Source organism: Orcinus orca, chromosome 13 (genome assembly GCF_937001465.1).
Source record: "Orcinus orca chromosome 13, mOrcOrc1.1, whole genome shotgun sequence".
NCBI lineage: Eukaryota > Metazoa > Chordata > Mammalia > Artiodactyla > Delphinidae > Orcinus > Orcinus orca.
This window is the reverse complement of record NC_064571.1, coordinates 69,606,104-70,735,636: the sequence shown is the minus strand read 5'-3', so window position 1 is coordinate 70,735,636 and position 1,129,533 is coordinate 69,606,104. Positions and strand designations below refer to the sequence as shown.

The window sequence follows — 1,129,533 nt, the reverse complement described above, 5'->3', positions numbered from 1 at the left end:
TTCACTTTCTAGGATAAGAAGTGTGCTCTTGACCATGCCAACTAAAACACACAGCCTGAGATAAGTGCCAGAATGCCAATTTATAAATTTACCCTAGGGACTTCCCTGGTGGTCCAGTGGTTAAGAATCCGCCTTCCAATGCAGGGGACTCGGGTTCCATCCCTGGTCGGGGAACTAATATCCCACATGCCGCGGGGCAACTAAGCCCGTGTGCCACAACTACTGAGCCCGTGCACTGCAACTAGAGAGCCCGCGCACCACAGCTAGAGAGTCTGCACGCCACGGCTAGAGAGAAGCCTGTGCACTGCAACGAAAAGCCTGTGTGCAGCAACTAAGACCCGATGCAGCCAAATAAATAAATATTTAAATATATATATATATTAAAAAAATAAATTTACCCTAAAAATGTAGCTCACACGGATAGGAAATAATTAGCATATTCTCTGTATATAGTCTGTTTGGGAAGTCAAAATGTAATCAGAATCCACAAAATTGATTTACCATGAGAAATCATAGTTGCAGGGATTGACTCACTGCTTTCAACATCAGCAATATTCTCAAATCATGTAGACAGAACTGGCTGGGGGTCAGAAATGCTTGTTTCAGAACAAGGAAAGTTGGGCAAACTAATAAATTGATTGCCTGATAGCACGAAGCTAAGAGGTTAGTTTCACGCATCTCAATAGAAATACTCAAAGCCTGCTAGGTAAGGCTCTATCTTTTCTGACCAATGCTGGGAGGAGTATTATCAGGTTTGTCTCTGTGACTCTTCTTACTCTTCCAAAGTTGATGGACACATTCTCTCAAACTAGCTACTATGAAAACTTGCTAGATGGGAATTGAAATGTGCACACCTGTGTTCTGACCCACTGTGAGTTGCTTTTGCAGTTCAGCAGTGCAATTTGCCTTATCCTCGAGTGCTTGTTTGTATCTAAATATAGTCCTTAAGTACTTACCACATAAAATTTCCCACATTACTCTTACTTCCTACTTTGTAAATGAGTTTTCAAAGGAATTATAATAATCCCCATGTATATTGATTTCATCAAGGTTTTGATAGAGTGTTGTGGTGGAAAAATGTGAGCCAGCCAGTTGAACCATTATTGCTTTTTTGCCTTTTAACTCTTCTTGTTCTTTGAAGTATACAAATAATGCACAAATAAATTCATTATACAAAATCCTAACAATACATACGTATACAGAGTAAAATTTAAAAGTTGTCCTTGACACTCTTCCTATTTTTACTCTCTCCAGGGATGTCCACTGTTTGTCCTCTACTTTTGTATATATATAATATTTGAGTTTATTAATTATAATTCAGTATCTCTGCTTATGTATCTCTGTTTAATCTATCAGTTTCTGAAAGAGGTGTGTTAAAATCAACTATTAATTGTTGATTTATATATTTCTTCTCGCATTTCTGTTAGCTGTTGGTTGATGGATTTTTGAGGCTGTGTTAATAGGTGCAAAATTATATTTATAATGATTAAGTCTTCTTGTTCTGCTGTTCCTCTTATCATTTAGCAAATCACACAACCCAGCTTTCTTCTCCAGAAGTTGGAAAATGAACATTAGGGCAAAATTGAAGAAATGAGAAGGAAGAAAATAAAAATGATAAGGCTAAAAATTAGTGAAATGGAGACTTTAAAAGAATAGGGATTCACACTCACTAGGATGGCAATTATAAAACAAAAACAAGACAGAAAACGATAAGTGTTGCAGAGGATGAGGAGAAATTGGAACTCTTGTACACTGCTGGTCGTAATGTAAAGTGGTATAGTTACTATGAAAAACAGTATAGCAGTTCCTTGAAAAATTAAAAATAGAATTATCGTATGATCCAGCAAATTCATTTCTGGGTATATACCTGAAAAAATCAAAAGCAGGACCTCAGAGAGATATTTGTACAACTAATGTTCATAGCAGCATTATTCACAGTAGCCCAAAGGTGGAAATTACCCAAATAACCAATCGACTGATGAATGGATAAACCAAATGTGATAAATACATACAATGGAATATTGTTTCACAAAAATGACAAATACCGTATGATTCTACTCATATGAGGTACTTAGAATAGCCAAATTCTTAGAGACAGAAAGTTCAGGGGTGCTGGGGTAGGGGAAATAGGGAGTTATTGTTTAACAAGTATGGAATTTCGGTTTTGCAATATGAAAAATGTTCTGTGGATGGATGGCAGTGATGTTTGCACAACAGTGTGAATATACTTAATGCCACTGAACTGTATACTTAAAAATGGTACATTTTAATCATAATTTTTAATAAATAAATAATTTTTAAAGACGCAGAATATTAAAAAAAACAAAGGCTAATAATCTAGGCATATTTCTGGCAACACTGATCAAGGACAAAAAAACAGGTGGGTGCAAATAAAATACAGAACAAAAAAGGGGAAAATATCTAGAGACATAATGGAGATTGAAAAATAATAAAAGGGGGCTTCCATCTGGGGCTGGAAGTAGTGACACTTCCAGGGCATTCCTATAGCACTTGAGGCACTAGGAGAAAGGAGAAGCATGAGTGACTGTTCCAAAAGGAGAGGGAGAAGCCTGCTCTTCTTGTCCCCTCCCACTGGCCCCATGGTCACTCAGATGGATCCTGAGCTTACCAAGTACTTCTTTTTCAAATGGACCTCAAACAGTATCCAAGAGGTCATTGTTCCAGATGTAGATGACAACTCCTGGGAGATGGAGCTCAAGTTCTAGGTTTAGGATGATCCTACCCTACATCCACTTCCTCTCCACATCTCTGTGGACAGAGCCAATACCCATGGAACCATGCAGGGGCTTCTTCTTTCACCTGAAATAGTGGGGGCTGATGGTGCACTGAAACAAAACCCAGGAGGAAGAGAATTTGTCATTAGTACTAGAGGCCAAGGAGCCACGAGGCCCAACTTCCATTAGTTAGACCAGTTCCTGGGACCCTACCTATGTCCTACTCAAGAAATAGATGTCCCAGACCAACTTCAAAGGAGAACGCATGACAGAAACTCTGTCTTCACCCATCTGCTGCCTGTGTTCTCCATGAAGCCCACTTGGACTAATGTGGCAGAACCTGCCCTGCTATATCCATGGCCTGGCTGCCGGGGATGAAGCCCAAGACTGGGACAAAGTTGTACTTCACATGGCTGTCCACACACATGCATGCAGGTGGTCCCATAGCAGCAGAGGTAGCCAGGCACAGCATGAACCTTTGCTGTGCCCTATAGATGAGTCTCAGCACTCAGAACCGTAGCTGCCTTCAAGATAAGGTTGCTGAGGCCCAGTCTGCCTGCTCTGCTGCCTGGTAGGAAACTTGTGCAAGATGTTAGGGCACTAGAAATGGCCCCTGTACCCTTTGGCCTGGGAAGCACCACCCCTGTACATCAGTCTTACCCTGTCTGGGTTCACCACCTGGGGCTTTGTGGGCACTGTCTTTCACTGTGTAAGTTTTCCTTTCTACTCTAGCATCCCTGCTGAGGATGCCACCCTGAGGTGAAAGTCCGAGAAGTCCCAGGTTAAACTGGCCATGACTTTGCACTCCTGAGGACTGAGTATGTAGGTAGAGGAGCTCCCTGAGGGTGTCCAGGTCACCTAACTCTGGGAATGCCCTTGGGCACAAGAAGATCTCTTTCCACGTGGCTGCAAGTGTGGATTTATCTTTTTCTTCCTTCCTACTCTGTGTCCTGGCTCAGAAAAGTTGGAGCCAGATTGCCCTCCTTCCCTGATAGGTAAGTTCCTACAGAAGGAAAACGATCATACCCATTTACCATCTGGCAAGGGCTCATGGGTTCCCCTAGAAGTCTGGCTTTGGCATTGACCTGATTACATTTCAGATGGGCTCTGAATGGAAGCTTCCGGAGAGGCCTACCTTAACAAAAACTGAATGCATTCTGAGAAAGACAATATTGAACTGAAAGCCTAAAAATACTTGCCACTCATTCTATGAGCCACTTCTCATCTCACAGATGGTTAGAATGCAAGAAACTCTGGAATGCCCAATTTGTCCCCTCACGGTAGTGTTTTCTGTGGGTGACTTTTCAAAACTGGTCTGAGGGTCTTGGGATGGAAGACTCTTAGCTCATCACTTGACTCTTAGCTCATCACTTGAAGTTGGCATCTGATAACTTCGGAGTAGCTACATGTATATGGGAATAACAAAAGACAGTTCTGTTATGTCTGAAAAGTATGCAGTTTTTGCTCTTTCCATCCAAATGCCATTCTTCTCTCTTGAGGGCATGGTGAACAAGTCTGTCAAGATTAGAATGATCTTTGACCCCCAAGAGGATTGCCACAATAGTTTCTTATGATTCTGAATTTCAACAGCAGAAAAGTTCAAGTACAAGGCAGGGTTCTTATGCCCCTTAGAAGGTGTGGCTCTCTCAGGCAGAGCTTGGAGATGTTTCTTGTCAGTCTCATCCTGCGAGTCCTGCCACAGAATGGTTGGCCTGTTGGAGTCATTTGAAATTTGGGTTTTCCCAGAGGCCCAAGGCCTTGTCCATTTTGAGCCAAGTGTTGCTCTTAGACAGGAGAACTGCCTGGCCATTCTCGGAGCTCTGCACTGTTCTCTTCCAAGAGAACTGCCCAGATTTTTGAAAGAAAATTCTTGCTGTATAGGATTTTTGGTTTTTCTCGTTTCCTTGATGACCTATTTCTAAGAGCATTCTGTACATTAAAGTGTTGGAATTCCTAGATGAAATGGATAAATTCATAGAAAAATATAAAATACCAGATATTTATAAGAAGAAATAAGGAACTAAAATTGAGATGAAAGTTAAAATTTCTTCACCTCTTTACCAAAGAAAACACCCAGGCCCAGTAGCTTTACAAGTAAGTTTTACCAGACTTTCAAGGAAAAGTTAATTTACATCTTATATAAAAAGTTGTTTTAGAAAATAGAAAAAGAAATATAGCCAATATTTTATAATAACTATAAATGGAGTATAAGCTATAAAAATTTTAAATCACTATGTTGTACATGTGAATAATTTATATTATAAATTATTGAATAATTTATATTTGATATAAATATTAATTTAAATATTATAAATATTTATAATATATTATTATATTATAAACAATAATATATTGTAAATCAACTATGTCTCAATTTTTAAAATTAAAAAAATGAAAATAGAAAAAGTGAGGTTGTATGAGGTTGCATTGTATGAGTTTAGTGTAACCTTGACTCTAAATGCAAATAATGATAATTAAAGAAAAGAAAATTATAATCTCATTTCACTTATGAAGTAGTTGTAAAAATTCTAAGTAATGTATTTACTAAATGAGTCAGACAGTGTATTTTTAAAAAATGAATCACATGCAGGTGGGATTTTTTCACAGGAAATCAAGGAAGATTTATCATCAGAAAATCTAATGACATCATTTAGCATATTAATAAGCTGAGGGAGAAAAATCACGATTAATTCATGATTATGCAGGAAAAGGATTTGATAAAGACTTACACTTACTGATGATTTTAAAAACCTCTTAGCAAACGAGGAATAGGGGAGTACTTCCCTAACTTGGTAAATGTCATATGTCAAAAACCTACAGCAAATATTACGTCTAATGAAGAAATATAGATACATTCTACTTAAGATTAGGAGAAGAAAAGGGTGTCCACTATCACTATTTTTTAAAATTTATTTCTTTTTTATTTTTGGCTGTGTTGGGTCTTCCTTGCTGCACGCGGGCTTTCTCTAGTCGCGGTGAGCAAGGGCTACTCTTTGTTGCGGTGCGCGGGCTTCTCATTGTGGTGACTTCTCTTGTTGCGGAGCAAGGGCTCTAGGTGCGTGGGGTTCAGTAGTTGTGGCTCACGGGCTTAGTTGCTCTGCAGCATGTGGGATCTTCCCTGACCTGGGCTCAAACCTGTGTCCCCTGCATTGGCAGGCAGATTCTTAACCGCTGCACCACCAGGAAAGTCCCACTATCACTATTTCTGGTTAACAGTATTGGAAGCACTAGTCGATCCTCTAAGGAATGATGAAAAAACAAGTATAAAGATTGGAAAGGAAGAGATAAAATTGTCATTATTTTATCTGCTTAGAAAAACCAATGGAATCAACAGAGTATTAAGACAAATAAGAAAGCCCAGCAAGGTTGCTGGATTCAGGATAAACTTTTAAAATGTAATAATATTTCTGTATAGCAGCCATAATCAGCTAGAAAATATAATAAGAATAAGAGCATTCTCAAGAGCAACAAAAACTATGAACTACTTAGTTGAACAAAACTATTTCACTTAAGCAAGAATACACAGATGATCATACTAAGTGAAGTAAGTCAGAGAAAAACAAATATCACATGATATCACTTATATGTGGAATCTAAAAAATGATACAGATGAACGTATTTACAAAACAGAAATTGATTCACAGACATAGAAAACAATCTTATGTACCAGAGCAGAAAAAGGAGGGAGAGATAAATTAGGAGTTTGGGAATAACGGATACACACTGCTATATGTAAAATAGATAAACAACAAGGACATACTGTATAGCACAGGGAACTGTATTCAATATCTTGTAATAACTTATAATGGAAAAGAATCTGAAAAAGAATAGTTATATATATATATATATATATATATATATGTATGTATAACTGAATCACTTTGCTGTACAACCCAAACTAACACAACATTGTAACTCAACAATGAATCAATTGTTATTGAATCAATACATCAATAAAATTAAAGAAAAAAAGAATACACAGACATTTGTGGAGTAAACTACAAAATTAATAAAGGATATAGAAGATGTTTGAAATAAAATGAGAGGTATTTCATGTTTTTGGAAGGATTGACTTCAAAGTATAAAGATGGCAATCCTCCACAAATTAACCCATAGATTCAATGAAATCCCAATCAGAATTTCAGTTGAATGTTTTAGAAACTCAGCAAACCTTCTCTAAAATCTATATAGAAAAATAAGGGTCCAGAAATAACTAAGTCAACCTTGGAAAAATAAAGCATTAAGAGAGGAGTTTTATCTCACCAAGTATTAAGACATGCTACAGAGTCATAATAATAAAGCAGTGTGATGTTGGCCCAAACACAGACAAAAAGATCAGTAGAACAGAGCAGAGAGCTCAGAAAATGACCTATATATAAATACGGGAACTTAGTATGTGGTAAAGTGGGAGCTGCAACAAAACAGGGAGAGGAGGCACTGTTTCATAGATGACGTTGGGGAAACAGTATCCCAATATGGAGAAAACAACAGAATCTCTACCAAGCTCCGTACACAAGGGATGCTCGAATTCATCAGCTGTCAGATAAGGACAATTTAAAACAGCCCTCATAAATAAGATGGCCCTTGACAGCTATTCAACTGTAACACTAGGAATCTGGTTAACACTAGGTAGTGGTGAAGATGTGGGGCTCTAGGGCACATGCAGTGCTGCTGGACGTGCAGACACTGTGGCCATTCTGGATGGCACTCTGGGAGTACCCAGCATTCTGCTCCTGGACATGTGTTTTTAAAAATCTGACATGAGTCCATAAGGAGATATGCGATGGTATTCACGACAGCATTGTTTGGGGCGATAAGGAGTTGGAAACAATCTGGATGTCCATCCCTGGGGCTCTGGGTGGTCAAAATGTGACGGGTGCACACTGTGGAGTATCCTGCAGCAAATTAGAAGCAAAGGACTTAAAAACATAGGATGGAATGGAAGAAGTAACAATGTGATCTGAGACATAAGTAGTATTGTATTATATATTTGCAATATAAATGCATTATCATTTTAATGATTTTTAAATCCATTCACTCAGCAATGCACATGGTTCAACGACATGCATTGCATTAGTTATCTATGGCTGCTTACCAGATTACCCCCAAACTTAAACAGCAATCAGCATGTATTATCTCACATGGCTTCTGTGGGTCAGGAATTCTACAGGTTAGAGCAGCTTAGCTGGGTGACTCTGGCTCAGGGCCTCTCATGGGTTGCACGCAAACTGTTGGTCAGGACTGCAGTCATCTAAAGGCTGAACTGCTGCTGGAAGGTCCGTTTTTGAGGTGGTACACATACACACATGGTTGCTAGTTAGTGCTGGTGTGGTTGATAAGCTTGAGTTCCTCACCACTTGGGCCTCTCCTCAGGGCTACTTGAGTATCTTCATGACTTAACAGCTGGCTTCCCCCAGAGGGAGAGATCCCAGAGAGAGCAAGGAGGAAGCTGCAGTGTCTTTTATAACCTAGTTTCTCAAGTAACGCACTGACATTTCTGCCACATGCTACCTGTTAGAAGCAAGTCCCTACGTCCAGCCCACACTCACGGGGAGGAGGATTATGCGCCACCTTTTTTTTTTTTTAGTTTTTATTGGGGGTATAATTGCTTTACAATGGTGTTAGTTTCTGCTTTATAACAAAGTGAATCAGCTATACATATACATATATCCCCATATCTCCTCCCTCTTGCGTCTCCCTCCCACCCTCCCTATCCCACCCATCAAGGTGGTCACAAAGCACTGAGCTGATCTCCCTGTGCTATGCAGCTGCTTCCCACTAGCTATCTATTTTACATGTGGTAGTGTATATATGTCCATGCCACTCTCTCACTTCGTCCCAGCTTACCCTTCCCCCTCCCTGTGCCCTCAAATCCATTCTCTACGTCTGCGTCTTTATTCCTGTCCTGCCCCTAGGTTCTTCATTTTTTTCTTTTTTTTAGATTCCATATATATGTGTTAGCATACTGTATTTGTTTTTCTCTTTCTGACCTACTTCATTCTGCATGACAGACTCTAGGTCCACCCACCTGACTACAAATAACTCAATTTCGTTTCTTTTTATGGCTGAGTAATATGCCATTGTATATATGTGCCACATCTTCTTTATCCATTCATCTATCGATGGACACTTAGGTTGCTTCCATGTCCTGGCTATTGTAAATAGAGCTGCAGTGAACATTGTGGTACATGACTCTTTTTGAATTATGGTTTTCTCAGGATATATGCCCAGTAGTGGGATTGCTGGGTCATAGGGTAGTTCTATTTTTAGTTTTTTAAGGAACCTCCATACTGTTCTCCATAGTGGCTCTATCAATTTACATTCCCACCAACAGTGCAAGACTGTTCCCTTTTCTCCACACCCTCTCCAGCATTCATTGTTTGTAAATTTTTTGATGATGGCCATTCTGACAGGTGTGAGGTGATACCTCATTGTAATTTTGATTTGCATTTCTCTAATGATTAGTGATGTTGAGCATCCCTTCATGTGTTTGTTGGCAATCTGTATATCTTCTTTGGAGAAATGTCTATTTAGGTCTTCTGCCCATTTTTGGATTGGGTTGTTCGTTTTTTTTGATATTGAGCTGCATGAGCTGCTTCTAAGTTTTGGAGATTAATTCTTTGTCAGTTGCTTCATTTGCAAATATTTTCTCCAATTCTGAGGGTTGTCTTTTCATCTTGTTTATGGTTTCCTTTGCTGGGCAAAAGCTTTTAAGTTTCATTAGGTCCCATTTGTTTATTTTTGTTTTTATTTCCATTTCTCTAGGAGGTGGGTCAAAAAGGATCTTGCTGTGATTTATGTCATAGAGTGTTCTGTCTATGTTTTCCTCTAAGAGTTTTATAGTGTCTGGCCTCACATTTAGGTCTTTAATCCATTTTGAGTTTATTTTTGTGTATGGTATTAGGGAGTGTTCTAATTTCATTCTTTTACATGTAACTGTCCAGTTTTCCCAGCACCACTTATTGAAGAGGCTGTCTTTTTCTCCATTGTATATTCTTGCCTCCTTATCAAAAATAAGGTGACCATATGTGTGTGGGTTTATCTCTGGGCTTTCTATCCTGTTCCATTGGTCTATAATTCTGTTTTTGTGCCAGTACCATTCTGTCTTGATTACTGTAGCTTTGTAGTATAGTCTGAAGTCTGGAGCCTGATTCCTCCTGCTCTGATTTTTTCCCTCAAAACTGCTTTGGCTATTCGGGGTCTTTTGTATTTCCATACAAATTGTGAACTTTTTTGTTCTAGTTCTGTGAAAAATGCCATTAGTAGTTTGATAGGGATTGCACTGAATCTGTAGATTGCTTTGGGTAGCATAGTCATTTTCACAATGTTGATTCTTCCAATCCAAGAGCATGGTATATCTCTCCATCTGTTTGTATCATCTTTAATTTCTTTCATCTGTGTATAGTTTTCTGCATACAGGTCTTTTGTCTCCTTAGGTAGGTTCATTCCTAGGTATTTTATTCTTTTTGTTGCAATGGTAAATGGAAGTGTTTCCTTAATTTCTCTTTCAGATTTTTCATCATTAGTGTATAAGAATGCAAGAGATTTCTGTGCATTAATTTTGTATCCTGCTACTTTACCAAATTCATTGATTAGCTCTAGTAGTTTTCTGGTAGCATCTTTAGGATTCTCTATGTAGAGTATCATGTCATCTGCAAACAGTGACAGCTTTACTACTTCTTTTCCGATTTGGATTCATTTTATTTCTTTTTCTTCTCTGACTGCTGTGGCTAAAACTTCCAAAACCATGTTGAATAATAGTGGTGAGAGTGGACAACCTTGTCTTGTTCCTGATCTTAGAGAAAATGGTTTCAGTTTTCCACCATTGAGAACGATGTTGGCTGTGGGTTTGTCATATATGGCCTTTATTATGTTGAGGTAAGTTCCCTCTGTGCCTACTTTCTGCAGGGTTTTTATCATAAATGGGTGTTGAATTTTGTTGAAAGGTTTCTCTGCATCTATTGAGATGATCGTATGGTTTTTCTCCTTCAGTTTGTTGATATGGTTTATCACATTGATTGATTTGCGTATATTGAAGAGTCCTTGCATTCCTGGGATAAACCCCATTGATCATGGTGTATGATCCTTTTAATGTGCTGTTAGATTCTGTTTGCTAGTATTTTGTTGAGTATTTTTGCATCTATGTTCGTCAGAGATATTGGCCTGTAGTTTTCTTTCTTTGTGACATCCTTGTCTGGTTTTGCTATCAGGGTGATGGTGGCCTCATAGAATGAGTTTTGGAGTGTTCCTCCCTCTGCTATATTTTGGAAGAGTTTGAGAAGGATAGGTGTTAACTCTTCTCTAAATGTTTGATAGAATTTGCCTGCGAAGCCATCTGGTATGCTCCACCTTTTGAAGTGAGGAGTGTCAAAGAATTTGTGTACATAGTTTAAAACCACCACAAAAAGTAGACATTAAACGAAAGAATATACATTAAACAGTTTGGAATGGCTGCCTATGATAGGGAATAGGATAAAAGGGAACAGATGGAAGGGAGGGAGGGGGGGAAGGAGGGAGAGAGGGAGGCTAACAAGAGGCCCTGCGTGGACCAAAAATGACAGTGTGCACCGAATTCTCTGCATCTGGAGTTAAAAAAAAAAAAAAAAGTAATTCAGTGTGCATCTTTTCAGTCTCCTTTCTATATATTCACATAAGCACAAAAACCTTTATTCTTTTTTTTTTTTTTTTTTTTTTTGGCCACGCCATGAGGCATGCGGGATTTTCGTTCCCCAGCCAGGGATCAAACCTGTGCCCCTGCAGTCAATGGCAGCGTCCTAAACTGGAAGGGAGGACTGGCAGAAGGGAGTCCGCCAGGGAAGTCCCTAACCCTTGATACTGACAGCTTTTGTTTCTTAGCGTCCTCTTTTAAAATCCTGGCTGGGATCTTGTTATACATAGTGGCCTACAACTAGGTGTTTTCACTTCGCTGTGCACCTTGGAGAGCTTCCCATGCCACTATATAGATGTCTGCTTCTTCTTATTACTGCATATCATTCCACAGAATGGATATAGCAAAATCTATTTAATCACTTCCTTACCGATGGACATTCAAGTGAATTTTACTTCTCTTCTGTTTTCCTTTCTCTCTGGTTGGCTGAATGTCTGTCTCTGTACATCCACCTTTGTTCCTCTGTCCTCTCTGCACTTTCCCTTTACTTATTTTGTCTCCTCTGGAGTTCAGGATTGGGGGATAAGGGACGTGCAATGACTCTGCTGCAGGCAGGGGTGGTAACCTGAGGGCAGGCAGGGCCGACTGTGGCAGGCTTGCTATTCCTTCGGCCTGCCTCCTCCTAACTAGCGGAATGGAGGCTCTCATGCAGCTCAGTAAACATCCTGGTCCTTGCCTTCAAAGACCTCGCGCCTAGCAGGGGAACAGACATGTGAGTAACCCACCCAAGGCAGAACGGTGTAGGGTGAGGAGCAGCCTTCCATGTCTCCCTGACTGCCTGGGCTTTCGTCCACCACCATCACTTACTAGATGTTTGGCACCGGGCAAGTTATTTCACTTCCTGATACCTCAGCATTCCCATCTGCAAAATGATGATGTGAGAGTCTTTTTTTCTTAAGACGTTGATCTGAGAAATAAGATAATACATGTAAAGTACTTAGCACAGTGCTTGGCATGTACTGATCTAGAACACTGAACTCTTAGGAAGCTAGCCAGGGTGTGGTTGTGCATAGAATGGGGTACCAATAAAACAGGGAGACGTGGGCTCTGGGTTCTGTGGGGTTGGAAGAAATCCTCACAAATCCTTTGGACATAACCCAAAGGATGGGCAGCTTTTCCCGGGGCACAGCTGGAGGGAGGTATTCCAGGCGGACAAAAAGGGAAAAGTAAAAGCACTGAGGTGGAAATAAGAGGCACGTTTGGGGTACGGGGAGTAGCGCCCTCTGGCTGGAAGGTCGTTTTCACTGGCAAGGGGAGGAAAGGTCCTTTCAGGGATGAGCACAGCCAGGTTTCTGGCACAGGGAAGGGAGTTCAGGGCCCTTCCATGGACTTAAGCCCCAAAGCGGAAGCTGCAGGTCTATCCCAGGACCACAGTCAGGGTCAGGCCGGGATCCGGGAAAGGAGCTCCCTTCCCACCGTCCTCCTGCCCTCTACAGCAGGGGCCTCCTCCCAGGGCCTGGCCACTCCCCGCATCCAGCACCCCCGCCCTCAGCCGGTTGGGAGGCAGTCAGGAGGCTTTTCGCGGGGGCTGTGCCGGGTGGGCGGTTTTCCCAGAGCAAGGAGTGGAGCAGGACTGAGTTGGCGCTCGCTTCCTCAGATGTAGCCGTCGCTGTCTGGATGACCAGCCTGCCCCGCTAGCGTGAGCCTAAGGGCTGCCTCAGGCCCTGTGTTCCGGTCCTGGGGGCTGCAGCATCATACCTCAGGGGTGTGGCATGTCACAGAGAGAGGCCAGAGCGGCACTGGCCATGCCAGGAGTAGGGAAGAGCCCGGCCAAGGCCACACCGAGGTCGCTGGCAGGCACTGACAGGAAGAGGAGCCGCCTGAGCAGGACAGGGCAGGACCTGTGGGAAGAGACTAGCTGGAGCAACCCAAGATGGAGCAGAGCTGCCCCAAGCCCTCGAGGGTCCGGCGCCAGGAGGCTGGCTCGTGGCCGGGTAAGAAAGCCAGGACCTGAAGAGGTAGCTGGGAGAGGCAGGCATGGGAGGGGCTGCGACGTCACCTGTGATGGCAGAGCCTCACTCATGGTTACTGTCCTGCCCAAGAGAGGGGACATTGGCCAACTTCCGCTCCAAGGCTCCATGCTTGGGCGGTTGGGGAAATCAGAGCCGGTCTTAACCAGAGCGTGGCTCAGAGAGCTGGCCCAACTCACTTGTCTCAAGGAAACTGAGGCCCGGAGAAGTGACATGTTTCCCAAGGTCCCAGAGCAGCAGTCAGCGACAGGGCCAGCACGCTTTGGTGTCCCTTCCTCTTTACCACAGTTGCCTCTACGTCTCAGGACCTGGCTGGGCCTAGGGTCAGCCCTACAGAGCAGGGCAGGACTGTGTGCTCCCTGTGGGCCCAGGGCATCCTGGTAAGCAGGATTCAGACTTAGGTGTGGATGCGGCAAGGGCCAGGGGGAGGCACAGTGGAGGGTGGGAAAGAGTACAGGACTCAGTTCTGAGCCCAGATGAGGTCTTCTCTCCATTTCCTCTGCCGTAAAGCGGGGCCGGGCTGAGAGCAGACAAAGAGGGGACGAGGCCCTGGGGTCCCTGTCGTTTGGCATGCTACTACTCTGGCAGGAGACCTTGCCCTAGGATGCTCTTAGCAACCAGGGGCAATGGGCGTCCGGTCAGCCCCACTCACCTGGGGTCCTCTGTGCAGAGTGAGGCCAGCCCTGAGAACGCCGCTCGGGAGCGGAGCCGGGTGAGGACCCTGCGCCAGGCCTTCCTGGCCCTGCAGGCCGCTCTGCCTGCCGTGCCGCCCGACACCAAGCTGTCCAAGCTGGACGTGCTGGTGCTGGCCACCAGCTACATAGCCCACCTCACCCGCACACTTGGCCATGAGACGCCCGGCCCCGCCTGGCCGCCCTTCCTGCGTGGACTCCGCTACTTGCACCCTCTCAAGGTAGGTCACGGGCCCGGGGCCTTGGGGAAGGGGGTTTGGGATGGGGGATACTGGACTTGTCCCCCTGCCCTCGGCAGAGCTGACGCTGGGGCCGGCTGCTTCCTGCTCTCTCATGGGAAGAGGAGCTGAGGCTGGCTCTTGGGACTGGAATGACAATGTTTCTCATGGGATGCAGTGGGAGTGATGATTGGAAATGACTTCATGAGAATATGGTTCCTCCAAGGGGAGGGAAATTCTGAGAGGCCCCAAGACTCCGGGGCGCTTAGTGGTAGAGGAGAAAAGGGAGTAGTTTCCAGGGCTGGGGTCTGGGAAAGAAGACACACCTAGGAGATTCCTAGATTCCGAGGGGCACTATGCCACTGTACAGTGCCTTGGTGTCCTTTGGACTTCTGTCTCAGGAGGGAGCCCCCTTTGGAGAACAAAGCTCTAAGAAAGCATCACTCTAGAAGTAACCAAGCTGGGTGGGGGCGTGGCAGGGGCTGGGAAAGGGGGAAGGAGGGCTTCCTGCCTGCATCACTTACCACACTGTCACCTACCTTTCCTGAACCTCAGTTTATTATACGGAAAGGGAAGATAACATGAGTCTGACTTTGCTTCCAGCGTATGAAATGAGATCATGAAGGAGAAGTATGATTAACAGTAATCATCATCGCAATAACAGCTAACATTATCTGGGGGCTAAAGTTATGCCCAGAGCTAGACTAAATGCTTTAGTGCATTTTTATCTTTTAATCCGCACAAGAACCAAATGAGGATTAAAAAAAAGAAAATTAAAAAAAAAAAAGAAAAAGAACCACATGAAGATTACTCTACAGATGAGGAAACTGAAGCTTAGGTAGGTTAAGTGGCTGAATGCAGTTCAGGCCCCGGGCTCATAGTCACTAAGCAGGCCCCGGGGGTGGGGTAGAGCACACTGTAAGTTGCTGACTGGGAGTGTAGCTGTTATAAAGGGTCGTCTTTGCCCTCTGAGGACAGCAACTTTATTTCTATGGAGGATAATTTTCACCATCTCTCTTCCTTCAACATCCTAGTTCTGAAATGTCTTGAAACTTAAGATATTCTTCTTTCATATAAATACAACTAAAATGCAAGAATTTGAGACATTTCAGATGGGGCAACTCTGAAATGTCAATGGTGGCCCCTGGTGCAGTGTCCCTGGGTGGCACAGTTGCTTACTTAGCTGTAAGACGGCGGCCAAGGTGAGACCCTCGCAGGAAGCAGGAGATGCATAAATATGTTGAAGAATGAACAGATGAGAGCCCGGCTAGGTCTAGCACTCTGGCAGCTGCGTGGGGTGGGTTAGCTAGCCAGCAGCAGTGGCCCTCAGCCCCCAAGTGGGGGGCTGTCAGGTGGAGGGCAGACCTCAGAGCCAAGTCAACCTGGCCTTTTCTGGGACTGGCCGCGTTCCTGCTGGAAGGATGGACAATCCTGGGAGGTCCCCTGCTTAGGGGGAGGGGGCAGCACTGACATCTCGGGCCACAGGCACTTGGGCCCGGCCGGGACTGGGCAAGAGAAAGGGTCAGGACTGTTCAGTGTCAGGAGGAGCCTGTCCTTGCCCCACGCTGCTGCCCTCCCCACTGCCCAGGCCCTGGCTGCTGTCAGCTCTGCCGCCCGCCTCCCTCCCCACCATCCGGGGCTCCTCTCGGGGCCCTTGCTTTTCTCAGACGGCTCCTCCTGTGCCTCTCGGCCAGGCTCAGGTGGTCAGGAGAATTTGTGAGGCCATGAGTGGTGGTGAGCCTGGGACCGCTGTCGTCGGAGCAGTCGGGGGGACGGGTCTCGAGGAGGGAGGCTAGGGAAGGCCCGGTCTGGGGTGCCGAGGGCTACGAGGGCTGTGCTAGTGAGCATGACCTTCATCCCTTCCCCATGTCTTGCAGAAGTGGCCGATGCGATCGCGTCTCTACGCCGGAGGGCTGGGGTGCTCTGGCCTTGACTCCACCACAGCCATCACCTCGGGCCAAAGAACAAAGGAGGCAGAGACCAGGACCCAAGTCTCTGGAGAGGCAGACGCTCTTCTTCTCGCCAGGCCGCTCTCACCGGCACCTGGTGACAAGTGATCATCACAGTCGCCCTTTTCTCCCGGACTGTGACTCAAGCTTAGGGACCTGGATTCTCTGCCAGGCCCTGCCTGTCTTCATTCTGCCTCTCACCCATCGATCTGGTTCAGGCTCCACTCCCAGGTTCCAGCACACAGACCAGGCAGAGCAGTGGGCAGCTCTGTGACAGAGAGTACTCAGGAGGACCGGGGAGCAGATCCTCATCTCGTCCCCCACGGGTGATGCCCCAGTGGCTCCCTTGTGGCAGTTACAGGGAAGTGGGCAAGGAAAGGGTCTGACTGAGTTGGAAGTTGAGTTAGGGCTCCGTCCCTTGCTTTTCTCCCCTAAGGTTCCCACAAACCCTCTGGAGATTGCAAGAAGACAGACACTGCTGCACACGCACAGAGGTAGCGGCTGAGGCTGGCAGCAGCTTCAGGTGCTGATGGGAAAGCCAGGGGCCAGACAGGCTCTCGGCAGCTGTGAGTGTGAACAGAGCTGGGCCGGGGTCACATAGGCAGAGAGGAAACTGAAGAAGGGAACGTACTTTGTTATTGCACTGCAAGATGCTTACCCAACATCAGGAATTCAGGAATTTTGTATCTGCATTACGGTCTCTCCAGCTGCCCCTCATCACTACATTTTCTCCCTCTCTGGGCCCTGCACCCTTCCACTCTTCTCTTGTTATGAGTTATATTTACAGGTTAAACCATAAAGCTTACATTGCTTACATTCCAGTATCCAGAGAAACTTTTACATAGTCCTAGCTGCCTAGTTTGAGATTTTATCCCAGAGGCAGCTCTACCTTAACTGAACCAGGCAGCACCTTAAGCCCTTGCGTTTGAAGGTTTTGCTAGACTCAGTTACATCCTTGAAGGACCTGAGAAGGAGAACGTGTATCTTTTCCAGGGGATAATAATTAAAATCTTCCATTATATTAGAAACCTAATCTCCAGGACAAACAAGATAGGCCTGGGTTCACTGGGTTCCTTGTATGATTTTGGCCGAAGGCCCCACTGGCTCAGGAGTTATTTCTACAATCTGCCTACAATGAGCTCCCTCCGGCCAGCTCCTCCCCACAGGCACTGCCCTCCCAGGCTCTCCCTTAGTCCTGCCGTGGGTGCCAGAAATCAGATAGTGCTCTAATGGAATTCATCTCTGGCCTTGTAGAAATAGTTTGAGGAAAAATCAGTGTCTATACATACAGAAAGTAACTTTCCAGATCAGGTGTGGCTTCAGATCAGGTACCTAAAGTCCAGACAGAGAAGGAATCATCTTTTTGTTAAACCTCAGTGCCTCAGAGTGGGAAGGCACGGGTCAGGCCAACTAGAGTCCCAGCAGGGGTAGCCTTAGACGGACGCCACCACTGCCATCGTGAGAACGAATGAGATTCTGACCGACTGGGCGTGGCCGGGGGTCTGAGCTCTGGTGTGAGGAACTGCTATTCCTCCACAGGGCTGACCAGGGCAGCCGGGGAAAGGGGGCTGAGGGGGTGACTCAGCAAATTGGTGTGGAGGCACAAAAGCAGACACAGAACGTCCCAGCCGCGGCAGCATGAGATGTGGGAGAGCAGCTGGACCGTGGCTGGGAGCCATGGCGAGAAGGCCTCAGCCAAGGCCAAACTCATAAATCTACCAAGTCTCTGCTGAGGAGCCCGGAGAGCTTGTGCAGAGCTGCTTCTGGGCAGCTGGACGGGGCCAGGCAAGGCAGAGACCAGGTGTGGGTGGGCACTAGCACAGTGTTCTTCGCAAGACCATAAAAGTCCAGCGCGAATGTTCTATGTCTAAAGCCAAAAAGCAGTATCTTCCTTGTTGAATTTGAATGTGGTCAGAAGAGGAACACATGAGTTCCCTCGCAAGCTGGTAGCACACAGTCTCTCTCTGGGGACGAAGCCGGGAAAGCTGGCTTTGGGTGCGCATTGGGGCCCCCCCACAGCACGGAGCGTCTCCTGATAAATCAGGTTTGGGAGCGTGCTCCGTCCGCCCCACTCAGACTCCAGCCTCTGTCTAGTAATGCCAGACCCTTCGGGAGAGGGGAGACCACATTACCCCGGTAGAAAAGACAAGGAGAGCCAAAGAAGGATGCAGCTGGTGGGGGGCTGGGGGAGGGCAAGTACCATCATTACAAGTATCTAAGTCTGTCTCGGGACCTTTCCAGGCATTTTCTTAGTGTTCTGGACCGTCCCCAAGGGGTCCAGAGACCGTCTCCTCCAGCCGGACAGCACCCAGCACAGTCAGGTCAGGAAGCGAAAGGACTGCCGGGGGCAGGCAGAGCCGAGGAAAGGACCAGGGGATGAATGGGAATAACCAGAGGAAATGTCAGGTTGGAGACTTCGACCCACAAATGAACCAGAATCAGGAGTAACGCCCTTTTCCTCTGTAGCGGAGGAAGAAAAATACCCTCTCACTGGGAGACCCTGGGAACAGGGGTATGTAGGAAAGAAGCTCCAAAAGGAAACAGGAGCCTGGATGACAAAATGACGCTCAGGTGGCCTGGCTCGGGAGTGAGAGGGCTGATTGGTCCCCTTGAGCGTCTTGTACCACCTGCCCCATCCCCAGGTACCTGTGACTCTAGGTGGGGATGGGGCAGTGATGGCCGGGACAAGCTCCCCGGGGCTGGATATGCGCGTGCTTTCTGAGAGGCAGCAGAATTACAGGGGAGAGGCTTCGATGCACTTTGGGAGAAGCAGAGCTGGCCAAGGGATATCTAAGTATTAAGGTGGAGACTGCAGATTTCACTAAATCGAGAACTAGCGTCATTAGAAATAGAAAAATCTGGCCTTGTCTGAGAAATTCCCTTTCGCTTCCTCTGGAAGGAGCCTGGCTAGGATGAGTCAGATGGCACTGTCCTCTCCCCTTTGTGGCCTAAGCCCTAAACCCAGGGTCCCTGCAATCTTGGTATTCGAGATCAGGGGTTGGCAAACTATAGCCAGTGGGCCAAATCCAGCCCCCGATTTTTTAAATAAGTTTTTATGGGAAAAGAGTCACACCTGTTTGTTTACATATGATCTATGGCTACTTTCCTGATACAAGGCAGAGTCGAATAGCTGCGACAGACAGTAAAGCACAAAATATTTACAGAGTTCCTGTGGAGGAACTCTGGCCCTTTACAGGAAACGTTTTGCTCTTGATCAGAGATATGCAAAGTGTGGTCCGGGAACCCTGGGGGTCCCTGAGACCCATTCAGTGCCCTAAGTAGCCAAAATTATTTTCATAATACAAGATGCGATTTGCCTTTTTTTCACTCCTATTCTCTCATGAGTGTAATGGAATTTTCCAGAAGCCATATGACATGTGATATTGCAACAACAGATAGAATGTAGAAGCAGATAGGAGAATCCAGCTCTCGATTACAACAGACATTTGCAAAAATGTAAACCAATGCCACTCTTCTCACTAAATATTTTCCAATATGGAAAATAATTATTTTTCATAAAAATGGTATCTATATTCACATATAGTGGGTTAATTAATGTTATTTTTAAATAAATATTTTTAAGTCTATTTTAATTTCTAATATGGTAAATATCAATAACAATTACCCACAGAAGCAAAAGCTTTTCAGAGCCCTACTTTTTTAAGAACGTAAAGGAATCTTGAGACCAAAAATTCTTAGAATCTCTGCCCTAGAATAGATTGGCGAAGGTCAAGAAAAGCTCTTACCCCATCCCCGTGACCCTGTACGTGACAGCTGTACCCTCTGCCTGGGGCAGACACAGTGATTTGGTCTTGGCCTTCGAGAGACAAGGGGCTTATGGTGAGGGAGCGGGCGCGTGCCTGGCAGAATGTGGACAGACTGTCCCGAGTGCAGATCACAGTGAGGTCTCCTGAACAATGAAGGTGGGGCTGATCCCCTGGTGGGCTGGGCCTTCCTCAGGCACATCCACGGCCTCCTTGTCTCTGCTGCCCCTCAGCATCCCGTTGCTCACCTTCTCCGGAAACACAGCCGTGTCCACAGAGAGATCCTGGGGAACACAGAGCAAAGGGAGTGGGTGGGGTGAACGTGAGGCAAAGGGAGGTGAAGGAACCTCCCCTTTCTCTTGCAGGAAAGGTGACCCTGCTTTGATCCTGGCTAGAAAGGAGGCCAACGAGGAGCAGGCCCGGGGATGAGCACGGGGCTGGGAGGACGGAGACGAAAGGCCAGCAGCTGCGGCCTCTCGGGGCCGAGACCCTTCTGCCCACCAAGCCCCCGCTCCCCTGTGGGAAGGAGCCAGGCAGCTGCTGCGGGACAGTCCAGCTCAGGCCGATCAGCAGAGAAAGGGGGGCTGGGAGGAGAAAGAAAAGGGAGGCACAGGAACCCAGGAGGCCCGGCAGTAGCCTGAGAGGGAAGGGAGGGGCGATCTGACAACAGACGTGCTACCTGGCTGTGGGTTCTGCAGTGAAGTCGCTTCTGACAGGACATGGGCAGGAGGGCAACGAGTTTCGGCAACACTGGGTAAATGGTCCGAGGGTTCAGGGTCCGGCCCCGCATTCCGCCTGAAGACAAAGCGCTCCTGAGGCTCCTACTGTGTAACCAGGGCACACCCGCAGCCCCCTGCTCGCCCCCTGCTCTCAGGACTCTAAACCCCCAGTCCCCGCCCACCTCCTTGAGCTCCACCAAGAAGCGTGACTGTTCCAGGCACCCAGGAGCCCAGGATTCCCTGTACCCCCATGCCACACCCTGTCACCACTGTGCAGACTGCCTGCCCGCCCCCCCCCTCCCATCCCACTAGACTTGCAGCCAAGCATAGGTCCCATGACCTGGCTGGCAAGTGGCTTCCAAAAGAACCACCACGGTTCTTGCTTTGATGATGAGAAACCCCAGGAGTGAAGATCTATCTCCTCTTGGTTGAGCCTGGATTTCCTACTCCCCCACCCCCAGACTGGCTGCTGGGAGCACTTCCCCTCTTTGGGGCTCTGCCTCCCCAGCCTCAGGTTTGGAGAGGAGCCCCCTCCCCCAACACAGCTAGGGGCCAGCTGCTGAGCAGGAAAATAAAGCACAGGGACCACCTCAGCTGCCCAGGGCAGAAGCAGCAGGATTAAGTGCAACCTACAGGAGATGCTGGAAAGACGGAGTAGCCAACCATCAGCCACTGGGGAGATCATGCGGACCGAGCGGGAACTAAGGACCGTTGAATTAGCTGAGAAGTTATGAAGGGGCAAAGACGATTGGGCGTTTTTTAACCTGAAAAGAAATTGACAAATTATCAAATTATCAGATTACGAACACTCCTCCACAGTAAAAGTTGAGTAAATCAGGCTGGCCTAACAGCAGGTCTATCAAGGTTTCAGGGGTCAAGAACGTCTGGGTTGGGTCCAAGTGGTGTGAAAATAAGTTCTGTGTCACACATCCCAGAAACCACAGTTAACTGCACAGTGGCTGGCAGAGTCCTGGTGAAAACACAGGTACACTCTCTCTACAGACGCAAACTTTGAATAGGGCTTGGAGAGGGGTCCAGGTGAATATAAAACTATCAAGATGTGATACGCTCTGAGAGGAAGTACAGTAGCATGAAGCAGAAGTTGAAGCAAAGCTCAGTTCTAACTGAAGTGGGAGTATATGCCACGCCAGCTGGGAAGGGCTACATCTCATCACAAGAGGCCATTGGCCCTGACATTGGCAGGGCTGCCAGACATGGGAAGTGTCGGTCAGGGCTGGTTTAATGTGCCTCAAACACAGTGGTAATACTCCACCAACTGGCCAAGGAGTTTCTCTTTTGGCCAGTCTTACCCGGTGCCTATTGGCAACAACATGCTGCCGCCATCATTTCCCTGGACAGAAGGGCAAACCAAGGCAGACCTATTTTGCTTTTGGAAGGTTGTCATAAAATATGCCATTGACCCAGACAGGCAGGCCTCTCACACATTACTACAAAATGAACAGTTACCTTTGCCTTTGAAAGTGGAACTCTACGTGGGGAAAAAATGGTGTTACTGAAAAATTATGAAATCCTAGGTTGCAGTTTGATGACTACAGGACCCAGAGTTAACAGAGTTTCGTGGGGCTCCTGTTATATGTGAGCCATGGGAGCATTGGACGAGAAGACTGGATAGCCCTTTTTGAAAGGCAGTGACACTTTGTAGAAGAGATCCTGGTATTATAAATCCTCCCAAGAAACCAACTGTTAAAAACACTACCAGTGGGGCTTCCCTGGTGGTGCAGTGGTTGAGAGTCCGCCTGCCAATGCAGGGGGCACGGGTTCGTGACCCGATCCGGGAAGATCCCACATGCCGCGGAGTGGCTGGGCCCGTGAGCCATGGCCGCTGAGCCTGCGCGTCCGGAGCCTGTGCTCTGCAACGGGAGAGGCCACAACAGTGAGAGGCCCGCGTACCGCAAAAAAAAAAAAAAAAACCCACTACCAGTGAAGTGATGAAGTGTGTCATTAACACCAAGCTTATTTAAGACCTAGATTGGAAAGGGGCTGGTCTCCTGCATATTAAAAGAAGCCAGAGCCATCAGTATCCTCCCAGGAACAGTGAAAATCCTAAGTTGGTCCTCCTGAGGCCTTTTATGAAGGAGAAAAGTGTCTTTTCTGGCTTAAGAAGACACAGATATTGGCTGGGCTTTCTGCCCACCACCTGTGCTGGAGGATTTTTTCCTTTTCCTTTTCTTTTTTCTTTTAAAAAAAAAATTTTTTTTTTTAATTTTTTGGCTGCGCCGCACAGCATGTGGGATCTTAGTTCACTGACCATGGAATGAACCTGCGTCCCCTGCATTGGAAGCGCAGAGTCTTAACCACTGGACCACCAGGGAATTCCTGTATTTTTTTTCTTTAAAGCATTTCCAGGATGATCTTTGTACAAAGTCAGAGCTGGAATTGTTCAGAAGACCCCCTCTGGTTTCTTTACCAGAACTGCTCCACTTAAACTTACATCCCAAGACATGGAGCTCATCTATTTTAAACAACTCCTAGCTCTTCCTAAATTGCAAAATTGTGACAGAAGATGGCTCTGATCTTGACAGAAAGGCATCATTTGGGTTAATCACTTCTCCCATAGCTTTTATTTTTTCCCAACTTAATATGGTCCTGGATGGTCATCTCATTACCTGGTGCAATAATTGCTATTTTTAGGGAGTTTTCATTCAATTTGCTCTCACTTATGGCAACTACACATTTATAGAAGGAATTTCTCCTGAGACACCCTAAACAAACATGAAGAAACACAGTAGGAAAGAGAAAACTTGGGTTTGTAAAAAGTCTTTGACCGACTGCTGAAGAAGAAACTATATGCCTTATGCGGCTCCTGCATGAGTATCATATTTTCTAAGAAAGATTATTGGACTTCCATTTCTGACAATATGGTAGACTCATGTGCAGGAAAACTCTCCTGGTACAGAACACTCAAAATGATGGATAAAAAGTTTTAAAGGTTTTAAAATTCATTGCTGGGCTGGCAGAAAAGTGAGGGAAAGGAATAAGAAAGTATAAAACCAAAATTGTTAAGCCAGGGCTTCCCTGGTGGCTCAGTGGTTAAGAATCTGCCTGCCAATGCAGGGGACACGGGTGAGAGCCCTGGTCCGGGAAGAACCCACATGCCGCGGAGCAACTAAGCCTGTGAGCCACAACTACTGAGCCTGCGCTCTAGAGCCCATGAGCCACAACTACTGAAGCCTGCACGCCTAGAGTCCGTACTCTGCAACAAGAGAAGCCACTGCAATAAGAAACCCGCACACCGCTCGCCGCAACTAGAGAAAGCCTGTGCGCAGCAACGAAGACCCAATGCAGCCAAAAAAAATTGGTAAGCTAGCACTGAAGCCAGTGTAGCCCTGGTGGTATCTGCAGGTTCCTGGTGCCCAAGGCCAGGGTTTTAAGAAGCCAAATCTGGGGACAAGAGACAAAAAGCCCGGGCCCATACAAAATGCAAAGTTGGATCAAAGACTCTGTAATAAACTTGGGATCCCCAAACGCCAACACCCTCAGTGAGTAAAGGAGAGATGAGAATATTTGCCCAAATAGATCTTGGCTTGGGGTGGAAGGTGGGGGAGGGAGTCTCCCACATATTTCCAAGCCCTTAAAGTTCGGGGGTCCAAAAATGCCCCAAATTTTAAGTGATCTCAATTTAGTAATGATTCTAAGCACAAGAAATTACAATTCTTCTCTGGAAGAACATACTTTAAATCAGGCATTGAAGGATTCCCGTGGATAAAATTCTGACAGACTTGAGCTCATAGCAAACAGTTCTAAAAATCAGAAGGAAACATGCTACCATAAGCAATGAGAGTGGAAACATTGAACTTGGGAGTGATAGGATCACACTTGCAATGACTGCAGATACTGTAATTTTTAGGTACAGAATATACATTAAATATGTTTAATATGTTTAAAGAAATAAAGAGTATTTTGAAAAGACAACACAGGAACAAGAGGCTGTCAAACATGACCAGGCAGAATTGAGGGAAAATGTAGAATTTTTAGGCATTAAAAATATAATATTTTAGTTAGAAATCCAGTAGATGATTAGAAACTGCTGAAAACAGAACAAATTAGAAAACAGGTCTGAAAAAAATCACTAGAATTCAGTTCATATGGACAAAGAGATGGAAAATAGAAAAAAAAAAGAATATAAGAGAGTATCTTCATGACCCTGGAATAAGGAGATATTCCTTTAAAAAGATACAAACAGCACTAACCCTAAAGGAAAAAAATTGATACATTATACTACATAAAATTAGGAACATCTATTTATCACAAGATGCTGTTGAGAGAGTGAAAAAAGGCAAGTTCACAGACTGGGAGAGAATATTTGTAATACATGTAATCAAAGGGCTTATATCAGGAATATACTTAAAAACCCCATAGAACAATAAGAAAAAGACTGACCACCCACTTATAAATGGGCTAGAACCCTGGCTGGAAACCTTTCTAAAGAGGATATCCAAGTGATCAAAGATAGTCAGCTTCAATAGAAATTAGAAATATGCACATTGAAATCCCGAGATACCACTACACATTCTCCAGAATGGTTACTACCTGTATCTATTAAATCCAGCAAGTACACACCTAGGTATATACCCCCCAAATATGAGTGCACAAATGGCATCAAAAGATACACACAAGAATGCCCATAGCAGCGTTGTCTGTGACAGCCCCAAACTGGAAACTTGTTTTTGTTTCCTATGGCTGCTCGGGGCTGGACTTCAGCAAACCAGCTGGCACCTTGTTGGACTCCACCCGTAGGGGAAACCTGCAAGGCTGGAGGAGAGAGAAGGGACTGGCTTCTTGTGGTTTGCGCCCAGCAACAGCTCTTTAGGGCAGTTCAAGTTTCCAGCTTTTCCCCGTCTCAGAACCAATCTTACTGTGTGCATCAAAGATACCTGCACCAACTGTCCAGTACTCCTTCCTCTGAGGCCTGAGTTGCACCTCTTCCAAGCTTCTGGATTCCTGTTGCCTTTTTTCACCACTACCCATCCAGGGGCTTCCTTCTGTTGCCCCGTCTATGTTTCCTGGGCCCTTTCCTTTGGCCTTTGCAGTCCTTATAATAAATTCCCTCTGTTAAAAATAACTGGTACGGTTTTTATGTTCCTGACCGGACCCTGAATGATATTACAGCCGTATCAATTCTTTTTGGCAGGTTTCATTCCTGACCTGCCTCCTGACCAAGAATGCATTGAACATCACTCCTCTTTCAAACAGGGAACCTGAGGGCTGCGACAAGTTTCACAGATCCTCCCAGCCTCGCTTGGTTGATTGTCAATGGCATCTTGACGTGGTCACAGGAATCCCTCAGAGCTGGAGAGGAGAGCATCTTGGGCGTCTACAGCTGTGACTGCCTGCCAGGAGGACAAGGAAGGTCACACCAACCCTTATGAACATTCTCTGGCTGCGTGTTTTTCTCTCCTGTGAATGTGCATGGGAAAATGGCCTCTTTCCTAAAGGCTCACAACCCTCCTCAGATGTTGCTGAGGAAACTGGATTTGAGAGCATCCAACTCCAGAGGCTCCCTGCTGTTACCATGGCCACCACTGTGTATGTTTGTGTTTAATAACGTCATTGTAAAGGCTGATTCTTTAACCAGATTGTAAACATGTGTGCAGAGCTTGCCCAGCAAATGAACAAGAAGGTTGTGTAATTTGTGAGAAAAATAACGTGAGTTGAGACCTTGATGGGCCGTGATCTTTCAGCGTTCTTCCCCTAGCAGGCTTGTACCAACTGTTATGAATTATTATAAAGCCACTCCACCCTCCATCCCCCCAAAAACAAATAACCTCATGGTATACAATTTCCTAACCCACTTAAGTACACATCTCCCTAGTTCCCACCATTTAAATCTGTGTCTAAATAAAACAGAACACAAGCTGCTTATTCAACAATCTATTTTTATCTACACTTTCAGCCAGAATATTCTCAGAAGATTTCCCTATTGTATACATTCTAGATTCAATCCTTTGGTTCTGCCCAGGGGCGTTATCCAGCATCTTGGGAACTCAGCTCCTGACCTGCTCAAAGGCAAGTTCCTATTCCCTCACTGCAGCCACTCACTCCTACGGTCATACCCTTTCACCAGTAACTGCACCATCTCCAAAATCTCTGTTTCAAGCATTCTGATTTGATATTTTGATCCCTATTTCCCATCCTTCCATCTCACCCAGGCTAGTGCTTGCGTCCCATATTTCTTCTATCTTATTGAGGCCTCTGATTGTTTTAACACCTTCTGTTTTACTAACCATCTTCCCCCATATCCTTACTTCCTCTTCATTCATCTCCAATTCCACGTTCATTATCATAATCGCTCCCTTGCTGTTACCCTTCTCACTTGCCCCTCCCCCTCCATTGTTTTTGCTCTACAGCTTCCTGACCTGATACTATCTTCCCAATCCAGGCCTGAGCAGGGCTGGAGATGAAACCACAACTGTGGCCCCTGGCTTCCCTTGACATTTTCACCATAAATCTCAAATGGGACTCAACATTGCAGCAACCTTCCCTCGTATGTTTCCTTTCCCACATTCTAACACATTGATTTCCCACTTCTTTTTTTCCACTAGAGTCCTCTCAGCTTGTCTTCATCACGTACTTCATGAGAAAACAAGAGCAGTCAGGCAGGAACTCCTCCATCAGCATACCATCAACCACACCTACCACTTTCCCAGCTGTGTCCACGCTCACGATGGATGAAGCTTGTCCTCTGTGTGGGCCTGAATCCCACCGGCTCTTGCCCTTCTGAAGGGCCTCACTCTTAAAAGTATTCCCTCTGCCTCCTTCTGCATCCTTGGCTTTTTTCTTACCACTAGATAGTTTCTCCCACTTTTATCAGCCTACAGATATTCTCTAGCATAGCATCTCCCACTAAAAAACCCTTCCTTGACCCTGTTTCTCCACCTGCCACCACATTTCTCTGCCCCACCACAGAGCAACACTTTTTCAAAGTTCTCTCCATCACCTTTCCTCACTCACTTGCTCCAACAAGGTGTTTATCTCCACCATTAAAACTGCCCCCCTTCTGCCGAATTTGATGTTCATTTCTATGGCCTTGTCTTAGTTTCTGTTTTGTTTTGCATCATTGGACCCTTTAGACAACTCTGTCCTTCTTGAAATACTTTTCTTCTCCAGATTCTTTAACCAGCTGTTCCTTCTCTGTCTTCTTCCTGGCTCCTCCTCCTCTGTTCTCCTTATAAATATAAAAGTAGCATGGAGAAAATTAGCAAGGCAAAAGTCACTATAAGTAAAGTTAGAAGGCAAATGACAAACTTGACAAAGAGTATTTACAGTTCAGGTCATAGACATAGTGATAACATCAGTCATGTTCAAAAAGCTCCTAGAAATTATTAAGAAAAAGACCAACAACCCAACAGAAAAATGGAGAAAGAATATGAACAGACAGATCTCAGGAAAGCGAATCAAATGCCCTTTAACATACAAAGAGATAGACACACTCATTAATAATAAAGAGAAATAAAGATTGAAACGACAATGAAATACCATTTTCAACCATCATACTAATAAAAATCCAAAAGTTTGACAACATGCTCTATGGAAAAGCAGATCTCATATATTTCTGTAACATTAGTGTGAAAAGACCTTTGAGATAGAAATAAATGAAGACAAATACAAAACAGCATGTATTTTACTCTCCCAGAATATATATGATTTGTTTGTATTTGCATAAGGAAACACACACACACACACACACACACACACAAAACAATGAAAAGCAGTTACTTGTTGGAGGGGGAATTGAAGTGGATGGGGAATAAGGTGAGAGTGAGTCTTTTAAGGCTACTCCTTTTTAGGTTGTTTGGCTTTTGAACTATATGAATGTATTATTTAATTTTTAAAAAGAGAAACAAAGAACAGTGGTCCAAAGAGTGTCTCAGTGAAATTTTTCTATGCATTGGCTTAAGGAACACAAACAAACGTGTTTCATCTTCAGAGGGAGTTAGGGCATTATTATAAGCATGCTGTGTGGATCCTGAGTTGTACTTAAGTCCTGTACCATTCAGAGATGGTCATAACGGCCTGAAATGACATTTATGATGACAGGCAAGAGCATCATCAGGCATATGTTAATCGATTTGAATACTCTGCACTGGCTCCATGACTTGGCTATGTACAGACTCAAATTTTTACCAGAGCACCATCTAAACACTTATCTGCTTCAATTACCACCTTCACCAGAAGCACTGGCATTCATTGGGTGATTTAGTTGCTAGAAAGAAAGTGTTCAAACCAAATACCCAAACAATAACTAACATCATTAGTCATTAGGGAAATGCAAATCAATACCACTTCACACCACTTAGGCTGCCCATAATTAGAAAAAAAGACAAAACAGAAAATAACAAACGTTAATGAGGAAGTAGGGAACACTTGTATATTGCTGGTGGGAATGTAAAATGGTGCAGTCACTGTGAAAAACAGTGTGGTGGTTCCTCAAAAAGTTAAACAGAATTACAATATAACCCAACAATTCCACTCCCTGGTATGTACCCAAAAGAATTAGAAACATGTGTTTAAATAAAAACTTATGGGGCTTCCCTGGTGGTGCAGTGGTTGAGAGTCTGCCTGCCGATGCAGGGGACGTGGGTTCGTGCCCCGGTCCGCGAAGATCCCACATGCCACGGAGCGGCTGGGCCCGTGAGCCATGGCCGCTGAGCCTGCGCGTCCGGAGCCTGTGCTCCGCAACGGGAGAGGCCACAACAGTGAGAGGCCCGCGTACCGCAAAAAATAAAAAACTTATGAATGAACATCCATAGCAGCCCTATTCAAAATAGCCCCAAAGTGGAAACGACCCATATGTCCATCAAATGACGAATGGATAAACACAATGTGGTATATCTACACAACAGAATGTTATTTGTCAATAAAAAAGAATGAAGTATTGGTACATGCTACAACACAAACGAACCTTGAAAACATGATACAAAGTGAAAGAAGGCAGACACAGAGGCCACATATTGTATGATACCATTTATATGCTCCCAGCATTAATCACTGTGCAGTCCTACAGAAAGTACAGACCACTTCATCACCCCAGAAGTTATGTTGACTATATATCTAGCCAGGGTGAACTGTGCAGACCTACATTCAGGAAAGAGATTCTGTTGTGAAATTTTTACCTGTTTACCTGTTCAATATCTTCTTTCTTCTTGTTCTTTTTGTGTAATCATAAAAATGTCTTTCACTGTTACTGATAAGAACTTTCTTGTAGACATTAGGCATCCAAAAATTTCATATTATCCCTTATAGAGTGCAACTATCAATCTCCTAGACTTGCTAATGAGTTATCTTGTAAAATACCAGTCAGTGTTGGATCTGTACCTCAGCTACTTAAGTTTCTGGATTTTGCTGTTTGCCAGAAAGTTTTTTAGTTTTATTTTGCTGGCTTCTTCTTCCTTTTGCCAAAGAATTATTGATATAATCACTAATATAGCATATTTGTTGTCGTAGAATGGTGTGTTAAGAAGTTTTTTGTCTATTCTAGTATAAAGAGATGCATGGGAAGAAGCACTGCATTTTCCTTTTTGCTGGATGAAATCATGTCTTCCTGCATTGTCTGCAGTTGCTGCAGCCATCTTGAAACCCCAAGTGGAAGCATCTCCAACATGCTGAGGATGGCAAGGCAGAAAGATGGACTTGTTGGTCTATTGGGATCTGCAATGACCTTATCAAGCCCCCAGACACCTTGCTATGGACCACCTAGCCCCCAGACATCTTGCTTTGTGAGAAAAATGACTGTCCTTATGGCTGGTCTGTATTTTGGTTGGTTTGTTTTTTGTTTTATCTTTTTGGCCACACCACACAGGCTGTGGGATTTTAGTTCCCTGACCAGGGATCGAACCCGCACCCGCTGCAGTGGAAGCGTGGAGTCTTAACCACTGGACCCCCAGGGAAGTCCTGGTCTGTAGTTTTATTTTCTTGTGATGTATTTGTTTGAAGGGGACTCACAGACAAACTCTAGACAGGGAAACACTTCCATATTTATTTCTGTTGCCCCAAGTCGCAGAAGTATGAAATTAAAGGTGGTAAGAATGTGATCAAGGATTCTTATTTGAACGTTGGATACGGCACCAAAGGTCAGTTTTGACACCTTAAAAGACCCTGTGCTTTTAACCACTGCTCAGTTTGGGAAGCTGAACCAAGCAAAGATAGTCATGAAATGGAGCAGCATTAGATACGACAAAAGGCAAATTATTATTTATGATAAAGAGAGAAACTTTTTTTAAAAAAGTATCCAAAAGTTTTGAAATGCACCCTTATGGCTACTGAGTCCTATAGGTCCAACTGCAAAAATATTTTCTGTCTGTATCCTGTCATGACTTCCTATTTTAGAGAAAAACTTATTGGCAGATAATTTTTTTTTACATCAAAAGGGTCATTGAAGAGTCTCTAAAGTGCCAGAAAAAATCATATGGTGCAATGGTTGTTCGGCAGCCCTTGTATAGGAGGTTACAACACGTTTCCCAAACATTCTGTTGATGGGAGTCCTCCTGACAACACAGAATGACAGTGAGTTTATTTCGTGCGAAATGTGTGAACACAGTGGTTATGGATGACCTGAGAGGCAGAGCACGGGGTGAAGATTAAAGTGAAATGCTGTCACTAAACATTTATAGCAGCAGAATTTGTCATCCTTCACAATAAACTATGACAGGGCAAGAGAAGCCACACGATCAATTGATTTGTGATACGGAAATCCCTCGTAAGAGAGAGCTGGAGAAGGGTATCTCTGATTTTGTCTATAAACTGACACAAGTCTGAGGCTCACCCCAGGCTGTTCATGTGCAAGACACACCCAAAGAAGCACACAAAGCTTTAGGTATGAAACTACAACATAAATATATCGATAAATCAACACCCAAGTCCCAGACCAACTCCAGAGTGAGACATGAAAGGGCAGATCCAAACAGTACAGCGAAGTCTTTGAAAACTGAACTGATGCGGGAACTACCTCCCAAAGAAGGTGAACCAGAACTTGCAGTCTGAAACTTGCTGGATTGGTTGCTTGTTAAAACGACAACAAAGTAATCAGCGTTATTCAGAGGATTTCCCAGGACCCAGAACGTCACTTCTAGGTATTTACCCAAGTGAAGTGAAAACCTATGTTGACAGAAAAACTGAGAAACCACTACACAAATGTTTATAGCAGAACCTGGAACCAATCCAACACATTGTGGCACATTTATAAAATGGATTGCTAGTTAGCAATTAAAAGGAAAAAAGTATTGATAGTACAACACAGATGACTTTTAAATATATTACGTTAAATGAAAGAAGCGAGGTTCCAAAGACTACATAATTCCATTTAAGAAAACCCTGGAAAAGGCAAAAATAGAGAGATGAGGAACAGACCAGTGGTTGCGCCTTTGATTCCTTACACTTTCCTGTGTTCTGCTGAGCCAACTGGCTTTCTCTTTATTGGTGCCCTCCACTGGCCCCCTCTATCTGCTGCACCCCTTTCACCAGCTCCCATCTGTTTAAGTCTCTCCATTCTTCTAAATCAGTTATCAATCTTCCATCTGCTTTCATTTTCCAATATCGTGTTGACGTCTCTTAACTCCTGTCATCATTTCTCCTTTCTCTTTAACCCTATGGGTTTATGGTCTTTTTACTTCTTTACTGTTATTATAGTGGGGATTTAGGAAGGAAAGGATAAAACATATTCAATCTTTCATGTTTACCCAAGCTCTCCTTTAATCAAGTCGACAACATATAGTCTAGGAAAATGATATTATTTTTTCACCAAAAAATATATATACATATGAAGTTTATTTCTGGCCAACCTCAGAAAACTTAGGTGTTTATCAGACATGATCCCAGTAAGTATCTTCAGGCAAGCCATTGGATTTTTGTCTCCCAGAAGGGACACTTTAAAAAGGTTGTCACACTGTTTCCAGTCTGACAGCCGGAATTTCTGAGCTGCCTGGGCTGTAGGCCAGAGTTCACAGGGGTCTGACAAACCAATGGTTTTACACAGGGCTGGGGGAGCCGGGCAGCTGCTAACAGTGTTAAGCTGGTGACTTGCAGAGGAGTTGGGGGCCCATGTTTGTCTTTGAGCAGCCTCCCAGTAGTCACTATAATCAGGACCCAGAAATGCCTTTTCATTACTGACATCATAATCATCCCCTTACATAAAAGCATAAAAATCGTGTTGAATGGGCACTGACACCCATGGGAAACATTCCTGTTCACTCTCATCATTTCTATGGCACCTTGATCTTCAATCCCAAGTGGTCTTTGAAAAGGCAGTGATACTCAAGTCTTCCACACAGAAAACTCCAGGGTCTCAGGAAGCATCTGGGCTGGTGTTTCCTTTTCTTTAGATGCACAGCAAAGCTGGTGGTGGCTTTTCAAACTTTGGCTCACACAAATGTAAATTACATGTGGTAACATGCCCTACACACATATTATTTTTAACAAATCTGTCACTCTTCATCTGACCATGCCAGCTGACCCTGAAATTTTGGATTTTGTTCTGTAATATTATAAAACTATGATCTTGGATCTCCCCCTGCCCAACCCACTCCCCCAACCCTCCAACACACACACACACACACGCACATGCACACGCACACGCACATACACGAAAACCCTGGGCTGCATAAACCAGGACTTTCTTTTTATTGATGGTACATGACAAGGTAGATCTCCCTGAGCCCCTCCCCTCCTTCAGGGAGTCTGGGATGGAAACTGTGGCATGAACAGGAGATTCACATTGTGTTGGGGGATAGGACTGGGGCAAGGACTCCCCAGCAGCTGAGACCCTCTCTCTCCCTCTTGTTCTCTCTCCACTGGTGGTCCAGGAGACTTTCACTCCTTGGATGCCATGTGGACCATAAGGTCGATCACCCTGTTGCTATAGGCAAATTCATTGTCATACCAGGAAATGAACTTGACAAAGCAGTCATTGAGGGCAATGCCAGCCCCAGCATTGAAAGTGGCTGTTGGGAATTCCCTGGCGGTCTAGTGGTTAGGACTCCTCGCTTCCACTACAGGCGGCCCAGGTTCAATCCCTGATTGGGGAACTAAGACCCCACAAACCACAGGGCGTGGCCAAAAAAGAAAAAAAGAAAAAAAAAAGTGGGTGTAACTGTTAAAGTCCAGGAGAAAACCTGGTCTTCAGCACAACCAATGGGTCACAATGACCCAATACTCCCTTTGTGTGTGCAGATCTGGATTGTGTAAACTGTTTCAAAAACTTATATAGGGGCTTCCCTGGTGGCGCAGTGGTTGAGAGTCCGCCTGCCGATGCAGAGGACACGGGTTCGTGCCCCGGTCCGGGAGGATCCCACATGCCGCGGAGCGGCTGGGCCCGTGAGCCATGGCCGCTGAGCCTGCGCGTCCAGAGCCTGTGCTCCGCAACGGGAGAGGCCACAACAGTGAGAGGCCCGCGTACTGCAAAAAACCAAAAAACAAAAAACTTATATAATTGTGCTTAGACCTCTAACGGGTGGAGCAGCCCTTAGAGCTTTCTGAAAGACCATCTCCCAGGTTATAATCCTCACACTGGCTTGAATAAAATTCTTCCATTTCTTTCTTAGATCAACTATTGATTACTTTTTTTGGTTGACATTAGCATGGCATAGTGGGCAGGATATCAGTGATACCCACCAGTGGACACCTAGAATCTACACCGAACTGGCACTCAGTACCAGCACAGGCCCATTGAGCCCCACTAGCCTCTCAGTACTCCTCAGGTGTTCTGGTGAATTCTCCTCATATCTGGATCTCATTGTTTTTAAGTGATCATCCTAAAAATGTTATTCAAGCTGTTTTTACTTAAGACTTGGAGTCTTAAGGGGTACCAGTACATGTCCTAAGTAGGGACCTAGGGGAATCTGGGCCATAGGCTTAGGAAATATACAGGTGGCTGGGTTTTTGTTAAATTTGGCTTAAGTTGAAAAAAAAAGGTCAGTGTATGATCTGAACAAACCATTTGCTAGTGAAATGAGAGACAATTATTCATCTCCTAAGAACAAGGGACATTTGCTTCTCTGGCCACAAGGGGTCCTCAGGTGACTGAGAACCCAGCAGAAGTATCTGAGGATCAATCCTCGTGACTGCGGTGGCCCTTCAGAGGAGCCCCACTACAACCGTTAAGTAAATACTGGTACATCAGTCCTTTGATATCCTTGAGGTGACCACCCAATTCTTTGAGGAATTAAAACCAGCTATTTTAATTCCTCAGTCAGCTGACAGCCCTGACTATAAGATCTCTCCCTATTCCCCAAGGAGGAGTGCACAGTTCTTGAGGCGCTAGCCTGCTATGTTAAGCCACCCTTTCTTTCTCTTCCAAAACCATGTCTCCGTATCTCATTTCAGCATCAGTGTACAGGGAGCCAATATTTTGGCATCAGTATTGTCAAAATTAGTTTGTAAAAGATCTGTATATAATCGACCTAAAGGAAATTAGGTGCTTATATAAATACTCTGAAACATAAATGAAACTAACCCAAATGAATTTCAGGATCACATGATTTAGGATTAATTTTTAATGAATGAAAACAAGTTTAAGTTTGTTGGTTTAATTAATACAGACATGTCTTTAGAGTCATCAACATTAAGTATAATACTTTTATTGTACCTAAGTTTACTAGAAGTCAAATAAGATCTTATTATTCCTGTTACAAAATTTGTCTGCAAGAAAAATAACTTGATATGATGAAATTTTTAAGTTAAATGTAAGTGAGATAAGAGGTTTTTAGGTGAACTCCTTAGGAATAATTATGTTTTACTGTGTTTCTACTCAAAAATAGTTTCCACTGAACTGGGTAAGAAATTAGAGAATTTTAATGGAAAACCTGATGGCTTCATAAAACTGTCAACAGAAGATTAAGATCAAGAATTAGTCACATAGGACTGAGTGAACTGATGGATATGGTTGTAATTTGGCAAGGGGAGGGGTGCCTGAAATATCGCTGGTTTTTAATCTGTGTTTTCCAGATATAAAGAAACCCTTCCCCTCAAGCTAAGTATGACTTACAGAAATTTAATGAATTATAACTTTGTAAGTAGAATTGAAACATTTATCTTTTCTCTACCTGCTCCTTCCAGAAACTAGAAATTCTTAGGTTCCCAAAAGCCTTATCAGGTGAATATGAAGACCACCTCCTGCTGGTTACAGGATATTTCAAGATATTTCGGGACCTTGAGAAGAGAGGAATCCACCCACATCTATAGATATCTCTGGCAGAATCTGATGGCAAGCCCTTGATGTGGCTTTCCTAGCCTTGAGAGGCCTTTTGTTGTTGGTGGTGGTGGTTTTTTTTGCGGTACACGGGCCTCTCACTGTTGTGGCCTTTCCTGTTGCGGAGCACAGGCTCCGGACGCGCAGGCTCAGCGGCCATGGCTCACGGGCCCGCCCGCTCCACGGCATGTGGGATCTTCCCAGACCGGGGCACGAACCCGTGTCCTCTGCATCGGCAGGCGGACTCTCAACCACTGCGCTACCGGGGAAGCCCCATGCTGTTCCCTTTTAAGTATATCTTTTATAATAGCGAAAGCTGGATTTCTTTCCTTATTGCCAAATGTATAAATCTATGACTTTGTTTTCCTTCCATATATTCATAAATATTGAGATGAGTGATACTTTTGGACTTATTTTTACCACGTTATTTAGCATTTTTATTTAGAAAAATCCCCTCCCCCCCTCCACCTATGCTTGGAATAATCAGGGTTTTTTTGTTCCATTTGATTTTTTGCTTTAATGGTATGGGAGTGATATATCATATTTCTTTTATTCTATTAGTTATCTTTAAATGTATAACTCATACTTTAATTTTTCTATTATCCAGTGTTGGTCTACATCCTGTTCTCTAAAAAACAGAAAAGAGAATCTTAGTTCAATTAGCTCAGAGAATCTTAGCTCTTGGATTTTAGTTCCAGATTATATTAATTGTTTGAAAAATAATCCCTGCTTATTTAGATGTAACAATAAATGTTATTGGTTAATTTGGTCATCATTCTCTCTAACAGTTGACGTCTGTTGAATTTATGTTCCCTTGTATATCTGAAAATGTCTTTATTTCATGCTCCATTTGTATTATGTTTTGATTAAGTGTAAAATTCTGGGTTGGTAAACATGTTTCTCGGACAATAAATCCAAAGAGTTTATTGCTCGGGAGCTAGAACCTCTGCCAATGGCTTAGTGAACACACAGGAATGGTTGGAAGGATTATTCTCTAACTGGCAAAAATAGTTAAATGGACCAAAGACCCCACCCACCCACCACCACCAGCCCTGCCATGAAGTCATCTGTTTTCTGCTTTGTCAGATGACGGGGAGCCAAGGCTGGCTGTTGGGACTGGAGGGTGATAGCCCTTTTGCTTCTCACAGGAAGGGGAACAGCCAGAAATGGCTTCTCAGAGGACATGACCGCTTTAGGAAAATAGAAAATGCATGGTGGCCTTGGAATTCTGGGACCATTGGTGGTGGGAAGTGGGAAAGAAACCCATTCCCTGTCTGAAAGCTGGGAAGGAAGCCTAGCACTACAGTGTTTTTAGCGGATTGCAACACATCAGTAGATCATACATGAGGTTGTGTATTTCCTACTAACAAGAACATTATCCTACATAACCACAACAGAAGCATCAAAGTCAGGAAGTTAATGTTACTTCCATCTAATACTCAGATCCTATTTAATTTTCAGCTATGGTCCCAATAATTACAAGCCAGTTATTTTATAGAATGTCTCTCAATTTTATTTTGTCTGATGTTTTCTTATGATTAGATTCAGGTTATACATTTCTGACAAGAGAATCACAGAAGTAATTACATGTTCTTCCCTTTGCATCTTATCAGGTGATGCATGACTGATTTATCCCATTACAGATGATGTTTATTTTGATCACTTAAGATGGTGTCTGCCAGGCTTCTCCACTACAGTTGTTTTTCCCTTGTAATTAAGTATTTTGTGCAGAGAGAAGTATTTGAAACTATATAAATATACCATACCTTATCTAATTTCCAACTTACTACTTTTATCAGTATGAATTCATGATTTCCTTTTTTCATTCAATAGCTTATAATCCATTACTATTATTTTAATGCTCAGAATGTTCCAGATTTGGCTAGTGAGAGTCCCTTCAAGCTAACTTCTGTGTCCTTTGATATGATCTTATCTTTCCTTGATAAGTTCTTTGCTTTCTGGTACAAGATGTTCCAGGCCTATCTTGTACTTTGGTCCCAGCCCTAGAATCAACTATTTCTCCAAGAAGCCTTGGGTTTTTGTTGTTGTTTTAGTGGAAAGTGGTATTTAGAATCCAAGATCTAGGCACAAAACACTTATTGCTATCACACTTCTGCTCCCAAACCCTCAGTGGACAGAGCTACTTCCCTCCCTGTTTATTTCTATATTTACGTAGATCTGTTGAAAACCATGAACACATGCGAATATCCCTTTCTCCGATCCACCACCACAGAGTTCATTCTTGCTTTCTCCCTTTCCATGCATGTAACACCCTTCTCCACTAGTGAGAAACGTGGCTCAGGTTATTCCTAATATACTTATTTGATTAATCTCTCAGCATGCAGTCAAAGCCCCAACACTCTCGCATATATGCCCTCCTCATCCTACTCTGGCTCTGAGACTGTAATGGGCTGGCCCCTGTGTGGACGTCTTCATCTCCCCACCACTGGCTGCCTCTATGGCAAGTGACCCCCTCACCCTACTTGGACTGCCACCTGATGACAGATCTTCCTCCTGTATAGATGCCCTCCTCACTGCACTCGCACTCTAACAGCCCAGGGTGAGCTGCTTGCATGTGTTGCTCGCACCTGTAGATGCCTTCTTCATTCTTTTTTTTTTGGCCGCACAGCATGTAGGATCTTAGTTCCCCGACTAGGGATCGAACCCGCATCCCCTGCCTTGGAAGCACGGAATCTAAACCTCTGGACTGCCAGGGAAGTCCCGCCGCCTTCACACACACACACACTGGCTCGGACAAGCCATGCTGAGCCACCTACCTTGTGGATGCACTCCTCATGCTGACACCCCACGTCAAGCTGCCCCCCCCTTAGGCTCCCACCTCACTCACTCCAGCTGACAACCCGCACGTCTTTTCTCCTGTGAGGGCTCCTTTCTCTTTCTCCAACCCCACACCAGGCTCCCGACCCCCATGGACACTCTCCTCATCCAGCTTGGGCTCTGGCATTCAAGCTGGGCCACTCCTGTGCATGGCCTCCCTCCTTTCACTTGTGCTCTGACACCTAGCCCCCAGCATGAGTGCCTACCTTGCTCTGCTCCACATAATGGCTTAAGGACTGAATTATTCAAGGAGGGAAGGAAAAAGGAGAGCTCCAGAAATATTAGCTATACCCACAGACACTTTTTCATGAAATGTTTTAGTAACACAACGCAATATATCAGTATACTGGGTCATGCTGTGAAATACATTCTTACTGTGGGTCTCAAGAAAGGTTTGAAGGCCACTGACTTAGAAAGATTCTAGAACGATGGTACAGTAGCACCCCATTTAGTACATCGTTGTTCTCTGGACTGCTATCTCAGGAGAGACCCTGTCACCTGTGTGAGCACCCTATCAAAAAGGACACTGCTTCCAGGCAAGAGATGTGACTTTGGTGGGCTAATGGGAGTCACAGACCCGGGTTCTAGCTCTGCTTCAACCCTTCACTAGGCAAGCAATCCAGTTACCTTATACATTAAATATGCAGATGATATGGAACGTACTTCTCTCCCGAAGTATAAAATTAGGTAGCACATGAAAAGTGCTTTGAAAACTACAATTATTATCACAATAACTGGCATTTAAGGAATGCATCAGTCCTTTACACACAATATAATTTTGAATCTTTAACTGTGACATTCACACCTAATAGATGAAGTAACTGAAGTCAGTATTTGAACCCAGGTCTGTCCATTGGACTCCACCCTCAATCATTAAATGGTACTTTTAAAACTCTGCATGAAGATAAAAGTTACTGCGTTAGAGACAAAGGAACATCTATGTTCTGTTACAGAGTTTGACTTATATGGAGAATGAATGTTTTTTACCATTCCCCTTAAATATAATTCTTGTAAGTTCTGAGTCCTGTAGGGTCTCCCCTTTTTCTATGTAAATATAGCCAAAATGCAAGAATTTGAGACAAAAAGGGGCAACTCAAAGGCCAACGGTGGCACCTGGTGCAGAGTCCCTGGGTGGCACAGTCATTTCCTTAGCTCTAAGATGGCAGCCAAGGTAAGGCCCTTGAATGAAGTGGGTGATGGATAAATATGTTGAAGAATGAATAAATGAGAGCCCGGCTAGGTCTACAACTCTAGCAGCTGGCTGGGGTGGGGATGTGGGCTGAGCAGTGGCCCTCAGCCCCAAGGTGGGGGGCTGTCAAGAGGAGGGCAGACCTCAGGGCAGAGTCAACCTGGCATTTTCTGGGACTGGCCATGGATGTGTGTGGGACTAAGTCTCTGCTGAGGGGCCTGGAGAGCTTTCCCAGAGCTGCTTCTGGGCAGTTGGATGGGGCCAAGCAGAGCTAGAGACCAGGTGTGGGTGGACATGAGCAAAGTGTTCTTCACAAGACCATTAAAATCCACCTCGAATGTTCTATTTTTAAAAGCCAAACAGCAGCATTCTTCCTCCTGCCCCAAAGGGAACATTCCCAGAGCAGCAGTGACTGTACTGGTCGAGGACATGGTGGGTGGGACAGGGAACAGACTGAGCCACAGGGGAAGAGAAGCAGCAGAGGGAAAGTGTGCATCTTCCACCCCATAAGCACAATGCTACCCCCTGTAGACACATCAGCCACAGAGACCAGAAACCTCACCAAGCCATCACTGGTCCCCTGTGCCTCTCTCCTCAGCAGAGGAAGACCTGTGCATGGGAAGAGGGGCTCTTTATCTTTGTCAGGGATAGCACTAAGGTGGACAAGAGCAGGTGCAGACAGTACAGAAGCCCAAATTCTAGCCCAATAGCAGTTTTTACTCCCTAGGAACAAAGAAATGTGGGGAAGAAACTCCAAAAGGAAACAGCATGAATGACCAAATGCCACTAGGGTGGCGTGGCTCAGGAGTCAGGCGGATGGCACGCTCCACAGTGGACCTGGTCATGCCCTAGTTTCTTAAATTAACACTTTCCCCATCTCCAAGTACCCATTACAGAGGTGGAGGGTGGGGCAGCGAGGAAAAGGGAAAGCTTCCCTACTCTACACAAGGGAGATGAATATACCTGTATGCTCCGAGACACCTCTCAGGGACACCAAAACCTCCCTCTCAAGAATGGAGGTAGACAGATAATGAGAGGGGCCTGGGTATCACAGACAACCTGAAAGTAGTGCCACAGGGGCCCTCTGTGGCTGACAGAACGTGTGCTCCAAGGGGACTGCGAGGGAAGCAACAGCTGGCCGACGCAGCTGAGTTTTACGGGGAGATGGTCAATCTTGACAAAGTGGGTCCAGCACTGCTATTTCTATTCACTTCAAAGGAGCCTGATGATGCGGAATTAGAAGCCATTATCCTTTTGTCAGAGGATTCACCTCTATCCCTTTCTCTGGCAAAATCCTACCCTCTGCAAGCCTGGTTCTCTAGAGAACAGACTGGCAAGGAACAAGGAAAAACCCTGTCCTACTCTCACACCTCCCGTGACATGACAGCTTCTACTGCAGCACAAACTCCCAAGAACAAGGCCCTGTGGTGCGGGCGAGGTCATCCAGTCCTTGACCACCCCTGAGGATCACCAAGGAACTCATTCCTGTGTCACAGGGTGGTCTCTGGGGCTGGGTCCCGAGTCCAGATCACAGTGAGGTCTCCTGAACGATGAAGGTGGGGCTGATCCCCTGGTGGGCTGGGCCTTCCTCAGGCACATCCACGGCCTCCTTGTCTCTGCTGCCCCTCAGCATCCCGTTGCTCACCTTCTCCGGAAACACAGCCGTGTCCACAGAGAGATCCTGGGGAACACAGAGCAAAGGGAGTGGGTGGGGTGAACGTGAGGCAAAGGGAGGTGAAGGAACCTCCCCTTTCTCTTGCAGGAAAGGTGACCCTGCTTTGATCCTGGCTAGAAAGGAGGCCAACGAGGAGCAGGCCCGGGGATGAGCACGGGGCTGGGAGGACGGAGACGAAAGGCCAGCAGCTGCGGCCTCTCGGGGCCGAGACCCTTCTGCCCACCAAGCCCCCGCTCCCCTGTGGGAAGGAGCCAGGCAGCTGCTGCGGGACAGTCCAGCTCAGGCCGATCAGCAGAGAAAGGGGGGCTGGGAGGAGAAAGAAAAGGGAGGCACAGGAACTCAGGAGGCCCGGCAGTAGCCTGAGAGGGAAGGGAGGGGCGATCTGACAACAGACGTACTACCTGGCTGTGGGTTCTGCAGTGAAGTCGCTTCTGACAGGACATGGGCAGGAGGGCAACGAGTTTCGGCAACACTGGGTAAATGGTCCGAGGGTTCAGGGTCCGGCCCCGCATTCCGCCTGAAGACAAAGCGCTCCTGAGGCTCCTACTGTGTAACCAGGTCACTCCCGCAGCCCCCTGCTCACCCCCTTCTCTCAGGACTCTAAACCCCCAGTCCCCGCCCACCTCCTTGAGCTCCACCAAGAAGCGTGACTGTTCCAGGCACCCAGGAGCCCAGGATTCCCTGAGCTCCAGATTCCAGACCCCTGAGTGCCCTCCCTCAGCTGGTCCTTGTTTCCCTGTGCCCCCATGCCACAGCCCCTCACCACTGAGCAGACTGACAGCCAGGCCCACCACAATGACCGTGGTGGAGTTGTGAGCGCTGTACCATAAATACGACAGGGAATAGAGCCGCTGTAGCCCTGTGGGTCTGGGGAGAGCAGAGGGTGAGGACAATTAGCAATTCAGTGACAGGCATTCCACAGGCACCTGGCTCCACCCTCCTACACGGTCCTAGAATCCTGGGACCCAACACCCGACAGCTGGCCCAAGTCCTCTGGTGGCCATCCCTTAGCAAGGCCCCTGGAAAACCCCTCAGAAATGAGCTGTTCTCCGCAAGGAGAAAGAGAGTGAGCTCTGACTCACTTGGAGATAGTAGTCGAGGGCATCAGTGTGGCCATGGTGACAGCAGTCAGATTGCTGGGCAGGGAAAAGCTGGACCCATTAGAGGGAGTGGGCACTCTGCCAGAGCCCAGGCTGCTCACTGTGCTCCCAATGCCGATCCAGAAGGCCATGATCAGTCCAGCCAACAGGCCCACGATGGCACCCTGCCCAGAGAAACGGCACATTCTCTTGTCTCAATGCCAGCCCCACCAAACCTTCGCGTAAGTTCCCAGCAGTCACGGCGAGAGCCCTGCCAAGTCGTTCCCCAGGTCCACCCTCGCACATGACCGTGGAGCCAGATGGGTCACTCACAGGAGGATTGGCACAAGGAAAGAACATCCCAAGGCAGAAGAGTCCGAGCAGCGGGCCCCCAACCATACCGAAGATGCTGATTGCTGCCTGCGGAGGACAGGGTTGAGACAAAGCAAAGAACACTCAGGCTCAGAGATCCCCAGTCTCACCAGCGTGGCACCGCTACCACCACTGCCTCTGAGCCCTACCTGTCAGATCTGTCCATCTGTTCTACCTGGAATCATCAGAACGCAGGATTCCAGAGGGCAGAAATGGTTAAGGGAATGTGCTCGGGGTTCTCCTGAGGCCGATCCTTAGATATCTCTCAGCCAACAATGACCCTGGGGCTTCTGGCTACTTGAGACTCTGTTCACAGCTAAAGGAAGCTCATCAAAGGGGAATCTCTGACACCTGCCCCTATGTCATTCCTTTCACAATAGCTGTCTTCTTCAATTTCTGGTTTCAATCAGCTCCTTTTCTCCCTTAAAAATTGCTTCCTTCCCTCCATAGTCATTACCTGCAGCACAGGTCCCATCTGGGAGGAAATATAGGCCATTCCCAGACAAAGCAGCCCGTAGCCAAAGGCTGGGGAAAAAGAAAGGAGGAAACAAGCAGATGTGAGTTAACACAATAAAACAGGGAAAAGCAGAGCAAAGCTCCTTCCCCAGCCCAACTACTACCTCTGTGTCCCTGGAAACAGGGCACATTACCTCAGGCCCCACCTCCAGGTCTCTCCCACCCCGTCCTCACTCTTATGTGACTCAGAGACCTCCCCAGGAAATTCCCTGACATGTAAACAAGGTTGGTGCTTCATTGGGCAAGTGCTGAGCCCAGGCTAAAACTGGTGCTTCAAAGCAGATGGACAACAGTTCTTAGGGTGTGTCTTAGAAAGAACAAGGCTGAAGAGATGAGGAAGCATAATCCCACCGATGATTCTGGAAAGCATGGTGGCCCGGACTTCAGAGAAATGAGGGAACCAGGGTCGAATCAAGTCTTCCATTGTAACAGTTGCCAGTGAATTAAAAGCAGAGGATATGGTGCTGAAAGAAGAAAGAGAAAGACAAGTCCAGAAGCTGAGAAACGCAAAACAAAGGACCCCACTGAGGGACTAGCACCCTGAAGGCAGGCAAGGACGTGTGCAGCCCAAACACCATCCTGACAGTTGGCAGAAGAGGAAGAGGCCTGGGAGGCAGGGACACCTGGCCTTCTCTGAGTGGGGTACAGGTTTGGTTCAAGTAGATCAATTCCTGGTATCATAAAAGAATCCTTCACCAAAAAGGGGACTCTCCCAGGAGAGGATACACTCTGTCCCACACAGATGAGCTGCCCCTTGTCATTCACACATGAACAAACACAATGAGAGACTCAGAGGGACCCCCGCTCCACCCATCACCTTGTACCAAGGAGGGGCCAGCTGTGTCTAGCCTGATGGAAAAGGTCAAAGAGTGTACCTTAGGGAGCCACTGAAGAGGCAGGCAACAAAGAGCCCAGGCAGGCCTGGCAGGCCTCTCAGGAGATCCATCACAAAGTACAGGACGAACTGCAGGCGGAGCAGAAATGCACAGCTCTCCTCAGAGAAGCCCATCCCCAGGGCACACCGCCCTTCCCCTGCTTATGTCAGGCAGCGTCTGGAGACTGCGTGCTTTAGGAAGGGGGGGCCAGGCACTGAGGGCAAGCCCACAGTAAGTGGTGAGAAAGCAGGCTCTGGAGAGAGAAGGACACAGCCCACAGCCCAGCTCTGCCCCAGTGAGTGGTGTGGCTTGAGCATGCTGGCCGCCCCGCTGTGCGTCCTTTTCTCCTCTGTAAAATGAGGCTGTCGGGAGGCTCCCACAGAGCAGGTGGTGCAGAGCGGTGAGTCAGTGAAGGTAGGTCCCCGCCTCAGTAGGGTGGGCACTGTGATTAGCTGGGGGCTGGGATCCTCACATGCTGGATTGCAGATTTCCAGAACAAGAAGGACCTTCCATCCATTTCCCACCCAGGGTGGGAGTCCCTCCTGCAGCCACCCAGACACTCCCCTTGGGGGGGTCCAGGAAAGGGGTCAGGGAGGCCTTCTCACCTGGTCAGGGGCTGCTTGAGTCTGCTGGGTGCTCATGGGATACTCCTGGTAGTAGGCGAACATGACCAGGCCAATGAGGCAGCCCATGCAGAGGACCACCTGCTGGCAAGGGAAGACGGCGTAGCAGGAGCTGCAAAAGAGGCCAGTGCCAAGCAGGGAGACGGTGCTAGCAGGCACGTCCCCAAGCCCCAGAAAGCAACTCCACGTCCTGCCCAATGGGTGCGCATGCGCTACAGCATCCTGTCCCATCCCAACTGCCTCAGTGGAGCCGGGGCCCACACTTCCCCCAGCCTGTGCTCCCCGGTCTTCCTGGCCCTGCACTCACAGCACTGCAGCCTTCTCCGTGCGGGAACTGAGGTAGCGCTGCACCTGAGCCTGGTTCACTCCATACAAGGAGAGCATCATGAAGACACCCCCGAAGGCCAGCGTCCAGAAAGTGTGCCGCACAAAAGGGTCCGGATCCAGCCTGCCAGAGACACCAACATGTCACTGTTGCCCCAGAGACTCAGCCTTCCCCGCCCTCCTACAACAGGGGGCAGGGCAGAGAGATGGCTGCCAGGGCGAAGCTGGACTCAAGACAGGGCAGCAGGTTGGGTGGGGAGGGGGTGGCTCCATCCCTCCAACCATAGCCTCATCCCAGGTGCTAAAAACATCCTGACACTCAACCACCGGCCAGAACGCTGTGCTCACCCATCTCCACAGTGCCAGCCTCCCACTGGCCTCAGTGCTGCACTTCAACTTCCACAGCTTGCCCTCTGCTTACTACAGCCCTAAGCGCAGGCTCTAGATGGGCTCAGCTGTCAGGCACTATAGACCCCAGCCGGGGAAGGGGTGTACTTACTCGATTCCAGAGATAAGGCCATGCTGGGAAGCCACATCCCACACGTGCCCCAAACCGCCCACCTTGGCCGACCCCACAATGATAACCACCAGCTGCCCTAGGAACATCACCAGGGTCTGGAACACATCTGTCCAGATGACTGCCTTCAGTCCACCCTGCAGGGAAAAGACAGCACACCTGCCACAGCTGTCTACGAAGCCACACCACCAGCGAGGGCACCAGACAGCCGCCAGCGGTGTATAGCTGCTGAGATTCTGCCGACGTCACTCCCAGCCCACCCCCACCTTCATCCCCCACCCCCCACCATAAGCCCATCCCATCTCCTACATCCCATTTCACAGCACCCTAGAAGGTCATGCCCTCTCCTCACCTATATTCTTATCTCATCTACCACCCACCTATTGATCTTATGCCATCTTTTCTCTTTCCTCCCATCTCCCTCCCAATTTCACCTCTTCTCCCTCCCCTAAGACTAACTGCGCTTACCAGAGCAGTGTAGACGGTACAGACAATGCCTAGGGTCAGCACTGACAGCCAGAGATCAAAGCCAGTCACTGTAAACAGATAAAAGTCACATTCCTGTCTCCCGAGGAGGGTTTCCCAGCAGAGAAGCCAGAGAAGCCTTGGTAAGATATGAAGCATTTAGTCATTAAGGATGCTATAAATCATTTACCACAACGGAAAAAAAAAGTTTGCAAAGCTCCACCAAAAGGTGTTGATTAACCAATTCAGATGGGGCCTGGTAATGTTTGATTAGCTTTCCACCTCTAGTAGAGACCAGCCAAGGGCCCAGGCAGTGAAATAATACCCTGGTCAAGGTTGGATTCTTTTCTGCACACTCTCCTCTACCTGCCCCTCCCAAAGGTTCTTCCCAGCCTGCTGTGGCTGGGAGTCAGGGGCTGTGACTCCTCACCTGCATTGAGGGCCAGTGATGGTGCATAGAGGACAACCCCCATGTAGATTACCTGTCGGGTATGGAAAAGAGAATGTGAGGGGAAGAGGAGATGAGGGTGGGCAGAGAGAGGAGGAAAGATGGACCTCAGCTCCAATATCCCAATGGCCTCCCTTCACCTAGGCTCACCCCCCTCTCCCTTCTTCCAAAGTTTGGCTTGCTGCCACCATAGTATCTGCACCGGAACTGGAAGGAATGGGAAGCAGGATGCCTCTGGGGGCTAGCAGGAATTTCAATCTTGCTAGTCTGAGAGCAAGGAAGGCTCCAGCTGCCTCAGCAAGCCTAAGTCCAGTTCCCCCTACCATGCATCAGGCTCAATTTCTATCCTCATTCCACTTACCATCTGGAAGATGAAGGTCACGGTCCCACAAACCCGCACAGCTTTATTGAACCGGAGCTCCAGGTACTAGGTAGGAGTAGATTTTTTTTTTTTATAAAAAGGTATTTCTCTCCACTCCACCCCCAACAATTCACACAAAACTTCCCTCAAGAAACCTAGGAGCAGAGGAAATATCCAACTCGTATCCACTCTGGGCCCCACTCAGCACAGCACCCTTCTTCTCCCCCAACTCCCACCCCGCCCAACTTCAACCAGACAGAACTTATAAACACACAATGTATTCCCTGTCACTCTCATCAGGCAAAGGAGATCCAGGGGCCCAGATCCCTAGGTGCCCTGTTCCTCCTCTCCACCCCTGACTCTGGGGGTCCTATGTGCTCCTCCCTACCTACCTCGTAGGCACTGGTGAGATGCAGGCGGTAGAAGATTGGGATGAAGACATGTGCTGGGATCAGCAGCCCCAGGAAATAGGAGCAGCCCAGGAACCAATACTGTGTCCCAAATCGGTAGATCTCGGACGGCACACCCAGGATGGCCACGGCTGACTGGAAGGTGGCCAGCAAGGACAGCGCCACAGGAAAGCAGCCCATTTTGCGGTCCGCCAACAGCAACTGGCCGATGGTATGTCGCCCCCAGCCACGATAGGCATGGTAGAGCCCAATGGCAAGGGAGAGGACCAGCAGCAGGACAAAGACCACATAGTCCACCAGGGAGAAGGTGGATGTGACCATGTTGGTGTCTGAGGCTGGGGGGAGGGGAGCGGAGGTGCTCACCGCCACACTCATACCCTCTCTGTGTCTGTGACCTGCAGCCACTTGCTGCTCCTGGGCTCTGGGCTGCCCCTTGGCTGGGCAGTGGCAGGCAAGTGGCTACAATCTGACTCCCAGCCAACGTCTCACCGTCCTCCTCCACCACCAAGTGACATTGTCCGGGTGAGCTGCAAAGAAAGCGGCTCTTAGTCAGGCCTACCCTGCCTTCATGGCCACCCACCCTTGGGCCTGTGCATCCCACACCCATCAGATTTGGGCCAGCCAGCTCCGTGGCAGCCCTTGAAGGTGTGGAGATACTGATATGGGTTTGGTAGGGCAGAGAGGGGAGGGAGGAAGCAGCAGACTGAGATGGCCAGGAGACAACTACTTGGCCAAGTCCTTTTTGGGTGTGCACAGCTGTGAAACTTAAGAACCTTCTTAGGTCTCCACCCTAGCAGTGAAAGAAAAATCAACTCTAGCCCATGGTTCTTCTCAGAATTCCCTGCCCCCACCTGCAGGCACAGACCCAGTCATTACAATGTACTAAGCCAGCAGAGCCCAGCCTGGCGCCACAAGCCAGCCGGGAGGAAGAAACAGAGACGAATGACAGCATGGCCTCCTCCACTCTCCCAGCCTCAGTACCTGCACCCCCGTGACCCTCAGTGTCACCGTCCGAACAGCAGCCCTTCTCAACACTGATCACCGGGGAGGCCACCTCCACGGCAGCGCCAAATTCCATTTCAGGCAACCCCAGGCCAACCACTCTGTTCTCCCAACACTACTTAATAAGGCCGGCCACCCACCTCTCAGCTCCTCCACCTATGACACCACAGTCAGTAGGAGATCCAGGAAGAGTGGTGCCTTTCAAAAGTGAGACAGGGGCCTCCCTGGTGGCGCAGTGGTTGAGAGTCCGCCTGCCGATGCAGGGGACACGGGTTCGTGCCCCGGTCCGGGAGGATCCCACGTGCCACGGAGCGGCTGGGCCTGTGAGCCATGGCCGCTGGGCCTGCGCATCCGGAGCCTGTGCTCCACAGCGGGAGGGGCGGCGGCAGTGAGAGGCCCACGTACCGCAAAACAAAACAACAACAACAACAACAACAACAACAAAAGTGAGACGGCAACATGCTGGAGCCAGGGTTTCACAGTTACAATTACAGGGGCACTTTGGAAACAAGCAAAGCAGCCAGGGAGCTGCGGGCAAGAGAAAGTCAGGGAACGTGGTCCTTCCCTCGGGCGCAGACACCCACCTCAAGAAGCAATCCCTGCTCTGAATCAAAGCTGCCTGGAGAAGCTGTGTGTCTGCAGCTGGGCAGAGGCTGAGGATCTGGTCTGTAAGTGGCTGAGGTGAGGTGAGGAACTGGGAGTAGAGGGAAGCTCAGCAGCTATTTGTTCTGGACCCTTCAGGGAACCAATCGCTGTGGACCAAATGGCCCTATCACCCTACAGCCCCCAAACTCCAGCTCGGCCCTAGAGGCTCCAGAATGGGGAGCAGGGAGCTCACATTCAATAGCATTCTTAGATGGATTAGGCTTTCACTGTAAGTCACACTTGGCACTGTGTGCAAGGGGGAACTAGAAAAGAGTTGCTGAGAGATGGGAAAGTTGCTTTTCTAACTCCTGCACAAGAAATACTAATCCTCAAAGAATATACCTACATTATCCTCAGAACAAGGACCAAATCACAGTATGTCAAAACTTAAAGGAATCTTAAGAGATCACTATTGCAACCCCCTCATTTACCAACAAACACACTGAGGCCCATGAATTTAGATAACCTAATACGATGTTAGTTAACATTTTTTGAACACCTGTCATATAATCCAGCAGTGTGTTATGTACTTTATAAACGTTAACAATAATAAATAAGTAACCATACCTACCACTTTCAAAACACCATGTCTCAGGTTCTGTACTTTATATGACACTCTATAGTTCCCTAGGGTTATACAGCATGATATAAAACAAGGGAGAAAAAACAATGCTGTCAGTAGGTATGACAGCTAATTCACCAGGAGCCCCTCCTTCACTGCTCCCAGAACAAGGGCTGGAGCAGAGTGTTAATTGCTGTCAGTCACTCCTGAAGCAAAGATTAAATTTCAACTAATCTAGAGAGAGATGAATATAAACTATGTCTTTTGTCCTTGTCCACTAGGAGAAAGATCAGCCTAGCTGTCTTCGGCTCTCCTACACTGTGTTCTTGGACAGATGTTGCCTGGCTGGCGAGATATGACCTCATGCAAACCAGTCCTGAACTCTGAACCTCCTGGAGCCAATGGAGAGGAAATCAGAGTTGGCAACTCTTGAATCACATGTTCTACTGAGTCACAAATGTTAGTCCCCAGAACAATGTTCCCAACAGGCCACTCGGGTTGAACCTAAAGAGGCCCTGGGCCTTTGTGCATTGCAACACCTTGAGTTTTCTCACTCCTCTTTGGCAAGTTTTTATTACTGTGAAAGTGGTGACGGGAACTACCAGAGACTAAGGGGAGAAAAGATGCCTGCTGTGTGCACATAACACTGTGTAGAGGTAAAGCGTTAATGATATGGCTAGGCAGGTGGTTGGAGAAAGGAAAAAGGTCCAAGTATAGACAGGAAAACAGATGTACAGAAATGGAGACCCTCTACTGCTGGGGTAAGCTGGCAGGGTTCCTGTGGATTCTATTTGCATGAGATACAGAGAACTCTCTTGGATGGCTGAAGAGAGAGCCAGGCAAGACAGGAAAAACCTGACCCAGAAACAAAGGCTTCATTAGACATGATTCTAAGAACAGGATAGTGGCCTTCTAAAACTGCTACAGTGGGGACTTCCCTGGTGGTCCAGTGGTAAGACTCTGTGCTTCCACTGCAGGGGGCATGGGTTGGATCCCAGGTCGGGGAACTAAGATCCCACATGCCGTGTGGCGTGGCCGAACAACCACAACAGCAACACAGCAACAACCGTACACTGATCTAAACCCCATGGATTTGCAGAAGAGGGGAGCCAAAAGTAAGAGGTAACTTGTTTCACTAAAACTCTAACACACAGGGCACCAACAGCGGGCTGTGGGACTCTTTTAAAAAGTCCAAGATACACACAGACAAGAAAAAGAATCGTCCTTCACCACCCTAACTCCACTCTCACTTTGGTCACAAAGTGAATTGCTTTGACTCCTGCAAAAGGCAAAGGTGCCACTGAAGGATAAACCTTCCCAAAAAGATGCCTTCAAAATCCATCTTTGTGGACTTCCCTGGCGGCGCAGTGGTTAAGAATCCGCCTGCCAATGCAAGGGATGCGGGTTCGAGTCCTAGGCCAATAAGATCCCACGTGCCACGGAGCCACGAAGCCCGTGCACCACAACTACTGAGCCTGTGCTCTAGAGCCCACGAGCCACAACTACCGAGCCCACGCGCCACAACTACTGAAGCCCGTGTGCCTACAGCCCGTGCTCCGCAATAAGAGAAGCCACTGCAATGAGAGGCCCCTGCTCTCCGCAACTAGAGAAAGCCTGCGCGCAGCAACAAAGACCCAATGCAGCCAAAAGTAAATAAAATAAAATAAATTAATTTAAAAAAATTGCATAGCTCCCAAGGAAATTACTAAAAAAAAAAAATCTGTCTTTGTGCCTGGAATTCCTCAAGCTCTGAAAGGCTTTAGGGGCTCTCATTAAAATGCTAGTAACTACTAATGCCTTAGAAAATGTGCCAGCCCTCTGAAGGTAAATCCTTTCAGGAGATTCCAGACACCTGGGGGTAGGTGGAAGGGAAGCCAGGCTACTGAAGACGAGCTTTGGTTAGCTTTGATGAGCTTCTTCTAACCCTAACCAAAGCCTACACTCAGTCCCTCCCGGCACGGGGCTCGCTTGGCGCCCTTCGGTCAGGGCGCCGGGCCACCACGGGACAGCGCTCGTCTTTCCCTTACCTCCGTGGCCCAGCCAAGGCTAAGACGGTCCCGTGGTTCTTCCCGAAATCTGCATCGCTCCCTTTTTCTGGGAAGGCAAAGAAATGAGGAGTTAGGGAAGCATCTATCCCGCCCCTACCTCCTCGCCAGAACACAGGACGCCACGTGGTTTCAGGACTGAGCTGAAGGAGACAGGGTGCTCCGGCTCGTCCCTTCCCGACAGGGTTTGCCCTTCGCCCTTCGCTCCTCCATCACCCTTACCCTCTTTATTTCCTGGCTTCTCTCCTTCCCTCCACACGCGAGGCGGCAGGACTACTACCACCTCGTCGCCGGCACCTCCGATCTTCCCGGGCCCCCACTCTAGGGGCCGGCCCATTCCGCCCCTCACCTCTCCGCTCCTCCCCTCTCCTCCCCTCCTCGTCCCTTCCCACCCTGACGCCACTCTCCCGAGCCTCTGTGCTCCGGCCCACCCCCTGTCGGCCCGCCCCAGTCCGGCCCACCTGCCGGGTCTCCACACGTGGGTCCGGCAGCCGCCTGAGAGCCGGCCCCGCAGCGCCAAACCGGGTGACAGCGGGGTCCCGCCCCCTGCCCGCCCACGTCGCCGCGCCGCCATGTTTACTGAGGGCAAATGGATTAACCCCCAGCCGCTACGGATACGCGACTCCGGCTCCAAGCGCAAGGAACACGGGGCTGAGGGAGCAGTGACGGGGAGGCCTTCGCTTAAGGGGGAAAAGGAGAAGGGGGTGGTCAGTCCCCCGCGAACGAGGACTGGGGCACATAGAGAAGAGCGCTGACCTCCGCGACTAGCAGCGTCCCCTAGCCCTCCCCGGACCGACGGGCCCAACGGACTAGCCTGGCAGACTAGGCCACGCCCCGGCGAGGGCGTGACACGGTGGGAGGCGGGGCCACACGCGCAAGTCTCGCGATCAGCCAAGAAGGACAGAGGAAGCGGAAAATGGCCCTTCGCGGGCTCGACAGTCCTTTGACCGTGGTGCCCTGGGCTGCAACCCTACTCCTCGTTCTGAGCGTGGAAAGGGCTTTGGCGCTACCCGAGGTACTGAAGCAAATTAAAGGTTGGGTTGAAACAGAGTTGCTTGCCGGCCCTCGGCTCTCCCCACTCCTCTGCTTCCGCGCAGCCCCGATTTCGTCCCTGGGGCCTCCCTAGACGTAGCCCATACAGCTCCCACTCCGAGTACTCAGGCCGCTGTCTCGCAGCGCCTTCTCCTTGCCGACGTCCAAAGACCTTCTAAATTTGACCTCCTTGCACCTTAAAATCGTTGAATAACTTTAAGTCGTTCTTTCTACAAACGAGACCTCTGGCCATTCTGCAAGCTTAACAGCGTACGAATGCCGTGTATCGTGCGTTGGCAGGACTGTACTTTCTGTAATGCTTGATGAGTTCTTTGTGTACCTGCAGTCCTTTTACACCCGCCAAATCGGGGCTGGCAGATTGAGAAGTCATTGGAGAGGGCATAATATGTATGTCTGAATAGTGATTCTCAAAGATGAGGTCCTTCCCTGGACAAGATCTGGTACAGAAATTCTCTGGTGCGCTGTTTTGGCGCCTGGTTCCAAGGGGAAGAAATGCGTCTTCTAGTAAACCTGACATAAAGGTAGGACACGTCCATGCCCTGTGTTAGAGGATTTCTGGAGAGTGTACTGGCAGTTAACTTTTGATCCTTGTTTGTTTCTTGGCTTTTCTTTCTGGAGTCCTAATAGTTTTCTTTCTTCTGCAGATATGCATCCAGTGTCCAGGGAGTGTGCAAAATTTGTCAGAAGTGGCTCTTTATTGTAAGCAGACATCAGACCTAATGCTGCACGCCCGCTGCTGCCTGAATAGGAAGGGCACCATCCTGGGGTGAGGGAGGAGAAGACATCCCTGGATACTGGAAAAGAGTTCCCAAACCAAATTCTTCAAGGCTTGCCTGATTGGCTTTTGAGATAAATATTCGTGCCTGTTTTGGAGGCATCTAAACCATGAGTCTCAGACTTTTTAATCTGTTATAGCATTTTTGGCTAAGTAAACAACCCTGTGGTTCTTCCTGGTTGAAATGCATAAAAGTCATAATTTTTAGCATTTTTTTAAGCTTGTTTCTTTTGTTTATTGTCAACTCTTTGGCTTATTTACTGTGTGTCTGCATGAAATGACTCCTTTGGCCTGAAGGACACTATGGAATATGGTTTTCTTCCCCTTCTCATTAATTCATGTTTGTCTTTGATGCAAATTTCTCTTCTTGTCCCCTTATGCAGATTAGTCTCTGCATTGTTTTCCTCTTACACTCTTGAGAATCCACCTCTTATGGCTTCAACCATTATGCAGGTGTCTCCCAAAACTAGATCTCTTTTAGTTTCCTTTGACCTCTCTCCAAGCTCCAGATACATGTGGGTACCTCTAGGTTCCTGTTAAACATTTCCTCTTTCAGAGCACCCTCACTTCAGACTCAAAATGTCTCATGTCTTGCTTCCATTCTTCTCTTTCCCTTATCTGCCTAAATACTTCTTTATATTAAACTTTATGAAAACCAATTTTTTTCCCTTATTACTCTCTGGCTTTAAAATTAGACTTATAATTGTCTGTTGTCCTAGGATAAAGTTCAAACCAGAAACTACCATAGACTGGCCCAACCCACCTTTTCAGCATTACTTTCAATTATTTGTCCACCCAAACCCTTCATGAGGGTCTGGCAGCAGCCAGACTCCTACCTCCAAAAGCATTCCGCCTTTCTTTCTTTGTTCAAACCTCTCTCTTTACCTAAAATTGCCTTCCTCCACCAAATTAAAACATATCTGTCCTTTAATTCCAACATCTTTTGTGAATGTTCCCTACTACTAAAAACCAGAGTAATTTCTTTTTATTTTTTATTTCCTCTAATTCTTAGTGTCTGTACCACTCAAATTAATTTTATATACTGTTCATATTTTAATTTAATGTTGTTTTTATTTTTGGTGATGGTCTTGTTCCCCTACTACATTGTAAGCCACTTGCAAGCTAAGATACTGAATGTTATTTTTAATTCTCCGAAATTTTGCAGTTAGTAGGCACTCAGTAAATATTTGTAGAATAAAGGAACAGACAGCAATAGATACTGAATAAAAAATAGTGTGGCATGGACCTTAATATCCAGTAGTTTACATCCATCCAATCTGTGGTAGGAAATGCACTTGGAAAAAACTTTCATTTATGTGACTTGAATTTTTTTCCCATATGATGGCCTTTTGTGGATCTGAGAATCATAATATTACAATGTGAGTGAGTTTCACTAATCCTGACAAGAAACAAATTTCTTTCAATATATGCACAGATGCATAGATATACTGATAAGAACGGTACTGTCCGGTGGAACTTTCTGCCACAATGAAAATGTTCTGTATCGGTACCTTCCAATACAGTAGCCACTAACCACCTTAGTGGTTACTGAACACTTGAAATGTGGCTAGTGCAAATGAAAGACTGAATTTTTTAAATTTAAATTAAGTAGCTGCATGTTGCTAGTGGTGACTTAATTGGACAATGCAGGATTAAAACATCTACCAGAGTACCTAGGTTGTGGCCCCGACACAGCTGTGTTCAATTAATATTAGCTGATAAGGGGGTTGTATTAGCTTACCTTGGATGAAGGGGAGAGACACACAGTTTTGCTGATTACCTATTTCCTCAGGCTGGATCTCCAGAACTGCTCTCTGAAGGACCCCGGTCCATACTTTCCTCAGGCGCGTACTGCTATCATCATGTAAGTCGTTAATTATCCTTCCCAAAAGGTGATTATGGCAAAGGGTTGATGGGAAAGTCTTTGAGGATGGACTCCTAAAAGGATGTTTAAATATTGTCTACATTTGGACAACTCAGAATGAGAACTGGATTACCAGTCCAGAAACACACTGGATTACCAGTCACACACATTCATGTGTGAATGGAAGTAAGGTGCTTTCCTAGAGCACAGTGCTAACAGTGTGTGCTTTGCAGAGACCTGCAGGCAAACTCCCTCCAGGGTGACTTGGCCAACACCTTCCGTGGCTTTACCCAGCTCCAGACTCTGTGAGTAAGAGGTGTGGGGTGTGGGAGAGAACCAAAGAGAGGCAGTGCTGTGAACTCAGCAACTTCAGGCTGCATATTATGACTGCCTGTGTTGTGTTCAGGATACTGCCACAAGATGTCAACTGTCCTGGAGGTATTAATGCTTGGAAAACTATCACTTCTTATATAAACAACCAAACCTGCCAAGAACAAAGGAACCTTTGCAACAGCACTGGGGACCCAGGTATGTTGTCTCACCTCCACCCCTCCAGAAACTGCCCTTCCTCTCTTGTATTCTCCGATTTAGATCAGAAAGACAGTAAAGTTGCTTAAGTGCCTTTTGTTTGGGTTTCTGAAGCTTTAACCCCTCGGAGAGAAAAGGTCTTAACCTTTTGTTAATATTTTTTAAATAATTTTATGATGATGATGACAATGTTCTGATTATCTGTAATCTTTCCTCGCTACCTTTGACCTAGAAACAGTTGAGAGAATCTAAGTTGAAGGAGATATTTGGGAAACATACCTAATGAAATCCAGTGATGTTCTCTGTTTTTCTCTGGCTCCCAGAAATGTGTCCTGAGAATGGATCTTGTGCACCTGATGGTCCAGGTCGCTTGCAGTGTGTTTGTGCTGAAGGCTTCCATGGCTACAAGTGTATGCGCCAGGTGAGGAATTAGGTCTTCTAATTAGGGATAAGAGAAATGCATAGAGTAAGTACCTCTCTGAAAGAAGAGCCATAAGACCAGGAGCTGATGCAAATCACCTAGAGAAGGAAACTATAAGAGAATTGCCCTGGGTGAGGGGACAGGTATGCTAGGAAAGAACTGGGTGTTAGGTTGTAAGCCCTTGGTGTAACCCTGTGTGAAGTTTTTTTGGTCTGTTATTCACAGGGCTCCTTCTCACTGCTCATGTTCTTTGGTATTCTGGGATCCACCACGTTATCCATCTCCACCCTCCTTTGGGGGACTCAACGTCGAAAAGCCAAGGCTTCATGAACCACATAGGTCTTCCTACTGACTAAAGATCATCCCTATCATAGTCCAGCCAGGGAGATTTGCTTCCTAGACATCATTGGTCAGCAGATCCTCCCTCCCAAGGCAGAGGCCGCCGTCGGAAGGAGGATGGAAATTTGCACAACCCTGGGTGTTGTAGACCCAGTCCAGGAGTGGACTAGTACCGGTTCCCATTTGTGCTGTTGACCATAATAAACAGTTTTTCTTTTTTTCTTTTTCGTCTCTTGGTTGGCGTGGTAAAGGATACTTTGGGAGAGCGGGCTTTCTCAGGTATCCCATCGCTTCGCGCAGGGTAGAGTAGAGGAGGTGACCCAACCCTTTCGCTGCCCTGGCCCCGCCCCTCACGTTCCTAGCCCCGCCCCTCACGCCGCCAGCTGCCCGCGCCGCCGCAGTTTGCCGCCGCCTAGAGCGCCTGGGCTCCTGCGCGGTCCACGCCGCCTTTGATCCAGACACCGGCGCGGCTAGCCACGTGGACCGAATCCGGGCGCGCCGTCCTCACGTGGTTCTAGCATCCGCTGGGGCTTGCTGCGTTTCCCGCTTCTCTGTAATCACCCCGGCTTCTGAGCTCCGCTCCCATGGCGGCCCTGGTGTTGGAGGACGGGTCGGTCCTGCGGGGCCAGCCCTTTGGGGCCGCTGTGTCGACTGCCGGGGAAGTGGGTAAGCAAGTCCGGGCTGGCTGCCGACCTCATCCCACTCTCTGCTGCCCCTCTCTGCCCAGCCTGCCCTGCCCAGACCCCGCCATTTTCCCGCCTGCACACCCCCTCCCCCGCCATTCCCCAGCCCGGCCCCTTTTATCCCTGACGGTCAGGGCAGCCTGCACTGGGGCATTATCCTCGCTCGGGGCAGTGCTCCGAAGAGTGCCCTGCCTAAGCCCCAGCTCTGCCTCTTTCTTGCAGTGTTTCAAACCGGTATGGTCGGCTACCCCGAGGCCCTCACTGACCCTTCCTACAAAGCACAGATCTTAGTGCTGACATATCCTCTGATTGGTAACTACGGCATTCCCCCAGATGAAGTGGATGAGTTCGGACTCAGCAAGGTAGCCACATCCAATGCTTTCTCTACATTCCTTTTCAAATCAGTAATTGTTAACTGTTAGTGAAGACACTGACATTCCGCTAGGCATTCTGGAGAAAGCAGGTACACACTAAAGTGATAGACAAGCACTCTGCAGGGTTTGTTAGGTAACACCTTGAGAAGCACAGAGTGCTGGAGGCAAAGGCGAAGAGTCTGGGCTCTAGTAAGGAACCAGTGAAAATTTTTTAGCAGCAGAGTGATGTGATGGGAGCAGTGCTTTAAGAGTGCGTAAATTAATGGGAAAGAGACTGGAAACTAGGGTCACACCCTTCTCAGTGATGGTGGGTCACAGTTCACCTACCAGACCAATGAAGTTGATTATCATCTAAACCTGCTTTCCTTACCTTGCCTCATTCTTTACCACTTTTCAGTAGAGTTCTTACAGTATGTAGATAAGAAACTCAGTTTCCTTCTCAGTGAGGTTTCTCCTATTCCTCCTCGTCTGGAATTTGGAAACTAAGTTGCCCTCTGAGAGTTCAAGTAATAAAAAAAAAAAAAAAAATCAACACAAGTTAATTTTAGAGCAGCCATAGCCTCCGGTGCAGTATTCCTCAAAACTCACTTTGTCCTAATTCTAGGGTTACTGAGCCTTTAATTCTTAATATGCTTTCCCTGTCACCCTGACACTTGGAAAAGGAAACTCTAAGAAAGAGAAGTGCTTGGTATTCCTGGAAGAACCATTCCTCATCACATAAATTCACTGCATTCTGTATAAATTCACTGCATTCTAGCTTATAATGCACTATCTTGGTTAATTGACCTAAGTCTTCAGCTTTGTCAACTCTAGATACATGTCAAAGTTGAGTTTATACACTTGCAAAATTGAGGCCCTGACAACCAAGGTGAGTAAGGCCTCCTGGAGCCACCAGCCCACCACGGATGCTTCTGCAGCACATATGCTATAAATGCACTTGTCCATGTGCAGACACCTAGCCATGGAGGGTTCTGCCAAACTAGCCTTCAGATCCCATTCATCTTTCTTTAAACCTTCCACCACTAAGCAGATGTAGTTTAAATATGCCACTTTCTCCTAGATAAACAATCTGTTTCTCTACTTAGTTATTATAAACTTATCTGTCGAGTAGCAAATTTACATTACCTTTTTTCTTTTAATTTTTTTAAAAATTTATTTTATTTTCGACTGTGTTGGGTCTTCGTTGTTGCATGCAGGCTTTCTCTAGTTGCGGCGAGCGGGGGCTACTCTTCATTGCGGTGCACAGGCTTCTCATTGTGGTGGCTTCTCTTGTTGCGGAGCACGGGCTCTAGGCGCTCGGGCTTCAGTAGTTGTGGCTCACGGGCTTAGTTGCTCCGCGACATGTGGGATCTTCCCAGACCAGGGATCGAATCCTTGTCCCCTGCATTGGCAGGCGGATTCTTAACCACTGCGCCCCCAGGGAAGCCGTACATTACCTTTTTTTTTAATGATAATCCCTTACGAAGTGGGGGGTGGGGGTGGGGTGGGGGTATAATGCCTAGTATTGCACCCTGAAGCTTTGTTTTTATTTAGTAAGGTATTGTGCCGCTGCCTATTCTACACTATGTTTTTATCACACCCTGTGATTATGATATTGTTTTATCTACGTTACTTTATTATTTTCTGGTTCCCTAGGTAGCAAATTAACATTCTGAAAACAGGACCTTGTCTTTTTTTATGCTCGTGCTCCTCCCCCAGCATCTGTTATAGTGCCTGGCACCAGGTGGGCCCTCAGTAAACGCTGACTACTATCATGTGTCAGGTACCTTGCTCTTGAGTTCATAGTTCGCTGATGAAGACATCTGGACACATTTGTAATACAATGGAAATAGCAAGTCAAGTAGAAACAAAGTGAACTTAGGTGAGCTCTAAGGAGGAGACACAAGCTGCAGTGGGTGAGAATGGGGGTGACTTCATGGAAAAGGGGATAGAAGAAAAGGAAGGGAAAAGGAAAATGTCATTTCAATTACTAATCAGGCCCACGTGTTCAGTGTTTCATGCGGGGGACAGCATTGCTGATAAAAGGCAAAAGCATGAGGTGCTTGGCATGTTAAAGGAACGACAGGTCATTGAGTGTGGCTGGAGTACAGGGTCCATGGCCCTGCAGGAAGGTGTGTGGCCCTGGGCTCCTCACAGTCTCCTCCTCCCATCGACAGTGGTTTGAATCCTCGGGGATCCACGTGGCAGGACTGGTGGTAGGAGAGTGCTGCCCCACACCCAGCCACTGGAGTGCCACCTGTACCCTGCATGAGTGGCTGCAACAGCGTGGCATACCCGGCCTACAAGGTATGGTGCAAGCACAGGGGTGTCTGAGTGGAGCACAGATACCCAGATGGAAAGAATCAAGGACTCTGTGGACTCTTGGGACTTGAGTCCAAGATTGTGATACGGTGTACCTGATTCCCAAGCTTTAGACTGGGGGCTGGAGCTGTGGGAAGGAACTGAGCTCTCACTCAGATGGAAAATTTCAAACATGCAAAAGGAGAGAATAGGATAATGAACCCCCAGCTTCATCAACTCAGGGCTAAACTTATTTCATCACCACTACTACAACTCCCAGATTATTTTGAAGCAAATCTCAGACATAATATCATTTCACCCACAGAGAGTTCAATAGCTGTGAAAAAAAAAACCCTTGTAAAAACATGATCACAGTAACATTACGGTAACCTTTTAAAAATTAACAGTAATTCCTTAATATCAAACATACAAGGAATGTTTAAAATTTCTCCAACTTTCTGATTTTTTAAAAACTTTGTTTATTTGAATCTGGGTCTACGCAAGGTCTGTACATTGCACTTGGTTGATAATCTTTACTCTTTGGGCCTTGTAACCTATTTGACACAAACCGTTGATTTTCCTTTAGAATACCCCACAGTCTGCATTTTATTGATTACATTCCTGTATTGTCATTTAGCGTGTTCTTTTGTCCCTTGGTATTATTTTCTGTAAACAGATCTGGAGTGGTGGTTCAATTCATATGTGATATTTGGGGGCAAGAGTACTTCATGGTAGGGTACTTCCAGCAGGATAGCCCGGGATTTTTGATGCCCATGGAACAGTCACAGTGTGTGACTCAGGCTCTGAAATGGAAGTCTGACGTCATGCGTGACTGCGTTGGGGGAGTGATCTCTCAGAGTCTGCTGTTTGGGCAGGAGTGGACACTCGGGAGCTGACTAAGAAGTTGCGAGAGCAAGGGTCTCTGCTGGGAAAGCTGGTCCAGGATGGGACGGAGCCTTCAACCCTGCCGTTCTTGGACCCCAATGCCCGCGCCCTGGTGCCGGAGGTCTCCATTAAGGTACAGAGGTAGAGTGGGAGAGTATCCCAGACTAAGCACAGTAGTTATATTCTGCCCATACTGAGGGGTGAACACTTGAGGGAGAACCAGAAGAGGCCTCCAAGGTAGGGATTGTTGTGTGTGCACATTATACCTACTAATCACAGCTGTCAACCATCGCCCTTTATTCCTCAGGTCCCACGGGTATTCAATTCAGGGGGCACCCCTCGGATCCTTGCTTTGGACTGTGGCCTCAAGTATAATCAGATCCGATGCTTGTGCCAGCGTGGGGCAGAGGTCACTGTGGTACCCTGGGACCACGCATTAGACAGTCAGGGTGAGTAGCTTAGGTCTGTACAAGGTGACAGACAAACAGCATGGGTGGAAGGTCTGGCCCTCGGTCCAGTTGCTGAAAGTCAACATGAGCTGCAGGGAAGAAGGTGGAGATAAGGGCTTTTGCTCTAGTGGTGTTTCTCTCTAGTTGAACCACGGGTTTTGACATCATCTTTTCTGCCCACTCCAGAGTATGAGGGTCTCTTTCTGAGTAATGGCCCTGGCGACCCCGCCTCCTATCCCAGCGTGGTATCCACACTGAGCCGTGTCTTATCTGAACCGAACCCCCAACCTGTCTTTGGGATCTGCCTGGGACACCAGCTGTTGGCCTTAGCCATTGGGGCCAAGACTTACAAGATGAGGTGGGACTTGTGGGGAGAGGAAGTGCCCACACCTCTGACATGATGAGGTGTGGGGAGTCTTGGGACTGGGAGTAGAGTTGGTGTTCATTAGTGTTGAAATAGGAGTGCGGGTTGTTGAGAATCGTGAGATCAGCAAGAGCTGGGTTTGGTACAGTAGTGAAGGGAGGGTGAAAGGGGCCTGTGACTCAGTACGTTTCCATCTCCAGATATGGGAACCGAGGCCATAACCAGCCATGCTTGCTGGTGGGCTCTGGGCGCTGCTTTCTAACATCCCAGAACCATGGGTTTGCTGTGGAAACAGACTCACTGCCAGCAGGCTGGCTTCCTCTTTTCACCAACGCCAACGATCACTCCAATGAAGGCATTGTACATGAGAGCCTGCCCTTCTTCAGGTGAGCCTGGGTGGTTCTGGCATGATGACTGGATCTGTACGGCTTTGAAGCCCACTGGGACTTGAAGATCAAAAAGTAAAGTGCAGCAGTGGCCCCCGTCACCTTTCCCACTACCTACCTCCAAGGCTGCCGATGATGCTGGCAATTTTCGTGATCCACTCTCTTCAACAGTGTCCAGTTTCACCCAGAGCACCACGCTGGCCCTTCAGATATGGAACTTCTTTTTGATGTATTTCTGGACACTGTGAAAGAAGCCACCACCAGGAACCCTGGGGGCCAGACAGGTAAGCACTTGAGTAGAACTGGGTTGTGGATCTAAGAATGGGCTCCAGGAGAGGCATAAGATGGACCTGTCTCGGGAAACTGATAGGTGTTTGGGAGGTTAGGCGGGAGGGCTGGGAGGCAGTCAGGCCAAGATGATTCATGTATGCTGCTTCTATTCAAAGGAACCCAGAATCACAAGTCCTGGCGGCTTCTGGTCCTGCCTCTGCCACTCGTTAGAGGCATGACTTGTTCTTGACTCTTCTGTAAAGTGAGGGGTTAGTCTAGATGACCTCTCGGTCTCATTCAGCTCTAACGCTCTATGACTTTCTTTGCCTCCATAGTTCGAGAGCGGCTGGCTGAGCGCCTCTGCCTCCGTGGGATTCCCACCCCAGGCTCTGGGCTTCCACCACCACGAAAGGTTCTGATTCTGGGCTCAGGGGGCCTCTCCATTGGCCAAGCCGGAGAGTTTGACTACTCAGGCTCTCAGGTAAAGCACGTGCGTCCCTGACCCTCTGGGTGTGTGGCCCTCAGGAGCAGACAGGGCTGAGGCATGAGCATTAGTTGTAGGGAGGAAGTGACCCAGGAGATCTGGGGAATGTGCAGAAAGGTGAGGTGGTGAGGAACAGAAGTGGGTTTTTAGGGACTGAGAGTCCAGGGAGGGGAGAAGAGGAAGAGAAATACTGGTCTAAGACTGAAAATCTTGCTTCTGCATTCGAGGCCGATATGCCCTTTTTGTCCCCCTAGGCGATCAAGGCCCTGAAGGAGGAGAACATCCAGACGTTGCTGATCAACCCCAACATTGCCACCGTGCAGACCTCCCAGGGGCTGGCTGACAAGGTCTATTTCCTCCCAATAACGCCTCACTACGTAACCCAGGTATGACTCGGATGAGGCTAGACTGAGGAGGAGACCCACGTGGGCAGGGGGATCCTGTGTCACTCTGGGTTTTTTCAACTTCTCTTTTTTCTTTCTTTTTTTTTTTTTTGCGGTACGCGGGCCTCTCACTGTTGTGGCCTCTCCTGTTGCGGAGCACAGGCTCCGGACGCGCAGGCTCAGCGGCCATGGCTCACGGGCCCAGCCGCTCCGCGGCATCTGGGATCTTCCCGCACCGGGGCACGAACCCGCGTCCCCTGCATCGGCAGGCGGACTCTCAACCACTGCGCCACCAGGGAAGCCCTTTCCAACTTCTTAGATCCACTCCCTAACCCCAGGGTCTTAATGACTATTATTCCTCTCTCCTCCCTCAGGTGATACGTAATGAGCGCCCAGATGGCGTGTTACTGACTTTTGGGGGCCAAACAGCTCTGAACTGTGGTGTGGAGCTGACCAAGGCTGGGGTGCTCGCTCGGTATGGGGTCCGGGTCCTGGGCACACCCGTGGAGACCATTGAGCTGACTGAGGATCGGCGCGCCTTCGCCTCCAGGATGGCCGAGATCGGAGAGCACGTGGCCCCCAGTGAGGCAGCAAACTCTCTTGAGCAGGTTCGGGGCATGGTTGGGGTGGACAGGTGTTGTTTCCTTGACATCGTATTCTCTCCGGGTCCAGGAGCCCTCCGCGCAGCGCGCAGTCAAGGCCTGATCCGTTTGTCCGTCTCTGCTCGTTGCAGGCCCAGGCAGCTGCCGAGAGACTGGGGTACCCCGTGCTGGTGCGCGCAGCCTTTGCCCTCGGGGGCCTGGGCTCTGGCTTTGCCTCTAACAAAGAGGAGCTCTCTGCTCTCGTGGCCCCAGCTTTTGCCCATACCAGCCAAGTGCTGGTAGACAAGTCCCTGAAAGGATGGAAGGAGATTGAGTATGAGGTGGTGAGAGACACCTATGGCAACTGTGTCACGGTGAGTGACGGAGGAGGGGCATAGCATCAGGCAGTATGAGCCCTTGTAAGAGCCGGGGTCCAGCTGATATCTTTGAGAGTTCGATGTCCCTCAGACCCAGGATGGGTGCGTCTCCAGAGGCAACAGGACCCTGGGATGCAGCCTTCTGCCTCTCCTGACTCCCTTTGGCAGTGACCACTCTGGGACTCTCCCTTCACAGGTGTGTAACATGGAGAACCTAGATCCACTGGGCATCCACACTGGGGAGTCCATAGTGGTGGCTCCAAGCCAGACGCTGAATGACAGGGAGTACCAGCTACTGCGGCAGACGGCCATCAAGGTGACTCAGCACCTTGGAATTGTGGGGGAGTGCAACGTGCAGTATGCCTTGAATCCTGAGTCTGAGCAGGTGAGACTCTAGGCCGTGGGGCTGATACTGTAGCTGTTGGACCGCCTTCCATAATTTTGGGGCCTCTAGGCCAAGAGGCCCTTTAACCCTACAGACCCTGGAGTAGAAGCTGGGATTATCTTCGGTAGGGTCGGAGGATGCTGCTTTATTTTCCTGCCTTTCTGAGACCTTTCCTAGGCAGGCCTTCTAAGCCAGTTATCTGGTAACTCTTTCTCTGTTCTCTCTCTTTGCAGTATTACATCATTGAAGTGAATGCCAGGCTCTCTCGCAGCTCCGCCCTGGCCAGTAAGGCCACGGGCTATCCACTGGCCTACGTGGCAGCCAAGCTGGCTTTGGGCATCCCTCTACCTGAACTCAGGTACAAGGGTTGGGGAGAGATCAGGGAGGAAAGGTGGTGGGGAGCTTAAAAAAACATGTATGGGACAGGGAACGTGGAAAGGACGTTGGCCTGGATGTGTGGGATGGAGAGAACTATCTGGAAGCTCACCATTTACATCTCCTGCTCTGTCCTCTGGCACCCTCACCCGATGGCTCCCAGGAACTCGGTGACAGGGGGAACAGCAGCCTTTGAACCCAGTCTGGATTATTGTGTGGTGAAGATTCCTCGCTGGGACCTCAGCAAGTTCCTCCGTGTCAGCACAAAGATTGGGAGCTGCATGAAGAGTGTCGGTGAGAGACACACCCCAGGAGCCCCCTCCCCAGATCACCTCATGGGGTCCCACATGTCCCAAGGATCTAGAATGTCATAGAGTCAGTTCCCTGGCATGATCTTTCAGCTCCTATATGAGCAGCTTCTTGGGAACGCGGTTTCTCAGAACTAATATTTCCAACTAAGATAGCAGTCCTCCTCAGGGGCGGGAATCAAAGACATCTGGAAATCTGTCCGAATACACATGCTACCTCCACTCCCCAGATGGCATGTCAAAAATCTTGGGATGGGGTGATAGCCATTGGACTATCTCATTTCTCTCATGTTACGCATGAGTAAGCAGGTCCCACAGAAGGAAAGTGTGTGCCTGAGTAAAGGGCGGAGCCAAGAACTGAAAACTAGATCAGTTGCTAGTTGCTTATGTTCCTCTGTTTACAGTATGTTGCCTGTCATGGGTGAGACCAGTTCCATGAAACTCCACGCACAGCACTTCATGGCATTTTGCCCATGGCCTCGTCACTAGGCTGTTAATACAGTGACAGTTTGTTCTCCACGCTTGTTTAAATACTGATTGCTTCAGGGAAACGACGACTGCTGTTTTCCTATGAACACTTCTAAGGCCAAGTCAGCGCAGTGGCAGCCACGCTGAGTGTGTCTCCTTCTCTGGGCACTTCCTGCCATGGTCACTAAATGAAATGTTGTTTAATACAATGTCTAAGATCAGAGCAGGACATCAGACACCTTTTCATAAAAACAGGGACACTTAGTAATGAATAGTGAATGGGCATGATGGTCAGCCTCCAAGCAGTGGAGAGCGTGCTGGGATTGAGTTAGTATGCTTCCTTATACTGACCCTTTAAATTGCCTTGGTTTGTCCTGCAAAGCATTTCCATTAAAACAAGCATGTGCATGTACCAAAGTGCCACCAGCTAAGGGTAAGAGCATTTTGCTGTGTTCCAGATTTTCCATTAAGAGCAATAGTAGCCTTTAAACACGTAAGTCTAAGCTCAGATATGATCTCAGAATGTTTAGAAATCTTACAGGACTGCCAAGTTGTTCCTTCTGGAGATGAATTTCTGTTAACGTAAAAATTATAATAAACATGGGAATGAAGCCATAAATTGTGGCTAAAAGAAGTGGATTGAAAATAGGACAATCAAAAATTGATTCCTAGATGAGACATTTAAGTATCTTACATCTATTTGAGTGTTCTTGGAGTGTGATCTGCCATGGTCACTTTTTGTAACTTTTATTATACAAGTAAGATACATGAATCATTGAGAAATTAGAAAAGATAGTTTAACCAAAGAAGAGTCATCACCTGTAATCTTGTCATACAGAGATTAATTTGGGGATATGTGTGATTCCAGGATTTTTCTAGGCCTGCATGTATTAGTGCATTGGGTTTTTCTTTTACCCAGAATAAAAACTTTTATAATATAACCACATTACAAAGGAATTGAGCAAAATCACTCATCCACTTACTTAACATTACTGGTACCATCTTGACGTTTTAAAAATTTTTTTAAGGAAACAAATGTTAGGATTGTAAACAGAAAAATACATTTGGTAAGGAATATTTGAAGACCCTAGGGTAAATTGTCAGAGGACATGAACAGAACTTTATAGAATGGGAAATCAATAAGCAGGGCTGGGGGATGGGGGAAGTTCCCTCTTTTTAGTAGTTATAAATCTAGTTAAAATGAGATAATAATTTTTGCTTATTAGCAAAAACTTTTAAATGATTATACACACTTCTTAGAAGATTGGTTAAATTTATACTTTGTATTGTAAAGCGCAGACTTCTATAAAGCCACTAATACTTATCAAGGGCCAGAAGATTTATCTTACCTATTGCCCATGCACTTCTGGAAATGTATCCTAAGGAGATAACCTAAAGCACGGAAAACATCACAGCCTCCCTTAGAATGATGAACACGTCAAAACTAAATGTCTTACAGTAAGTGAGCAGTTACATTATGGTAAATCATACAGGAGTTAAACGGCTGGTAATAAAGTGACATAGAATGTGGGAACAAGCTTACCATGAGGGAAAAAGCAGGATAGAAGTTGTATGTGTACTATAATCATGTATAAAACATATTTGAAAAAAGTCCAGGAGGAAGTACTCTAAAGTGATAGCTGTAAATGTGATTAGCTCTGGATGGATTTATAGAGTGATGGGATCATCTTCCTGTTACCAGACTTTTAAAAAGTTTTAAAGGGTAAGCCAGATCCCAAATGGTATCATCACAATATGAATAAAGCAAACCGAATAACTGGATAACCCAACGGGTGGGTGGGGCCTCTGTGATACAAGTGCAACATGTTCCAGTATCCACATGCCCATGGTAGGCATTTTAGTTTCATTTCACTAATAAACACAAAACATGAAAATGGTAGGGAGAAGAGGTGCAAGTGTAAGATTCTCAATGAAACACCATAAATCCCACAACCGTGGGACTTGACTGTAAACTGCAGACATTCTGGGGACTTCCCTGGCCATCCAGGGGTTAAGACTCCAAGCTTCCACTGCAGGGGGTGCAGGTTCGATCCCTGGTTGGGCAACTAAGATCCTGCAGGCCACAAGCTGAGGCCAAAAAAAAAAAACAAAACAACTACAGACATTCTGGGCAGCACGCCCCCAGCTGCCTCTGCCCTCTGGCCCTCAGTGCTCACATGGTATCCCTCCAGGTGAGGTCATGGGCATTGGGCGTTCTTTTGAGGAAGCTTTCCAGAAGGCTCTGCGCATGGTGGATGAGAACTGCGTGGGCTTTGATCACACAGTCAAGCCCGTCAGTGACATGGTAAGCGGCTCCCCTTCCCCTGGCAGTACCCTCGGGACGGACCCTGCTTCTCTCTGTCCCCGGCCCCTGAGCTTGCTGCCAGTAGTACTAGCAGCAGTCACTGGCGGACCTTTGCTGTGTTTTCACTTTGCTGAGAGTTCGGTGACTTCATTTCTCATGTTGCATTATTCTGAGGACGTATCACTAGGTTTGTTTCTACAGATGGGGAAGCGGAGGCTTAGCTTGTCTGCCCTCTCCCCGTTAGGAGCTGGAGACTCCAACAGACAAGCGCATCTTTGTGGTGGCAGCTGCCCTGTGGGCGGGCTACTCGGTGGATCGCCTGTACGGACTTACCCGCATCGACCGCTGGTTTTTGCACCGCATGAAGCGGATCGTGGCACACACCCAGCTGCTGGAGCAGCACCGTGGACAGTCTCTGCCCCTACCCCTGCTGCAGCAGGCCAAGCGCCTCGGCTTCTCAGACAAGCAGATTGCCCTCGCAGTTCTCAGGTCAGGGATGGCGGGGAGGGCCTCGGGCCGAGAAGTGCCGGGCAGAGAACCTTGGTACCAGCGAGGGGCCCTCGGAGGGGAGGGTGTGGGGAGCTTTGGAGGCCCCTGACCTTCAGCCCTGGGAATTTTCCTCTCTGATCCCTACCTGGGATCTCCGCCCTCTACTTGGTCCATACCCCACTCTCAGGGCCTACGTTTCTGACCCTTCTTCTTCAGCACAGAGCTGGCTGTTCGCAAGCTGCGTCAGGAACTGGGGATCTGCCCAGCGGTGAAGCAGATTGACACAGTTGCAGCTGAATGGCCAGCCCAGACAAATTACTTGTACCTGACATACTGGGGCACCACCCATGACCTCAGCTTTCGAATGCCTCATGTCCTGGTCCTGGGCTCTGGCGTCTACCGTATCGGCTCCAGCGTCGAGTTTGACTGGTGTGCTGTGGGCTGCATCCAGCAGCTCCGAAAGGTCCAAGAGCTAGTCTTTCCTATGGTTTTCTCTGCTGTTCTAATCAGCTTTGGCAGCTGCCTTCCACCCACACTCAACCCTGGCGCTTTCTAGTCATTGCTGCACCTTAACATCTATCACAGGGCTTTGGGTTGGGGGGGTCCCCTTAAGCCGTCCTGTGCCTCACATGTGGTTCCTCTCCAGAACTCTGTATCTGCTTTTCCGATAGCTTCATTGCTGGTCTGACTTCCCTCCCACGGCAGCCGTCCTGTACAGCAGTTTCAGAGACAGCTGAGGCGGTGCTCTCTGGAGTACTGCTTTGGCTTTACTCTCTCGGTGCTCTTCTTCCCATCTGATTGCTGAATGTCATTCCCCTCGCTGTCGCAGATGGGGTATAAAACCATCATGGTGAACTACAACCCAGAAACAGTCAGCACCGACTATGACATGTGTGACCGACTCTACTTCGATGAGATCTCTTTTGAGGTGAGACGGGTGAAGGCTGCCCGTTAGCCTGGGAGGCCAGTCAAGTAGGAGTAGCTGACGGACCTAAGACTCTTTAGAACTTGTGGGGTTTGAGGGTGAAGGCTGAAGAGCAGAGAACAAGAAGACTCAGACCCCTGACCCTGCCTGCTGCCGCCACCTGTTTCTCCTCCTGCACCGTAGGTGGTGATGGACATCTATGAGCTAGAGAACCCCGAAGGCGTGATCCTGTCCATGGGCGGGCAGCTGCCCAACAACATGGCCATGGCTTTGCATCGGCAGCAGTGCCGGGTGCTGGGCACCTCCCCTGAAGCCATCGACTCGGCTGAGAACCGTTTTAAGTTCTCCCGGCTCCTGGACACCATTGGTATCAGCCAGCCTCAGTGGAGGGAGCTCAGTGACCTAGAGGTGGGCTGGGGCCTGGTGGGGTCTGGAGGCTGGATGATGTCACGGGTGAGTGTGAGCAACCCAGCTAAGCTCCCTTTGCCCTTAGTCTGCCCGCCAGTTCTGCCAGACCGTGGGGTACCCCTGTGTCGTGCGCCCCTCCTATGTGCTAAGTGGTGCTGCTATGAACGTGGCTTACACCGATGGGGACCTGGAGCGCTTCCTGAGCAGTGCGGCAGCTGTCTCCAAGGAGCACCCCGTGGTCATCTCCAAGTTCATCCAGGAGGCCAAGGTGGGAGGCTGCAGACAGGTCTCTGCAGGCAGGCTCCCAGCCTCAGAGGCGACTCCCCTCTCTGGTCCTACAGAAGTTTGTAGGCACAGGGGGCTGGATAGGACGGGTTGTGCCAGGGCTCTTAAAGGAAGGGAAGCTTCCTGCAGGGGCGAGCGGGAGAAGAAGATGGCCCTTGCTCTACATCACATTGCCCTGCACGCCGCCCACCCCCCACCCCCCACTAGGAGATTGATGTGGACGCTGTGGCCTGTGATGGTGTGGTGGCAGCCATCGCCATCTCCGAGCACGTGGAGAACGCAGGTGTGCATTCAGGTGATGCCACACTGGTGACCCCGCCGCAGGACATCACTGCCAAAACCCTGGAGCGGATCAAAGCCATCGTGCACGCCGTGGGCCAGGAGCTGCAGGTCACAGGACCCTTCAATCTGCAGCTCATTGCCAAGGTAGTAAGAGGGGGCAAAAGGCAGGGACCAGAGGTCTGTGGCGCCTCCTTGTTCTGTGCCGGCCCTGGCGCCAGGGAGCCCTCATCGGAGGAGGAAAGCCTGAGGGGCAGGGTCACAGCTCGAGCCCACAGTATTGTCAGGGTTTCTAATAGTCACCCTGCCCCCTGTCCCGGGTTGATGACCCACAGAACGATGAGTGGGGGGAAGAGCCAAGGTCCCTGGGATGGTGTCACAAGCCCACCTGTGGAAGGCCCGACCAGTCCCTCTCTGCCCAGGACGACCAGCTGAAAGTCATCGAGTGCAACGTGCGTGTCTCCCGCTCCTTCCCCTTCGTCTCCAAGACCCTGGGTGTGGACCTAGTAGCCTTGGCCACGCGGGTCATCATGGGGGAAGAAGTGGAGCCTGTGGGGCTCATGACTGGCTCTGGAGTCGTGGGGGTAAAGGTAAGGAGGATTGAAGCCCGAGGTTATCAGTCAGCGGGGAGGCAAATAGTGGAGGGAGTTCATCTCCTGCACAAGCTATATGTCAGTCGGCATATAAACCAAGCACCTCCTGTGGGCAAGGCCTTCCTGGGCCGTCAGGGCAATAAGATGGTCTTTGTCTCTTAGGAGCTTCCACTCTAGTGATGGGAGGCAAGAGAAGTCGGGTCCAAAAACAGCTTGTTTCTAGAACAGTGTGTGATAAACCTGCATAATAGAGATAAAAACAAAATGCTAAAGGAGGTGCGACTTCCAGAGAGGGTGGTGACCCTCAAGAAGGCTCAAGAAAAGAAGTGGTATTTGGAATGAGCCTTGGAGGACGGTCAGGATGTGAGATTTGAGATTGGCCAAGCTTGTTGAGGAGGTGTTCCGAGGCCAGGGAGTAGCCTCGTGGAGACCGAGGGGAGCCCGAGCATGTTTGGGAAGCAGCTGATGATTGGTGGGTTCACGTGGAGCCGCACAGGGAAGGCTCACCCCGCTGTCTGGAGGAGGCCGAGAGAGGGGATTGAGGCCCCCCCACTGGTGCAGGATATGGGCCTATCACGCCTGGGCCTCACTCACCTCCTGCTCTCTCAGGTGCCCCAGTTCTCCTTCTCCCGCCTGGCGGGTGCTGATGTGGTGCTGGGTGTGGAGATGACCAGTACCGGGGAAGTGGCTGGCTTCGGGGAGAGCCGCTGTGAGGCCTACCTCAAGGCCATGCTAAGCACTGGCTTTAAGATCCCCAAGAAGAACATCTTGCTGACCATTGGCAGCTATAAGGTACAGAATCCGGGGGGTGCCTGAAGATGGGGGGACAGATGGCCTTGGCTCCCTGGGCCAGGGCTGACCTTGAAGTGGAAGACGGGAGAAACACAGCCTCATCCTCCTTCTTGGTTCAGAACAAAAGTGAGCTGCTCCCAACTGTGCGACTGCTGGAGAGCCTAGGCTACAGCCTCTACGCCAGCCTGGGCACTGCTGACTTCTATACAGAGCACGGTGTCAAGGTATGGGATGCTCCTGCCCTACCCCACGCTGCCCACTCTCCAAGGGTGTGAGAGCACCCAGGAATTCTCTCCCTGTTCACCTGCTTTTCTTGTCATTGTATAAATTATATATTCCACGTAGAGCAGTAGAACATACAGAGAAGCAAAGAGAAAAAAAGAATTCCCTCATGACCTCCCCACCATTGTTAACATTTTGGCATGTTTCCTTCCAGAATTTTATCTTTCTGCGTGAAGTGTGGGCTCATACCGCAGAGTCCTTGGTAACCATAGTGTAGATGCCTTTCTTGTCAAGAAAAATGCTTTGCCTGTAGCTAAGAGAGGTAGCCTGGTCCCCATCCTCCTCATGGGCTCCCGGGCCACCTCTCCTCCCTTCTGGTTGGCCTTCCTGGCCCCTGCCAGGCTCGGGTTGGCCCCGACCTTGTCTCTGGGCCACAGGTAACGGCTGTGGACTGGCACTTTGAAGAAGCAGTGGATGGAGAGTGTCCACCACAGCGAAGTATCCTGGAGCAGCTCGCTGAGAAGAACTTTGAGCTAGTGATTAACCTGTCCATGCGCGGGGCCGGGGGCCGGCGTCTCTCTTCCTTTGTCACCAAGGGCTACCGCACCCGGCGCCTGGCCGCTGACTTCTCCGTGCCCCTCATCATCGATATCAAGTGCACCAAACTGTTTGTGGAGGTAACTGACACCTGGGTGCCGGGAAGGGGGCAGCCAGCGTCAGTGGGGGAAGAGGGAGAAGTGAGCGTGCCCTGGGGCTGGGAAATCTCAGTACGAAACAGCTATGCTAGTGATCAAGTTTTGTGGCTGCAGAGAGAGAAGGTGGGTATAGAGAGGCCGAAGCCTGGTTTATGGGAAAACCCAATCCCTCTCTGCACCTCCCAGGCTGCCCTTAAGTCAAAGCTGACCGTGGTTCCCACTTTGCAGGCCCTAGGACAGATTGGGCCAGCCCCTCCTTTGAAGGTGCATGTTGACTGCATGACCTCCCAGAAGCTCGTGCGGCTACCTGGTAAGTGCATCTCTTGAGAGAACCTGGCTTCTGGACACTGGTAGAAGCTTGCATGGACCCTGGGTGCAGCACAGGATGGCCGTGGGGCCCACTCTGCCCTGGAGTGTACAGAGTGGGGAGGGCCCAGAATCTGCCTCACCCTAAGCTCTTTTACTCCTCCATCCACGATGCCCTTGACAAACCTCACCACCTCTCACTTGTATCGGTCGCTGCTTATTTTCCTGCCACCCCAGTTCACCTCCTTGATGCCCTGCGTGTCTCGGAATCTTCCTCTAATCTGCTGCCTCCGTGTTCTCCCAGGATTGATTGATGTCCACGTGCACCTGCGGGAACCAGGGGGGACACACAAGGAGGACTTCGCTTCAGGCACAGCGGCTGCCCTGGCCGGGGGCATCACCATGGTGTGCGCCATGCCTAATACCCGGCCCCCCATCATCGATGCCCCTGCTCTGGCCCTGGCACAGAAGGTGAGTCCTTGTTCTCCTGCTTCCTGGTGACCTCCATGCCCCCACCAGCCTCCCCCACCTCCCTGAACCCTGCTCCCTCTGCCCCTCCCCAGGGGCCCAGGCCATGCATGGGTGCCACGCTGGCACCGGTGCTGAGGGGCCTAATCTCAACTGTACCCTCTCCAGCTGGCAGAGGCCGGCGCCCGCTGTGACTATGCCTTATTCCTCGGAGCTTCGTCGGAAAACGCAGGGACCCTGGGTGCTGTGGCTGGGTCTGCTGCAGGGCTGAAGCTCTACCTCAACGAGACCTTCTCCGAGCTGCGGCTGGACAGTGTGGCCCAGTGGATGGAGGTAGGGGTGGGCAGGTGAGAGGAGGCAGCCAACCAGTACCTCCTGGCTTGAGGGCCCCACACAGTGGGCTGGCAGCAGTGAGTCAGGAGCTCTGTGAGGGCTTGGGCTCTGCACGGTCCCGGAATGTTCTTCCTGCCCCCAGCACTTCGAGACGTGGCCGTCCCACCTCCCCATTGTGGCCCACGCAGAGCGTCAGAGTGTGGCCGCCGTCCTCATGGTGGCCCAGCTGACCCAGCGCTCGGTACACATCTGTCACGTGGCACGGAAGGAAGAGGTGAGAGCCCAGCAGAGGTGCCCCTGTTGCTTTCCCAGTAACTCCAGGTGATCAGGGTAGTCCTTGGGGGCAGGAGAGGGGCAGGGCACGAGCAGGGGAGCCTGGAGCCCGTACCCAGCACATCTGCCCCATGACTTTCCGAGAGGGGAGGTGGGCTGCGGGGACTTTGCAGGGTGGGGCCTGGAGGGAGGCCTCCTCGAGGTCTCCCTGCTCTCCCCCAGATCCTGCTGATTAAAGCCGCAAAGGCACGGGGGCTGCCGGTGACCTGTGAGGTGGCGCCCCACCATCTGTTCCTGAGCCGCGATGACCTGGAGCGTCTGGGGCCCGGGAAGGGGGAGGTTCGGCCTGAGCTTGGCTCCCGGCAGGATGTGGAAGCCCTATGGGAGAACATGGCCGTCATCGACTGCTTTGCCTCCGACCATGGTGAGAGGGCCCAGGCCGAACCCCCTCTGCCCGGGCGGGCTCGTGCCCCATCCTCACGGGCAAGGACCTTGGGTTCCATGAAGATTGGGCCTTGATCTGGGTAGGATCCCAGCCTCTAATACAGTTCCTGGTCTGTCATAGGTGCTTGATAAATATTTACTGAAAGAACGAATGAGTAAACTGTAAATGAGAGAATGTGGGTGAAAGGGGTGGGCCCCCAAAGATGACAGCAGTCCCAGTTTCCCTACCTTCTGATTCCCAGAAAAAATTAGCATCGGGGTTGGTAGTGAGGCACCATCTTGGTGGCGTGCGTGACCTCTCGTGTGTGGAGGCGATCGGTTCCGAGGGTCATGCTCTCTTCTCCCAGCCCCCCACGCCGTGGACGAGAAGTGTGGGCCCCAGCCACCCCCCGGCTTCCCGGGGTTGGAGACCATGCTGCCCCTACTGCTGACGGCAGTGAGCGAGGGCCGGCTCAGCCTGGATGACCTGCTGCAGCGACTGCACCACAACCCCCGGCGCATCTTCCACCTGCCGCCCCAGGAGGACACCTATGTGGAGGTGTGGGGTTGAAGGCCGGGGGGCGGGGGCTCCCCAGCCCTGGGAGCCGTTCCACGCCGCAGCCCGTGCCTGGCGTAACCCATGACTCTGACAGGTGGATCTGGAGCATGAATGGACGGTCCCCAACCACATGCCCTTCTCCAAGGCCCACTGGACACCCTTTGAAGGGCAGAAGGTGAAGGGCACCATCCGCCGTGTGGTCCTGCGAGGAGAGGTTGCCTATATTGACGGGCAGGTATGTGTGTGGCCCATGCTCAGGCCGGTCGTGACCCGCTCGTGCTATATTCTCCTCCCACCCCAGCACATCTCTGTGGTCCCACTACCCGTCCAACTGCCCTGGGTGCAGGTGGGTGCAGGTCCCCAGGGCATTTTTTTCTTCTCGCTGGCTTCCACCCCTTTAGGACCCCAGTCTGGCTCACTTGCCCGCCCCTGCCTTCTGTCCGCAGGTGCTGGTGCCGCCGGGCTACGGACAGGATGTACGCAAGTGGCCACAGGGGGCTGTTCCCCAGCTCACGCCCTCGGTCCCCGCCGCCAGTGAGCTAAACACGGTATGCGCGCTGCTTCGGGCTGGGGGGCGGGGTTGGGGGTACAGTCAGGCGTCGGGCTGGCAGCATTGGTGGTTCGGGGCAGTGGAACGTTCGTCACTTAACACTTAATATCCTCACCACCTACCCCCTCTACTGCAAAACATAGAATTAACTCTCAGTTTAGGAGTCTTCCCACAGGAAACACACCCCATTATTAACCCAAGCAGAGAGACGTCTTGGAGAGGCCAGTGGGCCCGCGCCTGTTGAGGGCAGCCCAGTGGGAGGCGGGGCTGAGGGGACATGATGGAGGTAGAATCCTAGCGGACAGGGAGCAGTTTGGCTTTTCTTGAGGGATTGAATTTGAGGAGGGTCAGGTCAGTACCCAGTGTTGTCTCTCCAGACCCCAGAGAGGCCCCGCCGGGGCATCCCAGTGCTTCCCGATGGCCGCTTCCACCTGCCACCCCGAATCCACCGAGCCTCTGACCCAGGTTTGCCAGGTAAGAGGAAGGTCCTATGACGTGGAGGGTGGGGCCACCTGGACTTAGAGACGTGTCCAGATGGGCTCCTCGCCCCCGCAGTGTCCCAGGTGGGCTGAGGTTGGGGGCTTTGTGGCCTAGGAACTGTCCCAGCGCCCCCCAGCACCTCACCTCTGTCCACTTACCTTGTCCTTCCTGCTGCCCTCATCTGACCTGCTGTGCCCGCCTTTGCCTAAATCAGCCCGCCCAGCTTGAGGGAGGCATCCCACAGCTTCTTCTCACAGGCCCTTTTTTGTTGTGGGCAGCTGTGTTCCTCCGCCTGGGAGCTGGGATCCCATGGGGCAGCAGAGCGTGGGGTAAATCCAGGTTGTTGGTTGGTGTGAGCCTGGCCGTTCTCCCTGCCTAGGAGCCTTTTGCCAACTGGGAGGGTTCCGGGAGGGCACCACTGATCACACACAACAGCCCCTGTGGGAAATCACGTGTCTGTGCCCAGAGCTGCCGGTCCTTCCTGCCCTCACCTAACCTGCTGTAGCTACTGTGGTGTGAGTTGGTTTAACACAGACACTGTGGTCCGGAGTCCTGGGGAAGCGGGGGCTCTTCACACACCTCAGCCACAGGCTTACATCTGTCCTGTTGCCCTCTTTGTAGCTGAGGAGCCAAAGGAGAAGACCTCCCGGAAGGCAGCTGAGCCAGGTGAGAGACGCCCCGGAACACGCGCTCACCTTGGGGACCTCTCTGATCTGGCCTGGGTAGGAGAAACCCTCTGACCAGCCTCTTCCGCCCCGTCCCTCACTCTGCAGAGCTGATGGGAACCCTTGACGGCACCTGCTACCCTCCACCACCAATACCTAGACAGGCGTCGCCCCAGAACCTGGGGACCCCTGGCCTGCTGCACCCCCAGACCTCACCCCTGCTGCACTCATTGGTGGGCCAACATATCCTGTCTGTCCAGCAGTTCACCAAGGATCAGGTGCCTGGGGGAGGGAGGAGGGGAACACCCAGAGCTTTGAGGACCTGGAGAGTCGGGGCTAGGGCCCCTGGGGGCCACCGCCTTTCCAGCTGACTTGGGATCTTTCTTAGATGTCTCACCTGTTCAACGTGGCACACACGCTGCGCATGATGGTGCAGAAGGAGCGGAGCCTCGACATCCTCAAGGTCAGGGTCAGGGCTGTGGGCTGGGGATCCAGGCCCGTGTCAGCAGGGCTGTGCGGTGGTCAGAGGGGTCTCCCTCCCCTGCCATAGGTCCCCTCGTGTGAGTCCACACCCTCCATAGGTAAGCCCTACTCTGGGAGGTCCTGCTCCTCTAGGCCGCCCCCACGCTTGCCCTCCTCTGATCGGTATTCAGCTGACTTGCGGGGCCCTGAGCACCAGCACACAGGCCCACTGATCTGGTCACTTGATTGGTGCTGGTGTATTCGTGGGAGTGAAGTCTAGGGTATTTCCTTCTCTCCCAGAGAATGAATGTCTCGTTCAGACTCTTAACAATGGCTTTTTGGAGGCAGACCTTTAGCTCAGAGTGACACTATGGTGGAAATGTCAAGGCTACAACAGGTCATGGGAAGGTTTGGGGGACAGGGTTCTAGCACCCCTCTTGCGTAAGTTGGGGAGGCAGGCATCAGCCCACGCGCTCCCCAAGGTGAACACGTGTGTGCACACATGACTCCCGCCTCCCCCAGGGGAAGGTGATGGCCTCCATGTTCTACGAGGTGAGCACGCGGACCAGCAGCTCCTTTGCAGCGGCCATGGCCCGGCTGGGGGGCGCCGTGCTCAGCTTCTCAGAAGCCACGTCCTCCGTCCAGAAGGGTGAATCCCTGGCTGACTCGGTGCAGACCATGAGCTGCTACGCCGACGTCGTGGTGCTGCGGCACCCCCAGCCCGGAGCGGTGGAGGTGAGGCCGGCCTGTGTGCCGGGGCAGGATTGATTTGGCTGGACCCAGGGACACGAGGGCCCTCCTGCCCACACTTCCTGTGACTGCAGGTCTCAGTTGGGCCAGATGGGTGCGGGGACCCCAGGAGGAGTGGGACTGCGGCAGGGAGTAGGGGTCCCTGAGACGCAGAAGACAGGATTCTCCTTCCTCGTCCCCGTGTTCACAGCTGGCAGCCAAGCACTGCCGGAGGCCAGTGATCAATGCCGGGGATGGGGTCGGAGAGCATCCCACCCAGGCCTTGCTGGACATCTTCACCATCCGGGAGGAGCTTGGGACAGTCAACGGCATGACGGTGAGGGTGGTGGCAGGGGTTGGAGGCCTGCCTGGTGATGGTCTGGAGAGGGGGACAGTGGGGAGGTGGTTTCTGCATTTCAGCGCGTGTTGCGCGCATTCTGAGGTCTACGTTCTGGTTCTGAGGCCGAGAGCTTTAAAATGGGGGTGCGGGTGTGCTCAGTCTGGGGGCCCTCTTGGTGACCGGCTTCCTCCCCAGATCACAATGGTTGGGGACCTGAAGCACGGACGCACGGTGCATTCACTGGCCTGCCTGCTCACCCAGTATCGCGTCAGCCTGCGCTACGTGGCGCCTCCCAGCCTGCGCATGCCCCCCGACGTGCGGGCTTTCGTGGCATCCCGCGGCACCAAGCAGGTCAGGCCCTGGGAGCCCGTGGGGGACCTGGGCTGGGCGGTCAGTGCCGGCACCACACTCACCCTGGCTGGGCCTCACCCTCCAGGAGGAATTTGAGAGCATCGAGGAGGCGCTGCCCGACACCGACGTGCTCTACATGACTCGCATCCAGAAGGAGCGCTTCGGGTCTAGCCAGGAGTATGAAGCTGTGAGCACAAGGGCTGAGGAGAAGCCAGGGCTGGAGCTGCTGGGCATCCAGACTGGCAGCCGGGAAAGCTGGGTCCCTCGCTTGCGACAACTGAGTGCGAGGACGGGGGGTGGAACCCAGGCTCGTGGGCTCGTAGCCGCCCCTGCCCGGCCGTGCTCACGGGGCCCCTCTCTGCCTCGCAGTGCTTCGGCCAGTTCATCCTCACTCCCCACATCATGACGCGGGCCAAGAAGAAGATGGTGGTGATGCACCCCATGCCCCGAGTCAATGAGATAAGGTGACGTGGCGTGAAAATTGAGGATACGCTTGGGGGCGGGGTCTGGCTCTGGGAGTGCACTCAGTCCGTTCAGGCTGTCGTGGGCACATGGTAACCCTTCCTTCTCTTGCAGTGTGGAGGTGGACTCGGACCCCCGAGCAGCCTACTTCCGGCAGGCGGAGAATGGCATGTACATCCGCATGGCTCTGTTAGCCACTGTGCTCGGCCGCTTCTAGGGCCCGACCCCTCAGCCTCTTCTCAGGCCCAGCTGCTGGGCATGGAATCCGGTGCCCTCCACGGAGGCAGCACACTTAGTAGATGCTCTCGGGCATCCAGATAGGTCATGTGCTCATACGCACACACATGTGGACCACGCTTCAGACGCGGGACTGGACTGGAGCTGTCTAGCGTGGGGGCGGGGCCTCTGATGCCGGGGCCCAGTCGGCCCCGTCTCCCTTATTGCGCCTGAAATCTGTACTGTTACTTTTCCACTGACTTAGTAAAACAGCTGAGCTGCCTCTGGTTCTTGCTTCCTTGCATGTATCCTGGCTTCAGCAGAGGATGTTAAGTGTAATAGGCAGAGCTTTCTTCTAGAAAACGAGAATAGTTTCCCAAATACGAGAGCAGCCTTGCCGGGCAGGCTCATGTTCTGGCCAGGGGAGCAGCCAGTCCCCCATTTTCAGAGTGGTGGCTCTTTGGGGTTCTGGGCGGGAACATGCCATTCTACTGGTGCTCTCCATGGCCCGCACTACACTGATAGGTGTCCAGCCCTCCTTCCTCAATTCAGGTGCATGAGTCGTGGTGAAGGGAGGGCTGAGCATCTGCGTCCTGCTAGCGGTGTTCATTATCCCGTAGGCCTTTTCTCTCCTCTGGTTAATCCTCTCCTCAGTGGCTGAGGTGGCCACTGCATCCTCAAAACCTCGCTCGGAGTTCTCCGGCTGCCGGTACTGGGAGGAGCCCCTCCTACCTACTATCCCTGGGAGCCCGCCTCACTGGACTTCTCAGCCTGGACTAGGGTAAGGGGGGCTGAGGAGCACTTCCGCTTGGGAACCCTGGGCTGGGGGCTGAGGTGGAGTAGCTCAGGTATCTGCACGCTAGCGCTTCTGTGGATCCTTCAAAGTGTGTGAGCTCTTCCATTTCATGAACTTGAGCAGCGTTACATTTCTGGATCCAGCAGGCTAACTTACACCCTCTGGGTACAAAGCACCATGTGCAGGGGGAGTATAAGGATGAACAAGGTAATTCTCATCCTCAACTTGAGGCCTCTTAGGTGGTGAGACATCCAGCGACTTCTACAGATTGAATTGGCACACGATGGTCCAAACTGCTCCAACATCATTCAGGAAGAACCTGCTTTGTGCAAAGAGCTATTAGCAAGTTGCAGGGATGGGAAAAGGAGATGGAACTCGTTTTTTGAAAACTTAGCACGAGCAGGAACTTTCCACATATATTTAATCCTATGCCAAACGTCCAACCGTTTTACAGACGCGACACACTCAGAAGATTACCAGGTGGCTTAACCAAAGTCACATCGCTAGGATTCACATATCAGGACCGCTTGACTTCAAACTCACCTTTCTGTTAAAAAGGAAGAAGTTATTTCAGGCTTTAAGGGCATTCAGAATCAGTGGGAGAGACAAGCCACACAAATCTGAACCACCAGAGAACAAGTCTCAGGTGTGTGTGGGGAGCTGGTTCTCAGAAGAGACCAGCACGGGTCTCCTGGTGTCACAAGGATCCCGGGGTTGGGGTTTGGGCTGGTTCCTGAGGAAGGGGCGAGCTGTGCCAGGTGGCTGGGAGGAGGGCGCAGAATCTTGCCGTCCAGCTTGAACATAGGAGTGGTAGTTCTGTGTCTGCAGCACAGTGAGGACGTACACCTAGACCCAGCAGGACCTTTCTGCTCCATATTGTCAGGCATATTGTTAGGGTTGAGAGTCTGATGAGCCAGACCAAGAGGTTTGGATGTAGATTCCAACAGAAATAGGAGCTTATAACCGCAGGCACTGTTTGAAGAAGGGTGGGACTAGGTATAACATCGTCTGCTCGTCTGGGTCGCTGAGCTGTCTCCAATCCCCCTAATGTTAGTCCTTCCCAGGCTTTTCAAACCCCTGACCCTGACGAGTTCTCCCTCAGGTACCTGGAGGACCTGGTTGGTTGGAAAGGAGAGCATCATTTCTAGAACGCTGCTACTCCTTTCTAGGACTTCAGTTACCCCTTTTATGCTATTCGAACAAATCAGAGATTATTTTCCCAAGTACTAGGAATCTGTCACACACAGATTCCCACAGAACTCAGGGAGGCTTGTCCTCAGCGGAAGCGGCGTTTGCTGCCAAGAGGCACACACATGCCACTCAGCTGCTAAGTGGTGGGAGGTGTCCCTGCCCTGACCCTTTCTTTGGCTCTGCTAATTGTAACACAGCTCTAAGTTGAATAAACTTCTTTCTCCTACAACCAGAAAGGAGATCTTATGACACTGGGAAGTAAAAAGAGACTCAGCAAGAAATGAAAACAGACCTTTAAAGAAAACACCCATGTGTGAGACTGTCCCACATTCATTAAGAAACACCCTCCTGTGCTCCATGGGATTATCGTTAACCACATAAAGTTAATAAAGTTTCCTGGTCTCCCTTCCTCCTGAGATACTTAAGAGATGTGATCTATTTTTTTTTAAGTTAACATGGCTCTAATTATGTGCCAAGCACTGTTCTAGCACTTTACAACTATTAACATTCTTTTTTTTTTTTTTTTTTTTTGCGGTACGTGGGCCTTTCACTGCTGTGGCCTCTCCCGTTGCGGAGCACAGGCTCCGGACGCGCAGGCTCAGCGGCCATGGCTCACGGGCCCAGCCGCTCCGCGGCATGTGGGATCTTCCCGGACCGGGGCACGAACCTGCATCCCCTGCATCGGCAGGCGGACCCCCAACCACTGCGCCACCAGGGAAGCCCTTAACATTCGTTTTTACCTACTCTTGGATGAACTCTTTAAATATATTCCCCTGTGAAAAGAGGTCTGACCTAATGTATTTGCTTATTTCCTTGCAAAATAATTTCCCCCAACTCTTCACTGCCTATATCCTAGTGAAGAAGAAAATCCCTTCAAGACAGGTATTCCGCTTGGAGCTTGAGCACCCTCATCCTGTTCCTGCCACTTGTCGCAATGACCTGCAACCGTGGGCCAGTAAGTCAGTGCACCTTAGGGCTTTAAGTTGAAAGGGTAGAGTTGGAAGTTGCCAGTGTAGCATCGGTAGGCATGTGTAATTCTGTGACGATATCCTGTAGACTCTGGGGGACCTTGCTGGTGATGGTGCGGGGTCGAGAATGAGTGCCAGAAGAGCTGGGGGTAGCAGCCATCCCACCATTAGGGAAGCCAGGTAGGATGTTGTTGCACTAGAAGCGGATGATGGCTGAAGAGAAGAGACGAGAATGGATGTTATAAAACACTAAGGATAGGAGAGTGAAGGGTGGCTCTGTGGGGTGGGCTCTTGAGAACGGGGATGGGTACAGACCAGCTTGGGGTGGGAAAGGATGAATTGTTTGGGCAGGATACTGTTCAGCTGCTGTGGGACATCTCTATGGAAATGTCTCGTCGATAACAAAGCTGGGGAATTGAAACAAGTGCAACAGAGGTAAGTGCTATTTATATGTGATAACGTTAAGTGCCCTGAGAACAGGACGGTATTCACTGATGTATCCCAAGCACCTAGAAAAGTATTGAGCACAGAGTCGGTGCTTAATAAGCACCTGTTGACCGAATCATCAACGTAAAGGTAATGAAAGCTCTTTAAATTTGTGCCTCTGTATTATTCACCGAGAGAATGGGAGCAAAAGCTGTCAGCTAAAACCTGAACCTCAGGAAGGGTTGGAGAAGAGTTCAGAAGAAAGCCCTCAAAGAGGCCCAGAATCTCAGATACGTGAGATATGGGGAGAGGTGTGGACAGGATCAGATCCTGCAGGAGGCCACAGAGAATGCAGTCTGAGGCACAGACTCGGTCTGATGCTCTGTGCGTGGGAAGGTGGACACCACGTTCATGGGCTTAGTGAGGTATTGGCTGAGAAGCTGAGGGTTGTTTGCCAAGGAAAAAAGAGGTGGGATTAGAACCTGAAAGTCTAGAAAAGGCTGGGAAAGCTGTGATGGATCCTCAGGAGATTCATAAAAGGGTCACCAAGCAGGGCTCAAAGGGGAAGCTAGACGTCGTGAGTTTGTGGTAGGTTTAGGCAGGCAATGCCCAGGCAGGGCCACGGCACCTCACCCACCTTGGAGGACCCTCTCTACAAATAGCAATTACTTCCTCCTTGACAGACTCCTGATCAGCTACCACCAAAGGGTGGTGCAGGTTTGCCCTGGGGAGTTAGCCCGGAAGGCACTGGCTTGCTGGCCCATGGCTGGGGGCCTGGGGACTAAGATGGCACCTAATGGGTCTGTATTGACCCCACGCCCGTTCCTTCCCCATCTTTGCATCCGTTCATTCCTTCACCAGCGGACGTTCCTGAGAGTCTGCTAAGTGCCAGGCTGCGAGCTTGGTGCTGGGGAGGCAAACATGAGGAAAGCAGCGCCTTCCCTCAGGGGCCATAAGCAACCTGCAGGGCAACCTCACCCACCTGCTGTGCCTCCCAGAGGTCTTGTGTGACTGGGTCCTGATGTGAACCCTGCTCTGGTGCAGCAGGTGGGCGAGGTGGACCAGAGCCGGGAGGTGAGCTCTGGGCAGACTCCACGGTCAGGGAAAAGGCAAGTTTGCTGTGGTAACGTCTGAAACCTGCGTATTTTGGTAAGCTTTAGCTGTCTTTTAGTTCCTGGATTCGGTTCCCTTTTGTTTCTCCCTAGGCTTTTTGTCTACCGTCCTTTGAAAATTTATGGCCTATCTTGGTTGAGCCAAAGGGAACGAGAGAATGGAAATGGATGTTCAGACTGTTTGGGTCAGAGAGAAAGTCAGGCAGTAAACCCTGCCACCAGGTGCCATGGGCACAGCACCAAACAGGATAAGAAAACTCAAAAGGGGTGCACCCGGAGACCCTCCTACGCAGAGCTTTCCTGTTCTATTCTGGGAAGATTTTAAGAATGGAAACTATTCTGTATCAGGAGCCTGCAGCCTTCCCTAGGATCATAGCTCTAGGCTAGGATGGGGGAGGCTGTGGATGGCTGCACTTTTCTTCTCTCCAGTAATGAGGCTTCCACTTAGGAATTGACCATAAAATCTTCTAGAAATGTAATAGGGAAGAACAAATCTGACTCCACATTGGATCTAGCTTTTTTTAAATTTGTTTTGTTTTATTTGTTGTTGTTGTTTTTACTTTTAACCTTTGTAGGCTATTAGGTTTGCTACAAGTTAAGAATGTTGCCTACAGCCTGAAATATACAGGATAGCCCCAGAGCTCTGACCTTTAAAGGTATAACACTTTTCCATTCATATAGAGATTAAAAAGTTGCAGAACAGAGAATAACATTTGTCTTGTTGGAGGTTTGTAGGAACATTGTGACCAGACCTACCCAAACAGCTGCAAGAACAAAGCATTCAGGCACCAAAAAGTTTGCAGCAAACAACCACACCTCCTCTCCTTTTAGTATAAAAGAAGCCTGAGGGACTTCCCTGGTGATCCAGGGGTTAAGAATCCGCCTTCCAGTACAGAGGGTTTGATCCCTGGTCAGGGAACTAAGATCCCATATCCTGCATGCCGCGAAGTGCGGCCAAATAAGTAAGTAAAGAAAGAAAGAAGAAAGCTTGATTTCTAATTCCGTTAAGATGGTTCTTTGGGACACCAGTCCACCATCTTCTCAGTATGCTGGCTTTCCAAATAAAGTCACTATTCCTTGACCCAACAACTCATCTCTTGATTTTATTGGCCTGTTGTGCAGTGAGCAGTATCAGCTTGGTAACAGAGGGAGTGGGATTTCTGGCTCAGGAGGAGAGGCTGGGAACAGCTCATGAGCGGGCTGTGATGTGCCCTTCCCCGGGTGGCTACCACGGCCTCTGCATTGGTGCTCGGTACAGAGGGTCAGCCCAGACAGGAGGAGACCTGCCCTCTGAGTGAGCGTCGCCCAGGCCTGGGGCTGCTTCCGGGGGCTTCAGGATGCTGTAGCCAGAGAGCAGCAGAGGGAGGGTGGGGAATGGGGCGCAGGAGTGGGGTGCAGGCTCTGGCAACCTTGGGGCCCTCCTCCCCACGCTCCCCACCCACTTTCTCTCATCAGTCCTGGCAACAGGGCCTACTTTGTGGGATCATTTGTGATCGTGGCTGCACGTGCAGCCTCAGGCTCTGCCCCACAGGCACCTGGGAACTGCACAGCACCCTTTGGAAGGTGTTGACCAGGTGCTGATGGGATGGCCGGGGGGCTCAGAGCAGGGACAGGGAGGCCCAGGGAACTCAGAGTTGGGGAGGAAGAGTCCTTCTTGTATAAAAGAAACTCTAGGGAATTCCCTACCAGTCCAGTGGTGAGGACTTTCACAGCCAGGGCCCAGGCTCAATCCCTGGTAAGGGAACTAAGATCCCACAAGCCAAGTAGCGAGGCCCATCAGCCAGTCAATCAATCAATAAACTCCCTAAGTACAGTTCTCCACAGAGGTGGGGGAATCTGCCAGGAATAGGGGCAGGGGTCTTCCCAGCCTGACTCAGGGTCCTGTGATTCCCTCCAGTTTTCCAGCTGCCTGGGCTGCTACCACAGCACAGGCCTCATGGGGGCGCTGCTCCCCCTCTGATAGCATGGCTCAAGGCAGCCAAGATGGGCCCACCGCTTAGGGAAGTCCCCAAAGGGGCGGCAGAGTCACTGGAGGGAGAACACCGCTTTATCACCCTGAGCTTGCTCTTGACCACAGACAGGCTGCTACCCTGGTCTGCCGGGTCCTCAGCCCTCGCCCCTCAAACAGGAAAGCACGGCCCCCCACCCATGGCCAGCTGACCCAGCGGCCCCCCAGGTGAGCAGCTCCCTGAGGAGGGCAGGGCCTGCCCAGCTGCCCAGATTTTCCCCTTCAGCACCCACCCTGTCTCTGCAGCACGAGGCCCTCCAATCCACAGCCTCCCATTCTGGCTTTTCCGTCTGACTCCTTGGTCTCTCTCAAGCGCTCCTACAACTGCACTGAGCCCTCCCTCCTGTCCACCTCATCTTCCTCTGGCTTTCCCTTTTTTCTGGTACATCTCCACCTCGAGAGAAGCCCTCTCCCCTCTCCTCCCCTGGTTAACCAGCTGTGTAAAGAGCTGCCAGGGCTGGGCTGATGGATGGGCCCTTCCCCCGCTCTGCTCTTCCTCAGGCCTCCCCTTGTCCCCCCGCCTCCCTTCCGGCCCTTTCTCCTCACCTCTGCCTCCACCACTCATTTTTACCATCAAGGAAGGACACCAAGGGGAAAGGGCCTTCTGGATAAGCAAGTGGAGAGGTGGGTCAGGGAGATAATAGGGGTGTGCAGGCAGCTCCTGCAGATAAGGCTTTCCTGGACTCCCTGGGGAATGCCCTATGAATGGGGAAGAATGCTCCCGATTCTTCTGTACTTCCCTGTCCCTGACAGAGCAATGCCTGGAGTGGGGTGGAAAAGCAGGGTGGTGTTGAAAAGGGCTGGGGACTTAGTGCAGCCAGAACTGAATTTGGATCTCAACTCTGACGGTTATTAGCTGCATGATCTGGGGCAGGTAAGCCTCAGTTTCTCCATCTGTAAAGCACAGATAATACTGTCTGCCTCACAGCGCCTGGCACCAAGTGTAAGCTCAATAAATGTTGGTTCCTGTCCCTGCTGTCAGGGTGCTGGGTCACCCTTTTCCCTGAAATCCCTCAGATTCCACCCAAAAGGTAACCCTTTCCTACATGCCCTCTATATACCAGGCACACTTGTACCCACAACGTCATGTAACCCCTCTGTTTATAATTAGGAAAGCTGGAATGCAGAGGGGTTACCAGTGACCAGAGTATTAGCAGAAGGCCGAGGCAGAACCAAGGAGCCTGAGCGCAGAGCCCCAGGATGGGCTAGCCAGCAGCAGCAGGTTGCTGGGAAGGAGCCGAGAAGAGTTTTGCTGAGAAACTCAACTGTGCAAGAGCCTCCCAGGGCCTGGGTGGGAGTGAGAGCCCAGGCTCTGCACCTGACCCTGTCACTTGCTGGGTGACCTTGGGGAAGTCCTTTTCCCTCTCTGAGGCTCGGCTTTCTCTTCATTTTGCAGGGGTATGGGACAGAGATGGACTGCATGCGTTGTGAGGTCTCTTCCTGCCCTGAACGTTCTGTTCCCTCTCCTGCAAAGGGATCCAGCCTTGTGCGTATAGGGCAGGGCTGCAGCTTAAGGCTGTTCAGAGTAAAAATCTAGTCCTCGTTTTCCCCACTCTCTATTTCCTCTCTCTTCCCCACCCCCATCCTGTCACTTGGGGCCTGTAATCAATGAGTCGTAAAATGAGAAAGTAGCAGGAACTAGCAAAGCATGGACAGCAGCTGGGGCAGCCTTGGTGCCCAGTGTGAGGGACTGCTAGCCCTTTGCCCGCGCCCAGCCTCCCGTGCTAGACTCAGGCCAGCAGCGACTCACCCATCCTGGTCGAGGGGCCCCCAGCTGAAGATCAGAATGGGAAGGCCTATTTTCAACCGGTCCAAAGACCACACCGTAAAACAAGTAATGAAATCTACGTGTATTAACGTGGAAAGACGCACCCAGGATGTATGGCTGAATCATAAAAGCAGGTTACATGTTATCACCTATAATGTAATCCTCTTATGTTATTATGAAGAAGTCTTTGTACTTACAAGAAAATATGGGCAGAGAGACTGAATAGCAGTTCTCTCTGGGAGTAAGAGTATAGGGGAATCATTCACTTTCTACCTTATACACTTTCCTTTGATAGGTTTTTATTTATTTATTTTTATTTTTGGCCACACTGCACAGCCTGTGGGATCTTAGTTCCCCAGCCAGGGATCGAACCCATGCCCCTGGCAGTGGAAGCACAGAGTCCTAACCACTGGACTGCCAGGGAATTCCCGCCTTTGATAGGTTTTTAAAGCGAACATATATTGCCTTTATAATTTAAAAAAATCAACACAATTTAATAATAAAGATATTTCCATTTTGGGGGAGAAGCCTTGCAGAAATATGCATGAGCTAATGAAAATGCTCCGGGTCTTTGCTTCAGGCTGGAGTTATATCAACCTAGGATGGGAAGGCCGGTGGACTCCTGCACTATATCCAAAACAAAAGCACAAAGGGCTTGTTTTTTTAAGAGAAAATGAACAATCCCTTAAAGAGATTTGTAAGGTCAAATCTGTCGAAATATATGATTCAACGTATATGAGGCAAAGGGAGGATAATTGTAAAACAGGTCCTTGGTGTCCACAGCTCAAACCTGGACTTGGGGTTGGCTGCTGTGAGGCAGGGCTGGGGCAGTCGGGACGGAGGGCTGCTCCCCAGCACCTCACACAGCTTGAGAACAAAGCCAAATCAGCACCGTGGTCCAACCCCTCTCTCCCAAATGGCTGCAGCTTCCCGCCAACGAGCCCAAGGCCACCCTGGCCTGTGGGAGCCTTTCAGAATGACTCCAGTATCCCTCAGCTCTTTGCCACCCAGCTTTCTCCTATAACCAATCCCAGAATGAATGGGCATCTCCCTGAGCCAAGGACCCAGGCTCGAGCACACTGCCAAGTAGGGGAAGGCAGTAAAGGGACTGGCGGGTTTCAGCCTACATCAGAATGGATATTTGAGGGTGGAGAGGATGGACAGGGTGGGAAGGGGGTAGGGGGGCTGTGCAAGGTCACTCTGGCTGAGGGATTCTATCCGTTCCCAGGTGACCGGTTCTGTGTCCCCCTCCTGAGGAGTCAGCACAGGGGCTGAAAGGTGCAGTTAGATACAAGTTTATTGGCAGAGCTGCGGCGGAGTCCTCCCTCTCTCTGGGAGAGCCGAGGGCACAGCACCAACAGAGGGATGGCCAGACAGACCCCCAAACAGACACATGGATGATGCAGACTCATAGAGACCATAGCACAGCCACACAGGCACAGAGACACACAGGCCACAGCACCAAGACACACACACACACACACACACACAAAACCATAAGGCTAGAACACACGGACAACGTGCAGGCTTTGGGGCTCCTGCATAGACAGAGAGAGAGCCACATGGGGAGGGGGCCCCTGCTGACCTCCCCCAGGCTTAGGCACACCAACAGCACAAAGACAGGCAGATCCTCCAGCCAGCCAGCCAGCCAGCCTGCCACACAGACAAATGAACTGCACGGAAAGGAGGCTGGGGGCTCCCCCGAGCACGGGGAGCAGGGACCACAGGACTTCTACACACCCCGACTGCCCTGACTTCCCTGTTCAGCCTGACCCTGGCTCCACTCCCCACACACACTTTGGTCTTGCCCACTGGGGCTGGGGGGTTGGCAGGTGGAAGCGGGCAGAGAGGAAGGGTACGGACCCAGCTCCGTCCCTTCTCCGTGAGCAGGGAGGCAGTTGCTGAGAGTCCAGGGCTGAGCCTGGGCCTGGCAGTGGGGTGAGGGTGCGGCCGTGGCTCAGGCTTGGGGGGGCTCCCTGCAGCGCAGGCACTGGGCCATCTCAGGCTGGTACTGCTCGACCTGCAGGGTAGAGCTGGAGAATCCAAACCGGGAGCGGAGCCGGGATGTGGCTTCAGCCAGGACGGCTTCAGAGTCAGCCGTGGAGTCTGCGGGGGAGTGATAAGAGGCAGCAGGTTTCCAGGGGAATTGGGAACCAGCCAGGGGCCCAGATAAGGATGGGTGAAGGGGACCCAGGGGTTTGCATGGCATGAAAGCCAAGATTGAATGGGAAGCTTTATTTTCTCTATATATTGTATGAACAGTGTAAAACTGTCAAAAAGATCAGACAGACTCATCCCTAATCGACTAGGCTAACACACTAGACCGTCATTTTTCTATTCTCTTCTGCTCTTTGAGTATCAGTATACAGCTGTGTATTTCAGCAGCCATACCACCCGCTTTTCCACGACATTCCAGATGTTAAATATTCTGTTCTCATTATCCCTCTAGAGTTACCATCAAATATCCTACAAAGTATAATATTTTTGGCATCCAAATTGCATGTCTCTGATTGCTTCTTGCATCTGGAAGAAACTCAAAAATTCTTTGTCAGCTTGTGAGTCACCATATATATTTTAAATAGTTGAACCATAATGTAGCTAAAATTTTATATTCCGCTTTCTCTCTTAGCATTATACCATAAACATTTTCCCTAGTTGCCCTACAGTCTTCATAATCATCAATTTTTAAAAGTTACATGATACTCCACTGAGTGGAGGAGCCGTAATTTACCTAACTGTGCCCCATCACGAGACCTGTAGGTACCAGTGACCTTTTAAAGGGTTGCTGGTTCCCAGTACTACTTCAGAGAGAGTGAAACCTCCCCGAGAGAGAGAGAGAGAGAGAGAGAGAGAGAGAGAGAGAGAAGGAGAGAGAGATACAAAAGACAGAGAGATGGAAACATTCGCAGTTAATTCAGACCATCTTTCTATGTTTGGATGGTGGTACGGGAAGGGAGAAATGTTTCTGGAAAGTAACTGGCTGGGGTCAGTGTGGACTCACCAATCGCCAGGTGTGCGGAGGCAACGTGGTAAGTAAGCGTAAGGGACCACAGGTGCAGCTCGTGGGTTGCCCGAACTCCTGGCACTGACAACAGGGTATCCCGCACAGGTTCAAACCCCACACTTCGGGGGGTACCTGCAAGCAACACCCACCGTGCCTTATTGCCAGGGCCACTCCTGCCCAGAGGCCAGGACCCCACCTCCCCCGTCCTGTACCACTCACCCTGTTGATCCCCACAGTTTACCCCATCCCTGAACCCTCCTTCCACCAATAGGCCTTCTCCCCACACTTTCTCCAGAGAAAACAGAGGCGCCTAGTCCTGGGGTGAGGTCAGAGAGGGCCCCGGGGGGTGGGGAGCAGTGGCGTCTGACTCACCTTCCATGAGGACGCGGAGAACATCTCGGAGGGTGGGAGCGGTGGATCCAAGGGCACAGATGGAGAAGAGAAAGGTGCTGATGGGGTCAGCTGCCTTGTACTGAGGCTGTAGAGAAAGAGAGCTCTAAGCCTGGGAATCAGGGACCTTTCAGAGGAAGACCTAGGGGCATCCTGGACATACAGGACCTGAGAGGCCCCTGAGAACCCTGCTGGGGTGAAAGGACTATAACCCTGGGCCAGGAGTCCTGGGGAGCTGGGAGATGGAGTGGGGTGGGTGGGGGTCCAGGGAAGGAGGGGCTGGGGGTGGAATTGGGGGAGGAAGGCTGGGGCAGGCTTGCACAGATGGTACCTTGAAGTAGATGAGGATGGAGGCGGCCAGCACCCCAAGGCTCTGCAGAAGGTCCCCCAGCACGTGCACAAAGGCCGCCCGGACGCTGGTGTTCCCCAGGGGCAGGGGCTCCCCGGGCCCCTCCTCCAGCGGTGCATACTCTGCCCCCCTGGACCCGTGGCTGTGGTGGGGCCCGGCCTGGTGCAGCACAAAGGCCATTCTGAGGGGGAAGCAGAGCAGCTCAGCCCAGGTGACCTGCTTCCAGGCTCCTCTGCCCACTTCCACACCTCCTCCTCTCACCTCCCCAGGAGCCCTCTCTCCATCTATTTTCTCCCTATTTTCCCAGTCCCAGGAAAGAGACAATACGGTCCAAGAGAGACAAGTAATGCAGCCTGGGGGCAAGAATACGTGGTGCCAGAGGCGTGGATTCAGATCCTGGCCCTGCTACTAAAGTAGCTATGTGCCCTGGGCAAGTCCCCTGGTCACCTCTTGGGGTCTATCTGATTAACTGTATACCAGAAGCGATACTACCTACCTCATGGGGTGGTTGTGAGCTTTAAATGAGACAGTGCTGATGACAGCCCCCAGCAGGGTGGCCAGTACACAGCAGGCCTTTAACAAAGGTCTTTTGACTCTGAATTTTAGGTCTCTACCCCAGCCCCTTCTCAGGCATCCCTAGAGCAGAGAGATGAGAACAGCATGTGCGTGCTGCGAGTCTGTCCGGGAGAGGAGAGCCTGCTCTCCCATCCTGGAGGAGGAGCCCTCGCCCTGAATCCCACAGGTGCCTGCTCCACACTGGAACGTACAGCAGATTGGCACAGACTGCGACGCTGGCGGTCAGCAGCATGGCACCCCCCTCGATGTGGTAGTCGCTGTGCAGCAGGCGGATGAAGGCCAGGTACAGGAGGATGCCAGTGACCATCCAGAGGGAGACCACAGAGGCCAAAGCCCCCAGAGTCTCTGCAGGGGAAGACAAGCTATCAGAGGGCTGCCCAGGACCCTGAGAGGTACCTTCCGGCAAGACTGGGTGGGTCATCAGACCATGCAGGGGCCTTACCTGAGCGGTGCCAGCCAAAGGTCATGGTGCGGGTGGCTGGACGGGTAGAGAGCCAGAGGGAGAAGAGGCTGCCCATCATGCTGCCCACATCTGCCAACAGGTGGGCTGCGTCAGTCATAATGGCCAGGCTGTGCGCCAAATACCCACCTGTAAGGGTAAAGTGATATATGGTCTGGTCCATTTAGAAAATATCATGCGGTGTGTGTAGAGGCATGGAAAAGAGACGGGGGACACACACCAAAATGTGAACAGCAGTTTTTCTCTGGTAATGGGATTACACGTGGGTTTTTGGGTTTTTTTTCTTTTCACTCATTCACATTTTCACAGTTTTCACCGTTTCACAGTTTTTCTACAATAACATTTTTTTGACCACGCCGCGCAGCTTGTGGGATCTTAGTTCCCCGACCAGGGATTGAACCTGCGCCCTCAGCAGTGAAAGCGCGGAGTCCTAACCACTAGGGAATTCCCCACACTAACGTATTTTAATAAGAAGAAAATAGGGCTTTTACAAGACCAGTTCATACTGATGAGCCAGCCCTGAATTCCCTTGGTGCTGTCCCTCGCCCTCTCCCACTTCCTGAGTCCTGGGCACCCACCTCCCCTGTCCCAGCCATCCCCACCTTCTCTGCATCTCCACCCAGGAACACTCCTGGGACTCCGGGTGGTAAGTGGCTTAGGCAGGCGTCCGGAGGATGGTGTTGGAGGGACTGCTTTCCGACTTACCGACTACTTCCCCGGCCATGAAGACGCAGCATACAGCACAGGCGGCACACAGCTGCCTCTGTGCCTGCAGCCTCTCAGGGGTGAGACCTGGCTGTGGCAGAGGGTCCCTGTGGCAGTGGTGGAAGGACATCTCCACGGGTTTGGGCTCCTCGGGGAGGGGCTCAGAGGGCTCTGTGAAGAGACTGAGGCAGGCAGCCCAGTTCAAGCTGGGGCCTGGTTCAAGGGCTAACCTGCTTCTCACTCCCAGTCCTGGATCCCCCAGACTGGCTTCATCAGATGTCCCACCTCTCTATCCTTTCCCAAGGCCTTGTGGACAGAGGGCCACAGGAGAGATGGGGCTAAATGGACAACTCAGATTCCAGCCTCCCTTTTCCTTTCACGTACAGAGCCATAGAATCTCAGAGCTCACATGGAAAGCACCTTAGAGACGTCTGGTCTACCACTTATTAAAGAATTAGAAGTATGAGGTTCAAAGGGGGAAAGGACTTATGGAGGCCACACAGCTAGTTGGTGGTTGAGCTGAGATTAAACTTCAACCAAATCAATTCATTATGATAGGCACCACGAAGAATACAAGTGGGATAGGATATCCTTTCTGACCTCTGGGAGCCTCTGGTGAACAAGACAAATGTGTACCTAAATACTGTGAGATGTAGCAAAAGGTAGCTATTGCCTTAGAGCAATTAAAGCACTATCAGGGCTCCGAGTGACATACTGACTCTAATGAGGAAATCAGGGACACAACTGAAGGAGGCCCCTGAGAAGGGCCTGGAAGGATGGGAAGGATTTTGATAAAGAGGAGGTGCACGTGCCCGGCGAAGGCAATAGGAAGGGGAAGTGGTGTGAAAGTGTGGGGTGAGGCTCAGCACATGGTCCTGGCCTTAGTGCCTCCCTGCTGGACCTACCTCCCGGTGCCTCCACTCCCAGGTCCTTCACCTTCCCTCTCCAAGACATTCAGCTAGACGTGGCCCTTTAAGAGGAGAGCAGAATGCTGGGACCCAAAAAGTCTGAAGTTCCTGGCACAGAGAGCTAATGGCCAGATTCCAGAGCTGGGTTGTCATGGGGAGGAGAGAGCGCAGACTGATGTGGCTGGGATTGGTGGCAGGAGGAGTGCTGGGTTTGGAGTCTGCCACATGTTAGCTGGACCTCAGTGTGACCATAAGCACCCAGCAGAGGCCACTTTAACTGCACAGTGCAGTAAGCCTCGCTGGACAAATGAATGGGGCTGGAGGCCTCACCTGGGGATGCCACAGGCTGAGCTCAGGCTAACTGAGTTTTCCGTCCCTTCTGGCTTAATTCTCACCCCCATTACTACCCAACCTGAACCCCAGGGAGAAGAGAACCTTCCACAGCATAAAGGACCTAAATAGAAAAGTACAGTTCTAGAAATACTCGTGGAGGTGTCACAAGAATACCCTTGAGAGAAAATGAAGGCTCCAGATAGAAATGTGATCACAGCAGTAAAGTGGGGAAGGGCGCCTGGGGCCTTCTGGCTGAGGACAGCTCTGCCCAATGGGCGAATTCAGCTGTGAGGAGATGGGGGCACATTTGGTGCTTCTAGGGAAAATTCAAGTGCTGGCAGGTAGATTAACTTCTTGGAATCCCCTTCCAAGACTTAGAATCTGGGTGTGTATGATTCCAGGTGTGTTTCCAGAGGAGACGGGAGATGAGGGTGGCTTTGAGATCCATCCTCATTCCTCAATGAGACTACCAAGCAGCGTACACGTACGGAAGCTCAATCTAGTGGGAGAGACAGAAGTGTCGCAAATGACTGACTATGCAAGGAGAAGCTGAGGCCAGGAGGGTTATGAACAAAGGACTTTGGAGCACAGGGGAAGGAGTGACCAACTCTAAAGGGGATGAGGAGACCTTCACAGAGGAGGAGATGTTTAAGAGAAGACCTAGGTAGAGAAAGGAGCTCCAGACACATGGAATGACAATGACAAGATATGCAGCTTGGAGCTTAAGTGTGAGGAACCAGGGGAAGGGCTGAGGAGGAAAGTGATGGGCTCAAAGTAACATAAAGGGAGATACACTGATTGATTTAATCTTTCCTGATCTGTGAGATGGATGACCTTGACGATGGACTAGTCTGGGAGGAAGAGAAGAGAGGAGATGGAGGGGTCCAGTACAGACAAGGCCAGAGGCTCCCTGCGCAGAATCTTAGAGACAGGCAGGCAGGTAGGGAAGAGCCTCTTCCAGAAAATACTGCAGGATTTGGTGACTAATGGTCATATGAGAATGAAAACAAGCTGGGAGTCAGAGATGCGGGTCTGAAGAGTAAACAGAGGGTGAGTGGCTTTGAGGCAGTGGGCAAGATGCCTTTCCTGGCCCTGTAAGACACAGCGCGGCCAGGCATCAAGGTAGTCACCCATCAACAGGCTGCTCCCTTTTGTTTTGCATTAACTGGGCACTAAAGAAGCCTCATTGTTGGTGTGTAGGGGTGCGGGGAGCTACCTGCTGTGTGCAGAGAAGGAAAGACAACTTGCTCTCCCTGGCCCTCTGAAACCCCCGACAAACAACAAATAATATTGAGTAGGGTAGAAGGGAGACTGGCCTGAAGCAGAGTCGAAAGGTACATGAAGAGATCCCAGGGCCACATTTGCCCCCGTCTGCAGTCCTCCGCGGGAGAGATTCCGACGGAAGTCTTCCCTTCCTTCTGCTCATCCACTCCCCCATCCACCCAGGTTTACGGCCCCCATCCAGGGAAAGAGCGAGAAACCCACAGAGGCACCACACCCGAGACAAAGGGAGAGGGGTTGGGAGGGAAAAGGAAAGATAGGGAGAGATGAGGAAAGAGAAGAAGCCGGAGACCCTGTCAAATTCCCGAGATAAACGAACGGTGGGCAAACAGACAAAATGGCCAGCGGAGGTGGCCAGGGAGGGCCTGGCGCGGCCGCTCGGAGGGACAAGGCGGTCGGCGGGCGCCGGGCGCCGGGCGCGGGAGGCCGGCGGGACGCGGAGGCGGTTCTCCGGCCGCCCCCGGCCCGCTGTCCCGACCGCTCCGAGCGCCTCATTTCACACCTCGCCGCCCCCGGCCCCGTCTGTGCGTAGCCGGGAATACCCCCGCCGCCCAGACCGCACCTGCTCCTTCCTTACCGCCCCCTCGCTTCCCAGCGGCCGCCCGCCCCACAGGAGCCCGGAAGACCCGCTGCGGAGCCCTGGCCCATCGTCGGCCCGGGTGCCCACAGCTGGCCACTCTGGAGGGGACGCCCCGAGCCCGGGAGCGCGGAGAGTAGGGCCGGGGGCCTGGGCGGCGAGGGGCTCCTACGACCCCGGAGCAATGCGTACATCGGGGCACCTGGCGCGGACTCCGGCCAGACGGAGGGGCAGTCGCTCGCGGGGAAGTCAGACGCGGCGGGGGCGGCGGAGGGGTCGGGAAGCTTGGGGGGCGGGCCGAGGAGCAGTTTCCCGGGACCGGGAGAAAGAAGGTAGCCAGGAGGAGGCATGTCGGGCTGTTGAGCGGCGGGGGTCGGGGCTGGCTGGGCGGGCTGGAGGGGACAGAACGCAGCGCCACAAAGCCGAGGGGGTCGCGGTGCGCTGGGCCGGCTGGCCGAGAGAGACAACGAAGTGGACGGAAGGCGGAAGGGTGGCGCCCCCCCCCCAGCCGAGGGCCGACCCAGGTCAATCCTACCTCTTCAAACGCAGGCCGCCACCAGCGCCGCCGCGGTCTCGGGGGCTCACCAGGCGAGTGGTCTCAGAGCCCCCCGTGGCGGGAGAGGGCTCCATTTCCCCGCGGCCCCGACCGTCTAGGCCGCACCGAGGTAGGGAGAGGCGTGGCCAACCCCGCGCCAAGTCCGAGCGGCCAGTCGACCCCTAGACTCCCCGCAGGGCCTCGGGGCCACCACAGTGAAGGGAACTGCGGCGACTGTGGCGCCGGCAGTCCGAACTGCAGATCCCGCGGCTGCTGGAGCCCCGCCCCGCGTGGGGCGAGCTCCCCAAGCCCCGCCTCCAGGCTCCCCAGCCTCTCCCTCCACGCCTAAGCCCCGCACCCGGAGCCCCGTCCCCGTAGGCATAGCCCTATTTCCCGGTGCCGGAGCCAGGTGGGGCGGTGGGAGCTCTCTGCGCCCCCGCCGGGTTCTAGAGAACGCCTAATCTCCATAGCCCACCCCTAGGCAGACCAGCCCCGCCCCTACCTAAGCCCTGCCTACCAGTTTCCAGCCGAGCTCCTCAAGCCTAGGGACCTTCCAACCAATCTTCAACCAAGGGACACCGCCTCGTGCAGGGCCGCGCCAGGGCATCCCACCCCCTCTCCCCACCACCCGTCACCTCGTGGCCCCAGCCTCCCCACACGAAGGCAGAAACAGGTGTGGAGGAGAGAACCAGAAAGAGAATGTGGGGTAAGCAGTGTGACAAATCCGGGAGAACTCCAGGGACTCCGGCCAGAAACCCCTCTGTGGCGGATGTGGGGTCGGAATTCGCGAGCAAAGTCTGCTGCCAAGCACTGTACCGCTCATTATTATTTATTTTTATAGAGACATGGGGCGGACAAAAAGCTTCCAGCTCTCCTTCAATCCATTATTATCCCTATTTTTCGGACGAGTAACAGTCCCAGAGGAAGAAGTGTCCGGGGTCATGCGACCAGTGAATAAAGGACTGGGACTGGAACCCCATCCTCTCTCCCTCCCCGGTTCAGGACGCCACAAGGCGACTGGAGAGAGCACACAGCCGCAGTTTTGTCACTTAGAGGCTGGGGCAGCCGAAAGGAAGAGCGCTCCACTTCTCTGGGGTCACAAGCCCCAGGTTCATGGAGGGAGGCTGCGGTCAGCTTGTCCTTACCTCCAAACCTGTAGCACCTTCCCGGGCATTACTTCATCTTGCCTCATTTAAACTAAAGCCCAGGGGAAGGAGTGACTTACAGCAAAGTCTGTGGCTGAGCCTGGAGTCGAAGCTTCAAATGCTCAATGTTCTGTGCCCCTCACATCTGCCACCAGTGTACAATGAAAAGGGGTGGTGACTGGATTGTGCACTCCAAGCTGTGACACTCTGTGAAGAGAAGGATCCGTAGGAGGAGGGGAAAGAGTGAGCATGGATGGGGAAGGTGGAGGGTGAGAGTCGTTAGCTAGCCCAGGCAAGAAACCCATCAAACGCACCCTTCAGAATACCCTGGGCTTCAGAATACCCGTCAGAATGAATTTAGGGTTCTGGTGACAGTCATCTAACCCCAACATTGTTTTTTTCAGACAATGAGACTCCATGCGTACTTCTAAAAACAAAAAAAACTGGAGGACGTGCCAGCTAGAGTGGTTGGAAGTGATGGGGTTAACCTGGGAGAGCTTCGCGGAGGAGGTGAGGCTTGAACGGATTAGGCAAGCTGGGCGGCGGGCTGGCTGTTCCGGCGGGGAGAGTGCGGCTTGTGCCAAGGTTTGCGGGCGGCGTGTGCTAAGCGATCGTACTGCGCCGGGAGCGCTGCTGCACGGAAGAACGAAAGGGTCTGCGCGCGCCCTCGGCGCCGCCTCCACCCACGCCCTGCACGGGGCCCGCGCCAGCCTGTTCTCCACACTCTTCCCGCAAGGCCCAGCCCATAGTCCACGCGGGGCAAGGGAGCGAGGGTGGGGGTGGCTTTCGTCCCCCAACCTCCCCTAGAGGCATGGGGCCTCAGCTCCCTCCGTGGGTTATAGCAAGGCGAGAGGGGAAGCCACCAGCAAGGTCACCTTGTTGGTCCGCGTCAGAGCTGGGGTGGAATTCATGTCCCGCTCGCCTATGTCAGGGCCCCGGGCACGTCCCGCCTGGCGCCGTCGGTTTTCGAAGCTCCGTCCGCACTGGGCCTGGGGCATTGCCAATTCTGAGAGCCTTGGAGCTGGGACGTGAGGGCCACTGCTCACTCCAGGGCTCAGATGCGGTAGCCTCGCCCAAAGTGGCGCGGGGCAGGCGAGCTCGAAAATGGGCAGAAACCGCGGGACCCTATGCGGGACGGGGTGTGGGGGGCGGGCTTCTAGGAACGCCTCTGCCAATGACGACAGCAGGGGGACGTGGTAATAACAATGGCTTCCTCCGGGATTTCCTTTCCTGGGCAGCCCGTGGCGCAGGGACAGCAGCCCCGGGTGCCCGGGAGGGGGCGCAGACGCCGGCACGTGCCCGCCCCGCCACTGCCACCCGGCGGGGAGCGAGAAGGCAGGACTGGAAAGGGGCGTCGGAGCAGACAGATAACAGGGCTGCCCTTCGCCTCCCCTCCCTGGCCTTGGAACTTGCTGCCTCCAGAAGTCCAGTGCAACGGCAGGGAGAATACCAACAGTTTCTTTTGCTTGGAAATTTATGCATGAAAAGCCTGGCAGTGAAACAGACAGCTTGCACCTGTTTCTCAAAGAACCATCAAGGCCCTATGAAAATCTTTGCAAAGGGTCCTCTTGAATTCCAGGTCTGAGGAAGGCATTCTGCATCTGGACAGGAGCTAGGAAAACTGTGCAGGAGTTAGAAGGACAGCTGAGGGCTGGTGCCCTGTATGGAACTCTAGTCTTCATTCAACATTTACTGAACACTTATTCCTGCCATGTGCCCTGCTATCCTAGCTGCGGATTCCTGGTGAACAAGATAGACGTGTTCTCTCCCATCCTGGCTTTAACTTGATTGCAAGAGATTTCTATTCTGCAGACTTTGGTTACTGATTTACCCACATGCTCTTACGCCTTCCTCAGATACCAATTTTCCCTAAGGTGAGTCCTTAGTCTACTCTTAGTTGTGGAGGCAGGAAGGCCTGATGTTCCCGAGAGGACAGGTCAGTGCCAGCTTCCAGAGCAGAAGGCAACAGAGCAGCTCAGAAGGAGGCTTCAGGGAGACCCAGGCTGGAACAGTTCATATTGAGAGAGAAGCAGAGCAAAGCCCAGTGCTGAGGTCAGGATTTAGGCTGGGCCAGGGATCTCAGGCAAGATTCGGAATCCAAGGCTGTGGGCAAGGGTTAACACTTGAAAGGGCCAAGCCAAGCTGAAGGGTATGCACACAGGTGTTACCCCTAGAAAGCCTTTCCTGACCCCTCCCACCCCTGGGTGGGTTATGTGCCCTTCCCTGGTGATCTCAAGGCCCACTGTGCCTCGGTGATGTTAGCACTCACCACGTTTTAACAAAATTGTTTACTTGTCAGTCAGTTCACTAGAGTACAAGCTCTCTGAAGACAGCTGTTGTCTTTCTCAACACTGTGTCCCCAGCACACCATAGTGCCTGATACATAGTCCTCGATAAAGCCATCCCAGAAAGGAGGAGCTGATTGTCAGAGTGGAAGCAGGATGGAGGAAGCAGGATTTTAGTGGGAGATACGGAAGATGAGGGAAGGCTGCAGCTTACATGTCACATCCTCAGAGAAGCCTTCCTGACCCCCCAAATCAGCCTAGTGCATGTTATGCATTCTCATTGCACACTTCTTTTTCTGCCTTAGCACTTATCCTACTGTAATTAAATTGTTATTTGGAGATTATTTCTTTTTTCACTTGGCTTCCAGGATACCATAATCTAGTTTTCCTCCTATTTCACTGAGTGCTTATTTTCGGTCTCCTTTGCTGGTTCCTCCACATCTTCCCAACCTTTTAACGCTGGAATATTCCAGGACTTGGTCACCCTCTTCTCTTACCTTCCTACACTTAGTCCCATGGAGATATCAGATATCATCCAGTCTCAAGGCTTTAAATACTACCTAGAAACAGCAAGAAGCAACGATTGTTGAAGCTGGGTGATGGGTACATGGAGGATCATTGTACTATTCTGTTTGTATATGTGTTTGAAAGTTTCTATTAAAAAAAGAAACTTAAAAAATAAATGGCAGCTTATATGATGATTCCCAGATCTCTCACTTGAACTCTGAACTCATGTACCCAAACGTCAGCTTGACCTCTCCTCTTTAATGTCTAATAGGCATCTCAAGCTTCATCAAAAACTGAGCTCCTGATCACCACCCTTATCCCAAACCTTCTCTTCCAGCAGTCCTCCCATGTTAGAACATGCGAACTCCATCTTTCCACTTGCTCAGACCGGAAGCCTTAGAGTCATCCTTGACTTCTCTATTTTTACCCCACATCCAATCTGTCAACAAATCCTGCTCCCATCCTTGTCTAAACCACCATCGTCTGCCTTCTTGATTACTTCAGTAGCCTCCTAGGTTGTCTTCCTTTTTCTACCTTTGTTGCCCTATAGTCTATCCTCAATCCGGGCTAGGCAACTAGGCCAGATTTCATCAGTCTCTGTCTCAGTATCAGCCAAAGGCCTTCCACTGGCCTGCAAAGCCCTATGCAATCTAACCCCCTCTGATCTCATTTCATGCTACTCCCACCTCACTCCCCAGCCACTCTGGCCTTTGTGCAAGTGGGTCCTATGACATACCCGGTGTGTTCCACCCCAGGGCCTTTGCATTTACTCATCTCTTTACCTATAATACACTCTGCCAGATGTCTTCACAACTCACCTGAGCATCTGCTTCAGGTCTTGAATCAAATATCACTTTTACAGGGACTTCCCTGGTGGTCCAGTGGTTAAGAATCTGCCTTCCAATGCAGGGGACATGGGTTTGATCCCTGGTCAGGGAACTAAGATCCCACATGCCACGGGGCAACTAAGCCCGTGTTCCGCAACTACTGAGCACACGGGCCACAACTAGAAAGCCTGTGAACCACAACTAGAGAGAGAAGCCCGCGCACCGCAATGGGCGCAACTAAGACCCGATGCAGCCAAAAATAAATAAATATTACTATATATATATATCACTTGTACAGGCCCTCTCTGCTTATCCTTTTAAAAAGTGCAGTCTTCCCTCAAATTTTTTCCATCTCCATCCCTGCTTTATGTTTCTCCATAGCAACTATTACCACCTAACATACTGAATATTTTACTTATCTTGTTTACTGTCTATCTCCTCTCACCAGAATTTAAGCTACATGATGGCAGAAGTTTTTGTCTGTTCTGTATGTTGCTATATGCCCAGTACCTAGAACAGAATCTGGCAGAGGATAGCACCTAATAAATATTTGTTGAAGGTATAAATGAATGTCTATCTTCCACATTAAGCTATAATCTATGAGAGCCGATTATCACTGTATCCAAAGTACTAGGCATAGAGCAACGATTAATAGATATTTGTTGAGTAAGTGAACTGACTAATTAAAAGGACAGTTCATGAGGGGAACTGGTGTGAGGGCAATGGTATAGAGGTGAGAAAGAACAGGAATATTTAGGAGGAAAAAAAGACTGATGGTTATGGAAGGTTTACTTCAGGGCAATAGCAGACAATGCATTTGGAGGGATAACACGGTGTCAGATTGTAGATTTCATTGCCATATTTTAAGGGTTGTTTTGCACCCCATAGGCTATGAGCAAAGGAGTGGTAACGATGGTAACATTGCTTTGCTCTAGGAACACTGATCTGGTAACCAGTATCCAGGATGAGACTGGCAGTAGGGAGAACAGGTAGAAGGCTAGGACAACAGTCAGCGTGACATGGAAATCCTTTAACTGAGGCGCTTCAAAGCTGTGGGAGCTGAAAAGAAGGGGACGATGAAAGAGCAATTTTGAAAAAAGAAATTCGTAAGATTTTTTGGCCCGAATTTGGGGGAAATAATGGTCCACAGCCCGCTGATGTTTGGGTTTTGAGCAGCATTATCTTGGAAAGAGTCATAACATTAACGTAAATAGAAAAAGCAAGAGGAACAGCCAGTCTGGGGGCAAGGTCATAAGCTCAGATTTCAGAGTGTGGTTTTGAGGCAATGGGAGACTGGCATGTGGATGACACTAAGCTGAGCTAAAGCAGAGTAGTGCCCGCTGAAGCCACGCCCATAGACTGCATCTCTGAAGTAGAGAGGAGAGAGCAGAAGCAGGAGCTTAAAGACCAAGCCATATAGAATATCCACAAAGAGGAAATGAAAGAAGGGAGAGGAGCCAGCAAGGGACAGGAAACTTATCAGAGATGTAGGAGGAGACACAGAATAATGCAGAGCCCCAGAATTGAAAAGACATGAAGTTGGTGGAGCTGAACAGAAAGGAGAGGAGAGATTTAAGGCCCAAAGTCTCTTCCCAAAGCAGAGCCTGATAGTTTTCACTTCATTCAGTCATACTGCCTGAAATTCTGCCAGTTATTCCTTTTGTGTTGGTTAAGAATTAAGAGGGTGAAGTATTAATAGTTGTTCTCACTATAAGCAGAATTATAGGGTTTTAATTAGATTGCTTTCCACCTAACCCGTAGGGACGAGATAATTTTATGGAGGTAATCATTTTTATTAGAAATGTTTAAAGGAGAGGAAGTGAGAGAGGTAATGTTGGAGTTTTGACTGCTTGGGGAACACTATGGATATTTTGGAGGGCAGAGGGCACTGGGTAGAGGAATGAGAAAATAGGGTTCTAAGGGGCTGAGAAAAGAATGTAGAAAGGGGATGGAAGGATTCCAATGACAATTTCCAAATCTTCTTAGAGGGAGGACCCTGATTTACCCCCTTCCTCCCAGAGACAGAAGGAAAGCAATTTCTCTCTTCACAAAATTGGGAGGAGACAGGATAGAAAGAATGATGATGATGATGATGACAATGACATAGCACTTACCACATGCCAAGCACTGTTCAGATTAAATATTTAATCCTCTTAACAACCCTAAGAGGCAGAGACTATTATCTCCATTTTACAGGTAAGGCAGGTGTGCCCTGTTAGCCTGCCCTTAGGTCTGCAGAGTCTGGGGTTGCAGGGCAGAGAGGACAGGAGTATAAAGCAGCTTCTCTAACTGGAAGCCCTCTACCTCCCACCACGAGACGTCTGCCCTGGGGAGGACAGGCGAACAAACGGGGCCAGAGGTATTTTTAGTCACATGTAGTATGTATGCCTTCAACTGGGGGGAGGGAAAGCAGGATATTACCTGACATCACCATGAAAGAAGGTGAATATCAACTACAGATTTGGTCTGTTTCTACACTTAGATTTTAAAGTGGAAAGGGAGCTGGTGTGTATGAGGAGCAGACACAGTATGGACACTGAACTTGGAGTCAGAAGACAGGTCTGGACCTCACAGGTTGACCTTGGGCAGGTTAATCCCTTTCTCTAGGCCACACTTTTCTCAATTACAAAAGGAAGGCATTGTATGAGAGTTGTTTCTGAGGTCCCTTCCAGCTCAAAATCTGTACGATTCTAGAACCTGGGGGTTGGGTGTGACAAATTATGATCTCTCTCTCCCACTACATATGTTGGAGAGCGTGATATTTTGGGTATAAATATACCAATGTCTGTCGTCTGTATGTGTATATTCCAGCTATATGACTAAAACTTTAGTTGTTTGTGGATAAATAAGGGATGCTTCTTGGTTTTCTCCAGGAAAGACCAAATGGCTCTGTGACACAGTAAACTTCTAAGATCACTGACTCAACGTATGACGGGAGGGCAAATGATTCCAGAAAAGGTTTGAGTCTGTCATCATTCTTTAGCATGGTTTTTTCAAATTTTTTCCATTTTTTTTTTACAACCAAATTTAATTTAGTCTTGACCTCAACCCTGTGAAACAGCACAGGATTTTACAGAAGAGGGAAGAGACTCAGAGATTAAGTGACTTGTCCAAGATCACACAGCCTGTTAGAGCCAGAGCCAAAACAAGGATCTAGGGCTTCTGACTCCTGGCTTGTACGTTCTTCCTAGTTCTGTGCTGAATGTTAGAAGAGACCCTGTGCATGGAAAATGGAGTCAAAGAGGGTCTGCTTCTAGGTAAAGGCCAAGTGGAGGCCCCTGGCCAGAGGATGCCAGCTGACCTGCTTGCTCTATTCCCATCTCTGCAGCTGCTGGCTGCAGTGTCATCTCATTCAGAGCGGAGGCGCAGAAGGCTTAAAGATAATGGCTATTTCAAGAGCCACTATGATTAGAATTAATTAGAATGTCAGAGGGCAGTGATAAGAAGTAATAACATTCTGGAGCCTCTGGCAAGATGTGAAAGCTGTTTACTAACTCTTCTCAGAGCCTAATTTGCCGTCTTTCTTGGGCTCATTTCTGTAAAGCAGGGATGGGCTCATACCACCTCCCAGGGCTGTTGTGAGGATCAGAGGAGACAATGAGGTAAAAGTGCTTCAGAAAAGGTACACAAAAGCGTGCTTGTCCATTCAACTTAACCAACATTTATTGAGTACCTACAATATTCCAGATACTGTGTTAGGAACTGGAGGAAAACTAAGACAAACAAGAAACAAGGAGCCCAGAATCGCCCTTACTATCTCTCCTAGTGCCTTCTGTCTCTTCTTGTCTCAGATCATATGAGGAAAAGTGGGCTCTGCAGTCCTGTCCAATTCCCCAGCTATCTGCTTCTGTCCCAGGCAATTCTTGCTATGGCCCAAACTCTGGGCCTCCACTGGACCAGCAGAGGGCTCCCTCTGCTATAGTTCATTCAGCAAATCATTAATTCACTTATCATAAGCCAGGCATGGTTCTAGGTGCTGGGGATACAATGGTGAGCAAACATACAAGGTCCCTGCCCTCATGGAGTTCACTGTCTACCGGTGAAGGCAGACCTTAAACAAATCAACGTGAGATAAATATATATTCACAAATCAGGGTGAGGATGTTAACGAGATGGGGAGAGAGAAGTGGAACTCAATTTAGAAGGACTCTCCGAGGAGGCACAAAGCTGAGAGCCACAAAGGATGAGAAGTCAGCTACGCACGTAGCCTGGGGAGGAGCCCTCCAGGCAGAGGAGTGGGAGGGAACACTGTGTCTTCAAAGAACTGACAGAAAAGCAGTGCAGCAGAGACCAGAGCACGCAAGACAGTGGTACTCCGTAGAGCTGGAGTGAGAGGCAGGGGCCGGACCACACTGGGCCTGTAGACTGAGGTGAGACGTTCCCTGTAAATGCACTGCACTTCCAGTGCCTTCTGTTCTCTTCCCAGTGCTGGTAAAGAAATGACTCGGGCTGTTCAAGTTCTATCCTTCCATGGTGGTGATGAAAGGCTGGAGGTTAGTTAGAGAAATCTGGCATAGTACAAACCATCAAAAAATTGTTAGCTTTACCTCCTTTACTTTAGGCGACTAACCTCTAAACTCATCTAACCCAGAACCTATGAACTCAGTGAGGGATACCAAAGATTTCATCCCCACCCCTACACTGATCACGGATCTACAGAAATAAACTAATTCAGTGGTCGTTTTCCTGTTGCACATGGACTCTTTAGTTTGCTCAGATGGCTCACATCTTTGGGGTGCAGTATTTACAAATTAAAACCTAGAAGGGAAGGTAAATGTACACAGGTAACAGTAATAAAAGGAAGAGATAATAAGTCACAAGACAGGTAACAGAGAGATAGGACTGAAACAATAAAGTTCTTTCAATTCCATGTTATAGGAGCCATTGAGTGCTCCTTTGTTACGAAAACCAACATCATGAAGTGGTAAATTAAAAGGGAGGCAAACCTGTAGGAGATCACAGGAATTAAGTAGAAATAGGTGCTCTTATGCCCTGCAAGTAGCATGTCAATTAGGGAGGTAAATTGGTACTTTTGGTAACTTTCTGGAAAGAAAGTTAGCAATATGGATCAAAAGCCTCAAAAAAATTCGCTTTGACCCAATAATTCCACTTCCAGGAATCTACTCTAAAGAAAAAAAAAAGATTTATTTGTAGATTTAAAGATAAGAATTTTCATAATAAGGTCATTATACTATCAAATGATTATAAACAATTATCCAATCTGGATTATATAATTACATTATGGTACATCCTCGTGATGTAATAGTATTTAAAGAAAGTTTCTGAAGAACAGTAATGACTTTTGGAAATGTTCAAGACATCAATTTAAAGGAACATGCCATCTTAATTACAATATGATAGGATAACTGCTTTTACAGAGGAAGGTGAGAACAATTGAGGGAATGAAGGAAAGTTTCCTAGGAATACTTACATTTGATGTAAGTCTTAAAGCATGTGTAGGAGTTTCCCGTCAGAAAGGAAAAAAAGGACCAAGTGGAGACCCCTAAATTCCGTAAAAGAAGGCTGAGAAGGTAATATACCTCTTGAGAAAGGTTTGTAGCAAACATACCTCTCATACAGCCACGGTCTGCAAGCGCCGTTATCTTTCCTTAGGTGAGTTGGTGAGCCACGTCCCTGATCGAATGAGTCCCTTCCCACCCGAGAAGGGACGGCCCTGCAGGCTGCATCCGCGGGTGGGGCTGGAACCGACACTCCGCAGCCCTTGGTCGCTGGTGCCAGGCAGATCCCTACGCTCAGGCTCCCCGCGAGAGAAATAAGTCCCTCCCAGACCTACCTGCAGCGCCAAAAAGGGACCCCTAGTGTTGACGCAGTGCGCAGGCGCAGTCGGCCACTGGCCCGCTGCCGTGTGAAGTTTCACACCTTGATGGAGGTTGCGTGAGGCCTCCCCGGCTGAAGAGAGCGACTCCGAGGTAGACGCCAGGCTGGGTGGGTGGGTCCACACAGAGCCAGAGGGGACCTGGGGAACCAGAGCGTTCCCTCTGAGCTTGTTGCCTTGGTTCTCCCAAGCCGCAGCCTCCCAGGCGCTCCCCCGGCCCTCTGGGGTCCTGCTCGCTGCTACCTCTCTGGTCTGCCCCACAGCTCCTCCTTTATCCCTTGATTCACCCCTCTGTTCTCCCTGAGGGACAGAGGTGGGAGGGTTTGAGCGGGGAGGTTAGGAGGAAGAAAGCATCTGGCCTAGGTGCAAGCACTGCCTCCCGGCCTGGCTTTTGGACGCCTGACTTCTCTTAGGCAGCGCAGGGTTTCGTCTGACTTGCTTCTCCCTTGGGAATTGGGGATCTCCATGATTCCCCACCCAAGCTGTTCAGGGGCTGGGGCCCTGCTGGTCTTTCAAACCCAGTAATGAGCTTGGACAGGCTCAGGGCTGTTTACTTAAGGTACCAGTAGCTCTGGACAAAATCGATCTTTATGCAGGGTTTAGACCTCCTTTGGCTTTACCTCTGTAGAATGTGGGGTGTCTGGAGGTCTGTGCATCTGAAGGACACTGGGAAATGTGAGGAGAAGATGTTTCCTCTTTAAAATTCGAAGGTCTTGTCACCCGCACTCTCCTGCTAGTCACAGATGGCAGTCACTGTTGCCTTATACTTGTCCCATTGTAGCCACTTACCTGCCTTGCCCCTGAAGACGATGAGCTTCCTGTCACTGGAAGTTCGCTTCTCTGTGGCCTCACCTGTGGAAGTTCTCACAAATGCTGCTTCTCCTCTGACCCAGATCATGGCTCACGTGGACAAAGCAGCCCGCCCGTTGTCCAAAACTGGATCAACCCTCTATGCAGTGCTGGAACTTAAGAAGGGTGCTTCACCTGAAGACGTCAAAAAGGCCTACAGGTTCAGACATCAGCCCCTTATTGAATCCTGCAATTCTCCCCCTTGAACCCTTTTCCCTCTACCTTGCTTTCTGACCCATTTTTAAATCCCCAAGCCTTCACTTTGGGACCAGGTGGGGCCATCATCCTCTTCAGTGTGACACGAGAAGGAATGTAGACTTGGGCTGAGTGCCTCCATCCTTTGTACCACATCTCATGCATTGTTTTTTCACCATCTAGAGACCTATCCCTGTCATTCACCCTAACCCTCCCTCCCCAGCCATTCCCATCCTCTCCCCACCCTCCTTTGGGTATTGCTTGGGTAGGAGACTGGCCTTGAAGTATCATCCAGACAAGAATCCAGGGGACCCTCAAGCAGCAGAAATATTCAAGGAGATCAACACAGCCCACTCCGTACTGAGTGACCCTAAGAAGCGGCAAATTTACGACCGGCATGGCTCATTGGGAATATATATATACGACCACTTTGGCGAAGAAGGCATCACATACTATTTTACGCTGAATAGCTGTTGGTTCAAGGTACACAATTCTTCCTAGTCTCTTAAGAATAAGGAAGCAGGGGCAACCCTCCTCTATTAGGACAGCTAATCCCCCTCTCCTAGGACACGTGCTTCTGTTGTCTCATATAGCAGGTGCTGGAAGGATTGAGGGAGGGGAGCTTGAATGGAAATACACAAGAACTGCCGGATTGAAGCCATTCTTTCCCACCTTTTAGACGCTTGTCCTCCTGTGTGCTCTGCTTACCTGTTGCTGTTGCTGCTGCTGCTGCTGCTTTTGCTGTGGAACACTTAAGCCACCACCCGAGGAAGCAGCTAAGAAAAAATATGAGCCGAATGTCCAGAATCAGCCTCCAGGGCCAGGTGAGAACCACAGGCAGGGACTGGGATGAGAGCTGGAATAGGGATGCAGGAAATGGTTGGGGGTGAAACTGTGAACTCCCAACTATGGGAGTCTCAAGTCAGTACTGGGGCAAAGTGAAGAAAGAGAAGGGGATACACTTGGTTTCTGAGTTTGTTTATGCCACACACTGACAGTTTGAATGTGATGTTGGCCTCCTATGACTGTTAAGCTTAACGAATGGGGTGGAAGTTCAGGAAAAGAATGGGGTGGGGGACTGTGCCTAGAAAAGGCAGTAGTCGAAGACAAGTTAGAGGGCGCAGTTCTTTGCATTTACTCAAGAGAAAGGTAAAGTGCCTGAGATTATCCCCCTTATTCACACCAGTGCCACCTAGTGATGTGAATGCATAACTGCAAGATAACCATTTTTTCACCAGTGGACTAAAAACTTGTTACTAAATACGTGTTTTTCAAATTCCATCACAGGACACAGAGAACATTTTAGGAGAGGGGAAGATAATTCTAGTGATGATAATTATTAAAAGATGAAGAAGAGTGAGGTATGAAAACTGAAATGCAGCAATAATTAAAGGGTAAGAAAGAAAAGGTTAGACACTAACTTCAAATGAGTCATTAGTGGAAAGTTCATATCTTTATAGTATGGACTACAGGTATTTGTATCCTTACCTATAGGGGGTTGGCTTTAAATTCTGGGTGATCATTTCTTCTGGTTAATAAGATGCCATCTTCTTCTGCCCTTAGGTGCTGACCCAGTGAGGGTGCCTTCTGCTGCCCAGTCCGCTGGACTCGGTGAAGAGAAGAGCAAGTAGCCCTGTCCTGACATTGACCCTGATTTTCCCCTCTACTTGTAAGACTCACATCTTCAGAAGCATCGATGGCATCCATCCCAGTGAGGATGCCATCTTTGTACTTGATGGTATAACTGACCCTGGCCATACAGGGTCACCCAGCTATTCTTCTTTTTAGCTGCAGTCCCAATTTTAGTCTGTTAGAGAGCAGCCCTCATATCCCTACCCTTGTGAGGTCTTAGGCAGTGATGACAGTCTTTTCCTGAGCATTCTTTTTCCTGTGCTTTTCTTGGGATTTGAGCCAATGTCAGCTGGTCGGGTCAGCCACTTGCGATATCTCTATCAGGATCCCGATAGCCAAGCTGGATGGATCCTGTCCTGGAGCTGCCATAGCAGCTAACCCTTCTTTGTTGCAGTTCTGTGTACCAAGAACTCTGAGTGTCAGCCACGTTCCTAAGCGAGTACACCTTTCTGGGGGCTGGTCTCATCTTCTTCGGTGCCCATGCCTTTGGCATTGCCAGCCTCATTCCATACCACATGAGACAACTCAGGAAAAGTATCAATGCATTTGAGGCTTAGGGGTAATTATCCCACCTTTGGATTCTCCCTGGACTGCGGCTGCCAGCATAGCACCCATTAGCAGGGCGCCTGTGGGTTGACTGAAGTTCACACCTCAGTGCCTGCCTGCCTCCGTCCTTTTGACCACATCTTATGCAAGCTTATCCCTATATGTTTTGTTCTTAAAACTGGGGCATGAAACGTGTGATAGGGTAAAGATTGCACTTTTACAGACCCTTTCCCCATGTGTGCCTCATCGCACTGTCTCTTTGGTATCCTCATCACACCATTTCTCGTCTATGCAGGGTCAGAGTCTAGTAACTCCTCAAACTTCTCTCTCCTGACTGGGAGAGGGGCTAAGGGATGTCAGTGAATAAAAGAGCTTTTGTCCAATCCCAGTGCATATGTTGGGCCCCAAAAAGACAAATTGTGCCTGGGATAGAGAAGAAGTAGGAGAAAAAGATAGAGGGCCAGTGTGCACATCTGAAACCAGCCTGCCTTGGAGAGCAGGAGTCCAGGACAGCTGTGGAGCTGGGGCAGAGGCTTCCCAGAGCCTTGTGATGATGACTTTGTCAGTGCTCTAAAATTTCCCTGGAGACTGATTCCCCTGGTGCCCGAAATAGGTCCCTGGCATTCAGGTCCTTTCTGCCCTGCTCAGCTACTCTCAATTTCCTAACAAATTTAAAGTCCTTGGATGGCTCCAGTGATGTGTTCATGGACCAGAATCCCACACTTTCTCAGGGGCTTGCTCATGAGGTAGTTCCAGGCCCTGGCACACCTGCCAGCTCCAGCCTCCTGGGCTTCTTTTCCTAGGCGGATATAAGAAAGGTCTGGGCAAAACCAAAAATGGGTCCAGAAGTGTTGAACCAGAGCCTCTCTCTCATCTCTGGTGCCCTTGTTCTGAATCACAGGGTTCAGAGGAAGAGGGCCAAGGTCACTGGCTAAGCCTTAGAGGCAGAAACTTTCACTGACTGTAGGTCTGGCAGGATCTTTCCTCCCACCCTGAGCCATGGATGGTACCTCTCATACAGGCCGATTCAGATTCTGTGTCACTGCCCTGGAAGAGGGGCCCAGGCCAGAGCATGGGGGTCAGGGGCTTACAGGAGCCCCCTAAGAGCCCCTTTGCTGTCCTACCTTCCACCATAAGCGGTGAAGCTCACCCCGCCTCTTGCTCAAGGGAGTCACCGTTCCTGAGTGAGTCAGGGTCACTCGGTGACAGCTGTGGCTCGCCTTACATGAGCTAAATTGGGAGCTGGAATGTCACACACAGATGCCCCTTGTTCCCCACCCCCACGTTAAAAAATAATCTCCTCTCTGGGGAGTGAGAGACAAACAGTGCCGCCCATAGAGTGGACAAGAGTGGTTTGGGAAACAAAAGGAGAAATTCCCAGGGACAGAGCCGTTCAGGGAGGGAGGGATAGAAAAAGCTACGTGTGCCTGGCTGGGGTACAGAGCAGAGACTCAAGAGAGACACAGAAGTGTCTGAAAACAGCTATTTAAGACAAGGCAAATTGTTAGAGGAAGGGACAGAAGAGATAGCAGAGCTATTTCGGGAGTGAGGGAGCACAAGAATCCGCAGACTGTCTAAAGTAAACGAGGAAGGGTCCAGAGGCAGTGAGGGAAGGCCAGGACCAGGGTCAAGGCCAGGGCAGGCACGATTGCTGAGGGGATGAACTTCACAGTGGGTTTCAAGCCGCTGCTAGGGGATGCACACAGCATGGACAGCCTGGAGAAGCAGCTCATCTGCCCCATCTGCCTGGAGATGTTCTCCAAACCGGTGGTGATCCTGCCCTGCCAGCACAACCTGTGCCGCAAGTGTGCCAATGACGTCTTCCAGGTGGGCCGGGGCAGGGGCAGGGCCGGGTAAAGCAGTGCAGACTCGTGGGAGACTTCTCATCAGGTCAGCGCTGAGATCCCAGGAAGTGATGGGAGATGGGTTCCATGAGGTGGGTGGTGGCTGTCCTGGCTGAAGAGCAGAAGAAGAGCCAGGGGTCCTAGCAGATCCCAAAGTAAGCATGAGTCAGCAGCTGCTCTGCAGGCTGGCGAGTACAGCCTGTGCACGGACAGCCGCTGGGATGCTGGTATCTACAGAGGAAAGGAGACCCCCTTAGAAACTGGGAGGGAAATGATCCTCCACCAGGCTGTGTGACAGTCTGTGCTAGACTCTGCATTCCAGTTTGGAGTTTGAGATTTCGAGAACAATATGGAAAATCTGGAGAAAATAGCAGTGAGATAATGAAACATTAAAAAATAAACTGTGAGAAAGGTCCATGGTGACAGTGAAACTATTTGTATTTAAAGCAAAGCTGAACGCATCCATCTCTGGTGGGGGGGGGGGCAGAGTTAGACAGTGGGCAGGAGACTGGGAATCCTCCCAGCCGAAGTTCACACCTGTGTCCACCTCAGACTGGTCAGTAAAGGGACCTGCTGGTTAAAATGGATTGAGGTCACTTAAGCAGGGAAAAGGCAGAGAATAAATTGTACATCCCCAAATGTAACCAGTCTTGGCTTATGTGTGGTCATGGAGCAAAGCATAGTTAATCAAGTTCACAGATATCATTTTAGCTCATGGTTTCAAAAATAAAAGCACATATCAGAATGGTTTATATAAATGGGTTTTCTTTCTTGCCCTGTGCCCTGGTGTAGGTTCTAGTAACCTGTAAAATGAACAAAGATCAGGGAGAGTGAGGGATAAAGGCATGTACACACACACACACACACACACACACACACACACACACACACCCTTGCAAATGAAGTAGAAACTCAGAATAGACCAGAGCTGGCTGGCTTAGTAGGCATGGCAGCGATAAGGGACATCGTGAGCACTTAGTCTTCATCTGTATCAGAAATTATGAGGAAATGTGTTGAACACAGTGATTTTCAACTTAACCAGGAAAATGTTTCCCTTTTAAGTTGTTTAGGGGCAGCATGTTTGGGGAAAATAATGGGCTGGCTAATTCAGGTCATTCCACAGCTACGCCCTGTGACCCACCTTTTGCTGTCTGCCATCTTCACTGAACTCCATGGTCTCTCCTGCCATCTTCCCATCAAGGCTTGTTCCCATCTCCTGTTCCTCTACGTGTCCAAACTTGCCATTATTTGGCTCCAGAGAACCTCGGAGCCAGTGATTTTCCCTCTCTGGGATCTGCTTATCCCGGGCACTAAGTCATGTACCAGAGGCTATGCCTTGCCCACTATCTTGGGTTTTGCCTCGGTCTTAGTAACGCTGAACATCCTTCAGGCTGAAATGCCTAGGAGGGAATGACAAAAAGATTTTGCCATCCCTTCTCATGAATTTGTAGTGAAACGTCTTTTCATTAGAGCCTGAAATATGTGAAAGCAAAACAAAGTTTTGAGAGTGAAGGTAACGTGTTCTGTAAAAAATTGGTCAGAATATTAAAGTGCCTGGCACACAGTGTCATTGGGTAGAGGACCCAGGGACGGTCCTACATATGGAGGCTAGAAGCTGTTCCAGTCCCTCCTCTGTATCTAGACACACTGTTTTGGTTCCTTGAAGCTCTGGAATACTGATCTGGGCCCTGAGAGACCTGGGAATTGTTTGGTACAGAATATTTGGGAGAGAACATGATTCCCAGAGCTTTGCGATGGTTCTGTGCATCTGGACTACTGTGTATCCTTTAAAGTGCCGGGCACCCCTGGGCCCTCCAAGGAGAGAAGTTGAACAGCTCATTTCCTTGCTGCTTTATTTGGGGTGGCCTGGTGGGAGGCTGACCCAGTTCTTCAGCTGCACTATGTATACACATCTCAGTAGACCTCCCTCTGCAAGATGAGCATATTTAGTTTCTCACACATTGCCTCCACATTTTGACAACTCTAGGCATAATCAGATTGTCTGTTTTCTAAGTATGGGGACAAGAATAGGACTTGTGGTTTCTCTCTCTTAAAACTACTTAGGAAGAACACCCTTAGAACATTGCCTAGAAAGTTAATAGGACTTAGAAAAGTGATACCAGTATATTATACACCCACACACACTTTTTTTTTTTCAAACGCTATAGGAATTTATATCATGAAAAGTGAATCTTCACCTCGGGCCCTATGTAATTCCCTTCTCCATTACCAGCTTTCTTGGGTATCCTTCCATGGTCCGGTACACGTCTCTGTGTGTGTGTGTATACACACACGTTTAAACTAAATTCATCCTATACCTGCCTTTGTTCACTCTCTTGGCCATTGTTTCATATCCACAGTTTTGGGGACTTCCCCGGCGGTCCAGTGGTTAAGGCTCTGCACTTCCACTGCAGGGGGCACGGGTTCGACACCCTGGTCAGGGAACTAAGATCCTGCAGGCCTTGCGGCACAGCCAAAAAAAAAAAAAACAAAGTTAATGCACCTTCCTTTTTCATGGCTATATAGTGGTCCATTGTTGTAGCTGGGCCACAGTCTGTGTAATCTGCGCTCTGGAACATTTAGATGATGCTCAGTGTTCTGCTGTTCTAAAAACTGCTGTGATGGGCAACAAACAAGAATTTGGAGGGATTATGATCTTATAACATCAGGTTAACAAAAGAGCCAGGAAGCAAAATTTTAAAAGTTAAAATATTTCATTGAGGTAATTCCCTGGCAGTCCAGTGGTTAGGACTCCAAACTCTCACTGCTGAGGGCCCAGGTTCAATCCCTGGTCGGGGAGCTAAGATCCCACATGCCACACAACATGGCCAAAAAAGAAAAAAAAAATTTTTTTTCATTGAAAATGTTGAACCGTATTAAGGTTTGGGAGGAAGTCATCCATAATTCCCACCTCCTCCAACACAATTATTTTCATGTTTGCATATTATTTTCAAGTGCTTGTCTCATACATATTTTTACTTGGTTGCCATCACAATTTAACTAGTTTTCTTCAGAGCTGTGATACAGCTCTCTCTCTCTCTCTTTCTCTCTCTCTGAATTTAAACAGAATAAAACACCAAAACACCACATTAACCCCCTCTAATTTCTCTCTCTCTCTTTCCCTGCACTTGCACCCACTCAGCTACCAAGCATTTTGACTAGAGGAAAGCTGTCGGTGTGGGAATTTGACACAAACATCTTCCCATGTTTCTGAATTTGTAAACTCTATTCACTCCTAAACTACTTTAAAACAGCCTTCGGTTTATTTTTATACCTGCCCCCACTTCACTGTGGGCACTTGTTTATGAGCTGCAACCTGCTGTAATTTAACAGGCAACCAGAAGGGCTTGTAAGAAGGTTGATCAGAAACAGCTTTTCTGGACGGTGTCCATGTAGGGAGAGATTTACAGAGATGGGAATAGCAAGAAAGGGGCCTCCTTCTCTCATCAAGGCAGACTGGGAAGGAGATGACCTCTTTTACTTCATCCCCGAATTCCACTTCTTTACCGGCTAATTGTTAGGACCTGCTGTCATCAAGTATAGGCCAGCTGGTGAAAACCCTACACAGCCTGTCTCCTCGGCCACTTCCACCTGCTACTGAGGGCACCAAGACATCCCCTCCCCAGCCCAGCCTTGGGCAGGTCTCCTTTTTGAGAAGTTGGTTCACTGAAATTTTGTGAATTGTGTTAACCTTGTAGCAGGCTTAGGATCTTCCTTTAGGGAAGAAACTGGGTTGAGTGGGAAACAAAATCATAGAGACTCAGCATTCCTGGGCTCAAGTCCCACCAGCTTCTTCCTTAATTTGTCATGTGATGTAAAGCAGGTTATTTCACCTCTTCAAGCCTGTTTACACATGTATGGATGAAACGGAGGTTTTATTTTATTTTTTTGGTTTTTTGGCCTATGAGGCATATGGGATCTTAGCTCCCTGACCAGGAATCGAACCCACGCCCCCTGCATTGGAAGGCAAAGGCTTAACCACTGGACCACCAGGGAAGTCCCCGAAATGGAGGTTTTAAACTGATCTTTAACATCCTTGTAATTCTAACAATCTGATTTCACAAATTCAAGAAATGTCATTATGGATTTCCATTTTTTCAGGACTTTGCATTCTGTTACTAGCGTCCTACCTTGTCTCACTCTTCTGCTTACCAGCCCTCCTTTCAGCCAGCCTCCATTCACAAACCCCTGTGCCACACTCATTGCTAGCTTCTGTCGGCCAGAGCTAGCTCACCACCCAAAACCCCTTCTCCACCCACAGCTCAGCTTTTGCCGCCAACGCCTGTATTCTTCTAAAGCTCAGAGGAAGAGGGCCAAGGTCACCAGACCAAATGTCTGGTCTTCTGCCACCATTTTCCCAGTTTCTCCAGTGTATTCTGAGGGTCTGGCCCAGAGGATTTGCATGGTCCACTATTCATCATTGGCCAGGCCAACAGTTTAGGGGAGGTAGCCTCCAACAACCCCCCTTCCAGCCTGGGCCAGTATCCCCAATCAGCATCACTCTGGATATCAGGAAAGTGGGAAAACATTCTGAGATAAGAATAGATTTGATAGAGAAACTGCATTCACAGAGCATCTTTCTAGATGGAACGTTTCTATTGGATGCCATGGACCATTACAAAAGAAATAGAAGCCACCATATAGCTCTTATGCCACACAAAAGCCCTGATCATGGCCTAGAATTCCATGTATTTATTCCGTTCCATTTTATCCTTCACAGTGAAGAAAGAACAGTTATTTCATGTCCTGTGGTTCTCTGTGGTCATATATTTTTAAGGTCTAGATTAGGATTTTTAATAACCATTTGTACAGTGCTTTATAATTTATAGAGTACCTTCACATGTGTGATTCCATTTGAGTTAGAGTCAATGTTATTTCCATTTTACAGGGGAGAACACAGGAAACAGGTTACAGTCACACAAACAAAGGGACAGAGTAGGGACGTAAATCTAGGTGTTCTGTTTCCTAGAGTGATGGAATTTTCTCTACACATCACATTATTGGCCTGTGAAATTTTACTTTATGGGGCTGGCTCCCTTGTGTAAATGTAAGATTTAAGCAAAGTTATTTCTTAGTCTTGAAAGAGAAAGATAAACAGAAGCAGAAGATAGCTTATGCTAACTGGATTTTGGTCAGCTGAGAGATCTTTAGCCCAAGGTGGAGACTGTCAGCTATGGAGACGTATTAAGGAAGTTGCCATGCGCACCTCAGAGTGTAAAGTTCCTATTTGTGATGAGACCATGTGGGGACTCACGATCAGGGCAGGAAGTAATCTCTTTTTGTGCTATAGATCCCTTTTTAGTTTGTGAAGCCTATGGATCCTAAAGACAATGTATGTGTGTGTTTTTTTAAGAACAGGGTTTTTAAGTGCATAAATTATAACATATATGATTATAAAGAAAACCAATTGCATTAGAACACAGCATGCAGTCTCAGTGGGGGTGATATGCTCCAATTATATCTGTGGTATTAAAAAAATTTATTGCAATTTTACGTTTTATTTATTTTCTGCTCTTATGTAAAACTTTATTCCCCAGCTCTGTTGAGGTATAATTGACAAAATTATATATATTTAAGGTATACAACATGATAATGTGATATATCTATACATTGTAAAATGACTACCACAATCAAGGTAGTTAACACATTCATCACGGTTTCCATTTTTGTGTGTGAGGGGTCTAGACTCTCTCAGCAGATGCCAAGTACACAATATAGTGTCATTAGCTACAGTCACCAGGCTGTACATCACCTCCCGGGAACTTCATTTTATAACTGCAAGTTTGTGCCCTTTGACCAACAGCTACCCATTTCCCCACCACGAGCCTCTGGCAACTGACTTTCTAATCTCTGCTTCTATGAGTTTGACATTTTTAAGATTTGTGGTGTTAAAATTTAATTGCGGCGGATAGCAATTGGGGGGGAAATGTCTTAAAATGCTCTTAGAAGAGGCAGGAGTGAAAAAAAGCTTGAGAAACGCTGGAATATAATTACCAAAATAATTAGAACATGTTTTTTGATAGAGTAATATATGTGCTTCTCGATAAACCATTAAATAATGAGATGGGGGACTTCCCTGCCAGGCCAGTGGTTAGGACTCTGCGCTTCCACTGCACGGGGCACGGGTTCGATCCCTGGTCAGGGAACTAAGATCCCACATGCCTCGCGGTGCAGCCAAAAAAAAAAAAAGAGAGAAGGAACAGTGGGCCTAATAACTACTATAGTTTAGAAGTAGTGATAAGCATAAATTGTTCTTGGAGATTTGATCAACAACTGTGATCAATAATGTGATATGAAAATACCCGTTGGTGACAAAGTCACAGGTACTGCTAAACCTACGTGGTTTGTTGCCTACCTTCATAATTGAAGAAAGCGCTCAAGTTCTGCTCGGCACGTTAGTGAAAATGAAGATGTAATTGTTTTCCCATCGAGGCTCACAGACTCCTTAAGTTGTAGTCATGGATCTTTTGGGGGCTGTGGCCCCCAGGTTAAGTTCTCCAGCATTTATTCCCCAGCTCTGTTGAGGTATAATTGACAAAATTATACATTTTGTCACACAAAATGTATACAGCATACAGCTTCCGGTGTCTTCCCAAGCATCCAGGCTTGAAATGCCTGAAGTGTCTTCCTCCCTCCTTTCCCCACAGCCCACCCACAGCCAAGTGACTGGCCAGATTCCACCTCTGGCATCCCTAGTCTTTGCAGGAGTACTGCCACTATCTGAGGGCAAGCCTGTGACCTGCACTGACTATGGCTCTTGCTTCTGATCTGTGCCTTTAGATCAGAAGCAAAAGCCATAGTCTCCTCTCCCATGTACCCAAATCACCTCTGTTAGATTAATATTCTCTCTAATTTTCTCCTGCAGTTTAGAAACCTTGCCTATAAAGTTAAGTTCAGATCTTTACCCTTGGATTCAAAGCCCTCCATGTTTTTACCACAATTATTTTTAAAAAGCCCTTCTTGGGGGCTTCCCTGGTGGCGCAGTGGTTAAGAATCCGCCTGCCAATGCAGGGGACACGGGTGAGAGCCCTGGTCCAGGAAGATCCCACATGCCGCAGAGCAACTAAGCCCGTGTGCCACAACTACTGAGCCTGCGCTCTAGAGCCCACGAGCCACAACTACTGAGCCCACGTGCCACAACTGCTGAAGCTCACGTGCCTACAGCCCGTGCTCCACAACAAGAGAAGACACCGCAACAGAGAGTAGCCCCTGCTCGCCATAACTAGAGAAAGCCCGCGTGCAGCAACGAAGACCCAACGCAGCCAAAAAAAAAGAAAAAAAAAAAAGCCCTTCTTGGTAAAACCTACCTTTCTAGCTCCTCCCCCACCCCGCAACCCACGCCCGTCTCACGACTCCTCTGTCTGTAACCTAAACTCCTATAGTATCTCTGGTCTCCTGAAACTCTTTCCTAACGACCATCTCCTGCTTCCTGTCTACCCTGTCTTCAGATGGTATCTTCTTAAACACCTCCTCCCTCGCACTAACATAGTTCCTTACGGTCTCCTAAATAGCATTTTCACTTGTTAACTCGTCTGGCACTCTAGCGCCCCCTTTTCATTCACGGCAGGATTGAGCATTGCACTTTTTAAAAGTAAAGGTTTTTTTTCTTCCTCCAAACCCAAAGTCCTTGTACAAAATTTGGAAATTATATTAAAAAAAAAAAAGGAATCACCCACAATTCTATCACTCAATGGAAATGATTGCCAAAATGTTTAATTTTTATTTTATGTATTTTATAAAGTAATTTCATGGTCTATACAAAGATATTTGGTAACTGTAGATGACTACAAAGAAGAAATTTTAAAATCCTGTAAATCCCATCACCCATTTCAAAATTGGGATCCTACTGTCTATATAGACTTATATCCTGCTTTTTTCATGGGTCTTTCCCCATGTTAAGAACTGTTAAAGATAGTTGCATAATAATTCCTCTATAACTCATTTAATATTTACTATTAAATAACCAGCACGTTAACTATCTGAAAGAGCAATTTTACTGTTCATTCTGGTTACAAAAATAATACAGGTGTATTACATAAAATTTAAACCTCACAGATAATACAAATTGTAGAATGTATAAATCCATCTAAATACACTAGGGCTGTTTCAGAGGAGATGGGATTTCAGGAAGTGCTGGCATCAGGCAGGAAGAGGGCGATCCAGGGACAGCTAGGGACTGGCAAAAACAAGTGAGATACTGGATCACAGGAGCCAAAAGGTTAAACAGAGTGGGATATGGTGGCCTGCAAGGTGTGAGAGGAGAAGGTTGTTATGAAAACCAACAACTCCCTTCCCCCACACTGGTCAGTATTCTTACCATAAATATATCCATTAAGGCTCATTGCTCAGAAAACATCAGCCTTTGAAGGGAGCTAGTGCTAAGTACAAATCCTCTTTTTAGATCTGAGGAAATTTGAGCCCTAAGAGAAATTATTTTCCCAAGGTCATAAATGGCAAATCCCAAACCAGATCTTCAGATCAGTTACTTTCCCTACATCATCCTGCATTAAATGCCCTCTGTTAAAATATAGAGATGTTGCCAAGAATGGGTAACAATTTTATCTACATATCCAGTACAGGTGACTTTCTCAAGGTAGCCACCTAGCATTTGCAAAAGGTTTGGGACACAAGACACACAAATTTTGATAAGGGGAGTCAGAAAAGGGTTAGAGCAAACATCCCAAACTTCATTCTCGTTTCACCTTCCTGATGTTTGCCAAAGCTGTGTACCACCTATGCTATGCTTGAGTATTTCTATTTAAAAGAACTCACATTTTTTAAACTTTTTATTTTACAATATATTGGAGTATAGTTGATTAACAATGTTGTGGAAAAGAACTCTTTTTTAAAATAAATTTATTTATTTTTGGCTGCGTTGGGTCTTCGTTGCTTCACACGGGCTTTCTCTAGTTGCGGCGAGCGGGGACTACTCTTCCTTGCAGTGCGCGGGCTTCTCATTGCGGTGGCTTCTCTTGCTGCGGAGCACAGGCTCTAGGCACGCGGCCTTCAGTAGTTTTGGCACACGTGCTCAGTAGTTGTGGCTCACGGGGTCAGTAGTTGTGGCACGCGGGCTCTAGAGTGCAGGCTCAGTAGCTGTGGCGCACTGGCTTCGTTGCTCCTCGGCACATGGGATCTTCCCAGACCAGGGCTCGAACCTGTGTCCCCTGCATTGGCAGGCGGATTCTTAACCACTGCGCCACCAGGGAAGTCCCAGAACTCACTTTTAAAGCTGAAATATTTATCATTCTAAATGACAAAATCCATGAAAAATCACGTGGTTTTTTTTGCGGTACACGGGGCTCTTACTATTGTGGCCTCTCCCGTTGCGGAGCACAGGCTCCGGACGTGCAGGCTCAGCGGCCATGGCTCACGGGCCCAGCCGCTCCGCGGCATGTGGGATCTTCCCGGACCGGGGCATGAACCCGTGTCCCCTGCATCGGCAAGCGGACTCTCAACCACTGCGCCACCAGGGAAGCCCTACAAGAAATTCTTGAGGGTTAATTCAGTAATGTCTGGAAAGCCCACAGCACAGTGCTTGACACATAATAGGCCCTCAAAACATGTGTTGACTGTTAAATAGTGAGTATAGAGGAAGAGTGCAGTGAGAGAGGGAGGTTAGGAGAGGCTACTTAGCAGTTTGTTTTTGCTCTGGGTCAAGACGTTAGAACACGCCCCCTTTCCTCCCATTCAGACATTTACTGAGCACCTTTATATGCTTGCCACCAGCAAATCAAAGAGAAGGAAGATCCTTCCAGGAGTAAGTCTGCAGGCTTAGAGCTCTCCTAACACCATCTTGCTCACTTGGATTCTAAATATTGAAAGATTATTGTATTAAGCAAACAAAAGCCCAGTGATCTCACACTTTAACCCAGTCTTTAAACTAAACTCAACAATATTCATACAATTCCAGTTACTGAGAAGCACAGATGCACAAACACAGCCTTGAATAATCTCAAGCTAATCCGTTCTAGCTTCATGATGGGCTAAAGTGTTAACTTCTTATAATTTTAAAGAAATTCCCGGACTTCCCTGGTGGCGCAGTGGCTAAGAATCCACCTGCCAATGCAGGGGACACAGGTTCGAGCCCTGGTCTGGGAAGATCCGACATGCTGTGGAGCAGCTAAGCCCGTGTGCCACAACTACTGATCCTGCACTCTAGAGCCTGCGAGCCACAACTACTGAGCCCACATGCCACAGCTACTGAAGCCCGCATGCCTAGAGCCCGTGCTCTGCAACGAGAAGCCACCCCAATGAAAAGCCACGCACCGCAACGAAGAGTAGCCCCTGCTCGCCACAACTAGAGAAAGCCTGTGCACAGCAATGAAGACCCAACACAGCCCAAAATAAATAAATAAAATTAAAAAAAAAAATTCCCCCCAAATGTAATATTTATTTATTTATTTATTTATTTATTTATTTTGGTATGTTGGCCTTTCACTGTTGTGGTCTCTCCCGTTGCGGAGCACAGGCTCTGGACGCGCAGGCTCAGTGGTCGTGGCTCACTGGCCTAGCCGCTCCACGGCATGTGGGATCTTCCCGGACCAGAGCATGAACCCATGTCCCCTGCATCGGCAGGTGGACTCTCAACCACTGCGCCACCAGGGAAGCCCCAAATGTAATGTTTATGATGTGCCTGTCACTCTCCCCAAGATAAGTCACCCAGTTCACAGTGGGGCCACATTTCCTGCCTTGCCTACATCTCTTGCTACCAAAGGATCAAATAAGACTCTGGACTTGGATGCCCTCTATGTGCTGTAGGTGCTGCTGCACACGCATTAGGGTCCTGGTTGATGTAGAGCAGAAGGATTTGGAGAATTTTATGGAATCCAATTGCAGGAAATACATCTGAACATACAAAGTCACAGGTGACTGCTCTCTCCATTACTCTCTAGGAGTTCATGGTGTTCCAGCCAATTAGGATTAGGTTCGGCTGTAAAAGACAGAAAACCAAAAATAACAATGGCTTCAAGTAGGTAAAACTTTGTTTTTTCTCTCCAGTGAAAGTATGGGTAGGTAGTCCAGGACTGTCTCATAAGAGACTCACTCCTTTTATCTTGTTGCCATTCTCGACATGTGGCTACTTCATGGCTCAAGATGGCTGCTTCAACCTACGCCAGTCCATATATTTTTTTTTAATTTATTTACTTTATTTATTTATTTTTAGCTGCGTTGGGTCTTTGTTGTTGTGTGCAGGCTTTCTCTAGTTGCGGTGAGCGAGGGCTACTCTTCGTTGTGGTGCACGGGCTTCTCATTGCGGTGGCTTCTCTTGTGGAGCACAGGCTCTAGGCACAGAGGTTTCAGTTGTTGTGACACATGGGCTTCAGTAGCTGTGGCTCGCAGGCTCTAGAGCGCAGGCTCAGTCATTGTGGCACACGGGCTTAGTTGCTCCGCGGCATGTGGGATCTTCCAGGCCAGGGATTGAACCCGTGTCCCCTGCATTGGCAGGCGGATTCTTAACCCCTGCGCCACAAGGGAAGTCCTGCCAGTCCACCTTCAATCCAGCCAGCAGGAAGGAGAGAAGAGGAGGAGTAGGGCATGCCCTTCCCATTAAAGATACTTCCTAGAAATTGCACAAAACATTTCTATTTATATACCATTGGCCAGAACGCAGTCACCTGGTCACACCCAACTGGAAGGGAGGCTTGGTCACATGGTCTTTATTCCATGTGTCTTGCTAAAAACTCAGAGCCTCTATTATTGAAGAAGAAGGGGTGAATATCAAGCAACAATAAGCAGTATTTACAAGTCTTTCATCTCTGCTGCTCTCCCCAGATTGACTTTCTCTTCCTTGCAGACCAGCCTTCTCTGTTCATAGTGTCTGACCCCTCACACTGTCCACCTGCACAGATTTTGGGGTGGCCACAATGTCAGCTTTTAGCCCAACTTCACAAGTCTTTTTTCAGTTCAAAAGCTGCACATGGTCTGGTCACCTCAGCCTCTGTGACTCGATTCCAAGTTCCTAGAGAGAAAATTTGATTGGTCCTGTTGGGTCAGGTGATCACCTCCTCAATTCTGAGCCAAGCATCGGTGGCCTGGGCCATGGCAGGGCTCTCCCTTTTAGGATGGGATGGAGCAAGTTCCCTAAGAGGTGTAAGCGGGAGGAAGTGGTGAGCAGCTCTGGTAAACCCTTCTTCTGAGCTTCCTCCTGTCATAACACGCAGCCCATTGGATGTGGTTGTCAGTTTGCTCTCCTGATGGTAATGTGATGTACCTGTTCATGTTTCATCCCCAGAGCCTAGCAATTACCTGACACACTCAATGTTTATGGTAGAATGAATAATCCAATCTCGTCCTTAATTGTACAGAGGTTGAATGCTTGCCCAAATATGCATAGTAGGGCAGTGTCGGGGCAGCACAAGAACCCAGGACTACTGATTCCCAGTCCCTGGAGTGATTTTCCCGAATTACCCAGCTCGATAGGTCTGCCCCATTGTTCAGCACTTGTCTCCGTGCCCCTGACCGTGGCTGCAGAGAACGTCCCCCAGATGTGGCCTGTGAGAACCCCAGGCTGGAGGACTGCAACACTCAGAGTCCATTTCCTACTTTGGTCTTCCTGCTGAGGTCAATGTCTCCCCACAGCTCCAAGCTGGGCCCCTTTGAGGAGAGCTTGCCCTACCCAGGCTTGATCAAGCTAGGCTCTGGATGTAGGGACAGTCAAGGAGGTGGGCTGAGTAACAAGGCAAAGGTGGGAAAGTCTCCATGGCCACCCACCGGGAGCTGCTCTCAGAGGAGCGCGCAGCCATGGAAAAGAGCTGATGCTTCCTCTTCACCACTCTCCTACTCCCCAGTCCCCGTGATATCCCCCCTGCCTCCTCCCAGTTCCCCCATGACTCACTGTGCCTTTCTCTCACGCTCCCCGTCCCCACAGGCCTCAAACCCTCTGTGGCAATCCCGGGGCTCCACCACTGTGTCTTCAGGAGGCCGTTTCCGCTGCCCGTCTTGCAGGCATGAGGTTGTCCTGGACCGACATGGTGTCTACGGCCTGCAGCGGAACCTGCTAGTGGAGAACATTATCGACATTTACAAGCAGGAGTCCTCCCGGTGAGCTGTTAGGGTCTCTTGTTTCTCTAAAGTGCAGGGCCTGGGACACAGGCAGGGAACCCATCAGGGCCAGAAGAGAGGAGCTGAAACGATAAACCTGCCTCTTCAGTTTAGTGATAAGAGGACTGGACCTGAGAAGAGGAGGGACTTGCCCCCAGCTCGTCAGGTCACCCAGCTCAGGCAGCCTCTGATTCCTGGTTAGTGCTTCCCCCTCTTCACCTGGGAAGGGGCTGGCCATCCACCAGCAAGGTCCTTGCCAACCCTCCATGACGTCCCGCCCCACGGGACTTCCCTGCCCTGGAATAGAAACTACTCTTGGATCTAGGTCTCCACTGTGCCATAGCTCTATTCCTCAAAGGAAGAGCCCTGTGGAAGTCACTCGCCTGCCCAGCCACAGCACCAGCTGCAGGGGCAGAGAAGGTGGCGCTGGGTGGTGGAGAGAAGGTGTTCATGGAGCCTCACACTCTTGCCCCCCACCCAGCCTGGCCCCTGACCCTCCTGCCACCCTGCCCGCTACCCTCCAGGCCGCTGCATTCCAAGGCTGAGCAGCACCTCATGTGCGAGGAGCATGAAGATGAGAAGATCAATATCTACTGCCTGAGCTGTGAAGTGCCCACCTGCTCTCTCTGCAAGGTCTTTGGCGCCCACAAGGACTGTGAGGTGGCCCCACTGCCCACCATTTACAAACGCCAGAAGGTATCAAGCAGCAGAGGGAGCAGGCGTGTGGGGGTGGGGACATAGGACAGGGTCTCAAACTATAGCCTCTTAGTCCACTTGGTTTCAAAGGCAGGCAGATCAGGGCTGAGGTCCCAAGTCTATGCGTGACTCAGTGTGTGACCTTGGGTAAGTCACTTGTCCTCTCTGGCCCTCACGTTCCTCACTTGTAAAATGGGGATGAAAATGCTTACCCCTGAGATCTGTAAGGATAAAATGAGAAATGGATGCAGTATGGTGGACTTTCAAGGCCATCTCACTGTCACACATCTAGATTCTACATAAAACATAATTTAAAAGTTAAATTGGTAGACACGTAGGAAGCAAAGGAAAGCTCCAAGTGCCGGTGAGGTGGGGAGAGGAGGAGGGGAAGTGGGATGAGAACAGAACCCTGAGTGATAAGCACGGAAAAGGCAGGATTTCCCACAGGGCAAATTATTACTGAACTAGAGAGATGAGATTATGCCTCCAAACTCCTAAAAGGTGGGGGGCCTGCAGTGAGGACCCCCAAGGATCCCAGCTTAAACTGGAATCCCAGGAATCCCTAAAGTGGTCAGTTGTGCCACCTGGCTTTTGACAAAAGCAAATGCAAATTCTGCCTGGAGGAAAAACCCTCAATTTAGGCCTTGGGTTTTTCTTAGATTAAGAACAACAAAAGATTATCTCATGATTGAAGATACACAAAGAAATTCAGATACTGGAATTACTGAAGAATGAAAAGTCACTTTGCATAAAATACTTTAAAATGGAATTTAAAAATAAGCAATAGGGACTTCCCTGCTGGTCCAGTGGTTAAGAATCTGCCTTCCAATGTAGGGACCAGGGTTTGATCCTTGGTCAGGGAACTAGGATCCTACATGCTGTGGGGCAACTAAGCCTGCACACCACAATGAAGAGCCCGTGTGCTGCAACAAAGACCCTGCATGCCACAAGTAAGGCCCAATGCAGCCAAAAATAAATAAATAAATATTTTTAAAAAGCAATAATAGACTATCAAAAATGCAGATTTGACAAAGAACCAAATAGAGCTTTTAGAAACGAAAATATAATTGTTGACATAAAACATTCAAAGGATGAATTAAATGACAGATTTCTCTCAGGAAGAGAGGACTGGGGAATTCCCTGGCGGTCCAGTGGTTAGGACTCCACACTTTCACTGTTGAGGGCCCGTGTTCAATCCCTGGTCAGGGAACTAAGATCCCACAAGCCACGGGGCATGGCAAAAAAAATTTTTTTTAATTAAAAAAAAAAAGATGGGTAAGAGGGGACTGAAAAAACAACTTAGAATACAGCACTGGGAGATGAGGAGGTTGAGAATGAGAAGGTCTAACATATATCTAATCAGAGTCACAGAACGAGAGAATAAAGAGAATGGAAAAGAGGCAATATTATCCTAATGGCTAATCATGAAGAATTTTTCAAAATTGATGGAAGACATGAATCTACAGATAAGGCATCTAGGCCAGTGCCTGGCATTTGGTGGATATTTGGTGAATGTCTCTTCCTTTCTCATTTGGTGGTGGAGGACTTCCTCTCTCCACCTCCTTCCAGAATCCACAGAGTGTGCTTCCACACTTCTTGAATGGCTCCAAACTCTCTAGATCTCTGTCAGAGCTGCCCTGAAGATGCCCTAATGGTGGAGTGGAGGGGGCAGTCCTTTCCTGGGCAGCCTGGCCAGGGTGGGAGGGGCACAGCTCTTGACTAGGTCCTCCAGCCCTAAGTGCTGGCCTGTGTGTGTGTGGCAGAGTGAGCTCAGTGATGGCATCTCGATGCTGGTGGCAGGCAATGACCGTGTGCAAGCAGTGATCACACAGATGGAGGAGGTGTGCCAGACCATTGAGGTGAGACTGGGATGGGAGGGAGGGAAAGTTTCTGGACTCCTGGAGGTGGATCACAAGTAGTGGGATGTGCTTACCAGGCTGTTGGTTTGAATCCCAGCTCTGTCCCTGACTAGCTCTGTGACTTTGGTCCAGTAACTTAACTTCTCTGTGTTCAGTTTTTCTTGTTTTTAACTATATAAAACAGTGATGAGAGAATGATATGTTAGCTACCTCATTGGATCTTTTTGAGAATTAAATGAGATAATACAAGTAATATAGACAGCACTCATGAAGCTTCTTTAAAATATAGTGTTATCTGCTGAGAGAGTAGATCTTAAAAGTTCTCATCACAGGAAAAAAAAAATTGTAATCTATGTATGGTGCTGGATGTTAACTAGACATATTGTGGTGATCATTCCAAAATATATACAAATATTGAATCATCATGTTGTATACCTGAAGCTAATATAATATATGTCAAGTAAACCTTAACAAAATATATATCATTATTATTACTGAAAAGATCTGGGAATCAGCAGCCCTTGGCTGGAGTTCTGTCTCTGGCACTAATTTGTGGTGTAATCGACAGGTCACTTTTCTTCTTGGCTGTCTGTGACTTCAATTAAGTCGGGAGTGGGACAAGTAGCCCCGTGCTCTCCCAGTTACGAGGTCTCATCCTTGCTTCCGGTCTTTCAGGACAACAGCCGGAGGCAGAAGCAGTTGCTAAACCAGAGTTTTGAGGCCCTGTGCGCAGTTCTGGAGGAGCGTAAGGGTGAGCTGCTGCAGGCGCTGGCCCTGAAGCAGGAGGAGAAGCTGCAGCGCGTCAGGGGCCTCATCCGCCAGTACGGAGACCACCTGGAGGCCTCCTCTAAGCTGGTGGAGTCCGCCATCCAGTCCATGGAGGAACCGCAGATGGCGCTCTATCTGCAGGTGGGCTTTGGGGGATGGTGTCAGGCTGCCTAGTGGCTGCAGTGGGGGCCTTGGCACAGGGAGACGGTGTTCAAGTCCTATCTCTGGCACCTACTTGCCCCACGGCCTTGGGCAAATCACCCCCTCTGAGTCCATTATTTCCTTAACGAATTGGGACGCGCATCCCCACCGACCCCGCAGGACTGTGTTGGGCATCAGAAATGGGACTTTGCCAGAGATTGGCACAATGCTTACTCTCACCCTCTTTTCTTCCCTGCAGCAGGCCAAGGAGCTGATCAATAAGTGAGTAGGTGGAGTGGGAAGGTAAAGGAAGGGGCCGCGGGGGCTCCGCTGCCACCGGGAGGGGGTGAGGGTGCTGGGTGCTTCCAAATGAGCCGCTGCCGCTGCGGTTGCCGCAGGGTCGGGACAATGTCAAAGGTGGAGCTGGGTGGACGGCCGGAGCCGGGCTATGAAAGCATGGAGCAATTCACCGTGAGCGTGGAGCATGTGGCCGAAATGCTGAGGACCATCGACTTCCAGCCAGGTGAGGGAGCGAGGATGGGAGGGGGCGGCGGGCCGCTAGGACTAAGCGTCCAGACCCTCCAGGTTGGGGGTCGGGGGATGGGTGCAAGACAGCCAGAGAATAGGGGACTCCAGCTCACCCAGCCTTCCTTCTGCGCAGGCGCTTCTGGGGAGGAAGAGGATGAGGAGGTAGCGTTGGACGGGGAAGAGGGCAGCGCAGGGCCAGAGGAAGAGCGGCTGGAGGGGTCGGAAGGTGAGTGTGGGCATTGGCGGGGTCTGCCTGGTACCGCCCCTCCCCCGGCGATCTCCCTCTCTGCTGCATAAAGGATCGCTTGGGGCCCCTACTCCCAACCTCAACCAGGAGGGGTGCGCCCCCTAGCGCGCGTGCTGAAGTACAACTTTCTTTCCCACCATCCATTCCTCTGGGGGTTTGGGAGTCCGAGTTGGGTGGGGAAGTGGAGGAGAAACCCTCCTGGCTGGGGAAAGGGAGTGAGCTGGGCTTCGGAGTTGCCTTGTCTCTTTGGAGCGCCCGCCCACCGAGCTTTCTTTCCCGGGGACAGGCCTGCACTGACTCGCCCCTGTTGGGGAGGCTGCGCACCGACGGGCTGGCGCTCGGGTGGTGAAGGACCTGAGCAGGGACCACCCGCCACCCAGCTCGGAGCGCCGCCGCGGGGGAGGGGCTCAATAAAGGGCTAATGCGTCCCGACCCGCAGCTCCTTTCACTGCTCACTCTCTCAGCCTCGGCTTCGGCGACGATCGCATCACCATCCATCCCAACCTTCTCCTAATCTGGGACCATTTCGGGGGCGGAAGTGGAATGAACCCCTGTTGGGCACCTCCTCGATATCAGGCACGGATTCGCAAGCCCAGTGCCAAGAGGGTCGGTGGTGGTGCGGCGGCACCGGGGCTTGAGTTCCTGGGAGACTTGGGGACGATGGGGACCGCAGGACCCTGGCTGAAAGCCGTTCTCGCGGAGCCCTCCCGCAGCATCTGGTCCCCTCTCGCCGACCTGGGAGCCCCACTTTCCCACGGGTTTACACCCTGCTGTGGTTCCCCGCGCCCCGCAGCAGAGGCCAACGGCTCTTCGGCACTTTTATTAAAAACTAGTAACGCGGAGAGTGCTCAGGGTATCCCTAGGCCGCTCTAGCCCCGCGGGACTGGGTCAGTTCCTGTCGCGCACGTCTCAGCCCGGGGGTGGGGGTGGGGGTCGAGATTTTCGGGGCCCCAGACCCCGCCGATCACTTGCCCACCGAGTCGAATATGATGCGGTTCTGCTCGGCGCGCTCCCTCTGGCTCTGCGTCCGCGCCAGCTCCAGCAGGGTCCGTAGCAGGTGGAAGGTGAGGTCAATGGACAGCGGAGGGTCGTCCCGTCGCGGCCGCTCGCCTGTGATCGCGGATCCCCATCGGCCCTGTCCCGCGCGGCGCGGGAAGCGCTCCGCCAGCAGCAAGAGGAGCGCGCGGGCCCCTCCACCGTGGTTCCGTGTCCCAGGGCTCCAGCGCAGACTTGGGTCCTGGACCCCGGCCGCCGCCGCCTCCGGGCTCCACTGGCTGCTCCCCGGGCGCAGCTGTGCCAGGAGCAGCAGCGCCGCCAGCAGCGCCGCGCGTCCCGCCGGCCTCATGGTACCACCGGCCCTGGACACACAGGCGCAGCGCAGGGTGAGGCGCGCCAGGGGCAGTCGCAGGGGGAGCCACTCTCCTTCCCGCGCACTTCCAGCGCCCCTGTCGGGCCCCTGCGACTGCTGCCCGGTGCCCACAGCCTTCCCTCCAGCCCCAGCCGCTGCCCAGTCCTGTGCCACCCTTTTCTCCCTCCCTCCCTCTTGGCGGGTCGCGGTGGGTGAGCTGAGCGCAGTCCCGGTGCTGAGGGAGTCTGGGCGGACGCTGAGAGCCACTCACAGTTTGCCGGAGAGCGTCTGTACCCTGCAGGAAGGAGCTCCCGTCTCGGTCCCTCGGGGCGGGCTGAGGGCGCCTTGGGGAACACGGGGTCTGTCCCGGGACTGCTACCAGCCTTATATAGCGCCAGGACAGCTCCGGCTGACGTCAGCGAGGAACATGCACTGATTGTAGAGCAATGACGGCCGCAGCTCCGAGTCCGACCCTTGCGGCTGCGAGACCCCGTGGGGCGCGTCTCTGGAAGTGACACCTGGCTCAAGAGAGGGAGAAGCCTGTTGGGGAGTAAAGACTGCTCCAGCCATGAGAGTCCTTCACCTGTTTAGAACAGCCAGCAGTGACCAGGGGGCCTGTCCGCAGACCAGACTAGTCCAGATCTGCAGTCTTCTCTGACACTTGAAAGAAGACTGGACCGCGGGGGCTGTCCATGGTGCTGACCTTGTCCTCAGCCTCCAGAAGGGGCCAGAGGCCTCTGGAGAACGCTGTCCTGCTCAGACCCAGTCCCTTGCCCCAGCTATCAGTTCTGTAAATGGAGACAATCAGGACAGCACTGCTGGCACTCAGCTACCATCATGGTGCCCACCCAAGAGGCGTCTGAGGCAGCTTAAGCTGCCAGGATTTTTGATGTCATTCTAGCCCCAGGATCTAAATTCTAGGGCTGTCTGACTGAGGCACCATAAAAAAGAGGGCCTCTGGTCAGGGTGCTTTCAGACAACAAAAGGCTGGTCCATCTGCTTATAGGTTTGCCCCAAAGCAGGAGTTTAGCCAAGTTAATTTTTCTCCTGGGAATCACAGCAGCAGTATTACTTTATCTTTGACCTCCAGGTTAAGATCACTGGGTAGGAAGTAAGGAAACTTGGTCTTAAGTGTTTGACCTGCTATAACAACAATACCATAAACTGGGTGGCTTATAAACAACAGACATTTATTTCTCACAGTTGTGGAGGCTGGGAGTCCAAGACCAGGGTGCCAGTAGGTTTGGTGTCTGGTGAGGACCTGCTTTCTGGCTCACAGATGGCGCCTCTTGCTGTCTCATCACATGGCCTCTTTTGTGAGTGTACTGATCCCATGAGCGCTCTGCCCTCATGACCTAATCACTTCCCAAAGGCCCCACCTCCTAATACCATCACCTTGGGCATTAGGTTTTCCTCATATAAATTGGGGAGTATACAAACATTCAAACTATAGCATGTGGGTTCAAGTTTCTACTCTGCCTGTAACTCATGGTGTGGACAGGGCACCTCACCTCTGTGGACCTCAGTGTCCTCATCTGTAAAAGATTGGGCTTGGGGCTTCCCTGGTGGCGCAGTGGTTGAGAGTCCGCCTGCCGATGCAGGGGACATGGGTTCGTGCCCCGGTCTGGGAAGATCCCACATGCCGCGGAGCGGCTGGGCCCGTGAGCCATGGCCGCTGAGCCTGCGCGTCCGGAGCCTGTGCTCCGCAACGGGAGAGGCCACAACAGTGAGAGGCCCGCGTAACGCAAAAAAAAAAAAAAAAAAAAAAGATTGGGCTTAGTCATCTCCAGGCTCTCTCCAAACTCTAGAAAACGGGCCTCCGCAGTCGGTTTCTGCTGGGTCTTACTCATTGCCTCTGCAAGTTCCAGATTTTACCTATTTAGAAATATATTTATGGAGGCACCATACAAAGAGCTTGAGGGGCTCCCCCAAAATTGGAGCTAGACTAGGGCTGGGAAGGGTTAGAAAAACAGATGTGTCTATGAAGAGTGGGGATGAGTGGTACTTGCCGGGATATGAGCGTAAACTGAAGGTGACAAAATCATATGGTTCAACAAGTATTTATGGAGTGCCTACTATGTGGTGGGTATAAGACCATTATAAAGGTTTTAGTGATTTCAGTAGGAGTCAGGTTACATTTTAGAGTGAAACAGGCCACTTCAGAGTGCTAACCCCATTAAGTTCTGACCAGCCACCAAACCCTGTGAAAACCAATGTGCCCACTTTGAGGAGGCGGTTTGACCCTTCCAGGGTGAAGCTGCATCACTGCAAGCTTGAAATGATGGGGTAAGGCAGACTTAGAGCCGATGTGCCTTCCAGGACAGGTAAGAGTTCCAGATAACAGCAACACACTGGACGACAGCCAACCTAAGGAACAGGGATGGTACCGTGAAGAAGCAGCAGAACAAGGACAAGCAAGCAGGGAGAGATGGGAAAGTACAGTGGGATAAGGGGGATTATTTCCAAGAATGCCCAGATTTAGCTCTCCTTCCTTCAGCCCCCACGGAGGGATGTGTGGCTCAGACGAGAGGAAAACCAGCTCGGGTTCTGGTGCCAGCCCAGAGCTCTGTCTCCTGGACAAAAGCTCCAAAGTTAACCCCCCCTCAGCCGCCATCTCGCCATGCATGGCTCCATTATTCGTACTCCTGTCCAGGCTCCTTCTAAATACACATCTGTCCGTCTTGTACAGCTGAGATCTCATCTTCCGAAAAATGTGCTGCCTGCCATATAAAGCAGCACCTCCTTCTCTTTATTTTAAACATACCTTGCTCTGGTTCCAAAGAGCACTGCAAGGACCCTAAAGTTTCATTTAGTTCATAAGTCTATACTCCTTTTAGCTGTGCTATTCATGTCCATTTTGAGCCTGTCCCCTCTGAAGAGTTTCATGTTTTTCCCTGTTCCCAAAGCCCCCACACCTCCAATAATTTTAACCACTCATCTTGGTTGCACTATATATTTTTACTGAGATTTCAGCAACTACCTTTATTATCTAGGATAAAATAATATTTTGCAGTGGACTAACCTGACCACGTTCCTACTTGTCTCTTTGGTCTACCTTTCTGCCTAACCTAGGCTGTAGCCCTGCCCCTGCAGACATGCCATCAAAGGTAGAGAGCCCAGGTGGGATGGAGACAAGGACTGTGGAGCAAGATCCTCCCTAGGAAGATGAAAGAAGTCAGCGGGCAGACACTCTGGGATGCTCTGTAATAAAATGCTCAGGAGTCTGAGGAGCTCTGACCAGGGCAGAGTGTTCTGGGGGGTCTAAGGTAGTTCAAGGTTAAAATGAGAATCACTTTGTCTCCAACCGTTCATAATGTGTATCTTCCTTGAAGGGTGGTGTGGGGATCTGTCATACCTGTAATGAAGAGGGACCAGGTAGAAGTTGGCTAACTGCACAGCAGGCCAGAGCTACAACAGAGAGAAGGTAAAGGTTGGTGGGCTGCCTCCATCACCTGACCCCAGACTCCCTGCCTTGCCTGGTCTGACTCCAGCTTCTACAGACAAGAATACGTTGCACAACTGGGTGAGTGCTTCCCTGAGTATGGTGCCCATGTGGGAATGAGAGAGTAATCCCAACTGAGGGATTTCTGTGTCAGGAGGACCCCCAGTCCCTGGCACTTCTGGACTCAAGAAAGAAGAAGAGGCAGCTGAGGTGTCAGCTCTTACATAGTAGTTGGTGATGAGAGCATCAGGATAATCCTGAGGAGACAAGAGAAGGAACAAGTGAACATTTGCATTTCCAGGTAGCTCAGACCTCCTGATCTGAGTATCACATAGAGACTTCTGTTCAGAGAAGACACCCCTGCACCACTGCCCCTCAGCTCCTCTCCTCCAGAGTTGGGGCTCTGCCTGCACCTCCACCCTTCCCATCCCCATGAAGCCTGCCTCATTCCCCTGGGCCTGCCGCCCTGCCATCCAGAAATCATCCCCACACCTGCCCAGCTCACCTGCTGGAGTTTGGCCCAATTGTCCTGGGCTGACAGTCCATTGAGTGTCCCTACCAGTGAGAGGAAACAGCCCAGAAAACATGGGGCAAAGCCCCCCTAGGGAAGAGAAATTAAAGCACCTAAACCCCTGCCCTCCCTTGACACAGCTCACCCTCCCCAACTCCCTTTCCTTGTGCTCACCTGATCCAACAGCATCTTCTTTAGTGCATCCACCTTGGTGGTGCCAGGGATGAGCCGGTCCAAAACCTTGTACCAGCCTCCTACTACAGGGCCCTGAAAGTAACCCCCAAAGAGGGGAGCAGGGATGCAGAGGGGAGCATTAGGCCTTTACATCACAAAGCTCCTCCCCAGCATATTAGAAACCAAACCCCAGGGGGAGCAGACACTCCAGGCTGGCTTAGATGTGAGAGGGTCCAAGGGAAACTAAAGGATGACAGGGAACTGAAACCACTGTCCAATCCACCGGCAGCCCTGCTGTGGGCAGCACTTACCACAAAGCCACAGCCCAGGGAGACCATGGTCAGGGTCCGGCCAGTCTTGTGTGCCTGCAGACCTCGCCTCTCCACCAGCTGCTGTGAGATAACATCACCCAGGCCCATCAGAGACCCTGTGCAGGGTACACAGGTGTTGTCAGGACACCTCCCAGGGACAAGCTGCCATCCCAAGGAGGGAGGTAAGTCTGCTCACTGAATGAGGCTCTGGCACTCTGAGGCCAGGGGTTTCATTCTGGGGCAAATGGCCAGTCTTTCCTGCTGCTTCAAGGATGGTAACACCTCCCCAAGGGTGGTGATATTTAATATGTGTCCTGTTAGAAACTGGGATGAGCAGCCTTGAGCAGGCCAGGGCCCAAGAACACTGCACTGAGCAATGAAGGAAAGTTGGACTCAGCAACCGCAGGTAGGGGAAGGAGAATCTGAGGTGCCAGGGGCTGAGATGCACTGACTGTCGGAATTGGAAAGGCCTTCCAGATGTTTTTGTGCAAACCCCTTACTCTAGAGTTATGGATGGAAACGAAGGTCCAAGACCTCACATAACCAGTAAGTGGTAGAGCCAAGGCCAAGGACCAGGTGGCTTGATTTCCTAGACAGTGTTCTTTCCAGGATGCCTTACTATGAATAGATCATGTGCAGAACGCTAAGGGATCCTGGGGTTGTTTTTCCCCCCAGCCGAAGGCAAGGCCCTGGCCAATGTCTTCACCTTGGTTTTGGGATCTCTGTTTGTGGAGAACAGCAAGAATAACTCTAAAACATAAGTGTTCAAATGGTCCCAGGCAGGAGGATGCCTGGCTGAGCTGCTACGAGTCCCTGCAAGGAAGGATCCTGTCACCTCCCAGCACAGTCAGGTACACCCAGACTTCCCATTCACAGCCTCAGACTGAGCTGCCAACAGGTATTAAGGCCATTTCTCCCCAGGTCTTTGCACCCGCTTCCCCTCCCCTCACTTGCACAGACACCCAGCTCCAAGTAGCACTAGTAGGACACCCACACCCAGAAACCAAGACAGAAACCATCACTGTTTGGGCTTCCCTGGCTGGTGGCGCAGTGGTTAAGAATCCGCCTGCCAATGCAGGGGACACAGGTTTGAGCCCTGGTCCGGGAAGATCCCACATGCCGTGGAGCAACTAAGCCCGTGCGCCACAACTACTGAGCCTGCGCTCTAGAGCCCACGAGCCACAACTACTGAGCCTGCGCTCTAGAGCCCGCGTGCCACAACTACTGAAGCCCGCGTGCCTAGAGCCCGTGCTCCGCAACAAGAGAAGCCACTGCGATGAGAAGCCCGTGCACCGCAACGAAGAGTAGCCTCTGCTCGCCGCAACTAGAGAAAGCCCGCGTGCAGCAACGAAGACCCAACGCAGCCAAAAAAAAAAAAAAAGAAACCATCACTGTTTACAGAGCCCCCGTCAGTGATGGTGGTGTGATGGTTTCTAACAAACACACACTTCTACTAGGGCCACTTGGGAGTGACTGTATGACCTTCTGCTTGCCTGTCTATCACAGTGAGTAATGAGAGTCCCCTCCAGCCCCATAGCCACCACTGTCCCTGTGCCCTCAATTAGCACTGGGCAAACACATCCTCATCCTTGGCCCGGAGCTGGCTCTGACGTCCGTGCTGGCTGCACACTCATTGCTCTTCGCCCGCACCCCTGCACAGCCCTGCCCCTGTGCAGCCTCGTCAGAGGCAGCTGAGTAAGGCTGAGAGCTGGGGTCGGGCTGGGGCACCCACAGGTGACCTAGGCTGCTGGCCTCAGCTGCTGGGACCCCCAGCACACCCACCAAGGGAGGCCTGCCTCTCCTCTCCCTGAAACTCCCAAAGTGGTGGAGGCCCTTCCCAGAACATGGCTAGACATGGCCTCCCAGAGGGCAAGGACAGAATCCTAGACGTCTTTGTTCTCTTATCCCCCACCATACCAAGCCTGGCAGGTGCTCAGAAAATAAACTGGGAGAAATGTCAGAGGTACCACCCAGACAACAAGACTGCCCTGGGAAGGGCACAGAGGACGCCAAGTGTAGCCCAAAGGATGCACCCAGGCTCAAGGTGTGAGGAGCAGTGGGGCTGAAGGCTCGCTCCCCCTCCACAGTTGGCACTGAACACCCTATCCCCTCTCCCTAAGAACTTGGGGTCACCAGCTGCGTGCCCAGGGAGGAGAGGGAGCTGTTGTGGCCATGCATAAGGGAAGAGTGACCCTGACGAGGCCTGGGGAAGGGGGAACAGAAAGACAGTCACTGCTTAAATGAAGGGACTAACAGTTTGACATTTGGCAAGATGTTTACAGTATACAAAAGGGCTCTCATACATTTAATCCTCACAAAAGGTCTGGAAGGTAGAGGTCACACCCCCATTTAATGTCTTTGAGAGATGAGGTGACTTGCTAAGGAGTGGAGCCTAAAACCAGGCATTCTCTCAAGGGGGTACAGGAGGCCAGGGAATCCCCAGCAGAGGCTGAGACCTGGGCTCAGGGGCCAGTGGGCACCAAGAAGCTCCTGTGGCTGCTACTCATGGGGGGTTCCTGCCCAAACAAGGCCCCAAAGGCCTGCATATCAAAGACACTTCCTGGACTAACGCACTTCCTCTCTGTCTTTCACTCCCCAGAATGTGACCACCTCTGTTCCTTGTCATCTTGTGGGGAGGGCAAGCAGCAATATTCTTGGGAAGGAAACAGTCACAAAGAGAGGGGTGTTTTCACTCTTCACGGCTTACCAACAGTCACACAAGCTAAAGGCAGAGCAGGAGTGAAAAGCAAAGTCCCTGACATGCAGTCCCACAGTCCTGCAACCCTGCAGCCTTTGAGAAAGATGGATTCCAGGCCCCCAAACCATGCCCATCAGGCCTGAGAGACAACCAAGCAGCAGGAGTGAGCAGGTCGTGTGTAGCCTGTAGCCCTGCCAGTTCTGTCCATTTCAGACAGAACCATGCCCAGTTCCTCCTCTGGAGGAACACAGATCATGAGGCCCCGTGGGCCTGCAGCAGCTCCAGGGAGCTCTGAGGCTTTGGTCTAAGCACAGAGCAAGGCCTTTTTTGGTCAGAGTGATTGAGCAGGAAGGGCTGACATCCAGATTCCTCATCCCACCTTCCCCAACCCAGAGCCCAAACAGACCCCAACCGTCCTAGGCTCTGGGAGTCCTCTTGGACATATTTGGTTGACCTGGACCCTCCAGTGCTCTGGCTTCCCTTTCCTTGGACTTGTTTCCAGGGCGTTGGGACTACAGGCCTGCCGAGACATAATGCCTGAGCCCCGATGGGGCAGGACAAGGGGCTGCCGGGCGGTGATGCCCCAATGCCAGGCTGGGCGCAGAGCCCAGCGGGCAGACGCTGGCGTGGGTGTGACATCATGCCCCTGGGTAGGTGCCAGTTCTCATGCCGTCACTCGCCACCAGATTCAGCAGAGTGGGGCGGGGGGTAGGGGTTGGGGAGTGCCTGCATCTGAGCACAGATCTATTTGGGACCACCTTCTGCCCGCTAGTGGAAAAGCCCCAACTTGCATGCCCTCATCCTAGGCATGGGTGGGGGTAAGTGCTCTACTTCCCCTATTTTGTTCCTCTCCTGGCTTTTGTGTGTTGAGTCGTAGATGCAAGAAACCAAAGTATTAATGGAAGATGAGAAAACTGAGGAGCAGGAAGTTGGAATGAGGAGCAGGAAACTGTCCTTGACTATGGGAGGCCTGGGTCGGCAGGTGTAGCTGCTGGCAGGGGGCCAGGGTGCTGTCTCATTCCTCTCCAGAAGTCTCCAATAATTAAATAGCCGCCTGGGGGAGGGGCTTGGTCTGGCGGAGCGTGGAGGGAGCTGAAGCCCAGCAGTGACAGGGGAGCACCTCCTCTGGGGTCCGTGGGAGTGCTCTCCCCACTCCTGGCCTGAACCCTTCCCACTGCTAGAAAGTAAGACAAAATGGAGGGCTCTGCAGCTTGTCAGGTACCTAAGCCCAGACCAGCTGGAACTATACTCAGCATTCTGAGGTCCCAGGTGTCTCAATTGCAGGGCAGTGCATTGGGAAGTGCCCCAGGTTCTAATGCCAGCTCCACCACTGACCATGAAACCTCATGCATATCACTCCTCCCTCGTGCCTCAGTTTCCTTCTCTGTAGTATCAGGGGCTGGACTGGATGGTCTCTAATGCCTGTTGAGCTCTCACATTCAGATTGCAGGGAAACCAGTGTCTGCAGAAGCTCAGCTGCTTCCACAGCAGGACCAGAGTGGCCTAAGATGGATGGAACTGGGCCCCCTGGAGACTGGAAGGGCCCTCAGGAAAGGATGAGAGAAGGCTGACTTAGACTCTGCAGAACACACAGCAGACCTTTGCCCAGGCTGCCCTGTTCCTGACTCTGGCTTGGCCCAAAATAGGTGTACCAGACACTTCTTTTGAACCATATCAGATCTTTTTGATTCACTTATCTCTTACTGCAGCCACCACTGCAGTTCAGCTGATGGGTCCTTGTCTCAGGCCTGTGCCTTACCTGAGGCTGAGCTACTGGTGCTTTACCTGGGGATGATGCCTGTGCAACCTGGTAGAGCACAGAGCACGGGCATCAACATCCCATGTGGCAAACCTTTGACCAACGTGGGATGGAGCCGGTGGGTAAAGGTTTCTCCTTTTCTCCAGAAAAGACTATTCACCCATAAAGTCCTAAGAGGCATTTCAAAGAGCTTCTCAGTCAGTTTTAAGGGACTGAGCAGCCACGTGCCCTAAGCAGTGTCCATTTGATAACGCACCCTTCTGTTGGCTGTCCCTCTTCCCTCTCTCCCCACCATGGATTACTTCCTAACAAAGTACCTGCAAAGCAGATTCAGACTCTACTTTTTGGAGAACCAAGGCTAGATGGTTATCCATGTTCCAAATTTATGGCTAGTGGAACAAACCCAACCCAAGCACCACTATAAAAATAAGAGCTTGTTGTTCTTGGGTTGCCAACACTCATACAAAGGGCCAACTCCTGGAGCCTTTAAGTTTCTTGAGCATTTTCTGATTTCTAAAGCCTTTTCAGAGATAATCCCTACACTGACTCTGTGAGGTCATATAACTAAACTCAAATTCTAAACGAGGAAACTGAGGCTCAAAGAGGTTTATTTTCTTGTCCCGATTCACACAGCTACTAAGTACTATGGCTCTGAGATTCAAACCTTGGTCTTCTAACTCCAAGTCTGAAATCTCTATTCTGTTTTCCAGTGTGATGAGCTATGCATGGGACCTTAGGAACTACTGTGCTGGGATCTAAAAACAGCTCAGTGAGCTAAATCCACTTCCCCCCTTTATTAGTTTGATTCGAGTACACTGAGCAGCAGGGAAGGAAAAGTCTGAAAGGTCTGGGAAAGTCTGAGAAAAGTGCTACCTAGAGGTTGCTTCAGGGCTGAGATATTGGCACGGCCTCAGGAAGACTCGGGGTGTGGAGCCACAGCACTCCAGCACTGACAGGCCAGCACCCCAGTTCAGCTACGTATCTGCACTCGGACCCCTTGGAGCTCTAGCTCCTGCCTTCGTCAGCTGCAGTTCCCTTGGGTAAGGAAACACAAGGACCATCCTTCCCTCCCTATTCTTGATGGCCACAAAGGGGAGGGGGGAAACTTCCTTCTGGTAGTTAGGGTCCCTGGGGGAATCTGAGGCTGGGCAAAGGGCCCAGCGTGTCAGTTCCCATCACAGCCACCCAGTACAGCATGAGTCACCACACACGCAGCCAGGTGAGTCATGCAGGCTGACGGACACTCTGAGGACAGGATGGGGGATAGCTGGGCACAGGAGGATGGAGAGGGGCCCAGGGAGGAGCAAAAGACTCCTTGGCCAGTCACTCAATGAAGTTCCTAGTGCTGATGTGGGGCTATTCCAGTAACAGGAATTCTGTTGTATCCTGGCTTTCAGTAGCATCCCCCCACCCCACCCCTTTTTAACAGTCTTCCTCTCAGAAGCCCATGGTCCTCATTAGAATCCTGTTCCCTTCCTCTAAACATAGGCAAGACCTTATCTTAACTGGTCACTCTCGCACTGCCCCAATAGTCAATCCTTCCCCCTATAAAATTTATCTCTGTGCCATCTCCTTCCCCCTATAAAATTTATCTCTGTGCCATCTCCTTCCCCCATAAAATCCTTCCCCCTATAAAATTTATCTCTGTGCCATCTCCTCTCATATTAGCTAATCTGCAAAATGAGATGAAAATAAATACAGGTAAGTCACTGGGTTACCTTTGTGAGGTCGCTACTCAGTCACTGGATTTAGAGTAAAAATAAATCCTTGATTAGTATATTGTTTGAGGATACATCCATAGATAGTAAACTATAAGAAAAGCAAAAGAATGATATAAACAAAACTCAGGAAAGTGGTTATTTCTTAGGATGTATGAATAAGGAACAGGCATTCAAGGGGTCTCAAAGCTGGGTACTGATACAGGAGTATTCAGTTTACTTTTATTTCAATGGTACACACATATCTTAATCATTTTTTTGTGTGTATTAAGATATATTTCACAATAAGAACAATACTAAGAAAAATAAACTGGGGTAAGAGTCTGATTCCAGCACTTATTAGGTGTGTGATCTAACGTGGACCCAAGTAATCTTAGCCCACTTTGTGTCCCCACCTTTGTGGGGACCCTATGAGATAATGTGTGCTGAAAGTGTTTTGCACACTGTGAAATGTTAAAGGAGCCTTTGTTATTGTTCATTTTCTAAGTTAAGGCCTCCTCGGGGCAATGCCTTTCTTTATCCTAAGGGGATGACTCCTCAGGTTTGTGAGGACTTTCAGATCCTACTTTATAGCCAGGTCATCTATGCATAGCCCTTTCCTTAAGAACAGCCTTGGGGACCCTCCCTCCAAAACAGACTGGGTTGAGAGCCAATCCTTCAAGGGGTCTGAATAAAAGCAAATAATGATGGCGGGGGTGCAGCGAGCTTCTGCCTCCCAGATCAGCCTACGCTGGTACCACTAGGTCCCACAGGGACACTTACCAGCTGTCAGGACCTGTACTTTCCACGGGTGAGCAGTCAGAGCCCGCTGGTATGCCCGCCAAAGTGCCATGCTTTCTGTCAAGGCGAGAGGAGAGGGGGGTCACCCCCACTGCCCCTCTCCACAGTTAAAGAGACTTTTGTCCTTCCCTTGTGCCCACTCCCTCTTCCCCTCCCGCTTCTAAATGGGCAGAGGCTTCCTGGACAGCTTCCTGTCACAGGGATCCCCTTAGGCAATCGGGGACGAGAGGAAGGCTGTGGGCGGCTATGGAATATCGGTAGCCGCCACCCGCCACCCCACCCCCAGCCCTGAAGCAGGTCTATCTGGGGGCCTCTGTCCCGACCGAGGCACACAAGAGGACAGGTTTGCTCTGGCTTTCACCCAGAGCCTGGTCGGTCCCCAGATTCAGACTCTCAGTTGGAACCACCCCGCATCCTTCCTGAGCCCAACTCCACCCCAGAAAAACGGCCTCTGACTCCCTGGACCTGGAACGGTCACAAACGCTGCTGCCGCTACAGAATCGCTGCGCTTTGAGCGGGTGACCCCGGAACTCTCGCTACTCACCAGCGCGCGAGCTCAGCCCCTCCCACGTGACCTGAGCGGCGGAGGGACTTCCGCCCCAAATCCCGCCCCTTCCGCTCGGCTGACCCCTAGGCTTTCCCCTGCATCCAGGGCCGGAATGGGAGTGGATTCAGACACTAATACCGTGGAGAGGGGCTCGGCTCGGTCTGCGCTGAGTCTTGGTGCGGGGCCCGCCTGCCCACGTGGGTCCGACCTCTGTCTGCTTCTGCCCTTTCTCTCCCTGCTGCACGGGCCTCTTAACCTGGATAGACTCTCACTGTTCCCGCATCCCGGAACTGGCCAAGGTCCAGACGTCGTTCTCGGTCTCAGGAATCATAGTTTGGAAACTATTAGGCATAGTTAAATGCGTGCGTGTGTGTTACTTTTTTTAAAAAAAAGTCTGTAAGTTCTTCACTAGCCTCAACTGTGAGCTCCTGAATGGGTGGAACTGGGTCTTGTTCGTATTTGTCGTCCTCATAGCAACTAGTTCAATGCTTTGTGCACGGTAGCCTTTAGAAATGCTGCGTAAAGATGACTGTTCCATGGAAATAATTCGGATTACAGAACCTCCAGTTTAGATACTGGTTTCATAACTAGCGGGTTTGCAGCCTTGGTCATCAGTAGACTTGAAGTTCCTCATCTGTTAAATTAGGAGGTTGGACTTTGTTTTTCAAACTGGGCTCCTCAGTTTTAGAGCTTTATAGATGTTTGGGGAAGGGGTATCACAGGTTCTTCTTTACCTAAGCTTTTAAAAAATACACGTATACTTCTAGAAAAAGCCACATTTAAACAAGGGCCCACAACTAAAACTGTTAGGAAGCCAATAGATGAGGTGATTTCCTAATCCCTTTCCAGCTCTAACATTCTAAAATTTTGTGAATATACTGCAACATCCTTTCTAGGGTAGTGGAAACATTCACAAGGCTGACAGCCTTTGCTTAATCATCCCTAGGGAGCTCACACTTCAGGAGGCAACCATATCTGACTCTTTCAGGGTCTTTACCTGGCTAGCTCCAGCCCCAGTTTACTCAATTCCTATATGATTAAGGCAGGGAGAATCCTGTAACAGAAAACTGGAGAAACACAGTAAGGAGGCAAGAGAATTCGATGTCACAAACATTTCACTGAAGCTTTCTATATGCAAAACACCATGCTAGAGGAGTGAATTTACACTAGTAATAGGAGACCAAATGTGCTAAGTTGGAAAGTTGTATTCTGAAGTCAGACTGTCTACCACCACTCAGTAGTTATGTGGCCTTATTCAGACTGCTTAACCTCTCAGAATCTTATCTTTGTCAAGTAAAATGGGGCAATACCAACCTCATAGGGTTAAATTAAGTAACATATGCTAAAGTACTTGAAATAGATCAAGTGCCTAATAAACTCTCATTTAACCTCTTTTCCTTCCTTTTCTCTTGGGAGCGCATGGGAGAATAATTTTTACTGGAGAAATCTGGGAAGCCCCTTGGTGGAGGTGGAATTTGAGCGGGGGCCTTGAACAATGAATAGGACTTAGGTGGAGATGGTGGAAAAGGACACTGCAGGAGGAGGGAATAGTGTGAGCAAAGGCACAAAGGAAGAAAAGTACAGGAACCTATGGATAGTATCAAGTATATATCAGGAGGAAAGTTTGGAAGGGGAGTGGCCTGGGGCAAAAAAGGCTTATGGCAGAGAAAGAGAGCAAGGGCTGAAAGCATTTTCCTGCTTTTCTTTTGGAGGATGAGATTAGGGCAGAGACCCAGCAGCAGAAGCAGGGCTGCCAACACCAACCTACAGCCTCAATGACATGGGTCCCCAGGCCCCATCTTTTCTACCACTGAAAGTGGGATTTCCTGAGGCAGTGTCAAAGGGCTGTTGTGTAGAATGAACAAAGCTCCTCTGCAATGGAAAGCACTTCCCTACCAGTCCTCTCAAAAAGAAAACTGGCATAACCTGAGCTGGCACAATAGGATGGGGCATACTTGGCTGCTTTGCATTGACGTGAGTTGTCTCTCTGCTGCTAATGGTCTGGGTTGCCTCCAAATCTGTTTCCTCTTCTGTACAGGGGAGGAACTGAACTACTTGATTCCTTTCCTCTTAAAGATTTTCTCACATAATGCTAAATTCCCTACCCTGAAGCAGCAGAAAGCTGTTCCCAGATATTTGGCCAATCAGTCTACAGTGTCAAAGTGTTCTGTTCCAGGTAGGCACTGAACTAATCTCCACTCCCTTAAATAGGAGCTGGCTATGTGTTTTTCTCTATTTCCTGAAGTCATCTGACTACTCCCTGCCCCAAACCTCAGGTTGTACTCTTCTACATTCCAAGACTATGGTCTGCTTATTTCTCCTTGTGGGGTCTATCCTTGCTTAAGAGGCAATATTGCAGTCACCGTGAGTCTGCAACATCCCACAAGAGGATTCTAACAAAATGAGCTATAATACACTACTGTGCTTGGGTTTGAAATACCTCCTATAGTTGAAATAGTGTAGCTAAATATGTTTAATAAGTCAACAATGTGACAGTATAATGAAGGATCAAAAATCATGACGTGTAAAAGAATGGTTAAAGTAACTGAAGATATTTAATCTAGAGAAGAAAAGACTTGGGAAACACATGATAGCTATTTTTAAATACTTAGAAGGGCAATCATAGGGAAGAGTGACTAGATTTCCTAACACCCATGGTAAAATTTATAGAGGTATACTGTGTGACTTGATATAAAGGAAGATTTTTAAAAAATGACTGTCTAGGAGTGCTCAAGAAGGGTCAGATGACCAGTGATTGGGAATATTTCATAAGCAGGAGCAAGTAAGATCTGAGCCACTGTTCTGTTGGCAGGGTGTCTGTGGTGTGTTCCTCAGTTAAGTAAGTACTATAAGCAGCTTCAGTGCAATGAATTACCATCACCCCCTTGTGGGCCTGTGTGTTGGGTACTCTAAAGAGGAAGTTAGGAAGGCAGTAATATTGGATCCTGGAATATAGTCAGACAGGAGCCTTCATGCAGATACCCTTTCCAGTTCTCCAAACACCCACTCACATGTGGTCTCAAAAACACCCAGTACCTTTACTTAGTTTTACCCACTTCACAATATGCTCAATATGAGCAGTTTGACTCCCAAGCCTAGGTCAGGCCTGAGTGTTTCTCGTGAGTCATAGTTTTATGCTGAGGAGACTTGAGAGTTTGTGGAGGGAGAACCCCCTTGCCCGCGGGGGGCCATGATGACAGAAGAAGTCTGTGGAAAGAGGGATCTAAGGAGTCCTGGGGAGGCAGGTCTAAAGGTCCAGGCCTGGCAGCATCACTGTCCAGGAAAGCCCCAGTTCCTATGGCTGTGTGCATGGGGCCAGTTGTTCTCGGCAGACTTCATCCTGAGTGTTCTGTGGGGACCACGACTAGGGGCCAGGCAGAAGGCGATGGCTGGTTGGAGGGAAGCCAGGCCCTTTAGTGGGGGAGGCCGGCTGGAACATAGCATTGAAGTGGGCTCGGCTTTCAAGCTGCATACGGTGGCCCAGTGGACAGGTGAGCGCACGGACAAAATGGATCCGAACTAGCCCTGACTGCCCCCCAGAGACCAGCCATCCATAGGAGTCCAGGTTTGGGCTGAATCGTACCTGTGAAGAGAATAGAAAACAAAAGAGATGCTCACAGTTGTTGCTTTAGGGTGAGTCTTAGCTCTAAGAGCAAAAAAAAAAAAAACCACAAATCTGAAAGGATAGGAGGACCACGATGGGGTGAGAGGTAGGAATGAGAAGACGATGAATGAGGTATGTCTATCATGCTCTGGAGGATGAGAGTGCCGGAGCTGTTTCCCCCGCCTTAACCGTCTCCATTACGTTTTCATCTCCCATTTCATTGCTCACAGGCCCAGAGTTGGGAGGAAATGAGATGAAGGATGGCGAAGATGAGAGATAAGGTTCCTACCTTATGAATAGCTTCCAGCTGCAGCCGGTCCAGGCAGAGCCGTGTTTGCCCCTCTCCCTCCTGCATGCGCAGCATTGGTTCTCTGTGGGGCAGACCGTGGAATGAACTCTGGGGAGGAGGGTGTAATAGGAGAGAGAAAGAGAGCAGCTTCTTAGTTTTGCATCTTTCTGCTGGAACTCCTTAGGATTCCCTACTATACAAGGACTCAAGTTTTTTACTTTTTCTAATGCCACACCCATTCTCCTGGCCTCAGTTTACCAAATCTGTGTCTTGAAAGAGCAAGTAGTGATGGTTGACGGTTTCAGCGTAAGTTCGAGCCTTGGGAGGGTTGGGGGCCCCAGATGAAGCAGAAGAGTGGTCCTGACCTTCAGGACTGTCCTGATATGGCATCAGATCTGCTTTATATATAGGCTAGAAAGAAGAATGTTAGATTAGGTTCTATAATACTGAAGACTGAATAAAAGTAAAAGAGAAAATTGGTTTGGAGCAGGAAAGACTGTAAGTAGTATGTTTAAACATATGTTCAGATGCACGAGGGTAGGGGAGATTATGTACACCTCTATTCTAAGACTTCCAGGGAGAATATCAGGGCTGGGAGACCTAGTACTAATTTGTACTCTGCTGCTAATTGGTAGCACTAATTTGAGAGGTCATGTGGATTAGGACCCAACAGATAGTGCTGCTATTAAATATTCATATACGTACGAATCTTCGATCTACAGGTCGTTTGACATTTATTGGGTTCAGTGCCATATCAGGCAATATAGCTGCAATGAGCTCCCCAGATATATCTCCTGCAGCTATTGTCCCGAGCCAGTCGGATCCTGAAAGACTCTAATAGGAAGAGAGAGATATTTTTCATTCATTCATTCATTCACTCATATTTATTCAGTTCTGTGAACTGGTAACAACTTCACAGTCTGAGGGGGGAGAGACATATTCGCACAAACAAATATGAGTTTATCATAACCCATATCCCTGAAGATACAATTACCACACACCTATCTTCTCCTTTTATCCAAAACTACTGTCTCTGGGACTTCCCCAGTGGTCCAGTGGTAAAGAATCCGCCTTCCAATGCAGGGGACGCAGGTTCGATCTCTGGTCAGGGAACTAAGATCCCACATGGCGCGGGGCAACTAAGCCAACATGCGCCACAACTACTGAGCTCACGCGCCTCAACTAGAGCTCATGTGCCCTGGAGCCTGCGCACCACAACTAGAGAAGAGAAAACCCGCACGCCACAACTAGAGAGAAGCCCACGCGTCGCAATGAAAAAGATCCCGCGTGCCTCAGTGAAGATCCTGTGTGTCGCAACTAAGACCCTACGCAGCCAAAAAGAATAAAACAAATTAAAAAATATTAAAACAAAACAAACAAACCAACCAAAAAACCCACTACTGCCTCTTTCTGACCACCACTAGGTGAGTAAAGGGAACGTTTTCCTGTGTAATGAAGGTTTGGAAGAGAGGGGCTCACCCAGACAGTGCCTTTTCGAGGAGCAGTGAAGTAGGCCTTGAAACCAAGGTAACCAGCATCAATATAATGAATTCCACAGAGTCCATAACTGTAAGAGAAAGAGAAAAGAAAACCTTCCTTTTTCTAAGGTTAGATTCATTTCTTCCCCCACAATTCAACTCTCTCAGTGAAACAACCCTCAACCCTCCTCTCCTCACAACCATCTGGCACAGTGCACCCCAACCCTTAGGGCCTGTCCCCAGAGCTCCTCCTCTCTCCATCCTGCCGTACGAGGCATAGCAGTTGTCCTGGGCCACAGTGACACCATTGTAAGGGAGCAGCCAGGCCAGCTCTGTACTCAAGAAGCGCTTGATAGAGTTTATTGGTTCATAAGGTCGTCGAAGGTCCCAGAATTTGATTTTCCGGTCACTCCCTGCAGAGACTAGGAAATGACTGTGGAAAGATGGGAGAAGAGAGAGAGGATCAAATCTGAACAAGCCTGGAAGAGTCAGCCTGTCCCAGTCTTCACCTCCCACCTCCACAACTCTCCTATTCTATACCTGTTAGCTTTGCACCATTGAAGGGTACGCACAGCCTGGTCATGGGCTAGGAAACACTGGAAGGGGTAGAGCTTCAAGGAGCCATCAGAGAGCCGTATCCGCTGCAGAGGCGAGTTCGTGGGAAGGTTCCAGAAAACCACCATGCCTGAGGTAGGGACAGAATGCGTAGGTATTAGAGCCAGGTTCTCCCTTCTTGTTCTAATTCCTTTCTCTGGCTCCTAGGGTCTATGTCGTCTACTCTCAGACTTGATGCATTATGAAAGGCTATAGAGATCATGATTAGCTAGTCAACATTCCCTCCACGGTTTAAAGACTCAACCTGATATTTTTAGTTCCAATTCTCATCAACATAAAAGTAATAGCCTAGTCTGAGATCTGCAGTTGAAAGATAGGTTGAATGAACCCAGTGTCCTCTACTCCCTACTAAATAAAAATAAAGGGATTTTTAAAAAAGCATAAACCTTCCAGGACAAGGGCTGGCGAACTACAGCCCATGGGCCAAATACAGCTTGCTGCCTATTTCGGTAAATAAGTTTGACTGGAACACAACCACACCCATTTGCTTACCTAAGGTCTGTGGCTGCTTTCACTTTATAATGGCAGAGCTGAATAGTTCCAACAATGGCCAAACAACCCACAAGGCATAAAATACTCACTATCTGAACCTTAAGAGAAATGTTTGCCAACTCTGCTCTAAGGCAAAGAGAACAGGCAAGGAGCCAAAAGCAACAAAATGTAGAGGAATAGAAAACAAATGGACAAATAGAAACTAACTCAGCTGATCCAAAACAAGCTGACCCCTGACCAGGCTGGCAGAGGACGAAGTAATCAAAAGTATAACTTTGATAAAAGTGAAAGACAAACTAAAGAACAATAAGAATTTAATAAACAAAAGTGGGGGGAACGGGGACTTCCCTGGTGGCGCAGTGGTTAAGAATCTGCCTGCCAACGCAGGGGACACGGGTTCGAGCCCTGGTCTGGGAAGATCCCACATGCCGCGGAGCAATGAAGCCCATGCGCCACAACTACTGAGCCTGTGCTCTAGAGCCCGTGAGCCACAACTACTGAGCCCACATGCCTAGAGCCCGTGCTCCACAATAAGAGAAGCCACCACAATGAGAAGCCCGCGCACCGCAACAGAGTAGCCCCTGCTCGCCGCAACTAGAGAAAGCCCGCGCACAGCAACGAAGAGCCAACGCAGCCAATAAATAAATAAATTAATTAATTAAAAAAAAAAGTTGGGGGAAGCATGTGAAGCTAAAACCCCTTTTATACATAAACTCAGGAAATGTAGCATCTATGAGCCTTTTTGAAAAAACTTGACAGTGAATTACAGCTAAGCAATATAAGTAATTCAGCAATGGAGGGGGAGACCGAGATGAAAGGACTGGTGGAGACAGGCAATCATTTTCAATATAGAGTTAAGATTAAGTAACTCTGGGAATTAAGATAGCAAAACAGCACTGAGTATCACATACCTTGACAGTGTAAGAACAAGACCACCAAAAGAAACACAATTAGGAGATTGTGAGAAGGATGACAGGAAGCAGTGTACGAGTGCTAATTCCCTTATCACCCTAGCAGAAAGTCTACTGGTGTGTCTAAAAGTGAAACTGTCATTTAAAAACAATAACAACCTAATAACGCCAATTACTTAATGTTATTTATAATTTTTTACCTTTTTCCTTTTTAATCTTAAAAGTATCTTTATGGAACTAATCTCTCTGTGGTGAAAGAACATTTATTGGGACCTTAGCTAATTTTTCAGTTTCACTTGCCTTTTCCTTCCATAAAGTTAAAGTATAATTAAACTTAATACCTTTTAATTTAAAATAGTATCTAGAGTATGATCCCATTTTTACAGAATTCTTTATCTCTCCATCTAATCTTTTTATCTTTATACATACATAGAGAGCAGCATGAAATGATGTTTATCTACTCAATTATTTCTTTCTGAGTAGAAAAATTCTAGTGACTTTTTTTCTCTTCTTTGTATATTTTTACACTTCATGAAGAGTTACAAGTATATAATGGCGAACACTGAATCAAAAAGGAAACCACAACAGAAAAACAAGCATATATAAAAGTTTCAAGAGCGGTAGCTCCTTATGCTCTGCTTTGCTTTTCACCATTATAATATCCAGCAGCCAGGTGGTGGTGGGGCCGGGTGGGTATCCAAGCCAGGCTAAGGCACTGACCACACTCAGAGGGGTCTGATGCTTGCATAGACCCCACCTGAAGGGTTGCCACACATTGGACCTGCAGGGACAGGAGAGACAAGGCTAGGGTTAGGGATAACTACTGTTTGGAACAAAGGCTCCAATCCTTGTTTAATCCAGCAGGAGGTGGGAGATTTTTCAGGTGGAAGGAGACTCGCTGTGGAGTCAGTAAGGGAGGCTCAAGAAGATGGAGCCTTGGCTAAGGTAGCAGGTTCCTCACTCACCTTATAGATGGCAGGCTTCACTGCATCTGTGAGGGAAGAAGAGCAGTAACTGACACTCTGCACCCAGAGGACTGAGGTCCTAATTAGGCCTTGCTCTTAGGCCAGCACCCCCGGCCCTTTCAACCATGCCCTTCCCTCACACTCTTCTCTCTCTACCATCAAATGTATGAACCTGCCTCTATCTGCCCCCAGATTCTCCTTTCCTCCTGTTCTATATGATAGTGCCCTTCCTCCTATCAGAATGGCTAACCCCTCCACTCGGCTCTCTTCTCATCCCCTCCTTTTCCAGAGCGTGGCTCATTTGGTTACCCTCCCCTTCTCCTGCCCTGTCCACTTTCTCTCTCCCTATTGGGTCACTCTCATACTCACATGTAAACAGGCACTCTTGTCTTCTATCTAAATCAAATGAACAAACCAAAACCCTCCTTTACCCATTATTCTTTTTTTTTTTTTTTTTTGGCCGCGCCAGGCAGCACGTGGGATCTCAGTTCCCTGACCAGGGATTGAACCCACGCCCCTGCACTGGAAGCACGGAGTCTTAACCACTGGACTACCAGGAAAGTACACCTTTACCCCTTTTTCACCTCCAGCCACCGCCCTCATTTATATGATCCCCTTCACAGCCAAACTTCTGAAAGAATTGTCTATACATTTCTGTCTTCACTTCCTCACCTCCCACTCCCTCCTCAGCCAACTCCTAACACCAGACCACCGAACACGGGATTTCTCAGGGTTCAAACCTAGGTGCCCTCTTCTTTAATTACTCAGTGCTGTTGAAAAACAAATAAATTCAACCAAATAGGAGCTGCATTTCCTGCTCCTTCCTCTTTGTGTTCACCTTCACAAAGGTGAATATAGAGGGAGAACTCTATATTCTCTCTCTCTCTTCACAACAAAGAGAGTGTGTTTACGTGTATGTGTGGTGGTGAGGGCAGGAGAGGTGGAGGACAGGATCTGGGGAGGAAGAGGAATATGGCGGGGGAGACAAGCCCCAGGCGCAATCCTCAGCCTTCAGCAGCTCTTTACACAGCCAAGTAACTGTGGTAGCAAGAGGGGGAAGACCTGAGAGCACAGGAGAGCAAGGAAGGGAGGGAGATAAAAGGTAATGTGCTGAAAGAGGGCAGTTACAAGACTGCGAAAGAGAGGACTGCATGCAGGCTGCCAAAGAGAGAGGTCAAGAACAACACGTGTGAAGTCAGAATGGGAGGAGTGACTCGGTAAGGCTTTGTACTGGAGAGACTGGGCCTGGAGGAGTTTCAGGGGAGACAGACAGGCCCTGCTAAGCTGTGGCCACAACTCCAGCAGCCCCATTCTCCTTGCTGTGCTACTCACCTAGGGGCTGCTGAGCCAGCAGGGCCTCGGGATGGGGCAGACTGAACAGCAGCACCTTCCCATCTGAGCAGGCAAGAGCCAGGAGACCCAACCGGGGCAAGAGAGGAGCCTAGAAGGTGAGACCAGATCTGCAATGAGGCTTGCTGCCTTCAGGAACCTCTCAGAAAACTTTTCAGGTTCTGGTCCCTGAAAATATGATATGGAGTTGCTGGAAAAACTCCACCCACCACTCTCTAACCTCCCTCCCTCCCAGAGCCAGCCCCTTGGTCCTGGCTCTGAGTCCTAGGGCCATCCCACAATCAACTGGGAGGTACCTTCCGAGGGGTGCCTGGAAGTTCCCACGCTCCACTGGGGCAGAACTTGAGGTCCCAGATGCAGCCGTGGTCACAAGCAATCCCATAGACAAAGTGGGCTCTGTTGCCAGGACTGAGGAGAGAAAGCATGTGGGGAGAATGGGTGGGAAGGAGGGGCCTGGAGCTGCCAGAGCCTGCGCTCCCCTTGTCTCAACCCAATCCGAGCCTTGCCCCCTTCCCCTGCCCAGCCCCATCCTTCTCTCCTCCTCAACCACCCTCCAATGGCAGTGTCCCAGCCCCACCTCACCAGCTTTCTTGCTGCAAGGTCCCAAGGTCCCAGAGCTGGAGCAGCCCAGGGCCCGAATAAAGCTGGCTCAGTGGGTGTGTCTCATTCATGTCAGGGCTGGAGAAAAGAGCCACATACTGCGAGGCTGCTGCCCCCTCTGGCACTGGGCACCAGTCCAGAGCCCAGAGCGGTCCCCCCGTAAAGAAAGACACATCCCAGCGCTCTGGGTGTGCTGTGATAGAGCTAAATCTAGAGAAAAGTCAAAGATGGGATGGAAAAAGGAGTTAATAAAAGGTAGTAAGGACTTCGGTAGATGAATGGATAAATAAACTGTAATACACCCAGACAATGGAATATTATTTCACACTAAAAAGAAATGAGCCATCAAGCCATGAAAAGACATGGAGGAACCTTAAATGCACATTACTAAGTGAAAGAAGCCCACCTGAAAAGGCTATATACTGTATGATTCCAACTGTAAGATATTCTGGAAAAGGTAAAACTATGGAGATAGTAAAATGATCAGTGATAACCAGATGTGGGGGAGGTGGAGGATGAATAGGCAGAACTGAGTATCTTCAGGGCAGTGAAAATACTCTGCAGGATACCACATTGATGGATACATGTCATTATACATTTGCCCAAGCCCACACAATGTACAACACTAAGAGTGCACCCAAAGGTAAACTATGGACTTTGAGCTATTATGATGTGTCAGTGTAGGTTCATCAACTGTAACAAATGTGCCACTCTGGTGAGGGATGTTGATAATGGGAGAGGCTGTGCATGTGGGGGGCAGGGAGTATATGGGAAAAACCCTCTCAATTTTGCTGTGAACCTAAAACTGCTCTTAAAAAAGAAAAAAAAAAAAGTAATGCGAACAGAATGGGAGCTCCACCTGGAGCTCCTGTGAACTGACTTAAGCAAGCACCAGAACACCAGTCACAGTCTACAAGTGAAACCAGTCCTGGCCACCATCTGTATCTTCCTCCTTTCCTTCCCAAAGTCTGTCTAGTCATAGGCTTACCTTCAAAGATGACAGGCTGTGCATTCTGGTTTACTACAGTGTTCTCTCCAGGGCCAGTCTGTCTAGGTCTATCGGAGTAGATGTGACCTTGAAAGCTGGTTTTACCCTAAACCTCCCTAGGCTCCCTCAGTCTGGCCAGCAGTGATAAGCACTGCACATTCGAGGGGGCTGACCAGATCTAGCCAGCACTCCTACCCTTGGGACCAATTGGACCAGCATTAAGGGAAGAACAGGGCCAATCTATCATCCCTTTCAACATCCATTTTTCATTTTCCTGTCTCCCAGAATCAGAAAAAGAGGTGCAATCGTCACCTGTTTATTCGGTAGAGTGTGCCATCTTCAGGAAGTCCTTCACGTTGTACAGAAAACAGTGGCGACTTCTCCTCCTGGGGCAGGTAGTGAGCTGCCTCACTGGGGGAGGGCAAAGGGAATAGCCTAAGTTTGGAAGAGTTTCATCCATCCTGGGATTCCCATTATAAATCTAGAGTCCTCTGTTACCCTTCTGTCTCCAGTGGTGTCACCCCCTTCTAGATTTCAAAGATATTTCTTCAACTTACAGTTCAGATAACAATTGCCACTTCCAGGCTAAAGGAATCCATTCTGCAAACTCCCAGTATGAATGCTTCTGTTCTCGGCTGGAGAAACAGAAGCATCATGAATGAAGGAAGAGAGAAATTCTAGAGCAGCGCTGCCCAACAGAAGCAGCACTGCCCAACAGTAGCTCCCAGTGATGGGAGCGATCTATTATCTGTGCTGTGTAACACGCTAGCCGCCAGCTGCAAGTAGATACTGGGCACTTGAAATGTGCCTAGTGCAACTGAGAAACTGGACTTTTAATTATATGTAGTTAATTGAAAATGAAATTTAAATGGCTTCATGCAGCTAGTAGCTACCATATTGGACAGCACAGCTCAAGGGCTCTCGCCTTGGACTTCCTTCGTGGCGCAGTGGTTAAGAATCCACCTGCCAATGCAGGGGACATGGGTTCAATCCCTGGCCCGGGAAAATCTCACATGCCGCAAAGCAACAAAGCCCACAACTACTGAGCCTACGCTCTAGAGCCCGCGAGCCCCAACTAATGAGCCCGCATGCCCCAACTACTGAAGCCCACATGCCTAGAGCCCGTGCTCCACAAGAGGAGCCACCGCAAGAGAAGCCTGCGCACCGCAACGAAGAGTAGCCCCCGCTCGCCACAACTAGAGAAAGCCCGCACAGCAACGAAGACCCAATGCAACCAAAAAATAAAATAAAATAAAAATTAAAAAAAAAAGAGCTCTTGCCTTTGGAGCAGTGCCTTTTAGTTATGAATGTCTTCACAGTGTTCTACCCTGCAAGTGCCTTCCGCCCTTCCCACAGCCCCACTGCTAGATAGTCCTTTGCACTCCTCCACCACCCGTTCATCCTCAGCCCCGCTCCCCAAGCCTCACAGGTCCTTGGTGAGATGAAGGCACTTCCAAACAGGAGCCATGATGTGATTTGGTAAACCATTGGGAGCCACTCCCCGGCAGTGTGGCTTCTGCTTCTGAGGATCAAATTGAAGAAAGTGTAAGGGAGAGAATCTTATAAGCTGGAGAAGGTCCCCAGGAGACCGCTTTCCCAACTTTTACTTTTCTTGGCATTACTTCCTCTCCAACCTTTTACCTATCAGCATCTTAAAAGATTTGTGTCTCAACCATTACAATGACTTCTTCATCTTCTGCTCTTATTCCTCCATCAAAACCGCAAAACCTGCTCTCTGTTTTCTGTTCATCTTCCTTGGCATGTCTCCATGGCACCTGACTCAGAGGACTCCTTTTGCTTCTTGAAACTCCTGCCCTATGGGGTAGTCTCTCCTTATTCCTCCCATGTCTCTCCTTATTCCTCCCACGTCTCCTTCGCAGGCTCTCCCTCCTCTGATCCATTTGGTCAGCGACGGTATTTCCTAGAGTCCCTCTGTCTCCTCAGCCCTCAATACACGTACTCCTGGTAATTTCATCCTATGTCTCATGGCTTTGACCACCATTTTAATGCCTGATTATCAAGGCTGCATCTTAGTAAATGTAAACGTTACTCAGTCTCAACTTTTCTACAAATTCTAGACTCAGTGTGGTGCTGAGCCATATTAGAGCCTGAGGCAAAAGGGAAAATCAATTATATGGCTTCTATCTTTATTTAAATTTTTGATATTTTCTTCACCACAGATTTGTTGCATTAATTTTGATTTTTAAAATGTTGCATCGAGATATTTATCTTGATTACTGGGGGTTTTGGTGCTCCCTTAAATGTTGCATCTGGGAGAAGTAAGGCACTGGTCCCATATATCTGACTGGCAAAGAGACGTCTCCAGAAGGATGGCCCTTGATCTACCAGCACCTCCAACTCGACATGTCAGAAAGTAAACTCATCACCTCGCCTGCCCACCTTCCCCCGTCCTGGGTCCCCCACTCTTTCTGTGTGCCCAGGTTCAGTGTACGAGAGCACCATCAAAGCTGGAAACTCTTACTCCTTCAATTCCCAACTGCTATTAATTCTCTTATATATCTCTTTTATCTGCCTCCCCGTCTTCTCTTCCTTCACTGCTTAATTTAGGCCCTTACTAACTCTGGAGAACTAGAGAACTGAAGCTGTCTTCTTTATTGTCAACTGCAAATTAATCTATTTTCCTAACTGATCATGTTATTTTTCTACCTAAAAACCTCTGTTGTATAGAGTTTCTGTTTGGGATGACAAAAGTTTTGGAAATGGATAGTGGTGATGGTTACACTACATTGTGAATGCACTGAACGCCAATGAATTATACATTTTAAAATGATAAATTTTGTTTTATCTACTTTACCATAATTAAACACACACATACACACACACACACGCCCTTTGTTGGTTCCTATCAGTTTTAGTCCTTTCATCTTCTCTAGTTTAATCTTCCCCACCACTCTACCCCAGGCCCTATGCTGCAGCCACAACCAATTTCTGGGAAAACCATCCTCTCTGGCAAACTTCTATTCCTTTCAAGACCTAGCTCAAGTATCATTTCTCCATGAAGTCCAAGCAGTTAATCATCCTTCCTCTATACGCCTAAAGCAGATTGTTCACTCCTGATGCAGCACTTATTACACTGTGAGCTTTGTAAAGCAAGACCTTGTCTTATTCATGCTTGTGTTTCCTAGCATAGAGTAGATGCTCAACATATGAACGAATAATCTTGTTTAGTTACATCCGCAGCCCCTACAATCTCAACTGTGTTTGAAGTTGCTCTTTTTTCCTTTTACCTGTTTTGGCCATCCTAGTTACTAGGCCAAAGCTTCCCTTCTAGGCGTCCTGCTGACCCCCTAATAATCCTGCTATCCCCATTCACTCCGTCTATTCAGGTTACCCCTGAAGTGGATGCTCGTGCGGTGCTTCGGGGCACTGTAGGCTCGGGGTCAGACGAGCTCTCGCTTGGGGCCTCACTTTCTTCTCCATCTTCAGCCTCAACCTGGAGAACGAAGTCTTCATCCCGTGCGTTGTCATCCTCTTCTTCTCCATAATGACAGGCTGCCTGCTGCTGGTTCTTCTTGGGTTTGGTGGGGCTGCTCACCTTGGGGCTCTCAGGACAGGACACTGGAGCAGGCAGGGCTGTTGAGAGCTCTTCAGCCAGTTCCTGAAGATACAGAAGTGCCCTGTAGGATAGGGCAGAGTCAGAGCAACACTCACAGACACTTAACCGAGAGCCCACTGTGCCCAACACTTGGCTGATTCTTATCTCACTAGATCTTCCCAGTGACCATGTGAAGTGGCTATTAATTTCCCTTCCCCTTTGATAGATGTAGAAACAGAAATCCAGGAAAGTTAAGTGACTTGGCCAAGATGATTCAGATCACGTATGTGGAATCTGAACCCAGTTCTTCTGACTCCAAGTCCAAATCACTTTTCACTCTACCACCGTCAAAGACCATTGAGGGCAAAGGGAAAGAATGGAAGGGCACATATATACTGACACATATTGGGCAGTAAAATTGCAATGAAGACTTGGAGGACATTGTGAAAAATGCGATAGGATATGAGGTACAGAAAGGAACCTCCCAGATAGACAAATTTAACCACAGATAAAATTGCTGTGGTAAGAGCTAGAAGATTGCTCAAGTCCCCAGAACCCAGACACCACCCCTGCTTACCTGACACCTCATCACAGTCCACTCATCTCTCCAGCATCTGCCCCACCCTCATCCCTTCACCCAGCCCCCCTCCACCAAGCTGTGCCCCGAAATCCTTACACTTGGGCAGCCCTTCGGCGGGGTCGTTCCCCAGGAGGGGTCTCAAAGTCCTCAGGGGGCCTCTTTGGATGTGGAGACTCTGGCTGATCTAGGCCTTTTGACAACTTCAGCAGTAGCAGATCTGCCTTGGACTTTCGACCTCGTTTCTTAGGCATGGGGGTGGACAGAGGGTTGGACTGATCTAAGAGACCAGGAACCCGAGGGGCTGATGGAGAATTAGGCTGCTGGGGCCTTTTGGGGCCTTTCCGTGTCCTACCACCTCTCTTCGGGCCAGGCTTTGAGGCCCTAGGCTTTGGGACCTTTGACATCTCTGAAGAAAGATCTGTAGAGAAGAATATGGGTCTGTGAGATGGGGCCAGAGCTCAAGCCTCTTTGGAACAGATTACATCATACCCAAGTTTGTAAGGTCCTATGAGCTCAACCTGCTCTCATTCATCTTAAGCTGAGCATGGGGAGATAAAAAGCTGAAAGGTCAAGGGACATACCTTGCTGTTCCAGTCTGGAGAGGGTTTCCTGTTCTGGAGGGAGCCTCCTCTCATCAAGAGAATCCTCAAATCCAGGCAAAGGGGTAGATAATGATGTCTCTATGGAAGCCTCCACACTGGTTGTTTCTGAAGAGGCCTTGACATCAAGCTGTTTTAGCACCTCTCGTCCAGGAGAGTCTACCACAGTCATGTTCCCCACGGGGCCGGCCTCCTCCAGAGCAACACAGCCGACCCCGTAGGGATCCATCAGCACCCCCTAAAATGGCTGCGCCTGCATATAAGAGACATACAAGTGAGTAGAAGGTAAAAGCTATTTGCACTGGCTCAGATTTTTCTACTTTCCTGTCTTTCTCTTCTCACAACCATTTCTCCAACCTCCCCCCACCTTCCCCACCAACCAGAAACCCAAGCTCTCTGATCATTCATTCATTCAGCAATAATTACTAAGCATATTCTATATGTCAGACACCATTCTAGGAACTGGTAACATGACAATAAGCAAGACAGACAAGGTCCCTGACCTCACGGAACTCACATGTTAGTGGAGCTGACAATAGACAAGCAATAATAAAGCTACCATTTATTAAATGCTTACTATGTGCCAAGTATTGTACTAAGTGCTTTATTTAGATGATTTAAAGTGAGTGAACAATTATTTAACTCCTCTACCTGAAACCCAATGAAATGAATCATCCCCTCCCCCTCAAAAAAGAGAGAGAGAGAGAGAGAGAAAATCACCTGTTATGAATGTAGGAAAGGGCCGCAAGTTTCTAGAATAGACTATAACGAATAGCTGCCAGATACTATAAAGTTTACATCAAATGGAAGGAGGACAGGATGACTAGATCTGACATCCATCTTTGTGAATATTAGTCAAGGTACAGATTTATTTAAGAATAAGTAACTCTCTAGTGTCCTGCTAGCAATCTTTCAGCTGGATGGGGGAGGTGGTAGCCTATGAGACAATTAAGGAACATCCTACTACATTAAGAGACCATTTCCACACTGAAGAATAGACTAAAAAATGGTCATGAATCTTCATTTTCTTCAAACCCAGGAAACCAGCTGTGCAACCATGGACCAAAGTAAACTGACAGAGATAAACAACACTGACTACCAAACCAAAAACCTGAGCAACACAGAACTCTGCAAGGGCCCAGTTTCTGGCCAGAATAACCTACTTGTCTGTAACAAAAGGGAAGAAATAGCTCAGATCCCAGGAAGAACCCCTCCATAGGTCTATATATGTCTTAAGGATAAAGAACTCATCAGCCTCAGTGGAAAAGTGTGCTAATACAAATACCACAAGAAATATCATACAAATTAAAGTTTACAACTGTCTCTCTTGAGGAAGCTACAGTCTCTCATTATAAACCATAACAATAGCCAACTCTTTAACTCAGGTGCTAAGGATACATTATAACATCATATGCTAGGGATATAGTATAACACTATCAAGGTAAATTGAGGTCAATGAGAATCCACCTACATTGTTCTCTGGTAAACAGCAAACCCTGAGAGAACTACTCCATTCAAAATTAGTAATAAGCAAAAAGGATCCAATGGGACCTATGCATAGTTACTATGGAAAGAATATAAAGGACACAAATGAAAAAGGTGAAAAGTACCCTTTCAAAGAAAGTCTCCAGAAAACAAGAAATTTTCCAACAAAAGCTTCTATTCTTTCAAAAAAGCCAAAGAGACTGTGGAATCCAAGATTTAAGAGACCAAAGAAGAAATAAAACAATGGCAAGGCAAAAAAAAAAATGAGCTGGCAGCCATAAGGAAAGAAACTGAGTAAAAGAATAAAATCAAAGAAATGAAAACCAGAGAAGCAAAATGCTGAAACTATACATACTACTGAAAAGACAATCAGTGATATGAAAGACATGTTTGAAAAAAACCACACAGGTTGTAAAGAGATAAAAGTGATTAGTGAGAAGATGATATGGATGAAAAGAGAAAGTGGAAAGCCAACATATGAATCATTGATGTTCCTGAAGAAGAGAGAAGAAAAATGGGAACAGAAAAAAAACATGTTCAAAGACCTAACAAAAGAAAATTTCCTGAAATGAAAACTAGAAATGTGTACTTTCCTAACATAAAGGAAGATCTCAGTCTACAGATCAAAAGGGCTTATGGTGCAAAAGAAAGACAAAAATCAATAAATACTCATTAAGACCAAGAAATACAAGTGAAGATACTAAATTTCTCCTACAAAGAGAAAAAAAAAAAATCAGGTCAGCCTCAGAGTTCTCAGAAACATTTGATGCCAGAAGATAAAGAAACATTAAAAGGATCAAGAGAATTCTTTACTTAACTGTCATTCATGTAAAGGTAATGGGATGACATTCTAAATATGCAAGTTTCTAAAAAAATACACTTGAAGACCTAATTTAGCCAATGAAAGATAAATCAATATAAAGAACTTGCTAATGGAGAAGTTGTGCTATTAAAAGGCTGGCAGTAAGGATTTAACCCAGTGACACATCATTAACTGTGGTAACTACAGGTATAAAACAGATTATAAATTAAAAATTTCAATGTCCCACAATGTAAAAATACCAATATTCTGATTGTAGTAGATTGGGGCAAAAGAAGAAGTTCTTAATTTTGCTTCTAAGGCTGACAAATATAGATTTACTAATACCATTTTTTTTGGGGGGGTTGCACCGTGTGGCTTACGGGATCTCAGTTCCTGGACAAGGGATTGAACCCTAGCCACGGCAGTGAAAACCTGGAATCCTAACAACTAGGCCACCAGGGAACTCCCTACTAATACCATTTAGATGTTTAATGGAACTAAAAACAGTATGCTATATTGCTTCCAAAATACCCAATAGGGCTAAGAAACGGAAGGAATTTTTTAAAAGACCACATAATAAAAGATCATTAAAAATAATGGAAGCACACACACACACAAGAAGAAAAGGAAAAAAAAACAACACAAGGGTGACAGAAACAAGATAAATAAAAGGAATTTATTACAGGGTATTAAATGGTTCACATCAGTGGTTCTCAAAGGGTGGTCCCAAAACTAGCACATCACTTGGAAGTCAGTTAAGTGCAAACTTCCAGTCCTACCCCAGACCTACTGAATCAGAAACTCTGGGATGGGGCCAGCACTTCATGTTACAGCAAGACTTTCAGGTGATTCTGCTGCATACTCAAGTTTGAAAACCACCTGCATAGAGGATCACTGGAAGGGTTGGGGAAAAAACGTTTAGGAACAAGTACTTGTCAAATTGAGAAGTTGTTTACAGCTGCTGGTTCAAGAACCACATGGCTTCTCCTCTGCCATGGTGGGGAGCCAGAAGCTGGATCAAGAAGCCCCTGCCATAGCTGATGGCTCCATAAATAAGCTGCTTCTGCAATAATCAGAAAGTGACCAACTGAGGAAGACTCTTCTCTGGCTCCCAGATCCAGAGCCGTATCACTGCCACTATCTGCAACAGCAAAATGCATGCCTTCTGGCCTGCCTCCTCTCTAAACTCAAGTCCAAATTTGAGTTCCTCAAGAGCACATTTGATTGGCAAGGCCTAAATCATATTCAGAATCTTGGATGGAAAATTCCAGGAAATGAAATTTCTAGCTTTCCAGGCTCTCAGATGGAGGGTGCTCATTCTCTCACATCCCACTTACCCCAGGGTAGAAAGTAGGATCAGTATTTTCTCAATTCCTCTCCAGTGTCAATTCTTGACCAATAGTCCTCCCCATCTTGTAAAAACCTTGTTCCTTCCAAGCTCATAAAGTTCAGCTAAATCACTGCTAGTCACTCCACTGTCACACCTGAAACTTGTCAGCATATAAAACCTTTTAACCTCTAAAATCACTAAGACACCCAATATCTGATCACAACCTCCCATCATTACAGCTAGACTGCTCAACTACTATCACTATATCTATTCTTTAACCACATTAATTAATCCACTGATCTCTCCAATTTCTCCCTATGTCAGCCACAAACCATCTAGTTTAGACTTCTTTATTTTAATCAGACTCTTGTTGATATTACAAACTTCCTTTCTTTTTGTCTTTTTGTTCCACAGGCCCGGCAAAATTCAAGCCTGGATGAACCAATCACCCATCTTCTCCATGGGAGCATGTAAGCTAGTTGAGCACTAGCGTTCTAGTTGAGCACTAGTTGAGCACACGTTCTCTCTAATCAGCTCCCATACCCTCTCTCCTCCAACGTCTGATACCCTAGTCCTCAGCAGATAACTTAGTCTCAGATTTCTTAAACAATCAAAAACCATACTTCAATTTCTTGTCAGATAACCTAACACTCCCTGCCTCTGAGCCCCTCATCCACTTTCCAAAGCCAAACTTTCCACTTGTGTTCTAGCCCCATGCCCCCTCCTGCCCCACCGAAAGAAAATGAAGATGTTTATCCTTTTCCTTTCCATTGGCTCCTTCTAAACAGAATTTAACGGGAATTCCCTAGTGGTACAGTGGTTAGGGCTCTGCGCTTCCACGGCAGGGGACACGGGTTCAATCCCTAGTGGAGGAACTAAGAACCCGCATGCTGTATGGTGCGCCACCCCCCACTCCCGCCAAAATAAATAAAATATGTGCCTCCCCAAAATAAATAAATAATATAAAATTTAAAAAATAAACATTTAACTATTTTTTAATTTTCATCTTAACACAAATACAACTATCCTTCAAACCCAGTTCTCCAACTAATATCCTCCTGCCCCTCACAGTCAAACTTTAAGAGCTGTCTGCCCTTGATGTTTTAATCACCCTGCTGCATCCTAACTAGGAGATTGCCCTCAACTCATCACTGAAGCTAAAGTGATCCATAACTGTTGTGTCAATTAGTCCAATACTCTTCTCAGTCTCGTTTAACTTGACCTCTCAGCAGCACCAAGGCTCCTTACCACTTGTTTCTTGAAACATTCTCTTTTCTTGAGAAGTAATTCAAGTCCAGTAACCTTCCAGATGTTTACAAAATTTCCTGTCTTTTACAGGTGCCTTACACCTGTTTGGTAGCTTTTTTGCTTGTTTGCAAACTCACCACTTTTGTCTCTCCAAAGTATTCAGTTTAGTTTGCTTTCTTTTCTTTTTTAGAATTGTTTTTATAAAATCTTTAGTTGATACAAAATACTTATAAATAAGTGTAGAATATAAAGAACAATAAAACACCTGTATATCTGCCATGTTTCAACTTACTTTTAATAGAAACAGTAACTCTTACATACTCAAATTTCCTTAAAATTTAAATATATGTCACAATTATATAAACATAGTGACAAATCAACTTATATTAAAAATGTTTGAACCAATACAATGACTCTTGGCAAGCATTCAGTTCAACTACTTAGAGTGACCGGGCCTATAGGAAAAAAATCTACAGGCTTCGAGAATTCAGTGTGCTATGGGCATCAGTAAAGTATGCTTTATGCAGGAAATGGAAAATGTCAGTTAACAGAGGGAGCTAGTTAAATGGAATCAGTTCAGAGAATTTCTACATGTCTTAAAGATTTTTCCATATCATTTTTCCACATACATCTTTTTCATTCTTCTTAGTTACTATATGGTGTTCCATAGGATTATAGTTTATTTGGGTATTTCCCATTTAATGGACAATTGGATTATAATACTATTACAAATAATACTGCAGTGAATATTCTAGTATAGATCTCTTCATTAATGAGAAATTATTTTTCTAGAATAATCATCTGAAGTGGAATTACTGTACTGGGTTAAAGGGTATACACATTTCAAAATTTAATAGATACTGCCAAACAGGTCACCAAGGTGAAAAGCAATTTATACTCTTACTAACTGTAAAAATGGGTATACCCATTTTACCACCCCTTGTCAATCTTTGATTTTTGCCAGTCTGATGAGTGAAAGAATTCTTCCCTACTGTATTTATTTGCATTGTCCTGGTAATAACTGAGATTAGCAACTTTTTATATGTTGGACATCTGTCTTTTATGAATTGCCGATACACATAATTTGCCCATATTTCTACAGGACAAATTGATCATTCCTTATTTATCTGTGCAGTTATTTATGTTGCAAATATTTTCTCTCTGTATCTACCTTTTAAAAAAACTTTGCTTATGTTTCTTGCTAAACTGAAGTTAAATTTTATGAGTTAAATTTCTCAGTCTTCTCTTTTCTGGCTTCTGTTTGTGTCTTTTTTTTTTGGCCATGTTGCATGATGCGGGGATCTTAGTTCCCTGACCAGGGATCGAACCCGTACCCCCTGCCGTGGAAGTGCAGAGTCCTAACCACTGGACCACCAGGGAATTCCCGTTTGTGTCTTAAAAAGGCATTTCCTACCCCACTGATATAATATCAGAATATAAGATATCTTCTTTTATTTTCTTCTAATAATTTTTCTAGTTTTGGATTTTACATGTAGCTCTTTAGCCCATCTGGAATTTTCTTATCATAAGAGATACGGGTATTTACTTATTCCATATCTATCTTCCTTAAAAGTTTCATGAGATAGGGCTCTTGTCTATCTGACTCACTATTGTATCTAGAACCTGGTACGTGGTAAGCACAATAATTAACTTTTGTTGATTGAACAACTAACTTCTCAAGGTACAAAAATCTCTAAAAGGATTCACTTCTCATAGAAGGCATGGCATTGGTGGTTAATTTCTATTTTTGACTACACAATGCAAATCCTGGACACAAGTAAAGGATGTTTAGTAAATGTGTACCAGAGTTTATGAAATTTTGCATCGGCACCCCAACTTGTCTGGTTCCCATGCTGCTCCAAGGCTGCCAGCCTGATCTCCCCAGATGTGGAAAATGATTAGATAACACTGCTCCTCAAGTATGGAGTTACTTTACACACACTGTTTGGTCTAATACATTGTCTCCCAAAGTGTTCCTATGGTACAACTGGTGGTATGCAAGATGATTTCTGAGATACAAAAATGAACGATTTTATTTGACTGTGTTTTTATTTTAACTTGTATATATAAAAAGAAAACTATAACTAGTCCATGAAACCCATGGTTTCATCTACATTGTTTAGATCAAGACTAAAGCACTTAAATCTTAAAATTAAATCAATTTAAAGAAAATTACTAAGAAAACAATACTACAGTTGATAAGAAGGGGTGGCCAAAAGAGACGAAGGTACAGGAATGACAGATTTGTGTAACAATATGCCCCTGGGACTATAAGCCTTGGCCATACCCTGCACCCCTCTAACAAAGTGAGTTACCACGGGTGAAGCTGAAGTCACCACCTCTGCCTTCCCCAACAGAAAGCCAAGTTGCTGCGGGATAAAAGGACTAGATTGGGAAACATAACTGGCCCCTGGCTGCGCCAATGAGGTTGCAGCGCGCGGGGCACAACCCCCAGGGTTAGAAGAGCCTCACCGAGGAAGAGGCTGGAAAACAGCAGAATGAAAAGACCGACCCGCTACCTCTCTAGGGGTGACCGCCTGCCCTTTCTCAGTCCTGGGCGTCGGGTAGCTTTCACCACTAGCCTGTTCGGGAAGCGAGCCCTGAGTTTCGTAAGGCTGAGAACTACGGTAGGTTCGCAGAGTCCGAGGGTTGCAATGTAGGCAGCGCGGCGGCCGGGACACAGGACGAGGTGTTACAGACACCGCGTGGGGAAAGAAGGCGAGACCCGAGGAGAGCAGAGATGGGGGATGCACGGTTGCCACCGTGGGTTAGGGAGGTGGGGACCACGACGGTTTCCGGAGGAGTTCAGGGGCTGGAGGTCGCGATGCTGTGCAGAGGCGGAAAAGCGGAGCCGGAGTTGGTTCCCAATATCTTAGTGCTACCGAAAAAGAAGTGGGGTGGGGGGGTAGTAATCGTGGGGCCCCGCACATCCCGCTGTGGTACACTCACCCTCACCAAAGTCCTTCCGGAAGTCCAAGTTCGAAGATGGCGCCGCCTGTCTGGTCGCCGTTTTATGACGAAATCTGGTAGCTACTCTTCATTGACGTCCCCCCCCCCGTGTACAAGGTAAACACGTGGGCTTGGTTGGGAGTTTGTGCCCCAGGACGTTTTCTAGTAGACTATGTATCCCATAATGCAGTGCGGCGAGCGTCCCGAGCCCTGTCGCAGCGGGCGCAGCTCCCGGGCCTTAGCGGCGCAGGGGACGCCGCTGCACGGCCTTATGGGAATTGCAGTGTCCCGAAGGGAACTGACGCCTGCGCGGTGATAGTCGTCGCGCCCCGCCGGTTCCCACGCGGCTTCTACTCGAGCCTCGACACTGCGAGTGCCCAGGCCTGAGTGTCGCTCCCGAGCGCGGAATCCTGGCTTTCTGTCGAGACTACCGGCCTGTGGCGGGCAGGGACGGGCCGATGTGAGAATATTGACCTGCAGCCCCGCCGTCGAGCCGGAGACTGGAAGACAAAGGAATCCTTGCCTCGGGGGACGACTCCGGCTTCCCCCTCAGGGCAGCCCCCAGCAGATCCAGCCACTAGTGAAGTCATGGACCCAAGACGGAAACACAGTGAAAGGGAAGAGCAGTAGAAAAGCCTGGCATGGGGACGCTCTGCTCAAGTGATCCTCGGGCTTGGACCCACCCCTTGGTCGTAGGCCTTGCCCCGCTCCCTCCCGGGGAAGTAGGATGCTGCTGGAGAAAGAATGTAACAAACTTCCGCCCTTTCCTGAGGCATTTAAAGCTGTGTAAATCTCACAGGTCTCCATACACCGAATAGTGGAGTTCAGGATGTATAAACAAACAGGAAAGGGTGGAGTAAACCAATCTTTCTCTTCCCAGATAATCTCATCTATTAAATTACCGTGGTTACACAAAACATTTAAGAAAAGCTTGGGAGAAGCTAGCTAAGATTTAAAATCTAGAGCAAGGGGGGCTCCCGTCCCATTTGCCCTAAGTGGCCTAAAGACAGCTAAGGCTGCGCTGTGGCTTAGGACTGACTCCTTTCTGAGAGTGCAAAATCGGGTGCAGTCGAGGCTGCAGTTCCTCTAATACGGGGTATCTACAGTGCTTGTCCGATGAACAGCTCTCAACTTGATAACTTCAAGCATTTCTTTTTCTTTTTTTTTTTTTTAAGCATTTATTTTTCTATTAAAATTGTTTTCAAGCATTTATTTCTGTAATGAACAAATCTGACTCTTCTCCATTCCTGTTGCCTCAGATTAGACTATCTTTGACTTCCCCTAAAGCAAAATCTTTTTTATACTAATAATTGTATTTATTTTGGGGATAAGACATTCACATGGCTGCAAATTCAAAAGATACATAGGATATAAAGTGAAGAGTACCTTTCACCTGTCTCCAGCCTCCCAGACCACATCCACCCAGGCAGTTTTCTTGTTACAGGTCCAAGATACTTTCTGTATTTATACACATGCAAATACATATATATCTCCCCCTCACACACACACCTTTTTTTTTTTAACCTTTTGGCTGCGCTGCGCATGTGGGATCTAGTTCCCCAGCCAGGGAATCTTTCCCCTTTTTAATTCAAACAGCAACTACACACACTGTCCTGCACCTTACTTCTTTTGAGTGTACCTTGGAGACTATTCCATTTCTCTATATAAAAACCTTCCTTATTCTTTGTTATGATTGCTTAGTATGTAATTATATGAATGTAGTAATAATTAGCCCTTATTATTAATGGATATCCAGGTGGTTTCCAGTCTTTTGCTATTATAAACAATGCTGCTATAAATAACTCTGTATCTAAGCTACTTCAAATGTGCAACTATATGGCTAGCATTAAGTTCCTAGAAGCAGAATTGCTGGACCAAAGTTTAGGTGCATTTGTGATTTTGATTAATAGGCAATCTCTTTTTAATTGATCTGGTTCTCTGCCTCTCATCTCTACCAGCTACCAGCTAAAGCACAGAGCTCACCCTGTTGAACCTCTGCTTAATTTTGATGATTGAGTGGTATGCTCAATATGTAAAAAAACATGAATTCATCATAATCTTTATAGAGAGAAAGCCAAAAATGCAACAACTTCTCATTGTATGCCACTGGAAGTAACCAGTGATCAATCCTGAAAACTGGCAATTAAAAGGAAAGAATTAAACATTTATCTTGCCTTTCCAGTATGGACTGTAATTCAGAATAGTAACTGATGAGAGGGCGTTCTTTATAGAAGATTATTAGCTAGTACGTATGGAATGATGTAATTAGGAAAAAAAATTCACCATGTTGCATCCTCTAATGAAATAATTCAGGCAACAATAAAAGTGGATGAAACCACTAAATAAAAGTTTGTTGGGAAACTTTAAAACACCTAGACCCTTTCATCACTGAAAATGGACCAACCAACCTGATGGCAAGGCAGTATGAAACATATTCAACCTGGTTCCTGGCACAAGTCTATGTCATGAGAAAAGAAGGGGCGGGGTTGGAGAGACTGCTTTTGATTACAAAAAATTTAAGACAAAATAACGACATGTAATATATGGATTTGTTTGGATCCTGATTCAACAGTAAAAAGCTGGTTTTGAGACAATCAAGGAAATTTGATTATGGCTTGGACAATAAGGAAGAGTTTAATAAGTGTAATGACATGGTAAGCTTCCATATTTTTTAGAGACATAATGACGTTTGGAGGAGTAAAACGATATAATGACTGGGATTTGCTCTAATACAACTTCAGCGAGGAAAAAAAGGGAAACAAAAAAAGCATATGTGGCGAATCTTGATAATTACTACATTTGGTGATGGGGATTCTTTGTATAGTTCACTGTACTTCTATGCTGCTTGAAATTTTTCAATAAAACATACACACACACACACACACACACACACACACACACACACACAAAATGGATGACTCTAACATATTTTTTAGGCTAACCACAATGGTAAGACTCTCACAATCTGGACCCAATCCAACCTACGTTAGCAGCTGTATCACTAATTGTCCACATAAGCCGAGGTTCTAGCTTTACCACACTACTTGACACTTTGGAATTGGCCAGTCATTTTAAGCCCTATTCTGTAGTCTAAGTTATTTCCTCTGTTCACCTGCGTTCTCATTCTTTTCCAACTGGGAAACTTCTTATCCTTCAAGGACTAGGTCAGATTTTACCTGTGAAGTCTTCTCCAACCTCACTAGATCTCCTGGCAACATCCTAGGTTACTTCCAATGAACTCTGTTCATACTACTAGTAGAATGTATCTCATAGTGTAGATGTCATCTGTCTTCCTCCATCATGATGAGTACTCCTTAATGGCAGATAGCGTAAAAATTACAGGCACAGTCTCTAGATCCAGAATGCCGGAGATCACATGCCGGTTTAGTTAGTGTTACCTTGGGCAAGTAACTTAACCTCTCTGTGCCCCAGTTATCTCATCTATAAAATCACACTTCATAGAGTGGTATTAATCTTCCTAAATGGATAAAACAGGACTACAACAGTTTATGACACACAGTAAATACTCAATACTAAGGATACAAAATATTAATATATTAATGTGTAACTATTTAACATAAATATCAATATATTGGTTTAACTTAAATATTAATGTAATAATAATACTAAAATACTAAGGATAGGACTCTTATTTGTCCTTACTATACTCTTCCTCATGTCTAGCTCAGTGTCTGGCACATAGATACTCAATAAATGGTTGATGACTTGGATAGTTTATGGTCTCCATACTGACCTTCACTTTGGCCCCAAAGCACTGGCATGGAGGTTGGTAGCAGGTGCTAAGAGGGGCTGGACAGTCTGGACTCCTAACCTAAGTGGTGGCAATGCTAAAAGAGATAAAAGGCAGCAGAGTTGCTAAGTGTAGGGAGTATGTCATTTATTGACCCTGTGTTCACCCACTCACTGGTCACTACTCTTGACTCGCAGCACAACAGGTACAGAACTGCAAGGGATCATGCCCAGCTCCGTGATCACCAGATCCACCAGTTCTGGGGGGGTCACATCATAGACCAGATTCAACAACCGTAGGGACGAGTGGTTCTGCCAGTCAGCCAGGGCCACACGTTCTCCTCGCTCACACAGCAGATCGTCAGGGTCATCTGCAATGGGAGGTGTACCCTTTTATGTACTTTTAAAAAATAAGCTGTGGGGCTTCCCTGGTGGCGCAGTGGTTGAGAGTCCGCCTGCCGATGCAGGGGACACGGGTTCGTGCCCCATCTGGGAAGATCCCACATGCCGCGGAGCAGCTGGGCCCGTGAGCCATGGCCGCTGAGCCTGCGCGTCCGGAGCCTGTGCTCCGCAACGGGAGGGGCCACAACGGTGAGAGGCCCGTGCACCGCAAAAAAAAAAAAAAAAAAAAAAGCTGTGGTCTTCCCTTGTGGCACGGTGGTTAAGAATCCACCTGCCAATGCAGGGGACATAGGTTCGAGCCCTGGTCCAGGAAGATCCCACATGCTGCGGAGCAACTAAGCCCGTGCGCCACAACTACTGCGCCTGCGCTCTAAAGCTCGTGAGCCACAACTACTGAAGTCTGCACACCTAGAGCCCGTGTCCGCAGTGAGAAGCCCGCGCACTGCAATGAAGAGTGACCCCCCCACTCGCCGCAACTAGAGAAAGCTCGCGCACAGCAACTAAGACCCAACGCAGCCAAAAATAAATAAATAAAATAAATTTATAAAAAAATAAAAATAGAAAATAAGTTGTACTTCAACCTCCCCTCTCCCTCCCAAATCTTCTCAGGTCCCTGGAACCTTCTCTCCTGCCCTCCTGGGCCTCCTTACCTAGCTCATTAGAGACAAAGGCATCAGTCTGCACACGCTCACAAAACTTGTATGTTTCACAGCAGACCAGCACTGGCACATTATGGGCCCGTGCCACCAGGGCCAGCTGTGCTGTCCCTACCCGTGACATCACAGACCCGTTGGCCAGGAGTGCATGAGCTCCCAACAGCAGCTTAGAAACCTATTTTGGAGAGTAGAGAGGAGGAAAAAAAACGTCATGTGTGACCAATGCAGAATAAGGTTCCCAATTCTTACCCAGGACAGCAATATTAAGGCAATGGGTAACAAATCTTAATAAAGGCTCTTGGAAAACACCTGACCGTTGACTCACCGCACCACCCACAGGAAAACTAAACTCTTTAGTCCTGTTCCCTCTCAGCGGCTACTAGTTTTATATAAGGTTCTTGCAATAGGTAGACATGCTGTATAACGTGCTGTAGATGCTTCTCCTACTAAATATAAACACAGCTGTATAATTCTAGTACTTCTAGACAATTGCAACGTTGGGAAGGCGAGACTATGTCTATACTACTATACCCTTTTACTCCAACTTTGGAGTTCTTTTCCTCTGCCCTCACCTCTGGGAGCACATAGGAAGCTGCAGGAATCAGCAGGTAGGAGGCAGGGACCCCAGCACGGACCAGAAAACGTAGTGTGTGCTTTCCCTCCAGCCGTGGCCGGCTGTCCACCACTACCACCCGAAACCGCCGGCCCTTAGCCCAAGCCTCCTGAAGAATTCGTGATACCAGAGATGAGCTAGAGTGAATGGAGAGGAGGATTCAGTTATAGATGTCACTGACTGATGGTCAGCTCATTCCTAAAGGGCAAAGGGGCAGTTCCTTCTTCAAATCATTTCACTCCCCAATTTTCTCAGTCACAGGGTCTGGCCCATACCATCCATATACCAGGATTACATCTCCATTACTGATCTTCTCATAAGCAGAGCGTGAGATTGCCTGAGCTGCAAGCACAATCTTCTCTTGCACATATCGATCGATGGCTGCTCGAAGTTCTGACTTGGCCTAAATGGAGCAAGATACTTATGAAACAAGAAACAGACACAACCCTTTGATTATCATGCTGGATGCTTGAATATGCATATAATGACAGGCCTAAAGGGGGCCCAGGTCAGACAGACCCACCATCTCCTTAACCCTTGACCAGGCAGACCAGAGAGTTGCCCCTTCTGGGACCCCCAACATGTTTCCAGCTCTATCCCCCAGGTGCATGCCTCGCTCATTCCTCATACTCATCACCTCCTCTTCCCGCTTGGAGCTGCTCACACCCGTGATCTCCTTGTTAAGGAACTTGATGGCGTTGTACATGCTCGCTGACAGGGGACGGCACTGAGTCAGGAAGCTACAAAAACAACACCTTGCATCTGTGCAACTCTTCACAGTTCACAAAGCTTTCACATTTAAAAACATTTTTTTTAAAGAGAAGACAGAAAAATGAAAATAGAGGTAGAAGAGCAAGAAAAAGGCTCCAAGTGCAATATAAATTCAGTATTTGGCATCGTTAGTTTTCTTGGCTTTGTGCATGTTAGACCTGGTATTTCTACTGATAGAGTATTCCTATAGTTTCTCATACTGTTCAGTTTGACAGTCCTCAATAGTAACTAATACTAATTTTCTAGGGTGTCAAATTCAGAACCAGGCAGATCCATCTCCTGACCCTAAACATGGTCCTAAAGTAAATCGCTTGAGGAAATTGGATCCCAAAGATTACAGGTGGGGAATTTTGAAGTGTGTCCACATTTCACTGGAGATCAAAGAAGCCTAACTAAAAGAATTGTAGGCTGACTCACATGACAACTTCTTTTTGAAAGGGTTTTTTATCTTGAAGATTATGAGTTTGGAGGAACTAAGGTGATTGGCAGTGGAAAGAATCAGAACGTGTGAAATTCCTTGAAAATTTATTGACTTAAATAACTTTGTGTTACACATACTAAAAAAAAAAACCCTTTATGCTTTGAAAAAAAGAAAAACAAAAAGGGTCTAAGAAAAGGACTGAGCAAGGTGGGGTGGGAGTGGATGTGCAGTGGTCATCCTTACCTGAAGTAGGGCTTTAGTTTATTCACTAGGTCCCTTGACAGTTCTTCACTGGGAGGTGTGGTGTAATCCTGAATCACCTGTAGGGTACACAAGTTGATCAGCAAACTGCGCCCTAACAAAAGTCTCTGAAAGGGGGACAGGGTAAGCTTCTCTGAGGAAAGTCTTCTGAGGGTGGAGTCATTCCCTCTTCCCCCCAGAGATTACTCTGGTTGAGAGAAGCCGGGGTAGTGTTGGGGAAGGTGAGGCTGGATCATAAGAGATAACAAGATGGGACATACCTGCTGCAAGGCACGAAGCAAGGCAATGCACCGGGCATTGGAGCCACTGACCAGGCCCTGGGAGTACTGCAGGCCGAGTCGCACCATGGCTGGGTGGATCACAGAGGATGGGATGCTGATGGGATGGCGGTGTCACACACTTTGCAAGGGAACTTGAACACCTACCGCCCACCTTCCCCTGATGAAAAGGAACCTCCTTCACTCGCACAGACACCCCCATTTGAAGAAGCATGCCTTGTGTTCATGCTTCTTTCCACAGATCCAACCTCAAGTTTCCAGTCACTTTCAAAACAGAATTACTAAAACTCCTCATGCTTAAAAGTTATGACAATTTCATAAGCTCCTACCTCATAAACTGGGTTAGAGAGTTTTGTCTGCTGTACTGGGGTAGGTGGGAGAAGAGACTGACTTTGGATCCATAATCCTTTCGTGTAGGAACCTTGACAAAACAGGGGAACAGGACCAAGGGCCCAGAGTTTAAAACTGTGGGATAATGCTGGGAAGGAAGAAGATGGTGAGCCAAATACCCATCCTTTTCCAGGGTCTCACTTCGCCCCGAGCACCTTTCCTCCCTCTATTCCATCTCCCTAGGCTCTTTCTGGCCACACACTAAACCCACTTCCTACCTGCTGTCGTTCTGGTTTTTTAACAAGCCTCCTCAGAAGCGTGGGGTCATCAACCTGACTATGCTCGGGTAGACGCTTCACTCCTAGAAGATAACAATCGTGTTTTCAAGACACTGTAGGTGATAATGAGAAATCTGCTTTCAGGGCATAAGGGACATCAAGAAAGATTTAAAAGAGAGATGGAAAAAAACAGGAGAAAAGAATAGAAAAAGAAACAGGGGTAGGATGAGGTTAAGGAGAGAATTGTGAACTCTGGGAACCAAGGTGAAAATTGGGAGCTGTTTTACTGTGGGGAAGCCTGAGCTAACATAGGCATTTGAATCAACAGAGGTCTTGAAGTGAAGATACCTGAGGGGGTTTCTCCAGCTGTGCTGGGGCAGGCCTGAGGAGGTGGGCCTCCTTGGTCCCCTTTTCTTGCCTGCTTCAGGGCCCGCTCAGCCTCCTGCTTGGCCCGCCTTTCAGCTCGAAGTTCAGCCTTACTCCGACCTGCTGGAACTTTCTCCTTGGCACTGCCCAACTGACTGTCCAGTCCAGGCAGGTCTTTGGTCGGGCCTGCTGAAGGTAGAAGGAAGAGGTGCCCAAGCCCTAGGTAGGTAATAGCTATGCCCCAACTAAAGCTTCTTTTCCTGTTTATCTAAACTTTTTCCCTTTTTACTTGTTCAAACCAACTTTGTCCTGTCTCCCCCTCTTCTCTCCCACCACATCCCTTTACCAGCTCCACACCCCGGCCCTTTAAAAAAGCCCCCGCACCTTGACATTGGGCTGCAGAGACAGCAGAGCCAGTTTCTGGTTCTGCCCCCTTTTCCTCCTTCCGTTTCTTCTTCTGCTGTTTCTTTTCCTTCCGAAGCTGCAGCTTTTCTTCTTGGGTCATCTCCCTCCCCCCTGCCTAAGACACAGACATAGAACACTAACCTTCCCCAACAATTCCAAAAATGAATAAACACTACTGGATACTTACTAGTCTCCCACAGGATCCCTAATCCTTCCTAAGTCTCAGAAGCTACCTGTTACGAGCTTAGAGCCCACAGGGATCGAAGTTTCTCCTGCAGATCACAGTCACATTACCATTAGGGCTGAAAAAGCTCTGTAAAATCTCTTGGCTTTACCAAGAAATAAAGTGAAACGGGGATGAAGATTGGGTCGGAACGAAGTTGACACGGCCTCCTGCGTACCGCCTGACAGGCGGCTAGGGAGGGCACCCGCACTTACCCCAGGCCGAGGAACAAGCTCCGCCTTCATCCCAGATCCCGAGTCTGCATCAGAAAACAGGGCACAAAGTGAACCAGAGAGGCTCCGGGAGGCTTTGCGGGGACACGTATTCGGCGCTGCTGGCTGCTGGGTCTGCATGACCACGGGTCCGCCACCAGGCGGGAGGTGAGCCGGGGATCGGCGTGGGGGACGCAGTGCGCGGCAGGATCAAAGGGAAGGGGGGCGGGGGAAGGAAGAAGCACGCACACCGCCCGGAGGAACAAGCCGGTCCGCGGCACGGAGTGCGCCCGAAGCAGTGCGGACCAGAGTCCGGCGTGGCGCGGGAACCGAACGACAAGGCCCAGAGGTACTCCGGGCCCATCAGTAGCCGTCCGAGGCCCGTCCGCTCGCGTACCTGTTTGTGTGCCCGGCCCTTCACTCACCCTCGCGAACAGCCACGGCCACGGCAGCCATCATCCTCCGTCCTGGGCTCCGCCCGCCTGGGTCACAGGGACTACAAGCGCTCCCTGGGCCGACAGCCTCGGCGCGCAGCCCCAACCGGACTACAAGCCCCGAAGTGCTCTGGGGCTCTGCCCCTGGCTACGGGTCGCGATAAGGGCCTTTTCAGCTTTGGGCTCCCAATCCCGGCTGTCGGCTCTTGCCCTTTAGACTACAGTTCCCAGGATGCCGGGGGCGCTGCGCCCCAGAGCGGACTTCCCCAGCCCTTCCCACCTCTGATCGCAAGTCCCCCCCCCCCAAAATGGCGAGCGAGGCTGCGGGGACGTGCTGAGGAGCGGAGGCGAGCGTGCAAAGCCGCTGTGGCCCTCAGAGTCCGGACCCTGCCGGGCCCTGCCGCAGGGAACATGCACTTTTCCATTCCTGAAACCGAGTCCCGCAGCGGGGACAGCGGCGGCTCCGCCTACGTGGTGAGGAGCGGCCGGAGCCCGGCCGGGTAGGGGCGGGGATAACGGGCCGGAGCCCTCTCCGAGCGGCCTCCGAAGTCTGGCCGCCACCTTTCGGGCCTGGTGACAGGCCGCCGAGTCCCGACGGCCTCGATGGGAGCTTATATTACGTCTCAGATTCATCCAAAGGTCGCCCCAGCTCCTGTAGTTCCTTTGTTCGGCCGCATCGCCTCCCCCGGCTGGGCCGCGGCTATTCTGGTGGGCGTCCCTGGCCTCTTGGGGAGGAAGACTGCAGCCTGAGCGCCCGGGTTTTCCCCGACTGGTATTTCTGCTTTGGGACCTGGCTCTGGGGAAAATCGTCTGGGCACCTTTGGACGATCTCGGCGCGTTGCTCAGGCGGAGCTGTGGCAGGCAACTTCCGGCCAGGGTTCTCAAGCCCCGCCAAAATGGCGAGCGAGGCGAGCGACCCTAAACAAGACCGCGACCCTAAACTGCTTGCCTGCTTTTGTGTCCTCAGGCCTATAACATTCACGTGAATGGAGTCCTGCACTGTCGGGTGCGCTACAGCCAACTCCTGGGGCTGCACGAGCAGGTGGGACTAGCACCCCTGCCTTGAGGCAGCTTCAAGCCCTTTTCTACACCTGGGCATCAGTGTCTCCATTTCCCTCTCCGTCGCTTTCTCGTAGGCTGTAGTTCCCCTTTAATCACTGCCACAGGGAAGGATTTGGTGCTTTATCTCATCGTCTGACATTTCCGGGGAACTCCCAGGAAGCTTAATGTCTGCCCCTAACTGCTCCTCCCTATACTCACATACTCCCTCCTTTCTTCTCTGTCCCCATCTTACACAGCCTGTACACTGCCTGTGCCTGTGCATGGAGAAAACGACAACCCTCCCCCCTAAGCTGCCAAAGCACTTTCCTCCTGTCATCTGAGCTGCAACTTGAAATTCTTTTTTCCTGCTCATATTGATACAAACCATTCACCAGTTTCTGTCTGTGTTCCTTGACTCACCTGAGCGGGTGTAGCTGTTCCAGCTATCTTTATGTGTCTGTGATGTAATGTTTCTCTGTTCTCCTCACCAGATTCTGAGCTCTGTATTTAACTCGGTACAGAGTCCTGGTTTTACTGATAACTAGTTGTGCAACCCTGAGCAAGTTACCTGATTTCTTTGGGCCTCAGCTTCTGCAACTGAAAAATAGAGTCATTGATCTGCAAAGTCCCTTTAAGTCCTAAAATACTTCGTGAATATATTTAGCTATTACTTAACTGTGCACATAAACTTTCCTTACCAAGCCTTTTGCTTCCTATGAGGGTTCAATGAACACAGCTTTGCTAGATAAGCAAGGGTCTCCCTAGGCCCTGGCCCTATACAAACCCTTCCCACACTGGAGGAACAGACTTGTACACTGTAAGATTGGAAAGAACATATATCTAGGACAGAGGAACGGCTCCCTTGGGATGCTGCCCCTGCCAAAGGAATGATTTCCTGGATGACCAGGGTAGATAGGGGAGCAGGGACTAAGGAAAGGGAAGGGGAGCCCAAGAGAACATTATGAATGTGGATTGCCTCTTCTCATTTGCTATGTTTATGTGAAGAGTTGTATCTCTTTCTCCAAATAGCTTCGGAAGGAATACGGGGCCAATGTGCTTCCTGCATTTCCCCCAAAGAAGCTTTTCTCTCTGACACCCGCTGAGGTAGAACAGAGGAGAGAGCAGTTAGAGAAGTACATGCAAGCTGGTGAGTGGTTGGAGGGAACTTTAGGCTGACTCTGTTGAGGACTATGGAGAGAGACTCAAAACAGCTGCTTTTGTAGAAGGTCCTGAAGGAATCTGTACATCTGGGAAGCCTACTGTTTTATCTATTATTTAATTAGCAAAAGTAAATAGCATGCAAGGATGCTGTGGTATCTAGGTACCAGCAAAGCAATTTGGGCACTGACATCTATGAGGAATACTAATATGGCACTAACTAGTCTTAAAGCAGTTTCGATCGGTGGGGAGAACTTAACTTGTATCTGATGTGCTTTAGATGAACATTATTTTTCCCTGGTTCTATAGACTAGACTCAACTAGATGGTAGCCAAGGGTGGGGCAGGTGAAGAATTTATGCAAACAGCGAGTGAGGTGAGGCCAGTTGGGAGATGTGACAAGCCACCATCAGCCCAGGAAAGGGGACCTGGGGGGGCTGCCAAAAAGAGAACTGGGGGGATCCAAGAGGGAATCATAAGTTATTAGAACATCATTCTCTTGTCCCCACAGTTCGGCAAGACCCATTGCTTGGGAGCAGTGAGACCTTCAATAGTTTCTTGCGTCGGGCACAACAGGTAAGGCTTTGGATGGGACCAAGTTTTAAGGGAAGCACCTTCCTGCAGGGCCACATCATTTTAATGAGGTGGGTACAGAGGAGCCATCCTGGCACCTTTCTGTATGGAATGGGGCTTCTGCTGTACCAGTGAAATCAAGGAAACCCAGTCTGTAATTAAACAGCTGAGAATAAAGTCACCAGAGGGACCTACAATACAACATAGTTGGGAAGGGTCAGAGCTGGACGCTGGGCATGTTGTTAACAAGGTGCCTCCCATTCCCGTGTATGCTCACAACCAGGAGACACAGCAGGTCCCAACAGAAGAGGTCTCCTTGGAAGTGCTGCTTAGCAACGGGCAGAAAGTTCTGGTCAATGTGCTAACTTCAGATCAGACTGAGGATGTCCTGGAGGTGAGGCGCTTGTTCTGCACTGCTCCTCCTCCCCCTGCACCCCAGGTTCCCAGGCTTGGGGTGATTGGAACCATCCAGCATGATGAGCTGTATTTCCTTCCTTTTTTCTAGGCTGTGGCTGCAAAGCTGGATCTTCCAGATGACTTGATCGGATACTTTAGTCTCTTTCTAGTTCGAGAAAAAGAGGATGGAGCCTTTTCGTGTGAGTTTGTCTGGACTTTACAGCTTCCCTCTGTTTCCACTAGTGAACTCGCCTGTCTTCCCCAAGAATGTGGCATTTCCCCAGGGCTTCTCGCTTGATTTCCCTCCCCTGAGTTTCATGACATTTTCTTTTTCTTTTCTTTTTTTTTACACCCATAGTTGTACGGAAGTTGCAAGAGTTTGAGCTGCCTTATGTGTCTGTTGCCAGTCTTCGGAGTCAAGAGTATAAGATTATGCTAAGGAAGAGGTCAGGGCTGGGCTTGGAGGAGGGAGAGGGTGCTGGACTGGATTATGGGGCCACGTATCGAGACAGAATAATCTGGACAAGGGGGTAGTGCTGGGTGTTTCTACCAGGCCTCCCAAACTTCCTCCAACTGTATCACCATTAGCCCCATAGTTCCAGATTGCTCCGGTTTTGCCCCTTTTCCATTCTGCCTCTTGCCTTCCCCCAGCTTAGCCCCATTACCCCTTTCCACCCCTTGGCCTCACAGTTATTGGGACTCTGCCTATGATGACGATGTCATGGAGAACCGGGTTGGCCTGAACCTGCTTTATGCTCAGGTGAGCTTGGAGCTGCCTCAGAACCCTTCCCCTGAAAATGGCTCTGGTGTCCCTCTGCCAAGAAAACTCCTTTCGTATCTTTACTGCCAGTTCATGGGGAAGTTTCTAGAATACTCTCAGGGCATCTGGCACAACCTCTACTCTCCCTGCTTTGTAAGCTGATATGGTCAAGGACTCAACTGCGAAGAGCTTGCTCAAATGTGGGGTGAGGGGTCAGGCTGGACAGAGGTAACTGGACACTCTTTGGGTCTCTGACTGGGAGCCCCGAACACCCCACCCCTTGTCTCCGCCGCAGACAGTATCAGACATTGAGCGTGGGTGGATCCTAGTCACCAAGGAGCAGCACCGGCAGCTCAAATCACTGCAAGAGAAGGTCTCCAAGAAGGAGGTGAGCCCTGCCTCCCTGTCTCCCTCCAAGGGGTTGCTTCCTCTGGGCTGTCCCACTTCCCCTCCTGACCCGTCCCGCCTGCTGACTGGGTTTCAGTTCCTGCGGCTGGCCCAGACGCTGCGGCACTATGGCTACTTGCGCTTCGATGCCTGTGTGGCTGACTTCCCGGAGAAGGACTGTCCAGTGGTGGTGAGCGCAGGCAACAGTGAGCTCAGCCTCCAGCTCCGCCTGCCTGGCCAGCAACTCCGTGAAGGCTCCTTTCGGGTCACCCGCATGCGGTGCTGGCGGGTCACCTCCTCTGTGAGTTGGGGTAGGAGGGGGAGACCTTTGGGATGGAGGCCCGGCAAGCCTTGAGCTTCGGGAATGGGCTGGAGTGGGTCAGGGAGAGGCACATCGGTCAGAATGAGCGCAGCCTAATTCTTACCCTTCCTCTCCCAGGTGCCACTGCCCAGTGGAGGCACAAGCAGCCCAGGTCGGGGCCGGGGTGAGGTGCGCCTGGAACTGGCTTTTGAATACCTCATGAGCAAGGACCGGCTACAGTGGGTCACCATCACCAGCCCCCAGGTGTGAGCCCACCCTCAGGCCTCCTCTGGAGCCCATTGCACCGTTTCTCTTAGATACCCAAGTCTAGGGCTTCCAGGACTCCATGTGAGTGGGAGCCCTTGTCTTAGGGGTGCTGGGCTCAGGATGACCACCCAGTCAGGCTGAGCTCTCTCCTTGCCCTCAGGCTATCATGATGAGCATCTGCTTGCAGTCCATGGTGGATGAACTGATGGTGAAGAAATCCGGCGGCAGTATCAGGAAGGTAAGCAGCAAGCACAGACCCAGCAGCTGCGTGGCTGTGCTCTCCCTGCCTTTTGTCCTCGGTGTGATGCCTCTCCTGAGAGGGAGGGGAAGGGACTGGGATGCCAAAGGGGGTGATCAGCCCTTATCAGCGCCTCATGTCTCCATCCCCAGATGCTACGCCGGCGGGTGGGGGGCACCCTGAGACGCTCAGACAGCCAGCAAGCAGTGAAGTCCCCACCGCTGCTTGTAAGTACTACTCCCTGGTCAGTCCCCCAGCCCCCAGGCCTTGCATCACCTCCCCAGTGAGGTCTCTGACACCTCTGCCTCCTCCTCCCCAGGAGTCACCTGATGCCAGCCGGGAGTCCATGGTCAAACTCTCAGTGAGTTTCCCACGAGGGTTGGTGAGGTTGGCGTTTGTAGGGGACCTTAGGGAGGCTTGAGCCCTCTGACCCCGACCCTGCCTTTATTACAGAGCAAGCTGAGTGCCGTGAGCTTGCGGGGGATTGGCACTCCCAGTACAGATGCCAGTGCCAGTGATGTCCACGGCAATTTCGCCTTTGAGGGCATTGGAGATGAGGATCTGTGATCTCCAGAGCTCGGATGTCTGCTCTCTACCCTGGAGGAGTGTTCAGAAACTTGCCCTGTGCCTGTATCCCCCAAACTGGGGTATTTTTCTTCGTATTGTCCCCTTTTCTCCTCGGCCAGGGGCCTCCTAACCTGCCTTCCCTTCCCCTCCCCAGGGCTGGCTATACAAAGGATCGCTCAGAGTTGGCCTTCAATGCCAAATTAGCATTTAGTATTTTGCACAAAGTCCACGGGACCATGGCTACCTGCCTGGGGAGGAACCACAACTCCCCCCAGGCTGCTTCTGGCTTCTCGGGGCCATGAGCCAAGGGGATGGGCAGAGGTCTGTGTATGGTCTGGCCCAGCTCCCCGTCATTAAACTCAGCCTGATTGCTGCCTACCTCTGGTTCCCTCTCACTGCCCCTGCTCCCCCCATCACAGCATGGACTGCTGTGCTACGGGTGAGGCCAAGCGGTGCTTGCCACTGCCAACTCAGCATAGACGTGGCTTTGTTAGTGTTTCCTTTATTATAAAGCACTGAAATAAGTTAAATAAACAGGTGCAAGGCTGGACAGTCCCCCAGCCAGTTCATCCACCGCCCCTGGGAGCAGTGGAGGTGGATACAGGGCCCTTCTCACTGAGCTTATGAAGTCGCATCAGTCAAGGCAAGGCCCCCCTGGTCCATATGGGCCCCCGCCCATGGGGTTTGGACTGGTCCGTATAGTGCCTAGGTTAGTCTGTGTGGAGCCCCTGGCCAGCGGGGGAGGAAGGTAAAGGTGGCTTCTGGTCCATCTGTATAAAACATACAGGAGGGTCAGGGCTAATTCATAGAGCCCTAGGGGAGAAGGACCTAGTTCAGGGTGAGTCTGTGTGGAGAGCTCGGCTACCAGTGGCACCCAGGGCTGTTGGGCCCCGAGAGCTCAAAACAGAGGGGGGACTGTGAGGTGGCGCCCAGCCCTCAGAGGCAGAGAGGCCAGGCCCTCCTGCCCCACCATGGCCGTGCACCTTCTGGTGCCGTTTGTAGTTGTCCCAGTGGCCCGTGGTATAGGCGCAGGTGGCACAGCGGAAGGGCTTCTCGCCTGTGTGCCGCAGCATGTGGCGTTTGAGGTTCATGCTCTGGTTGCAGCTGTAGTTGCAAAGACTACACCGAAAAGGTTTGTCCCCAGAGTGGATTCGACCGTGACGCTTGAGGTTGGCCAGGTTGCCACAGGCATAGGGGCAGAGGGGGCACTTGTAGGGCTTCTCTCCTGTGTGGACGCGCTGGTGCCGTTTCAGGTTATCCAGATGAGCAGAGGCATAAGGACAGCGGGCACAGCGGAAGGGCTTCTCACCACTGTGCGTCTTCATGTGCCGAGCCAAGTGGTTGGGATAGTGAGTGGCAAAGGGGCAGAGGCTACAGGCAAAGCCTTTGTCACTGGGGCCCTGGGGTCCACCACTGGCACCACTTCCAGTCTCTCCTCGCATGCAGCGCCCACACGTGGCTGCTCCCAGCCGACTACCCTCCCCCTCTTCCAGCTCTTGTCCACAGTTCCGGCAGGTCCAAGGGAACAGCAGCTCTGGCAGTGGTTCTGATCCAGTCCCACATAGGCCTTCCCCTTCACTCCTCAGCTGCCCACAGTCCGGCAAGAAACTGGCACCGCCTGGTGGCACATGGAGGCTCAAATCTGGAAGCAGCAGGGCATCTGTGGAGACAGTGAGACCTGGGCTATGAATCCAAGTCCCCCTAAGGCCACCCACCCACGTCCCAGGTTCTTTGGTCCCTGGCTTTTTACCTTCAGGTCGCCGGGGCACTGCCCCCTCCTGCTCTGTGGGACTGGGAGGCCGGGCAGGACGTGGAGCACAGCAGCGGAAGCCACAGGTCGGGCAGGGAGGAGTGGGGGGCCCCGCATGGGTGCGCTGATGCCGCCTCAGGTTGCCCAGGCTGCTGCAGGCAAAGGGGCAGTGGGGACAGCGGTAGGGCTTCTCGCCAGTGTGGGTGCGAGTATGTCGCGTCAGGTTGACGAGCTGGGCTGAGGCGTAGGGGCAGCGGCCACAGCGGAACGGCTTCTCCCCGCTGTGTGTCTGCATGTGCCGCTTCAGGTGGCTCGAGTAGTGGGACACGAAGGCGCAGAGGCGGCATGAGTATAGTAGCCGTGGGGGCAGCGGGGGCCCCCCACCCGGCCCTCCTGCCCCACAACACGGCCCCTCACCTGTGGGCCCCCCACACAGCTGGCAGGCTGGGCCTGGCCTCTCACCCCTGGCCTCCCCTGGACCCCTGGCTGGCTCCTCAACTTCACTCTCCGCACTTAGTGCCCGGCCGCCCCCAGACTCGTCGTCGCTCAGCCCATAGGGAAGCCCAGGCCTGGCCCCCAGAGAGTCTCCTGGTGAGACAGACATGAGAAGAGACATCAACACAGGCTAGGAACAGACTCCAAACTCCCTTTCTCACTTGCGGTCTCCCCACTTGCTGGGCTCCACCCTTCTCTTCAATCAATGATCCTAAAAATTCAACACAAATCATCTACCTCCAAGTCTAGACTAACCTAGTGATGACAGAGTTGTGCATAGGACCAATGAATGGAAAAAGATCAAGGGCTCACAGTGGACCACATACTGAAATGAATCAATAATTAAATAATTAACTGATTCTTGGGATAAATAAAAATACACAAGGCAGAGGCCTGATATGTTTTTCTAGTGCCTCTATCAGTAAGGACTCTTAGTTTTTATTTTATAACCACCTCCATACTATCTCAAGAGGCAAAATTTGGAGGGAAGGGCTTCCCTGGTGGCGCAGTGGTTGAGAGTCCGCCTGCCGATGCAGGGTACACGGGTTCGTGCCCCAGTCCGGGAAGATCCCACATGCTGCGGAGCGGCTGGGCCCATGAGCCATGGCTGCTGAGCCTGCGCGTCTGGAGTGCTCCGCAACGGGAGAGGCCACAACAGTGAGAGGCCCGCGTACCGCAAAAAAAAAAAAAAAAAATTTTGGAGGGAAGAGGAAACAAAGTAACACATGTAATACCACTTCTAAGCCTAAAGGATGGATTCTTTTACATGGATTTCCTCAATGACTTTCAAAATCATCCTTCAGAAGTGGCATTAGTGGATAGCTGGTGCAGCAAACTAGGTTGGGGTGATGCTAAGATCAAAGGGAAGAGGAATGTGGAAGGATATTTGAGGGCAGAAACTAATACCTCCATACAAGAGGAGTTTATGCTGCAGGTGAAAGGGAGTTAGATTAGATATAAGTACTAGCTTGAATGAGGTTGCTTCCCTGAACCTCTTAAAAATAAACTCATCTAAGGAATGGGCTAGGGAGTGGGATAAAGTTATTAAAAGGGCATTTACTTTTAACCAGTTGTTTCATGTGATTCCTCTACCGTCCTATTCATACCACCTTTGAACCAGGCCTCAGAACTTGACCTCAACAAAGTGATGGACCATCAGGCAAACGAAGAAATCTAGCTCAAATCTAAACTGAACCAGCCCCAGTGGCAGGAAACGGTGTTTTGCTCACTGGCACTATACTCTAACCCGCCTCCTAAAGGCTGAGGTTCCAGCGGTCACTTCCTTAAGTCAGTCCCCCAAACCCACCTTCAGAGTCTCTCTCGAAGCCCATGAGCTGGTCGCTGTTGCCGTCACCTTCCTCCTCTTCCTCTTCTTCCTCAAACTCCAGATCCTGGCCTAGTAGTAAATCACTCTCCAATACCAGGGCCCCGGGTCCTTCGTCGAGGGAGTCTTCAGTATCCACTGAAGAGGGGAAAAGGCTTGTAGATCCTCCCTCAGGAACTGTGCCCATCATTCGCACCCGGGAAGCTAGCCCTCGCAGACCGTACTTCCCGCACTTACGAGAACTCGGGTTCCGTTAGTACCTCGATGGGAAGCTAGGAGTCCAGATCGCCCACCCCATCCCTCAAGGGTCCCCCTCCACCCAGACCTGAACCCACACCACTGACCCCACCCCCGCTCCTCCCCACCTCGCAGCCCCTGACCCCTGACCCCTGACCTTTGACCCCCTCGCATTTCACGGGCTGCGGGTGGCTTTGCTTCCTTCGGGGCATCGTGACCGGCTCCAGCCCGACGCGCCTCCGGCCTGCGGCCGCCCGGCCCCGCCCCTCCCAATTCGGCCTGCCCGCCCTTCCTCTTAGGGCCCGCGGGCCGCCCCCATGCAGCGGCGCGGGCCCCGGGCAGCCCCCGGCCCTGGCCCCGGCGCCCAGCTCAGGCCGCTCCCGCCGTCGCCGCCGCCGCCGCGTCCATTCATGGAGCCCCCTACCCCCGCCCTACGGAGACCAGCTGGTACCTCCGTACTCGCTTCCGCTTCCGCTGTCGCAGAGCCACACGGGACGCGTAGTCCGTGGAAAGCAGAAGCCCCGAAAGCGTCCACAGCGTGACCAGGAAGTGATTGTGACGGAAGCAATCGGGCGAGCCAATCAGGGATCAGATGAAACCTGGCCGGCAAGGAGGGCAGGTCAAACCGTGACCCTGGCTTTAGTCTTAAGGGTCGCCTGGCCGGTCCTGACCCCTCCGTGGAGGAACAAGGAAATCGTTCCTCACCCTAGGAGGGGGTGAGGATGAGCCGCGACGCCAGGCCAGGCTGCCAGCGGCTCACGGAGTTACCATACCCGACCCCCTCTCCCTGAGTCACACACATCACACGCAGGCAGGTAGGTGGGCAGGTGCGCGCGCGCACACACACACACACACACACACCGCACACACCACCTCACCCCCCCACACACACACACACCCCACACCACCTCACACACCCCCCACACACAGGGAAGGGCTAGGTCGATGCTACTGGTGGGGGCCAACTATGCAGCCAAGGCATCCTGGGTGGCTGGTCTGGACAGGATGGCAGCAGAGAAAAAAGGACACCATGGGCACGATTAGGTTTTGGCCTTTAGTCTGAAAAAGTGTTGACTGAAAGTGTACAACAGAGAGCGGGTACAAGCGGCTGGGGGCCATGGAGCCGCCAATAAAAAAGAATGTCCTTAAATAAAGTTCACAGAGTAAAAACCAGAACCACCAGTCCTTCCCTCCAACACAACAGAGCACAGGCACAGAACCGGTGATGAGCCCCAAGGAGCAAGGAGGCGGCTGGGGAGGACAGCAGAGGTTCCCAGGCTGCTGTGTGGAGGGAGAGCCCTCTTTGGAATGGGCTGAGCAAAGCCACCCAGCTCCCCCTGCACACCTCATAACCACTGCTAAGGCTAAAGGAAAAAGACAAAACTCAGTCTCAGTCTGGAGGGCTCAGAAAACAGTCTAGGTGGGCAGGGGTCTGGACAACCGCTAGTCCCGCTTGGCCTTCTTCTTGTTGTCACTGTTGCCATTTTCTTCAGCCTCCTCAGTAGAGAGCACCTCCTCCAGTTTCCGCTTGCCACTCTCTGGCTGAAGTGCTGCTGTGTTTCGGGGCTTGAAGCAAATGATGATGCAGGTCATGTTGTCACATCCTGTACCGTCCCCAGAAGTGTCTGGTGCCAGGCACTGATCCAGCAGCTACAAAAGGGATGGGGTAGCTCAGCTTCAGAGTTTGAAAACCTTCCTGGGAACCTAAAGTCTCAAAGGGCTGGCCTTGCTGAGACAGGGTGGCAGAAGGAGGGGAACAGGCAACAGGTGTCACAAAACAGGCCACTTGCTAGTGCATGAGGCATAAGGATAAGTCAGGGAAATGAGGGAAAGTGAAACTTTCTAGTCAGAGTTTAGTATCTGTCAGTAATTAGTGATACTCCCAGGCTCTGGTCTTAACTCAGGCCAAAAGAGAAAACCCTGGATACACAGACCAGACACCCTCTCTCCTCTACCCTGGGACTTACCTCTTCCACGATGGATGACAATAACCGAAGCTCCCCATTTTCATCACGCTGACTGATCTTCGATTGAATAAAGTCTATAACTTCCTGGCTGCTCATCACATTCCTGGGGTCAAAAACAACAGTAAGAATCTTCTTTAGTCCCAGCAAGGCAGAGTATAGAGGTCACAGATGGCTCAGGCCAACGTAAACACCCACAGAGATTTTTCTCAGCTTTGCCTTAGGCTTGGGGGTCTTGACACCAAGCTGCTGCCTATCTAGGCTCTAATTCTAGAGCAGCCTGAGAAAAGGGGCTGACTACAGCCATTAGAAGGAAGATAAAGCAGCTCAGAGCCCTAGAAGTAATGCTGCAGGGGAAAAAAGGGAATTTTAGGGTTTTCCGCCAGTGCTTACCAGATGCCATCACAGGCAATGACCATGAATTCGTGATCGTCAGTGAGAGTCAGCACCTTGATATCAGGAAGGGCCGAAATCATCTGTTCCTCAGGTGGCAAGTTCTTGTTTCTCTTGTAGAAGTGGTCTCCTGAAGTAAAGGAATGGATGGATGATGAGTAAGTAGTTTGAGCACTTCACACAGATTTGTGTTTGAGGCCAGTCAAACCCTGCCATTTATTTCCCTTCTTTACAAAGTTCCATAATCTAGTGGAATGGAGAAGTGAGTTCTAGTTTTTCTGGTTTCAGCCCTGTCTTTGGGTTGCTGAACCTTAGGTCAGTCACTAACCTGTTTTTTCATCATCTAGAAGTGATACCTATTTTACCTATTTCATAGCGATGATTAAGGGACATAGGTAGTAGATACAAAAATACTTGGAAAGATAAAAAGGCCATGAAGATTAAAGTTTGCTATAGGTAGTCTGGAACAGAGAACAAGACCCCAGAAGTTTTTCCCATAGTTTCTTGGCCCTTACCAATGGCTCTCGAGAGGTTGAGGCCACCATTGACTCGCCCATCCATGGTGACCTTGCCACCAGCATTCTTGATGCGTGCTAGCTCCACTTCATCCTCCGGTTTGTGGTCATAGGACATGTCTAAAGCTTTGCCAGCCTCAGACACCACACAGCGGGAGTCTCCTGCATTGGCAACGATCAACTGCTTCCCTCGTATCAGAGCCACCACTGCTGTTGTACCACTGTCAGAGCCAGGCTTAAAAGGAAGAAAAGGACCATAATGGGAGCTTCTGGACACCAGCTGTAATCATTCCCCTATGTCTTCTCATCTCACTAGGACCACCAAGAGCACTTTAATAGACAGGAGGAGCACAGCTTTAATCTTTCCAGATATAGCACGCTCTCCCCCTTTTCTGAGATAATTCTACCCGAAAGGCCTAACTCCCCTTGCAGAGTAAATCCTTCCATGACCATGACTTCAGTGCTAAGATAGGAAGGGACGCTTCTCCCAAAATCAAAATCAGAGAATTCACACTTGGCCTCTTGGCTTTCCAGACTCATTGCCCTCCTTTCCCCACACACCTCCTCTTTGCCTTCCATCCCAGGCACCATCATCTCCTCTTCTTCTTCCTCATCCTCTTCAGCCTCCTCAGTGTCATCCTCGTCTTCCTCATTCTCTGCCTCTTCACTGCTGTAGCCATCTTCTTCCTCACTGCATTCCTGCCAGAGGGACAATCCCAGGCTACTGAGACTGAGATGACCTCCTTGCCCCCTCCCCTCAACTCACGCTCAGAACCAAGAGGCCCTGACTGAACATAGATCCTTAAAACACTGAAAGATGCAAATATATGATCATGACAGAAAAATGTGGAGGACGGGAGAGAGGACTAGGATGGATATAACTAATATCCTGAACTAGGTTCAGCGGTCACCAGCAGGAAACCTCAGGCAAGGCCAGAGCGGCTAGCCAAAAGCACCTTCCAGGCAACATGACCAGAAAATAAGTTGCCCAGAAAAACCCAAATATCCAAAGTAACAACCACCAACTTCTTGTTCTCTCTCCAGGAGACAGACTCTGAAAGGCCAGAACTAGATCTGTTTGTTATAATGTCAACAAAGGAAGAGGTTAAGAGGGCTAATGGTACCTGTGTTGGTGGAGATAGTGAATTTTAAAAAAGCTTAGACTGTAGTTGGGGGATGATGTCAAAATAGACAGAAAAGAGTAGAAAGCTATGCACGGCGACCAACCAGGCCCTCTCTACAACTTCAACGTCTATCTGCCCCCACTGGGCCCTTACCTCGCTGTCTTCCTCCTCCTCCTCCGCCTCATCTGACTCATCCTCACTGTCCTCAAAGAACTTGGACTTAGCAACTCGAGGCAGCTTGTCGGAGGCTGAAGAGCAGGAAGGCCCAGCCTCACCAGTGGGAGTGCCAGGCTCCCCACCTTGGCCTGCCTCAGTCCCACATTCCGAGTTGGAGGAAAGGCCCGTGTGAGCCTTGGCTGTGGGGCCATTTTCCTCTGAAGAAGTTTCCCTAGATGGGTCCCCAGGTCCTGCCTCGCCATTGAGGCCCTGGGACCCTGGTTCCTCGCCTGTCCCAGCTCCAGATTTGCTGTGGGGAGCACCCTTGTGACAGTTCTGCCCGTAGCGTGTCAGCAGCTCTTCAATAGTCATGGTAGCCTCTTCATGCAGCAGTGCAGCCTCCTCATTGTCCACTGCAGGGGAGAGGCTAAATCAGCACCCCATGCCAGACTCCTCATGGAATCAGTCCCTTACTACCTCCACAGCCCTTGCAACCTGAGTTCCAACTTCCCCACCACCTCCCACTCCTAAGGCTCCTCTCACACTTATCAAATCTCAGAAGAACAGCCCTTTGCTCCCTTTTCCTCAAGTAACATCAGCCTCCAGAGACTTCCTTTGGTCTTTGTCTTGCACTCCCTTCTTAGTCAAAGGAATACTAGTTACTATATGTGTTCCCTGTCACCTCTCATTTTTTATTGGTAAGTTGGAAACCCTAATCTGGCTGAGGACCCAGGAAGTCCACAATGCTACTTACTAGTCCAGGCCTAGGGCTCAGGCTTAATGACTGGCTGCTATGGCTAAAGGCAGCTCCAGTCTTAAAAAATAGATCACATAAACATTAAAATGAACCAGAAAGACCCAATCGCAATGACAAAAGATGATGTATATAAAAATGCTTACAACTACAACACTATGAACTCAACAAAGGTTAATCCTCTCTCACCTTTTCATAACCACCTGTAGTACAGGAGATTCTTTAACATGAGGATTTCCCAGGTCCCTAGGAAGCCATCTTTCAGAACTGACACACAACTAATATGTATTAAAGAGCAGTTCTTTAATATGCCAATTTCCTTTCAAACAAAAGACGCCACACTCACCATCATCTTCATCAGCTACTTTTTCTTTTTCATCCTCATCCTCAGTGGGTCGCCCTGCAATCTGCGCCAGCTCCTTAATGACTTCCTCAGTGGTCAGTTTGGCATCGATAGCCAGGAAGGCATCTTCCAAAGCCTGAATATAATCAAACTAGTATGAGGCAAGTGTAGGAAGAAGTACGCGGGTACAAAATGAACTGCCTATACACAAGCCTGGGCACGAGGATGAGATGCAAATTAGAGTGTGATCCACCAAGCTGTGAGACACTCACAGACAAATAAAAAACAGTTTAGAGACTTAGGAATCAATAAGGTAGCTCTAAAAAGGATCAAGTGGGAATAAGCTCATTTTAGGTACAGAATTCTTTAAGAAATACAATAAGAAGAAGCTGGGTGGCAATGAAAAAGGAAAAGCCAAGGACTGGAAAAAAAGGGAAAGTCTGCAGAAATGGAGAATGAACAGTGTGGGAAGACAGACCTTCTGTAGCTTGCCTTCTTTGTAGGCCTTCTGATCTTTGATGATATCAGGAAGATATTTGGCACAGTACAAGGCAACTTCCTCCCCTAGAACAAAGGTAAAGTCACCCAGAGCATAGCTTCACACACATAGAAAGTGATATAATATCAGCACACCATTCTAGAGTGAATCCCAAGGATTGAGGAGATGAATGTCTTAGCACAACTGAAACCTATTTAAAAGACAATGTTTCGGGAAGTTCTGACCAAGAAAATGGATTTCACCATCACCTCTCTCAGGGCTATATTAATATAGCCCATGTCTTTTCTCGCCTGTATACTTAGTTTTCAGTGAAAAAGAGATAAATGCTAATGTAGGAAGAGACTTCTTGGATTGAAACAAGGCCTGGTGAGATTAAGAACCAATACACTATCCTCCTGGGAAGGACGAATGGCAGAATAGAGAAAAATAGCACTAGGCAGGAAATTATATCTGAGGACCAGAACCCTGGAAAGTAAAAGAACAAAGGACCTGGAAGTGGGGTCCTAGAATGTTACCACATGATCTGCTAAAGTTACCTCCATGTCCATCGTAGACAGAAAACATAGCTGTCTCACTGTCCAGCTCAGGAATACAGTTGTGAGCATCCTAGGAAAAAGAGCATAATCAGCATTTCTTAAGGTCAAAGGGTATTCTTCCTTGTGTACCTCAGGTCATTAAGGATTGCCTTTACACCTTAATCTCACTAACCCTTCCCTGGCTGACTTGCATGGCCTAGAAATAAGAAAGGAAGATGGGATGATAAATAAGAATAGTACACAGGAGGGAGAAAGGAAGGGAGGGGGAAAAAGGAAAGGAAGGAGGGAGGGAAGAAGGGAAAGAGATGAATCAGGTCACTACCTCTGCAGTCTAGCAGCCTCAGCCTAGGAGATCTCAGTCCAGATGGCAGAATGTTTGGCTGTTGGAACTCTAGACCTGACCCTTTTGGATTTGTGGCAACTATGGGAAGAACCAGAATAAAGGATCTTCAAAGTCACTTCCAGACCCATTCTATGAATCAGTGAACTTAAAGGAAGAAAATGTTAGGGAAGATAGCAAAAAGCAACCTGAGGGCATTACCGACCTAAAAAGTTTCTAGGAGAATCCTAAGACAGCCTGAGTGAAAACACTAGAAATTGGTAAAGCTACATACATTTAATACTCCCCACCCCCCCAAAACCACCATCTAAACAAATTACTCCCCTTTTCTCTTAAAGTTTAACTCATTTAAGAAGTTACCCCCAAGGCTAGGGGGAGGATATATTTACAAAAGGAATCTTTCCAACAAATAGTTATTAAACTACACTGTGTGTAGTACTTGTTAACTGGAATTTACAATGCCCCATTAAATCAGCCATCCCATCTCCTATCCCCAGCTGGAACTGAGATACCATTTAACTCTGAAGGCACAGCACACCTGAAGAGAAATTTGCAATGGTCCTGCTACACGAACGTTTTATTTGGGAGGCTGGGCTTGATCAAATTCTCCTATTAATAAAACTGCCACCCAAACTAATATTCCTGGCTAAGCCAAAGTTCAGGCAAGACTGTCAGACCTAGATAAAAGGGTACTGCCGCTTACCCTGCCCCATCTTGGAAAACAACCCAACCTTCCTTTCAGGTATTCTCTACAGACAAAAAGGATATAATTAGCTATTTACTTTTTTGTGTGTGTGTGTGTGTGTGTGTGTGTGGTACGCGGGCCTCTCACTGTTGTGGCCTCTCCCGTTGCGGAGCGCAGGCTCAGCGGCCATGGCTCATGGGCCCAGCCGCTCCGCGGCATGTGGGATCTTCCCGGACCGCGGCACGACCCTGTGTCCCCTGCATCGGCAGGCGGACTCTCAACCACTGCGCCACCAGGGAAGCCCCTAGCTATTTACTTTGATTAGTTAGTAAAGTTAATAGTTCTCCTTTGTCTTTCAGATATTAGTATTTAAAATTTTCTAATTATACTGATAGTCAGGAGACCTGAATGTAGTAGTTCTGTTGTCACTAAAATAAGACTATTCCTTCATTATACAAGTCTAGAATATAAAACTTAGGGGGCTTCCCTGGTGGCGCAGTAGCTGAGAATCCGCCTGCCAAGGCAGGGGACACGGGTTTGATCCCTGGGCCAGGAAGATCCCACATGCTGCGGAGCAACTAAGCCCGTGCACCACAACTATTGAGCCTGTGTCCCGCAACTATTGAAGCCCACACACCTAGAGACCGTGCTCTGCAACAAGAGGAACCACCACAATGAGAAGCCCGCGCACCGCAACTATAGAGAGCCCATGCGCAGCAAAGAAGACCCAACTCAGCCAAAAATAAATTAAAAAAAAAACAAAAAAGGGGCTTCCGTGGTGGCACAGTGGTTGAGAGTCTGCCTGCCAATGCAGGGGACACGGGTTTGAGCCCTGGTCTGGGAGAATCCCACATGCCGCAGAGCGGCTGGGCCCGTGAGCCACAACTACTGAGCCTGCGCGTCTGGAGCCTGTGCTCTGCAACAAGAGAGGCCGCGACAGTGAGAGGCCCGTGCACCGTGATGAAGAGTGGCCCCTGCTTGCCGCAACTAGAGAAAGCCCTCGCACAGAAACGAAGACCGAACACAGCCAAAAATAAATTAATTAATTAAAAAAAAAACCAAAAAAACAAAAACTTAGGGTTTTAAAGTAGGGAAGGAGAGCACTGAAAAGGAGCTACTCTTTCTTGTATTTCCCTCTGATTGTCTCCAGGAGAAAGTGCCCCAGAAGCTAATGGGCGTCCACAGAAGGCCTCTGATGGCTTATCTATGGTCATTGACACAATTGCCTCTTAGCCTCATCCCCAGGATCTAGAAGAACACCACACACCAAAGGTCATCTTCTTCCTCTCTCCCTCTTCCAACCGCTCTACCACCAGCCACACTGACCTCCCATCCCTCTAGACCAGGGTTTATCTTACTGGGCCTTCCTCTCCTATCACCAACATCTTAGCACTTTCTTGCCTTTTATGATTGTCTTTTACCACAGCATCCTCTACAGTGGTTCTCAGACTTTAATGTGCCTAAGAATTCATTTGTTCATTCATTCATTCATCAAATATCTGAATATCCATTATGTGCTAGTATGTGTTCTGGGTGCTCAGGATATATCAGTGAACAAAATAAAGACCCACACTTCATAAAACACTTATATTCTAGTGAGGGATATTAGACAACAAACACAATAAATAGGTAAATCATATAGAATGATAGCATAATTCACATGGAAAGATGGTAATGCTATGAAATAAAGAAAAAGTGAGAAGGGACGGGTTGGATGACAAAAGCAGTGAGAGAATGGGCATGGGACACAGTATAGCACAGGTATGCCAAACCCATAAGAAACTGTACCTCAGCCGTCACTACCTTGGTCATGCTGTGAGTGTCTGATTAGTTTCAGCAAAACAGTTGTGTCACATTTATGTTGATTTTAATTCTGTTGATTTTGTAGTTTGGTTTGTTGGCATGTAATTTATGTCCAGTTCTATGTTTGTACACATATGTCCAGTTCTATGTTTGTACACATATAAGTAACATTACATTAAAATCATTTTAGTGAATATTGGAGATCCACAAATATTGCTTTCCTTAAAAAAAACAAAACACAAACAAAAAAAATTCATGGAATATCTCCAAGATATTTTGTTAAATAAAACAAAGTGCATAATGATATATTTAGTAAGCTGCTTTCTGTATAGGAGGGAGCACAGGAATAGACATTTGCCTTCTCATACTTTAATACTACAAGGACACACAGAAAACTAATAAAAGTAAACTGTGGGAGGGCATGAGGGTGCAGACAGACTGATGGGAGCAAGACTTAACCATGGGAATGTTTAGCTTTTTCAAAAGTAAATGAAATGTCTTTTTAAAAAGACTCAATATACACTAAAATTTGAGAGGCTGGTCCAGCTAATTTCACTTTTTTGGTAGATGAGAGAGGAGCACTCTTCCTGTCCACTGCTTCCCAGTGGAACAAGAGAATCAACTGGTCTTTCTCTGTCCTGCAACGTACTCTAAATCACAGCTGTATCATCTTTTTTATAAAAATAGATCTTTATTGGAGTATAATTGCTTCACAATACTGTGTTAAGTTTCTGTTGCACAACAAAGTGAATCAGCCATATGCATACACATGTCCCCATATCCCCTCTCTCTTGCATCTCCCTCCCATCCTCCCTATCCCACCCCTCTAGGTCATCGCAAAGCACGGAGCCAATCCCCCTGTGCTATGCTGCTGCTTCCCACCAGCCAACTATTTTACATTCGGTAGTGTATATATGTCGATGCTACTCTCACTTTGCCCCAGCTTCCCCCTCCCACCCCATGTTCCCAAGTCCATCCTCTATGTCTACCTCTTTATTCCTGCCCTGTAAGTAGGTTCATCAGTACCGTTTTTTTGTTTTGTTTTAGATTCCATATATATGCATTAACATACAGTATTTGTTTTTCTCTTTCTGACTTACTTCACTCTGTAAGACAGACTCTAGGTCCATACACCTCACTACAAATAACTCAATTTCGTTTCTTTTTATGGCTGAGTAATATTCCATTGTAAATATGTGTCACATCTTCTTTATCCATTCATCTGTTGATGGACATTTAGGTTGGTGTACCATCTCTTTTGAACCCACACCTCTATTTAAAAAAATCTTTTTGACTTCTCATCTGTTCCTCACAAGATCATGTGACTTTGAAGCAGATCTAGCAACACTGAACACAGGAAAAAATATTTAACCTCAATAGTAATCAAAGAAATGAACATTAAAAAAACAAGGAATTATCCTTTTGTGCAAATTAGAATGATGAAAAAGATGAATAGTATCCAGTAATAATAAGAGTGAAGATAAAAACACATTCTCATGTACTCTGATCAAACAGGAATATAAATTACTAGTTTTCCTGGACGGCAATTTTGTAATATGTACCACAATGTGCATGTCTTTTGATCTAGTAATTTGACTTCTAAAAGTTTATTTTATGGGACTACTGACACAAGGAAACAAAGATAGGAAGAATGTTCATTACAGCATTACTTATAATAAGAAACAATTATAACCATCTAAATTTCCATGAATAGATTAGATTACAAACAGTACATCCCTCCAATGGAATATATGCAGCTGTCAGAAATAATCAATATGTATTCATTCAGAAATGAGTTCACAATATATTGTGATAAAAAGCAAAAAATTAGGTATCTATGTATATGTCAGAAGTCTGTAAGATCACACATCAAACTTAGTGGAGGGTGAAATCTGAGTAATAATTATATCCTACTTTTCAAGATTTTTATTTTTATTAGCCATATCGTTCCATTCTGAATAATGACCACAACAAAAGAAACCTATGATTGTCCTTAAGCTGCCAAGCTACCATATACTGTGTGATCTCTGGTCAGCTATCCATTGGTGTGCCTCAATTTTACCCTCTATAGTATGGAATAAGAATATCTACATTACTCATATCATCACAGGACTATCATGATGATGTAAAACTTCTTTGTAAACTGGAACATAATATATAAGTATATATATTCTGCTCTGAAATTCAGTACCTGGTTCACATTTGTCTTCTCTATCCTTTTTCTCAAAGAGGAATGCCCACAATAAAGACTCATCTTATGCCTTGAGGTCTCAGTTCCTAAAACCACTCCACATTACCTTCTCCTCAACTTCTTGGTGAGGTTTTGGATCTATATCACTTGGAACTGCTCTACCTTCTCTAAGCACTTCAATTTCCCCCTTACATCTTCAATCATAGCTTACATACCTTTACCTTTGTCTGTCTCTGTCCTTTTCTGAGTCAGAGCTAAGTACTGCATATTTCAACTCTGTCTCTTAGCAATCTAGAAAAACTCATCCAACCTTGTATAACCCGACCAAATGCTTTCTTCACACTTGAATCAGAGCCACTAAGTATCGCTAGTCATAAAATGTCATGAAATCATGTTGATTGTGGTGACTACTTCCATTTAGCACTTTTTTCTCTATTCTGCATTGACTCTTAAATATATTAACCACGGTCAGTCACAAACCTTTCCCACATTATTCAAGCTCTCAAAGTTATTTTCCTTTCACTCACAGCAGATGAGCTAACCTCTTACTTTACTTATATCAAGGTCTTATTTCAAGATCTACCTCATCTTCCCTATTCTAACTCAAAATTTCTCCATAGTTGTATCTAACATCTCCTTCACTTCTGCCTCAGAAGCAATATTTCTCCTCTTTTTTAAAATAAATTTAGTTATTTCTGGCTATTCGTTGCTGTGCGCAGGCTTTCTCCAATTGTGTGGAGTGGGCTTCTCACTGCAGTGGTTTCTCTTGCTGCAGAGCACTGGCTCTATGTGTGCAGGCTTCAGTAGCTGTGGCACGTGGGCTCAGTAGTTGTGGCTCACGAGCTCTAGAGTGCAGCATCAGTAGTTGTGGCACAGGGGCTTAGCTGCTCTGCGGCATGTGGGATCTTCCCAGCTCAGGGTTTGACCCTGTGTCCCCTGCATTGGCAGGTGGGTTCTTAACCACTGCACCACCAGGGAAGTCCCTCTCCTCTCTTTCTAGATTAACATTTCCTCTTAAACTCAAACCCTTCTCCTTCAAGATCATACTTCACGAAGCAGGCAGTCACTATAACAGCAATCCAAATAGCCATTTTGCAGGCTTCACTCTCCCCAACGGCTGTATGTAATTAAATAGTACAAACCATGTCAGCTTTCTCAAAAGTTCTCTTGGGTTCTGTGAAGAACTATAGTTCTATACCTCCAATTGCCTGTTTCTACAGGATATCCCTTCTCCACCTCAAGCTTAATATATGTAAACAGGAACTTAGCAGTCTCCAAAAAAATCAGAGCTTCCCCTACATGTCTTATTTCTGTCAATGGAATCTTAACTCTCCTAGCAACACCTAATATCAGTCCTCCTTGACTTCCTGGCTGTCTTCCACCAACCGTTACTGAGTCCTGCTGACTCTTCCCTCATAACTGTGATCCTGGATTACTTTATTTTTAATGGTATTTTAAGTCCTCTCCTGTCTCTACTCTCTGCCCCCTGTAATTCAGCCTACATACATCCAGCTGCCAGATTAATCTCCCTAATATAACATTTTATTGCTAGGCCCTTCAATGGACTCTACTGCATTAGATTAATTCCATACAAGTTACTGGCAATTTAAGGCACTCAGTAATCATTCCTATCCATCTCCATAACCTAACCTCTTTAACTCATACCATTCCCCAAAAGAAACTACTCTTGACACTCTTGATACTGAACACCCTACCCCAGCAAAGTAGTAAGCATGCCTGCTTCAGTCTTTCCTCCTATCCTTTCGTCTAATACTTTTCTTCTCCCACTTTCCTCCTCCCCATTTGTTACCATTTATACTCTTTCCTAAAGGTCCAGTTAGTCTCACCACCTCCAAGAGATCTTTCTTCAACACACCAATACTCTGTGATCATTCCCCACCCGAACTCTTTTAATATTTATTGCTTCTACCAATAATTTGGCATTCAGCATATGCTATCTTGTATTGTTATCCAACATTCCATAGGGGAAAAGGGAGTCCTAGGTCCAAAACAGCATGAAAACAGACTGTCTTAAATTTCTTTACAGCACTGGGGCCTAACAGTATGTTCTGTAACACAGCAGGATGTTTACTTATGATGGTGAGTTCCCAGCTGCCTCAGAACAAATATCTTAGGGATACCTCCTCTTTCATTTACTACCCAAAACCTAAAGTTGTATCATAACACAATAACCACTGAGGTGGTATGAAAGAAATGATGCAGAATACACAGATCACCTGAATGAGGGCTCTTATGTCTTGCTTTACTAAATTATATATCACACAGCCCCTTCTGACCTTCTAGACACCAGTGGATCTGCTATTAATAAAGACCTGGTTATCTTTCCTGATGTCAATTTCCTAAGGTTACAAATACACCCACAAAGGCTCCTGTGTCACTTGATCAATCATTTAGGTTTATGATACTTAAATTTATCTAAATCTTTGCAATTCAAGATAAAACTTTTGAAGGTGGTTGGAAAGGGAACTACATTTTTGGTTTTAAAAAGTCATGTATTACTGTCTGACTTTTAAAATTATATGCATGTATTACCACTGTGCTATAGACTGAATGTTTTGTGTCTCCCTAACATTCCTATGTTGTAACTTCATGGCCAAAGTGATGGTATTTGGAGGTAGGGGCTTTGGGAGGTAATTAAGTCATGAGGGAGGAGCCCTCATGAATGAAATTAGTACCCTTATAAAAGACCCCAGAGAGGTCCTCTGCCTTGTGAGGACACAGCTAGAACACAGCCACTATGAACCAAGAAGTGGGCCCTCTCCAGACACCTTGATCTTAAGCTTCCCATTAGGGTCTCAAAGAGATATTTACACACCCATGTTCATAGCAGCTTTGTTCAAAAGAGCCAAAAAGTAGAAGAACCCATGTGTTCATCAACAGATGAATGGATAAACAAAATGTGATATATACATACAAAGGAACATCATTAAGCCTTAAAAAGAAAGGAAATTCTGACACATGCTATAACATGGATGAACGTTGAGGACATTATGCTATGTGAAATAAGCCAGTCATAAAGACAAATCTGTCTTTATATGAGGTACCCAGAGTAGTCAAATTCATAGAGACAGAAAGTAGAACAGTGGTTGTCAGGGGCTGGGGGAAGGGGGAATGGGGAGGGGTTTAATGGGTATAGAGTTTCAGTTTTGAAAGATGAAAAGAATTCTGGAGACTGGTTGCACAACAATGTGAATCTACTTAACGCTACTGAACCGTACATTTTAAATGGTTAAGATGGTAAATTTTATGTTATGTGTATTTTAGCAAACAAACAAACTTCCTACAAAGAAAAGCCCAATCTCAGATGGCATCACTGGTGAGTTCTACCAAATATTTAAAGACTAATTAATAGCAATTCTTCACAAACTCTTCCAAAATACAGAAGACGGGGTGACACTTCCCAACTCATTCTATGAGGCCAGTATTATCCTGATACCAAAGCCAGACAGACATCACAAGAAAACTATAGACTTAATATCATTAAGATAGTAATACTCATCAATACATCTACAAATTCAGAACAATTCCTATCAAAATCCCAGATGCCTTTTGTACTGAAACTGACAAGCTGATCCTAAAGTTCATATGGAAATACGAGGGACCCAGAAAAGAAGAAACAAGAAAAGGAACAAAGCTGGAAGACTCGTACTTCCCAACTTCAAAACCACAAAGGTATAGTAACCAAGACAGTGTGGTACCATATATCAATGGAATGGAATTAAAAGTCCAGAAATAAACCCTCATATTTATGGTCAATTGATCTTAAACAATGATGCCAAGATAATGCAGAAAGGGCAAAGAATACGCTTCTTAACAAATGATGGGGACTTCCCTGGTGGTTCAGTGGTTACGAATCTGCCTTCCAATGAAGGGGATGCAGGTTCGATCCCTGGTCAGGGAACTAAGATCCCACATGCCGCGGGGCAACTAAGCCCTGAGCTGCAACGCCCTCGCACTCTAGAGCCCATGCACTACAACTAAAGAGAAGCCCACACGCTGCAACGAAGATCCTGCGTGCCATAACTAAGACTCGATGCAGCCAAATAAATAAATAAATACCTAAAAAAACAAAAACAAACGACACTGGGACAAACACATATCCAGATGTAAAAGTTTGAACTTGGACCCCTTCTTTACACCATACACAAAAATTAACTCAAAATGGATCACAGACCTAAATATAAGAGCCAAAACTATGAAACTCTTAACAGATAAACTGGACTTCATCAAAATTAGTAACTTTTGTGCTTCAAAGGACACCAACAGGGGCTTCCCTGGCAGTCCAGTGGTTAAGACTCTGCACGTCTACTGCAGGGTAGCACGGGTTCGATCCCTGGTTGGGGAACTAAGATCCCACATGCCCACATGCTGCTCGGCATGGCCAAAACAAACAAACAAACAAAAGGACGAAGGATCTGAACAGCCATCTCTCCAAGGATACAGAAACGGCCAATAAGCACAAGGAAAAATGCTCAAATATCATTAGCCATCACGGAAATACAAGCAAAACCACAATGAAACATCATTTCACACCCACCAGAATGGCTATAATTGGAGGAAAAAAAAAAAAGATAACAGGTGTAGGGAGGAGGTAGAGAAACTGACACCCTCATATACTGCTGGTAGAAATGCAAAATGGCGCAACCACTTTGGAAAACAGGCAGTTCCTCAAAATGTTAAACGTGGAGTTACTATATGACCCAGCAATTCTACTCCTAGGAATATACTCAAGAGAAATAAAACTTATTTCCACACAAAAATTTGAACATGAATATTCATAGCACCATTATTCATAATAGCCAAAAGGTGGAAATCCAAACCACCATCAACTGATGGAGGAATAAACAAAATGTGCATACAATGGAAGATTATTCAGCCATAAAAAGGAATGACGTACTGATTGATTCATGATACAACCTGGATGACCCTTAAAAATGTTGTTTAGGGGCTTCCCTGGTGGCGCAGTGGTTGAGAGTCCGCCTGCTGATGCAGGGGACATGGGTTCGAGCCCTGGTCCGGGAAGATCCCACATGCTGTGGAGCAACTAGGCCCGTGAGCCACAACTACTGAGCCTGCGCGTCTGGAGCCTGTGCTCCGCAACGGGAGAGGCCACAGCAGTGAGAGGCCCGCGCACCGCGATGAAGAGTGGCCCCCGCTTGCCACAACTAGAGAAAGCCCTTGTACAGAAACGAAGACCCAACACAGCCAAAAATAAATAAATAAACAAATATGGGGTTTAAAAAAAAAAAAAAATGTTGTTTAGGGGCTTCCCTGGCGGTGCAGTGGTTAAGAATCTGCCTGTCAATGCAGAGGACATGGGTTCGAGCCCTGGTCCGGGATGATCCCACATGCCACGGAGCAACTAGGCCCATGTGCCACAACTACTGAGCCTGTGCTCTAGAGCCTGCGAGCCACAACTATTGAGCTTGCACGCCACAACTACTGAAGCCCGCGTGCCTAGAGTCCGTGCTCCGCAACAAGAGAAGCCACCGCAATGAGAAGCCTGCACACTGCAGTGAAGAGTAGCCCCAGCTCACCGCAACTAGAGAAAGCCGGCACGCAGCAACGAAGACCCAACGCAGCCAAAAATTAATTAATTAATTAATTAATTTAAAATATATATATATTGTTTAGTAAAAAGCAACCAGACATAAAAGGTGACATATTTATATGAAATGTTCAGAATAAACAAATCCATAATGTAAATTAGTGGTTGCCAGGCATTAGAGGAGGGGGGATAGGGAGTGACTAATAATGGCTACAAGATTTCTTTTTCAGGTGATGAAAATGTTCTAAAATTAATAGTGGTGATGGCTGCACAACTCTGTGAGTATATTAACTATTGAAATGTACACTTTAAATGGATATGGTACCTGAATTATATCTCGATACAGTTGTTTAAAAAGGGACCTGTATATACATTTTCAAGTACTATGCATGATTAAAGTTGAAACACTCCATCTCTGAACTAGACTTAGAGGGAGACAGAAAACAACTCCACTGGAACTGGTACTCAGTTTACAGTGTCATTAAACATCAGTGATGCTTTCAGTTCTAAAGATTTGTGCTTCCAGACAGCACAATTTTAATGGCAGCTAACAGTGGCAAGAACTACTGATCAGATCTGTCAAATTTCTACACTGGAATTCAAGCCCTTACCTCTGAAAGTATAATTCCAAGATGGTAACCCAATAGAGGGTCAGGGGTTCAGAAGCAGTATTAACTGCTAGGGGACTGGGCAGCAGAAATAATGTAAAATATTCTTGAAATCTTGAGAAATAAGTTCTGACTGTAACTTACAGTTGCTTGAAAACTTATAAAGGAATAGTATAGTAGAAAACAATTTCTTTATATTAATGGACATACATTCGATATCATTTCATGCTAATTTTGAATTGTAAAGAATAGGAACTGCATGCTGATCAAAAAGAATGCCCTTTTATGAAAGTTGCTTAACTGTATCCTAGACAAAGGAATTCTGATCTGGTTCAGTAAGTAAAAAGTGCTTTAAGCTAAGATGAGACACTAATCTGAGGTACAAACAATAAATGCTCTTCAGCCTCAGATGCCCTCTCTCCAGGGGAACCCCACAGCATGCTTGTGGTATCTCATTTTATATTTCCCCTATTAATATAATGATTTAAACTGTCATGCATGTACCTTTAAGAACTTTCTGCTCAACATTATCTATATTCAATTCTAGATGACCCTCTGTGATCACTAATAAGCCAGCTTCTATATGGCAATAAACAGCTAGCCTACTCAAATTTATACTCTAGGTATTGATGCTGCCTTTAAAAGGGACAAATATAAGATATAGATATAGATATAGATATCCTAATTCCCCACAGGAAGCAATTTTGTCACTTCCAGAGAACCTCATAACCAAAAACTAAAAGTACTCTAGTCTCTTTGAGACTACATCAACTAAAACTGTTTTCAGATTGGACTTCTCATTAGACATCAGAAACTCAGAGCCTTTCCATATATATTTCTCAGGCACCCTTCCACAACCTACCTGTTAACCCCCAAAATACATACCTCAACCAGCTTGAGGGTCCCTCCAAACCATGGAGAAGGAAGAAGGGAAGGGAACATCAACTGTGGTATTTTGATTACCCCTCCTCAAAACACCCTGGTTCCACAGCAAGAGGGGCTGGAGAGAGGCAGAAAGTATAAAATGCCAGCTATTGATAGTTGCCATTCTTGCCTCAAGAGAAGGGATAAAACGGTACTCTCTAAGGCTGACTATACATCAGTCAGGATTTCAGTAACCTTTATAATGTGTATGGGTGTGATAAACTTACCTCAACTAAATCATTAGGACCAGGCAAATAAGGTCAATAGAATTAATAAACTGGTGAAATTCAGCCCTAAAGGTTAAGAGGGACAGGAGTACACTTTCTGAAAAGGTAAGATTCACTCAAGAGGCTAGAAGTCAGTTCTCTTCTTGCCATAGCAAAGAAACTATGTTACACTTCAGGGAGAAAGGAAACAAAGCCAGAAGCAAAAGTATCAATGCAGCAGAACAGGATCCCAAACAGGACTTCAAGAAGATTTGATTGGGTCTACTTAACTATTCAAACAAAGGGAAATTCAGAAATCGCATAATAAGATTTTAAAACCCTAAGTGGTTATCTCTCAGGAGGAAGATTAGGATCTAAGGAATAGTCTAGCAAGATCTCTACAAACCAAACAGCCCCTGATGAAAACAGCTATGTTCTAATTACCAGAGGAGAAACCAAAAATAAAGGGAAATGCCCTGCAGAGAAGAAGCAAACAGTACAGAATCACTGGGCAAAAGACTTGGAAAATTGATTATCCAAGCAACTCAATTCATAAAGAAAACTAGAAAGAGTAACAAAAAAGTGGAACAACCACAGCAGAGAGGAAAGTGGAAAATATGGAATAAGAAACCCAAAGGAAAAGCCTTACTGTGACATGAGATAGTCACCTCAAATCTTACAATATTAACAGAAAATGCCATAGAACTGGAACCTCCAAATTACCAGCTAACCCAAACCCCAGACTGACAATGAAGCTACATCCAGATATTTCTACCAGCCAGACAATTACATTTACCAAGCACCCAGTAAACTCAATACTGTGCACCATAGAGAAATCTGTTGACACAGATGAGAACAGTGTGTAGTATAGGTCTTGAACAATTTTCATCCTACAGATTCTTTCCACCAAGGCACAAGTAACCTAATCTCTCTGGGCGTCGGTTTTTGAGCTGTAAAATGTGGTGAGATGAACTGTATAGGATCCTCTCCATTCCTGAGATTTTAAGCAGATGATAAAGTCTGCTGTGGGTATAAAATGTGAGGCTGAGAACAAACCATTTAAGTTTATACTGTCATTCCAGAGCTAACCACAGGGAGGAGTGAGGGATTTGATGAAATTCCCAAGGGAGACTTTTGGCTGTTACCTGAAGCCCACCTAGTAAGTGGATAAACCTTCGATCCCAGACATAATTAGCGCATTTCCCTGGCTCCTCTGTCTAGACTTCACAAAACTCTTCACAAAAACACGTCTTACACATGTCTTTCTTCCTTTCCCTCCTACCATAGTTTTCTCTGTTCTCCTTTGTAGTTTCACACCCATTTGCCCAACACTACTCCTTTTTATCCAGAATTTTCCCATTTTTCCCTTTTATCGATAGTAAATTTTTCTATAAAAGAAAAATCAGTTCTCTGTAGGATAAGAAAAAAAAAGTTGATGAAATGATTGAAAATCAAGGAAACTATAAGCTACAACAAGCACAGGCAAAATGACAATTACTAAGTTTTAGAGAAATTCCGAGTGAGAAAAAAACATCAGGCATCATTTTAAAGGAAATTATAGTGACTGACACAGTTCAAGGCTTCCAAAAGCCAAGAAAGGCCCTGAAAGAATACAAATGAGTGACAATTCTTGGAGGTCAAGTCAAATCTCTGAAATTAACATGTGGTGCCCAGGGCCAGGCATCCAGGTATTAAGATTTTGAAGCGGACTATTTGCGTGGCTTCCTTTCCTGTCAAACTCCTCGTCCAAAGACGCCTCACACATCGCTTTTTTTTTTTTAAGTACAGTCATTCACATCTATCCGCCTCTCTCTAGCAAAAGTCAATGGATAAATAGTCCCTCTCTTCATCTTTACTCCCACATTAAACCTCACACCGTTTACGAGCCTGGAGGGCTAGTCTGTCACGAGAGGATGAAGCGAAGGCACGGGGAGGTCGGTCAGTGGGCGGAAGGTGCCTCTCCCCACATGGCCGAGCCCTCGCCGCCAAGCTGGCCACCGTCACACGGTCTCCTAGCACCGGCAGCTCCCTCTCGGCCCCGGCCCCGCTCTCGCTGTCGCCCCCCAATCTGCCGCTGCGGTCACAGGCTCTCGATTCGGACCCTTCCCCGGGGATGACCCCATCCCCCCCGGCTCCCTTTCTCCGTCAGGTTCCCGCCCTACAGCCGTCAGCCTATGGGCCCCTCCCGCCTCACCTCCATGGAGACGCGCCAGCCTTGCATGGCGGAGAAGCCGTAGGGCAGCGGCAGCCGCGAGGCGCCAACCCCGTCCCCAGAGCACTTCACCGTGTTGGGCTGGGAGAGGTAGGCACCCATGGCGGCGGCTGACCGGCGGCCTCAGAGAAAGGCGAACGGAGCGCGACCCGTGCCGGCGCCGGAGCCGGAGCCCCGGGTGCGCGCGTGTCAGGAGTGGGCCCGGCTGCTCGGCCGACGCAAGGTGCCGGTGAAAGGCGCGAGGCGGCCCAGGTGGCGGTAACGGGACCGGAGCAGAGAGGGAGCGGAAGCGGAAACGGCGCCGCTTCAGACCCCGCCCGGCCGGCGCGGCGCGGCGCGGCGCGGCGCTGCGGGCAGTCATTTCCTTAGCAACTCGCCCCGCCCGCGGGGACAACGGCCCGCCCAACCGCCCTCCCGCGAGATTGGCGCGGCCACGCCCACCAACGGCCGCGGCCTGCTTGGAGCACACTGGGAGGTTGTTCCTCGCCAGTATCTCTCCCCAACTGTCCCCCACTGTCCCCCGCCTCCGCTCCTCTACCCCGGCCTCTCGCGTTTTGTCTGAAGCTCTTTTGTGCGGGACCTGGTACTTCCGGTTCATCTTCCAGCGTGTCAGCTCGCTCTCCACCGCGCCCTCAGACTCCCTCAAACCCCGCCCCGTACAGTTCAATTAAAGTTGGCTCGTGTTCTGAGCGCAAGAAGTACCCTGGCCAGGCTTTGTGAGGCCTATGCGAGTAGGATGTGAGAGAGTCTTTCTGACAAAAGAAAATGAAGACCTCGATCTGTGACCCAGTCTATACTGGTCGAGAAGAAATCAAAGGAGAGTGGAAAAGCTGTTGCTTGAGGTCCTCAGGATGCCCCAGGCGTGCGTTATACCAGGGGGAGAAGGGAATAATGTTACAAGGTTGCAGGGTGAAGAATGAAAGTAAACTGCTTTGGTGAGGGTTTTTGAGGAAACTATCTGGCCTCGTTGGAAATTGATTTTAAGTGGTAATATTAGATAGGATAGAGATGGTCGCAAGCGCCAGAATGGGTGACTTGGACTTCACTGCTATCCTGGTGTAGCACTTGGGGATTGTTGGTCTAGTCTTCGTGTACAGTGTAGATTGGAGGGAGAGTCTGGAAACTAACTGGTGAAAGGGCTCTTAATCTAAGCATGGGACGAGAAGGGCAGGGACTAAGGTGGGTGGCAATGGGAATAGAGATAAAGGAACAAATTAGACGATAAGAAATGGACAGAATTTAGTAACAGATTGGATTCAGGGGGTGGAAGAGAAAGGGAAAATTCTCAAAGGATAAGCAGATTAATTCTTTTAAAATACAAAGATCATGGCTTCCTCCTACTCTTCAGATAGTCCAAATTCCTTAACATAGTTTACCAGACCCTTCATGCTTGAAAGGCTTCTTCCATGTCTCTCCCATTCCTCTCCATTTCCACTACCCAGTGCTTCAGCAGTATGTCTTTGGGTTCCTCCATGCTTTCTCTTCCTATGCTTTCACCCATGGAACAAACCTCCTCACCCACCCACCCTCATCATTACTACCTTCAGGAAGTCTTTTCTAATATCCCTACAATGGTTTGGGTCCCCACTTGCGTGTCTTTCCTGACAGACTATAAGCCTTTAGGAAGTCAGAAACTCTGTCAAACTTACTGTTGTATACCCCAGCATCCCTAGCACAATTCTTATCTGTGCTCAATAGTATTTAAATGCTTGTTGAATGAATGAATATCACCAAGGTTTTGACTCTGAATGACAAAAATTGGCAGAGCCCGTAACAGAAAATGGTGTGATGGGGGCGGGGGGCGGGGGTGAATGCTAGTTTGGTTTAAGGTGACAACTAGATATACAAACATTGCAAATATTGGCTTGAAGTTAGGCTATGAAGGTAGGAGGTGTTAATTAGGCCTGTTGGTCATCGTGAACCTGGATAAGGTCTCTTACCAAGGCAGTGTTAAAGGAGCATGAAATTACTCGGCCTCTTTTTTTTTTTTTTTAATTTATTTATGTTTTGGCTGTGTTGGGTCTTTGTTGCTGCACACGGGCTTTCTCTAGTTGCGGGGAGCGGGGGCTACTCTTCTTTGCGATGCATGGTCTTCTCATTGCGGTGGCTTCTCTTGTTGCAGAGCACGAGCTCTAGGTGCGTGGGCTTCACTGGTTGTGGTACATGGGCTCGGTAGTTGTGGCTCGCGGGCTCTAGAACGCAGGCTCCGTAGTTGTGGTGCACGGGCTTAGTTGCCCCGCAGCATGTGGGATCTTCCCGTACCAGGGCTCTCACCCGTGTCCCCTGCACTGGCAGGCGGATTCCTAACCACTGTGCCACCAGGGAAACCCGCAACCTCTTTTTTTTTTTTTTTTTTTTTTTGCGGTACACGGGCCTCTCACTGTTGTGGCCTCTCCCGTTGCGGAGCACAGGTTCCGGACGTGCAGGCTCAGCGGCCATGGCTCATGGGCCCAGCCGCTCCGCAGCATGTGGGATCTTCCCGGACCCGGGCACGAACCCGTGTCCCCAGCATCGGCAGGCGGACTCTCAACCACTGTGCCACCAGGGAAGCCCCCCTCTTTTTTTTTTTCTTCTAAGAGTGGAATGTGATGTTGTGGGGAAAAAAGCGTGAGTTTTGATATATATATTACCTATGTGGTCTTTCACAAGTTACTTATTCTCTCTCAGACTCAGTTCCTCATCTATAAAACAGACATACAGTATCTACTTTTTCGGATTGCTTTAAGGCTAAGAGGAACTGAATATAAAATGCCAAGTTTACATAAATGTTGTATTATTATTCAACCAAAAATCTACCATTCATTAGGTATACATATATACAAGCTAAATATGGAATGGAAATAACATTAAATTATGTTCACAAAAAAAAAAAATAGACGAAGGCCTGAAACAAAATGGGAGAAAAACAGATAAGGAAAAAAGTGGGAAAGAAAATATTATTCAAAAAAAAAGTGAGGCAGCGGGAGGGCAGTGGTGCCTCTGAGAGAAGAAATGGAGATACTAAGGGACTCATGGAAAGAGGTGGGAAAGAGACAAAGAATATGAAGGTTATCCTCTCCCTATTCCATCTCCATTTCCCCCAAACCACTATATTACACTTCTGAGGACACAAAGGTTTCATGCTTTGAGGAAAAAAAATTTTTTAACTAAAAATACTCTAAAACACTGTATTCGCAGATTGATTTTCATGAGTCTTTCTGTAAACTGTGAGCTTCAGAAATCTGACCTATCACACATAGTAACAGAAGCAGCTTCTGAACATGTACTTTAGGGGCTGGCCTGAATATAAAAAGGGTCTCTAAAATATATACCAAGTTCACACAACAACTAGGGATAAAGGCATGGAATTGGTTTGTTGTGGGTAGAAAATAACTAATTCTAAGCATTTGGCGATTCCTATATATATTCACAATATTGAGGTATTGCCTTTGCCTTATTTTTAAAAATAATATTTATTTATTTATTTGCTGCACCGCTTACAGGATCTTAGTTCCTGGACCAGGGATTGAACCCGGGTGTCAGCGGTGAAAGCACCAAATCCTTAATCACCGGACTACCAGGGAATTCCTGATTTTTATATTTAGAATTAGATTGCTTATATTTTCTTGTTGCTCAAATTGATCGAATATTGAAAATAAACTGACAAATACTTGTCATTTTTAAAACTACTTTTGTCTGTTTCTATTAGCCTCTCATGAGTTTCTTTCCAGTTATCTCTCATAAGAGAAAGAAGAAAAGAGAAGAAGGTAGCTTAAGCCAGTGTTTTTCAAGTGTGAGTAATTGTGTACCACTGAGACATACCTACAGATCCCAAGGGATTTAAGGGACCATCCCTCATTCCCCCCCACCCCGGCCCCCAGGGCTGGGCAACATTGCCTTAAAAGTTAAATGCTAACTTCAGAGTATAATGTGATACCAGTTAAATTGTAAACTTAAACATAAATTCAGGATCACTCAAAAATATAAAATGTTAATCCAGATGATCCAAAATATGCTAACATACTTATATTATAAAACTTAAAACACAGTGTTTTAAAATTCTCACAGAAGTGCTCATTTCGGCAGCACATATACTGATCCAGCAATCCCACCTCTGGGCATATATCCAGAGAAAACCACAATCCAAAAGGTTACATGCACCCCAGTGTTCATTGCAGCGCTGTTTAAAATAGCCAAAGATATGGAAGCAACCTAAATGTCCATTGACAGAAATGGATAAAGAAGATGTGGTACATATATACAATGGAATATTACTCCATAAAAAAAACAATGAAATAATGCTATTTGCAGCAACATGGGTGGACCTAGAGATTATCATACTAAGTGAAGTCAGAGAAAGACAAATATATGATATCTCTTATATGTGGAATCTAAAAAGAGGTACAAGTGAACTTATTTACAAAACAGAAATAGAGTCACAGATGTAGAAAACAAACTATGGTTACCCGGGGGTGGGGGGAAGGAGGGGAGGGATAAATTGGGAGATTGGGACTGACATATACACAATAGGAAACTAATAAGGGGCTTCCCTGGTGGCACAGTGGTTAATAATCTGCCTGCTAATGCAGGGGACATGGGTATGAGCCCTGGTCCGGGAAGATCCCACATGCCGTGGAGCACCTAAGCCCGTGCGCCGCAACTACTGAGCCTGCGCTCTAGAGCCACAACTACTGAGCCCATGTGCCACAGCTACTGAAGCCAACGCACCTAGAGCCCGTGCTCCACAACAAGAGAAGCCATCGCAATGAGAAGCCCGCACACTACAACGAAGAGTAGCCCCCGCTCGCTGCAACTAGAGAAAGCCCGCGAGCAGCAACAAAGACCCAACGCAGCCAAAAATAAATAATTTTTTTTAAAAAGAAAATTAATAAGGACCTATTGTATAGCACAAGGAACTCTACTCAATACTCCGTAATGATCTATATGGGAAAAGAATCTAAAAAAGAGTGGACATATGTATGTGTATAACTGATTCACTTTGCTGTACAGCAGGAACTAACACAACATTGTACATCAACTATACTCCAATAAAAAATATAAAAAAACAAACAAAAAAATAAAATTCTCATAGGAGACTCAGAGTGCCTTGGAAGTTCAAGACCCCCAGAGGGTAACAGACCACAGATTGAGAAACCTAACCTGCATGTGGAAGATGTTAAGTGAGGAGAGAATGAGAAAAAGGCAAGAAATTGAGATGTGAGTCCTCCCAAGCTAACCCCCACCCAGGCTTTTCTTGGGGTTCCTAATTCTGTTTTTGACCATATCCAGTTTCTGATGACATTGTACTATTCATAAAAGATTACCTTTGGAAGCTCAGCAGTTTTTATGCTACATTCCATTCTGTGTGTGATTAGAGGTGAAAGATTGGTTCAGGGAGGGAAAAAAAAAGTGGGGCAAGATTTAGTGCTAAGAAAGAAGGAATATAGATATTTTGAAGTTACTAGAAAAGGGAAGAAGTCCATTTCTGAGGTTCTGTTCTAGCCCCTACTCCTCTTTGTACTCATAAGTTTTAATGGGTGCCCAATAACTGAAACATTTTCTAAAGTCAGAGAAGTGTTATATTTTACAGTCACAGTTTTATATTTCTAGAAGGCAAGATGTAAATTCATTTTGAAGCAGTCTGCCTTTACTTAGGAAAATCACCAGGATGGACCCACTACACATACATAAAGCAAATACCCACCTTTATCCTAAAGAAAATCATGAAATGACCATTAACCAAAATCCAGATATTTCAGACTGAGATGCCGAGGTTAATTTATTTATTAGTGTTAAAATCTGTGTCTTTCACAGGATTGTGCCCTTGCAGGGAGAGAGAGATCCGTTTTTCTCTGTAAATAATTATATAGACTGGAATGTTTCTTAAAATCCTTATTGTTCTTAGGAGACCAATGTTTTTATTTGTTTATTTTTGGCTGCATTGGGTCTTCGTTGCTGTGCGAGGGCTTTCTCTAGTTGCAGCGAGTGGGGACTGCTCTTCGTTGTGGTGCACGGGCTTCTCACTGCAGTGGTTTCTCTTGTTGTGGAGCACGGGCTCTAGGCGCGCGGGCTTCAGTAGTTGTGGAACACGGGCTCAGTAGTTGTGGCTCATGGGCTCTAGAGCGCAGGCTCAGTAGTTGTGGTGCACGGGCTTAGTTGCTCCACGGCATGTGGGATCTTCCCGGACCAGGGCTCGAACCTGTGTCCCCTGCATTAGCAGGCGGATTCTTAACCACTGCACCACCAGGGAAGCCTCAATGTTTGTTTTTAATTCAAGTGTTTGCTCGCAGGTGATCAGAAAACTGGAGCCACCCTGAGGTGTGTGCCAGTCTTTTCTCTATACCTCACACCGGACAGACTGGTCTGAAAAACTGTATCTCACAAAGTGGAGTTAGAGCCAGATTATCTGAAGCCTGGAAAGTGTCCACAATTCCTGGGATTGCATCAACCAGGTCAAGGTGGAGGTGAGTTTTTCCCCCTAAGGAAAAGGATAGATGTTCTAGAGTGAAAATAAGCAGGCCTTGAACTGGAAAAGAAAGATTCTCTTTGGACTCATGCCTGTTGCTGGCATCAAGACTCCAAGACGTGGCACAGTCTGGAGATTCCTGTTGGGGAAACTGGGTGGGCTGAGCTGGCTCTGCCTTACCAGGAATCTGAAGAAGAGCCGCTTCTAGTGGCAGTTGTGGGCTACTCTTTGTTTTTCATGTCTATGCCTCTGTGTCTTGTTAAATAGCCTGGACTGAACTGAGCTTTGGGGAATCGAGTGAGGAGATCTATGTCCATTGGGATGGGGCCATGTGGGGAGCCTGAAGGAGGTGGTGACAAAGTTCAAGAGCCGCAGTGGTTTGGAGCAGGGACAGCTGGCAAAAGTGATAGTAATTTCCTGTGAGGATCTGTGGCACACTTAACCATTCCTTAGAGATTTCTCAGAATCCTTTAGTAAGAGAACTCCTTTGCTCTGTTGGCTGCTGAGAACTGAGGACACACAAGTTGAGTCTGACAGATTGGCCCAAGAGAACCAGAGTGTTACTTAGAAAAATTCTGCTGGTTCTTGTAGTCACCAGGAGGGCAAAAGTTCTTAACTGAGGCTCACATTCCAAGTAACAAATGACCTCACATTTGTAATCTCTTGGCTCTTTGATTTGCTAAGGAATAAAGATCAAACAGTAGTAATAGGAAACCTGCCAGCTGGAATCCTGCTACCCTGTCCACCAAAATGGCTTTCTTACCACTGGAAGATTGTGCCAACTCCTCCTCTCAAACGGTTCTTTCCTCAACCTTGATAGTTTCAGCATGAGTATGTTTAGCCGAGATCTTGAGAGGATCCTTCTGCAGAGCTCCATAGTTCTCTCTGTGTGTATCTCCATCCTTTCTGGCACTCTTCCCTGAAAATGTTAGCCACCTTGGCCTCGCTGAACTCCAAACTCTGTCTTCCCAATACAGTGAGATTGTCAGGCTCTGTTTAGTTTCCTCTTTCTACAAGGTGGCCTGAAAACACTTTCTAGGCTGTAAGCTGGGGTACTCATAGGATTCACTTCATTTGTTTACCTTCTTTCAGGGATCACTATCCTGTGCTGCCTGTTGTCCAATGTCTGAAAGTTGTTGCTTCATATATTTTGTCCAGTTTTCTAGATGATTAAGGCAGGAGGGTAAATGTGGTCCCTGTTATACCATCATGGCCAGAAATGGAAGTTTTCCTAAGCAGTTTTATAAATTGTTATTTATAACTGTTTTTCAGTGAGATTGTATGGGTGGTTTAAAAAAAATTCCTTAATTGTTTCTGGTATATCAAAATGTACTTTGCCCTCACTAATGATATTTTGGATGGGGATAAAATTCTATGTTTATAGGGAAGTCTTTTTTTTTTTCCTTTTTTTAAGAAGATGCCGGGCACAGGAGTTTACCAATCAATCCATTTATTTTTGCTGTGTTTGGGTCTTCGTTTCTGTGCGAGGGCTTTCTCTAGTTGTGGCGAGCGGGGGCCGCTCTTCATCGCGGTGCGCGGGCCTCTCATTATCACGGCCTCTCCTGTTGCAGAGCACAGGCTCCAGACGCGCAGGCTCAGCAGTTGTGGCTCACGGGCCTAGTTGCTCCAGGGCTCGAACCTGTGTCCCCTGCATTAGCAGGCAGATTCTCAACCACTGCGCCACCAGGGAAGCCCCCTATAGAGAAGTCTTTTATCAGTCTTCACTGTTGTTTCATAGGTAATCTGTTTTTTCTCTCTCATCTCTGGTAGCTTTTTACAATTTTCTCTTTATCCTTAATGTTGTGTAAATATTCCTATAACGTGCCTCAGCATGTGTTTATTTTATTAGTACTAAAGGCTTATTTTTAAAGTTTGATGTCTAATGTCTTTCATCAATATTTTAAAATTTTATCTCTTGCATTTTCAAACACTGTTTCACCATCATTCTGTTTATTTTCTTCTAGAACTCTCATTATACATGTTGGAGCTCTCCATCTATCCTCCCTCTCTCTTAACTATATATATCCTTGTGTTTCTGTGCTGCATTCTGAGTAATTTATTCTCTCTTCAGTTATACCCAGTTTAGAGCTCTTACTAACGTCTTATTTTCACTGTCCTGTTTCTCTTAGTCCCAAACAAAACAGGCAAGGAGTTCCTTTGCTTGTTTTTGGAGAGTGTTTTGTTACTTTCTTTCCAAGCTTTCTCCAGTAATAAACAAGTGTCCTTATCAGACTCTCTAGTTTTTTTCACTTGCTCTCTTAAGAATGTTTTTCCTAGAGCGTCTCTTCTCTCCCAGATGTAAAAAACTTTGTAAAAACAAAGATTTCAATTCAGGGAGTTCCCTGCTGGTCCAGTGGTTAAGAATCTGCCATCGAGTGTAGGGGGCACAGGTTCGATCCCTGGTTGGAGAACTAAGATCCCACATGCCATGGGGCAACTAAGCCCGTGCTCCACAGCTACAGAGCCCACTCGCTGCAACAAAGATCCCATGTGCCAACTAAGAACTGATGCAGCCAAGTAAATAAATAAATAAACAAGCAAATAAATTTTTTAAAATAAAATAAATTCAAACTGAAAAGCCAGAGGTGAAGTGAAGGGAAGAAAAATAACACCTATGTTGGAAATCTTCGACTCTTACTGCTAAAAAATGAGGCATATGTTACAAAACTTGGGGTACAAAATCATGTTTTAGGTCCAACTTCCTATCTTCTGAGACTGGAGAGTCAGAGAAAAGGAAGGTTCAGTCTTCTCTGGATTGTTCCTGCTTCCCTTAACATTCCTATTCATCCTTTATTTACTTATTTATTTTTATAAATTTATTTATTTATTTATTTTGGCTGCATTGGGTCTTCATTGCTGCGCGCAGGCTTTCTCTGGTTGCAGCGAGCGGGGGTTACTCTTTATTGAGGTGTGTGGGCTTCTCATTGCAGTGGCTTCTCTTGCTGCGAAGCACGGGCTCTAGGCTCACTGGCTTCAGTAGTTGCAGGACATGGGCTCATAGTTGTGTCTCGCAGGCTCTAGAGCGCAGGCTCAGTAGTTGTGGCACACGGGCTTAGTTGCTCTGCAGCATGTGGGATCTTCCCGGACCAGGGCTTGAACCCATGTCCTCTGCATTGGCAGGTGGATTCTTAACCACTGTGCCACCAGGGAAGCCCCCTATTCATCCTTTAAAACCCAGGTCAGGCAGACATCACTCTTGTTCTCTGAGAAACTTTATGTATTAGTTTCCTATGAATGCTGTAACAAGTTACCACAAACTTGGTGGATTAAAACCCCACAACTGTTTATTTTCTTACGGTTCTGGAGGCCAGATGTCTGAAACTGGTTTCACTGGTTTAAAGTTAAGGTGTCAGCAGTCCTGGTCCCTTCTAGGGGCTCTAGGGAAGAATCCATTTCCTTTCCTTTTCTAGCTACTGGAGGCTGCTTGCATTCCTGGGCATAAGGACAATCTCTTGCTTCAGTGGTTACATTTCTTTCTCTTCTGTAGTCAAATTTCCCTCTGCCTCCCTCTTTTATGTGCACTTGTGATTACATTTAGGGCCTATCCTAATAATCCAGGATAACATCTCCATCTCAAAATGTTTAATTTAATCGCATCTGTAAAATACCTTTTGCCATATGAGGTGATATTCACAAATTCCAGGGATTAGGACATGGGTATCTTTGGGACCATTATTCAGCCTATGACAGCTTCCCCTGTATCTTTCTTCTGTGAAGTCAATCAGGTCCTTCTCTATTCAGCCTATGGAACTTTATACATACTTCTGTTGTACTTGTTAAGTATTGGCACTGTTTTGTTTACACAGATATCTTCCTAAATAAATATGAGCTCTTTAAGGACAGGAACTTTGTCTTATTGATTTGTCTGCCTAGCATGGCACCTAGCATGTACTCTTACTAGCCAATAAATATTTGTTTAGTTAAGTTGAATTTTGTTCTCTGATTCCAGCCTGGCTGTGAGCTGTGAAATAATGAAATCTTAGACTACTAATGCTACAAGGGATCTCCAAAGGCCTTTCCTTAAAGTCTGAATCTATGTTTTTTCAGGAAATAATTTTAGATTTAGGAAATTTCTCTCTATTACTACAACAAAGGTAAATTCAGTAAATGAAGAGAAACAAAAGGGGTTTTAGCCCAGAAAAAGCTGTGGAATGACCTGATAATTATTTTAAACTCACAACATCCCTGTGAAATAAAATAGGTATTAACTCTATGCCAGTAAAACACAGAGCAAAATAAATAATAAATAAATTCGATTTGAACATAATTGAATACAGTTGTGGAAATCTAATAATCTAAAAATTAATAAATCTAATTCTTAATTTAGATGAGCTGCTTTTTTTCTTAATTTCCCAGTGCCCCTATTTATCTATCATGTTTATTTTAGAAGTTGACTCAATTTCTTATGACATGACGTAGAGGTGTAGGGCAAATCATGTTCCCATTTCATAACTTAAACAATGAAGCTCAGAGGCCTAAGTTATGAGGCAATGTCTGGACAGGAATAAGCATGAGCTATGATGATGGTTACCACCCTTCAGCCTAATGATGAGCCAGGCTACCTGCATCAACATCACCTGGGCAGAATTTTAGGCATACAGATAATCAAGTCCTCCCCGGCTCCCAGATTCAGATTCAGTTGATTCAGGTAGGGTCCTGGGAAGGTGTATGATTTAAAGCACCTCTCAGATGATTCACAATTATCACGAAATCTAGGTTTCTTTTAGTTTGAGGTCCTATAGAAATGTAAGTGCGAAGCTTGAGGCAAAGGAACATTTTTGTTCCTTTGATTATGTCTTCATTCGGAAAAGAGGCTCTTTTGGAAGAAAGAATCCACATCACATTCCTAGAAGAATGATCAGTTTGGAGGTGTGACTAGTGAGTCGCACACTGAGGAAGAAAAGCTTTGAGCAAAAACCCAGTTGATTTTCTAATTGCCCTGATTTATGGAAACCAAGATCTGAAAGATTTTGGACAGTTTTATTGAGGTATGATTTTCACATCATAAGATTCACTCACTGTTAATTCAATGATTTTTAGTAAATGTATAGAGTTGTACAACCAGCATGTCACAATCCAAGCTACAGTCCACTTGGGAGATGAGGTCAGCAGGTCACTTGGGAAGCTTAGAAATTAGTCATATATATATGGGTATTCTAAAAGCATTGCCTTTCTTTATTCTACAATTATTTAATAAATTGTTTCTTTGTTAAATATTGTTTCTTTTTGGAATAAAATGTATGTACATGTGGCACAAAGTACAAAAGGCATAAATGGGCATACAAATAGTTTCCCTCCCACTCTGTCACCCAGCCACCTGTCTTCTGTTCCCAATAAATTAGTTCTCGAGGTAGATTACTAACCTGAAATGAAAATCTTTAGGCAAATTAGGTTTGAAGTGAGAGTGGAGCATCCAATATTATCTTGGAGCTTGGGCAAGAAGTGCTAGAGATAAATATAACTGTCATCCTGGTGATGTATTGGAAGCTCATCAATGGACATATTTTCTAAAGGATGGTGTAGAGAGAACAAAGAATATAACTTTGGACACATTGACAGGCACATTAATAGTTAGGAGGGGGAAATTTCCTGGCCGTCCAGTGGTTAGGACTTGGCACTCTCACTGCTGGGGCCTCGCTTGGGTTTGATTACTGGTCGGGGAACTAAGATCTCACAAGCAGTGTGGTGCGACCAAAAAAAAAAAAAAAAAAAAGGAGGGAAGAACAGAACGTAAAGGAGAAAAAATTAGGAATTGAGAGAGAAATGAAATAAATTTGTATTATGAAAAGTAACAGAGGAGTTTTAAGAACGTGCTGTTCAGTGGTCCCAAATGCTAAAGAGGTCATGGAGAATGGGAAATGAGAAAGGGTTTTTGGAATAAAGGTTTATAATAAACTGAGTGTAAAGTTTCAATAGAGATAGAGATAGGATGGGATTCACAGTGTAGGAGATTGGGAAGACAATGGGATTTTCCTAATATACAAAGAGCTCTTACAAGCCAATAAGAAAAAGATGATCAACCTAGTTAAAAATATGCAAAGAACATGTACAGGCAAGAAACTGAAGAGGAAATGCAATTGGGCAGTAAACATATGAAAACAATGGTATTGGAGCAACTGGACATCCACATACAAAAAAAAAAAGAATCTAGACACAGGCTGTATACACTTCACAAAAATTAACTCACAGTGGATCATAGACCTAAATATGAAATGCAGAACTATAAAACTAGAAGATAACATAGGAGAAAATCTAGAAGACCTTGGGTATGGTGATGCCTTTTTAGATGAAACACCAAAGACATGATCCATAAAAGAAATAATTGATAGCTGAACTTCAGTAAAATTAAAAACTTCTGCTCTGTGAAAGACAATGTCAAGAGAATAAGAAGACAGCACAAACTGGGAGAAAATACTTGGTAAACAGACATATGATAAAGGACTGTTACCCAAAGTACATTAAAAAACCCTTGAAACTCAACAATAAGAAAACAACCCAACTAAAAAATGGGCCAAAGACCTTAACAGACACCTTAGCAAAGAAGATATACAGATGGCAAATAAGCATATGAAAAGATACTCCACATTATATGTCCCAGGGTAATGAAAATTAAAACAATGGGATACCACTATACACCTAGTAGAATGGCCATAAACAGGAAAAAAGACAAATGCTGGTGAGAATGTGGAGCAATAGGAACACTCATTCATTGCTGGCGGAAGTGCAAAATGGTACAACCACTTTGGAAGACTGTTCGGTGGTTTCTTATAAAACTAAACATACTCATAATGTATGATCCAGAAATTGCACTCTTTAGTATTTACCCAAGGTAGATGAAAACTTATGTCCACATGAAAACCTGCACATGGATGTATATAGGAGCTTTATTCATAATTGCCAGAACTTGGAAGCAACCAAGATGTCTTTCAATAGGTAAATGGATAAACTGTGGTACATCCAATGGAATATTATTCAGCACTAGAAAGAAATGCTCCATCAAGCCATAAAAAGACATGGAGGAAACTTAAAGGCATATTACTAAGTGAAAGAAGCAAATCTGAAAAGGCTACGTACTGTATGATTCTGACATTCTGGAAAAGGCAAAACTATGGAGACAATAACAAGATTAGCGGTTGCCAGGGATGGGTAGGCAGAGCACAGAGGAGTTTTAGGGCAGTAAAAACACTCTGTATGATATTATAATGATGGGTATATGCCATTATGCATTTGTCTAAACCCATAGAATGTACAACACAAAGAACCTTAAGGTAAACTATGGACTTGTGTGATTATGATGGGTCAATGTAAGTTCATCCTTGGTAAAACCTATACCATTCCGGTGATTTGGTAATGGGGGAGGCTGTGCAAATGTGGGGGCAGGGGTATGTGGGAAATCTCTGTACTTTCCTCTCAATTTTGTTGTAAATGTAAAACTGTTCTAAAAAAGTCTTTTAAAAAAAGGATGTTTAACTTCCCTACTAATTAAATATATGTAAATTAAAACAGTAGGATATCTTTTTTTTTCCTTAATATATCACCAAAGGTGAAAAGATTGGTAATATTCAATGTTGGTAAGGATGTTGGGAAGCAGGAACCCTAACATACTCATGGTGATATGGTTATTTGATATCTTTTTGAAGAGAGACTTGGCAATATCTACTCAAAATGTCCTTAGTCTTTGACTTAGCAATTCCACTTTTAAGAATGAGTAAAATCATTTTCACAAGTAGGCAAAGGTGTATGTAGCAGAATGTTCATTACAGCTTTATCTATAATAAATAATGTTGGAAATAACCTCAAAGTTCCCTGGTAGTTATTAAACATTGGCACATTTGGATAATGGAATACTCTACAGTAGTTAAAAAATTATAGTGCTGTATGTGCTGCTGTGGAAAAAAGTGAAAAGAGTAAATTGAAAAAGATTATGTGGTATACACTTGCCTTTATTTTAAATTATATATACATATATTAATATATACATAGAAAAAATAAATATGGAGAAATATATATCAAAGTCTTAATTATTCTGGTGAACTAAGGTAAGAGATTTTCACTTTCTACAGCAATTGTTAATTCACAATATTCATAGGATTGCTGTGAGGATTAAGTGAATTAATATGTCATAAGGCAATTAAAACAGTGGAATATAGCACATACAAGCTACTATATAAAGTTATATTATACTATGTTATTTTTGAAATAGTTTGATTTGTTACAATAAGTATGATTTTTAAAGCAGAAAAAAAATGATGTGGTGAAGATGTAGGCAGTATTTGAGCATTTTATTTTTTGGCTGCACCGCTGCAGCATGTGGGATCTTATTTCCCCCACCAGGATTCGAATACACGCCCCCTGCATTGGAAGGGCAGAGTCTTAACCACTAGACTGCCAGGGAAGCCCCCTTGAACATTTTCAACATGAATGAAAAGGGACTTCCCTGGAGATCCAGTGGTTAAGACTCCATGCTTCCAGGGCAAGGGCACGGGTTGGGGGGGCGGGGGGGAACGCGGTGCAGCCAAAAGAACAAACAAAAAACATACAAAAAAACCTCAACCAACCAACCAACCCCCCCCCCCAAAAACATGAATGAAAGGTTAAAAACAAAACGAGAACTTGAAGATGCTAATGGGTCCTCTGTGCAGATTTGAAAGGAGCTAGTTGAAAGGTAAAGGTTGATAATACTAAGAACCAGACAGAAGAGAATGGGAAACTGTAATAGTAGTATCAACGGATACTTAATGAATGTTTACCATGCGCCAGGTGTTCAGTTGCTTTGGAGTCTACCTGGTGAGATTAATCTGGACAGGAGGAGCATCCTTTCCTTGAGATTAGAACAAAGATTCTTTTTTTTTTTTTTTTTAGAACAAAGATTCTTAACCTCAACTCCCTGAAACTGTATGCTACATTTGGTGGGCAAATGCCTTTTAAAAATATCCAAATCAAGGTCCAGATTTCTGAAAGAGTGTTTGAGCACTCTCTTTCAAAGGCGAAAGAATCAAGGAACGATAAAAGTTTGATTTAAATTTTAAGGTGTAGAGATGGAAAATGAGGGAATTTTTGCCAGATAGCCTTCTATCAGTTAAACAGGATTAGAGATTCCCTTTATGGACAGAGTTGGTGATTATGACATTTCCAAGTACTGATGATTGATTCATCCTCCTCCCTCCACAATACATGTCTAGGAGTAGAGTTAACTTCTTTTGGGCTCCTGGTTTGGTTTTCGAAGATCAATGGGCTCACCCACAATCTATCATTTTTTCTTTTCACCTCCTCGCAGTCAACCTAAGTTCTTTCCAAACATCTTTTCAAGGAAGTCTTCTTTGATAAATCTTTAACTGTTTCGGATTCTAGATATAGTTCTTACCAACTTTCGGTGAATAGCTTAATGCCTCTGATTCAGTATTTTTCCATTTGGCAACTATTACTGAATGAAAATTTCAATTTATTACGAGGATCAAAAGATATCTGTGAAAACCTCTTGCAAAGTTTCGGCTAACATCAGTACTATCCAATTACGAAGCGTTAACTATTCATTTTCAGTGTTAATGTGTTCAGTAATTTTTTAAAAGTTTTCTGAAGCATTGGTGTTCTGCGCAGTCTCACCCCCAAATACTGAAAGTGGGTGGGCGCTCCTCTCAGATTGAGGCTACGTCTTTCGCTCCTTTTGTCTTTGAGTCGGACTAGAACTGTCATGGCGCCTTCAAGAAGAGGGGGAAGGCCTTCCCTTCGCCCAGCAGAATCATCGGGGGCACCAGGACCGGACAGAGGGGTGGACAGAGAGACAGGCCCCAGTTGAGACCGAAAACACCGAACCCTCCAAGAGGTCTCAGCCGGACAGGCGCTAGGGGAGGAAACCCGGTTGAAGACTACCCCTGCGAGCGACCGTCTGCCCGGGGCACCGCCCACCCTGGCCGCCCTGTCCAATGGAAACCCAACGGCACTGCGGCACCGCCCATCTGTTGGTCCGGACGCCGCGAAGGCGGGGCCCGCAGTTCGGTTGCGCCGCGGAGCGCAGCTGTGAGCGAGTCTTTCTGATCCGGGGCCCCGGAACCCGAGCTGGAGCTGAAGCGCAGGCTGCGGGGAGCGGAGTCGGGAGGTGAGCGCTGAGGGGACTGAGAGGGAGGGAAGGTTTCGGCTAAAGGACGAGAGGGTCGGCCTCCGCGGCCAGGACGGTGGGACCCCGGCAGGCGGGTGTCTGGAGGTGGCCCTGCTCACTCGACAGCCAAGGCCCGGCCCGCCGGAGCCGAGAGTACACCTCGGCCCCACAGTCCCTGCTCGGCCCTCCCCGACCGTCCCCGAGCGGCGGCGGCAGCGCCCGGAATTCTGCGGGCGCGGGGCGAGGGGCCCCGGCATTCATGTCGAACTCGGGCTGACGAGAGGCGGGGCCGGCGGCGGGGGCGGCGGTCGCGGGCCCGGCGGCCTGCGGAAGCGCAGCGTCGGGGCCGCGCCTGCTCGCGGGGTCGGCGCGCCGACTGCGCGGGGGCGTGGCCTGCGCCCCTGACTGCGCCGCGGGGCTGGCCTTTGGTGAGGTGGCTGCGGCTCGCTGCAGGGCCGGCCCCGGGGCCCGACGGTCCCTCGCTGACAGCGGGCTAGGCGACCTGTTGGAGTGTGAAATTCCTCCCCGAGCTTGCTTGTTCTGCAGGTCTCAGGCCTTCTTTGGTCCGCTGAAGGTGAGGGCGGGCGAGAGGCCTGTGAGCTGTTGCTGAGGAGTTGAAATGCTGAGAAGCTGCAGCCCCCAAAATGAAAAACTTTGCAGGAGAAAACTTTGCAACGATTTACCTACACTGCACGGAAGTGAACACTAGGCATCTCGGGGTGGCGAGGAGATTCCCTTGAGGGGCGTCAATGGCCTTTTCCATATGTGATCTCATTTAAACCTCTGAACGACCGACCCTGAGACAAAAACTCCAGTGTTGCCATCAGCAGGGGGAGTGCTGGGGGATCTTGGGCATTGCCTTCATTTTGCCTACGGTGGGGGGGGGAGAGATTGGGGAGGGAGAAGACAAGCACATTCGAAGAGCGTCTATGACTGGTGAAGGTTTGCCCTCTCTTGCGGTGCCCTGCTGTGGATTAATTGTGCCCTGGGTCCAGAAATTTCTTTAGAGCCCATTGGCTACAGGCTTCCTGTATTAGAATTCCACTGGTATTTCTTATAATGTAGCTGGAAACTTTACTTAGCTGTTCAGATTAAGGATGCATTCTATAAATAAAGTAACCCATATGAACTTTCTTACCATTTTTTTTAAGCTACTTTTCAGGTAGATTACTAAGACTGGTTGATTGAAATCTATGCTAGGCAAGGACCGAGAAAAAAACATAGGCGAAATGACATCTTGCCAGATTTTCTCTGTAGTGCTTTGTTTGCCCTCTGATATTTACTGGAATGTCATCTAATAAAATCTCCTGGCTTGGGTTAAACACAGTGTAGGTTGGGGGCAGAGATGGGTAGAAGGGGGCATCTGAGAGTTCTAAAAAGAAATGAGGGCTTTTCAGAAGGTTGGCGTTGATCAGAAGCCTGTGTGTTTTGAACTGACTTACTGGAGCAAATGTACTTTACAGGGTATCATTTTCATCCTGGCGAGCACTCCCTTGAGCCCAGCACACATCAGATTCCAACTCCTTCACGGCCTTCGTTCTTAGAGATATGGGATAACATTCAGGGATTGTCCTGTGATTCTTAAGTTAGTGACATTTAGCTTTTGAGGATTCTTTTTCTTTAAGTAGCCATGTCAATGTATAATACTATACACTAGTTAGTATAAAATGTTACACTGTATAGTGCTTTTTCCTATAATGGCTGTGTCTTGAGTTATTTGTACTTGAAAGGAATACCTATGTCAGAGGATGGAGGCTTTGAGCCATGTGAATGAAATGAAAACTGGAAGCTTAAAGTCTTAGCTCTGCCTTAAATTTGCGGCTTTATGAGTGTGGGCATCTTATTTATTTTGTTCACTATTGTATCTCAAGCACCTAGCTCAGTGCTTGGCCCGCAGTAAGTGCTTAATAAACGTTTGTTGAATGAGTGAATGAAAAAAAAAGTGTTGCTAATACCCACCCATTTGCCACACTCACATCACAGGGAGGGTGAGGTCATCAGGGATGAAGTCACTAGCCACTGCCAGTCACCTGGCCCAAGGGTAGCCTCATCATGGACTGGCAGGCTCGTTCTGTGCATAGGAGAGATGGACAGTGAATGCCAAGATGAGTTCAAGTAGAATAAATCAGCTGATTGTTTCAGCTGAATAAATCGGTTGAGAGTGCTACAGCTCTAGATCTAGAGCTGGTTCAGTGGAACATTTGGGGGTCTGGAGTCATCTGTTCCGAATAGTGCCCATGTACCTTGGTTCTTGAGCACAGTGCAAGAGGTAGGTGAGGATTCACAGAGAAGGCTATCGGGTAAGTGTTTGCTGAGAAGGAATGAGGCCCCTGATTTTGCTGTTCATTTGGACCTTACTAAACACGGGTTGTACTACCGTAAATCTTGTGCTTGCCACTCCTGGGTGAGTCATTTTTTTTTAAGTGATAAAATATGTTTATTAACATAATTAAGCATAGCAGCATATTCTTTAAGCTTAAAATATACTTCAGTTGCTCACTGACCTGGGTGAGTCATCTTCAACCAAGATAGCTCCCCTTCTCTAGACTAGGAGAGTAGTTAATGTTTAGGGTTCATACAGGACTAATTCTGATTTTGGATTTAAAGGAAACAAGGGAGGTATATGTTTTGTTTTCTTTTTAACCCCAGATTAGGTTATTAGGATGGAATCTTTATAGACTCTATCCTAACCCTCTCTGCCTTCTCCCATCACCCTTGCTCCAACCAATGCAGGCCTGAGTGTTTGTTCCAGCATGTCGGAGGGGGAGTCCCAGACAGTACTCAGCAGTGGCTCAGACCCAAAGGTAGAATCCTCATCCTCAGCTCCTGGCCTGACGTCAGTGTCACCTCCTGTGACCTCCACAACCTCAGCAGCTTCCCCAGAGGAAGAAGAGGAAAGTGAAGATGAGTCTGAGATCTTGGAAGAGTCACCCTGTGGGCGCTGGCAGAAGAGGCGAGAAGAGGTGAGGTAGTAGTAGTGTTACTCTAGAGAGTGAAACTAAGAGGTAAAAAGTGGAGGGGCAGAGTCTCAGCGGGGCAGACCAAACTTTAACAGGTCAGAGCCTGGGAGAAGATGATCGTACGGAGTATTAAAATAGAGACTTTGTGTGGTAACTTTAATTCCCTTTCATTTGAATTTCTTCTCAGGTGAATCAGCGGAATGTACCGGGTATTGACAGTGCATACCTGGCCATGGATACAGAGGAGGGTGTAGAGGTTGTGTGGAATGAGGTACAGTTCTCTGAGCGAAAGAACTACAAGCTGCAGGAGGTAAGTAATGGTGAAAGAATGCAGCCTGTGGGATGTTAGAATGCTGGTGTAAAGAGGAATTGGGGTTGGGAAGCTACTATGAGAAGAGTACATTGGGGTTAGATCATTTCTAGGGGGGATAGGGAATGGCTTTTTAGGATGATAATGCTTTCTGAACCCTGTTATCCCAATGTCTCCCCTGCTTCCAGGAAAAGGTCCGTGCTGTGTTTGATAATCTGATTCAGTTGGAACATCTCAACATTGTCAAGTTTCACAAGTATTGGGCTGACATTAAAGAGAACAAGGCCAGGGTAAGAACTTTTTCCTGAGCTTACTGCAAAGAGACTAGCTACACTTACTGTTCATTCTATATTCAGAAAAAGATAGTTTTGAAACAGAGCTGGAATCGGCTGCTGTTGAGATGAGAGTAGGGCTATGACCACCACCTGTGCCTTTTGTCTGGTTATAGTCGGGACAGAAATCAGTGAATTTTTGTTTCTTCCTTCCCGTAGCTCATATTGCTCAGTAGTTTTCATTGCCCTATTAAATCTAAGGAAGTGATGCTAAGAACGAAAGAGAGATACTTTATTAAGAAAAACACCAGGCTTCCAAATTTTATGTATATGTTGTATATGTGTTACCTAGATAAGGGATCATTTCTACTATAAGGCTTTATTTGTGTGCCTTGCCTCTCCAGGTCATTTTTATCACAGAATACATGTCATCTGGGAGTCTGAAGCAATTTCTGAAGAAGACCAAAAAGAACCACAAGACTATGAATGAAAAGGTATGGAGGGAGAGCAGAAAAAGCTTTAGGCTGGTTTGGAGGTTTAAAAAAGATTATGTTAATTATGAAGCTGATCAGGATGGGATGGAGGGAACTGGTTGGAGGGTTAAGAGAGGGGATTACTGCTGACCCTTGGATCAAACTCTGTTCCAGGCTTGGAAGCGTTGGTGCACACAAATCCTCTCTGCCCTAAGGTAAGTAGGATCTGGTTAGTGTCTTTCCCATATTTATTCCTGATTTAGTTCCTCCAAACAGATTTCAGGGCACTACTCTGCCGTTCTTTTCTGCCTCTCCCCACTTTCTTTGAGTCATATACTTCAAGATTAGGCCCCTATCGGTCTTTTAAAGGGTTCATCCTAATGCGTTGACCACGATGCTGTCTCCCACCTCTTTCTCCTAGCGCTTATCCAGCTATTTAACTCACAGGCATAATGGAGATTCAGAGTGTGGGTATTATCTTTGTGGTGACCAGCAGGAGAGCAGGCCCTTGCTCCTCTTAGCCCTTGGGATCCCCCTGCCCTAATTTCCCAGTGGCCCCTCTAACAGCCCAGTGCCCCCACAGCTACCTGCACTCCTGTGACCCCCCCATCATCCATGGGAACCTGACCTGTGACACCATCTTCATCCAGCACAACGGACTCATCAAGATTGGCTCTGGTGAGGGGAGGGAGAGGTTCTGGGCAGGGGAGCCTCGGGAATTTGGGAACCATGGGGGTAAGATGAAAGGAATGGGGGAAGACAGAGCAAAGTTCTGAGGTGTGGGCTGCTGATAAGAGAAAGGACCTTACTAGGGGTAATTTATAGAGAGAGGCCAGTCAATTAGTGGAGAAGGTGTAGGGTCTAATCTTGTACCTTTTTGGAGGGAAACTGGGGTTAATACAGAGATCTTGACAGGAGGTTGGGAAAGGGCAAGGGTTGGGTGTAAGGTATGATTTGAGCCCCTGGGGCCAGACCCTACCAAAGGAGGTTCCAGGCTGTGCCTGCTGTGAGTGCTTTCATTTGCTGTGTATACGTGTGCAGTGTTTAACATTTCTGTGTGCCGTGTCTGTGTGTTGTTTGTGTGTCCATTTGTCTGGGGCTTGGCTGCTCCATCGCTCACAACTTTTCTCTGTTTTCCTCCCTCCCGCTTACGGGCTGCTCTGTTCCCAACAGTCTTTCATAGGATTTTTGCTAATGGTGAGAGCTCCCTCTGCCCTACTTGGGGCGCTGTTTGTGCTTCCTCTGCTCCCCTTTGCGGCTGCCCAGTGCATGCAGTCGTGGGAGCAAACACCGTTCCCCTGCCTAATTATGCCTGCTTGGCTTCTGTGCTACCAGCCCTCCCCATGCTTGCTTTTCCATAACCTGCTTGCTTCCTGTGGATTCTGCCTGGCTGAATCCACGTCCAGGATTCTTAATCGCCCTCATCATCAGGCTGGTTCCCTAAGTCATACTGTGCTCCCAGACTCTCTGTGACTTGTAGTCATTGTTTATGATCCGAGTGAGTCCAAATTGGGCCTGGCCCTGGTTCCTCGTTCAGCTCTGTGGCAGGCAATGTTGAGGAATAAGAGAGTAGAGCAGGGGTCTAAAAATTTTTGTGGATTACAAGTGAAACTGATTTAAGGGTATTGGTTCAGTTTTGAGCTGTTTTTGAGTTTCAGTCAGTAAAGGTGGGTAAGAAGGAGGCTGTCTACTTGGTTGTATGTTAATCCTTCTTATCCATCTTCATCCAAGTTTCTGAGGTCTCTTAATTGCTACAGATTAGGAAGGGCTGCCTGTGTTTTTACATTGTTTGCAGGGTGGATGAAAGAACTAGACCAAACGTTTTCATGTGATCTGGGGTTAGGTGTACCTGGGCTTTGGGGAAGGTAAGCAGGTCACAAGTGGGTTTTTCCTTAGACTGTGTTTTTCCTTGCCAGCCCAAAGCCCCTGTGTACCTGTTAGTTTAGTGTGGAGCCTTTGCTGCTACTGAGTTAGGGACCTTAGATGAGAAGCAGTAGACCTGAGAAAGGGGAGATAGGTGGTGTTCATGTTTAGTCTGGAGTTCATGATGGGAAAGGGATAGGTTTGCGCCTGTTGAGGGTTAGAGACTTCAGGAGAGAATTTGTCTTTTGGGGGCCTCTCTCTGGAGTTAGGCTGTGCTTTGTTGATGGTGGTCAGATTGTGGGTATCTCCCCTACTCCCAGTGGCTCCTGACACTATCAACAATCATGTGAAGACTTGTCGGGAAGAACAGAAGAATCTCCACTTCTTTGCACCAGAATATGGAGGTGAGGCATCCCAGTTTCTCTGCCCTGTGCCCATACCCCAGGTTTTCCACTTTACAACCTGAGGGTCGGAGGTAACATAACTGAAACTTTCGTCCTTTTCTACTGGCATGCAAAAAGTTAAGACACCTCTGCCATGCCCTGCCCGGATCCTCTGATTCACCAAAGCTTCTCTGTTTTCCCTAGAAGTCACTAATGTGACAACGGCAGTAGACATCTACTCCTTTGGCATGTGTGCACTGGAGGTGAGGAGACCAGAAGGGTGGGTAGTGGAAAGGAGTCAAATTAGAAGATAGAAGGGAAATGGAGGGTTGACAAGTAAGGTACTGGTCTTGAGGGAGTGATTGTGGGAGCACTGAGGTTCTTAGGTCTCTATTTTTCCTTTTTATTACTCCTCACCGCAGATGGCAGTGCTAGAGATTCAGGGCAATGGAGAGTCCTCATATGTGCCACAGGAAGCCATCAGCAGTGCCATTCAGCTTCTAGAAGACCCATTACAGAGGGTAAGAATCTTCAGGATCACTCCTCCTTAACAGACTTTGAAATGTCTTCAGATTTTTCTTCCTTTTACCTACTGGGAATATGCTCTCTTCTAAGAGTAAGAAAACATGAAGCAGAAAGGGCACTCAAAGTAGTGAACATTTCCCTAGGTGTTTTTGGTACACACATACACACACACACACACATTCTCTCTCTCACAGGTTAGGGGTTTAAGATGGGTAATATTGGGGGGCTTCCCTGGTGGCGCAGTGGTTGGGAGTCCGCCTGCCAATGCAGGGGACGCGGGTTCGTGCCCCGGTCTGGGAGGATCCCACATGCCGCGGAGCGGCTGGGCCCGTGAGCCATGGCCGCTGAGCCTGCGTGTCCGGAGCCTGTGCTCCGCAACAGGAGAGGCCACAACAGTGAGAGGCCCGCGTACCGCAAAAATAAAAAAAAAAAAGAAAGAAGATGGGTAATATTGGGACTAAAGTTTGTGTGTTAACTTAGGTTTGTCTATGTGGAGGCAAACTACTTTGATGGTTACCTCAGGTAATTGGTATACACTCTCAGACAACCATCTTGGTATGTATTTTTCTTTCATACAGGCATGACCATTATTGGCACACACCCTTTTGTTTATTTATTTATTTATTATTTATTTATTTGGCTGTGCCGGGTCTTAGTTTCGGCACGTGGGAATCTTCATTGCTGCTTGCAGGATCTTCGTTGTGTCATGCGGGATCTTTAGTTGCGGCACGCGAACTCTTAGTTGTGGCCTGTGGGATCTAGTTCCCTGACCAGCGATCAAACCCGGGCTCCCTGCATTGGGAGCGCGGAGCCTTAGCCACTGGACCACCAGGGAAGTCCCAACCATCTTGATATTTTTGAACAAATCAATCAGTTTGAATTACTCAAACCAGTTATTTGGGGTTTTATATTTATAAGTTTTAGTTAGGGAAAGTGCCCTGAAATAAATGAGCTAAGATTTAAAGGATATAGGGCGGGACTTCCCTGGTGGCACAGTGGTTAAGATTCTGTGCTCCCAATGCAGGGGGCCCAGGTTCGATCCCTGGTCAGGGAACTAGATCCCACATGCATGCCGCAACTAGGAGTTCACATGCCGCAACTAAGACCTGGCACAACCAAATAAAGCACAAAACAAAAAATGGAAAAATTAAAAAAAAAAAAGGATATAGGGGTTATGAATCAGGAAGTAGACTATAGTAAGTAGGGTCTGGACAGGAAGGTCCAAACAAGGTTAGTTTGTAACTCATTAGATGCTTATAAAAGGGAGGAGGATAATATGTATAAAATGGATAACTAATAAGAACCTGCTGTATAAAAAAATAAAATAAAATTCAAAAATTCAATAAAAAGGGTGGGGGAAGAGAGAAGAGAAGGAAGATTAGTGGGAAGTCTTGAGGCTAGTGTGGAATAAGTTTCTGGTTCAGTGTCAGGGTGGGCTGTTCAAGTAAGAGATTAGGTATATGGCCTTGTTGGCCTTCCAGATTGAAAGGAGGAGAGCAGGTTAACTGTCATGGGACCTGTGGGGTTAGAGGGAGCATGGGGAAATCCAGTGAATTTAATAAATGATGTAGTGGACAAAGGAAATTGTGGTGGTAGGCTTGGGAAATAAAAAGATGGTAACTATTATTGACCACAGTGGGTGAGTTTGGTAAGAGAGAGGTAAATTTGGTGAGGGTTGGAGAAGGTAGGCAGTGAGTGGGCTAATAAAGCAGAGAGATAGAAAATAAGAAAAAAGAAATCATAAGTTTGAACAGTAAAGAAAAAAAGCTTGCGATTGGGGAGCAGAAAAATAATGAAAACCAGAAAGACAGTGAATGATACCTTTCATATAATACCTTACAGTTTTCGAAGTCCTTTCATAAACATTAGCAATTTGTTCCCTCAGCCAGTGCTGAGCACCTAGTATGCACACAGCCTTGTACTAGATACAATGTGAGAGAGAGAGACGAACACAGTGGAGTGCTTGCCAGATGCCTGCTCCACTCCCTTGTTCCCCTTTCTAGGAGTTCATTCAAAAGTGCCTGCAGTCTGAACCCGCTTGCAGACCAACAGCCAGAGAACTTCTGTTCCACCCAGCACTGTTTGAAGTGCCCTCGCTCAAACTCCTTGCTGCCCACTGCATTGTGGGACACCAGCGTGAGTCCTCTTGACCCTCCTAGGAATTTGTTTTTCCATTCTGGAGCCTTGTAACTCTCCCTGGCATGTTTCCTTTCCTCTTCTACTTCCAAAGGGATTCTTTCCGTTCCTCCCCCACCCTCCCCCAGGACCCCTTGTGCCTTCTGTGATATTAATCTGAACTATCCTTCCATAACTTCCCATTCCATCATGCCCTCCAGACATGATCCCAGAGAATGCTCTGGAGGAGATCACCAAAAACATGGATACCAGTGCTGTACTGGCTGAAATCCCTGCAGGACCAGGAAGAGAACCAGTTCAGACGTTGTGAGTAACTAACTGAGAGGTTCTGAAAGGGACAGATTGGTCATTCCCACCCTGAGGTTTCTGTCAACTGTCCATTCTCTGGGAGTGGTCGAATCTGCTGTTTTTGCCCGTTTCCTTCCTTCCATCTTCCTTCTCTTTTCTTCTCCAGGTACTCTCAGTCACCAGCTCTGGAACTGGATAAATTCCTTGAAGATGTCAGGTGAGAGAAGAATGAGAAAAAAAGCTTCCTTGAGGAGGCAGGGGTGGGTGTCCTAAGACATCCACGGAGCCCATGCGACCTGTCTGATCTCCACTTAGGAACGGGATCTACCCCCTGACGGCCTTTGGGCTGCCTCGGCCCCAGCAGCCACAGCAGGAGGAGGTGACATCACCTGTGGTGCCGCCTTCTGTCAAGACTCCAACACCTGAACCCGCTGAGGTGGAGACCCGCAAGGTGGGGCTGTGTGGGTGTGGCTGTGTCTGTGGTCGTGGTGGAAGGGAGAGAGGACATCTCAGATAAGGCTTTGTCCTTTAGAGAGAAGAATGTGTTTCTGCTCCCTGGCGTTCATGTCCCGTGGGCTGGAAAGGCTTCCAGCTCTTGGGGGTTTTTTGCTCACTGGTCCCTACTCTAGTGACCCTCTCTGTCCCCTCTCCCTAGGTGGTGCTGATGCAGTGCAACATCGAGTCGGTGGAGGAGGGCGTCAAACACCATGTAAGGCTCAGGGCCAGGGCTGCATAGGGCTGGGTGGCCAGAGGGTGGGGAAGGGGAGCCTCATTTTCTGACTGTCCTACTCTCCAGCTGACGCTTCTGCTGAAGCTGGAGGACAAACTGAACCGGCACCTGAGCTGTGACCTGATGCCAAGTGAGTCTCTCCTTTCCCTCAGAGGATGGAGAGTCTATGAGCCTTATCTGAGGGACATATTCAGGGGTGGGTAAGGTGACAGGGCAGTAACACATTGACTCACATAGAATGAATATCGTCGCCCCTAAAATTGAAGGGTGGATCTGACAGTTTTGCTTGTGTCATTCTTTCCCAGCCAGGGTCACCTGACTGGGGCTGTTCCAAGGGCCCTGTGCCCCTCGCTGCTGTACTGTACTCACCCTCTCCTGTTTCTCTGTCAGATGAGAACATCCCCGAGTTGGCGGCGGAGCTGGTGCAGCTGGGCTTCATTAGCGAGGTGAGGTTTCTGCCTCCAGCCGCCCCCGCCGCCCCGGCTGCCCCCGCTCTCCTCCGCCTGGTCTCACTGAGCTCCTCCCCTTTAGGCGGACCAGACGCGACTGACTTCTCTGCTGGAGGAGACCCTGAGCAAGTTCAATTTTGCCAGGAACAGCACCCTCAACTCAGCCGCTGTCACCGTCTCCTCTTAGAGCTCACTCGGGCCCAGCCCCTAATCTGAGCTGTGGCTGTGCTACGACATGTGCTACAGCCTTCCTGCCCCTTCCCCCCAGACAGTATTACCCTGTGAAGCCCCTCTCTCCTTTATTATTCAGGAGGGCTTTGGGGCTCCCCGGTTCTGAGCATCACCCTACCCACCCCTCCCCTTCTCTTCCATCCCTCTGCACTTTGTTTACTTGTTTTGCACAGACGTGGGCCTGGGCCTTCTCAGCAGCCGCCTTCTAGTCGGGGGCTAGTAGCTGATCTGCTGGCTCCCGCCCAGCCTGTGTGGAAAGGAAGCCCACGGGCGCTGGGAGCTGAATTCTACAATCCCGCTGGGGCGGACGGGGCGGGAGAGAAGGGTGGTGCTGCAGGGGTGGCCCCGGGGGGCCATTCGATTCGCCTCAGTTGCTGCTGTAATAAAAGTCTACTTTTTGCTACGCGCGTCGTGTGAGTGTGTGGGTGTGGGTGGGTGTCTGTGTGTGTGTGTGGGTGTGTGTGTGTGTGAGAATGGGTGTGGGTGTGTGTGGGCGCGCGCACCTGCCTCTCCCGCCAGGCGGCGCGGAGGTTGGGCTGCAGGTGCTCAGGGAGAGCGGAACTGGCCGGGGAGCGAGGGCGGGGCCAGGGCAGGTAGAGCTGCCCCGCGGCCGGCCAGCGCTGAGGAACCGATGAAGTGCCGCTGCCGCCTCTGCGTTTTCGGTAATTTCTGGCCCCTCTGGTCGCGTTCTCCCCTGAGCGCCCACCCTGGACCCGCCCTACGCCCCGTGGCCTACTGGGGGCGGCAGCGAGGGGCCTCCGCCGACTGGGCCGTCTCCTCTCCCGCTCAGGCCTGCCCCTCCCCCCGTGCTTTGCAGACGTGGCCAGGGGGCCCCGGCGGCTCATGCACGTGGGCCTGGCGCTGTTGCTGGTGGGCCACGTGAACCTGCTGCTGGGGGCCGTGCTGCATGGCACCGTCCTGCGGCACGTGGCCAATCCCCGCGGCGCCGTCACCTCGGAGTACACCACCGCCAATGTCATCTCCGTGGGCTCCGGGCTGCTGGTGAGCGGGGCCGGGCCGTGGGGCGGGCGGTTGGCGCTGGAGAGCGGCGCGGGCCTCAGGTTTTGTTTCTTCCAGAGCGTTTCCGTGGGACTTGTGGCCCTTTTGGCATCCAGGAACCTTCTTCGCCCACGACTGGTGAGGGGATTTCTGGAGCTTTAATGAGGAGGCCAGGAGTCAGGGAAATGGGGGCTGGCTCAGCTTCATCTCTGGTGGGAGGAGGAGCCCCAGATGGAGTAACCTAGGTGTCAGTGGGAGAGGCAGCCACCCCCAGGCTGCTCACCTTGACCTTCTGCCCCTGCCAGCACTGGGCCCTGCTGGCACTAGCTCTGGTGAACCTTCTCTTGTCTGCTGCCTGCTCCCTGGGCCTCCTCCTTGCTGTGTCATTCACTGTGGCCAACGGCGGCCGCCGTCTTATTGCTGACTGCCATCCAGGACTGCTGGATCCTTTGTTACCACTGGACCAGGGGTCTGGACACAATGACTGCCCCTTTGACCCCACAAGAATCTATGTGAGTCCATTCTCTTCCCAGCCTTTTCGTGGTCCACAAAGCCTTGGTCCTGCCCTTTAATCGCCCCTACTTGCCACTCCTGCCCTGCTTCCTCTAGCCTCCCCCCTCTTCCTTCACCTTTTAGGATACAGCCTTGGCTCTCTGGATCCCTTCTTTGCTCATGTCTGTAGCTGAGGCTGCTCTATCTGGTTACTGCTGTGTGGCTGCGCTCACCCTACGTGGGGTTGGGCCCTGTAGGAAGGAAGGGCTACAGGAGCAGGTAAGGAAGATGCACAGGAAGGGTTCATTCAACACAGAATGTGTTGTAAAGATGCTGAATTATATACAGGGCTGGAGTACTAACCCCACCCTCTTCTGTAGCTGGAGGAACTGACAGAGCTTGAACTTCCTAAATGTAAGAGGCAGGAAAATGAGCACCTACTGGATCAAACTTGAGAAATCCGGATATCACAGAAAAGTTGGGTTTAGGGACAGGTAATGGGCCAGGAGGATTGTGGCCTGGGAAAGGGTGGTGGCAGGGACCACTCTTAGAACTGGGTTGGGTCCTTTGCTATGCTGCTTGCCCTCTGACGCAGGCTCTTCCTTCTGTCAAGCAGGTGCTGATCCGGAGGCTCAGTCCACAAGGATCTTCCACTGACCCTTAGGATATGTTTATATAATAACAGTTGTAATAAAAGAACTTCTACTTGATTATGATTCCTTTTGGGGGAAAGGGGCACTGGGCTAGTGTTGGGTGTGAACTTGATCAAAGAATACAGTGGTCTCAGTTACTTACAAGACTTTAATGAGGGATGGAACCTACTAACTCTACCAGTTACTGAAAGGAGAAGCTGGTGCTGGGCAGTCCCCCGCACCACTGACTGATGAACTTCAGTACGTCTTGGCACACAGGGCTGTGGGAGGTCTGTGAGGAAACAGAGAGCATGAGGGGAACTCAGCAGCGCTGGGAAAAACATTCCTGATACAAAGAAAACTTGTTCCATCTCAGTGTGGGGAGCAGGGTTCAGGCCTGCACCTGCCCTCTTGACACCACCTCCCCTACCCTGCACGGCTGCTGGTGGGTTCTTCAGCGCTGTTCTCCCTACCCCCATCTCTCAAGCCTTCCTCTCTAACCTTGATGGCCATAAGGAACTTATTCCAGTTGTCCTTGTTAGCTGCCTTCCCTGGCCGCTTAAATTCAATTTTGTTCCTCAGAATGGGGTATCCTGGAGGGGTGGGGGGAGAAAAAAAGATGAACTGGAGTTTGCGATGGATTGAGGGGGAAGAATGAAGAGCAATTTAGGGGTAGAAAGTAGGATGTTCTTGTCTTCTGCATGCTTTACTGAATCACAGTAAAGCAGTTTCTTGATCCTGCTGTTTTTCCCTCCTTTCCACCCACCACAGAATATGGGGTGCTGTAGGGTTCTGTACCTGTAATGAGGCAGGGCAGTGCCCGAACTCCAGTGCTGGCCGCCACCAGGGAAGCCTCGTAGACACCGCGTTCATCCCGAGGTAGAACCTGCTCCAACCGCTGGTCCATTGAGATTGTGAGCACCCAGTCTCGAACCTCTTCTCTCTGAGCCTCCTGGGAAGGACAGAGCAGCTTCACGCAGGGCAGGGCAGGGCAAGTGGAAGGTGGTGGGTAGAGGGTTTGCTGAGCCGTCATCCTGTGTGCCACCTTTCACCCACAAACGATCCTCCTTGGATTGGCGGTCACAGTCACAGCCTTAGCTTTTTCCTCTGCTTCTACTTTCACTGAACGAACAGTGAGGGCTGAGGCCCTTCCAGAGACTTTGCTGACTGATGTCATTACAAAGTGTTGGGAGGACCATCCTAAAGTGGCCTCCCTTTCTAGTGCACTCACACTCCTGAGGCCTCCTGTTCTCCAATCCTGTGCCCTTACCGGGACGTGCTGCTTGGCTGGGAGTGGCACCTCAAAGGGAATGTCTGTATCCTGAAAGTCAGAGTGGTCAAGGGCATCCAGAGTCCCTTCTTCAATTGCCTGCGGCAGAGTGGGCAGCCATGAGATAGGCACAGGGAAAACCTCCCAACCTCTGGGCACAACTGCCCTACTCACATCGGTCAGATCCAAAAAGCGGTTGAGGAAGATGAAGGCCATGTTCTCCCAGCCAACTGCCTGCACCAGAGAAAAGGTGCAAGTGGGAGTGAGCAGATGGGCGTGGCTGTTTCTCCAGGATGCAGGGGGAGAACCCAGGAAGATACAGGAAAATGACCTCCTCCATAACGTCAGCCCCACGCTCAGCTCTGCTCTACCTGAGCAGCTGGGATTTCCTACTTTGCAACTTTTGATTTCCTTCTCTCCTGGGCCCCGCCCTTGCTTGGCCCCATTGCTCACCTTGGCAGCAATGCCTGCTTCATAGAAGGCCTTGTCTGCAGGTAGTAGCTGGGTGTGACGTAAGAGTGAAACAGAAAGCCTGGCAGCCACAGTTTCCTATGGATTAAAGTCAAAGCACTATGATCCTGGCACTATGTGACTGAGCTGCCAGACCAATGATCTTATAACTAAGGCAGCCATAGAACCAGAAGACCAACAGTCAATATCAAATTGCTCTGGGTCATGCAGTTCTGGGTCTTAGTTTTTGGTTTTTTTTTTTTTTGCGGTACGCGGGCCTCTCACTGTTGTGGCCTCTCCCGTTGCGGAGCACAGGCTCCGGACGCACAGGCTCAGCGGCCATGGTTCACGGGCCTAGCCGCTCCGCGGCATGTGGGATCTTCCTGGACCAGGGCACGAACCCGTGTCCCCTGCAGCGGCAAGCGGACTCTCAACCGCTGCGCCACCAGGGAAGCCCCTGGGTCTTAGTTGTTTTTTCATCTGCGCAAGAGAACTGGACCTAGGTTATTTCTAAATTTCCTCCCACCTCTAGAATTCTATTGTCCAACTCCAGGAAATAAATATACAATATACTATCATGGATAAGCCAAAGGTATGTATATATTATAAGAGGTCAATGCAGAAATCATGGAATTTGAATGTTTGAGCGTAATGAGGCTGGAGCTGTGTGGGCACAGAGCCCTAAGAAGGTCAGAGGAATACAAAGAAAACCATCTCAGCAAGGGTAAAGAGAAACTAGGAGAGCAGTGGGCCAAGCTTGAGACCGTCCAGAACTTGAATTCATTCAACTTCATACATTTGAAGATGTGTCTGTAAGACTGAGAGCTCCTCCCCACTCTGTCTCACCAGCTGTTTGATGCTCTGGGCCGCAGAGCGAGTGGCATAGTAATGAGCGATCAGCAGCATGGTCTCGAACTCCTCATGGGCTGGAGAGTTTGCCTCACTGGACTTCACCAAGTTTTCACACTAGAGCAGGGAGAGTGCACAACCTGGGTCAGGGGTCAGAGGAGTGCCAGGGCCAGAGTGGTCAACTGATGGCCACCTGGACAGAGGAAGGTAGAGTCTGAGGGTGAAGGTTTATGTGCGTGAAAGAAAAGACGAGGACAGGGACAGGCGGAGTAGCCTGTCTGAGCTGTCCACCCGACTTCCTCACCAGGTTGAAGAGGACGTCCCGAAGGTCAGCCCAGTTGTGATAGGCCTCGGCACTGTTGGTCCCAGGGGAGCTCACCATGTCAGTGAAGATCCTTCTGTAGATGTTGAAGTTCTGGAGGTGGAGGGGGAAGGAGAGCTGAGTGAGAAGAGCACAACTAGAAGAGAAAGTCAGGGGAAGTGGGGCCAAAGAGGAAAACCAGCTGTAAACGTGCGCGCATGCGGAGGAGCTATGGGACGCTGCTGAAGAAAGTGTTATTTTAAGAGAAGAGGAAGAAGAAGGGCAAGAAAAAGCGATTTCTTCCTATCTGGCGCTCTGTGGGTGTGGGCAAATGTGGGACTGTGAATGTGCAGTCACATTGTTAACGGGGTGACAGTGTCCGGAGAGCTGTGATGCTCAGATAGGAGAGCGGTGCTCGCTCTGGAGGAAGTTAGGAAGGCCCTAGAGGTGTGTGCGGGTCATCTCTGAAAGACTGTTCCCTGCGTGTTAGCTAAGAGCACGGGGAGGTTGTTGGGTGTTCCTTCCAAGGGGAAATCCTCTAGAGAGGCTGTACATTCCTGAAGAGGCTGGGTGGAGTCTCTGGGGACGATGATCTCTAATGAAAGAATCCTTTGAGAAGACAGATCCTGAGGGCGTGAGTGGTTCTTGAGGAGAAGGTAAGAATTTCCTTGAGGAAACGTTCACCCCAAGGAGCTGGCTGATACCTGTGGGTTAGCAGGGGCTCCGTGTTGCACATACAGGGCCAGTGCCTGGGCACAGCCACCCTCTCGGATCAGGTGAGTCGCATACAAAGCCACGTACTTGTGCAGAATCTTGTAGTTCTGTTCCAGGGGTGCAGGAAAAGCAAGGGGAGGTTGGGGTCAGTAAGACCAAGCAGTGAGGGTGGGGTGGTGACTTGAGGCCATGGATTTGTTTAGGCGGCCAAGGGCATATGCAAGCCAGGCCCAGCTAGGCCTCTGACCCCACTGTCAGAGTGTGAAGACTGAGCTCTCTGACGCTGATTAGGGATCTCTGGGGTTTGGGCTTTGGAGGAAGTAAGAGAGACAGCTCTGGGACAGGTGGGAAGTCAGAAAAATACACAGAAGAGCTGGGAGTGGGATGAAGAGAGGAGTACCTGCTTGGTAGCTGTTTCAATGCACTTGTCCCACTGGCCCTGCTCCACATATAGGTCCAAAGCAGCCACCACATCCACACCCACCAGCTACGGATCAGTTGAAAAGACAGAGTTACACGAGGAGAAGGAGAGAGAATCTCTTGAGCTTGCCTCCTGCTGACTCTGCCAATCTCACCGAGTCCACTTTGCCCTGGTTCTTGAGGAACTCTTTATAATGCTGGTCCACATAGTCTTCATACCTGTGAAGAATGTGCAGAGATCTTGCACTTCATGTTCCTGGGATGCACATCCTTCCCATGAGAACTTTCTCCCAATCTTTACAAAAGGAAGTAAAAGAGAATTTCTAGTGAGAAGGGGTCATGAACTTACCGGGGATCTAACTCCTTAGCCACACGCTTGGCCTTGTTCCATTCCTCACCCTCAATGAAAGCATCGATCGCTTCCTTGACTAGGTCCAGGTTCAGATAGAGCTCTGCAGCCTGCACAGTGGAAAGTCAGAGACGAGATCATCTTTCCCCTCCCTCCCCAGTCTCCCCTCTGGGAACTCTCTGGGAACTCTGGGGAAACGGAAATGCATGCCATGCCTGCCAGGAGACCCACTTCATACAGCTTTCTGAGTGCAGGTGTCACCCTTCCACCCATCCCTGTGCAATCTATTTCTATTCAGTCCCAGCACGCTACTTACTGCACTGTGCTTTCCAATTCCAATCAGCTGGGGTCCCACAGCCCGAACTACTTCCAGACTGCGTTGGGGAGGTAGAAACTTGATGGAGAGTTCAGCTGCCTGAGTGGTTGAACAGAAGATAGAAATGGGTAGGAGAGACAAATATTGCTGGGGGGTCCTCGACCTGCTCTGTTTTATTCCCTCCAGTTGCCAACTTTCTTGCACTCTCCCTCACTTTCCGCCCTCTTGGGCAAATCCTGCCTCATGGTCCATCAGAGCCTTTAAATAGAGGACCTATCTCTTCCTCTCAACTCATCCTCTTTCAGACACTCATCGCTGTCTGAGATCACTGCATTTGGTCCTGTCACCTTTGACAAACTGGTTTCTCAAGTTCTTTGTCCCAAACAGAATCTTGGTAGCATGGTACAGAGAAAGAACCCCTAAAATCGGAGCCCAGGGCATTCTGCAACTATTTGTTTTAAGCTTTTCTGAGCTTCAGTTTCTTCACCCATAAGAGTGATGGTCAGGGCTTCCCTGGTAGCACAGTGGTTAAGAATCCGCCTGCCGGGGCTTCCCTGGTGGCGCAGTGGTTGGGAGTCCGCCTGCCGATGCAGGGGACACGGGTTCGTGCCCCTGTCCGGGAAGATCCCACATGCTGTGGAGCAGACGGGCCCGTGAGCCATGGCCGCTGGGCCTTCGCCTCTGGAGCCTGTGCTCCACAGCGGGAGGGGCCGCATCAGTGAGAGGCCCGCGTACCGCAAAAAAAAAAAAAAAAAAAAGAATCCACCTGCCAATGCAGGGGACATGGGTTCGAGCCCTGGTCCGGGAAGATCCCACATGCTGCGAAGCAACTAAGCCTGTGCGCCACAACTACTGAGCCTGCGAGCCACAACTACTGAGCCCGTGAGCCACAACTACTTAAGCCTGCGTGCCTAGAGCCCACGCTCCGCAACAAGAGAAGCCACTGCAGTGAGAAGCCCACACACCACAACAAAGAGTAGCCCCCGCTCGCCGCAACTAGAGAAAGCTCGCGTGCAGCAATGAAGACTCAATGCAGCCAAAAATAAATTAAAAAAAAATAAAGTATAGAATCTTTAAAAAAAAAAAAAAGAGTGACGGTCAGTCTAGGTTTGTACTGTCCAGAACAGCAGCCACTAGTCACATGTGGCCAGTCCCAACTGCGATGTGCTGTAACCTTAAATGTTCAAAGACTTTAGTATGAAAAAAGGAATGTAGAATACCTTGATAAATTTTTATATTGATTGCATGTTGAAATAATAGTTTCGATATATTGGGTTAAACAGAATATAATTATTTTCACCTGTTTCTTTATACTTATTTGAATGTGGGGCTACTAAAAATTTTAAAATTACATGTATAACTTAAACCTTTGTGACCTGCATTATATTTCTACTGGACAGTGTTGGTCTAGATGACCTTGGAGACCTCTTCTAACCCTAAAACTCAGTAATTCTAAAAACCCAAGTGTTCCATGAGTTCACTCTGTTTGCACTGTGATGCTGACATCCTCACCAGATTTTAATTTCCACATGGTCCAGTTTAGCTATAGTCTATGCTAATCCTCCTGGTCTTCCCCCACCTATTCTTGCCTTTCTTTCTTTTTTTTTTTTAAGGTTTTGGCCACACCCCATGGCATGTGGGATCTTAGTTCCCCGACCAGGGATCGAACCCACACCTACTGCACTGGAAGGCAGAGTCTTAACCATTGGGCCGCCGGGGAAGCCCCTTGCCTCTCTTTCTTTACCTGCCAAACCCTTCAAGGCTTAAAGTGCTCCCATCCAGGAAGCCACCCTCTGACAAATCTGAAGAAGGTATAGTCATGAACAGACCCGAGTAAACAATGCCCCAGAGTAAGATACAGAAGATGCTTAATACTTGATTAAAACCTGTTAAACTCTCTTAAATAGTCCTCAGTCCTTTCTACTTCCTTCCCCTCCAACTTCTAGGGGCTATTCAATTACAAGGCCTCACAAACCTAAGGGAAATTCTGCAGGGGCATCAGCACACCAACATTGTATTCAGGGGCTGATCCATCTCACCCCTTCATAACTCCTAATAACATATTTCCCTGCATCTAAGGCACATCATTAAAATGTACATGTATCCCTATCTCAAAGACACCAAGAATCTATCGTAGAATTGATGAAACATATTAGCTTGGCTTAATCTCCTAGAGGCTTCTTTTCAGGAGCTGCTGGGTAGACGAGGGGCCTCTGCTTTTTTCATGGCCTCCATCTGGCCCAGCTCCAGGGTCTGGATTTGCCCTTCCAGCTTTGATCCCAGGCCTACCTCCTCCCTCACAAGGGCTCCCCTACCCCAGCCCACAGAGATCTCACCCTCCTCTGAACTCTACTTGAATCACACACTTCAGTCTTCACTAAGTTGCGATATTAACTAATTGAGCCACATGTTAGTCTACCTTCCCCCAATTTCTGGCTCTCCGGGTTCTATGTTATATCCCTTTTTATAGCCTTCATAGGTTCTGGATCTAGCATCTAGCAAGCACTCAGTAGATACCTGCTACCTGATTGAAAACAAAAAGACACAGGAGGAAAAAGATGAATGTCTGAGAAGGAATGCTGGATGTGAATGGGGGCCTGGAAGCATAGGGCCAGGCAGGTGTGGCAGCCTCACCTTCATCCAGCACTTCTCCACCAGGCTGCTGCTTCCTGCATCCCGCACTTTGAGGTAACAGTCGACTGCACGGCTGTATTCTCCAGCCTGCTCCCACTGTCGAGCTTGTTCCACCAGTCCCTCCATGCCCCTGTGCAGATGAGTGTGCTCGTGACCAGGAATGGGGAGGGGCAGCGTGGCCGATTCTGTGCACACCTTCTGACCGTCCACCCCCAGCCCTGCCGACATTTCCGGGTCCCCTGGCTTCATACCTGGCCCCCTTCTTGGTAGCTTCTCGCTCATACTCCTCCTGCAGTGCCTCCAGCTGGCCAGGCATGTAGTCCTTGCAGATCCGCAGGGCATCGCTCCATAGTCCAGCCTCCTGCTCAGATTTCCAGGTATCAGGATGGTTAGCGGCAGGCATGACAGCTTTCCAGTGCCACTCAGGTGCCATGGCCCACTGATCCCTAGGTCCTTGAACTTCTGTTCCCCTTCCTCTTTGTCTCCTTCCCCTCCCCAGTGTTAACCTCCTGTATCATTCTCAGTACCAGGCTCAGTGTAGTGCTCTGTGGGCTCTCACATCCTCTCACCCTGCCCTCATGGCCCTGAATCTGCTGACCCACCTTATAGTAATTGAGGGCCAGGCCTGGTCTCTGAGCCCGAAGCAGCAGCCCTTCTGCTTTCTGGAAGTCTTTCTCCTCCAAGGCCCCCCGGGCCTGCCCCACGAGCACCTCAGCGACACTGTCAGGGTCGTGGGCCTCAGCCACACGCTGAGCTGCCTCCCAATCCTGGTTATGGACAAACCTGCTCCCAGATGAGGACAGAGAGGAGGCTGAGTATAGGAATGAAGCCTCCACTATGAGAGGCAAAAAGCCATGTCACTGAGGGGGTATAAGATTTATTGGTACTAGGTTTAGATGAAGGTGAAGATGACCGTGAAAGATCCTGGGGCTGAGTCTGGGAGGACAGGATTAAGGAATTTACGGGGTAACTCACATGAGGACTGCTTCCTTGGGTTTACCAGCCCTGATGAATTCAGCTTCAGCCTCTTCAAATTTTCCCTAGACGGAGAGAAAGGCAGCCACACATGATGAGACAGAGATTGGCATCACAGGCAGCCATGAGACAGGAGGTTTGAATGCCTGGCAGCAGTGGTCTAGGGGAGGGGAAGGAGGGCTCTGTGGTCAGAGTCAAAAGCAATGGAGAAGAATCACATCCATACCTCATCCTCCAGGTACATAGCGTATCTGAGATGAATCTCAGGGGTTTTGTGCTTGAGGGCCAGCCGAGAGAGTTCAAAAGCAAATTCAAAGGAGCTGAAATGGAAGGTGCAGATAAGGTTTGCTTACTCTACACTTCCTTTTATAAGGGGAAAAGAAAAACAGAGGGCAAGGATTGAGGGGAGGAAAAGGCACAGATTAAGAAAGACAATCAATATGAAATGATAGAGAAGCACAGAGAGCACAGCACTGATAGGGAGGAAGGACTCCTGGTGCTCTGACCATCTCCTCCTGAGCCACGTCTACACTAGCAGAAAAATAATCTTCCCAAAACAAGTAAAACTATCCGTAGCAGTCTGACTCAATGCAGGATTACTACTGGTGTTCTTAACATTTACTTAAGAAAAGCTCACTTTGGGCAGAAGACCTGAATAGACATTTTTCAAAAGAGGATACACAGATGGTCAACATGAAAAGATGCTCTAATCATCTAATCATCAGAGAAATGCAAGTCAAAACCACAATGAGATAAAAACTCGCACCTGTAAGAATGTCTATCATCGAAAAAGGTCTACAAATAGCAAATGTGGGTGAGGATGTGAAGAAAACAGAACTCTTGTGCACTGTTGGTGGAAATGGAATTTGGTACAGCCAATAGGGAAAAGAGTATGGAGGTTCCTCAAAAAACTAAAAAACAGAACTACCATATGATCCAACAATTCCACTCCTGGGTATATATCTGAAGAAAACAAAAACACTAATTAGAAAAGATACATGCACCCCAATGTTCATAGCAGCACTATTTACAACAGCCAAGATATGGAAGCAACCTAAGTGTCCATCAACAGATAAATGAATAAGGAAGATGTGGTACATATATACAATGGAATACTACTCAACCATAAAAAATGAAATTTTGCCATTTCCAACAACACGGATGGACCTGGAGGGTATTATGCTTAGTGAAATAAGTCAGACAGAGAAAGACAAACACTGTATGTTGTCACTTATATGTGGAATCTAAAACAACAAATCAAACAAACGAATATAACAAAACAGAAACACACTCACAGATATAAAGAACAAACTAGTGGTTACCAGTGGCGAGAGGAAAGGGAGGAAGGTCAAGACAGGGCTAGGAGATTAAGAGGTACAGACTACTATGTATAAAGTAAATAAGCTACAACAATACGCCATACAGCACAGGGAATATAGCCAATATAATAACTTTAAATAGAGTATAATTTATAAAAATATTGAATCACCATGTTGGACACCTGAAACTAATATTATAAATCAACTACACTTCAAAAAATTAATAATTTAATTTAACTTAATTTAAAAAAAGAAAGAAAACTCATTTTGCATTTAATGGACTCACACTTCCGTTACTCAGAAGTAAGTTACTGGCTTAGTGCATTTTAGCTTTAAAAGCTGTTCTCTTTCCACCTTTCTCCTTAGAACAGCCAAAGATTAAACACCATTCTGAGCCTCCTGGGGAACAGGAGCAGAGTTACTAATTCATTCTTGCCTCTCTATCGGGTTCTTCCAAGGATCTCTCCTGACCACATTTCTTCACTCTTGCTTCAGCCTCTAGAAATGCTTTTCAGTTATACACCAATTTCCTTTCTCTATATAGAGGCTCTGTCTGGAATGGGGCCAGCAGAGAGAAGGCTTGGGGCCTCACCAGTTGTCAGCAGCATGGTCAAGAGCAGCTTCCAGGAGTCCCAGCTTACTGAGCAGTCTAACTGCAGCCTCACCTCCCAGGCTCTTTGCCCACAGATAGGCCACGTGTTTGTGGGCATTAGCTCCTCCATGAGCCTTGGCCACCTGAAAAGCAAAGCCACTTGGCAATCCTCCAATACAGGGGTACATGGCTGCTCCCCTCTCATCTCTGACCTGACCTCAGCTTGGAAAAAGATCAGGTGCCTCTCCTAGAACAGTAGGAAGAGGGCTAAGTTTCAGGGTCTATTAACCTGATTAGGGTCCCAGGATGGATTTCAGGTCGTTCACAAACCATTAAAATTGTATGTGAAATTTTGTGCGTAGGTGTGGACTTTTTTCAAAGACACCCATGACCAGTTTAGAATTAGACAGTTACTTGAGAGTGGGAAAGAGGGATGGATGAACCCTGTACATCCTTATCCAGTAAGGGTAAGAAATCCTTACCCGGTAGGCCTCTTCCCAAAGCCCATTGGACCGGTACATATTCACTGTTGCCTTCCACTCCTGGGCCTCGAGGTAGTGATATTCAGCCTCCTGTAGTCGGCCTTCAGCCTCCAGCTCCTGGGGAGAGGTGGATCAGGATGGAGAGAGGGGGAGATGGAGCCTGTTTGGGGGAGAGATGGGCAGGGGCAGGAGGAGGGCTCACCTTGCCCAGATGTAGGTGTGTGTCGCTGAGGAGATCTGGGTGGTGCTTCCCTACCAGGCGGATCATATCATCATACAACTTGTGCTTTTTGAACATGGTGATGGCAAGATCAGGCTCTTCCACTGTCACATATAGCCTGGGGACAGGAGATATACCTGCGGCCTCCTAGACCCAGATTCCTGCTGCTAGAGTCGTTCCTAAGGGCTTCTGTCACTGCCTTCTGGGCAGAGGGCACGTATCTGCAGACCCCATCCCTCCCTCTAGCCCTGAAGCCCCATCTCCTGCTACACCTCCCCTGGGGCCACGGCTCACCTTTCAGCCTCTCGGTACTTGCCCTGCTTCTCCATCTCCTGAGCCTGGGTGATGTAGAGCACCGACACATCTTCTGGTCTCATGCACTTCATTGCCAGCTGTGTGGACACACAGAGCCAGGGTAGCTTCAGGCACCAATTCCCAAGGGAAGCAGAGGGAAATGCACAGCGGACAGGGAAGTGGGGCTTCAAGGGAGCCTGTTTTCTCAGGAACTCTGAACCTTCCCAACAACCACAGGCATTTGGTTAGTGTCACTCTCCTAGTCAGTTCAGGGAATCCCAAGTCCATAATGAGCAGAGTAAGAACTACATTCTGCTAAGGCAGGAGGGTCAGAGACACCCTGTGCTGGGGGCACCTGTTCCCACTACCTTACTCCTACTGTACCCACTGGGCTCTGGGAGCAGAAGCGAGAATGGTTACCAGTGTGGCTAGAGCTTCAGCAGAGGTATTTCAGATTCCCTAGCCCCCAGGCCCATCTGCTGTGTTCAGAATCGCAGGTTTGGGAACAAGGGCCTCTCTTCATCCTTGCATTTCCCCATGGCTAGGGATCAAAGTTACCCAGACTGTATTTTGGTACTCTTCCTCAGCTTTCAGGGAACCCAGCGAAGTGGGGATATCAGAGACTAAGGAAAGTGGCAACATAACCACAAAGGTGGAATTCTCTTCTCATGAACTCCACCCATTCCCTACCTTGTGGGCTTGCTCCCAGCGGCCAGCCTGGGTGTACATGTCTATGGCATCTTTCGTCCGGTCTCCCTTAGTGTAGAGCTCCTCAGCAATCTGTGGTTGAGACAGGCAGAGGCAAAAGGTCAGAGCATCAGAGTGAAAGCAGCCTGTAGGAGGAAAGAACAAACCTCAGCTGGGATGGAGCAGAGCCTGGGATACCATTATCCTATAGTCACAGAGAAGACAAGATGACTACAGGTGTTTCAGACTTTCTACTGCTTTGAAAGAAGACCAGCCTGAAACAATATGAGGACAATACAGTGGGAGTTTAAGAGGGCCTCATGTTTCTGCAATGCAAGGCAATTCTATACTGTAACTATGTTGGAGTTCTTCTTTTTTTTTTTTAATTAATTATTTTTGGCTGCGTTAGGTCTTCATTGCTGTGCGCGGGCTTCTCATTGCAGTGGCTTTTTTTGTTGCAGAGCATGGGCTCTAGGTGCGGGGGCTTCAGTAGTTGTGGTGCACAGGCTTCGTTGCTCCATGGCACGTGGGACTTCCCAGACCAGGGATCGAACCCGTGTCCCCTGCATTGGCAGGTGGATTCTTAACCACTGCACCACCAGGGAAGTCCCTATTCTTTTTTTAAAATTTTAATTTAAAAAATTTTTTATTGAAGTATGGTTGATTTACAATGTTGTGTTAATTTCTGCTGTACAGCAAAGTGATTCAGTTATACGTGTATATATATATTCTTTTTCATATTCTTTTCCATTATGGTTTATCACAGGATATTGAATATAGTTCCCTGTGCTATACAGTAGGACCTTGCTGTTTATCCGTCCTGTATATACTAGTTTGCACCTGCTAATGTTGGAGTTATCCATGAAGCATCACTCATGCTTGCACAGGAAGAGAGCTAGAGGCTTGCTTTATATGTCTGGGAGGGGGGGTCTATGTTATGTTAGAATGAAATGGGGGAAGTAAACCTCTTTCTTCCCATTCAGGGTGGTGACATTGTTGGGTCCCAGAAAGAAGGATTTGGAACACTTCTTGCTCTGGGTTCCCTCCTCCTCATCCTGTCCTGCATTGCTTTAGGCTGCAGAAAGGGGCTCTCCCTCACCTCATACTCCTGCAGAGACGCATAGTGTTGGGCCACACGAGGATAGTATTTGGATGCAGTGTTCTGGTCCTGTAGATCTAATATATAAATTGCCTTCTTCCACTGGCGGGCACCCAGGGCAGCCTCAATTGCCTTAATGGAGCACCTGGCATAGTTGGGAAAGGTGTAAATATGTATGAGGAAAGAGGAAAATAGATGGAGGTAAAGGGAAACCTCAAGCATACTCCAACCTACATTTTGAGATCTCTCTTATTTTAGTAAGGCCCTGGCACCCTTACTTTCCCCATCACCTCTCATCTCATGCCCAAATGTCCTTTGCACCCCCAGACCACCACACCTGGCTTCAATGTAGTGATTAATGGCCGCATCAAGCTGCTTCTGCTGCACCAGGTGGTCCCCCCACGCCTCCTCTAGTCTCACCACCTCCACTGGAAATGCCAATCGAGCCAGCTCCACCGCTGCCAGAGACAGAGAGGGCACTCAGCTCAGACTTCAGGAGAAGTGAGATAGAGAAATGAGGCATGGAATACAGGTGAGAAGTGGAGGGACGGAGGAGCACTGAAGACAGTCAGCCTGAGCAGAGGCACAGAACAGGTGTGGGGGACTGTTTGGGCCGCAGTCCACAACACTGAGGGATGGGCTGTGGGTGGCTAGTACCTTTCATGAATGCGTTGCCTTTACAGTAGCACTCCAGGGCCCGCTGTGGATTTCGAATCTTCTCAAAGAGATCACCTGCCTGTTAACACATTCCATATTACTACAGAGATACCCTTACTACACAAAAGTCAAGTATCAGCCCCCAAAGGAGGTGAATCAGCCACCAGTCAGGGAGGGCTATGCGCTCCAAGACCCCTCTGGGTAGGAAAGGGGCACTGAGCCCTGGGGGTAAGGGACAGGAATAGGAAGCCATCCATACCCTTTCATACAGTTCGCTCTTGATAAGGGCGGCAGTGATGTGCTCTACCAGCTCTGTGGTGGCCAGCAGTTCCTCTCGGGTCAGCACCAGCCGAGCAGCTTTGGCGGGGAGCCCAGCTTTGAGGTAGAGGCTGATGGCTGCTAGCCCGTCCCCTTGGCTCTCCTGCAGTTCGCCTGCTCGCTCCTCTTGCTGTGTGTCCATCAGCCACTGGTAGTAACCCTGGCGCAGCTTCTCTAGGGCTGGGTGTCCCTGGACACGCAACAAAGAAGACCAGGAGTCACATCCCTCCTGCCCTGCTGCTTCCCAGGCTTCTCCAATCCCACTTTAACAACAGAAACCCTCCCAGTCACCAGTGTCCTAACTCCTCACCATATCAGGTCCCGGCCCCCGCCCTGTTGCAGTTCCTACAGTCTCCTTGACAAGAGGAGGTTTCTGATATTGGTGGGAGTGAGTTCTGAACAACTGTGGGGAAGACAGAACTGGTACCTTGGCCTCAGCCACAGCGATACATTCGTCCCAACGATGTAGCTGCTGGTACATGTCCACGGCCTCCTCAACAGCGTTCTAGGGGAACCCGGGCAGAGGAAAGAGGGACACCAGGAAGATACGAGAGTCAGAAATCAGCAGGCTCTCCTCAGCCCAGCTAAGATGCCAGCCTGTGTGGACTGAAAGCCTCATCCTTTACGTATACACAAGCAGAGGTGAATTTAGTATGAAACTAAAAGAAACTTAAGCTTCAGGGCATCTTATTTGCACAGGTTCCTTCCAAAGCAACTTTTCTTTTTTTTTATTTTTATTTTTATTATTATTTTTTTTTCCAAAGCAACTTTTCTTAAAGAGGGCTCCTCAAATTGTATAAGCTTTGGGCCTCACAAAATCTGGATCTACCTCCACGCACAAGAATTGCAGAGACAGGCTCCGGAGTATACGGGGAGACAGCAGACTTTTTATGAAAGAAAGAAGTAATTGTAAGAACTAACACAGAGGAGGGAATTATGGAGGAGTGAAATGAACTGTATAGACCTTTCTGAAAGTTCTCCCCAGACCTTTGGTAGCCCAGCTGACCAGTGCTCATTCCTCCTGAGTTTGCCTCTGTATTTTTCCCTCTCTGATCCCCTCTTCCATCCAGTTCTTCTGTTCCTGTTACCTGTTCTAAGAAGATCATTTCGGCCAGCTTGTAGTTCTTCTCCAGCATGGCTAGACGTGCTCGGACCTGATAAAAGTCTGTTCCTTCTCCACCCTGTGGGGAAAAAGGAGGTTCTGCTTATTCTGTTGGTGCCACGGGAGCCATTCTGTCTGTGTGGCCAGAGAGACATGGAGGCTAAAAGGCTTAGGAAGCTGAAAACCTTCATGGGGCTTAGAGGCTCGAGGTTTGGCAAGCAATTCCAAAATGGTCTGACTTGAAGGTAGAGGTGTGGGGGGCAGGGTAGAGGAAGTTAGCTATGGCTGGAAAGCTAAGAGTCGTGGGGCTGAGTACCAGGAGAAATCTCAGCTTGAAAGACTGAACGAATCAGGAGAATACTTGCATATTCCCGAGACACTTGATCTGCAATCTCATTGGTCTCACGTAGGAATCGAGCTTTTGCTACATGGCCCAAAGCAGAAAAGCACCTATAGTATGGAAGCAATAGCAGTAATATTATAATAGAATCATCATTAATTCATTGGTTCAGCAGATATACTGAGCATCTATTATATGCCAGAAACTGTTCTTGCCACTGGGGACACAAAAGGGATAAGACAGATGAGGGCCCAGCTCTTAGGGAACTTACTTTCTAGTGGAAACAATTAGTAAACAAATAAACAAAGATTATTTGAAAGAATGGAAAATAAAACTAAGGGGACTCCTTAAGTTGGTAGCCAGAGAAGACCTGTTTGGGGAGCTGAGCTGAGACCTTAATACAAGAAAGAGCCAATCATGACAAGATGGAGAAAAATTATTCCAGGCGGAGAGAAAAGCTAGTGTAAAGGCCCTAAGGCAGGAGTGAGCTTGGCACGCTCAAAGGGACAAAAGGATGCCAGTGCGGCTGGAGACTAATGGGCAAGTACCCGATATGAGACGAAAGCAGAGGCCAAATCTTGTGGGGCCTTAGGACATGCAAAGAGTTTGGGTTTTATACAAAGTACAATAGTAAGTTACTGGAAGGTTCTGAGCAAGAAAATGATACAATCTAATTTATGTTTTTAAAAAATTACCTCAGCTGCTATGAGGTGAATGGATCATAGGGGTTTAAGAACCGTATCAGTGAGACTAATTAAGAGGCTTTGCAACAGCATGTAGATGGTGGTGGTCTATTCCAGGGTGGACACAGTAGACTTGAACAAATAAGAGATTCAGGATACTTTTTTTTTTTTTTTACAATCACATGGATCACTTTTTATTTTTAACATATAGAATTTGACTTTGTGTTCATATATATATATGCATGTACACATGTACAAAATACTTGTATCTGTTAGCATTTTCTTTTTTTTAATCTTTATTGGAGTATAATTGCTTTACAATGCTCTGTTACTTTTTTCTGTACAACAAAGTGAATCAGCTATATGTATACATATATCCCCATATCCCCTCCCTTTTGAGCCTCCCTCCCACCCTCACTATCCCACCCCTCTAGGTAGTCACAAAGCATCAAGCTGATCTCCCTGTGCTATGCTGTGGCTTCCCACTAGCCATCCATTTTACATTTAGTGGTGTATCTATGTCAATGCTACTCTCTCACTTTGTCCCAGCTTCCCCTTCCCCAACCCCTGGGTCCTCAAGTCCATTCTCTGCGTCTTTATTCCTGCCCTGCCACTAGGTTCATCAGTATTGTTTTTTTTAGATTCCAAATATGTGCGTCAGCATATGGTGTTTGTTTTTCTCTTTCTGACTTACTTCACTCTGTATGACAGACTCTATGTCCATCCACCTCATTACAGGTAACTCAGTTTCATTCCTTTTTATGGCTGAGTAATATTCCATTGTATATATGTGCCACATCTTCTTCATCCATTCATCTGTTGATGGACATTTAGGTTGCTTCCATGTCCTGGCTATTGTAAATAGAGCTGCAATGAACATTGTGGTACATGACTCTTTTTGAATTATGGTTTTCTCAGGGTATATGCCCAGTAGTGGGATTGCTGGGTCATAGGGTAGTTCTATTTTTATTTTTTTAAGGAAACTCCATACTGTTCTCCATAGTGACTGTATCAATTTAGATTCCCACCAACAGTGCAGGAGGGTTCCCTTTTCTCCACACCTTCTCCAGCATTTATTGTTTCTAGATTTTTTGATGATAGCCATTCTGACCGGTGTGAGGTGATACCTCATTGTGGTTTTGATTTGCATTTCTCTAATGATTAGTGATGTTCAGCATCTTTTCATGTGTTTGTTGGCAATCTGTATGTCTTCCTTGGAGAAATGTCTACTTAGGACTTCCACCATTTTTGGATTGGGTTGTTTGTTTTTTTGATATTGAGCTGCATGAGCTGCTTGTATATCTTGGAGATTAATCCTTTGTCAGTTGCTTTGTTCACAAATATTTTCTCCCATTGTGAGGGTTGTCTTTTTGTCTTGTTTACGGTTTCCTCTGCTGTGCAAAAGCTTTTAAGTTTCATTAGATCCCATTTGTTTATTTTTATTTTTATTTCCATTTCTCTAGGAGGTGGGTCAAAAAGGATCTTGCTGTGATTTATGTCATAGAGTGTTCTAAGTTTTCCTCTAAGAGTTTTATAGTGTCTGGCCTTACATTTAGGTCTTTAATCTATCTTGAGTTTATTTTTGTGTATGGTGTTAGGAAGTGTTCTGATTTCATTCTTTTACATGTAGCTGTGAAGTTTTCCCAGCACCACTTATTGAAGAGACTGTCTTTTCTCCACTGTATATTCTTGCCTCCTTTGTCAAAGATAAGGTGACCATTTGTGTGTGGGTTTATCTCTGGGCTTTCTATCCTGTTCCACTGATCTATATTTCTGTTTTTGTGCCAGTACCATACTGTCTTGATTACTGTAACTTTGTAGGATAGTCTGAGGTCAGGGAGCCTGATTTCTCCAGCTCCGTTTTTCTTTCTGAAGATTGCTTTGACTATTTGAGGTCTTCTGTGTTTCCATACAAACTGTAAATTTTTTTGTTCTAGCTCTGTGAAAAATGCCATTGGTAGTTTGATATGGATTATATTGAATCTGTAGATTGCTCTGGGTAGTACAGTCATTTTCACAATGTTGATTCTTCCAATTCAAGAACATGGTATATCTCTCCATCTGTTTGTATACTCTTTGATTTCTTTCATCAGTGTCTTACAGTTTTCTGCATACAAGTCTTTCGCCTCCTTAGGTAGGTTTATTCCTAGGTATTTTATTCTTTTTGTTGCAGTGGTAAATGGGAGTGTTTCCTTAATTTCTCTTTCTGATTTTTCACTGTTAGTGTATAGGAATGCAAGAGATTTCTGTGCATTAATTTTCAGGATATGTTTTGAAGACCCTGGATCAGTGTCCCTAGGACTTGCTGAGAGTCTAGCTGTGAGGGGATGGGAAAAAAGGGACCAAGGATGACTCCTCGGCAAAATAGCAGCAACTGACCTTTAAAGAGCACTTCCAACCTGTGCTCTTCGCACAGGTCCTCTCATTTGCTCTCCACTACCACTGCCATTTTTCTTTACCATCCTGCAGGGTAAATTCTGTTATCATCCCCATTTCATAGAGCAAATGGAGAAACCAAGGCTTGGGAAGGTTAAGTTAACCTCTTTCAAGTTACACAGCTGGTAAATGGAGCCAAGATTTGAAATCAGAGAGACTGGAGTCCCATGTTTGTCCTATAAATTACACTCCTATACAACACCTGGAATATACAGATCAACACGTGGATTGTAGGGTATGAGTATTAAAAACTTTGAAGGGGCACCTAGTTACAAGATTGGGGAATGACAACAATAAAAGACACACCCTTATGTGAAGTAACTCAGAAAAACAAATATCATACAATATTGCTTATATGTGGAATCTAGAAAAATGGTAGAGATGAAATTACTTGCAAAGCAGAAATAGAGTCACAGATGTAGAGAACAAACTTATGATTACCAAGTGGGGAAGGAAGGGTGGGATGAACTGGGAGATTGGGACTGACATATATATACTACTATGTATAAAACAGATAACTAATGAGAACTTACTGCATAGCACAGGGAACTCTACTCAATGTTCTGTGGTTACCCAAAATGGGAAAGAAATGTAGAAGAGTATGTATATATATATATATATATATATATGACTGATTCACTTTGCTGTACAGCAAGAAACTAACACAACATTGTAAAGCAACTACAGTCCAATAAAAATTTAGAAAAAAATAAATAAAAGACATACTCATAATCTAGGATGGGAGGATGTTTGGAATAACTGTACCACGGAAGGGTTCTATGACATCTGTTGGCATGGGAAGGGAAGTGCTGCCTTAACACTGGGGAGGAGCAGCCCACGGGGAAGATACCTGCATGGCCATCCCTCCCTCCTAGCTGCCTGGTACCTTGGTTCTACAGCCCAACTCACCTCTCAGCAATGTGTAGCTGCCTTGCTTCCAGTGACAGCTTACTCAAGGTTTTCCACATTGCCTCTGTTTCTGGGGTCATTTCCAGAGTCTCCAAGAAGGCTGCTGCCCTGGAGAGGGAAGGAAGCAAAGCACAAGGAATGAGTCCAGGGTCAGGAAGACACCGAGGAATACTAGCGATGGGACAGGAGAGGAGGGGGGCAGGCAATTGTTTGTCCTCTTTGTCTAATCTCCTCCCAGGGCACCACGTTCTTTTTAGACATGGTCAGTTTTACTATCCATCCCAGGTCCTCAGAACCAGAATTTCCCACCACCTTGCTGGTTACCAGTCTAGCCCCTCACCTGGTGTAGTTGCCGTCATCAATAGCTGTTCCAAACTCAATAAGGCCCTCATCCAGTGTGTAGGCAACTGTAGTCACACCTTCAGTCACCATCACCTCGGTCTTTCCCCCGCCCCGCTCCAGACCTACAACATCACCCTGTAAAAATTCAACACCCCCATCCCACCAGAATTCCAAGTTAGCATTTCCACTGACTCAACTGCAGAAAAGACCCACCCTCATTCAACCCTACTGCTCGTACACTGAGGGAATTACAGTGGCCCCTGTTTTTCTAACATTTAGTTTCTCTCAGGCAGATAAAAATTCCCTATCTATGGTAATATCCTTGGGTTAAAGTACACTCATAGCTATGATGGCACTAATGGCTAGGGATAAGTTGACAAAGTGTGACATCCACTTCTGCTACTGCCAGCAGTACTGCCAGCAGTACTCTTTCTCAGTATTCTTAAAGGCCCTCCTGTTAAAATTCAACTTGAACATACTTCTTAATATATTGCTGGGTTCAACTGAAGAAACCACTAGGAATGCTTCCTACTCCCTCCCCCGTCCCCACAAAAAGAAAGCAAGGAGAAAGAGGTCAGTAAGCTAAAACCGAAAAAACATGAGCAGGAAAAAATGGAAGGTGAGCAAGTAGGAAGAATACAGTTGCCCTGAAGGCAAACACAGTATTAGGAGAATAAACTTTGGGTCCTCCAGCAGGATGGGAAGGCCAAATCTAAGGTTCCCTCATTAAACTGGGGATCCTCTCTTCCGTAAAGGGAACCAAAGGGGTACAGGTCATTAATATGCCTGATTCCTGCAGAGGCAAACACAAATCATCTCTGGAGGAAAACATGCCTATTTGAGGCCCTCAGGATTCCAAAAGATTACATTCAATGTAACATGAGTTCACAATAAAAAAGTACCAAAATATAAGTTAACAAACAGTTAACCAAAAAGTTAAATGAGTAAACAATACCTATAAATAACAGTTTTAGACCTCCATGGGTCTCAGATATCAAAAATAATAGTTATGAAAAAAGACAGTTATGATATATAAAATAATTATGTGTGAGATGTTTAAAGACCTAAAAGATGAAATGAAAAATTAAGCAAGGGACAAGAGACTATCAAAAATGGTCAGTCACGTTGGAGAAAGAACCAAATAAAACCTTATGAAAAATTTAATTTTTGAAGTAAAAAACTCAATAGATGGTTTAAATAGCAGATTAGACAATGATGAAAATGAATTAATGAACTAAAAGATGTATCTTAAGAAATTATCCAGAATGTAGCATGGAGTGAGAAGGAGAAAGGAAATATGAAAGACAGGTTAAAAAGGTACAGAAGACAGAACAAGAAATCTAACATATACCTAATTAGAGTTTCGATGGAGAGACTGGAGAATATGATAGAAGAAGCAATGTTTAAAGAGATTATGGTTGGGAAATTTCCAAGACTGATAGAAATATGTGTACTCACAATTACAGGTAGCACAATATATACCAAGTAGGATAAGTAAAAAGAAATTTATAGCTAGACACACTGTGGTAAAATTTCAACATGCCTAAAAAAAGATTTTAAAAGCAACCAGAGAGAAAAGACAGATCACCTATATAGAAAGGGCTATTAATAACCTTGTCAGAACAAAAGAAGTCAATCAATGGGACAATATTTGCAAAAGGCTAAGAAAAAATAACTGTCAATCTAGAACAGGGGGGACTTCCTGGTGGTGCAGGGGTTAAGAATCCGCCTGCCAATGCAGGGGACACGGGTTCAAGCCCTGGTCTGGGAAGATTTCACATGCCGCGGAGCAACTAAGCCCGTGCACCACAACTACTGAGCCTGCGTGCCACAACTCCTGAGCCTGCGGTCTAGAGCCCGTGAGCCACAGCTACTGAGCCCGTATGCCACAACTACTGAAGTCCACGTGCCACAACTACTGAAGCCCAAGCACCACAACTACTGCAGCCCACGCGCCTAGAGCCCATGCTCCGCAACAAAGAGAAGCCACTGCAATGAGAGGCCCGTGCACTGCAACAAAGAGTAGCTCCCACTCGCTGCAACTAGAGAAAGCCCATGTGCAGCAACGAAGACCCAACACAGTCAAATAAAAATCTAGAATTCAGTACTGAGTCCAAGTATCTTTCAAGAGCAAAGCTCTAAATAAAAACATTTTCAGATAATCAAAACCTGAACGTTTATCATCAAAAGACTTTCACTAGGGCTTTCCTGGTGGCGCGGTGGTTGAGAGTCCGCCTGCCGATGCAGGGGACACGGGTTCATGCCCCGGTCCGGGAAGATCCCACAGGCCGCGGAGCGGCTGGGCCCATGAGCCATGGCCGCTGAGCCTGTGTGTCTGTCTGGAGCCTGTGCTCCGCAGCGGGAGAGGCCACAACAGTGAGAGGCCCACGTACCGCAAAAAAAAAAAAAAAAAAAAGACTTTCACTAAAGAAACTTGTAGGATAGCCTCATCCACCAGAGGGCAGACAGTAGAAGCAAGAAGAACTACAATTCCGCAGGAAACTAAAAACCACATTCACAGAAATATAGACAGAATGAAAAGGCAGAGGACTTTGTACCAGATGAAGGAACAAGATAAAACCCCAGAAAAACAACTAAATGAAGTGGAGATAGGCAACCTTCCAGAAAAAGAATTCAGAATAATGATAGTGAAGATGATCCAGGACCTCAGAAAAAGAATGGAGGCAAAGATCGAGAAGATGAAAGAAATGTTTAAAAAAGACCTAGAAGAATTAAAGAACAAACAGAGATGAATACAATAACTGAAATGAAAAATACACTAGAAGGAATCAATAGCAGAATAACTGAGGCAGAAGAATGGATAAGTGATCTGGAAGACAGAATGGTGGAATTCACTGCCACAGAACAGAATAAAGAAAAAAAGAATGAAAAGAAATGAAGACAGCCTAAGAGACCTCTGGGATAACATTAAATGCAACAACATTTGCAGTATAGGGGGCCCAGAAGGAGAAGAGAGAGAGAAAGGACCCAAGAAAATATTTGAAGAGATTATAGTCGAAAACTTCCCTAATATGGGAAAGGAAATAGCCACCCAAGTCCAGGAAGTGCAGAGAGTCCCAGGCAGATTAAACCCCAGGAGAAACATGCCGAGACACATAGTAATCAAATTGACAAAAATTAAAGACAAAAATTATTGAAAGCAACAAGGGAAAAATGACAAATAACATACAAGGCAACTCCCATAAGGTTAACAGCTGATTTCTCAGCAGAAACTCTACAAGCCAGAAGGGAGTGGCACGATATATTTAAAGTGATGAAAGGGAAGAACCCACATCCAAGGTTACTCTACCCAGCAAGGAACTCATTCAGATTCAATGGAGAAATCAAAAGCTTTACAGACAAGCAAAAGCTAAGAGAATTCAGCACCACCAAACCAGCTCTACAACAAATGCTAAAGGAACTTCTCTAAGTGGGAAACACAAGAGAAGAAAAGGACCTACAAAAACAAACCCATAAGAATTCAGAAAATGGTAATAGGAACATACATATTGATATTACCTTAAATGTGAATGGATTAAATGCTCCAACCAAAAGAAACAGACTGGCTGAATGGATACAAAAACAAGACCCATATATAAGCTGTCTACAAGAGACCCACACTTCAGACCTAGGGACACATACAGACTGAAAGTGAGGGGATGGAAAAAGATATTCCATGCAAATGGAAATCAAAAGAAAGCTGGAGTAGCAATACTCATATCAGATAAAATAGACTTTAAAATAAAGAATGTTACAAGAGACAAGGAAGGACACTACATAATGATCAAGGGATCAATCCAAGAAGAAGATATAACAATTATAAATATATATGCACCCAACATAGGAGCACCTCAATACATAAGGCAACTAACAGCTGTAAAAGAGGAAATCAACAGTAACACAGTAACAGTGGGGGACTTTAACAGCTCACTTACAGCAATGGACAGATCATCCAGACAGAAAATTAATTAGGAAACAGAAGCTTTAAATGACACAATAGACCAGATAGATTTAATTGACATTTATAGGACATTCCATCCGAAAACAGCAGATTACACTTTCTTCTCAAGTGCACAAGGAACATTCTCCAGGATAGATCACATCTTGGGTCACGAATCAAGCCTCAGTAAATTTAAGAAAACTGAAATCATATCAAGCATCTTTTCTGACCACAACGCTATGAGATTAGAAATCAATTACAAGGAAAAAGAAGTAAAAAGCACAAACACATGGAGGCTAATCAATACATTACTAAATAACCAAGAGATCACTGAAGAAATCAGAGGAAATAAAAAAATACCTAGACACAAATTACAACGAAAACACGATGATCCAAAACCTATGGGATGCAGCAAAAGGAGTTCTAAGAGGAGAAGTTTATAGCAATACAAGCCTACCTCAAGAAACAAGAAAAATCTCAAATAAACAATCTAACCTTACATCTAAAGGAACTAGAGAAAGAACAAACAAAACCAAAGTTAGTAGAAGGAAAGAAATCATAAAGATCAGAGCAGAAATAAATGAAATAGAAACCAAGAAAACAATAGCAAAGATCAATAAAACTAAAAGCTGGTTCTTTAAGAAGGTAAACAAAATTGATAAACCTTTAGCCAGACTCGTCTAGAAAAAGAGGGAGAGGACTCAAATCAATAAAATTGAAGTGAAAAAGGAGAAGTTACAACAGACACTGCAGAAATACAAAGCATCTTAAGAGACTACTACAAGCAACTCTATGCCAATAAAATGGACAACCTGGAAGAAATGGACAAATTCTTAGAAAGGTATAACCTTACAAGACTGAACCAGGAAGAAATAGAAAATCTGAACAGACCAATCACAAGTAATGAAATTGAAACTGTGATTAAAAATCTTCCAACAAACAAAAGTCCAGGACCAGATGTCTTCACAGGTGAATTCTATCAAACATTTAGAGAAGAGCTAACACCCATCCTTCTCAAACTCTCCCAAAAAATTGCAGAGGAAGGAACACTCCCAAACTCATTCTATGAGGCCACCATCACCCTGATACCAAAACCAGACAAAGATACTACAAAAAAAGAAAATTACAGACCAATATCACTGATGAATATAGATGCAAAAATCCTCAACAAAATACTTGCAAACAGAATTCAACAACACATTAAAAGGATCATACACCATGATCAAGTGGGATTTATCCCAGGGATGCAAGGAGCCTTCAATATATGCAAATCAATCAATGTGATACACCATATTAACAAACTGAAGAATAAAAACCATATGATCATCTCAGTAGATTCAGAAAAAGCTTTTGACAAAATTCAACACCCATTTATGATAAAAACTCTCCAGAAAGTGGGCATAGAGGGAACCTACCTCAACATAATAAAGGCCATATATGACAAACCCACAGCAAACATCATTCTCAATGGTGAAAAACTGAAAGCATTTCCTCTAAGATCAGGAACGTGACAAGGATGTCCACTCTCGCCACTATTATTCAACATAGTTTTGGAAGTCCTAGCCACGGCAATCAGAGAAGAAAAAGAAATAAAAGGAATGCAAATTGGAAAAGAAGAAGTAAAACTGTCACTGTTTGCAGGTGATATGATACAGTACATAGAGAATCCTAAAGATGCCACCAGAAAACTACTAGAGCTAATCAATGAATTTGGTAAAGTTGCAGGATACAAAATTAATGCACATAAATTTCTTGCATTCCTGTACACTAACAATGAAAGATCAGAAAGAGAAATTAAGGAAACAATCCCATTCACCACTGCAACAAAAAGAATAAAATACCTAGGAATAAACCTACCTAAGGAGGTAAAAAACCTGTACTCAGAAAACTATAAGACACTGATGAAAGAAATCAAAGATGACACAAACAGATGGAGAGATATATCATGTCCTTTGATTGGAAGAATCAATATTGTGAAAATGACTATACTACCCAAAGCAATCTACAGATTCAATGCAATCCCTATCAAATTACCAGTGGCATTTTTTACAGAACTAGAACAAAAAAATCTTAAAATTTGTATGGAGACACAGAAGACCCCGAATAGCCAAAGCAGTCTTGAGGGAAAAAAACAGAGCTGGAGTAATCAGACTCCCTAACTTCAGACTATACTACAAAGCTACAGTAATCAAGACAATATGGTACTGGCACAAAAATAGAAATATAGATCAATGGAACAGGATAGAAAGCCCAGAGATGAACCCATGCACCTATGGTCAACTAATCCATGACAAAGGAGGCAAGGATATTCAATGGAGAAAAGACAGTCTCTTCAATAAGTGGTGCTGGGAAAACTGGACAGCTACATGTAAAAGAATGAAATTAAAACACTCCCTAACACCATACACAAAAATAAACTGAAAAAAAATAAATAAATAAACTGAAAATGGATTAGAGACCTAAATGTAAGATTGGACACTATAAAACTCTTAGAAGAAAACATAGGAAGAACACTCTTTGACATAAATCACAGCAAGATCTTTTATGATACATCTCCTAGAGTAATGGAAATAAAAAATAAACAAATGGGACCTAATGAAACTTAAAAGCTTTTGCACAGCAAATGAAACTACAAACAAGACGAAAAGACAACCCTCAGAATGGGAGAAAATATTTGCAAACGAATTAACGGACAAAGGATTAATCTCCAAAATATATAAACAGCTCATGCAGCTCAATATTAAAAAAAACAAACAACGCAATCAAAAAATGGGCAGAGACCTAAATAGACATTTCTCCAAAGAAGACATACAGATGGCCAAAAAGCACATGAAAAGCTGCTCAACATCACTAATTATTAGAGAAATGCAAATCAAAACTACAACGAGGTATTACCTCACACCAGTTAGAATGGGCATCATCAGAAAATCTACAAACAACAAATGCTAGAGAGGGTGTGGAGAAAAGGGAACCCTCTTGCACTGTTGGTGGGAATGTAAATTGATACAGCCACTATGGAGAACAGTATGGAGGTTCCTTAGAAAACTAAAAACAGAATTACCATATGATCCAGCAATCCCACTACTGGGCATATACCCAGAGAAAACCATAACTGAAAAAGACACATGCACCCCAGTGTTCATTGCAGCACTATTTACAATAGCATGGTCATGGAAACAACCTAAATGCCCATCGACAGACGAATGGATTAAAGAAGATGTGGTATATATATACAATGGAATATTAGCCATAAAAAGGAACAAAACTGGGTCATTTGTAGAGACGTGGATGGATCTAGAGACTGTCATACAGAGTGAAGTAAGCCAGAAAGAGAAAAACAAATATTGTATATTAACGCATATATGTGGAACCTAGAAAATTGGCACAGATGAACCGGTTTTCAGGGCAGAAAGAGAGACACAGATGTAGAGAACAAACGTATGGACACCAAGGGGGAAAAGTGGGGTGTGTGTGTGTGTGATGAATTGCGAGATTGGGATTGACATGTATACACTAATATGTATAAAATGGATGACTAATAAGAACCTGCTGTATAAAAAATAAAATAAAATTCAAAAAGAAAAAAAAAGAAACTTCTAACTGATATTCTTCAAGAAGAGGAAGAAAAGTAACTCCAGAGAGAAGATCAGCAATGAAAAAGGAAAAGTTGAACAGAGAAACTGGCACTATGACGGTAAATCTATACAAATTTTGTGTGTATAAAATAATAATGTCTAACTTTGGGGATAACAGAAGGGAACCAAAATACTAGACAACAGTGGCAAAGGGGAGGTAATCCCATTTAATCTTTTAGGGTCCTTGTATTGTTTGCAGTGCAGGGGGGGGCGGTTAGATGCTGATTAACTTTAGACTTTGTTAATTTAAATACATGGTGAACTTTTAAGGGTAACTGCTATAGAAATAGGATGTATAACCTTCTGATCTAAAGAGTACTCTAAATACTCTGAAGAGTATTTAGAAAAGGACAACCCCCCAACCCCCCCACAAAAACTCAATCTTAATCAGTCTAAAATGAGGCAAAAAAGGAGAAAAAAAGAGATATAGAAAGAACAAAAAGGAAGTATCAAGTGCTCTACCCACACCCACACCAGTCATCCTAGCCTACCATAGGGGCCTCTTTTCTCTGTTTGCATAGGCTCCTCCCGGATTTTGGAATATTACTTGTGTGTGTGACGTTGTTATGGGATAGGAGAGAGGGTCTGATCAGCAGTCTTAAAAAAATGGAACTATGAATGGCTTTTGTACCAGAGAATCAGCACACAAGGAGGTGATATGGAACTACTCCTCCTGTTGGGGATCTTCCAGCCTAAGGGAACTTCATGTTATGACTTGATGAATTCCCACTATAATAGAGACCCATACTCCAAGGGTCTAATATAATGTCAGGAATCTGAACAAGGATGGCTCTGGGGCCTGGTCCACTGTGGGAAGGAGTCTAAGCGTCACCTGCCAACTCCATTAAAGAGATTATGGGTGGTGGGCAGAGAAACCAAGCAGACTTCAGAGCCGACTCAGGTTCTAATTAATCAGCTCAACACTATGGCTGAGGTGCCCTGATGTCAACATACCCTGATAGAGGACATGGTGACTCTCTCAGGTGCCTCAATGTTGTACCACACACACAGGTTGTTTCGGTTCTGAGCTACCAGCACATCACTTCCTGGGACCCATTGCACGTAGGAGCAGAAGTTGAGGATCATTGTCTTAGAGCAGCTTTCAATATCATATAGGTGCAACTGAAGGAGGAAGAAGTAGATAGCACAATTAAAAGGAGATATGGGTGTCTTCTCATCTTGACAATTTTCCTAATGGTGAAATGTGGTGAGCTAACCCACCAGTCACGTACATGCTAAATTTCAAAGCTTACTCATCTTCAACCATAATCCCTTCAAGTTTATGCTGAGTTGACATATTCTGACTCTGGCCAAATAAGAGATGATCAAAAGAGCAAAGGTCTACACCCTAGGAATTTAAGTTAGGTGAAGGTCAGACTTTTTTTGGCTGCGCTGCAAGGCATGTGGGATCTTAGTTCCTGACCAGGGATCGAACCTGCACCCCCTGCAGTGGAAGTGTGGAGTCTTAACCAGTGGACCGCCAGGGAAGTCCCAGACTTTCATTCTTAGAATAACTCTGGGCCAGAGTTACCAGCCTGGATTACACAAGTAAGGGCACCAGTCAAATTAAATGGTCTGGAAATTTGTGATGGCTTTCGCATCACAATGAAAATGAAACAAAAAATCACCAGAGAGTCCCTTTTGCCCCTGAGGTTGAACTCTTTGGTGGTACCATATTGAGATCAGAATCAATAAGGGGCTAGGGGGAGACTGTCCTCAAGCCAGCTTCAGTGCCATCAGATAAGTGTAGCTGAAGAGCACTGGAGCAGTAGGTGTGGGTTAAGGTCAGCTAGGCGTGAGGAAGAGGAATGCAGGCGTAAGGATGTTTCATGAGGATGTTTCACAAATATGATTTGTGAATATTAAGAGAGACATCAACTCCCAAATTCCTCTCTTGACTTCGGTGCCATCATGACACAGCCTCCTGAAGGGTAAAACGGGATGGGTGGTGATAGCAGATACAAAGAATGTTGATTCTTCTGTGCCTTTTGCTATGCTAATGGCATAGCCCCAAGAAATTATGTCCTATCCTGCCTCCCACAGTCCCTGCTGGCAGCTAGTACCACATCCTTTATGGACCAGTCTATGGCTAAGGCCTTAGCAACCCTCCTCACACGAAGTTTCCGGTCCCTGAAGAGAAGCTTGTGCCCAGTCTCGTTAAGTTCCAGCCAATCCACACGGCTCTCATGGCTGATGGTGCCAATGTTGTAGCCACCAATCAGGTCCACTAGAGAGTAAAGGAAACAGGGTTAATCACATACAAGGTATGAGGTGGCCTGTGAAAGTCTGGCTTTAAGAATGTTGCATTAGTCTAGAGAATGTCACTCAGGAATGTAAATGGGCAGTACAACATAACTTTGCTAAGATGCTGTATTTCTTCTAAAATTATAGAGGTTTTGTTTAACTCTGCAGTTATTAACTCAAAAGATCCAGACTCATCAAGAAATGTGATTCTTCTCTGGGACTCTTGGAGTTGTCTCAGAGCAGGTCAGAACTATGGAGCAACTGGCTTCTGTTCTCATGATGAACCACAATTAGAGCAAACACACCAGTGAGAGAAAGCTGATGAACGAAATGACCCTGCTGATCATACGTGCTCCAAGGAGTTACCTGCATATCTGACTGGCAGTGATATAAGAACACTTAGGGACAAAGAGTGGTGAAGGCACACAGACAAAATAGGAGGAACCTCTAACTAAAGTTAGGCTGGTCAGTGCAGACGATGAATATTAGTTTGGTCTGAATTTCATAGGCAATATAAGAAACAGTCATGCTTAGAACAGACCACTCAAGGTTGGCTAGGGTGCTTTCAGGGAGTCTCTTGAACAAAGCCCATTCACAGGTCTTATTGATATACATTATCAACAAGCAATGTGCCTGCTTTTGTTACCTACGCTTAAGCTGAAGACCAAATGCCAGCAGATGTCCACTACTGGGAAGACCAACTTAAAAATGAATTTTCCTTTAATTAAAAAGCAAAATGATAAATCCACGTTTTAATGCCCCGATTATAAGTACAACCATAGAATGCTAGAGCTGTGGGGACCCTATTTCTGTGAGCACCCTGAAATTACACACAAAATTATGCATGTAGATATTTTTCTGGGAAAGGATCTATGCTTTTAATTAGACACTCAAAGGGGTCGATGACCCAAAATGGTTAAGAGAAGAACTCTGTCAATGTACATTGAAGATAAGACCTACAGAGAGAGGTGACTTGTCCAAAACCTCACAGCTCATTACTGCTGAGAGAACTTAGGCCACTGGAACTTAGAACTTAAGCCACTGGACTGTATTATTATTTCTATTATAGATACTTACATTTCTGAGCTCAGCAACTTCATGTGAAATAGAAAGTTCATGAAATGTAAAAATATCTTAAGAACAGACCCATATGTATATGGAAACCTGATTTATGAGAGATGACATTACATACTAGTGAGCGAAGAATGGACTTTCGAGCAATGGTTAAACATATGGAAAAAAAATAAAATTAGATTCCTACCCACATTATGCACAAAAATAAATTCCAGGTAAAAAGCAAAATTTTAAATGCCAAAATACAGGAGGGAGTAGGGAGGGATTTCTTAAATAAGACCTCAAAACCCACAAACTATTTATTAAAAAGTGGTATATACAACACTGTAAATTGAACTATACTTCAGTAAAAAAAAAAAGTGATAAAATGGACTACATTAAACTTAAAAATGTCTAAATACTAAGAAATGCTGAAAAGGAGAGAAAAGACAAGCCACAGGCTGAGACAATAGCTGCAATGCAAATAATCATCAAAGCCTATACACACACACACACAACTCCTTCACGTAAATAAAGAAAAGACAACCTAATTTTAAAAATAGGCAATGGATGTGAACTGGCAATTCACAGAAGAAATCCAAATGGCAATAAACAAATGAACAAAAAAATGAAAACAATGAAATATATTTTCATATACATCAGATTGAGCCAAATAATGAAGTCAGGCAATTTCAAGCACTGGAGAGGAAGTGGAACTGTTACTGCTGGTGGGAATGTAAATTGGTACAACCTCTTCAGAGAGCAATCTGGAAATATTTTAGTGAAATTGAAGATGTACCTCTTTCATGATTCAGCAATTCCATGCTGGGTATAAACCTTAGAGAACTGAAATACTGTATCAGTGAAAAACTAACAAATGTCCATCAAGAGAGAAGAGAGAAAAGATCCAAGGTAAAAATAATGAAATGTGAGGATTTGACAGAACTGGGTATGGGTACACAAGTAATAATAATATCATTATTATGAACAGCTAACATTTATTAAGCACTTATTATATACTAGGCACTAGTCTAAGTGCTTTTCATATGAAGTAGGTCCTATTTTTATCCCCATTTTGTAGATGAGGTACATTTTGTAGATGAAATTGAGATACAGAAAGGTGAAGTAATTTACCTAAGATTACACAGGTAGTAAGTAGAGAAGTGGGGAGATTTGACTCCAGAGCCCTGCTCTTAATACCTACACTACCTGGATATGTTATTCTCTAAACTTTTTAGAGAATACCATGCTATTCTTTATACTTTTTTCCTGTGCTTAAAACATTCCATGATAAAAAATTAACTATTAATATATACAGTACAATTTATAAATGTGAACATTTGTGAAATGCACATAAAGTTTGTCATCACTACTTATTAATGACAAACTATACAGAAAGTAAGGCCCCTTCCAGTTCTAAGAATCTGTGATCCTATGAAGTCTAAACAGGAAAATTCTTAAATTTGCTAATGGTTCTTTTCTACAATTCACAATTTTCCAGCCCTGAGATATATGCCTAGAGAATGTGAATAATTGTATGGGCAGGCCTATACATACCAATGCATCTGTATCTAGACTTCTAGATATAGACATATGGATTTAAACATTTCACATATCCCCTGTAAGAATGAGGTCACACATTTACCCGATGCCTCTCAGATTCCTGGATTCTCCACTGCACACAATCCTGTGACATGGAAGTGCTTTATAAACATCTATTTTGTTATTACAATTATGAGAGAGTCTTACTCACCTATAGCAATAGTCTTAATATCAACAAGATAAGCCAATTTCTTATTATCCTCCGTTCCTCGCTGGCGCCTCTCATTAATACGGACACTGAAACATGAAGGGTCAGGTGAGGCAAAATGGGCTTAGGTAGCTGGGATGTTTAATAGGAGCTCTGAAATACCATACGGGATGAAGATTTTAGATTAACCTGAGGATATAGGAGATAGAAGTCAAAAGGAATTCTTTTGGGTTTCAAAAATTTAGAGAACCTTGTGGGGTTACCTGATGAGATGGGGGTTCATGAATTCAGTACGTACAGAACCCAGGGTATCATTACTCCCATATTCCACCAGGGTTAGCTCTCCAGCATTGAAGATCATGCATACCTGGGGGTGAACGGAATTGTTATACAGTGGAAAGATTACATGAAGAAAGAGAAAAACAGTCGAGGGAGGTGTACCATGAGTTCAAAGTGACACCCACCTTTCTGTTTATTCTATTCCTCTGCCTATTTCACCCTCCCACTTTATCTGCTGTTTTCTCAACCCCTTGCCACTTGCCATCCTGCTACACAGAAGCTAGAAGGAGGCTTATCAGGACAGTGATGGTGAATCAAGCTCTACTCACATTTTCATTTTCAAAGAAATACTTCTCATTGCCACCAGATCCCTGCCAAGCTACCTGTTAAGGGGGGAAAAGACATAAGGGACAATGTGGATAACTATCCAAGACGATGCTGAAAGAACAGGGTGGGATGCAGAGTGATGGAGTTGGGGGAGGCTTTGACATTGCACAAAAGAGATGCTATGTCAGATTTTGCCCTAGTCCCTATGCTTCTGGGAGATGGTGTACAAACAGTCCAACAACGGTGATTCATATTCCGGGATTCTAAGCCTCCCGGGTCTCATCCCCTGAAGCCAGGTCCCCAACACCAGAATGTTAGAGCTTCCCATGGAGATCTTCCCCCAGGGACTCTGGCTTGCCTCAGTAGCACCTCAGGATGCCCCATCCCCACCTCTCCATTTTTGGTTCCTACCTCACTAAGGCGATTAGTGTTCAGGTCCCCCAGCAACAGTGTGTCTGACGTGTGGGCCACCAGGTAGCGTTCTTTTCCCAGGATTTTCACCTCTTCCACCTCATAGCCATAGTGTGACTTGAGTACCACTCGGGTCCCCGATGAGAGGTTCTTCACAATCACCTTGGCAGGAGACGAGTCTGAGCTCCCCAGGCTTCCCCCAATCCGAAAGAGGGGTGAACATGCTGTGCCCTTCGCCCACCTTCACAGGGCTAACTAAACAAAGTATCATCTTTTTTCCTTGCCTGGCCTAGGATATCCTTGGTAAAAGGGACACCTCACATTTACATAATGCTTTACTATTTATGAAATACTTTAATATATTATCTCTTTTGATGTTTATAATACATACGATTCTGAAAGTTCCACTGGGTTAAACCAATCACTCTCCCTATGTTCCTGTAGCTCTTTGTACAAACTTTTATGATAACTTTACCACAGTGTGCTGTATTATTTTCTGATATGTCTGTCTCCTTTGCTAAAATGATCTTCTCAAATAAGGGACAATGTATTACAGATAACTATCTTTGAATTCTCAATGCTTAACAGTGCTGACACATAAAGAATGGATAAATATTTCTGGAGAAAATGGAAGACTAAAGGAATCAATGAATAATAAATGAAGGAAAGGAGGGTGGAGGTAGAGAAAAGAGAAAAGTGGGCTCAGAAACTAAGAAATGAGCTTGCAACATCATACACAGTGAGTTCAGAGGCCTTAGAACAAAAGAATTCAGAATTATAATCCTATTTATCAACTTCCCCAGTTGCCATCCTATAGGCAGTGAAGTTTTAAACCAGGAAGGTGTAAATGGCAATCTCTGTACCCCTTAAACCTGGTGGTTAATCCTTTTCTTACAATAAGCTGTAAGAACTATAGCAGGAAAGTTGCCAGAGAGTTGCCCTGACACATTCTATTCCTCAGAACAGCTCTGCCAGAGGTTGATTTGACTCTGTGCTGAGGCCAGACCGCAGGGAAGTACTACAAGGATGAGTGAGCCATGGCAAAATCTCAGTGTGGCAGGCTCTCGGCCGCTCACCTGGCTAGGTCCCACATACGTCAGCTCAAACTTATTCTTGTAAATGCTCCTTCGGAGGCAGCAGTCAAACTGTTCCACTCCACCACAGAGTGTGCCCTGGAGGGAAAGTGACAGCATAAAGGGTAACACACACAATACGTAGGCATGTAGAGGGTATTTAGAGATACTCTCAAATCCTAGGTTCTAGAATCTACAGAAGAGTTGGCAGTAAAAGGGCTGGTAGTTTTTGGAAGTACCAGCAGGAAAGAGGTGGCAATTGCAGGACTCAAGAGCATCACATAGTGATGGGATATAAGGGAGAAATCATCCCTGCCTATAAAACTCTTGTCCCATGTGGCCTCCAATAAGGTATGCATTTCTCTTTCCCCTGTAACGTCAGAGTTTTAGGTTGTGGTCAAAAGGGAAGAGGACATTCTCTAGTGTCAGGAGAGGGTGCTTTAGGATAGGTGGGATTTTTCTTAATTTGAAAAAAGTCACCAAAGCAGAAAGGGGTTACTAGTCACACACCGCACAGAGTCGTGAGCCATCCCGCTTCCAGGCCAAGGCAGTGATGGTGTATAAGTTGGCAATCTCCTTGGGCTTTGCCTCTTCCCAGATGCTTCTTCGAGGGCTCCAGTTGAGTACCCGAAGTCTGAAATTAAGTATGTGGCTTTTAGAAGAGTTGGAGGCTGAGAAAAACTGAAAATGGGCCTGTAACGGAAGGAAATTAGTCTTGCTACATCAGAGAACAGAGGAAATAAAAGAGAACAGACAAGTTGGGAGGTGTAGTAGGAGAGGACAAAAGTGTTCAAAGGAAGTAAATTGGGAAAATCAAGTCAAAAGTAAAATGGGGTAAGAGAGATAGGAGTGGAGAAAATAAAAAGAGATTGTGGCTGGTGAGAAAAATGAGCTGTTAGCGATAGAGAAATATGGAAAAAGAAAAGAGAAATGGTAGGAGTCAGAGAAGAAAGAAAGGAAGAGACAGACACACATGAGACTGAAGGGGACAGAAAGACAGGACTGACAAAGCTGGGGTTAAAAGCGCTCCAAGGAAGAGATGGAACCCAGACTCTAGCTATTTATTCACAGTTCCATCATTCATTCATTCATTCATTCACCAAACATTTGAGCACGTATTATATACTAGATGCTAATCTAGGCCCTGGAGACTTAAAAAAAAAGAGAATAATAGGCCCTCTTCTCAAGGGCTCTTCAATTTAACCAGTTAGATACAAACACCAAACTATAATATAATGTGATAAACACTAAGCCAGTGGTCTGAAAAGGGGCAAAGGGAGCACAAAGAAAGTGGAGATGAATTCTGCTGTGGAACCCCGGGGAGAGGCAGAGACACAACAAGAGCATGGTGCACCTTGGAACTGCCGACACGCCAATGGACGGTGGGAACAGGAAGAGGAAAGTGCACGAATTAAAACCTAAGAATCACTTGATTCTGATCCAGTCTCCCACTCTGGCTGAGAAGCAAAACTGGACTAAACAAGAGTGTACACAGGGAAAGCAGGCAGAAGCTGCAACTGGAAAGGAGACCCACCTGTCATAACTTCCCAGCACAACAGACTGGCCCCCAGGACTTGCTGCAGCTGTGGTGAACTCCCGTTCCTGAGGGTCACGGCTATAGTCAAAAGTTTGTAGCACGTGGCCTTCCTTTCCATAGGCCACAATCCTCCGATCACAGCCTGCAGCCACAATGCTGTTGGTTGCCCAAGCCAAGGCATAGGGTGGGCATGGGTGGTTCACCAACTTCCCCTAAGACAGAAGTAGAGGGTTTCAATCACTCTGACTCTGAGGACTCCACCTCAGAAACTTCTCATTCCTAGCATCTGACACACTCACTCTGACAACCCTGCTCTGCAGGAATCTTTCTCCCAACACTTTCCCACCCTAACACATCTTAACCCGAAGACGTCACAAATTATCTTTCTGTCTTACACTCACGCACACATCTTTTATGACATATATACACACTTACTGATCTTGTGTTCAAGAGGGAACCTCAAAATAACGTGTGTCTGCAGATCTTTAATATTCACCTAATAAGGCCCCCCAAAGGAATCTGTCCTACACATTAACCAATACCATATAGGCCCACAGGGAGCATATGGCCCCTTTATTTCAGGAGGGATACATTTAATGATTACACAAGTAATTCTTAACATAAATGATTCAAGCAATAGAGAATTACATAGATTAAAACATGAACCTTCCTTTAATCCCCCATATTTTCCCTCTCAAGAGTAAACAACCCTTTTTTTCTATGAATTTATATACATAAATATATATTTTACATAAATGAGAATAATTTTCACTTTTCATTACCCTCGGAGTCTTTATTTCTCTTTGCCTCAAGGTCCCTTCCACCTGATTCATCCTTTCCCATAAATATTAAGCTCTGGCCTCCGAAAAACAAATCCTCTCTGTGGCCTCATCCAGGTGTCTCTCTGCCTGAGGTCTCATTCCTCTAGCCTCCTCTCCCAGCACCATGATCTAAATTCCTTAGATGTCCAACCTCATCTCGGAGAGTTCTTGGGATTTCCTTCTCCCCCATTCCAGAGCATCCTTTATTCATACCTGTGACTCTCCAGAGCCTTCATCATCAAAGAAGTACCTAACAATGGTGCCATCTGCATGACCAGAGAGAATTCCTTTCCCAGAGCAACTAAAAAAGGGGAAAAGGAGGAAAGGAGAGAAATACAGGAAGACATTAGAGCATCCTGTCTCAACAAGAAAGTCCCCTTTGTCTGTCAAACACTACCCTACCTGCGGTTCCTGCTACCAGCCCTCTCCATCTTTCATACTATGGTCCCCCAGTCCAGAGTCCCCTATAGCTTTTCCTACCATTTCCAAGCTTTTGGGATACTGCTCTTCCTTACTCACTTCGTTGTCAGGGACACCACGTAAGAATCTGTCCCATAGATGGTAGATGATTTATTAGTTTTGGTGTTTGCCAAACGAACCTGAAAATGGGAGAATGGACAAAAGTCTGGTTAGGCTACTTTCAATTTCACCCAGGTCCTAAGGAAAGAAAAAGAAAAAAACAAAAACTGTTCCCTGGGTAGTCACCCCAGTACACAACTTGACCCTAAGGGAGAAGATTAACCATATACCTCTTTCCAGAACCATTATCCCCATGCACAATATCTCCTGTATTTCTCTTCCCTCCTTTACCTTCCCTTCAGCCAGTCCAAAGACAATGATGTATTCTGCTGGCCACTGCAGACAAGTAACAGCACTCTGTAAGAAAGAAAGAATGAAAAGGATAAACCTGTCTATGTATGTTAGCACTTTGATAACAACCTGAGCCTGAACATCCCACCACATGCCACCACTCCAACCACCTGTAGGGAAGGAGAGGAGGGGACACAACTGGGCTCTAAGGAGGAAAGCACAGGGGGATGAGCAGCCAGGCAGTACCATTCACACAGTAGGAAAAGTCAGAGCCAGATGTTAACAAAGGCAACTTCTCGTTGTATTTATAAGCGGATATACTGATACAAGCTTGTTCATCCTAATCTCCCAGGGACTGGTTTGAACTTTACCGTCTGGATGAACTTGTTACAGATGACTTTCTTGTCACCCCTGTCAAATAAAAGGAGGGAAGCATATTACAAACCACTTCCACGAATAAACGGGCACAAATGATGCTGGGGGAGGGGAGGAATTGTAGATACCTTCCCTGGCCCGCTAGTGTTTCCTACCACTCCATAGAAGCCCTCAAAGGAGCCTGAGTAGCTTTGGAAGAATAACAAAGACAAAACATCACTCCAGGCTCCCCAGGATCTCACAGGGCCTCCTTGTTGATCTAAGACTGACTCTTCCAGGGATGGGATCATAGAACACGTGGTGCACGCAAAGGTAGGGAAGCTACAACAACGGACTCCAGAGGGCCTCTGCCTTCCAAGCCCCAGCTGGCTCCTCAACCTCTCTATTCCCCCCTTCCCAGTGAGGCATTTCTTCCTGCCTTTCCCTTCTTCTCTGGGACACCCCATCTCCCAATCTCTATCCTCACCAATCTTCTCCAATCTTGTAGACGTAGATGATGTTGTCAGTCTGTCCTATGGCAATCTTGGTGGAATCAGGAGAAAAAGCCATGCCCTTCACCATATAGCTCTTCCTGCCATACTAAGAGTCAAAAAGAAAAAAGGAAAGAAAAAGAAGTAATGAGTATCCTTAAAAGGGAAGAAAAGGTGGACTTCCCTGGTGGCACAGTGGTTAAGAATTTGCCTGCCAATGCAGGGGACATGGGCTCGAGCCCTGGTCCGGGAAGATCCCACATGCCGCAGAGAAACTAAGCCCGCGAGCCACAACTACTGAAGCCTGTGCGCCTAGAGCCCGTGAGCCACAACAAGAGAAGCCACCACAATGAGAAGCCCACACACTGCAACGAAGAGTATCCCCTGCTCGCCACAACTAGAGAAAGCCCTCACAGAACAACGAAGACCCAATGCAGCCACAAATAAATAAATAATAAATAAATAAATTTTTATATATAAAAAAAGAATACTGTGCTCTAATCTACAAAAAGAAAAAAAACAAAGAAAAGGTGCCTGTGTGACTGTAGTGGGCTTGAGGGCTTTATACTGAGAAAAGGAAGGGCGGGCCATTTCCTATGCCTGTGGCTAGGAAGCAGGATAGGAAGTTTTCTAGATTTATAGGGTCCCATCAACAGGTTAAGGTACACATGAACGTTCCCTTCACCTTCATGTCGGCTGGTTTGGTGGAGAATTTATCTCTTCGCTCCCCATGTTCATCATACAGCAACACCACTCGGTCCACTGCGCAGACAGCAAATTTGGCATTGTTCTGGGACCATGCCATGCAGGTGACCTTTGCAGCTCCATCCTGCAGAAGCAAAGGGGCAAAAATAAACCCAGGTGCTGGTCTAGAATGCCAAAAGCATTTCTAGTTCCATTACTTCTAGTGTGACTCTGGTCAATTTTCCTTCTAGCACAGTCCTTAAAACAAAGAGATCCCCATAATCCGTCCAGGTCTCCAAGGCCATAGAGCCCCGGATGGTGAGAACAAAGTGCTTCTAGAAACCCATAATGCAAATGCACTAAGAGGTGACATGGAAAATCAACTGTACCAATGTGTCCCTGCAGTGGCCTCCTTATTCCCTCATTCCCCAGGTCTGCTACTGAAATAAATGCAAAGTTTTGGTCTTTACCCATTCATTCAATTAATGTTTTTTGAGTACCTTAATAAAAAAGGCACGTGGCCAAGGGCTAAGAGAGAGACAAAGAGCAAAACATGGTCCCTGCCCAAGGATCTAATAAGATGGTACAAAAAATGGGAAAAGCCCCATAAGAGAGGCACATATAAAGCACTGTAATAGTTTGGAAAAGTCTGAGATAATTTTCCACTTAAATGATCAACATTAAGCTTTGAAGAATGGATACAGTTAGGTAGGGAAATTACCTGAGGTAGAAGGAATGGCATGAGCAATGGCAAGTTCTGGTCAATAAATAGTAATTTAATTTAGCTGAAACTATATTGTAAATAGCAGAATAGAGGAGGTAAGTCAGGAAAAACAGACAAGAGGCCAGTTCAACAAGGGTCTTTGAAGCTAGGCTGAGTTTGGGCTTATTTGGTAGGAAAGGGAGAGACAGTGAAAGTTCTGGAATGGGAATTAAAATAATCAGAGTTGTGACTTAGGATAAACAATGCCACTTTCGTTTTTGTCTTTTTTTTCCCTTAACAATCCACTTCACAGAAGCCCAAGTTAGAAGCGATCAACTCCCAGTGAATTATTCTTGCCATGTCTGTCCCTTCCACCACCAGCCCTGGTGGTCTGTGGTTCTGCACTAAGGATTTCCCTCCTTGAAATAAAAAATTTAATTTCTGCTCCAATTGTTTAACTACTTGGGCTCTACAGCCCTGGCTTAAAACATTGTTAATTTTTACTCCTAAACTACCCACTTCCAAAGTCAGAAGTAAAAAAGGCATTTTTCATCAAAGTCCTCAAACCGGAGTCAGAAAATAGCCACACCACCACCTTTAGCCCCCTCCAACTCTTGACTAAATTAGGTTAGGAGGGTAGAGGGCTTATCAATTATTGCCAATCATCTTCCTTAATCATTTTGCCCAATCCTGGGCATTCAGCCCTTACCTGCATCATGACATCATCTTATTTTGAAAGATTGAAGGAAGATTTCATTTCCAATTATTCCATTAGGGTAAAGGAATTTTAGAAATACAGATTCAGAGAACAGTTTACTGAGCAATGAGCACACCTCTCTTTTGTTCTAATTTCCTTCTATTCTCTTAAAGCCACATTCTCTGTGAAGCCTTCCTGATTCTCATAATCAATCAATTCTCCTTTCTCTACAATATGTACCTCACAGGACTGTAGCGAGGATTACATGAGGTAGAGAACAGAATAATAGCTAACCTTTAACAAGCATGGACTAGGCACTTTGCTAAGCGCTTGATACGCATTATCTCATTTAATCTCATAACTGAGGTAGAAGCTATTATTATGCATCTTTTACAGATGGGGAAACTGAGGCACAGAAAGGTTAAGTAATTTGCTCAAGTTTACAAACACAGTTTAAGTGGCAGAACCAAGATTTAAATCCATGTGTGTCTGACTCCATAATCCACAACACTAGCTTCTTTACTTATGCTGCCCTGGTACACCTTAAACATTCAGTTATGACAGATATTCTTATTAGCTTTCTATTATTTTGTCCTTTGCATTTTGAATGTCCTTCTCTCGTCTATCAGTTTTCACGCTGCTTTTCAGTTTACAACGTTCTCTTGTGTATACTACTTTCTTTAATTCTTCCCCCTAACCTCCTAAGGCTGCGATTATTATTACTCCCGTTTTCCAAATGTAGAAGTTTGGGTGAGTGCTCAGAGAGCCTGTGTGATAAAGGCTAAAGTCAGGGGCATCACATCATTTATTTAAAGTAGTGGGGCGCTAGGACTTGAATTCTGGCCTCCTGACTCCGAAACCCAGCCTTTCTTCACCATGTTCTAGGGCTCCTCCCTCAGTGTCCAGCCTCTTCTGAATCTGAGATCTGCACCATCAGAACGAATGGTGTGGTCGTGTGCACTCCTTTAGGTGGGGCTTACACCTAAAGCGCTCATTTGAGAGGTGTAGATTAATGTTCGTTGTTTACACGTGCGCCTCTGCCTCTAGTACGAGCCTCTTGAAGGCAGGGGCAACAGCTGAGCAAGTTCTGGATCCCCCTGGAGGCCCACCATGGGACCTGGTACACAACCGATTCGTTAATGGAACGAAGTGAAAGCTACGGTGCTCAGCACTCCATCTCACCTACTCAACACTCTATGGACGTAGGAGAGTCCGAATCACAACTATAGCCTTCGGTCTTCTGCACACAGTAGGCGCTCAACGTTTTTAAACTTCAGTCCCCCACTTTTCTTGCAACATTAAGGCGGGCGAGGGAGGGAAGAAGCACGCGACTCCTCACCTGAGGGCTTAGCAGGGTCCTCAGGTGCTTCAACTGCATGACGAACACCTGTCTCTCAGATGCCAACAGACAGCGGACAACTCCCGTGGTTACCTGGACAACCCGCCACGCAGCCGCAGCGGCAGCCGCTGACGCAGAAGCGACCTGAGCGCGACACGCGTCGCAAGGTCACCGCGTAGGTTCGCAGCGAAGCAAAACAGAACCCGCGCAGCCGCAGTGAGGTCTAGGGCGGGACGCCACGCGCGCAGAGGGCTTGATGAATTCTCTCCTCGACCAATCCCATCATGGCATGCAAACCCAAACTCCAGCCACGCCCACAAGCCTTCCGCAATCTCCGGGGTCCTACGTAATCGTAGTCTCTCTAGCTGTTCGATGTACGTAAGCGTGGCTGAGTGCCTTCTTTTTTTATTTTTTTTAATTTTTGCGGTACGCGGGCTTCTCACTGTTGTGGCCTCTCCCGTTGCGGAGCACAGGCTCCGGACGCGCAGGCTCAGCGGCCATGGCTCACGGGCCCAGCCGCTCCGCGGCATGTGGGATCTTCCCGGACCGGGGCACGAACCCGTGTCCCCTGAATCGGCAGGCGGACTCTCACCCACTGCGCCACCAGGGAAGCCCAGAGTGCCTTCTTTTAATCTACACAACCCTGGAGGAAAGCAGGGTAGTTGCTATTATAGGCCTTTTACAGTTGACGGAATTGATCCTAAATAGGTTATGTAACTTGCACAGGATCACAAGGCTGATAACGATGGGTAACAGGGAATACTCAGTATGTGTCTGCCAGGTACCGTGCAAAGTGTTGCACATGCATTGTCTCCTTTAATCTCAAAGCCACCTTTTGAAGGGGATAGCATTATTAGTCCCATTTTACATAACATGAGACTCAGGACTAGAGGGGTCACTTGCCTTAGCTAACATAGTGCGTTAAGGACGGAACTGGGATTCGACTCAGAGATGGTGCATTTAAACACCCTTTGTATTCCTTCTTAACTTCTAGCTCCCTATCTCCATCCCATGCTACTACATACCCTGTGACACTCCTATCCCCAGAAATGATGATGTATCCAGAGTCTTCGGAAGCAGTGCTTCGGAAGCAGTGGTCAGAGAGAGGTAAAACACCCTACTTTTGAAATGGAAAATGGTGAGTTTAAGACTGCTGCTTAGATCAGGATGCTTTATGGTTTAGGGCAGAGGGCAGACAAGAGCTTGGCTCACCTGACAGGTGTAGTCTTGTGAAACCCGGGGGTGGAGCTTGGTTAGGTTTAAAAGATACTGACTGACTTCTTGATCTTTGTTTCGATTGGGGTCCCTTTCAGAATTATTGGTCTAATTTCTTGTAACATACCAGAGAGATCAAGATGCAAAAAAGGACAGTTATTCATAAGCCACCTCCCGGAGGATCATACGTGGAGAAAACTGTTACCTTCCAGACAGTGTAGCATATGCTGTCCAGACAGATTCTCAGTTCTGAAGTCTTTCCCACAGAGTGCTTGCAAATGTCAACAGGTGTTTCTTTCACTGGCACCAACCTCCCCGTGGAACTTAGGAAAAAGTAGAGGACAGTCCCTATTTTCACAGGAAACAAGTAGGCCCCAGAGCCCAAATTATAATTCTTTTTTTTTTTGTTAATAGTAATGTTTTTTTAAAATTTTATTTATTTTTGGCTGCGTTTTGGGTCTTTGTTTCTGTGCGCAGGCTTTCTCTAGTTGCGGCCAGCGGGGGCTACTCTTCCTTTTCGTGCACGGGTTTCTCACTGCGGTGGCTTCTCTTGTTGCAGAACATGGGCTCTAGGCACGCGAGCTTCAGTAGTTGTGGCGCACGAGCTTAGTTGCTCCACGGCATGTGGGATCTTCCCGGACCAGGGCTCGAACCCGTGTCCCCTGCATTGGCAGGTGGATTCTTAACCACTGCGCCACCAGGGAAGTCCCCCAAATTATAATTATTTTGACAAAAGAGTTCCAACCCCAGTTTTATTTCCAGAATCCTCCTCTGGATATAATGGCCGAGAGTGAATATAAACTCATTTATTCTTCACAATTATTACTGACTTTGACCGAATGAACAGAGAGACATACAGACAAAAGGGAAAGCAAGGGCAGGGAAGAATAGGCACAGAAATGCACGGGAGAGGAACACCTGGCACCCAGGGATCCATTAGTGTAGCTGTTCTTTCATTTGTCCCAAGACCCTGTTCAATCCTTTTCTGAAAATTAGCTCAGGGTTGATGAAATCAGAGGAATAAATGGTGAGGAGCTGGGCTGCCGATGTGGGCAGTGAAGATAAAAAGGCTACTGGCCCTCTCATGTGCCATAACCTTAGTTTCCATTAGTACATGAAGAATTTATATCCTCTTTTTTTCCTGCTCCCCCTTCTCACCCAAAAAAGGAAAAGGATCTAGGGCCTTAGTTTTCTATGCCACTTTCTGGCTCTGCTCCACCCAATTCCAGGCTGGAGAATCAAAGCAAACACCTTCAAATAAGAGTCTGCTCCTGTCAAGTTGGTGGTGGTGTGAAGGGCCCTTGTAGTCAGGGGAGAGACAGTGGAGAAATGTTTTCAGCATATTAGACAGTATCCCATACAGTCAGCTCCAGTTTGTCCAAGAAACTTTATTGGAAAAATGTCCAAGGAGTGAGATCACCAGCAGCTGAAGGGGCTGCCAGGTGAGAGGGGGCGCACCTGAGGCTCCATGGAAGACATTGGAGTAGTGCAGTGCAGCATCTGTCTCCAGGCCCAGACAATTCCTTTTATTTGCTGGGGGAGGTGGCGTACCCACAGAAACACTCCTCTCTGAGACCCAGAGGCAAGATGTGGGGGCAGCTGGGGATGCCAAGGATTCTGATGCAGGTGAAATGGGGGCCCCATTTGGGACCTAATGGGATAGGGTTGAACAAGTGACTCTCTCCTGGACCTGGGGGATGGAAGGACATATCCCATCTGATATCCATTCCCCAGGTCCAGGGGCTCAGACCCTAACAGACCTACCTTCTGGCCCTGCTCACAGTGGAAAGAGAATGGATGCCAGGCCTGAGATTGTGGGAGTGTCATTACCCTCTGGGAGACTGTGGGATCCTTCAGTCTTGGGCAAATCACCATCTTGGGCTCTCCCTGACCCCATCCCCAACCCCAAGATGTTAGTGCATCTGTCTTCTGGTTCTGTTTCTTCACTCATACGTCAATGGTGTTGACGGAGGGTGAGTTTTTCTGTGAAAGAAGATGGCTTGAGTCTCATTTCAGGAAGGCGATAGCCTCCTCCATCCCAAATTTCCATTCTCCCTCTTCTCTTGCCCCTCTGTGGCCCTTCTCCCTTTCCCTTACTGCTTCTAGAGACAAAATCACCCTTCCCTCCCTCTGTGGCCGCACATCACCTGTCTCGCCCCCACTGGCCTTCCCTGAGGACTCTGTTCCGGTCCCTTCCCCTTCTCCTTGGGGTTATTGTTGGAGTCATTGTCCTTGATGATGTCATACTGACGGCAGAATAGCCCAATTACAGCTGAAACACAACAATAAAATCTGAACCTTGATCTTGACCTCCCCACTCACAGCCTCGAAAGTCAGTGAGATACCCACACAGTTTCTAGAAAATCTGAGAAGAAAATCTTTGAATTCCTGGTCCCCATGCACAGGCACCACCTTCTTCATCATCCTCTCTGGGCTCCCAAAAGCCTCCTCTCCCTCTCTTCAAACTTTTCCTGCCCATCCCTCTCAACTAAACATCTCCCCATGCCACTGCTCTCACCCCCTTTCTCCCAACAACCTTCACCAACTCCCACCTTCACTGAGCCCCACTCAATCCATGGTCCCCTGTCCAGCTGCTTACTCACCAGCCCACATGAGCAACACCACCACAATGATGACCACTTCCCCCGTCTGCAGAGGTCGCTCTCCATCTAGACCCTCCACTGTGATATCACCTGAGAAGGAAGGAGACGGACCCCAGGTTACAGGGAGCAGCTAGAGAGCTATGTCTGTGCAGACAGTTAAGGTTGGAGATGCTGGGGATTAGAGCCAAGGAAGACCCATCACGGCGTTGTCACTGGTAGCCCCTCTCTGGGAAGCTGTTGGTGGACAGGTGGTTAGAGACCAAAAAGCCGGGGGGCTGCAGGTCAGATACTCACTCATGCAGGCTGCAGCTGCTGTGAACTGAAGCTGGGTAAAAGGAAGCTTAAAAGCCCTTCCCCCAAGGAATTCATTACCAGCCTGTCTATACCCGGTCCCCTGCCAACCTGCTTTCCTTCCTTTTCTGGCAGTACAATGAATTAAATCATCCTTCTATTCATCTAAGCTAGACGGCTGCTTGCTTTGGGGAAGTAAACAGGAGACCAAAGGCCAGGTAAAGAGCCAGAGAATCAAAGCTTTAGGGAGCGAGGAATACCTGAGACCCTCACCTGGGCTCGAGCTGTTTGAGGGTAGCCGGTCAGAACCCTTGAGAGTTCGGAAGTGCACCCGCGGCCCTGGGGGGCTCTCTCCCCGAAGGCCGATGCTCCTGACCTGCACTGTGTAGTCACTGTCTTCAGCCAGGCCCCAGAGGGCACAGGCCCGAGTGGTGGTGTTCACCTCCCGGATCACACGTTGCCCCGGTCCATTCTGTCGCTGCAGGGAGTTGATGAGAGAGGAGGACAGCCTCACCCTGGTCCCAGGCCACCTCCTGAACATCCAAGCACTCCAAGGGAGTAAGGGTGAAAAGGGCAGCGTGAGCCAGGGAATCCCAGCTCCCAGATTCTCCCACAGCTGGGAGGGGAGCTGGGTTGGGGAGGGAGGTGACAGAAGGAATGTTCAGAGATCCAAGGACATGGGTTGGGGTAGCAGAAGGGTGATTCATACTTGCTGGGAAATGGAGTAGCCAATGACGATGTTGCCTTCTGGGACGTCCCAAGACACAGTGGCCGAGTTGGCTCTGAGGTGAGTGACTGTCACATTCACAGGAGAGGGAGGCCGGTCTGCGGGTGCCAGTGCGTTAACCGGTTAACAGGTTCCACCCACAGACTAACTCTGGTTACCTCCCACCCTCTCCCCCTTTACGCACCTGCTCGTACAAAGCCCAGGTCACAACTGACCAGCAGGAGGACAGTGGGGCTTAGATATGGAGAGAGGGGCATTAGCGAAGCCATGGTCCCCACCGAGTCCTCTGGGAGGCACTGGGGCATCCGTTTGACATCCAGGCGGGGGTCCTGGAGGTGGCAGGAGTTGTGGGAGGGTCAAGGACTTGCCAGAACGAGCGGGTGGGCAGCAGCTCTCCCGGTCTCCCCACGGCCCACAGCAGCTCCAGAGCCCCCCTTTTCCCCATGCCTTCCTGGCCCCCGCCACATCCCGGCGCCCCTGGTGCGCGGCTCTGCTCTGCCCACACCCACCTCCGCCGGTCCTCGCGGTCGCTCAGGCCTCGGGGGGCTGCTCGGTGCCCAGAGGGCGGCCCATCGCCCGACTCCGTGGCGCTGTCCCTACCCCATCCCGGCGCGGGCCCGGCGAGGCGGGCGGCGCTGGACCGAGCTGCGGGCAGAGGGCGGAGGCGTAGCGGGCGCGGGCCGCGGGGCTGCGAAGCCCCCCGAGCTCCGACCGGCCGCGCAGTCTGTCCGAGAGCAGGGGGCGGTGCCGGCGCGGCCCGGAGGCTGGCCTGGGTCCCCGGGGCGGGAGGCGGTGCGGCTGCCTCCGCCGGCCCCTGCAGCAGATGTGACCGTCCCGGCGAGCCAGCCGCCGCCTTCTGCAGAGCTGGCCCCCGTCGCTCCGCCGCAGCCCGGCCGGGACGTGCGGGCCCGCCCCGCCCAGCTGGGGTTCTCGCCGCCGTCATCAACGCCCCCCCAACCCGGTTCTTTCGGGACTCCTCCCACGACCCTCTCATTGGCGGCCTCTCGGGCCCCCAAAGCTCCCGATCCCGGCTCTGTGTGATACGCCCCGGCAGGGGCGTGGGGGGCGGGGGGATGTCGGGAGAGGCGCAGGTGCGAGGGTCTCAGGCACCTGGGAGGCCTCTCCCTCCCCAGATGGAATTAGCCGAGTTGGGAAGTGGAATTCCACCTCCGGTGCCGGAGGGGACAATGATGGAGATAATAATTATTTTGACAATCTCCTACTTGTAGACTGCGTCAGCTTTTAAGTATCTTCCCCATTCATAATCTGATCTTGATTCCCTTCATTCTCTCAGTCATTCTTTCATTTATTAGGCAAATATTTATTGAGCGTTCTCTATATGTCTGGCATGTTAATAGCTGGAGATACGGCGATTATTAAGGGTGCTGGGTTTATAGGGGAAATTTAAAGAGAGACGACCTGTTTCTTGTCTTAGCTCTGGGACTTACTGTGTGGCCTTAGACAAAGAGGTTAATCTAAGTCTCAGGTTTCCCACCTGTAAATCAGAGCATCCAAAACCTCACAGGGCTGTTGTGAGGATCAAATGAGACAATATTGGGGAACGATCTTTATAAAGCTTATAACACTGTGTGAATGAGAGATTATGATTAATTGCACCAATTTGTTAGTTACTTCATTTATTCAATAAACATGTAAATCCTTAAGTTATTTCATGCTTTGGTTGAGCATGAGATCTGGAGTGAGAACCTGGGTGTGGGTCCCAATTCTGTCAGCTGTGTGATCTTCAGCAACTAACTTAACTTCTCTGAGCTTCAGTTTCATCATCTGAAAAATGAGGGTGTCAATATCATCATCTTTTTAAAAAAATTGAACTGTAATTGATTTACAAAGCGTTAGTTTCAGGTGTACAATAAAGTGATACATATATACATATATTCTTTTCCAGATTTTCTTCCATTATAGGTTATTACAAGGTATTGAATACAGTTCCCTGTGCTCTACAGTAGGTCCTTGTTTATTTTATATATAGTAGTGTGTATCTGTTAATCCCAAACTCCTAATTTATCCCTCCCCCCCACCTTTCCCCTTTGATAACCATAAGTTTGTTTTCTATGTCTGTGAGCCTATTTCTGTTTTGTAAGTTCATTTGTATCATTTTTTTAGATTCCACATATAAGTGATATCATATGATATCCGTCTTTGTCTGACTTACTTCACTTAGTATGATAAATTCTAGGTGCAAATGGCATTATTTCATTCTTTTTAATATCTTCTTAATGTATCTAATGAGATACTGTATGTGAAAATGCATTGTTCAGTGTAAATAAATGTTAGCCAAACTTGTATTTAGGGCAGATACTTTGGTTTCTAATTCTCATTGCAGTATTTCTATTTCTGTGGCACTTTCCCCTGTAATATCCAGTTCAGTGCGTGCACCCCTGGGGCTCTGAAGCTTCTGTTGCCTTCCTTCTGAGAGGAGAGTGAAATGGGGCAAGTGGGACAGGGAGGACTGTGTGTGCTGAGCATGTGATCAAGCCATGGCCCAGGTCCTCTGACCTCTGCTGACCCTGACAACCCTGATCTCTGGCCTCCTGATGCATCCTGGTTCCAGAGCACTCGTGCCCAGGGATCCTTTTTGCCCTGGGCCTGGGTATTGTCCTTCCGGGCTCCAGGCCCTCCAGAGAAGAGGGCATTGTCTGAAGGGCAAGAGTAACGAAGACCCCGCATCTTCCTCTTCAGGGACAACCAGAGGCTGGGGAGTCTGGGTGCCTGTAAAGAGGGACCTGGGGAGCCCCCGTGGGGTGACTAGAGGGCTGAGGACCTAGTGACCAGGAAAGGGTGCAGGCAGAGGTGTGCAGAGAGGCCAGGGTACTTGGGTTCATCACCACTGTGGCTCAGATAAGGCCCCGCCAACTGGAAGCAGTGTCAGTGTGACAGAAGGGGCTATGTGGCTGAAGAGGGAGGCACAACAGTGTGTCCACAGTGTCGGACCATGCCAGGCACAAAACAGTTTCAACGTGTGATTGAGACCGCGGAGCCTGGCAAGTGGGAGGTGAGACCCTTTCTCCCTGTTGGCCTTCTGTGCTGATTCCTAGAATCCTGTCTCATCTGGACTTCCCTGCACCCTGGGTTTCTGCTTTCCCCGTCCTCCTTCCCATCTTCCTTCCTGATTTTCTTTCTTTGATAGGCCCAGAGTACCAAGTGCAGGCTAAATCATTTTTGTGTGTGTGTGTGTGTCCCAACACTGTGCCTGCTGCCACACCCACCTCCAGTTCGGCAGACGTGAATGAGGCTCCCTGCCATTGACCTTGTCCCCCCTTCCCTCTAGTTGTCTGGGTATGAGGCAGCCCTGCCCATCATAGAGAAGTCAAACCCACTGACCCGGGATCTGGACAAAGCAGATGCCGAGCAGATTGTTCGATTGCTGGGGCAACGTGATGCTGAGATCTTCCAGGAGGAGGGACAAATCAGGCCCACATGCCAGGTGACTCAGCCGCATACCCTGGACACTGCAAGTAACGATGCCCACTGCAGCCCCACCCCACCTCAACCTCTGCCCTCTCAGACCATGGTCTGGGAGCCCCTCCCCCGCCCCCCCAACCCACTGTCCTTTTCTTGGCTGTTGATGCCTGCCTGTTGCCTCCAGTGAGTCACCTCTGACCACCATGGTATAAGCAGCTGGAAAAGTCCAGGAAGTGCCGAAGGTACCAACTCTCCACCTGCTCCCTGCTTAAATTCGTGTTTCCCTCTACTTTTCTCTCTTCTTGGTCTCTATTTTTCCCTTTTATAAACTTCTATATCCTTATTGTCATCTTATTAATCAACAGTAATTATAGTAACTATTACTGCATAATACTACATAACTGACCACGTACTTTCACACCCATTACCTTCACAAAAACCTGTAAAGTTGGTGTTATTGTCTCCATTACTTTTCGGATGGGAAAACAAAGACTTAAGATAATCACAGTAGCTTTTGCCCAAGTACACGCAGCTAGTAATTGCCAGATAATGCTGCTTCCTATCTGTGACAAAGCTGCTTTCTGTCCTTTCTGCAATAAGTAAGGGTTTTGGGGGTTTTTTTGGCTGCGTTGGGTCTTTGTTGCTGAGCGCAAGCTTTCTCTAGTTGTGGCGAGTGGGAATTACTCTTCGTTGTGGTGTGCAGGCTTCTCATTGCAGTGGCTTCTCTTGTTGTGGAGCGTGGGCTCTATGCATGCGGGCTCAGGAGTTGTGGCTTGCGGGCTTAGTTGCCCCGCGGCATGTGTGATCTTCCTGGACCAGGGATCGAACCCGTTTTCCCCTGCACTGGGAGGTGGATTCCTAAGCACTGCCCCACCAAGGAAGTCCAGTAAGGGTTTGAATAAGTAGCTAAACCAGAGTTGGGGATCAGACTGAAGTTTCTTTCTCAAATCCAAGGTTCTTTCTGCTACACCATATTCTCTATGTTCTGTTCGCTTTGGGGATAAGAGGGGGGTTCTGTTACCAACCAAAAAGAGAATATGCTTCTCCCAACCTGGAGACCTAGGCATTTTTCTTTTCTCAGGAGCCTGAGGGGGGTGCTGGTGGGGCTGAGTGGAGGGATACCTCTGGCAGGATGGCATTCCTCATGTCGGTGAGTACCTTGATCGCTGGTTTTGCTCTCCGCCTTCTTGGAGTGAACCTCAGGACCATAAAGCTCTTCATAGCTAAGCTCCTAGGTGGACCGCCTCCAGCTCCGGCTCTCTTTCTTCTCCAAAAGCTAGATCTCAACATGGAGTCCCATTTCTTCTGAGCCCATCTGAGCCCCACCAGTCTATTGCCAATGTCTGTACATCCCACACACCCCTAATCCATCATCTCCAAGCCGCATATTTAAGAGTCAGATTCCAAGCAGTGCTGGCTTAAGCACTGACCTAAGAGAATCATTATACAGCCTCTACCCTCAAGGTGTTGAAAATCCAAGATAATTGTTCCTTCCCTGTCATTACTACTCCATGTTCTCTCCGACTTGGCAGGTCTCCTTTAACCAGCTGATGAAAGGTCTAGGACAGAAACCTCTTTACACCTACCTCGTTGCAGGAGGTGACAGGTAAGCCAGGCTGGCCTATGAATATTTTGTTTGGCCTAACTAGTGTCTTTTAGAAACTGAATTTGAATGCTTTCAGGTGGAGATGGTGTCCAGTTTGCTCTCCACTTCACGTACTTATGTTGCCTGACTAGCCCTCATAGGCATTGAAGTTTTTCAACCCTACAGAGTGTTTATCATGGTGCCCAACAAATAGTAGGTGCCCATTCAGTGACAGTTTTCTCTTCATTTCCTTCTCTCAAAGCAGCCCTAATAAACCATAGGTTTCTGCTTCCCAAGCAGTGCCACTGACCTTGAGTCTGTCCTCTTAGGTCTGTGATGGCCTCTAGGGAGGGGATGGAAGATAGTGCCCTGGATGGGATCGAGGAACTGAAGAAGTCTGTGTTTTCCACTGACACTCAACCATAGACCTCTGTCTGTTCCTTCTCTTGGGGACATCAAAGCCCCAACATCCAGCCAAAGCCCATCCCCTGCCTCCTCCCTGCCCCCCAACTCCCTTCCAGCCACCCCCCACCTCATCCTGGCCCTGACATCCCCACACAATATGTTTATACCCTAGAATCCTCTTGGTGGCACTACCTCACCCATCCTCCTCTCCTAGGTGGCTGCTGGGAAGAAGAGGGTGATTGTCATCGGCATTTCAGCGGGACTCTCTGTGAGTGTGAAGACGGGCTGGGTGGGTCAATTTTATAGGGAGGCAGGGAGTAGGAGTGGAACAGCATGGAAGATAAATCAACAAGATTTAGCTAGATTTAGCTAGAAAACAGAAAGGGCTTGTGTAAGGAATTTTGATTTTACTCTCACTGATTAGGATCCAGTTGCATGAATGTGGGACAAGGGGGGAAGGGATCTTATCCCACAATAACTGTGTACCCATCCACTCAACAACCAAAATAGATAGAGTAGTCCAGGGCTCAGCAAACTATGCTGGCAGGCCAATCCAGCTGCTCCCTGTTTTTGTCAATGACATTTTACTGGAACTCAGCCATTTGTGTTTACATATTATCCATGGCTACTTTGACGCTTCAACGGTAAGACTGAGTCATTGGACAGAGATCGTAGGGCCCACAAGCTTAAAATATTTGCTTTCTAGCTCTTTACAGAAAAAACTGACCCCAGACTAGTCCCTTGCTACTTAACGTGTGGTCCTTACACCAGCAACATCAGTATCACCTGGGATCTGTTAGAAATGCAGAATATCAGGCCCCCCCACACCAGACCTACTGAGTCTGAATCTGCATTTTAGCAAGATTCCCAGGTGGTTTGTTTGACATGCACTGGGCTAGATGACCCTGAGTTTCCGCTCAGCTGTGCAGCTCGGACTCTCTGAATTCACTGAGCAGGACCTGGACCCCAGCAGATGTGGAACGAGGCACACAAGGAGAGCAGGACACTGACCTCATGGAGCTGACAGTTTAGTTCTGTATTTTCAGACTTTACCACGCAGAAGATTTCCATGGGAGAACCTGTTAGAAATGTAGGTCTAGGGAATTCCCTGGCGGTCCAGTGGTTAGGACTCAGCGCTTCCACTGCCAGGGCCCCGGGTCCAATCCCTGGTCGGGGAACTAAGATCCCATAAGCTGCACGGTGTGGTCGATAATAATAATAGTTAATTAATTTTTTAAAAATGTAGGTCCATGGGGTCTCCCCTTCAAATTCAGATCCAGTAGATTTTAACTGGGCCCAGAATCTGCACTTAAACAAGCATGTGCGGGGCATTCTGATGTACGTGGGCCTCGGGCAGAGCTAGAGTAACCCCCCTCATCGAACCCTCCCCTCTCTCCCTACCACCAGGCTCCCTCTGTGGCAGCCCAGATGGACTACTGCATGGATAACCCAGCGGTCTTTTTGCCAGTCCTGATTGGTTTCAACCCAGTGAGCATGGCCAGGTGAGCCTTCTGTAATGAAAAGTCGTACACAGAACTTCTGTAATGAAAGGTCACGGCCAGTCCCCTGGGGGAGGCTGGGAGGGAACCTGTGAAAATCTACAGGATAGTCACAAAGGAGAGGGCAGGGCAAATATGCTCTTGTTCACCAAATCTCAGAATATTAAAGTAAATAAAGGTGCAAACGAAGCAACTGACAAAGGATTAATCTCCAAAATATACAGGCAGCTTATGCAGCTCAATATCAAAAAGACAAATAACCCAATCCAGAAATGGGCAGAAGATCTAAATAGATATTTCTCCAAAGAAGGTATACAGATTGCTAACAACCACATGAAAGAATGTTCAACATCACTAATCATTAGAGAAATGCAAATCAAAACTACAATGAGGTATCACCTCACACAGGTCAGAATGGCCATCATCCAAAAATCTACAAACAATAAATGCTGGAGAGGGTGTGGAGAAAAGGGAACCCTCTTGCACTGTTGGTGGGAATGTAAATTGATACAGCCACTATGGAGACCAGTATGGAGGTTCCTTAAAAAACTAAAAATAGAGCTACCATACAACCCAGCAATCCCACTACTGGGCATATACCCTGAGAAAACAATAATTCAAAAAGACACATGCACCCCAGTGTTCATTGCAACTCTATTTACAATAGCCAGGACATGGAAGCAACCTAAATGTCCATCGACAGATGAATGGATAAAGAAGATGTGGCACATATATACAATGGAATATTACTCAGCCATAAAAAGAAATGAAATTGAGTTATTTGTAGTGAGGTGGATGGACCTAGAGACTGTCATACAGAGTGAAGTAAGTCAGAAAGAGAAAAACAAATACCGTATGCTAACACATATATATGGAATCTAAAAAAAAAGTGATTCTGAAGAACGTACGGGCAGGACAGGAATAAAGATGCAGACATAGAGAATGGACGTGAGGACACAGGGAGGGGGAAGGGTAAGCTGGGACAAAGTGAGAGAGTGGCATGGACATATATACACTACCAAATGTAAAATAGATAGCTAGTGGGAAGCAGCTGCATAGCACAGGGAGATCAGCTCAGTGCTTTGTGTCCACCTAGAGGGGTGGGATAGGGAGGATGGGAGGGAGACGCAAGAGGGAGGAGATATGGGGATGTATGTATACGTATAGCTGATTCACTTTGTTATAAAGCAGAAACTAACACACCATTGTAAAGCAATTGTACTCCAATAAAGATGTTAAAAAAAATAAAGTAAATAAAGGGTGTTCCTAAGCTTAGGAAGTTTTTTGTTGGTTGGTTAATTTGCATATTCTCTCATTTCAGAAAGAATTGAAGGCAGCTTATAAAGGTTACATAAAATATAAGAAAGCATACATTTAAAATGGAATGAAGAGGCAAGGAAAACGTGGGTCAGAGGATAGAATGGGCTCAAGAAAATGCATACCACAAAGATCTGTGCTTTCATCTGAGGTGGGTCCCCAGCATCTTTTCAAAGAAGGAATACTGGGTGCTGACTGTCCTCCTAGTCTCCTTTGCCTAGCTCCCTTATTTTAGGCCCTTTCTCCTTCATGCCAGGAGCCCCTTTGGTCCCCTCTGGCTACTCACATCACCCACCCTGTTCCCCTTTCCTGAGATCCCTGTGCCTCCAAGTCACCTCCCTCTTATTCTCTGTCTAAATGGCCACTTCGATCTCAAAGAAGGCCAGCATATATTTTTTAAATTTTTTATTGGAGTATAGTTGATTTACAATGTTGTGTTATGAAGGCCAGCATATTAAACCAATACTGCTCAGGTGCGATTCTGTGAACGCACTGCCTTGGGAGTGTTAATAAGGAAGGTTCTTGTATGAGAGGTCTGATGTTGTAGGTTTGAGGTAAGGCCCGGAAATACCTACTTTTTGCAAGCATCCTTGGAGATTCTGATGCACAGCCAAGCTGGGGAAACTCTGCTAAATGAACCATCGGAGGGGGCCACCCAGTGAAGCTGAGGGCTTCCTGTCACCGGAGGTATTTCAGCGAAGGCTCGCTGACTACTCAAGAGCAGCTCTGTGTGTATTTAGTGCGGTCTTGGGGAGACGGACAGCTGAGTTCCGAGAGGCTTTTTCAGCTCCCAGATTCCAGGCATGTAGTGTAATTCATACGAAGGTATAAATGATCTCTTTTAATGGAGGGCTTTCCTCACCAAAAATGTATCTGCTGCAGTGGATGCTAATTTCAGGGACCGTGACTAAGTGAAATGAAGGATTTCAAACAATGTAGGCGTGGAGATCTTCCAGTTGTTCCTTAAATCAGTGGCTCCCAAACTTGGCTGGTCTTCAGAGTCATCTGGGAAGCTTTTTAAAAATACAGATTTGGGGGCTCCACTCCAGAACTACTGAAGCAGACTCTCAGGGTGGGTGTGGAAACCAGAAATGGGTAGTTATTAAAAAAAAACAAACCTCCCCAGGTGATTTTGCTGACCTGCCAAGTCTGGGGATCTCAGTTTTCAACCACACAATAAACACTGTTGCCTCTCTCTGCAGAGGAGACATGGCAATAGGACCTGTGCAAGGACCAGGACACAAGAAAGTTCTGGTCTCAGGCTGGAACTTTTTACTTGAGTGTTGGCTTTGCTCTGGGCTCAAATTGCTGAATGTTTTATTAACCCTCATCCTTGGGGTTCAGGGACACAGTGCCCCTATGAGCATCAAAGCACATCTCTCTAGGAAATTGTTGACCTCTGACCCCAATCTCAATGTGGTATTTGGTCCCAACTCTCATCTGAGGCCCTTCCTTTAGATCCTCACACATGATCCCCCCTCTGTCTCTCTTTGGGCCCCAGAAATGACCCCATTGAAGACTGGAGTTCGACATTTCGACAAATAGCAGAGCAGATGCAGAAACTGCCGGAGAAAACAGAAAGCTTTTGTGCTCAATCCTGCAACTGGGGTGAGATCTGCCCCCACCCCTACCCCTCACACCCACCTCCGGACGGCTTGCCACTTAGGGCCTCTGATTTTAGGTTTTGTTACATCATGTCTAAATTCCTGGTGTCGTGTATCTACTAAAATGTTGTAAATCAAATCCTGTTTTCTCGTTTCGGTTTTCACCTTAAGATGTTTTATTTCCATTCGGACCCTGTCTCTTAAATAAGTCATCATTAAACACCTAAATGGTCTAGGGCAGTTTCTATATAAAGAAGCTCTTTTGCATCTGTGTGTAGAAAGTATTGCTTCATGTCTCTTTTATATGTTTCAGTTTCAAATATGGGCTTTAAAGAAAAAATGGGATGTAGTTTCATTCTTCTGCCTAAGACTCTCCAAAATTGGTGTGGCCCTTCTAAGCCTCCACTGCTCCTGTTGCTTTTTTCTCTGGATTGTGGCTGCATCTCACTAACATCATCTGCCCTTCCTTTGACCTTACAAGGGCCTTAACCAAACCCCTGCCCTGCCCCACCCTGCCAGGGATGGGCACATCTGTGACATTCTCTTTGATCTTCCTTTTGCGAGATAGAAAGGCAGGAATTCCACATTACACACAAGTTCTGCATCTTTCATCTCCCAGATGCTCATCTCTCCTCCTCTCTACAATTATTTACTTTTAATCTCCTTTTCTCAGACACTGCTTTTATCATTCTTCTTGCTGTAATCTCTTTATCTTTTTGGTGTGTCATATTATATATCTGTATGGTTACAATCAATGGCTGCTTCACTGGTCTGTCCAAGGAGCATGAAATGTAGTGTTTGGATTAAAAACTGTTATTTAAAAAGTGGGGGATGGAGGAGGGAGAAAGTACTTGGCAAACAAAAACAAAAACAAAAACAAAACCTCTCTGAAAAACCCTTATCCCCAGCTAACAGGACACTCAATTATTCTGGCTTCCTCTCCAGAGTCCTGAATGTACCATAGAAATGACCATAAGTGGCCCTTTCCCCCTCCCCTCCCCTCCCCTCCCCTCCCCTCCCCTCCCCTTCCCTCCCCTTCCCTCCCCTTCCCTCCCCTTCCCTCCCCTTCCCTCCCCTTCCCTCCCCTTCCCTCCCCTTCCCTTCCCTTCCCTTCCCTTCCCTTCCCTTCCCTCCTCTCCTCTCCTCTCAGTTAAGCCCTCAACCAGCACTCCTCCTCACAGCACACTGGGGGCCACCAGTCCTACAAATGCCTGCTCAGTGGCCACTAAGCAGAGCGCATGTCCAAGAGCCACTAACCAGATTGCATGCACAGTGGTCACTAACTAGTAAACTCCAGGACCTTCCTTCCTCTCCCAGTTTCTCCTGGGTGTCATCACTCTGCAGCCTGAGGGCCTCAGTGGCTCCTCCCAGATGAAGGGTGGAAGTGCCACCAAGATCCTGCTGGAAACCCTGTTACTGGCAGCTCACAAGACTGCGGACCGGAGCATCGCAGCATCTCCGAGGTAGGGAGGATCTGGACCAGAGAGAGATCAGAGTCAGGCAGTGGGTGGGAGGGTGCAGGCAGGGGAATGGCAGGTCCAGATCTGGAGGGTGCGCTGGTAGCAGCAAGACTGCAGCCCTGCCGTTCCTTCCCTGGGAAAGGAACTGGCAGGGGGATGCCACTGTTCCCATCACACAGTCACAAAGTCTGGCTTGTTTCCAATGGACCCTGGGTTCCTCAGGTCCAGACCTGATCCCTGTGCACACCTGGGACATCCAAAGCTAACCTAGCTTCCTAGAGTCTTTGATGTGGGGATGGTCCAGGCCATGCAGGGTAGAGGTCATCCTGCTGTGGGCCTGCCTCCCTCACCAGGGTCTCTTGCCTAGCTTCCACGTCGCTCACTTACCCCCTCGTCAACTCTCTGATCCCACCCTCCTCCCAGTGCTCTGGATGCCCTATTCTTCTCTCTGCTCTTTAGTCTTCTTCCCGCTGAAGCCCACTTTGCCCCTGTTGAATGCAGTCTGGCTCTGCTTATCGCTCCCCCACGAGGGACCAGCAGAACTTAGTTTCAAGGGAATTGCACCTTCCCCAGGGTGGGAGGGACTCAGGCTTTCTGAGGGGGCACTGGGCCTGCCCTGGGAGCTGGTGGACTTTCTCCCAGATGCCTTCTGGAAATCCTGCGGACATTTGAGTGGGCTCATCAGGTGACCTAGAGTCAAAGCCCCAAGATCACCACCCTGATGAAGCAAGTCAGCACCAGGTGTGTAGATGTGTATTTGGAGGGGGGAAGCGGCCTGGATGGGGAATGTCATGAGAGCAGGGGAGACTCTACGAGACATGATAACATGAGGAGGGTAGCGGGTCTGCGTGTTGGAGGGTCAGGGTAGGCTTTTGGTTCGTTTACTCCTGTGTTCTTCTGCGTGTGTCTTTCTCTGATCTCTGGATTTTCTTCACTGTGATCTCTCATGTCCTGACCTCTGACCCATTCTCAGCCTGGAGAAAAAAGGCTGAGTATACCTGGTTGGCTGGCAGACCCTGGGCATCATTGCCATCATGGATGGAGTAGAGTGCATCCACACCTTTGGTGCTGGTGGGACCCCGGTGTTGACTTACTTCCCGATTCCTCCTGATCCAAACCAACTGGTCTGCTCTCCAAATTCTTTCCTACTCCCAACCCATGGAGGCTCCTCATTCAATGTCCATCCTGCCCTATCTAGATAGGCATTTCAGTCAAATGCTCCTTCCTTTGAACCTCACTCAGTCCTTGATCCTTCAGCTCCCAGCCCCATGCTTAGCTATGGCCTCCCAAGTGTGTTACTGCTTACCCTGCACCCTACTTGCCACTTTCCTCCCAGCCCCACTGACACCTCCCCAAACCTAGAACCCTTTGAAGCCCATCACTCCTCTCTCCCTGTCCTTAACCTTCCCAGATTTCCAAGATGTCCATGGCTTTCTCATTGGTGATCACAGTGACATGTTTAACCAGAAGGCTGAGCTCAACCAGATGGGAAGATGATGGGGCTTGGGGAAGTTGGGAAGATAACTGGTGTGCAGAGGGTGGGAGAAAAGAGGAAGGTGGAAACAGGTAGGGGAGTACAATGGGATTCCCTTCTAGAGAGGGAATATGGGTTAAAGGTCATGAGGCCTTGGGGCAGCACAGAAACAGTGTGGAAAGCTCTGGATTCACCCCCCAAACCTGGCTCTGGTCCAGTGCTCTTCCATCAGCATGCTGCATTATCTTGGGCAAAACACTTTACCTCTTTGAATCTTGGTTTTTACATCTGTAGATAAAAGCTCTGCATTAGATGTCCTCTAAGGGCCTCTTTGGTCTTCAAGTCTATATGCTGGAGTTTTCCATGGGAAGGACTCTCTCCTCTTTCTCTGCCCCAGGGTCCCCATTTCTCCTTCTCCCACGAAGACTTCTTGACTTCCATCCTGCCATCCCTTGCAGAAACTGACACCGTGGTCTTCATTTTGACCCTGGATGGTGAGAGGGATGATGGGAGTGGTGGGGTGAGGGGATGGAGGCAGCTGAGTGACTCAGAGGAACTATCACTTTTCTGGGTCTTAGGGCAACTGCTCAGAGGGAGGGACAGGAGTGTGTGTCCTGACTGGACCCCAGGGGAGGAGAAAGAACAGCTGAAGAGCCAGGCTTTCCACTCTGACGCCCTGCCCCTCTCCTAGACAACCTCAAGGAGGTGCAGATGCTGGTGGAGCAGGTGAAAGAGAAGACCTCCAACATCCAGGCCTTGGCACACAGCACTGTAGGGCAATCCCTGCCGGAGAGGGTCCAGCCTTGAGGAGGGGACCCGGGGCAGCAGTTACAGCCAGGGCTTCCTGTAACTTCCATCGCGGTTCCTGCTCCTCTCTCTCTCCAGACCCCTCTGAAGAAGCTCTTTCCCTCCATCATCAGCATCACATGGCCACTGCTTTGCTTTGAATATGATGGGAACTTCATCCAGGTATGGGGAATGAGGAGGTAATATCTGCAGTGAGGGGCACAGAGGAGGAGGGATTCCAGGAATTAGAAAACCCAGGGCTGGAGGGTAGAAAGCTTTGTCTGACTTCCACAAAGCCAGCTGGGCAAGTTCTAGTGTTACCAGGTCACTAGTCAGAGTTTCCAAGTCAATGGGCTACTGCATTCAGTTCTCTCGAGAAATATGCAAAAGTACAGGATAGGCCGCCAATCACCTGACAGATACTCATTTGTCCTTTGTCACAAGTTAATTGTCGATACTATAGTCATCCTCACTGTCCAAAAGCCTTTAAGACATATTTTTTTGCAAGTTGTCCTATGCTGAGTTCACTGCAGATAATAGTACACTGATACAGTCCCTGTTTACTAATGAAATTATGATCCAGTACAAGCATTGCTAATAACCGTAGAAGTAATGATCACTTTGGGTGCACTTTGCAGTTTAGCGTTTGGAGTGGGCAGCAGGACGTCTGGATGCCAGTTCAGTTCTGCTTCGTGGCCGAAGAAAGAAAGCAGTTTTACACATCTCTGGTCCTCAGTTTTCTCACACGACAGCCCTCCATCCTCCATGGGGCGGAACCAGGCCCATGAAGGGTTGCCCTGGAGAGATGTGGCCTCATCCATTATTCAAACTACTTCCTCCAGGAAGCTTCCCAACTTAACCAGACAACAGCTGACATGCTCCTTATCTGCCCTCAGAACTCAATGGAATTCTCTCCTCTCCCCCGGAACAGGGGATCCACACTCCTTTCAATGTGTATCTTCGTCTTTCCTTCCAAATGGTGTTCATTGGTCATACCCCTACTTCTTTTGGCATGCTTTCCACATTCATTGTCACCTTTGAGATTTCACATCTTCTAAGAAGTCTTTTCCAATGAAACCCACATCTTCTAGACCCCTCCTTTATGTTATATACCCCATCATACTTATAGGTTCCATTGTATAGTCATAATACCTAATACACAGAGGCCTTTGCACTTTACACAATATTTCAGGTATATTATCTCAGTTCTCTTAACAGTCTCCTAAGGAATGTATGTTTAGTGTCCCCATTGCCCAGATGAGGAAGATGAAATTAAGAGATTAAGGGATTATAATCATGACCACACAGATAAGACAGGAGTCAGGATTTGAACTCAGGTTTTGGGACTCTAAATCCATGGTTTATTTCACCATACAAGATAAATTTCAACCATATTCATGAATTGAGCCCGATCCATTTATTCATTCATTCAACAAATATTTTTAGAGTACCTGTCACATGCCCGATAATATCCCAGGGATAGGGGATATAGCAGAGAATGATGATCTGTGATATTTTAAAGAACTGTATTTTTAAAGAAAATTGTAATAACAATACATTTTTTAATTGTCAAAGCTTTAGAAAATACAGAAATCAAAAAAAGGAAAAAAATCATCCATAATCTACCTTCTTCCAAAAACAAAAACAAAAACCACTCAGACAAATTTTGAGACTGTCTCTCTACTTTTTTATGCATATGTAAAAATAGTTATATAAAAATAGGATCATACATGACATGCTGTTTTTAACTTGCTTCTCTTTATTTAAAATTATGAACACCTTTCTGTACTAATATATCTACATCATCATTTTTAATGTCATGTGTTCCACGGTATGTGGACTGTAATTTGTTTACTCTAGCCCCAGTTGTCAAACACTATAGTTTCAATATTATGGCTTTTTTTAAAATGCTGCACAGAATATCCTTATACACACATTTGACTCTCTCATTAGGGTAAACCTCCAAAAGTGGAATCAATGGGTCAAAGGGTGTTTAAAATTTTAAGGCTTTTGATGCTTGTGGTTACCTCCAAAGAGGTTTATAAACAAAGTGTAAAATTGGTTGTTCCCCACAACCTTAAAATACTGGGTAACATTGTTCTTTTTAATCTTCGCTAATCAGCAAAGGAAAAAAAGTGAAACAAAACGAAAGGCATTTCCGTGGTAATTTATATTTAATTACTATGGAGATTGGCTCCTTAAAGACATATATACGCCATTGAATTTTTTTCTTTATTGTACTGCTTCTTCATATCTTTTGGGCATATTCACCCAATCTTTTTTTTTTTAATTAATTTATTTATTTTTGGCTGCGTTGGGTCTTCGTTGCTGCGCGCGGGCTTTCTCTAGTTGCGGCGAGAGGGGTCTACTCTTCGTTGCAGTGCACGGGCTTCTCATCGCGGTGTCTTCTCCTGTCGCAGAGCACGGGCTCTAGGGTGTGCGGGCTTCAGTAGTTGTGGCTCACGGGCTCTAGAGCACAAGCTCAGTAGTCATGGCGCATGGGCTTAGTTGCTCCGCGGCATGTGGGATCTTCCCGGACCAGGGCTCGAACCTGTGCCCCCTGCACTGGCAGGTAGATTCTTAACCACTGCGCCACCAGAGAAGCCCCTCATTCTTTATTAGGGTATTTTTTTCTTACTAATTTATAAGAGAGAGTGTATATAGCAAGGACAGTAGCCTTCTTTTGCTGTTCCATGTTTTCCCCCAGTATGTTATTATTAATTTCTACGTTTTTGATGTAGAGACATTTAATTTACATTTTGGCATAGTCAAATCTATCAATCTTTGTGTGTTTCTTTTTTTCTTGATTCCGGTTTTTATCTTTTTAAATGTACTGAAATTGAAATACGGAGGCTTCTTTTAGAGCTTATAAATATTTCGTTGTAGAAATAGTTTGATGTAACTCAGCCCACACTTTTATTTTGAAAAATTTCAAATCTGCAGAAAACTTGCAAGAATAGTATCAATGATACTATAGTATACTACAGTATACTATACTATACTAATAATACAGCGAACACCCATATGCTTTTTGCTAGATTCACCACTTATTAACATTTTGCCACAGCTGCTTCATCTCTCTTTACCCCTGAATCATTTGAAAGGCGATTGGAGATATGATACTTGACACAAGTTACTGTGTTCCCTAAGAACAACAGGCATTTGTCTATATAATTATAATTATCACACTTGAGAAAATGACAATTAATACAACACTATTATCTCATATACAGACTATATTCAAATTTCCCCAATTATTCCTGTGTTGTTTTTATCTTCCAGATCCAGGATCTGAGCAAGGATAATGCGTTGCATTTCGTTATTGTGTTTCTTTAGTTTTCTTTAATCTGGCTGAGTTCCTCAGTCGTTTTTGATCTCTTTCATCAAAACACTGATATTTTAGAAGTCTAGACCAATTGTTTTGCAGAATGTGCCTCACTTTTGATTTGCCTGATTGTTTCTTCATTATATTCACGTTAAATTTTGGGGCAGGAGTCCTGCATAGATGAGGCTGTGCCTTTATCAGTGTATCACATGTAGAGGCTCCTAATATCAGTTTGTCCCTTTATTGGTGATGCTGCGTTTGATCATTTGGTCAAGGTGGTGTCTGTTAGATTTCTTTGTATCTTATTCCTCAGCAATCTTTCACCCACGGTTTTAGCATCCACTAATGATTCTTGGTTGAATCAATTATTACTATGATGGTTTTAAAATGGTGATTTTTCTATTTGTATCCTTCTGTCTCCATTTACTAGTTGGCATTCTTCTGTAAAGAAAATCTTTCTTCTCTCCCCCCCTTATCTACATTTGTTTGTTTAGTATTGATATGGACTCATGAATTTTTGTTGTTGTTGTTGTGTGTTTTAATCCATTCCTGTCATTATTCTTTTTTTGGTGTGGGGGTACGCGGGCCTCTCACCACTGCGGCCTCTCCCGTTGTGGAGCACAGGCTCTGGACGCACAGGCTCAGCGGCCATGGCTCACGGGCCCAGCTGCTCCACGGCATGTGGGATCCTCCTGGACCGGGACACGAACCTGTGTCCTCTGCATCGGCAGGCGGACTCTCAACCACTGCGCCACCAGGGAAACCCCATTATTCATTTTAATGCTCAAAATGAGAGCTCATTCAAGCTGGCCTTTGTGTTCTTGTGACATATCTATCCACATTAGCATTTGAACACTCTGCTGTATTTCTTTTTGCCAAAAAAATTTTTTCTTGTTCTCTTATGCAATATACTCTTGTGCCTTGCATTTTTGCTTAACAAAATATACTGAAAATCACTCCACTTCAGTTTAAAAATCTCTTCTTCATTATTTACATTTGTGTTTGTGTGTATTTGTGTGTGTGTGTGTGTGTGTGTGTGTGTGTGTGTGTGTGTGTAACCCAGTCATCTCCTATGCAGGAGCACAAAAATGTTGGGCCACATTCACCTTATACTTTCCCTGGTTCCAGCCCTGGAATCAATCATTTTCCAAGGAGCCCTGGTTGTTAGTTGAGATTGGTATTTAGAAATCTAGGTGCTAGGTATGCTCACTGCTACTGGTTTGTTTTGCCTCTAAGCCCTTTCAGTAGAAAGAACAAGGAAATATATATATATATGTGTGTGTGTATTCACACACACGTACTCTCCTCCAATATCATCAGTGTATTTACCCATTTGTTCAGTCCTACAGTAAATACCAAACAGTTTTGGAATTGCTACCCTAATATGACTGTCATCAACAAACTTACCAAGAAGTGGTTGAGATTTTTGCAGTTCTTTTTGTCCTTTGATCACATCCCACTAGATAAAGTGTTCAAAAGTCACTTTCATTAATTTTTTTCTTTCTCTCTGTGGTTATGTTATTAATGTGATATATAGTTAGGCTCATTTATTTTTATTTGTTTTAAATTTTAGAGTTTTTTTCAGTTTTTGGTCTAATTTTATCTTTTGAATATGTAAAACATAACATGATTTAAAAGTCAGAACTGTATAAAAAGATGTCCCATTTCCTTCTCTATTCCTTCCATCCCATTCCCACTCATCCCTGTAAGAAACCAATTTCATTACTGACTGACTTATCTCCTGTGTTTCTTTTTACAAAAAAAGTGTGCGTGTTCGTGTATGCTTTGCATTTCCTTCTTTCTTTCTTTTTTAAAAAATTAATTAATTAATTAGTTTATTTTTCGCTGCGTTGGGTCTTCATTGCTGTGCGCAGGCTTTCTCTAGTTGCAGAGAGCGGGGGCTACTCTCCGTTGCGGTGCACAGGCTTCTCATTGCAGTGGCTTCTCTTGTTGCGGAGCATGGGCTCTAGGCATGTGGGCTTCAGTAGTTGTGGCTTGCAGGCTCTAGAGCGCAGGCCTATGGAACTCTTCCTCATTATTTTTCACATTTGGGTGTGCTCACACATTTGCAAGGGTTATTCGGGCAGTCTCTTACGTAGGGCATTTGAACTGTGTGTTCATGTAAATACATGAAATATACTCATTTTCTAATGGTATTGTGGTCTTGATGATCCCTTGATTTTGAGTCCTTTATAAATTAGAGATATTAGTCCTTTATTTCTGCTATACAGTTGACAATTGAACAAGGCGGGGGGTTAGGGGCACTGATCCTCTGCACAGTGGAAAATGGTGTAACTTATGGTTGACCCTCTGTATCCATGGTTCCTCCCTATCCACATTCCTGGGATAGGATCATTGTAGTACTGTACTATTTACTATTGAAAAAAGTCTGCGTATAAGTGGACCCTTGCAGTTCAAACCCGTGTTGTTCAAGGGTCAACTATATATTCCATTTTCTTTGGGTTTTAACCATGCAAAAGTCTTTCCTTTAATTTTTCTGGGGTAGAACTTATCAATCTTTTATTGAATTTGGATCTTGATGAACAGAAAGCTCCCCTCACGCCACACCCACTACATCTGTGTTTTCTTTTAGTACATGTTTTCTTCTAGTGAAAGTGATCTTTCTCTTGCTCTCTTTTTTTTAAAACCATTTTTTAAATTAAAATAGTTAATTTACAATGTTCTGTTAGTTTCAGGTGTACAGCAAAGTGATTAAGTTATATATATATATTCCTTTTCAGATTCTTTTCCATTATAGGTTATTATAAGATATTGAATATAGGTCCCTGTGCTATACAGTAGGTCCCTGTTGTTTATTTTATATATAGTAATGTGTAAATGTTAATTCCAAACTATCATTAAGAGTTTATTCTTGTGTATAGGGTGAGGTATGGACCCAATTTTATATTTTTCTAAATGACTATCCAATTGTCCCAATATATATACTTAAAGTTAATCTTTTCCTGAGTGATTTGAGATGCTACCTGTATCAAATACTCAGTTCGCATGTGCACTGGTTTATTTCTGGACTTTCTTTCTGTCTATTGATGTGCTGGTACCATACTGTTTAATTATAGATGCTTTATGGTAAATTTAATGTCCGATAGAGTTAGTCCTCTCTTCAACACTCTTCTATAGAATTGCTGCCCTTTTTCCACATGAACTTTAAAATGAATGTGTCTAGCTTCAAATTATATAAAATTTAAAGTATTTTTTCGTTAATGGTAGTTAATGGTATAAATGGTTGGTGATATAAATGGTTAATGATATAACCCAGATTTGATTGATCTCTCCCCCACAGGGCAGTCTGACATGCAGCCTATAGCATCAGTACTGCATACTGGCCAGCTTCATTCTGATTGGTCAGATTTCTATTCTTATACTCAGTGTCTTTGTCGATCACTTGTTAAGTATTTTCAGTATACCCCCTGCTAGGGGTTTGTGTGACCAGCTATTTATAGAGTTGCAGAATAAGGAGGTAGAAGTAGTAGCCTGTTTCCTCAGCCTGGCTAGGACCAAATACTTAACCCCCTCAATTCCTTTACTGGACTCCTGTTGCCCTCAAAGTTTGGTAGTAGATATTATAAGTGCAAGATATGAGGGCCAAGAACAGGTGATAGTTATTCCCACAGTACCACGTGTTTGTATAACATTTCAGTTTTCATTGTGCTTTCACATCCATTATCTCATTCATCCGGGAAAAGATCGTGGCAAAGTAGGAAATGCCCTCATCACTAAATCAGGAGACCTGGATTTGGGTCCTGATTCTACGTCTCACTATCAAGTTTACTTCTGACCTCTAGTTTCCATATATGTAGAAACAGGGATAGAAAAAACCTATTCCATAGGGTTGTTATAAGGATTAAACTGAATTAATTTTTCAACAAACATGTATTGATCGGTAATCACGTGTCAGCCATTATCAAAAAGACTGGGGCTCTTGAGCAAAATAAGACACCATCTCTGCTCTCAAGGAGCCTTTAGTTTAGTGGAATGAATCCCAGGATTTCCACTTCTCCCTTGTCTGGTACCTCAGTAACAAGAGGAAGGTGCTGGTAAGAGCAAAATCCTACTGTGGAAGGACTCAGGGAAGATATCTGTCTACCAAGGGCCAAAAACACAAATATGTGGGGAATTCCCTGGTGGTCCAGTGGTTAGGACTCAGCACTTTCACTGCCATGGGCCCAGGTTCAATCCTCGGTTGGGGAGCTAAGATCCTGCAAGCTGTGCAGAACGACCGAAAAAAAAAAAAAAAAGAAAAGAAAAGAAAAAAGAAAGAAAACCCCACAAATATGTGAAGCTGCCAGGTTTGCCGGGAATGGCCCTGGCTGATGGAGCAAATTATGTCTACTTTTTTTGGGGGCGGGCCGTGCTGAGCATCATGTGGGCTCAGACCCATGCCCCCTCCATTGGAAGCATGGACCCTTAACCACTGGACTGCCAGGGAAGTCCCTATGTCTACATTTTTGATCCCTGGATTCCTGTCAGATAATAAGGCCCTGTTCACCCTGCTGCTCTAATGTCCCCTAATTTTCAATATCCCCGTGTGTCTGCCCTATTTAGAAGTTCCAGCATGAGCTAAGCACCAAGTGGGTGCTGAATACGGTGAGTACAGGAGCCCACGTGCTTCTTGGGAAGATCCTCCAAAACCACATGCTGGACCTCCACATTTGCAACTCCAGGTTCTTCTGGCGGGCTCTGGCCGTGCTGCAGCTAGGACATGATGGGATGGGGCTGGGTGGGGCCTGGCTTCAATGCCTAGGCTGCCATAGGAGGGTGTATTTCAGAGGTATGTAGATGTGAAGGGGTAAGGATTGACTTTTCTCTTGTGCCTCTCCTTGTCCTTCTATCAGGCCCAGCCTCTCCTCTAAGGAGTATATGTGCACACATGAGTGCGTGTTTGCGCAATTATAACTATTAGGCAAGATTCTTTCAGTTACACATATGTGTGACAGAAATCCAATTTGTACTGGTTTAACTAAGAAGGCAAATGATTGGTTCATGTAACTGAACAGTAGCTAGATCCAGAAACGCAAAATGACATGCTCCAGAACTTTCAGCCCTTAGCTCTGCTTTCCTCTGTGTTGCTCTCATTCTCAGGCAGGTTTTCTCCACTAGGTGGCAAATTGGCCACTAGCAGTGCCAGCCTAACATCCTACCAATTTAGCAACTCTGGCGGAAGGAGAGTTTATCTGTCCCTGCGATTCCTGCAAATACCTGGGGGAGGGTCCTCATTGGTTTGTCTTGGGTCACATGCCCATCCCTGAGCCAATCACTGTTCTCCAGGGGAAAGCAGCCCTCTGCCCAGGCCTGGGTCACCCATGCTCTCCCTTTAAGATGGCAATGGAGGAAGGGGCATGAAGTGAGCCTCAATCAAACAGTGTGGCCTGAGAATGGGGGAGCAATAATTCCCCAGAGGAGAATCAAGGTGCTGATACCAGGAGGAGGAGGCATGGATGCTGAGCAGATAGCACAACAGATGGTCCTGAAAGTAGGGTTGCTAGATATAGCAAAGAAAAATATAGGACACTGGTTAAATTTGAATTTCAGAGAAATAAAGAATATTTTTTAGTATAAGTATATCCCATGCAATATTTGAGACATACTTATACTAATTTTTAAAAATTATCCATCTGAAATTCCATTTAACTGGGTATCCAATATTTTTATTTGCTAAATCTGGCAACTCTACATGAAAGGAACCCATGAATCGGCATTTAGTGAGCAGCCATCAGGGCCCTAAAACAACCTTCTCGAATGAGTAAAACCAACCAACTGGGAAAAAAAATCCTTTATGCTTTTCTAGTTCCTGGAGTTGGGGCAGGTAGGGGGAGCCAGAGCTACATATGATCCAGTCCTTGCCATCCCAGAGTGGCCCATCTAATGGAGGAGAGACAAAACCAACACTTGAAACACAGAACAATTAAGCGTCAAATTGCATGATCCTTACTGAAGTCCAATAGAACATCAAAGAAGGTAGGACCTATGCACTATAGCAAAGCAGAAGACTTCATGGAAGAGGTAATGTTTGAGCTGGGCCTACTGGTTATGGCTTGGAGAGGTGAAGGACTGAAGGGCACTTTTGTTAGAAGGAGTATTAGCCAAGGCCCAGAGGGGGGCTAGGCATGATATGTGAGGCACACAGGTTTGGAGTCACTTTACAGAGTGGTGAGGGAGCAGGAAGGGGAGAAACTGTGGAAGATTAAAAGCCAGACAGGAATTGGGACTTGCCAACACAGCTAGATCTGTGCTGTCCAGCCACCAGTCACACGTGGCCATTGAGCACTTGAACTGAACTCCAAATTTTATTTAAAAAGTGAAGCATGTAAAGTTTTCATTAAATGCAACTCTATTCTTTTGGTAGGACTCTATTTCACTTTTGCATTGAAATTCAGCACCTGAATTGAAATGTGCTGTAATTGTAAAATACAAACTGGACTTCAAAGACATGGTACAGAAATATTGTAAAATATCTCACTAATAATTTTTAATACTGTTGACATGTTGAAATGATATTTTGGATATATTGGATGAAATAAAACATGACTAAAATTTATTTCACCTGTTTCTTTTTTAATGCTGTGCTAGAAAATTTTAAATGACATATGTGACTCATTATATTTCTATTGGACAGTGCTGAGCTAGATGGAGAGGAAAAGGGTGGTGAAAAAAATAGAAGCAGTGTTTGCAGATGAACTGTCTTACAGCAGTATAAAGGATGGATGTGGTTAGGGAGGAAACCAGAGGGAATGAGTTCAGTTTAAGATGACCAACCTTTGGGATTGCGGGGACATGGCCAAAAATATGACCAATTTGCCATTAATTCTCCAGTGTAACCCAGCCAACCAAGGCCCACCCTTTTACCCCAGTTTTCCTTTACAGCTGGGGATTGTAAGTTTGGGATTGCCTACAGGGACGAATTCTCTACAGCTGGTCTTCAAGATCCCAAACTCCCATTCTCCCTTGATCCCATTCTCAGCTCCCATGGCTTTCTAGCCCAGCATGGATGTTACCACTTCTTCCACAGCAGTTCTAGGGACAGCCCAAGTCTCGATGCATCGAGAGCCTCCTCCAGGCGATCCACGTCCCTCAACCACTGTCAGATGATATTCGAGCAGCTCCCATCTCCTTCCACGTCCAGGTTGCACAAGAGAAGGAACAGGTAACTCGCGAACTGCTAGTCATCTAGCAAACACTTACTGAGTACTTATGATGTGTCAGGAACTTGTCTTGGCACTGAGTTTACAAAGCTCAGTGACACTCTGCAAGGAACTCCCCCTGTTCATGGAGGAGACATGATTGTGACAAGTAGTCAGAGAAGTGTGAAAAAGGTACTACAGGGGTGCCGAAAAGGAGTCTTCAGTTTTGCCTAGGAGGGGAGTCAGGAAAGAGAGGGAGAACTGGGTCACGAACCAGTCTTGATGAATAGGAGTTTTCTGGGTCAGGATGAAGGCAACTCTCTGCTCTTGACCCACCGCATTCCAATTTCTGGTGTTTGAAAACTCCCTTCTATTCTTTTTTTTAATTTATTATTTTATTTATTTATTTTTGGCTGCGTTGGGTCTTCGTTGCTGAACACAGTCTTTCTCTAGTTGCGACGAGCGGGGGCTACTCTTCGTTGCGGTGCGCGGGCTTCTCATCGCGGTGGCTTCGCCTGTTGTGGAGCACGGGCTCCAGGGTGTGCGGGCTTCAGTAGCTGTGGCTCGCGGGCTCTAGAGCGCAGACTCAGTAGTTGTGGCACACGGGCTTAGCTGCTCCGTGGCATGTGGGATCTTCCGGGACCAGGGCTTGAACCCGTGTCCTCTGCATTGGCAGGCAGGTTCTTAACCACTGCGCCACCAGGGAAGCGCCTCCGTTCTATTGTTGCATCCAACCTGGTATCTTCTGACTCCCACACTGAATGCCCTAGCTCCTCCAGGGTTCTTCCTCAGATGACCTCACTTTCTCAGGCTTCAGTTCTCGCTGCCTCCTCCCCACAGGTGATCCCCATAGCCTTGCTGAGCCTCCTGTTCCGGTGCTCCATCCCTGAGGCCCAGGCATACCTGGCTGCAGCTCCCTCTGTCCGTGAGGCTGTCAGGAGCGCCCTCACCCGGCCAGGTCGGAAGCGCAACGCCGACCTCTTGGAGACCCTAGATCCTGCTGTGCCGTGAACTGGTGTTTCTGGGTGCGTGGAGGGGGCCAGCCCACCCCACGGGGACTTGTTGGGCCAGCAGCACGTGAAGTGGGAGGAGAGGGCCAGTCTCCAGGAGCACCAGCCGCCCAGGCTGGGGAGACAGCGTCTCTCTCCTTTGGGAAGATCTTGCTGTTCACCCAGTGGTATCCACTTTCCCTGGCATATTCTGATTTCAGAAATAAAACTGAATGTCTTGTTTCAAAAAGTTAGCTTTCTACTGAGATCAGAGTCAATAGATCAGAGGTGGAACAAGATGAGTGGCATGGGTCGGTCCCAATAGCAGTTTTGTTTCTTTATGTCTCCACCTGCTTCCCAACTCCATTTCAGTGGTCACTGACACAAACCTTATTCCAGCTTCTTTATATCCCCCCATCTCCAACACGTAGGTGCACACGTGCACGCACACACACATACCTCACTCCTACAAAGAATCACACAAGCAAGGAGAGGTGGGAACTTAGATAATTCCAAGGAAAGAGGGAAGAAGTTGTGTCCCCAACATAGGACACTCAGAAAATAACAATCCCAATTAGGCATGACAGGATCATCACTAGAATGAGTGCTACATCCACACACTGGGCCATAAAGTGAGAGTTGCATCCCTACCCAGTGTTTGTAAAGGGAACATAAGGAACTCTGAGGGTGCCAGAGTGGGACCCAACACACACTAGAGACCCCACTCTGAACATTTTAGACCTCAGCTGTCACCTGTTTTGACAAATCAAAGGCACCCTCGCTCATCCCAGACCCATGCCAGCTCTTCAGTGCCTATGACTGTGACCATGGTAGTAGAGAGCTGGCTCCCCCTTGTGGTCAAGAAGTACCTAGGCAATAGACACTCAGGAACTCTCTGGGGACAAAACCTGTCTGAAGCTCACTTGAACCTTTCTGCAGGAGGGTGACGGCTAAGGAACCAAATAGATTTCAGTTTTATGAAGACAGAGTATTCAATCTTTTAAAGACAGCCATAAGTTCCCTCTCTATATCTGTGGGCCTCCGGCCTCTGTCTGAACTCTTTTCCTGTTCTATTGATATATCTACGTTTACTTTGCTACCTTAGGTCTTTAACCAATGCCCCTTTCCTCAACACCATTCCCCTAGTGCCTTCTGACTGCCATCGATTTGGTTTTTATCCTCCACAAACACCTCTTCCTAACTCTACAACTCAAGAGGAGTAAAGTTAGGAAAAGATCCTGCAGAGGCTCTCAGCTTCTCTTTACCCACAACTCTCCCCCATGCACTTGAATTATGTGAATTCGTCTCTCATCCTGGCATCACGAGCAAGGTCAAGTCAGAGAAGATACCCAGCTTTCCAGGGCTGGAGGAGGCAGAGCCAACATGTGCAGTAGCCCTACTCCCACATGTGGGATGGATAGGGTGCAGGGTCAGATTTCCCCAAGGCTGGATGCAGAAGGACACTAGAAGTCCAGAGGTTCTTTCTTTCTTTCTTTTTTTTTTACTTGCCAAGTACTTGGATGGTGCAAAGATATCAAGTGAATTCAATTCGTATACAGTTGCATGTGATACTCAGGTGTTATAAACAAGGTGGTATACTTGCTCCCCTTGGGAAACTTTAGAGGCTGGGCTACACTCTGGCATTGTAGAGGAGAAAAAAATGACTAAGATCTGATCCCCACCCCCTAGGAACTCACAAGCAGATATGAGCAATTGCAATACAGGACAGAGATCATTGAGGTGGATTCCAACAGCAGGCTAGGTACAGAGAACTGCCAGAATTGTTCTGAGGATATTACAGGGTAGGCCAAGAATCAAGGACAGCTTTGGAAGAAGGAGGTTGGGGTGGAGTGAGGGAACATTCAAAGAAAACCTGGGAATGTTTGGAGGTTTGCATGGGTGTGTGGATCCAATATCAGAGAGTCAGGGCATTGTCAGTGGAACCTGAGCTCTAGGAAGAGCTAAAGAGATTCAAAGATTTTTAAAGACCTATCCAGATGCAAAAGGTAGGGTGACAACTTTTACCACTGTTTAGAGAAAGCAAATATCTGAGGGCAAGAACAGCTAGAAAGTAATCTGTATCAACACAAGACAGTAATTTCTCCTGAAATGACTAAAAGGGTCTAACCCAAAAGACTGGGTTGGATTGTGGAGGATGAAGGAAACAATTTCCTGTTATATCTATTTACTAGATCAATAATAAGAGGTGCAGAGGCAGAAGATATTTGGATATTGCATATACTTCATATTTAATGTATTTAAAGATGGAACTCATGATCTCTCCCCCAAGTCAGCTATTCTTTTTATAACTTAGGTGGTCTGGAATATTAGGGTGGAGCAAGTTCCCATGGGACAGTAAGGTTGAAGGAGGATTTGGGGACCAGGTGAGAGGTAGAGGGGCCCCAACATGGCTCTACGGATGGGCCCTAGAAGCACAGAAAACTCTCTAAGATCCAATGTAAACTCAGGTATGGTATAGAGAGGTAGGTCAAATCCTAGGGCTGACGGGACAGGCACTGCACCTAGGTCGCAAAATGCTTTCATCCTGGAAAAGAGAAGAACTGGGCTTAACTGTAAACTAGTGGCTGGGGTGCTGTGGTATGAGAGAGATAGGAAGAAGAGCCTTGAGCACCTTGTAGTGCCAGAAAGTAATGACGTCCTCATAAAAACAAAAGGATGGGGTCATGTCAAAGGGACCCAGGAGTCCACCTGAAAGAGCTCTCAGTGGCCAAAGCTGGAACAATTTGAGCAATGATATAAATAATGCCGTATTGGACTATAACACAAAGTAGAAATTAGGTGTACATGAGTTCATACTGTTATAATAAAATAATTGAATAAATAAATAAGGAGCCAAATCTCCCTAACACAAGAATTCCAAATAATATATGTAGATATACCCCACTCCAGGAAATGGAGCTTAATAACCTCTCACTCTCTACAACCCCTGTATGGGCAAAAGTAAGAGGCTTGCTTCCAAAGAACAGAGTATTGAAAGAGAAAAATAGAAACTTCACATTGGAGAAGTCTGGCAAGCACTACCTTAACCGAGTACTGGAAATTAGTGTCACCAATTGATATCATGTACCACCTGATACGATGTAACGAGAAGGGCATGTCACCTCAGTATTCTTCCCCAAACCTCGGTCTAAGCATAAGGAAAACATTAGAGAAACCCAAATTTAAGGACGTTTTACAAAAGAACTGCCTAGTACTCCTCAAAACAATAAAGGTCATAGAAAACAAAGATTGAGAATCCAAACAACAGTTGTTACTGTATAGGACCTACAGTACTCAAAGGAGAAATAAACAAATCCACAATCATAGTGAAACTTTTATACACTTGTCTTAGTAACTGGTGGAACTATATTCAGTATCCTGTAATAAACCATAATGGAAAAGAATATATATGTATAATTGAATCACTTTGCTATACAGCAGAAATTAATACAACATTGTAAATCAACTATACTTCAATAAAATAAATTTTTTTAAAAAAGAGACAAGAAAGAAAACTATCAGGAAAAAAAAAAAAAAAAAGAAAGACTGAGAAACCATCACAAGATCAGAGGAGATGAAGGAGGCATGACAACTAAATACAGGTCCTGGACAAAAAAAGGACGTTAGGGGAAAAACTGGTGAAATTCGAATGAAGTATGGAGTTTAGTTAATAGTGAATGTACCAATGTTGTTCACATAGATTTTTCAAATATAATAAAGTTAAAACGTTAGGTGAAACTGGATGAAGGACACACAGTAACTCACTGTGCTATCTTTGCAACATTTCTGTAAATCAAAAATTTCCAAGATAAAGTGTTATTTTCTTTTAAGGTCAAATTTATTGTCATAAAGTTATTCATAATACATTATTATTTTTTTCCTTGTTGGTTATCTATTTTAAATACAGCAGTGTGTATGTACATTTCAATCCCAAACTCCCAGTCTATCCCTCCCCCCAACCCTTCCACCTTGGTAACCATAAGTTTATTCTCTAAGTCTGTGAGTCTGTTTCTGTTTTGTAAATAAGTTCATTTGTATCCATGTTTTTTAGATTCCACATATAAGTGATATCATATGACATTTTTCTTTCTCTGTCTGACTTACTTCACTTAGTATGATAATCTCTGGTTGCATCCGTGTTGCTGCAAATGGCATTATTTCATTCTTCTTAATGGCTGAATAATATTCCATTGTATATATGTACCCCACTTCTTTATCCATTCCTTTGTTGATGGACATTTAGGTTGCTTCCATGTCTTGGCTATTGTAAACAGCGCTGCAATGAACATTGGGGTGCATGTATCCTTTCAAACCATGTTTTTCTCTGGATATATGCCTGGGAGTGGGATTGCTGGATCATATGGTAGCTTTCAAATAAAGTTTAAAAAAAAATAAAATTAAAATTACTACAGTAACAAGTATGTGGGAAGAGGTAAGTAGAGTTATAATATCCTAAGGCCCTTGATTTATCCATAAAAAGGATAAAGGTTTTGATTAATTTAAGAATTTGATAGGTTAAATGTGCATATTGCATTTTAAAAAGAATCCACTAAAAATGGGGTTGGCGAACTCTTTCTATAAAGGGATGGACAGGAAATATTTTCGTCTTTGCAGGCCCCCTGTAGTCTTTGTTGTAACTACTCAACTCTACTGTGGTAGCATGAAAGCAGACAGACTGTGTATAAAATGGGTGTGGCTGTGTTCCAAAACTTCTTCATTTACAAAAATAAGCAGCAAGCTAGATTTGACCCACCTGCCACCATTTGCCAACCCCAGCACTAAAAGAATAGAAACAGACAGTATAACTTCCAGTTAGTAAAGGGGAAAATAGAGAGATTAATTTAAAATACTTAGTTGTCTAAATAAAGACAAGAAGAAAGAGAAAAATATAAAACAGGAAAAAATAGGAAGTGCAAAGTAAAAGGGTAGATTTTGGTCTAATTATTTGAGCAATTACATTAAATGTAAGTGGAATACATGCTCCAGTTAAAATCTATTTATTTTAGATGTATCACTTACAAATAACATATATTTATTTTATTCAAGTATAGTTGTTTTACAATGTTGTGTTAATTTCTGCTGTACAGCAAAGTGTTTCAGTTATATAAATATTCTTTTTCATATTCCTTTCCATTATGGTTTATTATAGGATATTAAATATAGTTCCCTGCACTATACAGTAGGACTTTGTTATTTATCTATTCTATATGTAAGAGTTTGTATCTGCTATTCCCAAACTCCCAATCCATCCCTCCCACACCACACCCCCTTGGCAACCACAAGTCTGTTCTCTATATCTGTGAGTCTGTTTCTGTTTTGTAGATTAGTTCATTTGTGTCATATTTTAGATTCCACATATAAGTGATATCATAACAAATAACATATATTTAGATTTTGGTTTATTTTGTATCCTATATTACAACAAAGGGATATAGAATGGTCGAAAGTAAAAGAGTGGAAAAAGATATACCATGCAAATACCAACCAAAAGAAAACTGCTATAGCAATACTAATATTAGACACAGTAAGTTAAGGCAAAAAATATTACTAGAGATAGAAAGTCAGCATAGTGATAAAAGATTTAATTCACCAGTAATAAATTATGATTTTAAATAACAATTAAAAATACATAAAGCAAGGGGGCTTCCCTGGTGGCGCAGTGGATAAGAACCCGCCTGACAATGCAGGGGACACGGGTTCGAGCCCTGGTCCGGGAGGATCCCACATGCCACGGAGCAACTAAGCCCTTGCATCACAACTACTGAGCCTGCGCTCTAGAGCCCGTGAGCCACAACTTCTGAGCCTGCGTGCCACAACTACTGAAGCCTGCGCTCCTAGAGCCTGTGCTCCTCAACAAGAGAAGCCACCACAATGAGAAGCCCTCGCACTGCAATGAAGAGTAGCCCCCGCTTGCCACAACTAGAGAAAGCCCGCACGCAGCAACGAAGACACAACACAGCCACACACACACACAAATATATATATATATATATAGTAAAAATCTACAGTACTCAAAGGAGAAATAAACAAATGCACAATCATAGTCGGAAATTTTACACACTTGTCTTAGTATTTGGTGGAAAAGAGCAGACAAAAGCTTAGGAATAATATAGACTTGAACATCAAGATTAACAGAATTGGACTTACCTGGCGATCCAGTGGTTAAGACTGTGCAATTCCACTGCATGGGGCACAGGTTCTATCCCTGGTTGGGGAACTAAGATCCTGCACGACCAAAAAAAAGATTAGCAGAATTGACCAAATGGACTTAGACTACCATCACCACCTTCCACCCCGCCACAGGCAGCAGGGGAACCTCTGAAGAGACACTATTTTTAACACTTGCAGAATACGTCTTATCTTTAAGCACAGATAGAATTTTTTAAATTGACCATAAACTGCGAATAAAGTCTTAAAACTATTTCAAAAGATTGAAATTAAAGTATATATTCTGACCACAATGCAACTTTGGTAGACAACTAGAAAATCTTCTTATGTCTAGAAAATTTTAAATTTCTACTAAATAATCTATGGATCAAAGAAGAAATCATTGTGGAAATTAGAAAATAGTTGGAACAGAATGATAACAAAAATTCTATGTATCATAACTTGTGGAATGAAGCTAAAGTAGTAATTAGGAGGAAATTTATATCTTCAAATGCACAATTAGGGGAAAAGAGCTAAAAGTGAATGATCAAGGCATTCATCTTAAGAAGTTAGGGAAAAAAAAACCCAGCACAATAAATCCGAAGAAAGTAGAAGTAGTTATATGTCAATTATATCTCAATAAGCCTGGGGGAGGGGGAAGAAAGTAGAAGTAAGGAAATAATAAAGACAAACGTATAACTTATTGAAATAGAGTACAAATATACAGAAAAGTTCATTCTTTGAAGGGATTAATTACAATTGATAAATCTCTAGCAAGACAGATAAAGGAAAAGGAAGAGAGAGAGAGAGAGGGAGGACAGGCACAAATAACCAATATCAGAAACACAAAGGAGACAGTACTACCTTTGAATAGCTTTATGTCAATACATTTGAAAATGTAGATTAAATAGAAAACTTGCTAGAAAATATGGCTCTCCTAAGCTGACTCAAAAAAAACACAAAAACCCGAAACAAAAACAAATTGTCAATAGTATTATAACCTTCAAATAAGTTCAATCTGTAGTCAAAAATCTTCACTCAAAGAAATCTCCAGGCTTGTATGGCTTTGCCGACGAGTTGTACCAAATGCTGAAGGATCAAATAGTTCCATCTTCTATAAACTCTTTCGGAGCATAAATAAAAAAAGAGGAAACATTCCCCAACTCATAAGTCTAGTATAACCTTGATACCAAAAGCCTGAAAAGGACAGAGCAAGAGAGGAAAATTACAGGTTGGCTTCACCCATAAAAATAGGTCACAAAAATCCTAAAAAACATTAGCAACTGGAATGCAGCAATACGTTTAAAGACAAAGTGCCCAATTTATGAAGGTGTGTTCACACGTTAGTAATTACTAGTAATCAGAGAAATTTAAGTTAAAACCACAATGAAATATCATTACCACATATACCAGGTTGGCTAAAATTAAACAGCCTGACAATACCATGTTGGCATGAAAAAAGAGCAAGAAGAACTGCTATTCACTACTGGTGGAACTATTAATTGACATAACCACTTAGGAAAGACAGTTTGGCACTGTCTACTAAAGTTTGAGTTACACCTACTCTATAACCTAGCAATTCCACTCTTAGATAGGTACTTCTATCAGACATTCCCAAATTGTGATTCCTGACCAACAGTCTCAGAATCATTTGGAAACTTCCTAGAAATGCCAAATTCCTGGCCTCCAGTCCAACTTAAGCAGCAATCGGTGCCCAGCAATCTGTGTTTTAACAAGCCCTCCAGATGATTCTGATACATGTTAAAGCTTGAAAACCACTGCCATAGAGAAATAGGAATATATGTTCACCAAGACACATGGACAAGCATGTTTTTAATAGCATTGTTGATAATAGCCAAAGATGGAAACAAGACAAATGTCCAACATCATAATGGATACATTTATTATGAAATAGTTATACAATGCAATGAACTAATAAAAGTGAATGAGGGCTTCCCTGGTGGCGCAGTGGTTGAGAGTCCGCCTGCTGATGCAGGGGACATGGGTTCGTGCCCCGGTCTGGGAAGATCCCATATGCCGTGGAGCAGCTAGGCCCGTGAGCAGTGGCCGCTGAACCTGCCCGTCTGGAGCCTGTGCTCCGCAACGGGAGAGGCCCGCATAGCACACACAAAAAAAAAAAAAAAAAAAAAAAAAAAAGTGAATGAATCTCAGCTGTACAAAATAGCGTGATGACGCTCAAACAAAATGGTGAGTAAATATTTGAGGCCACCCCAAAAATACATTTTTATATACATATAGAAAAAGGCTCTTGTCGAAGCATATACATGTTTCAAGAGCCCAAAACTGTACCTCCAGCCTTAACGTTCTTTTTAGAGCTCCAGGCTGGCATATAACTAGTACCTGCCACATAATGTGTGCTCAGAATAACAGGCCTCATTTTTTATAATCTTCATAGTGACTGCAGAGTATTTTATAATATGGACATATCATATTTATTTAACCAGCACCTTGTTGATGGGCTTTTCAAGAATATTACTTTGGCTGCCCAAATAAACTGAAAATTCTATGAGGTGAAAGATCCTGTCTTCTTCTAAGACAGTGCCTGCTATTCAGTAGTTATTTAATTGAATGGACTTTCCAAATTAATTTTCCTATAAGAAAAAAATGGCCTGGCCAGTTTTATTTATCTTTGTTACAGCATAAATCAATTCCTCATAAATTTAACTCTAGAAAATTAACTCTAGAAAATCCAGTCAATTCTGGGCATGATGACAAAATAAATCGTCTACACTTGGAAAATATTCTAGACTTGGAGTAGTGTGATCCTCCAAGGTCATTTAATTTCCCTACATGATATCTCTTCTCAGTCTCAATGCAACAGCAGCTAGGAAATGTGTCAAGCATTGGAGTTAGGAAACCATATATCATACATTTTCTGAGAGTACCTACTTAAAGCGTTCTTAAATGCTCTTGACCCTGTATTCTAATGTGTGATTTGGAACATATGACACCATATCTGGACCTCTAGGGAGTGACTGGCTCCAGAGAAGATGCTTATAGGGCAAAACAGGCCATTTGGAAAGCCTGCTCCTTTGAAACCTTGCCTCCATACTCTCTGGTTTATAACAAGTGATTCTTCTTCAATCCTAGAAGAATCGTAAAGGAGCTTCCTTGAGCATTGGCTGTCAGAGCAGGGCACAAGGGCAGCTGAAGGAAAGGGCAGCAGGTGTATGGCTCAGAGAAGAGATTTAAGCAGCAAGCCCATTGGCTGGAGCCTTGGAATGCCCACTGTGATGTCATATGGAGTCATGAGGTATAAAACTGGCTGAGAGGGGCATGGGGTTGAGTAATGGCTCTGGTTTGGAGGCTAACCATCCCACTGCCACAATATGTCAGCCTTCTACTATTATTTGGTTTCCTTGTCTGGAGGCTTTGGGTTAGGTTTTCTGGGAAACACAGTAGGAAACAGGTGGCAGCCAAGACGCACTCAGAGGTATGTGATGCAACACTCTCTTGAAACTCACTGCTCCCTGTCCCTGCCCCTGTCCCTGGAGACATAGAAACTCCTAATCTTGGGCAGTGGGAGGAATTGATGGTGGGAAGAGGGGAGTTGAGGTAGTGCCTATGGATGTCATCCTGCAAGTCACTCTCAGTCCTTTTCCCTTCAATACATTTCAACAAACTTTGAGCACCTATTATATATGGCAGCATACTAGACATTGAAGAATAAAACACCACCTCCACCTTTTCGAGGTATAGTGGGGGAGAAAGTCAGACATATATACATATATATATATATATATATATACACACACACATATATATATATATATATATATATATATATATATAAAACCCAAGACATATATATATATCCCAAGGAAAGAGAAAGGGATGAGTTAATAGAGGTGTAAATATTGCTGAAGAGATGGGAGGTAAAGAGTATTCTAGGATCTATAAAATGCCTTTGCAGGGAGCTTAGGTTTGAGCTGTGCTTCAGAGGAAGTGTAGGATTTTGAAGGTGGATAGGATGGGTGGAGGAGAGTAGTGGAAGATTTTCTAGAGAGAAGGAATTGACCGGGGGAAAGCATGGGAAGCAGAAGAGCGTTGGATGTGTTCAAGGAGAGGTGAAGACACCTATCAGGAATGGAGTGTACAAGTGTAGGGAACCGGTTGGGGAAAAGTGAGAGAAAATGTCACAAAGTGGTTACAGGTCCCATTGTAGAGGGCTTCAAACACCAGACTGAATACTTTGTATAAATATTATTCTGTCTGCAATTGAAAGGCATCAAAGATTTTAAAGCCAGGTGAAAATGTGCTTAGATCTGTGCTTTAGAGCACAGAATTTAAGCTTTAAAAAGTTTAAACTCTCAACTTTTTTTTTCTCAAACACACCACTTGGGAGTCTAATTAAAAAACAGATTCTGATTCAGTAGCAGATTCTGAATCAGTAGAATTCTGATTGTAATTCAGGAAGGGATTGAGATTTTGCAATTGTAATGAGCTCCCAGGTGATCCTATTGCTATTGAACTGAGCACCATACCTTATTTCGACTTTTTTTTTTTTTTTTTTGACTGCGTCATGTGGGTTGCGGGATCTTGGTTCCCCAGCCAGGGATTGAACCTGGGGCCATGACAGTGAAAGCACCAAGTCCTAACCATTGTACCGCCAGGGAAGTCCCAAGCACCATGCTTTGAATGTGAGGCTTTAAATAACTCCAGTGAGTGCATGTGGTGGTTCTCTGGTGTAGCTAATCCAATAGGAGTCTACTTTAAAGAATTAATGGGAGGGCTTCCCTGGTGGTGCAGTGGTTGAGAGTCTGCCTGCCGATGCAGGGGACACGGGTTCGTGCCCCGGTTCGGGAAAATCCCACATGCCGCGGTGCGGCTGGGCCCGTGAGCCATGGCCGCTGAGCCTGCGCGTCTGGAGCCTGTGCTCCGCAACGGGAGAGGCCACAACAGTGAGAAGCCCACGTAAAAAGACTTAGTGGGAAGGAGGGGGAAGGAAGTGAAAGAATCAGAGCAGTAAGTTGGAAAAGAGGACATTGATTCATTCCCCCGGTGTTTATCACCCACTGCCACCACCATGTACAAGGCACTCCTCTGGGCACTATGGATGCAGCAGTAAATGGAAGGGACAAAAATCTCTGCCCTCGGGACTGTGAGAGAGGAGGAGGGTCCTGAGGTGAAAGTTCGGCTATAGGAAGTGAGGCAGAAAGAGAGTAAAGGGATTGAGTCTTTTTTTTTCCTGATTGGGCCTCAAATATAAAGAGTTAATTATAAACATTATCATTATTTTCCTATGAGGACTATATTCATCTTTGTATCCCCTATGCCTGGTATACTGCCTGGGATATAGTAAGTGTTCCACAGGTGTTTGTGAAATGAAAGGATGACTTCTCAGTTTTAACCCTGAATGATTGAAGAGATGGCATTTTAAGCAACATAAGAAACACCTGACAGAAGTTGTGAGTGTAGCAGGGGGCGGAAAATGTATGTGGACAAATTCGCCAAGCAGCTCTATGTCCTTTAATAGCGTTCTATAGTCTTCTACATGATGGTCTTCTCTCTTTTTGGTTAATACCTTGATACTTTATCATTTTTATTGCTATTGTGGAAAATATCTTTCATATTTAAAATTATATTTTTCTAGTTTTTTTGCTTCAGTAGAGAAATGCTATTGACATTTATAAGATTTTCTGGTATTCAGAAACCTTGGTGAATTCTTTCATTACCTCTGATGGATAATGTCTTTGATTATCATTTCAATTGCTTTCATGCTTATTGGTCTACTCAAATGATCTATTTCTTTTTGCCCAATTTTTATATTTTATATTTTTTCTAAGAATTTAACCATTGCATTAGGCATTTCACATTTATTAATATAGTTATTCAAACTATTTTTCTTCTCTTTCCTACTTCAATTTTCAAGATTTATATTTACTTTTGCCTTTTGCCCTAGGGGCATTATCAGCCCAGGACCACATTTATTTTCATTTTGAGGGTTCCTGACTACACAAGGAATATAAATTAGAATTTCAAACCAGTGTGAGGATAGACTCTTGGTTAAAAATTTCAGAGGTGGCTTTTTTTCCCACCCAGAGTTCAAGTTTCCTTGTCTGGTGAGCAGATTTTTTTCTAGCCACTTTTTACCAAGTGTGTAGCAATTTGACAAGCCTGGCTTTTTTTCCTGGGGTCTCATTTATATAGCCACTTCACATGGGCCTTATCTGTGTCCCCACCTTACTGTTAACCTAAGTCCCTCAGTGGCTGACACTGCAAATGACCTAAGGCATTGAAGTCTCAACTAGTTTCCACTCTTGTTTTTCATTTTTCTTCTGATTTTTGACCTGGAGATTTCCCTTACTTTCTTGTAAGGAGCTACATTCTGCATTTAAAAGATGTTTGTTGTATTTTATTCAGCATTCCCGAGTGTTTTCTAGTGGGAGATTATTTAGGTCTATGATATGTAGAGATCATTTTGAGATAAATACATAGAAAGATCATTTGTAAATACATCAACCTGTATTTCAACATCAGTTTTCCTTTTGCTTATGTTTTTAATCAACAGTCCATTATGGACATAAATTAAATAATATATGACTAAGTATAAAATCAATTTAAAACTGTCCAAAGTTCAAAACTACCACTGCAGCTAGGGTTATTCTACTACTGGCCTACTGCATTATGAGCATGTTCATGATTCCCTATTAATTGTTGTGTAGGCTCTTTTAATATACCTTCAGAGACTGATGTCCTAATATAAAGGGAAGAAATAAAAAAAGTTTTATTTGAAATTGTAACAAGTGTCATTTATGCCTTTAAAATGACCTGGAACACCCTTGCAGAAACCCCAGGAGTTTATTAACTACTGGATGGGAAATTCTGACCTGCAGGATAAAATAAAAATCCCACATAATCTGGCATAATCTGGCTTCCACCTATGTTTTTAGCTTCATCTCTCACTACTTAGCAAAAGTGCACCTAACAATCACGATGCTCTAATCTTCTCAGTGATGTTCCCACTTGCCTGGTATGCCCTTTCTTCACCTAAAAACCTTCTGTTGATTCTTCATACTCCAGTACAAATGGCAACTTCTTGAGGAATTCTTCCCTTCTCTCCCAGGCAGTTAATCACTGTTCTCTTTATTCCTTCACACTTACATTTTTTTTTTTTAATAGATTTATTTTATTTATTTATTTATTTATGGCTGCGTTGGGTCTTCGTTGCTGCACACAGGCTTTCTCTAGTTGTGGCTAGCAGGGGCTACTCTTTGTTGTGGTGTGTGGGCTTCTCATTGCGGTGGCTTCCCTTGTTGTGGAGCAGGGGCTATAGGCATGCAGGCTTCAGTAGTTGTGGTGCATGGGCTTCAGTAGTTGTGGCTCATGGGCTCAGTAGTTGTGGAGCATGGGCTTAGTTGCTCCGCAGCATGTGGGATCTTCCTTGACCATGGATTGAACCCGTGTCCCCTGCATTGGCAGGAGGATTCTTAACCACTGCGCCACCAGGGAAGCCCCACACTTATATTTCTGTTACAGCATTTACCACATGGTATTGTAATTTATCTGTTTAGACATCTATTTTCCCTACTAGTGTAAGTTCCTAGAACACAGGGATCATATTTATCTCTACAGTTCCAGCACCCTACACAATACTGAGAACTAAGTAAGTACTCAATAAATGATTCATGAATAAATGAATGACATAACTGTTGCTGTGGTTATAGATACCAACAGTATCAATATTTATGTCTATGAGATGAAGTGCGCTGTCAATAAAGTCTCTAACCTAGAGTATTACCTGATTTTATTTTTTCTTTTTGTTCCTTTCTAGACTTCAAAGCAGCATAAATTGAAAAAGATCCAGAAATTCACAGGTCAGAAAGATCCTATTCTTCAGTTCAAAGCTAACGACAAATCAACTATGGGGTCTGTTTTAAGACACTAACCTTTAATAGCAGGTGGAAGGAAAAAGGTTGAAACGACTATGTAAATGAAAGAAATAGCCCTACTCTTTCTAGCATCTCCACTTCCAAAGAAATGTAAATGGCTCCATAATTCTTTCCATGCTTCCTATCCTCATGCTTTCCTAATCTCTTTTTGTGCAAAGCTCAAAGTATCAGGAAAGAAACATGGTGAGACTGAAGAACAAAGAAGGGGTAACTACCAAGAGTTTGATGCGGGAAGCTTTGGTACCTTTTTTCTCTAGCATAGACACTGGATAATACATATCTTTTCCTCCAAAGATAAGTATTCCTCTGTTTACCCCACTCCATCTCCCTATCATGATTATTCCTGCTCTTTCCAATGGCTTACATCTACTACATGCTGAAGACAGCATCCTACAGCTTAAAAAAACAAACAAAATGAGAGCTAGGTTAAATCTGAGCTCCACCACTAATAAGCTTTATGATCTTAGGCATGGCTTTGTCTTTGTTTCCTTATTTGCAAAATGAAGGGGTTGAACTAAGGTGATGTCAATAGTCATAATGCTAATAGATTCTTTACCTCTACTCCCAGATCCACAGTGGGAAGAAAATCTCAGGATGGGTTGCGTTGAAGCTAACCTAACATGGTGAGTAAAGTCGATCTTCACTGTGTCTATTCTATCTCTCTTCAGCCTACCCTACTGATAAATTCTATAAAAGTTAGGAGTAAGATACCTGGGGCTCTGTTTTACTTCCCTCGCTATGATAGCTGTCTCCTTTCTAAGTCTCTCCTCTTATTGTTTTCCTTACCAGTACTTTAATATCACTTCAATTACACTGACATACTCTGTTGCATCCAGCTTTTCAGATCTCCCTACGGGCTGGTCCCAGGAATGCGTATGCTGGTCAACGGACAGGAGTCTTCAACAGGTCGTCCAACACCTGGAAAGTGCAAGGTCAAGTAGTTTCTTGGTTGGGGTTGAAGGTGGTAGAGCTTTTAAGAGGGAGGAAGGAAGAGAGTGAAGGAGGGAGGGAGGGAGAAGGAGAGGGAGAAGAAAGATGGTTAGTTAGTTAATTAGTTTTGGTAGTGGGGGAAGTTCTGGGTTCGAACAAAGTTTAAGAACAACTGGTCTGTGAATCATTTCTGATTGGAATGGGGACAAATGCCTCCCTTTGTCCTGGTGGAGGAATTCTTTCCATAAATAATTGATGTTGGGGAAAGCAACGTTTTTTGTTTGTTTGTTTTCCCTCAGTCCACATTATTTTGCATTTGAAATGGCCATTATCTTTCCCTTTTCCTACTTTTCCTTTTCCTCTTCCAAAACAAATAGAAACTTTTCTCTTTATTTCTTAGATCAAGTCTTATGGAATTGGGTTTGCCTGAACCACAGGATACGATTTCTTCTTCCACCTCCTCTGCTTCTGTGGCTCAGGGGCCTGTTCTACCCTGTTGTGACTGTAAGAAGGCAAAACATTCTTCTGACAGTAGCATCTCCTCTGGATCATCCTACAGCTCCAGCCTGTCTCACCTTCCTGTCTTTTCTGAAGGAACAACTTGGCGACTCCGGAGCCACAGTTTACCTATTTTACCCCCAAATCAACCTCCTGTGTTCAGGAACCAAGGCACACCCCTGCCTTCCTTTGGGCTCTCAGAGCTTTTCCGGAAATCAAAGCCTTTTCAGAATTTGGCAGCTCTTTCATCCTTAAGTCCTCAAAGCACTTTTATCAACTCTCTTTTTGAATCCCCAAATCTCTACAAACAAGAAGAGAAAACAAAGGATGAGAGAAGGAGCAAGAGTCATTTGACAACAGATCATAGGCCAAGTGCTATTTTCAAAGAGAGACCACTATTGTCAGGGTCAGCTCCAATCCAGCTCTCTCCTTTGGCTAGGCGGGAGTTAGAGGGACATATGGCTTGGAAGGTTTCTACTTTGCGGGAACAAACAGTGCCTCTGCCTGTGAGGGAATCATGGGCAATGCTGAATTATTTAACTGAGGTACAAGGAGGAGTTCCTGAACCACAGAAACCCCAAATCCACTTATCTATGCCCATTCATCAAAGCACTGAGCAGGATATCAATAATGAATCCCCAGACCTTCCAGCATTTCAGCTCCACGTGAACGTTGGAGCGGAATCTGGATTAAGCAGAACAGAAACAAAAATTTCACAGACTCTTATCCCAGGTAAGCAGTCACAACCTGGGGATGGCCCCCAAATCCTTGGATCCAGGCCCTTAATGACATCAATGGGCACTCCACCTCCCAAAAGTTTAGGAGTTGACATAGCTCAAGAGGAAACAACTTTACTGCAGAAGGACCCAAAACGTGTGTTAGAGCTTAGTGTAGAGCAGAGGGTCATAGATCTTCCAGAAAAAAGGATACAGCAGCATGAGACCCAAGTGACTAATGTGGAGCTGACCCCACAGCTACCATATCAAGTCAGAGATAGCATAAAGGTTACTCCACTGGCATTACTTCAAGTCATGGATTCAATGGGGTTAATTCCAGAATCACATTCAGAAGTGATAGAATCTGTAGGTTTGTTACCACGGCCACCAAATGAAGTCGTGAAACCAATGGAAGCCACGGAAAGAGTGAGTGTAAGCCCAAACCCATCATATCAAGTCATTAAATCAGTGGAGGTAACACCAAGATCTCAGCAGCAAGTTATGGAATCAAGGAAGATGACCTCAAGACAGCAGAATCAAGTCATAGTCAATGTGAAGGTAACTCCTATAGCATTGCTTCAAGTCATGGATTCTATGGGGATGATTAAAAAATCACATCCACCTATCATACAGTCAAAGGGAATGACCCCAAGGATGCAATATCAAGTCAAGGAGTCAGTGAAAAGGACCACATTGTTGGACCATGAAGTCATACAACCAGGAAAGATGAGTCCAAGGCTACAACATGCAGTCATGGAAACTGTGGAAATGACCCCAGGGCCACAGCATAAAGTTATGGAATCGGTGGACGTAACATCAAGGCCACAAAGTCAAGTCATAGAACCACTGAAGATTACTCCAAGGCCAATATGTCAAAATACAAAATCACCTGAAATGATCACCAGGCCATTGCATCCAGTGATGGATTACCTTGAAGTAACTCCAGTGACACTATTACAAGCTATGGATTTCATGGGGATAATTCCACCAACCCAGTCACATGTTATAGAATCTGGGGGTTTGACTCCAGACACACAGTCTCAAATTGCAAATTTGACCCCAAGGGCAACTCAATCAGATGGTTTGACTTCTTCTAGCTCTCCTACTACTATTGGTCCATGTGGAGTGGTAGAATCTGTGGGCTTACCTCCAAAGCTACCACTTAAAATCATGGAATTGGTAGGATTGATTCCAATGCCGTCACAACAATCCATACATTCTCTAAAGGTAACTCCAACAGCACTGGGGTCACCCATGGGAATGATCATAGCACCACAGTCACAAGTTGTAGAAACTCAGGATTTGACCCCAAGGCTAATATCTCAAGCCAAGGAATCTCTGGAGTCAACTCCTGAATCATGCATTCAAGTGCTAGACTCTGAGGGGATGACTCCACAACCACATCATCAAAGCACAGAATCTATATCATTAACCCCAGGACCACCTCATCAAGTCATGGAGTCTTCAAGGTTGACTCCAAGGCATCAAATTCTGGAGTATTCAGAGATGAGTCCAAGGCAAAGCCATCACATCACAGAAACTATGGGTTTGACATCTGACACCTGGCTACAAATGGAGAAATCTGTAGAGGTGACACAGTCACACCATCAAATGATGGAATCTTTAGGGACAATCCCAAGGTCACTGGGTCAAGGTACAGAATCTATGGGAATGAGCCAAAAGCCACTGCCTCAAGTCACAGAATCTACAGAAATGCTACAAGAAATGCTACAAGATTCATCACTGCTTCAAGATGTGAAGTATATGGGGATGAAGCCAATGCCACAATTTAATGTTATGGATTCTATGAAGTTATCCCCAGGATTGCAAAATTTGAAATCTGGGAAACTGATCTTGGGACCAGAGTTGCAAAATGCAAAATCTATAGACATAACCACAGGTTCAATTCCACAAATGGTAAAATATGGACAGCTGATCCCAACTGTGAGCTCTATAGAATTGGCCTCAGAACTACAACTGCAGAGTATAAAACCTGATGAGTTGGCCTCCACACCACAGCTGCAAAGTGAGAAATCTGTGCAGTCAGCCCCAGGGTCTCAGCTTCATGGTGTGAAATCTATCCAATTGACCCTGGGACCACAACAACAAAATGAAAAATCTGCTGAGTTAGTCCCAGCACCACAGTTGCAAAGTAGGGAATCTATAGACTTGGTCCCCAGTTCACAGTTGCAAGGTATGGAATATGTTCATTTGGCCCTACCATCAGAGTTTCCAGGTATAAATACTGTGGAATTGACTCTAAGACCAGTACAAGAAGATATGAAATCTGTGGAGTTTGCCCCAAAGCCATGGTTACAAGATATAAGATCTGAGGAGACAGCTCCAGTATCATTGCTTGAAGATGTGAAAACTCCTCAAATGGTAGAAAGTAGGAGGTTGATTCCTGAGACACAGGTAGAAGATATGAAATATGAGGAACTGATCCCAGGGGCACACATTCAAGCAGTAAAATCTGTAGAATTGAACCTCAAACCGAATCATCAAGTCACAGAACCTAAAGGATTGACCCCATGGCATCAAGCTTCAGAATCTTTAAGGATGATCTCAGAGCCAGGATATCCAGAAACAGAAGCAAAGTTTACCTCTGACACTTGTCACCATGCAAAAGAATCTAGGGGGTTGGTACAATCATCTTTAGGAAATACTCCAGGGCCACTGAGCCAAGCTTTAGAATTTATGCAGATGAACTCAATGTCATTCCAAGGTACTCTTGAGCCAATGTTCCAAAGTGTAAAAGCCATGGGAGATACTCCAGTGTCACAGCACACAATACAAGAATCTTTAGAGTTGGTACCAGGATCAGAGATGCAAGGTATGAAATCAAAGATGTTGACCCCAGAGTCCCAAGGTATGAAGTTTGTTCATCTGAATCTAGGACCATATTCAGAAGTTATGAACTATGAGGAGTTGATCTTGGAACCACAATTTCAAAATGTGAAATCTGTTCCATTGACCTCAGAACCACAGTCCAAAAGTATAAAACCTGAGGAGTTGACTCTAGGGCCATTAATGCATGATAATAATTTTGTGGATTTACACGTGCCACTGGAAGAATCTAGTAGGTTAATTCCTGAGACACAGTTACAGCATGTTGAATCAAGGAAAGTGACCATGGAACCACATTTACAAGGATTGAAATCTGTGGGTCTAACTTCCAGACCAAGGCATCAAGACACAGAGCCTGCAGAGTTAGCTGCTGAGATCTTCCCACAAGAAGAAGAATCTGTGAAACTGATCCCACAGCTAGTCTTGAAAACTGCTGGGGTGGTGCCTAGGCCACATTTTCAAAAATTTTCAGAGATGACTCTAGGTCAAGGCTATCAAGATACAGAAACTGTGAGGCTGACTTCTGAGGCTTTGCCCCAAGTAGCATTAACACAAAAACCAATAGGTCAAGTTAGAGAATCTACAGGAATGACTCCCCTAAGGCCACATCTTCAAGTTACAGAGTCATCAGGGATACCCCTAAGGTCAGAATATGAAAACACAGAAACTGTGGGGTTGGCAACATTTCCAGTTGAAAACATCCAGGAGGTAATACTAGTACTACCATATTCAGAAAAAGGATCTCTGGAGTTGACTTTAGGACCAGGGATGCAATGTGAGATATCAGAGCCACTACTGCAAAATTTGAAATATGTGAAGTTAACCTCTGAGTCATCCCTATTAGTGGTAGGATCTAAACAGTTTATTACAGGACCAAAACCACATGTTATGGAGTTGACCCCAGAGCCACAGCTCCAGGCAGTAAAGTCTAGGCAGTTGGAGCCAGAGCCAAAATTACAAGATGTGAAATATGTTAATTTAATTCAACAGTCAACTACTACCAGAGTGGTAGAATCAGAGAAGCCAATACAAGAGCCAGTGCTACAAAGCATGATATCAGAGGAATTGACTAAGGAGGCACAGCTCCAAGGGCCACAGCTGCATAGTGTAAGATTTTCAGAGTTATCTCCAGAGCTGCCACTTCAAGGAGAAAGACCTATAGATTTAATCTCAGGGTCTCCACATCATGGTGTGAAATCTGATGATTTGACCCCAGGTTCCCCAGTGCAAGAAATAAAATTGTCAGATTTTATCCCAGGACCAAAACATCAAAGTGTTGTATCTGTACAGTTGACTGCAGAATCACAACCTCAAAGTATGAAATTTATGGAACTAAACTCAGGACCATGCTTGCAATGTATCAGATTTTCTGATTTGACCCCAGAACCAAAGCATCAAGGTTTCAAACATGTGCAGTTTATACCAGGAACACAGCTTCAAGACATAAAGTCTGTAGGATTTGTAACAGAGTCATCTTTGCAGTCAAGTCAAGGGCTCCCAGCTGAAAATATGAAATCTGTTCTGTCTACTGAAGGATCACAGTTTCACAGCTTGAAATCTGTCAAACTGACCTCAAAACTACAATTTCAAGATGTGAAATCTGAGGAACTGAACCTAGGGCCAAGGCAGCAAGATGTCAAATTTTCTGAATTGACTTCAGGGCCAAAGCTTCAAGGTGTCAAATCTGAGGAGCAAACCCCAGGACCACTGTTTCATAGTGTGACTTCTGTGGAGACGACTCTAGAGTTAGGGCTTCAAGATTCTAAATCAGCAAAGATGTCTCCAGGGCTTCAAGGTGTGAAACAGGTGGAGCCACGGCTACAAGATGTCAAATTTTGTGAACTGACATCAGGAACTCAAACTCAAGGTGTGAAATCTTCAGAGTTAAACTCAGGGCAACAACAACAATATGTGAATTTTTTTGAGTTCACTCCAGAGCCAAAGATGCAAGGAGTAAAATCTATGAAGTTGACCCCAGGACCTGAGCAGCAAGGCGTTAAGCCTGAGATGTTAGTACCAGAGCCACTGTCTCAAGGTGTAAAATGTGTGGCAGTAGACCAAATGTCAAGCTTTGAAGGTGACACTTCATATAAATTAGTCTCAGAGCCACAGATACCAGATGCAAAATCTATGGAGTTGACTCCTAGACCGCAGTTGCCAAGTGAAATCTATTCTGAGTTGACCAGAAGACCATGGTTACAAGTTGTGAAATCTTCTGAATTGATCCAAAGACCACAGTTGCAAGATGTAAAACCTGTAGAGTGGACCCCAATCTCAAAGCTTCAAGGTTTACAGTCTGAGGCGCTAACGCCAGAGCCACAGCTGGAAGATACGAAATCTGTGGAGTTAACACCAGGGCCACATTTGGGAAGTATGAAATCTATGCAGTTAACATCAAAGCCACAACTGGGAAATGTCAAATCTACAGTGTTGACCCTTGGGCCACAGGTGCGAGATGTGAAACCGGTAGAGATGACCCCAGGCTCAAAACTTCATGATTTGAAAACTGAGTTGTTAATCTCAGAGTCAGAGTTGAAAGATCTGAACTCTGTGGCCTTAACTCCAGGACAATGTCCAAGAGGTATGAAATCTACGTTGCTAACCCCAAGTCCACAGCTGGAAGTTAAGAAATCTGTGGAGATAACATCAGGGCCACAGATAGAAGATGTCAAATTTTGTGAACTGACATCAGGAACTCAAACTCAAGGTGTGAAATCTTCAGAGTTAAACTCAGGGCAACAACAACAATATGTGAATTTTTTTGAGTTCACTCCAGAGCCAAAGATGCAAGGAGTAAAATCTATGAAGTTGACCCCAAATCTTGAGTCACAATCTCAAGGTGTCAAATCTGTAAAGTTGAAATCTTCAATACAGTTAAGAGATGTGAAGTCATCTGAATTGCCTCTGGGGCCAAAAATTCAAGGTGCAACATATATGAATTTCAACCTTGGGCCACAGTTGCAGAGTGTGGAAACTCCTGAGTTATCCCCAGGACCACAGCTGCAAGAAGGAAAATTTTTGGCATCAACCTCAGAGCCACAGCTTCAAGGTAGGAAAACTGTGGAGTTACACCAAAAGCCACAGCTTGAAAGTATGAGAGCTGTTCAGTGGATGCCTGCACTAGTGTTTCAAGGTGTGAAATCTCTGCTAAATCTTGGGTTGCAATCTCAATGTGTCAAACCAGCAGAGTTGAAACCTTTGATACAATTAAGAGATAAGAAGCCATCGGTATTGACTCCAAGGCCAAAGCTCCAAGGTATACAATCTCTGGCATCACTCCAAGAACCTCAGCCTCAAGGTCTCAATTTGAAACCTTGTCTACAGTTTAGAAGTAAGAAATCGTGTGACCTGACTTCCAAGTCAGAGCTCTGTGATGTAAAACCCATGATGTTCAAATCTAGGCCTCACTTGCATGATGGAAAATCTCCTAAGTTGATCCCAGGACCATGGTTTCAAGAAGTGAAACCATTACCGTCATCCCCAGGAACACAGCTTCAAGGTGTGAAGTCTGTATTGCTTACACAAGAGCCACAGTTTCCTGAGGTGAAGTCTGGGGTATTAAACCAAGAGTCACAATTACAAAGTGATGAAACTATAGAGTTGAACTCCCTACTACACTTGAAAAGTATGCAGTCATCTGAGTTGACTCTTCAGACAGAGCTTCAAGGTGTGAAATCTGAGGATTTCAACAGTGGGCCACAGTGGCAAGGCCCAAAATCTTCTAAGTCACCACTTGAGACAAAGTCCCAAGATAAGAAATTTACTGAGTTAATCTCTGACTCACAGTTGCAAGGTACAACATTTTCTAAATTGACTGTGGGGAAAAAGATTCAAGGTGTCAAATCTACAGATTTCAACCCTGGGTCGCTGTTACAAGGTGTGAAATATTCTGGATGGACCTCAAAGATAAAGCTTCAAGATGTAAAACATAAAGAATTCAGCCCCAGTCCTCAGTTGCAAGTTCTGAAATCTTCTGAGCTGATTCTGGGATCAAAGCTTCAGAATGTGAAATTCGTGTTCAACTGTGAGCCACAATTGCAAAGAGTGAAATCTTCTAAATTAATCTCAGACTCAAAGTTTCAAGATGTTGAATCTGTGAAGTCCAAATCTGGGCCACCATTGCAAGGTGTGAAATCTTCTGAGTTGATACTGGGGACAAAGCTTCAAAAAGTGAAATCAGTGGAATTCAAGTCGGGTCCACAGTTGGAAGATATGAAATCTTCCAAATTAATCACAGGTATAAAGCTTCAAGATGTAAAATCTATGAATTTCAGGTCTGGACCAAACTTGCAGGGTATGAAATTGTCTGGAGTTATCCCAAGGGAAAAGCTTCAAGGTGTGAAGTCTGTAGAACTGAAACCTAGTCCAAAGTTACAAGGTGAGAAATCTTCTGATTTGACTCTGGGGAGGAAGTTTCCAGGTGTGAAATCTATAGAGTTGGACTTAGGCCCACACTTACAAGATATGAAATGTTCTGAGCTGATCATGGGTATAAAGCTTCCAGATGTAAAATCTAAGCAGTTAAGTTCTAGACCACACTTTCAAGGTATGAAATCTTCTGAAGTGATCCCAGGGACAAAGCTTCAGAAAGCGAAATCAGTGTTCAACTCTGGACCACAGACACAAAGCAAAAAATTTTCTGAGTTGATTCAAGGGACAAAGCTTCAAGATGTAAAATCCTTAGAGTTTAACTGTGGACTGAAGTTACAAGGTGGGAAATCTGATTTAACACAGAGGAGGAAGCTTCAAGGTGTGAAATCAGTGGAGTTCAAGTCAGGTCCACAGTTGGAAGATATGAAATCTTCCAAATTAATCACAGGTATAAAGCTTCAAGATGTAAAATCTATGAATTTCAGGTCTGGACCAAACTTGCAGGGTATGAAATTGTCTGGAGTTATCCCAAGGGAAAAGCTTCAAGGTGTGAAGTCTGTAGAACTGAAACCTAGTCCAAAGTTACAAGGTGAGAAATCTTCTGATTTGACTCTGGGGAGGAAGTTTCCAGGTGTGAAATCTATAGAGTTGGACTTAGGCCCACACTTACAAGATATGAAATGTTCTGAGCTGATCATGGGTATAAAGCTTCCAGATGTAAAATCTAAGCAGTTAAGTTCTAGACCACACTTTCAAGGTATGAAATCTTCTGAAGTGATCCCAGGGACAAAGTTTCAGAAAGCGAAATCAGTGTTCAACTCTGGACCACAGACACAAAGCAAAAAATTTTCTGAGTTGATTCAAGGGACAAAGCTTCAAGATGTAAAATCCTTAGAGTTTAACTGTGGACTGAAGTTACAAGGTGGGAAATCTGATTTAACACAGAGGAGGAAGCTTCAAGGTGTGAAATCAGTGGAGTTCAACCCTGGACCACAGAGACAGGGTGAGAAATCTGATTTGATGCTACAGTGGAGGCTTCAAGATTTGAAATCTGTTGTTCCATGGCTGCAAGGTGTGACAGCTTCAGAGTTAACACCAGAGACAAAGCTTCAAAGTGGAGAATCTGTGGAGTTCATCACCAGGCCAGTGTGGCAAGATATGAAACCTTTTGAATTGACTCTTGGTACAAAGGTACAAGATGTGAAATCTTTGGGATTTAAGTCAGCTCCACAGTTACAAGACAGGAAATTGTCTATGTTGACACCAGAGGCACACCTTCAAGGTGTGAAATCTATGGAATTCAACCCTGAGGCAAAATTGCAAGGTGCAAAATCTTCTGAACAAAAAAAAAAAAAAAAAAAATCTTCTGAACATATAAAGCTTCAACTAATGAACTCTACTGAGGTCAACCCTGGTCTAGAATTCAAGGTTGCAAAACCCTCTGAGTTGGCCTTGGAATCAAAGATTCATAGTGGAATATTGTCTGAGATCAGTGGTAGAAAGCAGTGGCAAGATGAGAAATCTTATAAGTTGAATCCATGGCCAGAACTTCAAAGTGTAAAAGTCATGGTGTTCAATCCTGGGACACATTCGCAACATATAAAATCTTCAGAATTATGTAAAGGGACAAAGCTTCAAGATGTGAAATCTTTGGAATTCAATCCTGACCAACAGTTGCAAGATGTGAACTCTTCTGATTTTTGTCTGGGAACAAGGCTTCACGGTATTCAATATTTTGAGTTCAATCCTCAACCACAGTTGCAAGAGGTAAAACCTGAGTTGAGCACAGAAATGAAGCTTCCAGATGAGCAGTTTCTGGAATTCAAGCATAAGCCTAAATTACAAGGTGGGAAATGCTCTGAACAGAATCCAGGGCCACAGCTTCAGTGTGTAAATTATATGCCAGTCAACACTGGGTCACAGGTGCAAGGTATAAAGTCCTCTGGGTTGAATCCTAGTCCACAGCTTCAAGGTAGAAAATCTAAGGTGCTCTGCATTGGGCCTAATTTGCAAGGTGTGAATTCTTCTGCATTCATTTCAGAACCAAAACTTCAATGTGTAATTTCTACTGGATGCAACCCTGGGCCACATTTGCAAGGCACAAACACTTCTGAATTAACTTCCATTTCAAAACTTCAAGGTATGAATTCTTCTAAGTTAAATTCTGAGATCCCAGGAGTGGATGTCATATCTAACGAAAGGATTAAGAGGAAACAGGTGGAGGAGTCAGGGAGCTCACTCCGGAGCCTTTCCCACCATCCACCACAAAACTGGAGATCACTATCTAGGATCTTCCAGGCAGGATCAGGGGCTCGAAGAGGCCTTACCTGGCCTGTCCTGGGCAGGCGACAGAATGTCTGGGAAAGTCGCTCCTGGAGGCAGCGACTACCTCGAAAATACCTCTCCAGTATGCTAACGCTGGGCAATGTCTTGGGGACCAGCATGGAAAGGAAGCTTTATTCTCAAACATCTTTAACAGAAAGAGCCACTGCAGATACCTGTCAATCTATTCAGAATTTATTTGGGGTTCCAGTTGAATTGATGGCATTTTCCCAGAGTCTGCTTGAGAAGGGTCAAGGTACTATTTCTCAGCCTTCAGTTGTCAAAAACTACATTCAGAGACATACTTCATGCCATGGTCATGAGAAAAGAATGGCCTTAAGGATGTGGACACGTGTCTCCATGTCCTCCATAATACAGCACTACTCTGGCACTAGAGTGAGAATAAAGAAAACAAACTCAAAGCCCTGTGATATATCCCAGGAAGTCACTCAGCACATGCCTGTTTCATGTACAGGGAGTCAGCTTTCTGCCCCAGCAAAGTCAGAGTCTTCCTTCAACGTATTTTTTGCTAGGAGAGATTCTGTTCCAGTGGAAGAGAGTAAGAACTCACAGAGTGATTCACAGACAAGGATTTTTGAGTCCCAACACTCCCTCAAGCCAAGTTATCTTCCCCAGGCCAAGTCTGACTTCTCCGAACAGTTCCAGCTTCTACAAGATCTGCAGCTAAAAATAGCAGCAAAACTGTTAAGGAGTCAAATACCCCCCAACGTACGTCCACCTTTAGCTTCAGGTCTGGTTCTAAAATACCCTATCTGCCTACAGTGTGGCCGATGTTCAGGATTTAATTGCTGTCATAAATTACAGGCCACTTTTGGAACTTATCTTCTTATCTATCCACAGCTTCACCTTGTAAGCACTCCTGAAGGCCGTGGAGAGATCAGGTTGCGTCTTGGCTTTAGGTTGCAAACTAGGAAAAGACCCCAAGTCCCAGAGTTTCATAGAAGAGGTAGACGCATCACACCAAGGAGCCTTAGATCAACATCACTAAGGAAAGCTAAAGGCTATACTCAAGCTTCCAAGAGTCCTACTTCTACAATAGATTTCCAGTCTGGGTCTTCCCAGTGTCCTGCTCCTATACAAGTCCACATCAGGCGAAGGCAAGGCGGCAGCCCTGGCCTAGTAGAAAAGACAGAAATTAGAGAGGCTGGACACTATGGATTCACTGAAGTTCACTGTTTATCAGAGAGTGACTCTGGAAGCAATCAGGATGAAAAGTGGGCTAAAGTGAGAACAAAAAGGACCCATGATTCAAAACATCCAATGAAAAGAATCCCCAGGGAAGTCAGAACACAAAACACAAAGTTCTACACAAATAGTACAGCCATAATACAGAGGTTCTCTAAGGAATTACCAAGCCAGTTAAGAAGGAAGAGGAGTGGAGTGTCTCAGACAACTACCGCCTCTTCAAAAAGACAACCTAAGAAATCTTCCCCACCACAATTCATTCAACTCCTTTTTCGGGGCCTAAAGCAGGCATTCCAAACAGCACACATGGCTTTGGTTTGTGTTTAGTTTCTTAGGACAGGGCCGAAAGTAAGCTCATCACACGAGATGAATTGTGCCAAAGCACAGCAGTAGAGGGCTGCCGCTCTCTCAGGCAAAAGAGCGCCATCTGTCCTGCTGTGGTAACTTTCATTAAAGTATTATCTAGATTTACACCTTAAGACTTGTTTTCTTAACATTTCAGAAGTGCCAAAGCAGCAACCTATGTTTTTATTAATTATACAAGCAATAATTGGCTTTCGTGAGCACCTGCCGTGCTTCGTCCTTAAGCGCAAGAACAGCACAAAGTTCCCACCATTATTCTGATTATACTGAAGTAGCACAAGGACATTTCCTTGCGTTCCCACCACTCTGATTATACTGAGGACATCTCATGGATCAGTGCCCAAAGCACTCAATGCTTCTTTTGCAGGCCCCCGGTTTGCCGGGGGGGGCGCTCAAAGCATTTAGAACTGTTCACAACTCTGGCTGATTCGCATGCCCCCGGTTTGCCGGGGTGGGGGTGGGGGGCCTCAAAGCAATCAGGACTGTTTGCAGTTCTGGCTTATTCGCCAGCCCCCAGTTTGCTGGGGGGGGGGGCTCATGGGTCACATCTCCTTTCCATGTCCTCCGTTATCCCACTACATTTCCCCCTTTTTGTTTTACAATTTTTGTAGCATCAAGGAGAACACGGCAGCATTACTCTCAGTACTAAACTACATGGAATTATTTTGCAGCTTGTGCAGCATCAAGGAAAACACAGCAGCTTGTTGCGATGTTGCATGGCGGGTAGCTTTCACTCGTCGAACTACAGCTAAACATATGATTATTATTATAATGAGCATTAACAATCCTGCAGTAGAACCAAAGCATGTAATTTAGACATGGGATTTAGATTATTAAGTCCTTGAATAATTCCAGTCCATACTTCTTGCGAATTAAGTCGTTGTAATTTCTTCTGGAAAGTTTGTTGAATTTTCCCTTGTAAATTTACAATTTCTTCTGTCAAATTTTTGTGATGTAATAAATGCTTTTTTATTGTTGTCCCAGGGAATGCAGACTGATTATATGGAACTGAAGTGACACAAAAGGCACTTTGATTCCAGTCACAACGTAGCTTCATTTGTCTTTGTAAATTTACAAGTTGGTTCCCCAACATAACCACAGCTTGTTGTAAGTCCGCTATTTCCGAATATATTTCCGAATCAATTTGTCGTTGATAGGACCAAAGCATTCCAGCTTATACAGTCAATGGTCTGAATGCCAGTTATACAGTCAATGGTCTGAATAGATTGTTCTAAAGCAACTCCAGCAACTGCAGCAGTAGCTGTTATGGCTATAATACCCATGACAGCTGCAATCAACATTCCTACAAATCTTTTACTTCTTTTTAACGCATCAACTAAATATTGCAAAACAGCCATAGGAAGAGATTCTTGCCATTCCCTTCCAAGATTGACAGGAAGCCAAAGACCTGTCCGAGCTTGTAAGATATACAAACTTTCAGTAGATATGTTAAAAGATATACTAGAGTTAATACAGGTATACAGAGAGCCAGTTTTACACATTATAATACCTTGAGTCTCATTCCATACAGCTGGTCCCTTTAACAATATATAAGGTAATTTCACACAACTACGAGTATACCGAGTAACATCTTTATGAAAAATCAAACTATGATTTTCAGATTTATTAACCATATGTCCTACCCAGGCATTAATCTTTCTCAGAGCTGCCATAAGCTTCCACAAGTCCTTTTGGATAGGATAGCCATTTAAATGAGGACCAGGAGGAGAAAACCCTCCAGCATGCCATACTATGGTATCATTAATAGTATTGCTATAAATAGTGTTATCCTCTTTATGCCAGTATAAATCCTTCAAACCCTTTTTTCCTCGGGCGGAGCCAAAAGGGCTCCAATCAATGACGCTTCCCCAAGAAGTATTAACAAGAACCCGAGCCATTTCTCCTCGGCATCGAGTCCAATGGACCCAATCCGATAATCGATCCACAAGAGGCACCTGGCATGGAGGCAAATAAGGTGCAGAAACATTTTCATTAAGTGTGGAATTAAAACTTTTAAAACTATAAGCACTCAAAAGATATAACCCATGATATCTGCTTTCATTTTTGACAACACTTAACCATGCCTGATAATTCATTTTAAGGCAATGATCTCCCTTTCCCATACAAATAGGAGGTCCATTAACACCCACAGTGTTATTTTCTATTATCCTTCCTTCTTCTTCTGGCTTCAAAGGGCCTCTATCATCAAAAGGACCAGGCAACCATCCAGACTCATTTACATATACAAGAATTGGGGCATCCCACCAGGTAACCCCCATATTAAGAGGAGGGTTAGGAATATAAGTCCAATAAGTATGGTTAGTACAATTTATCTCATTGGCTGATATGCTTATTACCTGTGCAGACAACATTGCCAACATAGCTACAAAAAGATTGGTGCTAGTGAGGGGTTTACCCTGTGAAATGACAAGATTTTCAGCAGTGCCTGCAAACTTTTTCACTTGCCCCCAAGTCAATGGAGACGCCCTCTTTGTTTGATCCAATGGCACACGGAATGCTCTCTTGCTCAAATCCATCTCCGCACATCCCTTCGTCATTCCCGTCACATCAAGGCTATGCTTAGTTGCCAGCCCGAAGCTTTATCTTCTTAGCCGGCACCCAATAGGATTCAGCTCCTGCAGAAACAAAAGCATATCCTCGGCCCCAACGAAGAACCTCGCCAGGTTCCCAAGTGTTAGTATTTTCATTTAATATAAAAACAGGCTGTCTAAGTTCTTGTGTACTTGTTTTTGTCCAATGTCTGTCAGCTGCACTAAGATCATCTTCTCCATGATTCAAAAAATTAAGAGTAAATAAAGCAATATGTATTCTTTTCCTAGGACTTTGTACCTCATCTCCCCCTTTTTGTTTTATAAGCATGTCCTTCAAAGTGCGGTTTTGTCTTTCAATAACCGCTTGTCCCGTACTGTTTCCTGGGATACCTGTAACATGCTGTATATTATGTGTGGCAAAAAAAGTCTGACATTTTTGAGAATGATATGCAGAAGCATTATCAGCTTTTATGCTGTCGGGAATTCCCATAACAGCAAAAGCTTCTAATAAATGAGTTATTACAGCATCAGCTTTTTCAGAAGATAATGGAGTTGCCCATGAGAAATGAGAGTAGGTATCTACAGAATGATGAATATATTTTAACTTCCCAAAACCAGGATATTGAGTTACATCCATTTGCCAGATAGTATTAGCAGATAAGCCTTTAGGGTTAACTCCAATATTCAAACAAGGTTGATTAATAGCATCACATTGCGGGCATGTACGGAGAATAGTTTTTGCTTGTTTCCGTGTAAGATTAAATTTATTTTTCAATCCTCTGGCATTAGTATGATATCTATGATGTTCTGCTGTAGCTAATTGTACAGTACCCACTAAAGTATCAATAAAATCATTTCCCTCTACCAATGGACCGGGTAAATGAGTATGAGCACGAATATGAGTAATATAAAGTGGTGCAGTACGTAGTCTAATTGTATGTTGTACTTGCAAAAATAAAGAATGCAGTTCTGATCCATTATCTGGGATAAAAGCAGTTGCAATATTTTTAACTGTAAATTCCACATACTGAGAGTCTGTAATTATATTAAGAGCAATTGGATAATCTTGTAACAATAGTATTGCAGCAAATAGTTCTGCTTTTTGAACTGAAACATATGGAGATTGTAACACCTTTTGATCATGACTGTTAGTATATCCTGCTCTTCCCGTTTTATTGGCATCAGTAAAAAAAGTTGGTCCTATAACAGGATCTGATTGAACTATTTTTTTCAAAATCCAATTAGTCTTTTTCAAAAACTGTAAACGTTTATCAGAAGAATAATGATTATGTATTTTACCTATATAATGAGCACAGGCAATTTGCCAGTTATCCTCTAGTTGAAAAAGAGTTTGTATTTCTTTGTTTGAAAAAGGGACTATAAGTTCATGTGGGTCCTGACCACATAGTTGCCTTAATCGTAACCTACCTTTAATAATAATATCAGCTATTTTTTGTACATAAGATTGCAATTTCTTTTGAGCTTTATGAGCTAAAAATATCCATTCTATAAGATTATCTTGTTGTTGTAGTAAACCAGTAGGAGAATGAGGAGTATGAAATACAATAAGTCGTAAATGATCGAGAGATTCAATTCGATCCAATTGTGCATCATGTATATGTTTTTCTATCCGTTTAAGTTCTTGCTCAGCCTGGGGAGAAAGTTCACGGTAACTATTCAATGCTGGATCGCCCTCCAAGGTGTGAAATAAATTTTGTAACTTATAAGTAGGAATTCCTAAACTAGGACGTAACCAATTAATATCTCCTAATAATTTTTGAAAATCATTTAATGTTACAAGAGAATCTCGTCTAATTTGTACTTTCTGAGGAATAATCTGAGTATTGGTTACAATTTGTCCAAGATATTGCCAGGGAGCACATTTTTGAATTTTTTCAGGAGCTATCTGTAAACCCCATTCTTTAAATTTTAACTCTGCTTGTTGTAACATCTGCTGTAATGTTTGCTGATGAGGATAAGCAAATAAAATGTCATCCATGTAATGAAGAATACGTGCCTCAGGATACATGTGACGTAATTCCTCCAGAGGCTGATTAACAAAAAATTGGCACATAGTTGGACTATTTAACATCCCCTGAGGGAGAACTTTCCATTGAAATCTCTGAGCTGGATGTTCTTGATTTAAGGCTGGTACAGTAAATGCAAATCTTTCACAATCTTGAGATTGTAATGGTATAGTAAAAAAACAGTCTTTTAAATCTATAATTATAAGTTCCCAATTGCGAGGGAGCATTGCAGCAGATGGAATTCCAGGTTGCAATGCCCCATAGGTTGAATAATCTCATTAATTTTTCGTAAATCTGTCAACATTCTCCATTTACCTGATTTTTTCTTAATTACAAAAACAGGTGAATTCCAAGGGCTAGTGGATACTTCAATATGCCCTGCTATTAATTGTTCTTGTATTAATTGGTGTAATGCTTGTAATTTTTCTTGAGTTAAGGGCCACTGCTCTGTCCATATAGGGGTATCTTTCAACCATTTTAATGGTAATGCAAATTTTCGAGCAGTGGCCCCTACACTAAATTTGGATATCCAAGCCCAGTATAATCTTTCCCCGTTTTAGTTACATATTGGGGTTCAGTAGCATTTAATTGCGAACAATCACATTCCTTATTTGACATCATTTGCATTGCTTCAGGGAAAATTGTTGGTATGGAGATAGAGGTTCCCCATTGTTGTAGTATATCTCTTCCCCATAAATTAATTCCAATATTGGCCGCATATGGTTGCAACACAGCTTGTTGTCCTTCCGGGCCTTTACACCCCAATAATTCCTTACTGCGCCAAATCATATGCAATGTTCCTATTCCTGTAAAAGTAACTTCCACCTTTTCTAAAGGCCAATATGAAGGCCATTCAGACTGTTTTATTACAGACACAACAGCTCCCGTATCAACAAGGCCCGTAAATTTCACATTATTGTTAAAAGTAATCGTTAATTGAGGACGTTGGTCATTGAGAAAGGATTGCCAAAAAACATTTTTTCCCCGTGCTGCCGAACCCCCCGCCCCTCCCCGTACGCTTTACGGGGGCGGCTGCTTGTTTTACATATGGTAACAATAACAATTGAGCAATTCTTTGTCCCTTATTAAATTCTATAGATTTTGAAACAGAAATCATAATAGAAATTTCTCCAATATAATCCTCATCAATAACTCCAGTATGAACTGTTACACCCTGCAGAGTCAAACTACTTCGTCCTAATAATAGTCCCATAGTTCCTGCAGGTATAGGGCCATAAACTCCTGTAGCTAATTTGTGTACTCCACCTGCTGGCGTAAGGATACAATCTCGAGGAGCAATTAAGTCAACGGCAGCACTGCCGCTGGTAGCATGCATGAGATCAGTAACTAAGAGCCGAGGTTGAGACTGTCCTGTAATGTCTGATAAAAGCTGGCATTGCTTACTGGATACTGTTGAGAGTTTACTGTCACTTTTCCCGTATTGCTGTTGCGGCCCCGGGTTGGGCCTAGCTTCCCGTTTCCCGAGACATCATCTCGTGGAGGCAAAAGATTTCCTAATTTATCCCTTTCTGAACGGCATTTATTAGCCCAGTGTCGTCCTTTACCACACCGGCGACACATACCAGGTAGCTGCTCATTCTTAATCTGTTTTGATATCTGGCCTTGCCCTTTTCGACAATCTCGCATCACATGTCCATACTTTCCACAATTGTAACATTTAATACGATTATCTTTCAACCCTTCATTCATGGCAGCTGCAAGTAAATTGGCCTGATAAGTAGGAGATCCAATATCATGGCAAGCTTTTATATACTCCTCATGTGGAGCGTTTACAGCCCGTAAAGGCCGCGATGCCTTCTGGCATTGAGAATTTGCATTCTCAAAAGCCAAAGATTGTAATAATAAATCTTGCACGTCTATTTGTGCTACAGCTCTTTGAATGGCTGCACGCAGTCTAGACAAGAAATCAGTGTAAGGCTCACCAGGCCCTTGCGTTAACTTAGTAAAAGATTGTGCTGTTTTTCCAGGGGGTTCCACTTGTAACCATGCTCGTAAACAACACATACGTATTTGAATGATTCGTAAATCATCAAACTGAGCTTGAGCTTGTAGATTACTAAATGCACCTGCTCCTATTAATTCATCTAAAAGTGGCCCTGGAGGATTGCGGGCCGCATTAGTCCTTGCCATGGTTTCAGCTTCCTCTCTCCAAGTTTTAAACTGCATATATTGTCCAGGTTCAAGAACAGTTTTGGCAATCGCTTCCCAATCATGAGGAATTAACATGTTTTCAGTAGCATACCCAGACAAAAGTCCTTGAACATAATTAGAATGCATCCCATACGCATTAATGGCTTCTTTTAACATTTTTAAAATTTTTATATCATGATGGTTATAATCAACATTTACATATCCATTCGGAAATTGATCATTAGCAGGCATAGCTTGTCTAACAATAGGGAAAGCAAAAAAGGATTCAGAATATTGCTTTTCTTGTTTATTCATCTCTTCTTCCAACAATATTCTATTAGATTCAGGTTTTAGAGGACAGAGAAACTGACGAGAGGCTCCAACAGGATAAGTTGCTAATTCTAAAGGAGGAGCCGAAGGACTAGTAGGACATGGCTCCTGATATGAAGGAGTAGTAGTATTTATTTTCTTCCAGTTTAGTCATCAAATTTTTAAACTTTGAAAGTATATCAGAAATCTCATTCTGTTGAGAAAGTGGCATTTCATTTTGTTTGCTAACCTGCTCCCGATCTTTATTACCATCAGAAAAAGCCCCTTCATCACTGGAATCCGAAAAATCCTCTCCTATCTCAGACACAAGGGGAGGAGGGGGCGGAGGAAGGTCCTCTATAGGAGACTCACGAAACAAGGTACGAAAAGCAGCAGAATGATCGGGAGCAGAATTCGGACGCTGAGGACGCGCCCCATTGTCACTTTCCGTTTCAGATTGTAATGGTTCCAGGGCAAGGGAAATTAATTTACAAAGAGACCAAACACGGACAGATATAGGGTCTCCATGCTGATGAGATCTTCTTAAGGCTCGCATAACCTGTTTCCAAACTTTTAACTGGTTATGACCAGTAGGTTGAAACCAGTAACAATGTTTACGTACCAGCGCAAACAATTCATCAAATGATTCCTGTTTCACTTTTACTCCTCAACTCCATAATAACTGTTTCAGGAGTTTACTATATTGAAATTCTACTGAATGGGAATTCCCCATTACAGTTACTCTACTGTTGCCGAAGGTTTCTCTTACTCTGAGCAGACCAATTTCCCCTTCGGTCCCGCGATCACGCGATTACTTACCTTCAGGTCCCTGTTCGGGCGCCAAATGTTGTAGTTTCTTAGGACAGGGCCGAAAGTAAGCTCATCACACGAGATGAATTGTGCCAAAGCACAGCAGTAGAGGGCTGCTGCTCGCTCAGGCAAAACAGCGCAGTCTGTCTTGCTGTGGTAACTTTTATTAAAGCATTATCTAGATTTACACTTTAAGACTTGTTTTCTTAACATTTCAGAAGTGCCAAAGCAGCAACCTATGTTTTTATTAATTATACAAGCAATAATTGGCTTTCGTGAGCACCTGCCGTGCTTCGTCCTTGAGCACAGGAACAGCACAAAGTTCCCACCATTATTCTGATTATACTGAAGTAGCACAAGGACATTTCCTTGCGTTCCCAGCACTCTGATTATACTGAGGACATCTCATGGATCAGTGCCCAAAGCACTCAATGCTTCTTTTGCAGGCCCCCGGTTTGCCGGGGGGCACTCGAAGCATTCAGAACTGTTCACAACTCTGGCTTATTCGCATGCCCCCGGTTTCCCGGCGGGGGCTCAAAGCAATCAGGACTGTTTGCAGTTCTGGCTTATTCGCCAGCCCCTAGTTTGCTGGGGGTGGGGGGGCTCATGGGTCACGTCTCCTTTCCATGTCCTCAGTTATCCCACTACAGGTTTGGCAGAAGCCTGAGGACAGGACACGGCCAGACCATTTCTGGTTAAGCAAAAACTACCTTCCAAAACAAAAAGCCAGAGACTATTGCTTATCAAGAGATACCAAAAGACACACGATGCCAACTCTCAAGCTAAGGCCAACAGACCCAACCATTAAGGAGGAGAGCACATTGTGGGGAGAAACAGACCAATTCAGATCAGCTCAACAACCAACAGGAAATAGCTCTTTCCAACCCAGACCTATACAACTGCCAAGCCCATAGTTTCCCAAAGAAGTACCACTCTCAAAAACACCTCAAGCAGCCAGCCTTGGGTCCTGTTCAAAATGAGAGTAATAGCAGAGCTAAGAAAAACTTTAACAGAAATGAAGTCTCTAGCCAGGAGTCCAAGAACTCCAAACCAGGAACCAGAGTTCATGCTGGAGGGAGACTTTTACATGGTTCCCCTATGAACAGAACCTCACACAGTCACCTTAAAGAAAAACCCACACACAAGGAACGAAACCACCACAGCTTCTGTAGGGAAATAACCCCATGGAATTCTTCTGGAAGTAGCCAATATAGTCCCTCTGAGAGGAGCCACCACAGGGCCTCTGAGAGATGTCGCTGTCCCTCTGAGAGGAGATGTCGCAGTCCCTCTGAGAGGAGATGCCACAGTCCCTCTGAGAGATGTCACAGACTCTTTGAGAAAACCCGTCGCGGTCCCTCTGAGAGGAGAGGACACAGTGCTTCTGAGAGAAGACCGTACAGACCCTCTGAAAGGGGCAGACACAGTCATTCTGAAGAGTGGACACAGTCCCTCTGAGAGAAGCCACCGAAGTCCCCTGCAGGAGAGACTCAAGCACAGCTCACCTAGCGAGAAGCCCAGATATAGTTTAGGTAAAGATTTCAGGAGTAACTCAAACATGTTTCCTAAAGACCACACCAAAAAATACCCAAGGGAGGGCAAGTTTGGAGGCCTGACGCTAGAAGATGGGAAGAGACCCGCCCCAGTTATTCATTGCCTCACTCAAGTCTCCATCAAGCTGCCTTTTCGTGGCTTCTTTCCTGCTCAGCCACTGGCTTCCACTTTCTGCGCCCTCAGCAATAAAAGAGTTTCTACCTGAGGGGAGGGAGGGAGGGAAGGCGGGAATGGCTCTGTCATTTCCCTAAGATAAATAAACGGGTAATAATTGACCTTCCTGTGCACCTAGAAAGACCACTCGTCGTGCCCGGTGGAGCATGGGGTCGTGGAGGGGCAGGAGAGGTAGTGCAGACGGAGGGAACGAGACGGACGGACTCCGAGGCCACACAGCGGTTCAAACCACCAAGCCCCAATTTCCCGAGTCCCAAAGCGCACTCTCGGGGCGGGGTCTCAGAGGAAGTGTGTGGGGGGCGGGGGTGTCTGGGGGGGGGGGGGGGGCTGGCTGGTCACGTGACTCGCCCTGCCGCAGCCCCCTCGGAAGCTGAGAGGCGGAAGTAGACGTTAGGCACGGGGCTCGCGGCGCGCCGACTCCACATCCGGGAGCGGAGAGGAGAGCGGAAGTGGCGTTGATCTGGCCGGAGCCCTTGGGTGAATTTGTTAGGCGTGGAGAGGCAGTGATGTCTTCCAGACTCGGTGCAGTGCCCGCCGTGAGTTTCTCGGTTTGACCGTTACGGTTTAGGGGTAGCGCTGTCGAGCCCGCCACACGCGGTCCCTCGCTTTTGTCCCCTGCTCAGAGTTGGTTTTATCAGAGCCCATCGCAGGCCCCACCCTTCTAGGTCAGATATACCAGCCCCCTCGTTTTTCCCCCCACTTCTGCTGCCCGATCCCCACCCCCTTGGACTCAGTTCCTCGTCAGATTGCCGTTAGTTTCTATTCCTTTTACATCCCCAATGCCTCCCATATCCGTTGTCCTCGCTTTCTGTCTCCCTTTTAGAGCTTCTTTCTAGGACAGGGCTTTGAGAATGGGGGAGATGAAGGCTCTAGCGTTGTCACCTGCCTTGACCCTGTAGGAAGATAGGGCGGCACATTTTTCATAAAAAGTCTTGCCTTCTTCCGTTTGAGGGAGTAGCCCCGGGAGAGCTTCATTTCTTGGCACAGGGGGATTCGTCTTTTTGTGGTTAAGGTTCAGAGGCCCCTAGCATTTACTCATGTGCTTGCAATTTGCTAGACCCCGGGACCCACATCCTTTAAGCAGCAGAGGAGCACGAGGATCGTGGGAGCTAAGAAGTAAGTGAGGTTTTGTGCGATCCATTTATAATTGTGTCGCCAGCGCTGTCCAATAGAACTTCCCGTGATGATGAAAATGTTGTGTATCCGCACTGTCCAGTACTGTAGCCACTAGCCACGTATAACTGTTGAGCGCTTGAAATGTGGCTTACGTCAGTGAGGAGCTGAATTTTAAATTGTATTTTAATTAATTTAAATAGCCACCTGTGACTAGTGGCCACCTGATTGGACAGTGCAGGTCTAATCCTAGTGTGGAGGAGGAAAACTTCGCTTGCAAAAAAAAAAAGTACGAATTATAATAAAAATGGAATGTGTGACTCAGTGTAGCCCTGCATTTCTTTAGACATCAAATATGTACTCATGAATACATTGATGAACTTGGGAAGGACTGATAAAAATGACTGTAAGCTACTTGGCTTCAAGACTGGTTTATTATATTGTTTACTGAATGTGCTAAGCTTTACCATATTTGTTAATACAAAAAAGGTTCTTGTTAAGGAGATACTCATTGGAAGGGATTAATTCATTCATACAATATTTACTAAATATCTGCTTTGTGCCAGCTCTGTGGTAGGTTAGATACACAGACATGAAAAATACACAACTAAGAGTCTAACCTATTTAGGCAAGGAGATCCACACAATACAGTGTAATGAAATTTTTTTTTTTTTTTTTTGCGGTACGCGGGCCTCTCACCCCTGTGGCTTCTTCCGTTGCGGAGTACAGGCTCCGGACGCGCAGGCGCAGCGGCCACGGCTCACGGGCCCAGCCGCTCCGCGGCGTGCGGGATCCTCCCGGACCGGGGCACGAACCCGTGTTCCTCGCATCGGCAGGCGGACCCTCAACCACTGCGCCACCAGGGAAGCCCCTAATGAAATGTTTTTAAACAGGAATTTAGTATAGCCTTTGGGGAAGGGGAGTGATATTTGGAAGGGAAGGGTTGCCATAGCAAATCACTCCTAAACAGACTTGAAAGTCAAGGAATAATACAGTTAGCCAGAAGGAAAAGGGTTTTGTTTTGTTTTTTTGTTTGTTTTTGTTTTTCAGAAGAAAGAATGTGAATGGGTAAAAGGATTTAATGGAATAGCAAGTGGGTAATTGTTCAGAAATGTAAAGATTAATGGGCCCTCATCTATTAATCAGAATCAGAATCATTGGAGTTAGGGCATCAGAATCCTTATTTTTAACTGGACTCCTAGGATATTGTGAAGTTTGAGAATCCTCCATGAGAAATGAGACTAGAAGAGAGTAGAGGATGAAACCATGGAAAACATCAGTATTTAAGGATTGGGTAGAATAAAAAAAGGCTGCAAAGGATACTGAGTTGAATGTAAAATACTTTTCTAATGAAATCTAAATATTTGCACCTAGAGAGTGAACTAGGGGCTCTTAAAAATTCTTGGTAGATCAGAAAGGAGTTGAAAATAGGTTAAACTTCTCATCTTTGTGATCTGAAGCTGAGACTGAAAGTACCACACACAACAGGTTATTTTAAAGTAACTACAATTATGATAGTCAAAGCTTTTTCTTGTCATATTTATGGAAAGAGAAGTTTGAGATTAGGGTTTTTTTTTTTTTGCGGTACGCGGGCCTCTCACAGTTGTCGCCTCTCCCGTTGCGGAGCACAGGCTCCGGACGTGCAGACTCAGCGGCCCATGGCTCACAGGCCCAGCCGCTCCGTGGCATGTGGGATCTTCCCGGACCGGGGCATGAACCCATGTTCCCTGCACTGGCAGGCGGACTCTCAACCACTGCGCCACCAGGGAAGCCCAATCTGGTTTTTAACAAATAATCAAATACCCTGAGTTGATAGGTAGTGTAAAATACTTGAGAATTGTTTTTGTTGAGTCCTTTAAAAGTAAAAGAGAGCTGGAGGGAGGGATTCCCTATCCACGTTGACTTAATCCCCAAGATGTTAAAACTGTTGATTTTTTTTTTCACTATACTCGTGCTTATTCATGAGCAGGGAGGTCGGTATATCCAAGTCCTACATTGACAGCAAAGAAATTTCTTTGAGGACAGTTTCCTAAGAGGAGTCAGATGGGACTTGACTCTTAATGGCCTGTTGATACTATCAAGTCTTTCTAGTACAGATAGTTCCCATTGTTTGGGATGGTGTTTTAGCCCTCGAGGACAGCCAGTTCCCACTAAAATTTTTTTATACCTTCATTGAGGTATAATTGAAGTACAATAGACTGCATATATTTATACAATAAGTATATTGTATACATATATAGATATATGTATACAATATCTTCATCTTTGACATATGTAAGTACCCATGAAACTGTCACCACAATCAAGATAACATTTCCATCTCTCCCAAAAGTTTTTTCACGTCCCTTTGCAATTCATTCCTCCCTCCACTCCTGTCCCCAGACACCCCCTGACCTGTTTTCTGTCACTGTACAGTGGTTTGCATGTTCTAGGATTTTCTATAAATGAAATCAGACATTGTGTCCTCTTTTTGCATGAGTTGTTTCACTCAGAATAATTTTTTTTTTTTTTTTTTTTTTGGTGGTACGTGGGCCTCTCACTGTTGTGGCCTCTACCGTTGCGGAGCACAGGCTCCGGACGCGCAGGCTCAGCGGCCATGGCTCACGGGCCCAGCCGCTCCGCGACATGTGGGATCCTCCCGGACTGGGGCACGAACCTGTGTCCCCTGCATCAGCAGGCGGACTCTCAACCACTGCGCCACCAGGGAAGCCCAGAATAATGATTTTGAATGAAGAATAGTTTTTGTTGCTAAACAGAATTCGATTATGGATATAACATAGTTTGTTTAGCCATCTATCTTGAGGGACATTTGGGTTATTCTCAGTGTGGAGGTATTACAGTAAAACTGCTGTGAACATTCATGGGCAAGTCTCTGTGTGGAAAAATATTTTTGTTTCTTTTGATAAATACTTAACACAGTATTTATTTATTAAGATGGAATTTACCATCTTAGGTTGATTGGGTCTGATGTCAGGAGAATGTTTCACTTTTTAAGAAATTGTCAGTCTTCTAAATTGGCGGTATTATTTTACATTCCTACCAGCAGTGTAGGAGAGTAAGTCTCTAATTTTAGCTAATTTAATGGGTGTATAATTGTGTTTCATTGTGGTTTTAATGAGAATTTTCCTGATGAATAGTGGTGTAAAACATCTGTTCATGTGCTTATTGGCCATTCATATATCTTTTTTTGTCAAGTGTGTTGATGTCTTTTGCCACCCCCCCCAAAAAAAAAAAATTGTGTTTTCTCTCACCGTTAAATTGTATAATTTAATTTTTTAAAAATATTTTCTGAACACAGTTCTTTTGTTATATGTGTCTTGAATATTTCCTCGTCAGTGGTTTGCATTTCATTTTCTTAATGGTGTCTTTTGAAGAGCCAAAGTTTTAAATTTATCATTAAAAATAATAAAAATTTTATCATTTTTTTCCTTTTATGTTTCATGCTATTTGTATTCTATTTAAGAAAACTTTGCCATCCCTAATTGCAAAGATTTTTTCCTTTGCTTTCTTCCAGAAGTTTTATAGGTTTTACATTCAGGTCTATGGCTCATGTAGAGTTAATGTTTATGTATGGTGTGTTATAAAGGTCAATATTAATTTCTTTCCATTTGTATATCCAGTTGTTGAAAAGACGATCCTTTCCCTGTTCAGTTGCCTTGGCATCTTTGTTAAAAATCAATTGAACATGTATAGGTGTGGGTCTGTTTCTGGACTTTAATTATTCTCTTCCATTAATGTGTATGTCTATCTTTTTGCCAATACTAAACTGTTTTGGTACTGTAGCATTAGAGTAAGTCCTGAAATCAGATAAGGTAAGTCATCTAACTTTGTTGTTTTTTTCAAGATTGTTTCAGCTATTATATTTTCTTGGCCTTTTTATATAAATTCTACAATCAGTTTGTTATTTCTATAAAAGAAGCATGCTGGAGTATTGATTGGTATATGTATTGAATCTATAGGTCGATTTAGGGAGAATTGCCGTTTTAACAATATTGAATTTTCTGATTTATGAGCATGTTATATTTTTCCATTTATTTAGGTCCTCTTCAATTTCTCTCACCAGTGAGTTGTAGTTTTCATTGTAAAATTCTTGGATGGCTTTTGTTAGATTTGTTTCTAGGTTCCTAGATTTGTTCCTAGGTTCCTGTGTTTTTTGTTATTGTAAATGCTATTGTTTTTACAAGTTCATCTTCTCGTTGCTTGTTGCTAGTAGCTAGGAGTACACTTGTTAAAAAAATATTTATTTATTTGGTTGTGCTGGGTCTTAGTTGCTGCAGGCGAGCTCCTTAGTTGCGGTTCGCAGGCTCCTTAGTTGCAGCACATGGGCTCCTTAGTTGCAGCCGGTGGGCTCCTTAGTTGTGGCATGTGAACTCTTAGTTGCAGCATGCATGTGGGATCTAGTTCCCTGACCAGGGATCAAACCCGGGCCCCCTGCATTGGGAGCGTGGAGTCTTGACCACTGCGCCACCAGGGAAGTCCCACAATTGATTTTTGTATTTTAGCCTTGTATCCTGTCACTTGCTAAATTCATTTTTAAAAAATTAATTAATTAATTTTTTGGCTGTGTTGGGTCTTCGTTGCTGCGCTCAGGCTTTCTCTAGTTGTGGTGAGCGGGGGCTACTCTTCATTGTGGTGTGTGGGCTTCTCATTGTGGTGGCTTCTCTTGTTGCGGAGCCCTGGCTCTAGGGCACGCGGGCTTCAGTAGTTGTGGCTTGCGGGCTCTAGAGCACAGGCTCGGTAGTTGTAGTGCACGGGTTTAGTTGCTCCGTGGCATGTGGGATCTTCCTGCACTAGGGATCAAACCCGTGTCCCCTGCACTCTTAACCACTGCACCACCAGGGAAGTCCCTCAATTCATTTTTAATTCTAGTAATTATTTCATATATTTTCTGAGATTATCTTTGTAAACAAACTGAATAAAATCTGTTAAAAAAATCTGCAAGTAGGGGCAGTTATACTTTTTTCCTTCTGATCTTTATGCCTCCAGTTTCTTCTTATGTCAGTTTGGCAAGTTGTAGTTTTTAAGAAATTTGTTCATCTTAATTTGTCAGTTTTTTTGGCATAAAGTTTTTCGAAGTATTCTCATTATTTTAATGTCTGTATGATGTATAATAATAACCCCTCTTTCATTTCTGACATTGGTTATTTGTGGTATCTTTGGTATCTTTTTTTCTTGATCAGTCTAGCTACAGTGTTGTCAATTTTGTGATCTTTTCAAAGAACCAGATTTTCTGTAAAGTCTGTTTCCTAATTTGTGAATTTCTCCTTTTTATTATGTTCTTCCTTCTATTTCTTTGGGCTTACTTTGCTCTTCTTTTTAAGCTACCTTAAGATGAAATCTTAACTTATTGATTTTAGATCTTCTTTTCTAACATAAGCATTTACAGTTTTAAGTTTCCTTCTAAGTACTGCTTTAGTTGCATCCCACAAATTTTGATATGTATATTTTTGTTGTTATTCACTTAAAATATTTTTGAATTTCCTTTGTGATTTCATTTTTGACCCATGAATTATTTAGAATTGGATTCTTTTTTTTTTTTTTTTTTTTTTTTTTTTTTGGCGGTACACGGGCCTCTCACTGTTGTGGCCTCTCCCGTTGCGGAGCACAGGCTCCGGACGCGCAGGCTCAGCAGCCACGGCTCACGGGCCCAGCCGCTCCACGGCACGTGGGATCTTCCCGGACCGGGGCACGAACCCGCGACCCCTGCATCGGCAGGCGGACTCCCAACCACTGCGCCACCAGGGAAGCCCTAGAATTGGATTCTTTAATTGCCAGATTTATTTTTTATTTTAGATACCTTGCTATTCTTGATTTCTAATTTAATTCTGATGTGGTCAGAGAACACATGTATGATTTTCATCTTTTTAGGTTTAAAGTTTATAGCCCAGTATATGATCTATCTTGTGAATGCACAGTGTGCTCTTGAAAAGAAAGTATATCCCAGGGCTTCCCTGGTGGCGCAGTGGTTGAGAGTCCGCCTGCTGATGCAGGGCACACGGGTTCGTGCCCTGGTGTGGGAGGATCCCACAGGCCAGTGAGCCATGGCCACTGAGCCTGCACGTCCGGAGCCTGTGCTCCGCAACGGGAGAGGCCACAACAGTGAGAGGCCCGCGTATCAAAAAAAAAAAAAAGAAAGAAAGTATATCCCATAGTGTTGGATGTAGTGTTCTATAAATGTCAGCTACAGCAAGGTGGCTAATAGTGTAGTTCAGATCTTCTGTGTCTTTACTCAATTTTTGTCTAGTCTGTCAGTTCCTAAGAGGAGGAGGACTTAAAATTTCTGGCAAGATTGTAGAATTGTCTACTTTTCTTTTTCTATCAGTTTTGCTTTGTGTGCTTTGAGCCTCTATTGTTAGACACATGCAGTGAGTAATTATGTCTTCCTGATGATTTGTCATTTTAATTATTATGAAGTGTCCCTTTTTATCTCTGGTAATACTGTTTGTCTTGAAGTCTATTTTATCTGATATTAAAATGGCCACTCCAGCCTTCTTGTGTTTGCTGATGGCATGGTATAATTTTTTCATCTTTTTACTTCCAATGTACATATGTCTTTATATTTAAATAAAGTGTGCCTCTGTAGGCAGCATATACTAGGATATTGCTTTCTTATTTACTCTCTCAATCTCTGACTTCTAACTGGAGTATTTAGACCGTAAACATTTTAATTAATTATTGCATGGTTGGATTTAGGTCTACCATTTAATTATTTGTTCTCTCTACTCTGTTTTTTCCTCTGTACCTTCTTTTGGATTATTTAAATGTTTAGTGTGCCATTTTAATTTATCTATTTGATTTTGGCTCTCTCTCTGGCTCCCCCTCCCTTTTTTTTTCCTTTGAGGGGGAGGTTTGGTAGTAGTTGCTCTAGGAATTACAATATATACCTACCCTTTCATCATCTACTTAGAGTTAAAATACTACCACTTTGCTTAAATGTAGAAGCCTTAGACCATATAGATTCCTTTAACCCCCTACCTGCTGACCATTAAATTATAGCTGTCATATATATTACATCTACATTTATTGAAAACCTTACCAGATAATGCTAAAATTTTGCTTTAAAGAGTTTTTAATATTTACCTGGCTGTTTGCCATTTCTCTTGCTCTTTCTTCATTCTTAAAAATACAGATTTCTCTCTGGTGTCATTTTTCCTTCAGCTGGAATTATTTCCCTTAGCATTTTTCATAGAGCAGTCTGCTGACAACAAATTTTCTTAGTTTTTCTTCATCTGAAGAAATATTCCTAAAGGCTATTTTCACTGAATATGGAATTTTGGATTGATAAATCTTTTCTCTCAGGATTTTAAAGGTGTTGTTGTGCTGTCTTGGTTTCTGTTGAGAAATTCACAATCATTTGAATAATATGTCATTTTTTTCTAGCTGGTTTCTGGATTTTTAAAAAATCTTCAGTTTTAAACAGTTTCATTAAGATATATCTAGGTGTGTTTTTCTATTGAGTGTTTGTTGAGCTCCTTAAATCTGTAAATTTAAGTTTTTCATTAAATTTGGGGGATTTTTCCACCATTATTTTTTTCAAAAAATTTTCCTCAATCTCTCTTTCCTCTTCTTCTGGGATTACAACTATGCTTAAGTTAGATCTTTGATATTGACACCGCAGGTTGTTGGGGCTCTGTTGACTGTTTTTCAGTCTTTTGTCCTCTTTGTTCTTCAGATTGGATAATTTCTATTGATCTGTCTTCAAGTTCATAGATTCTTTCCTCTGCTGTCTCCATTCTATTACTAGCCCATCCAGTGAGTTTTTATTTTATTTGTTACTTTTCAGTTTTAAAATTAATTTGTTCTTTTTTATGATTTCTATTTTTCTGCTGATAATTCCTACATTTTCCTTCATTTCCAGTGTTTTCCTTTCTATCGTGGAGCATAATTATAATAGCTGCTTTAAAGGCTTTGATAGTTCCAACATCTGCATCATCTTCCAACATCTGTTTATCATCTGTCCTTTGAGAATTGCTCACATTTTCCTGGTTCTTTGTGAATTGCATAATTTTGGAATTTATTCTCAAGATTGTGAATGTTATTTGTGTAGACCATGGGTCTTTTTAGGATCTTCTAGGGATTGTTGCTGTTTTTATTCTAGCAGGTAACCTGTTTAGGTTCAGACCATAAATTCTGTCCTACTTTCTGAAGGCATTGGTTCAGTGGAACTGAGATTCCATTCTTTTGAGTCTTTTCTGTGATGGTTTAGAGCTCAGGGGTTAGTTTGAGACTTTTTCAGGTTTTTCAAATCTTGTTTCAGTTTTCCAAGCTTTTGATACATTGGTTTGGATCTGTCTCACAGTAGTAGCTCAGGGGTTAGGCTGAGAGTTGTGTAGTTTGTTTAAATCTTATTTCACTTTCAAAGTCTTTGCTAAGCTGGTTTGGGTGTATCCTCCGCACATACATAGCTCAAGTTAAGCTGTGATTTGTGTGGATTTGTACACAGAAATATGAGGTCACCTTCTTTGCCTGTCTCTTCTCCATGATTCCTCCACATTCTCTAGTCTATAGAGACCCCTTTTCCTGGTTTCTAAGGCCAGAAAGATGGAGTTTCTATGAGAATTTAGGCTGCCCATGCTGGTCTGTGAGTGGGGGGCCACCCTTGTTGCAAAGCTGCATGTGAGAGAAAAAAAAAACTGGGAAACATACCCCATGTGACTCACTTCTTCCAGTTTTAACTGTTCTCCACAATCCACCTGCTTTTGTTTACTTTTTGAGGTCCAGAGTTTTTAGTTGTAATCAGCAAGAGGAATGGGCCATAGTGGGTGTGTGCCACTGTGCCGGAACCAGGACATCTCTGTATTAAATTTGTAATATTGGACCTCATGTACAGAGCTGAGAATCAATTTTCCCTTTTTGTAGCATACTGACTTTGTAAGTTCCTGTTATTTTTTGTTTTCCCTATCCCCACATCCATCCCCTTCCTCCCAGAGACAACCATACTAACAAGTTTGATATTTGTCCTTAAATATTTATGAGTACTCATAAAATAGCTAGTGCCGTTTACTTGTGTAATTGTTTTTAATTTACTGAATTGACATTGTAGTGTACATCTTGTTCTGTTTTTTTTTTTTTATTGAACAGTATGCTTTTTAGTTATGTTCGTATCTCTAGATGTGAAGAAATGGTTTATTGCTTCTAACAGCTACATAATATTCCTTGGCAGGCATCTATCACATTTTACTTTTATTTATTCCTAAGAATGGTCACCTTTGTTACTTCCAACTACCTGCTACCACAAACCTCTATGTGTAATTGTTACCAACTGTACCTCTAAAGTGTTGTCTTGAATCTGTCAGTTTATCATCTCTACTACGAAACCTTAGTTCAAGTTCAAGCTTTCATCATCTCTTATCCGTACTATTGCAATAAACTGCTAACTCTTCTCCTTTCTTTCACTCATCCTCCATGGGTCATCTTTTATACAGCATCCAGAGTGTGACATTTCTAAACCATAAATCTAAGGCAGGCCTCACACAGTTAAGTTAGCTGGAAGAGGAGTGTCTCAGAGATCCGTGGACTCCACTTTGAGAACTGCTGCTCTACCACACTTTGAGCCATCTAGAAGATACTTTGTCACTACTCAGTAATGTTTGTTGACTACATACTGACTGGTCTTAGATTTAAAAGTTTGGATCCAGCCGTATACCAGACTTCTGGCCAGCTTAACTCAGACAAGATAGCACCCTTCCTTTAGCTGTGGGATCTAAGTATCAAGTTGCCTAAGCAAGACAGGGTGCCCTGACATCAAGGTGTAGTGGTTACTGTTCCTCTGCCAGAGGAATAGGGAGGCCTGGACACACCTGCTTACAGATCCAGGGCATCTTCTAAAGGGTCATGGAACACCCTATTTTACTACTTTCTTTTCATTGATGGATTTAGGAAGGAATGCCTACTTGGGCTATAGAATGATCATTTACGTGGACTGCTTATGCTTTCTGATTATAGTGAAGTATAATAATAATTATGTATATTGTACTAGGTCAACTAATTTAATTGTTAGAAAATTACAATCTAAATTGCTTTTATTATCAGGCTTCTTCGTTTTTTGCACAGGTAACCAACTTGGTTATCTTCTTATGATGTAATATAAGTAATAGAAACTTTACTCCAGACCCTCCTTTGTGGTATTTATCTTTGTGTCCTGTTAGTAGCAGGACCCAGTGCTCCATAAAGGATAATAGTTTCCAGTACACTATCCCTCATGATGACTCCTTAAGCGGCTCGTCATCTGCTTCTTCGTGTGAACTGGTGAGTGATTTTCCAGCCTCCTTCCGGAAGTCTGCCTACTGGATGAAGATGAGAAGGATCAAGCCAGCTGCTACTTCCCATGTTGAAGGTATCAGTATCAGTATCTTATTCCAAAGACAGGGAACTCTCTAAAGTTATATTTGAGGTATCTGTTGTAAATGGCTCTTAAAGTATTAAGTACCACATATGTGTTCCTTATTAGTGGTTGAATTTTTATTTTTATTTTTTTTGGCCATGCCACTTGGCTTGTGGGATCTTAGTTCCCCAACCAGGGATTGAACCTGGGCCATGGCAGTGAAAGCGCCAAGTCCTAACCAGTGGACCGCCAGAGAAGTCCCCTGAAATTTTTTTTAAGGTGTTAGGCTGTCATATACTCTTAGCTTCATGAACTGTCCCTCTGTTTTACTGAGTGAAATTCTGCTGATCTTACTCCTCTAGGTTATATGGTATAGCCTTTCCTCTTCATACGAATTGAACTTTCTTTCCCGTTGTTCTAGTTTGATCCTCTGTTGAGGGTTTAGGCGCTAGTGTAAGGATTATTCTAAGTGGAATTTATTAGTGGTTATAGTCTGAAGGGTTCTTAGTAGCCCTTTATCTTGAACAGTTAGCCTCAAATCAGGATCAAACAAATCACACTGCCTGAAGGATCTTATTTTTCATAGGGAACAGTTGATCACTTGGGATGGAGAACAGTACAAAAGGAAAAGGGGAGGTTGAGTCAGTTAATGAAAAATTATACCAACTTCCCTAAAAATGTTACAAACACTTCTCTAAGACCTGTGCTTGCTGATAATCTTTCTCTTTGGTGGTCTTGTGATTGATGATTTGAAGATGGGCGTAGATGTTCTCATATAAACCATACTGAAATTTTGTTTTGTTTTCTTATGTTATTTCAGGGTCAGGTGGAGTATCAGCCAAAGGAAAAAGGAAACCCAGGCAGGAAGAAGATGAAGACTATCGAGAATTTCCTCAGAAGAAGCATAAGCTTTATGGTAAGGGAGTAACTTTGCTAATTCTTTTTCACTGTGTGCCTGGGCTTTATTCTCTGAAGGTGAAAGGGAGAGGGACCTTAGATTTTGGCCCTTAAGCACTTTTGAGCCCTTTGAATTTTTTGGCAAGGAATGGCCTCCATCCTGCCTTTGTTTTTTTGCTTTTTTTTTAATTTTGGCTACGCTGGATCTTCGTTGCGGCGCATGGGCTTCTCTAGTTGTAGCGTGTGGGCTCTCTAGTTGTGGCGCATGGGCTTCTCTGGTTGAGGCTCACGGGCTCTAGAGCTCGCAGGCTCAGTAGTTGTAGCGTGCGGGCTCTCTAGTTGCAGCGTGTAGGCTTAGTTGCGGTATGTGGGATCTTAGTTCCCTGACCAGCGATTGAACCCAGGCCCCTTGCATTGGGAGCACGGAGTCTTAACCACTGGACCACCAGGGAAGTCCCCCCATCCTGCCTTATTTTACCGTTTTCTTCTGTCATGACTTAAGGGAGTCATTTGGTTGAGGGAGTGGGGCCTAGGGTGTTGAGAAGAAGAGGAAAGAGATTTTGGTGCTAGAGAGGGGTCAGAAAAGGTGATGTGTTGGGCTTCAAGTTTCTGTCTTGCGTCAGGGAGGAAGCAACGGCCTAAAACTCAGCCTAATCCCAAAGCCCAGGCTCGTCGTATTCGGAAGGAACCACCAGCTTATGCAGCAGGTATGCTTTCTGTTGGAAGCTTTTTGAGATCTAGTTCTCTCATTCTGTCTTTTTTGTTGTTGTTGGTAAAGGAATGATGTACCAAAGCATTTTTTTAGGGAGGCGCTTATTAAGCACATGGCTTTGGAGGTCAGTCATGTTTGTTCAAGTTTTGGCTCTTCATTAATTTTTTGACCTGCCTCTTAATTTCTGCAAACTTCAGTTTCCTTGTCTCTAAATAGGAATAATAAAGGCAGTCAGAATTGTTGTGAAAATTAAATGGGATAAAAACATTTAACAAAGTCTCAGGCACATAGGAAACACTTAGCAAACTGATTGTTATATATCTCAGTATCCCATTCTTATATGCTACTATGAAAAATATTACCCATTGACAGTTATATGTCAGTAAAACTGGGAAAAAAATTATTGCTCATTTCTTTAAGCCACTGGGCTTTGGAGTGGTTGTTGGATGGTTTTGATCGTGGGGAATTGAGTAGGAGTTTCAGAAACTCTTCACTGTCTGAAAAAAATTATTTCTAGAAGTTATATATAGCAAGAGTCTTTCCCCCAGGAAGAGGAAAAGCCACTTTATGATACTTTTCCTAAAATCTGGGATTGTGCTTTTTGTTTCTGGAGAATACTGCAAATTGTAAGTGTTCCTTTCTCTCCTTTGTAGGCAGTTTAGAGGAGCAGTGGTACTTAGAAATTGTGGATAAAGGCAGTGTCTCCTGTCCTACCTGCCAGGCAGTGGGGAGAAAGACCATAGAGGGCTTAAAGAAACACATGGAAAACTGCAAACAGGTTAGATATTTTGTGGCATTTCATAACTGTTATGACTTTTTACCCAAACTTTAAACCTCTGGCACTGTGTTGGATATGCTGATTATTGTGGAGAAGAGGCAGCATTGTGTCATAGAGAAAACATAGACTCTGGAGTCTGACAGACTTGGGTTTGAATCTTCATTCAGGTACTTACTAGTTGTGTCATTTAGCTTTTTATGTGTGGACCTCAGTTTTCTCATTTATAAAGTAGAGATAGTTACTACCTTGTGTAGTCCATGAGAGGATAAAAAAAGAAATATTACATGCTAAGTGCCTACCCCATTACTTGGCAAATACTGGCACTCAGTAAATGGTAGTTCTTATTATTTTGAAAATGAATAGCCTTTACCTCTTTGCCCTTGAGGACATGACAATGAGCTTTTGGGATTTTGAGATTCATTGACTATTATAGAATTTGGGAAATAAAGGAGATACAGACCAGAGCAGTTGAATAGGACTTTGTGACATTCTGTTTCTCTGTTGAACAGCCTGACCCTGAGCAGTGTTTTTTACTTGTAGGAAATGTTCACTTGTCATCATTGTGGGAAACAACTTCGTTCACTGGCAGGGATGAAGTATCATGTCATGGCAAATCATAATAGCTTGGTAAGAGTGTGTTCTGTGCTGTGTGAGCCTATGTGGTATTTGGATGCCTTTACTTGGATGAATGTAGATAAATCAGTGGAGATGGCTAAGGCTCTGGGACTTCATGGGATGTTAAGTAAGAATACCCTTTAGATAGAAGAGTTACACACAATGAAATGTGGATACATAGGTATTTGTGTTTAGGTTAGCCCAAAGGTTCATATCCTGGGAGGTAGAGGCTTTGAACTCTTAGTTCCTTTACATTCACTTCACTGTTTAGGAGAAGATGGAGAAAGCCAGGAGTCAGATAACTTAGATTTCATGGGCATCAGCTTAGGTACTAGTCCAGTCCTTGATTCTCCTATGATAGAATTTCTTTTCTGTATCTGTCTTGTCCATGAGTCATTTGCCTGTCTGCTTCTCTTGCTTTCTAGCCCATCTTGAAGGCTGGAGATGAAATAGATGAGCCAAGTGAGAGGGAACGTCTCCGAACAGTTCTCAAGAGACTGGGAAAGCTGAGGTGCATGCGTGAGGTAAGAGCCCAAAGACAGCAACTCCTGCCTGGAGCCTCAGGTCAATGTCTTTCTGTTACTTGCTTCCATGTCTCCTACTTCTCCCTTACAGACCTGGTTTTGTGTCATCTTCCAGCATAAGAGCGACTTCTGTTTTTCAGGGTCTCCTGAATTCATTAACAGTTCTTTATTTTCTTTCTCATCTCCAGAAATTTGTTCTCCCTTTTCCCTTTGTTTGAAGGAGTTTCTTTGTCATCCTTTCTTTAGTGTGATAAAGAGGATTGTAGTAACCTCATGTGAGGAACTTTGATATTGCTGGCTGTTTGATATTGGGGTGGAGTTGGATCATAGACCAAGGAGGAAGCTGTGACACAGACGAGGTATACAGTTCTAGTTTACTGATTGCTGACTAAGTTGATTGAATATCATACTTGGTGGTAGATAGGACAGCAGTTGGGCCAGGGACAAGGAAGAGTTGTGCGAATGGGAAATGCTGGAGAGGGTCTAGTGATATCAGAGCGTCTGTTTGTATGATGTGGCCGTTTAGAAGTTTAGAAATCATATAAAAATATGTAAGATTATAATATAGGCCTCTCTCCTTTGTTCAGAGTTGCTCTAGTAGCTTCACCAGCATCATGGGATATCTGTATCATGTCAGAAAATGTGGCAAAGGGGCTGCAGAGCTGGAGAAGATGACCCTGAAATGTCACCACTGTGGAAAGCCATATAGATCGAAGGCTGGACTTGCGTATCATCTGAGGTCAGAGCATGGGCCTGTGAGTACTGATTGCTTTCCAGACCCTGTTTGGGGATCTGTTCTGCGGTGACTGCTTGCCCCTGCATCTTTCCTACATCCTTGGTTCCTCATTTGTAGTCCCTTTTAATCTGAATGTTTTTGTTCTCTCTCTTCCTTGTTCTTTTGTGCTCTCCTGTCTGATCATTATTAGGTTAAAGAAATCAAAGTTCATTGTATAGTCTGGGCAGAAGTAAACTCATTACTATATTTTTAAAGCTTAAGGCATTCTCCCTAAGTGAGAAATTTTGTGGGATTCTATCCAGCCGATCCCTCTATTCCAGTTTTTTTGTCTTGAATTTTTCTTTTCCTGATTACATTTCTAGGCTCCCCCACCTCGTTTTTTCTTTTTTAGCGTTAAGTTTCAAGATATAACTTACATATGGTAATTAATATTCATTCTTTTTAGTATACAGTTATGAGTTTTGACAAAAACATACAGTCATGTAATTACCACCATGATCAAGATACAGAACAATTTGATCATGCCCCCCAGATTCTTCTGTGTCCCTTTGTAGTCATTTGTTCTTCCCATCCCCAGCCCCTGGCAACCACTGATCTATCTCCTGTCCCTATAGTTTTGCCTTTTCTGGAATGTCGTATAAATGGGCTCATACAGTATATACCCTCTTGAGTCTGGCTTCCTTCACTGAGCATAATGCATTTGTGATTCATCCGTGTGTTGCATGGATCATTAGTTTATTCCTTTTTGTTTCTGTCTAGGATTCCACTGTATGGATATTTCACAATTTATCCATTCACCAGTTGAAGAGCATTTGAGTCATTTCTAGTTTGGGGCAGTTTTGAATAAGCTGCTATAAACATTTACATAAAGGTTTTTGTGTGAAAATAAGTTTTGATTTCTCTTGGGTAAATACTTAGGAATAGGACTGTTAGGTCATATGATAAGTGTATGTGTAACTTTGTGAGAAACTGCCAAGCCATTTTCCTAAGTGGCTGTGCCATTTTGCATTCTCACCAGCAAAGCATGGGAATTCCAGGAGCTTTGCGTCTTTATCAGCACTTGCCCTTGTCATGTTCATTTTTAAAATCCATTCTAATAGGTATGTAGCAGTATTTTACTGCCGTTTAAATTTGCATTTCCCTAATGACTAATGATATTGACCATCTTTTCATCTGCTTATTGGCAATGTCAGTCTTTAATGAAGTTTCTTCTTTAGTGAAGTGTCTGTTGAAATCCTGTGTTCATTTTATTGTTGCAGTTTTTGTTGTCTTGCTATTACGTTTTAAATATATTTTGAGTTTTTTACATATTCTGGACACAAGTCTTTTTTTTTTTTTTGGCGGTACGCGGGCCTCTCACTGTTGTGGCCTCTCCCATCATGGAGCACAGGCTCCGGACGCACGGGCTTAGCGGCCATGGCTCACGGGCCCAGCCGCTCCGTGGCATGTGGGATCTTCCCGGACTGGGGCACAAACCCACGTCCCCTGCATCGGCAGGCGGACTCTCAACCACTGCGCCACCAGGGAAGCCCTTTTTTTTTTCACATCTTTATTAGAGTATAATTGCTTTACAGTGGTGTGTTAGTTTCTGCTTTATAACAAAGTGAATCAGTTATATATATACATGTGTTCCCATATCTTTTATTTATTTTTTTATTATTATTATTATTTTTTGCTGCACTGTGCAGAATGCAGCATCTGAATTCCCCGACTGGGGATCAAACCTGTGCCCCTTGCATTGGGAGCGCAGAGTCTTAACCACTGGACCAACAGGGAAGTCCCTGGACACGAGTGTTTTAGCAGATACATGTTTTGCAGATATTTTCTCCCAGTCTGTAGCTTGTCTTTGCATTTTTTATAGTGTTTTTCAAAGGGCAGAATTCTTAATTTTCATAAAGTTCAGTTTATCTTTTTTTTCCTTTTATGGATAATGCTTTTGTTGTTGTATCTAAGATATCTTTGCCCAATCCAGTGTATAATTTTCTTTTGCTGCATTATAACAATCACCATAAAATTAATGGCTTAAACAACACAACTGTATTATCTCACAGTTTATTAGGCCAGAAGTCCAGGTTACAGCATGGCTCAGCTGGTTCCCCTGTATAGAGCCTCACAAGACTGGAATCAAAGTGTCGGTAGGGCTGTTCCTTTCTGGAGGCTCGAAGAGACGATCTGTTTCCAGGCTCATTAAGATGGTTCAAGAATTCAGTTCCATTCAGGCATAGGACCTCATTTCCGTGTTTGCTGGGAGATGTGCTCAACTTCTAAAGGCTACCTGCAGTCCCTGGCTCATGGTCCATTTATCTTCGAGTCAGCAACAGTATTGAGTCTCTCTCATGCTTGAAATGTCTCCTGCCTCTTTTTTCTGTCACACCTCTCCTACTTAAAGTCAACTGATTATGGACATATATTAGATTTATAAGAATATCTTCACATCAGCATCTAGATTAATGTTTGGTTGATTAACTGATGACGGTAGCCTCACCAAGTTGACACATCAAAAAACCATCATGCCCAGGATCACAAAACGTTCTCCCTAGGTTTCTTCTAGAATTTTTATACTTTTATGGTTTACATTTATGGCTATGATCCATTTTGAATTAATTTTTGTATATGGGTTGATGTTTATTTCTTTGTATATGGGTATATCTTGACTTTTAACCACTTGCACTTATTCCAACACAACAGATTTTATCCTGCTAAGAAGCTTTTTACCAGTAAAATATGCATTAAGATGGTAGAGCTTTATACTAGCGGTTAGCAAGCTAGTAAGTAGCTTTCTTTTCTTCCTTTTTTTTTTTTTTTTAATAGCTCTTTCGATATGAGAGCAGGAAGGACAGCCTTTAATCACTGGATCTGATGGAAGCCATTTCTCAGGCCTGTGTTTTACTGTGTCTTATTCTTGCAGATATCCTTCTTTCCAGAGTCAGGACAGCCAGAGTGCTTGAAGGACATGAGCTTGGAGCCAAAGAGTGGGGGCCGAGTTCAGAGGCGTTCTGCCAAGATAGCTGTATACCACCTGCAGGAGCTGGCCTCTGCTGAACTGGCCAAGGAGTGGCCTAAGAGAAAGGTGCTTCAGGATCTGGTGCCTGATGATCGGAAGGTGAGGCAGAAAGTAGTATTAATTTTGAACCATTATGTCTGATACTGGGCTTACCACATACAGAAAAGTAAACACACTTGAGTGAGTACATGATAGACAATATTTTGCTCCTTTATCCTTGGAGATGGAGTATATCTGATCCAGCTTCAGTGTTTGGATTCATGTAGGTCCTAGAGTGACAGTCTTTTTCAGAAGTTCTTGAAGGAGCCCTCTTAATTTTAGGCTACTTCCATGGTGAACCTGAATTCCCAGGTCACTTTTTTGTTTGGTCTTTGCCCAGTATATTTCCACTTTGTTAGTTCATATGTAGTAGTTTAATATTTAGTTTAGGTAGGTGTTTTCAGTTTGTTTTTATAGCAGTAGAACCCCTTTCCCCACCTAGTTTTTTTTCCAAATAATAAAAGCTTATGCAAAACACCAGTATATAAAATAACTAAAAATGGAGTTGCTCTGAGTAACTAGGGGTAGTGAGCCCAAAGGCTTGTCTACTTAGCCTTCTCCTTGATACTTTTATCATTCCCCTCCACGGCCCCAAATGCACTTCTGAGGGGTGCAGAGCCCATCTTGGAAGCCTTTGGTTTAGAATAAACAGATCATAGAGGGAAGGAGCCCTATTTGGCCAAGAGGAGACAAGGAGTATATGACAGTGGAGTAGTCATGGGAAGGGGTTGGAGGGCTATACAGTAAGGACTAAGATCAGAGTTAAGGGTCTGTTACTCTCCAGGGTGTCAAGAAGAATAGTTTAGATTTGGCCTGGTGCTTTGACCCATGTGAGAGGAATGTTATGTATTATAAGAAAATAGGTCAAATCTAGAAGTTAACACTTTTTCTTATTTGGTCTAAAAATCAGTCCTACTGGTGTCCAAGAAGTTGGATCCTATTTTTCAATATCAGAACATCCTTTCTTGTTTCAGACTTATTGCCACTTTTTTCATGCCACAGGCTAAAGTACATGGTTATCTAAATTCAGTTTAGATGTGAATTTTGCACAGTGATATATATCTTGTGATATTGCAGTCCAGTTGCTTTCATTTTGCATGGTATGCGTTAGAGAATTTGTTAGCTCACTGATAAGTTTTGGTATTGTTACCTAGCAGATACTTTCTCAAAATCATCAAACAGTTTTATATTTTGACCGTGTATGGGTTTTAAGGCATAATTATTTTTTTTTAACATAAAAACTTAATTTTTTGGATTGTGGTTCAAAAGTCAAAATGATGACAAACATTGAGATATCTCACTCTCATTTGTCTTTTTCCTCTCGTGTATCTATGATTAACCATTCTTATTAGTTTCTTGTGTGTCCTTCTGGTGTTTCTTGATGCAAACACAAGCAATTTGTTTAGGAAAACCTCCTGTGTTTTCCTTTACTCTCACACTACTACACACTCACAACACTTCTGATACCAGATGTATGGGGTTTTCCCACACTGGCCAATTCTCCAACACCAGCTTGGTATCCTATAATTTAATATAGTCTGACACTATCTACTTGGAGTTAATATCAGATCATATAAGTTAAGGGCTCAATCCCACAAGACTGCTTCAACTTCAGATTCCAGTCATAACTCCCAGGTTGTCAACTTGTACTCTGCTGGATTGGCTATAAATTGGGGTTCCCATGACCCCTTGCTTGGGTTTGATAATTTGCTCAAATGATTCACAGAACTCAGGGAAACACGTTTACTGGTTTATTATAAAGGATGTAATGAAGGGTACAGATGAACAACCAGATGAAGAGATACATAAGGTGAGGTCTGGAAGAGTCCTGAGCATCAGAGCTCTTGTCCTGTGGAGTTGGGGGTGTGTCACTCTCCTGGCACATAGATATGTTCACCAACCCAGAAGTTCTCTGAACCCTGTTATTTGGGGATTTTTATGGAGGGTTCATCGCATACGCATAATTGATTATTAACTCCATTTTCATACCCTCTCTGCTTGCCAGAGAATGGGAGGTGGGCCTGAAAGTTCCAAACTTCTAATCATTGCTTTGTCTTTCTGGTGACCACCCTCCTTCTAGGAGTCCACCAAGAGTCAACTCATTAGAACAAAAGATGCTTCTGTCACCCAGGAAATTCCAAGAGATTTAGGAGCTCTGTGTCAGATATTCCTATAACTGAGGGAATTACAAATTTTAGGAGCTCTGTGTCAAGTACCAGGGTCAAAGACTAAGTATTAGCAGGATCTAGGGTGCAGAGACCAATATATATTTCTTACTATTTTACGAATATATATTCCTTTGTAAAAAACCTTTGTATTTTGAAATAATTTTAGACTTACAAAATAATTGCAAAATTAGTACAGAGTTTCCATGTGCTCTTTACCCAGCTTCCTCTAATGCCAACATCTTACATGTAAGTATAACAGGATCCCATCAACATCCCATCAGGATTCCACATTTAATTTTGTTTACTGTGTCTCCTTAGTCTCTTCTAATCTGTTACAGTTCTTTGGACATTCTTTGTCTTCTGTGCCCTTGACACTTTTGAAGAGACTATCTGGTTATTTTGTAGAATATCCCTAATGTGGGTGTGTCTGGTATTTTCTCAAGATTAGATTGAAGGTTTTATGTTTTTGGCAAAAATGCCTTCAAAGCAATGTTGGCCCTTCACAGTGTACCATATTAGGAGGTATATGTATCTTTTTACTGATGATAATAACCTTGGTCACTTGATTAGGTGTCCAGTTTTATCCATGGCAAAATTACAGTTTTCCCCTTTGTAAATTAATAAATATTTTGTGGGGAGATTGAGACATTCAACTAATCTGCCTTATTATACTTCTGCCCACTTTAGCATCCATCAGTGATTCTTGCCTGCAACAATTATTTCTATTGTGTTTTAGTCTAATGATGATTTTCTGTTTCCATCATTTCTTATTCAATGTTAATTGGAATTCTCCTGTGAGAAAGATCTTTTTCTTCTATTAATTTATTTATGTAAGTATGGAGTCATGGATACTTACTTTATTCTAGGGTTATAATCCAATGCTATTATTATTTTGCTGCTCAAATTGTCCCAGATTTGGCCATCAAGGGCTCTTTCAAGTGGGCTCCTGTGTCGTTTCAGCATGTCCCTATCACTTTTTGAGCACTTTTTAATTCTCTGACACCATGAGATACTGTAGGTGCATCTTGTATTTTTCTTGCCCCAGCCCTGGAACCAACTGTTCCTCTAAGGAATCCTCCTTTCTTTTATTGGAGAATATATTTAAAAACAAAGATTTGAGTGCTAGGTGTACTTATTCCTACTGGGATGTCATTGCTTCTGGGTCCTCTTGACGGATAGAAATATGACATTTATGTATGAATATTCATGCACACATACACATAATAGTACTTATTCTATATCTGTCTGTTTAAAGCCATGATTCATCTCCAGTCCAACACTACAAGTTTCATTCACACCTTCTTTTTTCCTTACTTGTAACTCCTTTCTCTAGTAATGAGAATCCTGGCTGTCACTGTCTACAGTATATTTATTTATTTGCTCAATCCTACTATAACATGAAGTAGTTTCAGAATTGTTAACCCATACCTCTGTAAAAAACAAATTTACTAACTAGAGACTAATATTTATATATAGTTTTTTTAATCTTTAGCCTTAGCATATATAGTCAAAGTACTGTTTTCCAAAGTTTCTTAGGTTGGTTCCCACCTCCCCCACTCCTTTCATTATGTTTCTCATTTGTAATAATTATATTTCTCGTTTGTAATAATAAGGTTCATGTGTTACTCTTATTACATTTTGGGTTCCCCCTACATCCTATTTAATTTAAACCATTCATGGAGGAGTAGCCAAAATGGTAGAGTAGTACAACTGTGAGCTCACCTCCTCCCATGGACAGACCTGTTTACAAAGCAACTATCTTTGAGGATGAGGTGAAGACTAGCAGAAAATAGCAGTTATATCCATAACTAAAGATGTAAAGAAGGAACTACAACAAGATGGGTAGGAGGGGCAGAGACATGGTAGTCAAGACCCATATCCCTGGATAGGTGACCCACAAATGGAAGAATATTCACAACTGCAGCGGTTCTCTGCAAGCTGTGAGGGGTCTGAGCCCCATATCTGACTCCTCCCCAGCCTGGGGGTCCTGCACTGGGAAGATGAGCACCCAGAATGTCTGACTTTGAAGGCCAGCAGGGCTTGCATACAGGAGAGCCAGAGGGCTGTAGGAAACAGAGACTGTCCTCTTAGATAGCACACCAAAAAACCTCACGCACTCCAAGACCCATTACAGAGACAGTAATTGGAAAGAAGCCTGAGTCAGACCCACTTGCTGGGTTTGGAGAGCCTGCCAGAGAGGCAGGAGGCAACTGTGACTCCCCCAGGGGAAACAGTCACTGGTGGCCGCCATTTTGGGGAGCTTGTTTGACTGCGAAGACACTGGTGCTGGCATGTGCCATGCTGGAGTCCTCCCTCTAGCCTGTGAGCACCAGGGGCTCACCACCCACCAGCCAGTCAGCACCAGTCCCAGGACTGGCTCAGGCTGAGCAGCTACCACACTGGGACCCAGCTCCCTCCACCACTGGGCCCAGGACCTGGCCCCACCCACCAGCAGGCCTGCACCAGCCCTGACACCCCTAGAGCCTGGCCCTGCTCACCAGTGGGCCAGCACCAGCACTAAGAGCCCCAGGCTGCACAGGCAGCTTTTCTGGGACCTGGACCTTCCCAACAGTGGGTTGGCACCAGCCCCAGGACCCCCTGGGCTATGCAGCCAGCCTTACTGGACTTGTCCCACCCACTATCAGGCCAGCATCATCCCTGGGTGCCCCCAAGCCTGGTAGCCAGCCACCCTAGGACCCAGTTCTGCTCACCAGCAGGTCACCACCAGTCCCAGCGCCCCCTGGGGACCTGCTGTCAGCCGCACTGGGACCCAGTCTTGCCCACCAGTGGGCTGGCAGCCACTGCATGAGTCAGGGCCTAGCAGCCAGCTGGGCCAGGTGCCAGCCCCGCCTACCAGTGTGCCCGCAGTAGCCAGCCCCGCCACAAAAGAAGGGCTCACATAGCCCACATAGGGGGAAATCCCTAGAGCATATTGTTCCGGTGACCAGAGGGGAGTGTGCTACTAGGTGCCACAGGATATCTCATACATAAGGCCACTTCTCCAAGATGGGGAACTGTAACTGACCTGTCTAATATATGGAAATAAACACAGAGAATTAGGCAAAATGAGAAAGAGGACTGTGTTCCAGACAAAGGAACAAGACAAAATCCTGGAAGAAGAACTAAGGAAAGAGTAGATAAGCCTTCTACCTGATAGAGTTCAAGGTGATGCTCATAAAGATACTCAGTGAAATCAGGAAAAGAATGGACGAATACAGTGAGAAGTTTAACAAAGAGTTAGAAAATATAAAGAAGAACTGAAGAACTGAAGAATACAGTAACTGAAATAAAAAATACACTAGAAGGAATCAACAGTAGATTAGATGATACAGAAGAACAGAAGAGTGAACTGGAGGACAAAATAGTAGAAATCACCCAAGCTGAGTAGAAAAAAGAAAAAGGAATTTTAAGAAATGAAGATAGTTTATGAGAACTAACATTCATATTATAGGGGTCCCAAAAGGGGAAGAGAGAGAAAAGGGGGCAGAGAATTTATTTGAAAAAATAATAGCTGAGGGCTTCCCTGGTGGTGCAGCGGTTGAGAGTCCGCCTGCTGATGCAGGGGACACGGGTTCGTGCCCCGGTCCGGGAGGATCCCACGTGCCGCGGAGCGGCTGGGCTCGTGAGCCATGGCCGCTGAGCCTGCGCGTCCGGAGCCTGTGCTCCGCAACGGGAGAGGCCACAACAGTGAGAGGCCCGCGTACCACAAATAAATAAATAAATAAAAATAATAATAATAGCTGAAAACTTCCCTAACTTGGGGAAGGAAACACATATCCAGGTCTAGGAAGCATAAAGAGTCCCAAACAAGACAAACCCAAAGAGGTCTGCACCAAGACACATTGTAATTAAAATGGCAAAAATTAAAGACAGAAGATCTTAAAAGCAGCAAAGCAACTAGATACATACAAGAGAACTCCCACAAGACTATCAACTGACTTTTCAGCTGAAACTGCAGGCCAGAAGGGGGTGGCACGATTTATTTAAAGTGATGAAAGGAAAAAACCTACAGTCAAGTACTCTTCCCAGTAAAGCTATCATTCAGATTTGAAGGAGAGTTAAAAGGTTTTACAGATAAATAAAAGCTACAAGAGCTCAGCACCACTAAACCAGCTTTATAAGAAATGTTAAAGGGACTTCTCTAATCGGAAAAGAGAAGACCACAACTAGAAATATGAAAATTACAAAAGGAAAAAAATCTCTTTGGTGAAAGCAAATATACAGTAAAAATAGGAAATCAACCACTTATAAAGCTAGAAGGAAGGTTAAAAGACAAACTAGTAAAATCATCTATGTGCATAAGGGATATACAAAACAGAAAGCTGTAAAATATGTCAAAAACATTTGAGGGAGAGAGTAAAAATGCATGGTTGTTAGAATGCCTTCAAACTTAAGAGAACATCAACTTAAAAGAAAAAATATATATATATGGGCTGCTGTATGTAAACCTTATGGTAACCACAAACCAAAAATCTGCAATAGAAAAAAGAGAAAGGAGTCCAAAACTATCACTAAAGATAGTTATCAAATTACAAGGAAAGAGAGCAAAAGAAGAAAAAGGAACAAAAAAGAGCAACAAATACCCAGAGAACAGTTACCTAAATGGCCATAAGTACATATCTATCAATAATTACTTTAGATGTAAATGGACTAAGTACTCCAATCAAAAGACATAGAGTAGCTGAATGGATACAAAAACAAAACATGTATACATGCTGTCTAAAAGAGACTCACTTCAGATCTGACTGACTGAAAGTGAGGGGGTGAAAAAAGGTATTCCATGCAAATGGAAACAAAAAGAAAGGTGGGTTATTTATATTTATATCAGATAAAATATTTATATCAGATAAAATAGGTCTTAAAGACCGTAACAAGAGACAAAGGACATTACATAATGATAAAGGGATCAATCCATATTTATATCAGATAAAATATTTATATCAGATATTTATATCTGATATTTATATTTATATCAGATAAATATATTTTTATCAGATAAAATATTTATATTTATATAAGATAAAATATATCAGATATTGATATCAGATAAAATAGGTCTTAAAGACCATAACAAAAGACAAAGGACATTACATAATGATAAAGGGATCAATCCAAAAAGAAGATATAACAGTTGTAAATATATATGCACTCAACGTAGGAGCTCCTAAATACATAAAGCAAATGTTAACAAACAAAAAGGGAGAGGGACTTCCCTGGTGGTCCAGTGGTTAAGACTCCGCGCTCCCAGTGAAGGGGATGTGGGTTCAATGCCTGGTTGGGAAACTAAGATCCCCCATGCCATGTGGTATGGCAGAAAAAAAAAAGGGAGGGGTAGAAATCGACAATAACACAATATTAGTATGGGACTTTAACACCCCATTTACATCAGTAGACAGATCATCCAGACAGAAAGTCAATAAGGAAACACTGGCATTAAATGACACATTAGACCAGATGGACTTTATATGTTTTATATATATAACATTCCATCCAAAAGCAGAATACACATTATTTTCAAGTGCACATGGAACATTCTTCAGGATAGACCACACGCTAGGCCACAGAACAAGTCTCAATTTAAGAAGATTGAAATCGTATCAAGCATCTTTTCCAACCAGAAGGGTATGACACATGGAGGCTAAGCGATATTGCTACTCAGCAACCAGTGGGTCACTAAAGAAATCAGAGGAAACTGAAAAATATCTGGAGATGAATGAAAATGGAAACACAACAATTCAAAATCTATGGGATGCAGCAAAAGCAGTTCTTAGAGGGAACTGCTAAATTCTAATGATACAAGCCTACCCCAGGAAACAAGAAAAATCCCAAATACACAACCTAACCTTATACCTAAAGGAACTAGAAAAAGAAGAACAAGCGAAACCCAAAGTTAGTAGAAGGAAAGAAAGAATAAAAATCAGAGCAGAAGTAAATGAAATAGACACTAAAAAATAAATAAAAAGGAAACATCAATGAAACTAAAAGCTGGTTCTATGAAAAGTTAAAAAAAAATTGATAAACCTTTAGCCACACTCATCAAGAAAAAAGAGAGTGACCAAATAAATAAAAGGAAAAAGGAAACGTTACCATTAACAACAGAGAAATACAAATGATCATAAGAGACTACTATGAATAATTACAGTATATGCCAATAAAAAGGACAACCTAGAAGAAATGGATAAATTCCTGGAAACATCCAATCTCCCAAGACTGAATCAGGAAGAAATAGAAAATATGAACAGACCAAATTGAATCCGTAATTTAAAAGCTCCCTACAAACAGAAGTTCAGGACCAGATGGCTTCATAGGTCAATTCTACAAAACATATAAAGAAGAGTGAACACTGGTCCTTCTCAAACTGTTTCAAAAAATTGAAGAGGAAGGAACACTTCTGAACTCATTCTATGAAGCCAGCATCACCCTGATACCAAAACCTGACAAAGACACCACAAAAAAAGAAAATTACAGGTCGGTATCACTGATGAACATAAAGCAAAATCCTCAACAACGTATTAGCAAATCTAATTCAACAATACATTAAAAGGATCATACACCATGATCATGTGGGATTTATCCCAGGGATGCAGTGATGGTTCAGTATCCACAAATCAATCAGTGTGATATATCACATTAACAAACTAAAGAATGGAAAGTATGGGGTTATCTGAATAGATACAGAAAAACTTTTGACAAAATGCAATCCATCTATGATAAAAATTCTCAACAAAGTGGTTACAGAGGGAACATACGTCAACATAATAAAGGCCATCTGTTACAAGCCTGCCAGTAACATCCTACTCAATAGTGAAAAGCTAAAAGCATTTCTTCTAAGATCAAGAAGATAAGGATGCCCACTTTTATTAAACATAGTATTGGAAGTCCTAGCAACAGCAATCAGACAAGAAAATAAAATCAATGGCATCCAAATTGGAAAGAAGTAAAATTGTCACTGTTTGCAGATGACATAATACAATATAGAGAAAATCCAAAGGATACCACAAAAAGCTATTAGAACTGATCAATGAATTCAGGAAAGTTGCAGGGTACAAAATTAATACACAGAAATCTGTTGTGTTTCTATACACTAAAAACGAGCTATCAGAAATCAGAATTAAGAAAACAATCCCATTAACAGTTGCATCAAAAAGAATGAAATACCTAGGAGTAAATCTCACAAAGGAGGTAAAAGACCTATACTTAGAAAACTAAGACACTGATGAAAGAAATTGCAGACAACAGAAACAAGTGGAAAGATATACCATGCTTATGGATTGGAAGAATTAATATTATTAAAATGACTAAGAAAGAGGAAATGCTTATAAATAAAACCAGTTTTGTACTGTGATTTACCAAAGGTTCTTTAGGTTACCTTTCTTACTTCCTCCATTAACCTCTATGGGCTTGGATCTGTTCTTCTGTCTCAGAGAATCAGTTTCCTTTCAGATGCTTCCATTTTTCAAGCAGGAGGACTGTGTATTACCAATGGTGAACTTTGCAAGAACTGTCTCTACAGGTGTTAACTCTTCTGGAAACTAGTTATAGTTGTAAGAAGAGACTAACTGGTGTCAAAGCATGAGAAAGGAAGTGCTAGGAATAATTCTACTTTTGCAGTATAAGCAAAGAATAGATGTTCTATTCCCTGAGTTTTCTCACATTCTTTCAGGTTGAACCTTAATCTTTTTGTGTTAGAATTTTTAAAATATCAAAAATTAACATGATGTCATTGAAGAAAAATGATAAATGCAGATAAGCAGGCAGAAAATCACTCAAAATTCTAGCACCCAGAGAATACCACTGTTAACGTTTTGATTTATAGCCTTTGACCCATATCCATATATTTCTACTGAATATGTAATATATATATATGTCCCTTGAGTATAATATATACATATTATATATATATTATATATAGAGAGGGAAAATTTATATTGCTTTCTCTTTTGTAACAAATATTTTAACTGTATAATGCTCTGTCACTAGCTTTTTTTTTTCAACTTTAGATGAAATGTTATATCTGAAAGTCTCCTGTCCTCTGTTAAAAATCAAACTATTTTAAGACAGAACAATAGGCAATTATACTTACATGTTTCAGGAACTTTAAAGGATCTTACATATTATCATTTTTGTGTATGAAAATATACTTCTGCAACTCTAGAATTATATGAACCTGAAGAGTTATGTAATTCTGTTACTTTTGGGGTATTTTGGTTGAAAGTTGGATTCCTCCAATAAAATGTTTGTTGTCTTGTAGTTAAAATATACTCGTCCTGGGCTACCGACCTTCAGCCAGGAAGTACTACACAAATGGAAGTCAGATATCAAGAAGTATCATCGCATTCAGTGTCCTAACCAGGTGGTTCTTTCTCATTCATTTATTCACTAAATGTTGATCAAGCATCTGCTGTTTGTTTCAGTTACTTATTCCTTTGTGACAAAACACCTGAACTTTAGAGGCTTAAAACATCAATTACTTTGTTAACGATTCTGTAAATCAACAATTCTGTCAAGACTCAGAAGGCAGTTGTATATGGCACCAGCTGGAATCATTCATGGGTTGCATTCTGCCGGAAGCTCTGATGGGGCCTGAATGTCAGGTGGCTTCTAAGCAGCTACTTCAGCTGGGAGATTGATTGTCCATATGGCCTCTCTCTCTTGCATGGTAGTTGGGTTACCAGTGGGGTACATGGTGACTGAATTCTCAGACAGAGTATTCCAAGAACATAAAAGCAACAGCTCAGATCTCTTAGGCCTAGCTTCAGAATTTGTTCAGCCTCATTACCATAGCATTCCGTTGGTCAAAAAAATAATAGGACTTATCCAGTTTCAAAGGGAGGATAAATGACTCACTTCTTGATGGGAAGAGTGGCAGAGAATTTCCAGCCATCATTAATCTACTACAGCTGTATATGCATTACTTTGGGGAGGAGTAGATATATAAGAAGTAAGAGACACATTTGCACTAAAGAAAGCTGATCTTTGGAAAAACTTGAGCATACAGTTTTTTGTATTTTTGTAAGTATCAGAAAAGTACTAGGGAACAGAGTGTTTTAAGCTTTTTTAAACAACTTTTTTACCTCTTTTTCTTTTACCTTTCCTTGGTTTTCTTTTTGTTCTTTGGCTTACATATTTTTCTGTGTGGTTTGTGGTGCGATTTATTGGGTTTCTTCCCCCCTCCCTCCCCCCGCATGGGTACAGTGGGTTAGTGCAAATGGCCAGATTGCTAAGAAAAGGATGCTGTTTGGTGTGGTCTTCACATGATTTCTTTTTCTCTTTTTCAGGGCTGTGAGGCTGTCTACAGTAGTGTATCTGGCCTTAAAGCTCACCTGGGCTCTTGTACATTGGTTTGTAACGTTCTGAACTATTTATCTTAACATGACCTCTAAAATAGTCTGACATGGAAGAGAATTCAGATTCGGTGAACAGCTAATTGTCCTGTTTGCTATTATCTTCAAAGGCTGGTTTAGTTTAGTTTTGTTTTTTTTTGTCCCAAAGATCCTCGGTCTGTTAATTGGGTGGGATGCCAGGGTATGTCCAAGATGCAGAATGGGCCAAAATAGCCATAAGTCATATCAATGAAAAAATTTGGAGAAAAATATATAGTTCTGAGTCCCTACCAGGGATTTAACTTCTTCCACCTGAGCGTCTACCACACTGCGCCTGCCCTATCTTATTGGGCCTTCAACTTCCTAGAATCAACTTACATTGTGCTTATCTGGATTGGTGAAGATCCTCAAACCCATCTGAACTATTCTGGCTTCTGGGGATGGGAGGTGCGATCCCTGGGTGTTAGGCTAACAGCCATTCACCTCACTGAATCTTTTCCATGTTGACCCCAGTGCCCTGCAACCTACCAGTCATGGGGATGGCTGCCACTTTCCATTCCCATTCAGAAGTATCTCCTCACACAAAATAAGCACCATGGAAACCCGAAGCTTCAGGAGCAGAGAGAAGTCTCAGTCAAGGCAACAAGGGAGTTGGAGACATCCAAACCAGATCTGTCCAGGAATGCTTAGGAGTTCGTCATCTTGATCCTAGTTTCTGAGTCATTCAGCTAGATCTTATGGAGGGTACTCTTCTAATTCTGGATTCCTAAGGCACTCTTTGCAGCAGTGGATTGATTCTAGTGGGAAGAATTGCGCATTGGTGCCTCATTGAACTTAAGGAGTTTGATAATTTGAGGGGAGAAGCCAAGAGAACCTGCAAGTGAAGTGGAAGACATAAGGGAAGATAGAAAAACGTGACATGTTACATAATAAAATTAGGGGAACTTCAGGTTGTGTTGGGGAGGGTCAGTGGGGTCAGTGTTTGGTATAGAACTGCATTAGGATAGATGTGTTATGGTCATAGTATGCCCAAACTTGTTTTCCTAAATATAGTGGTGTTTCGGATTTTCTTCCTTCTTCACTTTGCTGAAGTAGTATCTCCTCTTTTCATCTCTGACAGTCCCTACCCATTGCCCAGGTATGTGTTCCTGAATTTACCCTTCTCTTTCTTTCTTTCTTGAAAATAGGGAACCTTTGTGGCTGGAAAATACAAGTGTCTTCTATGTCAAAAAGAATTTGTGTCAGAGAGTGGTGTCAAGTATCACATCAACTCTGTCCACGCTGAGGTGAGGTTTCTCCTTCCCACAGTGTTTTTATAATCTTGTGGACCCCATGAATATGCCACAAGGGATCGGAATTTTGTGCCTGTTATTATAGGCTAAGACTGTCAGAGAGACTAAAGGGTCTACATTAGAGTTTAAAAACTTCCTAAAATTAGGCGTGTAATAGTTTTTTTCTGTGAAAGCATTTAAAATCACTGTGGGTGTGAGCATCCCTGACTCTTCTAATTATCTTAAGTCCGATTAAATCAGACATCTGGGAACCAGGCTGCATTTACACCTTTGGAATTCTTGTTTCACAGCCATGTCTGTGCTCCTGTTTTCTGGTATTCCAACATCTTGGAGCAACCTGTTTTGAATATTGTTGAAATACCATATAGAAACAATGTAAAAGATGTTATTGAGACAATTGAGGCAACTTGAATACTAGCTGTACTACTAAGTAATAGTAATGTGTCAATGTTAATATTCCAAAATGTGATAATTGTATTGTAGTTATGCAGGGGAATGCGCTTGTTCTTAGGCAGGTACATGATGTTTTTGGGGATGAAGTATCATGTCTGTAGCTAAATTGTGAATGGTTCAGAGGAAAGGAGGGAGGGAGGGAAGAAGGGAGAGAAGGAGGGGAAGAGAGAGTAACAATGGTCAATCTAGGTGTTCATTGAACTATTGTAACTTTTCTGGAAAGTTTGTAAATTTTCAAAATTAAAAAATTCTGTTAAAAATGCTTTAAGTTCAGAAGGTCAAGAGTTTTCTCTTGGGGAAAGTTTTTAGGCGTTCAGGTGAACAGAGAAATTCTCTACCATATAATTAAATACCCTTATTGCAAAAGCTCAAGGAGTAGAGTGTGCATTCTCTTGGCATATTTTACTGCAGATACTGTTGTTGCCTGGTGAGGAAAAATAGCAAGCGCCTGCGGCTGTCCTCTGCCCTCAGATGCAATAGTTCTTAGCAGTGTGGGCTTTAGTTAGTGTCATCCATTGTGGTTCCTGTTGCTTTACTGGTTGAAGCTTTGGGAATCCGTTTCCATATCTGAGATTTCTTCAGGAAGGCAGTCTTTTTTTTTTAATAATATTACCTTTCTATGCTTTGGGAAGTATTTGAAAGATAATTATCTCCTGACAAAATCTGGCCTTCGTATAGTTCACTTGTTTCTCCAGTTTCTGTTTCAAAAGTTGGAACCAACAAATTTCACTTAGTTTGGGACTTGCTCCCAAGTATTTGTTCAATAATTTATGCCTGTATTTATGAAATCCTTATGGTGTTAAACATGTTTACCTTGTTCCTCCCTTTCTGCCTCACTTTTTTAAAAAAATTATATTTAGTTTTTTGGCTGCATTCAGTCTTCGTTGCTGCACGCAGGCTTTCTCTTGTTGCGGAGAGCTGTGTGCGGGCTTCTCATTGCGGTGGCTTCTCTTGTTGTGGAGCATGGGCTCTAGGCTCCTGGGCTTCAGTAGTTGCAGCATGTGGGCTCAGTAGTTGTGGCACATGGGCTCAGTAGTTGTGGCTGGCGAGCTCTAGAGTGCAGTCTCAGTAGTTGTGGCGCATGGGCTTAGTTGCTCCGCGGCATGTGGGATCTTCCCGGACCAAGGCTCGAACCCATGTTCCCTGCCTTGGCAGGCGGATTCTTAACCACTGCGCCACCAGGGAAGTCCCTAACCCTTAATTTTTTAAAACTGAGACTCAGAGAGGTTAAGTTAATTTTCTGATGGTCACGTGGCTAGAAACAGAGCTAGGATTTGCACCCAGGTGGTCTGGCTGCAAAATTCATGCTCTTAACCACTACACTGTCATGAAATAAAAATCTCCTATGGCTCAGTGCTTTACATCTCATGCGAAGATTTTTAAAAGGAGAGGAGTGGGTGGGATCATGCTAAGTAATCAGTAGTACCCGAAATCATGTCTTACACAAGAAATGCTTGTAATGACTGCTCTGTACTGAATTTCTCCAGTTTAAAAGACACAGTTCTAAGCTCTGGTTCCATATCTGTTTTCTCTTTACTGTGTTCTGTCCTAATCATGCCTTTAAAAAAAAATCTTCCCATACCACTTCCTAGTGCACTATATTTTGACTGGCTAATGTTTCTGTTTTGCCTCTGTAGGATTGGTTTGTTGTAAACCCAACAACGACCAAAAGCTTTGAGAAGCTGATGAAGATAAAACAGCGACAGCAAGAAGAAGAAAAGCGGAGGCAGCAGCACAGGAGCCGAAGGTCTCTAAGAAGGCGGCAGCAGCCTGGCATTGAGCTTCCTGAGACAGAGCTGAGTCTTAGAGTAGGGAAGGATCAGAGGAGGAGTCATGAGGAACTGCTCGTGGCAACGTCCTGTAAAGAACCAGAGCAGGAGCCAGTGCCAACACAGTTCCAGAAAGTCAAGCCCCCAAAGACGAATCATAAACGAGGAAAGAAATAGGCAGTCAGTGTGAAAGCACTCCTGGGAGAGTGGATGGGATGCTGTGGTCACAGGGACCTGTGTGGAGAGGCCTGAGTCACGGGGGCCAAGTGAAGAGAAATTTACTCTTTCAGCTGTTTGTGTAAGGCTGTGGCACTCTCAGCTCCTTCCTCCTGTGTAAATTTCAGTGTTTTCCCTATTGATTCACGTGGACCCTCCACCACCCACACCCCCATCTCCTTTTTGGTAGATTTTCCTGCTATTCTCATTGGAGTCCTCCTATTTTTCTCTTATCTTGCCCAAAGAGCTCCTCCTTAAGGCCCACTATAGGCCCTTCTTGCCCCATACAAGACTGAGAAACCTGTTTGATTATCCTTTCCATACTGGGGTGTAGAATGTTCTTGGAAGCTCCATTGATTTCGTAGTCACTCCATCATCTTATAAAACAATTCCAAACTAACTCTTTAAAACCATACTGATTTATCATTTTGTATTTGTGATATAACAAGCCTAGAACCTAGAACTGTTGTCACTCCTTTAATAAGGTTCCCCCGTCTGCTTGGGTGACAGAATTTATGGAGGCTCTTTGCTGTCTCAATATGGTTTTAGGATTGAAAGTGAGAAAATAGATTTAGAATAGAAAAGCTAGACCCTCCGGACACAGGTTTTCCTAGGAAATGCTTTGTTTGTCCCAGGTGGCAGTAAGTAACTAGACCCACACACATGAAATGCAGCCTTAGGAGGAATGTGTCCCACACATAAAATGACTGGAAAGAAGAAAGTAGCAGGAAAAATAAATAGCGCCTCAACTTCCCTGGGTGTGAGGCCTCCTCTGTTGCTATGACCAGTGCCCTCCTGCAGCTTGTCTTGCTCCTGACGTTTTGAGGATTGAAAGAGAAATAAACCCTTTTGCTCCTGATGTTTGACACAGAACCCTAATATTGCTGGTACTCCTGTGAGGATTGGTAGCCAAGGTGCACATTCCTTCTCCCCTGGACTTGACCTGACTTGTTAGTCTGCACTCTGTTAAGTCCTCGTATCTCCCTTTAGCCAAAGTCTGTCTCTTTGAATTTTCTGAGAATATTGTCCTCTACCTTCTTTTTTAGATGTTGTGTTCTGTCCTTTTTATAACCTGAGACTTTGACACCAGGTGTAGATATTTATCTGGAGTTGGAAAGAAAAGTTCTTTTTCTGAACCTCATGCCTACCTGATAGTATCTGTTAGCCTGTTTCTCTTTGAGGCTGGCTTTCCCTGGAGCATTGGTTAGAGCAGCTCTGTTGTCGTATTCCTGGATTCTCTTCCCCTTTTCCATAAATATTGGTCTTCTATATTCTTGCCAATTTTTGTGGCTTATGCCACATAAAAAGCCAGGGACCCTTAACCCTAATATGGACCAATACTGCCTTTTCAAATTCTGAAAGGCTGTTACCACTTTTAACTCTGTTCTCTGTGCTCCTCCATATAGCCTTAAAATGTGGGCTTTTGTGAAGACCACTTTCAAACATGGGAGCATTGAAACCTGATTGGGATACTGCCAGAACGGGTAGTTTTGCAACAAGGGAAGGATGTGGTCTGTCCACTCGACATTGTCATTGGCAGTTGCTCCCTTAAAGCCCTTTCCGTACATGAGGATTGTCAGGGAGGAAAATGGAGAAGCTCTGTTAATTTCTGGTGAGTAAGACTTGGGGAATGTTTGGCAATGGCAAGAAAAATAAATGACTCTGTGTTAGAATGATGTTTTCCATTGTTCATTGACTCCAACGTGCTACCTGTCTCCTTGCTGACACAGTGTGTCTGGGGAAGATAACGACTAGAGATGGGAATGAGTTTGGAAGAAGTAACACGTACAGTTGTGTCAGTAGTTCTTTAGGCCCTGAAATGTGCTGGTTCAAATGAATCCACTCATACCTTGCTTTATTGCTCTTCCTCTTACAGATAGCGATTTTAATTAAAGTATGTACATTGTTGTTTTAGACATAATGGTATTGCACACTTTAAATAGACTACCATATAATATAAACATACCTTTTATATGCACTGGGAAACTGAAAAATTCATGTGACTTCCTTTATTATGAAATTTACTTTATTGTGGTGGTCTACACCCAAACCCCCAATAACAGATGTGTGCCTGTAATTGGTTTGAGATTAAACTTGTCCAGTCTCATCCAGGGCCCTTGCAGGTGATCCTTTTGTTTTTCCTGTCTGAGCCAGGGATCAGCAGGACTCACTAGAGATGATCCTAAATATATTAATTGAATCTTTAAGATTTTTAACCAAATTCATTAGAATAATATTTATTGAAGTTGAGCGGTATCAGGTTTAGCTAGATTTTGGAGCAATGTGAACTCCCTGCACTTTGGAATGGACATTGGGTACAATCAATTTAAAAACTAATTGGCAGGAGCTCTTAAAATTGAAGATATGCCCTGAGACTCAGTAATTTCACTCCTACGGCTATACAAACTACTCCTGGTCAGGTGTTCTACTAGACATCTACAAGAATGATGTTGCAGTCTAATTTCCAATATGTACTGGAAACATCCTGTACCAGAGACTACTGGCTGTGCAGCAAAATTGGCTTTACCTTGCAGAATTATAGGATTATAGGAGAATGGCTAGACTGCACTTCCAGCCCTCCAGCCAATTCCCCTGTAGTGATGGGGTAGCCAACTAACTTCTCTCTGGTGGAATGTGAGTGCGAGTGATGTGTGTCAATTCCATGCCAGGACTTTTAAGAGAGCGAATGTACCTCCATGCTTTCTTTCCCCTTCTTCTGGCTAGATGCAGTTGATACGGCAGCTCTAGGTCATGGTAGACCATAACATGGAAGATATCGATTCCCTGAATGACCCCAGGAAAGACTATTTGCCAATCAGGATGATCTATCTGTCTGAGACTATTGTATGAGCAAAAAATAAATGCCTTTTCTTTGAGTCATGATATAATCTTGGGTCTCTTCCTGAGCCTAGTCTCTTACATAAGCTACTTGTCCATTATCAGGAGAAAATGGGTAAGTTGTGGTCTTCATCCTGAGGAATACTATACAGCTGTCAGAAGAACGAGGTCTTCTTTTAAAAAAAATTAGCATTTGTTTAATAGCAGGTTTTAAAGCACTTTTTCCCTCACATCTCTTTAAAACAACTGATTCATTCAACCAAGAGACACAGAAAACCTTTACGTGACTCAGTGGGTAAGTCATTGGGGGAGAGGACCTGGGTCTCTGCATGCCACTCGAGGTAGTGGATTTCTTCCTAAGGCAACGGGGACAGCTAGGGCAGTGTCAGGTGGGGGGTGATACCACCAGATGTGAACTGAGATGATGGATGGGGCTGCCCCTCTGCAGCAGCATGCAGGACGGGCTGGATTTTCCATTTCAGTCAGGTAACCTTACCCCTTTAACACTACCCCAAGAACCAGGTCGTCTTGTATCATCATGAATACAGCTCCAAAATAAAGTCTGGGAAAAGCAAGTTATAGAATACATCAAGAGTCCCATCTGTGGAAGGTTTAAAAACATGGAAAAACAATGCTCTATTGTTTATGGATATATAGAAGTAAAAGTATATAGACTATATAAATATAGTACCTATAAATATATTTTAATAAAATACAGAAAAGATAGGAAAGCATGCACAGGCATGATAAACATCAACTTTAGATAATGCTTCTGGGATCCAGAGGGACAAGTGAATGGTAAGTTCTTATTTTTTCAAATGGATAGTGAGTTTGTTATACTTTTCTATATCTTTTGCTATGTCTGAAATGCTTCATTTTAAAAATCTGTTCAGGCACTTCTCTGGTTGTCCAGTGGTTAAGACTCTGTGCTTCCGCTGCAGGGGGCATGGGTTCAATCCCTGGTCTGGGAAGAAAGATCCTGCAAGCCGCATGTTGTGGCCGAAAAGAAAAAGTTCACACAAACAAAGAAAAAATACTCTGCCCACCTCCTTCTTCAAAAGGAACAGTTTAGGAATTTTTCTTCTGCTTCCTCTTCCCCTCACACTAAGAATCAGCTCTCCCCCATGTCTTCTGTTCACCTCCATGTTTGCCATTCCATTCCGAACAGTCATCACCTCTTGCCTTTTCAAGAGCTTCCTAACTGGATTCCATCTGCTTTTCACTGGCTTGGTACACTCCGCATACTGCTGTAGTGAGTTTTTATACTGTAAATCAACCTCGTTCACTTGCTTAAAGCCTAGTGATTTCCCAATGCACTTAGAATAAGTCATCCCCTTTACCTTGTCCTACAAGGCCTGCCTACTCTATTAACCTTTTTAGCCTCATCCGCCTCTGCTCTGTCCGTGTTCGCTGCCATTCCCCAACTACACTTAGCCACACTGACTCTTCTGTTCCTTAATCCTACTAAACTCCTTCCCATCTTAGGGCCTTTGCATTCACTGTTCCCTCTGTCTGGAATGTCTTCTTCCCCAATTTTTGTACATCAGGCTTCATGTCGTTCAAGTCTTAACCTAAATTTCACCTCACAGGTCTTTTCCATCTAAATGCACTTTCTGTAACATCACCCTCTTTCCTTTCCAGCACAGGAAAGCAGACGAAAAGTAGGCTGAGATCCTCGTTGGCCAAACCTACTGCTGGCTTGCTGACGGGAATTTCTAAGGGCCTTTATCAACAGGAGTCCCCAACCCCTGGGCTACAGACCGGTGCACGGCCTGTTAGGAACTGGGCCGCACAGCAGGGGGTGAGCAGCGGGGGAGCGAGCAAAGCTTCCTCTGCCGCTGCCCGTCGCTTCCCATCGCTCGCATTACCGCCTGAACCCTCCCCTCCCCCCCCAACCCCACCCCACCCACCCCCACCCCCCGTCCGTGGAAAAATTGTCTTCCACGAAACTGGTCCCTCGTGCCAAAAAGGTTGGTGACCGCTGCTTTATCAGATGATTCACCCTTTAAAGTCTTCAAGCCCTCAGAGTCCTCACAAAGGGACAGCCAGGAGCAGTACACCAGATCAGATCCATTATCTGGGATGAGGAATTCAAAATAAACTGAGACAGGGTGGAAGTTACTCACTCCTGAATTAATTCATCTGGACAGCACTGGCAGGAGGGGGAATTAACAGCAGATTAATAAGATTACCCATCCGTCTTTCCTTATCCTTAGTTTTATATCTTCCTATGTTTTTTGCATCGACAGAGAATAACGGTTTTGAATGTGTCTTGGATACCATAGTTTTAAACAGGCTCTCTGTATTTTCAGCTCCACTGAATAGAACTATTCAGGTTAAGGCAACTGTGTGCTACCTAACATTCTACTTTGTGCACTAAAACTGCATTTTTATTATGTGCACACTAGTATGAAGAAGACATGCAGAGTTGATAAGACATGAGAAGAGAGGTAAGTAGAAGGTACATTACATTGGAACAATAATGAAATCAGTGGGTATATTATAATCTGAGTTTATTTTCAATAACAAAATTTTAAGAACCAAGACATTACACATTTAACAGAAAAGTTGTTAAAGCTAGAAGTTAAGGCACATTGAGGCAAAATCCTTTTCTGAATCTAATTGTACAAGAATTCATTTTACATATGAATAAAACTGAAATCTGGGAAAACCATTATGAACTTTTTCATCACTGACAATTTCTTGAAAACATTAAGTTGATTCTGTTTTTCCACAAAGGAGCAACATTAAAATGAGGCTGCATTTCTGTACCAGGATTCAGCATTCAAAGAAATCCCTGATCTAACCATCAGTATGTCCTAAGTGCCAAAAATATAACTACCCTAAAAGTCTATATTAATTTAAAATACTATTCCTAGTTCTACTGAAGGGGCATAAAGAGGGTACACATGAATAACAAAACGCATTTCAAGGACTAGGAAGTGCTTATGCAGTAAAAACGTAGTAAGTGACCTAAAGCTAAAGTGCTCACTCTATCGAAACTTCAGTCATCTTTGTCATCTTAGAAATTGAGGATGTTGCCTGGGAAAGAGATGGCAAAAGACTCTTTAGAAAGTTCTCCAAATATATGAAAACTTTCTTTTGATACGTTTTCCTAAAACAGGCAGAAGCACTCAGTCACCTCATTCAGGCTAGAGGTATTTCTCCACAGAAAACTGACCAGGTATACATACCCTCTATCTTCTCTTCCCTTCACACAGTTTACACAAAGCAAAAATGGTATGGGCTGAGCATCAGACAGGTTACTCTGCCTAAGGCTTATTACACTTGCTGTTAAGAGTTTTTCAATCATGAGAAAACTAGAAGCAGCTACCTGATCACCAGCACAAACTTTACAAAGAGCTTAAAAACACTGTGTGCTAAGGTGGCCAAAGAAGTGAGGATACATGGACATTGGTTCTTTACAGAGCAGAAAGCAGAATATAACAATCTGAAATGCTATTCTTCAGGGGGCTTTTTCTATAAAGAAACCTAACTTAGCTAGGTGAAACACACCACACAACTATTTTCCTGTCACTTCCGCAAGGTGGTTTTCTTGAGGTAGTTTCACATCTGGGTTTTTGGCAAATGGTACTGGGTTATCTGGAGGTGTGAGGCACAGCCCATTTATTACCAAGAGCTAATTAAAGAAAAACCTAACTTTAAGGGAAGCCAGTCCCACACATAATCTAGCAGTACTGCTGGAGAAAAGCACCTAATCCTTCACACTAACATCAAGATGGATATTTAACCACAGCACCCTGAGATCCCAAAGCCTTCCTAACCTGGTTTATGTTACGTAGCACCTAAGAACCCTTGCTCCATTCCTGACTTCGTGTTATTTTAGGAATTACTTTGGATGCGTCCTTGATTTGGTGCCTAGGGCAGGGTTCAGTGTGGTCTTTGGAGCACCTTGTCCTTTTGGGCACGGATTACGCCTTTCTTGCAGCCGTTGCCTCCCCCGGCTTAAGCAATCTAGGTACCACTGCTCCTGCTGCAGCTGCTGCTGCTTCTTTTTTAAACGGCTGTGAGTAGCCTGCAACTTCTGGCATTTCTGAATTAGCTGTGGTAGTTCCTTCTGTAACTGCTGGTGCTGTCTGTCGATGCTACTGTGGAACTCGGAAGTGTACTGCTTTGCTGCCCTCTCCAAGGCCTTGTTCTTGCTGTTCAGCTCCTTTGTTGGTCTTTTTCCCAACTGCCTTGCATCTAGCTCACTCAGTTGTGCCTCCAGTAACGCTTTATCCTGGAAGAACTGGACCAGCATGGCCTGTTTCTTTGCAGCTGTCTCAGCGTGGGTTTTCTTTATCTCCTGCTGTAGTGTCTGAATTTCTCTCTCCTGTTTCTCCTTTACTATCGAAATGTCCCTCATTGCCTCCAACTGCTTATTCAAATTGGATAGGATCTTTTCTTTCTGCAAGAGCTCTGTTTTAAGCGCTGAATTTTTTTCCGCATATTTGGAGGTTAATTCTTGTCTCCTTTGTTCAATCTGCCCACATTGCTGTAAATAGTAGTTCCACAGCTTCTCGGTTCGCTGTCTAGACTCCTTTGTTTGCTTGGTCAGGTATTCCAGAAAGAACTGGTTTTCCTCCTCGACACGTACGTTTTCCGCCAGCAGCTGCCTGGTTTCCTCCACTAACGGTTCTAGTCGGATTTGAGTTTCTTTGATTTGCTTGTCTAGCTTCATCATTTCCACTACTGCCTTTTCTTTAAACCTCTTCTCTGCCTTTGTTAGCTTCTCTGGCTTGAGAAAATTTATGAAACTAAGATCCGGTTGAAGGGAATTACTGGAGTCCTCAGCCAACCTGAAGGGAGAACAAGAGAGACATCCCCCCATGTTTTTCACGAAAAATTAGGAAATAATTTTAAAAATGCACACGTACTTTAATTCATATCCCAACTCTTTGGGAGCACCTACGATGTTCCTCACACAAGGCACGGGGGACAGAGCTAGGGGTAAAGACGAGGGAGTGTAGTTTACAACTGACAATATGCCGTCTCTACAACCCTGCGAGGTAGTATCTTGAGGGTAAAGAGGAGAAAACAGGTTCAGAGAACTGAAGTGACTTGGCCACGATGTACACCGCCAGCGGGTGGCAGAGCCTGGGTCTAAAACCCAGATCTCACGGCTTACTGAACACTACAGCTGCTCCAAAGGGCCACCGCAGCCAACTGGGCGGTCGGGAGTAGGAGTGTATACATGGCTCGGCTCTTTCACCACCTTTCCGTGTACCGAGGGCGCCTGGGTGGAGAGAAGCGCCTCCTCAGTACCTACTTGACAAACTCGGCAACCAAACGTTCCTCCCCAAAGTCACGGTGCACCTTTGCGGAGACCGCCAGGGAAAGAGCCCTACGGTCTGGGGCTGGCGACACGCGGAAACGGCGTCCCAGTGCGGAGGGTTTTTCCAGTTTCTCCGGGCTGGTCTCTGCGGCTCTTGGCGGGGCCCAGCAACCCCGGCGCTCGCATCCCGCCCGGGTCCCGGCACGTCCAGCCCTGAGCCGCTTAACCTCCTCAGTCGCCGGACGAGCCCTAGCGGCCGGTTCTCCGGCGGCTCGGTTACCCGCTCTCGGGGGGCCGACAGGAAAAGGCACTCTCTTCACTTTCATAGTGTGGGAGCCCGGGGGTCCCTTGTCGCCCCGCCCGCCCGGGGTCCAGAGCTTTGCCCTTCCCAGGCCCTGCCCGACGACGGTGAGCGGCTCTTTAGGTGGCCTACTCCACTCGTCCTCCCAGTGTCTCCACTTCCCCGCCTCTGTCCCTAGTTGGGCCCCCATCCCGGCCTGGACGGACAGAACAAAGGCGCACGCCTGGCCCCGTGGCCCTGCCCTCTCTGGCCGGTTTGGTTCGGTTCGGTTTGGTTTGCTCTGTTCTAGTCTCATTCAGAGTTCCGAATGTCGCGGGAGCCTCTCTAGCTACATGCGTCTCTATGGTCGAGTGGGCGGAGCCAGGAGCAAGATGGCCGCGCTCGCAGCTGCAACGGAGCCGCAAGCTTCCGGGGGTCCCCGGCCCCCAGTGTGTCTGCTGGTGTTGGGAATGGCGGGGTCTGGGAAAACCACCTTTGTACAGGTGACCTGCACGGCACGGGCGTAGTAGGAGCGCGCGAGAAGTTGTCTGTGGCAGGCGTAAGGCCAGGGGAGAAAGGGAGGTCTCTCTGGGGAGTTGGAGGGTACCGGCGCCTGGCTTTCAAGGATGCCAGCAACCCCTGTTTTTTCCTCCGCGAAGCCGTCTCAGATCCTAGCCTGGGTTCATTCAGCCTCTCTTCTGCGCACCCTCAGTGCCTATTTGTGACGACCGTACTTGGTATTGGAATTGCCTTGCTAGTGCCAAGTCCTCGAAGGCAGGCTTAACAAGTAATTCTGGCTGTTAATAGAGTGCTTGCACACAGGCTTTCGGTGTAGATTCCTAAAGAATTCCTTCTGGGGTGCCTACCATGTTTCAGGCACTGGGGATTTAGCGGAAATGACAAGGTTCCCGCTTAAATGGAGCTAATGTTTTTTGTGGGGGAGATAGAAACCCCCGCTCCCCCCAACCCACCAAGTCAATAAGTGATGGAGAGTAGAGGAGGCTCTGTTGGATGTGTGATGAAGAAAGGTAGCATTTCAACTGAGAGTGAATGTTGGCGGTGGAGATTAGAAACGAATATTTAAGGTAGAGGGAAATGGAAGTGCAGAATTCTGGTAAGTTGGATTAAGGGGTGGAAGTTCTCTCTTTTTCCTTTATCATGCCTCTTGGTCTCAGTCCATCCTTCTCCCCATATGTCTGCAGAGGCTCACAGGATATCTGCATAGTCAAGGGTGTCCACCTTATGTGATCAACCTGGATCCAGCTGTGCATGAAGTTCCCTTTCCTGCCAATATTGGTGAGTAAACTGTGCCAGAACTTGTGTGAAGTTTCTCAGAGAATGGAAAGCTGTCAGCCTATCCTATGAGTCTTCAGTGCTTCCATTTTTAATGTTTTCTAAACTGCCTAATTTCGTTTCCCTTGGATTTGCTAGCATCCTGAAACAGGCTTCTTCCTGATTCCCTTTTTCTCTTTGTTTACTCCTTCCCTCTTCCTAAATTTTCTTTTTTTCCTTACCACTCCCATTCTCTCTACCTCTTTTGTATATGTGCTGCCGAAGCGAGCACTCTCTCTCTACCTCTTTTGACCCAAGGGTGTCAGACTATGGTTCTTTGGGAAAATGAAGTGACAGAAAGTCAGTCCTCTGGCTTTTAAGCAGGGTCTGTTACATAAACTTTGTATAGTTTTTTTCTTCAAGTTAAGAGCATGTGGGTTTTGTGCAGAGTTTGCTTACTGATCTGTAGGAATCTTGCAAAGTTACATGGGAAAATGTGTGTATATATGCCTGTGTGCATTGTCTTGGTGAGGGGTTCCTTCCCTCTTACCATCAGACTTGTAGAGGAGTCCCTGACTACTGTATAAAAAAAAAAAAAAAGATTAAGAATGGATGGGATCCAGTGTCCTGATTCTTGATAGGATCTAGGCTTCCTGATTTTCAGACTATTCCTTGATGTTAGTCTTTTCCCTCCTGGTCTCTTTTTAATCCTATTAAGCTTGTACTCCAAACATACTAATTAAGGAAGACCTTGTATTAAGAAGCAGAAATCATTATGGGAAGAATTTTGAAAAAAAAAAAAATTCCATCTTTTCACTTAAAGGCTGGAACTCTAATAGTTGATGGGATATAGGTCTCCTGACTGCTAGATAGGTTTAGTTAGATATTACTGGACAGACCAATTTCCTTTTTATTTAAAGTTCCATCCAAATAATTTTTTTCTAGTTTTATTGGGATATAGTTGACATACAGCATTGTATATGATTAAGTTGTATAGCATAATGATTTGATTTACAAACGCATGAAATGATTATCATGAGTAAGTTTAGTGAACATCTGTCATCTCATATAGATAGAAAATTAAAGAAATAGAAAAAAATGTTTTTCCTTGTTATGAGAACTCTCAACTTTCACATATAACATGTAGCAGTGCTCATTACATTTATAATGTTGTATATTACATCCCTAATATTTATTCACTGGAAGTTAGTACTTTTGACTACCTTCATCCAATTGTCCCTCCCTCCACACCCTCTACCGATTTGTAGATCGGTAACTACAAGTCCAATCTCTTTTTCTGTGGGTTTGTCTGTCTTGCAGTGTAATTGACCTGCCACAGTATTTAGTTCCTGGTATACAACATAGTAATTTGAAATACGTGTACATTTCAAAATGATCACTATGATGAGTCTAGTTAATATCTGTCACCATACAACGGTATTATATAATTTTTGACTGTATTCCCCACACTGTACATCTCACCCCATGACTCATTTATTTTATAACTGAAAATTTGTACCTCTTAATCTCCATCACCTATTTCTCTCCCCACCCATCCACTTCCCAAGTTAATGCCTTTATAAAAATGTTGTCTGCATTACCTTTGTTACCAGTAAGCAAGGAGTAAGAAATAAACCTTTTTTCTTTATTTAGCTCCCTTTTTCTATGTATATGGTCACTGAGAAGGTATTTAAGTTGTATAAAACTTTTCTCTTTGTCTCCGACATCCCTACCATAACTTGAGAGCTCCTAGCCTAACATTCTTCTTGGGTTACTTGCAGTTGTCCTTGGCCAGTGTGAAGCTGGAGAAGTTACTAGAAGACAGTGCTGACAATAGAAGCCTCAGAAGCTAGTTTCAGTTTCTTGCTGGGAGGGAAGGTACTTGCAGGGTACCTTTTGTCCTCCTAGTCTCTTCCTGAACTTGCTTCTTTTGCTGTTACAATTCAGTGATCTTAGCTTGAAAATTTAGAAAACAGATTGGAAAAGTATCTTGGATGCTAAGAGAGAAACTGATTGGTTTGCTCAGAGGAAGCAGAGATGACTTGAGAGGTCTGTTGGCTTAGATATTATAGGTGGGGAGTCTCAAACTGTATTGTTTCTTACGTGTTAAATTCCATTTCATTCTCTCTTTTTTTCGCTCCAGATATTCGTGACACTGTGAAGTATAAAGAAGTCATGAAACAGTATCCTTTTTCACATCTACTTTGGTTTTTGGCTCATCCCTGGCTACTTACTGTCTGTGTATTGTGTAGCTTTGAAAAAAGTGTGCCTTCCCTTGTGAAATATACTAGCAAAAGCATTCGATTGTTTTCAGGTAATTTTATGAAGAGGAGGGAAGATGAATGTGGGGAGAAGCATTGTAGGTGATTAGAAATCCTATTTCAGGTTGTGAGTTCCGTTTTCTGCCTTTGTCCTGAACTGCAGGCTGTTGTAATTAGCACAGAGAAGGAGACGCTAGCTGGTGGTGTGCCTGGGTCCCACAAGGGAGTACTGTCTTGGTGGATGCCTCCATTGATCACCATCCCCTTAGACTGGGAAGCTCAAAGATTAGTAAGATCAACTCTTAGTACATTGCTGTGTGAAATGTGTACTTTCCCTATAGGTAAGTCTAGATAGGAAGACCAGTTCTAATCCTCAGGTGACTTGATGAGTGAGGATCAGAGCTAAGAGTGGTATATAAATGATCTTCATGGCTAATGCCATCAGGCTGTCAATGCCTGATACATCTGTCTGTTCCATTTTGGCCCCATTTCACCTGGCCATTTCTAAACGATGAATGAGGTAGACATCGATAGTGAATGTTTCCCTATGAGGTTAAGATTGTGTGATACATACTAGTCAATTGAACACTAACGTTACACTGTTTTTGTGAGGGATTGTCTAGATAATAAACTTTATCATCTAAATTGATCTATAAGCAATTTAAATCCTCAACTTAGTGTCTAGGTATGGACTTGGACCCAATGGTGGCATAGTGACCTCACTCAATCTCTTTGCTACCAGATTTGATCAGGTATGTCTGTCTCTATTTACATAGACATGGCTGTGTCAGAACCTGTGACTCTTAAATGCCTTAGCTTGATCACACTGGGAAAGAAGGGCAGTCAACCTCAATGTCAATACAGAATATAAGGAGGCATTTTGGTGGACAAAGAAGTAGGCTATGAGAGGATGATCAACGTGGTGAGAGACTTCACATTGAACCTTGTGGCGGCCAATAAAGACCTAAGAGACCTGGGTTCTCTTCTTGGTCTGTTATTGGCTTGCAGTGTTACCCTGAGGATGGGGTGGAGGGATGGGGAGTGAGATGGGCTACCAGGCAGGGAATGGAACAATTACGGGGCTTTTCACTTGTGACAAATTGTTGTCATCTTGTTATGTTTTCTCTGTCACATTCCACTTCCTTAAGAGTGTTTGGCAATCACTGATTTTTTACCCCGATTTCACTCAATGATTCAGGCTGTTAACGCTTTACTGAAGCACCAAGAGAGAGACTTGGCGGTGACAGATCAAGTCTTCAGCTCCTTAGGCCTTGCCCTGTGCTCCAGGGTGTTGTGGTACGGCAGGTGTGGCTATGTTTCTTTGGTTCCATGAGCACGTTAGTTGGTGTCCTCAGACAGAGAACACAGAGATTCAATCGTTAATGGTGCCTGCAGGTGGGCCACTCTAGAGAGGGCCCTGTGATTTTTTTTGTTGAACTTGGATTCTGTTGTAATTGGCGTTTTTTTCTTTTAGGTGATGAAATTTATTGAGAAGGCCCAGAACATGTCTAAGTAAGTGATTTCAGTCTAATGCCTATTTATTACTCTGTAGTTGACATGTTTCTAGGTTTTTTGAAGAATTTTGGGTTACTATCAAGTTCTGAGAGGGTGTAGTTTGAGATGAAACCATGATAAGTGAAAAAATTGTTGGCAAGAAGACAATCATTAAGATGCTCTACTTGGTTGGGGAACTAAGATCCCACAAGCCATGGTGTGGCCCAAAATAAATAAATAAATAAAAGCGACAAGATGCTCTACAGTGTAGAGCTCAATTTAATAGTATCCCACCCCCAATCACTTTGGTATATGTTCCCAGCTTCTTAGGAGGTATTTTGAGAATTTGAGTCCACATTCACTTGTCCACTTGCCTTCTCTTGCTTGTTGGCATTAAAGTCTATGAAATACCTTTCTAATCCTTGTTTATTTTATTTTATTTTATTATTATTTTTTTATGTTTATTTTTGGCTACACTGGGTCTTCATTGCTGCACGTGGGCTTTCTCTAGTTGTGGCGAGCGGGGGCTACTCTTCGTTGCGGTGCGCAGGCTTCTCATTGTGGTGGCTTCTCTTGTTGCGGAGCACAGGCTCTAGGCACGCGGGCTTCAGTAGTTGTGGCACATGTGCTCAGTAGTTGTGGCTTGCGGGCTCTAGAGCGCAGGCTCAGTAGTTGTGGCGCACGGGGCTTAGTTGCTCCACGGCATGTGGGATCTTCCCGGACCAGGGCTTGAACCCTTGTCCCTCGCATTGGTGGGCGGATTCTTAACCACTGCGCCACCAGGGAAGCCCCTAATCCTTGTTTAAATTAATATAATTTACATGATTCAGAGGGGATATTTTTTAATTTAAAAAGCATCAAAATATAAAATAGGAGATTCTTATTATCATTACCCACAATGAACTGTTGTTAAATTTTTAATAGGTTTGCTTTTTTAAAAGAAAGGAAGATAATTTATTATTTTTGTAAAAAGGATATATAGGCTTATTACTATAAATAATTCCTACCATGCATAGTATTTAAAAGATGAAACTATCACCCTTCTTGTCACTAGAAATAGCTATCATTATTATCATTATTGCTATCAGTGACTGTCATCCCAGGCGTTTCTATTCATGTGTACATAGATAGAAGGATGGATGGATAAGGTGTTTTTACAAAAATAGGATCATACTAGAGTAGTTTTTTAAAGTAATAGCTTTATTGCAATATGAATTCACAGACCATAAAGTGCACTCTTTTAAAGTATACAGTTTAGTGGTTTTTAGTATATTCACAAAGTTGTGCATTGACCAGAGGTACCTAATTTCAGGGACTTCCCTGGTGGTCCAGTGGTAAAGAATCCGCCTTACAATGCAGGGGACGCAGGTTCGATCCCTGGTCAGGGAACTAAGATCCCATATGCCACGGGGCAACTAAGCTCGCAAGCCACAACTACTGACCTCTTGCGCCTCAACTAGAGAGCCCGCATGCCGCAAACTACAGAGCCCGCGCCACAACTAGAGAAGAGAAAACCCATTTGAGACGGCTAGAGAAAATCCCATGTGCCACAAACTACAGAGCCTGCGCCACAACTAGAGAAGAGAAAACCTGTTCGCCATGGCTAGAGAGAATCCCGCGTGCCACAACGAAAGATCCCTCATGCCTCAACGAAGATCCCACGGTGCTGCAATTAAGAGCTGGCGCAGCCAAAAATAAATAAATAAAAAATAAATCTTAAAAAAAAAAAAAGAACTACCTAATTTCAGAACATTTTCATCTCCAAAAGAAACCCCATACTCATTAGCAGTCACTCTATTCCCCATTCCTCCAAGCTCCTGCTGGCTTCACATACCATTTTACATTCTCACCAGCAATGTATGGAGGGTTCCATTTTCTGTACATTCTGGTCACTACTTGTAATTGTTTTTGCTTTTGTTTTTGTTTTAATAAATTTATTTATTTATTTTTTGGCTGCTTTGGGTCTTTGTTGCTGTGTACGGGATTTCTCTAGTTGCAGTGCTTGGGCTTCTCATTGTGGTTGCTTCTCTTTGTTGCAGAGCACAGGCTCTAGGCATGCGGGCTGCAATAGTTGTGGCATGTAGGCTCAGTAGTCGTGGCTCGCGGGCTCTGGAGCTCAGGCTCAGTAGTTGTGGTGCACGGGCTTAGTTGCTCCGCAGCATGTGGGATCTTCCCAGACCAGGGCTTGAACCCGTGTCCCCTGCATTGGCAGGCGGATTCTTAACCACTGCGCCACCAGGAAGTCCAGATGTTGAGCATCTTTTAGTGTACTTCTTGGCCATTGGTATATATTTGGAGAAACGTCTATTCAAATTTTTTGCTTTTTTAAAAATAAGTTTCAGGTACGCATTGTAATTTAACATGTGTACACTGCAAAGTGATCACCCCGCAAAAGTCCAGTTACCATCGGTCACCATACAATCGATCCCCTTCACCCTTTTTGCCCACCCACAACCCCTTTTTCCTCTGGTAACCACTGATTTGTTCTCTGTATCTGTGAGCTTGCTTTTGGTTGGTTGGTTTCCTTCCCTTACCCTTCCTTTTCCCTTCCCTTTCCCTTCCTTTTCCCTTCCCCTCCCTCTCTCCCTCCCTCCCTCCCTTCCTTCCTTCCTTCCTTCCTTCCTCCAGATTATTCCACATGTGAGTGAAATCATATGGTAGTTGTCTTTTTCCTTCTGACTTATTTTACTTAGCATAATACCCTCATGTTGTTCATCCATGTTGTCGCAAATGGCAAGATTTCATTCTTCTTTTATGGCTGAATAGTATTCCACTGTGTATATACCACATCTTCTTTATCCATTCATCCATTGGTGGACACTTAGGTTGCTTCCATGTCTTGGCTATTGTACATAATGATGCAATGAACATAAGGGTGCATATATTTTTTCTAATTAGTGTTTTTATATTCTTTGGATAAATACCCGGAAGTGGAATCACTGGATCATACGGTTAGCTCTATCCTTCATTTTTTGAGGAATCTTTCTACTGTTTTTCATAGTAGCTGCACCAGTTTATATTCCCACCAACAGTTTACGAGGGTTTCCTCTTCTGTACATCCTTTTCAGCACTTGTTATCTATTTGGTAAGAGCCATTCTAACAGGTGTGAGGTGATACTTCATTGTGGTTTTGATTTGCATTTCCCTAATAATTAGTGATGTTGAACATCTTTTCATGTGCCTTTTAGCCATCTGTGTCTTTGGAGAAATGTCTACGTAATTGGATCCTCTGCCCATTTTTGAATCGGGTTGTTTATTTGTTTTGGGGTTGTATGTGTTCTTTATATATTTTGGATACCAATCCCTAATCAGAGATACGATTTGCAATTTCTGCTGTTCAGTAGCTTGCCTTTTAGTTTTTTGGTTTGGGCAATGCCCGGCAGCTTGCGGGATCTTAGTTCCCCTACCAGGATTGAAGCTGGGCCACTGTGGTGAACGCGCTGAGTCCTAACCACTGGACCACCAGGGAATTCCCACCTTTTAGTTTTGATGATGTTTTCCTTTCCTGTGCAGAAGCTTTTTAGTTTGATGTAGTCTCATTTGTTTATTATTGCTTTTGATTTCCTTGCCTTTGGAGTCAGATCCACAGAAACTTATGTCAGTGAGGTTACTCCTTATGTTTTCCTCCAGAAATTTATTTAATGTTTTCAGGTGTTACATTCAAGTCTTTCATCCATTTTGAGTTAATTTTTGTGTATGGAGTGGTCTGGTTTCATTCTCTTGCATGTGACTGTCTGTTTTTCCCAACACCATTTCTTGAAGAGACTTTCCTTTCTCCGTTGTATGTTCTTGGCTCCTTTGTTGTCAATTAATTGTCCATGTATGTGTGGATCTTTGCTTTTTTTTTTTTTTTTTTTTTTTAAGAAGACGTTGGGGGTAGGAGTTTATTAATTCATTTATTTATTTTTGCTGTGTTGGGTCTTCTTTTTTGTGCGAGGGCTTTCTCTAGTTGTGGCAAGCGGGGACCACTCCTCATCGCGGTGCGCGGGCCTCTCACTATCGCGGCCTCTCTTGTTGCGGAGCACAGGCTCCAGACGCGCAGGCTCAGTTGTTGTGGCTCACGGGCCTAGTTGCTCCACGGCATGTGGGATCTTCCCAGACCAGGGCTTGAACCCGTGTCGCCTGCATTAGCAGGCAGATTCTCAACCACTGAGCCACCAGGGAAGCCCCAATCTTTGCTTTTTTAAAAACAGCTTTATTGAGATATAGTTCATAGGCCATACAATTTACCCATTTAAATTGTACAATTCTGTGGCTTTTAGTGTAGTTACAGAATTGTACAGCCACCATCACAATCAATTTTAGAACGTTTCATTCCCTCAATAAGAGACCCTCTTCTTTAGTTATCACTTTCTTATTCTTTTTCTCCCTCGCTCCATTTTTCTCCAACCCCACCCCTAAGTAACCAGATGGTTTCCCAAGAGATTTACACTCTGGTTTTGCTTATCTCTCATTTTTAATGCAGTGTGTTTCTAAAACTGTCAGTTTTCTCTGTGATCATTTGCAGCAGTGATGTATTGATGCTCCTGCCAATGAGCCTGAATACTGGACATTGAACAAAACCCAGGGGAATGTGGTATGCACTTTAAGGGCAATGGGAAGAAGTGAGACTTGACAGTGTGAAGAGGTTATTTCAGTCTTGAGTAACCAGATGTTAATGTTTTGTGGGATGGAATATCTTTCAGAATGCATAAATGAAAACTTCTTTAATGGTCTTTTTTGACACAGGTATGTCTTGATTGACACACCTGGACAGATTGAGGTATTCACCTGGTCAGCTTCTGGGACAATCATCACTGAGGCCCTGGTGAGTATTCTAGGACTTGTTACTCAGGGTAAGTAGAGAGCCAGACAAGAAAAGCTTCTTATTGCTTGGGATCTTATGTGGGATAGAGTCATAGAGCTCTGCACACCTGCCTAAAGTGGTTCTTCCTTGCCACGGAAGGTAGGAGAAGAATTTGGGGACAGGTCAAGAACCCTCTGACTAAAGCTTTGATTATTTTGTGGCTTTAGGCATCCTCGTTTCCAACGATTGTCATTTATGTAATGGACACATCTCGAAGTATCAACCCAGTGACCTTCATGTCCAATATGCTCTATGCCTGCAGGTAATGTGTTATTGTTGGGCATAGTATTATGTCAAGGTATGAAGTCTCCACTTCTTTTCCATCATTTTTGAGTCCTGAGTGCTTACCCCTAGGTTTTCATTCAGGCTTGCCACTCACTTTAGTGGCTCTGGGTTAGGGAGGGGCTCTGGGTTAGGGAGGGGCTCTGGGTTAGGGCGGGAAAGGAAGCACATATACTGTTGGCATTCTCTTATCAGCCACTTCTCATCTTCCTCCCTTGCTTGTTACAGAATAGGTGATGAATGAATATGAACCTTCTGGCAGTTGCCCCAAGTTGAATGAAATCCAGTTCTGAATAGAATAGAGCCCCTGGTCTAAATGCCTTTCTTCTGTGTTGTGATAGGAAGAGTGAAATTATAACATGAGGAGAGACTGAATAAAAAGATTCATCCATGATTCTAAATGCACGTGTTTTCCCAAGTGTGGTGCCATTAGGAGAGGAAGGACATGCCTCACTAGGCTTTATTAGTGCATTAGACCTAGGAGCAAGGCGGACCATTATTAATGCTGAATTTTATTTTGGGGGTATGCAAAAACAATCACCCCGATTTGTCTCTTCTGTTATGACTAGGGATGTCCCTTCCTGTTAAACACAAGAAATCTTAGTCTGGATAGAAATCTGATGTTTGATAGCATGATTTTGTCTTCATATTAATTGTTTAAAAGACAGTTAATTTGGTGAAACACACACACACACACACACACACACACACACAACCAGGATCAGTACCAAAGCATTATTACTCTCAGAAAAGGAGAGAGTGTGTATGTGTGTTGTTTGCTTGATGGTAGTGGTAGTTTCCTGCTTGGGAGGGGAGAATATGTGAGTGCTGTGTAAGAATGGATACCTGTATTTAGAGTCTGAACCCATCTCCCTATTTATTACTCAGTTCCATCAGATAACAGGCAAGCAGGTGCTTAAGTGCTTTTACTAATAATGCCTCAATGTTTGATTTTCAGCATCTTGTACAAAACCAAGCTGCCTTTTATTGTGGTCATGAATAAAGTAAGTGGATTCTTCCTGTTGTGACTGAATGTTTCGTTTTCATCAGAACCTTGTGTTTGGGTAGGTGAGAAGGATTATTTCAGATGCTGGAGAGCAGATTTAAGCTAACCTGAAGCAAAGTCATGAGCACTTCTAGGAAATGGATTCAATCAAATCGAATGAATATATATTGCTGATTCTTTTCCAAAGTTTTTTTAGGCTAGATAGAGTAGCCCCTGGTCCACAGCATATAGGTTATCCCTCAGGATTGGGACTGTGTAAATGAGGGAGGGACTGCTAGTCTATTGGAAGTGGCAGTTAAACAAAACCAAAACTTCTCTGTTGTTGGCTAGGATGCAAGAGACTATGTACTTGACTTCAGAGCCTGGAGGGTACTGGCCTCCACTGTGGCCATGGTCACTTGGCAGTGGATAGTGAAGGTCTGTTCTAACCTAGAATGTACAGATCTTCATTTAATTATTTATACTGCACAGCAGTCTTGGCTCTTTGTGACTTGTTGCAGTGGAGGAGGAAATGGGGGAAGCAGAGAAAGAAAATACATGAATTATTGCTCTCTGCTGTCATCAATTAAAAAATTTTTTTTGCCGTTGTTTGATGTCTGACCTCATCTCTGGTTGCTGATAGTTGACTTCTCTCTGGTACAGACTGACATCATTGATCACAGCTTTGCAGTGGAATGGATGCAGGATTTTGAGGCTTTCCAAGATGCCTTGAATCAAGAGACTACATACGTCAGTAACCTGACTCGTTCAATGAGCCTCGTGTTAGATGAGTTTTACAGCTCCCTCAGGGTAAACTTTCTTGCTTATGCTGTTGGTCTCTCCAGATAACCTCATAACCCAAAGGGCTGGCTTTGAACCTATTTTGGAAAGGAAGTTCATTACCTTCTGAAAAGTAATTTTTAAGGCATGGCTTATTAAAAACTGGAGACTTAAAAGATAAATATGATATGGACCCTACCCTCAGAGAGTTTATGGTCTAGTTAGGAGAGAAGGCTAAACGCAGAGTTAAAACATGATATATTGTAGTAACTTATATCGTGATATCTTAAGAAAGATTAAAAGTTGGGCCTGATAGTGGTGATGGGGTAGATCACTTTTGAAGTGAGAGATTTTTTGAGGATATAGCCAATATAGGTGTGCTTTGAAGGATGGGTAAGATTTGTGTAAGCAAAAGTGGGTGTGGGTAGCAGCAAGTATGTTAATTGCCCAAGCGAAGACATTGAGATACTAATTTTTATAGAGAACAGACTGTGGTTTGATTTGATAGGGAATAGATGAACTGCTGCTTATTTGATCCTAATTATCTTTCTCAGTTCTCTATTTTCCATAGACTTATTTCCATCACTCTTGAGTAGGTATGCCATTTTGTCTTGTTTTAGCTTCATTCTTTGCCAGAGACTTCTTTTTTTTTTATTTTTTTTAATTTTTTTAACATCTTTATTGGGGTATAATTGCTTTACAATGGTGTGTTAGTTTCTGCTTTATAACAAAGTGAATCAGTCATACATAAACATATGTTCCCATATGTCTTCCCTCTTGCGTCTCCCTCCCTCCCACCCTCCCTATCCCACCCCTCCAGGCTGTCACAAAGCACCAAGCCAGCCAGAGACTTCTTAAAGTAGCCAAAACTCTTCTGTGAAGATTTTATGAAATTTGAGCCAAATAATATATGCCATTTAAAAATATACAGTTGTTTCCTCAGTGGCATTAATGATGCTTTTGGCAGGTGGTGGGTGTGTCTGCTGTTCTGGGTACAGGCTTAGATGAACTCTTCGTGCAAGTTGCCAGTGCCACAGAAGAATATGAAAGGTGAGGATAAAGGAACATTCTAGTGACGGCACTTAGTTACCCACAGGTCTGATATGATAGCTGTTTTGCCAGGCAAAACATTTTGGTTTTCATGGTGTTTGTATTATATTTGCCATGCAGATGTGTACTGGATCTGATCACACTTAGGGTTAACAAATAGCTGTTAACTTTTTTAAAAAAGGAATAGGAGTATAAAATCTTCACTGTATTGAATGATGAAGAACAGGTGTCATCAGACATTGTTTGTAAAAAGCCAGGTGTTAAATATTTTAGGCTTTGTGGGTTGTATTATCTGTTGAAACTCCTCAACTCTCATTGTGGTGCAAAAGCAGCTATAGACAATTCCTAAACAAATGGCGTGGCTGTGTTCCAATAAAACTTTATTTATAAAAATAGGCAGTGGGCTGGATTTGTCCTGTTTGCCACATTGGTTGACCCCTGATGAAGAACATAGACTTTGGAGTCAGATAGACATGGTTTAGATTTCTTTTTCCTCCAATTAATAAGTGTGTAACCTTAGCACGTTTTCCTCATTTATAGATGAAGGGTAATAGCATTTATTGTTAAGGTCGTTGTGGGGATTATTTGAGATAATATATCTAAAGCACCTAACACAATTGCTGACATGTAGTAAGCATATTTCTTAATAAATGATTGTTATAACTATTTTCTTGGTTAATACTGGAGTTCCATTTATCTAAAGGAAAGTGGAGTCATAGCACCTATACACTTTCCTTAGGTCTGATAATTGGCTGCTTTCTAGCAAGCTTCATATTTAGCAAGAGCCTAATAGCCACATTGTGGTTTTTCAGAAACATTATTTTGATTTTTATTCATCAGATGAGGTTTGTTTTTTTGTTTTGTTTTGTTTTTTTGCATGTGTTATCAAAGCCTCAGGATAGACTCTTTTCTATATCCTTTCATGGTTGCCCAGATAAACGACATAATTATATATTGGGCTTCCTGAGCCCAGTAGGCCTAGCTTCTTTTACTCATCATTTAAACATCTTTTACTCATGTTTATCCAAGTGAATGGTGAACTCATTGGTCATGGTCTCCCCAGAGTTGATCTTCCCAGATCAGCAGTCAGTCTTTTGTCTTGTTGCTGATTTCAGGGAGGGGGCAGGCACCTTGGCTTTTAATTCCTTAGGGATAGAATCTCAGTGACTAAGACTTGTCACATCTGATGTATGGTGACATAAGATCTTTTGTTATTATCAAAGTACTAGGAAAATAGAAGTGATGTGGAGGCGGGGACAGGATAGATTATTAATCAAAGGGATTTAGAAAGTGTTTCTCTTTCCAGAGAGTATCGTCCTGAATATGAACGTCTGAAGAAATCGCTGGTAAGAAAAGAGGCTATTTGTGTATTTTAGGGCCACTAAATAAACAGTCTCAAACTATGTACTAATCCTTCTGCCATAAATGCTTTTGTTTTGGTTCTCAATGTATCCTTTAGATACTTGTTAATTTAAACTTGTAAATTTGTACGTATGCTGTCTGGATGCAGAAAGGCCCTTAATTATTTTTCTTCTCTATACTTGAAGTAATAAAAATCAGTAATTTTTCCTTTTATATATGCTGAGCCCTTCTTGTGCCATACCTCCACCCCTACTCCAAGGTCCATTTAAAGGCTACTTGTAGAATTTTGTTTAAGAGCAGAGAGTAGTTCACAACTCTTACTCCAAATGATGAAGTGTCCTATCCCCATCGGCTACATTGGACATCTTATCACTGAGCCTTCCTGCTGTGTCTGTTTGAGGGTTCTTTTGATGATTTTGTGTCTAATTTCTGAAACCTCTAATACAGTCTGCAGAGCCCTCCGGAATGAACTTCTGCTAATCTGGGCCCACACTGCTCAATGTTTCTGTCATCAGCCATCCCTTATCTGCCTCTAGTATTTGTATAATTTGTCATCTCCAGTTAGAAGTCTGGCATCTAACTTGGGCCTCCTTTTTTATATGACAACATTTTCCTCTGTGTATATAGGCCAGTGCACAGAGCCAGCAGCAGAAAGAACAACTGGAACGACTTCGGAAAGATATGGGCTCTATAGCCTTGGACACCGGGACTGCCACAGGTACTGGAGGGTCTTCTGGTGTTAGGAACTAAGAGCGGGGTACACTTACCTCCACTTAGTAGGTAGGTATTTATGTTTAAGGGAGAGAAAGAGAAAAGGATAAAGTAAATGTTGTATAGTGTATCTATCTATCTGTTCCTCAGTCAATTTAGATAAATCCTAGATCTGCATTGTGTTTAGTTGTCTCTTCGTCTCCTTTAATCGTGAATGGATCCTTTGTTTTTGTATTTCATGACATTGACATTTTTGAAGTGTACAGATGTAGATATATACCTACGGACATACCTATATCTAACATCTGGGTTAACGAGGAATCCACTGTCTGTGTCTCTCATACCACATTTATCTTATCTGTGTTTATATTTTTATACATATGTATATGATGATTCTTTCTCTTCAGGTAGTTTTTGGTTTACTTTGGCAAGATACTTGATGTCTACTTTTTTTTTTAATTACTTTTTAATCCTCCCCCTCTTTTACTGTTTATTTTGGCCTAATTTTAGATTTACAGAAGAGTTTCATGAATTGCAAAGAATTGCCATATACCCTTCAGCTAGATTCGCCAAATGTTAACATTTACCACATTTACTTTATTCTTTCTGTTATATATGTTTGGCTTTACATTTTATATAAATATATAAGTATACATATAAAATATTTGTATATTATATATAACTTTTTTCTGAATCATTTAAGAGTAAGTTGCAGACATGATGCACCTTTACCCTTGAGTTTTTCTTAAAAATAAGGGCATTATTTTATATACCCTCATTGTAGTTATCAAAAACTAGGAAATTAACATTGACACATTCCTATTATCTAATGTATAGACCTTATTTAGATGTAGCCATTTGCCCTCTATAGCAGGAGAAGGTTCTGGATCTGTGTTGCATTTAGTTGTCACGTCTCTTATTTTCCTTTAATCTGGAATGGCTCCTTAGTCTTTCTTTGCATTTCATGACATTGATATTTTTGAAGTGTATGGTACTTACATTTTTGTAGAATTTTCTTCAATTTGGGTTTGTCTGATGTTTCCTCATGGTTCAATTCAGGTGGCTCCTTTTTAGCAGAAGTTAACAGATGTGAAGTGTTTTTTCCATGTATCATATCACAAGGTACATGATGATGAGTTGTCTTTGATCACTTACTTAAAGTGGTGTCTGCCAGGTTTTTTCATCATAAAGTTATTTTTCCCTTCATAATAAGTATTTTGTGGGGTGATGCTTTGATTAGATAAATGTACTTTTAATTTTCAAATGTTCACCCATTAGTTTTAATATGCATTAATCTAGGTAGGGATAGTCTTCATTTTCCTGATACATGTTGCAGATATTTTCTCCCTGTTTGTCAGTTGCCCTTTGACTTCATTCATGGTGTTATTTTGCCATGCAAAAGTTTGTTTCGTTGTGTATAAATTTGATGTAGTCAAATTTATTTATCTTTTATTGCACCTGGTTTTGAGTCATAGTTGGGAATCCTTTATCTACACCTGTGTTAAAGAGGCATTCACTCATGTTTTACTGTAGTACTTGTATGGTTTTATTTTCTACATTTGGAACCCTGATCCATTTAGGGTTTATTCCTGGGTATGGTGTGAGGTATAGGTCTGTGTTACCTTTTTCATAAATAGTTGTACCCACATGATTTATTAAAAAGTCTACCTTTGTCCCAGTGATGAGATGCTACCTGTATCCTATACTAAAGTTTCATACGTACTTGGATGTATTTCTGGATTACCTATTTTATTCCTCTAGACTGTGTGCCTTTACTGTGTGGCTTTAATTACATATAGAGGCTTTATAGTATGTTTTAATATCTGCTAGGGCTAGTCCTCCTCAACGTTTTCTTTTTTAGTGTTTCCCTGACTATTCTTGCTTGTTTGTTTTCCCAAATGACCTTTAGTATCAACTTAATGTAGCTCGCTAAAAAACCTCTTTGATATTTTTATTGGGATTGTGTTATATTAATTAATTAATTAATTGACATCTCTTTGATGTTGCTCTTCCTGTCTAAGAACAAGGAATGTGTTTATATTTGTCAAGTCTACTTTTATGTCTTCCAGGAATGTTTTCCTCATGTAGGTTTTGTTAAATTTGTTAAATTTTTCCCAAGGATTGTATCTTCGTTAGTGTTGAAAATGGGATTTTTCTTCTAACTGGTTATGTTTGTGTTTATGAAGACTTTTCATTTCTGTATTTTAGTCTTTTTATTCTGCTACTTTACTGACATTTTTTATTGTTTGAGTTAGTTTTGTCATTAATTCTCTAGGGGTTCCTAGGTTGGTGCTCAAATTTAAATATATACACACTCACCCACCCACACTCATTGGTGGACTGGCCTTTAAAGGAGTAAAGTTCTGTTAATGATAGCTATTGCTATAGGTCTAGTAGAGAACAGCAAAGCCACTTGGTGGATTAGGTGCTGGAACCTGGCTGGGTTTACCAGTTAAGTGAGTTCCACGCTCCACACTTTTACTCTTGACTTATCAGCACACTGGATCTGCTCAAATGTCTTTAGCCTTCATAGGAAAAACCATAGCCTCTTCTAAGCTGAGAGCTAGTACAAACAAATGACATTACTATTACTATGAAGACAAGCTACTTGAGAGTTATCTTCCTCAACTTAAAAATGAGACCTCTGGGGGCTTCCCTGGTGGTGCAGTGGTTGAGAGTCTGCCTGCCGATGCTGGGGACATGGGTTCGTGCCCCGGTCCGGGAAGATCCCACATGCCGCGGAACGGCTGGGCCCGTGAGCCATGGCCGCTGAGCCTGTGCGTCCGGAGCCTGTGCTCCGCAACGGGAGAGGCCACAACAGTGAGAGGCCCGAGTACCGCAAAAAAACAAAAAACAAAAAAAATGAGACCTCTTGGGTTACTGGCCTCATGAAAGCACTTTGTGAAATACACTAGTGTAGAAATGTTAAGTGGTATTAACTGTACATTTAGAAGAGATAAGATTGTGCATTTTTTCATGATCACTTTCATCCTGCCAGTTTTTAATCATAGTTGCTTATCGATTCAAAATCACTTTTTTGAGGAGGCCTATGTTCATGACATGCTACTGATAGATGTTTTCTATGTAGGCAGCTTACCTCCTGTGATGGACCCTTCTGACTTGATCCTGACTCGGGGAACCTTGGATGAAGAGGATGAGGAAGCAGACAGTGATACTGAAGATATTGACCACAGAGGTGAGAGGTGGCTGAGGTGGCTCATGAGAACAGAACAGCTGCTTATTCTTTCATTGTTTGCCCGGGAACTTCCTGCTACTGAGGGAAGACCTTGAGCATGAAGCCAGTTACAGGGGAGAGAGGACATGCTAAAGGATGCAGCACCAGGAAGGAGTTCCATATATTCAAAGTTCCTGGCCTTCCTACTGAATGGTTAATATTGAGCTTGATTACGGCCTTTTATTAGTCTTGTGTCTTCTCATCTTTAGGTCCTAACTCAATTTTGAGGAATCCAGGATTGTTTATTGTAATCATTGTTTTAAGAATACAAAAGGAGGCCTCAGCAGACCTAAACCAGTCAGAACGGACTGTAGCATTGAAGATAGAATGGCTCTGGAAACCCAAAAGTGTTCCACTTTGCATAGTTTTATGGACTGTGGACAGAATCTGTTTCTTGAAACGACGCTTTTAGGTCCTAGCTGTGCCCAAGAGCAAACTTCTCTTTATTCCAGTGTGCTGGATACTAACATGTAAATTGCATCATTTAATAAGATTTATTGAGGTATAATTTACAAACAATAAATCCCACCCTTTTATTAAAGTGTATAGCTTGATGAATTTTAATACATATATATAGTTTTGTAATTACCATTATAATCAAGAAACAGAACACTTCCATCACCCTAAAAGTTCGCTCAGGCTCGCTTTTATTCAGTCCCTTCCCCCACACCAGTTCCTGGCAACCGCTTACCTGATTTTTATTCCTATAATTTTGCCTTTTCCAGAATGTTGTGTAAGTGGAATCACAGTATTTAACTTGCATTTGACTTTTTTCATTCAGTGTAATGCTTTTGTGATCCATCCATGTTACTGCATGTGTCAGTAATATGTTCTTTTTTATTGCTGAGTAATAGTTCTATTATGTGGATGTACCTTTGTTTATCCATTCACCAGCTGATTGACACTGGGGTTGTTGCCAGGTTTTAGCTGTCATGAATAAAGCTGCTCTAAACATTCATTAACAGGTATTTGTGGACAGAGGTTTTCATTTCTCTCAGTTAAAAATATGTAGGAGTGGGACCTCATTTTAATTACTTTATGAAGGAGGTATTCTCCCCACTTACAGGTCAAAGAAATTGTACATTTTGGGCAACATGATAAATACAGCCTGCTTCTAGGAGATATTTCCTTATTGGGAGAAGTGGACATACAGTGTCTTAGAAATATAGTTGACTCTTCAACAACTTGGAGACTAGGGGTACCCACCCTCCTCACAGTTTAAAATCCCTGTATAATTAACTTATAGTTGGCCCTCTGTATCTGTGGTTCCACATTCGTGGATTTCACCACCTGTGGATCGTGTGGTACTGTAGTATTTACGATTGAAAAAATTCGTGTATACATGGACCTATGCAGTTCAAACCCGTGTTGTTCAAGGGTCAGAGGTACTATTTCTGATGGATGGGTGACAGCAGCTCTAATCCACCTGTCTAATGGGAGAGTTTAAAAAGAATTAACCTTCTTTTTTCCTTGCAGTTACAGAGGAAAGCCGTGAAGAGCCAGCATTCCAGAATTTTATGCAAGAATCAATGGCACAGTACTGGAAGAGAAACAACAAATAGTTTCTAAAGTCCAAAATTTTGGAACTCTGTGTGAAGGGACTATCCTTATCTCTGATTGGGGGCTACTATAAAGGACAATTTTGTTCAGGATAGCAGTTTCTCTTACTAGTGAAATCTCCTGACTCAGATGAAGCCAGGGATAGAATACATTTGGACCTGGCAGGTAGATGCTGATTCCCCTTGGCATTTTCCTTGGATTTATGCAAGGAAGGATATTCTGGTTTTGGATGCTCATATCCCTTCAAGCCTAAAACTGCAAGTTTTATCATTTGAACGCACATACTTTTGCTGCTGATGGACAGAACAGAGAGAGAACTTAGTGGGCTGGATCTGTAGCCTCTACTTCTCCAGCATCTTGCCTTTGAACCTGCACCACGAGTTCCCCTCCTTTTAGCAGAAAGAGAGGGGGAAACAGGAGCTTGTCCAGAGCTTGGCACTGGAGTCTCCTTGGCAATCAATCAATCTTGGTATGAAATGTGCCTCAGACTGGGTAGCTTATTGTAGAACACCAGGTTCATTGAAGAAAGTGGGCAAAACATTGTTAACGAATAAGAATTCTACTTTAGATGGTGACTTGGATAAAGAGTTTTTAATTTTAACTTTGTTGTAAGCCTGCCTGTCATAATTTCAAATAAGAAAATTATCACAAATAGTCACTGCAGTTCAGAAGAGAGGTTTAAAGCCACATGTTGTTTACTAAAGTTCCATGTACGTACCACACCTAGTAACCAGGTACAAAGCCAGGCCCTGTTTGTACTGTACTTTAACTTAATGCAGTGTATCCTTAGTGATTTACTCAAAGTCCACAGATTTGGGTCAGTTGCACATTCCATATATAACAGCCCTGGTAAGGGTTTGCTTTGCCTTCACATTCTTCACAGTATCTTATAACATTATACATTTCTCTTAAGGAATTTTATCCCTGCCTAACCTGTATTCCAGATCAGTGGTTCTCAAAGTGTGGTCTCTGGACCAGAAGTAGCAGCATCATCTGGGAAGTTACTAAAAATGGGACATTCAAGCCCTATATCAGAAACTGGGGGGGTGTGGGGCCTAGCAGTCCGTTTTACTAAGGCCTCCAGGGGATTCTGATGCATGCTAAGTTCAGAACAATATTCTAACTCAAACAGCCTATGACGTAATTCTAGGCCAGGTGAATCTCAGATATCAATGTGCTTATCACCTGCTTTATCAGAGTACCCCAACCTTGACCATCTGGTGCCTATTCTCCAATCTAACACTCTAAAAATAAATAAAAGTGTTTTGCTTTACATGAAGTATTAATTTCAGTATTCTGTAACTAATGGAAACCACTGGTCTAAAAACTTGAACCTGTTCTTTGAGAGGAAACCATTTGCACGGCAAAACTCTGAACATACCTGATTTTTTCCCTTAGTGCCTTTGTATACTTTTTACTTAAAGAGGAACTTGTCTGGCCTATGCTATAAGCTCCATAAGGGCAGAGACAGTCTTACTCATCTGTGTATCCCTTGCAGAGGACCCAGTACATAATAGGTACTCAACAAATGTTTGCTAAGTGAATGAATTAAATACTAGGTGGCTAATTTATGGAAACTGACCACCTGATGTGTACTTTCATCAATAAATAAGCAAAAATAAAGCTAAGCCTGGAACAGGAAGGGTTTAGATAAATGTGCCAAGGATGTACAATTAGCAAACTTATAAATGATCTGGTAACAGTTTAAATTATAACCTCATTTTGTTGCTATTGCATTCAGATTTATTCTCAGTGCTGGATATTTAAGGCACTCAATGATGTGGGCCTTGATTTCTGGTCTCCACTAAAGGAGTGCTCTAACTTTCACAAGACTTGTATTCTGCACCCCCAAACCAAACTTCAGCAGTATTTAACATGCACACATTTGCTAATTACTCCTGATTATTCCAGTGCTACATCATTTACTTAATAAATACTGGTTGAGACTATCAGATGCCAAGCAGGGCAGGTACTGCTATGGATGAGTAACAGCAGTAAAGTTGTTCAAGACACGATGTAAAGCAGAAAGGTGCATACTGTTATCCTTTTGGCGGCTGCCCATCCAGTAGAAACACAATGTGCAGACGGAATTCTGGCAAAGGAATGGACTGTTCTCTGATGGCCAAGCAGATGCAACAAATGAAATAGGCACAAGCCTGTCCTTGGACAGGTCCTGTTTGCTTCATTCACAAAGGAGAAAAATGAAAGGAGCAACCAAAAAGTGTACATGGTGAAAATATAAAAAAAATCTGAATGGAAATAAAAAAATAAACATGGTGGAAATACATGGAATAAGTCTAGAGCAGAAGAAAATATGTGGCTGAGATAGTAGAGGGCTGTATGAAAAAGCAAAAAGCCTGTTTACCACAGACCACTCTGACTTCATAGGCGACCTCATGGGCAGCAAAAACAGTTTGAAAACAAGACTACTGATAGATAAGCTATGCAATGTTTAGCTATTTCCTATTAGGTATTAGCACTGGATTCCCAAGGACTTCGACCAAAAATGAAGCAAGTTAAAAAAAAATTGACATCTGATACCAGCATATATTTACTTGTGAGTCTATTCAAGCACAGCTTTGAGGCTTAACAACATCTCCATCTTCATAATATCTCTGCAAGGTAGGTAAAAGCAGTATGATTCTTCTCAGTTGTGCAAGAGAAACAGCTCTAGAGAAGCTAAGTCACTTGTCTAGTCACACAGTAGATGTCAGGGACAGTGCTTTGGTCTCTGGATTACCATCCCAGTGTCATGATGTCTGTGAAAGGTAGCTTGGTTGTTGTGGAAAACTACAAAAACTGGATGCAAAAGGAAAAAGCAGACTTATTTGGTTAAATCCAGTTCCACTGATATCAGGAAAATCCACTGTGTTTAAGAATAAAAGTCAAATCACTGTTTATGGAAACGAATTAGAATACATCAAGGTTTTCTGTTGGGTCTTGTAGGTCTGGAGAGAAACTCTCCCTCTTTGCCTTATATTTTCCTCATCCTCTTTTTACAGCGCTGGTTGAAAACAGGGGAGGACCCCATGAGGCTGTCAGTGGAGTGGGAGCCGTAGCTGCTGTCTGAGTCATCAGGGCTCTGGGGGATACCAGCTTCACTCATGCCTGACATGGGCTCCTCGAACACATCGCTGCCCAGCACGCCATGCCCAGAGACGTTGCCTTCTTCACTCTCTTGCGGCTCCATTTTCACGTGGGCCAAGTTCCAAAGAAGTGAAGCATTTACTTCTGTACCTGGGAATGGAAGAAGAATGTAGAACTAACTAGCAGTAAGAAAGGCTGGAACAGGGCTTCCCTGGTGGCACAGTGGTTAAGAATCCTCCTGCCAGGGCAGGGGACACGTGTTTGAGCCCTGGTCCGGGAAGATCCCACATGCCACGGAGCAACTGAGCCCGTGCGCCACAACTACTGAGCCTGTGCTCTAGAGCCCATGCTCTGCAACGAGAAGCCACTGCAATGAGAAGCCCACACACCACAACAAAGAGTAGCCCCCTGCTCGCCGCAACTAGAGAAAGCCTGTGCACAGCAACGAAGACCCAACGCAGCCAAAAATAAATAAATAAAAAAATAAATTTGTTTAAAAAAATCTATTAAAAAAAAGGCTGAAACAAAGTAGGAGACATGCACCACCCAGGGCCAACTGATGACCTTTGAGGTCAGTTTTCACTCTGATTCTCTACTTGGCTGGAGAATATGGTGGTTATTCTCTGCTCAAACAGTTATCAACTCTAAATATCTTCTTTTCCACTTCCTCACCCTCCTTTACCCCAGCTCATCCACCTCCATTTTCCCTAAACTAGGGAAGTAAAACTATGCTCGTGGAAAGATTCATGGTTCAAAGGCAGGCACAACCATGGGCTCTTAGTCAGGTGTTACATTGGCCTGTCCTTTTATGGGGCTGTCTTGTTTTCCTGCCTTGTGTTTGGGTCCCTGGTCCTCTCTCACATTATGAAAAGTTAATGACCAGTACGAAATGCTGGCAGCTGTTCCCAGACTGCTGAAAAGAGACATGACCCCTACATCTGCAACAATTTCTTTTTGGCTCTCCTGCCTCTGTGTCTTCTAGCAACACTGTTCTGTGGTTATTACGTCTTCCATGGTGAAAGGCTCTCTGCCCAAAACTTTAAAAAATGTGGCCTAATTCTGTTTAGGCTACACTGAAGGACTGGCTATTTGCATCATTTGTGCATTGATGACATGACAATTTATATTTGTAAAGAACTGAGCGTCTAGACTAATTTGCAATCTAACTGACTTAGGGATCAAGTCATCTGGTTCTGAAGGTAATCACAGGGTCTATCTGGAAGAAGAGGCCAGCTGCCTGTAACTGGGTTGCCCTATTTCAATTCCTTTCAGTTCCAACTTGTTGGGGGGTACTTTAGCAAGGAACCCCAACTATTCAAACATCCCTGAGCAATTAACATTACTCCATCTATCTGGAAGTTGCCTTAATCAATTCAGTACAAGCAGCAGGAAAGACCAGAATACAGAGGACAGGAGGCCATCTGCCCACCCAGCTGGGTCAGCTGAATTAACTCTGGTAATCACTTATTGCATCTACATCCTAACTAGAAATAATTTTGAAGAATGTCTGTAAAGCTCTGCTAGTCCTTTCTTCCTTAATTACAAAGAGAATGTTGGTATCTGTAGATCAGTGAAGCTATATTCGTTTTCAGACTTTCCATTCTCCTGCCCATCCCCACGTTTGTTCTTCCATCTCCAGAGTTTGAATCCAAAACGCAAGAAGTACGGAGACTGGCAGATCTCCCAGAATCAAAATGGGTAAGTTGTTTTCTCTTACTTGAAGCCTGTGGTGAAGCCTCGACCTCCAGGTTAGATGGGAAGCGTTCACTCTGAGCCCCAAGGACTCCCATGGGCAGTGACTGGTCTCCAGAAGCAAGGTCAGCCTCCAGTTCCTCACTGACAGGGAAGGTGATGTCGCTCACAGGTTCCTCCTTGATCTTTACAGGTTTAGTGTCCTCTGTGGCCTTCTCAGGATTGACAATCCTTTCGTACTCTTCAGAGAGCTGCTTACTAATCTGTTGGCAAGCAAGAGTCAATTTTCCAAGTTAAAAGCAAGTTGGATAGTCAGCTTGTGGCATCCACGGAAAAGCCAACAGAATATGAATATGCATAAAACATCACTGCCAAAGGAAGGAATGTGAGTTTGAAATTCGTAAATGACAGAGACATGTAAAGAATATCTGTTTAGCAGAGAATGTGTATGTCATTAATTAAAAGGTACATAAAGGTGAAAAATATTTAGACTATTATATCAGAACTGGGACAAAAGATCACATTTTTAGCTATAAAAATTAAGATTTGACATAGGTACCACAGGTGGATGATGAACACTGTAGGAAATCTGGGTCGCTTAGCAAAGACAACTGGGTGTTAAGAATTCCTTACCATATTTTAGATTTGGGGAAACCGAAACAGTGAACAAAATGCCTCAGGCCACAAGGGTTGAAGAGCTCAGATATTTCTGTTTCTAACCAAAAATGGTGTCTCCCCCACCACACTCCACCCTTGGGCAGCATCACCTCACTCTGTTTTGTTTCTTTCTCATAGCACTTAACGCCATCTGAAATTATTTTGATTATTATTTGTTTACTTGTTTTTGTTTCCCTCTCAACAAGAGTGCAAGCTCAAGGAACTTGTTAACTGCTGAATCTCATAGTGCCTGACTCACAATAGGCACTCAATAAATATTCGTTGAATAAAAGCATGCTAACCACATGCTATAATTTCACTGACTAAAGGACACCCCTGAGTCTGGCCACGTCAGTGATGAGGCCAGTGGAACACAGCCAGGGCCGAAGAGGAAAGCAGGGTAAGTCCACTCTGTTCCAAGACCCTGTACTCTGCACCCTAGAGCAAGTGTTAGGGATCCTGCTGGACACCCCTAGATTACACATCTTTACCCACTTCTCCTCAGGGTCCTCTCACCTGCAGCATGTAACTGTGATAGTCCTTGATGCGGTGCTGCCAGAACTTCTGGAGGGAGAGCACGCTGCCAATGCCCACTTCATGGAAAACCTGCTCCATCACGTCGGGGAAGGGAGTCTGCCCCAGCCGGGCCTCCTGATCCACAGCAAAGCGCAGCAACTTGGTGAACTTAAGACAATACTCGTGTGCCACATCAGTTAGGGTCTCCAGGACACTTTCGTTAGCACACTCAAAGCCTGCGTGGGCTAGGATTGTGGCCACTGCCTGGTAGAGGAGCTGCCGGCAGGAGTGCCAGCTGAGTTCAGTCACAGGTTCCCCTTTTCCACTGAAAGCGGAGACGTGCTTGTGTTATTAGTGCTCTTGCAAAGGGGTGACCTGTCCTGTCTCCCTAGGAAATTTACAATCCCAATCAAACCACCGGCTCAGCTTTCCAGGGGAATTCTAGGCAGGTTACATAGCCCAGTGCCATCTTGTTGCTGTCAGGGCATGTCTCAACAACCCACAGTCATATCCCTGAGCTGCTCCAATTACATAAAGTTTGAACAGGCAATAGATGCCTGTAGTAAACAGTATAAAAGGGTATCTAGTGAAAAGGAAGTTTCCTTCTCCTTATAACAACTGCTGGATTTTGATCACTTTTAGGATATGATTAATTTTAAGAGTATAGCTCAGATACTGCTCAGTGGTGCTCTATTTCACCAGAACATAGGTTCCTCACATGCTGGGCAATATATGGACTTCTAGAAATTCACAGTCCCAATTAGGAGATTCTTATTTAACTACAACAGACCATTTGTAAAGCTGGGAAAGGAACTCAATTTTATAAAAGCAATTTAAAACATATATAGCTTACAAAGCATTTTTATCCTGTTTTATGCTGTGAAGTGGGTAGGGGTCCATATTTCTTCATATTCCTATCCGGCAGGTGAAGAAAATGAAGTTCAGAGGGGCTGACTTGCCAAAAGATTTTGGGTATTATTAAGTGATAGAGCTTCTGCCTTTAGATCCCATGTTCTTAATAATACACTGTTTTGCGCCTAATCACTATGACAAAGATCCTAATCTTTCCCAAACAAAATAAAAAACCTCAAAAAACTGTCTGGTCTCCTAAAAATAACTTTTAATGAGCTCCTAACAATTTACCCGCTCTCCTGAAATTTCCTATCTTCTGCCTCCCTCTGACAAAGTAAATAGATAAAAAAAAGATAGGGTACAGAAAATTACTTTTCCCTAGTCCATACTTGGCATGCGTCACCCTGTGCTTGCTGTACAGAGTGCCTGAGGAGCTGCACACCCATGCTGCTGTTATCTGCTCAGTAGCAACTACTGTAACTCACATAATAATTGGAACATAAGAAAACCAACTGCCTAATAACTTTTCATTCACTGTCTGCATCATCGTTTCCCATGGCCAGTCTCTCTGGACCAAAAGCTAAAGGCTTCAGAAGTGCCTAATAAACAGAGCTAAATCAGTATTGCATTGCTTAATATGTGGACCCATTTCAAAGGAAAATAATTCTTCCCGTACCCCCATAGCTGATGCAAATTATTTTTGTACACCGTTTCTTAAATATGTATAAAACAAACTACGTTTAAACTTCTGATGTTCACAGAATCTTCCTAACAATTAAAATTAGAAAATTGTCACAAAAGTACAAATTCTAAATAATAGCATCAATTTAATATGAAAGACAATATTATTTTGTTAAAGGTAAATTGCTCTCAAAATGTAAACTTGGTACTGATTCCCACAGAGTAAGTGTGTTGAAGTTAGGCACATCTATACTAACACGGGGCAAGCATGTAACGACACAGTTCTCCCTCGCTTTTTCACTATTCCAATGTCTTCAGAGCCTTTGATTAGACAACACACCATGACATTTTCTGGCCTTCATCTGGCCCAACTGCAAGCCTTACTTAACAAGTCTATTTCTGTTCTTTTCTCATTAGTTTGGGACAATTAAAATAGTAGCAACTATTATCATCAATAGGCAGATGCACTAAGTGATATACAATATTACTTATGTAGTATTTTTGCCAACATTTCATTTGAATCTAATCTTGAGGAAATAATCAGCAAATCCAGTCTGATTTGGGACAGCCTACAAGTGACCTAAACTCTTAAAAAAGATTAATATCATGTATTATAAAAGGGGGAAGCTATTCTGGCTTAAAAGACACTAAAGAGGCAGAGAAAGACAAATACTGTATGATATCATTTTTATGTGGAATCTAAAACAAACTAGTGAATATAACAGAAAAGAAATAGACTCACAGATATAGAGAACAAACTAGTGGTTACCAGGGGGGGAGAGCGAAGAGGGGCAGGGCAAGATAGGAGAAGGGGATGAAGAGGTATAAACTACTATGTATCAAATAAATAAGCTACAAGGATATATTGTACAGCACAGAGAATATAGCCAATATTTTATAATAACTTTAAAAGGAGTATAATCTATAAAAATATTGAATCATGATGTTGTACACCTGAAACTAATATAGTATTGTAAATCAACTATACCTCAAAAAAAAACACTGAAGAGGTATAACAACCAAATGCAATGCGTGAATCTTTGTTAGGTCCAGGACTGGGAACAAACATACCTACAAAAGATATTTTGGAGACAACTGGAGAAATCTGAATACAGACATATTAAATGATAGTATTTAATTAGTGTTCATTTACTTTGACGTGATAATGGTTATTGGGATTGTGTAGGAAATTTCCTTATTCTTAGGATAAGTTGAAGAATTTAGGGGTGAAAGAATGCTGAAGAATTTAGGGGTGATATATTGCAATGTCTGCAACTTTAAAATATTTGGCAAAAAAGGTCTTATGTGTATATGTATATATATATGTTTGTATATTTGTGTGTAAATGTGTGTATATACACTTACACATACGTGAGAGAGAGAAAGTAAATGTGGCAAAATGTTAACAATTGGTGAATCCAGGTGAAGGGTATTTGGGTGTGTGTCATACTATTTAAACTTTTCTATAGGTCTGACAAAGTTCAAAATGAAAAGGAAACAGTAATTATTTGGCACCAAATGCAAACTTTCACACCGAAACCTAGTAGTAGCCCTAGGTTATAAGGCAGTCATTCAGAGGACCTGGAGCAGGGCTTCTCAAATTGAAATATACTTATGAACATTCTGGAGGTCTTGTTAAAATGAAAATTCTGATTCAGCAGGTCTGCATTTCTAACAAGCTCCCAGGTGATGTTGATGTTGCTGATCTTGGACCAGATTTTGAGTAGCAAGGATCAAGAACATTTTTCTATTATTATTTCTTAAAGTATGTTATCAAAATGAAAATACACAATTAAAAATTCTTGTATAGAACTTGGAGATTCCTAATAGTATGAGAATAAGTCCATGAATCTCATTTTAAGGGCACTGAGCTAAACCCATATTATACCTTTTAATGAAACAGAAGGACTAGACTCTGAGGACTATGCGACCATGGCCTATTTTACAAACTAGTGTAGCACTTACTCCTAGTAAAGTGCTTGGCACATATTAGGCACTCCATAAATATTTGCTGCATCAGAAAATAAAAAAATAACAGACTCTGGATTCGGAAGATCAGGGTTCAAGTCCTAGACTTCCCACTAATTACCTGAACAACTTTGGCCAAGGCAATTACTCTCATCCTCAGTTTCCTCCTGGAAATGTGATTACCTGCTTAACACAGTTGTTGGGAAGATTTTTTGAGAAAAGTAAGATATAGCAAAGCCTTGCCTTACCGATAAAAGTCACTCTCTGGGTCACTGTGCCGGATGTGGAATGGGGCGCTGGGATTCTTACAATCTAAAGGAAGGAGGTCATCAGGAAGAGGAGGTGACCCAGGGCAGGACGGAAGAGGCTCACTCTCTTCGGTCTTTACACCTTCCGTCTGTTGCTGGTTCTGGGCCTGAGCTGTGGCAATGAGGTTACGCAGACGTCGGTTGTGCTGGATCAGCTGAATGGTATGGATGGTGAGGCTGCATGGCTCTGAGGGGATATCCAACATAGTGGGGGGCTTGGGCTTGTTGGCTGAGGGTTGGTGCAGGGGTGGGTCATGGACTTCTACCAGTCGGAACTCCCGAGGGAGCAAGTCAAAGGAACTTCTGTTGGTCTGGCTTGATGAGATTGGTATCTCTCCCCAGTATCTCAACATTTTGGAATAAGAAAGGAAGAGCTTTCAAGTTAAATATAGATGATATCCGAAAAGCAGTGTTTTAAAATCTCTAGCAACTGCAGGTTATGGGCTTCTGTAGTGAAAAATATGAAGTCTAGCCAGTTATTTACATAAAAAGTAGGCAGTTCAAGACCACTTAGAAAAATGTCAGTGTCAGCAACACTGTAGGACCAAGGATGTTCTCCCTGAAGAAATTAAGAGAAATATAACTGTTAGATGCCAGTCATCACAATCACACACTAGGACAATTCTTACTGGACTGAACCACAAGGTAGAGTTTGGGTCATCAGTAGATTAATAGCTGCAAGAGTATCGGGGGCTATAGTGTCCATATTTTCCATCTCACCCTACTAACTCATCACGAGAACTGCCATCATACCCAGTCCTGAACGATTTGCAAGGCAAATACTTCTCAGAGTATCTTGACACATCTGTCCTGGATTAGTAGGAGAAAAGGAAATAGAGTTAAAGATAGGAAAAGGTGGTTCTTTTTTTTTTTTTGATGCAGCTTGTAGGATCTTAGTTCCCTCGACCAGGGATAGAACCCAGGCCTGGGCAGTGAAAATGCCGAGTCCTAACCATTGGACCACCAGGGAATTCCTGAGGTGGTTCTTAATTTGTGAATGCCAGGCATGGGAACCTTTAACTGGTCCTGGTGGAAAAATTTATGAACCACTAACCTAAACGGTCTTATGCATTCAACTTGACGTATACAGGGAAGAATCTGAGATATCTGCTGTCTCCTAACGAATATCCCTTCCTTCAGTCTCTCCTTATATCTAATCTACTCTCTACAGTAATGCTAGAATTAATATTTTAAACTCATTGCCTATTGGAAAAAAGTCAGTCAAAATTTTTTTGGTTTACCATTCAACAACGTTTACAGTCTGGCTTCAACTCGCCCTTCCAGATTCATTGCCCATATGTCTCTTCAAATTCAACAAACATTTACCGAATGCCAGGTATCATGTGAAGAGATAAAGACTAATGCAAGATCCTTACCCTGAAGTGAAGGAGAAAAACATAAAAAGGACATTTCAATATTAAAATGTGTGGTAAGAGCTGTTCTAGAGACACAGACCTGGTGCAGTGAGAAAACACAAAGGAGGAACTTCCTGGAGAAAATGATCACTTTAGATCTACCAGTATCAGACTACTCAGGCTGAGAATGCCATGCATTTTCACAGCTTAAAGATGTGATCTCTGCCAGAAATGCCCTGACACCCACCACATCCCTGGCAGACTTGTATTCATTCTTAAGTATGGCTTAAGTCACCACCCTCTATCACCTCCCCAGTACAACTCCCTTCATCATATTCTCACAGCACTTTGCATGTCTCCATCACAGCATTTATCCCTATATTTAAACTAGTACTTATCTCAATTTTATTCTTCCATCTAGCTCTCACAACTGTGATCTTAGTACAGTGAGTGCCTACTACATGCCGGGCTTTGCCTTTACTGTTAATTCCAATCTCCCAACTTCTCTATGAAGTAGATACTATTATTACCCCACTTTGCAGATGTGGAAGCTGAGGCCTACTGTCTTGCCTAATGTCAGAAATGGCTGAGAGGGAAAATCAACACGGCCAGGCTCCAGGGCCTGCACTCTTAACAACTACACTATGCTGCCTCATTAATTGGTTTCGGAAAGAATAAAAGAACAAACGAATAAATGAATGAACCAAGTGACAACAAAAATCGCCCTCTCCCCTAGCTTCACCGAAAGGAGCACGAAGGACAGACACCAAGCACAAGCAATGCCCAAGTCCCTAGGGGGTGCTCCTCCGTCACCGTCAGCAGGCGCAGGCGCCAATCACAGGGTCCTGGGGTCCCCTAATGCTCGGGCAGCCATGACACAGGGACATCTGGACCTGGACCGAGGCAAGGAGGCTCCACTATGGACTGCCACGTCGCAGGTGCGGGGCTGGGCGGCTGTACGATTCCGAGAGGCCCGAGACAAGGGTCGCGTCAGGCCCGGAAAGCTGGTGTGTTGATTAGTGATTCAAGGCTGCCGGAAGCGCTTCTTCTCAATCGGGCGCTGCCACAGGAAGTCGTTATAACCCAGTTGCAACCTCTAAAGATGTCCCCATTGCGACAGTACCTCGACCGCCTTTTTGCTTTCCTCTTCTTATAACTTCCCAGGATACTCACTTCTTCACAACGCTGTAGGTCGTGAAGGAGCAACTCTACCGTCGCTGCCAGAGAAGCCGCTGGGGGCTGGGGAGAGGGAGGTGTGGAGAGGAATGTAGAGACCGAGGGGGTGAGGTTTCCCTGGAACAGATTTCGACGCTGCACGCGCTTGATGATGGCTGCTGGTCCGTCTCAGTCCGAGCAGCTGGCTTCGCAGGAGCTCAATGGCGACTTCAAGAAGCCAGGCTTGCCCTTGCCCCCGGCGGTGCGGGGCAAAGCCCCGGCCACCAATCCTTCAAACCCTGAGGAGGTAAAGAAGGAAGGGCCCACAGCGCTGCCGGACTCCGATTCCGCGGAGCCTGAAGACCCGCCAGCCCTGCTGGACAGCGGGGAGACTAGGGGTCCAGCGGAGGAGCAGCCACGGCCCTCCACAGCGGCTCCTTCCCCTGGCGGCCCGGCCCGGGCTCCTCCTTACCGAGAGCCTCCGTGGGGCGGCCCCGCCACGGCCCCCTACAGCCTAGAAACACTGAAGGGCGGCACCATCCTTGGCACTCGGAGTTTGAAAGGGATGAGTTGCTGTCTTTTCGGGAGGCTCGCTAGCTGCGACGTGTGCCTGGAGCATCCTTCGGTGTCTCGCTACCACGCTGTGCTGCAGCACAGGGTGTCCGGTCCCGAGGCAGAATGCGACGGCCACGGGCCTGGCTTCTACCTCTACGATTTGGGAAGCACCCATGGCACTTTTCTTAACAAAACCCGCATCCCCCCCCGCACCTATTGTCGGGTCCACGTCGGGCATGTTCTTCGCTTTGGAGGCAGCACCCGGCTCTTTGTTTTTCAGGTAAGTAGAAAAACCTAGAATTGCAGTCTCTGGAGTGCACCCAGCTGCGTTCCTGAGCTCGTTAAGTTTTCACTAAGTTAGGAGATTGTCTCAGTCAGCGATTACAAAAGTGGAGAAATCTGGCCCCTCATCTCCAGACCTCTGTACACATTGCCATATTTCTGAAAGTGACTTTAACAATCAACTGTAAAAGAATTCTTTTGCTTGATCCATCAGGGACCAGAGGAAGACCGAGAGGCAGAATCTGAGTTGACAGTAACGCAATTGAAGGAATTGCGCAAGCAGCAACAAATGATGTTGGAAAAGAAGATGCTGGGAGAAGACTCAGATGAAGAAGAGGAAACGGATACAGCTGAAAGAAAGAGAAATACTAGTAGTCAAGATGATGAAATGGGCTGCACCTGGGGAATGGGTAAGGAATCAAAATTGCTGCCAGAGGTTAATATTTTAAATTCATTTCTACTAGTTCGCTTAAATGTTTTTTGGTGTTTTTTTATTTGGGGTTTTTTGTTTTTCTTTTTATCATACAGCTTTCATGACTCTTTGAGATTGATAGGACAAATACAGTTTGCACATTAGGTTACTCAAACTCAGATTTATTAACTTTTCTGATGCTAAAAAATTGACTTATGAGTACTATTGATTTCTTTTAATGTGTTTTACAGTGCACTCCTTTGTTCAAAAGTTCCTCAGTGTATAGTTTATTATTTTTAACCATTAAAATTTATTTAAGTACTGATTATTGCTAAAGGGGGTGAAACTACATTCAATCAAATAAAACAGAATGTTATTCAGTATAGGAGTTCTTTTGAATTTTTCATACTTTGGGTAAATACCCTGAAATGTGAAAATATCTAATCAGAGGAATAAATTGAATTTTCCATAACACCAGACATTTTAGAGGACGGGTATTCAGGAGCTAGAATTTTGAAAAGCTAGAAGATGGCCTTACTATGTTGTTGGGAAGACAGATAAATCTTATGAAATTACTTGTGGTAAGTGCCAAACAAAAGCTAGAAACCATTAGTATGCTAGGGTAAGGGTTCAGAGAAGGGAGCAGTCACTGAGGACCTAGACCTGCACTATCCAATATGGTGGTCATCAGCCGCATTGGGAACTTACAGTGTGGCTAGTCCAAATTGACATGTGCTGTAAATGTAAAATACACACTGGGTTTCAAAGACTTAGTGTGAAAAAAGAATGTAAAATATTCATAATATTTTATGTATATTCCTTGATAATAATTTCACCTGTTTCTCTTTTTTGGTGTGGCTACTAGAAAATGTAAATTGCATATATGGCTTTCATTATATTTCTGTTGGCTAGCATTAACAGATCTTTGGGACAGTTTATAAGTTTATAAACAGAAGGGTTTTGAGCTGGGACTTGAAGGAAAGGAAAAGAAGCCCTTAAGAAGCTGAGCATTGGGGTGGTATTTGGGGCAGGGATTGATGATTGTAATGGAGTACTAAGTAGACCAGTCTGTTGGTGGATATGATAAGTATTGGGAAATTATACTGAAGACAAAGTATTAGACCTGGGTGTGAGAGAGTGAGAATGCTGGGCTGAGGAACTTCATTTTTTTTTTTTTTTTTTTACATAGAGAATGTGGTAGGTAATTTTGCTTTTAAAATATCAATACATATAGTGATGGAGAACAAAAATAAGGTGCCATGAAAACAAGTTTTAACTTGTCACACAATTTAGAAAACCTGAAGATGTTCATACTGATGGTCTTGTGGTTGTCCTCCTCCCCCCCACCCCCACCTTTCTTTTCATCACTGATAACTGTATCTTCATTCAGCCTGAAGGGATAATGGGTGTCATTCAGATAGTCTCTTATGTCTGATTGTCTTTTCTTTCCCGTATCCTGTAGGAGAAGATGCTGTAGAGGATGAGGCTGAAGAGAACCCCATTGTCTTAGAGTTTCAGCAGGAAAGAGAGGCCTTTTATATAAAGGATCCAAAAAAGGCTCTCCAAGGTTTTTTTGACCGAGAAGGTATGTAAACAGATTCTGACACTGCCAGTATAATGTATCCACAACAGGGTGGTTTTCCAGATCTTCAGGTACTTAGAAATGCTGTAATTTATCTGCTCTCCTCCTTGTTCAGTTCTTGCCTGTGTGGTCAGTTGCTTCAGGTTTATTTTGAAAATAGTAAGAATTTTGTTATTTTTTCACATCTTGGAAAAAAGGAAGTACTTTTGCCTGACTTCATCCCCTTCTTCTCAGAAGATCCAGGACTGGGGTGGTGGGGAGATTGACCCAACTTCTTGTCATTTTTTTGTTTCTAATTCACCTGATCTTTTGTAATTCTTAACATAGATTTTCACTTTGTATGATTTAAAGAATGTTTCCACAGAGAATAGTTTCAGTAGAAATGCTTTGAGAGAACATCTATGTGTATGTGTGCACGTGTGTATGAGTGTAAATATATATATAAACTGCTTGCATTCTGCACTTAATATTTATGCTTCTAAAAACTAGGCAACCATGATAAATTAACACTAAGTCTACAACTTATAAGTGTGAAAGCTCCTATTTAGGGGACAAACCTGTGTATGGAGAGTTGTTTTGATTTGAGTTTGGGCTTTTCTCTGCCTCAAGCTCATTCTAATTTTATTATCAGATAATAATTTCTAGGAATTGGAAGTGAAATGCTTTGAAATTTAGTATTCAATGTGGTATGAGAACTTTATATTCTTACTTAACCTTTGCTGTCTTTTCCCTTTGTATCAACTAGTAACTTTCAGATGCTATTAAAATTGTTTTGTCTTTCTTCCTTCCACAGGAGAAGAATTAGAATATGAATTTGATGAACAGGGTCATAGCACTTGGCTTTGCAGGGTGAGGTATGTTCTTTTCTCATTAACGTCCATTTATGGAAAGTGGTCAATTTCAGGTTTAATTTATGGTTACAGACAACAACCCAAAGATCAACTTTAATCTTAATTTTAGCCTATTCCTGAATTTGGACCTTGATAGTTTAGTAACACATTGGGGTTAGGGTGGGATGAGTAAAAGGTGGAAGGAAAAGATTTGAAGTCCAACCTTGGCAAGATAGAACAAAATGAACTGAGAGATTAAAAAGCCATCTCAGGGCTCCCCTGGTGGCGCAGTGGTTGAGAGTCCGCCTGCCGATGCAGGGGTTCGTGCCCCGGTCTGGGAAGATCCCACATGCCGCGGAGCGGCTGGGCCTGTGAGCCATGGCCGCTGAGCCTGTGCGTCCGGAGCCTGTGTTGCGCAACGGGGGAGGCCACGGCAGTGAGAGGCCCGCGTACCGCAAAAAAAAAAAAAAAAAAAAAAAAAAAAAAAAAGCCATCTCAAAAAATATGACTATTATCATAAGATATTAATTTTTTTCATGAGAATTGGAGCTTAGTGCCATGCTATAATTCCCCCCAAACCAATGCAGATTACCTGTGGATGATTCAACTGGAAAACAGCTAGTGGCTGAGGCTATTCACTCAGGAAAGAAAAAAGAGGCAATGATCCAGTGCTCACTGGAAGCTTGTCGAATCCTTGATACTTTGGGATTGCTGCGTCAGGAGGCAGGTGAGTACGTGGGAACACTTTTCTTTAAAAAAAAAAAAAAAAAGGAAAGAAGGAAGGGAAATTTAATACATAAGGTTACAAAACCTCTTTTTAGGGCGAAAATGTAAATCGTACAGAATTCTATGAAGTGAAAAGAAAAAATTCCCTATCTCCATACCCAAAAGTAACCATTGTTTACTTGTATTCTCCCAGACATTTTCTATAGATGTGTGTTCAGAAGTAGATCCTTTAACAAAAAAAACCACGCATACACAAATGCATTTATGTTACTTATAGTATTCTTTGGTGACATTTTAACATAAGAATGTATCATGGACATTACCCATGTCATTGCATTAAATTTACCTTATTTTTTAAAAATCTGTCTGGGTATATAATTATTTTTTATTCTAAAATTAATTTTATTGCAAATTAACTTACATATAATTTAAAACTACCAAAGGCTTATAACTAAATATACCTGTTCTTTGTCCTGCCCCTCCCCAATCTTCATCCCTAGAAGGCTTTTAACTCTTTCAATTATTTTTTCTGGCCTTTAAAAATATCCATATTTCTAATCCAGTATCTTATAATAACGTGTAATGGAATATAACCTGCAAAAAATCAAGACAAAACAAAAATGGAATCACTGTGCTGTACACCTGAAACTAATGCAGTATTATAAATCAACTATACTTCAATAAAAAAAGAATAAATGTTAAAAAAATTCATATTTCTAAAAAACATGAATATGCTATTATATTTTGATTCATTTAAACATTATCTATTGACTTAAATTAGTATTTGATATTTACAGGGTTACATTTATGCAAATATTAGTCACCACTGAGCAGTTTTATTTTTTTGTTGTTTTTCTAAATTTAATAATTGTGTATGTGTTTCATGTGTTTGATTTTTTTGGTACCTCGTACTCATTCTTCCCACACCTTTCAGTAGCCTTTCAGTTGTCTTTCTATATGGTCAATCACATTAAGAAATTTATCAGTTCTGACTGTTTTGGAGACATTTCTCCTGAAGAAGACTCTTCTCATTCTTTTAAGGATGACCACTCTCTAGGCCTGCTGCAGAACAGTCATTTGGGACTTCATTTGCTGTCTTCCTTGAGATTTCCTTTCTCATTCTCCAGGGATGGATTTTCTGTTTTGTGATTCTCAGATTCTCATGTTTCTTGGTTTATTCCCTTGTTTTAGTGGAGCACATCTTTCTGTAGTTTTGGCAGGATAGAAAGCTGGTACAACAATAGGGGGCACAGATATAATCTTCAATGGAGTTCACATCTTCCATTTTTCCTGATCTATTGTTGTTTTGGTGGACATCCTCTAGTGGATTCCTAAGAAAGGATATATAGCAAGTCAACTTTATTAAAACCTCCACTCTGAAAATATAATTGTTCTAGCTTCACTTTTGGTTAATAATTTGGCTGGGAATAGAATTCTGAATTGGAAGTAATTTTCCTTCACAACTTTGAGGGCATTGCTCTTACCTGACATCCAGTGTTGCTATCAAAGTCCTAAACTATTCAGATTCCTGATCTCTAGTATGTCATCTTTTTTTCCCCCCTCTCACTAGAAGTTTGTAAGTTTCCCTTTGTTCTCAAGGCTCTGAAACTTAACTATGATGTACCTTTCTGTGGGTATATTTTCATCCATTTCCCTTGGGTACTTGTTGGGTCCATTTGATCTGGAAATCAGTTTAGGAACATTTCTGGAATTGTGCCATTCCATCATTTCATCCCTCTGTTTTCTCTGTTCTCTGGAATTTTGTTATTTTAGATATTGAATCTCTTGGACCAATCATCTAAGTTTCTTATCTTTTTTTCCCTTCTCTTTTCTATTTGTATTTTTTGTTCTTTCTGGGATATTTCTACAACTTTATCTTTCTATCTTCATTTTGCTATCAAGATTTTAATTTCCAAAGCTCATTTTTGTTCTTTGAATATTCATTTTTAAAACATAATATCCTGTTGTTGTTCGTGGATTATTAATGTCTCATCTCTCTGCTAATCAGTTTTCTCCAGGTTGTTTTTTTCTTTTTGTTTATTTGGTATCTATTGTGCATGGTAGAGGTTTTTCTCAGATGTCATGTATTTCTTGGTTGTAGATAGTTATATAGGGACAAAAAGTGTGGTCGGCAGCTTGGAATATATAGGTGGGGCTTGTTAAGTCTGAGGAACACTATACGATGATGTGGGTGGGCCTTTTGCTGGGGAACTCTCCATGTAAGTATCCTTAGATTTTCCTTCTTCTGCTGGCAAGATTCCCTAGAGAGTACTCTTCCAGTCTCCTGCATGAAGGGAGAGGACTGGCTGCCAGCATTCCTAGTGCTGCATGGTGGAGATGGCTGAGCGTGTTCTCAACGTTCAGCTCTTTTCAGGAGAGTACGTACCCATGTCCTCAATTGTACTAGTCAACCCATAGTTCAAAGACTTTCTGTCTTAAACTCTGTGTTTTTCCTGGGGGTGGGAAGGAGGTGAGTAGCCAGGGAGAAGGATCTGTTTCTCAATCAGCTTTTACTCAGTCCTCTTTATTTTAGCACTACTATCCAGCCCCAGTTCCAGATCCTTTTGAGGATTCTGTAGTATAATCAGTTTGGTTCTCAGCTTTCCCCATTGTTGGTTTAGGATCCATTTTTTATTTCTGCTAAGTTAGTTTCCACTTACCTGTCTGCTTTTTAATTTCCAAAAATTTGGTGTCACTGTCCCCACTACTATTCTCCCTGTCTTTGTAGATTAGTGTCTTTAAAAAAAAGATCTCTTTGCTGCAGTTTTAGTGGAGTATGGGACGAGAACAAAATTAGATATGTGTGTTCAGTGTACCATCTTAACCTGAAATTATCAGGTTTATATTAATAAGGACTGTTTTGGTTGCAAATAATAGAAACCTGATTCAAACTAGCTTAGGGGGAAAGGCTATTGGCCGCAGAAGCTGGGAAGAGTACCTCACAGGACTGAAGGAAGAACTGCGTGAACCAGGACCTCAAGTTCTGGAAGCAGAACTTAGTGCTACAGAACCGGAACTCAGTATCACCAGGACACATACAACTTATACATGTGTATCTGTGAGTGAGTCTGTCTCATGAATGCATGGTTTTATTTTGCAGACAGATTCTTACCCCACACGGAAAAGAGGGATGCTTACAGCCCTGGATTTATATCTTCTCTCTTTAATAACCTCATTGGAAAGAGAGCCTCTTTTTCCCTGTATCTAAGTGTAACTATGAGGGAAAGATTCTTATTGATCTGGCTCTGGTCACATGACTACCCCTAATCCAGATGGAATGGGGGAGGAATTTTCTAGAGGAAAGGGGGTACTTTTAACAGAACAAGGGGAGTAAGATGACATAGGGTAGACAAAAAAAGTAATAGCTACCATAGTCCCCTGTAGGTGGGCTTTCTAGATTTTCATGGTTACAATGTTTCATTGATATGTATAGGATAAATTCCTTTAAGTAGAATTGCTAGATTAATTGCATCTTTAATGTTGACAGCTGTTGTAAGATTGACCATCAGAAAGATGGTGTCAGTATGCATTCCAGCCAACTGTTTGAGAGTCCATTTCCCCATATCCTTACCAAATTAGGCATTATTAATCTTTTTATGTTTTTTCTAGTCTAATAGGTAAGAAGTGGTATCTCATTATTTTAGTTTGTGTTTTTTAATTAAAAAAAGTTTAACATCTTTTCAAATGTTTGTTGGGCGTTTGTATTTCATTTTTTGTGAACTGTTTTTATTATTTTTAAAATTTTCTTTTGGATTATTGGTCCTTTCCTCATTTATCTTTTTTCTTTTTTGCTAATTGGTTTTTGAGAGCTTTTGCTCATTAAATAAATTAGCCCTTTTTTTAACTTTTTTTTTTATTGTGGTAAAATATACATAACATAAAATTTACCATTCTAAGCATCTAAAAAAAATTTTTCTTCTTAAATTTATTTTTTGGCCGCACCACGCGGCGTGTAGGGTCTAAGTTCCCTAACCAGGGAGCGAACCCATGCCCCCTGCAGTGGCAGCATGGAGTCTTAACCACTGGACCACCAGGGAAGTTCCTAAGCATTCTTAAGTATATAGTTCAGTGGCATTAAATATATTCATGTTGTGCAACCATCACTACTGTCCATCTCAGAACTTTTTCATCATCCCATTCTGAAGCCTTGTACCCATTAAACAGTAACTTCCTATTCTTCCTCCCCCCAACCCCTGGTAACCAGTGTTCTACTTTCTGTCTCTCTGAATTTGACTATTTTATGTACCTCATGTAAGTGGAATCATGCAATATTGTGTCCTTTTGTGTCTGGCTCGTTTCACTTGTAATAATGTCTTCAAGGTTTAGCCCTTTTTTTTTTTTTTTTTTTTTTTTTTTAGCTCTTTGTTTTTATATGTAGTTTGGCAGCTTGTTGAATCCTCTCTTTTAATAACTGATGGTGATATTTTAAGCTGCTTGTCTACTTGCCTTCTTTCTTTTTCTTTTTTTTAACCTGATTCATTATCATTTATTTTATCTACCTCTAGTATCTCGGAAAAGGAAAGCCAAGAACTGGGAAGATGAAGACTTTTATGATAGTGATGATGACACGTTTCTTGATCGGACTGGCCTGGTTGAAAAGAAGCGTCTGAACCGAATGAAGAAGGCTGGGAAGATTGATGAGAAGCCAGAGACCTTCGAATCATTGGCAAGTTTTATTTATAGAAATAGCTGTGGTAGTTTAATTTTTTAAATAAAATAATGTATTATTTAGATTTGTCTTATAATTTTTAAAGCAGTAGCATTGAAATCTAGTACTGAAGTATAATTTTTGTGATCTGTAAATTTGATGGTAACAAACAACTAGTCTTATCCAAGCTGGAAAAAAGTTTGGCTTGTTGCTAGAGACTATATCTATCTCTAGGTGGGTAGTGATCCATTAATGAGCATTCTTTGGATATGATCTTACCCCCAAAAAAAGAAACGAAAAAGTTCCAAATTGGGACATTCTGAGGTGAAATTGACTCTAGGCTTTTGGCAGCCAAGAATCGTGAAAGGAATTTTGAGGAGTGTAGTTTGGTAATACAGGCACACCTTAGAGATACTGCAGGTTCAATTCCAGACCCCTGCAATAAAATGAAAATTGTAATAAAGTGAGTCACACGAACTTTTTGGTTTCCCAGTGCATATAAAAGGTATGCTATAGTCTATTAAGTGTGCAATAGCACTATCTCTAAAAAGACAATGTATATTTTCAATATACTTTATTGCTAAAAAATGTTAACCATCATTCTGTCAATGCAGGGTTGTCACAAATCTCCAATTTGTAAAAATGCAGTATCTGCAAGGTGCAAGTAAAGTAAAGCTCCATAAAATGAGCTATGCCTGTAGTTTTAAACAGTGTATCTTCCATGGAATTATCATAAGATGACCTGTATTTTCACTATATTAAGTAGTATTCAGAGCTTAAAACTTTATGTAACATCTATTGTTTTGATTCATCACTGAAAACAAATGTCTTGAGTTCTTTCTTATTTTTAAAAATATTTATTTATTTATTTATTGCCTGCGTTGGGTCTTAGTTGTGGCACGTGGGCTCTCTAGTTGTGGCTTGCAGGCTCAGTTGCCCCGAGGCATGTGGGATCTTAGTTCCCCTACCAGGGGTCGAACTGGCGTCCCCTGCATTGCAAGATCGATTCTTAACCATTGGACCACCAGGGAAGTCCCTTGAGTTCTTTCTTTTGAGTAAAATAAGGTCTGTGTTCTGTACATTCCTTCTGCTTAATTCTTGATTCTTTAATTCAGATATTTATTCAATTAGATTTAAATAAACAAATGAAAAATGTTAACTCCATGAGGAGCAGATTTAAATGGACTTCTGAATTAATCCTCTTAAAACTTGTCACAATAATTAAAATAAGAGGAGGAAGAAAAGGAAAGCTACCACATTTCGAAAGAAGAAAAACATTTGCTAACCCTGTTAATTTGGGTGTTACAGGTTGCAAAGTTAAATGATGCTGAAAAGGAACTCTCTGAAATTTCTGAGAGACTGAAAGCCTCCGGCACAGGTAAGGTAATGACTCATTAAACAAATATTTATTGAGCACCTACTGTGTGTAGTGCACTTTCCTAGGTACTAAGGCTACTTTGGTTAGTAAGATTTACAGGATATGGAGCCTTTCTAAGGAGCAGCATAGCATTTTAGAACTAGAAAGAACATTATAAATTATTTGGTTCAACCTCTTTATTTAATAGATGAGGGGAATGAAGCCCATTGAGGCAAAGTGACTTTCTAAGATCTCCCAGGTATAACCAGTTTCCTCATTCCTAATATCAGTAATGTCCTCTGTCCAGCTTTAAGTTAGTGACTTTTCTATGGAAACTTGGGCTGAATTTTAAAATATTTGGTGCCATCTTTCTAAACATGTATTATCCCTTTCTTGGACAGCTCTGTCAGAGTCACCATCTCAGGACTCTTTAGATGCGTTCATGTCAGAAATGAAATCAGGGAGTGCATTAGATGGTGTGTCCCGGAAGAAACTTCACCTGAGAACTTTTGAACTGAGAAAAGAACAGCAGAGACTTAAAGGGTTGATAAAAATTGTAAAGCCAGCAGAGATCCCAGAACTAAAAAAGTAAGTCTTAGTTATACTTGGAATTTTAAATAAGCATGTTCACAAAGATAACATTTTGAATTATATCTTTATTTTTTTAGGTAATCACTATGGACTAGAAAGAGACTATAAGAAACTCTTTAAAGCACAGAAGGCAGTGGTTTCATGGAGTAACTAAAAACCCAGTTTATTTGTGAAATTTAGACCACTACAGGATTTTTAAGGAAAACTGTATTGATTCCTGTTTCATTGGAGGGCTCTAAATTTTTACTTAATACTTTTAGTGCAGAGTAAACTTCTTTAAAGAGCAACATGCTCAAAAGGTTAATTTCCCTAATATATAAAGACCTATTCACCAGAGACAAATGGGCAAAGGATGTCAACTGAAAGGCCACTGAAAAAGAAATACAAATAACTCTTAACTATATAAACTCAACCTCACTCATAATAAGAGAAATACAAATACTACAATGTAATACCATTTTTATCTATGATTTTAAAATCACAGATGAAAAGATATGAGTACAGATAGTCATTTTAATGCCTATATCTGTCATTCTTAAGAACCAGTTGATAACTCTTCACTATATTTAAATACTTTTTAAAATTGGAATCTCTTCCTTAAAAAGGGGTAAAAGCATAATCCCCTGAAGTCGATCTTATTGTTAACTTTGATTTAGGGGAAATTATTGGAAGAGATTAACCCAAATCCATTTGCAGACATCCAGAAGATTTTTGAGTAATTTGTAAACAAGATTTTAAGAATAATTTTTCCCAGACGTGGCTAGTATTTATGAGTGAGTGAGTGAGTGAGTGAGTGTGTGTGTGTGTGTGTGTGTGTGTGTGAGAGAGAGAGAGAGAGAGAGAGAAATCCAGTCTTTCAACTTGACAATATTTTAAAATTGTCTTCTCTGTGGTGTCAACAAATTTTGAAAATGTTGAGTAGGTGGTTGTAGAAGTAAGCAGCCCTCAATAAACACAATGCAGATGGGCATCTCAAAAACTGGTATTACCTATAGGTACGTTCACTCACTTATGAAGGTAGTTCAATATAGAAGGTTTCTTGTTTTCTTTAGGTCCGTGCTGTTCAGGACAGCACCCAATAGTCACATGTGATATTAAAATTAAACAAAATTAAAAGTTCAGTTCTTCAGTCAGTTGCCACATTCCAAGTGCTCAATAGCCACATGTGGCTAGTGGCTACTGTATTGGACAGCGCAGACAGAGAACATTTCCATCATTCCAGAAAGTTCTGTTGGACGGTGCTGCTTTAGGTTGTCAGTAGCGTCTATTCAGCCCCTCACCCCCGTGTACAAAACCTGTAACTTGATTCTGGGGGCATTGCATAGATGAGTATCTATCAATTGAGAGGCACCTCTGTTTACAAAAATGTAATGGCCAACCATTTCTGGAGCTCTTGGTCATCTGCACAGAAGATGTATCCCCAAATTACTAGCAGGTTTGTTCAAAGATTTATATGTAGTTTGGATATTTAATACAGTGATGCATAGATCAGTCTACAGAAGTCTATTTGCTGCAAATGATGTTTGAGTTACGTTACAGTGAGGAGGTAGATTAGCACTAGAGTTAGACTTCCTGGGTTTCATTCTCAGCTCTGTCAATTAGTCTTTGGGAATTTTAAGGCAAGTTATGTAACTTCTTTGATCTTCACTTTCCTCATCTGTAAATTAGAATAATGATGTTGCAAAGATTAACCGAATAGCACTTAGTAAAGTGCTGGCATATGTATTATCATTGTCGTAATTTTTACTATCATTGATATACTTAGCAACTATTTGTGACATCGTTTTTGTGGAGAAAAGGTAAAAGCTCAGGAGCCATAGCCCAGGTTAGACAAATTAACAGTGAATTTTAATTCCAACTGTGTAATCCTTTAATTTGCTAAGTCAGCCCTGAGAGGTGTTCTGAGCTAGAAAACATACATCAGCTTCCTCCAGAGCCTCCCCTCCTGCTGTCTGTGTGTCTGCCTTGTTCCTCCTCCCTTTCTTGCTTTGGATACTGGCCTTCAGATGCTGTGTATCTGCTCCCTCCTCTTCTCACTTGAGGGTTGAACTTCTAAACTTCCTACCTAAGTCCACCCCTGCTCCACCCACAAGCAACTCTTGATTGTGATCCCATCTTCTACTTTTTCTTCTCCTTTGGGAGTCTTTGCATGTCCTCCAGGCCAGCCAAGCTATTTAATGGAGCTGAAAAATATCTGTGTTGCTCTTGCCTTTGCCTTTCCATGCTTCCTGACGCTTGTGGGGAAGGGATGTGAGGGATGTTTGACAGAGCGTCTTTAAGGCCAGGCAGGCAGGATTTCCTCTGATGGCCTCAGCAAGGCAGTGGGTCTGTCTCTGGTACAGAAGTGGGGTGAGGCTAGGCTCAAGAGCACCACTGAGGGGGTAAGACTTAGGTAAAAGAAGGCAGGAGTGGAAATGGGGCTTCAGGGTTGAGCAGCGTAGTCAGTTTCTTGTATGGGTCCCTGTGAGCCAGGAGGGCCAGTGCTGTCCTTATATTCCAGAACGCAGGGTTGTCCTGTAGTCAATGTGAAGAAAGCATAGGGCTTTCTCCCCTCTTTCTCCTCATGCTATCTTGTCATTGTCACCTCTGACTACTCTCTGAGTGTCTTGTCAACTCAACTGCCATCCTTTTTGTTTTGCTTTGTTCTTTTTTCCGCTGCTCTTTTCTAATTTCTACAATCTCTTCTCTTTGCTCTTCCTCAGCTTTACCCTCATGTGCTTAACTTTTATAACTATATTCAGCCACTGAGAACATTGACAAGCTCGCCAGTTGTGGGGTCTCTCATTAAGTCTTTGTTGTCACTCACTACACAGGATATCCTGCCTCCTGCACCCTTTACACATACTTTTTTTTTTTTTAAACTTCTGTGCTCAGAGCTGTTGGTGTGTGGTTATGATAAGTGTGGCCTCCAGGTAAGTAAGTAAAGCACTGAGTCCTCTTCAGAGGTTGATGGCAAATAGGGCTTTACACCATGGATCCATCTCCTGCCATTTAGTGGGGATGGGGCATGCCTGTGTATTCTCCTTTGCCAGTGACCTGTGTACTGTAGGCATCATTTTATTAATGTGAAGTCATGTAGCATGTTGTAAATTGCTAGACTAAGGTAGTATCCTTATCTTGCCCTTAATACCTCTGTGTCTGTGACAATCAGCAGTGTTGTCCATTCAAACTTTGCTGGCCTGAATACCTCTTTCTTATTCGTGTATGCATAAATGTTCACTTTGTGGAAAGTTTTGTGGTGCCAAAAATTTGTTTACCATGGTATTTTTAGATAAATCCTTGGCCTCACTGGAATAGATAATTATTCTTTCTTCCTAGAACTGAAAGTCAGGCTACAGATGGAGAAAACAAAGCTAAAAAGCTTACACTGCCTCTCTTTGGTGCCATGAAAGGAGGAAGCAAATTCAAATTAAAAACTGGAACAATAGGGGTAAGTTGTGGGTCAAGGTGTTAAAACTTTTAGCTCTTGAGTTATCCTGAGCTAATTTATCTCTTTTCTTTTCAAAACTCAGATGACTTATCCCACAGTCATGTTAAAAGGGGCTGTGGGCTTGGTATGATCACATCTTTCCCAGGACGTGGTTCTTGGATTTTTCTCTTCAGCCAAGGCTTATCAAGAATTGATGAATCGATTCATGTGAATCAACTTGCATGTAACCGATTTGTGAATTAGAATACCAGTTTATTAATTTGTGATCAATGTTGCGTTTAAGAAAGGGTCTCCTGTGGTTTCTGGGTTTGTTTGGGTTTTTTTGCTTTTTTTCCTGGTGGTTAGATGTTGTAATATTCAGAGTCAGCTAACACTTGGTAGTGACATAATCTCTATACCTGGTTCTGCCATATGGTTTTTCTTACTTTGTTTAATCCTTCCAACACCTTATGATGTGTGGGAATTATTACCGCCCACAGTTGAGGAGCAGGGTCAGAGAGGTTAAATTCAAGATCACACCATTGTTAAGTAGCTAGATGCAATCAAATCCAGGTCTTATATCTCTTGAGTTGTGATCTTTCTACTATCCTCTAATACTTCACTGATGTATGTTTTTGCTCTTTGTACATCCTTATTTATAGATTCAATTTTTAAAAGGTTTTCATCACCCCAAAGAGCATAACCTTATGTATTAATGTGCTAGGGCTGCCATAACAAAATACCACACACTAGGTGTCTTAAACAAAAGAAATCTATTCTCTCACAGTTCTGGAGGCTAGGAGTCCATGATTAACATGCCAGCAGGGTTAGTTTCCTCTGAGGGCTATTTCCTTGGCTTGCAGATGGCTGCCCTCTTGTTGCCTTGATGACCTCTTAACATGGTCATCCCTCTGTGCACTTGCAACTCTGGTGACTTTCCTTCTTCTTAGAAGGACACCAGTCATATTGGATTAGGGCCCCACCCTAACAGCCTTGTTTTAACTTAAATCAACTCTTTAAAGACCTTATCTCCAAATAAGTAACATTCTGAGGTACTGGTGGTTAGGACTTCAACATGAATTTTGGGGGGACACAGTTCAGTCCATAACACCTTGAATTAGGGTAAACTGTCCTCTGGTGGCAGAGGTCTGAAGTCCCAACCATGTGTCCTGAGTGAGAACCATGTGGTTTACCTGTGATGGAAGCTTTTCTGTGAGGTGGGGAGAGGGTATTTTAGTTAGAAGAAAAACTCTTTACTAAAAAGCTCTCCTTAGGATTACTGAGCTAAATCCTATGTTTAAAAAATGATATACCTAACATACTTTGGTACCTTCTTCCTATTCTTTAAGCTGTGATCAACTTTTTCTAATTACTTTTTTTTTTTTTAAGATGTTGGGGGTAGGAGTTTATTAATTTATTCATTTATTTTTGCTGTGTTGGGTCTTCGTTTCTGTGCGAGGGCTTTCTCTAGTTGTGGCAAGCGGGGGCCACTCTTCATCGCAGTGTGCGGGCCTCTCACTATCGCGGCCTCTCTTGCTGTGGAGCACAGGCTCCAGACGTGCAGGCTCAGTAGTTGTGGCTCACGGGCCTCGTTGCTCCGCGGCATGTGGGATCCTCCCAGACCAGGGCTCGAACCCATGTCCCCTGCATTAGCAGGCAGATTCTCAACCACTGCGCCACCAGGGAAGCCCTCTAATAATTACTTTTATTGAAAGGTGTTGATTAGAATATTTGACCTTATTCAAGAAATTTCTTTTTCTTCAGGATCTGTTTTACTGATTTACATATCTTGTTTCCTTGAAATTGTGTTAAACCTAAAATGAAAAAGCTGCACAAATGATATATTTTTTAGAAATGTGTGTCTGATTTACTCCCTAGGAGATTTTTTAATGAATAAAGATTTGTAATGAATTTAATATCATGAGGGGTAACAGGACAGAATTCCTACAGCTGGTACTCAGTAAATCATACCTGGAATAAATGTTTTTGTTCCCTACAAGATGTTTCAAGTGTTTCATACTTCATGTTCTTTTGACCCTAGAAATTAACAAACATACTTGTTAAGGATTCATAGATGGATAATATTTCACGTGAAAGTCCTCCTTCCAACAAACTTCAGCAGGGTTGATCTGCCTAGAGAAGTTAGACATTCTGCTCATTTAGCTTAACCCTCTTGAAAAGATTTGTCTCTGTCATATTGTAGAACTGCTTGTTCATGGGTTTTTTTCCCTCATAGAAGTTACCCCCCAAGCGTCCAGAACTCCCTCCAACTCTAATGAGAATGAAGGATGAGCCTGAAGTAGAAGAGGAGGAGGAGGAGGAGGAGGAGGAAGAGCAGGAGGAGAAAGAAAAGGAGGAGCATGAAAAGAAGAAAATGGAGGCGGGGAGCAGTAGGCTGCAGCAGGAGATAGAGCCAGAAGGAGCAGTGCAGGAAACAGGTCCTCCCACAGATTTCACATGTTCTAAAGAAACAAAAAATCATGGTAATGTCTTCTTTCTCCTTCCTGTGCTATTCAGTGGGCATATACATTCATTGTGGATAGGTTTGAAAAAGCAAAGCCAGTTCTTGCCTGTGCATTTTGGCTTTGTGACACTTTGTGATGTGTGATACACCTGACTCTGTGGAAACATTCTTTCCTGGTCTTTCTTTGATTGCCAGTCATTATTTATCCTCATTGTAAAATAAGGGCAAGTATTTCCAGTGTGTTCCAGAATTATGGACAGTTGAAAGCTGTGGAATCTGAAACCACAGCAGCTGTGGAACAGTCCTGAGCTGCTGCCACTCTGTGATTGGAGGGCAGTGGAACAGGGTGGATGATGGGGCCTGATTAGGTGGTCTCGGGGTAAGCCTCCCCTTATTCATTTCTCCCCTGTCCCTGAAACAGAGGCTAAACATAATTGTACCCACTGGATGTACTTCTCAGGAAGCATCATGCCTTATTCATCTTTTTGTCCGTGGTACCTAGCAGAGAACCTGACATGTCATATTCACCCACCTCAACGAAGGGCTGATGAAAAATATAAAAGAGGGAATTGATTAGTTTTTAAATATGTTTTCTTCTGATTGTAAAAGGCACATATGTTCATTTTAAAAACTTCGGATCATACATAAAAGTCCAAAGAAGAAAAGGGGAATCTCCCACGCCCAGAGATTATTGTTTATCTTTTTAGTATCCTCTTAACCCTTGTCAGCTGCAGGGGTTATTTTCCTGCAGGTTGGCCAAACTGCTTAGCAAGATTAAGACTGCACAGAAAATAGGGAGCATGAGGAAAAGCAAAAAACACTGGCATTAAATGTGTATGGGAATGTGTGCATATGGACTTCCAAAACAAACCAGGCAAGTCCATGTAAAAACACTAGGCCTGGTATGTAGACCTTCTCCTGAGTCACCTTCAGCTGTTTTAGACACAGAAAAGTTATTGTTTCCTCATCTGTGAGAAGTAAATCTTTTGTTTTTGCATTTTCCTTTGTTTTGGCACAATGCTTGGCCTTTTCAAAAAAGGAAAGCATCCTTTTTGCAGAGTCTAATCTTTGATCCACCCATTGTAAAGGTGTTACATAAACAGGTCAGTGGGGAGGCGAGCAGTAAGTACTGTATTTTTTTTGTTTAAGGGACCGAAGTAAATATGTGTGTCTAAAAATAGAAGATTTAGGGCTTCCCTGGTGGCGCAGTGGTTGGGAGTCCGCCTGCCGATGCAGGGGCCGCGGGTTCGTGCCCCGGTCCGGGAGGATCCCACATGCCGCGGAGCGGCTGGGCCCGTGAGCCATGGCCGCTGAGCCTGCGCGTCCGGAGCCTGTGTTGCGCAACGGGGGAGGCCACGGCAGTGAGAGGCACGCGTACCGCAAAATAAATAAAATAAAATAAAAATAGCAGATTTAAAAATTTGGTTTATAAGATACATTAATTAGTAAATCTGCAGCTAATTAGGGATTACTCCAGGCATTCATTAATTTATTAATAAAATAACATTGGGATTGTATTGTACATGCTATTTTATAACCTATTTTTTTCTATGTCTTAAAATAGTCTTTTAAAATGTGATTTTAATAAGGGGCAAAGTGGTCCATTACATGAATGTGCCATAATTTACTTAACTCCACATTATTATACATGTAAGTTATTTGTTAATTTTTGCTATTATAAACATACTTGTATATAATAAATCTTGGTGCTCATCTCTGATTATTTTCTTCGAATATGTTCCTTGAAGTAGAATTTCTAGGCCGAGGAATATGTACATTTTTAAGGGTTTGGTAAGTATTGCTAAAAAGTTTTACCTCAGAGTTGGCCAGTTTTTGAAGTGGAAAATTGGTGGTTCTCTGTTAGACCTCTGGAGACACATTTACTATTGAAAACCTTATTAAGGTTAGTTGAAGCTAATGATAGTAAAACTGGATGATTATGTAGGTACTTAGCTTTTCTTGCTTTTGATTTGTTTTCTTGGTTCCCCACCACGAATTAAGTAATACGATATGCTTTGGTTCTGCATTTTATAGAAAACATGTCTCAACTCAGCCAAGTGGAACAGGATAAAGGTTACCAAGAGATTAGTGAGACAGCTGCATCGTGTGAGGAACCCTCAGGCAAGTAGCACAGAGACTCCACTGCTGCTCCACACACAGGCAGCCAACTGGTGTCACAGAGGAGGGGGTGGCAGCTGACCTGAGAGGCGCAGACACTGGGTAGATGCTGCTGCCAGGGCTGTGGACAGAGTTGGAATATATGAGAGGTTCATGTTTGGTGCCATCCTGTTTGCCTTTCTTTTCCTCCTCTGTCTCCTGGGTTTCCCCCCCTGACCCCCAAAGCACCTAATGCCTTCATGTTTCCCTCTGGCCATGCAAAGCTCTCTACAATTTTACATCTCCCAGGGTTGAATATGTGCCTATCATGGGGGTGATTCCAACATTATTAAAATAAATTGGTTGAAAGGATGGGCTATTAAAAGGACTGTTTTTTTCCGGTTTTCTACTGCTTTTAACTGTAATGATTAAATTGTAAAATAGTAAAGTCAGCCCCATTTTCCTTTACCTTTTCGAAAGGTGTGATTAAATTTAGGCTTAGGATTTGAAAACTAAGGTTATTAACGAAGGGACAGTTCTCTCTATATAGTCTTTACAGTAGTAGAAGGAATTTTTGAGAATTAGATTGTGATGTTTTTTTCAATAATTATAATGCTCTTTAGGGAGGAATTTTTCTTTTCCATTTTATTTTTCTGAAATAGCTATTGCCTCTTTTATTTTTTTTCTTTTTCATAAATTAGCATCAAAGAATGAATATGAGAAAAGAAGAGATGAATTGAAGAAAAAGAAAGCTCCTGGTCTAGGCAAAGTAAGTGCTTTAGTCATAATCTTCATTTCTCTGAAAGTAAAAATGAACCCCTTTGCCATGGGCCATGTCCAGAAGAGTGAATCCAGGGATTATCTTAGCAGAATTCCCAGCTGCCTGCTACCCTCTCTTCTAGAAATCTGGGCTCTTTTATTTGTATTTTTGAATTTTTGGATTCTCTATTCTTGTCTCTATCTGCTCTGTTCTTTATAATTGCTCAGATACCTCTTTTATTAATTTCTGAATCTTTCTTCATATCCTAATATGCCATACAAAGACATTTGAATAATATATTATTTTCCTCTTTTTATTACACAAAAGGTAGAATGTAATATACTGCATGCTACACTGTGATTTTTTTTTTTTTTTTTAACCTGTGGTGGAAATCATTGTCTATCAGTGCACTGAGAGCTTCCCACTGTGTGGGTGTACTCTATCGACTTCATTTTTTTGGGGGGTGTCTATCGATGGACACTTGGGTTCTTTCTAGTCTTTTATTATAACAGTGCTATAATGAATAACCTTATGTGTATATAATTTGTATGGATACTGTAAGTTCCCAGAAGTGGAATTGGTGTCGGGAGGTCCCTAAGACCACCCTTAGGCTAGGTAATTCACAAGAAGCCTCACAGGACTTAGCATGTGGTGGAACTTACAGTTGTGATTTATTACATCACAAGAATAGTAAGCAAAACCAGCAAAGGGAAAAGGAACATGGAGTGAAGTCCGGGGAACCAGGTACAAGTTTCCAAGGGTCCTTCTCCAGTGAAGTCACATAGGATGTGCTTAATTCCCCTCACAAAGAGTGACAACTTGTGAAACCAGGAAAGCTCATTAGAGGCTTAGTACCCAGGATTTATATTGGGTACTGATCACATAGGTATACCCTGCCTGGCATCTACCCAAATTCCATTGTCCTAGGAGGAAAGCAGGTGTTCAGCATAAACCACATTGTTTTTACGAACAGTTTTGGCCCAGTGGGCCACTCTTTGTCAGTTAGGGTAGTGGGAACCCTCTTGAAATCCACGTTCCCAGATGGCCACCAACAAGCCTTTCAAACAGGCCTTTCAAAGGATAGCAGTCAGGCTTGCTTTGTTAACTCTTCTGCACCTGAGTCAAAAGGCAAATGTCAAATTGTCCTCTGTGGAGGTTATATCATTTAGAGTCACACCTGTCTTGACTGCCTCTTGTAGAAAAAACATCACTCTCACTGGCTGAAAATCAGCTTGTTGAGGCTTTGTGGAAAAAAAATCAAGATTCAGGGAGAGAATGCTCCCCCATTTTTGGTTACTTATGTCAAGATCATTAGTGGAAGCTGTTCTCTGTTAATTTTTGTTTGCTCACGGGGATAGGGACAATAATTCTTAGAGTTAAAATTCTTTTGAATAAAATAACCTATCTGTTTTTGCAGCTTCCACTGACACTTTCCTCCAACTATCCAGAAGATGATCCAGATTACTGTGTGTGGGTCCCACCTGAAGGTAGATGGTTTTTACTTTTCTTTTCCTCTAATATTTATTTATTTAGGTTTCTGAATAGGTAATATATATTTAAGGTTCAGTATAAGAACATTACAAGAGTATGTAGTGGAAAAGTCTCCCTTCTGGGTAGATTAAAGGATCTAAAAGACATATCAACCAAATATAATTTGGGTATTCTGTTTGGATCTTTATTCAAACAAACAATTATTAAAAAAAATTATAAGCCAGTCAGATAATTTTGAACACTAGCTAGATATGTGATGATACTAGGAAATTATTGTTAATTTTTTTTAAAGTGTGAGTGATACTGAGTTATGTTTTTTAGAAAAAGTCCTTGTCTTCCAGGAATATGTACAGAAGTGTTCACAGATGGAATGATACCTGGGATTTCCCTTAAAATAGTCCAGTGGTGGAGGATGAGGGAAGATAGAGGAGAGGCAAGAGATAAAGCAGGATTTGCCACATGTCAATCATGGTTAACGCTGGGTGCTGGGTACATGGAGGTTCATTATATTTTTCTCCTTACTTTTACATGTATTTTAAATTTTCTCTAAAGTGAGGGGAAAAAAAAGTCTTCTAGCTGTGCTTTAGCTACTCACTTTTTTCCTAAAGATAACCAAATATCAGTTTCTTATGACTTCTTATATATATAATGTAAAATGCCTATGTAAGCAATAAAATACATAATATTTCATCACTTTTTTTACACAAATGGAAGCATATTCTATACCTTACTGTTTTGCACTTAATAATATATGGACATCCTTCCATAGCTACTTATAGATTTCTTTTTTTCTTTTTTTTTTGTAATGGTAGCATAGTTCTTTTTTATAGTATGGAAATACCTTTATTTATTTAACCAGTTTCCTCAATGAATATTTGCTGTGTTTCCAGTCTTTTGCCATTACAAACAAGTCTGCAATAAGTAACCTCTAATATGTGTAGTTTTGCAAGTGTAAAGGTGTACTTGTAGGAAAAAATTCTTAAACGTCAACATGCTAGATCAGAGGCTACAAACATTTTTAAGAGACCTTAAATTGCATTCTATAGGGATTATACTAGTTTATGTTCCTACTGTACCCTCAAGGCAATATATGAGATGCTTGTTTTCCCATATGCTTATCACAGGTTGCTTTTTCTATGGATTGGGTTTCTAATATACTAATGATAGAAATTTAGGTACTAAAATGCTTGCTTTTTGTCTGCTTTTTACTCTGATCTAGGCCAAAGTGGAGATGGCAGGACCCATCTTAATGATAAGTATGGCTATTGATTGCTTCCGAATCCTAAAGGAAGACCTTGTGGACCATGTGACATGGGATATTTAGGATAATATATCAAGTTGAATGTCCAGAGAAGGAGTTCAGATGATCATTTGTAAAATCTGGTGACTGGCCTTTTCTTCTGTGCTCTTGGCTTCCTAAATTTATCTACCCATCTGATTCTTTTGAATTTGCTATTTATGTTTAAAAGTGTTTGTGTATGTATGTAAAAAGGAACCGTATATTTTGAGAATTAGTAAAGTGAGAGACATGACTCTGTTAAATGAGAACTTGAAGATGTCTCATGTTTATTTAAGGCTACAGTGTCTGTCTTAAGCTTTAGGGACTATGCTTTTACTGAGCAATAGGGTGCTTCTGGCAATTAGGCTTTAGGATTCACTGGTAATTGCCTCCTCAAATAAGTGTTGAAATATGAGGTCATGCCAGGGTGTAACCCTGAGTGTCTATGTCATTCTTGGAACTAAAAAGATATCTACACACTGGGGGCTTCCTACTCCCTCGCACTATAATCCTCCTGCCAGGTTTGAGAACAGACCCTGACTTATGAGGACACAGTTCAGGACCACAGCACACCTCGTGCACTCAGGCACTGATGCTGATAAAAACTCAGTTCTTTGAAAATCCTGGACTCTGACCAGTTAGGTTAGTCACTCCTCCTCTTGTGGAAAGGTGCAGATAAGGTCACAAAATTAAAAGCTGGATGTGTTCTGCCCACTGTTGGGTTTCTCACCTCTGTAGAGAGGGGAATAAACGTTCCTTCCTCCCTGGAAACATGAAGAAATGAAGAATATGTCTTATTCCCATCCCGTCCCCCACTTCCCATCATCAGTGCCTCACTTCCACAGGAAAGGAAAGCCTAAGAGTGGAAGCAAGGTGGAAAACCAGTGGATTATGCTGGAGGCAGACATAGTGAGCAGGCAGGAGAAAGGCTGTGGCCCAGCGAGAGGGAGTGGATGAGGATGATGCTTTCCCAATATGGATTATATGGGATGCATGAGGTGGGCAGGAAGCAGTAACAAGAAACTTCAGTTACCCTAACAGATGTCTGTTCTACTAAAAATAAGTCTGATTTCTCAAAAAACAATACCAGTATTGGCATTATAAGAAACTATTATTTTGGACTTCATTTAGACCAACAGGGAAGAACTTGTTGATGATGTAAGAAGTGACAGGAATTCGGGAGCAGAGTGTCTGTGCCACCTTGGATCAAAACCACGGACTGAGGTCTGAGCCAGATCAGTGGTCTTCAAAGGTGAAACTCCTGATTCAAACAGAATTGTATGTGGAACCCTAATACTTGAACAGGTAAAAAATATGCCTGCTCTGGTTGAATTGAGTTGGGGATGGATGGGGATTGGATGTACACACACATATCTGCATGCATACAATCCTCTCCTCCTCACTCTACCCTCACAGTGACCTTGAGGAATCCTAGGGACTACACAGAGCATCGTCTGCTTTAGGAAGGCAGATATCTAAATGTTGTGGGAGGGGTAGGTATGGTCCTGTGTCTTGAGAGCATGAAAGCAAGTAGGACTCCATTGGCCAAAATAAAATATAAATATGTAACTTGTACAATTAATATCAGTGGTCAGTGGACTTGTTTCAAAAGACCTGCATGTGAGTGTTAGCTTCTCTTTACTAAATAGGAGACTTTGGGGACATGACCTTTCCCTGAGCCTGAATTCTGTCATGTGTGAAGCAGGGACAGTAACGCTTTTTGCTCTTTGGACCTTGGATTTGTTCTAGGATAAAATGAGACCATGTAGATGGATATGCTTTACAGGGATTTGTAGATATTAGTAGTTGTTATTCATTACAAAAAGGAGACATATCCTGACATCTGGGCCGACTTACCTGTGAGAGGAGACTGGATTATATCAGTGATTCTCCACTGTAGCTGCATATTAGAATTACCTAGGGAAATTTTTGAAGTTTTTGATTCTAATACTAGGATCCCATGTCAGATCAATTTAATCAGAATCTCTGAGTTGATCCCTTTTAAAAGCACTCCAGGTGATTTTAATGTGCGGCCCATAATGGAGAACCTCTAGAGCAGTCAGCAAACCATTTTTATTAATGGCCAGGTATTTGAGGCTTTGCAAGCCATATAATCTGTCGCAACTACTCAGCTCTGCCATTGGAGTGCAAATGGCATAGGCAGTATACAAATGAATGAGTGTGACTGTGTTCCAATAAATATTTACTTATAAAAACAGGTGGCAGGACTTCCCTGGTGGTCCGGTGGCTAAGACTCCATGCTCCCAATGCAGGGGGCCTGGGTTCCATCCCTGGTCAGGGACCTAGATCCCACATGCCGCAACTAAAGATCCAGCACGCCACAACTAAGACCCAGCACAGTCAAATAAATAAATAAATATTTTAAAAACAAAAACAGGTGGCAGGCCAGGTTTGGCCCACTCAGCTCTAGGCAAATTCATCTTTGGGGTCTCACCTGACTCAAGATGTTCATTACAGTGTCATTAGGATATTTGAAAAGTTTCTATCCAGAAGGCTAATTACCCCCTCCTGAACTGTATGGGTTGCAGTTTTTTGGTTACCAGAAATCAAAGTGATCTAGTCTCCTTTTCACAGAAACGAAAGCAAGGTTATTAGTCATTACAAAAAAATATTGTTACAGCAAGAACGCAACAGGTTATCTGTAAGCAGGGTGTCCCTGGTCTCTCCTGGCCTCCCCAGGAATTCTGTATCATATCTGCCTCTGTATTTAAAGAACAACGGGAAGCCACTGGGATGTTAGTGATAGTGAAGTGGTCAGATTTGGGTCCTTAAAAGAACACTTAAGCTACAGGTTGGAGGAAGGATGGAAGAGGGCAAGAGGATGCAGGAAGACCAGTCAGAAGTCTGCTGCAGAGATCCAGGTGAAAGATGATGGCAGCTTGAACTAAGTGGAGATCGAGATACAGAGATAGAAAGGGGTCCCTGCAATATTTTAACAAGTAGAATGGCTGAGTCTGAGTGATGGATTGTCTGGGAGTGAAGGGGGAAGGAAGCTGGAGGGTAATTCCTAGATCACTGGCTTATATATCTGAATGGCCGATGATGTCATTTGCTGAGATGAGGGGACACTGGAGGAGGACCAGGTGGAGGTGGAGGAGATCGTGAATTCCATTTGGACAAGTTGAACTTGATGTCCCTTTAAGACATCTAAGTAAAGGTGTCCAGAAAGCAGTTGAATGTAGAGGTCTGGATCTCAAGAGAGGGCTAGAGAGCAGTTTCAGTCTTCTACCAGGTGAGCCTAAGATTCAGGTGATTTTGAAGACCAGGTGGCAGGCATGAATTTTGCAGGCAGACCCCAGCCTTGGACAACTGGTCTCCATATCTTTGGTATTGGGAACAGTTTTTCTTGGCTATAGGTACTTATTTATTTGGGGAAAAAGTAAATAAGTGGTACAGTGAACATCATTCTGGAAAGAAAGGTCAGGGGTGTGAGTGGACTTTAAAGCAAATCTCTTTGTCTGCTTTAGGACATTTCTAAGGATTTTGCATAGTGCCTGGTATATGCAATAAATGTTTGTTGAGTGCCTGCTATAAATATTTTCCCTGGAATTGTCCCAATCTAGCATAGGAAGTATGAAGTCCCATTATTTCCTTATAGCCCATTACAAGCCTTTACCCATTACTACTTCACTGTAGCTGGATGGAGTTAACTCTTTGGGAAATAATGACACAATTCCTATCAAACTTTGAAGTCGTTAGCCACAGCCTGGGGATCTGTTGCTTTACCATTGAAATGCTGCCACCTCCTGGATAGTGTGTGACAAGTGACCAGCAGCTGTGGACGGCTTCCTGAGAGTGGGAGCCAGAGGGAAGGAAGCCTGCCAGCCCTGTGGCAATCAAAAGCAGGAATGCAAACCCCTGGCATGGCTGAGTTCCCATACAAGGTTTGGTCCATCCCTGTTTGGACCAAACCAGGTTTGACAAACTGCTGGGAAATGATGTAAAACTCTCCTTGACCTTTGTGGAGGGTGGGTCATGGCATCAAACTGGTATCATGTCTTCTTGTGACAGGCTGCTCTTTGATCATGAGATTCCTCATTTGATGTGGGCATTGAGAACCATTTTCAAGATTTCTTCTCAGCAATCTGAGAGGACTGTGCCCTGCTTTGGTTTTAGAGGTTTGGCACTACGACAGTCCAGGGTGGGACTGAGACCTCTATTCCACGGGAGACCAGAAGTCTTTCTCCCCCCAAGAGGACCTGGCACTGATGACAGGTTTGAGGGCTCAGCATGTGAGGGTACAGTGGTTCCCACTGAATGTAGCTCCACCTTCTTCATCCTCCAAATCAATCTTTTTGTTTTTTTAATTTCAAGTCTTCATAGAATTTATTTGTAACACATTTTAATGAAGTATCAATAAAATTGATGATATGACTGAACAGATTTCTATTTCATTTGCAAAGTGTGAGAAATATGTAGTGTGAGATTTTTCTAGATTTAATAATAACTCTCTATCTGAACTTAGTTCACATTCTTGGTTCTGACCATACTAATTGCCAATTTCATATGGAATTTTAAGTGTAGTATTTAGAGTCTTCTTTTATCCTTAAAAGTAAAAGTCTGTTTATCTCCTATAGAGGACAAATTTTCTTGCCACCTAACCCATGAAAGAACATCTTATAAATCAGTGCATACGTATCTTATGTCTCTTGAGGAAGCCTTTCTGCAGGCTTCATAAGACCTTTGCTGGAAGAGGGTTCTATAACCATCGTGTGTAAATGTTTGTAGTTGAGGGTTGTATAACATGAAGCATATAACTTAAGTCTCTCGAGGTCTTTGAAGCCAAACACTGTAACTTTGTTTTGCTCAGCCATTTAAAGTGCATTCTTTTTTTTTTTTAACCACTTTTTAAAAATCGAAGTACCCCAAGTCAATCTCAACAATTTCTCCGTGTAGAGGTTTTAGGATTCATTCCTCTGCATTGCCCACTGCCCTGACCCAAGCTCCCCTCGCCTCATGACTCCTCGCAGATCTCCCTCCCTTTTGTCTCTGCCTCATCAAGCTGTCCTCCATGCATCTGAGTTATCCTAAAGTACATCACTGAGCAGAATCCTTGGCTCTGAAACCTCAAGACGTTCTCCATTATCCAAAGGGTGAGGTCCAAATTCATTTGAGGCTTTTAAATCCCATATCATAGGGTTCCTGTACTTTTTGATCATCATAACTCATCCCCATCTGCTCTTGTCCCTTTCTGCTACCCACCAAGTATAACCCATACTCTAGTAATAATAGGTTATTTGCCCCAAACACAACTTCTGCTTTTACTTCTTCATGTATTTTCCATCACGTCTTGCCGTACATGGCCTTGAGCCTCGGTTTCCTTGTCTGTTAAATGGAGAAAGTAATAGCTACCTCATAATACTGTTGTGGAGATTAAATAGCTGAGCTATCTGTAAAACCTTTAGCCATGCTTGACACCCAATCAGCTCCCCAAAATGTAGTTATTAGCATTATTGTGGTCTTCCTTGCTCATGTCTACTAGGTTAAGGTCCTACTCATTTTTAAAAGTTCAGCTTGAGTCTCACTATCTTCAGGAAACCGTGATCCCCCTGGTTGTCACTAATCTCCCTTTTCCCACCAGCCCTACAGCACTTTATTTCTACTCCTGTGATACCCCTTGCTCGGATGACCTGACATCGGCTAATTATATGTGTGCTTGGGTCATTTATGTTTGTAAACTTTCTGAGTTGGGGATGGGAACTATCTTATTTTGTACCCCGACTGCACCTCATGGCACCTACCAGTTCACAAAATACGTGCTCAGTTAACTGTTGCTTTATAGGTGTGAGGGTTGCAGGGCAAGTTCTAGTCCTGGCCCTTCCTGCGCTTGGGTTTTCCAGGCAGAGAAAGGACCTTAGAGCTGCCTTCATTTCCAGAACTTGTTCCAGACAAGCTGGACAATCTAAGCACTAACCATTTTAGCAGGGTTAATGCAGGCACAGGCCTGGATTCCTGAACTATTTGGGGCAAAATCAGGCGGAACTACCCCTTCCCGTCAAGGAGCTCCGGATTACAGCAGCTGGCTTTAATTTGGGCTTTAAGCCCTCTGCTGGCCCTGGAAAATCTTGATCTTGAGGGTTGGCTCTGGTTTCCTCAGGCTGTCACGCACACCCCTTCAAAAGTCAATGCAACTATGACAGGGAGTGATCACAAGAGGGCAGTAAAGACCCATCACTGTACAGCAACTTGCACTTTGGAGCTGAAAGCCAGAAGACAAATGTTTCAAAGCAGAAGAAAGAGTAAGAAGCACATCCTGAACTCTTTCAGAATCAGGGTTCTGAAAGACCTCAGGGCAGCAAGCTGGTTCAGGTCACCAATGTCTTCCCAGATCCAAGACCTGAAAGCAGCAAATTAGGGACACTGACAAGGTCCAAACAGTGTTCCCTAAATCTCTTCCCAGCCTGTTGTTTCTGGTGTTTAGTTTCACCCAGAGAAAGTCATTCTCCAGTCATAATGCACATATTCTATGGAGGAGTTTAGGCATTGCCTGTTTATTATTTACACACTGTATTACAGAGCATTTTTTCACACCAACCCCCCACCCCACCCCACTGTCTTTATTGGGGAATAATTGACAAAAATTGTATATAATTAAGGTGTACAACTTGATATTTTGATATATCACACTCATTTCAAAAATCTGAATCTCCTATCTGTCTTAAAATGTAAAAAGAGGAGATGTCTTAAAGTGTAAAAAGAGGAGATGTTATCACCTCTGTTTAAGGAAACTGAGGCTCAGAAAATGAAGTGACTTGTTCAAAGGCATGCCAAGTTCATGGTGGAACCATAATTCCAGATCCTTTGCTTATTCCTTCTAGTTTTCAGTTGTTTGTGTTTGTAAGGTTTGTGAGTTTCAAGAGCAAAGACTACATCTCATTCCTCTTTCTGTGTCTGAACGGTGCTCCCTTAACCTTTAGGACTATGAGTGGGTGTGTTGTATAAGGCTCTCCCCGCTAGGAGCTGGATTCCATGATCTCTTTCTTATCCCCCCTGATTCAGTAATTCTGTGATTTGGAGGCACAGCGCTAACAACGACAGTGGTGGCCCTGAGTGATCCTACTGGCTGAGCATTTCAACAAGGGCAGCCGCTTGGCTGCCAGCCTATGACAATCCATCATTAGTAATGCAGGGAGGGCGGAGGACAGTTGGACAGTTTCTGAAAGTGTGCAGTAGTATCCCAGGCATTATGAGAGTTGACTTTAGGGGAGGAGGATGAAAATGTTTTATTTTTAGCAGTTACGCATATAAATACATTATTATTTATACACATGCACATACATATTGTTGCATAGAATGAGGTCAGTTTTTAAAGTGAGTTTATTTAAAGAAGAACATTAAGTAAGTAACAGTATGGTGGGATGCAACAAGGTACAAAGCATGAGACAGGTATACCAATGAGTGAAGTTCAAGGAACTGTGGTGAGGTGGGAAGATGGTTGTAACTCGAGTCACAAAACTCTTTCATGTCTGGCTCTGTGACCCTTAAGCCATGTTACCCTGATTAAGTTGCTGACCTTAAACAAGTCTCAGTTTTCTCATCTGTAAAGTCAGAAAAGAATTCTTGTCCTCCTTAACTCAAATGAGAATAAATGAAAGTACACTGAAGCCTGGAAAACTGTGCAGGTGTCCGGTGGTGCCAATATCACGATTCCCAGTTCCACCAAGGTCTATCCAGGACCTCCTCTTTTCCACCACGGAGGATGCCTCCCAACTAGTGACCATTTCCCAGATCCCAAGGACCGAGTCCAGGTCTGTTTGTTGTCCACACCTGGGTCTGCCATTCTGAGGAGGAGGAGGGAGGGGCTGGGGCAACCCTGGAATCAGTCCAGGAACAAGTCCCAACCTGTCACTGTTTGCTTTGTCATCCTGATTCAATGACCTCATACAAGGAAGGGAGGGAGCAGAGGAGCTGTTCTCTTGCCGATACCTAGGGAGGCTTCTGACATCTCCTGTTTTCCTCGTCATGAGAAGAGCAGGCGCCAGGCTGTGATTTTTAAGGTCTGAGCTAATTTTGGAAGTGAAGGAGAGCAGCGCCTCCCACAACTGGTCAGACTCAAGCTTCTTGGGGAGCTGCCTGGAGCAAAGGGGTAGAGGGGGCTGCAATGGGCATCAGAATCCAGGCTGTTGCCCCTGCTTCCTGGCGGGGCTCCAGAATACACAGCCTCGTGCCCAGGTTCTGACTAATCTCAGTGCTACTTGGATGAACACTAAGGATTGGCAGTTAGGGGAAAAGGGCCTGAGGCTAGGACAGCTCCTGCATTGGTTATTAGTCTGGTCCCCAAGGGACAGCCACTAGGGTTGACAGAGGCTTCAGTGACTCTAGTCATCATCCTTGCATACTCCTATACTTTCACATACGGTATTCAATGAATACTTTCTGAGCACCTACTGTGTACCAAGCCTTTGGGGAAATGAGGCAGCCCTGTGTATCAAAAGGCTGCAGAGGACCTTAGAGTCACGTTTTTACCACCAGGATTCCTTTTGTCATCCTTACTTCATCCCCTCTACCACCTGGCCTTAATTAATATTTAAATAAATTATTTTGTCAGCCTTACAAATTGCATTTTTTTACCTTCTTTTTTTTGGGGGGGTGGTGTGGGGGAGCCGAGCGGCATGTGGGATCTTTGTTCCCTGACCAGAGATTGAACCCATGCCCCCTGCAGCAGAAGCGCAGAGTCTGCCAGGGAAGTCCCACAGATTGCATTTTTAAGGTGTTCAAGTTTTTTTTGTAATCAAACATTTATGTAACTGCAAATAAGTGCTTCTGATCAACATGAGATAACTAACATTATGACACTGAGTTAGTATCTAGTTACACAAAAGCAAAGAAATCCAGCATTTTAGCTATCCTGTTTATCCTGGTTGGGCTTTTTAAAATTTAAAACGTAGCTGGCAGACTACCCGGGGAGTCAGTTCAAGGTTTTACATAACAGCTGGGTTTTGAAGGATAAGCAAGAGTTCACAAGCAGGGAGAAAGAGGTCGATGCAGGCAGAGGGGGGCAGAACGATCCAGGTGCTGGGCCCAACACCTCCATCCCAGGGCTGGTCAAGTGGATCAGGCTGTGGCTTGAACTTGGTGGCTGGAAGCTGGGGTTTGGGATGGAGCTAATGAGGGTGGAGATGAGAACCAGGGATCTTAACAGTTGAAAGTTCTAGGCTGGCCACATCAAGGTCCTAGAGAAACAGGACAGAGAGACAGGCAATCCCACTGGAGTCCCTTTGGTTCTCAAGGGCAGGAGGGAAAAAGACAGCAGAGGACAAGCCAAAACTCTGCCCCAGAGCTGGCCAGAACCCTGTCTCCCACCTTGGCTGCCCCAACCCTTAGCTCCAAGAGCAAACCATTTTTCTTGTGATTTTTTTGGCTCATCTCTTAAAGAGTCAAATCAGGCTGTGCCATGGTTGAACAAACCTGCTGAACAAATAAACAAGGCAGGCTGCGGGGCTGGTAAAGCACCAGACGTGGGCCCCCAACCAGATCCATGGGTTCTGGCAAGTCTGTCCCAAGCCTGGGCCTTGGCTTCTTCCCTCTACCACGAGAGATGGGAGCGTGGAACTTTTGGGGTCCCTCCCGGCTCTGTGATCTAAGCAAGTTGCCCACAGAGAGGAAAACTCCAGAGCTGCCAGTTCAGAAGAAGCCTCCTTTCTTTTCACCACATAGTGCAGCTAAGGGCAGAGAGAGAGAAGATCTCCTCATGGCAAATATTGAAACCAAAGGACACCCATTCGCTTATTCACTCATCAAACACTGAGTGTCCAATCTGTGCTCGGTGCTATGCTGCCCCTTCCCTCACAGAACATACAGGAGTTATAAATGCTCTAGCTGAGGAGAGAGGGTCACATTTCTCGTATATACCAAGTTCTCACCCACCTCAGGGCCTTTGCTCCTGCTGTTCCCACCACCTAGACTGCCAGCCCTTCCCTCTTCCTCCTTCTGCAGGCTCTGCTTAAATGGCATTTCCTCTGACCACCCTGTAAGTGGTAGGCTTCCCCATCTCTCCCCATCTCTCTAGACACACTCTGTCACCCTCATAGAATTTATGGCAGTTTGTAAGTATATGTCTGCCCTTCATTTAGTCATTTATTTTCCACCTTTTTGACTTGAGTATAAGCTACCTGAGGGCAAGAATTCTGTTTGTATTTTTCACTTCTGGACACTTAGCAGCATATACTTGTAGAATACATGAATAATATTTTGGCATGTGCCGGATTTTTCTACATCGACTCCCTAATTTAGTCCTCTTGACAACCCTAAGGGAGAGGCAGTACTATTATTCTCTACATTTTGGAGTAAAGAGACAGACATCCAGAGATGTTAAGTATCTTGCAGTTGGCAGGGCTGGGCTTGAACCTCGTCTGCAAGTCAGAGCTCTTTCTACTTCACCGGGCTGCAGGCCAAATGATGTGAGGCTTTGTGCCCGGCTCTAACTAACCCCTGGCTCAGACTTTTTCTTCTTTTTTCCTTTTACTTTTGAAATAATTTCAGCTTACCAAAAGGTTGCAAGACTAGTACAAAGTACAAAGAATTCCTCTGTACTCTTCACTCAAGTTCACCAGATGTGAACATTTTGCTGCATTTGTCTAAATATTCTCTTTCTCCTTGTACGTGTTTTTACATGTTTATACTTTTCTTTTTTTCGACTATTTTAGAGTAAATTGCAGACATTATACCTCTTTGTCCTTAAATACTTCAGTGTGAATTTCTCAAGAACAAGGATGTTCTTTTCCATAAAATCGAAATCAGGGAATTTAAAGTCTATATAATACTATCATTTAATGTACAATCCATATTAAAACTTACCTAATTATTCCTATAATGTTCTTTATAATGATATTTTTTTCTAGTCCAGGATCCAATCCAGAGCATACATTCTTTTAATTTTAATTCCTTTTAATTCTTATATCTCTTTAGTTTTTAATGTAAAACAGTTCCTCAGCTTTTCTTCCTCTTTCATGGCGCTGATATTTCTCAAGAATCTAGGCCAGTCATTTTGTAAACTGTCCCTCAGCTTGGGTTAGTCTGATGTTTGTTCGTGATCAGATTAAAGTTAGGCATTTGTTGGCAGGAATCTCACAGAAGTGATGCTGTGCATCTCAGTGCATCATATCAGGAGCCAACATGATGTCTGTTTGTCCCAGGATTGGTGATGTTAACTTCACCAATGGAGGTGAAGGTGTCTGCCAGGTTTTTCCATGGTAAAGTTACTGTTTTTTCCCTTTGTAATTTATAAGTAATTTAAGAGGAGATACTTTAAGCCTGTGAATACTCTGCCTTCATCAAACTTTACCATCCATTGATGATGCTTGACTGAATCAATGATTAGCAAAATGGTTGCAAAATCAAGATCTTGGTTCTGATTTTAAGGCTGGCATATTTCAGAATGATAGCATAGGATGGAAGGGAGGAGGGAACAAAAGACAGCTTCCAATTCTGTAAACAGTTCCTCAAATGTCTATCATGGAAAGTGGAAGTCTATCATGGAAGGTGACTGGTATTGACTTTCTAACCCTATTAAGAAAAAAGACTGGAAAATCAGACTGGATTTTAAGCAATAAAAGGTGTTACTTACTAACGGAAGAAGAATTTCCTCTTATCTAGCACTTAGTAAATCCCTAACACTACACCAGCCATTTAGCAGACATGATTTCATTTAGTGCTCATAACCACTCTTTGAAAGAGTATTGTTATCTCCAATTTATAGATGAGGAAACTAAGACTCAGAAAGCTTGAGGCATTTGCCTAAAGTCATACATCTAGGAAGTGGAAGAGTCTAGATTCTGACTAAGATCTGTTTGGCTCCAAACTCGTACTCTTTTCAGAGGGAAGGAGCTCTGGGTTTTATGACCTTCAACCTCAACACACATCTCCGCCAGTGCCAGTTTTCAATGAATTCCCAGCTTAGGAGTGAGGTAATTCCCACTCCCAGAGTGGATGTTAAGCCCTGGGGCACGAGTCCTGCAAAGAGGCTGATGAGGTCCCAGTGCAGTGATCTTCTGGCCCCAGCCAGCTGGTCCTTGATCCCCAGCAGCCCCCCTGGCTGAGAGTGGCCTGAGAGGACCTCCCGCGGCTCTGCTGCCGCCCCTTCAGCCCAGGTGGCAGGGCCATCCAGACATTGACTCACCAGTTCCCCTTGCCTGCCCGGCACTGCTGCATCTCCTGTGCTTAGAAAGGCAGGAAACTGAACTCTGGTATTTTAGAAAGTCTTTCAACAATAAGCTTGATTAAAAGGGGATTTTCCAGTTAACCCTGGAGAATTTCTGTTAACCAATGACTTATTGTATTCTAGTTCTTTGAAATGTGGTTATCTGTGTTCATTGTGTATTTAGAGTAAATCTCATTTACCAGATGATTCAATTAAACAGGATTTACCTCTTTAGGGAAATCCTAAAATTACCATTTGGTATAAGCCACAGAACCAGAGAATAACCATGTTAAAAGGCATTAGGGATCACTTAATAGGATTGTTTATTGTTCAGATGAGGAATCTGAGGCCCAGAGAGGGATGTAACTTACCCAAGATCACACAGCTCATTACTGACATAACTATTAACTAGGAACCTCCCATCCAAAGTTCTTTCTGCCACATCAAGAATAATTACAAGGCTAGAAACCTTTATGTCCAGGGTTACCTGCAGGCTGAATTTAGCTTGTAGTGTGTTTTCTGTTTAGCCTGCACAGTGTTTTAAAAGCTGGGAAGTTTCTGTAAAAATTCAAATTTGGTGTTTCTTTTGAAAACCTGGGAAATCTGTCCACACTGGGCCCAATGGCAACGAAGGGGGACTGAGTAGCAGCAAGCCCTCTGGACTGGGGACATGGGATCTACATCCCACCACTCCCTGTCAGCACACATCTGGCCCGCCTCACCCACTTCATGATCGGCCGGTCCCTCTAGGCATTAGAATTTGGGTTCTCTGCTTTCTGGTGGAGGGCACTCCTTGGTTAATTAAAAAGGGGGCTGAAGTGGCCAGACTGAAACACAGGGGCGACAATGAGGAATCAGAAGTACTTGTGTTACATGCCAGGGTGCAGCACCAAGGATGCTGGCTGGTCCTGGGCAAGCTCAGATCAGGGGCTAGAAAGAGCCCCAAGAGCTGCTCATTTAGGTGAAAAATGTGAAAAGCTAAACAGCAATAGGAGAGATAGCACTTGGCAAGATAAGATGTACTGACAAAGTGAATGGAGCAGGCAAGATGTGCTAAAGTAGTTCAGATGGTCAAGGAAGTTATAGTGGAGGTGGGTCCTGACTCAGAAGTTAACTTATTCTAAAGAATGGCAAGACTGTGGGCAGAAAAACCAGCCGGGAAGCTATTTCAGCCATCAGAGCTAAGAGCTAGGGTTAGGTGAATGGAGGTGGGAAAGGAAAGGAAGAGATGGATGCCAGAGAGACATCCCAAAGGGGGGATGGACAGGATTTAGTGTCTGCACAGAGGTGGGAGGAGAGGGAAAAAGAAGAGTCAAAGCTGTTGGAGCCTTTGTCCCTGGGTGACCAGGAGAATGTCATGCCCCAAACAGAGAAGGGAAGCCAGGAGGGAAAGCTGGGTGGGGGAAAATGAAGAATTTATTTCTAGATATGTTGATTTTGAGACGATAACAGGGCTTACCAATGGGCAGTTGAAATTGGGAGTGGAACTCAAAGAGAGGTCAGAGCTGGTAGCCTGGAGGAGATAGTTGAAACCACCAAGATGGATGAGATTCCCTCCCAAAGGGCAGAGGACAGGGAACCAAGGGCAATGTGATGAACCCTGGGTAACAGCCACCCTTAAAAAGATAACAGAGGAGGGAGAGGAGGCAACAAAAGAGATCAATCAGAGAGGCAGGAAGAGAACCAGGATAGAGTATCACTGTAGGAGCTCAGGAGAGGCTTAGAAGAGCCCTCTACAGTGTCAGAAAGTGTGTCCAAAGTCAAGGGAGTGGGGACTGAGAAAAGGCCCCTGAGCTGGACCATTAGGGCATCATGCTGAGAATGCACTCAGCACTCTAGAGACATCTCACAGGGCTGGGAGAAAGAACTAAGACATAACCAGAGGGCACCCTAGAGACAGCATGGAGGGTGGGAGGGAGTTGTATCTGGAGGTGGGAGGGGAGGCGTCAGTGGAGAGGAAGGGATGGAGGGTCCCCTTGTAGCACCTGTGGAAAAGGTGGAGCTTCTGAATCAAGATCTGCCAGACTTCAAAGGCAGATTCCCGTGTCAGCTGCTCTGTATTTGTCTGGCGATGGGCTCTTGACTTCTCACTCATCTTTCTGGAGATACCTCAGCTCACATCACTTTCTTATTTGGGACTCATTTTACCTATTTGGATTTAGAAAACAACCACCACAAAACTTTATTGGGTGCTTCCCACTCTTAGGGGCAACAGACAAGGTCTAAGTGATTCAAAAGAAGTAAAGTAGCCCCTTCCCTTGACTGAGAAGGTCTTTAAAAGGTGCCTCTGCTTGCACCACCTCGTTTAGCCCTATGAGGGAAGCTTTATTGTCAGAGTTCCTTTTGTGCGAGTGAAATGGAGGCTCAGGAAAGTCAATGTACCAAAGCTACTGAGAGTTGAATCTGAACCCAAGTCTCCCCGAATCCAAGTGCAGTGTCCTTTCCACTGCCAGGGTCATGCAGGCCCAAGTAAGGAATCAGAATGGAGACCCAGGGGCATGTTCCCAACCCCCAGTAAGCACTTTACCATCTGACCTCCCTTTGCCCATTTGGGGGTGAAATCCTTGCACATTCAGACACATTGATTAAATATAATGAGGCCTGGGCTTCCCTGGTGGTGCAGTGGTTGAGAGTCCGCCTGCCGGTGCAGGGGACATGGGTTCGTGCCCTGGTCTGGGAAGATCCCACATGCCGCGGAGCGGCTGGGCCCGTGAGCCATGGCTGTTGAGCCTGCGCGTCTGGAGCCTGTGCTCCGCAACGGGAGAGGCCACAGCAGTGAGAGGCCCACATAGTGCTATATATATATATATATATATATATATATACACACACACACACACATATATATATATATATATAATGAGGCCTATCCTGGGGGAGGGGAAAGAAAAAGGGAGTAGTGAGTCTGGTTGGGAGGAGACTGGCAAGAGGAGACTGATCTATGGATACCCAGGGCCTTTGAGCTGGAGCTTTTATCCTGGGGTCTTGGGACACCTTTGGTCTCATGCACAACCCTGCCATTAGAAGCAGAATCAAAGTGTGTTGTGGTGGAGGGGTCGGGGGTTGCCTGTGGACACTTTCTGGGGAGAGGGTGCATAACTTTCATCAGTTCTCAAAGGGGACTTGTCCCCCCCAAAACTGAAAACCACTGATACGGAAGCATCAGCAGTCCCCTTGGTGGATCTGGGACACACTGGTATAATTTATATCCAGTCCCTGTCTTTTTTCTAAATCCTTGCCTAGAAATGTATTCTAGCTGGGCTCTTTCACCCTGCACAGGGGGAATGTCCCTCCTCCTAAAAGCCTCTTTTTGGGATGGGCGTGGCTGAGTGAATCCCTGAAGTCCCAGGAGTGCAGCCGACAAGGGTCGAGGCGCAGCTTCCAGGGGGCGGGAGGGGGAGGCTGCGGGAGCCGGAGCGGATGTCACGGCTTACCTCAGAGCCCGAATTAGAAGGCTGAAAAAATCACAGCAGGAAATAATGTGGTGCCTAAAATAGAAGCATCAACTGGGAGAGAGGCCGGGGAGTAGGTGGCATTTGAGGCTCCCGCCGCGTCCTCCCCAGTGGCTGCCTGACAAGTGCGTCGGAGGCGTGTGGATGAGCAACGGGGCCAGAAAAGGCCAGAAAGGCCGAGGCTGCATTTCTGCTGCGGAAGGAGGGGTGCTCGGAAAACAGCCACACTCTGAGGGGAGGAGGGGCCCTGCCGCTCTTGTCGCCCCTAACCTCCCCCTCCCCCTTCCTTTTCACACGCCCCCCACTCCTCCCCCAAAGCCCCCTCTCCTCTTCCTCCTCCTTCCTCCACTTTTGGTCTCTCACCTTCCCCACTGCCTCTGCCTCGCCATCCGCCCCCTACCTTCCCAATTCCTCTCCCTCCCCCAAAGTCCCCTCGTGCGTTCTCACCTCCACTTCCACCCCCTCCCATCAGGCCCTGCCTGTCTGCTCCAAGCCTCTGACTGCAAGGCCTTGGTCTCCAAATAGGAAGCTGCGTGGAGGCCCTTGCTGCCTTCCCAGGCGATGTAATCAAAGGTCATTCTAGGAGCAGCTGCCCTCAAGGTCAGCCTCCCTCTGCCTGACTGCAGTAACCCCGCCACCACCCCTGACCCTGGCACCATCCCCACCGCTGTGAGACTGTGCAGAAAGACCAGCAGGCAGGGGTTCCTTCACCCCAGCCCTTGCCTCAGGAGGGATTGAGAGGAAGCAAAAGCTTTGCCTGGAGACCTGGGCTGGCCCTCTTTCCAAGGCTATGTCTGGTTCGCTGACTGGCTGTGAGGGTCGCCCAGCACATACCTGCTGAAAGCAAACAGCCACATACAAAAATAGTAACGGCCAGTACTCACAGAGCACTTATGCCTGCATATTAACTAACTTAATTCTCACAACCCTGTAAAGGAGGAACTTTTATTCCCGTTTTACAGATGATGAAACTGAGACACAAAAAGATGAATTAACTTGGCCATATTCACAGAGCTAGTCAAGGGGAAGGGCCAGGATTTGGGCCCAGGCTGTCTGACTGTAGGTCCTACTGAATTTCACACACCATTGCCTCTCAGCTTAGTGTGCTTCTACTCAGCTTTTCTTTCTAAAGAGTGATTTTTGTTTTATTTTGTTTGCTCTTTTCTGAAAATAAGCATAAGGTATTTGAGATTCTAAGCAGTTATGGGTGCTTGGAGATTTCAATTTTTTAAAAATCACATATTCTTATTTTTACTTCTCTGGGTGTTTTTCCCCCAGCTGTTGCTGAAAACAAGCTCTCTCATTTTTGCCAGTCTCAAATGCTGTGCATACTTGCCACTATCTGGAAAGGAAAGTGTATTCATTGGTGCTCAAGTGCACTGCCCATATACATACCTGTGCCACTAGCTCCTTCCTGAATCACGCCTTTGTGTCGCTCTGGGGTTAATGGATTATGATTTGTCAAACAGAATTCTCAGGAAAGGTATGTGGCTAATGTGGCTTCACACAAGCTTTGTTCCCTGGAAGCTGGGAGTTAGTGGACTTGTGGTAAGAAATAGTGGCTAAGATTGTGGGTAGGGGACTAAAACAAATGTCAGAATGAAATAATTATGTAGTTAACATTTATTAGTACTTACTAAATGCAAGGCTTTGTGCTAAACATTTTACAGGAATGATCTCATTTAAGCGACACAATAACCCTATGACATTAGTAGTATCATTACCATTTGACAGAAAATTCGAGGTCATGTAAGGCTTAGGGGCAGGGGTTCTGATGCATTGAAGCAGCACTAACTGCAAATGAAAACTTGCTGGTTTCCGCAAGGTTTTTTTTTCTCTGATATGGAAATATCTCTGTCATTTTGCTAATTATAAAAGTAATACATGCTCATGGAATAATTAAGACGACACAGAAGTGTATGAAGTAAAATATTGACGTCTTTCCCCATAATACCCCTCTGCACAGACTTTAGCATGCCTCTCCATTTTAAGATACCTGGTATCCGACTATCATACTCTTCAGTGGACAACTTGCATGTGTCAGTACACACTAGATTATTTCCATAATTCTAACACGGGAATTGGTGAGTCAGAAGGTATAAACATTTACATTTTAGTCACTTTTTGAAATGGACGAGTTATTTAATTAATCAATTTATTTTTTGAATTTTATTTTTTTATACAGCAGGTTCTTTTTTTTTTTTTAGTTTATTTATTCATTTATTATTTATTTTTGGTTGCATTGGGCCTTCGTTGCTGCACATGGAATTTCTCTAGTTGCAGCGAGCGGGGGCTACTCTTCGTTGCGGTGCACAGGCTTCTCATTGCAGTGGCTTCTCTTGTTGTGGAGCACAGGCTCTAGGTGCGCGGGCTTCCGTAGTGGTGGCACATGGGCTCAGTAACTGTGGCCGGTGGACTCTGGAGCGCAGGCTCAGTAGTTGTGGTGCACGGGCTTAGTTGCTCCACGGCATGTGGGATCTTCCCAGACCAGGGCTCGAACCCGTGCCGGGTCTTTGTTGCTGCATGCGGGCTTTTTCTCTAGTTGCAGGGAGCGGGGGCTACTCTTCGTTGTGGTGCACGGGCTTCTCATTGTGGTAGCTTCCCTTGTTGCAGAGCATGGCCTCTCAGCATGCAGGCTTGCTTCAGTAGTTGTGTCTCGCGGGCTCTAGAGCTCAGGTTCAGTAGTTGTGGCACACGGGCTTACTTGCTCCACGGCATGTGGGATCTTCCTGGATGAGGGCTCAAACCCGTGTCCCCTGCATTGGCAGGCGGATTCTTAACTACTGTGCCACCAGGGGAGCCCTAGTTATCTATTTTATACTTACTAGTGTATATATGTCAATCCCAATCTCCCCATTCATCCCACCACCACCACCACCTCCCCCCTACCCTTTCCAGCCTTGGTGTCCATACGTTAGTTCTCTACATCTGTGTCTCTATTTCTGCCTTGCAAACTGGTTCATCTGTAGCATTTTCTAGATTCCACATACATGCGTTAATATATGATATTTGTTCTTCTCTTTCTGACTTTCTTCACTCTGTATGACACTCTCTATGTCCATCCACGTCTCTACAAATGACCCAATTTCATTCCTTTTTATGGCTGAGTAATATTCCATTGTATATATGTACCACATCTTCTTTATCCATTCATCTGTCAATGGGCATTTAGGTTGCTTCCATGGCCTGGCTGTTGTAAATAGTGCTGCAATGAGCATTGGGGTGCATGTGTCTTTTTGAATTATGGTTTTCTCTGGGTATATGCCCAGTAGTGCGATTGCTGGGTCATATGGCAATTCTATTTTTAGTGTTTAATGAACCTCCATACTGTTCTCCATAGTGGCTGTATCAATTTCCGTTCCCACCAACAGTGCAAGAGGGTTCCCTTTTCTCCACCCCACTCCAGCATTTATTGTTTGTAGGTATTCTGATGATGCCCATTCTAACTGGTGTGAGGTGATACCTCTTTGTAGTTTTGATTTGCATTTCTCTAATAATTAGTGATGTTGAGCAGCTTTCCATGTGCCTCTTGGCCATCTATATGTCTCCTTTGGGGAAATGTCTATTTAGGTCTTCTGCCTATTTTTTGATTGGGTTGTTTGTTTTTTTAATATTGAGCTTCATGAGCTGCTTGTATATCTTGGAGATTAATCCTTTGTCTGTTGATTCATTTGCAAATATTTTCTCTCATTCTGAGGGTCGTCTTTTTTTGTCTTGTTTATAGTTTCCTTTGCTGTGCAAAAGCTTTTAAGTTTCATCAGGTCCCATTTGTTTATTTTTGTTTTTATTTCCATTACTCTAGGAGATGTATCAAAAAAGATCTTGCTGTGATATATGTCAAAGAGTGTTCTTCCTGTGTTTTCCTCTAAGAGTTTTATAGTGTATGGTCTTACATTTAGGTCTGTAATCCATTTTGAGTTTATTTTTGTATATGGTGTTAGGGACTGTTCTAATTTCATTCTTTTCACATGTAGCTGTCCAGTTTTCCCAGCACCACTTATTGAAGAGACTGTCTTTTCTCCATTGTATATCCTTGCCTCCTTTGTCATAGATTAGTTGACCATAGGTGCATGGGCTTATCTCTGAGCTTTCTGTCCTGTTCCATTGATCTATATATTTTTTTGTGCCAATACCGTATTGTCTCGATTACTGTAACTTTGTAGTATAGTCTGAAGTCAGGGAGTCTGATTCCTCCAGTTCCGTTTTTTTCCCCTCATGACTTCTTTGGCTATTTGGGGTCTTCTGTGTCTCCATTCAAATTTTAAGACTTTTTGTTCGACTTCTGTAAAAAATGCCAGTAGTAATTTGATAGGGGTTGCATTGAATCTGTAGTTTGCTTTGGGTAGAATAGTCATTTTCACAGTATTGATTCTTCCAATCCAAGAACATGGTATATCTCTCCATCTGTTTGTGTCATCTTTGATTTCTTTCATCAGTGTATTATAGTTTACTGAGTACAGGTGTTTTACCTCCTTAGGTAGGTTTATTCCTAGGTATTTTATTCTTTTTTTTGCAGTGGTGAATGGGATTGTTTCCTTAATTTCTCTCTCTGATCTTTCGTTGTTAGTGTATAGGAATGCAAGAGATTTCTGTGCATTAATTTTGTATCCTGCAACTTTACTAAATTCATCGATTAGCTCTAGTAGTTTCCTGGTGGCATCTTTAGGATTCTCTATGTACTGTATCATGTCATCTGCAAACCGTGACAGTTTTACTTTCTTTTCCAATTTGTATTCCTTTTCTTTTTCTTCCATGATTGCTGTGGCTAGGACTTCCAAAATGACGTTGAATAGGAGTGGGGAGAGTGGATATCCTTGTCTTGTTCCTGATCTTAGAGGAAATGCTTTCAGTTTTTCACCATTGAGAATGATGTTTGCTGTGGGTTTGTCATATATGGGCTTTATTATGTTGAGGTAGGTTCCCTCTATGCCCACTTTCTGGAGAGTTTCTATCATTAATGGGTGTTGAATTTTCTCAAAAGCTTTTTCTGCATCTATTGAGATGATCATATGGTTTTTATTCTTCAATTTGTTAATATGGTGTATCACATTGATTGATTTGTGTATATTGAAGACTCCTTGCATCCCTGGGATAAATCCCACTTGATCATGGTGTTTGATCCTTTTAATGTGTTGTTGGATTCTGTTTGCTAGTATTTTGTTGAGGATTTTTGCATCTATATTCATCAGTGATATTGGTCTCTAATTTTCTTTTTTTGTAGTATCTTTGTCTGGTTTTGGTATCAGGGTGATAGTGGCCTCGTAGAATGAGTTTGGGAGTGTTCCTTCCTCTGCAAATTTTTGGAAGAGTTTGAGAAGGATGGGTGTTAGCTCTTCTCTAAATGCTTAATAGAATTCACCTGTGAGGCCATGTGGTCCTGGACTTTTGTTTGTTGGAAGATTTTTAATATCACAGTTTCAATTTCATTACTTGTGATTGGTCTGTTCATATTTTCTATTTCTTCCTGGTTCAGTCTTGGAAGGTATACCTTTCTAAGAATTTGTCCATTTCTTCCAGGTTTTCCATTTTATTGGCATAGAGTTGCTTGTAGTAGTCTCTTATGATGCATTGTATTTCTGTGGTGTCCGTTGTAACTTCTCCTTTTTCATTTCTAATTTTATTGATTTGAGTCCTCTCCTCTTTTTCTTGATGAGTCTGGCTAAAGGTTTATCAATTTTTTTTATCTTCTCAAAGAAACAGCTTTTAGTTTTATTGATCTTTGCTATTGTTTTCTTTGTTTCTATTTCATTTATTTCTGCTCTGATCTTTATGATTTCTTTCCTTCTACTAACTTTGGGTTTTGTTTGTTCTTCTTTCTCGAGTTCCTTTAGGTGTAAGGTTAGATTGTTTATTTGAGATTTTTCTTGTTTCTTAAGGTAGGATTGTATTGCTATAAACTTCCCTCTTAGAACAGCTTTTGTTGCATCCAATAGGTTTTGGATCATCTTGTTTTCATTGTCATTTCTCTCTAGGTATTTTTTGATTTCCTCTTTGATTTCCTCAGTGATCTCTTGGTTATTTAGTAACATATTGTTTAGCCTCCATGTGTTTGCGTTTTTTACGTTTTTTCCCTGTAATTTATTTCTAATCTCATAGTGTTGTAGTCTGAAAAGATGCTTGGTATGATTTCAATTTTCTTAAATTTACCAAGGCTTGATTTGTGACCCAAGATGTCATCTGTCCTGGAGAGTGTTCCGTGTGCACTTGAGAAGAAAGTGTAATCTGTTTTCGGATGGAATGTCCTATAAATATCAATTAAATCTATCTGGTCTATTGTGTCATTTAAAGCTTGTGTTTCCTTATTAATTTTCTGTCTGGATGACCTGTCCTTTGGTGTAAGTGAGGTGTTGAAGTCCCCCACTATTATTGTGTTACTGTTGACTTCTTCTTTTATAGCTGTTAGCAATTGCCTTATGCATTGAGGTGCTCCTTTGTTGGGTGCATATATATTTATAGTTGTTATATCTTCTTGGATTGATCCCTTGATCATTATGTAGTGTCCTTCCGTGTCTCTTGTAACATTCTTTATTTTAAAGTCTATTTTATCTGATATGAGTATTGCTACTCCAGCTTTCTTTTGATTTCCATTTGCATGGAATATCTTTTTCCATCCCCTCACTTTCAGTCTGTATGTGTCCCCTGGTCTGAAGTGGGTTTCTTGTAGACAACATATATATGGGTCTTGTTTTTGTATCCATTCAGTGAGCCTGTGTCTTTTGGTTGGAGCATTTAATCCCTCACAATTAAGGTAATTATCGATATGTATGCTCCTATTACCATTTTCTTAATTATTTTGGGTTTGTTTTTGTAGGTCTTTTTCTTCTCTGTGTTTCCCACTTAGAGAAGTTCCTTTAGCATTTGTTGTAGAGCTGGTTTGATGGTGCTGAATTCTCTTAGCATTTGCTTGTCTGTAAAGCTTTTGATTTCTCCATCGAATCTGAGTGAGATCCTTGCCAGGTAGAGTAATCTTGGTTGTAGTTTCTTCCCTTTCATCACTTTAAATATATCGTGCCACTCCCTTCTGGCTTGTAGAGTTTCTGCTGAGAAATCAGCTCTGTTAACCTTATGGGAGTTCCCTTGTATGTTATTTGTCATATTTCCCTTGTTGCTTTCAATAACTTTTCTTTGTCTCTAATTTTTGTCAATTTGATTACTGTGTGTCTCGGCGTGTTTCTCCTTGGGTTTATCCTGCTTGGGACTCTCTGCACTTCCTGGACTTGGGTGGCTATTTCCTTTCCCATGTTAGGGAAGTTTTCAACTATAATCTCTTCAAATATTTTCTTGGGTCCTTTCTCTCTCTCTTCTGCTTCTGGGACCCCTATAATGTGAATGCTGTGTGTTTCATGTTGTCCCAGAAGTCTCTTAGGCTATCTTAATTTCTTTTCATTCTTTTCTCTTTCTTCTGTTCCGTGGCAGTGAATTCCACGATTCTGTCTTCCAGGTCACTTATCCATTCTTCTGCCTCAGTTATTCTACTATTGTTTCCTTCTGGTATATTTTTCATTTCAGTCATTTTATTATTCATCTCTGTTTGTTTGTTCTTTAATTCTTCTAGGTGTTTGTTCTTTAATTCTTCTAGGTCTTTGTTAAACATTTTTTGCATCTTCTCGATCTTTGCCTCCATTCTTTTTCTGAGGTCCTGGATCATCTTCACTATCATTATTCTGAATGCTTTTTCTGGAAGGTTGCCTATTTCCACTTCATTTAGTTCTTTTTCTGGGGTTTTATCTTGTTTCTTCATCTGGTACATAGTCCTCTGCCTTTTCATTTTGTCTATCTTTCTGTGAATGTGGTTTTCGTTCCACAGGCTGCAGGATTGTAGTTCTTCTTGCTTCTGCTGTCTGCCCTCTGGTGGATGAGACTATCGGAGTTATTTTATTTTAAGCCATGGTATGCAGTGGAGGGTAAAGATGCAGTGAATATAGGCCTTTGTACTGCTGGCAACAGTTTAATTAGTACAGTCATAAAGAAAGCAATTTGTTAACATATATCAAGAGACGTAAAAATGTTCACACTTTTTACCTTAGAGCAATTCCACTTATGGGAGTCTAACCCAAGGAAATAAATGAAAAAGTAATATTTAACATTATGATAGGCAAAATTTGGGCATGACTTAAATGTCTTTCAATAAGGGAATGGTTAAATAAGTCATGAAAAAAATTATGACCTTCTCCATGCTGGAGTACTATATAGTCATTAAAAAGGATGGTTATAAAGACTCTCATAACATGGTAGAAATGCTGAGAAGTTAAAGTAGAATGAAAAAAGTAATGTACAAAATTATATGCATGGGATTTTCCTGGTGGTCCAGTGCTTAAGACTCCACACTTCTGCTGCAGGGTGCATGGGTTCAATCTCTGGTCGGGGATCTACGATCCTGCATGCCATGTGGCGTGGCCAAAAACAAAAAACAAAATTATATGCATGTAGGATTACAATTGTACAATAAGAAACCGTAAAGAAATAGTAGCAAAATGGTATCGATTGTTATGTTAGAGTGTTGGGATTAATGTGGTTTTTCTTTTTTATTCTTTCTGTAATATGGTTTATTTTTGTAGTAAATGTTATATTTCTTTAAGAACTGCAAAATCGTTGGAAATTATCAAAAGACTCTGCTTCCTTTCTCCTCTCTGGATTTGAGTTTCTACCTCTATAAATGAAGCAGTTAGACTAGAAGTTGATGACTTCTAAGTCATCCCGGTTCTGATATTGTATATTCTTTGATACAAGCAAGTGGCTCTTTCTGTTACAGATTCAAAGCCAGAATTCAGTATTCATGCTGAAAATGGAGAGATCAGACTAGAACCTGTTTTGTGATCATGAGCTCAGGTTATGCTTACGTGTATCAAAGCCTCCATATTAACTTGAAGAAGAAGAAAACAGAATGTTTTCTGAATCTGTGTAGACACATACCTTTAGGCTCAATGTTCCCACCAGGACTTGGGGTCCTGGTGCTGGGTGTTTGAGCAGTGACTTCCCAACTCATCCCAGTGTTGAGGGGCTGTCTTGGACCTGCTCCCTCATTCTCCCTGCTATGAGCTACATTGGAGACCCAGTAGGATTTCACTGACCCTGGGATACAACTGAGGCTAGCAGTCAGGGGAAGCATGTTGTGAGTCCACTGATCTGGAGAATGTGTGTGTGTGTGTGTGTGTGTGTGTGTGTGTGAAGGGGCAAGGCTGGAAGAATGCCACTCTGCTGGCACAGCCTTCGTCAGAGCCCTGAAAAGGGCTGAGTGGGCTCTGACTCAGCTCTGTGACTCATTCTCTGTACTGCAGTCTCCATGCTCTGGGCACATCCTCTGGACCATTTCAGCTCAGCTTCCAGCGGAGGAAGGTGAGATTTGGGCCCGTACTCCTGGATGACTCACCCTGCTGAGCTGGAAGGAAGGGGCCAAACCCCCCTCTCCTGCACACCTCATCACCACCCTGCCTCCCCAGGGGTTCCTGTGCAGCCCCAGACCCCATGCGGAGGTTATGGCTGCTCCACTAGAGGCTCTCACCCCGGTGCTACCCACCCACCCACACCTCCCTGCTCAAATGCCATAATTTCCTTGGTCCCTTCACTTTATTGTCCCCTGTGCTTCTTGTGGGCGTTTGAGGTCAGCTTATAAGGAGACTTGTAAGGCTCTCCTGGATTGCCTGTCATTCTGTTCTTCACCTCTCACAAAACTTTACAGCTTAGGAAATAGTTTTACATCTCTTTTCTCATTTGATTCTCTCTGAGACCCTAAGAAGCCTGGCAGAGCAGCAAATATCACCATTCGACAGGGAAGGACGTGGAAGGTCAAACAAGCGAAGGAACTGTTAAAGAGATTCATGAAGGGTATTGAGGGCCAGGACGGACAGAGGCTTGCCGGGGAAGGGCACGGCTGTCAGGGGAACTGCAAGGCTTTTGGTTGGACAGTGGGCTGGGGAAGAGGGACAGTGCTGGCCAGTTTGTGACATGACAAGAAATATGCCTGCCTGAGGGCAGAAGACAGATGAGGAGTGATTTGACTTTATCCCAAGACCAGTGTGAACCCATTGAGGAGTTTTAAGCAGGGGACCTGGGGGTGGCATGGCAGGGAACTGGAGCCGGGCACGCTGGGAGGCTGTGTCCATGGTGCAGATGAGAGTGGATGGAATGCCTGTGTGCAGTGGCTCCTGGGACGGTGTCAACCCTGAGAACATTGTATATGTTTATTCCTGTAAAGGGGGCTGGATTTCTCTGGAGATGGTGACTGGAGCCAAGCAGTGAGTGAGACGGCTGGGGGAAGAGGGAGGGGCACTGGGGACACCAACACTTAAGAGGTGAGCAAAGGCAGGTGTGGCCCCGTGACAATACCCTCACGGGAGGAGGGCACGTCCTAAGTTAAAGCACCTACCCGCCGTGACTCCCTTCCATGTGGACAAGGCCCTGTGAAGGAGACGGGTTACTCTCACCTCACAGAGGCTCAAGGGTGAAATGACCTGAGGGGACCCCTAGTTCTCCCTCTGTCATGGTCCCTCTCCTTCTTCCACCCAATGCGGGGCTGCACAGGTCACCAACTGAGAACATAGCCTTGGCAGGCTGCCAGGAAGTGGCCTCTTGGGAGAGTTCCCAGAACCTCCGGTGATCTGTGGCTTCAGGCTCTGGGCTCCTTGAGCCCTTTTAGCCTTGGGGCGTGCTGGAGAGGGTAGGGTTTCCAGATAAAGTATAGGATGTCCAGTTAAATTTGCATTTCAGATCAACAACAAATACTTTTTAGTATAAGTATATCCCAAACATTCCATGGGATATACTTATATTTTTATAAAGTATTTGATGCTTATCTGCAGTTCAAGTCCAACTGGGTGTCTGTCCTGTATTTTTATTTGCTAAATACAGGACAGACACACATGGGGTACCTCACTGCCCCCTGCATACCAGGGCCTGTGGGATTTTCCTTTGTCTGAGGCCATGTTAAGACCTAGCCTCTGCAGCCCTCAGCATGTGGCGCTCAGGGTCACATGGGGAGACATGCCCTGTCCCTGATGGCCTTCCAGCTTCTGGCTAGCTGGCGTCTAACCCAAGCTACTGTGGCCTTCCACAAGCCTGTGGCTCCCCACCTGGATGGATAGCCCTCTGCCCCTGATCGTGAGGCCTAACAAGTAAGGGCACCAGGGCTCTCCTGCTCCAGCCAGCAGCATCTACCAGGGTGTTGCATCCAGGCCGGGTAGGTGGCTCAGGAGCCTGCAGCCCTCGGCCAGCCAGCAGCTGGCACTGTGGTGCCCAGGCTGAGGACTGCAGGAAAAGGGAGGTGTAAGCTCTGCACATAGGGTAGTGGAGTGTGTGTTTGTTCAGAGGCCTATGTTAGAAAATGGCAGCGCCATACCTGGCCAGGGCTTCATACAGTTCAAGGCACTTTCGAGTGTCTGAGCGCGTTTGACCCTCACCAAGTCGCAGTCAGGCGAGCAGGGAGGGAGCTGCCTCCTGCTCCCCAGGATGGGGTCCCCAGGATGAGCCACCTGGGGCTGAGAGGGGTTAGGTCTTTGCTCGGGGTGACCAGTCCTAACACATGTGAGAGTGGTGGCTTCACCCTTACACAGAGCAAAGTGATAAAATGTGCTGCAGCTCCAAGGAGCCTGGGAGTTGAAGCTCTGGGCGAAGTTCCTCCATTCTCACAGTAGGAGGCAGACCTGAGGCCTTGCTTTGAGAACCAGGTGGACAAGTCTGCCACCCCACCCTGGCCATAGACAAAAAAGAGGCCAGTCACTCTCACTGGCGGAGCTTGAAGAGCTTCCTCAGGATGCATCTTATCTCCATCCTTCCTAGACATGGGTGGGGGGCAGAGATCTTGGTGAGGACCTCCCTGGAGCGGCAGGGCAGGGTGCTGAGTGCTGGGAGTGAGGATCTGGGTCAATCACAGCAGAGTCTTGGTGAATGCTGAACAGACTTTGAAGGAGGAAGACACAGCGATGTGTGTGGCCGAAACTGCACACATGAAGAGTTGTGTACATTTATTCCACAAGTATTTTCTGAGCATCCACTACATGCCAGTCACCGTTCTAGGTACTGGGGATACTGCAGGAAAGAACAAATAAGCACACACAGATGCCTCACAGATTGTCTTCTCTTGCGAGTGAGCTGAATATCTTGACCCCAACAAATGGAATGTAAAATTCAGCCCCTTTACCAGTTTCTAGAAAAAAACTTTTCCCTCCAAACATGGGGTGGGGTAGGGCATGTGTGTATGGGGCAGGGGGTATTTTGCTAAAGATTTATGGGGCCATGATGAGAGGCCATCACCCCTCTCACAGCCTCTCACTCTGTGAATCAATCCTCAGTGTACATGACCCTTCTCCTAAGTCCCCCTTTGGCCCTGCAGCCATCCTGGGGGTGCACTTCCCTCCCCTCATCTCCCACCATGAGCTCCCAGCCCAGCCAGCCTTTCTCCAGCAGTTTTCTCACAGACATCCAGTCTTGGGAGGGAAGGCTTTTGTGTCATTCCACTGTCACTGTTTGGTCTTGAAGGACACAGTCTGTTACTGGGAGGCCCCTACTTTCTGACATGGGGTTGTTGTCCCTCTCCCATTTCTACTTCTCAGAATTGTTCCAGGGTGAAATGACCTCGTATCTGAAAAGAACTGTACTCAGAACTCTCCAGCACTGTAGGTCATGTCAACCAGAAACACACTTGACAGTGACTTGCTCTCAGCGTTAGGTCAGCCAGCGGGAGACCAAGCACAGTGTGTTTACAGGAGGAAAGGTTGAGCATCTCCCCTTTATTTTGAATTGGATGTAATTTAGCACCTTGTCCTCACTCTTTTGTTAATAAAATAAAACAATAAACACATACTATCATCAAAAGAACATCGACAGCCTGTGTTTATGTTGTGTCTGTCTCGATTGCAACTGCTTTGTAGATTTTTAACAAAATGAGTTTTCACTCTGTGTTGGGGGGTATGATAATTAAAACAAAGAGGGAGGGCTGATTATTTTACTGTGTCTTTCATTCTTGCTCTTTCTCTTCCTTTTCTTTCTTTTTTTTTTTTTTCTCCCTTAAAACAGAGATATAGACCCTTCCATTAACATTGACTTTGGCCATCTCTGACAAGGCCAAAGCAGAGAAATTGGGTTCTAAGAATGTCTGTGTTGACTCTGCGAAGACTCCAGTCGGGAGTCAGGCAAATGCTCTTTCCGTCCACTGTTCCCAGGGGCTTTATTTGCTGCTCTGCCCTACCTTTCCTGAAAAGGACCTTCCGGGGTGATCTGGACACACGAATATGTTGCCTAGGGCGAGAGATGTGTGAATGAGGAGAGCAAGGAGAGAGGAAAGGAAAGGAAAAGAAAAGAAAAGAGAAGAGAAGAGAAGAAAAGAAAAAAAGGAACAATGAGAGAGGCTAGAGAATCAGTGTAAGCGCTGTGAACTCAGTGACATGGATCACAGACACAATGGTCATTTGTACCTTTTAATTAGGAGTTCAATCTTTTGGCTGAAAGTAACAGAAACACAGCTGTGGTTAGTTTGAGCCCCAAAGGAGGTGCTGGCTCACATGAGCTGACTGTGGAGACAGCAGAGAGGGAACAACTGGGTCCATGGACACCCTCGGGACTTGCCCCCTCCCTCCCCTCTTGGGTGTTGGTTCCACTGCAGCTCTCAGGGCTATGCCGGAGCACAGAGAGCTCCTCCCACCAGCTCCACTACTGACATAAACCCCTGAGACATCTTGGCAAACAGCAGCATACCATTTTTCAATTGTCAGATTTCAAAAATGTTAAACTCTGATACTCTCAGCTATCAGTGAAGGAATGGGAAAATGGAGACACTAATGCTCTGATACACTGCTGGGGGGTTGTAAATTGTCCCAGCCATTTTGGAGGGACAGTTGGCACTGTCTATTCTGATTTTGTATATATATATATATATGTTTTTTTTAGAAGATGTTGGGGGTAGGAGTTTATTAATTAATTAATTTATTTTTGCTGTGTTGGGTCTTCGTTTCTGTGTGAGGGCTATCTCTAGTTGTGGCAAGCGGGGGCCACTCTTCATCGCGGTGCGCGGGCCTCTCACTGTCACGGCCTCTCTTGTTGCAGAGCACAGGCTCCAGACGCGCAGGCTCAGTAGTTGTGGCTCACGGGCCCAGTTGCTCCGCGGCATGTGGGATCCTCCCAGACCAGGGCTCGAACCCATGTCCCCTGCATTGGCAGGCAGATTCTCAACCACTGCGCCACCAGGGAAGCCCTGATTTTATATTTTTTTAATTTATTTTTTGGCCACGCTGTGTGGCTTGCGGGATCTTAGTTACCGGACCAGGGATTGAACTTGTTCCCTCGGCAATGAAAGTGCAGAGTCCTAACCACTGGATGGCCACGGAATTCCCTCTATTCTGATTTTAAATGTGGATACTATTGCTCTGATGATGCCACTTCTCAAAATCCTGACCAGTAACTCTCAAACATGTGCATAAGGAAATATCGGCAAGGGTTATTTGGAATGTTATTTGTAGCACAAAATTAGGAATAACTTAAATGTCCATCTTTAAACCATGGTACATTTTATACTCTGAAAATATGGAAACTGTTAAAAAGAATGAAATATGTACTGACATAAGCCCCTAAGATATCTTGGTAAATGAAAAAAGTAATTTGCAGAATGACACATAATATGGTGTAACTTAAGCATAACCAAAAACAAAACATTGAAGTAATGATAGATATACCTGTGGGTATGTTTACAACATATATTTCTAATTGTATCCAAATGCATAGAAAAAGTTCTGGTGAGAGACTAAGATTAGGGGTGGAGATCGTAGGAGACTGTCAGATTTGAATTTTTTCAATGATAACACATTTATGTATAATTTATGTATTTAAACTTAATTTTTAAAACTTAAAAAGAAAAAGCTATGGAAGCATTCTAATTGGTTCAACTTGGGTCATGTGACTATCCCTAGACCAATGGACTGTGGTCAAGGCACCCCTAGGGTTTTACAACTGGCCCCACGTGGGTTATACATTCAGCCCTGTGAACAGGGGAGCAACACACTTGATTGGCAGCTCTTTCCATAATTACATGTTGGAGTGGTGAAAGAGCTGTTCCCCCAAAAAAGGGAGGTGCTGTTCTAGGCAGACAAAATGGTAAGTCCCTATAGTGAAAGCTTTTGAGCCAGCATTGTCATTGTGGGTTTATGTAGGTGTTATCCAAGGCTGAAAAAATTTGTCCAATATATTTCTATTACGATATAGGATAAGGATTTGTTCTGCTCACTGCTATATACCCAGAACCCGTGGAAGTTCTGGGTATATAGTAGGCACTCGGTATAATAATAGATGTTGGTTGAATGGAGACAACACTACACTACAATAGTCTATGATTAATAGTAATCTACAAATGGATCGCTGCAAAGGCAACTCCTCCCAATGCTCTCAGCAAGGGCAGAGGGAGAAAGGAAGAGGAAGACAAACCACCAGCTCAGGACTCCTCCTCCCAAGGCCAGGGAGTTGCCATGACAAAGGCTGGGACAGTTTGACAATGACCTGGACTAGATGTGGGAGCCCCAGGCCTGACCCCAGCCCCTGTCACCCCCTCTACAAGAGAACTTGATCCTGCTGGGTCCTGCACACACCCCACCTCCCTACTTCCTATGGGCTGAGGTCTTCCCTGGAAGGGCCCAACCAGCTGGAACCTTTCTTCCCGGGCCGGCCCTCCCAAGAGCATGATGGTGGGATGAGCTTCCTTTAGCCAGGTCCAGAGCGTGCCTGTCCAGGACCTCTGTGTCCCGGACCATGCAGTTATCCTGTTCATGATCTCCGCTGCCATGCACACACCCCAGCCCCTATGCCTCCTTTGCTGTTGAGTTCCCAGAATGCCTCTCACTTGAGCATGCTTTCTGAATGGAGAAATAGGGGGAAAATAATATTGTCTTAAGACAGAGCATTGAATATTATAATATTATACAAACATATACATAAATATATAATATACTGATACTATAATATTATAATGTATATAGCATCCATATTTCTATATAGTTTATTTTTGGGGGTTGAGACTTCATTGTAGATATACAATTTTGTATCTCTCTCTCTCTCTCTCTCTCTTTTTTTTTTTCACATAACACCAAATCACAAGCATTTTTCCAGGTCATAAAAAACTTGTGAAGGCATTTTAATTAAGGCCAGGAGAGGCCAGTGTAGAAACCAGTGTATATTTCTAGGCAATGGAGTGGAGGGAGGAAACACAACGATGCTGCAGGGTGAAGGAGTTCAGCCAAGAGTCCAAGTGGGGCCGTGAGGGAGGGTGCTGAGGCGGCAGGGCTGGAGGTATCCTGGTCGAGGGGACAGATTGCCCCCTGCTTTACTTTCACTCCTGCTCCAGTGACCCTCAAGAGACCAGGCAGTGAGCCTGTCTTTAGGTTCGATGGATTTTCTGGTTGGAGAAACTTGAGAATTTTAATTGTGGCAACCAAACCGATTTACTTGCAGAATGCTGGGCTGAGTCTGGTTTGCCTGAGTCTTCCGTAAGAAACCAAGAGGAGCTAGAGGTGTGCATGTCTGGTGGAGACGAGAAACCCAAGCCAGGTAACCCACGAACTGTGCAGATTCCAGGATGGGTCTTCAGATAGCTTTCCTTCACTTCCCGCCAGCTTGTCCCCTCCCCAGCCTTGTCACCGCTGGCCACCTCAACTCCCACAGCTGGGAGTCTGCACTGATGAGCACCTCCATCCTTTGCTGTCATCATTACCCAGCATTTGATGAGTGTCATTCATTCATTCAAAATATTTATTGAGCAGCTCCTGTCTGTCAGATAGCAGGTTATGCTGTTGTTATAAGACACATCCTTGTCCTCAAGAAGCTTCCATCTATCCAGTAGTCAGATCAAGGGACCACAGAGGTCACCCAACCTTTTGTCTGACTAACAGGAACCACCCCTGCCCCTGCCACGGTGAACTGATGACAGCTTTGCACGCTTCCCCAGAAAAATACACACATGCAAAGAGGTTTGCATACAATTGAGGGCAGCACCAACTTCCTGGACCCATTTATGATTTAAGGGTCTATGTTTAAGCAAACACTTGATCTGATTTAACCAACTTATTTTATAGATCAGGAAACTAAGACCTAGAGAGAGAAATGACTTGTCCATAGTGGATTAGGGGCTGAGTCAGCCCTAGAAGCCAGGATTACTGGCTCCTCAGACACTGCTCCACCAGACCTCCTCTCTCTTCCCTGTGGGCTGGAGGAACCTGGCTGGAGAGGGGACATGAGCCAAGCCCTGGGGTGCCCAGCCTATAGGTTCTTGTCTTCACCAGCCCTCTGGCTCCTGGGGGATACGGGCTGGTAGTCAGGAGCTCCCTGAGCAGTTGCTCTGACCCTGATCATCCCAACAGGTTCCCCCCAGACGTCAAGGGAAATGTTGTGGAGGGAACAGGATGTGTTTTCCTGCAAAATCATTTGTCTCACAAGATGATTTGCATACTGGTGGGGACACAAATGTCATTCCCTGCCCATTTCCTCCCTAGAGAAAAGTGTTCCCATCATAGCTTTCCCTTCGAGGGAGGAGACAGCTGTGTGGGCCCAGTCCCAGCCCCAGGGGACAACTTCCCCCATAGAGGGGGATCAGATGTTAGTGAGGGCTCCTGGAAGTAAGGAGCCTCCTTTATTTGACCTCTTCCCACTCCCAGGGCTTGGCTGGAAGGGGCTTTTGGCTCCAGCTCTGGTAAACAGCCTGCTTCTGTGATCCCTGGAGCCCTGGGCATCCCACCTTGCTCTATATTATTGGAGTTAAATTACTGGAGAGTCAGCTGCTAGAAGAGAGGGTTGAGGTGATGATAGGTGAAAAGTAATAACAAATACTTAGGGCTTACTCTGTGCCAGACATTACTGTAAGCTTGTTACATGTACTGTAAATTCATTTAATCCTCACAACAATCCAGTGAACTTGGGTCTGTTATTTTTCCCATTGTCTACATGAGAAATCAAAGTTCAGAGAGGTTAAATACCTTGCCCAAGGTCACACAGCTGGTAAGCTACACAGCCAGGATATGAACTCAGCCAATCTGCTTCCTAACTAGGGACTCTAAACGCTGTGTTATAAGAGGGAGAGTTAGAAGACTGAAGGATTATTCTAACCCTTGAGGGCAGTGCTATAGTCCAGAAACATGGGCATGGCATTCAAGGCCCCTTATGATCTGGTTCCAGCCACACTGCTCCTACTGTGATCCATTACGAAACACTCCATGAACCTGCCCCAGCTGGTCTGCACTTACTGTTTCCCCTGTCCAGACAGCACTTCCCCATTTCTCTGTCTGAAATGTCTATCTGAAACCGTGCAACTTAGATTGGGACTTGAACTCACAGTCTTCTAACTGAGATCACACACCTGGTCTCAGGACTTAATGAAACTCAGATTCTTGATGTCTTATCACAGAAAGAATTCAGTGAGAGACAAAGTGATAGGTAAGAAGTGGATTTATTTAGAGGGAAACACACTCCACAGACAGAGTGTGGGCCATCTCAGAAGGCGAGAATGGTACCAGGGTATGGGGTTGTCAGTTTTTATAGGGGTGGGTAATTTCATAGGCTAATGAGTGGGAGGAGTATTCTAGCTATTTTAGGGAAGGGGCGGGATTTCCAGGATTTGGGCCACCACCCACTTGTTGACCTTTTATGGTTGGCCTTGGAACTGTCATGGCGCCTGTGGGTGTGTCATTTAGCATGCTGATGCGTTACAGTGAGTGTGTACTGAGGCTCAAGGTCTAGTGGAAGTCTTTTTTTTTTACATTTTATTTTATTATTTAATTAATTAATTATTTTTTTAACATCTTTATTGGAGTATAATTGCTATACAATGGTGTGTTAGTTTCTGCTTTATAACAAAGTGAATCAGTTATACATATACATATGTTCCCATATCTCTTCCCTCTTGCGTCTCCCTCCCCCCCACCCTCCCTATCCCACCCCTCCAGGCGGTCACAAAGCACCGAGCTGATCTCCCTGTGCTATGCGGCTGCTTCCCACTAGCTATCTACCTTACGTTTGGTAGTGTATATATGTCCATGCCACTCTCTCACTTTGTCACAGCTTACCCTTCCCCCTCCCCATATCCTCAAGTCCATGCTCTAGTAGGTCTGTGTCTTTATTCCCGTCTTAACCCTTGGTTCTTCATGACCTTTTTTTTTTTTTTCTTAGATTCCATATATATGTGTTAGCATACGGTATTTGTTTTTCTCTTTCTGACTTACTTCACTCTGTATGAGAGACTCTAGGTCCATCCACCTCACTACAAATAACTCAGTTTCTCCAGTGGAAGTCTTGTCTGCCATCTTGGACCTAGTTGGTTCTAACCATTTATGTCGTGTCCTGTGGCTATGTCATTCTTTTAAAGGTTGTGCCCTGCCCCCTGCCCTCCTATTTCATATCTACTGAGAACCTCTGAAAAGCCCTTCTATCTGTAGGCCGAGTCAGGCAGGCCCTTTTCTTTCTTCTTTTTCAATGTGAGTGACTCTCATCAAATTGTCCTCTAATTATTGGCTAATGAGTCTGTCTTACTTCTAGATTTTGCTCCTAAGGGCTGATATCTGTTTTATTCATTTCAGACTCCTCAACATTAAACCCAGTACTTGCTAAATACTCAGCAGATGTCTGTTATGTACAGTGAACAAAGCATGTTGCAAAATAATATGTACAATTTGCTAAATATTGTATTGTGTACACTGTAAATGTATCACAATCCAGTTATATCCCAAAATGTTAACAACGATTTTCACAGAATTTGGGCTTTACAGGTGATTTTTATTTCTTTGTTTGTATATCTGCATTCTCCAAAACTTCCATAATGAGCAGGTATTACTTTTGTAATACCAAAGGCAAACTAAATTTAAATTATTTTTAAATTGTTTTGGAATGAGTAATAATGCTAATAATTTTTGAGCACTTACCACATAAAAAAATTAAGGACTTTATATGTACTGTCTCTAATGCTCACAACAGTTCTCTTTGGTAAGTAATATTGGCATTATTACCATTTTACAGATGAGGAAACTGAGGTCCAGAGAGATCAAGTAACTCACTCAAGGTGACACAATTAGTAAATAGTGGGGTTGAACTTGGAGCCCACCCTTGTCAGACTCAAGAGCCTGTACTATAGCCTCTCTGCAACCACCCTTTAGATGGAAGATAGGTAAAAGGAAAATATCTCCTTTTAAAAAATCGACCTTCTATTTTGAAATAATTTCAAACTCAGAATAGTATAATGAACTTCTGAATATCCTTCTCCAAGATTTAGCAGTCATTAATGTTTTGCCACATTTGCCTTATCACTCACTTTCTTTCTCTCTCTTCATATATATGTATTATTATTATTATTTTTTTTTTTCCTCCCACTTCTTATTTATTTTGACATATTGATATTTCTATAAACTTGCAAGTGGAAGAAAAGCTGTTCAATAAAAGCCAATTCATACATACATACAGTATACAGAAATTATTTTAAAAGTCTGTTCATATAATGGATTCCTTTGGTACTAACAAAAAATTAAGATACAAATAATTGACTAGAAATGAAACCATCACTAAACTAAGATACACAGGAACTGCACTTCATTTCAGGGAAGAAGTCCAAATCTTACTGTGTTAGAAGAATAAAGTACATTTGTCATAGTATACATTATGATATTCCCTTAAAGCAGGAACTATTTAAGGTTTTTAAATTTTAAAAAGTGTTCAGATTTACTTCTGTCTATACATTCAGGAACTATCATCATATCACTGGTTACACACAATTCTCTCATCATGAAAAAAAAACCCCCCAAAGCCTCAGTTAGTTGTTTTCTAAGGTCTAATTAAGTCAAACAATAAACTAATAATAGCACTTTAATTAGCAAGCTGTAAATCACAGAGGTGTAGAAATTCTGCAGTTGAATTGTATTTCCTGTCTATAGTACTGCTGCTATTCAATCTATTTTCTCCATGTATTAGAAGAACTAATAGGCATTGATAGTCAAAATAAGATTTTCATTGTTGCAGCAAATGACAGAATATGTGAGAAAAGGAAAAGTTCCTAATGTCACGACAATCTTTATGATCCTTTATAAAGGTAAAGGATTCTGTGCATATGCGTGGAAAGGAGTAAGAAACAAAGGTAGGAAGTTAAGACAAGTAGATAAAGGGAATGCTGAGACTATATTAGAATTATATTTATTTAAAAAACTGATCTGAAGTCTGCCCATCGAGAGTACAAAAAAAAAGTCAGAGCAGACGTTAGTGCAAGTTTAACCTGATAATTTATTTGTGGAAAAAGCTAATTTTGATGAGAAAAAGTTTAATCCTTTCCTTGTAAACATAAAAGAAACTCAACAGGAATTTTAAAGGTAGTATACCAGAAAATGCAACAGTAACTCTTATAATTCTTTTCAATTAAACAGACAAGTTGAAGATGCATGTTAAAATACTTTTCAGACTGAATATTTATCAGCCTGTATGATCTGTTGTTCCAATTGGATTTTGATTTTAAAAAAACCTAATTTTTATAAGAGCTATCACATCTAGAAGTGAAGAAAATAAATTAGATCCCTTCTCCCTCCCCAAAAGATATTAACTTCTAAAGCATAAAAAGCTATATATCTTATACAAATTAACCAGTGTTCTTACAAAAGTAATGTAGTTTTGGACTGATGACATTATGCTGTATTTGTGGTGAAGTACTAGGCACAAGAATATATGTATCAATTAGGCATTTTCAGTCTATTTAGTCTCTAAAGTTATTTAATTCTTGGCAATATATAATAACTGGTACGCATTTTGGTACTTAAGTCATGAATTGTAGAGAACAAGAAGCAGTATGTTATAGTAACGGTTTGTATCTGACAATTACTGTGCTGAACGAATCCCTTCTATGAGCTCTGTGATTTGTTTTGCAGTTGGTCACATGTAGTAGATCCTTGATTTGATTCTTCTGTATTCATGCTTTCTCCAGCTGCAGTCTCTGACATTTCTTCATCCTCCTCCTCATCACGTAGGTCTTTTGAAATTAATTGTCTAGCTAATTTAATATTCAGTCCTTCATTGTAGTGAAGCTTCCTTTTCATTTCAAACTGTCGCTTTTTTTCTCGTTCTGCAGGTGAGAGGTCACTATCCTCATCTCCACTGCTTTCTTGTTCACGAACTCGACACTTTGGCTCTGAGCTTTCAGCAGCAGCAGTTAATTTCCTAGCTAAGATATCTGGGGTCAGGGCTTCAGTGGTTTCTGAATCACTCAGTGCATCTTCATCATCACCTACCATACTATGGTAAGGAGTGCTAGGTTCATCTATTTTCATTAAACCATAGTCTTTGTCTGCTGGATGATATGTCGCCAGGACGTTCATTTCATCCCACTTCTGGGACTTTTTACTCAGCTCTTCGTCGACACTCCTGCCGGGCTGTTCGGCCGATGCCAACACAGAGGAAGTCGCAGCGCTCTTGTTCTTCAGGATCCCCTTGATGGGCCGGTGCGAGGCCGTCGAGGCCGCCATTGCCCGTCGCTCCGGCGGTCGGCTCAGCGTCGCTGCTTGGCGCCGGGTACAGGAAGGAAAGGGCTGGGCGTGAGCAGAGACTCGCCAGTCAGCCGCCAAGCCCGCCTGGGGCTGAAGCGGCCGCACCTGCTGTCGCTGAGACAGCCACCAGAGTCGTTGTCACGACACAACGACTCGGACGCTCTGGCGTCCAGCCGACGCCGCGTGGCTAGCGGTCCTTAGCGCGCCGGGCGGCCCTTACAGCACCCTAGGCTACCCACACTTCATCCGCGGCCCGTGGAGAGAAGCCGGCCTAACGCCGGAGCGACGCCGACGCCTCTATTATTTTTTATAACAGCTTTATTGAAGTATTACGTCTCATACAATTCACCCATTTAATGTGTACAGTTCAATGGTTTTTAGTGTATCCACAGATATGTGCAACTATCACCACAGTCAACTTTAGAACATTTTTGTCACCTCAAAAAAGAAATCCTATATCCTTTAGATATCTCCCCCATAAACCCCACTCCCCCCAGCCCTAAGAAACCATGAATCTGCTCTCTGTTTCTATAGATTTGCCTATTCTGTTCAACACATTTTGGACATGGAATTATATATGTCATTTTTGTGACTCGCTCTTTCACTTAGCATAATGTTTTCAAGATTTATCCTTTCACACTGCATTCCTTTTTACAGCCAAGTAACATTCCAGTATATAGATGTATGCTACATTTTATTTATTCATTCATCAGTTGATGGACATTTGGGTTTTTTCTACATTTTGGCTATTATGAATAATGCTGCTATGAACATTTGTGTACAAGTGTGTGGACATAAGTTTTCATTTCTCTTGGGTATATACCTAGGAATGGAATTGCTGGGTCTCATGCTAATTGTATGCTTAACTCTTTGAGGAATATTAATGTGCATATTATTACTTCTGGACCATTTGAGAGTTAAGTTGCAGACAGGCCCCTTTATCCCTAAATACTTCAGAGAAAACAGACCAAGGACATTCTTTTTCATAACTACATTTCAATGATCAAATTTAGGAAATTTAACATGGGTATAATATTACCACCTATTATATGGTCTATATTTAAATTTTGCCAGTTATGTCCTTTTAAAGCGGCAATTTTTTTTCCTGATCCAAGATGCAACCCAGGATCACGCATTGCATTAGGTTGTCTTTGTCTCTTCCAGTTTGGAACAGTTCCTCAGCCCTTCTTTATCCTTCTGTGGCTTTGTAAAATGCCCCTCAGTTTAGGTTTATCTGACGTCTGGCTGGCTGAGCTTCCAGTGTCCATTTGGTGGGCGCTGAGGTCAGGTCTGGCAGCTGCAGACCGGAGAAGCCCGGCCAGGGCACAACCTCAGGGGAGGAGCTTAGGGGAAGCTGAAGGAACTAGGGAGGGGACACCACAGTGGAAGATTCCCCACCTGGAGGATTTCCTGGGAAGTGCCCCGAGAAAGACTGGCTCTGTGGGGACTTCTCCCTCACCCTTTCCTGGGAACTGCTAAGAGGGAACGAGAGGGTGTGTCTCAGGGCCAAGTGCTTCCTGTTGTGGCTTCACAGAGGACTCCTGAGGCCTCGACCAGCCTGGGCCCCGCCTGGGAAAGGCTGCAAAGAGAGACGTGGGGATGTCCGGGAAAGGGCGGGTGGGGGAGACCAGCAGGCCCAGTGCTAGGAAGGAGCTGCCCCTTTCTGGGAAGGACTTTGATGCAAGAGCCCACCCCTATACCCCTCCCTCTCCCGTGCCCTGCCCTCCAGCTTCCGGCAGCCCCAGCTCGGTTCTCTGGAAGGCATTGGGGAGAGAAGGCTGCCGCGAATTCTAATCAGGCAGGAGATGGAGATGGGGAGCTGGAAAGCATCTTGCTTCACTTGGCCCTGAGCCTGTTTGTTCCGCAAGGACTCCCAGCCCAAGGCCCCGCCGACCTTTGCAAGAGGCCTTCTAGGAGTTCCGTCAACGTGATGGAGAGGAACAGAATCTTCAATCCTGATCCCCAGCTGCCAGGCAAAGTTCTGCCTGAGGCAGCAGTGGCTTGTCCATTTGTTCATTCATTCATTCATTTTGTAGCTGGAGATCCCTGTTCCTCAACCTTCTCTCTCCCTCTTGGGGAAGAGGCTCGGTGGGGCTCCCAGGTGGCCATCCTGTACCCAGCTTGCTTCTGTTGAGAACACCTGTCCTCAGAGCCCCAGAGGACCTGCCCTCCCTCAGCTCCAGGGCCTTGGGTTCAAGCCACGCCAGGGCTGAGCCGACCCCAGCTCAGTTTACAATGTGGTAACCGACACCACCTGGGAAGGGCAGAGCCTTAGGGAGCCAACCAGAAAGGAGTAAAGCAGGGAGACGAGGAAGGATGCTAATACTTTGAGCACAGAGTGAGCCCAGAGACCAGCAGGCATGTGGTCATCACCTGAGTTCATGCTCTGGCCACCAGCAGTCAAGCTCTGTTCTGTCCTCACAGGCTGTTGACAATTGGAAAAGTTCATGTAAAAATCCAGACTTCTGATTTTTCTTGACAAATGAAAAGATCTGGCAACCCTGAGCCTGCGTTCTGTGTGGCAGCCATGGTAAGTCAGGAAACTTTATTGTTGAAGTTCTCTTCACTCCTTCTATTACCTGCCTATTCCCCAAGGGCACCTGTGATCTCTTTCAGGCTTCACCATCACCTTGTGAGGCCAGAGACATTAACCCCACTTTATACGTGAAGAAAGCAAGGGGAGAGGTCAATAACCTTGCCGAAGGTCCTGGCCAGGGAGAGGCAGAGCTGGGCTTCTCACCCAGGTAATCTGCTTCCCGGTCCATGCTCTCTGCATTCCCTTCAACTTTTTCCTGGTCAGAGAGCTGGTACTCCCAGCAGCAGCTGGATGGACTGCAGATGCAGACAGCAAATGAAAACCCTCTGGCTGCCCAGGTCTGGGGTTTCGTAGGCCTCAGCAGAGTCCTAAGCTGGGCGAACCAGCTCTCAGCGGAGGCTCTGGAGAGGCAATTCTTTACCCATGCATGGAGCCGGAAGTGATTGGTCAATGGTCTCACCACCACTCAGGCAGGCGAGAGGACCTGGGCACCTCTGGTCAGTCTAGGTGGTGTCTCCCTTCCTGGCTTCTCTCCCCTTCGCTGGAAGCAGGCTCCCTCTGGCAGCATCTTGCTCCATTTGGCCTTTCTGCCACACGTGGTGCAAACTGGTGGTGCAAACGGGCCAAAACCATCGCAGTCTGCAAATCACAGCACAGTCCAGACCAGTCAGGCTTGCTCGAGCAAAGCACTCTTTCTGGTCAGTGGTACGTTCTCCTCCTGGAGAGGCTGGCTGACCCTTTTCCTGGAAGGGCTTGTCCAGTATTCTCCAGCAGTTTCTAGGAATGAATGGAGGAGCAGTGCCTGAAGATTACAGGGTTCCAAAGGAAGCAGGGTAACTACTTTATAAAAATAGCTCAGCTGTGTGTGGCACCTTACGGTTTATAAATCCTTTCACATCCATTATTATGTGTATTATTTGGTTCTCAAAACTTGATGAGCCAGATAGAGCAGTAATTGGCAAATATAGATCATCTAGGAAAGGGCACGGAATTCTGAGTTCCATTCTCAATCCTGCCACTTACCTTGAGCAAGTTCACGCCCTCTCTTTTAGCTTTTATTTCCTCATTCACTAAAAAAGATAACAAATTTTTTTATAATGGGTGAACTATGGGGGTTTTTTTAGTTTAAATAAATTTAATTTAAAAAGATAATAATCTCTCCCAGCAAGGCTACTCTGCTTTATAACTCCAGGGGGTGCTATTTACATGGAATACCATGTGATGAGTCCCCTTGAAATTGTGCCACAGGTGGAACTCCTCATATGCATGTCATGAGGATTAAATGACATAATTTATGTGCTAGCACACGGTCTGGGAGATAGTAGGTGATTAACAAATGCTTGCCAAGTGAATGAACTGCTCACTCAGTCACGATGGATTTTGAGAGGCGCTCACAGGAAGAAGGAAGTAGTACTGGCTCCCTGTGGCTGGTGTTGAATTTCCTGCCCATTCTTCTGTGACTCTTGCCAATTTGCCCCGTGTCCTAGGCCTCTGGGCTCCCAGCCGGCTGGAGGCACAGACTTATCTGTGGGGACTGGAGAGTTGGGCCTGGGCTGGGTAATGACCAGCCTTCCGCTCACTTGAAGTTTCCGCTGGGGGGCTGGAAGCCACAGCATCCAGATGGCTAATTGCTTTGTGCCTGTTTCTGCAAATCACAGTGATTCACTGTCCCTGCTGAAAACACGCTCTCTTTTCAAAGATTTAATGGTTTCCAAAATTAATTTAGCCTCATCTGTTATGCCCCTGCCCTTCTGCACTGTCCCCTTCCCCCCCAGCATCCTCCCCTGTCCCAGGACGGAGCTTTCTGCTCCAGAAAGCCGGCTTTCACTCTGCTAGGCATAGTGGAGAAGGTTGGGGAGCACAGACCCCTTTCCAGGGTCACCTGAGCACACACTCAGTGTGGACTTTTTGGGAAGAAGCCTAGGAGGGAAGGGCTGATGTCAGGGACACACTTATCTCTCACCATCCTACATGGTTTTGGCCACCCAACCCACTGACACTCCTAGACAAAGAACTCCAAGGAGCTCCCGTTTGCACTGCTTTGCTTATAAAACTCCTAAAGATCATCTGTTTTTTACATGTGAGGGACATGGTCAGCTTTGTTTGTTTTAGACAGCTCATTATGGGTCCATGAGACCTTGGGACCAGATCCCTGGCTAAGAGGCCAGATTTTAAGGAGTTTACCTCCATCCGATTCTGTATTGTTTCTTGACTATCTTTAGGCTTCTGTTCTTCCCCAGTAACATAAAGGTGATATAATCCCTACCTCTGCCCACTGTTCATTTATTTAATAAATAGCTACTGAGTCTCTCTGTATATCAGGCATGTGCTAGGGATTGAGGGTACAGTAGCAAAAAAGCTCCACAATCCTGGCCCTTCCAGAACTCAACTTGCAGTCTAGAGTGGAGAAAGAAAAGGCCCGTGGCCAGCAGGCTGATATATTCTCTGTGAGGGAACATCAGGGGCTAAGGGAGCACCCCATCTCCTGGAGCCAGGAAAGGCTCCCTGGAGGAGGTCATGCCTGAACTGAGTCCTAAGTGATTAGAAGGTGTTATCTTTTTTTTTTTTTTTTTGCGGTACGCGGGCCTCTCACTGTTGTGGCCTCTCCCGTTGTGGAGCACAGGCTCGGGACGCGCAGGCTCAGCGGCCATGGCTTACGGGCCCAGCCGCTCCGCGGCATGTGGGATCTTCCCGGACCCAGGCATGAACCCGTGTCCCCTGCATTGGCAGGCAGACTCTCAACCACTGCGCCACCAGGGAAGCCCTAGAAGGTGTTATCTTGAAGAAGAAGAAAAAGAAAGAGGAGGAGGGGAAGAGGAAAGATGAGCAGTGTCCAGGTAGAGGAAATAGCATATGCAAAAGCCCAGGGCAGGAGAACGGTTCATACTGAGGATCTGCAAACCAGTGCAGCATGACTGGCAGAAAGACAGAGCAGGAGCGGTGAGAAGGGCAGCTGGAGACAAACACGGAACTAGAGCAGCAAAGGCCTTTTAGCACCTAATGGAATCACTGTGGTGTTTTAAGCATGGTCCAATGTGTGCTCTGGAGAAATCACTCTGGCTGCGGTGTGGAGAATGGATTGGATGGGGTAAGACTGGAGGTAGGAAGGTCAGGTATGCAATGGCTGCATCTCAAAAGCATTCTGAGACCCTGGGTGAGATACTGCTAACCATTTTTTTTTTGTGGTACGCGGGCCTCTCACTGTTGTGGCCTCTCCCCTTGCGGAGCACAGGCTCCAGACGCACAGGCTCAGCGACCATGGCCCACGGGCCCAGCCGCTCCGCGGCACATGGGATCCTCCTGGACCGGGGCACGAACCCACGTCCCCTGCATCGGCAGGCGGACTCTCAACCACTGCGCCACCAAGGAAGCCCTCTTTCTATTATTAACATCTTACATTAGTATGGCACATTTGTCACGATTAATGGACCAATATTGGTACACCATTATTAGTTAAGTCCAATCTTTATTCAGTTTTCCTCAGTTTTTTTCATTTCCTTTTTCTGTTTCAGGATCACATCCAAGATACTACGTTATCTAGTTGTCATGCTTCTTTAGGCTCCTCTTGACTGTGATAGTTTCTCAAAATTTCCTTGTTTTTGATGACTTCAGTAGTGTGGGGGAGTACTGGCCAGTTATTTTGTAGACTGACCTTCAGCTGGGATTTGTCTGATGTTTTTCTCACGATCTGACTTGGAGTATGGATTTTTGGGGGAGGAAGACCACAGAGGTGAAGCACTGTTCTCATCACATCATATCAAGAGTATGTATATCGACATGACTTGTTACTGTTGATGTTGACCTGATAACCTGGCTAAGATAGTATTTGACAGGTTTCTGCACTGTAAAGTTACTCCCCCCACTACTTTCCATACTGTTCTCTTTGGAAGGAAGTCACTATGGGCAATCTACAACTTAAGGATTGAGGAGTTATGCACCACCTCCTTGAAGGCAGAGAGTATCTACACATGTTATTTGGAATTCTTCTACATGGGAGATTTATCTATTATCCCTCATTTATCTAATTATTCAATTATTTATTCATATTAGTATGTACTCATGAATATTCATTTTATACTTTGGGTTATAATATGATAATATCTTATTTTCTCGTTCAAATTGTTACAACTTTAGCCATTAGGAGCTCTTTCAATTGGCTCCCGTGTTCCTTTGTGTTCTCTACCGCACCACCTCTCCCCATCATTGTGGAGTTTTGAGTACTTCCTTACTTTTTGGCATTATAAGATGCTCCTGGACCATCCTTTATATTTCCCGCCCCAGTTCTAGAATCAACCATTTCTCTGAGGTGACCCAGTCCTTTTATTGGAGAATGGTATTAGAAACCAAGATCTGGGTGTTAGGTGTGCTCATTGCTACTGGGATGTCATTGCTTCTACATCCTCTCAGCTGACATAGCAAGGAAATAGATGTGTATACTAACCCATGTATGTACGTATATCTATAAATATTTCCATATGTAACCATCTGTATCAATATTAAGTTAAGCATGATTTCCCACTTATGTCTTCAATTCTAATTCATTACCACATGGATCATTCTAGCCTTCTCTTATTTGTCTATAAACATCTATTCCAACAATAAGAAATCTGGCTCCCACCATCTTCCATTCATTTAATTATTCAATTCCAATGTACATGTGTTTTCAACCACCCACTTTTTAAAGTAGGAATTTAATTATTCCCAAACTACTTATTTCACATATCCAAGATTCCATAAAGGACTTTATGATACTCTGTCCTTACAGTCCCTGACCTGTGCCAACCCAGTTTGCCAAACTGAAATGCCAATTCTCACATTGATGTCCTCTCCAGGATTTGGGTTGATTGTTTTTTTCTGGTCTCTTTCCAGCTGAAATGTCCTTCTGTAGGTCTACTGACAAGAATGCATCATCCCAGATATTCCCTGAGTAACAAACTCTTATTCTACCAAATCTATGCCTAAATGGTTGAGCAGGTGGTGTAAAAGGTAGAGCTTGTCTCTGCTGGGAGAGAGGAGTGCGTTCTCCACATTCTTCCTCACCATGGACAAAGTTCTCAGAAGCCACTTTGGCTGTAATGAGAGATAGAAGTATCCCTTAATGGTGTGTTCCCATATCACCACACACCACACCGCCTGAGGCAACACCGCTATAAATAGCACTTGGTCTACTTACTAGTCCACCACAGCCGAGTTAACCCAGACATGATGGAGACTTGGTGGGAAGAGGAAAAAGCAGAAAAACAAATAAAGCGAGAAGAGGAGAGGAAAAAGGACAATGGAGAAAGGGCAGTGATGATATTAATAACGTATATAGTTAATGATTTTAATAATTACTTACATTTGCAAAAAACTTGAACATGCATGGTTTCATTTATTTCATTAAGTATAATGACTCATAAAAGTATATATTTAGTTTTAACCTATATCTTAGGTTATTGGCTTTTGTGTGTTCTAGATTTAGGGATAGGTACATGATCCAAGCTGCGCCAATGAGAGTTGGCTCTGGGACTATTGCTAGAACTGTTGGAAAAGAAGCGTGTTCTCTTTCCATTGGGATTATACAGTAAGTGTGAATGGATGGTCAATATATCTAGTTAGTTGTTTGCTTATTTATTTGTTTATATGCATAGAAGAAGATCTGAAGACAGTATCCCAAAATGTTAACATCAATTAATTTTTGGTGATAGGGTAATTGGTGATATTTATGGTTTTTACACATGTATGTATTATTTATATTTTCTATAAAGTCGTATATTACATTTATATTAACATAGATTTTTCCTGTTATAAATTCTTATTTTTAATTATTTTATAATATACTTATGTTACAAAACATAAGTACATAGAAATATGTTTATAATATATTGTTATCTAAATAATAGATTAGTGTAATTTTCACACTAATATAAGACAGAAGTCCTTTACCCCCTAAGGTCCATTTATTCTTTCCCTTGGTTACTGACTCAAACCCAGTTCCCTACGCCTGGTAGGACATGCATCCTTAATCGCAGGACGATCCTGTGTCCTAGAACAACTTTTTTCAAAATAAAGGTTTTTACCTTTTCAAAGTAAAGTATTTATGAAAAAGGTATTTTTCAAAATAAAATACAATATTTAGGAACTGAGAGGTTCTATTGGTTTTGTCCACATCCCATCAGACGCTAGACCTCGTCAAAGAACAGGCTGTGTTCTCGGCCGGCAGTGGCAGGAGGACCAGGGATAGAGGGACCAGTTTTGTAGTCATTTTAGAAGGAGCTCAGTAGGTTTTTTCCATAGCCCTGCCAGAGAGCGGAACAGCTCCCACCCCACAATGGAAGAGAAACAGCTCCAGTGGCAGCCCCATTCTTCCTGGGTTCCCTCCTTCAGTGTTTACGAGAACTCCTGGGAATTCTCCACAGACTGGGCTGCCCTCCCTGCCAGTCGCCCGCTCAATCCTGCGCTCTCCCACTGTGGACACAGGCCCCACCCTCAACTCCCCAAAGCACAGCCAAGGCCAGGCTGCAGCATTAACAAAACTCCCCATAACCCCTGAAGAGATGCCACTCATTCCAAAAGAAAACCACCTTTTATAATAACGACACAGAGCCTGTAGTTTCACATTGTTCTGAATTGCATTGTCTCTTTTCCAGAACAGGTTTAAGTTTTATCCCTGCGTAACGCGAAGTCCTATTAAAATATTTTCCTAAAAACAAAAGGGATTATTCCCACAAGAGCAATTTACTTCCACCTCCACAAAAGATAGAGGAACTGGGATTAAAAACCCAAACCCACACAGTATAGCATAGCAATTTGTCCTCTTTTCACACCATTGCAGTTTTCAAAAACAGGAGAGACCACTTTCTACACATTTTCGTTTCTACCTATTTGGAAACAAAAGCGTGAGTCTGACAGAAGGTCAGGGGCTTGGCTGGGGGGTGGGGAATGGGGGGTGAGGAGTGGGGGGATGGGGTGTGGGGTGTGGGAGAGACTCAGGAGGCGGGTGGGAGGTCAGTGGACACAGAAAGCACCAGGTTCCCAGAGGCTGGCACTTGGAGTCAGATATGGGGAGAGAGGGACAGACAGTAATCACAGTCAGTTTGCCTGACCACTGAGTGTTTGTTATTTCATCTTCAAAGGAGGCACCTGGGAGAGCCAACCTCTCAGGCCCCTTCCAGCTCCCGAACTCTCCATACCTCAGCCAGGTCAGTGAGGTAAGGGGCCACCTCCCCAGGTGTAGGTCTCCACAGACCGTTTTCCGGGATTGCATCAGCGCTCATTCTTCCACCTCCAAGGGCGCCTACACCTCCCTCCTCCGCTCCCAAAACTTCTTAGGTTGAGATAACACGCTTTTGTTCTCTCGCTGACTCCACACCCATGGGGAGAGGGAATGAGGAAACCTTCGGGAAAGTTCGGCCTATCTGATGAAGGTAAGAGGTAGGAGGCTGCCCCATTACTCCTCACGCCTTCCAGGTTCCCGAGGGCCCCCGCCCGATTCAGGAGGCGTTTCTGGGCTTGGCTTCCTGGCAGGTGAGGCTTGCAGGCACTGGGGGTGCTCAGGAGGGTGGTGAAGGCCCTGGGCTCATAAATCCTCATCTTGGGGATTCATTACGGATTTTTTTCCAAGGACTCCACCAAGGAGGAGGTGGGTGTCTTCTAATGGCTTCTCATCAGACTCATGATCAGGTCCAAACTTCTCAGCCTGGCATCCTGGATTCTGCAGAATCTTGCCTTGGCCTTCCTTGCCAACCCTGTCTTCTGCTATTCTTCCCAGACCCACTGAGCTGTAGCTACATAAAACTGCACTATTGCCCTGGACACGTTATACATGTTCATGCCTCTGTGGCTACTTTGCATATTCTGTTTCCTCTGTCTGGAGTGCCCACTGCCACTTCTTCTCTTAGAGAACTTCTATTCATCCTTCAAGAGCCTACTTAAAAGTCATCTGCCTCTTCAAAGCCTTACTTGATCCTCAGGGTTGGTTGCTCTGTGCTCCAAGGCATAGGGTTTCTTCCCTGGCTCACCACCCAGTAGGGTAATTATTAGGATTTGCATGTTTAAATTCCTCCTAGTTGCTCCTCTAGGGCAGAGAGTGTGTCATTCACCTTTGTAAACCAGTGCTGGGCTCTAATAATTCCTCAGGCAATATTTGTGTAAGAATGAACACAATTTCTGCTGCATTTGTGGTATTACTGAGTAGTATTAAGAGAATGCTTCAGTTACCATGGACATTTCCTGGCCCACAGCGCTATGTCTCCAGACAAGGGTCGTATATCTGTGAGTCTATGTATTCACACAGCATCAGTACGGTACTCCTCAGATAGTTTTACATGTGTTTTATTTATTTTACACATTTACCTGATGGGTGGTTATTACAGTTACCATCATAAGATGAAGAGACTGAGATGCCAAGAGATTAAGCAACATCATGTTCAATGTTATAGTACATGCGTGGCAAAGCTGGAACTTGAACCCAGGTATTCTTGCTGCAAGAGCCGTAAGATCTCTGCCTACACCAGAGGTTCTCAATAATGAGTCTTTGAATCAGCAGATCAGCCTCACCTGGGAACTTGTTAGACATGCAAATTATTGGGCCCACCCCAGGCCTACTGAATCAGAAACTTCTAGGGTGGGCTCAGCAATGCCTGTTTTGACCACCTGCAGGTGATTCTGTTGCATGGTCAAGTCCAAGAACCCAGGCCTACATCATCGTAGCTACTCCAGTGGCTGTGCAGAGCCAGAGGAGGGCGCTCCAAGGCAAACCTTTATCCCTGAATAGTCATGGCAGCTGGAATGGAAATCTAGCCCCAGGTAGAAGGGAAGAAAACCCGTGGACTGGGAGTTAGGAGCCAGAGTTCTAGTCTCACCGGTTCTGCGATTATTGATGGTGATTTTGAGCACCTCTCTGGGCCTCAGTTTTCTCATCTGTAAAATGAGGATGTTGACGAAATGATCTCATATCTAATTTCCCTTTATGCTCTGTTATTCAACTCTCCTTTGGAATGTGTTGTCCATGCCAGCGGTGGAATGAAGACAGGGTATGAGTGCTCATTTTACATGAATTTTTCCCATACTTGGAAATTGACCATTTCCAAATTCCAAATCCTTGGACGAGCTATCCTCTACCATCTTCTTCCTTAAGGGCAGGAAGTGGGAGCAAACATTTGAGTTGACTCATGAAACTTTATTAGGCAAAGAATAGAAAACCGTGTGATGACACTGCTTTGGACCCCCTTCTGTTGCCCGAGGCTCCTCCCCTGGGCCTTTTCCCTGATTCCTCTCCTGTCTCCTGCTTCCCCACTGGGACTATGCCAGACCCTCTTGCTCACAGGACCATCTCCCTGTCCTCCCTGTGAGCTCATGTGCGTTCCCTGCCCCTCGACATGGGGTTGCCCAATTCACAGGCCTTGCTTACTCACCATCCTTCTGAGGAAGGGGGAGGGATGATGTGTCAGGGTGACTTCCTAGGTGCACCAGGGGCTCAGTGGCCGAATGGGGGAGCCCATGGATACCATTAAGCCCTATCCTACTGTTTTCATGTGGACCTGAGGGCTCTCCCAGGAGTGCACCTACTAGTGGGTGGGGCTGTGCCTCCTGCGTACCTGGTGGGGCCCAGCATTTAACTGGCAGCTGGATAACCTCCTGCGTACAGCAGGCTGAAAAGAAGAAAGAATGCCTCCTGCCCCTTTGAGATGATGGAGATTCAAGACAAGTAATGGCATTGTAAAAGTAGAGCCCTGAATCAGAAAGGTGGGTTGAAGAATCTTAATCACTCAGGACCTGGGTGTCAGCAGGAGAACATGGCTGAGCGCTCAACCTGAGAGGCTGTGAGAATGTGGGTAGTTCTAGAAGTCAGTCAAGGGACATATCGCCTTCAGGAAAACCACATGTGCCAGATAAACAGCCAGAGTATCTGTCAAATCAGCATCATCCTCAGAGAGAGACTTTCAGCATGAGGTGTCCAGAGTCCAGGAAAAGCCTAAAAAGTGCAGAACATCACGTGTTGCTGGCAGCCCTTGGGTTAAAAGCCAAAGAAGGTGGTTCTTAAACAAGGTCCCAGGAAGAGCAGGAGCTAATGCTGATTCTTCATCAGCTGAAGCTCAGTGAGGCTGCATGTGTCAGCTGCAAGTGACCCAGGGAAGCTGGATACCTCTTGGACTGTGCATCGGTGGAACTACACGTTAATAAAGAATATGTGTATATTCCAAACTCATCCGATTGTGTACATTAAATATCTTCAGCTTTTTGTATGTCAATCATACATCAATAAAATGATTTTTTTTTAAAAAAAAGAATATGTACGTGGATTTGTGTGTAGCTATAGCTTCTAATATACCCTCTAAATCAACCCAGTACCCTGGATTCCCATGTTAACACCTTTGGTTGATGGCTGCTCTCTTTGTCCATCCTGAGCCCCCCACAGTGGGCCTGGTAGTTGAGTTTAACCTGGAACCTGATGACCTGCCTCAGTGGCCCTGGGACTTCCCAGGATCCAGGGGGCTTGAAGGCCTGGGGAAGAGCCAGGCATCAGTTAAGCTTTCTGGCACTGCTCCAGGCTGAGTCCCTCCCCTCTCCCGTCTCCCCAGTCTGTTCCTGTCCCAGCTCAGCCTGAAATTGGCCTGCTCTCCTGCAAGACTTCTATTAAAGGAGTCTTCTGCATATGTTCAGAATGGATTTCAGCCTCACTCCTTAGAATCTCCTAAACATCCTACTCTCCAGCTTATATGACTTCACAGACGGCAGAGCACTCATTTCTGGTGTTGTCTTCCATTCAAAGATTGGACAAGTCCAAACACTTTTGTTCTTTGTTGCTGAGGTTGTGCAGGAGAGAGGAGATGTGAGCTATAGTCTGAACAAGCTGATGCAATCCAGCTGTGGGCTCTTTGGCAAGTCATTTTGCTTCTCTGGGCCTCAATTTTATCATCTGTAAAATGTGAATGCTGTTTCAGATGCCCTCTGAAGTCTTCCAGCCCTACCATTCTGAGATTCTGGAGCCCGCTTTGGCCCAAAGAAGAGGCTCAGAGGTCCTGTCCGTCACCCCACAATGCCCAGGTGGAGGTAGAGAGGGATGCGTGCAGTGTCAGGACAGCAGGGAGGACTCTGGGCCCGATGAGTGCTTTCCCTTCATGGACTTGGATTAGAGGAGTGCCTGTTGGGTGGGGCCTGGCTGGAAGGAGTGAGACAGTCTCCCCCAGGCCTCCCCCTGCCTGAGTGGTTGCCTCACAGGCTGTTACGTAGCTCTCCTTACCACTTTCCAGGGTGGGGCAGGGAAGGGCAGCTGGGGAGCAGCTGATGCAATAGGCAGGCACAAGCCTGTATTCTTCGAAGACTAAGCAGAAGTTGGCTGGGCTGGGCCCGGCCAACCTGGGCTGCAGTTGCAAGGCCCTGCCCTTTGCAGAGCTTCAGCTTCCTCTTCTCTCCTTATAGCTGAAATGCGGTTCACTGACTGGTCATCAGAGCCGGTAACTGATACTTTGTCCATTTACCCCTGGTGCTCTTTAACCTGTAGCTGAAGAGAATATCCTTGAGCGCTAGGAATGTGGACATGCGTGAGTATATACACACACCATACACATACCATGCCCCCGCCACACACAGTGGGGTCATCCAGAGGTAAGATAGTTGTTTTGAGAATCTGCTCCCACCAGACCGTGCTTCCCACGAACTCTTCCAGGAGGAAGTGGATCCAGTCAGAAGGATCAGAGAGTGTCAGAAGATCTGGAAATTTCCTCTATATAGCCAAAGCCTCAAAACATGCCCTTGGGAATGCCATTTCTATTCAAGGCCCCATCTATCAAATATAAATGAGACTCTGGGCTACTTTTCATATCCCAGGGACCTGGACGCCCAGAACACAATAACTCTTATAATCTTTTAAGTTAAAAAAAAAAAACAGAGTCTGAGAGGGAATAAAGAGAAGGTGCATCAAGTCTTTGACAAAGGAAAATTGCTAAATATTGCACTCAAACTAGCTTGATGATGAGCAACTATACCTCCATCATAAATTGCAAAGAACTTTGTCTGACTAAACCTATGTTTCAAAGCTCTACATTCCCCGCAGAAGGCTCAAGAAGGAAAGTCAAAGTAAAATTAGGCCCTACGTCACTCATAATCATCATGATTTACTTTACTTACTATGTTCCAGGTCCTGTGCTAAATGATTTACATGAATTTTCACATTTCATTCTCACGGAAACCCTATGAGGAAGTCTATTATAATCCCCATTTTACAGATGCAGAAACTGAGGCACAGAGGTTTAAGTAAGTTGCCCAAGGACAGAGGGCTAGTAAGTGGTAGAGCCAAGGTGTTAACCTGGTTCTCCTGAGTCTGGAGCCTAGGCTCATAACCATCTGAAAAACCCACATTTACAAATAGAGAGTTCAAGAGGGATAGAATCCTTCAAATCACAAAAGGATTCGTCAGAATGTTCTCTACACCCCAAATTCCTCTATAGCTTCAGTCAATAGAATCCATAATATTATTTTCTGGAGTGTATGTTCAAATTTTAAGGAACATATTTTTTTAACATAACAGATAGACTTTTGCTCTTTGGGAGGGGTCACTCCTAGAACGTTCATCAAATCAGTTCATTCTGTTAATAGTTAACAATTGACTTACTGTCTTATTGGTACTGAATACATTTAGAAAGGAGGTTTGGGCAAGGTAGTTATACTTTAAGTATGAATTTTATAATTATACATTTGTATGTATTCACACATAATCAAATTTAATCAAATGGACAGCCTGAAAGAGTGAAATTGTAGTGTTCTCATCGTGGTGCAGGAGTTGGGGGCTTTCTTCTTGAATTGGCCGTCAACTTGATTTATAGATGTTTTATCTCATTAACCTTAATGTCATGGAGCTAATTAGTAACTCTGGAAACTGCAAAACACACTAGAAGCAGTCCCGTAGCTCTTTAACTTCACCGTGCGCCAGATTAAACTGGACCCAATTATTCCCAATCACAGAAGACATCTTTTGAAAGGCTTTGCCTCCTTCATTTGGAATGGCTTACTGGAATGAAAATCAAGCTTGATGTGGATCTTGATTTTCCTTTTGGCCGCACACCACGTTACATCAAAACAGTCTGAATCCTTCAAAAGCTCTTGCTTCACAGAGAGACAGGCATATGCACATTGCAGTAATTGCCCCTGTTTGGGTAAAGTCGTCCCAGGACCCTGTGGAGGGTCCCGAGGATCTCACTGCCTGTGTTCTGCCTGCTGGTGAGCATCAGGGCAACACGTTGGGACCCAGCCCTGTTCAGGAGGCTGCTGTCTTGAGGATGGAGAAGGTCTCTCAGGTACTAACAGTGCTATGGGCATCCTTTTCCTTCCCTTTTCCTCTTCTTACTTCTGGGACCGAGAGGCAGAGGTTGTTACAGCCTTTCTTCCCTTCTAGCTTTCTATGGGAGGATTCTGAGCTGCTTGCCTTCCCCGCCCCCTCCCCCACGCGCCCCCCTCCCCCTCCGCCTCCATTTCTTATGGCTGAATTAGATGGTGGCTAGGATGCAAGGATGATAGACATCAAAGAGGCTAAATTAATCTACATAAGAAAAAGGGGGAAGCTACTCTCTGGAGAGAGAATGGGCTGGGTACGCTGTTGAGTGGGACATTGGGTGAGAAAAATAGCCATTTTTTCAAGAAATTTCTCAAAGATTTACATGATTTTTAAGGCATTTGGAGTTTAACTTACATTTCTTTTGAAATGGATACCATGTGAAGATGGAACTTCATAAGGGAGAAAGAAGGCTCAGTTTGTTTGTTTCTTTGTTTTGCTTTGTTTTTTTTTTGGCCATGGGCAGCTTGTGGGATCTTAGTTCCCCAACCAGGGACTGAACCCGTGGCCTTGGCAGTGAAAGCGTGGAGTCCTAACCACTGGACTGCCAGGGAATTCCCCCCCCCCTTTTTTTTAAGAAGGCTCGTTTTATTCAAGTTACATGTCAAATAATTTTCTGGAGAAAGGAAAGCGATTTGGGTAGAAAAATTCACGCTGATGACTTGCAACGAGGTTTTTTGAATTTGCATGGTCCTTGAACAGGACTGTGAAGTGTAGGAGTAGTAGGGAGCGGCCTGTGATGAAATATTATCAGGGGCGGATCCTTGGATTTGTGGGTGAAGCTGAGGTTTCCTTTGGGGTGATTTCACATGACCAAACTCCAATGCTGGAATAGGTGATACAAAACTTTAATCTCTTTCCTTGGTTTAGTTTGAAAATGGACTAGATTGTTAACATACAGACAAATTTTTGTGTGGGGACTTGCTCCTTAAGTGCCAAACTGATGTTCTAATGCCGCTTCACATGTCTCCCGGCTGAGTGACTCAGCCCTGGCCTCATGAACCCTCCACAGGCTCTCCCTCCCTCAGGGGTGCAGGTGTGTCCCCACCTGGGTCAGAGGCCAGGAAACTAACCACAATATCCTGGCTAGAGACATAGGCTTCTGCCTTGGAGGCAAAACAGGGTGAAACACAGGCAGGCAGGATCCCAAACCACAGAAGCTCAAGTTAGGTCATCTTTGTGAACATGACAATTCACTGTCTCTCTTGGTCAACAAAAAGAAACACAGACCCATTCAAAAATGGTTCTAAAGGACTGAGAATATGCATAACTATGGCAGCTTGACATTGAATGCTATTCCAAAGCAACTGAGAAAGTTAATTAGCCTTTCTTTTCACAAGCCAAGAAAGGTGCAGTGATACATTCACACCCGTCTGTAGCAGGACAGTCAAGTACAGGAATTTAAATCACTTTTCTGGCAGGCAATGAGTACAATGTTTGAGTTCATGTTCCCTCCTCACATGCATCTAGCAACTTGGGGGACTGCATGCTGGGCAGGAACCATCCTTCTGGGAGATGTTGCAGACATTCACAGGATTGTCCCTCTGTGGGACCCGCCTCTCTGGAACAGTTAGAAATTACGTCGAGGATCAGGTTAGGGGGGAGGAAGCCATGATGGAAAATTATTGTTCCTTTGAAAGTAGTTATTCATGGAAACTTTGCTATGACTGGTATGGCCATTACCGTGGTCATATCATTTTACCTTAAACGTGGACCCCAGTCCAAGGCGGAGGTAGATAAGCCCTTGGGAATACACAATTACTACTTGGTTCGCTTGCAGGAATTAAGCAAATGAAATTGATGATAAAAATGACACTGCTTTCGAAGGCATTCTCTCATGTTCACAGTATATTTAGAATAATCATTAGGAAAAGGGGCCTGGTGTTTTGGAGAGTCTGTCAGAAATCTTCAGCCCAATTTGTTCCTAGGACAGGATGAGAATGGATTTACTTCAGTTGAAATCCTAACTTCTATTGTCAGGATTATGCAGAAGGTCTGGATAATGCTACACGTAGGAAAAACAAAGAGAAACACTTTCTCTTCTAGACTGGCACCCCTGAAGACTAGGAATAAAATCACTTCAACTATGAATTACTGAGCTGTTCCTCTAAGGCTAGTTAATAACGAACACTGTTTGTCCTTTGGAGGATTTAATATTTCCCCAACCCACAAGAGCCATACTGGTTGCCTTTGATCCTGGGCTAGGTCTTACTGACATCTGTTTTTTGTTTTTTTTTTAATTAATTAATTTATTTTTGGCTGCATTGGGTCTTTGTTGCTGCGCGCGGGCTTTCTCTAGTTGCGGTGAGCGGGGGTTACTCTTCGTCGCGGTGCTCAGGCTTCTCATTGCGGTGGCTTCTCTTGTGTGCAGAGCACAGGCTCTAGGTGTACGGGCTTCAGCAGTTGTGGCATGCGGGCTCAGTAGTTGTGGCTCGTCGGCTCTAGAGCACAGGCTCAGTAGTTGCGGCACACGGGCTTAGTTGTTCCGTGGCATGTGGGATCTTCCCAGACCAGGGCTCGAACCTGTGTTCCCTGCATTGGCAGGCGGATTCTTAACGACTGCGCCACCAGGGAAGCCTCTGACATCTGTTTTAAACAGAGGAAAGAGGGGAGTATTAGAATAGATGCTGACTGTATTAAATTCTACCCCTTATGTACATGCTTGAGGCAGCTTCATGGAATCCCTCCTCCAGACCAGATGAGTTATTTCTGGAGCTGGGGTTCCTTTGGCCACCCATACCCCACTGGTTGGCTCAGCTCCTGCTTCTTGTAGCAGACCTACTTGAGAACACCAGAGTATTTCTTGGCTACATTTCCATGTAGCCTTTTAATCTTCACAGATGAGACAAGTTAATACACTCCTACCTCACATGGCCATGAGTTCTACTCTGGGCCAGCATCAGGACAAATCCTGTCCTGGGCAGAGGGCTAGAAAGACCTTGATCCCAGAAGTTGGCATCTAGTCATGATGGTCACTGGCCCCCACTCTAGCCTCATACCCTGGCCCTAGAAACTGGACTCTTACCTCATCCATTCACTTGACAAACATTTATTGAGCACCTACTATGTGTCAGGCCCACAAATATGGCAGTAACTAAAACAGAATAAAATACTCACCTTTCTCTAACTTATACTTTGTTTTAAGGAACCGAGTCTTGTGTTACCATTCCCAAGTTTCAACCTTGGTTCCCTGATCAGGAAGTCACTTCTTCTAGAACAACCTTTCTCAAACTTCAGTATGCATACGAATCACTTGGAGCTGCAGATTCTGATTCAGTGGGTCTAGGGTGGGGCCTGAGATTCTGAATTACTAACAAGCTCCCAAATGCTACTGCTGCAGCTGCTGGGGATGTTGCCTGGATTACGCTTTGAGTGGCAAGGATGTACAGCCAGTAGCACCATCGGTGAGTCTGTCAGAAACACAGAATCTCAGGCCTCACTTCAGACCTCCCGGCTGAGAATCTGCCCCTTGACAAGATCCCCAGGAGTTGAGAAACCATGATCTAGAGCAGTGATTCCCAAAGCACAAGCATCAGAAGCACCAGGTGAGAATTATAAACTACCTGAGGACCGCCCCCATCCCTCGCTGAGTTGTCTTATTGGGTGGTGAGCACCCCAGGTGATTTTGATGGATACCAGGTTTGAAAACCTCAAAGAGCATTTTCAGAGGGCACTTTCCTAGGCTCATGGGACCTCACAGTGAGAAAAGCCGTAGAGTTGACCTGACGATAATCATCTGAGATTGCAGGCTCCTCTGAAGTGATTGTCACACAAGTCCCAGGTAAGAAACTGAGGCCAGGTCCTTGTGCAGGGTCCGTGGCTAGTACACGGTGGGGCCGGGCCTTGCTCCAAATTCTCCTTCCACCGCAGCTACCCCAGGACTGCCTCTCCTTGACCACGCCCCCAATCTTTCTCTCCTCCAGCCCCTTACCGTCAAACCTCCACACCCTCACAGCTGCTTTATTTCAGCACCCACAGTTGCCACCCTCTCCCCACCCATGTCACCCATCAATCAGACCACATGTTTAACTGGTTGACTTTCCCCAAAGACTGATTCTGCCAGCCCCTCGATCACGTTTTCAGCTCTTTGGGGGAGGTGCAGTGCGTGGGTGGGAAGGGTGTTGTCTGCTGGCCTTCCATCCATCTTTCAGGAAGGCAATTAAGTTTCCTGCTCTTTGTCTTCTGTTTCAGCCCCTCTTTTGCTAAGTGTCCTGCAGCCTTCTGGAATGTATGTGAGCACCTCCTCTCTGCTGACAGCTTCAAGACTTCCTCGTTCTTTCAAACTGGCTACGTTCTCCCCTCCCCTGCCTACACAGGTAGGTGCTACTCACCGTCAAAGTTAAATGGACACACCTGGAACTTATGGTCTAAGGTAGGGGTCTTCTTTCGGAGTCCACAGATGCCTAGCCCAATAATGTAAAATCCTGAGTGTACACTAGAATCTCCTAGGGAGCTTAGAAATCCAGACTGTACTCAGATCAATTAAATGAAAACCTCTGGTGGTGGGAGGCAGGCACCAGTGGTTGACAGCTCTCCCCAGGTGATTCTGACGTGCAGCCAAGGTTGAGAACCACTGGAAAGTCCAGGTAAGATTGTTTCCGGATGGGCATATGTGCATTTGGTGGAAAAGCTAAGCCATAGCCTTTAGCAGATTCTCAAAGTCTTCAATGATACTTTTCTCCTTACCTTTCTCCCCCTCAAAAAAGGCGCAGTGACTGGTCTAAGATAACAAACAAGAAGAACTTACCAGTTATTACAGAAACACCAAATACTTGTGTTAACTAAATAAACAGGCACTAACATGTAGAGCAGCAGAAGTGCCTATTGTTGCTTCACAAGTGAAGGGGACTTGGGAATGTTGTGTTTGGTGGGACGGGAGAGGCCCTGCCTCTCTCCCACTTAGCCAGGAAAACCGTGTGATTTCAGATGCTGCCACTACAGAGATCTGATCACATCACTTAACTCCCCTGCTGCCCACAGAACCAAGGCCAAACCCCCGACAATAACATCCTGGTTCCTTCCTTCCTGGTTACCTAGCCCCAGGCATCCTTTCTAGTCATTGCGTTCATTTCTTCACACACTCTAGCCCCAGAAGGATGCTCACTGCTCATTTTTTTCGACACCTCTCTGCCTTTGCTTCTATTCTTCTCCTGGTTCCTCCCACTCTCCCTGTCTCAAGTAGACATGGGAGGGGAGGTAGGATTGAAGAGATGGAGAATGACTGGAGCAGGGTTCCCTAGTACAGAAGGTGCTCAGTTCATATTTGTCAAAGTGAGTGGGGCAGCTGCCTTGTGTTAGGAGCTCCTACTGTTGGGGGTGGAAATATACGGAGATTCAGAAGCTCTGGCCCTCAGGGGACTTAGATGCCAGCAGGGAGGCAGACCAGTGATCCGGGTGCAGGACACATAATAGGTGCTCTTAAGATTTGTTCTTTTCCTCCATCTACTTCCCTGGGTTAAGAATCTAGGTTAAACGGCTATACCTTCTCCCAGCTGCAGAAAGAGGATGAGTGCCCCTCCCATGAGGACTATACCCTTTCTATTTGGGTTTCCAGGATGATCTAATTGTTCTTCACTTTAGTAAGGCACAGAGGGCTCATTATGTAAATTCAAGCAAACATACACACCCCAGATCATGAATTACATCTGTATTAATAAACATTTTAATTAACACTTACCAACTGCCGACGAAGTGTGAGGTGTAAATAACACGTGGATGCAGGTTGAAGAAATGAGACTAGAAAGCCACTGCTTCCTTTCTACTCCATTCAAGAATTTCAAGAAACAGTGTACATGCTTCTCTTTTAAAAAGTAATCATAAAAAAAAAAAAAAAAAGTAATCATAAGTTCTGAAGCCTGAAACAATCAACAATATACAAATACCATTGTTTGCCATTTAAATATAAATATTTATTAATAATTTAACATTTGTCTTTTGTTTGTTTGTTTTGTCTTTGGCTATGCCTCGTGGCTTGTGGGATCTTAGTTCCCCGATCAGGGATTGAACCTGGGCTCTTGGCAGTGAAATCGCGGAGTCCTAACCATTAGACCGCCAGGGAATTCCCAGTAATTTAGCATTTGTATGGTGCCTCTCTTCTCAGATTTATTCATTCATTTATTCAACAGATATTTAATAGAGGCAGCAGGCATTGTTCTAGGCACCAGAATACAGCAGTGAGTGAATAAGACAAAATTCCTGATCTTAAGATGTTTACATTCTGGTGAACGAAGATAGACAATAAGGAAATCAACAAGTACACAAATAATATTAAATGGTGATAAGTGCTGTAGGAAAATATAAAGTGGAGTGAGGAGAATAGGGACTGTGTGTGTGTATTGCTTTTTTACATAGAGTGGCCTCACTGATTAGGTGACATTTGAGTGACAGGATTTGTTGATGGATTAGATATAGGGTGTAGGAGAAAGAGGTGTCAAGTTGGCCGCCGGGGTTTTTATTTGAGCAACTGGAAAAATGGAATTGTCACATACTGATTTAGAGGAAGCCTGTGGGGTGCAGCAGAAATTTGGGAATTTGATTTTGGACCTGTGATGTCAAGTAGGCAGTTAAATACACTAATCTGAAGTTAGGAGGAAAGGTTGGGACTGGAGACATAAATTTGAAAGTCTTCAGCTTGTAGATTTTTAAAAACAAACCAGATGTGACCATCAAGGGAATGAGTGTAGACAGAGATGAGATCCAAGGACTGGATCTGCCTTCATGACCTCATCACCTCCCAAAGGCCCCACATGCAAACACCATCACACTGGGGATTAGGTTTCAACACATGAATTTAGTGTGGGGCTGGGGGGGTGGGTGTACACAAACATTCAGTCTATGGCAGATACTCTGTAACTGTGGTCCCGAATTGTTTCTGAAGTGTTGTTTCCTATCTCTGAGGCAGCAGAGGTCTTAAGTGGTCTTCTGCTCCAGGCTGTTCCTGCTGCTGCCAAGGTGTCTCCAGGGCTCTCTCCTAGCTGGACCAGTCCTCTGCATGGTCAGACAGTGTGAGAAGGAAGTACGTAATGGGAAGTATGACAAAAGGCTGCAGGGCCTGTGGGTGGGGTTTGAAACCTCAAACTGGAATCCAGAGCAACAGCTCTGGAAGAGAATGTGGCCATTCCATAGTCCAGAGTTTCTGTGACCTGTGGAGTCTAGGATTCTGAGGACATCCCTCAAGAGATGAAGCTTTATTTTACACTGTGAGCTCCGGAGACAGATTTCATTTGAATGAAGATTCTATGGTTTAAAATAAAGCTTGAAATCCACTAAAATCTAGTCCAGTGGCTGTGCATCAGATTGTGGCTTCTACAAAAAGGAATCAGAGTACCTTGGAGAAATGGCTGATTCCAGGTTTGGGCCAGGGAAAGTACAAGGTCAACCTGAGACAGCTGGTGACAGAAAGCAAGGAAGGAAGTGTGTCAAAAGAACATTGGAGACTTCCCTGGTGACGCAGTGGTTAAGAATCCTCCTGCCAAGGCAGGGGAAGTGGGTTCGAGCCCTGGTCCGGGAAGATCCCACATGCCACGGAGCAACTAAGCCTGTGCGCCACAAATACTGAGTCTGCACTCTAGAGCCCGTGAGCCACAAGTACTGAGCCCACGTGCCACAAATACTGAAGCCCACGCGCCACAACTACTGAAGCCCACGCGCCTAGAGCCTGGGCTGTGCAACGAGAGAAGCCCGCGCACCACAATGAAGAGTATGCCCTGCTCGCTGCAACTAGAGAAAGCCCATGTGCAGCAACGAAGACCCAACACAGAAAAAAGTAAATAAATTAATAAATTGATTAAAAAAACAAAACATTGGACCAACTTGAAGGGAAGCCTAATGACCTACTTTGGGAAAATTCAAACATCAAAAATAATAATGACCATGTTTGATTATAAAACAATGAATAAAAATCCGTTAAAGTGATACTAAAAAGTTAAAGAAAATTACAGAAAGGGGAAAACCTCTTTGTCACTACTGGAAGTGACTCATGCTAAGTTCTTACTCTGAATGTTAGTAATTAAAGAGAAAATAATTAGCATTTACCCTGACTTTTTAGGAGGAACTATAATTCAGCTTCAACTGGTTATAGAAAGCTCTGCTTTTATTTATTTATTTAATTTTAAAAAATTTTTGGTCATGCTGCACAGGCATGCAAAATGCAGGATATTAGTTCCCTGACCAGGGATTGAACCAGAATCCCCTGCAGCGGAAGCACAGAGTTTTAACCACTGGACCACCAGCTTTCCCTAGAAAGCTCTTCTTTACAGAAGAAAACTAGCAAACGAATAAGAAGTGAAATGTTAAAAAAAAAAAAAAAAAAAAGAAGTGAAATGTTAGAAAAATTACCATTGTGTACCCCCAAATGTAATTCCTGAGTCAAAAAAAAGATCATCAGTGGATGCTAAAACCATGAGGAAAGGTTCTTGGGGAGCAGGATATTCTCATATGCCAAAGTACCACCCTACAGAAAACTGCAAAGAGAAACAAAATCTACTTTTACAACGGAGAGATCCAGAGATCAGCCAACCTAGCACTAGCAGTGGGACAACCTGACATTCTGGACCTCCTGATATGTTGGGATATGAAGCTGAGAGCATCATGTCCTCTTGTCAAAAGTGTTTTAAATGAAATCTACTCAAGCCTTTAGATTTACCTTCCAACTTACAGGAAACACAGGGGATAGAAGAATAAATAAAATGACCACATAAGAAAACAATCAGACAAATTCAGTATACGAGACACTCCACAAGAAACTAGCTCAGTCTCTTTAAAAATTCAGTATCACGATAAAGAAAAAGTGAGGGGTTTTGTTTTAGATTTGAAAGAGATTAAAGATTTATGACAACTAAAGGTAATGTATGAACCTTGACTGGACATTTTGTTTTGCAATTTTATTTTAAAAAATTTTTTGGCCATGCCACATGGCATGCAGGATCTTAATTCCCCAACCAGGGATTGAACCTGCACCCCCTGCATTGGAAGCATGGAGTCTTAACTACTGGACGGCCAGGGAAGTCCCAGACTGGACACTGTTTTTGAAGAAAACAGCCATAAAAGACAATTTGCCTATGGCTTAGAGATTAGGAAACTATTAATATTTTTTGAGAGGTTGTGCAAAACTACTGTACTTACAAAAATGGCACAAAAGTGAATTCAACAGTTGATGCACATGCACACTTCATTCACATCTTCAACAACAAAAGGTATTCTGACACTATAAAACTGAATAGGAATACTAGCTTCAACAGCAGCTGTTAAGCACTAGAGTCACATAAGTTACACCAGAATGGGCAAATATTGCCCAAGTAAAATTCTATTGTTAAAGCTGAAACAGATTTAAGGCCATTCAAGTTCAAGCACAGGATACAAATCTTTTGAAGCCCAATCTATTTGTGTTTGAAATATGTGACCTTTCTTCTAACTTGTGGTCTTAAACTTCTGTTTTACAAAATCCAAAAGGAAAATGCAGAGGAAATCAATACAATAGAGGCTATATTAAATAAGAGTAACATACAAAGCTATAATTAAGATGAATTAAAGAAAGCCAAAGCATTAAAATTGTAAAACTTGCTTGTTACTTGTTGGAACCAGCCCTACACTAGGAGTTAGGTAATATATACAATTATTTTCAAGTAGATTATGTTGCTCTAACATGTTCTTTTTATCAGTGCACTGTTAAACTAATCAAAACTCTACACATGTATATTCCCTTACATACACATTACCACTACCTGCAAAGCCATAATTCTCAAATGACTTAGTGAGTGAAAGGAAATAAAAAGCAGAGAAGTAACATATTAAGGAGAAATAATGGGAATTAGAAGATTCATGCAGTTCAGCTCTTTTAATTAGCCAGCCAGCTTGCTAGCAATAAGAGATGGTTTCCGTTGAGGAAGGTCCTGTGGAGTGGGAATGTGGTCACCAGTGACCCCTGTCTGATCTGGGGCTGCAGTAGGAAGTAGCTTGTTCTTCATTTTTGCTTTAGCCACGTTGTAATCCCCAGAATCAAAATATTTTGCCCTTTCTGCAATCTTTCCTTAAAAAATCTGAACCTTCAGGCTTTTGTCCCAGATGAGGGTATCTTGCTTTTAATTTTGCTTCTTCAGCTTTCTCTGCACTAGTCACTTTGTCTTCCATTTCCTTCTTCTCCTCTGCAGAGGCTGGAAGTCCTCGGGGACTTCCGCGAACATACTGCTCCCTCTTACCTAGCTTCTCCCGCAAACTATTAATTTTTTAAGGAATAAAAACACTATTGTAGTTATAATGATCTTATTCTTGAGAGATACATACTTAAATATTTAGGAGTGAAAGGTTATGTCTCCAATTTGCATTTACACAGCTTAGCCAAAAACCCTAACCATATATATATGCATATACATATGCATATTTTTTAAAAATTCCATAGACATCAATATACATAGCAGAATCTTAACATTTGTTGAATTGGGTATATAGTTTGTTCATTATACTATCCTTTCTACTTTTTGATATATTTGAAATGCTTCATAGAAAATTGGGGAGGGGGAAGAAATACTGTACAGACTCTGGGCCTCTCCTCTGGCATCCAGGTCTTTTAAAGGACCCTAGATGACTGATATACCTTCAGGAATGAGAATCACTGATCCAGTGCCCACACCGGGCCCGAAACTGAGGTCTGAAGAGTTGAAATGACTTTCTAAGCGACAGAACAAACACTAGAATTCACGTCCCTTGGCTTCCAGTCCTGTGTTCCTTTCTTATAGATCCCCAAAAGGAATTTCCTAAATAAGAAACCTTACCTTCTTGAACACCTGAAGCTCTTGTTTGTCAGCAGCTGAACTGCACAAGGTAAGGAAGGGTTTGGGCACCTAGAGGGTGCTCAGTTGCTGGAATTAAGTTATGGGGAAAACAAAAAACATTAGAGGTACTAAGGGCAAGGACAGTCCTAATTTTAAAAATTGTGTTGTATTGTATTGGAGAGCTACATTTTCTCTTAATAATTTTATTACTTGCAGTGAGGATGATCCATGAGAATAAATCTTTCACATGTTTGTAAAATTTAATATATAGGTAAAATCACAGATTGGAAAAAAAATCCTTAAGTCCTGATTATTGGGAAATGAGGTTTCTCCTGAAGTACCATGAGAATAAATCTTTCACATGTTTGTAAAATTTAATATATAGGTAAAATCACAGATTGGAAAAAAAATCCTTAAGTCCTGATTATTGGGAAATGAGGTTTCTCCTGAAGTACCTGGTGCTGAAGGAGCGGTGTTTCCTTGCAGAGAGGTGAAGATTGGAAGATGGCAAAGTGGTTAGGTCCCAATGTCTAGAGGGAAAGGCATGAGTCTTTGCAGTCAGACAAAAGCTGGGCTCAAATTCTGACTCTGCCGTTTACTAGTTTTGTGACATTAAGCAAGTTATGTCAGCGCTCCCAATCTCAGCTATTAGGTCCCTATTGCCACGCAGATGCTTAGATACAGCAGTTAACAAGATGCACAGGGCCCTGCCCTCCTAGAAATCCAACATATAATTAAGGAATAGGGATATTCAGGTGGAGTTCTCAATTCTGGAGGGACTGAGAGTAGATGTTAACTAGGTGGAGATGGAGATGGGCCAGAGGAGGCAAAAGAAGGCAACAAATTTAAGGAAATGACGCGGGAGCCCGACAGCCCGAAGCGAATGAGGAACATAGGGAGTTCCTGTGGCTTTAATGTAGGCGGCTGCGATTATTTATGAAACATGCACCTAACTCTGACCCAGAAGTAGGAGTCAGGGTCTGGGGCGCGAACCCTGAGCGATAACAAAGACCCTCTCCAAAAGGGGAGGGGACTCCACACTCCAGGACCACGAAAGAGACACCAGTAGTGTAAAGAACACAGGAGAGAGGCGGGCTCAGCCCTGAGATTTAAACAGGGGGCGTGGCTTCGGAGCACTTCCGGAATCCTCTTCCGGAACAGGCCTGTGCCCCGGAAGCAGTTATTTGTTGAGGGAATTTGGACCTGCTTTCGAGGCTGCTGTCGCTATGTTCCTGTCCGCGGTCACTTGTAAGTGGGGCTGGAGGCGGTGGCAGGGCGTGCAGCGGGGGCGGGAGGCCGTGACAGGCGGGCCCCGGGATGTTGCGGGGTGGGGTGCGCGCGCCGGTCGGGAAGCTGCCGCTGCGACTTCCCAGGCCTTCAGGACTACAGCGCCCGGCATGACCCCGCGCCGCGCTCACTGCGGGGCTGGGGGGTCTCGGGGGTCTGCGGCGCTGGTTCAGGATCAGTTGCGGTTCGTTCGGACTGTAGGGTCAGCCCGTCAGGAGTGGGGCGCTTTCCCCCGCCCTCTGTAGCGGTGTGTCAGCAGAATCTCCGGACGTGCTAACTGGGGAAAACCTCTAGTTCAGTCGTTTAGAACTCTAAAGATGAGGAGCAGTGATTGACTCTAGGTCATACAGCTGGGCTGGGAAAGAAGCCCTCTGGCTCCCAAGACAGTGTTCTTCCATGCACCAGGCTGACTTCCCGGTTAGAGTTAGTTTCACTTCTCCACCTGATGTGATGGTTGTTGGAGTTTGGAAAGGTTAACTTATCAAACAAGAGGCTTGTTCTAGTGCAAGTGTTTGCACCTTAGAAGAGGAGCAAGTGGAGCAGATCTTAGTTTAGGAAGATTTAAAAGGTAACCAGTCCAACTGAAAAGAGACTGCATAGCATTACATCCAGAACTGTGGTGGTCTGATTGGATTTTTAAAAACCTTCTATAAAATCCTAACGGGATCCCTAATAGCTAGGGAGTAGTGACTTGAGTGACAATTTATGGCCTACTTCATGATTTAAATAATTTTGATTATCCTGACATTATATGAGCTTTGCATAAGCAAGATAATATATCGTTATTTTTCTTTTCTCTTTCCTCCCTACAAAAAAAGTTGCCAAGACCAAGTCAAAGTAAGTAAAAGTTTTTCTCTTTTTAAACTTCACTTGTTTATGTTAGATTCATCAGTCCTACTGCTGCCAATGAATCCTTATGTGAAATTAAGCATTTGGCTTCAATTTTCTAAAAGTTGATTTGAGGATTAGTTACTTGATGAATTATTTTGGCCCTATGAACTATTTCAAAAAATATTTTCCCTCCTTCCCAACTGACCTACTTAAGTGAACATTCAAATAATTTACTAAGAGTTGCTCTTGGGCTTCCCTGGTGGCGCAGTGGTTAAGAATCTGCCTGCTAATGCCGGAGACGGGTTCGAACCCTGGTCTGGGAGGATCCCACATGCCGCGGAGCAACTAGGCCCGTGAGCCACAACTACTGAGCCTGCACGTCTGGAGCCTGTGCTCCACAACAAGAGAGGCCACGATAGTGAGAGGCCTGCGCACCGCGATGAAGAGTCGCCCCCGCTCGCCACAATTAGAGAAAGCCCTCGCACAGAAACGAAGACCCAACACAGCAAAAAAAAAAAAAAAAAAGTTGCTCTTGCTGTCTTGTTCCTAAACAAATCATCAGGGTCCCCGTGCTCTCTTTGGACTACCACTGTAATTCTGTTTCCTCAAATTGAGGACCAAGGGACGTTTGTCTGGAGCCCACTACAGGAGTCGAGCAGAACAAGCTGTGATTTGATTAATCGACAGAGCCTGTTTTATTGAGTTTTGTAATCCTTTGCCTTCATGGTATAAGCATTTCAAAAATAGCAAAGGCTAAAGTTTTCATGCTGTACCAGAGAGACTATAAATACCAAACTGGTATTTCAAAATAAATTTTGTAGACAATAACCAAAGTAAGATTTTCTGTGTTAAAAATAGAAAAATTCTAAAGCAGCCTTTGTTTACAACCCAAGACACATCACAAATCTTTAAAACTAGGTTTTTTGGATTAAACTTAATGAAACACATGTATGTTAGTGTTTTACCCTCAATATTTTTTATTGATTAATATAGCTTTTCCCACAGTCCAGTTATTTATTTCCCACCTTCAGGTTCTGTAGGAATCTCCCATGCCTTCAGTTTCTTTAGAGATGCTCCCTGCCTGTCATGTTCTTTGAATCCTTGTGCCATTTGTCATGTATGTCTTGCCTTACAGACCTTGTGTACTATTTTTTTTTTTTTTTTTTTTTGCGGTACGCAGGCCTCTCACTGTTGTGGCCTCTTCTGTTGCGGAGCACAGGCTCCGGACGCGCAGGCTCAGCGGCCATGGCTCACGGGCCTAGCCGCTCCGTGGCATGTGGGATCCTCCCAGACCAGGGCACGAACCTGTGTCCCCTGCATCAGCAGGCGGACTCTCAACCACTGTGCCACCAGGGAGGCCCACCTTCCATACTATTACTGGTAGTTCTCCAAGGTGCAGATGTGGACTTACAGGGCTTTGCATTTCCTATAGTGCTTTCCACAGAGTAAGCACTTAATATTTGTTGAATCTTTTTGAATGAATGACTAATTATTGTCTGTCTTAATCAACAGATATTCTATCCCTCTTAGTATGAGGCACTGTGCTGTACATTGAAAGGGATGCAAAGATGTGTAATATATCTTAGATATATTGTATATTTGAATGCTTCAAATTCTTTTTTGGACTTAGATGAGAAATCAAATAGCATGATCTACATAGGGAGACAAGACATGTGCAAGAGTAACAAATAGTATGAGGTATTAAAAGGTCCAGTGAGGCAAAACATGAACTTTAGTGCTTTGGATGACTAGAACTTAAACAACTTAAACAAAATATAAAGGGGAACAAGGTTTTGCACATTGTCAATGTAAAAGTTCCAATACTTTTTTCTGTCCTTTCCTGATTTTACTCTTATTACTCATCCATGGAAGATAGGGCTCTTCTGAGACAGCCATCTTCCTGACTGGCCAGCTAGGGTTACCAGTACTTGCGTATTTTTCCCACTCCTGACTTCTGCTCTTTCTAAAAGGTGGGTGTCTGAGTCTATTCCCACAGTGTGGTTTGATTGTTCTTGTTGCTTTGGTTAGGTCATTACCAAGGTACCCTGCGTAATGGAACAAATCTTGGGAATTAGAACCATTCAAGCTGTCATTTATGGAAAAATAGGCTGTCTTAGAACTGAATTTAAGGCTTAAGTGATGTCTCACAAGTAATACTGCTGTATAGGGTTCTCAAAATGTGCCATCCCCCCATGACTGATTTTATTCTGTTTCCTCAGCTTGTAACAATTTGCTTTTAAATCTTAGAACAATTCTGGTGAAAATGTTGAGCCAAGCTGGAACAGGTTTTTCCTTCAACACTAAGAGAAGCCGACTGCGGGAGAAACTGACTCTCTTGCATTATGATCCAGTAGGTAAGATTCAGAGAAGTTGCTCCATAATAAATTCAAATGCTTTCAAGGCCTGATGCCCTGTTCAGATTGATGCTGAACATCTTCGGCAGTTTTGTGGCCCCTTTGTCACTATAGCATTCATTCCAAGTACATATTGAAAGTTTACCGTGGTGCTAGTTAGTATCCCAGGTGCTGGGATATACGAAGACACAAGATAGACTCAGTACCTGTGGTATTGGCACTTACAGTCTGGTTTTGGAAGGGAGAGAAAGGAAAAATGACAAATTATGCTAAGTGCTATGAGAGAAACAAGCAGGATGCTGAGATACAGGATGAAGTTGGGGGGAGGTGGATCCTACCTTTATCCTTTAGATAGGATAGTTCAGGGAAAGTCTATCCAGTAGGAGATGGTTAACGAAAGATTTGAAGGTGAGAAAGCAGCCATGTAAATAGAATAGGGGATATTGTTCTGGAAACAGAGAAGAGTGTCTTGAAAAAGGGAGGGAATGTTCTGCTAGGGTCATCTGCCCAACAGTGGCAAGTAATTAGGTCCAGATTCGAGTTAAAGAGTATGCTGTCTATATATTAGAGCAGGAGGGTAGGAAATTTCATTTTCTGTTTTACCATCTGCTAAAATGCCATAGTAAGTGATAACTTTAAATGGCCTTAGTGGATAGAAACATTTGTCTGAAAGAGACAAATGTTCCAAAGTCCAGATAAAAAGGGTCAGCACCCCGATTACTGTTGGTGGTAGCCTATCCTGTTTTTGGATTTCATGAGCCAATTTATGCAAAATTAACTAGCAAACAAAACTGCAGGCCATTCATCTCATTTTTGTGCCTTTGCTTCAAAACAGCCCCTTTATAATTGCTTGTTAATAATGGCAGTACCGGAGCTTCTGGGTTGGTAATCACGTGGCGATTCTGGGAGACTGGCATGTTCAGAGAGGGCACGGAAGCTTCACTCCCCTTCCCTGTACCTTGCCCTATGCGTCACTTCCATCTGGCTGTTCCTGAGTTACTATCTCCAGGAGGATAGTGTCAGAGTTGAGTTGAATTGTGAGACACCTGGTTGGTGATCAGAGTTGAAATTGGTGCTAGAATCTTATTTCTCCAAATTAATCCATTATATAATGAAAGATAGGCACTTAATGTCATAATCAACTTTTTCTTTAACTAAGAACAAGACCTGATCGACTCACTTGTGGCCAAGATGGAGCAATGGGACCGAATTTACTTTCCCACTTGAAACTCAACAACAACAAAAGGACAATATAGGCAACAAAAGACAGTGATCCTTGAGAGAAAGGAAACAAACTAGTGCTTGTGAATAACCAGACCAAATGGAAAATTCTGTCTTCTTTGTTTACCTACACAAGTCTTCAGGTCTTCAGATATGTGAATGCATAGTAACATAAGCACCCATACTCTCCAGGCAATCTGAACCCCATTTTATAGGTTAGGAACCTGGTACCAAGGATCTTAATCAAGGACACACAGCTAAAATATGTGACAGAATACAAATTTGAACTCAGGACTGTCTGACTCCAAGTCTAGGCCCGGAATCACTCTACGTATGGACCTGTTATCGAGAGATTTCATAGGAGGCTAAAACTCACTTACTGGTGCATGAACTGTGGTTGGGCATTAATGCGAATCTGGCTGACAGCTACCTTACTAGCTGCTTTCAGAGTTTGTACGGAAGGTCTCACAGCCACTGTTCATTATGCTGTATTTGTCAATGTCTAAGAAAAACAAAAATAATACCACCTTAAAAAAAAAATGAGGGCTGTACCAATGTAAGGAGGCATTTAAAAAAGGCTCTGAGAGGCCCAGTTGTCAGCCTAAAATTGGTATAAATTCCATTCTTTAACAGAAATAAAATTTCCTGCTGTTCTTTTGGTGTTAAAATTTCTGGTCATTCTTTATTATAATAAAAAGGGGATTCTAGGTTTGTACCTGATAATTAGGAGTCTGAATTTCAGGATGACATCTCATGGTGGAAAAATTATTAGAATGATAAGGTATGTGTTTTAGTCTGGGTTGATATAACAAAGTACCACAGACTGGGTGACTCATAAACAGCAGATCTTTCTTTCTCAGAGTTCTGGGACCTGGGACGTCCGAGATCAAGGTGCCAGCATGGTCGCTTTCTGGCGAGGGCCCTCTTCTAGTTCATAGGAAGGGGTTCTTCTTGCTGTGTTCTCACATGGTGGAGGGGCAGGCAAGCTCTGGAGTCTCTTTTATAAGAGAATGAATCGCATTCATGAAGGCTCCACCCTCATGACCAAAGCACCTCCCAAAGGCCCTAACTCCTAATACCATCATCTCTGGAGGTTAGGATTTCGACGTAAATTTGGGGGAATGTAAACATTCAGACCATAGCAATGTGATATTGGATTGGTGTGGTGGTTTTCTCCCTCTGATTTCTTTGTATCAGCTGGTGAAAACCCAAAGTGATGAACTTTACAATAAAGTAGTTGTTTTTCTAGCATTTTAGCTCCATTATAGAGTTTTTTAGGAACTTATACAACATTAATAAATGTTGATTGAATAACCTTCTCTGATATTTTAAGTGTGAAAATGTATTGGAATTTTCACTGTTAGTATGGAGGTGTTAGGAACTTACTATTTGTCAGACTGATTTTAAGTTTTGAGACTGGGAAAGGATACAGCCATAAACAGTTCTGACTGTAAGTTGAAAGTGGAAGAAAAGATTCATATATAAATTTCAAACAGATGATTAGAGCTTTTCTGATAAGGAATGGTCGGAGCCATGACAGCACAACTTTGTCTCTTCTGAAGAAGAGAATGTTCTGGGATAGCAGAGCACTTGGCTTCCTGCCCACTCACTGAATGCCATGGACACTTGCATGATATTTGCCTTGCGGCCTGCCCCATTGCCCAGGGTACCAAATAGCTTGGCATTTCTCCCAGCATATTTTACTGCAGTGAATAAATGGTTAGTTTAAGGGTAATGTTTTGCTTGTCTGCTTTATGAAGGAAATCAGGCAAGGAAACATGGAAAAATTCCCAATTATTTGAGTACTTTATGGTATACTCTATGGCTAGAACCAGCCTAAGTCCTTTCAAACTCCTTTTCCTCATATGAAACTAGATGCAAATTTCCAAGGAGGAAGGATTAAAGGTTGAGGCATAAGCTTATTAAACTTTGTTAAATATATGAAGGTTTATTATAAAGAAAATGAAAACTTGTCAGTTTTAATTCCTTGGATGACTAAACAAGACAATATAGACTTTAATTGAAGCAGAATAGATTTAGGTTAGGTGTAGGGGAAGAACTTGACAGATTCATTCTTCCGTGAATTAAGCAGCAAATATTTTGACAGAAAATTAATTTATGTTTATGATTGTGGATAGCAGTGTGTCATTTCAACTCATCTAACACATACTGAGTGTTTGCTGTCTGGCAACCTGTGAGGGAGATGGAGTTATCCCTCTCATAGGGAAGAAAACTGAAGGAAGAGTATTTTGAGAAATTTGCCCAAGGACTCCCAGTAGATAAATGGTGGCACCAAGGTTTGAACCCAATCTTTTTGACTCCAGGCCCCATATTTTTTCTATTACATGGAGCCAAATTAGTCTGTTTTCTTTTTTTTTTTTAAATCAAGACCTTCCCCTGTGGTCAACACTGTCATTCTTACCTCCTATCACCATTTCTCTACACTATATGCCCTTTCCTGTTTTAGCTCATCCAGATGCTGCTGCTTCAGAGGCTAAACCTGACCCTCTCTGTGAGGCGTTTCCCTCACCATTCCAGTCCCCTTTGATCTTTAGGTTCCTGTGGGGCTTCCTGGACATCCATCCAGGCACCTCATGATACACTGCTATTAAATCAGGGACTTTTACGCTTTCATAAATTCCACTTTGCCTAGCACAGTTCTGTGAACTTAAATATTTATTCTTTGAATTAAGGGAAGGAATGCAGGAAGTAAGTCAAAATTTTTATGAATAAAGCCTTGCTTTACTAATATTCATCAGTTATTTCTGTTCAAGGTCATTTAAATAATCTCCTGACTGGTTATCCATGAGACAGATTCTTTTTTTATCCATTTTTTAGTTCCATGTAGAAAAACATGGGGGAAATATTTCTTGCAATGAATAACATTGTCTGGTAGGAAGCTGTTTGGGTTCTTTACTACTGTCTTATAATGCTTTGTAGTCTTCCTTGGACTTTGAAGGAGCATGAGTTCTACTTATGTTTAATATTAGATGATTTGAAGTATATTAAAAATATCCCTATATACAAAGTAATAAAATATGTATTTTAAATTAACTTTATAGATAAAATTCTGTTGACTGGTTAATGGTTATTAATTTCAGCTGCCCATCAGAATCATCTGGGGGTTTTTAAAAAATACAGACTTCAGTCCCCCTCTAGTTCTACAGAACCAGAATTAGGGTAGAGGTGGAGGTAAGAAGTAGGAGTGTATTTAAATAAGCTCTCTAGTTAATTCTTAATCATAGACAGTTTGGGAATCTCATATACAGGGTATCCATATTGATACAGAAGAATAACAAAAAAACAAAGCTAAAATCTCTATGTGGTAGGGACAGGTGAGTTGCTGTTGTGTCTTAGTCTTTTGAGTTCCTGGATCTTCCTGGATGCACTGTTTTTGGTTTTTTTGGCAAAGAAGAATTCAGGTGGTGTGTGGGGGGGGCGGGGGAGGGAGAGATATGTGATGTTAATGGAGTGCTATAATAGGGCATTACAGGAACTATGAAAACCTTATTGCCTAGCATCTAGTCTCTAATCTTTCATCCAGGCAGTTAGCATTTTTGTTTTGGGTGTTTCAGAGAACTGTACTCTGTTATGATGTTTAAAATAATAAGATTTGGGTTATGATGTTAAATCTGTTACCAAACTTGAAAATTTATATTTGGGTATATGAAACCATTTCTGGAAAGTACAAGGCTTAATGTGTATTTACTCTTTCAGCCAGGCTTCCTTTTCTTCTGTGGTCTGCTCAGTTTTTACTGCTCTTTTTCTGGAGTCTAGCTCTTGCTTCACCTCCTACAAGAGTGGACATTAGCTGGGTGAAGACGTTGTTTTTCTTTTTTTTGCTTGTAATTTCTTTTAAATTTGATTATTTCACATGTGACCTTGTGGGGCACCAAGGATGCCACTGATTGGCTGGTGCACCTTCCCTTGTTTTCCTTACCATTTTCTCCAGTCTTCTCTGATCTCTGGGATTGAGGAACTGAGTTAGCAAGCCAGCTCCATCCTCATGACAAAGGAAAGAAAAAGAAGCGAGGGCTCATGGTCTGATATGTATTTTTATTAAAAAATGGTGATGATACTTTTTAGTTTTCTGCTACAATCCTTTTTTCTCCTCCTTCAGTGAAAAAAAAAGTCCTCTTTGTGGAACAGAAAAAAATACGCTCCCTCTAAACAATGGATTGAAAATGAATTTGATTTATAAATGAGAAGACTGAGGGCGGGATACTGATTCAGAAATTCTGCAGCGTGTAATGAAAGAAGAGGAAATGGCATGGAATCACTGCCTCCTGTGATTTGAAGGCCATTGTGAAGGAAAACAATGCAGTGAAAGAAAGTTCTTCATATTAGGACATATATCATTGCATCACATTTATTTATCTTTCTGGATATTTTTATAGCCCTTAATAAAAATATTAAAATAGCCTGTACTATTGTCTCTTAGTGGTGTTTTCCCCCACTATTTGAAATTTTAAAAACTACATTCCTAAAAAATAACCATTGTTTCATATAAGAAAAGAAAATTTTCCATAGTGAGATTTGTGCAAGAGTTTCCAGTCTGTTCTTTCTTGTACTTCACAGAAAAGGCAGAGTCACAGTCCAGAGTGATCTTGAAAGAACTCCCATGCAATAACAGAGATGGCCGCGGTGAGCAGGAATGGTAAGAAGGGAGCCAGCTGTAACACAGAAGAAACCAAGAGAACTGCTATTTTTGATTTGTGCTTATATAGTTAGAAAAATGCCATTGGTCCATATTCTCAAACTCATGTCTCCAAAGTAGTATCTCGGATTTTCTAGGACAGCTCTGGACTGCTTTAACTCCTAGATTTTTTTTTTTAAATAAGAGGCGCTATAGTGTATTTCCATAAAGCTAATGGCTAGGGCTTCTGGGGCAGTGGTACCACACAGCTTGGAAATCCCTATCAGATAAGGACTCCTGCCCTACCCAGATCTGTACACTTTCCCACTCGAGCTATTGTTTACTACAGATTTTCAAAATTGCCCATTTTCTCCTTTACTTGTCTAATTTCTGGCTGAAGGTAAGGATCAGCTCACATTTTGAGCTCTGCTGGTACGTATCCTACTGCATTTATAGGGGAGAAGGATAAAGTGTTCACCGTGACCACAAGCACTAAGAAACCAGTGTTGTTCCAAAATAACAGGTGTTCCTCCCTGTGGCCCAATCTATCTCCTGAGGAAATGTGAGCGCAGCTCTCTGGAAATAAAATTAGACAGTTGTTGAATCTTAGAGGCTTGTGGCATTATAGTCAATCAGCTATTTTTCTGGCATCTTTTGTTAAAGCTCTAATTCAAAGCAGTACTAGGTGAGATCTTGGCTGTTTTTAGATTGAAACTCTACATTGTGGTCTTGGGTTACAAGAAAAATCTTTCATCTGATCCTACCTAAGCCCAGTGTAAAGGGTCTGTGACATGCATGAATCACCTTTTTTTTCAAAAAACTTAGAATCTGGCTTAGCAAATGACTTGTCTATTCAGCACATGGGCTGAAAGCAGCCCACAGGTGGTATTTACAATTAAAATCAGTTGCTGATACCTAAATGTTGAAAGATTTCAATAAACATCCAAACTTCTGGCTTCCCTTGCAAAACCAGAAGCTTTGACAACACTAAAGGCAAAGCTGAATGTCAGCTGCCCCTCTTAGGAACTGCTTGAGTGGCCCAATTCGTATGCCCCCTTCGCTTATTTAACATTCTCTGCTGACTCTAGACACGTTGTATGCAACCTCTGCTGTATGGTGTTACATTACAGTATCATGATGTGTTGGCAGTAGAATTTGCTGGTTCCTGAATAGTGGTATTGTTTGTACATGTCTTCGTTGTGGAATCCTTAATTCTGTCTAGTTGACTTTTGCATGAAAAGCAAAGAAATCATCATCATAAATAAATGAAGGCTTGAGGATGACTTAATAAATGAATATAGTATTTGCAAAGAAAGGAGAAGGTGACATAGTAAGTTGCTAGTTAAGAGTGGCCATCCCCAAGTATACTTTATTTCCAGGCATATTTATTTTGGACTTAATAGCAATCAAAACAGATCAAGGGGCAGGTCTTTTTTGTATGGATAAGATGACTGTGTTCCTATAGCCTGGACACTGACTGCTGCGATGAAATTGGATCTCTTGAGCATTTCTTCCAAGGACAGATTAGGGTAGTAAGCCAGGTAGAAGGCCAGCGCTCCCACAAAACTATCACCAGCGCCCTGTAATGAAAAGCACAGTTGTAGAGATAAGCATGTAGCCATCTGTTGCCCATACTGTATTTTCAAAATATTTAAGTACACTTTTTATTTTAAAATAGTTTTAGATGCACAGAAAAGGTACAAGGATAGTAGAGAATTTCCATATACCCCACATCTAGTTCTGTAAACATATTATTATGGTACATTTGTCACCACTAACGAAATAATAGCATTATCATATTAACTGAATTACATACTTTATTCAGATTTCACTAGTTTTGCTTAATGTGTATTTTCTGTTCCAAGATCTCATCCAGGATACCTGGATTACATTTAGTTGTCATATCTCCTTCGACTGCTGTAGGCTGTGACAGTTTTTTAGACATTCTTTGTTTTTGATGACCTTGATAGTTTTGAGGACTGGTTGAGTATTTTGTAGAATGTACCTCAATTGGGATTTGTCTGTTTTTCTCATGATTAAACTGTGTTTATGGTTTTGGGGAGGAAGACCACAAAGGTGAAGTGTCATTCTCATCATGTCGTATCAAGGGTACATACTGTCAACATGACTTACACTGATGATGTTAATCTTGAGCACTTGGCTAAGGTAGTCTTGGCCAGGTTTCACCATTGTAAAGTTACTTTCTCTTTTTATACTTGCTCTTTGGAAGCAAATCACTGAGTATAGTCCACACTTAAGGGGTGGAGAGTTATGCTCTACCTCCCTGAGGGTGGAGTAATTCCATTTATGGAGTATCTCCATAAATTGGAAATCTCTATGGGAGATTTGTTTCTTCTCCCTCATTTATTTATTCAGCTGCTCACTTATATAAGTATGAACTCAGGGATATTTATTTTATTCCTTAGGCTATAATCCAGCACTACATTATTTATTTTGTTGCTCAAATTGTTCCAGCTTTGGCAGTTGGGAGTTCTTTCAGTTGGTACTTGTGTCCCTTTGACATACTTCCATCATTTTATTTTTTGAGCACTTTCTTATTTTCTGACATTATAAGATGCTCCAGGCTCATGTTGTATATTCTCTGCCATAGCCCTAGAATTAGCTGTTTCTCCATTAAAAATTCATGCAGAACGTGGTGAGAGCCATTCAGATGTTATTTTCAAACTAAATGTAGGGTCATATAAGGCTTAGTTCCATTTCCCCTGAATCTCCAAAGGCCCAAGTTGGTGAAGGCCATATAGGGACCCATGGAAATAGAAAATACCAAAGAAAGTCTGTTGACCTCTGCCTTCAGGTAGGGCAGTACCTAGTCATGTGTTCATCCAACAAATGTATTTAAAATAAATGTGATACAATTTCACTTGAAAAATCATTCTGGTATTTAACAGCTTTCAGGGTCATTTTCCAGTTTTTCCCAGTTTGTTGCTTCCTTAGTCCCAAGAGGTTTCATAACAAATCTTGAGGCTATACCTTGGTATGCATGATTGTTTCAGTTGCAGTTTAAGTATTTACTAAGCTGTGTGCCTAGCACAGTGATGGGTACTTGAAAAAGAATAAAATCAATTGTGGATTAAATGCTAAATAGTATGGCAGAGTTTATAAATACTGTTGAATTTTAAGGAATGGTTGAAGAAAGCCTGCCTAAGGGGAATCCTTATGAAATGAGACAGATTTATAGAGAGAAGGAAGGCCTCAAAGAACAAAGATATAGGAGGAGGAACAGAGTGAACTCATGAGACACTGAATGGCTTTAAGGAGAATGACATTTCCCCTTGTTAACAAAGATAAGCAGTCAATATTCAGCTTGCCAAGGAGTCATAGTAACTCAGGTGTGAATTCAACACTTTCCTTCCTCCCAGAAATATTTTCTGAGTACCTAAACTATGTCAAGCTCTATGCTAGGTGCCTTGCAATTGTTTATTAAGTGTTTCCTGAGGGAAACAATGGAGAAAGAGACAGACAGACATGCCCTCCCTCAGTTTACAACAGAGCAATGTGACAAGAGAAAGGTCTGAAACCAGAGAAATTATGAGCTGGGTGGAGGGTGTATTATGAAAACATGGAAAATACTACAACATATGAAGAGTTATGGCAAACTCTAAGTAATTTCAAGTCTTGATTCCTCTTTACATCATACACAAAATTAAATTCCAGGTAGGTTAAAGGCTTGAATATAAAAAATAAAACAGTAACATAGTATGAAAATTTAGATGAATATTTGAATAATTGCAAGCAGGGAAACCACGAGCCAGTCAGTAAACCCAAAAGCCATAATGAAAAAAAGATCAGATTTTAATTTAAAAAAATAAAAAAAAAATATGTCCAAAGACACTGTAAATAAAGCCAAATGGACTTCCCTGGCGGTCCAGCGGTTAAGACCCCATGCTTCTGCTGCAGTGGGTGCATGTACAAGCCCTGGTCGGGGAACCAATATCCCACATGCCGTGCTGTGCGGCAAAAAAAAAAAAAAAGATCCGAGTTAAAAAGCACAAATTTGGTGAAAATTCTTGTAATACATATGACATATTCCTAATACTCAAAGAACACCTTCAAATTGCTGGGAAAAAGACAAGTGCAGGATAAAAATGGACAAAGGATATAGGTCTGCAATTTCAGAAAAGGAAATGTAAATGGCCAGTAAACAAACATGAAAAGATACTAAGTTATCAGCTGTTAAGTAAAATGCAAATTAAAATAATATTTTTTACCCATCAGATTGATAAAATAGTAAGATTGATAGCAAGAGCAGCAAGATGAAGATGGAGAGGACAATGATACTCTCATATATTGTTGGTAGGACTGTGGAAGAGTAATACAGTATTTGTTAAAAAATGTGTGTGTCCTTTGATTTAGCAGTCCTGCTTCTGGAAATCTACAGAAGTGAAAACTCCTATAATATTGGGATATGTGCTCAAAGATGCTTATTGCTGCATTGTTTCCAAAGGCAAAACACTGGAAATAATGTGATTTTCTATCAAATAGGAGAATGGGTGAATAATCTCGTACATTTGTATTATGGAAAAATATGCAGCTATTAATACAAAAAGGTTAGCAATACATGCACATACCTGGAGAAATGTCCATTAGTTAAGCCAGAAAAGATTTCAGCATCATGATCGATAGGAGGTTGCGGGGGTGGTGGGGGGAATGGAAGAGAGAGGAAAGAAAATACCTGTGTCTATGAGTATGTGTGTATTTTTTTTAAGAATACAGAGAAAAATGAAGAAGGATTTTTATCAAATTGTTTTTTTAATTAATTTATTTGGCTGTGTCGGGTCTTAGTTGAGGTGCGCGGTTTCTTCGTTGTGGCGCGCGGGCTTCTGTCTAGTTGTGGCGTGCGCGTTTTCTCTTCTCTAGCTGTGGTGCACGGGCTCCAGGGCCCATGGGCTCTGTAGTTGTGGTGCACGGGTTCCAGAGGGCGTGGGCCCCGTAGTTTGCGGCACACAGGCTCTCTCGTTGAGGCGCGCGAGCTCAGTAGTTGTGTCGCGTGGGCTTAGTTGCCCTGGGGCATGTGGTATCTTAGTTCCCTGACCAGGGATCAAACCCGCGTCTCCCGCATTGTAAGGCGGATTCTTTACCACTGGACCACCAGGGAAGTCCCGAGAAGTTTTTAACAAAGGAAATTTTACTAAAGAAGTTAAAAAAAAAAATCAGGATCGGTCACTGTGTGAATTTGCAAATGGGCCAATTTCAGCCTCTGAATGATTTCCCTCTTTTTCTTAGTTAAGTAGACATCTACTACAAGTCGGGGTAAACTGAATTGAGAGAACCTCTTTCCTGCATTTGGAAATACCCCATCTCGTTGAGGCAATTTCCTTTGCAACTAAGGACTAGGCAGAGACACCCTCCTCAAAGTCCAGGGAACTGGGAGGAACATTTTCTGGCTGTGACAGGGATTGCAGAAAAACTGAACTCTGGGATGTTAGTGGCAGCGTTGTGATGGTGTCCAGTGCCCCATGTCAGTAACACAGCTGTTCGATTTTTCAACCAAGAACCTTGATTGAGGCAATCCCGTGTATTAAACTCCTCTGAGAGGCCAGAAATCTTGTCTAGTTCTTTCCTATCTGATGACTCCCCAGAGTTATACAGTCCTTAAAAGTAGTATATGCTCAGTTAATGACTGCTGATGGGCCAACTCTCAGCTGCCCCAGTCTCCACCTTCTCACCGGAAGTGAGATGGTGGGGGTAGGGGTGGTGATCCACATTCTTCTTCGCAAAGAGGGCAGCAGTCTCGCCTCATTCCAAAAGCACAAAGAAGTAGGGAGACTCCTGGGGCCATCAGCTTAAAGATGTGAAGGCCAGTGAATACTATTTTATTTATTTATTTATTTATTTTCTGTACGCGGGCCTCTCACTGTTGTGGCCTCTCCCGTTGCGGAGCACAGGCTCCGGACGCGCAGGCTTAGTGGCCATGGCTCACGGGCCTAGCCGCTCCGTGGCATGTGGGATCTTCCCGGACCGGGGCACGAACCCATGTCCCCTGCATCTGCAGGCGGACTCTCAACCACTGCGCCACCAGGGAAGCCCCAGTGAATACTATTTTAAAAGTCACATTACATCCAACAGTGGAAAAGCTCTTTGAAATTTAAGAGTGAAAAGGTAGAAAAGTACTACTTAACTTTCACCGAAGAGTGTAAGGGAAAGAAAGGGAGTGATATATTCATTTGCACTTCTCTTAGGCATTTAAAACATTGTACTGACGATTGTGTGTACAGGCCTACAGTCTAGGACAACCTGAAAACTCTCTGAGGGCAGAGACCATATCTCTGTCCCCTGTGTCTCTTCCACTGCCTCACCTAGCGGTTTGAGTTGGCCAGACTCATGGTCCTAGTTCCATCGTGTTTTTCTCTTCCAGTGATCTCTTCCAAGGGGGCCAGATGTCCCTTGCTGAACTACATGTGACTTTCTTTTGTGTCAGTAAAAATGGAGGTTAGGTTGCCACAGCCCAGAGTTACTTGATAGTCTCATTGTTGAATCTATTTATAGCACAGGGCTTTCAAATGCCAATAAATTACCCGGCTGTTGATTCACATCTTCAATATAACTATTTTTATACACTGGTTATAATTTTTTTTTAATGGAAAGCGCTTTAAGTAGAAGCTGTATTGTATCACTGTGATTTTCCTGTAAGTAAAGTACTTTCCAATCAATCATTCTTGGAATAATGGAATAGTTCTCATTGATACAACATGATGGCTTTAACCTTTTACTGAAAATTATTTTTGTGCCAAAAGGGGTGATGACATAATTCATCTTTCTTCAGTAAAAATACCCACGTGGCTACTATTCATTGCCTTCTCACAATAATTGCCCCTTAAGGAAGAGCCGCTCTTAGAGAATGGATGTAGCATTCTGAAATTCCTGCTCTCCTGAGGGCCTGCACACTCCTGGGTCCTGAGGGGTTCTGGCCTGTGGGACCCGGGAGGCAGATGGATTAACAGTGAAGTGGAAGGAGCAAAACACACCCTATGGAATACCTGAGCCCTCTGGTGGGGGCCTGGGGGAGGGCGAGGCACCCTGCAGGGCTGGTGGCGTAGGGATGACACTCATCAGCAGCTGGTGAGAGGACTCCAAGGGGAGAGTCTGAGAGGTGGGTGCTCCTAAGGACAGCACCTAGAGCTGGGGTGTGGGGTTGGGGGGAGGCAGTGTGGCCCTGGGGAGGCGGGCTGCTCATTTCCCTTCTCCCTTGCAGACCATCCTCTCTGTCTAGCTGCCCGCACTCCCTGCTCCCTCCCACTGCCCCTTGGCTGCCTGAGCCCTTGACTACGACCCTGGTCTGCTCTCTCACTGAACTTAGCAGCACATGTCCCAGTCTCTCAGGGGTCTGCTCTCTGACGAGAGAGGGGAGCACAGTGATAAACCTCTTGGAGCTGGCAGGCAATGCCTGAAGTGGCTGCAGGTGCCACCCCAGCAGAGCATACCTACAAGTCCAGGTGGTCCTCAAGGGCTCTTCTGGCTGAGGTTCTGCTCAGGGTCATCCTCTCTGCTGGGCACTGTGTAGGTTATCGCCTTTGTTCCCTAAGAACCCTGTGGAGGTGGGTGTAGCTGGGGCTGCAGTGTCTGGTCATACAAGGTGGCTCTGCACGAGGGTGCCCTGGTGACGGGGTGACTGTGGGTCTGCAGGCTGTGCTCAGCTCCCCAGGCTACACCTATTCAGAGAGGCGCCTTCTAATTTGCACAAAGTGCCATGGAGGTTGGCAGCAAGCCTGGGGGATCCTTATTTTAAAACTGAGGAAACTAGGATTTAAGGAGGTTAAGTAACTTGCCCAAGGTAAGACTAAATGTGGTAAATGGCAGTCAAGATTGTACCAAGGACATCTGTGTGGAAATCTAGCAGTAGAGCAGGTGGAGAAGCTATTTTGGGAGAGAGATTGGGCTTCGGGCTACTGCTCAATTTTTCCTATTTCCCCATGGGAAGGGCTTATGTTTTCTATAGCGATGAAGAATTACAGGGATGAGAGTGAAGACCGTGAATCTTTAATGATGTTCTTCTGTATGGGATCCCGTTTCCCTCTGTGTGCTTGGGGCAGGAGCAGAGAGGAGAATGGGGACCAGAGTTGCCCTGGGCAGGTGTGGGGGAAGAGGGAAGGTACAAAGGGAGTAAAGATTTCAGGAAAGAATAACCAGATGGGGCTTCCCTGGTGGTGTAGTGTATAAAACTTTGCCTGCCAATGCAGGGGACATGGGTTCGATCCCTGGTCCGGGAAGATCCCACATGCCGTGGAGCAACTAAGCCCGTGTGCCACAATTACTGAGCCTGTGCTCTAGAGTCCGTGAGCCACAACTACTGAGCCTGCGTGCCACAACTACTGAGCCCGCGTGCCGCAACTACTGAGCCCACGTGCCACAACTACTGAGCCCACGTGCCTAGAGCCCGTGTACCGCAAAATGAAGAGCAGCCCCCACTCGCAGCAACTAGAGAAAGCCTGCACGCAGCAAAGACCCAACACAGCCAAAAAATTTAAAAAAAAATTTATATAAAAGAATAACCAGATGAATATAACTGGAGAGTCTAACCCGGGTAAAGAAGGAAGAGAGGTCAGGAGGGGGTCAACAGGTCAGAAGGAAATGGAGGGAACTAAGGAAAGTGAGAAAACAAGTGTAGGAGAAGAGGTGAGAGAGCTGGTTGTGGTCAGAGTGGGATGTGAGGTTTATTCCCACAGGACTGAAGCTGTGCCAGGTATTAACCATTTCCTGGGGTCGTCATGGGAACGGGAGGCTGGAGTGGAGGTGAAGAGTCCCTGGAGGTGGGGGCATCTAGGAACTGTGAGTCTTGGTGATGGTTCATCCTCACGGTACTCAAGTCGTCCTGTGATAGTAGCATTGGGGGGAGGTGTGGAGAGAGAAATGGTTATGTAGATGCCAGGCTTAGATAAACAGAGAATGACCAGGAAAGGAAGTTGAGGCTTTATAACTGAATTGTATGAGCCATGAAGATGCAGGAATCTCTTCAGGAGGGTAGAGGAGGGATGGCTGGAAGCTGCAAGAATGTGCTTTGGGATCAGGAGCCGCTTTCACCTATAAGGGCTGTATGGGGAGGTGAGGAAGAGCTTACTTATGAGGAACAGGACAACCATAAGGTTTAGAGGGGAGAGAAGCACAGAGCAGTAAGGCACCCTCCTGGGCCCCCGTGTCTCTCTGACCCTCCTTCTTTGTCTCTGCCATGGTCTGTCTTCCTTCTCCCCCACCATCCACATTGGTATTCCCTCAGGTTCTGTCCTTCACCCACTGCCCTTCTCATTTCCCCTAATTTCCTGGGTGTGTCAAATACTGTGCTGTTATGGTTTTGACTGCTATGAATATGAGGAGTCCTAAGTCATTATCTTTAGCCCACACTCTCCTTTGTCTTGGGATTCGTGTATCTTAACTACCTGTGAGTCAGCTCGACCAGCCGCAGGTCTCTTGCAGGCAGTTCTAACTCAACATACCCGAATCGAACTGATAACTCTGGCTGAACATGGGCCTCTTCTTATCTTTTCAGTTTGTGGCAACTCCACCCTGAAAATCTGGGGGGTCTTCTGGATAATCACCAGTTGCCAAGTGTAAATTCTAAATATTTTGCTAACCTGTCCTCTCATTTCATCCCTACCCCATTGCCCTACTTCATGCTCACATCACCTCTAAAGGACCACGTTAACTTCCTAACTAGTCTCTCTGTCCGCAGTCTGGCCCCTTCCACTCCATCCTCCATACTGCTGTAAATCAGGCCACCTTACTTCCATGCCCAAAGCCCTTTGATCATTTCTCATCTTTCTTAGGATAACATTTCAGCTCCTTAGCATGGCACATGAGGCGCTCCCGCCCACCTACCCAGTTTCATCTCTTACTTTTTCCTACTCACACATTGTAACCACGGGTCTTCATTCATTGAGATATCTCCCCTTGAACTCATCCTTAGACTAACTCCTACTCCTCTCCTAAGACTCAACTCAGTTATTAACTTAGTCATCATATATTTGCTGACTGGCACCATATTCAAAGCACTGTGTTTTCCCTGATCCCACGAGTCTGGGTTAGGTACCCTCCTAGATGCCCCTGCACTCCTCTGTGGTCTTCATCACGTCCACGCCCTCAGACTAGTGCAAGCCCAGGCTCGCCGCTGAAATACAGCCTGACTGAATCCAGGACTATCAGGAGGCTGGGTGCTGAGCGATCAGGTGAGAAGCACAGGTGTCCCAAGAATGCCCTGTAGGAGGGATGATAGTGAGACAGACTTGTGAAAGTCCTAGTTTGCCAAATTCCAGTTGATAGAAAAGTGGGTGAATTGTAAGGCATGATGGGTATTAATTGTGGCTGGGGAAAAAAAAAACCAACAAACGCCATGTGGTGAAAATCCCCAAGGTAAGAACTTGTCAGGCGCCTACAACAGAAACCCAGATGATTTTGCAAGAATGATGTCATCGTGAGGCTTCATTTGTTAGGAATCCGTACCCACGCTGGATGATTCATCACCCAAACTGCCAAGGGACCCTAACAGTTAAAGTCCTTGCATTCCTCCCTGATCTGTTAACACATTCCATCTGACAAGTAGATACCACTTTCCTTTCTTTTCAAAACCTCTCCCTACACAAAGCTGTTCAAAGCCTACACTGTGGACCTGAATTCCTCAGCCAGGCTCGTGGTTTTAGAGGCCAGGGAAAAGGCAAATGGGATGAATGAAGTATGACTAAATCCTAAGTCAATGTGCTATTTCTTCTTCATAAAAAACAATGTTGCAAGGGGCTCAGGAAAGGGACAGCGATCAGTGTAAACCCACCAGGCTCCCTGCTACCTGCCACCCCCGTGCAGGCAGGGCCGCTGACGTGGCTTGCCCTCAGGCTAACTTGGTGGCAATTTCTGCTTTGCTCCTGCTTCCAAGTTCTAAGAATGGGGCTTCTGCCTCTTTCCCGTTTGCAGGAGGTTGAGGCATGAACACCTGGTGGGGCCTGGGAGAGGGAAAGTCATTCTTTGTCCTTAAAGGGCTAATCACAGACGGGCCGGAGACTTGGATCTTGGGGAAGAAGCACCGAGGGAACACACACCTGGAATTAAATCCCACCTTCTTCCCTTTTAACTGTGTCATCTTTTGAGAATGGTAAACTACAGTGAAGCCCCTCTGTACACAGCTGGGAAAAATGTTTTTCTCAAGTGGGAACATGTTTTCTCCCCTGGGACAATGCAGTAAGTGGTATGGAGTTAAACAGGCCTGACTTTAAGCCCTGATTTCACCACTTAGGCAAGTGACTCAGCCTCTTGTGTGACCTCTCTTGTGACTATTTATCTGTAATATGGGAACCTACCTCATAGGGGGTAAATACTGAATTGGATAATGTATGTGAAAAGGCCTAGCACAGTGCCTGGAGCAGAGCAGGTGTTCAGCAAAGGTGGGGGAGACTCGATGGTACCATCTTAGAGGCCCCTTAACTTGCTAACTTTTTTGGAAATAAAAGCCCATGATCTAAGTCAGAGGGTTCTAAGGAACAAAGAGGGTCATGATCCTGCGGATCCCAGGGCCAGGGGTTTACGCTGTGCCTGGCTTCATGTTCCCAGCTCCAAGTAGTAGAGGGCATTAGGAATGCTCTCATAGTCTGGAAAGGCAGAGGAGGCAGAAGTATGTCCTGTAGCTCTTAATTACAAGGAAGCCAGGTTCTAGAGAGTTCTAGCAGTGGCCATCTGTATGTGCTGGGGGTCTCTGAAATCCATTTCTCTGTGAGGGCAGGGGAGATACTTTCTGAGAACTTTAAAGAGTTTGTGAGCAGGGTATTAAAGAAATGTGAAATGAAGAGTATAAAAGTCAGTGCAAGACTGGGGAACCTGATAAATCTCACGCTTTCGTTTGGGTGAGGGAACAGAGAGAGAACAGTGAGTGAGGGTTTGGGGAGAGGCCTAGAGCTGGGAAGGGCTGGAGGACAGCATGGGAAGGAAGTGACCTGCTGGGGGGAAAGCTGTGCCTCTACCTGTGCTGCTGCTTTGATGGAGGACCCTGCTTTCCATCACAGTCAGCCAGCCACTGGGCAGAGGGCTCCTGCCAGGGAGAGAGGTGGTGGCAGAGCCTGGAGGATGGCAGGCAGGCTGAACAGATGGTGCGGGGACAATGTGACTTGAGAGGACACTCCTCTAGCCATGCTGGAACCTGGAGTCAGGGCTTCTCATGGTTAGTGATGGGCATGGGCCACACTGTCCACCTTCTCCGTGTGACTGACCTCACCACTCACTCCAAATGTGAGGAGAAAGAGAAAGGCCCGGCCTAGAGCCTTCATTCCATCCAGGGCATGCATTCTCGGGGCTGAAAATTCATTCTTGTGTGTGGGGGAGTGCCGCAGTATGTAAACAGATACACACACACACACACAGAATATGAATGAATATCTGTGGTATTACATTTCATGGAAGAAGTGGACAATTAGGAAAAAAATCTCTTAAAAGTCTCCTTGAGGTGGGTGGGTGGGTGGGTGGTGATTAATGAAAAAACGGTGTTTGAGAAACGCCACCAAAGTAGGGCCTCTTGCCGCAAAGAACCGCCAGTGGCCCAGTCAGGGTCTTCCGGTGCATTAAGAAGCCCTAACCAGCAGCCTCCAAACTGCAAGGCTCGCTAGGCAGGTGTTGGTAGCTCCGTGCCTTCTTTCCACTGAGCCAGAAATTCCTACATCTCCCAGCCAGTTCCCTTCCTGTTTACGTCAATCTACAGTCTCCATGGCCACCAGTGAGCCGTAGGCAAGCCCCAAGCCCTGGAGCCAGGACTTTAACCAGGAGCTTAGAGCTAGCCTGGCCTGGCCTATCTTAACGAGGCAGGAAAGGGCAAAGGTTCTCTCCTGGGCAGACAAAACTGAGTAGTCCGCCTGATAAACATACCACGAGATACGAAGCTGCTTATACAAGAGCCCCATTTCACAGCTTAAATCTGAATATTTCTATCTTCTCTTATCAGCGCATATTCACATCATAAGGATGAGATCATATCCTTTCCAACTTCAACCTTCCAGCCTTCCCTAACCAGATCAGTTTAGGGCAACACGATGGACAGTGAGAATCCAGTTTTCTTATCATTATTGTGTAAGTGCTGCTGATTTTTATTCTAAATAAATCTGTAGGGAACATAGACTACTCGTTATGTCATAAATGTCCATGACTTTGGCTTCAACTATTAGCCACCTTAATTTATTACATTTAAATTTCAATTATTTGAGATAGTCTGCTTTTAAAATACTCTGACTAAAAGAAAGCAAATATTTTCTGCCTTAATATATTTCAAATGATCACTATTTCTTATCGATCCGAAACCACATGTAACAAAGTTTTGATGTGATTTTTGTCTTTTAAACAGCCATAATGTTTTCCTTGGCTCTACAGTTTATTAGCAATTTGACTTTTTAAAAAAACAGCTTGATTGAGATATAATTCATATGCCAAATAATCCGCCCATTTAAAGTATACAGTTCAGTGTTCTTTAGTATATTCACAGGGTTGAGCAACCATCACCACAGTCCAATTTTAGGAAATTTCATCCCCCCTAAAAGAAACCTCGGACCCATTAACAGTTACTCCTCATTCCTCCCCACTCCCCCCAGGCCTAGGAACCACTAATCTACTTTCTGTCTCTACAGATTTGTTAAATAGGCACACATTTTGAGCAAAATCATTTCCTATTCTAATTCCATAATTAACCAACAGCTTATTTTCCCATAATTAACCAATAATTTAATCATAATTAACCAATTAGATTCTTATTGAATCTCTTGATTTTAGCTGCCACTTTGTGTGAAAAGTGAAGTTGATGTTGGCCTAGTGGGAACTGTTTTCTGTGTTACTAAAACTGCATTCCCAATAAGCACTAAGGCACAGATTTAGCTTCCTTCCTGGCCAGATATGTTCACTCAACAGTCTGTAAAGCTTTAAAGTTAAGTTACAAATGCACCAGGAGCTTGGTGTTTAAAGAATTCCTATGGTGAAGTTGTTTGTAAAGCCTAACCTCTGAGGGAAAATCCACCCACATTCTTCTCAAGCACAGACACATTAACTGGTCTGTTTTAAAATCTCAGTTTCTATAGATTTGGTTTGCTCGAGGGATTTTCTTTTTGGGCCTCTCTGCAATGACTAGTATGTGGCAATGAACACTCGCTTCCTTGCTGAAGGTCATGACTCCCTTGCACAGGGCTGAAATGGGTAGTTTCAGTACAGACCCTTTCACTGCTAGTGTGTGACAAGTTCTGGGCACGAGAGTACAGTGTCCACATACACAGTACATCCTTACTCACCATCACTAAGCTTTCCATAGAAAATAGCATGTCTGAAAATGAATACATCTTCCTAGCCCCTTGTAGCCACCATTCAGGCAATGGTTTTCCTCTCTTAGCACCAAATAAATTGGTGGGCTGAAATGGCAGAATCTTAGACACATCCACTAAGGTGATGAATCGGTCATTATAGAGACAAAAAGGTGGATCTGGCCAAAGGAATGATAAATACAGGCGTTTCTCCAACTCTCTGCCCTGACATAATGCTCAGACTACCAGAATCCTGTCTGCAGAATGACATGACTTTCACTTTTCACATTTTTTAGTACTTTCTGGTTTACAGAGCATATCTGTAGATGTGACTCACTTTGAATCTCATTACAATTCTGTGAGGTAGGTAAGGGTGGGTCTTTCATTTTCCAGATGAGAAACCAAGTGTAAGAACTTGCTCAAGGTCAAATGGCTAGGTGGCAGAACCGGGATGTCTCAGTGGAAGGCCAGTCTCTCTTAAAGCGGCCCCCCGGAGAGGCCATACATGTACTCCAACTTTGCTCAAAAACTTCTGGAAACTTGTTCTTCGGAATGCCTTAAAAATCAGTAGCACATCTTTGAATATCCTCAATGAAGGCAATATTTCATCTTCTAAGTCAGTGGTTCTCAAACTAGATTGTACCTCAGAATTGCCTGGAGGGCTTGTTAAAAAATGCACATTGCTGGGCTCCACTCTCAAAGTTTCTGATCCATTAAATCTGGGGTGGGGCCCAGGATTTGTGTTTCTAAAGAGTTCCCAGGTGATCTTGATGTTACTGGTCCCTGGCCACACTTTGAGAACCACTATCCTAAGAAATTTATTTCTGGAAAGAGTGAATCATTTAAAACCATCTAGTGATTAAGGTGGGGGGATCAAGCTAGGAAATTCCACCAGTGGCCAAAACAATGGGTGACTATCAAGAACAACACTGGCTTTGGGGGAAATCTGCATAAAGGGCTCCAAAAAGGTTCTGAATAATGGCAGTTGATCAGACTAATCCCTTTGGATGCATGCTCAAGAATGCTTTTCCTGAGTGTTTCGGAACACCTTGTGCAGTCGTACATGTGTGAGATGTTCATTATCAACCTTTTGTTTTCCAGCCGTAGAAAAACAAAAGAAACCATGTAGGTGACATCCACATTACAGAGAATCAATACTAAGGAATGATTAATAGCTATTTACAGCAGCTGAACTAGTCAGACTGGTAGAGTGGGGTCCTTTCTATGCGGCAAACATGATGGGTGTGGAAGATGAGGGGAAAATTTTGACTCTTCCTACCCTGACTTTTCTGTTGAGAATAGAATGGAAAAAGTGAAGAGATCTAATTTTGGATGCCAAAGATAAACATGCAACATTTTATGGGGAAAAAAATTCTAGCAGAAAAGAAAAATGAACTACATTAGGTACTTAAGCTGGGAGTCAATCCTTCATGTCACAGTAGGGAAAAAAGAGGTGGAGAAATGCCTAAATATTGGTTCTAATTTTATTTTCAATTTTACATTACATTAAACTCTCCGTGTACTCCTTTAATTTATAGCAACTGCTGACACAAATTGGTGTGCCTTCTCTTCTTTGACATCACTATTTCTCTTGAATTATGCATTTCCATCTGGAATGAGGTTTATGGGGCCAAAGCCTTCTTTCATTTAGATGGATGAAAACAGAGAGGGATCAATGGGGAGTTGAGTGCAAAGTCAAAGTAAGGTTGGGAGATATATGTTCAAGGCAGCATATTACTGCCCCAAAAGATTGTAAGGGGTATTAAAAAATGACTCTGGTCTTCCAATTTTCAACATATTGATTAAAATTCAACTACTAAAGAACAAGAAAAACTCTACCAACCTTCATCCTAGAACTGCTAGATTTTTTATTTATTGGTACCCTACTAGTATTTAATGACAATTTGCAAGAGTACAGTGATCATAATAACTGCATCACCTTGATTTGATCTAAAATTGAATCAAAGGCAAAAGAAGTTGCCAGCCTGATGGCACGTTTCACCTATCCCGGCCTCGCCACCTGAATGTACATGGTTGAGGTGTTCTACCTCAGAGCTTAGCACCATGAACTGGTCTGGCTCCATTATTGGTGACAAATTCCTGGTCTAAGTCAGCCAGTGGTCCATACTGACAGGTCATTTGCTGGCTCCATCTGGGGCCCAACTCAGTGTCTCAGAGTCCATTCTCAGCTTCTGGTTTTTGATGGGTTCTGGGTTGGCCAGTCACACCAGTATTGAAATGGACATTCTGATGAAGCTGTTTTGAGCTAGTTTTATCCTATAAGCAATCCTCAGCCATTTCTGAAAACCCTCCATTTTAAATCTTTACCCATCACCCACTCCATCCCAAGAGTGGGAATTGGGAGTATACTGTGAAAGTCTTTGCTCTATACATTGCTTGATAGTTTAGAAAAGAGAATTTTATGTTTTAGTGATAATAATTTCATGTGAAAAATGTTCCTGAGTCAATATGGCCTCATGAAAGCAGCAGATCATGTTCTCTGGCTGAAAATGGCGATGCCCAGTAGCTATGTCATGATGTCACTTCCTCTCCAGCAGAGCCCTAGTTTGACAGTGGCCAGCCAGCCTGAAGAACCTGTGAGGGTCTATTGTCGGCCCTGCTCTAGCAACCTGGGAGTGGGTGGGCCAGGAGCCCAGGAGCCCAGCGGGCTGCCTCGGTGCCTCTTCAGGGGCAGGGCCGGCATGCGCTCAGCACGCTAGCCACACAGAATGGCCTGTGGAGACTTAAGACTGGTTAAAAACCCCATTCTGCCCAAAACGTCTGTGGTGTATTAATTTATTCTATAATTTAAAGAATTCCATTATTAATGAAAGAGAAGTAGAATCCTGAGTATGAGCTAAAACTGGAATAAAAAAGGCCCATTCTTCAGGCGCTATTAATGGAAGCTTTGTATATAAATAACTTTATATATTGGTGAATAAATGGCACTTAAAACTAAAATGTCTGTTAGTGATTCACTGGGTTCTAAAGACTGCCCTTGCCTTCTGTGGCCAGCGATCTTTTTTCTTTGTGACTCCACTATTCTAGACAGAAAACAGTTAATCCAATATGATTTATTATCTCACGAAAGATTCCACTAAAACATTTTCTGCCAAATGTTCATCAACAGCTGCTTTTTTATTTCAGTGAGAGGTACTTGAAATAAGATCATTGTTCTCTGTGAAAACTGCATGCTAAATAATACAGAGCTACCAGATTATTAAACAGCAAAGGCATCTGATAATATTAGCACCAACCACAGGTCCCACTTCTGCTGATGCACAACATTTTGAGTAATCAGTCATTGCACAATATTATATTTATATCCTTTTTGCTTGAGCTGTTAGGCCACAAAATCAGCAGGCAGTTGCTGTTATAAAAGGGTTCTCTAGGTTATTTATAATGTTTCTGCTTCCTTACAGTTGCTGCTTCACTCTTGGGTCCTGGGCCAGGTCTACACTGTGAAGACGAAGGAAGGAACTGAGCAATTGTTCTGCTAATCTAACTGCTGAAAGCTGGTGGGGATGATTCACAGCACACTGTGTGTGCCTTGGCTGGAATACCTGGTATTTTTGTCTACACAACCCAAATTCATCACATGCTGGCTGATTTGTCATTTCATCAGGGGGAGAGTGTGTAGTTTCGTGAAGGCTGTGTCTCTATCAGGAGTAAGCTAGTGTCTAGGGCACAGGTGGTAGGGCGAGATATCTGAACTAGCGCTATGTTGCAAAAGAGTTTCCTTCAAATGTTATTTACTTTACATGAGGGGTAAGTTTCTGCTCCAGATGTTTCTCTGTTGCATAGATCAGTGCTTCCCCCAAATGGTGGCAGGCAGCCCGGCATGCCCAATAGAAGGGCACATAGGAATCATGAGGGTATTTCATTTCATTTTCTTTTTTGTAAATTACACAGGCATCTTCCTGTTCCACCTGCAGAGAATAACTGATGATGTGAACTGTTTCTAATGGGAGTAGGTCTTAGCTCTTAGGTGAGTCAGGGCTCAAAAAGATGCTGAAAACCATGGAGACTGATAGAATGAGCTATTTGTTTTGACTATGAAATAAGCATCTAACTTAGGCTCCCCCGCCAATTTTTTAAAAAAGGAAATGGACTGCCATTATGTCCTGAATTCTTTTATTTTGGTGGGGGTGGGGTGGGGTGTCTTCTGAATTCTTAAGAATTCTTAAAGCCACTTCTCCACATCCCTGTTGCCACATTCCCAGTCCAGGCTGCCATAATCTCTCAGATCAATGTAACATCTTTTTTTTTTTTAACATCTTTATTGGAGTATAATTGCTTTACAATGGTGTGTTAGTTTCTGCTGTATAACAAAGTGAATCAGTTATACATATACATATGTCCCCATATCCCCTCCCTCTTGCGTCTCCCTATCCCACCCCTCTAGGTGGTCACAGAACACGGAGCTGATCTCCCTGTGCTATTTGGCTGCTTCCCACTAGCTATCTGTTTCAATGTAACAGTCTCTGGATGGTTCTTCCTGCCTCCAGTATTATGATCTCCAATTTATTCTTCACACAGCAGCCATGTTAATCTTTTATAAAGTATAGATCTGATCAAATCTGTCCCTTGCTTAACCTCTTATCAGTGGCTCCCCACTGCCCGCAGGAGAAAGTGCAAATTCCCAGGAGTGGCAAACGAAGCCCTTCACGACCCATCCCTGTTCCAGCTGTACCTCATCCTTTCCCACTCTTCCCGTACTCTAAGCTCTTTCCAATCAGAACTAATTGAAAAGGTACAAACATGACCTGCTGTCTTGCCTCTGGCCTTTTCATGAGCTCCTGCCTCTGCCTGGGTTACTCTTCACTAAGGGGAAGACAGCCTTCAGCTCATCTCCTTCCCTGGCCCTCGAAGCAGGTCTGCTGGGCTCCTCGGGCCAGGTGGACCCCTCAGCTGCTCCTCGGGAGCATCCCTGTCACGGCACTTCTCATTCTGTGTGGGCTACATACCCTTCTAGACGGAAGCTCTTTGGGGCCAGGGTCTGTCTTATCACACCAGCATGTCCCTACCACGCAGAAAATTCAGGTCAAGTGTGAAGAAATGAGTGCACAGTGGGGTGCCCCTCACCCCTTTTGCCATAATTTTCCACAGGAGTCTTTTCCATTTCTTAAAGAACTGTTTTCAGTTCTAGAGGGCACTTTTGCTTCATCAGCCCTGGAACTACAAGAATAAAGTGCCAGGCAGCCCCAGGATCCTGACTATGAAGAAACCCTATTTAGGCTTCTCTCTCTAGTAGTTTTTAAAAAAAAAATACATTTATACATTTATTTATTTTTGGCTGCATTGGGTCTTCATTGCTGTGCGCGGGCTTTCTCTGGTTGCAGCGAGTAGGAGCTACTCTTTGTTGTAGTGCACAGGCTTCTCATTGTGGTGGCTTCTCTTGTTGCAGAGCACAGGCTCTTAGGTGCGCGGGTGTCAGTAGTTGTGGCACGCGGGCTCAGTAGTTGCGGCACGCGGGCTCAGTAGTTGTGGCTCACGGGCTCAGTAGTTGTGGCTCATGGGCTCTAGAGCACAGACTCAGTAGTTGTGGTGCATGGGCTTAGTTGCTCCACAGCATGTGGGATCTTCCCAGACCAGGGCTCGAACCCTTGTCCCCTGCACTGGCAGGTGGATTCTTAACCATTGTGCCACCAGGGAAGCCCCTCTAGTAATTTTAAAAGATATAAGATATGGAAAACAGAAGGTCTAAAATACACCTTATAGGAGTTCCAGAAGGAGAGGATTGAGAAAATAGAGGAGAGGTAGTAATAAAAGAGAGAATGGTTGAGGATTTTTCAGAATTGATGAAAAACACAAATACTGAGATTCAAGAGGAAGAAAGAGTCATGAGCAGTATAAATAAGAATAAATTCAGATCTGAATTCACTGCAGTAAAACTTCAGAATGGCAAAGATCAAGAGAAATTCTTACAAAATATTACTATTCTTCTGTCCAAACGTGTTTCTAATTACATTCCCACATGCTAAACCTAAAAGTTGAAGTCTCAGTAAAGAGGATTTTCCTAACTGGGAACAGGACAGTCATAGGGAAGTCATCTAGCAAATGTAACCATGATCTTCCTTTTCCCAGTTTTGGTTTGTTTTGACCAAGGATGGAAAAGGATATAAAACTTCCTGGTTTTTTTTTTTTTTTTTTTTTTTTTTTTTTTTTTTTTTTTGCGGTATGCGGGCCTCTCACTGCTGTGGCCTCTCCCGTTACGGAGCACAGGCTCTGGATGCGCAGGCTCAGCGGCCATGGCTCACGGGCCTAGCCGCTCCGCGGCATGTGGGATCCTCCTGGACCAGGGCACGAACCCGTGTCCCCTGCATCGGCAGGTGGACTCTCAACCACTGTGCCACCAGGGAAGCCCCAAACTTCCTGTTTTTAGAGGATCTTTTAGGAAGATGTACTTCACCTAACTTCTGGTCCCAAATCACATAGCTTTTTCAGGGGTTGTCCCATCATATGGCACCCTCCTGTAGATTTTAAAGGAATGCAAGTAGGAGGAGGAAAGTGAGAGTGACTAGTTAGCCCTTTAAACTCTGTCCCCCTGTTGTACATTTACTCACCCACATATGCACACACGAACACACGGCATTCATGCCACTCATAGATCATTCACATGGAGCACACATTATCCACATTGAAAATACACAAAGTACACACACCACTAACCTAACACACACATACTCATACTTTCACGCAAAGGGCAGGCAGATGTTCAGCAAGCTATGACCCACACAGCTGTTTTCTCACTTCCTTGTCCACCTCTATCAGCAGCAATGGGCACTGAGGGCAGCGGGCAAGGCTCTAACTCACGGGGCTCTACACTTTGGCTCCAAACGTTTTTTCACCTCCATATAATTCTAGGCCTACCCAAGAACCATCTTCATGCAATGGAAACCACTTAGGAGACCTACAGTACAGTCCTGGCAGCTCTGCTCCTGAGGACACTATTGCAGCATCCTAGGAAGATGGGCAAGGAGTAGACTACCAGCTCACTGCCATGTCATCACACTGATGTCCAGGACACTGAAGGAGTGGGAAGAAGAGGAGCTTAAGCGTAGGAAGCTCAGAAGTCTTAACTGTAGATGGGTAAGCAATCTCCCACAACCTCATACCATCCCTTCTTACTGGGAGAGGGACTGTTTCCTGTGCCTTCTAGGCCTACAGAACATTCTAAATCTAGATTTTGCTCTCCTGACGTTTGCTAAGGTTTTTTTTTTGGCTGCGTTGGGTCTTTGTTGCTGCGCGTGAACTTCCTCTAGTTGCAGCAAGCGGGGGCTACTCTTAATTGCAGTGTGTGGGCTTCTCATTGCAGTGCCTTCTCTTGCCATGGAGCACGGGCTCTAGGCACACGGGCTCAGTAGTTGTGGCTCGTGGGCTCTAGAGTGCAGGCTCAGTAGTTGTGGCACACGAACATAGCTGCTCCACAGCATGTGGGAATCTTCCTGGAGCAGGGCTCGAACCTGAGTCCCCTGCATTGGCAGGCGGATTCTTTACTGCGCCACCAGGGAGGTCTCTAGCTAAGGTTTTAACAGTTGTTTTTTCCTCTCCATCCTCCCTCCACCCACACGCCCCCCTTCTCCCCTCCCATTGCTCTTCTTTTGGTCTCTGGCCATTATGAGTTCTGAAGCAGGGCCAGGTCCCCTTGGGAGCCCCTAATATGCCCGGCACTAGGCAGATATACATGCAAGTCCAGTTCTGGCCATGGGACAGTACTTTAGGAAAACGGAAAAAAAAACAGTCTTGTATCTGGCCCTGCTTCAGTTCCTCAAAGTGAAGATGACATTTCTGGTAAGCAGTTACAATTAGATTTTTAGAGCCCTGGGTTTTCAAATAATCACATGCAGGATTAAGAAAGATAATTTAAAATGTTTAATTCTGCCTGATTAGCTGGTAATTGAGGTGATCTGCTGATGTGGAAGTAATGTAATAGAGTTAATATGCCCCCCGGCATGACAGATGTCTTGTGCCTTGTCGATCAGTCTCTTTAGCAATTACCTTGTCCTCTGTCCTTTTTTTTTTTTTTTTATTTTGATAGTCAGTGAACTTCTTTTTGTCATCGTCATCCTTTCTGGCAGCCAGAGTCAGCAGACCTTGCACAGACATCATGCCCATTTATTGGTATCATTCCTAAGTTTTAGATGGCTATTTCAGGGCTTCCCTGGTGGTGCAGTGGTTAAGAATCCGCCTGCCAATGCAGGGGACACGGGTTCGAGCCCTGGTCCGGGAAGATCCCACATGCCGCGGAGCAACTAAGCCCGTGCGCCACAACTACTGAGCCTGCGCTCTAGAGCCCACGAGCCACAACTACTGAGCCCGCGTGCCACAACTACTGAAGCCTGTGCACCTAGAGCCTGTGCTCGGCAACAAGAGAAGCCACTGCAATGAGAAGCCCATGCACTGCAATAAAGAGTACCCCTGCTCGCCACAACTAGAGAAAGCCCATGTGCAGCAACGAAGACCCAATGCAGCCAAAAAAAAAAAAAAAAAAGACGGCTATTTCAGAGCCTCATTTGGATATGGATTTTCTTTATTCTATGATGCCAATTTCAGAGGTGTCATTTACCCTCTGTAAGTTTTCTTTTCTTTTTTTTCTGGCCTCGCCTTTCTATGACTCCAGGGAAAACAATCCTAGGATATGTTTTAAAATGGGAAACTGGGTAAAAGTGCCTATGTGACCCTTTGTAATCCAAAGCTTCCTCCCCCAATCCTGCTCTGTCCCTAGGCAGTCACTGGCTTGCTTCTGTTCATTATAGATAAATTTGTGTTTCCTAGACTTTTATATAAATGGAATCATGATATACGTACTCTTTATTGTCTGGCTTCTTCTGCTCGGTGTAATTATTTTGAATTCATCTATTTTATTGCTGTATAAATAGTTAATTCCTTTTTATTGTTGAGTAGTGTTCCATTGTACGGACATAGCACAATTGTTTTATCCATTCACTTGGATGGACATTTAGGTTATTTTTTGTTTTACAAATTAACTATTTGTAAATATTACAAATAAAAATACTGTGAACAACTGTAAAAAAAAATGGGAAACTGGGTAATTATTTTGTTTGCAAATCATTAAAAAAGAGCATTTGTATCTGAGATTGATTGTTTCCCTTGGCACATTCAGTGTGGCACTGAAGGACTATAAGGAATCCTGTAGATCTTCTAGTGCCCTGAGAACACTGGAGCTCAGTGAGGCTAAGTGACTGTAACACACATACTAGTTATTTTCCCAGAAGGAACTGGAACTCTTCGTTATTTCAGGAGGACCTGTTATTATATGCCAAGCACTGTATTAAGCATTGGGGTTGCCCAAAAATAACTCTCTGAGCTGGACCTTGAGGATGGGTAGGAGTTTGCTAGGCAGCGAAAGAGTAGTGTTTTTTCTTTCCTTAAACTGGAGAACTAGTTTGGGAAGATCAAAAAAAGAAGAATTACATTTTCCTTAGCCTCTCTAGTTAGCGGTTCAGACCCTTACTTAAAGAAGTTTAATGAAAAGATATTTTTGTTACAGACTCTAGGAGTGGTGCACCTCTCTTCCTTGATCATTCAAAGACAAGAATGAATGAAGTGATCTGTGCCTGAACCTTTGGTATCTGGCCTGGCACCATCCCGCCACATTGCCACCCGTGCAGTCCTGCTCCTTGCCCTGTACAGGAAGGTGCTGGAGTTGAATGGCAGTGGGACCTGGGTTTCTCTCCAGTAATGTACAGAGCCAAGGTCATATCCACCCTGTGTGATGGTGAGTAGTGCAAGCTCCTGGTACGTGCTACCTGGTTATGCCACCACCCCACCTCCCCACAGATATCCAGGTAAAGTGAACATTTAGGCACATGGGGACCTACTAATGAGTGCTAAGATGTACTGAGTGCTTACATGAGCCAGGCACTGTTCTTAGACTATATATGAGTTACTGCATTTAAGTGAGGCTGCACTGTACTGCACAAAGCAAGAGTGGAAGCTTCTGAAAATCTAGAGAAATGGAGCAACTTACAGAAGCCTATAGCATGACAAGTGGCAAGGAGTCAGTGCTGGAATGCCAAATAGAAGAGACTGGACGCTAGGCAGACTGCTACCAAATCAAGAGGGTGTGGTAAGGAGGACACGGATGTCAGGGTCAGGCAGACAGGCAGACAGACCTAGAACCAATTCCTGGCTCTGCCGATTTACCAGCTGGATGACTCTGGGCAGGTTGTTTACCTTTGGGGGTATAACTTCCTCCTCTGTAAAGTGGGCATTAGCCTGTCTTGCAGGGTTGTTCTGAGTGTGTGAGAAAATGCATAAAGAGTCCAGCACAATGCCTGGCCTAGAGTAGTGCCCTGCTTTTCATTATTAGCCAAAGGATCCTTATGTCCCCAAGAATCTGTAAGAATCAAGGAATTTCAGAGGTTGAAGACGACTCAGAGATCACCCACTCCAGACACATCATGTTTGGATGCACAACCTGAGCCCCAGACATAATGAGTCATTTGCCCCAAACTGTCTGCTAGTTATTAGTTAAATCAGGATTAGAACCCAGGACATCATCTGCCCTTAGCCACCAGAACCAATGATTACAGTTGAACCATACGAAAAACTCTTGAGATATTTCACTAAAAAGGTGATTTAGGCTGATCCTGTTAGTTTGCCTCAGCTTATTTTCTCACAGAACAGCTGATTTTCCAGCATTCACTTTAGGTCACTTCTGAAGCATGCTGATTTGCTTTCTTGCATATGTTAGTCTACTTGGGCCACCATAACAAAATACCACAGACTAGGTGGCTTAAACAACAGAAATGTATTCCTCACAGTTCTGGAGGCTAGAAGTCCAAGATCGAGGTGCTGGCAAGATAAGTTTCATTCTGAGGCCTCTTCTCCTGGCTTGCAGGAGGCCACCGCCTTGCTATGTGCTCCCATGAACTTTTTGAATGCACATACAGAGAGACTGAACTCTCTGCTGTCTCTTCTTATAAGGACGCTAATCCTATTGGGATCAGGGCTTCACCCTTATAACCTCATTTAATCTTAATTACCTCCTTATAGGTCCTATCTCCAAATACAGTAACTTTGGGGGTTAGGGCTTCAACATATAACTTTTAGGGGGAGCACAATTCAGTCCAAGGGCTTGTGTTACATATGTTCCTCCATCCCTCATGAGCCCTTCCATTCAGGTCTGTTTCAAATCAGAGGTATATGTACGATGAAGTACATGAAATATTAAGTACCTCAACATGAGGCATCTCCTACAGCCTGGCCCCTTTTATAGCTCCTCCAGGTCATTCATTAGCCAAAGACCAAGAAATGTGGCAAAGCCAAAGTCTAGATCATTCATTCTGTTATCAGTTGAGAGAATGAGGGTTTAAGAGTTAAACCGAGATATATCAACAGACTCATTCAGAAAGAAAACTTGAACGTGAGTGAAGTTTCTCTGAAGACCTGCCGTGCATTTGAGTGATGAACAGAAACAGTGCAGCTTTGACATTTATTCTGATATTTCCAAAGGAAACTGTATAAAATAACATGTTTTTGAGGGAAATTTTTTCTTTAGAAAGATTAAGAAAAAAACTGTCAAAAGTGTGTAGTGAAATATCCAGATTTACAGAGGCTGAAGTGCTGTGGATCTGAAAGCCATGTGGATCTATTTCTTTGGCATCAGGACTCTCCATTCAGAGGTCATCCTAAGTCAAAGGGCTACTCAGCCTCCACATATAGAGGTTTGGGAAAGCTTGAGAGGTTCTTTATGAGATCAAGAGTGAACAGTGGCTAATTTGGCTCCTTTGTGAAAATAATGCCCAGTTTGCCCTTTGAGAAAGGATATCACCTATCTTACTTGCTAGATGTGGCTCCAAATAGTTTTTTGCTATGTCCCCAAATCATCTTTACTCCAAATTTCAAAGTAATACGTGAAAAATACAGGTTTATGGAAAAATGCAAACAATTCAGAAGAATATGGAGCAGAATGCAGAGGTCCTCCTTTTCAACACTTTCCTATCCCCCATCCTGTTCCCCTTCCCATGAGTAATGGGAAAGTTTGGTGGTTTTGTTTGTTTTGGATTTTAAATTATACTTTTACTTACAGATAGCTAGGCTTATTTTATTTTATTTTTAAATCAATGGTACCATACTATTATCATTTGACCTTCTCCTACTGATGATTATGTAGACCTGTCTAATCGATTTTTTGGTTATTACAAACAAAGCTGAAATAAACATTCTTGTACAAATATTTATATATGTGAACACTTCTATAGGACAGATTCTTAGAAAGAGATATACTGGGTCAAAGGGAAAACGTATTTTAAAAATTGGTATTGTCAAATTACCTTCCAAAAACATTCTATGAATTTATACTCCCACCAGAACTATATGAGAGCATGTGTTTTTCCAATTTGTTTGGACTTTGACATTATCAGTCTTTATTTTTTGTTGACCTGATGGGCAATGAAGGGAATCTCACTGTTATTTTGATTTGCATATTCCTAATTTCTTGTAGGGTTGAACAGTGTCTCATTTCTTTATCTTTCGTATTTCTTCTTCAGTGAATTGCCTACTTACTTTATTCTAAGGAAATGTTTCATTTATTTTTGGGGATGTAGAGCCTTCCCATAATGACACACATTAATCCTCTGCTGTTGCAAATATTCAAGTTTGCTGTTAACAGATATTCCAAAGTACAGATATTCAAAATTATGCATAGAAAAATCTAGGTGGATTTACACTAAAATGTTAACAGTGGTTACATCTAAGTGATAGGATCATGAATATCTGACCTTTTTTTTTTTTGCGGTACATGGGCCTCTCACTGTTGTGGCCTCTCCCGTTGCGGAGCACAGGCTCCAGACGTGCAGGCTCAGCGGCCATGGCTCACGGGCCCAGCTGCTCCGCGGCATGTGGGATCTTCCCGGACCGAGGCACGAACCTGCGTCCCCTGCATCGGCAGGCGGACTCTCAACCACTGTGCCACCAGGGAGGCCCCGGACTTTTTTATACCTTTCTGTGTTGTCTGCTCTTTTCTCCTCTTGAACACTAACCATGTATTAATTTCATGAGTAGAAAGTAAAAAAAATAATAGAGTGACTGGTGGGGTAAAGGTGATGAAGGCTCTCAAAGCAATTCTAAAAGAGCATTTCGCAAGGTACTTTGAGTATTGGCAGTATCAGTATATACTTAATTCTCCTAAGTCAAAATTTGAAGGAAACAACAGTCACTTCTTGGATAATAAATTGATATGGAGATACAGTTAGTCTTATTATTTTATAGTTACCTCTTTAGCACCGAAGATTCTATCATTCTTTACCCACTGTATTTTATGGCCCAACCCTTTCTGAAGTATTGGCAATCAACAGTGAGGGGCACTCAAACATTTTGGCTATAACAGAAGCTTCTGGACAGAAATGTGCAAAATCTCTATTCAAGGACAAAATGGCTACTGAGCTACAAAGTCCCCTCAGCAACTCCACCAATTATTAACAAATGCAAGGAATGTACATGTTGATCAGAAAGAAGGAGGTGGGAGAAAGAAAGAATGGTTTGCTGGGGAACCACAGTTTAAGGAGCGTCACAAAGACTACCTCTGGCAGTGCCATGGGAGACCTGGTGAGTACTCAGTCCTCTCAGCAAGACTGTGGCTCAGCAGGAAACAGTGTCTGAGTTTGCCGGAGTTGAGAAACATCTTTTGAGAGCACCTAAATTCAATCGTTCTACTTACATCTGACAAAATTAGTTTGGCTTTCCAGTGGCCAGGTGGCTGGGGATGGGAAGAGGGTGTAGGCTGGGGGGAAGGTCACACCAAGATGGAAATAATGGCACTTCGGATGTTGGATGACTGAACTGTCATTCTGGATGGTACCTCAGAAGTGGATTAATGGGAGCCTATGCTTGTGAGCAGCCTGGATGGCAGAAGGCCAGACCCCAGGATGGGGGGAATACACCAAGGAGGAGTTACCTTGGAAAACTGTGGGTAATCCACCAGCCCCAGCAATCACCCTGCCCTCATGAGTGCTTCCACGCCAACTGGGACTGAAATGATTCCACTTCCTACTGGTGCAGTCTCTAGTTTGGAGCTGCTTCTCCAGCCCCAAGTTGTCCCTTGGGGACATCCATGCAGCTGGGCTGATGCTGCCTCATGCCTCACCAATAACCGTGAATACTACACGACTCAAATGCAATGGATAGAAAGAAAGAGGAATAAAAAATAGGGACAATGAGTCCCCCCTGCCCCTTGCCTTTGATTACTCTGGCTTTACATATCCTGAATTATGATGATTTATTACAAAGTGAGTGATTCTTGAGAAGACAGATTTAGCTTAGGGGCTGAATTCTTGAAATTAAGAGTGTCAGTGTAGACTTTAGGACTTAACCATTTACATGAGGAAATTTATAAATCAGGAATTTTACAGAGCTTATAGGCCAAGGATAATTAAGGTTACAATATATCACACTATCACAGTAATCCTAAAGTGTCACCATGCTTATATGTGTGTAACTCTGACTATGGAGCGAATATTCAGTGCAGTCATGGACACAAGAAGGCAAAGCCCCTGACCTTCAGGTTGCAAGGACTTGAGTGAGGACATGAGCGCCAGAGATGGGAGAAGAGACACATCTGTCATGTCTTCCAAACTGAGCCGAGGACATCTGCAGCTACTGCCACCATCTCACTTTAGTACAAGGGGAAAAACAGATGTAAAAATAGAGGCGATATATCCAACTATTAACACTGAGGCAAAACTGGATATAGCAGTCTGCAGAGGCACAGCGTAGAGGAGGCGATGGCTCCCGCTAGGGCAGGCTGTCTCCAGTGGACAACATGCCAACTAACTAAAGAGGTTTCCACCATCCATGCCAGTATGATTGGCAAATAAAAACTGGCTATATTTAGGTTGCACAGCAGGATTGTTTTGTGAAGGTGTAACATCATAAGGGATGAGGAGGAGAAAAGAGAGAAGGTTACAAACTGCCTGAGAGCAAGTGACACCCTCCTGACAGGAAAGGGAAGGAGCCCATCTGTTGAGAAGAAAATGCCTCCCTGGGAGTTCCTCACTCACCAGGTGAATTAGCTCCTCTTTACCAGACTTATGAAGAAGCTGAACAGTTGTGTGCAGGACAGGCAAGAATTTTAATAATGAGTGCTGGATGAGAGGAGAAAGACAGCATGAAAAAGCTGAGGGAGACTACACCCAGAAAATAACTACCCTTGTTTCCTGTGTCACCTCGCTTCCACTGGGGGGATGTTAAGCGCCCAGTCAGTAGATTCAGTACAGCAATTAAGTAGAAGATTCTTTATCTAGAGAGTATCCACTCATTAGTGAAATGCCTTTTTGTTCTTTTTGTTTGTCCTTTGTCTTCTCAATTGAGATATCATACACATACCCTAAAATTCACCCTTAAAAAAGTGCACAATTCAGTGGTTCTGAGTATATCTACAAGGTTGTACAACCATCACAACTGTCTAATTCTAGGACATTTTCATCAGCCCAAAGAGGAACCCTGTGTACATCAGCAGTCACTCCTCATTCTACCCTCTCTCCAGCCTCTGCTGTCAATTTACTTTCTGTTTCGATAGATTTACCTACTCTGGATATTTCATATAAATGGAAGCATACAGTATGTGGCCTTTTATATCCGACTTCTTTCACCTAGTGTAATGTTTTGGATGTTCATCCATGCCGTATCATGTATCAGTATTCCTTTTTATGGCTGAATAATGTTCTATCATATGTATATACCACAATTTGTTTCTCCATTTATCTGTTGATGAAAATTTGGTTTGTTTTCAATTTGGGGCTATTATGAATAATGCTGTGTGAACATTTGTGTATAAGGTTTTGCGTAACATATGTTTTTTTAATTTCTCTTGGCTATATACCTGGAAGTAGAAGCGCTGAGTCTGTTGTAACTCTAAATTTAACTTTTTGAAGCACTTCCAGAGCATTTTCCAAAGTGGCTGTACCATCTTACATTCCTATCAGCAGTGTTTGAGGGTTCTGATTTCTCCACATCCTAGTCAACAGTATCTGTTTTTGATTATAGCCATTCTAGTGGGTGTGAACTGGTATCTCATTGTGTTTTGCCTTAAAAAAAAAAAATCGAAGCCATCTGTATTCATAGTTTAAAAAGACAAAGCTTAAAGTGTAAATGGCCCATCCCTCTCCACTCCTATTTCTATGAGGCAAATACTTTAAATTCTTTTACTGGTTTCTTCTGATTTTATCTTCTATTTCTGGTAGTATGCTTATACTGTTGTCTTTTAAAAAAATCTGTTTTAGGTATTATCTCTTGAATTCCAACAATGGAAGATGAGCATTTAATTCTCTTATCTTCCCCTATGTGCACACAAATACACACTCACTTTATCTTTCCATTTTCACAGTATGATTATAATCTCTATTTTTGGTTAAATCAATAATTGGCACTTACATTGTTATGACTATGCATTCATAGCCATGTGGTGTACAAAATTTATATTTACTTAACCATACCTTTTCCCCTTAGATTCCAGATGACCTAGAGGAAAAAATTTGCTTTTTTAAAAAATTTCCTCAGTTTTCTACATATTAATTACTACTTCCTCCTCAAATTCTACAAGAGCTAAAAATCTTTGTGCATATTCAAACACACTGGATATCTGGATATTCCACTATTGCTTTCTTTTTCCTTTTTTCTTTTTTGTTTCCAGGAGACGTTCCTTCCAGAGCCCGCCATGCTCCTGCTCTACTCTGAACTGACGGGGCACGGGCTTCCTGCGTAGGTATTGTCCTGGAACTTTCCTTCATCGTCACTGACTTCTCTCTTAAGTTGCATCACCTGTTTCCTGGATCTCATATCTTCCTGTCTTAGTTTTATCCCAGCTTACAATAGCATATCTTCCAGTAGCTTCTTTATTCCTCTATTCCTCCATTACCGTCTTGTTTTTGTTAAATATTTTCTAGTGTACCATTTTAATCGTCTTGTTTCTTTTAGGTGTTTTTTTTTTTTGGTTCTTTTCTTAGTGATTGCACTGGTGATTCCAATTAACACCTTAATCTAGTTTAGATTAATACTAACTTAATTTCAATAGCATACAAAATTGTTTGTGGATGCTTTCATGCTACCACGGTAGAGCTGAGTATTTGTAGCAGAGCATGTATGCATATGGCCTGTAAAGCCTAAAACTTTACCATCTGGCCCTTTACAGAAAAAACCTGCTGATCCCGATCCAGCGTCCTGATCTTCCCGATCCCATTTTCTCTCTCCTGCCTCCAAGCATTAAGCAATCTGTTCTCTCTGAACTCTCACTGTGTTTCACCTTTCCTGAAACCTAGAAATTAACTGCAAGTGCTAAGGAACCAAATGAAAGAGCACAAAACTGTATCAGCAAAGTGTGAAAACCTCCTTGGTGCACATCGCTGTACATAAGATGCTCAAAGTTATAATCCATCATGATCTGTGAAATCCAATCCTTCAACATGAAATTACTGAGGATTATTACTACTGATTCAAATTTGAACAGTTCCAAGGCCAGTTTCTCCATCATTTAATCCTATGCCCAAGCAGTGCGTTTCTACATGAGTGTTCTGTGGTGGGCATGGGTGGTTTTACTCTGATCAGTATCCATTTCCCATCCTCTTATGAGAGTTCTTTGATATTTATTTGACACTGGGGATGGGGGCATGATGTGAGGCACAGTGTGAGTAGGGTGCTGCCAGGGACCACCACCTGGAGGGCACCTGTCTGAGCTCAAAGCCCACCAAAAGGCAAGCAGAGCTGACAGAGAGAGCGTGAGCAAGTGAGTCTTCATGACACGGTTTAGCTTCTGCATTCTGCCGTACCTTCGAACCTTCCACTTATGTGCACCAAATAAATCCCTTGTTCTGTGTAAGCCGTTTGAGTTGTGTTCCTGGTGCTTATGAGCAAAAGGAGTCGTGACTGACACAGACTTTGAAAGCAGAGGCTGAGCCACTTCTGGGCAGTCACAGAGGTCCAATAGCTTCATGAGGACCCTTCGTTTTATTTTTAGCAAAAGAAGAACAAACTCTTCTGCTTTAGTTCAGGACCTGGAATAGTTTTAGTCTAATGCAGGATTGACTTCAGAACTAATAAGGAATCTCTCAAATTCAGGTTACTGTCCTTGACAAAACAGAAAAACTAATGGTTTCAGAAATAAATAAATATGAGAATAACATCGCCAAGTATAATTTATCAAATTCCTGATAAAACACATTTTAAAAGGCAATCAGGGGCTTCCCTGGTGGTGCAGTGGTTAAGAATCTGCCTGCCAATGCAGGAACACATGTTCGAGCCCCGGGCCGGGAAGATCCCATATGCCATGGAGCAACTAAACCTGTGTGCCACAACTACTGAAGCCCATGCGCCTCGAGCGCGTGCTTCACAACAAGAGAAGCCACCGCAGCAAGAAGCCCACGCACTGCAACGAAGAGTAGCCCCCCGCTCGCCTCAACTAGGGTAAGCCTGCATGCAGCAATGGAGACCCAACGCAGCCAAAATAAATAAGTAAGTAACTTAAAAAAAAAAAGACACACACACACACACACACACACAAAGGCAATCAGGATGTAATTTCATGTAATAAAGCATTCTTTGCATTTATCTATTTCAATGCATATTCTTAACTAAAACTTCATCAGATGCCCTTAGGCTTCTTTTTTTGATAAATGACCCACATTTTAAAGTCTTTTCTAAGCAAAGAAATAAACATATTTTATAAATAATAATATGTCAGTTTCTTATAGGTAAAAACCCTAAAATTTTTATTCTTCCTCAACTCTAATTTCTTGTCCTTGATGTTTACTTACTTTTCTAGTCTACCATAAGCAAATAATTTTTACTTCCCCAGCTTTAGAGGAACCCTGAGCCTTTTTCTAACTTGTTTCCTTTTCATCCCTGCTCTGTAGCCGTGACTTGTCCACTTAACCTGCTTGTCCTTAACATAGCACCTCACACAAGTGTCTTAGTTTTGAACCTCCAGCTCTGCTACTTCCTTACATTAGGATCTAGAGCAAGTTTCTAAATCTGTAAAATGAGGATAATAATAGTACCTGCCTCATATGGTTGTTGTAAAGATTAAATGAGAGGTATGTGAAAGAGACACAGTAAGCACTGTGTAGTAGTAGTAATGCTATTATTACTACAATATAATAACCAGTGGTCCTTGTGATTTCATTCCACACAAGAGGCTTGTAAGACCCAGCGATGTGTTTATTGTTTAAAATCTAGGCCCCATGAGGGCAGAGACTTTGTCTTGTTCATCACTATATATATGCACCTAATATATGACTGGCATATAATAGGTATTTAATAAATATTTAATGAATGAATGAATATAGGTAATATGGTTATAATTTTACTGATATTCTAATTTTATGGATGAGAAAACTGACTCAGAGAGGTTAAGTGACTTGTATAAAGTCCTACAGTGGGTTAGAAAAGGTTAAGATACAGTTCTCCTGCCTGATTGTCCGCTTCCCCCATATTACCTCTAAGGGCCTCTACCGCATGATCCAAAAATTCAGGTACAGTATCTTAGTTACTAAATGACGATTTTCAAGGGACAAAAGGATTCTGAAATTGAAAAACCTACCGTAGTATCCACAGCCTTGACGTTCTCTGTGGGAATGTGCTTTGGGACAGGTTCTTTCTGTGACATCATCACACATCCTTCAGCACCTAAGGTGATGATTACAACCTGGCAGCCCCTTTCCATGAGCACCAACGCAGCCTTCCCAGCATCCGAGGGGCTACTGACCTCAAGGCTGGTCAGAATCTCAGCCTGAAATACATACAAAAAGAAAAGAAACTGTGGTGAGAATAAGTAACTGGGTCTGCTTCTAGATTAGATCTGTTTTTCTAGGCGATGTCTCCCTTCTTTTTCATAACAACCAATGCAGCGGGGAACTTTGGTAGATACTGGCTCAGGAAAATAAATAAAATAAAACAATAATAACAATGACAACAAAAAAGCTATAAAAGACATTCTTGGGACAACTGGGGAAATTTGAATGTGGCCTGAATATCAGATGACAGTATAGAATTACTGATAATTTTCCTAGGTGTGATAATGGTATTGTGGTTCCTCTTAGGAGATGCAAGCTGAAGTATTTAGGGGTGAGGGATCATGCCTACAACTTTCAAATAATTCAACCAAAACAAAAATAAATACACACAGGGGAGAGGGGAAGCCAGTGCAGCAAAATGTTAACAACTTTTTTGGTGGAGAGGATATGAGTATTCACTGTATTGCCCATTCAGCTTTTCCTTATTTGTGATGATTTTCATAGTAAAGAGTAAGGAGGAACAAAGAGAGTTTTACAAAAGAAATAAGGGAAGTGAGGAGGGAGGAAAAGAAGAAAGGAAGGGGCCACTGCCAATGATTTTTGGTATAAATCATACCCATAAATTTCACACTTAAATTCTTTTAGGCTTCTCTTGGGCCATAATGCCTTTTGCATATTACTAGTTTGCAGACCACTCATTTCTTTTGTTTTGCTTGAGCAAATGGAAGCAGAGTAGGAGAGGCTCTGATATACAGCAGAAAAAGCAATGTGCTGATGTTCAGAGACCTCCACTACTCACTAACTCTGGAAACTTCCCCAAGTCACATAAAGTCTGTAAAATGTAGGGCTTGGACAGGATCAGTAGTTTCCTCCTAGAATATAAAAAATCCTCTGGATGAAGTAGGGGTGAGGGGCTGCAGCCCTGCTTCCTCATCCCCCAGGTACCCGCCCAGCATCCCTAGGGAACCTTTATGGTTCTGGGATTGGCAGCTGAAAATTCACTGGACTAGATGCATTATATGATACTTTTTGACTTAGAAAGCTTATAACCAAATTTTGTCTTTTCTCTAATACAGTTTAATCACATACTATCTCTTCCTAAGAATGGGTATATCCCTTCCTGTGCTTGCTCTGAATGTGCCCAGACTAACCCTTCTTGGTGCCTGTAAATCATCCCACAGTGTCTGCTCATTCTTGGTGTCAGTCTTCCCAGGAGCATGTGTTTCGTTAACTTGACCATGTACCCCCCAGCCCCGCCCTTACCATCTTTTCCATAGACCCTCTCTTTCAGTCTGTGTGGGTTATACTGTGAGGCCACTTTCTTTTTTCTTTTTATAAGTTTTGCATTGATCTTCATTACTGGGATATTTGTGTTGAGTTGGATAGTTTATTTTCAGAAATATCAATTTCTTCTGGTTTTTAAAAACGTTTTAAACAGCTATTCTTTAATGAAAAATCTTGAACATGAAAAATAATGCACAAACACTCATGTACCTACCACCCACCTTTAATACATTTTACTTTATTAAATTTTACTTTATTTGCTTCCAATAGTTTTCTTTAAAGAAGTTAAATGATATCTTCCATATATATTATTTAGCATTGTACTTTTCACCTTAACATTTTAAAATTTGTGTTGATATATGTAGCTTTCTAAAAAAACTGCACTGTATTCCATACTGCAGATATATGCTACAGTTTAAACAAAATCTGTTTTCTTTTTCATGGACACTTTGGTTTTTTCCATTTTCCCCTTTTACAAGCATGTAATCCTTTTTCCTCTGGCTATGTAAAAATATTTTTATCTTTATTAAACCCCTTGATTTTATGCAGTTCCACTAAAATGTATGTTAGCAGAAAGTTGTATTTATTTATCTTATGCGGTACTTTTAACACACTTCTGATCTTTTGAGAGCTCATGCCTTTTCTCAGTTCTAGAAAACACCTTGCAGTTTCTCCTCTAACATAGCTTCTCTTCAGTTCCCTCCGTTCTCTTCTTCCTTCATTCCAATTTGACACATGTTGAAGCCTCTCAAGCTGCTAACTTCCTCTTTAACAGTTGAAACTATTTTTCTTTCCATGCTATTTTCTAGGTGAATTGAGTTTTCTACCTCCAGGTGAATTGATCAAGATTCTCTTTCAGTTCATGTCTGATGTTTATCTTTCTAATGAGTGCTTTAACAATTTTTCAATGACTTTTTCATTATCAGGACTTCTAATTGGTTGGTTTTCATATTCACAGACTGTTGCTTTGATTCTGTTTTTCTTTCACAATTTCTTCTCCTTTTTTAAAGAATGAGAATCTTAATCATACTTATTTTAAAGTCTTTTTGCATTGTTTTATTATTTGAATTTCATCTTGGGCAAATTTCTCTTCAGATTGTTGATTTTGCTGGATCTCTAGCAGCAGTACATTACTTCATCTGCAGGCTCACTCTGCTCGCAGTGAGTTGGAGAGTCTGCACATTTCACTCCAATCAGGTTTATCCCTGCCTTTCTAGTGGTTTTACAGCTGCATCCACTAGGCCCCCAAGGGTCTCTAAACCAGAGCCAGGTGTTAGGTCGGCAACAGAGAGTTCCTGTTCTGGGGGGTACTGGCACTAACTGCCAATCCAGTCACTAAGTCATCAGTTGGCTTGGTTTTCTTCCTGATCAGAGGCAGGCTCTCTGTCCTCCTGTCTCTGCAGGTTGGGAGCTTTCTATATGTTATAGCCTCAAGCAGCAGCCATAGCAGCTTCTTCCACTCTTTTTCCTTAGCAGGGAAGCCTTAGCCCAGCATCTCTGGTTTCTAGCCTGGGCACTGCTCCAGTCTCCCATGAGTGGCACACTTTCAGTGCCCATTACCCATGGGAGGCAAACTTCCACACACCTATGCCAGCTTCTGGGACTGGAGTACAGCACACCCAAGGCTGAATCTCTGTGATTCTGTTCCATTTCTGATCTGTGGAGTTATTTATCTTGTTTTTGAGCTTGTGAGTATATTTTCATTGTCTCTTTTAGTATTTATATATCAATGGTTTGTGTGTGGCACAGAGGGAATATCTTAAAGCATGAATTTACATTGTTATCATGATTAGAAGTCATCTATGAGAATGTTAAGCTTTAAAAATTTTTCTTTTTTCTATTAAGTTTTTTAAAATTAATTTTTATTGGAGTATAGTTGATTCACAATGCTGTGTTAGTTTCTGCGGTACAGCAAAGTGAATCAGCCACACATATACATATATCCACTATGTTTTAGATTCTATTTCCATATAGGTCATCACACAGTATTGAATAGAGTTCCCTTTGAGATCAGTTTCCTTAAAGACCAGAGTTCATTCATTTATTCATTCATTCAATAAGCATTTACTACGTGCCAACTCTGTGCAGAGTACAATATAACAGATGATAATTTCTAAAGATAACTATCAATATATATCACATCATACATGCTCTTTTCACACTGTGACAATGACAACCTTCTATTGAGAGGTGGGGTACCAGGGTGGACTTTCCTACGTCAATCAATAGAGTGGGCCAGAAGAGATGCTGTGTGACTTCCAAAGCTAAGTCATAAAAGCCACCATGTCTTCTGCCAGGCTCTTGTGCTCTCTCTCCCTCACCCCTTCTCAGGAGACTGTATCTTGTTGGAACCTAGCTTCCATATGGTGAGGAAGCCCAGGCCACAAGCAGAAGCCATGTGTAAGTGTTCTGGCCAATGGCCAGCATCAACTAGCAGGCATGTGAGTGAAAGAAGGTTCGGATGATTCCAGTCTTTGAGTCTTCCAGATGAGACCCCAGATATCGTAGAGGAGAAACAAGCCATACTGTGTCCTGTCTCAATTCCTGATGCACAGATACCATGACAGACAATAAATAATTCCTGTTGTTGTAAGCTACTAGATTTGGGGGTAATTTATTATACAGCAATAGATAGCCATTGGGATACAATAGTGAATAAGAGATGTCTGTTCTTTCCCAGGAGAAGACAGAGGTATTGAACAAGCAGTCCAAGCTGTGATGAGTGTCTGAAGAATCATTAGAGATGCTCTGTAAGTATCTAGCAGGGAAATCTAAGCCAGTTTGGCATGGAGGGTAATCTAACTTCTTATTGTGAAATGGTCACTCTCTCCAGCAATTCCTGTTTCCTAGCACAATGCCTGGCCATGGTGGTTGCTCAAAAATATTGCATAACCTATTGTGGCTTCTTAAAATTAGCTTCCTTGTTGCAGTCTTCTTTCTTATTTCCTTTATGTTCTGAGAGATGAAGTTAATAAAAAGGCAGGTCAGGAAATCCTAGAAACCTTCATTCAGCCTTTGCACCAAATGAAAAACTAATAGTTCGTTAATTATAAACTTTCTTTCTCTGTATGTTGCATTGTATAATATGTCTTGCCTCCCAGTGTTGGAGGAGAGTGCTGGTCTAATACTGTTTGGCCTATAAGAGGGAAAATATTGAAATTTTCTTCCTAAAATGCTTTAGAATGGCACGATATGAATATATTGATAGAGATTTTATGCAGATATATACATTATGACCCTCAGGTGGACTGAGACGGTGCTCTCCTAACAGAGTGGCCACCAGGGCTTCCCATGGCATCAATGGAGAACCTCTGTCTGTCCACCAGTGCAATCACAGGGTCTTCACAACAGAATGCAAATGCTCCAGTGCTGTACCTTAGTTAGCACTGCTTGATAAAACATAGGACTCTCAGTTATACTTGACTTTCAGATAAACAACAAATAATTTTATGGTATGTTTAGTATATTATTCCTTATTTACCTGAAATTCAAGTTTAACTGGGCATCCTGTATTTTTGTTTGCTATCTCTGGCAACTCTAATACTAACAGTAATTAGTCCATACAATATGGAATGATTAAAAAAGAAAACAGAAACTAATAGTATGAGGGCAGGGTGGGGACTAAAATTAGCTGAGGTTTGATAAATGCCCAATTATGGGTATGACTCAGGGAATCCTTTTTCTTCTAGGACTCACTAGTTTCCTTTTTTCTACATCCCAATCATCCAAAAAAAATCTGTTTTCATTATGCCCAAGAATTCACATGCAATCAAGTTGATGAGGTAAGTCCTGATTCTTTGCTTTATCCACGTACATGAGTCTTTTGGTTTCTCAAGGAATGAGCAAAACCTTCCATCCTTACCTCACTTTCATTGCAGCAGAACACATCTGAGAGAGTGTAGAACTGGGGGTCTAGGTCAGCAATGGCAGGCGCTGGGTTGAACAGTGTTTTTACTACAAAGGAGTGAAAAAGGGGTTCAGTGGTTATCGTTTTTAACATGGTGCATTTATGGACATTGAGTAAGGGAAATCCCCAAGTACAACCATTTTCCCCATTAGATTAAAAATCAGGGCTTCCCTGGTGGCGCAGTGGTTGAGAGTCCACCTGCCGATGCAGGGGACATGGGTTCGTGCCCCGGTCCGGGAAGATCCCACATGCCGCAGAGCGGCTGGGCCTGTGAGCCATGGCCGCTGAGCCTGAGCGTCTGGAGCCTGTGCTCCGCAACGGGAGAGGCCACAACAGTGAGAGGCCCGTGTACGGCAAAAAAAAAAAAAAAAATCAACTTAGTTACAGATGTAGAAAAGTCTGGATCCTCAATCTCCGTGATAGCCTAGTAGCAACTCCTTGTTATGTCCATTTGCTCTACTTTTTACTTTACAACATTTCAGCTTCAAGGGCAAGCATCAATATTTACAACTAAGGTGATTACAAAGTTATGGCAAAGGACAACAAGAACATTAAAAAAATTTGAATGTTGTGGCATGAAAGGACATGTATAAATGTGAACATGCAGGCTGGTGAACATTTTTGTGGGTTACTGTGAGTGCTTAGATGCAAGGCTAGTTCATAAATCCATTTTCCAGGAAAGTAAAAAAGAGATGATAGAAAGGAAACAATGAAGAGCTTAAAAATTTCCTGGTAAGAATGGTAAGTAGGAAGTTCATGTACATATCCACGTTTTGAACACCTATGTATGTCTTCCAAATATGTTGCACTTACTCATGCAAACATACACATTCACACAAAAGCTTATAGTCTTGGCTTCTGTGGGCAATCTGGGAACGTAAAGGAAAGGTTGATAAAGGAGGAGAAATTTAATCAGAGGCTAAGAGCTAGCTCAGACTACAAGAGGAGGATGGATGGGGACAGCAGAAAGAGGAAAAATAAGAATGTCACAGCCATTGCAGTGTTAGAAGAAGTACATTTTTCAGAGGAGGAAAGTGAACCTCAGAGAGATGAGGTCAGTCTAAGGTCTTAACACTGGGAGATGGTTAAGCTGGGTCCCTACCCAGGGTCCTCCAGCTTTAAGTCCAGGGTTTGGTCGTTTCTAAAGTGGTTGCCTCTCTAGGCCAGGACTTTGTCCATAGCAACACAAGCCCCCATGGCAATTCACAATATTTAAAAACAGCCTTTGTTCTGGAACTTTGTAAATTGTTTTTTTAAGTATTTAGAACTTATATTCATAGGAAGCTCTCCCTATGTCAAAACACTTATCCACCAGAGTACCCAACTAGATTGGTTGGTCTTCTTTCTTCTACCCAGGTCCACTGACTTATGTGTGTTTAGTAACCTTAATTTACTATAGACTCATAGAGTAAAACTCTCTAGCTGCAGTCCCCAGAGACTCTTCTACAACAGTGGTTCACCAACTTGGCTGCATATCAGCCTCACTAGGATAGCTTTTTAAGATGCCTGACTTCTGGGCTCCACCTCAAACCCACTGAATCAGCATCTCTGGGGGTAAGGTCAGTGAGCATGCACATTGACAAGTTCTCCACGTGGCTCTTCCATGGCTAGTTTGGTGCTGATGCATTCCACATTCCTAGGGAGATGTGTATCAGCATGTGACTAGTGGAAGCTGTCCACTACTTCTGCCTGGGGAGGCTAGCTAATCTACTGCTGCACCTTCTTTGGTCTTACTTAACATTTTGGTTCAGTCAGTGGGTCTCGTCCAGTGGTTTATAGGCTAACACTATTCCCATATTTTCATTATTTTAGAATCCAGAATGTCCACCCACAGAAATTCTATGGTATATTTTTGGCTGCTCATATTCTTGCACAGGGTTATTGTGAGGCTTAAATTAGAACATGGATGTAAGAGCCCTGTGTAAACTATGAAGTGTTGTACAAAAATAAAGGATTATTACTGTTATTATATTGTCCTTTACCCATAGCCCAACACCCCCGCCTGTCCACCCATCTCTTCTGCCTTCTGATGGAGTTTTTAGCCTGGCAAAAATCTCTCTCATTGGTTTTCCCGCTCCTGCAAGGTCTCAGAGATGTCAATTATGCATAAAAGCCATCATTGCCCAGCATTCTAAGACACCCATTTACTTTTTAGGTTTTCAAAATAAATATGTTGTTCCCTATTTTCCTCAAGCATTAAATTGAAACACCATTGCTCACCTAATCTGATCCTCAAAGCTGCACTCAGCAGCTCTGAGCACAAGTTAGAGCAAGCTATCAGTATGCAACAATAGGGTAGAGCCATTCTTCTTATAAAAGTTCCATTTTATCCTAAAAGATCCTTGATCCAGCAATTCCTTTTCTAACCCTGTCCTACAGACATACACAGGCCTGCAAAGATGAAGTACAGTGATGCTCATTCAGCTCTGCTTGTAACAGAAAAAAAACCAAAAGAAACCTAAGTATCTATCAGAGTTGATAAAAAATTATGACACATACATCCAATGGAATGCCCTGCTGCTGTTCAAAAGAATGAAGCAGATCTCTGTTTTGCCACATAAAGACTTCTATAATTTATTTATAAGTGAAAAAGGCAGTTTTATAATAAAGTCTATGGTAGGATCTCCCTCACTTTGAACAAAACAAATAAAACATAACTATATGTGTATTAACATTTATACACTTACATAGAAGAGAAAAGTCTGAGAGGTTACTCACTAAACTAATAAGTGCGTAGTTACAAAAGGCTGAGAATAAATCTGACCACAGATTAACTGCTATACATCATGCAAAGACATAATTCTTAAAATATATATAATATCTCACATCAAAAAACGAGTACATGGGCTTCCCTGGTGGCACAGTGGTTAAGAATCTGCCTGCCAATGCAGGGGACACGGGTTCAATCCCTGGTCCGGGAAGATCTCACATGCCACGGAGCAACTAAGCCTGTGTGCCACAACTACTGAAGCTCGCATGCTTAGAGCCTGTGCTCCGCAACAAGAGAAGCCACCGCAATGTGAAGCCTGTGCACCGCAACAAAGAGTAGCCCCCGTTCGCTGCAACTAGAGAAAGCCGGCGTGCGGCAACAAAGACCCAACGCAGCCAAAAATTAATAAATAAATTCATTAATTAAAAAAAAAGAATTGCTAGTGTATAGATACATAACAGATTAAAAAAAAGAAAAAATGAGTACACTGTGAGTGAAATGATGTAATGGAAAAAATGAGTACACTGTGAGTGAAATGATGTAATGTCTGGGTTTTGCTTCAAAATAATCCAAGGTTGCAATGGGGGATGGGAGTAATAAGTTGGGGTATAGATGAAACAAGATTGGCCAAGTGTTGATAATTGTTGAAGCTAAATGAGAGTATATATGAGTTTACCATACTTGAAATTTTTCACAATAAAAACAAAAAAAAATTTTATTTATTTATTTTTGGCTGTGCTGGGTCTTAGTTGCTGCACACGGGCTTTCTCTAGTTGTGGCAAGCAGGGGCTACTCCTCATTGTGGTGCACAGGCTTCTCATTGCAGTGGCTTCTCTTGTTGAGGAGCATGGGCTCTTGGTGCATGGGCTTCAGTAGTTGTGGCACGTGGGCTCAGTAGTTGTGGCTCGCTGGCTCTAGAGCGCAGGCTCAGTAGTTGTGGCACATGGGCTTAGTTGCTCCATAGCATGTGGGATCTTCCCGGACCAGGGCTCGAACCCGTATCCCCTGCATTGGCAGGAGGATTCTTAACCACTGCATCACCAGGGAAGTCCCAAAAACAAATTTTAAAGAAACAGTGACATTGAATTTTAAGCAACAACTGCTGGATTGAGAAATTCTACAATTTAATCTGACTGTAAATACTGTATAAAAATCAAGCAAATCTTATTTGCCTGTATCTTACCAAGGGAAAGCATTCTTACCAAAAGAAACTGGATACATAGGCTTAGAGTCTAATAACTAAATTTAGGGGAAAAGTGAAAATACCATAAAGAAAGGAGTCTCTTTGGCTCATGCTACCATAAATAAGCATGAATACTTTACCATGATGAAAAAAAAGTGAAGAACTAGTAGATGTAGTTCATCAAAGAAGAATGCAAATTTGTAATAGTCAAGATGAAAAAAAAAACTGATGTCATCCTGGAACCATGCAAAACTAGAGAACACAGGATGTACCATGGAGTAACTTGGAGTTGCAGAGGTGACTGACAGCACCCAACAGTAATTATTATTCATTACAATGTATGACGGACTAAACTCCCAGTTGTCTTAACAGCATGTCAATAGCTGGTGCAATAATGTCAGTCAGGAACTGGTGAGGCCCAGGGAGGCAATTGTACAGGCGCAAAGACAGGAAAATGAGGTGGAAGCTCTTAATGATGTCACCATGGAGGGCAGGGGGCTGGACAGTTAAGAAGGCCCTAATAACGAGCTCAGAGAAACAGGGGAAGAAAATCACCCTAAGTAAAGAAACCATAGGAAGGTTGGGCTACCCAAAACACTGGCTTGGTAGTCTCCCACTCTAGAGGTTCTTCTCTGTGACTTGACCATCAAAAACACCCAAAGCTTGGGCTATGTGCTGGACCATGTTATTGTGAAAGTCAAGGTGGCCAGCCAAGAAATTCTGTTTGCCAAATGGAAAAGGACTAAAGTGTCATTAAAAGATATTTTGTATCCTACCTAGAGTTTAATCTTGGCGATCTTACAATCTCAATTATTTATAATTGTTCCTGTAATGTCCCATTTGCTTTGAAATGGATATAAAGACCAGAACCAACAGGCATAATTTCATCACAAGCAGCTGTACCACCAGCTCTGCCGTGGGCCTACCTCACACCACTGTGACCTAGAGAGGAGGGGGCTGTAGAGGGCTCCCAAGTCATTTTTGGTGTTGCAGGTGCTGTTTAAAACCAATGCTTTCATTTTGGTAAAGAGAGCGATTTCTGAGAAAGTATATTCAAAGATGAAGGCGGGGGGTCTTTTCCTCTGTATTTTAACAACTGATACATAATCCAGTTATACAATGTGTTTAATTCAAACGTCACTGCTTGTAAGTACACAGATAAGTATATAGATAAGGGAGTTGTGATAATAAACCCATAGATGATGATGAGACATGGATTTTACCATCTTCCTTGTAGATGGAATAATGCTGATTAGCACATATGCAGCCTTGTGGGGTAATGGACAGGACACTCAGCACTCAACAGGTCTTTATGCTCTGCCGGGCCTGCTCTGTGATCAGCCCATTCTCACACTGTGACACTGAGGAACTGTGAGGGCTCTCAGTCCAATTCCCTTGTTTCACAGAATAAAATGAGGCTCAGTGCAAGGAACTGACTGACTTGCATGAGGACCCCTATTTGGTAAGTGATTGATCCTGAATTCAAAGCCGTACTTCATGACTCCCAAATCAGTGCTCCTTTCATTATACCACTCTTCTCTCAGGTGAGAATGAAGATGCACTAAATTCAAACACACACACACACACACACACACACCACTCATAGTATAAAATCTAAGCTGTGTCTGACTGGTAACTACCAAATGGGGACCAGTTGAGTTCTAGACACAGGCTCCTGTGTGCATGGGCATTTGCAGACAGGGGACACATTGCTGAGAACACTCTAGGGTCTTGTCTCTGTGACTGGAGCAGTAATAACACTCAAAGCTTAGGCTACATGTTGGGCATTGTTACAATTCATGGATTTCACTTTTCTAGAGACACTCTTCATAAAGGCTCAGTTCCTTGATATCAATGGGATGTGGCAGTTTCTTTACTTAAAATGTGCTCTAGGATACAGAACTTGGGTCTTGGAGTCTGGAATCCTGGTTTCTACAGTGACCTTGGTTGAGCTAATTACTTAACCTCTCCGAGTCTGTCTTCTCCCCTTCAATCTGGGAGAAGAATGCCTGCCATATTTTTGTCATAAGGTTTTTCTGAGGATCAAATATATATGAAAGTGCTTTATAAACTGTAAAGTACATATAAGTGCAGGAATTACTACTTCCAATATTACTATATAAGAAAGATCATGCAGAATCACTACTTAGGCATGCTGGCTCTCAGTAACAATGTGAAGTAGGCTAGGTAATCTTTGGCCCTCCATCACCTACCCCCACCCATTCCTGATGCCCCAGATCCTCCAGCTCCTCGACTAGAAGAACTGCCTGGCAGGTGATGGAGGAGGCATTGCTGGACACCCCCCCACACACAAATGACAGCCCGAGTCAGGCTGCCTGTCCCTCCGGGTAACTCTAGCCTCACCTGTGAGAGGTTAGCTCCTCAACTGTGGTTCCTGTACCTTTCTCTCTGCCACAAGATGGGTAGGTGACAGGCCATTAGACTAGGACAGAGGGAACAGTCATCTCTGAGAAGCAAGGGACAGTAGGAAAAAAAGAAGTTCCATGAGAATATACTTTGACCTGTACAAGGAAAGACAGGAGCATGAATGAAGTGGCACGGTGTACTCACATCACCTGATTACGATGAGTGCAGTCATTGCAGAGAATGCTCACCATAAGCCTTAGACTTTATCTGTGACACCCTGAGAAAATGTAACCAAATGGGTTTTGGCTTAAAATTCTTTCTGACAGCTTCGAGTCCATTAAAAATACATTAAATGTCAGTGAGAATTTGCCACAGCATGTTGTTTTGCCAAGAGGAAATTTGTTAAATCAGGACATACATTTTAAAATTCTCCACAAAATCATTTCAGTAACTTATTTTCCATTTATTGCTATGTAGAACACTATACACTTTGAGAGAATCACTTATATAAACACACAGATACATACACACACTTACTGTTCTTTTTCTTCTTCTTTTTTTTGGTTTTGTATCTTGATGAGAAAGTTTTATCTGGAAAAGTCAATGTGGTTCTCTCCCTATTTCCTTCTTAGTATAATTCACAGAACTATGGCCACAATATCAAGAAGAAGCCACTGTCTTAGAGTGGCTACTTTTTATTTTGATTTTTTTGACCAAAGAGTGCTGAGATCAGGATATTATCCTAATTTTAATTTAAAGAGAGACGTGAAAGAGAAAAGAAAATTGGTGTTTACTGAGAAGTACTACACCATTCTTGGCATCATATTTTATTTCATTCTTAGACCAATTCTGTAGGGGAGTATTTCTGTATGCATTTAACAGACAAGGCTCAGAAAAATCAGATAATTCTGCTAAGACCACAAAGCTAACAAGGAACAGAAATGGGATTCTAACTCAGAAGACACTTTCCCCACTAGTCGGTGGTAAAAAAGAAGCAAACAGAAAGAAACTATCTGGAGTTTTAAAAAGTTGGTTATGTGCTGGGGTTGAGAGAAGGGGAGTGGGTGGGAGAACAGATGAATCAAGATTAGCCACGAGTCGATGACTGTTGAAGCTGGGTGATGGGTTTCCTTATACAATTCTGCCTGCTTTTGTGTGTTTGAAAATTTCCAAAGTCAAAGATCAAACAAAACAAAAAGCTGCTTAAAGGACACTGACAACAAAGAAAATATTACATATAAATAATCTTTTGTAGTTTATAGAAAAGACAATAAAGTTTTACAAAAAGGAGAAAGAACAAATCTTCAGTTCCTTGAGATATTTACCCAAATGTACCTGGGCAGTGATTATACATGACCTGCAGCTTAACCTCTGCTTGTCAGAATGGAACTCATTCTACTACTTAGAGTTTATCTTGGACAATGGGCTGCTTCAAAGATTCTAGTTACTACCTGAATTATTTCTGCTAACTAGATTGGAGATTTGTATTTCAAAATATCAGAAATGCTACTCATGTTATTTTTTCACTATTTTTAAGGTTTTCTAACATTATCGAGAACTACAGGAAGACAGTGAATCTCACAGATGGGAGAAAGAATATTTTACTGCAGAAAAAGTATGGCTTTGCTTAACTTGAAAGGTTAACTTTCACTGAGACAGTGATAAAAGCTTTTACAGAAAGAAGGACAAATGTGTAGAATTACCTCCACTGCTGTGGGCTATTCTCAGGGCTTCCAAAGAAGCTGCTGGAGTTACTTCTAGCTGGCAGATCATTACTTTGGCTCTGCTAATGGCACTGGCTGCTTCCCTCAGGTCTTCAGTATTCAAAAGTAAATTTGCTCCAGCCACTATAACGATGATATTCTGGCCTATAAAGAATTTCTACATGTTTATATTAAAAATCAAGCAAAACCAAGCAACGACATCCTGCAATGTTACAATCACCCTTAGAAAGTCATTATATATATAAAATGTGTTGTAAGTATTAATTCTAGCATTTCTAAGCCATTCAGGTTAAATTTCGTATTCCTAATGGATCTTCCTTTACATCTCTGTAGGTATCACATTATTCTGATCATCTTGAGAAAAAATCTAAAACAAAAGATTTCCCTTATCAATATTCTTATATATTTACAAAGAATATTAGCTGATGAATTATATATAACATACTTAAAAATTTTCTCTTATGGGACATGGCTGGTACAATATATGTGGTAAAGATTCTGAATCCTAAATGACAGAGGTCATAATGATGAGTATAAATAGGAATCAGCTTGCTTAATGCTAAAAACTCATGCTCTTTAACACGCAGTCACTTCATGTGTGTACCCCAGGGTATTCAGAAAAGTGATTTTGTAAATCAAAACACATTTTATGATATCAAACATGAAAAACTATATGAGATAACTTAAGGCAGGGAGAGAGTGATATTTGGCCTATACTGTACTAGATCAAACAGAAGCAGGACTAAGGAATCTTGTATGCTTATCACTTGGACCCACTCTCTACAATCCCACGCAAGTGAGGGAGGCGTGGTGGTGCATTTTCTCTGTCAGGTGAACTCTCAGGAGCTGTGCTGTCCAATACGGTAGTCATGAGCACAAGCCACATGTGGTGACCGAGCACTTGAAATGTGGCTTGTCTAGACTGCAATGTACTTCAATCGTACAATACATGGCAGATTTCAAAGACTAAGTTGTAAGAAAAGAAGGTAAAATATCTCATTAATTTTATTTATTTAAATTTATTAATTAAGTTATTTTTGGTTGCATTGGGTCTTCGTTGCTGCGCGTGGGCTTTCTCTAGTTGCGGCGAGTGGGGGCTACTCTTTGTTGCGGTGTGTGGGCTTCTCATTGCAGTGGCTTCTCTTGCTGTGGAGCACGGGCTTCAGTAGTTGTGGCGCGCAGGCTTTAGTAGTTGTGGCTCGCGGGCTCTAGAGCGCAGGCTCAGTAGTTGTAGCGCACAGGCTTAGTTGCTCTGTGGCATGTGGGATCTTCCTGGACCAGGGCTCGAACCCGTGTCCCCTACATTGGTGGGCGGATTCTTAAGCACTGCACCACCAGGGAAGTCCCTCATTAATTTTAAAGAACATTTTGATTACACGTTGAAAGGACAATATTTTGGATATATTGAGTTAAGTGAATATATTAAGATTAATTTTACCAGTTCCTTTTTACTTTTTAAAATGTGGCTAATGGAAAATGTAAAATTATGGACGTGGCTTGCATTATGTTCTATAGGACAGCCTGACCTAGGGGGATGAGTTGCATCAGTCTTTTCTGTGCTCTAGGCTGCTTGTGCTGATCTTGTATAGACGTGACCTAAAATTACCTCTGACCGCAGAACACATGCTGGCCTATCATCTTACCACAGATGTGTCTGTTGGCCAAGGAGGACTTAATAAAGTGGGGATGGTTCAGCATAAACCCTATCTCAGTACTGGAAAAATTCAAAGTACCCGCACACTGAAAGACAGCATACCTCCTCGCCTTTCTCCTTCAGTGACCTCATTCTCTCTGCTACAGTCAACTGCTGCTCTGTGTTGCTGACTCCTGAATAGACATTTCTGGCCTGGCCTTGGCTGATGAGTGACAAAGCCCAAGACGAAAGCTGTCTGGTGGACACTGCCATATGGCGAGCTTGTTCATGCCTCAAATTAAACTTGTCAAAACTGCTACTCATCCCTTCATTTAAAGATGCTGATTGTTGCCTCTCTGGGTATTTGTGTTAGCTCTTCTACTACAACCTATACTCTCGAGGGCATTACCATACACTATAAACCAGACAGAGTCTACCATAACAGGCACCCCATACACAATATTAAATATCTTTGCACGGAAAATGCAGTATTTTGTTACACAGATAAGAAAGAAACAGAACTCGATATCCCTAGAACACAAAACAGAGGTTTAAGACAGGGAATGAGCTGCTGTTAGCAGCAATAATTACTTAAATGTAGCTTAAAATAATGGACACAGACTGTTGTTAGAATGAAGCCTTTTGTCTACTGTCTTTAAGTGGAATATATTTTTTGGGGGGTTGTTATTGCAACTTTGAGATCACTAAAGTAGAACTAAAAATACCATAACTTCACGATAAATGATTTTGTGAAACTGCATTATAAATAAAAGACATATTGTGCGAAATCCTAATTTAAAACAACGCACTCATGACTTCTCACAATGCAGTAGGTTCTTCTGTCCTAGGTGCTCCATGAAATGCTTGGTCCTTCTGAATGTTAATTCTAATTTTAAAAAATCTTATGTAGGGCTTCCCTGGTGGTGCAGTGGTTGGGAGTCTGCCTGCTGATGCAGGGGACACGGGTTTGTGCCCCGGTCCGGGAGGATCCCGCGTGCCGCGGAGCGGCTGGGCCCGTGAGTCATGGCCGCTGAGCCTGCGCGTCCGGAGCCTGTGCTCCATGGCAGGAGAGGCCACAGCAGTGAGAGGCCCGCGTACCGCAAAAAAAGAAAAAGAAAAAGAAAAAAAATCTTATGTAGGTGTTTTTATACTTAAAATAGTTGGCAGCAATTATGAAAAGTTTACCTGAGGGTAAAGGGAAGTTACTGTTTTTTTTCCCCCCATAAATTTATTTTTGGCTGTGTTGGCTCTTGTTGCTGTGCGCGGGGTTTCTCTAGTTGCAGTGAGTGGGGGCTACTCTTCGTTGTGGTGCATGGGCTTCTCATCGTGGTGGCTTCTCTTGTTGCAGAGCATGGGCTCTAGGTGCGTGGGATTCAGTAGTTGTGGCATGCGGGCTCAGCAGTTGTGGCGCATGGGCTTAGTTGCTCAGTGGCATGTGGGATCTTCCTGGACCAGGGAACGAACCTGTGTCCCCTGCATTGGCAGGTGGATTCTTAACCACTGTGCCACCAGTGAAGTCCTGGAAGTTACTGTTTTTAAAAGACAAATGTTTCACCTATTGCAAGGCCTCGTGACAGGCATAGCTGTGTATATAGACTTTTGAGATTTGGTTGCTGTTTAAAGAGCAGACAAAATTGAACACTAACAATAAGTTAGAAGTAATTGGTTGCTGCCATTTGCTCAGTAAATATTCTATAAATATGATTCATCAACGTTCTTTTGCACCTATCTATTTACATTTATTTACTTAGTGTAACTGAAATGACAGATGAATACTTAACTACTTTAGAGAGAAATATCAATTCTGGGTTCACATGAAGGGTAATGGGATGCTACAGAATATAAGTATACTTTTGAGGCAACTATACCACTTCATATGTATTGGGTGGACAATTCTGTATTTGAATGATCAACTAGGGAAGTATAAGTAAAGGGCAACATATATATTTAGATTGGAAAGACCATACATTAAAACTTGGAGTGGTGGTTATGGTAAGAGAGCCATGGGAATAGGGTAAAAATTGATGCTTCTGCTCTAGTTCTGGAAATGATACTCCAATATGTGAAACACATACCTTCATTACTGACAATTATAGAAGCAGTTCCTGTCGCAGCATCTTTAGTCTGATATGTAAATTCTAAAAGAAAAAGGAAATCACAGTCATGTATGTACAGCCTGGCAAGGATAATCTATTTTAACAATTTCAATGCACCACTAATCCTTGGAAAAACTTTTTAACCTTTAACCATCTGGAATGATAAAAAAGAAGTAAGTAATTAGTGCTAATTTATACCCATCACCTATACAATGAGGAAAATACAAGTCTTCACACTTAGCTGCGCCTTTTTTCTACATTAGTGGCAACCCAGCAAACCACCCCCGCTTCCAATGCCTTCAGATTATTCACAGTTGTACACATATGCATTTTTCTAGACCACCATATTTCTCTTCTTCAGTGAAAGAAATGACAGACTTGAGATGAAAGACTAAAGGTCAAACTCATAAAATGAGATTGTTTGATTTTCTTCATTTTCATAAGCTTCGCATCTCATCAAGAACTATGGTCTGGCGTGTAAATGGAAATGTTGATCAGGCAGCCTTTGGCAGCAGCAAAGAGCCTTGAACTGGAGCCAAAGACCTGCACTCCAGTCCTGGCTCTGGCTCCAGCTAACTGTGTGCTCTTGGACAAATTCAGAACCAATCTGGCTTTCAGTTTTCTCTTTTGTGAAATGATGGTATCAGCATCAGTGGTTTCTAAGATCATTTCCAGCTATGACATTCAATGACTTTTCTTAAGATATCTTTTGTGAATGCAGCACCTGTTTTCTCTTGTCACCTACTTTTTTTTTTTTTTTTGCGGTACGCGGGCCTTTCACTGTTGTGGCCTCTCCTGTTGCGGAGCACAGGCTCCGGACGTGCAGGCTCAGCGGCCATGGCTCATGGGCCTAGCCGCTCCGCGGCATGTGGGATCTTCCCGGGCCAGGGCACGAACCCGTGTCCCCTGCATCGGCAGGCAGACTCTCAACCACTGTGCCACCAGGGAAGCCCAACTTTTGAAAGATTTCTATGAGATGAATGCTTGTAACCTCCTATCATTTTATTCCTGTCTGGAGAAACGTACATGAAAGAATTAACCAAAGGATATTTAAGCAAGACTAGACAAAGCTGTGCGTAAAAATTCTCTGGCCACCAGGGGAGGATCTAATAATTCTTTTGTAATTTCAACTTGTAACCAGATTCCAGAAGAAAGTTATAAAAACTAACTTTAAGAAAGATGAAATTTTACCTGTAGAAATATCATTCTGTTTCAAGTTTTCTATATAATCATTGCCAAAGGAATCTTTGCCAACCTGTACCAAAGAAATGATGAACATTAGATTTTTTACATTTAGTAAAATGCTACAATGTAGTTTTTAGAATACTTAGCATTTTAAAAGGGCATATCTGCATGGTACTTTGTAAACATTAACTAATTAATCCTCTTCATGTAAGATGCTATACTTGATTTCAGCCCAAATAATTGTTATATATTAATGTTCCATTTGTATCCTGCCTAAAACGTGAAACATTTAATGACTGTCACAAGTTCTGTAGCTTCACTCTCATTTTGATCTTTTCATATGGAAATTGCCATTGAGACAGAGCTGTCCACCATCAACAATCCTCAATATTTATGAAGAATGTCAGCTGTTCATACTTCAGTTTAAATGAAGGCATCTTTGTAATGACCTGCCTGGTGTTTTAGAATCTTCTTATCTTCTCCACTGACCTTGACATGGGGCAAAGAGGAGGGAATTTAAAAAGTCCTTGCTAACTTGGGTAAGTTGGTGTAGTGCAATTCTGTTGTTTTGCATCTTAGCATCCATTCTGGTAATGATATTTCGATTTTTCCTTTGGACTCTTCCATTCACAGACAACATGATTAGGGTTTCACATTTTTTTTACAATCAATGAATCTATATTGACACATCATTATCACACAAACTCCATACTTACATCTGGGTCCATTCTGGGATTGTACATTCTTTGGGTTTTGGCAAACGTATAGACATGTATCCACCATTATAGTCTCATACAGAGTAGCTTCACTGCCCTAAAAATCCTCCGTGCTCTGCCTATTCATCCCTCCCTCCTCTTAGCCCCTAGAAACTTCTGATCTTTTCACTGTCTCCATAGTTTTGTCTTTTCCAGAATGCCATATAATTGGAATCATACACCATGTAGCCTTTTCAGAATGGCTTCTTTCACTTAGTAATATGCATCTGAGGTTCCTCCATGTCTTTTTGTGGCCTGATTACTCATTTCTTTTTAGTGCTGAATGATATTCCATGGCATGGAGGTACCGTTTATTTCCCCATTCACCCACTGAAGGACATCTTGGTTGCTTCCAAGTTTTAGCAATTGTGAATTAAGCTGCTATAAACATCCATGTGCAGGTTTTTGTGTGGATCTCCTCCTATTTTTACTTTTAACCAGCTTGTCACCATTTAAATATCAGGAGACTCCACAAAAACAAACACGTTTCTGGGAAGTCCTGAAAATTTAGAGGTCCTGGTAAACACCAGGCCTATATTCTTGCAAGACAACAGAGCTGAACCTATCTCATTAGTGAGCACATGCTCTCTAGTTCACCATAGCCCCCACCTGGCCTACTGCAATGTATGTTACCTGTTTGGCCCCATAGGCTTTTAGGCTTGCCACACCTGAACTATACTTCCATTTTTCTGTCCTGCAGATGAGCGCTTGGTCAGTGGATAACGTCTCTATCTAGGTGTCAGCACTCCTGGTATATTCTGCTCCTCTTTGGACATATCAACAGAAAGAAACCTAGAGGTTAACTTGATCAAGAACCTCAATGAGTGATGATAACATTTCCTGGTAAGCTTTTAGACTGTCTAGGTTAAGAGTCAGAAAATTTTTTCTGTCAAGGGCCAGATAGGTAGTAATGATTTAGACATTGCAGGCCAGATGGTCTCTCCTGCACCTATTCAGCTCTGCTATTGTAATGTGAAAACAGCCAAAGACAATCTGTAAACAAATGGGTATGGCTGTGTTCCAATAAAACTTTACTTGCAAAAGTACATGGTAACCAAGATTTGCCCCATGGGACACAGTTTGCTGACCTCTGACTTAAATGCCACCTCTGACGCCTTCTTCCTCAAGGAACACTTTTCCCTGTGCTCCTTTTCTGGTGGAAATGCTGATTAGGCAATAATCTCAAATAATATATAAGTTGTTATTAGCAGAATTTCTGTCTCTACAGTGAAGTACAGAGGGTTGCTGTGGGGAGAGTCCCCTGGTAGAAGGAGGTCATCGACTAAAGGTTGCCTTTATGGAAGGCTGGCCATTTTCTACCAGGTAAGAGCCAAGGCATCCTGTTTCTTAGGTCAAAGACTCACACCAGAAAACAAAATCTTTGTTATCTCATCTTTAAAAAAAAAAATTTATTTACATTATTTAACTCTCTCCCATGGGTAATCAAAAGTGTTGTATAGTTGGGAAAGTATCATTATAAGAATGCTGTAGGAATTAAGAAAGGCCATCCCTAGGCATGTGGAGCCTGATACAAATTAGAGCAAAGGAACTTCTCTACCCTTCCGTATCAGTTTTATACAGGCAAAATCTGTTTAAGGTGAATACCAAGGGCAGGCTTGATAGATGGTGCTGATATTACAAATATTAGGAAGTGCCAGGGTTCGGAAGAATTATTGGAGGGGAGGAAGAAACCAAAACATGGAGTTTTGCCCTCGAGAAACTGATGATATTGGAGGGAAGATAAGACATGGAGACACAGCTATAACACTGGGTGGAATATCGTGTGCATCGGAGGCCTAATTAGGAAGGGATTTCATGCTCAGGCTGTGGAAGCTTTTGCAGGCTTGCTGCAGCTGTATTTTAGAGGCTGCAGTAGCTGCCTGTCTTCTTCCTGCCCAGAGAATTACCTGATTGGCTACATCCCTCAGTGATTGTTATGGTTCCAGATTTATTCTAATAGTGATTTCCTGGCAAATCTGTTGGCTGGCCTTCTAAGTTCTACATGAGAAGTGGAATAAAATCCTTTGTTTTTGCCTTCTTTGGTATTCTCTTGTCAAAAATAAATGGAAAAATAGCAACACTGTTGAGGATTAGAAGAAGTTGACTCTAGCTCCATTAACTTCGCATGGAGGTTGTAGTGATACATTACAAAGTAAAAGTAGTGAAAAAAGCCTAAGAATAGGAAGACAATATTTTCATTTGTGTCATGGAAGTCAGAAGTCCCTTCACATTAGCTGTGTGATCTGGGGCAAGCCACTTTAACCATCTACAGGCTTCAGTTTCCTTATCTGGAAAGACCCAGCCAGTTTGCTGTGAGGGTAAAATAAAATAATATGCATGAAAGGACATTTAAAACTTTAAAGGATTAAGTAATATGACTTGGTGTTACCATCACCATCATCATCATCATGGCTGTACTGCTGCTACTATGGCTGCTTCTCTTGGGGTAGGGGCAGGGCTACTGCTGCTTGGAGTCAATCTTATAAACTACTTTCCTGCCCATCTAGTTCTCCCAGACACTTCTAATTCTTCCTGTTGCTGCCTATCTTCAACAGAAAAGCAACTGATCATGGAAGCAAGCAGGTGGGTGCATTATTTTAAAAATGAGACTGTATTACTATTATTATTTTGGTAAAAACATAACAGCTCCATTAATGGTTTGGTGTAAATAATGCTGTTTAATATAACCACGTATCTTGAGAATTCCCTGGTGGTACAGTGGTTAGGACTCCACGCCTTCACTGCCGAGGGTGTGGGTTTGATCCCTGGTTGGGGAACTAAGATCCCACAAGCTGCCTGGTGTGGCCAAAAAAAAAAAAAAAAAAAAGTATATATATATATATGCATACACATACATATATATGTACATATATATATAACCATGTATCTTATTCCTTTCATAAGAACAATAGCCAACTGGGAGCATATCTATGCCCAGGCTTACAATATTTATTGTATTGAAACGGGGACAAAAAGCAATGGAGATCTGAGTCCTATTTAAAAAGTCCTTTATGAAGTGAGAGAGTAGCATTGACATATATACACTACCAAATGTAAAACAGATAGCTAGTGGGAAGCAGCCGCATAGCACAGGGAGATCAGCTCGGTGCTTTGTGACCGCCTAGTGGGGTGGGATAGGGAGGGTGGGGCTCCCTATGATCCTCGGACTGTGGCCTTGGCCCGTGACTCAGTTGAGTACTGACTACACAACTCTTAACTACTTGGAAGTGTTTCATTACACGTGTCACTGTACGCACCTTGATGGATTCTTGCTTAATAGCCTTCATCACAATGTCCTGACAAATATTTCCCCTTAGCTCAGTATCAGATGTTGTGCCTGTGCCAGTGCTCCTCCATCAGAGCTTGAATCTGAGCTTGTTGCAGGGCAGTAGTAAGTTAAGGCTGCTAAGAAAATTTTCTACCTGTTTTTCTTTTGCTCCATCTGTTAATTTTTAGCTTGAGTAATTTCATGATTTTGGTTTTCTACTTGGAATTTGTTATCTTTAAGAAACCTGCTATAAGGCAGTTTGGCTAATTTGCTAAATAAAAATATACTTCATAATTGAATGAAATATTATGATTAATGGATAACAATAACTCTTATTATAAAAGATATTTTTTCTTTTTAAGAAGTCTAAGAATACGATGCAATCTGTTTAAGCTTAAATAAATCCATGTCTAAAGGTCCCAGGGTATCTAAGCAAAGTAACCTTGTATAGGTTTTAGCTGAAGCCATGTTTCCATGTCCTTTCTGTACAGACACCCAGGCTAAATTCCACTGTGGGGCTAAACAACAGACGACTAAATCAGTCATAGTAGATATAAAGAACTTTCAAAATTGTACAGGTGCTCACATAACCATCATACACAGACCAGAATAAAACAAATAGCACCTCTGTTTAACCAGCCTCCTTACTCGAACATTTCCCAAAATGCAAAATAGAAATATTTGAATTGTGAAACTGAACTTGGGAAATGAATCATGAAACCATGGGAGTGGATGTGAGAGGAACAGAAGGCATGCGGGCTCAGTAGTTGCGGCTCACGGGCTCTATGGTGTGTGGGCTCAGCAGTTGTGGTGCACGGGCTTTGTTGCTCCACGGCATGTGGGATCTTCCCGGACCAGGGACGGAACCTGTGTCTCCTGCACTGGCAGGTGGATTCTTAACCACTGCACCACCAGGGAAGTCCCCCAGATTCCTTTCTGATCCAAGATTCAGCATTAGAAGAAAATAGCTTAGAGATGAGTAAATCATCAGTTATTAGACCAAGTTTCCAAGAGCTGTGTTACTGGAGTGAAACCTGCTAAAAACAGGATGATTTATGCTGTTGTTTAGAAGCTGGACCACAGAAAACCACTGGAGTAGGCTAATTCCCCTCACTTCTTACACTCCAGTTATAAACTCATTAAATTCAGGGAATGCAGCATTAAGTTATTTGAGGACTGCTACTTCCCAGAGGATTCAGTGAGGTAGAAACTAATATGAAGGACAAGGAAGATTACTCTCTCCTATTTAAATCTTTAAAAACAACAAACCTGGGCTTCCCTGGTGGTGCAGTGGTTAAGGATCTGCCTGCCAATGCAGGGGACACGGGTTCGATCCCTAGTCTGGGAATATCCCACATGCCGTGGAGCAACTAAGCCCGTGCACCACAACTACTGAGCCTGTGCTCTAGAGCCCGCGAGCCACAACTACTGAAGCCCGCGTGCCTAGAGCCTGTGCACCGCAACAAGTGAAGCCACCGCAATGAGAAGCCTGTGCACCGCAACGAAGAGTAGCCCCCGCTCGCTGCAACTAGAGAAAGCCTGCATGCAGTGATGAAGACTCAATACAGCCAAAAATAAATAAAAATAAATAAATTAAAAAAACCACGAACCTCTCAAAGACTCATACAGATACTTAAACATGCATGTACATGTACTTGTTTATAGCAGCACTGTTCACAACAGCCAAAAGGTGGGAACAGCCCATCAGCACATAAATGGATAAAGAAATTGTGGTATATACAATGGAATATTATTCAGCCACAAAAGGAATAAAGTACTAATACATGCTATAAGGTAGATGAACCTTGAAAACATTATGCTAAGTGAAAAAAGCCAGGCACAAAATGTCACATATCATATAATTCCATTTATAGGAAATATCCAGAATAGATAAATCCGTAGAGACAGAAGGCAGATTGGTGGTTGCCAGGGGCTGAGGGGAGGGGGGAATGGGGAGAAACTGCTTAATGGGCAAGGAGTTTTTACTTTGGAATGATGGAAATGTTCTGGAACTAGATAGAAATGGTGGTTGTACAACACTGTGAATGTACTAAATGCCACTAAATTGTTCACTTTAAAATCGTTAAAAAAAATGGGCTCATGTCTTAAACCGGGTTCTCGCCTCTAGAACCCTCTCCACCATACTTTACACTTACCTTGCACACCATAGATGTCTTTGCTCCAAGCCTAGCTGCTTGGACACACTGGTTGGCACCTTTCCCTCCAAAGCCAATAAAAAACTTATGACCATGGATGGTTTCACCAGTTTTTGGCAGACGAGAAGTAAGGCTATCATAATTTTAAAAGAGAAGGAGAAAAAAAAAGCACATTGGAAACTGCAATCAATTTAAGCTCTTCAGAAGACAGAGGGAAGTTTACTGATGGAGCTCTAGTCTTAGCAGCCAGAACTGCAAGCAGAAGCAGGAAAGATTACCTTTTCCTTGAAGATAACATTCAGTAGTTCGCATCACTGTCAAGAACGCGTCTGCTTGACAAAACTCTTCTCTCCCCCACTGCCCCACAGTCATACTGCTGTAGCTCTACTTCACATGACGGCTCTTAGAGTCTGTACTGCATCAGGGTTGTTCACGGGTGCCTCTGTTTTCCATCTTGGGGAACTCTTGGAGGGAAGTAACTTCATATTCCCCCTTCCCAATGCCCAGCACAGAACTTTATTCATGGTGGGACTTAATAAATGGGACCAAGTTATTGTGCATTTCTGTACAGGTTTATCTGGTCATTTACAAGAAGCAGGAAGTGTGTCAGGATTCTGGTAGTCCTGTTCAGGACCTAAGGAGAAGAGGGAAGTTGCAGTGCCGGGCACTAAAGAATCTTATTTGTTTCCTTGGGGGTGGGGTATTTAGATGGCAGGATTAGGTTTTGGTCCTAGTCCATCCTGTATACCACCCATTTCATGCACTGACTCAAAAAGAGCATACATATATATATTTTATATATATATGTAATATATATATATATATAAAAGCATTCTAAAGATCTAAGTTTAGTTTAAAATTTTTACTATGGAAAATTCCAAACATATAAAACTACAGGAAACGTTATATTGACTTCCCCTATCCCCATGTACCCATCACCCAGATTCAATTATTGTCAACTCATAGCCAATCCTGTTTCAGTCTATACCTTCACTGACTTCTCCAAGTGCTAAGGATTTTTACTGACGTTACTGTCTAATGAAGATAATATTAAACGAGGCAAAAAGCGTAAAAGACTTGCTCCAGGATATGATTTTCATAACATGAAGGTGGAAGATGCGAGGAAACAAAATCTTTGAAGAACAGATGACTTTAAATGGAAAAGGAGCTCTGGGTATAGGGGCAAGTGGAGAAGAGCGGCTCAAGTGGCATGAGGACTGGTTGACTGGCCACAAAGAGGGCCAAGGGCCAGACGGAGCCAATGGAGAGATGGCAGTTGTGCCCCAAAGGTTAATTAGCTTTAGACAGGAAAGAAAGACCAAGAGAGAAGTTCACAATAAGTGAGAACCTACTCTGTTTTAGCAGATTAGAAATTTACATTCATTTCCCACCTAGGCTGTGATCTAACTGAAAACAGCCTGTCTGCAACGGAATGACATATGACTGATGCCAAGAACACATGATCGTGTCAATAAAAACGAAGTTTGACCTATGAACCTCCTTTATGTATTTCTAAAAGTCTCAATAAATTGGGCCAAAACTACTCCATTCCCTAGCAGTGCCCTGTCAAATATGGTTATTTGAGATTCAAAAGAGACTCATCAATAATTTGAAAACATCCCACTCTACTCCTCCCCTTTTCAATTCTATTTTTATCTTGGATTCTAAATGCATTTATAGTACTGATGAAAAAAATATACATCTACAAGGTTCACTTCTGAAAAAGGTACTCAATCAAGAGAAAAATGGTTTTAATGTAATGTTATTATCCTGTCATTTAATTTAGCAATGACAAGTGATGATGAGATTTTGATTTGCATCAGAAATCTTAAACATTTTAGGATTCTGTTATGAACAGGCAATGATGAGTAATCTGTGTGATTGAGTAACTATATGAATTCTTGGCTTATTGATGCTGCTGCAAACAACATTCATAGCAACCTTAAAAAGAAAAAATATCCAATGTGGCTAAAAACAGGCCAAAATAATTAGTAAGACTGTCACTAAAGAAACTTATGACTTCCACTATATTTATACTTAGATCTGGGTCATAACTCACTGGTTTGAATTAAGTGTATTTTTTATTATCAACTGTGGCATGAAAAATATATCACCAGATTATTACTGGGATGTACGTGTATGTGGGGGAGGAGTGAAATCAGGGGTACTGCGTGTGTGTGTTTGATGTGGGAGCAGATGGCTGGGATTTAAACTCATTTCTAAACAACTTATATTAACACAAGCACTGTACTAATTTAGCCATCACTGAAATTCCTCACTCCTTTGGAACACTACTATTTTCTTTTCCTTCTACATCTTCGTCCTATTCTTATTTCCTTCCTCTCTCAGTTGTCGCCTTGCCCTGCATGAGGATAGGGACCAATGTCTGCACCATCTTATCCCCATTTGCTGACTGAATGAACCTTTGTAAGAGTCTCCTGTTATCTCTGAAGGGTAGCAGAATATGCTACTCCAAAATATGACTGGAGAAGGACGTGCTACTGCAAAATATGCTGCTTTGGTATATTGATTATCTTGACTGTAGGCACGTGAAAAACAGCAAATGCAGAGAGAGGCTGTCTCTGAACTCCCCTTATCTGCCTACGGACAGATCCTCCCAAAGGAACTCAACTGCCATAAATCCCCTTCCTGGGAGTTTCATCAACCAGAGAGGATGGACTCTTGTCACAGGAGAGACTAGAAGTCAATACCACGCCTAGACAGACACTGTCACAGACTGTCACAACTCCCATCTATTCTTCTAAGAGGCCATTCATCTGACCTAAAAATCATTCACTCTCCCCTAAGAGACCTACACTCCCCTCCCCCTTCCCTATTGAGATGTTATTTAATCCCGAATTCTAAGTCACCTTGGGGATTCATTTTTTCCCTGGGTATCTCCCGTGTATACCTGAGGGATACATTAATAAATTTGTTTGTTTTTCTCTTATTAATCTGTTTTTCATTACAGGGGTCTCAGCCAAGAACTTAGAAAGGTAGAGGGAAGATTATTTTTCTACCCCTACATCTCTTTTCCATGTCTCCCCTGTATGGCATTCGTTCTTTCCTCTGAATTGAAGATGTGGAGGTGTTGACGAATGAGGAAGAAGAGGCTGGAATGACTGTTCAATTGTCTGGCAATAAAAATTCCATGTTTTACAAGACCTTGCCCACTGCATTCCCAATACTGGCAGCATTCCTTTCTATAAGCAAGAACTATAACTAGAACTCATACTATCATTCCTTCATTCACACATTAATTCAACAAATGTTAAATCAGTGTTTTCCAATGAACCTCCTAAGGGCAAAATAAGCTTGCTGACAATGAGATAAAACCTAACCGTGATGCTAATAACACATGAGTGAAAAAAATATGTCACAGAATACGATTAGTATGACCTGATTCATGTTTTTTTTTTTTTGCGGTACGCGGGCCTCTCACTGTTGTGGCCTCTCCTGTTGTGGGGCACAGGCTCCGGACACGCAGGCCCAGCGGCCATGGCTCACGGGCCCAGCCGCTGCACGGCATGTGGGATCTTCCCGGACCAGGGCACGAACCCATGTCCCCTGCATCGGCAGGCGGACTCTCAACCACTGCACCACCAAGGAAGCCCTGATTCATGTTTCTTAAAAGGAAAAAGATACATGTTCTCATATGATATATAAATGCATAGGAAATGAAATGTTAATGACAGATACCCATGAGAAGGATGGGAGTGGGGGGCAAAAGTGCACGGAAGTACAGTAAGTCCCCTACTTACGAACGAGTTCCATTCCGAGAACGCATTCGTAAAGTCCAATTTGTTCGTTAAGTCCAACAAAGTTAGCTTAGGTACCCAACTAACACAATTGGCTATATAGTACTGTACTGTAATAATAGGTTTACAATACTTTTCATACAAATAATACATAAAAAACGAGCAAACACAAAAAATAAAAACATTTTAATCTTACAGTACAGTACCTTGAAAAGTATGGTAGTACAGTACAACAGCTGGCATACAGGGGCTGGCATTGAGTGAACAGGCAAGAAGAGTTACTGACTGGAGGAGGGAGAGGAGGTGGGAGATGGTAGGATCATCAGCAATAGGAGACGGAGGGTAAGCTGCAATTTAACTCATGCCTGACGTTGATGGAACGCACGTTCGCATCTCGGAAAGTTCACAACTTGAAGTTTCGTATGTAGGGGACCTACTATATTCAACAAGAATATCTTTGTGTTTTATGGGAAGCCACTTGTTACTACTTCAGATTCATCTGGCCTCGCCGCATCTTTTTCTAGCTGCCAGTTGCCTCCGGCTGGCTTCTTGCAGGTGCAGCCTAATAGAGCCTTGCCCAGGGCCATCCTCTCCCCACTCCAGGATTTCTGTTTCTGTTTCTGGCTGTTCTGCAGGACAGAGCAACCTGTTAAACACATCAAGTATCTTGGTATAAGCTCTTCTGCTTCCCGGCTTCACTTTCCCTGGCCCTCACTCTCGCTCCCTGGATTACAGTCCAGCACAGAGGATGTGCACTCAAGCCTTTGTCTTATTGCCCTGCTTTCTGTTGAAAGACAGTTTATTGCTGATTTATTATTTTTTTAAAAGTGAATGAACTAAAGAGTGGAAAGTGAAGTGGAGAGCAACTGGAACATTAGTTACAAACGGGCAGAAGCATTTCTGAATTATAGATCCTAATTTACTTTGAATTAGGTTTTTCTATCTTTTTTTCTTTATTAAAATCATGAAATTAAGGTCAGGTTGAGGAAAGGACCTGCACGAAGCACCATCCGCTGTATGAAAGCATCATCATAATTCTTCCCAATTCAAACATGAACTCTTAGTAGGGTGTCAAAGACAGACCAATTAAGTGCTCAAAGGAAAAAAAAAAAAAGGGAAGCAGTACTGGTAGAAATATACTGTTGCTACCATTTAAAATTTTTAAATAGTGTAAATTTCTGAATGAAGGAGAAAACCAGTCATAAGAAATATATTTGAATTTAAAACAAATTCGTAACTTTAAAATGTCATATTTTAAAGTTGGACAGAAGGAAGCACCGATAAATGTTCAGGTGGCCTCCCAGTCTTCTGGGCCATGAGAGGTCATGCAGTTGTATGAGGAAGGAGGCCTGAGCCACTTACAGACTGCATTACCTTTGACAGCTTTTCCCTCTTTGAACCAGCTTCTTCTCCTGCAAAACAGGTTTAATAATACTTGTCAACTCCTTAAATGCCTGGGTTTTGTACTCTGAGTTATTTCACTGACAGGTGTTACCAGAACAACTTATCAATTGCTTTTAACTTCTTGACAATGATGTGCCTGTTACAGATTCTCAGAGATGATTCATATCAAAGGAAGGAATGACCTGGTGAAACAGGGATAAGAAGCGTTTTGACCAAAGAGGTTACACTGATACTGGCTCCAGCCAAAAGTCAAGGAATATGCTGCTTTTTGGCTTTTGAATTCCATCCTTTCCTCTTCTGGCTGTAAGCTTCTGACACTGTACACCCCTGTTAACAGGGGATTGTACCATTAGTGATCACCCAGTTAACATTCATTATGCTCATTTATTATTCCTACTGCCTGTATTTTTCAACCAAATCTATTCTTCCCAGCATTTGTGTATGTCACATTTACAAGCATGGGGTAATTCCCAAACCAAGCTAGTGATACCTATTTCTACCTCTGTAAAAAGAACTTAGCCTTGCAGCTAAAACTTCATTTTGCGGTGCCTAACCCTAAATTTGCATATATACACGTATGATTTATTTAAGGAAATGAAACATGAATTATGCTTTAGCTGGTTCTTAACTGATTTTGATTTCTAACTCATATCTTTGTCTAGCTAACAAGGCTGTGGCTAAAAAGTCATTTTGTCTGAAGATGCAGCTACTCTTGAATTTATAGAATAAACAATACTCTAGTCAGAAGTGGCCAGCCTTTCAGAGTGTCATATACTTGACCCTTATTTATTTAAATTTTGCTTATGTGTGAGAAAGTGTGCTAGGCATTGGGAGAGCCAGTAAAGCCAAGCATGTTATGCTTTTCTCCCACGTTGCGGTCTTACATGGCTTTTCATTCACATCTCTGTTCAAATGTTACCTCCTTGGAGAGGCCTTCCCAGACCACCTTACAGGTGAGATACCCCCTTCCTAATTGAATTTTTGTAAAGTATTCATTCATTCATTCTGACAAATAACACCAGGATTTTGGATCAGATCTAGCCTTTTGATTACTCTTAATTGTGTTCTCCATGTCCCAATCCCCTGTGGGGTGACATGATGAGAGAAACCTTTAAATCATGAATTTTGGGAGTTGATGTAGGACAGCTGACACAGCTGCTGCTCTTCCTCCCCTCTCCGGTGGGGTGGGGCAGAGAGAGGGAGGGAGGGAGGGGAGAAGAATATGACCTGCTGACTTTTGCTCTGTAATGTAAACAAATCTGCTTAGGGGAAGGGAGGGGGAGGTCTTTAGGTTTACAGTCCCTAGAATGTAAATAAATGTATCCAAGGAAAAAGTCTCGGAATCTCTCCAGAGATCTCTGACTTGTACAGTTTGTTTGCTGTTCAAACATTCTTTAATCCAAGTGCCAACCGTCTTTCTCAGAAAGTCATGATCATGCACAAATGTGAAAACATTCATGGAGCATCGCATCCCACCAATTTTCTTCATAGCAATATCATTGCCCAACGTTACAACACTCACTTATTTCTTTCCTCTTGCCCTAGCTTCTTTTGGATTAATTGTATTCCATTTCTTCCTCACTATTGATGTATTATTAACCCCACCTCTTTTTTTCTATTTTTTATAAGTGACTGATCTAGGGTTTATTTATTGTAGTGCAAGTTTCTAGTAATAAATTCTCTTGGCTATTGTTTTCCTGTCTTTATTTCCCCAGCATATTTGAAGGATACAGAATTTTATGTTGACAGTTTATTTTTCCAGTACTTTAAAGATTTCATTTCTTTCTGGATTGCATTGTTTCTAATAAGAAGTCTGCAGTCAATCTTTTCTCCCCTTATGTAATATGTATTTTTCCCTCTGGTTGCTTTTAAGAGTTTCTAATTGGTTTGCAGGAATTTGATTATAGTGTGCTTTGCTATGGTTTACATTATGTTTATCCTACTTGGGGTTCATTGAAATTCTTAGATCTATGTGTTTATATTTTTCATAACATTTGAAAAAAATTCAGCCATTGTTTCTTCAAATAGTTTTTGTGCCTCTCCCACTCTTTTTTTCTTCTTAGATTCCATTTACACACGATAGACTGCTTGTCTCATATCACAGAGGCTCTGTGCATTTTGCTCAGTCATTTTTTTCCTCTACGCTTCAATTTAGATAATCTCTATTCACTGTCTTCAAGTACAGTGATCCTTTCTTCTCTAATGTCTACTCTGCTGATAAGCCCATCAAATGAATTTTTCATTTCAAATACTGCACCTTTCATTTCTTAAATCTCTATTTGGTTCTTTTATACGTCTTCCACTTTTCTCATTATGTTCAAGTTCTTCTTTAAATCACTGAGCATATTTACAAGGGCTCTTCTAAAATTCCTTTCTGTGAATTCCATCATCCCTGTCATTTCTGTGTTGGCTTTGACTTTTTTTTTCCTCGGTTATGGATAACATTTTCTTGATTCTTTGCATGTCTAATGACTTTTGATTTAATGCGAAACATTGCAAATGTTACATCGGGTGTCTTAATTCTACTGTATTTTTCCAAAGGGTTGAACTTTTTCAGGCAGTTAATTTGTGGATCTGTTTGATCCTTTGAGGAATGTTTTTGAGAGTTGTTACAGTGAGTTTAGAGTACCTTTACTTTAGGGCAAGTTTACCCCTTCTAACTAAATTGTGATCCTTCTTGGATCTCCACTGAATGCTCCAGGGGTTCAACAATGTCTCTGGCTGGACAGAACTCAACACCTCCCATTCCTGTACAATTTCTGGGACATGTTCAGCTTAGAGCTCTCCAGTAGTTGCCCAGCTTTGTGGAGTTTCTATGTATGTCCATTTACCATTTAGCAACAGACTCAAGGGGACTCCTTTGCAGATTTCTGGACCTTCCCCTGATTAGCTCCTTCTCTTCCAGTATATGTTCCCATAAATCCTAGCCACCGTAGTCTTCCTAAGTTATGAACTCAGTTTTCTCAACTCACTGATGCTGCCATGCTTCCCTTGAGTTCCTCCTCTCTGTGCGATGGTCAGTAATGTGCCTCCAGGACTTACCTTGTTTGTTTCCTTTCTCTTCTGGATAACACTACTGTTGTCCAATATCAGAAACAGTTGCTTCATATGTTTTGTCCCATTTTCTAGTTGTTTATGGTGGGAAGGTAAGTCTTACACTAGTTATTCTAATATGGTCAGAAGTAAATATTTTTGAATGAATGTTCTACACCTTAAAAGACACTTAGTTGGGATGACAGAATCCCACATACATAATAAATCATACAGGGACTTCCTTAGGAGCTGGTGAGCTGCAACTAAGGTGCCCACCTGCCGCAACTAAGGAGCCTGCCTGCTGCAACTAAGACCCAGCACAATCAAAAAAAAAAAAAAAAAAAAGCAGAAAAGCATACGGCTCTGCATTAAAAAAAAAAAAATCATACAATGAGGTGAGAGCAGGGCAAAAGTGCTATGTATGACTGTAGCCCAAGGAGAATGGTTATTAAACAAATGTGGTGAGAATAACAGGGACAAAACAGGCTCACATCTTTCTTCAGTCTTCCAATGTGGGATAGAGGACTGAGTACAGAAGGTACCAGAGGCAAACAGGTCAAAGTATTAAAAATATAAAAACTAAAACACCATCTAATGTCAACTAATCTTTTTGAATAATTATATATATATATACCTCCTTACTCCCAGCTGAGAAAAGTCCTGGAGAAAGAATAAAAGCTTGGATAGGGAGGTGCTGAATGAGCTAATTTTGGAACTACAAGGTGCAAGAGGAGAGGGCAGGAGAAATACATATATGTATGTGTATGGGGGATTAGCGAGTGGGGACTGGACAACTATAGGATGGCATAAAGGTATGTGGGACAATCAGGATGCAGAAAAAAAGCAGAAAGAATTGCTGAGACATTTATCAAAGTTCCTGATGAAAAATGTTTTAATTCATTGAAGAAGACAAGCAAAGTATGACTGTGTCAAATAACTATAAACCAAGATTTTATTTTCTATTTTGCCAATTAATTTTAAATTTCAAAATGACTCCTGTCACCACATTGTAATTATCTCTAGGCTGGTTCTTCCTGCCATGCGCTGGTGTAGGTAAAAGAAATATAAATGGAATTAATTTTATTGTAAGCAAAATATGATCAGAAGACTAAATCAGCACACAAAAATAATGTATTCTGGAATCAGTTATTAAAAACGTTAATTTACCTACTATGTTTCGTTTTTAGTGCTCATGCTTCTTTCACATTCCCATCATCACGAATAACAAGAACTGATTATATTGTATTTGAGCTTCACAATACATTTGTAAGATGGGTCAGGACAGGCATTATCATCATTTCTGTCTTAGGAAGGAAGTGAGAACTCAAAAAAGTAATGGCTTATCAAAATGTACATAGCTGTTAGGTAGATGAGCCTAAATCTTAATTCTGGACTTAGGATTCCACTGCCATGGTCTTTAAATCATTCTATGCTACTTTCTTTGACAATCAACTTTCTCTCAATTTTTTTAAATGAAAACTTTAAAAATCTACTCTCTTAGCAATGCTGTATTATTAACTATAGTCATGCTGTTGTACATTACATCCCTGTGACCTATTTATTTTATAACTGGGCGTTTGTTCCTTTTGAGCCCCTACCCGTTTCACTCACCCCCACCCCTACCTCTAGCAACCACCCATCTGTTCTTTGTATCTATGAGCTTAGTTTTTAAATTAAATACATTTTTTTTAAGATCCCACATATAAGTGATCTCAAACGGTATTTGTCTGACTTATTCCACTTAGCATAATGCCCTCTAGGTCTATCTAATTCTTCTTCTTTTTTTTCCCCTGGATTAGCACCTGCTTATTTTTCAAGACTTGGCTCAGGAGGCATCTTATCCAGGAACTTTCCCCTGTTCTTCCACAGAACCTGCAGGTACTTAGCACACCATGCTACAATGATCTATCTTTGTGTCTGCCTTCTTTGGACTATAAATTCCTCAAGAGCAATGACCATGTTATACTAATTGCAGTATCCCTAGCACTTAGCACGCTCTCAGTATTTCAGTATTACGTACAAGTAATCAAAATACTGGAGCAACGTTCATCACAAAAGCCCACTTCACCTTGCTCTGCCTAGAATGCAGATACTAGGGTACGAAGAGCTGGCCAAGTAATGGATTGCAAAAGGGACTGCTTAGTAATACCAAACGATAGGTGCTCTTTCTTTGTCATACGTAATTTACCTTTTAACATGTATTTTCTTTGAAGGGACCAAAATTAGCAAACTTCCCGTGAATGATTTCATTTGAATTTAGGGAATTCAGTTGACAGAAACATGTTTAATGAAACATTAATTTTAAGATTGATTGGTAACTGATAAGCAACTTTGAAGACCAATTTAAGGAGCAGAAAGAATACTGAAGGATGATATTATATTCCTCTACTATTGGGAACGCACGATACTTCTTGGACCAACATTCCTCTGGCTTTTACTTTCCTGAAAAAGTGACTGCAAAGAGATTTTTCTGTTCTAAATTTGACAAGAAGCTTCTGGTGGAAGGCAGGTTAGAGGGTACCGTAATATGTCAAACACATGTAACCTTTTCTAGGTACAGTATAAAATTTTGGCCTTTTTTTTTTTTTTAAAGTAATCTAGGTCCAACATTTCATCCACTTTGGATCTAAAAGCTTCTAAATTCACTTATGCCACCTTCCAATTAAAATCTTTTGAGAATTAAGCAATCATTTCCTGACTTGCCAAGGATTAAATTTAGATGCTTGGTTGAACATGAGCCTTACCTCTGCAGCCATCACTTTTAATTGGAGCATGTAAAAGGATAACACAGGGTTTTAGTTGACATCATAGTCTATTGCCATGGAAATGTAAACATGGGTTTGTATTAAGCTTGTCTCAAAACAAGTTTTAGGGGTACAGAGAGATGGAAGACAAGAGATAAATTATGTAAAATGGATCCTCTCAATGTTGGAGTGCCCTCGGAGCACAGACCTCAGTGATCTCATCCTGTCTCATGGCTTTAAATACCATCTATACACTGATGACTCTCAAATTCATATCTCTAGCTAGATCTCTCCTCTGAACTCCAAACTCATATATTTAACTGTCTTCTTGACCCCTTCAGCTGGATGTCTAACAGGCATCTCAAATCTCACACGTCCAGCCTGAGCTCCTGATACTGCCCTCTCCCTACGCAACTTGCTCTGTCACAATCTTCTATATCTCAGCACACATCAACTTCCCCTTCCACTTGCAGAGGGCATAGAACTTGGGGTAATCCTTGACCTATCTCGTACTCCTCAGCAAATCCTGTCAGTTCTACCCTCAAAATATAATCAGAAGATGCCCACTTCTCCCCACTTGCACTGTTTTCAAGCTACCATCATTTCTTGCCTGGATTATTGTAATTAACTCTGACCTGGTCTCCCTGTTTGTGCCCTTGCGGGTCATATTATGTCACTTGTCTGCTTAAACCCTCCACTGGCCTTTCATTTCATCCAGGGTAGGACCCAATGTCCTTTAACCATCAATTGCCCTCCCCTCTCCCTTATTTTCTTCTTCAGCTACACTGGACTCCTTGTAGTTCATTGATAATAAGAGGTCTGCTCCTGCCTCAGGGCCTTTGCATATGCTCTTCTTCTGGTTCTCTGTATGGCTTGCTTCCTTTCTTCCTTTAGGTCTTTACTCAAATCACCTTCTCAGTGAGGCTTTCTGTGGCCAATGATCTAAAATTACTACTTTCATCCCTCTTTCATGCTTTATTCTCCTCCTCAGCATTTATCTGACAGAGAATGTATTTTACTTATTTCTAACTGATACTATCTCTTCCACTAGAATGTAAGCTCCATGAGGCAAGGATTTTTTGCTGTGTTTTTCATTGCTGTATCCTCTGCACCTTGGGAAGTCCAGAGGCACATGGTATAAAATCAATAAATATTTGCTAAATAATTTAAAAAATGGGTGACACATGTCATAAGAAATAAAGATTAGTGAAAGCATGATTAACCAAGGTCTATGAGCCTAACGTCTAAAAAGTTTCATCTGTTGTTAGGTTCTCATGGGAATCTGTCTTTGGAGGAACTTTGACTTAATTTTCCACAAGAACAGACTTGATTTCTCTTATCTCTGCAATGTGGAACTTCAGAGATGACTGTTCGAGGAGGAAGAGAATAATGATAAATACAGGTGGGTATTAAATAATGTTCATTGTTTGTCATGTTGGATGAGCTAATGATTTTTAAAAGTTATTAGTACATAGAGCTTACTATTCATAGTGGACTGAAATTAGAAATGAAAAAAGTTGCTCATTGAATTAGCAGTGTCTGGCACACAGTAATGTAATATATAAAGTGAGTTGGACTTGGATGCCATCCAAGAGGGCTAAGTTATTGAAGTAGTTTTATTTCTGAAGTGATTTTACAGTATAGGCATGGGTGTCCAGGCTGGTTATGGTTAAACTTAGATAGGAAGTAAGGAACAGTAATGACGATACTATCTTTAGATCTGAACATTATAAAGTTGTTATTCCTTGAACATTATAAAGTTGTTATTCCTTGCCATTTTACAAAGTAAACACTTAATGAATGCACAGACTATACACCCTTAAATGAACTGTACATGAAAAGGGCAATAAATATGAGCCAGAGTTAGAGGTACAATGATACAATGGAAAGATAAAGGTTGAGGGGCTTCCCTGGTGGCGCAGTGGTTGAGAGTCCGCCTGCCAACACAGGGGACATGGGTTCGTGCCCCGGTCCGGGAAGATCCCACATGCCGTGGAGCGGCTGGGCCTGTGAGCCATGGCCGCTGAGCCTGCACATCCGGAGCCTGTGCTCCGCAATGGGAGAGGCCACAACAGTGAGAGGCCTGCATACCGAAGGACAAAAAAAAAAGAATGAGAAACCTGGGTTCCCACTAACTGGCTGTATGATTTGGGGTGAGTCATTTAACCTCTCTTAATTACCTCATCTGTAAAATGTGGAGGATGGACTGCTAGGCTTCAATGATTCTCCAAGCTCTAAGTATGATAAGATTTTTTGACTTTAATCACTGTGGTATGCAGAATTATGCCCCACCCCCAGACCAACCCTGCCTCAAAGATGTCCACATCCTAATCCCCAGAACTTGTGAATATGTAATGTTACATGGCAAGGGGGGAATAAAGGCTTTTAATAAGCTACCTTAAAATAACGAGATTATCCTGAATTATCCATTTGGGCGCAATGAAATCACAAGGGTTCTTAAAATGTAGACGAGGGAGGCAGAAGAGTGAGTGTCAGAGTTATGCCATTGCCGGCTTTGAACATGGAGGAAGAGGCCATGAGCTAGAATGTGAGCAGCCTCTAGAAGCTAGAAAAGGCAAGAAAAAGATTTCCCTTAGAGCCTCCAGAAAGGAGCGCAGTCCTGCAACTTGATTTTAGCCCAGCGAGACTTGTGTCAGACTTCTGACTTGCAGAATTCTAAGTATTAAATTTGTATTGTTTAAGCCATTAAGTTCGTGGTAATTTGTTACAGAAACAATAGAAAAATAATACAATCATGATATGTACCATAACCAGTGAAGTTGGACCCAAGTTTATCATAGAAGCAGGCTTTTAAATAAAAATCCTATACTCAGGTATTTTGTAAAGATCTTCAGAGGCAGAAGTAATCAGAAAAGAAATCATGAAAAGTTAGCAAAGTCGTGGGAGAGAATCTATAGGGGAATAAAAGTTTTAATAGTGACTCATGTGAAGAATAGAAACCTGGATATCTTATAAAGGAAAGAAAATGGCAAGAGAAGAGAAATTACAAAGGTTATCCAGGGACTTCCCTGGTGGCGCAGTGGTTAAGAATCCACCTGCCAATGCAGGGGACACAGGTTTGAGCCCTGGTCCGGGAAGATCCCACATGCCACGGAGCAACTAAGCCCGTGAGCCACAACTACTGAGCCTGCGCTCTAGAGCCCGCGAGCCACAACTAATGAAGCCCACACGCCTAGAGCCCGTGCTCCACAACAAGAGAAGCCACTGCAATGAGAAGCCCGCGCACCGCTACAAAGAGTAGCCCCTGCTCACCCCAACTAGAGAAAGCCTGCACAGCGACAAAGACCCAATGCAGCCAAAAATAAATAAATAAAATAAATTTATTTAAAAAAAAAAGAAAGGTTATCCACAATGTAAGAGTTTCTTCTCTGGACCTCACTTGACTCATCTATACACTGAAGAGATTTAGAGATTATAAATAATCTCTAAATTCCTCTAGCTCTGAAATAAGCTTTTAAATCCTGACAGATGCTAACATGGGCATTTGAGACCCTGCCCTCCCCAAAGTTTGAAGAGTATTCATCTTAGAAAGTACTATAATTATTGTTAATGTGTGATGGTCAAGCTTCACAGAAAGCTCTGACTTAGTTTAACAAGAAGGTGGCTCTGAATTCTAACCCTGGCATTCTTATTCAGGTAGGGTGCATGGGAAAATTATTTAGCTTTCCTTCTCTTCTGTACTTCACGTATAGAATTATGGTAAAATTTTAACTAGATGGATTTTCTAAGGAATGAATTATTTTAGATATCTGAAGGTTTATTCCTTTATGTAACTAAATTTTAAGTATATTTGATGGAACTATTTCTAAAATAAAATACGTGCCCCATTTGTAAATAAAATTTAACGATAACCATATTCCCTTTTCTTGAAAAAGAGTCATCGCTAGTAACATCAATTACTATAGTGAGCTGTCAGACAGTGATGCTCTAGACAGCAGTCAGCAAACTATGGCCTGTAGGCTGATTTTGTAAGGCATAGTTTTCACATTCTGTACCTGTTAAAAAAAAAAAATAAAAAAGAATATGTGACCTAGACCAAATGTGGCCCAGAAAGCCTAAAATAATTACTATCTGGCTCTTTGAAGAAAGGTTTGCTGACTCTAGCTCTAGAGAAAGATGTGTAGGCCTCTTCACCAAATGTCCAGAACTAGATTGGACTTTATGTTCTGTCACTAAAGGAAGCACATCTATCTTGGCACAATGTAGCTCAAATATTTGCGGAAAAAAAAGGCTCTTGGTGTTTTGTTTTTTTTTTTGCCACACTTGCACACCTGTGGGATCTTAGTTCCCTGATCAAGGACTGAACCTGGGCCCACATCAGTGGAAGGGCAGAGTCCTAAACACCGGACCGCCAGGGAATTCCCCCAGGCTCTTGGCATTTAAAACTCTTTTGTTGTTTGTTGATACACTCTCCTCACTTCCAAGTTTTTGGTGATTACTATACCTGCCCCTTGCAGTCTCTCCCCCTTTCTAATTTCCACCTTTCTAATCTTGGTCTGGAAATGTGATAACCTAGTTTATAAATATTTTAAGCAATGTAAGATTAAGTTGGTTATGTGAAGGCCCTAAAACTATTTTCTAAGTAAAACACAGGTGGTTTAGTGCAGGGATTTGGTGACTTATTCTGATTGTCCCAAGGCCTTTTTATTTAATATTTCCAGGTTCTCGGCTATCCTTTGGAAAAGCAAGGTTGCAGGACAGATAAAGTCTTACTGTAGTATGATCATCTTTTATTTTTATAATATAAAAATAGCATTATATCTAAAATGCCACTCACCAAAAAATTAAACTGAAGCAACCTGAATGGTAGGATTTCTTGGGATATGTTTTTTTTCTTTATAATAAATAAACATTGCTTTTACAATCAAAAAAGCCATTTTCATTAAAAAAATGATAAATTGGGAAGATCTCTTCATCCAATCTCACTGACCTAACTCAACTATTTTCATCTAGCATATTTTGTTTATTTGATCACATTTTTTTTTAATGGTTGTAAATATTGTGCTTACGGGTTTTTATTTTGACTCACACTTGGTTTGCCGTAGGTAACCTATGGTTACTCTAATAGTGAAAAATATGCGGTAAAGATGAAATGAGGGAAAGCCAACAATCAATACGGTGAAAGATGACCGCCTAAAATTTTGACCTCTGCTCCACTCATTTTATACACGTTCACACGGATAATACCCAATCTGGATAATATTATAGCTCAGAACACTTTAGTTCATTCAGCCTTCAAACAACGCTGTGAGGCGGGCACATTCTCGGGGGTAAAATGACGTGGCCAAAGTCACTCGGCTAGCCAGAGGAGAGTTCAGCCGTCTGGTCAAGGAAACAGCAGCAGGTCTTTGGAGGCGCTGCTAGTTACACTAGAGCTTTCCCTACAGCCCGGCCTTTACGTTCCCTCATCTGACAGTTACGTTTACAAACTCAAACCCTGCTTCTTCTACCCTATCGAGGCACGCTGCGGGCTGCGGAAACCTGGAGCTCACACCACAAGTCAACATCCCCAAAGCCCCAGTGCCAAAGCAGTGAGAAGAGAGAGCGCAGTCCGCCCTTCGCTCCAGCCGCAGACTCTGCGTGAGGGCCCCGGACTAACCTGACCAGGTCGGTCATGCAGGAGCCCACCACCACCACCGTCGCCGCCGCCACCTCCTCCTGCCACTGCCTCCCGGGCTCCCCAGACGCGGCCATTGCGCTAAGTCGGCGCTCTCCCACCTGGAGGCTGCCCTTTAACCTTTGCCCGACACCTTAACCAGAGACCCAGCTCCCAAGCTCCCTAACGCCGCGGGCCTTCCGGACGCCCACGAGGGTCGCCCACCTGGATGCCCGAAATAACCCCGCCCACCTACTGCCCCCAGTTCTCCCAGGAATTGTCTCCCTGCACAGCATCTCGTTACACAGCCCTTCTAATCGTTCCACGCTCCGCGCAGCTCGCCGCACACGAGGCAGGCGCGGAGGAAGGAACTTTCAGGCACTACAGGGACGCCCTTCCGAGCGCCCGGCCTGGTGCGGCCGGGGACGCGCACGCCGCTCGGCTCCTGGGCCGCAGGGGGACGGGGCGGGGCGGGACGTCCGGGGACGCGCACGCATCTGGCCCGCGGTGCGCGCGCAGGTTGGTGCGTCGGTCGGGGGCGCGCTCGGGTAACCTGTACCCCCACGTAGTCGCCGGTTACCGATCGGACTAAGTTCCAGGTACCTGGACTGGGGCTGGTGCGGGGAGGTTGGATCCCGAGTCGCACAGGTGGCGCTGAGGACCGTGGTTTAAATATGCCCAGGGCTCGCCTTCTCTTCCTATAGAGAAGGCCCCTGTTCCAAAGATGCCCTGCTCATCCCCATGACGCTGGTCCCCTCAAGAACGAGCCCCCAAGGCCAGAGGCTGCTCTCTCCACACTTAGCCCGCCCCCTGGTCCCTGAATAAGCTTAGAATCCCTCCTTCCCGCCTGATGAGGGAATCATACAATTCGGGGGAAGGAAGAGCGTCCCCTTTTAGTTGTTCCCTTTTAGAGCGGGGTGGTCATTCTTTGGGTTCGAGCCGACTTGTTTTTCTTGAATGTTGCCCCTTGGAGAAATTGCTTCCCCAGTGTAACTTCCCTCGTGCGCTGTATGACGTCGACGTGACGCAGCAGGACGCCACCCCTTTCCGTTCCATGACGTAAGCTGGGCACATGTTTCCGTGTTTGTCATCCCATCTTAATTGCAAGAAACTAGGCGATGCTTTAGACGTCTTTGTATTCCCCAGACTACCCATCAGAGGACCTCATGTGACCCTATCTTGAGGCAGCAGACCCCTGTAAAAATTGTATTTCTGCATTTTCCTTGTGTATGTTATACGTCAAAATCAGGAAATAGAAAATGCGCAACTGGCATTCAAGGGAGGCTGGCCACCGTAAAATTTTGACTATCTGGGATCTATTATTGTGCTTTGATGTGTAAAAGCTACTACTGGGGGGTGATCTCTCATCCGTGTCCCTGGCTCAAAAGCCAAACAGCCATCATTTTTGGCTGTTTGGTGACCTCTGATTTTGGAGTCAGGTTTTTTTTTTTTCCTCAGAGAAGTCACAACAGCTACGGTTGAAACATTTTAATGCTGCATGAAATCTTGCACTGTCAAAAGATAGTATTATGGCTGTTCTGGAAACAAAGACAAATTCATTCCTTCAGGTGTCATTCTAAGGTCATGAGAGTTGCTGAATTGGATGGGGTGTTGTCACCTGAAGTATAGTTTGGTTTCTGGAGCAGGTTTGTTCCCTTTAGCATTTGCCTAGTGAATCACTCAGGCCAGCTTCAGCAGTAGGCCAAGAGTAGTCTAATTTTTTCTAGTTGTCAAGCAACCATTAGTTTAAATTCATGACTTTTTGTTCATTTTACTAGATGTATGTGTTAAAAGAAACATAAATTCACTTTGATGCTTTTCTCTTTGGTGATTGAAGTTATGTTTATTTGAGAAGAAGATGAGTATAGTGGACTTTGAGAGAGATCTGAATTTGAATTCCGATCCTCTGCTTGCTAGGTTTGTGACTTTGAACAAGTTACTTAGTCTTGCCGAGCGTTAGTTTTCTTATCTGTGAAATGGGAACAATAATACTAATCAGAGAACAAGGTAGTTATTGGGAAGTAAATGAAATTACAGATAGAGATGTATAATATAGTGCTTGATACTCAGTAGATTTTCAGAATGTGTTGGTTCTGTTTCCCTTTTTCATAGAAATGAGATGTCAAATAATAATAGGTATTGTGGGGAAATACATGGAAGAATAATTTTGTAATGTAGGTAAGGTCCTTTTGCTTTTTCCAAGATGAGTATTTCTGTTTTGCATATGATCTAGATAAGCATCCTTTCAAGAACTGTGACATCAGTGGGTAGAAATAAAAGTGGAAATGTTGCAGAATAGGAAAAAAATAGACTTCAAAGTGATAATATGGTCTAGTATACTATTAAAAGACAAATTATGAAAGTTATCCATATCATCTGTAAAATGGGAATTCTAATATATGCCTTACCATCCAGAGTTGTGAAGGTCCACTGCACTAATGTATATGGAAGCTCTTTATAAGTGATAAAGTGTTATGAAAATGTACATGATTTTAATGACTGAATACAGTGCATTAGATGTTTATTCTTATTTTGTGATGAAATATTGGAATGGTGGAGGAAGATCATCTGTTAAGTGGTCGGAAGAGGAGGTCCTTTTATATTTGCAGAAAGGATGATTTGAGTACTAAAGTATAAAGCTTTTTCTGCTTCAGAGGTACTTCTGGGTGTCATCACTATGTAGGGTCACAGTGTTATTATTTTTTGAAAGATCACTGCAGTCCTGCCCTTTATTACTACTCTGAAGTGATTAAAACAGGTACTAGTTTTCAACGTGTAGCAGGGAGCTGTAAAGCCTCATATGGCATAATATATGAAAACTAGAATGAGAACATCATTTACCTGTAATTGTAACTTGCAGGAAATTAATTTGCTTTTGATGTGGGATTATCCTTTCAGATCGAGGAAGAAAATGATCATTTAAATTGACTTATTCACCTCTGAAAGTGGAGGCTTTCATTTAGAAATCTATTAAGAGGAATTCAGGTACTCCCTCCTCCAGCCCCGTGGGTTTCCAAGTAATTTAGAGATGATTTATTGCTTTTACTTTTGTATTTTCAAGTCTAAGAACTTCTTAGTGCCTTAAAGTCAAAAACTTTTAGATCCATGTTAGTTTGTGTTGCTTAATATCTGGATAGGTGTGTGCTTTCATGATTTAATTGTTAAGTAGATTTTTGCCACATCTCAGATATGCTATCTTCTACCAGATTTTTTGAGGGCATAATGTCTTCTCTTCATACCTAAACATTTCTCTAGCTTTTGTCTCCTTATTCACATAGTTATTAAAAGATGTTTATTGGGTGCTTAGTGTGTGCCAGGTACTTTTGTTAAACACTAGGGATTCAAGATAGTCCCTAATGGCGCAGTGGTTAAGAATCCTCCTGCCAATGCAGGGGACATGGGTTCAAGCCCTGGTCCAGGAAGATCCCACATGCTGCGGAGCAACTAAGCCCGTGCACCACAACTACAGAGCCTGCACTCTAGAGCAATAAGCGAAGCCACTGCAATGAGAATCCCATGCACCGCAACAAAGGGTAGCCCCCTCTCCCCGCCACTAGAGAAAGCCCGTACGCAGCAACCAAGACCCAACGCAGCCTAAATAAATAAATGAATTTATTAAAAAAAAGAAAAGACAGTTCTGCAGGGGAGAGATCACTAAGCAGGTAATTATAATACACTGTGGAGGGGAAGTAATTAAGGGAGGTATAGCAGAAGTAAATAATTTCTAGTAAGTAACAATTGCAAGTAGGATATGCTTCTTCTAGAATTTTACGTAGTTTTATCAATCGCGTTCTTACTCTTTGTGGGGACACAGAGGGAGGGATTCCTAACCTAGTGGTGTGTGCGTTTTGTGTGATGTGGAAGAGGATTGTCAGTGAAGACTTCCTGAGGCTTCAACTAAAGTAGGACCTGCCAATTGTAAGATAGAGTGGGACAGCTTTTAAGTACAGTGAGGCAACGTAGAAATTGGCTTTGGAAAGGGGGAGGAAATTGGATTTCAGGGGTTGCTGCTGCTCCTGAAAAGTCTGCGTCCCGAATAGGTGAGCAGTAGGGAGATAGGTTCTTCCAGGGGGTCATTTGAAGAGGCTGCTCTAAGACAGGAAATAAGGTATCATGCAAGAGATACTTCTGTGTGCTGTGCTAGTTTCCAGGAAGCTTGTTATATCTCGTTCCTTTGGATATTCTGATCATCATTCTTTCCTTCTCCTTTCAGTGGTGATCTGCAAGTCAAGTTAAAATGTCTCCGGAAGTGGCCTTGAACCGAATTTCTCCAATGCTCTCCCCATTCATATCTAGCGTGGTCCGCAATGGGAAAGTGGGACTGGATGCTACAAACTGTTTGAGGATAACTGACTTGAAATCAGGGTATGTACCAGAACCAATCCAAGCTTTAGCTAATAGCAAACCTTTCTCACCAGGCTTGTAAAAATTGAACACCACAGAAATTCATCAAGTCATGACCTTATCACGTGTTGACTGGTTTTGTCCAGTTCTTGACATTTTATGTTTCAAGTTGTTTTAGCTGTGCTGTGGGCCATCGCTTTATGATCAGAATGTTCTTTTTTATTTTAAAGGCATATCTCTTTGTTAACAGCGTGCCGTGTGGTTTTTAGCAAGTGTGTTTTTCATCATTGACTTGTTTTCTTGCTGTGTCTTCTGCAATTCAGTATTCACTGTAAGAGCTAGGATTTAAGATTGTGAATCTGACATTATTTGATAGCCTCTCCTAATAGGAAATTTATAATAGCTAGCCAAAAATGAGTCATTTTTCACAACTGAGTTGAAACAGTAATATCTCAGGCCAGAAATGTTGCATTAAAATCCCAACTTTTTCCAAGGGGGGGAAAGCGGGGTGTGGGGAGTGGGATGAACTGGGAGATTGGGATTGACATATATATACTAATATGTATAAAATAGATAACTATTAAGAACCTGCTGTATAGCACGGGGAACTCCACTTCTCTGTACAGTAGAAACTAACACAACATTGTAAAACAACTATACCCCAATTGAAAAAAAAACAAACCCAACTTTTTATTTTGAAATACATTTACTTAAAGAAAAGTTATAAAAATGCTACAGAAAATTATCATCATTACATGATGATAATTACTCTGTAAGCCTTATTTGAATTTTGCCAGTTTTCCCATTAATGTCCTTTTTTGGTCCAGGATCCAATCCAGGATACAAATTGCATTTACCTGTGACAGTTCCTGTCTTTCTTTGTCTTTCATGATTTTGAAGCTTTTAAAGGTAGCACTGGTTAGTTACTTTGTAAAATGTTGCTCAGTACAGGTTTGCCTAATGTCTTCCCTTTATTAGAGTGAGAAACACATTATTTTTCCACCCAAGAATACTACAGAAGAGATGTTGAACCATTTTCAGTGCATCAAATCAGGGAGTACATGATGTTCATAAGTCTAGTTATTGGTATATTAACTTTGACCACTTGGTTAAGATTGTGTGTACCAGGTTTCTCTACTGTAAAGTTAACTGACTTTCCCTTTGTAATTCGTAAGTGTCTTGTGGAGTGACATTTTGAGACTGTGCAGATGTTCTGTTTCTCATCATACTTTTGTCCATTAATTTCAGCATCCATTAATTGTTCTTGCCTGCAATAATTGTTACTGTGGTTCTTGTATAAGGGTGATTTTTAATGTCCCTATTCCTCCCACATTTAGTAATTTGAATTCTGTAAAGAAGCACTATTCCTTCCCACCCCCCAATTATTTATTTATTCTGTTGTTTATTTATGTCAGTATGAAATTTTAGGTATTTATTTTATTCTTTTGGTTATAATCCAAATACTATATTCATTTATTTTTTTGGCTCAGTTGTTCTAGTCTTTGTCACTGAGAGCACTGTCAAGTTGGCTTTTGAGCATATCCCCATCATTTTTTGAGCATTTTCTTACTAGAAACATTACATTCTTGATTCTTTTAGCTTTTGTTTTATAAGCTCTTTTGTTTTTGCCTTCTGCAAATCTTGCTATTTTCAGACTAAGCTGAAGACCTTGATATAAGGTAGTAAGTTAGAGAAGACTAGGTTAGTTGGACATTTTATTGGAATGGTAGGCTGTTTTTTAAAAGATCTGGTGTTACCTTCAATTTAATTAATCAGCAGGCCTGGGGTTTCCTTTTGGGGTAATGAAAATGTTCTAAAATTAGTTAGTGGTGATGGTTACACAACTCTGTAAATATACCAAAAAATGACGGATTTATGCACCTATAAGGGTGAATTTTATAGTTTGTGAATTATATCTCATTAAAGTTGTCATTAAAAAAAAAACACATCTGTGTACCAGGGATGTTTACTGCCTTGAATGGCTAGGACATGCAAAAAGGTCTTTTTTCTTTAGTTTGTCACAAGCATTCTTTTCAGAGGTATTGAAGACATGACAGGGGACTGATGCCCAGAGGACTGGGGGCTGGTTTATGTAAGATGATATAAACATGTAAACCTGAACTTCCTACTCCTTTATTGGTATTCTGAGAGAACAGTTGGATTCATCAACATAAGGTCACTTTACTTTTTTGTAGACTCCCTTTTTGGTGCTTCCCAAATCCTGAATGTTTAGTTGAGTGTTTAAATGCAAATAGTGGATCTGATGATCAATTTGAAATGAATCCACTAAACCTGGCTGTGTCTGGACTAGCTCTGTGAAAAATATTTGAAACAGTGTTTAATGACTTGTAGTATTTATGGAATTTACTTTCTTTTGATTTAAAAAAAGAATAAAAATACCTCTACCTACATTAACAAAGCTGCTACACATAAAATGATGTGAAAAGCCTTATTAATCTAGAGCATTATTGATGCCTTTTATGTAGTACTTGGCTGAAAGATTCATGAAAGTTCTTTCGAAGCTCATTAACAATTCTTTCCTCGGTCCTTCCGTCAACCGAAGTGTGAATTCCTCAAGTTTCTATAGCAAAACAATGGCAGAGTTAGAGAAGATAATTTTTTTCTTTTGGTGTGTCACTTTTGGCATTTCCCTTTCTTTTAGATCAGCAGCACTCAGTTATGAGAATTGGGATTAACATTTGGAATTTCTGTTAACTCAAATGGCACATACCCTGTAGGACACAGTGTACACGGAAGTATAAAATGAGGAGACTGAGTTTTAGAGGTCATAAGAACCAGTCTTGTTACTGTATATAGCTACTTGCCCTTGAAGAGATGAGGTACCAGAGTATCCATATTCTAGGTCTGATTCACAGAAGGAATAGATAGGCAAGAATCTATGCAAAGTAAGTTTTGTTTGCTTTTTTTGTAATTGCAATTCATCTTTATTTCTCTTATGGCAACTGAATCTTTCTACCTTATCTAAGATTATGTGTGTTTCTAAACTCCGTTGCTAGGCTGTCAGTATTAAGGCCAGGATTCTTGTTTAATTAATTAATTTTTTAATACTCTTAAAAAAATTTTTATTTGTTTTTGGCTGTGTTGGGTCTTCATTGCTGCACGCAGGCTTTCTCTAGTTGCGGTGATGGGGGGCTACTCTTCGTTGTGGTGCGTGGGCTTCTCATTGTGGTGGCTTCTCTTGTTGCGGAGCACAGGCTCTGGGAGCGCAGGCTTCAGTAGTTGTGGCACGCAGGCTCAGTAGTGTGGCTTGCGGGCTCTAGAGCGCAGGCTCAGTAGTTGTGGCGCACGGGCTTAGTTGCTTCGTGGCATGTGGGATCTTCCTGGACCACGGAGCGAACCTGTGTCCCCTGCATTGGCAGGCGGATTCTTAACTACTGCGCCACCAGGGAAGCCCTGCCCGTCTTTTAAGTGGATTGTTTATATATATTTTTATTGATCTTAAAATATTATTTACGTATTTTGGATACTAATCTTTCGGCAGTTACATATATTACAAATATCTGCATTTAGTCTGTGGCTTATGTTCTTAATTTGGTGCTACTGATGTCCAGAAGTTTTAATTTAATGAAGTCAGATTCATCAATATTTTCCTTTTTAGATTTGTGCCCGTGCGTGTGTGTGTGTGTGTGTGTGTATTTGTAAGAGAGAGAAAGGGACCACTTCAGGAAATTCTGTCCTACACAAAAGTAATATATTTTTCTCTAAGAATTTTAAAGTTTTCCTTTTTTTTTTTTTTTTGTGGTACTCGGGCCTCTCACTGTTGTGGCCTCTCCCATTGCGGAGCACAGGCTCCGGACATGCAGGCTTAGCGGCCATGGCTTACGGGCCCAGCCGCTCCGCAGCATGTGGGATCCTCCCGGACCAGGGCACGAACCCGTGTCCCCTGCATTGGCAGGTGGACTCTCAACCACTGCGCCACCAGGGAAGCCCAAATTTGGGTTTTGAGAGAGAATCAAGAATGACTTCTTTTTTAGCTTGAGTGAGTGGGTAGGTAGATGGTCATGCCATCTGCTGACATGGGAAGGTGAGAAGATTGATGGAGGAACGGCTTTAATCTGGATTGATTGTTGTCTAGGTCTGCCAGGCAGCTCTCATTGTATCACTGTATCATTCCCTTTGCCTCTTTCCTGTGTTAAATCTCATATCTTACTTTCTTGTTTTACCCTCTAGCTTTGTTGGAGCATGTACTCCAATAGCATCCTAAGAAAAGGAGAAGAGGAAGTTCATTTTTAAGTACCTGAAAGTCTGAAAATATCTTTATTCTACTTTAAACTTGGTTGATAATTTGGGCAGGTACAAAAGTGTAGGTTGCAAATTATCTTCCTTTTGAATTTTGGAGGCCTTGATCTGTAAGCTTGGGGACCCCCAACACATATTGTTGTTTTATGGATGTAGTATTTTCTTTTCTGTAGGATATTAACTGTAGTTTTTTTTTTTTCAGTTGAGGTATAATTGACTAAATGTTTAAAAAATGTTTAAATATTTCTTCTATACCTTGCATTATCTCTGTTTTGCTGTCTTTCATGTTGGTGGCTTTCCTTAAACTGATGATTCTTGGCTGTCCATGTCTATTAAAGGCTGAAGTTCTAAAATGTGAATTTGAAGCTCTTTGAGCATAGGTGGGCTTGTCAACTACTGAGCTTCACTGCATTGTGATCAAGCAGTGTGGTGGTGTGATTTATATTTATCTCATATATATTTGGTCTTCAGCTACAGTTCTAGGCTCATAGCTCCCCAAACCCTTGAAATTTCCTGAATGGCAAGAGCGGTGAAGTAATATTTGGTCTCTTGTCCTCAGTTCCTGAAAATGCTTGAGGGAAGGTGACTTTTGCATCCCACCCAAGGGTGGGAGCTGGTTGCCAGGAGAACAAACCCTGTGCTTGGAAGGTTGGAACTTTCAGTCCCACCCCTTGACCTTTGGGGAGGGAAGAGGGGCTAGAGGTTGAATCAGTCACTAATGGCCAGTGATTTAATCAATCATGCCTATGTAATAATGCAGCTGCCATAAAAACCCAGAAGTTCTGGCTGTTGATTCGATCCTTTAATGTCCCTTTATAGTGAGTCAGTAATCTAGTGAGTAAATGGGTTTTCCTGAGTTCTGTGAGCTGTCCTTGCAAATTAGTAGAACCTGAGGAGGGGGTGGTGGGAACCTCTGATTTATAGCCAGTGGGTCCCTGGCATCTGAAGTGGAGGTGGTCTTATGGACTGAGCCCTTTAACTGTGGAATCTGATTTTATCTCTGGATAGATAGTGTCAGAATTGAGTTGAATTGTCAGAAACCAGTAGGGTGAGAATTGCTGTTGGTATGGGGAAGCCTCCACATGCACATTGGAATTGGGTCCAGGAACTGTTTTTCAGGCAGTAAAAAACCTGGCCTTTTTATTAGGTGATTGTCAGTTTCATTATCTGGAGGTCTTTTCTCTGGGGCTATAAAAAGTTAAAGTGCCTCTATGGATGTATATATTCCTATGTGTCAGCAAAATTTCAATTATTAGACCAAAGAGTATGTAAATTTTAAGGCTTTTGATGTATTTAATATATTGGTTTATTGTATTTATATGTAAGGATATGTAAATGTACACATACTTGTTTTCAGAAATGTATTATCAATTTATACTCCCACTAGTAGTATATGAGGATGCTAGTTCCTCTAGTTTTGATAATATCAGTATTATAAATTTTGTAATATTACTTGCTAATTCAATAGACAGAAATGGTATTTGCTCTTTTATTTTGCTTCATTTATTGGCATGTGTTTGCATGTCTGTGTGTGCGTGTGAAAATTACGAATTAATGACATTTGTCCATTTTTTTGGTGGGGTATTTGTCTTTTTCTTATTGATTTGTAAACTTTTTATATATTAGGAAGATTAACCTTTTGTCACAGGTATTACAGATGGTTTTTCCCGAAGTTTTCAGTGTCATTCAATTAAATTAATTTATTCAATATGCAGAATATCTTAAATAGCATTCATTTTTGAGGCAGTAATAAATGTACAGCATACAAAAAATAAAAGGTAAAAGAAATAAAAGATACAAAAGGGTATTAAGCAGAAGATAAGTCTCCTTTCTATTCCTTTCCCCAAATTTTCTTCTCTGGAGGAAACTACTGCTTACCAGCTTCTTTTACTTCTTTTTAGAGGTGTTCTTTGTAGATGTAAGCCCTCTTTTTTTTTTTTTATTTCTATATAAGCAATAGCTGTGGTAAATTATTACAGTAATGGCTCCTGATAAAGCCTGCCTCTCTTTATTTATCTCTTCTCCTTTGAATATGATTTTGTCCTTCCTTTCATCAGCAGGTAGAGTCTACTTCCTCACCCCTTGAATCTGGGCTGGCTTTGTGACTTGCTTTTACCAGTAGAGTGTGGTGAAAATGATGTTGTGTGGCTTCTTAGTCTAGGCCCTAAGAGGCCTTGTGTTCTTTTTCACTCTCATGGAAGAGCCACACAACCATGTTCAGAAGTCTCCTAGTCCAGTTTCCTTTAGAAAGAATGGCTCAGGTATCCCAGCTGTCCCAGCTGTGCTCAGCTCAGCTGAGCACAGCCAACCCATCAGCTGAGTACCGCTGAGTGGGTGAGCCAGGGAGAGACCAGCAGAACTGACTGGCCAACCCACAGATTGATGAGAAATAAAAATTGTTTTCTTAGGCCACTAAGTTTTAGGATGGCTTGTTATGTAGTAATAGATAACTGATATAGTAACATATTAAACATTCATATTAACTTGATATTTTGAAGATTATTTCATATTAGTACTCATAGAGCTGCTGCCTCCTTTTTAATCTCTGCATATATTCCAGTGTGTGAATGTACTATAATTTAATCAGTTATTATTGATAGTTGTTCAGTTTGTATCTATCTTTTGCTATAACATGGGGTTGTAAAGAATCTCCTTTTGTATTTATCTTTGATATGCCAAAACTTTTACTTTGTAAGTTGTCATCAAATCTATTTCCTTCATGGATTCTTTTAACATTTTGCACAATTAATGCCTTTTCTACTTTGAGACCACCTATATTTTCTTCTGTAATAGTTTCATTTTTATTGAAAAGTAGTCAATTAATCTGGAATTTATTTTGGTGTATAATACACTGTAGGAATGGGATTTTATTACTTTTCTAAATAATTATCTAGTTATTCCAACACTGTTTATAAAATAAATCCTTTACTCAGTCACTATTTTGAAATGCCATCTTATATGCTAAATTCTTTTTTTTGGTTTTTTTTTTTTTTTTTTTTTGTGGTACGTGGGCCTCTCACTGTTGTGGCCTCGCCCGTTGCGGAGCACAGGCTCCGGACGCGCAGGCTCAGCGGCCATGGCTCACGGGCCCAGCCGCTCCGCAGCATGTGGGATCTTCCCGGACCGGGGCACGAACCCGTGTCCCCTGCATCGGCAGGCGGACTCTTAACCACTGCGCCACCAGGGAAGCCCTTATATGCTAAATTCTTATATTTATTTCTGACCTTCTATTTCTTTTCAATGGTCTGTATTTGCCTTGTACAATTATATCGCTTTTCAATTATTAAAGCTTTATAATATGTTCGAGTACTTGTGGTCTCACCTGCTGGGAGTTTGACATTGCATAAAACTTCTTTATTTATTTGGAGAGAATGGACATCTTTACAACAAGGGTCAGCAAACTTTCTGTAAAGGGTCAGATAGTAAATATTTTAGGTATTAAAATATTTACCATCTTACTGTTTGTGTTGCGGCTACTTAGCTGAGCCGCATCTTACTGTTTGTGTTGCAACTACTTCGCTTTGCCATTGTAGCACAAAATCTATGACGATACAAAAATGAATAAATGTGTTCTAACAAAATTTTATTAAAAAAAAATAGGTAAGTGGCCCTTGGATCATAGTCTTACAATATTGAGTATTCCTGCTTTATAATATTGAGTATACATCTTTAGGAATATGGTCAATTTCTCTTAGTCACATCCATTTTTGTGTATGTGAATAAAGGTTTGTGTTTTCTTCATTTTGTTCCTGCACATTTACTGTTAACTTCCTAGATGTTTATTCTTTGGCTGCTATCATATAGAAATTCTTAGTGGTTTATTGGCATATAGGAAAGCCATTATAGAATTTAAAGTAGAATCAGGAGACATGTTGGAAAATTTAATAATTCAGTAATCTCTTATCAGAATACTTAAGAATACTTAAGAATTTGGAGAAAAGAAACATAGCCAGGACCAGAAGAGCTCAAGCAAGGCTGGGGAGAGGGGCTGGGTAGGCACAAGCCAGAAGTCAGGGTGGATGGGGCTGGAGCCCAGTGAGCCATCTTTAGAGGTGTTGGATCACAGCATGATATAATGGTGAGCATGTAGGTTTTTCAGCCAATGAGGTCTGAGTTTGAATCCTGATTTTACTGCTTAGTAGCTTATGACCTTTGGCAAGTTACATACCCTTTCCGTGCTTTCTCTTAAATGGGGATGATATTAATAATTATCTTATTAAGTAGTTATGGGGGTGAGAGGCCTTGCGGAGCCCAAAAATGCTGCTATGGCTTCCAGTGGGGTTGACATGAACACTGCCGGCTCGGCAAATGAAGCTCCTGAAATTCCGGACGGCGTGGGATATTGGCTTCAGGGTGTCTACCACTTCGCCCCTGATAGGATTTCTGGAAGAACTTGATCCTCAGTTTGGGACTTTTTGCTGCGGGAGTTTGGCTGGCCAGGAATTTGAGTGACATTAAACTAATGGCCCCTCAGCCTGGCGTGTAGCCAAAAAAGACACATAGAATCCCTGTGCTGTACTTGAACCTTCCAGAAACAGAGCCTCCAGTCTGTGACCATCATAAGACTTGCCCAGAGGGGCACCTTTCCTTCCCTGCTTGATTTCCTTTCTTCGCTGAGTCCATTCAGAACACCAATCACTGGTGAGCAGTCAGGCTTCAGCTAAAGTGTTGTTTTCTGTTCTGTAAAGTTCTGTACATAGTTCCTAAGTTTCTGCAGGGGATGATCTTTGCTCTTGTCCTGAGGAATAACCTAATGGTATTTTAACAAATACTTGAACTAAAGACTGCACATAAAGACAAAATAAAAAGTAGTTATGGAGATGAAATGAAATAGCTTATATAAAGCACTTAGAATAGCTTGGTCATAGTGCTCAATAAATGGTAGCTACTATTATATTATTATTATAACATTATGTGTAATGTATATATAATATATTTTCATAGTTTATATGTATATTATATATATTTATTATTTCACTGTATTATTGTTGTTAGTTGGTAGAATCACATTGGCATTCCAGAATCAGGGACTCTATAAAGAATGAGTGTCTATGCAAACGATATAAAGGAGCTGTCTAATAAGACCCAGGCGAGCAGAGCAAGGTAAGAGCTCACACATGGGGGCTTCCCTGGTCGTGGGGTGGTTAAGAATCCTCCTGCCAATGCAGGGGACACAGGTTCGAGCCCTGGTCTGGGAAGATCCCACATGCTGTCGAGCAACTAAGCCTGTGTGCCACAACTACTGAGCCTGTGTGCCACAACTACTGAAGCCTGTGCACCTAGAGCCCGTGCTCCGCAATAAGAGAAGCCACCGCAATGAGAAGCCCGTGCACCGCAACGAAGTGTAGCCCCTGCTCGCTGCAACTAGAGAAAGCCCTCGCAGTAACGAAGACCCAACGCAGCCAAAAAGAAATAAAATTAAATCTTTAAAAAAAAAAAAAAAAAGGGAGCTCACACATATATTACAAAGGTCAGAAATCATAGAGCAGAAAAGGACAGGAGAGTCAGAGACTTTTGTTTCCAGGGTAACTTTCTATCCTGTTCATTGCCTTTTGGAGATCTATGGAGACAGGAAAAAGTTAATGTGGCTAACTTAGACCCTGCAGGTGGATATAATTTGGAATATTTGATTAGGTTGAAGAATGAATGGGCATGGAGATATCAATTTTTTTTTTTTTTTTCCAGCAGATAGAACCTAACAGTTTTCAACAGCTATTAGAGATTGAACATTGTTTGTCTTGGGCAGAGACATGCAGCAGTTCTTAGCAGAGGGTTGAAGAAGCCTGCCTGGCAAGGCCTGGTAAGATGGTGTGCAGGCTAGATTAGGGAGCCCTGCTGGAAGGTGGAGAGCTAGTGAGGGCAGTGGTGGGTGGGGTTGTGGATATTTTGTACTTAGGATTTTTTTGGAAAAGTCAGTGTGGTGTTATTGGCCTTGGCTCAGTGAACCCTGCAGTCACTGGCCTTGGGAACTTTTGCTAGGATTCCACAGTGTTCACACGGAGCCTGGGGTGGTGAATGCTAGGATAAATCTGAGTCCGGAGTTTTAGATGTTTGTCAGTCTTGGGCTTTTCATGCCCTGCAGTGACTTAATTTTAGGGTGACTTCACTTGGTATGGAAGTTGGGGAAGGGGAAGAGATGAAGGGAAGTAGCCAGTCTAACGTGTAAAGGAGAGGGGTATAAGATTAATTTAGTCTGTTCCTAGCTCTACTTTGCATTATTAAAGAGAACGAAAAAAAATCATTCCTACTGTTATCTTTTGTCCTCTCTATTCTGTGCAATTTTAAGGTAGTACTTTTTGACTCGTTTTTGTTTAATTAGAATGACAAATTTGCAAAATTCTTTAAGATTAAAGCGGGGCTCTTTTAATACATGTTGATAGGTACATAAATCTGTTTCAGGGCTCCAAATTAACTGTCCTGTGCCATCAGTCATATGTTAAAGGACTCCTCATGCGCATGTAACACAGCCCCCTTTTTAGCTTCCATGTTGCTTGAATAATCTTGCGTTTTGGTGCCACGGTCTTGAGAAATAATTTCGTAATTTTCCTTTCCAGGGCCACATTTCCTGAGTCATTTGGTTATCTTTCTAATGGCATGTTATGAAAGCTGTTTTTCCCATTGACCTTGCTTCTCTTGACTTTTTGAAAAACGTATCCTTTTTGTTTTCTGCAAAGGTTTTTATCTCAGCCTTTGCTCTTGCCAACTTATTGATAAGAGATCTGGAATCAAGTGGAAGTTTTGGGAAACATCTTGATATTCTACTGTTAAGTAGGTATAATGCCTTCAGAACAATTGCTTTTTTCATCTGTAGACTCCTAAGACTTTTTCAGTTAAAAAGCATTATTTAAAAATTTTTGGGGTTCGGTAAATTACTAACATGGAGGTTCAATTTCGGGCTTAGCACATACTTTGTTTTTAATGTGGTAAAATATACGTAACACAAATTTACCATTTTCACCATTTTTAAGTGTACAGTTCAGTGTCATTAAGCACATTCACAGTGTTGTGCAGCCATCACCACCATCCATCTCCAGAACATTTTTAATCTTGCAAAACTGAAACTCCTTGCGCATTAAACAATAACCCCCCATTCCTCCCTTCCCTCAGCCCTTGGCAATCACCATTTTATTTTTTGTCTATGAATCTTACTACCTTAAGTACCTTGTATAAGTGGAATTATGCAGAATTTGTCTTTTTTGTAACTGGCTTATTTCACTTAGCATAACATCTTCAAGTTTTATCCACGTTGTAGCATGTGTCAAAATTGTCTTCATTTTTAAGGCTGAATAATATTCCATTGCATGTATATGCCACATTTTGTTTATCCATTCATCCACTGATGGACACTTAGTTTGCTTCCACCTTTTGGCTATTGTGAGTAATGCTGCTATAAACACGGGTGTGCAAACATCTTTCTGAGTCCGTTTTCAGTTCTTTTAGGAACATACTCAGAAGTGGAATTGCTGGATCATATGGTAATTTTACGTTTAATTTTTTGAGATATCACCATACTGTTTTCCACAGTGGCTGCCCCATTTTACATTGCCACCAGCAATGCACAAGGGTTCTAATTTTTTCATATCCTCACCAACACATGTTGGTTTTTAATTTTTTAAAAAAATAATAGTCATCCTAACAAATATGAAGTGGTATCTCATTATGGTTTTGATTTGCATCTCCCTAAAGTTGTTGAGCATCTTTTCATGTGCTTATTGGTCATTTGTGTATCTTCTTTGGAGACATGTCTATTCAAGTCCTTTGCCTATTTAAATTTTTGTTGATGTTTCCTAGTTGTAGGAGTCCTTTATATATTCTGGATATCAAATCCTTATCAGATATATGATTTGTGAATACCTTCTCCCATTCCATGGGTTGCCTTTTCACTCGGTTCACAGTATCCTTTGATGCACAGAGTTTTTACTTTTGATGAGATCTAGCTTATCTATTTTTTCTTTTGTTGCCTGTCCTTTTGGTGTCATGTCCAAGAAATTAGTGCTGAATCCAATGTCATAAAGCTTTCCCCCTATGTTTTCTTCTAAGAGCTTTATCATTTTAGCTCTATGGTTAGGTCTTTGATCCATTTTCAGTTTTTAATTAAAAATTTTGGGGTATGGTGTAAGATAAGGCTTCAACTTCATTTTTTTTTGCACATGGATATCCAGTTTTCCCAACACTATTTGTTGAAAAGACAATCTTTTTGCCATTACATGCTTTTGGTATTGTTGTTGAAAATCATTTGATCATATATGTGAGAGCTTATTTCTGGGCTCTCTATTCTATTCAGTTTGTCTATATGTCTGTCTTTATGCCAGTATCACACTCTTTTGAATACCATAGCTTTGTATTAAGTTTTGAAGTTGGGCAGTATGAGACCTCCAACTTTGTTCTTCTTTTTCAGGATTGTGTTGGATATTAGGGAATCCCTTGAGCTTTCATTTGAATTTTAGGATGGCTTTTTCTATTTCTGCAAAAAATGTCATTGAGCTTTTGATAGAGATTGCATTGACTCTGTAGATCGCTTTGGATAATATCAACATTTTAACAGTCTTCAGTGAACACAGAATGTCTTTCCATTTGTCTGTGCCTTCTTTAATCTCTTTCAGCAATGTTCTGTAGTTTTGAGTGTCCATGTCTTTTGCCTTCTCGGTTAAGTTTATTCCTAAGTATTTTATTCTTTTTGATTCTGTTGTAAATGTGATTGTTTTTGTAATTTCCTTTCCAAATTGTTTATTGTTAGTATATGGAACTGCCACTGAATTTTGTGTGTTAATTATGTATCCTGCAACTTTGGTGAATTTGTTTATTAGTTCTAACAGTTTTTTTCTGGTGGAATCTTTAGCGTTTTCTGCATGTTAGATCGTGTCATCTGTAAACAGAGATAGTTCTACTTCTTCTTTTTCGATATGGTTGCCTTTTATATCTCTTTCTTGCCTAATTTCTCTTGTTAGGACTTCCAGTACTATTTTGAATAGAAGTGGTGAAAGCAGGCTTCCTTGTCTTATTCCTGACCTTACAGAAAAGGCTATCAGTCTTTCACCATTGTTTGTTTTTTCTTCCTTCAATTTATGCTTTGATTCAAGCCTTTGGCTGAGAAGGCAAACTAAATTAAGTACTGTGAGGAAAGCTAAAACAGTGCTGAAATTGTGAACTTATTCTTGAACTGTAACTTCTTATGAAAATAGCTTCTGTAAAGGAGGCTGCCCCAAGATTTAAGCCAGAATAAGTAGCAGGGAGAGCATCCTCATAGTTTTAGAAGCAGCTGAGGTTCTGAAAACTCAAAGAGGCTTTTTTACCTTTTCAGTCTGTGCAAGCACATAGATTTATGTTCCTACTGTATTTTTAGCCTTATAGTGTAAATGTATCTGAGTACATACTGCTCCGTGTAGGACTTAGGGAATGCAGTCAGAAAGAATAGAGGGAACCAACGTGTAGACACTTTGGGCTGCTTACTAGTGGCTTTTAGTGGAATTCTGCCTATAAAATAATCACGATGATGGTAGCAGTAATAGTAGCTGCTACACCACATCGTGTCCTAGGCACATTAGCTACACTGCCTTCTGCAGCATCACTGCACAAGGTGTAGGTGTTGGCATCCTCTTGTTACAAGGACGGAAGCAGTCCTGAGAGGTCAAGGTGAGGGTCCCAAGCTGCTACATGGCAGAACCAGGATTTGATACCAAGTCTCTGATTGCTCAGTCCTTTTGCTTTCCCCTAAATTTGTTGTCTTTGTTTGATTTTAGTTCTGATACCGTATCTTAAGCTCCTTTAAGTATGGACCTTGATTCATGGTGGTACCAAGTAGGTGCTGGTCAGATAATAAATGAAGGTACTGCATAGATGTTCTTTGGTTGGTTAGTTTGATCTCTGAGAAGCTGCTATCACTTCTCTAGCCTGCCCCTCTCTTAGCTCCGTCTTTCCGTGCTTACTTCTCTTTAAAGGCTGGAGAAGGCTGTGCTGAAATTGAGTCAGGCCTTTGTGTCGTTAGCACCCCTCTAGAGGGAGTGGAGAGCTGTTTATCAATACACCTGCTTCTACCCACAGTAGAAACCTCTTAATTGAGAATTAATGGCCCCCAAAATATTATTCCTTGTTATTGTTACTGTATTAGTGTGTAGACCAGGCTGACACTGGTTAACTCAAGCAACTCTATATTGAGCAGTAAGGACAATAATGTAATAAGAGCTGTTATCATTAATAATGCTATCATTATGAGTGCTTTGAAAGATCCTATCACATTTGATCCTTATAATAATCCCTTAAGGCAGATGAGGTAACTGAGACTCAAGTAAGTTAAGTGACTTGTTCAGGGTTGTCTAGCTAGACCATTCCATCAAAAGCAGGTCTCCCCTGTTTTTCTCCATTCGGGATCCAGCTTCTTGCCAATTTCAAGCATATATTGCCTCAAAGAAGGCAGGGGTCTCACCTGGCATCACAGCTGTGTCCTCAGTGCCAAGAGTAGGACACGGCACAGTAGAAGAACAATAAGTATAAAGCTGGGAATCTGGGCTTCCCTGGTGGCGCAGTGGTTGAGAGTCCGTCTGCCGATGCAGGGGACGCGGATTCGTGCCCCGGTCCGGGAGGATCCCACATGCCATGGAGCAGCTGGGCACGTGAGCCATGGCCGCTGAGCCTGCGCGTCCGGAGCCTGTGATCTGCAATGGGAGAGGCCACAGCAGTGAGAGGCCCGTGTACCGCAAAAAAAAAAAAAAAGAAAGAAAAAAAAAAGCTGGGAATCTGAGAGTAGATTTCGTGGTTCCAAGTTCAGGGCTATATCACAGTTGCCTCCTGGGGTAAAAAAGGTCGTTAGAGGGCATCATGGATCAAAAAAGTGGTTAGTTGTTGCTACTGCTCCCTTCCCCTGGACATTAAAGGTCTAAACTCATTGATTTTAAAAAACTTTTTTTGAAGTACAGAATACATTCAGAAAAGTCCACCTAATCATATGTTATATAACTCTGTGAATTTTCACAAGCAACACGTTTGTGTAGTGAGCACCCCGCACAACACGTTACCAGCTCCTCACGCATCCTCCTGGTGCTCTTCCTCCCCCATCACACGTGCAAGGATAACTACTGTCCTGCCTTCTGAAAGCGTAGGTTAGTTTTGCCTTTTTTTTAAAAAAAACTTAATGTAAGTAGAATTTATATTCCACAAAATGCCGTTTGGTGTCTGGCTTCTTTTTTTCAACATTATGTTTGTGAGATTTTATACTGTTGTGGATATATTGATTCTCCTGCTTGAGTAAGGAGTAGTCCATTATTTGAACACAGCAGTTTATCTCTTCAGCTGATGGAGGGCACTTGGGTAGCTCCTAGTGTTTGTCTTTTATGAATAGTGCTGATGTGAACATTCTAGTACGTATCTTTCGGTGAATGTATGTATACATGTTTGAATCCTTTGGATTTTAAATTAAGAACTATTCATTAAGTAGAGTAAACATTTAAAAATTATTTCAGTTTCATATTGTATCTAAGTAAGGGAGAAGGTTATGGAGGGAAAAAAGAAGCGATGGAGGGAGGCAGAGGGACAATACGGGGAGATAAAATTGGGACAGGAAAAGATTATAGAGAAGAAAGGGTGAAGAAAACCAGAGGCAAGCATGCAGCCATTGAGAGGGACTCCTCAGCAAAGTGAGCTGCTGAAACGGAATCCTGTCGCAATCATGAGTGTGGACTTCGAGATATCATTACTTCTTGAAATGCACATGTCTCTTTAGCTTCATCAGCTCCTCTCAGAGGCTCTTTGGCCTCCAGTCCAGCCATTTCTCTCCATCTGCACTGTCAGCACCACCAACGGTTGTCTAACCAGTCTCTTCATAAGTGTTCCAGCTCTTCTCTAATCTGTTTTCTACCTAGCAGCCATTTATATTATTTTCAGGAAATCTAATAAATGTAAGTTAAAAATCAAAAGTAGATCTTGTGACTCATTCAGAGCTATTGAATGGCTTCCCTTTGCTCTTAGGATAAAATCTCCAAATGCTCAGTGATTTGCCATGTGATTGGGCACCTCTCCCCTGTTCAGCCTTATATTGTGTTGCTTTCCCCGTCGTTTACTTCCCTGAAGCTTCACTGACCTCCTCTTTGTTACCAGAAGGCCCCAAGCCCTTTTCCAGTGGGGGCTTTTGCTCACCTTCTTCCTTTTCCTGGATCATTCTTTCTCCTCCTTTTATGAATTGTCTGATTTCTACAATGCTTCAGATTTAGCTTGAATGTAATTTTTTCAGAGTTTCAGAGGGCTCTCCTAGCCCCCAGCTAAATTAGGTTTCCTGGCTGTGTTCTCCTGTAACATCTTATCTTTTTTTTTAACTTTTTATTTTATATTGGAGTATAGTTGATCAACAGTGTTGTGTTAGTTTCAGGTGTACAGCAAAGTGATTCAGTGATACATATACATGTATCTATTCTTTTTCAGATTCTTTTCCCATTTAGGTTGCTCCTGTAACATCTGATTTTAGCACTTCTGCCATTTGAAATTATGTTCACAGCTGATTATTTTTTTATTTTTATTTTTTTTGCGGTACGCAGAGCTCTCACTGTTGTGGCCTCTCCTGTTGCGGAGCACAGGCTCCAGACGTGCAGGCTCAGCAGCCGTGGCTCACGGGCCCAGCCGCTCTGCGGCATGTGGGATCTTCCCAGACCGGGGCACGAACCCGTGTCCCCTGCATCGGCAGGCAGACTCTCAACCACTGCGCCACCAGGGAAGCCCCACAGCTGATTATTTATTTAATGCTGTGTCTTAACGCCAGACTTTTAGCTCCATGAAGGCAGGCACCATGCCTGTTTTGTTCAGGACCTTACACCCTGTATGTGGCACAAAGTAGGCACTCAGTAAATACTTGTTGAAGCTCTAAGAAACTGTGCTGTGAGTGGAATGATCTCAGTGACCCACCACTGGGAAGTATTGTCTGTATTGCCAAAGTGCCACTAGAGGAGTGTTGATCAGGACTGAATGGCAAGTAGGTTAAGTGTCAATCTACAGTATAACAGGTATTGTATGACTGTATCTGTGTACACAAGTCTTCTATAGATGTATACATATGTATATCTAAATGTATGGAGGAAGGTTTGGAAGGATATTTAAAAACCTCAATTCAGTGGTTAACTTGGGAGAGGGAAGTATGAGCCGTGAAGGGTTACTTGGTACTTTGATTTCCATATTATTATAATTTTTTTATAGAGAAAGGTTTTCACTTGTGTAATTCTTTTAAAAAAAGGTAGATCTGGCTTAAAAACAGTTTCTGCTGTAGGAACCCAGTGGGATGAGACAGCATCAGGGGAAATTTTTATTAGTATTAGGAGAAAACACAGACATTGGGATAGAAGATTGAAGAAACGGACTTGGGGAAGAATGAAATTCAAAAGAGAGCATCTTTGTCACTTTGTGCCCTTCCCGGTGTAGGTTTATCATCAGGACTCTTTGTGTGAGTATATACTTTATATTGTAGGAGTGACAGAACTTTCAATAGCATTCCTGGGAAAGAATATAAAATTTATTTTACTGTGAATTGGATAGTGGATACTGACCATGGCCAACAGTGGATTCAGAGCTCTAAATAGACATTATCTATCTATCTGTCTCCCTATCTGTCTCCCTATCTATCTTCTATCTATCTATCTGTCATCTTTTTACCATAAAGAAATGGGCAATAAATGTATTTAGCATTTGTGAATAGTACAAAGCTCTTTTTTCATTGGCTCTTTTTTGCCCTCAGTAAATCTGTGAGGAATGTTTTTATAATCATCCCTTTAAAATTTTTTTAAAAACATGTGAGGACATAAATCTCAGAGAGATTAAGTAACTCATTCAGGGTTACTTAGCTGATACGTTGTGGAGAACAGGACTGGATCCCAGGTCTTCTCTACCAGATATTATTTATTTATTTTTCAAGAAAGCATTGGCCAGAAAAAGATAGGAATCACTTATTAATATAGTATACTGTGAAACAGGTGTTTTGGCCATCTACATTTGTGAAACATCTTTAGATATGGTAGTAAGAAAACCCATTTACTGGATAGATTTCAGAAATTTCTTAGGCAGTTGAGACTAAAACTTAAACATCAGGAGGAGGTCAGTATTAGAAGTCATTCAGAAAAAGTAGCTGTCTAAAATAACAATATTTTCTAGGCAATAAGTTACTACAAATGAGCTGGCTCTCAGTGTTGTAGATAATTGACAAGAGCTTGTAGATGTCTACAAATTAAAGACTAAACAATTTCATAGTTGGAACTGGGGCAGAAGTTAAACACATGTAGTTATTTTATTGTCTGTCACTGATTCATTCTTTGACCTAAATTCTCAGACTCCTTCATATTTTTTTTTTGCTTTTTTCCATGATTCAAGTTATTGAACAGTTGGAAGCTTAAGTGATGTTGCACATTTTAACTAAAAGTATGTAACTATTAGCATTCTGGAATAATTTCTTATAGCACAGCCCTGTGTATTTATTTAATTTTTCCTAAGAGTAGTATTGATTATATTTTTGGATAATAAAAATGTCTTTAGGAGTTGTTATTGGCAGGTTTTTATAAATACACTAGTCCCCCTTTATCCATGGGAGATATGTTCCAAGAACTTCCAGTGATGCTTGAAACCACAGATAGTACTGAGCTCCATATATACTTATGATAAAGTTTAATTTATAAATTAGGCACAGTAAGAGATTAACAGCAACAATAATAAAAGAGAACAATTATAACAATATATGGTAAAAAAGTTATGTGACTGTGGTCTCTCTTTCAAAATATCTTGTACTGTAAGTACCCTTTTTCTTCTTAAGATGATGGGAGATGATCAAATGCCTACATGATTAGGTGAAGTGAGGTAAATGGTACAGGAATTGTGACTTAGTGTTAGGCTACTGATGACCTGACGGTTGGTCAGGAGGAGGACCATCTGCTTCAGGTGATCCTGGATCACTGAGCCCTGATGATGTCAGCAGTTGGATGTCAGGAACAGACTGTGACATGGCTGGGATTCCTGATGGGACAGCCCGAGATCTCAGAAAGGGCATGAAACTTAAATCTTATGAGCTGTTTATTTCTGGAATTTCCCATGTAATATTTTCAGACTTCGACCGTTGGTAACTGAAATCTTGGAAAGGAAAACTGCATTTAAGGGGGGACTACTATATATTTATTATATCCATCTTTGTACATATTTGTGTAAGAAACAAAAGAATGTGTAATCAGAAGGGATTCTGGGGACCAAATAGTTCAAATGGAGAATTGAGAGTCCAGGTAGATTGGCAGAATTGCAGAGGTATCAGGTCTTTAATCATGAGTTCAGGACGCAGCAGGCCACTACTTTAGGTGTGGAGGCCTAGGATTTAGAACTGAGCTATACTATCTTTAGACTTTCTAAAAACTTATGACTTACTGCCACAGATGATGCCAGCAGTCATATTATAAGATTGGGTGACCCCTCCAAACTGGATCATCAAATTAGTTAATATCTTCTTAAAAGGAATGAATCCAAGAACATGTTGGAGCTACGTCTGGATGCAAATGAAATCGTGTTACAAATTCTGAGCAGACAGATAATCCAATGATAACTTTTAAGCAGTGAGCTATATTGATATTATTGTCAACTTAGCAGGGATATCAAAAGAACACTTGGCAAGGAGTAAATAGTGTTTGTTACTGTAGTGGGAAAACCAAAGGGAATAGAGAGATTGGGGGACATCAAAGTAAAGCAGTTTATCTTTATGGTCAAAGACCTTCAGCATTTAAAGGATATTTAGATAAATGTTTCTCAAACTGTCTTTGGTGAAGGACTAGAGTTTTAATAAAAGTCCAGTCTGTCACCAACTGATACTTTTCTAAAATATAATAAGAAAGAATTACTAGAAAAATGAAATATTTATATTAGATTCTTCTTTATATTAGATTCATCAAAATTAAAACTACTCTTATAAATTGCTCTAAAAGTTTCTAAATTCTTGCTCTCAGTATCTGTGCTTGTCTCATCATGGATTAGTAATAGTTTATAGTCTAGTACTGGTCCATGGGCCCCACTTTGAGTGTCACTATTCAGAGGATTTCTACATTCTGACAGTCCCAGAGTTGGCCTTTTTGAGAATTCTATCTGAGGGGTGAGACAGTGTAGTACATTAGTGATAAGTAATTCCTAGCTACACATTGCATAATCTGAGATACTGGTTTCTTTTTCGTTTGAAACAAATACAGTAGAACAAATGTGGTAGAAGGTTATAAGAATGAAGACTTCTCTCAAAACTTTCAGTTAGTTGGTTTAGTAAAAATTCAGACAAAGCATGATTACTTTGTTTGTGTATTCTACATATAGACCAAAGAAGCATGACTTTTGAGTAAGGAGAGAATGTTTACAATATAGTCTTTTTTGGGGAAACCTTCTTCCTTTATTCCTGTGCATTTTAAAGATCAAACATTTTAGGCCGCCCAGTGGTTAGGACTCTACGCTTCCACTGCAGGGGGTGCGGGTTTGAGCCCTGGTGGGGGAACTAAGATCCTGTATGCTGTGCGGCACGGGACCCCACCCCCACCAAAAAAAAAAAAAGATCAAACATTTTTTGCTATTTGCTTGTTAAAGCTATATATGGATTTATATTTTCTAAGTTGATAAACATCTTAACACTATGCCAGTGACTTGGGTGGCATTTCACTTTTTCTGTCGAAACTGATGATTTTTTTTGACTGGGCTGGGCACATTAAGTCAATTTTTATTATATTGTTTTTTGTTAAAATGTCAACATTTGCCATTTCAGGTTGTTTAATGTAGTTCATGGTAGAATTCATTTTTTTATAAAAACTTAATAAAGAACTGGTGTTGGCTTTTTAAGTCGTGTTATAGTATAATATTGTCTTAATCTAGTCTAGAGTTAACAGAATTTCAGGATTGGAAGGCATTAAACCCTAACAACCACCATGTGATATATTAGCCCCTTCTAACAACCACCATGTGATATATTAGCCCCTTCTTAGCTTCCCTGCTAAGCGCCTGTCCAGGCTGTGCCTGAGTATCTCCAGTCACAGGGAAACTCCATGAGTCCCAAGGCCACTTATTGGGCAGCTGTGCTGTTAGTGCTTTTGTGTCACTTCTACATCTTGACACAGTATGGAACAAACAGTGAATCCTCGATGCAACAGTACTTCACATAAATGAAGATAGCTGTCACGTTTTGTATTTTTCTCTTCTGCAGGCTGACACGTAGCCTTTGCTTATACCATGTGATTTGTGTCCTTTTACCATTCTTGTTGGCTTTTCTGAATGTGATCCAGTTAGTCTCTCTACTTCTCAAAGTGTAATACCTAGAGCTGAATGACGTGTTTGAGGGATGGTTTTAACCAGTGTGGAGTACAGTACTGTTATCTTCATTTTTCTGGAAATTATATTCTCTGAGGTTGTATTGGACAGAGCTTTGTGTTGCAAACCATTGGCAGGTTGTAACCCATTGGTATGTTATAAAATCATTTTAGTGGGTCTCGATCCACATTTAAAAAATATGAAATAGGATAGAACTGAATAAAAAATATCAGTGCATTTCATGTAGTAGAGCTAAGTATTACAGAAAAATGTTTCAATTTGTATATATAGACACATAGACACTTGTGTATACACACGTACCCATATATGTACATATATACTCAGCGCATGTGTGTGTAGTGAGTGGTGGTACAAAGTGGTGATATATAAGTTTCTTACTGTGTATCAGAAAGGTGTGAAAGCCTCTGGTCTAGACTAGAGGCTTCCCCTCCTTGCTTTTCTCTGATGGCTCCTGTTCTCTTCCGGCTCTGCCACCACTTACATCCTCCAGCTGATATTCTTCTCTTTCTTCCCCTGTGGGTCCTGCTGTGCAACATGAGGGGCATCCTGGGCTCCATTAGATTTGACTTGGGACCTGGGAAAATCATTTTACTGCTCTGATTCAATTTCTGCACGATGGGACCCCCTCTGATAATTTTTGTCTGTGGAATAAAGAAGGCATAGTAATGAGGTGAGGGGGTCAATTGAAGATTTGTTTTTTGCTTGTTTGCTTTAAATTCTGAAAATTATTACCCAAGCAAAATTAAGGCTTTAATGAATACAGTGTTTGAGATAGACTTTCCTTCTCCATATTTCTGGTTTTGCAATTTGTGCTTTTGAATACTCCTAACAGTAATTACGTACTCTGTACCAGGCCCTGTTCTAAGCACTTTATATATATCAAGTCAGTGGATCCTCATGACAGCTCCATGGAGTGTGACTATCATCCCCATTTTACAGATGAGGAAACCAAGGAAGAGACCGATTATTTAACCTGCACGAGGCTTTAAAATTCATAGTGTATAACAATTGTATCTCAAATGGCAATCTAAGAAAAAAATCCTCTGAAACCACCTACAGCTGAAATCCGTGGATGGCACATTTGTCCCATTATCTTGTAGTTCCAGATATGCTCATATAGCAGATGCTAAGTTTTTTCATAATCACTTAAAGAGAAGAATTTGAGAATTTAAAAAACTTTTCTTTCATCTTTGGAAAGCACCTCTCACCAGCAGGAAAGGGAATCCTTTAATGACACTTCAGATCTATTAACTCTCCCTCTTCCCTCCGCTTTCCCATTCTCTCTCCCCTTCTCCATTTTTACCTTCACTGTGTTGTCTGTTTCCACTGCAGTTCACTCTTCTACTTCTTCTTGTTTTTTTTCTCTCTGTCCTCCCCTGTCCCCTACCAGTTCTCCATTTATTCTTTTCTGTACCCTACCTTTGCACTGTTCATGTTCACTCAAATTTATTTATTTATTTAAATTTTTATTTTATACTGGAGTATAGTTGATTAACAATGTTGTGTTAGTTTCAGTTGTACAGCAAAGTGATTCAGTTATACATATACAGGTATGTATTCTTTTTCAAATTCTTTTCCCATTTGGGTTATTACAGAATATTGAGCAGAGTTCCCTGTGCTATACAGTAGGTTCTTGTTGGTTATCTATTTTAAATATAGCAGTGTTCAAATTTATTTTTTATAAGAAGTAATATACTGAGCACCTAGTAAGTGTGAGGCACTGTGGAGATACAAACAAATAAAACTAATATCATGAAAATCAGTAAGAGAAAGATGAAAGCTCTGCTAGTTCATTCCCTTGAGAACGTGAGCTACTGGAGCATGCCAAGACAAATACTCTCCAGTCCTTTCCTGTAAGGAGCAGGAATTGAGATTGGGATTTAGCATATAGGTTATAAATGGTATAAAATATAAAGCAGAGTTCAGAGAATAGGGAATACATCCATTTAGGTCATGTTTGGGGTCAAGGAATGAAAATGGTGGCCTAAAACTGTTACAGGAATATTTTTATTGAACAAATTCAGTGTTTTATATAAAAATTGCTTTTTCTAAAATTATGTTGTACATTAATTGTAAAAAATAGTATGTAAGTTGGCCTTGTCCCTGGTGATTTCTATAATTTTTTTTTTTTTTTTTTGTGATATGCGGGCCTCTCACTGTTGTGGCCTCTCCCGTTGTGGAGCACAGGCTCCGTACGCGCAGGCTCAGCGGCCATGGCTCAGGGGCCCAGCTGCTCCACGGCATGTGGGATCTTCCCGGACCGGGGCATGAACCCGTGTCCCCTGCATCGGCAGGCAGACTCTCAACCACTGCGCCACCAGGGAAGCCCTATAATATTTTTTAATGTAAGAATCACCAGCATTCCCACAGTTGGAATAGGAATCCGTCCAGGACATTTATGTAATTTGTTTCAACTTTGATATGACCTTGGGGTACACTTGTCTTCTCCGGCTCCACTTGCTCACCTGTACTATATATGCAGTAGTTTTCAGGTGCCTCCTGTGTGCCACCAGGTAGGCTGCTGAGCATTAAGGGATCTAAGGTTTAATGTACTCTAGTTTATTATAGAGCTTTTGTTTTAGCAGAGCATCTGTCTCCTTGGTTTTGCCCTATTTAAGGACACTTGAAGGTACTTATTTTTCCTTCCTCTCTCTTGATCAGATCCAATTAATTCTTAGAGCCCGGGTTCCAGTGAACCTTCCTTGACTACCTGCTGAAAGTGGTTTCTCTGCTGTCTCAACTCCTATTGTGCTTATTTTCTTTAACCACTAATTTGGCAATTAATCATGTTAATTGCTTTGTGACTTGTATCTATTGTTGTCTTGAATTGTTATTTAAATTGTGCCTTGTTTGACTTTCACAGGTTTGATTTTTGTCTTCTGATTACAGTTCAAGGTTCTTGAGAATAGAGACTCCTTTCTGTGACTCTTATAGCAGTTATCTTTTTTGATTATGTACCTCAAATAATTTGATTATGAACCCCTAATACATGCATATTTATTTAATTATTAAACATACTTGTATATTATAAAACATATATGACATATATTAAAAAGAATGATATACACTCTATTACTGTATATAAAGTAGGTAATCAACAAGGACCTACTGTATAGCACAGGCAACTCTACTCAGTATTCTATAATAACCTATATGGGAAAGAATCTGAAAAAAGATATATGTATATGTATAACTGAATCACTTTGCTGTACACCCGAAACTAGCACATTGTTAATCAACTATACTCCAATATAAAATAAAAATTTAAAAAATGATATAAAATGAAATAAGCACTACTGTAAACATAATTTATGTAATTTTAATATGGCATTTTCACTTGTCATACCTGAAAAAGTAATCTTTTTAAACTCAGGGCTCATGAACAACTACATGGGAACTGAAAGAGAGTGCCAGGGTCAATCTGTATACTACATATTGGTAAGGATTAATTTCTCTCTCTCTGTCCATATATGTATACACATGTACATATACATATATTGCACATATATATATACACACACATACATATACATATATATGCATACACACACACACACACACACACACACACACACACACACTCTTTTCCCCTAAGTTTTTCTTCCTGCACCTAGTGCGTTGTCTTACATACTCACTTGAAGACAGACCATGGACCATTGACCTGTTAGGTGTAACACTTTATATAGTTATTTTAGTAATAATGTTCAACAAATACTTATAAATTGATTTGGAGTAAGGAAATGTGTATCCCCAATCACATATTTTTGGAAATGTTTCCATAAGAGTTAAGAAAAATTCAATTAAAGAAGAGGTGAAGGGCTTCCCTGGTGGTGCAGTGGTTGAGAGTCCGCCTGCCGATGCAGGGGACACGGGTTCGTGCCCTGGTCCGGGAAGATCCCACGTGCCGCGGAGCGGCTGGGCCCGTGAGCCATGGCCGCTGAGCCTGCGCGTCTGGAGCCTGTGCTCGGCAACGGGAGAGGCCACAGCAGTGAGAGGCCCGCGTACCACCCCCCCCAAAAAAAGAGATGAAGATCATGAAAACAGCTGTTTCAAAATGATTTAGTGTTATGTGAAAGGAAAATGTGAACTTGCATAAGCACTTTTTCATAAGTTTATTGACCATTTGGATCTCCTTTTTTTTTTTTTTTTTTTGCGGTACGCGGGCCTCTCACTGTTGTGGCCTCTCCCGTTGCGGAGCACAGGCTCCAGATGCGCAGGCTCAGCGGCCATGGCTCACGCATGTGGGATCTTCCCAGACCGGGGCACGAACCCGTGTCCCCTGCATTGGCAGACGGACTCTCAACCACTGCGCCACCAGGGAAACCCCTGGATCTCCTTTTATGAAGTGCTCCTTTGGGTCTGCTAACTTAGTTATCTTTTTCTTATTAACATTACAGGAGTTCTTTATATGGTCAGGATATGAGCCCTTAATCAATTTTATATGTTGCAGATATCATCTCTCACTCTGTGGCTTGTCTTTCACTCCCTTAATGGTGTTTTTTGATGAACAGGAGATCTAATATTAAGGTGATCCTGTTTACCCATCTTTTCCCTTATAGTTAGGGCTTTTGGGGAATTTTTGTTCACCCCAAGTTCTTGAAGATATTCTTACATTATCTCTTTCCATCCCAAGTTATCTTCTAAAAATATTTTTCTTCACTGTTTACATTCAGAGCTTCAATCCACTTAGACTTGATTTTTGTGGAATATTACAAGGATAGGGATCAGGTTTCATATTTTTCACTGTAAGTATACCCAGTCGACCCAGCACCATTTATCGAAAACAATTTCCTTTCCTTACTTCTGTGTAAAGATGCCTTTGTCATAAATCAACTGTCCAGATATGTGAGGATCTTTCTCTGGACTCTCTATTCTGTTCCACTGTTCTATTTGTCTGTCTTTGTACCAATGTCATTATTTTAATGATTTATAGTAATTTTTGATATCCAATAGAGTAAGTTCTCCTACTGCGTTTTTTTCCTTATTGTGGTAAAATATAACATAAAATTTACTATTTTATCCATTTTTAAGTTTACAGTTCAGTGGCATTAAGTATATTCAGATTGTTGTGCAGTCATCATCACCATCCACCTCTAGAACATTTTCATCTTGCAAACCTGAAACTCTGTACCCAGTAAACACTATTTCTCCTTTCCCCTCAGCCCCTGGCAACCATCATTCTGTTTTCTGTCTTTTTGAATTTGACTACTCTAGCTACCTCATATAAATGTTATCATACAGTATTTGTCCTTTTGTGACTGGCTTATTTCACTTAGTATAATATCTTCAAGGTTTATCCATGTTGTAGCATATGTCAAAATTTCCTTCCTTTTTATTGATTGGTTGATTTTGGCTGCATCGGGTCTTAGTTGTGGCACGCAGGATCTTTCGTTGCGGTGGGCAGGCTCTTTGTTGTGGCGCACAGGCTTCTCTCTAGTTGTGGTGCGTGGGATTCAGAGCGTGTGGGCTCAGTAGTTGTGGCACGCAGACTCTCTAGTTGTGGCACGAGGGCTCAGTTGCCCCGTGGCATGTGGGATCTTAGTTCCCTAACCAGGGTTCGAAACCCTCTGCATTGGAAGGCAGATTCTTAACCACTGGACCACCAGGGAAGTCCTCAAATTTCCTTTCTTTTTAAGGCTGCTGAATAACATTCCATTACATGTATATACTACATTTTGTTTATCCATTCCTCAGGCGGTGGATACTTGGGTTGCTTCCACCTTTTGGTTATTGTAAATAATTCTCTCAAGTTTTCTTCTTCAAGAGAATCTGGTCTATTCTTGGTTCTTAACATTCCGTTTAGAATCTGCCTTTCAGGTTTCAGATCAACCTAAGGAGAACTATCATCTTGTCATTATGTTTCTTTTAATCTGTTAACATGATATCTATGTTCATTTTTAATTTTCTTCTTAATAATAGCTTTCTAAATAGTGTTCTTGTGCATCTTTTGTGACATTTGTTTCTATGTATTTGATTGTTTGATGTTATTTTCGATGGCATCTTTCTAAAAGTTTTTATTTTTTAACTGATTGTTGATGGTATATAGATGTACATATACAGTATACAGTTGATTTTTGTTGTATGTTCTTTGTCTAGCAACTTTACTAAACTCACATATTATTTCCAATGATGCAGATGAAGATTTTAAAAGCTTTCTACATGCAGTCATATTATCTGCAAATAAGTATAGTTTAATTTCTTCCTTTCCAATATTTATACCCTTATTTCCCCATGCTACATACTGTGTACTAGCCAGGACCTCCAGTACAGTGTTAAGTAAAAGTAGTAAGAAAGGATATCCTTGTCTGATTCTCTATCTCAAAGGGAAAATTTTAACATTTTGTTACTAAGTATGATGTTGCTGTAGGTTTTTGGTAGATGGCCTTTATCATATTAAGGAAGTTTCTTTTTTTAAAAAAATTATTTTATTTATTTTTGTCTGCATTGGGTCTTCGTTGCTGCACGCGGGCTTTCTTTAGTTGCGGCGAGCAGGAGCTACTCTTCATTGCGGTGCACAGGCTCCTCATTGCAGTGGCTTCTCTTGCTGCGGAGCATGGGCTCTAGGCACGCAGGCTTCAGTAGTTGTGGCACACAGGCTCAGTAGTTGTGGGTCTTAGGCTCTAGAGCGCAGGCTCAATAGTTGTGGCACACGGGCTTAGTTGCTCTGCAGCATGTGGGATCTTCCTGGACCAGGGCTTGAACCTGTGTCCCCTGCATTGGCAGGTGTATTCTTAACCACTGTGCCACCAGGGAAGCCCCAGAAGTTTCTTTTTTTGGTCCTTGTTTTCAAAGAGTTTTAAAAATCATAAAGGATATTTAATTTTATCAAACACTTATCCTGCACTTATTGAGATAATCCTCTTAATTTTCTTTTTTATTCTGTTAGCAGAGTGAATTAAATGCACGTATTAGAAAAGAAGAAAGGTTGGACAGTAATGAGCTAAGCATCTATCTCAGAAAGTTAAAGGATTCCCCCCCTCCTAGTTAACTGCTAAAAATAGTATTTGAGCCCATCATTCCTACTGAAATCATATTGCAATTTAAACCACATTTTTGCTATAGGAACACCTACTAAGATTTAAAAATACTCCCTACTCTAAAGTAGAGTTGAAATCTCTCATTTATAAATGGAGATATAGCATGGAAACTGAGAATAACAGTTGATGCCACATGAACTGGCAAACACATATTTTTGAATATTTTAATTTTATAATTTTTAAAACATTCTGGGCTGACTCACTTATTCTGGTAATGGCATTTTGGATTCCTATGCTAAGAATTAAATCTATCACTTTCTAGTAGGGCCCAGAAATAGATTTTAGGCTTTAGAGATGTAGAGGATGTATTTGGTATATCAGGAACATCATATGTCATCAAGTAGGTAGTTTCATTCTCCTGGATAATGATCTAAAACAGCGGTCCCCAACCTTTTTGGCACCAGGGACAAGTTTCATGGAAGACAGTTTTTCTATGGACGGGGGAGGGGGGATGGTTCAGGTGGTAATGCAAGCCATGGGGAGCGGCAAATGAAGCTTCTCTCGCTGCTGGTCCGCAGCCTGGGGGTTGGGGACCCCTGATCTAAAACATCTACTTCAGTGTGATTTTGCTGCCTCCTTTTACCAATTTTAATTCATGAGTCTTCTTGTAGAAAGGCCTAAGACTTGACCTAGTGGGTTTTGATATAGTCAACTTAGATGTACCATAATTCCCTTCCAAGACTGAGGGTGAAAGATTCTGTGAATCAGAGGTTCAGATGCCTTCACAGATAAAATGCCCATTTTATCGATTATTTAGATAGCTGTTAAGATATCCTACTTCCGTCTTCTAGCTTCCTTACTGCTGAATTTCAGTCTAGAAACTGATAATTTTGAAACTGATTTAGTCTGAGTGGAATTATTGATGTTGGATTTAGTTCAGAGAAAAATTAATTCTGTAAAATGGAAATGTGCTGAATATCAACTAACAATAATTCACTCTAATTTATAAATTAATAGTTATTTAAAATGCAGTTTTTGGTCTTTGAGCCTGTTTTTTCTTTATACTCACCTGTTATTTTAGGTTGCCAAAGCTGAAGACTTCCTTCTTAGCTGCTGTTAAATATTGTTGGTTAAGCACAAACGTCATTATCAAGAAAACAGGAAGCTATGTAGGAGAACATGCCAAATGGTGAATTAATAGTCAGGGTAAAGGAAACTGACGTAGACTCAGGGAAGGAACCCTAGACTCATCTACTTTGTTCTTTTTAGGTGGCTTGAAGAATAGAAATGGTTTGTCATTATTTTTTCCAGAAAGTATGTCAAATAATAGGTTTAGCATTAAACTAGAAAGCATATATTTTGCATTGTCTTAAAAATGCTGATGTCTTAAATGTTGTAGAATATCTTCATATAACTTTGTTAATCAAGATTAATTCTTGGTTGTCACTCAAATCATATAAAGTGTTGTGAAATTGCCTACCTTTTCCTCTTTAGAGTGAAACTCTACTAATTTGAGTTTGATCTCAGTAATTAGGAACAAGTAATAATTTAAAGAGGATTCAAATCCAAATTTATGTTTCACTATTTATTTAAAGAGTTTGCTGAATAAATCAAGAGTGTCAACATTGTAGCACCTATTTAATCAAGTTATAAGGGCCTTGCTCCCTCTTTTGCATCATTGATTTACATGTATACAGTTCTTATTACTGAGAAATCATTTTCTTTTCATTAAAGCACATGTGGTTGAACACTTTTTGGCAACTTATTGTCAGCTTTTACTTTCCAGTATTATAAGTACTTAATAAAAACACATTTGTTGAAAAGAGTTATAATTCACATTTTCCAGTAAGTCTGATGGTTTCCCCTTTAATTATTGAGAGATGATTTAGTTTGGTGGTTAAGAAAATGGGCCCTGGAGCTGGACATCCTGGGCTTGGATCCCAGCTCTGTCACTTACTAGCAAGTTGCATGTCTTCTGTATGCCTCAGTTTCCTCATCTGTAAAATGGAGATAATAATAGCATCTATTTCTGAAGGTTGCCGTGGGCTTAAATAGTTTAATCTAATTAAAGAACTTAGAACAGTGCTCGCCACATAGTAAATGCCCAACAAATGTTAGCTGTTGTTATTATTTCTTGTGAAAACAGAGTAATTTTGGGTAATGACTTTAAGTTTAAATTCTGAGTTGCATGCACAACTCTTCAAAGGGAGGACCTTCCACAAATAGTCACACTTTCAGCTTTCTCAGAGGTGAGGATGAGAGCGCCTTCCCAATTCCAGTTAAATCATCAGTTTTTGTCAGGAAAAGAGCACTGGACCGGGAATCAAGTCTTATGCAAACCTTTCATTCAGCAAACCTTTATCTCCATACATAGTCGGTGGAGTAGCCACGTTCTGGACACCAGTGCTGCTGGATTCTAGAGATTTAAAGATGATTTAAAGATGCTTAGGCTTGGGCTTCCCTGGGGGCGCAGTGGATAAGAATCTGCCTGCCAGTGCAGGGGACACAGGTTTGATCCCTGGTCCGGGAAGATCCCACATGCCACGGAGCAACTAAGCCCATGCACCACAACTACTGAGCCTGCGCTCTAGAGCCCGTGAGGCGCAACTACTGAAGCCCACGCGCCTGGCGCCTGTGCTCCACAACAAGAGAAGCCACTGCAATGAGAAGCCCGGGCACCGCAATGAAGATTATTAGCCCCCACTCGCCACAACTAGAGAAAGCCTGCACACAGCAATGAAGACCTGACGCAGCCAAAAATAAATAAATAAAAATTAAAAAAAAAAAAAAAAAAAAGAAAAGATGCTTAGGCCCAGGAGAATAAGATGTGGCCAGAAGTGGAAGTGGTTTCTAATCTGTTGTCATCTGTAAAATGACAGTTTTTGAGTTTAGCTGATGATTACAATCATACAGTAAAATTTCATCAGTGCTGGGTGCTTAGCACTGTGCTAGATGGTATACTAAGACATTTTTAAAACTGTAAAGCAGTTCTTGGCACCAAGAATCTTAGATCTGGTAGGAAAAACAAACCACAATTAGAAAATAGATCAATAATAATACTGAGAGTCGTGATTAGATGTAAAATAAGAGATCATAGGAATGAGAGTATAAGAAGGTTATTATGCTTAGCATTTCAACATGCCAATGGTTAGCTGCAATTTCTGTAATAAAGAACCAGAGTAAACTGCCTGATTTGTTGTTAACCTGAATCCCCACTTGAGAATTCCCACTTGCATAATCTTTTTAAAAGGGAACTCAACCTACTTTGTTCTTCCACATGTTAAACTTTAAAATCTTGAGTCCCCAGATATTGGGGTAATTAGAATTTAGTGAAAGATACATTTTTAGAGCATAGTTCATCCAAAAATCCTTTTTATGTTATAATGCCAAGATATGTGTTTTGTTCTTGTCACTGCTGTATTCCCAGTGCCCAGCACACTGCCTGACCTGTAGTAAGCACTCAGGAAGTATAGTTGAGAGGGAATTCCCTGGCGGTCTAGTGGTTAGGACTCCGTGCTTTCACTGCTGAGGGCGTGGGTTCAATCCCTGATCAGGGAACTAAGATCCCACAAGCCTCTGCTTGGCGTGGCAAAAAAAAAAAAAAAAATTAAACAAAAAAATATAGTTGAGAGACAAATTTGAAATTACATTTAAGTTGTCAGCAATTTCTAAGTCATTTAAAAATTATTTTACTATTAAAAGATACTCAGTTTGGAATATTGGTTTTTTAAACCTTAGATCTAACTGTGTGTTAGGACAAGTTGCCATTATACAAATATAATTTTAATGAAGTTGGTAGCTTTTTATTTACTAGCATTTTCATACTTGTGTAAGGAGGTGCCTTTCTAGGAGAATGAACTTTCCCACTGTATTAGTTCTCTGTAACTGCATTTGACTGCAGCTTCATGGGAGGCCTTACACCAGAACTGCCCTGCCAAGCCATTCCCAAACCCTGCCACATAAGAAACTGAGAGAGATAATAAATGTTACAAATGTGACATTTTGTGATATCACAATATAAAGACTTTCATATACTTTACCTGAAGACTCCTTATAGGTAGATCATCCTGCCTTCTTTCCTTTTGAAGAGGAGTGAAGCACTTTAGAAGAAAAAGATAAATCAAGCCATCATAGCCAAGTTTCCTGAGACAAATATAAAAAGAATGTATTTAGCTTTAAAATATTTATATAATTGTAGAATAGTTCATGTTCATTATTAATCAAAACAATGCAGAAAGGTAGTTGAAGAACATTCTAAAAATCACCCCAAATCCTGCTACATTTTGGTGACGGTCCTTTTGAAATCTGTTATGTACATAGACATACACACACGTTGATCTATCTTTTCCGTATGTGGAGCCATACTATCCGTATGTGGTTTTCAGGATTTTTTAACCCACGCCCTTTTTTGATTAACAGAAAAACACTCTTTGAGTGTGATTTGAAATTTCATGGTATATTAAATAACATGACCAAAACCAATTTTATTTTATTTTTTTATGTTTTTTAATAAATTTTAAAATTTTATTTATTTACTTTTGGCTGCACTGGGTCTTCTTTGTTGCTCGCGGGCTTTCTCTACTTGTGGTGAGCGGGGGCTCCTCTTCTCTGCGGTGTGTGGGCTTCTCATTGTGGTGGCTTCTCTTGTCGCGTAGCACGGGCTCTAGGCTCTTGGGCTTCAGTAGTTGTGGCACACGGGCTCAGTAGTTGTGGCTCTCGGGCGCTAGAGCACAGGCTCAGTAGTTGTGATGCACGGGCTTTGTTGTTCCGCGGCATGTGGGATCTTTCCGGACCAGGGCTCGAACCTGTGTCTCCTACATTGGCAGGTGGATTCTTAACCACTGTGCCACCAGGGAAGTCCATCCAAAACCAGTTTTAGACAGAGGTAATTAAAAAAGCGGAAACATTTTAGTTTAATCTTAAAAGAACCTTTAGGTAACATGACATTGGTTTGTTTCCCATAAAGCTATTTATCCTAGGTAATATGAAAGACAGAGCATAACAAGATATTTTAAATAATTTTCTCAGTATTTAATTGGAGGAGAAGCTGACTACTTTTTAGGAGAGAGAGACCAGCTTAGCCTTTCTTGCCTCTGTTCCCTTGAACAGTTCAGTTCTTGGCCCCAAATTTGTGTATACCTCTCAGCAAAACAGAAGCCCTACAGTTCACTGGAGATTAGTGACATAACCTGTTTATACTCCTGTTTGAGGAGTATTACCCCTGACACCATCCCCACTTCAAGTAAGTGATCTTTCCAACAACAGGACTCTTCTAAGGTGAGTTTTTCTTCTATCTTTTCTTCTTTTTCGTGCTGTGTTAGTGGCCTGTATAGATTGGCTGGCCCACCCATGGATCTGCCTCTGTGTCCATGTGAGACTTGGCTGTCATCTCACACTTTCAGCTCTTGACGTCCCTTCTCCCTAAATGTGAGCTTGTCTGCTAGTTGTCCCTGTTGAATAAATCTTCTGGTCTCCCTTGCCACTGCTGTTTCCCTCATCCAAGTACCTAGCATCATTCTTGGCCTGAAATGGACTCGTTTCTGGTCTCCTCGTTTCCGTTTTGCCTCTTTACAGCTCCCTTTTCCATACAGTATACTGGGTAATCTTTTAAAAGCTTAGAATCAGATAATATTACTCTTCCTAAAACCTTCCTTTGTGCTTAGAGTAAAACCTGGATCAACCGCCACCACTTCCAAGGCTCTGCGTGGTCTGTCCCTTGCTTAATCTCTTGTCCTGCTCTTTTGCTGTTTTCTCTCTCAGTCACTCTGCTCTAGCCGCATTGCCCAGACTTAGCAAGATTCCTTCCCCCAGAAATATCAAACTTGTTCCTGCCTTCACGCCTTTGCACCAGCTGTTTCCTCTAGCTGGAACGCTCTTCCCCAGAGCTTTCATGGTTGGCCCCTTCGCGTTATTCAGGTTTCGGATTTCACCTCCTCCAGGGGTCTTACCCAGTCTTCCAATGTAATGTGGCTCCTGTTTTATTGCAGCTCGCTGTTTTATTTTCTTCATCACATTTAGCAATCTTAAACCATCTTTGTGTGTTTGTCTCCTTTTTTTTTTTTTTTTTGCGATACACTGGGCCTTTCACTGTTGTGGCCTCTGCTGTTGCGGAGCACAGGCTCCGGACGCGCAGGCTCAGCGGCCATGGCTCACGGGCCCAGCCGCTCCGCGGCATGTGGGATCTTCCCGGACCGGGGCACGAACCCGTGTCCCGTGCATCGGCAGGCGGACTCTCAACCACTGCGCCACCAGGGAAGCCCTGTCTCCTTTTTTTATCATTTCTCCGTCCCTCGCTAGGTCTCCGTCCCTCGCTAGAATTTAATTATCGTGAGACTGTAGCTCTTGTCTGTCTTGTCCACCCTGTATTCCTAACACAGAACAATGTTCAATAAATCTTATCTAAGTGAAAAGAATCAGTGAGTGAATCACGCAGGTGGAGGAATGTATTTTTCTACACCCTGAGGTGGCTGGAACCAGCCCTTCAAGTAGGAAGGGAGGAAGGTGAAGAGGCAGAGCACAAAAACACTTTCCTAGTCGTGGTTAAGGCATAAAGTGAATAATGTAAAGTGTGGCCCCACCGTGAATGTAAGAATTTAGAAACCTAATTCACATTGAAGAAGGATGAGTTATTCAAACAAACCAGAATCAGATTAATCCTGAGGATTTCCTGTACTATTAATAACTTCAGTCATTAAGTGGTGTAGGTAATTTGATGATCTTCAAGACCCCAAAAGACACTTGATTGAATATTTTTAAAAAAAATCATTTAAAAACATTGCTGGTTGAATATAAGAGAAAAAATTCTTAGTGTTGCTTATAGGGTCATTTCTGTCCCTTTGTATTTTATAATGCGAAAATTTATGTGTTTTCCTAAGTGTTTTCACAGAACTACTATGTTGTGAGCTAGAAAAGATTATACTATAAGAGAAATATTTTAGTACCTTTAATAAAATGTGCCCTGAAGAATATTTTATATTGAAAGGTGAAGGAGACTGTGTTCTTAAAACCTGTAAAACATAAGTAGATTACTCTGCAATGACTAGTGCAATTTTGTTTAGTTTATAAACTAATATTTTTATTGGCCCCTAAAGGTAAAGAGGAATAATCAACCTAGTGATTTATGTTAAATACATTAAAGTTTCTGTCTGCTTCTTTTCTCTTTCACATTCAAATAGTTTTGGGAAAAAGTAATAGTTAATCTGAGATCTGAGTTAGTTTTTCTTCGAGCCAGCACTTCTTAAATTTAGTTTCAAATGACTGTTGCCCTTCAAAGTGGCCATCTCGGAAAGTTGTACATTTGTTCTAACAATGCTTCCATTCCTTAAACTACTTTTGTAGGTTCTTTTTCAGAAATGTTTCATAGGCAGTTTTGGAATTATGAATGAAAATTAGCCTTCTTTACAAATTAAAAACCTTGCTTTTTTTTTGACTAAATGAAGACATACAACTTCCTTGACTGACTTCATATTAATATTTTATTAATTTATGAAGCCAATATTGCTGTTATGCAGTTGAAGTTATGACTCAGAAGATTATGAGAGATATCTTACAAAGTAAATCTCTGTAAAGAACAAAGAGTATTGTATAACTTTGTGAAGTAATAGATTAAAAAAAAAACAAGCTGTTGAGACCTGGGTGACTAACTCACCCCCCTTTTAGATTTGCATTTTATCTGAAACTGAGTGCAGTGCATTGTGCTCTGCTACAGATGTAAGTTATGGGGTGCCAAATCTAGAGGAAGCGCCTTATTTTCGAGAAAAGAGAGAAAACCATCTGGTACCAGAAAAAGACCACAAGTGGGCTCTTTTTAGTACTAACTGAGTGAAAACTAAGAGTCTATATTTAAAATATGACCATAAAACTACTCTTCTTTTGCAGCTCTTGACATCAAAGACTACAGACCTGTTTTGAATCATATACCTGTTTTCAAAGTCGAGATACACTGCTTTGAGAGAAGTAGTTGAAGCAGTGTTGGTATTTATTGTTAGAAGGCATATAGGTTTTATTGTGGGAGAAATGAATTATTTGTTTGAGTGCAAGTCTTGCTGTGTCTTGGCCTCCATGACCATTAAGGGCTTTTATTTTGTTCTATAAGCCAGTGTTTTAATCGTTTGTCTTTAAGGATCACTTTTTATTAACTTATTAAATATTGTAAATATGCGGGATTTTAAGAAACTCTTTTCTTCTCTTTCTTTTTTTTAAAGCTGCACGTCATTGACTCCTGGACCCAACTGTGACCGATTTAAATTGCACATACCATATGCTGGAGAGACATTAAAATGTAAGTAAATGATGACTCTTCTACTGAAAAATGTAGATTACAGTGCTAGCTATTGGATTTTGTGCTTTAGTTTTTATTTCTGGCTTTTAGGTGTTATCTCCTAAGATACTGATCAGAAGGATTTACCACTTTTTGAAAATTTGTCTTTCAGTCCTAGTTCTAGTCAAAGTAAGGCATGCAGCTCAATATCAAAAAAACAGACAACCCAATCCAAAAATGGGCAGAAGACCTAAATAGACATTTCTCCAAAGAAGATACACAGATTACCAACAAACACGTGAAAGAATGCTCAACATCATTAATCATTAGAGAAATGCAAATCAAAACTACATTGAGATATCATCTCTCACCGGTCAGAATGGCCATCATCAAAAAATCTACAAACAGTAAATGCTGGAGAGGGTGTGGAGAAAAGGGAACCCTCTTGCACTGTTGGTGGGAATGTAAATTGGTGCAGCCACTATGGAGAACAGTAAGGAGGTTCCTTAAAAAACTAAAAATAGAACTGCCATACAACCCAGCAATCCCACTACTGGGCATATTCCTGGAGAAAACCATAATTCAAAGACTCATGTACCACAATGTTCATTGCAGCTCTATTTACAATAGCCAGGACATGGAAACAACCTAAGTGTACATTGACAGATGAATGGATAAAGAAGATGTGGCACATATATACAATGCAATATTACTCAGCCATAAAAAGAAACAAAATTGAGTTATTTGTAGTGAGGTGGATGGACCTAGAGCCTGTCCTACAGAGTGAAGTAAGTCAGAAAGAGAAAAACAAATACTGTATGCTAACACATATATATGGAATCTTAAAAAAAAAAATGGTGATGAAGAACCTAGGGGCAAGATGGGAATAAAGACTCAGACCTACTAGAGAATGGACTTGAGGATAGGGGGAGGAGGAAGGGTAAGCTGGGACAAAGTGAGAGAGTGGCATGGACATATATACACTACCAAATATAAAATAGATAACTAATGGGAAGCAGCCGCATAGCACAGAGAGATCAGCTCGGTGCTTTGTGACCACCTGGAGGGGTGGGATAGGGAGGGCGGGAGGGAGGGAGATGCAAGAGGGAAGAGATATGGGGATATATGTATATGTATAGCTGATTCACTTTGTTATAAAGCAGAAACTAACACACCATTGTAAGGCAGAAACTAACACACCAGTATAATTATACTCCAAAAAAGGTGTTAACAAAACAAAACAAAAACAAAAACAAAGTAAGGCAGTTGGCAGGGAGTAAATTGTGGTCAAGTGGGCATGCACACGTTTTATCTTTTATAGCAAAGGTCAGAAATACAAATGGCTACAAGGCCAGACTGGTAACATGAATGAGGGAAGCAGCCTAGGTGTGGCAAATTGGGGCACTCCTACCCAGTTTCGAGGGGTTGCCCTTACTGATTTATTGAGAAAAGGCAGAAATCTGAATTTTTATTTGAATTCTCAGTTTTAGATGTAGGCCACTTCTTCAAAATTACAATGTGGGCCAGCATTATGCAGGCCAAACCGATGTGTTTGTGGGCTGGCTTGAGCTCTTGAACCACTGGTTTGTGACCTCCATGAATAGTATGCAAGACTTACTGTAGGATTTAGTCCACCATCTACAGCATCTGCCTAGGTTGCATCAGCCCTTCTCTGCCATAATTACCAGTACTGAAGCTCTAGCCTCGTGTGGAAATGATGATAGCTTTGGTTGGTTAGTATCAATAATCTCATCAGGAATTTTCTTTCTTGAAACTGTACTAGTGAATCGGGTATGAAAGTCTCTCAATTCTTATACAGAGGAATAAAGAACAAAGATGTTGAAGGTGGGACAGATGGGTAAGCAGTGTCTTTCAGACCACTATAGGCTAGGAAAGGCCACATCTTAGTATTCGCAGAATCACTTTATATTAATTTACCAAATGCAACATGAACCAAAAAATTTGTGACGTGCTGACTTGCTAACCTTTCATTGTTAGATCATTCTCTGGAAACCATTAAAATACAAAAGAATTTCACCTGTCTGAGGTAGTAGGACAGACTAGGTTGCTACTTTTTTGGGGGAAAAATATTTTTGACTAAATTTGAAGAAAATGATCAAAGTAAATCATTCGCATTTACTAAAAATGTAAATAATTCAAACATTTTTTAATACATGAAAACAGTAGTCCTCTGTTCCATTTCTCCCCAGCCCTAGTCCTCTTTCTCAAGGGAACCACTTAAAATATTAAAAAAAAATTGTTTCAGTGTTTAGTTCTCCTGGGGATGATCGCCACATATCTAAGTAATGTGCTTATGCCTCTATTTCTTGGCTTATCAATTTTAGATATTACTATCTTTTGATTTTCTGCTCTGATGCATAAGGTATCAGCCTATTTTCACTGCACCCTTTATCTCTCTCTTCTCTGTAGTGTAATTTTACCACCACCTGTGTTGGTTACCCTGTAGCTTCAAATTTTTTCTTTTCTTTTCTTTTAAAGGATCATTTAAAGCATTGTATTATATAGTTAAGTGAACAGCTCCTAAAAGTTCTTAGTCAGTGCCTGGCACACAGTTGTCACTGTTATTACTTAAGCAAAATCTCTGTGTAGTAATCATGACCACTTAGTATGCTTTTATTTAGTTTCCCGTTAACCATAGACGGTGTCTTTTGGCTCCTCACTTTATAAGATGAAGATACTAGCCCCTGACCTTCCTTCCATTCCTCTTCCTCACCCTCCCAACTTCTGTCTTCTGTTATTTTCCTTTTGCATTGTCAAGGGTGATAATTTACTGTCTGTTCTAAATCTACAGTTGCCATCTGTGCTTTGTCCACAAATTGCTTGAATGATTACTCTGCAGGCCTGCTCCTGCAGTTATCACTATGGGATTTACCTTTATTATTCTCTTAGATTTGACCTTGTGTAGAATCTGTGTATTGAAAATTCTGTGTTTTTAGAATTATGTCTTGGTAAACAGGTTACCTTGTTATTTTGCTGGACCACAGTCTCAAACAACTTGCTCAGATTCCACTCCTCCCTCCATCCTTCCACCTTTCCTGTAGCTCCTCTGATAATTTTTTATTACCACAGTCATAATTAGGTATCTTAATTTTCTTTTTTAATAAATTTATTTATTTTTGGCTGCATTCGGTCTTTGTTGCTGTGCTTGAGCTTTCTCTAGTTGTGGCGAGAGTGGGGGCTACTCTTTGTTGTGGTGCATGGGCTTCTCATTACGGTGGCTTCTCTTGTTGCTGAGCACAGGCTCTGGGTGCATGGGCTTCAGTAGTTGTGGCACATGGGCTCAGTAGTTATGGCATGTGGGCCTTAGAGCACAGGCTCAGTAGTTGTGGCACACAGGCTTAGTTGCTCCATGGCACGTGGGATCTTCCCGGACCAGGGCTCGAACCCGTGTCCCCTGCATTGGCAGGCGGATTCTTAACCACTGCGCCACCAGGGAAGCCCAGTTATCTTAATTTTTAAGAGCTCTAAGAGCTCTGTTTCTCTTTTGCAACATCTTGTTCTTATTTTATGAATGTAGTATCTTAAAAGTTTTTGAAGGATATAGGTTTTTTTTCTGTTTTCTGAATTATTTAGATTTTCCCCAGGGATTATATTTTTATCATCTTTTTTTTTTAAACCTCTATTATTCTATAGCCTTTTCTCAAATAAAAGATGGGTTTTGGTTGTCCATTTATATTTAAAACATGATAAAACTCTGATTGGGACTTCAGTATGGGCAGGACTTAATAGAGTATGTGGGTTAATGGTGGGCAGGCTGTTAATATGAGCACCCCTACGTATCATATTTGGAGTTCAGCTGTTCTAGCTCTCCCCCAAATAGTTTATTCTGTTTTTTAAGAAAGTCTTCTATATTTTTTTCCTGGGGATACATATCTGGCCACCATGCCATTTTTGGGAGATGGGTATATAGATTATTGCCTGTGGAGCTTTTAGTCAGTCTCCCTGTTCTTAGCTCCTTGTCTCATTCTTGCCTCTCCTTACACCGGATGACTACAAGTTTTTATGGCTTTACCAGGACAGATGGCTTCCTCTTCATCAGTAGCCTCTTCCTCTCATTATTGCAACTAAAGCTTTCTCTGCCCTGTCTCTTCAAGTACTACTCTTCCATCTGCATTCTGCCTTCTAGGAATTTGTGGAAATATTGCTACTGTTTTCCCTTCCTCTTCACTCTCCTGTTATTTTTGATTTTTATCTTTCTGTTCCTCCACTATCATTTAATGAGAGGGTGGGTCTTAGGAGAGAGAGGAAATAAATGTTTGTGGTCAGTCCACAGTCTTCTTGAGCCAGAAGTAATGTGACTTCACAAAGATCTTTCTAGCTGTATGAGTTTATGTTAGGAAGCATTTACTAGTATCCTGTATCCTCTCACTACTGTAAGCTTTTATAACATTGGTGATAAGGGTATTTGGACTGGTATTTACCATATCTTGTAGTTATGTCCTATTAAGTTATTGCTTGATATCATCATTATATGCTAGAGACTTAATTTAGCCTGTAGAATGCTCTAGAATAATTGAGTAATAGATGAACTTTATATACTGAGATTCTTGCACATTAAGGTGAGTCAGACTCCTAACCTTAAGCAGCGCATAGCCAAATAAAAGGAAAAGACAATTGATTATGGAAACTGTATTTACAAAAGTTTATTGAATTGGAAAAATAAGAATGTGACATTCTGTTACTTGTATCAGTCTCTTGCCAACAGAAATTCAATCTTTAGAAGTTATTTATTGTACAAGGAATTTGTAATTGGAACATTGCTCTTAACAATTCAGAAAACAGGAAGGACGTACAGTACTTTGCAGATTTGGAGTCTGTTTCTATTTCGTCTTATATATTTTACTCTGCCTTCTCAAAGCAGATTAATGACAATATTATGTAACCAAATTTTATATTTTGAGATATTTTATATACTAGGAAACAGTTCATCTATAAATTTTGCAGTTAATGATAGTGAGAATGAAAGACAAAGGAGAGGGCACATTTCTACTCATGAATTCATGAATTTATTCCTACAGAATTACTCACATGTAAAATGAAATAATTGAAGTAAAAAAGACCAGAATATTACAGTACATTAGGAATGACGTTATTGTCTCCTCAGCTCTTTTCAATGTGAAGAGAAAACTGTTGGGCATTGAAAGCGTTGCCAATTTGTGTAAGATTCTCATGGAAGATATCAAAGGATATCTGATAAAGAGAAGTCCTTCTAACACAACATCGTAAAGCAACCATACTCCAATAAAAATTAATAAAAAAAAAAGTCCTTGAATTTCATGATTGTAGAAGAGACAACTGGTACTTACTTAAAGAGGATTGGAAAAGTGAATCATCAGTGATGAAATTGATTTAAATAAAACAAATGTTAAGATCTAGGATGGTGCCACTAAAATGAGTGAAAATATGCCCATTACAGCAAAATTCACAGAGGAAGATCAGCGAGATTTTTATAAATGCATATTTGTAAAAATAGTCACACGCTACAGCACTTAACTCTTGAAGAAATTATTGTGTTTGTGTTTTTTTGTGTCCTATTTAAATAGGGCGGGTGTGAAGCTGTTTTGCTCGTATTTTATTTGTAACCTGTACCTTATTGCCTGGTATTTAGAGGGGAATTTGTGTTTGTGTAATGAATGGACCATGTTCATTCTTTGGATATGATAATGAAGAGGTTTGATGAGGAAGTGACAGAACTCTGAAATATTCTCAATTTTACAAGTTTTTTGAGTAACACTATTATGTAACTATAAAGAGAGATAATTGAAATATTTTAAGTTATATCAAGCAAATCTGTGGCCGAAATCAAATGGTTTCCTAACACTGGTTTCAAATTTGAAATTATCTTTTGTTTAAAATTTCTATTTTTCATACTAACAATTTATTTTAATCAGGGACTGTTTGGTTATAAGAAACCCATTGGAACAAACGTAAATAAAGAGTTTGTTTGTCTTTATAAGGAATTAAGTGAACTCCATGGTGCCCAAGGGCAGGAAGTATAGTCAGGCCTGATAGGGACTGGAAGGATGGCAGACACAATAGTAGCTGGTCAGCATCTGTGTTCTTGTATGTCTTTGTCTTTCTCCTGAAACATATTTTCTTGTCACCATATTCACTTTATTCTTTTCCCCCCATATTTCTGTTTCTCCTCATGTTGAGCAGAAATGGCTTCCTGAGCCCCCTAGGACATGGTGACTAAGTTCAAGGCCACAAGAGACAGTCTGTGGTCTTCGAGTGAGAGGGTCTGTTTGGCATCTTGGGCTGGGTGTCCACTTGGGATCCAGTCATATAGCCAAGAGCTCTGGTTCATGTACTATCATGGTTACTAGAGGCCATTTTAACACAAAGTGAACATGGGCTGGGCAGGTACCCAGAGAGGTATCTATTACAGTGTTTCAGGAGTTCTTTCTAAAGAGATTCCACATGAAACTAGAGGCATTTTCCCTTTGTCTTTAGCAATAGAAGCAGTGCTATTGTTTATCATCTGAGAGGAATGATGAATATTTCAAAGCCATTTGTGACAGAGTCAAGAAGTCATGCCAAAAAATTATCTCCAAAGGTTTTGAAGTTGAAAGACTTTCCCAGAGGAAAAGCCTTTTTTTCAGAGGAAAAAGTGAAAAAAAAAAAAGATTATGATTTGAATAATATGTTATGTCTCCTTGTCTTCAGAGGAGGAGTATAAAATCGAAGCATTTCCAAGGCTTCGATACTATGTCACTAAATTTAAATGTGTATTTTTTGGAGAATGATTACAACAAAAGGAAACCAATCTCAGAACTGCTATTTAAATGGAATGTATCATTTAATTAAACAGTGGTCAAATATACACAAAGATTTTTATAGACAAATTGTAAATAGTGTTCCAGAACTTCTGCTTTACTGAATCTTGAAATTCGACTTCATTTTTATCCTATCTCAAGTGGTTTGGCTGCTCTGTGTGTGTGTTTGTGTGCGTGCGTGTGTGTGTGTGTGTGTGTGTGTGTGTGTGTGTGTCTGTATGCATTGACACAGTGCTTCTTGCATCTCAGGTCTATTATATATTACTTTGTCTTAGCCAATCAGCATAGTAAACTCAGAAAGCTCTTTTTCCTCTGCTCTTTGTCCTTTTCACTTACGTAGCGGTGTGTAGAGACACTCAAGGGCTTTGCCTGATGGCTGTCAAACATAAACTAAACCCCAAACTGCTGGCACCAGAAGGTCCCAGTGGTGTTTTGGAGAAGTTTGTTGCATCAGCTGAAGGAGATATTAAGGTTCTATTGATTTAATCTTACCTGTAAGAACTTTGCACTTTGCTTGCTTTGTTCTTATACCTTATATTCTGAACTTTGGTGTAGGTTCAAAGGTTGGCTGCTGTGGCTGTAGCTGTTGGCAGTTTTGTTGGGATGACAGTTTTATTTTATGAAAAATTTCTTGTATTGTTTAAAATAAATAATCTATTTGGAAAATGTTAACCGAGTAATCTTTCTGCTTTAACCTTTTCGCCCTTCCCTTCAGTATTTTAGCAACCGAATCTCACAGCCTAGCATTCGAGGCTGTCACAGGCTGCCCTTCCAGCCTCTCCTTGGCCCCCCTCGGTGGAGCTCAGCTGACGACAGTCCAAGTCAAAAGCCTATATACACTGTACTGGTTGAAGCAGATTTTTTTTAATAGTAGCTTTTATTAAGATATATTTTACATACCATACAATTCGGTCTTTTTTAAAAAAATTTATTAATTTATTTATTTTTGGCTGCGTTGGGTCTTTGTTGCTGCGCGTGGGCTTTCTCTACTTGCGGCGAGCGGGGGCTACTCTTCGTTGCGGTGCGTGGGCTTCTCATTGCGGTGGCTTCTCTTGTTGCGGAGCACGGGCTCTAGGCGCGTGGGCTTCAGTAGTTGTGGCTTGCAGGCTCAGCAAAGTAGCTTCTATGTAAAGAAAACAACCTAGAAACCAATAATCACATTCAAAGTTACTATTAGATTGTTTACAAAATATAGATGATTACCTCATTAAAGGTTCTCTCTGATCTCGCATCAGCCTCATTGTAATTTCACAAGCTCTTCAGAAAAGACGTTCTGTTTCCATAGGACCCATTCCATTAACCATATTATGAGTCAGGCGAAATGGAACAATTTCTGGGACCTCAAAGGTTTCTCCCTTAAAACAATGAATTTCATTAAAAAGTAAAAATTTTGGAATTTTAGAATCTTTATGCAAACAATTTAGAGCTTTTAGCAAAGAGCAAACATACCCTCAAAATATTTGTATTTGTAACTTACGTTAGAGGCCTACATCCTGAAGGAGCCATATGACTCTACCTTTGCTTTTGAGGAGCTGAAACACAACTCCTTAGGTAAGATCTAGAGGATGGATGGATTCATCTTTCACTGAATTACTAAAGTGAATAGAATTATAGAGCAATATTTATGCATTCAATATTTAGCCTTATATTAACTCACTTAATGTCCTTCTTCAATAGTATAAAGTACAAACAAAAATACTCTCATAATTTTCTTTTCTTTAAGACTTTCACTTTAAAACAGGAGGGGAAAAGAAATAGCCAAGTGTTAGATGCTCACAATCCCTGAGACAGGAAATGTAACATGTAATATAATGAAGTTCAGTTCATTTATTTTCTGCCATTCTCTAACACCTGCCTTTCCTAGGGCTTTTTCATCCCTCCAGTCAGTTTCCCTAAATTCCTCTCTTGTATGAATCCCCTGTACCAGTGGTTTATCTTTGCTTTGTTTTCAATTGGGTCTGTGACCTTTCTTGGTTTCCTGTGACAGCAGACGGCAACCCATGGAGAATGAGGGTGAAGGAAAAAGTGGGTTTAATTATTAGTCTGCCTTTCAGGATCATAACATTGGAAAATTGGAGGAGGGCCTTAAGGAGAGTCCAACAACCTTATTTTATTCCCAGACCCCAGTCTGGACCTACAGAATCTGAATTTCCTGTGATGTTTCCTAGGTATCGGCATTAAAAAAAAAACAAAAAAAAATTCTTAGGTGCTGCTGCCATGTTTGGAAACAATCATATTAAACTACTCTGTCTCTCTCTAAAAAAAAAAAAGCCTATATACAGGTGATTTGCTTGTTGTACTTCTCAAATGTCCTGTCTTTCCTCTTTCTACTTTTTATTTATTTATTCATTTATTTATTTATTGGCTGTATTGGGTCTTCATTGCTGTGCACAGGCTTTCTCTAGTTGTGGCGAGTGGGAGCTACTCTTCGTTGTGGTGCGCGAGCTTCTCATTGCAGTGGCTTCTCTTGTTGCAGAGCATGGGCTCTAGGCGCGTGGGCTTCAGGAGTTGTGGCTTGTGGGTTTCAGTAGTTGTGGCACTCAGGCTCAGTAGTTGTGGCTCGCAGGCTGTAGAGTGCCGGCTCAGTAGTTGTGGTGCATGGGCTTAGTTGCTCTGCGGCATGTGGGATCTTCCCGGACCAGGACTTGAACCCATGTCCCCTGCATTGGCAGATTCTTAACCACTGCGCCACCAGCGCAGCCCCCCTCTTTCTACTTTTGTTCGCACTGTTTAGTCTTCAGTAGGACGGACCAAGGCAATAGTCAAATGGCCGACTGTTCTGTGACGTATTTGGTTCTTCATTGGCACCTGCCAACCTGCTGCTCCGATGGCTGTGCTCTCTGTGAGGCTCCTTGGCTGGGACTCCAGATCACCTGCAAGGAGAGGAGGATTGAACCAATTTTACTAGGACTTGTAACAGTTGGGCTAAGTAAAAATTTGGACACAGAAGTCCAGGGATTTAGTTTGGCATCATGCCAAGAGGCATTATAATTTTTCTTGGTAGTATATTTCATTTTACTTTATTTTTATCTTTTCAAAAGATTCATTTACTTAAAGATTATTATTATCTAGCGTTCAAGGTATTTTTAGAGGCTAATTAGGGAGGCAGGTCACCTTTGATTTAGTGAATGTTTTAAAAAATGATCATTGAAAGTCAAGTAAGAAGTGCTAATTTTGTGGATTAGACATTAACTCTCCCTTAGATTTTGAGGATTCCTTTGTCCTGGTATTTCAGAATGTTTCTTCTTGGAATTCATGGAATGTTGGAAGAATTTTTAATAATAGCAACTAACATTATTAAAAATTTGTAAAGTCAGAAGTCAGCTTAGTTATAGGCTAACTATATATATATAAAATCTGGCTTTGATGCTGATTATAGTTTATTAAAAGGTGACTGATAAAATTGCTATGACTAACTTATTGAGCAGATATTTTATAGACAGGCTTATTTATATACATGTTCTCATTTAATCACACAGTAACTTTGAGATAGAAATTTGTATCCCACTTTTTTATATTAACTTTATGGAAGTATAATTTACATAAAATAAAATGTACCGGGGGCTTCCCTGGTGGTGCAGTGGTTGAGAGTCCGCCTGCCGATGCGGGGGACGCAGGTTTGTGCCCCGGTCCAGGAGGATCCCACATGCTGCAGAGCAGCTGGGCCCGTGCGCCATGGCCGCTGAGCCTGCGCGTCCGGAGCCTGTGCTCCGCAACGGGAGAGGCCACAACAGTGAGAGGCCTGCGTACTGCAAAAAAAAAAAAAAAAAAGTACCCATTTTAATGAACAATTCCATACATTTTGGCAGCTATAAATAGCTATTTAACTACACCACAGTCAAGACGTAGAACATTTTCATCGTCCAAAAGTATAGAACATTTTCTTTCCTCCACAAGTCAGTTCCTTCCACCACCATCCCCCAACCCTTGATCCTTATCTTCTCTCTGAAATTGTAAACGGTTTTGCCTGTTTTAGAATTTCATATAAATGGAATCATATACTATGTAGTTTTGGGTATATGGCTTCTTTCATTCAGCTTAATGTTTTTGAGATTCATCTATACTATTCCATATATCAATGCTTTGTTCCTTTTATTGCCAACAGTAGAACATTGTATGGATATACCACAGTTAAAACAAAAATTCATTCATCTGTTGAAGGGCATCTGAGTTATTTCCAGGTTTTGGCTTGTATGAATAAAGCTGCTGTTAAATTTTTGTACATGTGTTTTTGTGGAGATATGTTCTCATTTTCTTGGGTAAATACCTAGGAATGGTACTGCTGTGTTGTAAGCTAAGTGTATGTTAATCATTAAACTGTTTTCCAAAGTGGTTGTACTATTTTACATTCCTACTAGCAATTTATGGGCTCTCTAGTTATTCCATATTCTTACCAACATTTGATATTGTTGGTCTTTTAAATTATATTTATTCTAGTGGATGTGTAGTGTATCTCATTGTAGTTTGTTTTTTTGTTTTTTTGTTTTGGTACGCAGGCCTCTCACTGTTGTGGCCTCTCCCGTTGCGGAGCACAGGCTCCGGACGTGCAGGCTCAGTGGCCATGGCTCACGGTCCCAGCCGCTCCGTGGCATGTGCGATCTTCCTGGACCGGGGCATGAACCCGTGTCCCCTGCATTGGCAGGTGGACTCTCAACCACTGTGCCACCAGGGAAGCCCCTCATTGTAGTTTTGATTTGCATTCTCATGTGCTTATTGGCTATTCATATATCTTTTGTTAAGTGTTCAAATGTTTTTGCTCAATGTTTTGATTGGATTGTTGGTTTTTTTGTTGAGTTATAAGTGTTCTTTATATAGTCTGAAAAGTAGTTGTCAGTTTGTCAATATTTTCTCATAGCCTATGGCTTCTCTTTTCATTTTCTTAATGGCGTCTTTCCAATAGCACAACTTTTTAACTTTGATGAAGTCAAATTTAACATTTTTTCTTTGTTGTTTATGCTTTTGGCTTCTTGTTTAAGAAATCTTTGCCTACCTGAAGGTCTTAAAGATTTTCTCCTAGAAGTTTTATATTTTTTACCTTTAGCATTTTGGTCTATGATCCAATTTGAGTTAACTTTGACCGTATGCATGTTAATCAACCATTTAAGTGTGGGCCCATTTCTGGACTTTACATTGTATTCCACTGATATGTCTATCCTTATGTGAGTATAACCCTGCCTTGATTATTATAGCTTTGTAGTAAATCTTTAAGTCAGGTACTATAAGTCCTACTACTTCTACTATTTCTATTTCCATAGAAATTTTAGAATTAGCTTGTTAATATCTGCAAAAATCCTGCTGAGATTGCATTGAATCTGGAGGTCAATTTGCATATAATTAAGATCTTAATAACATTGAGTCTTCCAATGGATGAAAATGATAACCTCTCCATTTATTTAAGTCTTCTTTAAGTATTTTGTAGTTTTCAGTGAACAGGTCTTGTACAAATTTTGTTAAATTTACCTCTGAATATTTCATATTTTTTGATGCTAATTTATAGTATATCTATTTTCAACTTTCTTTTTCTAACTCTTTGTTGCTAATATATTGAAAATATAATCCCCCCATATTTCTTTTTCTTGCCTTAGGGCACTGACTAGAGTCTCCTACATGTTGTTAGATTCAAGTGATGAGAGCAGACATTCTTGCCTTGTCCAGATTTTAGGGGAAAATATACAGTCTTTCACCATTAAGTATAATATTGGCTGAATATTTTTCACAGACACCCTTTATCAGTTTGAGGAAGTTCCCTTCTATTCCTATTTAATTGAGAGTTTTTTGTTTTGTGTTAAAATCAGGAATGGATGTTGTATTTTGGCAAGTACTTTCTTCATCTATTGAGATGATCATGTGGTTTTTAAAAAATTTTATTAGTATGGTGGATTGACTTTTGAATGTTCAACTTACCTTGCATTTCTGATGTAAACTCCAGTTGGTCATGATGTATTAGCCTTTTTATATGTTGTTGGATTCAATTTGCTAAATAAAATAGTTTAGAATTTTGCATTTATGTCCATGGATGATATTGGTTTGTAGTTTTCTTTTATGCTTGTTACTGGTTTTAGCATCATGGCAAAACTGACTTCAGCACAGAACTCATTGTGAAATGAGAACCATTTTCCTCAGTTTTGGGGAATAGTTTGTGAAGAATTCATATTATTTCTTCCTTAAATGTTTGGTGGAATTCTCCAGTGAAACCACTTTAAAGTACAGATTCAATTTCCTTAATAGATATAGAACTTAAGTCATCTACTTCTTCTCAAGTGTCAGTAGCTTGTATCCTTAAAGGGATTTGTCCATTTCATCCAAGTTGCTGAATTTATTGGCATAATGTTTTTCATAATGTTCTCGTTTTTTTTTTTTAATATATAAAATCTATAATGTTGTCACATCTGTTTTTCCTGATATTGGTAATTTGTTTCTTCTTTTTACCAGTCTGGCTAATTTTTTAATTTTATCTTTTCAAAGAACCATCTTTTGACTTTATCCATCTTCTCTGTTGTATTTCTGTTTTCTATCTTACTGATTTCTATTCTGATCTTTGATATTTCTTTCTTCTCTTACTTTGGGTTTTCTTGTTCTTCTTTTTCTAGTTTATTAAATGGAAGCTGAGGTCATTGATTTGAGATCTTTCTTTTATGATATTGGTGTTTAATGCTATAAATTCCTATCTAAGTACTGCTTTAGCTCTATCCCTCAAATCTGGATATGTTATATTTTCATTTTAGTTCATCATATTTCTTATTTCCCTTTTGATTTCTTTTTTGACCCATGGGTTATTTAGAAACGTCATTTAGTTTCCAGAATTTTCTAGATTTTTCAGATATCTTTCTTTTAGTGATTTTGAATTTAGTCCCATTATGGTCAAAGAACATACTTTGTATGATTTACATCTTTTAAAATTTATTGTGACTTGTTTTATGGGTTCTGGTATGGACTGTCTTAGTAATGTATAACATCTTGTGAGGGTACAAAGTTGGTGTCAGTACATGCCTACATTTCTGTTAATTAACTTTGTATCTTAGGATGATTCCCTTTTTTTGCAAGATTATGGTACTGGCAATAGTGACTTCATATCAGAAAAGAGGGACTAATAGTTTTTCAGAATAGGTAAAGCAGAGACTTTAAAATTCTGGTCTGACCTAAGAATTAAAGGTTTTTAGGAAACGAGGTTCTTAGTGGAAGTGTATGGAGGGCCCAGATGTGCTTCTGTTTCTTTTGAACTAGTCCTTTTTCTTTATTATTTTGGCCCTTAAGGACATTGAGCTGCTCTCACCTCCAGGATATTTCAACAGAAGTTAGCATAAGACCTTTTGGGACATTGATGGGCATTGCAGATGGCACAGGCACTCCCGATCACTTCTGGTTGCACGGCAGGCTTTATGTGACATTTTCTGATTGCTGATCTCCATTGATTTTCACTGGATCATTAGTCTGCTTTAGGGGAAATAATTGAGATTGCATATTTCCATTCTCCCAAAGGATATGAACCACGTCTAAATTTCCTAGTATGTGGCATCATTCATATTAACTTGTATATGTTGATTCTTAATAAATCAATCTCTCTTTATATTTATTTGTGTGGCAGATATGGCTCTTCTCTTTCTATCAAAATAAAAAATGAGACTTCTATTTGATATAAGCAGCCTAACTGTTCATAAAACAGTTCTTTTAATACTTTTCCCAGGCTGCTGTCAAACCTCCAATTTATTGAAATCCTTCTTCACATTTCCAGAGTTAGGCGAGAGATCTTTTGATTCTTCTGCTGCTTCTGTATCAGCATATAAAAAACAAAACCAGAAGTGGCTTTACCTTTCCCATTTCCCTTTTGATGCCATTCACATTAATACCATTAGTAACAATACCACCAAAAAACAAATCAATCAATCAATAAGATTCTTGTTTTTCTTCTGCCTTTGGCTACAGGGCTTGGTTGGAAAAGGAAGAGAACAAAGTGTTTTAGTAGGATCATGTCTTTAGTGGTGGGGAGTTAGAGCCATTAAAAAAAATAAGCAAGTTAAAAATTGTGGCAAAATAGGAAGGTGGATGCGAAGGGATTTAGGAACTTCCAAGGAGGTCTATAGACTTCAGATGAAGTCCACATACATCTAACTTGTGGGGGAGGTGAAGGCACAAAGGAAGAGAGAGAGTTAACTTGAGGAGAAAGAGAAATAAATTAAAAAAAAAGTTTTCATGCAGTCTGAATAAAATTTATGTTTCCCCCCTCCTTGGGCCTTAGAAATTAGACTCTTTTCCTATTATTGTCGCTCTGTATGGGAAACCCTGTTTAATCGTGGTGCCGTAAACCTAAATTGATGTGGTTGCATTCAGCGTATAGAAAAGTTCCAACTCCATCTCTAGTTAGTTCTTCCTTTGTACTTATGCCTAAACCTCTCCATCTGGAGAAGTGCCAATTTGCCACTAAATTTAAATAAATAAGAACATTTCTCATCAATAGGGGTGGCAAATTTAGCCCCTCTTCAGAGCACTGAGCAATTTATGACCATATGTTAAATACCATAAAACAGCTTTAAAGACTTGGTCCCTGGCCATTGCCAGATTGCACCGTAGGAGTAGGCAGCACTGTGAGGGGCTGGGAATGTTTCCTCCGGCCCTTGGAGGCCTCAGCAACTCCCTGGTGTCACAGCCAGAGAGGCCTGTTTTCAAACATTCCCTTTATAAAGGTGAAATACTAAAAGATTCCATTTTGGCATTTGGGTGCAAAGAAGGCAAGGCTTCTTTTTGATTTTTAAGGGTCAAAATTAGTATGGAAAGTGTTGTGTGGGAGAGTGAGTAACTTGGCAGCAGTGAATCCAGAAGGCAGGTCTAGGAATAGGTAATAGATGTCCTACTCGTTCTTTTTCCTGGAGCGTGAACTGGACTTCTAGAAGGCACGAGCAAACCAAATGTCACATGTTTCTCAACCGTTTTCATTCCGCCAACTTTTATGGAATTAATACTAATGTTAAAAACAATTTTTAAAATTTTGTCCTATAGGGCTGCCAGTCCTAAGGATTTCTTTTCTTCCAGGAGGATGACTCATTATTTGGTGAACTCCAAATATTAGTTTTTCTGCTTAGCATCATCACAGTCTGTGAATCATTTATGGCATTCAGTGGGCTTGTGGCTGAGAAAATGAAGGTGTGTGCCAGTAAACATGTGATTTTTGGTCACGTAAGTGCTGTAGGACCTTAAATGGACTTCTAACATGTGAGGAAACCACTGGTTCAGGCAGGGGGCAGTGTTATTAAATAGAAATAGGCACCAAGAAGCTTTGTACAAGATGTTTCTGACTGTTCTCTCTGAAGGATAACTCTTCCTACAAAGGAAAATGATGAAATTTGGCTGTCAAAGGTCCAGAATTCCTAGCCTTCTTAAATGTGTAAGTGCCAGCCCGAGGGCTGATTTCCTGTCAGTTCCTGTGTGGTCTGCACTGCATCCTCCTTGCAACAGATCAGTATTTTAGGTCATCTATCATAACTGCTATCCTGTAAATTCTTGGAAATTTGATCTCAGTTTGCAGAAGGCAGCTGGCATACTTCTCTAGGAAGTGCAGCTGGAGAGCTCCTGTCTCCCTCTTCCTCAGGCCAGGAAGTACCCTATTGTTAGTCATCGTTGCTTTCTTCCTTTGAAAGAACAAAAATCTTCAAACTTTGGCAACTTCTAAAAGTGCTGGGTAGCAGTTTGAAATTGCCCTTTCCATTTTGTTGGTCTAGGGCAAAAACTTGAGTGATCTCTGACATCATTTGTAAATCTTGTCTGTTTTTTTCCAAACACATGTATATGCATTAGTGGAAGTTTTCCCCCCATTGCGAATGAGTGATGCTTAAGTCTTCAGAGTCACATGGGGTGCTTCGTTTTATTTCGGGCTTTGATTTTCAAGGATATTTTGATGACTTAGGCCATGTTGTTGCCCAGTTATTTCTTCTCTGTGTGTCTTCCTCTTAACAGTGGGAATTTTCAATTCCTGTTACCAGCATCCATTAAGACTGTTCACCTTGGATATGACTTCAGTATTTGCATTGGATTTTCACTCTTTGGAAAGCAGAGATAATTTAAAGCACATGTCTTCACTACTTAATGTGAAGATAAATGTCATCTTCGTTCTAATTTGTCATGCCATAGTGGGTGAACTATGTTGTGGGACTTAGAAAAGAGCAATTTTCTTACTTTCTTATGACTTGGAGGTCACATTGTGACAACTTGATTTTATTCACGTAGAATAGGAGTTACCTTTAGCCCGGTTTGTCTGAGAGAAGAACCTGTCTATAAAGAGAATACAGACCCATGCATGAGTTATTTTAAGTGGCATCCTTAACAGTCTGTCCTGGCACACATCATTTCTACTTCTGACTCTTCTTTTCGTATTTATGAAAACCCCATCTTCTGTAAGGTTCAACATCATTAGCGTAGCTCTCTGTTTCTTTTGTGTTCTGGTTCTTAAGATGAGAGGAAAGGAAAGAGAAATTGTGCTGCTTTACAGAAAAAGTGAACTTTCTGAAGGTGGATTTTATGTCAGATTTATGGACATCAGGCAGTTCATCATAGAAACAGGCTGAATCCTGATAATGCACTAAGGAGAGCATGAAGGAAGAAATTTGGATTCCAAGACATGGGAGAATTTGTTATCCAGATTATTTATATCCAATCAAATCTGTGGTTCCTGAAATAGCATATTGCTAAACTCTAGGGGCAGAATCCCTGGGATCTCTAAGGTCCATATGCCCCACATGGTAGCTGATCAGGAAATGCTTATTTATTAAATGAGTGAGACCAGAGCACTAAAAGATTATATCTTATGTGGAAAGTCTCACCTGGAAGGATACTAATTTTCAGTGGGACTTTCAGTGGGACAAGGGTGTATCTAAAGGTTTGAGAAAGGGTATCATGGTTTTTGCACTGAAGACAGGGAAAGAGACCTCTGCAAGTTTATGTAAATCTACCCGGTTGATATGCATATTTAGAAAGAACCAGGGAAAAGACTCACGAAAGTAGTTTTGCCAACACTTGGCTACAATAGGACTAGATGACTTTACTTTGTAAAGAACAACTCTTAATTGATGAATCTCTTATTTTAAAATGATGAGTATAATACATTGGGAAGAAAAGAGTAAGTTGAATTTATCCTGAGAGTAGCAGCGCTTTTGATTCTGTCTTCAGGATGGGTCCAATAAGCAGATCATGAAATGATTAGTTAGACATGAAATGCGTTGCTTGACAGTATGCCTAAAGACTGTCATGACTGAAGAATAAGTGCTACCTCATGTTGAAATCAGACAATTTGGTCATCCTAATGTAGAGCAAATTGCAAAATGTTTTCTTCTCCAGTTAATTTTTTTTTTTTTTGTTCTTATCTTCCTGTTTCTTCTTTTCTGTTTTTCGCAGTGTAATTTCATTACTCTTGGGTAAGATAAGTTCCAGGCAATCACCCTCAAACATCAGATTGTTTACTTGCTTTCTCAGTGTTGGCCATCTCCTATAGAAAGGAAAGAATTCACGAATCTCAGAGCACTTTCTCCCATCCACTCATCCAGTCATTACTCAGCACCTCCTCAGTCCAAATTCTGAAGCCCAGTATTTGAGGGCCTCCATTGTTTGGCACTATCATAACCTTGCCAGCACTCTCTCTTCTCTTTACCCCCTTCTTTACTCTAAACCAGACAACTTGGATAATCTGTCCCTAGCTTTCATTTTCAACTCTATCTGCCCTCTCCCTTCTGAACATCTTGTTCTTACCAGTGTAGTCTGCTCATCATCCCTTGGGCACATAATTTGCTTTCTACCCCCCAACTTTTGCTAATTCTCTTACCCTTGCCTACAATTACCTTCTCAGATTTCTTTGTTTATCTAAGTCTACTATGGACAGCACTAAGAGTAGACATTTTAAGAGAGAATTGATTAGACTGAGCATGATTTTAAACTGAAACAAAGTAGTGAAGTAGGAGACTGTGGCAGACAGTCCAAAGATGGTCACGACAATATCTCCTGTCCTGCCTGCTCTTCTGTACTGAGTGTGACCTTGCCATTCCTCTTTCAAGAGTTGGAGGATAATTTTCCTCCCCTTGAATCTGAGTGGGCTTGTGATTATTTTGACCAATAGAGTATGATGCAAGTAATGCTGCTTGCCCTCTGAGGCTGGGTCATCAAAGGCAATTCAGTGTTTGTCTTATTAGCAGGAACACTTGGGTTTGGAGCTTTGAGCCAACGCATGAGAAGTCTGACTGTTTTGAGGTTGTCATGCTGTCAAGTAGCCAAGCCACATGAAGAGTTCACGTGTAGGCACTGCAGTTGGCAGTTCTTGCCTTGGGGTTATTCCAGCCCAGGCACCAAACATGTGAGTGGAACCATATTGGACCCTTCAAACTAGTCTGTCCACCAGCTGAATTCCACTGAGTGATCTCAGGCAATGCTGTGAAGAGCAAAAGAATCACCCACCTACATTCTACCCGGATTTCTAACCCACAGAATCTGTGACCATAATAAAATGGTTGTTATTTTAAGCCTCTGAGTTTTGGGGTAGTTTGTTCAGTAGCATTAGTAATTAGAATACAGACCCTGAAGAACAACTGTGGAACAAGAGCCTGTAGGAGGATGGCAGAGGTGGGATCAAGTGCAGAGACCAGAGGTGAAGTCTCCAGAGGGAGGAGGAAAAGACAAAAGGATTAGGAAAGAAATGGGTAAATTTTGAGGAGGAGGGGTGGGGAATTCACACTGATGATCTGTTACATTAATTATGTATGTGTGTGTGTATATATGTATATATATTTGAATATATATTATTTATTTTCACACTTGGATGAGGTTGGATTTGAAGTCTCCTTCCAAGAGGTGGAAGGTCTGGAGAGGGCTTGGCTGCCTGGTGGAGAGTATTCAAGACAGTGCAGATAACTGACCATCAGGTCCTTGCCTGTGACAAATACTCTTGTGAGGAAAGAGAGAGGCTTGGTGTTTAGTCATTACGGTGTGCCTTTCTTGAGTGAGCTTTGTGCGTAGTGTATACTGTCAGTGTGAAGTACTGGGAACCCTTGGAAGAAGTACAGGGGACTCTCTCCAGAGGAGTGCCTTGGACCACCACGACTCTGTGTGAGTTCTGAACCTCAACATGGCTCTTCAGGATTTCGAATAACCCAAAGATGCTTGTGGTTTTGGGGAATGGAAGGGATCCTACATTTGGAGTGGGGCATTGATTTTAAGTAGCAGCTTTCTTGAGAGAAGAGGGGAACAAATCTACAGTTTTAGTTATGGAGCTTAAGAGGGCTTTTGTCCACGTTGAAGACTCAGTGCGTGTTGTGATTGAGTGGTGGAATTGCTTCTATAAAATAATTGTTTTCTCTAGCCATCCAGCAGTCTGGCCACCAGCCACACGCAAGTCAATTTGTTTCTGTGAAGGATTACAAGCTCCATGTCTAAGTGTACTCTTAAGAGTCTGGGAATCCTGTAGTTTTAGATAGTTTTCCATTCAGTAAAATATTTAATTTGTTGAAATCTTTTAATTAATGTTGTAAGAAGAGAGATGCTGTAGCCTCATTGAAATACTGTTGCTGGATAAAAGAGCGCTACTTTCATGACAGGGTAACCATGATGTATCAACCCTTTACTTCACGTATTGTGGTCAAGATAGAATTTGCCCCTGTGTTATAAGGAATTCTACTGTATTTCACTTGGTCTCTGTTACATGCTTTTAGATTATACCATTTCTTAATGTTTTTTTTTTTTTTTTCCCCACTCTGTTGGAATGACCTTGGCACTTCTGAGATGTTGTGACTTGTTTTGCTTACTTCTCCACCCTTTCCCTGAAAATTGTGATACATGTAGATAACTTGCTCTTACAGACCCTGCTTGATTTGTTTCTTTCTGACTTGTGTAATTTTCCTGGCTGGAGCTTGACCGTCTCTGTCCTTTGTTATCATCAACTTAAATTATCAAACAGAAAAACTGTCATCGTGATACCGTTGCTTTTAAAAAACTGTTCATTTTATGTTGCTTTCTTTTTCTTTTTTTTTTGAATGTTGGCTAGAGCTTTAACTGTTTTTACTTTGGTAGTGGTTTTATTTTTTAAAATTTTATCATTCCTTGTTCCTGTAAAGCATTTTCTTTTATCTACTTTTGAAGAATTTTAATCTATTCATCCTTATTTTTCAGCATCCTAAATTTTCATTCATTTCAGTAGATTTCCCCCCACTTTAGCTTCTGTGGATTACGGGACTTGCTTTTGTTCATTGTTAGACTTGTTTGACTCTGTCGTGTGTGAACTCAAAGGATCTTTCATACTATTTTTTTTTTTTTTTTAATCTTTCTTGGTTCAGCTGCTGGGCATTTCAGAGTTATTTGACAGTAGGAAGTATTATTCAGTTTTTTTTTTTTTTTTCATGAATTCCACAGGCTAGTGCTTGGTTTTCACAAAGTTTCTGAAAGTTTCTGAGTGGGCTTTTGCACAGTCTTCCAAGCCTTGCTTTGTGGGAGCTGAAGGCAGAGGCCCAGGCTGAGATTGTTCTTTGTGTGCTCATTTGATTCTGCCGCTGGTGTGCTGGTTTGTGCCAGTGGATGCAGTCAGCAAAAGACACATTGCTAAACAATGAACTCAGAATTGAAAGAAAGATTGGTGTGGTTTTTTTTTTTTTTTTTTACCCCATCTAGCGTTCTGTGGTTATTTCTCCTGATTTTTTGGCAAGTGTTGCTCGTCTGTGTCAAGCTGTGACCACAGCAGCTTTAAATTTTTGCTTTGTATAATTCAGCTAGGAATTAGAAAGAAGCATTTGCAATGATATAGCATTCCATATTTTCCAAAGTATTTTTACTTAAATGACCTCACTGTAATTGCCCAACAACTTTCAAGAGGGCCAGTTGCCCTGTTTTACATACAAGGGAGGACTCACAAAGTCCAAGTGACTAGGTCACATAACTGGCAAGTCAGGGAGCCAAATCCAAGACTTCTGAGTACAAGCCCGATGCTTTTCCCACTGTAACATGCTGGGAAAGAATTATTGTCTTTATTACCATACACTCACAATTGGCTTCTTGGTAGAAGCAGATAAGAGCAAATCAACGAGGTGAGAAAGTTATGCAGGGAATAAGCACAAGCAGTGGCATTGCTGAAAAGGAAGTAAACACAACATCAAATGTTAATGCTTCAGTCATACATCAGCTAGGAAAGGTGGTGGTCAGTCTGATTAGTACCTGACTGGGAAACGAACTGACATGACAAACTTCCACTTTTGTGTGGATCTCTCTTGGACACTTAAAGAGTAACAACTCATGGTGGTTTATTTTTGTTTTGTTTCTGAGGGCAAAAATCACAAGCAGAAGTTGCTGAAAATAGAATGAGAAGTTAATCAGGTTTATGAGAGATAAAGGCTTAGTTTCAGCTTTTGAGATGTAGAGAATAGTCTGAAATGCTGATTTTACTGTGTGTGTCTTTAAGCCTGTGATCTTCAGTTATCTTATAGATCCTAACTTAGCAACATAGCTTTATGATTCAGATCTATTATCTGGCCTAATACATCTTTCATTGTCTTAATTGTGTCTTTGTGATATAGTAAAATCTGTTGTTTAAATTGCAGTCAGATCACAAATTAGACAATAGTTTCTAGCAACTTTCTAAAATCACTTGGATGGTTTTGCTTTAATGTGGGAAAGATGAGGGAAGAAAACTTAAAGGTCAAGATAACTTAAAGGTTAAGATAATAAGGTGGACCAGATATGTAGAGCTAAACTTTTGGGGCATTTTTGAGTTGAAAAAATTGGCTTTTCATTTAAAAATGTACTTAACATTTATTTAGAAACGAAATCATGAAAAGATTTTGACCTTAGCATAAGCTTTAAATATCAAATACTCAGTTTTATTTTATGAAACAAAAGGAATCTGAAAGAAATTAGACATGATCAAAAGCAAATTTAATGAAAATAGAATATTCTGCCTTCAACCTATTAGTCTTGCTACAATGCCTCTTAAGAGACATGGATTTGTTAGAATTTATGTCATCCTGATAATTAACTGAAGTGAAAGAATTTTATTTTTAGAGCTACAGACTCTTTGATGTCATCTAATCCACTACTGATTGTAGCAATTTCTTTAGTAGTGTCCTTGGTAAGTGGATATATAGCTGCTATCATTAATAGGAATCTTATTATTCATGAGGCAGCATTGCAGTGCTCTTCAAAAAATATTTTTGTCCCAGAGACAAAACAGCTTTATTTTGTCATCTGCATGACAGTTTTGTGGTACTGAAAGGAGCACTCAGTGGAATTCCTGTTTGAATTAGTTAGCCAAGCCAATATTCCTTTTATAGTGGTGATCTTTTTGAAAAAATGGAATTACTGGAATTATTAGAATTACCAAGTAATTATTGGGGTTGAGAAATTGTGGATAATGGTAGCAGACTACAATGAAGAAAAAACATGGTCCTAATATTTAAAGAAAAGGAAGGAGAGATATATTCTTAAAGTGACAGTTTAATTTTTATATTGATGTTGGGTAAGCTTCAAGAGCTGGTTACTAAACAAATGGTTTGAGAGCATTTAAAACATGTTATATCTTTAGTAGCCAAATAGGTTTACTTAGAAGCACGTTATGCCAAACTAACCTTATTTCTTTTTTGATGGTAGATCAGCTGACATAGCAAATCATTTCAGCAGAAAGCTTTTCTTGTTGCTGGTTTTAAAAAAATATTTATTTATTTATTTGGTTGCGCCGGGTCTTCGTTGCGGCAGCTGGGCTCCCTAGTTGCAGCACATGGGCTCCTTAGTTGTGGCATGAGAACTCTTAGTTGCAGCATGCATGTGGGATCTAGTTCCCTGATCAGGGATCAAAGCCGGGTCCCCTGCACTGGGAGCGCGGAGTCTTAAGGACTGCGCCACCAGGGGAGTCCCTCAGCAGAAAGTTTGACCACTCTCCTGTGATGTCTTTCTGGATATGTATGCTATTAAATCAAAAAATGGTTAAGTAGATTCGCAGTAAATTGTACAATCATTGGAAGGTCTCTGAATGAAGTACTCTAAGATTGTATTTTTGACTGTGTTTTGTTCAAGATTTTTGTGAGTGATATGGACATATTTGCTCAACTTGTGGAGAACACAAGTTTAAAGAGACTGATACAATGATGCGTGACAGACAGATCCCAGTAGGCTGGTATGCTGGTTCAAAAACAACAGGATGAAATTTAACTGTGTAAAGTCCCTTATTTAGATTTCAGAAATTAGTTGTGTAGGTAGAGGAAATCAGTTACATGAAAAACAATCTGGGATATATAGTATGAACCAATAACGTGATGTGACTACTGAAAAAGCTAATGCAATCTTTTGATGTATTAACAGAAACATTGGGTCCCCGGCTTGGAATGAGGTTCTTCTGCTGTGTCTGTGACATAGCGGACTATACATGAGTATGGTATTGACAGTTGGGCACCACAGTGTAGGAGAAACATTATCAAACTAGTGTGTGTATGACAGAAACCACAACACATAGGCAATGCTTGAAGAAACCAGGAGTGCTAGTTTTTAAAGATAAAAAGGACTGGAAGTTGAGGCTGAGAGAGGTTAAGTAAATTGTCCAAGATGGTATCATTAGTTAATGGTGGATCCCATTCTCTACTCTTAGTTCAGTGTTCTTTCTACTCATCACAGTCTGTTCTCCCAGAAAGTATTAAAACTAATACTACCAGGGACAGGTTATCAGGAAGAGGATTTGGGCTCTGCAAAAGAGCTTTTAGTGATTGGTGTTGTCCACTAATATACTGAGTTCTTTGTTACTGGAAGAATTAAAATAGATTCCATATAACTTGTTTATTAGAGACATTGTGTATTTTAAGGGATAATTGTGAGCTGTCAGAAACTGAGCTGGAGGGCTCACATGTGGAGGGCGATCACATGTGGAGGGCGATCAACTGTATTCCTTTTTACATCTCTTGTCCTGGTTAATTATTAATAACGCCCTCTTTCCCACTCTAGGGTGTCCCAGTTTGGATGATAAATTGTATGATTGCCTTCATTATAAGGTCCCTTCCAACTCTGTGTCTGCTGAATGAAGATTATTTCAACATAAATTATATTGTTTGTCATCAGAGATCAACTCTGGTGTCAATATGTGGAAGCTTTGAGAAAGTCACTTAACTTTTTTTTTGGAAAATTTCAAATGCAAAAGTAGGGAGAGTGGTATAATGAATTCCTAGGTACCTATCACCTAGCTTCACAATTATCAGTTCATGGTCCATCATGTTTGATGAGTCCTCCGTCAGCTTTTTCCCGGATTATTTTGAAGTCAATCCAGAGTGTCATATCACATCATCTATAAATATTTCAGTATGTATTGCTACGAGATAATGACTCTTTTTTAAAACATAACTTTACTATCATTGTAACACTTTAAAAAGTTGATACTAATTCTAAAATCTTTCATTACCAGGTAGTATTCAAATTTCCCTGGGTCAATGTATATATACACACACGCACACACGTAAACAAAATGTGCATGTGTGTTACACACACATATGTAAACAAAATGTGTGTGTGTGTTTTACAGTTTGTTTGGATACTGAGAGTGTATATATTGCAATAGACTGATGTATTATTTACAGTCATCTCATCCCTGGTCCCTCCTTCTTTCTCCTGTTTTTCCTTTTCCTCTTCATGTTGTTTTTCTTTCCTATTCTCTTTCCTCCTCTCCTCCTCCTTCGTCTTTTTTCTCTCTTCTTCTTCTTTTTTTTTTCATTTTCAATTTATTTGTGAAGAAACTGGGGCATTTGTCCTATAGAGTTTTTTTTTTTTTTTTTTTTGCGGTACGCGGGCCTCTCACTGTTGTGGCCTCTCCCGTTGCAGAGCACAGGCTCCGGACGCGCAGGCTCAGCGGCCATGGCTCACGGGCCCAGCCGCTCCGCGGCATGTGGGATCTTCCCGGACCGGGGCACAAACCCGTGTCCCCTGCGTCGGCAGGCGGACTCTCAACCACTGCGCCACCAGGGAAGCCCTGTCCTATAGAGTTTTCCCCCGTCTGAATTTTGATGATTTCAGCCATGTCATTTGCTCCTGTGTTTCCTGTATGAATCAGTTTTCAAAATGATGAGTAGTTTCCTTCACATCTTCCAAAGATAACTTGATTTTTTTTTTAGTGTATCATGATTAACTCATGGTTAATTGGTTATTGATGTGTTTTAGCCCATTACACTTATTATTGTTGTTGGCGCTTGAAGTGAACCAACTTTGGCCAGTGAGAGCCTGTTTGTGATGTTCCTGAGTCTTGTCAGTATGACCCCAAAAGCCTTTGACTTTCTTGCCTTCTGGCATGACCAGATATTCCAGGCTCATATTGTATTTTTCTCACTCCAGGCCTCAGGCCAGCGTTTTCACTCTTCCTCTCCCTCCAGGGAACAACTGCGGGAAGCAATTTCTTGTAAGAAATTGTTGCACTTTGCAAAGTTGTGTGTCTGTCTCTAGTGAGTTGCTGAGCCAGATTCTCTCAGGTCTCAAGTTACCCCTTGGTTTGACTAAGTTGGTAGATCAGGCAGCTTTAATAGTTTGAACCATTCTCCTCTCTTTGAAGTAACTTGGTTTGTTTGTTCAGTCTTTATTCCTTTCTTTGCCTTTTGAGTACAGGCATGCTGCATTCCTTTTCTGCTTGTGAAATAGAAGTGGAAGGACCAGAGCCTTGTCTCATGACGCCGAACTTTAGTGGCTCAGACCAAGTGCTGAGCAAAACTGTCAGAGGTGTGATTTTGGAAACTCCCACCTAGTCATGGTTAGATATTAAACATTTCATTTCTCCAGGAGGAATGTACATTTCTTCTCTGAACAGCCAAATTTTCTGCCTTAAGTTTGGATACTTAGAATAGCAGAACCTGAGACAAGGATTTGGGTACATATAGTTTATTTGGAAGGTGATCTCTGGAAACACAGTGAGGGAGTGGGGAAGAGAGACAAGGGAGAGGGAAAAGCCAAAAAAGGGTGCATAAATGAGTGGGTTATTGTTGTGGGTAGAGGGGGTTAAAGCCTACTTCCAGCCTTCCAACCGTGTAGAACTCCTCCATATTGTCCCAAGGAAGGGCAAAGAAGTTCTTTAGACATCGATTCTCATCCTTTGGTCTTAGTGTCATTCACTTTCAGGCCTTGTAGCCTTTTTGTCTGTTTGTCACCCCCCCCCCTCCCCAAGCTCTCTTTTAGGCCAGAGAATGCCCTCAGGCAGACAGGTGAAATTACTTGAGCTGGGTGGCCACTGGTTTATAGTGTATGTGGGGAGTAGCAGGATAAGGAGGGGAGGTAGGGAAATGGGGAGTGGGGTTTGGGGTGGGGAAGTTGTTTTGCTCCCCAGAGACCATTTGGCCATATCTGGAGATACTTTTGGTTGTCACAACTGAGGGAGGAGGAGAGTGTTCCTGGCTGACATCTAGTGGGTAGAGGCCAGGGATATTGCTAAACATCCTACTCATAGAGTGGCCCCCTACAACAAAGAATTATCCAGCCCCAAATGTCAGTGGGACTGAGGTTGAGAAGCTTTGGTGTACAGGAATCCAGAGCTTCAGTGAGTGCTGAGGTGGGTGGACCAGGGGGATATGTGTTGGGCAACGGCGGCATCTGCTACACTTCTCTAGATATGCTTTGGGTTTCCTACAACTCTGCTTTTGCTGACGATGTTCCCTTCATAACTTCATTTCTAAATCCTTTTCATTCTTTAACTTTTTTTGTATATGTTCTGTATTGTTTCACTTTTTATGAAAGAATGTATTAATGTATTTTGTAAATTTTTTTTCTTTTAGAGTTGTTTTTGTTATCTAACACCCAGCTCAAGTGCCACTTCTTTGATGAAGCCATCTCTTATATTCCTTACTAATACCTCCATTTTCAGAATTTCCATGGCATGTTATTTTGTCCATTTAATGTGACACTAATCAGTTTTAACCTTATACTGTTTTTTTCTTTCAAATTGTTATTTTTAAAAATAACATCTATCCTATAAAAATTTTGAAAGAATTGTACGATGAACATCTGTAAACTCTTTATCTAATTTGTCAGTTGTTAACATTTTATCATATTTATTTCTCTTTACTCACACACGTGTGCATACGTATGCAGATATAGATTATATTTATATCTATATATCTAAATCTTTTTGCATAGCCATTTTAAAGTAAGTTGCAAACATTTTGATACTTCACCTCTAGTACTTCAGTATATATCTCTCATTAAAAGGACATTTTTCTTCTATAGAATCTCAATGCCGTTATAATGCTCAAGAAATTTAACATTGATACAATAATATTATCTAATATGTGGCTCATATTTATATTTCCAGTTGTCCATTAATGTCCTTTTAGCTTTTTTCCCCTGATCTGTGGTCCAGGGAAGGATCATCACTGTATTTACTGCTCATACCTCTTTTATTTTCTTTAATCTAGAATAGTTCTCTTACCATTTTTTTTTTTTCCTTCACTCATGATATCTATGGTTCTGAAGACTCCAGGCCTGTTGTTTTGTAGACAACAGTTTGGTTTGTCTGATTATCTCTTCATGATTGCATTTAGCTTAAACATGTTTGTCAAGCTTTCTAAACAGGTGGTGTTATATCGTTCTCAGTGCAGTCATCGTAAGGTCCATGATGCCCGTTTGTTCCATTGTTGGTGTTGCTAAGTTTGACCACATGGTTAAATTAAGGTAGTATCTGCCAGATTTCTCCATTATAAAGATACCTTTTTTTATATTGTAATTTATTAGTTATCTGTGGGTTGATATTTGAGACTATCCTGTTCCCCAACAAGTTTTTGTCCAATGGTTTTAGTATCCATTGGTTGATGCTATTCTGAATCAATAATTTATTAGTGTTTATAGTTATTTTCATAAATGTCTTACCTCTAAGATCATACCTCCTAGATTGCAAGCTTAATTGGAGTAGAATCTCTTAATTCTTATTCTGTTACTGACATGACGTAGAGTATTGTATATGCTCCATATTTTTTGAGGTATTGGGTGAATTAACAAGTAAAGGTTATCTCTCTAAAAATGAGAAAAAAAAGCCTTCTTTTATCCTGCCAATTCAACCTAAATCTTTACAGTTACATACTCTTTTTTCTTAAGCTTCTTCAAGTATAGAATAATCAGTTACCTTTTGTGTGTGTGTGTGTATTGCTTCACCTACAATACTATGATTTTTTCCATAGTATCCTCCAAATGACAATGTCTCTTCTCTGTAAATGCAAAGTTACTTACTCTGTACATTTAAATCAACTTTTTTATCCATCTCACCATGATATTTAGTTCACAGAAAATGAAATGTAAGTACATAGTAGTGTAGAGGCTGTATACCTAAATTAATTAATTAACATCAGTTTCACTATGTCATGACAGTCATTATTACTGATTTGTTTAAAAATTATATTTGATACCTAACTACTTTTTAAAACTACAAAAAACAATCATAGAAAGGTTGAGGAAGCTTACTTTCTTTTTATGGTTTCAGATGCATTTTAGTCATTAAAAAAAAGTTCGTAACAAATTGTATTAATGAAACATTTTGTGAATATGCATCAGAAAATTATTAAGATTAAAATTGTCTACAATAGAATATTTATTACTCAATAAAGTAATGCTAATTCATAGCATTTGACTTAAAATATTGTTATTTTATGTGCTGAAATAAGGATACAAAAATTCAAGGTTAAAGGTTCATTTAAAGCATAGCATCTGAAGATGGGACATTATACCCCTTTCCTAATTAGCCTAAGTTTCTAAGAATCAGCAACATAGCAAATTCCCTTTGACATACCTAAGAATTATGTAGCTTAATTTCCTGACAACTGTCTCTTTTTATAAACCACTGAAACAACTGACATGTTTTATCTGGAGAAAAGAAGACTAAAAGAAGAAGTCATTTGCAGATGATTTAGGTACTGCCATGTAGAATAATGCTTAGGGTAGGACTTCCATGAATAGGTAAAAGTGATCTGTAGGCATATATATTTTTCCTGTACAAGATAGTACTTTATCCATCGACTGATGACTGCCCAGCAACAGAATCTGCTGCCTACGAAATAGCGCATTTTACCTGGAAGTGGTCATGGAAGGTTGGGTGACCTTCTTACTTTCCCTTCATTCCCTTTGTTCTCTTCTTTCCTTTTATTTGTTCCTCTAGCTCTGTGCTGCCCAGCGTGGTCACTGCTAGCGACAAGTGGCAATGGAGTATTTAAAATATGGGTAATCTGAATTTGAGATGCGCTGTAAATATGACACAACAGATTCTGAAATCTTAGTACTAAAAATAATGTAAAATAGCTCATTAATTACCTTTATATTCATTGTGTGTTGAAATGATACTGTTTTGTATCTATTGGCTAAATAAATAATTAAGATTAATTAATTTTAGTTAATTGTTTTATGATTATTTATTAAATATTTATTTATTGCGATTAATTATCAGTTCTAGATAAGAAGGAATATTCTCCACCCTATCTCTCTCAGTGGTTACAATTAAAAACCCTAGAATACCTAAAGAATATAAACAGCAACTATCTGAGGACTCAGGAAAATAAATAATAGCAGACATACCAAGAGGAGAGATCAAAGCTCAAAGAACGGCCCATATAGAGGTTAAAGGTTAGTTTCCTGTCCCCCCCCTCCCCCCCGCCAATTTTTCCTTTCCCATCTCCTGGTTTAGACCCTAGAGTACCCTGGATCCTGGAACTATGCAATGGACATGGACAGAAGAAGCTTCAAGGAAAACCCTTTCTCTCGGGTTAGAAGATCAAAAGGGTGGGGTGGGGGGGCTTTAAGATGGAGCTTTTTAAACTCTCCTGGCCTTAACTCAGGTAAGCTCCAGTGGTGAAACTGGACTCCTGCAGCAGCCTCTCTAACTCTTTTCTTTTGCTGCTTCAACTTTAGGGGGACACAGTCATGGGAAACACACGAGAACTTGGGAAGGCTAAAACTCCTGCTTTCTAGCCGGAACACCAGGAAAAGTCACCCCTGGGAGTCAGAGAGTATAGAGGGAAATCATGGAGAGGAAGGAGCTGGAGAAAAGCATCCTTTAATTTGTGTATGGAATTGCAGGCTTATTTTCGAGCTGCATATGTATGGAACTGGACAGAATCAATATAGCAAAGGCTTTGAGAATTAAACTGTGGTGTAGACTCTTGCCCAGGTCCCTGACTGGTCTCTGGGTAGCATACCCTTGGGGAAAACTAGGATAGCATTAAACGGCTTTGAAAACTCTACTGCCATGTGAACCAAGTCCATAGAACATAGTTTAGCACTTTCAGTCTGAACCTAACTTCATAACTTATTTGACAACTTAAATGAACAAACTCCTTGAAAGACATAAATTATCAAAACTCACTCAAGAAGAAATAGATACTCTGAATAATATCATATCTGTTAAAACAATTGAATTCATAGCTTAAAAAAAGCAGTCTTTCAAAAATAAAACTCCAGGTCCAGACCATCTCAGGTGAATTCTACTAAACATTTAAGGAAGAAATAGCATCAGTTCTACACAGTCTCTTCCAGAAATTGAAGTGGACACAAAATTTACCAACTCATTTCATAAGGCCACATTCTCCGGGTATAAAAACCAGTCAAAGAAATACAAGAAAAACAAAACAAAGCTTATACCAGTATCCATCATTTGAAGAGAGAAGCAACTCTTCAAAAAATATCAGCAGGGCTTCCCTGGTGGCGCAGTGGTTGAGAGTCTGCCTGCCGATGCAGGGGACACAGGTTCACGCCCCGGTCTGGGAAGATCCCACATGCCGCGGAGCGGCTGGGCCCGTGAGCCATGGCCGCTGGGCCTGTGCGTCCGGAGCCTGTGCTCCGCAGCGGGAGAGGCCACAGCAGTGAGAGGCCCGCGTACCGCAAAAAAACAAAAACAAAAACAAAAACAAAAAATATCAGCAGATTGAATCTAGCAGAACAAAAAAATGTATTATGACCAGGTGGGCTTTATCCTAGGAATAAATAACGTGTTCAACATTTGAAAATCAATCAATGTTATTCTCATTATTTACAGACTAGTACAAGGTAAACTGTATGATCATATCAATAGATGCAGAAAAAACAAAATCTGTTCATAACAAATACTTTTAGCAGAATAGGAATAGAAGGGAATTTCCCCAACCTGAACCTGAAAAGACATCTACACAAAACCTAAAACTAACATCATACATGGTAAAAAAAACTAAATGCTTTCCTCCTAAGATTGAGAACAAGGCAAGGATGTTCACTTTCACCACTCCTGTATAACTTTATACTAGAAATTGTAGACAGAGTAGTAAGGCAAGTAAAAGAAATAAAAGGCATGCAGATTGGAAAGGAAGAGACAACACTGCCTCTGTTTGCCTCTGTTTGTGTTCTAGTGGGAAGTGACACAGGAAACTGTTACGGAGTAGAAGAATCTCAACCCTTTGATATGACATGATTGTTTATGTAGAAAATCCCAAGGAATTTCTAGAAAACTCCTAGAACTAATAAGTGAGTTTTCCGTGGTTGTAGGATACAAGGTCAACACAGGAAAATCAATCATATTTTTTTACGCTAGGAAGAACAATTGGAAACAGAAAATTTAAAAACAGTGTTGTTATAATAGCTACTCTCTCTCAAAATAAAATACAGTAAATAAAATGGAAAGAAAAAAGAAATAGTTATAAATTTAATAAGATATGTTCAGGATCTATATGCAGATGGAAGGAATCAAAGACCTTCGGACTTCCCTGGCGGTGCTGTGGTTAAGACTCCATGCTTCCACTGCAGAGGGCACGGATTCCATCCCTGGTTGGGGAACTAAGACCCTACATGCCACGTGGCATGGCCAAAAAAAAGGAATCAAAGACCTCAATAAATGGAAAGACATATCATATTGATGGATTGGAAGACTCAATATAGTTAAGTCATTTTTCCGTAAATTAATCTATAGTTTTAGTGTCATTCCCATCAAAATCCCAGCAGGATTTTTTAGATATTGGTAAGATGATTTTAAAATTTATTTGGAAAGGCAAAGGAATTAGAATAGTAAAATAATTTTGGAAAGAGGAACAAAGTTGGAGGAATCAGACTACTAAATTTTAAGACTTATCATCAGGGTGGTGCTGTATTGACAAAAGAATAGACATGAATCAATAAAATAAAATACAAAGTACAATAATGGAACCACATAAATATGGTCAGTTTATTTTTCACAATTATGAAAAAAACACTTCAGTGGAAAAAAGGGATAGTCTTCTTAACAAATGGTGCTAGAGTGATTGGGCATCTCTATGCCAAGGGAAAGTAAATAACCTCCATCTGTATCTTAAACCATGTACAAAAAGTAGTGAATCATGTTCTGAAATGTAAAATTTCAAACTATAAAACTCTGAGAATAAAATATAGGTAGGAAGTCTTTGTAACTTGAGTTAGGCAATGAATTCTTAGATACAGCATCAAAAACACAGTCTGTAAAAGAAAAAAGTTGATGAATTGGATTTCACCAAAATTAAAACCTTTGTTCTGCTGAAGATGCTGTTAAGAGAGTGAAAAGATAAGACACAGTGAGAGAAAATATTTGTAAATCACATATCTAACAGAGGACAAATTTCAAGAACATATAAAGAGCTCTCAAAAGTCAATAATAAGAAAACAAACAACTGAATAATAAGCAATGAGCAATAGATTTGAACAGTCTACCAAAAAAGATATACAGATAGCAAATAAGCATGTAAGAAGATGCTCAACTTACTTAGTCATTAGGTAAATGTAAATTAAAACCATAATGAGATGCCATGACACACCTATTAGAAGGACTAAAAACAACAAGGACAATGAGAACAACAAACTGACCAGTCAGTTGGTGAGAATGTGTATCAGTTGGAACTCTCATGCATTGTTTGTGTGACTATTAAATGAAACAGCCATTCTGGAAAAGACTTTGGCAATTTGTTTTAAGGTTAAAGATACACTTTTTCATATGACCTAGCAGTTCCACTCCTAAGCATTTACTAGAAATGATAATCATTTTTCTAGAGATGGAAATTTTGTATTCATACAAAAACCTGTACATGTATGTTCGTAGCTGCATTATAAGACTGGAAGTAACCCAAATGTCCTTCATTGGGTAAATGGATAAACAAACTGTGGTACATCCATACGATGAAACACTAGTCAGCCAAGGAAAGGAACAGACTATTCATACATGCATTTAAATGTATCAGTACACTTGGCTGGATTTTAAATACCTTACTATATGATTCTAAATATGACATTCTGGAAAATGTGAAACTGAAGGGACAGAGAACAGATCAGAGGTTGCCAGGGATGAGGGATGGTGGGAAAGTTCAACGACAAAGGCATAGCATGAAGAGATTTTGGAGGGTGATAGAATTGTTCTGTATCCTAATTTTGGTAGCATTTATACAAATCTATGCATGTGAAACTACACATATGATAAAACTCATTTAACTACACAAAAAGTACATTTTACTGTATATAAAATTTAAAAAAATAGTTAAAAATGTAATTTCATCCTTTTCTTTTTACTCTTTTCAAGTTGCTACTAATAATTTTTAAATTATGTATATGGCTTGTATTATATTTCTGTTGCACAGTGCAGCTTAGGTACTGGAAATGCAAATAAGGAGTACATGTGGTCTCAGTCTAGAGACAGGAATCTGACAGAAGGAAGTCTCATAAGGAAAGGAGGGAAATATAAATGATCTCAGTTTAATCTACCCCCACTTTCATTCTTTCCTCTACAGATAATTTTTGAGGGCCTGTTTCATGCAAATTATAACAACTTTCAGATATAACTCTTTATAGTCTCTTTTTCTTAATATAGGAAAACAAATTTTACCTCTTAAGGCAAAAAAATGTGCTGTACAGTGGAATCATTGGCGGTATCTCTGAATTTGTGGGGAAAACAGTGTATGTTTGAGGCATTTGATAAGTTTCTTCATCATATCCTTGTGATGGATGTTCAGGTTTGTAGGGGTTTTTTTTTGCAAAATTTTAAGATTTATTAATTATTGATGCTGTGTAACTGAACATTTTTATTTTTTTCTGCATTTAAAATATTTCTACATATTTGAAATACTTCATGTTTTAAAAAGATATCAATCAATTAAAAAAATAGTAGACATAGATGGTAGATAGACAAAAATGATAGATAAATGAATAGTGATATGGGCATAGACTAGATCCTAGTACTTCATTCAGCCTTTTACTAGTCCTAAGCATTAGGGACTCCTGTAAACTTCAAATAAATAATCCACAAGTGTACAAATGTTGTAAGTTACAAAGTGCTTTCAAATTTATTATTTCATTAGAACTAGACAGCATCCCATAACGTATGAAGAACAATGATTTTCATGACTTACATTTTTTTCAGATGAGGGAAATGAGGTTCAATGAGTTTCAATGATTTATAGAAGGTTACACAGATAATATACTGTGAAACTGTTACTCAAATCTAACCCATTCCCTTGCCAGTCTACCCTATAGGAAGGAGTATGAGGGGGTAGGGGAAGTTTTTACTACCCTGTCTTGCTGTCACCCAATGGATTGGGGAAGAAAGGGGAGAAGGGAACTGGGTACACACACTGAACCTCAGAGGTGGGCGTCTGCTTCGTGCATGGGATACACTCTTGATCCTGCAGGCCTCCAGTACGTGTCTTTTGGTAGAACCTGGGCAGACAGTCCCCACAGACGGCATTAGAGGTAGCTGTACAGTTAGCCTTCTGGGTACGATTGATGATGGCACAGGTGATGCAAGTCTGACATCTGTGGTGGCCCCAGCTGCTTTTGTATCTGAGGGGAGGGCAGGCTGTGCAGTATGCATCTCCACCTTCTCCATAACCACAATCCTGCTAGTACTGGAGGTCTCCTGCAGAGGTGGGGAGGCGGCTGTGGCTCACCGCGGGGACAAAGAAAATGGCAGCGGCAGTTCTGGGGAGGACTCATTGGCGCGAGCCCTCCCAGAGGCTGCCGTCAGTCCCAGCCAACAGCCTGTTGGCTCCAGTGCTGCAGGTTTGTAATATTTGGGGGTAAATATTATTGTTTGAATGATTGCACCCAAGAGGTACTGATAATTGAACTGTGGCTGCCAGAGAGGGAGTTTCCCAGAAGCACGGTTAGCCAGTCTGTGTATAACTTCAAAGTGAGGGTGCCAACCCTAAACTGGAATAGAACCTAAGAATATTCTGATGGGTTGTAAATAGAGAGGTGAATCTAACAAGATTGAGATGTAATAGGGATAAATTTAAACTCCTGAAATGGCTTCCGAAATTCAGGTATCCAAGTTAAGAATGAGGGATATATGGCTTAGCATTAGTGTATATGTAAAATTTTGGGGCTTTTAGTTGATAGGACGCATAATATGAGTTAACATTGATATGGCTGCCAAAAAAGCTACTTCAGTTTGCAGTGGTATTTATTAATAGAAGTTTAGTATCTAAAATGAAGGCATGGATTTTTTTTTTTTACTCGATTCTGTGTTCCTTAGAGCACACCTGGAATCTTGTGTTTGGTTCTGGGTATTACCCTCTAAGAGGACTGTTGACAAACTGGTACACATGCAGAGAAGAGAGAGGAGACAGTGATAAAGGAAATGGAGACCAAGTCATAAGAGGAATAGTGAAAGAAACTGGGATATTTAACCTGGTCAAGAGGTCACTCATGGTGGGGTTGAAAGAGAGGTCACAAGAACTGCCTGCAAAGAATTGAAGGGCTCTGATATTAAAGTGAAACTACACTTGTTCCATAAATTCCTAAGAACCAGTAGATGAAATTTTCAGAGAAAGATAGGTTGCATTTCAGTGTAAGGAAACACTGTCAAGAGTTAGAACTAACTTTTGGAAATAAGTTAACCTTTTCAAAATCTTTTGTAAAACTGTTGCTTAAACCTGCCTTTCTGTTGAAAATCTCCTTCAGCCTAGCATTTCCGCAAGACTCTTGTCTGACCCTTACTTCCCATAATTGGGAGTTTCAGTAAATAATCATTTTATGTAGCCACTGATAAGAATAATTCTTCCATCATTGGCAAAATACCAGTTATATACCATTTGAATTGCTCCTTTGAAACTCTGTTTTCCTGGCAGTTATTTAAGCTTAAGATAGACAAAAGAGCACTATACTATAAGAATAAGGAAAGGAGCTTGTGGACAAGCTGTGTTCCTTCTGTAACCGGGGAGCAGGACATGTGGCCCGCTCTGTGGATCTGGTGATTGGGCCTTCCTGAGATGGTGTTGATATGCTCTGAAGAGTGTCGGCTGCCAAGGCACAGCATGTAAATAAAAACTTTTCTAGCACCGACTGTGATTTCTATGAAGAATTGTAGATGTGTGTTTTCAAAGAGAAGTTTTCCTGCCCCATTGGTCCTACAGTGGTCGTCTGTCAATTTTCAGGGAATCATGAAAAATAACACTTGAAACCGCCATTTAGTTGTTAGGTGTTTGTTATACTTCTAGCCATTCTAGGTGTTTTGTTTTTTTACTTTCTTTTCTTTGTTTCTTTCTTAACCTCACCTTATATCACCTCTGATCCTATTTTTATTTCTTTGTTCTCTTGCCTGCTCCTCCTTTTTATGAAAAGTTGGAGTAAGCAGTATCCTAGTGATCTGTACTCTGTGTTTGTATCATCTTCTCCAGGGTGAAATAAAGGAAATGCGATGTTATTGCTCTTCTCCATGATTTGTGTCAGTCTTTTTCCACCATCTCTGCCTTGAGGTCAGGGACTATGTTTTCTACTTCCTAGGTAACTCCCCAGGTGTCTCATATGTGCATCTGTGCATGGTGGGTTTTTAATAAATGTTCTTGTCTGATTTACTGACCATTCTCCCTAGCAAGAAAACATTGCTGCATTTTATTCCCAAGAGGCTATAGAGTATTAAGGTAGAGTGTTTTAGGAGTTCTTTGAGGTTGAAAGTAATATTTTGAGAAATTCTGAAATGTAAGAGTGTGAAATTCTGAAAGATATTTGTTTCTTTGTTTTGAAAATTATTTGTATAATATTTTTACTATGTGTAATATGGTAATCTCTCTCTTTTCTTTCTCTCTAAAAGGATCCTTTCAGTTGAGGGTGTAATAATTGGTATACATTGTTTCCTTTAAAAATTTATTGCATATTTAAATAATTTTGGCAGCTTTAAAAAATTGTTTTAAATCAATGAAAATTAAAAAAAAATTAACACTCCCCAGTACTCTCCTTTAAAAGGACCCATTTGGGGAACTTCTTGAAAAATAAAGGTCTTTGTAAGTATTCATCTTATAAAAACATTCTTTGCTTTTAAAAAGGACTCATTGCAGAGTTTCTTTAAATGGAGAACTCTCCAATTGCATTTTCAAGATGATTTTATTTATAAAAAATAATTTACTCATAACCATCGAGTAAACACTTTCTAATTTATTTGTGTTTAAGTTTGGATTAAAATGGGATGAACTTTTGCATCACATTAAAAAAACAATGCCTTTATTGAGATATAACTCACATACCATGCAATTCACTCTTCGAAATGTACAGTTTAGTGGTTTTTAATACATTCATGAAGTTGTGCAACCATCAACACAAATTCCAGAACATTTTCATCTCCACAAAAAGAAACTTTGTGCTTGTTAGCAATAACTCCCCACTCCCCCCTTTCCAGGCCCCTGGCAACCATTAATCTACTTTCTGTTGCTATGGGTTTACATATTCTGGACATTTCATAGAAGTGGAATTACACAACAGTCATACAATATGTGGCCTTTTGTGTCCAGCTGTTTTCACTTAGCATAAAGTTTTCAAGGTTTATCCACATTGTAGCATATATCAGTACTTCTTCTTTTTTTTTTTTTTTTTTTTGCGGTACGCGGGCCTCTCACTGTTGTGGCCTCTCCTGTTGTGGAGCGCAGGCTCCGGACGCGCAGGCTCAGCGGCCATGGCTCCCGGGCCTAGCCGCTCCACGGCATGTGGGATCTTCCCGGACTGGGGCACGAACCTGTGTCCCCTGCATCGGCAGGCGGACTCTCAACCACTGCTCCACCAGGGAAGCCCCTTCTTTTTTTTTTTTTAATAGTTGAATAATATTCTATTATATGTATATACCACATTTTATTTATCCATTTATCAGTTGATGAACACTGAGTTGTTTCTTTTTGGCTATTGTGAATAATGCTGCTACAAACATTCATGTGCAAGTCTTTGTGTGGACATACGTTTCCATTTTTCTTGGATATATAACTAGGAATGGAATTGGTGGGTCCTGAAGTAACTCTATGTTTAGCATTCTGAGGATTGCCAAACTATTTTCCAAAGTGATGGCACTGTTTTATATTCTCACCAGCACTGTATGAGGGTTCCAGTTTCTCCACAGTCTCACCAACACTTGTCATTATTTGTCTTTTTGATTGTAGCCATCATAGTGGGTCTGAAGTGGTATCTTTTTGTGGTTTTGATTTTCATTTCCTTAATGACAAATGATGTTGAGCATCTTTTCATACGTTTATTGACCATTTCTGTATCTTCTTTGGAGAAATGTCTGTTCAAATCCTTTGCTCATTTTTAAATTAGGTTGTTTGCCTTTTATTGTTGAAGTAAAAGGGTTCTTTATATTCTGGGTACGAGTCCTTTATCAGATGTGTGATTTGCCAAATCCTAAATCCAAACTTTTTCCCATTCTGTGGGTTGTCTTTTCACTTTCTAGATATTGTTCTTTGAAGGACAAAAGTTTTAAATTTTTATGAAGTCCAGTTAACCTACTTTTGTTGCTTGTACTTTTGATTTATCATCTAAGAAAACATTGCCTAGTTATGAAGATTTACTCGTATGTTTTCTTTGAAGATTTTTATAGTTTCTGCTCATACACTTAGGTCTTAGATCCATTTTGAGTTAATTTTTGTATATGGTATGAGTTGGGACTCAAGTTCATTCTTTTGCATGTGGCTATCCAGTTCTACCAACACCATTTATTGAAAAGACTCTGTCTTAGTCTGTTCAGGCTGCTATAACAGATTACCACACACTGGGTGGCTTAAACAACAGATGTTTATTTCTCACAGTTCTGGAGGCTGGGAAGTCTGAGATGAAGGTGCTGGCAGAGTCAGTGGTAAGGGTCTTCTTCCTGGTTCATAAACAGTCTGTCTTTTTGTTATAACCTCACATGGCAGAAGCAGGAGGGGCCTCCTCTTGGGTCTCTTTTATAAGGGCACTAATCCCATTCATGAAGGCTCTGCCCTTATGACTTAATCACTCACAAAGGCCCACCTACAAGTACTGTCATACTGGGGATTAGGTTTCAACATATGAATTTTAAAGGGGCACAAACATTCAGTCTATAACAGACTCTTTTATTTAAAATTTTTAAAAAAATTGTGTAAAATATATATAACAAACATCTCAGTAGTGTTAAGTACATTCACGTTGTTGTGCAATCTCCCTAACTCTTTTCATCTTACAAAACTGAAACTCTATACCCTTTAAACAGCAACTTCCCATTCTCCCCTTCTCCCAGCTCCTGCTAACCACCATTCTCCTTTCTGCCTCTATGAATTTGACTACTCTGAGTACCTCATATAAGTGAACTTGTACGGTATTTGTGTTTTTTATGACTGGCTTATTTCACTTTCCATAACGTCCTCAAGGTTCATCCATATTATACCATGTGTCAAAATGTCTTTGTGTGTGTGTGCGCGCGCGCGTGTGTGGACCATTTTTAAAGTCTTTATTGAATTTGTTACAATATTGCTTCTGTTTTATGTTTTGGTTTTTTGGCCGCAAGGCATGTGGGATCTTAGCTCCCCGACCAGGAATTTAACCTGCACCCCCTGCATTGGAAGGCGAAGTCTTAACCACTGGTCTGCCAGGGAAGTCCCAGAATGTCCTTTTTTAAAGCTAATTAATATTCCGTTGTATTTGTACACTGCATTTTGTTTGTCCGTTCATCTGTCGATGGACACTTGTGTTGTTTTCATTAGTCTATCGTGAATAATGTTGCTGTGAACCTGAGTATAAAAATATTTCTTTGAGACACTAACACTGATTTCACTTCTTTTGAATATATACCCAGAGTAGAATTGCTGGGTCATATGGTAATTGTATTTTTAAATGTTTGAGGTACTGCCATATTGTTTTCCATAGCAGCTGCATCATTTTACATTCCCACCAGTGGTGCACAGGGGTTCCAGTTTCTCCACAACCTCGCCAACACTTGTTATATTCTCTCTCTCTTTTTTCTTTAATAGTCATCCTTATGGGTGTCAAATGATGTAAAACTCTTTTTGCCCCACTGAATTGTCTTGGCACCCTTGGCAAAAATCAGTTGACTATAAATATGAAAGTTTATTTCCAGAGTCTGAATTCTGCTCCATTGATCTGTATGTCTGTCCTTATGTCGTTACCACACTGTCTTGATTACTGTGGCTTTGTAATAAATTTCGAAATTGGGAAGTGTGAGTCTTTCAACTTTGCTCTTTTTCAGGATTACTTTTTGGCCATGGTGGATCCCTTGCATTTCCATATGACTTTTAGGAGTGGTTTGTCAATTTCTGCAAAAAAAAAAAAAAAAAGCCAGCAGGATTGCATGAAATCTGTAGATTAATTTAGGTAGTATTGTCATCTTAACAATATTAAGTCTCCTGATCCATGAGCATGAGTTGTTCATCTTCCATATATGTAGGCTTTCTTTAAAGTCTTTCAACAATGTTTTGTAGTTTTTAGAGTACAAGTCTTAACACTTCTTTCGTTAAGTTTATTCCTAAGTATTTCATTCTTTTTGATGTTGTAAATGGAATTATATTCTTAACTTTATGTTAGGATTGTTTGTTAGTAGTGTATAGAAAAGCAGTTGATTTTATACATCTATCTTGTATCTTGCAACCTTGCGAAACTTGTTTATTAGTTCTTATAGTTTTGTGTGTGTGTGTGTGTGTGTGTGTGTGTGTGTGTGTGTGAATTCTTTAGGGTTTTCTATATGCAAGATCATGTCATCTGTGGATAGAGATAAGTTTAGTTTTTCTTTCCAATCTAGATGCCATTCATTTCTTTTTCTTGCCTAATTGCCCTGGCTAGAACCTCCAGTACAATGTTGAATAGAATTGGCAAGAGTAGATATCCTTGGATCAGATTTCTAATGTTTAGTGGTTTGGAAATACGTATTACTGAGAGTGCTCCTTTGAGAACTTGAAAATCCAGCTTTGTGTCCTCCTGTAGTAACAAAAGTAATAAAATTTCTTCTATTGGAATTTAGCATGCTATTTATTTTTTGAACATCAAGGCACAATAGATTCTAGCTTGGCTTTTTCCAAAACTTTAATGCCTCTGTTCTATTAACCTATGGGTATAGTTGAGTAAGAATGAGTAATCAGTACATTTATATTGCCTTTGCCTCTTAGTCTTGGCTTGGGGTAATGCTTTATAGTTAGAACACTTGAAGGAGGTTTATAATTTGTAATAGATATAGTTAAAAACCAGGGGTAATGATTGTGGTAGGGTGAAGGAGAGGTAGTGATTGTACTACTTTTGATCATTTAATTCCACACCCAACTTCTGAAGAGTATATTTTCTTGTTTAGATTTATTCCCTACAGAAAGTGGTGGAAGTAACTCTTCCATACTTTATTCTTTTTTTTAAAAATAAATTTATTTATTTATTTTTGGCTGCGTTGGGGGTTTGTTGCTGCGCGCGGGTTTTCTCTATTTGTGGTGAACAGGGGCTACTCTTCATTGCGGTGCGTGGGCTTCTCATTGCGGTGGCTTCTCTTGTTATGGAGCATGGGCTGTAGGCTCATGGGCTTCAGTAGTTGTGGCACACAGGCTCAGTAGCTGTGGCTCGCGGGCTCTAGAATGCAGGCTCAGTAGTTATGGCGTACGGGCTTAGTTGCTCTGCAGCATGTGGGATCTTCCTGGACCAGGGCTTGAACCCGTGTCCCCTGCATTGGCAAGCAGATTCTTAACCACTGCACCAGCAGGGAAGCCCTATTCTTTACCAATTCAGAGAACAGAACTTCTTTCATATATTGAGCATTTCTTGAATATATTCTGTATCTATTGTACTTTGCCCTGTTGGAGAAGACATGAAATAAGAATAAGAGCATATTTATTCTCTGAATGCTTACAATATATTTAGGAAGATCAAGTATATGTACTTTGTACTGCTGTGTATTTGTGCTGCAGTATATATGTTCTGTCCCCCTCACTAAATGTAAGCTCCTTGAGGATAACCGTCTTTGTATTGACATAGCATGTATCATAGTGCCTCACATGTACCATGTGTTTATTATGGATTTTTAAAATTAATGGAGCTACAAAACCAATATAAGTCTACAGTTAAATACTCACTGAATGGCATAACCAATCAGTACTGTTGAATTTCAGAAGTAACAATGATCATTGTGTACTGGATTTATTAGGGAAGGCTTCATGCAAGAGAAGGTAATTAAGAGGGCTCATAAAGGATGAGTAAGAACTGAGAAAGGGGAAAGAGCATTTCAACTAGGTGTCATAGTTTGGAGGTTAGCGAGTGGATCATGTTGATGGGAATAGAATATTGGTATCGGCTTGTAGATAGGGAGAAGGGTGGATAAATAAGGAACATTGTATTTTGGAGGCCTTAAATGCCAGTTTGAGAAGTTTGCTGTTACTCCATTTGACATTAGAGAACCATTGAAAGTTTTTGAGCTAGGGTGTTTTGGGGCAAAGCAGTACTTTAAGATTTACTTTATGATAGTATGTAGTATGGGCTGGATGTATTGGGAGACCATTTAAGAGGGTATGGTAATAATTCTTCTAGTCTGTTGAGTCCTTAAAAACAGAGTTTTTTGTTTGATCTTTCATGCCCAGCATAGTGCCTAGAGGAGAGTTCAAATTTTTGTTCTTTGGATGCATAACTGTATGGACTAAGTCATCTGGGCCTGGGTTGAGCTGTTAGCAGTAGGAAATATGCATATGAGAAACATTTTGGGGAAAAAATTGAGATGACTTGTTTTCTAAGAGTATAAAGGGTGTGGGTCAGTTCAAAGAAGACATTAAAGTTTCAGCATGGGTGATTAAGGAGTAGCAGTGCCATCCCTAGAAATGGGGAAGTCAGTTAGGGGAAGAAAGGAGTGAGAAAAGGGATAGTCATGAGCATGTTTTTAGACTTGTTGAGTTTGAAGTTGAAATACACAGTACACAGGGTTAGAAAGGCTCAAATGAAAACTGAATTCTGAATGTTTGAATTTAGATGTCACTATGAAGATATTATTGTTTGAGCAGTAAAAATGACTGGACTGATCCAACACTATGTGTGTGTATGGGTACAGAGGTTGTGTGCATGTATACAAGTATACACACTCTTATATACTACAACCCAGTGTGTGTGTTAGATTGTGGGTATACTAATCTGCTCGTTGGTGTAAGTGGAATGATGAGGGCTGATTCTTGGGGTGAGCAGAGGGGAAGAAAAGGAAGCTAAAGAAGGAGAAAGGAGAGGAACAGAGAGGTAGAAGAACTTATAGTACAAATTTGTCAAGGAGCTTTTGTAATTTATCTTATGCTTCAATGTAATACTTTCGATAGTAATAACACTATTACTAACAATAGTAATACTCCTGTATGACTTGTTGAGTGCTTACCGTATGCCAGACACCTAGCTAGACATGCTATCTCTTTTTACCCTCACAACAAATCCGTGATGTCAGAACTATTTTATCCTCTTTTTACTGATGAGGAAACTGAACTCCAAAGAAGTTAAAACTTGCCCAAGATGACTTGAACTAATAAATAATTAGGAGATCCTGTGGTTTTAAATCTGACTTTTTGGACTCCAAGCCAAATGTTCTTTCCATTATACCAAAGGTTTGTGTGTTTAATTTCTTCAAGGCAAGGACTTTATCTTTAGAAAATCAGTCCTTGATAAAGGCTTATTAATTAGCGGGCAGTGACTGGACAGTAACGTTTCCTATTAATAAAATCTGCATGTACTCTGGATGTCGTTGCTTCTACTTTTCTACATGGGTATTTATAGTGTATTAGGAGGTAACACTTTCTGATTGCATGCTGTGAATGTTAACTTAAAAGAAGATATCAGTTCTTTTGTTTCTGAAAGTGCTTTTCAGTATTTTTGTTAAACTAATATAAACTTCTTTTAGAAGTTTTTCTGATGCACTCCCCAGATCGTTCATACATTTGCAAGGAAATAAGAAGAGCCTGACATTTTCTTTTATTTCAGGGGATATCATTTTCAATGCCCAGTACCCAGAGCTGCCTCCCGACTTTATCTTTGGAGAAGATGCTGAGTTCCTGCCAGACCCCTCTGCTCTGCATGTGAGTACTGCAGGCCTGTTTGGATGATCTCTGTTTGCTGAAAGGAGAATCAAGTTAGCTTTTGACAATTCTTTAACAGATACATTTGCTGAACACATGGATTTTTTTCCACCCCTTTTTTCTCTGTCCTGTGAAATAAGTGTAATTCCTTATGTGCCAAAATAGTTAAGAGATTTTTTTTCACTGCAGTTTTATTTTCAGACTATTTTGAATTAATGAAAACCTCTAGCATATTGGTTAAAATACATTTACTTCAGCTGAAGGAGACATGTTGAAAACATTTTCTTTGTTTTAACTTAATATTTCATGCCTGCGATCAATTTTCTAATGTTTACTAACACTTCATCACGGGGCTTGTTAGGGGGTGTTTCTTGGCTCTTCAGGAGGCCTTTTTTTGTATAGAAGTGAAAGTGGCAAATTTGGACTTACATCTGCATTTTCTCAGTATTATTATCAGAAGGGTAAAGACCAGATTAAGTGTTCTTTATTAAGCAAGACCAGAAACTTTGTAGTTGAAGTAAAATGTTTCTGGATTTAAAGCAGAGAAAAGGATGGTAGTACTTGTCAGATCACATGTGGTTTGTATAAAAAGTGTTTTTTTCATGGCTAGTGGAGAAAAGCATGTACCATTTTGTTTAAAAGGTCTGACCAGACAAAATGTCTCTCTCTTTCCCTTCTCAAGTTTGATTTTGCTATGATGCCTATACCATAAGAGAGGTTCTATTATTGTTCAAAAACTTTCTTCTTAGTTTTGTTTTTTGGAAATTTTTTTTTGTCTCATTGAAGTTTTGTAATTAAAAGTTTGAGGGGGCTTCCCTGGTGGCACAGTGGTTGAGAGTCCGCCTGCCGATGCAGGGGACACGAGCTCGTGCCCCGGTCCGGGAAGATCCCACATGCCGCGGGGCGGGTAGGCCCGTGAGCCATGGCCGCTGAGCCTGCGCGTCCGGAGCCTGTGACCCGCAACGGGAGAGGCCACAACAGTGAGAGGCCCGCGTACCACAAAAAAAAAAAAAAAAAAAAAAAAAAAAAAGTTTGAGGACTTGCTTTGAAATCTTGTCCCCCCCCTCCCTTTTTTAAAAGGGAAGTATTAAACAGGAAGTACTAACCCAAACCTAAAGAATTATCTTAAATTTTGGAAAACAGCTGTAAAAATACAGTTGGCAAGAGTAGGATGGGTTTGTTGCAAAATCTAATAATTACACATAAACTGTTACTTTAGTTGATTTTTTTAAAAAATTGTAGTTTAAGTATGGTCCCTTTAGATGCTTTGTGTTACAAATTCACCCCATATTGAAGCTGAAGGCCTTACCTGGAGAAAATAAGGCGGACGTGCCCCTACAGATCTGTCCTGTATTAAATCTGCCCAGTGGAAGGTAGCATATGCTAAATGCCAAAGATATATTACAGGCTAAGAGCTCCAGAAGTTTAAAGAAGCTTGTCAGAAAAGGCTTTGTTGCGGAGGTGAAACTTATAATAATACTTGAAGAATGGAACAAAAGTGGGGAGTGTGGCAGAGAGTATTTCAAGTAAGGGGAATGACATAAACAAATGATATGTATAATATATTGTAGAAGAAGGTACTTGACAGGTTTGCTGAAGGGTAAGTTAATATAAGGAAGGGCTAGAAAAGGTTAGAAAGATAACTTGGGATAAGACTGTGGAATGCATTGAATGCTAGGTTAAGAGCCACTGAAGGAAATGATACTTGGAGAATTATCTAACAGCAGTGTGGTCAGTACAATGGATTAAGAGAGATTGAGGACTGTTGTAAAAATCTGTGCGGGGGAAGGGGCTTTGAGCTAGGATGATGCAAGAGGGAACACTATGATGGAAAGGATAGGAAATATATGTTTACAATTTCTCTTACGAATTGCCTGTAAAATTTACAAAGCACATCTTCAATATTGGCAAGGATTGTGAGTATAGACATTATCTTTTATCTGTCTATCTATCTATCTATGTATTTATTTTGGTGAGAGTATAGACTTTAAAAGTTAGAAAGGACCTTAAGTTTTATCTTACTCCACTTTTCTGTTTTAATATTCAGGAAATCGACCTAGATTTATTTAATTTTATTTTTTTAACATCTCTATTGGAGTATAATTGCTTTACAATGGTGTGTTAGTTTCTGCTGTATGACAAAGTGAATCAGCTATATGTATACATATATCCCCATATCTCCTCCCTCTTGTGTCTCCCTCCCACCCTCCCTATCCTACCCCTCTAGGTGGACACAAAGCACCGAGCTGATCTCCCTGTGCTATGGGGCTGCTTCCCACTAGCTATCTATTTTACATTTGGTAGTGTGTATACGTCCATGCCACTCTCTCAGTTCATCCCAGCTTACCCTTCCCCCTCCCTGTGTCCTCAAGTCCATTCTCTATGTCTGCGTCTTTATATCTGTCCTGCTCCTAGGCTCTTCAGAACCATTTTTTTTTTTAAGATTCCATATATATGTGTTAGCATATGGTATTTGTTTTTCTCTTTCTGACTTACTTCACTCTGTATGACAGTCTGTAGGTCCATCCACCTCATTACAAATAACTCAATTTCGTTTCTTTTTATGGTGGAGTTATATTCCATTGTATTTATGTGTCACATCTTCTTTATCCATTCATCTGGGAAATCGACCATATTGTTGTGTTGGAGTTGATATTATAACTTCACTCTTCTGATGTTTAGTTTTTTTTTTTCTTTTTTTAAGAAGTGTAACCTTTTTATTATTTATTTATTTATTTAATGGTGTATATTTTATTTATTTATTTATTTGATTGCTCCGGGTCTTAGTTGCGGCAGGTGGGCTCCCCAGTTGTGGCTCGTGGGCTTCTTAGTTGTGGCTCACCAACCCCTTAGTTGCGGCACACAGGCTCCCTAGCTGTGGCGTGTGAACTCTTCGTTGCGACATGCATGTGGGATCTAGTTCCCTGACCGGGGATTGAACCTGGGCCCCCTGCATTGGGAGCGTGGAGTCTTAACCACTGCCCCACCAGGGAAGTCCCCTGATGTTTAGTTTTGAGTGAAGTTATCATAAATGTTTTTGAGAAATTAGCTGAAAAAGAACAGCCAAAAAAATAAAGCACTATATCTAAAAGAAAGATTACAAATCTAGGGGAACACCTCTCTTTAGCTATAGTTTATCTAAGGCCTCAGGCAGGTTACCCAGTGCTTCTTCATGGACCAGTCAGCTGGACAAGTCTAGGTAAGCAGCCAGGATACACCCTGCACTAGCTGGGTGAGGTCTACACTGCTCTGGAGGGTGCCCTGTATCTTTGCAAAAAACGGTTTGAAGTAGCTTAAAGGATACACATAAGGTTAATAAAAATATATGAGGTGCCCTAATCCATCTGATGAAGCCACTTTTTTCTAAACACAGACTCTTCATTCAGGAAGGTGAATTTCATTATGGACTTTGAGATTCTCAGCTGAATGGAAAGTACTAGATAGATACCAGATCTAGAGATAGGTATCTCATAGATATCAGGGAATCATAAAATTATTGTTAGGATCTTAATGGTATAGTTGGTCCCACTTCTGGCTATATGCTAGAATAATTTAGGAAGCCTGTTAAAAATACAAATTTTTGAACCTCACTGGACATACTGAATTAGATAGATGCTTTAGGGAGCCACAGAGTCATTAAGTTCCCTGGGTGATTTTTATGTGTTAGTCTGTGAACTGCTATTGGGAACCACTAATTGAATCCATCTCTTACAGTAATATCTCCAATAGAAGGCCATTTGCCTTTGCTTGACATTATTTCCAGTGAGGTATCATTTTCCATTTTGGGAATAGCTCTGATGTTTTTAAAATAACTTCTTTATTGAGACATAATTTATATGCCATACAATTCACCTATTTAAAGTGTATAATTCAGTGGGTTTTTTTTTTAACATCTTTATTAGAGTATAATTGCTTTACAATGGTGTGTTAGTTTCTGCTTTATAACAAAGTGAATCAGCTATACACATACATATATCCCCCTATCTCCTCCCTCTTGCATCTCCCTCCCACCCTCCCTATCCCACCCCTCTAGTTGGACACAAAACACCGAGCTGATCTCCCTATGCTATTAGCTGCTCCCCACTAGCTATCTGTTTTACATTTGGTAGCGTATATATATGTCCATGCCACTCTCTCGCTTCGTCCCAGCTTACGCTTCCCACTCCCTGGGTCCTCAAGTCCATTCTCTACATCTGCGTCTTTATTCCTGTCCTGCCCCTAGGTTCTTCAGAACCATTTTATTTTTTTTAAGATTCCATATATATGTGTTAGCATATGGTATTTGTTTTTCTCTTTCTGACTTACTTCACTCTGTATGACAGACTCTAGGTCCATCCACGTCACTACAAATAACTCAAGTTCATTTCTTTTTATGGCTGAGTAATATTGCACTGTATATATGTGCCACATCTTCTTTATCCATTCATCTGTTGATGAACACTTAGGTTGCTTCCATGTCCTGGCTATTGTAAATAGAGCTGCAATGGACATTGTGGTACATGACTCTTTTTGAATTATGGTTTTCTCAGGGTATGCGCCCAGTAGGGATTGCTGGGTCATATGGTAGTTCTATTTTTAGTTTTTTTTAAGGGACCTCCATACTGTTCTCCATAGTGGCTGTATCAATATTCATTCCCACCAACAGTGTAAGAGGGTTCCCTTTTCTCCACACCCTCTCCAGCATTTATTGTTTGTAGATTTTTTGATGATGGCCATTCTGACTGGTGTGAGGTGATACCTCATTGCAGTTTTGAGTTGCATTTCTCTAATGATTAGTGATGTTAAGCATCTTTTCATGTGTTTGTTGGCAATCTGTATATCTTTTTTGGAGAAATGTCTATTTAGGTCTTCTGCCCATTTTTAGATTGGGTTGTTTGTTTTTTTGATATTGAGCTGCATGAGCTGCTTGTATATCTTGGAGATTAATCCTTTGTCAGTTGCTTCATTTGCAAATATTTTCTCCCATTCTGAGGGGTGTCTTTTCATCTTGTTTATAGTTTCCTTTGCTGTGCAAAAGCTTTTAGGTTTCATTAGGTCCCATTTGTTTATTTTTGTTTTTATTTCCATTTCTCTAGGAGATGGGTCAAAAAGGATCTTGCTGTGATTTATGTCATAGAGTGTTCTGCCTGTGTTTTCCTCTAAGAGTTTAATAGTGTCTGGCATTACATTTCAGTCTTTCATCCATTTTGAGTTTATTTTTGTGTATGGTGTTAGGGAGTGTTCTAATTTCATTCTTTTACATGTAGCTGTCTAGTTTTCCTAGCACCACTTGTTGAAGAGGCTGTCTTTTCTCCATTGTATATTCTTGCCTCCTTTATCGAATATAAGGTGACCATATGTGTATGGATTTATCTCTGGGCTTTCTATCCTGTTCCATTGATCTGTATTTCTGTTTTTGTGCCAGTACCATACTGTCTTGATTAATTTCAGTGGTTTTTAGTTGTGCAACTATCACCACAGTCAAATTTAGAACATTGTCATCACCCCTAAAAGAAATTCCAAACCCATTAACAGTCAATTCCCTATCCTCCCCACCCCCACCTGTGTTCACTGTCAGCAATAACTAATGTATATTTCTGTCTGTGGATTTGCCTATTCTGGATATTTCATGTAAATGGAATCATATAATATATGGTACTTGTGACTGACTTCTTTCACTTAGCATAGTGTTTTCAATGTAACATGTATCACTACATCATTTTTTATTGCCAAGTAATATTCTATTGTATACATGTACCACATTTTATTTGTACTTTTGTCAGTTGATGAACATTTGGGTTGTTCACACATTTTGGCTATTATAAATACTGCTGTTGTGTGGACATATTTTTAGTCCTTTTGGATATATAGGAGTGGAATTACAGGGTCAAATGGTAACACTATGTTTAACTTTTTGAGGAACTCCCTGACTGTTTTCCAAAGTGTCTGTGCCATTTTACATCCCCATCAGTGGTGTATAAGTGTTCCAGTTTCTTCACATTCTCACTAACACTTATTGTTATCTATCTTTATGATTAGACCCATCCTAGTGGGTGTAAAGTGGTTATCTCATTGTGGTTTTTTGATGTTTTGCATCTTTTTCTGTGTTAATTGGCCATTTATTTATCTTCTTTGTAGAAATGTCTATTCAAATCCTTTGCCCATTTTTAAATTGGGTTATTTGTCTTTTTATTGTTGAGGTATAAGTGTTCTTTATATATTCTGAGTACAAGTTCTTTATCAAGATATATGACTTACAAAACTTTCTCCCATTCGATGGATTATGTTTTCACTTTCTAGATAGTACTGTTTGAAGGGCAAAAATTTTTAATTTTTGGGAAGTCCAACTTGTCTTTTTTCTTTTGTTGTTTGTGCTTCTGGTTTCATATCTAGGAAACCATTGCCTAGTCCAAGTTTAATAATTTTTGCTCTTATGTGAGGTAGGGGCCTTGCTGTATTATTTTACAAGTGGAGATCCAGATGCCCCAAGCACAGTTTATTGGAAAGACTATTTTTTCCTTATTGAATTGTTTTGGCATTCTTGGCATTCTGAAACTCAATTGATTATAAGTGTGTGGGTTTGTTTCTGAACTCCCAATTTGTATACCCATACCACACTGTCTTGCTTTCTGTGACTTTGTAATAAGTTTTGAAATTGGGAAGTATGAGTTTTTGAATTTTGTTCTTCTTTTCCAAGATTGCTTTGCCTAGTGGGTTGCTCTCATTTCCATATGAATTTTTTTTTTTTTTTTTTTTGCGGTATGCGGGCCTCTCACTGTTGTGGCCTCTCCCGTTGCGGATCACAGGCTCCGGACGTGCAGGCTCAGCGGCCATGTCTCACGGCCCAGCCACTCCGCGGCATGTGGGATCCTCCTGGACCGGGGCATGAACCCGTGTCCCCTGCATCGGCAGGTGGACTCTCAACCACTGCGCCACCAGGGAAGCCCTCCATATTAATTTTAGGATAAGCTTGTCAATTTCTGCAAGGAATCCAACTGGGATTTTGGAAGAGATTGCATTTAATCTGTATATCCAGCTAGAGATTATTTCGATTTTAACAACATTGTCTTCTAATCCAGGAACATGAAATGCCTTAACATTTTTAAGTCTTTTGTTAATATCTTTTAATAATTTTTGTACTTTTCAGAGTACAGATTTTACACTTGTTTTGTTAAATTTATTCCTAAGAACTTTATTCTTTTTGTAAATAAACTTGTTTTTAATTTCATTTTCACATTGATACTATACAGGAACAATTGATTTTTGTATATTGATCTTGTATCCAGCAACCTTACAGCTCTAACTTTAAACATAAAGTTTTTCTTTCTATTGAGCAGAAATCTCTTTACAGACTTACGTTCTTCATCTTTTTCTACTTTTTTGATGTAAATCAGTTTGTTGTGCAAGCTGGGTGATTACATATTTTTATATTGAGATGTGGTCATAAAATACGGATATTGCTTTTCCTTTGATCTCTTAAACTCAACTTAAAGCATTTCATAAGATAGAAATGGAAGCAGCATTGCAATTAGCTTACAGTATGTCTGGGAGCTTCTTTTAAGATCAACATTCATAAATTGTAGTAGATTTCTTAAAAATTTGCCTCCTTGCTCTACATTATATATGCTAATAATTTATTCACCAAACCATGTAAGGTAATATTAATTGAAAGTTAGGACCTAAGGCCTAAGCAATGGAGATAAAGCCTGAACTCTACAGCCATATGAACCAGCTATCCCATTCCTGGGCATATATCCAGACAAAACTAGAATTTGAAAAGATGCATGTACCTCTATGTTCATAGCAGCACTATTTACAATAACCAAGACATGGAAACAACCTAAATATCAGTCAACAGATGAATGGATAAAGAAGATGTGGAATATATATATAGGAATATTACTCAGGCATTAAAAAGAATGAAATAATGCCATTTGCAGCAACATGTATGGACCTAGAGATTATCATACTAAGTAAAGTAAGTTAGAAAGAGAAATACGATATGATATCACTTATATGTGGAATCTAAACTATGACACAAATGAACATATCTATGAAACAGAAACAGACTCATAGACATAGAGAACAGACTTGTGGTTGCCAAGGAGGGTATGGGGGGAAGGGAAGAATTAGGAGTTTAGGATTAGCAGATGCAAACTATTATATATAGGATGGAAAAACAACATCCTGCTATATAACAGAAGGAACTGTAGTCAATATCCTGTGATAAATCATAATGAAAAAGAATATTGAAAAGAATTTATTATATATGTATAACTGAGTCACTTCACTATACAGCAGAAATTAACACAACTTGTAAATCACTGTACTTCAATTAAAAAAAAAAGCCTGAACTATACTCTAGATGTGTTCTCTGGTTAGCAGGGTTAGCACACAACTTTATTTAATAGACAATATGAGAAAATCATGTGAATACAACATAGTACATGGCAGAGGGATATGTTAATTTGGTTTGGGGCTGGTGGTGGAAAGTTTTTAATACAACAGTAACGTGCTAATCATCCAGTTAATCTGTGCTTAGAAGTATTTTTCAGGGACACTTAAGAAGAGTTGATTCTTGGTTGGAGAGGTTATTTGCAGAGCTTTTTGCTGTTTGTAGTTTTGCTTTGAGCCTCGAGTCCGAAGCATATGCTGATTAAAGAGCTGTCCCTGCCATATAAGTTAATTTGTCAGTGGCTTTGCTGTCACTCTGTTCTGTCTTACGTGTTTGCCATACGGTTTCATCTGTCATATTATAACGAAGAGGCTGACTTATTGATGCCCTCCTTTACTAATGAAAAAGCATAAAAATCAACAAAAGACAAACTGAGGAAAATCCTATCTGTGGGTATTTATTGAGTACACACTGTGTGTCCAACACTGTGTTATATGGAATTTGACCTCAAGGAGGCTAAATTTTAGGGAGACATAGGTACATGAAAACAAATGGCCATAGGTGGTATATACTTCAGTGCTGGAATACTTGATACCAAGAAGTGCTGTGGGATAATTACATAGCGTTTTCACATATATTATATAATATGAGAAGAGAGGATGATCACTAAATTAAGACAGAGTCTCCATTAAAATGAAAAAGGGAAAATTATCATGGGTTGGAACTGCAGGATTAAAATTATCAGAAAGAAGTTGGAACGTGTGCTGAACTGTAAGTGATGGGTCTGCTCTAGCGGTTATAATTGCTTCTCTTTCCGTTCTATTCCGTTCTCACTCTTTTCCAGCCACGCAGGCCTCCTTGCTATTCCTCCAAAAGTCTGAGGACCTCCTTAGAAACTTTTTATTTGCTATTTACCAGTTTCATTCCCTTCTGCCTGGAACTTTCTTCTTCCAGTTATCTGAATGGCTTGCTCTCCTCCTATCTTCAAACGTCATTATATGAGAGGCCTGCCCTGACATCCCTATACAAAATAGTAGTAACGCTCTCCCCATTACTTTCTCATCATTATCCTGCTTTATTTTCTTCAGTGCACTTTATCACCATTTGATAAATTTGGGGCTGCTTATTTATTAGGTATCTGTTTCTGCTAAGGTGACCAACTGCCCTGTTTGTCCCAGAGTGAGCGATTTTCTGGGATTTAGTATGTTCACTGCTAAGACGGGACAGTCCCAGGCAAACTGGGATACATGATCACCTTTGTTTATTCACTGGATTGGAAGCTTCTTGAGAGAATGGAATTTGTTTTCTTCATTGCTGTATCCTAGTGTCTAGAAGGGTACCTCGAGCATAGAGGTGTGCAGTGTGTATGTGTTAGATGAACAGTTTGCCTTTAAGGTTCTGCATCCTTAAGGGACTTGTTGGTTTCCAAGACTAGAAAATGTTTTAAATAAAAATTTCAAACTAGAAGAAAGAGATTCAATTTTTGAGAAATTTGTAGGATAAAAATCAGTTAACAGAAACTGAAGCTGTGAGTTTTTCAGCCTCGCTTTTGCAACACCGTGTGTTGTGTTCAGCTGACTTAGAGGGTATTGTGAAATTCTTTCCCCCCAAAGTAATAGTGATAATTCACTTTAATTTAAAATAAAATTGCATAAAGGAGGAAGGGTGGATCATATATTTAAATGAGAAGAACATGTTGCAATTATAGCATGGTTAGAAACCACTGATATCTGACTTCCTGGTTTGAAGAAGGTGACAACGATTTTGTGTTTGCGACAAGCATCTTCAGGGTAGGGAACGTAACGCTACTGCAGGTACTACCCACTGGTTGTGTAATTATTTCACTGACTCTGTTCTGCTCATGGAATGTAAGCGTAGAAAGAGTAGTGTGCTCACACCTTGTTGCTTCTCCTTCCCTGCTCGTCTCTGTGCTACCTGAAGAAAGACATCTTTTGAATGTGTCCATGGAAAATAGTGTCCGTATCCTGTGTACATAAAGGATATTTGAAATATATGTGAAGAACGCACTAAGCTGAGATAGACTGCATGGCCCACTATTCAAAAATGCCATCCAGATGTGTGGTGCCCCTGCTCCTCGACACATCCATTGCCATTAACATATTATAAGATGGAACGCTCTGCATTTTTCAAATATCTGTTTAATGCCTCAATTGAGGCCTGTAAAAGACTCATCCTTCACCCTCCAGCTGGACATAATGCTCAAGACAAATAAGTGAACAGAATTGCAGCCTCGGGTGATATGAGCAGGAAATAGAGATATGTGCACAGGGTGCTGGGGGGACATGTAGGAGGAGCGGTTTATCAGATCCATGGATAGTAAGTGTCAAGGACTTAGAAACATATTAGTTGGTTGTTTATAACTAATACACATTTTATGTAACTTATTGAAGAATAACATGCCTACAGAAGAATGTACAAATCGTAACTACCTAGCATGGCAAATTTCCAGAAAGTAAAGACATTATGTAATCGGCGCCCAGATCAAGAAACAGAACATATCCAGCTTCCAGAAGCCCCACTCATGCCCTCTCCCATCACTGTGACCACCTTGCCCAAGAGTAAACACTGTGCTGACTTTCTCACCGTTATTAATTTGCCTCTTTTTCATCTTCCTGCAAATGGAACCAAACAGCGTGTACTTGTGTGCCTGACTTCTTTCACTCAACATTTATTTGGGAGCTTTACCCGTGTAGTAGTTGTTGTTGCTGCATGCTCATTGCTCACAGTGTTTCACTGTGTGAGCGTACCACGGTGCATCTATCCATTCTAGTGTTGATCAACGTTTGGATTATTTACAGTTTTTTGCTGTTGTGAATAGTGCTATTATGAATATTCTGTATGTCTCAGTGGACATATGTGTGCATTTCTGATGGGTGTATACTGAAGGGTGGGCTCACTGGCTCGCGTTGTGTAGAGGGTTAAGGAGAGAACTGTTAATATACGCACATATGCATACACACATAATTTTGATGGTATGTGTTATAAATAAGTCTTTAAAAATACAGTCGTAGAAAAACAGAACATCTTGAAAGTACAAACAGGGTACACTTAAAATGCAACTTGACCATTTTGTCAGTCAGCATTCAGTCAAGAGACAGAAACCGTATCAGTAATTTGCGGAGGGTAGAGGAAGAATACCCCAAAAGGAACAAACTGGGAAGATGCTTTTCTCATGGCTCCCTGCAGCCCCCCAAGGCTGAGACTCTGACCTCCTTGTTGGAGAGGGTGTGGCTACAGCCCCCTGGATGATGGAGACCCTTACGTGGGGGTGCTGGTAGGCCAAGGCTGGCAAGTAGAAATGGGTTAGGTGCCAGTTAAACGGGCTGGAGGGTGAGCACTGCTGGGTCTCCTGTGTGCCTCTAGCAGCTGCACCATAGGTGCAGCTCTGAAAAGTGCACTAGAGCCAGGGTAAGAAGCTCCCTTTCTGTCATGCCTTGCACCGTCCCTCCATCACTTTCTGTTGACAAGCTAAACATTGCACCAGTTGACAGAGGAAACATGTTTACAGGGCCCAGTTCCAGTTTCATAAGCAGGACAAAGAAGAGTAGATTTGGGAGATGAGAGGCAATAAGGGAATAAATAGCACAACTATGTAACACCAAACTTACCTTCCAGTTTATTTTTTCTGCTGTGTCTAATTTGCTATTAAACCCATCTAATGAGCTCTTAATTTTAGGTAATAGATCCTTCAATTCTACAATTCCATTTGGTTCTTTTCTATAAGTTCTTTAGTGAATTTATCTTTTCATCTATAGTTTTCTCCATTTTCTTGTACATACTAATTGTATTTATTTTCAAGTCCTTATGAACCAATTCCAATATCTGGAATATTCTTGGGTCTATTTGTTTTGCCTGCTTTTTTTCTTTATCAGTGATATGCTTCTGTATTTGGTGTTTCTAGTTGTTTTGAGTGGATGTCAGACATTCCAGTTCAAAAACAGTAGAGGCTCCAGGTGGTGCTCTTTTCTTCTAGATAGAAAGTTCATTTTCCCCTCTCATAGGCAGATGCATGTTGACCGATGACCTTAATCCAGACAGGGACTCTGCTGGGTTGAGGCTGGTTTATGGCTTTGGTAAGGGTGGGTCTACCTCTGCTTTACTGCTGTTCCTGAAGTAGAGCTCTTCAGGGTTTTAAACCAAGAGTCTGGAGTGGCCACTGTTCTTAGACCCTTTTAAGTGCTTTGGCCAATAAAATATTTTAAAATAGACACCATGTTATTTATCAAATTATTTGAACACCCGCACGGCATGGATCTTTGCCCTGAGAGATCTCATATTCTAAATTTTGTCTTGTTAAGCCTGCTGGTAACTCTGCTCTGCTTTTCAGAAGTGGTTGCTTAATTTTTAGCTTCTTGCCCTTGGGCTGCCCCAGAATTTATCAGATGTCTTGAGGGGAACTGGCTGCATGTTTTTTGAGGTCTCTCAAGACTCTGTTCTGATGGTTTTTTCTGAGTCCAACAGCAACTTTGTGCTGTGCAAAGCCTGGTTTCTCAGCCTCCTTCCTGTGCCCAGAATTTGCAAATGTCCCAGGGATACCTCTCCCTGATGCTCTCTCCTTTCTGAATTCTCAGCCCCTCCGGTTCTCATTGCTTCAGCAGACGTCGAATACCTTCAACGATCTGGCTTTCTGGTTGTTCTTACTGAGACTGCTGGTTTATACAAAGCCACTGCATCCTATCTGGAAGCATAAGTCAGAAAAACTACATATAGTTTTGCCCTATACTGACATAGATACACTATTGATACTATGTATAAAATAGATAACTAATGAGAACCTACTGCATAGTACAGGGAACTCTACTCAGTGCTCTGTGGTGACCTAAATGAGAAGGAAACCCCAAAAAAGAGGGGATATATGTATACCTATAGCTGATTCACTTTGTATAAACTAACACAATATTGTAAAGCAACTATACTCCAATTAAAAAACAAAACAAAACAAACAAAGCAAAAGTACAAAACCTTAGTGGACCATAAATACCACTTCCTATGTTGGCAAGAATACAGAATTAAGAAAAATCATTATTAATAATAAAAATAATGTTAATAAAATTTCAATAACATCAATAAAAATTATTAAAATGCCAAAAAACAGTGTACTTCTTCCTTTCTTATGAAAACCTAGATTTTAAGTTCCAGTAGATTTTCCTAAGGTGGAAAGAAATAAGGGTAAACGTTATTTACCCTTTGGTTCTCCCTATTGGTTCTCTTGATCTGATAGCAGCTTGGATTCAAAGGATGCTTCAATGTATGGTCCAAGTGAATATGAGAAAATCATGAGAAATTTTGATGCAAACTTGGTTTATGTGCTGATGAGTTAAAAACTCTGTATTTCCACCATTATCTATTTTTCCTTATCAGCCATGGAAACATTTTATGAGGTAGGAAGTATGCTGATACTGTTATTCTTTGTAAAATGTACCTCCTTAGGGGAGACAGTGGAAGGCCCCTGGTCTAGGAATGATGATTTGTGAATTCATCTATTTTTTCAAAGGTGTTGCTACCATAACCAACTGTGGATTAAGATGAGTATTAATGTACACACATATGCATACACACATATAATTTTGAAGGCATGTGTTACAAACAAGGCTTTTAAAAGCACAGTTGTAGAAAAACAGAACATCTTGTAAGTGCAAACAAGGTACATTTAAAATGTTCACTCTTGAAGTAAGTCAGAAAGAGAAAAACAAATACCGTATGCTAACACATATATATGGAATATTAAAAAAAAAAGGTTCTGAAGAACCTAGGGGCAGGACAGGAATAAAGGCACAGACATAGAGAATGGACTTGAGGACACGGGGAGGGGGAAGGGTAAGCTGGGACGAAGTGAGAGAGTGGCATGGACTTATATATACTACCAAATGTAAAATAGATAGCTAGTGGGAGGCAGCCCCATAGCACAAGGAGATCAGCTCGGTGCTTTGTGACCACCTAGAGGGGTGGGATAGGGAGGGTGGGAGGGAGACGCAAGAGGGAGGAGATATGGGGATATATGTATATGTATATGTATAGCTGATTCACTTTGTTATAAAGCAGAAACTAACACACCACTGTCAAGCAATTATGCTCCAGTAAAGATGTTAAACAAAAATAAATACCAAAAAAAAAATGTTCACTCTTATAAGACAAATGAAAAAAAGGCAAACCAAGTTATTTTTTGAACTCTAATGGCAAATATAACATTTAGCATATATTGCCAGTTTTGATTTACTCAACTGAATTTGTAAAAATGCTTCTGGGAAAATGAGGTACTGAATTGTGTGTGAAGCATTTCAGTTCAGAAACCGCTTATTCAGAGGAGTTATTTGATGATCAGTTTTGAAGATTATTCATTGTCTTTGGTTGGTCATCTCTGTCATCCTCTCTTTATCACCTTTTTTCCTCTCCAGCACTCTTCTCAAAGAGGTAGATTTTTAAATTATAACAGTGTATTTTTATTATTAACAACATATAAAATACAGATAAATACCTAGAAAAACAAATCCTTAATCCCACAGTTTAGAGATGAGTATTATTAACATTTTAGTGGATTTACTCTCAGTATTTTTCTATGTCTTTGTCACACGCATACATGTCCTTTACAGTTTTCAATATATATTTTTTTACCTTACATATTATTGTAAGCATTTTTCCTTTGACATGATGAATTCGTCTGAAGAATCTTTTAAAATTGGCTTCTATTCTTTTGCCCTGTCCCTGATGGTTAGTGCCTCCCCAGGAACATAAAAAGTGTATCTCAAACCCGTCCTTTTTCTTTACTTTCAAGTTTGTTTTTCATCGAAAACAATGAACTTCACTTAAGTGAAATGGAAACACTTTGTGAATTCTTAATACCTAATAGTTGGTGATTATAATATTACTTAATATTACAGTAACTTGCTTAAAAAAGTATATTAGTTCATCATTGTAAGTCTAATTTCTGTAAACAGTGATTCTACCCACACTTCTCTTAAGAAAATAGAGGTGAAATTAAGGTTTTAGTGAAACAACATCCAAGTTGTTTTTGGCTAACATGTATACAGCATTCAGTAGAGATAAAGAACTCTACCTTTCAAGAGGACTTTGATTTAATTGGAGAAACAGAACTTAAACATAAATGGAGAAATATTGTAGCATATTGCTACAATATTGTGTGTTGTCATAACACATTATATATACCTCTGTAGCACTACTATTTTGTCCAGTAGTTGTTTGTTTATATTTTTGTCTCCTCTGCCATTCAGAGAGCACCTTGCAGGCAGAGGTGCTTAACATCTTTATTGGAGTATGACAGCTTGACAATGGTGTGTTAGTTTCTGCTTTATAACAAAGTGAATCAGCTATACATATACATATATCTCCATATCTCCTCCCTCTTGCCTCTCCCTCCCACCCTCCCTATCCCACCCCTCTAGGTGGTCACAGAGCACTGAGCTGATCTCCCTGTGCTATGCGGCTGCTTCCCACTAGCTATCTATTTTACAGCTGGTAGTGTATATATGTCCATGACACTCTCTCACTTCGTCCCAGCTTACCCTTCCCCCTCCCCGTGTCCTCAAGTCCATTCTCTATGTCTGCGTCTTTATTCCTGTCCTGCCCCTAGGTTCTTCAGAACTTTTTTTTTTTTAGATTCCATATATATGTGTTAGCATATGGTATTTGTTTTTATATTTCTGACTTACTTCACTCTGTATGACAGACTCTCTAGGTCCATCCACCTCACTACAAATAACTCAATTTCGTTTCTTTTTATGGCTGAGTAATATTCCATTGTATATATGTGCCACATCTTCTTTATCCATTCATCTGTCGATGGACACTTAGGTTGCTTCCATGTCCTGGCTATTGTAAATAGAGCTGCAATGAACATTGTGGTACATGACTCTTTTTGAATTATCGTTTTCACAGGATATACGCCCAGTAGTGGGATTGCTGGGTCATATGGTAGTTCTATTTTTAGTTTTTTAAGGGACCTCCATATTGTTCTCCATAGTGGCTGTACCAATTTACATTCCCACCAACAGTGTAAGAGGGTTCCCTTTTCTCTACACCCTCTCCAGCATTTATTATGTGTAGATTTTTTGATGATGGCCATTCTGACAGGTGTGAGGTGATACCTCATTGCAGTTTTGAGTTGCATTTCTCTAATGATTAGTGATGTTGAACATCCTTTCATGTGTTTGTTGGCAATCTGTATATCATTTTTGGAGAAATGTCTATTTAGGTCTTCTGCCCATTTTTGGATTGGGTTGTTTGTTTTTTTGATATTGAGCTGTGTGAGCTGCTTGTATATCTTGGAGATTAATCCTTTGTCAGTTGCTTCGTTTGCAAATATTTTCTCCCATTCTGAGGGGTGTCTTTTTGTCTTTTTTATGGTTTCCTTTGCTGTGCAAAAGCTTTTAAGTTTCATTAGGTCCCATTTGTTTACTTTTGTTTTTATTTCCATTTCTCTAGGAGATGGGTCAAAAATGATTTTGCTGTGATTTATGCCATAGAGTGTTTTGCCTATGTTTTCCTCTAAGAGTTTTATAGTGTCTGGCCTTACATTTAGGTCTTTAATCCATTTTGAGTTTATTTTTGTGTGTGGTGTTAGGGAGTGTTCTAATTTCATTCTTTTACATGTAGCTGTCCAGTTTTCCCAGCACCACTTGTTGAAGAGGCTGTCTTTTCTCCATTATATATTCTTGCCTCCTTTATCAAATATAAGGTGACCAGATGTGTATGGGTTTATCTCTGGGCTTTCTATCCTGGGCTATTGATCTATATTTCTGTTTTGTGCCAGTACCATACTGTCTTGATTACTGTAGCTTTTTAGTATAGTCTGAAGTCTGGGAGCCTGATTCCTCCAGCTCCGTTTTTCTTTCTCAAGATTGCTTTGGCAGTTTGGGGTCTTTTGTGTTTCCATACAAATTGTAGAATTTTTTGTTCTAGTACTGTGAAAAATGCCATTGGTAGTTTGACAGGGATTGCAATGAATCTGTAGATTGCTTTGGGTAGTATAGTCATTTTCACAATGTTGATTCTTCCAATCCAAGAACATGGTATATCTCTCCATCTGTTTGTATCATGTTTAATTTCTTTCATCAGTGTCTTATAGTTTTCTGCCTACAGGTCTTTTGTCTCCTTGGTAGGTTTATTCCTAGATATTTTATTTTTTCATTGCAATGGTAAGTGGGAGTGTTTCCTTAATTTCTCTTTTGGATTTTTCATCATTAGTGTGTAGGAATGCAAGAGATTTCTGTGCATTAATTTTGTATCCTGCTACTTTACCAAAAGCATTGATTAGTTCTAGTAGTTTTCTGGTAGCATCTTTAGGATTCTCTATGTATAGTATCATGTCATCTGCAAACAGTGACAGCTGTACTTCTTCTTTTCTGATTTGGATTCTTTTGATTTCTGTTTCTTCTCTAAATGCTGTGGCTAAAACTTCCAAAACTATGTTGCATAATGGTGGTGAGAGTGGACAACCTTGTCTTTTTCCTGATCTTAGAGGAAATGATTTCAGTTTTTCACCATTGAGAACGATGTTGGTTGTGGGTTTGTCACATATGACCTTTATTATGTTGTGGAAAGTTCCCTCTATGCCTACTTTCTGGAGGGTTTTTATCATAAATGGGTGTTGAATTTTGTCAAAAGCTCTTTCTGCATCTATTGAGATAGTCATATGTTTTTTCTCCTTCAGTTTGTTAATATGGTTTATGACATTGATTGATTTGCATATATTGAAGAATCCTTGCATTCCTGGGGTAAACCCCACTTAATCGTGGTGTATGATCCTTTTAATGTGCTATTGGATTCTGTTTGCTTGTATTTGGTTGAGGATTTTTGCATCTATGTTCATCAGTGATATTGGCCTGTAGTTTTCTTTCTTTGTGACATCTTGGTCTGGTTTTGGTATCAGCGTGATGGTTGCCAGAGACCATATCTTACCTTTAATTTCCCTAATACTTACTTGTGGTATAGGCATTTAGTAAGTACACACTACTAAGGTTTGTTTTGTTTTGTTTTATTTTTAAATGAATGAATATGCTAAGTACCACATTAATGGTACAGGAGTTCTGAGGAAGTGTTGATTATTGCGCCTTTATGGTCATCTGAGGCTTTATGAGGGAGGAAGGGTTTTAGCTGGGTCTTTAGGCAGCGGTAGGATTTAGAAAATGACAGAGGTAATGGCACTGTAGTCAGGAAGACAAAGCTACAGCGAAGTATCACAAACCAAGTATGGCATGTTGGGAGCATTGAGAAAACAGGTTTTCTTTTCTTTTTTTTTTAAATTGAAGTATAGTTAATTTACAGTGTTGTGTTAGTTTCAGATGTACATCAAAATGATTCAGGGGTGTGTGTGTGTGTGTGTGTGTGTGTGTGTGTGTGTGTGTGTGTGTGTGTGTATGATATTCAGTATAGTTCCCTATGCTCTACAGTAGGTCCTTGTCATTTATCTGCTTTATATATAGTAGTGTGTGTATGTTAATCCCAAACTCCTAATTTATCTCCCCCACAGAGCTATCCTTTTTGGTTACCATAAGTTTGTTTTCTGTCTGTGAATCTATTTCTGTTTTGTAAATAAGTTCATTTCTATCACTTTTTTAGTTTCCACATATAAGTGATATCATATATTTTCTTTCTCTGCCTGACTTACTTAGTATGATAATTTCTAGGCACATCCATGTTGCTGCAGATGGCATTATTTTGTTCTTTTTTATAGCTGAGTAGTATTCCATTGTATGTATGTACCACATCTTCTTTACCCATTTATCTGTTGATGGACTCTTAGGTTGCTTCCATGTCTTGGCTATTGTAAATAGTGCTGCAATGAATATTGGGGTGCATGTATCTTTTCAAATTAGAGTTTTCTCTGGTTGTATGCTCAGGAGTGGGATTGCAGGATCATATGGTAACTCTATTTTTAGTTTTTTAAGAAACCTCCATACTGTTCTCTATCATGGCTGTACCAATTTACATTCGCACCAACAGTGTAGGAGGGTTCCTTTTTCTCCATACCTTCTCCAGCATTTATTATTTGTAGACTTTTTAAATGGTGGCCATTTTGACTGGTGTGAGGTGATACCACATTGTAGTTTTGATTTGCATTTCTCTAATAATTGGTGATATTGAGCATCTTTTCATCTTCCTGTTGGCTATCTGTTTGTCTTCTTTGGAGAAATGTCTATTTAGGTCTTCTACCCATTTTTTGATTGGGTTGTTGTTGTTTTTTTGATATTAAGCTCTATGAGCTGTTTGTATATTTTGGAGATTAATAGCTTTTCAGTCACATCGTTTGCAAATATTTTCTCCCAGTCTGTAGGTTGTCTTTTTGTTTTGTTTATGCAAACCAGTTTTCTTGGAATAGAGTTTGCATAGGTAAAGAATAGAAAGTATAGGGCTTCCCTGGTGGCGCAGTGGTTGGGAGTCCACCTGCCGATGCAGGGGGCGCGGGTTCATGCCCCGGTCTGGGGGATCCCGCGTGCTGCGGAGCGGCTGGGCCCGTGAGCCATGGCTGCTGGGCCTGCGTGTCTGGAGCCTGTGCTCCGCAATGGGAGAGGCCACAATGGTGAGAGGCCCGCGTACCACAAAAAAAAAGAATAGAAAGTATAGTTATAGAAGTAGATGGAAGCAAAATTGTTAGGGGTTTAGGATACAAAAGATTATTCATTACAGATTTAGGCTGTGATTTTAAGAAACTGCTGCAGTCTTAGGTTTTATTTTATTTTGTTTTCCTTTTTTTAAAAATATGGTTTACCAAGACATGCTTTTGTGAGATATTCATGAGTTGAAGATATTTTTTCCCCTGTGGTATTAAGGATTCCAGAATTTTTTTTTTTTTTTTCCGTACGCGGGCCTCTCACTGTTGTGGCCTCTCCTGTTGCGGAGACCAGGCTCCGGACACACAGGCCCAGCGGCCGTGGCTCATGGGCCCAGCTGCTCCGTGGCATGTGGGATCTTCCCGGACCGGGGAACGAACCCGTGTTCCCTGCATCGGCAGGCGGACCGTCAACCACTAAGCCACCAGGGAAGCCCCAATTCCAGAAATTTTTGATGACTTTATTTTTTAGCCACCTGTTGGTGAGTACACTTCTGGAAATAGTTATGAACTTCATATGTGTACATTAGTTTTTCAGAGGAGTCAAATTTTATTCTACATTTTTAAAGAAAAATGTATACTTGATTGTTGGTTATGTTCCCTCAGAATGTCTAAATTGATTATTTCCCATTCTCTACTTGTTTCAAAGGTGGTCTTACAGCTAGCTTACCTTGTGTGCTTTTGGTATGCAGGGCCTTATGAGTGAAGGGCTATTTATTTTTTAATAAACTTATAATTTTTAGAACTTTTAGCTTTAGATTTACAGAATAATTGCAAAGATAGTACAGAGAGTTCCTGTGTACCCCACATTGTTTTGCCTATCACTAACATCTTACATTACTATGATACATTTGTACAATTAATGAACCAATGTTGATTCATCATTATTAACTAAAGTCCACACTTTATTCAGATTTCCTTTGTATTCTCCTAATGTCCTTTTCCTATCTAGGATCCCATCCAAGATACCACATTACATTTAGTTCTTTTGTCTGTTTAGGTTCCTGTAGTTGTGACAGTTTCTAAGACTTTCCTTGTTTATGATGACCTTGACAGTTTTGTGGAGTACTGGTAAGGTATTTTATCGAATGTCTCTCAACTGGGATTTGTCTAATATTTTTCTCATGGTTAGACTGCGGTTATGGGCTTTTGGTAGGAGGACCTCAGAGGTAATGTGCCATTTTCATCACATCGTATCTAGGGTGCATACTATCAATATGACTTATCACTGTTGATATTAACCTTAATTACTTGGCTTGAGAGAGTGTTTGTCAGTTCTTTACTGTAAAGTTACTCTTTCTCCTCCTTTCCATACTGTCCTCCCTAGAAGGGAGTCACTGTGTGCAGGCCACACTTAAGGATTGGGAGGTATGATATACCTCTTTAATGGCAGAATATACATAATTTATTTGGAGTTCTTCTGCATGGGAGATTTGTGTGTTCTCCCACATCACTTATTTATATCAGTATGGACTTATTTATTTTATACTTTGGGTTACAATCCAATACTACATTATTTACTTTGCTGCTGAAATTGTTCCAGCTTTGGCCACTGGAAGCTATTCAGTTGGCTCCTGTGTCCTTTTAACATGGCCCCATTATTATAGGTTTGTTTGTTGGATCACTTTCTTACTTTATAGCATGACAAGATGCTGAGGCCCATCTTATCTCTTTCCTGCTCTAGTCTTGGAATCAGCCATTTCCCCAAGAAGCCCTAGTTCTTTTAATTTTATTGGACAAAGGTATTAGAAACCAAGATCTGAGTGCTAAGTGTGCTTGTCGCTACTGGGGTGTCATTCCTTTTGGGTCCTCTGAGCTAACAGAGAAAGGAAACACACATATCTATAAATGTTTGTATATATTAACCATTTGTATCTATATTAAGTGAAACATGATTTTATACTGATGTCTTCAACTCTAATCCACGACCACATGGATCATTCTAGCCTCTGGAAAGGGTTATTTTAAGATATCGTTTGTGTGTCCTGATCTCTGCTCTATTGTAATACTATTTCCAGCTGCTTATTTGTTGGTTAATTCCTTCTACAAGCATGTATTGAATCTGTGCTATATTTAAGCCTTTGTACTAGGTGTTAGGAATACAAAGATGAGTGATTGATGTAGTTACGGTTTCTTCAGTACATGTTTATCAAATACCTCTGTGTCAGCCCCTGTGTTCCATGCTCATAGTTCAATAGTAGAGAAAATGTGGCTGCAGATAATTATGATATAAGGTAAAAAAGAAAGGTAATAACAAAATTCAGATGGAGAAATGCTTCAAGAAGGGAAATCACACAATGAATTGTATCAATTAGAACCTGGTCGCATTCAAGTGCCAGAAAATGTCACCTAACTGGCTTAAGTAAAAAGAGGATTTATTGGTCCACATAACCAAAAAGACCAGGGATAAAGCTAGCTTGGGGTATGACTGGTTTTAGGATCAAACAGTGGCATCAGGGCTTTGCTCTGCCTCCTGCTTTGCTGACATTGTTCTCACACCCTTCATAGCATCTCCTGATACCTCTAGGTCAACATCACAATACCAGAAGAAGAGCAAATCTGACATCATGACCAAAAGTCTTAGAATTGAAACTTGTTAGTCTTGATTAGCCTCACTTGGGTCATCATATCCATGAACATTGTTGCCGGGGGGATAGAAGGTGATGGTCAGCCTAGCTTTGTACATGTGCTCCATTCCTTTCACAGGTGTTAGTTTTATGATTATTAATTGAGCTATACATTTTTGTTTTGTGACGTTGTCTAAATATTTGTTATATTTTACAATAAAATATTTAAAAAATAATTGAATACATTCAGCATTCAAAAGTTAACGTAATTGCTCAGATTCAGGAAGTCCAGTTAATCCTAAGAAGGTAATATAAAGAAAAGCACTTCTAGATACATCATGGCAAAATTACAGAAAACCAGACAATAAGAAAAATCTAAAAATAGCCAGAGAAAACAAAAGAGCAAATGTTAGACTGTTAGTTGACTTCTTATGGCAACATGGAAGATAGAAGACAGTTTAATGATATCTTTAATGTAATGAAAGAAAACCACGACCATTTAAAATTTGTATCTAGCAAAAATATTCTTCAAGAATTTAAGTGAAATAATTACATTTTTAGGTAACAAAAACAGAGTTTATCATCAGCAAACCTTTACTAATTCTTCAGGGAGAAGAAAAGATTTCCGTTGGAAGGTTAGAGATGCAGAAAGGAATGAAGAACAACTAAATCAGTGAAGGGAGATAGCGGTGAAGAGGGGATAAAATTATAAATCATCCAGAAGGTATTTCAGCTACACCTATCTTAAACATTTTGGTGGATGTTAGCACTTATGTTCTCAATAAAATTTATGTAGGCAAATATTAAAATTAAGTGACTTTTTCTTGGTGTTTACTTGGGAGTGGGGATGTGGGTGTCTATAGGGTGAGGAAAAAAATAGCATTAAAGCTTGGCTTTACACGTAGTCGACTTAATATTGACCATGTCTGCCATCCTTCCTTCTACTCTTCTGTTCTTGTATTGCTTTGTGTAATACTGTGATTCTTTCGTGCGGACCACTGGAAATATACTGAGCCTCCTATCTCCTGAAGATTCTAATTTAGGTATTTAGTCTAGGTTAGAGCCTGGGCACCAGTGGTTTTTTTATTATTATTTTTAATAAATTTATTTATTTTATTTATTTATTTTTGGCTGTGTTGGGTCTTTGTTGCTGTGCACGGGCTTTCTCTAGTTGCAGCAAGTGGGGTCTACTCTTTGTTGTGGTGCACAGGCTTCTCATTGCGGTGGCTTCTCTTGTTGCAGAGCACGGGCTCCAGGCGCGCGGGCTTCAGTAGTTGTGGCTCGCAGGCTCAGTAGTTGTGGCTCGCGGGCTCTAGAGTGCAGGCTCAGTAGTTGTGGCGCATGGGTTTAGTTGCTCCGGGACATGTGGGATCTTCCTGGACCAGGGCTCGAACCTGTGTCCCCTGCATTGGCAGGTGGATTCTTAACCACTATGCCACCAGGGAAGCCCCACCAGTGGTTTTAGAAAGCCAATTCTAGTGTACGTCCAGGGCTGAGACCTAAGGGTACTGAAAACAAATATGGTTGAGATAGACCTGAATTCTAGTTTTAGCTCTGTTGATTACTGTGTGGGTTATGCTGACCAAGGTACTTAGCATCTATACATTTATTTATTTATTAATAAAACTGCTAATATTAGTACCTTTATCTCACAAGGCTGTTGTGAAGAATAAAGAAAGTAACATTTGAATGGAAAAATGGAAATAAAACTACAGGTGTAGAAGCCAAAATGACCAAGGACAGTGTATAATCTTAACTATAGAAGGTTTAGCAGATGTTTGTATTTTCTGAGAAGTCCTCTGGTTTCCCTTTATAACTCAAAGCAATTTATTCTGATCTTTGTGTTTGCATTTCAACTTATATAGAAGTGAGGTTTTGTACTTATTGAAAGTCTTTAGGGTTGGGATTATTTTGCTATACTTGGATTATCTACAGGGATGGGAACATTAAAAAGGAAAAGAATATTATAAAATTTGAAATTGATTCTAATGTATGCTTTCTCCAACATTTTTAAAAAGCAAAAAAACCCCCAAAAAACCCTTAGCCATTTTAAAACAGTTTTTCAGATAAATTATCTGTATCCGGCTGAGAATTTTATGCCAAACTGCAGCCCCCTCACAAGCTTTGGAGAGCCAAGATAGTTAAACCTGCAAAGTAAAGTGCCGGCTCAGCCCTTACAATGGTCTGATGTAATCACTTAACCACAGAATGCTTTGTAGCCTTGAATTGACAGTGACTCAGTAGACCCTGTATACATTTTTAAAATGTTTCTAAGTTGTTGGGATTATGCAAATACCATAGAAGAACAATATTCTTATAAGCAAAACATTCAGCATATTTAATGCAGTTTCTTGAATATGTTTCAAGAATATTTGTGAAGAAGCCAGATTGAAAAGTAAGAAGTCTGGATTATTATAGATTTTTAAAAGGACAGCTAATTACTTACAGTGTCTAAAATATAGTGTACCAGAAATGATCAGTCACATTTTTAAATCAAAGGAGTCCTTTAGAAGATTTGAAAAAATTTATTGGTAAGAATAGTAATTAATATAACAATTGTAGATAATTTGTATGTTTAAAGGTACATTTTAAAAGGATTTATTTCTTTTATTACTTTGGAGATGTTTGCAAGGTTAACATGAACTTTTAGCACAGTCAGCTTCCGTGGGAATTATTTTAAAATGTGAAATTTGTCTCAATGAAACTCGATTTAATTTAAAAATTAGTTTATTATATTAAAAGTGTAAGTTAACCATTTGTTTTACTTTCAACCCCTACCTAGGTAACACTACTAAACCCAAATTCACTAAATCCACCCACATTAAATTTAAAAGCATTTTAGGGTCAGGAAAAGATGAAATAACTTGTTTCCAACATTTGAGTTTGTATGTTCGTCTTGATATATGAATAGAACTGACTAGAAATAATTTTGGTATTAGTTATAGACTTATGTTATAAATGTATCTTTTGTAACTCATAGTGAATAAATCATAGGCACCCTTAATTATATATATATATATTTTTTTTTTTCTGTACGTGGGCCTCTCACTGTTGTGGCCTCCCCCGTTGCGGAGCACAGGCTCCGGACGTGCAGGCTCTGCGGCCATGGCTCACGGGCCCAGCCGCTCCGCGGCATGTGGGATCCTCCCGGACCGGGGCACGAACCCGCGTTCCCTGCATCGGCAGGCGGACTCTCAACCACTGCGCCACCAGGGAAGCCCCTTAATTATATTTTTACCAAATCAGAAAATCCATATTAGTAATTATCAAAGTTCTTTTTTTTTTGGCGGTACGCGGGCCTTTCACTGTTGTGGCCTCTCCTGTTGTGGAGCACAGGCTCCGTACGCGCAGGCTCAGCAGCCATGGCTCACGGGCCTAGCCGCTTCGCGGCATGTGGGATCCTCCCGGACCGGGGCACGAACCCGCGTCCCTCGCATCGGCAGGCGGACTCTCAACCACTGCGCCACCAGGAAAGCCCTATCAAACTTTGTTTTTTTGCGGTACGTGGGCCTCTCACCGTTGTGGCCTCTCCCGTTGTGGAGCACAGGCTCCCGACGCGCAGGCTCAGCGGCCATGGCTCACGGGCCCAGCCGCTCCGCGGCATGTGGGATCTTCCCGGACCGGGGCACGAACCCATGTTCCCTGCATCGGCAGGCGGACTCTCAACCACTGCGCCACCAGGGAAGCTCCTGTTTTGTCTTTTAAATATCTTTTAACTTGTAAGTTTTCTCTGTCTTTTTTCCCCCATTTGCAATTTATGATTGAAGAAGCAGAGCTATTTGTCTTATAAAATTGCCACAGACTAGATTCTGTTGATTGTATTCCCATGGCACAGTTTAACATGTTCCTCTGCATTTCCTATGAATTGGTAGGTGGAAATATGTCCCAGATTTTGTGCACCTTCAACCACCTGGTATGTAGTCACAAACCAAAAATAACCCCCACCCTCCCAAAAAAAGAGGTTCGGTAGGGACTACATGCTGTATTGTATACATGAGCTACAGAGGCATCTTTAGTTTTTATTTAGATAATTGTAAATAATGCATGACTGAAGATTAAAATTTACAGTGACACTGGTTATAGCAAAATGAGACAAATGTTTGTATAGTAGATAGAAAAGAACTATCAAAAGCAACAGAAGGATTATTAAGGTAAAGTATCCTGGACTCATTCACTTTAAGGATAGCCTATTCACTTAAAAACCTCTAGTGATCCACTGTATATATGTACCACATCTTTATCCATTCCTCTGTTGATGGACATTTAGGTTGTTTCCATGTCCTGGCTATTGTAAATAGAGCTGCCGTGAACATTGGAGTGCATGTGTCTTTTTGAATTATGGTTTTCTCTGGATATATGCCCAGTAGTGCGATTGCTAGGTCATATGGTAGTTCTGTTTTTAGTTTTTTAAGGAACCTCCATACTCAGCCATAAAAATGAACAAAATTGGGTCATTTGTAGAGACGTGGATGGACCTAGACTGTCATACAGAGTGAAGTAAGTCAGAAAGAGAAAAACAAATATCGTATATTAACGCATATATGTGGAATCTAGAAAAATGGTATAGATCTTATTTGCAAAGCAGAAATAGAGACACAGATGTAGAGGACAAATGTATAGATCCAAGGGGGAAGGCACGGGTGGGAGGAATTGGGAGACTGGGATTGACACATGTACACTATTGATACTGTGTATAAAATAGATAACTAATGAGAATATACTGTATACCACAGGGAACTCTACTTGATGCACTGTGGTGACCTAAATGGGAAGGAAATCCAAAAAAGAGGGGATATATGTATGTGTATAGCTGATTCATTTTGCTGTACAGTAGAAAATAACACAACATTGTAAAGCAACTATACTCCAATAAAAATTAATTAAAAATATTCATTTTTCTCTAAAAAAAACTCCTCTAATGATATCATTGTTTTTAAAAACATACTGGCAGTGTAATATGCTCTCTGTAATATCAAGGTCATAAAAATGACCTTGATTCATCAGGAAAGGTGAATTATATTTAATATGGCTTATTTTGAAAGAATAACAACAACTAGAGAGTCAACAGTTTGGCACTTAAAGGATTGAAGAATTATATATCATAGCTGTAAAATATGGTGTGATTAGTCTGCAATTCTTGTTAATAATATATGTAAATATGTACATTTTAAAGATAGGAGTCATATATAAAAATTATAGAAGTTCTGCTTTATCAGTAATAACTGGGAAATAAGGTATACTGGTTAATCAGATATTCAGCCTCATAGAAATTTACTGTGCAAGTTATATATAGATCACCAATTCTTTTAAAATAATTGATTTTTGATAAAATACCCTTTACACTAAAACTAGAACATAATTTGATCTTTTTTTGATGATTCAGAAGCTTTTAAGGGGCTGTCTATAGCATCAGAATTATTATTAAGCTTGATTGTCATGATGTTGTAGCTGCGTAGTAGAGTTGATTAATGCAGATTTCCAAAGTAATATTAACTCCCAGAGAATTATCACTGGATTAGGAAAGCCCAAATGGGCTTTGTGACTGTGGTGTTCATAGAGAGCCAAGCAAAGAGACTTATAGGAACCAGTATGCGTGGATATATGTGTGTGGCTGCAGACATAGATATATGTTTACATGTGTGCACATGTGCACATATTACTGTTAAATTTATAATGAATATTGTTAAACACATAACACATAGGTACTGACTTGTGACATGTGCAGCCATTACCAGTACTGAGGAAATTGCAAATTGAAGGAATTTGATCAAAATTTACCAAGAGGAAATTGGCTCTGAAGCATAATGATTTTGGCTAGAGAAGATAGTGATCCTGGCACAGTACACTCTCTATTTCCTTGTGAGGGCTCCAAGATGACAAGAATTAGCTACATAGAGGCAGATGCTTGGTAGTTTTCTGGAAGCACAATTATAAGGTTTATGAAAAACAGGAAGATCAGCAGCTCATGCAGGTTTTTTGAACGGGGAACTGATTTAATGTGCTATTTTGTACCCCTTGGACCTTGTCTGTTGAGCCATGATAATTTGATTTTGTTTTTAATAATTTTTAAATTCTTATTTTAAGTGTGTTAGCTTTTGGAAAGATATGATATCTTAAAATGCTTTTAAGATAATATTTGTCAGACTGTTCAAACTTTTAATGATTGATGACTGTAATTAGTCGTATTGCAATATTGTATTTTCAGAATTGCTGTCCCATTTTCTTTTGTCTACTTCTGCCCTTAACCGCGGATTAGCTTGACTCGCAAAAGCCGGTATCTTTACTGACCCTGGAAAATTTTCGGATCCTTTAATATATTTAACTTAGTTTATGATGAATTGAATAGTAGTGATCATTCGTTTGGCAAATAATTTGAGTGCCCACGTTGAATAGCCTATGATGTCTACTACATCCCTTGTGCAAAGATCAATAAGATACTGTCCCTGTTCTCAGACAGTTTATAGCCTAATAGAGGGAAGATAATATGAAAGAACTGTATCACCCAGACAGTCATTCTTCGTGAACATTAGTGTGTGCATTGAATAGGAGAATTTTCTTTTTATCTTTAATTTTCAATGCCTGAGGAACTTTAGCCATTCGTTTTGCATTTTGCTTATGTGATGCCAAGAAACACCTTATGTATCTACCACAAGTGAAGGAAGCAAGGAAGGAACTAAAAAATATCTTGGTAAATTCCCTAAAGTCTTAATTCAGGTGTTGCAAACTCAGATGCCTAAAGGAGCCAGCCAGGTAATACAAATGAGTGAAAAAGATCAGTGTATAGCACAGTGTATAGCAGGTCACAGTCACCACAATTGGTGGTGATTGTGACCTGCTGAAGTGTATATGTTTTGTCTAAAGATTTTCAAATAAAAATTTTGTGTGGGTCAGAGAAAGCATGTCTGCAGGCTGAGGCTGCCAGTTTGCAACCCCTCTGTAATTCCTTAATATAAATGGAACCATCATAAAAGCATTTGGGAGGAAAGATGTGATTTAAAATTAAACACAAATAAATACTCCCAATTTAAGAATGATGACACCATTTGGTAAGCTGTTTGGTGTTTTTTTTCTGGGGCATAGATGACATTGGATTAGGAATGATGGGATCCCAGGAGGAGCCGCCTGGAAGATATAGATCTAGGCAGATGAGGGGATCAAGTTTAGTAGATTCTACTACTGTAGGAGAAATAGGAATTCACAAGAGTGATCTTGGCTCTCCATCGTTGAAGATTTTTTTCTTTCAGGGTATGGATAGCCCTGGATTTCAGGTGTTAATTATTGTTAGAAGCAGGTCACAGGTCTGGAGACACATTCTGTTACTTCCTGGGAAATATGCAGGGAAACTTGAATGGAAAGTTCTAGTGGATGGAGTCTTTAGCCATCATTTAAACAGTGGATCTTATATGAAAGCCTAATGAGTTTATGTGAAATTATTTGGGTCTTTGATCATGATAAGAAAATTTGTCGGAAAGTTGATCAAACTTCTGGTGCTATCAGAATGTCTGAACATGACTCCAAAAATCACGAAACAGATTCTCTAGGGCCAAGGAGTGGGTATCACTCCAGGCTTACTGAATCAGTGTCTCAGAGTGTAAGATCTGAGAATCTGTCTTTTTGAAAGATACTTCTACAGTTATTCTGATGATAGACAGGATAGGAACTACAGCTGTAGGTAGAAAAGGTTTCATATACTTGCTGGAAGATATCAGGCTTCTGTGGTCAATGAAGATTGCATATTGACAGCCCTCTATTGAAAAATTTTTTAAAAAGTGGTGTTTATTGATAGACAGAACCCCATTCTGTTTGATAAAAGTGTGTTGATGGTAATAGATATTGGTGGCTTAGGGTGTAAGGGCATTGTTAAGGTTCTTGAGGCATTTCACTAGAGGGGTTTGTATCTGTGATTATTCACCCTGACTGAGACCCAGGGAAGATTGTGTGGGTGGCACAATTTGAAATAGATGCTTTTGTTTAGTTGACTGTGAGGAGCACCACAGCTTTGAAACAACTGATGAGAGGAATGGCTTTGGGGGCTAGAGAGGGAGGGCGAGTTTAAGGAAGTGAAAATTCATGAAACCGAGTAATCACTGTGTATTGCTAAGTCGACAAATGGTTTGAGGCCGTCACTGTGGCTGCTTTGTGGGGGCCTATTTTCACGCTCTCTAGAGAGAGAATTTGTGCAAAAGATATAAAGGTTTACTAGTCAAAGCTACACACTTCAAGCTTGGCATGGAGCCAGCATTGATAAGACGCCATAGTACAGTTTGTCCATGCTGATTGTTTCACTCAAGTGGAGGAAAGGTAAAAATATCTCCTGTTTACAGGACCATGAAGCCAGTGAAGACCTCCTCTCTAAGCTCAGTGCTAATGAAGGGCTGGGCTGCGGCTTGTTGTGCCTTCCCAAGACACGTGCCAGTAATCAAAGTGTCCTTATCTGGACTGGAACGCTTGTTCACTTTTCTCCTTTGCATCCTTCAACGGGACTATTGGCTTTTTCAGAAGTCTCGTTTTATTACCCACTGAATCAATTACCTTACTGGTGTTTGAAAAGCTCTGGGATGGGGAACATCTCAGATACCTATTTCAGATCCATTTTAACTAAAAGTGTATTGAATGAGTTGTAATATTTATAGGGCTGGACTCTTCCTTCCTCCCTCCCTCCCTTCCCTCCTTTTAATTTACTTTTTCCTTAAGAGAGATGATTTTAACCATTGTTGGGTTAGTGGAAATAGATTAATCCTCTGTAGATTTTCCTGCAGATAATGTAAGAAGCTGTCTAACTTTTTTCTCTAGCAGAAAACATAAGGACCCACGTCAAATCTATACTTTAGATTAAAGGGCTTTTAAATAGTTATGAGTTTATGCATGTCTCCCTCTATTCTGTGTCTTGTACTCTTTTTTTTTTTTGCGGTACGCGGGCCTCTCACTGTTGTGGCCTCTTCCGTTGCGGAGCACAGGCTCCGGACGCGCAGGCTCAGAGGCCATGGCTCACGGGCCCAGCCGCTCCGCGGCATGTGGAATCCTCCCGGACCGGGGCACGAACCCGTGTCCCCTGCATTGGCAGGCGGACTCTCAACCACTGTGCCACCAGGGAAGCCCTAGTACTCTTTTATTTCTTCTTTCTTCTCCTTCTCCTCCTTACTCTTCTTCTTCTGACAGAAAACGTGATTCAAACTGGCTTAAACAATAGAGAGAGTTCATTGGCTTACAGAACTTAAAAGACCAGAGGTGGGCTTCAGATAAGGCTTGGTCCAGTGGCTACAATCATGTCATTTAAGGACCTAGTTTCTATTTCTTTTCTTCTCTGCTCTACCTTCCACTGTGTTGACTTTATTCTCAGTCTCCATAACCACCCAGCGGCTCAAGTCTCTTCCTTTGTGAATATAAAATTGTTACTCCAATTCAGACTTTGTATTCTCCTATCATGGGAGGAAGGAACACTTATTTCTCAGAAGTCCCAGCTGACGTCTTTCATTTTTCTCATTGGGTTTGATTGGATATGTGCACGTAGCTGAATTTCCTAGGTGCGTAGGAAATGTTGATGGGGTTAGGCAGTCAGGACCTGTGGAGCTTGAAGTGGAGGTTCTTACTCAAAACCTATGCCTGAGAATGGGGAGGGGTGGTTTCCCAAAGGACATTTGGGATTGTGTTACCAGAAGGGAAATGGGTGTTGGAAATCAAACAATAGATGTCTACAAATGTGGGTTTAGACCAAGGACATTATATGGACCTAGGGTGAGGTAGAGTTTTTAGGGGGAAGGATAAAGACATTGAAAGCTCTTACTACCTAGTGTATTGCATTTAGCGGATGTCTTTTCCTTTAGTTCCCCTTTAGTTCCTTTAGTCTACATGGCTTTTCCTTCCTTGCTCTTACAGCTGCCTGTGGCTGCGGCAACAAGAAGAGCTTGAGGCAGCCTCCTTTTCAGTTGGAGTTTCCCCTGATCATTCACACACAGACTGTATTACTAGGACACTGGTTGCTCTAAGCCCACTGGCCAGGAAGGCCCAGGACTGGGATTTTGGCTAAGAGGAAGACGGTCTGGCAAATACTGCAGGCCTAGAATTAAGTCCAGGGAGCTCAGCTAAGGTGAGGAGAAGCAGTTGTACAGTGTAAGTCATTGCAGCCCAGGGGCCAGGTCTAGGGAAGTCATCTAGGGCAGGGGTCAGAAACCAGGGGTCAGAGCTTGCAGGTGTTTGGTTAAAAAATAACAACTTGGTTGAAGCTGTTTGTTCTCTGTCTTGTTCCATACTGCTCATTCCTATAGGTCTTTTTGTGATTATCTTTGTGATTAGTTGGAAAGAAATGAGAATCTACCCTGAGGTCTGGTCCTGACTGAGGCAGAAAGAAGTTGTCTTGATAGGGGAGAATGGATAGGACTCCTGTGATGCTATTACTCACCTATGGCTATAAAACACTCAATGCCAACAGAGGATCACTTCAATCATCTTTTGCCATGATTTAAATAATTTGCTCCAAGCTTAAAATCTCTGTGCAGATGGGATTCTTAATTTTCTAAGTTTAAAAGACTCCTGAAGACATTTTCTAATGAAAAGTGAAACCCTAACAAAGTGTTTGCTTTAACTAAATGATTGCAGTTAATTTCTTGTAAAGAAACACAGAAGCACACTTTAACTTAAAATAAGCTCACACTGTTGTTTCTTGTAGTACAGCCAGGAAAACCAGTAACAAGCTGTTTCCTTCAAAATCACATCCCTGGATGATATTCGAGCAACCTGGACAATTTAAATGCATCCCCAGGAAAAACAATTTGAATTAAGTTGGAAATCATATTTGCTAATTTCCTTTCTGCCATTGCAATGTTGCCTTTTATTCTCAGAGTCTGAGTAGCCTTGATTGAGAAGGTGTGTGGCATCAGTGTCTCAGGTAAATAGTAACTTTCATTTCAGAGCCACAGCCAATCTTAGGTCACAGAAGGATTTTTTTTTTTTTTAGTAATTGTTGGGGTCTTGGTAAACTGGATGCATGCACAACTTAAAGGAATTTAAATTTCTTTAAAACACTTTGTTGGCCAGACAGAAGGATTTCTAATGTTTAGGGTTCATTAATCAAATTTTAGTCTACACTGGCATTTTATCCAAAATTGAACTTAATAATATTATTTATTCGTACTTTTTTTGAGAAACAGTAGGTATAAAACTTGAGCATTTTGGCCCCAAATAGATTTGATTTTGTATTTGAAAGATAGCACCTTAAAGTTGTGTGGACGAAGACAACATCTTAGGGAAGAAATAGAGTGGATTTAGTTGTTATTAAATTCAGTGCTCAGTGATTTTAGTGTTTCCAGTCTTAGTTCTTTTATACACATTTTGGAAAAGATACCATCCCTATTCTCTAAGTGGTTGTACTGTTAAGAGAAGAAAGGCTAGTAAAGGCTCTGGGAAGGGTACTCTTTCAAGTATGTTTCACTTGGGGAGGTGGGTTTCAAGATAGAAAAGAATCTGCTCTTTACTCTCTTCTTCCTCTTAATAAACAAGGAAGGCTGGGTCAAGATATGTGGTTTGAGATTCCTTTCTTCCTCTGCTCCCTCCCACCTCCCTCCTTGCTTCCGTCTCTCCACCCCTAATTCCAAAGAAAGAAACAGAACTTAGAAAATGTGCTGGGGTGATCCTAGAGACCTATTTGAAGTGGTAGTTCAGCATGTCGTGAGGCTGCATGCTGATCACTTTCTTTTTAGAGGAGCTGACAGGTAATCTGTAGAGCAACTTCTGATGGACAAGAAGGGATATTACAGTTTTTTGAGTTTTTAAAATGGAGCCAAAGCTATAATTTTTAGATACTTTTGTATATTTAGATGAAAAGCATGGTTGACTGTGCAAGAAAGCGAACAAGTATGTCAGTTCCAATGAGTCTGTCACCCTAGCACAAAATTGGGATGGTAGAGAAATTCTGGTGTGATGCACCAGTAGGTCCTCTCTTGGTAGATATTTGAAGATTCCCCAGAATTCCTCTGTTAATTGGAAGTTTCGCTTACCTAGCAACTGTCGGTGAGGCTGCCTACTGAATGGCATTTCAAAAAATTCAGATTTAGAATTTTTTATTTTGCTTTTTCTTCCTTATGAGCCTGTTGGTTCTAATCATGTGGGAAAGTAATTTTTCATAAACTAAGCTATTTGTGTATTTTGATTGATTGTAAGCCAGGGAATGAACTGCTGTATTTTTTTCTTCCTGCAAGACAATAAAAAAGACTGTTTAGAAAAGCCTAGATCACAAAAAGGTTAAAAAAAAAAAAGAAAAAAAAAAATCCCGGGAAGTTGGTTGAGAGGGAGGTCAGAACCTTGGAGAGCGCTAGAGAAAGCAGGGGCAGAACCACAGCAAAAGCTGCCATGACTGGCCCCAAACAGACTAGATTTTTTTGAGAAGATGGCAGTTCCACTTTGCTTATTGTCAAGATATGTATGATTTAAGGAGATAAATCCCTTTTACTCCAAGCATGAGCTGTATACATAGACTAATTTGGTGACTTGGGACTATAGTCTTAAAAACTAGAGAAAATACTTTTCTTCAGCACATCTTGAAGGTCCTCCAGGCCATTTTATAATTCTGGATTGCTCCTAGGAGGGCATCCATGGTCAAGATGAAGATGGTCACAAATAGGAAGGGTAAAAGAAGCATAAGATTTCAGAGAAGTATTCACTACTTTTTAGACTAGCCCCATTTTTCCAAAAAATAATTTTTTTTTTTCTAAATGACATCTTAGGTAAAACTTCAACAAAACCCAAACCCAAACCCAACCCAACCCAACCCAACCAAACCAAAACCAAAAGCAGAATGGCAGAGGCGTCCTGGTTAAAACAGGTTAAGAGGTCGGAGTGCCTTCTACTCACATTACTTCAGTAGCAGCCACTGAACACAGGCTGCAAATTGCCACATTTTACCAGAATACATTCAGTTTACTGGTCAGACATAGTTCTTAAGTAAGTGTGAGAATTTAACTTAACTGTACTTTTAGTAATGCTTTTACTAGCCCGTATTAATCCCAGAAGTGGCCTTATATTGGTTGTCTTCTTAGCTATTCATTTGGATGTCACAGATTTGCATCTCTTTCTAATTAGCTTCTGTGCTTCCAAGAAGCCACTGAGTTTTCAAGACTGTAATTAACAACAACTTCAAAGAACATGGCAACATTCTCACATCTCAGACTCAATCAGCTCTGCTTACAAGAATGAAGAGAATTATTAGAATATTTGAAAATAAAGCCACTGAGGATTATAAAACTACCCTAATTAAATTTTTGCTGTACCAATATTTATTTCTGTGAGTACTCTACAAATTGTATTAGAGCAGAATACAACTATGATGTTCTTTCCCCTTCCACATGCCCCATTTTGTTTTAAATAGTTGACTCTTCTCAAATATAAAATGCCAAAACATTAACTAACAGTTAATTATAACTATAAGGGATATGATTGGGGGTGCTGTGTTGTCTTTTTTGTTAGCTACATGACTATAAATATATGAAGGGAAGTTATATGGAAAAGGAAACAGACTTGCTCTGTATAGTCCCAAAGTTAGTTTCTCTTAATCCAACTTTCCTCTCACCCACTCCCAAATTTATGTTATGTTAACTCTACTTGAAGAAGTTAAGAAGTTGGTATATTTTAAGAAAGTATGAAAAAATGTTTAAAGTAATTTCACTTAAGTTATTTCATATGCTATATTAGAGGAGTTATAAACACTCAACACTGTTCTAATGTATAGTATAGACATTCATTTCTGATAATACTTGGTTCTCTTAAAAACAGACCAAATAGAAAATTTATTATTTTTGTTATCTTTTGTATTCTCTGGATGAAGTGACATCTTAAAAATTCATGCTGTTCAGTTACAGTGCTGTTAGAAATGTAAGATGTCAATTGGTCATTTCCTGAGACTTTCCACTCCAGGAGTGTAATACAAAAGAGTTTTGGTTGAGAGAAGAATACATTCCTACAACTGTGACTGTTACATTATAGCATATTGCATTAGCTTTCTGGAAATGTTCTGTGAGGCTTGGAACTTAAGAAACACCAGGTTCAAGGTTACTTGAACAGTATTTATTTAGAAAGATTTATTCTCCAGAAGGCTGTGGAACTAACTTTTAGTTGATCAGAAGAGATGATTGAAGTCTCATAAAATATGTAGATGGCAAGTGAAATTTCTTTAACTTCGAGATTGAGAAGCAGGTTGAAACGAAATGTCTGAAGTATGCTATTTTATTTAAAATTTATCTTTTTTCCATTATGGTATATGCATGTTTTTGCATGTGCACATATACACATATACATACATATCTGTAGACACATACTCAGAAAATTTGGAAAATATAGAAAATTAGGAAGAAGGAAAAAGAAAAACTCTTCTAAAAAGCTCCCAACTATAGACATCAGTTGTTAACATTTTTTATAGTAATTTTTCTGTGGATAGATGGGTTTTGCTGTGGAGGGTTGGAGGGGTAGCGGTAGTCAAAAGTTGTGATCATAATGTATATATAGTTTTATATCTGTCTTCATTTAATATTTTAATGAAAGCATTTCCTATGCTGTTACATAGTATTTGTGAACATATTGGCTGTATATTATTCCTTTGAATGACTATAACAGTTTTTCAACTGTTTCTTATTATCAGGCTTTTTAGGTTATTTGCAATTTTATGATATTATAAATGACTCAAAGTATATTTTTTTGTCTATGAAGATTTTTTCCCCCTTATTTTTGTTGTTTTCTTAGATAGATTCCCAGAAATAGGATTTCTAAGGGTATTGAGATTTTGAGAATGAACATTTTTAAGACTCTTGATAAATAGGATTTCTAGGGGTAATTGAGGTTTTGAGAATGAACATATTTAAGATTCCTTTTTCTTTTTTTTAATTGGAGTATAGTTGCTTTGCAGTGTTACATTGTTTTCTGCTGTACAATGAAGTGAATCAGCTATATGTATACATCTATCCCCTCCCTCTTGGGCCTCCTCTGACCCCATCCCACCCATTTAGGTCATCACAGAGCACTGAGCTGAGCTCTTTGTGCTATACAGCAGGTTCCCACTAGTTATCAGTTTTACACATGGTAGTGTGTGTGTGTGTGTGTGTGTGTGTGTGTGTGTGTGTGTGTGTGTATAGGAAAAAAATCTTCCTAAAAAAATCATATATATAAAATGCTTGTACCAGTCTGTGCTCTCATGTGTAAAGCGTCTGTTAAACTGCATCCTCACCAGCATTAGTTATTTGTTTACAGAAAGAACTTGGCTAATTTAAGATGTAAATTTTGTTTCTAATAATTATTGCGTGATTTTCTTCTCTTGTGGGGAATGCTGGGTGAGTGGCAGGCCAAATTAGTAAGTCCCAGGGGAACAAGAAACAACTTGTGGGAATGAGGCCCTGTCTTGGAGTAAAAGTCAGGCTAATGAGTTCAAACTAAGACCTGATCCAAGGGAGCCAGTTGAACCATGGGAAGCAGATCATGGAACTTCAAAGAGGAGAGGAGGAAGCTCCGAGTGAGCACAGCCAGAGCTCATATGTAGGAATACCCAAGAAGGGCCAAACATTGGTACTTTACGGAGTCCCAGTGTGGCTCCCTCTGGGGGATAAGAGTAGTCTTCTTGGAGAGTGGTGGAAGGAGATCTGATAGTATAGGTTGGGAGGGAGATTTACCTTTATTCTTTATACTCTTTTATGCTATTGGAAAAAAATGCTGTTACTTTTACCATGTATATATTTCTATTTCAATGAAATATTAGTTTATGAAAAAGAAGAAATCAGGAAAATCACATTTCTTTGCTTATTAATAAGGTTACATACTTTTCATATATTTTTAAACTTTTTATTGAGATGTAATTGACATATAATATTGTATTAGTTTTAGGTATACAACATTTTGATTTGGTATGTATATGAATTATGAAATGAATACCACAATAAATTTAACTTTCATCACCACACAGAGTTACAGCTTTCTTTTTCTTGTGATGAGAACTTTTAAGATTTACTATCTTAGCAACTTTCAATTTTACATGGTAAATTAACTGACTGTAAAAAAAATGTTCTTTCTAAGTCCTTCTGCTGTCTTAACTCTTGGAGTGGTATAGGTAGAAGGCCTACTTAGTGCTATATAGTACAATATTCTATGTTGTACACAATGCTAGAGAGTTGTGTGAAATTTTATAGTAAGAAGTTTCAGACAATTTTAAAGAAGTATTTCTAATTTATGCCTGTACTTTATCCTTTTATTGATTGAAAATTTTTATTAGAAGCTTTATTTTTTAAAAGAAAAATTTTTTCCCTTAGAAGATTTTTTTCCCCTTCATTATTAGGCAGTGATGGTCCCAGGGCTCATTTGCTCATTTGCTTATTTCCCTTGTTCATCTCCCTAGCGCTGTGAACCTAGTACATTGTTTCCCAGCTTTTTTCATATATTGGTGTCAGTGTGAATGAATTTGCTTCAGTATGGCTGAGAAGCCTTGTTTTGAATAAGTGAGATGTGATTTGTGGGTGAAGTGAGTTAGGCTTCTGAAAAAGTTATCCTTTGCTATGTTGCTCACATAAGGAGCTGAGGATTGGTTGTGCTTTTTCAAATCTGCGGGGCCATTGATTTGGGAGTATAATGTGCGTGATGGAGTGTATTGATGAGAGAGATGTGGGAAGGTTGAGGGTCACATGAACAGGAACATCCCTCAAGTCAGGCAACCTGGACAGGGAGCCAAAGTGAGGAATCAAGAATTATCGCTAGGGCTTCCCTGGTGGCGCAGTGGTTGAGAGTCCGCCTGCCGATGCAGGGGACACGGGTTCGTGCCCTGGTCCGGGAAGATCCCACATGCCGCGGAGTGGCTAGGCCGGTGAGCCACTGCCACTGAGCCTGCGCGTCCGGAGACCGTGCTCCACAACGGGAGAGGCCACAGCAGTGAGAGGCCCGTGTACTGAAACAAACAAACAAACAAACAAACAAAAGAATTATCGCTAGATGGGAGACAGGTTGTGACTACAAAGAGGCAGATGCCAATTCTTTGGTTAGAAACGGATATTCTAGTGACCTGAACGGGGGAAGGTTGTCAGGTTTACATTCTACACTCTCGGTTCTACACTTGAGTATCCTCAGAGTTATTAAACCTCTCTAGTTAACCAGTCTTGGAAAAAGCACTGCTGTGATAACCTTCCCTGAACTGCTTCATAGGTGTCTGGTGAGAATGAATAAAGTTTCATAATAGTAGTTAATTCTTTTGCTTTTGTCTCTTTTATCATATTATATCACTTTCTCCTAATGCATTTTCATTACTCTTTTCTATGTTAGTATATTATGTGTCCTGTGCCTATTCTTCTTGACCATCCACATTTCAGATTTCCTCTTTCATGTATTACCAAAAATAAGCAGAATAAGAACTTTGTGCACAGAGAGAGAAACTTATTTTTCTTCTTTTCATAAAGAGGCCTCTTAATTTATGCTCTCTCACCCTTTCCTTGAGGAAGCTTTGAGTATTTTTCTTTATCTCCTACTCAAGAGAGTGGAAAACCCCAATATCCTGCATTGTTAGACTTGTTTTTAAAATATGCTTTAGTCTTAGGAAGCGATCCCAAAAATCTTGTATATCTTCAGGGTTCTCGCCTTTTAGGCCAAGTAGTTCAAAGCACAAATTACTTAATATGTAAAAGTGGTCAAGTAGCAGTAGTAGAGGAATTTTTATCACTGTAAGCATGTCTCTGCTTCCCTTGATGGGAATGTTTTTCAGCTAAATCATTTCCCAGTGAAGTCTGCATTGAATGGCCAAAGAGGTCAAATGCATTTGCATGTATTGGGAGGTTGTATTTAATGGAAAGGGACTGCTTGGCATGTCTTTACTATGCATTTAACAATTAGATTGAATCACTTGAAATGAATTCAAATTGGTAAGAGGTGTTTGCCAGCTTATATGCTTTCATAATTTAAAAAAAATTTGTGGATGTAAGCTTGTAACTTGTCAAATAGCTAAAGAGAAATGATAGAATTAAGAGTTTAAATTGAGGCAGCTAAAGCTTTTTCTTTTTGTACTGGAACAAGGACTTGAAAGGAATACTTGACCAGGAAATGGAAGATTGTATATTTTTCCTATTTATCAGTGTTTAATGATGATCTCTGAAGGAAATGCATAGCCAGCTATATAATGATCACTTTAAGTTCTATACTGTGTTGTTATATCCTTCTGTGGTCTTGAGTAGCCCCAAAGGACCTCAGGCTCTTGACGTCCAGAGGTTTGCCTGTGAGGACTTCGTACTCTTTCTGTCCAATCACTTCATAGCAAGGGCCCTCTGTCCTTCAATGTAGGTTGCTGAAGCTCTTACTTTTTCCTCTGTTCATCAATCTTCATTTGGATATCCCTTAAGACCTATCTTTCCTATAAGTTTAGTGGTGTCTCCATTGTCATTTAGTCCCTAAATCAACCCTCGCAGTGGAGCAAAGTAATTACCATCCTTTTAAAGGATGCATTTCTTTACCTTTTGTTTGTTTTCTTTTGGTAGAAGACTTTTCTGGTGAGATTGATCATGATATTAATGAATGTGTCAACATTTGGAAGATCTGTATAACTCAGTGAATCAGTATTTTCTAAATGATCAATGCATGATACAAAGTCATACACGAGTAAAAGCTTCATTTAAAGTATAGGATAGACAAATGGAATTTAGGGTAAAAGTATGAAGTGTTTATTAATATAGTTTTATCCTACTGTATAACACAGGGAACTACATTCAATATCCTGTAATAAACCATAATGGAAAAGAAAAAAAAGTAGTTTTAGATTCCACCTTGCAACTAACCTTTAAGAAACTGCCACTTGTTGAGTTTTGGTGTAGTATCAAAGAAGAAGATCCAGAATTATTTGAAAAGGCTATTAAAATACTCCTCTTTTTTCAAAGTACATATTTGAATGAGGTTGGATTCTCTTCATATACTTCAGCCAAAACAACATATTGCAACACTGAATGTAAAAGCACATATGAGAATCCAGCTCTTTAATTAAACCAGACATTAAAGAGATTTGCAAGAATATGAAACAATGCCATGCGTTTCATGAGTTTTTGGGAAAATACAGTTTTTTCATTAAAAAATGTTTTTATGTTAACATGTAGTAGGATCGTTATTTTAAAATGAATTAATAAATATTAAAAAATTTCTCAGTTTTCATTTTTAATATAGTAAATTTAACCCATATAATTCATATATATAGAAGCTCCTTGGGGTCCTCAATACTTGTTAAGAGTGTAAAAGGTTCCTGAGACTAAAATGTGTAAGAACCTCTGCTGTGGTGCTTAGGCAGGGACTTGGAGTCAAATTGCTTACGTTTGAAACCTAGTTTTATTGTTTAATAGCTCTGTGACCTTGGATGAGATACCAAACTACTTTTGGCCTCAGTTTCCTCACCTATAAAATGGTATAATAATATAACATAGGTTGTCATAAGGATTAACTTGAATATACGAAAAGTTCTTAGAACTTCTATAGTACTCAGCAAGCTATATAATTACTACCTGTTGAACATTCGTAATGTATTGCTGTTTTCCTTTATAGGTGCTAAATTTCTAGATTTCTGGAGATTGGGTGTTTTGGGGTATTGACCTGGTCTGTTATCAGTAAAGTCCCTGATATCCTTAACTTCTCTACCCCTTTTTCTTCTAAGTCAGTGGTTCTCAACCTTTGCTACATGTTGAATCACCTGGGGAGCTTTAAAAAACAAACAAACCAACCCCATTACCCAAGATGTACTCCAGATTAACTCAGTTAAACCAGAGTCTGGAGGTGGGCGTAGGGCCCAAGCATTAGTATTTCTAGGTGATTCCAGTTTGAAGATTGATGACCACCACTCTAAAGCCTGAGCATTCAGACCCTCTACCCTGAGATTCTGTCTTTCCCTGCATGTTCTCAAGCGAATTGTAGCTGATTTCTCTCTCAACTCTTGTATCACTGAACTTGGAGGGGTGGTAGGTGTTCATGCTCCTCAGTGCTGCTGCCAAGGAAACGTCATTCCCTTTTCCCTGACCCCACCCCCAGCCTTGAAACTCAGGCCCTCAGGCAATGGGACCCACCACCCCCTCCTTGTTGTTATCTAGAGACATTCTTTCAAGATTTTAGCACATGGCTCACTGTCATTTTCTCAGCACTATTGCTCTTGCCGTGACTCCAGGTGATTTAATATTCATACACATGCTCCTTCCAACACGCAGGCCTCTCAGTCCCTGACTTCCTTTCCTCTGGTGGTCTCGTCCTTCCTTCACCTCCTCGCCAGGCACACGCTCAGCCAGGGCCTCATCAGTACCGCTGTAGATCACCTCCATCATCTCAGCTGCAAACATCCCATTCTCTGACCACGCCTTGTGTCTTTCCTCTTTTTAGCATCTCAACTCCAACAATTCTTCCAGCTCACCAGGACCATGGGTCCTACCACCTTTTCACTAACTCTCACTTCCCTTACGAACTTACTTTGCTTTTTCCTGGCTTAACGTCAGTGGTCCATAATTATGATCATTCTTTTGCAAACCCTCTAAGACCTCTTGCCCCTCTTTCTTTTGTACTTACCTGTCAAAATCCCAACCTTTGTTAAATCCAGATTCCTCCCACTCCACATTGCACCCAGGCAAGGGAATTTATGCTAATTGGTCTCACTTAAAACTCATACCTCTAGGGCTTTCCTGGTGGCGCAGTGGTTGGGAGTCCGCCTGCTGATGCAGGGGACGCGGGTTCGTGCCCCGGTCCGGGAAGGTCCCACATGCCGCAGAGCAGCTGGGCCCGTGAGCCATGGTTGCTGAGCCTGCGTGTCCGGAGCCTGTGCTCCGCACCGGGAGAGGCCACAACGGTGAGAGGCCCGCGTACCGCAAAAAAAAAAAGAGTCATACCTCAAGCTCAGTGGGGCTTTTGGTGCTAATTGGAACGCCTCCTCCATTTCCCCAGTCCATTTATTCCTCCCCCATTTCCCCAGTTCATTTATTGTATATTGCTCTAAATGACTATTTCACGCCTTCTTCTTAAACTTCCCATATCCCCTCCTTCTTCCTCACTCTCAGCTGATGACCTTATTTTAAGGAGAAAACGTAAGCTCCCAGTAGAGAACCACCACGAGCTCTTATCAGCACTTAGGGCAGCCTGCCTGCATGTGTACTCCTAAGCTGGCCTCTTCTCCTGTACCTACGGATGGACTCCCTGTGCTCATTGCTAGGGCAACCCTCTTGGAGATCGCATCCCTACCTCCCTAATCGTTATCCTCTCTGGTGGAACCTTGCCCCACCTCCCTTTACATCAGCACGTTCCCCCCTCTATGGGGATATTCCATCAAGCTGTAAACATCTGAGCACAACTTTTTCTTGACCCCGCATCTGCCTCTGGTTACCAGTTTGAATTGTCTCTATCAGCTGTCTGCAGTTTCTTTCTACTCATCCTATCTTTAAACCTCCACAGTCAAGCTTCTGTTTCACCACAGTAGCAGTTGCTGAGCAAACTATTGACCTGTGTCAATAGACCCAGCAGTCAATTGCCAAGCTTCATGTTACTCTTAACACCATTTGACCCAGCTGATCACTTCCCTTTTGAAGCCCTTCCTTCATCACTTTTCAGGGATGCATGCTTTATTTTTCTCGGTAGCATTTATTACCATCTGATATTGTTTATTATTTATTTTGGCCCACAAAAATGTAAGCTCCTTTAGCAAGGACTTGGCTTGTTCCTGTCACTGCCTAGAACAGTGGCTGATACAGAATAGGTACTTGATAAGTATTTGTTGAATGAATGAGAGCTTAACAGCTACTATATACTTACCAGATCTTTCCCAGCTCCTTTCCTGGTCATAAGCTATCAGAGCCATTCCCTTCTTTTTCTTTGAACTTTGCATTTCCTAATTGTATTTTCCCTCATCTCTACTCCATTCCTGTCTTTTTCAGGCTGAACCACCACCATTGTGCTTATATTTCTGTGGGGTGCTAATGTTTACAGAGCATTTATTTATGTCTGGAATTACAGATGCACATGGTCTGTGGATCTGAGTTGAATGACATTAGCTTTTAATGCTGAATTTAGGTGCAGAGGGAAAAAAATTAAAATTATGAAAGACTGTGAAACAAATTCAGTCTTCCAGGGCTAAAATTATGGTCTTCTAGGATGTTTAGGTTTCTTGTTTTGTTACTACCCTACTTTACACATTACTATTTCTGCCTACCCACGGTGGAATTCTTCTTGATTTTCTGCAAGAATTTTTAGAAGGCAGGAAAAATCACCAAGCCCAAAAGACCCTTCTAACTTCAGCTCTGAGTTTATCATAAATTAAGAGTAGTCTGTTTCCCTATTAGACTGTTGGTGGGAATGTAAATTGGTTCAGCCACTATGGAAAACAGTATGGAGGTTCCTTAAAAACACTAAAAATAGAGTTGCCATATAATTCAGCAATCCCACACCTGGGCATATATCCAGAGAAAACTCTAATTTGAAAAGATAAACGCACCCCAGTGTTCATAGCAGCACTATTTACAATAGCCGAGACATGGAAGCAGCCTAAGTGTCTGTTGGCAGATGAATGGCTAAAGTAGATGTGGTACATGTATACAATGGAATACTACTCAGCCATAAAGGAGAATGAAATAATGCCATTTGCAGCTACATGGCTTGACTTAGAGATTATCATACTAAGTGAAGTAAATCAGAAAGAGAAAGACAAATACCATGTGATATCACATGTGGAATCTAAAATATGATACAAAGAAACTTATTTACAAAACAGAAACAGACTCACAAACGTAGAAAACAAACTTATGGTTAACAAAGGGAGAAGGGGGTGGGAGAGGGATAAATTAGAAGTTTGGGATTAGCAGATATATATTTTATATATATTATATATATATATATAAAATAGATAAGCAACAATCCTACTGTGTAGCACAGGGAACTATATTCAACATCCTGTAATAAACCATATGGAAAAGAATATGAAAAAGATTATATATACATATATGTTTAGCTGAATTCCTTTGCTGTACAGCAGAAACTAACACAACATTGTAAATCAACTATACTTCAGTAAAAAAAAGAGTAGTCTGTTTCTCTTAGATTTTCATTATTCTTTTTCTCTATATTGATGTGCTAATATGATACTGGATTTGTGTGAAAATGCATTTGTTACTGGTCTTTTATTTTTGGCTTCTGCAGAACCTTGCCTCCTGGAATCCATCAAATCCTGAATGTCTCTTACTTGTGGTGAAGGAACTTGTGCAACAATATCACCAATTTCAATGCAGCCGCCTCCGTGAGAGTTCCCGCCTCATGTTTGAATACCAGACGTTACTGGAAGAGCCGCAGTATGGAGAGAACATGGAAATTTATGCTGGGAAAAAAAACAGCTGGGTAAGGTTTTTTGAGAATGGGAGAAAAAAGGTCACTTTATCTGTAATAGAATAAAATAATCAATTCAGACATTCATTAATAATAAATCCTGGCCATTTCCTTAGGTAAACATGATTTAGGTTGCCCGTGTACTTTCTCAGTCTCACATCCGCAGCCCCTGACTTCTGAATATCTGCGGCTGTGGATGTGAGACTCCAAATTTTACAAACTTCCCAGGCGATATCCTTGAGAAACCAGATAAACATTAATGTCTTTTCAAAACTCTGAATTATGAGACAGTATATAGTATCCCAGTCAGATGAGAGGGGTCGGTAACTCTGGAGGTAGCCAGCTTATATGGATCCTTTTATAATTTCTTTACATTGTATGATCCTTTAAAAATGCAAGGCAGAGTGTATCACTCCTTTGCCCAGCACTGTCATATCCCTCTCTTCTTCTCTCATAGTAAAAGCCGCAGTCTTTCTAGAGGTGTAAAAAAGCTCTACGTGATTCCTGTCACCACCATCCTCCATCCATCATTCCTTCTCTCTCTTCGTCTCCCACTTTCCTGTCTAAAAATCATCAGCTCCAGCCTCTCTAGCACCCTTGCTGTGCTGCAGACACACAAGATATGCTCCTGCCCTAGGGTCTTTGCATAGCTTTCCCGTTGTCTGGCATAGTTCCCCTGGATATTCACAAGGCTAATATCCTTCCTCCTTAATGTTTTTACACATGTGTTATGTTCTCAGCAATGCCTATATTAATACCCCCATTCTTTTTTTTTTTTTCTTTTTTTTTTTGCGGTACGCGGGCCTCTCACTGTTGTGGCCTCTTCCGTTGCGGAGCACAGGCTCCGGACGCGCAGGCTCAACGGCCATGGCTCACGGGCCTAGCTGCTCCGTGGCATGTGGGATCTTCCCGGACCGGGGCACGAACCCGTGTCCCCTGCATCGGCAGGCAGACTCGCAACCACTGCGCCACCAGGGAAGCCCCCCCCATTCTTTTTAAACAACTTTTTTTGGGTATAATTTTGATACCATAAATTAACCTGTTTTAAGTGTAAAGTTTAATGGTTTTTAATAAATTTGCCAAGTTGAGCAACCACCATCAATCCAGTTTTCGAGTGGTTCCATCACCCCAATAATATCCCTCATGCCCATTTATAGTTAATCCTATTCCCACCCCCAGCCTCAGGCAACCACTAAACTAGTTTCTGTTTGTATAGATTTTCTTTTCTGAACATTCATGCACAGGCATACTTGGGAAGTATTGCAAATAAGCAAATATCACAATAAAGTGAGTTACACGAATTTTTTGGTTTCCTAATGCATATAAAAGTTATGTTTACACTACACATAGTGTAGTCTATTAAGTGTGCAATAGCATTATTTCTATAAAAAACAATGTACATACCTTAATTAAAAAGTACTTTATTGCTTAAAAAATGCCAAATATTGTCTAACAACACAGAAGGTTTACAAACCTCCAATTTATAAAAAATGGAATATCTGAGAAGGGCAGTAAAACGAAGCACAATAAAATGAGGTATACCTGTGGTGGAATCACAATGTGTGGTCTTTTATGACTGGCTTCTTTTACCTTACATAATATGTGTGAGGTTCATCCATGCTGTAGCATGTGTCAGTACTTCATTTCTTTTTGTGGCTAAGTAATAGTCCATTTGATGGGCATACCACATATCCATTCACCAACTGATGGGCATTTGGGTTGTTTCTGCTTTTTGACTGTTATGAATAATGCTGTATAAACATTCATGTGCAGGTCTTTCTAACATCTCTTCTTAAAATTGTAACTTGTACACCCTCCCCCGACCCTGACCCTACTCTACATTTTTTTTTGCATCTCTTTTTAACAAACTATATAATTAACATGTTGTATTAGTTATATGTTGCCGCATAAAATAATCATACCAGAATTTAGTGGCTTAAAGCAATGGCATTTATTATCATAAATTTTGTTTGCCAGGAATCTGTGTAGTCCCTCTGTTTGAGGGTCTCTCACAGGCTGCACTCAAGGTACTGGCCAGGGCTGTAGTCACTCAAGGCTCAACTGGAGAGGGATCCATTCTAAGTTCATTCATGTATTTCTTGGTACCGTTCAAGTCCCTGTGGGCTGTTGACCTGAGCATCTCAGTATAGTGCTGCCTGTTGGCTGGAGGCTGCCCTCAGTTCCTTGCCTCTTCTTAGGGCCTCTCCACAGGGCAGCTCATAAAATGGCAGCTGGCTTCACCAGAGCGAGTAAGCAGGAGTGAGTATGTGAGCAAGACAGAAGTCACAGTCTTCATAACCTAATCTCAGAAGTGACATCTCATCAATTTTGATGTATTCTGCTTGTTAAGTCCAGTCTACGCGCAGGGGAGGTATTACATAAGAGTGTGAATACCAGAGATCACTGGGAGCCTACCACACTTATTATGTTTATTGTTTGTTTGTCTCTCCCCAGCGGAATGTAAAATTCCACCAAGGCCAAGATCTTTGTTCCATTCACTGGTAATATAGTAAACGCCTAGAACAGTGCCTGCCATATTGTTTACATTCCGTAAACATTTGTTCAATGAATTAATTAATAAACTCTAGTTTATTTAAGCACAGAATAAGTTTAGGTTCCCTTCTCTGTGTTAATTCTTTTAGACTTCACTTAGTCTTTCTTTTCTGAGGTTAAATATACCTTTCCCCTTTTGTTCTTCAGCTCTTTCTCAAAGGACATGTTTTCCAAGGTTTTATACATGATTAATGCCTTTGAATTAGTAGGACTAAAATTAACCCTTGTTACAAATCATCTTGTGTTCAGTTCAAGGTTTTTTTGTTATTTTGTAAATTTATTTTGCTTATTTTACTGTGGTAAAAGACAAAATGAAATTTACCGTCAACCATCTGTAAGTACACAGTTTAGTAGTGTTAAGTATGTTCACGTTGTTGTGCAATAGATCTCTAGAGCTTTTGCATCTTGTAAAACTGAAAGTCTACCAATTTAAATGCTAATTCCTCTTCCCTCCAGCCCTTGGCAGCTACCTTTCTACTTCCTGTTTCTATGATTTTTGACTCCTTTGGAGACCTCATATAAGTGCAGTCGAACAGCATTTGTCTTTTTGTGATTGGCTTATTTCGCTTAGCATAATGTCTTTGAGGTTCATCGGTTCATCCATGTCGTAGCATGTGACAGGATTTCTGTCCTTTTTAAGACTGCCTGGTATTCCATTGCATGCATATGCCACATTTTGTTTATCCATTCATCCATCAGTGGACATTTGCATTGCTTTCATCTCTTGGCTATTGTGAATAATGCTGACTACACATGGGTATGTACAAAGATCTTGCTTTGAATTCTTTTGAATATATCCCCCAGAGTAGGATTGCTGGATCATATTGCTAATTCTATTTTTAATTTTTTTTGTGGAATCTCTGCACTGTTTTCCATAATGGACGCACCATTTTACATTTCTACCAGTAGTGCAGAGTTCAATGCTTTAAACTATTGTTTTGAAACTTTAATCTGTTCGTGTGGATAGTAAGGAAAACTTTAGTAAACTTAGTGTATCCTCTAATCCCAACATTTTTCTTATTAAAAAATCAACTTAGTTGTCCTCTCAAAAGAGGTGTTAGGTTAATTTGACATGACTTCTTGGTGAACCTGTCTGTGTTGTCTTTAGTGCCGATAGATTCCTTTAAAGACATGATTGGAATCACTGTCAAGCTAATTGGTCTTTAGTTTTTAGGATTTTCCTTCCCTCCTAATTCCCCCTTTTAATATTAAGACTGAATTTAGGTATATCCAGTTTTATGGTACCATTTCTGATCTAAGAATTTTTAAAATTATGTTCGTTGGCTCAGCTAATACTTGAGATATAGTTCTTCTGAGTGTAGAAGTTTAAATTCATTTAAAATAGCTAGGTAGTTTGAATTTATAGTATATTTAAAACTTCTCATTTAATGTTATTGATTCTCCATTCTTTAAACCTACTGCTGCTCCATTTGCCCCAGTTTATTTTGATATATACTGTTGAGTAATTTGTAAGCATTAGGGCAATGATTATGGACTTAGGGGAAGTAAAGAAACTGAGAATCCTGTAACAAGGCAAGGTGGACAATTAGAGGTTAAGCTTGCAGCTGACCAGCCCTAGGGAGGGCCCAGTGGAAGCAGGAGCCGAGACTCTAGAAGTAAAAATATAGGCATGTGAATTAGTTCCTGGTCTAGAAACAGGGCATAAAGGTGAGTCTTGCAGGATGAAACACATTTGAGCATGGCATGCTGGTTCAGGAATATGTTAAAGGACAGCTTGCTAATGGAATACAAATCCAGACCAAGAATTTGGGTGACAAACACGGGACCCTAGCAGAAAGAAAGCAGTTTGGTTTTGAGCCAAGATTTTTTGAATCAGGGACTGTAATAGTTTCCTATTGCTGCTGTAACAAATTGCCACAAACTTGGTAGCTTAAAACAACACAAATTTATTATCTTACAGTTCTGGTGGTCAGAAGTCCGAAATGGGTCTCCCTGGACTAAAATCAAATTATCGTCCAGGCTGCGTTCCTTCTGGAGGCTCTAGCGGGGGACTGTTTCAGGGCACTGAAGAAACTGGCTGATGTGCTTCAGAGATGTTATCTTTGAGAAATTATGGGGAAGCAGAAAGGTCCTAGGGATTGTAGAAAGCAAAAACATTCTGGAGATTTTTGAAAGAAATTACACTCAGGTCTTTAGGTGGATGATTTGCATACATTTAAATAAGAATGCAATAGTCAGTTGGAACAACAGCTGGGTAACTAAGAAACAGTCATGGCAAACTTACTTTATCCTTTTAAGGAAGGTGAATATTATTGACTTAGATTATCTAATTTTCAGTAAAACATTCAGTTGTTCTCCCTTAGTATTCTACTGACTGTGGGCTCCTTTCTTAGTTGTCTGAATCTATGGAAGAGCTCCACATAAAAGATTGGCTATACCTTTTGTCAGCCATCAGGTGTTTGTGGAATGTCACAGGGCTTCTCCTTTGACCCCGTTTCATTGTTTTATTAGGTTATTGAAAGGCATGCTTTTCAGTTTTTCTGATAACACAGAGCTTGAAAAGATATATGAAGAACTACAGAATCAATATTTAAAATTATTTTTATAGTTATATGCACTGGAATGCTGCACCATACCTATAAGATATAATTTAGTAGGGCTAAGCTGGTATAGGACTGATATGGAAAGTCTGCTATGCTAGTTTGAGTAAAAAAAAGCAGTCCTGGCTTTTGCTCTTGAAGGTGTTAGAATCCAGTTAAGTCTCAACACATATTTGTAAAAAATGAAATAGCAATGCTGAACAGATTATCTCAGATGGAATGGACTGCCTGTACATGAATTCAGAAGAAGAGCCAATCACTGAGAAACGGAGTGACTAAGGAAAGTCTTCACTGATGAGCCAGAACTGACCTAGGTCCTCAAGGAAGGTGGACGTAGACAGCACTATAGGAAGAGGAGGTCAGGGGGTTATATGGTTGCAGAAAAACTTAGAGGCATAGCATACGTGGGGGACAAGAATTATAAGCATACATATGACTGTTTTACTGATTAGTAAATCATATCTATTATGTCTTTTTGGACTATTGAAGCAAGAGGACATTTTAATATGAAAAAAATTGATATAGGAAATAAAATATGAAAATTAATATATTCTCTAAATAAAATATTATGAGTCAATTTGTTCTTCCTGGGCTAAATGTGAATCCATGTATTTTGATTCTCCTGATTCCACTAGTCCATCTGATAAATATTTTCTGTAATGAATCCAAGACTGTGCATAATTATTGAATACCTTTGGATTACAACATCCTGTGTTCATTTGAGAGGATGGTGACTTTTTGTTTTCGTCTTTGCATCACGGAGTTTTTCTTTCTGGAACATGTGTTTACGTTCTTAACCTTCCATTTCTGCTCTAAAAGTAAGAGGCTTTTAAAAACCTGCTTTAAAAAAATGCCTCTTCCATTTTACTGTCAGCTGGCAAAAGGAAAAATTTAAAAACCATGTAGTAGAAAGAGGGAGAGGGCTCTGATCTCTTGTCAGCCTTCTGACAAGCATATTAATTTGAAATACAGTGCTGCCTCCACACCACTGCAGACACTCTTCTTTTTCCTCCTCAATTTCCAGTTAGAGGATTTCAGCAAGTGCACATTTGAAAGTAAACATTAAAAAAACAAACAAACAAAAAACCAACACAAACTCTTTATTAATTCTTTACCATGGTCTTTTTATGAAGTCATCTCTCGTATTGCTTTGTCCATCTCCTTTAGTAAGTAGAGTTTTGGAGATTGTATTCTTAGTCTATGCTGGTTTTATAGTTTTTAGTAAACACCAATTTTTTTTTTAGTTGGGAGAAAATAGATGATACATTGGGATGCAAGCTTACCTGTTCAGAATGAACAATTCTAATGTACCTGCATGATCAGAATCATTTTTAAAAGATATATTAAAATATTTAATTTTAAAAGATATATTAATTAGTTATAGATTCACAAGAAGTTGCAAAATAGTACAGAGAGGCCTTGTATACCCTAACCTGGTTTCTCCCAGTGGTTATTTTTTACATAACCAAGAGATTGACATTGGTACAATGTATGTGTATGCCATTTTATCACATGAGTAATTTCCTGTAACTACCACTGCAATCAAGATACAGATTACCACAAAGATCTTCCTCCTGCTACTTCTTTGAACAGAGTTATTAAGATTAGAATTTTAATTTCAATGAATGTCACAATGTAAGCTATAGGTGTTAAAATTATATATACTGTTTTGCTACAACATATCAAAATAAAGGTACATTATAAGTTTTCTCAATGGGTAAAACCTAAGGTCTCACTTTATATTGTATCTATCAGCTGCCTTGTCAGCATTTCCTGCATGTGTCTGTTATAGCTAAAGAACCACAGTCTGTTAATGGTAACAGAGTGCAGTAAGCAAATTTGTGAATTTTTCTTTGGCCTTTTTTTTTTGTGGTACGCGGGCCTCTCACTATGGTGGCCTCTCCCGTTGCAGAGCACAGGCTCCGGACGCACAGGCCCAGCGGCCATGGCTCACGGGCCCAGCCACTCCGCGGCATGTGGGATCTTCCCGGACCGGGGCACGAACCCGTGTCCCCTGCATCGGCAGGCAGACTCTCAACCACTGTGCCACCAGGGAAGCCCCTGGCTTTTGTTTTAATTCCCAGAACTCAAAGTTAGTTTATCATCCCTAATATTTTGATTAAAGGCATTTGTCTTTCCTGTTGTGAAACGAAGGTTTTGAGATGTTCTAAAGCCACATATTTTACATATTAATGATCACCAGTGGGTGATCTGTGAGATAAAACATTTTCTTAGAAACCGATTTTTTCCTTTTGTGGGCATTTTCTTAATAATGATAACATGTTGGAGAATGTGAAACAATTCCCCTTTTTTGTTGTACTTGACCACAAATCCCAGTAAGATTTTCAAAATTTATGGTTTATAAATTAAACTCTGGCAACATTTAAAAATATGAAAGGAGCCATTTCATGATAGCTCCTCATTTGAGTTAATGACTTGATGCTTCTGTCACCCCATCTTGCTGTGATATTACATTTGAAGGGAAAGTATATGAGCACTGTTAAAAGATAAACTGAGAAATATTAAAATTTTTAAGAGTTTATTTGAGCAAACACTGATGCAAGGTGGTTAGGAGCGTTCTACTGATATGAGTTACAGGCAAGGTTTTTACAGAGAGGAGTTGGACGCAAAGCAAGGAAATTGATTGGCTAGAGCTGAAGTGGTTGCATTTTTTGGGAAAAACTAGTTGGCTGTTTGGGATTGGCTGTTCTTCTTAACCTTGAGCCATTTACAGGAATTGATTCTGGCTTAAGTTGGCTACCAAGGCATTAGAGCCGCCTCATTCTTACGGCCTCATTGCTTGATTACTTTTAGAGCAGTGTGCTTAGAGTGTAAGCTCTTCTAGGGCAGAGGCCATGTAGAAACGTGTTGGAGAGAGAAGTGATCTGGGAGGTGGGAGCTTTGGATTCTAATTCTATCATTAGTTGTATTTAAAAAATATTTATTTATTTATTTTGGCTGTGCTGGGTCTTAGTTGCGGCATGCATGCGGGATCTAGTTCCCCAACCAGGGATCGAACCTGGGCCCCTTGCATTGGGAGTGCGGAGTCTTACCCACTGGACCACCAGGGAAGCCCCTGTCATTAGTTTTTGTGTGTGTGTGACTAAAGCTTTTCCCTGTGTCACTTTGCTGGAGATAACTACTCTGTCACCCCAACCTTGACACAAAGATTAAATTAGATCCCCTGTGTGCGAAGCAAACAAAATTAAGCAAACGGTGGAGTTGTGTAATACAAAGTATTATTGTTATTATTATTAGCCTTCTTTTGTATATATATGAAGTAACTTATTATAGTAGCTGCTCAGTAAATGTAGTTCAGTGATTGTTCCTGTTTTATCTCTGAAACTGCTGTTAATCATAAAGTACCGTATGTGGACCAGTAGAAGTTGATATCACCAAGGTGCAGATTAAGTATGGAAAACAAGGGGAAAGGGAGAGTTACTTTTTAAGAAGGAGAGTGTCGCTTATCTTTCCAGGAGTAGTTTTGGTGGGGTTCTGAGGTTGGGGGAACAGATTTCAGGGTATCAGCAAGGGAAGTGGTGAAGACAAAGTAAAGGCAGTAAGTTCAGATAGTATTTGGAGGAAGAAGGAAAAAACATATTAGCTGCAAGAAGCATGGGTCCCATGTTCATTCCCACTAACCAGGTGACATTTACAAACCTTCCTGTCAGGAGTGTTCCAGGTTCATAGCATTTGGTAGCTCAGGTAGCTCTTCAGGTATTTGTGACAGGGAGTAACTAACTTAGCATAGGAATTAATGTTAATGGAAAAGTATCTTGAACTGTGCTGTCCAAAACAGGAACCCCTGACTGTACATAAGTGACTGTTGAGCACTTGAAGTGTGGCTGGTCTGAACTGAGATGTATGCAAGTGTGAAATACGCAGCAGCGTTCAAAGAATTGGCACAAAAAATGATCTTGTTAATAATTTTTTAATGTTGATAACATGTGGAAATGATAATATTCTGGATATATTGGGACATATTATTAAAATTAATTTCACCTGTTTTTCTTTATCTTTTTATTTTGTATTTTAAAAAGATTTATTTATTGTTTATTTAATGTTTACTTCTGGCTACATCGGGTCTTAGTTGTGGCACGCAGGACCTTCATTCAGGCATGTGGGATCTTTCTTCATGGCACGCAGGTTTTCTCTCCTCTAGTTGTGGCGTGCAGGCTCCAGGGTACGTGGGCTCTGTAATTCGCAGCACATAGGCTCTCTAGTTGTGGCACGTGAGCTCAGTAGTTGTGGCGTGTGGGCTTAGTTGGGATCTTATTTCCCTGACCAAGGATCGAGCCCAGGCCACTGCTGCATTGGGAGGCAGATCCTTTACCACTGGGCCACCAGGGAAGTCCCTCTTTATCTTTTTACATGTAGTTGTTAGAAAATGTTAAATAATCTCCAATGGCATATGTATATATGGCTCACATTTGTGTATTACATTCCTTCTCTCTATCTCTCTGTCTCTTGGGCAGCACTGGTCTAGAATGGTGGGAGAGGAGGGCGAGAGTACTCAGAGAGGAATCAGAATAGCTGGAGGGGGTCTGGAAGTGGATGGCCTTTTCACCGCTGGCCACGAGGATGGAGTAGGTGTTCAGTGATGCCAGTCAGCCACAGGGAGCAGGGGATACAGGGGGCTTCTCATTATCCCCCTTTAATTTATGCTACTTGGGAGTTATGCTCTGATGGCATTTGACCTGTGGCAGGGATAAACTTGTGGCTCTCCTTTGGAAGGAGTGTAGCATGGTAGTCAAATCTATAATAGTCACTTCTTGGAACTGTCCAGATTTGTTTGTTTGTTTTTAACCACATGGAACTATTATGAGTTGAGCATTATTTAAAATAAATGATCCCATGGCAGAGGCTCTCACAATTTTATTGTTTGCGTAATGGAATTTGTTATATTGGATTTTGACCTGTATGTCAGTAGGAGTACTTAGGATCTTGGTCACAGTAGTTTATACCTCAGTTTTTTAGTTTATTCACTAAAAGTAGTGTGTGTGTGTGTGCGTGTGTGTGTGTGTGTGCACCTAAATTGCTTTATATCTCCAGACATTTAAAGTAAACATGATAGCTTTTCCAATCTTACTGACTTTTAAAAGGACCTTTATTACTGTTTTTTTTTTTTTAAATATAATACAAGCATCAGTAGAAAATTCAAGTTTCCTTTAGCAGCAGGGCCAGTCAAGTGGAAAAGACCTGGTTTTACGGAAACATTATGAAACACAGAGGGAATCCTTTGCCTGCACCTCGCACGGCAGCGTGTGAGGGAGGGCTGGAATGGTGCCGCTTACTTGCATTTGTGAAGCCACTTGTTTGTTCTGAGTCTTGGGTGCCCCATTTTCGATGGTATTTAGTTGTTGGGAGCACCCCTTGCACAATTTCCTCAGCGTGAGGAGAACCTACGAGTCTCTCCAAAGGACCAGCTGAGTCTACTTTTTAAAGCCTTCTCTCCACGTAGTAAAAGGAAAAAGATGAAGAATCTTGTATTTGATGTGTTCTGTAAGAAAGCCCCTCATACTTTTTTAGGACTTTGGGGAAATGTACATATAACTCAACCCTGCCTCCCCCGAAGAGTTTCCTAGTTTTTCAGTTATTTTCAATGAATTTATGCTAACATTAACTTTTTCACTGTAAAAACTGTGGAAATAGTGTTGATTAGATCAGGAGGCACCTAAGCCAAACAGAGTTCTTGCTTGGGATTTTGGAGTTAGTTCTGAGAGTGAGCTTGGTCTTGTTATGGGTAGCTGGTCTGTAACATGTAACTCTAGGACCTTTTTTTTCTCATATTATTTAGTCAAAAGAATCAGAAAGTGGTAAATAGAAAGTAAGACGAAGCACAGAGAGAGCAGAGATAAGAGACAGAAAATTCTGGGGGCATTAGAGTCCTTTGAACTGAGGCTGGGCTGCTTCTTTTTTTTTTAACATCTTTATTGGAGTATAATTGCTTTACACTGGTGTGTTAGTTTCTGCTGTATAGCAAAGTGAATCAGCTGTATGTATACATACATCCCCACATCTCCTCCCTCTTGCTTCTCCCTCCCACCCTCCCTATCCCACCCCTCTAGGTGTGGGCTGCTTTTTTAATCTTAGATTCCCTGAGATACTGCATATCTTTTAAATAAATTCTCTTTTATTTGCTCAAGTTAGTTTGAATTAGAATTCTGTCACCTGAAACTAAGAGTCTTAACTTAGTTACCTCCGCATGCTGTAAATATCTCTCTCCAAACATCACACTGTAATATTTTGTTTGTCTAGTCAAGATAGACAGACTGTATTTTGTTGGTCTTAAGATCTCCATTACCCAGCCTGGGACTTGGCTTGGTAGTGCTCAATAAATGTTTGTTGAATAAATGAATGAGTGCATGAATTATGAGCATCTCATTATGCACACTTTTAATTTTACTTTTCAAATCCCTTAAAATTTCTTTGAGTGGGTAATATGTTCATAGTGTTTAAAAATCAAAGTGTATTAAAAGATATATATTGAAAAGTCTCCCTCCCATCATTGCCTTGTGTCCACCCAAATCAAACCACCTTCCTTTGCTTCTCCCACCTCAGATAAGCACTGGTGTAGCTTTTACCTATTGTAGTTTTTCAGAGTTTCTTTATGCACATATAAGCAAATGGTAACATATAGTACATACTTTTTATGCAAATGGTAACATATATACTCTGTTTTGCACCTTACTTTTAACTTAATATAGCTCAGAGATTTTTTTCCATATAAGCGTTCCTTTAAAAAAATAATTGTATATTATTACACTGAATAATTGAACCATAATTTATTTAATTTGAATTCTGTTGTTGGGCATTAAAGTTGTTTTGAATCTTTCGCTGTTACAAGTAAGACTGGAATAAATAATCTTGTACATGTCACTTTGCAGGTGTTCCAGTATGTCTGTAAGATAAATAACTAGAAGTGGAATTGCTGGATCAAAGATTATGTGTGTTTATAATTTTATCACCCGAATGCCCTCATAATGTTTATACCAGTTTATTAACCCAGCAGCAATATATGAGAGTGGTTGTTTCTCCACAGCAGTGCCAATCATAAATCAAACATATGTGCAGGTTTCTGTCAGGTTCCACTTTGCATAATGACTGGGTAGCTCCTATTAGACTAATCCATCCACAGATATAAAGCCATGTGCCTCAGGGCACTGGAGAGTGATCAAAAGCAGCAGATACTAGATGGGGGTTGACACTTAGAAGGGAAAGCAGAGCTTATGGGACAAAATCCAAATGTTTAACATGCGTGAAAGAAAGCAGGAAAATATTTGATTAAATAATGCCCAGATATTTCCAAATACGGTGGAAGACATACATTTACAGATTCAAGAATCTCAACAAACCCCAACCAAGACAAATGCAAGGAAAAAACAAGGCACATCATAGTCAAAATACTGAAAACCAAACATAAGGAGAAAATTTTAAGTGACCACAGAAAATAACACTTTATATGTAGGGGAAAATTATTTGTCTCACCACTAACTGTTCATCAAAAACAGTGGAGGTGAGAAGACAGTGCAGTGATATCTTTAAAATGCTGATAGATTTCTGCCAATCTGTTTGGTGGAAAATGATGTTCAATTTAGTTTTAATTTGTATATTTTTGATATGAATGAGGTTTAGAATATTTTCATATGTTTAAGAGTCATTTGTATTTCTTTTCTGTTTATCCTTTCCTGTTATTCTCTTGGGCTTTAAATCTCTTTTTCATTAAGAGCATTAGCTCTTTGTGATGGAGTTGAAAATATACTTTCCTCAGTTTGCCAGTTGTCTTTTAACATTGCTGGTGGTGTTTTTTTGCCATCCAGAAAATTTTTATGTTCAGGTAGTCAAGTTTATCTACCTTTTCCTTTGTGGCTTCTGAATTAGAAAGTCATTCTCCACTGCAAGGTTTTATAAAGACATTCATCAATGTTTGCTTCTTTACAGTTTTAGTTTTTACACTGAAATTCTTAATCCACTTGGACTTTTTCCTTATATATGATGTGAAATATGGATCTAAGTTTTATTTAGTCCTTTATGGCTCCAGTTGTCCCACACTATCAATCACGCACTGAATCTTTTTGGGCTTATTTCTGGACTTACTTCCTGTTCCATTAGTCTGTCTGTTGATTTAACACCAGTACTATGCTGCTGTAATTACTGTGTGTTTATATGATGCTTTGTTATCTGGGGTAACTAGCCTCCTCTCATTGCTTTTCTTCTTCACAGTTTTCCTGGCTGGTATTAATTGTCTATTTTTCCACATGGTCTTTTGACTCGGCTTTTTAAAGTTCCCTCAAGTCATGAGCCCCAAAGCCTGAACAGGCCAGGTCTTCTTGAAAATGCTCTCAGAGCACTCTGCCCTTTCATGGGTAGTATTTTTCACAGGTTGTAATTTATAGGAGTGTTATTTTGGATTAATGTCTGACTCACTCACTAGACCGTAAGCTCCAGGAGGGAGGGCAGGGATCGTGTCTCTTTTACTCACTATATTTGCAGTGCCTCGTATAGGCCTGGCAGATTTTAGGCTCTTAATCTACAGTAATGAATGGCTGAATAAATTTTAAGTCTTAAGGTTGAGTTCTGACTCTTTATTACTCTCTCAATGACTGCAGGCAGGTTTCTTGACTAAGCCTCAGTTTTCTCATTTCTAAAATAGGTATAAATGAATTATATCTGCTGAACAGGGTTTGGGAATAATTAAATGATATATCTTAGAAAACATTTTTGTGAAGTGTGAGATGTTCTAATCAGACTAACTTTGGCTTTCCTTCTCACATGTGGTAGATAATTATGTGTTTAACAAGGAGCATCCTCCAGATTTAGGCTATTGGTTGTCAGAGTCTATTTAAAGAATCATCCCTACCAGGCTGTCCAGCTAAAGTTATAGCCACTGTTGAGTATTTCTTAGCTTTTAGCTACCTAAGCAGTAAGAGCAGTCAGTTTCAGATGACAGCTTGTTTGTTGACAGCGAACAGTCTCAAGAAAGGAAATAAAATTTCCCTTTGCAGAGCAACCTGGGTTTGGAATCCATTCTGCACAAGATGTCTACCTGTCACTTCTGAAAGGAGAAGAGAACTATGCCACAGCTGCTATTACCAGAAGAAAAGCTGAGACTTAATAAATTGCCAAAACTCCATGTTGTTATTTTAAGTTACTTGCCAAGGTACTACAACTTGAAAAAGGAACGATGCACTTATTTATTGCTAATGCTGGGAAAATTGCCATTAAGGCAGTTGGCAGAACGGCTGACATTTTAACAGTCATAGGTCAGATAATCTTCTGCGTCTATCCAAGAGAAGATTTGACCAAGGATTGATAAAAAGAAAATCAAACGATTATGTTGACTTGGCTACATCTAAATGTCTCATTTTCGGCTTACAGGAAAGATTGCTATGGAAGCAATCTTTGACGTTGCAACAGAGTGGCAGTAAATTGCTTGAATAACTGTTGAAACTTCAAATATAAAAACAAAGGAAGGGTCACTGTCTGAGGGAGAACTCCAGGAGGATTTTTCACTTGTGTTTTGCTCCTCATATGATGTTTATGGCTCAAAATTTACATTAAGACATGTTTTAAATCACCATTTACTCAGTTTCACAAAAAAAGATTAGCTTATAGGTCACAAGGAAAATCAGTGGCAGAACTGAAAACTGAATTCTACAACGTTAGTCTCCAACATTTCCAACGCTGTTAGAAACAAGTACTAAGTTTTCTTTATTCTCTCAAAGGCAAAATAAAGAATGTATAGTAGGCTTGAAAGTTGGAGATGTTAAAGCACTTTTTATGGTTTCCAGTAGACCAAATTCTTTTCACACTTAAGTTTCTTTTATTTTGAATTTAGTTGTGTAAATCAGCCCATTGCTGATAAACACAAATTAATATTAGTCCTGAGATCAGCATTTCTCTTATTACAAATTTAGCTGTATAAATCAGTCTTTTGCCAATAAACATAAATTTATATTAGTTCTAGGATCAACATTTTGAGAAGGGATAAAGTAGGGATTGTCTGAGCATTTTTAAAAGAATGTTGGTCTAAAATAGCCAGTAGAATAAAAATACATTGTACAAACTAAAATAGGGCAAAAGAGCTACAGTGCAGTGCATGGACTAAAATAACTAGCAGTTCAAATGAGTCCAAGTGCTAAATATGTAATTATCTTTCCGACTACCTTATATGTACAAGAGCTGTTTTAATTTTTTAAATCTCACATTTCACTCCTTTTGTTGTTGTTTTCAAAAATACACATTTTTTTGTGTATTTTTCACATCTTTGCTCAATTGTTACCTTGTCAGACTCCTCCATGAAGGAGCTAAATCCCTACCATTTGAGACTTTGAGCAAAGGAGGAGCATAATCTGAAGAGTGTGTTGAAAAGACCTCTCGGCCTGTGGTGATGGGAATCAACTGCAAGTGAGCAAGGGCAGAAGCAGTTAGGGGTAGTTGCAGTCATCCAGGCTGGAGATAATAATGGCTCAGATCAGGTGGTTGTGGAGGGGCTGAGAAGTGGCTGGACTGAGGATAGAAATTGACAGTGGAGTCAGTAGGATTTGCTGCCATTTGGAATGTGGAAGCAAGAGAAAGATAGGAATCAAGGATGACGCTGAAGTTTGTGGCCTGAGAGACAGAAAGAATGAAATTGCCATTCACTGAAATGAGGAATAAATATCAAAGGAAAAGCACAAAATCAGGATTTTGGTTTTCATCGTGGTAGTTGGATACATGAAACCCAAATTAGGAAGAGGTCTGGGATGGAGATAAAATAGTTGGGAATCATCAGCATATAAATGGTATTTCAAGTCAAGAACCTGGATGAGCTCACCTGGGGGAGTGTAGATAAAGAAAAGAGGTGTTGGGGTTAAGTGCTGTACACTTCAGCGTTTAGAGGTTGGGGAGACCGGAGGGAGGGCCTGTGGAGAAGCAGAGAAGAGCCAAGAGAGACTGGGATCCTGGAAGTCAAGTAAAGAATGTTCCAGGAAAAAAGTGATCAGCTATGTCGGAATGCGGCTGATAGAACAGTAATAAGATGAGGACTGAGAAATGACCATTGGATTTGGCAACGGTGTGGTCATTGGTGACCTTGATGAGCTGTTTTGGTAGAGAGGTGTGGAGGAAAGGCTGACTGGGAGAGGGTTCTGGAGAGAATAATAAAAGAGGAAATGTAGACCTTGAATATAGACTAATTCTTTACCGGAGATTATTTTGTAAAGTAGAACAGAAAAATGAGATGGGACCTGAAGAGGGATATGAAGTCAAGAAAGACCTTTTTAATGATGTTTGCATGCTGATGGGAGTGAGTGGGTAAACAGGAAAAAATAGAGAATGTAGGAGAAGGAATGGAGGCAATTGTTGGGAACGTGTATTCTTTTGTGAGTGTTCCTCCCTCTATAGTACTGTATGCAGCACTAAAGGAAGACGTTTCTGTTCTTCCCAAACTCCTGCTGAGCTAGATGCTCCTCTTTAAGTTCCCATATAACTCTGTTGCTCCTATACTTAACCCTTTCAGAGTATGACTTCTTGTACTTAGGGCCAAAGAATCACACTTCACAGGATATGTTAGTCCTCTAGGAGCGTAACATTACACTAAAACCACATCTTTCTAGCAATTTTGGACTATAGCAGAAGGTAAGAATTTTATTAGGATCTTTCGCAAACCTCCTCCCGTCCACGATGACGAGCTGTTTATAGATCCTTAAGTAGCTCGTAACTCTTCTCTCAAGCGTTGAGTTGCAAGTGGCCTGCACGATTGGGGTTCCGTACTATGTCAAGAATGATTCTGAGGTTTCTGGTCTGAGAGACTGAAAGAATGGAATTACCATTTACGGAAATGAGGAACAAATATCAAAGGAAGAGCACAGCTGCTCAGCTCTGAGGAGTATCGCTGTTTCTCACCGTTGGCATTCCTGGCCACCCAGTGACTGCTGGGACCTCAGCTTTGATTCTGTCCATTTGGTTCTCTCTTTTCTGCCTTTTCTGTCATGGGGTTAGGCTTGTGGTGAAGAAGAAGTGCTCTGTCCTTAGCCAGAGGTTGATGTAAGTTAAAAGATGTTGTAAGCAGTAAAACAACACACAACTATGCAGATTATATTTATCATTTTAATCTTTTGAGCTCAAGGTTTATATTTCTGTTTGCATTTTCAAGGTTTTAGGCCAGAGTTTTAAAATTAGGGCCAGGACCTTGAAGCCAGTTGCTTGGGTGTTTGTAGAAAGGAGTGGTGGCTCTCGTGGAATCTTCTGTAAGAGGTGTGCCTGCCTCCTTATGTGCGTTCATCCATCCAGCCATAAAAACTGTTTGTAAATGCCTGCTATGTTTAAAGATGCGTTAGGGAGTTTAGGGTGCTCATTTTTTTAAGGGGGGTAGACAGTGGAGATTCAGGGAGCTGTCTAGTGGTCATAATATGAAAAAGGTGGAGACCCACTCTTTAGAGTAGCTCTAGATCATCCCCAGAGTTCTTTATTCAAACAGAATTTCATAATGAAACCCAAGATGTCAATATCCCAAGCTGCACTGCAGGCTTGCTGTCAGAGAGGCTGGTAGACCCAGGACCCCACCAGCTCAGCACCCCTCTTTGTTGCCTTTGCAGAGGTTTCTTAGAACCCCTAGGTGTCTGCATAGCCTAGTTGGAAAAACCCCTCCTCTAGACTATGCCAAAGTTTTTTTAAAAAATGTGATTCCTTAGCCTTTTCCATCATAAAAAAGAAAAAATATTATTATGATTTCCCATCGTCATAAATTGAGAGGGAAACTTTTTTCTTTTACATGAGTTTTCTCTCTTAGAAAAAAATAGAAGCTATTTTTTAAGCTTAGTTAAATGTTTTAAATCACCAAACCTCTGCACGTCTTTCCTATAGAGACTAGTTCATGGAAAGAATTACTGAAAAATTTTAGTTGATGATAATGATATTAGCAGATTGTCAAGTGATTAGAGTCTTATTTGGGGTACCCACTGATGTACTGCTTCATATGCGTGGGTCAAAGTTTGACCTTTGTTTTTACTTCCAGACATACTATAAAGGATGGTGATTTATGTCATTAGCTTATGGGTTATAAATATTAGTGAAGTGGTCTGAATGCTTTAGTAAAGTCAGATGAATCGAATGGGCAGGTCTGTGCCTATTGTTTGGATTAAAAAAAAATCACACATTCATATATTCTTTTCATCCTTTTAAAAAACAAAAAGGTAATACTACTGCATTATAATTCTATTGCACATTTAAAATGCAGATTTAAAAAATTCTAATTGTGCTTTTTAGTAACTAATAATTTAATAGTGCTTTTTGATCCTCCCCTACTTTTTCAACCTTCTTTTCTTGCTTGATGTTAGGAAACCCAAATTGAAGATACCTGCAGTTCAAATAGGTTGAACTTGTGGCCTTGGCTGTAATTGTCACTTCACAATCTATTTTTTATTTTAATCTTATTATTAAACCTTTTTGTTCCCTGCAGACTGGTGAATTTTCAGCTCGTTTCCTTTTGAAGTTGCCAGTGGATTTCAGCAATATTCCCACATACCTGCTCAAGGTAAAAGTATATGATGATCAGTGTGAGAATGTAAATGAGCTTTTTAAGTCATTATTTAACTCTGAATATTTGCATGGTTTGCCAGCATTTTGTTCAGATGATGAATTCTATTAAAAAATATATTACCTGAAGCTCCACTGAGTTACTGTTACCTAAAAGCTAAAATAGTAGCCCTAAAAATCATTTCAAAATGGATTTTTCCTTATAAGACAAAATTAGTAAAAGCAAATTAAACATTGGAACAAAACCTGCCTTTGGTTAATAATCTTTTGGGGATGAAAGACTCTCTTAGAAATTATCTTAACATGCATTCTGTCTTTAAGTAGGATTGCATATTAACTGTGCTGTGCTAAAGGATGTTTCATTTTTTTTATGTCGCAGTTGATCCCGGGCACCTTGAAAGTTGGACTGTCCTGGAGAGACCTAGAATTGAGTTAGGCCAGTGTATATGGCATTCTTTAAGATATGATGCAGGCGACTTGTGGCTTGGGTGCAGCTCCTTTGGGAAGGGGTCTGCAAAATGCTTTGTAGAGGAAATCCAGATCCACACTAGCTGTGGTTAGTGTGAAAAAAGCCTAAATGGACCAGGGAACCAGCAAGTTCTGAACAGGAAGCCTTAAGACAAAGGCCTAAGTTTATCATAGATGTAGATTTGGGTCGTGATTTAAGGTATCGCCTCAGCCATCTTCAGCCTATGGTGATATAGCTTTGCTCTAATGTAAGAAAAATTTCTGCCTTCCAAATTTGATGTTGTTCAGAGAGTTAATGGTATTTATTACAGTGTAGTGAGAAGACAAAAATCCTTGTGCAAGTGTTCCTGCATATTATAGTAGTCATAAATAACATTAGATCTTAATCTTGATAATGACTGGAAATACAGTATAGTCTGGAATATAAACTATAGACCATAGGAAAGATTAGGGAACACTTTATTTTTTTTTATACATTCTATCCAAGGGACTTATTAGTTTCTTTTCCCCTAAGTAGAACATGGGATTTTTGTGCCTCATTAAACTTTCATTTTTAGTTTCTAGTTGACTGTTTTCCCACTGTGTATCCAAGAGTTGTGACCTGTGATTACCAAGCATAATTAATTTGGTTTTAGCAATTACTTTGCTCTATTAGAATAGCAAGCAGTCTCTTTGGAAACTCTCAGATCACAGACTCATTGACCTCTATATGTCCAGGTAAAACTCTATTTCTGCTCATTTAAAACAAAATTCAGTAGTATATTAGAGTATATTATTCATATAATCACTTTAATCCATAATTTACAGTTATAGTTCCTTTGTTTTGATCTGTTGGGCCTTTTCAGTTTGAATGGTTGTCCTGTTTCTTTGAACTTAGTGTTGTCTCTGCTCATGTTCTTGAAGGTCAAAGGAAAAAACATACTTCTTGGATCATAATCTATGTATTTTTTCCTCTTCAAAACCAAATTTCCATATTTTCTATTCTAAGACTTCTAACTTGACTTCTATTCTAACTTCTAACTTCTAACTGTTTTGCCCTAACTTTCCTTGCCAGTCAGATAGGAAAAAGGTGGAACCTATTTGGCAGAATTGGGAACCTCTTTGGCAGAATTGGAAAGCATTTTTCCCTTCCCAAAGTACAATGAAGTGATTTTTCTACTATAGATTAAATGCCTACCTTGCAGCACTAATGTCTTTCTGGATCTTTAGTTCCTGCAGAGAGTAAAAAAATACAACAAGGATAAAAAAAGAGAAACTCTTATATAACACAAAACAATGGCAAAGAAATACCTACCTGCATACCAGAAGTAATCCAGAATACCTACTGAGGGTTTTAAGATCTAAGTTCCTAAAGTTGTTGTATCATAATCTTGGGACATTTGGCTATATGCTTAAAACTAAGTTTGCATTAGGAACTGTTCTACATGTTATTTGCATTTGGATGCTCCTGATCTAATTACCTGCCTGCTGTCTGATAGTCTTAAGTCCAAAAGTAACTTCCTCAAATTCCTAGGGTTAGGATACTCTTCACAACATCAATGTAGTTTTGCCTCACCATCTCAAAGAAATGAAAGGTAAAGTAGAACTTTTAAATATTGAGATATCATGGAGTTTGACTACATATCCTACCAATTTGCTACCGTGAAATTTTATCACCCTATGATGAAGCCATCATTCACTCATAAGTTTATATTTCCAAGTGTACATGTTTTATCCACTAATGAAATTTTTTGATGTTAGAATGAAAAAGCCATTAAGTATTCAGTGATATGATTTTGCTTTATACTATACTCCAAGCATATATGGTTCTTTTTTTTTTTTTTTTGGCTGTGTTGGGTCTTTGTTGCTGTGTGTGGGCTTTCTCTAGTTGTGGTGAGCGGGGACTGCTCTTCATTGTGGTGCAGGGGCTTCCCGTTTCGGTGGCTTCTCTTGTTACAGAGCACGGGCTCTAGACGTGCTGGCTTCAATAGTTGTGGCACGTGGGCTCACTAGTTGTGGCTCGCGGGCTCTAGAGCACAGGCTCAGTAGTTGTGGCACACGGGCTTAGTTGCTCCGCAGCATGTGGGATCTTCCCGGACCAGGGCTCGAACCCGTGTCCCCTGCATTGGCGGGCAAATTCTTAACCACTGTGCCACCACGGAAGTCCACGTATATGGTTGTTACATGGGATAGAATGAATTTATTCTGAAAATGAGTCCTGACTTTAGTGTCTGAGTTTTATTTTTAGTTGTGGTAAGTCAAAGGGTTAGATAAATCATTTACATAAAAACACAGTCAGTAAAAAAAAACAAACAAAAAACTTCTGTATTAATTAGGATTCTTTATTTCTGGGTGATATGACTCCAGCACAAACTAGTATAAATGAAATGGGAAGTGTGGTACAAATCCTCTGCTTCCATAGTCCATGTAGCAGGAAATAAATTACAGGTAGGCATAGACTGACTTTCCCATGTCTGTCCTACTTGGGCCCAGGGGTGCACCCCTGAACTTCTCAACTGAAGAGAATACGCTCCATCCATGTTGTTGCAAATGGCAAAATTTCATTCTTTTTTATGACTGAGTAATTTTCCATTGTATATAAGTACATCTTATTTATCCATTCACCTGTTGATGGACATTTAGGTTGCTTCCATATCTTGGGTATTATAAATAGTGCTGCTATGAACATGGGGGTGCATGTATCTTTTTGAACTAGTGTTTTTGTTTTCTTTGTGTAAATACCCAGGAGTGGAATTGCTGGATCATGTGGTAGTTCTATTTTTAGTTTTCTGAGGCACCTCCATACTGTTTTCCACAGTGGCTGCACCAATTTACATTCCCACCAACAGTGTACCAGGGTTCCCTTTTCTCTGCAGCTTTGCCAACATTTGTTGTTTGTAACCTTTTTGATGATAGCCATTCTGACAGGTGTGAGGTGATATCTCATTGTGGTTTTGATTTGCATTTCTCTGTTGATTATTGATGTTGAACATATTTTCACGTGCCTGTTGGCCAAAGGTATGTTTTGTTTTGTTTTGTTTTTTGGAAAATGTTTATTTTAATTCTGCCCATTTTTAAATCGGTTGTTTATTTATTTATTATTTTATTTTTTTCAAAAAAAATTTCATTGAAGTATAGTTGATTTACAATATTGTATGTACAACAAAGTGATTCAGTTATACATACATATATTCTTCTTCAGATTCTTTTCCATTGTAGGTTATTACAAGATACTGAATATAGTTTCCTGTACTATACAGTAGGTCCTTATTGTTTATCTATTTTATGTATAGTAGTGTGTATCTGTTAATCCCAAACTGCTAATTTATTTCCTCCCCCCTCCCCCATTCCCCTTTGGTAACTGTAAGTTTGTTTACTATGTCTGTGAGTCTATATCTCTTTTGTAAATAAGTTCATTTTTATCATTTTTTTTTAGATTCCACATATAAGTGATATCATATGATATTTGTCTTTGTCTGACTTACTTCATTTAGTATGATAATCTCTAGGTCCATCCATGTTGCTGCAGATGGCATTATTTCATTCTTTTTTATGGCTGAGTAATTTTGAATTAGAGTTTTCTGCTTTTCCAGATATATGCCCCACAGTGGGATTGCTGAATCATATGGTAACTCTACTTTTAATTTTTTAAGGGACCTCCATAATGTTCTCCATAGTGGCTGCACCAATTTACATTCCCACCAACAGTGTAGGCAGGTTCTTTTTTCTCCACACTCTCTCCAGCATTTATTTTTTGTAGACTTTTTGATGATGGCCATTCTGACTGGTGTGAGCTGATACCTCATTGTAGTTTTGATTTATTTCTCTAATAGTTAGCAATTTTGAGCATCTTTTCATGTGCCTATTGGCCATCTGTATGTCTTATTTGGAGAAATGTCTATTTAGGTCTTCTGCCCACTTTTTGATTGGGTTGTTTGTTTTTTTGATATTGAGCTGTATGAGCTGTTTGTATATTTTGGATAGTAACCCCTTATTGGTCATAACATTTGCAAATATTTTCTCCCATTTGGAAGGTTGCCTTTTCATTTTGTCGATGATTGCCTTTGCTGTGCAAAAGCTTTTAAGTTTAATTAGGTCCTGTTTGTTTATTTTTTCTTTTGTTTTCTCTGCCTTAGGAGACAGATCTGAAAAATATTGCTGTGATTTATGTAAAAGAGTGTTCTGCCTATGTTTCCTTCTAGGAGTTTTATGGTTTCAGAACTTACATTCAGGTCTTTAACTCATTTTGAGCTTATTTTTGTATATGGTGTGAGAAAATGTTCATATTTCATTCTTTTACATGTAGCTGTCCAGTTTTCCCAGCACTGCTTATTGAAGAGATTGTCTTTTCTCCATTGTATATTCTTGCCTCCTTTGTCATAGATTATTTGACCATAGGTGTGTGGGTTTATTTCTGGGCTCTCTATTCTGTTCCATTGATCTATGTGTCTGTTTTTGTGCCAGTACCATACTGTTTTGATTACAGTAGCTCTGTGGCATAGTCTGAAGTCAGGGCATGTGATACCTCCAGCTTTGTTCTTCTTTCTCAAAATTCTTTTGGCTATTAGGGGTCTTTTGTGTTTCCATATGAATTTTAGAATTATTTGTTCTACTTCAGTGAAAAAATGCCATTGATATTTTGATAGGGGTTTTATTGAATCTGTAGCTTGCCTTGTGTTGTGTGCTCATTTTAACAATATTAATTCTTCCAATCTGTGAACATGTTATATCTTTCCATCTGTTGTGTCATCTTCAGTTCCTTTCATCAGTGTCTTATAGTTTTCTGAATACAGGTCTTTTACTTCCTTAGGTAAGTTTATACCTAGCTATTTTATTTTATTTTTTTGGAGGTGATTGTAAATGGGATTGTTTCCTTAATTTCTCTTTCTAATAGTTCTTTGTTAATGTATAGAGATGCAACAGATTACTGTATATGAGTTTTGTATCCTGCAACTTTACTGGATTTATTGATGAGCTCTAGTAGTTTTTTGGTGGCATCTTTAGGATTTTCTATGTATAGTATCATGTCATCTGCAAACAGTGACAGTTTTACTTCTTCCTTTCCAACTTGGATTCCTTTTATTTCTTTTTCTTGTCTGATTGCTATGGCTGGGACTTCCAGTACTATGTTGAATAAAAGCGGTGAGAGTGGGGCACTATCATTCTTTCATATAGTAGGGGAAAATAGGTAATAGCATGACTGTTGAAAACGTGTGTGTATGACAGTCACAAAATGTGACTTGTCATCAAAGATTGAGTTTTAGTAAATTTGCAGTTTTAAAATTCCTCAGTCTCCTCACCTTTCCTTAGGAACCGGGGAGGATTTTGCATTCTCTGCAGCCAGAAGAAGAGAATTAGACTGATTAATCTCCCTGGATTTTTTATTTTTTTAACGAATTCTTGCATTGTTCTTTATTATTTGAAAGTCCATTTATTTTTACATATTTGCTAGGAAGGAAACTGATATCTTCCCCCAAATATTCTCTTTTTTAAAATATAGCAAGCTTGTTAGAGTGATATGTATTGATTATAGTTGTTTCTCAGCAAGCATAAGGTAGCAAACATTAAAAAGCCCTCTGATCCTGATAAATGAATATAAATTCAAAGACTATTCATTACAAAATTTTTTCTCTAAACCACACATTTTAAAAGATGCTTCAGAATTTGATACCTTTTAAAGGCAAGAATATACAATGGAGAAAAGACAGTCTCTTCAATAAATGGTGCTGGGAAAACTGGACAGCTACATGTAAAAGAATGAAATTAGAACACTCCCTAACACCATACACAAAAATGGATTAAAGACCTAAATGTAAGGCCAGACACTATAAAAGGCCAGACACTATAAAATTCTTAGAGGAAAACATAGGCAGAACACTCTGACATAAATCACAGCAAGATCCTTTTTGACCCACCTCCTAGAAAAATGGAAATAAAAACAAAAATAAACAAATGGGACCTAATGAAACTTAAAAGCTTTTGCACAGCAAAGGAAACCATAAACAAGACAGAAAGACAACCCTCAGAATGGGAGAAAATATTTGCAAACGAAGCAACTGACAAAGGATTAATCTCCAAAATTTACAAGCAACTCATGCAGCTCAATATCAAAAAAACAAACAACCCAGTCCAAAAATGGGCAGAAGACCTAAATAGACATTTCTCCAAAGAAGATATACAGACTGCCAACAAACACATGAAAGGATGCTCAACATCACTAATCATTAGAGAAATACAAATCAAAACTGCAATGAGGTATCACCTCACACCGGTCAAAATGGCCATCATCAAAAAATCTACAAACAATAAATGCTGGAGAGGGTGTGGAGAAAAGGGAACCCTCTTGCACTGTTGGTGGGAATGTAATTTGATATAGCCACTATGGAGAACATTATGGAGGTTCCTTAAAAAACTAAAAATAGCACTACCATACGACCCAGCAATCCCACTACTGGACATGTACCCTGAGAAAAACGTTAATTCAAAAGGAGTCATGTACCACAATGTTCACTGCAGAACTATTTGCAATAGCCAGTACATAGAAGCAACCTAAGTGTCCATCGACAGATGAATGGATAAAGAAGATGTGGCACAATGCAATATTACTCAGCCATAAAAAGAAACGAAATTGAGTTATTTGTAGTGAGGTGGATGGACCTAGAGTCTGTCATACAGAGTGAAGTAAGTCAGAAAGAGAAGAACAAATACCATATGCTAACACGTATATATGGAATCTAAAAAAAAAATGGTTCTGAAGAACCTAAGGGCAGGACAGGAATAAAGACACAGACGAAGAGAATGGACTTGAGGACACGGGGAGTGGAAAGGGCAAGCTGGAACGAAGTGAGAGAGTGGCATGGACATATGTACACTACCAGCTGTAAAATAGATAGCTAGTGGGAAGCAGCTGCGTAGCACCGGGAGATCAGCTCGGTGCTTTGTGACCACCTAGAGGGATGGGATAGGGAGGGAGGGTGGGATAGGGAGGGAGGGTGGGAGGGAGACACAAGGGGGAGGAGATATGGGGAGATATATATATATATATATAGCTGATTCACTTTGTTATAAAGCAGAAACTAACACACCATTGTAAAGCAATTATACTCCAATAAAGATGTTAAAAAGAAAAAGACAGGAATTTGATACCTTTTAGTTTAGGGAATTTTTTGGATCCAATAAAGTCACACTTAATAAGCAGCTTTTAGAAATAAAGACTGCTTTAACTCAGTCTTGTGAAATCTGGTTTTAAACAAAACAGTTGTCTCGTGCTTGAAAGACCATAAAGAATTCACAGGAAACCCTCATCTTATCTAATCAAATAGGAGTAGGCATACTTTTATAAAAGTAGGAATATGTACCTGGAAGAACGTGCCATGAAAGTAGAGTGCTTTTAATTCCAGTAGTAATTCTACTTTATCATTGCTAAAATTGAGCCAAAATCTGCATTTGAGGCTTAATCACAAGATAGTAAAGTTTTAGGCTTGTAGGCCATGTGGTCTCCATCACAACTGCTTAACTTTGCTGTCACAGCATAAAAGCAGCTACGGGCAATATCTAAATCAATGATTGTGTCTGAATCCCAGTAAAACTTTATTTAAAAAAATAGACATTGGACTGGCTTTGGACTGCAGGCAATTGTTTGCTGGTCCCTTTCCTAAATTATGGGATGGAGGGTGGGGGAAATTCTTCACAAAGGCACCTGGGGCATCACAGAAAGATGAGAAAAAGGATTTGGTTCAGTGAGTTTAAGTGGATTTTAATACCATGGTCTCTTCGTTTTTATTTTACGAGCACCTTCAGCTTGGTTGAAGTCTCCCTCCCTCTTTTCTTCCCTCCTCTCTTCCTTTCCTTCCTTGTTTTCTTCCTTCCTTTATTCCATCTTCTCTCTTATTTTTAAATAATCTGTTAGCAGCATACAGTTTACTAAATTTTCTTCCAAGTCTTAGTTTCCCTAACTGTTAAAATGTGGTTAGGCTATAGCACAACACGTTGGATTGTTGGGAATATCAATGAGATGATGAATATTATGGTCCTTAATACATTTCTGAGCTTGGAGTAAATGCAGAATAGAAATGGTTTTGATTTTATTTAGTCATTAATTTATATTCCAAAGTATTGAATTTATTGTGGTCTAGGAAGAAAGTAAGCATTTCATTGAAATTAAGATAGAGTTATGTTTACTACTTCTTTTTTCTTCTGTCCTGTTTTTCCCCCATCTAGAATTCAAAACCCAAATTTTCACTTGCCCCAAATTTTCAGATATAATTTATGGTAATTCTGACAGTAGTATTTTTCCCTACTGAAAATGAAGAATAGTCACAGGCAGCTTCTGTGAACTTCCTCCTTTCAGTTTTCTTTTATTGTTTTCTTTTGCTTTTATTTTTTTATGGTGTACTTGTGTTTTTACCTTCTAAATTATAATTTTAGAATGGAGCTGTGTCTCAAATCACTATCAGTTGACCTGCTTTGCTACCCTGTCCCCATATATCTTGATAGTTCTTCAAGTACAGTGTATTCTGTTACATACAATGCTTTAGTAACATGGATTAGTTCACACACAATTGATAAATAGTGGAAGTATGTCAGTATAAGGCAGAAGTTGCCATGGTTTAGTTAATAGTTTGACCACTGAATAACAGCAGCTGAATGCAAGTACACTAATGCAGATGAACTAACAAGCTGTGGAGGGTTTTTGTATGGCATACAATGTCCATTCACTCCATTCCTTTCACGTGGCTCAGTTTTGCTGTACACTCTGTATTTAAGTATTTGTCGCATGGTATCTCCCCATCTTTGTGGAAAAGAAACAAACACAAGGCAATAAGCCAGAGCTTTCCCTCTCTGGCATCATTACATTTTGTCCAAGACCTGCTTCTCCGCTGTAACTTCTAATGATGATGTCCCTCTACTCTTTCCCATAACTCAGCAGTTTCAACCTTTCCTTGTAGCCCCTTTCATTGTTATCTTCAGCTTTTTCAAAGTCCTATGTTTAGTATAATAATTCTTTGTTTATTACGAATATAGCATGTCATTTTAAGTATATTAGAGTTTTACTGGATTTACTTTGGTTTTTGTTAATGCTGTGGCTTCGAAGTTGTACAAGTGACTAACTGTAAAGTAAGGTCTAGCCTTGCCATATTTTTCTCATAAGCCTCTTACTCTTAATGTATAGTTTACTAAAATGCAATTTTTTAAAGGAATGCATTTTCACATTACAGCAAAAACAATTGTATTCAAACAACCAGAGATCCTGTTCTTTTATAGGCTAGGCAGCTTTAGTCCTTTATACTTACATGTCATAAGATTTTAAAACCTTCTCTGTCCTCATACTTCTCTTCAGGAGGTATTCCAGATTGCCAGCATCTCTCTTAAACTGTGGTGTCCAGAAATAAGCACAAAATTTCAGATAGGATTGATCAGGTCAGTGTTCATTAGAACTTTGAACTTCACCATTTATTGAGTATTTATTGAGTTTGTAAAAAAACCCAGACTTCCTTGTTTTTCTAATCCTGTTTTATGCAGCTGGTTTTTTAAGGCAAAGTATAGACTAATCCCTTCATACTGTCCTTTTGAATTTACCCTTTTTGTTCAGCCTGTTTATGGGGCAGGTATTGCCACCTATAATTCAGAAAGGGAAGTATGGATTGGAACCAAGTAGCACAGTGAGGGTAACAGGAATTATGGGCTGTGATCATTACAGGTTTACCATTTTTTATTCGGAGCTGTTTTCTCAATGGTGACATTTCCTCTCCCCACATCATAAGGTTACCACCTGGCACATGACAGGGCTAGTGTCAGTTTATCAGTGTCATCTGTTACCATTAATCCATTTTCATCAATCAGCGGACCTACAATTCAAATAAAAGTAAAATCTGGTTTGGGGCATAAGATGATTGCATAGTCAATAGTAATGCAAGTCATAATAATTTCAGTACCATAAGAGAAGTACAAAGTTCTTTAATGGGTTGGTGAGAGATTACATCTAGTTAGAAAAGACCTTTATAAAGGAGGTGACATTTGAAATGGGCCTGAAAGACTCGTACTGATAGAGAGAAGCTAGGGACAATATGAGCTTGGTTTTAGGTGGCAATGAAAGAACATTTGGAGAACAGCAGAAATGTCTAGTTTGCCTAAATCACAGAACATGTATACAGACTAGTGGGAGATAAGAAAAGAAAGGCATTTTAAAGATATAATGATACAGACAGAGCCTTAAATATTCAACTAGGGAGTTTAGAGATTGTTTTGAGTAATTGCTTTGAGTAGTACTATGATTGGGATTGTATTTAGGAAGAGAAGTCTGCCAGGAGACATATATAAAATGATTGGAGAGAAGGAAGAGGGAAATGAGGCTGATAGTCAGGGTTCAAGGGATGTAAAACTGAATATTAAGGCTCTAGGTGACCACATTTCAGACTTGCTGAAGTTTTCATACCTGTTAGCTGACATGCTTACTCACCTAACTCAATGATCAACCTGAGAAAATGAGAGAGAGGAAAGGGTGCAGTCAGAACGTTCTAGTCAGTGCTACCCAGAGTGTATATTTTGGTTCATGGTGAGATAAGTACAGAATTGATAGTCTTTAGAAACATTTAAAGCAATTTGACAGAATAATCATGTCTGTTGACTGTAATGATAAAAATATTGGGTTTGCATTTTGATGTTTAAAATTTTTTTCTTTTTATAAGAACGAATTTTTAATGTATTTTATGAAGCCGTCAATCTGTGAAGGATTAGGAAATGCAGACATCCCTTGGTGTCCATACATTTGTTCTCTACATCTGTGTCTCAATTTCTGCCCTGCAAACCGGTTCATCTGTACCATTTTTCTAGGTTCCACATATATGCGTTAATATACGATATTTGTTTTTCTCTTTTTGACTTACTTCACTCTGTATGACACTCTCTAGATCCATCCAAGTCTCAACAAATGACTCAGTTTCGTTCCTTTTGATGGCTGAGTAATATTCCATTGTATATATATACCACATCTTCTTTATCCATTCAACTGTCGATGGGCATTTAGACTGCTTCCATGACCTGGCTATTGTAAATAGTGCTGCAATGAACACTGGGGTGCATGTGTCTTTTTGAATTATGCTTTTCTGTGGGTATATGCCCAGTAGTGGGATGCTGGGTCATATGGTAATTCTATTTTTAGTTTTTTAAGGAACCTCCATACTGTTCTCCATAGTGGCTGTATCAATTTCCATTCCCACCAACAATGCAAGAGGGTTCCCTTTTCTCCATACTCTCTCCAGCATTTGTTGTTCATAGATTTGCTGATGATGCCCATCCATTCTAACTGGTGTGAGGTGATACCTCATTGTAGTTTTGATTTGCATTTCTCTAATAATTAGTGATGTTGAGCAGCTTTTCATGTGTTTGTTGGCGGTCTGTATATCTTCTTTGGAGAAATGTCTATTTAGGTCTTCTGCCCACGTCTTGACTGGGTTGTTTGTTTTTTTGATATTGAGCTGCATGAGCTGTTTATATATTTTGGAGATTAATCCTTTGTCTGTTGATTCATTTGCAAATATTTTCTCCCATTCTGAGGGTTGCCTTTTTGTCTTGTTTATGGTTTCCTTTGCTATGCAAAAGCTTTGAAGTTTCATTAGGTCCCATTTGTTTATTTTTATTTCCATTACTCTAGGAGGTGGATCAAAAAATACTTTGCTATGATTTATGTAAAAGAGTGTTCTCCCTATGTTTTCCTCTAAGAGTTTTATGGTGTGTAGTCTTACATTTAGGTCTCTAATCCATTTTGAGTTTATTTTTGTGTATGGTGTTAGGGAGTGTTCTAATTTCATTCTTTTACATGTAGCTGTCCAGTTTTCCCAGCACCATTTATTGAAGAGACTGTCTTTTCTTCATTGTATATCCTTGCCTCCTTTGTCATAGATTAGCTCACCATAAGTGCGTGGGTTTATCTCTGGGCTTTCTATCCTGTTCCATTAATCTATATTTCTTTTTTTGTGCCAGTACCATATTGTCTTGATTACTGTAGCTTTGTAATATAGTCTGAAGTCAGGGAGTGTGATTCCCCCAGCTCTGCTTTTTTCCCTCAAGACTGCTTTGGCTATTCAGGGTCTTTTGTGTCTCGATACAGATTTTAAGATTTTTTGTTCTAGTTTTGCAAAAAATGCCATTGGTAATTTGATAGGGATTGCATTGAATCTGTAGATTGCTTTGGGTAGTATAGTCATTTTCACAATGTTGATTCTTCCAATTCAAGAACATGGTATAGCTCTCCATCTGTTGGTGTCATCTTTAATTGCTTTCATCAGTGTCTTATAGTTTTCTGCATACAGGTCTTTTGTCTCACTAGGTAGGTTTATTCCTAGGTATTTTATTCTTTTTGTTGCAGTGGTAAATGGGAGTGTTTCCTTAATTTCTCTTTCAGATTTTTCATAATTAGTATATAGGAATGCAAGAGATTTCTGTGCATTAATTTTGTATCCTGCAACTTTACCAAATTCACTGATTAGCTCTAGTAGTTTTCTGGTGGCATCTTTAGGATTCTCTATGTATAGTATCATGTCATCTGCAAACAGTGACAGTTTTACTTCTTTTCCAATTTGTATTCCTTTTATTTCTTTTTCTTCTCTGATTGCCATGGGTAGGACTTCCAAAACTATGTTGAATAATAGTGGTGAGAGTGGACATCCTTGTCTTGTTCCTGATGTTAGAGGAAATGCTTTCAGCTTTTCACCATTGAAAATGATGTTTACTGTAGGTTTGTCGTATATGGCCTTTATTATGGTGAGGTAGGTTCCCTCTATGCTCACTTTCTGGAGAGTTTTTATCATACATGTGTGTTGAATTTTGTCAAAAGCTTTTTCTGCATCTGTTGAGATGATCATATGGTTTTTATTCTTCAATTTGTTAATATGGTATGTCACATTGATTGATTTGAATATATTGAGGAATCTGTGAATGCCTGAGATAAACTTGATCATTTTGTATGATCGTTTTAATGTGTTGTTGGATTCTGTTTGGTAGTATTTTGTTGAGGGTTTTTGTGTCTATATTCATCAGTGATATTGGTCTGTAATTTTCTTTTTTTGTAGTATCTTTCTCTGGTTTTGGTATCTGGGTGATGGTGGCCTCATAGAATGAGTTTGGGAGTGTTCCTTCCTCTGCAATTTTTTGGAAGAGTTTGAGAAGGGTGGGTGTTAGCTCTTCTTAAATGTTTGATAGAATTCACCTGTGAAGCTATGTGGTCCTGGACTTTTTTTGTTGGAAGGTTTTTTTTTTTTTTTTTATGAAAGAAAAAGAATATTCATTTATTTTTAATGACTTATTAGAACAAATACCTATAGATATCATTATATATATGATATATAAATTAATTATACAATATATCATGTATTAATTATTAAAACATACTCTGGTAAATATTATATATTCAATATGAAACAGGAGGAAAGGGGGCAGGGCACAACCTTTAAAAGAATTACATAGCCCGAGGACACAACATAAACTGATTAGAACAAAATAGGTCCAAGATGGCGGACGAGTCTACTTCCACTAGACCTTGAGCCTCAGTATACACTCATTGTAACACATCAGCAAGCTAAGCGACACACCCACAGGTGCCACGACAGTTCCAAGGATGACCATAAAGGTCAAAAAGTGGGCGGTGGCTCAATTCCTAGAAATCCCCACCCCTTCCCCAAAATAGCTGGAATACTCCTCCCACTCATCAGCGTATGAAATTACTCACCCCTATAAAACTAACAACCCCATACCCTGGTGCTGCCCTCGCCTTCTTTTTTTTTTTATTTTTTTTTATTTTTTTTTATAGGTATACCTGGATTTAATTCTCACTTCTACCGCTTGGTAGCTGGATAGCCTTAGGCAAGTTTCATACCTCCCTGAAATTCACTTAATTCAGTCTGTAAAATGGCATAATAACTTATTATAGCATCCTTTTAGGAATTTTAAATCAGTTCTTGAAATAAAAGTACACAATATATAGACAAGTATGGATTCCTCAATAGATGTTTGACCTTTCATTTCTCCAGTATCCCACCCGCATCAAATAAAGAAAAATACTTTTTAAAATTTACGAATATTTCATTGTTGTAAAGTTAAAGCCATAAAAATAATCAAATGGCCTACTATCATACCGTTAGAAGAAAAAAAAAAGGTGTTCATGAGAGTTCCATATTAGAATACAAGTTTTCCTTAGGCACCTGTTTATGTATGCTATTCTGCTCTTTGCAATAAATAATTAAATTTAAAAGACTTAATTCCTCACTTTTAAGACCTTATTAGTTTACAAATTACATATTGACCTATGCTAAATTTTATACCGACCCATGCTAATGAATTCAGTACAGAAAACAAAAAACACTGCACTCAAGCAAACTACACATATATATATATATATATATATATATATATATATATATAACTTATATGAGAATTGCTACTCCAGCTTTCTTTTGGTTTCCATTTGCATGAAATACCTTTTTCCATCCCCTTACTTTCAGTCTGTATGTGTCTCTAGGTCTGAAGTGGGTCTCTTGTGGACAGCAAATATATGGGTCTTGTTTTTGTATCCATTCAGCCAATCTGTGTCTTTTGGTGGGAGCATTTAGTCCATTTACATTTAAGGTAATTATCGATATGTGTGTTCCCATTCCCATTTTCTTAATTGTTTGGGGTTTGTTATTGTAGGTCTTTTCCTTCTTTTGTGTTTCTTGCCTAGAGAAGTTCCTTTAGCAGTTGTTGTAGAGCTGGTTTGGTGGTGCTGAACTCTCTCAGCTTTTGCTTGTCTGTAAAGGTTTTAATTTCTCCATCAAATCTGAATGAGATCCTTGCTGGGTAGAGTATTCTTGGTTGCAGGTTTTTCTCCTTCAACACTTTCAATATGTCCTGCCACTCCCTTCTGGCTTGCAGAGTTTCTGCTGAAAGATCAGCTGTTAACCTTATGGGGATTCCCTTGTGTGTTATTTGTTGTTTTTCCCTTGCTGCTTTTAATATGTTTTCTTTGTATTTAATTTTTGACAGTTTGATTAATATGTGTCTTGGCGTATTTCTCCTTGGATTTATCCTGTATGGGACTCTCTGTGCTTCCTGGACTTGATTAACTATTTCCTTTCCCATATTAGGGAAGTTTTCAACTATAATCTCTTCAAATATTTTCTCAGTCCCTTTCTTTTTCTCTTCTTCTTCTGGAACCCCTATAATTCGAATGTTGGTGCGTTTAATGTTGTCCCAGAGGTCTCTGAGACTGTCCTCAGTTCTTTTCATTCTTTTTTCTTTATTCTGCTCTGCAGTAGTTATTTCCACTATTTTATCTTCCAGGTCACTTATCCGTTCTTCTGCCTCAGTTATTCTGCTATTGATCCCATCTAGAGTACTTTTAATTTCATTTATTGTGTTGTTCATCGTTGCCTGTTTCATCTTTAGTTCTTCTAGGTCCTTGTTAACTGATTCTTGCATTTTGTCCATTCTATTGTCCATTCTATCTCCAAGATTTCGGATCAACCTTACTATCATTATTCTGAATTCTTTTTCCGGTAGACTGCCTATTTCCTCTTCATTTGTTAGGTCTGGTGGGTTTTTATCTTGCTCCTTCATCTGCTGTGTGTTTTTCTGTCTTTTCATTTTGCTTATCTTACTGTGTTTGTGGTCTCCTTTTTTGCAGGCTGAAGGTTCGTAGTTCCTGTTGTTTTTTGTGTCTGTCCCCAGTGGCTAAGGTTGGTTCAGTGGGTTGTGTCGGCTTCCTGGTGGAGGGTACTAGTGCCTGTGTTCTGGTGGATGAGGCTGGATCTTGTCTTTGTGGTGGGCAGGTCCACGTCTGGTGGTGTGTTTTGGGGTGTCTGTAGACTTATTATGATTTTGGGCAGCCTCTCTGCTAATGGGTGGGGTTGTGTTCCTGTCTTGCTAGTTGTTTGGCATAGGATGTCCAGCACTGTAGCTTGCTGGTCGTTGAGTGAAGCTGGGTGCTGGCGTTGAGATGGAGATCTCTCGGAGAGTTTTGCTGTTTGATATTATGTGCAGCTGGGAGGCCTCTTGTGGACCAGTGTCCTGAAGTTGGCTCTCCCACCTCAGAGGCACAGCACTGACTCCTGGCTGCAGCACCAAGAGCCTTTCATCCACAGGGCTCCTTAATTTGGGATGATTCGTTGACTATTCAGGTATTCCACAGATGCAGGGTATATCAAGTTGATTGTGGAGCTTTAATCCGCTGCTTCTGAGGCTGCTGGGAGAGATTTCCCTTTCTCTTCTTTGTTCTCACAGCTCCCAGGGGCTCAGCTTTGGATTTGGCCCCGCCTGTGCGTGTAGGTCGCCGGAGGGCGTCTGTTCTTTGCTCAGACAGGACGGTGTTAAAGGAGCCGCTGATTCGGAGGCTCTGGCTCACTCAGGCCGGGGGGTAGGGAGGGTCACGGACTGTGGGGCGGGCCTGCAGCGGCAGAGGCCGGCGTGACGTTGCAGCCTGAGGCGCGCCGTGCGATCTCCCGGGCGAGTTGTCCCTGGATCCCGGGACCCTGGCAGTGGCGGGCTGCACAGGCTCCCCGGAAGGGCGTGTGGCTAGTGACCTGTGTTCGCACACAGGCCTCCTGGTGGCGGCAGCAGCGGCCTTAGCGTCTCATGTCTGTCTCTGGGCTCCGCACTTTTAGCCGCGGCTCGCGCCCGTCCCTGGAGCTCTCTCAAGCAGCGTTCTTAATCCCCTCTCCTCGTGTACCAGGAAACAAAGAGGGACGGAAAAGTCTCTTGTCTCTTTGGCAGGTCCAGACTTTTCCCCGGACTCTCTCCCGGCTAGCCGCGGTGCACTAACGCCCTGCAGGCTGTGTTCACGCCGCCAACCTCAGTCCTCTCCCGGCGCTCCGACAAAAGCCGGAGCCTCAGCTCCCAGTCCCGCCCGCCCTGGCGGGCGAGCAGAAAAGCCTCTCGGCTGGTGAGTTCCGGTCGGCCCGATCCTCTGCGCTGGAATCTGTCCGCTTTGCCCTCCGCACCCCTGTTGCTGTGCTCTCCTCCGCGGCTCCCAAGCTCCCCCACTCCGCCTCCCGAAGTCTCCACCCGCGAAGGGGCTTCCTAGTGTGTGGACACTTTTCCTCCTTCACAGCTCTCTCCCGCTGGTGCAGGACCCGTCCCTATCCTTTTGTCTCTGTTTAGTTTTTTCTTTTGCCCTAACCAGGTACGTGGGGGGTTCCTTGCCTTTTGGGAGGTCTGAGGTCTTCTGCCAGCGTTCAGTAGGTGCTCCGTAGGAGTTGTTCCACGCGTAGATGTATTTCTGGTGTATCTGTGGGGAGGAAGGTGATCTCCGCGTCTTACTCTTCCGCCATCTTCCCGGAAGTCTCCTGTTGGAAGGTTTTTAATCACAGTTTCAATTTCATTACCTGTGATTGGTCTGTTCATATTTTCTGTTTCTTCCTGGTTCATTCTTGGAAGGTTATGCCTTTCCAAGAATTTGTCCATTTTTTCCAGGTTGTCCATTTTATTGGCATAGAGTTGTTTGTAGTAGTCTCTTAGGATGCTTTCTATTTCTGCGGTGTCTGTTGTAACTTCTCCTTTTTCATTTTTAATTTTATTGATTTGAGTCCTCTCCCTCTTTTTCTTGATTAGTCTGGCTAATGGTTTATCAATTTTGTTTATCTTGTCAAAGAACTAGCTTTTAGTTTTATTGATCTTTGCTATTGTTTTCTTTGTTTCTATTTCGTTTATTTCTGCTCTAATCTTTATGATTTCTTTCCTTCTACTAAGTTTGGTTTTGTTTGTTCCTTCTCTGTTTCCTTTAGGCATAAGGTTAGATTGTTTATTTGAGATTTTTCTTGTTTCTTGAGGTAGGCTTGTATAGCTATAAACTTCCCTCTTAGAACTGCTTTTGCTGCATCCCATAGGTTTTGGATCGTCGTGTTTTCATTGTCATTTGTCTCTAGGCATTTTTTGATTTCCTCTTTGATTTCTTCAGTGATCTCTTTGTTATTTAGTAACGTATTGTTTAGCCTCCATGTGTTTGTGTTTTTTACGTTTTTTTCCCCTGTAATTCATTTCTAATCTTATACCATTGTGGTCAGAAAAGGTGCTTGATATGATTTCAATTTTCTTAAATTTACTGAGGTTTGATTTGTGACCCATGATGTGATCTATCCTGGAGAATGTTCTGTGCGTACTTGAGATGACAGTGTAATCTGCTGTTTTTGGATGGAATGTCCTATAAATATCAATTAAATCTATCTGGTCTATTGTGTCATTTAAAGCTTCTGTTTCCTTATTTATGTTCATTTTGGATGGCCTGTCCATTGGTGTAAATGAGGTGTTAAAGTACCGCACTATTATTGTGTTACTGTCGATTTCCTCTTTTAGAGCTGTTAGCAGTTGCCTTATGTATTGAGGTGCTCCTATGTTGGGTGCATATATATTTTTAATTGTTATATCTTCTTCTTGGATTGATCCCTTGATCATTATGTAGTGTCCTTCCTTGTCTCTTGTAACATTCTTTATTTTAAAGTCTATTTTATCTGATATGAATATTGCTACTCCAGCTTTCTTTTGATTTCCATTTGCATGGAATATCTTTTTCCATCCCGTCACTTTCAGTCTGTATGTGTCCCTAGGTCTGAAGTGGGTCTCTTGTAGACAGCATATATATGGGTCTTGTTTTTGTATCCATTCAGCAAGCCTGTGTCTTTTGGTTGGATCATTTAATCCCTTCATGTTTAAGGTAATTATCGATATGTATGTTCCTATGACCTTTTTCTTAATTGTGTTGGGTTTGTTTTTGTAGGTCCTTTTCTTCTCTTGTGTTTCCTGCTTAGAGAAGTTCCTTTAGCATTTGTTGTAGAGCTGGTTTGGTGGTGCTGAATCCTCTTAGCTTTTGCCTGTCTGTAAAGCTTTGATTTCTCCATCGAATCTGAATGAGATCCCTGCTAGATAGAGTAATCTTGGTTGTAGGTTTTTCCCTTTCATCACTTTAAATATGTCCTGCCACTCCCTTCTGGCTTGCAGAGTTTCTGCTGAAATATCAGCTGTTAACCTTACGGGGATTCCCTTGTATGTTATTTGTTGCTTTTCCCTTACCGCTTTTAATATTTTTTCTTTGTATTTAATTTTTGATAGCTGATTAGTATGTGCCTTGGTGTGTTTCTCTTTGGGTTTATCCTGTATGGTACTCTCTGTGCTTCCTGGACTTGACTGACTATTTCCTTTCTCATGTTAGGGAAGTTTTAGAGTATAACCTCTTAAAGTATTTTCTCAGACCCTTTCTTTTTCTCTTCTTCTTCTCTGACCCCTCCAATTCAGATGTTGGTGTGTTTAATGTTTTCCCAGAGGTCTCTGAGACTGTCCTCAATTCTTTTCATTGTTTTTTCTTTATTCTGCTCCCTGGCAGTTAGTTCCACCATTGTATCTTCCAGCTCCCTTATCTGTTCTTCTGCCTCAGTTATTCTGCTATTGATTCCTTCTAGAGTATTTTTAATTTCAGTAATTGTGCTGTTCATCACTGTTTGCTCTCTAGAACCTTGTTGAATATTTCTTGTATTTTCTCCATTCTATTTCCGAGATTTTGGATCATCTGTACTATCATTACTCTGAATTCTTTTTGAGGTAGGTTGCCTATTTCATCTTCATTTATTTGGTGTTGCAGGATTTTACCTTCCTCCTTCGTCTGTAACATATTTTTTTGTCATTTCTTTTCTTCTTTTGTTTTTTTTGATGGGTGGTGCGCTATTCCTGTCTTACTGGTTGTTTGGCTGAGACGTGCAGCACTGGAGTTTCCAGGCAGTTGGATAGATCCAGGTCTTGGTGCTGAGATGAGGACCTCTGTGAGGCCTCACTCCAAGTGATATTCCGTGGGGTCCGAGGTTCTCTGTTAGTCCAGTGGTTTGGACTTGGAGCTCCCACCACAGGAGCTCAGGCCTGAGCTCTGGCCTGGGAACCAAGATCCCGCAAGGTTTGTGGCATGGTAAAAAAAAAAAAGTAAAAGAAAGAAAGAAAAAAGCAGTACAATATCAAAGGATAAAAAACAAAATAAAATTAGAAAGATATAATATATATTAGGAAAAATAAAACTATAATTGAGACAAATGCAACAAGGTAAATTAAAACCACAATGAAAAAAGAACAGGTGGGGGGGAAACAAGCTAAAAGGAGGGAACAATAGCAAAGTATAAAGAATAAAATAAAATTAGAAAAATAAAAGCCTTATTAGGAAAAATAAAAATATAAAAGTATCAACAACAATGAATCAAGAAGGTAAAATAGAACCCTGATCTAAAAAAGGAAAAAAAAAAAAAAAAAAAAATCCTTGGTATGGGGGTGGAGTTTAGGCGGGGGTGGAACCTAGGCAGGGGTGGTGTTTAGGGTGGGGTGGGACCTAGGCGGGTGCGGAGGGGTGATGTTTGAGTGTGCGGCGGGGCAAGGGCGGGGCCTAGGTGGGGCAATGGTTCAGGAGTGGGTGGGGCCTCTGCTTAGGACCAGAGCAGAAGGGGAGGCGCAGCACATTGAAAGGAGGGCCTCTGGAGTGTGGGGTTCCAGAGTTTGGAGGTAGGGCCCTGAGTGAGGGTGTGTGGGTGGGGTTTAGGCCCAGTGCGTTGGAGGGGGTCTCAGTGTGTAGAGGTGAGGCTCTGGGTGGGGGTGTAGGGGCAGGCCTTGGGTTCTACAGGGCAGGAGGGAGGCTGCGAGGGCAGCGGATTAAGCCCAGGAACCCAATAGGCTCCCCAGTGCCTAAGTGGACTGGGAAAGCACTGGCTGCATTCCTGTCCGTTCCTTCGCTTCCCTCCCCCACTGTCTCCCCCAGGGTCTCCTGTGTCACCACTGGACCCCTAACCTTGGGTGGGTCCCGCTGGAACCCTTCCCCTCCCCCAGCCACCCCTCAGGGGTGCCAGTCCCGGAGGTCTGGCCTTTACTTTTGCTCCCCCTTCCCTCCCTCCCACTCCCTCAGGACTTGTACAGCTGGAGGAGTCCTAGGTGGGCAGAGGACCAGGCCCAGGATCTCAGCAGGGTCCTGGTGGCCCAAGTGGGCAGGGGAAACCTGGCCACACTCCATTTTGATTCTCTGCCCTCTCAGTGGTTGCCCAATCTCCCCCTTCAGGTGTGGGATCCCTTCCTCTTCCCTAGCCGCCCCTCTGGGGCGCCAGTCTCGTCCCGCCTCTACTTCTCCTCCTTAACTCCTCTCACACCCCATGTCCTACCCGGTCACTGGGGGTTCCTCCCGTCCCCTTAGGTGTCCTTGGTCCCCCACCGGTGCCTGGTAGGTGCCCTAGTTGTGAGGAGATGTGAATCCCATGTCCTTCTAATACTCCATCTTTACTCCACACTGTATTCCATAGATTTTGTATCATTGTGTTTCCATTTTCATTTGTCTGCAGATATATTTTTATTTACTCTTTGATTTCTTCAGTGACCCAGCGGTTCTTTAGCAGCATATTGTAAGCCTCCATGTGTTTGTGTTTTTTGCATTTTTTTTCCTTGTAATCGATTTCTAGTCTCCTACTGTTATGATCAGAAAAGATGCTTGATTTGATTTCATTCTTTTCAAATTTATTAAGGTTTGTTTTGTGGTCTAGCATGTTATCTATTTTGGGGAATATTCCATATGCACTTGAAAAGAATGTGTATTTTGCTGCTTTTGGATGGAATGAATTTACATGCAAGTCCATTTGATCTAATGTGTCATTTAAAGCCAGTTTTTCCTTATTGATTTTCTGTCGGATGAACTGTCACTGATGTAAGTGGGGTTTAAAGTCCCCTGCTATTACTGTGTTATTGTCAATTTCTCCCTTTAGTTTTGTATTAAATTTTTGTATTTAGGTGCTTCTGTGTTGAGTGCATTTAGATTTACAATTGTTACATCTTCTTGTCGGATTGATCCCTTGAGTGTTATGTAATGTCCTTTGTCTCTTGTAACAGTCTTTATTTTAAAGTCTATTTTGATATAAGTATTGGTACCCCAGCTTTTTTGTTTGTTTGTTTCCATTTGCATGGAAGATCTTTTTCCATTCCCTCACTTTCAATGTGTGTGTGCCTTTAGATCTTAAGTGGGTCTATTATATGCAGCTTATATAGAGGTCTTTTTTTTTTTTTTTTTAACAATTCAGCCGTTTGGTGCATTTAGTTTGTTAACATTTAATGTAATTATTGATAGGTGTGTACTTACTGTCATTTTGTTAATTGTTTTCTGGTTGTTTTTGTAGTTTTTTGGTAGCACTGCCCAGTAGAAATATAATGCAAGTCACATATATGAGCTATGTATGTAATTTCTAGTTGCCACATAAAGAACTATGAAGAAACAGGTGGAAATAGTTTTAATAATATATTTTATTTAATCCATCATTATTCAAAATATTATTTCAATATATAATCAAAATGAAAATTATTAATGAGACATATTATATATATTTTTTGTACTAAGCCTTTTAAGCCTGGTATGTATATTACTCTTTACCACCTCTTAGTTCAAACTAGTCATATTCCAAATGCTCAGTAGTCACATTTGGTTAATGGCTACTATATTGGACAGTACACCTCTACATAGTGGGAATGAAGAAAGCCAGTATGGAAAAAGAAGTACAGAGGAGAGAGAGAGAAACAGTACTGTCAGTGGTGAGGTTTTTGGTTTCATTCCTTGAGGTCTGAGGACCTGTTTTGGCTCTAACTCCTATGACAAGCTGTTGTTTGGAGTTTTTGAGCCTTTCCAATAGTTTTCCAATAAATAATCTTTTTTGCTTAAGTGAGTATCATTTGGGTTTCTGTCATTTATGATCAGAAAAAGTTTGACATGTCTCCATTTTTTTTAGATGAGGAAACTAAAGCTGAGAGAAGTTAACTGGGTTACGTGGGTTACCTTATCTGTATGTGGCAGGGCACAGGGTTTCAGTTCAGGTTTGTCTCACTTGAAAGCCCAGGCTCTTTCCACCACAAGAAATTATCATGGAAGCTAGCGGTAGAGCAGACCTGTTTCTTCACATAAAGGGGTGGAACTTTATTCTTACATATTCAAAGGTCACCAAGTTCTTTCTAGCCCCTTATAGTGGAATTATGAAAATACTTCTTTTTTTGACAGGGACTTTTTGGTGGGAACGTATTCCACCTCCACCCCTCTCTAAAAAGTTACTTCAGCAAGTCACTTGGCCGTGAATGGAACCTGCTTCAGTCCTCCGTGTCTTGTGGTCACATATGTGCTGCCTTGTATACTGGTGGAGTCATCCAACCTTGTTTCATTTGAAAGCTATTACAGCCTCTCCAGGCAGCTTTATTAGCACCTCTAAACAATTACATCATTAAACAGCAAGACTTATGAGCCCTGTTAAGGCTGCGTAAGATCTGTTTTCCACCCTGAATATAGTTAAGCAAGATCTCACAGTAATTCTAGAATGATTCAGTCTTTTCTTGGTGCCATAACTGATGTTGCAAAAAACTGGAAATCAACATTAGGCTATTCTTTTTTGTTTTTCAGTCCAATACTCTGCTGTTCAGTTGATAGTTGATCCATTTTAGGAAATTGTCATAATCCCATGTGTTGATAATTAACATGTACAGAGCTGGGGTTTTATGCTAGAACACTCAGGCAATCCGTAAACTCAGTAAAAAAATTTATATCTGATGGCACAGAGCTAGAAATTCAACTTAATTTATTTACCTTGTTAGCACACTATCAGATGTTTCATTATTAGACAATAACATAACAGTTCAAGGCAGTTTAACTTTAGTGGATAATGTGACATAAAGCTCCCCAACATTAAAATCTACAAAGCAAGAGTGCTGTCATATTTACAAGTGTGACGTCTGAACCTGCTACCACCATCACATCTCTCATTCAGAAATTCCATCCATGCCTCTTTTATGCCATGTATTAAAATGTTAAGAAAAAAAGATAATACGTTCACATTAAGGGTCTTCCCATTCATGATCCTGTCATACAGCTCTTGCTTCACACCCACAGTTTCTACAGTTGGCAGCCAGTTCTTAGTGCTGTGGGAACTCTGCTCATGAGATCCTGGCCATGACGAGAGTCACCCCCTTGGATCTGGTTCTTCTTTCATCTCCTCTCTATTTTCTAAGCCTAAGTAGTCTGATCCTTTCCTTTCTTAGTTGTAGGATGTAAGAAAGGAAACTACATCTGCACACACACTCAGTTTGGAGGGGCTCCTGGGGTAGCTGGCAAAGCTCTATTTCTTGACCTGGTTGGTTCTTTCGAGGGTGTTTGCCTTTTAGTAATTCACTAAGCTATAGATACTTTTTTGTGTCAGTTTCAGTATTTGTAGTTGTATTTTTCAATAAGAAGGTAAAATAATAAAAATAAAAACAATATATTGAATGTAGACAGTTTTTTTTTTCATTTACGTATCCATGTTGTATTTTATTGCTTTGGCACAAAGACTATTGCAAAGTGCACAAGGAAAGATCAGCTATGATGTAATTTTCACTTAAAATGAGTTTCTGCTTATAACATAGACAATTTTCTGGAGGGCATTAAAAAAACAATTATCTGAGTCATATAAGAGCATTTGATTAACTTTTAAATTAACCAACATTGCCTTTTAAATAGCTAGTGAGAAATAAGAATGATACAATTTACATATATGTCAATGTCTACTGTAAGTAAATTGTATTTTTCTAGACTTGATATTTAGAGAATAATAATACTAACATCAGTATTTAATTATTGGGTGCCTGCTATGCCTTGAACTGTTCCAGATGATTTAAATATTTCATTTAAATAACATATCAGGTCTATTGCTAAGTAGTACTGTTAATGTCAGGGTCAAATAGTTTCAGGAAGATTAAAGCAGTTTCTCAAGGTCTCTAAAATGGTAAGCCAAAGAGGAACACTTTGGTCAGAGGTGAATGTAGACAGTTTTAAGGAATTATATTTTATCTCCATTTATCCTGCCTAGTCTTGTCTTTTGCTGAGAAACTCAGGGCTGTGAAATCTATTATATTGTAAGGAAATCTCCTTCAGAGCCATCCTTGGGAAGGGGTACATCCATTCAACAAATTGTTACTGTGTTAGGCACTGTACTTGATGCTGAGGATGTACATGGTGGAAAACACGATATATGTGATCTGTGTCCTCACTGTGCTTTCTAATCGTATGAGTGATACCACAGGTTAAAAGGCTATTTATTCTTTAGTTTACTGTTTGGGAATATTGTCATAAAGATTTATATTTATATCTGAAGTCATTCTTCTTGGTAGACATTTATCCCATAGGTAGCATAGCAGTTATTTACTATTGCATAAGAAATTATTCCAAAACGTAGTGCCTTGAACCAGTGAACATTCATTATGTCATAGCTTCTCTGGGCTAGGAATTTGGGAGTCACTTAGCTGTGAGTTTCCAGCTCAGAGTCTTTCATGTGGTTGCTGTCAGGATGTTGGCAGTGATGTAGTCATCTGAAGGTTTATCTGGGCCTGGAGCATCCACTTCCGAGATGGCTCACTCTCAGGGCTGTTGGTGGGAGGGCTTGATTCCTCATCACATGGGCCTCTCTATAGGCTGCTTGAGTGTCCTCACAACATGGCACCTTTCTCCAGGGTAAGCAATCTGAGAGAGTAAGGAAGAAGCTTCGGACCTAGTGTCTGAAGTCACACAGTGTCACTTCCCTTCATTCACTTCGTTAGTAGTGGCTTAAGTCCAGCCCATAATTAAGAAAAAGACAATTAGGCTGTAATTCTTGAAGGCAGGAGTTTCAAGGAATTTGTGAACATATTTTAAAACCACTGCAGGAAGTAAGTAGGTAAATTGGGAGACAGAAAGACAGATAAATACTAGGACCTGAAAGCTTATGAGCATTATGTTATCCCTGTATCCCTCTACTTACTTACGTCAATCTTACATTCCAACCATACCAAGCAATTAGCTTGAATGTTTGTCACTCTTCCTTGGTTTTGTGTCTTCTTCAATCTGGAATCCTCTATGTTGCAGTTTCTACCTGTTGAAATCTTACCCATCAGTTGTGGCCTTATACCACTGTTACTTCTAGGAGGAGTGAAAGTTTGAGGAAAGGTCTAAAGGTAGACAAGTTTCAATTCCGTTCAAGGAAAAACAAGATTGTTGAGTGTGGAATGCCAGACTAAAGAGTTTGAACTTCATTTAGTACGTGCTCAAAAGTCAGTGGCAAGGTACAGTCAAGGTGGTGCCTTAAGATTTCACTGCGGATGGCACACGGAGGCAAGGAGCATGGGTTAGAGGAGACAGCAACAGTCTAGAAGGGAAGTGATACACTGGCAGTGGTACATAGGAAGGAAAGGATGACGTTTGTGAGTTTAAGCTCCTTATGGCAGACTTAGTCTAATTTACCTTTGTATTTCCCTTCATTTTGGTGTACCATCATGAACACACTATATACTCAGGAAGAATTTGCTTTTAAAGAAAAAAACACATATGTGTAGGCATACAGTATCTGTAGAATGATTTCATGGCAATGTAGATGAATATTCACTTGTATATTATTCAAGTGAACTCTCCCTTTTCTACTGATTTTTTAAAAAAGAAACATTATGATCCACATTATAGCAATTAAAATCTTAAATCTAAAGAAAACATGAAAAAGGAAATATAATTCTAGAACTCATTCTATTTTTATTTGGTATATATAGTTTACTTGGTGTGATGAGACTAGCCTAATAAAGGATAGAAACAGACTTCTGATTATGTAATAGCCTGCAATTATTTTTATGACTATTGCATTCCAGTCTTCTTATGCAATATTTACAATGTACATATGTGGCAAGGGCACAAAATACAAGTTCTAACAATCTTAACCATAAATCAGAATCAAGTCACGCAATGTAACGTTTGTGAACTTACTTGGCTGAGGCAGACAACCTTTGTTAAGAATGCATAAAATTCTAAGTTTACAACTCTGTGGTAGATTTGAGGTTTTAAGTTCTAAAATTTAATTACCCTTCCCACCCTATAATTAATTCTGCCAAGACATTTTGATATTGGTTTAATTGTGAAGATGGGGGAAAACTCGTATATTACATTTTGGAAAAAAAATGAAATGTTTTAAATATTGTATGCATGTGATGAGAATTTCAGCAGATTATGGCTACAAAAGATTATGATTCAGCCTGAAAACATAACCTATGGAAAATCATCAACTGTGCAGAATGAGCTCTTCCAGATGACAGATCTTACTAGGAAAACCTGCCAATAAAAGAGAGAATGCTAGAAGAAAAAGAATCCTGTTGACTTTCAACATATGGCCTCGACACTGACATTCTTATAGCTTTTAGTTTATAGCAACCCAAAATAACTGGGTTGATAAAAACCAAAAAAATGATGCATGAAAAAAAAAAAACAACAACTCTGCTCTGATTTTTTTTTCTTTTATTTCAGAGGACTTTTTAAAAATCTTTTATTTTATATTGGAGTATAGTTGATTAAAAATGTTGCAGTAGTTTCAGGTGTACAGAAGAGTGAGTCACTTATACATATACGTGTATCTATTCTTTTTCAAATTCTTTTCCCATTTAGGTTATTAAAGAGTATTGAGCAGAGTTCCCTGTGCTATACAGTAGGTCCTTTTTTTTTTTTACACAGTAGGTCCTTGTTGGTTATCTGTTTTAAATGTAGCAGTGTGGGGACTTGCCTGGTGGGCCAGTGGTTAAGAATCTGCCTTCCAATTCAGTGGATGTGGGTTCGATCCCTGTTTGGAGAACTAAGACCCCACATGATGCAGGATCCTGCGTGCTGCAACTAAGACCTGATTCAGCCAAATAAATCAATAAATAAATTTTAAAAATCAATAGGTCTAATGCTTTAAATAAATAAATAAATAAATATAGCGATGTGTACGTGTCAATCCCAAACTCCCAATCTATCCCTTCCCCCACCCTTCCCCCCTGGTGACCACAAGTTTTTTCTCTAAGTCAGAGGATGTTTTTAATGGAGTAAGTATGTATGTGTCTGTGTATGACGGTGATGAAGGGGTCCATCTTCATTATATTTTCACCTTTCAGGATAATAGAGACTCCTAGCAAACTGAAAATAATGACAAATATCCATATAAATTTATGCGTTCGTGAGAAAACTTGAATCATTGCCTGCTATCCTCTTTATTGGTTCTCTCAGCTACATGCTCCCTGCATTGGTCCTTTTCTTCCCCTCTCTTCTTTCCAGGGATCTCGCTTTTTATCCCTTTCTTTAGTTCAACCTTTCGACACTGCTTAAAAAGAAAGGGGCCACTTGAGATGATTGGTTTACTTCCTTGGTACTCTACAGATTATACAATATGTCTAAAAGTTCTGTGATTGTTAGCTCGTGTATTCGTTTTCACTTTCATTCAATATTGAGTACCTACTGTGTGCCGACCTCTGTAGTAGAGAAACCCATAGTTTATAGGATAAATCCTGTCTGATATTTCCAGATATCTTTGGAATATAATGGATCAAAGAGTTAGTTACAGAAAGTTAAAAGTATAGGTCAAGTCTACCTCCAATATTTCCTTCCCTGAAATGGAACAAACTCAGATAGTCATGCCTCTAAAGAGCTCTTAGTTTCTCCTAAGTTCCATTAAGTTTGCCCACCAGCATGGGGATTGCGGTGCTAATTTAGAGCAGGATTGGCCCAACAAGAAGATTAACTGCCAAGTAACTGCAAAGCAGTGGATAAATGCAAACGCACAAAAGTGTCAGTGTTCCAACTCTGCTGCTTACTAGCTGTTTGCCTTGGTACCTCCACAGTTACAACCTACTTCAGAGAGTGGCTCTGAAGATTAAATGAGTTGATACCTGTAACTGGTTAGTTCAGGGGCCACCACAGAGCACTCTAGGCATGTTACTTATTATCATTCCTATTACTATGATTGTTACAGAAAAGAATTCTTAAAATAACAGGACAAATATTTACTAACTACTATGATTTACAAACAAATCCAAGCTTAGATGTTACAATAAATAAACTCAAAATAGACCTACTTTAAGGCACAGTTTCAAATAGCTTCATTAAACCTAACCGTAATCAAAGTACTTTTTCACTCTGTTTTCTTTAGGAAAATCTTTCTTTAAGAAAATCTTTTAATTCGCACAAAGCTTTCTCGTGTCTTTTTCTGCTTGCTCCGGGGTGCCACGAAAGCTTACGCCTTTGTTAGCTAACCTGAAAGTTTGTATTTACGGTAGCTTCTATTCTGATGCCCCACTCATGTCTCTTTTTTCCTATGGAGAGAAAATACTTTGTTATCTCTTACTTCCAATGCCCACACCTTAGCTGTCTTCAAAAATCCCTAGGGAATTATTAATTTTGACCAGTAAAAAAAGAAAACTAAAACATTAGATCACATAGGAAGCATCATCCTGTTTTATCCCCAGTTCCAGGAAAAACTCACTTACTACTGTAGTCTCTGAAGTACCTTCCTTATTAATCTTAAATTGTCAACAATTTAGCTTTGCACTGGCAAAGATATTTGCTTAAAGAGATTATGCATTCCTCTATCTTTATGGATATTAAGAAGCAAGTAGTGTTTTCAAATGTAAAGTTCATTGGACTTTACTCTCAAGTAAAAGTTACACTCAGTATGGGTGCACTTTAGTTTTTGTAAATTATACCTTGAAAATAAAAAAAAGGTGCTAAATCCAGGTAGGCCCTAGGCAAGAGCTCAAGCTTGTAGTCAGATGGCCTGTGTCGGAACTACGGCTACACGCCCACCACTTACTGTGGAACCTTGGTGAATTACTCAGCCCCTTTAAGCTTCAGTTTCCTTAATTATAAAGTAGTAATATCTGTCGGAACTGTCACCTATTAGAGCACTGTCCCGTGACTTCCTGTGCCCCATCCCAATCACACCTTCTTCCTCACTTCAAAAGTAAGCACTGCCCTGACTTTTTAGGAAGAAACCCTTGAGATTCCTTATGGTTTCATCACCCAAGTGTGTATCCCTCAACTATAGTTGTGTCTTACCTGTTGTTTTAAATTTGATGTGTCCTTTAAGTCTTTTTTTGTCTACAGGTTCCTCCTTTATTCTTTACTTTTTTTGTTGTTGTTGTCGTCAAGAACCCAGGTCACTTACTTGTAGAGTTTCCCACAGTCTAGATTTTGCTGATTGCAGACTCATTGTGCTGTGAACATGAAATACATGTTCCTATGTATTTCCTGCAAATCGGCAGCTGAATCGAAAGGCTTAATCAGATCTGGGTTTAATTCCTTTGGCAAGACTATAGGTGGTAGTGTGTTCTTTTATCAAGAGGCACATAAATGTCTGGTTGTCACTCTTTTTGTAAAGGTAGCAGCCATTGGTGCTTAACGCTTAGATCCATTAATTCATTGGGGTTGCAAATGGTAATGCTATAATTTTATCATTCTATGTATTAGTTGGAATAATTGAATAAGGAGATGATTTCTCTCATCTACTATTTGGTTATCCAGTGATACAGTTCATATGGGAAAGGCAGGTTCAAAATCACTGAATTCCACCCCCCCAATTTTGTTTCTATAATGCAACTCTGTTCGTTTAAATTTAATTCTTAGTCTCTTCATACCAATTTACATAATGATTAAATTCCTGAGAAGTAGTTAAGATTTTCTCATGTTATGTTACAGTGGTTTGAGGGGGAAAACAGCTTGGGTTTAGTTCGTTTGGTAAAACTATAGGTGTTCTTGCCTTATTCTTTGAACAATGAAGAAAATTTGTGGGAAACAGACTATGTTGAAAACTTGTTGATGCAACACAGTGATATACAGTGTTCAGTTTTGCTCACTCTCAACCTGACAGGTCTGTAAACTGGGCGGTGCTGTCTGGCTGTGTTGCACCCACGCTCTCTCTCTGTGGAGCTGGCGGCAGCGCTGGTCACCCTCCCTTTGTCTTCAGTGCATCTGAGGACCCCCCCCCCCCCCCAGTTTTACTTAGTGGTGATGGCCCTTTGCTGCTTCCTATCTGGCCATGATTTCACTTAGGAGTTTAACACTCCCCCATCCACTAAACCACAAATGAATTCAAAGAGCGTAATCCTGGAATTTTATTTCAGCTAGACAGTTGTGTATGTGGTGTTTCCATTGGAGCTGGAGCTGGTGAAGCTGATAGAGACCAGACCTTGAATGTTGTAGAGAGCAGACTGCGTTTCGTCAGTTTTACTTTTCAGAAATGTTTGAAGTGGTATGTAAAGAATTAAGAATTATCTGTTACCACAGCTTTACTCTTGTGACAAGAGCCATGACAACCAAGAGTCCTTCTCTGACCCCGAACTCAGCTCCTACCTAAGATTTAGGATTGCAAAAGCATTATCTAACAAAGAGTCAGTTATATGCTTAGGGAGATGCTTGAAGTGGGTGCCACTTGACCTTCAGATTTCTTCATTGCACTCATTTAGGAAAAGTTGAGAGTCTGCTGCGCTTTGAAGTCTCCCTTTGTCTCTGTTTATTCACGTGTAAGCTCAAGTTTAGAACTTCTTTTGGTTGTTCAGATTAACATCTCTTAGGGCCATATGGAGTTCTCTCTAATCTCTAGTCAGATATCAGCTGCCACTGGTACCATTTATATTCCTTTACTCAGCAGATGCAGAGCGCCTCATTTCTGAGAGAAGAGTCGAGGACCAACACTTACGGGACAAAATCCAAATTTAGCCCTTTGTAGATTTGTGTGTGTGTCTTTAAATAAAACAGGACTTTTACTTCCCTAACCCTTCCTAAGTGTCATTATACTACTGGTAAATCTCCAGTAGACCGATTTCCCTTTCTGTGGACTTTCACATTCACTCTTCTTTTCTGCCCTGCATGGTTTCAGCAGGGGTGAGGAAGGATGAAGTGTGGCCTATTTATTGCAGGGAATGGTCCCCCAAGCAGACAAGGGCCAGTGGATGGTACTTGTTTACCATCCATAGACAGCCCTTTGAGTTGGATAAATTTGGATTTTCAAGCTCTTGTTTAAGATGTAACATTTCCTTGAGAATAGTGAGCTTTATACTTTTAGTGTACATTTAACTAAATAAGGATTTGAGATCATGCTTCTGCCAAAAATTTTTGGGGAAAGGAGGTTTGGTATAGACCAGGAAAAGCAGGGCAGTTTTTTAAGACGTTCCCCTAGGGCATGCCTAAGATAGTCACAGATTTTCCCAGTTCATGGACCCTTGGGACCACATCTGTAAGGAACCTTGAAGATTTTCCATACTACTTAGTTAAGAAGTCAGCTGTTGCCCTTGCCTGCTTCCAGTTTTAATACAAAGTACACCCAGTACAGCTAATACAAGTTCTGACAAGCAAGCTTTTTTCTTGATCACAATGGAAACTATTTGGATCTAGCAGAATATGCTGGGACACACAATTGTCTGGATTGGACCACACTTCTATTAAAAGCTGAGAGGGTTGCTTTAAAAAAAAATTTTTTTTAAGCAGATTAACTTGGCCTTCAGGCTCCTAACAAGTTAGTGAGGGAGCTGTACAGCCTTGGGGCCCCACCTCTGCAGTAAACAGGGGCTTCCGAGTTCATATTGGCACTCCCTTCTAGGCAAGGAAAATTTTTCCTTATTTAAGAAAGGATGGGGCTTCCCTGGTGGCGCAGTGGTTGAGAATCTGCCTGCTAATGCAGGGAACACGGGTTCGAGCCCTGGTCTGGGAGGATCCCACATGCCGCGGAGCAGCTAGGCCCGTGAGCTACAACTACTGAGCCTGCGCGTCTGGAACCTGTGCTGCACAATAAGAGAGGCTGCGATAGTGAGAGGCCCGCGCACTGCGATGAAGAGTGGCCCCTGCTCGCTGCAACTAGAGAAAGCCCTCGCACAGAAACGAAGACCCAACACAGCAAAAATAAATAAATTAATTAATAAACGCCTACCCCCAACCTCTTCTTTAAAAAAAAAAAAAAGAAAAGAAAAGAAAGGATGAAAGTGCAGTCATCCCTCAGAATCAGTGGCGAATTGGTTCCAGGACCCCTGAGGTGCTCAAATCCCTTATATAAAATAGCATGGTATTTGCATATAACCTATGCACCTCCTCTAGTATACTTTAAATCATCTCTAGAGTACTTATAATACCTAATTCAATGTAAATGTTATGCAAATTGTTGTAAATACAATGTAAACACTATGAAATTAGTTGCTGATGCTCAGCAAATTCAAGTTTTGCTTTTTGGAACTTTCTGGAATTGCTTTTCCTCAAATATTTTTGATCCGTGGTTGGTTGAATCTATGGATGCAGAACCCTTGGATACAAGGACCAACTCTAAGGTTAAGTTTGAAAAAACATTACACCTTCCTATTACCATTTCAAATTAGAGTTACCATAAAAACAATGTGTGTGTGTGTGTGTGTGTGTGTGTGTGTGTATGCACGTACAAGCCCAGGGTATCTTTTTTCAGGGTCGTCACCTGCTTTTGTCTACCATACAAGTCTTTGTGTTCTACAGTTTTTGACAGATATGGAAAGTCATTTTAACTAATTGTTCAAATGCAGTATACAGTATTTGCTGTTGTGTACTTCAGAAGTCACTGCAGTAGGCAGCTAACTCAAATTGAGTGTTCTTTGGCATGTGATTCCTATAACTATAATACAATCATTATTTTCACTTCATTTGAATAAGACTCTCTACTTCCTCATTGTCTCATGGATTTTTCCTCATTTATTGTATACATGTTATATTTTATATTGTATAAATTATATATTATAGATTTTTACATTTAATTAAAATCTTGAGGTAGCAAATTTCATCCCTGTTTTTATGAAATTTTACATTTAAAACGCTTATGGAAGTAACTCCTGGTTTAGTAATTTAACATGCAGTTTAACTGAGGTTGTTTAAATCCTAGATGACCACTTAACATTTCTAATAAAGAATCTTATGATTTCATTTTTTTCATACTGTATTTCTGTACCATGAGCTCTTAAAAGGCAGACTCAGTGCCATATTCGTCGTGTATCATCAGTACCTAATTTAGGTGTCAGCAGTGTTTTCCAGCTCAACGTATTCTTTCATTAATTGTAAATTGGCAGGGGGAGTAAATGACTTGGAAAATATATAAGGATTCTCTCAAATACTATCGTCCTTCATTTTCAGAAGCTGAGCAAACCTTTTAGCCTTGAGGTTTTGGAGACAAACACTAACATTGCCCAAAGCTTTGTCTACTTACTGACAGTAGAATTAAATATAATTAATGGGAGTGGAGAGACTAGTTATAAAAGTACATAAATGTTTGTAACAACAAAGCACAACTTTCTATATTTAAATATCTTCTTACAGCAGATATAAGTAAACTTTTTGCTCTTTAAGGACTAAAGTCTTAAGAGAAGACTGCAGCTCTTTGTTCCTATATGTTTTATGAATTTAAAATATTTTATAGAGTGTATAAGATGCTATTAAAATTGTAGTAACTTTTGGCTTTTATGCTGTAGTATAATTATCCTTGATTAGAGACTTCAGAAGAGGTAGTGTATGGAAGAGCTGTTCATCTCACAAAAAATTTCCCATAAGATTCTAAAACTTACATTCTAAGAACAAAGGCTCTTCTTTTTGAGGTAATTTAAACCCAAATAAATGTTATTTCAGAGAAAGATGAAGGTTTTTGTTTTTTTTTAAAGAGACAACTGTCTTGGGTTTTGAAGAACACATATTCTTTAGCATGGATTGTTGTGGACACCCAGAATGTTCCCAATACCTAGTTTGATCATATCGCTTCAATTCTTTTCCTAACCTCCCTCCCCCTCTCTCAATCCCACCCTAAAGAGAATGGCACCAGATCATGTTATCAGACTTCCTTTCTTTAGTTCACTAGAGCTTCAGTGTCTTGGGAAGGTAGGACAATGTTAATTGTAGTTTTCATGAATTCCATTATGTCAAGACAATTAAATATTAGCAGAGAGGAAGCAAAGATGACCACTAGGTTTCTGGCTTGGGTAACTGGGTAGATAGTGGTGCCATTTATTTAGATGGGGAGGATAGAGATAGGAGAGAGTACGAGTCTGGGGTGGGGTGAAGAGGTTGAAGGGTTGATTAAGAATTCCAGTTTTGACGTGTTAATTTGGAGTTGCCTAGTAGACGTCTAGGCGGAGATGTCCAGTAGATAGGATCTGTAAGTCTGGAGTTTGGAAGAGAGGTTGAGGTGGTGATATAAACTTGGAAGTATTTAGCATGGAGACATTGCTTAGACGCATTGGAATGCCTCTGGTCACCTGAAGAGAAAGTGTAGAGACAGAAGAGCCCAAGCCCTGAGGATTATCTAGAGGTCTTGTAGAGGAGAAACAGTCAATAAAGGAGACAGACAAGGGTGGTTACTGAAATGGTAGAAAAACGAGGAAAGAGTGGCATTGCAGAAGCCAAGAGAGGAGATGTTCCAGAAGAAAGCTTGGTCACCTGTGTCTAATGCTGCTGAGCACTGACTGAGAGGAAGCCAGTGTTAAAATATGTTGGCTAGATTGTTTGTTCTTCATTTATTCATTCACTCATTTGTTCACTTGTTATTCATTAAAGAAGTGATTCTCAACTCAGATCTTAAAGTTATTCATATTTGCAACTTGAACCAGTTTTTCATCTCTTATTTTTGTGTTAATCGAACATACAAATTAACATATACTCTCAAATAAATTGGGGACTATTGATCTCAACTTCTCTAGCAAATTACTTCCTAAGTAAGGGAAGTTTACAGAGGGAAAAATGACAATAAAAACCATTTCTCAGAAAGCCATCAGGTGTGCCAAAGTAGTCTCAAAAAATTTCAGGGGAAAGGTGATAGGGAAGGCTATGTAAAGAGGTAGGGAATACACAGGCACTTCTTCGGATTTCATGTGTTTCTTCACCTGCATGATGGGTAGATTGGCATTAATTATACCTGTCTGGACTATTTCATTAAAGGAAAAAAAGCTCTTGCACATATATCTAGAGAAAGTCTTCAGGATTTGATGACTCCAGTGACAATGTTTCTTCATTTTCTTTTTGTTGTCATACAAATAAGGTAGGAATTAGAAAAGAAGGTAAATAGGAATTAGAAAAAAAAGGTAAATAAAGGCTCTTTGCTTCCTTTATTAGGAAATATAGCTTACTAAAGAAAAGTTTTATAATTAATTATTGAATTGCAGTATTATTTTGTTTATGTGTCGTAAGTACATTATTTCACTGTTGATAAAGTATGACCATTGTATTTGTTTGTTTGTTATTTTAACAGGATAACAGCACAAAAAATTCAATACGTGTACATGGGAGAGACCCAGGAAAACTGAGTAACTCCCATTGTATATGTTTTTAGACAAACTTTTGAGCTCTAGGCCCTTGGTCAGGTATCCTTCCTTCATAATTCTTTTCATGGGAAATTCAGAGTTTAATTACATTATTTGGATTTACGGTGCTTATTAAGGAATATGATCCTCTGCAAATAAATGCACCACCTTTAATTTGAAGTAAAGGGGGGTGGATTTCATTTTATTGATTGAAACAGTGTCAAAGACATTAGAAGATTTACTTTTTTTGTTCTCAAATGGACCATTTTTGAAGAAGGCAGAATTATCCCAATGTTTTATTAATAGCATAAACAGTGAAAGTTATTTTATACTATTTTACAAATATGTTACCCAAAAATCAGTCATGAATCTTGGCTCATAGTTAACTTTCTACTATAGATATATTTCTACAGATTTAGTGTACATTTATTTTGCATAGTGAATTCTTAAAAAGGAACTACAGAAGCTCATTGTTTAAGGAACCCTTCAGCCAATCCTTCTATAAAATGAATAACTTTTTGTAAGTTCAAATTTTTAGATTAGATTTTTCAAAGTAGTTAACATTGGGTACCCTTTATCTTATTTGTCCTTAATTAATGGTGTGACTCTGGGGAAGTTAAGAAACCTCTCTGAGTTTCAGCCTTCTTATCTCTAATTCCAGAATTAGACTAGATAATCTCTGAGGTTCAGCCTTAAAATTCTGTGATGCTCATTTTAAAAACAACTGTACCATACAGCATTTAAAAAATTGTTAAGAACCTGTGTATTCTTAAATGAAAGCAGTATTAGAACATTGAAAAAAAAAATGAGTTTGATCTCAGTAACATAGATTTGTCTGTTGGGCAGACTACTTGGAAGAGACAGAAGAGTCCGTAAACTACCTGCCTCGACTAAGAGGAAAAAAAATCTCCAGAAATAATGGAAGAGATGGTACTGCTTTAGATGAGCTATCTATCAGCTGATGGCTTTTTTTTTTACTGCAGTAAAATATATGTAAAAAATTTACCATCTTAATTATTTTAGGTAGTATACAGTCCAGTGGTTTAAATACATTCATATTGTTGTGCAACTATCACCACCATCCATCATCATAACTCTTTTCAACTTGTAAAACTGAAACTGTGTGTCCACTGAACAATAACTTCCCATTCTCCCCTCCCTTCAGCTCCTGGAAATCACGATCACACTTTCTGTCTGCATGATTTTGACTACTCCAAGTACCTTGTATAAGTGGAATCATATAATATTTGTCTTTTTGTAACTAGCTTATTTTACTGAGCATAATGTCCTTAAAGTTCATCTATGTTGTAGCATATTGCAGAATTTCCTTCCTTTTTTAAGGCTGAATAATATTGCTATATATATATATATATATATATATATATATACACATACATACATACTACATTTTGCTTATCCATTCATTTTTCAGTGGACACTTGGGTTGCTTCCATGTTTTCGCTATTGTGAATATTAAAATAGGTGTACAATTATCTCTTCAAGACCCTGCTTTCAGTTCTTTTGGGTATATATCCAGAAGTGAAATTGCTGGATCATTTGGTATTTCTATGTTTAATTTTTTGAGGGACTATCATACTGTTTTCCACAGCAGCTTTACCATTTTACATTCCTACCAATGGTGCACAGAGTTTCAATTTCTCCACATCCTTGCCAACACTTGTTGTTTTCTGTTTTTTTGAGACTAGCTGTCCTAATGAGTGTGAGGTGGTGTCTCATTGGTTTGATTTACATTTCCATAATAATGAGTGATGTTGAGCATCTTTTCATGTGCTTATTGGTCATTCCTATATCTTCTTTGGAGAAATGTCTGTTTAAGTCCTTTGCCCATTTTTGAATTGGGTTGTTTTTTATTGTTGAGTTTTAGGCGTTCTCTATATATTCTAGACACTAATCCCTTATCAGATGTATGCTTTGTAAACATTTTCTCCCATTCTGTGGGTTGCGTTGTTATTCAGTTGATACTATCTTTTGATGCACAAAGTTTTTAAATTTTCATGAAGTCAAATTTATGTTATTTCTTTTGTTACCTGTGCCTTTGGTATCATATCCAAGAAATCATTGCCAAATCTAGTGTGAAACTTTTGTCCTGTGTTTTCTTCTAAGAGTTTTATTATTTTAGTTCTTACATTTAGGTTAATTTTTCACTTTGAGTTAATTTTTGTATATGGTGTTAGGTAAGGGTTCAACTTCATTGCTTTTCATGTGGATATTCAGTTTTCTCAGAACCTTCTGTGGTGATGGTTGTTGAAGAACAGTGAACAAAAAACAAGCGATCCTGTTATGAGAGACCAATTGTGCCCTTGGTTTTCAGTGCCCTGTAGACCACACTGTTCAGAGCATGGTTCAAATAGAAGAAAATTGCTTTTAAAACCACGTAAAATTACCTTGGCATTCTCATTTTTAGTAGCCCTCTACAAGCATATTAGTTTTATTATTTCATTGTACTCCCTGTTTGATTAACTGGTGACTTGATTTAGTATACATTTGTAAGGGTATGTCTTCCCTGGAGATATATTAAGCTTGGAGTATGTAAGGCATCTTTTCCTCTTCAAACAGTGTTAAGTTAGGAAAGTATTGTGGTAATATTATGAGTACAATTGTCTAAGAACATTAAGAACCTTAGTCTGGATCTTTATAACCATAAAAGGCAATGTGTCATGCTTTCCTGTTTTGCATGGATGAGAAGGGAGTAAAAAACACCAAAAGAATTTTTATTGCATAGAAATATTTCCTTCCTAGCAAGCAGTGTGTGAAGCAATAATGAGCCTAAAAAACAATCTTATATAGTAGGGGGAGAGGAAGGCAGAGAAACACAGTGCAGCCACACAGACTTGAGGGCTGGTCATGAAGCTGCTGATTGCAGCCAGAGTCCCTTCTCCTTTCCTGCACAGCTCTTTACTTTAACGTGGTTCTTCCCACAGCCCTCCAAGACAGGCTGGACAAGTTGTAGCTTCCTCTCTCTAGAAGAGGAACTTGTCAAAGTCTGTGGTACAGATAATTGGTGAAGACAGGCTAGAACCACACTTCCCTAATTGCCAGTCTATGGCTAAGATCAGGGACGTATCCTGGTGTTAAGTTGTTTTCCATGAGGCAAATTACTCAGTGTAGAAAATGTCACTTTTAGTGCATCCAGTGGCAGCTTAGCCGTTGTAGACCATCACCGCTGAATACCATCAGCCCACCTGAACTGCAGGTTGGAGAGGAGCTTAAAGTGGTCATCACACTTCAGCACACCTTCAGAGTGCACATTTTCCACCAGCCTTATTTACACTGGGCCTCTCTCACATTTTTAAGCCACGCTGCTCTCACTTCTTTTACTACCATTTCCTTCATTACATCCCTAAAAGAATTTAGGTTGCTGAGCAGAAATGACAATTTGTTTTCACACCAGATTAGAAGAGACCCATGTTTTCCTTAGTTTGCTTCCGACCCATTGCCTTTCAGTAGACCAAACCTGCTTCGTTCTCTTGGTGTGGAAATGAGACAGCTACCGAAAAGGCACAGGAATAAGTTCTGTCAGATGCTCTTCTAAAGATGTGTTTACATGCAGTTTATTTTTTAAACAATTCTGTACTATATATAAGAATTGAGGTAATAATACCTTAATATATATTCTTATAGATTATTATATAATAATAATATGTTCTATAACTTTTTAGTAATGAGTTAATAGTAACAAAGTGAAGACAACCTCAAGTTGTTTATTTTCTTTGGAGGTGAGGAAATAAATCCTTAGACTAAACAATCGGAGAGCTGCCTAACATTTCTTTGGTGTGACTCTGATGTGATTGTGGGACATTGTCGTGGGGGAGAAAAAAAAAAACCAAGCCATTCACTCTGATGCCAGTAATTTGAAAGTGAAGAGCAATTGTTCTTCAGCATAATGCATTTTTCTGTTTTAGGTTAGAAGTGTTGCATTCCCGGGAAGACACTACAGTGCATTCTCAGTGCAGTGCAAATATGTGGTGTTAGTTCTCTGATGTGGTTGAGAATTGGCATTGCATAGCTTTAAAAGACATATTTTAAAGATGAAAGAATGAGGACCAGAAATATGGGACGAGGGAATACTTTATACCATCTGAATTCTGTTAGTGGTTAAAAACAGCAAAGGCTCAGTTACCCCTGGGTTCCAGTCCCAGCCTTATCACTGACTCTGACCATGGGCGAGTTATTTAGCTTTTTTATGCCTCTGTATCCTCTTCACTAAAATGAGTGTAATACCTGTCTCATAGTCTCATTGTAAGGATGCAAGTAAATAATGCATGTCCACTTCATATAGTCTCTTGCATATAAATCCTCAGAAAATGATAGTAGTTGAGGTAGTTGTTATTTTTGTGGTACCTTAGTTCAAAGGCTTTCAGAGTATTTTACTAAGAGACTCTAAGCTTGATTAATCCAGTCAACATTACAGTGACTAGAAATGTTCTTTCACCTGGAGACATACCCCTTCATTCTTAGTCATTTCTCCTCTCCTTTCTGTACCTTCCCTCCTGCTCTAAGTGAAAATTGATTCTTCCCTCTTTTGTGGAGGCCTCATTTTTTCCCACTTATCCTGATTTGTTGAGAAAGTATTAAAATGTAATCATTTGTCCACCTGTACCATTCACCTCAAGTAATCATGCTGACTTTGTCCATCTAGGACTCATTCCCACCTTTTTAGGCAATCTCAGTACCTGGCTCATGTCTCTTTTCCATCCTCTGCCATCCTCCTTACCAACTTTGGTATGTGAGATGGTGGTGCATTCATCGTTCTTCAGCCTGCTAGACTCTTTACGCCTCCATCTCTGCTCCCCACCTCCCCTTTCTGCTGTACCTTGTACTCCATCATCACTGCTCCACTTCTAAGATCTCAGTTCTCTCCTCTGTTTGCAGAGTCCTCGGCTGCTGCCTCTTCCATCCAGGTCTGTGGAGCTGTATCCTTGCCTTGATCCATTCACTCCTAGATGCTGCTGATTCCCTGCCCACCCTTGTCCCAGAGACCTGCTGCTTCAGTAACACCTCTGTGGCCCTCCTAGCCACGTGCTTAGTCCACTGCGTTAGTCGCTGTGTGCGTTCCCCCTTTTTGCAATCTGATGGTAAAACATTATAGAAGAAATTCCCAGAACCATGCTGATTTGGTCCACTACAAATCTGTGATTCTAATTTCATTTTAGGCCCTTATTGTGGCTCGACAGTAATTTCTTATCAATTCTGTAGCACATTCTCTTCAGTGACTAAAATATATATATTCCATTCTCCCTGTGCTTCCAGTTCTAAACTAGCCCACCCTTCCTCTTGGGAGATGATCTTGCCTCTCACTTTACTGAGATTATTGATGTTTCTTGCTACTGTGCATGTACACTCATTGTCCCTGGGAGATTGATGACAAAATGTTACCTGGCAGCATTGTATCTCTGAAGTCTGATTGAACCTTTAAGTAAGCATGTATCTAACTCTCACCTTTGTCCCAGCTTTAGAAAGTGGCCATCTTTGAAATAGATGATGTTTCATTTATTTATTTATTTATTTATTTATTTATTTATTTATTTAGGGCTGTGTTGGGTCTTCGTTGTTGTGCGTGGGCTTTCTCTAGTTGCAGCGAGCAGGGGCTACACTTTGTTGCGCTGCGCGGGCGTCTCATTACAGTGGCTTCTCTTTGTTGTGGATCACGGGCTCTAGGTGCACGGGCTTCAGTAGTTTTGACATGGGCTCAGTAGTTGTGGCTCACGGGCTCTAGAGCGCAGGCTCAGTAGTTGTGGCGCACGGGCTTAGTTGCTCCGCGGCCTGTGGGATCTTCGCGGACCAGGGATCGAACCCGTGTCCCCTGCATTGGCAGGCGGATTCTCAACCACCGCGCCACCAGGGAAGCCCCTGATGATGTTTCTTTACTTGTATGTGTGTGTTCAGTTTATTCCGTGATCTGTATTTATTGAGTATAGTGTCCTGTGTTAGGTAGGTAGTAAGGAAAATTAGAAAGAGAGTAAAACACATAGCCCGCCCTCCGTTTCTCTGAATTGATAATGAGGGAGACATACCCACCTAATTTAAGTAAGTAAAACTTCATTATTATGCACTTGGTTCTAACCATGAATTTGGTTACCTAAAAACTGTCCTGCCCTTTCTTGTGGTGCAGGGTGGAGCAAGATGCCACTTGGTGGGTAGCATGGCTGTCTTTTCCTTCTGACTCCAGGACTGCGGCAGCTGTTAATATACACGTGAGCGATGGAGACATACCAGCAACCATACAGAATTTTTAAAGTTGCGCTAAACACTTGGAGAGGGTCTAAAGTAGGAACTACCAAATTGATTAGAATAGTGGGTCTGAAACGGCCTTTCTATAGAGTGTGTGTTGGCTTTTTAAAATTTTTATTTATTTAATTTTTATTGGAGTATAGCTGCTTTACAATGTTGTGTTAGTTTCTGCTGTACAGAAAAGTGAATCAGTTATACATATACATGTATCCACTCTTTTTTAGATTTCCTTCCCATTTAGGTCACCACAGATCACTGAGTAGAGTTCCCTGTGCTATACAGTAGGTTCTCATTAGTTATCTATTTTATACATAGTAGTGTGTATATGTCAATCCCAATCTCCCAATTTGTCCCATCTCCCCTTTCCCCCCTTGGTAACCATAAGTTTGTTCTCTACATCTGTGACTCTGTTTCTGCTTTGCAAATAAGTTCATCTGTACCATTTTTCTAGATTCCACATATAAGCGATATTATATGATATTTTTCTCTTTCTGACCTACTTCACTCTGTATGACAATCTCTAGGTCCATCCACGTCTTTGCAAATGGCACTATTTCATTCCTTTTTATGGCTGAGTAATATTCCATTGTATATATGTAACATATCTTCTTTATCCATTCCTCTGTCTATGGACATTTAGGTTGCTTCCATGTCCTGGCTATTGTAAATAGTGCTGCAATGAACATCGGGGTGCATGTATCCTTTCAAATTGTGGTTTTCTCTGGATATATGCCTAAGAGTGGGATTGCTGGTTCATATGGTAGCTCTATTTTTAGTTTTTTAAGGAACCTCCATACTGTTCTCCATAGTGGCTGTACCAATTTACATTCCCACCAACAGTGTAGGACGGTTCCCTTTTCTCCACACCTATAGGGTGTTTTGTTTTATGAGGGAAATTAGAGCTGGGCTTGGAAAGGAGATGTGTCGTTTGATGAGGTGGTGTGCAGAGGACATCTCAGGGATGTGAGTGGCAATCTTGGCTGGAACAGCCTGAGAGCAGGCCTTGACTGTTGAGAGATGTGCACAGATAGGGCATTTCTCTAGAGGACGATGTATACATAAACCATTGTAGAAGCTTATACATGGAATCTGCCCATCATTGTGTGTGTGTGTGTGTGTGTGTGTGTGTGTGTTGAATTATATTTGAAAGTAGAACTTGGGTGAGCTCTATAACCCAGGCAGTTCCTTTTCTCCTTTCTAGAGTTATAGGTCTTGAGGCAGCCAAGGGGTATGTGGAAAGAAAGATGTTTATTTTGCAAGTGCCCTTGGGTGTCTTCATTTTGGGTGGTTTCCTGAAGAGATAGTATCGATGCCTTTTCATGTGCTATTGACAGTTTAGTCTGTTGCTGGGGAGAGTAATCCTAGAGATTTGATCCATTGGAGGAATCCAAGGATTCTAAGTTGTGGACTCTGACAACTGGTCTAGGACAGTAGTTTAGGGGCTATGGTCTACGATCCATGAAAACGAGGCCCTTCTTTCTTCTCATAGTCTGTTAGGAAACCATGTTAAAGAAAGAAACCCAAGGTAACCTTAAGTGTCCCCATTTTTGACACTTTCCCAGTCCTGTGTAATTTATTTTAAATGATAGAATGTGTATTCAGGCACTCTCATTTTACTTAGTGTAGTGTTAGAAGCAAACCAAACTAATATCTTTTTTATTTTTGTTTAAAAAAATAAAAAGAAGATTGCTCTTACAGAATGAAGAGTAATAAATAGTACTAGGACTAATAAAAGGAAGGCATTACCAATCCATTTTTACAAGAAATAACACTTTTAACCTCTCTACTTTGTGCATATCCTGAGTTGAATACTGCTCTTAAATGCCATTTATAATCAGATATAACATAGGGAATGTTTTAAATATCACATTTCCATTGGGGATGAATAGAACATTACTTGTATTGTGTTAACATATGTTGTTTTAAGGTGCATATTAAGCTTTATTGGGCAAAGAGATAAATATATTTTGTCTCTGTTAATGTTTAACTCAAGTAACAGTAAATCTCTCAAGTCTACCAAAACATGAAGCCATTGCACAATACATTGTACATTATAAATGTATTCTTCAGAAGTGATTTATGCATCTGACTTTTATGGCACTGAATTTCAAAACCTCATAAAGAAATCATTTTAGAGAAATGTCATGCTGACCTGTGTTGAGGGAGAGGTAAGATTTGCCTATGTGATCAGCTTCATACCAGCTTCATGTTCAGAATTACAGACGTAGTTGAAAAACTGCACATTGCAGATATTCAATAAATATTTGTTAAATGACTGAATTACTTGAGTTGTGTATTAATGATCCCTCTAAAATTTGAGATTTTTAGCCCCAATAACTGAAAGTTTATTTCTTGTGTATCATGTTATCATTCCTTCCTGTTGGGCAACCCAAAGAGAATCTTAGTGCTTCTGGGACGTTGCCTCAGGATCGTCCCAAACTACTTGTATGTACTTTACAAATTCATATCATAGCATCTTTAATATATGGCAGTTTTAATATTTTGGCATCTCCTACACATTGACTTATCAGGGAAAATTTTGTCTTTATTTTACTTTAAATGAAGTACTGTTTTCAGAGATGATTTCCTTAAATCCATCTGCACTGAAAAAACGTAATTAATCTGACATTTTGTAAAGGTTTCATTGAATTATCTTCTTGTCTTATGCTGTACAAGGATAAGTAAGTATACATTTTCAGCTAAGATTGGCTTTAGGATGTGTTAAGGAAAAAAGATAACAGTACGTATTTTATGATCAATATATTTTAATTAGTCAATTTTCAAATGAGCTTGTCCATCTGTAAATTGTAGATAGGATATGCCCTAGTGCAGAAAAAGGTATGATTAGAGCTTAGACAAATAGAAGAAAGAATTTTCAATATATCTGTGTAAAGCTCGTATCCAAGAATAGGCTGGTTTGTATATGATCCAGTGTACTAACACATTGACACAGTCCCCAGTACAGGGAAAAACTTGACTTGGGCTTTAAAACACAAATACCCTTTGAGTTCATAAAACAGTTCTTTTTCTTTCTAACTAAATTAAGTTAATTTAATTACTTATTAACCACAGTGAGTTAATTTAGACCCCAAAGTAAACATGCCTCCATCTTGGAGAAGCTTACATTTTCACTTTACAGATGAACAGGTTTATCAGTGAATACTTGTTTAATGCATGTGGATACCTGTTTCAGGGTTAACAATTCTTTTTTTAAAGGTTAGCATGGCATATAGTTCCTTTTGTGATTGATTGAGGTATTTTTTTTTGCCTCAGGAAGGAAGGAAGGCAAATGTTGAAATATGCTTTCAAGGGCCTTATCTATTTTTCTAGTCCTATGATTTTATAATTTAACTACTATAAAACTTCACTTAGAAATAGGAATCCAAGAACTTATTTAAGGTGTACTTTTCCCCTCTTCAGATTAATAATTTCAAAAAAGTTCATATGGTAAGCACAAAAGTGCTCCTGTAAGTCTCTAATAAATGTATCTTCCTTGATTCCAACACGGTTTCTTAAATTGTCTCTAATGGCTTCATATATTGCAAAGTATCTACAGAGTCAACCTACTTTCCAAACTGGGAGAAAACAAATGTTTACCTTGACTTGGTTTTCCTCTGCTGTGCCACTACACTTTAGCAGCCTCTTGATATATTTTTATTTAAAGAATGCAAAATTAATTTTAAAATCAGTTTAAGCAAATCTTAATTAGCAGAGAAGCAACCCTGCTCTTTAAACAAATCAAAAAAAAAATCTACTCATGTAATTCGTTATAGTATATCTGCCTGTTCATTTTTTTCCTTCTTTAATGTAGATAAACAAAAGGTGACTGTGTAGGCAGTTTGGACCCTTTCAGTGTGGAGACTCTTATCTTTCAGTTCTAGGAAATTATCTTATATTTTTCCTTTGAAAGTTTACTCCATTTCATTTTCTTTGTTCTCTTTCTCTCGAACTCCAGTTTGTTGGAAAGTAGACTCCTGGATTAGATTTCTTTCCTTTTGTTTTATTATGCCTCCCCTGGTTCTCTTTGCTTTTCTCATTCTACTTTCTGTCTTTATCTTAAGTTTTTCCATTGAATTTAAAATTTTGCTATCATATTTTTAGGATATTAATTCCGTGGGGTTTTTTAATTTCACTTTTTCTCTGAATTCCTTCTTTTTTATGTTGGAAGCTTTCCTTGAAAGCCTGGTGGTTCTTTTCTATTTAAGAATGAGATACTTAAATGGAATAAAGAGTACATATACTTGAAAAAAAAAAGAGTGAGATACTAAAAGTCTAAATAGAAGCTCTGTGTGTATGTGTGTGTATGTGAGAGAGACAGAGAGGAAGAAGAGAGATTGATTGTGTATTTGTGGGTGTGTAGGGAGTGCCTGTTGATTGAGGGCTCAGCTATGGAAAAGATTCAGGCAGTGAGCTATCTTTTTCATTGGGAGATCCTCAAATGCCAGTGTCAGTAGGTATTTCTGGGGGGAATTTTTAACTTCTCCAGAGAGTAGATTTTTTGTCTCTTGCCTGGAGATGGAGGAGAGGTGTGAGAACGTAGAGGCCTGACTGCTGACATTCTAGGAGTGAATTTCCACTTTCAGCTCTGTGATGTAAAGAGCTAGAACAACCTAAGTCCCATCCTTACCACAAGAAAAAAAGCTGGACAGACAGATTTTCGTGAAACCATCACAGAGCTAAGGTCACAGAACAAATGACCATCCCAAAACCTGGAAGGAGACTGGGGCCTGCAGTAGATGCAGGACATAAGCATTCCCTTACCTGAGGTAGAAGTCACTGGATGCTTGTAGGATGATGAAACTAGAAATTTTGATGAATTGCTGGAAGCCAAGGCTGTTGAGAACCTGAAGTTTCTGGGGCCCGCAGTCATAGAACAGGTTCTCTTCCTTTTTCGCAATCTTATACACACCTTGAATCAATACCGCTCTTTTCAGCCCTGCCTCTGACCTCAGCTCCCACAGAACCTAGTACCTCTGTCCTGCCCTTTGGGACTTTCTCAGTGTGAAGAAACAAATGGGAATTTACTTCTCATCACCATGGGCCTCTGCAATTTAATCTGTCGTCTTAACTGGAAGTCTTCTTCACAATATATTGTTGACTGAAAACAGCCTGTTAACAAAAAAAGAGTGTACAGTATAAACCTCTTTTGTGGGTGATAGTTTTCTTCTATTTGTATTTTCTCTATAATGTTACAAATAAAAAATGTTTAACAGAATTTTCAGAAAGCAGAAATATACCTGTAATTATTCACTACTACTTAGAAGATTCTCTTTGTTTTCTTTCAGCTTGTTCTCATCTAGATGTTTAGGATAATAAATGACTAGTATTCTACTGAAACTTGCCATTTGGGTGCATAAGGTGGTGACTAGCATAGTTCTTTATAGCTGGACCCCAGTGATTGCCTTAAAGCTCACTGTTAGGATCCCCTCCCTGACCCGAGAGCTTTAAGTTGAACTGCTCTGGAGCTGCAGGCGTGGAAGGTGGTGCATGGACTTCTGCAATTATTCTCTTCTCCCAGGTGAGGGAACTTTTATAGGACAAGGTGGCTGTTTAATTCCCAGGAAATTCTGAGCTGCTCGATGCCGGTGGTGCTCAACCTTGGCTATACCTGGAGAGTTTTCACGACTCCCAGTGCTTAGGTCTCATCCCAGACCAATTAAATCAGAATCTCTGGGGAGGCGACCCAGGCATCTATAGTTTGTAAAACTCTCCAGATGATTTCATAGTCACTGCTCTAAAGGACAAATTAAATGTTTTCATTTCTAAGTAGCCCTCTGGATCTTCAGGGACAATCTGGAAAAACAATCCCTGAACTCACTGTATCTCAATACGCACCTGGCAGGATTCAGTAGCCACTTCATACCCTTTGACTAACAGGCTGTGCTCATTGTGTGTGTGTGTGCGTGTGTGTATCTGCCTTGATGTGACAAATCTTTAGCAGTAAGAGGAAAGGCAGTCCCTTCTGTTTTTTATTGTATCCCGAGTGTCTAGAACAGTCCCTGTTCTAATAGGTTATCAAAGATATTTGCAAAATTAATGATTTCAGCTTTTTTTTTTTAATCTAAAAGGGGGCAAAGACTGTTTAAATGGTCAGAACATCATTACACATTCTTGATTTTCAAGGGCTCTACTAGCCCGGAGTGTGTGGGATTCAGTGAGAAAAGACCTCCTTTTCCTATAATGTGTGTATTGAATACCCATGGTTTGCACAGGGCTATGATGGCTATGATCAAACACACACCTCTGACATTGTGCCTAGGAAGAACTACAGCTCAGAGAGCCAAACCTTTGGAGAAATAACAAACATCTCAATACAAAAGTAAAAATCACTGTGAACCAGATTCATTTTTCCATTTAGCAACTATGTCTTGGCCATCTCTATCTTCTAGTCATTGTTCTAAATGCAGGAGGCCCTGAGGTGAGTTTAACAAATTTCCTGATATTGGTAAGTAATTTTAAAATATACCTTTAAGGCCTGATTTTCATTCTTTTCACAGTCAGATTTTGGGCCAGAGCCCAAATGATAGATTTCTGGGTATTATAATAGATGATGAAATTCATAATTACATTTGAAACTTACAGTAAACAACCTGATGAGAAAAAAATTAATAGTTATTTTTATTGTCCTTATTTTACAGAAGAGGAAATACTTTTCATGCGCTTTGAGTAACTTGCCCAGGTTCATAACAAGTAATAGCTCATTTGGGACTTCAATCTAGGTCCTCTATCTTCAAATCTTAAGAGTAAGAGGCTTAATATTCTACTTGTTACATTATGGCAGATTGGATTGACTTTGTACTTGGTGCAATGAAATTAAATATGGTTAAAAAATTTAGTCACCGTAAATAAGTTTCAATGCCATTGATATTTGTTTTGAAATTACCTAGTAGCTATCACTGTTAAGCTCTGTGGGGGTGTTTTGGCTTGTGTGCGTGCGTACATGTTTTTACGTGTGTGTGTGTGTGTGTGTGTGTGTGCGCGCGTGCGTGCATGCATGTGTTTAATGAGTTAGCATTATTTTACAGAAAGATGTGGGCATTCGAAGGTGCCCTCAGATGAGTTGGCAGAGCCACTCATTACACTTAGGCGGGGTTTTTCAGTCGCCAGTGTTCAGATAATCTTGGAACAATTTTTACCTGTCTTCGTTAACAGGGATTATATTTATAACTTATTAACTCCTAATACACGAGTAAAAGGTAGTAATCAAGAGATGGCCAAATGACAGAGAGCTTGTATCTGGCACAAAGAACTTAGGTCATTGAGAAAAGTAAATTACCTCTTGTAGTTTCAATTCTAGCTGTTGTTTCATGTCCTCATTGTCTTTCCTGGAGGTATCACCTATCAGTCCTATTTTGGACTTGAAATAGATAGAAATGCTTCTAGCTCAGGGTCACTCCAAGGCGATCATACTTATTTAAGATCTCTATTCTTTACGATAGATTTATCTTCTGGTTTACTTCTGGAAGATATTCACGTGTAAATTATACATGTAGCCAAACAAAGGGCCCGTGGCCAAGTAGAGTGACTTTGTTTCTGGAATTAGAGGACAAGGGTTAAAGCCCAGACTTGCCATTTGCTGTGAGTGTAGCCTTGAGCAAGTTGCTTAGCTTTCTGAACCTGTTTTCTCACCATGAAGATTAGGAAAGTACTATTTAGGTTTCTATTTTCCTGGGTTTTGGAAGAATCAAATGAGACGTGTAAAACACATTCTTAGCTACCAAGTGCTATGTAATAGATATCATTTAAAAAAATCTACCGTGGTGATAATGTGATTTTCCTCACTCCTTAGCCTTAATAATATATTTTCCCCTTGTAATACTAGCCTTATAAATTTAATTTTTCAATTTCACATTTCATATAAAGGTAGGAAAGTAGTCAATTTGTTTTCACATTAGCTCTGATCTCCATCAGAACCTCTTGGTTTTCCAGCCCTAAAACAATTAAAATGCATCCTAATGTCAATTAGGACCTTGTTTTGATTAAAAATGGTGTGACAGAAAAATACTAGGTCCTTTGAGAGTTTTTTAACCAAATAGATACATGATACTTGGGTGTTATTTGCTCAGAGTTGCAGTGTTTTCTGTTGAACTTGCATGGGAAAGTAGGGGTGCTCTTCCTGGGGGGGCGGGTCGGGGAGGGTGGCAGGGAGAGTAGAGTGTGTATTTGGATGACTGTAGGGATGGGATGGAGTAGCGTTCCATCTCTACCTATGGTGTGAATGGAGCAGTTTTCTTTCTCAGAGTCAGGGAAGTAAGTATAAAGATATAAACAGTAAATAAATACAAATCTCTGATGTTTAACGTCATCCCAAATAACCTCCTTGTCTCTGAAAGGTAAATTGTTAGAACCAGGGAATATGGAGTTAAAGTGAAATATGGCTTAGTTTTCTCCTTATGCTAACTTGGGGAAATAATTTTGTCAATAAATTGTGTATAGTATGCTTATATGATAATTTCTCTAATTGTCTTACACATAAAATTTAGCAACCATTCTCTGGGTCTGCCATTTTCAGTCTATGCATTGCTAAAATCAGCTGTAAGTTTCAGCCCATCAGTGTAGTTCAGTAGAACTGGTTATTATGAGGTCAGAGTAACTCTAATACCAAAACCTATCCAGGTTACTGCAAGAATAGTAAATTACAAACCATTATCCTTCATGTGTGAACATAGATACAGAAAGTTTTAACACAATATTAGCAAATAGAATTTAGTATTATGTTTAAAATAGTAATAATACATCACAACCAAATGGAGTTCCCCCTGGAATACAAGGTTGGTTTAACTTTCAAAAAGCAATGTAATTAACTGTATTAATAAAATAAAGAAGAAAAATCACATGATCACCTCAGTAGAAACTGGAAAAACATTTGACAAAATTCAACACCCATTCATAATGAAAGAAAAGAAAAACTCTCAGCAAACTATGAGTAGAAGGGAATGTCTTCAATCTGATTAAGGGCGTCTGTAGTGAACCTGTAACTAATACCATACTTAATGATGAAATGTTGAATGTGTTCTCCCTAAGATCAGGAAAAAGGCAAGGATGTCTGCTCTCACTACTTGTATTCAGCATTGTACTGGATGTGCTAATCTGTGCAATAAGGCAAGAAAAATAAATAAAAGACATAATGATGGGAAAGGAAGAAGCAAAACTGTCTTTGCAGGCTTTACAATTGTGTGTGTAGAAAATCCAATAAAATCTACAAAAAGGCTGCTAGAACAAAGGATGAATTTAGCAAGAGCACAGGATACCAGGTTAATATTAGAACTAGTTTATTATATATACTAAGAGAAAAACTAGAAAATGTAGTTACAAACAGTAACATTTAAAGTAGCATCAAAAACATAAAATACTTAGGAATGAATTTAATCAAAGATGTGGAAGATATCTACACTGAAATCTACACAATATTACTGAGGTAAAATATAGACCTAAAAAAATGGAAAGATAAACCGTGGCTGGAGCCCAGGAATCTTCAAAATACCCTGGGATGCCTGGAAACAGTGGCCTGGGTAAAGAATAGGTTAGAATGGGTTCGTAAATCTCCCATAGTACTTTGTACCTAACCAGCCAATCTTAATCATTATATCCAATTTCCCTTTGCCTCCCTCCCTCCTTCCTTTCTTCCTTTTCACACACACACACACACACACTCTCACACACACACACACACACACACACACACACCCATAGTACCCTGATCATTTGTACTTATTTCTGCCACTCTCAATGGACTGTGAGCCCTTATAGGTTCAGGACCATATCTTCTTTGTCTTCATATTCTCGACATCTGGCTTAGTCTCTCTCTGGCACACGTGCACTGAGTGAGCTGTGCAAAATACCTTTTGCTGGTATTATCTTCAGGCCATTCTCTGTGGTTTCCACTGAAGTATGAAATGGCAGCTTTTGAGGAACTTACAGTTTAGTTAAGATGCAATTTGTCCCTATTATATTTAGTCTTATTGAGTTTTAGTCATTAACAAGTCTTTGAGTTATTTTGACCCAGAGTGGAAGAGTATTCATTCTGTCCTTTAAGTTTGTATACCTTTACCATCACAAAACTCTCGTGAAGAGTGTTTTATGTGCTCATGCCAACAATTCCATGTGGTAGACAGGACAGATACTATTTTTTTCCATTCTCAGAGGAGGAAATTGAGTCAGAAAGGTTAAGCAACTTACACAGGGTTTCCTAGCTAGTAAGTAGTAATGCTGGGGCCTGAACCCATGTCTTTTTATTTTCTTTACTGCACCACACCACTCACCACCATCTGGGCTGAGACATTTGCCTCTCTTTTGCAGAAGACAGCATGTCATCTGCATAGCGTCAGCACTCTGCTGCCTTTATTCTCTGCATACCCATACCTTGCCTTTGGGGCCTAGAGCCAGCTACTATGTTTACTTGTAATGAGCATAAATATAGAACATTAATTTCCTTGTGGTTTTTTGGTTCCTTTTCCATTTTTAACTTATCCTTAATTTAGTTCTGTTGTTATTTAACCATTCCTTTGTTTGTTTACTTGTTCATTCTTTTATCCATCCAGCAAATGTTTATTGACCATCTACTAGGTATTTCAGGCACTGAATAAGACTGGGGCTGAGCCCTCAAAATGCTCATAGTGGGGGAGTGGATAAGAAATCAATTATTATAATAATTAAGAGAGAAGTGCAGATTATCTTGTGAAATATTTGAACCCAATATGAGAATCAAACACTAAAACTGTTGTGAGAGATTGGTGGCATGAATATACGGGAAACCAGAGGTCTGGAGGGGGCTAATTTATGAAATGATAACCAAATTCTTATCTGTCCTGAGCTAGGTTGAGGAACACATTAAAATAGCCAGGAGTATTTTCTAGCCTGTTCAGGGCAGGGCCAGGTTAGATTATCAGAACAATGAGCTGGCCCCTCCTCAAATTTAATTTAAAAGTTTTAAATTAGATTTGAGAAAGTTTTCCATAAAAAGATTAAAAACAACACAAATATCTATATGTGGAGAAAGAGATGACAAAATTATGTTTAAATTCAGTGTTAACATCTGTAATGAGGATGACTTCTGGTCAGTATAATAAATGCTTTATTAATTCAGAGACCTTTTTAGTCTTGTTCATGGCTGTGCCTGGCCCAGGGTAGGTACTCAATAAGTCTTTATTAAATTTCAATAAATTTAGAGGCATTAAAAACAATCTAAATATAGGTAGAAAGAGAAGATTGTGTTAGTCACAGAATACAGAGTTTGAAGATACTCCTCTTGGTCTGACCTAAGTATTCAATTTTTTTAAAATTATAAATTTCAGCATCCTTACTAATAAAGAATCTGATGAATATTTGGCTATATTATTACAAGTTAAATGTAGGTTAAGTCATATAATTATAGAATGTTAAGAGTAGAAGAGCTTTAGAAATCATCTAGTTCAGTCTTAAAATTAATGTAAATAAGTAGGTTTTCAGTCATTTATATGGCTCAGAAATTGAAATATATAAACGGGTATACATTGAAAAAACTCACTCCCATCCCATTTTCATGTGCTCCATTCTGTTTCCAGTCCCCTATAGGTAATCACTTTTATTACTTATTCTTGTATATTCTTCCAGGATTTCTATATGCAAGTACATGTGTGTGTGTGTATATATATTCTTATTTATCCTCCTCCTTATACAGAAGGTGGCATACTACATACACTACTCTGCATTTGGGTTTTTTTACTTAACAAATATATCTTGGCAATCTTTTCATGCTGCTATATAGCTCCCTCTTTTGTTTTTATTTTTTTCACAAATGCCTAGTAGTCTATTATGTGGATGTATCATGGATTCTTTAATCATCCTCTACAGACGTCCGGGTTGTTTCCAGACTTTGTCTATTATAAATAAAGCTGCAGGTGAGTAACCTTGTATATGCATTATTTCCTGTGTTTGCTGGTATATTTGTAGGCCAAATTCCCAGAAGTAGGAATGCCAGGTCAGAGGGTAATGCATTTGTAATTTTGATGTGGATTGGCAAGTTTCCTCCATAGCAGTCCTCTCGTTTTATAGGTGAGGAGTGATGGAGTGAGGACATTTCTCCAGGAGGCCTTTCTAGACCAAATTTGGGTCAGGTGCATGTCCTCCATGTTTCCATAATACCCTTTGCCTCCTCTAACAAAGCCTTTTTCACATGTACTGTAATTGTTGATTTACTTTCCTGTCTTCCTGACTACATGTTCATCACTATAGTTCTGATACCTAGCACAACACAGGGCCTGATGCAGAGTGGGTGCTCGATAAATATTTGTTGAGCGGATGAATGGAAACAAGTTAAGTCTTCTCATTCATAGTCCAGAGATCATTCTGTTCCATTTCTCACTCTAATACTCAACTTAAAAAACATGTTAGCTACACAGATAAATGCAAGATATAGGGAGATGTATTTAGAATTGTTCACGTGAAAAAGATTTAGGGTATTTAGGAGTCATATGAAAAGAATTGGGAATCAGCTGTTAAAATTCTCATGTAATATAAGACTTCATTAATGGAGGTGCCATTTCCAGAACGAAGGAGGTGATGGTTCCCAAAGCTGCCTCTGGGGTTTTAGGTAGTAGTATAATTCCGGGTGCTGCCTTCTGAGAGGCGTGTAGGTGAAGAAGAGGACCAACAGCGGAAGGTGATTAGGAGAGTGAGGATCTGGATTTCTACCAAGTATGTTAAAAGAACGAGGGCTATTTGTGTAGGAGAAGAGACAATTTAAGGAAGATGTTCTGCTTTTAGATATTTTGAAGGGCTTTACATAGAGTAGAAGATTTTTCTCTGTAGTTTCAGAGGGGCTAACTGGAACTCTTAAGTCAGATTTACAGATTTTAACTCAATGTAATTGAACCCAGAAGTGAATGCACGGTCTCGTGAAATGTCATAAATGGTTTGGCTTTTTGGGTTCTCTTCACGAGGAAAACAAAGCAAGTGAAGACTTGTGCGGAGTAGGAACTAGCCCACCTAACACAAGTATCCCCCCCACCCCGCCCCAAGAGGGACCTCTTTTCCAGGGAGAGACCACTAGAGAAGTTGATTTCTGTGGAGTCCCTTCCAAGGGGTTGCAATGTCAGGAAGGAGTATCTGAGGAAACGCGAGAGACGTCGGAAATAGGGTCAGGTCCTGAGAGTGAGGAATTCAGCTCCCTCATCAAGTGACCTGAGGTTCAGAACTAAGTTTTAGTTTCGGTAGGTAACCAGCATGAGAACCAGTCTTGCTCTTAGCCACATATGCTAGAGGCTCCGTAGAGCGAGTGCAGTCTGACACCCGTGTGGGTAGTTCAAGGGCCACATCCGTATTGCACACTGGCTTGAACCTAGTAGTAGTCCTTACAGCTGAGTGAGCAGGGTAAGTGGGGCCTAACAGGAAGGAATTTAGGCAAAACAAAGGTTGAATGGCTGATATCTGTCAGAAGTGTTGTTCTAAAAATTGAAATGTACGCGAGTTGTGCAAAGCTTGGAAACCTATTGACATATGTTTAGACACTCATTTAGAAAAAGAGAGGTTGCAGCAATTTGGGAGTATTATTGATCTGAAAAAAAAATCAAGCTATGGTGGAAAAACTAAAGGAAAACTTTTTTTTCCTCAGTGGGGGTGAGGGGTGGGGGAAGGTACAGATAGAATACTAGATAGTCTAGGCTTTGGGGTGAGCACGGGAGTTCAGGCCAACAATTTCCCAGTCCTTTCATTTCCAGTGTCACTGAACCATGCCCCAGCTATTTCCATGTATATATAGTTTACATAGTTACCATTTTTCAGTAGTTATAGAATTTTCCATTATGTTAATATTTCAGAGTATTATCAGCCATTCTCCTCATACCATTAGATATTTAAATTCTCTCTCCTTCCTCCCTCCTTCCCCTCCCTGCCTCCCTGCCTCCCTCCCTCCCTTCCTTCCTTCCTTCCTTCCTTCCTCTCTCCTCTTATTTCTAATAACACTGCCATGAACATCTTGTACTAATTCCTGCTATTTACTCTTGGATTATTTCCTTGGAATAATTCCCCCAAATGCAATTATTGGGTCAAAGGATAAGCACAGTTTATTACACATTTCCAGGTGAGTTCAGGAAAGATTACACCAGTTTATTCCCAACAATGTGAAAATTATCTCCGTGATTAATTAAAGCTCTGTTTTCTGTGGGATGCATCAGAGCCAGAACCTTGCCTTGGAAACTAAACCCATCCATTGGCGAGGATGGTCACTCTCGGAAGGTAACTAGATAAAGGCAAGGCATTCAAGCTGGCAGAAGGAGAGACCGTTTACAGTAATTGATATTTTATTTCGGTCTCTAAGAGCATGAACAGGAGCAAGGTGGGATATAGTTGTAGGAGATCTATGATGCCTGGCAGCCAAGCACCTAGGAACAGGAAAATAAGACCCAGATTCTTTTATTGGAATGCATAGAAAGTAAGTTTTTGGCCATATGTCACCAGGCTAGACCCATAAAACATAACCAGAAAATCTGGGACTAGCTGGGGAGATGGCTGGGGAGGTGGGAGCCCGAGGCAGAGCTTTGTGTACTCCAACCCTGGCCTAATTGGATTTTTGTCATTTTAATTTATTTTGCTAAGTTAGTAGTTATAGTTATGATACCTTAAAGTGGTCTTTCATTGCCTTACTAAGCTGTACATCTTTCCAGGGTTCATGTTTCTTGGACTGCTTTTTCAATTAAAGTCTGGTTATTGACTCTTTTTTTTTTTATGTGCTATGGATAGTAACCTTATATCACGTTTTTCACATTTCACTATTCTGCTCTCTCTGTCCTTTAGCTATCTAATACTGTATTATATTGGTATGTTTGACATTTGATATATTTGGGGGAATAGAAATTTTTTTATAATTGAAAATGTCTGTGATAATATTTTACTTTTGGGGAGCAGTTTTAAAGTTCTGTCTCTTCCATAGTTGGAGTAAATAATGCTGTTCTGGTATCTTCTACATATAATTTCACTCTTTAGCCTGCACGTATGGTATGAGCTTAAGGCTCTAAGTTAGTTCTTTGCATTTCTGTTCACTTCTTAGTTGCTCACTAGCACCTTTTCCTCTAATAGGATTGCTTCTGGTTGATCATGTACTAACCCTTTATATTTATTTATGAATACTATTTTGAGTTTTTTCTAGTTCAACTAATACCCTGTCTTTCTTAAAAAGATAATAGTTTTTTTTTTGTAACAGTTTAAAATTTGATAGTTTGAAACCACTATCATAACTTCAGTGTTTTTCCTTTGGTATTTTTCCTACTTTTCAAACACATGTGTTTTAGTACTAATATCAAGTTCTGTAAAATCAGTATTTTATTTAATCTACATAATAATTTAGGGAATGTTGTCATCTTTACTATATTTGGTTTTCCCAGCATGGAGCAAATTATATTTCTCCATTTATCCATCTTTATTTCTGCCGTCAGACTTCATGTCATCTTTGATTACGATGTCTCCAATTTTCTGATTTAAATTAATACACACTTATTGAATTTTTTTGTCAGCATTATAAATGGGGTCTCTTCCACTGCATTTTCTAGCTGTGGCCCATGATACATAGGCCTGTAGTAGTTTCAAATGGCTTTTTATCCTGCAACTTTGCTGAAGTCGTTATTTTAAATAATGACTTAGTTATTTTAAATGACTGGTTATTTCACATTGACTTTATTGAGTTATATAATCATATAACTTTATAACTTGATGATACTGAATTATGTCATATATAAAATGTATTTTTTCTTACCTTTCTGTGTTTATACTTTTAAATCCTTTTCTTCTCTAATACCTAATGGCCCATTCAGTGAAGTAACTACCTTTTTGCTTCCCTAAGAACTAGGAAGTAGGGGAATCAAATTACCCCATGAAAGTTGCAGCCAGCACATAAATGGATAAAGATATTAACATGTGATATTCTCTCTGGGAGATGAAATGGATCCCAGGTGAACAATATTAGACCTGTTTGAATGTGATCATGTATCTGGAGGAAGAACGTATCAAACAAAAACTAAGGAAAGAACAGGAAAAAAAGATTGTTATAGAGTCAGTTTGGCAGTAACTGCTCCAGTGTTATCCAGAATAAAGGATGGGTGAATTTTGAATAATCTGAATGTAGAGTTGGATACAGGAGGATGTAACTCACAGACTAAGCACTCCTAGTGTCCCATTGGCCCCACTGACAAGGTTATTCCTAGGGTGAGATTGATGTATCAGGCTTTATTAAAATGCAGTTCCTCTATCTCACCTGGCTCATCTAGCAACCCACGTGGGTCTTCCTAATAGGAAGAGAATGCACTGATACAGGGACTTGAAATATTCCACTCCCTGTGACTGTGATTTATCATTACAAAACAATGGACTGACATAATGGGGAAAGAACGCACTTACCATATGAACTTAGAATTATTTTAGTACCTAATTTCCCATGGTAAACTAACAAGTTAGCATTCTGGCTGTATGTCACCTACCCCTGAGCGATGGCTCTGCAGTAGGTGTGCAAACAGAATCGAGTTTCTGAGCCCAGAAGGCTCACTCAGAATATAAATTTGCTCCTGAGGCCTCTTGGAGAGAGCCCGACAACCCGGTTGTGGTGTTTGCATTGGCAAAAGGCTGAGAATGGGTATTTTAGTTTTCTACGGGCACTTACTGCAATGATGCTATGATTCTTACTACTTTCCTCTCTTCATGTGACAAATTACATTATTTTCCTTGTGTCCAGTCATGCAGTCCAAGTATAAACTTTGCTTGTTCATAATGGAAAGTTATTTTAATGTGGTCTTGTATTTTATTTATTAGTTATTAGAGCCATACTCATAAAAAACCATTGTGAATATCTTGTCTGTTTATTGAGAATAAAACTATTTTTGTCTTCATCTCATAATGTATATAAACGTTGAATCACTATGCTGTGAAACTAATGTAATGTATGTCAGTTAAAAAAAACTAAATTTGCCTTGTGAAGTAGATTGAAAAGCATAACATTCTTATCTATTTTTTGGAAAATTTAGAAACATTCTTACCAAACTCATTGGCCGTAGGCATTTTTAAAATGGTAATTTCTAATAACTTCTTTTTTTGTTGTAAATTGTGTGTTCCAGTTTGCTATTTCTGGATATCTCCTTTTTGTTCTCTTGTTATTTTGAATTTTTATCCATTCCCATTTAATTACTAAATTTATTACCAGGTAACTAAAATTTTATATTGCCCTAATTTTTATTTTTATTTATTTAGTTATTTTTTAAAAGATTTTTTTTTTTGGACATGGACCATTTCCAAAGTCTTCATTGAATTAGCTACAACATTGCTTCTCTTCCATGCCTTGGTGTTTGGTTTTTTTGGGTTTTTTTGGCCACAAGGCATGTGGGATCCCAGGTCCCTGACTCCCCGACCAGGGATCGAACCTGCACCCCCTACACTGGAAGACAAAGTCTCAACCACTGGACCGCCATGGAAGTCCCGTGCCCTAATTTTTTTAAAAAAAGTATTTTCTAACTAGTAATCTTGATTTGATACTATGAATTTTTCTCTGGATTAATGTTATGTTTTTTCTGCTTTTGATATCACTTCTTTTCTCTTTTCCTAAATTCTTTTAGATAGATTCTTAATTGTTTTTATTTCTTTCCTTAGTAATCTAGACAGTTGGAAAATCTTTTGTTTAAGAGGCCTGATATTCCTTAAGATGGCTGCCTGACTTGTAAAAGTCCTGTTAGTTGAAATGCTCTCTTTATGGATATATGTGTGTAGCCATGAGTAGCTCATTTGAGAACTGTCTTCTAATCTTCACACTCAAGTGATTTTATTGCATTTTATTTGAATAGTGATAGGAAGCACAAAGAAGACGACACTGGAAAGGAGGCTATGACTGAAAGAGAGAAATTATTGGCTGTTGAGGGTTTTTTTGTGTGTCAACAGAGAGAAAACAGCCAGGAAGTGAGCTGCCAAATGAAAAGGCAGGTGAAAGCTGCTGGTCCGTGAGGTGTAACCCTGAATTCAAAGTCAGGGGGCTGTCTGTAGGCCAAGCCAAGCAAGTGGCTTTAGTATGATCATTTGTGGTGCCACTCATTTATTATGGTCAGGAGGGACCAAACAAGAAAGTGATTCTGCACAGATAGGCCAGGGTTTGCCAACAAAGAGTTTACACACACTGAAGGCAACCGACAGGTATCGTTTCCAGGGACATAGGCCAGGCTCAGTGTGCATGGATAGCAAGGAACAGGTGGGTCAGGTATTCCAAGGTGATCTGGGGTAACAGTGACAATGATGGTGGCCGTAGTGCTGGCTACCCTTTACCGATGTTGTTATTGATATAATAGTTTTATAACTCTTCCCATTTTACAGTTGAGGAAACAGAGGCTCGTCCAGGTTTTAAATAACTTATCCAGCCAAGTTGACATAGTGAGTAAGCTGTGGAGCCATGATTCTCACTAGCCTGTCTAATCCCGAAGGCTGTGCTCTTTCTACTGTATCACATGGCCTGGCATCTAGCATGCACGGAAGCATTCACACATGATTCAGACGGCTGACACAACTGGGTTACAGCTGCTGAACCTAGGATGGAGGTTATATGTTTTTCAAGTCTGCTTTTCCATACTTAGTTTATGTCAACAAGAGCTGGCAGGTTATGTGTTGGCAGGTAGAGTGAAGCAAGGTCTCCTAAATTCCTGCCACTGAGATTATAGTTCTGATGCTTCTCTGCCTCCTTCTCTCACCTGTGCCAGAAGTGATATTTGTGTAAGTTTATGGAGCAGAGTGAGGGCTGAGGTAGAGTCTGTCTTCCCAGGCTGTGAATCAAAGGGCTTCACCTCTGGTTGCCCCGCTCCCCAGTCTGCAAGAGGAACCTGCAGGCCTCGTGGGGTGCCCCACCTTGTAAGCTAAAGCCTGTGCAGGCAGCCACCCAGGTTGGGGGAAAATATTTGTTCATATTTATTTTGATCTCACCTTCCTAGAATTTCTACTGTTTTTGCATGTTTTATGATGTTCATAATGTTTGGCACAATGGTTCATGTATATAGCGTACAAGTAAATACATATGAGACATATTGATGTGGAGCCCAAACATCTTTTACTGACAGCTTATGATTTTAAATGTTTGGAGGTCAGTACTCTAGGGCAATAGACCCCAAACCTGGTTGGGCAGTTCAGTCCCTTGGTAAATCAAAAATAAAAGTCCAAATTTCCTTGGCCCAAACACACTTACTGAATCATATTTGCCAGGGGTAGGGTCCAGGAATGTGTTTTTAAACAGGGACCAGAATTGAAACCACTGCTCTAGGGTATGGTCCCTAAAAACTATCTTACTGCTTACAGTTGCTGGAAAAAAATCTTAGTGCCAATGGTAACGAATATGCTATTGGAAACCTGTAGTGCTTTCAAGACTGTTTAGGAATAGGCTTACTTGTTTATTATTTGTTAACCCCTGTTGAAAGGTAAGCTCCAAGAGGTGGGCCGTTACCTAGCCTATTCCTCTCTTGTTCCTAGAATAGTGCCTGACACATAGAAGTGTTCAGTAAATATTCGTTGAATGAATGAATAAATAATGAAACCGTTTCCCCACTGCGTTTCGGTAATACGTGTCCCTTCTTTCTTCAAATACCGAAGAAAGAATTGGTTTCATCTGGGCTGCTGTCAATTTGAATGATTTGGTAAAGTCCTTGGTTATTCCACTGAGCTGATTGTCATTTTTTAATGGTCAAAAATTATGTTAATTCTCATATTTTATTGTATTTTTAATGCCACCAAAGAAAATAGTGGAGGTTGGAAGGTGATGTAGAGGTCTGCTTTTATTTCATTTCTCATTTCAGATCCCTGTGTCTTTAAGGAAAGGGCTAAGCTACAGCTTGGTCATTCTCCAGATCCAAGAGGAAATGGATTGTAGCAGTTGTGCCTTTGTAGAGCAGATGTTTTGGTTGGAAAAGCTGTCAACCATCTGACTCATAATAAATCCTCAATTCCAGTAAATTCCCAGTTTTCAGTTACAGTAGATAGGATGCAAGAAAACAATGTCTTCCACTTTGGGATCTTTGAACTTGTTTCACATATTAGCACTGCTCCCTGTGTGTTACTGTGTGTGAAAGGACGAAATACTAGGGGAGGTTAGAGCAATTCCAGGAATAGACTCAGTCAGTTGGTGTTTGTAAGGGAGACCGCTGGAGTTGAACCAAAGCCACTGACTTGCCTGACATAGTACTAATGATGAGAAGTGTAACAGCATTGAGATTTCTTACATGTTCCCCTGTTAAAATCATTTCTAAATTATGTTAATTTGAATAACCTATAAACAAGCTTATAGTTTTCTATTGTTTTCTGTTTTCTGGTTTCCTTCCTTTTTTCTCCATAAAACTTTGAAAGTAATTATATGTTTCCCTACATGATAGCTTGAATTTTAGAGAATTTGTTTTATGGGGAAATCTGCTCAATACATATAAGCGTCTCAGAATTCTACCAAGACTTATATCCAGTGTTCCATATGGATAAATCAGGATTAGATAAATAATATTAAACATATCAGATTTTGTATTATGAGCTCGGTGGAGGGAATTCATTATTGATGTAGTAACGTACCATCTCATTGTCCTCCCTCTGCTTTTATCGAGCAGGAAGTTTCTTTTTAACCATCACTGAAGTGAGAAGAATACCATAATCTTCACAGAGATAATTGAAGATTTCAAGGTCCCATTGCTTCTTCATAGAGCGGCAGTCCCATTGCTCTAGTCAGAGGCCTGGCTTTGACTTCTGAGAGCTTCTTAGGTGACCTCTTCTACTAAATGAAACATTAAAATTTGGGAGTAAGCAGTTCATTTGTCCAGAACTCCTGACATTTCCTGGGTTGGTCTTTGGCTTTCTTATCCAGCATCAAATTGTTCAGAAGTAATACTATTTTCTTTACACTCCTTCTGTATCATTTTGTTCTTTCCAGTTTTAGCTGATTAAGTGGTCATTATATACTCAGAAAAACTCAGTTAACACAGTACATTTAGAGAGCATTTTTTGGCCTTTATATTCTAAGGCACGTTTGTACATCTTCAGAATTGCTGTTGCATCTCTTCAGTGATGGAAAAGGTAGATAAAACTGTGTCTCTGCATTCACCCACTGATAAAAACTGGTATGTGGGTGAGTCATACCTGGCAAGAGGTAAGAGGCAGATGATTCTGACTACAGCATAAAGGGGAGAAAGCAAAAGTGGTCAGTTCCATGAGAACATGTCTTATTCATCTTGTCTCTCCCGTGGTGAATAGCATGTGATGGCTTGCACGTAATAAGCCTACTGGATTGTAGTGGGAAAGGCATGTGCTCTGAGTTAGAGAAGACTGAATTTATTTCCTGTTGCTCCACTTACTAGTAGAAGATTTGGGATATTTTGCTTAATCTCTTTGAGAAATTTTTAAATCTGCAAATTAGAGATGACTGTATCTATCTTACAGGGTTTTTGGTGATATAAGTTTAGGTGTGATGTATGGTACCCAGACAGAAATCAGCCTTATTAAGTGATTTTCTATAAGAAGCACAGCTAACCCAGGTTTGACTACTTTAGGCATCAAATCTTGACTCCAGGATCAGGTGGAGGTCAGCCATTCCACATAGATAGCTATAACCAAACCTGGCAAGGTTCCTTATTTTGGGCAAAAATGGCAATATTTGGGGAGATTACTTAACCTGTGTTATGATTTGAGAATTATACATATTTTATTATGCAATTAAGCATAAATATGTACCATAAAACTTTGAAGCATGTGTATATAATGGGTTTCTGATTTAAGATTCCAACTTCTCTCTTCCTTTTTGTTTGTTTTTTGTTGTTGTTGTTTTATGGCTCTTTCCACGTTCTCCTCCTTTTTGTTCCTAAGAGAACAGTGTCTTTGTATGGCCTGGTCTGGATTTTATCATCTTTTAATTCTTTTCTTTTTTTATATTTGGAGGAATCTCAAATTTATAATAGAAATGGAGGAACAGTACAGAGCATTTGTTTTTGTTTAACCATTTGAGAGTAAGTTGTTATGTGATGCCCTTTTTACTTTCATGTACTTTAGCCATTTCTTATAAATAAGTACAGTCTCCTACACAATCACAGTATAATCATAAAAATCAGGAAATTAACACTGATGCAATACAACCATCCAAATCTAAGACTTCATTCAAATTTCACCAATTATCCCAATGATTTCCTAATAGCAGAAGAATTCCGTTTAGAATCATGGATTATATTAAGTTGACATGTCTCTTCAATCTGTAATAGTTCCTCAGTTTTTCCTTGACATTCACAACCTTTCTGAAGATTATAGACCAGTTTTTAAAAATGTCTCTCCACGATGACCCAAAATCTATGGGATGCAGCAAAAGCAGTTCTAAGAGGGAAGTTTATAGCAACACAATCCTACCTTAAGAAACAGGAAACATCTCAAATAAACAACCTAACCTTGCACCTAAAGCAATTAGAGAAAGAAGAACAAAAAACCCAAAAGTTAGCAGAAGGAAAGAAGTCATAAAAATCAGATCAGAAATAAATGAAAAAGAAATGAAGGAAATGATAGCAAAGATCAATAAAACTAAAAGCTGGTTCTTTGAGAAGATAAACAAAATTGATAAACCATTAGCCAGACTCATCAAGCAAAAAAGGGAGAAGACTCAAATCAATAGACTTAGAAATGAAAAAGGAGAAGTAACGACTGACACTGCAGAAATACAAAAGATCATAAGAGATTACTACAAGCAACTCTATGCCAATAAAATGGACAACCTGGAAGAAATGGACAAATTCTTAGAAATGCAGAACCTGCAAAGACTGAATCAGGAAGAAATAGAAAATATGAACAGGCCAATCACAAGCACTGAAATTGAAACTGTGATTAAAAATCTTCCAACAAACAAAAGCCCAGGACCAGATGGATTCACAGGCGAATTATATCAAACATTTAGAGAAGAGCTAACACTTATCCTTCTCAAACTCTTCCAAAATATAGCAGAGGGAGGAACACTCCCAAACTCTTTCTATGAGGCCACCATCACCCTGATACCAAAACCAGACAAGGATGTCACAAAGAAAGAAAACTACAGGCCAATATCACTGATGAACATAGATGCAAAAATCCTCAACAAAATACTAGCAAAAAGAAGCCAACAGCACATTAAAAGGATCATACACCATGATCAAGTGGGGTTTATTCCAAGAATGCAAGGATTCTTCAGTATACGCAAATCAATCAACATGATACAACATATCAACAAATTGAAGGAGAAAAACCATATGATCATCTCAATAGATGCAGAGAAAGCTTTCGACAAAATTCAACACCTGTTTATGATAAAAACCCTGCAGAAATTAGGCATAGAGGGAACTTTCCTCAACATAATAAAGGCCATATATGACAAACCCACAGCCAACATCATCCTCAATGGTGAAAAACTGAAATCATTTCAACTAAGATCAGGAAAAAGACAAGGTTGCCCACTCTCACCACTCTTATTCAACATAGTTTTGGAAGTTTTAGCTACAGCAATCAGAGAAGAAAAGGAAGTAAAAGGAATCCAAATCGGAAAAGAAGAAGTAAAGCTGTCACTGTTTGCAGATGACATGATACTATACATAGAGAATCCTAAAGATGCTACCAGAAAACTACTAGAGCTAATCAATGAATTTGGTAAAGTAGCAGGATACAAAATTAATGCACAGAAATCTCTGGCATTCCTATACAGTAATGATGAAAAATCTGAAAGTGAAATAAAGAAAACACTCCCATTTACCATTGCAACAAAAAGAATAAAGTACCTAGGAATAAACTTACCTAAGGAGACAAAAGACCTGTATGCAGAAAACTATAAGACACTGATGAAAGAAATTAAAGATGATACAAATAGATGGAGAGCTATACCACGTTCTTGGATTGGAAGTGTCAACATTGTGAAAATGACTCTACTACCCAAAGCAATCTACAGATACAATGCAATCCCTATCAAACTACCACTGGCATTTTTCACAGAACTAGAACAAAAAATTTCACAATTTGTATGGAAACACAAAAGACCCCGAATAGGCAAAGCAATCTTGAGAACGAAAATGGAGCTGGAGCAATCAGCCTCCCTGACTTCAGACTATACTACAAAGCTACAGTGCTCAAGACCGTATGGTACTGGCACAAAAACAGAAAGATAGATCAATGGAACAGGATAGAAAGCCCAGAGATAAACGCATGCACATAGGGTCACCTTATCTTTGATAAAGGAGGCAGGAATGTACAGTGGAGAAAGGACAGCCTCTTCAATAAGTGGTGCTGGGAAAACTGGACAGGTACATGTAAAAGTATGAGATTAGATCACTCCCTAACACCATACACAAAAATAAACTCAAAATGGATTAAAGACCTAAATGTAAGGCCAGAAACTATCAAACTCTTAGAGGAGAACATAGGCAGGACACTCTATGACATAAATCACCGCAAGATCCTTTTTGACCCACCTCCTAGAGAAGTGGAAATAAAAACAAAAATAAACAAATGGGCCCTAATGAAACTTCAAAGCTTTTGCACAGCAAAAGAAGCCATAAACAAGACGAAAAGACACCCCTCAGAATGGGAGAAAATATTTGCAAATGAAGCAACTGACAAAGGATTAATCTCCAAAATTTATAAGCAGCTCATGCAGCTTAATAACAAAAAAACAACCCAATCCAAAAATGGGCAGAAGACCTAAATAGACATTTCTCCAAAGAAGATATTACAGACTGCCAACAAACACATGAAAGAATGCTCAGCATCACTAATCATTAGAGAAATGCAAATCAAAACTACAATGAGATATCATCTCACACCAGTCAGAATGGCCATCATCAAAAAATCTAGAAACAATAAATGCTGGAGAGGGTGTGGAGAAAAGGGAACCCTCTTGCACTGTTGGTAGGAATGTAAATTGATACAGCCACTGTGGAGAACAGTATGGAGGTTCCTTAAAAAACTACAAATAGAACTGCTGTATGACCCAGCAATCCCACTACTGGGCATATACCCTGAGAAAACCATAATTCAAAGTCATGTACCAAAATGTTCATTGCAGCTCTATTTACCATAGCCCGGTGATGGAAACAACCTAAGTGTCCATCATTGGATGAATGGATAAAGAAGATGTGGCACATATATACAATGGAATATTACTCAGCCATAAAAAGAAATGAAATTGAGCTATTTGTAATGAGGTGGATAGACCTAGAGTCTCTCATACAGAGTGAAGTAAGTCAGAAAGAGAGAGACAAATACCGTATGCTAACACATATATATGGAATTTAAGAAAAAAAAAACTGTCATGAAGAACCTAGGGGTAATACAGGAATAAAGACTGTGTCCTACTAGACCTACTAGAGAATGGACTTGAGGATATGGGGAGGGGGAAGGGTAAGGTGTGACAAAGTGAGAGAGAGGCATGGACATATGTACACTACAAAATGTAAGGTAGATAGCTAGTGGGAAGCAGCCGCATAGCACAGGGAGATCAGCTTGGTGCTTTGTGACGGCCTGGAGGGGTGGGATAGGGAGGGTGGGAGGGAGGGAGACACGAGAGGGAAGAGATATGGGAACATATGTATATGTATAATTGATTCACTTTGTTATAAAGCAGAAACTAACACACCATTGTAAAGCAATTATACTCCAATAAAGATGTTAAAAAAAAAAAAAAAGGAAAGGAGTGATACACTTTCTTCACTTGGCTTTCCAAAAAAAAAGTCTCTCAATTTGGGTTGTCTGATGTTCCATCATGATTGGATTCTGTTTATGCGTCTGTAGCAGGAATATCACAGAAGTGGTGCTGTGTTCTTCTCACTGCCCTCTCTCACGTGGCACACCCTATCTGTTTGACTCATTACCAATGTTGTGTTCACCTTCATGACTTCTTGTTTAAAGTGCTGTCTGTAAGGCTCTCCCCTGCAAAGTTACTTTTTCTCTTTTGTAATTGGTAAGTATTTTGTGGGGAGGGCCTTTGAAACCATACAAATGTCTCATTTTTCATGAAACTTTATTTATAGCAGTATGGACTCATGATTTCCCATTTGATTTAATGGATTATAGTTAGTTACCATCATCGTTTATTTAGTTATTTATTTTTTTAACATCTTTATTGGAGTATAATTGCTTTACAATGGTGTGTTAGTTTCTGCTTTATAACAAAGTGAATTAGTTATACATATACATATGTTCCCATATCTCTTCCCTCTTGTGTCTCCCTCCCTCCCACCCTCCGTATCCCACCCCTCTAGGTGGTCACAAAGCGCCGAGCTGATCTCCCTGTGCTGTGCGGCTGCTTCCCACTAGCTATCTATTTTACGTTTGGTAGTATATATATGTCCATGCCACTCTCTCACTTTGTCCCAGCTTACCCTTCCCCCTCCCCGTACCCTCAAGTCCATTCTCTAGTAGGTCTGTATCTTTATTCCCGTCTTGCCCCTAGGTTCTTCTGACCATTTTTTTTTCTTTTTTTTAGATTCCATATATATCTGTTAGCATACGGTATTTTTCTCTTTCTGACTTACATCATTGTTTATTTTGATGCTCAATATTATTTCTATATCTATCCGTGTATATTAAACAACTATGTTCATACGGATACCTCCAATACCAATTTAATATGCTGGATTTGTTCTGTTTTCTTCCTCTTTGTATGTATTTGTAACTTTCTTCTTTGAAAGTGATAAATCCAGTTCCCATTCTCCATAATATAATTTGGATATATTACCCAGCGATAAATCCCGTTCCCGTTCTCCATAATATATTGTGGATATATTACCCAGTGATAAATCCCGTTCCCATTCTCTATAATATATTATGGATATATTCCATTAGTTACACAGCCCCCACCCCCGCATGTGACCAGCCTCCCATTGTTGCTGCTGTCTCTCCCTCGTGTGGGCACCCTCTGCACTCTGCTTGGGCTCCAACACCCTACACCAAGTTGCCTTTCTATGGAGACATCCTTCTCGTTCTGCTCTGGACCACTGTAGAGCTCCCACCCTCACCCCACATTCAGCCTTGCTCTCCAGTCCATCTTTCCCAAGCTGTCAGAATACTCTTTCTAAAGCAATCTGATCATTTCACTACCTTGTTTGTAATCCCTTTTTGTGTTGCCCTTAAAAAAACAAACTCCTGGCTGAAATGCATCCAGGTTGTTTATGGTCGGTCCCTTAAACTTGTCCAGCTTCATCTGTCACCCCTCCTTACTAGTGTCCTCTGTTTCAGCCTTCCTGAACACTGCCCTGAATGTGCCATGTACCTCTGTACCCCCGTGTCTTTCTATGCACTGTTCTCTCTTTGTTTCACTCCCTTATACTTTTTATTCCTTTAGAGCACTGAGATTCCTTCCAATTAAAAATGTTACCTCCTTGAAAAGCCGTATGTGACAGCCAGTTTTGCCCTTTCTTTAACACCTCTCCTTCTTCCTGCCATAGATTCACACCTCTCTTATAATACACCTTTATTCTAACAGTTTTAATCAGGTGGTCAGTTATTATTATTTTTATTGTTTATTTAGTTTTCCTACTTGTGTGTAAAGGCTTTGAGGGCATGTGTCTCTAGCACCTTGTAGGTAGTGCCTAACACAGAATAGGGTATTAATACATGTTCGTAGAATGAATGAATGAATGAATGAATCCTGAGGTCAGTCCCAAAGGTATACTCAGTATAGAAGGAGAATGGAAATAATTGAAGACAGAAGAAAATAAAAGAAATCTGCAATATATTTTGCCCAGGATGCATAGGCTTAGTAGGTCCAGCCATGGTTTATCTGGGGGAAAAGCCCTTTTGAGTTTGCTGAGGCATTGGGAAGGTTTTCTGCCCGTGTATTTTTTTTAAACGTGGTTTGCTTGTTTGTTTTTTGACATAGTCTGTGAAACCTGTTTTGGATTGTTGTGCAGATTTTCATGTACACTTAGCAACATTTGATTCAGTAAGTAACAGACCCAAGAGACCCAAGAGCTAAAGGGTTCAACCTAGTCTGCTATCTTAATTGCATTCTTTCATGCTTATCTGATATAAACTTTTATCAGTAAGTTGAATCCACATTCTAATGTGAACAAGAAATGTTAAGCTGTTAGTAGCTTCCCTGGAGAATTGCAACTTGCTAGGATGCTTCAGTACTTTCATCATCATTGATGTATCATGAAATGTCACAGTTTCTGTTCATAAGCACAGAACTGCAAATGTTCGTCAATTGGTCTATCTTAAACCTGTTATTAGCTTAGAAATTAAAGAAATATTCTTTACCAACCCAAGCCAACGATAAAGTCTAACTCAATTTATAGTTCTTCTAAATCTGGTCATCAGCACCTCTATAATTAGTAAAGTTCTAAATAACAAAGCCACCTACTCAATAGTTAATGTATGCTAAGTCCAACATTTAGAGTTTTTCATTTTGGGAACTTTTTAGTATAATATGTTCTTCATATGAAAATTTCTACTCTTAATAATTTCCTCCTGTTTGGGGGGGTCTTACATTTCCTTTTTGATTCACACAGACCTCATTTAGTAAGCGACGTAGAGTTTTCAAAGAAGATTTGTATACAGTAGATTGATGTAGTGAAAAAAAGCATTGATGCAGGAGTCAGCAGTCATGGGTTTTGGTTTCAGCCCTGTGACTGATCAACTCTGCACGTTAGACAAATCACTTCCCTTATCTCGGTTTCTCCATCTGTAAATCTATGAAGTGTGGGTATTGAATCAATGACTACAAACTTTATTTTTAATATAATAGAAACCTTTTTACAAATGAAATCTTTCTCCCAGTGCCTGGTATACAAAATGCCCGGTATATGTCTTAAGACATATACTCTCAGGTACACATGATCCCAAGTTTTCCCCAGAACACAGGGTAACAATCCCTGGCCCAGATCTCGAAGGGGTCTTTTTTCCTTTTTTTTTTTTTTTTTTTTGGCGGTACGCGGGCCTCTCACTGTTGTGGCCTCTCCCGTTGTGGAGCACAGGCTCCGGATGCGCAGGCTCAGCAGCCATGGCTCACGGGCCCAGCCGCTCCGCAGCATGTGGGATCTTCCCGGACCGGGGCACGAACCCGCATCCCCTGCATCGGCAAGCGGACTCTCAACCACTGTGCCACCAGGGAAGCCCTCTTTTTTACTTTTAACGTTCTCTGATTTTATTTACCCTTTGTTCCTGTCATTTCACCTTTGGCACATTTACAACGTCATTGACCTGAAGGGGATAGTGTTCACAGTGCCAGCTCTCTTGACCTGGTCCCTTTCTCTGGCTCCTCCATAGCTTATGGATGTGGCCGGTTAGAAGAATATTTGAAGAGTACCTTACTGTACTTTTCCGCTTCTACCACGATTCTTTCCTCCATTTAACTCTGAGGTTTTGGAATATACCACAGATACTTATTTTTAAATCCTAAACTTTGTCTCAGATACCTTCCACAGTCTTCCACAGCCCCGTTCAACATCACAGTTCATCTGTGTTCTCCTCCTGTTTAATCACAGGATGGATATCTTAGTCCATTGCTTTTCAGTTCTCTATTTTTGGACCTATTTTCTCTCCCTTAAGTGTCAGTTCTCTAAGCCGGTGCTTCTCAAACTTTAATGTTCTACAGATCATCTAGGCATTTGTTAAGTATCCCCCAGGTGAAGCTGGTGCTGCTAGTCTGATTCGCAAGGCTCCATCCACACAGGCTTCATTCAGCTGCCGGCTGTTCACAAATGTGATGCCACGTCTGCATTTGGGGTCTGTTACTGGGCCCCTGTCTCTACACATTTTGAACTAGATAGTCTGGAGTAAGGAAGTGGTAGGACTGTCATCACTGTAAAACGTCCAAAGCTTACTGTTTAATGTCGTGCAGGCTGGGAAAGCCAGAGCTTCCTTTCGCTGCCTTCTACCACCTCTAGAAGCTTTGCTTGCTTCCTCTTAGGTTGCCCATTACTCTCCTGCTTTATCTCCTCTCTTATAAAAGTCTAATGCCAGGAAGGAGTCTGATGAATTCACTCTCAATACGTAGAAAAAACTGATGCGTTTTCAGCCTTACCTTTTAAGAATTAATCGTGTCCTATCTTATCGGATCTCTTATTGAAGAAGCAAAAAAGAACATTTCTCATCTTCATGTGTTTACATCTGCCTCTTTAAGTTGGGAGATGGATTCTTGCAATTCTTTTTTTCCTTATTGTTTCCATCAAAATGTCTCGCCCATGGTAGGTAAATCATAAATGAGTATTGACTTAGCGATAGCACATGGTGTGTTGTTTGGAAGTTGATTAGAAATGGCAAAAAGATTGCTCTTGCCTTTTTGTCTTATAGGGTTTGCTCTCTCAGTCAAGTGTTTGAACTTGAATTTTCCTCTTATTCTAGGGGATGACCTGAACCCAAGGGATAATGGCTCATTCTGCCCCAAATTACACCTACTGATTTATATTAGAAAGTCAAGTTAATAAGGTACATAGACCTCTGCTGTTTCTGCTAGGGATGTCTGCTTGTGGAACCCATTTTTGGATCAGCAGATTACTGGAAAGCATATGTGGTCATTCTTTCATACACATATTCATACATTTGTTCATCAAATACTTATTGGGTACCTATTTTTGTAGTAGGCACCATTCTAGGCAGTGGGAGCACGACAGTGAATGAAACACTGCCCTTTAAGGAACTCAGCCAGATACATGATAAGAGCACATATCTAAGTAACTTTAAAATGCAGATGAAACAATAAAATGTTACCATATGAAGGGTGTAGCTAAATACCTGTAGGATTTCAGAGGAGAAACCATTACCTCAGAGGGTGGGATCAGGAAGTCTTGTGAGAGGATATGGCATCTGTTAAAGAACAGATAGAATTGGGAGGTTTGGGGAAGAAGGCATTTAGGATTGAGTGGCAGGATGGAGTTCGGACAGCTGCTGCAGTTAGGGTGTGTCAGCGGCAGAGTGGGAAAATGAGGCTGGAAGGATACCTTGGAGGGGCTGGAATGCCAGGCCACTGTAGAGCCAGGGTGCACTTTTGAATCTGAGAGAAATGCAGTATTTACTTCTCAGAGCTCATTTTCTGCTCTGGAATCATTCCTCCAGCCAGTTCCAGAGGGATATGGCTCTAAGCCTCTAGTTCTTTTCAGAGCTCCTATCTGCCCTTTAGGTTCTGCAGATAACATCAATATGCAAATCGAAAGATCTCTGATTACTTCAAGGAGAGAGTGTCTAGTAGGCTCCGTTCTCTGTTTTAACACCTGTGGCTTGTGACTGTCGCCAATTAATGAGGGTGCGGTACCAGGTGGCTGAAACAGCGTGGAAGTAACCAGTTGCCTAGTTGCCATGGGCACCAGACTGTTTGAGCCAAATGATTCACTGGGTGGGTAGGTGCAAAGGTATTATGCACTTCTAGGGTGCCGTTCCCTTCTGTCCTCACACACACAACCACCCAGGAAGAATCTCTAAACCCTATAACTCAAAGCTACCTAGCATGGAAAGGATAGGGTGGAGCTTTAATAGTAGAAAGAATAACATGGTAATGGAAATGATGTCAGACCAAGAGTCGGGGAGGAAGGAGTAAGAGAAATGAAACTTAACATTTACCAGGCACATTCTTCATGCCTGGTTCTGTGCTTGGCTACTTTCATATACATTTGCCAAAGCCTTGCAAACCTGTTGCTTTCCATAATGCCCACATTTAGCATGTCATGTGGAAAAAATATAAAAACATGCAAACTCTTAGCAAAATTTTTTATTTCTGTAGCTAAAAGATCCCCATTTCTATGCAGTTGTTAAATTGTATGATGAACTTGCAAAACGTGTGTGTTCAAACGGCTTGCTGCTGCGGCTTGTCCGCCTTTAGCGTTGGCACCTCCAATACCTTTTCATTCACTGGGTGAGGTTTAGGGTGGCTAGAGAGCGGGGAGTGCAGGCTCTTCCATCCAAGGCCCGGGATGGCTTACTGTGCTGTTTCAGGTCCACCAGGGCGAGAAGCAGTAAGTGCAGGAAAATAGCCTCGCTGCAGCCGGAGCCCGATGCTGCGGCCGATGCTCTAGCAAAGCTTTCTTCTGGCACGTGCGGAGGCGTGCTGCTCCCCTCTGTCCTAAAAGCCCCTTCTAGGCTCTGATTAGGGCCTGGCACTCCACAGCACGTAACAAGTATTCAGATAACTCAGGAACAAAAGTCTCTTCTTAGCACTTAGTTCTGTAAATTTCAATTTGCCGTGGTTATCATCTATATTAGTTAGTTTAACAATTTACAAGAGAAAATGCTGGTTATAAGTGAAGGGAAACCACTTCAAACCAGCATAAAGCACGTAGGGCAATTTACTGGCTTTCCAAAGCTGGGAGAAGGTTGAAAAGCCAAACAACAGTAGGGGCAGGACGCAGCCGGACGAAGCACCACGGGAACTCGGTGCGAGTGCTGCCCGGGACGCTCTTCTCTCTCAGCTCTGTGTCTCTAGGGTGCAGGCTTTATTCTCTCACCCTACAGCCTGGCCTCTTCCATGAATGGGAAATATGGCTACTGACAGTTTCTTTTGCCTGTGCAAAAGGACTGGGCTCTTCCAGGACCCATCAGCTGTTCTCAGGGGGTTGGAACTGGCATCTCTGCCATGAGCTGTAAGGATCGGAACTTACGGGTGGGGACTAGAAGAGAGAGGGGCTTCCCAGGAGAAGAGAAGGTGTCAGGCAGGTAGCGTCACAGATAGCCACTGTATCAGCTACCCTTTCAAATGTCTTTTTCTATCCCTTACAAAGAGCTGTATGAACTACTTACATAAAAGCTTTATCTACCTTTTCCTTAAGTTATGGAACCATACTGGGGATGTGGTAAATGGTGTCGTATTTGTTCCATATGCGCTTAAAGAAAACTCACTATTGTTTTAACTTGTTTTGTTGGGCTCCTGGATGACAGTCTGGCACAAGGTTTGTATCTGTAGGTGTGCATAAAATCACAACTCAGATGCCTGAGGATGTGGTTTAGTTTGATTTGTAAAACACTTACAAAAACTGATGCTTATATAAATAAACCTAGCTTCCTATCAGACTCATTAAGAACACATTGTTAGGGTAATAGGGGAAACCCCCGCACTCCAGATTCTTTCTCTAGAAACATTGGTGAGTAGAGAAGGTGGTGGAAGCCAGGAAACATCCTGTGCTTCCAATGAGGACCCTGGCTGTACTGCAACCCCCGCCCCCCCCCGCCCCCCCCCCCCCCCCGCCACACCACAACCTCTAACCCTCTGGAGAGAAGGCTCCGTTTTACACACCTTGTAGTCAATGCTGTGATTATTCAAAGAAAGTTGGTGGTTCTCAAGGCTATGTCTGTTAGGTATAATAACGGTTGGGACAGTAGTTGACCAATGAAATCTTGATCATCATTATTTTAAAAGAGCCAGGAATTTTTTTCCCCAAAGTTGTTTGCACAACATGTGTTTCAATTTAGTTTTATAAACAGAAGCTATAACCAACATATTAAGGTTAAGTACAGCTTCACAAGCAGATTCCTGCATAAATGAGAGCAGTGAAATGGTTTTTGTTTATGAAACTAATAAGCAAGATATATTAAAAAAAAAACCCTAACCCCATACTGTATCGTGACATCTCATAGTAATGAACTCAAGATGTCACTTTTAGAAAACACGGGTAGGTGACAGCAGCTCTTTCCTGGTATCCTGGACTCCCCTTCTAAGAGCTGGCTGTTTCAAGAACATCGTAGTTATCCTTTCCCGACCCAACAATCAGCTCTTCCTATTTCCACTGAGTACAGTTAGTTAATCATAGAGTGTGCCTAATCGTACAGAATTGAAGGAAGATTGATGTTATGGCTTAGAACTCCACAACCCTCATCAGTGTTCTTGGGGAAGCCATCCTCTTTCCTTCACTGAGTCTGTGTGAAGATGTCAAACAAATACATTTTATTTGGCATGGTGACCTTTATAGCTTTTAGTCTTCATACTCTTAAAATTTTAAATTTCTTGCTCCACAGTTTCTAAAAGTAAACATTAAAACACATAAAGCATGTACTCCTCAATTAGTTTTGAATACCCATTGGTGCAGGCAGGATAGTCTATTTGGGGTAAAAAGGGAATAAGAAATGGCTGCTTAAGTTGCTCATGGTCGTTTGGAGCACACAGGATTTAGACACTAAATGGAGGACAAGTACGTGTTTAGTAAATCTCTGCTATCTTTTCTGCATGTGGGTTTCCAAGTTTTTTATATCTTTCTTTGAGAACTGATACTGAGTCTTTTCTTTGTGTCCAACAGCATGCCAGTGGGTATAGCATCGTGGCTAAGAGTCCAGGTTCTGAGTCAGCATACATGGGTTCAAAATTCATTTTCACCATTTAATCACTTTCAAGCCTCAGTTTCTTCATCTGCAAATGTACAATAATAGTACCTACCTTATAAGGCTGTTATGGCAATTGTATGAGATAATGCGTAGAAAGCACTAAGGAAAGTGACTATTGAATAAACACTGAATAAATGTCAGCTGTTGTTATTAGACATAATAGGAAGTAGGAGATCTCTACCCTGCCCTCAAGAAATTCACAGTCTGTTTGGAATTTAAAATATACACTGCTTAAACGGCATGGGGAATTCATGAGGCAACATGTAAAAACTACCAAGGGTAGACATAGATCACACTGCAGTTGAAAGGAATCTTAATGGAGCAAGTGAATTTACAATCAGAGTTAAAGAAATTAAAGTCACTGGGACTTCCCTGGCGGTCCAGTGGTTAAGATGTCACCTTCCAATGCAGGGGGTGCGGGTTCGATCCCTGGTCGGGGAGCTAAGATCCCACATGCCTCACGGCCAAAAAACCAAAACATAAAACAGAAGCAATATTGTAACAAATTCAATAAAGCCTTTAAAAAATGGACCACACTTAAAAAAAATCTTTAAAAAGAAAAATGAAATTAAAGTCACACCAATTAAGAAAAGGAGAGAAAGAGCATTTTTAAATTGTGTTTTATTTTTTAATTGAAGTATAGTTGATGTACAATATTATGTTACCTTCAAGTGTACTACATAGTGACTTGACATCTGCATACATTATGAAATGATCACTACAATATTATTGACCATATTCCTTATTCTGTATCTTATATCCCTGTGGCTTATTTATTTTATAACTGGAGGTTTGTACCTCTTCATCCCCTTCACCTATTCTGCCCTTCCCAACCTCCTCAAGAGAAAGAGCTTTTTGATAAGGGAAGTGGCAAGTGCAAAAGTGTTAGTCAAGATCTAGTAAAATACATGGGGAGTGGCCCAGTTTGTCTGGACTAAGCAGAGGGAATCTTTTTACTCCCATTTCTATTTGGAGAAACCAAATCAGACGTAACTCTCTTAAAGGCTACCTTCACAAGATATATCAATATATCAAAGTAGTTTTTAGGCAAGAACTCAGTATGTGGTGAGATAAGCAGTAACTAGGCCTTCAGAACCCCAACCCCAGTGCAGCAACCCCTGCTGCATGGAAAGGAGGGGCCCAGGGCAAAAGGGCCTGACAGGACGCGACGCCCATTGATTCCTTACTCTTGTATCCATTTTGCTTTCCGACTACACTGCCTTTCCTTGCACTTGTATATTTCCCAGCACTTTGATGAAGAGGAAATGACCTGATTTCAAAAAAAATGACCAGTGTCTTTATTGGACAGAGACCCCTTAGCAGTGAGACCAAGGTCTTCTGTCAGGTACATCGTTTTCCTCATTCTTGCATATTTCTTTTGCTTAGATTTAATTCAGTTCCCTAGCATGTTCATTGTCATGTCTTAATGCTAGTAGAATACAAATTCAAATTTTGACGGGGACTACTTATGCTGATATATAGCGCAGTGAGTCAAGAGGACTTTTAATCCTAAATCTCCTGTCGCAAGTAATGGGAGGCCACTGCTGAGTCTCCATAAGCTGTCTTGGAACAAACACTCTCTTGAAACTTCCATTCCCTCCTCACTCCTTGCCCCCTTCCCCTGCTTTCATTTTTCTCCGTAATATTTGTAACATATTATCTATTTTCCTTACTTTGTTAAATGTTTGTTAAATGAACGGTAGCATCATGAGAGTCTTATTCTCTTACTTGAAAAAACCTGACTTTGAAAAATCTAAATTTATGTAATTTGATGACGAATCTGTAATAGCAAAATACTGGGCCTCTAAAGTACAAACCTCACTTAGTATATTTTAAAACAAGGTTCTGTTTTGGGGATTTTTAATTTGCTTACATCTTTTCAAAAGCTCATAGCTTTTGTATAATGAGGTGCTTACTCAGACCTAGATTTTTCGCCCTAGGAATCATGATTAATCCTGGGTCTTGTTTAATATCATTTTAAATGTAACTCTAAATGGTTCTTACTCTATTTTTGACAGACAGTGTAATAGCTTCCTTATAGTCTTTATGTCCACAAACTGGTTTTGCTAGTAATGGTTATAGCTTTGTTGTAAGCCTTTTCGAATTGAGAAATACAGTGGCTTTTTTAGTCTTCCTATGTGACATGTGGTTTGTAATATATATTGTCCAGCTAATGTCTATCACCAATTAGTTAATTGATAGTTTGTTCCTGTATTGACACTCAACATATAGGGGCTTGTTTAATGGCTGCTTTCCTCACTTGGAAAATTAGCATATCAGAAAGGTACAACATAATGATAAATTGTACTTGGGTTTGCTTTCATTTCCAAGGCTAATTGTTGTCTTTTCTACACCCTTTGGATATTTGCAATGAGCGGCGATTGAGAATAGGTGTATAGATAAACCATTATGACCTAAGCAGAATGTTAACTTTTATTAGTCGGTATATCCTTTGCTTACCTATGGTTCAGCTTTGAGTTTTCTTTGATAAAATCTTAAGTAGTCATAGATTTAAGGAACTAAAGAGATAAATATTGGGAATCTTTCTAGCAAAAAGCATTTTCTGTTTTACTCCGTTATTTCCTCATTCTTACAGTCATTCCTGCATTAATTCAGCTTTTTTTCAACCAATTTGCTATATATTTACTATGTTCCAGACACAGGGGATACAAAAATGAACAGGAAAAACTCCCAGCCTGCAAGGAACTCACCATCTAGTGACTATTCACTGCAAGCCGTAGGAACCCCTTTGTGCTACAGCCAAGTGCCGAGCCAAATCCATAGTTAGTTTTCAGCAAAATATCATGGCCATTATTGCCTCACCCTATGTGTATCAGTGCCTGACATGCTTTTATAAAGGTAGGAGTCAGTATTTTTTTTTTTTTTTTAGCTTCAGATTCGGCGTCTTTCCCCCATTTTAGCTTGTTGCAGTTTCAAATGGCGCAGATAGAAAGCCCTGAAAATGTATACTTATACATTTTTAAATGTCCCCTACTACACTGTAACCACCCCCTGTTTTCTAAATGCTGCCATTAGTGGTTACGATAATCATCTGTAATGTTAGCTTCTAAGAGCCATGGTACAAGAGTTTCTTTTATAATTTCCCAGATGGAAAGGAACACATGTACAATCCTGTTAGAGTTGCAGAAACTGGAAACAGCTCTGTGTGGATTTGTATTTTTGGAACTCTTTGGGCTTATTTAAGCTCTCAAAGTCAAACTTACGTATCCATTAGGAATCAAATACCAACTCAGGGAAAACTCACGTGCCACACCAAGGGGAATAAATTATATTAAAGTAGTTTGTAAAGGAACTCCTGGAAACAACTATTTTCATATTCAGAGTAATGTTTCGTGTACTTTTTGCAGGATGCCAGATAATAAACGTTGATTATATAAACCAGGGTCATTCCGGTTGTTTGGAGGACTGTCTCTGAGCATTTCTGTTCTTTGCTTAAATAGTAGTGAAATGAGAAGTTAAAAAGCAGGAAAGGGAAATAATTATAAATTATCCATAGGCATATGGAATGAAGCTGTTAATTAAAAGGGTTTTTAGTGGGCCCAAGTTTTGCAGTGTTTTTTTTGTTTTTACAGAGTTTTGTGACTTGAGGTCAGAGCCTTGACCTTTAACAAGGAAACTTAGTCATTGGAGAAAGGTATCTGAAAGTCAGTTCAATGTTAGTTCTTTTTTTATTGTCTCTCTTAAGATGACCAGCCTAACTCGAAAGGAGGACTACTTCTACACTTAAATTATAAAATGAATATGTCCCGGGACTTCCCTGATGGCACAGTGGTTAAGAATCCGCCTGCCAATGCAGGGGACACCGGTTCAAGCCCTGATCCGGGAAGATCCCACATGCCGTGGAGCAGCTAAGCCCATGAGCCACAACTACTGAGCCTGCACTCTAGAGCCCGCAAGCCACAACTACTGAGCCTGTGCACCACAACTACTGAATCCTGTGTGCTCTAGGGCCTGTGCTCTGCAACGAGAGAAGCCACCGCAGTAAGCAGCCCACGCACTGCAACGAAGAGTGGCCCCCTCTCGCTCTAGCTAGAGAAAGCCCCCACACAGCAACGAAGACCCAATGCAGACAAAAATAAATAAGTAAAGTAAATAAATTTATAAAAAAATAATAAAATAAAATGAATTTGTCCCTCTGAATGTGAATTTTTTCAAGCTTAGCTTCAACCTTATTTTAGATATTTTATGAGTTTTAGAGTCATATAATTACATAGTTTCTACTTGTTGAGACTATAAGTATTTTTAAAATTTTCCATCCTTACTTTGCAGAAAGGAATATTCAAGGTTGGACTCTTTATCATCTATAAAAGAGCAAAAAGTGATAGATAAACTCAGACTCCCAATCTTGGCTTTCCTTTTAAAACCACTAGTTCTAGGGACCTTGGTGTATCTGAGGGGGGGTGTGTGTGCGGGGGGAGGACAGGAGCAAGGAGCCAGTACTTAGTTTCCAGACATCACTGGTGACAGCAACTTTTGTAAAGCAGGTTGCTGAAAATCACTAGGAGTGGTGAAAAACGGTTAGGAATTAACATTAAATTGTTTATTGATTTATCCATTCAGCAGACATTGAGTGGTTTCTGTGTTCCAGGCACTGTACTAAAATCAGCCTTGTACGTACTTCCTGTGTCATACCACCTAAACATATATTCCAGATATACATGTGTATTGCAAATCTACATGTAAAAATAAAATTGTAACAATGTTAGATGAAAAACTAGGAAAATGGTTAAACAACCCCTGAGTTATTAACCAGATTTAACTCTACAGAAATCTAAATTTCCTTCTGATGTCAGAAGAGCCCCTAGACAAAGTCAGAAGTCAAAAAGAGAAAATATGTATAATACACATGATAGACAAGGGTTAGTAAATCTAATACACAGCAATAACAAAAAAGTCTAAGAACCTTTAAGCAAAATGGGTAAAGGATTTGTTGGGAAAATTTACAGGAGAAATGTAAATGACCAGTAAACAAGTGAAAAACATTGCCCAGCTTCATTCATTGAGTCTAAATTGAGATACCATTTTCCAGCTATCGGATGGCCAACATTAAATTAAAGAGTGACAACAGCCAGTGTTATCCAGTGACTCAGGATGAACGGAAAGAGGCTCTCTCTCATACTGATGCAAACTCATGGGTCCAAATGTGAACTGCTGCAAAATTTTTAGAAAAACAATCTATTAAACTCTATTAAAATGTAAAATATTTATAACCTTTGACCCAACAGCTGAGTTTTAGTTATCTCCTAAGAACTATGAATCCCACTAGTAAAGGGTATATACACAAGGATATTTATTGTAGCACGATCAAGTAGCTAAGGATTACAAACAACCTGAATGTCTGTTGCTAGGGGAATGGTTAAATAAAAAATAAATCCGTGCCGTGGAATATTATGTGGCTATTTAGAAAGCAGTTGGTAGAGTCCTGTGTATAATATGACTCCATTAGGGAAAACAAGACACAGGGTTAAAGAGTTATTTATATGCAAGTGTGTGTGTGTGTTTTTATGATCATAGAAAAAGCTGTTTAAGCCCATATAACGGTTACTATTGGTTACCTTGAAAAGTGAGGGTGGAAATGCTTTTTCTTTTAAAAACTTCTGTATCATTTGACTAGTTACAACAAGGCTAAATTTTGTAATGTAAAACGAAAAATCAGTTGAGAAGTTATAAAAGAGAGAATGAAAAGGGAAGGGTAAGTGGCCAAGAGACAGAAGAAGACCAGGAGAGTATAGTTTCTTAGAAGCAAGAAAGAGAATTTCCCGAGGAGAGAGATTTCCATGTCAAATACTGTTTAGAGATCAAGTAAGGTAAGGACCGAGAGGCATTTGCTGTGTTTAGTGGCTGCCTGTGGGAAGAAGTAGGGTCAGAAGGCTACTCTAGTGGGCTAAGGGGAGGCTAAGAGGAGGGGAGGGAGTGAGGCAGGGAGTGTGGACCACTCTTTCAGCAGTCTGTGCAGGGGAGGAGAGAGAGAACCCAGGGAACTAGGTAGAGACCAGCATGATTCGTTTCTTTCTTTTTAAAATTTTTATATTTTAAGATGGGAGAGACTTCCAGTCCTTGTCCCTATGTATACTTGCCACACTTGTGCATCCTATAGACACAATAGAAGACAGAGCAAGGACACTGAAGATGCTAGAGGTGAGCAGGTGAGCATGATGTCCAGCTTCCTAGGATGCAGGAGAAACAGGGCTGAGGTTAGTTTTAGATCAAAGGAAGGACTTCATATCTGAGATTCTCACAGCTCACGGGCAGTGATTCTTAAAGTCTGGGTTGGGACCCTCCTAGGATGGCTGCTGAGCCCTCCTGAGGACCTGTGAACTGATTCGGAAATGTGGGTCAGTTCTTACCGGTCCTTCGGGGTGAAAGATGCGCAATGCTATTAAGTTTTTTAAAAAACCTGCATTTGACTTGGAGCCACTATCAACCAGAAATAAATTATTAAGGGTTTTTAGAATTTGCTCTTCACAAATTGAAATCAACATGCAATGAGAATTTATTCTAATTTGGTATTTTCTTCTGGCAGCCTGGCAAATACTCAGGGCTTGGCAGCAATCATAAAGCACATGCACATAGTTGTAAATCCCACAATTTTAATTCAGGACAATTCAGTGTATCATCCGTGTTGGTTTGGGTTGGTTATGACATTCGATTGTTGCTATTCTTGCTTTTTAATTATAAATTACAGTAAGTTTAGCTTTATCATTACCAGTCTAGTTTATTGTGGGTTGTTTGGTTAACCTCTCCATGTTTCTTGATACATATCTGGATCAACAATGTTTTTGTCATAATATTCTTATAACTAGTCTTTTAAGATACATATGTCTTGTGGTTCACATATGAATCATCCATAATCATTTTGCTAAAGCAGATATATACATTACCACCCTGACATTTGCATGTACAGTGGAATACTTCACAGTGATATGCTTCTTGGTAATGTTTGCCATTTAAATAACTTATATTATCAAGGTAGATATAATAAAATTACTGGGTATTTTAAGATTTTGTTGTTGTCTAGTGATATAAATCATGTTTATAATGCATCTTCATCCCAGAAAAAGTAAATTTTAAGCCGTTTGTATGTATTATGTAAATTATAAGCCATTATATATCTTGCTAGCAGCATGATTACTGTAATTTGTTAACTATGTTTTTGTCTAATTCTTTGTTATCACCAGATTCACTTTTCCCCTCTTGGAATGTGGGAACAAGTGAAATTGGTGGCAGACTTTTTCTCACTGTGGTAGGCTTTGGTCAGAAAGTTTGAAAGCTATCACTCTAAAAGAGTGACTAGGTAGGTGGCAAAGGATGTGTGGCGTCTTGAATCCAGGTAACTCACACCTCTGGTCTCATTGCTAGTGGGCTGTAAGCTGGTCACCAGAAAGATGTCATGAGAGAAGGAACTGATGGCATTGTGTTTTTCACTAACTGTTTAAGGATGTGAATGAAGACCCTGGAGAAGATGTGGCCCTCCTTTCTGTCAGTTTTGAGGACACTGAAGCCACTCAGGTGTATCCTAAGCTGTACTTGTCACCCCGAATTGAACAGTAAGTATCCGTGTCATTTATGTTATGTAGCCTGATGCTTCTCCTTGTTAATCAAACATGCTTGCTACTTCTTTTGCCACTCTTAAACTCTTAAAATGACTTCTCTTTATTGACTTTTGTTTTCTTAAAAATGAATTCTATTCAGAGTTTAGATTTCAGAGTAAATGCAGTTAGTACTTGCAACTGTGATCTTTGGATGAGACTTAGTTGTGCAGTTTGTGATGTGAATACTGTGCCTGGTAGACTGAATTCACAATTGTGACTCCTTCCAAATGCCCCTGAGTATGTATGGTTACCCAAAAGAGGACTGCTGAACAACATCCTATGCACTTTCTTGTGTATTTGTAATGCTTACAGTTGTTTGCAAAAATGTAACCAGTATCCTGACAGTATTAACTTATCCAGATTAGTGAAGGGAATAGAATAAGCAGATAGCTTAAAACGATGACATGTTCGAATTATTTTTCTGTGTTGAAATATTTCTATATAACTTTACACAACATTCAGGCTACATGGTACAAGTAGTTTATTTTATTTTATTTTTTTATCATCTTTATTGGAGTATAATTGCTTTAGAATTATGTTGTGTTAGTTTCTGCTGTATAACAAAGTGAATCAGCTATATGTATACATATATCCCCATATCCCCTCCCTCTTGCGTCTCCCTCCCACCCTCCCTATCCCACCCCTCTAGGTGGTCACAAAGCACTGAGCTGATCTCCCTGTGCTATGTGGCTGCTTCCCACTAGCTATCTGTTTTACATTTGATAGTGTATATATGTCAATGCCACTCTCTCACTTCATCCCAGCTTACCCTTCCCCCTCCCCGTGTCCTCAAGTCCATTGTCTCCATCTGCATCTTCGTTCCTGTCCTGCTCCTAGGTTCTTCAGAACCTTTTTTTTTTTTTTGGATTGCATATATATGTGTTAGCATACGGTATTTGTTTTTCCCTTTCTGACTTATCTCACTTAGTATGACAGACTCTAGGTCCATCCACCTCACTACAAATAAGTCAATTTTGTTTCTTTTTATGGCTGAGTAATATTCCATTGTATATATGTGCCACATCTTCTTTATCCATTCATCTGTCAGTGGACACTTAGGTTGCTTCCATGTCCTTGCTACTGTAAATAGAGCTGCAATGAACATTGTGGTACATGACTCTTTTTGAATTATCGTTTTCTCAGGGTATATGCCCAGTAGTGGGATTGCTGGGTCGTATGGTAGTTCTATTTTTAGTTTCTTAAGGAACCTCCATACTGTTCTCCGTAGTGGCTGTACCAATTTACATTCCCACCAACAGTGCAAGAGGGGTCCCTCTTCTCCACACCCTCTCCAGCATTTATTGTTTGTAGATTTTTTGATGATGGCCATTCTGGCTGGTGTGAGGTGATGCCTCATTGTAGTTTTGATTTGTATTTCTCTAATGATTAGTGATGTTGAGCAGACTTTCATGTGTTTGTTGGCAATCTGTATATCATTTTTGGAGAAATGTCTATTTAGATCTTCTGCCCATTTTTGGATTGGGTTGTTTGTTTTTTTGATATTGAGCTGCATGAGCTGCTTGTATATTTTGGAGATTAATCCTTTGTCAGTTGCTTTGTTTGCAAATATTTTCTCCCATTCTGAGGGGTTTGTTTTCGTCTTGTTTATGGCTTCTTTTGCTGTGCAAAACCTTTTAAGTTTCATTAGGTCCCATTTATTTTTATTTCCATTTCTCTAGGAGGTGGGTCAAAAAGGATCGTGCGGTGATTTATGTCATAGAGTGTTCTGCCTATGTTTTCCTCTAAGAGTTTTATAGTGTCTGGCCTTACGTTTAGGTCTTTAATGCATTTTGAGTTTTTTTTGTGTATGGTGTTACGGACTGTTCTAATTTCATTCTTTTACATGTAGCTGTCCAGTTTTCCCAGCACCACTTATTGAAGAGGCTGTCTTTTCTCCATTGTATATTCTTACCTCCTTTATCAAAGATAAGGTAACCATATGTGTGTGGGTTTAACTCTGGACTTTCTATCCTGTTCCATTGATCTGTGTTTCTGTTTTTGTGCCAGTACCATACGGTCTTGAGCACTGTAGCTTTGTAGTATAGTCTGAAGTCAGGGAGCCTGATTGCTCCAGCTCCGTTTTTCTTTCTCAAGATTGCTTTGGCTATTTGGAGTCTTTTGTGTTTCCATACAAATCTTGCAATTTTTTGTTCTACTTCTGTGAAAAATGCCATTGACAGTTTGATAGAGATTGCATTGAATCAGTAGATTGCTTTGAGTAGTGTAGTCATTCTCACAGTGTTGATTCCTCCAATCCAAGAACATGGTATATCTCGCCATCTGTTTGTATTATGTTTCATTTCTTTCATCAGTGTCTTATAGTTTTCTGCATACAGGTCTTTTGTCTCCTTAGGTAAGTTTATTCCTAGGTATTTTATTCTTTTTGTTGCAGTGGTAAGTGGGAGTGTTTCCTTAATTTCTCTTTCAGATTTTTCATCATTAGTGTATAGGAATGCAAGAGATTTCTGTGCATTAATTTTGTATCCTGCTACTTTACCAAAAGCATTGATTAGCTCTAGTAGTTTTCTGGTAGCATCTTTAGGATTCTCTATGTATAGTATCATGTCATCTGCAAACAGTGACAGCTTTACTTCTTCTTTTCCAATTTGGATCCCTTTTATTTCTTTTTCTTCTCTGATTGCTGTGGCTAAAACTTCCAAAACTATGTTGAATAAGAGCGGTGAGAGTGGGCAACCTTGTCTTGTTCCTGATCTTAGTGGAAATTGTTTCAGTTTTTCACCATTGAGAACGACGTTGCCTGTGGGTTTGTCATATATAGCCTTAATTATGTTGAGGTAAGTTCCCTCTATGCCTACTTTCAGGAGGGTTTTTATCATAAATGGGTGTTGAATTATCTTATGGTTTTTATCTTTCAATTTGTTAATATGGTGTATCACATTGATTGATTTGCCTGTATTGAAGAACCATTGCATTCCTGGGATAAACCCCACTTGATCATGGTGTATGACCCTTTTAATGTGCTGTTGGATTACATTTGCTAGTATATTGTTGAGGATTTTTGCATCTATGTTCTTCAGTGATATTGGCCTGCAGTTTTCTTTTTTTGTGACATTTTGTCTGGTTTTGGTATCAGGGTGATGGTGGCCTCGTAGAATGAGTTTGGGAGTGTTCCTCCATCTGCTGTATTTTGGAAGAGTTTGAGAAGGATAGGTGTTAGTTCTCTAGATGTTTGATAGAATTCGCCCGTGAAGCCATCTGGTCCTGGGCTTTTGTTGGTTGGAAGATTTTTAATCACAGTTTCAATTTCAGTGCTTGTGATTGGTCAGTTCATATTTTCTGTTTCTTCCTGGTTCAGTCTTGGAAGGTTGTGCTTTTCTAAGAATTTGTCCATTTCTTCCAGGTTGTCCATTTTATTGGTGTATAGCTGCTTGTAGTAATCTCTCATGATCCTTTGTATTTTTGCAGTGTCGGTTGTTACTTCTCCTTTTTCACTTCTCATTCTGTTGATTTGAGTCTTCTCCCTTTTTTGCTTGATGAGTCTGGCTAATGTTTTATCAATTTTGTTTATCTTCTCAAAGAACCAGCGTTCAGTTTTACTGATCTTTGCTATCGTTTCCTTCATTTCTTTTTCATTTATTTCTGATCTGTTCTTTATGATTTCTTTCCTTCTGCCAACTTTGGGGTTTTTTTGTTCTTCTTCCTCTAATTGCTTTAGGTGTAGGGTTGGGTTGTTGGAGATTTTTCTTGTGTCTTGAGGTAGGATTGTATTGCTATACACTTTCCTCTTAGAACTGCTTTCGCTGCATCCCATAGGTTTTGGGTCATCATGTTTTCATTGTCATTTGTTTCTAGGTATTTTTTGATTTGCTCTTTGATTTCTTCAGTGATCTCTTGGTTATTTAGTAGTGTATTGTTTAGCCTCCATGTGTTTGTATTTTTTACAGTTTTTTTCCTGTAATTGATATTTAGTCTCATAGTGTTGTGGTAAGAAAAGATACTTGATACGATTTCAATTTTTTTTAATTTACCAAGGCTTTATTTGTGACCGAAGATATGGTCTATTCTGGCAAATGTTCCATGAGCACTTGAGAAGCAAGTGTATTCTGTTTTTTTTTGGATAGAATGTCCTATCAGTATCAATTAAGTCCATCTTGTTTAATGTATCATTTAAAGCTTGTGTTTCCTTATTTTCATTTCGGATGATCAGTCCATTGGTGAAAGTGGGGTGTTAAAATCCCCTACTATTATTGTGTTACTGTTGATTTCCCCTTTTATGGCTGTTATCATTTGCCTTATGTATTGAGGTGCCCTATGTTGGGTGCATAAATATTTACTATTTTTATATCTTCTTCTTGGATTGATCCCTTGATCATTATGTAGTGTCCTTCTTTGTCTCTTGTAATAGTCTTTATTTTAAAGTCTATTTTGTCTGATATGAGAATTGCTACTTCAGCTTTCTTTTGATTTCCATTTACATGGAATATCTTTTTCCATCCCCTCACTTTCAGTCTGTATGTGTCCCTAGGTCTGAAGTGGGTCTCCTGTGGACAGCATATATACAGGTCTTGTTTTTGTATCCATTAAGCCAGTTTGTGTCTTTTGGTGGGAGCATTTAATCCATTTACGTTTAAGGTAATTATCGATATGTATATTCCTATTACCATTTTCTTAATTGTTTTGAGTTTGTTATTGTAAGTCTTTTCCTTCTATTGTGTTTCCTGCCTAGAAAAGTTCCTTTAGCATTTGTTGTAAAGCTGGTCTGGTGGTGCTGAATTCTCTTCACTTTTACTTGTCTGTAAAGGTTTTAATTTCTCTGTCTAATCTGAATGAGATCCTTGCTGGGTAGAGTCATCTTGGTTGTAGGTTTTTCCCTTTCATCACTTTCAATAGGTCCTGCTACTCCCTTCTGGCTTGCAGAGTTCCTGCGGAAAGATCAGCTGTTAACCTTATGGGGATTCCCTTGTATGTTAATTGTCGTTTTTCCCTTGCTGCTTTTAATATTTTTTCTTTGCATTTAATTTTTGATAGCTTGATTAATATGTGTCTTGGCGTGTTTCTCCTTGGATTTATCCTGTATGGGACTCTCTGCGCTTCCATACTTGATTGACTATTTCCTTTCCCATATTAGGGAAGTCTTCAACTATAATCTCTTCAAATACTTTCTCAGTCCCTCTCTTTTTCTCTTCTTCTTCTTCTGGAACCCCTATAATTCGACTCTTGGTGCGTTTAATGTTGTCCCAGAGGTCTCTGGGACTGTCCTCAATTCTTTTCATTCTATTTTCTTTATTCTGCTATGTGGTAGTTATTTCCACTATTTTATCTTCCTGGTCACTTATCCATTCTTTGCCTCAGTTATTCTGCTATTGATTCCTTCTAGAGAATTTTTAATTTCATTTGTTTTGTTGTTCATCATTGTTTGTTTGCTCTTTAGTTCTTCTCGGTCCTTTTTAAACGTTTCTTGTAATTTCTCCATTCTATTTCCAAGCTTCTCGATCATCTTTACTCTCATTATTCTGAATATTTTTTCAGGTACACTGCCTATTTCCTCTTCATTTGTTTGGTCTGGTGGGTGTTTACTTTGCTTCTTCATCTGCTGTGTGTTTCTCTGTCTTCTCATTTTGCTTAAGTTACTGTGTTTAGGGTCTTCTTTTCACAGGCTGCAGGTTCGTAGTTCCTGTTGTTTTGGTGTCTGCCCCCAGTGGGTGAGGTTGTGTCAGTGGGTTTTGTAGGCTTTCTGGTGGAGGGGACTGGTGCCTGTGTTCTGGTGGATGAGGCTGGATCTTGTCTTTCTGGTGGGCAGGACTGCGTCTGGTAGTGTGTTTTGGGGCGTTTGTGAAAGTATTATGATTTTAGGCAGCCTCTCTGCTAATGGGTGGGGTTGTATTCCTGTCTTGCTAGTTGTTTGGCATGGGGTGACCAGCACTGGAGCTTGTTGGTCGTTGAGTGGCGCTGGTTCTTAGTGTTGAGACGGAGGTCTCTGTGAGAGTTCTCGCTGCTTTATATTATATGGGGCCAGGAGGTCTCTGGTGGCCCAATGTCCTGAACTCGGCTCTCCCACCTCAGAGTCTCAGGCCTGACACCCGGCCGGAGTGCCAAGACCCTGTCCGTCACATGGCTGAGAAGAAAAGGGAGGAAAAAAAGAAAGGAAGAAAAATAAATAGATAAAATAAAAAAATAATTAAAATAAAGAAATATTATTACAAAATTTTTTTAATTAAAAAAATTTTTTTAAGAAAAAAAAGGAAGAGAGCAACCAAACCAATAAACAAATCCACCAATGATAACAAGTGCTAAGAACTATACCGAGATAAACATAAGAATCAGAAACTAGTCAGTTGCACACAGCAAACCCCAAGTCTACAGTTGCTCCCAAAGTTCACCGCCTCAGTTTTGGGATGATTTGTTATCTATTCAGGTATTCTGCAGTTGCAGGGTACACCCAGCTGATTGTGGAGACTTAATCCCTTGCTTCTGAGGCTGCTGGGAGAAATTTCCCTTTCTCTTCTTTGTTCGCACAGCTCCTGGGGTTCAGCCTTGGATATGGCCCCGCCTCTGCATGTAGGTCAACCTCTGGCATCTGTTCTTCGCCCAGACAGGAGGGGGTTAAGGGGCGGCTGAATAGGGGACTCTGGCTCACTCAGGCCAGGGAGAGGGAGGGGTACGGAATGCGGGGTGAGCCTGTGGCGGCAGAGGCCAGTGTGATGTTGCACCAGCCTGAGGCACACCGTGTGTTCTCCCGGGAAAGTTGTCCCTGGATCACGGGACCCTGGCAGTGGTGGGCTGCACAGGCTCCTGGGAGGGGAAGTGTGGATAGTGACCTGTGCTTGCACACAGGATTCTTGGTGGCTGCAGCAGCAGCCTTAGTGTTTCATGCCCGTCTCTGGTGTCTACACTGATAGACACGGCTCACGCCCGTCGCTGCAGCTCGTTTAGGCAGTGCTCGGAATCCCCTCTCCTCACGCACCCTGAAACAATTGTCTCTTGCCTCTTAGGTAGTTCCAAACTTTTTCCCAGACTCCCTCCCGCTAGCTGTGGCACACCAGCCCCCTTCAGGCTGTGTTCACACAGCCAACCAACCCCAGTTCTCTCCCTGGGATCTGACCTCTGAAGCCCGAGCCTCAGCTCCCAGACCCCGCCCGCCCCGGCGGGTGAGCAGAGAAGCCTCTCGGGCTGGTGAGTGCTGGTCGGCACTGCTCCTCTGTGGGGGAATCTCTCTGCTTTGCCCTCCGCACGCCTGTTGCTGCACTTTCCTCTGTGGCTCCGAAGCTCCCCCCTCTGCCACCCGCAGTCTCAGCCCGCGAAGGACCTTCCTGGTGTGTGGAAACCTTTCCTCCTTCACAGCTCCCTCCCAGAGGGGCAGGTCCCGTCCCTATGCTTTTGTCTCTAATTTTTCTGTTTTCTTTTGCCCTCCCCAGGTACGTGGGGAGTTTCTTGCCTTTGGGAGGTGTGAGGTCTTCTGCCAGCGTTCAGTAGGTGTTCTGTAGGAGCTGTTCCACATGTAGATGTATTTCTGATCTATTTGTGGGGAGGAAGGTGATCTCCATGTCTTAGTCCTCTGCCATCTTGAAGGCCCTGTGGTACAAGTAGTTTAATATCACGTTTGTGTTTTACCTCAATAACTTTATTCATCAGTAATGAATCTTATAAGGACTAGCCTTGCAACGTGCTTATTGTTGGCTAAAATGCTTTACTAGCTTATTCTACTTCAAAGGAAGTTGAGGTTCATCGAAAATGGATTGTAAGCAGATTTGGTTGGGAACTTTTGACAGGACAGATTTTTCATCAGCAGAGAGAGTTTTTACAGACCAATTGAAATGTATTATTAAAATTCTCTGTAAGTCATTTAGTCAGGGTTGGCTGATTTCTGTCTGAGATGTGGTCACCATCCACATTCATGTACTAAGCTATTTTCACCCCCTCTGTCCTTAGTTGCGCTAATTTATGAATCATGGACATACCGTCTTACACGCTGATAAAAGACATGGCTGTTTATCCTCAAATATGGAAGATTATGAGCATTAATAACCCACAGGCATTCTCTCCTCTATTTATATACATGACAGCACCTAGAACAGGATCTTACAGTAACAGGCGCTCAATGAATGTCTTCATTTATAACTGAAAATACTGACCCATAGCAGTAAGAGGCCAAAGGGTGTTGAAGGCAGTACAGTGAAGTGGTAACAGGCAAGGGTTCCAGGGTTAAGCATATCTGGTTTAAACCTGGGTTCTGTCACTTAGCAGCTGGCAAAATAGGTAACATCTTTGAACTTGTTTCCTCATCTGTAAAATAGGGGTAATAATACCTATTTCATAGTGTTGTTTTGAGCATTCTATTAAATACTGTTCATAAAGCATTAACTGCAGTGCCTGGCACTATAGCAAGGGGTAGCTATTAATGTTATTATCACTGATATAGTTTACAGGAGAAGAGTGAGGGACTGAGTGAGTGGGTTAGTGGTTAGTAGGACAAGTCGGGGCAGAAAAGGAGAGGATGAGTGAACAAGTGAGTGAATACTAGGTCTGGAGTAGCCACTCAGTACGTACATAATGAGCGAAATTAAGAAGGTATTTTGGTGATGACAAAAAAGAGTTATCAATAAAACATCACAAGATGTGGGTGATAAGAACGTATCAGTTAGGCTGCAGCCGAGAACTTGCCAGCTGAGGAAAGCAGTGTTGCCAGCGTCCACGCTACTGTTCTTTGAAGTGATCGCACCTACTTTGCACGTGAACTTGCTAATAAAATATTTCTCACTCTAAAAGTCAAAGATATGAGGGGGAAAATTGTTGGTGAAGGGAATATTTTAAAAGCGATTTCCTATTTCTAAAATCTAACTTTCTACATTTACCCCCCTCTTTTTATGTTAAGAACTGGCCAGAGCTTACTCTTCCAGATCAGTTTCCAGTCATTTCCCCTTCTGTAGCCTGTGCTTCGCTTGACGTTTTCTTAATTCGCATGTATTCTCTTGCCTCCATGCCTTTGCTAAAGCTGTTACCTCCATGTAAAATCCCTTCTCTAATGCCCTCTTTGCATTGAAATATTATACATTTTCTAAGGCCTTAATCAAACGCCATCTACCACCCATTTTCCCTGAGCACAATTAGTCTAGCCTTCCCCTGAGTTCTTATAACACTGAATGTATATCACTCTTATACTCTGCCCACCATAGATTTAGTTAGTGGTGTGCGTTTTTTTTTTTTTTTTTCATCTTTTAACTATGAAGCAACTCAAGGGCAAGGAACACGTCTTTTCATTTAATGCTTTTACGAATGCAGTACACAGTAAATAATAGCAAATAATAGTCAATAATTGTCAGTGTTCTAGGTCAGTAAGTAATTCTCACAAGAAAATGTGAAGATGCTGCACTGAGAAGTTGCACAGTTTTCCTGGTTGATACAAGTTCACTTAGAGCTGCACTTGTAATACCAAAGAAAAACGAACAAAAGTTATGCCCTTCAGTAGAAGTTGTAAAAATGAGGTTTTAGAGAAAGGTGAAAATGGAAAGTGGCCAAATTGTGGTATGACCTTCTAAGGGCTTACCTAGTTGCTAAAGTTATTAATATCTTTGGTTAACTCTTGCGGAGTTCAGAGCATAGAAAAGAAGTAATGTCATTTCATTAAGGCCAAGGTCATAGGATAGACTCTAGGAACTGAGTGAAGAGAGGTTGGTACTATCTTTGATATTATGTTAAGCTCTCCTTTGTTTTCTGTGTTTCATGCTATCCTGTCAACTTTTAACTATCGAGGCATTGATTATAGAGTCAGACTTGGAGAGTTCTTTCAGGAGTCATGGGAAAAGCATCCCATGTGGGCCCGCCCGAAGCTGATGCCAGAAGCTTGCCCTAGCCGAGGCTTGTACTCTCTTTGGCTTCTGCTGTGGCTCTTTCTAGGAAGTTCCAAGTCCCATGCAGTGTATTTGACAGGCAGAGGCCCAGGAGACCAATAGCCTGATCCACATTAGGTAAAAATTGTCAAGAAAAGCCTCTCCATGGGCGTGGAAGGATATCTTGAGCTTGGGAGATACCCCATGTCAGTCTGGCTGATATATCCCTGCCCCGGCTTGTCTGTGCAGCAGGCAAGTGCTCACGTTAACTAGTCTCCGACACAGGAGAAGGCTACTTTGGGGTCTTGTCATCAGATGCGAGGAAGGGGGTCACTTACTGTACCCTAAAGATTTCTAGGGACGTGGGTACCAACTGCCCCCAAATTAGAGACTGCCACAAAAGGGAACATCTGTCAGAGACATTGGGTAGAAAACTCCCAAGTGTATTATAATTTATGGAGCTCTGCGATGCAATCTCACTTCAGAAGTCTGTCCTGGAATTTTTGTCTGGTGTTTCTGGCAGCGCTGGAAAGCATGACTGACTGGTCGCCTTTATAGCGTTTAGATGCGTGTAGTTTCCTGGTCTCCCACTGTGTGCGTACATGGCTTGCAAAGTAAACGCTGCTGAGAACTTTGTGTTCTTCTCCAACAAGGGACATTTATGAAATGCACATATTTCAGGGTCCATACATTTGTTTTCCAAGGAACCAAAACCAGTCAGTTGAATTAGACACAAAGGACTGTTCATTAAATTTAAAAAAGTTAGTGGTAAAGTATGCAAAAAAAGCTAGTGGTAAGTTATGAAAATTAAATTTTGGTTGAATAATAGGAGTGGGGGGGGAACTAGATTCCAAACCAGTTGGCTTTTTTTCCTGGCATAAAAGCTGGGATCTTAGGATAACGTCATCAGAGCTGGCACTAAACCTGCTCTACCTTCCCCTCCTCCCCAGACTGCTGGCAGTTCTGGTGGTGACACTGGAGGTTAAATGGGCAGCAGAGAATGCACAGTTCTCTTCCCCAAAAGGTGTGGGCCCTTTCCTTGGCTTGAGCTGGTTTGTGGGAGTAGTTTGAAGAAAACCAACTCGTCACTCCCTGTGCTGTTCCCACTCTGTGCATAAAAAGAGGACTTCAGCCCCTGAGGCGCACCAGGTGGCATCTTTCACAAGTACAGAATTTGTTTTTAGAACTTTGTGTTGTTGAGTTCCAGCCCCGCCTTGGAAATAAATACTCAAAGCTTACCAGCCCACAGACACCATTAGTGAGGCCTGTGCGCCTGCAAATATCCATGCATTCATTCTTTCAGGCAAAAAAATGCAGTGAAAAGTGACCAAGTGTAAGGCCCTTTGCTAGATGCTTCAAAATGAGATATGGCTTATGCCCTTAGTTTGCTTACAATCAGTAAGGGAGGTAAGAACAAATATGACACGTTCCAACTTGTATATAGAAAAAGCACGATTAGATTTGGCATTAGAAGCCCTCTGCTCCTCCACTTGCGAGCTGGCAGTCTTGCTCAAGATACTTAACCTTTTTGAGCCTCATTTCATCTTCTGTAAAGGGGGATACATCTTAGGCTGCAGTTTCATCCACTCCAAGGTGGGATATATATGAAAGTGCCTACTGTAGTGTGTGACTCATGGTTGATGTTCAGTTAGTGCTTCTTGAGTTGTATAAACACCTAAGAAAAGACATTAACTACTGAAAGACTTCAAGGGAAGAGGAGGAGATCACATTTCCAATCAATTTGTGAGGAGGGGACTTTGGAAAACTTTGGAAGTGTGGCACTTCCAATGCAGTGTGGCTTTTCTAGAGATTAAACATGTAATACTGTAACAATAAAAATGTATTTGTTTTGTGCTTTGAAATGTTCAAATTGCTTTAAGATTTAGCATCCCATCTGATCTTCATGATAATATTCCTAGCATGAGGTTTTTTTTTTTAATTGAAGTATAGTTGATTTACAATGGTGTGTTAATTTCTGCTGTACAGCAAAGTGACTCAGTTATACATATATATACATTCTTTTTTTATATTATTTTCTATTATGGTTTATCATAGGATATTGAATATAGTTTCCTGTGCTATACAGTAGGTCCTTGTTGTTTATCCATTCTGTATATAAAAGCTCACATCTGCTAACCCCCAACCTCCCATTCCATCCCTCCTCCAACCCCCTCCCCCTTGGCAACCACAAGTCTGTTCTCTATGTCCGTGAGTCTGTTTCTGTTTTGTAGATAGGTTCATTTGTGTCATATTCTAGATTCCACATATAAGTGATATCATATGGTATTTGTCTTTCTCCTTCTGACTTACTTCACTTAGTATGATAATCTCTAGGTCCATCCATGTTGCTGCAAATGGCCTTATTTCATTCCTTTTTATTGCTGAGTAGTATTCCATTGTATATATGTACGACAATTTCTTTATCCATTCATCTGTCGATGAACATTTAGGTTGTTTCCATGTCTTGGCTGTTGTGAATAGTCTAGCATGAGTTTTATAATACATCTTTTTCCCTCTAAAACCTGGAATTCTTAGACCCTTCCTAGCATCCTTCACTGCCTTTACTTCCTTTTCCAATCCATTAAATTATACTAAATTATGTTTCCCTGATTCCACCCCTAGGCCTCTTTTATGGCCTCGCCTCTTTGTGGATGACCCTCAAATCCCTATTTCTAATCCCAGCTTTTCTCCCTGTTTACAGATCTGCTTTTCTAGCCACTTGATAGATACATCCTTTTGTGCGTTCAGTTGACACCTCAGATTCAGAGTGTCTAAAACCAAACTCATCATTCCTCCAGTAGATGAGTGTTTTCTGCTTCACGGCCTTCTTTCTGTTCACAGCACTCGCATGGTCTTCGGTGCCCAGGTGCTGCATCTCAAGGGCAATAGCCAGCCCGCTGTTTTATACTAGAAACGCTGTCTCCACAATGTCTCTACTTTTGTCATTCCTCCTGTCATTTCACTTCAGTCCTTCAATTGCCACGTCTCCTGATGGCCTTGTAACTTTTCCTCCTATTTCAGTTTATTTTGCACAAAACTCTCACTATCTTCTTGAAGTAAGTTCCGGTCATGTAGTGTTTTTCCTTTGCTCCACACCATCAGTGTCTCCCTGTTACCAACACAGCTCTCTCACCATCCAAAGTATTCTCTGTTTTAGTCCCAGCTTGCCTTTCCACCCTGATCTGGCTTCTATATGTTTCCTGTTGTTCAGCCAAGCTGGTTTTTTGTGTGTGATTTCCTGTGAACACCCTTTGTACTTTTTTCATTGTTGTATCTTTGCTTGGACTGCTTCTTATACTAGAACATTGAATTTATTTTCCTCTCCTATAGGGTCTGGCCTCTTTATTCTTCTCCATCGCCGCCTTCTCCGTGGAACTTTTCTGCCCACCACCACCTGCCTCTCCAGCATGACTGCACTCTCCCCTCCTGTGTTTGTGCCTCTATTATCATCCTGTTTCCCTGGACTCTAAACTCTATAAGGGCGGGCTTCTTTTTCCAGCAATTGAGGGTTGGTGAGCCACAGCCCACCTCCTGCCAAGCTGGCCCTGCCCTCGGGTCCCACGTGAGCTCAGCCACAGTCGCCACATATTGGACTCCCTGGTGGACCTGTTGGATCCCTGTGCCTGCAAAGGCAAGTGGTTTCCATTGTTGTTTCTTGTTGCTGTGCTTTGTGGCGAGCCAGGAGGCTTGTTTCCCTGGGAACCCTGGCCTTGTTTCTGAGAGGTGGAGCTTTATTTTGTAGGAGTGGCTTATCAGCTGAATCCTGGAAGTGGTACATATGCTTCTGATCTAATGTGACCTGTCATCTACTCCTGCTGTGGCCTTTCCAGCCTCTCTTTCCCTGCCTTTACCCCCACAGTGTGTCTGGCCACAGACATGGTCACTTGGAACATTTGGATAGCCTGTAATCCACAAAGACTGGGATAAGCGGAAATTTGACTAAAGGGCCTAGAGAAAGGGGGTGGGGAGAACTGAATATTAAAGTAATACTTAGAATTATGGGTGAGATTTCATGAGATTATGGATATTAAATTCAGATAAATCAGATAAAATAAGTTTTTTTAAAGCAATGAGCAAATTCAATATTTTGTGATTTTATTTAAATTTGATACCGAATGCAACATCTTTTTTTTTTTTAACGTCTTTATTGGGGTATAATTGCGTTACAATGGTGTGTTAGTTTCTGCTTTATACCAAAGTAAATCAGTTATCCATATACATATGTTCCCATATCTCTTCCCTCTTGCGTCTCCCTCCCTCCCACCCTCCCTATCCCACCCCTCCAGGCGGTCACAAAGCTGATCTCCCTGTGCCATGCGGCTGCTTCCCACTAGCTATCTGCCTTACGTTTGGTAGTGTATATATGTCCATGCCTCTCTCTCGCTTTGTCACAGCTCACCCTTCCCCCTCCCACAACATCTTAACAGGATGGGGAATTTTCATTTTAGATGCTCAAAAGATTTTTTAGAATAATTAAAGAAACTGTGCAACTAAACTCAGGTAGATTTAAAAGAAAAGTAAATCTTGCCTTTTATTTTTAAAGCTGTATCAACTGTCTCAAGAAATGAGACCCCAGATCTCTTGGGATGATTTTGTGTCAGGATTTAAGTAATAGAACATCATAGTAAACATGGTTTAATTTAGCCTTACTTACGTTTGCTTGAGTCACTGAGATAATCCTATAATAAATATTGTGCTCCTGGAGTGGGTTTTTTTTTCTCTTTGATAAATATATAGTCCAGAGTATGCTAAGACAACCAGCTGTCAGGAGAGATGTGTATTTGGTTTTAGTGGAGTGAGCTATCTTAGTCTCTAGGGACTTGAGATGTTCATTCTACTAGTCCGGGAGCAGGGCCAGAAGGGTTCTTCGTGACTTAGAATGGAATTCTGAAGAGTAAGTTCAGCAAGTTTTCATTAGTGAGTTTGGCCTTTTGTCTTGCCTGTGCCTCCCAAAAGATCAAGAGCTCAGCCTGCACTTGGAAACATTATAAAAAAGACCAGAATGGAATTTAGTTCAGGGAAAAAAATCGATCAGTCCCCAAATACCATATTTTTGGAAACATTCTGGTGCAGAACTCCTGTCCCCCCAGCTGCCTAAGTTAGTGATAGATTAATGTTTTTATCTAGCTTTCTTTTTAGGCAGACAATAGACATTTAGAAAGAAGATGTATATCAGTCTGTGATACCTTAAATCTCCCTGGTACATGTTTCTTAAACTTGTTGGACCCCTAAGCTCTGTGTTAGATTTATTTTGTGTCTTTGGGCAGTTCTGTGTCTTGTTTCTTTCAAGTGCTGTTCTCTCTATAGCATAATGATTAGCTTAAAGCTGTAAGATATAATGTGTCCTCATTTAAAAGCTGAGGCCTAGCACCTTTCTACTAAACATCTCAAGGATTTTGTGCAGAGTTTTTTTCTGTAATGAAGACGAGAACCTTATGATTTTCAATTTAACAGTACATCTCAACAGCGAAGCTCTGAGCACTGATCATTACATGCAGTCAGTGTTCATTTATATTTATTCACAAGTAGGAAAATATTCCTCAGTGAAAGGTCTGAGATAAAGAGTGGGTAGTTCATGAAAACATTAAGCTGTGTTATAGGCGGAAACAGAGAAATAAGAAAGCGGAAGAGAAAATAGTCTAGAATGTTCCAGAACTGATGGAAGGCACCAAATAGAAGAAGTACAAGGAATCTCAAACAGGCTAAATAAAAAGAAATTGACACCTAGATACATCATCTGAACAGCAAAGAGGAAAAGTATCTGAAATTGACACATTATGTGTAAAGGAATAGCAGATTGACACCAACCTCCTTGACAATCTTGGAGAGTCACGGACTTTACCCCAGAAAAATGTACAGACACAGAAAGTTCAAATAAAGTTCTGAAAGCAACACACCTGCCCCTGAAGCCAATTTATAAACTTCATTTAAGGATCCTTGTTCTAGATTTCATTTCTTCATTGTTAATTGCCTTCTATACTATCTCATGCTGAAACAATCATGGAAGCTTCAGATTTAATATCTAAAGTGCAAATTATCATCTAACATTGCCCATCTCCCCTTCCTCAAAATCTCCTCTTCTCCTATGTTCTTATTTTCATTAATGACTTAACTGTCCTTCTACTGAGCACAGCCATGAAACCTATTTCTGACCTTCCTCCTGCCATTGTTTCCTGTATCTAAACTACCACTTGATGTTGCCTCGATGGTGTCTCTCACATTTATCTCCTCACCCTTCCTCCCAGCCCTGTTTCAAGCCTCTGTGTTCCTAACTCTTTGCAGATTAATCTTTCAAAAGCAGAACTCCGTCCATGTCACTGCCTTGCTTAAACACTCTTAGTATCTCTTTACTGAACAGGCTAGAAAACTGCCTGCTACATTGTCCTGTGTGAGGAGCTCAGCACCCACCATACTCCCAGCCCCTGTGTACCACATATCCCAGACACGTGAACCACAGGCGATGCAACCAGGGACAGGTACTTCTGGGGATTCTCCTTAATTTTTTTTATAAGTGTAGCTGTATTTGTTTAAAACTTTTTTTTTTTTTTTGGCGGTACGCGGGCCTCTCACGGTTGTGGACTCTCCTGTTGCGGAGCACAGGCTCTGGACATGCAGGCTCAGCGGCCACGGCTCACAGGCCCTGCTGCTCCGCGGCATGTGGGATCTTCCTGGACCGGGGCACGAGCCCATGTCCCCGGCATCGGCAGGCAGACTCTCAACCACTGCGCCACCAGGGAAGCCCTGTTTAAAACTTTATATCCAACATTTTTAGGTGTGTTGTAGCAAGAGGACTCTAGGTTATCTAGGTGGCCATATTGCGAAGATGTTCTTCTGCCTTGTGTCTTGATTGTTCTGGTTTCCACAGGGTCGACTATGATTGTAGATGTGCTCTGAATGATATTCCACTGATATTCTGCTGTGTAGCTGTTGAAACTCTTTCCTGTTTTTCTTTACTTCTTGTGTTCTTTAGTAAACCTCTATCCTTTCAGATAACTTAGCTGAGCCATTGTCATCTCTCCATCAGACTATTGAAATACTGTTCTAAGTGGTCTCCTGCACCCACTCCTTCCCCTTTTCCATCTAGTTGCCACGCTGCAGGCGGAGTGGACTTCCAAGAACAAGTCTGCTCTCATCATCCTCTTGCTTAAAAGCCAAGTTCATCCCCTTCCCTCATAAATGATCACTCACCAGCTTTATCCAACTTGTTGCTTTTCCCCATATCTCCCAGGCATATGCCTTTTTTTTTTAACTACCTACCTAATCTAGTATATCCTCAAGTTCTAGCATTTTTTTCTTCATACTGTCTTGAAGTCTGAACTCCTCCAAGTCTATTTCTTCCTATCTTGTTGTTTCAGTTAACTTCCTTTTTAATCCTTTTTGTCAGTAACTGGGTGGAAGTAGAAACTAGTGTGTAAAAAATGAAATTATGAAAAAGATGGTCATCTGTGCTATGAGGCACTTATCCCCATTCCTTCCAAGTGTGAAGAACGATCTTTAATGTCAAAACCTTTTACATGAGGGTGGAAGGAAGGCTTGACTACAAGGAGTCAGCACAGGAGAATTTTTTAGGATGATGGACTTGTTCTGTATCATGATTGTGGTGGTGGATATACAAATCTATGCATTTGTCAAAACTCATAGAACTGTGCATCACAAAGACTGAATTTTACTGTGAGTAGAAAATAAACTAAAAAAACATTTCACAGACCTATGCAGATAGAAGTAATACTTTTAGCATTTCATGTTAATAAGTGATGAATTAAATGCCTTTTAAATGAACTTATATTTTTTTAATCACAACAGGTTATATATATATTTGAACAATGGATACATATATACACTTGTATATGCTGTATATTTGTGGATATATATGTATATATATGCATGTAGGTGTGCGTATACATATATGTATATACACATACATATTTTTATGTATGTGATATCTCTCTCTCATACACACACACACACACACACACACACACACACACACACACACACACACAGCATTTATTTGGTCCTCAGATGCTTGGTGTCCAATAAATTAGTAAACCTGTAAGTCTAAGGCCCTATAGTGTCATGAAGACAACAGATTGGGAACGTTCGCTATAAGGGGTATATAATGAATGACCATTTTTCTAAGAATTCTTTTGTTCTTGTTGATTGATATTTGCTTCAGTAAGAGCACATTTTAACTGCTTTCTTGCTCTCAAAATAGCTAACATATCATTATGTTAGGAAGCACCTTTTAACCTTATTATTTTGGCTCACAGTGGAATGACTGATTCACGAAGACCCTGCCACTTGCACTCCTCTCTGCCCAACACAAACATCTAGGTTTCTTAGTTTAGCTCACGGTGGGGACAGAGGTACTCCAGGAGCAAGGATCCAGGGTACTGAGCCCTGACACTTGGGAGCTTTCCTCTTGTGTTTAGGCCTTGACTTCCATGAAGCTCATGTGGTTCATAGCACTTCTGTCCCAGTGCTTCTAGCTCTCAGACGTTCCACTGGTTCTCATGTTTCTCAATATGTTTCTATCTCCATGATCTGTGAATTGGTCTATTACATTAATATATCTTTTACTTAGTTTACAGAGCAGAGTGTGGGTGTCGAAAGGGGGATAAGTCAGTTGGGTTTTAAAAATAAAGTCATTCTACCTCGTCTTCTCCCTGAAAATGTGTATGGTTTGTTATATCCACAACATGATTTCAAAGGGTAATTATTTAGTACCAAAAAGTAATGGCATGGTTCTTGATTACAAGTGTTTGGCATGAGTAGGTAATGACTAAGGTTCTTAGTGTATAAAATTTATATATAAAGTGGAACCCCTTATACTGTTGTTGGAAGAAAGGTCTAACACCATGTTTCAGATTTTACTTTGTGACATTTTATTAAAGAGCATGTGATTTGATCCTGGTATGTCTGATTTTGAATCTCATAATTCAGGGCTAATAATTTTACTGGATTTTTTCTGGACTTATTAAAATTCAGACATGCTGTCTTTCACTAGCAGCACTGATAACTTTAATGAATGGAGAAGCCTTTAGTTTTAAACAAAACAAATGATGAGTTAACATAATATCGTAAATAGGACCGTAACAGGGAATGGACATCTTCTCTGTGAACACTATCTTTTATAGAGGGCTTCAACAAAATAGAGGTCATTCTTTTTTTTTTTTTTTAACAGCTTTATTGGAGTATAATTGCTTTACAGTGGTGAGTTACTTTCTGCTTTATAACAAAGTGAATCAGCTATACATATATCGCCATATCTCCTCCCTCTTGCGTCTCCCTCCCACCCTCCCTATCCCACCCCTCTAGGTGGTCACAAAGCACCGAGCTGATCTCCCTATGCTATGTGACTGCTTCCCACTAGCTATCTGTTTTACACTGGGTAGTGTATATACGTCCATGCCACTCTCTCACTTTGTCCCAGCTTACCCTTCCCCCTCCCCGTGTCCTCAAGTCCATTTGCTACTTCTGTGCTTTTATTCCTGTCCTGCCCCTAGGTTCTTCAGAACCATTTTTTTTCTTTTTTCTTGTTTTTAAGTTCCATATATATGTGTTAGCATACAGTATTTGTTCTTCTCTTTCTGACTTACTTCAATCTGTAGGACAGACTGTAAGTCCATCCACCTCACTACAAATAACTCAATTTCGTTTCTTTTTATGGCTGAGTAATATTCCATTGTATATATGTGCCACATCTTCTTTATCCATTCATCTGTGGATGGACACTTAGGTTGCTTCCATGTCCTGGCTATTGTAAATAGTGCTGCAATAAACATTGTGGTACATGACTCTTTTTGAATTATGGTTTTCTCAGGGTATATGCCCAGTAGTGGGATTGCTGGGTCATATGGTAGTTCTATTTTTAGTTTTTTAAGGAAATTCCATACTGTTCTCCATAGCGGCTGTGTCAATTTACATTCCCAAAAAAAGTGCAAGAGGGTTCCCTTTTCTCCACACCCTCTCCAGCATTTATTGTTTGTAGATTTTTTGATGATGGCCATTCTGACTGTGTGAGGTGATACCTCATTGTAGTTTTGATTTGCATTTCTCTAATGATTAATGATGTTGAGCATCCTTTCTTGTGTTTGTTGGCAATCTGTACATCTTCTTTGGAGAAATGTCTACTTAGGCCTTCTGCGCATTTTTGGACTGGGTTGTTTGTTTTCTTGATATTGAGCTACTTGTATATTTTGGAGATTAATCCTTTGTCAGTTGCTTCATTTGCAAATATTTTCTCCCATTCTGAGGGTTGTCTTTTCATCTTGTTTATGGCTTCTTTTGCTGTGCAAAAGCTTTTAAGTTTCATTAGGTCCCATATGTTTATTTTTGTTGTTATTTCCATTTCTCTAGAAGGTGGGTCAAAAAGGTTCGTGCTGTGATTTATGTCATGGAGTGTTGTGCCTTTGTTTCCCTCTAAGAGTTTGATAGTGTCTGGCCTTACATTTAGGTCTTTAATGCACTTTGAGTTTATTTTTGTGTATGGTGTTACGGACTGTTCTAATTTCATTCTTTTACATGTAGCTGTCCAGTTTTCCCAGCACCACTTACTGAAGAGGCTGTCTTTTCTCCATTGTATATTCTTGGCTCCTTTATCAAAGATAACGTGACCATATGTGCGTGGGTTTATCTCTGGGCTTTCTATCTTGTTCCATTGATCTATATTTCTGTTTTTGTGCCAGTACCATACTGTCTTGATTACTGTAGCTTTGTAGTACTGTCTGAAGTCCGGGAGCCTGATTCCTCCAGCTCCATTTTTCTTTCTCAAGATTGCTTTGGCTTCGAGGTCTTTTGTGTTTCCATACAAATCATGCAAGTTTTTGTTCTAGTTCTCTGAAAAATGCCATTGGCAGTTTGATAGGGATTGCATTGAATCTGTAGATTGCTTTGGGTAGTATAGTCATTTTCACAATGTTGATTCTTCCAATCCAAGAATGTGCTATATCTCTCCATCTGTTTGTATCATGTGTCATTTCTTTCATCAGTGTCTTATAGTTTTCTGCATACAAGTTTTTTGTCTCCTTAGGTAGGTTTATTCCTAGGCATTTTATCCTTTTTGTTGCAGTGGTAAATGGGAGTGTTTCCTTAATTTCTCTTTCAGATTTTTCATCATTAGTATATAGGAATGCAAGAGATTTCTGTGCATTAATTATGTGTCCTGCTACTTTATCAAATGCATTGATTAGCTCTAGTAGTTTTCTGGTAGCATCTTCAGGATTCTGTATGTATAGTATCATGTCATCTGCAAACAGTGACAGTTTTACTTCTTCTTTTCCAATTTAGATTCCTTTTATTTCTTTTTCTTCTCTGATTGCTGTGGCTAAAACTTCCAAAACTATGTTGAATAATAGTGGTGAGAGTGGGCAACCTTGTCTTTTTCCTGATCTTAGTGGAAATTGTTTCAGTTTTTCACCATTGAGAACGACGTTGGCTGTAGGTTTGTCATATATGGCCTTTATTATGTTGAGGTAAGTTCCCTCTTTGCCTACTTTCAGGAGGGTTTTTATCATAAATGGGTGTTGAATTTTGTCAAAAGCTTTTTCTGCATCTATTGAGATGATCATATGGTTTTTCTCCTTCAATTTGTTAATATGGTGTGTCACATTGATTGAGTTGCATATATTGAAGAATTCTTGCATTCCTGGGATAAATCCGACTTGATCATGGTGTATGAGCCTTTTAATGTTTTGTTGGATTCTGTTTGCTAGTATTTTGCTGAGGATTTTTGCATCTATGTTCATCAGTGATATTGGCCTGTAGTTTTCTTTCTTTGTGACATCTGGTTTTGGTATCAGGGTGATGGTGGTCCTGTAAAAGGAGTTTGGGAGTGTTTCTCCCTCTGCTGTGTTTTGGAAGAGTTTGTGAAGGATAGGTGTTAGCTCTTCTCTAAATGTTTGATAAAATTCACCTGTGAAGCCATGTGGTCCTGGGCTTTTGTTTGTTGGAAGATTTTTTTTTTTTTTTTTTTTTTTGCGGTACGCGGGCCTCTCACTGTTGTGGCCTCTCCCGTTGCGGAGCACAGGCTCCAGACGCGCAGGCTCAGCGGCCATGGCTCACGGGCCCAGCCACTCTGCGGCACGTGGGATCTTCCCGGACCGGGGCACGAACCCGTGTCCCCTGCATCGGCAGGCGGACTCTCAACCACTGTGCCACCAGGGAAGCCCCTGTTTGTTGGAAGATTTTTAATCACAGTTTCAATTTCACTGCTTCTGATTGGCCTGTTTATGTTTCCTATTTCTTCCTGGTTCAGTCTCAGAAGATTGTGCTTTTCTAAGAATTTGTCCATTTCTTTCAGGTTGTCCATTTTATTGGCGTATAGCTGCTTGTAGTAATCTCTCATGATCCTTTGTATTTCTGCAGTGTCAGTTGTTACTTCTCCTTTCTCAATTCTATTTCTATTGATTTGAGTCTTCTCCGTTTTTTTCTTGATGAGTCTGGCTAATAGTTTATCAATTTTGTTTATCTTCTCAAAGAACCAGGTTTTAGTTTTATTGATCTTTGCTATCGTTTCCTTCATTTCTTTTTCATTTATTTCTGATCTGATCTTTATGATTTCTTTCTTTCTGCTAACTTTGGGGATTTTTTGTTCTTCTTTCTCTAATTGCTTTAGGTGTAAACTTAGGATGTTTATTTGAGATGTTTGTTGTTTCTTGAGGTAGGATTGTATTGCTATATACTTCCCTCTTAGAACTGCTTTTGCTGCATCCCATAGGTTTTGGGTCATCGTGTTTTCATTGTCATTTCTTTCTTGGTATTTTTTTGATTTCCTCTTTGATTTCTTCAGAGATCTCTTGGTTATTTATTAGTGTATTGTTTAGCCTCCATGTGTTTGTATTTTTTACAGTTTTTTCCTGTAATTGATATCTAGTCTCATAGCGTTTTGTTTGGAATAGATAACTTGATATGATTTCAATTTTCTTAAATTTATCAAGGCTTGATTTGTGACCCAAGATATGATCTATCCTGGAGAATGTTCCATGAGCCCTTGACAAGAAAGTGTTATCTGCTGTTTGTGGATGGAATGTCCCATAAATACCAGTTAAGTCCATCTTGTTTAATGTGTCATTTAAAGCTTGTGTTTCCTTATTTATTTTCATTTTGGATGATCTGTCCATTGGTGAAAGTAGGGTGTTAAAATCCCCTACTATTATTGTGTTACTGTTGATTTCCCCTTTTATGGCTGTTAGCATTTGCCTTATGTATTGAGGTGCCCCTATGTTGGGTGCATAAGTATTTACAATTTTTGTATCTTCTTCTTGGATCGATCCCTTGATCATTATGTAGTGTCCTTCTTTGTCTCTTGTAATAGTCTTTATTTTAAAGTCTATTTTTTCTGATATGAGAATTGCTACCCCAGCTTTCTTTTGATTTCCATTTACATGAAATGTCTTTTTCCATCCCCTCACTTTCATTCTGTATGTGTCCCTAGGTGTGAAGTGGGTCTCTTGTAGACAGCATATGTACGGGTCTTGTTTTTGTATCCATTAAGCCAGTCTGTGTCTTTTGGTTGGAGCATTTAATCTATTTACATTTAAGGTAGTTATCGATATGTATGTTCCTATTACCATTTTCTTAATTGTTTTGGGTTTGTTATTGTAAGTCTTTTCTTTTTCTTGTGTTTTCTGCCTAGAGTAGTTCCTTTAGCATTTGTTGTAAAGCTGGTTTGGTGGTGCTGAATTCTCTTCGCTTTTGCTTGTCTGTAAAGGCTTTAATTTCTCTGTCAACTCTGGATGAGATCCTTGCTGGGTAGAATCATCTTGGTTGTAAGTTTTTCCCTTTCATCACTTTCAGTATGTCCTGCCACTCCCTTCTGGCTTGCAGAGTTTCTGCTGAAAGATCAGCTGTTAACCTTATGGGGATTCCCTTGTGTGTTAATTGTTGCTTTTCCCTTGCTGCTTTTAATATTTTTTCTTTGCATTTAATTTTTGATAGTTTGATTAATATGTGTCTTGGCATGTTTCTCCTTGGATTTATCCTTTATGGGACTGTCTGCATTCCCATACTTGATTGACTATTTCCTTTCACATATTAGGGCAGTTTTCAACGATAATCTGTTCAGATATTTTCTCAGTTCCTTTTTTGTTCTCTTCTTCTTCTGGGACCCCTATAATTCAGATGTTGGTGCATTTAATGTTGTCCCAGAGGTCTCTTAGATTGTCCTCAATTCTTTTCATTCTATTTTCTTTATTCTGCTCTGCGGTAGTTATTTCCACTATTTTATCTTCCAGGTCACTTATCCATTCTTCTGCCTCAGTTATTCTGCTATTGATTCCTTCTAGAGAATTTTAATTTAATTGATTGTGTTGTTCATCATTGTTTGCTCTTTAGTTCTTCTTGGTCCTTGTTAAACGTTTCTTGTACTTTCTCCATTCTATTTCCAAGATTTTGGATCATCTTTTTTTTTTTTTTAACATCTTTATTGGAGTTTAATTGCTTTACAATGGTGTGTTATTTTCTGCTTTATAACAAAGTGAATCAGTTATACATATACATATGTCCCCATATCTCTTCCCTCTTGCATCTCCCTCCCTCCCATCCTCCCTATCCCACCCCTCTTGGTGGTCACATAGCACCGAGCTGATCTCCCTGTGCTATGTGGCTGCTTCCCACTCACTAGCTATCTATTTTACATTTGGTAGTATATATAAGTCCATGCCACTCTCTCACTTTGTCCCAGTTTACCCTTCCCCCTCCCCGTATCCTCAAGTCCTTTGTCTAGTAGGTCTGCATCTTTATTACCATCCTGCCCCTAGGTTCTTCAGAACCATTTTTTTTTCTAGATTCTATATATATATATGTGCTAACATATGGTATTTGTTTTTCTCTTTCTGACTTACTTCACTCTGTATGACAGTCTCTAGGTCCATCCACCTCACTACAAATAACTCAGTTTCATTCCGTTTTATGGCTGAGTAATATTCCATTGTATATATGTGCCACATCTTCTTTATCCATTCATCTGTGGACGGACACTTAGGCTGATTCCATGTCCTGGCATTGTAAATAGAGCTGCAATGAACATTGTGGTACATGACTTTTTGAATAATGGTTTTCTCAGGGTATATGCCCAGTAGTGGGATTGCTGGGTCGTATGGTAGTTCTATTTTTAGTTTTCTTAAGGAAACTCCATACTGTTCTCCATAGTGGCTGTGTCAATTTACATTCCCACCAACAGTGCAAGAGGGTTCCCTTTTCTTCACACCCTCTCCAGCATTTATTGTTTGTAGATTTTTTGATGATGGCCATTCTGACCGGTGTGAGATGATACCTCATTGTAGTTTTGATTTGCATTTCTCTAATGATTAATGATGTTGAGCATTCTTTCATGTGTTTGTTGGCAATCTGAATATCTTCTTTGGAGAAATGTCTGTTTATGTCTTCTACCCATTTTTCGATTGGGTTGTTTGTTTTTTTGATATTGAGCTGCATGAGTTGCTTGTATGTTTTGGAGATTAATCCTTTGTCAATTGCTTCATTTGCAAATTTTCTCCCATTCTGAGGGTTGTCTTTTCATCTTGTTTATGGTTTCCCTTGCTGTGCAAAAGCTTTTAAGTTTCATTAGGTCCCATTTGTTTATTTTTGTTTTTAATTCCATTTCTCTAGAAGGTGGGTCCAAAAGGATCTTGCTGTGATTTATGTCATGGAGTGTTCTGTCTGTGTTTTCCTCTAAGAGTTTTATAGTGTCTGGCCTTACCTTTAGGTCTTTAATCCATTTGAGTTTATTTTTGTGTATGGTGTTAGGGAGTGTTCTAATTTCATTCTTTTACATGTAGCTGTCCAGTTTTCCCAGCACCACTTATTGAAGAGGCTGTCTTTTCTCCACTGTATGGATCATCTTTACTATCATTACTCTGAATTCTTTTTCAGGTTGAATGCCTATTTTCTCTTCCCTTTTCTGGTCTGGTGGGTTTTTACCTTGCTCCTTCATCTGCTGTGTATTTCTCTGTCTTCTCATTTTGCTTAAGTTACTGTGTTTGGGGTCTCCTTTTCACAGGCTGTAGGTTCATAGTTCCCGTCGTTTTTGGTGTCTGCTCCCAGTGGGTAAGGTTGGTTCAGTAGGTTGTGTAGGCTTCCTGGTGGAGGGGACTGGTGCCTGTGTTCTGGTTGAAGAAGCTGGATCTTGTCTTTCTGGTGGGCAGGAACACGTCCGGTGGTATGTTTTGGGGTGTCTGTGACCTTATTATGATTTTAAGCAGACTCTCTGCTAATGGGTGGGGTTGTGTTCCTGTCTTGCTAGTTGTTTGGCATAGGGTGTCCAGCACTGTAGCTTGCTGGTCGTTGAGTGGAGCTGGTTCTTAGCATTGAGATTGAGATCTGTGGGAGAGCTTTCCCCATTTGATATTACTTGGGGCTGAGAGGTCTCTGGTGGACCAATGTCCTGAACTTGTCTCTCCCACCTCAGAGGCTCAAGCCTGACACCTGGCCAGAGCACCAAGACCCTGTCAGCCACACGGCTTTTGGGAAGTCTGAGGTCTTCTGCCAGCGTTCAGTAGGTGTTCTGTAGGAGTTGTTCCACATGTAGATGTAGTTTTGATGTATTTGTGGGGAAGAAGGTGATCTCCATGTCTTTTTCCTCCACCATCTTGAAGGTGACTCCCCATTCCTGAAAAAGACTAAAATCTGTTACCTTGCTAAATTTCAGCTAAACCAAACCATTCATTTAAAGAAGTTGTACATCAGTGGAAAGTTTATTTTACCGACAACCCTTTTCTTTCCTACATGCAAAGAGCTTTTCCCTCCCACTTTTTAATCCTTCCTTTCCCTACTTCACCCCAATCTTTAAAAAGGATGATGTAAGATTGGATTGTTTTGTGCCAGGTTTTCATCCTGGAACACATTTTTATAGCTGTGTTTCTCTGAGAAAAGTTTATGAAAAAACGGTGATAATACCTCCACGTTTCCATTTCCTCCTCTCACCTAGTGCTTTTTTCTTAACTTCGATTTTTTCAGAGTTTGACGTGACCAATATAATACGTGTGCTAAAGCCAAAGAAAATTATTTTGAAAGCTTTTGAGGATTTATTAATTATGCTATCATCTAGGATTCCTTGGGAAAAAAACAAATTGTAGAGCGTATTATTATTTTTTAATCTTAGATTTTTCTGTTCATACAATAAGGAAACCCTTCAAAGTATTTGTTGGTAGGTATCATTTGTTATGGTGTTTGGCTTTTGTTATTTCTACTCTGTTAGTGACTGTTCATTTGCTTTTTGCATACTCTTTCTTAAGGGTGCAGATAAACTTGGCCCTGTTTGTTCTCGCTCAGTGGAGAATTTAACATTAAGGGTCCAAACGATAGAAACAGCTGAAATGGTCAACAGTAGGGAAGTGACTTAAAATACTTTGGCATAGAATGAAGCAGTAAAGGACTAGGTAGATTTCTATTTGCTCACGGGGAAAGTTTTCTGAGTTGAAAAAAAAGAGCAAATATCAGAAAGATGAGCAGAATCGTACACTTTTATGTTAAAAAAAACCTAAACATGAAAATCATAGTGTATGTTCTCTACAAGTGAGTGTGTGTGTATATGGGTGTGTGTGTGTCCTGGATACTAATGATAGCTGATGCTTAATGAGTACTTATGTCACAAGTTTTTAGTATGCTATACCCATTAACTCATTTGGTCCTTACAACATCCCTATAAAGTTGGCTACTACTGTTGTCCCCATCTTCTAGATGATGAAACTGGAATTCAGAGAGGGTCAGAACCTTGCTGAGTCACCTGCCTAGCAAGTGGTGGGACTGTGGTTTGAGACTAGGCAGTTTGACTCTCACAGGACTGAGGGTACAGATCAAAGGGAACTTTAGACTGTTGGTAATGCTTTAATTTTCTTCAGGGTGAATCTAAACATTTCAATTATGAAATTAAAATTAATTTTTAAAAAAGTGGAAAAGAATCATATTGGAAGAAATCTACCATATATTTGATGATTTATGTACTTTTTGGTGGAGCCTGTGTTCTGCATATAATAAGTGCTACTTTTGCTGGGCTCTGAACATTTGGTAATTGTCTGAAGTACTTTGCTTAATCTCTCTCATCTTCTAGAGTTTCCGAACCTTAGCACTGTTGACATTTGGAGCTGGATAATTCTTTTCTGTGAGGGGCTTTCCTGTTCAATGAAAGATGTTTAGCAGCATCCCTGACCTCTACACAGTCGATGTCAGTAGCTCCCACCAATCCCCCAGTCATGACATCAATAATGTCTATAGTGTCCCCTGGGTGAGGGACGGCAGGAGATGCAAAATCACTCCCAGTTGAGAACCACCAGTCTACTGTTATCCTTCAGGAACCTTCAAGAGTCTATTTGTACCTGTGCTAAGCCTTAGAAATATCTTTTATTCACAGTATTGAACTGTTTTCCTTTATTATATATTGATATGAAGGTTGTGACGCCTAGGTCATGCACAGCGGGTAGAAACTGAAATAAACTCTTGGACCCTATAGTACTCTCCAGTTACTACCCTTTTTATGTCTTATTCACAACCTCTAGTATTTACATGCCATGGGTGCTGTATAGCCAGCTCGCTTTTAGAGTCTCTCCAGTTCACCGTCTGTCTACTTCCTGTCCTCCCGTACTCTCAGGAAAAAAGACCACGGTCTCCACTTGATACCATATTTAAATTGTGTTTCTCCATTTGTAGCTTTTTCCTACTTTCCATTCCACAGACACATATTTCCTAGTCAGTCTTCAGTCTCCTCACAGACTTTGTTGAGCAGAGCAGTTTTGCATGTTTACATTTCTGGGCTGATTTTTATAGCCTTTTTTGGAAGGGTCCCCCAACAGTTTAGTTCCAAGGACTCACGTAGCTCGAAGACCAACAGGGCCCAAGGTCTGATTCTGCCTTTTGCCCCACTTCTCAATTCTTGGGAGATAAATGTAGTTGAGTCAAAAACAGAATCTTCCCCTCTGCTCTCCATAGCTACTTTACCTCTCTTCTGGCCACCTACCTCTCCCATGGGGATTAAGTCTCTAGTGAAATATAAAGGCAGGCACTGGTTAAGAGCACTGCTTCACGATAAGACAGATTTGGGTTTGCTGCCTGACTGCGACTCTCTGGTTATGTGAACTAGTGTAAATTATTTCTCTGTAACTCAGTTTCTTCATCTGTAATCCTCATAGAATTTTTGTCAGGATTGAATGAGAGAATGTATATAAAGGGTTTATTTAGCATAGCGCACACTAGATACGTAGTAAATTCCTGTTTTATTATTACTGTCATCCCAGTCAGCATCATCACGTGCCTCCTCCTCTTGAAATGTTTGGAGACCCCAGTGTTTGAAAATTCCACTCCAGATACTATCCACCAGAACCATAGGTAATATCAGTCTCCTGAATTCATGTAGGGTAAGCTAGTGGGGGAAATATAAGAATAGACATGAGAATGTCATGATGACTATGACAGCCATTACCGTCAGTGGACCACCTTAGACTCCTGACAGGCTAGAACTATTGAGTGACTGAATGCTGCTCAGCCCGTGAGATCTTAAGGCTGAACTGGGCTTTTGATTGGAACTAGGCTGGGAAGTCTTCATCCCTCTAGTGAATTCATTCTGATCCTAGCTTGGGTCTTAATCTTAAGAACTCTTATATGGATCAGATTCCCAGAACTTCTAGGAATTTTAAGAAAAGCCAATACGGGCTTTTCAGTTCAGTCCGGACTTAAAGGTGTCCAGGATTCCCAAAGGGAGTCCTGGAACTAAGGGAGTCTTCTGATTTCAGCAGATTGTCTTGGGCCTGAAATTGGACTAGTTGCAGAATGAAGTAGGATCTGCCCATCGTTTGAAGCCTTTCTGGAGACCTGAAAGGAGGATTTTGCCCTTAATCACTGTTCTTCTACATAATCACTATTGCTTGCTTACCAGACAACTAGAGATTTTCAGTTAGTTGCAGAGTGAAGAGAAGGCCTATATAGACCCTGACCTTGGGCTGAAGGGTTCTGAACTCAAAGATTACAATAGGCCCCAGGGCAGCTTTACCCTACCAAGCCTGGCATGGAGCCTCTATTCCCACCAGCTTTTTGGAGCCCTGTCCTTTCTTAGAAATTAAAGTTGCTTACTTCTTCATTTTAATGAGTTATTTTTACCTTTCTTTTACATCATTTGCTTAAGTTCACATCTCTGTGATATATAACACCCTCATCAAACAGATTAAGAACTTCAAAAATATTATTTAGATTTGCCCCCTCCCTTTTTATCTTTTGGTTTTTTGTTTTTTCTTTTTTTTGCCATACGCGGGCCTCTCACTGTTGCGGCCTCTCTCATTGCGGAGCACAGGCTCTGGACGTGCAGGCCCAGCGGCCATGGCTCACGGGCCCAGCCGCTCCGCGGCATGTGGGATCTTCCCAGACCGGGGCACGAACCCGCGTCCCCTGCCTCGGTAGGCGGACTCTCAACCACTGCGCCACCAGGAAAGCCCATTATCTTTTGTTTTTAAAGAAGAAAAGACAAGTGGTAAGAAATTGATCATTTTTCCCATCAGGAAATTCTTTTGGTAACAGGACACATCTTCTAATGTGGATGTTATACTCGTTTTGTTTTATGGTCCTGTCCTGTGCAGGGCAAGACATTTAGCATCCTTAGCCCTGCCTGCTGCATGAATAACCCCTCGGATATTGAGACCACTTAATATGTCCCCATATATTTCCATATGCCCCCTAAGGGGGTGCTATCACCCCAGTTGAGAAGGAAAGTAAGAACCTTTTCCTTTGAGTTCCAGATTATACAATGAACACTTTGTTAGATTGCTTATTTGAGACTCTTATTCCTGTTCTTAGCAGAGATTTCCAGGAGTCCCAGAAGTACTTTACTCTCATTCTGTGGTTGGCCAGCCTGTTACTTTCAGATCAGGATCTCATCTCTTGGGACGTAGCATCCACAGAGACAATGTCACATAGCTCAGGCTGGCCCATTGTAGTCTGGCTTTCCCCTTCCCTGACACTGTGCCCTTCACGTCAGGCCGCACAGAGACGTCTGCTTTGGTGCCACAGTGAGGCCATCACGGCTGGTTTTCAAGCTTACTAATTTTTCAAGTGTGGGAAGCCCCCCAGTTAGAAGTTACATTTCAAATTGTATGCATATGTTGATTATTTGGACTCTGTTTTGCCATAGAAACCATTCAATACATAGTTAGGTTACCAAGGAAACTGGACGTACTCAAGCCATAGTGCCTGCCGTGTACAGTGCCACATTTTGAGGGATAGAACCCAATCCTCTTCTTTCTCTTCCGTGGCTGTCACTTGTGCAGCTTACCTTGCTGGGCGATGGCAGGGGGCCAGCAGTGATCCAGTCACAGCAGATTGTGCAGGCTCGGTTCAGCCAATAGAGGTCCATACACCAAGGGGCCTCCAGAGCTCGGTCATATCTGCTCTCTATAACGTACAAATGCAGGGCACACAGCAGCTGAGCCATCACTCCATTCTGGATCGTTATCTGGAATAGTAGGAAGCGACTTTCCTTTATTGCTTGTGAAACCCCTCCACATCCCGGAGCCAGGGGAACTGGAGCCAGAAAGAACGCAGAGCGGATGGAGTACTTTCTTTTCTTCCTTATGTTATCAAATGTCCTTGCAATAAATGACTGTCTCTGTAAGTCGTCCTTGTGGACCCTGTGTCACCCAGAGAAAGCCAACCAGCTCAAACCAGACAGGGCGGCCTCTCCACAAAAGCTTATCACCCCACAGTCTAGGTTCTTGAGTATGAATCACATTTCCCTGTCATTTGTCTCTTATTACAGTAAAGATAGGAACTGAACAACCTCTAGACCCATTGTACTGTTCTAAAGACAGGAATGGTAAGAGTATTACTGTTGTCGTGTTTTTATTGCCTTTTTTGAAATTAAGCTGAATTTGGGCTTAAAGGTTTCTGGTGCCTATTTGTCACCTGCCCTGTCCCCTGGCGTGGTGGGTTACCGCCGACCTGCCAAGCACTGGGCACGTAGTGCTCAGCCCCTCCGTGTTAATTCCTTAGCATCTTCACTTGGTGTCCTCTAGTCAGGGCGATGGGTACCATCCTACTGTCTTCTCATCACCCTTCGGGGCTTCCTTATTTTAGTCTTTTATTTCCTATCTTTGTATGCTGGCTTAGTAACAGTATTTTCACTTTACGTGTATATTGCACTTCCGACTTTAGAAGTGTATTCTCCGTTGTTATCTTTGCAGGCTAGATAGGACAGGTATGGCCATCTCCATTTTCCAAAGTGAAAATCAATACTCAGATACCTTAAAGGACTTGCCCAACTCTCACACCCTCTCCCGGCAGGTCTGGAGCCAGAACTCAGGGCTTCTGGGGCCCAGGCTTCTCGTGCTCTTCCCACTACGACACTGTATGCCTGTGCTGTTGCTGTTTCCTGTAGCTCTGCTTATTCCTTGCTGTTTTCCTTCTTTGGATCTTTACTTTGGCACTAACCATTCCTACTAGAAAACTAAGCTTCCTTCTCTAGCTGCTCTAGTCAGTGTTCTTGGCACTTTGGCCTTGGCATCCTCTGACTTCAGCAAATTGGCACCCTAGGACAGGCTCCTGCCATAGCATATTTATTAGTGAATTGGTACCTTTGCGCATTTTATAAAGTGAATGAATGCCTTCAGGTATTCATCTTGATGGTTAATAATCATATTTTGTTTTATATAGTCTTTTCATCAGAAGCATATATTATCTTCCATTATGTAGGGGAGGTTAACCAGTTAAATTACTTGTCTAAAATCTTAATAATAAGAGCAGAAGAGGGGAGAAGGGAACTCATTTCTTTGAGGAGCTCATGTGAACCAGACACCTAACTAGGAGCTTCAAGTATGGGATCTCATTTCGTCCTTGCAAAAGCCCTATGATGTTTTATATTTTACAGGTGAAGAAACTGTAGGTCAGACAAGCTAAGTAACTTACACTGCAAGGAAAAAGTAGAGGGAATATTAAAACCTAGACTCCTCTGTTCTGAGGCTCATGTTCTGTCTACTCTCCCACGTACCTTCCTCTTGGGCAAAGGGCACCGTTTGCAGGGCTTATAGTAACAAACAAAAGAATGCCCTGGACACAGGGTGACACAGCAGGGAAGGAGGGAAGCTGGAGGACAGCTATTTCTTTTTCCTGACGACCCCCAGAAAGGAGCGAACTCATTCCATTCTCTCTCCTCTAAGGATCATAGATCTATTGATAAATGCTCCAATGTATGAGCTTGTCGCTTAGTTGAACTAAGGTAAACTAACCAAGAGCAATGTGTCAGTGTTTTAGTAGCTGTTCAAGGCGGGCCCGATCAAAGACACTACCCATGCTGAGCAGTTAGAGAGCTGCTTGGGAAGAGCGCTTTTTCTCTCTCAGAAAGGCAGTGAGACCTGGGGAAGGAGGACCAGCCCGGAAGGCAGGAGTACCGTGCTGTAGCCGTGTGACCCTAGGTTAGTAAGTCACCTCACCTGGCTGGGTTCCAGTTCCCTTACCTGTAAAACATGGGAACTGAACTGGACGGCCCTCCCAGCAACTGCAATTTTCTTGCTACTCAAGTCCTTGCCAATTACAGTTTTTTGTAGTGTTAATAGCTCCCAGGGGTCTGACTTTTCTAAAGAAAATAGGGGGCCACAGGAGGTAGTGCTCCTATCAGACTTGTGGGTAAGATAGTTATTGATTAGTGAATGACCGGAGAATAGCATTTAGGGTCTTTAAAGATACCTGTGATTTGGGGTTTTGCTTTATAGGTTTTAAAGAAAACATATCTGAGGTTTTAAAATTTCTCTTGGACACTGTGTTTGCAACTCTTCTCACTGACTTCAGATGACTTGTGATGCCTTGTTTATGCGTACGTGCTCCAGGCAGATCGGCTGCTCTTGAGGCGTGGAATAACTAAGAAAGGAGGATAATGGCATACTTTTTCACTGGACAGTCAGATTTTTCTACAATAATTCTTAAATAGTGAGCTAAAACTAATAGCTAATTACTAATACTTATATAATAAATATGAAGAAAACTATAATTTAGAGCAAGATAGTTAAAAATACTTTTGTACAATTTGGTCTCTTCCTTAATAAACTAAACATTTTAACATTTGCTGTTTAAACTACCTCTGGCTTTACCTAATTAGGAAATTCAGTTCAAATCCTTTCTTGGAGAGGACAATTTCCAGAGCTTTCTTGGGTCGTCAGACCCCTTTTGGTGTCAGTGGTCTTCCTCACTTCTCACAGCGTGAATACTCACCAGAGGGTGGGTGGGTTTGCACGGTAAGACAACCAGATCACTGACTGCCGCTGCACCGTGAGAGATAACCTAATCCTTCCAGGCGCCGTTTTTATTTTAAAGGAATGATTTTTAAAGGAGTAATCCAGATGAATATATCATGGAATAAGTAAGAGAAAACTTACTGGGTCGTTATGTTTACCTGAGGCATTTTGGCTACAGTAAATGGCCCACAGCATCACTCTTCCGCATGCTCAAAAAGCCACGCTTATGTTTAGCAACACGTCTCTTTTTAAAGGTTTGAAACTCTTGCTTTAAAAAAATTCAGAATGAAGATCCACGGACCCCTAAGGGGTTGGGCCTCGGCCCTCTGCTCTGGCATCCTAGAATTGCAGCAGAGCTTTGGAGCTTTCTTGCCACGTTTCAGATGCTTTCCCAGGTCAGGCTTTCAGGACATGGGGCAGCTTCTCAGCTCTGGCCCATGGCCTCAATACAGCTTTGATTTCTCTCTAGGCCACCCTTCCCCAGGGAAGAGGTGCCTCAACTTCAGGAGATCTTCCCCCTTCCCCAAGTCTAGTGTGGGCCTTTTTTTTTTTGGTTTTGGCGAGGAGAAAGGACCTTGCAGGAGCTGAGTGGTAAGGAGAAGCTGGGAGGCTGCCCTGCTTTACTGTGAAGGTGTCTGGGGTGAGTGGTTGGCCGGGAAGGACTGGGGACGGGAAGCATTGGAGAGAACCAGCAATTGGAAAAAGCCCAGGACAAACGAAGCTGCCTACCCATTATGAATTCATGCTCTAACACCAACAGAAATATCAGTATTTTGGTTTGTAAAAATAGCGTGATACCAGAATACCGAAAACCAGCATGGTAATCACTAGTAAATTTCTCTTGCTGGGGTAAGGAAGGGAAGGCTTCACAGAAGAGGTGTGATTTGAGCTGAATCTTAAAGGACAGTCACCAGCTACTAGGCATTGAGCCCTAATTACAGATCAGTTGATTTGGCTGGTGACTATACCAAGAGTTTCATGTAAAGTTACACAATGCTGTTCCTTGCCAGTAGTTCAGTCTGCAGTTTAGTTGGGGGGAGGGGGGAGGGGGGGTGTAGACAGTTCTCCTGTTGTTCTTCAAAGCCACCCTCTGCTTCATTCAGCCGTGTCTCTTCTACCTCTTCTCGTGTTTGTAATAAAAGCTTCCAGTAATCACTTGAGCAGTTTTGTGTGTTATTCTTAGTGGGTAACACTTTGATACATTAACACCTCATAACATTTCACATAGAGTTGTTTTTTCTCCCCCATGACTTTAGCATTTAAGAATGTAAAGACACGTTCGGATTTTGGATCCCGTTTCCTGGATGCTCCTCTTTTCAGAGGCTTATTCACAAATGGCTTTTTTTTTTTTTTTTTGGACATACTTTTTCTTTAATGGGCGTTAAATTGGCCCATTGTTTGTCACACCTGTTCTCTGAGCTGCTAGTTGGTGTATTTGAAAATGCAAACCGTGTAACAATCACTTTTTCTATCTAAAAGGCTTTTCTCTTCTGCTTTATTCTGTTAGTATACGTGTGGATTTCTTGATACTGCATTTTTGGAATTCAGCTTCTTTTTGGTCAAGACTTTGGAAATACTAGTGCAAATCTTAGCCACTTAAGTTGCTGTTTAGTTGAAACTATGTTAAAAAGTAATTAATTCATTTCACTTGGTTTTGCTGTCTTTGAGATCTCTCTGTCTTTGCTGAACGTGTTGAATCAGGATTTTGCTGTTTTATTAGACGGCTTTCTGGAACCCCAAAGCAGTGCTTCTCAAAAGCGTGATCAGGAGACCACGTGTTTATAGTATAGATTACTTGAATCCATCCCAGACCTACCAAATCAGAATTTTGAGGGCTCAGAAATCTGGATTTTTAAAAGCTTCATAGGTGGTAGTGTGCCCATAAAGTTTGGGAAGTTCTGCCTTGAGCATTTATTTATTTGGGATTTATTACCTAATTTTCTCCAGGACATGCATGAGTGAGTTTTGGTCTTTCTTTCTGTGGACTCTCTTTGATTTGAATTATGTGAAGCATACTCCTCAGAAAGAGTAGGGTCATACTTTCCCTGGTATTCAATAGTGACAGAGAAAATTAAGCTCCAGCAGTATTATCTAAACCCAAGTCACTGGACCCTCTTGGGCCTCTTGTTTGTGTGGCGCTTTAGAAATATACAAGGGCAGCAGACCTACACGTGATGCTTGGAAATCACCTTCCTGGGTCACAGAGGACTACATAGTACATTAGACATCAGAATACAGCTAGTCTAAGGTCTGGAGCCTTATAATAATAGTAATTAACATAATGATACTTTGTATTTCTCAAGTGTCTTTAAGCCAAGGCCTTCAAGTGCCACATTAAACATGGTATGCAACGCCCTGGTAAGAGAGGTCAGTGTTACGTTTCTCATTTTATAGATTTAGAACCTGAAGCTGAATAAGAAAGTTAAGCTTCAACACTTTTCTGGGATAAATGACACATTCAACTTGGAGAAACGGGATTATTTCAAAGGAAACGTTTGTGATTTGTGGGGAGTTGGGAGAGTGGTAGTGGTAGGGTATTTTGGAATTCCAGAGTATATCCTGAGTGAAAACAACCATTTTTGGTTACTTTAATTAATGCCTTCAGTAACTAGAGGTGTTTACCTGGGAAACACCATCGTTTTATTAGAATTTCTGTGCATTTTATAAATCTCATTCCCTCAGACTCCTTCATCTGCCTTTCCTTTACTGGGCCTTCTTTATTTTTCAATCATTTATAGAGTCAGAGAATATTAAAAATAAAACCTTAAAGATCATATCATCAGGCCCCTCTGTTTTACAGGACAAGGTACTTGGGACTAGAAAGGTTAAGTAAAAGACTCACCCAAAATGGCCCACAAAGTTTGGGTATGAGAGATACGAACGTTTAAATTGTAGTCTTAGCAAATTTCAGTTCTGCACTACAGTGTTATCAGCTGTCACCATGTTTTACATTAGACCCTCAGACCTTATTCTCTTACAGCTGAAAGTTTGTATCCTTTTACCAGCTTCTCCCTAATCCCCCTACCTCCAGATCCTGGCAACCACTTTTCTGCTCTGTTTCCAGAGTTTTTTTTTTTTTTTTTAATAGATCTTTTTTGGAGTACAATTGCTTCACAATGCTGTGTGGTTTCAGTTGCACAACCAAGAGAACCAGCCATATGGATACACATGTCCCCATATCCCCTCCCTCTTGAGCCTCCCTCCCACCCTCCCTATCCCACCCCTCTAGTGTTTTATTATATATCTTTTCTCAAATGAGCTAGAATATGTATTAAATGAATACAGTTTAATGTTGAGAATCCGTTCAGGTCCTTCAGAGACACTGTGTAGTTATCACCATATTTTCTTCCCCTTTTTCTTTCTTTAATATTCTTTTTTTAACTTTAACTTTTGAGCAGTATTTCCTTGCTATTACTACCTTTTAAATTTTCTCCCACTTGCTTTTCCTGTATTCTTCCTATCATCTCCCTTCTCTCTCTTCTGCTTCTATAAACTAATACTATTGCATCCTAAGTAATTAAATATCCCAGGAAAAATAAGATTGAATAAGTTTTTTTAAATTCTGAAGATCTTTAGGATTTAGAAAAAGCAGACTTAAAGAAAAAATAAAAAGTACTTGGAGACTTCTGGAATATTTGAGTTTTTTTTTTTAAGCACTTCAACAGCTGTGGAAATAAATCATTCTTTATTATCTCAATCTTCAGCCTCCATTAGCTCAGCTGCAAGTGTATACACAACTAGCACTGATCTTATGGGTGATTTCTGGTGACTTTTGCCTTAAAAATAAAATGAAGAACAGTTTCTAAGATAACAGATTAAGAATTTGAAGAGAAGAAGATAGGAAATTTATTCATTTATTCATCAAATAATTGATTGATAGGGATCATCTCCTCATAGAGTACATTGTATTTTAATGCAAGCCGATGAGAATCCTGGTGATTTATGCAACAGAGTTCTTCATCTTCATACCAAGATAACTGAGCTAAACATACACAGTAAAAGTAATTGGGAAAAAATGGAAAGGGCCATACAAAAGCCTTGAATTAGGGACTTCTTATTTGAAACAGTTCAGCTCTGTAAATATTTATTGGGAATCTAAAAAATAAATATTAATGTACTAAAGGCCAGGTGCTGGAGATACTGAGCTATAGGGAGAAAAGTAGGAACAGTGAGGGAACATAGTGTTTATTCTTCCCTCTGGGGAAGTAAAACAGAGGGACAGAAATACTAACCACGTAGTTCCCGATCCTGACCACCAGATGGGGCTGTCAACCATAGGCAGCTCAGTTGCTGTTCCATCAGGCTTCCAATTGGATAGCGAGGAGGTGGAAGAAGTGTGGAACTAGTTGTGGTATATGTGGATAATTCATAACATGAGATACCTGTATATTAGGCACAGTATTTACCTGAATTCTCTAGATCAGTTTACTGTTTTTACCTCCTCTCTTTAAGAAGAAAATTAGAGTAATCTGATGTGATTTGTTTATGAAATAATGCTAGTTATTATTAGCTCTTCCTTTTCTGATGTTTACAAATTTATTTTGGGTGCAAGTACAGATAGCTTTTTCTAAGTATATGTACCCACACTTAAGAGACAGCATGAGAAAACTTATTTCCTACTTTTTCTGCCTGTAATCTTGCATTCCTAGTTAGATTTTACTCTTCCTTCAAGATTCAGATCAAATGTCACCTCCTCGCCAAAACCTTTCTTGGCACTATTCTACCAGACAGAGTTAAGAGTGCTCTCTTTCATACTCCTACATGACTGTTTATGCTCTATAATAGCTTTTATCTCATTGAATTAAATTTTTTTTCAATTTATCTATCTTTGTCACTAATTGGAAGATTCTAGAGACCATATAGTATTTATATTTCTATACGCACTGCTGAGTACAAAACCAAATACAAAACCTGGTGAGTATCCATCACAGGATAAGTAAGTTTTAAATATTTGTGAATTATAGTTCTTCATAGACTATTTAAAGAAGATTATGTTATTAGTAGTTATGGTATGGAGTCTTTCCCAGGATTATAAATAAGCTATCAGGAGTCATCTTACAAAATAACTGATTTTAGAAGACTTTTAGAAAGAAGCATTTATCTTAAAAGGGGAAGGGTTATAGGATTCGTTCCAAGGACCATGCCATATATATGGCTTAACTTTTCTTACTATAGTTTGCTCCCATGCAGCCGACTTATGGAATTTTAAGACTTATTTGGAATTTTCATTTTACGACTTATTTGGAATACATTTTTTATGACTTTGATTGAAGAGAAATAAATATTTTCTTTAAATGAGTTTAAGTAGTCTAGGGACATCTTTGAGTAGTAGGCCAAAATTGATTCAATATTATGAACTTTTAAGTGGAACTTAATAAGAAAATGTGATTCACTCCATTCAATTCAATTGATAGAAATCTTTTTCATAGCCAACTTTTCTTTAAAGTGAATTATGTGTTTCTGTTTAGAAAACAAACGCATTTGTCTATAAGTTTTAGACTTCTGTGAGGATGAAAATAGTAAGCTCTTTAACTTAAAGAAAATTGTAAGACTTTTTTTTTCTTATAAAAATGACATCCCAGTTATTTCCCTGTGTATGGAAAATTTCTGTTTCTCTAATCTTTTTTTGTTTGTTTGTTTTGCTGTATGCGGGCCTCTCACTGTTGTGGCCTCTCCCGTTGCGGAGCACAGGCTCCGGACGCGCAGGCTCAGCGGCCATGGCTCACGGGCCCAGCCGCTCCGCGGCATGTGGGATCTTCCCGGACCGCGGCTCGAACCCATGTCCCCCGCATCGGCAGGCGGACTCTCAACCACTGCGCCACCGGGGAAGCCCCTGCTTCTCTAATCTTGACTGGAAAAGTTTCTCCTGGGCAATTAGGACTCTAAAGAAAAGTATTTCATCATCTTCAATGAATATTTATCAGGTGATTGCTATGGGAAGGTCATATTACAGTCCCTTGGAAAAAACCCACTTATCCAAAGGTGAGACTCCTGGCAACCCCCTGGAAAAGAGCCTTGATCCCTGGACTCAGAGAAGGGGAGCTTGAGTACTGAAGAGCCTGTTTTAAAGACACACTCTGATTTTGTTTTATACTGACCCGGCAAACTTGCTTAGCCTATTTTTACACCCATAGCATATATGAAGCAACATATAAGAAGGCAGGTCGGCTGCTCTGAGTATACTTTTGGTAGCAGGAGAAAATACAGCTTTAAAAAGCAGCAAGAAAACCCACCTCAAATAACAGTATATTAACTGACATCTCCAGTGTTGGCTCCGTATCGTCAATAGAGTTTAATAGAGTAAAATTCATTAATTCTGTTCAGCAAATGATTTAAGGACGTGAGCTGGGGGATCAGATAGGCCTGGGTTCTAATCTCACATACACTACCTACTAATGAGAAAACCATGAGTGATTTACCCAACCATTCAAGCTGAACTTTTCTTCTATGTCAGGAATATGATGAAAACAATTTAAAAACAAACCAGAAAGTTATCTACCACAAATATAACAAAAGTTAACATCATTTCTGTATAAATTGATCAGAACACTTAAGCTCTCTTTGTAAAAGGACAAAGAATAATGTCCTTCAGTTTACAAAAGAATAAGATGACTAACAAACATGGAACCATGTTCACTGGCACCTCATAATCCAAAAATTCAAAATAAAAACAGCACAATACTTGCAGCAGGTTTAAGTCAGCAGGACAGTAAAACTATACAAATAAACTCAAAATGAAGAAGCGAACATAGGGAGAAAAGGTAGAGATCCAAAGGAAAAACAACAGTGTCTGCTTATATAACGTTCTTTGTAACAGGAAAGTTAAAAAATGCTGATATGCACGCTGTTCCCTTAATAAGGTAGCTCCCACTTTATGCCTCACTTTGTGGTCCTAAAACTATCAGTAGCAAAGGTAGTTTTGGTAAGGGACTCCCTGTCCCCACTCTGGATCTCTGTGCTATTACTGTTTGACCCCACTAAGAGGGTTCATCTCTTAGGACGGGCAATATTCACACTTACATTTGCATTTTCCATTCCTTAGACCTTCCTGCTCTGTCTTCTTCGTTATTTGGAAGCCAAATTCTTAACCTTTCAACAGTATAAAAAGGCAGCGTAACACAGCTTGAGACTCCTACCTTACTTCTTGATCCTACTTGCCTAATGCAGCTTCTTCCTGCATTATTTTTATTTATTATTGCGTGACTGACACTTTGACTTTTTAGATAGGGATTGTGGGAGGTTTTTTAAATAGAAAAGAAGTTAAAGTTGGCAGAGTAGGAAATTTTTGTTTATTCTCATTAAGGCCTTTGTCCGTCCTTTCTCTGTTTCAAGTTATCACCTGTGGTTTAAGCTATCTGGCGGCCTCAATTCTGCTTTAGTTCATGTCTGGAAATTTTCCTGGTATGGAAAGCATATTTTGGAGCTTTAGTATCATCAACAAAATTCTCTTTTCGTTTGAGTGGGTGAGGGAGAAAACATTTGATCTGAAATTCCTACGTTCTGAGTGAATTGATTTATGTCAAAGCATTTCAGGAGTTTGTTTGTTTGTAGAAACGAAAAGTAGAGTCCTCTATTCATTCAACCAGTTTTTTGAAGTGCCTGTCACATGTTAGACACTCTACTAACGCTGTTTGGGTGGGGGTAGGGAGTTGTGGAATAAAGATGAAGATGTCACAGCCTCAAGAGTAACAGCCTACTGGTGGAGGGGAGCACAGCAGTAACCAGCTGGTACACTGTAGCAGTCCTGTACTGGAGGTGGGCACACAGAATCACGGGAGCCTAGCCAAGAGAGCATTGAGCTCGGTCTGCTGGAGGCCCCAGGACTCCGGAAGGGGTGGCTCCTGACTAGGACACTGGAGGAAGAATAACATCTTTCCCGGAGGGGAAGGAGGGGAAGGAGAGGAAGAGCATTCCAGACAGAAGGGACTTGTGAACTAGGCCCAGAGGTGAGAGTGTCCCTGCCATTTTGGGGCACTGTGAGGGGACCAGTACAAGTGTTTAGTCGTATGTCATCCTAGCTGTAGCTCAGTCATGTGCCAGAATTTGGTTAGGTAATGTAGGGGCCTAACTAAAAGTGATGATCCAGTAGGGTTCCACATCCTCGAAAACAACTGCAAAATTATTGTTGTTTAGAATGTTCTTTTTGGCTGGGTCCTATGCACATAGCTTACCGATGTGTTCAGGCTGGAGCCGACGTCCCTTCAGGTCCCTCAGCCGCCTAGCCTGCTGGGTTAGTGTCTCTCTTCACACATAATGTTGACAGCATTTCCCTCATTCACTCGGCCACAGTGCTGGGCTGGAGAAGCAGCAATTTAAAGGAGGCCACACACGTGCCCCTACGCATAAGCACCACACACACAGTCACACATTGTATTTTGTATTTTGTATTCCCTCCCATTATTCCTAATAAAAAATTGAGTTCCCAGGAGGGGCTTTCTAAATGTTTGGTGGCTTTTTTTTTGGAGGGGGACACAGGCACTAGCATCTAGCACATGCAAATATCACATAGATTTATCCGGAGAACTGAGTTAAGTGAACTGGAAAGGGACACAACAAATTGTTTTAAAAAAAAAAACAGTGGTAGGTGGGACTTTATAATGAATGGTGAGTGTGGGCAAATGAGCAAAGGATGTGATTTGGTGGGTGTTAGTGACAGTAGTGAATAGGAGAGTTTGGAAAGTACAGAAACTTGTGGTCTAAGCATTGTCAGAATCTGGTACATGAAAGATTTCTACTAGTCATGTTTTTCTTTTCTTTTAATTCAATGCTATTTAGTCAAATTTCTGGAGACTACTACAAGGTTAAAACTATTAGGTGTGGTTTTCTGTGAATTTATTAGTGGTGGTTTGTAATCGTGGTGATCCCATTTTTCAATTGTGAAGAGTCAGCTTTCCAACAGATTCCCATTAGAGGAAAGGCTCGTAACTGAGGAATCATTTGAACCTGTCAGACATCTTCAGGGAATTATGGGTAAGCAGTTTTCTTTTCAAGTGTCTTATAAAGCATTTGAAAAATGACATTGTGGGGCAAAGAGCACATGTCCAGCCATTGCCCTTTTCGGGAGAGGAACACTAGTTGGTACGTTCTCGTCTTGAGTTGCCTGAACCCCAGGGCTACTTTGTGACCCCTAGGGCTCGTGGAGGTGGCTCCAGAGCTTGGGGCTGGCGCTGGAGGAAGCCGACGATCCGCCCAGGGCTTGAGCAGGTCTCAGTCGTGCAAATGGCCCCAGAGCTTGTCGTGGGCGTGGGGGCAAGAGCTGGGCTCGGAGTAGGTGGAAAGCGGAAATGAGATATAGATTAGATGAGGATATGCCAATTTATTTTCCCCATTTTCAAAGAGTGTCTGTTTTGGTCCAACCTCTTAATGTCTCAGAGCTAGCTGTTTCTTCCTTTTATTCTGCAACTACTCAGAACCCAAACTCTCCTTCCACTTTTCAAACAAGGGGCAGCCAGAGCTCTGCAGCAGACCTGTCCCGGATATTATCCTGAAACCCCTTAAGCAATGCTGAGCCCTGCATTCATAATGTAAAAGGAAACACAAGTGGGTGTGTCCTTTCTGGCACTTGTCCCCCTCCAGTTTGTTCTCTTGCGGTCAAAAAATCTTGCACAGCAGTTACTCAATGCCAGGCTGGCACAGCTGCAGATAATTTAACCACTCATCTGTTGGGTTAGGTGCTATTTCCATTTTGCAGTTGTGGTAAACTGAGGGATGAGATAGTTAATTGTTTAATTTAAAGCCAAGGATAGACTCTGGTGGATCTAGGACCAAACATTTGGACATCCTTCTGTTGCTTTCAATTTCAAACATAATTCACTAGATTATACTGTTTGCTATGCCTTAATTAGTGTAAGTTTAAAGTTTAACTATTGTAACCATCTCTTCACATCAAATACTCATTCGTAAACTGAATACCAGTGGTTTCACATGAAGCCTTTTGAATTTATGCTCAGGTGGCTAGGGCTTGGCAGTTGTTTAGACAGAAAGTTTAGGAATTTGAAATGTTGTACTTTTATCGTTCACATGCTGCTTCCAGTAGGTGTTTAGCTCAAGCTGAGGAAGGTACCATCTTTGAGCGCAGGGCTCACACCTGGGCAGTAAAGATAAAGGGCACTTGAAACGTCTACCACTTTCTGCAGAAGGACACTGTGAGAAGCTAGAACTTGCATAATGGTTAAAGTACAGACTCTGGAGTCAGACCAGGGTTTGAATCCCACCTCCAGTACTTACTAGCTGGGTAATACTGGACTAGTTTCTTATGAGTCAGTTTTGTCGCCTGTGAACTGGGCATAAGGACAGTTGTGGGGATTGAGTAGAACATGTAAAGCACTGAGAGTGGCGTCTGGCATCCACAACCACACCCAGGAAGCACCCTGCAGGACAGCTCTCACCGGCGTGGCCTCCTTTGTGCCAGGCTCCTTACTAAGTGCTGTTACGCTCATTAGCTCATTTCATTTCCCACATCAGCCACCCAGGTAATCCTCTTCCTTCCACAGCTAGAACAGTGTTAGTTGAACATTTGCATTTTGAAGCATCTTGACTGAATATGACACTGCATTGGTGACATTTTGATAGTTGTCACTGCATGGTTTAGTTCCAACATCTTTCAGCACATTCAGAAGCATCAACCTTTACATGTTGGGGCGTCTCCAGCAGCAATTATAGCCACAAATGAAGAAAAGCTATACATGTTCCCATAAAATATCGAGATTTGTGTCACAGGCCTCTGGTGACAAAGACTTGTTGAACTGCTAGATGTCAGCTTTTTTTTTTCCCCTTCAGATAAAATTAAACTGTGGAGTAACCATCCAATCCATCAGAATAAATTGGTTTTTCAATCACAATTCTATAGAAAATCAAAACTGGTACCAAACATCTTTACGTATAAGCATTTTTTATTGTATATGGACAGATAGAGTGGGGTGCCCCAAAGCAAAGCTGTTGGAATTGTGTCTGGGGGCTGGCTTCTGGCATTTCCCCCCGTGAGAGCCTTGCTCTTCCCACACGCCTTTCCAGCCTGCAGCTACTCTGCTTTCTCCATGACCTTCTTCTGAATGTGAAGCTCTGAGTGCTGGTACTTGTTCCAGCCAACTCAGTAGGTGGACTCTGGTAAGTTTTATAATTAGTTTCCTTAACAGCCCCAACTGGCTACTTTCAAAGTATTTCCGTTAAATGTGGCCTCTTGTGTTATATGGGGGTAAGTCAGTAGCTGGCTCTACTGGGAGGCTTTAGAGATGTAGAGAGCTATATGCCTATGGGAAAAAAGCCGTTTTTTTTCTGGACTTGAGGCAGGTCACAAAAAATGGATATCTGAAAAAAAATCCCATATGACTTAGATGATCAGGGCACCACGGTTATCACAACTTAAACTCCTTATGTAAATAACATAGAGCTAGGAGCAAAGGTCTAGGAAGGAAGCGTAAGGCGGTCACCACTGCCTGGTACTTAATAAAATGCCAGATTTAGACATGGATGCCGTAATGTAAGAGAATCATGAAAAAGCTGTGCTTACCAGGCCTTAGAAAGAGAAAAGGGAAATAAATAGAAAGCAAGAGAAGTTTTGACTACAGCCAGAAAGAAAGATGAAGGGTGAGGCAAAGCCTGTCCCCACCTTGACACTGCGTACTCCTAAGAGTGAAACTTGTGTAAGATGGGCTGGGCTGATGGTACTGGGTCAGAGGGCACAGAAGTGGACCCACGTGGCCCAAGACTCTAAGTTGAGGTCATCTAGCGTCATGAGAATGGGAATTAAGGCCACCCACCCTTGGGGGAATGTTTCCCTGAGGGCGCTGCCCACTGCAAACTGCTAGAGTGTTCCCGTCTGGGTTCACCTCTAGGCCCACAGCTACTCACCTCTACTCAGTTGGGGAGGCAGAAACTAACAGGTGATCTTGGAGACTGGAGAAGAATTTTCCTATGGACCTTTCTTCTTAACAGACACTCCCAGCCTCGGTGACTGATTGCAAGGGGCACAAGGAAACACTCTTTCAACTTATTGTACTTAATATCTTCATGCCAGGGACCATAGAGATGGAAAACAAATGCTTATCCCTCTAAATGTGACATGTCTGCTCACTTTAATGCAAGCAGTAAAAATGTAGTGTCGGTGGAAACCTGTACAAATAGAGCACGGCAGTTCCGCACGTACATACGATTGGTATTTGCTCTTCCCTTCTCTGTGGTTTTTGTCGTGTCAGACACAACTGAGTGGGAGCTCCCCCCGCCCCCCAGCCCTAGCTGGAGTTAGTGGAGTGTGTCCTGGCCTGGAATAGGCCTCTTGCTAGGCTGTCTGAGCAGAGGGAGCGCAAATATAAACCTCGGGCACATAAGGACACACACAGGCCACAGAGTCTGTGAAGGGCTCTGTCATGTTCCCAATGGACAGATGTTTATCCCACAGCATTCTTCTTGGGGTTTGTCCAGTGCATTAAAACAACAACAACAACAAAAAAGAAACTGTTTAATTATTCCCTTTTGCTGCCTTTGCTTGTTTTGTTTTGCTCTTTTCTTTTCCATACATTAAGAACTATTCGTGTGAGGAAATTCTGCCCAGCTGCTTTCTGGAACAGACCCTTCCCATAGCTTAAACCAGGAACCCTTTGTTCTTGGATCGGAGTGGAGCTCAGATTGCCTTGTCGCATGTATCTTGGCGCTTCTTCCCTGAAGTTTATAAGCTTTTTAAAATCCATTTCCTTTTTACCCCAAAGACGATCAGCTTTCATAACTTTTCTTAAAGTGAATTAATCCAGAGCCCTTCACTGTTGCAGGTTTTCTTCTATGGAAGTATTTCAGTATTTTAGTCAGCAATCATGTATTAAGCACGTACTAAGTCTGGTGACTACCGCACCACTATACTAGGTATCAAAAGAGAAATTCAGCCCTTTTCTCAATCATTGGTTGTTCATATTTTCATTTACTTACTCATTTCCTTCATTCAAGAAGTACTTTTTTAGCTTCTAGTGTCCACCAGGTCTGCGCTGGGTGCAGAAGAATCAGTAATGAGCAAAACCAGATGTGGTCCTTGCCTTCAAGGAATTCCCAGTATAGTGGTGGAAAAAGACATGGAAAGAATTAATTGCAGTTCAGGGTGATACATGCGATAATAGCAGGGTGTTCAAGATTCTTTGAGGAGCGGGAAGAATGTAATGGGCTCTGCCTCAGGCATCAGAAATAACTTCACAGAGTACCTAACATGGGAGAGTATTCTAGACAGAGAGAACAGTATAGCCAGAGACAAGGAGGTATGAAAGAGTACATTTGGAAAATGATAATTGGTTCAGTGGGGTCAGTATCTAGGGTACAAAACCAGGAGATACAGGAGATGAAGCTGGAAAAGTAAGATAGGCAGCCAGGTTGGTAAGGTCATTTTACATGCCAAGTTTAAAAATCTAGGGTATGTTGTATAGAAAATGCGGCAGCGGCAGGGGGGACGGTAAAGGCTCTTAAGCAGAGAAAATACATACTCAGTGTTATGCGGTGAATTGTGTTCCCCCAAAATTCGTATGTCGAAGCCCTAAGCACCACCACCGAGTATGTCAAAATGTGACTACATTTGGAAATAGGGTTTTTAAAGAGGTAATTAAGTTAAAATGAGGTCATTAGTGTGGGCCCTAATCCATATGGCTGGTGTCTTTATAAAAAGAGGAGAGTAGGGCACAGACACATACAGAGGGAAGACCATGTGAAGACACAGGGAGAAGACCCTCTACAAGTCACGGAAAGAAGCCTCAGAAAAAAACCCAACCCTGCCAACACCTTAATCTTGGACCTCTAGTCTCTAGAACTGTGAGAAAATAAAGTTCTGTCGTTTAAGACAATGACTAGTGAAACACTTTCAAAGAGAATATTTAAGTAGCTTAGCAAAGGAAAACATTTTTGAGAATCCTTAAGGATTTCAGAAATATATTTATTTGTAAGTACAGTTGGCCCTCCATATCCACAGGTTCTGCATCTGTGGATTCAACCAACCAGGGATTGGAATATTCAGGGAAAAAATTCCAGTAAGTTCCGAAAAGCAAAACTTGAATCTACTGTGCTCAGGCAACTATTTGCATTGTATTTAAACTATTTACATAGCATTTACATTACATGAGGTATTATAAGTAATCTAGAGATGATTTAAAGTATTTGGGAGGATGTATGTAGGTTATATGCAAACACCACACCATTTTATATGAGGGACTTGAGCATCCATGGGTTTGGGTATCTGCTGGGGTCCTGGAACCAACCTCTGATGATTACTGAGGGACAACTATAATCCGTGTGTTTAACGACAGGTCATTTTAATCTATTTGTTAAAGCAGTGTAAGTCCGTTTAGTAGACAACACTTTGTTGGCTGAGATTTAGTTACTCTGTATATTCCAAAGTAGTTAATCTATGGTACCTATAAAATCGAGAAGATAATAATGTTCAGACACTAATTTTTTTTCCCATGCTGTCTTATTTAATCTGCATTTCTACCCCATGAGGTGGATACCATTAATATCTTTCTTATTACTGATGATGAAACAAAGTCTTAGAGAAGTTAGTAATTTTCCCAAGACCACACCACTAGTATATGTCAGAACCAAATTCTTCTATTTATCTGACTAAGTGAGGGTTTTCAGTAATACTTGGAAAGACTTTCTTGGACCCCATCCAAGTGCTTTTTGTTACAGAAGAACTCAAGGAACCCAGTGTAATGCACTTTCACATAAAAGGTGTTCCTGTGGGCTAGACTTGGAAAATACTTTTAAAGAAGGTCCAGCACAGAGATGAACCATTTTATCATAAAGGGCCAGAATTTCCTGTGTTGGATGGATAACAAAATACATCTTTTCTATATTTGGCTATTATAAAAGTTTTATCCTTTGTACCAAATTTAAAAATTTCGCCAGAATCTGATTTTCTCGGAAGGTCGTCACTCATAGCCTTGCATACTATAATCAGAGTATGTTTGTGACTTTTATAAGCCATGGCCTGCTACCTCTGGAAGTCTTTTTGTGGCCTGGTGTGGTATCATGGGGGCTCGCCAGTCTGCTTTGTATGGGCAGTAATCACTCCTAGTGGCTATGAATTTTCTCCTTTCCTTTATTCCAAATTCTCCCCCCATTTTGAGGTTTTGGAAGGTGGGGGCATGCCAAAAAATGAAATGGGTTGGTTTTATGACCCAAGGTCCTTTGAACCTTTTCTGTCCAATGCATTGTTGAAAGTTATCAGTGTGTTTATAATTCTCAGAGGACAGGAAGATTAGTTCTGAGCAAGGTTCTAATCTCTGAAACTTGTCTCTTAAATGGATTTGAAGGACCTGCCTGAAAGTTGAATGGCTTCAAGTCAGACTTGAAATGCAGATAAGAAGATATTAGTATCTTCACATTTTTTTCCTTTGTGTCCTATCTGGGCACAGATCTGGTAACTTCCCCTGTGGTGCAAGATAGTTTAGTCTCACTTCTCCCGAACTCAGTTAATTCAACCAAACTTTCAGAAAGACAGAGACACTGTAAGTAAGGGCTCTGTCTTATTACTCAGTCAATTATTGGTTTGACACTAATACCCCTTTTTTCTTCCTCATGGTGTGGTAGGGCTTCTGAGCAAACTGATGAATGATGTAGCTTACCTCCAGTATGTGGGCTTCACACTGAAGACCCGATAACTGAATTTTATTACGGGTTTATTTAGACCTTTACTTCTTTTTAAACCCCAGTAAAGGACTATGGGTCAGTTTTTAAGAGCCGTTTTGAGCCCTGTATTGGAATTTTATTTCAAGCTGTGGTAACAAAGCTTGAAACATATTACTTTAATTATTGTTGTAGGTGTCTTTGGTTAAGGGGGAAAAAAATCACTTATATTTTAAAAACATGTTTATTTTACTCTAAGTATGTCCAATATTGATGCCATGGTTGATTATTAACCATTCTGGACGATAATTTGACAATATGTGTTAAAAACTTTTAAAAGGTTCATATCAATTTTTCCAGTATCTCAGTATGTTGATATAATTCTAACCTGGGTCTAATCTAACCTAACCTGAGGCCTTTTTAGCTGACATCTTTATGTTCTTTGTGACCTCTTCAAAGACACAATCTAAATATCCAGTAATAAGGGGTTGGCTAAGTATATTGTGACATATCAGTATAACAGAATCCTGTCAGCCATTTCAAAAATAATTAGTGGCATGAAAATATATTTATAATACAGGGCATTCCAAAAGCCTTAAGTGCAGTTTTAAGTTTTAGTAACTTCAGAAGTATAAATGCTTCAAATTTTCAAAAAACATTCTTTGAAAGTTTATTTAAATTTATTTTCCACTTATTTCACTTTGTGAATTTTGAGTCATTTAAAGTTTTGTGTTTCAGGTAACATTTGTCAGAGAGACTAAAACAAAAAATTAAAATCAAAAATTTATCTGTTTGAAATTTTACAAGTAATGCACATTTTATAATCTTAAGCACTAAAACTATAAAACAAAAGATAAGTAGAGGTGATAATTTATTAAAGTAGACTTTTTAAACAATATGTGCAGCTTGATTCCAATTATGTAAAAAATATATTCTTGCATGCACTGGAAATTAAAAGGGAAGGCTATTTCCCTGGGGTAATAGGATAATGAATTGTTTAATTTTCCTCTGTGCTTTTCTCTATTTTTGAAGTTTTCTACAATGAACATGCACTACTTTTTTTATTCAGAAAAATGTTATTTAAATACTTTAAGGAATAGAACTAATATTTTGACTTCTCTGAAACCCAAAGATCACAAGTAGTGTGGGTAAAAAGCTAGGAATATTAACTCCATCCACCAATTGCCATTAAAGTAATTAACTTAGCTATTAACTCTGAAAATACAGAACAATTATAAAGTATAAGAAAGATTCCTCCCTAAAATAGCTAAAAGCTATGTTACATATCTTTATGTTTGATTGAAAGTATCACATTTTTAAAAGTTACTTTTAGATGTTTGTGAACTACAACAGAATCGTACAACTGTAAGAGGGAGATTAGAGGGCGTTTCGGTTATTATTGTTTTGTATTTTATGGTTCTAAGAGATTATACAAAGATAAATGGGTAGAAGCTATAAAGGAAAAGAATTTAACTTTGCAAGAAATTAATTTCTCTCTCACATTTTAAAACATTTTTAAAAGAAAAATCAAACAGTATATCCATAAAAGGATATACAAATTTTAAAAAATTTTAAGTGAAGAAATGATATACAATGCAAGGTACATTTCCTCCATTCCCAGACCCCCTAGGCTTCCAGTTCCTCTCCCCCAGGATAGCCAGTTACAAGTCTGTGCATTCTTCATGAGTATAAAAGTGTTTATGAATGTACCTTTTCTGTCACTTGTATGAGTATAAAAGTGTTTATGAATGTACCTTTTCTGTCACTTGTATGATATTGAACTATACAAAGTATGCTGCAGCCTTTTTTTTTTTCTTCTTTTTTTTAACTTCAAAGTATATCACGGAGATTGTTCTATATTAAGCCAGGTGTGTCCATTGGATGTTTTTAACATAATTCATTTAATCAAATCCTCGTTGATGGGCATATGAGTTTTTGTTTTCATTTTTTAGTCTGTTGCTACTATCACTAACAATGAATATCTTTATATATACCCTGTGGAGTAATGTTATAACAGCCACATCTATCAAATGATGAGAGATGGTGGTGATATTCTCATATCCCTATAGCACTTGGTAGTTTTGAAGGCTTTTCCCCTATATCTCCTTATTTGCCTCATTTGTTTGCCTTCTGAAATGGTTAGCTCTCCACTGCTGGAAGCAGGCTACCATCAGGTGCATTTCCAAGGTTGCTATGGAGAGAGGATCATTCATTTAATGGTTGGGGGGGTGCCCTCTGGTTAGGGAGTCAAGAGATGAGGCAATCCATTCTTGTTTTCCTGTCCAATAGGTCTTCCCAAAATAAAGGCTTTTTTTTTTTTTAGCAGTTGGTGTTTCCTTACTAATACCAACTGAAGACGGGAAAGAAGGAGGGCGATCTTGTTGTGCTCTAATTGTTTTTCATGTTTAGTGCCCTGTGCTCATTTTTTGTTTTTGTTTTGTTTTTGTTTTTGTTTTTGTTTTTGCGGTACGCAGGCCTCTCACTGTTGTGGCCTCTTACGTTGCGGAGCACAGGCTCCGGACGCGCAGGCTCAGCAGCCATGGCTCACGGACGCAGCCGCTCCGCGGCATGCGGGATCTTCCCGGACCGGGGCACGAACCCGCGTCCCCTGCATTGGCAGGCGGACTCTCAACCACTGCGCCACCAGGGAAGCCCCTTGTGCTCATTTTTAATTGGACTGCTGTGGGTGAGAATTTCATTTACCCCTTGCTTGAGGTACACTTAATTCAGTATTACTTAATAAATTATGTCATTGATACCAGGGCCGGCTCTTCCAGGGTATATGTGTAACACCTGGAATGTTTAGTGACTTGTAAGAGACATGTCAAAGAAGGTTATAGATTTGGATCTTATTTCTTCAGATTTGAAAATTAATGTAATTTCCTTCTGTTCAGCTAACTTAGAAACAATGGCTACTTGATTCCTTTGTGTATACATTTTAGAACAAAGGACTTTCTTATCAACGTATAAGTTCTTCAGAGTTTAGTTCAGGGATATGATTAAAAGGGACCAAAAAAGTCAGAGGAACTCGGGAAATGTAACTGTGCTGAAGATTACCTACCTCTGTTGTGTTTTGTTTACTTCTGAGGGGTGCATGTGTGTGTTTACATTATTCAACATACCATCCTTAATAGAAATGACCTGTCCTTTTTTTCTGGCATCTGATAGCATGATCAGATGAGTGCATTTGTTCAGGGCTTTGAAGAACCACATCTACAATAATATGCATGGGTTTGTCTCCCTATTTCTAATTGTTGGGCATTCATTGTGTTAATTTTTCCTATCGAAAAGGCAAGAGCAGGTTCTTGTAAGCCTTTGGAGAATCTCCGCTGAATGGTTACAGAGCAGGGAAGATGCTGAAACACATGACCTGTGTTTCATGCCCCCCAACATTTAGCCCCAGTACACCTACCCTGCATGCATTTGCTTCCCTGTTCCGATTCTGGCTCCTTTGGACAAGAAGAGCACTGCAAGGGGAGGGGGCCAGAAGCCCAGGGCTGTGGGACTCTGCCTTGACATGTCTTTTTTTCCCCTGGACATTCTGGAAATGTTCTTTCTATCAGCTTATAGTTCCCTGCACAGAAGACTTGTCTCAGCAAGATGTGGCTGATCTCAGAGTAGTGTGTGTGTGAGATAAGTAAGGACAAAAGTATTCCTGTATTCTCTTGTTGAATAGAAAAAGAAATCAAATTTAGAGTATCGTCAACAGAGCATTCCAAATATGCTTTCTGGGACTTGGCAATTTAAAACAACTTTTAAAATCTAAAACCTTGTGAATTAGTCAGCTCAGGCTACCATAACAAAACACCATAGACTGGGTGACTCAAACAACAGAATTCCATTTCTCACAGTTCTGGAGGCTGGGAAGTCTAAGTTCAAGGTGCCAGTCTGGGCAATTTCTGGTGAGGGCTCTATTCCTGGCTTGCAGAGAGCTGCCTTCTCACTTCTTCACATGGCAGAGAGAGCAAGCCCTCTAGGTCTCCTCTTATAAGGGCACTAATCCCATTGGACCAGGGCCTTACCCTCATGACCTCATCTCACCGAATTACCTCCCAAAAGCCCCATCTCTAAATACCATCACATTGAGAGTTAGAGCTTCAATATATGAATTTGAGGAGGGCACAGACATTCAGTCCTTGCCTGAGTTAGTCTCGTGGGGGGTGCCCTGGTACAGGTTATCATCTACTTTTGACAAGACCCTAATTGAGCAAAAACTGACTAATGATATATAAATAAGTGACTCTATTTATTTTTTCCCCCTTTAGTATGCACAGTTCACAGTGCAGCCCAAGCCTCTAGGCCTCATAAGACTTCAGGCAAGGACCAAGTAGGCTGCCAGATCCCTCAGACCCACGCAGGCCCAGGAAGGGGTGAGGAGGGTTTTCTTTTTTAATTAGCTATCTGGGATGTCCTAGGGTTCAGAGCACCAGGAGGCTGTACTTGAAGTCATTAAAAGCGGCTACAGTGACCCAAGCCAGCTCCAGTGATCTGGCTCCCGGCTTTCGGAGTGCAGCAAGGACGAGACTTTGGATCACACTGAGTGTGGCTTTAATGTGTGCAGACTGCCTTCATGCCAGGATCACAGTGTCCCTGATTTTTCCTTGCTGTTTTTAGATTTTTAACTCAGTCAAGTCCAGTTGTTGGATTAACGTGATGTTGCCATTTCTTTTTGATTTATCAGTGCATCACTTAGTGATGTGCTGCCAGGAAATCAATGACAGCTTTGTATCGCCAGTGAAAGTTTCTGGCAGCTGAAAGCATTCTGTGGTACAGGTTGATACATGACCTCTGGGTTTGCAAGCCTTGGATATAATCCAGGAGAAAACGTAAAATGAAGATGAGATTGAGAAATCGGATTTACAAAGTTTAAGAGAATTAGGAGGATGAAGAGAAAATAAAGATTAACCAAAAACTCCTTTAGTATATAGGTATTTGAGTAAAAAACAAATTATTAAGGGGCAGGATCCCTTGCTTTAGAGTAGAATGGTACTTTCCAGCCACTTTATCTGTGAAGCATCTCTCACTAAGGAGTTTTAATTTTCCCATTCATCTTCGTAATAAAATCAGAAATGTCGTTTTTAGTAGGACTGTGCTGTAAACCCTTGGGATGGCCTATTCGCCCATTCATTCACTCATTAAACCGGTATTTATTGGGTACTTACTATGTACCCGGCAGTGTTCCAGGCACTTGGGGGTACAGCAGTGAGCAGAACGGACAAAAATTCCTGCCCTCGTGAAGATTATGCTGTAGCTGGTAGAGACAGACAATAAAATAAACAAGAAATATGCAGAAAAATAAAGCAGGGAAAGGGGGTAGGGTGTGTGGGTGGGGGTAGGGGTGAGAGATGAAGTTGGTCGGGGGAAAAGCCTCCCTGGGAAAGCGACATTTGAGCAGAAGGAAGTACAGGAGCCAGCCATGCGTAGATCTGGGGGAAGGAGAATCAGCACAAAGGCCTGAGATGGGTGGTTACTGACAGTGATCAAGGATCAGCAAGGATCCCAGTGGGGCAGGAGCACAGCGTGGCAGTGGGGAAGATGAATGATGTGATCTGTCGTTTTATCAAGATCACTCTGACTGCTGTCATGTGAATGGATGAAAGGGACAAGGGTAGAAGTCAGGAGACCAATTAAGAGGCTTCTGCAAGAATCCAGGAGAGAGGTGACGGTAGCTTTGAGTAGAATGATAGCAGCAGAAGCGATGACGAGTGGCAGGTTTCTGAATATACTGAGACAGTTGAGGATTTGCTGATAGACCAGATGTGGAGTGAGAGTGGAATTAGGGGTAATTCCAGGGTTTTTGTTTGGTTGGTTAGTTCTTTATTGGTTTAACCTGAAGAATTGAATTGCCCTTTACTGAAATCAGAAACACTGTGGGTAAAGCAGGTTTTCAGGAGAAGATCAGGAGTTGAGTTTTGGATGCATTAAGCTTGAGACGGCTGTTAGATCTCTAAGTGGATGTGTCACTTAGACAGCTGGGTATGTGAATCTGGAGCTCAGGGGAGAAGTCTGGCCTGGAGATACGTATTTGAGAGTTGTTGATAGATAGGTGGTATTTAAAGTCTTGAAGCTGGACGAGCTCGTGTAACAAGCAAGGGTAGGAAGGAGGAGAGAAGACCGAGTCTGAGCCCTGGAGCGCCAGCATGAACCAGCCCAGGGCAAAGGTGGAAGTCTAAGTCCATGTCAGCAGACTTTTCCTGGAAAGGGCCATAGAGTAAAGAGTTTATGCTTTGTGGGCCAACGATTCAACTCTGCCAATGTATCGCAAAAGCAACCATAGACAATATGTAAAGTAAGGAACAAGGCTGTGTTCAATAAAACTTTACAAAAACAGGCAGCAGCCTGGATTTGGCCCATGGACCATAATTTGTACCATAATTTGTACATCCCCGCACTTGTCTCTATGCCAGGAGTTTCCCTTCTTCTTTCTTTCTTAGACTCTGGGACTTTCTTTATTCCAGGAGTCCCTTTTGATTAGATAGCCATAGTGTGTAATAGAGCCAAGAGAAGTCCTAAATTCAAGATTTTACTTTAAGTTCTCTGCCTTATTATTTTTTAATTCACTTATATGAGGAGAATTACATAAAAACTACTGATGATGAGATGATGGATAATCAATAGAGGTCAGTTACAGAGAAGGAGGCAAATTTGCAGTAGGAAAGATTTAGGCTGTATATAAGTAAAAACTTTTTGATGGTAAAGGTTGTTAAATATTTTACCCAATACAGTTTATGAGATAACTGTCTTAAAAGGTGTTAGTTTTCTTTTGATTTTGTTTTTTAATGTTATTTCTACAATTTGGAGTAATCTGTATACATTTCATAGCCTGAGGACAAAGGTGTAAATGCATGGCATTGAGTTTTCTTTTTGACCATTGGTAGTAATTATCTGTTCAGTTAGTAATGTGTGTTTAAGGTTCCTTCATGTCTTTTTATGGCATGATAGGTCATTTCTTTTTAGTGCTGAATAATATTCCACTGTCTGGATTTACCATTCATCTACTGAATGACATCTGGGTTGCTTCCAAGTTTTGGACATTATGAATGAAGCTACTATAAACATCCATGTGCAGGTTTTCGTGTAGACATAAGTTTTCAACTCTTTTGGCTAAATACTAAGGAGCACAATGGCTGAATTATATGGTAAGAGTATGTTTAGTTTTGTAAGAAACCGCCAAACTCTCTCCCAAAGTGGCTGCACCATTTTGCATTCCTACCAACAATGAGAGTCCCTGTTGCTCCACATTCCTCACCAGCATTTGATGTTGTCAGTGTTCTAGATTTGGGGCATTCTGATAGGTGTGTAGTGGTATCTCTTTCCCTGATGACATGTGACGTGGAACATCTTTTCATATGCTTATTTTCCATCTGCGTATCTTCTTTGGTGTGGTGTCTGTTAAGGTCTTGGGCCCATTTTTTATTTTAGTTGTTTGTGTAATTATCCATTCATGGGTCTTGTTGATTGGTTGGCTGGCTGAGGAGGCGGAATTAAAAGTGTACTGCCAAAGAATTGTCACTGATGTGTAAACGGTCCTTATAACCATCTAAAGAAACTAGGACTATGAAGAGTCAGTGTCAGAAAGGATTTGGAGTGTTTGTGCTGTAGTTCAGGGTTCTCAGCCTTTAAACAGAAGACCAAGTTGGGGTGGGGGGAATCTGCTGTGGAATTATTGCAAAGACTGCAAATTCATATGTACACCAACTGTTGTTTGCAGACTAAATAAATAATGTCTAACATCTGTATACGATTCCTTTACAAATGAATACAGACTCTGCTGTGATTAATGACTTGGAATTTTATTTTCAACTGTCACTGCATTGAAAATCTCTTTTTATCATTATTTATTTTCTAATTGCACAGATTCTTGAAGTATAACTGCTGCCATTCGGTTAGTCCAAGAGGGGTTTTGATGTGTTAAAATGTCCCTCATCCCTGAAAAGTTTGGGAAACGCGTATCTAGTCCAACCGCCCAACTTACTTTACAGGCCGGGACACTGAAATCCAGAGGAGTTACCTGACAGCCTTGGGGTGGTGGAGACTGTAAGTAATAAAGTAGGGACTAGATCCTAGTTCTTTTGGATCCAGAAGTGAATTTTTTTTTTAAGTATGTCATTTATGGTTCCCATTAGTCCACAGCATCCGTTTGAATCAGGAAAATTCACAAAAATACACTTCTTCCCTCAATATAAGTGAAGGCCATATAATAATAAGGCATGAAGTAAGCAAGCCATAGCAACACAGTGTGACACATGATGGTACCTGGGTTCACTTGGGAAAAGGCGGAACATTTCTTCGGCCCAGCAGCCACCTTACCGTGGAGCCAGTCACCAGTGCAGACAACATCTAAACAAGCCTGGCAGCTGTTCACTCCGTTACCATTCTTACGCAGATTCTGCAGACACACTGTCAAACCAGCCACACAGCTTTGCACTTTGCTTTTGGATAGAAGATGCTACAGAACAATAAAGTGCAGTGATCTGTTTGTGAGAGCTGAGGGCAGACACCAACATCTGGTAACCAAATGGCGATGGTGTACAAAATGCATCTTCTGTTTATGTTTGTGTGTGTTTTTCTTTTTTATAGTTTTTTTTTTTTAAAGAAAGGATTTATTTCTCTTGGGAAATCTTCATATCAGAGAGCCACAAGGTAGTTATTTGCTCACAAAGATACATACTTAACCCTTTCCTTTGGGCTCTTATTCACACAAAACTTAACTCCTAGTCTGTTGAGCAATAAAGTTTGCATTTGGGCACAGGAGATAAGCGTATACTTGCTCAGTTGTGTCAGCAACTCCTTTACTATTGTTAGCTTTCTTTTGTAAGTGAAATAAATCTCAGGCTTTCTGTGAACCTTAACCAAAGATCCAGGGCTGTGACTTGAGAAGATTATTTGCACTGTCTTCTATTCAATTCTCTCTCTCTCTCTCTCCAAGTAGTTTTACAACTCATGAAAACAGTTACTGTATACTGCCTTACATATAGGAGATATTTCATATTAAATGCATCATTGGATGACATGCACACACTACTTTGTGAGGTGGCTTTAATTAAGTCACTTATTTTCTCAAGACTTTATCTTGATAATTTTCTCTCTTGGTTCATAATAAGATGGAAAAGAGTTCTGCCTCCACCGTTCTGAGATTTTGTGCTCCTCTCTCATGTTTACTGAGGCTGAAAAGAATAAATAAGGCTATTTAAATCATGGGTGACTGTAACCCATTTATGTTGAGAAACTGGGTCTTTGAATAGGTTAAAAAGAACGTAAAGGCAGGTATAGAAGGTGCTCGTCAGCTGAAAAGACCCACCCAGTTTGGAGGAGTATTAATGTATCAAAACCTCATTTCATATCAGAACACAATTATATTTAGAACAGACTCCAGAGATAAATTCATCTGCCTGCAGACAGAGCCATACACCTGAACCCCTGGTGGGTGTTTGTGTTTGGGTGTGTTTCTAGGTAGAATGATCTCATGTTCTGCCCTTACCGCAGAATTGTGCAACCCTGACACACACCTGTGTTTTGATCTTTAAAATCTATCGTGGTTACATATCAAGCAAGTTAAAAAACCTTCATGGATGATCCAGAATGCACACCTGCCAGAAACCTCACTGGGCACAGTTTTGGAACTGGCTTGGACTCCTGTAATGTTAAACTTCAGTTATATTGAAAATAAATTAGGTCTCAAGTTCCAGTCTTCAGCCTGAGACTCTTGTCTGAATACATATTGGTCCACAGGTGATCCCCAGGGCAGGGGTCAGTGTGTGAAAGCTTTCCAGTTTACTATTAAAGAAGAGTGGGGGGCTTCCTTGGTGGCGCAGTGGTTGAGAGTCTGCCTGCCGATGCAGGGGACACGGCTTCGTGCCCTGGTCCGGGAAGATCCCACATGCCACAGAGCGGCTGGGTCCGTGAGCCATGGCTGCTGAGCCTGCGCGTCTGGAGCCTGTGCTCTGCAACGGGAGAGGCCACGACAGTGAGAGTCCCGCGTACCGCAAAAAAAAAAAAAAGAAGAGTGGGGACAAACTACCTAGAAAGTAAAGCAGATTACCTTGATCACCACCTTTCTTTTACTTTCATTATTTATCTTAAACACTTAAGGTATTTTTTTGTCCTTTTAAATACATCTTTTTCTTAAAAGTTATCATTTATTTATTTATTTTTGGCTGCGTTGGGTCTTCGTTGCTGCATGTGGGCTTTCTCTAGTTGTGGCGAGCGGGGGCTCCTCTGTGGTGCGCGGGCTAAAAGTTATTTTTAAACGTGACAAAGCACTTCCTAAAAGAATTGGTCTTATGTGGAATATCACTGATCTCTTTCTGTAAAAGCTGGTGAATACCCAAAGGTAGGATTTAGTGTGGGAAATGGTGAAGAAGAGAGAGAGAGAGAGCTGAAAACAGGGCTTCCTTATTTAAAAGAGAATGGCTCATGAATACACATTAATGCATTTCTGTTATGTCTGCAAATCCATGGTTAAGTCCTACCTTAACATACCACCATATTTTCTGGGCAAAATGTTGATGTTGGTAAGTTTTTTAAAAATTATTTAATTTTAACTTTTTATGGGCCATTCCAAAAATATACAAAAGTAGAATAGTATAATGAACCTCAGGTAACCATCACCGTCCTTCCTTTATCTGCGGTCAGTGTTGTACCCCACTCACTTCCCAGTCCCAGCTGCCCCACACACACATACACACATACACTGGATTGTTTTTGAAACAAATCCAAAAATGCGTGGTAAGAATTTTCACCCTTATGGGGAAATTTTAGAGGACATTACTGTCAAAAGGGAGGTGAGAAGTATGGTCTAAAGGGGAAAACAGAGGAGAAGAGAGGCAAGTGAAATTGGACAATACTGAGGAAGGGCTGTAGCCTAGCTCATTATTCTGTACTATTTATTGTAACTCTGTGGGTCATAGGGAATTCAACATTTTTAATAATGGAGAAATAGGTTTTTGATTGTACCCGTTACTGGCTCTGTGGTATGTGAACCTTGGTTGCTGACTTTTTTCTGTCGCATGCAGTCACCTCTCTCTCCTGAGCACCTCTGTAACTCAGCCCACGTCTTGCCTAGGAAAGTGACAGTAGCAAGATATTGAGCTCCTAGAGACCTGTAGAGAAAAGCCACTAGACCGAGCATCTTGAGGGCAGGAGCCATGTCTGTTTTGTGTCTGTTTTGTTGTGGCTTCCACAGTGACTGGCAAATATTTGTTCAATAAGTGTATTCTTCCATCTCTAAAGCTCTCACTTGAGTCAGTGGAAGAGGAATTGCAGAGGCCTTTTTGCCCACAGTTCTGCTCTACAGTGCTTTAAAGACAAAGCAGAGTCATAGGAACAGTTCAGGGGATTCTTTGTACTTTGAGTCTCTTAATGTAAAATTTTATCTCTTCTGTCAATTTATCTGTATATTTGAAATCTAAAGAAAAATCTTGATAATGGCCTCTGGCTTTTACTAACAGAATTGAAACAAACACACACACACATATACACACATAATACTGTTATTACTGTTCTTCTATAAGAGGACCATTGGGATTACTTTTTAAAGATGCTTCTTTACTACTTTTGTAATTTACAACGGAATGCTTCCCCTTATCCCACCCCCAGTCCAGGCAGTAGATATGAAGGAATTCTCTGGGATTGAACCTGAGGGTTGCTGGGCATCAGAAATACAACGCAAATCCACCATTGATTGTTAATGTCTTTGGGTCCATAAATACCAGCAAATTTTATATGAGGCGTGGTGGATTTTGAACTAACGTTTCTTAATTAACTGTGCTATGATGACACTGTTTATTTTCCCCAAATACACCTGTCCCTTACAAATTATTCCTGTTTTTGTTTTTAAGAGAATACTGGGTGGGGGACCCTTAGCACTCTCTGTAGTGAGTTTGGGTTAAGCAGCTACCTGTTAAATACAGCATTACATATGACTCTCACAGCCATTCGCTTACACAGTCTCTGTTATCTATAGCCTGCAACGTGGATTGAGATGGTTGACATGGAGGGACTCAGAAAAGTTGAGACTTGCATAAGATGATAAATTGCAAACATAGGCTAGATCCTAAGTATCTTATTTGCAAGTTTGATGTTTTAAGCTCTAGACTAGGTAAACCCTGAGACACTGCCGCCATATAATCTGCAACACAATGCCAGCCTCATATATCTGCTCCTGACGCCTCTCGTGCTCTCCTTTCTGGGCATATATCACTTTCTTCATCCTACCTACACATTCACCTATGTGACGATGGCATAACCTCCCAACCGTCTAACTCGCTTGCCACTTAAAAAACTCTGTTGATGACTTCCTTAAACTTTGTGGTGAATAAGCTTGAAACTGATTTATTATGTGGGTCAGGGGGACCCTACAGTTCAAGGGCTTGAAAACAAGTTGGTTACAGTCTTGAACTATGCTGAGAAATAGTTAGGGCTAGAATCCAGCATCCAGTAACGGGCCTGAAATCACTGAAAATAATTCTTGGATATCAAAGGGTAGAATTTGGCCTGTGTCTTATAAACAACTGCCTGTATCTTGTAAACAGACTCAATCAGATAGTAACAGGTATTTGTCAGAACTGCATATACCAGAGACTGAAATGGAAAAGTGGAAAGAAGCCATCATGAAACTAGGTTTCCCCCAACAACAGGCCTTGGGGCCCTCTTAGAACTGCTGCCTAGGTATGTAGTGGGATGGTCTTTGCTGTCTAGGTGTGCAGTGGGATGCTTTCCTTCCTTGTGAGCTCCCTAAGGAGCAAATCCACACTTCCTTGATCCCCTTAGTCTCTAGGCTACAGTTAAATACAGCAAACACATATTTAATATTTGGGTTCTTTATCTGCTTAATTGTAAGTTAGTACTGAATACAGATAGACTAGAGTTTTAGACAAGGTTTGCTGAATTTAGGAGTCCCTTCATTTAAAAAAAGATTTATTTCCTGTTGCCTATCAATATTCCAAACATTGTAGATTTATAATTAAGTATAAAGTATAGTTTTACTCCCAAGGGGCTTTCAATTTCGTTGGGCAGAGAAGACATATACAAGAAACAATAAAGAACATAACAGTATACACCCACTGTAATGGCTAAAATTAAAAACAGCGACCAAACCAAGTGTTGACAAGGATATAGAGAAAGTGGAACCTTCATGGGAATATAAAATAGCACATCTGCTTTGAAAAGCAGTCTGGCAGTTTCTTACAAAGTTAAACATATACCTGCCAAGTGACCCACTCATTCTACCCCCAGGTATTTAGCAGAAGAAATAAGAGCATTGTCCACACAACTATTTGCAGCTGAATTTTCATAGCAGCTTTATTTATAATAGCTAAAAGGTGGAAACAGCTCAAATGTCCATCAGCAGGTGATTGGATGAATACATTGTGGTATACCTATACAGTGGAATATTACTCAGCAGTAAAAAAAAAATGAATGTACTATCGAAACATCCAACAATGGATAAATCTCAAAATAATCATTCTGAGTGGGGAAAAAAAACTAGACAAAGAAGAGTACATACTGTATGATTCCATTTATATAAAATTCTAGAGAATGTGAACAAGTCTACAATGACAGAAAGCCAATGGGTGGTTGCCTGGGGGTAGGAGTGATATAGTTGCAGGAGGGAGAGATTACAAAGTGCAAGAAACTCTGAGGGATGATGAATCTGTTCATTATCTTGATAGTGATGATAGTTTCTCGGGTGTAGTGTATACATATGTGAAAAGTCACTAACATTGTATGCTTTGAAAATGTGCAGTTTATTTTATGTCAGTTTTTCCTCAAAACTGTAGGAAAAAAAAATATTGATTGCTTAATATGATCATTTTCATTTAATTGATGACATCAATCAAAGAGATGTTTCCGACAGGAGCTCAGCGTCCTACTGATGTTGGCAGGAGATTATACATGAAGCCGGGTAGAAAAGCTAAAGCAATCACAATTTGTGGGTCTCTGTCAACTGGACTGGGTTTCTAGCGCCTGTTCTTAGCTTGTATTTGCATTTGTTTCAAAGAAACTGTTCTTGAGCAGTAGTTCTGTAGCTATGAAGAATAAATCAGGCACATTATAAAATTACATTTTGGTTAGACTTTAATTTGTTCGAGTTAGAGGCTGATAATTCTGCACTCCTGAGCCCTTCCTCCTCGGGTATTAGGCAAGACGCTAGATGTATGCACTGCACTGAGTGAACCCAAGTCAACCCTCAGCGAGGAGTCTGAAGGCCTGGTCTCTGGCTGTGTCTGTGCCACTTAGTAAATACTTGACATTGGTAAGTCATGTCACACAGTCCCAGTTTCCTCATGTGTAAAATGAGAGTAATAATAATACCCATCCTGCCTGCCTCCCAGAATTGATATGAGAGTCATATGACCATTCTTTAAAAACTGTAAAATGGCATAAAAATGCAAGGGGTTATTGCCACTTCTGTCGTTATCATTGCCTGCTTGTTCGTTGCTCAAGAAAACCCAAGGTAGGTAATCTTCGCAGCTTACAAGAAGGAAAAGAAGTCTATGTCATGAAACTTCTATGTAGAAACAGATGATGTCACTAAAACTTATGACATTATTGCCATGGACACCCCCCGCTGCTCCTTCAAAAGCAGTTCTCTCTTCCCTTTTTTCTCTTCCCTTCTCTGCTTCCTCATTTTGCTTCATTCACTTAGTCAGCAGATATTCCCTGAGCACCTGCCAGGTGTCAGGTCCTGTAGGCAATAGAAATAAAACAAGGAAGAAAACAGATGAGTCACTGCCTTTGAGAAGCTGCCCTTAAAGTGGGGGAAGGGGGGCGGGGGTAAGGTGGGGTGTGGTACAGTTTGATAAGCGTTATGAGGGGGAAAGGAGGAGGTGCTCTGGAGCACTTGGACCCCCTAACCCAGATGTGGGGAGTCAGGGGAAGGAGACTTTTAAACTGAGATCTGAGGATAAGGAAGGGTTAGCCACGCAAAGCATGGGAGCGAGCGTTCCACTCAGAAGAAACAGCCCATGCAAAGGCTGAGAGGAGAGCTTAGTATGACCAGAGGTTACAGTGGAAGGCAGGTGGGCGAGAGACAGACGAGGATGTTTTCTGGGGACAGATCATGTTGGGGCTCGTGGTAAGAGCAGGGGAAACCATGGGTCAGTTTGTCAGCTCCCTGTCTCTGCAGTGGGTTTTCTGCTCACAGCTCCCAAAGTTCCTTGTGAAGTCCTGTTGGCGGTCCTCAAGATTAAGAAGGTTGCTAGGCAAGATTTTCTTGGATGGAACTAAGCTTATAGTGACCAAACTGACTTTGTTTACATTGTTTTTCTGCCAAGAAAACAGAAACCTCTCCAAATAAACAGTGACTGTCACTTATGCTGGTTAGTAAAACCGTACTTTTCAGTGTTTCCCTCACAACTTGTTGTATAGTTGCAACATAGGCATTTTAAATGGGAATCCTACACCAGAGAGAAAAATTGTGCTCTAGGAGGGAAGACCAGAAAGATTTGAGTACAGGGGAAGCTCTCTGAGGTTAAATGCAATGAGTTTTTTTTTAATAGTAGGATAATTAATTTCTGTTTCCGCTTTTCCCAAATGTCACATTGGTGTTTTTAAACACCTTGGGGAAGGTATGCTAACTTTTGCAAGTTGCAAGAATGCTGTTAAGAACACATCTGCAGTTTTTGCTTATTTGTACTTGTGTTGGTCTTCCCTTTATCTTTCTATTTTATAGCTTTAGATGTGTTTGGACAGGGTTTCTTCTATACTTTTCAGATTTCTTAGTCTCTTGTAGATAGTAATACGATATAACCTTTACAGAATTTTCCCCAGGTGTCAGGATAGTTTATTGTTTATTTGTTTTTATATCCAGATTTCTATCTGGGAAAAAAAATTCCTATGACATGAGAATTCCAAAGGGCAGAGGGCATGGACCGCATGGAGCAAACTCCTGGATTCATACTTCAGCAACCGAGGGAACACAGTTTCCTTCCTTTTAAGTGGGGGGTGTCTTAGAAGGCCAGAGTCTCTAGGTACACTAGTGAATCATTATTGAACAAAAAAAAATGTGTTGTCTGTTCACATTACGTATGTGTGTGTGAACAACATGTGTGTGTAAAAAGTGGCTCTCATCGGACATAAGGTCTCAGTCAGTGTATTTGACCCAGGCCATTAGTCAACTTACCAGCAGAAATGAGTGTGCCAGTTTGAACATAACACATTTTTCACACAAAATAGTTAAAAATTCAAGTCTGTCTAATACAGAAGTAGCTTTGGGCAAGTCTAACACACACATAAAGTATTAATTTGAGCAAGCAAAGACAGAATCCCATCCCAGAGGCACTGGGGCCGTGACTAGTGCCAACAAGTTGGCAGGTATTGCACTGTGAGCCGCCATACTTCAGAAGCACCAGCTTCCACCATGGCGAGCATCGTGCCTCTCACAATGTTGCGTAATTAATCCAAAGTTACAGACTTTGCTCTCACAATAGTGCGTAATTAATCCAAAGTTAAAGACTTTTTTCAGAATTTTTTTTTAATGTTTTTTTAAGCTAAGCTTGGTGTTTGGAACCAGGGACTCAGCAAACAGTGTCCACTCTGCCATTCACTTGGCCTGTGTCTGTGCGCTTGTCACTGATCTTTTTTTTTTTAACCTCAGTTTCTTCATCTCTGAATGGACACACCAGTTTACCAATGAAAATGTCAGCTCCAGGAGGACATGAGCCTTTATTTTCTACTGAGGAACAACATTATGGGTAGAGGGAAAATACGTTCTTTTGAGTCACACTGACTCTTGGTTCAAAGCTTCAGCGCATGTGTGTCCTTGACCAATTTATTTAGCCTCTCTGAGCTTCCTCCTCTCTCTGTAAAGCAGCAGCTCATAATACTTAACTTACTAGGCTGAAAGAAGAAGTAAAAAGAAATAGTGTATGTGAAATCACAAAACAGGACTTCTGTGCTTTGTGAGCGCTCAGAATGTGCTTTTCTCCCATTTACAAGTACCACAAACACTCGCTATGGAAAATGGGCATGGCGTTATTAGCTTAGAGCATTTCCTCTTTACAATTATCTACGTGTCCTACCCTTAAACCTAGATGGAAGATGAAGACGGTAAAAGAGATTAGCTAGATAACGGCTATTTTTGTTCGAAGGAATCAGGAAATTATGTCTACTACAGCTACGCTTTCGAGCCCTAGTAACCACACCTGAATCATCGGAATCATCTGGGGAACTTTCTGACAAAATATACGTCCCAGCTTCTGTTTCTCCCCGTAAGTAAGATTAAGTACCTGACAACTCTCTGACTAAAAGCTCTGGAAATGAAATAACATAAAATAAAAAGTGAAAGAAAGTGACATAACGTCAAAAGCCAGAAATAATGTTTAAGCAGGAATCCAGCAGTGTAGTTTAGCACTCAAGTCCGCTTTCACCCAGAGACATCTACCTGACCATGATGCCCTTGGACATGGTTCCGATAACTTGTTGGATGTAGGGGACAGGAGCCAAATCCAAGGTTTTGCCCAAGGTGAGGAGTCTAATAAGAGGGACCCATATAAAATTGGGGCCCCAAAGTGCAATACCCTCCATGTAAAGATAAATGAGAAAAGGAATCCGTAATACAGAAGGGGACAGCAAGGAAACATGCGGGCCATGACCTTGGTATTAGATAGAAGGGAGCAAAAGCTCTTTCCTGGGGATTCACAACTACAGGCGGCCTTCAAGCAAGTTTGCAGCCTGCGTTTATACTGTCAGAGGGTCTGAAAACCTTTAACCAAAGACTTTGCTTTAACATAGTTTTGGGTTGTTGGTACCCAAGCTGCCTTCCTGCTTTACATTCAAAGCACCTGCCCCCTCCTTGCCTTTAGCTCCAGTGACTGAATACCGGGAGACTGGGTCTTCTTCCAATCTTCAGATATTAGACCTTTTACTTGGCTGCAGTATTCTTCGTTAATATCAGTCTTAGCTCAGGCCTTTGGGTAAGCAGAGACCTCCTGTGATATCCATAATCTTGGGCCATGACCTGCACGATGCAAGTGGGAGGGCGGAAGAAGAGAGAAGAGAAGAGAGCTTTTTAACTATGCCCTAACTATATGAAAAGTCAATTCTGACCTTAATAACCCTCCCCAAATAAACAACCCTAAAGCAGGCTCTTTGTGGGCTTTAGGGATGGAGGCCGGGGGGTGTGGATTAACAGTGTGGTCATTTTGGCAGCAGGACAGAGAGGGGAGCATTCTGACCAGAGCAAGACCCCCTAGGGCAGCCAAAGAAGGAGAAAGTGGGTGACTGGGCCTTAGGGCCGCTCCCACTAAGCAGCCTGGGAAGGCAGGATCAGGAGTGCCCGCCGTTTAGGTGCGATTATTAAAAGCTAGAATTTGGGGTTTGTTGGCTCGAATTTGTGTACCTGTTCCCATGGTTCTGTCCCAGCATACCTTTTCGTGCCTTCCTTGTCTTTGCAGTTCTTGGACTCGTTCTTATAATCCAGTGCTAATCCCTTTGCTGGGTCAGCACTGAGGACAGACAATTGATTTTGGAAGCATCGTGCCAGTTGGTGTAATCCCAGAAGCAAGGTGGCATTTGTTACGTTGCATGCTGAATTGACTTCTTGGCCGACTCACAGCCTCTGCTCTTTCATTACCTGAGTGTAGCAAGTGGCGTGTTTCAGGTGCATATTCTTGGCTAGGCCGGCACAGGTTCGTGCCACCCAGCTCTTCCTATTCCTAGCCTGCATCTGCTGCTCAGGCGGCTGTGGGTTTTTCTAGCAGATTACAGTCTTTGTTTCTCAACGTAAAATTTTCACAAATGACTTTGTTCCCTACCGTACACCCAACTCCTAGAATTGTGCTTGGCAAATAGTGAGTGCTCAATAAATTCTCTGAATGAGTTCTTATTTTGTATAGACTGAAGTTAAAGTCCAGAGGATAAAACTTAGAGTAGGTATTAGCTACGGAGATGAGGAACTAGTGTCCCAAGGCAAGACTGGAGAAGAGCTCGGGAGTTGTGTTCTCCCTTAATTTGGCAGTAAAACAGGTGGGGAGTAGAGAGCCAGCTAGTGGTCTGGGTCAAGTTTGGCAGACTGGGTTCGAGGAAGGTAGCAGCACGCCGCAACTGAAGTTTCAAGAGCCTATAACCCTTGAGCTTCTGGCCAAAATCGGGGAACCACAGTCAGGTATAGAACGAAATACCCTGGACAGTAAGACAAAGTAAGTGCTCCGTAATTGACAGTAAAGCAGGGCATGCATGGGTAGAGCTAGGCAGTCCCCAACACCCTGTTATTTTGTGAAGTAAATATTAGGAAACCCCTCTTCATTCTGTACATGTTAATAAAAATGAACTGCTAATCACAGTTAGCACTGCTGTCTTCTCCACTAAATGTATGAAATGTGCCTTTTAGGGAAATAACACATTTTACTCTTGTTTACCTTCTTCACGGTTGATTTAGAACCTACTTTCTGAACAACCCTTCCTATCTATTAGGCTATTGACAGCACACAACACTAAAAGGAGAAGGCAGGACGAAAGGTTGAGCCTTTGCACTAAATTCCTTTCCCTCATCAGTCACTGTTGAGTCTTCTGTGTTCATTTTTCACGGATCATCATTCACCATTTGCCTCTCACTAGGTCCAAGTGTCTCTCTGCTGAATATTTTTGTACATTATTACCATCTACTAATGGAAGGCTGCAAAGGCTAATAATTTGTTAGAGAAGTGAATGAAATATAATGTTATCTATAGATACTAACCCTCTTCTTCACTCCCTGTTAATAAAAGGAGTGTATCATTTCAGATGGAAAAAAGGACCACGAACTACCCATCTGTAACCATCCTGTGCACACACTCAATTAGCCACAGGGGTCAAGCGCATATTAGTAGGCAGCTGGGAGTTTGCCGAAGCAATTAATTGGCCTCGTCATCTAGAAATAATAGTTTAAGTAACTTCCTCCTCTTGCTTACTTGACTGAAACAGCCAATCAAATTCAAACAATAGGTAGCATCATTGACCTTTCCAAAAATAGACTAGAACTACAAGGTTTGGCTTTTGTAATGAAAAACTCTAGGCCATTTATAAGTTTACCAAGCTTTTTTTTTTTTTTATGGGGTGGGGGGTGGTGGTAAATTTCACTAATAACCAAAGAGTTATAACCTGTGTAGAAAACAAACTTATGGTTACCAAAGGGGAGAGGGGGTGAGGGCGGAGGAGAGAGGGATAAATGAGGAGTATGGGATTAACAGAGACACACCACTGTATATAAAACAAACAACAAGGACCTACTGTATAGCACAGGGAACTATATTCAATATCCTATAATAAACCATAATGGAAAAGAATATGAAAAAGAATATATATATGTAACTGAATCCCTTTGCTGTACACCTGAAACTAACACAATATTGTAAATCAACTACAGTTCACTTTTTTGTTAAGTAGGGAAAAATGTAGAAAAAAAGAGTGATGTCCTGTGTTTCATTAAGAAAAACCAGTATGCTATTCTATATTAAAATGTCTTTTTTGTTGTTGTTTTTAAGGATTTAACTATAAGGAAAGAAGGAATCCTAGTATTATACAATGAGGATAGCAGAAATAAACAAGACGCCAGATTTCAGAGATGAATCTGAATTTCATATTCTTTGGTCCTAATGTCACATAATGATTGTTTTTACGCAAAAGTACCATGTGGCTAACGTGGACCCTCGATCTCCTCAACATTTGTTTGCTGCTTTACACACACATTTTCATTTATGTTTATTTTTTATATATGGGGCTTCGAGTAGGATGCCAAGAGAGATGATATTTTTGGGGAAGCCAGTGCCCACTCAAAGAGGCTGTGATGTTGGCCGAGGTGCCACATGGCACTCTAAATCTCCACGTGCATAAGGAACACCCTTTGGCTTGTGGCTTTAGTTGACACCAAGAGACAGACCACTGTTAATTTTGCTTAAAAGCTCTTCTGTTGTGTTTAAGTGGGTTTTTAATATGAAGGGAAGGAAAGAAAAAAATCAAGAACAAGCGTGGCCAAACTCTTAGGACTTGGCTGTATCAGGAGTTTCATCTCCAGTTTGTAGCCTCATCTAATCCTCCACAGCTTCTTGCCAGGGATTTCTTAAGTCTTGAGACTTAACAGAGATGCTGGCAAGAAACTGCAGTGCATCAGCAGGAACAGGTTGCAAAATGAAGACAAAGCCTCTGGCAAGACGCAAGGACTGGTAGAGGCCTGGCCACAAAGCAGAGCTGAAGCTCCGGATGGTGAAAGATCACCGTGGTCACAGTACAGATGCAAAGACGGGATGTTCCTCCCACAGGAGAGTCATGTGGGGTGAGCCACGGGGATGGTTGGCCAGGGGAGCAATTGGGAACGGCAGGCCAGGGGCATCCTTTACCAGAGGAAGTTAAAAGCTTCAGAACTGAGAGTGCTCCGAGGTCTCAGAACGATCTCTGGATGCAGTTCACTCCTCCACTCTGATAAGGAGCGTGCGACCAGCTGGAAAAGCACTGCTGGGTCAGAGAAGGAAAATAAACCCTAGGGAAGATACCAGAAAGGTTTGGTTAAATACTGCTTAATGGAGGACAACTTGTGACCGGGGTGCTTACTGTGCTCTCAGTATTGGATTACTTTAGCCTTGCTCTGTTAGTTGTCCTCAACTTTGACCTTCCTCTCCCCCTCCCTGGCTCCTCTCCCACCCCACCTGTCCCCTGCTTCCTGTTGCCTCCCCTCCCTCCTTCCTTCCCTTCTCCTTTGGTGCCCTTTCCCTCCCTTTCTTTCTCTGTCCTTATCCCCCTTCCCTTCTCCCCCTCAGATTTAAGAAGTGACTTTTCTCAGTAGCTTTATCAAGGACTGCTTGTATTCTTACCGTGTTAAGAAGCTCCTCAGGACTTCCCTGGTGGCACAGTGGTTGGGAATCTGCCTGCCAGTGCGGGGAACACGGGTTCAAGCCCTGGTCCGGGAAGATCCCACATGCCACAGAGCAACTGAGCCCGTGTGCCACGACTACTGAGCCTGCCCGCCTAGAGCCCGTGCTCCGCAACAAGAGAAGCCACCACAATGAGAAGCCCCTGCACCGCAATGAAGAGTAGCCCCCGCTCGCTGCAACTAGAGAAAGCCCACGCGCAGCTGTGAAGACCCAACGCAGCCAAAAAATAAATAAATAAATAAAATTAAAAAAAAACAAAAAACAGTTCCTCAAAGGATAGAACATTCTACTTTAATTCCAGCATCTAGTTGTTTCAGAAACAGCAGGGTGAATTGGACTTGACAAAGCTGAACTTAGTATTATTGCTCTAGGTTATGTGTTGGGAACATGTTAGCTGGGGCTTTTGTTAATTTAACACATGCAGCTGGGGGAAGAGTAGGTCATGCCATTATTTAACTTGTCCATAACATTATCTTTAAATATCCAAAAGAAAAAATTGAACCTATGAGTACAAATAATCAGAACTCTCATCTTTTCTTTAGATGTACTGAAAAAGAGAGAGAGAAAATAAAAGCAAAAAGGAAAAGAGACTTAAATATAATAAAAATTTTCAACAGGTAGTAGAAAATAAAGCCTGTAAAACACAATACCAATGTGTGCCTTTAGTGCTTCAAAAATGATCTGCATACCTCAGTCAGTAATTTTAGGGAGAACTTCATGGATAACTATCAACTAATTCCTGCCCATGATTTTCTACTTTTTCTGTGTGGGTATATGAGCGTCTATGGAACCTCAGGGTGGAGAGTTGAATTTGTCCTGCTGGCGCAGTATCATGACCACCAGTCTGTTCAAGGGCTGTTTATTTTCTTTCATTACTTCTTAACCCTCATCTCCATTCGATTCCCATTCCCATTAACAATGTTTTTGATATGCCCTTAAAATAGGTATAGTGTAGTTTTGTGGACTTGACATAAGTGATGCTTTTCATTTACATAGGTGATACACTAAAGTTCTCGTTCTGTTTCTTACATTCGCTAGGCTTTATGCTTTTAAGATCTTTCCTTTTATATGTAGGTTGTTGAACCTGATTGCCACTTGGGGTTCCATACCAGGCATCCACCACACGTTGCTTTTCATCTCCGTAGTGACAAACAGCTAAGCTGTCTCAGCGTGCTGCAGGGAACATTCGTACAGCAGGGCCAGATTGCCCTTCCGGAAGGGCTGTGCCGATTTCCAGTCTCATCAGCAGCCCTGGAGGATGCTCGTGCTCCCACATCCTCGCCAGCACTTTGTAGTCTATGAATTTATAATTTTTGCCAATCTTTATGGCATCTTGCTTTAATTTTTATTTCTCTGATTACTAGGAGACTGATCATCACTTTGCTTTTACCCATTTAAGTTTCCCCTTCTGTGAATTGCCTATTCATATTCTTTGCCCATTTTTACATTATTTCATGTTGATTCCCTGGAGTTCCTTACATATTTTAGTTATTAATCCCTTGTTTCAGTCTTTGCCGTTATCTTCTCCCTGTATGTTACCTATCTGTTCATTTTGTCTGTTAACGTCCATCTTTGAACAGATGTCATTATTTATCCTATTTAAATTTTTGTAGCTTTCCAGGAAAAATATAACTTTTTAAATAAATTTATTTATTTATTTTTGGCTGTATTGGGTCTTCATTGCTCACATGGGCTTTCTCTAGTTGAGGCGAGCAGGGGCTACTCTTTGTTGCGCTGTGTGGGCTTCTCTTTGCGGTGGCTTCTCTTGTTGCGGGACATAGGCTCCAGGCGTGTGGGCTTCAGTAGTTGTGGTGAGAGGGCTTCAGTAGTTGTGGCACACAGGCTCAGTAGTTGTGGCTCGCGGGCTCTAGAGCGCAGGCTCAGTAGTTGTGGCGCACGGGCTTAGTTGCTCCTCGGCATGTGGGATCTTCCTGGACCAGGGATTGAACCCGTGTCTCCTGCATTGGCAGGCGGATTCTTAACCACTGCGCCACCAGGGAAGTCCAGAAGTATAATTTTGTATTTGCATTGAACTAGAGATTGGCAGTAGATGGTACGAAAATTATGATTGTTATTAGGCCATGACCTTAGAGAATTTAAGAAGCAGCCTGGTCTGAGACAGAAGCAGCATGCAGAATGTTACCTAGGAACTTTTAGGGACGCAGAAGCACAGAGGCCCTACAGTTATGTGCAGTGTGAACCCGTGCTTGGGTCACCTGTGGGGCTTGTACTGGCTCTCTGGAATATCTTTTCTCAGTCTCTATAGGAATAGGGTCACTGCGACAGTGCCACTTCCACGCTGGGTTGGTAAAAAGCCTCTTTTACTAGATTCTCTAGTCACTGTCTTCTTCAGCCAACCTGGATCACTGAGCCATTGAATCGAGGACAGCTGCCCAGGACAGTCGCTCGTGCATGCAGCTGACTTTCCACGAGCTTTTGCTGTGATAAGACACTGATGTGTGGGGAATTATTTGTTACTGCAGCATTGCCTAACCTATCCTAACTAATAAAGGAGGTGCTGTTATCATCCCCCACTTTACAGATGAAGAAGGCACGGAGAGATTAACTTGCCCAGGTTTCTGACTTTCTGTCTCCAGAGTCCACCATTTTAGCTTCAATGCAGTTTTTCCTGTGAAATTAATGAGATCTAAAATTTCAGCTGGCTTAGGTCCCAGCTCTTTTGTAGAGTATGGATTGAAGCTAAGTAACTTACTTTGCTTGTTTTAATTAAATAGACATTACCAATCTGTGGCATTTATATGTACCTGACTTATAGCTATAATGGATGAATATAAATTTATTCCTCCCAAAGGGCACTAGAGTAGTTTGGCTACTTCTAGAGGAGTATATAATTTTACCAATACTTCAGCTTTTAAAATTAAAAAATTACATTGCTGACTTTCTTTTCAGATTGGGCAGTTTTTTCTGATTATTCCATGGAAAATGTATTAGGACCCAGGGAAGTTTTCGTGTAGAACGGAGATGGGGGGAAAAGATAAAATTTTGAAGGCTGGGAGGGTTTCCAGGTGAAAGGGTCTGAAATGAGCAAATGTATTTATTTTCCAGTATTTGTTGAGCACCCACTCTTCTGGGGGCTACATATTTGAGCAATAGGCAAAAATCTATGTCCTCATGGTGCTTACATTCTAGCAAAAGGTAGGAAAGAATAAGGCAGGTATTCACAAAGCGTCCAGGTTATAAAGCTCAGAGGCAGATAGGGAACTTTGAATGCCAGCCTTAGGAATGTGTATGTAATTCAGCCAGAAGGAGAGAGGGCCAAGAGTCTCCCATCAGGATGACCTGATCAGAGCTATAGACCAAGACTCCATTAGACAGGTGGAATTCAGGAATATTAGAAAGATCAGCAATGGAGAGTAAACAGAACTGTTGACATCTTTTCTGAGTCTTCATTTTTCTTCTGGGTTCTTCATGATGATGATGATGATTTTACTGATCCATGGGATGGTGATTGGGGCCTGAAATCCCACCTGTGTTCCACTTGCGCAGCTGCTCTTGTTAGCAAGCCCGTGCCCTTTGTCATGTGCCTCAATCCAGAGGAAGGGGCATCTTTTTGTCATTTATCTTTGGGGGAGGGGTATATCTTTTTATAGAGATTCCTTATATGCCTACAGCAGCCCTGATTAAGTGACAGTGCTAGGATTCGACTGCAGCCCTACCTAACTACAAACTCTGTGTGATTTTGCCACTATTTACCACTATGACGACAACTACCCCTATTACTACTGCTACTACGACTACTACGATTACTACTACTGCTACAAGAGGGAGGAGAGGGAGAGGATAGCATCTGATATTTCTTGAGTGCTTGCCCTACGCCAAGCACAGCATTCAGTGATGTACACGCGTTATTTGATTTGATCTTCACAGTCTCCCTGTGAGGTGAGTACTGACACTAGCTGTCTAAGTGGCAGAATGGGGATTGAAGCCAATCTTTCTGACTCCAAATCTGAGGGCTTACCCACTATAGTAGTAGCTCCCCTGAATACTTAAGGATGAAGTATCTCAGAAAACAGAATTGCTGCACTATTAGAAATCAAATAAAAAACAATAACAATTTTTTAAAGCAACAAACTTGACCAGGGGATAGCATTAGTTCAGTATTCTGTCAGTAAATGTTTCACATGATCTGTATACACAACCGTCTTGAATGCTGGCACCTGAGGAAAAAATATAAGGTTAAATTAGAGGACACTGTAAAAATAGATAAAGATTGCTGTGAAAACAATGATGGCGATTTTGGGATATTTCAAAGAGAGTTTAAATTTGGTGGTATAGGCTGACTGTTAATCAGGTCTAATTTCATTTCCTTTTCCATCATGGTATATGTCTAGTTCACCGCTAAGTCCTGGTAGCTTCTCCTCTGTGATTTAGGTCCCTGATTTCTGCTGTAATTGTTTTCATTTGTGTTTTGTTTCTTTGCTTCATAAATGGAACAAAGAGAGAGGATACATTTTTCCTGAGCAATTCATAAAGAATTGTGAGTGAGAGGGGGAGGTGTTAAAGGGTGTGTGTGTGTGTGTGTGTGTGTGTGTGTGTGTGTGTACACACCTGTGAGAATGGGATTGCCCACCTGCAGCAGATTTCACTGAGCTGTGATAGAAGATTCTTGTGCAGGTAGTTAGCTCTGGGTACCGCTCTCCAGAATTCATGCTGGTCCAGAACAGCCCGGCTGCGATCAGAACAGATTCAGGGTAAGACAGAGAGAGCCCAGCCCAAGATGTTGTGTCTGTAGCAGGCCATGCATGTTTATGGAACATTTCTTAACTGGGTATTGCTATTAAAAAAAAAAAAAAAAGCTGAATTGTTGAGTTTGGTTTATAAGTACTGTAGGACAGTGGTTTTTGAGAACTTTAACAGTTTTTTTTAAGTTAGCAAAAATACCCCCTTTTCCAACCCCAATATTTACAACTTAGAATCGGGACCCACCCTCATGGGATTGTGCTTACTCAGTCTTTCCGATGTCCAAAAAGGGCCCCTGAGGCACCGCCTTCTAGACAAATTCTTCTTTCATTGTACCTTCCCCACAATTTCGGTTTCCTTTTCTTTTTTTCTTGCATACCTGCTTGAGTGTCCACCCTCTTCTCCTATGCTTCAGACCTTTATGTAAGTTCCTTACATAAAGGAACTTACGTTCCTACTAACAATTTTCTCCTCTACCTGTTTAGATAGGATTCGACAAACCTACCAGGTGAGCAAGGGCTCTGGAGTTGACAAATGGGGCGATGGGGTAAGCAACCTCGAAGAGAGTGTCAGATGAACTGATTGATGATAGGTTTCACCCTCTTTCTTCTTTGATCCTTGCTCCCCTTTCTCCACCGGGAGGCGAGAAGCGCGGGCAGGTGCTTCTAGTCACAACTCTGCCTCTACCGGCTCTGTGTTCTCAGGCAAGTCTTTTAACGTGTCTGAGCTTAGTTTCCTGAAAGGTACAGTGAGGCTAAATTAGGTCTGAGGGTCCCTCATAAGTTATTTGCAGTAATAAGTTTGGATATTCACGTCCCGCTGAGTTGGTCATAGTTGCTGTCACACCCCATTCCCACAGCTCAGAGATCCTTTCCTGGCTAAATGTGGGCCCCCGGGCTGTGTGTGTCCATAGCAGGAAGTCAACAGCTCTCTCTCCCGATTCTTCCTCAGAGTGGAGGTGGAGTTGGGGTGATGATTACTTTGTTTATCTCTGAGGCAGTGTTTTCTGTCATGGCTGCATTGGGTGGAGAAGATTCCGATTGCCTATTCTCGATCTGTTAGGATTGGCATCCCACAAATTGGGGGTGGAGACTTGGTCAATAATAGAAACTTTGGACCTTAGCCTGATCTTCAGATTCCCTGTAGAAGGTGTGGCCTGGGGGAAAAGGGTCACCTTGATAAGGAACAGAAAACATTTTTTTAAGTTTCTAGACACTGACTTACAAGCATTGCCAACTGAGAGGAGGGAAGGCCTGCCAGGTTAGTAGAAGATGATGTATGTGCTGTAATCGTGTTGTAATTGTTGTCACATTACTCATTCATTCATTCAACATACATTCACTGAACAGCCATGCGTCAGATACTTGTCCAGCCGCTGAGGGTTCTTTATTCCTCAGGGCCAGTACTGAGGACTGTTTTTACTTAGACATTTGGCCTGCAGTTAGGGTTTCCTGCCATTAGGAGGTAGTGATTTTTTTGATCATGCTGCAAATCCAATCTTAGGGATTGAGATATAGGCATGGTTTACTTGAGATAGAGATTCTTGTATGATTTTCCTTTTTAGAAACAAAATTATTCCATAAGATAGGTAACCTTAAACTCTAAAGCTAGATGTCTGTAATTTAAAGTAATTGGTATAGAGAGAAAGCAGAAGTCTAGGTATAATTATGTACCTTGTTCACATACCTTTAACTGTCCTAATTGTTAACCCTGTGGTTCCATTTCCATAGTGTCTAAAAGAAGAACTTTGCATTCTTTTCTTATGCCTCCCTCCTTAAATGTAGAAATCCCTGGGCTCATTGGCTCCATGGCTTTGCATAATGTCGTTCCATTGCTTCAACACGTTAGCCTCTTGAAAGAGAAAAGCGTGCAGGGGGAGCAGGGGTAGGGGCCAGGCTTTCTTCTGTGGCTCTCCTCCCCTGCTTTCCTGCCTTGTATTAATTTGTAAGATATCTGGTACCTCTCACGTGTCTGGGATGGAGCCAGGTCCTGTAGCTACAAAGATAAAGAAGAAAGATGTGTTTCCACCCTTGAGCTGCTCACAGTCTACGAGGAAGAACAACACAGGAAATAGTAAATTATGCTACAACATAGAAAGTATTGGGTTTTTAAAAATTTTTTTAAATTGTTTTTAAATTTTAAAAATTTTGTATTGTTAAAATTGTTCTTTGTGTCATCTTTTTAAAATTTTTATTGAAATATAGCTGATTTACAGTGTTGTATTGGTTTCAGGTGCACAGCAAAGTGATTCAGTTATATACATATATGTATATATCTATTCTTTTTTAGATTCTTTTCCATTATAGCTTATTGCAAGATACTGAGTGTAGTTCCCTGTGCTATACAGTAGGTCCTTGTTGGTTATCTATTTTATATATAGCAGTGTATATATTTTAATGCCAAACTCCTAATTTTAGAGCACTTTTAATGCATGTAAAGAATTACCGTAACACTTGGCACTATGGTGCTATCCGAAATATTTAGCAATCAGTATAGCTCTGGCAATGATCAATCAGAATTTATGAAACTCCATCGTCAGAATGGAGCCAGTTGGTGTTGTTGCTCTGGTGTGTACAGGCTGAATATCTGTGATGCCTGGCACACGCAAACTATGACTGTGGTGCACTGACTGATCAAATCCAGTCTTTATTCCATTTCCCCAGTAGAAAGTGCTGTGTTTGCATTATGAATGACGTATACTAGAATAGGAGAGAGTGCTGGCAACTTCCTGAAAGACTAAGGAGTAAGCGTTTCACCAAGGTTTGAAAATGGTTAGGCTGGATATTAAAGAAGGCCTTGGAATGTACCCAGTGGCAAAGGTGGTAGCAGGAGATAGTATTTCACCTTCATGTCTCAAGAAAAGAGAAAGACGTCAAAAGCATGTGCTCTAGTGACTTTTTTTCCCCAATGAAAAAGGAATTATTTTCTGTTTTTCCCCTTGAGAGAGAGTTATAAAATGCAAGAGAAAGGAAAATCAAGAGCAATCAAGCCTTCCTCCTCCTAACAGTGCCAGTAGAAACTCCTGGATTAGGTGTTCCTTGAAAGTGAAGTACAGTAGTCATTAAAGCTTAGTCATTAAATACTTTTGGCCAGTCGCTTAGAAATGAATCTCCAAAAAGGTAGAAAAAAAGTAGTTCCTTGGAGAAGATTCCTTGAAATGATTATATTTCTTTTAAACAAAACATTTAAGCAGAATACTTAACAGAGATTTTGGAACAGAGATATAAAGTGATTTCATATCAGGGTTAACTCTTAATTCCTTATGCAAATGAAGACAGAGGTAAAGACAATTCAGATATTTTAAATCTGGTTTCAGAATGAGATCTATATATGATTTGGTCCTCCAGGTTTATCATGATACTTTTCTTGGCTCGACAATAAAGTGAGTTTGCATTCCCTGAGCATATAGTAGCCAAAACCTTCGGAGGGTGCCACAGAATTTCATCCTAACGTCTGAATTTCCTATTAGTCACCACAAAAGAGAATAGTCAGATTGGTCTTGGAAACTGATTAACTGTTGTCTTTATGTTGAGTTAGGTTGGGACTTAAAAATATCTTTTTAAGAAAGTTTTCGAACATCCGCAAAACCAGAGAACGTAGTATAGTGCACTCCAGATAGTCATCCTCCATATTTAACATTTTGTCATACTTCATCTGTCCTCTCTTCATCACTTTTTAAACCTGCATTCATTTGTGTGTATGTATGCACATGTGTATGTAGCTCTGTGCAATTTTATCTGATGTATAGTTTCATGTAACCATCTCCACAGTCATGATCTAGAACTGTTACATCACCACAGAAGAACTCGTTTGTGCTATTTTACATTTGCGTTATACTTAGAGATTTATTTATCTATCTATCTATTTTTGAAGCACAATTATAAAAGGTACTATGCTTTTAATTTTGGTTTCCATATGTTCATTACTAGTGTATATAGTAATATGATTACTTTTTATATGGTAATCTTATATTCTACAACCTTGCTGATTTTGTTTATTAGTTCTATGAGCTTTTAGTAGATTCCTTGGGATTTTCTACATAGGCAATCATGTCACCTGCAAATAAGGACAGTTTTATCTTTCCTTTCTGATCCGTATGCCTTTTATTTTATTTTCTCACCTTATTGCACTGGCTAGGACCTCCAGTACTATTGAATCAGGGTGGTGAGAGCAGACATTCATGCCTTGTTCCTGATCCTAGGTAGGGAAGCTTTCAGTCTTTTACTATTAAGTATGATGTTTGCTGTAGGATTTTTATAGAGGTTCTTGATCAAAATGAGGACGCTCTCCTTTATTCCTAATTTGCTGAGAGTTTTTGTCATGAATGGCTGTTGGATTTTATCATATGTTTTCTGCGTCTATTGATACGCTTATATGATTTGGCGAATGCCATCTATCCTGTAACTGCTGCCTTCCCCAAGTGCTCATTGCAGGTCTCATATTGCCAGTGGTAAAATATGTTAATCTAAAGAATAGGAAGATTCTAGAGAAAGCAGTTTGGCGTATGAATTCATATTACTGTTAATTCTACATCTATGAATGTTAAGAAGAATTGGTCAAATACTTGTTGAAGGTCTGATTGTTGTAATATTTGTTGTAATATTTACTGAGGCAGGTATAGAGCAGAGAAGTTAAGATAATGCACTTTGGAATCAGATTTTGTTCTAATATGGCCTTCATCATTTACTAGCTTGTGTGACCTTAGGCAGACTACTTAACTTGTCTAAGCCTCAGTTTCCTCATCTGTAAATGGGGCTAATAACTATCTCATGTTGTTGTGAGGATTAAATGAGACTATATATATATATATATATATATATATATATAAAAAATGCTTAACAGGTAATAGACATTTAATAAGTGATTGCTGTTGTTATTTTGTTGTTACAACAAAACAATATATTTTTGTATACAAAAAATAATACAAGTGTTTGTATATTTAACAGTAATTTATTAAACTCTCTTTAATATGCAACAGAGTTATATTAAGTGCAAATTCAGTCTTAGAAGAATGTACCATTTAATTTTCAAATATCCCATATATTTGAATAAAAGAATGAAAACTGGGCTTCCCTGGTGGCGCAGTGGTTGAGAGTCCACCTGCCGTTGCAGGGGACACGGCTTCGTGCCCCAGTCCGGGAAGATCCCACATGCCGCGGAGCGGCCAGGCCCGTGAGCCATGGCCGCTGAGCCTGCGCGTCCGGAGCCTGTGCTCCGCAATGGGAGAGGCCACAACAGTGAGAGGCCTGCATACCGCAAAAAAAAAAAAAAAAAGAATGAAAACTTTCTTCTCTTCCATCCATCCAAGATCAGTCAGTGTTTGGTCCTTACCCTCCCACTCCTTCCCTTTGCACCTGTCCTCTTTTTCTTCCTTTCTCCTTCCTCTTCATTTCCCTGTTTTTTGGTTAACAATCAAGCTGTCCTAGGTGAGCCAATTTCTACCCCTCCACTCTTGCCTACTCTCATGGGAATTTCCTCTTTCCCTTTTTCCTTCATTTTACTTTTTCAGTTTCTCATAGTTCCCATAATTGTATTTTAGGCTATCTTTCTCTTTAATCTCTTCCATTTCCTTGGAGAACCTCAAGACGGCCCAGCAACCTCAGGACAGCCACTCCTCATGGTTTGCTCTCTTCTATTTCTGAGCCAAAAACGACCATGATCATGACTAAGCTATCTGAGAGACACCTGAATCCAAAGTAATAATAATAAAAAATTAGTGACATTAATGTCTAAAAGCCTGATGGTGCCCAGAATTCCTTAATAGAATCTCTACTAAATTTTCTACTTCTCTCCTCATTTTCTTTTAATTAAAACTTCTTTTCCTCAAATGACAGTATGAAGAAAAATTAAAAGCTCCAACTTAATTTTTGGTTAATTGCTACATTTCAAAAGAATTCACTTCTATTATTTTCTCAATGCAAATTTACGGTATTTCTGCCACTTTTATGAATTTTAAAAAGCTTTAATGGATTGGCCTGAGTCTAACCTCCTTTATAACATTCTTTCTAAAGGAAAATGCATTCCCCAAACTCCTCACAAACAAGCCAACTTTAGGAACCCACTCTGTTGGTAAATTGGGCCCTCCCTGTACTAAATGTTCCAACTTGTAGAGCATTGCAATTCTTTCAGGTATTTTAGAGAACCAAACCAGCCTGTAAGTGTAGTACTTGGTTCATCCTCCTTGGAAAAAACCCATCTAATTAGAGTTGCCATGACAATTCTGTTTTCATGCCATGTAACAAACTTATTGACCTTAAGTCAAGGTTGATGGAGCACAGGTACAAGTTGGTGACAGAAACCATCATCCATGATCTTAGAGTATTGGCTCCATGTCTCTCCTAGATGCTTTTCTAATTTATGCCCCTAACAAGCATGTATTAAGCACCTATTGTGTGGAAAGCTTATATAAGCCCATGAAATATCTACCATAAGAAGAAAGGAACAATGTAAAACCCTCTCTTGGGCATAGAATAGAATCCAAATACCTTACCATCACCTTCACGATCCACCCCTTGCCAGCACATCTGACCTTCTCCCACCCTCCCCTGTGCCCTGCACTTTGGCCTCGTTCGTTGACCTCTTTCTGTGCCTCTAGCACTCCAGGTTCTTTACCTACCATTTGAGCACTTGCACTTGCTCTTCCCTCTGCCAGAAAGGCTCTTTCCCCCCAGATGTTCACTTGCTTGGCTCCACTTTACCATATGGGTGTCAGTTTAAATCTATTTCCTCAGAAAGGCTTTCCTTGATTGCACTGAAGTTGCCTCCCACATAAACAGTCATGCTCTTTAACGTTATGACATTTTATTTCCTTCTTTGTGCTTTCTGTTCTCCTCAATTATTTTATTATCATTTATTACTATATTGCTTGTCCCTTAGTAGAATGTAAACTCTTTAAGAGAAAGAACAATTGTCCTGTTCCTTGCCATGTCTATAAATATTTGTTGAATGAATGCATTGAGTGAGTGAATGAAGAAGAATTTCATGATGGTCAAGAAAGGCTCCATGGATTGCTGCTTACTTCTTTTGGAAAAGGTGATGGATATGACTGGACAGACATAATGGCCAGAAGGCATTTTATGTGTGAGGAACGATCTATACTAATCAGTACTGTGTGGAGGTCAAAGATCATTTGTTCAGTAAGAGCATTTTTGAGCATCCAGATGAACTGCAGTGAAGGGACCACTTGGAAGGTGAACATGAAGGAAGCTGGATCAATGGATTTCAGAATGTTAAGGAAGTAGTTCAGGTTTGACCTGAGAGATACAGGGACTCACTCCAGATTCAAGAAAATAAACAGTGGGCCTACAGTAGAAAAAGCAGGAAGCCTAACATGCTTAAGCATTTCTCTATTTGAAGAAACATGTCTAAAGTTGTGGAGTCTCAGGGAAGAGGAGAGAAAGAGGGGCCAGTGAGACTAGTGACCTAGAAAGTTTAAAAAGAACCTTTAACTACGCTTTCCTCCAGGATAAGTTGGTTTTTGAAGTTCATTGAAAGTGTGATTTTTTCAAACATTTGACAGTGGATACCCACTAAACGAATTTATTTTTTAGTTTGGTTTGAATGTTGATTCTCTTTCCCATGAAAGAAACAATCAAGTACAGAAGCATTAGAACTCATTAGATAATAATAATAAATAACATTTTAAACTATGTCTGAGGCACAGGATTCTTTAATTCACTTTTCACAGTAACCCTGTGAGCTTTATTATTATCTCCATTTTACAGATGAGCAAAACTGAGGCTTAGGGAAGTTTTAAACAACTTGCCCTAAGGTCAGTGTACTAAGTGGATATTGGATTTCAAATCCTTGAGCCCATCAATTCCAGAGCAAGAGTTCTTAACCTCCTCATTTTTCTGGCTCATTCACACTTTAAGCTAATTTTTAAAAAGTTTTTATTTCATATCATGTATGTATCTCCATGCTTTTATTTGGGATGCTGACTTTCCTACTAAAAATAAATTACTTCTTTTTAGCCCACAAGTACATATTGCTTGCCTACTGTATTCAAGGTATTAAACAGCATATTAACATTAATTGAAAAGTCACCTAGCCACTTATATATTGTATTACACTACAGAAAATTAAGTTCATTGAACTCATATTTGCTTTCCCTAAAATTCTCTTTGTGTGTCATATAACAGTAGATCTAATATAAACATAAGAATTGAAAGCATAATTTATATGGTTTGGGAATAGGGTTTTTTATGTTGATATTTAAAAACAGAAAAAAGTTACTAGAATGAGGAACTGCCTTATATCTTTTACCTGGTTTCACCAATCATGTATATTTTGCCCCATTTGCCTTAGTATTCTGTGTCTCTGTATTTATATATTATGATTATTTTTAACTCAGCCATTTGAGTGTAAGCTGGGGACATGGACGTTACCCTAAATGCTTCAAATTGTATTTCCTAAGAACATGGGCCTTCTCTTACATAGCCGCAGGGCAGTTATCAAGTCAGGAAATGTATCACCGACACAGCGCTATTATCTAATCCACAGTCCATATTCTAATTTTGTCAATTGTTCCCATAATATCCCTGTTAGCTATTTTTTGCTCTGGTCCAGGATCCAGTCCAGGATCACATGTTGCCTTTAGTTGTCATGTCTCTTTGTTTTTCTTTCGTCTGGAATGGTTTCTCAGTCTGTCTTTATCTCTCTTGACCTTGACAGTTCCGAAGAGTACAGGCCAGTTGTTTTGTTCCTCAGTCTGGGTTCATTTGGTGCTTCCTCATGATTAGATTCAGATTATGAAATTTGGTAGCAGTGCTGCAGACATGGTGTGTGTCCCGAGTGCATCATACCGAGATGCGTGTGAAGTCAGTTTGTCCCAGGATTGGTGATGTCAGCTTTGATCGCTCGGTTAAGGCAATGTCCACAAGGTTTCTTCACTGTAATGTTACTAATTTTCTCTCTGTGATTAATAAGAACTTCATGGAGCCAAGTGTTGAGACTATGTTAAGTATCCTCATCAGACTTTAAACCACTAGTTTTAACATCCACTGATGATTTTCTAGCTTCATCTTTCCTTCTACATTTATTAGTTGGCTTTCTACTGTAAAAAAGAGCTTTCCTCATTTATTTATTTATCCATTCATCTGTCAATAAAGGACTTAATGGGGCTTCTCTGGTGGCGCAGTGGTTGGGAGTCCGCCTGCCGATGCAGGGGACACGGGTTCGTGCCCCGGTCCGGGAAGATCCCACATGCCGCAGAGCGGCTGGGCCCGTGAGCCATGGCCGCTGAGCCTGTGCGTCCGGAGCCTGAAAAAAAATAAAAAATAAAGGACTTAATGACTCTGTTTTATTCCATAGAATATACGGCACTACTATCATTATTTACCTTGTTGCATAAAGAAAGATAAATTCATCTCATTGTATTTGCTTTAAAAAACAGTCGTATTTTGAGTGCTGTGTGGATTTCTATGGCTGCTGTAACCAATTGCCACAACGTTAGCAGCTTAAAACAACATCAATTTATTATCTTACAGTTCTGTAGGTCACTAGTCCAGTGCAGTTCTCACTGGCCTAAAATCAAGGTGTTAGCAGGCTGTATTCCTTTTTGGAGGCTCTAGTGGAGAATCTGTTCCCTTGCTCCCTTGGGATGCTGGAAGAATCCAGTGTCTTGCAGTCATAGAAGTGACATCCATGTCCTTGCTGGAGGTCGGCTGAGGGCCTTTCCTAGCTTTTAGGGGCTGCCTGCCTTCATTGGCTCATGGCCCTCTTCCTCCATCTTCAAAAACAGCAGATCCAGTCCCTCTCACACTTCAAATCTTTTCTGTCTCTTCTTCCATTGTCACATCTCTCTCACCTACTCTTCTGTTGCCTCTTCCACTTTTAAGGACTCTATGAACAGATTGGGCCCACTCAGGTAATCCAGGATAATTGTGTCAAGGTCCTTAAGCTTTATCGCATTGCAAGGTCTCTTTTGCCACGTAAGGTAACATGTCCACAGGTTCTGGCGATAGAGCTTGGGCATCTTTGGGGAGCCATTATCCTGCCTCCACAAATGCTTATCCTTGTTCAAGGCTTGTGCTAGGAGCTTACTTCTATTTAATCAGACAAAACGTCAGGCAGAGGATCACAAGCAAAGAAACTGTTCAGTGAGAGATTGTTTCATGTTTAGTTCAAAGGAATAGGCTTGTAGTCGCAAGTGGGAGCTGAGAAAAACATGTAGTAGTAACAGGGCCTCCACAACTGTGCTTGAAAGGTTGGACAGACCATTGAGGAGTCAAGCGAGCATGTAGGGCTTCATGTCCAAGTGTCCCTGTTGCAAAATAAAACTGTGGTGCTGCTCTCTGCAGGGGCTTCACTGGACCCAGGCTCGTGAGCGGAATCATGTTGGACGGTAATGGCTCAGTGTTCCTGTCTCCTGGATTTAGTACCTGCCCTCTTTACAGCATCTAGACCTGCTGCTTCTGAATAATGTGCTTGCGTCAACTAGTCACTCTTTCTTAATTTTGTGCCAGAGAAGTTTGTACATCAAGATTGGATCTTTCCGGTGTTATAGGATTTCTCGTAAAGCTTCTTTAATAAGAGATACTCCCAGCTTTCTGAATCCAGATAGCTACCTATCTGTATACACCACTGCATTAGACCGGAGTGGAATGATGGAACCGAAAGAGATCTGAGAGTTAGTTGGCCCCATCCTCATTGAGCGTATAAGGAAACTGGACAACAGAAAAGCTAAGTGATTGCTAAGGCCCCACCGCCAGATGGTCTGTGGTGGGAGGCCAGGGGTTGGGTGGTGCTGAAATGTGTGGCTTTAGGAATTAAATGTCCTGGCTCAATCCAGTGTCCATGATTTACCAGATGAGTTAATTGAGTCAGTTACTTAACCTGCCAAGCCTTACTGTTTATCTGTGAAATATATCAACCTTACAGGGCTTTCGTAAGGATTAAATAAACATAATAAATGAGAGTTCTCAGTACAATGCGTGGCTCCCAGAAAGTGTTCAATATGTGTTAGCTGTTATGACTGTTCTTCCAAATAATGGTGGGAATCAGATCAATAATATGGAGTCCCCACGTCCTCGGGAATTTTAGGTTCCCAACCCCAGAAGCAAACTGTACTACTCTGCTCACCACTCAGGTGCTCCATTCATTGGGTCCTTGCCCTTCCCTTTCCACCCTCGCCTGCCAAGTTCAGGACCTTCTGTTCTTTACATTCACTTCTGTTTATACCCTGGTCCCCCTCATCCACACACAGGTAATAAATGGCAACTGTAACTTTCCAGTGGTACCAAAGAACAGAGTACACAGGGTAAAATGTCATAGTTGTGTCAGACCGTAGCTCCCCCTTAGTCGGAAGGTTACTCTGCAGCATGATCTCCTCAGCCCCAAGTGGAAAGTGGAATAAAAACTCCTCTGCACTTGGATTTCCCTCAGGTGATCTAGACCTATTGTCCTCTCACCATCACTGCCCACCTCCCCATACCCACACCTACTTCCTCCACTTATTTCTTTTACCCTGTCAGTCTGTCTGTCTCTACACACACACACACACACACACACACACACACACACACACTGAGGCCCAAGGAAGGTCTCTAAGACACCCAGGCAGACCCTGTTTTCTCTGATTCTCTCCCTTTTCTGCCTCTGTTTCTTTCCATTCCTGTCCGGGGGCTGCGCTATAGCTATCTTCTTCCCTCTGCTCGGGGCTTCTCTGGCCTGTGTGGTACCACCCTCTTCCTTAGGACAATCAATGAGCCTCAAGTCTTCACCTCAGTGAAAAGAGGGGAAATACGATTTACTGGGAAATGCAAAGCAGGTAGACTTCGTGTTTTCACAATGTCGTTCCTGCTGGCTCTTTTTGGGTTTCTGTAGTTACTGTTGTTGCTTTAGTTTAGTCACAGAAATGGTATGATACATTGCATACCAGTCTGCAACTTGCTTTCTTCTCCTTTAACAATACATCACGGCCAGTTTTCTAACTCAGGACCTGTAAGTCACTGTCATTCTTTCTCGTGGCTGCATCAGAAGATTTTACTCTAATGGATTCAACGCTGCAACTGACAGATACTTCAGTTGTTTGAAATTTGTTGTTTACGTTTGTGATTTGGTCCTACCCATACGAACCTGTCATTTATTCTCTAGGAATTGGCTTTCAGTCCTCACCCTGCTGAGGAGGCTCCAGTCTCTCAGAATATGCCCGATAGCATATGTTGAGTCTGGAGGACAGTTGGTGTGTTTGCTGCTCAGGCAACGAGCATGGCTGCAGCTTTGTAGTTTGAGGATATAATGTGAGTGAGTGTGAGGGCTCCTCTGGCTCTGAAGGGACCCTGATCCCATGTTAGTGCCCAGTAAAATGAGAAAGTACTCAGAAGAGACAGTTGTCCTGAGTTTGCCGTCACCTGTATTGAGAAGCAGTCTCGGTCCGACTGGGAAGGAGAGGTGCTGATGTGAGCCCAGCCCGCTCCTGAGGGGCTGTAAGCTCTGAGTTGGACCACTGAGCCCTGCATACTTTGATGCTCAGAATTTGCCAGGTGGCCCCGAAATTGTGGATCCCTCCTCTGCCTTTCTCCTCGAAGATTATCCACATGGGCTTCTATGGGATTGTTATTTTTGGAGAGTACTCAGGACTCTTGAGAGCTATAGAGTGTCTTAAACTGAACCCTTACATCAAGGGGTCCATTCAGCATGTTCTTTTGTGTGAATGGGTGAAATTGATGCCACTGATGCCATATTGATACACTCACTACTGCAGGGTCAGGATTCAATAGCTATGGTTCAGTCATACTTTTTATTTATTTACTTTTAAAATATTTATTTATTTATTTGGCTGTGTCTGGTCTTAGTTGCAGCATGCAGGATCTTCGTTGTGGCGTGCGGGATCTTTCACTGAGGCGCACACGCTCTTCAGTTGCAGCTCTTAGTTGCCCCGCGGCATGTGGGATCTTAGTTCCCCGACCAGGGATCGAACCTGTGTCCCTTACATTGGAAGGTGGATTCTTAACCACTGGACCACCAGGGAAGTCCCAGTCATACTTTTTAAATAAGTCATGTTGACAGCTCCCTCTGTGCTATTAGTATTGCTCTGTTAGTAAATTTTGAGTGTTTTGGTTTTAAAAGCTTAAGAAAATGATAGTAGTCAAAATTCTGAAGCAACCAAGAAAGTGAGTTGCAAAGAAATTATTAGGCCAATTTCATTTATATCTGACCAATTAAATTGGCATCATCCTTGTCTACATTTACCAGAACTCGTTTCCTTCCTGACTCAAACTTTCTCCTTCTGTTGCATCTTGTGTCACTGGGTTAAAGAAAGAAAACACACCTGCCTTCTGGGGTTGTCATGTTCCCCGCAAACCCAGATTTCCCTGAGCTGCCTGGACCAATGTGCTGTCCTGGGCCTCCTGCTGCGCCTCACCAGGCGTGCCCTGCAGTCTTTGTCTGGGAGTATGTAGACCTGTGTTTACTGTTGTGGCTGTTTTGAATCATCTATTTTAGAGAACTGGATAGAAATAGCATTTAAACTGATGGAGGTATTTTTTGAAGTAAGAGATACAGGTAAATAAATTATGATATTCAGAAGCAGTCTGCGGTTTTGCACAGATGGGTGTTAACAGAACTGAACTCCTACTTCCTTCATTAGTAAGTAAACAATTTATTTAGTAAAATAAAATGTTTTTTAAATGACAGGAATCTACTCAATACATGTTGTTTTTGTTAAAATTCTGACTACGCCTCTTCAGTCCCTCACCTCTTCAGATTCCCAGATGTCCTTTTTCATCATCTTTTTCCTCAATTCCTTCTCCCCAGTGTCTCCAGAAAATGGGTCCTCCCACTTTCCGGGTGGGTTTTGGAGCATGCCTTGTGGAGGACTGGGGCTTCTGCAGACGGGAGCAGCGCCCCCATCCAGCAGACATGTGGTGTTTTGGTAGAATGATAACTTCTGTATTCACATTTGTGGTCCTTTCCAGGGGCGGTAGCTGGGACAGGGACCAGGCGCCTCAGCTGCAACAGCAGAATGTGGAGCAGAGGCGGGGCTTCTGCGCAGGCGCTAGCCTGCGGTCCCCGCTTCCCTTCACTGCCTTGCCTTGGTCCTACTCTCTGTCCTGTTGGGCAGAATGGGGATGTGGTGGGGAGGAGGGGCAGGAAGACGGGCAGCTGGAATGACATGGATGACTTGGCTTTTAAAGGGGGAGCTGGAGGCTTCCCTGGTGGCACAGTAGTTGAGAGTCCGCCTGCCAATGCAGGGGACACGGGTTCGTGCCCCGGTCCAGGAAGATCCCCCATGCCGCGGAGCGGCTGGGCCCGTGAGCCATGGCCGCTGAGCCTGCGCGTTCGGAGCCTGAGCGTCCGGAGCCTGTGCTCCCCAACGGAAGAGGCCACAACAGTAAGAGGCCCGCGTACCGCAAAAAAAAAAAAAAAAAAAAAAAAAAATGCCTGTTAGCCGAGAAGGTCCTTAACTCGTAAGGATCAAAGACTCCTCCTTCTGTATGTTTGACATGGTAATTCTTCTGATGGTGCCGGGGCAGTTGAAAACCTGTCCTGTTAGTTCACATCAGGACCGGCTACAGGATTTTTTTTTTTCTTAAATCACACATTTTTCCATCGTAAGATTCTAATATGTTACCCTAGAAGAGGGACGGGAGGAGAGAGATTTCTTCTCCTCTCCCTTCTCCTCTCCCCAAGAGAATCTCTGGAGGATATCACATCACTTGAGTGTTCTGGGACAGCTGAAGGCGGCCGGTCACTGCCTAGTGGCTTGTCTGTGGTCCGCTCATGTCTGCTTGTATCTGCTAGAGATGATGTTCGAGAGCAGACTGACTTCCAACATTAACCAGCATCGCATGTGACTACGCCGTGTGAACCAAACCAAAACAACAAAAGTACTTCCCTTCATGCCCTGAACAGTTGGGTTTACCAAGTTAGTCACAAAAGATAAAATCACTACATCAAAAGTGCTCAACCCCTAACTGGTGTTTTCATTTACGATGACTATTGGCCAGCTGTTGTTAAACATTAACGATAACACATATATCCTAAGGACAGGGAATAGTGACTTCCCAGCGTTTGGGGGTTGCGGCACCTTATCGTTGTCTCTGAATGGTTTGGATGTTGGGCACGTGTTTTTAATTTTTAAAAAAAAAAAAAACACTTTACACAAATCCTTTTGTGATAAGTACAGACATCATCAGAGCCAGACCCGAGAGTTGCTGTCGCCTGTAAGCTGAATATGTCTTTTCAATGTCTGCACGCAAATTCAGTCTGAACTTTCTCTGGCTTGCTAAAATTTGGGGTGCTTCGTGCTCCAGTCAGTGGTACTTGGAGTGATTGCACCTCTCGACCGCAGAAGTACGCCTGAATAATGCTTTAGGCCTCTGCTGACAACCCCGAGCTCTCACAAAACTTTGAAGGTTTGGCCCGCATACCATCAAGAAGCCAACATCCCCATCCTAAGTACAGACCTAGCTTAAGGTTAACAGTAAGACCAACATTTTATTGCTTCATTTTCCTATTAAGCTCTGGGTCGCTGATTGAAGCAGAATTCCAGTGTATTGACACATCACCACATTGTTAACACGATAGGGAGGATTTGATTATGGGAGAACAAATCCAAAAACGGTAAATTGGCAAAAAAAAAAAAAAAAAAAAAAAGAATCTGGGGCCTTGCTTCTCAAGGCAGCTTTTGTGGTTGCATTCCTTTATTTGATGTGGTTCCCTCCTTCTCCTGTGCCAAACGGTGCAATGTGGGGAAAATGATGAAGTTGCAGAAAAGGGCGGGCGGGGGGTAGGGGCACAGGAGGAAATAGGGAGTGAACTGTTTAGTGACAGGAGAAAGAAGACAGAGCTTAGGGATCAAAGACAAAAATACCTGTCTCTCCAAGCAGGAAGCAGAAAGAAACACAGGAGTCCTTTCCCCGTGCCCAGGTAAAGACTGAGCCACTATCAGCTGGCACCTTTCAGGCCAACCCGGCCGAGGGCAGTAGACAGAGCAGCTGAGAGCTGCCTACAGGCAAAAAGAACACAGCTTGAGGTCAAGGCTGAGCACTGTGCATTACCAAGAACAGCGGGGGTTAGCCTAGGAGGGCCAGGGGGAAGAGGGCTGGGGAACAAAGGCCACCTCCCATCAGCAGCTTATGGGAACCAACACGTTTAAACAGCAGCCAACCTTGGAGGCAAGTCCCAGGGCAGCACTGGAACCTAAATGAGGAAAAAGGTTTCCATGCAGGAACAGGATTTTATTTATTTACAATTTTCAGGCTGGGCAGCTTTTCTACTGTGCGGTCTGTGACTACCCAAAGTGACATTTTCTGAATTTTAAAATTATCTCTTTTTGCACTGTGAAAAGAGCATATATGATTCATCTTAATATTTCTGAGGATCAGTCGCCAGCGAACAGCTAGTATTTCGGGTGGGAGGAAGGCTTTTGTAGGCAGCGTTTTCACCTAGCATAGAAGTAAAAGCACCAGAACATGCCTCAAGCGTCATTTGAGATCATATAAATAGCTCCCTCTTGCACAGTTCTAATCCAGTATCATTATGAGAACTCCCACAGTCCACGAGTTGCCTAACGTTCACCTCACCCTTGCCTGGCAAAGGCTAATGCTTGTGGTTTACCTGCTGATCGAATACGGTTTCTAAGAGGTTTGACCCAAGGGCCCACTTTTCATTTTGGCTAATCTAATCTAGGTCTTTGGGCCTGTATTTCTTCCTGGATATTTTTCCTACCTTCAGCATCTGTAGAACTTTCAAGTGATCCTTTAATCCTAGATCAAGAGTCAGAAAACTACAGCCCGCTGGTTGGATCTGTCTTGCAGCCTGTTTTGTATGGCCTGCGAGCTCAGAATGATTTTTACATTTTTTAAATGGTTAGAAAAACATTTAAAGAATAATATTTTGTGACTTGTAAAAATCGTGTGAAATTTACATTTCAGCTTTCATACATAGAATTTTATGGGAACACGGCCGTGCACACTCGTTTACATATTGTGTATGGCTGCCTTCCTGTTACAGCATCAGAAGTTAGTAGTTCCGACAGAAACCTTAGGGCTGCAAAGCCAACAATACTTACTACCTGGCCCGTTACTGAAAAAGTTTGCCAACCCCTGTCCTAGACCCTTAAAACCTTCTTTTTCACAGTGACTGTTTCAGAAAAGATAATATACATTTACTGACTTCTAATGTCCATTTTGGAAATTTAACTCTCATATCTTTCCTTACTTATTCTTTCAACTTTAATACCACAGATATTTATTGAGTGCCTACAATGAACTTGGCCTTATTCTTATTTCTGGTGTTTTAGCAGTAAACAGAACAAAGATCCTCGTTCTGGAGGAGTTTACATTCTAGTGAAGGGTGATGGGAGGAGACAGTAAACAAATACAATATGTAGAATGTTTTACGGAGATAAACGCCATTTATACGCCATTAAAAAAAAGTAAGACAAGGAAGAGAGGTTACTGGAAAAGGTGGGTTATTTTAAATAGGTTGTTGAGGAGGCCTTACTGAGAAGGTGGTATTTGAGTAAGACCTGAAGCAGGGGAGGAAGCCCAGTAGATGGCTGGGAAGAGAGTTGCAGGCAGAGGAACAGCAGAAGAACTGAGCCAGTGCGCCGAGATGGAGCAGCCCCAGCTTATCCTTGGAGGCAAGAATCCAGAGGAGAAGTTACGTTAGATTGGACTGGGCCTAAGGAACCAATCGGTTGGAGCTGCCGTGGGCTGAAACGGGATGAGAGCAGGAGCACTAGGTTTTGCAGGCAGAGTGTGCTGGTGAGAAGGGTAAGTTTGATGTGCATTTTAGACATCCAAGTGGAGGCGTTCAGTAGGCAGTTGGCCATGTGAGTCCTGAGTTCAGGAAAGGTCTGAGCGAGAATATAAATTTAGAAGTTGTCAGTATAAAAGAGGTATGTTAAGCAAGGAAACTGGCTGAGATTCAGGCTCAAACCCCAGACCTTTCCTTCTCTCCAGGACATCTCTCACTCTATGACTAAACAGAACTTCTTTTTTAACCTTGAATTTTCTTTCCTGCCCACTTCGCCATTGGCGATGCATCAGGATGGACCATCATAGCTTCTTATTCCCTCTCCAGGCAGATGCCCTTTTACCAGCAGATATCCCAGGCAGCCCGAAGTATGAAATAGGCTTTTCTCATATCGGGGCAAAAAGCTGCTCTCTGTGGTCCACGGTCTGCCGTCTGTGGAGTTCCTAGCCTATGATTATGTGCCTTGCCGTGTTGAGTAGTCTCTGTGTCCTCCTCCCTTCCAGCCCCAGTCTTGTTTTACTGCTCTTTGCCTTGCCTTTTGGTTACCTGCGTGTGACTAGACTTCATTTTGCCCATGTACACACTTAGCAGTTATCATCTTTTTTCTAGTTGTTTCCATGAATGTCGCATCTCCCGTACTAGGCCTGGAGCTCCTTAAGAGCATATCTCTGCTTTCTTCGTCTTCCTGCTTTTGTCCACAGTGCCTTTCAAATAGTCAGTGACCTAATGCCTCGGGGATGGGAGGCAAATTTGCTTTTACCACACACCTTCTGGTCCTCAGTCCCTGTTGTGCATCCTCAGGGTGAGGTACAGAGCAGGGTGTGAGGACCACCTGCACCTGCATCCTCTAGGGAAGCAGGTCCCACCTCAGACCCGCTGAACTTAATCAATCAACTTCTCTGGGGTGGGGCCTGGGTATCTGAGCTTTTAATAGGCTCCCTAGACCATTCTTAATGCAATCATGAAAATAGCGCAGAGGAAAGATTCCAATCTCACTTTGACTGTTGCCAGGCTTAAACCTTGGACAAGGCATCCATTTCAAGCCTCAGTCTTCTCATCTCTATAGTGAGTATATTAATACTTGTTACCTACTGTGTAAGGCTGTTGTAAAAATCCAAATGAGGAGCACTTTGGAAACAAATTGTAAAGCGCTGTGTACCAGTAGCCTGGCTAACCGCATCTGGTATCTTTTCATTTCTTTGTGTGTGCAAGCCAGGCTCCAGCTACCTATAGATTAGCTCTTTGAGCCCAGTGATGTGTGTGTGAAGTTGCCTCATGCTGTTCATAGGACTGAGCTTTTAGTAAATGCCAGCAAACAGGAATCAGGTGGGTACACTTCTCTACCTGGTCAGGCAGAGGGAATTTTTTCTCTGCCTCTTCTTTTGACCATCATTAAAACCTGTGTGCAGTGAGGAGGAGGGAGTTATAAAAATGCTTGTGGGTTTAGTCTAGGGTAACTATTGTATGCATTGATTTCCCCCCCCAGCTTTATTGAAGTATAATCGACAAATTAAAATGTAAGACATTTACAATGTACAACGTAATGATCTGATATATGCATGTATTGGGGTTTTTTTTCAGTAAGTATGTTTCAAAAGTAATTCATAGGAAAAATAACCTCTACCTGTGCAGTAGCAGAGCAGTAAAGCCATTCGTTGGAGCCTCAAAGTTCTAACAAACTCAGAATAATTCACTCATTCCTAAAGACTAGTATTTGAAAATAGTTTCTCTTCTTAAAGAAATTTTGGTGGAATCGTACTGCAGGTAACAGGCCAGGGATCAAGATACAACAAGAGGAAACCAGCTTTTCTTTCCCTTTGCTTGTTCATGTCTTGCGTGGCCGGGCATCATTATAAGTAGTTCATACCATATCTTTTTTTCTTTTTTAACATCTTTATTGGAATATAATAGCGTTACAGTATTGTGTTAGTTTCTGCTATATAACAAAGTGAATCAGCTATATGCATACGTATATCCCCATATCCCCTCCCTCTTGCGTCTCCCTCCCACCCTCCTTATCCCACCCCTCTAGGTGGTCACAAAGCACCAAGCTGATCTCCCTGTGCTATGCGCTGCTCCCCACTAGCTATCTATTTTACATTTGGTAGTGTATATATGTCCATGCCACTCTCTCACTTCGTCCCAGTTCGTTACCCTTCCCCCTCGCGTCCTCAAGTACATTCTCTACATCTGTGTCTTTATCCCTGTCCTGCCCCTGGGTTCATCAGAACCATTTTTTTTTTTTTAGATTCCATATATATGTGTTAGTATATGGTATTTGTTTTTCTGTTTCTGACTTACTTCACTCTGTATGACAGCCTCTAGGTCCAACCACCTCACTACAAATAACTTGATTTCGTCTCTTTTTTGTGGCTGAGAAATATTCCAGTGTATATATGTGCCATATCTTCTGTATCCATTCATCTGTCGATGGACACTTAGGTTGCTTCCATGTCCTGCTATTGTAAATAGAGCTGCAATGAACATTGTGGTACGTGACTCATTTTGAATTTTGGTTTTCTCAGGGTATATGCCCAGTAGTGGGATTGCTGGGTCGTATGGTAGTTCTATTTTTAGTTTTTTAAGCGACCTCCGTACTGTTCTCCATAGTGGATGTGTCAATTTACATTCCCACCACCAGTGCAAGAGGGTTCCCTCTTCTCCACACCCTCTCCAGCATTTATTGTTTGTAGATTTTGTGATGATGGCCCTTCTGACTAGTGTGAGGTGATACCTCATTGTAGTTTTGATTTACATTTCTCTAATGATTAGTGAAGTTGAGCATCTTTTCATGTGTTTGTTGGCAATCTGTATATCTTTTTTGGAGAAATGTCTGTTTAGGTCTTCTGCCCATTTTTGGATTGGGTTGTTTGTTTTTTTGATATTGAGCTGCATGAGCTGCTTGTATACCTTGGAGATTAATCCTTTGTCAGTTGCTTCATTTGCAAATATTTTCTCCCATTCTGAGGGGTGTCTTTTTTATGGTTTCCTTTGCTGTGCAAAAGCTTTGAAGTTTCATTAGGTCCCATTTGTTTATTTTTGTTTTTATTTCCATTTCTCTAGGAGGTGGGTCAAAAAGGATCTTACGGTGATTTATGTCATAGAGTGTCCTGCCTATGTTTTCCTCTAAGAGTTTGATAGTGTCTGGCCTTACATTTAGGTCTTCCATCCATTTTGAGTTTATTTTTGTGTATGGTGTTAGAAAATGTTCTAATTTCATTCTTTTACATGTAGCTGTCCAGTTTTCCCAGCACCTTATTGAAGAGGCTGTCTTTTCTCCACTGTGTACTCTTGCCTCCTTTATCAAAGATGAGGTGACCGTATGTACGTGGGTTTATCTCTGGGCTTTCTATCCTGTTCCATTGATCTATATTTCTGTTTTTGTGCCAGTACCATACTGTCTTGATTACTGTAGCTTTGTGGTATAGTCTGAAGTCCGGGAGCCTGATTCATACCAAATCCTAATAGAACATCTGCTAAGTTCATTTGTCATTTTTCAGGGATTTAAAAGCTTTTCCATATGCTAACAGAATCCTGATGGTAGACATCTGTTAAGATTGTCCCTCAAAGGCTTTTCTGAGATGTTAACAAACTTAAACACATTTCTGAACAAAAACTTGGTGAGTGTTCATGTCATTAGACAGACTCTGTAATTACAATATTCTCGTCTTTTGTATTTAAGTATAATGTTTCCTTGCTTGCATTTCACCTCCTCTCTCCTGGAAAGTGTCCATCAAGTCCTCTGGCCCTCAGAGTTTCCAGGGGTTCATTTGCCTAGAATGAAAACGTCCCTAACCACTTCAGTTCAGGTACCTAAATAAGTTTAATTAATATTCCTGGAAACAGCCTTACAGGCTCAGTCAGCCCAGGCATCTGCCTGAAACACCCAAACCAGGAGGAGCCTGATGGATCTGACACATGTGGAACCAGATGTCACAAAAGTGATCATTGAAGACCTAAGCGTGGGGTAGATTTAGGTCAGAGAGACCTGGATTTAGATGCCCTTCTGCCATTTTACCACCTACGTGATTTCAGAGATGGTTATGTAGCTTCTCTAAGCTCTAGCCTTCTCATCTGTATAATGGGGTAGCACCTCTCTCAGAGACTGATGTGAAGAGGAGAGGATATCATATAGGAAAAGCACTTGGTATAGTGCCTAATACATAGTACTTCATAAATGGAGCTATTATTCACTACTCCATTCTGTGGAGAATTCATTTTACCAACTAAATCCCTCATATTGCCTTTGAAACTCTCTTTATTTATACTGTGACTAAGCAAAGAATACCTGATTCAAATTATCCATGTAGTATGCCTTCACATTTTTTTTTTTTTTTTTTTGCGGTACGCGGGCCTCTCACTGTTGTGGCCTCTCCCATTGCGGAGCACAGGCTCCAGACGCGCAGGCTCAGCGGCCATGGCTCATGGGCCCAGCCGCTCCGCGGCATGTGGGATCTTCCCGGACCGGGGCACGAACCCGTGTCCCCTGCATCAGCAGGCGGACTCTCAACCACCATGCCACCAGGGAAGCCCCACATTTTTAAATTACTCTATTTCATAATTCCATAACCTTCTAAGTAATTTAACTTAGCAATTTCAACTTCTTTAGACTTTGCTCCAAATAGGAACATTTTCTGAGTGTTTAATCATACTTATCATTGTCTCAGAACATTTCCATTTTTATATGTCCCTCTAAAAATGGGAAACAAGAAATGGAATACAGTGCTCTAAGAAGACCTGATTTTATGCTGTGAAGTATGTTTAGTGGAAATATTAGATCAGGTGCATAAATGTAATACAGCCAGGCCCACACTGATGCTTCAGTGAACCTCTCATCCAGTGTGACTCCCCAAATTTTCTCCTACTTATAAACTTAACTTGTCATTCTGATCTTTTATTTTCTTCTCCTGTTGTATTCATTGAGTTTTTTTCCATTTTGAATTACAGCCTGATTTTGTTTAACTGAGCAGTGGAGAGACTCTTAAGATGGCGCCAAGTTGAATCTATAAAATGAGACAAGGGCTACAGCAGCTCTAGAAAATCCTTTACTAGGAAAAAGAAAATCCAGTTAGGAAAAAACAAAAAGCAGACTGTTTCCATGGTGTAGTGTTTATGTACTTTTGGGTTTTCAGAACCTACATATGATTTTTTTTTTAATCCTACCCAGTTAACTTCTTGTGACAGATGATATCTTAAGAAAAAGTGAGATGACAAGGTGATGAATTTCATGTATGAAGGCTTTTTGAGGATAATTTCAGCCACTTATACTACTGTTTCAGTATGTAGGTAGGGATTAGTAGGGGTAAGAGTTTTAGAAATTCCACACCATCCTTCTTATGAAAGAATTTCTAAAGAAGAAGGACACAGGCTTTGGAACCAGAAAGACTGGGATTCAAGCCTATCTCTGCAACTTACTTGCTGGGTAATCTTGGACAAGATACTTAGACTCTTAGAACCTCAGTTTCCTCATCTGTAACTTGGGCTAATTAGGTCTATCTGGCAGAGTTCTTGGGAGGTTTAGAGATAACGAAATGCCTATTAGAGTGCCTGGCAAAAGTGGATACTCAATAAATAACAGTGACTTTTGTTTTATTGTAATGGCTTTCCTGGCAAGCCACCAGGAAACATACTCTGTCATTATAGAGTGCCCTAGATTCTTGAGGTCCCTGGCATTTCTCTACCTTGAAAGGAATTAACAGTGGTGCCCTAGTCACATATTCAGAATGGAAAACTCAAGTCCTTAAACAGATTTAGGCATACAGTTCGTGTTTGTTGGATTGAATTGAAGGCTCACCTTTCTTTAGATTTCTCTTAGCTTGGGGCCTAGTGGCTGCTGGTGTCCATCTATCATCCTTGAAGTTCCCCATTTCCATGCTTCACCCTCCAACACTCCCCTGAATCATACTATGGAGGAGGCAACCAGGGCAACTTCCTCTCCCTCAGAACCCGGTTCAAAGGCAGAAGGGGACACTAAGGCCGATTGAAGCATCTCTGACCTAACCCTGGACATAGAAAACTCACACAAGAGGCATTCTTGAATAACGTCTCTCTTGGGGTGCATGGTGCTATTTTAATATTAGTGTAACTCTAATTGTTACTTTAACCCTTGAGAGAGATGGGTCCTTTTGAGAGTAGTGTTATCCCTGCTGCACTCATGGAAAGTTGAGTAAGACCGAAGAGAGCAAACTTGGCAGCAGCAAGAACTACAGTTGAAAATCATTGGCCCTTCTTGTCTTCTCCAGTGCCAAATCATGTTTTCTTCATTTTATTTGGCCAGTAAGGTAAAGCCCAACATGGGGAGAAGGGAGTTGTTATTCCATAATGAGTTAAAACCCTATTGTCCCAAGTCAAGCTTGCAGACAGGCTGACTGCCTGCATTTTTCCATGTCAAAATGCTCAAAAATATTTCCTTTATGCTGTTGACTGTAGCCAATCCAAGTCTTCAATATTAGAGGCGCTCTGAATATTTGCTGACAGAGCAAGGTCCACAAGGGCTCCATTAGCTGTATTTGCGTGGAAACAATAGTATTAGTACATAGACAGTTCTTATATTTGACTTTTAGAGTCAAGGAGACAGACCTGGAAATGTTTTTCTGGCTAACTTTCGGTCTGTTCAACTCCACTGTTGGAAAGGTTTCTCGAGCTCTGGCCTTGTCCTTCTAATTTCTATCCACAGATTCAGTTTCAGTTCTCAGAATTATCAAGCAGTTTCATGTTTCATTACAGTCCATAAAGAGATAGACGGTGCTTTCTCATCAAAGCAGCCCTTTTCACCCGTTTCTTCTCCCAAGTTCAGCCTGAGACCCTGTCACACCAATTTTGGTTCCCCACCTTTTAGCCCTGTTTTCTCCCTGCACCGCTCCAGAGATCAGAAGAGTCTACAGCCAGTGGTCCCTTTCATCTCCCCCTCACCCCTTCCCCAGCCCCAACTCAGCCACTTAGTGAGTTAGTGAGGCCCTGCTTCTCGCCAGCCAGCCCTGCATTCCTGGGAATGGCTGAGTGAGGCCGGGCATCCCTGCACAGGGTGAGTTTTCTGTTGTACATGCTCAGCCCAGTATTTTTTGATTCATGAATATTAAAGGATTCGAGATCACAAGGCCTTACCTCCTCCATCTTGCACACTTTGAAAACATAATAGCTCTTTTATTTCAAGGCACTTGACTTTGTTTATTCAGTGCGATCAGGGCAGCATTCAGGCTATAGCAAGCCTGTTAAATATTTACCAATGAGGCGGATATTTATACATGAATCAGTGGCACTTATCAGCGTGTGATGCTGGAAGTCAGGTTCAGAGCCCTCACAGGCAGAGAAACTGCTGAGTTAAATAAAGCGTGCAGCGAGTGTCCTTTAAAAACTCAACTCTCATTTAAAACTATCCTTGCTGGTATCTGAAGTGCTTCACACATTGAGGCTTCCCCTGCACAGCTAAGTCATTCACGATTGGACATGACAGAGTGGTCGGTCCCTCACATCCAAGAGGCAGTGAATCCGGTTGTTTGATGGTTGGGGTGGGAGAGTACTGAGGTGTGAACAAAATCGGGAGGAATACTTGTCCTGCTGCCTTGTGGAAAGTTGTAAGGGGAGATGGGCTGTACAGCACAGTGCCTGCTTCGGTGGTGGTCTGAGTGCTTCTAGAAGCCCTTTAGCCTCACTGGAATCCTGACCCTGCTCACTTACCAGCCATACCCACTGTGTCTTTCCATCCCTGTAGCCCTTTTTTTTTTTTCCCTAAGATTTAATTTTTTATTTATTTTTGGCTGCATTGGGTCTTCATTGCTGTGTGCAGGCTTTCTCTAGTTGCAGCGAGCTGGGGCTACTCTTCTTTGCGGTGCGCGGGCTTCTCATTGCGGTGGCTTCTCTTGTTGCGGAGCACCGGCTCTAGGTGCGCGGGCTTCAGTAGTTGTGGCGCATGGGCTTAGTTGCTCTCTTCGTTGTAGTGCGCAGGCTTCTCATTGTGGTGGCTTCTCTTGTTGCAGAGCATGGGCTCTAGGTGCACGAGCTTCAGTAGTTGTGGCACGCAGGCTCAGTAGTTGTGGCTTGTGGGCTCTAGAGCGCAGGCTCAGTAGTTGTGGCGCACGGGCTTAGTTGCTCTGTGGCATGTGGGATCTTCCCAGACCAGGGATCAAACCCATGTCCCCTGCATTGGCAGGTGGATTCTTATCCACTGCGCCACCAGGAAGTCCCCTTGTAGCCCTTTCAAGATTAAAATCCCCCCTGCTCTCAGGGAGGCACATAATTCAGCAGTAACAGCAGCCTGGACTCTGGCAACAGGCTTCCCTGAGTTCAGATCCTGGCTTTACCATTTCCTAGTTGTGTGGACCCAGGGAAATTTCTTCTGCTCTCTGAGCCTCAATTCCTTCACTTGTAAAATCACAGTGGTAATTCCCACCTTGTTGAATTGTGGAGAGGATTAAATTAGATAACGAGAAGGCACCTAGCAACAAGGGTTAGTTCTTGATAATCACAGAAGCAGAGTGCAGAGAGATGGGCCTGGCAGCAGAGCAGCTGGTCATTGGATTTCTCCATACCTCTGCTTCTTTCTATTATTATAGGTAATTTTTGTTTAATGGCTGTATTTCAGAGGCAGAGAGAGAGTTTCAGGTTGAGAGGATTACTCGCATGCTGTTTTTACTCCTTGTATTCAATTTAGTGAATGATTAAGAACTTATCCTGTAATGCTATTTACAGGTCAAAGGCCATTACTATCAATTCTAGAGAACTGTCCGAATTTTTTTTTTAATTTTATTATGTTAAGGATTGTTCCTCTAAGCAACCTATGAGAAGCCTGGATCTTGTTCTTCTCTGTTGTGCAGATATTCCAAGAACCACAGGCTGTAAATACTGGATTTATTTTTCTTGTACTATAGAATTTTCTTCTTAATCCGTTTTCCATCCTAATGGAACCATTAGACACTTCCAGTGAGATGTGTGCCCTCTGTGTACTTTTGCATGAAAAGAGGGGACAGAAAGCCTTCCTCTCGTTCACAGAAAGTCATAGGAATTTTCCTAGCCTTCTTCAGAGTTGAGGCTAAGTCTCATCCAATGTCTACTCTGAGAGGAGCGAATGGAAATGATGTCCTTGCTGATTCTGTGCAGTTACAGGGTGTACATGACATATTCACGTCCTACTTAGTCAAACGCTGTCTCAGAATTTTCTCAGTTGTCAGTTACTGTGCTTTTTAATTACCATCTGAGTAGGATAAGTCAACAGCGAATACTTCCACTCCATATTGAGTTGCTCACACCACCTGGAATTTTATTTGTTTCTTGGGATTTCTCATTCCTGTAAATAAATAAACATAATATTCATTTTTACCGGAAAAATTAATTTCAGAAATCTGTAGTCAATAGGGAGACAGGCTGGATCTGGAGTCCTTTGAGTAGTTACATATATTGTTCCTTGTACCACAAACTCTAGGCTGAGTCAATCTGCTCTACACTATTTGAGAAGGATTTTCTAGACTGTTACTGTTGTGAAATGTTTTGCTTCCATTTACAACCTCGTTACTATGGGGACTTGGATAATGAATAATCACAACATTAAGAGATTTTAGGGGTCTTTTTATATTCCGTTGTCTTACAGAGAGGCTTTAAGAGGCTTACAGAAATATATATGTTAAAATAAAATTCAAATAAGAAAAACAAATTAGGACCGAAGGAAAGTGAGAGTAGGAAAGAAGATGAAATCAAGATTAAGGATGATATACAAAATGCATGCTATAAGGTTCTGAACAATTTTTTAAAATAATCTTAACGCTGGTTAATTAAACTGAAAAGAGAATATCCAGGAAAGTTCTGGAAAATGTTTCTGAATCAAGAGCGTCTTAGTGTTTGGATTGATGATTTTTGACTGTACCTTCTTGTTTAGATGAATTGAATATCAGTGTTTACTGGGATTAGTTGCACACTTCCTACCCATATTGACCCACAGACACGGGACCCCGGTGTTTCAGAAAATGTTTATTTAATTGCCACCATTTAAAAATTGAGAGATTAAATCATCTGGATTTCTGGCTTCACTTGAAAAATTAGGATCTGGTAAGACCAGGCTTGTATTCCTACATGTCAGAGATGGCTGGGGCTGATCAGTGAGAGCCCTTCCCACTGTGCACAAAATCCCCAGTTCCTTCAAGAGTCCCCACCTGGTTCTCTCCACTCATTTACAAAACCTGCCTGGGCTGGGTAGACCCCAGGCTTTTGCATCCCCTGCCCTAGACCACTTGCCTCACACTAAGAATGAGGAAACTAAAGCCCAAGGAGGCTGCCCAGGGCAACAAAGCCGGTGAGCTGCAGAACTAGTCCCTTTGGTACACTGTTACAGCGTTGTGTCAGTTCAGTTTTGTTCAGTTTAATGAATGACTTACCTTTGCTCAGCCCAATTATGAACTGGGCATAATCAAGAGTATAAAAGCCTGTGTTTCAGTAACAGGTACAATCCATTAATGTTGGTAAGACATTTACCCATGCCAATCAAAATTTGCTAATTTGTACTGTTGTGTGATAGGATCAGGAGTTGTCATTAATCGTTAGCTGTTAGTCATGTGTAACATGAACATGTTGTCTTAACAAAATGGATAGAATATATGTGGAAATGTAGTCGTAAAGTGAAGCCCCTGTAACCATCGTCATTACTTCAGGCAGTTGGTGGGCAGAGTTGGACACGAGAAGCCAAGTCTGTTTGGGGTGTCACTTAAACTGCCTGAGCCCTGAGAGAAGTGTCCATTGTTCTCTTGTCCTTTCAGTGCACTTGGCGGCTCCTCAGCTCTTCATATCCCAGCTTTTCCAGGAGGAGGATGTCTCATTGATTATGTTCCTCAAGTGTGCCACCTGCTCACCAACAAGGTAAAAGCAAGTCCTCTGCCTCCCCCACCTTGTGAGGCTCCTTCCTCCAGTGTCATCTACCCAGCATCATGGTGCACACACCATCCTCTGCACCCCATCCTCTTAGTTTCAGCCTCCGTCTGACATCAACCTTTCCTACTTTGAATTACATCTCATCAGTTTCTCTCCTGATTTCTTTGCCCTCATTCCTTTTCTGAGGATTCTGACCTCCTGTTCCAGTCTTATCTTCATCTTTTAAATGTATATCTCCTGTTTCTTGAATTTCCTTTATGCCCTAAGTTTTTGCTAGATCTTACACCTCCTTACAGTTTAAAAATTTTGAACTTTCATTTCCCAATTATCTGTTGCATGCGTGTGTGTGTGTGTGTGCGTGTGTGTGTGTGTGTGTTTGCCACTAGTTAATATCACGGTAATTCTGTAGAGCTGCTTTTATCTCTTCCTGCTTTTCTGTACTGCACTTCTTAATAGTTGGCTCTTGATTCTCCCTGTCATGTCTAGGAGCAGTTTGCCAGAGTCCTGCTCCTAGGGGCAGGATTTCCAGGTCAGCTTGTCTTATAGTCAGGCACATCAGATTATCTAAAGCCATCTCTTAGCTGTGTTAATGAGCCCTTACACTGGCAAGTAGCTGAGTTTCCACTAATGGTTGTTGTCAGCTATTTCTATGAAGTATACAATATGCTTGTTAATGTCCAGCCAGTGTATGTAGCTAAAAACCGGAGATATTAATCCACAAGCAATACTGACTTTGTTTCTTCTCCCACATGGACTCAGTTTGCTTAATTCCCCAAATCCTATTTTCTTTGCTCCTGTTGACTTGTTCACAATGGCTTGGAAAATAAATCTTTTGTTTGTCTCTTTCATTCAAAAGATAGCTCATCTCTATATAGAAAATATTTTAGAAATATAATAATATTTCAAAGGCTTCCGTATTATTTTTTAAATGTCAGAGAAACTAAAATCGGGCAACTCCACAGTCTGTGGGCTCGGCCCAGATTCCAGGGTATTTAACTCTCACAGACTGGTTGCTGCTCATTGGACCAAATTACCCCAGCCACTGCCCTCCTACAAAACTGATCAGAGCACAGATTTCTTATTTACACTGGGGGACTTTGCGCTGCCTTCAAATCTAGATATCCCAGTATTATAGAGAAAAATGCAAATTTGGTCTTCCAGAACCAAGAAGAAAAGCCTTTTTAAAGCTCTCCAATTGAGATTAATTTCTAGTCATACATTTTCCTCAAAAAAATTGTAATACCATTTTCCCAGAAATACAAGAATCAGTCAGTTTTTCTTATCTGGTTCCCTTTCATTAATTTTGCTTGTCTTTTAAAATTGATGTTCTTCTCCTTGCCACAAACGAGGACAGTATGGGCTGCTTTTAGAAACAATCTCTTCAAATGAATTTCCATAATTACATTGGAATCTATCTTTATAGCCAGTTTTGTTGTGGGTTTCTGTTAGAATGGTTTTCTGTTTTTAAAATCAAGTATACAGAACTGTTTTCATCTCCTTTTTAAACAAAGCCACTTAAGCAAACTTATCATCTGTTTTTCTTTTCCCAAAATAACATTTCTGATCCTGCATTAAGCCTGCAAAGCAAGCACTGTTTTTATAAATTGACATAAAACCCCTGTTATATAAATAGAATTGTTTTACTTTTAAAGGGTACAAATGGCTATCAGTACCAATTGTGTCAAGGTTATTTCAAGCACTTTATCTCGGGCTTTTGTTATCCATGGAAACTCAGTGTGACTACAGCCAATATAAACAATTTGGGGGGTCTTTTTCTCCCACTGTTTCTTTCAGCCATTATGAAGACATTTCATAAGGAATGTATTTTTGTGTTAGACGCTGATGGGTAAATGACTAACTTTCAGATGCCTAGCTTAATGAGTTCACAAATTTTTTTTATAGAAACTGTCATTTGGTGATAACAAGGAAATATAAAAAGGCAAAATAAAATCTCCTGTTGTAACACTCCTTATTCTGAATGTTATGAGCTTAAAAAGAAAGAATTGAGCATTTCTGTGCCTTTTCAATAGGCGTTGTAGTTCAAGATAACCAAATAGACCCACTGGATGAGAGGAAGCTCTTCTTTATAGAGAATTCCAGCTGATAAATGCAGATGGAATGAGAGAATACAAAAATCACCATTTTTTCAGGTCCTAGTGAAGTAATCGATTCAGACAAGGATCTCCCAACAGATACTAAAACCATTAAGTAAAAGGTTCATGGGAACTAGATCTTCCCATGCTTTGAGGGGTGTACCCCTGGATTACTCACTATGGCAGAGGGGAAACATCCCCTTACAGTAGAGTGGTCTGGCTGGCATCACCTTAACCAATGATCAAACTCAGTATTACCTAGGAAGTTTTCTTGCCCAAAATATTTAACCTGAATCTAGTCACACCTTTAGCTCTAACTTCCAATTTTAGGAAATACAGATGGTAGAGAAAAAAGGAAGGAAACAATCAGAGAATCGAGAATACAGAATAAGACAACTAGCCCAGTCTCTTTGGAAAGTCAATATTATATACACACATCCACACCCCAGGAGGTACTATTATTCTATAGTAAAAGACTTTCTGAATTAAATGCCTGATCCCTGTTTACACCCTGCTTTTTTCAAAAATGTTTTGGGGACAGTTGGGAAGTTTTGAAAATGGACAGCGTACTAAATGAATTCAGAGAATGATTATTAAATTTGGTATGATAACAGTATTGTGGTTATGCAGGAAAATGTCTTGTTTTTCGGAGATGCATGCCTAAGTGTTTAGGGGCAAACTGTCATGATGTCTCTAATTTCCTTTGAAACACTTCAGCAAGATTGATTGACAGGTTGATAGGTAGGTAGATGGCTGGATAAAGCAACTAGACAAAATATTCACAGTTGTTGAATATAGGTGTGGGAATATGGGTGTTCAATTTGCTATTCTTTCTACTTCTCTGAATCTTTGAAATTTTACATAATAAAATGTTTAATGATTTCCTACTCCACTTCTCAGCTTTGGGTTCCTATTCCAGGTGCAGTATGTGATTCAAGGATATCACAAAAGAAGAGAGTATATTGCTGCTTTTCTCAGTCACTTTGGCACGTAAGTTCTTTGTTTAAACCACAAATCAATGACGCACTCACGTCCTGATGACCCTAATATAAGGGCTTGATTAAGAAAATAGCAGTTCTTCCGTATGATACCTCCGAATGCCATTTTGATTCTTCTTGGTGTGTTGCTTACACTGAAGCTCCCAGGAAGACTTTTTTCTTTAGCATTCTTTAGCAAATAGTAGAATCAAATATCTTCCCTGGAGCAGCGCATGACTAGCCCCAAACACTGCAGTAACAGTGGGCATAAGGCCTGCTTCTTCTCAGGCTCTTTATAGTCTGCACAACACTTTCACCTCCGTCATCACAGAGCAGTCATGAGGTGAAGCAGGCAGGCATGACTGGCACATTCTACTGAAGAAAGCCCCGAAACCTTGGCCAGTTCAGGCACCCGGCGGAAGTCACACATCTCGGGGAGAGAAAGCCAGGCTGGGATCCTGTTCCCAGGACTCAAGTCTCCTGATAGGACCACTGCTCCCCACAGGGCCACAGAGATTCGGGAAGGAAGTCTGGCATTAGACACCATCACGATGACTCACACTTGGGATTAGGAGTTGGAAGAAGGCCCCACAAGGGAGGAGGGAAGTGTATAGCTGCAGTTCCAGGGTAGACATCTCCTCCCACCCTCCCTGTGCTCTGGCCCTTTCCTTTGCCCGAGGTGGGCTGCTCTGCAGCTGTTTCCTTAATGATGGTAGAGCCCTTATCAACTTTCCCCTCAGGGCTTAGTTGGGGAATGGACTTTCCTCACAGTCTTCTTTAAAAGGTGGATCCCTCTACCTACCTGGGGGGACTAAGCCCTAAGGGTTTTAGTGGTCTAGTTATGTCCCACCTTATTCCAGAGAAGTGGTGTGTGTGTGTGTGTGTGTATTAAAATTTTAAATAAGTAAATGAAGAAATTAGGGCAAAAGGAATAAGAAAGAGAAGATGAGGTCAAGAATAAGGTTGGGGGGACTTCCCTGGCGGCCCAGTGGTTAGGACTTTGCTTTCCAGGGCAGGGAGTGTGGGTTCGATCCCTGGTCAGGGAGCTATGATCCCACATGCCCCGAGGCCAAAAAAACCAAAACATAAAACAGAAACAATTTTACGAAAGACTTTAAAAATGGTCCACGTCAAAAAAAATCTTAAAAAAAAATAAGGTTGGGGTATAATTTTACAAATGTGGCATAATTATAAGCAAAATTTCTGACTCCTCAAAACAATTTCAAGAAATTTTCTCATTATCCACAGTGAAATTTGTCATATCCCCAAAATAGAAGTATCAATATCTAAACAGTATGACTGTCTCTTACGTGAGTCTCTAATACTTAAGATTTTTTTCAGCTTTATTTATGAGCATTTTGAGAAAGTGCTTATGATCCAAACAGTGGTTAATAAATGACACCGTTAGTCTCCTCATTTTTGAGTAAGATTATCTTTCTTATATATAATCGAAAATGCAGACATTAACACAATAACCTCCAAAGCAGGGTACACATCCCTCAGGGGTGTGTGCCCCATCTCACTCCATTCACGAAAAGGGTGAAAATCGAATTTACACTTGTTTTTAAATCTCATTCGGTTTATGTACATTTTTGTGTTTTTTAATACATATAATATAGTAGTACTTGTATACAATTACGAAATCATATACAAGTACTACCATATACTGCACTATATGCGTAATGAAAAGGATTCTGTGCTCGTTTTTGCTTACGGGATGCAGGATCTAAAAAGTTTAGATATCAGTGTTATAATGTTGAGTAAATTACATATCCTTAAAAGAAATACAAACTGGTGAACAGAGTTGTTGACTTAAGTCAGCAGATCTTAGTGATGTATCAACAGTCTTTGAGCAAATCACTAAGCCTTCAGTGCCTTAGTTCCCTTACCTTCCCAATGAGTTCAACTGTTCCTTCCTACTTAAACCTGGAGGCCATCAGTATTAATGGTCTGATTGGCCTGACTCAGCCAGGATGAAGGCATCTCTAAGGACAACAAAGGCCTCCTTGTATGGACAAGAGAGACCATTATCCTTGTCCTCGCTGTGTGGTTAGTATTGGCACATTATGGTAACACCCCCTAAGCACTTAGCTCTTGAGGGAAATGGGGGAGGTGAGCCTATCAGAATTCTCTCCAGGCCCTTCCGTGCTCAGAGGCTGTTCTCCATTGACGCATGAAGCGTGCATCTCCCATCTGAACCCAGTGTCCACCCAGCTAACGTTGCTACTCTGTCTTGAGCCTGGTGGGGAGGATAGGGGGACACAAGAGAAAGGATTCCAAATCCTTTGGAAGAAAGTAGTATATAATCCTGTAGTTAGTAATATTGTCACTGCTTGTTACTGTTCAGTGCCTAAGTGAGTGAGATTTCACTATCACTATACAGACATAGGGTCATTGTTGCCCTGATTTCTTCATTTGTCCTTTTGCTCATCACTAATAACTAACATTTGCATAACATTTTATGGTTTACTTTACTTGTTTTTCACAACTCCATGATGAAGTTTACAAATATGATTATATTTGTTTTACGGATGAGGAAACTGAGGCTCCAAAGGTTAAGTGATTTGCCCGAGGTTGTAACAGATAGTAAAATGGCAAAGCTGTAACTTAAACCTAGCTGCTTTCATTCCAAATCCCACATCCTTCCTGTGGTAACACTCACTTGTCTTAAATGCATCTCGGATTCAATAACCCTGACTTTATGAATATACTCTTTACTTGTTTCCATCTCCTTTATACCTTGTTTTTATGAGGGTTTTTTGTTTGTGTGTATGTTTTTATTACTTAGGGGTGTCGTGGAATATGATGCAGAAGGCTTTACAAAACTCACTCTGTTGCTGATGTGGAAGGATTTTTGTTTTCTTGTACACAGTGAGTATACTTTTGCTATTAGCATGTCAGCCTGCATTTAAAAATGTACTAAACCACATGTAATAATGAATATGACAAACTTTAGTGTCCTGACTTGGTTCCTTTTACTTTAGCATAAGTCTATTTACTGCGTGGTCTTCAAGAGAAAATATCTCTACATCAGTGGTTCTCAACAAGGTATCATTTGCTGCTCAGGGGACATTTGGTCATGTCTGGAAACATTTTTGTTTGTCACGACGGGTAGGGGACCAGGGCTGGCGGTTGTTGTTACTGGCATTAGTGGGTAGAGGTCAGAGATGCAGCTAAACATCCTACAGTGCATAGGACAGGTCCCTAAAACAAAAAGTTATTGAGTCCACAATGTCAGTAGTGCTGAATTTAAGAAACCCTACCCTAGAGAGATTTCTGTTTTCAAAGTATCTTTCCAGATTCAGGCCTCAAAACTTTCAAGATTACTCAAAACATATTGCTTTGATCATTTGGTTATCATTCTTATTAAGTGAAAAAAATCTGTAACTTTGGTAATATATAATATATATCTTAAAGGTGGGACTATGTTTTGATGAATTCCTGACATGACTTCTCAGTGTTTTCCACACAGTAGGCTTATTTAAATTCCTGTTGTATGATATTAATCAGTCAGTAAACATTGCTCCAGCTTTCGCTTAATGGATCATTTAGAGTCTCTTTTGTATATTTCTTTGTTATATAAGAACCAGTGACCCATGGTGCCAGGTTTGAGTTGCAAGTCAGCTACGAGCTTTATTCTTTAGTCATTTGATATGCAACATGCCCAGACTTCAAGCCAAAGGCACAGAAGTTTCAGCTCTCCCGAGTCCAGTTACACAAAAGCAGTGGGTTTGGGTTGACTTCACTCAGTATGTGGAACTACCCTAGACTTAAATAAACTATTTCAGGATGCACAGCTTTGGCCCTGTTTAGCCAAGCTGTCAGTGTAAAGATAATGACTTGGGGGGATTTTTCTTCCCCAGCAGTTTTACTTTCTTGGTTATGATTTGCTTAGGCTAAAATAGTTCTTAATTTGTCTTACCTGACGTCACATCAACAGATAGTAGGGGAAGAAACCCCCAAATGTCCATAGTGGTAGAGGGAAGAAAACTCTAATGAAAACCTTACCACGGTATAATCTACATAGAGATGATTGAGAGTTGGCCATACGTACTTCTAAGAAGTTGGTTATCCCTGTCGTTTAAGGCATTTCCCAGTGATAACCACCTTGTCATGCAGTGCTTCATACGGAGCTCCTACTCGATAACTAGTCTTACATGGGGACCATCTTTTCAAATGCATCTGAAAAATGCAAGCATGTTGCTCTATATTAATTATGCGTACAGATAAGCAGAGAGTTGGAGAGGTGAAGATTTTCATCTTGGGTGTGCCTCCAACTAATTATATGACCTTGTTCAAATCACTAGGACAAGCCTCCCTCTGTTTTAGTTCCCTCTCATGTCACTGGGGATTTGGTTGGTAAGTCCTGTGGAGACATCAGCAGATGGAGCTTAACCTGCAATACAGGGCCAGGTGGAAGAGGAAGTCCCACAGTCAAGGCCTCCTGGCACTCTCCTCTTTGCTCACCATCTTCTGTGGCTCTACTGAGCGGAACTTCGTACTGCTGCTTCCAGCTCTCACTTTTAATTCTGACCTTATCACGGCTTTGGTTTTCTGTTCTGAGTGTTAATTGCTTTCTGAGATCTCACTTCCTATTTGCTCTGTCCACTTTGCCCCACCATCTTTATCCCAGTGATTCTGTTTCTAGCCTGGTAACCTGACCCCAGATCCTGACTGTACGCTTGGTTTGTGTCTCATGACCCTGGACAGCTGCCTGGGGGATTAGTCTGGTGTGTTTCCTCTAGCCCAGCTCAGCAATAGGGACCTGTCCCCTGCCATGAATGGTGGTGGCTATGGTCTGAGGCCTCCGGGAGTAGCTGTGAGAGAAGGACGCAGAAGGAAGGACACACAGGAGGACAGTTACAAACAGTAAATTAGATGACTGCTTCAACCAATTTCTTCATCCCAAAGTGGCATGAAATCTCAACAGTTTGTCCCGAAACTTACTTTGGTCTCCTAGCCATGATTCCATTTTCAAAAAAGATGATGTCAGGGCTTCCCTGGTGGCGCAGTTGTTGAGGGTCCGCCTGCCAATGCAGGGGACATGGGTTCGTGCCCCGGTCCGGGAAGATCCCACATGCCGCAGAGCGGCTGGGCCCGTGAGCCATGGCCTCAGAGCCTGTGTGTCCGGAGCCTGTGCTCCGCAACGCGAGAGGCCGCAGCAGTGAGATGCCCGCGTACCACACAAAAAAATAATAATAAAGTAAAAGATGATGTCAGATCATATCAGATATAAGGGGAAAAAGATATCCTCGGCACTCATCTTTCTCACCTGTGTTTTCCACATGCAACTCAAGGCTGCCTGTTCTGGTGGGGCCTGGCAGGAGAGCTGTTCCGGGATAAAAGAGCGTCCACCTCTCAGCTCCTGCTGGCTCTCCTCTCAGTGCGTTCAGTGTCACGGCAGTTCTTGTTCCTTTGGAAGGTCTATTCCCCAAAGAATGTTTTCCCCACAGTACTGTGTATCCACTATTTCTTACAGCCCCTTCTCTGCCTTCCTCTGTCACATGCAAAATTAAGTCCTAAAGTCATATTTTCACTTAGTTTTGATTACCTTCTTCCGAAACATAGAACCCCCAGACACTCATTAGAACAGGTACAGGGACCTTGAGATTTGTTTAATTTACTTTTTCCGAAGTGTTTCCTTAGGCTCTTACTCCTTTCCTCCCCGGGCCGTTTGCTCTCCGCTCTTAGCATCACGGCCCATGTTCTCGGCTCTTTGGCAGATAAGACCTTGTCTGTGAATCAGGGGATTTTGATGCTGTTTCCTGCTCCGTCATTAACTCACAGCCTGTCTTTAAATAAATTATTTCCACCCTTTTGCTACTTTCTTATATCTAAAATGTAGGACTTGTAACATGATAGTGAAGCTTGGTTAGGTGATGCGTTTTATTCAGTCGTACAGTTAAGCATCTGAAACTTACCTTCTTTTGGAAGCATCTGCTTGCTTGGTTACAACCCCCGTGGGACCACTTATTCCCTTTTTTCCCGTCATGAAGATGGGAGTTGAATATGGGGTGGCATTATGGGGTGGGGAGACTTAATGATAGAACATTGCCTTGAATTATTCTGAGATCTCAAGAACAAGAAAAAGGAAGAAGGAAGCGCCTAGAGATGGAGCCAGTCTTCTGTGACTGGTTCACTGCTCCATGCAGCTTGAAGACCTGGCAGGACACAGATAACGTCTCTGGTCTCCCCCACCCTCTGTTCTGCCCAGGCCCAGAAAGAGGTTTGTCGAGAGGGCAGGTGCTGGCAATAATTCCGAGCATTCTGGATGCTAGAGGAAAGAGGCAGTCCTCTCTTGAGGCTGATGGCTGTGACCTCAGACCTTGCCAGAGGGTTCGGAAGTAAGAATGCCCTAGGGGAGAAAGAACATTGTACGGATTCTGGGATCTCTCAGGAGACACTGCAACTTCCTGGCATTCTGGCAGTTCCAGGAGGGGAGCTCTGACCATGGAGAATTTTCATCCATTTATTCCTTCTTTCTTTCCTTCATCCATATCAACATATCGCAAGAGTTGGAACCACAGCAGGATCAGGGACTTGCTTTCATTCAGAAACTGTTTTCGGAAAGGTTTCCTGGCCATCATCTAAGAATTATCTGTAGTGGTTATGTAGGTAATTCTGTATTTGCCAAGCTGTATTTTACCTCTGGAGGTAGATGCTATATTTAAGGCAGCAGCTTTTCAGAATACTGGATGACAAGAGAACCAGATAGCAAGGCACAGTGACACAGAACAAAAGCAACCACTGGGGAAAATTGCCTGTTTTTCATGGGCCCCTGTCAGCTGCACTATAAGGAATGCAGCTGCCTAAGGTCGCAGGGTTGCTGCTTGGAAGGAGAGGGTATTGAGATCTTTTGCAGTTACCTGTAACTCCTTGGTAAATGACCCTTTGAGTCATCCAGCCTGGACCATAGGCCTTATCTCCCTGGCAAAATACATATTGGACCAAATCTGACCATTTTAGGTATTCCATTTCATTTCTTCTCTTCTCGACCCCTAACCCAATCAATTTAATCCAATTCACCTGAGTTCTGAGTTGATGGCGAACCTGCTGTGTGCTCAGGCTTGTGCTAGGTCCCAGGGGATATAAGTAAATAATTCAGGCTTGACCTTAAGACACACAGAGTCTCGAGCAAGGGTTGGTTGGCCACAGCCTATGGGCCAGACTCCACCCTGAGTCTATTCTTATATGGCCCTTGAGCTAAGAATGGTTTTTATGTTTTTAAAGAGTTGTTAGGGGAAAGAAAAGAAGAATATGCAACAAAAATGGTGAAGCCTAAAATATTTCCTCTTTGACTCTTTACAAAAGAAGTTTGCCAACCCCTGATCTAGTTAATGAGAAAAGAGATCAGATAAAGGTGTGGTACACTGATACGCATTTTTAAAAACAAATATTCTCTAAGCTCGCTTACTGTATGCAAGGAACAAAGTGATGATGAGTGACACAGGGAAAACTTCATATGTTATATATATAAGAGAGAATTAGAAAGAGAGACACTGTCCCTAATGGAGTCTAATGAGAGAGACAGACAATAAAGAAGTAAACTAACAAATATATGTTACAGATGGCGACAAATACCATAATGGAACAAAACAGAGGGCTTTGAAAGAGGCTAAGAGGGGAGCTGTTGCTGGGATGGTCAGGGAAGCCTTCTCATAGGAGCTGACATTTCAGCTGAGACCTTAATGAGCAGCCATTCAGGTTCAGTGAAGAGATTTCAGGAGAAAGAAAGTCCTCTTGTGCAAAGAGCTACAAAAGGTAGCAAAGGGCTTTGCATGAGCCAGTGTGACTGGAGCACAGTGAGCAAAGAGAGTCACATGAGAGAGTTTAGAAAGAGAGTCAGGGCCAGATAGAATAGTGCCTCACAGGCCATGTGTATCGGGATGGAGTGGTAATAAATGCTTGAAAAACAATGGTTTAAGCAAGGTAGAAGTGTATTTCTTTCTTGTGTATAAGGAAGCAGTCCAGGGCTGGAATGACATATCCAGAGGTCACATGGGACCCAGATTCCTTCAAGCTTTATACTCCATCATCCCTTGGGTGTGACTTTCTTGCGTATAGGCCAAAAAAGCTGTTGGAGCTCCAGCTGTCACAATCCAAGTAAGAGAATAGAGAAAAGATGGAAGGAGCGGACACACCTTCTCATGTAATGAGACTTTGAAGAAGTCTCACGCACCACTTCCAATTACATGTCATCATTCTAGAACTTAGTTCATAAGGCCTCAGCATGTGTGCTAGGGCAGACTGGGAAATGTAGTTCTTTTTCTGGGACAGCAAACGCCCAACTAAAAATCAGAGTTCTTTTAACTTGAGTGAGAAAGAGAGAATGCCGATTTAGTAAGAAACTACTAGTCTCTTTCAAATCAAGGAGAGGAGTTTAGATATAGGTCAAGTTTCCATCAGAAAACAGATGGCGCATCATACAGGTAACTAGGGAGAATTCAATGGAAGGACTGTGTTCAAAGGTGTGGACAGAGTTAAAGAAAACCAAAAGGGATGGTTAGCAGCAGCGAGTCTTTACCTTCCCTAGGACTGCATGGGCAAGAGGAGAGTGTGGTTACCAGAAGCTGGAAGGAGCTATAGCTGTAGCTGTAGGAAAGGGTTTCCTGGCAGGAACTGGGGAAAGCCTTTGGTTGAGGAAGGTAGCTACTACTAACAAATGCAGGAAGGATTATTTCTCCTTTCAGTTCTATTGGTTTTGTTCTTAGGTACACGTACGTTTATAATTGTTATATCTTCCGGCTTATTGACCCTTTTATTTTTATGGAATGTTCCTTTTTGTCTCTAGATATTTCTTGTCTTAAAGTCTATTTCATCTGATATTAATAACCCATCCCAGCTCTATTTTGTTTTTTGTTTGCTTGGTATACCTTTTCCAGCCCACTGCTTTCAACCTTTTTTTTTAATGCCTTTAAATCTAAAGTGTGTCTCTTGTAGACAGCATATGGTTGGGTTTTGCTTTTGTGTACATTTAAACAAACTGCTGTTTTATTAGAGAGTTTAATCCATTGACATTTAATGTAATTATTGGTATAGTTGGATTGGGGCCTGCCATTTTGATATTGTTTGCTGTTTGTCTTATTCCTTTTTCGTTTCTCTTTTACTGCCTCATTTTGTGTCAAACAAATGTTTTTAGTGTACCATCTTAATTTCTTTGTTGATATTTTAGCTATCTTGTTTTTTTCTTTTAATTTTCTTAGTAGCTTGTTCTAGAGATTGCAGTATCCGTCTTTAACTTAACACAGTCTACTTCAGTTTAATAGTGACTTAATTCTGGTAAAATATAACAGCTTTGCTCCTCCTTCTCCCCCTTGTTTGTGCTATTATTGTCATATATGTTATATCTATATATGTCATCATGTAAATACAACAATACAGCTTTTTCTGTTAGTTATAGACAATCTTATATTTTCAAAAGAAGTTAAAAGAAGAAAATAATTTTCATTGTATTTTGCTCTGTCCATTATTTCAGGTAGGTCTTAGTAGGACTTTGAATGCTCTGTTACTCCATTTCACAGTTGTTATCGTTGAGGCAGAAGGAGGTGGCAGGGTTTATTTGTTCTAGCAGATGATGAGTTTCTTACTCTGATTTTTTTTCTTTATTTTCAATAATTAAAGTTCACACAGATTCCCTAATATACTTCTTTTGGTATTTGTCCTTATCTGTCTCTCTTTCCACGCATTTGGACATTCATTAGTTTTAAGCTTACATTAGTCCAGAAAACAGTAATTTTGCTTTATAGAGAGCTCAGCTTCTGGTAAGTCTTTTTTTTTTTTCTTTCTTTTTTTTTGAAAGCTAGAGGAAATTGACAACTGCAGACTAATTCTGCTAGTCATTTAAATAATTCTTTCCTCATAGGCCTGTAATCAAGGCCAATAAGCTAGAAATCAGGACAGCTTTTGAAATTTTAAGTAAAAATCAGAGCCTTCTGTTTATTGTTGCAAATGCCCCTTCCAAGCTCTGATTGTGTCAGGCTGTGTGATTGCTAGTATAACCAAGGAAATTATTTGCATTGATGTGTCACTGTCGTTTCACCACTCAAAGCAAAGCTGTGAAATTGACAGCCACTCAGCTCCTGAGCAAAGTGGTGTGAACTCATCTCTTTGCCACAGAAACAATGTCTAGTAGAATATTTAGCAGCAACAAACAAGATGGCTACTAGATAATTCAGTAAAACCAAAACTGTGTGGTTTCCCAAACCTGCTTGCTTTTTGGATACAGATCTCATTTTTATGTAAATAAATAGATTTGAAGAGTAAATCAGAATCAACAAAGTGATTAAAATTAGGAACCACAATGATATGCATTAGAATTCATTTCAAGCCAGATTTATAAAAAGTGTGATATTATTTTAGAATTAATATATTTACCTCAGATCAGGAATATGTAAAGTTTTGTGATTTAATTTTATCATTTTAGTAGTAATAATAACTATCAAAAGCAACAGGAACTAAAATTGATTATGAACAAAAAGTGAAACCAATCAGTTCTCTGTACTGTTCAAAATGATTTAAAAATATAGAAAAAGATAAAAGAAAATCTACTTTCTAATGCAAAATGCCTTTTTGCTTTGATTAAGAGAACTATGGGTATTTTAGATACTTTAAACATTTGGGTTAATTTTTATCCTGGACTTCCTTGAAAGTGGTTAGCTCTGCTGGGCAAAGTGGTTTTCGTCTTTTGATTACACACACAAACACACCCTCTTCAAGGTTTACAGCTCAAATAGCTCCAGTCCTTTAGCAACCACTGTCACTATTTTGATTCAAATTGAGACTTCTGTTTCATGTTTAGAGTCTACTTCCAGAAAGTCTTTTTTTTGTAATTTCTGACCCTGGTTTGAGAATTCATTTCATTAATTTTCATTGGGAATATTCTCTTCATTCTAATACCTTGTGAGACCTCTTCAGTGACCTTAAAGGACTTCTTGTAAGGAAATAGGTTGTAAATCAGATACACAATACCAAATACCCTCTTATATATGTTATATTATTCTTTTCAACTGTAATCGTTGGAGTAATTGCTAAAGTGAGTTTATCTGATTAAAGAAAGGTCATGAATACTCAGTGATTTTGACTTAAAAACATATGCAGCGGCTTTGAAATTAACAAATTGTAACCCAAGAAGGCGCCTCACTCAATGAAAGAAAGGAAGCTGTTTACAAAGAGTAACTTTTATAATATCAATCTCATGCAGTATAACCTTTTCTTAGAATCAATTTTAAAGTATTATTGAAACATGGGCATTATTTTGGTTGTAAAACTTTTGCTGTTGTTGAAGATAATAGTTACAGTAACAATAGTTAACAGCTATTAAGTGTATACCATGCTCTAGAAGTTGTTCTCAGTACCTTGCGTATATATATTGTTATTCTTCCTCACAACGTCCTTCTGAGGATAATTACTAGTAGTGCCCCATTTTACAAATGACAAAACTGTGGCACAGAAAGAGTAAATGTATTCACTGTGACAGAGTTAGGATTTAAATCCAGGAACTGATTCCAGAGCCTATGTGCTAATAAACGATACTACTATAATGCTTCAGGTCATTGGTTGGCAGTATCCCCACGTATATGATGAATGTCGAAAGCCTTTGGAGTTTCACAGAGAACTGTAAGTCCCAGGAACAAACGTAGAGGGTCAGTGACCATCCATGTACTGGGAGATATGCATATACTGTCTCATCTCCCAGGAATGTAAGTGGACATCTCACCAAAGACATTACTGATCTGAAGGCAGTGAGGCATGAAGCTAGTGTCACTCCTCAGTGATGGTGACAGTTGGTCTAGCTGTGATCCCCTGTCCAGTGGCACAAATATATTGGCTCAAGTAGGGTTTCACTCTGTGGCCATAGAAAGAGAAAAGTAAGTGGCTTAATTAAGGAATTATCAGCTCCTGCAGCCACTATAGAAAACAGCATGGAGGTTCCTTAAAAAACTAAAAATAGAGTTACCATATGATCCAGCAATCCCATTCCTGGGCATATATCCAGAAAAGACGAAAACTCTTATTTCCAAAAGATACATGCACCCCAATGTTCATAACAGTGCTGTTTACAATAGCCAAGACAGGGAAGCAACCTAGGTGGCCATCAGCAGATTCATGGATAAAGAAGATATGGTATACATATACAATGGAATATTACTCAGCCATAAAAAAGAATGAAATATTGCCATTTGCAGCAACATGGATGGACCTAGAGATTATCATACTAAGTGAAGTAAGTCAGACAGAGAAAGACAAATATTATATGATATCACTTATATGTGGAATCTAAAAAATAATATAAATGAACTTATTTACAGACAAAAACTGACTCACAGACATAGAATACAAACTTATGGTTACCAAAGGGGAAAGGGGGGGAGGGAGAAATTAGGAGTATGGGATTAACAGATACACACCATTATATATAAAATAGATGAACAAGGATTTTTACTGTATAGCACAGGGAACTATATTCAATATCTTGTAATAACCTATAATGGAAAAGAATGTAAAAAAGAATATATATATATATATATATATATATATATATATCTGAATCACTTTGCTATAAACCTGAAACTAACACAATATTGTAAATCAACTATAGTTCAATTTTTTTTTAATGAAGATTGGGGTTAAAAACAAAAAACAATAACGAAACAAACAGAAAAGAATTACCAGTTCCTGATTATCAAAAACTAGATTTAACCTGTTTAGACATAGTAATGTGGTCAGTTATAATGGTTCATTATACAAAGTCCATGCAAACCTACAGCCAAAGAGGCAACATAGATGTGAGGTAGCCCAGGTTCTAAGACAAGTGGGAGTGGTAGGAACTGTGGCAAGCTGCATGCTCCTTTACATGATTTTGATTTTTTTTTTTATACAGAGTACAGTCCAAGCATTTCTGTGGGCTGGATCTATCCTCATAGCCTATGAATCTTTTTTTAAAAATACTTTTTATTATAAAAATTTCAAAACACAAAAGTAGAGAGAAAAATATAATGAACCCCCATGTACCCATCACCCATATTGTAGTTTTGTCTACCTTCTTTCTTTTTTTTTTTTAATTTTCTGGAATATTTTGAAGCAGATGTGAAATATTATTTCACTTGTAAGTAATTCAACGTGCATCTCTAACAGATAAGAATTTTTTAAAAGAGCTGTGTCCAAAATAACATTATTACATCTAATTCTTTAATATTATCTAATACCCAGTCTATGTTCAAATTTCCCTGTTTGTCTCAAACATGTTTTTTTACAGTTGGTTTGTTCAAAGCAGGATCCAAATAAGTCAAGACCCATAAATCTTGAAAATCTTTCTTTAGAAAAGAAATGTGGATGCAAATAATGGATATCACCACCCGTTTTCCTTCCCCATAATTTAGTTAAGAAAGTAAGGGGTGGGGCTTCCCTGGTGGCGCAGTGGTTGAGAGTCCGCCTGCCGATGCTGGCGACACGGGTTCGTGCCCCGGTCCGGGAGTATCCCACATGCCGCGGAGCGGCTGGGCCCGTGAGCCATGGCCGCTGAGCCTGCGCGTCCGGAGCCTGTGCTCCGCAATGGGAGAGGCCACAACGGTGAGAGGCCCGCGTACCGCAAAAAAAAAAAAAAACAACAACTAAGGGGTGAAATCATTGAAAACATCGCTTCACCCATGGGCCTATATAAGACAACCTCTTAAGTTAGTGTACCACCTTACAGTTTTAAAGTGCTTTTAATTATCTTATTTACAATATGAGCTATCTATCTCTATGCCAGTTTTGAATAGAATTCTTAGCAGTTAATTGAATGGTTAGAGGTCATCTTGCCCAGGGGTTTTTAACACTTTTTTGTGCCAAAAACCCCTTTGGTGAACCCTATGGATCCTTTCTTCAGTGTTTTAAAATGCATAAAATAAATTATATAGTACTACAAGGAAGCCAATTATATTAAAATACTATTATCAAATCTTTAAAAAGTAATAACAGAGATATAAGAGCTTCTTTGTTAATACCTTAAATAACAATATCCATGGCAAATCTAATAACCACTGCAATTTAGAAATAGTGATGAGCGTAAAGAATATTTGAAGATATGAGCAACAACCACAATGTGATATGAAAATATCTGTGATTTCTCTTGATAATGATGTCAAGGTACTGCTAACACTGCTACAGTTGGTTGCCTGCATTCATAATCAGAGGAAATGCTAAATTTCAGTTAAAAGTAGTGAATATAAAGACATACATTTTTCCCATGCAAGTTCCCAGATGCCCTGAATTTTATCCAAGGACCCTTGTGGAGGGGAAGGAGGTGAAGGTGCATGGACCTCAGGTTAAGAATCTCTGAAAACTCTCTGTATTACAGGGTTAGGATGTGGCTGAATGCCTGGACCAAGGCCATGTATGATGTTAGGGGAAGAATAGGACTAGAAACCAGGTTTCTTAAATCCAATTATTTTTCCTATGTTTGAATGGCTCAGTTCTAAGATACTAAGACAGGTTGAGTACTTTTACAACAGTCTGTGTTCAGTATTGTACTGCTGACATCTTAACGCTAGCTTGAAGAACTGAGTAATGTTCAGCATAAGGAAAAAGCCAGAAAATAATGCTCAGATTTAAGGTTTAATGACTTTTCCTTTTGCATACTGTATGCTTCCTAATTGTACAAATTCAACTTTCGTAAGTCCACGAAGCATATTTTTTCCATCTTTTTTGAGGTGTAATTTCCACATAGTAAAGTTCACCCATTTTAAGTGAACACTTAAATGAATGTTGGCAACCACGTACAGTCAAAGAACTAGCACCGCAATCAAGACATGGAACATTTTCATCACCCTAAAAAGTTTCTCTCGTGGCTTTGCAGTGAATCCCCTCCGTTGACCTCCAGCCCCAGGGAGCCACTGACCATATTTTCCATTACTATAGTTTATTCTGTTATAGAATTTCACAAAAATGGAATCATAAAGAGTATAGTCTTTTATATTTTCTTTCTTTCACAAGTCTTTGTGTGGACATATGTTTTTATTTCTCTTCGGTAAAAACCTAGGAGTGGGGATGCTGGATCATATATAGTAAATATATGTTTAACTCAGTAGCATACTGCCATACTGTTTTCCAGAAGGCTGTAAGTTGTTACATTCTCACTAACAGTGTATGGGACTTCAGTTCTTTCACATCGTCTCCAACACTTACTATTATCAGTCCTTTTAATTTCAGTTGTTATAGGGTGTGTAGTAGTGTCTCATTGTGGTTTTAATTTACAATTCCCTAATGGCTAGTTGAGCATCTTTTCATGTGCTTATTTGCCAAGTAAGTTATTTTGTGAAGTGTCTGTTCAAATCTTTTTTCTGTTTTTAATTGGATTGTTGTCTTATTTTTGAGTTATGAATTCTTTATATATTTTGGATACAAGCCCCTTTTCAGTTATATCTTCTGAAGATCTTTTTTCCCAATCTGTGGCTTGCCTTTTCATTTTCTTAACTATGTCTTTCAAAGAGCAAAAAAAATAAATTTTGATTAAGTCCATTTTATTACTTTTTGATTTTAAGGGCCATGCTTTTTGTGTCCTGCTTAAGAAATTCTTGCCTAATCTAGTTCAGCAAGAATTTCTGCCTTGTCTATTCTAAAAAGAGTATAGTTTTAGCTCTTAAATGTAAGTCTGTGATCCATTTCAAGTTAATTTTTGTGTATAGTGTGAGGTAAGGGGCATGGTTCTTTTTTTTTTTTTTGTAAACTAATAACCATTTGTTCCAGCACCATTTGTTGAAAAGACTGTCCATTCCTCATTGAATTACCTTGGCACTTTTGCCAAAAATCAATTGACCAAATAAGTGTATATCTATTTCTGTAATCTCTAGTCTGTTCCGTTGATCTATGTATCTATACTTTCATTTTATAGTAAGCCTTGAAATCAGGTAGGATAAGTCTTTAACCTTGTGTTTCTTTTTTCAAATTGTTTAGGCTGTTTAGATCTTCTACCTTTTCCTATACATTTTAGAATTAGCTTGTCAGTTTCTTCACAAAAAGAATGATTGGGATTGCATTGAATATATAGCTCAATTTGGGGAGAATTGCCGTCTTAGAAACACTGAGTCTTTCGATTCATGAGCATGGTGTATGTTTTCATTTATTTACATCTTCTTTAGTTTCCAGGAGCAGTGTTTTATAGTTTTCAGTATACAGGTCTTGTACATCTTCTGTTAAATTAATTCCTAAGTCTTTTAAGCTAATGTGAATGGAGTATTTTTTAATTTTCATAGTTAATTGTTCATTGTTAATATATAGGGGTACAATTGACTTCTGTATGTTGACCTTTGACCTTTAGTAGATTTCTTAGAATATTATGTACACTCTATATGTCATCTTCAAATAACGACAGTTTTACTTCTTCTTTTCCAATGTGTTTTCCTTCCTTCCTTCCTTCCTTCCTTCCTTCCTTCCTTCCAGTGGCATCCAGACCTCACCTATGCCATAGTTATTCTCATTTGTTTGTTGATTTAGTCCTTTATTCACCATGTATTGAACATCTGCTTTGGTTCAGGCACTTTCAAGACTCTAGGGATACCGGATGAATGCTGCCTGTTCTGGAATGGCTCAGTCTAGTGAGGATAAACATATAAAAACAACAGTGAAACATTTAAAGTGCAGTGCTAGGCGTACACCAGATGTTTGGGGGATGCAGAGAAGGGACACCCAACCCGGTAGGACAGGAGGGCAGTAAGAACATTTCAGACAGAGAGGCTAGCATAAACAAAAGCACTGTGGGAAGACACAGAGTATATGTGAGGAACTGTAAGTGGCTTAGAATTCTTCTAATGTATCAATATAATAGAGCCTGAAGAGTGTCAGATTGACCTAGCGAGTCTGTAAGAGCCCAGAACTCAGAGAGCGTCGTATACCAGTCTGACGGATATGGACTTTATCCTGAGGATAGCAAGAAGTTACTGAAGAATGCTCAGTAGAGAAGGGGCATATATTTGCTTTTTATAAAAAGAGATTATTCTGATATTATGTAGAAGGTGATTTGAAATGTGAACCTAGAAACCTAAAAAGATAGTTTAGGGAAAAGATAATTAGACCTGAACTAGAGCAGTCATGATAGAGATGAAGGGAAAGAAAATATTTCAAGAATGGAAGTAAAACTGGCAAAACTTAGTAGTTGATCCCTGTCAAGGACTAGGAAGAAGTAGGATGATTCCTAGATTTCCTCCATAGGCATCTAGACAGCTGATGATGCCATCATTTGAGGCAAGGATTATATTAGGAGGAGCAGATTTGGAAATGTTGAGCCCAGTTTGGGATATGTTGAATTTTATGAGCCACTGGATATCCAGGTGAAGAGTCAACGAGTGAACATTTACATGAAACAAATGCATGGTGGAGGCTCTCACCAGCTTCACCTGGAATCTATCCCAAGCTAGAAACCCCTGGTCATCCCCAGTTTGGATGATTCAGAACTATTTGGCCTGACTGAACCCTTAACAAAAGGATTCAGTCATACTTCACACTGAATGGGGTTCTGGTTTGGAACTTGAAACCTTGTTGGTAACTTTTCCTCCCATAGAGGTGGTCCAAATTCTTGACATGGCCTGGCCTGGCATGTACTGAAAGAGGCTTTGAGGAGTGACTTCTAGACTGAGAATGACCCTTGGCTAGATTTAAACCCTTGTATTCAGATAGGTGAGGGTGAAGGGAATGTCAAAACACAATTAAAAGGACAAATACTGTGTGATTGCACTTACATGAGGTACCTAGAGTAGTCAATTTCACAGGGACGGAAAGCAGAATAGAGGTTACAAGGGAATGGGAAGACAGGGAGTGGGGAGTTGTTGTTTCATAGGTAGAGTTTCAGTTTGGGAAGATGAGAAAAGTCCTGGAGATAGATGGTGGTGATGTTTGCCCAACAGTGTGAGTATACTTAATGCTACTGAACTGTACACTTAGAAATGGCTAAGGTGGTAAGTTTATGTTCTGTATGTTTTACCACAATTTTAAAAATGAACAAATAAAAAGTTCATTAGTAGGCAGGCATCTTATTCACATTTCATCAGTCTCAGTCAACCTGGTATTTTTTCTTTATCTAATTCATTCTAAATCAGAGGTTACCAAGATGATAAGAAGTGACCTCTAATGATAGGTGGTGATGATGAAGATGATAATGCCATTGTTTTGTATAAATAGCGTCACTTATTACTGAATGCTTATTATGTGCAGAGTACTGTACTAAGTACTTTACATTCCTAATTCCATGTAATTCTCTCAACAGCCCTGTAAGATGGCTACTTATCCCCATTCTACAGTAGAGGAAACTAAAGCACCTAGAAATGAAGTAACTTCCCAGAAGTTGCACAGCTAGTAGTACAAGGGAACAGCATTTGAACTAAGACCTTTCCAGAACTCTTGTTCTCAACAGTTCACTAAAGCTTCCCAGCCCACGCACTAGGACATACTGCTGGGTTGCGGACAGGCTACAGATAGGCTACTGATCATTTCAGTCCTTGGAGAAGCTGGACCCTATGGTCAGTGACCTCTGCCAGCCTCATAAATTTTTCCCATAGTGCCATAAAATCACAGCACTTTCTGAGTACATGTTATGATTTGAAAGAGGCTGGGGAGCACAGTACATATACTGTATAACACTATATATGTAATATAGTATATATGTATTGCCACTTCTATAACACTTAAAAGACTCTAGGTATGTATATCATCAGGAGAGTCCCTACCCCAGTGTACATGGTGGGTACAAATCCTAAGTCTTAGTTCTTTTCTGTAAATGAGTTACTTCTCCCAGTGCTACTTCTGATGCTCCCAACTATGAATCTGTCTCTTTGTACTGTGAGTCTTTTGAACTCTCCCAAGTGTTGAAAAGGTGGATTAAGGATTCCCTGTCTCCAGGGAAACCATAGTACCTGCCAGTGATCAGCAAACTTTGCATACAGGTGAGTCTAGTGAAGATAATTACAAAACGAATCTATCCATGAGGCCAGGGAATTAGCAAACTACATTCACATTTTAAATGCCAGGCACCCAGCAATCTCTGACCTAAACCACTGTCACCCCTCAGTTTGTTTCCCAATAAAGATACAAATTTAGCTCTGTGCATTTTTCCAGTTAGTCTGTCAGGTTAGACATAGGGTCTCATTTAGCTTTATAGGCTCTAACATTTGTAGAAATGGGGTTTGTCTTTTTATGTCCTCCCAGGTGGCAGCTGCATTTAACTAACTCCATGAATGTTTAAGCATATTCTTTGTGACAGGCACCATACTGAATACTAAAGATATAGGGCTGAATGGGACATGTTCATTTTCTAAAGGAACTCATAGTCTGCTGTACTCAGATTCCCTGAGGCTTCTCCCAATGAACAGTCTTCTTTTAAAACCTCTTTGGCTATGCTAATATTTCTTATTTTTTCATTTGGCTGTAGCCTGGAAACCTCATATGTTTTGTAAACTGTCTCCTGTGTCAGACAAATTAAAAGAATTTGCAAAGTTAATCCTTCAGCTCGTGTTTGGTTGAGACTTCAGAAATGAATTGTGGTCTCAGCAAAGCATCTCCCAGTGGCATAACCTTTGTTTTATGTTGGAAGAATGGAGTGGGCCAAACCTTCAGTTCAAATCATTCCACCACAGTCAGTCAATGAGAAGGTAGAACCCATTTCGATGGGACAGTGCTTGAACACTGTGTTTACAAGAAGATGAAAGCATGTGCAGTTGGCCTCCAACCAAGACGACAGCATACTTCAAAAGACCCATTCTTCTGGGAGGTGAACAGCCCAAGATTGTAGGCTTAGTGGACTCTGCAGAGAGTAGACAAAAAGAGACTCTACACTCAAAGGTTCAAAGACGGTTTACTCCAACATGGTTCATTGTTTCCATTATGGCCGAGATCGTGGAGGCTGCAGAAAACCAACACAGTCAGAAAGAATTGCTTCTTGATTTCAGCTTTTCAAATTTAATTCTTGTAACAACTAGAAAGTCCTTTGAAACAACCTGGGTTTAACTTCGGTACCCTGAGAGCATTTGTGTTTTAAGCCACGTAAGACCCAAGGAGTTACTGACTAGTGGTTGTAGTGCAGAAGAGGGAGGAAAGACCTCAGCTGCTATTTCTAATCTCATTTTGTCTGGTAAAGTGAGTTAGGTCAGCCTCAGTTTCCCCATGTAAAGTGATAATATAATTAAAACAGTTGGTGTTCTTAAACATAGTAATAAGGTAAGGGGCAGAAAATTGAAAAGCAGGGGTTGCTGCACCAGTGGTCCCCACTCCATGACTCCTGAGTATTTCCAGTGTGAGGAGACATGAAGGAGGTAAGACCTTGTCCAAAATTCTCTGGCATATGCAGACTTGTACTAACACACACACACATAGGAACACACAAATACACACCCCAGTGATAACACTCAGCAAACTTCATCCTCCTGGAACTAAGTAAGGCCGTGAGAAAAACAAAAGTAACTCTCTCTCTCTCTCTCTCTCTCTCTCTCTCTCTCTCTCTCTCACACACACACACACACACAATATAGGAACCGTCCCTAAGAATGTCCCTTAAATTTTGCATTTTATTGTTTGAATAGGCAATATATTCACCTGGTTAAAAAAAATGCACACTATGAAAAGTCTCACCCTCACCCCTGCTCGATCCACCCTGGTCCTCTTCTTGTCACTTTTATTAGTTTTTCAATTCCAGCTTGCAGAGTTTCTTTATGTGAATAAAATAAATATAAATATATATTCTTGATTCTTTCTTACATTAGAAGTAGCATATTTCACACTCTGTCTGCACCTGGAACAAGTACTTTTATCTTGTTACCACGGACGTGCAATCCCTAACATCCCCTCAATCTTGGTTGCTGAGTTAACACAAAGACTCAGAGCCTGCAGCTTTCCAGCTCTTAAAAATTTAGGTGGGATTTGTATTATGCTTTGTCATTCCCAAGTTGTTACTAGAAATGTGTCTTCAACATCCTGTATAAAACTTTTCAATATTTCAAAGTACTTTCCTATTTATCACCTCATGTAATTTGTACCTCCCCAAGCCCCGTGAAGTTTTAGGGCAGGTATTGTCCTTGTTTGAAGGTGAAGAAACCAAGGGCAAAGTCATGTGCATTGGGGCACACGCCTGGGTCTCAGGGCCATCCTCTGTACCTAATGCCACTTTACATTTCTGTTTTCCAAAAACAAGGGAGAAATTGCCTTCCTCCTTTTGTTAATTTCTCCATATTTACCATACCGTCTTTCGTAGTTTTTTAAAAACTTTTTTCTTCTGAGATAATTGTACATTTACATATGAGTGTAACAGATAACACAGAGGAATCCTGTGTGCCCTTTACCCAGTTTCCTCCAGCGGCAGTAACATCTTGAACAACCGTGGTACATTATCAACAACGAAGATATTGACAGTGACACAACCGAGACGCACAACGTCTCCATCACCCCAAGGATCCCTGGTGCCATTTTATAGGCACACCTCCCTCCTTCTCTCCTCACCCCCAGCCCTGACCTGACCCCTTCTTACATACATACCCACTCTCTAATCTATTTTAATGGAGGTTGTAGTAGTCAGGAAAGCCTAACATACAACAAGCAACCCCCACCTCTGTGTCTAACAGTAAGGGTTTATTTTGTTGTGCTCTCACTTCACCAACCGTCATTAGGGAGTGGGGGAGGGCTCTGCCTCATGCAGGCGTCCTGGCACCTGGCTGCTTCTGTTCAGTGGCTGCACCATTCCCTGGGGCCTCAGCATCTTCTGCCTCAGACCAGCACGTCCAGGGTGGTAGGGGCCAGGTCTAGAAGTGGCATTTATCCCTCCCGTACACAGTCCGTGGGTCAGAATTCAGTCATGGGACTCTACCTCACTGCAGGAAGGCTGAGAAATGTGTTTGACTTTGCCCAGGAGGAAAAGTGTTCAAGGAGCACGTGTACAAGAACAGTCATGGTGGCATTGTCAGTCGTGGTACAAACTAATGGGGGAGTAGATAAATAACTAGTGTTAAACTCACGCCATGGAACATCACACCGTTGTGGAAATGACAAAACCATATCTGCACACAGTCATGATGAAATGTTAGAAACCCAATGTTGACTGAAAGAAGCAAGTCACAGGAGACATACTATGTGATAGAATTTGTATATAAAAAGCTCAAAAACAAGCAGAACCAGATAAAATATTATTTAGGGATACAGAAATAGGCATGAAAACCATGTTTTTAAAAAACAAAAGAATGGCAAACAGATATTTGAGGATAGTAGTTATCTCTGGGGAGAGAGGCAGGGGGATCGAGTGGAAGAGGGAGCACACAAGGGGCTTCGACCTGTGGGTAGTGTCTTTGTTCAGAGAGGGAGTGTGGATTCATTCACGTTCTGTTTTTTCACGATGTTAAACGTGCATTACAAGTATTTTTTGACATGTATCAAACATTGCATAGTAATTTTTTAAAAGAACTGGAACGCTGTCATTAGTAGTAACACAAATAAATCTTTATGAATTCTAAGAATGTGACAAGGAGCAGACCCATCCCTTGAAAAGGTGACTATCAGTTGGTGTTCCTCATGCTGTGCGAGTAACTCACTTTGGGGCTGAGTCCCCCTGAGATCACAAACGTTGTTGGCCGCCATGCTTTTGATCAGCCCCAGTGCCCTGGTCAGAATCCTGTCTGGTTCTCCCGTGTGGGTCAGTGGTCTTCACACTCTCAGTGTGTAGTGCGACTTGATGTGTGCCGAGGGGATTATTCCTTGCAGAGAGATCCCGCAAAGCTATATCGTGATCCTTCCCAGTGAAAGGCAAGCTCTGTGTATCTAAATTTCCTCAAAACCATCCCTTTAAAAGTATCTCCTACCTACAAAGATGCAACTAAATCCCACATTTCAGCAAACAAAAGCTGAGGCTCGTAAGAAACAGGAGTCATTGCTAGACAGTTACCATCACAGGCACAGGTCCAACTTCCAGGGCAACCAAATGACTTAATAAACACATCAAATCTTCTTTATCATTAAGTGAAAGACCTAAAAGAAGCAGCACGGTAACAGTCACCAGCCAGGATCCATCCCTTATCTGGCTGCTGGCAAACTAGTTTGTAAATAATCAATCCAGCCCTCTGGGTTGCTGTTCTCTCCATCCCACCCCCTTCCCCCTTCTCCTCCTCCTCCGAAGTTTCAGCCTCTGCAGTCTCCACCCTCTGTAGGGGATTCTGTGCTCTCTGCACCCAGAATGAGTCAGCAGATGGATACATACCCACGTTTTCAGGGGAGTGGACTGAGGTTATCAGAAAACGCAATCCCTCTAACCATAGATAAAAATCAAGGCATTCACGGCAGCCTGGAGAGTTAGTTCAGCAGCCGCAGCACACACTCTGGAACAGACAGTACAGCTCCTTCGGGAAATACCTTGCTGGGGAGTGACTTTTGGCCTCCTGGGTAAAATGTTCACTTCTCAGACAGCAAACCCTTTGTAAAAGGGAAACAGACTCCGTCAAAACTGGGTGGCGACGAGATAAAGGCAGGCCACTCCTGTTTGAATGTTTGTCATATTGGTGGGGATTTTGTTTAACAAGGTGCCTACCTTATCTGTCTTCTTTAAGATTTATAGCTTCAGAGCCCGTAAAAGGGAGGCTACAGATATGAACATGGGCTGTAGAAAGAGTAAAAACAAACCCAGACTGTTCAATAAAAATAATCTGAAGATATTTTGGATTTTGTTCTTGTCGGGGTTTTTTTTATGCTGAAGATCACATCAGAGGCTCTAGCAGTACTTGACTAATAGTACTTAGCAGTACTTGGCTAACATACATATTATGAAAATGCTGGAAGGAATATTGCCTTGGCATTGTTTATAGTACATGTGCTATTTTTCTCTACTCTGGCCTGGAAAACAGGGTTAAGGCCACTACTTTAATTCAATTAAAAATTATTTTTTGAAGCTCCATCTTGAGCCAGGCAGTATATCAGGAACACAGATAAGATACGGTCCTTCCCTCAAGGAACTTAAAATTAGAAAATCATCAGTATAGCCCACTGCTCCAGAAAATCATATTAAAATTGTCTCTTAAGAAAGGACCAGATCTAAGAACAAGCCCGTTTAGTGCTGAGGTCTGGTACCTCTGTTTCCACTTTGTGGACTTTATGCTTTGGAGGGGGTTTTGGCCACTGCTGCTGTTGGTCATGGATGTGATTGAACCTAAACTGGAAACCACCTTCATCTTCTCACTCCTGAACCACGAGTCCTGTTCACCCCGATGGCAAGATTCTTCCTTCAGTCTGTTGATATCTTCTGCTGTTTCTATGGAAGAGAAAGTATCTGGACCCTCAATCCACATCCCACTAATAGTTGTCGTTTAAAGACCACTCACTGTGAGGCAATCACTGTGTTAGATACTTTATGTGCATTGTCTCATAATCCTTACAACAATCCTGCCAGATAAAAATCACGATTGCCATTCTCCAGATGGAAAGGTAGAAAGCAGAGAGGTTTAGTAACGTGCCTAAGATCCCACAGGTGGTAAATGCAGAATGATTAAATCAGGTCCCAAACGTTTCAATTCAAACGCTGAGCCCTTTCAGCTCTGCCTTGCCTCATCTTACTCACACAATGATGTAATGCTATTATTTCTTGACTCTTATAATGATATGATCTTGCCCTGCTTGCCTGGGATGCGGGCGTCAGTTATGCAGGGGGTACGTGAACACCAAGTTGACATATACAGATTATGTGCCAGAGCCTTGGAGACAAAGAGGATGTAGAGCATCTTATTTGGTTTTCCCGATTTAGAAGATGATAGCCGTCCGAGAACACAGCTAAAGCTCTGTGGAATGCTTTACTTGTCTGACAGTGTCGGAGATAAAGGGAGGCAGCTGCTTCACATGTATGGAATTCCTCAGAAGAACGCAGACCCAGAGTCTTGGAGTTTTCACCTCTCATTCAAATAGAAGAGGTTTTAGTAAATGCAAGGTGGTTGGGTGTGTTTGATTTGGTTGGGCCTCAAGCTGGACCAGAGCCACCACCTGCCACTAGGGCTACTTCCTGCTGCATCAGGGACATTGTTCCTTCAAGGTCTCGCCCGCCCAGGGAGTGAACCAACATAACCTCCTCTCCTCACAACACGGGCCCTCACGGGCACCACTGTGCCTCGAGCTGCAGGGACGTGACTCAGCCAGTCTTCAAATAGTTCCTGGTGTTCTTGTTCAAAGAAAGAAATTCTGAGAGATCAACCTGTCAACGTATTGTGAAAGAAAGAAGGCTCTTAAATATCCATGCCACTCTTTCTTTCAGCTTTTTTGAGGTATAATTGAAAAATAAAAATGGTATATATTTAAGGTGTACAGCTAGATGTTATGATACACACTGTGAAATGGTCAACACCATCAAGCAAATTCACATAGGTACCACCTCATAAAGTCACCTGTTTTTTTTTCCTTTTCTTATTTTTGTATGTGGTGACAACATTTAAGATCTACTCTCTTAGCAGATTTCAAGTGTACAATGCAGTGTTGTTAACTGCAGTCACCATGCTGTACATTAGATTTCCGGAACTTATCCATCTGGCATAATTGAAACTTGGTACCCTTGGACCAACATCTCCCCATTTCTTCCTCCCCCACAACTCTGGCAGCCACCGTCCTGCTCTCTGTTTCCAAGAGTTTGACTATAAGATTCCACATAGAAGTGAGATCATGCACCACATAGAAGTGAGATCATGCACCACATAGAAGTGAGATGATGCAGTATTTGTCTTTCTGTGTCTGACCTATTTCACACAGCACAGTGCCCTCCAGGTTTATCCATTTTGTCACAAATGGTAAGATTTCCTTCTTTTTTAAGGCTGATTAATACTGCATTGTCTATGTAAACCACATTACCTTGATCCATTCATCCCTCGATGGACATGTAGGTTGTTTTCGTATCTTGGCTCTTGTGAATAATGCTACAGTGAATATGGGAATGCAGATATCTCTTCAAGATACCGATTTCATTTCCTTGGATGTATACCCGGAAGTGAGATTGCTGGATTATATGGTAGTTCTATTTTTAATTTATTGAGGAATCTCTATACTATTTTTCATAATTAGTGAACCAAGTTACATTCCCATCAGTAGTTCCCTTTTCTCCATATCCTTGGTAACATTTGTTATCTTTTGTCTTTCTGCTAAGAGCCATTCTAACAGTGTGAGGTGATATCTCATTGTGGTTCTGATGATCAGTGATGTTGAGCACCTGTTGGCCCTTTGTGTGTCTACTTTTGAGAAATATCTATTCAGGTCCTTTGCCTGATTTTTAATTGGGTTACTTGGTTTTTTGCTATTGAGTATGAGTTTCGTAAATATTTTGGATATTAACCCCTTATCGGATATATGGTTTGCAAATATTTTCTTCCATCACATAGGTTGTCTTTTCACTCTGTTGATTGTTTCCTTTGCTGTGCAGTAACTTTTTAGTTTGATACAATCCCATTTGTCAATTTTTGCTTTTGTTACCTGTGCTTTCGGTATTATATCCAAGAAATCTTTACCCAGACCAATGTCAAGAAGCTTTTTCTCTATGTTTTCCTCTAGTAGTTTTTTAGTTTGGGGTCTTATGTTCAAGTCTTCAATCCGTTTTGAGTTGATTTTTTGTATGGTGTGCGATAGTGTCCAGTTTCATTCCTCTGCAAGTGGATATCCAGTTTTCTGAACACCATTTATTGCCGAGACTATCCTTTCTCCGTTGCGTGTTCTTGGTAATCTTGTCAAAGATCAGTTGACTGTAAATGTGTAGATTTATTTTGGGGCTCTCTATTCTGCTCCATTGGTCTATGTGTCTGTTTTTATGCCAGTACCATACTGTTTTGATTACTGTAGCTGTGTGATATATTTTGTAATCAAGAAGTATGATGCCTCTAGGTCTGTTCTTCTGGCTCAAGATTGCTTTGGCTATTTGGGGTCTTTTGTGGTGTCATATGAATTTTAGGATTTTTAAAAATTTCTGTGAAGAATGCCATTGGGATTTTGATAGGAATTGCATTGAATCCGTACATTGCTTTTGGCAGTATGGTAAACATCCATGCTCTTTACAGTAAGGATTCCATTAACATATAGAAACTGAAGCAATACCATAATACTGGGAAAGATTTTCGATACATACAGAAAGCAGGTATCACCCCCACATTCATCCCTTATAGAGCCATTAGTTAAAAGGGAAAGGGCCAACCAGGAAGGTTAACTGTACAATGTAACATTGGAAGACTCTGCCTATCAATTTGAAATTGGCAAATTTAAAATGGATTTTGAAGTTTCATAGATGTGTGCTTAAGCTTGGTAATTACCCTCAGCTTATGAAATTTATGCTAATTAGTAACATTTAATAATTTCAAATGACTACTCATTTAGTTCTAGGCACATGGTAGATTTTAGAGGTGGTTTCTATGTTAAGGGCATTAACTTTTGGTTGGCATGTTTGTAGAAAGTACAGATACAGTGGGCACAAATACCTTTTAAGAGGAGAGAAGGGAGAGTTAATATTAGCTGGTAGAGAATTGGGAGGATTCTTTTGGGAAAGCATCCAAAAGGTTTTAAAATTCTACTTTTTTTTTTTTTTTGCTGTACGCGAGCCTCTCACTGTTGTGGCCTCTCCCGTTGCGGAGCACAGGCTCCGGACGCGCAGGCTCAGTGGCCATGGCTCACGGCCCCAGCCGCTCCGTGGCATGTGGGATCTTCCCGGACCGGGGCACGAACCCGTGTCCCCTGCATCGGCAGGTGGACTCTCAACCACTGCGCCACCAGGGAAGCCCTAAGATTCTACTTTGAAGGTGGGGTATGATAAACGGGAGATAAGAGATTCTTTCTAGTATTTATTCCAGTTTAACTATTCACAAAAGCAGCAATGGTGGTCCATGACTGAACTATGTTCAGAGCTGTAATTCAAAAAGCCTAATAGAAATCAAACACTTATCCATGATAAATTCGTATCATGGATAAATGAAATACTAAGTTTTTTGCTTTGGTTTGAAATTGTGTCAATTTGGTTTAGTAATGGGACTATTTCATGGGGAAATGATTATTAAGGCAAAATCTCTTAAATCCTGTAGCTTCCAGGACGGAAATAGAGTGGAGGATGAACCCCATATAATAAAAGGGGCAACCTATTGCTTGGACAAAGGCGCAAAATAAGGGGAAGGCCGACATGGCCCAACTCCGGGATTCCAACCTCAGTGTAAGTCAGAACAGTCTAGTGAACGTGTGCCTTCATAGAAGTTCATATTTGCTCCAAAGGGTGGTGGGCTGGAACAGAAAGCTGAGAACTGGACAGAAGTTTATTCAGTTTGTCTCAGATTCAGAGACCACACAAGGTAAACCAATAGTCACTAAGCCTCTCCCGTGTCAGAAAAACCAGCTGGTGCCAGACAGTGCCTGCCAGCCAGTTGCTCAGTGTCTAGCAGGGAAGTCTGTGAGACCAAGAAAGCCCACAGCAGGGTAGGGATTTCCAGAGTTCTGTGGAACTGGAGAAGGTTCCGAGGAAGCTGGACAAGGCTTCCCTAAGACCCCATGTGAACTGGGAACTGACAGGGCTGAAGTAGCAGGTGGAGTGAAGAGCGATAGGAGATGGGGAGGCTGGGGCCCAGCAGCACCCGTGCTCACTCAGACCTGGGAGAGTGTGGAGCCCCCCACCACAGGAGCTGGTCTTCACAGCCACTGCTCTCCGCCAGTCTTCCGGAATCCACAGAACTCTTTTTACTCTGGCTGGTGGAGATAAAAGATAAGAGCGAAGACAGACACATGGAGCTGAAACAGCGTCCCAGGCTAGATTCCCCGGATTGAACGGCTTCTGCTCCACCTGGCTTTTAATGGCAGGACCAGACTCCATGAACTGAGGCTCCAAATCTTGGATGGAGGGTAATTGCTCCTCTACTTGCACCCCCTTTGTCCACTTGGGTCCCGCAAGGTTCCAGCCCCAATCCTACATCAGGACCCCTCAAAGCCTTGAAAAGCCCGACACCTGGACACCTACCTCCCTGCCTCTCTCCTCTCCCCAACCCCCTCTAGTACTGAATCAGAATCCAGAATGGGTGGGGCAGGGGGCGGGCATTGCTGAACTTGCATATTTTAAAAACAGCTTCCTGGGTAAGCCTGATGCGTAGCTAGTCTTGAGAACCACACACATAGTAGAAGGAACACTCACTTGCAGTCAGAAAACCTGGGTTGAGTTTCCAGCGTCACCATACACTGGCCCTGAGACTGTCTCCTCACCTGTAAAATGGTATTGTTGTTTATCCTGCCGACCTCACAGGGTTTTGTGAACATTAAATCACATGAAAGCCAACTGGAAACCCTCACGTGCTCTGGAAATGCAGGTGCTACTTATCCCTGTTTGCCACTCCCCTGCCCCCACCCCAGTGTAGAGCCAATCACCTCCCTCCTGGACTGTTCCTTGGCAGCTGGTTGGTTTGCCGCTCCTGCGCCCTGCCACCAAGTTAATCGCCTTGAAACACCACTTCCATTGTGTTTCTCCTCTGCTCGGAAGTGCCCGCCGGCCTCTCTCAGGACGAGGCTCCCCTTGCCCACCGGGCTTTCTCTCTCACTCAACTTTGGCCTCTTTGCCGTCTCTCCTTGACCTCCATATATTTCTTGCACCATTTCTTAAAACCTATCTCCAGTTTTCTAACCGGATCACCTCCATCTCAATCTGATTAACGTAATTGTGAGACTTTAACGTGTATTATACTGAATGGTTCTTTAATTGTCCTGCGTATTTGCTTCATTATTCCCGTCAATTTGCTTGCCAAGGTCCAGGATTGCTAGGGCTAATTGATCTTTTAAATTATGTTATTCTTATGTGCAGTGCCCCCCACGGTGTCAGGCACTTGGCAGGAGCCCAGGGACCCCCTCACTGAGCTGGGAGGGTGCAGTGCTCAGAGCACACTTGCAGCCTATAAAGCACTTTCCTTTACAGGTGTCTTTTCGTCATCTCAACCCCGAGGGGTAGATAGTTATTCTCCCCATTTTGCAAGTGAGGAAAGAGGCTTGGGGAGGTTGGGTAACATTAAACTTGCGAGAATGACAGGGAGACAACGGGACAGTGCATCCTGAGGGAAACCAGAGTGCGGCGGAGCCCACAGTGGGGTGCAGACGTGAGCGACAGCTCCTGTAGGTAGGGCTCAGGCCACGGCAGGTGCCCGGGACTGAGGCCGAGTTAGCGAAGTCCGAGCGGAAAGGACCAGACCCAACAGGCTGCAGCAGGTACCCCTTCAGGGGGCAGCTGCTCCCCAGGGTGAGGAGCAGAGGCCAGGTGACTCCAGCTGGCCTCCTCCTGCGGACAAGTCAACTGAGCGGGAGATGGGAAGGATTTAATGTGACTCAGCCTCTGCCCAGGTCGAAGCCATGCAGTGGGCTTTGTAGGCCATTTCCTGGGGAATTTTCAGATGGACCAGTGATTTCATCTTTCTATTCTAAAGCACCCCTGTGCCCTGGGGGAGGCTGATCGTGTGGCCATCCGATTATGGCCAAGTGGTCTGATCTCTTAAAGGAGAAGCTGAAACGGCAGTGGAAACTTCCTAGGTTTAGAGGTATCAGTAATTCCATTCCTGACCAAACACTGATGAGAAAGAAACCCTTCCAGTCTTCTGGCTTCAGCCAGAGTGTAGATTAACAGTGCTTTGATATTTCAGTATTGCTACCGAATTTATGAAGGTATAAGCTCCTTGCAGGTAACCTGCTCCTGCCTCAGGTTGCGTTCATTGTACTTATTGACTAACTGGAACAGGCCTGGGGTGGGGCTGCTGAGAGCTGGCAACGCCAGGCCCAGAAAGGCAAGCAAGCGAAAGACCAGCAGGCCTGGTCTGAGGATTGGACAGCTACCCAGCAAACGGGTGGAGTACCAAAGCTTAGCTGCGTGGCTAGAGAATCCAGGGCGCGGTGAGGGAACCGCCTACTGGGACAATAAAGGTTAATGTCTAATAAGATGCATTTATTAGTGTGGCTGGGTCTTTTGTCAAAAATGTCATAAATTCACAGTTCAGGATTTTAGAGTAAATAAGATTACTGATACTTCTCCTTCAACAGCCAATAAGCACCCCTTACTAAAAGTTCAGAGTCTTTGATTAATCTTCAACTTGAAATATTAAAATTCTGGTTTTCATAAGCTGTTAGAAACAGCTTTCAGAGGATTTCTTCCGCCACCTCCACCCCAAAGCCCTGCCCATATCAAAGGTTAGGAGTAAACTGTGTTTTCCTTAAAGCATTTGATGAAACCCTCCTCCTTTCCCCAAGTCTACCAAATTTTGATCTTAAAAAAAAAAAAAAATGGGGCTAATATGACAGTAAGATTTGTACCTTCACAAGTAAATACTACAGTTTAGCCGGGTAGCTTGTGGAAGCTTGTCAGGTCGCAGTGACTCACTTGCATGAGGTTATTTTTAGAGATGTAATTTGTACTGTTTAGAAAAGAATAAAGAGATGGTAAAAGGCTAGATCGCTCATTATCGTTTACAGAGCTCGTGAACCCAGCATCCATGTGAAAGATGACTAAGCAGCGGGTCGGTTGGTACTTTCTCTCAGAATTTTACAGACGTGAGTCACCCGCTTGAGATTGCAGACGCAGCACTGAGGTACCTGTGACTCAGCTCCCGTTTAGGATGCGCACTAGAATTCAATTCTGATACACTTTTGTAGTTAAGGACTGAGGAAATTACATAGCAAAGCAAAATATGCCTTTCTGCCCCAAAGCCATCGGATGTTTTTAGCAAGGATTGATTTATCTTCATCTCTGGCCTTTGAAAGACTCTACTTGTGATTCGTGCTGGCTGATACGACCGTTCGGTCTGCTGCTGTCCATGGCAATGCCACCTGACCCTAGGGTACAGCTGTCCTCAGTGGAGATCTCAGCTGCACCCTTTCTGCACTAAGCTGCCCAGCATTCAGGCCCACTTCCTTTAACCAAATGTGTGTGCGTGTGAAAATCTTCAGCCTAACATTAAAATTCTAGTTTTCTTAAGCTGGGAGAAATAGCTTTCAAAGGCTTGCTCCCTCCACACTGTGCCCAGGTCAGGGAGTAGAAGAAACAAAAGGATATTTTCTTAAAGTATTTTTGTATGTTTTTTTAAAAGCCATATACACAAACATACATACCCACGGGTGTGAACACACATTGGTAAGAATGATCTGTGTACGTAAGCAGACTTGTCGAAGCAAATGCGTTATTCTCTCTGCGGGGCTGCTGCTTTGTTCTCAGGCGCAGGGCTCTGCTGGCCAAGTGACCCTGGAGGTACAGCCTCCCGCTAGGATTGCTCCCTGGTCATCGGCACACGCTCATTATGAAGCCCCTTTGGAGTTAAGCCCTCAGAACTTGACCGTCCTTTCAAACACACAGAAAATGGTCCTTTGCAGTTTGTAGACATATCGATAGATTATTCATAACCAACAAAGAATTTTTTCTTTTTTTAGCATTTGACGTCTTTTTTTCTGTGTTTCTTTTTATTTATTTATTTTTTGGCTGCGTCGCGTCTTAGATCTTCGTGGAGGCGCCCGGGCTCAGTAGTTGTGACGCGTGGGCTTAGTTGCCCTGTGGCATGTGGGATCTTAGTTCCCCAACCAGGGATCAAACCTGCATTCACTCCCTGCATTGGAAGGCAAATTCTTTGCCACTGGACCACCAGGGAAGTACCCAAAGAATTTTATATTTTTTACTTTTATCAAAGAAACATGAACATGGTTACAAAAACAAATACTCCACAAAGAAATTCAGTGAAAAGCGAAAGTACTCTGCCCCACACCGCTCACAGACAATCACTTCTAGCCAGTTCTGTCACCTGGCAGTTACCTGTGAAACCATTGCATTCCTCACCTGCTGTGCCTCTGTAGCACTATTATTAAGAACGTCTGGGCATGCAGAGGTTAAAAACTTGGGCCTGTTGTCAAAGAGAAAAAGCCTTGTGTCCGTTCAACTCAGACATTTGTGGACCTCCTACAGACGCAGCCCTCTGTTGGGAGGGGTGGCCACAGAAATGGGGAGGTATCCTAGGAGTTTGCCTTCCGGTGCGGGAGGCAGATATGCAGATACAGTAATACAAGCCTGTGCGGAGAGCCATAACACGGGCATAAAATACAGGGGTATAAAACCCCTTCTGTGGGGTTTTACAGAAACGCCCTAGAGCTGCGTCTTCAAGTGCTAACAGAACTACGCCGTGGAGATAACCAGGAGAGGACATCCCAGAGAGAGTAGAATGCTCGTGGACTGATGAGGTGCATTCAGAAGATTGGGAATAATTCATAAAGTTGCATGTTTAGGGTATGTGAGTTAAGGGAGTAATGGGAGACGAAGCGGGAAAGAAATGTGCCTGAGGATGAAGAGCCTTGCATGTAAGGAGTTCAGAGTATGTCCTATTACGCATGGAGAGTCTTGGAAGGATGCTAAACAGAGCTGTGACATTGTCTCACTTATGCCATAGGTCTGATGGCAGAGTGGAGGATGAATTCAAGTGGGAAGAAGCCAGGGGTAGGAAAACCACTTGGGATAACTAGTCCGGGCAAGATAATATAAGGCACTGAAACAGTGGAACTAGGGAGGGGGAGGAAAGGACAGAGTCTAGAACTACTTCAGACACAGTGGAACGACTTCACCAGCAGGCCTTTGTGGACACTCGGATTTAGGAAGTAAGGGAGGGTTGCAGATTGCTGTGTAATTCATGGCTGGATAGCTGCATAGAGAGTGGAAACTTAAGAAGGGGCCCAGGGGGGAAAGCGGGGGGCAGGGGGGAATGTATTGGGGGATTGTGATTGACATACATACACTAATATGTATAAAACAGATAACTAATAAGAGTCTGCTGTATAAAAAAAATAAAATTAAAAAAAAAATAGAAGGGGACCAGAGTTGAGGGGAAAGACAATGAGTTTGAATATATCGAGTCTGAGGTGTTTAGGTGGTAAGTAGGTGGAGATAGTCAATAAATAGCCAAAGATGTGAGGCTGAAGCTTAGGGAGAGCCATCCTAGTTGATGTAGGTCTGTGATCCATGTAGCATGGGACTGGGGAATGGCCACAGGACGAGCCTGTAACATGAGATGACTGAAAACAACTCTGGGGACGGCGGCAGCTGGTGGCAGTCAGGAGACAGATGGAGACGAAGAAGCAGCAGCGAGGAAAGATGAGAACCAGGAGAGAGGGACACCAGGAAGGCAGGAGTGTGCAAGTGAGGTGAGAGTGAAAAGCATTTGCTTTGGTAGTTAACATGTGCCATGTTAGAGTGGGAAAAGCAGTGAAAGAAACATCCATGCATTAGAGTTGGGGGAAGCCAGGTGCGAGTGGGTTATGGAATTAATTGACAATGAAGAAGGTGAGCCAGACCTCTTTACGGGGTTTAGAGAATTAAAGGAAGAGCTAATGGGAAATAGCTAGTAGGGGTGGTGGTCAAGAGGGATCCTTATGGGAAGAAGAGATTCTTCAGCAGGATGAGAAGGAACCAGTGGAGGAGAAGTTACAATTTAGAGGGAAAAGAGAGAGAGAGAGATCATTGAAAGAGCAAAATCCTAGAAGTGGCTTAGGAGTATGGAACCTGGAACACGGGTCAGGGAAAGAGCTTTGGACAAGAAGGAACCCCGCCTCCTCTGAAACAGAAGGAAAGGATGCATATATGAGAGGTGGGGAGGGGGGAAGTGCCAGGAAAGGAAGATAATTCGCCCTCCAGTGTCCATTTTCTCTGAGAAGTTTGGAAGCTGGATTATCTCCTGAGTGAAAATGTCAGGGATAGGATTCGGCTTTTTAAAGAGACAGAAAGTTTTGGCATAGTCATCAGAGCTGGTACAGCAAACTAAGAGTAGTTTGCTTCATTTCTATACTACCAGCACCTAACAGTGCCTGGAGTATAGCCAGCACTCAAAAATGTCTCTGAATCAATGAAGTTTTAAATTGTGGTCACAGAGTAGTATTTTAGAAGTTATTATTTTGCGGCGAGCATGAATAGATGATAAGGTTGGGGGTGTGGCCCCGGGGAAGTGGGTGCTGGATAGGTTGCCCTTGTAGATGGTGAAGTTACCCTGGATGGTTACAGAAACCAGAGTGGAGAGGAGGACTTGAGGCCAGTGTAGACGTTCTCAAGAAGTTAGTGTGTAGCCGGGAGACTGAGTAGATAACAGCAACGAGGATCAACACAAGTGATCTAGCCAAATGGTAGAAGCTTCAAATGGGGATGCTTTTCTTGGGGGCAAGGCTGAGTGTGTAGGCGAGTCTGGGAAAACAGGTGGCTTCTACTCAAGGGAGTGGCCAAGGGAGAAAGCCAGGTTTCACGTGAGACAAGGAGGTAGCAGGAACATTCTGAGAAGAAACAAGAAGGCGTCTCTCGGAGTAGGAGCAGAGGTAACCACAGTGCGGTACAGACTGGGTGTTTATCCTGAGAAGATCCAGAGTGACAGAGGACATTAGGAAGAGACAGGAGGACGGATTTTCTTTTCGGTTTTTTTTTTTTTTTTTTTTTTTTTACAAAAGATGAGCCTCGGGCTTCCCCGGGGCGCAGTGGTTAACAATCCGCCTGCCAATGCAGGGGACACAGGTTCGAGCCCTGGCCCGGGAAGATCCCACATGCCGCGGAGCAACTAAGCCCCTGTGCCACAACTACTGAGCCTGTGCTCTAGAGCCCGCGAGCCACAGCTACTGAAGCCCGTGCACCTAGAGCCCGTGCTCCGCAGCAAGAGAAGCCCCCGCAATGAGAGGCCTGTGCACTGCAACAAGAGTAGCCCCCACTCGCTGCAACTAGAGAAAGCCTGTGTACAGCAACAAAGACCCAATGCAACCAAAAATAAATAAAATAAATAAATAAAAGATAACCCTCACTGAAAGTGAGAGACTAATTAGCTAGGGAGAAGGTGGCTAAGAAAAGAGATATCTAGGGATCTGCACAGGGACAGTGAGTAAGAAGGCAGCCCCAGCAGCAGAGAAAGCCATGGTGAGAACTTGACACTGTCTTTAGTTCTGCAGACCCTCAGAGAGCCACAGTTAACTGGTGGTCGGATTGTCCAGGACGCCACCTCCACTAGCACATGTATTCCAGGACAGCTACTCCGGAGGCCTGGACTGTCCCAGCTCCAAAACCCAATCAGGATAGATCATATCTTGGGTCACAAATCAAGCCTTGGTAATTTAAGAAAATTGAAATTGTATCAAGTATCTTTTCCGACCACAACACTGTGAGATGAGATATCAATTACAGGAAAAAATCTGTAAAAAATACAAACACATGGAGACTAAACATACACTACTAAATAACCAAGAGATCACTGAAGAAATCAAAGAGGAAATCAAAAAATACCTAGAAACAAATGACAATGAAAACATGATGACCCAAAACCTATGGGATGCAGCAAAAGCTTCCCTTCTAAGAGGGAAGTTTATAGCAATACAATCCTACCTCAAGAAACAAGAAGCACCTCAAATAAACAGCCTAACCTTACCCCTAAAGCAATTATAGAAAGAACAAAAAAACCCCAAAGTTAGCAAAAGGAAAGAAATCATAAAGATCAGATCAGAAAAAAATGACAAAGAAATGAAGGAAACGATAGCAAAGATCAATAAAACTGAAAGCTGGTTCTTTGAGAAGATAAACAAAATTGATAAACCATTAGCCAGACTCATCAAGAAAGAAAGGGAGAAGATTCAAATCAATAGAATTAGAAATGAAAGAGGAGAAGTAACAACTGACACCGCAGAAATACAAAGGATCATGAGAGATTACTACAAGCAACCGTATGCCAATAAAATGGACAACCTGGAAGAAATGGACAAATTCTTAGAAAAGCACAATCTTCCGAGACTGAACCAAGAAGAAATAGAAACTATAAACAGACCTGTCACAAGCACTGAAATTGAAAATGTGATTACTTGAGGACACAGGGAGGGGGTACTGTAAGCTGGGACAAAGTGAGGGAGTGATATGGACATATATACACTACCTAATGTAAAATAGATAGCTAGTGGGAAGCAGCCCATAGCACAGGGAGATCAGCTCGGTGCTTTGTGACCACCTAGAGGGGTGGGATAGGGAGAGTGGGAGGGAGACGCAAGAGGGAGGAGATATGGGGATATATGTATACGTATAGCTGATTCAGTTTGTTATAAAGCACAAACTAACACACCATTGTAAAGCAATTATACTCCAATAAAGATGTTTAAAAAAGGGGAAAAAAAAAAGTCTGTATCAGGCACATCTTGCAGCTCCCCTGACCGGAGGCTCAAAGTGCAGCCTGCAGCTGATTACCCGACCGTGAAGAGGCACGGAGACACTGAGAGTAAACACTCAGAAACTTTTACAGCAATTTGACATTGCTCCGGCATCCGAGCATGATTGTTTTTCTGGTCACTCAGTTTTATTTTATCAGTCTGTGGCAGATTGGAAGTTAAAATGAAACACAACAGAAGTAGCCCTTCACCTCAGAGCATTTGCGACCCCCTCTGCAGTACGTCCACTTCCACCTGAGGCCTTGACATGGGAACCCCCGCTCCCCCAATGGCACCCAGCGGCCTGTCACCCTGCTCTGGTCCTGCAGTCCCAGGAGCCAGTACGGCTGTCCAACCACAGTATTTCTTGGCTGTAGAGCTCAGCCCCTCGTGAGCAAAACATGGAAGAGGGTGAAACATCGGCTGGCGCCGCTAACTGGCCTGCCCGAGCGGCCCCTCGTGAACCACGTGGTGTCTGCACGCTGCCTTCTCTGCCACACGCAGGTGACTGTGGCGGCAAAGTAGGTGTCCCTGGACGTGAGAGTTAGCCAGAAACCTCGGGACAGTTCAGAAGTGATGCACATCAGCAAAGCAAGGCCACTGATCTCACTATCTGCTTTTTATTAACCAAAGAAAAATGGCATATTATGAAACACAGAGGAAGAAAATAAAGTCTGAGTAGTAGCGAGGCAGCCTCTCTTCCTCTGAACCCCAGTGCATTTAATGCACCCTCCCACTTCAGGACTTCTCATTCTATAGTGTGATTATCTTGTTTACTGACTTTCCCCAGTGATGAGCTCTTTAGGGCAGAGTACATTTTTGCTTCATCTCGAAAGCCCCTGCCCTTTGCACAGGGCTAGTGCAGGTAGGGCAACTCGGAGTCTTTATAACTAAATGTACAAACTCGTATACTCTTTTCTTATTTGACTTGTAATAATGCATGTGGTCCTACTCTCATACCAAATCATAACTGATTTTTAAATAGTTAAAAAACCCCATAGGTCATTCTGTGCCGTGCTAAAAGATGCCGTAACTCTCACCGGTCAAGAGCCCCATGGTCGGGAATGCTCACGGCCACCATCTCTGAGTTTCAGACAGGCAGCTCTCTCTTCTCTTTTGTACAAGTCTTAAAACTTCCCTGCACTTTAAACCAAATACATACACATGTACATACATATATTTAGATAGAGGTGTGTGTGTGCACATATAAAAAATGGTACCTCTTGGTAAAGCATTCCTCTAGACCTGGGGTTCCCACACCTTTCCTCTGGATCCATATCGGTGCCTACTCAGGGCACCCCCTTTGCAGATTCTAGTTTAATTTTTGCATGAGCTAGAGGTAAGTGATGACTTAGCAAGTTGCACATTGAAAGAATCAAACCTATTTCTCCATTCAACCCATTAATAACATACCTAAAGTGAACCCTTTGGCTTATAGAAACAAAGATAATTCCATCATAGAGAGTACTGGTAAAGCGTCAAGAATAAGGTGGGGCGGGTGAGAATGGCCATTTTACAGTAAGAGTGCAGGCAGGCTGAATGAGAAGGGATTAGCTGTTGAGTCCACATCAGGCTCTGCTAAGGTGTGACCAGGTTTAAGGTACTTTATGTTAAAGCCCTTTGGATCTTCCCTTTTTTTTTTATTCCTAATCTGATCCTTTTCATCTGTCCTTCAACGCTCTGTGTATATGAGCTTCAGCTTCTGTGTTCATAACCTTAGTGTTAACTGGAGCCTGATGGGCTGCACCACACCCACCATCTTAAAAAGGAAAACCTATGTAGGCCTTCCCTGAGCTGCCCACACCAGCATATAAGAATTGCACTTTTATCCAGGAGACCTTGGTTAGTCCCTATAGGCTAGAACAGGGGGTAGAATTAAGGTAATTAAGCTGGCACCAATGTGTAGGACAGGTAGAGAAGCAATTCCTGGCTGCTGAGAAAGCTTATTGAATTAGTTCAGGTGTGAATTGATTAGTATTTGGAGCTGACCTAAAAGGGTTGGCATGGGAGGCCTAATGCAGTTGTTCTTAGGCTTAACCAAAAGTATATTCAGCTGTGTAAAGTGGACTGATACTTTAAAAAATATACATTCCCACTTCTGTTTGTCCACGATGGAAGTAGATGCGCCTCGAGCCCCACCAGTCCCCTCCCGGTGGGACAGCGCCTTGTGCACAGTCCTCTCCAGGACGAGCTGCCAACAGTGAGCCTTACCAGAAATGGAAGCAGCAGGATGAAGAGTCAGAGTTGACTCAGAGGTCCTGAGCTTGGTCGAATATTAGACCCAGTCTGTGAGGGTGAGCGAGGAACGAGCTTACGGCTTTTATTTCAGACATGTGGCGTGATTCTTCCCCTGCCGATAGCAGAACATCCTGACGATGTCAGAACCAGGGGTTTAAAATCTGAAGAAAGACTTGAATTCAAGGTCCAGCTCTGTCACATAGCTGGAATTCTCAATGAGCTTCCTTCTGTTCCTGAGTCTCAGTGTTCTCACCTGTGAATGGGGTAATACGCCCCCTTGAACATCACAGATGAGATGATATATATGAAAACATTTAAACCAAAAAGCTTGTATTATGACATTCACCAGGCCTCTGGGATTATCAGACTGTAAAGGTGAACAGTCAGAGAAGGATGTGGAGATTTTGAAAGCATCAGAGGGTATTGAGAGACTGGGCTTTCTGGAACTTTCTAAAGGAGGAAGGCTGAGGGCCAAGCCTCCAGGGTTAATAGTCCCTCACCTGGGCTTTGTGAGGGGCTGTTACTCGGATGGAGAAAAGAAGACAGTAAACATTTTAAAAGGAAGGGAAGTACAGATCAATACGGTGTCGTGGAAATCATGGGAGAAGAACAGAACCGAGCAACAGCGTCAAATGCCATTAAAACCCCATAGATGTGACCATAAAATACTTTCCCAATCAAAAGGAAGAAAACAAGGAAATCAAAGCATCAAAAATAAAAATTCTTAAAAGTCTGAGCTCATGGTACCCAGGGGAATAACTCGTAAGTTCTGGACAAACAACACATCCTGTCCCTCCTCTAGGTCTGTCGTGGCCGTGCGGGTCAGTCTCAGACCTCTGTGCGCTTTCTGATTCATGGCCAGAGAACGTTGCTTGCCCGTAGCAACCCCTGGCTGAGATGGCAGATGAGCCAAAATGCCCCTGAGTAGAAACTCCTTCCAGAATGTCAGAAACAAGCAGTAAATCTAATTTGTAGCACTTGTGGTAGAAAGAACACGGGCTTCAGACCCAGACGGCCCAGGGCTAAGCCTAGCCCCATCTCTTCCTCATGGCTGCCGGAAAGCGCTTGGGCTTGCCACGCGCATGGCCTTGCCACGCGCATGGCCTTACTCCCTAGTAAAAAGGGGCAAGAGAGAACCGTGTGGCAGGAAGCACCCAGCACGTTGCAGGTATTCAGTAAATGTTGACTTCCTTCCTTTTTCTTAGCATTTAAAAAGAAAAAGAAAGAAAGAAAGAAACCAAGGAATGGAACACAAAAATAAAAACCACCATGCCTAATTTTTAGCAAGAGATTTTTCAGAGTTGGGTTAAGAGAGAACCCAGAGTCATACTGTAAAAGCAGCCTTGGTAGCTGCGGTTACTTTCCTCCTACAGGGAGATTTGCCAAGTCACAAGGGGCGTCAGACAGTGAGGCTCGCTGGATGCGGGATCAAGACCTGGGGTTCTGTGTCAGCTGCCCAAGCAGCTCACCACTCTGTACCACAGGCTCCTCAGTTACCAGATGGATAGATGGTTTCCAAGGCCCCTTTCTGAACTGTGATTTAACAAGTATGTCCTCTGTTGTGATAAGACATGGAGAGTTTTAAGTATCTCACCTGCCTAGCTCAGCTCTGCCCTGAAAGCATATCTGTCAAAAAACACAGCCAAAAGGAAGGGAATAGACCAAAGAGGTCTCACTCAGTCCGTGTGTTTCACTCACAGGGACCTCAGGCCTGACTCTTACACCTGCCAATAAGTTTGGTGCACTAGTTCCGTAGTTCCTAGCAGCTTAACTGTCCAGAGAAGGTCTGTGGTATATAGGTATAGCCTAACCTATAGCCTGAGCTGGGAGATGGGGGCAGAGGGAACCAAGAAACTATAGACAGCAGACGCTAGACGCTTAGACACACTTGCGTCGTTCAGCCTGATGTCATGGCTGTATGGCCCACTCTGAGAGCTAATGTTCATAATTGAGACTTTGAGTCATTTAAAGGGGGATATGGGGCTTCCCTGGTGGCACAGTGGTTAAGAACCCTCCTGCCAATGCAGGGGACACAGGTTCGAGCCCTGGTCCAGGAAGATCCCACATGCCACGGAGCAACTAAGCCCGCGCGCCTAGAGCCTACGCTCCACAACAAGAGAAGCCGCCGCAATGAGAAACCTGCTCGCCGCAACTAGAGAAAGCCCGTGCGCAGCAACAAAGACCCAGCTCAGCCAAAAATAAATAAATTTATTTAAAAAAAATAAAGGAGGATATGGAAGAAGTAAATGTGAAGGCTGCTTTAGAAAGATTTCAATCAAAAACAATAAAAAGGAAGAAAAACGTTTTGGAGCTTCCAGTTATTGAGTGCAAATATGCTTCTCTTAGGAGAACGGTGATCCAATACCTTTGCTTGAACATGATCTTATTCCTTTACATTTGGATGTACAAGTTAAGCAACTCAAGTCAAGGGTTTGCCTCAACACGCTCACCTTGTGTTTCACAATGTATTCTCTTTAATTCAAGTTAGGAGAATATGACAGTTTAAAAACATCATTTTAGACAGCGATCATACTTTCATCTGAAGTGAAATTTCTCAGTGGAGTTGCTATCAAGGAAGAGCATGAATTAATTTCCATTCTCCTACTGTATCCCCAGCCCTTCTCACAGAAGAAATAATGAGTAAGGAGATGGCCAGAAAACAACTAAACAAAAACTTGGATAATTCACGGACCAAATAGGAATCTTGAAATATACAAAGATTGATTACATTTCTGGTCCTTTTTATCCAAGCACAAAGGAAAACTGACCAAGTTTTCATCAGGCTTTCCCTCTGTTCAAATGTTTTCTAGTCTCTGGTCAACTTTTGCTGCAAAACCCATTTGACCTTACATCCTCCAGAGCTATGATTTTTTTTTTTTAGTTTGAAGGAAGAAGATTATAGAATTAAAAATGAAGAGTTCCTAAAGACTCCTGAATTTGCCCCACATGAAATGATGGGCAGAACTAACTTGGAAGCTTAATTGAAAGAACCTGGCTACCTTTAATCTATGGGTTGTATTTTCTCAGCTGGGAGTCAGGTTAGAAAAAGAAATTATATAGACTCAGGTCTGTTTGTTTTAATTGCTTCTAAGAGAAAAATGAGTAATAATAAGTATCATTTATGAATATCTTCTATGTGCCAAGTGTTCTATGTATATTCATTATGTCACGTAAACCACCCAACAGTCTTGCAAGGTAGGTATTATCCCATTTTAAAGATGAGAAAACCTAGACTCAGAGAGTTTAATAAGTTGCCTGAGGTCACTCAGGTCATAACCAGTAGACTAGGAATCAAGCCCAGATCTGTCAAATTCCAAAGATCGTATTCTTTCCACTGTACCATCCTGTTCTTACATTCCTTTAGGCTCCAACCTTTATTTATTGAGCACTTTCTATGTGCCAGATGTTGTACCACCTGCTTTACTTTCAACCTGGAGGTTGGAGTTTTTCCAGTTTTATGGATGAGGAAAGAAGCTCAGTTAATCTACCAACGTGATACAACCTCTCAGTGGAACCTAGGTTGCCACCTCCAGAGCACATGTTCTTCACGTGACAATTCAGCCTCACCGAGATAAGCTCTTTCCTGTCCATCTCACCAGATGGAACTGAACCTAAAGCAACCAAAGAATGGAATGGCTTATCTTTAAACGTTTCCATAACCACCTAATCTAGCGGGTCAGACATTTTCCTGTAATTTTGATACCCCAGCACAGTATAAATCTGGAGTGGAGGATGTTTGGCATGTGTAATACAAAATAAAAAATAAGTTCATGTAGGTTTCTGCATAGGGGAATGACATGGTGACCAGGATTTTAACCCTGTCTTATGAGGAAATACAAAATCACTCTTGAGGGGCCTGGTTTCCAAGCACTGACACGTATTTAACCTAAGCTATGTCCCACCCCAATCTTACACCCAATCCCAAATCTCAGGCCCCATGGTAAGGATTGTCCGCCTAGAAAGGTAGAGTTGTTTGAGAGAAAACGGAAGACTCCTGTAAATTGGTTACAGGCCATCCTCAGGCTTGCCACACAGGGCCTCCCTCTGACTGTAAGGGATGCACGAGTAAGTCTTAGGGGATGTTTTGTAAAGAGGAATCGGTTCCCAAGCTGAGACGTGAATGACTGCGCTCCTCTAATAATAAATAATAGCATTTTTGATTTATGTGTTATACCTTCCAAAACATTCTCCATTCTAGAAGATTTCTACCATGTTGGGGGTATTTAAATTACAGGACAATTTCTGACCCACCAGAGTGGGTGGTATGGGATATCTCCCCTAGAAATATTCAAGGCTAGCAGTGCCCACGCAAGAAAATCCACACTCCTTTGCTTTGTGCTCACGACTTTCCACAGTGTGGCGTCTGTATCCAGAGCCTCTCTGCACCGGCATCCTGTCCTCTGGGCCGGTATTCCCTCTACCCTGATCACCCGCATTCCCTCACTCTCCTTTGCTCTGACTGCTCGACACTGTTCCCTCTGCCTGGAATTCCCTCACCTTTCTCTCTCCCTTCCCCGTCATAACCCTCCCACTGCAACTGCCTGTCTGAATCCTGGTCGTCTTTCAAGGCCCTGCTTATCTAACAAGCCTTCTAGAAGCCCTTAGATGGACTATCTTTCCACCCCACACCGCAGGCAGTTACTATCTCTATTATAACCCTCACCATCGCTTCGCTGCCTGAGTAGAGTGACGGTCAAGTGCATGCTGGTGTTGTCCTGTCAGGGGGAGGACCGGGCTTTGGTCAGCTTGGCCTCCCTAGAGCCGGCTCAAAGTAGTTGCTCCACGAATGCTCATCAAATTAGATACTTGTTGCTGTTTTCTCTAGGATATAAAGCTTGTAACCAGACCCTTTCAAAAATAAAAATAACTAGATTCGTTTCAAAATTTTTTTTCTTCATAAAGCCAAGTTAGTCGTCCTTCACTTTGGAGTAGTCTCAGTATTTGCAAATTTGTGCCTGGTAGGATGTTCTAATCTTTGAAGACTGGAATTTAAATTGACCAGTGTCGGTCCTGCTACTTTTAAAAATGTTGTCCTTTCCTTCTAGTCATTTGCATTTGGTACATCATCCATGAATTTTTGAAATTAAAAGCCGATGACTCTTTAAAGAATTTGCCCAGCTTTTAAATACCAAGGATTTTGCATTTGAATATATTTTAATTTATTTAAGAATTATTTTAATCAAATTCTTCCTTAATTTAGCCAGATTTCTGTTTTAATCCTCCCAGGCCAGGACTTTATTTATTGTGACTACATTCTTTTAAAGATAGAAGTTTAAACAGTATTAAATGCTGTTTATGGTGTTCTCTCTTGCTAGATTTTTTTCTGCATCTCATAGAAACACGTTTCCTTGTTTTGTTGTTGTTGTTTTTTGGTTTGTTTGTTTGTTTGTTTGCGGTAAGCGGGCCTCTCACTGTTGTGGTCTCTCCCGTTGCGGAGCACAGGCTCCAGATGTGCAGGCTCAGTGGCCATGGCTCACGGGCCCAGCCACTCCGCAGCATGTGGGATCTTCCCGGACCGGGGCACGAACCCGTGTCCCCTGCATCGGCAGGCGGGCTCTCAACCACTGCGCCACCAGGGAAGCCCCACATGTTTCCTTTTTTACATGTCTAGTGCAGTCAACATCTCCTCACTTTTATGATCTCTGCCAGTCAGTCCCTAGATACATAGCGACTAATTGCTGTGTGTCTAGCCCAGTGTTCACATGTGGAGGATATAAAATAACAAGAACACTTCACTGTTAGCAGTTCAGCCGAGGCTGGGTTATGGGGATGTGGAGGATGGAGAACTCAGTGAGTGACAGAGCAGGCAAGAGAGGTGTCCTGGAAGAAGCTCACAGAAGCAAGAGCAGGTTGAAGGGACTGAACAAGAAGCCAGGACTGAGGAAATACCAGGATCCACAGGATCCAAACGGGATGCAACCGCAGGGGACACGGAAACCAGGTGGCATTGCAGGAAGCCCGAAGTGTAACCTACCATCCATTTCCAGGAAGCATGGGTCCTCAGGTGTAGCATGGGGCCTGCAACATGGGATGTGCTCACAAAACGTGTGATGGGTGAGGGAATGGACGAACCAGGGAAAGCAGACAGAGAAGCACTGGGGTAGGGAAGGTTTCTCATGCTGGCGACCCCTCGGTCCTGACCTCAGCCACTGGTTTTCTCCTTTTCTCCTGGTGAGGACAGCCCCTAGGGGGCCTTGTTCAGGAGTATGAGCTGGACGCATGCAGAGTTCTAGGACAGAGGCATTTCCTACAAGTTGAGTCTTGATGAGAAGAAACCCAGATAAACCCAGAAAAGGGAGGAGGGCCCTCCAGGAAGGGAGAGCAGCTTGGCCACGAGCTTCCAAGGCCAGCGTCAGCTCCCTTCATCTTTGCATCACCTGTTGCTCTCCACATGTACCAAGGTGAGGGCAGTGGTGGAAAAGAAAGCATGATTGATAAAAGAGGGCAGGTTATGGCTTTTCTAAATTGAATATATACAATACCAAAAGAGCCAAATAAAAAAGGAAAATTGTTATGTCTACACAGTATCGAAGCTTTACCGACTTCTTTCCTCTCTACGGAGTATCCCCCAGACTCCCATTCTGATTCAGCTTGTAACCTTCTAGAACCGACTCAAAGTGCATGTCGTCTGCAGAGCTTCCACCTCAAGCAGGGTCCCCCTTCCTCTGCATGGACACCATGTTCACGCCTCAGCCGTTGTCCGATGTGCTTCACTGTGGGAGCTTCTCCCCCTTTCTCGGGCCTCCTGTTCCCGCCCATGCTCAGGGCATGGACGCCTTCGTTCTCCCTGGCACCCTACCTTCCACTCAGTAAATTTGGGAGAAAAGAAGGGACCCAGCTGACCAGCTGATTTTGCCAACCTGACAGTGTTCTCATGAGAGAATGTACATCTTCTTAGTGCCTGTATAAGCTGTAGTCCAGTTTTTATGCAGTTTTCTTCTGTGCTTTTTATTTTTCTTTACAACTGTGGTGTTCTTTTTCCCATGAAGACCATTCAGCTTTCCTGACCCTCTTAGTTTTATAAATGCTCTCATTTTTTAAAATAGTATTTATTTGAATATATGTATATATATATGTATATATATATGAGGAACATATAAAACATACCTATGTACTTTAGAAACTAATAAAACACCACCAGGACTTCCCCAGTGATGCAGTGGTTAAGAAGCCGCCTGCCAATGCAGGGGACATGGGTTCGATCCCTGGTCCGGGAAGATCCCACATGCCACGCAGCAACTAAGCCCGTGAGCCACAACTACTGAGCCTGCGCTCTAGAGCCCGAGTGCCTAGAGCCTGTGCTCCGCAACAAGAGAAGCCACCACAATAAGAAGCCCGCGCACCGCAACGAAGAGTAGCCCCCGCTCGCCACAACTAGAGAAAGCCTGCGCGCAGCAACGAAGACCCAATGCAGCCAAAAATAAATAAAATTAAATCTTAAAAAAAAAACACACCACTGACTTCAGAAATGGAACATAACACCAGTATCCTAGAAGCCCTAAGCGTGTCCTTCTCAGAAGTAACCACTACCCTCAATTTTATGTCAGCTGTGCCCTTGATTTTCTTAATAGTTCTATCACCTAACATATGTCCATAAACAATATATCATGAAATTTTCCTGTTTTTGAACTTTATGTAAATGGAATCATGTTGACTGTTTTCTGCTGCTATGAACATATGTCTTTGCTTTTTGAAAATCTTTTAAAAATTATAAATATTTAAAGCCTACTCAAGTATATAAAAAGTACAAAAACAAATACTGTGTATCTACCTTAGCCAAATCTCAGTATTTTGATATAAGTGCTTCTGGTTTGGTTTGGTTTTGTTTTTAAAGAAAGAGCACATTATCAAATTGGTTGCAGCTCCCTGAGTAACCCTCCCTGATGCATTCCTGTCCCTCTCTCCTTCCCCATTACCCCCAGAGGGAACTACTATCCTTAATTTGGTGTTTACCATTCCTGTGCACACTTTTATGCTTTTTACCACATAGACATTCATAAACAGTGTGTAATAATGTATGCATGTTTTTGGACTTTGTAAGTATATACTTAACAATGTTCATCTATAAATTGCTTTTTTCACTGAACATTATGTTCTTGAGATTTATCTATGTTGATACATGTAGCCCTAGCTCATTTGTTTAAACAGCTATAAGGTCTTCCATTGAGGAATGTACCAGTCTCCAGTTGATGGACATTTGAAGATGTTTCCAATTTTTGTTATCACAAACATTGCTACAGCAAACCTTCTCCTAACTACCTTCTTATGCACATGTGGCAGTATTTTAGGAGTAGGAATGTTGAGTTATGAAGTATGTACATCTTCGCTTTTACTGTACAAGAGGTTATAGAAATTGACATTTGCATCATCAGTGATGAGAAATCCCAGTGTTCCACTTCCTTGACAACAGTTGAGAATTGTTGGGATTTAAAATCTTTGCCAATCTAATGGGTATGAAGTGGAATCTCCTTGAGGCTTTAATTTTGCATTTCCCTTAAATGCTCCTTTCCTTTAGTTCAACAAGCATTTAGCAATGTGTCATGCTGTGTGCTAAGTGCTAATTCATGGCCCCGATCCTTAGGAGTGCTCAGTCTTTGCAGTGATTCCTACCTGATATGGCGAGGCATATCAGAGTCACTTAAGATGCATTTTCAGGAACCAGAGGTCTGAGGTGGGGCCCAGGCATCTGCAACGTTAATTCCAGGGTGATGCCGATGCTCACGTCCAGTTGAGAACCTCTGAGCTCGTGGCGGGAGAAGCCTAATTCAGCCTGGGTTCGTTTGTGCGGGCAGGTGTGAGAACCTGGCTCTTCCTGGGCCAGTGCTGTGGCATCCCTTTCATCTTGAGATTCTTCTTACAGTTTTATTTGATTGGCTCGTTGGGTGTTGAAATGATTAATTTGTATCTATTGATAGAAAGTACCTCAAAAGCAAATGCTAAACACAATGTAAGCAGAGGCCGGATTTCCTATAACTTCACCTGTCTGGGGCAGCTGTAAACTCGGAAGGAAACAAACAACAGCAAGAGAAGGAAGAGGAGGAGACAGTCTCTGAACTCAGAACAGTGCCTGAGGAAAGCGACCCCGAGCTCACACAGCATCACTTCATATCGTGCAGCCCCTGATCCACGCCGGGTCCTGGTCCTAGGGATGGATAGTCAGCCGTACCTGACTCTTCAGAAGCTGAGACACGTGTGGGATGAAGTAGACAAAAGGCAAAGAGAAGAGGCAAGAAAGAGAGACCATACTGAGACCGAGTTGGCCTTGGTGAGAAGTGGCAAAGGAAAGAGAGCTGGCTAGGAAAAGGCAACAGAAATAAATAGAGAAAGTTCGTGGTCGGGGGCAAGCAGCATGCACATCCCAGGAGCCCTGGGGACCTCGGTACCACACTAAAGGCACATCGACTCTTTAACAGAGGATGGTTTGGGGGGGTCTGGTAGGAAGTATTTGTGAAAGAGCAAGCGAAGTCTTCTTAACACTTGAGACTCTTGTGTATAATGGTCTTTTCATGTGTTCTCTGTCATCGAGAAAAGGCTAAATTATTTTCAGTATGTTATATTTACTGAGATGTGAAAGTCTGTACAAAGTTTAGAAAGATATCCATCAAAATAGTTAAAATTAAACACTGAAAATTTATGCTGTAGTTAGAAATTTCACATATATGGAAGAGTGTATAAAGCCAGATTAAAAAAAAAAAAAAACTAAGGAAAAGGATGAGTAGGGGGAGAGAAGGAATGTTTATTTAGTACCTGCTGTTTTTTTGTTCAGTTCTTTCAACAATGCTATAAGAATTATTATCCTCATTTTGCAGATGAGAAAATCAAGATTCAAAGAGATGAAATATTTTGCCTATGGTCTCACCGCTAATAAATGAATGAGGCTAGGAATTGAACCCATTTTTATCTGACTCCAAAGGCTGTAGGTACCTTTTTCCATCATACCGTGCTGTCACCTCCCATATTAGGATTTTTAGCGTTTACGGCAAAATTCAAGAAACTTCAGGCTTTAGTTTAGTAATACTAGTAAAACCCCAAAGGTAATCTGTTTACATGATCAAATCACTAAAAGATAGTGAAAAATTGAAACCAGTTTAATAAAATGTGGTTAATATTTAGTCTCCTTGGTCACTTAAATGGAAGGCAGTGATAGTAAAAGGAGACACCATTTGATTTTTAATGCCTCGAGTAGGGACACTTCTGAATTGGAAAACTTGACTTTTATATTTCTTGTAGGCAATGTATGGTATTTAACTTCCTAGTGGTTAGAATCTGTGTGTCTCAGAGGTTTAGCGTGTGGTTAGTAAGATCAGGGGTGGTCAGTAAATAAACGGCAGCTTCCCTAATTGGTTGTGTGCCCACTGTGGGGGCAGCCTGGGAATGAGACGTGTACAAACTACCTTTAGGAAGAATTGACCTCAGTGGGAATCATCTTTGGAAGGGAAGTTTACAGCCATTCAACGTGGGGTTAAAACTATCTCCTAATGAGGCTTCGAGGAACCAGAGGGGCCTGAGAGGACTGGAAGTGGCAATGGGACCATCATCACCACAGAGTGACTCCGTGAGCATCTTCCCTGCTAACCCAAGAACACAAGAATATAGAGTTTGGAAGGTTTGGAGAAATGAAATAATGGCTGACTTGTGAATAATGACGAAAATATTTGATGATGTGACTCCCAGGGAAGCAATTATGGTTAACCCCTCGTTTGTTTGGCATTTTCAAGGATTGAACTGTCCCACATAACTGAATTTTCCAGACAACTAAAACTTTCCTATTTATGCGCCTTGAATGTTTTTAACCATGCTTGGTGGAAATGTTTCTGAAATAGATTATACAATTATCCTGCCTCCTTGAACAGAAGCTGCAAGAAATAACATTTCCTTTAGTTGCCTTTGACTGCAGGTCTGAGAAGACCTGATTAAATAGGTTTAAATAGTTAGGGCTTGTAATCATCTCACATAACAAGAAATCCAGAGCTGGGCAGTACCAGAGAATGATGAATTCTCAGCTCAGTGATGTCAGGCTGACTTTCCAAAAGCTCATGGTCATGAGATGGGTGCACAGCTCCAAGTCCCAAGATCTCACGTGATAAGATCTAGGCAAGAATGAAATGGGGGCTTCTCCGTACATGTGTCTTTAATTAGAGAGGAAAATATTTCTCAGAAGACCCCTGGCCAACTTCCCCTCAGGTCCCATTGGCAGGACTGAGTCACATTTCTATACCTTGGTTTTATGGGAAGTCTGAGGGAGTGAATACCCAGCACTCTCCGACTATGGGGTGGGAGGAGGGCTCTGCCCGTAAAAAAGAAGGATGGAGAATGGCTGTTGGGTAAGCAACCAAGAGCGTTGGCCATATTACCAAGGTTGGGAGTGGACGTCACTAGGTATGGTTACAGCTTGAGGGACGGTGGAGCTTTTTGCTCCTACACTGAATCACCCCAGACGCGGCTGCTTTTTGATTTCCTAAGTCTGCTTTTATTTAGTATTCTCTCTCCTTGCTTTATTCCAGACTGCTAATTATCACTACTTGCTGTTAATGTCCCTTGCCCTAATCTTGCCATCATTAGATTTTTTTTTTTTTCTGGAAAAACCATATGATCAAACTTGTTAGAACTATGCCTGAAATGTTGAGCGAGTATCTGGCAGCTGTCCTGTGGATCAGGTACACAGTGTGGCCTTTCTTTTGGCTGTTCAGTGTCACTTTTCCATTGTTGAGGTTTTGGGGGAAGTGAGCAGTTTTTAGAGTCTTATGAACTTAGATAAATCTAATGAAGTCTTCTTCTGGTGCAAGGATGAGCACGTAGGGGCAGTTACACTTGTTTACTAGAGAAGGTAAAACTGTTGGAACTTCAGCATGGTTTAGAGAGAGGCAGCAGAGTTTATCAGTGCGTTCAGCTCCCTCTCAAAGCTGCACGGAGGGTGGTTGCTTGGACAGCACCACCAGCTCTGGGACTGTGACCAGTGGAACCTGTTACTGCAGCCACTGTCCAGTATGAGGCAAGCTGGTGCAGAACTTAATTGTTCCTGCCTTCTGCCAGGGTGTCAGAGCCCCGTGAGTGACTCCTGTGAAATGCCCAGGTTGAGCAGAATTAGCAGTGTTTGGATGTGACTTGTTTCGACAAGTTCTTGAAGAAAGTAATGCTTCAGAAATGGTTATTGAAATTGTACTGAACAGGTGGGGACCATGCCTTCTGTGACTCGAGAGCTGACCAAAATTCAGTCTCTGTATACAGAAAGAAGGAAATAGGAAGCAGTTGTGAACATTATACTGACAGTGAGTAACTGAACCAAATGGAATGGTTCTACTCTGGGAATCAAACCCGAGCTAGTAGACAGGTTGGGTTCTAAGGAAGCAAAGGTTAAAATGTTCAGATTTGACATGGCTGAGGTGATGAGCCCAAACTGCTTAGAACCTTGGGAGTTCCATAAAGCAAGTTAGCTGTTTGAAGGCCCACCAGTCATTATTTTACTATGCATCAGAAAATCATGACTTAGCCTATAGGCAAAATCTGAAGTGTCAGAAACATTCGGGGATAAGGAAAACAAGTTTTAGTTTTTTTTAAATTTTGACTAATTTGTACCATTCAAATCATTCTTCTAAGAAAAATGCAAAGTATTTCTCATAAATCGTTTATTTATTCACTCCTTCTTATGCATAGAACATTTTTAAAGAAGCCATCCTTTTAGTGACTGCTGACTGGTCCAGGCAGGATATACCCTAGTTAAGCTGAGCAAGGTATTTATATTTTTCTAATTTTATTTTCTCATATGTGAATTAATATGTGGATTACCGACTTTACCTTTGAGGGACTCTGACCAGTCCTGCGCCCCCTACAGCCACTGTGCCCCCTGTAGCCACTGTGTGTGTATTTTAATATTGACTTCAAACAAGCTTCCAGCAACTCATTTTCTAGAAAACAAAATAACAGGAACAAAAAATATAATGCATTTCAAAGCTCCAAAAAGCTGGTAGCTTGAGAATCATGAAGCCTATGGTATTATCTGTATTACTGGGATACTGAAGGGTGACTGTTCTTACTTTGAATTTGTATATTATTGCCATTGAATTTTATTATTTGAAATTATTGCTGTTTTGAAGGGAAGCTTGCATGTTAAACACTTTTCACCAGTGCTATTGCTATTGCTTTGGGGGTTCACCTGAATCTCATTTTAATGTGTGGAAACTTATAAACATAGTTGAAATCAAAGGGAAGAATATGTGAATAGGCATTTTTCTAAAATTAATGAGAGGAAATGAAATGAATGATCAGAAAAGAGATAAACAGTTTTAGAAAACGATATTTATTCAAAGTGACTGAAGACAGGACTTCCCTGGTGGTCCAGTGGCTAAGACTCCACGCTTCCATTCCAAGGGGTGCGGGTTCGATCCCTGGTCGGGGAAGTAAGATCCCACATGCCACGTGGTGCGGCCAAGAAAATGTAAAAAAGAAAAAGAAAAAACAAAAAACACCCAAAAAGACCGAAGACATTACAGATGAAGCTCTGTAAGACGAAGGGATTCCAAAGGGTTTTCTGAATGCAATGACTTATCATTTGAATTGCTCTGTTCTTATGTTTTGTATTATTCCTATATGTTACCAAATCTTTGCTTTGGCACAAATAGACATGTATTGAAACTGCACTGAGGCACTTGGAAAATGTGATTAAAGAGTGGACATTCAAAATCTTGCCACTTTTCTTTGGTCGTGGTGTGATTCATTTGTCAGAAACCCCCTGCAGCACTGAGTCAGAGTCAGATATACTTAGACATCTAAGAGGCCTTACCAACTGGACAGTTTTTTAAGTTCGCTGCAAGCCTAACTTCCTTCAAGAAATCATTTTGGGTACTTAGTGGCCTAATCCAAGTCAAATGTCACCCTCACTGACATGGTGATACATGTATAACTATCTAGTATGTATTTTTCTGTCATGTATTTGCCTCATGGAGCCGGAAAGTTGAAGCCGATACCTCCTTCACAGTGGAGACTTTAGCTTACTAAATTGTAGTTTTGACGTAGTGAGTATGTTGTGAGCAGGTGATACCAGTAAACCCAAGAGCAGGTGGCAATGTGACCAGTAGAAGGAGCTTAGGATTTAAATCATAGGACTAGACTTGAGTCCTGTGTCTGCGTAGCTATGGCCTGAGCAAATTAATAAACCTCTCGGAGTCTGTTCATCTGTTAAATGCAGCTGGTAAAAATAATGTCTGCTTCAAGGAGTAATAAGTATCAAATCAGATAAAGTATATAAAGGTACTCTGCAAAGCTATAAAAGTCTATACACATTTTTCTTATTATTTTTTGTAAATTAATTAACGTGCCTGTTCTGTGTCCTTCAAGTAGGTAACATTTACAGAAATACATATTAATATGCCTTGAGGAATGTGCCATTGAAACAGTCTGCATTTTTAATGATGGTTTGCCTCAACTGAAAGCAGGAAGTCATTTTTTTAAATTATTTATTTGGCTGCGCCAGGTCTTAGTTGCAGCACACGGGATCTTCATTGCTACGTGTAGGATCTTTAGTTGCAGCATGCAGGATCCCTGGTGGTCCAGTGGTTAAGACTCCACGCTCCCAATGCAGGGTGCCCAGGTTCGCTCCCTGGTTGGGGAACTAGATCCCGCATGCATGCCACAACTGAAGATCCCGCATGCCGCAACTAAAGGAAGTCATTTTATTTTTAAAAATTGAGTTAAAGGATCCCAAAATGAACAAATAAAGCACATAATACTTGTTAACAGCAAATATTAGAATCAGTCTATACTGCAACAGTAGACATATGTAGTCCCTGTTGCATTCCATTAAGGAGCTCCTGCTGGTTTAGGAGATATATATGGTAACACATATGGAAAAATGTAAAACTGCTGCTTGATTGGAAGTAAGTGATGACGTTTTTCTTTTTTCTGGTGGCCCAGTTGCCATATCCTATAAAAAAGAAAGATTATCACTTGCCCTCTTGATCCCCTTTCCAAATCCATTCTTTAAAGATGGTCTCCATCCCACCTCCTCCATCGAATTCTAGATGAGGAAGACAGTGCCTAACCTTTGAGGAGTTTCTGATATAATGGAGACTTAAAGCACATATACAACTAACTCCTCTATGGAATAGTGGACAAGGTAAGTGCCACAGCAGGTCAGGTGGCTGGGAGTGGCCAGCTTCTGTAACCATTTCCTGGTCTTCCTTCAGCACCTGCACATCAGGCCTCATATTGGTTGAATTTTTATTTATGGGTGACTTGCCTCTCCTCCTAGATTGTAAACTCCATGAAGACAGGGAAGGCACCTTGTATTTCTTGGTCTCTCTCTCTCCATACCTTTTACCTAAGCCTCAACCAGTACTTGTGGTTCAAATAGTCTTGTACCCAACATTCAGGTTTAGCCCAAAAAGTGTATTAAAAGGCATTTAAGCCCTAACTTTCTCTTCCTTTCTTCTGTCTTTGCAGTTGACCTGCCCCTGTTTTTTCCTCGAGACCAGCCGACTCTCACATTCCAGTCCGTCTATCACTTTACCAACAGTGGACAGCTTTATTCCCAGGCCCAGAAAAATTATCCATACAGCCCCAGATGGGATGGAAATGAAATGGCCAAAAGAGCAAAGTAAGTGAATCAACTGTTATTTCTTGCAAATAGAAACATTTTGTTTATCTAGTCCAGGAGTTAGGCAAGCTACTGCCTGGAGGCTAAATCCTGCCCTGTGCCTGTTTTTGTAAATAAAGTTTTATTGAAACAGCCACACCCATTTTTAAACTTATTTTCTATGGCTGCTTTCATGCAACCATAGCAGAATGAGTAGTTGAAACAGACCACATGTGGCCTGGAAAACAAAAAATACTTGCTATTTGGCCCTTTATAAAAAAGTTAGCCAACTCCTCATCTAGCCTCCTCAGGTATATTGCCTTTTTTACTTTTTAAATGGGTTATATGATTTTTCTGAAATCTACCTTTCTATTTATTTTATTTCTTTTTTCAAGATTTATTTATTTTTGGCTGCATTGGGTCTTAGTTGCGGCGCACAGGCTCTTCGTTGTGGTGTGTGGGCTTCTCTAGAGTTGTGGCACGAGGGTTTTCTCTTCTCTAGTTGTGGCACACAGGCTCCAGGGCATGTGGCCTCTGTAGCTGTGGCAAGCAGGTTCCAGAGCACTTGGGCTCTGTAGTTTGCGGCACGCAGGCTCTCTAGTTGAGAAGCGCGAGTTCAGTAGTTGTGGCACACGTGTTTAGCTGCCCCGCGGCATGTGGGATGTTAGCTCCATGACCAGGGATCCAACCCGCGTCCCCTGCATTGTAAGGCGGATTCTTCACCAGTGGAGCACCGGGGAAGTCCCTCTACCTTTCTATTTAGATTAGAGAATAAGTACTAGGTAGAAATTGGAGTTAAGGAATAACTGGTGTCGATGAAGAAAATATTGGCAGCTACTTTCATTTTTTTTAATGGAAAACTTCAGCTGACAGTAAACAAATAGAATTTTTGCCTAGTAGTCAACACATGGATCCAGTACCTAGTTTTTCCTATGGAACTATAATGTCTTTGAAAGAACAGAGTGAATTATATATCCCATTGCATCTCTGCAGCCATTACCCAAAGTAGGGCCTATGTCTTCTTTGATTGAATAAATGACTACACAGATAGCTTAGGACTGTGAAAATCCTTATGGAAGTAAGTTGGGAATTTGATAAAGGTTGAAGTTAGCTGGAGCTTGGAATTTAGAGATACAGCTATTGCACATGAATCTCTCTGTAGAAAGCTTTCACCAGTCATATGGAATATGTAAGTGTAAATGCAGAGAGTTTTTTATAGGTAAGACTTTAGTATCTGGAACACCAGTCTTCACGAGCCATGGCCTTCCTAGATTGAAGCAACAGTGGATTAACACCATAGTTTCCAAAAGTAAATCATAAGAGTGGCAGGTGGTTATTACTGTACACTCCGTACAGCCGTGTGCTCGCACCTGTGATCCCAGCTGAAGGATGATCAGATCCAAAGAATCACAGAAATGAAGAATATCAATTCAGCATCCTCTCTATTGCTCATCCAGTATTTACTGAGCATCTACCATGATCCAGGCAATGTGCCCCTTGCTGGGGATACAATGATAAATAAATTAGAAATTGTCCATGTCTTCATGGAATTTATAGCCCAACAGGAGAGATCAAAGCCTTTATCATATCAAACGTGTGACGGTTTTAAAGTACCTACTAGTAAAACCTGGCCACCTAGAATGCTCTTGATTGGTAAGACTTCTTGCTCTTTCCTTCCCCTCCCTGGGTCCTATTTCCATCCCCAGGTACCCACTGGCATCTATATTTTCTGTATTACAAGGCCTTCACTCATAGCAGGGTTGGGGCTCTTTTAAATAATGACAGAGTAGCTTTCTCTAGAAATCCAGACCTCCCCAGATTCACATGTGGAATCCAGAGCTGTTGTTACCTGAACCTTTAGTGTGCCCGTCCTCCCTGTATTCCTTTTTGTCTGTGATGCCCAAGTCTGAAATTCTATTTAAGGAAAATAACAAACATACGCAAATGTGACTAATAACAATGAGTAAGACTGACTTATCTTGAAATAAACTTGAAAAGGGGGATTATGATGTAAGCTTTACATTTGAGGGATTGCAGTTGTTTAATTCTCCAGGCTTTCCCTGTGTATACATAGGATCTGCCCTTAGAAGATGGGCTGTTATTTGTGGTATGTGCTGTGGAGTCTGAACCAGATGTGTTTTTGTGGTTTCCATGGCAAAGCTATCTCGGTGTGTGTGTGTGTGTCCGTGCGTCCATATACGCACACGCGCGCTTCTTAAGTAGACATTTTAGAATGTATGAATTGAGTCTTTAAGGAGTTGCAGACCACAAGCCTATGATTTCAGTATAGGAATATCATAAGTGAAGCCTGTTTATCTTAACAGATTGGTTCAGAGTTGCAAGAGACATTTGCTTTACTTTACCAGCCTAAAGAAAACATCCGAAGTAATGTTAAAAGAGTCTGCTTTCTACTGTAATGAAGATGGATCCATTTTAAATGTAATAAAAGAGAAAGCCAGCAGCTCATGCTAGGAAGAAGAAATAGTTTAAAAGCTCCTTCTTAAATTGACCTGAGTAACTTCCCTGAGCTGTGTCAGAAGGCCAGGTAATGGATAAGCACAACCAGAGAACTGTCCTGCAGTACAGACCAGAGTTTGGTGGAGAAGGTGGAGAGACAGGACAGAAAGAGAGAAAGGTCAGCTGCAACATTCCTTACACCCCCTGCTGAAAATATTGTATGTACACAGTGCGTAAAAGGCTATAATTCACTTGGAGAGCTCTGCCCAGGACATAAACACTCTCACGGTTTATGAACAGCGCTAGAGCCCTTTGAGTGGAGTCAGCTGTTTATTCCCTCCTGCAGAGCAAAATTCTAAGCATGTGAATTCAGAAAGGACACTTTCTGGCCAGGGCTCTTCCTATGACATGTACTTCTTGCTCGTGGCTGTTCAGCAAATTCTGTCCTCACAAGTAAATTACCCTCTGCTAGGTGAGCACAGGCTTCAGGGTCATGTGTGCCCCAGTTCCTATCACAAGTTCTAATCTATAAGCTCTGTGGCCTTGGGCAGGGCTATAACCTTCCTGAACTTCATCGTGTAAAACAAGACTGTACTCCTCCCTACTGATGGGCTTGATATGAAGGGTCAGTCAGTGGGTGGACATGTGAAAGACCGTTGGGTTTAGCTTCTGCTTTGTCCCACGGTGCCTGTGCCCACTGCTCTCCTCCTGCTGTCCTCCTGCTCCTGCAGGTCTACCCTTCCTTCCACATTCTTCCTTATGGTTCTCCCGTCCATGCTAACTTGCAGGCAGCTCGTTCCCCTCTTTCCAGTTTTGGTTGACTGTTGGTCATATACTGCTTTGAAATCTCTTTTGTATTATTCTTTGATTTTTTCATGTCTTTGTATATATCTCATTTCCTTAATGGACCTGTGAGTCCTTTGAAGGCAAGGGTTTTGCATATATCTTTTAAAGATATTTATTGTCATGTAATTTCCATACACTTATAATTTACATACAATGAAGTGGACAGACTTAAGTGTATCTTTTTTAAAAACAATTATTTATTTATTTATGGCTGCACTGGGTCTTAGTTGCGGCATGCGGGATCTTCATTGCGGCATGCGGGATCTTTGTTTTTTAGTTGCAGCAGGTGGGCTCACAGTTGCAGTATGCGGACTCTTAGTTGCAGCATGCATGTGGGATTTAGTTCCCCAGCAAGGAATCGAACTCGGCCTCCTGCATTGGGAATGCAGAATCTTACCCACTGGACCACCAGGGAAGTCCCTAAGTGTATCTTTTGATGGAGTTTTGACAAAGTTACCTTCTACCCCTCTCCAATTAGTCTCCTCACCCCCAAGACAACGCTGTCTGATTTCTATCACCATGTCTTAGTTTTTCCTCTTCTAGATACTTCTAATAAATGGAATAATACAGATTGTACTCTTGTGTCTTTTATATTCAACATAATTATTTTAGAGTTATCTGTTATGGCATTCCTTTTTTTTACTGCTGAGCAATATTTCATTATATGAATATACTATAATGTACTAATCCATTCATCTGCATATTATATTTAGGTTGTTTCCAATTTGGGGATTTTTATGAATAGAGCTGGTATGAACTTTTATATAAGCTTTGTAATAGACATATGTTTTCAATTCTGTGGGTAGATACCTGGGAGTATGTGTATGATTAACTTGATAAGAAACTGACAACCTTTTTCAAAGTCCTACCAGTTTATACTCCTACCGACAATATGCTGGGTTCCAGTTGTTCTGTATCCTCTCCAACACTTGGTATTATCAGTCTTTTTAATTTTAGCTGTTCTATAGGGGATGAAGTGATATAGCATTGCGTTTTTAATTTTGATTTCCTGATGATTAATGATGAGCATATTTTCATGTGCTTATTGGTATGTTTTCTTTTGTGAAGGGTCTGTTCAAATTTTGCCTATTTTTAATCAGGTTGTTGGTCTATTTATTATTGAGTTTTAAAAGTTCTTTATATATTTGTCAGAAATATGTGTTAGAGATATTTTCTCCTAATCTATGGCTTGCCTTTTCATATTCTTTGGTTTTTCAGTTTTATAATCTTTTATTATCAATAACAAACAGCTGCTTTAACGTCTTTGCCAGGCAGCTGTTAAAGGGTGGGTGGACGGACACCCCTTGACCCTAACAAGGAAAACTCAAATTAAGCCTTTACGTACAAGCAAATTTAGAGCTCTTTTAAGTGTCCAAAGCTATTAATTAGTTTAAGTGAGGCATTAAACTAATTCTGTATCAACATATTTGAATAACCAGGAACTAAAACGTTCAAATTTTTCTAGTACAAAAAAATTAAATTTGCTTTAGTTATAAAAGAGCTCTGTCAATATACACAAACTGTATACTTCAGACATTCACAAAAATGTGAGCAGAAGGCTTATCAAAAACACTGAATACAATTAGTTTTCAACAACCCCTGGTGGTACACATCTACGAAGATACCCAGCCCAACCCAACCCAACCCCCCTCCAACTCCCACCCCCACAGAAAAGCACATACTTACCAGAATTTTTAGCAAGTATGGTTTGGGAAAAATTTTTTTTTTAAAAAGGCCCCCAAGGCAAGTTATTTACAATTTAATTGCCACTGTCAACTGATCTGGACCTTGACCGGGACCGGGACCTGAACCTGGACCTCTGGCGATCCACAGATGCTGGAGACTTAGATCTACTTGAAGAACCACGTCTCTGGCTCTTCTCAGGCACAGGAGACCTACTAACAGAACGGGACTTGCTCCGGCTCCGGCTCCTGGACCGGCTCTAAGACTTGCGACTCCGGGAACGAGATCGGCTACGAGACCTCAAGGAACTCCTGGTCCGGGAATGAGACCTGCTTCGTGACCTACTGTGCCTTTTGCTGCCTTCAATTAATTTGATTTTTCTCCCATTTATTTTTTTTCCAGAAAGCATTCTTTAAGTCACCATAAGAGGCAAACTCAACTACCCCTTCATTTAATTTAGGTCGATGTGCGTCCGCAAAGGTTACTTCCCCAGCTTGTCTCATGAAATCTTTGAGATCCCTTATTATTATTTCCCTAGGCTAGTCAAGCAGCAAACCATTAATCGGTCGGAGAAACCTTCCTGACATATGCCCAACTGGCTCTTCACCACCCACTTGAAGGACACTACCCAATCGGTGGAAGCCTTTAATCGCACAGCCCTCCCTATTAGCAGACTACTGGCGGATGCAGACATGTTCTACTCTTGTGTAGTTACCAAGGACCACTTTACTGCGATCAGGATTCCAACGACCACCTAATTTCGTATCTTTGAACTCTTTTTGACCAGGACCTCTTATTTGGAAGCGTTACAGGAAGACAGCTCTCAACTTAGGGATCAGATCACGTTATCAACGCTCTGGGATCACTGCAACCTGGCACTTCAAGGAAGTGCACCGATTACGTCTAGACCGGCAAACACAGATCTAGAGGTGGCCAGTTGATCACTGTAGGAGCTGACTGGCAAAGTCAACCAGGCCCAACCAAGAGTGACCGAGACAACAATTAGGATAACCCACAGGCTCTCCTCGTCATAAGGCCAACGACACAGATAGGCTGCCAGCTGACTCTTGAAGATAAATTCTCAACTATAAGCCGATTTTCTGTTCTTACAGGTGGAACGTTTCGTCTATCATTTCGAGGTCTGCGACTACTAAAACGGTCTGAGTAGCGTCCTCTACCTCTTCCGCCTCGAGACTGAGCCCTAGCATGTTCAACTGTAACCCTTTCACTGCAGAGTTCTTTTCCATCAAGTTCATATACGGCATCATCTGCATTCCTGGCATCATCAAATTCCACAAAACCAAAGCCTCTTTTCAGATCAGTATCTCGTATTCGTCCATACCCCTTGAAGAATCTTTCACATCTTTCTCCCGGGCCGCTGGATTTAGCCTCCCGATGAATACTCGACAGCCACTCATGTCAGGCTAGTACTTCTTCGAATAAACTGCGCTCATTGGACGCCATCCTCCGCACAGAGAGCAGCGCTGACCACTCGCGATCTGAGCGGCCATGAAGAAGCCTCAATCCGAGAAGCCTTTCCCTCAAAGTGAGCCACTCACCTACCGGACAGGGTCTTTGGCAGCTGAGACCCAGAGAGGTCCGTAGTCTGCGACGGAGCCGGCAGCCTCCCCGCAGACCAGGACTCAACTCGTCTACGTCTCTCCACAACTCTTCATATTCTTAACAGTATCTTTTGATGAGCAGAAATTTTTTATTTTTAATTAAATCTATTTTATCAGTGTTTTAGTTTTTTTTTAAATTTATTTATTTAATTTATTTATTTTTGGCTGCATTGGGTCTTTGTTGCTGCGCACGGGCTTTCTGTAGTTGTGGTGAGCGGGGGCTACTCTTCATTGTGGTGCGTGGGCTTCTCATTGCGGTGGCTTCTCTTGTTGCAGAGCACGGGCTCTAGGCGCCCAGGCTTCAGGAGTTGTGGCTCGCTGGCTCTGGAGAGCAGGCTCAGTAGTTGTGGTGCACGGGCTTAGTTGCTCCACTGCACGTGGGATCTTCCCGGACCAGGGCTTGAACCCGTGACGCCTGCATTGGCAGGCGGATTCTTAACCACTGCGCCACCAGGGAAGCCCTATCAGTGTTTTATTTTTATGTTAATATTTTTGTATCCTCATAATTATTTACCTTCCACAGGGTCGTGAAGAGATTCTCCTATGTCTTTCTCTGGGAGCTTTGGTTTTGGTTTGACATTTAGGTCTATGACCCATCTCAAATTAATTTAGGGATGTGGTATGAGGTAGAGACTAAAGTTAATTTTTTTGTTTATATATCTCCAGGTTAATTTAAGCAACATTTGTTGAAAAAAACCTTTCTTTCCCCATTGAATTACCTTCATGCCTTTGTCAAAATAAATAGACCAGGGCTTCCCTGGTGGCGCAGTGGTTGAGAGTCCGCCTGCCGATGCAGGGGACATGGGTTCGTACCCCGGTCCGGGAAGATCCCACATGCCGCGGAGCAGCTGGGCCCATGAGCCATGGCCGCTGAGCCTGCGCGTCCGGAGCCTGTGCTCCGCAACGGGAGAGGCCACAACAGTGAGAGGCCCGCGTACCGCAAAAATAAATAAATAAATAAATAGGCCATATATGAGTGGGTCTGTTTCTGGATATTCTATTTCATTTATCTATTTTTCTGTTTATATCCCAATACCAATGGTTCTTAGAATCAGGAAATGTAAATTCTCCAACTTTATTATTTTTAAAGATTGTTTTGGCTGTCCTAGGTCCTTTTCTTTTCTGTATACGTTTTAGAATCAGTTTGCCACTTCCAACCCCAACCTGCAAAAGAAAAGCCTGCTGAGATTTTGATTGGGATGGCATTGAATCTGTAGGTCAACAAGGGAAGAATCGACATTTTAACAATACCGAATTCTTCCTATCAGTAAACATGGTTTTATTTAGATCTTCTGTAATTTACCTCAGAAATGTCTTAAGATTTCAGTGTAAAAGTCTTGGATATTTTTTAATGTTTTTGCTTTTATTGTGAATGATAGGTTTTCAGATTTTATTTTCCAGTTGTTGCTAGTATATAGAAATAGAAATGATTTTTCTATATTGACCTTGTGTACTGTGACATTGCTAAATTTACAATCCTACTAAGTTCTAGTAGCTTTTTTATAGATTTCTTAGAATTTTTTACATAAATAGTCGTATCATCTGTTAACAGCTTTACTTCTTTCTTTCTAGTGTTTAAATCTTTACATTTTTTAGTTTCTTTCTTTTTTTTTTTTTCTTTTAACCTACTTGCACTGACTGGGACCTCTAGTCCAGTGTTGTATACAAGTGCTGTGAGCAGACATCTGGCCTTATATTTCCACATTAAAATTGATGTTACCAGTAGGTTTTACATAGATGTCTTTAGCAGATTGAAGAAATTCCCTTATATTCCTACTTTGCTAAGAGTTTTTATCATGAGTGAGTGTTGAATTCTGTAGAATGCTTTTTCTGCCTCTATTGACATGATCCTGTGGCTTTTCTTCTTCTATTAGAGTGGTGAATTACGTTAATTAGGTTTTGACTGTTAGACCAACCTTGCATTCCAGGGATAAATAAACCCTTCTGAGTCATGATATTTTATCCTTTTTTATATTATTAGATTTGATTTGCTAAAATTATGTTAAAAGTTTTACATCTGTGTTCATGGATGATACTAGTCTGAAATTTCCTTTCTTGTGTTGTCCTTGTTAGACTTTGATAATAGCACTACACTGGTTTCATAAAAGGAATTGGCAAGTTTTCCTTCCTTATCTGTTTTCTGAAAGAGTTTATGTAGGTTTGGCATTATTCTTTTCTAAATGTTTGGTAGAGTTTATTTGTGGGGAAAAAAATTCAATGTCTATACTAAATATAGGGATATTCAGATTTTTTAAAATTTCTTCCTGTGTTAGTTGTAGCAAGTTGTGGGGTTTTTTTAAGAAATTTGTCCATCATATTTAAGTTGTTGAATGGATTGGCATAGAATTGTTTATGGTATTGTCTTATTTTCCTTTTAATATCTATGGGGGCTATAGTGATATAACTTCTTTTATTCCTTACAGTGAAAATTTATATCTTTTTCCTCTCCCTTTTTTTTAAAAACAGTCTACCTAGGGGTTTATCAATTTTTCTAATCTTCTCAAAGAAACAAGCTTTTACTTTGTTGATTTTATCCATGGTTTGTTTTCCATTTTATTAATGTATGCTTTTGTCTTTATTATTTCCTTCAATTTATTTTCAGTTTAATTTCCTCTTCTTTTTCAATTTTTTCAAAATAGAAACTTAGATCATTGATTTTAATCCTTTCTTTCTTTTTTTTTTTTTTTTGTGGTACGCGGGCCTCTCACTGTTGTGGCCTCTCCCGTTGCGGAGCACAGGCTCCAGACGCGCAGGCTCAGCGGCCATGGCTCATGGGCCCAGCCGCTCTGCGGCATGTGGGATCTTCCCGGACCAGGGCACGAACCCATGTCCCCTGCATCGGCAGGTGGACTCTCAACCACTGCGCCACCAGGGAAACCCCTTTTCTTCTTTTTTAATATAAGCCTTTAAAGGTATAAATTTCTCTCTAAAGTTTGCTTTAGTTGTATCCCACAAAATTTGATATTTTTTTTTGTTTTTATACAGCAGTTCTTATTAGCCATCCATTTTATACCCATCAGTGTATACATGTCAACCCCAATTTCCCAATTCATCCCACCACCACCACCACCCCCCCACCGCTTTCCCCCCTTGGTGTCCATACGTTTGTTCTCTACATCTGTGTCTCTATTTCTGCCCTGCAAACCAGTTCATCTGTACCATTTTTCTAGGTTCCACATATATACGTTAATGTACGATATTTGTTTTTCTCTTTCTGACTTACTTCACTCTGTATGATGGTCTCTAGATCCATCCACATCTCAGCAAATGACCCAATTTCGTTTCTTTTTATGGCTGAGTAATATTCCATCGTATATATGTACCACATCTTCTTTATCCATTTGTCCATCAATGGGCATTTAGGTTTCTTCCATGACCTGGCTATTGTAAATAATGCTGCAGTGAACATTGGGGTGCATGTGTCTTTTTGAATTATGGTTTTCTCTGGGTATATGCCCAGTAGTGGGATTTCTGGGTCATATGGTAGTTCTATTTTTAGATTTTTAAAGAACCTCCATACTGTTCTCCATAGTGGCTGTATCAATTTCCATTCCCACCAACAGTGCAAGAGGGTTCCCTTTTCTCCACACCCTCTCCAGCATTTGTTGTTTGTAGATTTTCTGATGATGCCCATTCTAACTGGTGTGAGGTGATACCTCACTGTAGTTTTGATTTGCATTTCTCTAATAATTAGTGATGTTGAGCAGCTTTTCATGTGCTTCTTGGCGATCTGTATGTCTTTTCCATTATCATTTTGTTAGAAAAAATTTTTAATTTCCTTTGTGATTTCTTTTTGAACCATGAGTTATTTTTAATTGTGCTGCTTGCATTTCAAGTGTTTGGGGATTTTTCTAGATGTTTTATTGTTACTGATGTTTAATTTCTGTTTTGGTCAGAGATTATAAATCTGTGTGATTTTAATCCTTTGAAACTTGTTGAGACTTGTTTTATGGCCCAACATATAGTCCATCTTGATAAAGTTCATGTGAACTTGAAAAGAATGTGTGTCCTGCAGTTGTGAGATATAGTGTTCTATATACATATTAAGTCAAATTACTTGTTAGTGTTATTCAAATCTTCTATATCCTTACTATTATTTTTTGTGTTTATTATTATAACAGTTACTGAAAGGAGGTGGTAAATTTTCCACCTATGATTTTGTATTTGTCTATTTCTCCTTTTAGTTCTGTCATTTTTTGCTTTTTGCATTTTGAAGTTTTGTTATTTAAGTACATACATATTTGGAATTGTTATGTCTTCTTGATAAACTGGCCATTCTATCATTATGAAATGATTCTCGCTATTTCTGATAATACTACTTCACTTGAATTCTGCTTTGTCTGATATTAATATAGTTACACCAGCTTTCTTTTTCTTTTTTAATTTTTATTTTTTAACATCTTTATTGGAGTATAATTGCTTTACAGTGGTGTGTTAGTTTCTGCTTTACAACAAAGTGAATCAGCTATACATATACATATATCCCCATGGTTCCTCCCTCTTGCGTCTCCCGCCCACCCTCCCTATCCCACCCCTCTAGGTGGTCACAAAGCACCCAGCTGATCTCCCTGCGCTATGCGGCTGCTTCCCACTAGCTATCTATTTTGGTAGTATATATAAGTCCATGCCACTCTGTCACTTCGTCCCATCTTACCCTTCCCCCTCCCCGTGTCCTCAAGTCCATTCTCTACATCTGCGTCTTCATTCCTGCTTTCTTGTGCCTATTTTTTGCTTGGTATATCTTTTTTCATCCTTTTGCTTTCATCCTATGTGTGCCTTTATATGTCAAGGAAACCTTTTGTAACTTGGTTTTTTAAATCTAGTCTGATAATCTCTGCCTTTTAATTGGAGTATTTCATTCATTTATATTTCATATAATTAATGAGCTGGTTGGGTATAAGTCTATCTTCTTACTATTTGTTGTTTAATTTCCCCTGTTCTTTATCCCTTTGTTCTTCCCTTCCAAATCCATTTGATTTATCTGAGTATTTTTTAGTATACCATTCTCTCTTCTATTCGTCTTTTAGTTATAGCTCTGTGTATCATATTTTAGTTATTAGCACACTAAAATATATTCTTAATTTATCTCAGTCTACCATGAATTAATATTACAACAGTTCAAGTATAATGTAGAAACCTAAAACAATGTAATTCTCTTGTGCTATTATATTCAGATGTTTCACTTCTTCATATATTATGAATCCCACAATACATTGTTATTACTTTGGCTTTTAATAGTCAGTTGACTTCTAAAGAATTTTAGAAAAGAAAGAAAAATTATGCTCCATTTTATTCTGGCTTTCTGCACATCCACACCCAGGCAGATAGATAAAGTTTCCCATTCTCTTTACCACTTGTCTGAGCCTCCCTCCTCAGAGGCCTGGCATTTGAGTAACATAAATACAGAGAGGAAATGCATGTGGCAGTTAAGAGCACTGACCCTAAAGTCAAGAGAGAGTTGGGTTTAAACCTGTCTCTGGTATCACTAGCTGTGTGACTTTAGGCAAATTCATAGTCTGAATCTGTCTCCTTATCTATAAAATAGGGGAGCTAGTTTAGAATATCAAATGGGGTGTGTGATTTTCTATTGTTGATTCCACAAATGTTATATCTTAAAACAGCACAAATTATTATCTCACACTCTCTGTGGATCCAACACAACTTTCCTGGCTTCTCTGTTTAGGGTCCCAAAACACTAAAATCAAAGTGTTGGCTGGGGCCATTACCACATCGGAGGCCCAGGGCCTCTTCCAAGCTCATTCAGGTTGTTGGCAGAGTTCAGATCCTTGCGGTTGTAAGACTGAGGTCCCTGCTTCCTTGCTGGCTGTCAGGTGGAGGCCATTCCCTGCCACGTGGGCCCCTCCATCATCAAGGTTGCAGTAGTACATCAAACACTCATGTTTCCAATTTCTGACTTCTGTGTTACTGACATCTAGTCTCTGATTTAAAGGGTTCATTTGATTAGGTCAGGCCTACCAGTTCATCTCCCTTCCTTAAAGTCATCCATTGGTTCCATGTAACATAACCCACTTACAGGAATGAAATTCATCATTTTTCACAGTCCTGGGGATTATACAGGGAGTGTACACCAGGGGCTGAGGAATCTTAGGAGCTATCTTAGAATTCTGCCTACTACACAGGGTAATGTAGGTGAATTGTCCAGCTTAGGATCTGTCATGTCATAAGCATTCAGTAAATGTTCGAATTCAGCGTCATCATACCTGGAGGAAAAACAGAGATTTTTAATTAAAAGATGGCGGAGTCAGCATTGCTAGCTTCGCATGCAACCAAGTAAACAGTCCCTCAAACCTCAGTGACTTGGCCAGAGATTCTTAAGTTCTAGGCTGCTCCATCCATGGCTGCTGTCCCCTATGGTTGTGTGTTCTTGGTGCCAGTACAGCCAGTTTGAAAGGTGGAAAACCTCCATCCTTCAACTGTATAATCTACATAAAACCAACTATCACTTAAAAAAAAAAACTGAACCCTCTCGTTACCTACCTTGGTATCTTATACATAGCTTTAGCTCTGTCTAAATGAATGAATCAGATAATTTTTTATAATCCTTTCTAGTTTGATAAATCTATGAATAGGTGGAGTGAGTTTTCCCTGAGTTTCATTGTATAAAGCATTAGGTTGATCCCAGGGGCCTGAGTATGTTCTCAGAGCAGCATTGAACCCTAAAACCACCTACTGCAGTGGCTTGTCACACATTAAATCCATTATATAAATGGAGTATTTCGAAAAATAGCTTCTCGGTCAACACATGCAAGCAATTCATCATGAGCCTTCTAAAACATTTTGTTGTTTCCCCTCTTGACTCCATGTCAGAAAGAGATGTTATTTTCTTATTTAGAAACTTATCGAGATACTCCCAGAGCAATCCCTCATTTCCCATACGTGGCTCTTCACCGTGCATACTTCTGTTATTTGTCATTCTGTTGTCTTTGCAGAATAACTTTCTCTTTCAATAATTTTTTAAAATTGTACATTCTGGGCTATTTCAGTTAGTTTTCATCGTTAATACCTTAGTATTCCCAAAGACACTGTTTCCTTCAAACTTCTCATTAGCTGCTAAATGCTTCAGTCCAGTCTTATGCATTAGCCCTCTAAGTAAAACAGGTAAAAACAGATCTTCTCTCCTCAAGAGAAGGGGGTTAGATGTCGCCACCTGATGCGCCCCTCATCCCTTCTCTTCCTCTGGCCTCCGGGACCCCTCTGGGATGCCATGGAGCACTGCGTGGAAATCCCAGTCCTAAGAGGGTACTTCACAGTACGGTTGCAGGAGCCCTGAGGCCTGAGAATTCTTTAGAGACCAGGGTAGGGCTCGTGGGGGGAAGGGTGATCTTGAAGCATAAGTGGTTATAATGTGAGCCTACTCACATCTCCTGGTAAGATTTAATTGTGGCATCAGGCCTCTCTCTGCAGTCCCTGTGCTTGGCAAGCTGGCCAGAGGGAACGCTGACTGAACCAGCTTTGGGGCCCAGGTATCCAGTCATCGCTCTGTGTTAGGGAAAACCCTGACGGGGACTTTGCAGCCCTCTCCCTCTCCCAGGACCACTAACCACCACCACCACCACCCCCCCGCCCATCCCTCCCCTTTATAACTGTATTTTTGGAACTCCCATCTGGCACCCAGGGGTAGGGGCTGACCAGGAAGGTAAGACTTGTGGCCACTGACTGCTCACCCTCACAGCCTTTCTGCGAGGGGAGCAGCTGCAGAACTGAGCCATTCTGGGCAGGAAGCGTCCTGGGAATGGAAGGGAGAGCCCCGAGCTAGGCAGAGCAACCAGGCTGGGGCTCCCAGAAAGCTCGGCCACACGGGCCCATCGGAGCTCAGACCTCAGTGGCAGAGCCTGCAAGCCCAGCTGCTGCTATGATTCATAGGTTTTCTTTTTTTTTTTTTTTTTTCGCCTTGAGTTTCCTAGGAATAGTTCCCTCTAAAAACTCCCAACCTCATCTCAGCTGAACTCCCCTCAAGAGAGAAGAGGGAATTTTCCAGGCCCAGGCTGGCCTCGCCTGGGGGATGAGAGCACCCGTAGAAGACAGGAGAGGAACCAGTGATGGTGCCCCCCGAGGAACTGGGGAAGGCTAAGGGCGCCAAACCTTCCTCTCCCCCACGCGCCCCGGGTTCCTGTGTTCACAAGCTGACCCATCCCTCCTAGGGTTTAAAGAGAAGGAAGTTGTGAGGAGAAAAATAAAGGAAATAAATACCATGAAATTCTTGGATCTTTGAACTCTCACAGAGAATCATTTTGAAAAGTATCTTCAAGGGATTTGGTTTGTTTTTTCCTTCAGAAGAGAGAGCAACAGAGACGGGGAGGACTCCAGATCTGCCTGGCATCCAGGCATCCTCTCCGAATTGCGTAGGGCAGAGAGAACATGTTATTTATTAGAACCTGACATCTGTTGCTGTGAAATGATAAGCTCCATTAAAAAGCCCGGCCATCAATTACTGCTAATACAGCCCTCATCCTGGAGTGGGCTGCTCACCACACTTCCAGCCTGTGCAGACCAGGCTGTACCAGGCACAGAGCATTCGCAGCCCCGCGCAGCCTCCCCGCTCCTTCCACAGGACCTCTCGGGCCGTCCCTCCCAGGCCCTCCAGCTGGGCTCCTGGCTTCCTTTGATTCCACTCTTTGGCCACTCTGAGGGCTGTTTTCAGGACTGAACCCCTGTCCATGCTGCTTTCTCAGTGGGAAACAGGGTGAGGCTTTACTCTCTGGTCTCAGTCATGCAAGCCAGAAGGAGCTGCACACAGCAGAGTAACTGGGAGATGAACGCATCTTAGTTGGGGGAATTCACTTAGTTGTGCTGTTGTGAGAGCTACTGATCAGCTCAGGCTTGGGTATCCCTCCCAGGATGGGAAAACGTTCATGATAACCAAGTGCACCTACTTCCTTGTTTGTGAGTTACAACCCTACATTTTCTTGGAAAAATAGACAGATGTCCTATAAAGTCAGAAAGGAAGGAATAGGGGAGTTGGTTTTGGATTTTTATAGTATATGAAAGTAGAAACACACGCTTATTCATGGAATCGGAGTTGCCTTTGAACGGTTGGAAGGGAACACGTACAGTAAGTAAAAAAAATGCAGAGAATAACAGCCTGGGAGTTAGGAGACCTGGGTCTCATTTGGACACCATTATTAATTTCCTGTGTGAACCTGGAAAAGACACTTCACCTTCCGGGGCCTCAGTACCCTCATCTGAAAGTACTGGGCTAGTAGCTGATCACTGAGCTCTAACATATTTCTGGGGTTTTAAGTGAAAATTGTGTTTAAGGTAGTTTAGCATACTTTTTTGTTCGTGTTGACAAAATTCCATCTCTGTTGCCAGAGGTCAGACACAAATTGAAAACATTGCTAAATGGAATTAAGTACACTCCGTACGTGATGTTTTTTTGTACAGCCCGTATCTAATATTTATAGAACACTTCAGCTGCGGGACGTGCACACATATGCCCTGAACACACACACCCAGTAAAATACTTCTAGATGTAATACTTTTTCAGATGTCAAGTTAAAACAGCTTCTCGGGAATTAGGCTTGACTGTTCAGATGTGCGTGTTGGTTTCTGACAGGTGCCGCCGGGGCTGCTCAGGGCTTATGATGTGGAGTCCAGCCAAGGCAGGAGGGCCAAGCCGCATGGTTCTATCATTTCTCATTGAGGCATGCATTCTAGAAATAGGGGAAGCATCAAAGGACGACCGTCTAATCTGTGCACATCATTAGTGACAAGCAGAGGCCTTGCTTCTGCAGAAATGGGACTCTGTCTTGTCTGTGGTCAGATCCTTCAGCACAGGGACCACCTGTGAACATGAACTAGATTCATGACTTGTTAAAATCACAGCTTTATAGAGGTGAGCAAAAACAGGGAGCAGATATTGGGGTAGTAACCACTATGCCAGTGACCTCCAAAATCCACAGCCAATAGCAGAGCTAGGTTGGGTGACCAAGCAGGGGTGCATTTAGGAAGGTAAGTGTGACAGTAGGGGCCAGTCTCAGGACGTGGAACACGGAAGGAACCTTAGGCATCTAGTGCCATCAAAATCGAGTATGGTCAGCATTAACCATTGTGGTGGAAATTAAATGGAGTGATTGGTATATTGAAAACCCTCAGCCCAGTGGTGGGCATAAACTTGACATTCACTTCATCATCTTCATTTCCTGGAAGAACTTGTTCAAGGCCATACAGTACAAAGATGAGAGCCCTTTTACCCGATCACTGGTCCAGGGCCGGCCCGAGCCGCCTCTGGCCTCTCCCCTTCACTCTGCCTGTTTCCCGCTCCCTTGCTCACAGGACAGCACAATGGAGTCAAGGGCTGGAGGGCAGCATGCCTGCGTCCACATACCCACCACCTTCCTTTGGGGTGGCTGGGCATCGAACCTTCTTCCTAGTGGCTCACCCAGCAGGCTGAGGGATGCTGTGGCCACGGGGAAAGTCCAAGGTATTCTTGAGCAGAAATAGCTCTCCTAAGAGTGTGGAGACCTGGCACTGAGTACCTTTAAGGGAAGGTGACCATTCCTGTGGCTGAACTCATTACTATAATCAGTGGGCAAAAGAAGAAGAAGGGTATGATAATGGAGCAGGCCAAAGGAAAGACACTGCTTCACAGCTGCCTCCAAACCAGCAGGAAGGCTGCACAGTCAAGAAGAGGACAAAAAATTCCAGTGACTCCTATCTTCCCAGACAGAACTTCTGGCACTTAGTCATGCCTAATGGAAAATGGAAGCCAAGAAAGCAGAAGTGAGGCTGGAGTGACCTAGGGTAGTTCTTATCCAGAGTCCCCTCTGAGGAGAAAAAGTGCCCTGGATGGTCAGGGCCGGGTTGCCAGGTAGAAGTGCCACGGCCATGGGGAGAACAGGCTTTAGAGCAGCCGTGATTATAAGAATCAAGTGGAACAACGGCTTCTGCAGTGAAGTTATTGCTGGTAATTCATTCAGCAAACATTTAAGAGCTATATACACAATAGTTGACCCTCAAACAATGCGAGGGTTAATCCACATATAACATACAGTCGACCCTCTGTATCCAGAGTTTCTCCACATCTGCGGATTCAACCAATCACGGACTGTGTAGTACTGTAGTATTTACAATTGAAAAATCTCCGTGGTTAAGTGGACCCATGCAGTTCAAAGCCATGTAGTTCAAGGTCAACTGTATATACAGAGTATGTGCAAAGCACTGGGGACCACAACACACACGCACACACACACACACACAGACACACAGGGTTGCTGCCCTCCAGGCGCTAAAACTCATCCACCTGTTGTGAAGAGTCCCAGCTACAAAGCCCACTGATTGATTTTTGGAACCGTCCATCACTGGTTGAGATTCTGTTCCAATGATAGGACATCCATGACATTAACTACTCAGTACACTGAGTACAAGTCAAAATTGCAAAGTGGGAAGCTCTGTAGCTCTTCTAAAAATCAAATTTAGAAGACCAAAATTTTCCATTATTGATCATTTTGGGGCTCGGATAATCTTTAAATTGTCATTATTGCAGTTGCCCAGAAAAGTGAAATTTATGGGAACGTATATGTAAAGGCAAGACTATGTTGTTTCTTTCTGAGAATAAGTGATAATGGATCAACCAGTCTCTCCTGATCATCTTATAGACAATGATAATAATAAATATGCCTTGAAGGCTTTCACTGCACCAGCACAGCTGTAAATGCTTTATATATTTTAATTCCTGTGATTCTTGTAACAACCCTATGCGACAGGTACTGCCGTTACACCTATTTTACAGATGATGAAGCTGAGGCCCCACAAAGTGAAGTGACTTGTCCAAGGTCACAGTGTAACTTAGTGTAGGAACTGAGGATATACCTTGGGTTTCCCAACTTTTAGACTGACATTCTGCTCTTATAATGCCCTGCCACTCTTCCTCAGACTGATTGCCTGAGTTATCCCAAAATTGCCAGGCAAGTGAGCTCAGCTGTCTGTCTGTAACTGCAGAGTCTCTGGGTTCTCTGCCTCGGTCAGCACACAGGTTTGGCAAGCCCCAGTGTGGATTTGTAGTGGCAGTCATTTTGATTAGGTCCTGCCCAGATCACCAGCATTTTTCCCATTCTTTTATTCATTCATTCAGCAAATATTTATTGAATTCAAAGTAGGTATCAGGCACCATGTTAAGTGATGCGTGGGACACAGTCTGCCTTCACTGGACCAGAGGTGAGATGAAAATTCTACATAAATAACTTATCAGGCAGCAGCCTGTGCAACGTGCGGGTGAAACGCAGTCAGAGCCCCGAGGAGAGATGATGATGTCTGTTTCCTGAGATTGAGGTGGCTGACTCTAGAGGGTGGGTAGGAACTGATGTGCAGAGATGGAGGGAGGACACTCCTGCCAGAGGGAACAGAGGCTCAGAGGCCAGGAACCATGGGGTTCCAGGTAGGCCAGTCTCCTTTGAAGGGGGCAGCAGTAGATGAGGCAGGAGAGAAGGAAAGAAAAGAGGCAGGTAACAGAGCTCTGCACGGTAGAAGGAATGATGCTCTGGGATCAGACCAGCCAGAATTCAAATCCTGGTTCTACCACTTGCTAGCAGTATTTTGTTACCGCTGTGGATGTTGGTTTTCTCATCTGTACATGAGGATAACAGTCCTCTCTCACAGTGGACTGTGAATGTTAAGTGGGAAAATGACTGTAAAATGTCTGGGTTATTGTTGATGTTCAATTCATGGTGACTTGTTATTAACTGCTGTGCTAAGACACTTGATCTCCTTTTCTGTAGGCAATAAGGTTTTTCTTAAATTAGCAGATTACATATTGATACAGTGACCTGCCTTGGCATAGATATATAAAGCATAATAGAGCCTTCTTGCCTTGGAAATAGTAAGGAAGGCAGTAAAAACTGAGATCTGTGCTCACACTTGTGCACCACTTTAAAGGAATGCTTGTCTTGGGCCCGTTCACCTTTTCTTTGCCACCTCAATACCCACGAGACTGACTCTTATTCTCCAGAGTTAGGGTTTCCAGTTTTAGCAATTAAAAATACAAGTTGCCCCATTAAATTTGAATTCCATATAAACAACAAATAATTTTAGTATAAGTATATCCCATGCAAAATTTAGGACATACTTACACTGAAATGTTATTTGAAGTTTATTTGAAATTTAAATTGATATGGGCATCCTTTGTGGAGGGACAGCTCAGGAATCGGTCAGAACAATCTGTCCGCCTTCCTGGGGAGGGGGACCCCCCCCCCATCTTCTAGTCTCGTCCCTCAGGTAATAAAGGCTCTGCTCAGCAGACTTCGGCAGTGCCTTCAAATCACTTCCTGGGTAGAGACAGTAAATGCTGATGGGTCCCGCTGTGTGTGTTTGGGGTGGGAGCAGAGGTCAAGTGGGGCAGGATGTCTTGTACCAGCCTTCACATCTCCCCAGCCTTCTTTCTTCAGAACATTCTCACAGACAGTTGGCAGAATGAAGACAGCCTTTGTGGTCTGATAACTTGTCTCACGGAATAAGTGCAAGCCCTCTTTCACAGAGCTTCTTCCAGGAACATTGCTAAAAGTGGCGACTTTAGCTGTCCCTGTGGCGTGAGTGACTTGAGATGGCCAGAGCAGGCATGATAGTAACTGACCGCATGCTCCCTGCTCTGGGGAGTCTGGGGACCACAGTACTGGAGCTGGGAGGACGGTCCAGCTGCCTCACTATGCAAGTGAAACAAAGAAGACCCAGAGAAGGGAAGTGCTTTGCCCAAGGTCACACAGCTATCCAGAATTTGAGTCTGAACTTCAGCCTGGGTCTACTACCTTGAGTTCTTCTGTAATAATTCAGGGGGTCTGAGAATTCCCAACACACTTGTTTGGTTGACTTGTGAACATTTTCTCTGGACTACTTGACAACTGTCATCTCCAGGTCTCCACTCGGCTGCATGTCCTTCAGCGCTGCCGCTCTCAGCTTCATGCTTGCTGCCCCTAAGAGCAAGTTCACTCCTGGTACGGAGTTCATGGCATTTTCTAGACCAGTTTGATCTTCGCCCTCCTCCCCAGCAGTGCCTCCTTGCTGATCCCTTTGCCCCACCCTGACCAAGTGTTCAGCGGTTGAGATGGAAAAATCCATCTCAAAGCAGAGGGCTTTTAACCTCGCTTTCAGAGGAGTAATTTGTCCACGTAACAGGAGGTGAAAATTAAAACAAAGCAGGGTGTAGGCTGGAGCAGTACAGCACCCTTGGGTTTAAGAGTGCCTTTGACCTATTCCCCTCAGAGTAGAATGATTATCTGGATGCCAGAGAGTTCTTAGAGGAGCCCTTTACTCACTGGCAAGGTGGCATTAGCCCTAAGACCAGCTTTATATGCACTCAGAAAGCAAACCTGGCCGTGCGGGCAGAGCCGGCCCACGTGGAAGCCTGGAGAGGCCATCAGGGGGTCTTCCACTTTTTTGTGTGTGTGTGTGGTACGCGGGCCTGTCACTGTTCTGGCCTCTCCCTTTGCGGAGCACAGGCTCCGGAAGCGCAGGCTCAGCGGCCATGGTTCACGGGCCCAGCTGCTCTGCGGCATGTGGGATCTTCCCGGACCGGGGCACGAACCCATGTCCCCTGCATCGGCAGGCAGACTCTCAACCACTGCGCCACCAGGGAAGCCCTCCACTTTTTTTTTTTTTGCTTGTTCTTGCCACAGGCTGTCATGAGACCAAGAAAACTTGTTTTGAAAATGCTTGACAGCCGAAACAACCTGTTCTCGGCTCTGGACGAGAGCGTCTGTCCTTTCTGACCATTTCTGTACTGTTTGATGTTTGACTAGCTGCTGACTGGAAAAAATGAAGTTGCTATTTTCTTCTCATATTGTTCACAGGCAAGTGCCAGTGGCTTTCCAGGTCCTTGTTCCCCATTTTTTCCAGCCCTTCACCAGAGACATTTTAAGACAGTGCCTGAGTTTAACTGATGAATGAACATTAGCAACATATACTTATGAGGATATAACCGATGGCTACATCTCTGCAAGCCGAGCTCTATATGTGTGTTGTCTTTCCCAATCCCATTAGATTTCAACCTGTGATTTTCCACTTGTAGTTTAGTCCTCTCTGGAGAACTTGAATGTGTGAGTCAAAATCTCCAGTTATCCCAGTGGCTACTTTGGCCTTCCGCACTGGTGGCTCTGAGGCCTGCAGCAGCATCTCTGTTCCTCCCCGGGGTCTTGGTCTTGGATGGTCTCAGGTGGGTCCTGTGACTGGGAAGGAGCCATTTCACTTCTTTTCTGCAAATAGAGGGGTTGGACAGGTAAAGAATTGACAAACAATAGCCCCAGGGCAAGTTTAACCAGCTGCTTGTTTTTATAAATAAAGTTTTATTGGAACACAGCCCCACCCATTCATTTACATATCGCACATGGCTGCTGTCACTCCAAGGGCAGAGCTGAATTGCAGAGACAGGGTATATGGCCTGCAAAGCTGAAAATACTTGCTGTCTGGCCCTTTACAGGAAAACATCGCTGACCCCTGGATTAGATGACCTTTAGGGTTTTCAAATACAACTTTCTATGACTTTTGAACTCGTGCAGTTCTTTTACAGCACAGCTGCTTTTGAAGCACCTAATAAGGGGCTAACTAGAAGGGGACCTCTCTCTCCCCTGCAGCAGTTACAATGCAAAGCACGCCTTGAGGTTGCTGAAATCTACAAAGGGAGGGGGCTTATTCCGCTGTGTTTGTATAGTTTATTTTGCTGTATGTCTGTATTCGTTTATTGGTCTGAGGGCTCTGGCGTCCTTGGTGTCCACCAATTTTGGTAAAAAGACACCCCAGCTGTATAGGTCTGACTGAATTCAGTGGCATGGTTCAAGGTGGGACACCCGTCTGTACCCACGTGGAGGAGAACACTGATTCATCTGCTTGCTAACTATGGTAGGAAAGGGAGCCAGATACTGTCTTGAGAACCTGCGTGGCTGCCTGGACCCACCCCACCCGCTGTTTGTGTTTGCCTGTCTCTGAGTCTGAGCAGTGAGATGGCGCGGGATGGCTCAAAGTGGCAAGGTAGGTTGGTGGCCATGGTGAGAAAAACAGGAAGAAGCCTTGAAAACTGCAGAGACTAGGGAAGAACTAATCTTTTTAATCTTCTTCCCCTGGTGCCAGTCCAAACAAGATTCTAACATAAAATTTGCATCCCAGTGACATGCATCCCATACCCACGTTCCCAGGGCATAATGGGGGATCCAAAGCACAGAACTGCATGGTCCTCCAGTCAAGGCCACCCTGGCCTATGAAGAACTTTTGTGCAGACTAGAAAAAGGTGCCCCTTTGGGTTGGTGCAGACTTGGCTAATAGCTTTGGGTAAGAGAAACCTCCCCCTTTCTCTAGGCATCTAGCCCTGGGCGAGCACACAGCTGAGTAAATGGGCAGGGACTGGATTTCAGCCCCCACTTGCTCGTTTGGCCAGACTCCTTGGTGCGGAGCAGATGCTGCCCTCCCCAGTGGAGCAGCCACTCCTGCTACCTGGCATCTTAGAAGTCTAGTGGGGGGCTCCCCTCACAGGGTCCTGCTGACCAACAACAGGTTAACTCTCCTTGGCCTTGGTTTTTGAGACCACAGCAGCCTGGGCTGGTCTCCCGCACGCCCAGTAAAACCCATCCCCTCAGCAGTGCCACAGTGCAGGGTGGCTCAGAGCCCCGGGGCTGGGAGCACCAAGACATGGTCCTCCCCCAGCTGCACCAAGGGCCCTGATCTAGTTGAGGTGCTTATTTTGGAGAGCCCAAGTCCTGGCTCTTCTTTGCCAGCTTCTGACCTAAAACTGGCTCCGCTTAAGGAATGCACATAATTTTCCACAGAGTTAGATCTCAGAGGTAATATGCTAGCAGCACAAAGAAATGTGCTAAGAGGGCCAGAGCAGACGAGCTCACGATGGTGGGGTCTGACCTCACTCCCCAGGCGCTGGGTTACACGTCGCCCAGTGTGCGCGGTGACGACATTCCGCCAGGACACCCTCCTCTGCAGGGCGTGTTGTCAGCATGGTTTTGAGAAGGCTGTTATGAACTCTCCGTGGGTGAGACAGCTTTGTGGTCAGATCTGGTTTCCACCTCTCAACTCACATTGGAAATTGTACTGGGTCCGGCCAGCCATGTGGGCAAATTTTGAAAGATTCCTAACCTACCCTTTTCATTCTGCATCTATCAGCGGTTCCCAGCAGTCCAGACGCCAGAGGATTGGGAAGAAAAAGAGGCTGGGAGCCCGGGGTAGCCGAGGATTCAGTATCTACTTCCTGTTCCCTTTCTTGGATCTTAAAAGGCTCCTGGGAATAAGAAGGAATGTAGTTTGTCACTGTTCTGAGCCCCTTAACCGTGCAGAGCGCTGTGCTAAGAAGCAGTTAGAGTCCTGTGGACTAGAGCACTTCTCTCTGTGCCCTAGAAGGATGCGACCGGGAGGAGAGTGGGTGGAGTGTGGGCATCAGTGTGGCTGCACCCTGTAGGGAAGGGTGGTGGGAGCCCATGAGGTTGACATTGGGGAATAGCCCTGTACACTAGTTTCGGACCAGAGCCCCAGGGCCTAAGAGGAAGACATCTCCCAGTTAGCAAATGTTCCCAATTTAAAAATTTTACTGTTCCAAGTCACCAGATGCATGACGATGCCCCACACCTTTAGCTGCAGAGGTTATGGCCAGATAGGGGGTGGGGAGCAGTGCTCAGAAGGACCCTTCTAGTGGAACGTGGGTGCACCAGAGCCATGCCTTTCCTGCTCCAAGCCTGTGGCCAGAGAAGGCCCTCCGGGGCTGGCAGTGTGCTGTCGCAGGGCACTGGCTCATATCTGAACCCCACTCTGCCTTTACCACGCACCTGACCTTGGGTAGGTTACCTACTCTCTCCAAGCCTGTTTCTTCATGTGTACAGTGGAAGTAGAGTAATGCTATCTATTTCACACATGACTGTTGCTTGCATTAAAATGAAGTTGGGTTTTTTTTTTTTTAACATCTTTATTGGAGTATAATTGCTTTACAATGGTGTGTTAGTTTCTGCTTTATAACAAAGTGAATCAGCTAGACGTATACATATATCCCCATATCTCTTCCCTCTTGTGTCTCCCTTCCATCCTCCCTATCCCACCCCTCCAGGCGGTCACAAAGCACCGAGCTGATCTCCCTGTGCTATGTGGCTGCTTCCCACTAGCTACCTGTTTTACATTTGGCAGTGTATATATGTCCATGCCACTCTCTCATTTCATTCCAGGTTACCCTTCCCCCTCTGTGTGTCCTCAAGTCCATTCTCTATGTCTGTGTCTTTATTCCTGTCCTGCCCCTAGGTTCTTCAGAACGTTTTTTTTTTTTTTAGATTCCATATATATGTGTTAGCATACGGTATTTGTTTTTCTCTTTCTGACTTACTTCACTCTGTATGACAGACTCTAGGTCCATCCACCTCAGTACAAATAACTCAATTTTGTTTCTTTTTATGGCTGAGTAATATTCCATTGTATATATGTGCCACATCTTCTTTATCCATTCATCTGTCGATGGACACTTAGGTTGCTTCCATGTCCTGGCTATTGTAAATAGAGCTGCAATGAACATTGGGGTGCATGTGTCTTTTTGAATTATGGTTTTCTTAGGGTATATGCCCAGTAGTGGGATTGCTGGGTTGTATGGTAGCTCTATTTTTAGTTTTCTAAGGAACCTGCAGACTGTTCTCCATAGTGGTTGTATCAATTTACATTCCCACCAACAGTGCAGGAGGGTTCCCTTTTCAAAATGAGGTTATTTTTAAAAGCATATTATAAACTGTAAAATACCAAGGACCAAGTTAGTTCATTTTCTTATCCAGCAACTATTAAATGCCTACTAGGTGCAGGTACTTTCAGGCAGTGTCCCTGGTACTCCAGGCCCTCCTGTAAACAGGAGCTATTCTATAAATGTGTGTTAAATTAAAGTGCTAGGCGGTGGGAGGGGAGGTTGGGAGGAAAGGAAGCTACTCTGGTTTGAGTTCCTACCGTGTGCCTGGCACTGTTGCCTGACAACCACCGCACGGGTCCTTTGGGCCCATCGGAGAGAAATACATGGAGACTCGGGGAGGGTAATAGCAGATTTCCTCTCTAGCCCACTTTTCTCCTCCCAAGCCTCCCCCAGGTCAATAAGCCAGGCCAAATCCAAGCCAAAACTGATCACCCCTGATTCTAGGCCAGTAAGTGGGAATCACGTGAAGTCAGAGCAAAACGAGGCTCTGTCACCACAAGCCAAACCTCATGTTCACAGGGCGCAGGTTTCAGGAGAACAAGGGCCTTTGATGCATGCTCGGAATTCCTTCCACGGCAAGCCGCTGGGAGAAAAATCTCACCCAAACAATGTACTCTTGGCCGAGGGAGGGCCGGTGTCTTTTCAGGCATAAAGCTACCAGCAAGGACCCAGAAGCCACTCAAGGGATTTGTTGGTTTCCCCAGAAGATCTAGCTTTTTGAAATCAACTTAGCAAAGGATTCCACTCGCCCCTCTGCCCCCGCCCCCCTGCCCCCCAGTGCTGAGTCCTCCCTTGTCTCTAACCCCTGGAAGAGGAGGAGGGGCATGGAGCTCCTGTCCTTGTGTGGATTTCCAGCTCAGCAATCAGTGAATCCTTTTCTCAAGTGTAGCGCCAAGTATTTATTCTGATAAAGGATTAAAAAAAATTTTTTTGAGAAAAAAGAAGAACTAAAGAGGTTGTTGTCTGGCTTGGTCTCCAAAAACCAGTCCTTAACGACTGACAGTTATTGCCTAGACTTAAGATGATCGATTTAGGAAAGAAGGATATCCATTCATTGTCATTCAGCCATTCAACAGAAATTTAGGGTATTTCTGGATCACTGAAGTGCAGCCCCCAGAAATGAATGCAGGAAGCCTCCTGTGTCTACACAGAGGGGGAAACATCTAAAGAGCTGCATTTAAAGATGGGCAGACCCACGGCTCCAGAGCCAGTAACACCCGGGGAACTCCTGCCCAGGAAGTCAGCCTGGCCCTGGAGCTCAGAGCACACGGTGGAGGCCTCAGCTGCTCCCACCATTCAGTTCACAAGGCTTCACTGAACCTCAGCGAGACTGAGCCACAAAGCTCCGCCCAAGGGTGACCGCAGAGGTAGACAACGTGTATATAAGGGACGCCAACCAGCAACCCCAGGCAGTTTAGGTAGGATTGTTTTGTTACAGAAGGCAAAAGGAGGCCCCATGGGTAGGGGTTCCCAGGGGACAAATTCCAGCTCAGGAGAAGGAAAAACATTATAACTCTTACAGGTGCTGCAGGCTCTGCGGAGGGCCTGAGGCTTATGCCAGGCCTTGAGTGTGGGTAGGTTTTGGGTAGATAGGGAGGCCCCCAAAATGTTGCATGGTTCAGGAAAGTACCCTTTACCTGCAAAGCAAAGGGACTCCTACATAGCTGGCCCCCAGAATTGCCAAGGAGAATTAATTATTGTTTGTAAAACACTTTAAGATTCCCTGATGAAAGACCTTGTATAAATGCAAATTATTATTATTGTCATTAAAAGTGCTAGACGTCTGGCCTACTGGCTAATGGCCTGGCAGAGCTCTGAGCAGAAACGAAAGCCAACTCCAGGCAGAAAGTTTGTTCTGGTTGTTCCAGAGCAATAGCAGGAAGAAGGAGCCAGCGGAGGAGGGCTTGGCCCCCGACTGTGAAGTGAAGCCATCCAACTCCCACCCAGGGTGAGCAGGCAGCAGTCTGACTGGAAGTCCAGGGCCTGTGTGTCCCCTGAGGGCCAGGCCTTACTCAGATTCATCCCTTGCCCCCTGCAGAAACCAGCCCTTGTCTAGCTCAGGAGCTCGGTCGGCATGAACGAGTGATTGTCTGGTTGTCTGCTGGTCTGAAGGATGGATGCTGGCCTCCATACTTGGGGTCCTAAGTCAGACCCAGAGACAAAAGGGAGATAGATAGAAACCTCTTGCCATGCCTTTGATGGTGCTTATTAAGGAGGGAACCCCTTTAGCAAAGCACAGGGAGAGGTCATTTATTAAATTACTGCTTCCACTAAAGAAACTGTCTCTGGCTAAAGTGGTTAAATTGATCCCAAAGCAATAATATTAATAATGGATAATGGTACAGTCGGCTCTCCATGTCTCGTGAGTTCCACATCAGGACAATATTTCAAAAATATTCAAAGAAAAAAAAATATTCAAAGAAAAATATTCCAAAAAGTTCCAAAAAGCAAAGTTTGAATTTGCCAAACACAGCAGCTATGTACAGAGCATTTACATTGTATTTACAACTATTTACATAGTATTTACATTGTATTAGGTATTTAAGTAATCTAGAGATGATTTAAAGTATACGGGAGATGTGCATAGGTCATATGCAAGTACAGTCAGATCTCCGTATCTGCATGTTCCATATCCACGGATTCAACCAACGGAGGATCAAAAACCAGAGTTGTTTGAATCCAAGGCTGCAGAATCCAAAGATATGGAGGGCCAACTACTATGCCATTTCTTTTTAATATGAATTTATTTATTTTATTTATTTATTTTTGGCTGCGTTGGGTCTTCGTTGCCATGCACGGGCTTTCTCTAGTTGCGGCGAGAGGGCGCTACTCTTCATTGCGGTGCGGGGTTTCTCATTGCAGTGGCTTATCTTTGTTGTGGAGCACGGGCTTTAGGCGCACGGGCTTCAGTAGTTGTGGTACGTGGGCTCAGTAGTCGTGGCACACGGGCTCAGTAGTTGTGGCTGGCAGGCTCTAGAGCGCAGGTTCAGCACAGGTTTAGTTGCCCCGTGACATGTGGGATCTTCCTGGACCAGGGCTCGAACCCGTGTCCCCTGCATTGACAGGCGGATTCTTAGCCACTGCGCCACCAGGGAAGCCCTACTATGCCATTTTATATAAGGGACTTGAGCATACTTTTTTTTTTTTTTTTTTTTTGTGGTACGTGGGCCTCTCACTGTTGTGGCCTCTCCCGTTACGGAGCACAGGCTCCGGACGCACAGGCTCAGCGGCCATGGCTCAAGGGCCCAGCCGCTCCGCGGCATGTGGGATCTTCCCGGACCAGGGCATGAACCCGTGTCCCCTGCATCGGCAGGCGGACTCTCAACCACTACGCCACCAGGGAAGCCCGAGCATCCTTGAATTTTGGTATCCGCGAGGGTCCTGGAACCAGTCTCCTGCGAATACCAGGGGATGACTGTACGTTAGACCTGGAAGTAAGCTCAGAAGCCATCCCCTCACTTTACAGATGAGGCATTTGGGGTACAGAGAGGTGAAGTGGCTCATCCAAGGTCACATAGCAGGTGAGAAGCAGAGCCAGGATCACAACTCAAGCTTGATTATGTCAGGGTAATGATGCCTCCCATTTTATAGTACTTTACGGACGTGGTACTTCTCCACAACCCTGGAGAGTTTTAAGATGACAGATGACTTTACTGTTAAAGGAACCTTCCGGGTATCCTTTGCTCTTCTGGGGCTCGTTATTTAGAGAACATTTATGGTGCCTCCCATGTGCACTTGTTTGAATTGCACGTGCCCTTCTTTTCCTTCTCCCAGACATTCAGGCTAGGCCTTGTTCTTCTGTAGGGTGCATTAATACTTCCAGGAACCAGGTGGACAAGTGAGAGGGAGGTCAAGTTCATCGCTTTCATCCCTTGTTATCACAGTCATAATTCTACTGAAAAGTCACCCAATGCAGGTCCCTAAATGAGAGCTAAAGATACCAGTCGCCACCTCTGGACACACAGACCTACAAGAGGGCCATTTAGGGGGGTTTGTAAGAACAAACGTAGGTGTAATGGGAGTTGGCAGTAAGGAGCCCTCAACATTCATTACTGGGCCATTGGCAATTCCAGTTTTACGGAGTTTTTTTGTTTTTGTTTTTTAAAAACATAAGCACCTTTCTTCTTTAAATTAATTAATTTATTTTTATTTTTGGCTGCGTTGAGTCTTCATTGCTCTGCACGGGCTTTCTCTAGTTGTGGCGAGCAGGGGCTACTCTTCTTTGTGGTGCACAGGCTTCTCATTGCGGTGGCTTCTCTTGTTGCAGAGCACGGGCTCTAGGCGAGCGGGCTTCAGTAGTTGTGGCTCGCGGCTCTAGAGCGCAGGCTCAGTAGTTGTGGCACACGGACTTAGTTGCTCTGCAGCATGTGGGATCTCACAGGACCAGGGCTCGAACCCATGTCTCCTGCATTGGCAGGCGGATTCTTAAACAATGCACCACCAGGGAAGTCCAATTTTACGGAGTTTTAATGAAGGAGAATGAGATATGCCTAAAATGATGTTTGGGAGGGGGAGGATCACCAAATCAAAGAAATTTAGAAATCACCGCTCCCATGCCTTCGTTGTGTGAATGCGGAAACGGAGGAGTGATTCAGTGTCACACAGCAGATCCCGAGGGGGAGGCCTGGTCTCTGCACTCAGCTGCCAGCGCCTTTTCCACTGGAAATCATGGCATTGTGGAAAGAATGTGCTCTTTGGAGTCAAGCAGCTCTGGAATCATAAACAGCATTGCCACCTATTAGCTGTGTGATCTTAGAAAAGTTACTTTGCATCTCTGAATTGTAGATTTCTCATTGGCAAAAATAAAGATATAGGTGTCCCCTACTTTTTGAAAGTTCGCTTTATGCCACTTTGCTTTTTCTTTTTTGCGGTACGCGGGCCTCTCCCTGTTGTGGCCTCTCCCGTTGCGGAGCACAGGCTCTGGACGTGCAGGCTCAGCGGCCATGGCTCACAGGCCCAGCCGCTCTGTGGCATGTGGGATCCTCCCGGACCAGGGCATGAACCTGCGTCCCCTGCATCGGCAGGCGGACTCTCAACCACTGCACCACCAGGGAAGCCCCACTTTGCTTTTACAAAAGACCTACATTAGTACCTGTTTTCAGTAACTAAAAGACATCCAAAGAGGATTTTCACTTTTATCAAAAAAGGCAAAAAGCAAAAATAGCATTCAGCGTTTGTTTTGTGGCAAACCCTTGTAGAGGCAGAGCGCACCCCGAGCAGCCAGAGTGGCGCCGCCAAGCTCCTTCCCCAGGAACCACACTCGGCATCTCAGCATCAGGCCACCATAGCTTTGAACTGTCTGCGAGCATCTTGCTTTGTCTCATTTTATTTTTGCATCCGTTAGCAAGATGTGTCCTAAGTTCATTGCTTCTTCGCTTTATGCCATTTCGAAAGGTTTCATAGGAATGCTCTACTTTCAGATGGTGGGGGGAACTTGTACTAATACCTGCGTGGTAGTAGTCCCATTAGGAGGAGTAAACGTAAAACAGTATAGATGAAAACAAATAGTGTGAAGTCTAGCATGTAGTAGGCACCTCCCTTCCTTTATACTCCTGGCTTCCAGACTTCTTTACCACAATCCACAGGAAGACATTTATTTTACATCCACAAAAGTTTCACACACAAAAAATTCTACTTGCCACATGTGATGTACTCTGATTTTGATTTCATTTTATTTTAATGCTGGTCAGGACCCACTAGGTTGATTTCACAACCCACTAATGGATTACACCTAGCGTTTGAACAAGCCTGTTTCATACCATGTGTGGATATCATTTATCCACATTGTATGTATGTCCTTCATTTCCTCCCAGGCCTTTCCCCCCTCCCTCCCTCTTTGTAACTGGCACACGGCCACACAGCTAGCTGTTGCCAGCACGTGCCGGGCCCTGTGCTCGTGCAGGGTGGAATGAGCCCTGCGGGCCTGCAGGGCAAGTGAGCTCTGCTTCTGCGCCCCTCCCCATCTTTGCCATGAACCTCAGCATGGTTGAGAGGACCCGTAGGGCCCTCCACCTGCAGAAGTTCTGCCTCCTGCCAGCCTGCTGTGGAACTTGCCCACACTCCCAGCCCAGGAGCCCACCTGAAGTTCCCATTAAGGCCATTGCACCCCAGCAGGGAGGGTAGGCTGCGGACGTCCTCTCCCATCCAGTAGTTTCTTCTTTGGGAATTGCTGCTTTTCCATCTGTAAGCCCAGAGCGCCAGGCGTCTGGGAATATCATTTCAGCTGCTGGGCGGGGGGATTAGACTGAAGAGGGACCATGGCCGTCCTTGCTGCCCCTCCCCCAGATCTTCAGGGGGTGTCTGTGAGCACCCAGCTAGGAGGGCGAACACCCAGAGTGTGGGCGTGACCAGGGGGTGCGCTCAAAAGGCAGCAGGCAGGGGCCTGAGCCGCGCCGGGAGACAGAGCTTCGGCCTCTAGATGCTGAGAGTCTGTTGGGAGAAACCCAGTTTACAACCAGGCGAGCATTACTTAAAAGCCCCAGAGAGACTCTCTGGGGGGGAAGAAGATTGTTTCATGCTCCAAAGAGTTGATCTCCTAAGCGTTCTCGAAGCCCTTTGGGGGTCCGGCACTGTCCTGTGCAGGCCGATGCCTGGCGATGCTGAGCGGAAGCCTGGAGGCACCATCCCCGCTGGGGCATGACCAGGCCCTGCACTACGCATGGTCAGCTCGCCTGGGACCCCGAGCACTTCCTCTTTGAGGGCCATCCTTTGGTTTTTCCCCTGTTACTGATTAAGGGGAGGAGGGTAATCTGTGATTTTGACGGTGACTCACCGCCATCAGACAGGCGGCGGCTTCTCCCCAGCAGTCCAGCGCAGGTGAGCTGCGTGAGTAGGAGATCCCAGCACCCTCCACAGGCATCTGCATGGCCACCAGCAGAGCCAGGGCTGAGCTCCCACCTGTGCGGCCCTGGGCAGAGCCAGCAGAGAACATGAGATGCCCGTTGCCAAGGCACCTGCCATCCAAGGCACACCAGGCAGGCGCAGATGGTGAGACAAGGTGGACAAAGGGTGGTGGCTCTGCTCTGGGGTCCCAGGCCTCAGGCAGCACCATATTCCTTAGCCCCACCTACCCACTCTCTGCCCTAGCCTTAGCCCAGCCAGGTGCACTGCATCATCTCAGCTGACACACACCCCCGGAGGAGAGGGGGGCCGGCCTTTCTCAGTGGCCACGCTGCTGCCCCCTCCTCCCAGCTTCTCATCAAGCAGGTTCACGATGGAAAGAGCATCAGCCTGAGAGTAAAGAGATAGGGAGGGTGGGCTCAGATTCTGCCTACTAGCTCTGGGGCCTTAGGGCAGCCCCTTGGGACAGCCATGCATTCATTCATTCATTCCTGCTGTCAGGCCCTAAGGAAGGTGAGCACCATGGGGCACTAAGGGTAAACCACCACCAAATTCTGCCCCCAAGGGGCTTCCAGAGAAGAGCTAGGCCATGTGAGAGGGACCATCAACTTCTCCAGCCCTTAGTTTTCCCTTCCCTGTAATGATCGGACTATATGGCCGCTAAGGTTTCTTTCTGTTGTAAAATTTTATAATTCTAAAGTACATCTTTAAATAAGCCAAGCTTTCACAGTCGTTTGAGAAATGTTTGTTGAATTGCTGTGCGTCGGGCTCTAGACTTGAAGCTGGGCTGCAGAGATGTCTGAATATGAGCAGCGGGTCTTGCCGTGAAGGAGCCTCTAGTGGGACATCGGGGGATGGCTGGACTGTGACAGACGCTTGCAGACAGAGCTGGGAGCCCAGGGGAGGAAGGCAGCCCTGTGGCTGGGGGAGCCCACGAGGACTGCCCTGCCCCTCCCTCTCATTTGGCCAGTTGGCCCACGTGGCCTCCTCCCCTCAGACACTGCAGCAGGGGGCGCCCGGGGAGCAGAGGCGACTACAGCCCCCCACCCCGACCCCTGAGCAAGGCCTGGCCCTGCAGTTGCAGAAGCTGGCTGCGCGCTGCTCAAGCCCCAGAGGAACTGGCCCGGCTCCAGGAGGCCTCCTCGGAGAGTCTCAGAAGGAGGAAGAACCACTAGGTAATTGTGAGCATTCAGTGCGCGTTGACAAATACCCTGTGACTGAGAAGGAGCCAGATTTCATCCCAATACTTTGATGTCTAGAAATGGATCCCAGTTGAGTGTTTGTTGAAGTCCTCCTAAAACAGCATTTCATTTAATTCAACACATACTGAGACTACGGTCTCAGCCTTCTCACGGGCGAGGAGCCCGAGCTGTGTAAGACAGAGTCTAACATCTCAAACTCAAGGCGGACCATGGCTGGGCCTGAGGTTGGAGGCCACTGTGCCACGGAACCCAGCAGAGGGGAGATTGATTCCAGCCGAGGGCGAGGGCCTCTGCCCGAAGCTGTGAGCGTGTGATACTGTGTTCTCGGTATGATGTCAAGCCTTTGCATCTCAAGTGTGTTAGTTTCCTCGTTTTGCGATCTTGGACCCCCTAAAAATGAACCAGGCCTGCTCAAGGGTTGGCACATTTAGGGAGACCGTGTACATGAACCAGTTACAACCACTTGTTTGTTCCTAAAGCCCATACCAGCAGCCAGGCTGACATCGCTCAGGGCACAGCTACAAAATAAGGTCCCATCGTGCCGGGCACTTGCTTACCAAGGCGCCCAGAGATGGATGGGCCGTCTTCACAGTGGCCTTTGGAGGGTTTGGGGTGACAGGCATTGAGGCAGAACCGGGTCTCTCTATAGAGATTCTATTATAAGGATGACCCCTTTGCCACGGGGACAGTAACCCCAAGTGAGTCAGTATTTACAGTGGCCGTTCGGGACGATGAGGACAAGGCAAGACCACAAGGAAGATTAGCGGGACTTGTCTTACGCTGTTTACGGCACTGCTTTGATTTCAGACCACAGTCGGCTTGCTTAGGACTGATTAAAAACATGTGCCAGTTGAAGTCACAGCTGCAGAAGAAAACTGGAAAAAGAAAGGAGCCTTAGATGTTTGGGAACTTGCCTCTATTTGCAAAAATGAATTCTGACTTGATTTGTGTGTCCTTGATTTCCTGACGAGGAGGTTCGTGTCCCCGAACCTCTCCTCCCACCCCGCGCTATCCACCGCCACCCTGGCCTGACTCAGCAAGCGTCGTAAGGCTCATCTGACGATTGCCCAGAGGAAAGCATTTGGGAATTCCAGAAAGAGGCTACTGAGTCCAGTTTGGGAAGAGAGCAATTGCCTAGGCTCCTGCCAAATACGAGGCCCCAAGTATATGAGGCTGAAGGCGGCAAGGTCACAGGGCCTCCTCCTTGAAGTGGCGCTCCCGCGGCAAGACGAGCGCCGGCGGCACTGGGCTCAGGCTGTATCTCAACTAAACTCCCTCGGCGTCTGTTTTCTCACCTGCGAAATGGGACCTTGACTCCTGCCCCACGCGGCAGTGCTGTGAGTGCCACCTGTGCGATGTTTAATCTGCTTTACGGGCTTCCTTCCTCTTTCCCCGGAGTCTCCAACCTCTTAGGGCTTTTTGTTCTCTGTTGTTGTTTTCATTTTCTTAAAGCCGCACTGATTCAATTGTTCAGATGTTGATTGCATGGATTTTTGTTCTTTTGAAAAGGTCCATTGAGTAAATCTAGACCTAGAATTCCAGCGGGAAAATCCCTTTTGGTGAGACCTGTTGGAGAAAGTTTCCTAACTGCCCTCATCTCGAGGCCTCCGAGGAGCTTCCTGACAGCTCCCTGTCACCACTCTCTTTGGTGCCCCCAGAGCCCCTTCCCCAGAACACATAGATGATTGGATTTTCCAGGCATTGTTTCCCCTGACAACTTAGTGTGAGCTCCCTGACTCTGGACCTCCTCTCAGTTGGAGGGCAAACATGGCCGAGAGGAACAGGCCTTCCTTCCCTCTCACCAGCTGCCTGTGGTTCCCTGCACATCTGCTCAGAGCTCTGCCGTGTTTGTGAAAAAGCATCCCAGCTAAGGCGACCACCGTCTCCCCTCACCACCGTCACCTGCGGTGCCTCGGGGCCTGGGCTTGGCTGGTGCCTTCATTGAACAGGTGAAGAGTCGAGACACAACGAGGTTAAGTGGCTTTGCTCAAGGTCACGTGGGTATCTCAGAACCATTACTGGTGGCACTTAGAGATTGCCAAGTGTCCATCTTCCTGTTAGAGGTGAGGAAACTGAGGCCCAGCTCCCGATGACCCAACGAGCCAGGGCCTGGACTAGAGCCCGTGTCTTCTGCCTCATGGCTCAGTGCCCTTTTCACTTGCCCCACCGCCTCCCCTTTATAATACTTGTTGACCTGGACAGAAAAAGGTCTGTCTGAGGCCTGGGCCCACTTCAATACCCCCATCTGGGGTAGCCAGAGCCACATGATTCTTGAACATCCATCTAGTCCACGGCTGCGACCTCCCCCCGACCAAGGTTTTGACCAGAGCCACGCACGGGAGCACACGCAGCAGCTCAAGCAGAAGCCGGCCGGGGCGCAGGTGCCTCCCGCTCGCACCACGAGCACGTCTCCAGCAGCTCCGGGCTGCATTTCAAGAGGTGCGCAGTGTCCCAACGACTTTGGCTGGGTGTCCGATCCTGAGACTGACCACCTCTGTGCCTCCAGCTACCAGCTCAATACGATATGTCAAAAATGACCCAAGAAGGCCCAGGGGAAAGGATGAACCGGGAGCAAGGACCATAGGACCTCTCCGTCCACACAGGGGTTTTCTCTTCTGCAGCCACAAGTGCCCTGGCTGTCCGCCTCTCCCCCTCAGACCCAGCTGGGTCCCCACGGGAACAGTTGACACCTATTGATCAACTCGTTTGCCAGGTACCAGGCCAAGTGCTTACATGGAACATCTCATTTAATCCTTGTGAGGACTATACTTTAAGGTAGGCGTCGTGGCTCACCTCTTAGAGTTGAAGAAATTAAAGCTAAACCGGTGAGTCACTTGCCCAGGTGGTACAGCCAGTAAAGGGCAGGGCCAGGCCTTGAGCCCACACTGCCTGCCCTTCACAGCCTCCAGCCTACAAGGCCTTGGATCATCAGGCACAGCTCCCTGCCTTGAAGATGAGGGACTGGCGCCCAGAGAAGGGAAGAGACTTGCTCCTGGACCCAAGGCCCAGAAGGGTAGACCTGCTGAGCAGCCCAGCACGCTGATTCCTGGCCTCAGGGGTCTGTTTGCTCCGCCCCTGCTGCGCCTGTGAGCTGAGGCCAGGAGCCAGTCCTGCTTCCAACTCATGGACAACCTACCTGGCCTCAGCCTGGGGTCAGTTCTTTAAGTTTTATTCTGCTAGCCTGCGACTCTGGGATTGGATGGAGTTGTGATCTTATAAAACTCAGAGTGAAGGGACTTCCCTGGCGGTCAAGTGGTTAAGACACTATGCTCCCAGAGCAGGGGGCACGGGTTCAATCCCTGGTCGGGGAACTAAGGTCCTGCATGGCACACAGCGCAGCCAAAAAACTAAATAAAACCCAGGGCAGAGGGACTGAGCTCAGTGAAGAGGGTCAGAGCCTTATGCTGTCCTAAGGCATGTTTAGCTCGAATTTGGTCTAAAGATAATGTCTCTTCCAGTGGGAGTAGAATGAGGAGCTTGACTGACTCAAGGCCTCCCTCCCTGAGGGCCCTTTTGGCCAGTTAAGGGGGGACGTGAGAAGACCTTCCCCCCACCCCCTGTAACACACTTAGACTTTTAAAGCTTACCATACACTTCGTCTTTGGGTGAAAGCGTTTTTTAAAAGGTGACAGACAACTAGTGCCATTGGCAGGCAATATACTCTGGGCAGCTCTCCATCTTCTCTGATTAAAAACTGAAACAAATGAAAACAGCACTTCAAAAGAAAACCTATAAATGGATGGGAGCCAGTTGTCACTCTCCCCTTCCTCCTCGCCTCCGTGAGCTGACTTGGTGAGGATCCGCGTTGAGAAGCACTCACGACAACAGCTGGTGGCATCATGCCTTTAAATAGCCCTTCTCTGCACTGCTTCCCCCGGGCGTCACACCCTTTGCCCTGGCAGGGAAAGCCCAGGACACAACAGGAAACTTCAGAACTTTCTGAAGAAGGAGAGAGCTTGCTGCAAAGCTTGCTCCCTCTCGCCAAGACCTTTCGGTCTAAGGAGCTTGCACTGGTGTGGCCCCTCCCCCAGAAGTTTCCAAGGAAAAACTGAGCTGATGAGATTTGCCCAGTGTGAGGCCGGGCCTGAGGAGGGAGAGCGGGGGAGAGATGCCCCTGCCCCCGTGCCCAGGGCCCGTTCCAGCAGCAGCCAGCACCACTCCCTCATCGGGCACCTATCTTGGAGCCAACAGCCTGTGCCCCTGGTGTCCTCCCCTGTGACTTGCGACAGGGACGCCACCCTGCCCAGTGGTGCTGGGGTACGTCACACTCCACGGTGTCCTTCAGGCAGTAATGCAGATGCAGCGGAGACGGGCAGCGGCCTGTCAACATCTGACCCTCTGCAGAAGGGCCACCAGGCTCCCCTCCAGCAAACACAGATACCGCTGGGGAAACAGCAGCAGGTGAAACACGGGGAAGGAACGAACGGCCCTCACGTCCGAGTGGCGGCAGCCAGTTGACAAGGTTCCTTCCCGCACGTCTTGTATGTGAGCGTCGCGTCAGGGTGGGCTTGTTGCCCCTCCTCACTGTGGGGAAACAAAGCTCAGGGCTTCTCTCTCCCGGCCAGCCTCACCCTAGGTCGGGGGCCCCTTCTGCCTCAACACAGTCCCCCTTCCCATAAGGACGATCGTGGGCAAGGGTTTGAGGTCCTAAGTCTCAAGAGAAGGTGGTGGTCTGGCTGGGTCAGGATGCAGATGGAGGAAGGTGTTTATCCTTCTCACTAACCGTCGGCATAGGTTGAAGTTTGAGAATGGACGACAGTTTATAGTTTTCTTCCTCAGAAGCTGAACGTTGCATTCGCCTGCATTGTGGGGTTGCTGTCTCTCACTTTCCTCGACAGCGTGCAAGGGACGTGCTTTAACTGCTCTTGCAAACCTGGTGGCCGTCGGTAGTTACCTTAATTACAGCCATGAAGTCCACACTGGGCCCTCTGTATGGGCAGGCCTGTGGGGTCACAGAGAAGGGGACATGGCCCCTGCTTTCCAGTTGTGGCAGGGCAGCCCGGCCAGCAAGCCGTGTGCACACGTGACACGTGCCCCAGCAGAAGCACAGAGACCCTCTGCAAGCAGGGAGAGGACCTTCTGGTGACCAGGGAAGCCTTGATGGGGGCAAGGGCGTTTGGCCTGAGCGTGACTAAAGCCCCGAGGTGGAAATGGCACGTGTGAGGAAGAGCAGGTGGCCACACTGGAGGGGACGGGAGTGCGGGCCGGCATCCTGGACCGTGCGTGGGCTTCAAGGGGCTTGCAGCGTCCCCCGACTGCATGTGACATCACAGTGAGGAGACTTACCTGCAGTTTTTCTGGGAAAGCATCCTTAGCTTTCTTAGCTTCTCAAAGGTCGGCGTAGGCACGATCCCAAAAATGTAACCGAGGAAAAGTGCAAATAGTAAAAATCATGGCATGCCAGGCTGCGAGTTTGGGCAGATGAAGGGTCTCGGTTGGGGTAGTGACAGAGACCCACATTCAAAGAGAATTGATTTAGTTGCAACAGAAAAGCAAAGTAAGCCTTTTTTTTTTGTGGTACACAAGCCTCTCACTGTTGTGGCCTCTCCCGTTGCGGAGCACAGGCTCCGGACGCGCAGGCTCAGCGGCCATGGCTCACGGGCCCAGCCGCTCCGCGGCATGTGGGATCTTCCCAGACCGGGGCACGAACCCGTGTCCCCTGCATCGGCAGGCGGACTCTCAACCACTGTGCCACCAGGGAAGCCCACAAAGTAAGCCTTTTGTCCTGGGGAGAAACAGCAGTTTTGTGAAAGGTAACAAGAGAGGGAGCCCAGGTGTTGGGACACAGGGGAGGAAGAGGAAGAAACTTCAGGATGACTTCACCACAGGGGTTTAGGGAGAAGTGGAAACTGAGGGTTCTGTTACAGAAGTACCAGGGGGCCGAAGCACTTTCAAATGAGTAATGTTGATGAAAAAGTACATTTGGAACACACTGGCTTGAGTTATAGAGAGACGCCCAGGTCACAATGTCCTGGAGGTGGTTGGAAATGTGGGCCTGGAAGTTTGGGAGGTAAATAAGGGCTGGAGACCCAGATTTGGGGTGGGGGGAGGGGCAGATTCTCTGCTGAGGGTGTTTCGAGCCTGAGAGGACGCGAGGGGAGTGGCGAGCAGGACAGCAAGAGTAGCCAACTCGATTTCTATGGGAGTGGGGAAGGCGGGAGGGAGAGGAAGAGGGACGGAGCGGGTCTAGATGTGTAATGTCCCAGGGACAGAGAGCTTCCAGACACGGGGGCCCAGGCATGAATGTGGCAGAGAGGCTGCAGAGACTGGGACTGAAAAAATTCAGCAAAGCACGGAAATTTGAAAGAGGGTTTCCGGTGACTTGGCATTAGGAGAGGGGATCAGGCAGGTGTCATCAATGGCTGCTCTTAGCGGCGACTTAGTGGCGACCCCGGGGCTGCTGAGTTGTGGGGCTCTTCGCCCGACGCTGAACCACCCATGTGACGCTGAACCGCCGACAATGAACCACCCTTTTGAGTTTCATGACTGCTGAGCAGTCCTCTGCTCTCTTCTCACAGACGGGTTTCGCCTTGTTGCCTCTCGCAGCTTCAGCAGGTCTGCCCTCTGCCTTTAAGTTAGCTCCCTGACTCCTAATGTGGGGCTTCTGACCTCCTGGGAGCCTGGAGCGCCAAGCTTATGAGAACCATGTCCTAAATAACATGGACGTGGGTGAGGTACCGAGGCCTTTGTAGTACTGATGGTGACAGGTGTCTTGGTGGCCCTTCCTAGCTCAAGTCACAGGTCCAGGTGAGCCACTTCTGGATAAGTCCGGTGTGACTGCTCTGATCTCACGGGCATCAGGGGTGCGGGAGGGAAGCCTGGCAGGCACACGCGGTGCCCACCGCCACCTCTGCGGCTTCCTCTCCCTCTGCTTTCTACCGCACCCTTTCTCTTCCGGAAGAGTGTTTAGTTCCCAGCTCCTGCCAAGCCCTCCCGTGCCCCCAGGCCTCTGCTCCTGCTGTGTCTTTTGCCTCGAACACTTGTAAAATGGCTACTTCACCGCCTCCTTCACTGGTTGCCCGAGGCTGGTGCCTCATGGCATTGCCGTAAACGCCCTCACCACCGCAGTTGGTATCTCTCATGCGTCTGCTCCTTCTCTAAACTGAGATCACCTGCATGATAGGTGCCACATCTGGGTCATCTCACAACCCTTGGCACCTAAGGCAGTGCCTGGCACGGTCAGTGTGGCATGTGCCCCTCTCCTGCCGTTTGACAGAGAGCCTGCTTCTCCAGATTCGAACCTGGTTGCGGAAAAGCCAAACGGTCTGCCCCAGACCCTGTCGCTCGTCTGTGGCTGACCGGGGAACGTTCTCCTGATACCCAGCCTGGCTTTCTTTCCAGTAGATCGAACTGCAAATACGTCTGCCAACGAATGGAGGCCGTGGATCACTTAGAAATCCCTCTTATTAGACCCTCTCTGTCTCTGTGAAGTCAGAGATCCACCTGAGTAAAAGTGCAACCTTGCTGATATTTCAGATCATGAAAGCGACCGGGTGGTTGGCTTGTAGCTTGGACCCTTGGCTTTGACCTGGGGCAGGGCAGACGGAACCCGAGTCCTGATGTCTAATAGGAATTGGCAGCCAGGAAGGTCCGGGTACAGGCCCTTTAAATATCCATGAGAGATAGCACGGTAGTGAACTGTATGGACCTCCCTTGGGAAAATCCAGAGGGCTTTGCATCAGCAGGGAAGGAAAATCCAATCCAAGATGCATGAACAATAAATAACAACTGTTCCGAGTTAGGTTGAAAGCTCTGAGTTGCACTTTTTTTTTTTTTCAAGATGTTTGTGCTAACCACAATTTTTTTTCTCCCCCTTTCCCACCAGGGCTTATTTCAAAACCTTTGTCCCTCAGTTCCAGGAGGCAGCGTTTGCCAATGGAAAGCTCTAGGAAACACCAGTCTTGAGAGGTGGCCAGCCAGGCTGCTCTGTCCACATGCGTGTCAGCACATATGGCCGCTTCCTGGAAGCCATTGGAATGTCTTCACGGCAGCATTTCACTCACACAGCAGCTTTGCGCCCCGACTGGAACCCACACTTGAGCTGGCTGGCGGGCACCTGGGTCCCAGAGCCCCCCACCTCTGGTTGCCCCCTCTTTGTTTCCTTCAGTATACTTCTTAGTTGGAAGAAATAAAGTCACAAATCAGGATGCTGTTACTTTTCCAGGGAACGTAAGACATCATAAATGCACACACCCTGATTCCAAAGCCTTTGTCTCTGAGACCTCTTTTAAGTTTTCAGATAGCTTTTTCCTTTCCCCCTGGAACTAGCGCCTTGTGCGTGTGTGTTTCACACCCAACCTTTCCCATTTGGACAGTCCCTCACTGGAAAGGTGCTGCCTGAATGAGTCTGACCAACTGGCAAGGTTTCAGCCACCTACCCAGCTGGGCCCTAGGCCAGCGCTCGGGAACAATTGGGAGCTAGCGTCAAACGCCGCTCCCCCACCCATCTCCAGGCCCCCGTGTGTGTGCCGTGTACAAAGCCCATCCTGACCCAGGAGGCAGTCGCTGAAGGTTGCTGAATGCATCAAGGAACCCATCCCTCTCTCCATCCCTCCTCCTGAGGCTGATGGGAGAGTTGTTTGGGCTGACGAAGCACTGTGCGAATTATACCTGGGAGACACAGGTTGGGTCCCGTGGGTGACCCCTGCGCTCAGGCCTGCCAGCTCCGCAGCCGTCCGGGAACGGAGCGGGGGAAGGTGCCCCAAGCAAGCTCCATCGCCCCGAAATGTACGGATTATCAGGGCCAGGCGGGGTTTCAGAAGAGAAGTCACCGTGTTTCCACGCCCAGCCCCTCTCCCCTGCTGCTCCCTTCAGCGTCAGAGGCGAGAACTAAGGCCCACAAGCTAAAGAAACTCTCCCAGCAAATTAGGGCAAACCTGGGAGTCGGGAGCCATCACACGACTTCCCTCAACTTACACCCAGGCTGGCCACAGCCAACTTGCCCGCTTGACAAGGTCTAGTTTAGCTTAGCGGCGTCCCACCCTGAGGGCTTTCGACACAGGGAAGTGGGACCTCGGCACGGAGGCGAGAGAAACCAGCAGGCTGAGTGGCCTGTGCTCTTACTTCAGCCCACCTGCCTCTCTCCCGCTGTAGGGCCCGCACAGGTGGAACCCAGCCTCTCACTCTTCCCTCAGCTCCTCTTGTGGTTGGTGGAGCTCAGTTTCACCGCGTCAGCCTGAAAGCGAGCCAGCTCGGGGCCCTTTTGGGGGCCAGTGAGGGAACCTCTCCATCCTGTATTCTCCAGCACCCAGGGATGTTCTCAGGAGGTGAGAGAACAGGTAGAACAGACCTCCCAGCTTGGCTTCCAGCCGAAGGGCTGCCCCACTCTGGGGTCTTTCACCACCTGAGCACTTTGCCTTGAAACCTTGGGAATTCCCATGACAGAGAGCAGTCCAGAGTCGTGCGTCGGCGCCGTAGCTTTGCCGTCAGCCGGCGATGTGACCCTGAGTAAGTCACTTCTCCGTGTAGTCAGAACCACGCGGCGAGCTTTCTAAAAAGCTGCTTCTCAGGGTCCCGCTGCAGGCCCGCTGAATCATATCTCATTAGCTGGGGCTTAGGCGTCTGGATTGTGATAAAACTCCCCAGGTGATTCTGTTGAGCACGTGGTCGCAACCATGCTGGAGTCTCTTCTGACCCTGGCCAGCTGCCTACCCCAGTAAGGGTTTCCAGCTCCAATTCTAGCCAGGGGTGGTTGGCAGCTGTGGGGTGGGGTGAGGTCACGTGGCCGGGACCCCTGGCATTTCAAATCGCCAGTCCTCAGTGACAGCGGCCAGTATTGGGCAGTGTGACCTGGGAGTGGCCCTCCTGCCCCTGCCAGTCTCTTGGGGTCCAGATGGCTCGGGCTGGCCAGATTGTCAACGGTAGCCCGCACGTCTGGGAAGCAGGCCCAGTCCAACCAGAAGTGCTGTCCTGCACTTTAGCTCAGCACATCTCTGCAGCAGACCTGTGAAGTAAGCAAGTGAGGAAGGCCACCCCTGTTCCACAGATGAGGAAGCAAGATCAGAGAGGTTAAGTGAGTTACCCATGATCACCAGCCAGTCAGTGCCAGAGTCAGGACTCAGCCCGGGCTCCCAGCTCCAGATCCAGTACCGCTTCTCACGTTCGTCCATGACTCTAGTAAACAAACGGAGACTTCTTTCTTCCCCAGCGAAGGATGATGTACTCTGTGTAGGTTTGTGAGCATGGAGATGATATGATTTTTAAAAAGACTTTCAGCCCCCTTCGCACAGGGGGAAGATTTGGGCTCATTTTCTTATGCGGAGCCAAAGAACAGAAGGTGACAATAGCCACTTCATATTTCAAATGCCAGGGACTCAGAACCAGTGTTTTTGAGATTTTTATCTCTACCCACAACAGCAGCGGAAGCAAGTGGCACTTGGAAACGGGCGACAGTCGCCTGTGTATTTTTTAAACACTTGCTAGTTCAGCCCATCGCTGAGCATTGCACCCGCGCACAGAGTGCAGCCCAGGACTAATTAGTAAATGGCTATAAAATGCTTTGAAGATCAAAAGTGCCATATACGACAGCACATTATTATTACCTTGTAAATCCTGTCTCCAGCGTACTCGGCCCTTGTAATTTCAGTTGAATCTTTAGCTCAGCAAGACAAGGAAAAGGACTCAGATGTTCTGAGTGTTTACTACTAATGGCTGCATCTCCTGGGGGGCCGGGGAGGAGGCATAAGAGACCGGGGCAGCCAATGTTCAGCCTTCTCCCAGCCTCTCGGTTTCCTGAGGACCCACTGACAATAGGGAGATGGTGCTTTGTTAGAGAGAGAGAGAGAGAGAGAGAGAGAGAGAGAGCTCGTTTTCTCCTGGGGATGAACTGGAAAGAGGGTGGGCTTGAGGAGGAGAGAGACTTGTGTTTGAATCCTGGTTCTGCCCACTTAGTGGCTGGTAAATATTTAATGAGCAGTTCTTCAGCAGTTTAAAAAAGAAGAGAAATAAAAGGAGGGGGCTGGTTTGTATTGTTTGCCGATTTCCATGGTGTAAATGCTTCCACCATGACCAATTCCAAGCTCCCAACATGAGGTCACTGGACGCAGGCTTGGGAAGAGTAGGGAGCGTCGAGTGGTGGGAGCCTCTGTTGGGGTGAGCGGGCTCCAGTGTGGATCTTTACTTAATCTCTTTACTGAGTTTTGTTTTCCTCATCTGTAAAATGGGAATAAATACCATCTGCCTCCCAGGGTTGTGAGAATTAAATAAGAAAAGTATATAAAGCACAGAGCTTGGCGCATAGAAACGTTTGCTAAACAGTGGCTGTTACTATTGCAGACCAGAAAAAGGATTTTCTGATGTTGACTTTGGCCTCTTCCTAAAAAGGCAGAATGCCCCTGTTAAAAAGTCCTGCCAATGAATATGCCCCCTTTGGAAGAGTGACCCTGTCTGTGTGACTAGGAAAACAAAATGATGTCATCTTGATTTTAACGAACGAGGGGTTAGGTGTATCCGTGAGAGTTCCCTCCACCTCTGCCCCACGCTCGTCTTGCTTGAACTCTCGGCAGGTCCTCAGCCTCTCACAGTGACCTGCTTCTTTGTCTGGCCTCCCGCCTCCCCATGGGCAGGAAAATCTAGAGCCGCACAAGCCACTTTTGCTTCTGACTCAGTTTCAGTTCCTGACAGCTACAGACCCTTGTTTTGGAGTCAAAGCCTAGCCAGAGAAATGACCACATTCGGTTTGCCTCTTGCTTGGGCCTATAAATAGAACAAGCCCAGAACCTGCCCCAGTTCGTGGGGACCGGCCTGTGCCACGGTTCTTAACGCGAATGTTAACAGTATCTAATGGTAACGTGACATCGAGTTCTGTTAATGGCATCGTGATTAATTCATTGGTGCTTTTAAAAATGAAAACAAGAGAAGAAACATCACCTTTATGTTTATGCATCTTTGGTGCTCACGGCACTGCTAGGAGAGTAAAAGTCAGGAGAGTAGACCAGACATGTGATAGACGCAGGGTACTGAGTGGTGGTAACGGTGATCCCCGCCCTTAGTGAGCTATGAGTGACATTCCATACTAGCTACTTTTCTAATCCTCCTAACAGCTAAGTGAGGTAGGCGTTATTATCCCCATCTTATAGATAAAGAAACTAAGCCTCAAAGAAATTAAATAACTTACCCACGGACAGGGAATGGGTATATTTCCTTATTCATCCATCATATCTACTTTCCCTCTATCTCTCCCTTTCCATCCCCTTCCTTATTACACAAAGGAAGTGAACTCAGGTCTCTCTGTTTCTTTCTACTTCCTTTTCCCAGCTTCTCCAAATAAAGAGATATTTATTGAGCATCTACTATATACAGAGCCCTGTATAAGACATTCATATACTTGTTTTTGCTATTTTCCCCAGGAGGAGAGAGGCTTGGGGTGGTTGGGACTGGCCAAGGTCGGATGCCGGTTCCAAGGCCAGGCTTCACACAGCAGTTCTGTGTGTCTGTGTCCCCAGCTAAGATACTTTGAAGCAGTCTTTGTAGATGCGGATAGGTCTAGCTATGTGGCTGTCTAAATATACATAAATACCAGTTGATTTTCAGATGGTCGAGCCAGGGCCAGCCCACGGTTTTAAAAAAAATCTGACTTCAAAGCTAGTGCCATATTCTCAGGTTAAAGTCCAACACACGCTTGGTTGAAATAATGGCCTAACATCTGGGAAAAACAAGACGAAAGTAGTTGTTCTGATCATTAGGGAAAATTACCAAAGGAAGGTATTACCAAAGACAGCAGGATCCACGACTGACTCCAGGTTAAATATGCAGTAACTCCAAAGGTTATTTCCTAACGTAACTCATGTTTTCTTTCTCCAGGGTTCCCACGTTGGCTCTGATCCCCTTCACAGAGCCACACTTAACAAGCCTGCAAGGTCATGCTTGGGGTCATGATAAATTATGACTAATGATGGCAGGAAAAGTAGCCCCACAAACAACCCAGGAATGACCAGCATGGCCCTCCCTGCTCTGGGCCAGCTGCCTTGGTACCATCTTGGAATGAGCCAGATAGCGTGGGACAGACACTTGCTCCTCCAAAGCAGGGCCCACCGTCCCCTTCTTTGAAGCCCCCAGAGAGCAGAGTCCCCCTACAGAAGCCTCCTCATTCCAGGTCCTCTTTGGAATCTGCCCTTTGAGCTGGTGTAGGAGCCACTCATAAAAATTCATCCCTTTCGACTCCGTGATCACATTTCTGCCACAGAATGGGACTCCCAGCTCCCGGAGACCTGTGGCTGTGTGGGCAGGTGCCGAAAGAGTAGAAGCTAGGAGGGTACCAGGCGCCCCTAGAAATTAGGTGGTGGGTGGGTGTTAATAGTGACGGCCGCCCTCTTGAGCACCTGAGTGATAGTCCAGGCCCTGTTCCGGGTCCTTTGCATCCATTCCCTTCTTGGTCCCCTGACCCTTCAGAGAACTAGGACAGGCCACCGCTGCAGAGAGAGAGCCAAAGGGAGGCCTCAGGGCTCTGATGGCAGTTCCTGAGAAGTACAGAATCCTTTGAGGAAGGCAATGTCGTCCACCTCCCCAGGGGAAATTTTGAAGGGATTTCGAGTCATTCGGGTGCGTAAGTTGGAGCAGGTTCGTGCAGGGGGGTTTACCTTGGGTTCATGTTATAGCCCAGCTGAATGGAGGCTGGTGTCATGCCTGGGGACACGAGATCTGGGGCAGGGGTCACTGACACGGCCAGCTTGCCCTGCGGGGAGACGCATTCCACCTCGAAGCACCCACACATGCACACGGGGGGCTTTATAGATGACCTGGTGCTGCTTAGCCTGCCTTGGTGCCCGCTCCCGGGACTCAGCGCAGGCCCAAGTTGGGGGAGGACGCCTCACAGCGACTCCGCACCACAGCTCTCAGCCTGCATTGGCCGGCGGGTCGCCCAGTCCAGCCCTCTCCCCGCTTTCCGCCCTCCCTGAGACCCAGGCTGCCCTCTGGGGCACCCCCTTGCCTCGCCTGCTGTCACCCCAGCCTCCCAGGACTGGTGGCCCGCACCCTCGCCCACTCCAGCTGCTGGCTGATCAGCGGCCGGCAGCCACCGGGGAGCAACCCCTTCCAGAACTCTCTCCAGGCCGGAGCCTCGCGTGGATGAAACCGAGCCCTGGGCTAATTGGCTTGTCAGGAGCTGAGGCCCCGCGGGCTCTGGAGCCAGCTGGCCTGGGTCAAGTCCCGCCTCCACCACTTACTGGAGGCGTGAAGTTGAGCAAGCCGCTTGACCTCAGTTTCCCACCCTGCAAGCAAATGGGGCAGCTACCTGCGTTCTGGGCCTGGCAGAGGACTCAGTGAATCCGGACGTGCGAGGTGCTTAGACCAGCGCTGGCAGAGTAAGTGCTCAGGCAAGGCTGTCTTTTTGTTTCTTTTTTTTTGCGGTACGCGGGCCTCTCACTGCCGTGGCCTCTCCCGTTGCGGAGCACAGGCTCCAGACGCGCAGGCTCAGCGGCCATGGCTCACGGGCCCAGCCGCTCCACGGCATGTGGGACCTTCCCGGACCGGGTCACGAACCCGTGTCCCCTGCATCGGCAGGCGGGCTCCCAACCACTGCGCCACCAGGGAAGCCCCGCGAGGTGTCTTTGATGCTAGTGCCTTTTATGTCTGATGCAGGCTGCCCCTTGCCTTCTTTTTACTGCTTCCTTTCCTTTCATATCCCTACCCTTAAGCTTCACCTGACCAAAAATGAAAAAGAACCCTTTTCTGCCCCTGGCTTCCAGTCCCGTAGATGCTACTCCCTCCTAGAGCATCTGCGACACCCCTGCTGCCAGCTGTCCCTCCTCCACCAGCCCCAGCAGGCCCACGGCCCCTCCCCCCTCCCGGGGTCCTCAGTGAGCCTGTGCTGAGTGGGCAGCTTGACCTGAGGTCCCCAACTCGTCACTTCCAGCAAGCTCCTAAGACCCCCTTGTTTCAAACGTTTTGCTTATTAAACTGCATTTCTTAAGTAATCATTTATTTCCCCTTTGAAACCAAGGACTTACATACATACTTGCTTACATTCCAGTGAGCGCCGCAGACTGGAAGTTACCTCACTGAGTGGGCATGTTTCCAGTCAAAACTAGAACCCTTTACTAGCTGGGGTTCCTTGTTGCTGGTAAGCATGCGATAAACATTAGCCTTCCTTAAAATCTTGACTGTCGATGACTAACCCCTTTCCTGCCTTTTGGAACCCCTGTTAGAAAGCCTGGTCTGCCTGGGCCAGGCCCACAGGCTAACTGGAGAAACAGGAGGAGCTCCCAGTGTAACCATCACAGCTCCCTCTCCAGCACCCCGTCCCCCACTCGTTCACATGTGAGCCTCCTTGGTCTCCACAGGGCACCCAGAGAGTGAGAAGCAGGTTTCCAGGTCTGGAGAGGGCAGCGTCATCCAGAAACCTTGAGGAGAGTCCCACACCCAAGGAAGGGTGGGCAGGCCTGCAGAGGCTGTAGGAAGAGGTGCCAGGGCCATCCTGGAGCCCAAAGATGGGCTGAGTTCAAGGAGGAGACAGTTGAGCCCAGCCTGACAGGTTAGGATAAACAAATGTAAATTAGAACAGAAATCGGTGCCCAGCCAGGCAGCCCTCCATCTGCTCCACACTTGTTTACTGAGCACTTTCTATGTGCCCAGAGGCGGGAGTTGCTTCCGGGCAGAAGTAAGAATTGAATCCCATTGATACATTAGACAGACATCTGTCAGCATCCCCACTGATCCTGGCACTGAGGCTGTACTGATGATAAGACCAGCCCTGCCCACAAAGAGCCAGGGAGATAAGGCAAGTACCCCCTCCCCTGCTGCTGATAAGCTATGGAGGCAGTGATAAGCTGTGTGGTGAGAGCAGCAGATTCACAATCCTTACGTCCAGGCCATGCAAACCAGGGAGGGCTTCCTGGAAGAGGGGTCAGCTAAGCACAGATTCAGCCTCTTGGCCGCACCAATATTTTATCCCTTTACCTCACCATGATGTTTCAACTTCCTGGCGAGTTCCGCAACTGGTCTGGGGAGCACATGATGCCTAGTTCGGATGCATTCAATTATTTCTTGAGCATCTACTTGGTGCCCAGCACTGTTCTAGACACTGGAGATAACAGCAGTGAATAGAGCATAACAATCCTTGCCCTCGTGGAGCTTCCAGCCCCATCAGGGGTGAGGGAGCATGAACAAGATAAGTAGGAAATTGTGCACATGGTAGAAGATAAGACAGGAGAAGAAAAATAAAGCAGGGACAGTGGGAGTGCGCTTTTAACCAGGGTGTTCAGGGAAGGCCTCACTGAGGAGGTGACATTTGAGCCAAGACCTAAAGTAGGAAAGTGGAAGGGGCAGGGCACTGCCCTCCGCCTTCCTGTCCTGGAACCTGCCCCATTCCCAGGCCCCAGTATGGGCTTGCCTCGGGTCCCCAAGGAACCCACCCAGAAAGTCAGTCCTGGAACCCAGAACATCCAGAGGTGGCAGGCAAAGAGCAGCGAAGCAAGAAGCCTGGGCTGAGTCCTGGCTGGCTGCTCTCTGAGCCTCAGGTCCCTCATCTATAAAATAATGAGCCCTTTTCACAGGCTGATTATGAAAATAAGGCTGACCGGGCCTGGGGAACCTTTGGGAACCACGAGATGCAGCAGGTACGTAAGCAGTTTGCCTCTGCCACCACTTAAGATAGAGGCCCTCACGCTGCCCGGCTGGGGCCTGGTAGAGGTGCCTGAGGACGCGGTGAAGGTACCACCAACTGCAGAGGACATGTGTGCAATGCCCATCCTGCCTGCCCTCCCCTGCTGGCCCAGCGGAGGGTGGATGGGAGAATGGGGGCAGGTGTGCCGGCAGCGGGCCGCCTTTCCCCCCACTCAGCTCTAGAGAACCCGATGTGGGGGAACAGGGTCCCCTAGGGTGCTGAGGAGGGACCACAAGGAGTCCTGCCTGAAAGCTCAGCTTATTGGGTCCTGGATCAGCCCGAGGTGGGTGTGACCCGGAAGGTGGGCACCTGGGCAGGTGTCACAGCCAGCAACAAGCTCCCAGCCAACCCTCCACGTCATTCCCATCAACACTGTCAGTATCCTAGTCTTTTTCTCAATATGAAAGGAGCAGAGGACAGAAGCCACTCGTGACCCATCCTCCTAACATGACGGTGTTTGGTGGGGGGGTGTTAAACAGTGTGTAGCAAATTCTTTGTACCTATTCCATGGAGGGAAATGATAGCCCAGCTGAGGCCTGAGGAATAAAGGCATTTCCTTCCAGTCTTTCTTTCTATTCTTTTTTAACGTGTTTAGAAACAATACAGAACAATTTTGTATCCTGTTTTTCTTTCTACTTAACATGATTTCATAAGGGTTTGCCATCTCGCTACAGTCAGCACGACCATCTTTGAAAGATCTACCTCGTATTTCTCCATAGTTCCTACACCACGCCCTTTATTTGGGGCCATTTAAATTATTGCTTGATTTTCCCTATTATAAATATATTCCATAAATAATTACTTAAATCTACTGTAGGTAAGGCACGAGGGCAACACTAATCTGGGGCGATTCAATTAGCAAGCAGTAGGGGAATGCGTGTGGTGGTGGACCAGCTCATGCCTCAGAGACTCCAGAGCAGGGGGGATGGGGGAAGGTGCTGGAATATTCTGGTAGGGTAGCGGAGGAAGCACTGAGGTGGGTGCCTTGGGTGAGACCCCGAGGAGGGTGTTGTGTCTCCAGGCTGAGCTGAGCGGGGCGGTGAGGAGAACAGAGGCAGTCAGTCACTAAAACGCTTGGCTTCTGAAGGCCTTCCCACGAAGGCTGAGGTGTCCAGCTGCTGCAGGTGGACACAGAGAGCCCTGAAGGCTTGTGAGCAGGGGAGGGACAGAATCAAAGTGATACTTAAGGGAGGTTCATCTGTGTGGTGACTGGAAGTCAGCCAGCAAGGGGCAGAGGAGCCCAGGGCCAGCAGCTGCAGAAGGAATCTCACCTTGAGGTGAGGCCAGGGTGGGGGCCCTGGAGCAGGGGAGATCCTGGGAAGGGACGAACAGGAAGAGATGGGAATGAGACGGCACGCGAGGACAGCGCCTGGGCTTTGAGACCAGCGGGCACAGAGCGTGAGCTAGGCAACCTGCTGGCGGCCAGGCCGCACTGCTGGAGGACCCGGCAGGGGCAGCGGGAGCCTGAGTCCTCTGCCTTCAGGGCCTGGGCGTGGAAGCAGCCGGTGGCGGGGATGGGTGGGGGTGGGGTGGAGGTGGGGGAGCCTGCCTGGGGGAAGGCCCAGACGGAGGCCCCAGGGAGTCCCTGAAACCTGGCATGTACAGACCTGTGGGCATCAACGCGGGAGGAGCTCTGAGACCAAAGGGAAGGCCTCGGAGCCTCAGAGAATAGTGGGAATGCCCTCCTCTGCCAGCCTCTCGCCAGCCAGGGCCTATGGGAGGCCCAGGGGCTTGACCTGAACACAGCCCAGAACCCCCAGGCTGAAGGGAAGGCAGCAAACAGTCTGGAACCAAAGAGACAAAAGTCCTCACTGAGCCACTCACTGGCCTGACCTACACATCTCTGAACCTCAGCTTCTTTGTCGATCAAGTGGGATGATAAGAGCACCTACCTAACAACCATGTGCTGATTGGGCAAAGATAATGGACATAACACACCTGGGATGTAACAAGCAGACAGTGGATGGGAGCTGCTGCTACCATTACTGTTATGAAGGAGCCCTCAGCCCACCCCCAGCTCTACCCCAGCCACGCCTGGCCAGCCTAGGAGGCTTTGGGGGCAGCGGCTGCGGAGGGGACGGCCTAAGCCCTCAGCACCTGCCTGGCCAGCACATCGCAGAGGTTTCCCTGAGCTAACCCTGTGAAGGCCCCGGCCAGTAGCCTCAGTGTTGGGGCACTGCACACACTCTGCTAGGACACCTACTGTGTGCCAGGCTCTGCTGGGCACTGAGAGATCAGCTCCAAGAGACATCAGATCTGGCCTGCCCCCAAGGCCTCCCACAGAGAAGCAACTACATTCCGAGGACATAGGGGGAAGAGGAAGAGTCTATGGTGGAGGCGAAAAAGGGCTCTTGAGATAGATTCCAGCTAGGGGATCATGAAATGTAACTTGGGAGAGGTGGCACTTGTCTGTCCCATGGGCTCTGATGGATGGGAGCTGGGAAAGAACATCCCAGAAGGAGGGAGCTGCAGGGGAGTCAGCTGGGCCAAAGGTGGGATGGATGACAATTCCCATCTGTCTACCCCGTGCCGGCCCCAGGGTCAGACCCTTCGCCACATCATCTCTCACCCTCACAACGACCCTAAGAGGTAAAAGTTTTTATCCCCATTTTACAGACAAGAAAGTGGAGTCCCCATAGCGTGACCGCACGGCTCATAATAGGCATCGCTAGGAGGAGAACGCAGGTCTCCGGGCTCCCTCTCCCAGGCTGCAGGGAGGCATGTGACCACACCCACACGAGCCAGGGTGTCATCCACTCTAGGAAAAGCCACGCTGTCCCCCTAGCACGAGCCCTCTCTGAGGCATCTCCCTGGGACACAGGAGACCCAGGCAGTGGGGAAAGACCCGGAATCCAGCCCCTCCCATGCTGCCCGCACCATCAACCCCCATCTCTGCCTCTACTCCTGCCACTCTGTGGGAAAAGCAGGGGGCACGGGGGCCTTGCCCAGGCAATGGGCGACCTTTACTCAGGCACTTGTCAATGTATCACCAATGTCCAGGCTTCTGAAGACCATCAAGACCATCTGGACCAACACTAACGCAGATGGGCAAACTGAGGCCCAGAGAGGGGCAGGGACCCAGCATGAGGCTAAAACCCAATCTGACTCCCAGTTCAGTGCTTTTTCACCTGCCTCTTTGACTCAGCTGAGGCAGGGACCAAGCAGGCTGGTTCCCAGCATCACGGGGCTGGTGCAGGGATAAGGTGGGAAGGAAGACCTCAGAGGCCCCGTGGAAGGCAGGCGGGTCCTGATTTGCAGGGAGCCTTCCAGCTCAGGCCCACCTTGTACAGGGAGGCGGGGAGGAGGTGAAAGTGCAGCACCCCCCCCCCCCCCCCCCCCCCCCCCCCCCCCCCCCCCCCCCCCCGCCTCCCAGCTACTCAGCAAACCCTGGAGCTGTGCCTGGGGCTGCAGCAGCCCAGTAGGGGCACCTTTTTCCAATTTGCCCTCAGGTCCTGTAGAGACCGCCCACAGCCCAGATTAGCGTCACCTGGCCCATTCTGGAAAGGATCCCTGGCCGGCGAGGTGGTGGCTGCAACTCCCTGTTGGAGAGCCCCTTGGCTCAAGGGAGGGCAGGAGGGGGCAGTGGTGCGTGGAGCGCTGGCCCGGGCCTGGGCTGGCCCGGGCCTTGCCTCTTTTCTCCTGCCCCGTCTGGGAGCCACGATTCTGCGTCTGTTTCCAGGTACTGTTTGTTCTCATTGTGCCGATTCCTGTCAGGGCCACAGGTATCTGCTTTGGGCTCCTGCCTCTTCCCACCCCGATCCCTGGCCCCTGCAGAGCCCCACTGGAGCTGCCCTTACCCCGCATGGGGGGCTGCCGTACCTGTCCAGCTGCAGTAGGCCAGCGCTCAGTCCTCAGGGCCCCTGGCCCGGCTTCGAGCCCCGAGGGGCCTGGCAGCCTCCCCACCTGTGCTGAACGTCAATCCTGTCCGGGGGCCCCGAGGCTCGCGAGGCCTCCCACGCGTGGGCCAGAGCTGACCTCCCTCTGCCTTGTGGGCTGCGTGATCTCAGCAAGACTGTCCCCTTGAGTCTGGGTGCGGGTGTCTATCCCCCTTCCTCACAGGATGCCCTGAGCTGTGGACTCCCACCCGTCTCCCACGCCTTCCCTCTCCATCGTGAGGCTCAGAGCTGCCCGACAGTGACCCAAGGCTGGGGAAGGGAGCTTTGTGTTTGGTGTCTCCTTTCTTCCAGAGGCTCAAAGCACTTTTATAAGCATTAATCTCCTTTATCCACCCCGGCTGTCATTTTGTTTGCTCTTTGTATTTTATTGTTAGCTGAGGTTTTGCGTTTAACCCTTGGGCACCCAGTAAGGCGTAATTCCTCAAGCCCAAGGTGGAGCAGTCACTGGACGCCTCCGGGCCAGCATGACTAGAACCCGGGGGCCAGGTCCCACCCGGCTGCTGCCCAGCTCCTTCTCCGGTACCTGCCTTTGATTGGGTATCTGTCCTCAGCATCCGCCCAGGCAGCAGGGAAGGTGTCCCTGTGAGGCCACTGCCAGACGAGCTGTGAGGTGGTGGCCCCAGAGGCCATGAGTTGTGGGAAAGAGAGCGCTAGAAGGGGAGGCGGGAAGCCTAGGTTCCGCCAACTGCTGCTGTATGACCTTGGGCCAGTCACTTCACCTCTGAAGCTGGTTTTATTGAAATATACGACAGGGGTAATGAGACCCTTGTGGCTAATAAATCGGAGTGTGTGACAGTGATCTGTAAGCGCTTCAGCTCTGGGCAGACATCCAGGACAGTGTGGTCCACCGTCGGGACACACGGCAGTTGAGATTACCCCCATGGGGATGTCAGCCCTAGTTTCCACTTGGATTCTAAGATGAAAGGACCTTGTTCCCTTCTCCCCACGTAGCCCTGAGCCTGCGCTCCTGGGCCCAAGTGGCCAGAGCAGAGGGCAGGGGAGGGAGGTGGGTCAGAAATCAGCCTCAGGCGCCCCCAGATAGATGTCCTGACCCGAAGGGGCTCCTTCCACTGCTCCACGCCATGGGAAGCTTCTGTAATTCGTGACTCTCAGACAAAGGTGAGCCGTCACACTGCGTCCACATGAGGTGAGGGTGATACCAGCCCCTCCAGCGCCCGTCGGTACAGGGCCACCCTGTTGGTCTGTGTGGTTTGCTGACGTGGTGCTGGCCTGCCCAGAGGGAGGGATGAGTTCTCTGCATACAAGCTCGCCGTCTGCTGACTGAGTCTCGCCCCCGTGAGTGCTGAGCCTGCACGGAGGGGTGCTTTATTCAAATTCACACAAAGGTGCCCAGTTTCTGGTAGAGGCCCTGCATGACTGGGCCCAGTCCAGGGCAGGCCACAGTGGGCAGCCCAGTTGGGCAGGAGGGGGTGGCCCGCCACCCTGCTCGACAGCGGGCTCACCTTGCCCTCCCCGTCCATGGCCCTGGATCCACCCCAGATCAGTGGAAAGCATTTCAGCGTTTCCTCCTAAACAGACCAGTATAATAACAATACACCTTCCCCAATCCCTTGTTTGAGATTCCAAACTCCCCAAAGCTCTGAAAACCCAAAGTTTTTTTCATAACTTCTATGACAGCAAAACCTGGCCTGATCAAACATGAGGCTACCTATAATTTTCCCCCTTAGGGGGACTATTCATGGGTGTTCATGAGGAAATATTACTGTGTTTGATGATGGGGTACTGCCCAGCCCTCACTGGATTATGTGAGGTATTGGACTATGCATTATATTACCTTCCTAAAAATGCAAAAACATATGAACTCTGAAACACAAGTGACCAAAGGTTCCAGATAAGAAATTCCAGATCTGTAATAAGCAACGCTTAGTATAGGCCTTGCCTTATCCCAGACGCTGTGTTGAGCGCTTCTCTCAGGTAATCCCAACAGCTCAACTTATTTCCATTTTATGGATGAAGAAACTGAAGCCCGGGAGGTTCTGTAACTTCGCCATTCACACAGTTAACTAAGGGCGGCGCCAGGATTTGAAACCAGGCAGTCGGGCTCCTGCTGTTAACCCTGTGCAGTAAGGTTGAGGAGACTGCGGTCCAGAAGGCAGAGGGACTTGCTTGAGGTCGTCCAGGGAGTCCAGAGTGGAGCTGGGCGTCGATCCTAGAGCCCCCCAGCCACGCCTGCTCCTGCTGATGGGGGGCCAGCTGGCGGTGGCAAGTCCCCCAGCAGTTGCCCAAGGGCTCAAAGCCTGCTTGGGCTGAGTTTGTCCAGCCCATCCGGGAGAGTTTAAAATAGAACATGTTCCCATGGAAAGTTTGAAGGTTTCACTGGATTGAAACCAGATGACCCTGTGCAAACAGACCCCACCAGCAGGCGCAGGGTCTGGGTGCGCGCTGAGCCCCACGCCGGTTCCCAGACCGCCCCAGGGAGAGAAACTGCCTGGGGGCTTCCAAGAATCCAGTGACACAGGACACCGGACAGGACGGCCAGGCCTTGGCTGACGGGTAGGGGCAGGAGACCCTCTTTCCAGCCGGCAGAGAAGCATCCCCACACTTTCACTGGATCCATCTGTTTTCCAGTTTCTGAAGATGGACAGAGAATCTGGAAGAGCATTTCCCCATTGCCACATGCTTCCAGTCGTTTCTCTACTCCACTGACTTGTTCTCCTGCAAATTCACTCCTTTATTTGCACACCAACAGTCATGCAGCAAACATACAGAGCATCCCTGGTGAGGAGGCCTGGCTGCGTGTGAAACACTCAGGACACAGTCCTGCCTTTCAGAAAGCCCCGGACACGCTGAACTGTCATCACAACAGGGCTGGGGGTTTAGGCTGCGGGCACAGGAGCAACCCCAGGCTGGTCAGGGAGGGCTTCTCAGAGGAGATGTTGAGCAGCGGCCCGGAGGCAGGGAGAAGGGGTGTTCTGGGCCAGGAGACAGGCCTGAACACTCCAGCACAGGTGCATAGAGAGGACAAAGGGTGAGAAAGGGGCCGCAGGGAGGTGTAGGCCCCATTAAGGGGCTTCCCAACCCCACTGAGTTGATCCTAAGGATGCTGGGGAGGCAGGAGAGGATTCCACATCTTTCTGGATCCAGGCTGGTCTAGGAAGACTCGTCTCCTGGCAGTGGCCATGTGGAAGTGACTGGAGCAGTTTCCACGTCAGTCTCCTTTGGGGCAGGGCCTGCCCCTGTCACCTCTGTAACCCAGTTCCTGACACAGTTCTTTAGGGAGAGATTACTGAGCCGAGGTGACCCAAGGGCCATGATTTCTAGGTCATAGAAATTAGACCTAGAGATTGTCACAGGAGGATGACCTAGAGATTGTCATACAGCACACAGGTCACATCATGGCCCTTGGATCACTTCAGCTCAGTGATCTCTCCCTAAAGAACCATGCCAGGAGCTGGGCTCCAGAGGTGACAGGGGCAGGCCCTGCCCCAAAGGAGACTGACGTGGGAACTGCTCAGGTCACTTCCACGTGGCCACTGCCAGGAGACGAGAAATATTTATAGGTAATAATATGATGTCTAGCATAGAGAATGGACGTGAGGACACGGGGAGGGGGAAGGGTAAGCTGGGACGAAGTGAGAGAGCGGCATGGACATATATACACTGCCAAACGTAAAACAGATAGCTAGTGGGAAGCAGCCGCATAGCACAGGGAGATCAGCTGGGTGCTTTCTGACCACCTAGAGGGGTGGGATAGGGAGGGTGGGAGGGAGACGCAAGAGGGAGGGGATATGGGGATATATATATATATGTATAGCTGATTCGCTTTGTTATACAGCAGAAACTAACACACCATTGTAAAGCAATTATACTCCAATAAAGATGTTAAAAAATAATAATATGTCTAGGATTCTTTTCAAATTTTTTTAAAGTGGGGTGGGAAGTGAAAGAGATTAGAAAGTGTTGATGAGCGTTGAAGCTGAGTGGTGGGCTCACGGGAGTGGGGGCTTGTCATGATACTCCTTTTTCTTCTTTTGAGTGTATTTGGGTTATTTCATGATTTTTGTTACAGGTAGAGAGAAGATTGTGTGAGTTTCCAGAACGCTGACTCCACAGAGCGACTGGAGCTGGGCAGTCGTGACCTCAGTCATCCCTCCTTGGAAGTGGGTAGGATGGGGGATCCTCTGGATTTAGGAGGCCCAGAGGGGCCTCGGGCCTCTGGCTCAGACGACGGCACCCCAAGTTGCCCAAGAGACCACCCCCCACTCTCTCTAATCCCCTCATCCAACCAGTCACTGGCCCTTCTTACTCTGCCTCCAAAGTTGAAACAGAGAGCAGCGCCTAGGGATGGGGGTCCGCCCGGGTGGGCGTCATGCTCTTTGAGAGCAGAGGTCTAGGCCGATGGCTGCCAGAGAGATCAAGGGGCTGGTCATTGGTGGCTGACCCTCTCCATCCCGGGCATCTGCAGAGGTCACTGGGCCACAGCCGCCACTGTGCACAAGGCTGCCTGAGGGCCTGGGCTGGCCACATTTCTGCTCCCTGTTTCCCCCAAGCTTGGCCTTTAAGTGGGCCTCACCAGGCCCACTGTGGGGATGGCAACTACGTCCTGGGGACCTTGCTCCTCCCGGGTTCCAGAGGCAGAGGCCTCGGCTGGGCAGCTGGATGGCAGAGCAGTACGGAAAAATGCTACTCACCTCTCAGAGAGGCCCCAGCTAATTACCATGGCAGGAAGGAGAGCAAGGAGCCTTCTAAGGCCCAGAAGAGGCAAACCTGCTTCCCCCCGGGGCCCGGCTGCCAGCCCAAGTCTGGATAATTTGAAAAGCCTTCCTGCTGATTCCTTCAATCTCCACCCAGATGCTTAATGAAGACAACGGTTTTTCCGTGCTTCTCGAGCCGCCGCACTCAGCCTGGGCCAACCCGACAACTTGACTTTCCCAGGCTCCTCCCACCCGGAGCAGGGCCCAGGAGGCAGCTTCTCAGTCACGAAGCAGCCTGTGAGGCTGGCCCTGAGCCTGGGCCTCCTGCCAGGAGCGTGAGCCAGAGGGAGCTGAGCTCAGACGCCGTCCCAGGCCTTTGCTCCGGGCTTGCTGCCCTTGGCCGTGCCCCTCCCCCACCTCCAAGTCCACCTCCCCGGGATCTTGCCTGCTCTGGGGCCCCAAAGAGTGACTCCTGTTGATGGGGCAGCAGAGGACGGGCTGACGAGAGAAGGGCGTGGCCAAGGGCAGAGGGCAGAGAGGAGTTGCCAGGGCTCCAGCTGTGGAGTGAACCCCCGAGTGCAGGAAAGATCTCCCCACCCCCATCAGGGCCTGCAGGCAGCTGTGGCCACCTAGCAGTGACTCGTGATGACCAGCCGTGATTTGGGGGATAGAATCCGAAGGGTCCGGAGGCGCTGCGGCCAGCCCAGCCTGCAGCATGGCCACGCCTGTTCCAAATGAGCTCTGGGAGCCCAGGCCAAGGACAGAGGCGCCCTGCCTGCTTTCCTCCCAGGCTCTCCCGGAGGCCACCCACGTGGGCTCTATCAGCTCTCATTATTGTCCAGACCTCCAGCTCAGCCCACAAACCCAGCAGTCTCGGAGCTGCTCAGGCTTTCCTCTTGGGGACTGCTTAGTCTGAACAGCTGACCTGGGAAGGCATCTGGGCCACAGGGAGTGAGGCAGCAGGTTGACGGAGAGCAGAGGAGGGTGGCCCAGCCCTGGAGAAGCTCCCTCCCGGACTGGCCATTGACCCCAAGGACACAACCTTCTGAGAGGAGCCCAGGCTGCAGCAGGGTGGAGGCTATCACCCAGCATCTGCTCTGCCCTGCAGATGTCCTTGATCTCTCTTCCCAAAGGCACCCCGCTTCCCAGGCCCGGGGCTCTGCCCTAATGGAGCTCTTTGCTGCTTGCATGTGCACCATGAAACTTGACTCATGCTGGGCCGCTCTTGAGAGTGCCCTTTGCCTCCTCTGTTCCCTTCACGGGGCCCTGGCTCCCCTGCGTCCCTTCCTCTGCACACTCAGTATATCTTTCTGGAACACGGGTCCTGCCTCGGGTCAGAGTTATTGGAGCGTTGTGATCAGGACCACAGTCCCACAGTCTGACAGTCCCAAATTCAAATCCCAGCTCTGCCACTTCCTACCTGGGTGACCTTGGGTGAGAGACCGAGGCTCAGTTGCCTCATCTGTAAAATGGGAATAATGGCCACTTCACAGGTGGTTTTTTAACAGGGATTCAATGAGACAAGTGTGTGACATGCTAAGTGTGGGGCGAGGCACGTAGTACTGCGGTGACCACGAACACGGCGGCGGTGGCGCTGGCCCTTGTCCCTGTCACGATCCCTGCCAAGAGCGTAGGCTCCCTGAGGACCGGAACCGTGTCTTTTTGTTTCTGTATTCTCTCCCCTCCCTACGTTCCCTGTCACACCCTGTGGAGTGAGTGGGACTGGCACAGGGTGGAGGCCCAGTAAGGATCGAGTAGAAGGAGATGGGGCCCCACTGGGAAGACAGAAGGGCCATGATGCTCCCCAGCAGTGGACAGGTGTGAAATGAGATGAATCTGGGCTGCTCTGGCCACCCCCAGCCCCAGCCTGAGGTCCAAGCTCCTTCTGAGGAGGCCCCACTCAGCCAGGACCCCTCTGGCCGGGGGTACGAGTGCCCTCGGAAGGGAAATGGGCTTGTCCTGGAAGCCCTGGAGACCTCTGCTTCTCTGAGGGAAGGTAGCATCTGGGCTCCTTTCTATGCAGCAAACATTCCTGAACACTGACTGTGTGCCAGGCCCATTGCTAACTGGGGCCTTGGGCAAACCTCTCTGAGCTTTGGGTCTGTCATCTGTCACTGAGCACTCTATAAATTACCTACTTCAAAGGGCTGTTAGAACATTAAATGAGATAATAAAGCATAGAGCCTGGGATAAGGTGGGTATTCAACAGACATAAGCGGCCCCAGTATACCCCACCCTTTGTGTGGTTGGCAGGGGACAGGGAGGGGGGCTGTGCCCTGGTCTGAGGAAGGTGTGGGGTCCCCAGGTTCAGGCTGCTACTGCCTTCCTGCCTTCTGTGGATGACGGCTCAGGGCCTGGTGCTCTGTCAGCTGGGGCCCAGGAGGTCCCAGCCCTTCCTTACCAGCCTCAGGGGCCCCAGCTCCTGCCCTGAGCCTGATTCCTACATTTAGAGAGCCCTGTCCAAGCCAGTAGGAACCCAGGTTCTCGGTGCTAGAAAACCCCCTTCGGCCATGCCAGGTCAGCCTGACCCTGGGCCAGGCCTGGTGACGCCTTCCTCTGCTCTGAATCTTCAGAGGACGAGTCAGTGCAGGCCCCATTTTCCAGGACCAGCCGAGACCTTGAGCTGTTAAGTCTCTTCTGGTTTATCTGGAGGAAGGAAGATGACGTCATGAGGTAAACCGCACAGCCTGAAACCACGAGGCTGGGTGCCCCAATGATGTTTGCTTTTCAGCAAAAGTCACTCATGTGCAGAGAGGGACAGAGAGCCTGGGCCATTCTGGTTAGAGGGGAGCTGGGAAAACAGAGGGAGATTTTCAAACATGGAACCACAAGAAAGGAGAGGGCTCCCGGACAGGACAGACGTCAGAGGCCAGGCAGGGCGGCTTCCTGGGGCGCTGCGGGGAGGGGCCCCATGGGCGGCGTGCCTACTTGGCACCTGAGGCCCTGAGGATCGCGCTCGCCGTGGTGGGCGTCATGAGTAACAATAATCGTAATGACAGCAATAAACGTCACGTATGTGGGTCCATTACCCTGTTACCTCCTCAGCAGCACCCCATGAGGTTGGTGCAATCCCCACGCAGAGATGAGAGAGAAGAGGCTGGTGGGCCTCTGTGCTTTCAACCTTGAAACGACACCGAGGCTGGTGTGGAGGCTTCCCGGGTTCAAGCCCCGTAGTCCCCACCTACTTACTGAGTTACCCTCCGCGATCCTCAGTTTCTTCATTTGCTCCACGTCCTGCCTCATAAGCTAAGAGATTTCCTAAAACAAATGCTACTCTTCAGTCTCATTCCATTCCTTTCTCAGTGCTTTGAGCAGGTTTCTCTGGAGAAACTGTCTCTAAGAGCAGGCCCGGCACTGGTCCTGATGGACTGGTGAGTGGAGGTGGAGGGAGTGACCTCTGTGTAGCGGGGTCCAGTGGACAGCTCGCCTGAGGACAGAAAGCTGTACGGGGAGACCAGGAGGGGCCTGCACACCCCCTCTCCAGGGCTGCATGAGTTGGGGGTGGGCAGTGCCTAAGGGAGTTTTCTGTAGCCCTGGGTGGATCTGGGTGGGAGTGTAAGGGTAGGTGTGATACCCACAGGGGTGGGTGAGATCCCTCATTCTACAGCCAAGACTGTCCAAGTGCACTGACCTGCCCCAGGCCCCAGGCCCAGTCCCTCTGCTCCGCCCCCGCGCCCGCTTAGACCTGCTCTGAGGGCTTCAGGGGCCACTGTGTCAGGCAGGGGACGGGAGGGCTCAGTGCGGGGAGGTGGCCAACATTTCTTTGCTGGGGTCGCAGCTGTTTGGGCTGAAGCTCACCCTTTTCAGTTCTTTTCCTTATAATGCAGATACCCCGTGAGAGGGACAGCACCCCATCATCCTCCCAGGTCAGCGTGCAGAACGATATACCGACACCCAGCACAAGCTCTCATTTTATAGAGGAGAAAACTGAGACCAGAGCAGGGACAGGATTTGTCCACAAGCACATGATTAGCTGTCAGCAGCGCAGGAGCCAGAGCCCAGTTCTCTCTCCCTCTCTTTCCCTCTTGCTGTGGGGTTTTCCCTCCCTGTCTCAGCTGTTATCGTCCTACCATGAATTACCCATCGTATTCGTTCCAAGGCACCCCCAGCTGCGAGCAGACAGCAAGCTGGGGTTGAGGAGCCCTGGCATGTAGACGTGGAGCTGAGGGAGGGTTCCGGGGGGTCCAGGGGCTCGGGGAGGCTGCCAGCAAGAGATAGAGCCTCCCTTGCCACTTTCCCAGGGCCAACTCAGCACCTTAAGTGTGAGCGTTAGTCATAAGCAACTGCTCGACCTCAAAAGTCGTAGTTTACTGGGTTGGTGTCACAGTGATGCTTCCCTGACTCATGGCCCAGGATGACATGAAGGCCGGAGGAACCGCTGGAGATCCCGCTGGCCCAGCCAGATGCTCTGGGGTCTCTCCTGCCTGTGACTGGAGCTTTAAGGAAAGAGAGCCGTGGGCAGTGGAAGGTGGGTGGAGAGACAGGCAGCTGGGGTCTAGCCCTGCATCTGCCGTGGCTTAGTGGGGGGCCCCCGGGAGTTCCCTTCCCCAGGATCAGTTTCCTTGTCTGTAAAATAAAAGGTCAGATTAGATGGTCTCTGGGTTTCTTCCCAGCTCTGAGAACCCAGAAGTTTTCAGGGAGGACAGGGTGGTTTGGGCTTGAGGACTGTGGCCCCCAAGAGCTGCCAGAGCTTGGAGCCCTCCCAACCTGTTCCCATGCCCTCCAGGTCCCACTGGGGCCAGGCTGCCTGACCCTCAGAGCTCACCCCCTGCCCTGGCTCCATCCATGGGAAGAGGCATGGTGTGTCTTGGCTAAAAGGCCTCCCAGATCCCTGAATCCCACTGTCTCCCAAATGGGCAGAGTGAGGACAAGAGAGGGTAAGGAACTTATCCAAGGCCACAAGCAAGCCAGGGACCAGCTTCCCACACTGTCAGCTGCCTTGTGTTTGCACCTGAAGGAACCCTCTCATGGGAGAGCTGGAAGCAGCCAGGTGAGAAGGATTCCTCAGCAGCCCCACCTCCATCGCTCCCACCACCAGCATTTCCAGCCTCGGCTCTGACCCTCCAGCACCAGCACCATCACTTGCCCTCCCCCTGCCCCTTCCCCTTCCTTCACCAGCACTTACGGGCTCTTTTCACTCACTCATTCTCAGGGGCAGGATAGTGCCAGTAGGAAGCAGGATGCAGAGCCAGGCAGCCTTGACCTGGGGTAAGCTTTTATTCTCACTGTGTTTTAGTCCCTTGGCTGTGAAACGGGCATGCTAAAAATATCTTCTCAGAGGGTTGTTGGGAGGCTTAAATAAGTCGATACCATAAAGTACAGAGCCTGGCACATTTACTCAGTCAAGATTACCATTCATTCATTCATGCATGCATGCATGCATTCAGTCATTCTGTCCTGTTTCCAAATAGGTTAGAGATGACTCACAGTGGAAAACACAAATATAAGAGGCCTTTAAAGTCAGGTTAAAAGAATACAAGGCTGGGGTAGAGGAGGAGAGAGTTGTCCCAGAACCGTGGGCTGAGCTGCTGTCGCATCTGAGCACAGCTTCCAGGCAGACTCGTCCAAAAGTCTGTGCTGTCGTGTCAAGCTCTCCTTTTTCCGATAAAAAGAAGTGTACCAGCTTTTCAGGAGAATAGATTTTTCTGCTTCATCGTTATAAATGACAAGGTATTGGGCAGAGCCTCCCCCTGGCCTCCCCGACCCCACCTTTTTGAATCCACCCTTGAGAAACTCGGGGCTCCTTTTCATGCCATTCCGCTGCCGGCCTCTAGAAGCTGGGGAACTGGGAGCACAGGACCGCTGCCCTAAAGCGAAGGCCTCAACCGCCCCAGGACAAGGTACTCGGGGAGTGGAGCTGACAGCTTCTGATGCCAGGGGGAGCTCTGGGAAAAGCCAAGTCAGTGAGACATGAAGGGCCTTCCCTCTGATGCAGAGCGAGCCCCCTCCCGTGGGCTGCTTCCCAGCAGCCGGAGCAGTAAGTGCCCCTGGCAGGGGGACTGGGAACGGTCACCGAGAAATCCCAGAGCTGCCCACACACTTCCCCTTCTCTCAAATGCCAGGAGGTGAGGGGAAGGTGAGCAAGGCGCTCCATACTGAGTCACTGGAAAGACTGGGGGACCCACTGGGGAAGGGTCTCATTCCATCTCCTCCAGGATCCCTGAGAGGAAGTGCAGTCATAGGTGTGGCCTGAGACCATCTCCACAGACTTAGCACCAGGAAGAATGGAGACTGCGAAGCGTCCCTCTCCCCTGCCACCCCCCATTCTACGCATGTTGTACACACACACACACACACACACACACACACACACACACACACACACTTCACGAGAGGGCGCTGGGGACAATGCGAACCTCTCTCCTGTCCTGTGAGGCTCTGCCTCATTTGCGAAAGATTCACGGAGCCCTCAGCTCTCGAGGAGTCCACCTGAGCGGCCCCCCAACTCCCCTTCTTAAGCCAGGCCCCGGGGTGGCTTGCCAGCAGCCCGTGGGCTTCCTTCCTCAGCTGCGGGCCTCTGCAGCAGGAGAAATCCCCCTGCTTGCATTCCTCCCTGCAGAGAGCCCGCAGCGGAGCCCATTGCCAAGGGCACCGGCTCCTGGGGCCCCAGGGGGCAGCTGACCCCCATCCCCCATCCCCGTTCCCCTGAGCTGGCCCAGCAGCTGGCCTCGCCGCCTCCCTCTTGGTTGGGGAAATGCCTTTGGTACCAGGACATAACCATCCAGTACGAAATGATTCGCCCACATCGAGGTCTGCACTGGCATGGTTTGTCCGGAGGGGTTTTTGAGGGCCGACACTAGACATGAGTGTGAGGGAAGTCCCAGCCAGTCCTTGGTCATCTCCTATAAGTTACAGCTGGTATCAAGAGGCAGAAAGCAACAGAGGCGGGTGGGGGTCTGGGCTGGGACAGGGCTGCATTTCGGCTTTGGGGGCCAGTGAGGCGGCCGCGGGTAGGGTTGCCTCGTCTCCAGCCCCACTTGGTGCTTATCGCCTCCCACCTGGACTGTGGCGACAGCCTCCTGATGGTCCTGGCCCAAGCCTCGCCCCCACAACTGATGCTCCGCTGAGACTGCGCCCTGTGAGCTGATCGAGGGCCTCGTCTCTTCCCGGTTCCGAAATCTTCAGTGGCTCCCCACTGCCCATGGGAAACAGAAGAGTGCCAGGGCCTCGAAGTGGGCCCCAGCCACACCTCCAGCCCCTTCCCCACGGCTCTAAGAGAACCCTCTGCCCCAAGCAAAGGCCTCGCGCTCTCCGGCACCAGGCCTCTGCTTCTCCTCTCCCTCCCGTCAAGGCACAGCCCAAGATCCACCTCCTCCGAGAGGCTTTGCCTGACTGTCCCATCTGAGGGGGAACATCTTAGGAACTCTTGGCGTTCACCTCTTGGGGAGAGAAGCCAGTTTGGGAGCCAGATAGACCTGGGTTAGATAGAGTCTTGGCTCAGTTCTAATCCCATTCACTCGTTGCAAGTCACTTGGCTTTTCCGAGCTTCCATCTCCCACTCGGTAAATTGGAATAAGTCCCACCCTGCAGGGTACTTGGGAGTATGGAGACCGAGAAGCATCTGTTATTTTGGCCTTTCCAGGGTCCATTCCTCTTTCTTTGGGTGACATCAAGGATTTGTACTTGGCTATGTGGTCCAGGTAGGGCTGATCTTACTTCCTGGTTCCAGCGTGAGCACATGATCCAGGCCCAGCCCATAAGGATATTCCTCTGCCCTGGCCACAGAGATAGGTTCCCAGGGATGGACACGTGACTCACACCAGGCCAGTGGGAATCATACTTGGGACTTTAGCTGGAGCTACTGAGACTTCATTTCCATTGACGTTACTAGGCTCATAGAAGGAAAGCTGGAGCCTTTAGCCATTGTTAAGGGTTGAATGGAGTCTCCCAAAAAGATACGGTCAAGTCCTAACTGCCTCCGCAGGTGATCCTATTTGAACATAGGGTCTTTGCAGATGTAAGCAAGTTGAGATAAAGCCGTTCTGGACGAGGGTGGACCCTAATCTAATGACCTGTATCTTTATAAGAAGAGAGAAATTTAGACCTGGAGACACACAGGGAAAAGGCCACATGGCAACAGAGGCAGAGATGGGAGTGACGCAGCTACAAGCCAGGGAACACAAGGATTGCCAGTAACCACCAGCAGCGGGGAGAGAGGCCTGGGACGATTTTCCGCTCAGCACCTCCAGAAGGGACAGGCCTCGCCAGCACCGTGATTTCAGACTTCTGACCTCCACACCTGGAAGAGAGTAACTATCTGTGTGTTAAGCCCCCCAAGTTTGTAACAGCAGCCACAGGAAACTAATACAGCCACCAAATGAGAGGCTGTGCCCGAGACTGAAGCCATCCCTGGAAACAGGGCCTCGGACCCACACTCTTGGCACCATGGCAACACTCGGAGCCGACAGGAGCTGAATCCAGAAGTTTAGGGGACTTTTCAGTTGCATGAATCAATTTAGTCCCTATTTTACTTAAGTTGCTTCAGCTGAGTTTCTGTCTCTTTCCACTGAGGCCTGGCTGATATACAGTGGATGTAAAATGCACAGCAGTGACCAGCCGTTAGGAAGCTCTGTGTGGTTACTATTACCGCTGTTGTTGTTGTTTCTATTCCCAACGAGACTGAGCGCTCTGCAGAGCAAGGGCCGCATCTCTCGTCTGTGTTGCTGGCTGAGTTCCCTGCAAGCAGGCTCTCAGACAGTGTGCGGGATGTTTCTTAGGGAGTGGACTTGGGATCAACCCCTGGGGTCAAGGGGACAAGGAAGCAGGGCTGGGCAGAGGGGAGCCGAGCAGAGATGCCCAGTGACAGCCCCATGGGAGCTCTGGAACCAGAGCTGCTCTCCAGAGTCATTCCAAATGGGCCTTTTATACCCTCGAATCCATCCGTCATCGATCTGTGCTGCCCTGGGAAAGGTGAGATCTTGGGAGAGGCAGCTGCCTATAGCTGAGGCCATGCCTGAAGGGGAAGATGACTGGCTGGCCCTCCCAGGAACTGGGGCAACAAGTCCTCACCAAAGGGGATTGGGCTGGGCCATCACGATGCCCAGCACACTCGGGGCATAACTCAGAGCCTGGCACCAGTAATTAGTCATTGTTGAAAACATGCCTTCATTCATCCAAACCCAAGGTTGATGGGGCGAAATCAGGTGTCCTGGTGGTCTGAGATGGAGTCGTTCAGGAGAGGGACTCTGCTGGTGGTTGGACCTGAAGGAAACACCTCGACGGGGCTGGCGAGGATGTGGTCAGGGTGGATGTGACCAGGATTGGTGGTTCGGCCTTGCCTGGCGCAAAGTAGGTCAAGGGAGTGCTGAAGGATCAGGGCGCTGGGGCAACGTTCCAAGTACTTCTCTTTAGCTCTTTAGGCTCCTGGGGCTATACAATATCTCTTCCTTTCTTGCGTTGATTTCTGTGTGTTAGGGTATAGAGTCTGGAGGCTGGCTACGTCTTTAAAGTTTCCTTTCTTGTGTCTCTCTTGCCTCCGCAGGCAGCTCTTCCTATAGCTGGGGTGTCCCCCAATCCCAGCCCCAAAGAGTGGCCTCCCGCACAGGTTCCACAGGCCCAGGGCCTAGTGATCTGTGCTGGCTGGGCCAGGCCCTCCTTATCAGATGAGAAACCAAGACTCAGAGAGAGGAAGCTCGCTGTTCAAAGTAACAGTCAGTGGTTGAGACAGGAAGCAGGACCCACTTCTCCCTGCTCAGCCTTCCTGGTGCGCGGCGCAAACCGCAGCTCAAGCCACAGTCCTCTGTCCGTGGAGCGTCCAGCCCCTCTGCCTGCAGCTGCTGCGTGCGCAGGGCTGCCTCCCTGGCACAGTGTGTAGGGACAGGGGCTGTCAGGCTGCACGTGCCACAGGGTTAGCCCGGTGCCTTGGCTGACGGTCAAGCGGGTGTCATGCCTCCCAAGCCTTCTCCAGGACGCAGGGAGCAGCCAGAAGGCCCTCTGGGGCCACCTTGTCCTGCCCTGTCCCCTTCCCCTGTCACAGGTGAATGGGAAGTCTGGAGGTGAGACCTTCCTGAGGCCACACAGCGAGTCGTCCTGTTTTCCCTACAGTTACTCCCCTCCCTGAGTTTACTTAGAACACTTAACTCTATCTTATTTCCAAATGGTCTTAACGGAGAACACAAGAATTGTTTTTTTACACCGACTACACCATACAACTCTTAAGGGCAGGTTGCCAGCAGGGAAGGATGATGGTGATGGGAAAGGCAAACCACTTCATCTGTGTGCCCCTGCCCTGCTTAAGTAACGTAGTCTGCTGTCTAAGAAGGCGGCTCCATTAGATGAAGGTCATTTTGCTCTGTGAGCACCTGGCTGGCTTGGACGTGCAGAGAAGGGTCTAGAAGGAGTCAGGCAGGAGGGGATGGGGAAGCTGAGTGGACTGCCTGACAGCGGGAGAAAACTGGAGAGGGCACACAGGGAGGGGAGGGTGGGGGGAGAGAGCAAGGGGTGCCGGAGCCCATGAGAAGCTGAGGCCTGGGACTTTGGGGCCCTGCAGGGAGAGGGCAGGTGGAAGTCTCGTGACTGAAGGGCATTTGAAGAACCCGAGCATGCTGTGTTCATTTAGAAGCTCTTGGCTTCTCTGTCCTCCCTGTCCACTGGCTGGTGAAGACCTCTACCTCTGGGTGTGGGAGACCTGGCTTTTGATGGAGAGAGAGGAAGGGACAGATAGCCTGGGCTTCCACAGGGTGGCATGGAGAGAGAAACACAGAGGTGGGGCCCAGAGGCTAAGGGACCCTGAACCTAAGCCCCCCATCTCACCCCCACTCTGGGTGATCTGCAGAAATCCTGGGGAGGGCCCTGGGTTCCTCGGAGCCTGGTGTGGGGTTTCACACTGATCCTGTGAGACCCCAGCCGACTGGGTTACAACTACATCTTCTGATTTGCTCTTTTCCACACCTCTCTGTGGGAGCTATTGTTATGCCCATTTTCCACCAGAGGCACCTGGGGCCCAGAGAGATTAAGTAACTCACACCTGACCCCACTCCTGGCTGATTGCTGAGCTCCCCCTACCTCTCTAAATACTCATGCACTGCACTGTGGAGCGGACGGAAGCACAGGCCCTGGCGCTCCATAGATGTGGTTCGAATTCTGCCCTGACACTGACCAGCTCTGTTACTTTAGGTAAGTCAAACTCTCTTCTGAGTTTCAGTTTCCTCATCTGTAAAGTGCGGGTTCTGATTCAGGCACGTGTTACATGCTGAATGAGTATTAATATCATCATCATTATTACTCAGCAACCAGAGCCCCGGATGGAAGCCCTCCCCCGGGAGAGGCTCGTCCTGCTGAGGGAGTCGCATCCTTCCTGCCCTCCTTCCCTCTCCCTCCCTGGCTCTGTGATAAGGTGCTTTTAGGACAAGGCTCCAGGTTCACCCAGGCTTTTCCAGCATGCCCTGTCCCTTGAGGAGCGAGGGTCCTACCCAGGAAAGAGGCAGCCCTAGCAGTGACCCTGGGAAGGGCCTGTGACCACACAGGCTCCAGGAGGGGACTTCGGGACCAGGAGCGTGGCAGGAAATGGGTGGGATGGAGGCGTGTGGTAGAGGCTGGTTTCTTGGTTCCCAGCTTAAATGCGGAACTGCAGAGGCTACCCACCGAACCACAGGCCAAGGACCGGCACCCTTCCCTGCCTATCCATGCTCTCCTGCCGCGGAGTTCCCAGAGTTCCTGGATCTCAGGCTTGACAGATTAGTGCCTCTCTGGACCGGAAAACCTGTTCTTGACATCCCCGCCCCATCCCCCCTTCTCTCCTCAGTCTGAGCTGCAGGAATCCAGGCCCTGGCTGGGGCTCCCCCTCTTGTCCCCTTTCTAACCCGGGATCTGCTCAGCCTCTGAGTAGCCACCAAACCTGCAGTGCTAGGCAGTCCTGGGCTCAGGGTGCTGCAAGATTCAGTGGTCCCTGTGGCACTGGTGCCCTGTCTCAACTTCAGGAAGGGTCATTACCCATTTTCCAGGTGAGGCCCGAGTTTCCTCAAGTCCCTGCAACTTGCCATTGGGCTGCTGGGATTTGAGTCAGGGGACTGGCTGATGCCAAAGGCTGTCTGGAAATGGGAAAGGGAGGATGGGGCAGGGGTGTGGGGGGGGAAGATAACCAGTTCTCCCTGTAAAAAGAATGTGTCGATCACATTTCTTGGGCAATGTATGCAAATGCCTTTTAGCATCACTTAAAGGCATTTAATTACTTAATACAAATAATAATAATGATAGTGATTCTGTTGGGCTTCCTTTGTGCCAGGCACATCCATTAACTCATTCAATTGAATCGGTCCTCAAGTTGAGATTAGAAAAGCCGCCCCTCCCTCAACAGCAGTTCTGGCCAACCGAATTCTGCTTGCCCTGACGCCTGGCCTCCCAGGCTGTCAACTCCCCTCTCTCACCTCCTTACCTGAGCCCAGGAGAGGACAGGACAGCACCCCCCCAGCTCTGAACTGCTGGCCATGTGTCAAGCTATTTCACCCTTATTAAAAAGAAAAAGAAGTCACCTCCCCCTTGGGGTCTTCTCAGCCAGCCAGGCCACCTGCCCCTCCCCACTGTGGCAATCTCCATCAGCCTCCAGGTCATGACCCCACTGGCCTTGTCACTGACTCAGCCAGCTTCTTGGCTTCCACCTGGGGAGATTTCGACAGCCAGGTGTAGAGTCCAGATCCTTGCCTCACAGTTTCTTGACTTTTCCAAGCCCCATGACTTATAGCTTTTCTTCAGCAAGCCACCCCCTGGCCAAAATCTGAGACTTGACCTCACTGGAAAGGGCTCCATTCTTTCAAGTTCCCATTCAGAAGGCAGTTCACCTTGCTGTGCATCTATGTCTCCTGTATGCCTTCCAGGGACCCCCTCTGCCTTCTTTTCTCACACCTACCCACCTTCCTTTCCTCCCTAACTCCAGGAGCCCTCATTTCTGTTGCACATTCACCTGCATCCTGTTTCCACCCCACCAAGACATCCAACCAAGACAAGAAAAAAAGTGAATGCCAGGCTCTTCTCACTTATGAATACTGATACATAATTCTGAAATAAAATATTAACACATTAAATCAAGCATTATATTCTAAAAAGTACATCCTGACCAAATAGACTTTATTCAGAGAAAGAGGTGTGGTTTAATACTGCTAAATTTTATACAATAACTCATATTAATATATCAAAAGAGGAAAAACAACTTGGCCATTTAGATGGATGCCCAAAAATATATTTTATAAAATTCAATATCCATACCTGCTTTAAAAAAATAAACTCCTGGGCTTCCCTGGTGGCGCAGTGGTTGAGAGTCCGTCTGCCGATGCAGGGGACACGGGTTCGTGCCCCGGTCCGGGAAGATCCCACATGCCGCGGAGCGGCTGGGCCCGTGAGCCATGGCCGCTGAGCCTGCGCATCCAGAGCCTGTGCTCTGCAACGGGAGAGGCCACAACAGTGAGAGGCCCGCGTACCGCAAAAAATAAAATAAAATAAAATAAATAAACTCCTAGTAAAATTGAAATAGAAGGATCCTTCTTTTTTTTTTTTTTTTTTTTTTTTTGCGGTACACGGGCCTCTCACTGTTGTGGCCTCTCCCGTTGCAGAGCACAGGCTCCGGGCACGCAGGCCCAGCGGCCATGGCTCACGGGCCCAGCTGCTCCGCGGCACGTGGGATCTTCCCGGACCGGGGCACGAACCCGTGTCCCCTGCATCGGCAGGCAGACTCTCAACCACTGCGCCACCAGGGAAGCCCCAGAAGGATCCTTCTTTAATGTGGTTTTAAAATATCTATGTCAAACCAATAGACAGCGCCACGTGTGATGCTGAAACATCAGGGATATTGCTATCAAGGTCAGGCGCAAGAAGAGGGTGCCAGGATTTGCCACTGTTCTTTAACATTATTCTGGAACAGATAATCAATGCTATTGGTTAGAGGCAATTGCCTAGAGGCAATGATAACCCAGTAGCAATAAGCCGTCAAGAGCCCACTTCTTAGTTTTAAAAAAATATCATTCTCCACTAAAAGGAACCAGAGTTAATAGCTGATCCCAGGGCTAGAACAGGAAAACTACAAGATGAGTTTAAAACATCTTTTTGTGCCAGAAACTAAGGAAACAGTCAAAGAATAATGGGCACATGTCAAAATGACACAGGAATCTGCCGGAAGGCTAAATCTGGGACAATTTGAGCATCAAAATAAATAGTGATGGTAACAGATTACAACCTTTTGATTAAAATAAGAATCCGTGAGTCTATACTGATATAAGGGAATAAATGAATAAATGATGGAGAACGGAAAACTCTTCCTTACAGTAGAATGCCAACTATATGTATAGAACGAGTGATGGAAATAGATATTCACCATTTGGCAACCTTCCTAGTTGTTGAATAAGGCTGGAGTCATCAAAGGATGCTAAGGCTGGTGGGTGGAGATTTGATGAGGAACAGGATATTGGTGTAGTCTTGGAGTATCTCCCCACAACATACTTATCAAAGGCAAAGAAAAAGATGGTGAGTTGATGATGGAGAGACCTGGCAGCCACCAACCTGACCTGGTGATCAAGGTTAACATCACTGTTGGTGGGACAGGTCAGTAACATGTGCCCAGATGTGATGTCCTGATATGAGCACAGCATCATTTCTGTGGTATTCTTTTTTTTTTTTTTTTTTGCGGTACGCAGGCCTCTCGCTGTTGTGGCCTCTCCCGTTGCGGAGCACAGGCTCCGGACGCGCAGGCTCAGCGGCCATGGCTCACGGGTCCAGCCGCTCCACGGCATGTGGGATCTTCCCGGACCGGGGCACGAGCCCGCGTCCCCTGCATCATCAGGCGGACTCTCAACCACTGCGCCACCGGGGAAGCCCATTTCTGTGGTATTCTTGCCAAGAGTGCACATCCTGAGAGTGAACACAAGGAAACACTGGAAAGATTCACATTGGGGGACATCCTCAGACTGAATGGCCTGTACTCTTTAAGACTGTCAAGGTCGTGAAAGACAGGGAAGGATGGACCTGTTCCAGATTGAAGGAAACTAATGAGGCATGGCAACTAGATGCCGCTCAGAATCCTGACTTGGATCCTGGACCAGAAAGGCAAATGAGGCATTGTTGGGACAGTGGGAGAAACTTGGATGGGGTCCATGGATTAAAGGATAGCTTTAAACTAATTTTGATTTCCTAATTTGGAGGGTTGAATGATAGTAATAAGGAGAGGGTGTTGTTTGGGGCAAGTACAAACTGGAGTATTTTGGGGTCATGGGGCAACCTGTCTACAAGTTCTTATCAAATGGTTCAGGCGGAAAAAGGCAGATGTATATATATGTATGAAGAGAGAGGGAGAGGGCTTCCCTGGTGGCGCAGTGGTCGAGAGTCCGCCTACCGATGCAGGGGACACGGGTTCGTGTCCCGGTCTGGGAAGATCCCACATGCCGCAGAGCAGCTGGGCCTGTGAGCCATGGCCGCTGAGCCTGTGCGTCCGGAGCTTGTGCTCCGCAGTGGGAGAGGCCACAACAGTGAGAGGCCTGCGAACCGCAAAAAAAAAAAAAAAAAAAGAAAAGAGAGAGAGGGAGAGAGAGAGACAGATGCACAAATGGAGAGAGAGCACAAATGTGGTAAGATGTTTATCAGAGAATCTGGATGAAGGGGATATAGATATTCTTTGTATTGTTCTTGGAATGTTTCTATAGGTTTGAAGTTTTTTCAAAATAAATGATCAGGGAATAAACCTCACACCCAGTCCTGGTGCAGACACCAGCTCCCACACGGCTCTACTGACAGGGGCAAACGTGTGGTACCCGACGCTCAGGAGCACTTTTGCTCCTGGTTAACTGCCCCCTTCATTCCTGACACAGAATCTCTAAACTTTCGCCATTGACTCAGGCCCGCATCTGTGTCTCCCTCCCCTTTTGTCAGATGACCTAACTCCGTTTTTTCAGAGAAATTATAGGACATCATGAAGGGTCTCTCTTAATTCCCCTAACATCTTTTCATCCATCCTTAGCGTTTATTCTTAACACACTGCAATATGGTTCATCTAACCTTGAGACAGAGAGTAAAACTCCCCTCACTACAGTGCATTGGGTAACAGGTCAGGTCTGTCATTTATCACCCATGGGACGGACACCCCTCCTAGAGGCCTTAGGCTCTGGTCTGGATAGATTGTTCTCCACGACTGTGACACAGCTATCATCTGAGATGTCTCTTCACCACTCACCTGTTTCCATTCCTGGTTTCCTAGCTCTTCCCCTTTTCACCTTGTTTTGGGGGAAAGTACCTCAAATAACAGCTTCCAGTGAAAGGAGTCATAGGAGGTAAACTTTTTTTGAGATGTGCATGTCTGAAGATTTTGCATATCTAGTTTTTGTATATATTTTTCTATCTTCACACTTAGTTTTTAGTTTAACCATGTATTGGTTAAAGATTATTTTCCTTCATAATTTTAAAAACATAGCTCCCTTGTCGTTTTGCTTTGTTGAGAAGTCTGGTTTCATTTGAATTCCTGATCCTTTGCATGTGACCTGCTTTTTTTTCCATCCTGGAAGTTTTTAGGTTCTTTTATTTCTCTCCATTCTGAAAATTGACAATGATGGTCCTTGGTGTAGGTCTTTTCTCACCTATCATGTGAGGCATTTGGTAGGTCCTTTCATATTGGTCACCCGTTTTATCAGTGCTGGGAAATTTTTTTATATTGTTATTTCTTTGATTAATTCTCCCCTTAAATTTCTCCATTATCTTTTTCTGAGATTATTTACAAGAAAATGTTGGAACTCTTGGATCCACTCTCTAATTCTCTTTATCTTTTACTTTTCCTCTTTCCTAATTTTTTGCCTTTTTTTACTCAGTTTTCTGGGAAAGTTTCTCGACTTTATCTTCTGACTTTTCTGTTAGATTTTTTCAAGGTTTTCTATCAGATTAATTTCAAAGCTCTTTTATTTTCCAATGTCACCTTTTAAAATATCATCTTGTTCTTAGTTCATGGATGCAGTAGCTTCTCTCATTTCTTTGAGTAGTATAGGCCATTTCAAAAGGCTTCTTGTGCCCCTTATTGTTTAGTTGGAGGCAGGGGAGTCTCAAAATTGCTGTGCTTCCCAGCCAGAGCCTCTATCCTGAGGCCTCTCACTTTGACACTTACCTGTACCCCTTATAATTCCATCCCTTCACAAAACCTGCCCATCTTATGCCCATTTCCTTAGCAGCTTGCCGCCACTCCTCAAGGAAACACCCAGGGAACGAGCTCCCCTCCTCTCCATCTATGTCACGGCTCTATTGGAACTGAAGGTTTCATAGGAATTTCTGGTGACAAAACAATCGATGAAGGAACGACTTTGGGTGAGAGGGACCTCCCAGTTCCTTCCCTATGGTACCAATTAGCTCCCTCTCTCCTTGGGGAAATGGTCTCAAGGGATGGCAGTGTGCATCTTAAGCTGATGTGAACCAGCTTAAGAGAGCCGACTGTCAGAGTTTCGAGAATTGGGTCAGCTGGTCGATGTCACGTCAGTAGCTTGAAGTCCGCGAAAGTATTTATACCACTGAAATTGGCAAACACTACATGTCAAGTTTTTTGGGTTTGTTTTGTCTTCTGAGAGCTTGTTATTAAACATTTACAGCACGTCCCTGAATATCAGTGTCCCTCATTCGGTGCTCTGGTTCCTAGGGAGTGGGGTTGAGAGCAGGAAAAGTGCCTGCAGTTGTGCAATATGGCAGCCCTGTTGGGGATTCGTGCTCTCAGTCTGGGTTTGCTGTGGAACACCTCTGTAGCTTGCTACGTTAAAGCACTGATGTTACTTTATGTACTTAAAATCATGGCTTATTCTGCAAACTAGTGCAACTTGCCTTCAAACTACCAGCTCTGGGACACTTTAAAAAGAAAAAAAATTTACCATATCCACATAGCAGGGCACCAGGGAGCCAACCCCAAGCACCGGGGCCTCCTGATTGTCTCCAGGAAACAAACAGGCCTCCCCCAGAAAAGGCAGGCGGGGGCTCTCTAGTCCAATGAGTCCTCAATGGACTGACAGCCCAGAAACACCCGCCTCGTTAGTCTTAGAGCCTCATGCTTCTTCACCTTCTTGAATGCCCTTGGAGAGAGAGCTTGGAAGGCTGGACTGGCATTGGTTCACTGGAACTTGATACGATCCCACCCTCAAGGCGACAGGAGGAGTTTGGGGAGCTAAGCGTGAAAGGGAGCATCTGTGCCCAGCACCCCAAAGCAGTGGGCTGCCCTGGGTCTCCACTCTCCCCGTCCTGTCGTGCCCTCTGCTTTCATATCCTGCTACGGCTTTTCTTCCAGGCCCCTCAGCGCCAGCTTCTGCTGCCCAGCCAGACTGGGGATGGGTTTCCCCGAGGGAAGAGTCAGGGGAACAGGTGAGGAGGCACCTCACCAGCCTCTCGTGGACCCTGGCTGATTGGTCCTAAGGAAGATGCTCAAGTGTACCCTGGGGGCTGAGGATACAAGGGCCAGGGTGGCAATAGATTCTAGGAACGCTGGGCCCGCTCTTCTCTTTTCCATCCTGCTCTGACTTCACTTCTCTCCGTGCCTTGGTTTTCCCAAATGTGAAATGGGACTAATCACCCTCAAAACACCCCTGCAAGGTACTAACTACCATCTGTAAGAGACTGTGAGATCTTCGGATGCAATATAACAGTACTAATAATGGATAACAACACTCTGCCCTTCTCCAGGGCCTTCCATCCATGGATCTCAAAGCCTCTTACAAACGTTAATTAATTCTCACTACACCCCAGTGTAGGAGGCTGATGGTCATTAGCCTGATTTTACTGATAGGGAAACAGAGAATCCAGGAGGTCGGCCTGAGGCCACACAGTAAGTCGGCAGCGCCATGAGGGCTAGAACTCACAGCCCCCGGCCCCTGGGAAAGGTTCAGAAAATGTGGGCTCCAGCCCAGCCCTGCAACGAGGCTGATGGGACAGTGGCAGAGCCTCTCACCTGCCAGAGCCCTGGAGCGGCTGCCGGGGGAGTCTGGACCACTGAGTTCTGGGGACACTTGGGAACATAGGAGGAGGTCCATAGGCATGGGTTTTGGTAGTTTGGTCCAGTGATTTGGGAAGAGAAGTAACATTGACAGGGTGCCTGGTATGTGCCAAGGCCCTGTTTGAGGCACTTGTGTTATTTGATCACACCCCACCTGTGAGGTAGGCATATTGCTCCCATTTCACAAGTGAGAAAACTGGCTTGTTGAAGAAGCCACCATTTATGCTCACCTGCCATGGACCGAGCAACATGCTTGTGCCCTCATTGTCAACAATACGGGCCACAAGTCATCTGGGGAGCATGAGGCATTATTAGATATCATTTTAGAGATGGGGAAACTGAGGTACGCAGAGGAAAAGTGACTTGCTCAATGGTGTGACCTTGGACAAGTCATGTTCTTCGACAACCTCTCCCTTCCCCCACCACCCTCAAGTCCTCAGAGTTCCCCAGCCCTGACTCCCTCCCTACCCCAGCGCTCAGGCGAGGCTGAATGAGACCATGGCAGGAAGGGCTTTGAAGTGCTCTGAGGCAGCACCCAGGTCCTCCCAGGGGAAGATGAAAAGCCTCCTGTCCTGGGCTCTTTTTCATACCACAAGGAAGCTCTCAGAAGATATAAACACCATGGTCACCTGGGATCACCTGGGGACGGTGGCCCATGGGCTTCCCTCCAGGCCTCTAGGGCGGCTTCCCATGTCCTGCCTGGGGGACCCTCTGGGCAGGACCGGGCTTCCTGGGACAGAGGGCTGAGGGTGTCCCTTCCCACCGGCACAGGCCAGGGAGAGTTTGAGGCCAGGGCGTGTGACTGGGCAGCTAGGGCCCCTCTCTGGGGCCCAGTTCTCCAAGGGGGTTGACCTCTGAGGTCCCTTCCAGCTCTGACAGTCCCTGAGACCCTGACTCAGAGCCACACTCCCCAGAATCTTGTCTGTTTTTAATGATTGCCTCACAGGAACCCAAAGAGTTTGTTATAAAGCAGATTGATCCCAGTGACAGCGGTGGGAGCTTTGGGCCCGAGCAAGGTGTCTGGAGACCAGGCTCCGACCACTGGCCCCCACAAGCAAGCTGTGTGGTCTGGACAAGGGTCTTCCTGCTCCTTGCCTCAGTTTCCCTGTTGGTAACGTCTGTGGGGAACGCCTGAGGGGGCTTTGAAGGCTGGAGGAAAGAAATGGAGGAGATGGGGGCGGGGTGGGGGGCCGTGCAGGGGACACGGTGCTCACAGGGTAGAACGGGTCGGGGGCAGGGCGCGGAGTGGGAAGAGGACCATGGAGTGATATTCGGCGGGGCTGGGGGTGGAGGCGGGAATGCAGCTCCAGCAGTGGTTTTGCTCACTGCCTGCTTAATGTTGATAGAAATACTTCCTAATATTTGTACAGTCTTTTTTTTTTTTACGGTCCGCGGGCCTTTCACTGTTGTGGCCTCTCCCGTTGCGGAGCACAGGCTCCGGACGCGCAGGCTCAGCGGCCATGGCTCACGGGCCCAGCCGCTCCGCGGCATGTGGGATTCTCCCGGACCGGGGCACGAACCCGCGTCCCCTGCATCAACAGGCGGACTCTCAACCACTGCGCCACCAGGGAAGACCCAGCCTTTTACCCAAGTTAACAAAATGCTTTCTCTCCCATGTTGTCTCTTTCAATTCCCCTCCCCACCTGTGGGAGAGGTATATGAGCACTCCCAATCTACAGATGAGGAAACTGAGGCTCAGAAAGAGGAAGTAATCTCAAGGCACCTAAGTAGTAAGGGGCAGACCCAGGCCTCTCCCTGAGACACATTTCTCTAGAAAGTTCCATACCACAGAGTCCCTCCTGGAACCAGCGTTGGGCAGGCCCGACCTGGGTTGAGGGCCTGGATCACAGAGCCCACTCGCTGGGCCCTTTTCCTCTTCCCGAGGCCCCTTGGGTTGGGGGTGGGGCGTTGGCCCCGAGGGAGGAATCTCGGATGCTGAGTCCAGGGTGCGGCCAGCAGTGGGCGGGAGGCGCTGGAGGCTGCTGCTGGCTGAGCAGGGCAGGGCAGGGCGGGCACGGGAACAGTGTGACCTGGACAGCGTGACCTGCAATAATTGAGTGCTGCACGCAATGGCTGCTGCGGAGGCAGCGAGGCCCCCCGTGCCGGGGGGCAGCCTCACTGCCAAGGCTGGGGCATCCCTGCCTCCCACCTCCTGCCCTGCTGGTTCCCCTTTGGCCACAGCTCCGCAGCTTCTATGAGGCGATGTTTTTTCTCCCACCAGGCAGATCTTCACCTGAGAGCCTGCTCAGACCTGCCTAACTCACAAAGCTCGGTAGCAACTCCCTGGGGCAGAAAATGTCTCTTCTGAAAGCGAGACAAGAGTTTAATTAAGCCCTAAACGCGCACAGTTGAGCCTGAAATTAGGGTGGTGACAGGAGGGGTAGAAGGCAATCGAGGACGGGGCGGGGGCGGGGTGGGGTGCTGGGGGTTGGCTTCAGCCCACCCCTGGCCCAGCTGAGCAAAACAAGCCTGCAAGCATTTACAGCGCCCGCGGGCGCAGTTACCAAAGCGTCTGTGACCTAGAGAGGGGAGAATGCCATGTTCCCTCTTGTGTTTGGGGTAAGTCTGTAGAGGATTTGGAAAGTGGAAAGAGGGAACCAGGAAGTGAAGCGAGGCTGCCTCTGAGACCAGATCCCGGGTTCCTGGGTGTGTGGGGTGGGAGCTAGGGGGGAGCTGGGTGTCCTCTTGTGACTGCAGTTGGGCAGGGGGGAACCCTCCTCACCCCCAAGGCCAGCTGGGCTCTGCATGAGCTAGGCCGCCACATGCACAGGTGTGCCGGACTTGGGGCTCCTGCCAAGCACCCCGCCTGGCTCGCCCAGGTGGGCAGAGCTCATCCTGCCCCCCAAGGAGGCAGGCGGCAGCCAGCCAGGAGGTGCCCGGCGGGCTGGGCTCTCGGCTGTAGGGACAAAGCAGCCGACACTGGCTTTGCAGACGGCTGCAGGTCTTGGGGGCAGTCAGGTGCTTTGAGGGGGGGCACTGGCCTCAGTCCCCGTCTCTCCTGTCCCCAGGTCTCCCCAGATTGTTGCTGAGACAGTCAAACCTCAGCCGCCTCCTTTACCTGGCAATTATCCTGCTGTGCCCTGCAACTTGGGTTGGGTCTTACTCTGCCAGGGACTGAAGCAAGAAGAGATGGGCCGGCAGGCGTGTTATCACTTGTCTCGGGAGCAGAGAGGCGGTTGCCACAGGGCCCCTGCGTGCGTGTAGATGTGCATGCGTGGAGCAGTGAGGGAACAGGCTGTCCTCGGAGTGCGTGCCTGGCCCTCCTTCCGTGCGTGCGTGCGTGCGTGCGTGCGTGTGTGTGTTGGGGGAACTGATTTCTGTCACTGAGGCAGGGGACCCAAGGGCAGACCCTGCTTGGTTGACGCAGAAGCTCCCGTGGGCCCCCATCTGACAGACCATCTGATCACTTAGTAGAGATGCTTATAGGTTCTTTGAATTTAAGGGACACTCTGCTGAAGACACCAAAGTGGGGGCCTTTGCTGGGGGCCGTGGGGAGCACCAGCCAGGGTTCGGCCACTAAGCTGTCCCCACTGGCTTTTCCTAGCTCAGGCCTTAGACCCTGATGGCTCCCCCTTCCCGGGGCAGGTGGGAAATCCTGGCACAGCCTTCCAGTCCCCGAGTCACAGGTGTCCTGGAGGCAAGACGACCGCTGGGCAGAGGGTCAGGAGAGGCCCGAGGGCCATTCGGGGAAGCCTCCCTGGCCCATCTGTGCTTATCTGCCCTTGCCAGCATCCCTAACCCTTATCCTGTGGCTACTGTAACAAATTACCACAAACTTGCTGGCCTAAAATGACAGAAATTTATTCTCTCACAGTCCTGGAGCCCTGAGGTCCAAAAGCAAGGTGTGGCAGGGCCTCTTCCCGGCCCTGGCAGCTGCGGCGTTCTGTCGCCTCAGCGCATCGTCCCTGCTCTGTCTTCACGTCGGCTTCTCCTGTGCGTGTGTGAGCTCCCTCTGCCCCGCTCTCATAAGGACCCTTGTCACTGGATTTAGCGTCCATCCAGATGATCTAGGATGACCTCCTCGTGTTGAAATCCTTAATTTCATCACATCTGCAAAGACCCTTTTTCCAAATAAGACCACATTCCGAGGATCCAGGGATGTGGACCTGGACGTATCTTTTGGGAGCCATCTGTTACCCCACCCAGTGGTCAGTCAGCCGTGGGTTGGACCCCTCCAGTGGTGGGAAACTCATTACCTCATGGGTTGGCTCAGTTCGCGTCCAGACAGGTCTAATTATTTTAAAGTTCTTAACTTGGGTGGAGTTGAAATTCCACTCAACAGGAACCTCTACCCGCTGGCCCTAGTTCTGTCCTTCAGAGCACGTAAAATACACCTAAATAAATAAACTCTATTCCCACTACCTCCTGCCCCCGATTACAAGGCAAAAACAAAATCAGAAAACGGTGAGCCAGCTTAATCCTGGTGTCAGAGACAGTGCATAGACCCTGAGGTCGTGAGACCTTGACTCACTGGTGGCTCTGTCCCTAGAACCTTGTGCCTCGGTTTCCTCACCATAATGCCAAAGGGCTGGCTGAATCGCTATTTCCAAGGGACGCTTTTGGAAAATGCATCCTGGACATTCATAATTTGCACTGGCCTACAAAAGCCTGGGAGAAGTCCTGAGTAGAGAAACCCACTGAAGTCAGTCTTTTCCAAACTTACTTGAAAATAGAGTCGTTTTATCGACTAGCATTTTCTTTTATCACCCCGCAGAACTCCTGTGCTGCTTTGGAAGGAGGACCGGTCTCTGTGATGCCTGGGCATCCTTTCCAGCTTTCACAGTCTGTTGAGGTCAAACCAAACAGTTGAGTTCGAGTCTTTGGTTCCCATCCCCAGAGTTGTTGCCAGGCATTTTGCTGGAAGTAACAAATGATCCATTACAAGATGAGAGTCAAGAATCTGGAAAATGAGAAGCCCTTCCCCCAAGCCGCAGACAGCCTGGGCGAGGCTGCGGGTGAAGGCCTCCTCCCAAGGGCCCCGGGCCTGCTGGGGGCCCTTGGGAGGAAGCCACGGAGGAAAGAGCATTTCCGCTGCTCTGCCCCACAGGACATGCTCACCACATCCCTCGGATCCAAACGTCACCTCCACCTCAGACTCCAGCTGCTCGGCCCTCCCTCGTTAGAGAAAGCTACCTGGGAACTTGCCCTTCCAGAGCTTTCTGCTAAAGGTCCCAACGAAATCCCTCCTACCTTTGCTGGGGGAAAAAAATCCCAGAGAAGTTGGATCTTCTGAAATGGGAGCAAGAAGAAACCTAGGCCTCCCACGGGAAAGACGGGGCTGGTGGGGGAAGAGAAGGGACTGAAAGTGTGTCCCAAGGGGAGAGGAGAGAGAGAGCCTGAGGACGGGATGGGTGGAGGTGCAGGGCTCCAACTCTGGGCCCAAAAGAAAGATGGGAACGTTGGCACGAAAGCTAAATAAGGAGACTGGCATAGACTGAGAAGGCCACCAGGTTTATTTCCCTGGTGCCAAGCGAGATTACGGCCAGGCTACTATCCTCCCCCAGAAGGGGCAACCCAGCTCAGATCCACCTTGTAATGTGTGGAGCCGCTGTGGCCTGACGGTTTCATCTGCAGATACGGGTTCACCATGCTCTCAGACACAGATCCAGGACTGTTTATTGAGCACCCGTATATCAGGCACTATGCTAGGTGCTTTCACATGTCTTCTGTTTAATCCTTACAGCCCCTAATATTTTACAGGTGATCACACCAAGGCGGAGGTTTAGTATCTTGCCAAAAGTTGAGAGGCAAAGAGAGGAATAGAACAAGCTCTGGCTCCCAATCCCACCCCACAGCTTTTGAAGGTATTGAGTAACGCAGCCTCTGGGTCCTGATGGTGTGGGCAGTTCTCCCGTAGGTCGGGCCTGAGTCCCTCCTACCCTTGCCTGAATTGGATCGGATGGAAGGACCATGTAAGTAGGTTCGTTCTGCTCCCAACTCGGCCTCAAGAGACATCAGCCATCCTCTGGTACACGTAGTAGCCTTCCAGTTACTGGGGTGGGGAATGTTTGCCTTCTGTTGATGAAAAGAAATAGCTGTGATGATAAATAAATGCCCAACCCAGTGCAGCGATCGATGTCCCTAACAATAAGGCCCTATGTTTGCTCTTGGCTATAGTCACTGCTCAGGAGCCCCTGGGTGTGTCATCCGGGTGGGGCCCCAGGCACACTTACCAGGGGAGGGAGCAAACCTTCCTGCCTTGAGCTACCAGAATTCACCCCAGGAAGTGAGGCTCCGGCAGACCTGCTTCGGAGTGCCCCAGACCAGAGTGAGGAGAAACGTACCAGGTTCGTGGGGCAGTGGAAATGGTGCTCTGCACTTTGCATCGGGAAGTGAGTCTGGTCCCAGCTCTGCCTCTGCTGCCCTGGATGATGTGAGGCAAGCCCGTTTCCCTCTCTGAGCCTCGGTTCCCACCTGTGTAAAATGGGGTAGGGAGGTGGGGTTGTACCCTATGATCTCTCATGTTCCTTCTAGCTCTGACATTACAGGACCCTGTAGCCACGGCTCCTCCTAGAGTTGCTTTATGTATTAAGCACATGGGCCCCTAGCTGGTGGTGGGTGGGCACCCTCAGTGCTCCAAGAACCCAAGCTCTTCCTCTGTGAGGTGGCTGGATGTCCATTCCTGCCTCAGCTTCCCCAAATCCTTCCTTTCTTTTCCACTTTCTCTAGCTGTCATGTGTATCGAATTCCCTAGTTTGCAAGACATTTTCAGAAACATTATCCCACTGGAGCCTCAACCCAACCCTGTGAGGTAGGCAGAGAAAGGGATGGGGTGCTGTCAGCCAACCATGTGTCAGGCCCTTCCTGTGTGTTGTTTCACTGAATCTTCCCCATAGCTACAGAAATCCTTTTGGGAATAAGCAGAGTATAAATAAATAGACAGTGGACAGATATTTAGATGAATGCACGCATGCATAATCCTCACCATGGCCCTGAGGTCTTGGTGTCATCATCGTCACCACATCACAAGGCAGGAAAGTGAGGCTTGGAGGGGTTCAATAACTGCCCAAGGTCCCCTGGCTCCCAGGCAGCAGAGCCAGGATTGGAACCCAGGCCTCTCTCATCTAAGCCCATGGCCCTTTCTGAGCACTGAGCTGTGCACAAATCAGCATTCTCTGCCCCACTTTGCAGATGAGTGAACGAGGTGTACAGAGATGAAATGATTTTGTCAAGGGTTTGCAGCTCTGAGTAGCAGAGCCAGAACCCAAACCTTGTCTTTCGCCTGCACACCTAGGGCTGTTGAAACATCTCAGTTGCCTCAAAAGAAAAACCAGTGTCCCTTCTTCCCTGCCTCCTTCCTTTCTTCCTTCCTTCCTTCTTTCCTCCCTCTTTCCCTCCCTCCCTCCCTCCCTTCCTTCCTTCCAGGAACATCCCCTACCTCTCAGGTGCTTCCTTGTCCGAGGCAGGCAATCGCGTGATGAGCTCACTGGGCAGATAACAGGGCCACCGCTCCTTGGGCTCTGTGTGTCTTTAGGGGTGCGGGTCCCCGTGGCAGCCCATGCGCTCAGTGACCCACAGTAGCTGATCCACAGGGGTGCCGGGGCGGGGTGTGCTGACACCCAGGGGGTGCTCAGTAGGGGTGCTGGCAGCGCCTGCCCCCTCTGTGTGTGTCGTACTTGGGGTGTCTGTGAGTCTGTGCACATCTGCCCCCTCCACATGAGCACGCCCCAGACGGTTGGTGTGCTGGGGACTGCCCGGCGGGGGCGGGGGTGGGAGCATTGAACGTGGACGCTGCCCTCCCAGGCCCTTGCTCACTGCGGTCCCCCCACCTCTCTCCTCTCAGTCTCCACGCTGGGCTCTTCCCCCTCCCTTCCATCCTCTACCAGGGTGATCAGCTTAAAGCTAGATTTTTATTCTCTGGCTGTAGCCCATGATTTGTGTCTCCTGAGTAAGGCAAATACAAACAAAACAACTTCCCCCTGAGGGTAGCATCCAAACTTGTTTGGAAAACTCAGGCTTGAGGCCGTAGCTCACGTTGCGTCTTCTTCTAGGAAATTATCAGTGGAGGATCATATGTGGCTCAGATCATTCTCCCTCTCACATGTATCACAATTCAGATCTCTCTCCCGCTCATGCACACGTGCGTGTGCGTGGGCATGTGTGTACGGGGGGCATTTTAGGGTAAATTTATTGACGTTTAAAACATACATCCAGTCAAGTATACAAATTTGTGTGCACAACTCACTGGGTTTCCACAACGTGAACACATCTGTAAGCCTGACCCAGCCAAGAAACAGAACTCAGCTCTCACGCCCTCCACTCTGCCTGACCTGCAATGACTTCTAACATCACAGATTCATTTTGCCTTTAAAAAATTATATAATGGGACAACACAGTCAGTATTGCTTTGTGTCTGGCATCTTTTGTTCATTATATTTGCTAACTTTGTGTATGTGTCTAATATATATAGACACACATATACATATATGTGTGTGAAAAAATACATATGCTTCCCCCCTTGCTTAAATATTCTAAATCAAAATGCAAACATTATGTCATTTAATCCCCGTGTTTTTCAGTACGGAGGAGATCCAGGAAGGAGACCTGGATCAAGCAACGAGGCCGCCCGCTCTTGGTCATTCTCTGAGCTCCTCCTGTATCCGCTATGGACCCAGCGCATGAAGGAGAAAAGCAAAGACCTGGCACATGGGAGTCTGAAGACCTGGGTACACCCGGCTCTGCATGCAAGGTGGGTGTGATCTTCAGCCCATGGCTTACCTTTCCTGAACCTCAGTTTCTTTATCTGGAAAATAGGGCCAATAATGTGGGTCCTGGCTACTGCATAGGCTGTTGAGAGGATCAGATGACACCCTGGTGGGTGGGGTGTCTAAGCGTGTAGAGATGGTTTGTCGTGATTCCATGCAGAGCTAGGGGGAAGATTCGTTAGCGCCTTCTATACCAAGAGTCTGGGGCCTGAATGCAGGTGTTCAAATTCCAACTCTTTCTCTTTTGCTCTGGAATCTTGGGTGAATTTACCTCTCTTGACGTCCGTTTTCCTCATCTGTTGAATGGGGATGATTGTAGCTACCTCATAGAGTTGTTGTGAATATTAACCGAGTTAATATATACGACAATTAAAACACTGTCTGGTACAGGGGAAGCCCTATTAAAGGTTTTGATAGGTGTCACCATTGTTGTTGCTTCATGCCCGCACTATTGTGTGTGTTCTCTTTATTTTTCTCAGCTAGATTGTGAACTGCCTGAAGGCAGCGTCCATCCAGGCTTCAGGCTTCTCCTCCCCCTTCCTCTACATGCTGGGCAAATCCTGGGGCCAGGCTGATGGGTCCCACGCTCTGACCAGATTAGAAGTGGAGGAAGCCTGCCTAGAGCCTCTGGCCTGGGATGGGGCAGGAGTGGGGAAGCTCGTGCTGGGTTTCTGGGTCCTCAGGATAGGAGGGTGGGAGAGATGTGTTTTCATGTGGGACTTGAAGATGCCTGGCAGGAGACTCATGCCGGATAGAGGAATGGTAGGGAAAGAGTTTCCCCATTTAGGGCTTCTGTGCATCCCTTGCCCTATGACAGGGCCTATGTTCAGTCCAGCCTCTTGGTGGCAGAGAAGAAAGCAGGGGCCTGGAGATATCAAGGGACTTGGCCCAGGTCACAGAGCCGGCTATAGCAGGGCCATCCTTGGACCTCTGCTTCTCAACTCAAAGCCCAATCTGAGCTGCCTCTCCTCATGCAGATCTTAGACCCAGAAGAGGAAGCGAGCAAAGCGGTCCTGTTCCTCCTTTCCAGACCCAACTAACATTCCTACCAGAGGTAACTTCTGTCGTGACTCATAAAGATATTTCTGAATAATAGCACTGGTTAACTTATCTCTGGAATGTATCCGGCTTAAACACACACACACACGCACGCACACACACGCGCGCACATGTGGGCAACTGGGGAAGCACCTTCTCTCTGCCTGAGTCTTTCTAGGGCGGTCACTACTCAGCGTCTCCTAGGGGCCATAAGTGGGGACCAGAAAGGCCTCCTTTGCCTATGTTTTCTGAGAAGTCTTGCACAGACTTCAATATAACACTAAATGTGGTCTAAGGCGATCAGAAGGGCTTGTGGTTGTCTGCTTGTATTCTTTAAATTGAAGGTAACATACAGTAAAGTAAACAGATGTCCTAATCCGGGGGTAGAACTTGATGGGTTTTTCACATATGTACAGATGTAACCACCACCCCGATGCAGAACATTCCGTTTTAATATTATTATTAGGTCGGCCTCTAGAGCAATAGTTTCTGGACTTCCTTGCTTTCACATCTCCTCCTTGGTGTGAATCCCATACATGAAATGGGAATCACAGTGGGTGAGGGCCCATGTCATGCCTCAGAATACTGAAGCTGGTGGGCCCCTCTTGGAATGTTACGGAGGTTGTGTAAGGCCACAGGGAGGAGTGAACCTTGCTTATTCATCCAGCTCTTTCCTCCAGATGCTGATCTCTTCTGATCCGTGGTTCCCAGCCTTTCTTTCTGCCCCACACCTGAACGATACAACACATTCCCTCTGGATTAGTGGCTGAATGTATCAGTGACGTTTAAACGGAGGGGAGGTACAGCTTGAAAAGCTGTGCGCGTTATTCTCATGTTTACCCCGACTCGGGGTGAGATGTGAGACTTACTGATTGACTGTATTTCCCCCACCCTGAAATGTCACCCATGAGATGATACATCTGGGTTTAATCGCATCTTTGCTGGTTATTCCTTATTTGCTGAGTGTGCCTTTCCCACCCCCGCCAGATCCACCGCTCACCCTTCCTTGCCCTTCGCTGTGCCTGGGAGGCTGACAGGGGACGGGAGAGATGGTCTGGGATCCTTTCCTCCATCCTCTTCAGTGTCTTTCTGGCATGGGTTGCTTCTCTTTATCCTGATGGATGGCCTTTCTTCCGTGGTCCCAGTGTGCAGTAGGTTCTAATAACGGTATTTCCTTCCCTTTTGAACCCTGGGCATGGTCACCGTTTCCAGCTGTCACTAGGCCCTGGGTGTGGCAAGATCCCTTGTTGCTCTCTTAGCCCTGCTCACACTTCTCTGTGAAGATGCTTCATTTTTAAAGCCTCTTCCTTTGAACCATCCGGGTTGAGGTCTGTTTCCTGATGGACTCCTGAGTGATCCAGAGATCTTGGGACAAACAGAAACGCTTCCGTATTAAATAGTCACTGATGATAGCATGTACCTGGCTTTCAGAAACGTTCAAACATCATCAACATGTATGGTTCACAATACAGAAATGATGGCATTCTCTCAGGCATGGTGGATAAAGGACCATGTATTATTAAGCCATGGACTCTGCTTCTGACCTGTCAAGCCCGGGAGCATGGATAACAGGCTGGGTGGAAAGTCAGGTGAGATGGGCTTGAGTTCGGGCTCTGGCAACCACGGGTTGGGAGATCTTGAGGAGGCAGCCTTACCACTCTGCTCCTCGGCCTCCACTTTGGCAATCCAGAGTCACCCTGACTGTTGTTACATCCCTGGCGCAGATGTTAACTTGAGGAAAAACGAGGCCATGTATGTGAAAGGGCTTCATGAACTGTCCAGCACTCAGATGTGCGGGCCAGTTGCAGCCCAGAGCAGGCAACCATTTCGGGGCCAAACATTGGACAGGAGGGACAGAGGAGGAAACACCTAACTTCAGTGCAGGGAGGTCCCAAGACCCAGAGAGGCAATGAGAAGGCGGCACAAGCTACCTTTTTCTCCCCATCCCAGCTTACAGCCTCCTCTTCCCTCACGTGACATGACCTTTCCTTACCCTGAGTGATAGTGCTGGGCAGAGAATTAAGGAGAACCTCTAAGTGGAGGAAAAGTCATACACCAGAGGTAGTCCACGCTTTCTGGAGACCAGTAAGAGAGAAACAAAGACATTCCAGTAGGAGGCAGGTCACACATGTCCTAGGTAAGAGGAAGAGTCTGGAGTCATAGAGGACCAGCTGCACTTCCAACTGGGTCACTCACCCCCTAACTAATTCTCCTGGTCAAGTTACTTAATCTCCCTTTCTTGATCTGCAACCAGGGAAGAATACCCACCTCAAACGTTTGTTCGGAGGCTTGCATGAGACAATCCCCGTAAAGTATTCAGCCTGGGGCCTGACTATTGGTAAGTGCTCAGGAAAGATTGGCCCCTATTCTTCTTAGTATCCTATTCCTGGGAGTCAGAGGATCCCTTCTAATTGGGTGATCCTGGAATGATTCCCCCCGGAGGGGGCAGTGAACTGGGCTTGGAAGCTAAATTCTCGGTTTGGCATTCACAGTTAGTCCGAGGCACCAGCTGCACCAGCCCATAGCTGCCCATAGCACCGGGCGCAGCTCTGTGTCTGCTGCTCCAGGACTGAGAGGCGAAGGCAGGCTGCAGAACGCAGGCCTCCCGGCGGGCAGAGGGAGCCAACACAAGTTCTGGAGTCGGGGAAGGCCGGGATCAAAGCGCTCCGAGGCAGGCCGGGGCGCACCAAAGGGAGGCTAGCGACTTGCATCAGCACAGATTCCGTGATGCTCTGCAGACGTCTCGGGGCTGCTGGGCTTTACGGGAACCCACAAGAAAGGAAAGGGCTGGGGAGCTGGCAGGGCGGGGGCGGGTGAGGGCGCTAGGGTGCGCTCGCCTGCCCGCTCGCTCCCGGCGGCGCCTGCCCGGGCCTGGACGCGCCCGGGACGGCGGAGGCCACCGAGGAAGAACCCGCTCCCTTTCCCCCTCCTTCTTTCCCCCCGAATTACTGGAAGTACTGTGTGGGAGAGACGCAGAAGCATCCGGATTTTCAAGCGCGGGGCGGGGGAGGCCCGGGCAGCCGCTGCTGCTCAAAGGAAAACTAAAAGTGCGTCTGTTCGCGCCGCTTCGACACGCGGCTGCTCCCGGGAGGGCCCTGGACGCCCAGACCGCGACTCCCTTTGTAGCCCCCCAAGAGCTCGCCAAGGCGGCCGGGGGCCGTGTGGCGCGGGATGGGACGGAGAAGCGAGGAAGAAAGTGTCACGATTTCTTCTCCTGCGCTCCACCCGCCCCCCACCGTCCCCACCCCCAGTTTTCTGGGTTTTGCCGCTGCCGCTGGGGAAAGGGCTGAACGGTTTTGCGTCAAAGGACTGCATTTACACAGTCCTGCTGAGAGAGGAGCGTAAACACACCCAGGCAGGCAGGACGCAGGATTTAAAAGTCAAAAACAAAAACGCCAAGCCCCCGCGCTGGGTGCGCGCATCCGTCTGCCCGACACTTCTCGCCCTGACCGGGGGAGTTGGGGACTCTGCCAGGCAGGCGGCGGCGGAGGTGCGAGGAGCCCGGCCAGCCTCGCCTCTTCGCGCGCGTCCTTGGGGATGGAGCTCAGGACAGAATGTGTTTTATAGTTGTAAACAATGACCCCGAGTATTGTTTGGGATTACCGTATCTTGGGGCCATTGGGGCGGCCAGATGCCGCCAGCCGTCCCGGAAACGCCAGCGCTTTATATAGAGCCCCGGGAAAGCTTTGAGTTCCCGGCTCTATTTTTCTTTCTTAGCAACACCCCCACTTTAAAGATAAGGAAACTGAGGACCGAAACCGTGATGTGTTACAGTGCATAAGGCTTCACACATCTTCCCGTTGGGTCCTCACAAGGACCCTGTGGGGGTACAGATGGTACACGTAAGAGTTGGGTAAAGCGAGACTAAGGCAGAGCCTGGACCAGAACCCAAATTCCTTGACTCCTAGTACAGTGCTCCTCCGGATCATCTCTGCAGAAGGATTGAAGTTCCAGAGCTGACAAGGGCCTTAGAAGGTCATGTCTCAACCCCTTCGTTTGATAGGAAGAAACTGAAGCCCAGAGAGGTTAAGGGAGTCGCCCAAAGTCTCACAGCTCGTAAACAGCATAGCCTGGCGTTCATACTCCAGGGCCTGTGCTCTTTACCCCGCACCCCGCCCAGCGAGGCGGGAGAACCTAGGAATCCGCACTACCTACTGCCTGAACTTCGCTCCAAAACAGCTGAAGACAACGTTGGGGCACACCCTCTCCTGGGCCTCCCTCTTCCCTTTTTTTTTTTCCTTCCAAATTCGTAACAGTCAAGGTTGCTTATAATGCCCGATTACTCCTATTAGATGCGTCCTAATTGCCCAGCGTAGAGGGCGGCCTGAATGTCTTGTCTGTTTAATTTCGTCTTCAAGGCTACTCCTAACTAATTTCAGGGCCGAAAAAACGGGGCGGGGTGGGGGGAAGGGGCGGGAAGCAGTGGGCAGCCAGCCACGGAGGGGAAAATAGGCAGGCCGGCCCCGCCCGGCGGCGCCTCGCCCCGGCATGGCCCGGCCTCAGGGAGGTGCGGATACCCAGCGCGTCCAGGGCGCCCGCTGCTTCAGGCGGCGCCGCGGAGGACGCCGACGACCATGCGCGGCCGCGCCCTCCCTGCGAGCGGCTCTGCGCGCCCGGCTCCCAGCCTCGCGGTGGCGCCGCACCGAACCGCCCGTCTCGCTCTTCGGGACTGTGATTATTTTCTAAAACCCGGCGCCGAGGCCCCTGCGGCCGCTCTCGGGGGCCCCGCCCCGCGCCCCTTCCCAGGGTGGTGGAAGGGGGGGAGGCCGTGGCGTGCTGGGGAGCCGGCGAGGGAATCCCTCTCCCTCCACGTCACCCGAAAGCGAGGGAACCCGCACTCGCGTCCTCTAACGCAAATGACCATCTTTGGCAACATGCGCCAGTGGAGCAGACCAAGGGCGCGGGGCCGGGGGTGGGCTGGGGGGGGAAGGGCCAGGAGCCTCGGCTCCCCCAAACCGCGCCAGCGGTCCGCTCCCACACCCGCCACCCCCTTCCTTCCTAGCGCTGGGTGTGCGGCTGGCGTCAGCGCGGCCGGGAGCCGGGGCAGGGAGGGTGGCGCTGCGCCCGCCTCCTCCCGCGCCTCTTCCTCCTCCTCCTCCTCCTCGGCCTTCTCCCTCCGCCTCCCCGCGCGCTCCTCCCTACAAGGTGGAGTCTGGGGTTGACGTGAGGTACAGGGGCTGGAGAATAAAGAGTGTGGAGTTGAACTCGTGCCATTGTAGTGACTCATCTCGGGCAGAGCGCTGGGGCTCCGAGCAAACCAGCGAGCAAGCGAACGGCGTTCGGCGGGGACAGAGAGAGGGAGTGAGAGAGGCGCGGACGGGCGACACGGGCCCGTCCGGGAGCGGGCGCCGGGGAAGGGGTGCAGGTCCGGGCGCCGCAGCTGTGGCACGGGGAGCGGAGCCGCGTCCCTCTCCGCGCCGGCTCAACTGGAACCCCACCGGCCGCGGGCCGGGCGCAGGCTGCCTTCTTCTAGTCAAGTGTCCGAACCGCTCGAAACTCTGGCGGCGAGTCGGCCACAGGAAGTTTATTCTCAGCTCCTTTTCTAAAAGGAGGAAATAGAAGTTTCTCCAAGCGGGCAGCCTTTCTTTTCGCCTTTTTTTGCCCTGCCTGAAATCGGGGGTCCCCAGACCTGGCAGGCTTGACTCGCCGGGCTCCTATTCTTTTTTACTTTCCAATTTTTGATTGAGCCGGCGGTCCGGGCTGAGCTCCGGTTGCGCGCGGGGGCAGGAGGGCGCGCGCAGGGGAGGGACAGAGGGACGCGCGGACTTTTTAGTGGGAGGGACCGGGTGGACAGCCGGGACCGGGTGGACAGCCGGACCCGCAGCGCTCGTAGAGCAGGAAAGAAGTGCAGCGCTCGGCGCTCGGGGGGCACTGTTCCCGGGGTGTCGCCGCCGAGGGGCAGAAGCCCGGGAGCGAAGACTAGAGCCCGAGGCGCGGCCCGCAGGGAGCCAGCGTTCAGCAGCCGGTGCGCGGCCTCGGCGAGGGCGGGGGAAGAAAAACACCCTGTTTCCTCTCGGGCCCCCACCGCGGATCATGTACCAAGATTATCCCGGGAACTTTGATACCTCATCCCGGGGCAGCAGCGGCTCTCCTGCGCACGCCGAGTCCTACTCCAGTGGCGGCGGCGGCCAGCAGGTAGGTGCGGGGCCCGGGTGCACCTGGCGGCGCGGGCGGATACCCGCCTTCCTCTCGCCGCCACTGCCTCTCTTGCTTTCTTTTCCGTTTCTTGGTTTGGCGAGAAAATTCCTACGGGCCACCATTGTAAGTTCTGGATTTTCGTCTTGTCCTGCCCACACCTCCTTTCATCCCCTCTACCCAACGCCAACACTTTTTTTTTTTTTTTTTTTTAAACTGGAGCGGCGAGCGGGCTGGAACAGCCAGCAAACCCTATCCTTCACACTACATCTTATCCAGACCAGCTCCTGGAATTGCAGGTCCCTTTCCCAGGAGCCTGTACCTCCTCTCCCAGGAATCCACCTCCATTCTCCTCTCTTTCCGTGGTGGACAAAAAAAAAAAAAAATCTTTGCACCCACGGGCCCCTCCCTACATCTCGGGACCTTATTCTTGCGAAAAACCCTCTCCTTCTCTTCCCCGGCCCCCATCGGTCTTAATTTCTGAAAAATGTTGGGGACTCGGAAACATGGTTGGGCTCCTTCAAGTAATCCGGAGTGGGTGCGGGTTGGCGCTCTGGGAATCAGGTGCGAAGGTCAGGAAGGAAGGAGGAGGTCAGCCTTGATTGGCTCGGCTGCGCCTAGGTGCCCGGCGCCCATCCATCTCCTGTTAGGGTCGGAGAAGGAGTCTGCACTGCCACCAGAAGCGGCGCCTTGTGGGTCTGGGAGTACCTTGGGGCAAGGACGCCTGCAGAGAGAAGGGGGGCGGGGAGGGTGGAGAGACCTCGCTTGGGCTCCTGAGTGGTTCTGGAAGCCGAAAAACAACTTGTTTCTAAAGCAGGCGGACTGGTTTGCACTGGAGGGATTGTGCGTGCGATCTGTCTATAAATACCAGAATAAATAAATACCAGGAGGGTGCTGCTGGGTTGGTGGTGCTGGTGGGGTGCCTGTCCTCGGCAGCAGCCACCCCCCCACCCCGAGGCTTGTGAGGGAGCTGGCTTAACAAACAAGGCCGCTAGAACCTGAAACCCGCCTCAGTCAGGATCTGCAGAGTCTGTAGCCAAACTGGCTGCAGCAAGAGTTGCTCTGGTAAGGCAGTGGCCTTGGCCTCTATACGCCAGCCAACCAGAAGGGGTTGGGGTGGGCTTCCAGGGAGGAGGGACCCTGATGGAGAATAAAATGGAGACACGGTGCTCTTTGGTAACTGAAGAGGGGTATCTTATTCCAGAGTGGCTCCCCGTACATGGTGAGTCCTCAAAACGGCTTTTCTGTATCTTCCCTCTACCTGCCCTGGTGTCCCCATGAGCACCACTGTAGAGAGCCTAGTCTGCGCACTGAGGGTGCAGCCAGTGCACCCCTAATGACGGGTACCAAGGTGATGCGTTTCCAATTTTGTTCCAAAGTGTTTGATTTTGTTTGCTTTGCAGCCCCGTTGGTGGTTTGTATTGAATCCAGCTATCGTTAGGCAATGGGTCAGAGTCATTTATAACCCATTCCCTCATTCTCCAGTTCAACAGCCCCCAAAAAGTCCCTCTCTGCCTCTCCGAACCAGGAAGGGATCTTTTGATTTCTCATCTGCTCCTTTGGCTGCCGTTTCTGTGGCACTCATCACTGAAATGTTACAACCTCGCCGCCTGGCTTTTCTCAGACCCTGGGGCCTAGATGGGAAGTCAGACCGGACATCAGTGCCCCAACTGAATAATCTGTGTCACTAGGGCTTTGAGCCCAGGATGTGAGCGGAGGCAATTCCCTGTTTTGGAAGAAAATCAGACAGGAAACCAGTGCTAGGAAGAAGGAAGAGAACTCAGTCCAGCAGAGTGTAATGGGGCCTCATTACCGAAGCAAAAAGCAGCTGTTGGCTAATTCCTAGCATGCTGTAACACATGAGGATTTTGCAATTAGTAATAACTGGTGCACGGGGTTCTTGCATATACGCCTGCCCATTCGGCCCAGCAGCTTGAGTGAGGCGCCTTTCAAACCAGAGGGATTGGCAAGGTATTGTAGCTTTGGACAAGTTTCTCAGCCTATCCACCCCTGAGGGAGGGGGTGGGGGAGGGAGGCAGGGTTTTTTTCTCTCATCTCTGTGACTTTGAGCAGAGCTGTTCTGTGGTCCTAAGGACTGACGCGAGAAGCTTTTGTTACTTCCCAAGTCTGTGACCCCACTCTGGCTCGAGGTAACTTTATTGCATACCAGATAAAACCTGTAGTCACTTTATTTCTCTCAGCTTCCTTTACGGGGAGACTTTCCTGACAGTTAGTGATGGTCCTTCTTCCTTTTGTGGCATCTCAGCGGACCAATCAGTGTAAGAGCATTCTCTGGTTTCACCCTGGGCAAGTGAATATTATTTTTCTCTGCTCTCTTTGTTTGTGGGGTCTGATATTCCTGAGAAGTTTGTTGCTGTTTTCTCAACCTAGAACATTCCTCTCCTCTCTCACTTCATAAAGCTTGATCTTAACACATGGCCATGAGTTTCAGTGACTTGGGGAAGGTGGTGGGGGGCAGATAACTCTGTTGAAACCTCTGTTCTTGTATATGGCAGGAACTTGAAGCATGGAAAATATTTCCTGTTCCAGTTATAGTTTTAATCTCAGAGGTTGGTCATTGGTGATTTGATTTGTCACTAATAGTTGCACACACCTCCCCCTCCTGGCTTTTTCTTTTTATTGTTGTTGTTGTTGTTGTTTTCTCTCTCTCTCCTAACTTTCCTAGGAAAACACCTACCAGATATATGCCCTGCCTGGCTGCACGACTCTTAAACCGTTTCAGGCCCTGAGCATTACGCAATTCAGCCAGTTACACAAACATAGGTCATTTCATAACTTGTTTTCATCAGCTGGGCCCCCTTTTAATGAAAAACAAAACAAAAACAAGACCCAGAACTTTTCCAAGGCTGCCATTTGTCTGTTCCTCAGATAACTTGTGAAAATAAATCAAGGGGGACAGTTCAAGGAATACCAGACTAGCTCTCTTCTTTGGCAACCATCCTTTTCCAAGACACACACACACACACACACACACGCACGCACGCACGCGCACACACACACACACACACACACACAAAATTCCCCAGAGTGAACTTTTGCCAACTGTACCCAGGCTGGGACATTCCTCACATCAAAGAACTTTTACCAGAAATGACTGTGATTCCCAAGTCAGCCCCAATCATACCTCTCTAGTGCCCCCTACGGGACATTCTTAGAAGAACTATCTGGGGAATGTATTTTTCCAGCCCCAGAGAGTGTTAACCTGGTGAGTTTTCGGAATTCTTAGGATTTTTTTCTTTTTAATCCAGGACAAATAAATGCCGTATATTTAACAGTGGTTAACTAGGAGCTGCTTGACTTTGAAATGCAGTTTCTTTTCTGATTTTTTTTTTTTTGTTCTGAATAAAACGTAGTTGAAAAGGGAGTGCTTTTTTTCTTTCCCTATTTTGCCATCTGTCAGCACAATGTCTTCAAATTCCCAAGGCTTGTTTTCTTGATATTGTTTGTATTAGGACATTGGGAATTTTATTTGGGGAGGTGGTCTTCAGAATTGGTGGGAAGGTGGGAGGTGTATATTAAGGGTCTGGTGCCTTTTTTTTTTTTTTTTTGCCTTGATCTCACAGATGTTGTAGATTAGGATCAAATGAAATGTTATCCCAGGAATTTGTCTGTTCCGCTGATTCTTGATGGTGGAAGTCAGTGTCACTGTTTCATCAAAGTGAATGGGGTGAAACCGCAGTCACGTATTGTCTGAGTGGCAGTTGAATTTTCCTATCCAAACTCCTGAGTGCATTTCCATTACTTTATTTCTGCCTGCCTCGTTATGCAAGGTGAGTGTAAAGTTAGGAGGCTTTGTTTTTTTCTTTTCTGTCTTATTACAAACACACCCGAACTTATGCACCCAAATCACTGTTGTCCCCTTCATTGTTGTTCCTTGAGAAGACTAAATACTTATTTGAATGCTGTGGCTATTAGATTCAGAAAGGTTTTACAACATCCCTCTTTGGGACTGCCTTCAGCAAATTCTTTTGAAAACCCTCCCTCCTAACATATCTTTGTCTTTTGAGGGTGAATTTGATATTTGGAAGTTATCAAAAGATCTGACATATAAAGAACCAAGTGTGATGTATGAGGTCTGGGTGATCTGTCTGGGTCCAAAGCAGGGTGTGACCCCGAATCCTGTTGGTCTTCATCTCCGGAGTCTTCCTGGGACAGCAGTCACCAAGACAAGGCACACCAAAAGCAGGCACCTTTGCCACCTCTACCTTAGATTTCCCCACTCTGTTATACAGGAGCAAAGGTACTGATTTTGAGAATTCGGGAGGCTAACTTTCTGGTCTGTTTGTTGAAAGAAAGAAAAAGAATTCGTGTTTTATGGATGTGTCTCATCTGTGTTGTATGTGGTATCTTTTGATGGCCACAGCATTTCAAAATGACGGCAGCTGCCCTGATTGAGGCAAATATATCTGTTCCAAACTCCATTCGGTAACTCTGTCCCTCTTGGACTCACTGGGCTGGAGAGGGAAGGTGTAAGACTCCTCTTGCCCGCTGCTGTCTCGCACCCTGTCACGTGGCAGTGACTTGGCCACGCTCACCTGCTGTGGTTGTAGAGAAGATGAGATGGCATCCCCTTCCCGTGGAGTGCAGAGCTGTCCCAGGATTGGTGGAGGTACAAAAGGGATCCACAGAATGGTGGAGAGAGTCCTCTCATGCTTTGGAGTGGAATTTCTGTCCAGAAGGGCCCTGGGAGGAAAGACACTGGGGAACCTGCTGGAAACTCTGTGTTGATCGCCTTATTTTCCTTGCTTTTTTGTTTTCTTCTTTGCTGTGCTTCACCCTGGCAGTTAGGTGAAGAAAGATAGCATGATTCTTTCAAGTGAACCTGACAGGAGGCAGGTCACCTGAGATAGTGTTTGTAAAATTTGGGGAAATCACGAGTTATTAGGACCATTTCCATGGTGAGCTAAGTGGCTTTCCTCAGAGAGGAACGAAAGGTCAGAGGTCAAAGTGATGTCCACTGCAGAATCTGTGAAAATTGGTTGAATTCCATATAGAAGGCTTTGGAGAACACCCCACGTTAGGTAAAAATACAGAGCATTTGAGTCAAACTGGACCTCAGCAGGGTTATTCTGGGGCATTTGAAGCAGCATTTGCCCTGCCTTCTCCTCTTCCCCAAGCCAGTCTCCTGGGATGTTGGAATTTTCCTTTTCCTGTGCTGCGAAACTAAAAAAAGGGGTTCTTAAGAGAAAGAACCCAGTCTCTTCCCAGATATGCATAATCATTTCTGCCTGCCGAGGCAGGTCACAGGTATTCATGGGGTTCATGGCTCGAGTGCTTTGTGGCCCAGTCAAGAATCAATCTGATGGAGAAATACCTGGCTGAGGTGATGGGCCCAAAACACCAACTCTGACTTCCATCTCAAATGCCATTTCTGCCCAGCCCAGGAGTTTCTGGGATAAGCCCTGCCCCATCCACATCTGCAGAAAATAGGAACCCAAACCCTACTTCCTGGACCTTTCCACAGAAGGCCGTGGTTGTGACCCTTATTTCTGAATCCAAGGCCCTGCAGAGTTCAGAAAGGTCATTTTCCCAAATTAGCAACTGCTGGGCTACAGGGACCTGTCTGACCTGATGAAGTTGGGTGGCCCTAGGGGCCCTGTGTTCTGAGCTGTCTTTCTCATAGGCAGTGGGAGGACACACGTACTTACTGAGCGGCCCCACAGCTCCCTTAAATTCAGGATGCTTCAGGATAAGGAGGTTCTGCTGCCCAAAGACCTGCAGCAAGGCTCAAAGGGCTCAAACTTGGGCTTCAGGTTCTGGAGATTCAACCTGTCTAGTGAGAGTCCATCCCTTCACTCCCTGGGTTAGAAGAATAGTTGTGATTTTTTGCTTTCTCACTTCCTCTCTTTATTCTTTTTCCACTAACCTGAGCATGAGAGATGAGAATGATCCTCTAGGACAGAGGCTGCCAAACTATGGCCCGAGTGTTTTTGTAAATAGGGCTTAAGAGAGCACAGGCACGCCCGTTAGTTTACATCTCGTCTGTGGCTGCACTCACGCTAGTAGGGCCGAGTTGAGTAGCTGCAACAGAGACCTCATGGCCCCCGGAGTCTAAAATATTTACTATCTGGCCTTTGACAGCGGAAGTTTGCCAAGATGCTCTAGGAGGTCGGTGGGGGTGGGGGGCAGTTTGTCCTTTTATAGGCATTCTTGCCCACCCAGAAGTCAACAGGATGACACAGTGAAAGGAAGCATTTGGAGGCTCTGCCAGGCTGGAATACCACACAGCCATCCAGCATCTTCGATTCTGTCCCTATAGGAGGAGCTTCCGGGGGGCTGGAGAGCCCCAGGGGAGTCAAGTGAGGGTCCTGGGTTCCCTCCTGTAGCCCCCCACTCCCAGCACACACCTGGTGCTGCATCAGGGATCAAACCACCCTAATGCCCGCAGCTGGGAAACCCCATCTTGGTTTCTGTCCAGTGTTAACCCGTTCGTAGAGAGCCGTGATTTCTCCCCAGCATGACATTTGACTGATTCTTGGGTCTGTTGTCAGAGAAGAATGCCAGGCTGACTTCTGGCTTCACAGACTCCTAGGCCCTCCTCTCCTCTCCAACCCCAGTGTCGCTTTCTGAAAAATACCTTTGGAGTTGAGACAAGACACATCTGTCAGATCTCACTTAAACTTGTGTGCGTCTCAGAGAGCCTCCACCTGCAGACAAAAGCCTTCTTTATCACAGCCCCAGTCCCCTCAGGGGCTAGGATGTGTTTTCCTTGCAGTTTAGAGCCAGTGTGTTCTCCAGATGGCTTTACCTCCCTCTGAAACAAGTTGTACATGCATTCAGAGGCAGTCATTACCTACTGCCTTGTTTTTATTGCTGTCTTGTTTTGTCTAGACCAAGCCATTGCTGCAAGGAGTCTGGCTGATGGCTGGGCACGGCCTTCCGTGGACCTGCCATCACAGAGTGAGTGGACCGGAGGGCCCCAAGAGGGGCTGGGAGTCAGCCACTGAGTCCTAAGGGATCTTAGTCTCTCAGCTTTGCTTCAGCTTTTTGGCTTCCCTCTCCCAGCCTGAAATGGGAGCCCTTTTGTTTGTTTTTTTGGAAGGAGGAATGAATTTCTTGGGTGCTTTCCTGAAAGGAAAGCTGACAGTTCCCCCACAGAAGTGGAAGGTCACATTAAACCATCCTGCTGGATGCCTCGGGTGTCTTTCAAACCCAGGACCGGACTTGGGAAGAGAAACAATAAAAATGTTGGGTGCTTCCCAGGAATGAGAAGCTGGCATTCTCCCTGGGGCCACCCCTTTTGCACTGTAAGCGCACAGACACTTCCAGGGACGATGCATGTTGAGGATGGTGATGGTGGCAACGGTGGTCGTGATGACGATGACGCCACCTTTCGCTTATTTGGAGCAGCGTTTCTCAACCCTGGCTGCACGTTAGAACCTCCTCAGGCATTTTTTTAAAGCACCTTATCAGAACCCCACCCCAAAGCAATGCATTTAGACCTGTGATGGTGAGGCTGGCTGCGGCATTGGTGTTCTTAAAAAGCTCCTCGAATATTCTAACGTGCAGCCGGGGTTGAGAGCCGCTGGTGTGCTGTTAGAGCCCGTGACTACAAGCAGCTTCCAATTTAATCCTCATGATAGTGCAGTGAGTTTGGTGTTACTACTCCCCTTTCCAGACAGGGAAACCGGGTCCTCAGTGATCCACCAGGGCCTCAGATCCAGGCCTCCTGACTCAGACTACTCCCCATTCTCCCTCCCAATCCAGCAGCCCAAGAGAAACATAGCTGCCTGGGTTTTAGTGCTTCTGCACAAACTCAGCCGCTCACGTGTTCTCACTGCCCTGCCTCCTCACAGCCAGCCCTGGTTGTCTGTTTTTCCTCCTTGAAGATCATTTCCCACTTGTATCCTTCCGTGTTCACTGCATCCTGCCCTCCTTCACACACACATACCCAGATACACCTATTGCTTTTCAGTGAGCTCCGGATAAAAAGTCCAGTTGTCTTTGCCTTGGGAGGTGACTCAGAATCCATTCATTGCACTGGGCAGCTCTCCTCACGGACTCCCAGAATCCATTGCGCTGGTAACTTCACAGAATCCCAGAATCCACTGCACTGGGCAACTCGCCTCACGGACTCCCAGAATCCATTGCACTGGTAACTTCATAGAATCCCAGAATTCATTGCACTGGGTCACTCTCTTCACTGAATGCCCCTGACCTGGGGCCCCAGGGCAGTCTGGGAGGTGAGACAGCCACATTCCACTACCCAGACTAGGGTCAGGCAGCTGGCAGGGGAGTGAGCAAGGAAGGGTCCACAGCGAAGGGTCCACAGCTCCCTCAGCTGCAGTGAAGTATTTACACAAAGCAACCCGGCTGTTGTCACCAGGGGCAAAGCCCATGGTGGTGGTAGCTGCCGCTGCTGCTGACACTTCTAATCCTGGTTGGTCTGATTGGGCCAATACAGGGGAGATGCTATAGCATCCATGCTAATGGCATTGGGATTTCATCTGGGGTCAACCAGACCTGTGGGGAGTCCTGGGTGAGGGAAGGTCTGTAGGGACCCTTGGTGGGGATGACCCTGATGCTCTGTCCGAGGGCAGTGGGGATGGATACCAGCACTTGGGGCTGGATTTTGAGGCAGGAAAAAACAATGCTACAGAAGCTTGTGTTGCACTGTATTTGAGAGACCTAGCCTCTTTGTCAGGCTGAACTGGGTTTGAATCCTGACCCCACTGCTTATTAGAACGTGGCCTTGGATAAGTTACTTAATCTCTCTAAGCCTGAATTTCTGCCTCTAAAATGGAGATAATGGTAGTTCTTACCTCAGAGGGAAAATTAATGGGACAATCTAGGTTAAACACTACCATGGTTCCTGTCATTTAATAAGTGCTCAGTAAGTGTTAGTTATTATTGTTGTCAATATTTCATCCACCAAGTTAGGGAAGAAAGGATGTGCAGAACCTTTTTGTGGAAACAGGAATTATCCAAGGCTGAGGGTTTCAGGAGGGGAGCTTTCTCCCGAAAATCTGGAAGTAGGGGATCTTTCCCTTCTCCCTCCTTCTCGCTTTCTAGTAGCTGCCCTGAAGGAAGGTCAAGCCCAGCTGCTGAGGAGCATGGCCCATTTTAGCTTTTGTACTCTGTCATCATCTTATATTTTAAATAGAATGCTTCCTGCAGCATGTTCCACAGAGCTCTGCAACGTGGTCTGGGCATAAATTAAGTGACAGGGAGAAAACTCAGAGCTAGCAGCAAAGTTTCACACAGACACGCCTGTGAGCACAGATAGATAGATATGTAGATAGATAAAGAGAGACACAGTGTGTCTGCCCCAAGCAAGATGGGGGTGAAGGTCAAGGAGGACAAGGACAGCAAGGGGAAGTCTGGCAGCAGACGCTACCACTTTCAGTCTCATGGGTCAGAGGATATCTTTTCATGGACCTGGTCTCACCCTGATGGGGCCACAACCCCATCATGAGCCTGTTTGGAAAGTAACGAAAGCAGACATAACAACCTTCCTGGTGATCCTCGTTGCTGCAAAGCAGATGGTCGGCAAATCTCCTCAAGGGATCCTAAGCTGGTACCCTCGGGAATAATGGCAAGTGACCCAGAAGTTCAGGAGGCCCCGGGTGGAAGGCCTGCTCTCTTGCAAATGGGGGCCTAGCTGGCCTGGAGGGCTTCAGAGAGGACCTGCTGAGTGTGAGCTGCTAGGGACCACATGTATCCTAGAAGCCATTGGAGATATGACCACATCCTCGCTGAGCCAGTTGGGGATGGAGTTTCCAGGACCTCAGTCAGGGAGCAGATCTGACATGGGGGTCCCAGGAATAGTTAAGATCCCCTTGATTCTTGGATGTGCAGGAAGTCCACCCAGTGTCTTGACCTTGGCTTCCCAGGCTCTGACTTTACTTTCTGCCAGTTTTGGCCTCCTGGCTCTGCTTGTCCTGTTCTGCAGTATTTATTGGCTCAATCCTACTTTTCTCCTCATTTCAGAAATTCCGGGTAGATATGCCTGGCTCAGGCAGCGCCTTCATCCCCACCATCAACGCCATCACGACCAGCCAGGACCTGCAGTGGATGGTGCAGCCCACGGTGATCACCTCCATGTCCAACCCGTACCCCCGTTCGCACCCCTATAGCCCCCTGCCGGGCCTGGCCTCTGTCCCCGGGCACATGGCCCTCCCAAGACCCGGCGTGATCAAGACCATTGGCACCACTGTGGGCCGCAGGAGGAGAGATGAACAGGTACAGTTCCTATCAGGAGCCGCATTCGTGGCTTTCCAGGCCTTATAATGCAGTGTTTCTCTGAAGACTGGCAGGGAGCAGGGTCGACGTTCCGGGAGCGCTGGGGAGATGAAGGAGCTCAGGACCAGTGGAGGCAGAGCTAGAGACCTGAGAGTCAGGCATTTCGCCTGTGTCCCTTAGAATCTGTGTCTTAGTTTCCTCAGCTGCAAAATGGAGATAGGGTCTTGCTGGCCAGGACTTGCTTCCAGCCGAATGAGATCATGGTGGGAAAGCACATAGTGAGTGGTGAGGCGTCAGCACATGGGCAGGACTTAGGCCCTGCCTATAGCAGTATCATTCTCTGATAACTTGGTACAGGGGCCACAGGACAAGCAGCCAGTGAACCCTGGCTGGGAGCTTTCTGGGGAGTCCTTAACTGTCTCCCAGTATCTGGTAGATACCCAGCAGTCCTAAAGGCCCCCGCCCCTTCTAGACCAGTACTGCCCACACTACTTCCATTCTCCCTCCATGGTTCAGGCCTCCAACTCAAGGCAGGACCCTGTTTCAAGTGCCTGGGATGCACATTCCGGAAGTGGAGGGACGCTGGGGTCTTTGGAGTCTGCTCAGCTGCTTGAGCTCCCGGGGCTGGGGGGGGAGGTGGTCAGATATCATCAGCCTTTTTTTTCCTCAAGGGGCTCAGCTTTGAGCAGGAGTCAACCTGGCTGAGAGAGACGCCAGCAAAGGGTGGGGCCTCTGCTCTCTAGGTAGCATCTACCCAACACTCAAAAGGCCCATTGTCTGTATTAACAGATTACCAGGGCAGCGATGGCCCCCTGCTTCCCAAAAGAGAAATCAGAGTCATGCATAATTCCAGAAAGGAGGGAATGAGCCTTCCAAGAGCCCCATCTGTCCCCCTTCACAGATGACACAGCCAAGGCCTGGACACAGCTACCTGGGGCTACTTGGCAAGTGAGCGGGGAAGCGTGGCCTAGAACCAGGCCCCTGGACCCCTGTGCGGTGCTCTTTCTCCAGCACCATGCCACCACAAGTCCAGGGAAGGGAGATACTTTGGCAGTAGAATCCCTTTTTCAAATGAAATGTTAGCTTGAAGAATTACTTCAGTTACAGCTTTGGAACCCCTCCCCATTTCAACCACTGTCCACCTCCACTCCTTGTTCCAATCCAAGGACCTTTCAAACGTGGTGCCCAGTGGATAATTGCAGATCCAGTGCCACTAGTCCCCAGGACACTTAGAATCACAAGGGTCACTGCTCTGAGGAACCGGAAGCTTTCACAGGAGTTCCTCTGAGGAGAAAGCTGGGCCTTGTATCCATTACATGTTGGTTGGTTCTATTAGTGGCAGGGCCCTGTGCAGGGGCAACTTGGAGGGGTGTGTGTAATAGACAGTAACAGACACAGCTCCCGGGTGCTGTCTGCTGCTGGGGCAAATGGCCAGTATCCCCCTCACTGCTGCTTTCCATACCTGTAGTTATAAATATTGCAGTAGCAGTGATCCTAAGGTCCTCTATAAATGTGCCTCCTTCAGGGAGCCCAGGGTGCTAAGCTTTGTAGCCACTGACGATTTGGATTCTCCCTGTATGTAAGGGACCCCTGAGTGAGAGCCAGGCTTGGGAGGGACTCTTGGGTTAGCAAGACAACAAAGCAAGATGTGCTGAATACTCTTCATCCTTTTCTGGACCTGGCTCACACCAAATCTAGAAGTTTATATCTGGAAGAGACTTTGGAGACCAGCTTTTCTATAATTTTCAATAATTATAGAAAATTCAATAATTTTCCCTCTGCACCTATTTTACAGATGAGGAAACTGAGGCCCAGAAAGAAGGGCCTCGTCCAGGCTCACACAGTGAGTTAGTGGCAGAGCCAGGACTGGAATCCACCTCTTTTGACCTTCAGCCCTGTGGTTTTCCTACCGCACCACCTAGGCGTGCCCTAAGACAATTTGGAGAATTTCCTTCCTTTTTTGAGAGGGAAAGAGAGAGCCAGAAGTGTTTTATCCCAGGTCAGTTAGGAGTTCAGATAATCGTCTGGCAGCTTGGAGGAAGCCTAGGTGGCGGCATCCTAGAACCTTGGCTCTTTGGGTTCCTAGCCCGAGGGTCTTTTCTCAGAGGCTCACTTCCGCCTTCCCAGCCTCCCCCAGGGGGAGGAACCTGTTACCAGGGACTGGCCTGGTGCCTCACTGCCCTCCTCCGTAACCTGCCCCAGAGGCTCCCTCTGAGGCCAGCAGTGGCGGGGAGGGGCGGGTGTGTGTGGCTTGTGGATGGGTATGTGGTGGTGCTGACACACTCAAGTTGCAACCATGTTGTCACCACCCCTGAACACTTCCTAAGCCTAGAGCTCCCACAAGTTGCCCCACACCTCACCACGTAGGGGCGAGGCTTCTAGGGCAATTGGGAGGTCAGAATTTGTCCAGAAGCAGCCAAGGGGGAACGGAGGCCAAAGTGGACCAGGACCAGCTCTCCATCTTTTCTGCCCCTCATCAGTGAAGGAGGAGGGGGGCTAGCTGGGCCTCAAGGGGAACCCTGGTAGCCTTTCAGTGCTGAGCCCTGAACCCACGACTGCAGCAGGGTTACCCTCTTGGACTCAGGTTGAGACAGGGTTAGGAGTAGCCAGTATTCAGGGCCTTGGCCAAGTGGCCTTGTGACCTCAGCTGGTCTCCACAGAGAACAGGGTGCCTGAATCTGTGGACTCTGGGTCTCCAATTGACTTGCTGCTCAGTGAGTGCAGAAAAGGCATCAGAGAGGAGACCTCTGAATTGCATCTTCTTCTTTCTAGCACTTTCTAGTTTAGAGAGGACTCTCACACTGCATCTCATCTGATCATTGCAGAAACGTTGTGGAAGGCAGGGCAGGTCCTATTAACCCCATTTTACAAATGGGGCTCTGAGGCTCAGAAGGGTCAGTAATCTGTCCAAGTCCACCCAGAAGTGCCACACCTGCGTTTGGCTCCCAGCTGCCTGACGCCTCTCAGAAGGGAGACCGTGGAGCCAACGGCTCTTTGGGTTCCTAGGCAGAGGAGGGGCCTAAGGAGGGAAGTAGAACCGGGACTCCAGCGTGGACTCCAAGACTGGGTCTCTGGAAGGGGCCTGAGGACTAACAGAGATGCTACTGGCTGGATGGGCTCAGGTCAGTGCGCACCTCCTGGAGGCTGCTGCAGTGATGCTGTGTCCTGTTCAGGACGTCACAGCCACACACCTTCAAGGCTGCAGGGAGCGTCCTGGGGACTCTGGCCTGGGCCCAGCCTGGGCAGTGGCTCCCTCCCTCACAGGATGGCTGGTGGTCCAGGCAGCATCCGTCAGTGGGGCGGCTTCTCTCTTAGCCCCTCCAAAAGTGGCTTTGGCCCTTTCCCCATGTATCCCTTGAGGGTAGGACTCAGGTCTTATTCCCCCAGAATCTTCTAAGCCCCAAGTACTGTACTTGGCATCTTGTAGGGGTGCCGTCAGTCTGATGACTGAAGGGGTGGTCTGTCCTTTTGAACTGCTTTCTGCCTTGGCCCCCAGCCATCTCCTCACATCACCTCTGCGAGGGGCTGGTGGCCCTCCTCTGGAAGGAGGGCTCTGTGTAAGCAGAGTGTCAGCCCCGATGGTGGGGGCAGAGTTCTTGCCCTCTGGCCTGAGCCGCGGGCCCCTAACCAACCTCAGTGTGAGGAGCTGCGGGGGGATTTGTGTTCACTTGGTCTGTTGACAAACCTCTAAGCCCTCACACTGTGCCTGGCGTGCAGAAGGGCTCATTGGCTGAATGAGTGGATGTGGTGGGCAGCAGGGTTTAACCTGCCTCAGGGCCCCTCCTCCTTTCGCTGGTCCCGTCCAGCCCGGCACTGCGCCAGGCTCACGGGTGAGTCCTCGGGGTTGAAGTGTGAGCAGCCAGCACTCGAGGGCTGGCAGAGGGGCTTGGGAGTGGGGTGGCCCTCCCTCTGGCAACAGAACATGCCCCCCTGGGTGCTTCCTACTCTGGGCCCAGCTACTTAATCACGTGGAGATAATGAGGCTCGCAGAGCAGGCAGGGTTATGGGGAGGAGTAATTAGGCGGAGAGTGGAGGAAGCTGCGTAAGTGGGTGGGGCGGGCCTGGCACGAGGGGACTCTGCGGGAAGCAGTCCCAGCCCGTTCTCTCGGGCCTTGGCACTGAGTCGGGGCTGGCCTGACACGTGCTGCCATCATGCTTGGGCTGGTGAGTCCCTGACCCATGGCTACCCTGTTCTCCCTTCAAACACGCGACATCACCTTCCAGGGGGGGTTCAGCTCTAAGCGCCCTCCCAGGCGTCCACACAGCAGTGAGCCGCGTGTTCTGGGCCTCTGAGCCGCGCTCCTCTTGCCTTCGGCCCTCCCCTCCCCAGTTCCAGAAGGGCTTCTTCCCCTACTTCAAATGCAGTTAAAAGCCGAAAAGGTGGTGAGCCATTTATCCGAGCCTAACCGTGATCCTTGACCTTGGCCTCTAGCTGTCCCCGGAAGAGGAGGAGAAGCGTCGAATCCGGAGGGAGAGGAACAAGCTGGCCGCGGCCAAGTGCCGGAACCGCCGCCGGGAGCTGACCGAGAAGCTGCAGGCGGTGAGGAGCTCTGCGTGGGGCGGGCGCATTTCTGGGCGGGCCAGAGCAGGGACCCCAGGGCTCCCGGCCCTCCCCTCCTCCTTGCCCCTAGTGGCTGACATGTGAGTCAGTGCAGACAGAAACATTGCTTCCTTTTAGCACATGGGTCAGCACTGCCCTGATTAAAGGAGAGGGCTGGGGAGAGGGAGCTGGCCTTTGGCACCAGCCTGGGCCCAGAGAGAATTGGACAGGCTTCTTGGGCCTGGTACCCTTTCTCATTCAGCACCTGTGCAATCCCTGCACTGAGACCTGCTGGGGCTCCTGGGTGAGGGATGGCAGAGGGTGTTGGCATTGGCGAGCCCAGGAGCCAAGGCAAGCCCAGACCTGCCTCCTCTGGGGCTCCTCTTCCCAGGGTGCCTGCCACCAGCAGGAGTGGCCCGGCCTAGCTTCAGCCATCTAGTTTGGGCGGGCGAGCATTGTGGGGAACTGCTCTCTGGGCTCCTTCACCCCTGCAGGGGTCGTGACGCTCTCTAGGTCTCATGGAGATGGGTCACGTGCAGCTGAGTTGTACTGTCTTGGGGTTTTCTCATATCCTTCGTGGCTGGGAGGGTTCCCTGCCTCTGCCCTGAGCCTGAAGCTGTCACCTTGGTACCTCCTTCTGCCTTTGTGAGTCATTCTCCCCTGCTGCCTAACTGCCCACACCTGGGGGCCCGTGGCCCTACCCCTCCCTCTCAAAAGCTTGACCTGACCAACGTCACATAACTCCCTCCAGAGCCCCGCCCTCCAGGATGGGCCGTATGCCGTGTGGGGGAAGCCCAAAGCCAGGACTGACTCTCCTGGGTGGAATGTGTTCAAAGTGAGGAGATGAGGGAGACTCCGTCGGCAATCCTTGCAACGACCAGCCAGGATGGTGCTTTGGAGATCATTGCCTTGCACGTCCTATTACTTTATTTAATCCTCCCAGTTACCATTCACCGGCTTCTGCTTCCCTTTGTCCATCCTGGAGCCCTCGCTCGTGGGTCTTGAACGTGCACGGCGTGAATCGCGCGGTGCCTGTAGTGGTGCCCCGTGGCGGCGTTAGAGGCGGGGAGGAGGAGTGGCGGTGCTCCGATGTCACGCGAGGCGGATCCATGAGTGCTCAGCACTCCCCGGGGAGACTCCCCCAGCAGAGCCCTCCCTACCACTGACCTTGCAAGGAGCCATGCCCCCTGGGTCTCCCCCAGGTGCTTCTGCCACCAGCCCCAGAAGAGCCTGCCCCCCTGAGGCCCCTCAGCTTTCCCCCCACCTCCCTAGAAGCCTCACACCCAACTCCTCCGCGCCTCCCCACCTACGACCCAGCCACCCAGGCCCTGAGCCACATCCTCCACAGGAAGCCTCTCATAAGCTCATGACATTCGTCAGACCCTTGAGACAGATGGAAACTTTTTTTCACTTCGGAATGTGCTGTACTCGGCTGCTTAGCGAAGCTCTGGCCCATGTCATCTCGTTCTCAAACAGGAATCTGTGTTCGGGAAAAGTGGGGAAGAGGCTGGGGACACGTGCCTTTCCGTATTCCATAACGACCCCCTGCATGTGCATCTGTTGCTTCTCTGGCTTTGTGTGAAAGGAAGGGCTGAGGTCCATGCCAGCCTCACGTGCCCGCTCAGGCTGGCAGGGGTCTCATCTGTTAAAGCTCGGGGGCTGAACTGAATGTTCTCCCGGGCTTCTGTGAGTCCTGAAACATATGCTTTCTACTTAGAGCAAAAAAGGGAAGAGGGACGGTGAAGATCCAGACGGGATGCATTGAGATCTTCCTATAAGCCGGGCACTGTCCTGGGCTTGTGTGCGCAGACAGAAATCTGCACTGCCACGCAGCTTAGAATTTAGTGTCCATGTGTCCACGGCGAGCGGGATGGGGCTGAGGAGGCACGAGGAGAGAGGGGTGGAGCTGCATGCTGTGCCCCCTTCCCCCACCGGATCTCACTATTACTCACCCCTCAGGCGTACCGGGGGGCGGTCCTGGCACCAAGGCAGAAGAGCGTAGTAGCATGTGGACTCTGGAGTCAGCTACATTGGGGTCAAATCTGGGCTACCCTACCTGCTTGCTCTGTGGCATTGGGCAAATGATTAAACCTCTTGGAAACTCAGTTTCATCTGCAAACTGATACCTGTAGGTTGCTGATACCTGCTTCAAGAAACCGCTAGGCTGAATGAGATAATGCCTGTGAAATGCTTAACACAGTGCCTGGCACAGAGTAAGTGCTCGATCATGACAGCTACGATCGTTAATTCACCCTTCCTCCAAGCTGACTTTCCTCTTCTCTCAGTCTGGAGCTTTGGAAACAAAAGGAAACCTTAAACGTGCAGGTGGGCTGTGAGCTTGCTGCCTTCATGGTCTGTCCTCTGAGCACATGGCTGGCTTTCCCTTTCTCAGCCGGATTTGACAACCCCCCAGCGCAGCCCCTGCCGTCCCTCACGTACCCCTCTTCCCCTGCAGGAGACGGAGGAGCTGGAGGAGGAGAAGTCGGGCCTGCAGAAGGAGATCGCCGAGCTGCAGAAGGAGAAGGAGAAGCTGGAGTTCATGCTGGTGGCCCACGGGCCCGTGTGCAAGATCAGCCCCGAGGAGCGCCGGTCACCCCCGGCCTCCGGGCTGCAGGCCCTGCGCAGTGGGGGCAGCGGAGGGGTAGGCGCCGTGGTGGTGAAGCAGGAGCCCCTGGAAGAGGACAGCCCCTCGTCCTCATCGGCGGGGCTGGACAAGGCCCAGCGCTCCGTGATCAAGCCCATCAGCATCGCTGGGGGCTTCTATGGGGAGGAGCCCCTGCACACCCCCATAGTGGTGACCTCCACTCCTGCCATCACCCCAGGCACCTCGAACCTCGTCTTCACCTACCCCAGCGTCCTGGAGCAGGAGTCGCCTGCGTCGCCCTCTGAGTCCTGCTCCAAGGCTCACCGCAGAAGCAGTAGCAGTGGGGACCAGTCGTCAGACTCCTTGAACTCCCCGACTCTGCTGGCTCTGTAACCCAGCTCCCAGGGGCGTCCTCGTCACTGCCTCCTTCCCAGGGACCAGCACCTTTCAGCACTCCAGGGCCACGAGGGTAAGAAGGGGACCCTGCCAGAGAGCTCCCTGGTTCTGGGGAGACCCAGGTGGGATTTGGAAGTGAGGCGCTGGAGGACTTGGACAATCTCTTGGAAGTCACGGGACCTCCTCCCTCGTTCATCTTGCAAAGCAAATCCTGTTTCTTGAAAAACGTTGGACAACTTGGTTCGGCGGACCCGGGCATCTCTCTGGCTTCTGAAGAGCCTGAAGCTGGTGTGGACCGTTCCCGTCCCTTTGTCACGACATGTCTCTGGAGTGATGGTGTCTTTCTCTGCCCCGCCAAGCATGCTCAGTGCCTTTTGGTTTCACCTTCCCACTATTTGCCCCTTCCTTCCCCCAGTGTCAATTTCACTTCCTCTTGGTTTTTATCAAATTTGCCATGACATTTCATCTGGGTGGTCTGAATATTAAAGCTCTTCATTTCTGGAGATGGGGCAGCAGGTGACTCTTCTGCTGGGGCTGACTTGTCCAGAAGGGGACAGTCAATGTGCAATACAGAACCTTTCCTCCCCTGACACTCCCGGTCCACCACCATCTCCAGAACCACCAGCAGGGCTCCCTGAGCTCTCGAGGAGATGCCGCCATCGCTGGGAGGCTCGGAGGACCCTTCCTCCCCATCCTCGGAGACGGCTTTTGGAGGAGCGGCTTGGCCAAAAGACAGGGTGTGAGTGAGACAGCCGGGGCGCAGATTGGGTTTGCCAAATGCCTAATTACCGGGCCAGGAATAGTGCCAACAATCCACATGGGTGTCTTGAGTAGGACGTCTCCTGTAATTACTGCCTCGCCGTTCTGCCCCGGACCCTCCTCTCCGGACCAGGGAGGCATCCCTCCCTAGGAGCCACAAATCACTCCAAGTCCCTGCCGGCTCTGCCCTCCTCCACCCTGCCTCTCAGGGTGATGCCACCCACGGAGGTTTAATGAGCGTGGGCCTGGCCCCTCCCCAAGCCTCAAAAGCGCCTCTGCTGTGGACAGAAATGCAGGGGGAGGAAGGAGGGAGGCAGTCGGAGTGGGGTTCGCCTCGCAGCAGCCCCAGCACCCGCTTCTCACCTCTCACCCAGGTGCCTGTTCAACCCCCTGTGGTCGTCTGCTACCTAATGGAGCTAGTGCTTTTGCTTGTACACTCCCCTGCCCCTCACCCCGGCGTGCTCCTCAGATCCATCAGCCAGTTGTGAGCAGCTGGCCCAGAGCTGTCACTGTGGCTTGCAGCGTACATGCCATGCTTGGGGGCTGCTGAAATCAGAGATGAGATGTGTTGCTTCCCGCTGCAAGCTAGCTGCTCCCTTCCCATGGGGTGGGGGGCAGGGAAGGGGTCCTCCAGCCTCGCCAAGAGCACAGCTCAGCAGAGCTCAGCGTGGTCCCCGCCTCCCACCCCTCAAAGCCTTTTTCTCCCCAGGGTTGATCTTCCAGAATGAGCTTCTGCTGGGCTAGTGCTCTGAGGGAGACCCCGCTATTGTGATTCAGCTCTAGAGATCATTGGATGATAATTTAAAATTATATAGATATTATTTAAATCAACCCAGTGGGGGTTAGAACTCAAAGTTGGACTCCGGGGAGACAGAGAGAAAGAGAGCAGTGACATGGTTCCCTGTTCCCTATTCCCTTCACGTACCCAGGCCTGGCACGCGGGCTGGCATTTAATGTCCATTATCCACTTGCCATGCACTAGACACACAGAATGGAACAGCCGAATGCCTAAAATACACAGACTGCTGTGACTGGGAGTGACGTGTGGAGAGATAGGGCATGAAGAGAGAGGAGATTAAAAGAAAAAGTATTTTGTCCCCAAATGCTTTAAAAATGTTATTTCCCACATTCCTTGGCTGTGACGCTGCCCTCCCAGTTCCCCAGAGGTTCTGGGCGGGGCGCTCCTAATAAGATTGGGCCACTGGGTTTCTCTGGCTTCAGATTAATCAAGGACGCGGAAGTCAGCAAGGAGTAGCAGGAGACGGGCAAAGAGAGCTGGGGTGCGCTCAGCTCTGAAAGGCTTAATCATCTCAAGTGGTGTTTGTGGCCAATTGGGAGCTATTTGCTTCTTTTTGCATATATATATATATTTCTTAAACGAAGCTGCTTTCTGGTGTTTTATTTCTAAAAGTCCCTTTGTGCCCCACTTTGCACAGCCCTGATCCCAAGGCAGGTCCCGGTATGTGACTTGGGGCCGGGCTGGACATGCCCGAGACAGTGTCTGGCTTTCGTTCCGATTTCAAGCTGCGTTGGCTTTGGGACCAGCAGAAAGCAAAAGCCCAGCCGCCTCTCAGGATCTTGAGGCCTCCGGAGCCGTGTTTCTATTCAGGACCCTCTAGCTTTGTTCTGGGAGGTAGTCTGGCTTCCCCAAAGCCAGAGGTTATTCGGAGAAGGCGGAATGTTCACACCTAACGCACTAGTGTACCCTCAGTCACTTCCTCCTGGCTGTTCTCCAAGTTCACACCAGACCCAGGCCTGCCTCCTCCTCTTCCCCCTCAGGGAGCAGCCGCAGCGGGGAGGCCTTTGTGCTCGGGCAGGGAACCCTGTGCTCCCCCTGTGTCCCCAGCCGTGAGGCAGCTGGTGTGGACTCCAGTTGGGCTGCAGGCAGCTCTGGGATGGCATAGGGCAGGCACCCCTTGACAGGCTGGTGTGAAACACACCGTCCCCTTGGCCACCTGGCTGGCCTCTCTGGGAATAGTCCTCTTCCTGGCTGGGTGGATGGGGACAGCTGCTGACACAGGAAAGAGAGGAGATCCCAGGTGAAGTTCAGGCGATTGCCAGAGCCAACTCAAAGCAGAGAGTTCACTGAGGACGTTTCCAGAAAGAAGTCATTGTTCTGCCTGTGAGACAGGCCAGGTGTCTTCACTGTGCCCAATAACACAAGCATCTCAACGCCAAGAACCATCAGAGGCTACTGGTTCCCTTTCTCAGGCTTTGGGGAAAGGAGTCTCCTCTCTGCTCCCACATGGCTCCATTTTAAGGATGAGCTCAACTTCCAGGCATTGGGACTTTTCTCCCATTTCCCTGATGGACCACCAGTGCTTCTTGCGGTCTCATCTTGTAACTTTCAGGTTGATTTCCTCCTCTGATGAGACATCCACGTGGCCTCTTTAAGAAGGAAAAGAATAACACCTACTATGTGCCAGACGATGTGTTAGGCACTTATATATATATATATACCTTCTTTAGGGTGAGACTGAGCCATGAGGACTTCCCTTATTAAAAGCCCACAAGTAATGAATAAACAAAAACACTTGGAGGTGAGAAGGTCTTTCTCCAAAGATCCGAGGCAAGATTGCCTTCAGTCCGAGGTTTGTTCTCAAAGACCCATCCCCTACAATATCCTTCCACCTCTAAACTTGTTTTCCCTGGGATGTGCTCCTTTGCACTCTTCAGATGGTTGACCTGAGTTTTATAGAATTTGTGGACCAATAGGATACGTGGTGTGTGTAACTTTCTTTTAAAAACTTAAGTAAAGGGGTCTTGCTATTTTCTGCTTGTTGAGTCTTCTTGGCATTCATCTTAAAAGCCAGCATCTCACTATTTATTGACAGGTCGTGTGTGTGTGTGTGTGTGTGTGTGTGTGTTCGTGTGTACATTTCTAAGTGTGCCCATGTCCTCCTGCACCTTTTAAAAAGGAAACCCAGTCACCCCACTACCTATTTGACATCTTTTCATGCTTCTAGTATTTTGGTCATACATCAAAAAGGGTTTTAATTTCCTAACGCTGACACGTTCAGGAGGAGCTGGGTCAAATTTTGAGCGGGGCGTGGGAAGGGGAGGGGGAGAAGAAATTGACATTTATTTTATTATTTATTTTAAATGTTTACATCTTTGTGTTGTACCAAGCCTGAATAGAAACAGATAGCATTAAAATGCTCAGTTCCTCTCTCCCTCTCTTTCTTCTTTATAATTTTTTTAAAAATTTAGGCTAATGATACTTCTTTTGTTTCTAAAATGATTTGTGACTTGTGCTGTATAAACTGTATAAAAAAAGGTCTGTTTTGAAAGATGGACTGTCATTCCTCTAGGGACAGGGGTCACCAAGAAGTCTACATTGTAAGAGAACCTGCCCTGTTCCTCAAAAAATTATTTTCTCTGTATGATTAAAAGTTTATTCCATTTCTTTTAGTTTGTGGTTACTTGATATTGAGGAAGGAAATCTTCACCTTTGTATAAAGAATAGGTATCAGGGTGTCTTTTCTGCAGTGAGAGATGTATATATAGTATTTTGGATATAGTAGACAATCATAAGCTTTGTGCATCTGTATTTGAGGTATGTCGATGATGTGGCGTAAAGACTGCTATAAGATCCTGGAGGCAAAAAAAAGTTGTACAAGATTCCTACAGCTTGATGGGGAATTTATCTTTCTGAACACCTTGTTTTCTTTCTTTTTTTAAGTATTGGTGGAATGGTCCCATTGGAAAGGCTGCTAAATAGGCCTCTCCAGGCAGGACTGTGAGCTCAGAAATCTTTGTATACTTTTGAAAATTGAGGAGTAGCTCTGCTCTAAAGCATCTCTGGTGGTGTTTTGTTGTTGTTGTTCTGTTTTGTTACTTTACTGTAATACAAGCCTACAGTATTTGCACTAAAGAAAGCTTGTTAGAAAAAGCTTGCTGCTATGGAAGAGAGAACATATTACAACTTTTTTTCCTTTTTTTTTTTTTTTTTTCGGTTAGCTTCTCCACTTTCAGTTGAGTAGCATTTTGTAGAATAAAATGAATTAAGATTGAAGAGCCTCTGATGGTTGGTTTATTCAGTGTTTTCTTCCCATCTCTCCTGTCACGTCTCCTTTTTTCTTCTAGACTTTTCGACCTTTGGCCCCGTGGGCAGAGTTGGTCTCTCTGGCGGGAGTGGGGAAGCAAGGAATGGCTCCCCGGGAACCTCTTTCTGCAAAACTGGGAGGTGAGCTGCTGGGAGGGGCCGAGACCTTCCCTGCCTCTCTCTCTTACTTCTTTCTCTTCTTGACCCTCTCCAAACCCTCCCAGTCCTTCTTCCCACTTCTCAGGGCCTGATTCTCAGCTGGCTGCCAAGTGCAAACCACTAATGGTTCACAGTGCTGTCCCTTCCTGGGGGTACTTTGGATTATATTTCAACAAGGTTGCTGGAAACTCAAGAATCTTCAAAAAAGCAATTTAAGGTATCGCTCAGATGGTCCAGGTGGTCACGTGAGGTCACGCGCAGGAAAGGCCTCTGGAAGCAACCAAGGTGTGCAGATAAGTGGGGTGATCACATCTCCGGACTTCCTTTTTGAATAGAGCCGGTTTGTTGGGTGTGGAACACTGAGAAGTGTCAGCCAGATCCCATTGCCCTGCAGACCAGGAAACCCCGGGGTAAATGGGGGAGCATCTATTCTGGGCGCTCCTTCCCTTTAATATAAACAGTAGGGAGGCACGCCTGTCATTAGTTAGCTCTCGCGATGGTTGGCCCCAGCTGAGAGTCAGGCCCTGAGATGACGCCACTTGCTCCTAATCTGCGTAAGATGAGCCCAGGGTGTAGGCCTCGTTTCCTGGAGGACCCAAGAGCACTGGACTGTGAGTCACAGGGGCCCTGAATCCTAGGCCTGCCCCCACTGCTCGTAACCTCTCTGAGCCTTAGTTTCCTCTCTGTAGAGGGGGAGGGTAACAATAATACTGTGAGAGCACCCGCGTGGGAAGGATTCCCGTATCTCCTTTCCCTTTCGAGAGGGCCTGGAATATAAGGGAACGGGGCACTCAGAACTCTCGGCACCGGGCCTCCAAGCCGCCTCTTCTGCCCGAGTAGACAACAAGGAAAGGGTCTGGGGTGTCTCAGTGGTACCTGTAGTTTCCTGAGCAGCTGACGTGTCTCTTTGTGAGTGTCGAGGAGGCAGGTGCTGGGAGGGTTCGTGTCGGCTTCTGTCGGCTTTCGGGATTATGCTGTCCTGAGAGAAGCAGGCGTCTCTGCTCGCCTCTCGTGGCTAGGCGCTTCTGTGACATTTTTCATCTTCCAGTAACACTTCGAAATCGACTTTGTTTGTTAAAATTCCCACCTCTTCACTCACATGGCAATTAGAGAGGCTGATGGTTGCCAGGCGCTTATTAGATGGAGTCATAAGCAGTCCTGTTTCTTCGGGTGGCTGTCGATGCCTTCAAAACATGCAGACAGCTTTTTAGTCTTTTATTGAGAAAAACAATAAGGGGCCACCTCCACTGGGCTCTAACAGGGTCTGCTGGGGAATTTGCAATTCCTGCTGAGTCTAGGCTGTCTTGAACTGGTCACTGGTTCAGCGACCTGGGTTGATGGTAAACTCTATTGATTACATATCCAACACAGTTGGAGTTCTAAAGATTAAGCGGGGTTCTCTCCCTCGGGAAAGACGACTTGGTGAGCGACTCCCGGGACTATCCCCTTTTGCTGGACCTAGAGTTTCCCAAGTGAACACAACTTTGTCACTGGGCTTTCTTTGTTTACTGGACTGCCGCTGAATAAGGGAAAAGGAATTTCTCCTGGAGCTGCTATTTTCCAAGGCCGTCAGCAGTGTTTGTCTCTTGGGTTACTGAATGAGACACGTATGTGAAGGCATAGGAGAAGGTATGAAGTGCTGAAAAAAAAAAGGAGGAGACTTGGTTATAAAGTTGACTGATGCAACTTGATTATAGCACAGCCACTGGGCTCTGGGCTCCCGGGCCATGTTTGAAATGAAAGGGTGTGATTTCCCTTTGGGTCCTGCGTCTTTAAAAGATGGACGGGTACTGGTATGTGGTCAGCCCAGCTCCCGCCGCTGGTCCAGGGCCCTGCCAGGCCTGCACACAGCAGGCCCCACTGAGCAGGGCTGACGGCCGCCCCGCCCGTCCCCACCAGCCTGGCACTTGATCCAGGATGTTGCTTTAGCACCTGCCCTTGCTCTCTCTGACGGAGTCTGTTCCCCCCGTGACGCGACAACAAAAGGACGGCTTCCTGAGAAGCTGCGAGCTGTTAGGACAAGTCCACCCGCCATTCGTTGCAACCAGCCTTCACCTTTGTGGGACCTGCCTGGAGTGGAGAGAAACTGTAGCCTGTGACTCTGCTCTTTGGGGCAGGATCGTCCTCCTTCCTCCCCACTGGGCCCTGACGGACAAACGGCCCAGAGAAGCGTCTGGGGCACCATCCACAGTCTGCGAGTTGTTGTCTCTGGGAGGTTCCCCTGGTTTAAAGGAAAAAATAAAACCTGCTTCAGGCTCCACCTCTGGAACTAGAAAGTCCTTAATCAAACGAAACACCTTAATAAGTCCTTGTTAAGGACTCAGCCAACGGAGTAACAAACCAAAATACACACATTCAACTGGTTTGGCACGGTGCTCAGCTGAATGTCTCTGAGGACACTTTGGAGGCCTGACCCAAAGGTGAAACTCACATGACATAAAAGTAACCATGTTAAAGTGAACAATTCAGTGGCATTTGGGACCTTTACAATGTTGTGCAACTACCACTTCTATCTAGTTCCAAAACATTTTCATCACTCCTAAAGGAAACCCTGACCCATTACGCAGTCACTCCCCATCCCCCCTGCCTCCAGTCCCTGGCAACCACCAGTATGCTTTCTGTCTCTATGGATTTCAATTTAGGTAGTATTTTTGAGAATCCCAATGACTCTATTTTCTGAACTAAAAAACAATCATGAAACATTAGCATGGAAAATAATAGCTATGAATAGTGATGCAGTTTCCTCCTTATTTTAGTGCTTTGTAGATTTCATATCCTTTACACTGGTGGTCTTGTTCAGAAATGTTGCTGAACATGTTGGAAATGATCAGCTCCAGGAGAAATTCCTTTTCCCTCATGCAGTGCTGGATCTGGTACACTGGCAAAGACAGTCACCACCTTGATCTGCTATATAAGACATGCCTTTGTTTCTCAAGTAAAGACGGAATAAATCTGAAAAGACAGACTTTGTTCACGGATGAAAACAGGCACCTTTTCTGTGTTGTAAACATAGGAGAACCACATTTAAATTAATTTAAAAACTTAATGTGCAGATGGAGACTGTCACCATCATAGTCTTGCAGGTATGAGGGAGAAAATATTCATTCAAAAATATTTTTGTGTCCCTACTAAGTGCATGACACTCTAAAGCCACCACTGGGGACACAGCTGTATAAGACTCTATTTACCCAAGTGTTATATAAGGTGTCTCTTTGCCTCACAGTCAAATTTTTCATTTGAAATAACAATCAATTATGAACTAGAAGCTTCCCTCAAGGAGGTTACGATCTGATGGGAGTAAAGGGACAGGGAAAACAGACATTCACAGTGGAAGATGTTAAGTGGCTAAGCCTGTGGCAGGTGAGGGTTTCAGAGAAGATTCTGCAGCGGAAGAGGCCCTGGGCTGGGAGGAGCAGTGGAGTCTGTACAGGACAGAGTGGAGAGCAGGCATTCCTGGCACAGGGAACAGTCTGAGCAAAGACCCAGTGCGGGAGGAAAGCGTGGGACAGCTTTGGGGACCAGGAAGTAGTCCCCAACATCTGGAGCATGGGCAGGTTTAAGGGATGCTGGAAATTGAACCTGAGATCTCGAGAGCCTCAATGACAGGCTTGAATCTTCTCATCAGTCAGTCATTCAGCCCAATGTAGTGCCTGTGCGTGCCAGGCCCTGTCCTCCGTGCTGGGGAGATAGAGGTGATAAGGAAGCACCCACGTGCGTGCGCACACACACACATACACATACACGCACACCCCTGCCATCGTCTAATGGGAGTACGATCAAGTAATTACAAGTTCACTGGGCATCTCAAAGAAGACACAAAAGCTGTCATGGGTGCAGTTATCACTGGGACTTTCCCTAATCTGTGGGGCTTCCCAGAACTAGTGGCATTTAAGCTGAGACCCCAAATGTAAGCAGAAATGAGAATTTTGTTTTGAGGTATTGGGAGCTGTAGGCAGGGGCCCGGCGGGTATGGACATGGCTTCCGTCACACACTAGGAATATTGAGGCAGCAGATGTGCAAGATGGGGAGATGGGAGCGGGGAGCAGGGAGGCCAGGGGCTCTGCCCACAGCTCGGGAGAGAGACAGCGTGTCTCCTGCCTGCCCTCCTTTGCCTGCTTTAACAGAGAAGGGTCCCTCCTGCTCCCCAAGCCTCATTCCTCCCACCTTCTTCTCAGGGACCTTCCTCAAGCAGCTTATACCTCTTCTTATTCCGTCATTGACCTCTGCCTCTCTAAGGGCTCTTCCCATTAAATGAGGTCCAGTCTTGCCCATCTTAAAAAGGATAAGAGCCCTCCCTTGACTCCATCCCTATTTCAGCCTCGCAGGAGTTATCTTTACTCGCTGGGCCCACTTCTTCACCTCCCACTCTTTCCTCAACCCACTCAAGTCTGCTTCCACCTCCACTGCCCTGAGACTACTTCCCTGGGACCAAATCCTACAGATATATCTCAGCCCGCATCTTCCTTGACCACGGCACGGCAGCTGGCTCTGCTCACCGCTCCTGCCTTGCAATGCCATTTTCTTTGGCTTCCCTCTTCCTGCCCTTGACTCTCATCTCTCCCTCACCACCACCAACTCCTGTCTCACTTCCTAAATATGCTTCAGATCTGAATGTGCTATCCAACCCTACCATCACCATCCTCGTACAAACCCCTGTCATCCCTCACCTGGGATGTCACCTCCAATCCCCATCCTGCAGCCATAGCGCCAACATTTTGTGTGTTCACAGTCTGCAGGTTCTGGGGCCCAACCACTAAATTGATTATGTAAGTCTCCCACTCAAAGCCTGTGGTAGAGATATATCCATTAGTATTACATTCAGCTGCCGGTGACAGAAAACCCAAATAAACAGAACCTTGAACACACAGAGCTTTAGTCTCTCCTATAAAAGTCTGGAGCCAGAGCTTGAGGGCTGATCTGGTGGTTTCATGAAGTTGTCAGGGGCCAAAATCCTCTAGCTTTTCTTTCCTGTCCATTCCCAAGATATGGCCCTAATTTCCATGATCCGTGTTCTACCAAACTCTAGCCATCATATTTGCTTTCCAAGAAGCAGTATGGTGGAATGGGAGAGAGGCTTCTCCTCCCCCTCTTTTATTTCAACTCCTTCCCTCTTACAGAGAGTTTCCTGAAAAACCTTATGACACTTCTATTTATATGTTATTAGCTAGGAGTTACTCCCATGGTCAGAGCTAGCTGCAAGGGAGTCTGAGAAATGTAATCTTAAATAGAGCCTTCGTGATACACAGCCTTAGTCATAAAACTGGGGGTTGTGTTATTGAGGAAGAAGGGAAGAATGGGTACTGGAGTAACCAACGGGCAGTTTCTGCCATAGTCTGCCCTTTGGCCACCCCAAAATGTATATGCCTCCCTCTTCTCATACACTGAATTATTATTTCCTTTCCTCCCCCGGGGAGACAACTCCGAAGCCTCAGGCAGATCAAGGGCCCAGGATCATCAGGCGATGTGCAGCCCTCTGCATGGGCTTCAGATGAAGCTCTGTATGGTCTGAACACATCTAAGTGAAAACACTCCACCCCATACTTACTTGCCAGGTGGAATAGGAATAGGATAACTGCAGTGAAGACTCCCATTCAGAAAAGGGAATCAAGGGAACACATCGGACACTGGTTCACGGCAACGATCAGATACTGATAGACTGGAGGAGGGAAGCCCCCTCCCCGGCAGTGGAGCTTTGTCCACTGTCTGTGTCTCTGGGCTTCTCCTTCTGGGAGGCCCTTCTTTGTGCATTATCCCCCATGACTACGCCTGAAGCAGGCATTGGTGAGCAGGCCCCCTGGGAGCTTCAGCGTGTTCACCGTCTACTTCCTGCTACTGCAGGTTCTGGGACCCAGGGATTGGATAAGGAAGTAACTAGTAAATGACAGGCCATAGTCAATACTTTTTGTTGTTGTTTGTTCAATGCATTAAAAAAAAATGCTTAGCAGGATTTCAATCTATCTGCTTCTTGTCTATTTCTTATATAAAACCCACAGCTACAGATCTAATGCAGCCATCATTTTAACACTGCATGGGAACCCAGGGTGGCTTCAGAAGGTTAAATTCAAACCTTCCCTGTGCCTAACCACCCTGCAATTTACTTTGATGTGAAGACCTCTAGAGAGATATTTAAGGAAATCTCCTCCCAGTCTCCCCTCCCTCCCTCATCTAACACACCTTTGCTATCTGGGACATCAACTGGAGGATGGACCACTAGGGTGCACACCTGACTTCCTTCCACACTTGCCTCCTCTCTTACCTCCTCCCCAACATCCTCCAGACTAGAGATCGAGGCTCTCTCCTTTGTTCTCCTCTTCATTTTTTTTCTTTTTGGTAGCTTGCACGCTTATTTATTTATTTGGCCGCACCATGTGTCACGCGGGATCTTAGTTCCCCGACCAGGGATCGAACCTGTGCCCCCTGCAGTGGAAGCGCAGAGTCCTAACCTCTGGGCCGCCAGGGAAGTCCCTGTTCTCTTCTTTAGATAACGCCCTAAGATCAATTCTGTCAGGTTAGCTTCTTGAAATCTTAAAGAGAAAGTTAAAGACATCCAGAACATCTTTTTCTTGATAGAGAGTCTTTCAAGACTATCGCCTGGCTGAAAAATCTTATTTTCAACGTCAGAAGCTAAATACTACTTATCTCCTTCTCTGAATTGTTTTTCTTTGATAATTCTGACACCACTTTCAAGGCAAGCAGACGAATGCACTGATCAGGAAGGAGGTCACATGCACAGAAATGCAAAAGAGAAATGCAAGTGATCCTATTTTGAAAACGAGAATCCTGCTTACATCATTAAAAACTTCCTGTTTTGCTGAGGGTGATTTCAAAATGTGTAAGCGGATTCTTTGGGGTTTGATTCCTTCTTCCTCCCCAGCCTCATCTGGTCAAACTCCCAGCCTCACATTTTCTGAACAACCACACTGGACTTTTCTCAGTTCCTTCAACACATTTTGCTCAGGACCTTCATAACAGCTTTAGTGTAGCCTGGAAATCTCTTTGCCTCTCTCTCTGACCATCTCCTGTTCATTTCTCAGGTCTGAATTTAAAGGTCACTCAATTTAAAGGTCACTGAAATTTAAACATTTCCCTGCCGTGTCATCCCTCAGATCATCTTGCACCTTTGGGACTACTCAATTATTTTAAACAGCATATTAAGTATCTCTGTTCCCCACTGGAACATCAGCTGCAGGAGGGCAAGAATGATCTCTCTTCTGTCCGCCTGACACATCCTTAGGTCATCATATCTCTAACCTAGATTAGAATGATGAGTTCCTAAAACGCAAATCTCCTTGAAGTCCTTCCTCTTTTCACTCAGGTTAAAGTCAATCTCCTTTGTGCCGCTTCCAAGGCCTTGAGTGATCTGGCCCCACGTCTTGCCACTTGACTCCCCGTCCCCTTCCATGTTGATCTAGATTGAAATGTCTTTCAGGGTATTATAGGGGCTGAATCTTTGCCTACAATCTTCAGGTAAGTTATGCCCAATTTATGGTATAAACAACTTCATCCTTCAGCTCTTAGCCAAGAGCTGCTTTGATTGATGGATGGACTCATCATTCATCCTGTTCTAGGTGCCAGGAACTGTGCTGAGGAAACAAACGGCATGAACAAGAGAGACGGGACCCCCAGTCTCCATGTTATCTTCCCTGACCACCCTCAGCCCGAGGCTCGGTTCCGTGTCTCTCCTCTGGGCTCCCCTGACTCTGAAAACCCCCTAGCAGTGTCTCATCCTACCGCCGCAATGACTGTTTACCTGTCTGTCTCCCCTGCCAGCCCAGAAGCTATTTGTTGACTGAATCTAGGAAGCGTCAAGGTCCTCAGCTGGGGGGTAGTTACAGGAACTAGGAAATGGCATGGAACGGATGAGGTGGGCCACAGACGCTGTGGGCAGGGGGTGCAGGGCAATGTGGACCGGGGGCAGGGACGGAAGCAAAGGAAACAGCAGAAGCCCCTGCTTCTCCTCCTTCCTCAGGGAGTTACAGAGAGTGTGGTCCGAGAAACGTGTTTGGAGCCGGACTCCAAAGGTCTGGCTATATGATTCCGTTTATCCTGTTACAGAATAGGTACACCCAAAGAGGTAGCATGTGAGTTGGTGGTTGCCAGGGGCTGGGGACAGGGAGGATGGGGGGGATAGATCAATGGGCACAGGGTTTTTCTTCTGAGGAGATAAAAATGTTTTAGAAACAGGTAGTGGTGGTTGCACAACATTATGAAATGTTATGAAGGCCGCTGAATTGTACGCTTTAAAAATGGTTAATTTTTTTTTTTTTTTTGCTGTATGTGGGCCTCTCACTGTTGTGGCCTCTCCCGTTGTGGAGCACAGGCTCCGGATGCGCAGGCTCGGTGGCCATGGCTCACAGGCCCAGCTGCTCCGCAGCATGTGGGATCCTCCCGGACCGGGGCACGAACCCGTGTCCCCTGCATCAGCAGGTGGACTCTCAACCACTGCGCCACCAGGGAAGCCCCAAAATGGTTAATTTTATTATGTGAATTTCACCTACAGAAGGGAGGAAGCGAGGAAGGACTCAGAGCTGGAGTAAGGGGCGAGTGTAAGGGCCGTTTCTTTCCCTCTGCCAGTCCCTGATGAAGTTACAGTGACTCCTGGGACTGTGGGGCTGGCTGGGTCTGCTTTGACAGGGGAAAGAGCCTTCCAGGACATCTGGTTCTTCTCCAGGTGCAGGTAAGCTTGGAACACCTGGACACTGGCCCCTATGCACCCGGGCATGGGGCAAGAGCATCACAATCTTCTCAGATGCAGGGACTGGATGGCAGGCTTTCCTGGATGGGGCAGAAGAGGACTACTCCACACACATCTGTACCGAGAATTGGGTCTTGAAAGCCATAGTGAATAAGTGTGAGTGTTTGTCAGGGTGTGAGGTTGGTGTGTCTAGCTGAGGGGCAATGTGGTCAAAGGGAAACCACCCGAAGTGGTACTGTCCTCAGGTCCTTCTTCTGCCAACAAATGGCTGTATAATCGTAAGCTAGTCACTTCTTGTTTCTCAATAAAAATAAAAGCCACAGCCATTGCTGGTGGGAAAGAGGAATGGTACAGCCGCTCTGGAAGACAGTTTAGCAGTTTCTTACAAAACTAAATACACTCTTTTTAAAAAAAAATTTTGTTTTATTGAAGTATAGTTGATTTACAATGTTGTGTTAGTTTCTGGTATACAGCAAAGTGACTCAGTTATACATATATATAATAGTTTATGGACTTCCCTGGTGGCACAGAGGTTAAGAATCCGCCTGCCAATGCAGGGGACATGGGTTCGAGTCCTGGTCCGGGAAGATCCCATGTGCCACGGAGCAACTAAGCCTGTGCGCCACAACTACTGAGCCTGTTCTCTAGAGCCCGTGAGCCAAACTACTGAGGCTGTGTGCTGCAACTACTGAAGCCCGTGCACCTAGAGGCCATGCTCCACAACAAGAGAAGCCACTGCAATAAGCCCGCGCACCGCAACGAAGAGCAGCCCCCACTCGCTGCAACTAGAGAAAACCTGTGTGCAGCAATGAAGACCCAATGCGGCCAAAAAAATTTTTTTAAAAAATAGCTTGCATTTGCTAATACCAAACTCACACTCCTTCCCTCCCCCCTCCCCTTCCCCCTTGGCAACCACCAGTCTGTTCTCTATGTCTGAGTCTGTTTCTGTTTCGTAGATAAGTTCGTTTGTGTCATATTTTAGATTCCACGTGTTAAGTGATATCATATGGTATTTGTCTTTTTCTGACTTAATTCACTTAGTATGATAATCTAGAGGTCCATCCATGTTGCTGCAAATGGCATTACTTCATTCTTTTTATGGCTGAGTAGTATATATATACACATACACACACATACCACATCTTCTTTATCCATTCATATGTCAATGGACATTTAGGTTGTTTCCAATACATATGTATCTACCAATAATTACCTTAAATGTTGATGGACTAAATACTCCAATCAAAAGACATAGTGTCAGACTGGATAAAAAAACAAGAGCCTACATTAAACATACCCTTTTTGAACCCACAATGGTGCTCCCAGGTATTTATCCAAGCAAGTTGAAAAGTTATGTCCACACAAAACCCTGTACATGGATGTTTACAGCAGCTGTATTTATAATTGCCAAAACTTGGAAGCAACCAAGATGTCCTTCAGTAGGTGGATGAAGAAAGAAACTGTGGCACATCCAGACAATGGAATATTCTTCAGCGATAAAAAGAAATGAGCGATCAAGCCACAAAAAGACATGGAGGAAACTTGAAAGCATACTGCTAAGTGAAGGAAGTCAGTCTAAAAAGGCTACATACCGTGCGATTCCAACTATATGACATTCTGGAAAAGGCAAAACTATGAAGATAGTAAAAAGATCAGTGGTTGCCGAGCGTTCAGGGGGAGGGAGGGATGAATGGGCAGAGCACGGAGGACTTCTAGGGCAGTGAAAGTATTCTGTATATTATAATGGGGGGTAAACGGCATTATACATTTGTCCATAGAGCGTACAACACTGAGAAAGAACCCTAATGTAAACTGGGGACTCTGCGTGGTCATGATGTGTCAGTGTGGGTTCAGGGACTGTAACCACGCTGGTGGGGGATGTTGGTGGTGGGGAGGCCATGTGTGTGTGTGTGTGTGTTGGCGGGGGCCAGAGGGTGTATGGGAACTCTCTGTACTTTCAGTTTTGCTGTGAACCTAAAACTGCTCTAAAAAATTAAGTCCATTTTAAAAAAGGGACCTAAAAACATACAGGCTATCACTGTTGAGTGCTTACTCTGTTCCAGCAGAGTACTGAGCACTGCACACCCACTCTGCCTTTAGTCCTCACAACCACCCCCAGGTTACAGATGAGGACGCTCAGGCTCTGAAGGATAGGTGACTTGTCCAAGGGCGCCCAGCTGGTCATTGAAGAGCCACAAGCGACTGTAGCACCTATCCTTGGCCACCTTTCTGCCTCAGTTGACTGTCCAAATGGTGGTGATGATGACAACATCCCCACCTGCGAGGTTGTGAGCATTAAATGAGCCCTGGGTGAAAAGGTCCTTTGTAGAGGTTTGCACAGAAGTTATTATTTGATTAAGTTGCTGTGTAAAGGGTATGTGTAATAAGCTCTTGGAGAGAAGAGTTCAGTTTAAAGCAAAGGCGTGGCCTTTCTCAGACCTGTGGGGACGGGAGGTGTATAGGTTGTGGAGGTGCCAGGGCTCTCACCTCCTCTCCACGTGCTCGGGGGTCCTGGTGGCGGCCAGGGCCATCCCAACCCGCTGCCTGCACATCGACCAGGACCCGGCCCTCAAGCAGCAGTGAGGTAGAGCGCAAAGGAACGGGGGCGACCCCTCCCTATTTTTCACGCTCAGGATGGAGCACAGAGCTGACCCCAAGGGATCTAGCATGGCGCTAGCAACCATTTAAAGCCATTCAAGCCTTTAAATCCCTGTTGGGTCACTCATTAGCTGAGTGAACTTGGATGAGTTACTCAACCTCCCTGAACTTCCACTTTCTCATCTGCAAAATGAGGATAACTCCATAGGGTTATTGGAAGGATTATGTGAGATAATGTACTTAAGGTGACTCAAACCTAGTAAGCCCTGCATGATAATTGTGTCATGGTTATGCAGCCATCCTTCCTTATTACGACACGACTGAGGTGGAACCCAGAGAGTGCAAACAGCTCGTCCCAGGCTACACAGCCGGTTTGCGGCAGGCCTGGGCTTCCTCTGCAATCATTTCCACCCCTGCCTTGGTCGGGCCTTTTCTGAGAATCCCTCACAGATCAAACAAATCGATAGCCTGCATTTCACACCCCGGTCAGTAGGCCCCTGCCCCCATTTGGCAATGGAATTAGAAAACCACAGGCTGTTACTTTTTCCCGGCTATGCCACTGGTTTGCAAACTGGGATGATTTCCTTGAGTTCCTCAGTGCTGAGCTCCGCCCCCTTCATCTGAGATGGGCCTCCCTGTGGGCTCCAACAGATCAGCAGATCTCCAAGAACAATATTAGCATTCCAGAGCCCCTGGCCTGCTCATCCTACAGCCACATCAGTATCCAGACACCCACCCCCAACTCTGCTGAGTGGACCCCGATCATCAGCATTTCTCTGACTTGGTGACACCTTATCCCCTTCTCACAAGTGCTGCCTGACATGCAGGTCTTTTATACAATTAAAGTGAATTAAAAGTATGTAATTCTGCTTGGAACATTTCGCAACAGCCCTGCAGATAATGACAGACACCTCGGCATTGGGAAGCAGAGCTGGGAGCTCTGGCTCCCGTCAAAGCTGGCTCTGATACCCCAAAGCCAGGCATTCGGTGACCAGCAGTCTCTGCCCTGGACAGATCTCCCCGAGGGAGTCTCTGCTACTCTGAAACCCCTGCTTCCTCCCGTCCCCACCTCCCACCATTTCAGAGCCCTCGCACCCCGTAACTACTGCCTCATAAGCCATCACTCTTCCCCCTTCCCTGTGCCACAGGTCCTGCTGACGGGGCCACCCCATGGGCCCAAGGAGCAGGTGTGAGTGGGTGACTGGTTGAGGGTGGGATATGGCGCTGTGGAGACCCTGAAGGGGTCCTCGCCTGCCAGGCCGAGCTGGGAGATCCATGGAGGGTCCCCAGGAATGACCACTAGCACTTAAGGTGTTCCAAGCACTTACCAGACAGTAACCTATGAAGCAGATACTATTATTACCCCTACTTTAGAGATGGGTAAATTGAGGCCCAGAGAGGCTAAGTAACTTGTCCAACGCCACACAGCTTGAAACTGGCAGAGCAGAGATGTGGGCCCATCATTTGGGCCAGGGTGCCATTGGAACATGGGAATTGGCTACCCCCTAAACTAATCCCACCCACCCAACCACCTCTCCCCTCTGCCACTGACAGGTGCCTTCTGTGTTATCTGCAGTTACATCTTCGAGACACGGCTGGGTTCTCTCTGCAAGTCAGGACAAGCACACAGGGTGGCTGGCCACGGGTTGAAGACCCTCTGTCTGCTTTCCCCGCCCACAGACCCAGCCTCACCCCAGCTTGGGAACCCTTCGAGGGTGCTATGATCTGAATGTTGGTGTCCCCCCAAAATTCAAATGTTGAAGCCTAACCCCCAAAGTGATGGTATTAGGAAGTGGGGCCTTTGGGAGGTGATTAGGTCGTGAGTGGAATGAGCACCCTTGTAAAACCAGCCCCAGAGACACCCCTTGCTTCCTTTCCACCAGGTGAAGACACAGCAAGAAGTCAGCTGCCTGAGACCCTGGGAGGGCCCTCACCTGACCATGCTGGTACCCTGATCTTGGACTTCTGACCTGCAGAACTGTGAGAAATAATTCCTGATGTTTATTTATTTATAAATTTGTTTATTTAATTATTTATTTTTTGGCCGCGTTTGATTTTCATTGCTGCAAGCGGGCTTTCTCTACTTTACTTTCAGCGAGTGGGGGCTACTCTTCATTGAGGTGCGTGGGCTTCTCATTGCGGTGGCTTCTCTTGTTGCGGAGCACGGGCTCTAGGCGCGCAGGCTTTAGTAGTTGCGGTACGTGGGCTCAGTAGTTGTGGCTCGCGGGTTCTAGAGCGCAGGCTCAGTAGTTGTGGCACACGGGCTTAGTTGCTCTGCGGCATGTGGGATCTTCCGGGACCAGGGCTCGAACCTGTGTCCCCTGCATTGGCAGGCGGCTTCTTAACCACTGCGCCACCAGGGAAGTCCATTCCTGTTGTTTTTAAGCCACCCGATTGGTGGTATTTTGTTATAGCAGCCCCAGTGGACTAAGAGAAATGGTGTTGTGCCGTCCCCTCGCTGCCAGGATGACCTGGCCGGGTCTGTGGCCAGCTGCCTTGCACACACCATGCAGACCTGGCAGTCAGCCCCCAGGCAGCAGGTCCCAGGTCAGGCCTAGAAGCTCCCGCAACCCTAGGAGAGGCTGCCGGAGACCTTGTCCTGCGCCTGCTACTTGCCTTGGGGCTAAGCTTGCAGATGGGGCCGTGGGAGGTGGGTGGGGACTGAGGGAAGGCACTGCCTCTGGCTCTGCCCTACCTGCCCCCTTCCCCAGCTCTCCCTGTCTGCACCAGCTGCACCAAGGCCCTGCCACCTGCTTTCATGCCCTTTCTCATCCAGTCAGACCTTCTCTCGTCTCATCAAAACACACAGCCTCAGTTCACTGACATCTAATGAGGAAATGCCTACACCACCACTCAGCACAGGGCCTGCCCCCAGCCAAGCAGCCCAGTCCTGCCTCTGGCCTCTGCTCCATGGCTCCTACACCGCCCAGTAAAGGGCGGCCCCTTTAGGCCCGCTGCCATTGGCAACACGCTTCTGCCTCCTCTCTATCTGGGAAACGTTTTCTTATCCTTCAGAGCCCAGCAGAAGTGTCACCTCAGGTAGTGTCACCCAGGCAGGCGGGAGCCTCCACGCCAGCTGCCACTTCTCAGACCATGAAGCGAGAGGACTTGAGGCTGTTGATTTGTTTGACGTCCCTAGACTGAGCTCCCCAAGGATGGGTACTCATCTCTTCTTTCTTCCTTTGGATTACTTAAAAAAAAATCAGCTTACACAAGTCATCTGTGAATATGTGCATACTGTAAAAGAAAAAGAACAATACACAAAAAGCCCCGACGCCCTCCCCATGGTTAGTAGTTGTGTGAGTTTCTTTCTCTCTCTATAAATTGACTTAGTATCTTTTTCCATAAATGAGATTAACCTATAGGTGTTGTTCTATGGCTCGCTTTTTTTACTTAATCATAGATGATGTGTGTGGTAGGCAGAAAAATGGCCCTTCTCCCAAAGATGCGCATGTCCTAATCCCCCACATCTGTGAACATGTGACCTTCCATGGCAAAAGGGACTTTGCAGGTGTGATTAAGTTAGGGATCTTGAGATGAGAAGGTGATCCTGAATCATCTGGGTGGGCCCCATGTAATCATAGGGTCTTTATAAGAGGGAGACAGGAGGGTCAGAGAAAGATCGATTGGAACATCTTACCCTGTTGGCTTTAAAGGTGAAGGAAGGGGCCCCAGCCAAGAAATGAGGTGGCCTTTAGAAACGGGAAAAGACACGGTCTACAGCCGTGCAGACATCTTGATTTTAGTCCAGTGGGATTTCTGACCTACAGAACTATAAGAAAATAAATATGTGTTATCTTAAGCCAGTTCGTTTGGGGGTAATTTTCTACAGCAGCAGTAGGAAACGAATATGGTGGGTATACAGCTGAGATAAACAATAATATTTATGGCAGTAATTAGTATTTATTGAGTATATACCATATGCGAGATACTGTTCTAGTGCTTTGGGTGGTATATTAGCGTGCTAGGACTGCCATAACAAAATACCACAGACATTTATTTTCCCAGCGTTCTGGAGGCTAGACGGCCAAGATCAGGGTGCCCACAGGGTTCATTTCTCCTTCAGCCTCTTTCCTTGGCCACCCTTTTGCTACCTCTTCACATGGTCTTTTCTCTGTGTGCCCATTTCTTTGTCTTTTCCTCTTCCTACAAGGACACCAGTCATATTGGATTAGGGCCAATGGCCTCATTTTAACGTCATCACCCCTCCTAGGCCCTAATGGCCTCATTTTAACGTCATCACCCGTTATAGTCCCTGTCTCCAAATAAATTCTGAGGTACCAGGAGGTTAGGGCTTCAACACGTGAATTTGGTGGGGGACACAATTCTACTCATAACGTGGATTATCTCATTCAGTTTCCACAGTAACCCAGTGAATTAGAAGCATTATTATCACAATTTTACAGATAAGAAAACAGGCACAGAGTGGTTAAGTTACTTCCCCAAATTTACACAGCAAATAAGTAGCAAGGCCAGGTCTGGGAATCACCTGTTCATATCCTTTGCCCATTTTTCTATGAGGGAGTTATCTGCTGTTTTAGGTTTGCAGGTGCACGGGTGCTCAGGAAGCATTGAGTAACGAATGAATGAGTGGGAGTAGCTCCCAGGACTCCTAGAAGAACATGGGCCAGGCTGGGCTGAGCCTGAAGGCTGCTTGTACCCACACCTCCCCAGGATGGCAGGGAATGCCTCCAGGGGAAAACCAAGAACCAAGCAGGAGGTGGGTGGCCAGGAGGTGTGGTGGGGGAGGGATGGTGCCACCCTCTGTTCACCAACTGAGCACACTCCTGGGAGGCTTTCTGGACAAGGGGGATGGTCTGGTTTCTCTTAACCCTCAAGGAACTGCGGCAGACAATTTTGTAGCTTGAGGTGTTCCGCAGACAGTGTTGGGATGCTAGAGTCCAATCACTCCACCTGTAGCTCCAGGTTCCAGATTTCAGTTACCCAGTTGTCCTAAGGGAGCTCCTCTTCGATATGGACAATCCAGGCCAGCTGCAGAGGAGGGATGGCCAGTGATTGGCCAGCTGTTGCTTGGACACAGGTGGCTGACCAACACCCATGGCCGAGGCCGGGCTTGCCTTGACCTGGCAACTCATTCTGGTCACTGTGGCAAAGGAGACAGCTGCCCATGAGGCCCAGGCAGGTCTTTGGCTGGCTGCCCAAATCAATGGGAATGCCCCAGTTACCTCTCGGGGACAGCAGATAAAGATGGCCTCAGGGCACTCGGCCCTCAGAGCATGGAGCTCAGCAGACCCTTCCCACATCAGACTCTCAGCTGGCTGTGGTCCAGGGGCCACCACACAGCCCACCATCCCTGCTTCTTGACCTCTTCTCTCCACTCCATCCCAGTCTGTAACAGCAGGAGGTAGAGACACTCAGCAACAACTTTATCTTGATCCAGTATGGTACTCATAGAGGGGAATTCAAGGGCCATAGAAGCCAAGAGAGTTCCCATTTCATCATAGGCTCTTGGTGTGAAAAGGTGTAACTATCACGTAGCCCCACTCTTCCCACTCAGCATTACAGGAGTTGAATTTCCTATATAACATTCCCAGGGCAGAACGATTACCCAGCCTGGAGGGTCCTTCCTTCCATTGGTCCCTCCTTGCACTGTAACCCATCTGCTTATTGCCTCTTCCACCCGTCATCCCCACAGAAGATGGCCATTCCCCGTTCCTCACGGCTCTTCAGAGATTTGAAGGCGGCAAATGGGTCTCTTCCTCTAAGAGAAGAGCTATGGGTTTCAGCAGGAGGAAAGGGATCCAGCCCTGTCAGTCCCCAGGGAAGGTCTACCCTGAGTTTCAGGCCCACTGCAGAATGGCTTTGCTTTACCAACCTTCTCTATGAACCTGCATGTGGGCCCAGAGCAACAGTGTGGGTGGGTCTCTAGGCCCTTTGGACTGCAGACACATAGCCTTGCTGGCTGGGAAGGCTTCAGCCCACTGTCTGAGTCCCGGAGGCGTGTTTCTGGGTCCCTAGGGCCTGGAGATAGGGACACAGCGCCCCACAGAGAGCACTGACCTTGGAACTTGACCTCCCGGCTCCCTGTTGTGGTTTCACCACTTCTGAAGCTTGAGTTTCTGAGCTTTAGTTTCCTCCTCCGTAAAATGGGGAAATATCGTGTTGTTGTGAGGATCAAATGACATCACATATGGGAAAAAGCGTTGTCGACCAAAACATGCTCTGCAAATGAGTAACCGATTCTAGTGGTTAGCAAAGGGGGTGTGGGGCTTGGACTTTCTTTGTTCTGGGCCTTCCTAGGGGGTTGAAGCAGAGTTGGTTTAAAGGGGGCTTTGGACTCCTACTCAAGCCCTGTGGCTGGTCCTTGGCACCCTGGGGGGCTCCCCACTGCAGGGCTCACAGCCCCCCATCCTGCATGATACCTGCAGGGCTTCTGTGCCCGTGTCTCCAGGAGTGGGTTCTGGCCCAAGTGCCTCAGCCCCGCTTTGGAGACCTGGAGAGAGCAGGTAAGCCTCACGAGGTCAGGGTTTGGGATAGGGGCCAGGTGGGAGGTACAAGGTAGGGCCCCCTGTCTTTCGGTTGGTTCTCCTCTCTTCTCAGGAGACCCCAGGGCTGCCCGCCCAGAGCTGCACATGCATGGCCTTCAATTTAGACAGAGGCTAATTCTAATTCCCCAGTAGAATGGGTTTATTGAGAGAAGCAATGGAGGATTTGGGAGCTGGGGCCCAGCCTGATGACAGTGGAGGAGTATGGAGTAAGGGGATCTCATCTAATCCAACCCATCATTGGACAGATGGGCCCCTGGAGGGGAGGGCTGTCCCAGCCCACTAGTGGGGGGCTAGATTTGCTGTGTTGGGGACTCCTGTGTCCCAAGCCAGGGCTCTTTCCCGGCAGCTTCCTTGGGTCTCTGCAGATTCTGTGCTTCCAGCCTGCGGCCTGTGACTCCGGCCTGTCGTCTGGCGGGCCTGAGCCCCATGAATGGACAGAGATGGCTGCCACCCTCACCCTCCTGGTGTCACAGGAGCAAGAGGCCAGGAGCCTCCACAAATTGCAGCGTGTTGCCACCTGCCTAACCCCAATCCGGTTTATCCTGAGTTGGCAGACGCACCAGTGGGACGTACTTCCCAGGCGGGGCCAGGCTGGGCAGCCCCATCCTTCCTCATGCCACAGGCCGCAAATGCGGGCGTGGGGTGGGGGGCGCGGGGGGAAGGGGAGACAGGCCTGGATTATCTGGGTGGGGGGCAGGCAGCTTGTTTCAGTGGAGGCACATCCCCACCCCAAGACGGTAGCATCCATTCCAGGGGGCAGCAGCGCTGCCGGCATGGGCGTTCGCCCAGCTGGTGCCAGAGACGGGGCAGGTGCCGGGCTTTGACGGTGGCCTCCCCTCTCTGCCTGCCCATCCGCTCTGCTTGGGCTCCCCAGCTGTAATGCAGAAACAAGTCCCATCCCTTACCTGCCTGGGGGTCACTGAGCCGGAGTGAGGTAATGTCGGCGTGGCTCAGCCCTCCCCTGAGAGAGGCAGCCTCTAAACACAAGTCCACCTGAACTGCCTAGAGCTCTGCTGGGCTCCCTCTGGGGCCCCTGCTGCTTCCTGGCCACCTGGAGACCCGGGAGCTGGGCCAGTGTGCAGGCTGCCCAGGCCCGTCCTAGGCGTGGGAGAGGGAGCTCCCAGCACCCAGCTTTCTGGGCACCCCGGCCCTTGGTCTGGATTAACTCCTCACAGCCGATTGTTCAGGGTTCAAGGAGCCGCCCGCTCCCGGCATTCTGGTTCCACCAAGAGTCTGGGCGGCCAGGCGCGGCCGGGGCCTAATGAGCAGGGTGTGCCCCGAGGAGTTGTTAGGAACAGGGTGACAGCTGTGGGCAGGTCCCCACCCTCGGCCCTCGGGCGGGCCGGCTTGCACAACAGTTACCTGTGCTGCGGACACCACGTGGCATCCTTGCCAAGGGTTTATTTTTAAAAAACAAATACTCAGCTTTGGTGGTAGGGGTGGAGAAGGTTTCTAAATATTTAAAAGACATCATGCCAGCACTTTTGAACCCCTAAATCTATTGTATTGGGAAAGATGATGCAAGTTTGTTAAATTGCTCCCAATTACAAACAGGGTAGAACGCCAAACCCATACCTAGGTTCTTGTCTCCCTCAGCTCGCCCCTTCCCCATGATTTTAAAAGGAAAAGATTTCTGCAATCACTGGGTGATCGTGGGCAGGTGGGCCTCACACCGCGGCCATCCTCCACACCTCGGTCAGGATGGGCTTCCTACTCTCTGCTCTCTGCAGGCAAACGTAACTGCCTGTTATCCCTTCCTGGGTTGAAAAATGCTGGCAGGAGGGTGGATTCCTGGGCCTGGCTGGTTTTCACGATAGGGCTGTCACCTAAGATCTTCAGCAGCTCATGGAGTTCGGGACCAAATCAGTCCAAGTAACGACCAAGTGGACTCAAGATGCCGTGTGTTTCTGTGTGTCTTCTCTGTCTTCCAGAAGCAGGTCTCCTGCCCGGTAGCAGGAGTTAGTCTGATGGACACATGGGGCCTGTCGAGAAGGGTGCTGAAGTACGTGTGAGTGTGTAAGTGTGTGTACGTGTGTGTGTGCGCACCGGGAGTCTCACATCCCGGGTCCCGCTGTCAGCTGGGAGGCTTCCAGCTTAGAAATGGGACTGCGGAACCAGAGGGCTCAGTGGGAGAGCTGCGGGGAAGGCAAGGGCAGGTGGGCCTGAGCACAACACTGCAATGGTAGCAACGTGTTCCGGAAGCTGGGTGGTTGCTGCTGGGTCTAGCAACATAGGGAGAACTTGGGGACACCAGACTTCCAGTGGCGTGGGGCAGGCTGTTCCTCTAGAATCTCTTTCCAGTAACGTAAGCACTGGGGCCACAGCGAGGGCATCTGCTGCAATTCAGCCAGTCGGCCATCTCCATCATCGAGCAGCCTCGCCGTGCACCGCGGCAGGCTCTGGGGATACCCAGAGATTAGCCGTCTCTGGTCGGCACAGCTCCAGGTCTCACTCTACCCCGGATCTCTCTGCTGAGCCCCAGACCCTGTCGAGCTGCCCACCTGACACCCCTCATCCAGTCTTCACAGGGCTGCAGGGGGAACACCATTGCCTCTGCTAGAAACACCGGGGGGATAAAAGAGAATGCAAACCTCGTCTCTGCCCACCCCCATCCCCCCAGTCCCTGTACTCCAGACACAACAGCTCCTTCAGGCTCTGGGACAAGGCAAGCTCATTCTTCCATCCACCTCTGCAGCACACCGTAACTGCTATCCGTCCCTCCATTTTTCCAATTTATTTCAGAAAAATTAAGATCTCACCTTCCCTCTTCTGGGGAGCATTCTCAGTCAAGCCCTTAAAATCTGTCTCAGTGGAGGGAGTTTCCATCACCAGCAAGAAAGGAAAGAGGGTCGTTGGAAAGACCTGGAGGTTAATTGTTAGAGCATATGACTGCCATGGGGGGGGGGAGGTTCAGAGTAGAACATCTAGAAGTATCTTCAGTCTTACAAATGAGACAGTTCTACACTGTGATGGAGTGAGGTAAGGGGGCAGGAACTATGTCTAATTTAGCAGGAGATGTTGGGCAAGTCCACTCCTCATTCTGAGCCTCCATGTTCCCATCGACAAAATGGGAATGATGGGTCCCACCTCTCAGGGTGTTAGGAGGACCAAACGATATATACCCCTTATGAACGTTTTTAACACAGACCTGACCCATAGGAGGTGCTTAATAAGTGCCCGCCAGCTCTTTTTCCCCTTCTCTCAAGGCAGCAGGTACTGCAAAGGCCAGGAGAGTCTAGAGGTGCCCCCAAAGCATTGACATCCCCCAGGGCACTTCTGGGACGATGAGGAGGTAGAGGGGCTAATCCGCAGGGACTGTGACAACCGGGCATTAAGAAATTACCAGCACTATGGCCATCAGGCTGGTCTCTTAATTAGCCCGAGTTAATGAACAGCATGATTCATGATTCGCTGCTTCTCAACGATGCCCTTTCTGCTTGCCTTCCTCCCCCTTGGCCCGACTGTCACCACCCCCAACCCGCCGTCCGCATCACCCGACAGCCACGCAGCAGGCCTAGATGTCAGCCACGTGTGGGAGGAGGGGGTCGACGCTCCTCGGCCCCCTGGGCCCCCAGCCTGCCCCTGTCTGGTTCTGGGACCAGCTGAGCCCAAGGGAAGTCCCAGCGGGTGCTGAGGAGCTCTGCGTAGGAACCCTGAGTTAGCCTCCCGACGGGGGTGACAGATGACGGACTTGGCCAGGGCCACATAGTGTGTTAGGGGTGGAGCTTAGGCTAGTGCGCTGAGACCTCTGGTGCAGGGACTCAACACGCTCCCCTCACCTACCTCCTTCCTTTGGCCCTGCCGCACACAACTGAGGCAGGACCTTGTCCTTCTTGTCCGTACAAACCTCCAGGGGACTGGCTGCACCAAGTTCTCAGAAAATGGGTTCATGGAAGAGGTCTCCCGAATCTTCCAGCTCCATCCCTATCTGTCCTCTGGGGAGCCGAAGCGGGCAGAGACCTAGGATGTTTAAAGGGTCCACCGTGTTCCTCAGCCCTACGGCGGTGCCCACTTACTTGTCCACGGCCGCCCGTACCACCTTCCATGCCCACCGATTTACCTTGCTTCTTTGAGTTCAAGGACTACATAAATATTATGAAATTAACTTGTTTGTGTTTGACTCCTCACGAGTAAGGTTTGTCAGGTTGTACGTGGTAGCATATTTTGTTTGCTTTTTTAAATTGTGGTAAAATACACATTACATAAAATTTACTGTCTTAACCGTTTTAGGTGTACAGTTCCGTAGTGTTAAGTATATTCACATTGTTATGCAACCAATCTCCAGAGTTTTTCATCTTGCAAAACTGAAACTCTAGGCCCATTAAACCCAGCTCCGCAGTTCTCCATCTCCCGAGCCTCTGGAAACTGTTTTCTTTGCTTTTTATTGAGGTATATATACTCTGCATATAGTGAGATGCATAGATCTTAAGTGTAAAACCGGATGAGTTTTGACAGATGCCTGTATGTGTAACCACGTCTCCAAACAAGATATAGCATCTTTCCATCACCTCACAAACTGGCCCTATTCTCCTTTCCTTTTTCTTTTTTTTAAAAAAAGTTTTATGAACTATAATCATAATCACCATGTTGTACATTAGATCCCCAGAACTTTTCTGTCAATCCCCACCTCCTTCTCTGAGGCAACCAATGTTCTAATTCCTATCATTATGGATTAGTTTTGCTTGTTGTAGAACTTCATATAAATGTCGTCATACTATATGTACTCTCTTGTGCTGGCTAATTTCTTTTAACATAATATTGTTGAGATTCATCCATATAGCATCTATCGATACAGGCACACCTCAGAGATCTTGCAGTTTCAGTTGCAGACCACTGCAATAAAGCGAATATTGCAGTAAAGCGAGTCACATAATTTTTTTGGTTTCTCAGTGCATATAAAAGTTATGTTTATACTATACTGTAGTTTATTAGGTGTGCAATAGCATTATGTCTAAAAAAATGTACACACCTTAATTAAAGAATACTTTATTGCTAAAAAATGCTACCAATCATCTGACAACACAGGGTTGCCATAAACCTTTAATTTGTAAAAAACAGAATATCTTCAAAGCACAATAAAGTGAAGCACAGTAAAACAAGGCATGCCTGTAGCTTGTTCATTTCTATTGCTGAGTAGTATTCCAGTGTACAAAAATACCACAATTTGTTCATTTATCCACGTATGGATGGATGTTTGCTTGTTTCCAGTTCTTCTTGTTACGAGTAAAACTGCTGTGAACATTTTTTTTTTTTTTTTTGGCAGTACGCGGGCCTCTCACTGTTGTGGCCTCTCCCGTTGCGGAGCACAGGCTCCAGACGCGCAGGCTCAGCGGCCATGGCTCACGGGCCCAGCCGCTCTGCGGCCTGTGGGATCTTCCCGGACTGGGGCACGAACCCGCGTCCCCTGCATTGGCAGGCGGACTCTCAACCACTGCGCCACCAGGGAAGCCCTGCTGTGAACATTTTTGGACAAGTGTTTTGGTGACTATAATGTTTTCATTTCTTTCTGGTAAATGCTTGGGAATGGAACTGGTGAATCATAGGGCAGGTGTATGTTTAAATTTATAAGAAACTGTCAGTTTTCCAAAATGGTCAGACCATTTTACACCCCCGCTAACAATGTCTGAGTCCCAGCTGCTCCCCGTCCTCGCCAGCATTTGGAATTGCTGGTCTTTTTCAGTTTAGCTCTTCCAGTAGGTGTAAAATGTGGCCGCACAGAGGTTTTATTTGCGTCTCCTGACTAACTCAATGATGTTGAGCAATCTTTATTTGTTTATTGGCCAATCTTCTTTTGTGACATGTCTGGTCAAGTCTTTTGCTCTCTTTTATTTATTTACCTATCTCTTTATTTGGGGGAGTCCTTTTTATTATTGCTCTGTTGATATTCTCTATATATGCTGGATTCCAGAACTTTGTCAGATATATGTTTGGTGAATATTTCTTTGTAGACTGGCTTGCCAATTTTTGTAACAACGTCTCTTGATTTTTAAAAAATCTTGATGAGGTCCGATTTATAAATCTTTCTTTCAAACAATGTTTTGTGCTTTTTGTGACCTGTTTAAGAAAACTGCCTTCTGCAAGATCATGAAAATTTTCTCCTCTGTTTTCTTTCAGAAGCTTTATAGTTTTAGCTTATCTGTTTAGGTCTATAATCCATCTCAAAATAATTTTTGAGTATGATGTGAGGTAAGGGTTAATGCTCATTTTTTTAATATATGAATATCCGGTTGTTCTAGCACCGTGTAAAATGAAAGACTTTCCTTCCCCATTGAATTACCTTGGTGTCTTTGCTGATTTGCTAATAATCAGTTGACCACATGTG

The 1,129,533-nt window shown here is 43.7% G+C and overlaps 30 protein-coding genes, 3 long non-coding RNA genes, 2 other non-coding genes and 3 pseudogenes across 96 annotated transcripts; 20 read left to right on the top strand and 18 right to left on the bottom strand.

Moving 5' to 3' along the window:
- The first annotated feature begins 13,115 nt into the window (after window positions 1-13,115).
- On the top strand, window positions 13,116-16,340 carry TCF23 (transcription factor 23). The gene is made up of 3 exons (XM_004268130.1): window positions 13,116-13,337; window positions 14,044-14,286; window positions 16,161-16,340. Exons 1-3 carry the CDS (start codon window positions 13,116-13,118, stop codon window positions 16,338-16,340), a joined length of 645 nt encoding a protein of 214 aa, XP_004268178.1.
- Window positions 16,341-20,112: 3,772 nt separating this feature from the next.
- On the bottom strand, window positions 20,113-52,451 carry SLC5A6 (solute carrier family 5 member 6). 6 transcript variants are annotated; one of them, XM_049696221.1, is made up of 17 exons: window positions 52,086-52,242; window positions 51,846-51,912; window positions 47,592-48,136; window positions 47,200-47,265; window positions 46,821-46,872; window positions 46,394-46,461; window positions 45,908-46,062; window positions 45,392-45,532; window positions 45,067-45,196; window positions 44,462-44,550; window positions 43,938-44,050; window positions 43,528-43,595; window positions 43,032-43,118; window positions 42,702-42,883; window positions 42,383-42,486; window positions 20,676-20,791; window positions 20,113-20,280 (listed from the first exon to the last, which is right to left on the bottom strand). In XM_049696221.1, exons 3-17 carry the CDS (start codon window positions 47,982-47,984, stop codon window positions 20,128-20,130), a joined length of 1,917 nt encoding a protein of 638 aa, XP_049552178.1. In that variant the 5' UTR covers window positions 47,985-48,136; window positions 51,846-51,912; window positions 52,086-52,242; the 3' UTR covers window positions 20,113-20,127. The 6 variants fall into 6 exon arrangements, with proteins under 6 accessions (XP_049552178.1, XP_033281011.1, XP_033281010.1 ...); XM_033425120.2 differs by lacking the exons at window positions 20,113-20,280; window positions 20,676-20,791; window positions 52,086-52,242 and adding exons at window positions 37,405-41,625; window positions 42,018-42,136; window positions 52,325-52,451; XM_033425119.2 differs by lacking the exons at window positions 20,113-20,280; window positions 20,676-20,791 and adding exons at window positions 37,405-41,625; window positions 42,018-42,136.
- Window positions 52,452-52,628: 177 nt separating this feature from the next.
- On the top strand, window positions 52,629-57,065 carry ATRAID (all-trans retinoic acid induced differentiation factor). Of its 3 annotated transcripts, none has more exons than XM_004268133.4 (7): window positions 52,629-52,878; window positions 53,561-53,682; window positions 55,484-55,555; window positions 55,789-55,860; window positions 55,962-56,083; window positions 56,407-56,504; window positions 56,730-57,065. In XM_004268133.4, the coding sequence occupies exons 1-7, from the start codon at window positions 52,780-52,782 to the stop codon at window positions 56,832-56,834; spliced, it is 690 nt and encodes a 229-aa protein (XP_004268181.1). In that variant the 5' UTR covers window positions 52,629-52,779; the 3' UTR covers window positions 56,835-57,065. The 3 variants fall into 3 exon arrangements, with proteins under 3 accessions (XP_004268181.1, XP_033281016.1, XP_033281015.1); XM_033425124.2 differs by lacking the exon at window positions 52,629-52,878 and adding an exon at window positions 52,893-53,437; XM_033425125.2 differs by lacking the exons at window positions 52,629-52,878; window positions 55,789-55,860 and adding an exon at window positions 52,889-53,437.
- A 154-nt stretch (window positions 57,066-57,219) lies between these two features.
- On the top strand, window positions 57,220-79,788 carry CAD (carbamoyl-phosphate synthetase 2, aspartate transcarbamylase, and dihydroorotase). 4 transcript variants are annotated; one of them, XM_004268134.4, is made up of 44 exons: window positions 57,227-57,509; window positions 57,749-57,888; window positions 60,057-60,186; window positions 61,056-61,198; window positions 61,373-61,514; window positions 61,701-61,872; window positions 62,079-62,264; window positions 62,436-62,548; window positions 62,870-63,015; window positions 63,273-63,404; window positions 63,776-64,009; window positions 64,135-64,356; window positions 64,556-64,744; window positions 64,978-65,102; window positions 65,283-65,413; window positions 68,088-68,200; window positions 68,445-68,689; window positions 68,906-69,152; window positions 69,519-69,617; window positions 69,798-70,022; window positions 70,108-70,290; window positions 70,515-70,733; window positions 71,009-71,176; window positions 71,789-71,971; window positions 72,091-72,195; window positions 72,631-72,870; window positions 73,117-73,198; window positions 73,499-73,665; window positions 73,831-73,995; window positions 74,138-74,269; window positions 74,491-74,692; window positions 75,060-75,250; window positions 75,345-75,485; window positions 75,697-75,798; window positions 76,178-76,274; window positions 76,902-76,946; window positions 77,054-77,223; window positions 77,334-77,408; window positions 77,930-78,142; window positions 78,348-78,473; window positions 78,672-78,827; window positions 78,913-79,014; window positions 79,197-79,291; window positions 79,404-79,788. In XM_004268134.4, exons 1-44 carry the CDS (start codon window positions 57,428-57,430, stop codon window positions 79,504-79,506), a joined length of 6,678 nt encoding a protein of 2,225 aa, XP_004268182.2. In that variant the 5' UTR covers window positions 57,227-57,427; the 3' UTR covers window positions 79,507-79,788. The 4 variants fall into 4 exon arrangements, 2 of the variants coding, with proteins under 2 accessions (XP_004268182.2, XP_049552177.1); XM_049696220.1 differs by lacking the exons at window positions 57,227-57,509; window positions 57,749-57,888; window positions 60,057-60,186; window positions 61,701-61,872 and having other exon boundaries at window positions 61,058-61,198; XR_004482461.2 differs by lacking the exons at window positions 77,054-77,223; window positions 78,672-78,827; window positions 78,913-79,014; window positions 79,197-79,291; window positions 79,404-79,788 and having other exon boundaries at window positions 57,222-57,509.
- Window positions 79,789-89,053: 9,265 nt separating this feature from the next.
- Window positions 89,054-99,143, bottom strand: SLC30A3 (solute carrier family 30 member 3). Of its 4 annotated transcripts, XM_049696223.1 has the most exons (10): window positions 98,913-99,143; window positions 98,526-98,670; window positions 98,118-98,244; window positions 93,259-93,440; window positions 92,536-92,682; window positions 92,285-92,438; window positions 91,500-91,698; window positions 91,151-91,256; window positions 90,776-90,910; window positions 89,054-89,880 (listed from the first exon to the last, which is right to left on the bottom strand). In XM_049696223.1, the coding sequence occupies exons 4-10, from the start codon at window positions 93,386-93,388 to the stop codon at window positions 89,732-89,734; spliced, it is 1,020 nt and encodes a 339-aa protein (XP_049552180.1). In that variant the 5' UTR covers window positions 93,389-93,440; window positions 98,118-98,244; window positions 98,526-98,670; window positions 98,913-99,143; the 3' UTR covers window positions 89,054-89,731. The 4 variants fall into 4 exon arrangements, with proteins under 4 accessions (XP_049552180.1, XP_033281032.1, XP_049552179.1 ...); XM_033425141.2 differs by lacking the exon at window positions 98,913-99,143 and having other exon boundaries at window positions 98,526-98,671; XM_049696222.1 differs by lacking the exons at window positions 98,118-98,244; window positions 98,526-98,670; window positions 98,913-99,143 and adding an exon at window positions 96,893-97,241 and having other exon boundaries at window positions 92,536-92,625.
- DNAJC5G (DnaJ heat shock protein family (Hsp40) member C5 gamma) lies at window positions 97,471-111,903 on the top strand. The gene is given in 7 exon segments (XM_033425152.2): window positions 97,471-97,598; window positions 98,442-98,547; window positions 108,386-108,501; window positions 108,760-108,777; window positions 108,779-109,019; window positions 109,216-109,360; window positions 110,100-111,903. Coding segments are annotated over 6 exon segments (681 nt in total). The 5' UTR covers window positions 97,471-97,598; window positions 98,442-98,454; the 3' UTR covers window positions 110,168-111,903.
- A 142-nt stretch (window positions 111,904-112,045) lies between these two features.
- On the top strand, window positions 112,046-130,270 carry TRIM54 (tripartite motif containing 54). The gene is made up of 9 exons (XM_049696224.1): window positions 112,046-112,541; window positions 125,427-125,599; window positions 126,124-126,295; window positions 128,059-128,154; window positions 128,830-129,063; window positions 129,323-129,345; window positions 129,462-129,586; window positions 129,725-129,817; window positions 130,125-130,270. The coding sequence occupies exons 1-9, from the start codon at window positions 112,374-112,376 to the stop codon at window positions 130,133-130,135; spliced, it is 1,095 nt and encodes a 364-aa protein (XP_049552181.1). The 5' UTR covers window positions 112,046-112,373; the 3' UTR covers window positions 130,136-130,270.
- Window positions 130,271-130,747: 477 nt separating this feature from the next.
- On the bottom strand, window positions 130,748-131,597 carry UCN (urocortin). Of its 2 annotated transcripts, XM_012532435.3 has the most exons (2): window positions 131,458-131,597; window positions 130,748-131,196 (listed from the first exon to the last, which is right to left on the bottom strand). In XM_012532435.3, the coding sequence occupies exon 2, from the start codon at window positions 131,181-131,183 to the stop codon at window positions 130,803-130,805; it is 381 nt and encodes a 126-aa protein (XP_012387889.1). In that variant the 5' UTR covers window positions 131,184-131,196; window positions 131,458-131,597; the 3' UTR covers window positions 130,748-130,802. The 2 variants fall into 2 exon arrangements, with proteins under 2 accessions (XP_012387889.1, XP_049552187.1); XM_049696230.1 differs by lacking the exon at window positions 131,458-131,597 and having other exon boundaries at window positions 130,748-131,361.
- A 1,406-nt stretch (window positions 131,598-133,003) lies between these two features.
- On the bottom strand, window positions 133,004-143,514 carry MPV17 (mitochondrial inner membrane protein MPV17). 9 transcript variants are annotated; one of them, XR_007470991.1, is made up of 7 exons: window positions 142,562-143,102; window positions 135,625-135,705; window positions 135,314-135,406; window positions 134,853-135,229; window positions 134,542-134,594; window positions 133,410-133,553; window positions 133,004-133,061 (listed from the first exon to the last, which is right to left on the bottom strand). XR_007470991.1 is itself a non-coding variant. In XM_033425146.2 (7 exons), exons 1-7 carry the CDS (start codon window positions 142,629-142,631, stop codon window positions 133,484-133,486), a joined length of 531 nt encoding a protein of 176 aa, XP_033281037.1. In that variant the 5' UTR covers window positions 142,632-143,101; the 3' UTR covers window positions 133,293-133,483. The 9 variants fall into 9 exon arrangements, 8 of the variants coding, with proteins under 8 accessions (XP_033281037.1, XP_033281036.1, XP_033281038.1 ...); XM_033425146.2 differs by lacking the exon at window positions 133,004-133,061 and having other exon boundaries at window positions 133,293-133,553; window positions 134,853-134,885; window positions 135,134-135,229; window positions 135,625-135,740; window positions 142,562-143,101; XM_033425145.2 differs by lacking the exon at window positions 133,004-133,061 and having other exon boundaries at window positions 133,293-134,594; window positions 134,853-134,885; window positions 135,134-135,229; window positions 135,625-135,740.
- Window positions 143,515-145,662: 2,148 nt separating this feature from the next.
- Window positions 145,663-168,103, bottom strand: GTF3C2 (general transcription factor IIIC subunit 2). Of its 4 annotated transcripts, XM_033425128.2 has the most exons (20): window positions 166,968-168,100; window positions 159,136-159,406; window positions 158,651-158,972; window positions 157,771-158,056; window positions 155,846-155,940; window positions 154,976-155,053; window positions 154,731-154,829; window positions 153,413-153,640; window positions 153,127-153,238; window positions 152,813-152,921; window positions 151,850-151,876; window positions 151,481-151,506; window positions 151,167-151,296; window positions 149,038-149,182; window positions 148,769-148,930; window positions 148,499-148,586; window positions 147,725-147,853; window positions 147,278-147,430; window positions 147,020-147,127; window positions 145,663-146,709 (listed from the first exon to the last, which is right to left on the bottom strand). In XM_033425128.2, exons 2-20 carry the CDS (start codon window positions 159,380-159,382, stop codon window positions 146,491-146,493), a joined length of 2,763 nt encoding a protein of 920 aa, XP_033281019.1. In that variant the 5' UTR covers window positions 159,383-159,406; window positions 166,968-168,100; the 3' UTR covers window positions 145,663-146,490. The 4 variants fall into 4 exon arrangements, with proteins under 4 accessions (XP_033281019.1, XP_033281021.1, XP_033281020.1 ...); XM_033425130.2 differs by lacking the exon at window positions 147,278-147,430 and having other exon boundaries at window positions 166,968-168,103; XM_033425129.2 differs by lacking the exon at window positions 151,850-151,876 and having other exon boundaries at window positions 166,968-168,097.
- Window positions 168,104-170,848: 2,745 nt separating this feature from the next.
- Window positions 170,849-176,531, bottom strand: EIF2B4 (eukaryotic translation initiation factor 2B subunit delta). 5 transcript variants are annotated; one of them, XM_033425134.2, is made up of 13 exons: window positions 176,359-176,531; window positions 175,937-175,980; window positions 175,478-175,613; window positions 175,076-175,282; window positions 174,728-174,810; window positions 174,449-174,540; window positions 174,102-174,216; window positions 173,824-173,900; window positions 173,026-173,128; window positions 172,664-172,791; window positions 172,348-172,525; window positions 171,770-171,950; window positions 170,849-171,088 (listed from the first exon to the last, which is right to left on the bottom strand). In XM_033425134.2, exons 1-13 carry the CDS (start codon window positions 176,390-176,392, stop codon window positions 170,889-170,891), a joined length of 1,578 nt encoding a protein of 525 aa, XP_033281025.1. In that variant the 5' UTR covers window positions 176,393-176,531; the 3' UTR covers window positions 170,849-170,888. The 5 variants fall into 5 exon arrangements, with proteins under 5 accessions (XP_033281025.1, XP_004268190.1, XP_033281024.1 ...); XM_004268142.4 differs by having other exon boundaries at window positions 175,076-175,279; XM_033425133.2 differs by lacking the exon at window positions 176,359-176,531 and having other exon boundaries at window positions 175,937-176,316.
- Window positions 173,240-173,340, top strand: LOC117200799 (small nucleolar RNA SNORA8). Its single transcript, XR_004482492.1, has one exon. It is a non-coding gene; the product is annotated as a small nucleolar RNA SNORA8 (small nucleolar RNA).
- Window positions 176,532-176,557: 26 nt separating the features above from the next.
- SNX17 (sorting nexin 17) lies at window positions 176,558-182,432 on the top strand. 2 transcript variants are annotated; one of them, XM_004268143.4, is made up of 15 exons: window positions 176,558-176,841; window positions 177,335-177,409; window positions 178,438-178,555; window positions 179,077-179,141; window positions 179,422-179,532; window positions 179,644-179,734; window positions 179,893-179,980; window positions 180,225-180,294; window positions 180,590-180,682; window positions 180,779-180,982; window positions 181,121-181,246; window positions 181,410-181,487; window positions 181,640-181,714; window positions 181,807-181,848; window positions 181,941-182,432. In XM_004268143.4, exons 1-15 carry the CDS (start codon window positions 176,779-176,781, stop codon window positions 182,052-182,054), a joined length of 1,413 nt encoding a protein of 470 aa, XP_004268191.1. In that variant the 5' UTR covers window positions 176,558-176,778; the 3' UTR covers window positions 182,055-182,432. The 2 variants fall into 2 exon arrangements, with proteins under 2 accessions (XP_004268191.1, XP_004268193.1); XM_004268145.3 differs by lacking the exon at window positions 177,335-177,409 and having other exon boundaries at window positions 176,640-176,841.
- A 108-nt stretch (window positions 182,433-182,540) lies between these two features.
- Window positions 182,541-186,423, bottom strand: ZNF513 (zinc finger protein 513). 2 transcript variants are annotated; one of them, XM_033425138.2, is made up of 4 exons: window positions 186,312-186,423; window positions 185,606-185,761; window positions 183,805-184,392; window positions 182,541-183,714 (listed from the first exon to the last, which is right to left on the bottom strand). In XM_033425138.2, the coding sequence occupies exons 2-4, from the start codon at window positions 185,628-185,630 to the stop codon at window positions 182,888-182,890; spliced, it is 1,440 nt and encodes a 479-aa protein (XP_033281029.1). In that variant the 5' UTR covers window positions 185,631-185,761; window positions 186,312-186,423; the 3' UTR covers window positions 182,541-182,887. The 2 variants fall into 2 exon arrangements, with proteins under 2 accessions (XP_033281029.1, XP_004268194.1); XM_004268146.3 differs by lacking the exon at window positions 186,312-186,423 and adding an exon at window positions 186,018-186,287.
- A 472-nt stretch (window positions 186,424-186,895) lies between these two features.
- On the bottom strand, window positions 186,896-207,040 carry PPM1G (protein phosphatase, Mg2+/Mn2+ dependent 1G). 3 transcript variants are annotated; one of them, XM_033425132.2, is made up of 11 exons: window positions 206,665-206,804; window positions 204,226-204,340; window positions 192,145-192,214; window positions 191,588-191,673; window positions 191,113-191,245; window positions 190,010-190,425; window positions 189,294-189,431; window positions 188,733-188,967; window positions 188,218-188,347; window positions 187,828-187,930; window positions 186,896-187,510 (listed from the first exon to the last, which is right to left on the bottom strand). In XM_033425132.2, the coding sequence occupies exons 2-11, from the start codon at window positions 204,280-204,282 to the stop codon at window positions 187,304-187,306; spliced, it is 1,575 nt and encodes a 524-aa protein (XP_033281023.1). In that variant the 5' UTR covers window positions 204,283-204,340; window positions 206,665-206,804; the 3' UTR covers window positions 186,896-187,303. The 3 variants fall into 3 exon arrangements, with proteins under 3 accessions (XP_033281023.1, XP_004268195.1, XP_049552176.1); XM_004268147.3 differs by lacking the exon at window positions 204,226-204,340 and having other exon boundaries at window positions 206,665-207,040; XM_049696219.1 differs by lacking the exons at window positions 191,588-191,673; window positions 192,145-192,214; window positions 204,226-204,340 and having other exon boundaries at window positions 206,665-206,979.
- Window positions 207,041-223,076: 16,036 nt separating this feature from the next.
- NRBP1 (nuclear receptor binding protein 1) lies at window positions 223,077-234,246 on the top strand. Its single transcript, XM_004268148.3, has 18 exons — window positions 223,077-223,223; window positions 225,957-226,186; window positions 226,371-226,493; window positions 226,682-226,783; window positions 227,170-227,259; window positions 227,413-227,453; window positions 227,822-227,916; window positions 229,422-229,505; window positions 229,689-229,747; window positions 229,907-230,005; window positions 232,013-232,145; window positions 232,346-232,451; window positions 232,600-232,650; window positions 232,749-232,884; window positions 233,089-233,142; window positions 233,230-233,293; window positions 233,554-233,609; window positions 233,695-234,246. The coding sequence occupies exons 2-18, from the start codon at window positions 225,977-225,979 to the stop codon at window positions 233,797-233,799; spliced, it is 1,608 nt and encodes a 535-aa protein (XP_004268196.1). The 5' UTR covers window positions 223,077-223,223; window positions 225,957-225,976; the 3' UTR covers window positions 233,800-234,246.
- A 133-nt stretch (window positions 234,247-234,379) lies between these two features.
- KRTCAP3 (keratinocyte associated protein 3) lies at window positions 234,380-236,044 on the top strand. Of its 2 annotated transcripts, XM_004268149.4 has the most exons (7): window positions 234,380-234,505; window positions 234,661-234,845; window positions 234,921-234,980; window positions 235,148-235,354; window positions 235,479-235,613; window positions 235,715-235,828; window positions 235,951-236,044. In XM_004268149.4, exons 1-6 carry the CDS (start codon window positions 234,475-234,477, stop codon window positions 235,787-235,789), a joined length of 693 nt encoding a protein of 230 aa, XP_004268197.2. In that variant the 5' UTR covers window positions 234,380-234,474; the 3' UTR covers window positions 235,790-235,828; window positions 235,951-236,044. The 2 variants fall into 2 exon arrangements, with proteins under 2 accessions (XP_004268197.2, XP_012387888.1); XM_012532434.3 differs by having other exon boundaries at window positions 234,661-234,980.
- Window positions 236,045-236,121: 77 nt separating this feature from the next.
- Window positions 236,122-278,053, bottom strand: IFT172 (intraflagellar transport 172). Of its 2 annotated transcripts, XM_049695736.1 has the most exons (48): window positions 277,873-278,053; window positions 275,135-275,278; window positions 274,446-274,558; window positions 273,976-274,015; window positions 273,605-273,670; window positions 273,314-273,393; window positions 273,008-273,095; window positions 271,971-272,185; window positions 270,947-271,070; window positions 270,440-270,535; window positions 269,364-269,525; window positions 268,955-269,008; window positions 268,610-268,713; window positions 268,350-268,435; window positions 265,414-265,526; window positions 264,254-264,421; window positions 255,723-255,859; window positions 255,383-255,490; window positions 251,380-251,464; window positions 251,001-251,093; window positions 250,340-250,417; window positions 249,854-250,102; window positions 249,595-249,673; window positions 249,275-249,395; window positions 248,938-249,082; window positions 247,842-247,931; window positions 247,152-247,249; window positions 246,840-246,975; window positions 246,638-246,754; window positions 246,156-246,298; window positions 244,471-244,564; window positions 244,245-244,309; window positions 243,872-244,052; window positions 243,521-243,630; window positions 243,270-243,399; window positions 240,636-240,734; window positions 240,320-240,429; window positions 240,126-240,189; window positions 239,951-240,037; window positions 239,541-239,657; window positions 238,840-238,950; window positions 238,533-238,652; window positions 237,690-237,785; window positions 237,411-237,470; window positions 237,237-237,335; window positions 236,765-236,918; window positions 236,468-236,559; window positions 236,122-236,258 (listed from the first exon to the last, which is right to left on the bottom strand). In XM_049695736.1, the coding sequence occupies exons 1-48, from the start codon at window positions 277,909-277,911 to the stop codon at window positions 236,169-236,171; spliced, it is 5,250 nt and encodes a 1,749-aa protein (XP_049551693.1). In that variant the 5' UTR covers window positions 277,912-278,053; the 3' UTR covers window positions 236,122-236,168. The 2 variants fall into 2 exon arrangements, with proteins under 2 accessions (XP_049551693.1, XP_049551694.1); XM_049695737.1 differs by lacking the exons at window positions 271,971-272,185; window positions 273,008-273,095; window positions 273,314-273,393; ... (3 more) ...; window positions 275,135-275,278; window positions 277,873-278,053 and having other exon boundaries at window positions 269,364-269,556.
- A 2,402-nt stretch (window positions 278,054-280,455) lies between these two features.
- FNDC4 (fibronectin type III domain containing 4) lies at window positions 280,456-283,028 on the bottom strand. 2 transcript variants are annotated; one of them, XM_004268150.4, is made up of 6 exons: window positions 282,893-283,028; window positions 282,691-282,806; window positions 282,255-282,459; window positions 281,691-281,780; window positions 281,235-281,359; window positions 280,456-281,070 (listed from the first exon to the last, which is right to left on the bottom strand). In XM_004268150.4, the coding sequence occupies exons 1-6, from the start codon at window positions 283,011-283,013 to the stop codon at window positions 281,035-281,037; spliced, it is 693 nt and encodes a 230-aa protein (XP_004268198.1). In that variant the 5' UTR covers window positions 283,014-283,028; the 3' UTR covers window positions 280,456-281,034. The 2 variants fall into 2 exon arrangements, with proteins under 2 accessions (XP_004268198.1, XP_033281056.1); XM_033425165.2 differs by lacking the exon at window positions 281,235-281,359.
- Window positions 283,029-285,661: 2,633 nt separating this feature from the next.
- GCKR (glucokinase regulator) lies at window positions 285,662-309,774 on the top strand. Its single transcript, XM_049695738.1, is given in 21 exon segments — window positions 285,662-285,721; window positions 285,998-286,164; window positions 286,316-286,373; window positions 287,213-287,281; window positions 287,664-287,737; window positions 288,046-288,115; window positions 288,336-288,389; window positions 289,529-289,623; window positions 292,439-292,508; window positions 292,510-292,545; window positions 293,886-294,004; window positions 294,644-294,742; window positions 294,975-295,072; window positions 295,413-295,486; window positions 295,873-295,969; window positions 296,167-296,270; window positions 296,361-296,444; window positions 304,150-304,298; window positions 304,359-304,362; window positions 306,617-306,748; window positions 307,566-309,774. Coding segments are annotated over 21 exon segments (1,884 nt in total). The 3' UTR covers window positions 307,737-309,774.
- Window positions 309,775-313,358: 3,584 nt separating this feature from the next.
- On the bottom strand, window positions 313,359-322,729 carry LOC125960796 (uncharacterized). Its single transcript, XR_007470806.1, has 3 exons — window positions 322,597-322,729; window positions 314,863-315,058; window positions 313,359-313,939 (listed from the first exon to the last, which is right to left on the bottom strand). It is a non-coding gene; the product is annotated as an uncharacterized LOC125960796 (long non-coding RNA).
- Window positions 316,151-335,135, top strand: LOC117200775 (uncharacterized). The gene is made up of 6 exons (XM_049695852.1): window positions 316,151-316,392; window positions 316,973-317,315; window positions 321,657-321,699; window positions 322,343-322,397; window positions 322,611-322,706; window positions 323,105-335,135. Exons 2-6 carry the CDS (start codon window positions 317,172-317,174, stop codon window positions 334,989-334,991), a joined length of 12,225 nt encoding a protein of 4,074 aa, XP_049551809.1. The 5' UTR covers window positions 316,151-316,392; window positions 316,973-317,171; the 3' UTR covers window positions 334,992-335,135.
- An 8,378-nt stretch (window positions 335,136-343,513) lies between these two features.
- LOC101276503 (uncharacterized protein C2orf16) lies at window positions 343,514-344,799 on the top strand. The gene has a single exon (XR_004482400.2). It is a non-coding gene; the product is annotated as an uncharacterized protein C2orf16 (transcript).
- Window positions 344,800-344,983: 184 nt separating this feature from the next.
- On the top strand, window positions 344,984-380,237 carry ZNF512 (zinc finger protein 512). Of its 5 annotated transcripts, none has more exons than XM_033425171.2 (14): window positions 344,984-345,137; window positions 345,659-345,717; window positions 355,866-356,050; window positions 356,859-356,954; window positions 357,559-357,642; window positions 358,301-358,425; window positions 358,966-359,052; window positions 359,466-359,564; window positions 360,152-360,319; window positions 363,209-363,403; window positions 373,763-373,864; window positions 374,790-374,852; window positions 376,022-376,120; window positions 378,217-380,237. In XM_033425171.2, the coding sequence occupies exons 1-14, from the start codon at window positions 345,108-345,110 to the stop codon at window positions 378,523-378,525; spliced, it is 1,701 nt and encodes a 566-aa protein (XP_033281062.1). In that variant the 5' UTR covers window positions 344,984-345,107; the 3' UTR covers window positions 378,526-380,237. The 5 variants fall into 5 exon arrangements, with proteins under 5 accessions (XP_033281062.1, XP_004268199.1, XP_004268200.1 ...); XM_004268151.4 differs by having other exon boundaries at window positions 355,863-356,050; XM_004268152.3 differs by lacking the exon at window positions 357,559-357,642.
- Window positions 380,238-383,858: 3,621 nt separating this feature from the next.
- Window positions 383,859-387,276, bottom strand: CCDC121 (coiled-coil domain containing 121). The gene is made up of 2 exons (XM_033425174.2): window positions 386,675-387,276; window positions 383,859-386,204 (listed from the first exon to the last, which is right to left on the bottom strand). Exons 1-2 carry the CDS (start codon window positions 387,274-387,276, stop codon window positions 385,253-385,255), a joined length of 1,554 nt encoding a protein of 517 aa, XP_033281065.1. The 3' UTR covers window positions 383,859-385,252.
- Window positions 387,277-387,298: 22 nt separating this feature from the next.
- GPN1 (GPN-loop GTPase 1) lies at window positions 387,299-408,071 on the top strand. Of its 3 annotated transcripts, none has more exons than XM_004268156.4 (14): window positions 387,299-387,463; window positions 388,163-388,256; window positions 390,376-390,415; window positions 391,179-391,245; window positions 391,968-392,005; window positions 396,716-396,794; window positions 397,001-397,095; window positions 398,074-398,119; window positions 398,764-398,910; window positions 399,848-399,930; window positions 401,237-401,276; window positions 401,920-402,010; window positions 405,092-405,199; window positions 406,715-408,071. In XM_004268156.4, exons 1-14 carry the CDS (start codon window positions 387,314-387,316, stop codon window positions 406,798-406,800), a joined length of 1,164 nt encoding a protein of 387 aa, XP_004268204.1. In that variant the 5' UTR covers window positions 387,299-387,313; the 3' UTR covers window positions 406,801-408,071. The 3 variants fall into 3 exon arrangements, with proteins under 3 accessions (XP_004268204.1, XP_033281061.1, XP_033281060.1); XM_033425170.2 differs by lacking the exon at window positions 387,299-387,463 and adding an exon at window positions 387,499-387,519; XM_033425169.2 differs by lacking the exon at window positions 387,299-387,463 and adding an exon at window positions 387,536-388,074.
- On the bottom strand, window positions 407,375-418,968 carry SUPT7L (SPT7 like, STAGA complex subunit gamma). Of its 4 annotated transcripts, XM_049696337.1 has the most exons (6): window positions 418,728-418,968; window positions 417,832-417,936; window positions 416,500-417,114; window positions 412,751-413,075; window positions 411,603-411,840; window positions 407,375-410,035 (listed from the first exon to the last, which is right to left on the bottom strand). In XM_049696337.1, the coding sequence occupies exons 3-6, from the start codon at window positions 416,910-416,912 to the stop codon at window positions 409,773-409,775; spliced, it is 1,239 nt and encodes a 412-aa protein (XP_049552294.1). In that variant the 5' UTR covers window positions 416,913-417,114; window positions 417,832-417,936; window positions 418,728-418,968; the 3' UTR covers window positions 407,375-409,772. The 4 variants fall into 4 exon arrangements, with proteins under 4 accessions (XP_049552294.1, XP_049552292.1, XP_049552293.1 ...); XM_049696335.1 differs by having other exon boundaries at window positions 416,500-417,118; window positions 417,280-418,968; XM_049696336.1 differs by having other exon boundaries at window positions 417,832-418,968.
- A 53-nt stretch (window positions 418,969-419,021) lies between these two features.
- SLC4A1AP (solute carrier family 4 member 1 adaptor protein) lies at window positions 419,022-445,952 on the top strand. Of its 2 annotated transcripts, none has more exons than XM_049696321.1 (14): window positions 419,022-419,904; window positions 420,121-420,316; window positions 421,781-421,903; window positions 422,694-422,754; window positions 423,318-423,457; window positions 427,962-428,122; window positions 429,413-429,482; window positions 429,863-430,049; window positions 433,371-433,482; window positions 435,698-435,944; window positions 437,960-438,046; window positions 438,724-438,791; window positions 440,200-440,269; window positions 442,684-442,857. In XM_049696321.1, exons 1-14 carry the CDS (start codon window positions 419,239-419,241, stop codon window positions 442,704-442,706), a joined length of 2,211 nt encoding a protein of 736 aa, XP_049552278.1. In that variant the 5' UTR covers window positions 419,022-419,238; the 3' UTR covers window positions 442,707-442,857. The 2 variants fall into 2 exon arrangements, with proteins under 2 accessions (XP_049552278.1, XP_004268208.1); XM_004268160.4 differs by having other exon boundaries at window positions 419,026-419,904; window positions 441,493-445,952.
- A 24,530-nt stretch (window positions 445,953-470,482) lies between these two features.
- LOC125960897 (uncharacterized) lies at window positions 470,483-489,103 on the top strand. The gene is made up of 3 exons (XR_007471038.1): window positions 470,483-473,688; window positions 482,067-485,941; window positions 487,634-489,103. It is a non-coding gene; the product is annotated as an uncharacterized LOC125960897 (long non-coding RNA).
- On the bottom strand, window positions 478,373-479,933 carry LOC101277822 (protein phosphatase inhibitor 2). Its single transcript, XM_004268161.4, has one exon. The coding sequence runs from the start codon at window positions 479,619-479,621 to the stop codon at window positions 479,001-479,003; it is 621 nt and encodes a 206-aa protein (XP_004268209.1). The 5' UTR covers window positions 479,622-479,933; the 3' UTR covers window positions 478,373-479,000.
- Window positions 489,104-504,575: 15,472 nt separating the features above from the next.
- LOC101278064 (cAMP-regulated phosphoprotein 19-like) lies at window positions 504,576-505,671 on the bottom strand (annotated as a pseudogene).
- Window positions 505,672-507,336: 1,665 nt separating this feature from the next.
- Window positions 507,337-539,870, top strand: MRPL33 (mitochondrial ribosomal protein L33). Of its 3 annotated transcripts, XM_033425192.2 has the most exons (5): window positions 507,393-507,507; window positions 508,365-508,383; window positions 510,625-510,731; window positions 516,531-516,609; window positions 537,720-539,870. In XM_033425192.2, the coding sequence occupies exons 1-5, from the start codon at window positions 507,486-507,488 to the stop codon at window positions 537,817-537,819; spliced, it is 327 nt and encodes a 108-aa protein (XP_033281083.1). In that variant the 5' UTR covers window positions 507,393-507,485; the 3' UTR covers window positions 537,820-539,870. The 3 variants fall into 3 exon arrangements, with proteins under 3 accessions (XP_033281082.1, XP_033281083.1, XP_004268210.1); XM_033425191.2 differs by lacking the exons at window positions 516,531-516,609; window positions 537,720-539,870 and adding an exon at window positions 515,670-516,066 and having other exon boundaries at window positions 507,337-507,507; XM_004268162.3 differs by lacking the exons at window positions 516,531-516,609; window positions 537,720-539,870 and adding an exon at window positions 516,073-516,379 and having other exon boundaries at window positions 507,395-507,507.
- RBKS (ribokinase) lies at window positions 517,938-591,791 on the bottom strand. Of its 5 annotated transcripts, none has more exons than XM_004268163.4 (8): window positions 591,431-591,791; window positions 574,872-575,004; window positions 568,699-568,762; window positions 567,487-567,549; window positions 563,758-563,922; window positions 555,750-555,841; window positions 550,411-550,599; window positions 517,938-518,168 (listed from the first exon to the last, which is right to left on the bottom strand). In XM_004268163.4, exons 1-8 carry the CDS (start codon window positions 591,523-591,525, stop codon window positions 517,995-517,997), a joined length of 975 nt encoding a protein of 324 aa, XP_004268211.1. In that variant the 5' UTR covers window positions 591,526-591,791; the 3' UTR covers window positions 517,938-517,994. The 5 variants fall into 5 exon arrangements, with proteins under 5 accessions (XP_004268211.1, XP_033281077.1, XP_033281079.1 ...); XM_033425186.2 differs by lacking the exon at window positions 591,431-591,791 and adding an exon at window positions 575,150-576,260; XM_033425187.2 differs by lacking the exon at window positions 517,938-518,168 and adding an exon at window positions 518,175-520,556.
- Window positions 584,866-1,030,912, top strand: BABAM2 (BRISC and BRCA1 A complex member 2). Of its 6 annotated transcripts, XM_033425181.2 has the most exons (13): window positions 584,866-584,944; window positions 587,079-587,212; window positions 595,641-595,792; window positions 632,514-632,590; window positions 677,485-677,579; window positions 723,256-723,450; window positions 741,994-742,068; window positions 826,587-826,696; window positions 931,324-931,423; window positions 934,448-934,518; window positions 937,294-937,376; window positions 989,325-989,478; window positions 1,030,591-1,030,912. In XM_033425181.2, exons 3-13 carry the CDS (start codon window positions 595,665-595,667, stop codon window positions 1,030,652-1,030,654), a joined length of 1,152 nt encoding a protein of 383 aa, XP_033281072.1. In that variant the 5' UTR covers window positions 584,866-584,944; window positions 587,079-587,212; window positions 595,641-595,664; the 3' UTR covers window positions 1,030,655-1,030,912. The 6 variants fall into 6 exon arrangements, with proteins under 6 accessions (XP_033281072.1, XP_033281075.1, XP_049552299.1 ...); XM_033425184.2 differs by lacking the exons at window positions 584,866-584,944; window positions 587,079-587,212 and adding an exon at window positions 590,918-591,438; XM_004268165.4 differs by lacking the exons at window positions 584,866-584,944; window positions 587,079-587,212 and adding an exon at window positions 591,899-592,026.
- Window positions 603,541-605,147, top strand: LOC117200777 (mitochondrial import receptor subunit TOM6 homolog; annotated as a pseudogene).
- LOC101279547 (serine/arginine-rich splicing factor 5-like) lies at window positions 993,955-996,099 on the bottom strand (annotated as a pseudogene).
- Window positions 1,030,913-1,071,579: 40,667 nt separating the features above from the next.
- On the top strand, window positions 1,071,580-1,105,219 carry FOSL2 (FOS like 2, AP-1 transcription factor subunit). 5 transcript variants are annotated; one of them, XM_033425202.2, is made up of 7 exons: window positions 1,071,580-1,071,649; window positions 1,072,545-1,072,756; window positions 1,075,364-1,075,533; window positions 1,089,575-1,089,643; window positions 1,092,674-1,092,925; window positions 1,097,358-1,097,465; window positions 1,099,921-1,105,219. In XM_033425202.2, exons 3-7 carry the CDS (start codon window positions 1,075,450-1,075,452, stop codon window positions 1,100,440-1,100,442), a joined length of 1,035 nt encoding a protein of 344 aa, XP_033281093.1. In that variant the 5' UTR covers window positions 1,071,580-1,071,649; window positions 1,072,545-1,072,756; window positions 1,075,364-1,075,449; the 3' UTR covers window positions 1,100,443-1,105,219. The 5 variants fall into 5 exon arrangements, with proteins under 5 accessions (XP_033281093.1, XP_049552300.1, XP_033281092.1 ...); XM_049696343.1 differs by lacking the exon at window positions 1,089,575-1,089,643 and having other exon boundaries at window positions 1,071,584-1,071,649; XM_033425201.2 differs by lacking the exons at window positions 1,071,580-1,071,649; window positions 1,072,545-1,072,756; window positions 1,075,364-1,075,533 and adding an exon at window positions 1,081,636-1,082,722.
- On the bottom strand, window positions 1,072,730-1,074,413 carry LOC117200780 (uncharacterized). The gene is made up of 3 exons (XR_004482473.2): window positions 1,074,223-1,074,413; window positions 1,073,129-1,073,258; window positions 1,072,730-1,072,859 (listed from the first exon to the last, which is right to left on the bottom strand). It is a non-coding gene; the product is annotated as an uncharacterized LOC117200780 (long non-coding RNA).
- Window positions 1,105,220-1,129,533: the final 24,314 nt, after the last annotated feature.

Excerpts from the sequence above, each read along its gene's own strand:
- TCF23 (XM_004268130.1), top strand. The coding sequence starts at position 13,116 with ATGTCACAGAGAGAGGCCAGAGCGGCACTGGCCATGCCAGGAGTAGGG. Across the intron at positions 13,338-14,043 it reads GGAGGCTGGCTCGTGGCCGG|AGTGAGGCCAGCCCTGAGAA; the intron begins GTAAGAAAGCCA and ends TCCTCTGTGCAG. Across the intron at positions 14,287-16,160 it reads GCTACTTGCACCCTCTCAAG|AAGTGGCCGATGCGATCGCG; the intron begins GTAGGTCACGGG and ends CATGTCTTGCAG.
- SLC5A6 (XM_033425120.2), bottom strand. The coding sequence starts at position 47,984 with ATGAGTGTGGCGGTGAGCACCTCCGCTCCCCTCCCCCCAGCCTCAGAC. Across the intron at positions 47,266-47,591 it reads ATCTCACCAGTGCCTACGAG|TACCTGGAGCTCCGGTTCAA; the intron begins GTAGGTAGGGAG and ends ACTCCTACCTAG. Across the intron at positions 46,462-46,820 it reads ATCACTGGCCCTCAATGCAG|TGACTGGCTTTGATCTCTGG; the intron begins GTGAGGAGTCAC and ends ATCTGTTTACAG.
- ATRAID (XM_033425124.2), top strand. The coding sequence starts at position 53,330 with ATGAGGTCCTTCCCTGGACAAGATCTGGTACAGAAATTCTCTGGTGCG. Across the intron at positions 53,438-53,560 it reads CTAGTAAACCTGACATAAAG|ATATGCATCCAGTGTCCAGG; the intron begins GTAGGACACGTC and ends TTTCTTCTGCAG. Across the intron at positions 53,683-55,483 it reads AGGAAGGGCACCATCCTGGG|GCTGGATCTCCAGAACTGCT; the intron begins GTGAGGGAGGAG and ends CTATTTCCTCAG.
- CAD (XM_004268134.4), top strand. The coding sequence starts at position 57,428 with ATGGCGGCCCTGGTGTTGGAGGACGGGTCGGTCCTGCGGGGCCAGCCC. Across the intron at positions 78,143-78,347 it reads CCCAGCCCGGAGCGGTGGAG|CTGGCAGCCAAGCACTGCCG; the intron begins GTGAGGCCGGCC and ends CCGTGTTCACAG. Across the intron at positions 79,292-79,403 it reads CCCCGAGTCAATGAGATAAG|TGTGGAGGTGGACTCGGACC; the intron begins GTGACGTGGCGT and ends CTTCTCTTGCAG.
- SLC30A3 (XM_004268136.3), bottom strand. The coding sequence starts at position 96,987 with ATGGAGCCCTCTCCCGCCACGGGGGGCTCTGAGACCACTCGCCTGGTG. Across the intron at positions 91,699-92,284 it reads GCAGTCTGTGCCAATCTGCT|AATGGCCTTTGTGCTGCACC; the intron begins GTACGTTCCAGT and ends CTTCCCCCTCAG. Across the intron at positions 89,881-90,775 it reads CTCCGCACACCTGGCGATTG|ACTCCACGGCTGACTCTGAA; the intron begins GTGAGTCCACAC and ends ACTCCCCCGCAG.
- TRIM54 (XM_049696224.1), top strand. The coding sequence starts at position 112,374 with ATGAACTTCACAGTGGGTTTCAAGCCGCTGCTAGGGGATGCACACAGC. Across the intron at positions 129,064-129,322 it reads AGATGGCGCTCTATCTGCAG|CAGGCCAAGGAGCTGATCAA; the intron begins GTGGGCTTTGGG and ends TCTTCCCTGCAG. Across the intron at positions 129,587-129,724 it reads GACCATCGACTTCCAGCCAG|GCGCTTCTGGGGAGGAAGAG; the intron begins GTGAGGGAGCGA and ends CCTTCTGCGCAG.
- UCN (XM_012532435.3), bottom strand. The coding sequence starts at position 131,183 with ATGAGGCCGGCGGGACGCGCGGCGCTGCTGGCGGCGCTGCTGCTCCTG.
- MPV17 (XM_049696225.1), bottom strand. The coding sequence starts at position 142,631 with ATGGCACTTTGGCGGGCATACCAGCGGGCTCTGACTGCTCACCCGTGG. Across the intron at positions 134,595-134,852 it reads CTCTCATCACCAACTACTAT|CTCTGGCCTGCTGTGCAGTT; the intron begins GTAAGAGCTGAC and ends TCTCTGTTGTAG. Across the intron at positions 133,554-134,541 it reads CTGGTCCCTCTTCATTACAG|GTTGGCTGTCGTCCAGTGTG; the intron begins GTATGACAGATC and ends CCTGTTCCTTAG.
- GTF3C2 (XM_033425128.2), bottom strand. The coding sequence starts at position 159,382 with ATGGATCCCTACGGGGTCGGCTGTGTTGCTCTGGAGGAGGCCGGCCCC. Across the intron at positions 148,931-149,037 it reads CAATGGTGCAAAGCTAACAG|TCATTTCCTAGTCTCTGCAG; the intron begins GTATAGAATAGG and ends ATCTTTCCACAG. Across the intron at positions 147,854-148,498 it reads CTCGAAAAGGCACTGTCTGG|AGTCTTTCAGGATCCGACTG; the intron begins GTGAGCCCCTCT and ends TCTTCCTATTAG.
- EIF2B4 (XM_033425133.2), bottom strand. The coding sequence starts at position 176,074 with ATGCAGACCCAGCAGCCAGCAGCGCCGAATACGTGTCCCCGCAAAGCC. Across the intron at positions 174,217-174,448 it reads TCTCTAACCCAGTTTATGAG|CATCCCATCCTCTGTGATCC; the intron begins GTAGGAGCTTAT and ends CCATCCCATCAG. Across the intron at positions 173,901-174,101 it reads TGCTTCGTGCCTTGCAGCAG|GTGATTCAGGATTACACCAC; the intron begins GTATGTCCCATC and ends TGTACCCTACAG.
- SNX17 (XM_004268143.4), top strand. The coding sequence starts at position 176,779 with ATGCACTTTTCCATTCCTGAAACCGAGTCCCGCAGCGGGGACAGCGGC. Across the intron at positions 176,842-177,334 it reads GCGGCGGCTCCGCCTACGTG|GCCTATAACATTCACGTGAA; the intron begins GTGAGGAGCGGC and ends TTGTGTCCTCAG. Across the intron at positions 181,849-181,940 it reads AGTCCATGGTCAAACTCTCA|AGCAAGCTGAGTGCCGTGAG; the intron begins GTGAGTTTCCCA and ends CCTTTATTACAG.
- ZNF513 (XM_004268146.3), bottom strand. The coding sequence starts at position 186,072 with ATGCCCCGAAGGAAGCAAAGCCACCCGCAGCCCGTGAAATGCGAGGGG. Across the intron at positions 185,762-186,017 it reads GAAATGCGAGGGGGTCAAAG|TGGATACTGAAGACTCCCTC; the intron begins GTCAGGGGTCAG and ends TCCCCTCTTCAG. Across the intron at positions 184,393-185,605 it reads CTTCGAGAGAGACTCTGAAG|GAGACTCTCTGGGGGCCAGG; the intron begins GTGGGTTTGGGG and ends CTGTCTCACCAG.
- PPM1G (XM_004268147.3), bottom strand. The coding sequence starts at position 206,784 with ATGGGTGCCTACCTCTCCCAGCCCAACACGGTGAAGTGCTCTGGGGAC. Across the intron at positions 190,426-191,112 it reads AGTAGCTGATGAAGATGATG|TGGACAATGAGGAGGCTGCA; the intron begins GTGAGTGTGGCG and ends TCTCCCCTGCAG. Across the intron at positions 187,931-188,217 it reads ATTGCCTGTGATGGCATCTG|GAATGTGATGAGCAGCCAGG; the intron begins GTAAGCACTGGC and ends TTTTGACCCCAG.
- NRBP1 (XM_004268148.3), top strand. The coding sequence starts at position 225,977 with ATGTCGGAGGGGGAGTCCCAGACAGTACTCAGCAGTGGCTCAGACCCA. Across the intron at positions 227,260-227,412 it reads ACAAGACTATGAATGAAAAG|GCTTGGAAGCGTTGGTGCAC; the intron begins GTATGGAGGGAG and ends ACTCTGTTCCAG. Across the intron at positions 233,610-233,694 it reads AGCTGGGCTTCATTAGCGAG|GCGGACCAGACGCGACTGAC; the intron begins GTGAGGTTTCTG and ends CCTCCCCTTTAG.
- KRTCAP3 (XM_012532434.3), top strand. The coding sequence starts at position 234,475 with ATGAAGTGCCGCTGCCGCCTCTGCGTTTTCG. Across the intron at positions 234,506-234,660 it reads CTGCCGCCTCTGCGTTTTCG|ACGTGGCCAGGGGGCCCCGG; the intron begins GTAATTTCTGGC and ends CGTGCTTTGCAG. Across the intron at positions 234,981-235,147 it reads ACCTTCTTCGCCCACGACTG|CACTGGGCCCTGCTGGCACT; the intron begins GTGAGGGGATTT and ends TGCCCCTGCCAG.
- IFT172 (XM_049695736.1), bottom strand. The coding sequence starts at position 277,911 with ATGCAGTTGAAGCACCTGAGGACCCTGCTAAGCCCTCAG. Across the intron at positions 274,016-274,445 it reads TACAAGATTGGAGAAGATTG|GGGTGACAAGAAAGTCATCT; the intron begins GTGAGGATAGAG and ends TTTATTTGACAG. Across the intron at positions 268,714-268,954 it reads ATTTCTTTGAAAATGAAAAT|GTATGCATGATCTTCAATGC; the intron begins GTGAGTAGAGCT and ends GTTCACCCCCAG.
- FNDC4 (XM_004268150.4), bottom strand. The coding sequence starts at position 283,013 with ATGCCCCAGTGCCTCCCAGAGGACTCGGTGGGGACCATGGCTTCGCTA. Across the intron at positions 282,807-282,892 it reads CCTGGGCTTTGTACGAGCAG|ACCGGCCTCCCTCTCCTGTG; the intron begins GTGCGTAAAGGG and ends TGGCACCCGCAG. Across the intron at positions 281,781-282,254 it reads CTCAAACAGCTCGAGCCCAG|GTGATATCACAGTGGAGGGT; the intron begins GTGAGGGTCTCA and ends CTTCCTTCTCAG.
- LOC117200775 (XM_049695852.1), top strand. The coding sequence starts at position 317,172 with ATGGCTCTGGTTTGGAGGCTAACCATCCCACTGCCACAATATGTCAGC. Across the intron at positions 317,316-321,656 it reads CAGCCAAGACGCACTCAGAG|ACTTCAAAGCAGCATAAATT; the intron begins GTATGTGATGCA and ends GTTCCTTTCTAG. Across the intron at positions 322,398-322,610 it reads GTTGAAGCTAACCTAACATG|CTTTTCAGATCTCCCTACGG; the intron begins GTGAGTAAAGTC and ends TGTTGCATCCAG.
- ZNF512 (XM_004268151.4), top strand. The coding sequence starts at position 345,108 with ATGTCTTCCAGACTCGGTGCAGTGCCCGCC. Across the intron at positions 345,138-345,658 it reads GACTCGGTGCAGTGCCCGCC|ACCCCGGGACCCACATCCTT; the intron begins GTGAGTTTCTCG and ends GCAATTTGCTAG. Across the intron at positions 359,565-360,151 it reads AGCTGAGGTGCATGCGTGAG|AGTTGCTCTAGTAGCTTCAC; the intron begins GTAAGAGCCCAA and ends TCCTTTGTTCAG.
- CCDC121 (XM_033425174.2), bottom strand. The coding sequence starts at position 387,276 with ATGAGACTAGAACAGAGCAAACCAAACCGAACCGAACCAAACCGGCCA. Across the intron at positions 386,205-386,674 it reads TTGGTTGCCGAGTTTGTCAA|GTTGGCTGAGGACTCCAGTA; the intron begins GTAGGTACTGAG and ends TTCTCCCTTCAG.
- GPN1 (XM_004268156.4), top strand. The coding sequence starts at position 387,314 with ATGCGTCTCTATGGTCGAGTGGGCGGAGCCAGGAGCAAGATGGCCGCG. Across the intron at positions 390,416-391,178 it reads TATAAAGAAGTCATGAAACA|GTATGGACTTGGACCCAATG; the intron begins GTATCCTTTTTC and ends CTTAGTGTCTAG. Across the intron at positions 405,200-406,714 it reads TGAAGATATTGACCACAGAG|TTACAGAGGAAAGCCGTGAA; the intron begins GTGAGAGGTGGC and ends TTTTCCTTGCAG.
- SUPT7L (XM_049696335.1), bottom strand. The coding sequence starts at position 416,912 with ATGTTGAGATACTGGGGAGAGATACCAATCTCATCAAGCCAGACCAAC. Across the intron at positions 413,076-416,499 it reads CCAGAGAGTGACTTTTATCG|TGGAAAAGGGGAACCTGTGA; the intron begins GTAAGGCAAGGC and ends CTCCGCTTTCAG. Across the intron at positions 410,036-411,602 it reads GGCTTCACCACAGGCTTCAA|GTACAGAAGTAAATGCTTCA; the intron begins GTAAGAGAAAAC and ends TTCCATTCCCAG.
- SLC4A1AP (XM_004268160.4), top strand. The coding sequence starts at position 419,239 with ATGATGGCTGCTGGTCCGTCTCAGTCCGAGCAGCTGGCTTCGCAGGAG. Across the intron at positions 421,904-422,693 it reads AGGTTTTTTTGACCGAGAAG|GAGAAGAATTAGAATATGAA; the intron begins GTATGTAAACAG and ends TTCCTTCCACAG. Across the intron at positions 430,050-433,370 it reads GAGATCCCAGAACTAAAAAA|AACTGAAAGTCAGGCTACAG; the intron begins GTAAGTCTTAGT and ends CTTTCTTCCTAG.
- LOC101277822 (XM_004268161.4), bottom strand. The coding sequence starts at position 479,621 with ATGGCGGCCTCGACGGCCTCGCACCGGCCCATCAAGGGGATCCTGAAG.
- MRPL33 (XM_033425191.2), top strand. The coding sequence starts at position 507,486 with ATGTTCCTGTCCGCGGTCACTT. Across the intron at positions 510,732-515,669 it reads CTTGCATTATGATCCAGTAG|CCAGGCTTCCTTTTCTTCTG; the intron begins GTAAGATTCAGA and ends TTACTCTTTCAG.
- RBKS (XM_004268163.4), bottom strand. The coding sequence starts at position 591,525 with ATGGCCGCGTCTGGGGAGCCCGGGAGGCAGTGGCAGGAGGAGGTGGCG. Across the intron at positions 568,763-574,871 it reads AGACATCTATGGTGTGCAAG|GTTGGCAAAGATTCCTTTGG; the intron begins GTAAGTGTAAAG and ends TCTTTGGTACAG. Across the intron at positions 567,550-568,698 it reads ACAGAATGATATTTCTACAG|AATTTACATATCAGACTAAA; the intron begins GTAAAATTTCAT and ends TTTTTCTTTTAG.
- BABAM2 (XM_033425181.2), top strand. The coding sequence starts at position 595,665 with ATGTCTCCGGAAGTGGCCTTGAACCGAATTTCTCCAATGCTCTCCCCA. Across the intron at positions 742,069-826,586 it reads TTCCCACATACCTGCTCAAG|GATGTGAATGAAGACCCTGG; the intron begins GTAAAAGTATAT and ends TAACTGTTTAAG. Across the intron at positions 989,479-1,030,590 it reads GAAATGGCCAAAAGAGCAAA|GGCTTATTTCAAAACCTTTG; the intron begins GTAAGTGAATCA and ends CTTTCCCACCAG.
- FOSL2 (XM_033425201.2), top strand. The coding sequence starts at position 1,082,621 with ATGTACCAAGATTATCCCGGGAACTTTGATACCTCATCCCGGGGCAGC. Across the intron at positions 1,092,926-1,097,357 it reads GCAGGAGGAGAGATGAACAG|CTGTCCCCGGAAGAGGAGGA; the intron begins GTACAGTTCCTA and ends CTTGGCCTCTAG. Across the intron at positions 1,097,466-1,099,920 it reads TGACCGAGAAGCTGCAGGCG|GAGACGGAGGAGCTGGAGGA; the intron begins GTGAGGAGCTCT and ends CTTCCCCTGCAG.